Genomic DNA, 1,078,806 nt, shown 5'->3' on the forward strand with positions numbered 1-1,078,806 from the left:
ATTTTATAGTGTAAATTAATAATTATTAATTTATAGGTATATTTTTAATTGTTTAATTTTTTAAAAATTATGAATTGAGACAATTTTTGCAAAATAAGATTAGAATTTTGGATGTTGTAAATTTTATGGTATCGGAATTGAATTTGAAATAATTAAAAAATATTTTTGACAATGAATTACAAATATTATAGACAAATTCACTTATACAAATGACGTAAATATTCAAATTTATGAATAAGAATATCAATTATCGTATTTTAATATTCTATCAAACTATCCAAATGCAAATGATGCATATTTAGAAATTGAAAACTTTTAAAAGTCTTAGCTGTTTTATGAAATGTTATAGAATATTTTATATCATTATAGTTTGAAAATACAACATAAAAATTATTTTATAATATGAGGTTTAAGAGAAACATACTTTACTATTTAAATATATATATTTACATATGTAAATTTACGCAGCAGAAAAAAAAAGTATATATAAATTTACATGATTATTAATTTATGATATTATTGAGACTATATTTTATATAGGGATTTCAAAAAAAATATTATTTTATTATCTTATCGATGTTTGTTATTTTTTACACTATCCTGACTTGGAACTATCAAAATTTATTAATTTATAGTGTTTATTAATTTATAGAGTATTAATTTATAGACGTTTTACTGTATATCTTTATAGGAGTGCATGAACTTGAAATCACGTACCCGTCGTCATTTTGACTAATTTTTGTGCTATTAAATAAGTGATCTCCTTCCAAAAATGATCAAAATTTAATACGCGTCGATTAGGTTGTTGTGTTTTTTCTGTCTTCTACAAATACGTACGAGACAATAATTTTTAAGTAATAACAACTTAGACGACGAATTCAGAAAGGTCATATGCTCAAGTTTATGAGACACCAATATGTTACACAATTGTATAATTGTATATTGCCCTCTAATTAGGTATATTACTATATGTAGTATATGTGAGTGCATATGCGTGTGTTTTTCGAATCTGGTTTTTTGATATCCAAGATTTGATAGATCATGCATGTCGATGCTAGTGTCTGGAACTTGTTCCAAGATTCTTTTTTTTTTAATTCTTTTAATTATGTTTATCGTTTAGGTATTCTTTGGTCTTGGTTTAAAGAGAATCCTTCTAGAATTCACATACATATATTTATGTTTTCTTGATAAAATTAACACATATTCTATAGCATTTTTCTTAAGCAAAAGAATATCCCCTCCATTTGCATATATGTTTAAGTTATTTACCAAGCCATTGTGTGATAATACGTAACTGCGTACGCATATACCATACTAATTATTATATTTTATTTGTTTAGTCAGCAAAGTCTTGAATTTTTATCAGTATCCGGACATTACAAATCGGCCGCAATGACTTCGTTTAGAATTCGAATTCATACCTAAAAAAACTGGAATGATATAGCCACTTCTCTGATTGAAGAAGTTGGTTTTTCTCACACTGTCGTGCTAATTAGCTGACTAATTAAGTTACAAAAGTTCGTGTGTTACTAAAGTTCGATCGATACTATAATACTCTGTAAGTATAGGTTTTAAGAGATCAAGTAATATACTAATTATACTACTGTAAGTATAGATTCTCAATGGTAAACATGTTCCGGTTAAACTCACTAATGCATGCTTGAATGTGCATGTGCCATTTTTGCCTTAGTACCGAAGGAAAAGTCCGGGACCGTACAAAGGTAGACAAGAAATCTCGACCCCTAAGTTGCAACATCAGTTTTGATGTGATATGTATAAAGAAAATGTTTATGTATGTGTGTGTTTCTTTACAATGAATGGCCAATATAATATGCAAACTGTAAAATATATCAACTAATCTCGTAACGTCGTTGTATATATGTGAGGCATATATCGTGCAACGTGTCTATATGTTTGAAAATATCTTCTGGTTTTCTTTTTAGAGAATTAAAAACTATAGCGACTTGTAAATAATGAAGATAAAATAATTAAGTGAGTTACAAAAAGCAAATAGACTACAATAACTATTTTAATGACTAGAACTTGTCACCTAATAATTTTTCTTCGACGTATGCTAATCTAATTTCAAATTTGAATGTATGTGTGTGTTTTGTATATCAAAAACACGAAAAAACTAACAGTTGTTATGTTCTTTGTTGTTGCTAGGACAACCAACAAATTATAGGTATTTTAAGATAAACCAGTCAGTTCCTAGAGAGAACCAACCTTTAAGAATGACTACAAATTTTGTAAAAAGAGTATTTCGCAAATAAGACATTAGGGAAGATACCTGTTAATTGAAAAGGAAAAACAAAACAGACGAACAAGAAGAAGATGAACTTCAAGAACATTTTAACAACAACAAAAAAAACCTTCAAGAAAATGCCCTTAATTTGTATTAGAAAAAGAAGATATAATACGGCTTTTAAAGGCTAGCTTTTTAAAAATAGGAAATTGACCCCAGTTGTTTGCTTTTAATCTCGTCCGACCCTACTTGGCCAACCATCAAAGATTCATTGTCTTCCTATAATTTCTCTTTCTCTTTCGTTAATTAGTGTAACATCCGCGAACCAGAATTTGTATTTTTTGTTTGAGTGTCGATCGACACCTTGGAGAAGATTCGGGTTCTGATACTGAATATGAAGGAGGCTTAGGATCGGCAGAAGAGCTATGCTGATAAGAGAAGGAAATATTTTGATTTTCAGGTTGGTGATAGAGTGTACCTCAAGATGGTCATGTTGCAGGGTCCGAACAGGTCATTGACAGAGACTAAGCTGAGTATGAGGTACATGGGTCTATTCAGAGTAGTTCAGCGGGTGGGACCAGTGGCATAGCGGCTGGAGTTGCCTGAGGTTATGTGTGCGTTCCACAAGGTATTTCATGTGTCGATGCAGAGGACGTGTCTTCACGAGGGTGATCAGTTGTTGGCTAAGATTCCTGAGGATCTTCAGCCCAACATGACCTTGGAGGCGAGACCGTTGAGGGTGCTCGAGAGGAGAGTGAAGGAACTTCGGAAGAAGAAGATTCCTTTGATGAGAGTCCTGTGGGACTTTGATGGAGTAAAGGAGCAGACTTGGAAGACAGAGGCGAGGTTGAAGGCAAGGTTTGAGAAGCAGACCGCGACTTGAGCTTGTCTAGCCAGGTCCAAGTTGTAGTCCGTGGTTGGAGCTGGTACGGAGTATTCCAGCCCATCTCTCTTGATACTTGGTTGCTTAGGGGTGGTTGGTTGTGCGACTAAGTACCAAGATGAGGTGGTGTTCGGGATGCGGGTTGATAGCTCGGATTGTTGTATCTTATTTTTCTTATGTATTTCGTTGAGGTTGTAACGATTATGACATTTTTGAGATTAATAAGATGAGTATTTTTCTTTATGTTTAATTGTTTTTGTCATGGGAAAAAGAGAAATAGCTCGGATTTCTATTTTTGGAAAGTTTCCATAAATAGAAAGTTTCCACAAAAAGGAAGTTCCAGAGTTAGAAAGTTTCTAAAAAGGGAATTTTTTTGTGGAAAGTGTTGAGGTAGATCTAGTCGGGAGATACTCGATGACATCAGACTTGTTTGCTCAAGGTCGTGAGGGCCCAACTCGTGTGATACCGATAGCTTGATGGACTTTGTGGCCAGAGAGTGGGAGTGGTATGTTGCTTCGGATGACGATCCGAGAGCGCGCTTTAGGGTGACGACCCAAGAGCGGAATATTTGAGACTCCCTAGATACCGTAGCTGTGAGTCGAGGCTCGACAGTAAGCCGGTTTGTCTCGAGGGTTGCGATCCGAGAGCGGGGGGAGTTTGTGTGAGTGACTTCCTGGATGTCGTAGCTTAAGGCAATTTGGCCTGATAGCGAGCCGGCATGATTCGTTTGTTGCAACCACGGACGGGGGAAGCAGTGAGTTGTGAGCAAATAGTGTTTTTGATGTGAGTATAGTGGCTAGAGGGACACCTCGTGGGTCAGTCGGAGGTGTGCGGGCTGTTGCGACAGTTGCACGGGAAACCTTGGCTGATGGTGTTCAGTCCGGTCGGAGGACGTGCGGCCGTGTTGACGGTGGCACGGAGATCCTTGAAGGATGGACGGTGCTGCGGGATTAGAGGACGAATCCTTGTTGGTGGGAGAGAATTGTAACATCTGCAAACCAGAATTTGTATTTTTGGTCTGAGTGTTGATCGACACCAACATTTCTGGATTCAACCGGTTTGTTTTGGTTGATGTTTGGTTCGGATTGGTTCAATTAGAAATCCCTAAACCGACATATTTAAGAGGTGGGTCGACGAAAAAGGGTTAAAAAAAAGTTTCTTTTTGTGGCCGCTTAAGTGTTTCAGAGAGAAAAAGGAGACTTGTGAGTATTCTTGAGTTTTGGAGAGATTGTGGTGGTTTCTGGGAAGATATGTTGCTGTCTATTGCATCAGAAGCTTGCTAGGAGTGTGTGATAGCTGTTTTTGAGTCAGATTCTCCTGCAAAAGAGGTGAGTGCATGACCATGGCTTATCTAAGCTTGAGAATTCTATGTTTCCTTGTGATTTTGAGTTGTTTGATTGATTCCTTGCTTGCTTGTGGTTGTTTTGGTGTTATACGTCCTTCTGTGGCTTATGGATGAGTTTGGGATGAATGGGAGGCTTTGGAAAGCGGAGATCTGCAAGAGAGCGTCGAGGAAGACGATGCTTGGCATCAGTGTCGATCGACACCTTCGGTGTGTCGGTCGACACTTGTGCAAGGATGGCTCGGGAATCTTTGGGAGTGTCGATCGACACCATGTGGAGGTGTCGGTCTGACACAACTAGGGTTTTCGGGAGGTGTCGAGCAGGTGTCGGTCGACATCAAGGAGGTGTCGGTCAACACCAGGTTGTCAGTGTCGATCGACACTGGTATGGTGTCGGTCGACACCAACTTTTGTTGGTCGACGATTGCTTATTTCCGGGTTTGATTGATTTTGTTGATGATTGCTTGACATTAGATTCTCAAATGCTTGTGTGTATAGCCCAGTAGATGGGAGGATTGCCTCGCTAAGTATTTGTGATAATACTTACGCATCTCAATTGTTGTTTGTGGTGTGCAAGTAAAGGCAAAGTGTGATCGTGGAATCAAGACGATGAGGAGGATGATGTTCTAGAAGCTTGATTGATTGTGGTCTAGCTATTGTTTGGTTGCTAGTATTGAGTTGATAGAACATTGTAGGATGTTGGAATTTGGTTATTTCATTGTTAATTTTGGATTATTGTATTGTTGGTTATTGGATTGTTATTGTTGGAATTCTTATTGGTTTAATTGAATTGTTTTGTTATCCGCTGTTGTTGATTGTGCTAGGGTGTTAGTGGATGTGGGACCGCTAGTGAATTAATATTAAAAGAAAAAAAAATGGAAAGAGTTGTTCCAATTAGTAACGAGAAATGGTTTTTTCAAACTTTTGATGTTAGTAGAGTAATCTAGTCTTAGCTAAACAAATTTGGAATCCCTAAGATGATAGATCTTAACTTAAGTGACATAGCTAATATCTTTATATATTATAGCCGTATGTAGTCGAGACATTGCATATGGGTCTAACTTACAAAAATATTAAGAATTACGAGTGAGGGAAACAAGAAAAACAAAAACCTTAGGGTCTCACTCATCTTTGAAAGAGATGCTTAACGGATATTAGGCAACTGTGTCTGTGTGTTTCCATTAAGTGAATTAGGGATTACGAACAAACCACCTCTATTTATATATTTTACACATTTTGTTTTTCTAAAACTAAACTATGTAGAATTAATATGGATTTCTTCTTGTTATCATCAAATTTGTTTATGAATTTGACTTTCACCAATTAAGTACCTAATCCAACAAGTGGAAAATGCTCATATTTAACTGAAAATAGAATATTTTCCTATGGTACCTTCATACCAAATTGTTGAATGTTTCCATACTTCTTTTTTTTATATCACTCAATATATATAACATTGATAAAGTGTCCATTCATGCAAATTGACTAGTCACCAGAACCCACCTATAAAATAATTTGGCAAAACTTCTTTCGGCTTTTCGTTTTCCAGTTCGATCGAGGGATTCCACAATTAATAGTAAAGCAAATAATTTATGTTATTAATTTCAACGTACCTGCTTACTACACAATTCACTGAGTTTTTTTTGCCCTTTGTATGACCAAAAAGTTGAGTTCTGTGTGGCCATAATCTATCCAGATCATATATATAAAGAGATATATATACTTTTAGCCGTATACTCAAATTTCAGTTAAAGAAAGATTTGTCAATGTAATTTCTATATCGTAGATAAATATTTCTAAAATTTATTGGTAATCCCAGTAACAATTCAGTGATTGTGTTGTTTCTAAATTTACTCTTCGGCAAGATAGAACAACAAAACTAAAGAATCAGAAGTTGTTTTTCAACGGTTTTGTAATTGTTGTATGTATATATATTGATTCTATTTTCTATCATCATGACCTATACTATAAATCAATTGTTATGCAATGCTAGCTCACCAAAACAAATCATAAACTACTTGCTTAGCTAGCTTCGAGGTAGTACATAGAATAAAAAGTGGTCTGAATATAAAACAACTCCACAATGCTCGCAAAGAAAAAGGGATAAAGCAAAGGGAAAGAGATCAATGCTAAGGAAGAAAGATGAGGGCATGTGCTTTGGGTGTTAGGCAGATTCAGAATCTTTTCAAGACACTTTTTTTTTTTTTGGACAAACACATGATTTCATTCATTCAAATCAAATCAAGGTACAAGGTGGAAATTCAAAGATCCCAAAATTTAAAGAGTTACAAAAGTAGGTATTCCCCAATACTATAAATAAGAAAATAAAAGACTTTGAGGTGAACACCATGAGAGCTATGGAGCAAATGCAGTAAAGCAGATAGAAACATGGGAGATCATGGATACTCGAAAGATCATCATTGAGTGGAACGATGGATGACAGAATTGTCAAGGTCAAAAGACGCGTAGACATTGTAGAAGGATCCAAAGCCAAGACGCTCGCCAAGACGAAGTACACTAGAAGTGCGATGGCAGAGATTCCAGGGACCATGGTTGTAGGGTCCAAGGTAGGATGGTGTAGAGCCCAGGTCAGAAGGTATCTTCCATTGGACCTAGGGTAGTCTTCAATCCATAGGGTCCGAGAGCTGGAGGAGGTACTGAAGTAGAGTGGCTTGAAGTCGTTGAGTGAGTAAATTGGAGAGCAGGGCGGTAGACCATAAGACTTTATGCCAATACTAACAGATCTTCCAAGGAAAACTAAAACCATATGCCAATGATAAAGGTCAAACTGTAACAATACAGGTGGGTTCTCTCTCACTTGGGGCCCTTGGCCAAGGAGATTAAGAAATCCACACAAAGCATGTAGCCAGTAAGACCAAAGAAAATGCAGAGTAGGCTTGGTCGATTTAGTTTTGGACAACACGGATAGGGTTTGTTTGAAAGAGGGTGGGTGAAGCTTAGGTTCCAAGCTCTTGAGGGTATAAAACATATCCCATAAGAGGTTAAAAAGCACATAAGTGGGATCAGGAACCGGGTATGTGAAACAAGGGCTGAAGAAGCTTCGGTAATCACCGCTCTTAAGCGACATGATCATAATGCCGAACTTCTTCAAGCCTTTCACAACATGAGTATGAATCCTAGATGTTTCACTAGGCAAAGTTCTCATAGACATAAGAGTTTGGCACAAACAACCTCTCAATGTGAAGCTTATAAATTCATATTCCATAAAGCTAGGTGAAACTAATGGCAGGGTTCTCAAAAATCGTTTGTATAACCAGAACAACCAAGGTATGTTAGAGCTATTTGCAGTCTTCGGACAAAAGCTTTCAGGGAACACCACCTATATTGGCTAAGGGTATACAAAGGGTGATTAAGAGCAGACCTTTAGAGAATGATAATCAAGACACCTATTTTTGCTTTTTTCTTACCTTCTATCTACAGTATATATATCTCTCTCGAACTTGTTTTATTTTGTAACAGACCTAATAATAATTATTACATTTTGATTCCGCTTTTGATATAGAAACCTGTTTTTGCCAAAACGCAGTATCTTTGCCTTTGCTTTTATAATACTTTTTTCCCCAAATCCGTGTATATGTTTCACTAAGCAACTTGTATCCCTTTTGCGTTGGGTAAAAAAGAGACTTCACACCACTGACCACACACCACTTACCAAACTTTGCAGTACTAAATCTGATCTCAACTTTGATCAGCTTTGTTAACTTTTGGTATTTATATATGAGATTCAAAGCGAAACTACAAAACAAAAAAAATGGGCGTTAATTATAAACAATATGATGTTTATAACGTGCATATATAGAATTTGTACTCCGTTTTAATTGAATTACTAGGTCAAAATATATAATTTGTACTCCGTTCTGACAATCTGATTCCCTTTTGATATCTTAGTGAAGCAAACAATCCTGAAATTCTAGTAAGATCTATATCTAATTAGATATGATTAACTTGTTTTATTGATAGATTTTTCAGAGCTAATAATAACATTCTACACAAATACGGTTAATCTAATTGTATAACGTTATTATTCTTTACACTTTGATTTTTTTTTTAACATTTAGTTTTGTGAATGAGATGTGATATTCCTTGGTAAAAAAGCAATAACAAACCACCTTTTACGTTGAATGGAAATTATTGTTCTTTTGGTAAGTGGTAACCATTTGGTTTATAGACATTTATAGTGGGATCTTTTGCATACCCCAATATATGTCGCAATTTGATTCTCTTCTTCAACTGATTTTGGGGTTAAGATAAACTTGAGATAGTTTAATTGTTTTATTCTACGAAACCTTGTTAATTAGGTATTTATGATCTATCTAACTATCTTCAATATTATATATAAGGAAAATTATGTAAAATAAATTACGATTAATTCTAAATCAACAACGAAATAATATGACGATCGATATATCAGTTACAATGTTAAAAGGGTATGAATAAAAGACAAAACAATATGTCAAGAAAACATTTAGAAGTACTTTGTTACATGTTCCAATGGATGCAGAGACAAATTGATTAAAAATTAAAAGGATACCTAATTATCGTCAGACCTCACTTATTTGCTTGTTTGAACCAACATTGTTTATATTTGAATTTCATTTACTAACTTAGTAAACATTAAAAAATTATACATAGGACACGTGTCGATCATACAGCTCATCTTTGAGGTTATAACATGGGTCCACATGCGCACAGAGCACGCACTCTTGCATCGCACGTGAGATGTCCGTACGATTGACGGTCCATCTAAACATAATTACCCTTTCAATTAATTAAGCTGTAAGGTTACTTAATAAATAAAGTGATATACTCCATCTCCTCCTTCACAATACATTTTTCACACCAATTCAGAAAAATATATCAAAAAGCTATATGCTACTTAATATTTTTTCCACAACAATTCAGATGAATGTATCAATTTTTTTTATCCTTTATAAATTCAAATATATTTTTGATATTTTTCATTATGGATGATGTTAAGTTGAAAATTAAGAACCTAATGACATTGAAACTTCAAAACATATACAAATAATCCTAAAATGATATTTTTTACTTTTTATAAAAAGGAGGAAATACGTAGTTGTAATTTATAGTTACGTATAGTTTTTTGTTATATAAGTTAAGGAAAATATTTTTGTAAAATTGAAGCCTAAATGTGTGCTCTTTCTCATAACTGCATAAAAAAGAGTTATGAATCATATTAGTGCAAATATATATATATATATATATATATATATATATAATTCAATATAAAACTTTAGAAATATACGTTAGACCTAACAATTTATTAACCAAGAAAAATATTTATTTCTCATCTCCAATTTCAGCGGGTTCTTGCTTTCACAAAATGACAAAAGCATTTCACAAACCCTCTAGTTGCCTTGATAACATTGTCCTTTCTTGGTTAAGAAATGACATTTTCTTTAAGATCGAGAACATCTTGATTATCCACAAATTCAATGTAACTCCAATCTGTTGCTTCTTTTGTGTACTCTTCCTGTTCCATCTTGAAATCGTGCTGAAACAGCAAAAAGAAAACTCAAAGCCTATTTGAGAATCAGAGCTGGAATTAATAAACCTTTTTTTATTGCAGTCAAGAACCTACTGTTTAAAATGCTGCTGCAACTTCTCATTAGTGAAATTGATACAAAACTGCAACAGAAGGGTATTAGATTATTAGCAGAGGATGATGGAATGCATATCTGTGAGCCTTTGACAACGTAGAGATTTATTTACTTGTTAGTTTTGAAGCTTTCAAATTCGTAAATGTCCATAACTCCAATTAGAGATCTAGAATTGGCATCTTGTCCAATCAAGTTATTAATCTTGTCTACCAATCTGCACATTATTAGAGATATTCTGAATTTCTCTAAAATTTGGAATGCAAGTATGTTACTTTCCGGGGAGGCGAATGCCAAAATTCAGATACAATTCTGAAAAGAGTTATGAATCATATTAGTGTATATATTTATATATATATATATATAATATATATATATTAGTGTAGAAATATACATTACACCTAACAATTTATTAACCAAGAAAAGCATTTATTTTCTATATGACTACATTTTTCACACCAATTCAGATAAATATATCAAAAAGCTATAGGTTATTTAATATTTTTTTCCTCAACAATTCAGATAAATATATCAATTTTTATATCCTTTATAAATGCAAATATATTTATGAATACAAAAACTGTTAAGCAATAGTTACATTCTCACAAGTCTTCATAGCAATATTTCATAAAAATTATTTACTTAATATAATTCATAACCTCCAATTCCACTGGTGACAATATAATCAATAAGAATAGTTAAATTAAAAGAATACACATAAAATACTACAGCTTATAAAATAAATAAAGTGTGATTTTTGTAAAGTATCATTTGTATCGTTTAGATATTTTTAATCGGTTTTTTATAAAAGATATTTCTATAGTTTGAATGTGTTTTTTAAAAAAATTATATAATATTTTGATAAAATGTTGATGTTTCATACCAAAAATAAATTCGAATTTAATATGGAAATTATGATATTAACATAATACTTGGTTAAACTCATTCTATATGATAGAATTATAATTATTATATTAACATAATAATAATTATTATATTAACATAATACTTGGTTAAACTCATCTCTTTAATGGGTTAAATCTTTTTTATTTTTTTTGTCAAACTAATGGGTTAAATCTCATAAACCTTTAATCGTATGAAAATGTAAAACACAGAAACCTTTAATCGTATGAAAATGTATCATTCTATTGTTCTTTTTGTATATATTCTACATTCTATTCATTCTATACTCAAAACTATATTATATCAAGTACTTAATTTAAATTAAAATTAATATATTTTCCTGAAAAGATTAATTGACGGTCTAAAATTTGACTGAATTATTGACATTGGGAATATTATGGTAGAATATTAAATACCGAAAGTACCCATAGATGAACGAAGAAATAGCACCTCTACCCCTTATTCATCATTTGTCTTATACTCCAGGTGTCTGTTGCTGAACGGTTAATTCTGGTACTTTTGGGCGGTGATTCTGATGTATTAAATTTAAAAGAATGCGAAAATCAATAATCAAAAATTTCAATTATTACTTCTTTTTTTTAATCTTTAGAATTCTCTGGTAAAAAGCAAGGTTAATACACACATATTTAATTTTAAAAACTCGTCATTTGACTAAGAAAAAAAACTAAACAGATTACTTTATATCAGAGAATAAAATTAAAAAAAAATACAAATGTTTTCACATATAGAATCCCCAAGATTCTTTCCTTTTTTCTATACAAGATGTCTAAAAATAGTCATTGGCTGTTATAGAATACAGAATCATAAATATAAAAATCAAACCCATAAACATGAATATAAAAAAATAAAAAATATTGCAAAACAGCTGTAACTTGACTGTTTCGGAAAATCCCACTTCACATGCTTCTTCATCTTCCCATTTTCTTTTCCTTTTTGTTCATTTTTTTTTCTAATTTTTTAAAATTTTATTTTGGTTAAAGTGCTCTAAACCCTTTATCAGATTCTATATAATCCCCTCCCAAATCCTTAATTTACCTCTTCCCCCCTTCGCTCTCGAATCAATCACTCACACACTCTCTCTCTCTCTTCTTTAGCGTTTTTTGTTTTGGTTCTCTTCCTCAATTTCTTCTTCTGCCTTTTTAACTTCCTCTCTTTTTTTTAATTTTTGATCATCAGTTTCTGTGTGTTTTGTTTTGATAATAATATTTTTTGATGTGGCAAAACTCTGGTGGATCTTGATGTTCAAACATTCATGTCTCCGGTGATTAGTGAAATCCTTAGATCTGGTTTAACTATAGACTCGTCTCTTAGACGCAGGACCCATCTTGTTCAATCTTTCTCCGTTGTCTTCCTCTACTGGTTCTATGTTTTCTCATAAATCATCTCTCCTTTAGCCCCTTTTATATATCTATATATCTTCTATAACCATAGTAATAACATAAAACTATATATTATATACTTCTCTCATATCTATTTTACATAATAACGTTCGGGTCCTGCGTCTTTTTCTTTTTTTTTTTTTGTGCGTGTGTTTGCTTTTCTTGTGTCGTGTGATATGAATAATAAAACTGAAATGGCGTCGTCGACTAGTGGAAATAGCTCGTCGACGATTTCAATAACCGGTTTACAAAACTCCGGTTCAGAGTCTGATCTCCGCGGGCAACGAGATCTGATCGACGAGAGGAAGCGGAAGAGGAAGCAGTCGAACAGAGAGTCAGCTAGGAGGTCGAGGATGAGGAAACAAAAGTATTTGGACGATCTCACTGTTCAGGTGACTCATCTACGTAAAGAAAACGCTCAGCTCGTCGCCGGGATCGCCGTCACCACGCAACACTACGTCACCATCGAAGCGGAGAACGACATTCTCAGAGCTCAGCTTCTTGAGCTCAACCACCGTCTCCAGTCCCTTAACGAGATCGTCGATTTCGTCGAAGCATCTTCATCGTCTTCAGGGTTCGGTATGGAGACCGGTCAGGGGTTAAACGACGTCGGTGGAGGTGGATTTTACGATGGAGTGATGAATCATATGAATCTAGGGTTTTATAATCAATCAATCATGGCTTCTGCTTCTACTGCTGGTGATGTTTTCAACTGTTGCTGAGTAGTAGTAATCAAAATTTCATATCATTATCATCGTGAGATAGACGAATCTTATCTGGGGTAAAGATGTAACTTTCTTATGTTGATGCTCTGTTTTTATATTATAAGATGATTAAGTAACGCTCAATTAGAGTTTTAACTGATTGTAATTATAGACAGTGTAAGATATGTGATGTCATGAAGATGGTGATGTGAGTTTGGTATAATTTTTTTTTTTTTTTTAATAATATAGTTTTGTCTTTTCCTTGGGGTTTTCCTATATACCTTATTTGGGAGTATTTGTTGCTCTTATTAGAAATATGAGATTTTTGGCTATTAGCGAAAAAAATGAAAAATAAAAAATAAAAAAAATGTGAAAGATCGTGGACGGTTTTGTTGTAGATGGGTGGTCCATAACATACTATATAGAATTGGTTTGTTGTGATTATTGTGTTCGAGACTATATTGTCCGATGTGATAAATCATGATGCATTTTGGTACTTACATCTAAAATGAGTTATTATCATGGGTCACTCGAGTTTTCTCTTTTTCAAGAATCTTACGTACGAGAGGCACATGATTTCACTATATCAATAATTTCGTTTCTTTATTCCTTTAAATATCTACATGTCAATTCTTTCATCTTAGATTCCGATCAGTTGATGTATATGAATGTACGATTGTATCTTATTTATAATTTCATATGCAAACTGTAACTTTCATAACATACGTTCTTCTTATCAATCGAGGAATCTCAAACCAAAGTCTTGACTAATCTTTAGATCGTTGTTAAGCACACCGAGAACTTTTGTCATTCAAGACATCTGCAACTTCTAATTATATTAACATTTTAGTAAAAAAACTCGAACAATGATCTCCTAACCTTAAAAACGAAATTTAAATCAACCCCTAGATGGAGGCTAGCGACCATGAATGAGTTTCAACGAAGTTTACAGTGGCAATATTTACGGAGTTTAGTCACAATGATGACATTCGATTAGATAATTTGACAAACAAATCACCCTCAATGATCGTCAGGCACCAAAACAATATTTAATATAAACTTTTTACAAATCTACCAACCAAATAGCCGCAAGTGGTCACTGACGAAATGATTAAACCAGAAATACAAAAAAAAAAAAAGTTTCCAATACTTGAAAACTCATGTATGTTCAATGAATCCAATCCATATACGGGTGTTGATTAGTGATGTTGTCCTTATTTTGCTTATTGCAAATAAAATATAACTACTCAGTGAAAGGAATAAACAAATGGGGCAAGTAGATGTTCCTGTCTGTTACTTAGCGTACGAATAAAAGCTATATACTTCAGGGTAATATTATGTGGCGTATATTTCTTTGTCTCCACCACAAACAATTTGTTATCACGATTTTCTCTTTTATTATTGATCCGAATAATAATACACGTACGAAAGCTTGATTTAGGAATCGATTCTTTAGATTGTTGCACCATTCGCTTCTTCATTATCTTTTAGCGTAAATTTTTATCATTTATTAACGATTATATTCGCGTTACATTACCACTATCGATGGTAGTTTTGTTAACACAATTATACAACGAAAGACAAAATGTCAAGTATAAAAAATAAATTGATTACCTAATCTTTTTTCAACCATATGTTGGTCACAAACAGGTCCGATCCTGTCAAAAGCACTTGCGTACATCGGTACATGTTACAAGATTCAATTGCTCACTCGTAGGATTAGCAATTGCAATTAAGGCCAAAAAATGAACTCAATTAGTATTAGAAAGAGTTTTAACTCTTTGATTAGAAAAAGTTGTATAGAACTGATCGACAAATGAGAGCTCAGGAATTAATCGAAACACATTGATTGTAGTGTTTTGTAGAGATCCAAGCCAAACATCACGTAGCATTGTTGAGTTCATAGACCCAAAAAAAAAAAAAAAAAATCTTTCTTGTTTTTTTTCGTTAGGTTTAGTGTATGGATTCCCTAACAGGTTAAGAGAAACTGTTTCTTGTTCGATTTTTTTGCATTTTTTCCAAGATTTTATTTACACGTACGTTTCGTTTTGTTTACTTTAAGACTCTCAGTGTCTCTATATATCGGCTTCCTTGCTTCGTTTGCCTGATCGTTTTTTTGTTTCTGAAGTTCTCTGTTTTTGGTTTGTCTTTGTGTATTGGTTTGCAACTAATCAGGTTTTTTCACTTCTGTGTGTCATTGATGTCATGTTATGCAACACAAAACTAAACGATTTGGTAGCTTATGTGTTTTGGTAACCATATTGGTATCTTCCACAACTTACAGTAAAGAAAGATCGTTCATGTAAACTTGAAACATTTTGCTTCTTTTATTCTACGTATACTTGGAATATTTGCATTTTTTTAAGTTTTGTAATGCTTCCAAGATAATGAATGACAAATTTAAACATCTTCCGTGACCAGCTTACCTCATCTTGAAACAATTGAGTTAGGATTGACTTTTCCTTTGAATCATCATCTAGCAATCTAGGCTACACTCTGTTCTTTGTTTCTCGTTCTTTTGTGAGACATTTGCTTCATGTGAAGACTTTTATGAGTTTTCCGACACCTTGAGACTTCTAATAATTCTCTGATTTTGAATCCATCAATCTCTTAAAAACCATCTGTGTTAGTTGTCTGCTGTGAACTGAAGTTTGTGATCTCTAGCTCTTGTCATTCATCACCAAGTCACTCATTTACATTTTTTCAAAAAAATATAGTTGTTCCTGTTAGCAACTAGTTTCGGTTTTTGTTTTTCTTCTGTTCCTGTTACTCAATTGGTTTGTAAAAAGATTAATGTATGGTTTCTGTTGGTTTACAAACCCTATTTCTCAATCACAACCGACAGAAAGATTAGTGTTTCTGTTGAACCGGAAGAAGAAGAAGAAAGTTTCATGGGAAAGACGGGACCGTGGTCCGTGGACAACGAGTTCATGCAGAAGAAGAGTTCCAAGAAATTGATGTTGTATCTTTCACAAACAGAAACCCTTTGATGAGGATGAAAATTAATGAAGAAGAAGAAGAAGGTACTGACAAGTGACAACCACCACTATCACCATGATCATGATCATAACCATGAATACTCCGAATCTGTCAAGACCTCGTCTTCAAATGATTCTAAACTCTAAAGTTGATGACTAATCGATCGGGTAATCGCCTCACTATATAGTGATATTTGAAGCCTTTTTAGTGGATTAGTGAAGAAAACAAAACACATCCATTTTGAAAATTTGGTTCCATTTTCTACTATTCCCCTTACCCCTAACCCATTGTCAACGTAGATTGCACTGCAATTGATCAACGTTGACCAATGCATCAATGTATGAAAAAAGTTCAGTCATGTTGAATTGAAAGTTTCGTAATGTAAGAAAAATATCGCCATAAAAATCATCAAAATTTATTAATATCCCACATAAAGATTTCAACTAACTTGACTATTCTCAAATGGCATGGATCTTAGATAGTCTTTACTCCTAATCATGACAATATTCGATGAGAAAAAAAAAAGATCATTCTCAAGGGATCGTCACGCACCAAAAAGAATGCTTCATATCAACTTTTTGCAAAGCCTACCAAGAAATAGGTGTAAGTAGTGGTGGTCATGGATGAAATGATTTAACATTATTTCATGAACAAAAGTCATTTTCTTCCAATATCTTAAAACTCATATATATATATATATATATGTTCAATGAATCTATTTTCCGTGTATTGATTAGTGATCTTGTCCTTATTTGCTTGTAATGCAAAAATATACTCTGCTTCAAAAGGAATAAAAAAGTTGTACTCGTGACTCTGACTTAGCGTAAGGATAACACTATTCTTCCAGGGCCATAATAATATGTGGACTATATTACTTCATCTCCAGATTCTCAACCACTGTTTTTATAATCGATCAGAATCTATTCTTTAGCTACTTGCTCCATTCAAGAAATTATCTAAACTAATAGAAATATAAGGCAAATTAATAAATATTTGGATGGGCCAAATTGTGCAAAAGTAAAAAAAACAAAACAAAAAACAAATGAGGGAAGTACTGTAGCTGCAATTGACACTCTGCAGAGGTTGTCGAGCGATTAAGAGGTCAGGTCGAGGCTTTTGTTTGGTAATGGGCCCTCAAAGAAAGCCCATTATTTAATACTAATACAGTAATGAGTAAAATGACGAATCAAATCTCTTGAAACAAAAAAAAAAAAAAAAAGTCACCTCAACTAGATTGGGACTTCTTCTTTCTTCCATGGGGCCAAGGTATGATTAATGATTTCGCACCTTAAAAATGGATTTGTTTACTAAAATTCCTTCTAAACTAAATAAAGTAAAAAAAAATTCATAAATTAACCTAATACAGTAGTAAGTAGCATTAAGGGACTTAAACAAAGTAAAAAAGAAAAGCACGAGGTGTGCAGTCATGCAGTCATGCGCGTGAGTTTGAAAATATAAAGTCGGGGGTCTAACCTAAGCTGCTGACAAGTTTTGGCATTTATACTTGTAAAAGTACACAACATTGATTAATGTTATTTAATTTGTCGTCACTAAATTTATGGCCTCCTAATAACTGATGAGAAGTGGGTGAACGAATATATACTACTTTGATGTGAGAAGAGAGCAAACAAAGCTGTAAAATAATTGCCATCAAAACTTTTATTTGAGTATTGACAAAAAAAAAAAAAAAAAAGTAGTCTTTATAAAATAAGTATTAAGTATTTATTAAAAATAAAATATAAGGAGGGGGATCAAAGTTTTTTTTGGCTTTTGCGGCTAATGGAGAAACAGTAAACACGTAGAGCGCACTCCCTCCTCGTGGTCCAGAAAGCCACCAAACCTATCTTCTTACTTCAATAGTATAAACCCAAACATATTTAACATAATCAATTTACTAGTAATTTGGAAATGGTGATTAATTAACTTAAAAAATGGTAGTTAAATGGTAAGTCTATCTTTTAGGATATGTTTTAGCCAACTTTTATGGAGTATAATTTATTTTCTTAATGATGTTTTTAATTTTAAAATCATTGATATGTTGATTCCCAAATAGACAAATCTTTAAGAAAAAGCAAAAGTTTTTTTTTTATTTTATTTTAAATTACAAATAAAATAAAGAAAAAGCAAAAAAAAAAAAAAAAAAGGTAGAGAGGAACGTGGCACAATTCCCCGTGCGTGTTTCTTCTTCCTTGCCAGACGCAAAACGCAGACGCGCACCCCAAATAACAAAAAACAAAAACTGCTTCCCCTCTCTCTCTCTCTCTTTCTCTCAGATCGATTTTGGGGTTGTGCCGATCAACGACGGTAAAATCTCCGCCGTTTATTTTCATCGTCGGAGGATCTCTATCTCTATCTAATCTAATCTCCTGTGTACGTACGTATACCCCTTTCGTGTGTTTTTGATTCCGCCGGAAACCTTAGTTGTTGTTCCTTGGTGAGATGAGACCCCTTTTGCCTCGTGTGATTCACAACGAATCGACTTAGCATTTCTAGGTTAAATTTTTTTTTCTTTCCGTGTTCGTTTACTCAAATCTCTCTGTTGGAAAAGTTCGTGTTTTCTTGGTCTTTGACTCAGTCATTTCATGTCCTGAGTCCATTAGAATTGATCGCTTTTTTTGTTTGATAACATGAAACAAAATCCATTTTTTTTTTAAAAAATTTCTTCTGTTTTGGTACTTATATAAGAGTTTCAGATCTTATTGTATTGTGTTTTCTTGGTGTGCGTGTGCTTCTGCAGGGAGGAAGATAAGTAGCTGTTGTTATACTGCGGTAGAGGACGTACAAGTTGTTGTGTGTGTTTTAAAGTTAAAAAGGATTATGGGTTCAGTTTGTTGTGTAGCTGTGAAAGACAGAAAGGTTCCTCCTAGTAGTGGTGGTGGACCTGCGACTAGTGCATCTGTTCATCGTAACTCAGCGTGTTCGCCACAGTGGAGTTTCCGGCGTGACAATAGGAGGCGAGTTGCTGATGAGATTGAGGGTTCTCCTTATTACAGTTCCTTTGTTGGGAGTAGAGGTATTAGTATGGATAAGATGTCTTTAGGATCTGAAAGAGGTACTCTTTCCGAGGAGGGAGGAACACCTCCTGATGGACATTTAGGCACTCCTGCCTCTCAGAAATCAGCTACTCCAGATTTGAGCACTAATTCTATGGTTCCACCTTCTTCAGGTAATTTCATTCTCTCAGACAACAACAACAACTAGTATCGGGAGCTTTATCTCCCTAGAATATATCTCCTTATTTTTTTTAGTCTGTTCTCGTTGTTGATTAGATATAGTTGCCAGATGAGTTTTTTTAGTAGGATGTCTATCTTGCCGTCTTGGCACCGGGAACTATTTTTCTGTAATGAGTTAATTGTGTTTACTGTTCTCTTGCTGTGTCTTATGTTAACTCTTTTCTGTGCGGCAGGTTCATCCTTGGCAAGCAGTGATCTCATTGAGGTGAGATGTTCGACAAAACTCTAGTTTTTAAGCTTACGAGTTTTGGGTTGTTCTCTGTCATGTGTGTTTCTCTTGAAGCACTTTTTTACTTCCTTACAATTTGAAGTTAAGAGTGCTGGGACTTCCCTTCTACTTGTGTTCTTCCTTGGGAAGTATTATCTTCTTAACCCCTTTTTGGTTCGTCGCTGTTTCAGGTGAAGAATTTAATTGACTCACCTGGAATTGTCCCATCAGCTCAACCGAAACCTTTGTTCTCTACACCTTCTCTTCCCAATCCAGTCGGTGATCTTTCATCAGCTCACACTCGTTTGCTTCCTCCTAAATCTACACCATCAAGACGGGCTCGGCGTTCACCTGGGCACCAGTTGTTTAGGCAGGTTTCTGATAGTCAAATTTTAGGATTGAAATCCCCAAATAACAATTACTCAGTCTCAGAAGGTAGGTCATCGTTTGTGCTTTCGACCTGTAGCAATGACTTCGCCACCGGATCCCAATACGCATCCTCTGAAGGTGGCTGGTCTATGAACACTTTTTCTGAGCTCGTGGCATATTCTCAAAGGGAGAGATGGTCCTTTGATAGTGACCACTTAGGTTCTGGCAGACGGAAACTTAGTGGTGGCAGCAGCAGATTCTCCTTCTCCCCTTCCGTTGTTGATCAGCAGACTTGTGGAGCTTGCTCAAAGTTACTAACTGAGAGGTCTTCTATTGCCAATTTCGAGCTTCCAATTGCTGCTGTTCTTGCGTGTGGTCATGTTTACCACGCTGAGTGCTTAGAGACCATGACTACCGAAATAGAGAAGTACGATCCTGCCTGCCCCATATGCACGATTGGGGAGAAACGGGTTGCGAAAATAACGAGGAAAGCCCTAAAAGCGGAGGCGGAAGCGAAGGCTAAGCAGTACAAAAGATGTAAAAACCGTGTGGTAGATAGTTACGGTGAGAGTGAATGTGATGAGTTTGTGTTCGAGAAAATGGGGAAACGAGAAGGCAAAGCTCTCAAGCTAGAACCTAGTTGCAGTAGCAAGAGCTCGTCTAATAAGTCATTCTTGAAATGGCACTTCGCTTCTATCAGCTCCAAGTGGAGTAAACCCTCGTCCAAAGACTCTGCATTGAAGAAGGGGTTTTGGTCTAGACATCATAACAACCGATCTTCATCAAGCATAGAGGTAAACTCTGAACTTTTTTCAAACCTGAATTGTGAAAGAAATGATAAGTCTTGTAATAACCGATAAGACATATTTCAGGGACTTAACCAGACATCTCAGCTATGATGAAACCCCTCGACCTGGATCAGAGGCATGTGGGTTATTTAGGAAAGCTTTGTAAAAAAACAGTATTAAGCATCAGTTTCAGCTTTAGCCCTTAGAGCTGTGTTTTTAACGTTTTTTTTGGATATTTTGTGTGTTTCAGTGTAACCTGTGGGGATAATTTTTAGTAATGAAACAAACATGTCATGTTAGAGAGATTTGTGAAATTGCCAGCCATGAGCCATTTACAAAAATTGTAAGAAGGTTTTGTTAAACAGCCATCTCTAGTTTTACATATAGCACGAGGTTTCGTTGTTTTTGTAAGTTTCAGAGGATCTCAAAATCTGCTCCAATTCTTTGCAACAAATAATGGAATTAAATCAAATTTTATGATTTGCTCACACTTGAAAGTATTGTTTATACCACCATGAAGAGTATACACAAAGCATTACAATATTGGCTTACCAAAGTGTTCACAAGGCTCAGTTTCATATACAAATGTGAAGACTAACACCTACAGTTTTCACAAAATCTATCTTTTTTTTTTCTTTTATATGCCACAACAAATATTACAGATATACGTATAAGGTGTACTTATATAACCCCTATCTATAAAAATGCGAAGAGCGCGTTTTCTTGCGCTTCAAGAATCATACTCCCCAATAAAGGTTGTGAAAAAGCCCTGAAGCTTTTCAGACAACAAAGTCGTGTAATTGATGGGGATTAGAGAATCTGGCATCTTGCTGGTTTCCAAGGCCAACGTAGCGATTGTAATCATCAATACCAAACCCATGATAGTTCATCAAGCTGTCGTACTCTGCAGTGGTAGCACGGTCTGGTTTCGGATCTGCAAACACGAGATTCTCTCCTGCATCAGATGTATATGCGATGTTGTTGTTGTTGTTTCCTTGATTCTGTTGTTGTGAAGAAGACTCCTCGTGTTTGAGCTGAGAAGTTTCTTGCATTTTGTTGTTGTCTTGATTAGAGTTAGTCTCTAACTCTGAATCTCCAAACTCTTCTTTATACATCTCTTCGATCATCGGTTTCCATAGTCGAACTCTCGCGTTAATAAACCAGTTTGCAACCTTGAAAAATGTCAAGAATCAGAAGACAATTCAAATTAAAGCAAACAACAAAAAAGGTGAGATCTAGCCTTCTCTGTTACCTGATTTTTCGATAGTCCTGTCTGCTTTGAAAGCATGATTTTCTCTGATTCCTTAGGATATCTACAAAAACCTTGAAATGGTTATTATTACTCAAGCAAAGAGAAGCAAATAAAAGAAAGTGCCTTATTGAACCAATAACGTACGGGTGAAGGAAATGCTCAAAGAGCCAAGCGCGGAGTATAGAGACAGAGTTTTCAGGTAAGCCTCTTTGTGGTCTCCAAGCTGGTCTAACCATTCCAAGCTGTTGATGTAAAGCTCTTTGTTGTCTCAACCGTTGATCTAAATACCTAAGACGTGGTATCCTCTCACCTTGTTCATCAGAAGTCTCTCTCTCACCAAGCTTCCCTCTGATTACCTGAATCTGCTCTTTTATCGCGTCCCGCAAGCAACGGAAATGACGAGAGATTCTATTCAGAGCGACGGATGTGTAAGGCTTAGCTGCTCCAAGACCTGTTACCATCTCGAAAGACGAAGCTAAAGCTTCCATTTGATGGTGGTATTGGTTATACCTTTTATCTACCTGCAACAACAATCATCAAAACTTTATAAAAATTATAGTCTCACTCGCTTATAAAAAAAAGTATTCAAATTTTGAAGTGTTGCTACCTCATCCACCATTGTTAAGAGCTTGCTCTTCTTGTTCTGTAACTCCTGACGTTCTGAAGGAGATAACTCCTGCGGTTGCGGTTGCGGTTTCTCATCTTCTTTAATGTTATTATCACTCGACCCATTTTGAAAGTCTTGACCTTTATCGTTCTTCATCTTCTTATTCCCCAATTTCAATTCTTTCCTGACGCTAACAACTTCATCAAGCAACTGCTGAGTTGGTTTAAGGTAACGAGATCTCAGAACGCTACTCACAAACCCTGATGTCTCGTATCGGTAATTGTTGTAGAATCCAACACCATTGTTGTTGTTGTAACCAGAGGAAGGTATCATTTGGTCAGAGTGATGCTGTTGCTGTTGATGATAATGATGATGACCACTCAAGCTCTTCCCATTCTCATCCGACGACATAGTAGAAGCATTATTGTAATTCAGTTGGTTCGAAAGGTTCTGGTAATGGTATTGAAACGGAGAGACAGAGACAGCTGACTGGATCTGATTACCAAGGCTTAAAGAAAGACCACCACCGTGAAAACTCAGATCGTTACTTGACACAGTAACGTTCCCGTTGACGGCAACGTCGCTTGTTGTTGGTGGGATAAACACCATCTCGTTGTGTCGAACATCGCCGGAGACAATCTCGGAGAAAGATGCAGCAGAGGAAGAAGAAGCTTGTTGTTGTTGTTCGTTGAGGTAAATGGATTCATGATACATAGATTGCATGCCGACACTGTTTGGATAATACACAGCCATGGATTTGTGTGTGTTTTGTAATGTAAAAAAGATATAAAAAAATGTTGTTTACATCCGATTGAATCTTTTGTCTGAAAGAGAGAAGAGAGAGAGAGAGAGAGAGAGAGAGAGACGTGTAAGTTTAAAACTTGAATTGTGGATAGATAAGTAATAAAAGAACAAATCTTTGAAATGGTTAAAACATCATATTCTTTACGCCGCAATTACTGATGAATTCAAGAAAAGAAACCCAGAAATCCCTAAATCTAGGTAAAAGAAGATATCAAAACCCTAAATTAATCTTATTTTTCGTACAGATGAAACTTTCCACTTCAATCAGTGACGCAACCATAAAAAAAAAAAACAGAGCATGATGATGATGAAACCATGAGATATATACATAAAGTGTTCTTTTTATTTTTCTTGGTTATAAGAATTAATTCCACAGAGAAGATGATGATGATGATAAAATTTTCTAAAAAGGAAATCTTTTTATTAAAAAGAAACACAGTACACAAGTCAATCATAGGTTTGAATCAAGAAACTAAAATACTAAGAACAATCGAAATATTATAAAAGTTTAAAGAAAAAGGAAAAAAAATCACAACCTGAGATGATAAACTTTTTTTTAAAACCCCTACAAAAGAGAGATTGTGGATGTGACTGAATCAGGGAACACAGAGATAAAAAGAGAGAAGAAGAAAGAAGAAGAAGAACTTCGAACAGTCGAAGACAAAAAGAGAGAGAGAGAGAGAGAGAGAGAAAGAGAAGACACCACCCAATCCCAAGAGACGATTTTTATTATAAATTGCAATATAGTATTAAATTATAAACAATATTTTTTTTGGTGCTTTCACTCACAAAGAACAGAACCAAACCATCTTATCATTGGAACCTCGACAACAAACCCTGATTTTTAAAAAAATTTATAATTAATATATAATATGTTTAACAAATATTAGTATATCATTAAGGAGAGAAAATTTGACAATATCTACCAGTAATTTCTTTTTGTTTGGTTTTTTAATTCCAACCGAAGCTTCTATATCAAATTATCATTTTATATAATAGTTTTTGACTGTACCAACCATTTATAGAATAGCACGTACAATATTCAAGAAAGCGGTTTAGGCAGAAAGCGGTTTAAGCAACTGTCTAGGTGCTTTCTAGACGCTAGGCGTTCAGCAGATGTCTAGATGACCGCCTAAACCGCTTAAAATTACATAAATTTAATTTTAATATTTATTTTTGATTTTTAAATTACATATATTTAAATTATTATGTTTTATATCTATATACGTAATTATAAATATTTATATATTGTTAATATAACTTAAATAAATGTATTTTTCTTACTTTTGTTTATAATTTATAATTTTTTAATTTTTATAACATATATTTTTATATAATTTTATATATATAATGTTTTATGTTGTAAACGCTTAAACCGTCTAAAAACCGTTTAGGCCCCGACTAAATGTTCTAAACGCTAGGCGCTGGATCACTGCCCAGATACCACATAGCGCTTTTTTGAACACTGAGCATGGATGAGCAGAAAATTTATTTATATTTTTTTGAGAGGATTATTATAGATAATAGAGAATATTTTTTATAAAATATTTTTAATATTCAAGTTAATCTGATTTTTTTTTAAAAAAAAAAAGATTACTGGAACCAGAACGAATACTGTGTTGTCATTGACTTGACTTGGTGCTTATATATATATATATAAAAGAATATAGTATCATTTAATAATATAAACAAGAGTTGAGTTTTTCGTATTCTATGTTTTTTTTTTTTTTGTGAAGTTTAATACTAGCTTGGAAACAAATTCAAGCAACCGTTCGAGTTGTTTTACTATTAAATTTGTCCACCAAAAGCCCTGATAGATTAATTCATCTCAAATTAGTTGTGGTTGTGCGATAAAAATCATGGGTTAGTCATGAACCAAACATATGTTTTTATTTCTTCTTACATGATTGCGGTAGGGATCCCTGGCTATAAGCGAACGAGAAACATGTGTTACGTACGTGAGAGAATATGATACTTCATAACTAATCTATGAAGTATAATTGTTATATTGTCATAAGACATAACGATAAATTTTTCTCTCTAAATACATTAATTAAAATCAATCAACAAATAAACATATTATTTTGTGCTCTCCTACTGTTTTATCATAAGGCATACGGTGTATCGTTCGCGTAATACATCGGGCACACATTTCTTATTAAGTGACGTGCAAAAGAGGAAAACTAAAAATAACTCCCATTTATTCAGAATTTTCTATTTTCTTACATGATTCACATATAATTAAAATATAACTAGAAATGTCAACAAAACCAATATATTAAAAATGAAGTTACTAAAATTACAAAACCACCCCTAGACATAGAGAATTAGATTTGCCAGAAGTGTTGCTTTGAGGAAGAAGTGTTTGTGTATGCTCAATTGCTTAATTGAGGGATTAAAGGACCCTTAACAACCAGTTGGTGACTACTGACTACCCAATTTCCTTCCTTGTAACGAAAAATCCAATAATTTGACTAACCCAATAAACATATATCTTCTTGAATCATCAAGTAATTATATATATATGTGACATGAGGAAAAATGTATTTATTCATGAACCAAAAAATGTAGTATGTTTTTATTTATAAAACAATAATAAAATGGAAGCTTTATGATGGGTCGATTCCTTGTCCCAAGAGGATCTATGGAGGTTGTGTAATAAATAATAGAAAAAGTAGAATTTGAATTAAAATGATGAAGAATTGAAATAAATAAGGTAGCTGTGTCGGACGCGAGGTTGGTGAAAGTGGCCAAAAAAACAAAAAGACTTGGACGCCAATTTGTTTTGTAGACGACGTTCGTTAACGGATTTGTGTCCATTATTCATAAATGTTTATTCTTTACTATTTTGTTTTAATTTTCGTATATTTTTGGTTTTATTCTTTTATTATTTTTTTTGTTTCTGGTTGAGTCTTGGTTTTGTTTATAGATTGGAACAGCCGACACAAACCTTTCAATGAGAATCAATGTGTTACACCAGATTATCTTCACTTATTTTGTTTAATAAGTGGATTTTTTTTTCTTTCTTTATTGTACAATTGGCAAAATAACGAATGGTGTGTGTAATATGGGAGTAAATCCAAATATATGAAAGGTTCAAATATTTTTTAACTTTCTAGAATTGTAGGTTTAATGAATGTGGATTTCTAAATTCTAAAGCGAATTATGATGAGTTTTATACTATTCAATTACTATGATGTAATATAATTTGAAGAAGGTAATGAATCCACGATGAGTGATGATATTGCTGAATGAGGAAAATGACGAGTAAGAAATCAACAGCTTTGGTTTGGACGAAAGCTCTCTCCCTCATTTAGTACACCTACATTATGACAGCTAATAATAATCAATATATCCTTAGTTAAGAATTATAAAAATAATCGCAATTTGGGGAAAAAGATAAATAGTCGAACTGACTATTGACATCAAAGTAAGAGTTCATACTTTATAGTTATAGTAGTATATGGTTGGATATTCACCGATGAATAGTAATGAATCCCATAGTTAACAGATGAAAACACAATTTCAAAACATACATAAAACAACGTAGCACATAATTAATTTTGCAGTGCATGAGATTTCATAGTCAGAAAATAATAATATTAAACCTCATGAATAATGGACACAAACTAAAGTGGAGTTTCTATGTTGGTAGTGGAACTAATTGCGAATTGCCTTTCTAAATAAATCCCATTAGGCCATACCGCCATACAGAGCCGGCCCAAGCCACAAGCTAATGAAGCTTGTGATTGTGGCCCTGAAAATAATAAGTAATATTTCGGCCTTTCTTGATAAGAATCTCTTGTAGCTCTACTGGTTAAGTGTTAGGGGGAGTAGAGAATGGTAATGGGTTCGACTCCCACATTTACAAAAATACATAAATTTCTTTTTTCATTTGTATGAGTTAGGCCTTTTTTTTTTGTTTAAGCTTGTAGCCCTTAAAATGTCAGAGCCGGCTCTGCCGCCATAGTAATATGGTCTAGCGAAACTTCTGGTCCAACTAGCGAGTTTAAAGTCCACATAAGTTAAACCTCTTTATAGCCTAGAGGCTTAACAAAACGGGATGATGTTCAATCAAACGGCACGGAGTGCAAAACCTTAAAAGAGAAAATTGCTTCTCAGTATCATCAACTGAGTTTGAAACAGGTCTACTCAGCAGAGATCCAAATTCGTGCCCATTCTCGTCTCTATTTTGATTTCAAAGCTTTGATTTTTCGAGGAATTTGCGAAGATCTAGACTGTTAAAAACCCTGGGATGTGAGTTAAGCGGAGAAGAAGAAAAAAAACAATGGCGAAAGCGTCGACGAGCGTTTGGGTCACAATGCAAAGGAAGAGATGGGCAATGTTGGTTTTACTGTTTGTATCTGTATCAACGGTTGGTGTGGTCCTCGTGAGATCTAGCTTCGAATCCTGTAGCTTAAGCGGCCAATTCATGAAGGAGAAGAGTGAAGTTAGCAGCGCCACGAAGTTTCAATCGAATCCTCTAGGTTTCATGAAATCGAAGCTTGTTTTGTTAGTTTCTCATGAGTTATCACTCTCAGGTGCTGATTTGATTCTCCTTTTTTGATCTGGGTTCTCGAAAAATTTCAACTTTTTTTCTGAAGGGATGATTGGTTTTGTTTGTGTGACAAAAGGTGGACCTTTGCTGTTGATGGAATTGGCGTTTTTGTTAAGAGGAGTTGGTGCTGATGTTGTTTGGATCACTAATCAGAAACCACTTGAAGCAGATGAAGTTATCTACAGTCTTGAACACAAGATGTTGGATCGAGGAGTTCAGGTTCTCTTAGTTTCTACCATTGGACTGCTTAATTTATTTTAAAGATGTTGTCTTGAGCTTCTTCTCATGAAATTTGCAACTTTAGTGAAGAGGAGTATCATTTACTATTGATTGACCAAGTTCTTTGGGGAGGTTTTTGGTCTTGACGTAAACTCTCTTGACTCCAGGTGATCTCTGCAAAGGGTCAGAAAGCCATAGATACAGCTCTGAAGGCTGATTTGATTGTTTTAAATACTGCTGTAGCTGGGAAATGGCTGGATGCTGTTCTCAAGGAACATGTTGTAAAAGTTCTACCTAAGATCCTTTGGTGGATTCATGAGATGAGAGGACACTATTTCAATCCAGATTTGGTCAAACACCTCCCTTTTGTTGCAGGGGCCATGATTGATTCTCACGCAACTGCTGAATACTGGAAAAACAGAACTCAGGCTCGCCTAGGGTCCGTTTCGTCCTATACAGAAAACTCAGTTGGATTCACTTATATTTTGCTTCTTGTAGCTTAACACTGTTCTATGGCTGTTGGAATACAGGATTAAAATGCCAAAAACTTATGTCGTGCACCTAGGAAATAGCAAGGAATTGATGGAAGTAGCTGAAGATAGTGTTGCCAAAAGAGTTCTCCGTGAGCACGTCCGAGAATCTCTTGGAGTACGGAATGAAGACTTACTCTTTGGCATTATTAATAGTATGCTATTATCTTAAGTCTTTCTTCTTCTCAGTTTCCTGAGGAGCATCATCTATTAACAAGGAGTAAGACTTCACGCGTCACCAAAAAATTTACTTGAGTTTGTTATTATTTTCAGGTGTATCACGAGGAAAAGGCCAGGACCTGTTTCTCCGAGCCTTCCACGAAAGTCTTCAGACAATCAAAGAGAAGAAACTTCAGGTACCAACAATGCATGCAGTAGTAGTAGGAAGCGACATGAGCCGACAGACAAAGTTCGAAACTGAGCTACGCAACTTTGTCCAAGAAAAGAAACTTGAGAGCTTTGTCCACTTTGTCAACAAAACTCTAACCGTAGCTCCGTATATAGCAGCCATAGACGTTCTTGTCCAGAATTCTCAAGCTAGAGGAGAATGCTTTGGGAGAATAACAATCGAAGCCATGGCCTTTAAGCTACCTGTACTTGGTACTGCAGCCGGAGGTACAATGGAGATTGTAGTGAACGAGACGACCGGTCTGTTACATAATGCAGGGAAAGAAGGCGTGATACCTCTTGCCAAGAACATAGTGAAATTGGCGATGCAAGTTGAGTTAAGGTTAACAATGGGTAAAAATGGGTATGAGAGAGTAAAAGAGATGTTCTTGGAACATCATATGTCACATCGAATAGCTTCAGTGCTTAGGGAAGTCTTGCAACACGCAAAGGCTCATGCTTCACGATGAGATGAGATCAGTAAACTACAATGTTTCTTGATCTCTCTCTTATTTTTTCTGTTCATAGAAATATACAATTCTACCGCATTGTTTTTTCTTTTCTTTTGTGTATACGAGTTGAGATTAGTTTTGCTGCTGAAATTAAACTACAATGTTTTTTGATATCACGAATACGAGTTGAGATTAGCTTTGCTGCTGAATTAGTCAAGTGTACATCTCCAGGGTATTAACTGATAAAACCAAAACGTACGGGGTCAAAAGTAGTATATGTATAAAATAGCGGGTTCTAATAGATATAAGTTACGAATGTTTCAGTTGTGAAAAGATCAAACGGGAAGTATATATAACAGATTCTTTATTGTTTGTTTTTTTTTTTTTTGTCAAAATTCTTTATTGTTTGTTGAGCAGAGAACAAGAAAAACACAAAAAAAAATCTCAGAATCGTTTCGTATCCTTTTGGTGGTCCTTTTGATTAGCACTTCAAGGCTTTGTTGTAGGTTCGCTTCCATGGAAGACAGAGAAGAAGAGTCAGAGAGGAGGAGATCCAGGGCCATTACTCTGTATGTGTTGAAGCTCCGCATGCGCAAGTTACACCAAAGTTCACTCGATCTTGGTTCCTTCTAAACCCTAATTTTCCAGCTAGATTTTTAGCCAAACATGTCTGATCTTTAGGGTTTTATGATATGCATGACACTTGTTTTCTGGATTCAGCGATGATGCTACTGAAACAGTCCAAGAACGAGTTTGAAGAAACTGAACACATTCTCAGATATCTTACGACTACTCGTGCGGAAAGAGTTGGAGAAGTTGTGAAACCTCTAGAAAAAGAACGATGTAAATCTCTCTCTCTCTCTCACTTTTTCTTGATTTTTTTCTTTTTTTTCTTTTTTTTTCCAAATCATTCACTTTCACAAATTCAATCTTCAGTTCTTGTGAAAGGAGACGATGGAGGTCGTTACGTTGTGAACTGCTGCAGCGATGAGGATCAGTCAAAGCTAGTTTGTGGAACCAGAGTTACTCATGAGAAAAAGACATTGACGATAATGAGAATTCTCCCTCCTATGGTTAATCCATTGGTCTATAATATGGTGCATCGAGACCGTGGAGATGCTGTTAGCTACTCAGATCTTGGTGGTTTATCCAAACAAATCAGTGATCTTCGAGATTACATTGAACTTCCTCTCAAAAATCCTGGAATTTTTCAACGACTTGGTGTAAAGCTTCCCAAGGTTTGGATATGATTAGTTCTTTTGGTTTTGATTTTAAAAAAGAAGAAGAGAATTATTGGGTTGAGTTATGTTAATAGGCAGTACTTCTTTATGGACCTCCTGAAACTGGAAAGACATTGTTAGCTAGAGCCATCGCTAGCAACAACATGGATTCAACTTTTTTGACGGTTGGAGTTCATTCATATTTACAATGCTAGTTTTTTTTTTCCTTAGCTTATACCAAAGTTTAGGAAAAATTGGTTTTTTGTAGGTTGTTTCTAGCGCGCTTGTAAGCGAAGATTTGGAAGATAGTTCATTGTTAGTGAGAGATATGTTTAGATATGCTCGTGATCATCAAGTAAGTTCTCATTTTTTTTGCTTAATATAATGTTGTGATTTTTTTTTTAATTACTTACGTATGATGATCTGTGTTCATTAATTCTTCTGGTTAAAGCCTTGCATCATCTTTATGGATGGGATTGATGCTATTGGTAGACGTCGTGGATCCAGAGAAGGAGGAGTAAAAACTAGTGAATGTGACAGAGTTCTCATGAAGCTTCTTTCTCAGCTTGATGGATTGAATGAACTTGATAAGGTTGTCTTCTTCTTCTTCTTCTTGGACGACCTTTGTAGTTTTATAATCAATAGATTTATCAGTACTAGCATAAGTTCGTTTATGAATCATGGCTTTTGTTTTATTTAGGTAAAAGTAATAATGGCAACAAACAGAGCTGATGTTCTTGACCCTGCACTTCTTCGACCTGGTAGAATCGATAAGAAGATAGAGGTTCCATTGCCTAATGGAAATTCTAGAATGAGAATACTCAAGATTCATGCTTCTGCTAGAACTAAACATGGAGATATTGATTACGATAAGATCGTGAAATTATCTGAGGTTTGTCACACATACATTTATACATGACTTGTGTTTGTGTAAAGCAAAAGTGCAAAACAAAACAGAACTTATTTTTTTGGAAAAGTGTCTTTTGCAGGGATTCAATGGAGCAGATATGCGTAACCTATGTACTGAAGCAGGGATGTTAGCTCTACGTGCAGAGCGCGATTACGTTGTCCCGAATGATTTCATCAAGGTTAGTGTGTTTCTTCTTACTATGATCTTTGATCACTTGTTGCAATCTTTCCCCCTTTATAGCATAACTAAAACACTTTTTTTTTGTCAGGCTGTAACAAAACTAGGCGAAGCGAAGAAACTTGAATCCAGTGCACAGTACTATTGCTGATTTTGGGGAAGAATAAAGATAGAGAAACAAACAAATTTATCAAAAAAGAAGCACAGATCGAATTAGACTGAGAATCTTTGTTCTGTTTTTCTATGGTTTCAGTCAGTTCGAATCATCATTAGCTTCTCTTTGCATGGATTCATCGGAGGAATCTCCAAATTCCTCTCTATACGTCTCTTCTATCATCGGTTTCCAGAGTCTAACTCGAGCATTTATAAACCAGTTCGATACCTTTGATCATCATCAACAACAACAAAAAAAATGACCTCATTCAGAATCAGGATGATACCAAAAATTTAAAAGCAAGATCTTGATGTTGTAAGTATCATCAACATACATCCTGATTCTGAATGAGATGGCTCATCAACAACAAGGAGTGTACTTGGTTCTTGGAAAGCCCTGTTTGAGACGCCAACACCAGCTTCTCTGCTTCATCCGGATAACTGTTTACATTACAACAATCAAAAAATTATTTCTCCAACATTTATTTCGATCCACTGTTAGTTACGTAAACAACAAGAAAACTGACGGATGCAAGAAATGTTGAAAGAGCCAAGCTCGGAGAATAGCAACGGAACTCTCAGGCAAGCCTCTAATGGGTTTCCAAGCATGTCTTTGTGGTCCTTGAACCAAACCAAGACGCTGAAGTGATGATGAAGTGTTCTCATCGAACAAGCTGAGCTGTGATAAGCCAGAGCTTATGATTTTGGGAACATCTTGATGTTGAGAGATGATGAATCTCCGACGAACAGACTTGAGCTGAGAGATTATTGCTTCTTCAAGACCACCAAAATGTCAAGTTGAGATTAGCTTTGCTGCTGAATTAGTAAAGTGTACATATCTAAGGATTAAACTGATGAAAACCAAAACGTATGGGGGGGCAAAACTAGAATATGCGTAAAATAGCGGGGTTTTACAGGTATAAGTTACGAATGTTTCAGTTGTGAAAAAAATCAAACGGGAAGTATAAAACAGAACAGATTCTTCATTGGTTTAGCAGAGAGAAAGAAAACAAAAGCATATAAATTCTCAGAATCGTTCGCGTATTCAACATTGCTTAGTACTTCAAAGCTTTGTAGGTTCGCTTCCATGGAAGACAGAGAAGAAGAGTTAGAGAGGAGATGCGACGCCATTAAAACGTACAAGTCGAAGGTCGAACTTCGCAAGTTACGCCAAATACTACTCTATCTTGGTCCAGATTCCTTCTAAACCCTAAATTTTCAGCTAATTCTTTTGCCATACACATGTCTAAGCTTTAGGGTTTTACAATATTCATGAGATGACACATTGCTTTCTTCATTTAGAGATGGCGACATTGGAAGATCGCAAGAAAAGGTTTCAAGAAACTGAACACGATCTCAAATACCTTACCACTACTCGTGCGGAAAGAGTTGGAAAAATTGTGAAATCTCTAGACAAAGAACGATGTAAACCACTCTCTCTCTCTCTCTCTCACTTTTTCTTGATTTTGTTTTTTCTTCTTCCCCAAGTCATTCACTTTCACAAATTCAATCTTCAGTTCTTGTGAAAGGAGACGGTGGAGGTCGTTACATTGTGAAGTGCTGTAACAAAGTGGATCAGTCAAAGCTAGTTTCTGGAACCAGAGTTACTCATCAGAAAGAATCATTGACGATTATGAGAATTCTCCCTCCTATGGTTAACCCATTGGTTTATAATATGGTGCATCGAGACCGTGGAGATGTTAGCTACTCAGATCTTGGTGGTTTATCCAAACAAATCAGAGATCTTAGAGATTACGTTGAACTTCCTCTCACAAATCCTGAACTCTTTCAACGAGTTGGTGTAAAGCTTCCCAAGGTTTGGATTGATTTTGTTGTTTTGATTTCGATTCCGCAAAAAAAAAAAAAAAAAAAAAAAGATTTACTGTGTTGAGTTATGTTAATAGGGAGTACTTCTATATGGACCTCCTGGAACTGGAAAGACATTGTTAGCTAAAGCCATAGCTAGCAACATGGATTCAACTTTTCTGACGGTAAGATCGAGTTCATATACAATGCTAGTTTTTTTTCCTTAGCTTATACCAACATTTAGGATAGTTTGGTTTCCTTGTAGGTTGTTTCTAGCGCGCTTGTAAGCAAATATTCGGGAGATAGTTCATTGTTAGTAAGAGAGATGTTTAGATATGCTCGTGATCATCAAGTAAGTTCTCATTTTTTTGCTTTATACTAGTTGTGAAATTTTTTGTTATACTTACGTATGATATAAGCTGTGTTCTTTTCTTCTGGTTAAAAGCCTTGTATCATCTTTATGGATGAGATTGATGCTATTGGTAGACGTCGTGGCTCCAGAGAAGGAGGAGCAAAAACTAGTGTTCTCATTGAGCTTCTTTCTCAACTTGATGGATTTGATGAACTTGATAAAGTGTGTGTCTCTGTCTCTTCTTTTTTCTTGCATCTTTGTAGTTTTAAAATGCATGCGCAGCAAAAAAATCATGTATGAATTAATCATGGCTTTTGTTAGGTGAAAGTAATAATGGCAACAAACAGAGCTGATGTTCTTGACCCTGCACTTCTTCGACCTGGTAGAATCGATAAGAAGATAGAGGTTCCTTTGCCTAATGGAGATTCTAGAATGAGAATACTCAAGATTCATGCTTCTGCTATAACTAAACGTGGAGAAATTGATTACGATAAGATTGTGAAATTATCTGAGGTTTGTCACACTTACATTCATGACTTGTGTTTGTGTAAAGCAAAAGTGCAAAACAGAACATAACCTATTTTTTTGGTAAATTTTCTTTTGTAGGGATTCAATGCCAATGGAGCAGATATGCGTAACATATGTACTGAAGCAGGGATGTTAGCTCTACGTGCAGAGCGCGATTACGTTGTCCCGAATGATTTCATCAAGGTTACTAAGCTTCTGCTTATTGTGATCTTTGATAATGTGTTGCAATCTTTCCCATCTTATGATCATAACTAAAACACTTTTTTTTGTCAGGCTGTAACAAAACTAGGCGAAGCAAAGAAACTTGAATCCAGGCACATTACTGTTGCTGATTTTGGGGAAGAATAAAAAGATAGAAAAACATACAGAAGAAAGAGATAAAAATGACTGAAGAATTCATCAAAGAAAGAAGCACAGATCGAATTAGACTGAGAACCTTTGTTCTGTTTTTCTATGGTTTCAGTCAGTTTGAATCATCATTAGCTTCTCTTTGCATGGATTCATCTGAGGAATCTCCAAATTCCTCTCTATACATCTCTTCTATCATCGGTTTCCAGAGTCGTACTCGAGCATTTATAAACCAGTTCGATACCTTTGATCATCATCAACAACAACAAAAATGACCTCGATCAGAATCAGGATGATACCAAAAAAAATTAAAAGGAAGATCAGATCCAGAGGAGTGTACTTGGTTCTTGGAAAGCCCTGTTTGAGACGCCAACACCAGCTTCTCTGCTTCATTCGGATAACTGTTAACATTACAACAATTAAATATTACTTCTCCAACATTTACTTCGACCCACTATTAGTAACTTAAGCAACAAGAAAACTTACGGATGCAAGAAATGTTGAAAGAGCCAAGCTCGGAGAATAGCAACGGAAGTCTCAGGCAAGCCTCTGATGGGTTTCCAAGCATGTCTTTGTGGTCCTTGAACCAAACCAAGACGCCGAAGTGATGATGAAGTGTTCCCATCGAACAAGCTGAGCTGTGATAAGCCAGAGCTGATGATCTTGGGAACATCTTGATGAGAATTGATGAATCTCCGACGAACAGAGTTGAGCTGAGAGATTATTGCTTCTTCTAGACTACCGAAATGTCGAGTCATGGCTTGAAGAGCTAAACCGGTGTATACTTTGGATGATCCTTCTCCTGCTATTTCCTCAAATGCTGCAATCACTTGCTCCAATTGATTGCAGTACATGTCAAATCTTTCTTCTACCTGTCCATAAACCGGAGTTAACCAAAATAATGTTACAACAAAAACAGAGGAAATAATTATGGGACATTTAGGAAACCAATCTTAAAACATCTTAATTCAAAAAAATAATAATACTAACTATATGCATCTTAAAGAAACATACCATTTTTGGTTTAGATTTTTTGATCAAAATTTAAGGGTTTATGCTTTAGGTTTTAGAATTTTTGGGTTTAAGGTTTAGTCTTCAAACCTTAGATTTACTTATTAGACTGTAAGTTCTGGAGTTCATGGTTTAAGAGTATACACTGCTTTGTTAAATTAAACATATATAAACCAATTTAGACTATTTTCAAAGTTGTTTGGAAGATTAGAGTGACTGACCTGTTGCAATAAACTGAGAAGCTTGGTGATTTTGATATGAATCTCATGATTCTCAGGCAAAGACATGAAACCTGAACTGCAAAGTTCGGATTTGATTTCTGAAGACAACTTAAAACCGGATCTTTTCCTTCCTGGAAACAGCTGTTGGATTAGTATGTCGTTGCAAAGCTCAACATCTCTACCACCTATATCGATTACTTCTTCTACAAGGCACTGCACTGCCTTGGCATATCTTGAATCCAACAAAGTACCACGCAGAGATGAACACTCATGTCTCACCCTCACCCTAAACTCCTCCATCTTCTTTCAACTTGGAGATGTTCTGTTTACTCTTTTTGCTCCACATACATAAAATAAGTAACCAAGAAGCAATCAATATATATATTATTCATAATTTCATAATATATTTTATATTAAAAATTGGAAGTTGACTTGTAGCGAAGCTAGCTTTTGAAACCCATAAATACTAGGCCAATGCTAGTTACCAGTATAAACCAGAATGCCTCTAAAAATTCAACGAATAGCATTATATTTTGTTTTCTTCATTTTTTGATAATTGAGTAACATGATATATTCGGTGGACTTATTGCTTTTATAAATTATCAAATTTGAAATATGAAGAAATTGTTTGTTGAAATCTGTGGAGTTCACTGAGGTAGACCATTATTCGATTAGACCCCTCGTAAACTATATTTTTGTGGCAACCCATAAAAACTCTTTGACGTTAAAAAAACACTATTAGAGGTAATCCATGGTCAAAGCCAAGTTTAGAAACAATTATTGTGTTAAAGAAAAGCACTGAAGATTTTGAAATCACGAAGCACCTAGAGAGAGTAAGAAGTGCCAATGCTGCATCCTGCAGCAAAAGCACTATGCATAGTTACCTACACCTCCACCTACTAATAGCACTTAGTATTTAAAATAATGGCAAATAAATAAAAACAATTAAGGTAACACACCTGTCCAAAAGAATTTGGTTTTGTATATCCTTGTCAAAAAAAAGAAGAAGAAAAGGGATATATATGGTCCCTCTCCTCTGAGCACCAAACAAACAACAGACTTTTGCATAAATGCTTCTTCTTATCTTGTTTCAGCATCCACAATCCCTTTTTGAGCTTCTAACTTTGTTGGGAAGTTCAAAACCCAAAAAAGAGGAAAAGACACACATATGCAAACAACAAGTATTAACTTCTCTTTAACTTTTCTTTTTAATTTTGTAAGAATTATATTTCAAAATGTTGAAGGAAGTATAATATAATTAACATGCAAATTCTATCTACTATTTGCTTTTTTTTATTATTATTATTAATTAAGTTATATTATATTTCTACAATCCAGATTGTATACATAATAATCAAAATGGGTAAACTATATACTGTTGTAGAGAAAACTTGAGAGTTGTTTGTGGAGTCAATGATGATTATCATTAGGGCTTAGGGAACTAACTCTGATTTCACATTTCCACAATTTTTTTCTACCAAAGTAAATACAAACTCCACAATTCTTCAAATTTTAAGAATGGAATTAAAAGTTGACAACAAAATATTGGAGTTAGTTCAAAATCTTCATGAGATTGAGAGTTTTACCGTATTAATGGCGATGCAAAAAAAAAAGGGAGAAGCTGGTTCATGATTGCTATTATTTATTGGAAGTCCAGAGATTTTGTCTGCGTCTGAATCTAAACTCAGAACAATAAAGGCAAAGGAGCATGAAAAACTTTAAAGAGTAGTATGTGTATTTCGTTGATAGTAGCTGCGAATTAGGACAACTCGTAGATGTTGAAAAGACGCTGCAAAGATCTCGAAGACATTGCTTTGGCTTTTCTTAGTTTCACATCTACTTGCTACTTTGCGAGTTGCTACAACACATCCAATGGCCTTCGAGTCTTCGACTTTTGACCTATTCATAGCTTCCATTATATTACAAACTGCTATCATTAATTTATTTTGGTTAACATAAGAGTTTGCATACATTTGAAGGTTAAAAGACGTAAGCTAATAAAATCATATTTTAGCGCGCTTGTATTATTGATGTTAAAAATATCGTTAGTAGACGGTAGCAGGACGACATGCGAGGTGGAAAAATTATATGAAATTTATTTGGAAACTAGTTGTGTTGATATTTTTGGCATTTAAAAGAAAAATGTAAATGTCATGAACGTTTAATAAAAATATACAATTAACAGTATGGTTGATTTGGTGTTGATTTCATTATTATCACTTTGGTTTCGTTTTGTATTTGGTCTCGAATAAATCAAGAAATAAGCTATTTTTGCAGTTGAGCTATTTTTTATTAAATTAAATTGTATAAAAGAAAATGAAAAAAATTGGAAACTTTTTTTTTGACAAAACGGAATTTAAATCGATTTTTACAACTGATTATACACTATTCTCATCGGTATATTAATGCACAATTTGAAAGTAGTATTAAAAAATTGTTTAAATAATAATATTGTGATTAAAATTTGTTATCAGTGAAAAATATAATAAAAATGGGTGATAATGGAAACGCACGCAGAACGTGGAATTAATGTTACGATTGTACCGCTTGGACCGTTTCATAACGCAGCAGCAAAAATCCAGGGGATCCTGGCTTTGTTTGTGCTGCATATCACTGACACAGATACACCAAAGTACGAAACGGTCGTGGATCTAAAAAACCGCAGGATACTACACGTGTCATCATCTCCACCGTCTCAAAAAAAAAAATCTGATCATTAAGATCTCTTCTTCAATCAGACAGAATAAGACCCCACAAATCTGAACCCTCCGATCTACTACGATCCTTCCTTCGTCGCTTCTTCTTCTTCTTCTTCTTCTTCTTCTTCTTCTCCAAGGGGGATCTCTCTTTTGTCTCTGTCTCCATCTCTTAGAAGGCAGTATGACTAGTTCCGGTGCTCCTTCTCGCAAGGTTCTGTCTCTCTCTCTCTCTCAGTTGCTCTGTTTATATGACTTTGGTTTTGGAATTAGGGTTTTTGACTTTCTGTTTTGGGAAACTTTGTGTGTGTAGGCTCTGAGCAAGATCGCGACTAATAGACTTCAGAAAGAGCTTGTTGAATGGCAGATGAATCCACCCACTGGCTTCAAACACAAGGTCACTGATAATCTCCAGAGGTAATTTTGGGTACTTACTTCTAGGTTATATACTTTATTCGTGTTGTGTGAATCATACGATTTTAGCAACTTTGTTGATGTGAAAAATTCATGGGTTCTTGCAGATGGATAATTGAAGTTATTGGTGCTCCAGGTACTCTGTACGCCAACGATACCTATCAGCTTCAAGTTGATTTTCCTGAACACTATCCAATGGAATCACCACAAGTGAGTGTATATCTCTCCTCTGTTTCTATGTTAGTGTAACCAGTGTAATGAAGATCTCTTGACTAAGTTTTGAAATTGTAAGCACAACTGCATTTACTTACTTCATTTGATTTCACATTAGTGCTTGATGATGATCGATTTTGGAATCTCTGATATCTGGTCACTGCTTTCTTATGAAATGTCTTGAGCTCTTTCGAGTTGACTTGAGTATTAACTTCTTTATTTATAATGTTCATTCATTTGTGCAGGTGATTTTTCTTCATCCAGCACCTATGCATCCTCACATTTACAGCAACGGGCATATTTGTTTAGGTATGTCAGTATATATCCTCTGTTTTATGATACTCTCTTTGGCTGTTTTGGTTATTTTCTCGCCTGTGTTGGTAGATTTCTAAATCAGAAATTCTAATGGCTCTACTTGGCTTGATGGGAGATGTCAATGATGATTATTAGTTATTTAGCTTCCATAAATTTGATCCTTGTCATATGCAATTAGGCATCTCTACTCTCTTATGTTGGTAGTAACAAGACATATTTGGATATTAGGCTATCCTAGTGATAAACATAGAAGAGCTATTTATGCATTATATGATCTTCTATGGAACTGATTTGGAGTCTTGTATATCTGATGCACTCGTATTCTTAAGATCAGTGTTGAGAAAAAATGTACATATTGACTGAAAACATTTGGCCTGTTTCCTGCATTTTATTGGTCAGAATACTTCAGACTCAATTCAATAGCACAATCTTAAACATAGGTTACCCTAAAGAAGCATCTAATGTTGTGTATCAATTTGCAGATATATTGTATGATTCTTGGTCTCCAGCCATGACGGTGAGTTCCATCTGCATCAGTATCCTCTCCATGCTGTCAAGCTCAACTGAAAAGGTACGCACAGCTCTTAAGCTGAACCATACTCTCTTTGTTCTTCCACAAAGCTGAACCTTCCTCTCGCTTGCTTTGTTTTTTGTTGCAGCAACGACCAACCGACAATGACCGCTATGTGAAGAACTGTAAGAACGGAAGATCTCCAAAGGAGACCCGATGGTGGTTCCACGACGATAAAGTATAAAACCTCGTTCGACCATTAAAAAATGTAAAATAATCCGAAACAGTCTCGAGGTTTGTTGTCTATTTTTAATTTAACCGGGTTTAAGCTGTCCAAGAAAGAACAACACAATAAAATTTGACTAATTTGAATCTTCTACGCTAATTTTAAAAGCCCTACTAACAAAAGCCCCAACCTAATCTCTCTGATGCTTCTCTACTAGGTCATATATATACATCAGGAAGAATATTTTCTCAACTACTACTTTCTTCTGGTTTTGGTTCTGTCACCATGAAGCCGCTGACGAAGAAGGAGACGATGGAGGAAACAAAGACAAAGATGGGTTTTGAAAGATTCTCTGACCAGTAGCAAGTATATGTCGCGGATCGAACTCAGCTTTGAGGCTTCTGAACCGATCCCACTTGTCCCCAAAATGAGCCACCCACTCTTCCTGTGTTGCGTGGTGAGGAAGGTACTGCTTTACATTGATCTTAGCTAGTTCGCAGAACTCCAAGATCCGCCTGTTCTGGTCTTTCAGATACTCTAGCTTCTGAGTCTCCTCACCGTCCGTTAAAGCTGACCTCAATAGAGCCACCAGATAGAAAACTTCCTCATCCGGCGTCACGGCTGAGCTCCTCTCGTCCCATCTGGCAAATAACAATCAAATAAAGCCACGTCAGTAACGACAATATCTATATACAATTAATAAATGATGTGTGGAGGGTTCGTTGAGATCGGTTTGGTTTAGGAGAATCCGATCGGGACCCACCCACCATGAGTTCTAGGAACTTAAAAAAAACAGACAAAACCTAATGTGGACCGTCGGATTTGGTCGTAAAAACAAAAACGAACAAAAGAGAAAGACGAGCCGACGAGGCGTTATTGTCAATCTTAGCTGGTTCGATGCACATGTGGACAACGTTTTTCGGACAATCCCATGTACCACGTGTCGAGTTTTTTTTCAGTTTTGACAAACTTTTTTATTATTGGACCACTAATCATTCCCCACAAGTGTAACTTTGCATGCATGCAATACTCGTTTCATTCTTTTTTCCTAACGACAGAGTTTAGAAGTAGTAATCAACGGTTATGCTAAGACTTACTTGTCTTTGTTCATGGGGTAGATAAGGATAGGGCCACTTGTTTTATTCCCCAAAATGCCCTTGAAAACGCCTTTGTCGAAGTCAGAGATTCTTGATTTTGGTACGAAGAGGTTGAGCCATGGGTGTGGAACCTCCCACAAATTCTTGGACCGGAGCTTCAACTCCGCCTTGTGTACCCGGTCCAGAAAATCCACATACTGCAAATCTGTCGTAAATACTGATGTCGGTATGAAATTCAATTTCTTCATCAGAATCTCTACTTCCTGTAAGAAAGAGAAAAAGAAAAAAGAAAATCCACGTTTATATAATATACTTAATCCGGAATAGGAAAATAAAGTTTACGGGGAAAATTAAGAAAAGCTGTTTTGCTATTAAAGCCTACCAAAACAAAAGATAAGTGAAGATTCCAGTAGAGTTGGTCTTTAAAAAAAGTTAACTTAGAGAAAGAGGAATCATTATTTGGTGAGTGGTCCATGACCTTGTCCACTACTTAATTAGTAACCATGATTAATTCGCTAGTGATAAACTAAAACATCAGAAGAAGAAGAAGAATATTTTAATGTGTATTATTAAGTTCAGGTGGAAAAGCTAGATCTCTGTAGATCCTCGCTGGCTTCTTCTTCATGTCCTCTTCCAAATTTAAATTATAATAAAGTGTAAACACAACAAAAATACTATGGACACTACTTTTGATCATATAAACTAAATTAACTTTCATAATGATTTCCCAATAATCGCATAGCGTTAAATCCTTCCAGATAGTCATCAAATATAAAAAAGAAAATATCTCTTTATCAAAGTGAATAATGAAAGTGACCTGATCGACGGTTTCGGAGTCGGAGTCGTGGTAGTTCTTGGTGATCTCTAGGCAATACAAAACGGATCCGTTCGAACTAACGGACGAGATCTTGACGGGGTTACGTGGAGAGAAGAAAGAGGATCTCCAATTGTTCACGAGACCTTCGTCCACAATCACAAAACCTTCCACGTAATCAAACTTTAATTGACCATGCATCGATATTAAGTACTCTTGGTCCTCTGTAAACACCTCAAAGCTCGAATACAATACCCTTATCCATCTTACCTGTCATCATAATATATTTTAGGGTTTTAGTATCTTAAAATAATTTTTAGAAAACATATTGGCATCAACAGTAAAAAGGTAAAATATTAAAAGACCCGCCCGGGATTTTTGATTTCTATCATAAAGAAATTTACCCTTTGGGGAGCAGGTTCGAGAGAGATTCGTGCTCGTGTAATGATCCCAAGTTGACCTAACCCACCAAGAACTCCATGGAATAGCTTTGTGTTCTCTTCTTCTGAGCATCTCATCACCTCTCCTTTCCCTATTTTTCATTTCAACTTTTTGTTATTTAAACTTCAAATAAAATCATTTTATTATTTGAATTTGAATGTTTTAACACTAACCAGTTACAACGTCCATCTCAAGGACGTTACTAATCTGTGGACCATGGTGAAAAGCTTGACCACTGATTCCTGCATTGGAGAGTGTACCTCCTACGGTGAGGTATAAGTAATCAGTCCAAGATTTTGGTGCTAACCCATATTCAACCGTTTTCCTCAACACATCGACCCATAACTCTCCACCCCAAACGTCCACATACATTTCATCCGGTCGGATGAGTGGCTCCGGCGTCCCGGTTACGCCGTGATTCATCTCAACCACCACACCGTTCCTCCCCGCTACTGCTTGCCCGTTTATAGAATGGCCGTGACCTCGAGCTGAGACCGGAAACGCGGTGGCTGAACCGTAAGCTGTTCTGACGAGTCGTGCCACGTCTTCGGCCGAGGATGGATGAAGCACGGCTAATGGCTCTTCGGGCGACTTTAGCATACCGAAGTCCGACGAAACAGAGGCTAACTCGGTAGGGTGGACGCTGAAATATCCGTCGACATCGATGGCTCCGATGCGGAGGAGCTCACTCGGACCAACGGCTATGATCAGTTGAGATATAGCGACCGTCATGAGGAGAAAGATTGACGTCATTTCACGACTTATCAAAGAATAGTCAAGAAACAAGAATCAAGATCGAGGAAGAAGAATATATAGAAGAAAAGAAGATATTCTAATAATGTTTTTTTTTGGTTCAGATAATGAAAATTTTTATGGGGAAATGAAAAAACATAAATAGGGAGATCCTTGGGGGTTCGTGAGAGCTAACGTAAGCCCAGATTACGTTTTGAAGATTTTCTGAGCAACATGCACAGATTCTCTCTCTTTTATTTTTTTCGGTTTGAGTGAAACTTTAATATATTATTATTATAAAGAATATATAACGAGTGTTTTTAATATAATTTTCGTACAAAGCTAACGAGTTTATGCTGTTTATATGTGTGTGTCGAGAATACGAAGACAAGAGTTCTCTTATTTATAGGACAAAGAGTTGTACCAGAAAAGATCACGTCATATTCTTATTAACAAGTTCACCTTTACACAAAAATCAACAAAAGCACCGTGTGATATCTACGTGTCACTCACTGTTTATATTATTAACCTTTCTCTTTTTTTTTTCCGTCAGTTTTGATCGTTAGCTATACTGTATATGTACACACGTATGTATAATTTTGTTTGAGCAAGACATCGTAGACCGACTACGTAAAGGATTTGACTAATTTAAAAGTTGGCAGTGTCAAGATGCAAAAAACCCAACCAATTTGATAACATGGTTATGAAAAAACGTGTTATATCAGTGTTCAACCTAAATACAACTGATTTGACAATTGACTTATGAAAATTTAGTTGTCTACCTCTACCTCTAGAGTAATGAAGAACAAGCACTAGACAATTCAACAATACATTTCGATTGGTCCCAAACGTTTTATGATAGTTAGTGTGAAATTGTGAATCTTTGATAGTTCTCATCTCTTAACATTAGCAAAAAAATGTAACTATATAACTGAAATTAACGAGAAAAAAAAAAAAAAAAAAAAAAGAAGAAGAGGATGGGATAGAGGTCATGGCATGGGGGAGACTGGCCGAGAGATATGGGGGAGAGGCGAAACATAAGAACGCCACGTGGGATATTCACGTGGGAGAGGATGAGGTCACACGTGTGTAGTGAAAACAGTGGGGTCCATGGTTTGGATACGGAGAATCATAGTGGGCCCTGTTCTCTCCTGAGATGAAGTAGTTCTCTCGTTCACGTGGTCACTGTGCCACAACCACACGGTAAATAAATGATAAGGGAAATAAATATCACAAAACCAAAATAGAAAAAGAAAAGAGTTAATTAGATTATCAAAACACAAAAATAAATAAACGAAAATATGATGAGAACATCTCTCATCCTATCCCTCTAGGTTTATCGGGTACTATTTCACTCCCACTTGTTTTTTGGGTTTGTTTTATAGATGGTTTCTAGAAAGCAGGAGACCAATTTGCAGGTGCTGGATGGTGTTGTACCTCGCTTCAGGTTATATCACCGCTGATGGGCGCTAGGAATTTTCGTCGAAGTTTATCACCATTATATGTCGAAGCTGAAGCTTTTCTTTGGATGATGCGGTGTATGATTAGTCATAACTTCCGAGACATGGTTTTCTATACGGACTGTTCCGATTTGGTGAAGATGGTGTCTTCTCCTTCTGACTGGCCAGCCTTCACGACGTACCTGGAAGATATCAAGATTGATAGGGAAGAATTTTCATATTTTTCTTTATCTTTAATTTTAAGAAATGCTAATGTTAGTGCGGATTCTTTGGTATGTCAAGCGCGTACCTCTCTGCATTATGTTTGTTTGTAAACAATTTTTTTTGCATTAACTCATCTGAGTTGATATTTTGTTGATAAAAAAAAATATAACGAGAAAATAAAAACTATACGATATTAAAAAAAAGAAAGAGAAGATAGATAGATTCTTCTTGTGCAGTACTTTGCAGTCGGTAGATCCTCTGTTTGGCTTCCATCGAGATGATTATTATTTTTACATTTTTTTTTTTTGGCAATTTCTCAAATCATAAAAATCTATTTGTTTAGTACTTTATAAAGATATGATTCTCTATATATAGTAGGTGAAGTCAAAATTGGTTTAACAAGACTCCGTACGTTGTTATTACTTATAAAAATCTAAATTTTAAGCTGCTTTTCCTCGAGTTTTGTATATACTACTATTAATCAAAAGTTTGTAAGCGATTAAATTTATGTTGTTCTAAAATAAATATTAAGACGTGAACTGGTGAAGTCACTTTGGATGACCGAGATTGAAATAATTTATGTGTTTTATTTTCGTTTATGTGTGTTTTGAATAGTGGGGACTCTAACGCCTAGCTAAGATTTGATGATAATTAGTTTGGTGGGTCGCGATTTGGTACTATATATTTCTATTAAGAACAACGAAGAGCAAGTTGGGATCTATTTGATGCCAATCCAAACATTAATACCTTTGCACAATAATATAGATTGGTACGTTTTACCAATTTCAAATCTCATTATTGTCAACTTGTTCTCATGTTTTTATTTTTCTGTTTTTCTTTTTCGGATTCGTGTTTTCTTTCCTCCAGATATTATAATTGTCAATATATCAAATTTACACTTCTATAATGCGTGATTTAGACGTTATATTTGATTAAATCCGAGAATAATTTACAAGCATGCATGCATTTGTTACATAATTTGCTCTTTGTCAATGTAAAATTTAAAATTTTTTTGTTTGTTAACCAAACATTAAATTAGAAAATAATGTCAACCAAACATTAAATTAGACAATAATTTTTAGGTTGGTAATCTAAACGAGAGGATAAAAATTTATAAAAATATTTGCAGAAAGTAAAGATTTCGAAAAATGTGTCAGACAGTCGGTCCGTATATTTGACATGTTTTTGAAGTATCTTTATATAGTTTTTTGTCCGCAGTAATAAAGTTGATATCTTTATATAGTTTTTTGTCCGCAATAATAAAGTTTTGTGTTCGGGTCTTCGTGGCCTAATGGTAAGGATGGGCTCTGGTTGCAAACACAATCCGAGTTCGAACCCTGCTGAAAGGAATTTTCTTACGAATTCTCGGACACCCACATGGGTATGGGTCCTTGTTTTCGACCCATTTGAATACCTGGAAGGGGGCCTACCCATAGGTTGCCCTTTCTCCAGGGGATTAGTCTGGGCCTATGTGAACTTAGAATTACCCTTGAGTTAATAAAAAAAATAAAATAAAAAAAAAATAATAAAGTTTTGTAACTATAACACATACCAATAAGGACTTATTGACGGGAAACTTTGATTAATCCAATCAATTTTTAAAACCCAATAGTACTTAAACAGTTAGATCATATTGCCACTTGAACATGGCACTTACGTACGTCTTGGTGTTCTTAATGTTCATAAATAAATTTTATATTGGCACATCGTATATATAGTGACGAAAGATTCACATTTGGACACTGATGATGATGAGATGAGACTAAGGCTCTGAATGGTAAAAACAGTTTAAGCGTTGCAGATTATGCAGATCATGCAGTTCATGCTGAACAAGTGCAGATCGTGCAGATCATGCTAGAAAAGTGCAGATCATGCTGATTGAGTAGTCCAAATTATATGCTTGAATGATAAAAGCAAATTAAACAGTGTAATTCATATATTAAACTATAAAGTATTTAAAAACACATCCAATTCAGCAAATTTATTTAAAAAATGATAAATTTATTTAGGAGAAAATATACCCAACAATGATGAATAAATATGATAAAGTAATCTTAACTTATTTATCTTAACTTAGATAAACTATTATATCTAACAATAAATCTTATAGTAAATTTTACTTATGATTAAAATAAATGATTAAATTTTTTTTAGAACAATATTTTACAAAACTAAGTGAGACTTATAAATAATCTACAAATTAAGTGAGATTTATAAAGAATCTACAAAATTATGTGAGACATATGCATATATATTCAGTATAAGAGACTTATAGATATATATATATATATATATATATACATATATATGTGTGTACTTAAAAAATTTCATAAGCTTTAAAAGTTTCTGAGAAAATAGATTTACAATATTCTAAATGATTATCTAATAGTAATTATTGAGTTCATTGCAAAAATTTTAATCTATAATAAAAATAATTATCTATCTTTAAATCTGAGTAAATGAAGATTTATGTATATAAATTTTTTTAAACATGTATATATATTTAAGCACCACCATATATATATGCATATATACAGATATAAAACCAGCATTCTCATTACATAATTGGTTGAAAAATAAGACAGTTTACAGTAACTATTATATAACATAAATAGAACTACTAACATATTATATAGCATAAATATATTTATTTATGAAATACAAAATACATACCTTTCAACAAAAGAATATGGAAACAAGAGGTGATAGGTAGAATCTTTGTTTGTCTTTTGAATTTTGTCCTAAAAAATATATTTGATGTTACAACAAATATTATATAGCATAAATAGAACTACTAACATATTATATAGCATATATTTATGAAATAAAAATACAGACCTTTCAACAAAAAAATGTGGAAACAACAGGTGATAGAGTAGAAGGTTTAATTGTTTTTTGAATTCTGTAAAAAAACAAATAGATGTTACAATAAATAGAAAAATAAAAAAATAAAAAATGTGTTTATTTATTTAAAAAAATATCTTTGGTGGAGAGAAGATGAATAGAAATAGAATTGATAGGAATTTGAAATATTTGTTTCTGTTGGTTGTATTTTTTTTTGTTCAAAATTTTGTGTTGGTTGTAAAAGTGAGCAATAGTGTGTTATATAAAGAGTAAATGAGATGAATTTGTGGACAAAATTTAGATCTGCCGATTGACAGCTTCAAAAATGCTATGGGGGAATTAATTAGTGATTCTCTTGCATTTATAGCTAAAAAATAAAAAAATTTAAATTGTAGACAGATAAATTGTATTAGTTTAAAAAAAAAATTGTTGAATGATACTTTTATGGCAGGAAAACTATAAATATGATACTTTTATGGCAGGAAAACTATACTCTGTCACTCCGGAATCTAATTATATGCTTTCTTCGTAATATATAATATTACAATTACCACATCTTTCAACACCTTTTGTTTTTGTTTTTGTTTTCCTTTTTCTTTTTGTGAACAATATCCATATTGAAATTTGTGAAAATGTAATGATAACGATATAACCAGAAGAGAGAAGACGCGCGTGGGGGCCAGCATGTCTCATAGTATATGTTTATTTATAAATAAGTGAGTCGATGAATAAAACAAGAGATCAGCAAATATTGGTGTTTAAAAGAAAGAAAAAAGTTGCAACATGTAATTTATGTCAACAATATCGTTGAATTACACCATGATTTTAACAGGTTTTACATCAACTTTTTCAAACTCAAAAATATTAAAATTAAATCAAAATATCCAACAATAACAAAGATATAATTGGTTTGAAATGTAAAGGTTTTGAAACTAACTCTAACATTTTAAAACTAAAATTATAATTTTTTTTTTCAATTATAAAAAAAATAAGACTTCTAAATTCACTCTAATATGATATGGTTGTTTCAGACATAAAAGAAATGAAAGGTAAAAAAATTGGAAATCGTGGTAATTGAATAATTAAACATCTGCATTAAAAGATTAATCCATGCATTGCATTGATTGATTGATATATACATTTTTGTTTGAAGAAAAATAGATAAGTATATAATTTGGGATTATGTATACTTGAAAATCACACTAAAAAACAATCGGTCCAATTAAAATTATACCTATATTTATCAATAGAAAAAGTCCAAAACATAGCAGATACACATAATTCAAGAATGATATGACTTTAAATTAATAATACAATATCTATATCTTCGATATGTCTTCCAAGATGAAAAATGTGAAGTGACAACGGCACAGTGTGTATGTCTGCGTGAAGGAGAACAAAACCCCATTCTAGAATTTATAATGTTTATAATATAGGGTCCATAGTTCCATATAGATTGTACTGATTTTACAGTCATATTCATATATGTGGCCGGATATGCAGTAAAAAAATACTTACCCTTGATTTTGTTACTTTTAAAACTGTGGCATACAGAGAAAAAGGACAAATATATATATATATTTTTTTTGTTCACTACTCGGCTTGTAACAGAGTTATTATGTTACTATACAGATCCTGGTTCATGCATGTCCCATCTATGCTTAAATACAGATCGTGGTTCATGAATGTCCATACAGATCCTGTACTATTTTTTTTTTTTTTTTTGAACAAATACATATCCTGTACTATACCAACGTTTTTTTTGACGATCCTATACATCTACCTCTAACTGCAAATTTTATCTTTAAGCGTTCAACTAGTATATATGTAATGTACTATAGCGATAGAGAATCTTTGTGTAATGGAGAATGAAAGAGTTAAAAAAACAACAATATGTAAATCCTTACCTCAAAAGAGGAGACCGCCACATTATTACGCATTTCCATGAAATAATGCTATTGGTCTTTCATCGATTATGTATAAATTAATCTTCGAATCGGACCAAATCCAACACTTTTGTACACAATATTCTCTCTTTAAGCTCATATAGCATTATGTCTATTAATATATTACCACTTGACATTTTTTTTTTGTTTTTTTTGTAAAACACTACAGCCTTGTTCGTAAGGTTGATCAGCTTTATATATATAACTTTAAAATCACCAAAATGCAGTTAATTCTTGTCGTTTTCTTTTTTCTTTTTCAAACTCACAACTAGAACTTTAAAATTTCTCAAGAAGAATCGATGCTGATTTTCTTTTTTTTTTTGGTGATTGGTTTTATTATATATCTTGTTCTTCTTTCAAAGATAATTTTAGTAGGTTTTAATAAAATATATTTGGAAATGACAAACATTTTTTTTTTTTTTTTTGACAAACTTAAGCTTTCATTTAATCAAATCAAAGCAAGTACAAGAGGAGATTCAAAGATCTCAAAGTTTAAAAGGTTAACAAGGTTACAAAGATGGGAAAACCCAAAAAGCATAGAAGAGTAGATAAGATACATCGAGATAGAATCCATGAGAGCTGTGAGCCAGTCACTAGATAGCGGCATGGAACATGAGAGATCACGGTAGCTCGATTAAACACCCTCGAGAAAATCGATGGATGACATGATAGTCATGGTCGGATGACCTTGTGACGTTAGAAATGGAGCCAAAGCCAAAAAGCTCACTAGAGTGAGGGATAGCAACATGAGCAGTGCATTGGCAAAGGATCGGTAGACCAAGGTTTGATGGTCAAGGCTGGTATGCTTTATCATCCAAAGCGGAGGGACATGATCACACTGGAAGCGCCATTGATAACTTTGATAACAATCAGTACGTGTGATGCGAATGGTTCTGAAGAAAGCATGCTTGAAGTCGTCAGATGTAAGAGATATGTTCCAAGGCATAAGACCATACTTATTCAAGCATTTAACGACAGACCATATAAGTGAAACAAGAGCCAAAAGGTGCCAATGATTACAGTAAAACCGTAACAGTACATGTGGTTCTCTCTCACTTGGGGCCCTTGGCCAAGGAGATTAAGGACACCACACAAAGCATGTAGTCGGTTTGACATGGAGGGATAAGGTACATGCTTGGTCTCTTTAGTTTCTAGCATCACAAACAAAGTGAAGATGATGGTATAAGGGTGACACCTGAATGTGCCAGATGTGTTTGGGTTTAGAAAACCACGAGAGGAGTTAAACCCAAAACACTCATCCACAAGAAGAGCAGAAACCAGGGTTCTTACATAGTACTGACAGCACCAAAGCAGTCTAGTTAATTGTAGTCCCAGATGGAGTCTTCGGCCAACGAGATCAAACAAGATAGCTAGAAGTAAATTTTGTTTGTTTTGCGTTTACAGCTATAATTATGTCTAAAATTGAGAGTTGGCGAACCTCCGGTGAATTCACTAACGGAACCGGTGGAAATGACAAACTTAAAAGTAAATTTTGTTTGTTTTGCGTTTACAGCTATAATTATGTCTAAAATTGAAAATTACATTTAACAAGTAAAAGAACGTAAGAGCTAAAAACCCATGAATTCTGCGGTTTACAGAATAGATGTTTGCCTAGCCGCCTTCGCTATCTGGCATGCTCTCCAAGAATTCTCTTCCTGGCGGCGTCGAATCCGATCGGCGCCACTGGGCACTTGTTCCTCCTTCCTTGTGTCATTCTCTGCTCTCTAAACGTGCTTTTGCTCTGTTCCGGTTCCGTTAGTGAATTCACCGGAGGTTCGCCAACTCTCAAAACCTCTATTCCGGCCATGCTCCAGCTTCAGTACTTTTCTCCCCTTCCGTCTCTTCAGGTGGGTTCCCTCGGCGATTTGCTTCTCTCGAGGCCCCAACCATTCGATGTAGAATTCGAGATTTCAGAACGCTCTGCTAGATTTGCTTCTTGCCTCTTTCACCGGCTCCCTTCGATGTCAACACCAACATCTATCTGCTCCTTGGATTCACATCCTCTCACCAAGTGTTCTGCTTGGGCGCAGCTGGACAGGAGCTCTGTTTTGACGGTGGAGTTGTGCGAGTCTTTGACGAGAACCCATGACTCTAGTGTTGTGCTTCATTTGTTCAGGTCTGTTATGAACTCTTCATTGTCCTCTTGTAGCTTGCATTTGTGTCGACCTATAGTTCCAATTGTCTGAAGACTGCATTTGGAGCATAGTCAATCAATGTCGCTATACCGGTACAATAGTTGTTTGCAAACCCTTCCATTCAAATTTCTTAAGAGCATTACCTCTGTTTGCCAAAGATTGAAGAGGCCTGGCATTATGACCTCGTCTCTATGGAACGATGGTTACCAATGCCTCTTCAACCTATCCTCTATTCCCCACATGCTTCACGCATTCCCTTTTGTGTTTAGTTGCACCGTGTGCTTCATTGCCAATTCTTATGCAAGCCAATCGGTCAAGCCAAACACCCAAAAACCCAGGTCCAGTATATCTAACCCTCTCTCAGTCCATAGCTTTTGTCTAGCTATCTTGTTTGATCTCGTTGGCCGAAGACTCCATCTGGGACTACAATTAACTAGACTGCTTTGGTGTTTTGAGTACTATGTAAGAACCCTAGTGTCTGCTCTTCTTGTGGATGAATGTTTTGTGTTTAACTCCTCTCGTGGTTTTCTAAACCCAAACACATCTGGCACATTCAGGTATCACCCTTATACTATCATCTTCACTTTCTTTGTGATGCTAGAAACTAAAGAGATCAAGCATGTACCTTATCCCTCCATGTCAAACCGACTACATGCTTTGTGTGGTGTCCTTAATCTCCTTGGCCAAGGGCCCCAAGTGAGAGAGAACCCACCTGTACTGTTACGATTTTACTGTAATCATTGGCACCTTTTGGCTCTTGTTTCGCTTATATGGTCTGTCGTTAAAGGCTTGAATCAGTATGGTCTTATGCCCTGGAACCTATCTCTTACATCTGACGACTTCAAGCATGCTTTCTTCAGCACCATTCGCATCACACGTACTGATTGTTATCAAAGTTATCAATGGCGCTTCCAGTGTGATCATGTCCCTCCGCTTTGGATGATAAAGCAGACTAGCCTTGACCATCAAACCTTGGTCTACCGATCCTTTGCCAATGCACTGCTCATGTTGCTATCCCTCACTCTAGTGAGCTTTTTGGCTTTGGCTCCATTTCTAACGTCACAAGGTCATCCGACCATGACTATCAGGTCATCCATCGATTTTCTCGAGGATGTTCAATCGAGCTACCGTGATCTCTCATGTCCCATGCCGCTACTTAGTGACTGGCTCACAACTCTCATGGATTATATCTCGATGTATCTTATCTACTCTTCTATGTTTTTTGGGTCTTCTCATCTTTGTAACCTTGTTAACCTTTTAAACTTTAAGATCTTTGAATCTCCTCTTGTAGTTACTTTGATTTGATTAAATGAAAACTTAAGTTTGTCAAAAAAAATAAAACAGAATAAATGTTTGCAAAGGCATGCATACAATTTTTTAGTGAACTAGAGTTGGATGATAAAGATATGTGAGACCGCTTGATAAAATAGAAAATAAAGGAGCTAGAAGTCGTATTCAAGCAAGAAAAATGAGTACAAACAGGTGGAGATAACCTAACAAAAGAGATCATACGTTAATAACTTAAAACAGTGGACATCGACCTAACACTCTTCTCTCTTTCACATTCCCATCGTTAACTTCCTTCAAAAAAAAATCCTTCATCCCTTTCCTATTTATTATTCATCAAACTTAAAACTTTGTATAATATATATATATATATATATATATATTTATAATATAATCCTTGGAAGTACAAAATATATAATATTATTGTTCATCTCTTTCTAACTAAAGACTTCGATTATTGGTCATATGATCTTTTCCACGTCTCTTTTTTTTTTTTTTTTTTCTTATTCCTATCTCTCATTATTCGTTTTAATTGAACAGAAATTTTAACATCTCCAATTGTACACTCCACTTGAATATGTTTGGTCACAATCTAAAGTTAAACCCACACTTGACACACTTCTCTAATATAAAGTTTCGTTTGACCTAAAAAATCATAAAAGTATTTTCTTTTTAATGTAAATTTAATTTCTATACGTACTTTAAACCTGCATTTTTTCTAAAATTAATTCTATAAATTTCTAAGCAAATCATAAGGCGACGGTACGAATGTCAGTCTTATTCTCAAGTCTTACGTGTTAGACGAGACGACTAAAGGAACTATATTATAAGAAGAATACATCTTTTTTGGAAATGAACGAAGAACACCATCAATTACTTTAAACACTTTTGCTCTAAAGTCTAAAGACTCTGCCTCGTCAATCTTTTATGCAATTAGTTAATTATTCCTTTGGTTAAAAGTTAAAACCGAGTATGTGTAACTTTATCGTGGCATCATCGTGGGTTCCTTTTGGAGTTCGGAACCATCTTTATCGAATCAGTCTCTCAGCCATATAAGTGGTTAGGAAAATTTTGTGCATATATTTATTATAATTCGTTATAATATTGAATGGACAGTATGTTGTAAATGCGAGTTTAAATTGATTAGTGGACCTTACACAAAACTGTCACTTCCGAGTTTTTTTGGACATAAACCAAACATATCCACCTTTCTCCATGCAAAAAGTGTCCCATACATGATTTAATTTTAGTTACTTTATATATCTGATCATTTTGGTCAAGATATTATTCGCTGATTATTTTTCTTTTAGATTACATATTCAAGTTAGGTTTCCTATAAAGTAAATGACTTATAATTATTAGTGTCGTAAGGGAAAATTTTTGGGGTAATGGTGTTTTCTTTTATGTACGTGATCGCTCTACAATCCATATTATACTGTCTTGGTCTAATATATAATGATATCTTATAATACTTTTTATCACCGTGTGAACAAAATCAGTATCATCCGTCGTTTTCTGATGATGAATGTTGGATGCATGAAACTGGTTAATTAGGATTTTGTTGATTAAAACATAATTACGCCAAATAATTGAATAAACTGACCAATGAGTAAAACACCTGACTAACTTAATTTTATGCTTTAATTTTACCAACAACAAAAAAAATTTGTGTTATTAGCAAACACAATTTATTAGAAAAATACAGTGGAAGAAAATTGTCCACGACTAAACCATACATCCTTTAAATTTGTGTTAATAGCAGTGCACTAGATGAAATGAATTATTTAAATTTCTAATTTCACGACGCAGTGTGATCAGACTCTGCATTAATTACACACGTATATCGAATATGCACATTGTTAACCAGAGAAAAACGCTATCATAGGTCTTTGATAGCGTTTTCATGAGCGCTGTTTTAGGGCACTGTTATTATATGTACCCCATATACAATAGCACTTATTACGTATGCTATGTTATAAAAATATAACATAGCTTTAAGAAATTGCTATATTATCAAGATCATAATTTTGAAAAAATTTATACAACATTTGTTTTTTCGTGCTATGTTATAGTTTTATAGCATAGCTCTAATAAACTGCTGTATTATCAAGATTATAATTTTGCAAAAATTTATACAATATTTAATTTTTCGTGCTATGTTATACATATCTAATATAGCTGTTGCGAAATGCTGTTTTATCTTGTTTACTGTGCTATGGTATATTCTTTTATCATAACGTTTACCTGTACTTTTATAGCATTTTCTGATATGTGATTATAGCACACATAACCTGTTTTATAAAATCTCATAAAATCTGATTAATAAACGTCTCAGATCCAAAATACATAACAAAAGTCTCAAGAACATCAGTTTACCATCAAAGTCTCAAGAACATCCAAAATAAACAAGCAATCTCAAGTACTTAACATTACACAATAAAACCATCAGTTTAAGACATAATGACCTTGTTCTCTGGCCAAGCAATGCAGGAGCTAAGTGCATCTTCAATAATCTCTATTTCATCGGATGGCCTCCAAACTTTTACATTTTTCACCTTCACAACATCTATCCACACTTTAACTGCATTAGAACCCAAGCGAGTAAAGTGAACCTTATGTTCTGGATCATTTGTTCCCCATCGTCCTTCAGCCACAACCCTATTCTTTTCAGTTAAATCCATCAACTTGCACTTCTTATTCTCCTTGGAAATAACTTTATTAATGCGCTGCCATGTTTACAATATAAACCATCAGTCATCATATAATTAACAAAAACAACTTCATAACATATGAAAACACTTACTGGAGACTTCCTGAGAGGAGACTGTGATGGTAAAGTATTCTTTATTGGTGATATTGGACCCGTTGCATCATCAACAGGAGACTCAGAACCAGATGCAGACTTAGAAGACATAGATGCAGATTTGGCCTGCGATGCAGCCTTTGAAGCTGTTGCTGAAGTTTTGGACTCTGTAGCAGACTTAGAAGCTGTGGCTGCAGACTTGGCCTTTGATGCAGACAAAGAAGCATGTGATGTAGCATTCTGACCAGTTGGAGTTGAGGGATTTTCAAAATCAACCTTACTCAGGGGCCAAGATACGTAAGCCATCAAACAGTCCTCAAGAAATGACATTTCAGCTGTAGGTCTCCATAGTGATGTATCAGGCTGCTTTACTGAATCCACAAATACTTTAACTGCTTTTGGTCCAAGAGGAATTCCGTTAACCAACGCACTTGGTTCTTGTGTCTCCCAACGCCCCTCAGCAACAATGACGTCACCCTTAGACAAATCCAATAGTTTACATTTGTTTCCTTGTATACCCTGTTAAACACAATCAGTAAACAAATCCAATATAATTAATTAGCATTATAGACAGGGGTAATACATTGCTAACACATTGCTAGAAATTATAAATACCATAGGGGCAATGTCTTCCATTTGGATGTTGTTGTCTACCAGTCTACACTTATCAGTTGGCCATGCGATTATATGTCCAACAGCTTCTTTCATATGAAAGATCTTTTGTGCAGGTCTCCATAGAAATGCATCTGGTTTATATGCAGCTTCAACTAACACTTTGAGATCATAAGGGCCAAGACGACAGTCATTCACTATGTCATCCGGATCAGAAGAAAGAATCCGACCCTCACCAACATTTTCATCAATGTCAGACCAATCAACAAACACACACTTAGGATGTGCTCTTTTGTTTACACTCTGCAACAATTTCATGAGCAACTAAGAATCATAAACGACACTAAGAAGAATCACTTAGCTGATATGAAAAGAAGTAAGAATATGTTACTCTTGCAGCTGAGTTTTCATCCATTTCAGCTTCTGGTCTCTGTAACATAAACAAAAATAACATCAATTTATATTACTCTAACTGGCTGATGAATAGTAGAGAACTCTTAAGTATCTAACCTGATTCTTGATTCTGCCAAGTTCACTTTCCAAGGCATTGACCTGTTTTACTAATTTTACTTGCCGCTCTTCCATTTCAGCCATACACTTGCTCTGCATTTGTAAACAAGCTAATTTGGTCTTACTCATGCCTCTACCCATTGCCCTCAGCCTACCAGAATTGTCAGGTCCTAAAAGCTTGGCGAGGTGATCTTCATCTGGATTTGTTAAAAATGCTGGAGCATCACTTCCACCAATTTCAGCTGCTTTTTGCTGAAAAACATAAAGACAGTTTCAGGTTTTACTAGTCGATAACACACTATTTACTGGTGTACAACTCTATTCAGACTTACAATCAAATCAGCTGCATTCGTATCTACTGGTGTACCATCCTTTTTGGTGCGAGACTTGATCCAAACATCTAGTCTTGTCACGCTGGAAGGATCTTCACTTTCAGCTTTCTGTTCCAGAAAACAAAATTTCAGTAACAGTACAAGCACTATGTATAATAATAAACAACATAGTTGTAGTATATATGCTTGCCATTTCTTCTGTTAGTCTGCTGATCCCTTTACGACTAGTGGTGTGAGGTATCTGATTCTTTCTTTTTGCTTTATATTTCTCACTCACGGCCTAATAATGAAACATGTTAATTACTAATCACCAATCAACTACTAAACAATTATAATCACAAGTAATTACCTTAAATGCAGCACTAGTTTTGAGTTTGACAAATTTTTGCCAATCAACAGGACCAATATTTGGTGGTCTCAAATTCATCCTCTCTTGGTTATTTGCAGCCAAATTTATAGCCTTCACCGTGACAGACTTGTGTGATCGCCACAAATGTCCCATCTGGTGAATCACAGATATCCTTTGCCAATCTTCATCAAGCTCAAACCTTGCCTGCATTCACTTACACTCACACCATAACTATAAAAGTAAACATGTTCAATTGAGAGACTTTTTAAAAACAAAAAAAAATTCTTGTTACCTGAACAGATCTCCAGAGAAGTGTTTTAAGATCTGGACTCACTTTCTTCCAGTTAGGTATGTTGATAGGGATGTGTTCTCGCATCAATGTCCCTACATATGATGCCAACTTGACTGACCCTGGACCAACCGCTACTCCAAGTACATTGTAATCAACTTTCACTCTAACAGATGGATCCTTGGCTAGGTTTTTCATCTTTGTTGGTCCTCGTTTTCTTTTACGCGTAGCAGGCTGCTCATGTTCTTCAGACAACACAAACTCTCCTACTGGTTCTTCTGGTTGCTGTTGAGTTTGTGGTTCTTCGGAATGATGCTCCTCTTCCTCCACATGCTGTTCTGTTGCTACAGGTTGGGCCTCCACATGCTGTTCTGTTGCTACAGGTTGGGCCTCCACAGTACAAATAAACTCAGGTTCGTCATCATCCTTAGACTTTCTCTTTCTTTTTCCTCCACCCTTCTTCCCTCCAACCTTCTTTTTAGTTCCACCCATTTTAATTCACCTGCGTAAACAGAAAATTAATCACTTAGAACAGAAACTTAATCACGTAGAACTTATATAATAGAATACATCATAAAATCTACAACATTCAACAAACATCAACCATAAACAAAAACATATATATATATATATATATATATATATATATATATATATATATAAATGAATCAAGAATCTACTCTTGCACATATATGCCTTCACAATCAGATCTAGCATATTCAGCTTCATCCATTTCAGTATCCATGTCAACATCTACTGGCAATGGACCAATTATATCTGCATTTCTTCTACATTGGTTGTCTTTTTCAGAAACTCATTACAAAACAGCATGCTTTCTTCTGCAAGATATGACTCTGCTATACAACCCTCTGGTCTTGCAGGATTTCTTACAAAATCTTTTAGAACTTTCATATACCTCTCAAATGGGTACATCCACCTAAAATGCACAGGTCCTCCTAGTCTAGCTTCTCTTCCTAGATGAACAGTCAAGTGTACCATGATATCAAAGAAGGTTGGAGGGAAAAACCTTTCAAACATACAAAGCGTTTCTACAATTTCAGCTTCCAATACTGTAATAACCTCAATATCAATAACTCTCTGACACAAATGATTGAAGAATGCGCATAGCCGTAGTATTGCTGTTCTAGGACCTTTTGGTAACAATCCTCTAAGTGCAACCGGGAGAAGCTGTTGCATCAAGACATGATAATCATGTGATTTCAGACCTCCTACCTTACACTCTTCTACTGAAACTCCTCTTGAAATATTAGAACAGTATCCATCTGGACCTTTAAAATGAAATAGTCGTTTGCAAAAAATCTTCTTCTCATTCTTGGACAAAGACCAAGGTGCTGCTGGAAGATATGTTCTCTTTCCTTTTGTGGTAGGATGCAACTCTTTTCTTAGACCAAGATGTTGAAGATCCTTACGAGCATTAAGACCATCCTTAGATTTTCCACAATGCAACAATGTGGATACAATGCTGTGAGTCACATTCTTTTCTATGTGCATTACATCCAAATTATGCCGTACTGGTAGATCCTCCCAATAAGGCAGAGTAAATAAAATGGATCTTTTCTTCCACCTTGATAACTCATCTTCATCTACTTCTACTTCCTCATCTTCATCGGATTCACTTTCATCATCATCACTGTCAAACACTGGTTCTTTATAGACAGTTCTCTTTCTCTTCATCCCAGCCTTTTTCACATTTCCGAAATCATTTTGGAAGTTTTTCAGATTCTGATGAACTTCATGACCAGTTAAAATTCTTGACTTTCTCCTATGCTCAACTTTTCCATCAAACCAAGTCTTCTTTTCCCTATATCTGTGTGTTGGAGCCAAACCTTTTCTATGACACATGTAGACATGTTTCCTGCTAAACTTCAACCACATACTATCAGTATTTTTCCCACACATAGGACATCCCATTTTACCTTTTACTTTACAACCAGCAAGATTTCCATACGCAGGAAAATCACTAATGGTCCAGAGAAGCATTGCCTTTAGAGTAAATGTACTTTTACTAAAAGCATCATACGTTAGCTCTCCATTCTTCCACAGATGATTCAAATCCTCAATAAGAGGTTCTAGGTAGACATCAATATTATTACCTGGTTGTTGTGGACCAGGAATCAATAATGTCAACATTATATTCTCCTTCTTCATACAAAGGTGAGGAGGCAAATTGTAGTTTACCAATAGCACAGGCCAGCTACTATAATTACTATTCTTCATGTTGAATGGATTAAATCCATCTGTGGACAGCCCAAGCCGTATGTTCCTTTCTTCAGCTGCAAATGAAGGATACTTCTCATTCATCTGAGCCCATGTAACAGAATCTACTGGATGTCGAAGTTTTCCATCAGTGCTCTTGTTAGTGTAATGCCACCGTAAGTCCTTAGCCATGTCCTCTGATCTGAACATTCTCTTCAGCCTTGGTATAATTGGAAAATATCTTAATACTTTCTGTGGGACACCTTTCTTTACCTCATTAGTCCGCTTATTAGTCTTCCACCGTGAAGCATTACATTTGGGACATTTATCAAGCTTCTTTAACTTCTTTCTGAAGAGGCAGCAATCATTAACACATGCGTCGATCTTTTCATATCCCATATGAAAGCTCTTTAAAAATTTCTTGACATCATACAATGATGTGTGAAAGACATTACCATCTGGCAACATGCTTGGCAATGTCTGAAGCAGTTCATTGAAGCTCTTATCCGACCAGCCATTATGTGTCTTAATCCTAAACAAAGTCACAATAGCCGATAACTTGCTGTGGTTTGAACAGCTAGGGTATAGTGGGGTTTCAGCATCCCGGATCTTTGCAAGGAACTCATCCTCTTGTTGGTCCTCACCCTCTGCAATCTCACTTAAGTCGCCCACAGGTTGGTCAGCTAAGTCACCTCTAAAAGCCAACTCTTGATCAAAAAATTCAGCAGCTTTATATAACTCAAAAACTTCCTCATTCCACTGAGTTGGTTTACTTTGAAATTCATCTACTGACTTCACATCTCCATGATGATACCAATCACTATGCACCTTGTATGCCTCATCCATCCCTCTTATTACAAGATGCTCAACCACAACACTGTTTAACTGTCGTACTACATTACGACAGTCTTTACAAGGACATATTATCATTTCTATGTCACCTAAAGCCGCAGACACATCCCTTACAAATTTCCAAGCTCCACTTTTATAACCAGGATCAGCTCTTCAATGGATAATTAAAGAAAAAAATCATAACTAAAAGAACATCTTAAAGTATCCAAACCCAAAATAAAACCTAATTATGAAATATAATTCCTTACCTGCATAGATGCACCCATGCCTTGTCCAACATTATATGTTATAATATAAATTTTAACCTTTATAGATAAAATAGAGATACATATTATACAAAGCTCACATTAAGCAACAATTCAGACAATACTGCACTACTTCAGACACATACAGATGCTCTTAAACCAATATCTAACTGTGTAAAATCTCACTAATCTAATCACTATTTATACGAATCAGACTCAAAGGACAAAACATAGCAATCACCAATATTCGTGTGTAATAATAATGTTTAACTATTGGTTGAGTGATACTAACCTGTTGTGTGAGTACAGAGAAATGAGAAGCTTCAGTTCCCCAACATTTCAATCACCAACACTTGGGAAAAAAAAAAAATCGTTCAGTTTATGAAGGCGCAAATACTCAAATCCAAAAGCTATTTTTGAGTCAAATCTGTAAATAATCGAACCCTAACAAAACAGATGGATTCGAAACTCCACATTCTCAAAATCTGTAAATAATCGAACCCTAAAAAACAGATAACGAAATAAATCTAGATAAATCGAACCCTAACAAAACAGATAACTAAATCTGACCCTTATCGAAATCAAAAGCTGTTTGAAATCACAAATAATCGAAACAAATAACGAAATTAGGAGGAAGAAGAAAGACATGCCTCAAAAATGGATTCGAGCTATCAATTGCGATGGATATGGAGATTTAGGGCGAAATTGGGGCTTTTCACAAACGGCGAAATTGGGGCTTTTCACAAACGGCGATAAAACTGAAGAATTGATAAGAAATTTAGAAGAATTTGAGCACACACAGAGAATTTAGAAGAAGAAATCTTCTTAGGTTGAGCTTAGGTTGTAACGAGAGAGAGAGAGAGAGTGTGTCGAGTTTTTGGGTTTTTTTTTTATTTGGCGATTAAGTGAATAATTTCACTAAGTATTGGCGGACAAAAGTCACTTTTGTTTCCCGCTACATAATTTTCCTATCATAGCGTTAATAAGATGCTATTAAAAAGTAAGCGAAAAAAAATCTCATCTTTCATAGCAGTGACGGAAAATGAGCTATATCCGTCTGCTATCAATGTACATATTTGTTGTAGTGTATATCAAAAATGAAGACATCAAAAGATACGTATACATAATAGATACGCAGATAAAAATAAAAATTTAAAAATTTATTTAAGTGAAAGTAATATATGGGTGGATAATTAGTGTCACGTGAAAGAGAGAAGTGGAGATGTTTGAGAAGTAAAAGAGATTCGTTAAGACTTCAAAAAAAGTGAGAGCGACAGAGCAACTTAGTGAGATGAGTTCCCAACACTTTTTTCTCTTTATTCATGTTCATTTACAGCTCAACTTCTAGTTTGTTATTGTCTTTTAATTCCAAAAGACATTTTATAATTTTAATTAGATTCTGTATCATATATCATATAATTAATAAATCATCTACGATGCTTTGATGATTAATTAGAAATGCAGGCGTTTTAGGACTCGGTTACCACAGTTCAAATTTCGGATTCATGGCACGTTTATGTGTAAAACATTATACACCTCAAGTTTGATCCAAACTAAACACGAGTAAAACAGTTTTTGGTGATAAAATGTTTGATCATCACTAAGAGCATCTCCAACAAACCCTCAAACCTTCAAATTTGAAGGGTTTTTGAATTCCAACAAACCTTTAAACCTTTAAATTTTAAGGTAGTGAGCCTTCAAATTTGAGAGTGCACTATTGAGACCCTCAAATATTTTTACAAATTTCATTTTAGTCCTTGTAATATATATATATATATATGTATATATATATATATATATATCTTACAAATAATTTTATCAAATTCAATTGTTATAAATATACCTATATAAATTCATAAATTCAAACACACTAAATTAAAATTATTGATATATAAAAGATATACCATTTAAAAAATATGTTTTACAACAATAATGCAATAATTTATCATATATGGGAGCACTATGAAAATAGTTATATTGAGTAATTTTATTCTTTTACATGTAATTTTCTTTTATGTTTTTTGAAAATTACATATTATCTTGTTTTATCATACAAGGTAGTGTATTGTTTAATATAGTTTGATATAATTTTTTATTGTGTTTTATATATATATTTATATGAATGTTTTAATCATTATGTATGTAATTTATATTATCATGTAACTTTTATTATGTAATAATGTGTGTTGTATAATAAAATAAAGAATATTTTATGTTGTATAATATAGAGAATATATGTTATAATTTATTTATGAGTTTCTATTATTATTAGTGAATTTTGGAAACATTAAAAACTATATTGCAAATTAATTAGTTTTTAAAGATTTTTCTGAGGGGTTATTGCTGGAGCAAACCACCCTCAAAATCTTCATTTTAATTATTTGCTCCCTTCAAAATGAGGAGTTTTGTTGGAGATGCCCTAAGCATCCCCGCATGATTCTTTAAGATATTCATATCGAATGAATCGTATTTTAGATATCACTTTATAACAAGATTTTAATAGTTAATGAATTATCAAAATATCACATTTTTGCTGTGCTACTTAAACTTGCTAGTTGTATGAAACCTTCCTAGCTAAAAGTTTAGAATTGACCCTAAATACAAATTTTGGTATTTGAGATGTCTTGTAGTCTACTTTTGTGCTAGTTTCCTCGTTTGCACCTTTTTAATTGAAAATTGCATAATACATGCTCTAATAAAAATAGAAACAACGCTATTAAAAATGTTTTACTTGAGGTGGATTCTAAGATCGTGGTTGGGTTTCTAACTTCCGGGATTAATGATAATCATCCTCTGTCTTTCCTAATACGATTGTGCTATGGCTTGATTTTGAAGAACTGGTTAGTCCGTATTCGTCATGTGTATAGGGAGCAGTGGTGGAGCCAGAAATTTTTTTTAGAGGGGTCCAATAATTTTTTTTTTCTTAAAGTAATAAAAATGTAACATTTTAGAGGGTTAAAATGTTTTTTTTAAGAAAAATAAGAGTAAAAATGCAATTTTTGGAGGCTCAAAATAGAAATTTAGTCTAAAATGTGGTAAAAATATAAAATTTATAGAGGTCAAAATCAAAATATAAAATTTGTAGGAGTCAAATTACAAAATTTAGAGGGGTCACATTAGAATTTATAACTAATAATACACAAACAAAAAAAACTAAGTGGGGTCAGCTGACCCCAATACAACCTTACTAGATCCGTCCCTGATAGAAAGGCTAATTGTCTTGCAGACGGATTAGCGAACTATGCGTTTTCTCTTCCTTTAGGTTTTCATTCTCTTGATGTTAGTTCTGTTGATGTTCAAGGTCTACTGTTTGAGGATGTTGTTGGTTGCACTCGTGCACAGACAGGTAGAGTGTAGTTTGTTTTTTCTTTTCTTTTTCTAATAAATGAGGAGACCTTGATTCCCCCTCTTCTACCAAAAAAAATGTTTTACTTGAGTTAGGTTTTTTTTGTTAATTTTAGATAATTCATTTTTTATTCGAATATTAAAAATTTCATAATAAATTAATTAAACCGTTGACATCTACTAACGCAAACATGAACCTTTTTACAATTCGAGGTCGGACAGTAAGTTAAGACTACTTTCTTATCTTTTCAACATTTTAAGATTAACTATATACAAGTTATAATTGCGTTCTTTTGTACGTAAACATTACCTGTACGTAACTTATAACTCGTAATGATAATACTATTGACTATGGTAGACGTGAAATGATTAATCTAAGGGAAAGATGAAAGAAATAAATTTGATTGGGACATTGAAGATACGGAGCCAAAAGGATTTGATTCGAGATATTCGCAATATATGTCTGCCTAAAAATGATTACCGTGTGCAGCCACAAGTTTGACGATACTCTCCACAAATATGCAAATGTATTTTTGACCCTTTGAAATAAATGAAGAGACGAGACGTACCATTTACACATCTATGGTTGCTGATATCTTTAATTTGATTCTGGCCTTAGTTGAACTAATCTACGATGACTTTGATTGGAGGTAGAATTTTTACATTTTCAAGATTTCTTAGCGAAAAGTTGGTGTAATCTACGATTACACTAGTTCTATATATCTACAACACAAGGTCAATAAGACTGTACGTAACTTTTAGACGAAAATATACAGCATATCTGGTACGTAGTAGTGTCGTTGTTGTGTGTGTTTTTAACAAAAAAAAGTTACAAAGTTTGAAACGTGGTGAATTTTCAATGTATGTGAAAACTTCTACTTCAAATAATATGTTGAGATACTTAGTTTCGTCAATTATATAAAGAGCCACACGCCTTTAAGTCCATAAATAAAAGTAATATAGTTGTAAAAAAATTAATGTGTTTGTTACTTTTGTTTGACGAATGTGAAAACTATATAAGATTCTCTGAAGCTTTGATTTTGCAGAAAACAGTTGAATAACGACTACACTGAGCGACTATATATATAGTCGCTAAATTTGCCGATTGAATTGCGACTACATGATGACTTCACTGCAACTGATAGAGATTAGTCGCTATGTCGTTGTTAAATTACGACAAAGATCATAGTCGTAACTGTAGTCGTAAATTGACGACTATTTTATGGCTAAGTTATTGCTTGAAAATTACTGTCGTGATTTAGTCGCTCATTTGGCAACTACACCAACAACAGAGAGAAATAGTCGCTAAATTAGCGACTAATAGGTGACTCTTTTGGCTTGTTTTTCTTTTCTGTTGTACTTTAAAACCTCAAACAGCAAATTTTTCTACCACTTGATCAACTAAGTGATAATCTATTAGTGAAAACCAAAGGAAAATTAAATGACATGCTACCTTGAGTTAGTACGATCCAACAATTTAGTATTCACGATTTGCTCCGTTGAAGCGTTATTCTCTCGAAAATGTTTCCAAGAAAACCTTGAAAACTGTAGTCCATGTGCCAACTTATACAACATCAATATTACAAATTGTGAAATTTACAAATTTAAATCGAAATGACATTGAAACTGAGACCCAATATAGTATAAGCAAAACAAAGAGAGAGACAAAACTTGCTTAAAATCTTAAAATATTGTGTAAAAATTTAATATTGTCTGAAAATATTAAAATTTAATATTGTGTGAAAATAATTATTTCGGCAGTTGCTAAATAAAGTTTTTAAAATTGTGAGTTTGCCACAAATTCTTTTGGTAAACGTTTTTAATCATTTTTTTCCTTTTAAATTTGTTCTTCTTATGTAAAATAAAATGTGAAGAATGAATTATGTTTTTATGTTTCTATATTTTTATGTTTATATGGATGGATATATGTTTTTATGTAAAAAAAATATATTTTTTTTTTGAATTAACAACAACATTTTATAAAATTAACAACATAAAAAAAATTGGGCTAGGCCCAAATCCGTTACGAAACCCATATTCTTCCTACTACTGAAACTGAGACAACTTATCTTCTTTTTATCTCTTCGACGAAACCCTAAAGCCGCCTTCATCTCCTCTCATTCTCTCTTCTCAGTCTCTCTTTTCAGTCTCTCTTCTCAATCTTCAATATGTTCGTAGTCTCTTCTCAGTCTCTCCTCAGTCACACGATGCTTAATCGAGGAAGAAAGAGAAAACTTGTTCGTAATGTTTCTCAGATTCCCGGAGGGTAACGACTACGGCCTACCAATCTACCCAGTCAGTACGACTTCACGCCGGCAGTCCAAGCTCCTCCTCCGCAGCAGACACCTGAAGAAGAAGTCCCCATTTTGCCACGACATTCAACGCAATCCCAGATCCGGGACTATCCTCCGCCTCAACAACTCTTCAAGATGACCCTCCGCCTTCTCCAGCTCAACGCTCTCAGACTCATAGTCATCAGACTCGTAGTCATCCATCGCATGAATCGTCTCAAGGCAACAACTTCGAAGAAGAAACTGCTGCGGTGTTGCCGAAACTCCAGGAGGACGTGGCTCGTGATCTAAATGCCCTGCTTCTGGTGCCAAACAGGGATACGTTCACCACGGTCCTCTCTCCCACACCCATACCGAACACTGATATGTTACGGTTTTGACTCACTTTGACCCCGTTTATTTGATAGTTTTGTAGTTGTTTGAGTCCTTTTCAGGTTATAATAAGAGGCTAGGAAGCTAAAAGCAAGGATTGGAACAGCAGGAGCAATCGGAGCAGAAAGGAGTTGAATTGGAGCAGAAAAGCTGATTTTAGACCCAGGAGCACATGCTCCCGATTTCCGAGCACATACTCCCAACTCTACGGATTCATGACGACACGTGGCAAACATCTAGGCGCCGATTCCCTGCCTAATTCCCCTTATTTTAGGCGATCCTTTGTGAGAGAAAGAGGGCTGAGATCGCTTTTTAATAGGAAGATTTGAATTTGGATTCTTTCCTTATTTTTCTCTACTTGTATGCTATTTAACCTAGGGTTTTTAGGAGAGAAAATATACTTTTTCTTTTTGGTTTTTGAGCGACGTTTTTGGTGAGAGGAAGAAGAGCGGCTACCTTGAAGCATTCTCTGAACCCTTTTTATTTTTATGTCATTGAATTTCTCATCTTTTGCTATGATTCATTTCTCTATGTCTGAGTAGTTTTCTTTGCTAGATTAGGGGTTTCAAAAGGGGTTTCATGGGTTAGCAACATAACACAAATAGGGCTTTATATAATCGATTGTCTTCACTATTGTTAGACTTAATGCTTAGGTTGATTTGATCACCCAATCTATGATTCTAGGTTTATCTATTCATCAAAAGTGTAATAGGTTGCTAGAAAAGACATTAGTGGGCAAATTATCCTAGACCTGCGAAAGTTGATGTGTAGGTGATTTGTGAACTTATCATTCCTGTTCTTTAATGCTTGTCTGCGATTCTGGGCTCAAACGACAGTTTAGGGTTTATGGACCGCCGAGCATGTGCTCCGGATGTCTGAGCACGTGCTCCGCGTTTCCGCACAGAATCGATCAGATAGAGTTATTGATACCACGACAGTGGATCAGTTTATATTTATGTTTGAGTTCTAGACTGGTACTTAATCTAGGCCTGGGCATTCGGTTAACCATTCGGTTTCGGTTCGGTTGTATTCAGTTTCGGTTATTTTGGATATAGTAATATAGTAACCATTTGGATATTTTTGAAATTTCGGTTCGGTTCGGTTCGGTTTCGGTTTGGTTATTTAAATAAATAACCATAACTAACATAAATTATATTAACATTAACCAAATAAACCAAATATAACCAAAACTAACCGAATATAACCAAAATTAACCAAATATACAATAACAAAAATACATAAAAGGGAAAAATATGGATTCAATTTTACAAAATAGTATTTAACTTTGTAAATTCAAAATAATAACATTTACATATATTGATTATTTAAAATATTTAATTGTTTTGAATCTAGAAATAATTTATATTTTAAGTTTATTTTATAGTTTTGCATAATATTAAGTATATAATATTTGATATCTTCTAGGTTTTCGGATATTTCGGTTAACCATTTAATTGTCGGTTCGGTTCGGTTCGGTTTCGGTTAGTTTGGATATAGATTTTTACTAACCATTCGGGTATTTGAAGAATTTCGGTTCGGTTCGGTTTGGTTTTTTTCGGTTCGGTTTCGGTCGGTTATTTGGTTATCGGTTATTTTGCCCAGCCCTAATCTATGCCCTGAATAGTTGTTTAGTTGCTATCTCTGAAATTCCCGAGAATCACCCCTGATCTAGTGTTTTGTTTATTGTCTTTTTATACCGTTTTAATCGCGTTACTGTTACCAAACAACCCCAACTTTGAATTGTCTTAGCTTGAAATTGAACCAAAAAAACCATAGAGTAAAATTTGGTCTTCGTGGGATTCGACCCCTAAGTACTACTTCTTTGCTGTGCACTTGCAGTAGGAAAATAGGGTTTAAAACTCTGTGTATCAAACACCCAATGGTATGATTTTCCTCTTCTCATGTATTGTAATGGTGTTTTGTGAATGTTAGAAGAGAAATTGGTTGGTCAATGTTTTGCAATGGTGTTTTTTGTCTTGGTGAGTCAATGTTTTGTGAATGTGCGTATGCGTATTGTTTATTTTGACTCATTAACTGATGCCTCTTGTATTGATCTCATTTCTTGTGGTTCATGTGTATGGAGGTTTACTTGTGCGTATGCGTATTGTTTCTTTTGCAATTGTGTTTTCTGCAATGGTGTTTTTTGTCTTGGTGAGTCAATGTTTTATGAACGGTGTCTTTTGCAATGGTGTTTTTTGCAATGGTGTCTTTTGCAATGGTGTTTTTTGTCTTGTGCGTATGCTTATTGTTTATTTGGTTCATGTGTATGGAGCTTTTAAGTAACCTACTTACTTGTTTTATTGGTTCATGTGTATGAGGTTTACTCTTGACAAAGGATCGAAACTTGTTCGGAAGATTACTAAAATTTTTCTAAACAAATTCGAAAGTCCCTTCTACAGCTGGACATGTGTGCCGCGGGACAAACAAGAGAGATACTTCCTTGAGTTCGCGGTAAGGATTTATGTCACATAGCTTTACATGTCTTCTTTTCACTCACAATAAGCCTTCGTACATAGCTTTACATGTCTTCTTTTCACTCACAATAGCTCCTTTTTTTATTCTAGAAAACCCACATCTGGGATCCTTTGATAACCAGGACTGTTCAAGCTTGTTTTGAGGAAATCAGTCAAAAGCGGATCAAAGAAATGGTTAGCACTGTGAGGACTAGTCGAGTTCAACCAAACTGGATTGAAAATACTCTCTGGAGAAAGATGGAGGATTACTGGGACACTGAAGAAGCACAACAAAAGAGTAAAACTTACTCTGATGCCTGTATGTCTGACCGTAACGGCCTAGGTCCTCACGTCCACCTCTCAGGGCCAAAGTCATATCGACAACTTCAAGACGAAATGGTTAAGTAGCTGTTATTTTTGCCACTTTCAATTCTTACATAGCTGTTATTTTTTTTAGTTAATCTCTGCTAACATTGCAGGTTGAGGAATTGGGAAGAGAAGTCCGACTTGGTGAGGTTTTTATCAAGGCACATACAAAGCCTGATGTTACATATGTTGATCGGAAGGCAGAGAAGATTGCAGAAACATATGAGAAGATTGTTCAAGAGAGGTTATCTCAGCTCGAGGCAGAGTCTTTTGCTGTGTCAGATGGAGAATAACGACCACGGGACCTCACAACAGAAGAATATACAGAAATTTTCCTTGAGGTTACTTTTTTTTAAAACCAATACACATTTATAATCTTGGAGTTTAATTTGTCATCCTCTAATCTTAACTTTTCTCTTATTTTTAAGTCCACTGAGAAGGATTCAAGAGGAACACCTTATGGAGTTTGAAGCCTCAAGGACTGCCTTGTCAATGGAACGCATAAGCAAGCATGTGGCTCTTCTACCTTTGTGGCTCTCGAAGAACAGTTGAAGGAAGCTCAACGCATGATAGAAGAACAGGCTGCTCAACTACAGCGGCGTGATGCAGAAATTGCTGCGCGTGAAGCTGAGCAATCCAAAGTTATTGCTGCCCAGAAGGACAAGATTGACCAATTCTCCATCGTGGATGAGTTTCTGAGGGAATGTGATCTGCGGTTTCAGAATTTCGTTGCAAGCCATTCAACTAAAGAGACAACCACAGAACCTCTTCCCCAAAATGATCCAACTCGAACTCCATCAACATCTGCTTAATAGGTTTCTTTATCTTAACTCTTTTCGGATGAACTCAATCCCACTCTTTTCGGATGAACTCTATCTCACTCTTTTGGATGAACTCATTCCCACTTTCAGATTGTGTTTATGACCTTTTTTTATTTCTGTAACTTGAATATGTACCGTGTATTTCTATATTTCAATATTTCGATATTATGTCTTTCCAAATTTGAATCATTCAATTTAAATTAGTATAAAAGAATGAAAAGAAGAGGATAAAGAGAAATTAGTATATGCAACATTCAGATTCTTAAATAAAAAATAAGTGACTATATAGCGACTACGAAACCCATAGTCAGTACTTAGTCGCCACACAATTATACGACTAAAAACCGACAACAGTAAGAAGACCACTTGTCTGTGATACTTAATCACACCATAGTCGTAAAACAGTCACTAATTTAACCACTACGAAACGACGACCTTATGACAATCTAATGACTAGAGGTTTTGGTCGTAAAATAGTCGCAAAAAGACAACTATATATACGACTATATTAATTAGCGATTCTCGATCTCCAACTGCTTGCATTAGTCGCTATTTAGTCGTAACCACAGTTTGTACGACTACAAAACGACGAATAGTGTAATCGTTAATCATCTATTTTCTTGTAGTGTTGTTACGATCATTATTTATCGTGAAGGGGGGACCTTGTGTTTTTCCTATATTATGGCTATGTTTTCTAATAGTGTTTTGTTCTTTTTGGTTTTCCCTTTTCATTGTCGACGTGAATTGAGAGTTTTGGACCAAAGCTAAAACCCAAAGCCTCCATTGACATCACATTTTGGCCAATCATTTTCCAAAATTCTCGAAAGTCTTTAAAAAACTATTAAGTATAATGTATTGAAAGATAATGTGGACTTTTATGATGCTTTTGTGTTGGGATACACATCACATTTTTCTGTCATCTAAATATTTATTTTTATATTTCCGCCAAAAAATAAATATCTCTTCACAATTACATATTAGGTGTTCATTGGTGTGTATATTCGTTGTGTGGTCAAAACTTATTGCCTTAATGGAGTTTAATGAGCTCTTCGGAAATAAAAAAAAAAACTAACTCTATCATCAAATTTTTACACAAATGTCTTGTATTTTTTTTTTTTTTTTGACCTCATAAAGTTCTTCTATTTAGAACTATATCTATGTATGACAAAACTAAAAAAACAGTTGATAAAAATATATAAACTTCAAAGACAGTCTAATAAACCAGGCTAGATACGATAGATAAATTTTCAAATGATAATCTTTATGTTTTATAATCTCATGGTCTCGCTATGTTCAGTAGGAAAAAAACACTCTCTTTCTCTTTTCTTTTTTTAATACTAAAAACTAAAAGGTCTCAAATCGTCGAACTAACATTATAAATCATATTATATAGTAACAAAACAAAACAAAACAAAACAAAAAACACAAACAAATGGTTTTTCCGAAGTTCTATTACAAAAGATATTATTTTATCGTTATTGGGCAATACATTGAGATGAACCACTGATGCGTTTTTTTACGAAAGCGATGATTAGTTTTGTTTCTGTAAATTAATGTCGATTGAATTTGCATAAGAATGGTTTTGTCGCACCATAGACAAAACGATTCCATTGCCCACGTGCCTTGGACTCGTCTTTATCCTACTACACTTCTATTGGTCTCCTCCTAATCTCCAAATGATTAGTGGTTCTTATTTTAACGTCAATTTTCAATTTAATTTCTGAAAAACATTTCTTGTTTTTTTGTTCTTTACAATGTCTATTTCAGATATTGTCTAGCTATACTGTTGACAAACAAACAAAAGTCTAGCTATGAAACCAAAATAGTGCTCAACCAAATTTCTTTTGGCTGCAACTGCAAGTGTCAAATTTTTTATAAGTTTGTTTAAGCTAATGAACATTAAGAATTTTATGATATAAACCTATATTCCTATAGAATGGGCCATTTATACAATCTGATCATTGCTGGGCCATCATTCGTTTTATATCATCTTTATGGGTACTCTAAAATCTTCAAATCAACTCAACTGTTTAGTTTAATCAAATCAGTTGGGTAGATGAGTTGGGCCTTTCTTTATGGGTCCTTATTCTCCCTTCAACAATACTACAGAACATTCAGTGAAGTGAAGTTACCACTTACCCACAACCACAAGCAGAAAAGCTTATTCATCCAGTTTTAACTATTGGCCGACTGATGAGAGTAAAAAAAAGGCACACAAAGGTGTTATAAACCGACTTAAAATAAACTATTACAAGAATGAACCATCTTTTTTTTTTTTTTTTCCTAATAAAATCTTAGAAATTAAATGAACTTTTCTCAGTCAATATGAATACGGCAAAACAATTGTAGATAAACAATTATGTGATTCCCTAATCTAAAAAGAGCGAGCACGTGGCATTACAATCATGTTGTAGATGGATAATATGAAGTCTCTCACTCGTGGGATATTCAGAATCACATCCACTTCTTCCTCCGCTCCTCTCGTTTATTATCCACAACCCCAAAAAAAATCAATCACTTGTTCTACAAAAAACGACATGTCAAGAAGAAGGAAAAAGAAAAAAAAAATCAAATTAGGTTTTAAAGATTTTTTTGTTTTTCTCTGATTTAACTTACTTCGGTCTCTTCCCCTATAATGGCGCTTCCACACATAGTCTCTTCACCATCTTCAACTTCACTATCTCCATCTCCTTCCTTCAAATCCAAGCCACCGTATCATCACTCCTCCTCCTTCAACCCTAGATCTCTATCTCCGTTACGGAGTGATAATTATCGCCGGCGTTGTAAGCTCTTCCGTTGTTCATCTTCTTCTTTCTCCGAGAAGCATCACAACAACGCGAAATCTCCTAAATCCGATGACATCGTCGAGCTACCTCTCTTCCCACTCCCGCTCGTTCTCTTCCCCGGAGCAATCCTCCCTCTCCAGATCTTCGAGTTCCGTTACCGTATCATGATGCACACTCTGCTCCAATCCGATCTCAAGTTCGGCATCGTTTACTCCGACTCCGTCTCCGGATCCGCCGCTGAAATCGGTTGCGTCGGCGAAGTCGTGAAACACGAGCGCCTCGTCGACGATCGGTTCTTTTTGATATGCAAAGGACAAGAACGGTTTCGAGTCACGAATCTTGTCCGCACGAAACCTTACCTAGTCGGAGAAGTGACGTGGCTTGAAGATCGTCCTTCAGGTGAAGAGAATCTTGATTCGTTGGCGAACGAGGTCGAAGTTCTGATGAAAGAAGTGATTAGGTTATCGAATAGATTGAATGGGAAGGCTGAGAAGGAAGTGCAAGATCTGAGGAGGAATCAGTTTCCGACGCCGTTCTCGTTCTTCGTCGGAAGTACGTTTGAAGGAGCTCCTAGAGAGCAGCAAGCGTTGCTTGAGCTTGAAGATACTGCGGCTAGGTTAAAGAGAGAAAGAGAGACGTTGAGGAATACACTTAATTACTTGACTGCTGCTTCTGCTGTCAAAGATGTGTTTCCTTCCTCGTCTTAGTGTGTGTTCTCTACTTAATTCTACTGGTACATAGAACTCTGAATCTCTCTATGCGTTTCCTATATTGGGCTTTGTCAGTAATTGAATATACGAAATTTATGAAATACTGCAAAGTTTAGTAAAGATTAATATGGTGGTTATAAATGATGGTGATTTTGGTGGTTCTTGAGCTAGACTGTGCACTAGCCTAGAATAGATTATTAGTCTGTAAGCGTGTTAGAATTATGGTACTGGTTAGTGGTCAAATTACCTTTGCTGTAGATGAAACTAAGTATATATCTTATACTTCACATTGATACCAAAAAAAAAACTAAGTATATATCGTAGTCCGTAGAAAGTCAGAGTTTCCATTTTTGCTTTTTTTCTAAGACATCCAATTGCGTAAGCTTCGGATGTGACAATTGTCGACAATAAAGATTTATCTACTTGGGATGTGACGTGGCCATGAAAAATGTATACCTTCCTGGAATTCCTAAACAAATGAGGGAGTTGAATACTTCCATCGACGAGAAAGAAATAGGAAAAAAAATACAAACAAAATAACATGAAGCTTTCTCCTTTTTAGTAGAAAGCTGAAATTGAACGACCGATTCATTGAATCTGTACATGGTCTCTTAGTTATGTGACTATCTCAGACATCAGTTTTCATCTCCAAATTCTAACAGGCCTTACTCCGTCAAAGTCTACCTCCAAACTCATTACTTGGTAAGAGACACAAAACCCAGTTTATGGGATTTCCCCAAAACATCATCCAAAAAAACATATCACCTACAGATCATCTTGACTGGGAAACGATACATGTATAAAACAGTCATTAATTCTGGATTTAAGAGAATTAGTATTACGAATTTTCCAAGTTGTAGTAACTCAGAATTAGTATCATGAGACAAAATCAACGAATGCAGCTTAATTCACAAGGTAGGCAGATTAAATTTCTATCTCGTTTCCTGATCACATGATATGCAAGTAATAATCATCATGTGTCACCTGTTTCTTATGGTTGGTTGGTTGGGTAGGTGCAGAAGGATTCGTGCATATCCGGCTCGGTACCGAGCCTAGGTCATCATCAACACTGTACAACAACCGAACCGGATCATCGGACCGGAGATGCAACAAGTGGTTTACCATCATCATCTACATCATCCTCGCCATAACAGGTCAATCCATCGCAAGACTCCTCGAGAACTTCTACTACCTCCACAAAATCAACAAATACCGTAAAAACAACGGCATCTGGACTCAATCACTTCTCCAGTTCATCGGATTCCCCATCCTTATCTTCCCTTTCCTCTTCCTCTGTTTCATAAAACAGAACCAACTCCCATATACCTTCATCCAACGTTCCAACAAATACCTCGCCATATTTTACTTTGCTCTCGGTATCATGATGACGATTCAGGCAGCATCATCCTCACAGAGTAAATTCCAGATACCTTTTAGTGTTTTCACTCCCGTCTACACGACGCAGATCTTATATTCACCGTGTTTTTTTTTTTTGAATTTAATGTTAAATCTATATATAATAGCAAACCCATTTTTAGGGACTGCTGATGTCATCTTTTTAATCCAACGGATAAAATTATTTTATTTTCTCGTCCAACGGTTTAGCTCTAAACTGATGTCATTAATTTATTAAATGAAAAAGGCACTTCTCTTCCTTTCCCAAATCGTCGCTTCTCTTTGTAAAAAACCTGTTCAATTGCTTCTTTTCAGATCTATATATTTGGAATTCGTTCAATCATTTTAGGTTTTGTGGTTTACATTTTATCTATTTACTTTTTTATTGGCGTGAATCACTGCAAGGAGTAGTTTACTCTCTCTTCTCTTCGAATAACTGAATAATTTGTCAACAAGATGTGACACGATGGTAGATGTGACACCCATACCATCGTTACTCTTTAATTAGGTTGGTGTTCTCTTTTATGTAACTCTAACCTCTTCTGTCTCTCTTAATTATTTTCCAAACATGAAGGTCAAGAAGAATTAAACTTACCAGTGATCCTTTCACTCGTACGTTCTGATAGAAATGTAATCCAAAAAATAATAGGGAAAACTGAAGATGGGAGTCACTTTCATTCCGACCGATGGAGAAGTATATTGGTTAGTCTCTGATGAATGGGGTTGAATTCATATATCATACCCTCTGAGTTAGTCGCTTATTCCACTAATTGTCATAATTAAAGGCATGTTAATATATAAAGCCATATGTTGATTTTTTGTGGAACTGGTATTAACCATAATTATAATGTACTGTTTAGATTGACTTTGATGAATTAGTTCATTTGCTGATTACAACCTCATTTTTGTTTGGATTTGATACTGTCTGAGTTTTCTTTAGTTAGATCATCAGAGTTTCTGATTTTCATCATTTTGGTATGCAGGATTATTGACATTTAATCGCTCATGTTGTAGACTGTAAACCTACTGTTGTTATTAATCCGTGGATATGAAATAGCAGCTTTGCTTCGAAAAGTTTTTATTCTAATCAATGATTTTATTTTTTTTCTTAAGTTAGTTTTTATTTTTCTAAGTGAAAATAAATGTGATTAGACTTTAAGTTTAACCAAGGTATATATACAACACGATACGCTTTTATAGAGACATATAAGCCAAAACACTTGTTAGCAGAATGATGCGTCAAAGATAAAGAGGATTATGTTGCAAGTCATGACTCTGTTAGATGAAGGGGGGAGATTTCTATGTTTCCAAACTTAAAGAGTGTTAAGTTTTTTGTTCGAGGAAAGACATGCTATAAAATTTGTAATTTGGCGGTGGTAACGTTTGGGAAATCAACACGCACCCGCATCACTAAAAGTATCCACCTCCACAGACTACAGTTTGTCACTAACGTTGCACCGCTTGAGTCATGAATTCGATATCTTTATTATCATATTGTATTCCTATATTGTATAGGACAGCTCTACATGATCAAATCTAAGATATAACAAAATAATTAAAATATATTGGCCAGTTATTTCAAAAATCAAATACAATATATGAAATAATTAACAGATGTTTAGCCATTTTATCTCTTTGTGTTGTAACTATAGAAGGATATTATGATTCTTTACATCTATCTTAACATTTTTAGACTACATTTTTGTTCTTTTTTTATCTTTGTATCCAAACAAGTCTCAATTAAATTCTCTACAATCCTTACAACCAAACACAATCATTTCCTTATTTGATAATATTAATTTCAAATTTCCTAAAATCTATCTATCTAATTTAAAGCTATATGTTAGATTAAAATTGAATTCTTCTTTCACTTTTATTTAATCTTATTTTTAATTATTTGAATTACTATTTAATACATAAAGTTAAAAAAATATTAGATTTTTTTTAGCATATGATGTGATTTGAATTTTTATAAAAGGATATATATTTTAAAAATCTATCTTAACATTTTTGAAGTATATTTTTGTGCAATAATCTTTTTTTGAAATGATTTTCCAAAAAACCATGGTCTTAAACACTATTAATCACCATAAATTTGATTTTAATCATATTTCATTGTATTTTTGACCATGGTTTAAGACCATGCACAAAACCAAAAATCATAGTTCATTGTATTTTTTAAAATATACATATTTATTGTTCTTTAAAAGTCAATCCATATAATTTTATTAACAAGTACTGTTAATTATTGTAAAAACACCAAAATAATATATATATATATATATATATATATAAGTGCATTGATATTACAAAACAAAGAAATTTACTATGGGGTAAATTTTTCAAATACAACATATTATATATAATATTCTAATATTTATATTAACTAAATAAAACCTGATTATATTAGTATACTAACTTATTTAAATGATTTATGAAAACGAATAGACCCGTGGTGTACCATGGGATAAATACTAGTTTATCTTAACATTTTTGAAGTACATTTTTGTGTCATCCTCTCTTATCTTTGTATCCAAACAAGTCTCAACTAAATTCTCTACAATCCTTACAACCAAACACAATCATTTCCTTATTTGATAATATTAAGGGACAATTGCATTTTTTGTACCTTTATTTGCATTTGAATGAAATCGTAGACCCCTTATTCGATTTTCGAGAAACATAACCACTAAAGGTGCTGAAATTACAGTTGACTCCCTTACGGCCAAACAAAAAAATAGAAGCCGAAATGACAGATGTAACCCGAGGAAGTCTGCAATAGATTTCTTTAAGGTGAATTACAAATTGACGTCAATAAGAAGACATAAAAAGACGTCTACTCCTTAATTATAATTAAAAAAATTATAAAAAATAATTTGATAAACCTATTGATCAAATAATAACCACATAGACTTCATGCATTAAAATAAAATAATTTACATATAAACGAGTCAAATTAAACAAGAAAAGGTTGATTAGGCAAAAATTATTTGATTTAGGGTTTGCTTAAGTAGACTTCTCTGCAGATTATTGGTGGTTGACTTTGTTATGTCATCAACCATTAATATTATATTATCTTAATTTCACCGATAATTTAACCAAACCGATACCTGAACCTAACCGAATACGTATTGATTCTTTGATTTTAACCTAACCGGATAATTTAATTTAACCATATATATACTTCTCTCTCTAAGTCAACCCTAATTTTTTATGTGATCTCTCTCTCTCCAAAATTTTTCTCTCAAAAATTCCAATATTGTTGCTCTAAAAAATTCAGCTACATATACCCACAAAATATTTCGTTGTTACAAAGATAAATATGAAAACCCTAGATTCTCTTTTATTTTACTTGCCTCTCTCTCAAATATATCTTGGCTTTCCAAAAAAAAAAAAGTAGATCTAAAACTCCAATCTATCCTCTTTTTTCTCTCTTGTTTTTTTTATTGAAGAAGTTATGCAAATGTGACTCTACGAATCTCCCTCCAGATCTGACCTTCATTCATATTCAAATCTAATCCCAAATGTTTTGTTTTCATATCTACCTACCAAATCTAGGTTTTTAGTTTTATGTTGGTTGAATTTGGGTTCTACATGGGTTTTCTTATTTGGATCTGAGAATAAAAAGTTTAGTTCTTTCTGTTTCGAGTTTGATCTCAACTTTTATTTAGATTTTTATGATTTAATTGCTTGAAGTCAGATTTTTTACCAAAACTTGTTCTTGTCTTTAATTTTACAGGCAGAGGAGAAAATTAAACAGGAGATGGTGGAGGCCGAGAATTTTACAGCCGGAGGAGAAGATTAAACAGAAGATGGGGCGGTGGAGCAGTGACGGTGGAAGAGAATTACCCCGAATATGTTTGTAAATAATTGAGATTTTGATTTGATTTGATTTTATTATTAATTTAATAATTATGATAAATTATTTTTGTATTTTTTAAATAAAAAATTGAGATTTGTAATTTAAAGTACGGTTTAGTTTCCTAGGAAGAAGTCTTCAGCATAATCATTACAAATATTAAATTGATTTGATTGATTTGCAGACGGTTTAGTTTCCCGTGCAGAAGTCTACCAGAGAAGTCGTCGACATAATAAAAAATATAATTTTTATAAAATTATGGTAGGTTTCTCTTCTAATTTGTCAAATTATCCAAAAATTGAAAAAATATCCTAGAAATTTGTAATTTCAATAAGATTTAGTGTAACAACTAATAGCTAAGAATACCCTTCATTGTAATGTTGGAGACTGAAATCATTCACAATTGGGTAATTCTTAAAAAGTTTATATATCACTTCATTTCATACTTATAATTGTAGAATTCTATATTCTTAGAAGAAGTCTTTCGGATAAGTCTTCAGCATAATCATTACAAATATTAAATTGATTTGATTGATTTGCAGACGGTTCAGTTTCCCGTACAGAAGTCTACCAGAGAAGTCGTCGACATTTTTATAAAATCAGATTTCTCTTCTAATTTGTTAAATTATCCAAAAACTGAAAAAAAAAAAATCCTAGAAATTTGTAATTTCAATAAGATTTAGGGGGGTGTATTGGATAGAACATTTAGGATGATTTTGTGGGATTCAGAAAATTTTAGATTTTGAGAGATTTGAGTGAGTTTCTAGAATATTTGGTAGAATTTTAAAAAGTTATTTGTGATTTGGTGAGATTTAAAAAAAAAAATTGGGTGATTTTAGAAGATTGTTAGACAAAAAATAAAAAATTTGGTTTTACTGCTCAACACACAGGTCTAACTCTCTTTACCCAGAAGTGAAGATCAGCTAGTGAAGATGTCGTCAAGAATGCTGTGAAACTCAAGGCACCACTTGTCATCATCCTTTATTGATCTTTGATTTGATGAAATTTAAAGAAATAAACGAGCAAGAAGAAAAAAGAGAAAACACATATGACGTAACGATAATGATGATGTTGTTGTTGTTTTCTTCTTTTGCTTTTGAAAAAACTATATGGCAACAAGAACAAAAACTAGCAAGTGTTCTCATCCTCTCACTATGAGGCCTGAGCAATGTTATAATTCTATAGAATCTTAAAAGAAACATAAACGCCGAAGTTAGATCATTGATGACTTGATTCAAAACAACACGATTAGAATGCATAATTCATTATAAGAATCCTATGATGATAAGAAATTAAACGAACATGTAAGATCATCAAGAAAATAAGCTCTAGTTCCTAATTCTTCTTGTCTTGGTCTATCTCTCTCCTCCTCATATTCCTTCCCCTCGACAAAAACCCGACTCAGTGGCTTCGGAAGCTTCCTCCAATTCATTCCGGTGCTGCGCATGGCGTGAAATCTCCAACCATCCGACCGAACATCGAAGACAACTTCAACATAGAAACATGGAGACGAGCATAAACAAAATGGTTAAGAACAAAAGACGATAGGATCATGTATCAATTCGATTATTGGAACCATTATCATTCTCACAATCGAACCTCTGTTCTAATCAATTGATCCAAAATCTATTGTATTTTTTGTGTGTTCGAGATTGATGAACAGACGACGACCGATGATGAAAGAGAATGCTCCAATTTTTTTTATCATTTAAAAAAACAAATCCATCAAAATCACATCTCTAGTAGTGAGATTTTCTCATCCGTATTTTCAACTAAAAAAGGTATTGAAAATCACCCAAAATCAGTATCAAGAGGATTTTAAAAAGAATTGTTAACTTTTGAATAACACTGAATTTGATAGGACTTTTTGAAATTATTAATTGAATAACATGCAATTGTGAATGATTTTGAATGATTTAGCAAAATTTCAAATTTAATAACATAGAATTTGAGAAGACATTTAGAAATCCCTAGTTGAATAACATGTGATTTTAATAAAAATCTAAAATCATATAAAATCTCTAATCTCTAAAACCAGGATTATTATAATTATTATAATTTGTACCATATCTCACCGAACTCTGTATTCTTCAACCCCGCCGCTTCATCTTCGCCGCCGTTTCATCTTCGAACTAAAAAATCAAAAAAAATATTTTTATATTTTCAATTAAAGATTTTTTCAATTATACAGACTTCACACAGAACTCCCACACGTTGACTTCCAAAATAAGTCTAAGTTAATGACCTAACTGCCTAAAAAACCAATAACTTGATTTTTCCATATGTATAATATATAATCATTTCAAAAACATACAGAGGCAAGTACATATCATATATCAAAGAATACAACAAGAAAATCTTTAAAATTATTCACCAATTTGCAATAAATTGGTTTTCAAATTATGAAGACTTCATGTTGATGTCAACCTTGTAGACATAAACTAGCCTCTATGAAGATACTTCTCTTGAAGTCTATTATGTGTGGTCTATTTTTGGAATTACAATTTAATAAAGCAGACACCGGATGAAGTTTACTAGGATAGTTGACTTCTTTTGTTGTTTTACTTTGTTAATTTTTTGGTCAGTTTTGCAATTAAAAACATAGAACATAGTAGGCTTCTTAGAAATTTTCAACAAGTTAACTTCGATTACAGTCTACTCTGGTTATTTTTGCAATTGACCAAACCATTGACTTTGTAGTAGACTTCTAGCTAACAAGTAGACTTCATCTATCCGTTAACTAGAAAAAGTAAACTTCGTTGTGGTTAGTTTTGCAATTGACCAAATTTGACTTTCGCCAAGTAGACTACATACGAAGTCTCCAGGAATGTTGACTTCGTTTGCAGTCTGCCATGGTCATTTTTGGTGTTGACCAACATTTTAATTTTTAATTAGTAGACTTCTTTTGCAGTCAACTAATTAATTTTATATCAATAATATTATGGTCAATGCTTAAATATTTTGGTCAACCCCAAAAATAGTCACTATAGAAGTCTACTCTTTTATTATCATAAGAAGACTTAGTCTGGCAGTCATCACTAAAAAGTCAAGAATTTGGTCAATTGCAAAAATACACATTAGTAGACTGCAAACGAAGTATATGACGGAAAGATTATAATGCAGTCTGAATCATATTTTTTTTTGTTTTCAAATGAAATTAAGGAGACTGAAATTTCAGTCTACGGGCTCGAAACTCGATAAATTTTTAATTGCAAAACTAACCACATAGTAGACTTTACATGATATTTTGACGGTTAAACTAACAAATGAAGTCTAATTTCGCAAAAAATCAAGAAAAATCATGAATCTACCGGAAAATAACCTTATGGGTGGTTGTTTCGCAATGTCAAGCAGCCGAGGACGTCGTCTTTAGTCACCAAGGAAGAAACCCAGCACCAATTTAATCACTATCCAAGAATCATGACATATAACAAGATGAACACACTTGCAAATTTTCTTGGATTAAAATAGAGAGGAGATGGAAGAAAATGAAGTTCTCATAGCATTGGATGTTATTTAAGCTCACAAATTCAGGTTGTTGAAGCATTAAGAGCTTCAAATTTGGTTGTTCATGGTTGTTGGAAAATTGATGGTGGTGGCACAACCGTAAATAAAATAAAAAGATGAGGATATTGATGTAATAAACATTTTTGCAAAAAAATCAAATAAATTAGAATAATGGCATTTTTGTGAATACAATGAACACATAAGGATTTAATTGGGAGAAAATGACAAATGTTGGAGAAAAAAAAAGAGGTAGTCAGTTTTGCAATTGACTCAAGTTAGGGGTCTAATTTTGCAAGCACCCCTAATATTAATTTCCTAAAAACTATCTACCTAATTCAAATCAATATATTAGATTAAAATATAATTCTCCTTGCACTTTTATTTAATCTTATATTTAATTATTTTAATTACTATTTAATACATAAAGTTAATAAAATTTTAGGTTTTTTTCAGCATATGATGTGATTTGAATTTTTATAAACGGATATATATTTTAATTTTTTTCTTAGGATACTTATAACCAAACAAGTATATCCACATATAGAGCTCGAAATACATTTTTAAAGTACAATAGGTGCTATCACTTTTTGGCTTTTTGCCAACTTCGGATCAGATTTTTAACTAAAATTATAACCGATTCAATTATCCGGATCCTCCTTAAGATTACCGAATATTTTGGGCCGGTTTTTAATCCATAGCGTACTTATTTACATCCAATTAATGTTAATTAATGCTCTTTGTATCTTAGGAAAGATCTAATTTACATGCCGAATTTTTAGGGCTGAGTGTTCTTATTAGCTTTAAATGTACACTATAAATCCAATAATATCAATTGAGAATCAAAATAAGAATATGCCATATCATTCATTCCTAAATCATAACTAACCAAATCATAAAATGTATATTCTCAACTTGCGAATGAAGAGTTTATACAAAACATATCTACAAGCGTTAACAGTATATATATAGATGCAATTCACCATCGACTACAAACACCACTAAACTATTACAGTATCATATCAACAAAATAATAGACATGTGGTGTACTACGGGGTAAAACCTAGTTATAAATATTATGGGTGTCATCTAACTCCCCTACCCTTCATGATGATAGTTTTACCATGGAGGGAGAGTAGTCAGAGAGGCATGTAAGTAATTGAATCGGTGTGTCAAACGAAAAAATCTTTTGGAAAGTCCGTCGCAGGTCCAGTACGATTAATATTAATCATTTATTTTCAACTGTTCAATTTCAATGTATCAGAAGTAATAACAACAAAGCTGCCAATCTTTTAGAGAAAAAATGATTTACATGCCAGAAGAAAACTTTTGTCTTTCTTTATAAAACTAAATTTTGTAAAAATACTCATATTTTTCTTCTTGGCAAATATAGTGATGCTAGATATAGAAAAATGTTACCATTTCTACTTAACATGCTGCAACAATTAAAATTGATATTTCATCCAAGGGTTACTATACCAATTTAACGAATTTAGTTGGAAACGCCTATGTGTATATAAGTATATTTAATTTTTGGAATATTCTTTGGATGTTTGATTTAATGGGAAAGTGTTTTCCATAATTCAAAATGGTTTATCTGTTGTGGATAATGATGAGCGTAAGCCGATGATATTGTCTTAGGCTTTGGCATTGTTTATGTTCTTTTAGGTTTATAGTTTAAAATTTGTAACAATGTTGTTCTGGAAACGTTGTTGTATACTTTTCTGTGTTTGGCAGATAAAAATCCATGTGACTGGTAACTTAATAAGTAATGTTGCTTTATATGCGTCTTGGTTTGGTTACTACCCTAATTGTGTCTACTAAGTTGCTACATGATTTCTCTTGCATCTTCATATTATAAGAAAATAGTGGAGTATATATAGGGAAATTTATGCTAAAGTGTCAATTTCATCATTTTAAAATTTTGTTACTACGGAATATAAGAAGATCAAGAAATAAGTTAGTAAAAAGTATCATAAAGTATCATTGTTCATTTTGACTCAAAAAAAACAAGAAATTAACTGGTGAGCATCTTAAAATCTAAGTGAACATAGTTCATACATCTTTTTTTATACACATAATTCCCTCTTAATTGATGAAACACTAAAAGAAAATTTAGATTTTCTTTTTGCATTATTGAAAAATATATTTCTAATAAGTACATTCAGATTTTAATTTTAATGTATAAGAGTTTCATGGCATTGTATTGGCAATATTTTTTAATTAAGTATGTATACGGCTACATAGTATATATATACTATAACATCAATTGTAACTTAAATCGAACAGTAGCAGTAGAGCATGTATATACATATCTGTTTGTGTTTCTATTTTTTCTCACATATGATTATGATTTGTGTTTTGTTCACATTGTACACTTTATATCGATCTTGATTTAAAGTTGATAAATGAGCTCATGACTTTAGAATATTTCTATTTTTGCTGATAAATATCCCTATATATGTCGGACTAAAACATAATTAACAATAGAGTTTGTAGTTTTTTTTTTGGTGCAGGATATACTTCTATTGAGATTAAATGTGGTTATAACAACACAAATTTAGATCTATTTGCCAAGCTAACCACTACAAGAAAATGTCGTAAAGTTAGCATATGAATATAGCGTTTTTTTTCCTTTATGCTATAGTTAACATACTGACGTATTTTAGATAGCGTTTGGGTAATTGTAAACGCTATATTATGTTTTTAGAAGTTACAGTTTTGTTGAAGCGTATCTTACATAGCATTACAATGTTTAAAACGCTGTCTTTAATTTAGGCGGAAATTTTATTTTTCATTTCCCCGCTAAGTACTTAGCTAAAAAACCAAGCGCCCAATTTTTTCATTATTCCCTTTTACCTTTGTCGAAATATCTCACATTCTTTTCTTTTGCTTTTCTGTTCAAGAGCTAGGGTTTTTCATTTTCTTTCCTTTGATTCTTAGATTCTTGTCGAAAATCTCACATTCTTAGATTCTCTATCTCTAAGAAGTTCTTTAGCTCTCTCCGAAATTCTCTTATCTCTCTCAGATAGTCTGTCTACAAATTTATCAAAATCGTAGGTACAGATTTGGATTGAATTCTTATAATCGTATGTTGGGTAATCGATTTTGGGTTTCGAGATGTGTATATCCGTTTTCTTTTCGACAAATTAGACAATTTTTTAGGATTTCTGTTTCAATTTTTTAGGGTTTTATTCGTTTCAGTTTGGATTTCAATTTTTTAGTTCTGTTTCAATTTTTTAGGTTTCTGTTTGAATTTTTTGGGATTTCTGTCAAATTTTAAGGTTTCGATTTGTTTTGTCTGACTACAATCGATTCTTCTTTACAAGATTATTATGGTTTCAATTGGTTTCAGTTTTTAAGGTATCAATTTAGTTTTGTCTAACTAGGGGTGGGCGTTCGGGTACCCTATCGGGTTTCGGGTCGGGTATTTTCGGGTTTTCGGGTTTAGAATTATAAGACCCATTCAGGTAATTTTAGATTTCGAGTCGGGTTCAGGTAAACACCCATCGGGTTCGGGTTACACCCAAACTACCAAACTAAACAAACTGATTGTAATCATCAAATATAAAAAAGTCAACTTCATCATACCATATTGAGTTCAACAAAAAGAAATGACAAATCCAAACACAAAAACAATAAGTTCATAAACCAATAGTTCTTGATTTCCTGAAACATGAAATGACACCAAATTTAAAGTTAGAATCATATAATCTATCTAAACTAATATATGAAAATTGGCACATATGAAAATGAAAACTAATTTACCTAGTAACAGAGATTAGAGAACTTGCAAACTGTCTTACTTTTCTTGTGATGTCATGGTCAGGGTTGCAAAATCTGAAAATATAATGAATAAACACAGATTGTAAATATTAAGTAAAATAGAAGGAAAAAAAATTAAAGAACAAAGATACACACCTTTCTCAAGTTGATCTTCATATTCGAATTCATCAAGTATTTGTGCATTGGTAAGCACTTTAGATTCAATTTTAATATCTTGTTTTATCCATTGTTCTGTACACATCAAAACCTCAACCATATAGTGAGTTAGACAACTCTTATATGGGTTTATTATCCTCCCACTAGTGCTAAAAGCGCTCTCAGATGCAACAAAAGACACTTGCATAGCAAATAAATCTCTAGCCATCTGTGACAAAATGGGATACTTGCAACTGTTTATTTTCCACCAAGAGAGTACATCATACTCCATTCCAAACATCACTTCAGGGTTCTCTACTTTGTCTTTGAGATATGAATCCAACTCATTTTTGTCTCTAACACCAATCTCTTTTAGCAAAGTATTGTACCGATGCTCAATCTTATGTCTACGGTAACCAAGATCATTATCAACGCCATCCATTCTATTTGCTTGGAAATCTTGAGTAGACTGAGATGATTGGACATTTTCCTTTTTACCATATCTTTCGCTATACTCTTTGAACATACTCTCTAGAATGGTAAGAACTGACTCATACAACCCCTTAGACTGTGTAGAGTCTTCTCCATACAACTCGTCAAAACACATTTTCGCAAACTGCATCTTCTTTCTTGGATCAAAGACAGTAACTATTACCAACATCTTGTTGATGTTCTTCAAGCCATCCCAATACTTATCAAATTTCTTAAATATTTCTTGAGCTTTCACCCTCAGATCACTATCAGAGTTGTTACAAAGCAATTGAATCTCTGATGCTATGTTCACTATCTCACCATAACACTTGTGTGCATTCAGAGTTGTAGAAGCTGAGACTACAAATGTGGAATCGTAAAAAATGTTTAGGAACTTATTTAGCCTTTGAACTGCACGCCAATCAGCCATTGAAGGAGGTCCAATCCATTTTTTACCACCTATAACCTCCATGAAATGATCATTGTACAGTTTTTCTTCAAGCTCCATCTTATCAAAAGCTTCCTTGTACTTAACTGTTCTTGACAACATCAAATATGTGGAATTCCATCTAGTTGTTACATCTAATGGCAAACAGCCCCTTGTCATCCTACTAGATTCTACCTCAAATGCATCTTGCCTTCTGCCTCCTGATCTAAAATATAATATAACATTATGCATTGCAGCCACACTATCATCTATTTTATCCAATCCGTCCCTCACAATCAAATTAATAATATGACCAGCACATCTCATATGTAGAAAATCCCCTTTCATCACTAAAGAATCATCAGATATCAAAGAGAAGCTGGATTCAAACGTTGACAATGCATTACTATTAGCTGTTGCATTGTCCACAGTGACACAAAATACCTTCTCTATTCCCCAGTCAGCTAAGCATTCAAGAAGGACTTTAGCAATGGTAATACCTTTATGATATGTGACATATTTGAACCCTATGATCAGCTTCTTTAACCGCCAGTGAGCATCAATGTAATGTGCTGTTATAACCATATAACTTGAACCTAAAAAGAGAAAGAAAGATTCAGCCAAATAACACAATAAACAAGTCTAAAAAAAAATGAAACAAGCTATTGATTAAAATAAACATTACCAGTGATCTCACACTTCCAAATATCTGTTGTAAGTGAGACTCTTTGCCTTCCTATCAACATAAATGTGAACAATGTCTCTTGTTGTTGTTCTTCTTGAGTGAGGTTTGTACAAATTTACCTTGATGATATAAATAGAGAAACATACTTCTATTAAGTAAGATACAAAAAAAATAAGTAGATAAAAAAAAAAATTGATTACCTTGTCACAAAAGTGTTTCCAAGCCATGCTTTCAATGAAAGCCAATGGCAACTCTCCTATCACAAGCATCTCATTTGATGCTTCTCTGAAAATCTTCTCAGACACTTTTCCACTCTGAAAATTCTCTTGCATATTAATAACTTGCTGAGCCTTATCTTCTTTTTCTTGCCATGCCTTGTATGACTTACAGATATGAAGATGATTCCACAGGTTTTTAGTCCCTGACTTTGAGGGACATGAGTATTCTTTCTTGCAATAGTGACAAACACACTTGTCACGGTCTTGTTTTCTTGTGAAATGATCCCATACATTTGACCTTGGGGGGATTATCTTCTTTTCTTTAGGTTGTTTAGAAGTAGCTCCATTTTCTTGTGTATGTTTCCTTTTGCCCCTTCGATCCTGAGCTGGAGTCATTTCCTCTTCTTCTTGTTCATGTTCTTCATTATCTCTAGCATCTTGGTTCGGAGATGATGATGAATCCATCTAGAAATAAAAAAACATACTAAATCAGAATTCTTAAACAAAATCATAATGTGTATTCAGTTTTAATCATGCTTCTAATTATTATAACTCAGACTAATTAACTGTTCGTTGACTCCACTACTAAAACAAATTCAGAATTGAGGCCAAAAATAAATAAAGTACAAAAGAAACACATACACACTCATACACACAAGCAATGAAATGGAAGAAACCCACTCCAACACTTTAAATTAATTCTTGTGGAGTTGATGATGAATCTATCAAGCAAAAAAACATAGACACACACACAAGCATGAATTTAAATATAATTGATACTAGACTACAACACAACACTCGTAATAAAGAATTCAAATAGCTTAAATTAAATTCATATTGTTAGTTTATGTGTTAAGTTATTTGATAAAATCAACGAAAAAGAAGGTGATTTACCTGATTTGCTTTGAGATCTCAGATGGAGGAGAGTTGGGGAACGATGAGAATGATTCTTTTAGGGTTTCCAGTTTGTTAAATTGGGGGATTTTCTGGTTGGTTTGAATATCACAGAAATCGAGATATGGCAAGTCGAGAATCAAGAGAAACAAGAAATCGGGAATGTTATGATCTTATGGATGCTTTCGGGTGTTTAATTGGGTGTTCGGGTATACTCGATCGGGTTCGGGTACCCGTTTTGTTTAATATGAACACCCGATCAGATAGTTTGGATGATTTATACCCGACCCGAATTGCTTACTTCGGGTACGGGTTCGGGTTCGGGTATCGGGTGCGGGTATTTTGCCCACCCCTATGTCTAACTATAATCGAATCTCCTTTTGCAGGTTCTCCCTTTGCAGTCTCTTCTTTACAAAATCCTAGCTATCTATAGGTAATTTCAGTTTTATATGTTTCATTGAGTTTAGAAGCGTATTCTATAGTCTGTATCTCTGTTGGTTTATTGAGTTTGAATCTGTCTGATATAAGAATCTATTGTCACAAATGTATGTATTCGTTTGACTATGGAGCTGTGTAACATGGACAAGTCTTGGGTTTGGCTTCCAAGGTATGGTTTTATATTGTTATTACTAATAATTTCTTAACTTACAACTGATTTTCTTATGACTGTTGATTGAACTTGAAAGTATTTTATAGGAATAGTCTCGAGTATGAGAAAGGAGCAACTGATTTTGTTTGTGGGTCAGCTAGGAGATTGGGAGATCCTCCAAATATGTTTTGTCCATGTATTGATTGCCGAAATCTGTGCCATCAACCAATAACCACAATAGTAGATCATTTGGTGATTAGGGGTATGGACATGATGTACAAGAGGAGTAGATGTTGGATTAACCATGGGGAGACAAAGGATTTAACAAGAGTTGATGATCCAACTTCGGAATTTGAAGCTTATGAATTGTTTAGAGCTGCTTTCTTTGATGGTGATGACAATCCACAACCCCAGAATGATAATGCAGATCAGCATGAAGAAGATTCATAATTTATGAAAAAGTTGAAAGATGCTGAGACGCCACTCTACTCCAGCTGTTCTAAGTACACTAAAGTGTCTGATATCATGGGGTTGTACTATATTAAAGTTAAGAGTGGGATGTCAGAAAATTATTTCGATCAGCTTCTAAAGATGCTTCACGACATGCTACCTGGAGATAACGTCCTTCCAACATCAATAGATACGATGAAGAAGTTCTTGAAGGTATTTGCTTTTGGTTATGAGAACATTCACGCATGCAAGAACGATTGCATTCTTTATCGGATGCAGTACAAGGATATGACAAGCTGCCTTAGATGTAGTGCTTCAAGATGGGAGATGGATAAGCATACAAGCGAGGAAAAGACAGGGATTCCAGCTAAGGTTCTTAAATATTTCCCGATAAAGGACACATTCAGAAGGATGTATAGATCAAAAAGGATGGCAGAGGACCTACGTTGGCATTTCAGTAATGCTTCAGAAGATTGAATGATGCGGCACCCGGTGGATTCTATAACTTGGGCTCAGGTTAATGATAAATGGCCACAGTTTGCGTCTGACCCGAGAAATCTTCGACTTGGTTTGTGTACTGATGGGATGAATCCTTTTGCGATTCAAAACACCAGGTATAGTACATGGCCAGTGTTTCTTGTGAACTACAACATGGCACCTACATTGTGTATGAAGGCTGAGAATATAATGCTCACTCTATTGATACCTGGTCCAACTGCACCGAGCAACAACATCGACGTGTATCTTCAACCGTTGATAGAAGATCTACAGGATTTGCGAAATAAAGGTGTGGACGTTTATGATGCCTTCTCAAAGGAAACTTTTAATCTTAGAGCTATTTTACTGTGGACAATCAGTGACTATCCTGGTTTGGGGACATTGGCAGGTTGTAAAGTTAAAGGTAAACAAGCGTGTTATTTTTTTTGGCAAGGATACACCTTTTAGGTGGCTTAAGTTTAGTAGAAAACATGTCTACTTGAGCAATAGGATAAGACTCAGACCTGGGCATCCTTACAGACGCAAACGTGGTTGGTTTGACAACACGATAGAAGAAAGGACTGCATGTAGAATTCAAACAGGGGTTGAGATATATGAGCATTTGAAAGACTTTAGGAATGATTTTGGTAGAGCTTTAGATAAGAAAAGTAAAAGAAAGAGGTCTGATTTGTGTGCAGATGATGAACTTTCAGAAGATGAATATGATGAAGACAGTTATCAATGGAGGTGGAAGAAGCGTTCTATTTTATTCGATCTTGATTACTGGAAGGTTAGCATATTTTCTATATAAAATTTATATAAAACAATAGATAACTTTAGTTCTTTACCATTGTCTAACTTAGATCTTTGTCTCCATGTCTTAGGATATGCTTGTTCGTCACAACATTGAGGTAATGCACGTTGAGAAAAACGTGTCTGATGCCTTGTTGTCCCTTCTCATGCATAGTGCTAAGTCTAAAGATAGCTTAAAGGCACGACAAGATTTAGAAGATATGGGTATTCGAGAATCATTACGCGCACAAGTATGTGGGAAGAGAAACTACTTACCACCTACTGCTTATTGGCTTTCCAAGACAGAAAAAGAGGTTCTGTAAGAGGTTGTCTGAGTTCAGAGGACCATATGGGTATTGTGCGAATATCGCAAACTGTGTTTCAGTTGATCCTCCTACAATTGGTGGCTTGAAGTCTCATGATCACCATGTTTTACTACAAAACTTGTTACCTGTGACTTTAAGAGGACTGTTGCCAACTGGACCTAGGATTGCAGTGACTAGAATATGCAACTTTTTCAATCGATTGTGTCAGCGTGTGATAGACCCAGAGAAGTTTATATCATTGGAGGCTGAGGTTATTGAGTCATTTTGCCAACTAGAGAGGTTCTGTCCTCTTGGTATGTAGTTATGAAAGCGCCACCAAGGGGTTATCATGAGTTGGAGACAGATGGAGAGACTTTTGCACCACCATCATCCAGTCAGCAGTTTGAAGATTTGTTGAATCAGTCTTCTGATGATGATGAGAGTTACTGTGTTAGGGAAGATTGCGAAGGAGTATTAGTGAAGGATTAGTAGATATAGGCTTAGTAGTTAGTATTTATCAGTAATGATGTACATATTGTGGCTAAGTTTTTTCCTTCTTGTTTTGTTTGCAGAAAACATGACTAAAATAACCACTCCTAAGAAAACCAGACGTAGCAAGCGTCAGCAAGGCATTGAGGTTACACCTCTTGAGGTGAAAACAGCCAAGAGATTGAGGAAAAATGCTAAACCAGTAGAAGATGTACATTCCGAACAACAACAAGAAGCTGAATCAGAAGCTGAACAACTAGTAGAAGAAGAAACTGAACCAGTATTAGAAGGAGTAGAGTTCTTATGTTATAGTTTGCATGTTTATGGTAATATATAAATGCTTATTGGTTAGGTGACACATGAATTATGTTTTTGCATGACTTGTTTAGGCCACAACCATAATGGAAAATAGATTACAGCTTGTTGATTGGAATTTGGGTGGTGAGGTAGTTGCTGAGGCACATATGATTTCAACTGACCCTAAACAGTTGGTGAATAAAATTCCTTTGGGTCCGAATGCTGCGATGGTGAATATTGTAAAAGTGATTAACAAATATGCTTTCCTATGGAGACCACCAAGTGAAGACATTTTTGTGATGGGTGATGCACTGTTTGAGAACATAGCATGACTGCTTACTAAGCTGTTTAAGAATAAGAAACATGGAATGGAGGATGCAAAATCTGATAGTGAAACAGATGTTAATAAAGAAGGATCAATTCCTAACAGAGCAATAGCATCAAATTCTAATGGACCAGGATCATCAGTTTATAAAGGAGCAGGAACAACAAGTTCTAACGGAGCAAGAACATCAAGTTCTAAAGGAGTAGAACCAGCTAAAGAATCATCACCTAAGGTAAAACTTTATACATCTGTGTTTTACATGATGTGTTGTATAGTTGTGTGATTGTGATTAAGTACTTTATGTAATTTAATTTGTAGAGTGCAAGTAACAGCTCCACAATTGCAACTTAGCTAAGAAGAAATGCTTCCTCATAGATTGCTTTGGATCGGGAAAAACAGTTGCAGAAGGCCGAGTTTGTTCAACCAATCCAAACGACATTGTCCACTGCATTCCATTGGGTCCAAATGCCAGCAAAGTTTAGGTTGACGTTTGTAAGATTGGGGATGCACGAGTATGGAGACGAACTTCTGAATTTGAGATTGTTGCTGATGCATTAGGTACTACTATTGCTTGGCCTAATGACAACATTGTTTATATGTGAACCTTTCTTTTATGGTGGATCAATTGTGTTGGGTAGTGGAACTTGTTTGGCTAGTAGAACTTCTTGTATTTGTACTTGTGGAACATTTCTCTTGTATTTCACGATTGTGGCTATATGAATTTTTTCTTTAGATATTGCTGGTTTGACAAATGACATGATGTTTATCTAATAAGCAAAATATAACATAGCTAATTAATATAAGAAAAACAAAATATGGGGTACAATAAAAATAATAATACAAAACAAATGCTATGAAACAATAAATAATAAGGAAGATTAATTGCTATTATAAAGTATACAATAGCAATAAAGTAAACACAATCTAAAAGATAACTAATATAGCATAAGGTAAAACCGCTATGTAAAGTGCCATATCTATTATAACGGGCGCAGACATAGCGTTTGTTATAACGCTATGCTTTCCTGTTATAGTGTTTTCCGGACGCTATATATGTGACATTTTCTTATAGTGAACGACTCCAATGTGGAGGAAACTAGAAAAAATGTTAGGCACTCCCAATTTATGTATATATATACACCTTAGCACTTTCCTATTTTCTTACAAAGATTTAACTTATCTAACTTATTATTTTTATTTATTTTTGGCAAAAGAGCAGATGATGAGCACATCTAAATAAAAAGTGATTAAGATTATAATAAATTGTAAAAATATATTTTTACCAAAACCTGATAGATCATAAAATGAATAGTCGTACAACCAATTTAGAAATTCTAAAATCGAAATATTCTCATTATCAAATTTCCTCTCTAAAAACATGACTTAGTAATGTTAATCTCACTAAACTTTCATTTTTCCATGCGTTGCGCTTCTTAGTTATATTCAAAACAAAAAATATTTTATTACAACTAGTGCATCGTTTGCAAGAAAGCCAGAATGAAACAAGAACTTTAAAGAAAAACCAGCTTTGAACATAGTTAAAGTCGGTGAAATGCTTATTCACCGGTGTTGTTCAGCGTCATTTTCAAGAAAATCAAATTCTGTCGATGGACTGTCATGTCTCTCGTCTTCGCCATCCTCGCTGGGGCTCTCACTTTCTCGTCTTCCTTCGCCGGAGGACCCAACAAGCACGAGAGGAAATACGACTCGGGTATATCTTACGCTTTAACAGCTTGCGTATTTTTCTCCGGTCTCCTCGCCGAGGTCCACAACCTATTTGACGATGTCATACCCGATCGTGACGACCCTACATACAGGAAACTGGGAATTTTCGCCGGTCTGAAAATGCTGATTTTCTCGTCCCTCGTCGCCACCGTCGTCACCGTCCCATTCGTTTTCATCTCCGGCGAGCATCACGATTTGAAGAGGGTAATGGATTGGTTTGCAAAGGGGAAAGCTGCTTACGTGAAGACTATGGTTAGTCAAGCCGTTGCGTGGCAGATTTACTGGGTTGGGATCGTGGGTCTCGTGTGCGTAGTCTCGAGTGTGTTCTCAAACGTGATCAGCGTCTGTACGTGGCCCCTCGTATCGCTCCTGGTGCTTCTGTTCCATTACGTAGACAATCAGTACGATGTCTTTAACGGAATTACCATAGGCATTGCTGCTCTAAGCGTAGCGTCTTACATATACATGATTCACAAACAAGCTAGTGACGGTGACGGTGACGGTGACGGTGACGAGGCCACGAGCTAAATCAATCTTGGAAGTTGGAACTTGGAGATTTTTCATTTTTTCTGATAACATTTCTTTTGTAATCTACACGTACATTATTCGTATTTCTTATTACCACCATTTTAAAAATCTATATAATAATAACGATATGAATAAATGCTAATAACAATTACGTTTTTTTGTTGTACTTTTTTGTTAAATAATTTTGTTATAGTTATTTAACAAAAAAATCATATGATTGCATCAGTTCATTGCAGAGTTGTGTCTTTTTACCATAAAAGAAAATTATACCCTTGTTTCTGTTCATTTTAAAGTTGTCTATTCAGCATATCTTATTCACAATTTTTGGTTTTAAATAGTTATGTTTATCTAAATGTTTATGTTTTTTGAACTTTATATGTATATATATTTGTCTTTTCTTAGATAACTAACAAATCATTGTTCGCTGGCACAAATGTTCCGTTTTATGCTGACTTTAAATAATAAAAATTTTAATACTCAATATCCAACATTATTGTATAATCTAACTAAAGATTTTAAAAATGATTATAGTAATATAGAAATTTAATCAACTTCAATTATGTAACTTACACTTGAGTTTATTTATTGTAACTTTTCATAAAATATGTGTTTTTATGATTTAACACTATTTCATCATTTATTTTTAGAAGTTGTGTATTTTTATTATAATTATTGGTTGATAAATTTTCACTCAAGATGAATTTTGTTTTATTTTTAAAACATTTTTATCAAAAATTTGCATTTACTTATTATAATATTTCGTTTGATATTTTCAATTAGGATCATTTCGTCATAATATTTGTTTATTAGTAATAAATAATTAGATGTTTGGGAAATTGATAAAATTTAGCTGAATTGAGTACGAAAGTGTTGTGAATTGAGTTGAAGCCTGGATTAGTCTTAATAAACTGGCTATAAGTAGAATGTTAACTCTGCAATATAACTCATATAGAGACTAAGAGTGTTGGTTGTTTTGTAGATACCATCATTTATGTTTATCATATTTTTGTGACAACCTATCTATGATTCTAAGGTTATGGTGTTGGTATTAGTTTATTGCATATGTGAAACTATGGTACTTTGGCGTAGATCCTAGTGAGCGTTGTATATTTCTAGTGTATAGAATCAAGTGGAAACTTGCCAATGGGTTTGAATAAACTGCTTGGACTATCGAATTCCGAAGTGTTCATGTTGAGTACTTAGGCACTGGAGTAAGTTTGATCATCTAGTTTTGCTACGAATGACCTGAATTATGTCAATGCATTAGAGTGTTGTCTGGTCCATGACCCCATGACCATGATTCACAAAACGTTGGAAGTTGAATAAGTCTATCAAATGTTTTCTTAACTGTTTGACCACAAATAAAAAAGACTAGCAAAAGTATAATATCAAATGTCTTTTTATATGAGTTATAAGATTAAACAAAAATGATATCAGATCCTTAAAACTTAAATACTTATTGAAGACCTTGACCCAAGAATAAAAAGGTTTAAAGTACTCAAAGTCAAGGGATTGAGCTCAGTCCTTTTCACAGGTCAAGAGTGACTTGCGAATTATTAACAGAACAACAATGACTACTATAACATCATCTAAATATATTAAGAGAAATAAAATTTACTCAATTTTTGTTAAGGTACCAAGAAACTCTTTGACACGTCTTTGCTTCACTGTTAGATATCAATGTCAAAATTAATCAAATCTAAGAAACGAAAAAATTCCAACCAAAGAAGAATTAAATATGATTGCTTTGCAAGGTGTAGTTAAAACCAAGTCAGATCATTACGCCGTCAAAGTCCACTTCCAAATTAATCACTTGGTATATAAACGCAAACATCATCCAGTCCAAACACGCACAAAGTTCAGTACAAAACTGATCATCTTTACCAAGACAATATACAACTACAAACGCCTGCCCTGAATCAAGAGAAAAATTTCGACATCCTTAGAACTCAGTAAATCATGGCACGCGATCAGCTGATGCAGAACAATCCACAAGGTAGACAATTTATGTTTACCTTTGTGCATGTATATATGTTTTACCTTTTTAGTCATGCATTTATGTATGTTTCTCTTTGGTAGATGTAGGAAAATTTGTGCAGATACCAATCAACAATGAGGAGCATAGCTCAACCACATTGATGAACCAAACCGCCACATCGAACCGGACAAGCACCATCAAATGGCCTACCATCATCATATGCGTCATCTTCGTCATAACAGGTCAATCCGCTGCAAGACTCATCGAGAACTACTATTACCTCCACTCAAACAACAAACGCCAAGGCACATGGATTCCATCCCTCCTCCAAGTCATCGGATTCCCTTTCCTCCGCATCCCTCTCTACTTCCTCCTTTACACCGAGAATCTGACTAAACCTCGTCTCTCCTCCCATCGAAGCTCCCTCAAATACCTCACCATACTATACCCTTGTATCGGCATCGACATGGTTATGCAAGCAAGACTCGCCGCTATAAGCAAAAACGAGATACCCTTTAACGTTTTCACCCTCATCTACACATCACAGCTCTTATTCACACCTATCTTCTCCTTCTTCATCAATAAAATCAAATTTAATCGATGGATAGTTATATCTCTCATCTTCGCCATCGCCGGAGGCTCTCTCACTCTCTACTCTTCCTTCCCCGGAGAGCCTAACAAGGACGAAGTGAGATACGTTAGGGGCGTGTTATATGCTTTATTCGCCGCCGTAATTTTGTCCATTACCCTCAGCTCCATCAAGAACATATTCGAAACTGTCATCTCCAAACGCGACGTAGCCACTCACAGAAACCCTAGCTTTGCCTCCGTTGTCGAGTTGATCTTCTTCTCCTCCATCGCCGCCACCGTCGTCTCCTTGGCGGCCGTGTTCATTTCCGGCGAGCATCACATTATAAAGAGAGATGTTCGTGTGTTTGGAAAGAAGGCGTACCTCGGTATAATGACGGTTCAAGTCTTCGCGTGGCAAATCTACTGGGTGGGTTTGGCGGGGCTTGTGTTCGCTGTCTCGGACGTGTTCTCGAATGTGATCAGCGTCTCTACGTGGCCCATCGTCTCGGTTTTGACGGTTCTCTTCTTTGATATCGACAAGGATAAGTTTGATGCTTTCAAAGGAGCCGCCTTGGCTTGTGCATTTCTTAGCGTTGCCTCTTATTTTTATAGGCTTCGTCAAGAGAAGAGGAACAGATAGCGACAAGACACCAGTTAATACTTTTCATTTCAGTTTTCTTTTAAATCCATTAACAAAAGTGTTCTAACTTTATTTGTTTGTGCTGGTTTGAATAGTTAATGTCTTTTCCTTCTATAAATATGTGTGCTAAACTCTATTATGAATATTTCTCAACACACAAATTTATGAACTTTTCTTCGACTGTGACAATTTTTCAAAGAACAAATTAATTTAAAGTAAATTAACTTTTCTTTGATAAAAAAAATAAATAACAATCATAAGTTTGAAATTTTTTTATAGTGGTAATTATTGTTCGAAATTACGTTGTTGCAGCCTCTCTCTTTTTTTAAAACTTTTTTCTTATCTTCTTCATTATGCAACTTACAACATATTTATACTTAGATTAATGTTTAACCTATAGTTTGCAATAACACTAAACCCAACACTTAATGGACTTGATTAACACAGTAGTCAAATGGTCTTTGTCCCTTAACAAAGACAAAAGTCTTCTCTTCCTCTTCTCCCTCAGTCTGGTCGCTTCTTCTTCTTTAATCTAAGAACTCTTCTGATTCTTTCTTCTTCTCTTGTGAATCTTGTTACTCTTTTTCTCTTTCAAATTTGAGCATTAATCAAGGTTTGATTCCAACACTCCCTCTCAAACCCTTGATTAATCTCCAAATTCAAAATTGATTTTTGGATTCCCATCTCTCCATTATGCTTCAAGTTGCTTTCTTTTATCTGTCTAGATGTTCCTTTTACAGCATTTGCGTAACTCATCGGCAACATCTCCATCTCCCTTATTGGATTATGCTCAATAAGGTCTCCCTCTTTTTCCATATCCCTTTCTTTCTCTGCCTTGTTCTTGATCTCGATTGCTCTCTGTTTTTCTTCACTCCTTCTGCTCTGTTTCAGTTTTTTCATATGCAACTTTTTATCAACCTGAGAAACTTGTGTCATGTTTATATCTGCAGTGACTTTCCTGGTGGGATTCTGCATAACTCCGAGTTTCGATCTAAGCTCCTCAAACCTCTTAGTCCCAGAGGCTTAGTGAGGATGTCAGCGATTTGTTCCTCGCCACTGCAGTATCTCAGGTTTATCACTCCTTCCTTTTCAGCTTCTCGAACCACATGATATCGTATTTGGATATGTTTCGTCCTCCGGTGTTGGATTTCTACCAATTGCAATTGCAGATGTATTGTCGCAGTATATTGGCACACTCTTGGTAGTGTCGACTCTCATTTCTCCCAACAATCGTTTCAACCATACTGCATGATTAGTGGCTGAGCACAACGCCATATACTCTGCTTCTGCTGTAGATTGTGCAATAGTGTCTTATTTTTGTGTTTGCCATGTGAACATAGCGCTACCCAAGGTAAAACACATACCTGTAGTACTTCGCATGTCTTCTCTGCAGCCTGCCCAGTCAGAGTCAGAGAATCCAACCAACTCTACTTGATTGGTCTCATTGAAATTCAATCCATAGTCTATAGTGCCTTTAACACCCGTTTTTCTTCTTGATAGGACTTATACCTTGTCTTTCATCTCTGAAATTTGTTCTAGCTTCTCGACTAGTTTCATTTTTCTTTTGTATTTCCACATTTGTTTTCTGAGATGGGCTGACCTTACTGGGAGATTTCTCAGTTCTCTCGTTTACTTCTTCTTGAGTTTTCCAATTCCAACTCTTGTTTTCTTCAAACACCACATCTCTTGAAACTTTTATTCTCTTTGTACTTAGGACATACACCCTGTAACCCTTGCTTATGGTGCTATATCCCATAAACACAGCCTTCTCTGACCTGTCATCTAGTTTTCTTCTTCTAGTTGCAGGTATCCACACATGAAAAACGCAGCCAAATACCTTAAGGTGACCAACTGAGGGTTTGTGACCACTCCAGATTTCAACTGGTGTTTTTTGGTTTAACGCCTTGGTGGGGAGTCGGTTCTGAAGGTAAGTTGTTGTAAATATTGCTTCAGCCCAGAAATCATATGGCATTTCTTTGTCTTTTAACATGCTTCTTGCCATGTCCAGCAAGGTCCTGTTTCTACGTTCAGCAACTCCGTTCTGCTGTGGTGAGTAAGCCACAGTGAACTGCCTCTCTATTCCATTCTCTTCTAAGAATCTTGTGAATTTCTCTGACTTGAATTCTCCCCCTCTATCTGACCTGAGTTTCTTTATTCATTTGCCAGTTTGAGTTTCCACGAGGCTCTTAAATTTCCTGAAAGTTGCAAGTGTGTCTGATTTCAACCGCAGAAAATATACCCACAACATATGCGAGAAGTCATCTGTAAAAGTAATTATATACATGCTTCCATTACATGAAGAGGTTTGCATTGGTCCACATATGTCTGTGTGAATCAAGTCTAACACTTCTTCACTTTTTATTTCTGAGATCCTAGGAAATTCTTCTCTGCATTGTTTACCTTTAACACATGCTTCACAAACCTCTTGAATCACCTTGAAGTTTGGTAGACCTTTGACCATTTGATTTGTTTGCAGGTTCTCTAAATTTTGAAAACCAGAGTGTCCGAGCCTTTTATGCCATAACTCAGACAAGTTTTCTTCTTTGGCCATCCTTACACTCTCTTCAGCTAACTGCTTACGCAAAGTTAGCATTTCTTACACTCTCTACTTCTGCAATCTTGTCTCCTCCTTGATTGTGGATTATACATTTGTTTTCTACAAACACAACCTTATACCCATTTCTTGTCATGTGTGGAACACTTAACAGATTTTTATCTATCTCTGGGACAAAAAAAACATCCTTGATAACCCTTACTCCCTTCTTGGTCATCACTTCTATGTTTCCCTTCCCTGCAGTCATTATTCTTGCCCCATTTCCAATCCTAATGGGTACTTGAACAGATTTGTCTATTGTAGTAAACAATCTCTCTTCCTTGGTCATATGGTTGGTGCACCACTGTCTATTAACCAGATTTCATCACTGTTTTTATGGTCCACTACATGGGCTGCACTAAATAGACCAATCTCCTCTTCTAATTGTTGTTGTGTTTGCCTTTTCCGGCATTCTCTCTTCTTGTTGCTGTGTTAGACCTCTCCTCGGTCTAAATTGCTTACTGAAGAACTGAGATTCATAATTTTGTAGAAGGTAACACTCACCATCCTTGTGGTTGCTCTTCTTACAAATTTTGCAGTGTCTTCTCACTTCATTCATCTTCCTTGACATTTGTTCCATTAAACTTTTTGTAGATTTCTGTTCACCGGGATTGACCGAGCTCTGATACCATGTTCGAAGTTACGTTGTTGCAGCCTCTCTCTTTTCTTAAAACTTTTTTCTTATCTTCTTTATTATGCAACTTACAACATATTTATACTTAGGTTAATGTTTAACCTATAGTTTGCAACAACACTAAACCCAACACTTAATGGGCTTGATTAACACAATAGCCCAATGGTCTTTATCCCTTAACAACAACAAAAGTCTTCTCTTCCTCTTCTCCCTCAGTCTCGTTGCTTCTTTTCTTCTAAGAACTCTTCTGATTCTTTCTTCTTCTCTTGTGAATCTTGTTACTCTTTCTCTCTTTCAAGTTTGAGCATTAATCACGGTTTGATTCCAACAATTATAAAGAGAAATTATATATGTGTTATATAGTTTAGACAAATCTTTCAACCTCATTTACTATTTCTGTCTTCGGAATGGTTGGATCTGAAGATGAATTGGTGTTTCAGTTCAACTACCAATATAATCTGAAGATGGACTGGTGTTGTATTTGGATACCTAAAACATGAGAAGAAGGATATGCAAGAGAAGCATATTGGCTAGTAATGTTATACGGTTCCGATTTCTTACTCAAATTCCACATTTTGGATAGAATGGCATAGTCTAACTATAGATAAGTTCTTCAATACATAGTCAACTAACTAGTCTAACAATGATCTAACTAGTCTAACAATGATTCTTTAAAAAAAAAAAAAATCAATTGACTTTTTCAGCTCATAATTGTTCATTATTTTTGTCACTATTGTTGTCATTAGAACAGCTATAAACCTATAATGCACATGCTCAAAAGTCGTACTGATACACATGTTTTAGGAGGCTTTGCGCCGTCAAAGTCAACCCCTCAAACCACCGGGTGAGAATATTAACACAAACAGGCGCTAAGGAAGTCACGAGTGACAATCAGCTACAAGCTAATGCAGAAAAAATCCGCAAGGTATGTATAATCCTGATGTCACATTTTTGCTTTCTTTTTTTAGTGAATGTAAAGTTGTATTCCACTAAATTGATGGAATGCCGTTAGGCTGAATTTTGAGTTCTAGATTCCACGAGTCATGATATATCACATACTAATGTTGTGCAAATGTTTGTGTAAACTTAGTTTTGTTTCTCCTGTTTTCGGTAAGAACTAAGAAGTGTTCGTTACCATATGTAGCGAGCTGTTTAATTGGGCCATCCTTCCTGGGATTAATTCCTAAACATGGGAAGTTGAATGAGAAAGTCATCTCACTATACTTGGTCTCTTACTCATAGGAATATGTCAGAATAATGAGTCTTCCGCTGACAAAATCACAATGAAATATAATAGAATGTGAAAAGGATTTTTAAATACTCAGTTTTCGTCTGCAAATAGTAACTAAAGTCTGAAACCCAATTGCTCAACTAGGAAAATCAGCCTTACCCCGTCAAAGTCCACCCCCAAACCATTGCTTGGCTATAAAGACATAAATCCAGCTTTCTAAATTCCTCAGAAACATAATCAAATAACAACAAATCTTAAACCATTCGCTTCCAAACTCTGAAAACTCGTATATTTTTTATCAATGGTGTATAATCAACCAATGCAGTCTAATTCACAAGGTAAACAGATTCTTCTGATAAAATATGTGTTTTTTTTAATTACTTAACGGCTTTTTTACTGATCAAATATGTTGTGATTAACCATTACATTGTTTCTCCTTTGCAGAACAATTTGTTCAAGTGCCGCTCTATATGGAGCACGGCTCAAGTACACCAATAAACCAAACCAGTGACTCGAACCAAAGACTCAAAAAGTGGGTTACCATCATCATATGCATCATCTTGGCCGTAACAGGTCAATGCATCGTCAGAATCCTCGAGAACTATTACTTCCTCCACAGAAACCGGAGCCGTAGGTACAGCTTCTGGACCCAATCCCTTCTCCAAGTCATCGGATTCCCCATCCTCCTCATCCCTTTCCTTCTCCTCCTCCTCTCTTCCAAGAAACGGAAACAACTTCTCGTTACCTCCGCTGGAATCACCGTCACGCTAATAGTAGTTTACCCTATTATCGTCATCTACATGTTTTTTCAAGCATTTTTCTCGAACATTAAACACCGGATCCCCTTTAAAGTTTTCACTCTCATCTACACGTCACAGCTCTTCTTCACCCCCATTTTCTCCATCTTTATATTTACCAACAGAGTCAAATTCAATATATGGATGATTCTCTCTCTCATCTTAGCCACCCTAGCCGGAACTTTCACACTCTACACTTTCTCCGCCGGGTCACCCATCATCTACAACGGGAAGATACACAACTTTCGTGTTATGTATGTGGCTTTATGTGCCGCCGGATTTTTCTCCTTGCTCCTCTCCCAGATCAGAAGCATATTCGAGGCTTTGATCTCCGTTTGCAAGGAATCCCCAGATAGAAAACAAGCAAGTTTCGTCGTTGTTCTTGAGTTGCTGATCTTCTCGTCTCTCCTTGCCACTGTCATCTTTGTCGCAGCCGTTTTCATCTCCGGCGACCATCACAACTTGAAGAGAGAGATGGATGGGTTCTCGAAGGGGCAAGTTTCCTACGTGTGGACTATGGTGGGTCAAGCCGTTGCATGGCAGATATACTGGGTCGGGATCGTGGGGCTAGTGTTGGCTGTCTCGGCCGTGTTCTCGAACGTGATCAGTGTTTGTACGTGGCCGATCGTGTCGGTTCTCGTGGCTTTGTTTTATAACAAGTACGATCAGTTCGATGTCTTCAGAGGAATCGCCTTAGGCGCCGCTAGTCTTAGCGTTGCATCTTATTTATATATGATCCTCAAAGAGAAGAGCGAAGATGATGACCAACCTACAAGCTAATCATATCTTGGAATTTGGACTCTCTAGAAGGAAAATATTACATTTGATTATTTTTCACTAAAAGTTTGTGGCTAATGAATGTTTGCAATAATCCCCAACACATCACTCACCATCGATGATATATTTCTCTTCTATCATAATTTTATACTATTGTAACAACAACTTTGACTTTGTTATCGACATTCTTTTTGGGTCAAAATCATTGTCTCACGTACAATTTTATTTAATCTAAAGCTATTTGATATATTAAAAAACAAATAGATACTTCACTTTAACGGGAATGGATTGTTTGACAACAACAGAAAAAACAAAAAAACGGGAATGGATATTCAGAAAGATATACCCAATCAAAAAAATTCGTGATAGCTCATAGATCGGAGAAGAGTTTTTGTGCTACTATCACAAGGCATGGGACTATCGAAGTCAAATCCACCATAAAAAAGTCATTGAACAAGATAATTCATCTTAATAACCTTACTGCTTTTATGTTTTTTTTTTGGGGTACTAGATAGATGATCTGAATTAGAATAAAGCATTTTTATCGATATGGGCAGTAATAACAAAAAAAAACAAAAATCTACCTGATTAGTTTTTTCTTAGACAAGGTTCGAAAGTAATTTCTATCGTCTAAAGTATAATTTTGACAAAAAGGTAGTTGTTAATTTATCTTAGTTTTGCAATTGCATTGATTTTGTTAATAATGCTTACTTACCAAATTCCACAATAATCTATCTGGAAGTAAAAAACTTCAAATTAAATTCTAGACTATTTATTTGGAAAAAAAAAAATATGTTGAGATAATTGGAACCAGAGCTTTTGTAGTTATCAAACTACTCATGAGAAGAGGCAGCCGTTTCACGTGTGTCTCGACCATAAATGTTCTCTAAAAAAGAGAAGCAAAACTTCAACTTTGTGTCTTCTTTCGAGAGACCTTCGGGGCCCGCACGTTCAGTTTCGTGGACAAATAGTCGCCACATGACTGACCCTTACACTCATACATACTTGTATTTTGTTATGTTTTTTTTTCACGTGGCAATTAAAAGCCAAGAGAATGGATAACACCAAGGAAAAAAATTTGGTGACTTTACTTACGTACGGAGAGTTAAGGAAACCTACCTACGTTTCTTTTTCAATGTTTACAAGTTACAACTTGTATGATATGATTTGTTTGACAAATATATATATCAGTGATTCATCGAGAAAAGTTTTGGTGATTCTATGGCTTCCTAGTAATATAAAATTAAACTTTTACATTATTTGAGTTAGCACATATATAATGTAACTCCGTATTTTAATTTTTAATTTTAATTTTTAGCTATTTGAAATTAGGCTAATTTGGGTACTAAATGCGTTCACACGACGAACCGTTAATTCATAGTGATATATATTTTATATTTCCCCAATCGTGGATGACCTTATCCATATCTCTCTCTCTTTTGTTTTTTTAGAAAAACTCAAATCGTCTCTCTCTCTCTCTCTGCTGGTTTTACGATCACTGTTGCCAAAAAGAGAAGGGTCTCTCGAGACAAGTGTTAGGATTAGAAACACAACACCAGATTCCTCCTCGCGACACGACCCTCCGTCATGTCTGCGCCAGCTATCTCTTCTCCACGCCACGTTTCATCACTATGTTCCACTATATATACACACCTACCCATTACATCATGTCTTTGCCTTATCACTCACAAAAAATCTTCACATAACATCACTTTCGAGCTGTCAACATCCGTACATGTCATCCATAGAGCCAAAGGTGATGATGGTTGGTGCTAACAAGAAACAACGAACTGTCCAAGCTAGTTCGAGGAAAGGCTGTATGAGAGGAAAAGGTGGACCCGATAACGCGTCTTGCACTTACAAAGGTGTTAGACAACGCACTTGGGGAAAATGGGTCGCTGAGATCCGTGAGCCTAACCGAGGAGCTCGTCTTTGGCTCGGTACCTTTGACACCTCCCGCGAGGCTGCCTTGGCTTATGACTCCGCAGCTCGTAAGCTTTATGGTCCCGAGGCTCACCTTAACCTCCCAGAGTCCTTCAGAAGTTACCCTGAAACGCCGTCGTCTCAGGCATCCCAAACGACACCAAGCAGCAACACCGGTGGAAAAAGTAGCGACTCCGAGTCGCCGTGTTCATCCAACGAGATGTCATCATGTAGGAGAGTGACAGAGGAGATATCATGGGAGCATATAAACGTGGATTTACCGGTAATGGATGATTCTTCTATATGGGAAGAAGCTACAATGTCGTTAGGGTTTCCTTGGGTTAATGAAGGATCAGATAATGATATTTCTCGATTTGATACTTGTATTTCCGGTGGCTATTCTAATTGGGATTCCTTTCATTCCCCACTTTGAGGTGTCACTAAACTCTCCTTAATTATAAAGACTATCATATACAAAAATTACATTATACAAATATATTGTCACCGTGATGTAGGTTATATATGTAAATATACACCAGCTCCATGTAATTATATATGTTCACATCTATAAATGTCGTTTGTCTGTAGTGTAAAAGTAGTGCAATGTATATGTGTAAAGAAAACGGGAATGTTACGTTTGTGTGTAACGGTCAGTGTGTAGACTACATCTCTGTTTTCGATGGGCTTTTCAGTCTTTTTTTAATTGTCTCGTTTGTTGTGTTTTTTACTTCTTATATCCTCTTTTCATACCTTCGTCTTTGTGCTGTGTGTAACTGTACTACATGGCTCGTTTATCGTCAGCCCAAAATCTATATTTGGCCCATATAAATGGTCTCTACTCTCTACCTAATGCCTAGTAAACAGTGATTGGGTCAAACTCAAACACCAAATCCTGAATCCACATACCGACTAATTAACATGTAAAATTTTGGTTTCTTATTCATTCAATGCCAGATAAAAAAAGATAGCAGAAGAGATAACACTTCTGCGACTTAGTTTATGCATGCACTGTATGACTGTGTCTTTGCTTATGTACATGAAGAAACTTTTGTTAATGGACTTGTTCACATAAAGAGAAAAATATAGTATGATATTTGATATGTAAGAAAACTAACGTGTAAGCCGGCCCAGGCCAGGAGAACGGAGAAAGACCCTCAGTGGTATCTCGAACCAAATATTCATATCGAAAAACATAGCTATCTCGAGTCATCTAAAATTTAATACCATGTTAATTTATGGACCGTTCAACTCAGAAGTCAAAAGACAATTGGTTACAGATGGATATATTGAATTTTTTTAGATGGTCCATATTTTATTATATTAGGTTTTAATATTCATAAAGTTTTGGTTTTTCAACTGGTATATTATGTTTAAATGTTTATTTTCTTTTGTCCATTCGGCTAAGTTTTTGGATATTTGAAAAATGAATAAATTTTTAACCAAACTTGTTTTGTTTAAATAGACAACTTTTAATCAATTTTGTTGAAAGATCCATTGCTTCAGTTGAGACTCGAGAACAAATCGTTTGATCTAATCCAAATTGAATATCCCGACATTGATAATTACTAGAGATCATAACTGCAAATTATAACATTCTATTGATCATGATCGAAAAGGAAAGAAAGAAAATAAAAATAAAAAACACAAGAAAAATGGCACTAATATATCAGCCAGATATTTTATATAGAAAAGTCCCAATCCAAAGCTCCTCCCACATAGATCATCATCTTCATCTTCATCCCCATGAACAATGATGTCTCATCCACCATTTTTTTTTGTTTTTTCCTTTCTCAAAAACCTTTCTTAGTTAACTAATAATTAAAGGAAAAAAAAAAAGAGAAAACATTATGAAAAAAAAAAAAAAAAAAAGGAAAAGCAGACACAAAAGTCATAAAAACACAAACGGGCAACACCATTCTTCCCTTTTTAATTGGGGTAAAATGACATTTGTAATTATTAGCAGTGGAGATAAAGAACAAGTCAAACGTTGTCCGTTGACTGATGGAGCAGTGGAGTCGTGATGGACGACTTGATCGAGTTGCGAGAAACAGGTGCACGTTCGATACCATGCTCCGCGGGTGACTGGATCGACGCCTTCTCAAGCGCTGCAAATTTTCTCTCTTCGCTCTTACCGTACAATACGAAGTAGAGGCCCGCTATGATCAACACCGCTCCAATGATCCTGCCATTAAAAACCCGCCACGTGGCACAAATCAACGTTTACGTCCTTGGAGTATAATTAAATTTGAAATAAACCGCTCTTTTTATTTATTTGACATACCCGCCCAAGTAAAACTCTTCGCCTAACGCAATTGAAGCCATGATTGCAACGACAAGAGTCTGAACAGGTTGGTAAACAGCAACGAAGACTGGACCCCCTCTGTCAATACACCAAATCTGAACGGCAAACGCGATTCCAGACGCTACGATTCCCTGAAAATTAAACCAAAACTTGTAAGGACTAAATTGATCGATTTAAAAACAATATGGCTAAACATAAAAGATTTGAAAAAAAAAATACTAACGGCGTAGAGGATGGTGAAAAGCTCCCAACCGGAGTGAAAAACCCAAGCCTGAGATTCTCTTTCACAGAAAGCAGCAATGATCAAGAACTGAATGATTCCGAAGAAACAAGTGTAAGATGTAACCGAGAGCCTCGCCGGGTAAGATTTAAGAACTGGAGCTTGGAACACGAGCCATCCAGACCACGAGAGACAGTGACCGATCAGGTAGAGGCAGCCAAGTGTCCAGTTTTTGGGCGCGGCGTCTCCTAACGGCGCTATTACGGCTGAGTTTGTGGTGAGTAGGTGAGTGTGGAGGTGGCTGGTCGGAGTGTAGATGGTTGGACCCTTGTAGAGAGTGATGACGGAAGCTCCGGCTACGCAAAGAGCTGTTCCCAAGACTTTGGAGATACCATCTCTTCTGTTTATTCTTACTTTCTCAATCCTGTTTTGTTTTTTACATAGAGTACATGATGAACAGTATGGTTACTACTATGATGATCATCACTATTTTGTAATTAATTTACAAGGGCCATTTAATGTTTGTCTACGTATAATATTTTATGGTACGTTGACAAGTCAAATTGAACATTATTAAAGTGATACATAACCTAGCTGTTCATAAGTTTATTTAAATATTAGTATTATTTTGATTCGAATTATTAATAGAGTAAGAAAGAAAAAAGGAGATATGGAATCAATCATCAATACCTGAGAAGAGCAGCCATGAGAAAAGTAATGGCGGGAACAGAGTTTTGCATGGAAGAAGCAAATGTTGGTGAAGTGTTGTCTAGTCCCAACAAGTAAAACCCTTGGTTCGCTGTTATTCTGTCGTGTAATAATTCATTTAACAATTTAATTAGTAATCCAATTTTGTTATTGAAAAGATCAGAGTGAAGGAAATATATAGATATCTTTATGTACCCAATGAGTGCCAAAAAGAAGAACTGGATGAGAAAGTTGAGAGTAATCGCTGGTCTCTCCTTCCTAAATAACACAATTAAGTGTGTGTTAGTTAAATTACTATTAACTAGAAAACATATATAGGGTTTGAAATAAAGAAGAAGTGAAAACGTTACTTTTCGAGGAAGTAAGCGAAGGGAAGGAGAAGAAGCAAGGCGATGATGTTACGATAAACAGGGAAGACGAGTTTGCTGATCCCCATGTTGAGAGCAGCTCGAGACACCACGTGGAACCCGGCGTAACCGAATTGCAACGTCAGCATCGCTATGTGAAGCTGAAGCTTCTCCGGGACTCCCCATATCGATCTCCGGTTATCGTTTCCGGTGTTATCCGCCATTGGATCGAACTGATACAACAACCGATCAAACGATGGAGAGAAGGAGAACGAGTGTGTTAATTTGTGTGTGTTGTTGATTGAGGAAAAAGAGTGAAGTTGTGGGAGATATAAATATAGGTAGATAGCTATCTCATTCCCCTCTTTGCTTGTGGGAACCACCACACTTGAGATTTCTAATATGGTATCTCATCTATTAAAAACCTAATCATAAGTCATAACAATGTGAAAATATTGAAAATAATATGGATTTAGGCACATTTGTGTTTTTTTTTTTGTTGTTTCCACCAAATTTGTTATTTTGGTAGCATTTTCACTCCTTGAATATGATACTGAATTGGGAAATTAAAGTTTTGATTAATTTTATAATTCCACTATTGGTTATTTTGGTTCTTGTGTGTTTTACTATATATTATTGTAATCATTATAATTTTGTTGAGAGAATAAACACACATCCAAATATAAACACAACGTTTTACCTAAGATAATTAAATCTTTTGAGATGTTAAAGTAGTAATCGCGTTTTTGGATTATCATGGATACACTATTCGACATAGCGTTTTGATTTCACTAACCACATAAACAAAATCCGGTTAAAGGTTTTATTGAATTATGATTTATAAAGAATTTTGATGGCTTCAATAAAATTGTAAAAAAGAAATAAGTGAAAGATTTTTCCGGGAGTAAAGCTGAATGTTTTTAAAAAAAATAAAAAAAATATATTTTTTTTAATACAGATTTTCTTTATTTATTTATTTTTTAATATTTGTTCCACTAAATAAGTGACACATGTCTTATTTATTCTGAGAATCGTTTATAAGGAAGAATCTCTTTTTATTATTTTTTTAATAATAGTATTTGTATGAGCAATCCCAATGGCCTTGGTCTAGGGAGCTTTCGATAATCTTGTTGATTAGTTTTTTTTTAAAAATTTTGTAACGTCTTCTAAGCAATATTTTTATTTTAATGATAATTTCTATACTTTTATTTTGTGATGAAAAATATATAAAATCATAAACTAATAACAGAATAATTGAATTTATTAATAATCTTAAATTTTTTATTTTAGTTGAATAATACAAAAAATTTATTGATTTTATAAAATTATGAATCTAATAATCCCAGATTTATAAAGATTTTTATTGACTTTTTACAAATCACAAATTAATAACAACATATTTTATATAATATTAAAGTCATTAAAACTTTATTTGAATTTTAAATCACAAATCAATAAAACTTCCGTTAATTGATTCAGCGTAAAACAACAAAAAAAACAGTAAAACCCATATTCAAAACTCAAACATATTCCCAAGAACTTTACAATTACCGTTTCCGGTTCAGAAAACCAGTTTTTGTATAACTTGAGGCAAATTTGGCAGATCAAAACTTGTTCATAAAAGTGACAACTTTTCACTTTGTAGGTTACAACATCAAGATCAAGATTGAAAAATGAAGAATAGATATGGTATATAATCAAATTTAAAGACATTGCCAAAATTTTAGATATTATTTTAGATTATTAGTTGCAGGTTAGGGATTATGACAAATTTAGCAAAAATAAGTCCTCAAAATGTTATAACAAATAAACTAAAACATTCTGATTGATTTCAAACTCGAGTAAAACGATCATGCAGCTGTTAATAAATAAATCTAAAGTTGATTGAAACAAAGGGCCCGCGAAATATTTAACTGTGTACTATTGTTTTCCTTAGAAAAAAGAAGAGAGCTTAAAAATTGTGTGAAAGGCAAAGGCTGTCTCCCACATTCTTTTATTTTTTCTGCTGTTTAGCTGACATGACAACCCTCACGCCACTACTCATTAACGCAACCATCATTATGGTTTCTTAATTTTTCATTTTAATCTGAAGAATCAAAAAGGTATAACTTAGATTGAAAAAAGCACATATGTTTCTTTATCATTATTTACACTGTATTCCTCAATATATGTACTCACTATCTTAGACATTATAATGGTTTTAGTTTGTCCTTTTCCTTTGATATTTGTTTGAAGCAGCATGGCAGTGCCACTAATTATTACTTGTACAGTAGTAGTCTCCAGGAGAATAACAATCTTATAATAGTACTCCTAAATTCTGTTTTAATGTTTTTTTTATTTACATTTTTCTTTTTATTTGTTTTAACTTTTAACTATATTTATTGAAACTCTTTTTCCCTATTATGAGTTAAAAATGATAATTAATTTTGTGGGGACGATCCCCACGCGCACTAGCGAACCGTGAGACCCACAGTACCTCTTATTTCGTAGGCACAGACCCACAATACACGATCAATATTTATGTACACGCTTACACCAATATTATTATCTGTATTTGTCCTCAATTATTCTAGTTCTATTTTCATATATATATATATATATTCATATATATATATATATGTGTAAGTGTAATTGTATTACTTTAATATTAGTTCCGATAGTCAAATACATTTGTATCCTTATAGAATAGAATCATCGAAAATTTTGATGGTTGCTTGTATTCTTTCAGTTTTCTCTTTCTTTTTTGTTTTGTTATTTTTGGAGAGATCGACAATGTATACAAAACAGTGAGACTGTTTAGTAAAGTGTGCTCAGAAACATGTGCATATCCACGTGAAATCAAACCAAATATGTATTTTCTCCCCCGTTCCACGAATGTAGTAATATCACGACGAAAAAACATTTCGCAGAATTTGTTTTCACAAAAACTGTCTTAGATAACCACATGTAAATATGTAATACGTTGAGAAATGAAAAATATTATTCTTTTTATAGTAATTTTTTTTATGAACAATAACATAGTTGTGACGTTTCTTGAAATCATTTTTGTTTAGTGTAGTTTTAGGGTATTCTTAAAAAAAAAAAAAAATTCAAAACCTTATGAAAATAATAGTATGTGATGAAACCATTGGCCGTGAAAGTGGCACACGTATGCTCAACCGTATTTATAGTGCCACTTGTCGGGAAGACAAGACTAGACCCCTTCATTTACTATACGGAAATTTCCAAATCTAAAAATATAAAGTTTGCTAGAGGTCTTAGCATGAGCCTTTCTTCCATTCATTCATAGTGAAGCTTTTGGTTTAGAAAATGACATGTATGGTAGCGAATCAGAAGACATCAATTGCCTTTTTCACCGACTGTTTAAAATTAGTGAAGAAGATCCCACCTCATCTATATTTTCGTTATGTTTTTACCACTGTCATTAATAAATTAAAGCCGACCGTACGTTTGGCACATAATTTATGATGTGTGCTAGTAATTTTTGTTTTCTAAGTTCTGCTGTTGGCTTGGATTTCTGAATCCTTGAAAAATTAATAACAAGGTATATATGGATACAAACCAAATCCAGCACCTAAACTTAATTTGTCGAGTAGTTTATATATGATGCCCATCATGAGATCTATAACCTAGCTTCATGATTTATACTAGTTTAAATTTTAGGTAGTTTTATATCATTCCCAAATGATGATCTATTGTTACCTATGCGAAACAAGCACTGAACTCATAACTAAGTAAATTTAATTCAAAATTGCATAACACTGAAAATAATAAATTTATTATAGTCGATGGTAGGATGAAGTATCTTGGTTTGTTTCTTAATGAAGACTACTAGTGTGAAAGATCACTAAACATCATTTGCTATTAAAGAAGGCGTATTATTCATGGTAAAGACGGAAGGTTCACTATTAATTAGCCCAATTTCCGGAACTAGTGCTTACAAAAGTGTTTAGTTAAATACAATTTGATGCTATTAATTAGCATTTTTCGTCTTGTGACAGAAGATAAACCCTTATTTAGTTAAAAAGGAAGAAAACAAATCCCTTTTTAGGTTGAAAAAGAAGAATAGAAACCCTTTAACTCTTTATAAAAAGTTTGATCTAAATCTCTCGGGTAAAGGGTAAAGAATCGGGTCGGGTAAGGACCCAACAAGACAGTAACGGATCGGGTAAGGACCCAGCAAGACAGTAACCGGTAACGAGCAGAGACGAAGAAGAGGAGAGGGAGACCAATCTTAGTTGGGATATTTAATTGCCTTGTCTCCTTTTTCCTCACTTTATTTCATTTATTTATCATTCTTCCTCGCCCACGAGCGAATCTTCTTGTCTCCGATCTCTCTCTATTCTCTTTTTCTCACTCCTCTTTTGAATTTTAGTTTTAGGACACAAATAGTTTTAGCTTTAACCTAAATTTTTAATAAAAAGAAAGAAATTACTTTTAGAGATTTTGAGAAGATCAATGCATAAATTTGGAGTCTTATAAACTTGATCTTATTGTCTCACTAATTAGCGAATACGCTGTGTGATCAGTCATAATCAGCGAAGATATAACGTTCCGACTGATTGTCTGAAGAACGTAGACATGGTTCTGCAAAACTGGAACACATTTAATGAATGTATACACCTCCATAACTGTAGTGGTTCACCGTTCACATGCAATTCAATGGTGTCTCTACTTTTATGATAGAAAGACTGTATGTAAAGTATTCATCCGATGCTTTGATTGATGTTTGATATAGAGTGTCCTTAGATTCGTTGTGAATTGTGATGATAAGTGGATGTCACTAAGGAGACACCTTGACGTACAACAACACTATAACGACGAGACAAGTATGCCCTTCAACATATTATTATAAGACTAATGCCACTTATCCCACTAACATAATTCCAATACGTTTATTAGTACTATAAACAGCTCTCTTTTTTTCTTGATTTCAGTTCGACGAACTGTGGGCTGTTGCATTTTACGACCTGTTGTTACGTGTTGTAGATTCACAATATTTCACGAAAATTTAGCCAATTTGTAACACATGAGGCCATACAATTTCTACACAATTTTTGTTTACAGATATTTTCTTAAAAACTTGATTTATTATAAAATCAAGAAAAACTTATACTCAGTTTATCTTGGAAAAATATAATTTTCAACGAAAATTTTTCTTTGAAAAAATATAATTTTTTTTTCCTAACAGGCAATTAGGTGTTTCTGCAACTATTTTGTGGGTTGGCTTTTTGCATGCGAGGTCTTCTCTATGTCCAAACATATACTGACTTTTTATATTTTCTTTGTTTTTATTCATCTCGATTGCTTTTGCTTGGCATGCATGCATAACTTAATTATGGGAAAATTTCAACCCATCCACTATATTTGACATGAAATTTGGTGGGATTTCTTAGTTAGAGATAGTCCGACATGATTAAACTACTGATATAATTGCCATAATTTAATTTCTTATAGTCTTCTATAACACCATTTTTCCACCTTAAACATGATCATTTTGTTATCTCTTCCTTTTATCAAGTCACGCTTCTGTGCTCCATAAGCTAACTCACATGAATTAAGTTCTCATAACTTTTAAGATCGTGTATATATTTTCTATTTAAAATTTTTTGTTTTAATGTAATCGGATGATTAATATAATACATATACAGTTGAGAAATCATTCGCGCAGAATATTTGTCTGTAAAGATTTACAGTTTGTAATTAACAAACAAAAATAATTAACAAAATTACAATTTACCACTTTACATGTCTTTTTCGCAATCTTCCTCTGCTTGTTTTCTTCGTTTACGTCTGTGACTTGGTCAAAAAACAATAAGAGAACTTATATCTTTTCAGCATTTGCTATAAAAAAAAAGGAAAGAAAAAGATTTTGCTAACAGTTAAAGTACTAATGATGATTCCTTAAATTTGCATGCTTTTTTCACTGTTTTCATCATAATTTTTTATGATACGACCTTAGCCTATAAATAGATCCAGTAACAATGAAAATTTATTTAAAGGATCAAAAAGGTAAATGGGTTTGTAAAAGGAGCTAGGGATTCTGTATCTTTTAAAACAAATTTTCTAATCAAATTCTATTTCGGCTTGCTGAGAGAGAATTAGTAAAAAACTAAAAAAAAAAAAAACAAATTTAGAGAGTAGGTGAGTTGATCAAGTTCAATACTAATTTCTCTCATAGTGTTTGTTGTAGATTAGCATGATTATCTAAATTTTGCCAAAACGACTGAAAAATCCTGAGAGTAATTTTTTTTTTTTTTTTTTGTGTGTGTTAAAAGAGAGTAATATCTCAGTATTTTAAATTTAAATAGTTTTGGATGAGTGTCATAAATCAGCTCCTACACTTCACTAATGTGTTTATTTGTGCTTAAACGAACAACATTATCTGGCATATGCATTTTGATGCACAAATGAAACAACACCTAACTAGAATAGCCACTCTACGGGCTGTCTTTAGTTTTAATTTCTAAAACAGTAACCACCTTGCCACGCACGAGTTTCTCTCCTAGTATTATTTTAGTAGGTTTCTAGAAAACTATGTTATATATTTGATGAATGTGTGTCTTAATCTAAAATCATAAAATTAGTTTATTCCATAGAAAGAAATTGAACTGTCGTTCTTCTGATTCATTCAAAACTTACGTGATCGAAATTTTTGAAATGAGTAATACAGTTAGAGGAGAACTCAAAATGTAAACATGATTAGTATGTCTGCCACAAACAAAAGGTGGGACGTACATTACCATTTATATTGTTGTCTCTTCCATTAATATCCACCATCCCAATCTACGGCTCAAATGTAACACAACTTGGAATCTTCAGAGTGAATAATTCGGACGCAGTTTATAGGAGAAAATCAGGTCGTTTTCAAATGCTCGCTCAATCACGCTCATGTTCAAGCAGTGGAAGACACATTGACGTCTCAGTCTCTTTGGACAAGACTTTTGTGTTCGTTACATGTTTATATCCAACCAAACCGCCACATGATTTTGTAATTTTGTTATGTCATAAACAAAGCACTCTTTTTATATTTGTCTGTTTCGGTCAATAATACAAAATAAAAAAGTTTGACAAATTAAAATCCTTCTTTTCTCCTCTCTGCTAAAATCTTTTTACCCCGATCAGTGACTCAGGGTTTAATAACCATGTTATGACTATGGCACATGTATAGAGTACTACTACACAAGGGATTGGTTTTACTGCCCACCTGTGTCATCTTCAGCACTTTTCTTGTATTCAGGTTTAAGCTCATATGTCCCTTGGTTCGATCCTCTCTTATTGTACACGCACAGCTCGTTCAGTATTTCTTTCAGGAACTGTGCTGGTTGGTCCGTCTCTTGTACAAGCTGCTTCAATGTCCAGTTAGGTTGTCCTTCGAACAGCTTGAACATTATACCTTCAAGCTCACCACGATCTCTTCTCGTCCTCTTCACCTCTGTTTGCTTGACTGGGGCAGGTCTCTTCTTTTCCTGCTCATTCAAACACAAACACAAACTTTTACATTGGTAACAACGCTGATATCGTATAGAAAAGATCAAGACAAAAGATTCAAGTTTCAAATCATTAGTTGAAGAATCCATCCTGAATTGTAATTAGCCTGATAAAGAACGAGCATTGAAGCTGAATTGTTGCTTCATTACTCTTTTACCATCTTAATGATGACTCCATATATGCTAAATCATTTGAGAAAAAGAATAACATTTTTACCTTTGAATTGGATGAACCGAAACCAATCATTCCAGGCAAGGGCCTCATATGTACTCCGCGGTCATTATCGATAACCTTTAGTGCAATTCACGGAAACAAAAGTCCTTACATAATTAGCTAACCAAAAGAGCCAGCGTAGGAGAGAGAAATTAAAGGGAAACAAACACCTGTATCTGTCGATTTTTAACCATGGCTTTGCTCGTTCTCTCCCGACAAAGCCTTGCATATTCTTCAATGTTTTCACCATATGGCTTCATATCGAATTTGTGATCGACCTTTCCTTCAAGAGCTGTATGAACTATAGAGTAGCTTGCCTAGTATGAGATGGAGAGCCAAACGAACATACAAAATCTGAATGTTATCAATCAGACAGGTAAAAAAACCAAATAGGGAAATCACCTTGATTGACATCCGAAAAGACCTCCATCGGAACAAAGTCTTTGAACATATTCACAGCGTAGCTCTTTGGCATGTTCTCATACTCAGCACGAACCATCTCCATAGTGAACTGATTGATTGATACAAAAGAACAATCATAAATCGAAATACAAAACACAACCATACGCTAAAGCAGGATCCTTCCATACGCTAGATTTGATAAATCAACCACATGGGTAAGTGAAATCGGCATGAAAGATTCGAACTTTATGGACACAACCATCGGAATAATGAAGGTAACTCAATCAACAAACTAGGGCACCTCAAAAAAAAAAAAAAAAAAAGAACTTATGAGAATCAAAACGAAACATGTACCTCGGGGGTAGGTCGTAGAGGATCAATGTTGAGAACAACCTTCGCCAAGTCAATAGATTCAGAGGAAGAGGAATAAAAAGGAGGCGGAGGAGGAGTTAGCTTCCCCCACGCCTTGGCGACAACTACAGGACACTTCATCAACCAAATTGGTCGCTCGCCTTTCTCCAAATCGAGTTCGTGAGGGTTACTTCGATCGTCTTCCATCGTTACACACTCTCTTTGCTCCAAATTCAAGATTCTTCCTCTCTTCTCCTGAGCTCTGATCTGAACTCTGTTTCGGATTTTGGGTTTAACTTTGTCGTTTTGACTTAACCCTAAACTATAAAGTCTTCTTCTTTTACTTCTGAAGCGGAGGTGAAAACAAGGAGAACACATACCCCGGACCGACTTGGACGCTGAAATATTTGGGCCAAGGCCCATAGATTTTGTCCCAAAAGTCCAAAACCCAGTTTTTAAATGGGTATTATTAACTATTTTCAAAAACCAGTTTTGCCACACTTGATTTCGTCGTTACTAGAAGAGTGTTCTTTCTTGCCGGAAACAAAAGAAAATAATATTCGTATTATGTGACATGATTAATAGGTGGGATATGTATGTAGATACAACATACTGCATACATCCAAAACATGCATGGATCTTATCATGTATGGTGTATAGTTATGCAGATTGGTTTGGGCTTTTGGACCACTGTTGTGCTGATTGCGTGATACTATAAAACCATGCTTGGATGTATGGTGTATGTATTAGATGGATGGATACATATTGTTTGGACCACTATTGTGCTGATAAAGACACACCAAAGTTGTTGACAAAAGAGGAAACAATAATACCGAAGTTAGAAATGGATCATGGCGATCAGGACAATGACAAAAGATGTAATTCTTCAGAAAGAACTTAACTAAATCAGTACTGAGAAACCCTAACCACTAGTTACACTCGGTTGTTTCATGTACAAAGGGGAACCAATCCCTCATCTTTAAGTACGTATGTATTCTTTCGGTTTAAGGCCGCCGAATTTAGATTTTATGTTTGTTGGATATAGTGATAAGAGTTTTTAGCTTTACACTTTTATAGAAAATTAAATATGTACGTGGAGCTAAAAAAAAATCCAATAAGTCGGGGAAAAACTGAAGTTAGTTTGATACCCAAAAAAAAAAAAAAACTGTTCTTTATCAGTTTACGAATTCCTTTCACATGGTCACTATTTAATGACGCGTTGGAAGATTTATACTGTGTGATTTTTGTAAAAGAGAAGTGAGGTAAAGAAAAGAAAGTGTCATATCAATCATAATCGAGTTAGGTATAAGTATATAACAGATGTTGAGGATATGCTTTCAAAAATCTTTGTTCGGGAATTAGTTTCTCACTTTGACCATAGACTTTACAGTTTCTTCATACTTTCTTAGCAAATCAATTTCCTTTTTTCGAACATAATTAATTAACAATTTACTTGCTAACTATCCTTTCAAACTTGCATGAAAGCTATTATTTCAATTTTCAAACTTAACCTACCGTATTTTAATGGCAATTAATGACTTTGCCAAACATTTGACCTGTGAGGATGACTAATTAAGTACTTACTCTTAGCACTGGAATCACATGCACGTCATCAGTACGTAATAATAATACCAACAAAAAAAAAAAGTTAACATTAGTTATAATAAATCATGGGCAGAGGGAAGGTATTTCCAAAGAACAACCATATATAGGCTAATCCTATGAGGCTGTAGGACTTTTGCGAAACAGGAAGGTTGACAGATTAAGTAAAACTTCAGAGGAGATGATCATGATTTTTGGATCAACTACATTTATTTTTTTTAATAATAATTTTGATCTAGAGAGATTGAATCACATGTCGTGAGTCAGACACTCTACAGTTTTTGAGAAACTTCCATCTTTCTCCTCTGTCATATTTATTTGTCCTAAATCAAGCAATCTATAACAGTACTATAGCTAATCATTATTATTGTTAACAGTATCAGTTCACACATACATATAAACAAATTATTATATCATTACATAAGAATAACAGAAATCGATTTTAGATTCATACTCGATCAGTCATTTGTATACACATGTCTAGCATCGACCAGTATTTACTATTTATACTTCAAATAAATTGTAAGAAAAAAATACTAAATGGGAATTAGCTATATATTGACGAATGATAGTAACATCCATGCAAGTAAAAATCCAATAGCTAAAAATATGATAGTTCTGCAGGGAAGTAGTTTGATATAAATGCCCTGTATTTATCATCCGTATACACATCTCTACTCCAATATTTCACAATTCACATGTTACTCACAATTTGACGTTCTCCAAATAATTAACCTTAACCTCCTAATATCGTAGATAGGGGTTACATCTAGATAGAATGGCGCGATATTATCTAAGTAAAAAACCATAAAAGACTCAAGGGTCCTATTCGAAGATATCTATGTAATTTTTTTTGGCTTCAACACTAGGAAACTTTTTTTTTATTATTAAAGAAAAATAAAGGTGGAATACATGAAAAGCCAGCAGATCTTTTAACTTTCGGAAACTAAACCGACGAAATTTTACCTTCGGAAAAACAGACCGACGAGGCTTAAAGCTCTCGGGACCATTATTTTAACTATATGTTCAGCAACACTAGGAAACTCAAACCAGAGAAGATATAACCAACCTATATTAAAGTTTATGCATATACGCGTGATTCAATGCCTCTCAGGACCATTATTTTAACTAAAGTTTTTCCATCAACTCAGAGATGTAATTGAGAATTACTTTTAATTAATACTTTTACTCTGGAGAAATTCAATTGGGTATTATATATAAAGTTACATGAAAAATTGCTGAACATATAGTATATATATTTTTCAAATCTTTGATCGATGGAACACGAAACCTAGTTAAGTCATGTTTTAAGATCCGGCAAGCAAACGGATAAACGGGGAAAAAAGCAGCTTGGAGCTCAACACCAACCAGAAAGCTAAATCAATATCAAACCCAAAAATATTTGTATTAATTGTTTTTTTAAAATAAAGGATTTTTGATTTGACCTTGAAAAGGTACTAAATATATGTCGTAGGCCAAAAAAAGGATTAATTATTAAGAAATATTATAATACTCAAACCAAATTTGTTGAACTAAAGATTGATAACCAAATGAGAAACCTGAGAAAGTGCAATAAGTTACCAAACAATATAGCAAAAGATCAAATTTTGAAACTAGAACATTAATTTAACCCTCATGGATCTTTTTTTTAAAACGTACGTACAATATGCATGTTAATCACCACCAAGTAACAACCTAGCTAGCTAAGGGTGTTTTATCAGATTGCACGAAATTTCAAAAGACAAAGACGAATACAAAAACAACGATTAAAAAGAAAGTCTCATTATTATAACGTTTAAAGATATAACAATAATTAATAACTGATCCGAATCTCAAGACCTTGGAGGTGTGAAGAATGGCGTACCGGCGATGAAGGAGTTGAGTTGAGCCGGGTAAAGCGAAGAAGGATCAAGCATTAATCCGTTATTATTGTTACCTGCGACAGCTTTCGTGGCGGTCTCTTCCACATTGGTGGTGGTTGCAGTGGAAGCAAGGAGGTTAAGGTGATGGTGATGATCTTGATCTGGTCCTTGGTCATAGAGAATGCCTTTGAAGACATGTCCTCCAATGTTTACAGCCGTTTGATAAGCATATTCTTGATCATCTTCATCCTCTTCTATTGAACTCACTCGAACGCACCGGAAAACCGCCGGTGAGTTAACCTCCGGTGGCAAGTGTTGGCTCATCTCCAACCCTAAATTTTATTAATGATTATTAGAAGAATACCAAAAAATAAACACACGATTTGTTCTTTAGCCTCATTTAATAACTTGTTCTTGATTATTAAAATCGAATCTTTTAAGTATTTATTGCATTGTGTTTACATGAAATCGATCTTGAATAAACCTTTTTATGTCGTCAGGTTTACTAAGGAACAGTAACTTGTATAAATAAAGCAGTAGCAATATCCGGCGGACATCCTCATTCACACGCAAATGATGTTGTACTTCTCCACAAATATTCATAATTAAAAAATTTGACACTTTTTCATGAAAATTCAATCAATCTTGAAAGCTAATTCAGTATCATCAATTCCAAAAAACACATACCATGATCGAATTTTTACCTGAATTAGAATTAGCATTCACCACACGGGTAGTAACAAGAGCCGATACACCACCACCACTATGGTCTTTATCATCATTATTATCACCACCACTAGCTTCTCGAAGGCGTTTCGTATTTTGCGTTTCACGGCTGGAGGTTGAGTGGTGCTGCAAAGAAGCGAGTTGGGCTAGACGCTCTCGGCGTTTAGCAGCAGGAACCCAAGTGCTCTTAACGTGTGTTTGACAGTGAAAGCCTCGGCTTTTACAACAAGTTCTACATCTCATATGAGGACAATCTTTCTTAGCTTGATTCCCACAATCTTGACAATTCATACCTCCTTGTCTCGTCACCGTGAACCCTCCCGGCTCATGATCGGAGACTACGTTGAAGTATAAACTCCGGCTCCGGTTATTGTTGTTGTTGCTGCTGCTTCCGCTAGGAACCATTCCAAAGGAGTAGAAGTTTGGAGGAGCTGAGGCATGTTGTTGTTGTTCTTGTTGTTGGAAGTATTGCGGAGGCCAAATCTCGAAACCCTTGTTGTTGTTATAGATCTCGTCTTTGTAAAGATAAAGATAATTGCTCTTGTCTTGATGATGATGATCCTTGTCTACTTGGTGATGATCTTGCTTGTTGTTGTTGTTGTTGTTGTTGTTGTTGTTGTCTCTCCCTCCTAGATAGAAGAACCCTGCCATTTCTCTCCCTTGTGGTAATCCACATCACACACAGACACAACACACCACAAAGAGATATCAAAGAAAAGGGTAAATCTTGATTTGATTTCCTTTTCTTTGCTTTGAGAGAGTGATGGTAAATGATGAGCAGAGATTAAGAAACTGCAAACGCCGCCATGGAGTTAGTCTCTCTTCAACATTTAAGGCAACACAATTTTGATCTCTGAAAGTGGAAAGTTTGCTGGATTTACTCTCTGGTTTAAGAGAGAGAGAGAGAGAGAGAGAGAAAAGGTTTTTAAGACATAGAGAGTCCCATGAAGATCTTTTGCTTTGGGCACTTCACTACAGTTATCTTCCAGTTTGAGCGAATCCCCATCACATAAATATCACTCACTATATTAATTAAAAAGAAAGAGAGAAAAAGAATATGGATAAAATAGATAGGTGACATTATTTTAAGTAATTTTTCTTAGAGTAATCATTCCATTCCATTCATATTTATGCTTATTCTCTACATTTTTCATCGGTATATTCATAATCTCTTATACAATCTAAAGACGTGTAACTAAGATGATGAAAACTAAATGACGCGTTTTTTCCTGACTATATATAGAACTGTCGTAATTATATATAGTCACAACAGATTTAGGATTCAAGACAGTATACATGAAGGCGTATAAATATGTCTTATACTAGTATACTGAATACTCGTATCGAAATTTAAATAATGATTCGTCTTGGTTTAGTAAATATTGATATTTTCTGTTGTGTTAATCAAAACAAAATAAATTGCTACAATATTGTTTTTTTCTTTTTCTTTCTGCAAACTAAATAATTCCCATTTTAATTAACTCATTAGTGTTAGTTTTTATCAATGGTAACTATAGTGCCACGTGTTAGAACAGGGAGTTTTCTCTCCACTCGTCCCTCCCCCGTGAAACCCTCTGCACCGTTTGTTTCCCATTTCAATTCGGTTTTATTGTTTTGTGATGAAATTATATGAAATCATACATTAAAGGGAAGTCTGAGAAAACCAAAAAAAAAAAAAAAAAAAGTTTGAGAAAGGAAAAGAAAAAAACGAAGCCTGAGAAAAATAAATGAAAAAAAGGAAAGACTAACGTCACATTGCTTTGACATTTTATCGTCACGGACGGTCTCATCGTTGAGGCTTACCGCTTAATCACGGCGATTAGACCTTCAATGACATAACTTTTTCAACGACGCCTACGTGCGGTAATTTATCTGTAATTTTTTTTGTTTTATTGGTCTAATCAGGACAACGTGGCATTAATGTTGAATTTATATAAGCTATGTGGCATGATTTATTGCATTTATCTTCTTTTGGTGTGTATATTGCATAATTGCATTTGCATCTATCTTATATTCTTATGATAGGTCTGGTTCTATAGTTTTTTTTTTTGTCAACCTATAATTCTTTTTTACTTCACGTAAAAAAATTGTTTGATATTTTTGCTAGAAAATATGTTAACTAAGTTTTCGTTTTTTTCCATATATTTTTCAGCTTAAAATAGAAACTAAACTCATAAATGTACTAACGAGGGGAATCGTAAAAGCTTACACTTAATGAATATGAACTGTAAGAAAAGTGCGTGCTGTGTTTAAGGGAGTTTTGATGGACAGCGATCCCTAGTCTAGGTCTAGGTCACGAGTCATTATCTTCTATCTTTACCCAAACTAATACATGAATATAATGTATTTTTTCTGTATTTAGAAACTTTTTGCTCACTCAAATCGAAGTAGAAAAACTTAGCTTTCACGTTAATACTTTCAACATTTAGAAAATGTATAAATATAAAGGATATAAAGGTTATTTTGCTCTTTTTACAAAAACAAAATTGTAGCTCAAAAAATAAAAAACAAAGATTTAAACCGTTAGTGGTTTATCTTAAACTAGCTACTATTAATTATACCTCTTAATTAAATATATTATACTAGTACGCAACTGGTTATACACTATCTAGGAGTTTAAAATTAAAATCAGTAAAGATTTACTCATTCGTTCATATACCTTGTACCCTCGTTAGAGCCGAAGCAAGCAGACCCACTCTACTGTCTTTGATCACGTGGAACCGCGTGAATTAGCGGCGCAATTTGCATTTGATAATGATAATGAAGCGCATTTGGTATTAATATATTAAATGCTTTTAAATTTTATTTCTTTGATGGTTGGCCTTTTAAATTACGTATATCAATATTTGTGGTCAATATGTTTGTAATAGACGACCCACATACACATACTCTTTTTTTTGGGCAAAACACATACTTAAACTCTTGAGTCTTGACAGCACTTGCATGTCATCCCTTCAAATCACACCACCCAAATTCCATTCTAAATAGTTGATTGAACCGCGGATTGCATCTTTGGCCTAAAACTGAACAGTACCATTTCTCATATCCTAATTGGACCATTTTCGTTTGCTGAAGATCAAGAGTCTAAACTTTAAACTCTAAAATGTAGATCCACTCGGGGAAGGCTAATTCATGCCCGAACATTAGAGATGAATATGATGTATAATAAAATAACAATAGTAGCTAATTTGTTTGTTAGATGCACTTATAAATTTTCTATATTTGAAACCAGTTATATTCTATCAAAATTAGTAAAATAAAAATTTACTTGTGAGTCGTTCAAAAAAAAAAAATTACTAGTGAATATTCCACTTTGCCTTGCGAGTCGTTGACGAATTCTCATGCATATTCATAAGCAGGTCACGAGAGTAAGATTTGACTTCTGCATTCTAAGAGCTAGATTTGATCAAATCTTCGATACCGGTATCGACTGGCCAATTAATACACAACCAATTTCAAGATAAACTCTTACCTATATATACTAATCCTTGGAGATGAAGTATGCAAGTTGTAAGGATTTGCGTATTTACTTTCGTTTTGGTGAGCAGATGCGAGCATGCTTTTTTTACAAACCGAGCAATTACTTTGAAATCTTTTTTTTATGGTAAACATGTGAAGAATTTTTTACTTTGAAATCTTGGCTGTATATATTGTTCACTTTAGAAAAGAAGAAGGGGCATATTTATTGGATTTAGAGAAACAAAAGTAGAAAAAGAAGACGATGTGAGTTTTTTTTTGGAAGAATTTTTGGAGCTTTTGAGTCATAAAAATCATTCAAATGTAAATTATCCGATTTGTTTTGAAGTCTTTGCGAAGAAACACAAAACACACAATCAAATAAGAAAGAAGGCCATCCCAAACATAAAACGGCTTAAAATTTGTTAACCCATAACTAATTACTTAATACATTTGTTAGCAAACAAATCTTTACTTGAAACAATTATATGTTAATATGTGTGTACTGTACTATATTTATAGAAAGGTTAATCGTACGTATTAGTTATCCAAAGAAAAAAAAAGACTTGAACTTTTTTAGGGGCCCGAGACAGGAGTCTTTTGTATTCTTACAATTTCTTGTTGACTAAATCACTATTTTGTCTTTATTTGTAAATGTAAATTACTTGATGATACAAGTATTATTTAATAGAAAACCAAGGAGCTCCTAACTTTGATGACTCGGGATCTTCATGATTAAACTAGTTGCCTAATGTCCCTTTTGTCTTTCTTACTTTATTTTTCCTTTGGCTAACAATACATTATAAAGATTTTATTTTTCTTTCAATAATTTTGGACGGGATTAATAGCAAGCACTGATTTACTTATTGGCGGATAATATTTCTCTTAGGAGGCGGACATATCGTGGAGACGGACATAGCTCGTTCACGTTTGATATGGATGCATGTGTTTCCAATTATATCTAAACGTATGTTATTCCCTATATAATAAAACCAAAAATACACAACTGATTATATAATTTTCATAAGTTAGTTACAAAATAGGTTATACATTAAATATAGGTTAGTTACAAAAAAACGTTATAAATTAATTGGTCAATTCATAGGCTATATGAAGGCTATATGATTATACTTAAGAATATCCCAAAAAATCTTCTTAAATAGAATATTCCAATGATTTATACCATTTCCTAAATAAATTTTTTATTATTTCATGTATTGTTACAAAATATATACTCTTATTTATAAAAATATATTCTTAGACGTAAAAAGGAATAAAATTTTGGCAATTTATCATACTTAATCATGATTTCCGAGATCTTATTGTGCAACTGAAAATAAAATCTTACCTAAGCACTGGTCATATTAAAAACTTTCACCAAAAATTTTCAAAAATAAAAATAAAAACAAACAATAAACATAACTATTTATCATACATAAAATTACAAAATTAACAATATAAAACTTGCAAAATAAGTATTTTTTTCAAGTTATTATATTTAGCATATGATTTTATTGCATAATGTTTTATCCAAAAAAAAACTTTTTAAAATAATCATATAAATTATATTTTATTCTAAAATTATAATATAAATAAAATGAATTTCAACCCGTACTAGAGCACGAGTCGTAATCTAGTTTTAATTAAATCTACAAACAACAAAAACAATGTTATGTTTAGCCATGCCTAGGCAATGAGGTTATACAACATGTTCAAATGATTAGCATTGTCATCCAACATTTTTCTTTCTTTCTAAAAAAACCACAAAAACTATCATATATTTTTAAAGCATACAACTAATTTGTCTATTTTGATTCCGAGAGTACGCTTCAATCAACCGTAAAACCAATATAGGTTTAACTGGTGCCGAGCTTTACGCAGCTGTAAATCTTAGTGAGGAAAACTACTATAATATAAGATTGTGTGCATTTGAATGGTTATCAGAGGTGATCTAAGATATTTTTCTCTCTATTTTCGGACAGAAGTGTTTTAAGATGTTATATAAGTTCATCAACCTTACAAAAAAGCATGTTTTCATTATTTATTTTTTATATTAAGATTTTGCCACCTCCCCACAAGTCAAACAGAGAGTGAAGGAGCAAAGGTCATTGTAGGGAAAAATCAAGAATAAGGATTAGCTCCAATAGTCTAATTATCATTATATTGTTGTTGTCTTTCAATCTCGAGCCTTGTGCTCACCTTTCTTCTCGCTACATCTATCTCTCTCTCCCCCTCTCTTTATATATATGCTAGTCAATCATTTTTCTCACAATCTCACTAACAGTATTTTCCCGACAATCTTCTCGATGATTATATCTATTATCTATACGCTTGGTTGAAAAGTTTTTAAAATCCAAATGCTCGGATTTGAATATCATATCTTTAGAAAATGATACAATAAAAAATAAAGTAAGAAAATTAAATTCTCACAAAATCTATAACAATTCACTTTTAAGGTGAGATACAAACAAAGATCAAAATATGCACACAAAATCTACAACAATACACTTTTCATGTGAGATACATTCATTTTTACTTGTCAATTCACAATATATATTTAAAGATTTATAATTTTGTCTCTTTTGATACGAAATGAACAAAAGAGAAAAATTTCCAAAAAAAACGAATAGTTTGGGTCTAGTCGGATTGTTAGATCTTCACAACGTTAGCAAAAATTTAGCATCTACAACTGAATATTAAACTGAATCACATTTGATACTGATAGCACCATATATTAATCATAAACTCGACCTATTCTAAATATATATGCGATGTATTAAAAATCGTTTACATTAATATAACTCGCACAAATATATATTTATATAAATGGAAAATTCGTAATGTCTCACAAATCAATGTTTGGAAATACACTGAAAACTTAACATGGTTCATGGTTGATTGGTTGTGCTTCTTCAGCATTTTTTACCAAATTTTTTTTTGAAAGAGATTATCACAAGACGAAATAATAATTTTTCTCCATTATGTCATTGTGACCATCATTTTTGCTTAAAGTTAAGTTATATAACTATGCTCTTTCCGCGAGAAACGGGTTTTGTCTTGTTGAAGAAAAAGGAAGGAAGTGACGCAAAGCGTCTTCCTAAAGCTAAGATATTCGATTTACTGCGTTGCGTTGAGCATAAACTTTATCCTGTATAATATAAACGCATTTTACGAAATACATGCGATCAATACTTTGATTTCCCCAATTTCTGGTTTTTACAATGGCTGCTCTACTATCCTACTACTACGAACACATCACGTATTGAAATTCGCGTGCATTCACCCACTTCATACGATCGTATGTATAAAAAAACAAAGTAAGGTGATGTGATTGTAACTGTGGTGGGATACATGACAAGTTAAGTAATAAGTATAATAAGGGAGTCTAATTCTGAAACCCTAGGCGACGAACACTGCATGCCAATAGTAGAAACAGTACGTACGATCACGAGATCAAACTTATACGTACTTAAACTTTCTTAGGATCCCTCCACTTGTAGGAAGTAGTCCTTTGCCACGTGGTCCCCCTCCATTAGCTTTATGGGCCTCATAAAGCCCGTGGGGTCCGTCTTCACTTCCATGCACATGCTTCACAATAACCTCTAGCTATATGTGTATCAATGTGTATATATATAAATACTAATGTTACGATATATAAAAGCATCTCATTCTTAGTATATAAGAAAGAAAACGTATAATATAATAGGCCTATATATGCCTTTTAAGGAGAAGACCGGCCGAAGAAAAGACAGCGTTGTGGTCTCCACGAAGGTTACACAGACTCATTGTCACGTGACCACCACCATTTTTCTTCACAAAGCCTTATTTGTGTGTATATTATATATAGCTCACGATGTCACATGTATAAATTATGTTTATTTTATAGAATAAACTACTAATATAGCTTTTTATAGACTATTATTGTTTGTAGACTATTCACGAATCTTTAGCACTATACTCAAGTTTCAGTCTTTGAGACGAAGTAAGTGAGTTGTGGTATATTTGTTCGTACATCAATGTTAGTAATTCAATATTGTACGAAATCTATTTTGGGCTTTAGTCACCGACATGGGGTAATATCCTCATGAGCCAGCTTAAAGCCCATTTATTAAGAAACCATAATAATACGAGAAGACTAAGATGTATACTACTTGATTAGCTAAAAAATATTGTAATTTTAGAGAAATAAGATTTTGTGGCTGATTCTTCGCTTCCCTTTTCTATTTCCTCGATTTAATTGAAAAAAGCTTCTGTAGTTTCTTGCTTCTCCGATGGCGTTTCAATGGTTACCTGAAGATGATTATCTTCTCATAAAGTCACTCGAGGTTTTTTTTCTTCACGAAACTCTAATTTTGATTTCTAATTTCATAAACCTCTTTCGATTTCTGGATTTTTCTATCTTTTTTTTTCCTTTTTTTTTTTGTTTCTCGTACGAGTATATGATGTTACTGAATCTCGTACTGAAACCTAGATTTCTTAAGCGTTAAAGACTTTTCTCTGTTTGAAAATTAGGAAACTTGTATCCCAAGTTAATTCTCCTTCTTGATCAAAACTTATTTGTATCGATCCTTACGAGTTCATGTTTATTAGTCGATTAAGTAGATGAATTTTCCAGAATATTAGGTTCATATAGTCGATATTTAAATTCAGGATTTGCAACTTTTTTATAATGATTTATGGAGTTTAAATTTATTGTATAATAGGATGGAACTTCTCTAGAGACGTTGGCTAAAGGAGCGGTGAGATTCTCTCAGAAATTTACACTTTCGGAACTTAAAGATCGATGGCATTGTCTTCTTTACAACCCTAAGGTTACATCTCTTTCTTCATCTGTCGGATTCGAGCTTCAATACGGAGCTCAATTCAATTCACAAGGTCACTATCATCACTCAATACCAGTCAGAACTCAGTACTACACTGCCCGAAAAAAGAGACGTTTAGAGTTGGAGGAGTCTCTTAAGGTCAGTAACAATGCCATTGATGTACATCATTATGTGGATGAAGGGGGTTTGTTTGGAGAATATGATGACTTTACTTTCAAGTTTGAGGACATTGAAAATTTTCAGAAAGCTTTCCCAGACATTATGTTATCCTCTCATGATGATCAACAACAAGTTGATTATGAGACAGGAATGTTTGGTAATGATGATGATGATCGAATGGTGGATCAGATGTTAAACATCAACGATGAACAGATCCAAGATTGTGATGTTACAGTAGCAGCAACAACAATAGAACATGTTATGCTTCAAGAAGTGTTTCAAGATCCTCTGTTTCAACAACCTAATACATCTTTCAATCAAGCAGAGATTTGGAATCCTCCACAGTCTTATCAAGTCTTGCCAGACATAGGAGAGGAAGCTTGTCGTATGGTTGTGCCATTGTGTGAATTGGATCCACATCCAGAAATCATTAAAGGTGTTATCATATGTGTTCTAAACCGCGAGTCCGATGAGATTCCAGATAACGATGATATCAACCTGAAACTGAACAATCCTAAAGCTCGAAGCTCGAGTAATCCTTCATCATTGAGGAAGCATATAAAACCACCTCTGCCTCCAACATCATCACAAGCAAAGGGTTATAACATTGTCGACAGTTATGGTCTAGGAGATTGTGCTGTCACAACACAAGCTAGTTCTTCTTCTGAATCCAGTGGTAGCTTTACCGAGAAAGACACATCTACTGTTGCTATAACTTCATCGTCTCTACAACCTTCTCCAGATATTGAAATCTGTGAACAGACATTGAGTGCAAAGATTGATATAAACGCTTCAGAGGAGAAATATAATGAATTTGAGAGAGATGAAGATTTGCCTTCCTTTTCAGATGTTGAAGCAATGGTATGTAAATAAGCTCTTACAAGCTAAGTCAGAGTGAGCTATTGTATTTTAATGGTTAAATTTGCTAAAATTGTGTTTTTTTTTTAACTAATCAGATTCTTGACATGGACCTTGAACCGATTGGTCAAGACCGGTACGAGTTGGCAGGTAAATAATAAGATGTCTCTCAAACTGTACTTTTATTTAATTCTTGTCATATATTTATATACTGATGATTGTGTGATTTAGCTTCGAGATATCGAAACGAGGAAATGGCGCGAATGATAATGAGACTAGAGCAAAGTGCTGAATCTTACATGAATCGTGACATTGCTGCTCATGGAGCTTTTGCTCTTTTATATGGAAGCTCTAAGCATTACATTAACAAACCAGAGGTAATTCAATGTTCTTGAGATGTATAATTAGAGTAATATGATCGATTTAAAATTGAGCTAAAACGTTTTTAACGTTTCAGGTGTTACTTGGAAGAGTGACAGGCGAATATCCAGTGGATATCGACTTAGGAAGGTCAGGTTCTAAAACAAAATTCTCTCGACGACAGGTGATGATAACGTCATTCATCATATATTAACTTTAAGATGAATAATTTATACATTTTGTTTGAAGAGTTATATAATGTGTGAGTTTTTCATTGGTTGGATTTCAATGCAACCAGGCTCTGATCATGTTGAAGCAAAACGGATGTTTTGAAATCAAGAATCTTGGGAAATTTTCGATATGGATAAATGATGAAGAGATTAATCATGGAGAAATTGTCGCTCTCAAGAACAGTTGCTTAATTCAGGTAAATTAGTTTTTTTTTTCTTTTTGTGGTTCATTTCTGTTTCAATGTTATGATAAAAAAAAAACGAATTTAGGGTGTGAATGGTTGCAGCGGTCAGGGCGGACAAATCTGTCTGCGGACTGGACCACTTTTTATTTACCATTCATCAAATGCAGTCCGCAGTGGTGCAATCTAAATAAAGCAGAAACAAGACCGCTGCGGACCAACTGTGGACCGCTTTTACATACAAATAGACTTGGTCCGCAGTGGTCTGCTGTCCGCCCTATTTTTGGGGCGGACTAAACCGCTGACGGATTTGGCCGCCCTGACCGCAGTCACCATTCATACCCTTAATCTGTTTTTTTTTTTTATCTTTTCTTGTAGATACGAGAGATATCATTCATATTTGAGATGAATGAGAAAGCAGTCAAAAAATATCTAAACGGAATTGTCAAATGAGAGAGGGGATACATATATTAATATATAGGATGTTGATGATACTCCATTATTGTGTAATGCTTGCTTGTATGATAATCGAAACTTTACCACGTGAGTTTGGTTGCTCTAATCAAATCGGGTGATTTTAAATGTTGGTTTCTATTAAATTCGGGTTTACTACCGGCTTTCAACTCAAAACTAATTTTAGAGAGACTCTAATCTTTTCTATATTACTTAAATTTTTTCATATTTTTCCGACGTGGAATATTTTACAATAATACTTCCATGACCATCTGAAGCATGGACATATGCGGGAATAACATCCACGGAGTGACCCAACAATCAACCTGCTCTAATACCATATTAAATTCGAATTTTACCGTGGATTTCCAACTCAAAAACAATTGACAATGCATAGAAAAAATATAACCTTTTATATATTACATAAATTCTTTCACATTTTTCCGATGTGAGATATTTTACAATAACAGTCTTTTTTCGTTGTTTTTTCTTAACATTAGTAGTCAAACAGTCAATAAACAGTGAAATAAAAAGATAGAGAAAAAACAAAATCTGAATCAATTTGTTGAAGTGATCTTTGAGGTGAATTTGATGCAAAAGAATAGGCAGTAAAGTGGATTTTGAGAGAGATGGTGATTGATACTGATAGGCCAGTTTTTTTGTTTTGTTTTTGATGTAATATACAAAATTCCCCCCTCTATTTTGATATTTTGTAATATTAGTACCATGACGAAGTAAAGATATTTTCGAACATAATGTAGACGATATATATATTGTTTTTTTGAATTATTAGTGTCACAACCACTATAAGAATATGATTTAAATTTAAATTAATACAAGTTCACCCCAAAAAAATGTATTAAGACTATTCATTTTAGTTTTGTTCTGTTCGTTTTTTTAATTCTTTTATATTAAAATAAGTAATTAAAGAAAAATGTTGTTAATTTAAGTTTATTTGATTTCATATTTTATATAATTAGGTTAACTGACATAAGATTTTGAGTGCCATTGTTCTATGTTTTCAATAATATTGTTCTTGGAGGTATATACATATACGTTAAATTTATATAAACTCCGACGGTGGTCCAAGAAAATCATTAAATTCGCTTATGAGAGAACCCAAATAAATCGCTGTTAAGAATCGAGAGGTTTTGATATTGTCCATCCCCCCACCTTCTGCCCATTCAGATCCAACTAATAGCCTTATTTTATTCGACCAATATATAAATATTATTAAAAAACCAATTAGGTGATACATATTATGAATTATTTTGACAAAAAAAAATTATTATTAAAACGAAATATAGAGTTCTGAGTTTTTGACCAAAGTAAAAAACAAACAAACAAAGTATGTTGACTGTATATATCAGTATTCATTTTATTTTATTTAGATTGCGAGATTCTAACTTAAAACCAGTTGGCAATAAGTAGCAGAGAGATTTATATTTTATATATATTATTTAAGATTATAATAAACTTTCAACATTGAATATTGTATTTTTAATATGTTTTCGAGATGATATTTCTTTTTAAGCATCAATTTTAGTATATTCGGGTATAAATTGGTGACCAACTATTAGACCAGACTGATTGTAGATTAGGTTGAGTATCTATGGGTGAGGACCAGACTTTGATATAATATTAAATTGTGAATTTCTAATTTAAAATTAATTGACAATATATATATATATATAACACATATTTTATATATACTACTTAAGATCATAGTCAATTTCCAAAAAATTGTTTCTCTAATAATAATTGAGACATGAAATTTCGATTGCTCGTGACATCTCATACGTTCAAACACTTGCTTTGTGTCCAGCCACTAAAGTGGCCTAATCGAAGTCTTAAGTGTGGAGCTCCGAACAACGTACGAGAGAGACACAACGGCGAAACTAGCCACGTGTTGTCCCTCTTCTCTGTTTCCATCTTTTGATTCATTCTGGATATGAAAAGTCTTATCTGTTGAAACTAATCTCAATGTTTGAGAAACAATGAATGAATATTTGACATCAGGAAACACCTAATATCACCTAGTTCTTTTGGTTTATTAACATCATCCAGTCCAAAATTAATATACTTAAATAAAAAGCAGATAATTGGTTTTGACCCAATTCTCTTTTGCCATGAGCTTATGATATTTAAATGCTTTTGGCGATGATTATCCACTTGCTTAATAAACATGAGACTTTGAGGAACGGACCCATTTGTTCCCTAGCTCACATCACTAGGTTATAACTATTCAACTAAAGTAATCTTGCGTTAGACGCTGTTCACATGGTGGCTGTATTATGTGCTTCTAATAAGTAGTGACTTTTATTAATTTAAAATGCTGTCACAAAAATTCACATTGCTGCACACTCTATTCAAAATATCTCTCTTTATCATTTTAATATCATACAAGTTACTCTAATTTCCTAATTTATTTGTTTACATGTATGTATATCTACATATATATTTTCTTTTAACTACTGATTAATATAACATTTTCTTTTAATTATATATTTTATTAATATAATATCAAGATTTTATAAGAGTCATTTAGTCGGGGAGGGACATTACCTTAGGACCGAGCAAAATATTAATGCAAAGATCTGTTTCTAATATTTGTATGTGTGTGTGTGTGTATGGTTAAATTCAGTTTCGAGCATGATTTTGTTTCAAACAGTGAAGGGCATGAAGAAGATATTTTTATGTGGACTCCTATATACATAAAATATTACGAGCTATGGGGCATTGGGGCATATATGGATTCTTAAATCATAAAATTGTTATACCTTTAAATACTTTCCACCAAAAATAAATATTAGTATGATACTAGGCAAGCTTGAAGCTCCCCATATGGGTTTTAAAGTTTCTTTCGCATACGCCTTTAGTTAATTGGCGAATCTTTTATTCTTTAATATGCTGCTTTTTTCAGGACTATAATTTAGTAATTACAAGGTACAGTTCCACTAGATCTCACAATGGTTAAGTGCCGCTAGCTATAGTGGGATTTCGTCGGCAACGTCAGTAACTCAGGATTTCTCTACACCACTTCGTAGGTTTGGTTCTACCCCTTCAGAGTTTGTCTTTACCCATTTATAGACTTGTATTTGTCCTGAGCTGGTATCTTCAGCTGAGTTTACTAAAAATTAATATAAAAGCTTGTCGACTTAAAAAAAAAAAAGCCATTTTTGTTAGGTTTTAGGGGAAAATTAGATAGTTAACTGAACCGAAAATTGGGTTTATCTAAACTCATTACGATTATCAAAATATGCATAGCTAACAATTAGTATCGATCTAAACCAAAAAAAAAAAACTATTAAACCGAATAAAATGACATTTGGTTCTCATTCCATATCTATTTATTTGGATTAACAATATAATTTAGAATCGAAATTAGTTAGTCCCCAGAAATGTTGGACAACTTAGTTTTTATGATTGAAAACGCTTTTGGTATTCATGATAAAAAGGTGAAAACATGGAAAAAAATAGATAAAAAGATTATATAAAGGTGAATGTTTTTTTATTCACCTTTTCTAAGTTGTCAAAAAAGGAAAAATCACTAAGACATATTTTCCTCTGTTTAATTATTTATGTAAAGGAAAGACCCCACAAGTCAACTTGGTTTGATACCCGCGCTTCACACCATGCCAAGTTCTTCAATTGCTTCCACTTTAATCTTCTACAAAAAGATAATTCAATAATCTTGCGAACATATAACAAGATGATATATGCAACTATATAAAATCTAGCTGGAATGTTCATACCTTTGTTTAAAATTAATCCTCTAAGTTTGTGAATTAAAGCTTCAACTTTGACATAGATGGTATTTGAATAGATCAATCGGCTAAAAAACAAGGTTGTCTTACATATGTTGAATTTGCATAACCTATTATGCTCTCGTTTTCACCCCCAATGTATCTGATCCAAAATTGATCATGCATCTTAATAAACGTGTTAAAAAAAAAAATGAAAGAACAAATTGAGATTTTAAATGTATTGTCACTTAAGTGAGTCTTATATACACGTCTTTTTCGATAAATAATATTCAGTATAAGAGACCTAAAAGCGACATTGCGTTAGAATCTTGTTTTTTTTTTTATGTCAAGAAATGTTGCGTAGAAAATTATGAGCGGTTGAAAAGAAGACAGTTAAAAAAAACAGAAAAAAAGATGGTATGATAAAAAAGTGCGATTAAGTATTTTGTTTGATTGGTAACATTATAGCGGTTGAATAGTACATATTATATTTAATTATAAAATTTATTAGATAAAAAAATATAAAGAACATATTATATTTTATAAAATGAAAATTTAATAACCAATAAATAATAAAAATCACATGCAATAATAAATATATTCTAAAATTCATAATTTGAAACTTTTTAATGGTTGTGATGATTATATAAAATATATAATTGTAATTTAGTATCTAATTATAAGTTTTACAAGTGAATCTGTCATTAAATAAAATTTGTGTATTTTTTAAAGGGAGATTCTCAAAAATAGCACCAAAATAAGTATTTTTTCCAAATGTAGCACAACATCTCTAAAATTTAAAAAATAGCACAATATTTCAAAATTCATCTTTCAAGATTAAATTCTAAATTCAAAATATTAAACATTACCCCTCAAACTATATCCTAAATGTGAAATTGAGAACCCAAACCTAAAAAAAAAATCCTAAAAATTAATTTTAAATATTTTAATGTGTTAAATAGTGTTATTCTGATGTAAGTAGATTAGTTATATCTTTTCAACCATCTAAAATCAGTTCTAACTACTTACATCTTTCGCTGACTTCAATCACTCATTCCAAACACCTTCTCCAACCGACATGATAATTGGTAGCTATTTAACCATCTCGTTTCCAAAAAAGGCGTTTAAGTGCTTCCAATTAGAGCTAATATATTGTTAATATAATACACTTTTATTTCAAATTTTCAATACATAATATATCCATTTATACTAAGAATAAATATAACTAATCTACTGTGAGGAACTTAAGGAGAGCTATCATGGGCATTACCTTCTCAGTCAAGATCTCTTTATGAAGAAAAGAAAGATAATTTAAACAAAGTTTATAGTTATTTTATTTGTTTTTGAAGGTTACTTCATAGACATTTCATATAAAACAAGAAATAGTTTTTCTATCCTACAAAAATAAAGAAAAAAGAGAGAAATAGATATGATTGAGAAAACAATAGAAAGAAAGAAAAAAGAACGTGATGATAAATTACATAAGCACCCTCATAAGTCATAAACATTACTCACATATTCTCTCTATCTTTCCTTATTACACAAACTCCATAAACTCTCACATCTTCTCTCCTATCCTTTTCAACTACTTCTCTCTCTCCCTCTTAATCAAATCGACGATAGATGAAGATCAGGTGCGACGTCTGCGACAAAGAAGAAGCGTCGGTGTTTTGCACCGCCGACGAAGCGTCTCTCTGCGGTGGCTGTGACCACAGAGTCCACCACGCTAACAAACTCGCCTCAAAACATCTCCGTTTCTCTCTCCTTTATCCTTCTTCCTCAAACAACACATCTCCTCTCTGCGACATCTGTCAGGTCTCTTTCTTACTTCGGACATGGGTTTTGTCTCTAATTCTCCATTGGTCTGAGATTTATCTTTTTTCTTGTTTTTTTTTCTTTTCTTTTCTTGATATGATAGGATAAAAAAGCTCTGTTATTTTGTCAACAAGATAGAGCTATTCTATGCAAAGATTGTGATTCATCGATCCACGCCGCCAACGAACACACGAAGAAACACGATAGGTTTCTTCTCACAGGGGTTAAGCTCTCCGCTACATCTTCTGTTTACAAACCCACTTCATCAGAATCTTCTACTTCTTCAAACAGCCAAGATTGCTCTGTTCCTGGATCATCAATCTCTAATCCTCCTCCTCTCAAGAAACCTCTCTCACTTCCTCCTCAGACCAACAACAACAACAACTCCAAGATCCAACCTGGCGATGCCACGATCAATCAGTGGGGTTCCACTAGCACTATCTCAGAGTATTTGATCGATACCTTACCTGGTTGGCACGTTGAGGACTTTCTTGATTCCTCTCTTCCTCCTTTTGGATTCTCCAAGGTTTGTTTCTTCCTTTCTGATCAATAAAGAATTAAAGATCCTTAGGAGATTGAAACTTATGTTTACGTGATATAACATCATATCATATCAGATCTAATTGAGACATAAAGGTAAGTAACAAAAACTTTATAGATGTAGAGAGATGTGTGTTTGCCTAATTTGGGTATATGTATAAAGTTGTGAAAATAGAGTCTGTCAATTCTTTTCTGGTGGGTTATATCTTTTTTTTGTGTGATTGCAGAGTGGTGATGATGATGGAGTGTTACCATATGTGGAAGCAGAAGATGACAGCACCAAGAGAAACAACAACAATACAGTGTCACTTCCATCTAAGAGTTTAGGGATTTGGGTCCCTCAGATTCCACAAACTCTTCCTTCTTCGTACCCAAATGATCACTACTTTTCTCAAGACAACAACAATATACAGTTTGGAATGTACAACAAAGGAACATCACCAGAAGTACAGTCTTATGCTCCAATACAAAACATGAAACAACAAGGACAGAACAACAAGAGGTGGTATGATGATGGTGGCTTCACTGTCCCACAGATCACTCCTACTCCTACTACTACTGCTACTACTTTTGCTCATCCTTCTCCTCTTTCTTCTAATAAAAAATCTAGATCGTTCTGGTAATTTGCTATCTCCCTACATGGGCTGTTTTTTTGTTTGTTTTTGTTTGTTGCTCCTTGATTTCTCTCAACTTCGATCTTGATAGAATTAGCCTCTCCTTTTTTTGTTTGTTTGTTATGTCTTTTGTAAATTTGAGTGTGATTAAGATTATGCTGTTTTAAACATTGTAATAATCATATATATATATATTCTCTTTTCGTTTATGCAAATGTTCTTACTTATCCTCCTCTTGAGCAAATTTTCATGTACAAAAAGGAAGCCCATGACTTGTTTTTGTTGATATTCCAAAACTGTACCTTAAGTTATTTTCAGTTATCATATTATCATCTACATTATTCTCAAGGCAAAAAAAAGTAAAGTCAAATGTAAAGTAAGCACTAAGTTCGATGAATGAGATCTAGTGGAGTATTTTTAGTATGTGACGACAGTCTTTTTCATCTTCTGCCTCTTCAGTCCCCATATCCCATATGGGGAAAGGATGGTTCTTGGATTTGGTTGGAATTATTTAATGTGGAAAATAAAGGTAAGAAAATAGCATATATAATGGAGATAAATTCGCAATAACGTGCCCATCACCATCGGCATATTTTTGTTTCCGAGTGAATATGCCTCCTCCAGAGCTCTGATGACTGACCAAGTGACTAAGGAAGGACACATCATCTTGGCAGCCGAAACAATAGTACCGACACGTCGTCAACTCGTTTTAATTAGCAAACTGTAATAATTGGTTTGTAACAAATAAAAATATACTGTAGTTACCAAGAAAGATGAAAAAAAGAGGTGAAAGAAAAAAAATAAAGGGACGTCACCTTGACACCTTCGCTGTGTTAAACGGGCCTAACTAATGTAGGCCGATGTTGGATTTCAAAAATGTCAACCATCCGCTTTACATATATATATGGTTGATAACTTGATATTTGATGTTTTTTTAGTGCTTCTCATTGTTGTACTTGTGCGGCAAAGGCATTATCTAAAACTTTTGATTGTATAAACTGGCAGCCAGAAATTATGCTTAAAAAAGAGGAATGATTAAAGTTGAGTCATGAATGCTCCCGAGAAAGATTTCGTTCCAACTTTTTCGAAGGCTCTTTTCTACGGTCTCATATTTGGATATGTTCTCGAAAGCCTTTCCACTTTCATATTGCAACCCAATGATTAGGATAAATCGAGAAGATTTCAAGAAACAAGGAAAACATATATACTCACTAGTCAAAGATAATCAAGAGATTGTACATTGGTCATTGTCCGACTCAATACGAGAGGTTAATTGATTACAATTTTTTAAACTATGTTGATTACTGTTAGTTACTGTTAACAATTACAAGTTAATGTACTCAAGACTGTGCTCATACTTTTTTCAAAAGATGTTCATCATAGAAAGCACCAAAGACAAAAATCTTTTACTCTCGAAATTAAATGGCAAAAGAAAAATCTCATATGGGAATTCCTTTATGAACTTTTAGTTCATTATAGAACCCAAAAAAAAAAAAAAAAACAACACTAGATGAACCAGGATCCTAATATAATGGCTATCCTTTTGTCATCACTCGAGAAGCCCCAAAATATTTGTAAGAAAGAAAACCTTATGAAACAAACCAAACAAACCAAAATACCCAAACAAGGAAAAAAAAAGAGAATGTATGATGGAATCGACGAAAAGATATATTATCTCTCTAACGACGGCAATGAGGTTTGCAGAGAAAGAGACAATCGTAAAAACAAAAGCCTCCACAATGCTGAGGACATGCCAATATCTTTCCTCTACATTTTCCTCTTCCTTTGCACTCTGCATATTCTCTTTTCACAAACTCTCCTCTTCCTTCTCTTCCTTTTCCTCTTCCTCCGCCGCCACAACCCCATTTGTACCATCCTCCTCCGCCTCCTCCTCCTCCCCATCCCCATCCTCTGCCACCACCCCCACCCCCTCCTCCACCGCCTCCGCCTCCTCCTCCCCCTCCTCCTCCGCCGCCTCCACCCCATCCCCATCTATAGCTTCCGCTTCCTCCATTGTAACTTCTTTTCTTGTCCTTGATAACTACTTCGGTGGTTGTGCTGTTTGTATCATTATTGTTGTTGTTTTTTAGCGTGTCTTGATCAGTGGAACGGACGTGCCCACTTACTAGTAGGTTAGTTTGCAAGATCACTACGATGAGGAAGATAACCACCAAGGAAGAAGTTGTCTTCATTTTTCTTGATTCTCCACAAAGTTTGTTACTAGACTTGTTTTTGTTTGATCTGATGTGATAGCTTCGTTTTGGCTCTCTATTTATAGTGCATTTGTTTGTTTGTTTTTTGTCCCTTTACATAAATTGAAAAGTCTTATTGACAGATAGGTTTGGTCCTTTCTAACCAGAAAAAAAAAACGTTAGGTTTGGTCCTACCAAGAATAAAAGTGTTTCTGTCTTAAAAATCAAGAAGAGATAAAACGATCATAATAATGTTTTTTTGTTTGTCAACTTATCATGTGCCTTTTCTTTATCAAACAAAAAAAGATGTTATTATGTGTCTAAGTGTCTTTTACAAACGCATATTGAGTATTGACCTCTAGTATATTAGCATGGTTCTGTAAAACACCAAAAGGTTTCTAATAAAAACGAGATATATCACATTTCTAATTTATTTATTTTTTCTTAATTTATATAATTAAGATTGTAATTTGTAAGTTGTCATATGAATAGGTTACTCATCTCTGTATAGTTTAACCAATGTTTTTGGTTATTGAAACTAGGTATAGGGAGCTTTATAATATTGTTGGTAAGAATATTAGTGGTTAATAAAAAATATTAGATGAGATATAAGGTAAAGAAACAAAAAAGAAGAAGAGATCCCTTTGGTAACACTACTAGTGGGGTGGTACCGTGGTAGGATGCTAGTCCACCACCAATCAATACTGTAAGTCTTCTCCTTCAATGTACATCTTTATTTTTTCTAAAATTTACAAAAGAAAACTTACGCAATGATGTCACTAACAATGTTGTATTATTCTTACTAGTATATGAGTATATATAAAATACAACGAATCGAAAGAGTGTAAAACAATTCATTCCATTTACAAACTATTATACTCATATAGCCTCTACGTCTTTGAATAGTATGAACTGGATACAACAAACCTCGCATGCCAAATAAAACTAAAAGAAAAACTCGCATGCCATTTTTCTTAAAAAAATTAACATTTTTGCAAGTTGGTATTTATGGAGTATTTGGTACGGTTGTTTCATGTGTTCCTTTTACGTTATCTAATTTCGTTTCATCTACTTGTAGATAGATGATCAGGACCATCTATCTCGTCTTCTCTCCCACTAGCACGTACATCGTTTCATAGTATCATTTTTTAATCTTTTTCGGATTTTGTGTAATCTACAAGTTATTACTAAAAGTCTGTTTCGAGATCGCCTAGGAGTTTGACTGAATTAATCGCTTACAAAAAGACATATACTTGCATGCACAGTAGCTCAAATATAAAGCTACAACACATCTTTACTTATTCAAGATTGGGAGGAGACAAAACATTTAAACTTGATCTCTAGTAAATATTGGATTCTGAAACTTCAGAACTCTGCATCACACTAATCTATTCAATAATTCATACACAACACAAACAATGTCTCAATTTCCCCAAAAAAAAACAAACGAAAAACCAGTCTTGATTCACTCCAATAGACAAAAACCATGAGAAAACAACATTGTAGCGCCACAACCAGAAGGTAAAAAAGGCTAGAGGTGAAGAAGAATGGAACTTCAACTGGTAGATTTTTAGAACCTCAGAACCGGCGGAATCCACGGTCAGCGACTCGAGCAGACGGGCACTCGTACGCCATGTGTCCCCGGCCACCACAATTGCGACATGTTATCATTGAGCCAACACCGTCTCTGTCTCTGCCCATTCCGCTTAAACCATCTCTATGCATACCATTGCCTCGAACCCTGCTTCCTCTGTCAGAGTAACTGCTGTCCCCTTTCGGGCATTGTCTAGCAACATGGCCAGAGATGCTGCAGATGTTGCAAACCGGTTCGTTCCGACAGTCACGAGCTATGTGACCTGAAGTCCTGCAGTTCTTGCACGCCTTGTCGTTTGTGCAGTCAGCAGCGAGATGCCCCGGTTTGAAGCAGTTGTTGCACAGCCTCAAGTCTCCTGGACGAGAATCCGGGTTAGTGCAGTCTCTCACTCGATGTCCAGCTTTGCCACACGAGTGGCAGATTCCTTCGTTTGAACAGTTTGAGGCTACATGGCCCGGTTCTCTACAGTTCCAACACCGTGATTCTGCTGTGCATTCTGCTGCAATGTGCCTGCAGAGAGAGTTCAAGGAACCATAATGGGAATGCGTATAAACAGAGAAAATTCAGTAATTAAATTTGGGAGGACATTATACCCTGGAAGGCCACAGTTGTTACAGACGGAAACATTAGAACAGTCTCTTGCAAAGTGACCAGGACGCTTGCAGTTGTTGCAGAGATTTCCTTGGCTGAGCAAATGATTCCAACAAGATCAAGAAATTGTGACAATCATGTCACTGCATTGAATCGAATATAATTTCATCCAAAAGCATATATGCAAGCAAACAGTTGAACTGAAACCAACCTAACACTGACTACTCAGACTGACTATCAATTCAATCAAAGAAACAATCGGAGACAAACATTGAAAGAAAGACCTTCAATTAACCCTGGTTCCACACTAATCACATCATCTTCATAAAGAGTACAAGAGAGAATAAAGCTTGAGACTAGAGAAGTTGTTCAGCAAGTCAAAGTCATAACTGGATTAGTATCTATTATGGCTTAGTTATTCTATGAGCCATAGGATTGTGGTTGAAATTGCCAGCTCTGCTTAACCTCTATGTCGATTGTTAGTATGAGAAGGTTAATATAGAAGAGAAGTATAAAGGTTAACTATGATTTTGGGGTCGAGAGTGAAAAGAACAGCAACGGTTACTAGTGAAGAAAGGGCCAAGCCATGAAAAAAGAAAAAGGACCTGAAAGCACGACGTGGCTCCCTTCTAGAAGGAGCATCACGGTAAGAAATCCGTTCAGGTCTCATTCTCCTGTCTCTAGGACTCCGACTACGAAACCGATCACGACTCCGACTTCGACTCCTGCTTCTGCTCATTGAACTCATTCCCTTCCACCAAACCACAACAACTTTTACATCAAACACCTGCCAACAACAACATTCAACCACACACCAACATTACCCTCCTTCACACTCTCCCCAACAATACATCAAATTCTTCAACACAACTCTCCCAACGAATTTATCAAGAAACCCACAAAACAGATCTGATCTGAGAGAGCATCCAGAACTCCGCAACACCCCAATTTCTTTGCATCATCGTCCCAAGTCCAACCCTCTTTCCACAGCCTCATAACTCAAAAGGGTATCACAAAAATCAAAGCTTTTTCGAATACTATAAACCGGATTCAACATTATCACACCGTCCTGTACAACCTAAACAGATCTCACAAATCGAATTCTTAACCTAACAATAACACTCAACCACAGATTATGAACCACCACAAAACTATAACTACTTGAAATCAAATCTCACGAAATCTCCATAGCAATAAACAAAAATTAAAGGTAAAACTGAAAAAAAAAAAATCCTAAACATGATTTAAGATTAAGGAGGATGGAGACGACGAACCTGAGCTAGAAGAAAACTTGGCCGAGAAATAATCCTGTCCGACGAGTAATTAAGACATCTATATATATATATTTATTCCCTTTCCTTTATATGGCTGGGCTTTTCTGTGGGCCGAGTTATAACTTTACGTGGGCTTTTATACCTATTAAAATGAAAACAAAAAAAGAACTCCGTTGCCGGGATTCGAACCCGGGTCTCTCGGGTGAGAGCCGAGTATCCTGACCAGCTAGACTACAACGGATCTGTGCTTAAGCTCATCTATCTATTTATAAAGCTCATCGTCTAACAACTGTTTAGTTCACAAAAACCCTATGCTCTCTCCGGATATAGTTCAAAAAAAAAGATATTTCCACATATCAATCTCGTGTGGTTTCTACTTTCCCACAAACAAATGAAGTTCATATAGTTTTTTCAAAAACGTGGATTCAAGTGATGTGTGTACCTACTTTTATAATATTAAGAAAAAGATATTTGTATGTAGTATAGGGTGGTTGATAATATAGTAAAGGATTCGGTTTGTTTTATGTATTTCGTTAGGCAGAAACTTATATTTTCGAGCAGATTGTTTACATAACTACTGAAAAGATCAGACAGCAAAAATAGGACATTGGCTGAATAATTGGTTAAACGGTAGTAGTGTCTTGTAAATTCGCTTGAAAAATAAACATGATGGTCCTTTATGTATTCTGTGTCTATACCAACTACTCCGCCGTTAAGGGACCCATCAACATTAGTGTAGTCTCTACAAAAATTGAAAGCAAAACAATTTCAGTTTCAATTTTCATGTGACCAATCTCGTTGATGGAACATGTGAGTTTGGTTTCATTCTAAAGATGAGGTTTCGCAGTTCGTTAGGACTTAACCTTATTCCGTCATCCCCCCCGTTTCAATGCATTTTTAAAAGACAATATTTACCTACTTAGTTACCAATATATATATACTATAAATAAGTAACATAAATGTTCGAAAATACGTGGAATATACTATATACTAGCTGTACAACTTGTCATCATATAGCATTTAGACATATATATACGTGCGTTTTGCATGGATGTTATACGGATATTTTTATGCAAGATCAAAGAAAATTTAGCAAAAGTAGATATAAACAATATTTGTCTATACGGATGCATACGCAATCATTTTATTTCATCCGTATAATTTCATACCATATAACATTTATAACAAAACAGTACCTTCTAACATGTAAATAGTTGAATTGTGCTAAGGTAGTATATATTTACAAAGAAAAAGACACTAATATAAGTATAAGCTCTTGAGTTTCTTTTAACTGTCGTTTTTTTCGATATTTTTGTCATCTATATTTCATTTACATTTCAAAGAGATAAACTTGCCGTGATTATTAAAAAAAAAAAAAACTATAAGTAGATATGCGGTGAAATGGATTCGAAGAATAAGACGGAATACGCACCACAACAAAAAAAATCCAATAAAACAATATACGGCTTGCATGTGCATGTGTTTGATTAATTTGCAGATATTAAATTCGAGAAGCCGTAACCGGTTCGAGTACTGTCATTGTACGAACGAGACACCTTTAAGTCCTTATCTCCCCAATTTACAAATGATGTCCTTTCCTTTGTTTAAGCCTCATCCACACGATGCCGTTTTGGTTACTATTCATCAATCAGGCTCGATAGTTGTTATTGTACAAACAACAAACTCGTCACGGCTTCCAGTGTATTTTTTGTCTTCGTCTCTCACACTTCGTCTCAACATTTTCTTTCCAAGATATATCCAAAAAATGTTGTTTTCGTTTCTACGTTCTACATTGTTTTAGTAATAAATGAATTGTATACACGCTAACAAATTTATAATGTTTTTATAAATTCTTATACATAATATATTGTGTGCGCATTTCGGATGTTAGCAATATCTTTCTGTTGCTGCATAGTTTTCAAGATTTTCGTTTGGGGGTTATGGATGCAGAGAAAACCACGTGAGTGTACAAATTATCCTCTCTGTGAATCTGTGATAGTTGGGCGCAAGAAGTTAATTTCAAATTTAATTTCGGGGTAGGGAGCTATTGAACTCATGCAACTTGGAGCGATATATTTAATTTAATTATATCAAAAGTTTAAAAGTTATCTTGTTAAATAATTTATCTGACTTTCAGTTGCACACATTGCTGATTTAGAATTTAGATGAGACTAACTTTTAGCTTTAAAACCCAAAAATGATAACTTTTTCAAAATGGACCACGTACGATACCAACTCATGAAGATGGTAACGTGACTACTTAATTAGTTATGATATATTTATATTATAATTTGATGTGATATACATTAATATTTGATTTCGAAAACATACCAACATTCGGTTTAGCAATATCCGTATGTGAGTTTGACTTCAGATAAGTGGGAAATATATATATATATATATACATAGAATAAATATTGGTTCGTTAATAAGTATTAGATGATTAAAAAAGTACTATATGATTTCAAATGAACTTTGTAAATTAAAAGTGACTTAGAGATCTTGAAATCCAAAGAAGGTATAAGAATTGTAGAGGTAAACTATAGAAGTAGAGAAACGCATGCAGAGCATGTGAGTCAGTTGAGACAGTTGGAGAGTCCTCGCTTGGTTACGACAATTTTCTTGGTTTTGGTTTGTGGTCCGAAACATCGACCCCTTCCCTCTGCTTCTTGGTTTTTTATTATTTTTTTTTTTTTGACGCATTTCAATACTACTATAAAGAAAGATTCACTGTATATGGTTTCCCAAGTGGACAGAAGTACGGTTATACGTGTTACGTTAACACTTATCATTGTTTTCTTTTCTTAATTATATACTCTCTCTTGTTCTCTCTCTCTATCTATATAAAATATTAGGAAATATATTACTCACTAGTGGCTCATTGGGTACAACAACGCTCCTTTTATCCTTGTGAAGTTTCAGCTTTGATGTCTTTTTCTTTTATTCTTCTAGATTCACGGGTTCAATAATCAAGATCGTGGTACTTTTCTGTACGTTCTTTTTCTTCATTTATGAAATATTAGGAATTTTTTTTTAGAGTTTTGTGATCAAATTGCAGATATTAAACAGCATAATCCGACAAACCGAAAAAAAAAAAGTGAGGGATTTGTAATTACCTAAAAAAATCCAGCAACTTTGAACAAAATATACTAAAATAAATGTTGTAATGCAAAATATCTTTGATATACTGTACACAATATCCTAACGTCAATCATATTTTACTATATGAAAGCACTAATATCTAGTTTCCATTCGATAATGCTGAAATTAAGAACGTTAGCTACGTTTTATAACAAAATTTATGGATTATTAAGAACGTTAGCTACGTTTTCTATCTTACTGTTTGACAACGTGCATGAAGTAACACGTTGAGTGTTTCGTACGTGTGAGCTTTGCTTGTTAATAATTCGATAACAACTTGGATAAAAAAAAAAAGCCCTACGCTCGATGTAAGATAAATGGGACAAGTAAATGGGAGAATGTGTCAAGATAACCATAAAGTGGAGACAGTAAAAGATAAAATACGAATATAAAGAACAACTACTATACTAGTACAACAGATTCGAATAAAACCCTAATCAACCTCGAAGGATGAGATTGAAACCCTAATTAGTTAACATAATCGACAAGCATGCATGTACCAAAAAGAAGGAAAAGAAAATCAGTAGCTAGATATTCAAATATATTCCAACCACAAAAAGTGAAAGTAAGATGAATATGCATCAAAACCGTCCGTCTAACAAATTCCACACATACTCGTCTCATTTAGGACCCCACGTCTTCACATGCTTTGAAAGCACAATTCATATATATTTTTTTGAAAATATATATATATATATATTATTAATCTAAATTACGCATCAATTTGGTTTTTATTTTTGTTTTGTATAAGAAAAAATTGAATTCAACAGATTCTCTCTTGGAGCCAAACCAGATGACCCAAGCGGTCGCTTTCGAGTTTCTACATTACATCAATCCTGCAACAAATTAAATAGTACTTTTTATCATCTAAATGCACAACAAATATGGTCACCCGTAGCATACACGCAAATTCATATTCAAACAACAAACACATCATAATCTCCTCAACGCCTCGATATCACCATCACCCTCTCTCTCTCTCTCTCTCTCTCTCTCTCTCTCTCTCTCTCTCTCTCTCTCTCTCTCTCTCTCTTTATAATTAATTATTTATGCACACATACTAATAATACATGTTGTGGGTGTGTATAAATTCGTATATACTGTACAATTTTGTAAATTCCGTATATTCATTTTTTCGTTAGAAACTTTTTAAAAAAGAAAAAGAAGATTTTCCACTCGCTCAAGGCCTCAATAAATACCCCTCAACCATAAGTCCATGAGCCCTCCCTCACTCTCTCTCTAATCACACTCATCCTTCATTGTTAGAAAAAGAAAAGATCTTGAAGAGATCACTTGTTGAAGAGAAATGGCGATGAAGAAAGCAAACAAGCTAACGCAAACGGCGATGATCAAGCAAATCTTGAAGAGGTGCTCGAGCTTGGGGAAGAAACAGAGCAATGTATACAGTGAAGACGAAAACGGATCTCCTCTTGACGTGCCTAAAGGCCACTTCGTCGTCTACGTAGGAGAGAATCGGGTCAGGTACGTTGTGCCCATTTCGTTTTTGACCCGACCCGAGTTTCAGCTTCTTCTCCAACAAGCAGAGGAAGAGTTTGGCTTTGATCATGACATGGGTCTCACTATCCCTTGTGAAGAAGTCGTTTTCCGATCTCTCACCACCTCCATGCTCCGATGAACATATAACTTTTTTTTTTAGGGTTTTTTTAGTTAATATATTTTGGAGATTTGAGATGTTTTTAGGGGAAACAGAGGAAGCTGCTGAGTAAATGCTTCTCTGTATTTAGCAAAACTTAATTATGTTTTGGTTAATATGGGTTTAGTAGTTGTATTAGAGTGAGACTAACCCTTAGAAAAAACAAACCTAAATGAGAATGATTACTATTTTTGGTTCTCTTCTCAGATTTACTCTCTCATGGTGGTGTGGTTTGTTCAATGTTGTACCCTGTGAGAGACTTCTTTTTAATATTTGATGAATGAGAGACTTTTATTATTATCAGCTTAAGGCTTTGGTTTTTTTTTTTATTTACTTGATGTTATTTTCTTTTTACATCTTGTTGTAAACAAGTTGTGACTTGCGAATATGAGATAATTGAATTCTAGTCACGCGTGACTAGAATTCGCAAAAAGGTTCTGTTAAATGGCGAAGCTAAAATGGAGTCAACAAGTTGTGACTTGCAAATATATCTCTGCGCGCAGAGTCAACATGTAGTAGTATAATGTAAACAAATTCCCAAAAAGGTTCTGTTAAATGGCGAAGCTAATAAAGCTGCTATTTTTTTAAGACTTGTAAATAACTGAGGGTGTTAATAATTTTTAAATAGGTGAAATTGGTTTACTCCATTTTACTACAGTTCAGTTTGATAAATTTTTTTTAAAAAAAAAAAAAAAAAAAGGAAACCTCATTGCTGAGATAGTCTAGACTCAAAAAAGCAAGTACCATAGTCCTTGAAAACAGAGAGCAATAAGACAAGGTCGTTCGTTACTTTCTAGAGTTTTGTCTCTCTCTCCACAAATTTACTTGTAATACTATGCTTCAATGTTTTTTCATATTTTGAATATGTAGAAACTACATAGTGTATTTTCTTTTTCTTTTAAAGCAAAGATGGTGTCTCTTTACAAATCGGCGGTTTTTAGCCGTTAAATCTGTTGAAATGACTTAAAGAAAAGGAAAAAAAATCTGGATGGAATGTTAGTTGCAGAATCGTTACAGTATAATAACTATATATATAGGGTTCTTCTGGTATATGGTGAAAATTTGTAAAAGCGTTAACTGTTTGTATTAAACACGTATTAAACAAATTTGGAATTATTATTTTGGAAACCGAATACCTGTTTCTGTATTAAGTTAAAAGTTTTTATATGGACCCTAAAGTTGGGTGGTAGAGCAAAAAAGTCGTAACTGGTATAGTATCTTCTGATAAATAGATGGATACATTTGAGGGTATATTAATTTTCATTACACCTATATTTATAGACAAAAACAAAATTAAAAGCTATAATAAACCCATAACTCCTAATGAGCTAAAGCCTATCTAGATGTTGATGTTCAACCGCTTAAAATTAATTTGCCATTACGTCTGGTTTCTTTATATAACCATACACACTTTTTCACAAATGTGTAACAAATCGTGAGAAAAATATATACTTTAAGCATAGAATCTGCAAAAGTTTATTATGTGTGTGTTTTTGCTTTGATAATTCGTCCCCCTCTTCGGTAATAAAATCGGTCTTTGAAAATAGAAAATAAGAAAAGTTTTGGAGATGTCAAAATCAACGTCAGAGAGAGAGATAAGCACATGCGAACGTGACCCACAACAGCTTAAGAAATCTCGTATACATAGATTATTTAGATGATCATGAACCCAACAAAAACAACAAGATGTTTAATAATCCTCTAGAACACAGAGTGGTAGGTGATGGGAGCCAACTTCAATTATTTTTGGACGGCTTAGATAATAAACCATTAAAGCTTGACTTGTATCATGGGCTCCAAGATCACGATAAGATTCACCGTATCGTGTAATTGCACACCCCCTATTATATGATGATTTGACATATGTAACTACTACTACTACTACTACGGTACTACCCCTGCTTCTCTTTACCGTACTACGGTACTTTATGGACAGATGGACTTTTTCTTCGGTTTGCTTAATTTAATTATGAGATTAAACTCAGTTTGCATATTACTTTGCCACATATATTAGTCTTAGAAATGGGTTTAAGATTTTGACACGTATTGAGAGTCAAGTTAGTTTTTCCGTTTTGTGGGTGAAGTTAGTATTTTCCACCAAGGATTGAGGAAGAACTATTGTTAAGTGTTACGGAAGAATTAAGGTATCATTATCAATCATACTCATACATATCAGTGCTTTCTTTGAATTATTTCCCTTTTACTTTTTCTATATTTTCCTAACCAATTGAATGTCATTTCCGCATTATACGCAAAGTGATAGTATGTCACAAATTTCTTGAAATCCATTTATTACCGTACGGATTTCATTGTTTTGATTGATGATAAAAGGCTTTAGTACGGATTTGAAGATGTATAAATAATTTGCTAGAATTTAACTAATCTCCTTTTCCTTATGGTCACCGACTTTTTATAAATAAAGATGTCTTTTTCCAAGGACGTTGTCTTTGTGAACGTAGAAAGGCTATAAAGATGTGGTAATGCCTAATATTTGTATGCGAATGGGTCGGTAAAGATATCACAATCCCACCAAGTCCGAAAGTGCTACATATCCACTAATTAGCATATCAAGGAAAATAACACACGAGGTATTATCACTTCTTTTTTTATATACATTTAATTATAATGTTATGTCATATATACATACAGTACTCTATAATGTTTTGATGCAATAATAATCATGACTACATCAACCGTAAATTTCATTGAATGTGACAATATCATATACTAAATATAGCTGATTCTCTCTATGGTAGGATCAGGTAAACTAAATTATACGGCGATTGTCACCAAATTAACTATGATAAAATAGAATTTATACGGTTCATTTATATGGATTTTTAACTCTAATGACTGTATCTAGTATATTTAGTTATTTACACGATTAGAGGGATCAAAGCATATCCATATTGGACTGGGCCTCTAGCGTCACCGTCAATCTCGATAAATAAAAGGAATTCGGGTCTTCACCAAATCGAACTTGTAAATGTTGTTATATCTTTTTTAGGTGGCTCGTAATTATTGGTTAAGCCTGAGTGGATGGGTCTTTCCACAATCGACTTGGGCCGTAACATCCAGCCTTCGAAAAATTCACCAAAGTCGACATAAAAAACTAGTCAGTAAAAAGTGAAAGAATTTGTGAAAGACAAAGCAATTGGAAACATTTAATCAATTTTTGGAATATGATCAGTGATTATTTCGCTAGTTGTATATATTAAGTTGTTAACCCTATTTTGATTTATTTAGTTTTCACTTCTCGCTTCTTATTCCTCTGTTTGACTATCATATATTCTGTCCCGTGCATGTCATGAATTATTTGAAGTTACTATTGGATTAATGATTAGCCATGCACGAGGGTGTGGGGGTAGCTGAACGTGAAATGACCAAAGGATAAGGGTACAAAGGTAAAGCTAAACAAGCTTCTCTCATTGGGCCTCTCTTCGCTGTCCTTTCGAAAGAATCTCTCAACTTCTCTCTCTCTCGTGTTCACGACTCTCATCATTATAATTCTAAATAATTGTTGTACTAAAAGGACATATATCTTCCTCGTTAATGATCTCCTTCCTGGCTACAACTATCTTTAACCCAACATTGTTCTTTTAACCATTTCGAGACTTCCTTGTCAAATTATATTCTATCTATCACATTAATCTATTTTCGGCCAAGTATCATTCATCAAAGCTAAATCGAGTAAATTCGCTTTCGCTCTTAAAAAGGTTTCTTCAAGTGATGTTTGTTTTTATCACCTCTTCAAACATGATATTCATCGTTTATAGCTAATGTGTGGTCGATCCACATGGCGTAGTTTAGCTTCCCTAACTCGTGTTTTCGTTCATACTAACCCTAGATTCAACCTAGTGCATAATATTCCTAGACTAACGTGAGTGCATAGATTTGTCCTTTATGCCGTCTCTTATTTGTGAAATGTTATGTGTGGTGTCGAATATGAAGTACAGAACATATGTTCAAAATGTCCAATATTTGTGGATGCTAGAGAAGAAAAATGATCATGTCAATATGTAATATTTTTTTTGATCATGTCAATATGTAATATTTTTTTTTGATAACTCAGGAATGATCTTAAAGATTTCCTAGGCCCAAGAACTAATCTCCTGAGGCTGGGGGAAACCATGTTAAATTTCGAACCCCCGCGACCAATAATCATCTAATATGTAATATTTACATTGGATACATCATGCCGAATGCGATAGATCAATATAATAATCTGTTAGAGCTATATAATAAATTAATAATTATATTGAAGACTTGAAGTAGAACATTGGATATTAGCATATATTTTACTTATTAAAACTAAGTAAGTTAATTAGACACTAGCAAATGAAATAATACAAAATACAACGTTCTTCTCCTCTCAAGAACTATATATACTTTCTTTTTAACTCAATCAGGTTCACTGTTTAAATGTTTTCTGATAAATAAAGATAGAAATTTTCTTCCATATACACTAGTGGGGGCTGAGAATGAATCAGACAAGAATCTAAACTATCTAATTAGCAAAAAAATCCAGGCTGTATGAACACATTCTAAAAAACTAGACGAAGGTGATGACATTGTGTACCGTAAATTGTACTGTTGGAAGAACGTGAAGGACAGAAAAAGCTTTTGTTGAGAATGAAAACATAACAAAGTGGCTATTTCCTGATAGTCTTTTCCTTCACATGACCTGGTCGGATTTTTTTTTCCTTTTCTTCTGTTTCCAATCACTACGGTCCAATTTCAAACAACTTTCGCCGAAGCAGTAGAAAAAATTGAATCAAAAGAAGAAGTAAATATTATAGATTTAAAATTCACACTAGTTAATTAGAAAATAACTTTATACTATGTCGTTTATTATTGAATATATCACCTAAAGTATTAATCTATTCACATTTTCAACTACATAAAAAATATATAACAGATTCCAACTCTTTTTTGTGTACTAGAAAACAGTAAAGAGTATATAATATATGATGTTTAAAGTTTAACGGGTTTAAAATACTCATTAAAATACTTCGTAGGAACTGATTATGACAATCATTTTATATATTAATAAAATCATGATAGTTATGAATCTTATGATCATTAGCTCATTTCTTTTTGAAGTACTACGAGTGCAATGGAATATCTATACACGTTGTTGATTGTTAGAATATTGAAATTTTCTCCAACAATAATAATGATTACTACAATTGTAATGGAAATTGCAGAATATACAACCAATTTTAAAATCACATTCGAACCCGGGACGACTCGGTAGAATGACTCACCCACCTTTCACGGCCATCTCCGAGCCACCACAAATACACTCCGCCGCCTCAACAATAAATAAATAGAAGAAGAATAAAAAACCACAACGATCCCGAGTCAATGACGATTTAATTCAAAATTGGCTTCGATTAACATTACTCGTTCCAAGTCGAACCGGGTCCGAACCGGCTCTCGTTTTATTTGTCTCTATTTACTCTTCTGTACGACGCCGTCAAAAGTGATCCGTTGAAAAAAATCACCAGACGGCTTTGTTGTCGGAGACGCCGTGAAGTAACGGTCGAGATTCGATCCATAGATCTATCTTAGTTCTAATCCCCACCACGTGGCAGTTCTTCTGAAAATCATCGGGACAAGTAAACCGTCTTGACCGGGTCGAATCAGACCGGGATATAAACCGAATCGATTCCTCGAAAACCGATTCTTCACAAGGGATAACCAACGGGCCTTGGTTAACGAAACCGAACTCTTCCTCAGCTTGGACCAAAAGGTTCCTTAGGATGGGATGGTTCAGGTACGTCGCGCGCACCACGAATCTCCTGCAACTGCTTCCAACGTAGATCGCCACGTGTCCTGACGGTACATCTGACGGTACACAGCGGTTAAAAGAAGAAGACATCCTCGCTTGGTCGCGCCACCGTCGGAGCATCTGTCTCAGCCTCACAATGTGACGGATCTTACTGCATTTTCCGAGACCTCCAGCCATTTTTTGTTTTTTTTTTCCGGTTAACTGATTTTTTTTATCTGCTCTGTATTGTAGTTGCAGTGAGAGAAAGTGTCAGAGGGGATTTTGAGAGTTTGGGAGGGACGAGGTTTATATAGTAAAGGGTATTAGAAAACGCCACTGGTTTTTGAGATATTTACGAGTTTACCTCCGTGGTCCCTTTAGTTTAATTTGGCTCGATTCTTTTCGGTTTAATGAAATAAAAGATTAGTGTGATTGGGTAGATTACTTATTATTTCAGGGAAACTAATTGTTAAAAGATTTTGTTCAAAGAGAGATTAGATACGAATCAAATGATTCTTTTAAGAGGAGTATGATTTTTAGTATGTTTTTATCTTCTTAATACATTGGATGGTGCACAAAGGTTTTGTGATACAAGAGATGACGGATTAGACATGTGAATATTATTAATTAGTGGTTGTTTATTGTTCATATGTATAATGATTATGCTAATGAATCTATTATCGATCATGGAAACAAAAAAATAAAGAAAAATAGTGTCATTGGTATTTTGTAAAGGATTGATTACTGTTAATTTGAATAAAAGAAGTGTCGCTTTTGAATAAAAAAGAGGTGGTAGGGAAATAAGAGCATGTGCTAGTGTTGGATAAGACGACCAGTCTTTGGAAAAAGACTTCAAACATCACCTTGGAATTTGATTAGGATCATATTTAGAGGCACTTTCTCTCTTTGTATTCATGTTCTTGTTTGGTTTATTGTCAAAGTGTTCATATGTTAAAAGCAATTAACCTGATGAGATTTTTAGCATTGACCTGAAAGTGTAGGCAGACATATAGCTTAGTGGTTCATATCAACCACAGGTGGACACACGAATTCGGCTAATTATTGGTTCTGTCGAACGTTTATATGATTCTTTATATATAGATCTAAGTGAACTATTTTGTTATTAATGATTAAAATCATATATTGACTACAAAACTATTATCCAAGAGAAACGTACTCAATTATCCAAAACAGATGATCAATGATCGTTGTTATCATATGTGCACCACATGAAACCACACTAAAATCATTAATGGACTTGGAAGAAAAGAAAGAAAGTATATTTGGGCATTATATATGTACTTTTAAATTTAATAGTACATTTAAGTATAAGTTGATAGTAGATCTTAGGCGTATCATATTGACATATTCATTCAGCATATTAGAAAATTAAGTATCTAAAATATGTTGAGAGGAACAAAGTTTGAAGAAAATACTAGTTGAAATATACTTATAATGCTAAATGCTACATTATATTTCTATAAAATTTGTTTGGTTTAGTTTAATTTTTTATACGCTTTACTTAACCTTTATAATTTAATATTGTATGGTTGATTTTTTTAAAAGGTAACTTGAGAGATACAACTAATGAAAGTCAGAAATCCTTGCACACTTACTAATATGCACGCAAAAGATGTTATGGCTTATGAAGTTTAAATTCTGGTGTAAACCTCTATATAAGTTTAGACACGCGCGGTTCAACACGCATAATTTTTTTTTTGCTGGCAAGTCTATTTTGGATTCACCTATAATAGAAAATCAAATGTATAGATTGATAAATAAATCTACAGCATATATCTGAAAGCTACCAAATATTTTAACTGCAAACAAAACTGTTATTTGTTACCAAAAATAACCAAATTGTTAAAACGATATCATTACATCAAAGACGACTTTCTTTAGTTAACTCATATTGGAGTTAAAATATTATTGTTAAAAAAAAAATCTTTTACATAATAGTAGAATAAAGACTCAAAACATTTCTCATTAATTCACACCAGTAACACCCTAGATGTTTTTTTTATAAAGTGTACATAGTGAATCATGACAACATGATGTGATATGAGATGGAATTCGATCAAGCTAACAAGGATTCAGAACATATGATGGCTCATCTTAGAGATTAGGGTTACGTACGGGTATTTGAAATTATGAATATGGCAAGAGTTTACAAGTAACGCAGTATAACCGAACAAAACGGAACAGGTTGTCTAGCTTTTGGATTATAGAAAAAAGGATTAAAGTGCTTTTTAACAATAGATTATATTATAAATGCTTCAAGATAGATAGTTCGTGCTCGTACAAACAAGGGCCATTAGCCACAGCTGCCGCTTGAGGGTCAAAACCTTTTAAATGTATATAACAAAACATAAAATACAGTCATTATTATATTAAACTTTGTCGTTTACGTATAAATTAATTTCGGCGCACGGAAGTGGGAGAATTTATGTTTAAACAACAATAAATAAGGCCCACCACATGGGTAGCTGGGAAAAAGGTAATTAAAATAATGTAATTAAAAATTGTATATTCAATTTAATACTATGAACATTTTTAACAATATAGTATAAAGGTTCTCTTACCAGTCGCAGTTAAGATTAACTGAAGATGCTTTTTGTTCACTGAGAAATTCATAAAATAAGTAGTTTTTATACGAAACGAAAAATAATGTAATACGGCGTACCACACCAAAACATTTATTTTTGTAGTTTACAAATGTGTCCATGCCTCCATGTGCGCGAATGTCTCCATCTTCAGTTAATTTTATTTTTAATTATCTTAGCAAACAAGCAGCCAACATATTTTCCACTTTAATTTACGTACTGATGTCTCTAGATTTATCTCTATATCGTACATTTTCATGTGATAATGCATATTAAATCGTTGTCAGTATTCGTTACTGTCGGCCTAATCTGATGTACTCATCTCATCTTATCCTTAAAATTAGTCAGAGATTATGTCCAGTATTTAAAAGATTGTCGCCATTATTTTCCACTCTTGCAATTAGATCAATCAACTAGTGTAAGAAAGTTAATTCACGTAAACAAATTGTTACACTAGAAAAATAATGTAGAAATGTTGATCAATAATAATCCAATGTCCACACCTCGAGTTCCTATCACTCCTACATATCACATTTTCCGCATGTGGCATGATATATAATAATAAATAATCTTATGATATATTTACTTATCATATTAATTTAGTCGAATATTCATACATATATTATCTGTTTCATTTTGATATAATAGTTTGAAAGAGATGATTGAATTACCTTATTTTAAATCTAAATATCGAATAAACAGTATACAAAAATTGAAATATTAAGAAGAGAGGTGGGTCCAAATTCATGTTGTGGATGCATCCCCCCCATACGACGCTACGTTCTCACCCCACTTGTTGGGTTTTAAGGATCTTCTCATTTAATTTTATCTTCCGATCCTAAGCAAATCTTCATTAATGCTTCTGCAAGAATTTATTATTATTGGTTATAATGAATCCAATTACTCAATTATCTATAAATATAGAGTATATAAAATTACAAGAGAGTCGATCGTATTCTATGAATCGGCATTGTATTGTCTCTTTATGCCTCCATTCGCCAAATTGCATTAACATGCACGCACAACTTGAGGAATATATGTATAGTATATGGGATCAAACAATTAAGCTAAATCGCTTAATTTGTTTTTCGTAGGGCACAAATCTCATCAACGTATATCTTCGTGTGGTAATGTCATTTGTTGAAGCAACAATATATCCATATACATATTTTAATTAGACCATATTATGAGAAAATTGGTACATCAGTATATTTAAATTTATAAATTAAGAGTCCTGTAAATTGTCCATTACAAAAATAAACCAATTGATAACGTAAGTAGAAACGACGTCTACTAGGCGCTGAGTATGTCGATGTGGACCAATACTTTAGGATGACATGTCAATATAAGAAGATGACGGGGCATCCATAGTTATATAAATTAAGTTGACCGACTTGAGACCCCTCTTTCTTAGTCCAAAGCTTCGAGTGTCAAATATATTGACGGCGCTCCGTTGTACACAGTAAGCGTTACGGATCCACGGAACATTCCGTCATCTATGTTTTTATTAAATAATAAATTAAATAGGTTAGAATAGTTTTTCTTGCACAAAAAAAAATATATAGTTTTAAGTTTATTTTACGTATTAGGCAGTGATTAGCCACAAGCAGAAGGGATGAACCTGATTAAAGTTTTGGTTTCGACGTTTCGTCAATGTTTCTTATTATTAAGTAAATCTAGCTTTCACGTATTAGCTTTTTACTAGTGAAATTTGTCATTCTCCACTCACATTTCTTTTTTAAGAAACTGTTTATAACCAAAAAAAAAAGAGAAAGAAAAATAAATGAAATCATGACGCGTAAAACACAAAAACATAAGTTTGGTTAATTAGTTTGCTATTGTGCTTTATAAAAGCCTATTTAGAATCTCTTAAGTTTATTTATTTTATATGCATCATAGATTCAACTTTTATCTTTATGTTGAATTAACACAAATTTGTAATAAGTGCTTTATTATTAAGTGTGAAGAAGAGTACTGAAGACATAGAAATGCACATGCAATGTTTAGGTTAATAAAGGCATTCAGACATTGCTAATCACTAATCAGGATTATGCTTTGGAATTATTTAGGCAAACGTCTTTCGACATCTCTATCTCCCCTCATATTTTCTTTATTTAATAAACACAAATCATGTATGTTAATAATATCTATTGAAATCAGTGTTTTCAGAACCGGACCGGCTCGGCCGGTCGAACCGGTTGATCCGCGACCCACTCAATCTGCCGGTTTGGGTTTTACTCTAAAACCGGGATGTTAACAAACCGGGAAAATCCAGATAAATTCGGTAAAAATCGGCGACCCACCTTAATTAACCGATCCACCGGGTTTTGGGTTTCACTAATCAAGCGATTTTAGCATTTTAATTTGAACAGATCTGTTAATTTTTCACCTTTTCTGCAAAATTTGATGAAAAACAATATTCTAGCTGGATTTGAGTTGAAGTGACGAAGAAGAGGGAAGAGAAGAGACACGTGAGAGAGAAGGTTAAATAATTAATAGGAAAGATAACAAATCATTTTTATTAATTTTATATTTATAAGAATTTTTTATTATTATTTGGTTAGATCATCCCACTAGGTCCTAGATATATATGTATAATATATACTGATATATATACAAACAATATGCTCTGTCAAATATAAACAAACAAACTAAAATTAACAATTTTAAATATGATTTAGTTCTATGTAATTAAATTAAACGAGTGAACAATTATTAAAATTTAGAAATAGAAATTTGTTACATATATCAAAAATAAAAGAATAACATTATATTTATAAGATGTATAATATATATAAAAATAATTATATATATTTAAATATTATGACCCGCGGTCGAACCGGGTTGACATAATGAACCGGTGATCCGATAGCTTTCCCGGTTTAGCATCCGGTTCGGGTTTCAAAACAGTGATTGAAATTAATGTTTTGTTTCTGTTCATGGCTCCAACGATACCAATTTGTACAAATCAGTAAAAACTCTATTCTAAAATTCAAACTCACTAGTACGATCCATGAGTCAAGATATGAAAGTTCTTAGATCTACGTTATTATTTTCCTTATTTATATAGAATAATTTATGTATGTACACTAGTTACTATTTTACGGTGTATTTAAAAATTATAACTATAAAGTTTTGGTAGTGGATCAATCCAGGATCAATCATCTAATGATAATACTATTTCGTTAAGCTAAAGCACTATTTTTTTTTTCTACCCATCCACAGCATCATATTCAAATCTCATTTGGTATAAAACTTTAAAACCTCATTCTATAATTCGTAAAACTAACCATGGTCAGACAATGTGTATATTCTAATGGAATCAATTATAACTATTATGCCAATACTGGAAATGGTAGTCGATTATTTTATATATAATCTGTGGGTATATATCAATTATCAAGAAGGTTTTGGGAAAAGATATCATAATTATTTGATTAACTTTTTATGATTATATAAAATTGTGTTACACTAGATTTGGTTAGCTCATGGGTTGCAGAATGAAAACAAAAGAGGCAAAAAGCTGTAAGATAATTTATTATAAGATAAATTAAGTTTAAATGATAAAAGCAAAGGACACAGCCTTGCATTGCAATTATATGATGAGAATGTATCATATAATACTGGTTTTGGTAGAAATAATATTTGTTATGGGCGAAGGAATACTTAAGTAGGCAGTGACGTATGTGATTTTCGAATAACTAGTTAGTCCTAATTTCGGACTTCAAGCATTAAGCCTTTATAGTACGTGTTACAACATTTTCATTTTAATAATACATTTTTAATACGGAAATGTGGACCTTGATTAGTTAAAGACAGTAAAGTAAATGTATAATAGTTAGCAACCAATTTGTATTCGAAATTATTAGTTCTTACATTGAGTATATACAAGTACGTCAATGTTAAGCCAGTCCATAGACCAGCTCATCAAAATGTTTGTCTAGGAATCATTAGGCCGCTTTATTTCAAACAATATTTTTTTTAATTATTATTAATAATTAAGTTTCTCATTATCCCTTAATTAACTTAATGTCCTTTTCCGTTTATATCATTGTACGTGTAACATGTCAGTGTCACAACAGTTCGCAACTTTTATTTAAAACTCTTGGTAAAAATTTGAATGTGCTTAATATTTCAAATCAGGTCCTTAAAACAAGAATGGTAGTGCTTAATAATTTATATATAAACTAATACGAATTTCTATTTTTTTTTAATGAGGAAATCGTATGTGAATTTGCTTGATACCTATTACACTATAAGTTTTATGATGAACAACGAGAAAAATGAATTTACCATTCCTGGAAAGCTAGTTGGAAAGACGTGTTGGATAACGGCGAAGTGTATAATTTTGAAATTTAAAATGACTGTAAGAATAGAATATACTCAGTGTTGTAAGTTGTTATTAATGGACTAATGTGGCCGTCACGGTTAATGGGTGTGCAACGCATAATAATACTAAACGATGGAAAAATTGGTGATAGTGAAAATTTACTAACTATTTCTACCTAAAGTAACTGAAACAAATGGATCTTGATGGAATTGATCGGTCAGTCTTCTCATATTTTATTCAACGGCACAAGTATAAACCATTCACAACAAAATAATCACTTTTTGTTTTTGTTTTTGTTTCTTTTTTGAATAATGATTATGACAAATACATTTATAGTGAATTCGATACGTATAGTTAGGAAGATAGAAGTGAAATGGAAAAAGATAGTGACGAGTTCCAAGAAATCCGTACAATAAGAGAGTGCCCATAAAAAGCCATGCATATAGTCATCTTTCCAGCTTCATATCATCAACTGCAAAATTGCTCGAATTAATTTAGATGTGAACGAAGAATTATTTATATACTCTTATAATTCTATGATTGGGTGAGAAAGTTATCGAATCGTGGTTGTGGACGAAATTTTTATGAATGTATCTCCTATGATTGGGACTGTGGAATTCAATGACACCACCAATATTATCACATGAATCACACAACTAGTTGTTGAACCTTATTCTATATTCCCAATAACCTTCATTGTCAAAGCCTTTATAAAAATAATAATATATATATACTATTTGGTATGGACGTTATATGGCGGTGAGTATTTGAACCACTTGATATAAACATCAGTAACTAATCATTGGATGAAAGCTTTTGTATTTTTAGAGAATAATAATAATATATTATGTAATTATATAATGATGGACTAGTGGTTTTTATTTGGTGAAAGAGTCGTCGAGTTGGTTTAAGTGAGAGATCAATATCAGATACGAATTGTTTCTCGTTTATCATGTGATCCAGGTAGATATGGATCTTTGCTTTCAGCTCATTTGAATAACTAGAGACATAGCCTATCGGTAGGCTGCACCTAATAATGTTTATTAGTATGAAACATCTAATGCTTATGTTAACACCAAAGAGTCTAAGGTAGTGGCTTAGCCAGTCATAACGATTCATCTCTCCTTCAATGGGTACAATATTATATAGAAAATGCAAAACAACGTCTCTGTTATCATTTTTTTTTTCTCTCATGCATTTTAATTAGAGAAGTTCGTTACTTTATGGGTCCAGATTAAAAATTCTTCCCTTAATTTTCAAAGAGAGATTCATTAACTCAAAGTCATAGAGAGGTGATTGCATGGTACACGTTGGGTTTGAAGTCGTAACGAAATAATTGTTTTTAAGAGATTGGTCATGAATCATGATTGCATTATATATTCACTCTTGGCTTTTGGGGCAGTTAGGCACATGACATGACTGCAAGTAGAAACACTACGGGTGGTTGTGTAATATAAATATATAATGGCCGAATCGTTAAACAATATCATTTGGAATCAGATGTATATAACTGGTAGAGTATATACCTTTTGTTTATGTCACTCTCAGAATAACATAACTAATAATTAGTTAAAGGATGGCATGCAGAATGATCCTGCAATATCCGTCATACTCTATCCAAGGCCTAATTATTGTCGTCTATTCGTAATGTTTCGAGATTTTCCTACTACAAGGTTTAGAAGAACAAGTGAAGTAAACTCACCAAAGTAAACCCCTTGGACATATGTCAATGATTGGGTCGTCACCAGTCACCATCAAGAATCGTTCTTGATCAAGACGTAGGAGTTAAGTACAAAATCATTAATTAACTCTAACTGACAAATCCATACTGACTTGATGATATAACAAAAACATGAAGATATTTTACAATATCTAAACGATCTCATGTATCAAGATAACGGGAAGATCTTGAGGGTGGTCAATCCTTAAATTATTTGATATATGATACAATATTAAACATCAAACAAACCTACAAATCGAAGAAGAAGCCATAACTTTGTTAATACACATGTGGAAAAAAATATCTCTGGCGTTTCCATTTCTTGTACTTGGGTTCAATGGGCCTATTTCATATGGATCACAATCAATTTGGGCTGCAGCTCAACAACAAGAAACGAAACAACAAAAACAGTAAGATTAACAACAACAAAGAATGGACCAATAAGAATCGATGACGAGGATCGCCACGTAAGTTTAATAAAATCTGGACCGTCGAAGATTGTCATTAATCGTACGTCTATCATCAAACTAGTCCCAAAATTACCCGACCTAATTTCACCTTTACCCTCACTATATAAATATTTCATCTCCACCCAAAGTTCAAAAACACAACTCAAAGACTTGCGATTCCCCTCTCTCTCTCTCTCTCTCTCTCTCTCTCTCTCTCTCTCTCTGAATTCATCGTTCTCAGATCTTTTTAGTTGAAGAAGGAAGGAAGCTCATCATGGCTCGTACGAAGCAAACCGCGAGAAAATCACATGGAGGAAAAGCTCCGAGGAAGCAGCTCGCCACCAAGGTTCGTTTCTTTTTAGTTTTGGTATTTGTCAAAATATGAGCATCTAGGGTTTCGAAATTGGCTGTAATTGATTGTGTAATCTTCAGGCGGCGAGGAAATCTGCGCCGACCACCGGTGGAGTCAAGAAGCCTCACCGTTATCGTCCTGGAACCGTCGCTCTTCGGTAAGTACATTTCACCATCTCAAATCATTGATATGTTCTGTTTTCCCCAAATTTTGTAAACCGATGGTTTTGTGTGTTGTTTGTGAAAATCAATCAACAGTGAGATTCGTAAGTACCAGAAGAGCACAGAGTTGTTGATTCGTAAGCTTCCCTTTCAGCGTCTTGTTCGTGAAATCGCCCAAGATTTCAAGGTATGTGTATAGATCAAAAACCCTAGGATATGTATTCGTTCGTGATTCCTTATATAGATGATTCTTGATCCTAGTTGAAGTTGTGTTTATTTGGGTTGGTGTTTTGGTGTGTATATGTGTAGACGGATCTGAGATTCCAGAGCCATGCTGTCTTAGCACTTCAAGAAGCTGCGGAGGCGTATTTGGTGGGTTTGTTTGAAGACACTAATCTTTGTGCCATTCACGCCAAGAGGGTTACGATTATGCCTAAAGACATTCAGCTCGCAAGAAGGATTCGTGGGGAGCGTGCTTAGAGTTGTGGAATGGAATCAATTAGGGTTTTATTATGTTTGGATTTTTATTCTATCTTTCGTTTTGATTTTGGTGTTGTGCCTGCGTTTAACTAAGCTACCTACAATGTTCTTCAGAGCTTTTTCTGAGATATTATGAATTTGGTTTTTGATGATATTGATATTTGCTACTTATTGCTTCTCTAGATTGAATTTATGATCATTGTTCTTGAAGATTTGTGTTCCTGAGATTGCAAAGAAGATATTATTAATCCACTTTTGTTTCGTCTCTGTTTTCGACAACAACTCTGTTTTGCTCTGTTGGTTTTAGGGGTTTAAGATTTTATGTGTTCACAAATTATATTATTTATTTTTAACTTGAAAAATAAAGGAAAGTTTGGATTCGAAATGTAATTTGAGTTATGTTTTTGTATTGGGTTTTACATTTGGGCTTTTGTATTTTGCTTGTTGGGCTCCGTAGGCTCCTTTTGTTTTAAAATTATTAGATGTTTTTGAAATTTCTTTTAGTTAGAAAATATAAGACGTTTCTATTAATTAATTCATATCCCCCCCCCCAAAAGAATGAATAACTTTATTTAATTGATTTAATTGATTGTTTTTGGGAAATAATATAATTTATTTTTAAATATCTTTTCGATTAAAAGTTTATATATTCTTTAAAATTTTCATGGTAAACCTCGGAGAAAATATAATTAAAAGAATTTTCGACAAAAAAAAAAGGTGTAATTTGAGTGTTTTTTTTTTGAAAAATCTTTTTTTCTTGTCTAGTGGTGATTCTTTTACACTCTTTAGATAAGTAGAGAAATCCAAACCAAAATCAGTAATAATCCGAGTGGGAAAACAGATTATTCATGCCATTTAAAGCGTATGTAATAACGAACTATAATTAAAAATCAGAATGAAAAGATGTATACTTTGGTCATCCAACTTCATCGTGATGACTCTTTTAACAATTCGACCATGTGAATTTTCTTCTCTTATTTTACATTTAATTTCTACCAATTCATTTATTTTTTCCAGCCTACGACTTTATTAATTTTACATTTATTACTAATAAGAATGGAACAAAATATTTTTGGATCTTAGGTCCATCACTTCTTGTTTTGTCTATTTGGGATGTTGTTTTCCTCTCGTACACAACAATGAAAATTGGTATAAGTGGAAGACGATATGAATTTTACTAAAAATGTAAGTGGTGGGATGTTTTGTGATTGGTGTAAATGGCGTAGATATAGTTTACACAATAGCGAGAGAGTGACATAAGTGGAAGACGTGCAAGACAGTAAGAATTTTAGTTGGATCATATGACGTAACTCACTACGTAGTTTTTTTTGTCTTTTAGAATCTGTTGCCTCTCTAGTTCTGGTCTCGCAAATCTCTGTACACACGACGTTCCTTTTTTGGGTTTTCCAACTTATTTAATCACACATTCTTGTTTATCTTTTTTATTATTCCTACATATATCCGCAAAGAATAAGTCTAGCATCGTTCTCTTTGCCCACGTCCTCGTTATTCCCCTTTATTCTTAGCGTAATTAACAACTTAAATTAGATATTTCGTATTCCTTTGAAAGTTGAAACCATTAAACTTTCTCACGTAGCTATAAAGTATCCTAGATAACATGAAAACTTCACCGACTCAAAATAATATCAAAGTATCTGATTCCTTTTTTGTAATTGCATCATTATAATAACATACAATTCCAAGAAATAAATATATAATAAGGTCTTAAATCTTAATTAAATAGTAGTCATAAAAATAAAAAATAAAATCACCCAATTTTGTGGGTTTAATAAAAATCACACATATATTAGGGAATGACCAATGTTGATGGTCACGTTCACTGTAAACGTACCCAAACACCTTCACTTGGTATATTTTGGTTCACCACGAAAACCATGTAATAACCGGGCGGTGCAAGATTCACAGAGCTCGGAGTCCTGACACTAACTTCATAAATCCTGCTCAAACCAATCCTCAAAAACAAGACATGATCAAGAACCAAAAGCCTCTGACTCATCGAGAAGGAATGTGTATTAAACGATGGATACACCATAGTGACTTTAACCGGAGTCTTCATTCTTCCCTGTACAGTAAACCTCAGCCTCAAGATTTGACCGTAATTGATCGTTGTCTGTGGCATAGGATCCATGATCACCGGACGAAGACTCGAGTACTTAGATTCCAAATACGACGGCGAAAAAGCCTCTAAACTCAGCTCCGTCGGGAAAAGCACACCGGTGAAATTGTAATACGCGTGTGGGTTGCTCCCTCCGACGATAACTCTCCCGTCACGAAGCAACGTCGCAGTTGAATGGTACATCCGAGGGATAGCGTTTGCGTTCTGAGGTTCGAATCTTGAACCGACCGGTCTATCGGGATAATAAATATCAGGATTAAAAACCGGTTCACGACCAAGCTCCCAAGCAGCTGTCCCTGAAGAACCACCGTTAATTAACAGAACATGTCCGTCAGGTAAAAGCGTCATGTCTCCCATAACTCTAGCTCTCGGCATCTTCTCAACTGCCCATTGAGGATTCGGGTCATTGATATTGATTCTCGCACACGTGTCAAGAGCTTTAATAAAAGTCTTGCTTTTAAAAGCGAAGATGTACGAACCTTTCGGTGCACCTCCGCACACTAGAACCTCTAACACAAGGTTCTTGATCGGCAAGAGAACGGCTGAGCCAGTGCTAGGGTAGCTTCTCGGATCGCCTCCAGGGATCTCCGGATAAGTTTTGACGACAGTGTTTGTGGCGTAATTGAGCAATATAGCTCTGTTGTTTGCGAATATAAACAAGTTACCATCGGTGTTAAGGAACACGTAAGGGTAAAGATTGTTTTCTTGTCCAGGATCAGTGGTTTGGGACAAGAACGGTAAGGCGTAGAGATTTGGAGCGTTTGTTTTTGGGAAAAACTCGTAGTTGAACTGATCTCGACCACCGATTATGATCTGACGACCGTCGGGGAGAACATGGTTCGAAGCGTACCATCTGGCTGCAGCTAGTCCGTTATCTACTTCTGTCCAGTCGCAAGAATCGTCGTCGCAAGGGGCGAATAGTCTAGTTTTAAGTTCTCCGTCTCTACTTCCTCCAGTTTGGAGGAGAGTGCCGTCGGGTGTGACTCCGCCTGAGGAGCACCAAGTGTTGGATTGGACGGTTAAGGGACGGATACTGTTTAACGCGACGTTGTACTCTACCGAGTGCGCGGTGCAGTCTGTTTTGGAGATGGCGTCGTTGGGGCTTTGTCGCAGGCTCCGTGAGGGAGAGAGATGTTGGAAGGACCAAAGTTGGTTCGGTCGTACATTATGACACGGTCGTTGTGGAGGAGCTGAGAGTGCATTGCTGAGATTCCGACGTTCGGTAAGAGAAGCTTCCATGTTCCTCCGGCTCCCGATGTCAAGTGGCATGAGAGGAGAAAGAAGAGAGCCAAGTATCGGAGATAATTGACGTCGGTGAAGTTTCGGATTGTAGCTTTTGCAGCCATATTTGTTTCTTCTGTTGGTTGTATTGAGTTATGTCACGGGTTGTTTTTTTTCTTCTAATTTGTGTGGTACATGTATAAATTGTCCATGAGCTCTCTACTTAATATATATATGTTTGGAGGAAAAAAACAAATATTAATGTAAACATAACTTAATAAAGTATGGTAGAAACTAGAAACTGTACAATTATTCTTAGATTATCATGCCATATTCCCCGTTTTTAGCTTATAGTCTTAGTCTATAATGAAAATTGCAATAAGTTTACTTAAATAAAAAATTACCTATTTTGTAATATGAACATAACAATAAGTAAATAAACCTTTTTCGGTTTTAACAAGTCACACACGTATTTAAGTTAATTTGTGTCAAAGCCTCAATGGTGATATTTTGTCATGTTTACTTAAATGAAATTATTATTTTATAATAGCAACACAAAAATAAGTAAGCAAACCTTTTTCGGTTTAACAAGTCACATACATATTTTTAATTGGTTTCAAAACTTCAATGGTGATATTTTGCCATATTTCATTCATTACTTTGTGTTATTAATATTTTCCAATATTTCAATACTGGAAAGTTAGTATTTAATTAAAAGTTGACTAACATTAAAAATCTGCGAAAATTTTTCCACCGCTCAAACTTACACCTAGGTCAAATCTTCCATTTTGTAATTAAATAAAGCCGCGTGTGATAAAATAAAACTGAATTCACTGAAATTAAAAAGCATAATTAATGCTCTGCCTCTTACTAGCAATTTTTTTAAAACCCTTTCAGTTTTGAATCAAAGTTAAAAAAAAAAAAACAGCGTCGAACTGTTTAAACCTATTTCAGTTTTTTTTTTAAGATATGTAAATGTAAAATTGGAATAGTTGGGTCGGCAGGATTGGGTTATCCCCAACGTTATAAAAATGTTTCTTCTCTGATTTTAATTCCATGCAACATTTGTATAACTATATATGAAGCCATATAAAGATTCCACATCAAATATACTAACTGCGGAAGGAATATTTTTATTTAGATGATTGTAGTATATGTATATATTTTTTTTGAATATAATGCTAAATTATATTCAAAGTAAAATACGTACTTACAACTGGTGCATCGTTTATCTGAGTCTTAAACAGAGTTCAAAAAAAATTGAGATCAATATCTAGTATATGTATATCTAGAATTCACATCCATCAGTCTTAGTTTGTCTTCCCGATTATGCAAATAGTTAAGACTTAAAAGCCTTATAGTAAACAGTGATCTCAACTCATGTAAAACAAATACGGTTAATTAATACTTCTATTTCTTTCGGTTGGGTCAATGCCATTTTGGGGTACAATTAATTAGAATTATCAAGACGTGGTACCAACCTGAGATGAACTAAATATTAAATGTTAATTTGTCGTCGAAGGAACAATTTCTATGATTGATTATTAACATTATACGTGAGGGGTTGAATTTATAATTCTATGTCAACACCAAACATTCCAATGATTAACAAAACATATAATAATTAAGCAATTCAGTCAATATTCCCAGGTGTAATTTCTTTGATATATTTGAACGTTTTAACTCCACCGTGGTCACTAAACACAATTCACTGAATCTTTTTAATATACACAGTTTCTATACACAGATAACAAAATATGACAAAGAAATGCGTTGGGCGTGTTAAAAAATAAAAAGTGTCCCTTTATTAATTGCAACTATAAAACCCGTGTTTATAATTAAAATTTGATATGGAAAGAAGATTTTTATTCTGTCACGTTGGTCCAACTGTCTTTCCAGATAAATATTCAAAGCTGCAAAGAAGAGTTTTATAATGATCAAAGATCACCAAAATGTATCTCGGAATAAATCGTCGACAAAAGAAAAAAAATTTAAAATAGTTTTCAACTCATTTGACCATTTATGCCCAAGAGCCGTTTAAATATATGTCATTTTTTTTTTCATATTAACTGTAAAGATATTAAGAATCTCTCCACTGGTATTACAGTTTATGTTTGCGCGTGTGCATATATGTATCGAAGCGTAGTGTTAACGTAACAGGTTTACATGTCACAGGACTCACAGCTTTATTCTTTTATGAGCATTTGAAAATCACTTTTTCATCTATAAACAAATTAAATGGTTCTTTATTTAGTTTTAAATTGGTAAATATTACTTAATTTAATAATGTTTTCATTTTCCTAAGAACAAAATTTTTAATGTTGACAAATGACGATCGTGATTGAGAGTCGGAGGAAGAATTAAAGATCAAATGATGACAAAAAGGTTAGATCAAAGAAATAGAAAATATAGATATCATAGTAATTAATTAGAGAAAGCCAAACATAGATAAACATTTTTTTTTGAATTACTACGAGGTTTTGGACCTAGATCCATATATCTACTCAGAGATCAAAACATTTTATATGGTCTCTTTTCAAGGACCGTCCCTCAAACCGGCGACTTTTAAATTTTGCCAGAGAATGTTTACCAATTGAGCTATCGATCCTTGGCATAGATAAACATTTCATTCAAGAAAGTTGACGAAACACACAATTATGTTTAAGATACATTACTAGTTTGTTGTCAAACTTGGCTAAGAGTGATTTAGGCAGAGAGACGAGGAGAGAATGCGCGAAAGGTATGAAACAAAAAGAATAATAAAGATTTGGCAATTCTGTCACATTCATAACTCAAAAGCCGGCCACATTTTTTTTTCCTCTTTTTTCTCTTTTTTCTTGTACTCTAATTGATATGAGCTGTAATATATATGATGTATTATTTTTATATTTTAATATACAAAATAATATTTGTTATCGTATAATGTATTGATAGCCATACTATGTGTTGTGACTTGCGAATCTGTCCAAATAGTATCTTTTAGGGGATGCATTCGTTTTATGGCATAACATATTACATAGCAAAGAAATCCACGAAAGATTTTTATAAATTAAGAAGACAGACAGGATTATATTACAATGATTGACCCACCGTTGACAATTACATTTCTCATTTCATGAAACTGTGAATTCAAGCGTCGTACATATGTTGACTCTCACTGTTCATTGCTCTATAGTTTTCTTATTATTATTTTATTTTTAGACCTAATTGTAACTGATCAGTTTCATTAAACGAATGTCGATATTACGAAATCTAATGATTTAATGTCACAGTTCCATGTATCAAACTCTTTGCAAGCTGATTTTTTTGTTTCTTTCTTTTTTGTTTTCATCACAACGACAAAAAATACCATCTTAGACCGCCTGATCATTCTTAACGTTACTATTTGTTGGGCCTCTCATCGTAGCCCAATAAAGCAATTTAATATTATTAATAGCATCGCCATAAGGCCCAAAACAAAGAGAACCACTTTGGGTTTTTTTTTAACAGCGGTTAGTTAATATAGTTTTTTACTCCCGTAAAAAAGTCTCTCTCTCTCTCTCTCTCTCTCTTACTCTCTCTTACTCTCTCTTACAATTTACAAAACAATAATTTTGTGAAGAGATCTCATCGGAGCCACAACACAATCATCTATCATCGAAACGAAGAAGAGCCATGACTTCAGGTTTCAGTGGCGATGAAACAGCTCCTTTCTTCGGATTCCTCGGCGCCGCCGCAGCTCTCGTTTTCTCCTGTAAAACCAATCAGATCCCTCTCTTTTGTCAATTTCTCACCAATGGTTTTGATTTCGATCCGATCCGATTGGATGTTGTTTTTTCCAGGTATGGGAGCAGCGTACGGGACGGCAAAGAGCGGGGTCGGAGTTGCGTCGATGGGAGTGATGAGACCTGAACTTGTTATGAAATCGATTGTTCCTGTGGTTATGGCTGGTGTGTTAGGTATCTATGGTCTGATCATCGCCGTCATCATCAGTACTGGGATTAACCCCAAGGCCAAGTCTTATTACCTTTTCGATGGCTATGCTCATCTCTCTTCTGGGCTTGCTTGTGGTCTTGCTGGTCTATCCGCTGGTATGGCCATTGGTATTGTTGGCGATGCTGGTGTTAGGTAACAACAACAGATCTTAAACTGTTCAATTTCAGCAATTGATGGATTGATTTGTTTAGATTAGCCTTAGGAGGCAGTGTTTGCTTTCTTTTGGTGTTTGTTGTTTTTACATCATTGAATAGGAAGGATGATTGAAGTTCGTTTGAACTCTTGTTCCATGATCAGAATTCAACTTTTTTTCTATTGGTGCTTTCGATTAAACTGAACGGAAGAAAATATCTTTGGTTGATTGTTTAGTTAGGAACGCATTTTTGTATATTTGTAAGACAGCTCTTATAGAGTAGAATTAGAGAGACTTAGAGATAAAAGGAAACAAGGAAACATATGTTGACCATTTGGCTAGTGAAAACATTTCTCCAAGATAGTTAGAGTTCCTTCTTGATTGTAATCCTGATTCAAAGATTAGAGATAAAAGGAAACATATTTTGACCATTTGGTTAGTGAAAAAAAAAAGCTTTTTGGCTCTAAGCAGAGTTAGGAGAGTGCTTCAACATTTCTCCAAGATAGAGTTCCTTCTTGATTCAAAGATTAGAAATACCTTTTTGTTACTTGTTTCATATCAAAACTCATCCCAGAGAAAGTTCTTTATTGATCTGCTGATTCTGCTCTCATTAAGTTGTTTGACATGAGATGTGATGTTAGTTCAGAGCTGCCTGGATTGAATCTTTGAAGCATTACCGTTAGTATCAACAGAACACTAATTAATAGTAGTATCAACAGAACACAGGCGCTGTTGCTTCATATTCGTTCAGGAATCTGTTTTGTTAATCTCATTGCATGTTATATGTTTTGCAGAGCGAATGCGCAACAACCAAAGCTCTTTGTGGGAATGATCCTGATTCTCATCTTTGCGGAAGCGCTTGCACTGTATGGTCTCATTGTTGGTATCATCCTCTCATCTCGAGCTGGTCAGTCTAGAGCTGAGTGAAAGCAGCGGAGACTTATTATTATTATCATCATCTCTGATGTGATAAGTTTTATGTAATGTTTCGCTTCTCCTTTTTGTGTGCATCTGAGGTCGTCGGTTATAATATTGGAAACAAACTTGTGTGAAATCAGTTGACGTTGTACCAAAATCATTCATTTTTTCATTTGCATCACGAAGTAACTGACTATCACTACTATATATTTACTGATTTACATATACAATATGTGTTAGTTTCCCTCTGAAAACTATTCAGCAATGATTATGTAGTAGCCAATAACTCTAATAATCGGTATATGTTGTTCTGAGTGTGAGATTTATAAACTCTGTTACATGAAATCTTCACATGACCCAAGTAGAATATTCGATTTTATTTTCAATAAATGAACACAGCACTGAAGGAATGACCGTTTTCACAGTAAATAAGTATCGTACCATTCGCGCTTCAATCTTCATACAAGAAATTAACTATGGTGTGTAAAATAATGGCAGTGGTAGGGTTCATGAGAGCATGACAACCACACAAGCACAGTCAAAATAGTCATGACTCGTTATAAAGACAGCAGCAAAGTGAGAGGGCGATATGACACATTTAACAATCTGATGAGTCGTTGTCCACACAGCAACAACATTCATTAAACTCTCTCACACAAACTTACAACTCCCTCTGCATTTATTCTCCTTCCCTTCTTGATTACACCAATCCCTTCTTCACGACTACCATTCTTGTTTTAATTATCTTCATGAACAACGTATTTTCGAAAATGTCATGGAAAATTAAATATTTAATACATAAAAAGTTTTTTTTTTTTTTCTTTTGACATAAAAGTTTATACTACTTCCTAAAGTTTATTCCTTAGGGTTTTATAAAAGGAATCCAAAGACTATAGTAAGGCGGAGTTATCCATTGATATATACACCTACAAAACATTATAAATTAAATAATTGAAAGAGAAGTAATAGTATATGATGAGTAAAAAAGCCAAAAAAAAAAGTACAAGGACACAGGCTATAAAACAGTATAAAATCCGACGTGGCTTGGGGTTTCAGACAAGGCTCTCTGCTTAAAAAGCTTTTCGTCCTCTGACGGCTTAACTTCACTATTCCCCAAACACAAACACAAGAATCCAAGCAACGGCTACTTTCATCTCCCTAGGGAGACAACCACGTGTCACACACCCACTTGTCCAAATGTATTTGGCGGGAACTAAAACAGAACGAAGACAATGTTGAGAAGGACAGAACCCCACATCTACCCTCTCAACCCACTGACCAAATCACGGAAGACTGTCTGAAGAATACACGCAATGCTTACCAAACGGCGCCATATGGTCATACTATTATCTTTTTTTTGGGGCAAAATTATACTATATCTTGTTACTAACTTTGTATTGTTATAATTTGCAGGAACATGAATTTTTTATTGAACGAGAATTCCGGGAAAAAAACTGTTCGATAGTAACACAATAGATGACACATTGAACTGATTCGTCGTGGAATATTCAATAGCTTTGACGACTTAAAATCAGATTGTGGTACCCGTGACAAGTACAACACAAGAAAAGTCACGGATCAATAAAAGTCAACAATAAAAAGAAAATGAATTATCCACAAAGGAAAAAAGAAAAAGAAATAGAATGATTAGAAAAAGAAAGCGACTTCAAGATGCGGCGGTGGCGGCTGGAGAAGTAGGATCGGCGGACAAGGAAATCGCCGGACCGACTCTACACCCTTCAAGCATGAACACAACATCAGCCATTGACGGACGATCAACGACGTCTCCTCCGGTACACAACAACCCAACTTTGATCCCTAACAAGAACTCTTCCCACTCCGAACTTTCCGGGTCAAGCTCCAACAAACCCGGTTCAAGCAACTCAACGATCTGACCCTTTTGTAACTGTCTCTTCACCCATTTCACTATATCTTCATCCTCCGTGAACATCACTGCTTTTTTCCCCGTTAAGATCTCTAGCAACACGATCCCGAAGCTGTATACGTCGCTCCCTTTACTTGCTTCCCCCGTTAATGATGCTTCGGGTGCAATGTAGCCTAAAGACCCGACTGGAGTGGATGAGGTGGACGGTTCTTCAGCCGGGGTCAATGCAGTCAACTTATCTAACCCAAACTCTGACAAATGAGCTTCGAAATCTGCATCGAAGAGTACGTTTTGCGGTTTTAGATCGCCGTGAATGATTGTTAAAGAATGCAAGAAGGAGAGTCCTCTAGCGATTCCAAGAGCGATGAGATGACGCATCGGCCAGTTTAAGACATGTCCGTCTTGGTGTGATGCTTCTTGCAAAAGCGTGGAGAGGTTTCCGTTGGGCATGTAGTCGTAAACAAGTAGTCTTAGATCAGGCGGTCCGCAGTAATATCCTCTCAAGACCGTGATGTTCTTGTGCTTCACTCTACCTAAAGCCTCGGCTTGGTTACGGAACGTTGCGTCAGTTATCGAAGCACCATCCATGAGTCTCCGAACCGATAGAACCATCCCGTCTCTAAACGTTGCCTTGAAAACTAACCCGTACCTTCCTCGACTCAATACGTTTTCTTCGTCGAATTGTCTCGTGGCTTCTAAAGTTTCAGCTAATGTGATCTTGTTGTTGAACATCACAAGTTTAGGTCCACCATTGTTGTCTTCACCTCTTGTCCCACCAGAACTAGCCCGGGACGTACGTGATGGGGTCCCTTTCTTGTCCCGAGTCAAACCCAATCTTAGTTTGTTCCTCCATCTCCATAAACTGAAAACATAACCACAACAACAGAGTAACAACAACAAAGCCCCAGCCACTGCTAATGTCACCAGTAGGATTAGCTTTCTTCTTCTTCGTCGTCTAACGTTTGGACATTCTATACCGAGCGGTTTACCACAAAGTCTCGGGTTATTAACAAAGCCGGACGGATTAGGAAAACGCACAGCTAGAGCTGTTGGAATCTCCCCTTGTAAGCTGTTTCTTGATACGTTGAAGTAGCTCAGAGACTGAAGTCGAGAAAGACTTGACGGTATAGTGGAGTTCAATCTGTTGGAAGAAAGATCCAACGCGGTTAGGTTCACCAATCTTGATAAAGATTCCGGTATTCGACCCGATAGAGAATTCGAATTAAGCAGGAGAGACTCTAGAGACGAATCTTTAGAAACCTGATCAGGAACACTCCCTGTTAAACTGTTGTGACCCAAATCAAGCTTCTTCAAACGAGACAATGTAGAAACGTAAACCGGAATGTGACCCGTTAACCGGTTCCAACCGAGTTCAAGAACCTCAAGACTGGAACAATTCCCAACCTCAGGCGGGATTGAACCAGAGATCCGATTGTGAGACAGGGAAAGCACTTGTAACGACTTGAGAAACCCATAGGTGGAAGGGATACGTCCGGTGAATGAATTGGAACTGAGATTTAAGTACTTAAGACTAACCAAGCTGCTAAAACCTTCCGGTACGACGCCGTCTAACCCGTTGTTTCCAAGAGCAACCACTTGAAGATCGGGTAAACCAAAGAGCTCGACTGGTAACTGACCGGAGAGTCTCTGTTTACTTAAATCCAAAACCCGAAGCTTCATTAACCCGCTAACGCTAACCGGAATCCGACCCGTTAACCCGCATCCACTTAGGTTTAAAACACTCAAGCTCTTTAAGTCACCCACATTGGCCGGAATGTCACCGGAAAATCTATTGAAGCTGAGATTAAGAACGCTAAGGTTAGCCAGCTTCGTTATCTCCGACGGTATTGCTCCGGTAAGATGATTCTCGTTGAGACTCAACGTCTCGAGTCCGTGTAACGTAAGAAGATCCGACGGAATCCGACCCGAGAACCCGTTTCTTCCGAGAGATACCGTTGTCAGGCTCCGTAACTGACTCAAAAAACCCGGAATCTGACCCGAGAACTTGTTCCCTTCGAAATCAACGACACGCAACGATCTGCAGTTTCCGATACTCGTCGGGATTTCACCAACTAAGGAATTGTTAGCTACTCTAAGCTCCTGAAGCGCCGCGAAGCTTCCGATTTGACCCGGAAACCCGCCGGAGAAACCGTTTCTAGATAAATCCAAAACGATTAAAGAGGTCAAATCAGTCAACCACGCGGGAAAATCGCCATAAATGCGATTCTCGTGAACGTCGAGGATCTCTAAATTAGGGTTCACGCAAGACGGCGGCTTAGCTATCCCCGTGAAGTTATTAACTCCTAATTGAATGATCCGCATGGACGAATTGTAACCGTAATAGCCACATACAAGACTCGCCGGTACTGTTCCGGTTAATGAATTCTCCGATAATGAAATCACCTGGAGGCTTGGGATCTTCCCGAGAGTCGCCGGGATTAAACCGGTGAGGGAGTTTCCGGTTACGCTGAAGTGTATAAGCGACGAACAGTTTGATAATGCAGATGGTATTGTGCCTTGTAACAAGTTTGAGTCTAGCCATAGATACTCTAGGTATTGTAGTTGTCCCAATGTCGCCGGGATCTCACTGGAGAAAAGGTTGTAGGAGAGGTTGATGAGCTGGAGAGATGATTTCGCCGTGAAATTCGCCGGAATCTTGCCGGAGATTTCGTTGGAAGACAAATCGACGTAACGGAGACTCTTCGAGACCGTGACGCCGGAGATGTTTCCGGTGAGTGAGTTGTGAGCAGCGTTGAGGACTTGGAGGTTCCTGAGATTCAATATCTCCGGCGGGAAATCGCCGGAGAATGAGTTGTAGTGAAGGTAAAGCGCTCTAAGGAAGACGCAACGGGAGAGAGAGGAAGGAACGGCGCCGTTTATGTCGTTTGAGTGAAGACTGAGTTTACGGAGCTGAGTCAACTCACCGAGTCGAGGACTGAGGTGGCCTGAAAGGCGGAGACGTGGGAGACGAAGCTCTCGTACACGGCCGGAGAAGCAGGAAACGCCGTGCCAGTCGCATGGAGCTGAGGGAGACGATTGGTTCCATGATTCGAGAGCGCCTAGAGGGTCGTGGAGTGAGAGTTTGAACGATGTGAGTGCTTGTATCTCTGATGAGACGGCGGATGTGTGGTGTAATCTTGAGAAGAAGACGGTGGAGAAGAAGGTTAAGTGAAGGAAGAAAATGACCGTTGCGGCCATTAGAGAGGAGAAAGGAAAGATCCTTTTTTTTTTCTGCAGATATGATTTTTAGTTGTTTCGTTCTAATAATATAAGAGAGGAGCGTAGTAGGGAGGGAGACTGTAACGACATCGTTTATGGATTCCACTATATGGAACTCTTGGGATTATGTGAATTTTTTGGTGTTCCCCAAAAAGCTAGTTATATAAAGAAATGAAATGTTTTTGTTGTACTTAAAACAAAACGATACACATTTGTATCGATTGATAGAAAAATCTTACCTACACTATATCTATGATAAAACAGAACCGAGATAAAGGTGCTAGTAAAAGAGATCTTGTCCTACATTTAGATTAGTCCTGACCTCAGGGTACTGTCTAATTCTCTCGAACTCACGTTTAAGCAAAGACACCGGCTTATACTTAACTGAATTGGGAGTATATGTGATAAACTATAAGAGATAATCTCACCAAGCATTAGACATATTGTCAAAAGTATAAGCATTATGACTTATAGGTGGGTATGGTTTTTGTGTTCGTATACATGTGCGTGTATGACACAATTATCTGCATTATGTTTGTAGCTACCAATGTTGTGACAAATGTTACGACCAACTCTGCATCTCTCACGGCCAGTTAAATCACAAATTACCAAATAGTACATTTTCTCACCAAGGTTGCATTATTTTTAACTTATTGAACATTTATGTACTACATTATAAATGATTAGATTATGAATTTTTTAGTTTCATTTTTCAAAGCTTGTCTTTAAAAAAAAACCGAGAAGCATTGATTCAATTTTTTTTCTTTTTCTTTTCTTTCACTTAATTAGGTTCTTGGTTCACCTACGGTTTCCCCAAACCCAAAGAGGCCTGCCTTTGTAGTTGTAAAACAAAACTAATGTTTTTTTTTTGCCTTTTCCGTTAATAAAAACCACTTTGTTCAGTAGTGACACTGACTATAAGAGACATGTAGATAATGTTGACAAATTGAACAACCAAAAAAAACAAGAATGTAGACAAATAGATTGTTAGAAAAATGTATTTAATTATGCCACTGATTTCACAAAGATAATTTAAGATAAAATGATATTTCAATCCAAGAATCATAATTTCTGACGTAATAGGTGGACCACAAGAACAAGACATAATGCCGAAAGAGACTAGTTTAATCAAGTACACGAGTTTGTGTGGACTAATTGTAGTCAACCTTTGTTAAGTATTTGTAAGTTTTACCAACAGCTTTATCACAAATCTGTTGTAGTCTAGCTGCTCAGAATACTCGGCTCTCACCCGAGAGAACCGGGTCCGAGACCCGGCAACGGAGATCTTTTTTTTTTGTTTTGCCGTGTTCAACATAATTGGGCTTGTTGAGTTGAGTTTTCTTAGGAAATATAAAAGCCCCAAATCATATGCTCTTTTTTTCCGGTTAAGGACGAAACCCGAATATCCGGTTTTGCTCTGTTCCAGAAAAGGAACAAATCCAATAAATAAGCACTAAGTGACCTTACCCGCCGTCGGCAAACACCGTTGGTTTGATTCATTCATACTCTCTGCTTAGGTCTCTCTGAGTTTTGTTATCCTTTTGTGTCGTTCGGAGATTCATATCTTCGAGATCGTTGAAGGATGGGAGTACCTTCGTTTTACCGGTGGTTGGCTGAGAAGTATCCGCTGTTAGTGGCGGATGTTATCGAGGAAGAGCCTGTTGAAATCGAAGGCATCAAGATACCCGTTGATACTAGTAAACCTAACCCTAACAATCTCGAATACGATAATCTCTATCTCGACATGAACGGGATTATCCATCCTTGCTTTCACCCTGAAGATAGGGTAACGTTTCCTTCTCTCCTTCTTCATTGTTTTAATTTATTGAGACGGATTAGGGTTTTCATAAAACCGTAGAATCGATTTAGGAGAGTGCTGATGTGTTGAGATTAATAAAGTCTATGTTTTTTTTTGATTGCAGCCATCTCCAACTACCTTTGAGGAGGTGTTTCAGTGTATGTTTGACTACATTGATAGGCTTTTCGTGATGGTACGGCCAAGGAAGCTGCTCTATATGGCTATTGGTAAGTATTCTTTTATCAGGCAACATAAAGTATTAAGCTTTAAGCATACTCTTCTTAAACTTTTGTGTATGTTTTGATTGGGTCTTAGATGGTGTTGCTCCAAGAGCTAAAATGAATCAACAGAGGTCTAGACGGTTTAGATCCGCTAAAGATGCATCCGATGCTGTATGTTCTTTTTTACCCCCCCATACTGGCATGGGGTTTCTACTGTGTAGTTTCCTCAGCCAGACAAACTTCGTTTTCCTTTTGCTATATTACTTTCATCTAGGCATGCTCCTGATGTTTGTTGTGTTCTTGATTCGTTTCCTTACGTGCCTTTTTTTTTCTTCTTTTAGATTCTGTTAATGAGTCTCCTTCCTTTTCAATGGAAATCTGTTGACATTGTTAATATTACAGGCTGCTGAAGAAGAACGGCTGCGAGAGGAGTTTGAGAGGGAGGGTAGAAGACTCCCTCCAAAAGTGGACTCTCAAGTGTTTGATTCTAATGTTATTACACCTGGAACAGAATTCATGGGTGTTCTATCTATAGCGCTGCAATATTATGTGCACCTTAGACTTAATCATGATGTTGGTTGGAAAAATATTAAGGTATTTGTGATGTTTATAGTTGTTGCTTCCCTATTAGTTCTTGACATTATATGACTAATTTTGCACCTAACCGTTGAACTGAAAAGGTTATCCTTTCAGACGCAAATGTTCCAGGTGAAGGGGAGCATAAAATTATGTCATACATTCGGCTTCAAAGAAATCTTCCTGGTTTTGACCCAAACACTCGGCATTGCTTGTATGGACTGGTATGATTCTTCATTTTCTAATGTGTACTTGGACCAAAAACTATCCTGAGGTCTTGATTACTTATTTATTTACTTGGCCTTCACTTTCTAGTGTGTTATTAACTAATGAGGCTCATTTTGACCTGCTTTCTTTTCCAGGACGCTGACTTGATTATGTTGGGCTTGGCGACCCATGAAGTTCATTTTTCAATTCTTCGAGAGGTTTTTGTTTTACTCTTCCACATGTTTTTGTATTCAAATTATGTGTTTAAGGGCTTTTTATATTTTCCCCATGAAATAATAACAAAAGTGGGTAGGAAAAACGGGGAGGAGACAACTGGAGTAAAATCTTCAAATTATATTGTTTTCCTGGGTAACTAAACTGAATTTCAAAATTTCATCCTATGATTTAGGTTGTCTATACTCCTGGACAGCAGGATAAATGCTTCTTGTGTGGTCAAATGGGCCATATGGCTGCAAATTGTGAAGGAAAAGCAAAGAAGAGGGCAGGAGAATTTGATGAGAAGGGCGATGGAAATGATTTCGTCAAAAAGCCATATCAGGTTGAAATTCATGACTAAGTTCATAACACGATCAGCAGGTTCTTGAGATACAGTCTTTATGTGTGATATCTATTGTCAAGTCTAATGTCTTTGTTTCTTTTTGTCAGTTCCTCCATATTTGGGTTCTTAGAGAATACCTGGAGCTTGAAATGAGGATTCCCAACCCTCCATTTGAGATTGATCTAGAGCGCATTGTTGATGATTTTATCTTCATATGTTTCTTTGTGGGCAATGATTTCTTACCACATATGCCGACATTGGAGATTCGAGAGGTTTGTGTTGCCTGGATTTGAATTTCGTTTTGAATTATCGGTGTAAAGAACCTTCAAGGGATACCTTAGTTTGAAAAGATACTTTAGAATTGGTGGTAATCGGTTCAATGTCTAAGGCATACGTCAATTCCGTTACCGATCTTATGTTAAGAACTTGACATATCTTACATCACATTCTAAATTATTGTTTGATGAAACGTTGCTGTAATTCTTCATTTCTCCAGGGTGCTATCAACTTGCTTATGGCTGTTTACAAGAAGGAATTTCGGTCATTTGACGGCTATTTAACTGATGGGTGCAAGGTGCTTATTCTCCATTGATATTGGACTAGTTTACTCAAATAATTCGTTTTCCAATTTACCCTTAGGTGACATAGTTTTGACTTCATCTTTTGATGTTATCCCCTCCAGCCAAATCTAAAGAGGGTGGAACAGTTTATTCAGGCTGTTGGATCGTACGAAGATAAGATATTTCAGAAGAGAGCCAGGTTACATCAGGTTAGAAAACGTACTTCTTTTTGGCCTTATAGTGAGGCACATTACCTGAGTAGCTAATTATCTGCTATCAATATATCTGATATTATGTTACTGGCACACAGTTCCCTTTTCCCACTTGGTTGTATCATATATTGTTTTTATAAATTTTGAGTACTAGAGTTTGCAGAGATATTAATATCTCCCCAGAGTTTGTTATTATAATATATAATTGCATTTTCATGGAAACTGTATTGGGCTCCATGTATATCCTTAAGCTTCGTAGAGTGAATGTGAATCTTGTTTGCTTTGTAAGTATATTTATTGCTACATTATGGTCATTTGGAAACCCTTGACCAATAAAACCTGCTGGAAACCTCTGCACATAAGTGATGACTTTGTAACTTGATATAACTTATCTTTCTGTGGTGATGTGTATTGATGGTTCTTCTTGCTCTGTTTATATCAGAGGCAAGCGGAAAGAGTAAAGCGAGATAAAGCTCAAACAAGAAGAATGGATGATGCAGCTCCGACAGTTCAACCAGATTCACTTGTTCCAGTTGCACGATTTAGTGGTTCTCGACTTGCTTCGGCTCCTACACCGTCACCATTCCAGTCTAATGATGGCGGGTCTGCTCCGCATCCAAAAGTTCGACGTTTATCTTCAGGATCCAGTGTTGGTGCTGCTATTGTTGACGTCGAGAATAGTCTCGAATCTGATGTATGCATTCCTTTCCTGGAGAGGCATTATGTGATTTTAACTCCTTTTTCACTGTTTAGTTGAGAGTTGATGAAATCTTATATATTTACTTATTTCAGGAACACGAGAACAAAGAAGAGCTAAAGACAAAGCTCAAGGAGTTAATTCGTGAGAAATCAGATGCTTTCAACTCGGATACTACTGAAGAGGACAAGGTTCTTTCTAATGAATTGTAATTAGATTTATAGTTTAAATTAGGAATTTCTTTATTTTTCCAGTTACCTTTTTTGACTGTCAATCTTTGGGTCTCCTTTCATTCCTGAAAATTGTTTTCATTTGCATAGGTGAAGCTAGGGGAACCAGGATGGAGAGAAAGATATTATGAAGAGAAGTTCTCAGTAGTAACCCCTGAAGAAATGGAAAGAGTGCGGAAGGATGTTGTAAGTTTGAGAATGATATATAATTTAAGTTTTGGTTCCACTTCCGGAAAGGTCCTTCTAATTTGTAAAACATTCTTTTGTACAGGTTTTGAAGTATACAGAAGGCCTTTGTTGGGTCATGCATTACTACATGGAAGGTGTTTGCTCATGGCAGTGGTGAGTTCCTACACTTCAATATTTCTTTTGTCCTGAACAACTTCTCCTACAGATCCGCTTTGTATTGCTTTCTTTGATGTATTCTATTTTCATTTATGTTTAAAGATTTCCATTTGAAGTGCCATAAAATTTTGCTTGTTGAGTTGTCTTTTGTTTTCCTTCTAAACAGAACGCAGGAGTTATTTGAAAGAAAAATTAATGTATTTTCTATCTAGGTTTTGCTATTTATCCTTGGTCTGATAGAGTTTACTATGATACATCTATCTCTTTGTTTTAGACACTATATTTGCTTGTTAGATTCGTAGGTCTTTATTGACTGTGAAAGGTTATAGATTTCACTCCTGATATAATTGTACTTTACTGTTACAGGTTTTATCCTTATCACTATGCACCGTTTGCTTCTGATCTGAGGGATTTGGGAGAGCTGGATATTAAGTTTGAATTAGGAACTCCTTTTAAGCCTTTCAATCAACTTCTTGGGGTGTTTCCAGCAGCAAGGTATACCTTGGGCATCAATGCTTTTTCTTTATTTTTTCTACATTATTGTTTCCTCTCTATGGTATATCTATAATCGTTACTTCATTTGGTGGTCAGTGCGCATGCACTTCCAGAGCGCTACAGGACCTTGATGACTGATCCCACCTCTCCTATCATTGATTTTTACCCAACTGGTAGTGCTTCCGTTCCTTGTGAAGATTCCATCTTTTTCTGAGTATCAATTGTTGTTACAAATTATATTGACATCGCTTTCTGTTCTTTTTTTAGATTTTGAGGTCGACATGAATGGAAAGCGTTTTTCGTGGCAGGTAGCCATTGTTTTTCTTAATCGCTTACTTATGTATTGGAAACACAATCACTTCTTTTGACGCATTTTTTTTTTTCATCAAAGGGAATTGCTAAGCTGCCTTTCATTGATGAAAAGCGCCTACTAGAAGCTGTTTCCGAAGTGGAATTTACGTTGACTGTAAGCTGCCCTATACGTCTTTCCTTCACATCAAAATGTGTGCTTCCAAAAAGATGGTTTTTTAAGTGCTCTTTCTTCAATCTGTAGGATGAAGAGAAGCGTAGAAACAGCAGGATGTGTGATATGCTTTTCACAGCAACGTCTCATCGCCTGGCTGAACTCATCTTTTCACTTGACAACCACTGTCGGCAATTAAGTGACAGGGAGAGAGTAGACTTTAAGGTTAAGATCAAACCTGAGCTCAGGTTTGTAGAACATACCTCACTTTTTTATGTTTTATGTCTTTATGATGGATGAGTATGAAGTAAGTTGGTCAGTTTGATATATCTCACTAAGGCCAACAAATGCCAAGTCGGTTTCCTGATGTTCTTAGAACTACTTGCAGTGATGGTATGAATGGCTACTTGACTCCGTGTTCAGGGGAGACTCACCCGCCAATATTCAGGTCCCCAATGGAGGGTATGGAGGACATCTTGACCAACCAAGTCATGTGAGATCACAGACCTAATTTTCAAAATGTTCAAAGCTTAAATTGTTAAACATGCGATACTGATTTATTATTCTCATTGCTTCTCAGATGTTGTATTTACAGACTTCCAGATGCACATGAACACATAACCAGGCCTCCTCCTGGTGTCATCTTCCCTGAGAAGGTAAATGATAACATTTTGTCTTGTCTGTGACTGTCGTCTCTATGGACTTTTAATATTTTAGCTCATTGCCTTAGAAGAAACTTATTTTGAGTGACCGCTGTGGGTAAATCGTCTTGGTAGCTTAAGTTGGTTGTTTTCTCTCGTCTGTTCAGATTGTGGACGTAGGAGACTTAAAACCCCCACCTGCTCTGTGGCACGAGGAAAATGGAAGGAGACCAATGCATAATAATCACGGGATGCATAATAATCATGGGATCCATAATAATCAGGGGAGGTAATAAAATCGTCAAACCTAGTAAAAAAGAAGGCCTGTGTTCGAAATACTTTGAATTGGTAGTGTTGAATATCAAAATTGCTATTTTCTTTCTCAATTCTGTAGGCAAAACCCACCTGGAAGTGTATCTGGGAGGCATCTGGGAGATGCAGCACATCGTCTCGTCTCCAACAGCTTACAGATGGGAACAGACCGACATGGATACCAGACACCAACAGATGTACATGCTCAGCATCCTCCTGGTTACGGCTACAATACTCCGCAGTATGTTCCACCAATTCCTTACCAACATGGTGGTTATATGGCTCCACCTGGCGTGCAAGGTTATGCTCAGCCGTCTCCTTACCAAAGTCGAGGTGGGTACCAACCTCGTGGACCCAGTGGGAGATTCCCATCAGAGCCTTACCAGAGTCAATCACGGGGAGGTCAGCATGACTCTAGAGGAGGAGGGTATTCTGGTAATCATCATAATCAACAACAACAACAATGGCATGGTCAAGGCGGGTCCGAACATAATAACTCACGAGGGTATGGTGATCAGCATCATCATCAACAAGGTGGTGACCGCGACCGCAGAGGAGGAGGAAGAGGAAGAGGGAGAGGAAGTCATCATCATGATCAAGGCGGGAATTCGTTTTCGGCTTTACGTCCTAGGCATCGATATTAAGCAAAATGGTGGTAACTACTCTTGACTCTGTCCTAATTAACCGTATCAACCATCAGGTGTAGTTGAAGTCTCGTTTCATACGTTTATTTGTAAACGGTTTGTTGTATCATTAGAATTGGGCGGCTCTTCTTTGTCTCTGGTCAATGGGAACAAGAGCAGCTGGGAAACTATAGATTACCTTAGTTTTGCATACCCCTTTACAACATTTTTATTTATTTATCATTTGGTGTATCAGTTATACTTATACAGACGCTTTGTATTGTTTGTTTTTAAACGATTGGTTTATTCGGTTCAACATTAACACATCAGCTGTTTCTTTACTGCTTTTCCTCCTAGTACGTGCTTACTAATTTATGGGTTCTGGGATTTCGAACTAAATGGTTTAGGTAGGGGAGATTTAAGTTATAGAAAAAATCCATAACAATACAAGGCACAAGCAACAATACAAGGCACAAGCTACGTTAAACGTTCTTCAGATGATCAGACCTACTTCTCTTTTCTTTTCTTTTTTTTCTTTTTTTTTTTTTCGTTTTTCCTTCTCCAGTGAGAGTAAGTATAGAATAGAGCAAATCACGTCCATGAGATACGATATTCGTTTATTAGGTAGTTGGAGTTATGAGTCAAGTGCCCAATTATTTTGTCACAAGTTGGAAAAATAAAGTTGACCCTACAAGACATACCTCACTTCGGGATGACACGAGCATTTGTAATAGATGCCTACTTGTTTCCGACTGGAGATGAAGCTCAAAACTGACAGGGAATTAGCAGCAACAGCTTCTCTAAACAGATTATAAACCAAAACAAGTTAGAAAGGCTCGAATCCATAACAAGTTTGAAAAGTTGGAATCCATGGTTTGTAACTCTTCGAAATCAAAGCAGAAACTAACCCTTGGAGACAAGTTAAAGACACCGGTTCCGTTTGGATGTTGCCCCTGTAGACAGCTCGACTGCCGCATCTGCATGTGTACCGGATGAGGACATACAAGTCATCATTCCACCAGGCGTCCACGTTGGTTATTAAGTTGGGGTTGTTAGGGTGAAGGAGCATGAAAATACATTGATCATTCAAAAATAATGACGTAGACGCTGACGATGCATGATTAGAACGCTGACGATGCATGATTAGAACGCTGACGAGTCATATTATAATTATGGAAATTACTCTTGACAAAATTAATATTATCTTCTTAACCAAATGATATTATTTGGGTAAAACTTTTTTTTTAAATATCTTTTAAATCATGAAATCAATAATTTTATAAATCTATTGCATAATTAAGTTAAATGAATATTTACAATTATTACATCAATGATTTTTTTAAACAAAATAATATTATTTGGATAAAACAATTACAAAAAAACTTTTCTTTAACACACGAAATCAATGATTTATCAACCTATTGCATAATTAATTTCAAAAACATTTCTTAATCAAAACACATAGACAATGATTTTTTTTTGTCAACAACTTTAATTGATCAGCTAAAAATAAGCCAGGAACATTGTTTACATACTGCTTTTGTTAATAATTCTGATAAATTTGATACCATTTATCAACTAATTAAGAAATATTATTTTGATTTTTATTTAAAAAAGCATTGATGTAATAACTAATAAGAGTCGTAATTAAGAAATGTTTTTTGAAATTAATTATGCAGTATGTTTAAAAAATCATCAATTAATTTTTAAAAATATTTTGTGAAATTTTTACGCAAATAACGTCATTATAGTTGAAAAATATTAATTATGTTAAGAGTATTTTATTGTAATTGTAATTTTTACGTCGTGCCTCGACAGCGTCAAGTCATGCATCATGGGCGTCCACATCATGCCTCGTTAGCATTTTTACATTAGTCAATGCGGATTTTGACACTACTAATAAGAGTTAAGTTAGTTTATTTGAACTTTGTTAATGGTTTAATTTTAAAAAAATATCTTATTTGAACTTTGTTAATTGTTTAAGTTAAAAAAATACATTGTCTTATTGTATAGGTAGAAAAATACAATTTCTAAATTGTTTGGGTTGAAATATTATACCCTTTTCCGGATGGAGACCTATAAAAGTTTGGTTTTGGAGTTGTTTTAAATAAAAGTTAGTACAGTTTTAAATGTTTGCTCGAGCTTTTTTTTAATTAAATCCAATTTTTAAATTTTTTGGAAAGTTGGGTACAGTTTTAAATGTTTGCTGTGGGAACCGATGAAGAAGACTCTGTTTAGATGCGATGAATGTGGAAAAGGGTTCCGGTACGAGAAATGTTATTCGAATCATCGAGCGGTTATGCATTTTTCCACGAAACTGAAGGTTTAGGAAGAAACCATGATGAGTATGTGTCATAGCTTCAGTCTTGTGAGGAAGAAGAAAAGATCCAGACTGGTTAGGTTACAAGAAGACTTAATTTTCTTGTTCGTTTACTACATTTACAGAGTCGCGTTCTGCTTTTGCTGTGAATGACGAAGAGTTAGAAGTTGTGGATTGTTTGATTCTTTTGTCTAAGAGTAGTCCCAAGTTTGTAGACGAACTTATAATTTGGGTTGTTTGCGCAACAAGAAACCTCAAAAAGGTGAAGACTTTGATTCTGGGTTTTTCAGTAATGAGCAAAGACTTATGGAAGAAGAGGTTACTTCTCCGGTGATTGTCAAAGGACCAACGAGTTTCTTAGGAGTAAGCATGAAGTGGATCAGATGAAACTGGGTTTTACAGAACTGAGCTTGGAGTAAGGGCTATGAAAGTCTAATGATTACAAATACTAAAACTAACAAAATACATTAGAGATAAGATGTGAACAACAGAAAAGATTACAGAGGAAGGCATGGTTAACAACCTATTCCAAGCTAACAACAATAGTAGGTAGATAGAAGAACAGAGAACAACCGCTAATAGCAGTCCAACAGGGAAGAGATTAAGAGACAGTACTCCAGTACTTCGTCATGATGCAGGCACAACAATACAGCTACAAGCAAATTCATGCAACAGTGTCAGCAGGGGAAGAATAAGAATAGATAGACACAGCAAAACAAGAAAAGAGCTGATCTAGTGTTGTATCTTCTCACGTTCATAGAAATAACTCTCGACGGCAGATCCAACAGCTGAGATCAGGTGTATCCCAAAGAGCAGGATAAAAGCATGCCGTGTGAAAAACATGGCGACAAGGGACTTGAATGCAATCACCATAGGCCAACGGGTTCAAACTGACCACATATTCTGTCATTTCTTCTTCAAGGGGGTCCTCTTCAGCAATGTTAATCAAACCGGTTGGTTCATCCCTCATGATTGAAACTGTGCCAAAAGCTTCTACATGGATGATTTTGAAGGCTTGTGGTTGTTGAAAAATACCGTGTGCCTCTAGTCTACACGATGGGAGATAACATCAGCAACATTCTCCCATAATAATCTTTAACGGGGTTAATTATGATGATTAATAATAATTTTTTAGCTTATGTATTAATTATGATGATTTTAACTATATATACAGTATAAACTAGTAATTGTTAGAACCGGAACCGGAACCGGAACTAGCAAAGCATGAACATCACAACTGCTCCTTGGAAGTTAAGAGCTTGTTATATAACTTACAAGTCCAAATCATGGTTTCATAAATTACTGTCATAACATTTTGATTAAAACGGACATTCATATTCATAAATAAAAGGTAAATGAAAGGTTGAACAAAAGGACATTAGCTTAATGATAAAAATAAAAAAGTGCGTTAACATCATAGGATTTTGATACAACAAAAATTCAGCATCGCTGCTTCTCTTCATTTCAGGCTTTCTACTCTTGTGTGTATTTTCATATTTCCTTCAGGCGAGTTTCCTCCTTTTATGATCCCTGAAAAAAAAAAAAAAAGAGTTTTCTTTTAAAGATGATGACGAGAGAGTTAACTAAAGGGAGTGTATAGATTATTAACTAACCTATCTGTATGCAAAGCTTCTTCAGAGTGCTTTTCGAGCCACTTAACGCATCCTGTGTTTTCCGGAATTAGAGATCCAGCTATATGCATTACCTCTTCATCAAAACTGCAATCATTTCGAATTCAAAATTACCTAAGGATTCAAAATCACAACTTTGATTTGACAAAATCAGTAGAACAGAGAAACTAAAAGTTTGTTTATTATATACCTTTGGACTTGAAGGCGTAACATGGTTCCAAGCTTTAGTACATGCCGTTTATGCGATCTGCTCACAAAAGAACCTTCACCATCTCTCTGAACAGAGCAAATGGTATAATCAGTTTTAACAAGTTGGATGAAAGGAATAGGTACATTCAAAACCTGCAAATCAGTCATACATACCACTCTATACTTGAATTCTTCACGGATATCAACATCCGTTACAACTGCAGCAGAAAAACCAAGAACAATAACATGGATTGACTCTGCAGAAATCTTCACAATTTCCCCTTCTGCATAACAAAATAATAAAGAAATTAACAAACCATTATTGCTTCAAAGTTCAAACACATTAGATCAGCAAGAGCAACCAAAGTAAGGATGCAAAAAGTTTGAATGAGATTCTTTACCTACAAGACTATTGGGCTTAGGATCAAACAAGAGTAGTCTAGTGTTAACTCTGACACCAAAGTAAGGATGAAGTCCTGAAAGGATTTTAGCTTGTTTGCTTTTCACACTAGCATCATAAGCCAATAGCACACCATCAAAGCTTTCGTTATACCTTCAGAACAAAGATTGAAACACAAATCTTATCAGAAAAGAAAAAAAAAACAAGTACCACCAACAACAAACATTGCATCAAGAAAGCTCAATTAAATCAAACGCTATTAACTATGTAAATGAATCAATTAGCAACAACAGTAAGTAATGAACCTACAAAGTTGAGAATCAGAACCTAAAAACCCAAAAAATTGAACTAAAAAGATGAAAACTTTAAGAAAGTAAAAAAAAAAGTGAGAAGAAAACGAACGAACTGGAAAAGAAGAGAACTGAGCTCGCGACAAATCGCTTGGAAAACGTTTCTGCTCTTGGAAGGATGAATGTAAACCATCAACTCCGCTTCTGATAGCTTTAACCCCTCCATTGAAGATCCAGTTCCTGTTGATTTTTTTTTTATATTTGCTTTCAGTTCTCAGAATTTATAAAAATCAAATTTTTATACAACAACAAAAAAAAGCGGCGGGTTTTATTGAGCTCGGAGTTAAGATAAGATTAGGGTTTCAAACGCAAATAGCAACGCAATTAAAAAAACTAAGACTTGATGAAACGTTAAGCTCAATGAAATCGAATTTAACAACACAGAAATTGTAAGTCTAGAGCAGAAGAGGTAAACAATAAAATCGAATCGAACCTGACAGAGACGAAACTGTAAACCGGAATAATACCGACGATTTGAAATTCTGAGCAGAGACGAAACGATACACTGAAGAAGAAGAAGCCTTCGTCTCGTCGTCTAAAGGGAGGGATGCTCTAGGGTTTTCTTTTTTTCTTTTAGTTCCACGCCGGCCGCGACAACAAAGGGTTTAAGTTCAAAACCCAAAAAGAAAACCAAACCCAGTTCGTTGATTTAACCTGAATTTTCCGGTTAAAATTCTAACCGGACTTTTTCATACCATTTTGCAAGGGGAAAATACGTAAGTTGTTTAATTAATATTAATTTTATTATTATTATTTATATTTTATACTGTATTTATTTATTAAATATTAAATAATTTGCAAATAGAGCAATAACTAAATTTTCCGACCGTTTATGCGGTTAAATATTTATATTAATTTTTTAATCCGCAATATACTTTATGACTATTTGTTTGTTATATTTAGTTTGTTTTGTTTAGTGTTTGAGATTATATTTTGATTTTTAATTATTATAACAAAAAAATAAAGGATCTAAATATATAGTAAGTCATTTATACGCTATGATTAAGTCACATTTTTCTTAATGATTTAATTATTTTACACAATTTTAGTCAAATCAACTTAATTTTTCTATGTCAAATATTCTAATATTAATAGTGTTGACAAATAATAAAATGAGAATTTAATCCGTGTTAGCACAAATTTAATGGTATTTTATTAATTCTAACATGTCCTCTTTAATTAAGGTCGCAAAATATTATATAATATGGTTATATAATATTATATAATATTTTAAAATTTTATTAAGTTTGTATATATTTAAAATTATAATATTTAAATAAATGTGAATCGAAGTTCTTCTTACGTTAAAAATCAAAGCTTACAGGTTTTAGAAAACAAAATAGGAATCAAATTGTTGTTTTTTTTTTGTTTGCAAATGATTCAGAGATAGAATATCTTCAATACACAATAGAAAATGTGGTTAAATATATCATAATTTATGTTTCCATATTGTTTCTACTGTATTTTTTTAGTTGGAATGATATGTAAAATATTTAGAAAATAAAATCTGAAATAATGTTATTTTTAGAATTTTTTTAGGATTAACTTTGTAAATAAGTTTTTTAATAAGTATAAATAAAATGATAGAACCCAGAATATACTTAAAAAATGTATATATAGATTTTACCAAAGAAAAATACACTAACTTTATTCGTTGCAAAAAAAAATATACAAACTAATTAACAGTAGACATAAAAATTACAATTTATTTTTTGTTTCAATTTCCCATTTCACTGAAACGGCCCGTCGACCGCGTAAACAACACCGTTACATTTTCTGAAACAATTCCTGAAAAAAATCCAACTTATTAACATATTAGCCAAAAAAATACATGAATTTTTTATTTATTGCCACAAACATACACATATTTACATTTTCTATCTCGTTTCTTCTATCGATAACGTCAAGTGGGAAATGATATCTCCTTTCTCCTATCTTTTAAGGAAAATGGCAAATTTAAAAAATGGTTAGGCAAAAATGATATCTTAGACAATCATCCCCTGGTTTTCTTCATGCTGCTGTGACGACTGCGGTGGCGGCTGCTGCAAAATTTAGAATATACCAACATTACATAGCTTGTTTTGTATGAACCCTTGTATAGTTTATGCAATTAAGATAACTTTTTTTTTCCTAACGATGGTAAATTTATATGTTTATATTCAATAATGGTAGATACATATGTTACATACAACAACTTTCTAACACAAACGCCGGTTACAAATTATTGTCATAAAAGTCTACCATCATTTAGAAGCAATTCGATATATAAGTCTACCATCATAAAACAAATATACATAGTCAAAACAGATTACTTTTTGGAGAATTAAAACAATCTTATCACTAATTTCATTTTTAATTTTAGTTTAAGGCTTTTATAAATGAATCCAGATCCTTAACCGGGAAAAATATCTGAATCACAAACCAAAAGGGACATGTAATTAATCCCAAGTCAAAAAAACAAATTAAGATCAAATTTTCTGGGTTTATAAATAATTTATCTGAGTTAGGACCATAACATGTATTTGGATCTACTTCTTCTTCGGAAAAATGGCCATTTCCGATTTGTATAATATCGAAAGTGTCAATTTATACTTGTACAAACTATCAATACTAATTATAGCTGCATTCGAATAAAATTCAAATTTTATATCCAATCAAAAAAATAGTATCGATTTTAAAGTCAACATCAACAAATATTAGTCAAACACTGACTAATATCAAAACAACGCCGTTTTAGTGTTGTAATTTTTTTTTTTTAAATGTAAATATTTATTGAATGAACGAAATAAATAAAATATAGGAAATAAGCTACTTGAGGCGAAGACTGTGCAGCCGATAAAGAAAATATGATATTTGCCGTAGGCGATTTTTCAATAGAGGTACCTTGCTAAGCACAACGACGTGAAAACCTTCCTCGGAAACCTTGTTCTCCACCAAGCTAGTTTCATCTTTCAAAACTTCACATTGATAATTGTCTTTACCTTGTGAATCTTCTATATTCTTCTTCACCGCCATTATCTTTTAAAAACAAGCACATAAGGCCCAAAATTAATGATTGGAAGAGTAATAACCAATTTGACCAACGCTTTCTCCTCTGATTGCGAGAGAAAAACATAAAAAAACAAAAAAATATATTTTTATATTAAAAACTACACTCGATCAAACTGGTGACACGTATCCAATAAGAGCTGGTTCTGAAAAATACTAAATATGAGTTGATTCTTATTTTTTTAATCAATTCTGATTTATTTTCAAATACATTTGGCATAAGAACTCAGGCTAAATACCCCCATTGGAGATGTTCGGTAATAATGTTTTCATATACAGTCAATTGAATTGAGTAATGTTTATGTTCATATGGGGGTTTTGTAAATCTATTTAATAATGATGATGATGTAAGTATTTCACATGTGAGAAAGAGGAGGAAAGAAAAATACTTAATCAATTAGTATAATATTTAAAGTTGTGGTCAACGAAAAATTATATTAGTGATTGATCGATCGAGACAGTAAGTAATATCAGATCCACAAAGACGTCTTAGGTGTGATATGAATATGATACAATCTGTCATGGCCTCTTAGCTCACGTGTCTCTCGTTTTGCGTTTTCTTTAATTTTCTTTGTAAGAAAACAGTAGTACTACTAAATACTGTGATTAATTTGTCTTAACCACAGTTTTTATAATATGGCTCATGTACTATTTTCATGGGTGGTTTGTGCAGGATATTATTTTGACTTTGATGTAAAAAAATGGTTAGCTACATCAAGTAGTGGAGAATATATGGTCACACATGCCAAGTATATTATTTTATACTCAATTATACGAAGTATATGTATTACATGACCACATGCATAAACTACATGATGTTATGCGGTCAACATCATAAACATATAATCTAGTACACCGGTCAATTGACTCCGGCGAGGACGACGTTGACTCCAGCGAGGACGACGTTAACTCCGGCGTTGACCAACACTAAAAAAAATATTCTAAATTAAAATAAAAAAAAATTATTATACTAAATCATTTATGAGTTTTCATGATTAAAAGACATATTCTATTCAATATCGAAATATTTTTTATATATCTCTAATATATTCATTCTTATAATTAGTTATTTTTTATTTTTCAAGCTAAAGTAAATAGTTTAATAAAAATCATTTATAATTATTTTCAAGATATAAAAATTCATTTATAATTATCTTCAAGATATAAAATCATTTAGATATTGAATAGTTAAAAGATATTACAATATTGAATAGATATTAGATATGAAAAAACAAATTTAATTCAATATCTAAATATTTTTTATTTATTTCCTAAATATATCCTAAATGTAAAATAGAGAACCCAAACCTTAAAAACAAATTCTAAAAATTAATTTAACATATTGTAATTGTGTAAAAGAGGGTAAAAATGAAAATGTTTATATGTTAAAAGTAAATATTGTGAATTTTTTTTTGTTGTTTATATGTTATTTTGAGTATGTAAATTTTAAAGTAAAGAGTAGAAAATTTTGTATAACATTTACCATGCAAAATTTAGAGTAAAGAGTCATATACTCAATATTTTGCATATGATTTTCTAATGAAAGTAGTTGAATTTGATTTTTTTGATTCTGTAGTATAATTATAAATGGTTTTTATATCTTGAAAATAATTATAAATGATTTTATATCTTGAAAATAATTATAAATGATTTTATATCTTGAAAATAATTATAAATGATTTTTATTAAACTATTTACTTTAGCTTGAGAAATAAAAAGTAACTAATTATAAGAATGAATATATTAGAGATATATAAAAAATATTTTGATATTGAATAGAATATTTCTTTTAATCATGAAAACCTATAAATGATTTAGTATAATAATTTATTATTTTTTTTTATTTTAATTTAGAATATATTTTTTTTTTGTTAGTGTTGGTCAACGCCAGAGTCAACGTCGGTCCTCGCCGGAATCAGTTGACCGGTGTACTGGCATATATGTCTATGATGTTGACCGCATAACATCATATAGTTTATGCATGTGGTCATGTAATAAATATACTTCGTGTAGTTGAGTATACAATAATATACTTGGCATATGTGACCATGTATTCATCAATACTTCGTGTACCTAGCCATTTTTTTTCCATTTTAATTTATTTTTATCAATCATCATAAATAATTAAATTAATTAAACAAGTATTTAAATTAAACCAGTACTCCCTCCGTATTGATTTAATTGTCGTTTTAGGTTTGTTTTCATGTTTTAAATTACTTGTATTTCACACTTATCAGTGTAAGTTTTGTAAAAGAATCTCAATTATAGCCTCACGTCTAAGACAATCTCAAGAGTCACTTTTAAAATTTATGTTGTTTGTAAGGTTAAAATAGACAACTTACTTATTTTCTTAATCTACTCAAAACAACCTATAACGTCAATTAAATAAATACAGAGAGAGTATAATTTAACTATTTTACGTTGACGGATATTACTGTTCCGTCATCTTTTATAGCGGTACAAACAGAAAAGTTAATTTTAAGGTTTAAAATGTAAGCGAAATCATTTTAAAGGTTTATAGTGTTAGTGAAATTATCTCGAAATTTAAAATACTACTCAGTAATACTTTGAAGGTTTAAAATGTGATTTTTCCATATTCAAAATCTATAAACATACAATTTCGAGAGGTAAACTACAAATTACATAAAGACAATAAATCGGTATTACTTAAACCGTGATTTATATTTATTGCAAATGGTATGAATATTACTTGATGTATATTTGACTAGTGAATACGAGAGTTATGAATATTTAGTTGATAGCATACATGTCTCACTAATATTAGTATAAATTTGTGACTTTTCAGCACGTTTTTTTAGATGACAACGACAGATCAAAATGAGATGAATATTCTTTAACTAACGCAAATATATCTTCTTAAATTTTATGATCATGCTCTATAATTAGCAAAATGGCCAAACCACCATATTTATAAATTATAAGTCTGATATCTAATCCCCTTAAAGGTCACGAGAATGGATTCTTTTTGATGTGAAAGTAGGTTTTGATCTACAAATGCTGGTAGCCGATAATCATCATCAGAGTGACCACAAACAAGTTCTTACTTCTTAAGTACGTAAATGAAGAAAATAGGATGGATTGAGAAAATTTGAAGGGCGGAACGTTGAGATGTTTTTTTTCTTTGGACATCATCCTATTATGATGGTTTTCAAGATTATGGTATGTAATCATTAGTCCGTCATCCATCAGTTATGTACCATGAAAAAGATCATCTAGAGTAGTTGTCTTGTTTGTTTGTTTGTTTTTTTTTTTGAACGTAAAGCATTTTCAATTAGAACTTAGGGGATCCCGAACTTAGGGTTGCTTATACAAAAGGAGAGTCTCCTTTGCCAGTAGATCAGCTTGGCAATTCTGAGTACGGAAAATGAAAATAAAAGAGCAACAATTAAACTGAGAGGATAGTGAGAGGACATCGTGGAGAGTCCCATGAAGTTCCTTCTGTTGGAGCTTCTGATTAAGAGCTTGGACTAGCGTGAGCGAGTCGGAAGCGAAAGAGATGTCTCTAATGTTCGATTCAATTGCAACTCCTTCCGCGGTAAGAGTTGCCAGTGCTTCAACCATCAAAAGGGAGCCCACATGATTCATCGAGGCTGAACCTTCCCCTATAACCTGATCAGACTGATATTTGATCACCCAGCCAAAACCAGCTACACCGTCACACCAGGAGGCGTCCATGAAACAGGTTAGGTTAGTCCGGGGAAGGGGAGGTTGACGAGCCGTCTTGGGGGGAGGGGGGGGGTGGTGCGGATCTGGGATGGGAGGATTAAGCATTCTGCCATTCTTTGGCTCTTGCCAAGGCTAGAAACAATGTTTCCTCCGCAGAGATCCGTTTTTTGCTGAAGACTAATTGATTTCGAGTAGTCCAGACTGACCAAAAGAGCCAAGGGGAGAGTGGTCCAGCTCCAATACCAGTTAGAGGTAAACATATGAGTCTATTTGCTTTTTTGATTCCCTCCTTAGTTGAGGTAATGGTGTCCAGTTGTATTGATGATTTTACTAGAATCAGGGACAAGATCCGACGCACAAAGACACAGTGGAAAAATAGATGGAGGGTCGTTTCCTCTTCATCGCAATGTGGGCATTTTTCTGAGTCACTGATTGTCTGGTGAAGGAGGTTTGCACCTACCGGGAGAGCGTTCTGCGCGGCTTTCCAAAGGAGCAATTTGGTTTTTGGAGAGGTCTTGAGAGACAAGATATTGTTTTGCCAGCTGAAAGGATCTGCACTTCTATAACAAACTTGGGTATCATCTGGAGGGTCGTCATCGGAATTGGTAGATTCAAAGTATCCAGATTTGGCAGTGTAGAGTCCGTCTTTAGTAGGTAACCAGGCCCAAACGTCCTCTGCTCCTCTTATACTTGGTTTTATCAACAATATCTCCTTCTCATAGATTGGTAGAATATGTCTAATGAGCTCTATGTTCCATTCCCTGGTATTTGGCAGGAGGAGGTCTGCAACTTTGAGGTTTTGTGAAGCTTCAGTTGGGGGTCCCATAGGAGCTAAATGAGTGGAGATAGACAGCCACGGGGTTCTCCAGATTGGGATAGAGGCACCCAAACCTACTAACATGCTCAAATTGGATTTTAGTAGATCCCTACCCGTACAGATACTTTGCCATCCATGTGAGGCTGAGGACGAGACCCTGCATTCCAAGAGAGGTATCTATTTGTAATACTTTCCTAGGAGGACTTTAGCGAGGAGGGAATGCGGCTTTGTTAGCAATCTCCAGCTTAGCTTTGCTAGTAGTGCCTTGTTAAAATGTTTGATGTCCTTGATCCCCAATGCTCCAAGCTTTGTTGGTTTTGTGATTTTCCTCCAAGCGATCCAAGACATCTTTTTCTTTTCAGTCTTCGTGTTCCACCAAAACCTTATAAGAGCTGACTGTACGCTTGCATAGTGATCCAGGTAGATGGAAGCACGACATGGTGTATGTTGGCATGGCTGATAGCACCAACTTGGGCATGGTAAGCTTCCTAGCCGTGGAGAGGAATCTCGACGACCAGTTGAGGGCTTTCTGTTTGATGCGGTAAACTATCGAGGTTAATAAATCCTTTTTCTTCCTGCCAAAAAGTTCAAGTAGGCCGAGATATTTACCTTGCCCTCCCTCCTTTTGAATTTCGAGTACCTCTTTTGCTTGTTCTTTCATGAGAGCTGGGGTTTTTGCAGAGAAAGTGATAGAGGATCTTGCATGATTGATCTTTTGTCCTGACGTTGCCTCATACTTATGTAGGATGTTTTTTAGTTTGCAAAAGCTATGTTGATCAGCTCAGATGAAGAACATGGTATCGTCCGCGAAGAAGAGGTCGTTGACTCTGGGGCTCTCCTTTGCAACCTTGATACCGGTTAGGTTTCCCTCTCTCTATCTCTCCACCAAATGATGAAAAAGGGGATGATACATATCTCTTGAGAAGGTTGCCAGGGTCCTTCGCTCAGATGTTCTCTTCCAAAGAAACTTGGAAGCAATTACGTTCTCACTTTGCCATTGTACCATGGAGTAGAACAGTTTGGTTCAAGGAAGCAGTGTCGCGATATTCGTTTATAACGTGGCTAGCTTTCCAAGGGAGATTACCTACTAAAATACAGGTTACAGAGTTGGGGGATGAATGTTTCTCCATGCTGTGTGCTTTGCTCAACAGGGATCGAAAGCCACGACCATCTCTTTTTCCACTGTGCTTTGGAAAGCGTTTGCAGGTCGAATCTTCCCGTCTCCTCTTTTGGGTTTAAGCTCTATCTCCACCTGGAGTCTACAAGTGGTGCACCCTCCAGTTCCCCACACTGCATCCATCGTCAAGTTGGTCCTTCAAGTCGCTTGTTATCTTAAATGGCGGGAAAGGAATGCTAGGCTCTTCACCAACGTCTTGACTTCTCCTGATGTGGTTCAAGACGGGGTGGATCGTACGATTCGTGATCGCCTGCTAGCTCTCCCAGGATCGACAACCTCTTCCTCCGCCCTTTTAACTTCTTATTTCGGTTGTATTAGTTTCCCTTTCTAATCTTGTTTTTTAATTTTTTTGTACAGAAAAACAGATAATTGGTATAAAATTTAATATTTTACCAAAAAAAAAAAACTGCCGTTTAGATGAACAAGGAGGAAAAAAATATGAATGGAGAGGAGAGGATGAGTGTCGAGCTGACAGTCCCCATTTTGGTCAAGCGTCGGAAACATCTCGGGATGGAAGATAGCTAAACCGGCGGCCGGTTTTACCGAAGAAGCCGGTATACTCACGAAGGCTGACACGGCCGTTACCGTCAACGTCCATTGCCCGGAAAAACTGACGTGCCAAATTCTTTTGTTCCTCGGTGCCGTTGTTGTAATAAGCAACCGCCGCTTCCCGGAGCTCTTCCATTATTGATGAGATTGTTGAGAGAGATAAGTGAATGGAGAATATATGTGAATGGATTATATATATCTGAATGGAGAATATCTTGTTGAAGGTACATGCATGTCAGCATGTGTGTGGATGTTATGAAGAGGAGACTTGCTTAAGTCGAAATGGTCAATGACTTAAACAAAATGAAAAAATATGTTTTTTAAAAATTTTATTTTAGAGGAAAAGTTTATATTAGTACATCTACATAATTATATACATCAACCCAGACTTTTTAAAATAATAATACATCAATTCTTGTATTCATTTAACAAGACAAACTTAACAAAGAGATAACTTCCATTAAATTTTATTTTTATTCAAAATATTAATATATAGATGATAAATTTTAAATACCAAAAAATAAAATCCTAAAAACTCCACAAATTTCTTTGTCTACAAAGATCTAAAAATACCAAAATATAGAATTAATATTATGTTAACAATATAAAATATAAAATTGTGCTATATTTTTATTGGTGATGCAAAAAATGAATAAGCATAGGATATGAACTATGATTTTTGAGCAGAGAAATGGTGGATGCTATGAAGTGGAGACTTGCTTAAAATCGAAATGTTGATGATTTTAGCAAAATGAAAAAAATCTGTTTTTTTTTTGTTTGAAAAGTCTATATTAGTATATCAACTAAAACTTATTTTTTAATAATACATCAATTTTGTGTATTCATATAACAACAAAAACTTAACAAAGATATAATTTCCATTACCTTTTATTTTTATTCAAAATATTAATATATGCATGATCAATTTTATATACCAAAATGTAAAATACTAAAAACTCCATAAATCTATTTAAAAAAATTAAAAATTTTAAAAATATAGAATTGATATTATGTTAACAATATAAAACATAGATTGTGCTATATTTTTATTGGTGATATAAAATATGAATAATTTATGATAAAATAATATATATATATATATATATAATTTATGACATTTCGATTTTAAGCAAGTCTCCTCTTCATAGCATCCACAATATATTTCCATTCGATTTTGGATTCTCAAAAATAACTGATAAGCATAGGATATGAACTACGATTTTTTAGCAGAGAAATTGTGGATGCTATGAAGAGAAGACTTGCTTCAAATCTAAATGTCAATGACTTAAGCAAAATGAAAAAATCTGTTTTTTTTTTTTTTTTTGTTAAAAATTCTATATACTATATTAGTAAACAAAAACTTATTTTTTAATAATACATCAATTTTTTGTATTCATATAATAACACAAACTTTTATTTTTATTCAAAGTATTAATATATAGATGATAAATTTTAAATACCAAAATGTAAAATCCTATAAACTCCAGAAATTTATAGAAAATTTGGCAAAGATACAAAGGAAACTTTGAGTTCTGGCCACCTCAGGAGATTGTTAATAGAAAACTAACGCTGTTAACGGGCTGTTACGGCGAATGGGGAAATCGGAATAGAAAAAATATATCGTGGTTTTTATATTTACTATAAATTTGTTTGTGTATTTTTTGGTAACGAAAAAGTTTGTGTATTTTTTTAGCAAATAATTTAGCCTGCAGTGTACCTAGATCAAAATCTAGATCTAATAAAATAGATCTTACAAAATAGATGTTTTTTCCATAAGTCATATTCAGAACATGATTTCATGGCATAATGTTTCATCCCAAAAGAAAACAAAATCTTTTAAAACTAATAAAACAATCACATATATAGTGCTTTAAATAAGAATTACAAAATAAACAAAAGAAATTTCAATCGGTGCTAGAGCACATGTCCAATTCTAGTTTGTGTGTATTTTCTGGTAACGAAAAAAAGGTTAGTATTTTTTTGGCGAATATTAAATAAGTAGTTGTATTTTTGAGGAATTTTCCCATTTTGCAAGTTGCAACATTGTTATTTTTTTTTTGTCATTGTGTGCATCAAATCAACTAGTCAACCTATGTTGTGTGTTGTAGCTCTGTACTTTGATTTATTTTTTGTCGAGAAGCTTTGTAACTTGATTAGACAACTAATTGTTTGTTTAACATTTATCAACATATCAACCAATACACAGCGTGTGAATAATACACAAACATTAAAAACAAAAGAAACAAAAAAAAAATACACGTAGCAATGTGATTTCAATAAAAAAATAGCTCACTTCAAAGATTGTAAAGCAGAAGAGGTAGTGACAAGACTAGACAAAAGACCAACGAGAAGTGCATTGTTGTAAGTGGTTGGCTCGTTCTGCATTGGGTTCTCTCGTGAGTCAGTGAACGTCTCGTTGAAGAAAGGTCCACCTACAAGTGCACCATATGCTATGTTTGGGTTTGGTTTCGTTGAGTTAAACCATTTGAAACCATCTAAGCACCCTGTGGTTGCATCTGTGGGAATCGAAGCTCCTCTATGATGCACAAACTCTGGGTATTTGTCTCCATAACCCACCACGAAGCTCGTTCCCAGCGGATTCTTCCCCAACATGTAATCAGCCTACAGGAAGAAACTCCAGTGAGTCTTCTTCTTTGAGTTGTTTTATATTGTTTGTGTATAGTTTTTCATATGTTGTTAGTAGTTACCTGTGATTTGGCGAAATCTCTGAGCTCTGTTGCTTTGAAGATTTTACCATCGCAAGATATTTTATGGATACGGGAAGTGAGCATGTAATCACTGAAAAGCGAGGCTAAGAATGCTGAAGACACAGATTGTTGCATCGAGTTCCATTCACTAACCCATACAAGACCACCTATTCAACAAGAACCAAACTTTATAAGAAATTGAGTCAAAAGAGGCTTTATGTTCTATATGCAATAATAAAGTAGAGATTACCGTTTGTTCTACTAGCTGTAGCTGTTGGAGACTTTGGTAAAAGCCCACACATGACAGCTTTAGCTGTGTCCCTGTAACTTCCAAGCCCTTTGCTTCCTGCTAAATCTTTTTTAAAGAAGAGTAATCTTGATAACAGTACCTGCAAAATGATTAAGAAGCATAAATCTCACCCAAGCGACAAAAAACAAAAAACAGAAAACAGAAATTCTCCAACTGGTGTTCAATCTAACCTGTGTTCCCGCAAGCTTGTTGTCCCAACTGAACCAAGTTGGATTTCCAAAACTAGCAAACTCATTCCCATGTTTAGACACATAGTCAACGTAAGTTTTGTCCTCTGTAGCATGGTACAACCAACTAGCTGCCCATAGTAACTCGTCCCCATACCCTGTCGAATTGTAAAACTTCTGAACCGCAGGTATATTAACACTGTAAGACCCTCGTTTAGTATCTGCAAAATCAAACAACTGCTTCGCATGCTTCAAAAGCGTGGCTGAATACTGAGGGTCACTATCTTTAAACACTAAAGAAGCAGAAGCCATAGCTGCAGCAGTTTCAGCAGCAACCTCAGTCCCTGGAGTATCAACATCAATTTTAGTAAGTGGTCTCTTCTCTTTCATGTCCTCAGGTCTCTCCCAGCATGGATGATCTAGTTTTGGATCTCCCACCTATAATACACAATCAAACATAATGAATCACAATAACTAAACAAGTGAGACTCATTTGCTTCCACATAGTAACACAAACAATTCAAAGTCCAAACCTGAATATAGAGGACATTATCAGAAGGATGAGCTTTGATAAGATAATCAGTAGTCCACCGAAGTGAGTCTTTAGCAGGATCTAATTGGTTGACAGCATCCATCTGATCACCATACTCAAGAATCGACCATGAAAGAACCGTAGCAGTGAAAGCCATAGGGAAACCAAACTTAATATGATCACCAGCATCATATAAGCCTTTGGAAAGATCAAGATCAGCTTCACTTCCATCTTTAAGACCTGAATCTCCTCTCCAAGGTATCTTATTGTTCACCAATTTACCAGCTAACATTGCACAAAAACGAATCAAAACTAAATAATAACTTGTCAGGTAAGTTAATCATCTAATGGAATCTCGAAACTAAGATGAAGTATACATTTCTGGATATCGAAGAACTGTAAAGACAACTTGAGAGCGTCGGCGTATTTTTTATCAATGGCGCCGGGAGGACCAGGAACAGGACCAGAACCATCAGGTTCACCGGATTTCTTCATTCTAGATTTGACGGTGTAAACGACGGCGAGGACAACAACAGCTAACACGATAATCGCGATGAACCAACCGCACCAACCTTTGGACTTTGATTTCTCCCCCATTTTCGAAATTCGTGGATTTTGATTTTTTAGATCCGAGGTTCAATGTAGCTGCATTCACTTAGTAGCTTCACGGATCTGTTGATGAAGATATGGGAAGGGAGCAAAGGTGATAGGTTGAATCAAAAAGGAAGGTGGAGAGAGGAGTCACTGCCCACACTTCTGCTTCTTCTTACTCAACTTTACAAAAAAAAAAAATCAAATCTCTCTAAAAATTAGTTTAAAAGTCGGTGGAGTATCAAGCGGGATTTCAGATCTAATTTTTTCTTTTTTTCCTTGTCTAGAATATGAAATCAAGGTTGTATTTATTCATTAATGTTAGCTATAAGGTGAATAATTACAGCTTTACCCCTTTTAACTTTAAAGGAAGCAAATGAGACGGGTACAACTGTTTATGTAAGTCAGTGTGTCACTGTCACAAATTGTCGGTCGCTATATCAATTTTTATTAGGTGTCCACATTTATAATATAATAGGAAAATAACTACATAATTTGTTTGTAAATAAAATTAGTAGGCCAACATTTTATATTGGGAAAAAAATTGGTACAACAGATTTAAGAAGTTGAATAAGGAGGCACAAGTGGGGTTAGTTAGTGGGTAGGCTTCATTTTTGTTGCCATTGGTTGCCATATCTCACCATGCAAGGCTTCCCCCTCTTGGTCGACTCTAGCCAGAGGTGTATGTATATATATGACCAGTATTGAGTCTATTGACCATTATGCCAATGAAAGACAAGGTAGAGAACTTGAGATTATTGGGTCTGGGCTTTACCAAGCATTAAACTAGCCCATTAGCGCGCCAACTTAATCCCTAAATCCGAACCTTTTTTTTTTTTTTTTTTTTTAAATCTCTAGAGATTCTGGCTCCCGTTTTCGTGCTCGGATCCATGGAGGACTGATCGTGTTATAATTTCATCTCCAGAGAGGTCAGTCTATAACAAGTTTCACACTTGCGTTTTTTTTTCTCTTCAGATTTTGTTCTGAAATCGCCGGATGATGAGTTTATTTCGTGATCACACCATAATTAGCTGAATTTCTTAGAAATTGCTATGATCCTTTTGATTTTGTTATGCACCACCAGAAAGTAACTGGTAAGGTGTTAGCGTCATTTTAAATAAGTGTCACTGTGTCAGGTGTAAAGTCTCTGTCTTTGTGCTTATCTTGTGATAGATACCGGCTGGCTGGCTGATGTCTTATTATTATTAAGTCTATGAATCACAGATGCTGATAGCTAACGAGCAACAACTAAAGCAAGATCGATCGAGAAAAAGATGGACTCCGTTTCTTGACAAGGTTTTAGCTGACTTGGTGGTTAAACAGATTCAATCAGGAAACAGACATAACAACGTTTTCGATAGCAAAACATGGAATAACATACGCCGTGAATTCAACGAGCAGACGGAGCTTAACTTCAACAATGTTCAATTGAGGAAACATCTTGCTGTTCTGAGACAACGCTATAACACTCTTGAATCATCTCATTCTCATGTTCAAAACGAATCTGTTCTCGAAGAAGATACAAGATGTATCTTGGGGTTTGACTTGTTGGAAGAAGATTCTGGTGTAAGCTAACTTACTTTTATCCACTTTAGGTTCATGCATTATGTTTTATTGCGGTTTTCTCACACAGGTGCAGCCTAGGAGTGAACCAGTTAAAGTTAAGGACTGTCCCATTTATGAGCAGCTTTGCACTATATTTGGTGATGATTCCGTTGATGGTAGATATGCTCAGTCAAGTCACTTTGAAGGATTAGAAGAATCCATGGCAAATCAATCCTCGGAGAATGTATCAACACCAACTTTAGCGCAAGCGGACACAAACCTGGTAGATAGAAAAAGGAAGAGAGAACCTGATTCAAAGACCTCTTTAGGACCGAGCCATATTGATCCAGATGCTTTGGAAAAAATGGCAGGTGCTTTGTCGGACATGGTAACTGCTTTTAGATCAAGGATGGCTGATTCCGTAACGCAAGAGGACAGATTTAGTATTACAAACTGTATCAATGTGCTTGACGAGATAGAGAACGTGGATGAAGGCGTCTATTTTGCAGCTTTAGACCTTTTTGAGAACCCTGGTCTTAGGGAGACGTTCCTATCTCTTAATAGTAACAAGTTACGGTTAACATGGTTACAAGGCAAATGCAGGAAACTTTCTCCTTCAGTTTCACTGGAAGGTTGACTTCAACCTATATATATATATATATATATATATATGTAGCTAGCTCATTGTTGTTGCAAGTAAAAACAATAAAAAATAGTATCAGCAAGATGAAGATACATGTTGTTATGTCATGCTACTTCATTACAACGGAAGAAACATTTTGATTGATCTCTTTGATACAACATGTTGTTCTGTCATATGCTTGGTGAACAAAACAGCATTGTACAATGAAGAAATGTGAGAAGGGAGGAAAAAAAGATACTTTGATCTGTTTTCTCTAGTGCAAAGACATTTATTTAGTCATCGTCCTTGAACTCCCTGACCATATACGAAAAAAAAAGAAGAGAATTGAGTAAATATCTCTACAATGTGCAACAAAACAAACAGAGTAGCTTTGAATTATCATATTAGTACCTTCGATCAAGGTATCGAGGTTGAACACCAGAGCCTTGACAAGTAGTGCAAGTTAAAGAACCAGCACCATCACAGTTGATGCAGTTGGAGACTTCTTTCTCTCCACCACCAAGCTCTACTGTCACATTACCACTTCCCACACACAATCTACATTTCTCTGCTCCACAAATTAAACAAACAGCATCAACAAAAACAACAACTTTGATAGAGAGTTATAAGAGAAGCAATAATAGAAACGTACGAGCTCCGGTTCCATTGCAGGGAAAACAAGGTTGAGTATTCTCTCGCTTAGACTTCAAAAACGCAAAACAATGTTAAAACTTTCAAAATCTCAATCGATTAATTCGAGAAGTGAATCTGAAAGGCTTACGGCATTGTCGATTTGAGTTTCGTAGAACACAGGGATTCCAATTCCTAACGCGACGCTAGCGACGCCAACAGATATTGCGACTACCTAAAAAAAAAATTACGAAAAACCGAAATTGAGAATCGAATTGAAGTGGTGAGAAGAGAGAAATAAAGAGGATGAGAATCAAAAGTACCGTGTTGGGATCGAGTTCAGCTTTGATTCGGGGATAAGATGTTGTTGTTGTTGCCGGAGACCGGAGATTCTTCGCGGAGAATGACGACGGAGTGAAATTGATTGGACGGTGGATGAACGGGGAGTGAAGAAGACGAGGCGGAGACGGTGCTGAAACTGGCATTTCGATTTCGATGTTGTGTGGAAAGCTATGGAGAACGATAGCTTAAGCGCGCGCGAAGATGAGAGGAGGAGGGAGCAAGAAGAAGAAGAAGAAGATGAACCAGTGGTTTTGGGTTAATCTCAGCCACTAGATCATTTATTCGTTAGCGGCTAAGATTTGTTCACGTGGCTTTATCCATTATTATACTTCGAAAAGGGAGCAATCCAGTGCGGAAAGGATACGGTACACCCTCTAATCAAAAGTAGAAGATCGTAACCGTCATATCAAAATCCAACGGCTGCTAAACCTTTTTTAAAGATGTTTGTTAACGTATCATATGGAGCCCGCAACGCACTGTTTCAAGTTAAAACTGTCAAGCAGAGAACAAAATATATATATATTTGGAGAAAAAAGGATTCGCAAGTCACTATCCCGATACGATACGATCTTACCGTTTTTGCTAGCTTCTCCTTTCGCACAAGTCACTATCCGTAACCGTCGCCTGCCGCATCATCACGTCGTCTCATAAGATAGGTATAGTATATGTTATAGTTTCAATCGTCTTAAAACGTTGCATTTTATCAATGCTTACTTAAATTGTTTTGTCTTTGTGTCTCGGAATTGGATATGGTTGATAGCAGATTCGTTTTTTTTTTTTTTTTTTTTTGTATACGTGTAGCAGGTGATCACAATGATTGGATCGTTTCTGACAAGAGGGCTTTTGTATGTCCCTCAATGACTTTAATTTGACATCTTCTTTTGTGTTCCTAGAGACAGTTGTATAATCAAACGAACTAATGGTGGTTTTAATTATTGACAGAATGGTGTTTGGATATGCGTATCCTGCTTATGAGTGCTACAAGACGGTTGAACTCAACAAGCCTGAGATTGAAAACCTTCAGTTCTGGTGCCAATATTGGTAGATATATGATGAGCGTCTCATATACAATTCTTTTCTTGATCTTTACCTTTTAAGGTTCCTAAATCTTGCTTGCTTGCGTCCTCTCAAAACATCTTTGTAGGATTATTGTAGCTGTTTTAACGATTTCCGAACGAGTTGGTGATGCTCTTGTTTCCTGGTAAGTTAATTGTTATTGGTTTTTTAGTACTTTTGTTAGTAACAAATATTTTCACTGTTCTTATTATACTTTGTTTTCATTGTGAAGGTTACCGATGTATAGCGAGGCAAAGTTGGCATTCTTTATTTATCTCTGGTTCCCCAAGACCAAAGTAAGTAAAGCCAGTGAGATACAAAACATATCTTTTTGATTCAACTGGCTTTCTCTCTAATTTGATATCCTCTCATGTGTGTTTACCTTTTCAGGGAACTACATATGTGTACGATTCTTTCTTCAGGCCATACATCTCAAAGCATGAAGATGAAATTGACCGCAGCTTGATAGAGGTACGGACTAGAGCTGGGAATATGGCAATGATATATCTCCAAAAAGCAATCAACCATGGACACACAAGATTCTTTGAGATCTTGCAGTATATTTCCGAACAATCTACACCAAAATCTAAGTCTGAGGTAATTAAATAATTCTTTTCACCTCTCTCTACGCATCAGGGCCGGTGTAAGAATCCCAAAAATGGTTAAAGTCCCAGTTCATTTTTGAAAAACGGGCCTTAATTACATATAAAAAATTTCTGAAATTTATTTTTGGTTTTAAAATACATGTAATTTTGATATAGTCTCAGTGCAAATGCACTTGTTGCACAACGCATATATATAGTATTTAACATGTGAGTTAAAGTTCTCTAAAAGATCTTTACTATTTTTTTCTATTTGTGAACAGGAAAAGAAACAGACAACAACACCTGAAGTTGGTGATCCAATCCTTAAGGTGAAAGAAAACGAAGCTACCAAGTGAGGTAGAGACTCATCCAAGAGGAAAACACTTAGAATGACTCGTGAATACACATTGTACTAACTATGTATCATTCATCTTCTTTCTTTTAGTCGCTAATAGGAGGAATAAATCATACTATGTGGATTAGTGTTACTTAATTTCATATGTCAAATGTAAATTGCTTCGGAGGATAAATAAAGTACCTTTTAATCCATTGAATTATTAGATTTTGGTTTTGACATATACCTAAACGTAAATGCTTCACCCAATCCCTTATCAAGCCCACATGTTTCCACTCTCTGTATCTAGCAGGCCGGATGTAAACCGAACCGTCAAAACCCACAATATTATCTCTGACTCTCAGTCCGTTGTGGATCAGGTTAAATGTGACGGGTAGCGAAATGGATAAAACCGCTTTAACATCCCTGCTCAAATACTTTATTTTAAAATTCAAAGAAACTATACTTGGTCAATAGTACATTTGTGTTACACAAATGATAAAAGAAAAAAGAAAAAAACAGAACACTCTGCAAAGTAATTTATAAAACGAAAGGGGTTAAACATAAAAATAATATATAACCATAGGACCACGCACGGCTACAAGTTGTGACATATCATCATTTTGTGGAAAAATACATAAACATTTACAAAATATCTAACTGTGTATATCTAATACGGCATTGTATTTATTGTACATACAAAATAACCAATTTGATCAGATAATACGTGTAAAAAGAAGACCACAACGAATACAGAGATTCATAAATTAATACGTTGTGTAGAGAGACCAATAATTGAAAGAAGGATATGCAACGGAATGATTGATGAGTCCACTATAAAAATTAGGGACCATACTTGAATGATAGTTGTTGTATATCTATCTACTTGCATTTATTGATATGAAGCTTGTACTTGTTGTATGCTCCAGTGTGAAACTAAAGAGTGTCAGCAAGAAGAACCCATCTTCTTCTTCTTATTATTTTTTTCACCACTTTGTTTAATTCTCCACAAGCCATCCCTGACGCGATATATATCCCAATTTGGACTCTCTAACTATAAAAAGCAACTCACCAACAAACAAATACAATTTTTAGGTGGTAAAGACCAAAACCAGGTCTCGTTTTCTCTCATCTAATTTTCTACAAGTTATTTGATTACAGAATGAGTGTGTGAAAAGAATTACATTGCAGTTGTTACAAGTATTCTAGTATTAAAGTAGACCACATGCTTTTCATACATACTGCATCAGTATAACAATGTATTATTCCACGTACACTTTCGTGACAGTTCTTTAGACATATGAGATATGACTATAGTTTTTTTTTACTGTAAAAGTTTACTTTATAAGATGGAACATGATACAGTAAGATACTCTCAAGATGATGCAAAACAGTAATGGATATAAACAGTTTATTTTGCGAACTACTATTTAGCTATTCTCAAATGTATATTTTCTTGTACCACAGGTATTATGTTCGTTTATTTGTACAAAATTTCAAAAATCGTATGTCTGTTTAAAAGGTGTACTAAATAGTAATTTGTTTTCTTTTTTCTTTATGATATTTGTCCCTTTGAGCTAGGGATTAATCATTTGATATTAGGGATATGTCCGTACGTTTGAGTTTTCAACTTATCGGGTGGGAGATGTAATGTAATTTAAATGAAATCAGATAAGGGGCTTGATTCGATTCCTTATAATATAGTACGTAGTCTATTATGATAACATGAAATGGGGACACAATTGTCTCTAGTTTCATATATTTTAAAACCATTTTGCCAAACCTTTAGACCCCAAATCACACGTGCACTTTATAGCATGGTAAACGAATAACACATTATACTAATAGTAACACCATTTTGTATCTAGAGATATACGCTTCTTGTTGTTGGTCACAGAAATAAACCTTACAAAAAATTTCAAAACATACCTGAGAAAATTCATGAAAAGATCCATAATTCATACTGTATATACTGTATATACTTATCACGGTACGAAGCTCTCTCTCTCTGTCGGTGTTTTAAAAAACTACAATCGTTCGTGGCTCTATATTTAATGCCATATTCAAAGCACTTGAATTTATACAAATTGGGAATTGGAAGGTTTCTCTTTACTGCAATACAAGATGGGTAATACCAATATAAAATTTATATCAATTTTTGAAGTTATAAATGGGTAAAATTTATTAATCACAACCCAGTCCTAACCGGCCACGTTGTGAGTGACTCTTTTTAATACGACATGCAGCAGGGATTAATTTTTCTGTCAGTCGAATAAATTCCATTGTCACCGGACTTATAACAAATTATTCAAACGTTACGTTTGTAAACAATTACTTTAACTTTTCGTTTTTTTGAAATTCAAACTCGTTTTTAAGAATCAAACACCTCACGCTCCTTTTTCTCGATGAAACTTATAAAAAAAAAAAAAAAAAAAAACTTATAAAATAGCAAACATCATTGAACACAGTTTGAAACGAAATGACTAATTCTATAATAATAATCTCTGATGATTTTTATAACCAAGTTTATTAGATTGAAAAAAAACAAAAGAGAGGGACAAATGTGGAACACGACGAGTGAGAAGGCCAAAGCGACTTCGTGATAAAATCCAAGTATTGTGGCGAATGTGATGGCCTTCGATTTTTACATCTGGTCAACGGTCAACCTTAACCAAATATTTTGATTGCTTCAGTATTTAGTATTTACCTTGATTATGATTAATTCACTTTATGTTACTTATTGATGAGTGGTTAGTACAGTTACTCAAATTTATGTTTTTAATACCACAGCCTAAAAAATTATGGCGCCTGAGTTACCACCCCATACACTGATACACAATGTGGACACTAGACACTGCGTTGTGGCATTCTCAATTCTCACCATTTTATACAATAAATTATTATTATTTGGCGCATTAAACCTTTTTATGATAGTCAGTATATATATTAATAAATGAATTTAAACCCATACCTATTTACACAAACTTCAAGTTTAACTCCACTACTTTTTACTGTAGTGAGATTAGTTTATGACACCCTAACTTAATTGCTTTGAAAAAGGAACAGTCTATCAGTCTAATCCAGTACCAATTCCTTACAAATACAATCACATTGCATAAACCTAGAATAGTAAAATACTTCATACAATTATTGAATTTAACACGAAAACATACTATTGAATTAAATTTTAAAAGCAGTATAGTTTAGTTTATTTATAGGAAACTAAGAAATAAAAGACATTGAAAAATACAACTCGAGACAAATAGAACATTTGGAATCCGTAATCACAGTTCCAGATACGAAGTTTCCAAAGACCTTGTCTGGTGTTTAACGTGTAATCTTGTTTCTGTTTTAAACAATTGTTTTGACCATACATCCAAAACAATTATTTTATAATCATGAGTACTATTATCGTTTTTTTTCTTGCTTGCATTCACGGAATCTTCAAACCTTTTTCTATTTTGATAAACACGGATTAATTCTCCAATCTATTCTTCATAGCTAAATTTTTCATTTTTATTATGTAATTTAGCGTCTTCATAGTAATGAGATTTCAACCAGAGATTTGAGTATAATTCGAATACCAAACAAATTTATACTATATTAAAAGAGTCGAGATGCTTTCTTACGTGGCGTTTTGTACCAATGGAAGCTTCAGTGACGTGAACAAAGTCAGCCCCTTAAGTAGGTCAAACTGTAATGGCAGATTATACAGATGAAGCTGATAGATAGACGAAGCAGTTAAAGCACATACAAGGCCAACCAAGCTCGTCCAAAAAATATTAATTTCAGTATCCTCTAACTAATTTCTTATCATCAAAAGAGTAATTCACTATTTGAAATGTATATTAAATACTGTTTTTTCTTTTGAGGAAAATATACAAATTAACTGCACTGCAAGTCTACAACTAACCTAACAAAGTAACCAGATGCCAAAATTAATTAGAAAGATTTGTTTTATCTGACAAGAGAAGATATCTGAATATAGTTAATTTAGTAGCCTATTTTATTATCAATTCAAAAGATTATAAATCTTAGTAAATTAAAATTCGAAATGAGAAGAATATTTATGAGAAGGGTAAGAAAGTAAAACTGTTAAATAAATAATTAAAGAAAGATAGAGCCCACTACTTTAATCTTCTTCCCTCCTTATTACACATCTTGGATCCATCTTCGATTTCAACACCTAAGAAAAAAAGCTTATAATTAAAGAACCATAAAGAAGAACACAAAAGAGCAACTCTCACATTCTCAAGAGTTTCTTTCCTTCTTTCTTACAATGGCTTTACTAACTTTCTTGCCGGAAAACGCAGAGCCGCCTCAAAAACACAATCCACCGTCGAGCAAACGCAAGAAACGCGAGAATCCCACCGATCAAACTCAACCGCAGAAACAGAAACCACACAAACCGCAGAAACCGAAGAAAGCAGTACTTCCGAAGCAGCCTTCTTCATGGGACCAAATCAAGAACCTATTGACTTGCAAGCAAATCGAAGGGTCAAGAGTCCATGATCCTTCCAAGAACTCTCAGCCTGGTCCGTCCATAGCTACTAACTTATCTCCTTCCAAGCTCGGCTCGTCGTGCAGCTCCATATGTAGCTTCAGAGACGTGGCTCACGGCAACACTCGCGTGGTTCATAGAGCAGACCACTCTCCCGACGTAGCTAACTCGACTGCTCCTGACTCGGAGACTCGGCTTCTGACTCGGAAACCTGGTCAACACGGTTCTTCTTCGTCTCGGTCTCTTACATCTGGCTCAACAAGATCTAACGCCAGCGGGAGTTACACGTCATCATCAACGACGTCGTTTAGAGCAATGCAGTTCCGTAAACTCTCCGGATGTTACGAATGTCACATGATCGTTGACCCTAGCAGGTAAAATGACTACACAAATCAATGATGAAAAATAATCCTAGTTATAATTTATGTTTCTGCAAGTTCATTCTTTTTTTTAAAAAAATGTAGGTATCCGATTTCGCCTAGGGTTTGTGCTTGTTCCCAATGTGGAGAAGTTTTTCCCAAGCTTGAAAGCTTAGAGCTTCACCAAGCTGTTCGTCACGCAGGTGCGGATTTTACATTTTACTATTTTCGGTTTTTGAAATTTACTAACTTTATCATTTAGCGACAATCCTTTTTTTTTTTTTTTTTGGTGTGAGTACTGAGTAGTCACTTTTTTAAAGTCAAACCTAGTATCTAGTGGGATTTCGTTAATGCAAAATTGCTTAGTAAAGTAAAATATTATGTTTTTGGATCCTTAACTGGAAAAAAATTAAGATCTCAGTCCATGATTTGACTTGTGAATGATGATATAAACTCAACTTGTTTAGTATTTGATTGAATTATTAGCACTAACACATGTTTTCCGGTGAATCTGCACTTGGATTTATCGATAGATTTACCGTAATGTTAAGCAAATAATTAACGAACATGCTTTAATAGCTTACACTTATCTTTTTTAATGGAATCAAGATCTCAATGTTATTGTCGGTGATAATATCGATCAAATAAGTTAGGATGAATTTGGCCTTATGTCGCAGATTCATCCGTATTTTTAGAGAAAATTACAAAAGAGAATAGGGAATAAATATAACTGGAGAGGACAATATATTCTATGGTATCCATATATGTCGTTTTGCTTTGGAAAACACTTAGCATGCTGCCATGGGACCATTTTGTGTACTATAAAAAGAAACAGCTGTCTCTCTGCTCTTAACTAAATTCAATGTCCCCCCTGATATTATTACGTGTCATTTAACTATTCGACAGTATAAGAATTACAACCCCACCTGACAGTAACCGAATTAAAACTCTGTCTTAATGTTTCCAAAACTCAAGATTTTGTTTTGACTTCGTATAGAGTTTCCCTGATTTCATGAGCAAAAAACGTTGTCGTTTTATTGCAGTTTCGGAGTTAGGTCCGGAAGATTCGGGTCGAAACATAGTGGAGATCATATTCAAATCAAGCTGGCTTAAAAAAGACAGTCCCATCTGTCAAATCGAACGGATATTAAAAGTCCACAACACTCAGCGTACGATCCAACGGTTCGAAGACTGCCGAGACGCGGTGAAGGCGCGTGCGCTACAAACCACCAGAAAAGACGCTCGTTGTGCCGCCGACGGTAACGAGCTTCTGCGTTTCCACTGCACCACTCTCACTTGCTCTCTCGGAGCTCGTGGCTCGTCTTCTCTCTGCTCCAACCTCCCTGGCTGTGGCGTCTGCAACGCGATTCGCCACGGATTCCTAGGAAAATCCGCTGGCGGAGGAGGAGCCACCGCAACTGCTAACGTCGGTGGCGTGAGGACGACGGCCAGTAGCGGAAGAGCTGATGATTTGCTGACGTGTAGCGATGATGCGAGGAGGGTGATGCTTGTCTGCCGCGTGATCGCTGGGAGAGTTAAACGCGTTGATTTACCCGCGGCGGAGGGTTCTGCTACGGCGGAGAAGAAGTCTCCGGTGGAGGATAGTTCGGCGGCTGGAGTTTCATCGAGCGGTGGTGTGTACGACTCGGTGGCGGTCAACGCTGGAGTTTATTCGAATCTGGAGGAGCTTGTGGTTTATAACCCGAGAGCTATATTACCTTGCTTCGTGGTTATTTACAAAGTCTTAGAATCTTGAATTTGTATTTTAACTTAAGAAAAATAATGGTTGTTCTAGTACTACTTCTAACTTTTTAATAGTATAAGGAGATCAGGTTAATTAATCATCAACCTGAATCATAAATTCCATCTTTTGTATTGACTTAATTACATATTTTTATCATTGACCTCATGAGTTAGGTTAAGAATTACTAGTAGAGGTGAGTTTAAAAAATCATGATTAATTATGGTGAAGTTAACGTGTTCTTTTCTCAAATTAGGCTTTTTGACCAGTAAGTAAATGTAACATTTTGTTAACTATAGTAACTTTGATAGCTGTTCACACTGGTGGGCATCAAATAGTGTGGGAGTGGCAGGGTGGTATAATTGCTACCACATGCGTTTTCAGTAAATTGTTTTATTCACCCGAGTTCTTTTCATTTTTTTTTTTTGCTTTAATTTTTCTAGGGAAAGCTGATTTGATTTTTGTAAATAAAAGTTGGGTGTTGTATAGTTTTTTAGTAGAGTATAGAAGTGTTGTCAAAACATAAGAAGAAACACAGCAGGTATATATTGGCATAGTTTAGATAAGTTCGAAATTTACCCATAAGTAATAAAAAGGGTTGCACGCTGTGAGAGGGTGCACCATTGGAACTTTCCTCGTTGTCAGAAGCTTGCTACATTGTTTATTTATAAAATAACTCGATTTCTCCTTGAAGTTGCAAATGAAATCAGAGATTTGGAATCAAACCAGTTTTATATTCGAGTTTTGCAACAAATATGTGGAGCATAAGTTTCAGAATTCAGAAGTTCTATTAAAAGATGAAATTAAAGTTGACCCAACTATAGCGAGCAATGTTAAAAAGTAAGACCTTAAAACACATACGCATATATGTCTATCTCCATTTTAAAAAAGAACATGCATCGATTAAGTAATGCTTATATTTGTATACTCTATGAAATAAAATATTTGAGACCTTTGGAGCTTTGAGTATCAACATATTTCAACGGGGAGATGTAGGGCTTAATCCCGCTTGTAGTTTATGTTGTGAGAGGTTTTGTTGAAGGGTGTTTGGAAATGATTTCAGATCATCATAAAAAGTAAAATTGTTGAATCATAATCTGTCAATGCTGGCTTGCCAAGCCAGAAAAAGTGGCTTTAAAAAGCCAGAACATATGATAATAATAATAAAAAAGCTTGACGATATTTAGGAGACATCTACAAAACAAGTGATTAGTTCTTTTAATCGTTTGTTGATTATTACTTACTTAGTTACTTTTTATTGGCAACAAATAGGTTCTGATCGATTAGTAATTGTTATCGTTACGGTAGAAGGTGACAAAGTTTCTTTTTATATAACTTTTTTTTACCGTTACCTCTTTAGCCTAGTATATTATTGTTTACTGTTTCTTTTTCTGCATTTTTATTTTTACCGTTTTAAGTCACTTGTCCGATTATATGTAATATCTTCCCTAGAAACTCGAACTTGTTTACGGAAAAAAAAAAAAAAATGGCTCAAAAGAATTGAACACAAAAAACTTGATTCAAAAAGAAAACTAAAATATATATCACTGCGGGGTCAAAACCTGTATTCTGAATTCTAATTGCTATACTACCGCACATTTTTCTCTATTTGTTACGTGTACTCAAATGGGCCTTCACGACTTGTTAGAAATGGGTCATTACTTACCTTAAAAAAACTTTGGCCCAAAAGGGTCATCGTCTGTAGAATCCACCATACTCAAAGGTCCTTGATCCATTGAAATTCGACCCAAGTCTCTTTTTTCTTTTTTTTTTCATTTTTGAAGTACAGAATAATTCATTTGTTTACAGAAACGAAGAAAAATAATTTAATCATTTATCGTGCTTCGTGCATGACTAAAAAAATTACATTTTTGTTATTTTAGCCGATCTTCGTACATGATGTTACACTTTTACATTATGTTTAATCCACGTGCGAAATTACATTCCAATTATTACGCTTTTACCACAACATCTTTTATTACAAGCAAGTTTCTCTCATTGCAAATTACACTTTTGTTGTTAAAGCCAACTTGAATCAGTCTGGTAAAAGTCTCTGGTATAGTAGTAAAAGTTCACGAAATTAATAAACTATTGAGTTAATTTTATGAGTTATCCAGGTGGTTTTAGGGCACGACCATCGGTCATTTTAGGAGAGGGTCAGTAGATTAAAAAATTATTTAACTGATTAAAAATAATTATTTATCAAGTAATTAGGGGAGACTCGAGTCTCCCGCGACATTTTTAGAACCCCAGAGACACTTATGCGTGTCAAGACGCCATTCGTCCGTATTAATTCATATATATATTTTTTTTCTTCCTTTTACTCCAATCGACCCAAAATCTGTCTCTCTCTCTAAGATTTTCTAAGTCTGATTACTTCATCTTCTTCCTTTCGACTCTAGGTAAGATTCTCCTTTGTCTGGTATATAAAAGTCTTTTGATTTACTCAGTGATTCATTTCTAGATTTCTCTTGATAGAATCCAGAATCATTTGTTTGAAATTGATAGAGATCTTTGATTTTATAAATAAAAATATCAGAAATCGTTTGTGTGATCTGTTTATTCTGAAATCAATTTGTATTAAGATGATCCCTCAATTAGGGGAAATCATTTTGTATTATATATATGATTTTTCAATTTGTGTCCTCTGTTTTTACTTTTAAGTTTCTGATTTCTATTTGAGTCATCTAAAGATCCAAATTTTGCAGTCTTGATGTTTCAATTTAGTTGCATCTGCGATGATGAATCTGATATTCATCTCTGCTTGATCCTATCTAAGTTCATAAGTATATTAGATTAGTTATAGTGGATGTGCATCCTTCGTATTTAACTTGGTCAATCATGTGTTTTAGATAACCTCTTATTTGGTTATGTCCAGTCTAGTTTGGTTCTGTTTTTAAGTCTTGATTGATCCTTGTTTGTTTCTTGTTGTAAGTCATGTTTGGTTCTGATTTGTATGTCTAGTTTGGTTCTGTTTTTAAGTCTTGTTCTGGTTTCTCTTGTTCTGGTTTAAATCTTTCTTAAGTCTTGTTCTGGTTCAAGTCTTTCTCTTGTTCTGGTTTTAATTATTTTCTTTTCATTGACAGGGAGCATAACTCCATTTAAATAAGTACACACACTTGTGATTTTGCAAATATGAGAACATGTATGTACACTGAATCATTTTTCAACGTTTATATTAGATGACCACAAAGCCAAGGGAAGTGGATTGGCTCCATGGCCAGCTTGATTGACCTCTCCTCCTCCTCGGTTAGCCATTGATGATGGGATTTTTCTTTTCTTTTTTTTTTTGAGATGGAGAGAGAGCTTTAGCTAGATGGAAGTTGAATATATATAGGGGAAGAGATGTAGAAAGGTCAAATGAAATAGGATTAAGGGTTGTATAAGAAAGATGGTGAAGAGAGCTTTGCAAACTGCAGGATTTGGCACTGGAGAGAGCTTTTGCTGATTTGTTCTCTGCAACTCAGTCCTCCACTTGGTGATCATCAACTTCCTAAGGTGTTTTACTCTCCTATCTACAACTGGCTTTTGTGTCTTCATGTATTGGAGTTTTTAGGTGTCACTTGGAATCAAAACTCTAGTTTGAGATTTTTTTTCTTCTTGTTGTCAAAGAGTCAAAAATGTAATATATTTGTGTCTTTTATTCTTAAGACATTCATATGTAAAAGATAATCAATGGAGGAGAAAAAAATAAATACTCCGTTTGTCCCACAAAGATTGATGTTTTGAGATATTTTTTTGTCTCACAAAGATTGATGTTTTGTAAACTTCAAGAAGTAATCATTGAAAATATTTAAAATTTTGAATTGTTATTGATTTAAAATTAAATAATATTTCTTTAGTCAAAGAAAAAAATATATTTAAACTCAGTAATTATTGTTTTCTTAAAATATGTAAAAGATTCTACACATCAATCTTTTAGAGACAGAGGAGAGTAGAAGTTAGTGGAAAGTTTTACATAAAATTATTATTAATTAATATATAAGACACCTGCCGGAGGAAGACTGATGAGAATGCTCTTAGTTAGTTTTAATCTTAAGGAAGAATTTAAAGTGCAAGACATAATCATAACCGTCATAAAACCTTAAATTATAAAAAATGAATTCCTAATCCAACAAATCATTTCACCAAAAGCCTCTTAATTCTTTTATGTTCGCTCCATGTCCCCTTTCTCTCTAATGAATTCCCTCGTTATCTGCCTTTTAATATATGTATGTACTTCCCTTTTTTTCCTTTTTGAATCAAACTCTTGTTTTGTTCTACGTACGAATAATGTTTTTGAAGTTAAATGTTTTGCTTACTGGTCCCAAAATTCATTGTACCCCTAAAACTAGGTCAAAGACAAGTGTAACCGCAGGACCACTAATCTTCTTTTCTGACTGTAATCACAGTGATTAAATCACTAGTTACAGCTTTAATCATGCATTAATTATACGGCAGTTCAACGTATGATTTAATCGTACGTTGATTATTTCCTTGTTTCTCGTCTATTTTGTTTGTTTTTCATTGAAAAGCTTTAAATCTAAAGAAAACTTCAGTCTCTATGTGCATGTGGTCAGGTATCTTACGTTGGAATTATAGCAAAAGATACTGATGTCATTGTCTTGAAGTGTTGCTGATGCTGTACACTTATACTTAGATCATAATTCCACGATTTAATTTTTCATATTTTGTATTGCAATCACATTTAGACGAAAACATTTTAATAAGATATAAGATAATTACGTTAGTCTTTGAACTAACAAATGAAAAACAAAAGTTGATATGGAATCTAAAAACAAATTAAGCATATTGTTGGGGGAAGATGTATTTTTTTTTTCTTTCCCTGAGCAATGCTATGAGTCTGTGACACTGGTCGGAACCATATACAAGAGGTTAGTTTTTTTTTTTTTTAGTTCACGTCCTGAATGAATCTCTTGTCATTTAATTAAAACAAAAATTGGAGACAATTAAATGGGATTAAGAGCTTAGATAGAGTTAAGATGGGGCCTACATATGTTCATAGGATAAAACACATCTCAAGAAATTCTTTGGTGGTTTAATCATTGAAACACTCTTGTTCCTGTTTTTCCTCCTTGATGAATCATTACAAATTTTACTTAGGGAATTTTATTTTATTTTATAAGAATTTTGAATGCTAGTTATTAAATTATAAAAAATATGTATACATGAGCTTTCACCATTCATATATAGAGTATAGACAAAACCCTCAAGATCTAATTCATCTCTTCGAACGATCAGTTCGATAGGATTATCTATCTTCACGATGAAGCTCTTCCACGGATTACGAAAGTTTCTCATGAGGCTCATCGATCTCACTCTCCCTTCCTCCTCTCGCCGGCATAAGAACTCACGCAACGGTTCCCACGACGGAGAGAGGTTTGAGCCGCCGAAGGTTTCGTGTAGTAGTTCGTACTATTCGTCTCATGTACACTACAGTGAAGCTATCGCTGATTGCATAGAGTTTTTCAACAAGTCTTCGGCTATGTCTTGTGATGAAGATCATGAAGCTTACGTTTAGTGATCAACATCTCAAAAGGCAAAACTCACTTCTTCTTTTTTCCTTCAACATTTGGTTCGAGGCTTTGCTTTTTTTTTATTTGAGTTATTGTAATTTTGAGAAACTTATATATTTATATTATGGTCATTTATAAATTTAGTCACATTTTTGACGACTCTTTTCTAGGTAAATTTCTTTCAAACTTCGAGTATTTTCATTATTATCAAAATATGTATACTCGAGAATATAAAAGTTTTTTTTTAATAAGTGGAAATAAAATATTTTCAGGAAGCATTTACGAAAGCCATACATACATGTGATATTATTATCAAAACCAAAAAAAAGCACACAGCAAAAGAAATTTAGAAACCAAACTGTTTCATTGCAAAACCTTTTTCTTAGAAAATAACCCTCCAATAAACAAAGGGATCAAACTCTTCTTCTTCTTCGTCATCTTCTTCTCCTTCCTTTTCATCGAAGGATGTCTCTCAAGAAACAACTCCACCACCGAACCATTATTACCAGTCGGGTTTGCAAATTTCACGTATCTTTTCTCGCTCATCGATCTCAACGTCGGACTTCTGATTGGTCCATCATCAACCCGAGGAACTAACACTTCGAATTTGGTTTTGAAGACAGTATCATCGATTCTGTTTTCGGGTTCCTCAGGATCTACTCTCAGCTTCTGGAGCTCTTGTTTTGTCCGTTCAAGCTCTTCCTTGAGACAAGACAATGCGTTTCTCATTTTTATGCTATCTTCCTTTGCCTTTTTGAGATCATGTTTTGTCTCTTCAAGCTCTGTCTCAATCCGTGATGGATCTTCTTCCCATTTCTCATCCTGCATCTGTTTCTTTACTAATGTTATCACAATAACCAATCTCGGAATCAAATAATCATATGGTAATGTGAGTTTACAAAATAAGAAGTACTTGCCACTTTGAGATGGTTGGAATAGACTTGGCTGGCTAAGACTCTCTCGCCAAACAAAGCAACGGCTTCTTTGACAGTTTTAAAAGGTGACGTTGTGTCTATCTCTGCTCTCTTCATCGTCTCCATATTATGGCTAGTTAGTGTTTAGCTCTCTCTCTGTGGCGCAGCAAAGAGATACATAAGCTTGCATGCTTATAGCTTTGTGACTTTAGAATTGAGTGAGAGACGACGCAAAGCATATTATTTTCTTCATCTCCACTTCTTCAGAGTACTCTTTTCTTTCTTATTGTTTTAATATTTCATAGTCTTTTGGAATATATATCCTGTTCGTAAAATGTAAATTTCTCCCTTTCACACTTGTTTTTTGGTGAAAAATACCGTTTGTAGAGGATTTAATTATTAGAAAAATTAACTTGCACTAAACAATTTAAAAACTTTTAAATCCGTGTAAAATTGTTTAAATCCAAAACTACCCTTTTCCCAAAAAATTCATGTTATTTTTGTGAAAGAATTGAAGTATTTTTCTTGGAGCAATTCGCTTGCTGCACAAGAAACTTAATGAAACTTTTACTTTTTGTCTTGGACTGTCTCACTTTAGAAAACATGGTCCTCAAGAAAATTTGCTCCTTTGAAGAAATCCTGGATCATTTACATAAAAAGACATTGAAGTTTTTTTTCTCAAACTAGTGGGATTCACCTCTCACTGACAATTCCTTGTCTATCCGATAATCATCACCATCTCAAATTCCGGCGAAGAAAGAAACAGATCTCTGATTTTTTTACTCAAACCATCTGTAAAATCCTTACAACTATTTAACTATAAAGCAAAACAGGGCAGCTTCACTATTGCTCGTTGCAAAGTAGTTGCAATGGTGTCCTTGTATCTTCGTAGATAAGTGGGAAATGGTGTTCTTGTCTGTTCATCACCATCCGTGAAGGATTGTTATCATTATGGTGATGGCTTATTGACATTGCTGCAGCAGCAGCCATGAGATGATGTTTCTGTTGAGATACATTGTTGTTGATTTGAAACCTTGGGGAGGAAGCAATTTGGGGAGTTTGTTGAATACTAGTCAGGTTCAAGGAGAGGTTTGGTTGACTGTACTGGTTTGATTGCATGGTGTTCCCATTTGTTGGTCTGTATTGAGCAGCCCATAGCCTTTTTTGAAGCTGTTGCTGGTGCTGGTGGTTTGCATTGTAAGCCGTTTGGAATCGACTGGCTAGATATGGAGAAAGCTGCTGCAACTTATAAGATGAAAGAATGTCTTGTGTTATATTATTTTACTGAATCCTTTAATCTTTTGCTAGTAAAGAGTCATTTTGGGTTAGAGCATAAAACAAACCTGATGGCTAGAAGTTGCAGGTGAGAGTTGCCTATTGTAAGCAGCAGAGAGATACTGTGGAATTGAATTTGGAAGTTGGAAATGAGATTGTGTTGCTCCAGCAGATGATAGAGTTAGGAAATCATAGCTCTGTCGTTAAAAGAGAAAAGATATAAGAATCACAGAGAAAACGAATTAACCAAATAAGAATAGTGATGTATTACCTGTTTTTGTGAAGTGTGTGAACCATTGAGATCGAGAGCAAGCTGAGTCCTGTCTTCTGGCACGGGTTTTGAGTTATGTGTCCTGTGTATATCGAGTAGATGCGGGTTTTGATACCTCTTGGCTGGAGAAACCATTGTTTTAAAGTCACTAATGCTTGTCACCGGATCAGGGAGTCTGCGTTCTGACATATCTGAAGTTCTTTGCTCAATTTGGTTAAGTGTCGTGGGATTACTCTTACTGGTCTGTAATACTTTAATGAGACGGGAAATGTAAATGTGAGAGGCACATCTTTTCAACTTTCTCGGCTGGACTCTTAACGGTTCACTCAAGAGTGAAGCAGTCTTGGAAGGAGAAGCAGCTTGATCCATCCAAGGTGGAAGCTTTGTGGATGATGGTCTGATTTAAGAAAGAACGATATATAAGATAAGAAACCCAGCAGCACAAAAGAGAATTAACAGGTTAGGAGTTACTTTGAAAGAACTTGAGCTCCTGAACGAACAGTTGAAGATAAGCCAGGCCACAGTGCAAGAAGACCTTTTTAGAGTAACACAAAAGTCAGTATTAGGAGAACGGTTCTTAACTCAAGAGTATATGTGATACAAAGGTAGGTTTTATTACCGTTGCTCTTATAGTCCGTGTCACTAGTTGCAACCTTTGTTTCAAGGGCTCTTACCTAAGAATTTTCCAATGTAATCAGTGGCTATATGAATCTAAACTACGAAAGTAAAATTCAGAAGGAATCAGAGTGCTTACAGGTGCATCAGTCACATTCACTAAGCTGCTTTGCTTCAATCTATCAATGAAATCAACCATTCTGTAAAAGTTAGACAACAGAAACCACCAATAGAAATAAATAACCGAAGACAAACTTAAACAGGAACTCGCTACAAACCCTGTTGTGCTGAGCTGGTTATCAGATTGCACTAATGGCTTTGCATCAGTCTTGTTAGTTTTGGCTGAAGAGAGAGCTGAAACTCCCGGTTCAAGCGATTCAGCTTCTGTATAGTCAGGTTTCACAACCAAGATAGAGTCAGGTTTGCTAGTTTCTTTCTCATGACAAGTCTCCTTCTTATCAATAGAGTCAGCCTCAGTAAACATTCCAGCTAAACCGTATAAAGTCTCTGCAACTTCTTTCTCATCTTTCGAAATCATCATCGACTCAGGAACTATAGCTTTTGCTTCCTAACCAAAACAAAAAAAAAAACAAAACCATTACTCTATTACATGTTCTATGTCTTACAAAATTTGAAGTCAATCATAAAAAAAAACAATCAACCATTTCTTGATTCTCCTTCTTTACTAACTCCTTGTTAAAAGACTCACTCCCGGTTTTCGACCGGTTAAGTCTCTTTGATACAGAGGATAGCTTAGAAATAGATTCAAGATTCCTCTTCTTCATGGCTGTAAATGAAAAGTGCACAAAATGAGATTAAAAAAAAGAAGTGAGAAAAGGTTAGCAAAGAAAAAAAGTAAGTGTAGGTTTTGAATTCGAGATGAAAAAGAGAGTTCCCCAATTGACAAAGACAAGCTTTAAAGAAAAGAAAGAAATATTATAAGTTGAAGATTGATAGCTTTTGATTTTTATAAAGTATATAAGAAAAAAGAAAGACATGTAGCAGAATCTTGCGTCCACAATAAGAAAGAGAAAGGAAAAAAAAAAAAAAAAGCAAAAGAGTTTGCTTGAAAAATAATCCAAAATCTCAAACACAGATTCAAAAGCAAAAAAAATACCCATAATCTTCCCAACCAACTCTACTCAGAAACGACTGACACATTAGCAGTTCATTATTAATTCACTAAAAAAACAAAAAATGAAAAATTGGTTTTGTAACAAGTATTCTTCTTTCTTTCACTGGAGTCACGAACAACGCACCTGAACGAAGCTTACGTGGTACAGAGGCATGATCCACACCACTAGTGCCTTTCAAACTCTGAATATGAGAGAGAGAGAGAGAGAGAGAAAAGAGAGAAATTAATAAATGTGAAAAGAGTTTAAAGATGAGGAGAAAATTAAGGGATAGATAGGTAATGAGGAAATTAAGTTTTTGGCGTATTGATGAAGAAGTTACCTTTTTTGGAAGCTTAGATATCTTCCGAGAAACCTCGTTTTCTAAATCTGAAGGATGATGATGAAGAAACTCGTAACTCATCATTCGTTTTACATCATCAGCTAAACCAAGTTTCTTCAACATTCGTTTCTTCGATTTTCCAGTATACCCAGATCCTAAAAAAATCACACCATGAGTTGGATACAAAAACTTTTGAGACCAAAAAAAAAAAAAAAAAAAAAAAAAAAAAAAAAAAAAAAAAAAAAAAAAAAAAAAAACTTTTGAGACCAAACAAAACAGAGCAAACAACGACAAAAAAATAAAGATAAAAAGGTTGGATTTTTATTTTTGTTGGTTTCTGAAACAAAAAAAAAAAAAAAAGATTGGATTTTTGTGTTACCAGATTGTTGTTTATTGGTTCCTCCTCCACGTCTCATCGCATCTCGACGACCCATCTCCATTTTTTTTGTTCTCTCACCACTCAAACCAGAGGTTAAGAAGAAGAAGAAGAAGAAGAAAGACTCAGACTCACAGAGAAGAACAAAAAAAAAAACTCACTTCTTCGACATCTCTGCAAAACAAAAGGGGATTGATGATTACTTTACACACACACTTTGATTTTTAGATTACAGAAAGAAGAAGGGAAAGAGAGAAAAGTAAACAAAAAAAAGAAAAAAAAATGTTAAAGAGAGAAAAGTTGTAAAATCGTTTCTCGTGTCTCGAAGAATCAGGTTCTTCGTGAAATAAAGAGAAGAGACAAAAAGCAAAAAAAAAAGAAAGAAAGACTTAAAGATGGAAAAAAAAAAAAAAGATTTTTATTATTAATGTTTGTACATTACAACCCGTGAATAACCCAAAAAAAAAAAAGAAGAGGGTATTTTTGCATTTAGTAAGGAAAATAAAAGAAAGATTCATTAATGGAGGCACTGTTCTTCAATCAAATCAAAACATTGATATGTAACTGACACAAGAAGATGAAGAAGAAAAATATAAAATAAAACGTACACACAGAATTATAAACAGAGATGAGAGATCTATCCAAAAACCTTGTTCTCTAATCTTTTGTGTATAGTTTAGCTCTGGCCTCCGTATGTAGTAAAGACGGATAATCCGAAGTTGTCGTTTCACTCTATCGCTTCGCTTTTATAAATGTCACAACACACAAATGTGACAAAAATAAAAAAACGCCTATTCTCATTTCATTCACTCTGTTTCGTTTTTTATCTATCTACCCTCAGTGGTGAGAGATCCAACGGTGTGTAGTTAAAAAGAGACGAGATCCGTCCGATTCGTTTATTTTCAATGTTGTGCCACGTAATCCATTAGAACAAGGTCAGTGTGTCAGAAACGTCAGCACCCAGAGCTGAATTCCAAAAAAATTGTACTAATTATTTCATGCATGGGTTTCTTATGATGGACACTTGATTTTCAATTCGTACGGTTTTTATGGATATTTTCTCTTTTGTTTCCGTGCCAACGAATTAAATTCCATGGACGATATGCAAAAAAGATACCAACATCGTTTTTAAAATGTCAGTAAGTATAAGTAAACTACTCTAATCAATTTCAATTTTTGTAACGTTTCATATGGTAAAAGTGTTTATAGATAGAGATATTGATAAGATGGCCAAATTAATGGTTGACGAAAATAATGAATTGGCTAAACGGCTTTAACCAGTTAAATGGGGTTTGTTGGACATCACAAAATACTATTATGTGGCAGTTTATAAATTTTTATACGTTCATAAAAGAAGAAGACTAGACATTCAATTTTGTTTTCTGAACGCATCATCTCTACTACTTATTCCGCAACCATTATTATAAAGTGGCCAAAAAGTACCATTAAGAAAAGAAAGAAAAAGAATTATGATCAAACTTGGAGAATTGGGTCGTCCGCCGGGTCCATTTAACTCAGACGTCTGGCTGTCTTCCTTAAATACGAGAAAATGTCACGGCGTTTTTTAAATCTCTTCTTTTCTCTTTTAATGTTTTTGTCTTGTCTCGTCCAATAAGAAAACGGCATGGCCCTTACAAAAGGCTCCTCCCTCTAAACTATTAGAGTATAGACTTTTGAAATAGAGAGAGACTAGAGAGTACTGGTGGTGGTGAATGGTGATGTTCAAATCGACGGCTATGATAAGATTAATCATTTCACCACGTCGTCACACACTGAAATCGACAAGTCAGGTGATTTCTGCCAACTGTCTCCTCATTATCTACTGTGTGTGAGTCTACCAAAGATATTCATTCTTCTCTTTTTCTCTCTCTTTGTCTAATCTTTTTCGATTTATAATTAGCATCAGTCAATGGCCGATCCAGGACACTTTTTAGTATAGGACACACCGCATACTAAATTTATTTAAAATTATATATAAACATAAAAATGTTCTGTAATAAATTTAAAACTATAAATAAAAGAAATATATGTTTCATCGCTATTTCATTTGCCACTTTATTAAATATTTTTATTTTAAAAAATAGACTATTGTTTAAAAACTATTAATTATAGGTTACATTAAAAATTGGTATATAAACGAATTATCTATTAAATGATAAAATAACATGATTTACAAGTTTTATGAATAATAAATCATATTATAAACCTAGAGAAAATTAACTAGAGAATTTTTCACATTATAAATTAATCACAAAATAATTACTTATAATAAACATGTTTGATGTATTTAGAACTAGGAAAAAAACTAAAAAAGTTATGATAATTCAAGTTTTAGTTGACCAAGACAGAAAACTAGATCACTTATGTTCTAATTCTCTTATGGCATTTTAAAAAAATAACTATAGGAAACTTCTATTGCATCAGAAAAAAAAATTATCACAGACTTTTGTTAGCAAAGTTATGTGGGTCGTTCTTGTTAATTATTTTGAATTGAAATAATTTTCTTTACGTTTTTAATACGACTGATTGGGTTAAGCCGTTAAGGCATATATTTGATTTTCAATGGGGTGTGGCACCTTTCAAAAATATTCAATAAAACAGATCTATAAATACAGTAACACATATAATATAAAAGAAAAAAAAAAAGGAGGTGGGGCACGTGCCACACCCCTCGTAGCTCTGCGTCCGCCCCTGGCATCAGTTCACTCTCTAGGACTTTGTGTATTTGTTTAATTTATTAGTTAGCAGAGTACGATTTTGGATCAAGGCCCATAAAAAATACGAGTTGATAAGTAAATAAGAAGATCCACTCATGTGATAACTAAGGCCCATATAACAAACAATGGTTCAAGAAAGATTTATGGGTAGCGATGATACAAACAATGGTTTGGTACTCTTTTCTGATGATAAATTTATGGGTAGGTCGGGATTTTTTTCTAAGGTACCTCCAGACGACTTCCACGTTCAGTCATGTCGACGTAGGTGATATCCGGTACATTCCTGTTGGAATTCACAGCCGCAACATGCTGCCAGAGTTAATTGTCGTCAAGCTTCATAGTTGGTCATTCACATACTAGTATAGTAGTATTTACTCATTTTGCTACAAAGTAAGACGAACAGAAACGTAAACACGTGAGAAGGGGCATTTTCACTAACATCGACGAACCAAACATCTATGTTGTCTACAAATGTCTATGCTCCGAGTTCCCATTCCTTTGTCATTTCTCATGGGTTTATTAATTATAAGCGTTTAAATAACATTAGGTTTCGTCCAATAATCGAAGGCCTCCGTAGCATAGTGGTATTGCGTTCGCTTCGTAAGCGAAAGGCCGCGAGTTCGATCCTCGCCGGGGGCTCTTTCTGTTATTTATTTATTTATTTTTTTTTATTTTTTATTTTTTATTTTTATTTATTAAACCAGAGTCTTATATCACAACGTTATTAACAAAACGACATTTTTCCACAATGGGATTTTCACCATATCAGTTAACTTCTCTTGCTAGATTTTTGGAAAACTTTATTATTCATCTCTATTATATACTACTACACCGTACCCTAGTCATCTTTGTAGTTTTCTTTTCTTTTAGACGAACCTATGTCATGAGTGTGTGGACCAAATTTTGGAATAGGGTGTATGGCTGTCGAATAATTATCGATGTTAACAAAATCTTAAACCAAATTTGCTCTGAAATGATTATAATGACCTATGGTCTCAGTCTCCACAAATGAATTAATCACTGAAATACAATTATTCAGTTTACTCAATACGCAATCAGTCCAATTATATATAGTTGTCATCTTCCATCGATCTCTATATCTTTCGAAAACCGCTTACCATAAAAGAAGAAAAAAGCAGAACAATCACTCAAAAGTTACATAATTTTTTTGAGTTACATAATTTTATTACATAAAATGAAACTATACAATGAGATTATTGCACGAATCGATATACAAATAAATAAAAACAAAACTCAAATCCTGGAAACTTACACAAAATAGACCAATCAACAATACAGTAGTACTCACTCACGACGACGACAACGTACGGTTCTCGTTTATTATTTGATCCACATATATATGCGCCAACAAAATACTAACAAAACGACATCCTCGCGTTATCCTCAAACAATTAAGAGCTTTTGTCCTGTTTCTTATGGGCACTTGCGGCGTCCACCGTGGGTGGTGAGGCTAGCGTAACACTCGCATTTGTCGTAGTTTCCGTACGTGCCAGGTGGTACACACTGGCATCTGGAGCAGCAAGTCCCGCACGCTCTGTGACACAGCCTCGGCCTCCTTGAAAGCCTGCACCGTGCTTGACACGCACTCCCACAATCTATACATAAATGACAAACACAGCTTATTTAAGTTTACTAATTACATCAAGCGTTATGTATTATTTATATGGACTTATGCGTAGTAATATAATTACCGATCTTCTTTGCGTAACCATCTTTTGTCTGTGAGTTTTCCTGCAAGAATATTGTCGTGATAACATGTGAGAAATATGTTTCTAAATAAATAAATATATTATATTGAGAGTATGTTGTGATGGAAATAGACGTACCAAATCGGCCTGGACGAGTTGAAGAACAAGAAGAGATATGAGAAGAGAAGCAATAAGGGCTTTAGAGATAGCCATAATTCTCCAAGGAGAGAATATGATGTGAGAACCTTAGCTCAAGATTGAGACTAAATTTGTGTGTGTTTAAGTTGTTGTGTCGAAATGAGAACTTGAAGGCTTCTATTTATAGCCCTCCTTTGGATGGGCAACCGACCCCATTATTCGGTCTAGACTATTCTTTTTTTTTTTCATGGAAAATAATTGCTTTCTAAGTTTCGGAATATAGTTATGATAGCAAGTAAGTACTTTCCAACAGTTGATGATGATCACAACCAAAAACGCACACATTATCTTTTTTTTTTTTTTTAGTTTATTGAGAAAAGTATAAATAAATCTATTTCGATAATTTTTTTTATATACAGTAGATGATTAATATATGAAAAATGGTTAGTAGCAATATAGCATATGGTTTAGGTGTATATTGTATAAGATTTATTTTCTCTTTTTCGAATGGGTCGGTTGGTGCGTATAAAAGTTTTGGGGTACGCGGAGAAGAGAATATTGTGGTGGGAGAAAAAATAAGGATGTATTATTTAGTGGTCTCTTGTTTTAATTTGATCAATGGATTCGGTATCATTTTCTATTTTCCAGCGAATTTTGATTATAAAATTTTGTTTAAAAATCCAATGTTTTATGTGAATCCTGCTTTAGATATAACTAGAAGCCAATGTATATCACTGCGTAAGTGTGTAGACTTCTTCGATGTACATATACCTAAACTCTATTATTGGTTTTTCGCTTGGGTTTGGTAAGTTTTTGGTTCTACCAACAAATCTTGATTCAGTGATATACATATAGATATGATAATTTATTCGAACGATTGACTTTTGACTTCCCTAATGAGCTTTTTTTCTTTTTGAGTAACATAAACTAATACGTTGACGTATACACTGACTCGTTCCGGTTTCGAAGTATGTACGCTCTTTTTACGATGAATATTTACTGATTTGTGAAAAAAGTGGAAAACTATATTTTTTCTGTTTGCTACGCTTAGATCCTTTAAAATCGAATTTATTTCTGATGAGTTATAGAACAATTTTTATTTGTAGTTACTAAACATTTGAGAGAACACCACAAATTTTTTAGAAGTCCAAAAGTATTCCAAAAGTATTTTGGGTAGCTAGGCCACAAATAAGCTCCTCTAGGCTTTTTGATGCGATTTTCTCTCTCAAAAGAGAAAAATTGACTTCCTTCGCAGCCCACCTTCGGCGTCTCTCACAGCGTCGGAACCCGCTCCCACTCTTGCCTTTAGGCCTTTCCCTCCTCATGAGGAAGACATCGAAAAAGAAGAAACCTCGAGCTTCACAATCTCCACCCTTGAAGGGGCAAACCTTGCCTTTTTCTGAATTTCCAGTCTCTGGTGATGTTTCGCAGTCCCTCCTTTTAGGGTCGTCTGCGCTCAAGAATCCCTCCCCTAATGCCTCAGCTGCTTCCTGCGAGAAGGGCTCAGCCATTATCTAAGACCCTGAAGCTGGCTCGCCAGACCTAGGTCAGATTCAAAGTGAAACTCCGGTCCAAGATGCAAACGCGGTATCCCCAGCTCTGGTAGTCTCTGAAGGAACAACAGCTCTTGCTGCTGCTGCCTCCAACACCTCTGCGAAATTCGTTCTTATGGCGGACCCAATTCAGACCATATCTGTAGATCCTCTCAGATCTACGACCCCAGCTCCCCCCTGCTACCTCGGTAGCGGATGATTTGTGGGTCAAGCTCTTTAACGGTTCCCCTACTAAAAGTCTGTCCAAGAAAGGAGAAGCTTTTACTCTGGAATCGGGTGAGTCTTGTGTCAAAATCCCTAACTCGGTTATTATTAAACATCAAAAAGTTTGGGAACCCTTTATTTTGGGTCAGTTCTATGCTGATCCACCCCCATAGGCTCTCGTCCATACGATTGTGAATGGAATCTAGAGCAAGCACTTCAAAGATATTTCGGTATCCCGTATGGAGGAAAATGCTTTCCTCTTTCACATTCCTAATGTCCAAACAAGACGACGTGTCCTAAACCAGCGCCTATGGCAGATAGATAGTCAAACGATGTTTGTGGCAAACTGGGAACCTGGCGTCGTTCTGGAAAAACCAGAATTATCCTCTGCTCCTATATGGCTGGAGTTACATAATGTACCACTCCAATTCTTTAACGAAGAGGGGCTTGAGCACATCGCAGGTCTAGTAGGCGACCCTAAATGTCTGCATCCTGATACAACAAATAAAACAAATCTAGAGGTGGAAAAAGTCTTCACTTTCATAGACCCGAGAAAGCCATTGCCTGAAGGCGTAAATGTGCAGTTCGAATCGGGAGAGATACAAAGAGTACTTGTTGCCAGTCCTTGGATGCCTCCAATCTGCTCTCATTGCAAGGAGGTAGGTCATAGTGTGAAACACTGCAAAACAACTCCAATCACGTGTAATGACTGCAAATCCACTAACCATTCATCAGCTTCCTGTCCGAGACACAAGGGGAACGGATCAAGAAAGCCAATCCGTCCTCATTCTGCATTAGCTCAAGTCTCTAGAACAGACACCGCGACACATCCCAAAAGACAACCTATAGACAGCCAAACTGGCAATTCAAAGCTAGTCTATGTGGTTAAGACCAAGTCCCCTGTTGAAGCAGGATCCCGTCTACTGAAAGGGGAGTCAAGCCAGGCACTTCAGAATGTTAGGGGACAAGAAACAAAGGGTTCAAGGAAGGAGAGCATCACTGCTTCTGAGGCAGAACCTGACTCCTCTGACATTGTTTCTAGCGAAGAATCAGAGGAAAATTTTGTGGAGGATGAAGAGTATGAGTTTCAGGAGGTAGTTTCAAAGAAAAATCGGAGAAATTATCGGGGCATGGGCCCCAATTCTCAGTAATTGTCCATGTATAGGGACATCTTTTGTTGGAACGTCCGCGGATTCAATAAGCAATCCCATATAAGCGGATTTAAAAATGGTTCCAAAGGGCAAAACCCTTTTTTGGTAGTCTTCTTGAGACTCATGTACAACAACGAAAAATGGGGAAGTTTATTATTGCCATACTTCCCGGTTTGTCATTTGATAACAATTATGCTTTTTCGGAACTATGTAAAATTTGGATATTATGGCACCCTAGTGTCAAAGTTGTTACTCTTTACAAATCTCTCCAGATGGTCACATGTGAGGTAACCTTCCATGATTCCTCAAGTCCAGTTATTGTATCCTTTGTCTATGATGCAAACGATGTTGCCACTCGGTTACATCTTTGGAGTGAAATTATTGACCAAGCTACCAGCCCCAACATCATTGACAAATCTAGGACCATCCTTGGTGACTTCAACCAGATCCTGAGGCCTAACGATCACTCGAATCAGTCAAATTTGAATGTGGATAGAGCAATGAGAGACTTCGATGATGCCATAACGAATGCCTCCCTCATGGACCTAAACTTTCGAGGATGCACTTTCACCTGGTGGAACAAGAGAAAGGCGCAACCTATTGCAAAGAAACTTGATAGAATTTTGGACAACGATGAGTGGTTGGAGCTGTTTCCGACGGCAATGGGCTACTTCAATGCTCCTCTCTTCTTGGACCATTCTCCTAGTTACATCGTCCTGAACTCGACTTTTCCCAGGCAAAAGAAACCGTTTAAGTTCTACAACTACCTGCTCAAGAATCCTGAATTTCTCCCCTTAGTTTGTCTTCAGTGGGCCTCATTGAATGTAGCGGGATCAGAAATGTTCAGAGTCTCAGCAAAGCTCAAGAATTTGAAGAATACCATCCGACAATTCAGCAAGGACAACTACTCTGACCTAGAGAAGAGAGTGCAAGAATCCCTAGCAGAACTGTCTGCAGCACAATCCAGAATGCTATCAAATCCTACCCTAGAAAATGCGGAAATTGAAGTGGAAGCAGCCAGGAAATGGAACATCCTATCTACAGCAGAAGAAAACTTCTTCTTGCAACGCTCTAGAGTTACCTGGATAAAGGAAGGGGACAAGAATTCTGCCTATTTTCATAAGATGGCCTCTCTAAGACAGACTATTAACCATATCCACTATCTCTTCGATGATGAGGGTAACCGCATTGACTCACAGGAAGGGATTCATGATCACTGTTCTAGCTATTTCCAAGATCTTCTCAGTAGCGATCATACCCGACCTTTATTCCAGCAGGAGGATATCAATCTGTTACTTGGCTTCCAATGCTCCTCTAATCAAAGGGCTATTCTAGAGGTTCCTTTCACTCATGAGGATGTGAAGGACGCTTTCTTTTCTCTGCCTAGGAACAAGACGAGTGGACCAGATGGTTATTCTGCAGAATTCTTCATCAATTGTTGGGGCATCGTGGGTCCTGAGGTCACTTCTGCGGTGCTGGAATTCTTCTCTTCAGGGTCTCTCTTGAAGCAATGGAATGCCACTACCCTGGTCCTCATCCCCAAAATACCGAATGCCTCTGCAGTCTCAGATTTCAGGCCTATCTCTTGCCTCAACACAATGTACAAGGTAATTTCTAAGCTGCTAGCAAACCGCCTAAAGTGCATCCTTCAGAACATCATCTCCCACGCCCAGTCAGCCTTCTTTCCTGGAAGATTACTAGCGGAGAACATGTTATTAACTTCTGAGATAGTGCAAGGATACAACAGAAAGAACATTCAGCCACGGGCCATGCTAAAAGTGGATTTGAGGAAAGCATTCGATTCGATCAGATGGGATTTTGTGTTGGCAGCCCCCAAAGCTCTAAGCATCCCCGACATCTATATAGGGTGGATTAAGGAGTGCATTTGCACACCAACTTTCTCCATAGCGATTAACGGGGTAACTGATGGGTTCTTCAAGAGCAAGAGAGGTTTGAGGCAAGGTGATCCTCTCTCGCCGTACCTGTTTGTGCTTGCCATGGAGGTGTTTTCAAAGCTAATCAGCTCATGGTTTGAGTCAGGCTACATCTCGTATCACCCTAATACTGCAGACCTGGAAATCTCGCATCTGATGTTCGCGGACGATGTTATGATCTTTTTCGATGGGGGAAGTTCCTCCCTTCATGGTATCTACGAAACCTTGGACGACTTCGCGGGTTGGTCTGGACTGCATCTGAACAGGAACAAAACTTTACTTTTTCATGCTGGTTTGACCCCCTCCAAAGTCTCAGTAATCTCTGCTTACGGCTTCCCCCAAGGAACTCTCCCTGTTCCATACTTGGGTTTACCCTTGATGAGTAGAAAACTGAAGATCAGTGAGTATGCGCCGTTATTGGATAAGATCAAAATCAGATTCAGGGCATGGGCTGTCAAGTCCTGAATCTTTTGCAGGCAGAGCTCAGCTTATTGCGTCAGTGATCTATGGAACAGTTAACTTCTGGATCACTATCTTCTCTCTTCCTAAGGGTTGCATTCGGCAAATTGAGGCTTTATGTTCAAGGTTCCTCTGGTCAGGAAATATTGACACTCACTCGAAAGCGAAGATTGCATGGTCGTCTGTGTGCTTGCCAAAAACCAAAGGAGGCTTGGGGTTGCGCAGTCTATCAGCTTGGAATAATACTTTGAACCTGAGACTTATTTGGCTACTCTATTCTGGGAGCGGTTCTTTATGGGTGGCATGGCAGCGCCACCACCATAAATTCACTGAGGAATGCTTCTGGAACATCAAACCAAAGGCAAATGATTCATGGTTGTGGAAGTCCCTCTTGAAGCTAAGACATTTAGCCCGACGGTTTATTAAGTCTATAGTGGGGAATGGCAAAACCATTTGGTTTTGGTTTGATAATTGGACCCCCATGGTCCTCTTATCCAATTCCTGGGTGAAAATAGTCCCAGGAACCTAGGAGTTCCAATCACAGCAAAAGTCTCCGACGTTTGCAACCGTAACAGATGGTTAATGATCAAAGACTGATCAAGCTGTTTCCCTCCATGCTTATCTCTCTACTATACAGACTCCATCTCTATCAGCGGATGAGGATCTTGTCGAATGGACTACCGAAGGTACAACATGCTCTGTTTTCTCCTCCTCAAAAACCTGGGAAATCTTAAGGCCTAGGAGTGATGAGCTTCATTGGGCTCCTCTGATCTGGTTTAAAGGACATATTCCGAGGCATGCTTTTAAAATGTGGATTGCACAGTTGGACAGGCTACCAACAATGTCTCGCTTAGCTTCTTGGGGTCTTCAAGTGGTGATCACCTGTAGCCTCTGTTCAACTTCCGTCAAAACAAGAGACCACCTGTTTATTCAATGCGCTTACACCCGTGTCCTTTGGGACAGAATCTTTAGCAGACTGGGATCACGACAAACGTTCAACGACTGGAATTCATTAATACAGTGGACAAAGGTTCAAACCAGCTCATCGCCATCTACACTCAAGCTCATGATCCTCCAAACATTGGTATATAGTGTCTGGAGGCAGCGCAACAACGTCATTCACAATCAAGTAGTTATCCCTCCACTCACCTTGTTCAGGGACATCAACAGACAAATCATCAATACAATCACAACAAGGAACGAGCGGAAGAAGTTTAAGAAACTTATGGCATTGTGGATTTGAGAAAGTCTCACTCTTTTCCACAACTCTGGAAAATATAATTTGTTATTGTGTTTTGTTTTTTTCTTTTTTTCCTTAGTACAAATTATAGGTCTTAATATTGTAACACCCTTTTCATTTATATGTTATTTGCAAATTTAGCACAAAAAAAAATATTTTGGTTTTTGGGAGGATGATGTCAATGCTCAACTTTTAGTTTTCTTTTGTGTTGATCTCCGTTGTTTGGGGACTCCTATCACAATTGGTAATTAAGAAACAAAACAAATGTAGGAAAAAAATAAAGAAAGTGGAAGGACACTAATTACAAGGAATTAGCTAATGATGGAAAATGAGTTAGTAGAAGAGTTGATAAAATTGAGACAAGAAGGATGAGGGGATGTAGACGTGAGTGGTCCTTTATATGAAATACTTCCTTCATATTACAGCTTGCACTTCTTCTTATGATCATAATGACCCACAATTTAGTCTTTATATTATTTCCTCATTTTTAATTTTAATAAATTGATTTCTAGATCAACCGTTATGTTTTGTCTTAACCATTTCCTTTAAGAAAGCAAGAAAAAAAAAGACAAAAAAAAGGCTTTCGAGACTCACAAAATGGTGTTGCAGTCTTTCAGATGCAATTGGCCACTACGATTGAATTATTCTCAATGAACTTTTAGGCAAACAAATCTCTGAAAACTACAAAAGGGTTTGAATACATGGTTTCAGATTGTTGCACTTAAACCAGTGGACTACTTTTTTTTGGCTTTCTTAAAGGAATCTTTAGGAGCCATCAATTTATATACATGATGCGGTCCAAAACTAATGCTATATTGAAAATAAAGCGAGCACAACTCTATGTGTTGTTGTAAGGAGCTGGAAAAAATATACCACATTTTTAAAGACATCGTTTAAATATGCAGTACAAATCAGCGTCGACATAAAATAATATGTATATATATATATATATATATATTTATAAATATAACGTAGAGAATAAAGTAATGAGAAATAGGTAGAGACGTAGAGAAGATGTAAAATGTGACAAATTATTAGTTGAAGTTTCGAAATAATAGAGAAACTGGAAAGGTAAAGAAAGAGAGAGGTCGTCAGGTCATGGATCGTCTGTCGAGTATTTGGCTTTTTCACCAACCTTATCGGACTCCAATACCATCCACACGCACATTTATACCAAAATATAATTATAAAATTACTTGACGAACATATTTTCTTATGCATGAAAATGTCACTTCAGTTATCATGGCTATGAACATAATACCACACATCTGGTAGTCGTTTCATTGAACTCTACGTTATGTCAAATCAATATTTGCTCCTAACTAACTATTGATCAATTGTTTTCTTAAACGAAAACCGAAAGCGATTCCATAAAATTCATTTTATTTGGGTAAAGATTCCATAAAATTCATTAAAATATCATTAATTAGCCAGCAATCATTTTCATGGTACTTGTTGATATACTAACCTAATTATGGACATACAGAAAACAATAATATTTCACAACAGAAGAAAACTAAAATCTATATAAATTAAACGTAAGGAAAATTACGCTTCATAACGATTACATATCTTTATATTCATTCTTTTTTTTATATAATTGGCAACGATACATATCTTAAAAACATTTATTTGTTAAACTGTTGTTATTTGGATATCTCGATCGCCATTAATTTATTAAAGTCAAGAAATTGCTCTTCTTCGGTTCTTTCTTCCTCGTGAAATAGGATTATAGGAGACTTTTTATTTAATAAGTACGAAAATGGAAGTAGCCTTTACATGGCTAATGTATTAAAAAGGGAAAGAAAATTTAAGAAAAAAGTGATTGATAAGTGAGTTCTTACGACAGCTGTGAAGTGTTGTTTATTATTCACATTAATAGCTGTTATATAGCTAAATTGCCAACTTTTTGTGATCTCTTTTTTTACTTTATTTTGTTTTCATCCCAATCCAATTAAAAAATAGAGATATTTTATAATACTGTTTGATTGATATTGTACGAATTACTACTGTTTGATTGATATTGTACGAAATTAATGTATTTTTTTTTTGTTTTATAATGTGATTTTGAAGGATCAGAGATTGTAATTTAGTGAATTTGAAATCATATTGTTGCTATGTCATAACCCGAATTCAACTTTAATCATATATATGCAGCATGTGTCGTAGTAGTATACAGTATTTACCGAAATTAATGTGATTTTGGTAATAATTCTTAAAATAAATCGTTACATCAACTTTTGCCACTTATCCCCTGATCCCCCCTATTCGACAGACGACGAAACCGTAGCTAGAATGCGTGGAGCTCTATTGAGAAAGTTGGATCCTTCGGTGACCTTTTTCGTTGGTCATTCTGACAAAACGATGTCCACATGTGTATTATGTTTGGATTTGGATCGAACTATCTATCATCCAACAAAATCTATTAAATTATTCATTGAAATTAATATATATGAATTGTGATATCTAGTAAATTATACCTAGAAACCCCCAAAAAAGAAAAGGTGGAATATTAATTAGGTGAGATGATTACAGAATCCAGCTGTAGCCGCCGCCAAAAGAGTCGAATCGATATAAAAATACAAATTTGGATAAGCTCAGACTTGAGAATTTTTTTAAGTTAAAACAACTCACAAATAGCAGAAAGGAGAAATAGCAAAGAATAGCAAGAGCATCAATCATCGTCGCTCTTGAATATTATTATCATTAGTATGTAACTAATGTATAATTCGTTTGTAGGGAAAAGAAGAAGAAGAAGAAAAAATCGAGAATAATTTACATGGAAGAGATATGTGATTCAACCAATATAATCATATCTGTCTCTGTTCAAACTGTTCCTTTTTTATTTTATGTGCAGTGTGATTTATAATTTCATTTTTTATATATATTTACTTGCTTAAATAAGTTACCGGCGTATAATTTTCTTGCTTTCTTGCAAAGTCTTCCTTTGCAATTGTTGTTGTGACTATACGGCCCATCAACCACAAACACAGTTTGAATCACTTGGTCTATTATGGTTATGGAGCAAGGTGGCTTTCTATCTCAGATCCATCTCAATTTAAGAAGCATCTCATCATTCATAATGTAAGTTCAAAATTGTGCTTAGATAGTCTCTTATTAGACAATTTCAAATGGTAATGCATTAAAAGTGATCTCTTACGTCATGGTTTAATTACTTTATTTTGCATCAGAGTGAGTTATTGAAGTGAGATTAACCTCGAACATATACCAAAACGCATAAATTTGACCACTTTGGCCCAATCGTAAGTTGGCCCTTTAAACTCAGAGCAGTGTTCGCTAGATCCAAGATGGATTTGATATTTTCATCTATGAATTCATCTATGAATATGGTTATTAATAACTTACATTTTATACGGCTGCTCCGACTAGTAGTACATCTCCAGCCTTGTTGCAGATTAAGAAATATAATTAGCCAAGTTTTAATTTCTTCAAGATTTTTCATCGACGCATTTCGGATCGAACCTACTCTAATATCAATGAAATAGATCTTATTCGGACCATCCTATTTTGGTAAACAGTTTGGATTTCATATTATGAAGATTACTAGTTTCTCACTCAAAACTGAAGAAACGAACCATGCTTTTTTAATATTAATGTTAGGACTCTTTATTTATGGTGAGCTAATGAGAGAATCTAACAATTATATACTTTTAATTATTTGAATACATATGAAAGAATTAATAATGTGATAACGAGTATCTACTAGTTCTAAATAAAATAGTATGAATTTCTTTATTTTTCTGTTGGTCTACAAATTCATCATTTATGTGCAACTCGTGTGCAACTCGTGGTGAAATAATTGGATCATTCACTCAATTAGGATTTGACCTATGATTAATTTCATTCACTACTTCTTGTTGATTTCTTTCATCTCCACACTCTATCAAACCCTAATTCGATCGATAGAAAGAGATTGATTTTTTAGAAACAACTATCAAACCCTAAACAACTATCAAAAACTCAAATATTTTGTATATACCGCACGCCTGCCTCTCACTCCTCCTATGTGGCTTTGAGATGATGAAGAAGAAATAGACTATGAAGAGTGACAATGATGATAGATTGAGAGAGTGATGAGCTATTTATAGACTCTCGATTTCGTATATGTAAAAAATTAATAGAGAATTAGGATTTGTTGTAAAAAAAAGTAATTTTTGTATATAAAAAAGAAATTAGTATATATATATATATAATTCTAACGAGTTGGATTTGGAAGCAATTAAATTGTTCAGCCGTTAATAATAATTAAAGAAACACAAATAAAAAGAAACGGAAATTAGATTGGTTGTTAGAAAAAAAATTAGGATTTGTTGTGAAAAAAAGAGGAAATTCTAACCGTTGGATGCATATTATTTAGCCGTTAATAATAATTAAAAAAAAACAAATAAATGAGAGATTTGGAAATCTATAGCCATTAGGATTTGTTCCTATTCTTTTTTTTTTTTAGTTTTTTTTTAAGTGAGATGTTAATAAATACAAACACAAAGCTTTTTCCTTTTTTTTTTTGTTTGTTTTAAAACCACATTTTACCAAATAAGCAAACTGTGATTAATGGACATGTATAAGAAAATGACACATTTTTGTTCTTCTTTCCTAACATTTTTACACACTTCTACTCACTTTGTGGCTATGTCAAACTTGAGAAAACCAAATGTACATTTATATCATAATCCTAATATAATATATATTTTATTTCCCCAAATTAACTTCTTTTTTTGGTTTAACATATTAAGTTTTGTGTTAACCTTAGTAAAAATCTCTTAAGTTAATATAGATAAGTATAATAGATTATTACTTATCCTTTTTTCTTCAAGTTTTGGAAAAAATAACATGTACATTGTAGTTGCTTTTGCCAACACCTTAAGCTGAGAGGCTAACTAATATGTCAAAATCTCTAATCAATTATCTTTTTTCTTTACAGGTCCTCAAAGAAAGAACAAAAAAAAACATAAAGGAGAAAGAAAGAAAGAAGAGATTAGAGAAGAAGACTCAAAACGATTAGCCTGCAAGACATGGAGCATTACTCCACAGTACCATAACCTTAAACAACACCGTATCTTCTTCTTCTTCTTCTCTCTATTTCACTAATATTTCACACAACACCAGATGGGAGACGAAGAACGAGCTGACCACCCATTAAACTGCCATAACAGCAAAAACATCAAATCTCAGAACACCCATCAATGACATTAGATCATCCATCATATACACACTATAACAAGCATAAACATTTGTGATTTACCTCTTGACATAGTAGTAGCAGAAGTCGGCGAGAATGAAGGTTTGGACGATTTCAGAGAGGAGGACCATTATAGGCCAGAAACCATATCCTAAAGCTGTCAATAACCTCCCTCGAGTGTCCAAAACCTACACCATAATAATACAATCAAGTTTGCAAAGCTGTGTATATATTGAGCTTTTATAGTTAGGATGCGAAAAAAAAAAGACATAGAAAATACCTGAAGGACCCAGTGTGCACAACTCAAGAACCTGGCTATCCCCAAAGCAAATACGTAATGTGCTGTGAATGGCTCCACGATCTGAGACAAGACATGTGTTACTAGTTTAAACCGATTAAAGGATAAAGACTGGTTTCCAAGGCTTTTCAATGTACCTTAGTGTTTTGCATGACTCTTAGTTGAGGAAGGACTGAAACAGCTTCAAGGTAAACACAGAAGGCCCAAGAAATCTTGTTGATTATATGGTGATGTGTTGATGGGTGAATAAGAACAGATAGAACAACACATGGAATAACCTGCATCCATATATATGATATAGCTCAAAGGACAAATACAATCTTCACAACGAGACAGCAGGTCACAAGTGAAAGCAGTCTTTAGGTGATCTAGTAATATGGAAACTATATGAAATAAAAGGTTGTTGCTACTTAACCTTCTTCAAAGACACAAGTTGAGATACGAGAAAGAACCAATATAAACGAGATACCAAGAAAGGAACAAAAACTTACGACGTAGTAGATAGCAAAATTGTCTTTGTCTTCCATGTAACTAGCTTTGAGCTTAAAACGGATCATATAGATAACCCAAAGTGTAGTCACCAGTGTAGCCGAATCAAGCAACGTGTGAATATCAAATTCCATCACAAAACTACAATATAGTCTCACCGCCAGAAACAGAGCAGTTAGCTCTTGTGACTTCAAAGATAATCCTGTCAAAGAAAAAGAAAGAATCCAAATTAATCTAATTAAGTGTTCATCAAACAATTGAAATCTCATATACACGCAATCTCTCATTCAAACCCTAATCTGAAATTGAAACGGATCGGATCGAGACAAAAAACCAAATTCAGAATCACTCATCCCCTAATCAAAGCCTAAACCAAGAAACCCAAAAAATCTTCAAAATCAAGAAATTTCGAAACTTTGTGGGAAGAAATCGATGAGTACCAGCACAAGTCTTCTCCTTGGTGAGTTTGTAGATAAGGACGGAGATACCAAGGGCATGAACAGCCTCAGCAGCGACAAAGAGATTGTCGTGGTCATGAACGATCATTCTCAGCAAAACCAGAGCAGTCATGGCTGATACAACACCGAGAAAAGCTTTAACCTTTGGTGGTTGCCGGCGAACCCATGTCGTCACGGCGTGGATCGGCCTCTGCGCCGCCTTCATCTTTTGTCGTGGATTCGTTTCTTTTTTCACTTTCTTGCCAGAAATAGAACCAGTAAAGTCGAAACCTTTAGGACCAGATCTGTCTCTTTTTCGGACCGGATTGATTATGTTGCACGATCAGGTAATACTGATTATTATTACACTGTTTTTTTCTTTTTTTTTGTTGGATGTGGAGTGGGGAAACTGGAAAATTTGGTAACGCACCCACCCCACCTAGACACCCCCAGCTAAAAAAGTTACTCTTTTTTATTTCTTCATACAACACAAAAAGTCGAAAAGTCCGACACTTATTAGCTGGGGTGACACGTGGAGGGTTAAGTTTGTTTTAGGTGCAAATTAGATTCGTGGTAAGCCAACGACTCTGCCTCGTCTCTTTTGTAATCCATTGAAAAACTAAAGGTGGTATTGAATCGTGTTTTCTTTAATATATAGATTAATGTACTTTTCATTATACAATATTTGTTAAATCATGCAACCAGATTGTGTAATATTGATTCATAATTTATTTTGTGTTTTTTCTTGGTGGATTTTGGTGTGTTGTGTAAAAAGGTTTGTTTCTTGCATAAGTATGTATGAATATCTTGCTTTGTGTTTTAGGCTTTTTCATGAATCCCTAAAATGATTATACCTCTTGTCAACTATAAGAAAAAGATAGAACAAAAGTTCAAAATCATAAGGAAACATGAATGATTTTTGTCATATATTTTAAAAAGATAAATTACACATTTAATCTCATAAGTACAAATTAGAGAGACAAAAGGCCATCAGTATAATGACAAAGCTGTAACTCTCCGCATGATAAACCCCCAACGTCCTCCACTTCATTCTTGCTCGTGTAATATATATGTATCTTACTTGGAAACAAAACCTGGAATATTAATGATATATCATGGTTTTTAGGTATTTTTAGCCATGATATAAGTCTTATTTATAGAGTCTTTTTGATATTTTTAAAATCTTTTGAGTCTTTATAGGACTTAGCATGGATAAAAGCTTAATGAAACTAAATAATAGGATTTGGAGTATAATCAAGCATTGAGGCTGAAGCTGCGAAGTTGGAAGACAAGTTCAAGAGTAAGCATCGACCGATGCAAGTGATGGTGTTGATCGATGCAGAGCCACAAGACAAATCGGAAGTTTTCTCACAAGTTTTGAAGATTTACAATTCTGCCTCAAAGTTTCCATATTTGCATCATTAGTCCCCATTCGTGTTTTAGGAATATAAATAGGATTTTTATGGTCATTGTCTAGACCTAAGCTTTATTTTTCCTGCAACTTTTGAGAGCAAAACTCTTAGAGATTTTTAGAGAGCTTATGGAGAGAAGAATCAAGACTCCTCCAGAGAAGATTCAGAACTCTTTTTCTACTTCTTTTAATCTCTTAATGCTATTTATTCAGAATATGATTTGTGTTTCATTGATTATGTCTGAGTAGATCTGCTTGTTAGGTTTAGGGTTTCTCACTAGGGATTTCATGGATTGTTAGATTAATTAATTGTTTGGATTCATTATCTTTCTTGTTCTTCACCATAAGTTGTTCTTAATGCTAGATCTTTGATTAGTCATCTGGATTTAGATCTTAGGATTTTTGATTGATATGAGAATATAATTGATTTTCCTGACAAAAACCTTTGGTGAGCAAAATACCTATTTGCAAAGAAATTTGATTTAGGGATTTTGTGAACTTATCTAAACTTGAATTTATTGTTGGTTTTTAACTTGAATTTTGCAAAGAGATTTGGATTTTCGGGTTTTAAAACTTAGATAATATTTGCAGTGAGAACTGAATTATTTTATAATTGTGTTTAGAGTTCAAGAACGGTACTTAATTATTGAATCTTGCTTGCTTAATTAATTAATTTGATTTTCCATGATTTCCTGAGAAATTCCCTAGGCCTAGCGTTTAATCCTTCTGAATTTTACAACTCTTTTATTTTCTGTTTAATCTTGCAATTTAAATTAATATTTATGTTTAGCACAATTAAAAGATTATTAAATCTATTGTGTGATCTAGAGTCCTTGTGGATACGATCCCTAAGTACTACAATTGATCTCTTAATTTGAGAGAGTAGCTCTAGGGTAAATTTGAGCATATCAAATTTTGGCGCCGTTGCCGGGGACTCTTTTGATTCACCGTTAGATTAAAGTCTTTGATTTTGTCTAAATTTTTATTTTCTATTTTACTCACACGCTTTTGTTTCTTTTCTCTTGTGTGTTTCAGGTACATGCCTAAGCCTAGCACCAGGAAAAATCCTACTGGTCCAGTTGTTACGCTTACAAACCAAGAGTTAAGACAATTAGAGCGTGATAACACAAAAACAGCCAAGTCAGCGAAGATGGCCAATACAATCATATTGAGACCTGATGAGGCTGGAGTTTTGAGAGATCGAGAGGGTAATGCGTACAACGAGCAAGGCCAAAAACTTGATGCTGAAGGACGGGTCATTCCAGAGGAACTCGTCGTTGTGGATGCGAATGCACATGGCGTCGATCGACGCAACGATGGCATCGATCGACGCAACCAGGAAGGCATCAACCAACGCAACCTTGGCATCGATCGATGCAATGCTAGAGCGGATGCAGAGAATGTTTAGAGACGACGAGACGACAATGGAGAGCTTGTCAAAACTCTTGCGGATTTCAACAGACCAGACTTGTTCTATGAGAACCGCTCCGCAATTGTCCCTCCTCTATTCCCAAGGAATGATTTTGAGCTGAAGCCTGCTTACTTCGCTCTTGTCGGCCAAAGACCATTACAGAACCTACCACATGAGAAGCCTCTAGACCACATTGAGTATTTTGAGGATATAGTCACCAGCATTAAAGCTAATGGAGTCATAGAAGACTATCTCTATTGCAAGCTCTTCCCCTACTCTCTTGCTGGGGAAGCTTCTCATTGGCTAAGGCAACTAAAACCAGGATCTTTGACAACCTAGCATGACATCAAGGTGGCATTCTTGAATTACTTCTATGATGATGCGATGTCTGATGAGCTAAGGATTAAGCTCTCCACCTTTAGACAAGAACCAGCTGAATCTTACAAAGCTGCTTGGGTAAGGTTCAAGGCATACCAGAGAGACTGTCCGCATCATGGGTTCTCAGAGGTGCAGCTGATCAGTATCTTCTTCAGCGGGATTGATTGGAGGTATCAGATGGCTTTGGATGCTGCTAGTGATGGGAACTTCAAGACAAGATACCCAGATGAGGCTGAAAAGTTGATAAAGAGGCTAGCATCAAGAAACAGTACCAAGAATGCAGACTTAGAGCGGAGAAGAGCACATGAAGGCAATGGTTCAAATCAGTTTAGTGCGGTGAATGCTAAGTTGGATACAATGCACAATCTTCTTGTGGGAAAGAAGTCTGTCCATTTTGCTGAAGATGTTGAGACTTTTGAGCCAAAGCCAGAGATTACAGAAGATGTCAACTATGTATATGGAGCTGGGTATCAAAATCAGAGATTTGGTCAGAAGAATTCTTTCACAGGAAATCCAAACAGCAACTTTACAAGGACCTATGGATCTTCTTCTTACCAACCCCTCCCTCCACCCAGTTTAGAGAGCAAGATGGAATCAATGATTGAGCAGATTCTTCAAGGTCAACAGAAGTTAACAGTGGACTTCAATGGAAAGATTGATTCTGTATACACTGAGTTGACTGGGAAGTTTGATGCCTTAAACACTCATGTCAAAAAGCTAGAGAATCAAGTGATTCAGACTGTTGGGTCTGTTAAAAGACAAGAGGAACTTCTTTCTAGAAGAACAAAGACTGATCCAAGGCATGCTTGCAATGCAATTTTGGTGAAGGAAGGAGACAATGATACGGTTGCAGAGCTTGCATCGACCGATATGCAGCAGCATCGATCGATGCCTCCTCAATCAAGCATCAATCGACACAACATCAACATCGATCGACGCACCCCACAGACAACTCCGATTTCTCCTCACATTCCACCATCTGATACTGAAAAAGCTTACAAGCCTAAGGTTCCTTTTCCTAAGCCTAGGAGGTCCAAGCAAGAGATTGAGGAAACTAGATGCAAAGCTATGATGGATAAGGTGATGATAGAGATGCCTTTGGTTGATGTTGTGAAGTTTTCTCCTGGGATTAAGCGGTATGTCAAGAGAATGGTCACCAATGGTTTGAGCCCTGAGGAAGGAGCACTACTTACCAAGGATGTCAGCTCCATTCTGTTGAAGCAGCCTCCACAGAGGAAGAAGGATAAGAAGCAGCAAGTGGTTGTTTCTAAGAAAGTGAGTGCAGTAATTCAGTGCAGGACTGCTGAGAAGTTACCAGATCCTGGCAGTTTCGTACTTGATTATTCTATCTCTGCAGCACGGTTTGCTCACTCTCTTTGTGATCTGGGCTCTAGTATTAATTTGATGCCACATTCTGTTGCTGTGAGACTTGGGATGACAGATTTCAAGCCAACTATGATATCTCTTATCTTAGATGATCGGTCCAGAAGAATTCTTGAAGGTGTATTAAAAGATATTCCGATTAAGATTGGAGATTGCATGATTCCCACTGACTTTGCGGTATTGAAGTATGACAAAGAGCATAGTGATCCTCTCATTTTAGGACGCTCTTTCTTGGCTATAGCTGGTGCCATCATTGATGTTAAGAAATGACACATAGCCTTGAATGTAGAAGATTTGGTTATGAACTTTGAGATGGACAAGCTGAGAAGGGTTCCCACTATTGATGGTCAGACATTTTCTGTGGAAATTGCATCTGATGATGATCCGATCATAGAGCTTCATGGAGACATTACTGCTGGGTATGTCAAAGAATTGGAGCCTGTTAAGGAAGTAAGTAAGCAAGCTGTTAAGCTTGAGGATTGGAGTGGAGATCATCTAATCATTACTAGAGACCATGATGTGGTTCTGATCCATGACAAGTTGCTGGTAGATGATGTTTTTGTAATGGAAACACGGATTGCTGAGGAAAGTTGCAGAATCGTTGACGAAACACGAGTTGCGGGCCAAGCATCGATCGATGCAGCTGTTGCATCGATCGACACACCTTCCAGAGACAGTTCGGACTTGTCCAAAACCGAAGTTACTCGAGTTGGATCCTTAGCTGCAAGTCCTAGACCAGTTGTAAAGCTGAAATCTCTCCATTCCACAGTCGAGAACCCACAGGTAAGGCCAAGGTATGCATCTTCGTCTCCTAAATCTTCTCCTATCATCAATAAGAATTTCAAAGGTGCAAAAACTGTTTTGCAGTTAACCAAGCCACAAGATTATCGTAGAGCGCTTGTTTCTTCTGATGATGATTTTGCAAGACTTAAAAGAAAGCCACCCATTCCTAAGTCCCGCCCTGCTCATGATCCTCACATCCTTAGCAGATCCCATGCACCTAAAGCTTATACACCACCTTGGATGAAGAGGACATTCTCTCGGAAGCATTCATTGCCTTGTTCCGAACCACCGGATGCCTGAGATCCGACACAGTCAAGCTAATGACTGAAAACAAGCGCTTAGTGGGAGGCAACCCACTCTTAGGTTTTTCTTTTCCACTTTGAGCCATTTTTATTTTTGCTTTGAGTCAGTTTGAATTTGTATTGAATTATGAACTTCTATCTATCATGTTGCGTTTTATCTTGTGTTTGAGTGATTCTTAACAGTGCTAACATCCAAGGAGTGAGAAAAACACAAATTAATCGCAGCTAACTCAGGAGTAATGTTCGAATTCTCTGCATCTGCAGAGTGCATCGACCGACACAACATCAACATCGGTCGACACAGAACATCCGGATTGGTAACACGTTTTTTTCACAATTTCAATACTTATTCATTTTTGTTTATTTTTCTTAGCCAATCTCTTACTTGATAGCACTGGGGACATTGTTGTTTAAGTCTGGGGGAGGCAGTTACTAACTACGTTTTTGTTTTTGAGTGTCCGAAAAAAAAAATTGTTTTATTGAGTCAAAATTTTTGTTGGAAACTATGATTTTTCTTATTAGTGCAATGCCTTGGTTGATTAATGCTGCAGATTGAATCCAGAATCCGACTAATGAAAAATCCAATGGCTGACCAGTAAACCAGAGACATCCGAATTTCCTACAGTATCCATAAAAGCCTGAGGTAATTTCTGTACTTTTCTTTTTAACTCATCAAGGAGATTGATGTTCATAGAGCTTGAATCCTTGTTCATACCTGACAAGTAAGATTTCAGAAAAGAAAATGGTACTCCTCTCCCTTATTTAAAGTTTGAAATATTTTTCCTGAGAGCTTTGTTTAAAAAAAAAGAATAAAAGATGAGATGATTTTGATCATTTTAGAGAGGTAGGTAAATTACATATGACTTCATTATTCTACTCTTGAGTCAAATGATCACACAAAGCTTGGAAGCGAGGGATAGGTAAATTACCGATGACCCCATTATTCGCCTACAACTTTGAGAGAAAAAAAGAAAAAGATAAAAAAAAGCAAAGCTCTAAGGAAGATTAAATAGAATAAGTCTAGGGGAGAGAAAGAGTACCACATGTTGTACAATATATTATCTTGCTTGTTATGGTATTGTACGGGAATGAGTCTAGAAGGTTCTTGACATTGATCAAATTGATGAGACCCACCGATGAAAGTTTGATGGTGGAAGTAGTGGAATTTGGTTTGAATTTGGGATGCTATGAAAGTCAACGGAGAAGTACATGGTGGTTCGACTTGGATTTATCTGCTAAGCATATGGATTATGGTTAGGATGATCATGACATTACTTTAAAAAAGAAAATGAGTTCCTGCGTTTTCAAACCTCTTTCACAGGTCTAAGTTTATGTTTTGCTTGAGGGCAAGTAAATGCTAAGTCTGGAGGAGTTGATATATCATGGTTTTTAGGTGTTTTTAGCCATGATATAAGTCTTATTTATAGAGTCTTTTTGGTATTTTTAGAGTCTTTTGAGTCTTTATAGGACTTAGCATGGATGAGAGCTTAATGGAGCTAAATAAGAGGATTTGGAGTATAATCAAGCATTGAGGCTAAAGCTGCGAAGTTGGGAGACAAGTTCAAGAGTAAGCATCGACCGATGCAAGTGATGGTGTCGATCGATGCAGAGCCACAAGACAAATCGGAAGTTTTCTCACAAGTTTTGAAGATTTACAATTCTGCCTCAAAGTTTCCATATTTGCATCATTAATCCCCATTCGTGTTTTAGGAATATATATAGGATTTTTATGGTCATTGTCTAGACCTAAGCTTTATTTTTCCTGCAACTTTTGAGAGCAAAACCCTGAGAGATTTTTAGAGAGCTTTTGGAGAGAAGAATCAAGACTCCTCCAGAGAAGATTCAGAACTCCTTTTCTACTTCTTTTAATCTCTTAATGCTATTTATTCAGAATATGATTTGTGTTTCATTGATTATGTCTGAGTAGATCTGCTTGTTAGGTTTAGGGTTTCTCACTAGGGATTTCAGAGATTGTTAGATTAATTAATTGTTTGGATTCATTATCTTTCTTGTTCTTCACCATAGGTTGTTCTTAATGCTAGATCTTTGATTAGTCATCTGGATTTAGATCTTAGGATTATTGATTGATATGAGAATATAATTGATTTTCCTGACAAAAACCTTTGGTGAGCAAAATACCTATTTGCAAAGAGATTTGATTTAGGGATTTTGTGAACTTATCTAAACTTGAATTTATTGTTGGTTTTTAACTTGAATTTTGCAAAGAGATTTGGATTTTCGGGTTTTAAAACTTAGATAATATTTGCAGTGAGAACTGAATTATTTTATAATTGTATTTAGAGTTCAAGAATGGTGCTTAATTATTGAATCCTGCTTGCTTAATTAATTAATTTGATTTTTCATGATTTCCTGAGAAATTCCCTAGGCTTAGCGTTTAATTTTTCTGAATTTTACAACTTTTTTATTTTCTGTTTAATCTTGCAATTTAAATTAATATTTCTGTTTAGCATAATTAAAAGATTATTAAATCTATTGTGTGATCTAGAGTCCTTGTGGATACAATCCCTAAATACTACAATTGATCTATTAATTTGAGAGAGTAGCTCTAGAATAAATTTGAGCATATCAATTACACAATCAGATAATGGGTCAATGTTTTCTTGAGGTCGATATGGTGCGTTTTGATCCAAGCAGATCCATTTGAGCCACTCATCATCCAAAGCTCCATGTTTGGTGCAATGGAATTGTAGTCTACTACCCAGAGATTCCCTCTGATTCCACATAAGCTAAAACAGTGCTTACGGTTGTCTTCAAAACACGGCGGTGGAGGCAGAACAGAGAACTTCTCTTGCTCTAAAGAGAAAGAAACGATCTCTGGAACATGTTTTGTTATCCAATAAAGGTACCCATCAGCGTGAGCTGGAGGGTATGGTTCTAGAAGGTAAGGACACTCTTGTTCTTGTGATTTCCATGGTGAGATCTCGAGATGATGATTGCAATTTCTTCCTGTGATTGTGAGAGTGAGTATCTCGAATTTGCAGATTGGGTGATAAGGAAGGAAAAATCTGATGATTTTGTACTCTAACGTTGAGGAAACGAAGCCGAAGGAGACAACGGAAGGAGAAGAAGAAGAAGAAGAAGTGGAGGATTGTGGTATTTTTAGGAGTTTTTGGTTAATAGGGTCGAATAGAAAATGTTCCTTGTCGATCAAGATACAGATAAACTGATGGTTAGAAGAGAAGACTCTGATTCTTTCTCCAAGGAAGCGTTTTGTGATGGGTTTCTGGGAGACGGTCTGTGTAAAAAGCTTTGAAAGCAGTGAGAACGGCGAGAGCAACGTCGTTGGGTTTGGTGAAGAGGAAGAGTTTGAGATATACGGTTTGGGATCCGTGGGAACCGGTGAAGGCGGTTAGGATAGAGGAGGAGTTTAGGGCATGGCGGTGGTGGAGACGGATGAGGTAGGGTTCGGAGATGAGGGAGTTGAACTCCTTTGAAACTAATCGGAGCTTTTGTAATGTTTTGCCCGGAAGAAAAGACAAGATTTTGAGAATAACTTCAGGAGGCAGAGAGGAAGAAAACATCTCTACAAGGTAAAATGGAGAAAATATGAATGTGAGTATATTAATGATTAGTATATGCTTGTTCGCCAAGGATTGATCATGTTAGGATGTTAAGAGTGAGAAAATCAAGTAATTCCAATTTACTTTCATTTTTTCTAAATTTTAGATTTGATAGAATCTTTAAAAAAACGGAGAGAAAAAAAAAGTAGTAACCTATTTTTTTTTTTTAACGTTTATTTATCATCATCAAATTGTATCAATCTTTACGAAGTTACAAAAGAGTTTGTGACACATATGAGCACCTCTCGTATTGTGAAATCATATTTTAGAAAAAAAGTAAAGAAAAAAAATTGTTAATCCTAATTATTAACTTGCTCGTTTATTTGTTTTTAATGTGTGTGAATTAATGTTTTGAAAATTCAAACTCTTGCTATAAATGCTACTTCTTCATCATCAAGCTAATTAATATTTAAAATAGTCTACTTCTATCGATTATTTTTACAATTTCCTCTACTACTATCGATTATTTTTACAATTTCCTCTACATTCTTCTCCACACTACACTTCCCCATGTATTTTTAAAACTCTAAATCAAGCTACTCAAAAGAAAAAAAAAATTATCTCGTGCGTTTAGGCTTACACTACTATACTAATCATATGATATTAGCATAACACGTTCCTTGATTATAGTGCATTAATTGGAGGGGAATTAAAACAGTTACGAGTAGAGTTTACTAGTTTAGATTTAGAAACACAAGGCTCTCTCTAACCTCAACTTCGGGAAAGTGTTTTTTTTTTCTTTCTTCTAAATGGGTTCCAAAGATTCTTCAGATAAGGAGATGAAATGGAATATAATCTTCAACAGTTTGGTCGAGATCCTTCGGCAAAACGAAGAAAAGCTTCGAGCTCAGGTTAAGCGTCAGGTCTCTGATGCTCAGAGTTACAATGATAATCTCTCTCTGGTAAGTGGTAACCAAAAAAAAGCAACAGGTCTCCCCGAAATTTATGGTTTTTTAGTAAAAAATTTTAGAAACTTTTTCCAGGCATTTTTAGTAATTTTTCTCTTTGATTATTCAGATGAAAAAGGATATTCAAAGACACGAAGATGAAGCGGCGGTTTGAGAGCGCTAAATACGATTTCTTCATGGAAAGAGATCGTTTTTCTTGCAAATCGCAATTAGGTGAGAGCAATTTGTTTTGATTCTCTCATGACTATGATGTTTTTAGAAAGTTTTATTAGTAAAGTTTGCTCCTTTACCGTTTTGTATATTATGGTAAATTTCAGAAGATGTTCAGAATGAGTTGGATTACTTGAGAGCTTGGTTTGATTTCTTCATTCTGAGTACACATGTATGTTAAAGTTTTCAACTTTTGTTTTCTTAAAAGTTCTGTCTTATGCTTATCGATTTGTAGGAGATTGAAAATATGTTTCTTTTTTTTTGTTTTTGTTTTTGTTTTTTTGTATTGTGGCAGAAGGAAACTAGTGATTCTGGTGGAGATGCGGATTGTAAATTATTGGAAGACAAGCTCAAGAAACTGAAGCTTGAATTTGAGAAGCTTGCTTTCAAAAAGGGATGTGAGGTATCTACACTATTACAAGAATACGGGTTTGCTTGGAGTGAATTCAAGTGCATCGAAAGCAGATTCACTGATAAATTAATGAGGAGAGACGAGGAGATCAAACAAGCTAACAAGAACATATTAAGTCTTGTAACTATTCAGGAGCAGCTTGAATCATCTAATCATGAGAAAGATAAGATCATTTCAGGATTGATGGCTAAAGTGGCTGAATTGGAAGACAAGGTTAGTAAGAACTACAAGGAGGAAAGGCCCGTAGTAAAGACGCCATTAAGGAGGTCTCCTAGGCTCAATCCTCGTAAACAATAACAACTATGTAGAGACTAAGAAAGAGCTCTCTACATAGTTGCTATTGTTTACAAGTTAAGATCGGGTTGCAGTTGCAACTATGGGGAAACTGCAACTCCTCCAAACCAACTTATCAAACGGTTAGATAAAGATGTTCGTAATAGAATATCTTCCATAAGAGAGCAAGGAGATGGAGGTTATGACAAATGTATGGAGGTCTGGTTTGCCACACACTAAGGAAGTACTCTCTTTCATTTTTTTTATCAAATGTTTTGTCAAAAAAAAAAAATGCACTTGATGTAAAAAAAAATTTCGAATAAATTTTACATTTTATTCAAAAAAAAAATGAAAAAAAGAAAGAAAGAGCTATGTTCTGTGTAGACTGTAGTAATAGTCCAGTTAAGTGGACATGGTTTGCTTACTAATTGAATGCATATATGTTAACAAATATTGTATGGTTAACATTTAGTTCTTGCAAAAAAAAAAAAAAAATCATTTGGTTATTGACTGGTAATGTTGACTGTTATCTCTATAGTCATCCATTGTTTATAGGAAAACACTTGAACCAAAATCTCAAGTCAGAAACCAGATTGTTTTGGTACAAGACTCGGATCAGGTCTTTAGTTTGACGAAATATCCCATTTTTTATGCAGTAGTTTCAGAAAATAGTAACCAGTAACCACACTTCGTTGACATGTCCTCGGTAAATAAATGGACACATAGAATAATTAGATATTCTAATTTTGGTTCTCTTATAGAAGCAAAATTTCTTTGAGCAAGCACATGAAACTTGGTGACCTTATCTCTAAACAGAAAAAAAAAACTATATATAAAAAATTACTAACTTGTTAAACGCATCACTTCAAACATTATTTTAATCAGAAGGAAATCTAGTGAGGTTTGTGAAAATTATCAGAAATAATATTGTGTTTAGAAAATAAAAGCAAACTTAGCATTTTGGGGGATTAATTCGATTTTTTTTTCTTCCAAAACTGACAAAAAAATGTTAAATGGCTAAAAATGTTACATCGAGAACAAGAAACCCAAAAATCAAAAATAAGAAACAAAAAAATGTACTGACACGTGTCATAAAGCTAGACCATCAACACTACGAGATATATGTGAAAAAAAAAACAAATAAAACGAAACCAAATCTTCAGAAAAAGATTTAACTCTCATAAGTCATATTATTAACCCAATCGTTTCAAGCAGCCGAAGAGAAGAGAAGAGAAGAGAAGAAAAGAGAAGAGAAGAGAGGCTCCTCCCCAAAAAAAACAAAATCATTTGCGTCTCTTCCCTCATTCACTACCAAAAAAAACCACAACAATGTCGAAGAAGAAGAAACAGAGTATATCAATGGAAGGTAACTGTGGTAAAGGCAAAGGCAAGAACGAAGATTCCTATTTCGATAGAATTGACTACGAAGTTTCTTCAGTCTTGTTGCAACTTTCGCATCCTGTTGTATTCTCCTCCTCCTCCTCTTCTGATTCTTCTCCTCCTTTGTTCCATAAATGGGGTCGCACTAAAAAGAGGTCTTCTTCTTCTTCTTCTCCGGTGTTTTCGCCTGAACCGCCGCTGATTAAATCGGTCGGCGATTTGGGGAGTAATTCGAGTTCTTCGTGCTTAACCGGTGAGGCCAAGAAAACCAATTCTCAAACCGTAAGTTCTTATTATTATTTCTGGTTTAAATGGTTTGATAAAATTATTATTATGTAATTTGCGTAAATCAATCTGAGTGTCGACAGATTAAAAAAGGTTTAGAAGAAGAATTTTGTACGAAAAACCAGACATCTTCTTCTCAGTTTAACACATCCTGTTCTGTTCTCGAGGTGTTTTTTTTTTTTGGGAAATGTAAAGGTTTATTAATATTTGTTTCCATATTTGATAAAAATATTTGGTGAATGAATATTACAGGCGGAGATGGGTTTACTTAGGGCGCAAGTTGGGTTAATAGCCCAGCCCATTAGAGTTGATCAAAATCTGCGACCGTTGATATCTGTTCATCGTACGGTTAACGTGAGTGATAAGGAACGACGTAGCGGGATTGATCTGAACCTTCTTCCAGCTGCAGAGGAAGGTGGTAACGGAATCTTCCCATTGGTTGGTTTTGAGAGAGTGGCATCATCATCAGCAAGTAAAATCCAAGCAGCTGCTCAAGCAAGACAAAGAAGATTAGGTTTGATTCGATCCAAGAAGCTTTACACTAGATTCATCTCCTCATACCAACTCTCAAGTAGGGATGGGTAACTTTTTCTAAATTGTTACCTTTTTGTCTTTTCTTTTTGGGAGCTTTTTCGACCTACCTAGTGCCTAGATATATAGCAGAAAAATGTACTAGGATTTTGATACGAATATTCTCAACCAAAATTGCAAGTTTCCATTGGAAAAATGCAAAAGTATTGGTTGTGTATTATTTTATAAATGCAGTTTTAAAAGGATTCTAAGAATCCTTTTTTATTTATTTATGAGAGCTTAAAAGAGAGATACATTGACGAGTTATTATTACAAACAATGCAAATGGCAAATACAATAAGAGAACCACAAAATAGTAGTAGTAGTAGTAGGCATAGAGAGAAAGAGAGCTTTCAAGATTGGGCTTGTGTGTTTTCTCAATTTGAAATCAAGATTCGTAAACTTCTTCTTCCTCTTCATCCTCGTACTCACCTTCTTCATCAGCAGTAGCATCTTGGTATTGCTGGTATTCAGCGACGAGATCATTCATGTTACTTTCAGCTTCAGTGAACTCCATCTCGTCCATTCCTTCTCCTGTATACCAATGAAGGAAAGCTTTTCTCCTGAACATGGCTGTGAACTGCTCGCTTACTCTCCTGAACATTTCCTGGATCGAAGTCGAGTTTCCCACAAACGTTGAAGCCATTTTGATTCCGGTTGGTGGGATGTCGCAGACGCTGGACTTGACGTTGTTTGGGATCCATTCAACAAAGTAAGATGAGTTCTTGTTCTGGACGTTCAAGATCTGTTCGTCAACTTCTTTTGTGCTCATCTTTCCTCTGAACATGGCCGAGGCTGTGAGGTAACGTCCATGGCGTGGATCAGCTGCGCACATCATGTTCTTGGCGTCCCACATTTGCTGCGTCAGCTCGGGGACTGTGAGAGAGATGTACTGTTGGGAGCCACGGGAAGTCAGAGGCGCGAAACCAACCATGAAAAAATGAAGACGTGGGAATGGGATTAGGTTCACGGCGAGTTTCCTTAGGTCAGAGTTTAGTTGTCCAGGGAACCGTAAAGAGCAAGTCACACCACTCATTGTTGCGGAGATCAAGTGGTTCAAGTCTCCAACTGCAAATGCACATACATATATGATCGTCTCAGGATTTAAGAACCAAGAGAACATTAATTAGCTTTATTCGATACAAAACTTGGTACTTACAGCTAGGAGTGCTGAGTTTGAGAGTGCGGAAACAGATATCATAGAGAGCTTCGTTGTCGAGTACCATGCATTCATCAGCGTTCTCTACAAGCTGGTGGACTGAAAGAGTGGCATTGTAAGGCTCAACGACTGTATCTGAGACCTTTGGAGATGGGAAAACAGAGAATGTGAGCATCATCCTGTCCGGGTACTCCTCACGGATCTTTGATATCAACAGAGTTCCCATTCCTGAACCTGTGCCTCCTCCGAGAGAGTGACATACTTGAAACCCTGTAATAATGAAACGAGACACAGAAAATATGAAAATGAAACAATGTATCCGTAATGTCACTTGAATAGCAACTAAACATAGTCCAAATGGCAGGTAAGGTTTGATAAAGGACTGAAGAACTTGTCTTTTATGTCCAGACCAGATCCAAAAAGTAATGAGATGTTATTCTATATGAAACCAATCATGACCCATTTGCCTATTCAATCATCTCTCAAATATGATCTGTTTCACCTCGATAGAGTCAACACAACAGTATCCTCTAAAGTACTGATTAAAAAATTCGATATGGTTAAGGTTCACGTGATATTATAACTTTTGATCCACTGTCACAAAACATTAGGGGCCACAATAACACTACTGCCAAATTAGGATATCGTCTTTTCGATTCAATGTAGTTTTTTTTAAAAAGTAGACAAAATCTAATTGCTGGGTCAATCATTAAGTGGTAACAGCTCAGTCTCAAAAGTAATTAACAATCTGATTCTTGAATACAATATGAATTATTGAAACATAAGCACCGACTCACTCCACGAGCAAAACAACATCGAAGGATCTTGCTCTTGATGAGATCAATGTTGAGAAACATATCAAAACAAGACCAACAAAAGCAAATGCAATGCGAGGATGATCAAAATTCATGAACATAGAAAAAACAAGTGAAATCGAAATCATCGATTACTAAACATGCAACACTAAACACTCAAAAGTCATGAAATATAAACGATGGAAACCAAAACAGTGACTGAGAGAGATTTTATACCTTGAAGGCAATCACAGTTCTCAGCCTCCTTACGAACAACATCAAGAACAGCATCAATGAGCTCAGCACCTTCGGTATAATGACCTTTCGCCCAGTTGTTACCAGCACCAGACTGACCAAAAACGAAGTTATCAGGACGAAATATCTGACCATAGGCGCCGGATCTGATACTATCCATAGTACCAGGCTCAAGATCCATGAGAACAGCACGAGGAACGTATCTACCACCAGATGCTTCATTGTAATAAACGTTGATACGTTCGAGCTGGAGGTCAGCGGAGTCACCGTTGTAACGTCCCGTGGGATCAACGCCGTGTTCGTCGCAGATAACTTCCCAGAATTTGGAACCGATTTGGTTACCGCATTGGCCACCTTGAACGTGAAGGATCTCTCTCATGATGATCGATAAAAATTTGAGATCTGAGACGAGAGAAGAGGAAGAGAATAAGAAGGCGAGAGAGAGAGAGAGAGAGAGAGAGAAGCGGGAGAGTGACAAAGTTGACAGAGTGGGGGAAGAAGATGGATCTTGCCAGCTATAACCGTTTCTTCTTCTTCCCCTGTTTCTTTATTCTCTGTTTTTTTTTCACTGCAACCTATTATTATTATTTTATTTTATATACCAATAATCCAATATATATCATTTATTCAACCAAAAAAAAAAGAAATCATAAAAACCATGATATTGAAAATTCTTTGAAAGGAAAATGAATAATACATCATACCAATATATAATTAATTTTATTTAAGATGATTTGGAATTATATATTAAAAATAAATGTGATATCTCTATTTTCTTCTTATTTAGATAATATCATTAAATTTTACTATTGACAATTACAGATTTTAATTAACATCCATATTATTGTTTTAGCTATTTTTCTTTGACTTTGTTAGATTTTCTTAAAGTTCCAAATAAATCATGGTCTGAATTGAGCTAAAAAAAAAATCAATATTTTCACTAATTTAAAAATGTCTACATTGATAGAGAAGAAATCACATTATGGCTGTTATTTCGTTTTCAGACCTTTGAATCCACTAATGACGAGTCTTCTTCTACTTTTTGAACTATAACCATAGAAACAGTAACATATACTTATGCATTACAAGATGGGTGCGAAATGTATTCAATAACTTCTCTTGAGTCTCTTAGTTGTTTATAAGTGACATAGCACATGTAGCTAGATGTAATAAACGATCTGGTGATCTTGAATACATATGTCTATTTCTACGTAAACAATAAAACACAATAATTGAAATTTGAAAATCGGTTAAATTATCATAGTATAAAAATATCCTCACACCAATTGAGTTTGGATCTATCATGCAAATACTGATAACAAAACAAAATAAAAAGAATTATATGTACTCATATAGAAAAATAATAATAATGTCATAGCATGTAGCTAGATAGATTTAGACTGTAGTAAGATCTGAGATTTGATCCAATTATCTTGCTTTTATTTTTATGTCAAGTTCGCTGTTTATAAGTAACGTCATGATCAATAATTGAACTTGTAAAAAGATGATCTTATTTTTTATTTTTTATTTTTAAACATACGGTATACTTCCTGTTTTAGAAATCAATAGACATTAGTCGGGCGGTCGGGGTGAACCTAGCGCCTAGCAAGAAAATCGGAGATTAAACGGAGATTAATTGGGGACTAATTTTAAGATTATTTTATTAAATTAATAATAAAATAAAAATATGTAGTATTAAATATATGTATAATTATGTTTATGTTAAAATAAAAATATCAAATAAAATATAAACTATAATATTGTCTTTAAAATTATGGTAAACACATAAAAACATAATTTTAAAAGAAAATTTATGATTTTCATTAAAGATTTGTACATTAATTATTGTAAAATATCATAAAATCTTAACATAAATGTCTAAATAACAAAAAAATACATATTTGATTTATATTTGGCTCTAAAATAACCATTATACACAAAATTAAGCAAGAAGTAATCGGATTAGACGGATTATAATCAAATTAAACAGATATAATTAAATAATTGATGTTAGGGAGATTAGTCATTAATCGAGGCGGAGAGGGTGAACCTAACAATTTTGCGGGGCGCAATCGGTTTGAGGCAGAGATTTTTAAAAGAGGGGGTATACTTGTTCCCAACCATTTGTTCTTGGTAAGTTTACTTGCTCCCAACTTCTTGTAAAAATGTCACCGAAGGGAACATAGAGGATATGGGAAGCACGTTTCTATCATTTTCCTACTGATAATACAGAACTGATGTGACAAATATAGATTCAGTCATAATAAACCTGGGCTGGGCCGGTTTTGTAGATAACAATTATGCAAGCCTTTTTAACCAAAACGGCATCGTGCAGTAGTGGGGAAAGTTAATTGTTAATTCCTTTAAAGTTTAAACCGTTTTTACTGTTTTTTTATATAACAATTTTACTAATACCCTTTGATTTTAATTATTGAAAACAATTAAATTATTGAAGAAGTCTGCCACAACGGATGACATTATCCGGTATCGGATTTTCATCTCTAACCGGAATATTCGAAGGATCTTCTTGTCCTTCACCCGTAACTCTCAAATAAAGCTCTTGACCAAAATACCACTGCTCTGCTTTCTGTGATCTCACATTCCACATTCCTTGATTATCCATAGCTATTAGTATTGCTGCCACGAATATGGATATACCTAAACCCCAAAAAAGGAAAAAAAAACAAACTAACTAAGCTCTCTAGTCTAAATTCTAATACGTTAATAACGAGGTTTATGATTTGATTTAACCTGAACTGTTGACCGTGAAACAGCATCCACTAAGTTATATCCAGCTCTTTTGCTCTCAGGCCATGCTCCAAATCCATATCTAACATCAACTCAAATAAAGGTTAGTACACCTAATTAATCATATGACTAGACATGATTTCGATTATGACATGTAATTTTTACCCGACAACGAAGAAATTGTAACCATCGATGTGGTAACTCTGCAATTCAAACAGGGGATTCTGGAACACGATGTGGACGAAATCTCTGTAACGTATATCGACCACTGAGGTGCATAAACTCGGTGTTTTGTTGGTAGGGTAATTCGGGAACATGTTGGGGATGATCGTGTCGTTTAGCTGGAAATGGTCAACGAGCTTTAACGGTGTTTCGGGGTAGACAAACGATACACCGTTTATTGTGTAACGGAGTCTTCCGGACGATAGCATGACGTCGTTGTGTAATAATATCGTTCTGGCTACCTTTATACGCCCGTAGTGGTACGAACCTTGTGGGTTCGTTCTTGCCGCTCCAACGTTTACGTCCATTCTGTGTCACTCTCACACTTATTAGTCAAGAATATAAAAGTAAAAATTTCATAAAATGAGGTATTTATTTTTATTCACCTGATGGATAGGGCTTGTTCAACCGAGGAAGCGTAATCCCACGAAGCAGGTGCGAGTGGGACTGATCCGACCGGGTCGAGTGGGGAGTTGGGATATCGAATTAAAGCTATACCGCCAAGGTAGTAATCAGTGAACCGGGCTGTGGCCAGTATGTAGTAGGCGCGGTTTATACCAACCGGGTCGGTTTTAGCGGTGACGAGAACAGAGTATGATTGACCCGCGTGGATGTCCAGGCTCGAGTAAACACGTTTCTGAACATACGTACCCTCTGTCTCAACTAGAAGCATATCATGGTCTTGAATCCTGAAGTTTACACATGTTTTGAGACCCACATTTGATATTCTTAGCCTATACATTTTACGTGCCATTAAGCATAAAACAAAAGGTACATTGGTATGCTATTAGACTATTAGATATGACATATGACATATAGACATATAGACATAGTGTAACATGAAGGTGTATGTGTTGAATGAGTTTTATAAGCTGTTTGAACATGTCATGGGATTGCTACTAAGCCAGGATGTCATACAACTATTGTGATATGAGATAACGGGATAGAATCATCACAGATGTCTTATAGATGGTGTGAAAACAATGAGCAGAACTAACAAAGTTGTTGAGGCACTACTTGACACAGTTGCAGTAAGAACATATGCCAAGTTCCAAAATAGTACAAGAGGTAGTACATGAAGTTATAGAGGAAGCCGAACTTTGAAGAGTTGAAATACAGAAGTTTGGGGACAACTTGGACAAGCCAAGAGGGTCATATACAACGGAGATGGTATCAAACGTCTGAAGCAGTTCTTGTACTAGTTCCGAGAATAATACAGGAAGTAGTACAAGAAGCTGAGTTGAAGAGTTTGAGTACAGAAGCTTAAGGCCGACTTGGACAAGCCAAGTGGTGACTGCTTAGCTGAATGAACATCTTGAATGGAAGATTCAAGATGAGATCATGAAGTGAAACTTTCCTTATCCAAAAAAGAAAAAGGAAAGTTCTCAATTTCTTATTTGGTGTATAATAGGAAAGTTGCCAACCCTAGGGGTTGGACAATTGATATAAATAGCAAGAGGGCGCTTCATGAAGACCTGCGCGCTTCAAGGTAGTTTCAAGAGATGCACATAAGATGAGTGGTGTCGTCCCATCAACAAGATAGAGAGATCTTTTGATGGTTTTGTTGAAGATCTACACTAGTCAGAAAAGACAACTAGTGGTAGTCTTCTTTCATTGTAATTCTAGGAAAGAGTGGTGGGTGCCATATAGCAATTGTAGGTTGCAACCTTTTCTAGTGAATAAATTATGGACTAGGTTCCGGGGATGTAGGTTATCTGAACTCCGTTAACAAAGCTTGTGTCTTATTTACTTTATGCTCATACATACTCAGAGTCGATCATACATGCAATTAGACTTAGCCACAAATATGCGTTTTCATAACATATTAAGAAAATAACTCACCTGGTTCAAATACAAAGAAGGTCTCTTCAGGACCACGCCCGTTAATAAGAATACCATCAGGAGTTGGCAAACTGTGACCGGTGTCAAGTGAAGCTCTCGTATCCTTTCATCAAAACATTTGCAAAACAATATACTTGTGTTATGCAAATCAACCCAAACATATTTTACAAAAAAAAAAAAAAACTACGTCACATTTTTAAAAATTAAATTAAAATGCTAGATAATAATCCACAAATTTTTTTTCACCAAGCACATAAATTATCAATAGTATAACTATATATATATATATATATATATATATATTTGTTAAAAATTAATATAGATTACTTTGGATGGTAATTGTATACGATAAAATAATAAATGAACTTACCGTATGGTCGGCATAGAACCAATCTCCTACCAAGATGTCGTATTCATAGTCGGGCTTTGGGAATGGAACCGGCACAAGTTCCGGGGTATTGATTCTAATAGCACCGTATCCTCCGGCAGCTTTCTGAAGTAGAAGCGTCGGAAAGTAAAAGTAGCTTCCGATCTGATCCTTCACCTGAAAACGGTACGTCCAATTTGTCCCCGGTAGTATGGGACAGTTTGTCCCTCGAACTCCATCTTGCCACGAGTTCTTCCGCAACCGTAATCCATTCCTTTACATCGCATATAGATTTGATAACAAATGTGACTAAACCAAAACCAATACAATACAAAAACACACCTAATTAAGTGCGAAACATGCATTTACCACGTCATAAGAAAGGGTTCGTTCAAATTGTTGAAAATATTGACGATTATGATATCGTTTGCTGTTGCATTAAGGAGCGGTCCAGGAAACATGTCGTTGATCACTATGATCTGTTGATTGATCATGTATGCTTTCATATATATATAATGACCTAAAATCATACTTAAAAAAAAACAAATACAAAAATATAAAATGAATCATCGTCCATCGATGGAACCTGCTTGTTGCCTCCAAGAATGGAACGTTGAGAATAAGAGACGACCCATTGGTACGATACGATAGGTGGAAACGCATAGCTCAACTCCAAGACGACCAAAAAAGTCAGAACCAACACCTCAACAACTACATGTCTCATTGCGAAAGATTGACTTACGAAAAATATATATCTGTGGAAAATTGGAAATCAAGGAAACTTTGAGATGTTTGTGCTGTGTTCGAGGCAAGAAATTAGCTACATTTTTTCTTTGAAACGATATATTAATTCGATGAAAATCATCATTTGGTTGTTTGAGTTAACCCTTATCTCGTGCTCTGAATATTGACTATGCTTAAAAGAGTTCATGCAGTCTGCATTTTCAACCTAATTTATGGGAAACACATTTGTGCTTTCGATAAAATTCTGCTGGGCTTATTCATTATACTAAACTTTAGAGGTCCATTGAATATTTTATACGCATAAGGTTTTATTGTAATGACGGACGAAAAGGAAAAAAAAAAAACGTGAGGGAAGACGATGGCTTACGAAATATTGTAAAGTGGATGTGACTTGTCTGAATACAAAATTACAAAAACAGTCGCTATTCAGTCCTACAAATTAAAATAACGCAAGCAATTATTGAAAAACTATTTTATCACATTTTTTACATCCTCTTTAATCTTTCACAGTTCACACACCACGTCTTTTGAAAATAGTAAAGAGTAACAACAATTTCACTTTTGACAAAAAGAAATATCTAGCACATATATGTACAGTACACAGATTTTTGGGTCTGTTGTGTATGTCGTTCGTTGCAATTGATCAATCAAACGCAAAGATATTATATTGCACAAAATATTTTTATTACAAAGAAGATATTATATGGATCCTCCAATATAATTTTACAGGGCCCGCGACTATCATGAAAGACGTTGAAACGTCCACTAGTCGTACCTAGCTAGGTTCTGCAATATCTGAATAGAGTATCAAGACGCAGTATCTGAACGCAATATCTGAACATCAAAATTATGTTCCTTTGCGTTATTAGTTTATATATCCAGAAATTGTATCTGGATAAAATTATGTTTGTTTTGTAATTTGATTTATGTGCATCTGAATACAATATATATAATGACCAAAAACCCTTTTATTTTATATCGAAGATTTAGTAGTTATAATGTATTCATGTTTTTAGCTTATTTTCAAATTAAATTTAAATAAATATTTAAAAATGAAGTTCCCTTGTCTTGACGGAAAACAGAGATTTTACGTTTTTAGCGGAAAATTGAGATTTTTTGTTTTTGGCAGAAAACCGAAATTTTGCGTTTTTGGCGGAAAACCGTGATTTTACGTTTTTGATAGAAAATGTGATTTTGCAGTTTTGACGGAAAAACGTATTTTTGTGTTGTTGCGTTTTTTTTGGCGAAAAACGTAATTTTGGGGTTTTGATGAGAAAACAAGATTTTGAGGTTTTGACGGGAAAATAAAATTTGCGGTTTGGACGGAAAAATGAAATTTTGCAGTTTTGGTGGGAAAGCAAGATTTTGCGGTTTTGATAGGAAAACGTAATTTTGTGGGTTTGACGAAAAACGTAATTTTTGCGATTTTGGCGGGAAAACGTAATTTTTCAATTTGGCGAGAAAATGTAATTTTGCGGTTTTGGCGAGAAAACGTAATTTTGCGGTTTTGATGGGAAAACGTAATTTTGCGGTTTTAGCGGGAAAATGAGATTTTGCGGTTTTGGCGAGAAAACATTATTTTGTGTTTTTGTTGGGAAACCTAGTTTTTGCGATTTTGGTTGGAAAACCTAATTTTGCGGTTTAGGCGGAAAAACGTAATTTTGCGGTAATGAGCGGGTTGATGGATGAAGAATTGAGATTTTAGGGTTTTGTTCATATTAGAATTGAGAAAAAATACTTTGTAATTATTTAATTAAAATATGGGTATTTTTGATTTTTACCAATTTTGGATGAGTTTACTTCATCCAAACTCTCCAAAAGAGCTCATTCAGAAATTTAGTGTTTTTTGGATGAGTTTTTACCTAATTCAGATATTATTTTAGTTATCAATAAACGAACAACAATCTGTATTTGCGTCCAGATACTGCGTCTGGTTCACCAAACGAACAATACTCTAGTTGTTAATTAAAATGAAGTGATAGTTTGATAAAATCATATGGTTTTGGACTCTTGGATAACTCGTCATCATTTTTGTACTAGACCCTTCTTAATTAAGTTCTTATTGTTACGATGAAATCACATAATTAATCTCTACTGAAAATTCCTATAAAATCATGGATGATAAAAGAAAGAATGTAATACTGTTTTTGCACGTCTACGTGGTTTACAAATCTTAATCGCGTAATTATACAGTAAAGTTGAAAAAGAATCTTCAAAAAATATATGAATTACTTTACGTTTTTGTAGATACTTTTAAAATCAAAAGTGAACGTCAAAAGGTAGTTGGATATTTTCGTTGAAAAATCATCAATCAAACTCGGACAAACACAATTAGTGGTAACTATTCTCGAATCAGACTAACCCATTATCGTATAGTGCTTATAAATTATGTGTAGTAGCTATTAACTACTCCTTCAATTTTAAAATATATGATGTTTTAACTAAAGCAGGTAGATTAAAAAATCTTTACTTTTAACATGTTAAACCAATCAAAAACAATAGTGCATAATAGAAAATATTAAAATAATCTAAAAGTTACATAAAAACTTGAAAACATCCTATATTATGACACATAAACATCTTATATTTTGAAACGGAGTGAGTATATAATATACACATTTCTTTTATTGTTTCTTTAATCTCAACGGTTAAAAAGTTTATAAACCAATTACGTGTAACCACGTAAGCTGGCGTACCATAAGCCACCAAGCAACACATACGCCTGATTGTTACCAAATAGATAAAGCCAACGGAATATGCTATCTCTATAAATCACACATCATCTTCTTCATCTCTCTTTCGCTCTGTCAGACTCCTCTCTGTTCTACATTTAATAAAACTACAACAAAGAAGAAGAAGACGAAACAGAGCATTAAGATCCTTAAACAAATCTTCTTCTTCTTCTTCTTTGTTCCAATGGCTCTTCCGTTGCCATTGATCTTACTTATCCTCTCCCATTTGTTCGTTTCTGGTACGAATCTTCTATTTAAGTTATGATATTAATAAACTACTGTGACTATAATATGATGATTTAGATTTTTATGTAAATTCACAGGAGTTAGATCAACGAGCTTCGTAATGGTGAACAAATGCGAATACACAGTCTGGCCTGGACTTCTATCAAACGCCGGAGTAGCACCGCTTCCGACGACCGGATTCGTACTCCAAAAAGGCGAAGAGCGAACCATCAACGCTCCGACTTCATGGGGCGGACGTTTCTGGGGAAGAACTCAATGCACCACCGACACCGACGGTGGTAAATTCACTTGTCTCACCGGAGATTGCGGATCCGGTACCGTCGAGTGCTCCGGATCAGGCGCGACGCCTCCCGCTACGCTAGCGGAGTTCACGCTAGACGGATCCGGCGGTCTCGATTTCTACGACGTGAGTCTCGTCGACGGTTACAACGTCCCGATGCTGGTGGTTCCTCAGGGAGGCTCGGGTTTGAACTGCAGCAGCACCGGATGCGTCGTGGATCTGAACGGTTCGTGTCCGTCGGAGCTTAAAGTGACGAGTTTGGACGGCGGTGGGAAACAGGCCATGGGTTGCAAAAGTGCGTGCGAAGCTTTCCGTACGCCGGAGTACTGTTGCAGCGGCGCGTACGGTACGCCTGACACGTGTAAACCGTCGTCGTACTCGGCGGTGTTTAAAACCGCGTGCCCACGTGCTTACAGCTACGCTTACGATGATCAGAGTAGTACCTTCACATGCGCCGACTCCCCTAATTACGTCATCACGTTTTGCCCTTCCCCTAACACCAGGTTATTATAATTCCCTTTTTACCCCTTTTGGTTTTTAGTTTTGCTTATGATTAAAGGTTAGGTGTGAGGGTAGTTTCGTTAATTACATAAGACAACATATTTACTAACCATTAATTACCTTTTTTGTTTACCGTGCAATTGAAGTAACTGTGATTTTTGTTTTTTTTGTCAATTATATACTAGCTGGAAATAAAATACTAAGAATCTACTACTATAGGATAGGACTTTGCTTTATACTGCAAAAAAAAAGAAGAAAATGTGTGTTTTTTACGATTTGTTTTTATTTTATTTACAAATTTGTTTTATAACCATCCTCGAATTGTGGATAGATTTATGGGGATGTGGATCTTTAACGGTCCAGTGAGATTTTTTTTGTTAATATCGTGTCCAATTTTGAGGGGACGCGTGGCAGAATCACTTGCACATGTATTGAACGGCTATGATTTTTTTTGTTTGGCAGTCAAAAATCATCACAAGATCAGAGCCCAGATCCTAAAACGACGACGCCATCAGGAACGACTACACCAGCCGGAGATAGTAGTAGTAGTAGTAGTACGACGTGGTCGCCGGTGGATACATCGATGATATACGAAGGAGCTTTGGATCAGAGCAAAGGATCACCGTCCAGTTGTCATGTTTCTTCGTTATGTGGAATCACAGTCACTCTTGCGCTGGCCTTTTGTCGGATGTGGTCGCTCTTTTGACCTAACCTTTTTTTTTTGTCTCCCGCGTAAAACACTGAATCAGGACGTTGTGGGCCATCACTCACTAAAAAGCCCTATCTCGTTTCGGCCCATGTGAACCTTTTCTTACCTCAGGGCTACGTCGGATCGAGTCATAGCTAAGAAAAAAAAGGTGATGATCAGTCACTTACAAAAAAGCTCCTTACCTGAATTAACAGAAGTAAGTAAACCCTTCAAGGGAGGATTCTTATTTTTTGGGTGAGGAACACGTGGGCTGCTGGTTGAGGAGTTCATAAAAAGATGGGAATGTTAAAATTTGTAAGGTCAGAATATTTGTTTGTTTTTTAATATAAATTAGGCTTAGAGAAGAATATTATTATTATGTACACTAACAATATATATATATATGTATATATAGATGGGGGAATATTTCATTTGTTTGTTATCTGATGCTCCGTTGGCCATTCCGAACCATGAAATGAATAAAAATACTACTAAGTACTACATACATTTCTTGGTCTTGTCTCAACCGCTATATTTAATAATAATTTGACTTTACAAACGCATAAGAGAGCCATAAGAAATTCTCAATTATTATACATTTTTGAAAAGTGATTTGTGGTGGTAGCCACTAGCTGAAAAAGATTAGAGAACATATAATATTAATTAACGGTGAGTTGATGATGATGATGCCTTTGATTTATTACTGGGAGTGAACCTATAAATATAAACCAAGTGTCTAATTTCACTGCATATGATTTGACAAAAATATCATAAGAATAAAGCCATCATGGAATATGAAAGAGGCATTGCCTTAATCTCCATCTCATAAGTTAGGAAAACACTTTTCTCATTAGAAGAAAGCTTAAAGATCAAAGATGGGTCTACAATTGGAGCCTATTAATAGGCCCATTAGAAACCATTTTAAAGCCCACGATTAAGTTTTGACCACAGGAACATAGAATAGAATAGAAAGAGTCTGATGACAGTGACATGCGTGAATGGTGAATGAATGTCATACACACCCATAATTGTAGTGCGTGCGTGGCATGGCATTTCATGGCAAGTCTAACCAAACCAGAATATACGGTGTCGTTTTATGCACGAGGGGTAAGGGTATCAGCAAACTCTTCTCACACTAGCCATAGAAAAAGAGAACAAAATATCTCAACAAGGGTATATTAGTAAAAATATATACATTCCCTACATTGAACAAAGGATTACGCCAATTCGAGTTTTCAACATCAACCACAATTTCGCTTTTTGTTTTCCTTCGTCTCTCTCACTTTCTGTTAAAAGCTTCCCCTCTCCCACCGCACCGCACCGTTACGAAGAAGAGGTGCCAAAAATTTACGGGCGACGGAGGAGAAAATTCCGTATCCTAATGTGTCTCATGGCGTTATCCGACGCGGTTCTCGGGAATCTCGCGACGATCTACGTGGCGGTGATTATCGCGATTAAGGCTTACGGATTGATCACAGGGAAGAGTTTCAGCGCTGGATTCGTCGTAGTCGTTTCGATTACGGCGGTTGGTGTTTTGTTGGCGGTTACGCTTGCTTGGGATGTGTCTCGTAGAGCAGCGGAGGCGGTTTCGAGGTATAATCGTGTTGGTGTTGAGGAGGATCTTAGTCTCAACCACCGTCATCATGACGACGGTGGTGGTGGGAGTAGTTGTAAAGGAGGGATTTGCTGGCACGGTGTTGCTGTTCGGTCACCTGCTTCACAAGTTCGATTTAGGCTTCCGCAACACATTCCCTACGGCGCTTTCTGAGTATATACTTTAATCTTTTCCCTTTTTTGACTGTTTTTTTTTCCTTTGTTTAAAAAAAGTTGCAGGTGAAGTAGGTGATAACATGTATTATTAGATATAAGTTTCGTGTATAATAGATAATGAGGAATAAGGTGTTGTTCTTGTTACTCTGAAGTTGGGGGAGGTTCTTTTGTTTGTTTTTTTTGTATTGATTTATATATATATATATTTGTAAAATTTGATAGTGATATGATGATACATGTTTCTTGTTTCTTATAAAATTTGATATTGAATCAAGAGTTTGTACTGGTATTGCCATATGAACCGAAGGATACCTTTTTGATCTAGTGAGTGTATATGCTTCTTAATGGATTTTGTTAGAACCTGAAATGCAATGAAGAATGTTTTGTGAGCTGACAGTAGTAGAGTGGATCTCTCTTGGATTCTATGTTGTCACACTCTGTGTGTGTCTCTCGTCTTCTTCTCACCTCTGCTAGTGAGAAATGCAATCCATCACTTCCATTTCTTTTATGTATACAGTAGGCTTCAGCATCATCCTCGATCTGTAGCATGTTTGTTTGCTCTTGTAGAGATAATACAGATGATATACAGGTTGAGTTCTGTTGTTAATGAACATAACGCTGACACCCTTCTTTGTTTTTTGGTATCTGTGGATTTTTCGATTGTTAGTTTATGTGTGTTTTTGATTTCCAAATTTCTCGTTTTGCTTGATGAATAGAAACTACAATGTTATGACCCTGAGGTGATTCTCCTTGCTTGTAAAAATGTGGTTGCATTGGTACAATTTACATCTTAAAGAGGTGAGCACCAAGAACTCAATACAAATAAAAACTAGTCATTTATCTAGATGCAGAGTAATTCTCTTTATGAATCTGATAGCTTAATCTAATCATTACTCTGTTGATTCCGTGTTTCACTAGATAAGTTTCTTCTTTTGGTTCTGTGCCATGTACTTACTAGGCAATGTCAAGTGCGCAACATGACATCATGTTGGAAGCTAACAGAAACATGCGTTTAGCGTAAGTTTAAAGCCATTTGCAATAAGCATATTGTTTACATTACATACTTGAGTAGATGAAAACACATAAAGAGGTAATATACAAATTGAAACACAACAAATATACAAACCGAAAGTATTTAAAACCATAAATAAGAACAACACCCAAAAAAATTATCGCCACATTACACATCTTATTTTCATTTATCTTGCTTGGGTTAGAACGCAATCAAGTTAGCCACGGATTTCGGAGGGTTAGTGAGCATGTGCACAACCTCCCTCATCGTAGGCCTTGTTGCGGCCTCATCCTCCACACACATCATTGCAATCTTGAACACATGAACCACGCTGGTCAACGGATAACCAGTCAACCTCGAGTCAACGATCGCAACAACAATAGCAGCATCCGACGGCTGAGACATCTCTTCTTCCGTGTTCCTCACCCACCTAACTATATCGACTCCTTCTCCAAATTCACCAACCGGTTTCTTCCCGGCTATTAGCTCCAATAAAACCACTCCGAAACTATATACATCACTTTTCTCGTCCACTTTCAAGGTATATGCATACTCTGTCAAACAAAACAAGATGTGATTAGAGCATATCTTGTGATAATAATACCTTATTGTATATAACATCTTGGTTCGTACTAATGTTATCGATAAGTGAACTAACCTGGGGCGATGTATCCATAAGAGCCAGCAATCGAAGACATACACTCAGAAGCAGCACCGTCCACTAAGAACTTAGCAAGCCCAAAATCAGCAACATGGGCTTCAAAATCAGAGTCCAAAAGAATGTTATTGGACTTAACATCTCTATGCAAGATCAACGGTGAACAGTCATGGTGAAGATAACACAAGCCCTTGGCTGCTTCCACGGCTACTCTATGTCTCGTCTCCCATTGAAGATGACCACCTTTAGATCCATGCAAAAGCTCTCCAAGGCTTCCATTAGGCATGTACTCATAGAGAAGCAAGTTCGTGTCCTTGTTCGCTACGTAACCTAGAAGCCTCACGATGTGACGGTGTCGAATCCTTCCCAAAGTTTGAATCTCCGCCGTGAATCCATGATCGCTCCTCCCAGTGCCACGACCAACGAGTCGTTTGATCGCGACGTCGACGTTGTTTGGCATAGATCCACGGTAAACGATTCCAGCTCCTCCTTTGCCGATTATGTTCTCTTCTTTCAAACACTCGAGGACGTCTTCTGATTTGAAATCCAGTTTCTGGAAGGCGGTTAGCTTCCAGGCGAGAGATTTCTGGTTCTTCTTCTTGTTCATCTGACGAATCGCTACGCTGATTAGGATCAACGCCGTGATCGCTGCGATAACCGTGATTACGATCCTTGACGGTGAGAACAACGCCGTGGGGTTGCGATCGGAGGTTTGTCCTGGCCGTGTTGGACATGAGACGTGGTGAGGTAAACAGAGGTAAGTGTTTCCGGCGAAGGAAGTGTCGTTGAACACCATGAATTGACCACCTAGTGGTACTCTCCCGGAGAGATCGTTGAAAGAGAGATCTAGCGTTGTTAAACTCGTCATGTTTCCGATTCCGGTTGGGATCGAACCGGTTAGTTGGTTACCGGAGAGATTAAGTGTACCGAGGTTAATCACGTTGTTGATCTCTTTAGGTATCTCTCCGTTGATTCGGTTACGGCTGAGATCGACGGAGATTAAAGTAGTGCAGCGTGAGATTGAATCTGGGATAACGCCGGTGATGTTGTTCGCACTTGTGTTGATCTTCGATAGATGCTTCAATTCGAAGATCTCTCTCGGGATACTCCCGCGGAATCGGTTCCGATCTAAGAACAGAGTCTGCAAAATAGGGAAATTACCGATCGCCGGAGGAATCTCGCCGGAGAACCAATTGTTAGAGAGGTAAATCTGGTCGGCAACAGCTCCGGACATCGCCGTCGGGAGTTCACCGGAGAAGAAATTATCGGTGAGTTCGATAATCGTAACGAGCGGTAGATTGAAAAGCCCCGCCGGTACAGTTCCGTTGAGAAGATTCTTGATGATTCTGATTTTGTTTAAGGACTTGCATTTACCAAGCTCTTCTGGGATTGGACCGAAGAAGAAGTTGTTTGAGAGTATCAACATCTCTAGCTTCTCGCCTCTGCATAAATCCATGGGGATAAGCCCGGTGAGGTGGTTGTAAGAGACGTCGAGCTTTTTCAGATTCCCGTTCCGTCCAAGATTCGAAGGTAGCTGTAAGGTGAAGTTGTTCTCCCAGACTTCGAAGACTTGGAGTTTTGGTAACTCTCCGATGAACTCTGGTATTGGACCGTAGAGTTTGTTTCTGAAGAGGTTGATGAGAGTGATGTTTCCGAGGTCGATGAAGCTTTGAGGTATTTCTCCGGTTAACTGGTTGATTGATAAATCGAGTGATTTGAGGCTGATTAAACCGGAGAGTTCTGGTGGTATGTGTCCGGTTAAGTTGTTGATGTGAAGGAACAGTGTGTGTAAATGTTTCAGGTTACTTAAACTCGTTGGGATCTCTCCGGTGAGTGTACAACTCGCCATGTCGAGGATCTGAAGGTTGGTTAAACCACCGAACTCCGGGGGAACACCACCGGTGTAGCTGTTGAAGTATCCGACATACATTTCTCTCAAGTTCTTGAGGCGAGATAGAAACGCCGGTGATTTACCGGAGAGTCCAGCTCCGTTGAGTCCGAGATACTCTAGGCTTTGGATATCTCCGTAACTCTCAGGAATCTCGCCGGTGAAGAAGTTTCCACCGAGAGAGAGATGTTTGAGGTTCTTGAGCTCTGAAATCTCAAGTGGTAACGTACCCGTGAAATTGTTGTTGTAAGCGTCAAGAACTTCAAGATCAAGCATGGCTTTAAGAATCTCTCCAGGGAAGCTTCCGTTGAGGTTAACATTGTTGGAAATGTTCAAAACCTTTAGTGAAGTTAGACTCTTCATCTCCAATGGTAATTCACCGGAGAAATTGTTGGCAGCTAATGTTAGATTCACCAGACGGTTTAACATCCCAATCTCCGGTGAGATTTTTCCGAACAAAGGAGTAAAGGAGACGTTGAGAGAGATGACACGAGATTCGCCGTCACATGAAACGCCGGTGAAAGAGCAGTGAGCCGCCGGAGAAGGTGTGTGAATCCAGTCGTGGAGACCGTCGCCGTTAGGACCAATCATAGAGGATTTGAGAGTAAGGAGAACATCCATGTCAGTAGTGTAAGCTAAGCATGGTGAGAAGAATAGAATGAAGAAGGAGATAACGTAAAGCTGAGTAGTATACAGATGCAGAAACAGAAGATGAGTCTTCAAAAGTCTCATCGCCATGTTTTTTTTTTTTTTTTTTTAAGATGTCCTCTCAAGGGGAGAGAGAGAGAATAATATGTTAGCGTGAGTGTTATGCGATAGGACACAGAGAAATGAACAATGGCATATTATTATGAAGAAGAAGATGAAGAAGAGAATCGAAGTGGTACTGTTCTAAATACCCCCAAGAATTTCAAAGAGAGAATAAATACTTTTATGTGACTTTATACATATAAATTATTATTATAAAAAAATAATGCGCCAAATTATAAACCCTTTTAGTGTATTTTGTTCTTCTTCAAATGATCTTGTAAGTTTTTGTTATGGTTACTAACTACTGTCTACTAATCGGATCATTTGAATAGAAATTATACCAACATTCAAGTTCAAGTGAAGGCAAGTACAATCCAAGCTTTCTCTAGAACATCTGCAGGTAAGATTACGAACTACAAGTCAAACATACATTTTCAGTTTCTCATTTTTCTTTAATAACAAGTGATCAGTACTATTGCTGAGAATTTGTACTAGTGACTATTCAAATCCAAAAATCCACTGGAAAATGTGTAAAATTAGGATTATTTACACTTCAAAAGGTACTTTTTACTGAAGAACAAATGTAGCCGCCACTACTACTACTACTAACAACACTTTAGTCTTTAGACATGGAAAAACGGAAACGTCGTCGTTTCTTCTTCTATGTAAAAGTCTTTCTGATTCTGACACAACTTTGTTGGCTTTCTATAAATCAGAATTTTAAATTCACGGCGATTATTTTAAACATTTAACGGGAGAAGAAACGGTAGGGATATACACTGACGGCGTTGAACCGACCGTTAATAAATGCGACAGACAAGAAGAGGACTCTTAACGTTACGTTCTCTAGAGAGAGAGAGAGAGAGCCTGTGGTTGTTTTTGGTTTCTTCTTTTCTTCTGTGTCGCCGTCTTGTCAACGGCATCCGACGGCGTTTTTTTTTTTGGCTGATCGTCGTCACGTGATGGGAAAAAAGAGGGAATAAGAAGAAGACAAAAAAGAGGAGTAAATGGGCTTTAATTAGAAGTAGGGCCTATATTTCTAATTGGCCCGTATAGAAAGCTTGTCTGTGTCCTTTTCCTAAAGAGACAAAATTTTACCAAGAGTCAACGCTCTTCATTTGTATTTGTCTTCTCTTCCCCATTCATACAACTAACGCACACTCAACTCACCGGTTCAGTATACAACAGACCCCTTCTGTGATCCACGGTCCCCACGCTACTATATGTTGTTCATATGACCTTTGTTTTTTTTTAACTTTTCTATCTAAACTCATGCTCGTGTTTCGTATTATTCAGTGGTTCGATTAAAAAAACCTTATGTGACAAAAAAAAAGTATATATATTCGTTTTGTTGGTGCATGTCACCACCACAAGATTGATCCTACCATATTCAAATATCTAACGATTAAATAATAAATTGTGAATTATTGGTCTGTGTTTATAGGAGCAAGCCGTATTGTTCTTGTCGAATATATATCTTCATCCCGCTAACCAATTTTTTTATATATTGATTAAAAATATCAGGTGCCTTAAGCAACAACAAAAGGGACTTTAATCTTTTTAAAGAAGTGGGTTGACATATGTCTCTAGACACATACGCTTGAGGGGAACCAATGTTCTATATTATTTGCAGTATATATTGGTATAAAGGTCCTTCCTAAATGGCAGCGAATCTCACATTTTATACTAATCTTTTCTGCATTCTCATTTAGAGATATTATCTTATGATAAACACTAGATTTAACAAAGTAAACGCTGAAAAATATTATACTACTTAAAACAACAAATATGTATGTGCTTTTTCACGTGTCTATCAGTCTATGTTAGACGACTATTAACCGGTTTAAGTAGAGATTGAAATATCAGATCAACCGGTATACACAACCTTGAATCAAATGAGATGTCAATTTTATTATTATTTTTTTTTTTTTGTGATGAAGAAGAGAAGCATCTCTTCAATGATTCGCTGAAAATGCCCAAACTCAAATGAACTTTGGGAATAAAGGTTTAGGTTCTCCTCAAGTAGAAAAGGAGCTCTTTTTAGTAAGTGGGAAATTTTATTTTCGTAGAAGGGAATCTCAAAACTTTTTGATGGATGATTATTTTCTGATAATACATATATAGGAGAATAATTCTTTTACGACATAGCTAATATGGGGGACATTTATCACCCAAATATCATTCCATCCTTATCATAAAATTGACTCACGGTTATTGATCTAATTGGAATTGTTAAAAATAAAGGGAACACGATTAGGTAGTAGAACTGTAGAAGCTTAGTTTCACATGTTTGATTTTCACAAGAATTTTGGATTTTCACTTGCGATGGTACAATTTGCATCTTATGCTTCTTCAAAATTATTTATTTAATAATAGCATCGTCTCACAATTTGATTGAAGCATATATTTGAAACTGTTTAGAAAGATAGTGACCCAATTCATATATATCTTTTATATCATAAAGTTTATATACAGATGCACCAATTGCACACACAAAAAATGGGTCATACTCCATATACTACTGTCTCATCCTTCTAGAAAACATGTATACACAAAGTCTACTAAACCAATAATAAATTAGCATAAGTATAATAGTTTTACTTGTGTTATGTACTTCTGTTTCACATATAATATTTACTAATTATATTCTTTCCGTTTCAAAACATAAGATATTTTAAATAAAAGCACAGATTAAGAAATAACTACTTTAAAAAAGTTCAACCAGTCATAAACAATACTTCATAATATAAAGCATTAAACTAATCTAAACATTTTATACTTGAAATACTAGATTAAGACCCGTGCTAGAGCACATGTTGAAATTCATTTTATTTATATTGTAATTTTCATATAAAATATAATTTATGTGATTGTTTTTAACAGTTTTTTGGTAAAATATTATGCAATAAAATCATATGCTAAATATGATGGCTTGAAAAAAACACCTATTTTGTAAGTTTTATATTGTTAATGATTCTAGATAAGTACCCGTGCTATAACACTGGTTAAATTTTATTTTATACAAAATTTTGTATATTTTATATTTTAAAATAAAATTTTAATATGTTGTTTTAGGTTATATATGTGAAGTTATTTCAACAATGTATATTCTACATCATGACTTCAATGTCATTATAAGATATAATTTTGTAAATTTGGTTTTTAAAAACGAGTTATTATATTATGAGTAATTTAATATATTGTTATACTTTTTGTTTTAATATACTTGGTTTCTTGAAATTTTTTCATATTATAGTGACATATTATTGACATTGCTATAATAAATCAAGTGTCAATATATTAAAAATATTTCAAAATAAATTATTTAAAGTTTATTATATTATATTAAATTATAAAATTCAACAAAAATATATGAAATTAAATTTAAATATTCAAATTTTAACCCGTTACTCAATAAAATTTTTCATTCAATAGATATTATTTTTACAGAATAATATTACAAAAAATTAAATATTTTATAGATTGAATTTGTTTTTAAAACTTTAACTTATAGTATATCCGAAAATAAAACTATTTTTAATTATAATAAATAATATGATAATTTATTTGTTTCACAAAATAGACTCATATATATAAATATGAGAGGTGAAGTATAATGATAATTAACAAATTAATATGTTAAGTTAGATATCAAAAGATTTTATTTGATAAAGAATTTAATAAAAAAATTAATATGGTAAGTTAAATGATATGATTCTTTAGAATATTCTTTTTAAGATTTTCGGTATAATCTATTTGTAACCAATTAATCTATCAATTAATGTATAACATATTTGTAACCAACTTATTAAAATTATATAGTTTACAAAACAATGCTGTTTACTTTCTGTTTTATTATAAAAGAGATTATAATACTTAAAATATTATAAAATTTGGAGTATTATAAAACATCTTATACTTGAGATTTTATAATACTTAGAATATTATAAAATGGAGGGAGTATTCACATTATCACATATAAGTATATAACGCACTAATTATTTTTATTACTTGGGATAATAAACCTTTGATTTTTTTTCAAGTAATAATTAAAAGAACAAATATAGAGAGAAACGATAAAATAAGATATATAGGTCATATATAGTCTTGTCAATCAAGTTATGATAAAAACGACAAGCCTATAAAAGTAGTAGCAGAAGAAGTAGAAGAAGAAGATGATGATAGTGAAGACAAAGTTGTGTCATAAGTGGTCTTACACTATCTTCTGTCTTGGAAACTGGTGATTGCCTAATGGCCTGCTGGGCTTTTGCTTCAATCACTACCGAATCCTCTGTCTATATTGGCAGCTTTAATCCCAGATCTATTCAACTCATGCAATGATTTTGGACGAAGAAACTTCTCAAATCCCAAATGACCCCTTAAATCACCTTTCACTTTTTGTTTCCATCGTACGTCTTGGATTTTAACATTTTAGATCTTATGAAAAGGAATAGCATTTTAGATCTTATTGTTGGTGTTGTTTGTTGCACTCTACTTGTTATCTAACTTGTTATTTTTTTTTGTTGTATCTTGATCCGGGTGTCCTGTTTTTGTTTAAACAACACACCGTAATCTTGTATAAATTAGTCGGTTGTACTTTACTCTTCCCCAAATGAAATATTCTTAACCTTATAACTTAATTCAACGGAGTGTTTGTTGAAAAAAAAAAAAAAAGAATAAGCAACTCACATAACTTAAATCAGAAATTAGTTTTTGTTTTGTTTTGTTTTTCCCGTCCAGTCCCCTCTGTTTGTAATAGCAATACCTATTTGTTCATCAACTCGTCAAGTATTGTTTTCTAACTTTTTATAAAAGTGTCCAGGTAGAAGGAAAAAGAAAAGTACAGTTCTAACTTCTAATTCTTTTTTTGTCAGAAAAAACCACAATTTCAGATAAATAAAAAATGTGTATAATTAACTTAGAACTAATCTTTATAGATTTTGGCTTTATTTGTTGGGTCGATGTACGGTTTGGATACATATATAGTCCACCAGACTCTACGTTACGAGTAGTTAATTGGCCCTTGGGCCTTCAATTACGTTGGTGATTAACATTCACTTACCCATTAGAAACATTGGATAAGCGGACCCATTAACCCAAAGACCCAACCCGGTTATTTTCTTGCCATTCAAGCAAATAATAAGGTCTTCAAATATAATGGACAGTGGCCAACGGGACAGATGGCATGCAACCTGCACCATGGTTGATTCCTCCACATGTTCTTTTCAAACGCTGTTTCGAAACATTAAACCATTTAATCATCTTGAGATTCTTATTAGATTTATCAAAAATTATGATTTTCTCATTAGATTAACAAAAAACTATACAAGAGTTTATATAAGCTAGATAATTAACGGTAACGTTACAAACTAACGTCTAACAGAATCCTATGTAACACTCTGCATTTAGTCCCTGCAACAGCTCTGTAACGGCGTCAAGCAGCTTATGTTTCTTCGTGTAATCTGATAGTCCCCCTTAAGCTGACATGAAAATGTTTGAAATGCCAAGTTTACTCACAAGATTCCGAAACGGTCCTGGTTGCATTGCTTTGGTTAGGATATCTGCAATCTGACAATCAGAGCGAACATGAAGAAGCTTAAGAGTACCATCGGTAACTCTATCACGCACTGTGTGGCAATCCCTTTCAATGTGTTTCGTCCTTTCATGAAACACTGGATTGTTACCTATATGAATAGCAGCTTCATTATCACAGTACAATGCAGTGGGAGATGGAGTAGGAAGCTGAAGATCTTCCATAAGACTGCGAATCCAGAGGATCTCACAAACCGCTAAAGCCATAGCTCTGTATTCTGACTCTGCTGAAGACCGAGATACAATGTCTTGTTTCTTCGATTTCCATGAGATAAGAGAGTCCCCAAGAAAGACACAATAACCAGAGACAGACCTGCATGTGTCAGGACAACCACTGAAGTCTGCATCAGCAAAAGCTTTGAGTTCCATACTCGGGTTTGAAGAATAAAGCAAGCCCTGTCCAACTGTTCCTTTGATGTAGTGGAGCAATTTAGTAACAGCTTGGTAATGAGTTGTACGAGGTTCAGTAGTGTATTGTGCCAACTTATTCACTGAAAAGCAAATGTCTGGTCTTGTAATAGTCAAATAGATGAGCTTCCCAATAATACTTCGATAAGTCTCCGGATTATCTATCGATTCACCATCTTCTTTCGACATCTTTTGATTTGGCTCCATTGGTATTGTAGACGGTTTACAAGCCAATAAACCTGCACCATCCAGCAAATCAAGTGCATATTTCCTTTGGCAAATAGAAATACCTGCACTAGACCGAGATATCTCCAAGCCAAGGAAATATTTTGCTGCTCCCAAGTCCCGCAACTTGAAATGAGATTTCAACTATGTCTTGAGTTCATCAGCAGCAGTATCATTGTTGCTAGAGATAATAATATCATCCACATAAACAAGAACTATCAGTAGAATAGAACCTGTAACTTTTGTGAATAAAGTATGATCAGAGTGATTTTTCAGAAATCCTAAACTCTGCAGCGTCTCTGCAAATTTCAAATACCACTGCCTTGAAGTTTGTTTAAGTCCGTAAAGTGACTTGTTGAGTTTACAAACTGCATTGGGTGGTAAAGAGTCCCCCTTACTAGAGGCATATCCAGGTGGTAATCTCATGTAAATTTCTTCATCTAAATCTCCATTCAAGAAGGCATTAGAAATATCCAGCTGAGATAAAGACCAACCAAACTTTGCAGCAGCACCAAGAAGCATTTTTACTGAAGTCAACTTAGCCACAGGTGAATATGTATCAACATAATCAAGACCTTCTTTTTAAGTGTATCTTTTAGCCACCAATCGAGCTTTATGTCGTCTAGAGTGCCATCAGAATGATATTTGACCTTATAAACCCATTTGCAGCCAATAACATGTTTACCAGCAGGAAGAGAGCATATCGACCAAGTGTTAGTAGCTTCCAATGCTGTAATCTCTTCTCCCATTGCATTTGTCCAAACAATATGCTTCATAGCTTTTGAATAGGTTGTGGGTTCAAATTCCCTTGAGATAGCGGTTAAGAAGAAATGATAAGGTCCAGATAATTTGTCATATGACAAATAGTGACACAGAGGGTAGAGTATATCTGTGCTAACATGATAACAATGATAATCCTGCAGATACGCAGGTTGTTTCGTTTTCCTTGGAAAATCAATAACCATTTCGGTTAATTCATCGTTATCTGAAGACATATCAGCATTAACAGTAACTGAATCTTCTACAGCAACTGCATTCTCCGGATTTGGCTTAGACATGTGAGTGATGGACGCAGAATCTTCTACTGCAGAAACATCCTCAACACTGTCTTGTAGCTCAGTAACCTTATGTGCCTTGGGAATGATAGCAGAACCTTTATCCACTGCTAAACCATTACCAAAATCAGACACGGAAGGAAACAAATCCTGAATTTGCTGTTTCATGTCTCCAATTGCCAGAGGAAATAACTCTTCATGAAAAATGACATGTCTTGATACGAAGACATCATGAGTTTCAATATCCAGAAGTTTGTAACCCTTAATGTCAGTAGGATATCCCAGAAAAATAGAAGCTCTTGCTCTTGGAGCAAACTTGTGTCTCTGTTGTGGCGAAGTAGAAGCATAAGCCAAACATCCAAATGTTCTCAAAGCATCATACTCTGGTGGTTTCTGCATTAAAATCTCAAAAGGAGACTTATTAGACAATTGTTCTGTAGGTAATCTGTTTATCAGAAAAACTGCAGTCATGATGCATTCACTCCAGTATTCAAGAGGTATATGAGATTGAAACATTAGAGACCTTGCAACGTTGAGAAGATGTTGGTGCTTCCTCTCTACTACAGAGTTTTGTTGGGGAGTCTCTGGACAAGAGTGGTAAGATACTATCCCTTTTTCTCTGTAGAACTTTGTGAAATTGAACTCCGGAGCATTATCTGAGCGCACTGCCTTGATCTTTGTATCAAATTGTGTTTCAACCATTGAAACAAAACCAGGTAATACTGTGATAGCTTCTGATTTATTTCTGAGCAGATACACCCATGTTGCCCGAGAATGATCATCCACAATAGTCAAAAAATATCTATATCCATCATAAGAAGGCACACCAAAAGGTCCCCAAGTGTCAATATGAATCAAATCATAAGCTTTATCAGCTTATTATTCCGAGCTACAAAAGGCAAGTGTTTCTGTTTGGCCAGATGACACACTTTGCAATGAAAAAGTTCTGTATTATTCTCTTTTGGGAATGAAACAGATAAGGATTCTGAAATAGACTTGAGCTTTTGAGTAGAAGGATGACCCAATCTTTGATGCCAAGTATGGAAGTCCGACTTTACTGAGACGCAGAATGTAGGAATAGCTTGATCTGATGGTTGAAACTGCAAATCCAAGAAGTATAGCTTGTTGTGTAATCTACCTCTGCCAATCATCAACCCCTTTGTAAGATCCTGAATTTCACAGCCATAAGAGTCAAACCACAACCCACATTTTATTTCTGCAGTCAATGAACTCGCACTTAGTAGATGAAACTTGAATTGAGGGATATATAAAACATCAGTAAGCAAAAGCTTATCGTTGAGTCTTATATTTCCTAAACCCTGTATTCTTACACCAACACCATTAGCAAGTTTTACTGTTGTATCTTGAATAGGTGTCATATGCTGAAACAGGTTCTTATCATGGGTGACATGATGTGTAGCACCAGTGTCAATAACCCAAGAATTCATTTTTTCTATATTGTCAGACAAAGAATAAAAATATGATTGATTCTCTGTAGACAATGTGCAGAATATGGAAGGAAAGAATGTACCAGTCATTTGGCAAGCCATAGGATTCAGACCCGAAGAACCAGGAGAAGTTATCTCAGTAATAGTTGCAGTCGAGGAGTTAGTATGAGCATGTCCTGCAGATTGTTGAGGCTGCAGCTTTGAGTTGAGATAAGATACCAAGTACTGTAACTGTTCAGGACTGAGTGCTTTTCCCTGTCATATTTTGATCCAGATTCAGTAAGAGCAAGATTGGCTGCCGCTGGTGCATTAAACCTTTGGTTAGAGTTCTGTCTCTGATTCTTTGGTTTCCAACCCGGAGGAAATCCATGAATTTTGTAGCAGACATCAATAGTGTGTCCGTTTAAACCACAATGTGCACAAGTGGTTTGAGGTTTCTGAAATCCCTTTGGTTGATATGCATTCACTTGTGCTTTGACTTGGAAAGCAGACGGGTTAGGCTTTGTACTGATACGTTGCCGTTGAGACTCATCAGACTCCAACATGTTGTACATATCAGAAAGACTAGGCCGTGGCTTCATATTCAATATTTGTCCTCTGATATTAGTGAAATCATCATTGAGTCCCATAAGAAACTGAGTGATGCGTGTGGTCTCATAATCATCTAATAGCTTCATAACTTGTGAGCACCGACATCCACCATTTTCCATCAGATTCTTAGTACAAGCCAAACGCTCCCAGAGAGTAACCTTCTTGGTGTAATATTCAGATAATGACATATTTCCCTGACGCAAAGAGCTTATCTCTTGCTCAAGGTTATAGATCTGAGGGAGATTACTCTTATGAAACCGTCTATGAAGATCTTCCCAAATTCCAGCAGCATCTTGAAAATAGAGAATGCTATCATAGATTTGTTTAGAGACTACATTCAGCATCCAAGCCTTCACCATACTATTGCAACGAATCCAGATTTTGTGCAAAGGATCAGATTCATGAGGTCGAGGAAGAGATCCATCAACGAAACTAATCTTATTCTTTGCTTCTAGACTAGTTCTCATAGTGATTATCCATGTATTATAGTTATCTCCAGTAAGAATCTCGGTTACGATCGACATACCGGGATGATCTCCAGATTGTAAGTAATATGGATTGTGATGGCTGTCGATCGAATTGGAATCTAGAGAAAGACGAGTCACGGAAGTGTTGACTGGAGCTGATTGCTCGATGCGAGAAGCAGAGCGATGAACAATCGGTGAATCTTCACCAGAATCCTGAGAAATTGCTCGATTCCTGAGTTGCTTGGTTCATTTCTTCGCCATGACGATGATGATCGACAACGATAAGGTTAACACTACAAGCTTAAGTGAAATGAGCAAAGAGAGATCAGGTTTTGAAATTTTTTTTTCTTCCGGAAAATGAGATTTTCTCGAGAAACTTTGTAACAAACTTTGAATGAGAAAAAAAATTTAATGCTCTGATACCATATTAGATTTATCAAAAGATTATGATTTTCTCATTAGATTAACAAAAGACTATACAAGAGTTTATATAAGCTAGATAATTAACGGTAACGTTACAAACTAACGTCTAACAGAATCCTATGTAACACTCTGCATTTAGTCCCTGCAACAGCTCTGTAACGGCGTCAAGCAGCTTGTGTTTCTTCGTGTAATCTGATAATTCTTGACCAAGTCATATTTAACCAGCAGCTTAGCTAGGTTAACATTAGCTAGAGAGGGCAGCCTTTAAGATCTTGACCATCATCAACTTTGAATTGTCACCATCTTATCATCTATAATTAGCTACTTGCGTGTTAACATTGTCTACTAGAAGACGGTATATGTTTACTCTGTGGGGTTATAACACATTATTATACGTTGACAAGTTAATTACTAACCACCATTTCATTATAAACAGAGTTTGATATCAGGCTTGTTTCCTCACACACTATGCACTGAAAACAACGTAGTAGTAGTGATCATGGCTAAATTTTTTTTCCCATCACCACCCTTCTTTTCGCTGCTCTTGGGTGTCTTTGCTACTCTTGGTTATAATGATCTAATCATCATATGAATGATAAAATGGCAAATTAAGATTTATATGACAGTAATTTAATAATAATTAAGATTATATGACAGTAATTTAATAATAATTAAGATTTATATGGCAACCACATGGAACTTCAATAGCTATATGGAGAGATGGTTAGCCTCACGCTGAAGAGAGACTCCCCTATCTTTTTTTTTTTTGTAAATTAAAGTAATAGTTTCCCTCAAATTCTATTTCAACTCTACGTTGCATCTGATGTAAAAACGTATTTTTTCGAATAAATTCTACATTTTATTCAAAAAAAATAAAATAATAATTTAATAATAATTATAATAATCAACCTTTGAATTATATATGCAAAAACATCAACTATATAATGGCGAGTCTCTCTCAAAAACCCTAGCTTTACGAGCCCGTGCCGCCTGAGTTTCGTTTGCCTCTCCGCTGCTCGGAGCTTCGCCGGCGGTGTGAGAGGGCTCTGTTTCTCTGTTTTTCTTCTTTTTCTTTCCAGTTGTAGTAGTGGAAACTCAATCTCTATCTCTCTGGTCATGCTGAGGAAGGTTCATCTGCTGGCGGCTGCGTCGTGCTGATGCGGCGGCTGACAAGACGGAGTGAGATCTCGGCTCGCTTTCCTCTCCGGGAGAATGGTGGTGGATCGAAGCAGCTCTGGGTGGCCTTCTCTGCAATTTCAAGGAATCAGATCTAGGTTTGTTGGGTCGCGACCTCCTGCTTCTCTAACCCTCTGCCGGAGGACCTAGCTGACCGGAGTTTAATGGTGGAGTTGGGGTTTAGTTTTTTACCGGTTGTTGGCGAGTTCTCCTTGTGCGTCAGTGGCTGAGATTTGAGGACTTCCTCAAAGCCGGTGTTTCTCGAGAGCTTCATCCACCTTCTGGTTCCAGTCCGGCCAAGAATCGGGGCAACAAGGCAAGAGCAATGGGTCAATCCGGAAATGCACTGTGAGGTGAAGCTATGCTAATCAGTGCTCCAATTTCTTATCCTTAGGTGATTAGCATTCTGGTTGTTAAGTGGTTAGTTCGGAGAAACCTCTGTTCATGCTAGTTTTGCTTTACGTCTTTTGGTCGGGTCAGTCGGACGTTCTGTCAGTTTTTTGCTTAGGACGTCTTCTGATATTGTGCTTCTGGGTGTTGATGCTATTGAGACAAGTTCTACTTGCAAATCAGAAGGTTCTAATAGCTTGGATTTGATCTGTTCTTCAGTATAGGATTTGGATTTTTTCTGTGTTTGGTAGTTGTTTTCGTGTCATAGGGTTTATTTAGGTGGTTTAAGAGATGATTTCACATTGAGTTGTGGTGTGTTATTTATCTCGTTGTGGTTAAAAAATGCAATGATTCTCGGTTAGGTAGCGTTGGATCCGCCTAATGATTCAGGATGATACTAGATCGACTCATTGCATTTGGTCCAATTCTATAGAGGAAAATTTATGTTTCTTTGATTTGGTTGTAATATTTTGGATAATGAATAGTTGATGTTGAGCCAAAAAAAAAAAAAAAAAAAAAACATCAACTATATGGTGGAAGCGCAGCCGCACAAGTTGTGCAAGAGGCCAAGTGCCAATTAGGACATGGTCAGGAAATATCAACGCTGCAGGCCTTCCCCAATCAACTAGTGTCTCTCTTCCTTCCTATGTTACTAAGTTAATAAATGTGACAAAATAGTAGCCAAACGTTATAGTTTAAGGCAGTTTTGCCCGACTGAAATAATGTTTAGCTAAATTCACTACAAACTTGCATTGCAGCAAAGGCTTGGTAACTATTTATTTATATAATAAAAATAAAAATTGGTAACATGCAATAAGATAATATAATTTAATTATGCGTTATTTCTCTTATAAAACTTTAGACTGAATAAAAAGTGATCAAATATCAAAAATTTTAATGTTATGATGACCAAATAACAATGTAACTAGATTAGCACGGGTTGAAATTCATTTTATTTACATTGTAATTTTTTTATAAAATATAATTTATGTGATTATTTTGAAAAGTTTTTTTTGATAAAATATTATGTAATAAAATCATATGCTAAATATGATGACTTGAAAAGATACTTATTTTGTAAGTTTTATATTGTTAATGATTCTAGATAAGTACCCGTGCTATAATACTGGTTAAATTTTATTTTATACAAAATTTTGTATATTTTCTATTTTAAAATAAAATTTTAATATGTTGTATTAGTTTATGTACGTGAAGTTATTTCAACAATGTATATTCTACCTCATGACTTGAATGTCATTATAAGACATAATTTTGTGAATTTGGTTTTTAAAAAGTGAGTTATTATATTATGATTAATTTAATATATTGTTATACTTTTTGTTTTAATATACTTGGTTTTTTTAAATTCTTTCATATTATAGTGACATATTATTGACATTGCTATAACAAACCAATTTAGAGTGTTTATAGTTTCTAACTTTAATATCAAATTTCAATATTTTAAAAATATTTCAAAATAAATTATGTCAAGTTTATTCTATTATATAAAATTATAAAATTCAACAAAAAATATGAAATTGAATTTAAATATTCAAATTTTGACCCGTTACTCAGTAAATTTTTTAATTCAATAGATATTATTTTTAAAAATAATATTAATAAAAATTGAATATTTTATAGATTGAATCATTTATATTTGTTTTTAAAAATTTAACTTATGGTATATCCGGAAATAAAACTATTTTTTAATTAAAATAAATAATATGAGAATTTATTTGTTTCACAATATAGACTCATATATAAAAATGAGAAGTGAAGTATAATAATAATTAACAAATTAATATGTTAAGTTAGATATCAAAGGATTTTATTTGATGAATAGTTTAATAAAGAAAATTAATATGGTAAGTTAGATGATATCAAATGATTCTTTAGAATATTGTTTTTAAGATTTTTGGAAACAATAAATCCAGACTATACAAATAATATAAAACTTAATCTATAACCTATTTGTAACCAACTTATTAAAATTATATAGTTTACAAAACAATGTTGTGTACTTCCGTTTTATTATACAGGGAATCGATCAAAATTTGGATTAAGACCCAAAAAAGGACATGTTAAAGAATCTTAGCAACAACTTGTACAGACGATAGACCGGGGACATCTCTTAGTATCGAGGGTACTGTTTTGTTCTTGTGAATCAAGCATAAGAGAGTTAAGTAAGTCGAAAATGGAAACGTCAAGAATGTGACGAGCATTTAACATGGCATGCATAGGTTCTTTTCCAACTCTCGTTCGAAATATTGAGTTTAATCTTCATGACCAAGACCAACCAAGTCAAATATATTAACCAGCCACCCATGTGAACAGTGTAGCACTGACTCGAACCCGAAGGATCTGTTTAGGTTACATTAGATAGAGAGGCACAATCATATATATGTGGTTGAGAAAACAGCCATCAACTCTAAACTAGTCAAACATCTTATCTTTTATTGTTTACTAGAAGACAATATGTGATTCATTTGTGAGGTGTTACACAATTTAGAAAGACGAAAAGTAAAAGACTGAACTCACTATAAATAGAAGTTGATACTTATTTTCTCACAATACACATACATCGAAATTTGAAAACAAAGTAGTAATCAATAATCATCATGGCTAAGTTTTCTCCCATCATCGCCCTTCTCTTCGTTGCTCTTGTCCTCTTTGCTTCTCTTGGTGAGTAATGATCTAATCATATACATGGTAAAATAAGTTATCAATTTGTTTTTCCCGTTTAAAATTTTGTTTGATAATGATTATATACGAATATATATATATATATATATATATATAGAAGGACCAACAAAGGTGGAAGCTCAAAAGTTGTGCAAAAAGAATAGTGGGACATGGTCAGGAGTTTGTGGAAACAATAATGCATGCAAGAATCAGTGCATTAATCTTGAAGGAGCACGTCATGGTTCTTGCAACTATGTCTTCCCATATCACAGATGTATCTGTTACTTCCCATGTTAAGCTACTAAAACTCCATGGTTCATAAGTGTGTGTGTATTTTACATAAATAAGTCTCTGCCACTCTATGAGTGACTTAATGACATGTGTCCTGGTATTGTTACTATGTAGACTTCTATCGTTTCTTATAATAATATAAACTTTTACGTATCAGAACTGTTCTTCTTGTTCTTGTCCATTTGTATTTGCTTCGAACACATCCTTATTGGGACAATAGAAAGCATCCAGCCTAGAAGTATACATAACATCATAACATATTAAAAAGAAAGTGACTTACTTGGCTAATCAATTCTAGAAACAAAAAAGGAAAAGTGATGGTGCATGCATTCAGGAGCGAATTGTTGTCTTACTATTCAGAATGGACAGAAATATATATATCATGATCTCCGACAAGACTATGAATTGGCCGGTGAAAAGACGGATGCTATGAACAAAAAAAAACTCATCATTTATAAATTTGGTTCTGTAGTAAATTGGTTGATGAAACCCATGATTAGATATTGGAATTTGAGACCTAGAAAAATATTTTCCTTAAGAGTGGTACACCGATTGAGTTACAGCAGAATTCATTAAAGTATACTGAAGTCCTAATTTCCTCTTCTATCTCTATACTCATACAAAAAAGGTTGCAAATCTTTCACAAATCACCACGACTTTGTAACTATGACTTAATGAAGATTTTATTCTTCTTGAGTCTACCCAACTGGACAATTAATGTAGCACTAGCTAAGCCAAACCAGTCGTTTAGGTTACACTAGATAGATCAAGCAGCGTTCCAAGCATAAATAGGTGGAGAAGAACCAATCATCTACAAACCATGATTTATTATATGCATGGAAGTAAATATGTGTTTAAAGTTTCCTTTTCATTAGTTTATTCTGATACCTTGAATAATAACCATTTATACATATAGAAGCACCACAAATGGTGGAAACACAAAATTTGTGTATCGGAGGAACAATAGTGGGACGTGGTCATGAGTTTGTGGAAGCTATAATACATGCCAGAGACAGTACATTAATTTTGAGGGAGCACTACAAGGATCTTGAACTTGTTTCCATGTTACTACTAGAATACAAGTATATATATATCTTCTCATATCACATGTGTATTTCTACTTCCATGCATGTTAATCAATGTTACATAAAATAACGATTTTTTTTTTCTCTTTCAAGAAAAGAGGAAAAACATATTTTAATCAAAATAAGTATGTGTCATTTCTATATATGACCGATCATGTTGCTTATTTTACGATATTGTTTGGTTCATATTTTCTTTTTCTTAAGTACAACTGGAAAATTCGAAAAGGACAACGATTTTTTCTTTCTAAACTTTATTTTATTTTATTTTGTATATGCATATAAATGTGACTTGTGAGTACATAATTCTTTAAAAGAATCTTTGACATCGAATATACTTTTAAAATAAAATTACCTCATAGCGTACAACTATTAATTTCCAATATTTTTTCATGACATGCAAGTGTCATAATGGTAACAAACATGCAGAGGAGGAATCGGACAGACTAACTAATATTAGGACTCATAATTTATGAGGAAAGTAATGGAATTAGCGTCGATCAGTGTTCAAGAAAGCGGACTAGGCGGCCGTCTAAGCGCCGTCTAAACGCTAGACGCTCAACAGACGTCTAAATGACCGCCTAACCCGCTTAAAATTACATACATTTTATTTTAATATTTATTTTTTATTTTTAAATTACATATAATTAAATTATTATGTTTTATATCTATATACGTAATTATAAACATTTATATGTTGTTAGTATAACTTAAATAAATGTATTTTTCTTACCATTGTTTATAATTTATAAATTTATTTTTATAACATATATTTTAATATAATTATATATATATAATATTTTATGTTGTAAACGCTTAAACCGCTTAAAAACCGTCTAGGCCCCGACTAAGCGTTCTAGGCGCTAGGCGTTGGGTCACCGCCCAGATTCCGCCTAGCACTTTCTTGAACACTGGCATCGATATAATTATTTATTATTAAATTTATAGAAACTTAGCGATTGCTTTTGTATGCCGGATGAAAATACAAATTTCAATATTAGACTTTCTTTTATTGTATTACATATTTGATTCAAGCCATATTGAACTAAAATCATTAAAATTAGATTTTATATTCGGAGAGATTATCTACATAACTAGGAGAGGTGTATTGAATTGACGATTTTAATAGATTTTGGGGTATTCTTAAATCCTCAGTTATTTAATAGGTGATTTTTAAAAATCATTTGAAATTTTGTGTTATTGAATGTGAAATTTATAAAAATAATTTACAATATCTTGTTATTCAATCAGTAATTTATATATCTCACTTTAAATATACTGTTATTCAAAAAATCATCACTTTTAATAAAAAAATCTACTGAATGGGATTCTAGGGAAATTTTCTAACATTTTTAGTTCAAAAATATGTCTTACAAAATCACACCTTTAAAGGTGAAATTTTAAAATATTTGTTAAACAGATTTTTTCGACAGTCGTTGCAATTTTTATTTTCAACTCTCTCTCTTTCTGGAAAAATCTCAAACTTCTCCATCTATTTCTCTCGGGCAATAATTTCCCCTTTTCTTTTATCATCCCCTAAATCCTATATTAGCTTCAAGATAATTGAAAGTTGGATTCAATTTTTTTTTACTTTCAGGAGCTCAGTGAAGGATTCTTGATATTTTTTACTTTCAAAAGCTCAACTGTTTTATGTCCTCCTTTCATGGCGGAGCAGATCTGCTGATCCGTTCACACTAGGGCTCAATTTCACTTGCAAACTCTATTTCTTTAGGTACTTTTGATTTTGCAAACTCTGTTTTTTTTTATATCAAAAAACCCAAAAAAAAAACTTGATCGAAAGTCTCTATTTGCTTTTGTTTCTAATGTTATTTTCCAGTTTTTTTAGTTAAAAAGGAATCTTCGAGAAAACAGATTGCATCATTCGTATAGAATTGTGTTGATGAAATCAGAATAGAAATGCAAATAGTTATGTGAGATAAGAGTTTGTTACCCTCGCCATACTTTACACAACACACCCACTTATCCTTCATTTATTGCCCAGCTGCATATGTAGCTCCTAGCCTAACTGCATATGTAGCTTCTGGTGTGCTCACTATCAAATACCTTACAAGTGAACAACCCTAAAGTCTAATTGGTGACTGCCTTTTTTGTCAAACCTCAAATCTTTTGGACGATGAAATTGTTTATGAACCATGTACCTTTTAGTGGTGTCTAATTTGTTGATGTGAAGTAATTGTTTTTGTTGGGCTTTGAAGAAGCTTGGAAAACGTTATAGTTGGTTCCAAAGAGACAAAAGCTATGATCTTTATGAAAGTATTTTACTTTTTTTAAGCCAATATGTATTAAAGTTAGTCACAGTGCATGAACTGAAGTGTGAGTGAAGTTTCAGTAAATGTGATTGTTTAATGGTATTGACTTTGCCAACAACTTGATCTTGTTCTTGCTGGATCTTGTTTAACACGTTAAACAACACAACCAAGAATCAAATACATGGACAGATGAGCTTTATCATCATCTTCTTGTGGAAGAATCAGTTGAAGGAGCCGACAATTGAAACAAGAGATCAAGCTTCTTCACATTACGTTGAATCAAGTTGTTCTTTTAATTTTATATTCTAAAATAAAATTCAATAATTAAATCTCACCAAATTCCAAAATCCAAATCTCAAAATTCTATAAATTCTAATCAAATTTCTTAAAAGTACACCCAAATCTCCTAAAATTCTGAAATATTAAAATTTCAGCTAATCTCCTAAAATCCTCAGTTCAATACACCCCCCTATATTTATAGTTACAAATTCAATTAAATACTTTGTAATAACAATGAACCTGGAGTTAATTTTGAATTGTTATAACTTATACGTAAAGTTCTGCTTGAATTATATAAAAAAAGATGGCGAGTGCATCCTTGCATCTATTCAAATACTGGCAGTCTTGGCTCCATACTAAGCATCATCATTGGCCTTGAGCCTTCCGGCGCTTGACGGCTATCCACATCCACTTTAGTTGGAGAGAAGAAGATCATAGACTGGTTTTACTTGTGACTCAAGCGAATCAGAGATTTTTAAATTTTTTTTTTTTTTTTTTTTGAATTTAATGTTTTTTTTGAATTTAATGTTAAATTATATTCAAAAGAAAAATAAACGTTTTTTAAAGTTTATGCGGATAAAACTTTAAAACAGATTTAGTAGTATCTAGCTTCAAACCAAACTTGAATGGATGTACTTGTCGATCTGCTTAATCAGTTGCTCTGCCATCCGTGGGTGTTCACCGTGTTTTCTACCGTTCCTTTCTCTCCAAAGTGAGTAAATGGTAGTTTGAAAAGCATAGCCCAGGATGAATCATAACGTTTTGTCAAGAGCATTACCAGCAAGAAGAGAGAGAACTTCTGGCTAGTGACTTGTGTATTTATCTGCGAGGAGCTTTTTGACTAACCCTTCCCACACCAATTGTGAATAAGGACACTGAAAGAAAAGGTGGTCTCTCGTCTCTAACGGGTGATTGCAGAAAATACAGCTGACGTTGGCCTGAGGAGACCATTGCTGCATTTTTTCCCTGTGACGACTCTGTTCTTGAAAACCAACCAGGTAAGAAAAGCATACTTTGGAGTGGCTTGTGAGAACCATATCACTCTGTATTCAGCCAGTTGTGGTCGAGAAACGTGGATGTGTGACCAAGTTTCCTTTGTAGAGAAGCTATTCCGGTAGCAATCATTTTTTCCTTTCCAAAGTGGTATATCTTGTACCTCACGAGAGTGATGAAGCTGCAGTTTCTGTATCTCCTCCTCTACAGTATTAAGGGATCCTATGTCGCCGCCTCCGCTGCCTAATCAGTACGTCGGCCATAGAGCTTGTCTTCGGGATTCCGAGATCGATAAAACCCCTGTCCCCAAATGTATCTTGTAAACATCCCAGTGAACTCCAGTTATCAAACCAAAAAGAGGTTGATTCACCATTGTGCACCTGCATCTTAATGAACTGCTTTGCTAGGCTCCTATATTTCAAAAGTTTCCGCCAAATCCATGAGCCACAAGTTGTGTCATCCTTTTCTGCCCAGAAGGAACCACTTCGAATAAGAGACCTCTTCACCCAATCAACCCATAAAGAGCCTCTGGCTGAAGAAATTCTCCAAATAAGTTTAAGCATGCTCACTTTATTTGCTTCCACGATTGATCTTAGCCCCAAACCTCTTTCGCGCTTTGGCAAACAAACATCAGACCAAGCCACTTTAGTTTTCTTTGCGTTCAAAGAAGGTCCAGACCATAGTAAAACAGAGCATAGTCGATCAATCTCCTGAATGCAGGATTTAGGGAGCCTGAATGTTGATATCCAGAAATTTGTTAGACTGAAAAGAACCGAGCCGATAAGCTGAAGTCTGCCTGCAAATGAGAGCATCCTAACTATCCACGAGACAATCCGCGATCGAATTTTTTCTATGAGAGGGAGGTAGTCCCCTGATGTCATCCGCCTTGGTAAAAGCGGTAATCCAAGATATCGAACTGGAAGAGAATATAATGGACAATGGGATGGCCTGCACCCAGATGCATGCAATCATGGTTCGTATCCTTTACATGTCCACATGTTTCTTTCAAGCTCATATTCGAGGCATTGAACCATTCAATCATCATGAGATTAGTTCTTGACCGAGCCAAATTAGGTTGCAGCCTAAGTGCCTAACAAGTGGTTGAATAAAACCAGCTATCGACTGTTCAGCAACTCGTCTTTCTATTATTATCTACTTGCGTGTTTAATAAATTGTCTCTTAGAAGACGGTGTTTAATTTGTAGGGCTAGTACATTTATTATTTGTTGACAAGTCGTAAAATACTAACCCACCATCATTATTATAAGGAAAACTTTTTTTTTTTTTTTTTTTTTTTTTTTTTTTTTTTTTTGTAGTAAAGGTTATAAACCCGAGTTTGATCATACACTTGTTTCCTCATGTTAACTCAAGTCCAAGTATAGTATAATAGTCATGGTAAGTTTGCTGCCAGTTCCATCATCACCTTCTCTTCACTGCCCTTCTCCTCGTTGCTATTCTTTTTCGCTATTCTTGGTGAGTATTGATCTTATCATATATTATGCATAGTATAAATTAGCATATTAAGATTAATTTGACAGCAATTTTCAAAAAAAAAAAAATCAAATAAAGATTATAATCAACCTTGAGTTGTATATGCAGAAATATCAGCAATATGATATCAAAGAAGTTGTGCCAGAGGCCAATCAGTCCCGTCTCAATATTTTTTTGGATCTTAGGTAAACTAAATGTTTTGGACCCTTTTCAAATTAAATTTTTTTTTATCCCCTTTATTGAAGGATTTTTTTTGAACTTTCAGTTGGTCTCTTGGTTTTTGCCTCTCTTGTCCCATGAGCTGGGCCTGAGATCAATTGGGACGTGATAGAAGAATTATTTAAACGATAATTAACTTGCAAGTAAAAGTGCATTGGACTTTGTTGGATATAGGCTTTACCGCTAACATTTGATGAGGCCCAAACAGAAAATCCATATAATTTTAGGGTTTTGTGTTATAAATTCGACCATTAGCAACATGGATAAAATCGTAATTTGCAGAAAGAATAAAAGGAATGAAGGTTAGAGGTCCACTATAAATACCAATGTGCACATGATCCGAAAATAGGCAAGAGAAAAAATGACAAATAACTAAATTATATCATCTGCGTTTAGTACTTTGTCATTTTCTGTAAACACTTATTTCATTTTAAGGTTAATAAAAGGACCAGATTTGCTCTTCTCCCCAAATTCCCGTTATTAATATTATTGTCGAGATCTTCCATCAACAGCCTTGAGGGAGCACGATATGGATTTTGCATCGCTGTCTTCCAGGTTAACAAGTGTCTTTGCTCATTCCCACGTGAATATACCAAAGATCTAACATAAAATAGGCCTGATGTTGGATTTGTAATAACTAATAATTATATGAGTTTTGATTGTTAAAAGCTTATGAATTTCTCTCTACATGAAGTCTTTAACTATAATCGCCTTTTAATTATTTTAGTTTGAGGCTAATAGACAAAAGTAATCAAACCTTTCATAAATTGTACTATATATGTGTCCAATGTCTCGACAAGGTTTTAAATATCTCGGTTCTTTAACTTTACACATGGCGTGCATCGGAGTTATTTAACGTTTTTTCAACTATTGCATCAGATTTTTTCGAACAAAATGAATTTAGTTTTTTTGACCAAGTCAAATATATCAGCCAGAATGTCGCATTAACTCCAAGCATCTCCTTAGGTTACATTTTAGATAGAGAGGCAAAACCCGATACGTGATATGTGATTGAGAAATAAGCCATGAACTAGTCAACATCTTTTATGTATTATTAGCTAGTTGCGTGTTAATATTTCCTACCGGAAGATGGTGTGTACGTGGTTAATTTGTAAGGTTACCATACTATTGCACGATGACCAGAAAACGACCGACACACCACCATTTCGTTCTATTTAAAGTTTGAACTTATGCTTCTTTCCTTACTTCACAATCATATATCGGAAACAAAGAAATCATAGTCATGGCTATGTTTGCTTCCATCTTCTCTCTTCTCTTTGCTATTCTTGTTTTCTTTGCTGCACTCGGTGAGTAATTATCTTATCATATGCATGGCAAAATGAGGTTATAAGTATTTATTTTTCTATTAAGATTTATTCGATAATAGTTAGTAATAATTATTAACCTTGAGGTATATAATACCTGTAGAAGCACCAACAATGGTGGAATCACAGAAGCTGTGTGAGAGGCCAAGTATTGGGACGGCACGAGGAATTTGTAGTGTCAGTAATTTTCCGTGCAAAGATCATTGCATCCGAGTTGAGAAAGCACCACACGGATCTTGCCAATTTGCATTCCCAGTTCACAAGTGTCTCTGTTACTTTCCATGTTAATAGACTACAATACTTTAATGCTTAATATTATGCGTTTAATTCACATAAACTAAGTCTGTATCACTCCATGAGTGCGCTTTATGACATATACCAGTTATGATTATGTTGAATTCTTATAATAGTGCAAATTTTATACTCTTGCCCATAATCATGCCACACGAACATCATTTGCAATAAGGACTGATAACTTCTCTATAATATATAAGTCAGAGCATTCATCAAACAAGAGGAACACAACATCATCTCCAAACTAAAAAAAAAGTTAGAAACAAAAAAGTGGTGGTGCTTCGAAATTCTTTTTTTTTTTTTTTTTTTTTTAATTTAATGTTAAATTATATTTAAAATAAAAATAAGCGCTTTACAAAATTTGTGTTCAGAAAAACTTTTGAAACAGGTTATAAAAACTCATTCAATAAAATCTGGTTGCAAACCAGACTTGAATGGTAGTGTTATTGCCTCCGTTAATCGTACTGAGACAATTGCGTATAATCTTGTCTATTAACTTGATCAGCTGTTCCGTCGTCGAAAGGGGTTCACCGTGCCGTCTCCCCTTTATTTCTCTCCAAAGAGTGTAAATAGTGGTTTGGAAAGCATATCTCAGAATTAATTTGTGCGTTTTTTCTAGAGCATTACCAGCAAGAAGAGCAAAAACTTCGTTGAAATGGTTTGTGTGCTTGTCCCTGAGAAGCTTTTTTGATTAATCTTTTCCACACCAACTGTGAGTACGAACACTGAAAGAAGAGATGCTCTCTCGTCTCCAGTGGGTGACTGCAGAGGATACAGCTCGTATTTGCCTGCAGATTCCATAGTTGCATTCTTTCACCCGTCGCGACTCTGTTTTTAACGACCAACCAGGTAAGGAAGGCATACTTTGGAGTTACATGTGAGAACCAGATCGCTTTGTGATCAGCCATTTGTGGCCGAGCAACGTGGATATGTTGCCATGTCTCCTTAGTTGAGAAGTTGTTCCGGTAGCAGTCATTTTTCCCTTTCCACAGAGGTATGTCTTCTCCATGGGACCGAGAGAATTTTTGGTTATGTATCTCCGCCTCCACTGCGGTAAGGGAAGGGAGGCGATGTCTTCTTCTTCTCTGCATAGCCATTACTTCAGCCAGAGTACTCGCTTTCGAGATTCCCAGATCGACGAATCCCCTGTCACCTAGTGTGTCATGCAAACAGCCTATAGAGCACCAGTTATCATACCAGAAAGATGTTGATTCACCATTATGAACTTCCATCTTAAAAAACTGCTTTGCCAAGTCCCTGTATTTCAGTAACTTTCTCCAAATCCAAGAGCCACAGGTTGTGTTTTCTTTTACCGCCCAGAAAGAACCTTGCCTAATAAGAGAACGCTTCACCCAATCAACCCATAAGGATTGACGAGCTGAGAGAATACACCAAATCAGCTTGAGTATACTTACTTTACTAGCCTCTGCAATGGATCTTAACCCCAAACCTCCTTCACTCTTTGGTAGACAAACCTCTGACCAAGCGACTTTGTCTTTCTTAGTGTTCAAGGAAGGACCAGACCACAAGAAAGCAGAACACAACTGATCAATCTCTTGGATGCAGGATTTGGGGAGTCTAAACGCAAATATCCAGAAATTGGTTAAACTTAGTATCACTAAGCTAATGAGCTGTAAGCGGCCAGCAAAGGAAAGCATCCTAGCTGTCCACGAGGCTATTCTTGAGCGTATTTTTTCAATGAGAGGGAGGTAGTCACCTGCAGTCATTCTTCTCGGGAGAAGGGGCAAGCAAAGATAGCGAAGAGGCAGAGAGCCATATTCAAAAGGGAATTTGTGGAGAATCTCTTCTTTATGTGTCAAGGAAATACCAGCCGTGTATATTGTGGATTTTTCGATACTAATGTGCAGACCCAAGTGAACCGCAAAATCCTCAAAAACCTGCAGGGCACCGGAGACTCATTGCTTGTTCCCATCGACAAACACCATCAGATCATCAGCAAAACAAAGATGTGTGAGTTTTAACTGTTTACACTTTGGATGATAGCCAAATCCCCTGTTCGCAGCCGCCATGTCCAATTTGCGAGAGAGTACATTCATGCAAATGACAAAAAAATACGGGTTGAGAGAGCAACCTTGACGTAAGTCTCTCTTACTGCCAAAATAACCAGCCAACTCGCCATTCACTTGGACTGAAAAAGATGCGGTTGTGATGCAAGTTTGTATCCAGCGGACATACTGCTCAGGGAAAGCCATTGCTCGCAAAGTGGAGAGTAAGAAGCTCCATTGCACTGAATCAAAAGCTTTAGATATATCTATCTTTAAAGCACATCAGGGAGAGATTGTTTCCTTGTGGTAGTCCTTGATGATCTCTGTTGCAAGAAGCAGATTTTCCATCAACAGCCTGTCTTTGACAAAAGCGGATTAGTTTGGTGAAATGAACTTCGGTAGAATGATCTTTACTCGATTGGCAAGAATCTTTGATATGACCTTGTAAAGAACATTGCAGCAGGATATCGGCCTGTAATCTTTCATGATCCTTGCTTTCTTCTTCTTGGGAATGAGAGCCAAGATAGTAGAGTTAACCCCTTTTGGAAGAAATACAGTGCGGAAGAACGATTGAATAGCAACCACAAAATTGTCACCCAAAATCGCCCAGGAGGCTTTGAAAAACTCCACGGTGAGTCCATCTGGACCCGGAGATTTTGAGCCAGGCATTGCAAATAACACACGTCTGATTTCCTCCTTAGAAACTTCATGAGTTAGCAAACTCGTATCACTCTTGGCACATCGAAAATCCAAAACCGACTCCAGCTCATGTTAGGACCATGGGATGTAATCAGTAGGTTGCAGATTGAGAAAGCTTTGAAAATATTTTGCAGCCTCATTCTTAATTTGATCTTATTTAGTTACCACTTGCCCATCATCAGAATGGATCTCCTTGATACTATTACTAGCCTCTTGAAGAGTAGCTGCAGTGTGGAAAGCGTTGTTATTCTGATCACCAGTTTTCAGCCAATGAAGCTTCGCCTTCTGTTTCAGATAGCTCTCCCCAATATCTGAAAGCCTACGCCAATTTTCATAAGTAGCTGCCTCATCACCAACAACCTGTGATGTTGGATTAGCCATTGTTTTGCCTGCAAATCGCATAAAGTTCGATATGCGTCCTTAGTGCGAATAGTAATAGCACCCACCATTCGTTTTCCTATAAGCCGCAGATGTGGCTTTAAACCTTTTAGTTGCATGGAGAACCGATGCATTGCGGAGGTAGAATGAAACAGAGGTGGAGAATTCCGCCAATGTCCTTCTAACTCTGTGTGGTAGTCCGAGTGAGATGTAGTGGCAATAACAAACTTGAAAGGCTTCTTTATCTTCAGAACCTCCGCCGAGAGATAGAAACAACATCGAAGGTGATCAGAGCAGCCTCCCGACTCAAAGACAGAGTAGGACTGCACAAACTTCTGAAACCAATGTTTTTTGATAAGCACTCTATCAAGTTTCTTGCAAATAATTCCATCGTGAATCTTATTACACCATGTAAAACGTTGACCATGGCAATTCATGACCGAGAGTTCACAATATCTTGCAATATCCTGAAAATCCCGCATTCCCGAGGGGCAGTACGGAGTAGAAGCATTCAAAGAGTGATCATCCCCTTCTAGGATTTCATTGAAATCACCACAGAGCAACCAAGCTTTGTCTTTGAACAAAGGGGAATCCTGATGGTATCGTAAATAATTCCAAAGAGACTGTCGTTCAGAAGGGAAATTGGAAGCATAAATGAAAGAAACGAGGAACTCATCCATCCCTTCAATGTATATAGAGCACGTGATTAGCTGGGAGGTTCTATAAACCGGAGTCACCCTAACATTGTTCATCCAGACCACCCACAGTCTTCCTAACTTATGTTCATCATAGTTCGAGAGGAAAGACTAATCTGCAAAAACTGATCGCACCACTCGGTCAGCCCGTCGTTCCTTAACCTTTGTTTCAATCAGACACCCAAAATCAAAATGCCCTTGTTTGATCCACTCTTTCACAACCCTCTGCTTTTCCTTCTTACTGAAACCCCGTATATTCCGAAAGAAACCTGACATCAGAGTTTTTTGGGGGAAAGATGTGTTTTCACAAATTTTGGAGGCTGAATCCGACTACTCTGGGAACTTGTTGTTGACAAAAACTTATGGACCTCCTTGGATGCTCGAGGCAAGGATGGTCGAATAGACGGACCTCCTTTGAAACTTTGATTCGAAGCTTTGAACCGTTTAATCATTTTGAGATTCTTGACCCAGTCAAGCTAACCAGTTTCTTATGGTGCATTTGATAGAGAGAGATTCTAAAATATGGTTGAAAAAACAGCCATCGACTTATTATCAACATGCATGTTAAAGTTTTCTACTGGAAGATGGTGTGTATGTGGTTAATTTGTGAGGTTAACACACTATTGTACGCTGACAAGAAAACGACCAACACACCACCATTTCGTTATAGTTAAAGTTTGAACTTATGCTTCTTTCCATATTACACACTTCACACTCATACATCGGAAACAAAGTAATCATATAGTCATGGCTAAGTTTGCTTCCATCTTCTCTGTTTGATATGGGCTTCGCCCTAATATGCCACTCGGTCCAACAAGAGTTTAAACTGTGATTTCGGCCTGACAAATTTAGGAAAAAGTCTATTAAGCTCCGTAGAGGGCAATTTCGGGAATTCACGCAGAAACCCTAGAGTGCCCTAACTCTACACTCACCTATAAATAGCTCAATACATTTATTGGAAACCTCATTCTGACTCCCGGACATTACTCAGAGAGCAAGACTTCACATCGAAAACAGATTTTATTGTCTTTTCTGTAAGTCATTTCCACCTTTGAGATAGTCATTTCTCTGGTCGGCAGCTTGTCTGTAAACTAACGAACTCTCACTCTTTGTAATTGACGACCTCATTTTATTAATAAAGGACTTGCTCCATTCTTTCCCTGCAAAATCTTATTTATTAGTATTGTGCTCATCCCGGTACAAACAATTGGCGCCCACCGTTGGGCTAGTTCAGAGCGCTCCTTTTTTGACGTTCAAAACTGACGGTCATCACTCACAGAAAAGATTCGAGACGACATGAAGAACTTGGAGACCTCAAGTGAAGAAGAAACTGCTGCCACCATGCTACCAGCGCTCGGCGCGCCGACCATGCCTTTGGAACCAGACCCATTGGGACGCACCAGAACTCGAACGCTCCCACCTACCGTAACAACATCGACCGCAGGCACCACGCCGAACAATGCTACCATTGAAGCAGCGCCCGACGTGCCCATCCCACCTCCTACTGCCACACATGCCAAGCATCGCCAAGCCGTGGATCCAGTTGTAATCGACGGTGCCATCCTTCCAGCTCCCATGCTTGCTGGACAGCAGAAAAACCTCGACGATCTGATGCAGACTATCATCACCAGACTCGATAGCCAGGACAGGCGAACAGCCGAGTGAATTGATGCACTCCCTACAACATAAGAAGCAACGCAAGATCAGATCAACACGTTCCAACGACTTAACGCACAAGCGTCGACATGCAAGTGATCCTGCCGACCAGGACACATTGCCACACCAACCTTCGCCAATCAAAGAACTCTAGGCGAGACACAAACACCGGTCGACGTTTATCATTGTAGGATCTGTCGACGACTACACTAGGGTGACACGTTCAACGATCATCGTAGCAAAAGAAGCTTACCATAATCAAATCGACGACCAGCGAGCTCGTCTCTTTCAATGACGACCTCGCAAGCTTCCCACAAACCCGTCCCTCGATCTACCTGAAATCGGGAACCGCGCACATCAAGTTCGAGGGTGACCTCACCACGACTAACCTCGAAACTAGTACGCCGCCCTCCGAGATCACTCATACCGACCTCACAATGGAGAAAACCAGGTAGTAGCGCCGCCCTCACCTCGGGAGATCCCGTCCTCTCCAACGAACCCAGATCGGAGGAATCAGTGACCTCGGTATCGCAAGGGTGATCATCGAAACCACCATGTCACCCTCTGATCCGATGACCAACGATGGTGATGCCTTCAAACGTATCATCCTCGGTTGTGCCGCCCAGGGTCACGCTGCCCTCACGAAGATCAGCAGTATCCGGACCTACAAATTCTCGATCGCGTCGCCCTCCGCTCCTAGAAACGCCAACCTCGTTCTCATCCCTTCCTTGCTGATCCCTTCTCTCGCTCACAATAGTGCTAGAACCCGATTCTTTACGCCGACCTTTGGCCCGCTAGGTTTCACGAAAATATCGCCAACCTCCAACTAGCGGGGAATCTTGCCGATCAACCATCTCAAAGGAAGCGAGATCGACCGCTGTTTTCGCCGATGCCACCCATCAAAGATTCGGATTCACGCAACAACTTCACAATGTAGAGCTTACAGCTCAACATTGGTGATCAATTCTCAGCCCAACACCGCTACTCATTTTCTCGCATGTCTCGGAGCTAAACGGTAAGTTCAACCTCATCACTCAAAAAAAAAAAAAAAGAACGCTCGACATATCGAGCTCATCAGCACTTCAAAAGAAGACATCTATAAAAACAAATTATTACACTCGCAAGAGTACACTTAGTCAAACAAGCTCTCTCGAACGAGTCCGTCTTAACGAGTGTCCAGCTTCTACATTGTCGCCCTGGCCAGGTGTACGATTTAAAACGTGTTCCACATGGATGCAGCGGTGAAATAATCCGCACAAAAAAAAGCTGACCCTGTTTCGCAATCAGCTAGCAAACGGTCAAGTTTGGATAAGCCAAGTCCTTACTTGCATTCTTTTGCTGACCTCGTGGCACACACAAGGTAAGGAGGACACCATGACCGCACCTAAAAGGTACAACGAGCTCATCTCAACTACCACTCTAAAACTTGGTATTCAAAACACGTATTAGGATAAGCCGAGAAACGTCTCGCCCCGTAAAATACATCTCGAAACCAAGGAAAAAAGCCGAGCATGTCTCGCACTAGCTTGAGGGTGCCTGAACTAATAAGTCAAGTTCCAACTTGCATGTTCTTGCCAAACCCAAACACCCACAGGATAAGCTAGACATAAAAGCCGCACCTAAAAGTACGGCGAGTCCGTCTCGCCTATCGCTTTACTCTATGTGGACCTGCACTCTACAGTTTGGTGCCCACCTCCAGCTTGGCGCCTACCTCAAGCTTGGTGCCAACCTCCAGCTTGGCGCCTACCTCAAGTTTGGTGCCGAGCTCCAGCTTGGTGCCTACCTCAAAATTGGTGCCGACCTCCAGCTTGGTCCCTACCTCCAGCTTGGTGCCTACCTCTAGCTTGGTGCTTACCATAAGTTTGGTATCTACCTCAAGCTTGGTGTCGACCTCCAACTTGGCGCCTACCTCAAGCTTGTTGCCCACCTACAGTTTGGCGTCTACCTCCAGCTTGGCGCCTACCTCAAGCTGGGTGCCGCCTCCAGCTTGGCGCCTACCTTAAGTTTGGTGCCGACCTCCAGCTTGGTGCCTACCTCAAACTTGGTATCGACCTCAAACTTGGTGCCTACCTCCAGCTTGGCGCCTACCTCAGGCTTGCAATTCTCAAGCTTGCCGCCCTCGCGCTCGCTTACCTTACTTTTGCCGCACTCAAGCTTGCTTCCCTCACGCTCGCCACCCTCGCGCTTGATGCCTTTACGTTCGACGCCCTCACGCTTGACGCTCTCGATGGAGACCTCCACTCTCAAGCGTGGTGCCGACGTCCACTCTCGTTCTCTGTACCGATCTCTACTCTCATTCTCGGTGCAAACCTCACAACCTTCTCCCACACTATCACAAGTGCCGACCTCAAGTTGACGATTAAACCTCTCCTTGTCGCTCCCATGAGAGGACATGGGACGCAAGTACACAACATGAGCACCAATCTCATCTCGCTGATCTGAAAACTTTCGTCTATCGCACAAGTGCTGATCTCCGTTTGCTGATCTCTCCTCTCACTCGCAAGATCAACCTCTTCTTGCCGATCTCCTTCCTTGCTTGCGAGACCGACCTCGAGATCACTCTCGAACGTGTGAGAACCAAAACTCAACTCGTCGACCTCCTCTCGCTCATATCGTCGACCTCCACTTGCCGATCTTCTCTCGCTCATTTCACCGACTTCCGCTTGTCGATCTTCGTCCTCACACGTAGAACCGACCTTAGAATCATTCTCGATCGCGTGAGATCTGAACTCAACTCGCCGACCTCAACCTCACTCTCGCCAGGGTAGGAGCTGACCACGGAGCTCGCCCCCACGGTAGGACAAGCGCCGACCTGGAATGAGGATTTGCCGACCTCCAGAGCATCACATAGCATCCCGTCAACCTCAATCTGCCGATCAATGGGCTCGCGCCGACCTCTCTCACCTCAACCTCGAATCAACGACTCTCGCCCGACAACCGCCGCCCTCGGTGGCATCGCGCAATCTCCGCTTAAAAGTTTATTCCCTAAATCAATCTGAAGCAATCAGCCCGAGCAGGCATATTCACAGACAATTCGAGCACGCCCGCTGATCGTAGTAGAACTGTCGCTCTCCGGACTAAGGGGGGACTATTGTTGGATATGGATTTCGCCCTAATATGCCGCTCGGTCCAACAAGAGCTTAAATTGTGACTTCGGCGCGACAAATTTGGGAAAAAGTCTATTAAGCTCCGCAGAGGGCAATTTCGGAAATTCGTGCAAAAACCCTAGAGTGCTCTAACTCTACACATAGCTCAATACATTTATTGGAAACCTCATTCTGACTCCTGGACATTACCCAGAGAGCAAGACTTCACATCGAAAACAGATTTAATTGCCTTTTCTGTAATTCGTTTCTACCTTTGAGATAGTCATTTTTCTGGTCGGCAACTTGTCTGTAAGCTGACGAACTCTCACTATTTGAATTAACGACCTTATTTTGTTAATAAAAGACTTGCTCCATTCTTTCCCCGCAAAATCTTATTTATTAGTATTGTACTCATCCCGGTACAAACATTCTCTCTTCTCTTTGCTATTCTTCTTTTCTTTGCTGCACCTGGTGAGTAAATATTATCGTATACTATAATATGCAAGCCAAAATGAGGTTACAAATTTTTCTTTTATAAATTACAATTTATTCGACATTAACCTTGAGGTATATACATGTAGAAGCACCAACAATGGTGAAGGCACAGAAGCTGTGTGGGAGGCCAAGTACTGGGACTATGCGAGGAATTTGTAATTTTAGTAATTTTGCGTGCAGGGATCATTGCATATTATATGTAAGTAGTAATAATATAAGAAAAATGAAAACAAAGGAAATGGGTGACATGACGATGAAGCAAAAACATAAAATTAAGTTTCATATAAAATGGAAAAACGGGAGATTTAAATTAATCTCAAATCAAAACCAGTTATGGACAATGGAGCGAGCTTTACAAATTAATGGTTCGCATGATCGCATCAGTGTCGCCAGATGCGTCGGTTCATCTTTCACGATCTTCTTTCCAAACATTAAACCGTTTAAACTACTTCTTGACTAAGTCAAATTAACTAGCCGCCCATGTGAACGATGTGACACTCGACTCAAAGCCAAAGCAGCCACTTAAGCAACAAAGATAGCGATGCAACCCATCCATAGGGAAAGATATGTGGTGGAGAAACCAGCCGTCAACAATGAATAGACCAGAATGTTATCTTTGATATTTCTACTAGAAGACGCTTAGTGTTAATTTCTGGGGTTATAGTCTGTGATTATACGATGCACTAATAGAAGACTAGGTCACTATCATTTCATTATAAATAGAGGTTAATCTAAACCTGATTTCATCACATAACACATACATACATATTACATACATTGAAAACAAAATTGTGATAATCATCATGGCTAAGTTTGCTTCCATCATCACCCTTATCTTTGCTGCTCTTGTTCTCTTTGCTGCTTTCGGTGAGTAAATGATCTTATCATATGAATGAAAACTGTGTGTTTAAATGTTATTTTCATTTATTTTATAACTAACCCTGAGATATTATTAGGTACTTGCGTGTTAATGTTTCCTACCGGAAGATATCGATGGTGTCTACGTGGTTAATTTGTAAGGTTACCACACTATTGCACGATGACCAGAAAACGACCGACACACCACCATTTCGTTCTATTTAAAGTTTGAACTTATGCTTCTTTCCTTACTTCACAATCATACATCGGAAACAAAGAAATCATAGTCATGGCTAAGTTTGCTTCCATCTTCTCTCTTCTCTTTGCTATTCTTGTTTTCTTTGCGGCACTCGGTGAGTAATTATCTTATCATATGCATGGCAAAATGAGGTAATAAGTTTTTATTTATATATTAAGATTTATTCGATAATTGTTTGTAATAATTATTAACCTTGAGGTATTTAATACCTGTAGAAGCACCAACAATGGTGGAAGCACAAAAGCTGTGTGAGAGGCCAAGTATTGGGACTGCGCGAGGAATTTGTAGTGTCAGTAATTTTCCGTGCAGGGATCATTGCATCCGAGTTGAGAAAGCAGCACAAGGATCTTGCAAATTTCAATTCCCAATTAACAAGTGTCTCTGTGTCTTTCCATGTTAATAGACTACAATATTTTAATGCTTAATATTATGCGTTTAATTCATATAAAATTAGTCTGTATCACTCCATGAGTGAGCTTATGACATATACCAGTTATGATTATGTTGGTTTCTTATAATATTATAAACTTTTATTCTCTTGCCCATATTATACTATTCATGTCACACGAACATCATTTGCAATAAGACTTGATAACTTCTCTATAATGTATATAGACAAGAGGAACACAACATCATCTCCAACAAAACAAAAATGTCAGAAACAAAAACTGGTGGTGCTTTGAAACTTTGATTCGAAGCTTTGAACCGTTTAATCATTTTGAGATTCTTGACCAAGTCAAATTAACCAGTTTCTTAGGGTACATTTGATAGAGAGATAGTCTAATATAGTAATATATGGTTGAAAAAACAGCCATCGACTTATTATGAACATGCGTGTCAACATCTTATATGTATTATTAGCTACTTGCCTACGTGTTAATGTTTTCTACTGGAAGATGGTATGTACGTGGTTAATTTGTGAGGTTAACACACTATTGTACGCTGACAAGAAAACGACAGACACACCACCATTTTTCGTTATATTTAAAGTTAGAACTTATGCTTCTTTCCTTACACTTCACACTCATATAATACATCGGGAACAAAGTAATCATACAGTCATGGCTAAGTTTGCTTCCATCCTCTCTCTTCTCTTTGCTATTCTTCTTTTCTTTGCTGCACTTGGTGAGTAAATATTATCTTATAATATGCATGCCAAAATGAGGTTATAAATTTTTCATTTTATAAAATTACGATTTATTCGACAGTAACCTTGAGGTATATATATATACATGTAGAAGCACCAACAATGGTGGAGGCACAGAAGCTGTGTGGGAGGCCAAGTACTGGGACTATGCGAGGAATTTGTAATTTTAGTAATTTTGCGTGCAGGGATCATTGCATCCGAGTTGAGGGAGCAAAACATGGATCTTGCAACGTTGCCTTCCCAGTTAACAAGTGTTCCTGTTTCTTCCCATGTTAATCGACTAGAAATTTGTGACGGTTAATTGTGAAATTCACATAAAATAAGTCTGTCTCATTCCATGAGTGGACATGTACCAGATATGATTATGTTGGTTTCTTATAATATTATAAACTTGTACGCATACCGTTGCGCCCATATTAAATTGTTCATGTCACACGAACAACATTTGCAGTAAGGACTGAGAAATTCTCTAATAAGGGCACATAATAAAGAATTTGAACGTAACCAAGAGGAACACAACATCATCTCCAGTTTAATGAAAAATTGGTTTTACTTTGGCGATTATTCAACTACATAATTAAAAAAAAAGTAAGAAACAAAAAAATGGTGGTGCTTTCAAACTCTGAGTTGAAGCTTTGAACCATTTAATCATCTTGAGATTCTTGACCTAGTCAGATTAACCAGTTTATTAGGTTACATTTGATAGAGATATAGTCTAATATGTGGTCGAAAAACCAGCCATCGACAACTGTTCAACAACTTATCTTTATGTTATTATCTACTTGCGTGTTAATTATATTGTCTACTATGTATGTGTTTAATTTGTGGGGACAAGTAAAACACTAAGTCCCCACCATTTCATTACAAATATAGTTTGATATACATTGAACTACAGTAGTAATAGTCATCAACTCATCATGGCTTTTTGCTTTCATCATCACCGTTCTATTTGCTGCTTCTTTCATCTTTGGTGCTCATGGTGAGTAATGATCTTATGATAATGCATGGCAAAATGGCAACTTAATTAGAATTTATTTGACAACACATATATTTTACTAATAAGTTAATAGCGATCTTGAGTTCTTTATAAAAGAATTAACTAATCTTGAGTTATGAATGCAGAAGTTGTGCCAAAAGAGAAGTGGGTGATGGTCATGAAATAGTTTAAACAACATTGTGTCCAAGAATAAATGCATAGTTGGGGGAGCAAGACATGGATCTTGCAACGTTGTCTTTGTTTCTTCGCATCTTAATGTACCAAAATTCTTGGTGCTTTATTGTGTGTTGGGTATTATACGCAGATTAGCCCAGTCCTAATTAAGTGTAACATATATGTTCATGTTCATGAGATTTAAATTAACCTCAAATCAAAACCAGATTTACAAATTAATGATCCGCATCAGTGTCGACAGATGCATCGGTTCATTTTTCACGAACTTCTTTCCAAACATTGAACCGTTTAAACTACTTGTTGACCGAGTCAAATTAACTAGCCGCCCATGTGAACGATGTGATACTTGACTCCAAGCCAAAGCAGCCACTTAAGTTACAAAGATAACGATGCAACCCATCCATAGGGAAAGACATGTGGTGGAGAAACCAGCCGTCAACAATGAATATACCAGAATGTTATCTTTGATATTTCTACTAGAAGACGCTTAGTGTTTAATTTGTGGGGTTACGGTCCGTGATTAAACGATGCACAAATCGAAGACTAGTTCACCATCATTTCATTATAAATAGAGGTTAATCTAAACCTTATTTCATCACACAACACATACATACATATTACATACATTGAAAACAAAATTGTGATAATCATCATGGCTAAGTTTGCTTCCATCATCACCCTTATCTTTGCTGCTCTTGTTCTCTTTGCTGCTTTCGGTGAGTAAATGATCTTATCATATGAAATGAAAATTGTGTGTTTAAATGTTATTTTCAATTATTTTGATAACTAACCTTGAGAGATATATTCAGAGGCACCGTCAATGGTGGAAGCACAGAAGTTGTGCGAGAGGCCAAGTGGAACATGGTCAGGAGTTTGTGGAAACAATAATGCTTGCAAGAATCAGTGCATTAATCTTGAAGGAGCACGTCATGGTTCTTGCAACTATGTCTTCCCATATCACAGATGTATCTGTTACTTCCCATGTTAATCTCCCAAAACCCAAATATCATTGGTGCTTAAACGTGTGTATTTTACATAAAATAAGTCTGTGTTACTCTATGAGTGACTTTATGGCATGCATGCAAGTTTATGTTTCAATGTTTAGTTGGACTTTGTTGTTATAATACTCCATATAAATGTAATATGTACAACGTAAGACTGTTTCTTTCTATTTCGTATTTGTCTACAGCAGGCGACACCCCAACAGAACCACTAATTTTTATTTATCGAAAACATAAAAACAGAGAAACACACGACCATTAAATGACTTACGAATATGCATGTCAAAAACAAATTTCTCATTTATATAAGAAAAATCTAGGACGTCACGTTTTATCACTATAGCCAGGTGAAACCCCCAATTTAATAGTTTGATCAGGCTACCAAATTATGCATGGTGGAGAAATGAAATATTGATTGAGAGAGTTGAATGACGGGGGAAAAGATCCAAATTTTTTACGAAAAATTCAGAAAATTCAGGATTATGGATTTAATAGTTTGATCAGATTAATTCCTTTAGGAATTACCGAAAAATTCATGCATAGTGGTGAATTAGTCTTTATTTTTAGGCTTTTATGGTAATCCTTTTACGATTTTTTTTACAGTTATTTTGCCAATTCCTTTGCTAATGAATTTACAATTTATACCTAGCTAATTTAACTAATTAATCCACCAAATTTTGATGAATTTCACCGTTTATTTCTTTAATCACCCTGAACTAGAGGCTCCAATTAGTCCATTAGGTTCAGACCATTACGGGCAACTAAAGGTTAATATAGGTATTGTATTCCCGTTTCGGTTTTCAGTGTAGCCTATTACGGCCTATTACGTACAAGGGTCAGGCTATGACCAACACTTGTTTGGTTATCCATAGCCGACTAATGTATGGTTAAAGGTGTTTCTAGGTGGATTCTTAATGGCGGAAATCTCGTGAGAACGGTTTCTTGTTCTGCAAACTTGGCGGAACAATGCTAGCTGTTCCTGAGATCAACCAAACCATGTCGATATACACTTACCCTAACTGTGAAAATATCTGACATATCAAAATACTAGTGTAACTATGGCTTAGTTAAGATCTTATTCTCTTGAGTCTTGACCACACATCAGCAGATTAAGCAGCCGCTATGTAAACGATGTATCATAAGGTCAAAGCCAAAGCAGCCATTTAGATATTATTAGGGGGGAAATATATGGTGGAGAAACCAGTAGCTATCAACGTACTATATATGCATAAGTGAAGATCTTATCTGTTAATATTAGCTACTAGAAGACACTGTGTTTAATTGGTGAGGTTATTACTACGTGGTTATACAATGCACAAGTTGAAGACTAACACACTATCATCATTTCATTATAAATAGAGGTTGATCTTAAGCTTATTTCTTCACACAAAATAAAATAGTGATAATCATCATGGCTAAGTTTGCTTCCATCATCACCCTTATCTTTGCAGCACTTTTTCTCTTTGCTGCTTTTGGTGAGTAATATCATATGAATGAAAATTTTGTGTTTCAATGATATTTTCCTTTATTTTGATAACTAACCTAGAGATATATACATACATATGCAGAGACACCGTCAATGGTGGAAGCACAGAGGTTGTGCGATAGGCCTAGTAAGACATGGTCAGGGGTTTGTGGAAACAATAGTGCTTGCAAGAATCAGTGCATTAACCTTGAGGGAGCACAACATGGATCTTGCAACTATGCCAACCCAACTCACAAGTGTATTTGTTTCTTCTCATGTTAGGCTTTGAATAGGAAGACAGAAAAATAACATATCACTCTTTAATGTAGTTCTCCTATCACTAAGTTACCATTCAAGAATTTTTTTTACTTTTAAAAGTTAATGCAGATGAACTGTATGCAGTTCATATTTTTTTTGTCCTTTTGTGGTAAATGCAGGAGAAATACATGCAGATTTGGTCTACAGCTTTTTTGATGATGTTCACCTTTGATCTGCATTTAAAACAACCAAATATTTGATCTATTTTTATTTTGCTTGATCTGCTTGAACCACTTGTTCTATTCTGCCTGACATGTTTTCTCCATTTAAGGCCTTAATCTCCCCCAAATCTTTGCTGCTTAAATGTGTGTATTTTATATAAATAAGTCTATGTCGCTCTGTGTGAGTGACTTTATGACATGCATATTTATGTTTTAATGTTTGGTTGGACTTTTGTTTCTATAGTAATATAAATACTTTGTGTTTTTTTAAGCCATGACTGTTTCTTCTTGTCTAATTTCTCCACTGTGTAATTGGACAGAATAAAGAGTATTAGAGGTACCCGAACAACATCTCCAGTTTCACAAGAAAGTGGAATGTATTGTATAGCTGATTCAATTTAAGAAAGAAAAAAAGGTAATCAGTAAGAATAAAATTATAATCTATGAATCCAACCCCCTTAAACTAATTAAAAAAAAAAACTTGTGTCTAAGATCCACGACTATCCTATGCAAAGTTGGTTTAGTTTAGTTTTAATTTTAATCGCCTATTTGACTAAATTAAACAGATGCATGTCTATACGTTGTGGCAATATATATGCAGAAGCACCAATAAATTAATGGTGGAAGCACAAAAGTTACGCGAAAAACCAAGTGGGACATGGTCAGAAATTTGGGAAAACAATAAATGCATACAAGAATAAGTGCATTAAGCTTGAGGTATCTAAAATTATTGAGTTTCACTTAGCCGATTACGCAGGCCACTACGAGCAAAGGTTTAGATCTTGTTCTGCGTTTCAATTTTGCTCATTACTTTTCAAGGTTTAGGCTCTCTATTTCCGGTTAGGATTTCTACTGAATTCCAAATTTATGGTCTGTTTATCCATAGGCGACTTACCTAATTTCGCAGTTTCTGCCCTTTCAGTTCCACCGGCCCCCTCCTCTCCTTCTGATAGTTATAGTCGTCGAGCCAAGGGGCGATATGAAGAACGCACACTCATTAATTTTTGACGTGCTATAACCGGAAATATTTGACCATTTAGTTTAATTTTTGACGTGCTATCTAATTTAGCTTCCGAAGTCTTTATTCGACAAAGGACAAGTACACTTGCCCAGTTGCCCTAACTGTGGACATAGATTCACCGAGGGTTGAGACAACCATTTTCAGCATTATCAGGACGATTAAGAAAAAGAAAAATGTTTAGGTCGCTCATGTTCTTCGTATCATAGTCTTTGGGCAAACGACAAGATTTTGTGTAAATGCCAATCTTTAATTTCATTTTATTCTGATAGCTAAGAAAACCTCAAAGCTAAATTAGATATAGAGACCAACCATAATTTTAATTGAGTAGGGATTTTAAGTTGTGCGGTTAAAGGAACGAATATATGTTATACACTTCTTAATTAATAACTTAAGTTGCACAGAGGAATTCATCTTATATATTGGATAAATAATTTCAAGAAAATTATATTGGATAAGAGAATATTAGAGACAGGTGACATCTTATTAGAGTATTGAGGTTATTTCTTGCGATTCAAGCAAATAACCAATTATAGTATCCTTGATCCCATTTTCTCTTCTAGCTCTATACGCTCTTGTAACAAACGGTGAAAAACTCTGTACAAAACGTAAAGACTTGTGTAACTCGATCGGCTTGGTTAAAATTTTAAAAAACTTTTCTTGAGTCTTGACAACACCGGATTAAGCAGCCGCCTGCGTAAAAGATGTATTATTAGCTCAAAGCCAAAGCAACCACTTAGATATCATTAGAGAAAAATATGTGGTGGAGAAACCAGCCATCAATTATGAATAAATCAAGATCTTATCTGTTAATATCAGCTATACTAGAAGACACTGCGTGATTAATTTGTGGGGTTGCGATCCGTGATAATACAATGCACAAATACAAGACTAACTTACCATCATTTCATTATAAATAGAGGCTGATCTTAAGCTTATTTCAACACACAACACCTACATACATATAGACTTTGAAAACAAAATAGCGGCAATCATCATGGCTAAGTTTGCTTCCATCATCACCTTTATCTTCGCTGCTCTTGTTCTCTTTGCTGCTTTTGGTGAGTAATGATCTTATCAAAGGAATGAAAAATGTGTTTTATTTTCATTTATTTTGATAACTAACCATGAGAAATATATACATACATCTGCAGAAGCACCGTCAATGGTGGAAGCACAGAAGTTGTGCGAGAGGCCCAGTGGGACATGGTCGGGAGTTTGCGGAAACAATAATGCTTGCAAGAATCAGTGCATTAATCTTGAAGGAGCACGTCATGGTTCTTGCAACTATAAATTCCCAGCTCACAGATGTATCTGTTACTTCCCATGTTAATCAACCAAAAACTTTTGGTGCTTAAACACGTGTGTATTTTACATAAAATAAGTCTGTGTTGCTCGCTATGAGTGATGTTATGACATGCAAATTTATGTTTTAATGTTTGGTTTGACTTTGTCGCTATATAATATAAAATCTTTTTTGTATTTCATGCCATAAATATTTCTTCTTATCTATTTTGTGTTTGTCTTCAATACGGTCATATTCAAAAGGACTGAGAATTTCTCCAGTTATAATTGGGAAAATGAAAGAGTATTCATCCTAGAGGTACCCTAACAACATCTTCAATTTCCCAACTTGATATAGCTAATTCAAGTTGAAAAGAAGAAAAGGTGGTGGTGTGTTCAGTAAGATACTATATATATTATATATATATATATATATATATACTGATCCACGACAAAGCTTTTAGGTTTCCACTTACATGACCGAATCATAATATGCCAAAGGAAATTTTTATTTACAAGTTTTTGTAGGAAGTTCACGTTAAATCACTAGAGTAAAATTACAATTCAATAGATTGACCAGACTATATCAAATTCACGTTAAAGAAATGAAATATTATTTATTAGTTAAATTATGGTAATGAAAGAACTCAAGATCTGGCTATTCATTTTTCTAATATTGTGTATTAAAAAGCTTTGCGTAAAAAAGGTGCCTATGTTGGTGATAAATCAAGAAAATATACAAAGTTTAGGTTACGGTTTTGATTTCGAACTTAAAAGATTGTGTTTCCAACAAAGGTTTCGATTTCAGGCCGTGGTCTAGATTTCCGGTCAAATTTTCAATTTAGATTTATCTTACGGATAGGATTGTAGTCCCAATTAGTTTGATTTTAATTTAAATCGAGCATTTGACTAAACTAAATATATATATATATATATATATATATATATATATTCACTAATAATGGTGGAAGCACAAAAGTTGGGAAGTTGTGCAACAGTGCAAGATGCCAAGTGCAGGAGTTTGTAGAAATAATGAGTGAATTAGCCTTGAAAAGACACATTACGATGCTATTTTCCGGGATGACGATCTCTTTGTCCGCAAGAATTACTATATTGTAGTAAGCCTATATTTTGACTACAGTTATGTCTTTTTAAAATAATTTTATTGACGCTTTAAACTTTAAAATTAATTTTTCTGTTTGAGATTTTGATGGATCAAAAAAATAAAAAAAAGTTGGCTGATTCTTATTTTGTTAAAAAGAAAAAGGTAAAAAAATATATTTTATGTGGTGTGAACATGTGACCAATTCTCTTAGTTAGAACTTAGAAGTAGGTTTCCACCATACTAACGAATTTTTGTTGTAAAACAGGCCGATTAAATACATATTACTATGGCAGCTGCAAGCACCAGTTTGGCTGGCTTGTACCCTTCGGTTCTGTCTGTTTTGCGACGCTACGAAACAATAATATCGGTCAATGTGACCAATGTAGCATTAACTCAAATCCAAAGCAGCCACTTAGATATTTAGAGAAAAATATGTGGTGGAGAAACCAGCCATCAATTATGAATATATCAAGATATCTAATATCAGCTACTAGAAGACACTGCGTGATTAATTTGTGGGGTCGCGATCCGTGATAATACGATGCACAAATAGAAGACTAAACTAACCATCATTTCATTATAAATAGAGGCTGATCTAGCTTATTTAATCACACAACACATACATACATACATGCATAAAAACAAAATAGTGATAATCATCATGGCTAAGTTTGCTTCCATTATCACCCTTATCTTCGCTGCTCTTGTTCTCTTTGCTGCTTTTGGTAAGTAATGATCTAGTTATAATATGAATGAAAAATGTGTGTTTAAATGTTATTTTCATTTTTGATAACTAAACATGAGAAATATATTCATACATCTGCAGAAGCACCGTCAATGGTGGAAGCACAGAAGTTGTGCGAGAGGCCAAGTGGGACATGGTCAGGAGTTTGCGGAAACAATAATGCTTGCAAGAATCAGTGCATTAATCTTGAAGGAGCACGTCATGGTTCTTGCAACTATAAATTCCCAGCTCACCGATGTATCTGTTACTTCCCATGTTAATCAACCAAAAACCATTGGTGCTTAAACACGTGTGTATTTTACATAAAATAAGTCTGTGTTACTCTATGAGTGACTTTATGACATGCAAGTTTACGTTTTAATGTTTGGTTGGACTTTGTTGTTATAATAATATAATTTGTTTTCGACGTAAGACTGTTTCTTGTTGTTGTTCATATTTGTCTACAACAGCCAACATAAGCACTAATTTTTATTTATCAAAAACGTAAAGAACATAAAACACTCGAGACTCGACCATTAAATGGCCGCCGAGTATGTCAAATTAATAATCATCACTTATACAAGAAATTTAGGACGTTCACGTTAAATCACCAGCTAGGTGGCCGGAAAGCCCAATTTATTAGTTTGATCATACTACGTACCAAATTCATGCATGGTAAAAAGAAGGTATATCCAATTTTTTCCCGGTAATTTCTTTGTGTTTTTTTTCTTTAAAAGTTAAAACAATAGTTATTAATAGCAATAATGAATCTTAAAATACATGTTTGGAGTGAAGCAGGAACATATATATAAACACACAATATATAGCGCATTTTTTTTATTGTCAGAAAAAAAGATATACGTATTTCCTGAATTTTAAAGAATTCTCTATACTTTTAGATTTTTTAAAAACTTTATCTCTTATGAACTTTTAGTAATTCTTTTTTTTTCTGGTTAGTTTATTACGAGCAATTAATAAAGGTCTGGGGTATTTTATTCCCGTCTCGGTTTTCAGTTTAGCCCATTACGTTCAAGGCCATGAGTCCATGACCAACAATGGTTTGTTTATCCATAGCCGACGGAGCTAAAAGTTCCCACTGCTTGCCTTGCCGGGCGTCAATCGTCTTCTTCTGATGGTTGGAAAATCTACCGCCGGCGAGCGCAACGCATTGCTGAATCATCTAATTTACGGTTAAAGTTGTTTGCCGCTGAATTCTAATGGCGGAACGATACTGCTCCTGAGATCAACCAAACCATGACGTCGACGATATATACACTTTCCCTAACTGTGAAAATATCTGACGAACATGATCTCTCTGGTTTTTAAATTATAACGATTTAGACAAACATGTTAAAAACAGTTAAACAAAAACACTGATGTAAAAAGTTTTTTTTCGAATAAATTTTACATTTTATTCAAAAAAAAAAAATATATATATATATATATATATGACATATCAATATACTCGTGTAACTATGGCTTGGTTGTGATCTTTTTTTTTTGACAAACTTGTTATGATCTTATTTTCTTGAATCTTGACTACATCAGATTAAGCAGCCGCCTGTGTAAACGATGTATCATTAGCTCAAAGCCAAAGCAGTCACTTGGATATTATCAGAGAAAAATATGTGGTGGAGAAACCAGCCATCAATTATGAATAAGTCAAGATCTTATCTGTTGTTAATATCAGCTGCTAGAAGACGCTGTGTGTTTAATTTGTGGGGTTATACTACGTGATTTTACGATGCACAAGTTGCAGGCCTGACAAGTTGAAGACTAACTCACCATCATTTCATTATAAATAGAGGTTGATCTTAAGCTTATTTCTTCACACAACACATACATACATATATTGAAAACAAAATAGTGATAATCATCATGGCTAAATTTGCTTCCATCATCACTCTTATCTTCGCTGCTCTTGTTCTCTTTGCTGCTTTTGGTAAGTATTGATCTTACCATTAAACAAAAAATGTGTGTTTAAAATATTATTTTTTATTCATTTTGATAGTTAACCTTGAGAAAATTATACAAATATGCAGAAGCCCCGTCAATGGTGGAAGCACAGAAGTTGTGCGAGAGGCCCAGTGGGACATGGTCGGGAGTTTGCGGAAACAATAATGCTTGCAAGAATCAGTGCATTAATCTTGAAGGAGCACGTCATGGTTCTTGCAACTATGTATTCCCAGCTCACAAGTGTATTTGTTACTTCCCATGTTAATCTCCCAAAAATATACTTCCCATGCATGTTAATCTCCCAAAAATCTTTGGTGCTTAAACGTGTGTATTTTAATAAAATAAGTCAGTGTCACTCTATGAGTGAATTTATGACATACATGTTTATGTTTTCAAGTTTAGTTTGACTTTGTTGACTTAATAATATAAATATTGTGTACTTTTGTGCCATGACTGTTTCATCTTGTCTTCAAACACGGTCATTGTTTTCAAAAGGACCGAGAATTTCTCCACTATCATTATATTGGGCACAATAAAATTATAGTATTCCTCCTAGAGGTACCCCCTAACAGCGTCTCCAGTTTCACAAGAGTCGAATGTATTGTATAGTATAAGCTAATTCAGGTTAAGAAAAAAAAAGAGGTGGTGGTGTATTCATGAGTAAGAATATATATCTGTAATCCAACTCGATCCGTTGTACTGATAAAAAAATCTTCTGTGCAATGATCTACGTGAAAACTATGAATTGTCCAATTACATGACTGAATTATAATTTTTCAGAAGAAAGTTTTATTTACAAGTTTTTGTAGGAAGTTCACGCTAAATCACTAGAGAAAAATCCAAATTTAATAGATTATTGACCGGACTACCAAATTCACGTTTAGAAACGAAATAGTATTATTTAAGAGTTGAATCACGGTAGAAAAAATAACCTCAAGATTCGGATACTCATTTTTCTAATATTGTCTTAAAAAAAAGACTATGCGTAAAATGGTGCCTATGCTGGCGATAAATCAAGAACATATACAAAGTTTCGGTCAGGGTTTTGATATTATCAATTTGCCATGATTATAATGATATAAAATGTAGATGGGCCAATTTGGCGGAAATTTTGTTGGAATCATCATGTTAATTGGTGAAAATATTGTACAATCGTTTTTTGACAAAAATTTGTACGATCGTACTATTTTTGGCAAAAAAAATTAAAAATTTATGTTTTTGACGGTAAAATATAAAATCATATGCAAAAATATTATAGAAATCACGTTTTTAGTAGAAAAATTGAAAAACTCTTTTTTTTTTTTGCTGAAAAATGCGGATTCATGTTTTTCGGAAAAACTGTGGATTTCCGTTTTTGAGGAAATATTTTGGTAGGATGGTATTGATGATTTGGTGATGATTATGGTATGAAGATAATATTGATTAAGTATGTTAATTGATGGGTTAATAGTTAACTATTACAACCTAATCCATATAATTCATCATCAACCCATTAACTCATTACTCATTTAGATGCAGATAGTAAACTATTAGCTGGGTCCATGAGTAGGATCTGGTCGAGTGAACCCATAAGGTTTGAACCATTTTGTTATCTAGATTATAGTTACAAAGTTGGTTTATGCAGAAGCACCAATAATGGAGGAAGCACGCGCGAAGCCAATTTGGACATGGTCAAAAATTTGTGGAAACAATAATGCATGCAAAAATAATTGCATTAATAACCTTGCAAAGACACGACATGGATCCTACAAGTTGCAACTATGTATTCCCAACTCACAAGTATCTGATACTTCCCATATTACGTTATCTAGCAAAAATCTATGGCCTTGTGTCTGTGTAGTTTCGTAAAATAAGTATGTGAATGACCTTATAACATTTATTCATTATGTTTATGTTGGCTTGTTCTAATTTTATATTACTACGTACTATTGTTTCTTCTTATCCATATTTGTTTGCATATATACTCGTCCATAAGAACAGAGGAATCATCATATTGGATCATAATTAATTTCAAGAAAATTATACTATCTTGTTGGAGAAGATAATATACATGTGACATCTTATTATAGTATTGAAGGTATTTCTTGCGATTCAAGCAAATGACCAATTATCCTCGATCCCATTTTCTCTACTAGCTCCATGCTCATGCGACTAACGGTGCAAATCTCTGAAAAATCAAAATTATTTGTGTAAGTAGATATGGCTTGGTTAAGATTTTATTGTTTTGAGTCTTAACTACATCAGATTAAGCAGCCGCCTATGTAAACGATTTAGGCATATAGCATTAGCTCAAAGCCAAAGCAGCAACTTAGATATTAACAGAGAACAAATATGTGGTGGAGAAACCAGCCATCAACTATGAATAAGTCAAAATCTTATCTGTATAAATTAGCTACTAGAAAACGCTGTGTGCACAAGTTGAAGACTAGTTCACCATCATCATTTCATTATAAATAGAGGTTGATCTTAAGTTAAATTTCTTCACACAACACACATAGTTACATACGTACATTGAAAACAAAATAGTGATTTTCATCATGGCTAATAAGTTTGCTTCCATCATCACTCTTATCTTCGCTGCTCTTGTTCTCTTTGCTGCTTTTGGTGAGTAATGATCTTATCATATGAATGAAAAAATGTGAGTCTAAATTTTTATTTCGTTAATTTTGATAATTAACCTTGAGACATATATACAAATATGCAGAAGCACCATCAATGGTAGAAGCACAAAGATTGTGTGAGAGATCAAGTGGGACATGGTCAGGAGTTTGCGGAAACAATAATGCTTGCAAGAATCAGTGCATTAACCTTGAGGGAGCGCGACATGGATCTTGCAACTATGTTTTCCCAGCTCACAAGTGTATCTGTTACTTCCCATGTTAATCTTCCAAAAGTATTTGATACTTAAACGTGTGTGTATTTTACAGTGTTCAAGAAAACGGTATAGGCGGCCGCTTAGGCGCTAGGCGCTCATAGTTGATGGCTGGTTTCTCCACCACATATTTGTTCTCTGTTAATATCTAAGTTGCTGCTTTGGCTTTGAGCTAATGCTATATGCCTAAATCGTTTACATAGGTGGCGCTTAATCTGATTTAATCTGATTTAATTACTTATATTTAAATTATTAAGTTTTATATTTTTATACATAATTATAAACATTTATATATTGTTAATATAACTTAAATAATGTATTTTCTTACTTTTTCATAATTTATAATTTTTTATTTTTCTAACATATATTTTTATATAATTTTATATATATAATGTTTTATGTTATAAACGCCTAAACCGCCTAAAAACCGTTTAGGCTCCGACTAAACGTTTTAGACGTTAGGCGCTGGATTACTACCCTAATAACGTTTAGCATTTTCTTGAACACTGATATTTTACATAAAATAAGTCTTGGTCACTCTACGAGTGACTTTATGACATGCATGTTAATGTTTTACTGTTTGGTTTGACTTTGTTTGGTTTGACTTTGTTGTTATAAACTTACAATAATATATAAGTTTTATATACGGCGTAGGAGTCTTTCTTATTGTCCATATTTGTCACATATATTGATAAATAAAATATAAGTTTTATATACGACCTTTATTTTCAATAAGGATTGAGTATCTCTCCTCAAGAATTGGGCACAATTACTTAGAGGTGCCTAATCCAGTTTAATGAGAAAGTACTGGCTTGCATAGCTACTTCAACTTTAAGAAAGAAAAGAAATGGTGTGGTGGTGTATTCAGTAAGAATATTGGTTTTGCTATTCACAAATGAACATGTATATACATCATCAAATATATATCAATATATGTGAAAAAAAAACTTTTTGGGCTCTCTTGTTAGCTGTTGATTGTTTAGGATCCTTAATTTTTTGGAAGTGACCCTAGGTATGGGGTTTGCAAATTGTAAAAAACTCAAAGCAGTTGAATATATTGAATCATTCAGTCGAAAAAAAAAAGTGAAAAAAATCTTTTATGTAATCGATATCATACATAAACTATGAATTGTTCAGTTAAATGACCAAATAATTTGTCAAAATAAAAACTTATTTATAAGTTTTAATAGGAAGGTCGTGTCAATAGAGAAAAACCCTCAATTTAATAGTGTTTGATTGGACACCAAATTTACGTTGTCGAAATGAAATATTATTTAAGAATTGGATGGCGGTAACTCAAGATCATAGATACTATTTTGTAGGACCAACTCATTTTTAACTATGTCTTATAATAACATATATATTCTGCATAAAACATGCGCATGTTCATTTGGGGTGAAGCAAAAAAATGTAGAAAGTTTTGAATAAAAATGAAGATGATACGATCAACTTCTCAAGCGGAAGCTTTACGTGTGTGATGGCAACATGACGAGTTTTACGCATAGCCTGCATGAGTGTCGCTGGTGCATCATGGTCATTTTTCATTTCCGCATGCTCCTTTCCAATTCTCTACTACAGTAAAATCTTCATAAATTAATAAGATCGGGATTATGAAATTTTATTAATTTATAAAGGTTTTAATTTATCGATAAATTAATAATTATTAATTTATCGATAAATTAATATTTTATTAGTTTATGAAAGAAATTTTCTCATATTCATAATTTTGAAATTTTTTTTTATTACAAAATAAGATACTTTTGTTATTATTCACATTTTAAAAGAATTTTTTTAATTTATAATCCTGACTATCGTAATAGAATGAATGTTAATTGTTTAGTAGTTTATCTAGGTAAAAATGATAATTATTAGAAGTTTAGAGTTTAGAAAAAATTGCTAATACTATCTTTCATGGTAATGATGAAGTCGCAGAAGATATTGCAATACTTTTACAACCGGTTACTAAAGAAGCAATTATTGAATCTAAGACTTTCTATAATTTTTGGATGCGATTTGAGAAGACAACAATGAAAAAAAATAGAGATGAGCTCTAACAAGAATGCAAATTAAAAAATAGCCAAACAACCATAGAGTCATATTTTACTATATTTTTTAGATATATATATATATATATATATATTAGTTTACTTGATTATTAATTTATGATATTGATGAGATCATATTATTACTGAGAATTTTCAAAAAAAAATATTATTTTATTATTTTATTGAAATATGTCATTTTTTATATCAATTCTAAAAAATTTATTAATTTATAGCGATTATTAATTTATAGAGATTCCACGGTACAAGACAAGGTCAACTTTTTGTAGCAAAAATAGTAAATGTGTGACTAAAATGCTTGAATAACAAAGGTCAAGGCATATCCGTTACCAATGGTGGTGGTCTAACCCATAACTTTCAAGTTATAAAAAATATAAAAACATATTCGATCGGTTACACACACAAAAAAAAAAAAAGAGAAGTAGTAATATAATAGCATTAAAATTTTATATTCTAGCTATCTAATTTAGTAAAGAACTATTTTTGGTAAGAATATGTATAAATGTTATTTAGAATGAAAGTTTAAGTTTTACATGAAATTAACTTAAAACATAGTTCCATCCAAAAAATAAAAGTAAAAAACATAAAACTTTCAAAATTCAATTCATCAAACGAAAACCTTAAGCGATGAAGTTCTTGGTAAAAAGTTGTAGTTTAGTAAAATTATAATCTATCACTAGAAACTTATCTTTCGATTGCTAAATAAGTTTTAAAAATGTCAATAAATGAAGACCCTTTGACAAAAACAAATATCTAACAAATTAACGGTGAGTTTGCTACTTGTCCGTGGCAAGTGCTGGACTGCTGGGGCAGTAGGGTAAGAAAGGAAGAAGCTGTTGTTGTCACGTGGCTGTACATAAAATGTTTTAAAGAGGAGACAGGATCTTTGTCCAAGTTTGCGGGATGACGACTATCATGAAGTCGAAAACGATTTTCTCTTTCGATTACTGTTTTTTTAAACTAGTTGAAAAACAAAATTTAAAATCGGATACTTCTTCTCGGTGATCCGAATTTGGCAGAGTTTTATCCAAGAAGTTTTGTATGTGGGTATGAACTATGGAATTACATATGATCTATATGTATATGGGTTTGATTTTACAACTTATTAGTCCACACCCTCTAGCAAAGCTAGTTTGCAGATTATGAGATTAATAACAAAATAAGTGAAGAAACAACATATATTATCAACTTGCCCATCTAGTGACGGTCCTTGGGGGTTTCAATGAATGGAGAAGAAAAGTTTAGAGAGAATATCCAACATAGTTGTTTAAAAATTAAATGCGATGTGGCAATGACTTACACTACCACTTGTGTTGTGTAACGTACGTACTAGAATTTGCTAAGATATTTAGCCGTTTGACCAAGTCAAATAAGCCAACCAACGTGGTTCAAATAATGTAATATCCACCGAACCAAACTCCAAATGAGCAAACGTGGCACTTGAAACTAGCCATTACTGATCAGCACTCTGTTTACGAATTGGTCAAAGATATTATCTCATATGAGCATCAGGAACTTGCGTGTTAATATTTTTTTACTACGGTATGTGTTTTCAAATCTGTGGGGTGAAACACTAATTGTCCGATGTACACGTACGTAGTGAAAATCGATCTCCCCATCATCCTTTCACTATAAATAGAGGTTTGATCTCAAGCTTATTTCTTCAAACTAAAACACAGATATATATACATTAAAAACAACTAAGCAAACAACAGTCATGGCTAAGTCTGCTACCATCGTCACCCTTCTTTTCGCTGCTCTTGTTTTCTTTGCTGCTCTCGGTGAGTAATGATCTTAATTATATGAGTTTTAAAATTTTAATTCTTTCATTTATTGTGATAACTAACTTTGAGAGACATCCATCTATATGCAGAAACACCGACAATGGTAGAAGCACAAAAGCTGTGTGAGAGGCCAAGTGGGACATGGTCCGGGGTCTGTGGAAACAATAACGCGTGCAAGAATCAATGCATTAATCTTGAGAAAGCACGACATGGATCTTGCAACTATGTTTTCCCAGCTCACAAATGTATCTGCTACTTCCCATGTTAAACTACCAAAAATTTTTAGTACTCAAGTGTGTGTGTGTATTTTTAAAAAATAAGTAAGTATCACTCGTAGAGTGATCTTATACATGTATACCAGACATCTTTATGTTGTTGGTTTGTTATAATAAGATAATTACACTTTTACGTACGACGTACTACTGTTTTTCTTGTCCAATTTTGTTTGCAAAACTGCACCACAAGGTACACAGCCATTACGTGGGAATAAAGATAGAGAACTCGGAGAATATAATATACTGTTGATGATCTCTTTTAGTTTCCGATATAAAATATTAAGAAGAACTTTCCCATAAAAATTAACTGAGTAGTGAGTACAGTAAAGATTATATATTGAGCTTATACATAAAGAGAACTCAATATATAACATCATCTCCAATTTAATAACAAAGCTATTTTAGCTAACTAATAATACATCAGAAAATATATGCGGTGTATTGAGTAATGAGACGGAATGACTGATTGTTCATACTAGCAACTTGTTATGTTGTTATAAGAAAAAACTTCTATATATATCCAAGATATGTATTTTGGTTTATATAAATAAAACTTTTAATTTGATGTTTTGATTGTTACTCATTACTGAATATTGTAACAAAATATTTGTGTTTTGATTGTTAAATAAAATACTCCCTCTTTATCAGGTCTTTATTTTATTTTATTAGTATAGTATGAAGTTTAACAAATTTCTAACTTCTATGCAAATTATTAATAAAAATGATATTTTGTGACTCTTACTATTTGCAGTTAAAGAAGAAATATTGGTTGATGAATCATTTTAACAACTTTAAAATGCGTGCATTTAACTAAAACATTTTATATTTTCAAACATTGGGACTAACAAATATCTGTTTCATTTTTTGACAATGTAATTTTTTAAAGATTTTGTGTTTGATTGTTAATTTCTATCTTCTTACAGTCTAAAGAATTACCTTTGACAATTCTAGCTTGAGGTTAGTTGCAATAAGTAATTAAACCTCTCAATAAATGTATTACATATGGCCCAATGTCTCGACCATGTTTTTAAGTTTGAGTACGAAGCAATGCCAGTTTTGTTAGACGCAATTTACCTAAGCGCCATCTGTATTGGTCTTGTTCGCACTTGTCAAACTTTAGCACTACGCTTTTAACAAATGTTGAAAATGAATGAGAAGCCGACAAAACTTGAACTTAAGCCTTATCTACTCAACTAATTACGTAGAACAATTTTACAAGTTATAATACCGATGGATATATATTACAATCGTTACTTATAAAACTTAGGCCATATTGCCCTGCTACGTACGGGGCTTAGATATTTTGTTACTTGTAATAACCTAGGCCATATTGCCCAGCTACGTAGTACGTACGGGGATTAGATATTTGTATTTGTTCATTTTATTATTATATATTTATTTTGTTATTTGATTTATAATGTACACGATTTCATTTTTTGTCAAAATATATATGATATTATTGTTAAAATATCTTAGCCTAGTGGTAAGGACATTTCTCCAGGGTCGACCTCTTCGGATTCAACTTATAGTGCACCTTTGATAAGTTTCAAAAATAAATTGGTAAACTCTTGTTCTGTGGATATTGGTCACCTTAACAAATTCACTCACTGAACACTGTAAAACACCTTAATCCAACTTATTCGTCCATGTGACAAGTGACAACAATAAATGGTCTAATCCGCCGGCGCTGATGATGATGATAAGCATAATGGGCTTAAATTCGCTACTGGGCCTGAAGTGAGCCTTCGTGTTATTGTCTTTTCTATCTTCCAGTTGTGTTTATGTTTTTGTCTTTTGTGGTATGGGCCTTATGACACTCCATATTCTTTGCTTTTTTTTTCTTTTTTTTTTTCTTTTTTTTTTCTGGTCTTTAGTTTTTCTACCAGCAGGAAAGCAAACTGTGTTAAACTAGTATAAAAGAATAATGAAAGTCTGAAATTTTATTTGTTGTAAGAATTAGAAATAATGAATGGGTAAAAAGTAGTTTTGGTGAAGCGTAGAGCTAACTCTAACCCCCTTATTACTTTAGTATCATATATGATTGCTTATTAGATCATATAAATATAATTGCTGAAAACTTTTGATTCGTCCATCTATTGTTGGAAGAAAATGTGATAATGCGACTGTATAATTTGGATAAATAAAATGTAGGACAGTTCATGATGTGTCACATGCTCATTGGTAGGTTGAATGAGAGAGTTGAGCACGTTCTTGTAAGATTTTTTGCGATTCTTATATATGTCGTAAAGATGAAGAAAACTCATAAGATTACAAGTACATAATAAAATATGAAAGAGATTTGACAATAAAAGGAATGTAATGGTGCCGTAACACTAAGTAGCACGTTCTTGACGAGAGTCGTCTCAATCCAATGATTAGTTTTAATTTCATGCCTCCCCATAGTGATTTTTTTATTTCCTTTTTAGAAGAGTTTGTGAATTTGCGTGGTGAGATGAGTGCTTCGAGGTTTATAAAGTGTGTCACCGTCGGTGATGGTGCCGTCGGAAAAACATGTATGCTGATCTCTTACACAAGCAACACTTTCCCTACGGTAAAAGTTTCGTCCCTTTTTGGCTGCTATCAATAGTGATCTTGAAGCTTCCTTTGATGAATGGTTTTGTTTGGAGATTTTTCACATTTTGTTCTTGAATGCGATTAGCTGGTAAAACTTGACATTTTATTTAGAACTTTTTATGATGCTTCCATGGATTTACATTTAGGGATCATCAATCTTGTTCTTTTGTTTGTGTGTTAATGATTTTATTTTGTATAGAGTTTTGAGAAACTTGTATTAGTTTAACCAACTCCATGACTTGTTATTGACTTATCAGGACTATGTTCCAACTGTTTTCGACAACTTCAGTGCTAATGTGGTTGTAGATGGGAACACAGTGAATCTTGGATTATGGGATACAGCCGGTAAATAATCCTTTTAGGAACCCATCAAATCTGGTTTTCTTGTTTTTTTGTGGTCTCATTTTTTTTTTTGACTAATTCTTGGGTTTGTACAGGTCAAGAAGACTATAACAGGTTAAGACCATTGAGTTACCGTGGTGCAGATGTCTTCATTCTTGCATTCTCGCTTATTAGCAAGGCTAGCTATGAGAACGTAGCCAAGAAGGTTTGGCTTTTTTTTCATTCATCTGACTTCATTTATTTGATAATAATAACCTTTGCTGAGCTAATTTTGAATTTTTTTGCTTTATCTCAGTGGATTCCTGAGCTCAGGCATTATGCCCCTGGTGTTCCTATTATCCTTGTTGGAACAAAACTCGGTATCAACTCCTGTTCTTGTTTAAAACACTTTCCTGATAAAATAAGAAAGAGATGATAAATAGTTCAAATTTGGGAATTTGCAGATCTTCGAGATGACAAGCAGTTCTTCATAGACCATCCTGGTGCAGTGCCAATTACTACAAACCAGGTAGATAACTCCACAATCCAAAATTCTTGAAAACAGTAGTTTTTTTTTTGTGTAGCGAGTTCTTGATCTTTAGTTGTCTGTTTGTAGGGAGAAGAACTAAAGAAACTGATAGGATCGCTAATCTACATTGAATGTAGTTCAAAGACGCAGCAGGTATATATATACTAACACACATAAATCATATCTTACATGTCTTTTTGTTTTGTCAGAGAGTGTGAATATGTTGGGTCTTTGGTTTTTCAGAATGTGAAAGCAGTCTTTGACGCAGCGATAAAAGTGGTGCTTCAGCCACCGAAACACAAGAAGAAGAAAAAGAACAAGAACCGTTGCGTGTTCTTGTGACCATCTTTTTAAATATAAAAAGATTTAGGTAACAAATGAAGTTGAAGAAAGAAAAAAAAAAAGCACCAGCATCAAAATGCAGCAACATTGTATAGTTGTTGAATACGACTTGTTTCGATCTTTACACACTTTTTCTTTTTGCTGGTGAATCTAATGTGTGAAGTGAGGGCCAAGGAGATGAGTTCTTGGTGTGTTGTTGTTGTTGTTGTACTATTGCTGTTATTTAGACTAATCTCTTAAATACTTTATTTTCTTGTCTTTGTTTTTTGCTGTTGGGATCCATTTTGTATCCTTCTTTAACAGAAGAATTTTATTAATTTTATAGTGACTTCTTTTATGCTCAGCATCTCTTTCTTATGTTGATCTTATTATGGTCTTGTCTGGTCTTCGTATGCAAATCATATTCAAACAACTAAAAACGTATTGTGATGTATACAATAGAAACAACGTTGAATTGAGGCATTGATTCAAAGAATGGTTTACAGAAACGAGGATTCTATACACACAGGTGAGTACTAGGAACAAAGAAAATAAAAATTACAAAGGCCATCTCCATTTTTTTCATGGCCTGAAAAGAAAACAAGCATGTGTACATACATTCCTTTCAGTGTTTTCACAATTTCTTCGAAAATTACATAAAATTCCTCTCGGGATTTGACGAGGACTGTGTTGCAGATATAAGTCACAACTTGATGGAGTCATATTTCTCACCCATCACACCACCTTTCTGTTTTTGGAACCTTATGTAACGCAATGTGCTTGAAAAGAAGGGATCTGAGTGGATTGTTGTGTTACCGTTGTCGCTTAGCATCTCGGTGTTGATTAACTCTATGAGGCTTTGTATATCCGATGGAGTGATATGTGGATTCCCTTTCTCAAAGAAGTAAATGTACCTGTTGTATATGAAAACACATTATTAGTATTGAGATGTTGCTTTGTGTATGAATCAATGTCAGATGTTTTGTTTTTAATTGGTTCAGTATACTGACTTGTTCAAGATTTCTACAAACAGCGTGACTGGTCCGCTGCTACCTCTGGTTGCATTAACCATTTGTTGAGCCGCGTTAGCTATCCTCAGTGCACGTCTTAAACACAGAAGAACTCTGCAGAATAATATCGAGGATCAATTAGTAGTGGAGATAAGAAGATCACTGACTTTAAAAGTATTGAGAGTTATGAAAGAAGAAAAGCACTTACCTTTCTCCATCTTTAATTCCCTCTGGATCATCGACCCAAAAGAGGTGAGAGCATGCATATACCGCTCGACATTGATCAGGCTTCTTTAAAAGCCTTGCTGAGTACTGATCACAAAGAAAATTCAACTTACAGTTTGGACAATAGTTGAAAAGAAAGCTTATGGGAAGGCATTCGACATAAATATCTACCCCGGTTGCTTTATGTGTCAAGGTGTCTCTGTTTTCAACACCAAAAACATTGATCCTTTGCAAGGTTCCTACGATCAGATGAATCGCAGTTACCTGTGCCTTTGAGTCCTATACAACACAGCACAAGAAAAATGAGAGTATAAAAGTTTTGGAGAGACTTTGAGTTATCTTTGTGTACAGTTCACAAATAAAAGAATAAAGAAATTACCGCGATTTCTTCCTCGTATAATATAAATGCTTGGGTAAAAAACTCATAAGCAACAGGCTCAAGATCACAATCACTTGCAGCCTGATCATTAATCCAAAATGAGACAAAATATTGAGAATGCTATGTCAGATTACACCTTGCCTACAGGTGAACTATGATCATATGAACAACAAATTACTGGATCCCCTACATATTATAAAAATGGCTATGAAATCGTAACTACATTTGTTCAAAGGTTTTCCAGATTTTCTTGGTTACCCTATATCTTACCTCAGCGCATTGGAGGTAGAGCCTTAGAGCCAGTTCAGGACATGGAATTGAGGAAAGAGCTTCGATTGTCTGAAATAAAGCACATGTTAAATGGATTACACAAGATATTGAAGATTAAATGTGTCATAAACAGCTCATAGAGAAAGTAAAACTATCACAAATAACCTGATATTGAAAAAATGCATCAGTTTTGATTGATACTTGAACTATTTAATATGTCAATACACAGTAGAGTGCTTCAAGTTCAACACTTTAGAAATGGTTTATGAAAGAGATAATATGAATTTATCAAAGTGTCAATTCAGATAAACGATTCACAAAAATACCATCTAACTCATGAAGTAATAACACATGTTTCTCTATTATGAAAAGAAAAAACGAAAGCTCACAAACCTGGTTGAGAATTTGAAAAATCTTTCTTAGGGTTGCTGGAACATCTTCTCCTGCTATATTTCCACCCTGGGCTTCTAGCTGCCTGACCAGCTGTGACAGAAACATTTAAGCAACTCTTCAAGTCAACCACTTGTCTTAAAGCAGAATATATATCCACAACTATAAGCATATTATAGGGAACATAAGAGCTATACCCTAACTGCAGAAAAAACAAGCGGGGGAACGGTAAAAGGCAAGCGTTGAGGTCCTCCTGTCATAAGATGCTTTCTCACAACATATATGATCTGCATAGCAGTTAAATACCTGGCTAAGATATTCGTTTGCTCATAAGTTAGGGTTAACAATCTAAAAAGAAACCATGGCCTCATAGCCCTTGTTTTATCTATTGACTTCTGCAAAACGAACGCCAATGGGCCTGAAACCAGTTTACAGGTCAATATAGAAATGCAGGGCCGCTTCAGAGTAGTGGAGCATGGGGACAGTAGGATGTTCTGGGTGAGTGCAGCAACAGAAAAAGATGTACACTTCCAAGGAACAATTAAGTAAAAACCATGTTGAGGTTAACCGAACAAGTAGCTTTAACAATTCCATACATATCAAACAAAATCATGGGCAGACAACAGGTCCAGGAGCAAAATGCATATAACTATTGAACCCGAAAGATTAGTAAATTTATGATGTCTAACCTTAAGCATCTCCTCTGGTTCTTCATTATCAAGCATATGTATGAGACGGGCTACTGAATTTTGTTCCTCTTGGAAATCCTCCTCGTCAAGCTAAAAAAAACACAGAAAATCCATCAGAACCGAGGTGTTAAATTAGAGCTGATAGGAGTTGCTTATTGCAAACCACATGGAAAAAAAAAAAGAAGAAGGGATTAGTGACAGCACCTCCTCCACGTTGGTTCCATCCAAATCTTTTATAAGTCCTTTAATCAATTCAAACAGCACCTCAACCTAGAGAACACAGAATTAGCATATTATCACAGTAGAAATATTTACATCTTTAAATGAAGAGAGCAAGAAGTATATACCTTATCAGCAGTTGATATACATGTATCATTTTTCATTATACTTTGAATAATAAGCATTGCCATTACTTTGTTCGTTCCATCATCAAGATGATCCATGACACGCGGATAATTTGACAATGTAAGAGCTGTAACTATGTCACTGTATTTTTCTAAAGGAGCACTCAGAAGTGCAACAACTTGTTTCATTGCACGGGAGTCCTCCAGCTTGGGCACACTGGAAAGCTTAACTACACATGCACCCTACAAAGATTCCGGATCAAGAGTTAGTTTAACACTGGTGCTACACCGGGTTCAAGTAATCATAAAACTTTAAATAATGCATTTACACCATTCACAATGAAACCAATCTGGTTCTTAAAAAAAAAAACTAAAAATTAGGAACATATGGCCACGAAAGGATACCATACCAATACTTGATCCACATAGTCAAGCCGATCAGGATGAACCCGGAGAGTAAAAGTCAGAAGAGAGACAAACAGAGTCATAGCTCCAACAATAGGCATCTCAAGCTGTGTATCTATCACCTGCAGCCCACACCAAGTCCATACGTCATATGGATATATTTCAAGAAAAACAAAGCATCATATGCAGTGAGGCTGGAAAAAGCAAAGACCCAAAGCATTAAGTATACTGACCTACAGAATTTACAATATGAATTGAGGCAATTGGATGCATCATCCAGCAATTTTCTAGCTTGATTTTAAAAGGTTTTTTTATATTTTAAGTTCTGCATAAGTTTACATGCGCTCCTCTTCGAAATACTGAACTCTCAAATCTAACAACTAGAGGACAGCAATTTTCAGACTAAAGTGGCCTATTTTCCATCCTATGTCAAGGAAGTAACAGATTTGACAATGCTTAACAAAAGATTTGATAAAGAGAAGATGAGCGAAAATCGGAAAATAGCATGACAAACTAAAATCAAGCTGACTACATTTCATTGTACTGAGGACCTACATGGTACTATTCTAAGAGCCGTTATGATTCAAGTATCCGATAGCCAAAAGAAATTTACATTCATAAGAGATTTATCTTTAATGGAGCCCACCTTTCCAATTGCATTGCTCAATTTAGCAAAAGCTTCCACTTGCAAAAATTCGTGTAACACCTGCCCAGAATTTTGGAATAAGAAGACATATATCTAACATTAAACAAAAATAAAAAGGAACGAATGATAGCTCGACAGGCACTTACATCAGGACTTGAGGCAGCATAGTTTGACAACCGGTCCATTAGTTGGGTTAACACTATCTTGGTGTCAACAGTTGGCTGAGAAATGATTTCTTAAGGTCAGAGAGGAAGGAAATGTCAAAGAATTCAAGTGAGAAAAGTGCAGAGAGTGAATTCAAAACAAAAATGCTCTTTGTTGAGGATTCCCTGCTTAGAGTCTCTGTCAAAGTGTAAGAGATCAGGGGCCTCCTTCAAAAACTTCTAACTGGTAAAGTGGTAAGCCAAAGCCCTAGTCACCAAGAAATAAACAAAAGAATAACCGACATACTAGCAAACAACTAACATAGTGATTGGCAAAACAGACAATTCAGATAGACCCTTTCATGAGATAATGGCAGCATAAGAAGAATTAATCAGAAAGCACCAAACAAAGCATTTAGATAACTAGAATTGCATTGGGTAGAAGGAAATAGAAAAATCTCGATTGCTAGCCTACCCACCATCAGTTGGGTACAAGCAGCCAATAAGGCCTCAAGAGTCTGCAAATGGTACTCATCAGGAAAGACTTGAATTATGCACTCCATCAGATAATACTGAGCCAGCTTATCTTTACAGTTGACGACCTGTTCAAGGTTCAGATTTAGCAGATTATACAGTAACTGAAACTCATCTACAAAAAAGGAACTGGTAGTAGATGCAAAAAAGAGATGCTGAACCTGCTCTAAGACCCTAGGAAGAACAGTCTCTTTGTACATCTCAAGGTCAACACCTTCGATCTGTCCTAGAACATGCAGATTTTTTCCAACCTGAGAGGAAACCATTAAATACAATTTAGTGGGCAGTGACATAAGTAAAATAGGAAATTCAGTCAAGTAGTGGTAATGATAGTACAAGGTCACGAAGTTCATTTCTCTCTTTCTCCTGCTTTTCTCGAACAGTACCTGGTCCCTGCAGTCCAAGGAACACCTCAGCTCAGGTTCACCAACATCAATGATTCACAAGCACCACACAACCTGCATGACCAAAAGCCTGCTCTTCATCGTTCATTTATGCTTCAGTCAGAGGCATGCAAGTGCAGAGGTGCTATGCGTATCCATAAACCATCAACTCTTGAAAGATCGGAAAATCACCTGATGCTGTATCCGAACCCAGAGCTTATTCATCTCAGTAAAATTTTGTAGCACAAATTCCACTGCATCCATCACAGTATTAGCATCTCTACAGGAAGGTTGAAAGGAGAAGAGTAAACAAAAATGCTAAGCAACCAAAACTTTTGGGAAAAGAAGAGAGAGAAAAAAAAACATAATTACGACACACCCTTCGTAGTCTGAGCCAATCTCAGGTAATTTATCCCTGCTCACTTGAGCAAGATAACTCCTCAAAAAGAGCCCACGAATGGGATGTTGAACACCACGACACATTTCCACAAGATCCTTAAGAACATCCTTAGAAGGAGCCTGCTTGCTTTTGATATAAACAGACCCTACCGTACATAACAGATACCTGATAGACCAACATCATAGTGTTTCAATTACAAGCAATGCAGCATAAGAGAACCATTAAGTGGCTGTCTCTAAGAGAATAGTGGAAAAAACAAATAATCTCATTCTGCGCCTAACTGCCTTGATAGATGAATAGGAAATCGCCATTTTCAAGTCAAATCTCACAAATCCAATCCAATCTATATAGCTTATATAACTGAGACTATCAGATCAAGAGAAAAACTAGCTCACAATGATAGACAAAAAAAAAAAAAAAAAACAAAAGCCATCATCTGCTTACATCCTGGGCAATATGTTGCCGGCATGTTGAACGAGCTCATACAAATCAACTACGGGTAATCCATGCCTACTCTCATCTTTAAAGAAAATCTCCAGCTGCCTCAATTGATCGAAAGCTCGCATATCTAAAAATATTCCGAAATCATAAGAAAAAAAAAGGGTCAATCACAACAAAAAAAAAAAAAAAAAAAAAAGCACGAAATCGAGAGATTCAAAGTTGTGGCGATGGAATCTACAGAGATCGTAATATTTCTGAGGAGAGAGCTTGGATGTGCGGAGCTCCGAAAGCATCAGAGCGGAGTACTTAAGAACTTCTCTGAGATTATTTGCGTCCTGAGAGACGACGAATTGTGAAAAAAAAAAAATCAGATCAAAGGAAAAAAATTAATAAACTCAGCTGAGAAAAAGGAAACGGACCAAAGCGCGATGCATGAAGAAAGCGTTGTGCTGGATCCCGGCGATTCCTTCCGCCAGCCACTTCTCCTCGTCTTCTACTCCGGCGAGCGTCCTCATCCTCTCTTCCTTTTTCTTTCGTCTGTCAGCAGTTTTTTTTTCTCCAGTTGGTCGCACGAATTATAATTGACTTCACAGTTTCACTTTTTTAGTTTTTTTTTTTTTTGGTTTTTTTAAAAAATCATAACTCATTCACGAGACTTGTTTAGTGCTTAATCAAAACACAATTATGCCTATTTGACGAGACTAAAATGTTTATTTTCTTTCTGTGAATTCATGGCAGCTGTGAATTTATACAAAGCCAAAGGAGGCATATATCAAAATTGGGTTAGATTATAATTGTGGTTACAAACAGTCTGTACAAAACAAGGCTAAAAAATCTAGAGCAAAAAATTGGAGAATTAGAATGGGACTGTGTACGGTAAAGAATAAATCCCAACTTCAGAGAGAAGCTGAGCTCTAGGCCAAGATGAATCACCGGTTCCCATCATCATCTCCTCGTCAATCTTGTCTGCTGCTTTGGGCTTAGGCATCATTTGCGTCTTCTTCCCAAATAGCCAATCATCGTCATCGTTCTTCGAACAAGTAATGTCTGCTAAAGAAATGGAAGAGGGAGTCCAATCATCAAATAATGCATTGTATCGATCTTCTTTGCTTGGTTTGTGTTTCTTTCTCTTCTTTGTTTCATCTACCACAGATGTTGACGGCAGATTCTGTTCAGGCTCAGATATTTTTGGACAAGAGACAGAACTTGCTATGACATCTTGGTGACTGAGAGGCTTTGCAACCGAAACAAGATCCTCTCGAGGCAGAACAGGAACGTCCGCGTTTGGTTTTTTGAGTACCAATCGAATGCGTAGAGGATTACCAGCTACAGGTGCAGCTGCAAACAAATGTACACATACACATGTTAATCACGTAACAACAAAAATCGATTGACATGAAGTTCTTGACTGTCTATAAGAATGAGTACAAACCTTTGATGAGACTTTCAACAGGTGGAGGAGAGTCTTCTCTATTCCTCTTCTTACTATTCTGGCTTCCATCAGACAGATATCCGAGGTGGTTTTGAGATGCCTCAAGCTCTTCTGTCAAACCACTCTTCTCAAGTTGGTCAGACTCATCTGAGACTTTCTTGGATGAAAGAATCTGAAGTTTATGAGCTTCCCTCGACGAAGCTTTATGAGACTTCTCCTCTTTTGTTACTTTCTTATGTGTTCTCTTCTTTTCCTTCTTCTCAATCCGGTGGAGCGGGTTTATAGAATCAAGTGTGATTCTTTCAAGCTTTAATCCATTAGAATAAAAGGGTTTTAGACTCGGAGTCTTACAGGACACAAGTTCGGCACAACCATCCCAAGAATCACCAATGTTGAGACACCAATACAACAAACAAGATCACATGACACAGGAGGTGCAAGATAACCTATAGTCATCACTAGAACAATGCAGCTTACCTGATACCTAATATGAGACTATGGTAAACCTAACCTAATATATAGTTTTATATAATACAAGCGATGATTATAGTTTATATATGAACATGGCAGTTAAACGTATATAGATTTATTTATATACTAGAGACTCTCTAGCCATAGAGACAAAGAAGGACAACCAAATTCAAATATTCTACATAGAAATCAAAAATTAGGTTTTAGAAAGGGAAAAAAAACATAGAAAACAAAGAACACAAGCAAGAAACCAGATTTGTGGTTCTCAACGAACCTTAGTCGATTCGACCAAGTTCCGAACGCTCGCCTGGTTCCTTGCAAGTACAAGCGGTGGGCAAGTGAGAACTCGCGACATATTTTCTCAGATCGAATCGGGGGGGGGGGGGGGGGGGGGATTTAGGGATGAAATCGATTCCTAAACTAAGATAACCCAAAAAGGCTGGCTTTCAGAATCGACCAACCCAAACAAGAATATCAATCGAGATTAAACCCAGAAAGCTCAATCTCTTTGAGAAACCCTAAACGAGTCTCGACCGCTAGAGCTTGTAGGATGAGAAGAGAGCTAACAAGCGCGTTGGGAATGTTATAGGCAAAGAAAAAAAACTGAAGGGAAGGTCCGGATTTATAGACGATTGAGATCCTGAGATCCACCGACTCGGGCAAAGTCGGTCACTTTGAGGACTTTTTAGTAAGTTTACATTATAGAGAACGGGAAAAAACCCTAATCCTAACAATGGAAATATCATAGAGGGGGTAGATACGTAAATTACTGTTATGGGTTATAAGGCTCGGCCCGAGTCTTTTGTTTTTTCATAAAGACCCTATCCTCTTTCAACCAATGGGCCTAAATTTAGTTGTTGGACAAAAGAGCTCTATTCTCAAAGCCCATTGTAAACTAAATAGTAACAGAGCTCTATTGTCGAAACGATGCTTTAGTTTTTTGGCGGGGGGAAGTCGCAACTCATCAGTTTCTTACAGTTACAGATGCGTTTTGTATCTCTGAACATTCGCGTCTCTCTACGCTTGTGGTTTTTCCTATAAATTCAATACACTTGTGTCGAAACTGATTAGGGCTCAACTATTTACTTGCAACACTTTTCTCGCAATAAAAACGTTCTGTATCACATATTTATCAAAGATGCAAGGAGCTCAAGAGGACTTGACTCTGTCTTTGAGTATCACGCCAGTTAATCGAACAGTTTCTCAGAAACCCCAACCCTCAGTGATGCCTCTAGGCTTGGTTGCTCCTTATCATCAACAAGCATTTGACATCAACCATATGTTACAGGTTTTGATCGATCTCTATCATTTTATATGATTATGATCTGTTCCATTTTTTTTGTTGTGAATATCAACATATGTATTATTTACGATTAAGAAATGTGCAGAACCAGATGACAAGAGAACTGTGTACTCAACTAAGGAGTATGGAGGAAAGAGCCGTCTTTTTTATGAAACTTAAAGACAAAGCCATCGAAGACATGAGGAAACATTCTGTAGAAATGGATATTCGTCTTAGAAAAGCATTAGCAGAAGTCGAATTCTGGAGGAAAACGTCGGATGAGAAATCGGACTTGTGCAGAGATCTCGCGGGAAGGCTTTTGAAAGTGAGAAAGAGAGAGAGGGCGATGAAAGGTATTGACGAGAATAATGCGGCAGAGGAGGCTGAGTCGTCCACTGGTGAAAATGGAGATGATCCTTTCGACACAGCAAGGACCCGTTTGTGCAAACGTCGCCGTCTTTGAAATTGGCGGGATTTGAAAATTGTGACTCTTATAGTTACGTGTGTTTTTTTTTTTGTATGGACGTCTGGTTAAAATGTTCCCACTTCCTAGAGTTGTTATGTAACCAACGCTGTATAGGAAGAGAGAAGCTTTTGAAAAGAAGTCTAATTATTCTATAATGTATCATGAACATGGTTATATTTTCTTTTTTAAAACCACTTAACATGCACATGATTTTTACATAAAGAAGATATAAAACCAATGAAACATATCACAATAATATAAGACTTATATCTTTCAATTACAACAATTCACTTTCTACAATAGACAATGTTAATATTAATAAACTCTCGTCACGTAAGAGGGAAAGATATTATATAATAACGATGGAGTAGGGAGAAATATACCTGACGTAATATTTTTATTGATACGACCATATATTACATACGTTAAAACTCTATTGTTACACTCATCAGTGTCACAAGACAGATAAAATTAAGCCTCTTAAAAAGTATTATAAAAAACTAAGAATGAAAACTACAATTATAATCATAACAATATGCTATCTTATTTATAACAACCATATGATTATTCATAATATTTGTATATTATCGATCACGGAAAAGAGAAAATAGATGACATGGAAAAATTCCTCTCTTTTATTTTCTTTTTAATTAACATTGTACGTTAACACCAGACTTCTTTTTACTAGTGCTAACTTTACTATTTTACTTGTAAGAGAGATTGGAAAAGTGTCTATGTCGCCAGAAGTTGTTATAAATTCGTTTATATACTCATAAACTGAAATGATCCATTGTGACGACCAGATTTTACTCGTTTAAAGTTTTGCTGATTTAAAAATCACCATGATTAATAGTTATCAATATTAATTATCTATGCTTTTCCAAGATGTTGATATGGACGATATGGTTAAGGAAATAAGACGCGTGGAACCTGAATCTGTCGATGACTCAGTACAATGTTGGATCTTACTACTTGTTTTTCTCTATGCCCCACGATACCAGATTGTTTGGGGTCGTTATTATACTTAAGCGTGGATAGGAGACGAATCACATGTGGATAATTCTTAGCCGCGTTTTGAATCTTAACCTCGAGGTCCTCGACCAAAATGTGGTGGCGCAACTTTTAAAGTTGACTAATACATCAGATTACAACCAGCTCTTTATTTTTATCGTAACTGTATAACCTATTGGTTGAAACACTGTCATTTTATTTGTGACTATTAAATATGGACAAAGAAACTAATGGATCAGGCATTAAACTTTGTGTGCGATTTGTAATATTCGAATTAAACTCACCGTAATGGTTCGTTGTAAAGTAAAGCCGCCCCTATGCACTACATAAAAATTAGGTGACCGAGATGAGTACGCGTAGCGGACCTCTCTTAAATTAAGAACAGAACAAAATTCGGTATATGTCTGATCTAAACAGAAAGAGACATGAATAAATGCACAACTGTTAATTGTCGTATCGTCTTCGATGTGATATACTGCAGAGTTTTCATATAAATATGATTGAATCATTTAAAACTTCCCTCTCCCAGTATCTAATTTTTCCTTTTTTATTGACATGAGAAAAACATCACATAGATTCAAATTTCTATTTTGTTGTCACAATGATTTAAACCGATTTTGTCCAATCGGCAAAAATAGGATTAGAGCTAACTTGCCCGATCTTTTGATAAGACTTTTCTTTTTATAAAATAATGTGGAAGAAAAAAAAAAATGTGTGACACATGAGTCATGACTATGATAAGACAATAGAAGATCAAGCAACCTCCTAGCTTTTGACTATATGATTAGCAATTTGTTCATGGAAATAAAAGTACTTAAACCGGTAACGGTTGCTGTCATGTGTACTTTAATTAAATGCTTAGGCTGTAGTGTCTCTAGCTGTTTTGATAAGAGAGAGATATATACTTCGTATATAGTATGGAAATTTGTTACGTGTTTATTTGATCGAATTTTGAAGTTATTTATTTCATAATTAGAAAGAAAACTCAATTTGCATTTACTGCTCCACCGGTGAACGAATCGTGGCATTATGGGTCCTATCTCATTTAACACCGATGTTAACACATACTTCGATAAGACATTGATAGAGTTTGGAAGAGTATAAGCACGTGGTGACGTAGACAAAGATTGTAGAATATTTGATGGTATTATCTACCGTGTTCTAAATATTATACACTGTATAAACTAATAAAACATAAATTTATTAATTTTGTTCAGTTATCTCCATAACTAGATGAAACTATATTCGAGAAATGCTAATAAAAGGTGAGAAACATGTAAACACATCGTTCGGTACAAATGTTAAGTCACGTATATATATATATATATATATACACTTTTAGACATATGAGATTGTACATCTACAATACTTAATTGGCTCTTTGACTACCATATGTAGGAATTGTTTTTTTTTTTTGGGTACGCAAACTGGAAAGTGCCGGTATTTAATATTCATATTCAACTTTTTTCCCTAAAAGAAAGCGAAATGGTGACATGTTTGACTTCCAAAAAAAAAAATATATCTATTCACTTCCATGTGAGTAAAAAACTCTAAACAGGCAGTACGTGACGTTTGTTATGCTTTACTACATTGCCAATTCGTAACAACTTTTCCTTTCTAGGTAAAACTTAATTAACGTCCATGTGTTTGAATAAATAGCAAGTGAACAATTATTTGTGTGTTGATTACTATAATCTTAACTAGCATTGAATGAAGGACAATCGTATATAATATAGTCCTAATACTCCATGTGATTGATAAGCTTTCGGAAGGACAATCTTAATAAGTCTAAGAAATGGTTACTAGCTAGCAAGATCCCTTATATTACTATAATTTTACCATACAATTAAGATTGGTTAATTATATACATATATAATTAATGTTGGTGGGTGGACAGTAATATACGTCCAACTAAACATATGTGTTTTAATGTTATAAAAAAAAAGGCTAAAGTATAGAAGAATACATGGTCACACATACTAAGTATATTATTGTATCCTCAACTATATGAAGTATATGTATTACATGGCCATATGCATGAACTATATGACGTTATCTGGTCATTACCATAAACATACAATCCGGTACACTGGTTGACTGACTCCGGCGAAGACTGACGTTGACTCCGGCGAAGTCCGACGTTGACTCCGGTGTTGACCAAAAAATGTATTAATTTTTTTCTATTAAAACTCAAAAATAAGAAATATTATGTAAACATTTTTGTTTTTCATGATTAAAAAATATATTCAGTTCAATATCTAAATATTTTTATATATCTCTAACTTATTCATTCTTATAATTAGTTAATTTTTATTTTTAAAGCTAAAATAATGATTAATTATAAATCTTTGATAATAAGATTATTTAAATACTACAAAATCATAAAATCAAACTCAACTACTTTCATTATAAAAAAAATAATATGCAAAAGATTGAGTATATGACTCTTTACTTTATAGTTTGCATAGTAAATGTTGTATAAAATTTTAGATATTTTTACTATAAAATTTGCATACTCTTAATAACATGTATACAACAACAAAATAAATTCACAATATTTACTTCTAATATATAAAAAATAAACATACAAAAAATTGATTTTAGCTAAACAATATAGAGGGTATGTTTGCAAAAGGGTATAAAATAAAAATATTTTTGCAAATACCTTTATATTACATCTTGAAAATAATTATCAATGATTTTTATTTAACTATTAGTTTATGTTTTACAAATAAAAATTAACTAATTATAAGAATGAATACATTTGAGATATATAAAAATATTAATATATTGAATTGAATATGTTTTTTAATCATGAAAAACTATTAATGATTTAATATATTTTTTTTAAAAAAATTTAGAATACAATTTTTTTAGTCAACGCCGGAGTCAACGTCGGTCTTCGCCGGAGTTAACGTCGATCTGCGCCGGAGTCAATCGACCGGTGTACCGGATTGTATGTCTATGGTGTTGACCACATAACGTCATATAGTTCATGCATGTGGCCATGTAATACATATATTTCGTGTAGTTGAGGATACAATAGTATACTTGGTATGTGTGACTATGTATTCTCTTATACTTCGTGTAGTTAGCCATCTTTTTTTCTTTAATGTTTTTTGAAGAAAAGGCTATGGATATTGAAAAACCTAGGATACTGATTTATTTATTCATATATGATTCAAATATTGTAACTTTGAAACAAAATTGATTTATTCTTTGCATTTGTTTGGAAAGTACGTTGTTAATTATTAGAAACTGTTGTTTTAACTATGGGTTTACATGGTAACGAGAAATCTGGTTGAGTTACTGAATCTAACTTAAATTTTTAATATTTATTTGTGACTGAATTTTCACATTTTTAAATGGTAACTGCTGAATTCAGCTAATTTTTTTTTGTGATTTTTGACAAAATATGGCAAAATAATCTAGCAAAAATGCTGAATTTGGCAGAACTTTTTTTGATTTCTATGTTACCATTTAGATCCCATATCACATACTTAGATACTAGAATAACATGTGGACAAAAAATTATGTCAATTTGCCATTAATGTTTAATGACAACAATTAAACCAAGCACATCATGACCTAGACATGGATATATATAAATATCTACACTGGAAACGAGAAGAGGACTATATATATCTGTCGTTCACGTTCCAAACTTTTTAAAGAAGCAAGATTTTTTTAGTATATGTTTTGTTTTTACGCACGAACACACTACATCAATACGTCATAGCAACTATGGAACGACCTCGTTCAGTTCATCATCACATCATTCCTTATTTTTGTCTCGCTTCTTCGTCGATGCTATTTTGGTGTACTTTCTTTCTCGTGCTTTTATTTACGACAACTACACATGCTTTAGTGAAACTCCCGGAAAACACGACCGTTCCGGCGGTAATAGTGTTTGGAGATTCAATTGTTGATGCTGGAAATAACGACGACATGATAACAGAAGCTAGATGCGATTATGCTCCCTACGGCATTGATTTTGACGGTGGGGTTGCTACGGGAAGATTCTCCAATGGCAAAGTCCCTGGTGATATTGTTGGTTAGTTTGCTTGTAAACTTGTTTTCTTCGTTATATAATACATATAACTTGACTAATGATTTGCAATCCGTGAATAGTTCGATTTTTCTTACTCTATACAATGATGTGTACGATAAAGTCAAAACACCAAGTTTGCCACCTTGCATCATAGCTAGATTTCCCTTAATTAAATATAACCAAGCAGTAGCAATCTAACAATTATATAATTTTTTCATAATATTTAATTTTTGTCCTACCAGCGGAAGAGTTAGGGATTAAACCCAATATACCAGCATATCGAGATCCGAATTTGAAACCAGAAGATCTTTTGACCGGTGTAACATTTGCTTCTGGTGGTGCTGGTTATGTTCCTTTGACAACCAAATTAGCGGTAATTAATTTTGAAATTCCTATGCATTTAATTTAGGGCATCTAAAGAAGTTACTATTAAAAAACAATAGTAATTTTTTTTAATTATTGTTTAAGGGAGGTATACCGTTACCGCTACAATTGAAATATTTTGAAGAATATATAGCGAGACTGAAGGCAATGGTTGGAGAAGAGAGGACACAGTTCATAATTAAAAATAGCTTGTTCGTTGTTGTATGTGGTAGTAACGATATCGCCAACAACTTCTTTGCTCTCCCTCCGGTTCAGCTCCACTACACCGTCGCTTCTTTCACCGCTCTTATGGCCAACAACGCTCGCTCATTTGCTCAGGTAAAAGAATTAATAGTAGTAATAATACAACGAATAAGGGTTAGTAGTTAATAGTTATGATGTCTTAATTAAACATTGCTTTTCATTTATTAAAAGACTTTTTCTATTTATATATGTTGGTGGTAGACACTCTATGGATATGGAGCTAGAAGAATACTTGTATTTGGTGCACCACCAATAGGATGTGTTCCTTCGCAGAGAACCGTAGCAGGAGGACCTACAAGAGATTGTGTTGCAAGGTTTAATGATGCATCAAAACTTTTCAACTCTAAGCTCTCAGCTAATATTGATGCATTGTCAAGAACTCTACAAGACCCGACAATAATCTGTATCGACATCTATAGTCCTCTTCTTGATCTCATTTTAAACCCTCGACAATATGGTAATCATTCATTATTTGTTTTTCTAGTTATTTCATTTAACCAATATATTATTCAACATAATTTGTAAAAATTTATTTTAACAAAATTGTATATATATATTTTGTGAATCTCATAGGATTTAAGGTGGGCGATAAAGGATGTTGCGGAACCGGCCTAATAGAAGTTACTGCGCTATGCAACAACTATACAGCTGCTGTGTGTCCCATAAGATCTGATTATGTGTTTTGGGATAGTTTTCATCCCACTGAAAAAGCTTACAGAATTATAGTTGCAAAACTTTTTGATAAATATTTCGACAGATTCTTCTAATCGATATAGCTTCTATTCGCATTAATTATGGTCGATACAGTATTGAATAATCATTCCAATTAGAAGAGAAATTACACTGTTGTCAGCTTTCTCTTCCTCAAGGCTTTATAATTGTCTCATATATGATATTTGATGGTTATATATATACAAGATTCATGTATATTTCCTGTATGATTATAATTTTGCTAGCAAACTCGGCTATTTTGTTCTTTTCCATTTTCTGCAATAATAGTACCAACCAATAAAGATTTGATTTTAGTCCTCGAATCACTTGTCACAGAGTCACTCCTGATAGAACTCAAAGTCTCAAACTTATTGCAAAAAATCAAAATACCATAAATAAATTTAAAAAAAAACAAAAAAAAACAGAAAAACCAAAGGTCAAGCCAAATAAAAGGCCCAAGGTTGATACAAAAAATTAAACATAAGGCCCAATAAAATCTAATTACCACAGGCCCAAAAGCAGCTAATGCTTTTTCTTCGTTGGAAAATAAAACATGACCCAAAAAAAGCAGATTAGGAAAGTGAAAATGAAAACAAAAAAATTCTAATTAAGCTGGAACTCCTTTCAGTCGATATGAGCTCAATTGTAATACATCACATGATAGCATTATTACGACTACGAAGAGGTCACTATCCGTTCAATTATATGGTTACAATCAATTTGTATTTCAATCGAGAGACGAATTTGATTTGTGTTTTAATCAAGTGAAGAGTCAAACTCAGATCACATATATTCAATTAATTCAGATACTAGGGAAATAAGAAACCATGCTGGAAACATTGTTGTTCTAATTTGGTTTGTACATTTAAAATTTTAAATCACCAACAGAAAAAAAAACAAAAAAAAAACGAAAAGAAACAAAAAAAAAAATCACGAATAAAAAAAGCCCAATAAGAAAACTCCGATTTGGTTTAGGCTCTGTTCGTTTGGTGCATTAGATGCAATATCTGGATACAGTATCAAGACGCAGTATCTGGACGCAATATCTGAACATCTAAATGATGTTCGTTTGCGTTATTGGTTTATGCGTCCAGAAATTGTATCTGGATAAAATTATGTTTGTTTTGTAATTTGATTTATGTGCATCTGAATATAATATATGTAAAATGACAAAAAAATCCCTTTATTTTATGTTGAAGATTTAGTGGTTATAATGTATTCATGTTTTTAGCTTATTTTCATATTAAATTTAAATAAATATTTAAAAATAAAGTTCCCTTGTCTTGACGGAAAACAGAGATTTTACGTTTTTAGCGGAAAATTGAGATTTTTTGTTTTTGGCAGAAAACCGAGATTTTGCATTTTTAGCCGAAAACCAAAATTTTGTGTTTTTGGCGGAAAACTGTAATTTTGCATTTTTGGCAGGAAACGTAATTTTGGGGTTTTGATGGGAAAACAAGATTTTGTGGTTTTGACGGGAAAATGAAATTTTGCGGTTTTGAGGGGAAAATAAATTTTGTGGTTTTGGTGAAAAAAAAGATTTTGCGGTTTTGACGGAAAACCGTAATTTTGCGGTTTTGACGGAAAAATGTTATTTTTTATTTTAGGACGAAGAATTGAGATTTTAGGGTTTTGTTGATATTATAATTAAGAAAAAATACTTTGTAATTATTTAATTAAAATAGGGGTATTTTTGATTTTTACCAATTTTGGATGAGTTTACCTCATCCAAACTCTCCAAAAAAACTCATTCAGAAATTTAGTGTTTTTTGGATGAGTTTTCAAAACTCATCCAAATACCTAATCCAGTTATTATTTTAATTATCACTAAACAGACAACAATCTGCATCTGCGTCCAGATACTGCGTATGGTTCACCAAACGAACAACACCTTAGACCCAATGAGAATTCATATGAAAAAAAAAATCCCCCTTTATTTAAATAATGGTTCCTATCTTGCCTGACTAATTAATGGTAACTTTTTAACTGATTTTACCTTCCTTTACCTTTGCGGTAAAAATGAAAAATCTAGTAGTTTCAGTATATATCCAAAATTTATTATCGTTTTTTAAGGGTTACGTTACGTATCAAGAAGTAGTATGCTACTCTAGTTCAACTTTAAATGTTCTAGACTAGGCTATTAGCCATTTTGAACCCAAAAGTCCTCATCTGTTTAAGACATATACATGCCGATCCAAGCTTTACGCATCAGTCATCACTCCAAAAGCTTCCAAACTAAAACAAGATCTGTTGCAAATTGCAATACAAAGAGCAACAATGAAACGACACAGTATGATTGATCATCACGTTACTTTTTCTCCTTCGAGTCTATTTTGGTGTGTTCTCTTCTTTCTCGTGTTGTTATGTAAGACGACCACGAACGCTTTGGTGAAGCTGCCCTCAAACGAAACGATTCCGGCTATCATAGTGTTTGGGGATTCTATTGTTGATGCCGGAAATAATGATGATATTAAGACAACGTTGGCTAGATGCAATTATCCTCCTTACGGCATCGATTTTGACGGTGGCGTTCCTACCGGAAGATTTTCCAACGGCAAGGTTGCGACTGATTTTATAGGTAAGTTTCACTTTTCTTTCTGTTGATGCAACAATGCAACTGATTTTAAAATATCTTTTCCACATTTTCTCATGAAATAAACATTTTTTCTTTTTTCTTTCTTTCATTTCCTATTTATTGTATCGTACATCGTACTGAATATATCTCACGGAGTGACTAGTTTTTGTAGTACAAAGAAACTTGAAAAATGGTACCATCACTATTTAATGACGATGTGAATGGCTGATTATATTAGACGCATTAACTAAGATCAGTCTAGGACATCTAATCTAGTGGTTGAGTATTTCTCTGTAAAACATGTGATCTATCTTTTCTCTCTTCTTTTTTTTTTTTTTTTTTTTTTTTTTTTTTGTGTGTTTTCAAGTATGTGTCATTTTCTTGAGTTGTATAAAAGCTGAAAAAAAAAACGAAACATGAAAGTGATTTAGGCCGAATATGTTTTTATGATATAAAGCTATAATATAACTGGTAATAATAATATTATCTCGCTTGTGATCATAGCGGAAAATTTCGGAATTAAACCAACTATACCGGCCTACCGAAATCCAAATTTGAAACCAGAAGATCTCTTAACCGGCGTAACATTTGCGTCTGGTGGTGCTGGTTACGTTCCTTTCACCACCCAATTATCGGTAACTAATCAAACATTTAAAATCTTACATTATCTCTATAAAAACAAACGTGATTGTTTTTTAATGCTAGTTAATCTTGTTTTTTAAAGGGAGGAATAGCTTTACCGCAACAACAGGAATTATTTGAAGAGTACATAGAGAAGTTAAAGAAATTGGTTGGGGAAGAAAGGACAAATTTCATAATTCAAAACAGTTTGATCATGGTTATATGCGGCAGTAATGATATAACCAACACCTACTTTGGTCTTCCTTCTGTTCAACATAAATATGACGTCTCTTCCTTCACAACTCTTATGGCCGACAACGCTCGATCTTTTGCTCTAGTACGTATGAACAATATTTAGTTAACTATACATTATTTACTTAGCTAATTTGGGAAGCTATCATTTGAGATGGTACAATAATTCATGGAGCGAAGAAAATTACTTTTTAACTCTTTGTTTTTTCCTTAATTTTTTTTTGTCTTTCAATGATGTGGTACTTACAGAAATTACATGAATATGGAGCGAGAAGAATACAAGTATTTGGTGTACCACCACTAGGATGTGTCCCATCACAGAGAACTTTAGCAGGGGGACCAACGAGAGATTGTGTTGTTAGGTTCAATGATGCAACAAAGCTCTACAATGCTAAGCTCGCTGCAAATTTGGATTCTTTGTCAAGAACTTTAGGGGAGAAAACAATAATCTACGTTGATATATATGGCTCTCTTCTTGATATCATACTAGACCCTCAACAATATGGTAATCGTTGGTATTACGTACTGTGAACAATTTCCAACATTTCTATTTTCATCAAAATGTTAATGAAATTGTATGTTTGTAACAGGATTTAAGGTGGTCGATAGAGGGTGTTGTGGAACTGGGCTCATTGAAGTTGCTGTTTTATGCAACTTTGCAGCGGACGTATGTCCAAATAGAGATGAGTATGTGTTTTGGGATAGTTTCCATCCGACTGAGAAGACTTACAGAATTATGGCAACAAAATATGTTGAGAGATATATATGATCTCGATCGCCACTACATGTTTTACTGATTTAACATGTCTTTTTATGATTATCTTATTAGAAGTGATCTCCAAATATTTTTCCAACGCCATCTCTTATGTGCTGCCAATTTCATGCAATGATAAAAGTAAAGGAAAATTTGGAGCTATTTCGATTTATGAGTCTATGACCATCCTTAGGTCTAGACTATTAAGATGATTTTACTATGGTTACTGATACTATACATACCAAAACTTAAAAAGTTATAAAAAAAAAATTACCCACCATATTTGTTACAAAAAGCCCACAACAATTATCAAAAGCAATAACCTACTCAACAAAAAAAAAAAAAAAAATTAAACTCGGAGGTTGAAAGTTGAAAGAGAGGCCTACAACCGAGAGCCCACTCATCGAGAAACAAGAAGAAGAAGTCCAATAACGGATGAGCCTATTCAAGGTGTTGGAGAAAAATCGATTGTCTCGACAGAGCTGATTTGTGATATTGATTAAAATTTGTATATAAGCCGATTCAATTGTTATTTTACATAAGAAAAATTGTAAGCTTTTTGACCAATAAAAAATATTAAATAAACAAAGATAAAAAAAGAACATTAAAAAAAAAATATTATAGCAATAGCTACATTATTCTTGACACGTAGCTCCCATTTTTAAAGCGGACTCTCTATCTTTAGACCACAAATTAAAGACACACCTTATCTAGTCTAGGCTATGCATCATTTGTTGCCAGTTGCCACGACTGGCTTGCTCGGCCTATAATTCTTTGATTTTATTATATGAAACAATTGGCTGAAACAGTAAGTAAGTAGTTCTCATTCTAATTATCTACCACGTTGGATAAGATAAATAAAAAAATTGACCTATTATTTCTGTGAGTAGTTTGATATCTTTAGCATATTGGACCCACTATTTAATGATCAAATTTAATTTCACAATAATGTATGGTTATCAAATCGCATTCAAAATCAAAACGCCTTCAATATACTTTTTTTTTTCCTTTTTTTTTTTCATTCATGGATCAGCTTAGTTGGTCATTACTTAAATTTGTCGCTGTCGAGTTATTACTATAGATGAATACAACCACGACAGAACAGGGTCTATCTTCTACGATATATATGAATACTATTAGAGTATATATAAACTATATAATAGTATACTGTATACGATGACTCAAGTGCAATCAATACGGCAAAACCAAGCTAAAATCTACGCTTACGTTCTAGCCAAGCTAAATATCGTAGTTATATCATAATTATTTCTCGTTTTGTAATATTTCCGTACTGATTATACAAAAGGGAATAGTATTTGATCATCACAACATTTTCTCTTCTGATTTAACTATAATGACTTAACTTTTTACCTAGATTTCACTGTAAAAGAAGAGTTTTAAGTTTGCAGTTGTCTTGTCTACAAATAACGCTAGTATGTATTCATTTAAAATTTGCAAAGCAATATAAAACGGGATAACCTAGATTATTTCAAGATTTTTATAATTTTTTTTTGTTTGCACATGTTTATAGAAACATAATTAGGTTAGATAGTGGTTGGGCGATAATATGGTTGTGTGAATCACTATATTAAATTCCACATTTTAGTAGCCTTGTTGATATATCTTAGTCTTAATTAATTAGCATGATTTTTCGGATATTTGCGGGCTCTGGCTTACTATATATATTCTATAATTATTAGACTTGGACCATTGTTATGTAGGTAGCATTAACAGCAAGCTTCTCGAGGAATATACAAACATTTTTTTCTACCTTTGCTATATTTTCTGACTGCCCCAATTATTTTCTTCGTAAAGTCTCTTTTGTACCTTTTTCACGTGTATATATATGGAAAGTTACCTTCTTCACACTCAGTTAAGTGGAAATAGTAGTATCACCTATTGCTTGTGATCTACATCTACCCTGCGGTCCCTAGCTACGTATGTCTTTGTTCATACTTTTTTCTTTCTAATTCGTACTTATCACATGATTCTTATGTCTATTATTAAAGGATTCTAAAATAAGACAAGATATGTTTTTTTACCCAAACAAAAATGATACGTTATGAAATAAACTAAAAACAATACCAACATATATATTCTGAGCCTGTTGGGCTCTAGAGATCTTCGGTGTCCTATTAATTATGATGACATATAAGGTTGTAGTTTGGTAACAGTTTACATCACATGCTCAAATATCAACATGAGATTCTTACTTAAATTAATTAGAATTACTATTATCATATTTCAAGCGTAGCATAACTGTCATATGAAAAGAGTGTAAAATAAAATAAAAATGAAAAGAAATAAGAGAACATATATATATATATATATATATATATCATATTACAAGTATCTATCATTATATTTTATAATTTATATATACATATATTATATTTTTGAGAAATGGTATTAGAAAAGAGACATTTTTAAAAAAAATTCTGTAATACTATATAGTTTTTTAATATTTGATAAAAATCCGAAGTTAAACTTACTCGTGCAGAGATTGCTGATGGTCGAACGATGATAGGTAGATAAACATGTTCACCGAAGAAATAATCAAATTTACTTGTAACACCAATCTGATGCATGCCTTCATTAAATTTCCAAACACTTGTCAAAATTGTTCGATATGAAGAAAAAAGTTGAATAACCGCATGATAATATGGATATATATACCACGTAGGTGTTTTTAGAATCTAGAGTGAGAGATTAAGATATCTTGAAATTTTAACATTTATGTTTAATTAGCGTTAACGTATTCGCACTTAATCTATTTTGTCTGTCATACTCTGCCTGTCACATTCTGCTGACTATACGTGTTTCGATAGACGCACTAATAGTTGTATGTTGTTAAAGGCAGCTAAAATATATATGCCAAAAAAGACAATTATGGTTGAGGTTAGTACATTTCTCATTTAAAAAAATAAAGAAGTGCATTTTCAAGAATTATTATCAAAAAGTGCATTTTTTTTAACTCCTCCCTTCCAATTATAAGAAGTAAAAATCTAATCTATTTCTCAAAATGTTTCAAGCAATTAATTCGCTCTTGTCTTAGTCTACGGTCCACAATATATCCACGACGACGTAATATGCATTGCGCATATATATACATTACAAATATATAAATACAGTTTATATATCGAAATGTGTCTGTCTATATATATAAATAAGTGTGATAGGATAGAAGAAAAGTTGATTAAGAGTATCGTGTGTTTCTCCTTGTTATGTTGTAAAACTTGGAACTTGGAAGCAAACGCATTGTTATAAAAAGAAAATATTATTCATATTTCCACATTACATTATAGCAACATGAAAAACAATACAAGCTGGTCTTGCTGTTCTTGGTCTTCATGGAAACTATGTTTGTTGTCTGTTCTCATTCTCACTGACACGATTGCCGCCGTGAAGCTGCCACCAAACCTGATTATTCCGGCCGTAATAGCTTTCGGAGACTCCATCGTCGACACCGGAATGAACAACTATGTCAAAACCGTAGTTAAGTGCGATTTTCAACCTTACGGTATCAATTTCCAAGGTGGAGTTGCAACAGGGAGGTTCTGCGACGGACGAGTCCCCGTCGATTTGCTAGGTCCATTCTCTTTACTCTTATTTCTTAGCTTCAGTACGTAAAGCGAATAGTCAATGTAAAATTAGATTTTCACGCATTTATATATAAAGGAGTAACGACCATTAATTACTAGGACACAAGTAATGACTACGGCAAAATAAATTTGAGCAATCATTTGTTTTCTTTTCCCTTATAGAACTAGTAGTAGTTAAAAATCAGTCTCGTAACATCAATTGTCTCAAATAATTATGCGTATACAATTTAGTAGGCTTTTTTTTTTCTACAGTTATATGATTATTACAAAAAATATCATTAAAACCCAATTTTTTTTTAAAACAACGTAATTTATATTTCATGCTCTGTACGCAGCCGAAGAATTTGGAATAAAATTAAATGTACCAGCATATTTCGATTCGAAGCTAAACTCCAAAGATCTTTTAACCGGTGTATCATTTGCGTCAGGAGGTTCTGGTTATGATCCTATAACACCTAAACTCGTGGTAAGACTATGTAACCTATCGATCATGGTATTTTTGTATCATTTGATTTAATAATTATCTTAACTTGTTGGTTTCATTTGTTGATGGTATTAGACAGTAATATCATTAGAAGAGCAATTAACTTATTTCGAGGAGTACATAGAGAAAGTGAAGAATATAGTTGGGGAAGAAAGAAAAGACTTCATAATAGCCAACAGCTTATTCTTGGTGGTCGCAGGCAGCGATGACATAGCCAATACATACTATACTCTTCGTGCAAGACCGCAATACGACGTCGATTCCTATACCACTCTTATGTCTGACTCTGCCTCAGCTTTTGTGGCTGTAAGCTATTCTCAAATCTTTGAATAAAGCCTAATACTACTGTTAAGTTTTAATATAGTCTTTCTACATTAGTATATTGTAACAACATTATATATATATATATATATAAATAAGAAAAAACATTTGAAATATAGATGGCTATCTACCAAAATTATATTTATATAAAAATATGAGTCAGAGAAATAAATGAAATTCTAGAAATATAATGATTATATTATGGAAATGAAATTGACAGAAACTATATGGATATGGAGTGAGAAGGCTGGCTGTATTTAGTGCACCACCAATTGGGTGTGTACCATCCCAGAGAACCTTAGGAGGAGGTATTTTGAGAGATTGTGCTGACACTTACAACGAAGCAGCAAAGCTTTTCAATTCAAAGCTTTCGCCAAAACTGGATATGTTGCGTAAAACTCTACCGGGTATCAAACCGATCTACATTAATATCTATGATCCTCTTTTGGATATCATCCAGAATCCTGCAAATTACGGTAATACTTAAAACATTATATTCATTTAATTTTCATGCATTTACTAGTCGTTGTACTTGAATATAAATAGGTAACATCTTTGAAAGTTACGATTTGGGTTATTGTAGGGTTTAAAGTGGCTAATAAAGGATGCTGCGGGACGGGAGCCATAGAAGTTGCTGTGTTGTGCAATAAAATCACATCTTCTGTATGTCCCGACGTGTCTAGTCATGTGTTTTGGGACAGTTATCATCCTACCGAGCATACTTACAAAGTGTTAGTCTCATTGTTGATTAACAAATTTATTGATCAGTTCGTCTGAATTTAAAACTATTTTCACGGCGTAATGATTGGTTGTATTTTATCATATCTTGTTTGTATCATTTGAAAATTGTATTCGACCTAAATATAATAAATATCTATTGTTGTTTTACTTCAAAATTTATCATTCTAATAGTTAGATCCTCTTCCAATACATAGGGAGGAATAAGAGTCTACATGACAAAAACATCTGACTGTATACATCATTAATTTTAATTTAATTAAAGTAAATATATTTACAAATAGTTCTTTTTTTTGTGTGGTATTTATGTCATCAGATATATGAAATTATTATCTTCATGATACATGCAGACATTCATCCAGTGTGTTCTCACCACTTTCATGCATTTTTGGCTTCCTTAGACAACAAGGACTAGACGTCTAAAAAGACTTAGAAAACAATTTGTATATGTACTACTGACATGAGCTTAGAATGTGAATTCTCTATATGTAAAAACATATATAAGAGAATCTAAAACACTGTCGTAGAAAGAAAAAAAATATGGACTTAAGATTAGCTATGTGTAGAAAAAAAGCATTAGCGTTAGCATTATTTTCCATTTATTTCCTATCAACGGATGCTAGAGGATCATTTCCTGCGCTTTTGGCTTTTGGAGATTCAATACTCGATACCGGTAACAACAATTTCCTACTGACTTTTATGAAAGGAAATATCTGGCCATATGGGAAGAGTTGGACCATGAGAATCCCCACAGGAAGATTTGGAAATGGAAGAGTTTTCTCCGATATTATTGGTAAAATATCACAGTCTAATAAAATGCTACGGTAATCATATGGTATGAATAATATCATTTTGATATAGTAAATTTATCATTAATTGTTATTACAGCCGAAGGTTTGGGGATCAAAAAAGTACTACCAGCTTATCGTAAGTTGTTTGTTCCTCCAAGCGAGCTTAAAACCGGTGTTTGTTTCGCATCAGGTGGTGCAGGAGTCGACCCTGTTACATCCAGACTGATGGTGAAAAAAAAGAAATTATGAACTTTTATATCTGTTTAAAATGTTATATATCTTAATCAACTAAATATATATATTTTTGGATGGTGGCTTGGTCAGAGAGTTTTGAAGCCAAAGGATCAAGTAAACGATTTCAAAGGGTACATAAGGAAGCTAAAGGCCACGGCAGGTTCTTCAAGAGCAAAAGACATAGTTGCAAACGCAGTGATTCTTGTTTCTCAAGGAAATAATGATATTGGAATCTCATATTTTACGACTCGATCTGCTATTATGCGAGGAATGACTGCCGGTAGATACACCACTAAACTAGCTGGCTGGAATAAACAGTTTATGAAAGTACGAAAAATATATAATTAAATTTTCTTACCAATCGTCAATCTACATATACTAACACGAAGTATTTGGTTTTATGTGTATGTATTGAAGGATTTATATGATCAAGGAGCGAGGAAATTCGCGGTGATGGGAGTGATACCGTTGGGATGCTTGCCTATGACGAGAATCGGGGTTTGCAACTTCTTCGCGAATAAACTTGCTGAAGACTACAACGGAAAATTGAGGAGAGGGGTTAAAACTTGGGGAGGAGAATCAGGTTTTCGCGGTGCAAAATTTGTCTATGTTGACATGTACAACACTCTTATGGATGTTATCAAAAATTATAGAAGATACGGTAAGTATACACTCCCTTGTTTTTTTCATTTCTTTGGATTACAGGCATATTATATAACAACGAAATTAGTATAGCCTCTTTAATTTTACATATATATATATATATATATATATATATGTCACGATAAGTACTGTTCCTCGTTCTTAAAAAGTCCATTCTTGTCGTCAACCTCATTTATTTTGTCGCTACAAAAATTCATATAGTGATGAAGTTCTTTTATGGTTTGCAGGATTTTCTAATGAGAAGAAAGGGTGTTGTTGTATGCTTTCGTCAATAGTACCATGCCCCAACCCAGATAAATACGTCTTCTATGACTTTGTTCATCCCTCCGAGAAATCCTACAAAATTATTTCTAAAAAGCTTGTCGCGGATATCAAGAATGGCCTTGCCTGATTCCTTTTGCAATGCTTTATTTTAATCTTATTAACAGCCATCGTTAATAATATATATGAGAAGGCAAAAATCATACATGGGCGATCTTTCAGTTTTTACATAAATCAATGTATAATCCAGTTTAAAGAAAAAATGTATTATGTATCCCTTATTTATTTCATAAAATCCCAGAACAACAAAGGCGTTTGCTTACAAATGTATACTGAAGAACTTTTTTCTTTTTTTACGACACATATTCAAGAACGTATCTAATGACAATTCCTAACAAATATAGTTGACATCAGCCAAGTAAGAAAACGACAAAATAAACACTTTGGGACAATACTACTGAATGAAAATCCAGAATTTTTTGAAATACTGTATAAGTCATGATTTTGATGATTATGTTATAGCTAAAACTGTACGGATTAAAAGCTAAGTATCAACTTCACCATTAACCCTTTTTTCTTGTACAACGTATTATTTCTAGGTTGGACAATTTTTTTTTTTTTTTGATAATTAAGTTGGACAACTATTTATTTCGAAACAATATATTTTCAGAAAATATGTCCGATTTGAAAAATATATACTTTAATATGTATACAACTAAAAAAAAAATAAGAAAAAAAAAAGAATCTTCTTAAAAGGTGAAGCATGCTAACATTTATTATGTGTGCTGCACTCACACTTTTTGGCTTCCTTGGACAAACAAAAACTAGACGTCTAAATATATTTACGAAAGACATCAACAGATTTCTTTATATTTTGCCCCAAAAAAAAAAAATCTTTATAAAACATAAGAGAAACTAAACACTGTTGGAAAAGAAAAAGAAAAAAGTTATGAACTTAAGGTTCTGCATGTTTAGAAAAAAAAGTTGGTGTTAGCATTATTAATATCTACTTATATCTTATCAATAGAAGCTGTCCCGAACGGATCATTTCCGGCGCTTTTGGCTTTTGGAGATTCGATGGTCGATACCGGTAATAATAACAATTACCTCTTGACTCTGATGAAAGGACATTACTGGCCATATGGATGGAACTTCGACTCCAAAAAACCAACGGGAAGACTTGGAAATGGAAGGGTGTTCTCTGATATAGTTGGTATGCTATTAAAATCCTTCATGGTGCTTCTTTGTATTATCTCATTTGTATCAAAGTGTTTGGCTAAACATAAAACTATATAATATATATGTTCTCATATAGTGAAGTTTGTTTTAAAATAAAAATTGCAGCTGAAAGTTTGGGGATCAAAAGACTATTACCAGCGTACCGTAAGTTGTACATTAAACCAAGCGACCTTAAAACTGGTGTTTCATTCGGATCAGGTGGGGCAGGAGTTGATCTTGTTACATCAAATTTACTGGTAAAACCATTAGTGTTGAACTTGTTATATCGGTTAAGAGTTGTGTTATATATCTTAACTAATTTCTCGGTGTTTGTCTGGTCAGAGAGTTTTATCGCCGGCTAACCAAGTAAAAGATTTCAAAGGCTACATAAGGAAGCTGAAGGGAATAATCGCAAACGCAGTGATTCTTGTTTCTGAAGGAAATAATGATATTGGAATCACATATGCGATTCATGATGCTGGTATGCGATTAATGACTCCGAATATATACACCAGTAAATTAGTTGGTTGGAACAAAAAAATTTATAAAAGTAAGACTGAAAAAAATGAAATTCTATTCATCGAGTATCTAGACTATTATTATACATATTCATTCAGAATCTTTTGGTTTTTGTAAAATGTATGAAGGATTTATATGATCAAGGAGCGAGAAAATTTGCGGTAATGGGAGTGATACCATTGGGATGTTTGCCTATGTCAAGAGTAATTTTCGGTACCATCTTCGTGTGGTGTAACTTCTTGGCGAATCAAATCTCGGAAGATTACAACAAAAAATTGAAAAGCGGAATTAAAAGTTGGGGAACAGAATCGGGTTTTAGTGGTGCCAAGTTTGTCTATGTCGACATGTACAACTCTCTTATGGATGTTATCAACAATCATAGGAAATACGGTACGTAAATACACATTATTATTTATACATACTAGTCTTTTTTCTGTACGATATGAATTTGAATTAAAATACTAAGAATAGTAACACTATGACAACATTAATACAAACGATTAGGTAAGTTTATAAATAACAGTTATCAGCTAAATCTCAGAGAAAAGGAACCAGTTTTTAATAGTGTTGCTTTAGACATTTGAAAGCTCATGACTGGTCCTAGTAGTACTTCTTTCGTTGCAGGGTTTACCAATGAGAAGAATGGGTGTTGTTGTATGATTCCGGCAATAGTACCATGCTCCAACCCAGATAAATATGTCTTCTATGACTTTGCTCATCCCTCCGAGAAAGCCTACAAAACAATTGCTAGCTGATTTCTTGTAATATATCTTAACACTCACCATCATTAATTTTATATATGAGACGGAAAATCACATATGACGTGACGATATATATGTACCTCTGTTTTTTTTTTTTTGTTACAAAGAATGTATATATAATCCGTTTTAAATAACCAGGAACTTGCTTACAATGTATGTTCGAGATACACTATATTCTCCTCTTCGGCCAAAAACATCAGCTCGTCACGCTTCTTTTTTTTCTTTTTCTTTTTTTGAATGAATGAATGTAAAATTTATTCAGATCAAAAATATGTTGTTTTTTTACATTAATTATATGCACCTTTATAGAAGAAATTTCAGAAATATGTTAAAGGGTACAAACTATCCAAACCATATACAAGCCCATTTTGTGGCTTCCTTGAGCAAAGTCAACTATCCAAACCATATACAAGCCCATTTTGTGGTGTTCTCATCCAAGGTCTAGTCTATTAATTCATAAGAAAAGTTAGCAACTCCACTATACTCCGGTTCTTAAGCCTCCGGTTTCAATAGTTGGCGACCATCGGTCTATGAGAACAAAGCTTTTTAAACTCTACGTACAGCTCTGAGCAAACTACTTCAAACTCTCTTCTCACTATCTGGTTTCAATATTATGACACGACGATTAAATGTGCAAATATTATGATGCTCAACCACTATCTTCTACATCTTTTCTCATTTAAAAGTTGTAATGCTGTAAAATTAAAGTCTAAACAATTCCTCTGTACGAATTTAATTTTCATTTATATGATTAACCTTAAACCTTGGAATTAAATCTTTTAGAACCAAAAGAACAAGAAAGACTAAATAAGAAAACAACAAACTTGACAATTTCGGACTAAGGTAATTGATGTTGCTCTTTACTAATGTTACTTCCAAATATGCTTCTCTGATATCTATGATCGTATATAAAAAACATGGTCTACAAAAGGTATAATAACGATGTCTCATGGTGACAACTAACTAAATTTGCCCACATATAAAAACCAGAAACAGACTAAAACATAATTAAATAAGTTGTATTTTTTTCATTAGATATATATATATATATATGGAATTATTATAGTATTAAAATATCCTAACATTCATTTGGTGTGTACTGTGTACTGTACTCTCATGCATTTGGGCTTTCTACGACAAAAAGGATGTAGACGTCTAAAAATAAGTAGAAAAATCATTTGGTTTCTGTATAAAACACATGATACAGTAAAAACTGTCCGGAAGAAGTTTGAACTTATTTTCGATATGTTTAGGGGAAAAATATTTGTGTTAGCATTATTTTCTATTTTATTTCTCTCATCGGCGGCTGATCAAAATACATCATTTACTGCGCTTTTTGCTTTTGGTGATTCAGTATTAGATACCGGCAACAATAATTTTCTTTTTACTTTGCTCAAGGGAAACTACTGGCCATATGGTTGGAATTTTGACCACAAAATTCCAACGGGTAGATTCGGAAATGGAAGAGTTTTCACCGATATAGTTGGTATAACATCATACGTTTAACAACGTTTTTTTAAAAAAAAATTGTTTTAAGTTATTTAGTAGGAATACTAATGATCTCACGTGGTGTAAGTCTTCTATTGTAGCTGAAGGTTTGGGGATCAAAAGACTTGTACCAGCTTATAGCAAGATTCGTCGCATTGCTTCTGAAGACCTCAAAACCGGCGTTTGTTTTGCATCTGGTGGTTCTGGAATCGACGATCTTACATCAAGAACACTGGTGAACAAGATGAATTTATTTGTGTTATTTCGATAAAAAAAACACTATTATATAACTCCACCAATGTTACCTAATAATTATTTTCGTTTCTTTTTGGATGGCCGTGGGTGGTTCGGTCAGCGAGTTTTATCGACAGGCGACCAAGTACAAGATTTTAAAAACTATTTGAAGAAACTAAAAAAAATAGTGAAACGTAAGAAAAAAGTAAAAGAAATAGTTTCAAACGCAGTGTTTCTTATTTCTGAAGGAAACAACGATCTTGGGTACTTTGTCGCTCCCGCTCTTTTGCGATTACAGTCCCCAAACACATACACCAGTAGAATGGTTGGCTGGACCAGAAAGTTTCTAAAAGTAAGACAGTAAATAAAATAAAAACTAATCTATAGTAGTATATGAATTCTATGTAACTGTTCACACTCTTTTGGTTTATGCATGTAATCTATATATGTGAAGGAATTATATGATCTTGGGGCGAGAAAATTCGCGGTGTTGGGAGTGATGCCGGTGGGATGTTTGCCTCTGCATCGGGCTATATTCGGTGGGGTATTCGGATGGTGTAACTTCTTCTTGAATAAAGTTACAGAAGACTTCAACAGGAAATTACAGAAAGGTCTTACAAGTTACGCAGTAGAATATGATTTTAAAGATGCAAAATTTGTTTACGTCGACATGTACGGTAAACTTATGGATCTTGTCAACCATCCTAAGGCCTATGGTACGTATATACACACACCCCATAAATATATGCATGACGTAACCAAGTGATAACAATATCATATATACCATGCACATGCACAACACCCATTCATAGTTATATATTGTATTGTTTTTACTCAAATTTTTCTAGCCGCATCATTTTTTCTTTTATTCATTTGCAAATCATAACTAATATAGTAATATGTATTCCCTTTTATTTTCTGTTTACATATATTATTGATGTAGAATAGAATGAAAGGTGAAATTCTTTTTCTAAAATATTCTGAATTTCATTATAGTAACTCTCACATCTAGGATAAGTTACTATATATATAAAGAATGATTATATTGTGTGCAGTTTTTGTTTATTTCTTTCTTTTTTCTCGTTTTGTATTTATATCCAAATCATAACTCTAAGATCATGTTGTATCTATAACAATCTATGTGTGTATATATATGTATACTTGCAGGGTTTTTAGAAGAGAGAAAAGCTTGTTGTTGTATGCCGAATGCAATAATACCATGCTTCAACCCAGATAAACACGTCTTCTATGACTTCGCTCACCCTTCCCAGAAAGCCTACGAAGTCATATCTAAACCACTTGTCTATCAGATAGCGAAAGGCCTTACCTAATTCCTCATTTCTTAAAATGTTTTATTTTAATCTTAGTTGTCACCATATCGTTAAATATATGTAATGGTCAGTATCATGCATGATGATCTATTTGATTTGATAGTGTTTGGATAAAAAAAAAAAGTGAACAAAAATAATTAACACTTTCAGGCTAAGGTGAATAAAACAAAGTCGGCCTCATGGGAACACGAAAATTATTGTACAAGTACACCCATATATATTTCCAATTCTTCACTCGTGAGCATTTTCTGAAAATTATGCAGACTTTGAATGCAAAAGAGGTCGTTGAGACTTGAGCACTATAGGGACCATATATGTATAGGAAGAAGAAAAGAAGATAATAATAACGATTTTTACATTTAAAATAACATTTCATAAACAAAAATAATATCTTATGAAAAAAAAACATTAATATTTTGTTTACTTATAAGAACATGCATGTACATTTGAGCAAAAAAACCGAAATTCTCTTAGTTCATTAAATTTAATTGATTTCTTAAGTTAATTGCGGATGGATATTATTTTTACTTGGAATTATATATCCCTCAACAAACTAGGGAATGGTATACATACATAAGGTGGTGGGATTAATATTGCATGTTTTGTTAATCTTGTATAGTCATGGATAATAAACCTCCCTATAAATCTGCAGCTTTGTTTTTCTTCCTTTCACACGGATTGCATTGTTTATATATACCAATTTATTTCGTTGTCTGAATATACTTAAACTACATCCTGTATGTTTTATTGTTAAAAAAAAAAAAAAAAAAATCTTGTTTTATCATCAATCAAATAAGTTCACTTAGAATATTATTCACGTAACAATATGTTCCAAAAAAAAACAGAATTGAATTAAAGAATTAAACAATCCATTATTTATCTATTGATATATTCATAAATCATATAACACACACTTTTTATCTCCTAATTTCCCATTCATTGCCGGTCACGTATGTGAATCACGTGGTTTACATCTTCCCATATTTTACTTCAAATTTAAGAACTAATAAATATGTACCAATCCACAATATCTTAAAGTCTCTTTAGTCTGTCTCTATATATAACAGCAAATATCCCTTCCAACGTATTTGTCAACGTACTTAAGAGATCTACACTAATAATGGGGAGGTTTCATAAACTTCCTCTCATAGGTTTAGTTCTGTTTCTCGGTCTGACCGGCTCACTTACCGCCGCCAGTGAGTATACCTGCTCTAGTACCGATATACACTTTACTCGTGCCAATTTCCCTAAAGGTTTCATTTTTGGTACCGCAACTGCTGCTTTTCAGGTCACATACATTTTTGAATTTAGACTCTAGATACGATCTTTTATATAATAAATAAATTGATTGTTTGGAAACGTTGACTTTGTCATGAAACTTCTAAAAAAGTTAGTGATTTATGTGGTAAGGTTGAAGGAGCTGTAAATGAAGGTTGTAGAGGTCCAAGCATGTGGGACGTATACACCAAGAAATTCCCACGTCTCTTCACTCTCTCTTCCTCTTTTTAAAATTTCACTTTGACTAATGGAAATAATTATTTGTCAATATTAGTCATCTTTTTTTTTTCTTTTTAAATTTAATTTTTCAGATAGATGTAATTACCACAATGCCGACGTTGCTGTCGATTTCTACCATCGTTACAAGGTATTAGTTATGTCGTCTAGTTACCCCTAGTTTGAAAATTTGTTTGTAAAGCTCTCTTTGAACTTATGTTAACTTAAAATTATATTTAATAGGAAGATATCAAGTTGATGAAAAGTCTGAACACTGATGGCTTTAGATTTTCCATTGCATGGCCTAGAATTTTTCCCCGTAAGTTAAAACTCAACAAATTATGGTTTACTTGATATAATACAAGGAAGCAAATAATAACATCATTTAAATAAAAAATCAACAGATGGTAGGATGGAGAAAGGAATAAGCAAAGCAGGTGTGCAGTATTATCACGACCTGATCGATGAGCTTCTCCAAAATGGTAAAAGTTTCTCTCTCCGATAAACTAATATTCTAAACTTCACAAACTCTATATTACATCAAAGATATTACTAATGTTAACTCTAAATTAATTTCCAAAATTCAGATATAACACCATTAGTTACCGTTTTTCACTGGGACACTCCTCAAGATTTAGAAGATGAATACGGTGGTTTCTTAAGCGACAGCATCATGTAAGATTTTACTAATTTTTACAACTTATGATGATCTTTTTTTTTGTCTACAACTCAAACATGATTAACCTTTTTTATATATAAACGTAGAAAGGATTTTACGGAGTATGCAAACTTTATATTCCAAGAGTACGGACACAAAGTGAAGCATTGGATCACATTTAACGAGCCATGGGTGTTCAGTCGATCTGGCTACGACATTGGGGAAAAAGCACCGGGACGTTGTTCCAAGTACATCAAAGAACATGGAGAGTTGTGTCATGATGGACAGTCCGGATACGAAGCTTATATCGTCAGTCATAACATGCTCTTGGCACATGCCGATGCCGTTGAGGCCTTTAGGAAATGCGATAAGGTTTTTTTTTTTTTTTTTAAATGCGATAAGGTTTTCATATATAAATATTAACTAACTAGCATCACTAAAGTTAGTGTGAATATTTTACGTAATTTAATGAACTGAGTATTTACAAACATTTATTTCTATTTGTTTATAGTGTAACGGTGGAAAAATTGGGATTGCTCATAGTCCAGCTTGGTTTGAGGCACATGAGCTCTCGGACGAAGAGCATGAACCTCCTGTAACCGGACTGATCGACTTCATATTGGGATGGTAACAAAATCCATTAATTTTTTTTTTTAACATGTATATAGTATGAAAATGTTAAATATGAGACAAATACTATTCTGATTCCGTAGGCATTTGCATCCGACCACATATGGAGATTATCCACAATCAATGAAGGATCATGTCGGACATCGACTGCCAGAATTCACAGAGGCACAGAAGGAAAAGTTGAAAAATTCTGCTGATTTTGTAGGAATCAATTACTACAGTTCGGTATTTGCATTGCACGACGAAGAGCCGGATCCTTCGCAACCAAGTTGGCAGAGTGATTCCCTCGTGGACTGGGAACGTCAGTCTCATTTTACTGTGAAATAAATTTAGACTATTTTCATTAACTCTCACTTGATTAATTTTATCAAAAAATTTCCACTTTTTTCAGCAAGGTATGTGGATAAAGTCAATGCTTATGCTGCCACGGTATATATCTGATCGTTATTTTAGTTTTAGTAACTTACGATGTAACTAAAATGAAAATATTAAAATTGATTATGTATTTTGGTTTTTTTTATAAGCCTGATGTTGCGAAAGTGGAAGTCTACGCAAAAGGTTTGAGGAGCCTACTGAAATATATTAAGGATAAATATGGAAATCCTGAAATCATGATCACCGAGAATGGTAAGAGAAACGTCTTTCACCTAAATTAAATCTCAAAACGTTCCCCTAATATTGAGTTGTAATGTTGAGTTGTATATGTTTTATTTAAGGATATGGAGAGGATCTAGGGGAACAAGACACAAGTCTTGTAATGGCGCTCTCAGATGAGCACAGAAGATACTATATACAGAGGCATCTCTTGAGCTTGCACGAAGCAATTTGGTCAGTAAAACAAATCATGCATGTTTTTGAGTTTTAATTCTTACAAAAAAAAACTATTTTATTTTCACAATGATTATTGTGTTTTTCTCCACTTTGTTTTTGCAGCGATGATAAAGTAAATGTTACGGGGTATTTTCATTGGTCATTGATGGACAATTTCGAATGGCAAGAAGGATACAACTCGAGATTTGGGCTCTACTATACCGATTACAAAAATAATTTGACGCGCCACGAAAAATTATCAGCCCAGTGGTACTCAAGTTTCCTCCACGATGGACTGAAAGGGTTCGAAGATGAACACAATGAACTGAAAGGGTTCGAAGATGAGCACAATGGGTTGAAAGGGTTCGAAGATGAGCACAATGGATTGAAAGGGTTCGAAGATGAGCACAATGGACTGAAAGGTTTCGAAGATGAGCATGATGAGTTGTAGAGTTTTACTCCGCAAATAGACTACGAATACAATATTCACAAGCTCTTTGTTTACAGTGTCTAATGCATTTACATATTCAAGCAAAAGATAAGTCGATATATAAACAAGTAAACTTTGGATTTGGATACTAAGTTGTAAGTTTTGATATGCTCAAAGTGTTTTTTTAATTTCTCTATTTCTTGGGGTTTGAGTCCGAGTGTTTCATCTGAGATAACCTTGCAAGAAATTCTTATCGAAGAGCATGCTCACGTCCGAATTAGTCGGACTTCAGATATGGGCCTTGGAACTTCATGATAAGACTCAGTCAGTATCTTTATGTCAGCTACCAAACTTTAATTTTGGTAGTTGAGAGCTCCATTAATTCACGGATTACGACTTAAGAAATTAGTATTCTATATGTTGAGCGTGCATCTTCTAGAATAAATCAGGACACTTGTAAGATGTAACTAAGAAAGTCATGATTATATCCCTTATATATTAAAAAAGAAACATTTTATTGAAAAAGCTGACGTATCCGCATTACAAAGTTCAGTGCACCATTTAGCAAAATTCCCTCAAATTTTCTAATTAATTATAACTTTGTGCCATTGTATTTATTAGATAAAACAAAATTAGTAATACAAAATAATTAGAATCTCGCATACTGTTTGCTATGAAGCTTATTGTGTTGTTGAATTATCGAAGCTAACACACTTCGATCCGGGATCATATTCAACAAGACAATTGAAAATATGCTTTGACTGAAGCTTACTCTTCTGAATCTACAGATAAAAGATAAAATACTAGGAAACCATATTCTCCGTGATGGATGATGGATTACCTGATCTAGATTTCGGAAAAGAAACCCAAATTCTTCAAAGGCTTTGTTCGATCATCAACAGAAAGGAAAGATCCAGATATTTCTCAGATAGAAAAAAAAAACAAACCGACACCATTGTTTTCTTTTCGGCTTTCCAACTTTGGTCTCCAGGAAGAAAGAAAAAACATATGTATAGTGAGATAACAGTTAGAATGCCGAATAAGTTTATCTGTTGGGCCTTCGGCGATATTATAAGCCCAGTAGAAAACATATTACTAACGTACACATAATTGGCTTTGTTAAATTTAAGGCCGGCAAATCCAATAACACATACCCAATTAGAAATATTTTTTTTTTAAATGAAATATATGCACTTCTAAGTTCAAAATGATTTAAAGATTTACATTGTCTTTTACATTCAGATTTTTGGGATTATATGTGGGGTAAAATACGTAGCCTATTAACAAAAAATGAAAATGTATAGCTTAAAAAAATTAAAGTATAACATCAAATTATATAAAATTAAATTTAATAGGGATATTCCCGTGCAACGCACAGTCCTGTACCTAGTATTACTATATACCGTAAACCCAACTTCTCTTCATATTCTCAACCCTAGATAATTCATTTTTTAATTTAACTCGTGGATCTCTATTTAGTATGTTCAATTCCAAGAAATCATTTAGGTATCCACCAAGGTACCCATAAAATCGTAAAAATTTGATCGAATCATGTTTAGGTCGAATCGTCAAAAGGGAATAGCATCTACAAACTTTCTAAATATATAATCACAAGTTTTTAGTTCAAGAACCTCAATTTGGTATCTTCCAAGAAATATATTTGTTTGCATGTACAATAAACACTGATAAAACATTATAATATAATTCAAAAACGTCTTTTAAATTAGTCTTATTATATACACATATCATACAAAAATTAAACAAATACGTTACACTGCTATGACACATGTCCAAATGAACAAAAAACAAAAACCGTCAAAAGAATAGATTACTCTTTAGAAAAATAAAATAAAACTGAATGCATTTCAGAAAAGTTACCATCGAATCTTGATGAAGTATATAAAATTAGTTATTCATTATTAAAGAAAAAAATAAAACAAAGATGATAATGATTAATGATAATGATGATATAAAAAAAGAAGAAAAGATACGAGCAAGTAAGAAATAAAAAATACAAAAAAATGAAAAGAGAAAAAAATACATAACACATAATAATATTGTATGATTCTCGACCAAAAATAAATTAAATATATTATTATTATTGTATGACACGTTGTCAACTTATTAAAAAAAATATTTAGTTCAGAAATACATGATTTTATTAAAAGCTAAACAAAGCTGATTTTGATTGATTTATTTTTATTATACAGTGATTTTAGTATATCTTTTTTACCTTTTTCTGACAATTATGGAATTATATCCAAATATATATATATATATATATATAAAATCAGTCATATATTGATTTTTTTTTTTTTTAATACAACGAATTCGACAGATCAAAATTAATTTTCCAAAAGGAAAGAAATAGAACACACAATCCTAATTTCATTAAAGTTAACCAAACGGAAAAAAAAAATTTAACTTTATATAAAAAAAAAATCCTTATTTCCTTTTATTTCCTAAACAGTAGACCGACTTAACAAAAATTAGGGGTTTACTTTACGTATATAAATAGAGAGAGAGACCCCCAAAATTCTTTTCTTAATATATTTTCCTTTCATCTCAAAGAAATTTCACAAAACTCTCCAAATCTAAAAAAAAAAAAGCTCATCTCTCGTCTCTCTCGAAATCAAATCAAAGATGTCGACGACGAAGAAGATCGTGTTGAAGAGTTCCGATGGTGAATCTTTCGAGGTTGATGAATTGGTTGCTCTCGAGTCACAGACCATAGCTCATATGGTTGAAGACGACTGCGTCGACAACGGTGTCCCTCTCCCTAACGTTACGAGCAAGATCCTCGCCAAGGTGATCGAGTATTGCAAGAAACACGTCGAGGTTACTGCTTCCAAGACCGACGCCGTTGATGGTGCTGCTTCTTCTGCCGACGAAGAACTCAAGACCTGGGATGCTGAGTTTATGAAGATCGATCAGGCTACCCTCTTTGAACTCATCCTGGTTTGTTTCCTCCTTTTATTTTTTTTCATCCCCTCGCCTCGATTTTTAGGGTTTTCGATTTGGGGGAAATTGAAATTAGGGTTTCGTAAATTTAGGGATTTGTTTCAGAAATCGGTTAAGGTTGTTAGGAATTGAATCAATCGAAGTTGTCTGGAAATTGAAATTGTTAGGGTGATTTTGATCTGATTGGTTTTGCGATTTGTAAAATTTGTGCAGGCTGCGAATTACCTGAACATCAAGAACTTGCTTGACCTAACATGTCAAACCGTGGCTGATATGATCAAGGGGAAGACTCCAGAAGAGATCCGCACAACCTTCAACATCAAGAATGACTTCACACCAGAGGAAGAAGAGGAGGTTCGCAGAGAGAACCAATGGGCTTTTGAATGATTCAGCCTCTGATGGTTCGAAGATCCTAAACCCAAGTCTCTCGTCTTTGCCTTATGTTTATCCCCGTCCGTTTTCTTCCAAGTGTTTGATGATGACTTCTTTGCTTTTTTTTTAAATATTCATGACTATGTTCTCTTCTCTTCCTCTCTTTGTCCTTCTCTGTTATGATATCAAGAACCACCAATGTCTTTTTACTCTTTTGGATAATTTGTGCTTTTTAGTTATCTTTTAAGAGTGAATTTGCTGGTTTGCCTTATTCCTTCTTCGTTGCAAAGCTTCTTATCTCTGTAACTCTTAGCTCGCTCTCTGATGCCATTAGAACAGGTGGTCTGAGTTAAAATCAATTGCTCACCACTCTGTATTCCTTACTAGGGGTTCGACTTATATGTTCTCTGATGCCATTAGAACAGATGGTCTGAGTCAAATCAATTGCTCACAACTCTGTACCCCTTACTAGGGCTTCAAGTTTTGAAGCTATTCATTAGGTGTTAATCGATTGAGATAACTTACATCTGTCTTGAATGTTAACTAGAAGCAGAATAGTAAGCTTTTTTGACAACAAAGATAAGTAGTGACAACAATTCAATTTTCAAAGATTGAGTTGGCTTTGAGATGTTTTTTAGTAGTAACATATTCCAAAACCAATCTTAAAGATTAGCGTTTTTGTTTGCCAAGACAAATCTGAAAGCTGATGAAGCTACATCCAGCTGCAGAGCATCAGTGCATATACAAATTGAAGCGATCGGATGAGTGAGAATTCTGTAACATAAATAGGTAACTTCATGAAGCATTAAAGAAGATACAAAAAATGATGCACAAGTATTATTTAACCAAAATTTAGACTTGATATTTCAAGACACAGCACCTCAGACTTCTTTCTGGGAGAGAGTACATTTAATCACTCTTATTTTCTCATGTTTTTGGTATCGAATGAATATATACTGCAGGATGTGATTTTGTTTCCCTTAAGACTTCCACAGGGAAAGATTTCTAAGTTCGTGCTTAAGGTGATTGCTCACAAAACTGTAAAACAAAGCGCCGTATGTGCCTCTACTTAATCACAAAAAAAGTATCAGCGGAAAAAAAAAAAAAATTGCTCAAAAAGCTCCGATGCCGGGAATCGAACCCGGGTCTCCTGGGTGAAAGCCAGATATCCTAACCGCTGGACGACATCGGATAATTGTTAAGCTTCTCTCAGTCAGAAAATATTATCCGTAATGATTAATATTTGCATTACAAGGTTTAACAAAGTTAGATCCTCATGAACTATGTGATGCAAAAACATGTGTTGCATGATCTGTTCGACGTAAATCAGGGAAAGAGCGTAAGCTTTTTGATTAATTTCAGCGGTAATTAATTATTGGGACTAAAAATAATAAAAGTGAATCTATTTCATTAATCAATATCCAATCGACATAAATATATTTAGAAAACCCAAAAGTATGTAGGACAAAGGAAGGTAAATAGTGTATCAAAATCTACTGATCTCTTGTTCATTATTGCTATCTCGGTACGTGGAGGGAGCCTTCATGAGCGTATGTATCTCTCCCATCCAATGCGTTTCCGCAACTTACCATTCTACAAAATTTGATTTCAACATTCAGTGAATATTAGTATATCATTATCCATTAATTATTGGTGTTTAATAAATAAAATGTTTTTTTTAAAATTGTGTTACATATTTAAGTTTAAGATAATAAGAAGAGATGTGTTACGTGTAATAAATTAGTAATTACCTGAATTTCAACCGTAGCTGATGATCTCAGTGAACACAATAGCAACTCAATATCATTGGTCATGCGTTTGATCTGGTGTAAAAGAAAAAGAAAAGAATCAGTTGTTATATATATATATATATATATATATATATATATTATATATTTACACACACCATCATATTCTTGAAAGAACAAATATATATTCCATCAACTTTTGAAGTTGCTTACTCTTGGAAATTCTGCAATAAAGAGAATATGAACCCATCCTTGATTGTCCATTTGAGATCTCAAGTGTACATCTTTCACCAAATTTTCATCGCTGCATTATATATCAATCAACATAAAACATATGACAAGACGAAATCTATAAATTCAGAAAATTAACTCGAAAGTGAATAAACCAAAAATAAAAGTTTATTTACCTAAAATAATAATCAATCTGAAAACGGATGAACGAAGGCAAATTGGACTCTAATGCCGCCCTCCTTAAATCTGGAAGTTCCGATAAATCTGTATAAATCACATAAGTTATTAGAATACTCAAATTAGTTATTTATATAAAAGTAAACCCCAATATTGATAACAACTTACCAAACGTAGGTCTATCAGAAAACTGTGGAAAAGGAAACCACGGTTTGATAAAATATGATGGTAGAACATTAGACATTCGTCGCCTTGATCCTCCGTTCGAGACTGAAGCTTGATTCAGATTTGTGTTTGTATCCTGACTAGTCATATTGATGATAAAAAAAGGGTGAACAAAAACTTGTTTGAACTATTTGATGGTCTGGAAATAATCTTTCTCGATCTCTTGAATACAAGGTTGAGTTAACACAACCGGAAGCAGATACATAGAGGATAGTTTATATAATGGATGATTCCCTATTCCTACTTGAATTTACAATTAGACTTTAAAAATATATATATATATATATATATATATATATATATTCACAACACAATTCTATTTCTAGTTGAATTAGTTTCTGATAAGAGACACAATTCCCCGAGTTATGTTTAAGATTTTAAATTAGGCTTCAAAATTCATCTAATAATTTAGTCTGTTGCATAAAAAATTAGCCCATGTATATCTTGATTATCCGATTATTATCTTAATATCTTAATAAATAAAATATAATATTTAAATATTAGTCTCAAATATATTAAAAACTGAATTTTCTATTTACATCATAGATTTTATACCGTAAAACTGTTTTTCGGGGTTTTCACCAAAAACTGTTTTCTCACAAATTGTAATTAACAAAAATAACTAAAAGTATATAATTTTTTAAAAAATTAGTTAGTTTTTTAAATGAGTATAAATAGATTTAAATGAATTATAATATATAAAATTATTTAAATAGATTAGTTAGTTTTTTCATATGATTTTTTGAAATGAGTATAAATAGATTTAAATGAATTATAATATATAAAATTATTTAAATAGATTAGTTAGTTTTTTCATATGATTTTTATAATAGTTATTTATAATCATAAATATATATATTTTAAATAAGTATAAATAGATTTAAATGAATTATAATATTTTTTAAAAATTGGTGAGATTGAATGGATATTTTGTATGTAAAATGGGTTTGTAGTTAAATGGCATGTTTTAACATCACTAGTTATGTGCATAAAGAACACTACACGCTTGAATTATAGTTTTCTTGAAGGAAAAAAAAATACGAAATTACGAAGTATCGTATTTTTTTGGTAAGGTAAAAAGTTTTTATGAAGAACATTCCCAAAATGATGTTTGCCAGCAAACAAAACACAAGATAACAACTTTATAAATATTGTAGGAACAACAAGACTGCAAAAAATCCTTCAAAGTTCTTCACCTAATCTGACTTGAGAGCCTAAGCATAAGCATTCAGAGCAAACACGGTTCCAAAGTTTCGGCAGACTGTATCATAAAGACTTTTTCTTTCTTTTCTTTATATTCCTCCAGCGTTATCAGTGATTCCTTGTTTTTGGTCCAATCTGCAGGTCTTGGCATGATTATCGCAATATACCCTTCTCGGTCAGCCTGAAAAAATGTTAGATCTTATAAGAATGGGATCCGGGAGGTAGCCAATTCAGAACATCATCTGCTTTATATCCTACTCATGTACAAAAGCAAAGAAACGATGATCAAGTTACTTGAGTTACTCACTGATTCCATTAACAAAATTCTTTGACATTAGAAGTATAACATAAGAACTCAAATTGTTATAGAAGATACAGCAACAGTAGACACTCATAGCAAAAACACGAGATTATCATTGGTTAGAATATGTTAGACAAGACAAAGTATAAATTATCAAACTTTTCTTCTCTTATTTCTTACCGATGAATTAAGAAGCTCAGGTTGCGTGATTAATCTCTCGTTCACCTCCAAGAGAGAGCCTTTAACGCAGCACCTAGTGAAAAAAAAAAACCAATTCAGAACAAAAAACAACTTCATCTTTTTTGCATAAGGGAACATAGAACAAAGGAAAGTGATGAAACCAGAAAAAAAGCTTTGCACCTCACAATGTAGGAATCTTTTGCAGTGGAAACTTTGCATAATGCCGTATTCGATTCAGAGCGCAACGCATTCTGCACAATAAGAGGATGTGGAATGAACAGTAGCTAAAGCCAGAAGCTCGACGTGAAACAAACAAGTTTCTAACTGCAACTTCAAGCAAGAAACAAAGAGAAAGCAACCTAGCAACCTTTTTACGCTTGCCGGAGACTTTCAAGACGCTACGATCAGACTTACCAACATTGAAATCGACGTTAGTGATCCCACCTTCGTCTTTAAAAGCTATATGCGTAGGAGCCAATCCAATTACACACAAACTACCAAACAAACAAACACACACACACACACACAAGACACAAGTAAGAGAACCAATTTCATTATTTTCAAAGTATGATTCAAAAAAAAGGAACAATCTTTGACATACCCATTTGCGTGACGGTAAATGTATTGATCATGACCTGATTTCGTGAAATCTGCAAATTATTGAAAAAAGGGTTTAATTCACTTCAAAACTATCAAAAGGGGGCAGGCAGTAGCTGAATCTCGCTGTGAACGAACCTGTGATGAAGTAAGAAACAAAATTGATTTGTGTAGCTGAAGGAGGAATAAGGGGAAGTTCTCCAATATCTGAAAGAAGCAGTTTTCTCAATTCGTCTTCGTCTTCACCATCTTCTTGAGCTTGCTGCTTCTGTTGCTCATCGCATGCTTCTACACTTTGCTTAGTTAATTCGATAATATCCTCAATCTCTGGATTCTTCGTTACCTCAGTCCTCTGAATCTCCTCCATTCTCCGTAAGTTTCAGACAAAAACACGGAACAAAAATCTTTTCGAGTGTTTTTGACCTTTCGACGGCGAGACCACAATCGGAGATACTTCGCCGATTTGGAATTAGATAACTAATGGGCCTTAAACAAGGCCCATTTACTAATCTTGGATTTGAATCATGTTTTTATATTTATTAGTACATTACCACATCTTCGCCTCTACGGTGAATTTTATCAGAAAATTTTGATTAGCTCTGCCAATAATAAATCCGAATGAACTTATTTTAACAAAAGTTTTGAGTTTTTTATTTCATAAAGCAAGGGAAACGATGTGCAAAACAACAACAAAAGGCAGAGATGTCTCGAAATAACAAAAGTAGTTAACAGCCATATAGAATTTGAATCAGATCTAGAAGTCATCATCGTCTTCCTCAGCCATGTATTTGGCGAGTTCCTCTTCCTGCTGTTTCTTCTCCCTCCTTTTCTCGTCACTTTCTTTTTCCTTATGTGTGTTTGGAGGGAACCTCAAGGCTCTGACCGCTTCATTGTGCATGTTCAAACAGAACGCAATCCTGGAGTTAAACGCTGTTTGTGGTTCGTTGGTTGAGTAGATGTCTCCTGTTTCCTTGGAGACCATCCAACCATTCTTGTGGTCAATGGTTGCGTCGATTGCTCCATCTCTAATGGCTTTAGCCACAATGCTTTCTGCATCAGCCACTGGGTTCGCTGAGTTCAGTCTTAGCTTCTGTGCAACGTCCTGTAGGGAGATTCTCGAGTAAGAGATGCTGATATTGCGCAGTCCTGTTCTGATCACGTTGTGACGCAGTCTAACTATGAGGTTGTGAGTCCTGTCATTCGCAAATGTTTTTGCAAACTTCTCTTGGACGTTCCCAAATAGCTCCAAGTCACCAATCCTCACAGCCTGTCAATAATATAATCAAGAATATTAGTAAGAGAACCCTTAAAACTATAGAGGATGTCACATATGCAATGATGGACTTACATTGGTTAGCTCAAAGTATGGCCTCAGTGGCTTCTCCATTCCTTTCTGAGTGAAGATTGAACGTTCTGGAATTTCACCCAACAACAGTCGAACAATAATAGCCCACTTATTGCACTGAATTCTGAAGCCCAAAGATGCAATAGGTGCTTTCCTAGCAGCCTGGAGAAGGCTCTCTTTTGCATCCGTGTACTCTAGTTGAATCGTCCGGATCTTTCCCAAGTAAAACAGGTACCTACAAAACTGTATATCATATATCATGAGATGAGTATCCTCCAGCTAGAGAATATACATATAGTATACTTTTGTGAATATGGAGGTCTCAGAAATCAGGAGAAGGTTCAATGAAGCGAAGAAAAGGAGCATGTAAGGTAGATTAAAGGAAAAAATGATCAATGAGTAGATTCAGAAATATAACAAAAGAAACAAGAAAACTGAATTACAGAAGGTACACCAACCATAGTGCAACATACCCCATGTAAGCCTTGCATAGCAGCAGATACACAAGTGAAATAGGAATATGTGAATGCAATATGAAGAAACTGACAGTGAAAAGTTGGCATAACTACTAACTAAGCATCAGATAAAATAGATATACACAATAACCTAAAACTAGAAAGCCACGATGCCAAGTGTTTGTAGGCAAGACTGAAAGGTTACCTGTTGGTTAGAGTGTGCCTCAAATCGAGGTGCCTTTGACCTAAGCTTCTCTGCTTGGTCGTAGAGATTGTAGTGGAGATAGTTGCGGAGCAACAGATTCAAAAGTGTTTCCTGCAACATGAATGGCAGTTTTAAGTATCAAAGCAAAAAGATTCATAAGATTGATTGTTTCGGAAAATATTGAAAAATTACGCACCTGGCCAAGTTCATCATGGCGCAGCGTAGCCGAATGGTGTAGAGCAAGAAGAGTACTGCAACAGAAAAAGAGAAACAAGTTAATCAGATAACTGATGATTGTTCGCTTAATACAAAAAAAAAAGAGTTGAAAGAGGAAAACAAAACTGACAGAGAACTACTCACCTACGTATCTCAGCAAGATCATCTGTTAGCTCATAGCTTAAAGAGTAGTAAAAATACAATTTTGAAGCAATGACATCAACGGTTCTCCTGTTAACGTTTTTGAGGCGAGCAATGCTAGCTGAAGAACAAACTTTGGCCTGAAAAAGATAAGAAAACAAAGCACATTCTGTAAATTAAAAGACCTCAACAAGACTAAAAAACAAAGAGCCTTAAAGAGATAGTAAGAAAAAAAGTAACCTCGTTGTACTTCTTCTGATCAATGAGAAAAAGAAGAACAATGAAGTAGCAGTAAATCTCGAGCTCAGCAGGTAAATGCTTAGGAGGAGCTTGAGATGTTGATGATGCTGTATCAACTTCCATGTCATGTTCATCACTCTGAAACCCATCATTAAATAAAAATATCCAAACATGAGCTAAGGCAACTTCAAGCATTTCAAATAGAACCTAATAAGCTTAGATTTCACAATTACATGGAAATCAAAGTAGAGAAGTTGGAAGCTAGAGAGAGAGAGATATACCTTAGGAACAAAAGGAGAAAGACGAGTGTGAGCCTCGGATCCAGGAACCAAAGCGAAATCAAGGAAAGAAGAGAGCACAGAAGCGGTGAGCTTCTGTCGTAGTCCGACGGTGAGACGTACAGCACGAGCAATACGACGGACTTCTTTGGTGTAAGAACCGGTATCGATCAGAGCTGCAATCTCCTTCAAATCTGGGGAAAAAAGAAGAAGCATTCCGATGAAATCAAATTGTGAAAAAAGGATAAAAGCAACCCTAGTAGCGAAAACTGAAGTACAAAGATTTAGGAGATTTACGCTGCAGAGTAGAGGTAGTAGCAGAGACTACGGATTGAGTCGGGGTGTGATTGTCTTTCATCTCCACATCTTGAGTCATCTTTTTTCTTCGCGAATCTCAGTTTCTTCAACAAATTGATGAGAGAGGTGTGGCCTTGTGAGGGATTAAGAACATATAAGTTAATCATATATTTTCCTTTTTCCTACCTAAACTATTTCCCTTTCTTTTCCTTCAAGACAGAATTATATTTAATAATAAATTGAAATTATCGTTGGAATGAACAACAAAGTCGTTGTAGTATAGTGGTAAGTATTCCCGCCTGTCACGCGGGTGACCCGGGTTCGATCCCCGGCAACGGCGTTTAACTTTTTTAAATTAACTTACGTCAAAATGCTAACTAGGATTTTTAACTTTTAACCCAAGGAAAACGATGTAAAGAACAAAAAAGTCCTGAAGCAAATTCGAGAATCGATGGCTTCTGCCGTCGTTTTCTTTCGTATCAACAATGCATGCGTTCGAGTCAATTCCTTTGACATGTATAATATTAAAAGGGTGCGTAGAAATAAAAGAATCAACTGTTCCATCACATTAAAAAAAACTGATAACCAAACAAGAAAAAGAGTTAATTTGTCCAAACTGTGTGTCTCACTCCCACCTAAACAAAACTACAAAACAGAAGAGATGACAAACAAAAACAAAAATGAAAAGAGGATGGATGCCTCAGTAGTTCTTCTCTAACCAACCATAAAATAAATTGAACATATACTATACCCTAAGCGACTCTAGAAAAGAAACAAAACAGACCACAAACTCAAAACAAAAAAACTGTGAATCAATGGATTAAAGAAGAAAAAGAAAGGGGAAAGAGATACACTTTATGGCAGCAAACATGTCTTCTTGATGGACAGAAGAAGCAAACATAGAAAGAGAGACAGAGAGCAAGGATATAGAAAAAAACATCCAACGACTTGGGCTTTTTTTTTCTTTTTATGTTTGTCTAAGCGACACCTCACTCTCAAGCAGCTGCCTGAATTGGTGGTCCATCTGATCGGTTGTTGTTGAATCCACCACGACCTCCTCCTCCACCTCTTCCACGACCTCCCCTTCCGCGTCCACGCCCACGCCCTGCATCAAACCAATTCAAAACTCATGTCTTAGTCACCAACCATTACAGTACTAAGAACCGGGTACTAAAACTCATGTCTTACCGCGGCCCTGAGGTCCATCGTAGCCACCACGGCCTTGAGGAGGTCCATCGTAGCCACCACGGCCTTGAGGAGGACCATCATAGCCACCACGACCTTGAGAAGGACCATCATAACCGCCACGACCCTGACGACCATCATAACCGCCACGGCCTTGCTGAGGACCATCGTAACCACCACGTTCATCATATCCACGGTGTTCATGAGGAGGAGCATCATAACCGTAACCTCCATCTTGTGGTGCATCATACTCATTTGGAGGACCATTGTATCCTCCTCTCCCACGACCACGACTGCTGCGTCCTCTGCCACGTCCTCTGCCGCGTCCATAGGACTGGTCACGTTCCCAACCTCCATCTTCATACTCAACGTTCACATAAGCATTTCCTGAAAGCAAACCAGATGAAACAAAAAAACTCAACATGATATCCATGACTCGGATGTTCAGAATCTCAACTGAAAGGCTGAGATATGGGATGCGTGGTGATCTATATAGAGTATTACTGAAGTAATCTAACCAACCTCTGCCGCCTCGCCCCCTTCCTCTTCCCCTTCCTCTTCCTCTTCCCCTCCCTCTGCCACCAGGTGAACCCTCTGCAAGAAACATTGAAAAAGAAAACTTATGAAGACAGCAAGTAAAAGTGGAATTTAGAAAGTTACTGAGAGTGACGTCAACATACCTCGTCCTTCGTAATCGATATCGCCCATTGGCTTCACCATCTCAATAGGAATCGGGCACTGGTACCTAAAACATCATTCGATCAAAATTATTAGAATAAACAAGTTATGACACTGCCTATAAAAATTTAAAGATACAATAAAGAATTAAAGATGCTGCAATTTTTTTGTCAGACAGAGACAGACTAACTCAACAGACAATTGCTTGAGACATAAAGCACGTATCTGATTATGCTGGACCACAAACAAACAAAAAATGTTCAGAAAAATCAAAGGGAACACTAGAATCTCACCCAACAGAAGATGTATTAAGCTCATTCTTGGATAGTGTAATGGTTATCATTGACACATGCCTTGTAGTCTCCAAACTTCAAGACAAAGAGAAAAGGAAAGAAATAAGTAACAGTAACAGGTGAACATATTGAAAATGCGTTTTTATAAAAGTTTTAATGGCCCCTTACGGTAGAAGGCCTTCCTCAAGTGGTTCCCATGTGTCTGTTATGTCTGTGGATCCAATCGATGTGTTCTGATGAAGATCAGGGATCCTTCTCTGCGTAACACATTAAAAAGAACATTTCAGATAACCCATCAACTGAACTACGTTTAGTGAATTGGACAATGACAAATCTCAGAATTACCTTAATCAGCTCTACAATGGTCACAGTCTTGTTGATAGCTCTTCCCATTGCCTTGAATACAACTTCACTTGAACCTTTTTCCTATAAAAAGAAAACAAAGTCCATATAAAATTGTTCAACTGAATCACAATCCCACAATGGGAAAACTTAATCATCCTTAATCACACAACAAATGACATTACTAATTACTTACTCAAAAAAAGTCTAAAGCATCTATCTAATAAGAATCCCTGAATCATCATAAATTTGTTCAATCACAAGGCAAAACTCATGTCAACATAAATGAAGCAAAAGAATCTAATCATTTTATAATCCCAAATTAATTGTAAAGTATATAACGCCTAGATTACAAAGGAGCTTATACTAAATCAACACATTCTCCATACCAGTTGACAAAAACCGTACATAAACCCTAAACCAAATCTCCCAACACGTCACACACACACACACATAAAAGAATTAGATAAACATGAATTGGATTAACACATTTCAGATTCATCGAATATGCAAATATACCTGAAGAAGAGTCATCGCATAGGTGATGTAGTTTCGTGCCCTGCCTTGACTAGTGATTCGAATCTCGTTCGCATCAATCGGCGTATCCGCCTTCGGCTTCTCCACTCTGTGATACCTATCCATCTGAATCCCACCCCAAAAAACAAGAGAGAAAACAAGAAAATCAGCGAGAACCTAGGGTTTATGGATTTTGTCGAATCCTTGTAGCGAAACATACAGAGCGAAACCAGAAGAAAACAAAAGAGAATAAAATCGGGATTTATCTTCGAATAAACCATCGATAAAGCTTTTGATGCTTTACCTTAAGCAGTTGTTGCGGTTAGATCTTACGAGAGAGACGAAGATTTCAGATAAAACGAAAATGGTGGTTTATGCCCAAGGAAGAGCCCTCTTTGTACGGCTTTGTTTCTTCTCCTTATACGCCCTAAGAAGAACCATTCGATGCAAAGCCTCTCTCTGATATATACCACAGCCGCACTACTTCTCTTCCACACACACACACGTTGCACACTACCCTAATCGGTTTCGGTTCACGATTTTATTTTAAACCCAACCAGACCGAACCACGCTAAATCAAGATTAACCGGTCGCTTAACCAGTCGAGTACAATGAATAATTTGCTCGGAACCGGTAACTAATAATCAGGACTGGTTCAGAAATTCGGTTTAATTAGATTTTTTCGGTTAAGTTTGAGCCTTGTGTTGTTGTTTTTTTTGTGAGAGTAAGTAAATTCCAAATTCTTGTAATAAAGTCTTCAAAAAGATTATCTAGTTGCACAAAATGCGAAGGAAAAAGTCTAAATGGCTTTTTCAGAAAATTAATTGTTTTGATGAGAACCAAATCTTCAAGTTATTAATAGACAATAATTCTGGATTTTCGGTACTTACTAGTATTATTAAATATAATAAAAAGACAAAATTGTAGTTTAATTATAACATTTGGAGAACGTGTCTGTGTTTATTTTTGCAGACGAGTACACTTACACTCTTTGCTTTAGAGTTTAGACAAACTTATAAGAAAATACTTGCTATACCAGTATTTAATAAAGTTATATATACAATTCTTAGGAAATTTTATGAGCAAAATAATAACTGTCAAACATCAAGAAAAAACTGAGATCTATGTTTTCTTAAGAGAAAAGAAAAGTAATGAATGTTTGACTGTTATGAATGTGACAATCCATTATTACAAAATAAAATATTGTTGGAAAGTCTTGACCCATCCAAACGTGAGAAGCATTTAACCTTTTTTCTTTTTATTTTTGTGGCACAATCCAAAATTGAACCATCTAACTTAAGACTAATCCTTACCAAAAAATAAATAAATACTTAAGACTAATAGCATATGATCCTTAAATCTTTTAACAAAGCTTTATCACATGATCACACCTCCTCACGACGTTAAGACAGATGGAGGATACGTTTGGTTCACTACTATTAAAACAAAAGTAGGCCACAGTTGTAAGATATGGATAATTTGGAATAAAAGTACTACAAGATATTTGGAAATTAGCAATATCCGAAAAAGGCTTTACAATAAACTAGGTAACAACCCGCAATATATGTGGGATAAATTAATTTGAATAAATTAATTTAAAAAAAATTATTATAAGGAAAATTATTATTCGAGAACCAATATTTGTTTGTGTTAAATATAATATGTAAATAAAGTTTTTTATTTATTTATTTAAAACTGCGTTTTTTCGTGTAAAAAATACGTTTCACCGGTGAAATCTTCAAATGTATAAGAGAAAATATGATAAAATGTTACTATTTATTGCAACATGTCTTTTGTGTGGTTTAAAAATCAAATTCATATCTCTTATGTTTTATTTTGTAATCATAACAATTTTGCATGTTTCTTATGTAACCATAACAACATATACTAAATTACTCGGTAGTTTAATTAATTAATTCTATTATATGTTAGTAACAATCGGATTCTAAACTAATTTTTTTGTAGATAATCTAATTTATTGATTTAATATTTGTAATTAGACTATTTAAATCTTTTGAGTTAGTCGGTTTGTTAATATTTTCTATAAATAACGGATTATTACCACAAAATCATTATGAAAAAATTAATGAAATTTCAAAATCAACGTATTCGTGTAAGAATACATTACACCGTGAATTATGTGAACGTGGTAAAGAAAATATTTATAAAATGTTACAATTTATGGAAATATATTTTTTTTTTGTGCATTAAAAATCAAATTTTTATATTTATGGTTGATTGAATAACTATAACAATTTTTCATAATTTAATAATCACTCATATTAAATATATTATGATTTTTTTGGTACTGAGTTTATTTATAATGATAAGGTTATTGTCACATTCCTTTTTAATAGCACATAGATTAATGTACAATAAAAAGTATATTCCTATTCCGTTATCAATATTTCTATTTTTTAATGAATAATCACACTAAATGTTGAGATTAATTAGTTTACATACTTAGATATATATAAATAATTACACATCATGATATCCCCTCATTTATTGTCATTTTTATATTTATTTATGAATATCTATAAATCTATATTTATTGGGAATTAAGTTTCCTTTAATAAGTCGGAGATAATTCAGAGGTAATGTATTTCTTTTTATAATCAATCATAATAACTATTGAAAGCTTGTTATTTAAATTATTATGGTAATAATACTAACATAAAAATAACATTTTTATATGATTTTGTTAATAAGTTATATGTTTAATAAGTTATATGTTCTTTATTTTTATTAACTTTATATATTTTTATAGCCTTTTTAGAATATTTTACTTATATTGATTTTAAGAAATCAATATTTTCTTAAAAATAATATAACTTTGACTTGTATATTTGTAAGTAAATTTTAGTGAAATTTTGACTTAAAATAGTATGTAATTATTTAATTAGTTTTAATATGTGATATTTAAATTTGTGTGAGAATTAATGACATATCTAATTATTATTCAGTTAATTGTTTTTTTTTTAAAAATATAATGGCATGTTAATGTAATTAAGTAGAAAATTTAAGGGTTTTTTTTTGCTAAATGTGTCTTGAGCTCTTTGGCATCAACACATCAACTTTTTGGAGAGAGTGCTTTTCTTTTAATATGTAGGGATTCTACATGTGATTAAAATGCTTTTATATTAACATGTAAATTAATATAGTGTTAATGATGTTATGAAGATTGATGCTTCTCACGATTTAAAAAATCACTTGAAGTTAAAAACGTCCAAAATTTGTAAACAGCTCTTTTTGCTTAGTATATAGATAAAATTCACCTTTGTCATTACAATTTATGTTTAAAACAACCGGGCTGTCCAGCTTTTATATGGATCACTTTCCTTAATTACAAATTTACAATGAACAACAACATACACATTTAGAACAAGTCATATACATTACAGTACAGATAAGCAAAAGGCACTTAAGATCTTCAAAGGTAGGAAACGAGGTTTATCTTATATATCTGCCTCATGTGGTTGAACCAGAGGATCAATGATCTTTTTCCATCCTCCGAAATTTGAGGGGTAAGCAGTATCAGACAGTACGAACCCGTTAACGTAGAAGGTTGGTGTCCCATAAACCCCTCTCGAAGCACTATACTGCAATACATAACGCCACAAAACCTAAATATGAACTAAATTCTTGTTCAGGTAACACAGTGAGAGTAGCCATGGAGTATTTTCGATTTCAGGTCAAGATTTAAGTCATTAGAACTCAGTATTCTTCTACTGCCCTGACTAGATTCATTTTTGTTTTGTTTTGTGTGGGATATTGAAGGGACGGCAACATATAAGATGAGGACTAAGCAGCCAGTCACCTTGTCTCTGTCTATAAATAATTTTAGTTCCCAAAACCAGTGAAAGGTGTCAAAGAAGGAAGCTGAAAGAATTACCTTGAAGGAAACCCTGGTTGCACGATCAGATTTTTTGTCGCTGAAGCCGGATTTGAGGACCGATTGATATGAGTTTCCCAACGTCCCTGTTCCGAGCTGGACTATTTTCTCCACAACTTCAGGTCTTGACAGGAGCTGTGTTTGCGCATTGTAGAACATTGTCTGTCAAAAAAAAAAAACAGTTTCAGTGATCCATACAAACATCACATATCAATTCTTAGATTCAAACAATATAACCATCAGCAGAGAGATTCATAGAGAGCTAAGTTTCAGCTTTCTAAAAGACTACAAGAAGATTAAGATCACTCTTTTGTTTCCCAGACCTGCAAAACAAGTTTTTACTATCAAACATTGAACAAACCTGATGCTTGAAGAACCCTTCCAGCAAACAGAACGTAGCATTGGCGTTTTTAGTATTCACAATGTGTAAAGCCCGAGAGGTTACATATGCATTGTCATGGTAGCTGCAAATTCCAAAAACAAAAAAAAGCCAAGATTCATTACAAGAACAATTCATAAAACAGAGAGCGAAACATATTTTAAAGTCCAAACCTTTCATAAGCTATTTGTCGTTATGATAGTTAGAAACTTAGAATCAATCGATACAGTAATGAAGGTACTTAAATTGCATGGAGAACAAAATTGAAATTATAACTAAGCTCAGAAAAATCTCAATTTGAAGCTCAGAAACACAAATTGAAGGCAAAAAAAAAAGAGAAACTAGAGAACTGACGGTAAAGGAAGGAGATGGAGGAGAAGAGCAACGCGAGATCCATAGTGATGAAGAGCTTGCTTCAGAGGCGGCCAAGAGTCTCTACTATCCGGACAAACCGGGTCAAAAAACGCCTCAATCAGTATAGTATTCGGGTCAAACCGATGACCCGGTGGGTAAACGAAACCATCTTGCCTCACCGGCGGCACTAGTTGCGCTTCTACACGCGTTCCGATGATGAAGACGACGACAAGGAACACCAAACCCGTTCGAATCGTCGTCATATTCCCTCGATCACACTCTTTCTCTCTTCCCGTGATCGCCGGAGATTTTATTATTAAAAATAAAAGGAACCAGAGAGAGTGACGGTGAGTGTAAGCAACGGCTACGATTGCTCGGAAGCTAAGCGAGACGCCGAGACACAACTCTCTTTCATCTCCAACCGTTGATTTTATTTTAGCTGGCGTGGCATAAACGTAAGTTAATAATAACGGGCTGTTTTTGTAATTTACAGAGTTTGGTCTATAAATGTAAATAAGAGTAAATAAAAGACTTTTTCTACAAAAACATATAAAACATAAATTACGATCCGGGACCCATAAAATAATTAAGATATTGAGAGATATGGTCTAACCACGTTCACAGAGAAGAAGGAACTTGATTAGTAGTCACAGAGAAACTCATAAACCATAACTCTCTCTCTCTCTCTCTCGGCTTGAATCGGATCGTTCCAGGTACGTGTTTCTGATGATTCAGATCATCCTTGCGCAATTCGATTGCGTCTCTTAAGTTGTTCTCTTTCACCGCTCCATCTGAGTTTGTATGATAATTGGATCGAAATTTTCCATTTGATTTTTGTAACCAGGGAGCGGCTTGATCTGTGAAAATGGGGACGAATGATATCGACGTGGAAGAAGGGACTTTGGAGATCGGCATGGGTAAGTCACCCCATCGATATATGGATTTGTTTGCAGTTTGATCTTGTTTTATTCAGAACTTACTTATCCAAAATCTCGTTTGTTTTCGATGTTCTCAAGTCGTTTTCGTGTCGTTGATGTTGTTAACTATTTTTATCTAGTGTATATATATATATATATATATATATATATATAGATAAGACTGATCATGGATCTTTGAATTGCAGAGTACAGAACTGTTTCTGGTGTTGCAGGACCATTGGTTATTCTTGACAAAGTGAAAGTAAGAAGAACATAACTTTTGAATTTTGATTCATTTTACTTTGTGAGGGAGAGAAACTTAACTGACTGAAACTTTGCTTGTACCAGGGTCCAAAGTACCAGGAAATTGTTAATATCCGCTTAGGAGATGGATCTACAAGACGTGGTCAGGTTTTGGAAGTCGATGGCGAGAAAGCTGTTGTCCAGGTTTAAGATATTTTTTTGTCCATTGCGGTTTCAAACTAAGATATGTGAATCTGAATGTGTAATGAATAAGTCATTTTCCACATTGACTTACTCAGCTAAGGGTTTCAGGTTTTTGAAGGGACATCTGGAATTGACAACAAGTTTACCACTGTGCAATTCACTGGAGAGGTAACTTTCCACTAAAGCATTCTTTCTTCCAGTGTTTTGCCTCTTCTTTTGTAACGATTGGTTGGTTGATGTGTTTGCTCCCTGTTTATTAACTTTGTGTGTTTCAGGTTTTGAAAACACCTGTATCATTGGACATGCTTGGCCGCATATTTAACGGTTCTGGTAAACCAATTGATAATGGCCCTCCTATTTTGCCAGAGGCATACCTTGATATCTCAGGTAAATATTCAGGAGGAAATTTTTTGGTCCATTGAGATCTCTGAAGCAATATCCTGTCTATGTGTTTTTGTTTTTTTTTCTTAAATGTGTCTGTCTGTTATATTGATAGGAAGTTCAATCAACCCCAGTGAAAGAACCTATCCAGAAGAGATGATACAGACAGGGATTTCGACCATTGATGTCATGAATTCCATTGCTCGTGGACAGAAGATTCCTCTTTTCTCTGCTGCTGGTCTTCCACATAATGAAATTGCTGCTCAGATTTGTCGTCAGGCTGGTCTTGTCAAGCGTTTGGAAAAAACTGTTGATCTACTTGAGGTAATCCTTGTAACCAGTATCACCACAAATATATTACAATCAGAAGAATTCGCTAACGCACTTGTTTAAATTGAATTTTTTTTTCTAGAAGTGTGTTGATTACTTTGTGGTATATCTAAAAGGCCTTCAATATGCTCTTTGCTTTAAAAGGAAACTCTGTTTCTGTTATAAAAAAAAAGAGTTGAATATCCTTGTTTGTAGACATTCTTCTTCGACGTTGTTTGTCTCTCATAAGATCCATGATTCGTCCCCCTCTTTTGGTTTTCTAGGATCATGGAGAGGACAATTTTGCAATTGTGTTTGCAGCTATGGGTGTGAACATGGAGACAGCTCAGTTCTTCAAGCGAGATTTTGAAGAAAATGGATCAATGGAGAGAGTTACTCTTTTCCTGAACCTGGTATATTTACTAGTTGTGACTTCTAAGAATTATTATCATATCTTGCTGTTTTTTGGTGTAATATTTCTTACCTTTAAACTGAATTGACCTTCCATTATTCCTACAGGCCAATGACCCAACCATTGAGAGAATCATCACTCCTCGAATTGCCCTCACAACAGCTGAATATCTGGCTTATGAATGTGGGAAACACGTCCTTGTTATATTGACCGATATGAGTTCCTATGCTGATGCCCTTCGTGAGGTAAACTGAAAATTTCATACTGAAGTAGTTCTTTTATTCCATAACTTTTTTTTATTTCAAATTTGATAACAGGCTTGAGAAACTGTAGGTTTCTGCTGCCCGAGAAGAAGTTCCTGGAAGACGTGGATATCCTGGTTATATGTACACTGATCTTGCAACTATTTATGAACGTGCTGGGCGTATCGAAGGAAGAAAAGGTTCCATCACCCAAATCCCAATCCTCACTATGCCCAATGACGGTAAATAATCATATCTCAGTCCCCTGATTTCTTTTTTGTTTCTTAGGAGACCTCAACACTTACACTCTTTGTTGTTTTTAAAAAAAAAATTATCAGATATCACGCATCCAACTCCCGATCTTACTGGCTACATTACTGAGGGTCAAATATATATCGATAGGCAACTTCACAACAGACAGGTAATAATCCTTGCGAGACCCTGATCTTACCGATTTCACTTATATTATGAATGAGCTCTGAATCAAATTCCATCTTTGTTTCTTCCCTAACAAACAGATATATCCACCCATCAATGTGCTTCCATCTCTTTCTCGTTTAATGAAGGTTAGAATCCAACTCCATTATGATTAATACCGATCGCAGTTTCTCTATAGATCTTTATTAACGTATCATTCCTCATTCTGTTAGAGTGCTATTGGCGAAGGCATGACTCGCAAAGACCATTCAGATGTGTCGAACCAACTGTATGCTAATTATGCAATTGGTAAAGATGTTCAAGCGATGAAAGCTGTTGTTGGAGAAGAAGCACTTTCTTCAGAGGACCTGCTTTATCTAGAGTTTTTGGATAAGTTTGAGAGGAAGTTTGTGATGCAAGGAGCTTATGACACACGAAACATCTTCCAGTCGCTGGACTTAGCTTGGACATTGCTCCGTATCTTCCCACGCGAGCTTCTTCATCGTATCCCTGCTAAGACACTTGACCAATTCTACAGTCGAGACGCAACCAGTTAAATCAGGTAATGGAAGCTCTATCTCCTATCGAAAACTCTTTTCCAGGTGAAAACTGTGAATTTTGTGATGTATTTGTTTGATGTTTATATAGAGAAACAAAAAAAATGAGAGCTATATGTATTTTGTTATCTCCAATATTTGTGATTTTTTGGTTCTGTAATATGTTCCAAAGTGAATAAATATCGATCAAACGATGTCGTATTGACAATACCTTCTTAATTTTTGTACTTTGGTTAGCCAAAAAACCCTGATTATAATGTTTACATGCTGTGGAAAGAAACCATGATGACAAGGAAAACCACCGAATGACCGAAGTAAAGGAATCAATGAGATTGTTGAACCAAACTTAATTTGTCCTTTTTTCTAACGCAATCTACATAATTCATATAATCATCTTAAAAAAAACTTAATTATTCGTGAGGTTTGGTAATTATGTACTACTACTACTGTATGTCTGTGTTGTATTTACCAAAAGGTGAAGGGAACCTAAAAGAGACCCTCTCCAAGGGGCCACAATGAAGAAAAATGATACCCTAACCTTCTCTAAACGCAAAAGCAAGGCACCCCCACAAACCCAAATCAGTGCAACATTATTTTCGTCTCTTTTAAATTTTCGTTTTTGTGTATTCTCCTTTTATTTCTAAAAACAAAAACAAAAAAAGTCTAATAAAAATCACGGAACAAGACCGATCTACTTTGCTCACATGCTTAAAAACCCAAATAAAGCGACCAAAAACCAGAGAAACAAAAACATTCGAACAAAACATTTCTTTAGAAAAAACATTATGGGGTTTTGCTTCTCCAAATCTCAAACCCATGAGATCCCAATCTCTTCTTCTTCCGATTCTAGCCCTCGTCATCACTACCAACCTCTCCCTAACCCAACCGTTTCTCAAGGCCAAACCAGTAACTTCACCTCCACTCCTCAGCCCAAACCCAAACCGGCTCCTCCTCCTCCTCATCATCCTTCCTCCTCCTCCGGTTCTCAAATCGGTCCAATCCTAAACCGACCAATGATCGATCTCTCAGCTCTCTACGACCTCCACAAAGAACTCGGCCGTGGCCAATTCGGAATCACCTACCGATGCACTGACAAATCCAATGGCAGAGAATACGCTTGCAAATCCATCTCAAAACGTAAACTCATACGTCGCAAAGACATCGAAGACGTGAGACGTGAGGTCATGATCTTGCAACACCTCACGGGTCAGCCAAACATCGTCGAGTTTCGAGGCGCGTATGAAGACAAAGAGAATCTTCATGTCGTCATGGAGCTCTGTTCTGGAGGAGAGCTCTTTGATCGTATCATCAAGAAAGGGAGTTACTCTGAGAAAGAAGCTGCTAATATCTTCAGACAGATCGTTAACGTTGTTCACGTTTGTCATTTCATGGGCGTTGCTCACAGAGACCTAAAGCCTGAGAATTTCTTGCTTGTTAGTAACGAACATGATTCTCAGATCAAGGCAACTGATTTTGGACTCTCTGTTTTCATCGAAGAAGGTAAAACGTAACGTTAAATTCATCTCTTCTTGACTTCTTGATTACTTAAATTACGACTACTGTTTCTTTTCTAACGTTAGAACCAAAATTAAGTTTCTTGTTTTTGAAAGATTTGTCTTTGCTTTTACATTGAGTAATTGAGTGTGTTTAGGAGATAAACCATTATGTTTAAACTTGTGGTAGAATCAAGAAAAAAGATAACGACATTGTATCTCCGTGTGGGGTTAATCTAGTGTGACACCAAGTCAACTTCGAAAACGACTTGAGTCAACCCAAGTCAACAGATGTTTTCCACAAGACTTTAAAAAATGACAACAAAAAATATATTAATTCACACCAAAGACTTTTGAGACCGAAGGGCTAGGAGGATTGAATCTGTTTGAATGAATATTAGGCTAAACTTATTTGGTTTTACATATAGAAATCCTTACATATGACAAATTTTGTGTAGGCAAAGTGTATAGAGATATAGTTGGGAGTGCATACTACGTTGCACCTGAAGTTCTACATCGAAACTACGGGAAAGAGATCGATGTATGGAGCGCCGGTGTCATGCTTTACATCCTTCTTAGTGGTGTTCCTCCATTTTGGGGAGGTATGCTAAAATAATTTCAATCCAAAATTTATTGTCACATACTGGTCAGTTTAAAGAATTTTATATGAGACATGAAATTGTTGAAAATATCGGTACTATTTTAATGTTGCTTGTTTAGAGACCGAAAAGACCATATTTGCGGCGGTTTTGGAAGGGAAACTGGATCTTGAGACTTCTCCTTGGCCTACTATATCGGAAAGCGCTAAAGATTTGATTAGAAAAATGTTGACAATAGATCCTAATAAAAGGATAACAGCAGCTGAAGCACTTGGTATGTTTTTGCAATGCATCTACATCTGTAACATACCCTACCTCCTAAGTCCCTAACTAACCGATCTTTTGTTGCGGTTTTTTGTTTTATTGGAAAAAAAAACAGAGCATCCATGGATGACAGACAGCAAAATATCAGATAAACCTATCGATAGCGCTGTTCTCATTAGGATGAAGCAGTTCCGCGCAATGAACAAGCTCAAGAAACTTGCCTTGAAGGTAAAGTATACGAGTATTTCTCTCCAAGATTATTTCAAGAACGGTCTAAAAATAACATAAATTTTGAAATTCTTATGTTTTTTTTAATTAGGTGATAGCGGAAAACTTATCAGAAGAAGAGATAAAGGGATTAAAGCAAATGTTTAAGAACATGGATACAGATAGTAGTGGAACCATCACTTTTGATGAACTAAGGAGCGGGTTACATCGTCTTGGATCTAAGCTTACGGAATCTGAAATCAAACAACTCATGGAAGCTGTAAGAAAAAAAACAAACAAATCCAATTGTTTAATTATCAAACCATGCAAAACTTTTGAAATGGTTTATGTTGATATATAGGCTGATGTGGACAGAAGTGGGACGATTGATTACATTGAGTTTATAACAGCAACAATGCATCGCCATAGATTGGAGAAAGAAGAGAATTTGATAGAAGCATTCAAATTCTTCGACAAGGACAGAAGCGGGTTTGTATTCTTAATTCTTATACACGTCTCCTTCTAATTCACCTAAATAAACACAACTAACACGTTATTCCGTTTGTAAAATCAGATTCATCACAAGGGATGAGCTTAAACATTCCATGACACAATATGGTATGGGTGATGATGCGACCATAGATGAAGTTATCGATGATGTTGATACCGACAACGTAAGGAAAACATTTACTTCTGATTCTTTTTTGTTTCGGTCTAATGATGATGGATGATGATGATTGTGATTGATATATAGGATGGGAGGATAAACTACGAGGAATTTGTGGCGATGATGAGGAAAGGAACTACAGATTCAGATCCCAAGCTGCTCAGATGAATATATTCAACTACACGTCTACAATGACGGATGCTTTGCTTCTACTATATAAATAAAGTGAAGACGATAATAAACCCGATTGTCGATTGAGATGCGAATTAATGCATTCCTATGCTTTTCTTTCTTGGTATGTTATACAAAATGAATCATATGAACCTGCGTGAATATTTAAAAAAAAAAAAATCAAGTTTCGTTTAAGATGACTCGTTTTGTTTTGTATTTTGATCGTACGTAAAACCTTATTTTTGCCTCAAATATATGTCACGTTACAAAGTACATTATAATTGAAACTCTACAGTACCATTCTTAATTTATGGACACAATTTCTACTTTTTATAATAATAAAAATAAAATTGTCCACCTTTCTCAGCCCCATGACCTCGGCAGATGCTACCAAAAAAAAAAATAATAATAATAATTGTTTAAAGATGTTAAAAAATATAGCAGAATTCTATTTTTTTTTTTTTTTTGCCAAGGAATTTTGGTTATTTAGATAATAGTTTTGTTTAGTAATAATGTTTTTTAAAAATGAGTCAAGCATGTTTATGAAAATTTTGGAAGCTCACTTGTAAGTTGTTTACAAAGAGATTATATTCAGGGTATAATATGTAGGGGGGAAAGTTTACTTGGATAGATTTCATATGCGGCAATTTTATTAAGCTAGATCACATATTTATCCAAAAATTAACACAAAAGTTAAAATATTTCTTTTGTTGTTTCAAATTGTTCTGATTTCAAAAAATATATTTATATATTTCACTCAAGTAAACTATATACATTACATGTATGCACTTACACATATACATTCCAATATTATTAGTTTAAAAGATCATGAAAAATTGATTGTTGTTTTTATTTTCTCTTTTGTAAAGATTGGCTAATTCAATGACAATAACGTTGGCCAAAATTGAATTATGTTGTATCATAATCTACATATGTCATGCAATTTTTTTAGCATCTCTAGTTTATTTAATGAATACACTGGTATAATAACAAAATTATGTAATGGAAAGAGGTTTTCGGTAATTCATCTTATTAAAAGAATGATCTACCATATTCCACTTTGTGCATAACGTTTTCATAATTTAATCATTTACAAGTTTGTGATGGGTCATGTGTTATATTAGTTGACGTGAAAACAAATCTAATATATAATGCATCCTCAAATATATTCATGTTATGGAGTGTTAAATGAAAATGCCCTTTTGGAACCATTTGAAATGAAATGATTTTTGGGAAATTAATGAATGAGATAAAGTTAATGCATTTTAGCTCAACTTTAGTTAAATTTACAAAAGTCAAAAACATGTTTTTAACTCACTATGTTTTATATGCACATAGACTCTACATTTTTTTGTCGCTAGACGTATGCACCTTTTTAGGGGCGATGGGCCGATGAGGAACTTTGGCCTGGTTCTCCTATGAGTATTTTTGGGTAAACTCAAATCATTTTGCCACTTATTCTATTTTGTCTAATGTAAAATTTTTAGTTAATTCTATACTTCCACCACAGTAAAAAATGATATGAGTGAGCCTGTTATTATTATTACTTTACCTGAAAAACTGCCATAGATCTAGCTAATCCCTACTATTAATCGAAAAACATTTTAACAAAATAATTTTAGTTTTGTAAGAAATTGCAATCAAATGTCATTGGAATTATGACCATTAAATTATTTCCGCGGAAGGATACAACACGCATTAACCCCTAAATGGATAAACACGCGGGTCGTAATAACCGGTAATGTGACCCAGTTATATGTTTTAATCTCAGTCGTTCATTCTTTATGTTTTTTTTTAAATCCTGACCGTATATTTTGAGATTCTTTTAATCCTCACCACTCATTACTCTGTCAATATTAAAACAAAAAAAAAAACAAAACCCTTACTCGAATCTTCTTTTTCTCTCTCGCCTCTCTCTCTCTCTCTCTTTACCAAAGACAAAAGAGATATGTAAGATCTGTTTTTATATTCTGGATTGCTGCAGTACATTGAGATTTGTCTCTCTCGACAATATGTAAGATCTGTTTTTTGTATTCTAATTGCTTATTTTTTCTTTCGTTCACTAATAGATATGTAAGATCTGTTTTGCGAGATCTGTTTGTATTATGGATGAGTAATTCTGATTGAATTTTTTGGTTTTGGATTTTGTCAATGTTTGCTTAATTGTGTTAGGAATTGAGCTAAAATGGAATAATCATAGTTGCAGTGAATGTGTTTCTGATTCTGAAAATATACGTTTCTCATGTTCACTGCTGCTACGTATCTCTCTGCCGGAAGTGAGCTTCTTCTCGAGATCCTTGGCCTTGGAACTGTCGGTGGTTTGTTCCTTCCCCTGCTCGGCGCGCTTCCCCACGCTATGCTTATCATGGGTATGTCTCAAATTTTGAAATTTTCCGAATTTTTAGATCTTTGAGATTTCATATGCTTCGATCTAAACAATTTCATGCTTGTGTTCCGAGTTTTGCGAGAATATTAGATTTATTTGGGTGAGAAAAAGTGATTTTTTTTTTTTAGTTTTGGCTCTGATTGAGATTTGCCAGGTTCTGGGAATCAAATAGTGAAACGGTGATTGCAACGGGTGAACGAACTTTATAACTTTTCACCTTGTGCTTTTTAGTCAAAAGTCTTAATCTTTTTTTGTAGAACTTATTGTCTTTGCTGTTTCTTCTTGATGGGTCTTATATGTTTGTGTTTCTTTCGTTATAATTGGATTTCATAGTGTCTGGACTTTCTGGAGACATTATATTGATCTTTAAGATCCTTTAGCTTTCTTAAATTTTCAGGTGGCAGATTTGGTGGTCTCCTTATGTGAGACACTGGGTGATTCTTCATCTATGAAGTGTTTGGCTGAGACACCAAAGAAAAAAGAACAAATATGACTGAGATGTTGGGTATTGTGCTCAAGTCCTATTTTTGATTTGGTTTGGTTTTTTAGGTGCTACCCATTACTCCATCAAAGTGGCCCAGGTAAACGATTGTTAAACCTTATCTCTCTCCCAAGCTTCGATTACAAACGATTGTTAAATCTTATCCTCCCCGTCTGATTGATACTGTTTGATTATTATGAATTTCCCCGTAAAAGTCTTTATGTTTTGGTTATTTCTATTTTTCTTTGTTTGTATGAAATCTGGATTTTAGCATTATCATTTAGTAGCCATAGAATCTGCAATAAGACTTTATCAAGTGTCTTTTAATTTGAATGTTGCAAGGTTTTTCAGCTGAGGAAAGAGAGAGATGTAAAAGAAGATATTACTTCATATGAGAGTTTCAAATTAAGGAGATTAAGATTGGAATCAACGGTGAGTTTCTGTTCATGATGAAATTCAATTAGTGATGTGAATCTCTTTAGTGAGTTTAGCAACCATTGCCTCGCTTGACGATTAGATGGGTCAAAGCAAGAAGCTAAACATAGGAACAAACAACTGTGGTGAATGAGAAGTTGAGATAGCGACGAGCGTTATCAAGTGAGGGAGATAACCAAATCTGCTTTAGCAGCTGCTGAAGAGACTGCAATTAGCGCAAGAACAGCTTTAATGGCAAACCCTTATGTGTCAAGTGGAGCTTCATGGTTTTCAAACGCGTTTGGTGCAGTGACAAAAACGTTTAAAGAGAGAGCTGAGAATGGAGGAGAAGGAAGAAAGGAGATCATCCAACTTGATCCTTCTTCACCTAAAGTTTCTGTTGTTGTTCCTGTTAAGCTCAGTTGATGCAGATCTCACCGAATCAAGTTTTTTAAGTCCATTTCATCTCAATTCTTTTATAGGTTTGCTGTTCATAGAGATATATATGTGATTTCATTTACTAAACAAAAGATAAAAAGACAAAAACCTTACAAGTTGTTGTTACATTCAGACAGAACTTTTCTTCTCTCAAAAGAGATTATTAGCACATTCAAGGAAAAAGTAGCAAATGACTTGAAGGACAATGAGAAATTGGTCTCAAGAACTGAGTTGAAGAAACTTTCGAGTCATTGGATGCTTAACGTGTGAAAGCTCACTCGGTTTAAGAACTTCAACAATCTCACCGTCGAGAACAAGGCAAACGACATCAGCAACTTTCTAAATCTGCTTGATACTATGAGAAACAATCACAGTTGTAATCCTTCTCTCCTTCAAAAACTAAGCTAATAAGACCATCTTGAAATGTGTTTGTCTTTCTCCATTTTTTCTTTCGTATTTATTTTATTATAATTTTAAACGTTAAGGATACAAAATAAGCCAAACAAAACAACAAGCCAGACAATACTGAACTATTATTTAATAGCCTACATGTAACCCAATCGTTTAGACCCCATGACAAGGAGAAGGATAAATTATTTTGTTAAGTAATCGTTACACTATCAATAAATTATACGCATGTTTTAAACTAAAAAAATAATCATATTGGAAATTTGTTTTTCGCACATCTGTATATATTATTTCAAAAATATACATAAATAACATAATCCTATCTACTTAAACCACATAATAGTATTTCTGACGAGAGATACGTATTATGCAATCTGTATAAGTAAACAACAAACTTAAACAAAAACCAGTACTACTTGAGTATAACAAATTTACATTGGCACAAAATGTAAACATAAATTTGTCCCGTGGTGTATAAGGACAAATACAGGTATTAATGAATATCCTTATACAATTAAAAATTATAAACCCAAAATCAATTTAAGAACTTAATGAATAGACTAAAATTTTGAAATAAACTATTTTGTTGTTTATTGTTTTGTACCTTCTTGGATTATATTGCTTATTTATTGGATTGTTGCTTTAAAACATTCATAAACTTAATGAATACAAACAAATATATTTTCTATTATAAATGTTATACCAAAGAAATATATCTATAAATAGTAATATAATCCTGCACATATGTGCGGATACAAGATCAATAAGTTTCACAACTTAAAATTAATAAATCTGTTAATAGAAACTCTTCTACTACATATATTTTTTTAAATCAGTCGTGCAAATATATTATCGAATTATATTATCGGATACAAGAAGGGACAAGACGGGATAGATCGGGACGGGACATGATGGGATGGGACTGGACTAGACTAGATTTAACACCCAGTAAAAAAATTACTTTAATATTTTCAACAAACACAGATAATGCTTGATTATTATTGATCAATTGCAAAAAAATTATATTTTCGAGGTGATGAAGATGATGATCATGTTTATTTTCGGTACGGGTTGCGGGATTCTACATATACATCAAAATATTGACAAAACACCGTAAAAGTGTGGCCAACTAATGTTTATGAAAAAATCTAATATTAGACAATTAAAAATTTACAACCTAAAAGGGTTTATTATTTGACTGAATATAGTAGATATTTTTTCTCAATGTGTTTTGAGGTAATTTTATTTTTCTAATCAAGTACATATACTTTAAAAAACAATGATTAAATTTTGAGAAAAAGTCCAGTCTATTTATGGTATTAAGACGAGAAATAGTATGTAAACTGAAACAGATAATTCGAATAATGAGAACTAATAAATTGAACGATTTAAAAAAAAACGGACAGAAATTAATGATAAAAGTAAGAAATTAAAAAATATAAATAGATAAATTCAAGAGTCAAATTTTCACGAATTTGGATAGAGATTGACTATGCGACATGTAATTAACCATTTTAGAACAGACACTTTTAAAATTTTTGGTATTTTTGAAAAAATTATATAGTTTTTAAAAATTACAATTATTTGGATAATTTCAACTAACTAAATAAAAACAAATATTTAAGGAAGAGCTGTTTAATTTTTTTACCCAATCCCTTTTAGCCCATTTATAATAAAGTCAGGATTTAAAAGCTTTAATTATTTGACGGCGGCATATCAAGAGTAGGAAAACCTCTAGGGCATCTAGAGGCTTTCAAGTTGTTTTAGATACAAACCGGATTTTTATTTTTTTGAAGTTTGACGAGAGTGACGACGATGCTCTCAATCTCTCAGCTGCCGAGTTTCTCGTTAACCTCCGTCAAATCCCTTCGTTATCCTTCTTCTTCTTCGTCTCTCTCTCTCTTCTTCTCCTTCTTACCTAGGGTTTCCAATTTCGTCAGAGCAAGTTCTGGAACCCCCAATTTGGTCGCCTGCAGTCCTACGGAGAGCATCATCCCCAGAGTTAACAACGCCGGTCTCAGAATCGAGGAGACAGTTGACTCCGTGCAAGGGAAGATTCGGATTGATTCGTGGATCTCTTCTCGTGTCATTGGCGTTAGCCGAGCTCGTGTACAGTCTAGTATTCGATTGGGACTCGTTACCGTCAATGGCCGAGTCATCGATAAGGTTTTGACTTCGGATTCGATTCTTCTATATTTTTTTTTTTTTTCAAATATCTTAATCCTTCTCAATCTCTCTTCCAGGTTTCGCACAATGTTAAAGCTGGCGATGAGGTCAATTGTACAATATCAGAGCTTCAACCTTTGAAAGCTGAAGCTGAAGATATACCATTAGATATAGTTTATGAAGATAAACACCTTCTTGTTGTTAACAAACCAGCTCACATGGTAATCAAATTCTCTCTATATACTAAGATTATATTAGACTTAGAGAAATCGTCATTAGGATTTTAAGTATCTTTCATATGTTTAGGTTGTTCATCCTGCGCCAGGGAATCCTACTGGCACGCTTGTTAATGGCATACTTCACCATTGTAGTCTTCCTTATGTTGCTTATTCAAACCCCGAAGAAGATGATTCCGAAGATGAAGCTTATTCAGATGATGAAGAGATGACTTCTTCTAGTTCATATGCTGCTTCTGTTCGTCCTGGTATTGTTCATAGGTTGGATAAAGGCACCACTGGTTTGCTCGTTGTAGCCAAGGTTAGTGTTTTTATTTCTTCTTCTTCTTTTGGTGGCTTGTTTTAGAGAATAACTACTTTGATTGCTTCTTCTGAATTTATTGATAAGTGTAATGGCAGGATGAACATTCTCATGCCCATCTAGCGGAACAGTTTAAGCTACACACAATTGAGAGAGTATATGTAAGTCTTACTACTGGGGTTCCTTCTCCACCTCAGGGGCGTATTGAGATACCGATTGGTCGTGATTCGAGTAATAGGATCCGTATGGCTGCTATACCTGGAGGAGTAAGCGGTGGAAGGGCCCGCCATGCTGCTAGTAGGTGATGAGAGCAGTTTTTTACTAGTGCACCAATCACTATAAACACTGCATCTATCTATTCTTCAGAATGATTAGAAAAAATCTCTAGAGAGTAGTGAACTGATACTGATATGTTCAAACAATGGTCTCTTAGGTATAAGGTAATTGAAACATTTGCTGGAGGTGGCTCTGCATTGGTTGAGTGGAGACTGGAAACAGGCCGTACCCATCAGGTATTCTCAAGTTGTTCAGTGTGAAACTCTGTCCACAAGTATCTTTGAAAGTCTACTACTTTTTTGTTTATGTTACTGCCCTGAGTCATCTATTTCCAGCTGCTTTGAACAATTGAACTTGTGATGTCTGAAAAGTCTTATTTCTTCCATCTTGATTTGAAGTAGATACGTGCTCATGCTAAGTATATGGGAGTTCCTCTATTGGGTGACGAAGTGTATGGTGGAACAAAAAGCATGGCCCTTTCTCTTCTGCAGAAAAGAGTCTCCCGCAGTGATCAAGAAGAGATCATAGAGCTAATTTCCAGACTGGATAGGCCGTGTCTTCATGCTATAGTTCTCGGGTAAGATAACTCAAACCTCAATCTTATATTCTCGATTCAAATTAGCAGCAGAACCAGTTCCTAACTGCTTTTTCAACTGTGTTTTTTTATAGCTTTACGCATCCATGCACCGGGGAAATTGTAAAGTTCTCATGTCCACCACCTCCAGATCTTGCAGAGATAGTAGGCTTGCTTCGTAGAAGCGGAAAAGAAAACGTAACCCAATTCTCTCTAGTTTCTAACTAACCTATTCCTTGGGACTCTATTTTGGTGACAAAGATTTTGGTTATACACTTATACTGAGACATCTAAGTCTTGCTCTTTGCTTTGCGCAGGTAAACTAATCTCTCGACTTTGGTTATCCATCACAGCCAATGATTATGGAGATCTAAAGAAGGGAACTCATCTTCTTTATGATGATCTTACTCGTCTCTAGTGATATCTGACGAAACAAAAGAGATTATAGATTTCAATTTATTGATCGTTGAGATGTTGAAACAAGTTATTGTAGAATCAAAAGCCTTGTTTATAGCTTGTAGAGGTGTGTATTTATACAGACTCTTCAATGATATTTCAATGAAAATCTAAGTTCGTGCAACACTCAAAATGACAAAGAACCAAAAAAAACTCCCAGCTTCTTCTTCTTCTCGCAGCCATTTACAGCAAATAATTCCGAAGGCATCAAGTAGAAGAGCCTTATAAACATGTCAATTTAGCTCAACGGATTTAGTATTCGATTGTAACATTCCTGCACGGTTGATCAAGTCAAGTCACGGTTGATCACCACGGCGCTTTTTCTCGATCATCTCTCTCTGCTTCTCCGCAAGCTTATCCAAAGCAGACGAAACCGCATCGCTTCCATTGATCAGCAGCCTTGTGATAACCTCCGGATCCGTCTCAAAACGCGCCGCCTCAAACTCCTTCCTCGCGTTCTCTCTCAGCACGTCCCTCCACAGATTTCCCCTGGAATCAATCCACATGAAGAACCGAGTCGCTCGTAATATGTCTCTGTACAAACTCAGCGCTTCCCGGCGCGTGCTCGTCAGACGCTGCCTGTTAAGCAACGCGGCTTCATCGTCGTCGATAACTTTTTTCTCTTTTTTCGCTAGATGTCTATCGAGAAGCTCCTCCACGGTGTCTGGACCTTCGTGCAGGAGACGTCTCGTCGACACGGCGCTCCGAGCCATCAGATCTAGACGACCTGACAGATTTCGCCATTTCTGAAGTTTCGCAGCCATCATCTCTCTCTCTCTACACCAAAATTGAAAAATTTCGTCTCTTACAATGATATAGCAAATGGGCTTATTCATAATGCAGAATAGGCCCATTTACGGCCCGATATAAACGCTCAGTCGCATAGAATTATCTATTTATCCTCAAACGACGTCGAATTAGGTCAATTTGATTTGAACCTCCTTTGGAGTGTTTTGGCTTGTATTCCATTTCCACAGAGGAAGAAGAGAGAGAGAGCAGTAGAACTAAGCTTCCATTAATACTACGGAAGCAGCCTTTTTCTATCTCTTCGCATGAACTCAAACGTTGTGACTCATCACGAATATGAGAATTAGAAAGATGGCGGTCTTAAACACAATAACTTAAAAATGGCATAAACAATCTGTCACGTCACGTGCATTCAGAAAGGATGTGAGAAGATGAAGAAGAAGAAGCTGACAAACAACTTTTAAGCTTAAATACAGTAGATGGATATATATACTTACTAGGTCAAAATCAACATACATTGTTCTAAAGATGAAGATAGAAGCGGTTGAAAACACACAAAACGAGTGAAGAAGATTTAAAACAAATGAACAATTATGAGAAACCCCATACGTTCTCTTACTTTCTGCTTAACTGAAACGTGATGCAATGCTACACTCTTCAAATAAAAATTCTGATCAGCTTTGTGGTTTTAAACTCTCTCTTGCGTATACTTTCCATCTCTATAGATTTGTTATTTTCAACGAGCAACATCAAATCCTCTTCCACCTGAATCTCTGTTGACACTTATATCCCTATTATTTTGACGTTTTTCCCCAACGAGATCGCTTCTGTTATAGTGATGTTCCATTGCAACCCATCGATAAAGGTTTTCAAGAGAAGCTTTATAGATGGGTTGCAGCAGAAGATGACTAAAACAAAAGTGTATATGTTCGAGAAAACTTCAAAAAGAATTAGAGATCTAACAATGTATTTCACAGATTAAAAGAGAATAACAATGTTTGTTCGCTAAAAGTATCAATCTATAGAAATGATGAACGCATGCAAGAGAGAGTTTCAACACAAAGATGACCAGAATTTCTACTTAAAGAACGCATGCATTGCATCAACCCTTCAATTAAAAGCAGAAAAGCTTACAAAAAAGAATGTAAAAAGAACATATCAATGCTTAATGGCCTTGCATATCTAACATCTCGTCAAGTCCTTTAACTCTCTCTAAACCTTCACTAATCAGATACCGAATCTTCTGTTTGTCGTTGCAGTCTCTGTTCTTTTCCATCTCTTCCCTAACCGTCTGTTTCAATTCCCCTGTATAAATCCAAAATCACAAACACACTTATTACACGAACACAAGAAACAATCAACAAAGCTTATTAAAATCCATGAACTTTTTTGTTCAAAAAAAACTACTAAACCCCTAAATTTCAAGATTTTGTAATCAAACCGGATCTACACGGTGAACGCAAATTTCTTGTCTGAAAGTTTCAGAGATGAATCTCGAGATACGTAATCGTGTTCAGATATATAAAAAAGTGAAAACACAAACCTCTAACATGAACAGGAGCTCTGTGAGCTATCTTCAATGCTTGTCGGTAAAGCTTAAGAACTCGAGCCCGAAGAATAAAACTCTGCAAATCCAAGGCTTGAACCATCATATATTTAATCCCCACCCGTTGAAACAAGAATTCACGCTTGAGAAAAGGATTTCTCGATTCAGAAAGAAAAAAAAAAACTGAAATCGAAATCGAATTCAAAATCTCTAGGGCAAGAGAAGAGAAGAGCGTTCCTGAGTTAAAAGAAAAAATGGGGGAGAAGAGAAGTCACGTGAGAAGCACATGATGATGAATCAATGAAACGGTGTGCAATACAGGTTAAAGTGTAAACCGGTAATCAGTATCAATCGTGAAATTACCGTAGCTTGGTTTGGTACGATTTATTTACTAACGACAACGCAAAACTGCAAAGAGACAAATTAGGTAGCTTCAAAAGAAAAAAAGAATACTAAGGTTGGATTATTAGCATCGTGTTTGAATAATAATGATTCCTTTTCTTAATCCTCACTAGTGGACAGTATAGCATTATTTTCTCCATTGTTTTTGGTTTATTTCGGTTTTTGTCACATTTTTCAGCCTAATTAAAATATCGTTTACTAGTTGTTCGTGCCTTTGGTGGACTAATAATAATCTAATATTCTCCCATATTAAAAAAAAAAAAAAAAAATCTTTCAAGCACGAAATAGTAAATCCAAAGATATCACTAAATTAAACAGCAAGTTCGGTGATTCAATAAAGACACAACATGTGATTTTGTATGTAGTTCTCTTTATTTGCAGAAGAAACAAAAACACACACATTGGTAAATATTTAAGCCTAACGATTATCTGTTTATTGTCGTCATTACACCATTATTCTGAATTGAACTACTCATATTATTACATGTAATGTCATGGAAAATAAATCTTTACTGAATACGTTTGGTCATTTTTAATCTTTCAAGTTTCAGCAACCGGTTTATTTTACAAATTTGTGGGGCGTTTGTAATTAGTAAAAATACTAGCTCCAACTAGTTCAATGCATCGTTGATAAGTTCTAACTTCTACTTTCCAATATAGTTGAATTTTTCTTGTTTTTACATGTTGTAGGTCCAAACTATCAAACCCCTATTTCAAAAGAATAATATACTATTTTTTGATTTTTAGACTTTTAAGACCCAAACTAAAGTCAAATTAGTAATTAACTAATCGTCATCGAACCATAAAGATAAAATTTATTTACCTTTAAAGCCTTTTAGGTAGTAGCAATGTAGTAGTAACAAAAAGAGGAAACTTGCAACAATCGGACATGCCTTACGCATTTAAAATTTTATAAGTCGGCCGTATAAAAACACAAAGGTCTTTCTTCCTTTTTAGCTCACAATTGACCAAAAACTCTCCTCCAATCCAGGCCACATCGTTGACCTTTTCAAACTCATTTCCTCTCTGTTTCCTTCTTCTAACATCATAATAGATCCCCAAAAGAACAAAAACCCACAATCCTCTGTTCTCATCTACGATTTTTTTTTTTTTTTTTCGCTTTTCGTGTAATCATCAATGGACAGTAAACACCATACTTCGACTTCAAAACCTAAAAGCAAGAACAAGCTCTTGCAGATGCTTCCCAAAGCCATGTCGTTTGGACATCGAGTTCCACCGTTTAGTCCCGGGAGAGATCTCCACCACAACCACCACAGTAACACGGCGTCTAATAAAATGTTTTTCTCCGGTCCTATGGTTCCTTTGGTTCCTAACGCGGCTAGGGTTAGAAGAAATAAAAACGACGGCGTTTGGGACGAACCCACTTCACCTAAAGTCTCTTGCATCGGCCAGATCAAGCTTGGTAAGTCGTCTAATAAATGCCCAACCGGTAAAAAGAAGAAAGCCGCTGCGTCGCTTATACCTAAAGTCTTTAAAACGTCGTCGTCTTTGACCAAAGAAGATGATAAAGGTCGTGTTTCGAAGATCAAACGTTTCTTCTCTTTCTCGTCGGCAAACACCGCATCAAGAAAATCTCATCCCACCGCCGTCTCCGCCTCGGATGAACATCCTGTCACGGTGGTTTCCGCGGCGGCGGCCGTGCCTTCGTTAGGTCAGATGAAGAAATTCGCAAGCAGCCGTGAAGGTTTAGGTGGATTTGATTGGGCGGCTGAGATGAAACTTGGAGAAGAATCGCCGGCTGATCATCACCGTGGTTACTATTCCGACGACGACACGAGAGGAGCTAACTTGAGAGACGATGATGACGACGACGAAGACGACATAATAATCCCATTCTCAGCTCCGTTAGGGTTAAACTTAAAACCAAAGAAAGAAGTTAACTTGTGGAAGAGAAGAACCATGGATCCACCTAAACCACTTCATCTTCAAACCACTTAGATTAAAATTTTCATCTCCATTTTTTTCACTTTTTTTACTTTCAATATATATATTTAAATTAGTGGTATCCAAAATTGTAAACTGATCATCATACACAATAAATCTGGATTTTGCTCTTATGTGTATATGTTGAAGACTATATTGTGTTGTTAATGATGAAGATGATCGTTCACTTCGTTTTTTTTTTTGTGAGTGAATCATTCTATTTCACTCCACCCATTTACATTTTTTACAATTACAATTTACTGTTACATTTTGTTTTTCTTGAATGATGATGACATGTGTCTGACAAGAGACAACAACAACCAATATCTCTTCACACCACCAAATTGTCCCAATATTAAATGTAATTCACAATCAACCATTTATATCACATACCAAATGAATATTAGTTGTGTAAAATGTACAGAATAAATAGTACAGTATCGTCATTGGGTAGGTGGTACAAAACTACAAATCATAATCTTTATGTAACAATTACATTTCATTCCCTTGCTGAAATCCCAAAATGATTTTTTTTTGGAGTTTTTTTTTTCACATTAACCGGTCTCAAATGGTACAGACAAAAACAAAAAATATCAATTTATCCTTTTTAATAAATTGAGTTTTGATACAAATTAATACGTAACACGAACGCCTGAGTACCGGAGGATCTCACCGATGAGTTCACCTTTACCTGAACCAACGTAACGACCACGAATCTCGCCGTCTTTAATGAACAAGAAAGTGGGAACTTCGATAACGTCCATGTCCTTGAGAAACTCCATACAACTATCGTTCTCATCGCCGTTCATTCTAGCGAACACTACTGTCTCCGACATCGACCGGGATAGCTTCAGCACGGTCGGGTACACCTTGACACAAGGACCACAGTGTTTCAGTCCGACATCAAGCACGATCAGCTTCCCTCCCACGCGATTCTCTTCAATCAGCTTCTCTACGTCAGGTCGACCGTGTAGCTGCACCACCGCCGAGTGGTTATCGCCATAGTATAGCACATCTCCCATTAACTGGTCCGGTTCAACACCTGCCAATGGTCAAACTTTACCATTTATTTACCTCTTTGCCACTCTATTACTTTACTAATAATAACTAGGCTAATTATGCTTCGAAATCTTATACAAATACACGAAATTTGCTTAGATTTCTCTTATTTTTAAAATTCGTTATGGGTATTAGTGTTACAACATCAACTAGTGTGATACCACCAATCTGCTAAATCTAGATTGTTATATTATTTCTCTTAATTTGAGAGATTTGTTCAACGATCATGTGCAACATCGTTTGACTAAAAAGTCTAATTTCAATTTTAATTTGTTTAAAGTTATATAATTAGAGAAGCAAACAGGAAAATTTGGGATACTCATCACCTTCTTCTTCGTGTATCTTCTCCATGCTCTTATAAAAGCTGAAGTGAGGAACTTTCTCAATCTTCTCTCTCCGACAAAGCTCTCTGGTCTTGTCAGATTCATCACCCATAACGAGCAAGAAAACGACGTCGTTACAGGTCCTGCTCAGCTCCACCATAAAGGGATATATCTTATTACTCTGATCACTCTTACTCGTAGCAAACTCCGCAACCACAAGCTTGCTCTTCGCATTTTTCAACGCCTCGTCGAACTCCTCTCCGCTGTGAATCTTCTGCAACTTCTCGTCTTTCGCCGGCGGTGTACCGACCTTTCCCGGAGGCGCCGCTCCGGCCTTTACTTTCACGGCGGAGAATAGTTTCCTCGGAAGGGTTTGCCTCCGGAACAGAGAGTTGGTTTTATTGTGGTTGAAGAATACGAAGGAGGAGGTGGAAGCAACGGCGGAGGACGGCCTTGGAACTACGGTGGCGATTGGTTTGGCTAAGAAGTTAGCTACGGTGGCCATTGTGTAGATTTGGTTAGAGATCAGTGAATGGTCATCTAATGTGGATAGATGTTTTAAAATGGGTCCAAGAATTTTATGTCCACTTGTTTTAAAAATTGTGTGGATTTTGTTCACTGTTGATTAGATTTTTTTTTCTGACAATATAAAAAGGAATATGTGAACTTGGTGAGATGACTGTTTCTAAAAGCAATTGAAGTTTTGATTTTGTTGAAACTGTTGCATAAAGACAACATATTCTGGAAGATTCCATCAGCATCAAAATCGAACCAAATGTTGTTATTTTACTTAAGGTCCATCCATTTGTAAATTTGTAATTGTAGCTTCGGTCTGGTAAAAAAGGAAAATGTATTCGGCTAAAGAAAACAAAAATTGCATCAGCTGTCAAAGTTTAGACATTTTCTCAGCTTCGACCAAAAAAAAGCTCCCATTGACTTTTTAACATGTATACGCGGAGTAAGTATATGCCAATACAAAATTATCCATAGACAAACTAAATGGGCATTTGGCCCACTATAATTTTGACCCAAATTATGTTTAATTATCACTGTGGCCACAAATCCCACGACCATTCACTATTATCGGACACTATGTCACACCTAACCACATTCTTGTTTACCAAGCTACCCCGTAACTCCACCGTTTCGGATACATTGCTCTATACAAATACAAACAAGGCGGCAGATCACATCGATAGACTTTTCAGGCGAATATTTTGTAAGAAATAAAATAACAAATTTTCCATTTATTCATCAACACTATTACGGAAGCAAGATCTTGCTTCCCTAATAAACACCAAAACATATTAATACAATGACAAACAAAAGATTCTTAAAGGCAAAAGGGGAAAACAGAAAATTGAACAAAGAACAAAGAAGAAGAAGAAATCAAATCATTCACAAGTTTTCTCTGATTTTCTACAGAGAATCATATGCATCGGCGAGAAGATTCCAGTTTCATCAGCTTTAATCAAGTAATCAGTATTCTTAAACAACAAGTCATAAGCATCAATAGTTTCTTTAGGAACAAGACCAACAGCTGAAAGAATCACAACCACAACACGGCTTCTCCAATACACAGACCTTCCCATCTTTAACCGATTTCACCACGATTTAGACAGTGGTTTAGCCAAATCTTTCTCCTTCACTACCTCGAACCCAACTTTCATCGCCGTCGCTGCTATGTCTTTGTAGCTTCTTAGTCCGGGAATCGCGTGTCCTCTCTCGAGTCCTTGTATCAAATCCTTGTGCTCTTCATCATCGTCTTTGTATTTCTCAGTTTTGACCCAGTCATAGGACACGAACAAAGCTCCTGGTTTCATCACTCTGAAGATCTCTGAGTATACTTCTTCGAGTTTAGGAGCGTGACACGTCGCTTCGATTGAGTAAGCACCGTCGAACGTGTTTTCATCGAAGGGCATCTCTAAAAAGTTACCGTAGAGGACGTTGCAGAGAGAATCAAGTCCAGCTTTCTTGTTGTGTAGCTTGGCTCGTTGCACTTGGTACTCGTTGTTGGTGATTCCAGTGATTTGGGCCCTAGAATGGGCAGTGATGGCTCTCATCGGCCCACCGAGGCCACAGCCTGCATCGAGGATCATTTGTCCAGGTTTCGCGTTTATGAGATCGCCGACCATCTCTTCGTGGATTCTTGTGGCGTCTTTGTTAGATTTCCCGGGGATATGTGGTGAGGAATGTAAAGATTGTCCCCATGTCCACTCGAAGATGTTTGTGACGATGTTGTAGAATGTGTCCACGAACTCAGGAACTTTCTCGGCGGAGACTGAGCCTTCGGTGAGCTCTAAAGCTCGTTTGCCCTTTAGATCTGATGGACCTAAGACGCAGACGAACAAGTAGAGGGCGCCGGCTAAGAGACCGGCGGTGCAAAAGAGTGTCACCGAGTCCACCATTTTCTAGAGGGAGCGAGGTAGAGAGAAAGAAGGGAGCTGATAGAGAGAGATAGAGAGGAGGATACGTTAGGTTAATGGTTTTTATGTACGAAACATGTGTATATATAGTAGTAGGAGTATGATCTAGTTTAGATTTTTGCAACAAAATAACGGGTAATCCTTTTTAGGATAACATAAACTTATATCTATACTAGATGAGGATTGGTTCGATGTGCAGGTTTAAAATTTTATAAATTAATTAAATTTAACAAAAATATATTAAAATTTGTTGTACGTTATTTATAAATTTTACTTTTGTTATAATACACTGATTTATATCTATTTACAAATTTTTATGTATGTTACCATAAAAAGTATATTTTTACACCTAAATATACTTTATGTTACAAATTTATTTTTTATCACCAACTATTTTACTTTCACTTCTGCATATTTTATTAATTACTAAAATTGTTGGCTCAAAAAACATTTTGAATTAAAAATATATTATATAATACACTAATCAATGATGTATCATCACAATAATGTATGACCACCATGGAAAAAACCTCGGCTCCGTCTTCATCCCTTATGAAAAGAACCTTGCGTACAACTTTCTCCAAAATGGAGAGAACCTTGGCTTCTCCTTCCTCCATGGGGAGATAACCTTTCGTCCAACCTCTTCCACCTTCCTCCCTTAGGGAGATAACCTTGTGTCCAACCTTCTCCACCATAGAGGAAACCTCGGCTCTGCCCTCCTCCTGTGTGGAGAGAACATGTTCACGTCTTTTTACTATCTCAAAATAGCTTGCTCCGACAAATAATGAAAGTAAAAACCTTTTTCTTACGTCACAAAATCTTTTGATAGTAACTAATGTTAATTTTTCCAGTGTATTCATAGAGGTGTCTTTGACACACCATGATGTAGCATGTGTCTCTATAATGCCTCAACCGCCACCTTGCTTAGTGAACCCATGTTCACTCTCAATCTGTGGGCCCACCCTCCTAAGTGGGCCCTACATCAATTCCTGGCCCGTGTACCCACCCATATTCGATGGCTGGTTTGTTATGTATAAGTGGTTTTAAAAACTTGTTTACCGACCCTACAAATCAACAAATGATATTTCCTGTGTTTTGTCTCCACTCACACAGTTCCAACAATCACTTGCAGGAAAATCACCCATCATGAAGTTCTCTGAGGACCCTTGACCGGAAAAATAAATGCATTTTGGTGACAAATGTGACCAAATCAATTTTTTTAAACCTTTCCGCAAACCAGGATGTCAACAACGATTTATGTTTTTCTAATCTATATATCTATGTTTGTTGTAAGCTTGTGTTTGATTAGCCTAGTTTATCTATTCATTAGGTTGATGAGCTTCTACTTGATATCTTCCTTTAGGATTGAATGAATAATGATAACAATTATGTTTGTAAAAAAAAAAAAAGATTTATGATCAACCAATCAAGGTTGAGAAATTAGAAAAAAAAAAATTTGACATAATTAAAGAAACAATAGAAAATTATAATCATTGTAATATATGAATCCCAAATATTCAAAGTGAAAAATATAAATTAAATAAAATAATCTAAAAATACTACAATAAAATTTAAAATATAGTATTAGTAAAAGGAGACGCATAGATTAATTTTTTTTTTGTCAACATATTAATCTCACCTATTCCCAACTGAAAAGATAGAAAGTATGAAAAATTTTGGTTAAAAAAATATATATCTTCCCATTAAAAAAAATTTCCCAATTAAACAAAAAAGAAAGCAATGTTTTTGAATAAATTATTTAAATAAAAAACGATCTATGTTTATATATAAATGAGTATTTACAAAATTTATAATTAATAATTAACTGTATATTTGACTTAATCATATTTCCTATTTTTTATAGAATTAATAACTTAAAATTAAGAATAAGTAAATAATATTATAATTTTGAATTTTATGAAATATATATATATATATATATATATATATATATATATTCTCCTTATAATTATTTAAAGAAACTTTTTATTTTTTAATAAATTCAGTTAGTTTTGATAATTATTTTTTTTATATTATTAATATATTTTATTTTTGTTACAATCAAATTTTTTTATTAAATATTAATTTTTACATATGTCAAAATTTGAAATTGATAACTTGACACATGTCAAAATCCTGTTAATAACTAACTTTCCAAACTGAACTTTATATAATAAAATGGTTCCTACTACTTTTCTCCCGTGTTGAAAAATATCACGAGTTTCGTAAGGGGAAAATTAAATGTCAACTAGCTGTCTAGTCGTCTAGTCGTACACAAAATAATTGCATCGTGACCGGGTTGAAGTTAATTAACTAGTGTCTAGTGTCAAGTTAATTACCAGGTTATAAAATAAAATGCCGTATACTAGTGTCTAGTGTCAAGTTAATTACCAAGAATCATAATCACGTATGATTTATTTGTTAGTCCTTGAAAAAATCTACAAAAGTTCGACCAAACATGAAGAAAAATATGTAACGTAAAATTTAGTTTAGTATTGTAGGGGTTTGAATAATGTTGTACCTAAATGTTCCCAAGCATATGATCGAAAATAAAGAGTATTGTTGTTGTACTTAAAAACTTTTTTTTAGTCAAAAAGAATCTGTAGACATTATTTTGGTTACGAATGGATTGTAATCAAATCATAGCATATGGAAGATCCTAAGCGATTATTCATTTGATAAATGGATAGCAACCTATAACCCGGGTGTTATTGAGATTAATTAGAAAGATGGCCAGGGCTTCGCCAGAAGAAATAACAGAAACATGCTTCTAATTATTTGTAGATACATACATATCTATGGAACATGCGAGTATCAGATAATAATTTACGATCACGAACTTAAATATCTGAGATGTATTAATCCTTAAAAAATTGTATTATCCTTAAAAAGGTTATCTACTTATTTTTTTATTTTTATTTTTAAATCCTAAAAAAAGGTTATACAAGCATTGTCAGTATTTCGTTTCCACGTTGTAGTGTAGGATTGGTCAAAGCCAGCTCCTAAATATTTTTCTATGTGAGGTTTTGTAATTTTTTCTCTCATTTTGTATATTTCTCATTCAACGTGGCCCACGTGCTGTTTTTCTTCAATTTCGAGTTCAATATGGCAATTTTATACTCAAACCGAACGAACTGGTCACCAAACCGATATGAACTAATATAATTCACTTATCTAAATAATTATATTGTTTATTTCAATTTTTTTGAAAAAAACCTAAAAATACTTCATCTATTTTTATTTGAACGTTTAATACCTCGTTTTTTTCCGTTCAAAGAAAAATACCTTATTTAATTAACATTAGCTTAAAAATATTTAATCTTTATATTGTTGCCGGATTCTAACCCGCAGTTTAACAGTCTTTAACGGACGTTACAGATCATCAAACGAGTGTTAAAATCAAATCACACGTGTTTACATAGATATATACAATACATTTACACCATTTATGTGTTATGTTGTCGTAGTGTAATGGTTCGAAGTGGGTTGGTTTTGTCTCCTAACCACGCTTCGAATCCCCTCCTCCCCCAAAATTTTTTTTGTTTTTTTTTATCATTGGTTTCTTCTTCACATGATCAGTCAAAACTCAAAAGAATTGTTGAAGAAGAGTGTTTGACTGTTTGGATTCTTAAAAGTCTTTCTATCAATACTCGCTCAACTATCTGTTCTGTTTTGAGATTTTCCGAATCAGATCCAACGAATCAAATGTGATTTTTATTTTTTTCATCTCCAGAATCTGAAGACTTTCCCCAATGATTATCCTCGCCGTTGTTCCTCGCCGTTGTTTCTAGTGGATACATCGACGGTTGGCTAAGTAATGATGAAATCGATGTCATTTATTAGATCGGAAAAATAAGTTGTAATGGATGGATTTGAAAGCTTTGGTTTTAGGCGGCCACACCAATGGAGGTTAGGGTTGCGATTAGTGAAGAAGGTGAAAAAAAAAAAGGTTTTGGGGGAGGAGGGGAGTTCGAAGCGTGGTTAGGAGCCACGCACTTCTAACCACTACACTACAACAACATATCACGTAAATAAGGTAAATGTATTGTATATATCTATATGTGATTTGATTTTAACACCCGTTTGATCATCTGTAACGTCCGTTAAAGACTGTTAAACCGCGGGTTAGAATCCGGCAACAATATAAAGATTAAATATTTTTAAGCCAATGATAATTAAATGAGATATTTTTCTTCCAACGAAAAAAGACGAGGTATTAAACGTCCAAATAAAAAATAGATGAGGTATTTTTCGGGTTTTTTTCTTTTTTTTTCATTTTTTTTTCATTCTGATTCCAAATAAGAAATGCCACTAGCCAGACTTATTCAAAGCTCTCGGAACTTGTGTTCGACGTGTACCCCTCCATCCATTCAATAAAGAAAGTCTTGGTTTCTTGGCTTCAAGATTTGATCAAACATTCAAATGAGGCCACCAAAAAGAGACACTCTTTTACCCTGCCTGACTCTTGGATCCATGAACTGTCTGAAACTTTTTTTGTTACTTATTTCAATCAGAAATTCATCTCGTGATATTTATTAGAATATCATATTGAGATTTAACTTGCGGTAATTTTAAAAATATATATCATTGTAACTTTATAAATATATTTAATACTGTATGATTAATAACATAAATGTTATATGGATAATAGAAAATTAACTATAAAGATTGTTTAGATACATATATAAATATTTATCTATTCTATATAAAGATTACATTACTCTCTGAAGTATATTTTAAAAAATGTTAAATATAGATTCAATGATTTAGCGGATTTATAGGCCCAGCGTCGCCTGTATCTGTTATTGTTGGGAGGGATCATGTTTTCTCCACGAAATATGTATAGGGAAAAAGTTTTGTTAGGTGCTTCGATAATGTTGGTGCATGATTTAGCACAATCCGGTCCGATTAAATATGGCCCATGTAAAATGTTTCTACGTTCAGCCCTTGTGTTGACTAACAACAGATATCAATATAACTAGGTTTTCTTCAGTTTTCAAATTTCTAATTAATTTATAATTTTATTTAGAATATTTTTTCTTCTTTTTACGTTTCTATACAGTTTATAATCTAATTACATTAAATTTGTTATTAGATAGAATATAAAAATTTAAAATACTTAGTTTTGTTTTCAATAATTAAACAAAAGTATATATGCATAAATGGTATGTTAGTGTATATTTTTATGTGTATATATATTATTTTTTTGGAATATTAAGAATATGTTGTAGTATGTGTAATATTTTGTAGTTCATACATTAAATAATTTATAAGTTAATTTTTCAAACTATGAGTACAAATTTATAGTATATGAAATAAACTAGAGAATTTGTTAAAAATACCCTTTTTGGGATACCCTTTTTCAAAAATATCCTCTTTTTTAACATTTTTATTTTTACCCTCTTTTACATAATTTCAATATGTAAAATTAATTTTTAGATTTTTTTTTTTAGGTTTGGGTTCTCAATTTACATTTAGCATATAGTTTTGAGGGGTTAGAGTTTAGTATTTGGAGTTTAGGATTTAGAATTTAGTGATTTTATTCATAGAAAAGGGGTATTTTTGAAAATGACCAACATGAAAGAGTATTTTTAAAAAGTGACATTGGAAAAAGGGTATTTTTTAAAATCCCCAATAAACTAATAGTTTTAGTGTTAGTTATATAGTCCAAACCCGTCATGCTAGGCGGATCACGCAACACGTTCAAATATTTTTAATTCGCAAAAACTCATCATACGAAACCCGTGAAAGTAAAACATAGATTGTGAGGTTAAAAATCACTTTTTATCAAATAAATTTTTCAAATCACATGTTCAAACATAGATTGGAAAGAATAATACTTAGGTTTACCTCTTCATTCACCTCCTTATAAAATAATGAAATAAAATCTGTATATATTTGCAATTATGTTTATTACCTTTTAAAACATTTAGTTTCTATAAAAAATTAAATATAAGTAGAGTTAATTTGTTTATTAAATTAATTATTTAATATCAATAACAAACATTTAAATAAGTGTCAACTTCAGGATTTATTTTATAAATATCTTAAAAAAATGTATATATAATAAGCAAGTCGAAATTATATTAATGAAGGGCTCTGTAACGTGAACATCGGAAATGAGTATGCCTGGCAGTGCCACCCTTATAAATAATGCTGAGTCAACGAGCTTCTGACTTGTTGCGCATATATACTACGTTGCGACTTGCGAGAGGTTCCAAAGGGGATCGATCCAAGGCAAGCACAGCTCATCGAGAGCTAAAGAACACAAACACCATTTTATTACAATTCCCTTACTCAAATACATATTTGTATGATGAATAACTCTTGTCCTTCATCCGTACAACACAGTAAATATGGATTTTGTTGTTATGTGTATATGTCGAAGAATATTTTGTGATGCTGATGATGAATTGATGATCGGGCGATTGACGAATAAGTCATACGCTGATAGTCTGATACGCATACGGCATATCGCAAGGCCACAACGATGTCAAATATGTTTTGTTTTTATGTGACTGTGCTTACTACTATCGGACACACCTAACCCCATTTTCATTTACCAAACTAGCCCTTCATCTAAAAAGTAACAAACACTACACGTGCAGTGCTAATCCCCTGTTTAGTCGCTGGCGCTACCCTTAGCAGATCTTCCACAGTTTAGAAGTTAGAACTAAACAGGTATATATAGCCTATCATATATAAGAAATAAAATACTACCAAATTTCCAGTGATTCATCATCAATCAAAACAAATCAAATTGAAAAGAAGAAGAAGAAAAAAAGAACACCAAAGCATATTAATACAATGACAAAAAAAGATTCTTAGATGGCAAAACAAGAAATTGAAAAATAGAACCAAGAAGAAGAATCTCTCAAACCAAATCATTCAGAAGCTTTCTCTGGTTTTTTACAGAGAATCATATGCATCGGGGAGAAGATTCCAGTCTCACCACCTCTAGTCAAGTAATCAGCAGTCTTAAACAACATATCATGAACATCAACAGTTCCTTTAGGAGCAACACCAAGAGCTGAAAGAATCACAACCACAACATGGTTTCTCCAGTACGCAAGCCTTCCCATCTTTAACCGGTTCCACCACGGTTTTGACGGTGGTTTAGCCAAATCTTTCTCCTTCACAACCTCGAACCCAACTTTCATCGCCGTCGCTGCTATATCTTTGTAGCTTCTTAGCCCGGGAAGCGCGTCTCCTCTCTCGATCCCTTGGATCACATCCTTGTGCTCTTCGTCATCGTCTCTGTATTTCTCTGTTGTGACCCATTCGTAGGACACGAACAGAGTTCCTGGTTTCATAACTCTGAAGATCTCTGAGTAGACTTCTTCGAGTTTAGGAGCGTGACACGTGGCTTCGATCGAGTAAGCACCTTCGAACGTGTTTTCCTCGAAGGGCATCTTTAGAAAGTTGCCGCAGACGACGTTGCATAGAGAGTCAAGCCCAGCTTTCTTGTTGTGTAGATTGGCTCGTTGCACTTGGTACTCGTTGATGGTGATCCCAGTGACTTGGGCCTTTGAATGGGCCGCGATGGCTCTCATCGGCCCACCGACGCCACAGCCAGCGTCGAGGATCTTTTGTCCAGGTTTCACGTTGATGAGATCGACGGCCATCTCTTCGTGGATTCTCGTGGCGTCTTTGTCAGATTTCCCGGGGATATGTGGTGAGAAGTGGAAAGATTGTCCCCATCCCCACTCGTAGATGTCTGTGACGAGGTTGTAGAATGTGTCCACGAAGTCTGGAACTTTCTCGGCGGTTTCGATCTCTTTTGGTCGCCGGAAGAATGACCAGTATTGGTCGTAGTTGTCTCTGACTTTCTCCGCGGAGATTGAGCCTCCGGAGAGGTCTGATGCTCGTTTTCCCTTTCGTTCTGCTGGGCCTAAGACGCAGATGAACCAGTAGAGGGCGCCGGCTAAGAGACCGGCGGTGCAAAAGAGTGCCACCGAGTCCACCATTTTCTAGATGGAGATATAAAGAAAGAAGGAAAGAGAGAGAGAAAGAGAAAGAGAGAGAGGAGACGTTAAAAGTTCACGACTCTTTACTTTGTTGTTACGGGTTAATGGTTTTTATCCACAAAACATGTAATGTATAGTATAGGTAGGAGTATCCAATTTAGAATCTTGCAATTAAATAATCCTTTTTAGAAAGTGTGATAACAGAAATTTATTTGGTCCACATTACTTACCTCTCTATAGAAAAATGTCATGGAAAAATTAAAAAGAAAAAGAAATGCCATATAAGTCATAAACAATAATAATTGTTATATTGTATATTAATGTGAGTTTTTGTTATGAAATGAATATTTTAGTGTATAAACCATTTATGTTATGATATATATATATATATATACTTAACTTAAGCATGATATAACAAATACATAAATACAAATTATTAGATCATTAGTAATATTTGGTATGCTAAATCTGATAATTTTATGTATATGATTCTCTATTTTAAGCTAAAGTTTTTTTTTTTTTTTGTCTTTTTTTCTCCTTTTCTCTTTTTGTCATATTGTATATTACAAAATGAACATTCAGCCTCCGATATTGAACGTAGCCAACACAATGCTACGAAATCACATATTAATTATGTGCTCCTTTTAGTCTATGTTCACATCTTTTATATGTGATAGCAGTGCAAACTCTAGTTATCTCTATATAGTATATAGATCCAGATCTATAGAACTGCATGTGAATATTACTGTCATTGAGAAATCATTATTTACGATCTCGAACTTAAATATCTGAGTCCTGAGATGTATATTTCTGTGATATATAGATATATAGATATATAGATATACTTAATAAGTTATACAAGCATTTCACTGTTTCCACGTTGTAGGGTCTCAAGGCCAGCTCCTAAATAATTTTCTATGTGAGGTCTTGTATTTATTTATTTTTTCTCTCGTTGTCCGTACAGCAGCAACTTAGGAATTGTTTTTATATGATTAACTAAGTTAAGAGACAGTGTGTATCAATATAAAATGGTTTCAACTGAATCAATCAATGGAAAAACGAAAAAGATACATAATGAAAGAGTTGAAGGCTTTGAACATAATGATAAAAACTCCGATGACAAAAAAAGGAAAAAGGAACTCCATCGTTAAACCTTGTCCCGGATCCGTGAGATCTCATCAATTTAACAACTATTAGCTGGTCACAATTATTGCTTAAATTATGAATTTTTGTGGGTAGATTGATAGTATCACATGACTCATATGATCGATCATATCACATGACAATGTGTCAACAACGAATCTTTGCTCACTCCTCATACTTTAACATCGCTCACGTGCTGTTTTTGCGCACACGACATAATTTAATGTGTTAATGAGGACAAGTTCGTTATAGATTGGTCCAATTTTATCATACTTTATGAAACCCGATATTAGTTTACTCTATTCATACCAACTGTAGACCATAATGCACATACGACAATCGATGTCCAGCTATTATATTCGACCGGAAAAGTATTATTGAAGCTCGTCAAAATCATGATCTATACAATTTGTTAAACTATATATTTAGTAGACAGATATGAAAGATGAAATCTTCAAATGTCTTTTTCACTCTGTGAACACAAAATGCGATGTAAAAAACCATATTTAGATTCCAAATGTCTTTCTTCGCATTACTGATGTAAAAAATCATATTTAGATTCCAAATGGGAAAATGTCACTAGCCAGAATTGTTCAAGATCTGGGAACTGTGTAGCAACCCTCCATTCGATAAAGAGAGTCTTGGTTTCATAATTTTATCAAACCAGGCGACCAAAAAGAGACAGTTTTTTTTTTCCTGCCCGACTCTTGGATCCATGAACTCTCTGCAAAACTTTGTTACTTATTTATTAAACCAATAATGATTTCATCTCGTGATTTTCTCTATTGTCAGATTCAATTATTTAGCGGATTGATAGGCCCAGCGCGGCCTGTATCTGTTATTGGGCCTAAAGAATCATAACTTCTATCCATGAAATTTATAAGGGAAGAAGTTTAGTTAGATGCTGTAATAAGAATTGGTTTGTTTAACAAATCACGCTCGTTAGTAATCAGGAATTGCTGTGTGATTGGTTGTTTTAGATGTTTGTATGGTTACGTGTCATTATTTGATAGTTTTGTCTAATTTTGCATTAGTAGATAAGCTTACTTTCAAAAATTAAAGCTACCACAATCTCTTGATCATAATTACATGATCGCTAAGAAAAGAAATCCATCTAAGATTCAGAAACAGCTGACCAAAAAAACATCAGAAAATATCTAAGGACTGACTTTCTCAAGGAACTGTCCAATAAAATAAATCCAAACACAGCTAGTCTTGTCAAGTAAGTCAAGCCTTACTTACTGGGCCTAAAAGTTTAGCAATGGACAATTACGATAAAACGATAACGACAAGTTAGAAAGAAAAAAGAAAAACGGAGAGGCGTCCGATCTTATAAGAGAGAAACGGCGCACAACAAATCTGATAATCTAGCAAACCTTGCCGTTTGTCTTGTCACCATCCCTGAGTCTCAACATCTCTCTGTACTCATTCAGCTCCCTTTGGTACCTCTCCTTATCCTTTAACCCAATGTTCTGATAAACCTACAATCAAAATAACAAAAAAACTCGGTTAACAACAAATCTAATTTTCAACCCTAAACCGGTCACGGTTATTACAATAATTTGTTACCGTTCGTTCCTCGGTAGAGAGATTGCTCCACGATTCGCCAATAATCTTTGTGAACTCTCTCTCCTTGTTTGGATAAAGAGACTTGAGCTTGCAATGTTTCTCAGCAAAGAAGAAATTGTAACCGCTCCGGTTTGGTTTTGGGTAATTCGGGTCTTCTCTGCGTCTGCTTCTTCGTCTTTTGCCTAAACGACGTCGTCCTCTACTCCCGGAACCAGCATAAGGCGCAACGGCACCGTTTAGAACAGCGGTTGGTGGTGACGATGATGGGCCAGGCTGGGCCGGGTGGTAAAGCACCCCGTTAAGAATCTCTGAGCCCAATTTTACTTTGACAAGATAACCACAGTCGAATTTGCCTTCTATTGTACCAATGGCTGTGAAACTCGATGAACCTGTGCCATGTACTCGATAAGCAAACTTAAAAAAAAAAATACTTAAATACATAACATTATCTTATGTGAACAAAAAAATCTTATAGCTTCTTCCAACAAAATCCAAATGAATATGCATCAATCATAATGACAGTGGGACCGTTATGATTCTAGACTATATTTTGAAAAGTATATTTGAGATAAACATAAAGAAGCTAACTTGGACAATCATCATGCGATATTAAAATCTGCCCCTAAATATAAGTTACACACATATCTAATCATTATTTAATATCCTTATTTCATTCTAGTCCTTATGAAAACAATGAAATAAAACGTAGATAAATACGGTACGATACGAACCTTGAGAAGGAGGAGGAAGAGAATTATGATATCTTATACTCGGAGGAGTATACTCGACTAGAGCCAGTTCTTTGTTCGTTGAAGGATCCTTGGCATGAAATGTAGCTGCAAAATTTGATATTCATTTTTCTGTGTGTTAGACATAAATAAATAACGTCGAGTTCCAAGATCATAATTACAAGAACCATATATATAGATAAAAACTGATGAGTAAAATTCGGGTAAAAACAATCGTGGATTACCAAGTTTGTAACTAATAGTACTCGTAAGAATGTGTCCCACGATCGAACCCATAAACTTAACATTTTGGAATTTTCATTTGTAATATAACTAACTTATATGAATTTCAAGTCAAAATGGTAATCAAAGACGATATGAGCAAGTATTTTATGATTCATTGGTTAGCATTAATCAAAAGGATTGAATTAAAAGAAGTCTCAAGTAAGAAATAAACAAACCTGTGGGATGAAGAAGAGGACCACGAGCATTGAAGAGATGAACTTGTTCGTAATGGAAGAGAAGATTAAGGTAATGTTTCCTTAAGACAAACGAAGCACTTGTTGTGGTCGCAGAGAATCTAAACACTCCTCCAACTTCCCTCCATTTTTTCTCTGCTACTACCTTTAAATTTACATGCATTTTGTTCCGCAAAAAACATAAAACATATAAAATATATAAAGCCATAAAAGTTTTTTTTTTTTGGGTTAAAGAAAACCAAAAAAAAAAGTGTTTGACCTTTTCGTAACCTCCCCTCCTCGTGACTTCCACATACAAAACATGCAAATCCAGTTCTTTTCCACCAATCACAGGAATCCTTTGTAATTTATATTCAATAAATAAAGAGAAATTAAATGACGAAATACGTATGAGAAGAATGAAGTAAGAAGAACAAAAGAGGGAGAATAATATAGTTACATGAATTTAGTGGACATAACGGAGTGAAACCGCCTGAGAGTATCCCAGAAGCGAGAAGAATCTTTAACAACGACTTCATGTGAATCCAATGGTTCTGGATACTCTTTTATCTTCGTCGGTGAAGTCGCCGTCGTTTCTACCGTCGCCTGAGACGGTGTCGATTCGTTCTCTTCCGATGACATCGCTTAAGAGAGGGTGCGTGAGACTGTTTATTTACTTCTCTTTTTATTTTTAATGGTGGAGGAGTGGTTTGTGTTTTTGTTTTTGTTTTTGTCTGGTCTCTCTTTTTTGGGTTTTGGTTTAAGGAAAGAAGAGAAAAGATAACGATTCAAGATAAGATTTGTGATTTTAATCAGAAAGAAATAGGAAATCTAAATTTTTATTTTGCTAAGGATTTGAAAGTAACGGACGTGAGTGAGGATTTGTCATTTTCTTTCTTTTTTTTTGTGTGTGTGTTTTTAATATATACCACAAGCAAAATTAAACATTTGTATACTTTTGTAGTTGTGTGTATATATTTTTGTTTTCAGAAAATTATTTTGTTTTTATTTTCGAGGCGTTTTTGAATGATGTTGCTTAGTAATTTGTCTGATGCTACTAATTACTTTTTTTGACAGGTTATTAATACTGATATTATTGCACCCCCACCTACTTTATAGATTTTTTTGAATTAAGCTTACGAGCAGTCGAAATTTATAGTCACATCTGTATCTTTCCAACGTTATCAATAATAAAGTTCAAAAACTTTGAAATTTCTTTAGTCTAATTTTATATGAAAACATCGATTATATCTAAAGACGACTCTCTTGCTTCTTCAACCCTAAAATATATGGAAAAAAAATCAAGAATGTGAGTAAAAGTTAAGAATTTGGAACACGAGGTATACACTAATGATACTTGAAAACAAAAGCAGCGTTTTAGGTGAGGAATTTAAAAGAGACTCAGAGTAACGATCTTGAATATCAAATGTTTGGCATTTAAAAACCTTTGAAAAAATGTGTCACTGTTGAGTATTTGACATGCATTGGTAAGCTAAAGTTAAAGTAGTACTTATTATTAGTGCAGACGAAGATAGGAGTCACACCCTAAAACTCATCGGGTCAATCGATGGTCTGACATTTTATTTACCCTAAATAACAATTTAAAAAAAAATCAATTTAAAGATTATAAAAAATAAAATAAAAAGTAGTAAAAGTTATGCTTCGGAGAGGTTGACGTGGGATTAGGGGATTTTATGGTTCTGCTCATATGTAACGTCACGTCTCTCTGCCTGTAGATTCGGTTCCACGTTTCTTCCTTATAATCATTTTTACTTCATTATTATTATTCGATTAACATTGTTCTAATTAGATTCTTCTTCTTTTCTTCCATAAAGTAAAATCCTCTTAGATGACGACGACATTTTGGAGAGTGACTTTTAACTCTTTGGTGTTTAAAACATAACAAGGTTTTTTACAAATCAATTATTTGGTTTCACCATATAACACACAAAAAAAAAATCATTAATTTAAAAGTTACAAGAATCGTTAATCAACAACATTGTTGAAGAGCATAAACGATGTCAAATCTTCAAACTAAGCTTTCATCATAAGAGACTTCCTCGTGGTGGGTTTCATCAACCTTTTTATGGACAAGAACTTGGTCCGTGTTATGTCCATGGCTGCCAAAATTTAGGTCAGGATAGTTTCTATGGTTCAAAGAATGCAACCAAAGAGCCATATTTCCATATTTTCGCTCTGTAGCGCCGATATGAGAATATATATGCTTTAATTTGAATGCTTCAGCTTCTTCTTTGAATGCTTCCATTGACACTTCCTCGTGACTGTCTTCAAAATTTTTGTTATAAGACGTGAAGAAGCATTCATCAAGGTAGAGTCCAGCTTCAGGGGCCATTGGTACAGTTATATCCACATCCCTGTTACGAACAATTTCAAACTGAGCATCAAAACAACCATAACTATAGACACGGGCAAGCTTTAAAAAGAAAAGAAGAAGGAAGCTTACTTGCTGAAAGCAGTCTGGACAAGTGATTCAGAAGCACAATTCCTCATGATTGCAACAGCAAGACCCATCATCTTTCGAATCTGATGAAGCATGAAGCTTTTGCCCAAGACTTTACACTTGATAAATTCAATCCCATCAAGATTAATGACAGTATTAGCAGTAAAGGAGATGATGTGACGATACGCAGCCGGATCATCTGCTTTCATTCTTGTAGTAAAGTTATGAAAATTATATGATCCAACATAACAACTCAGTATTCTATTGAACCTTTCCTTCTCCTTTTCCCCGTAACAAAACTTGCTCTTTGCCTCAGTGATTTTGATATTCTCTGATGAACTTGTATTCAGTTTACAACTGTCTTCTTGTATCCTAGCTACTTGAACATCAACTGAGCTTAAGCTAGCTAAATCAGAACTCAAAGCTTCGATCTTGACGTCAGTTCTTAATGCACTAGACTTGTTCGACAAAATGTCTGACTGAACAGTCAATGATTTTGTAACAAAGTTTGTTCCTTTCCCATTGCCCACAATATCTGGAACCTTACGACCTCTCTCTGAGCACGCAATACACTTAACATAAACCTCTCCGGAACCTAAACTAGCCATTACCGCTTCTCTATCACGATGCGAGATTGGATCAAGAGCAAACACAGGAAGCAGATACACATACCTTCTTCGATCGCAAAACTTCTTGGAACTAAACGACGGCGTAACATGCTTATAACCAAAGATCCTAATCTGATTAGGGAGATTCGAATTGAGACGATCCACGAATCCAGGCGGATCAACGCTGAAGCGACCTGAAACTACTTGTCCCACAGCACTCACTCCTTTATCGGTTCGTGCAGATCGTGCGAAATCGTATAGTTTAGGCTTGCCTCTAATGGACTCAGGTACAGCTCCGGCGTGGAACAGAGCTTCTTCGAGCTCGCCTTCAATGGTCTTCGCGCCGGGATTCTTTTGCATCCCTTGGTACCCTACACCGCAAAACGCAAAGACTATAGCAACTTTTTGAGGCTCCTTGCCGCCGCCTCCGCCGCGGTACAAGTCTGTTTCGTCTTCTGTCAACATTTTGGAGCTTTTTCTGATCTAAATCTCGATCAGAAACCTCGTACCGGGGAAAAAAAATTCTCGGTTCTCAGACTCCTGCGTCTCCATTATTGTTGACGAGAGTTCGATGAACTCTATTTTTCCAGCTTTCCTCTGCAACTACGTTAATGGCTAAAGTCAAAACCCTAGAAGACGACTGAGGTAAAAAAACTACGCCGTTTGGATATCAGATTGCTCTTTTAACTGGGCCTTTAGTTATCTTTTACATATGGGCTTTATCTTAAGCCCAAATACTTTCTGCATATTTTATATCTCAAGTCAAATTTGAAAAAGTTTTTTAAGTTATTTCTTTATAACAGTCAACGCGTCTAGAATAGTACTCCAGAGAAAAATAAAAACGCAAACTTTGGCTATGATGAAGCTTCTTCGTTTATCGACCGAGTCCAGATTCGAAGAAAGGGAAAAAAAAAAAGAAGCTTTCTTTCTCTGTTGAGATTCTCCGCTCAAGTTGTTTACAGCTTAGTACTTTTTTCGAAGAAGGTATTGTATTCTATAATTGGCTCATCTATGAAACCGTAGAATCGAATCGTCACTTTTGGTTTTGCGGCCATACTCCAATTCGCTCTGTGTTTTGTTTTTATACCTCTGACACCTTTTTAATAAAGTTAAACTGTGTGCGGCCGATAATTGTTTCGAAATTTTTTTGATTCTGATTCGTTTTTGGGACATGGGTCACATAAAACTAAAGTCAAATCAGTTCACGTTCCCTCTTTCGGCTCTATATATACAGGTTTGTTTTTGCAAAGAGACTTTATAGAACGTCTGACGAAGAAGCAGCAGTAGCTTCGTTTCTTCCTTGAGTTTTGGTCGATCTAATTAAATTATCTCGACATGGGCTACTATAACAATGTATGTGCCTTTTGTTTTCTTTGTTTTTTTCTTTTTTTGCTCTACCATTTATGTTCAAATTGTTGTCCAATCTTTCTTTTGTTTCTAAAGCATGATACTTTTGCAGGTCTTTGATGAATGCAACGACCATACTGATATAGGTAAATTACAAAGGATTTTAATTTCAGGATTCAGCCTTATGCTCATGAGTTTTCACTTTTCAGGTTCTTAGTTTTAAAGCTGTAGTTAGTTATTAAAATTCTATTGCTTTTTTTCTCTATATCAGGTCGAGTTCTACGCGATGGAAGGGAAGTCATTCTCCAGGTTAGCTCATCTTTAATATTATAGTCTCACACTTATATAACTGTACAATCTTGGTTTGGCCTTAGTTTTATAGACCATACGAGAAAATTTTAAATTCTAATTTAGGCTTATAACTGGGAATCTCACAAACATGATTGGTGGAGAAACTTGGACGGGAAAGTTCCTGACATCGCAAAATCTGGCTTTACTTCTGCATGGTTGCCACCACCATCTCAGTCTCTTGCACCAGAAGGTTAAGAGTCAATTGATTTCCATGAGCTTTTGTATATTTGAAATGAAATCAAATAACTATTACTAACTGCAGAAATGGTTATTGTAATTCCAGGTTATCTTCCACAGGACCTTTACTCATTAAACTCAGCATATGGCTCTGAGCATCTCTTGAAATCCTTACTTCGTAAGATGAAACAGTACAAAGTTAGAGCTATGGCTGATATAGTTATCAATCATCGTATTGGGACAACTAGAGGACATGGTGGAATGTATAACCGTTATGATGGATCTTCATTACCCTGGGATGAACACGCCGTGACTTCTTGTACCGGAGGACTGGTGAGTGATGATTATAATAAGTACATGTTTGAACAGGATATCATTATGTTCTGAAAGCTAAATTAAAGTTTTCCACTAAAACAGGGTAACCGAAGCACCGGGGCAAATTTCAATGGTGTTCCAAATGTTGATCACACTCAGCATTTTGTCAGGAAAGATATAATTGGGTGGCTTCGTTGGCTACGCAACACTGTCGGGTTTCAAGATTTCCGTTTTGACTTTGCTAGGGGGTAAGTTTTCTCTTCGCTTATAATTCATTTGTTTGTTTGTTTGTTTGTTTGTTTGTGGAGTCCTTTATTTTGAATGTAATTGATGCAGTTACTCAGCAAACTATGTGAAGGAATACATTGGAGCAGCGAAACCGTTATTCTCGGTTGGAGAATGTTGGGATTCTTGCAAATACAATGGTCACGGTCTAGACTATAATCAAGGTTTCACAATGTCTCTTTATCTTATACCTTGTGAGGTGACTCTAGTTCTATAATTCTAGTGTTATGAAACTATAACACTTGTTTTTCACAGATAGCCATAGACAGCGTATAATCAATTGGATCGATTCCACGGGACAGATTTCTGCTGCATTTGACTTCACAACTAAAGGAATTCTTCAGGTACGTAGACTCTCTTCTAGACCAATATCTGTGTTTTAGTTATTTTAGTTAATTGATAGTTATGTCACCTTCTTTGTAATTCATTGATATTTTTGGCTTACATAATGTCGCCATTGTATTGAAACTCAAATGGATCATGTTACTATAGGAAGCCGTAAAGGGTCAGTATTGGCGTTTATGTGATGCTCAAGGGAAGCCACCGGGTGTAGTGGGATGGTGGCCTTCAAGAGCTGTTACATTCCTTGATAACCATGACACTGGCTCTACTCAGGTTACCTTAACTATCTCTTCTGTTGATCATTTGCTTTTTTAGCCTTCACATGTTTGCTAACCTTTTTTTTTGTGGCTGCACTTTTTGTTGGTTTCATAGGCTCATTGGCCGTTCCCTTCACACCACATTATGGAGGTAAATAAGCTCTCGAAACAAAATAATATCCATTTCCTTACAGTTTAAGTCTCTCCCTAATCAATGAAGTTCGGTTTTGTGTTTTTGCAGGGTTATGCATATATACTTACTCATCCCGGCATCCCCTCTGTGTTCTACGATCACTTTTACAACTGGGGAAGCTCTATCCATGATCAGATTGTCAAACTGGTATTATTTTGTTCATTTATATATATATATATATATATATATATATATATATATATATCCAGCATTTTATTGGATCTATGGTCCTACGTTTTGGATCTTTTCTAAAACAGGTCCTCTGTTTTTCTTTTCTCCTTTTTATTCATTGGCAGATTGACATTAGGAGGCGACATGATATCCACAGTAGGTCAACGGTCCGCATTTTAAAAGCTGAATCTAACTTATACGCAGCCATTGTTGGTGAGAAACTGTGTATGAAGCTCGGAGACGGCTCTTGGTGCCCTTCTGAAAGAGACTGGACTCTAGCAACAAGTGGCCATCGCTATGCCGTCTGGCTCAAGTAATCTTGCTGTTCTTTCTAGACCAAACCTTCGTATCGATGTCAAAGGTTCTGGTCTTCAGAGTCCAGTAATATATGTAATTCATTTTCTGTGCCGGGTTTTACAATAATGTCAAGCACTTACGTCTTCATGACGTAAGATTCTATAAGCTATATTCCTATGCAAGTGTTAAATTTGCATTTTGTGTGAATTTTTTAGTTAACGTGTTATATACAAAACTGTATTGCGTGGTGAGAAAGAGTAATGGAGACTATAGTAGAAACTAGAAAGGGTACTTTTTGACTTGTGCTGTGTTTCAAAAAGTTAATGTATTAGATTGCAAGATAAAACCATATTAGATTTTTAAAAATAATTTGTAGGGTACAAAGCAGATGATAATGGACATTAGCTAGGGTTTGTTGATAAGATAAATTGATACTTGCTATTAAAAAAAAAAAAACTCATTTATTTTAAGCATGTTCTAGAAAACTCAAGTTTAGCTATTCCTTGGTCAAAAGAGTAAAAAACATGGGTGTGTATATTACATTACTATTGGTGGCCACTAGACTAGGACTTGACGAGCAGAGAGATCTTATAAAGTAGATGATGTGTGTTTGTGTATATTATATATATGGTCATAAGACTTCATCATTTTTGTTTTGAATTTTTAACAACAAAACCCCAATACCTTTTTTTTACTAACACTGTCTTTTCCATCTAATTTTCTTATATATTTTGACTAAGGGCTGATGTTTAAATCCAAGTAGTATATATTTTTTTTGGGAACTGCATAAAAAGAACAAAATCGAATCAATCATGAACACCTTCTGGCTTCACGTGAACATGCTGTGCTAAAAAGATCTTTCTGTTCATAGAAGGTCTCCTAGATCTTTCAAGTTATTAAATTGTTTTCTTCTGAATTTTTTAATGGTCATGGATTATAAAGCTACTAGATGCGTTGCTACTGGTACATATCATGTTGTGCTTTCAAGTTTCAAAACACACCCACGGAGAATATAAGTACAGAACTAAAGACCGTAATAGACTACAGACCGTATAACATAATAGTCCAAGTATAAAGAAAACTATGAAAATATATAAAACCTATTAACCGGAAGTTAGAGAAAATTAATAATGATTTTATAAGAAATTATTCAATTTAATCCGGAGGAAATGATGGTGATGATGAGCATGAGAGATAGAAATGTCCCGCATGCATATTGCATAAGAAAAAAGTGAAAAAAAGGGATTTATCAAAAAAAAAAAAAACTTGGCTAAACTGTGAGTAAATTCCTGTCTATTCTAAACCTTTTATTACAATTTACCAGTGTTAAAGTGCGACTTAGCTACTAATTACACATTTTCCAATTTCATGTCTCACTCTTGTTTAAAAAATTATCCAAATCTAAAAAATAAAAGCGTATAATTATAGTAACTTTTTGTTGATTCTTGACCAAAAAAAGAAAAACAGGTTGAATATATCACATTGCTTTTTATTTCAACAGTAGTACATTGCATTTTCTGGTCTTATCATATATTCCAAAAATCAAATCTTGCAAAAATTTCAACAGTTATAGTCAAAAGAATTTTGGCTTCTAACGGTTTTCTAAAAATATGTATATATCTTTTCTTTTTGTATCTCAAAATATTACAAGTTTTTTTTAAAAAAAAAAGAATATATATAATACTTTCGAATGAGTCACAAATAAGTTGTAAATGATGGGGTTTTAAATGTACCCAACCCGCTTTCTAAATGATAGTTTGAAAAAAAACAAATATGCATGCTATAAAAAAATTATCTACAATATAAATAAACATCTATTATTAAGAACAACGAATCCTAATATATTTACTTCAAATTACACATTGTCAAGTTGCTTTTATTTCAAAATAAAATCTCTCGTATCTTAAAAACAATTATGGCCATCACTGATATCATGTATATATAATGGTGGAATGGTGTTTTTACACAAACAAAATCATAGTATTAAAAAGCTTTGACTTTACAATCACAAGCAAAGAATTCTAATGCTAAAGTCACAATCTAGATATGTTGTATACTTGTATAACACTATATTGCAAGTCAAGCCCAGGATTTGTAGGGCGTTAGAGTCGTCTTCATTAATGCATTCGGTTCGTCTTTTATGGACCTATGGGTGTGAAACTGTGAATCTAATGGTAAATTTTCCATAACAAATATAAACACATTGACAAAAATAGAGTTCTAATCAAAATTGTAGCTATAAATGTAAAACCACGACGAATATGAACAATAGCCAAAAACAAAAGTTACTCCGGGGAGACCTATAGAGTTCTAATCAAAATTGTAGCTATAAATGTAACTTTTCCACTACTGATACGACGCTAACAAAGCTAATAGTGTATGTATATCGACGGTTGCTCCTCTTTCTGTATAAAAGTCACTACTCGCAATTATAGTTTACCAACTATCCCTGCATTTTTTTTTTTTAAAACTTTTGTTGCCTTTTTTGAAACCTCTTCATAGTTTAATTAGAGAAAATACATTTGAAAGTACATAAATTAGTTTTTGTTAGATAATAGTAATATAAAATTGGTATTTATATTAACGGAATACGATATCAGTTTAGGCAATCATGCGGTGGGGTAAAAAGCATTTGTCCATGCATCGAGCTTTGCGTTAAACGAATTATATATGTATATAAACATGCTGCAACACTATTTATCTAAGATCCATATATATATATGTTAAACAAAATGAATCCATGTCACAACAAACAAATTAAAACCCATAAGTGTTTTTCCTTTTAAAATAAAATAATTAACTTTGACAGAAGAAAAACATAAGAATCTTTCAACCTAAAAGAAAATAAAATGTCCGGAAGATAGAATGCATAATAAAAAAAAGCCTTTCTAAAAGGGAACCAAAAGTGTTGACCTTTTTTACAGTCAAGTTCTCATTTTTTCATGTCTTAAATCTTAAAACATATAAAAAGGGAAGGTAACATTTAAAAAAACATTAAAATAAACTTATGTGTATTATCATATATATATATTGACGGCATTACAATATACCGACCGCCAAATTATATAATCCGAAATTTATTCATATACATATATTTGTCTGTGTGACGGTATGTATACAGTATACGTCTTCTCTTATTATAAACTTTTAGAAAACATATCAAGACATGTGTATAAATCGATAGCATGGACATGGTGATATTCGAGAAAGTATAATTTGAAGCCATTTCTTACCTAAATGATTCAATCATACCACTGACAATTTCACTATGCGACAAAACCATCGTTTTTTAGTTCATCTCATAGTCAATAACAATAAATTGGAATTAGACTAAAAATATCAAGTTAGATGAAAAAATCGTTTATGTCTTTTCTCTGTTGTCAATAAATACGAAACTAAACCAAACAGAAACAGTAAATACGAAACCTATTTTGTCAGTCAAACCGGTAGTTCCGGCAAATCTTCTTGACTTCTTAAACAAAACTGTGTAACAATACTCCATTTGTTTTTCAATTTCTGGCATAATATTTGTTTCGAAAATATAATATTTTTAATTTGGAAGCAATATTGTAACTCGTTTACTCTTATAATGGAAACAACATTAAGTCAAAATTATTATCATTTTTACCTTTACAAAGCCAACAAAATTAAGATTTTTTTTTGGTGAAATGTGGAGAATTCAATGGAGAGAAAGTTAGATGGGGGTGGTAGATTTTGAGGCAATAAATAGTGGGAAGAATTATGAGTTGTTGCAATTAATGCACGCAAGGCATGCATATTTGTTTTCTCGTCAACACTACCGAATGAATAATACTAACTCCTTTTTTTTGTTGGAGTTTGTTCCCGTTTATGAGAAAATAATACTACTACAAAAAGAAAATAACAAAACAACAATTCCCCGAAAAACAAAGAACAAATTGTCACAAAGGAATAAATGAGACTTTGCAGGTTGTGGGAGTGATGAGTGCGACATCTCAGTCGACAGAAGGGAAAATATGATTTTGTTATATAGTATTAATAAAATGATGTCATTCCAATTGTTTTTTTCTTTTTTTTGGTGTTTAAACTTTAAAGTAAGATAACCAAAAAAAAAAAAGAGAGATTGACCTTCTTCTTGAATATTCGTCAATTTATTTTAGTGATGGTTAATTTAGCTAGGTCAAAAGTTTGAAATAATCTTTAATGGTGTTATACTACATCCATGAGCCTAGGATTCTGCAATCCACTCCATGGTGGAGTTTTAAATGGACCCATCAATTGGAAGTTGCTTCACACGAACGGAAGTCAGATATTGTTAATTTTACATGACTCTCAATAATAATATACTACATTTTAAAACAAATATATATTTTTTACATATTTTTTAATTTCCATATTACGTACATGTGTTAAAGATATATTATATATATACTAAAAAAATTAATTCACAAGCAAATAGAAATCGCTTTCTCTCCAATAGAACAACTTTTATTATAGAACATGTGATCAAATAAATGATTGTTATGGGTGAGTTAAGAGTTAGCAAATGTGGATTCTGATTAACAAAATCCGTGTCGTGGCATAATAAAAAGTACAGAAATATTTTGTTAATCACTACTAGTTAAAAGTCTTTGTTTGATTCGAGTTCATTCGACTATCTACATATAAATTCTAAAGTAAAGTCTATTTCAAATTTTAATTCTTTTTGGTTTTCTATAATTTTGAGCAAATTTTCATAGTGTTACTAAACCATAGTCAATTAAAAATGGTGCCGTTTCAATGTTGTGGTCCGGAAAAAAAGTTGAATAAAGGAAAAATGAACGGTAGGTCGTAGGCGTAAAAGAGAACCCCGTTGAATTTGACATTTTGCTTTCCTAATAAAATCCCTAGAAATTTATTGGGTTTTTTTGGCTTATACTATCATTTGGTCCTCTTTGGAAAAGAAGAAAACTTATTGAGAGAGAGAGAGGAAAGAGCTTGTTGTTATTTACTTTCTTTTCCCGAGAAAAACTTTTGAGTTTCTTCTACTTTCATTTTGTTTCTTCCAAATTAATCTCTTTCTTCACTGTTCTTTTTTGTTGTTGTTTCTGTTCATAGTTGTTAGATCTTATGTCTTTTCAAGTCCGAATCTTAAAAACTTGATAGTATATCTCTTTTCATTTGATTAAACCCATCCACACAAATTCCAGCTCTCGAGACTATACATTATTGTTCGATCTTCTCCGTAGCTTTGTGACAACAGAATCTAGCTAGGGTTTCGTTTTTTTTTTTTTAATTTTCTTTTATTCTTTGTTTTTAAGTCTTTGGTTCATAATTTTTCTGCTACAAAACAACAACTGTACATCACCATCATTAAGAGAAACCCATCTGCCTCTTTCTCAATCTCATAAATATTCTCACCGTTCGCTTCTCTCTCATCTAAATGTTCTCTCTCTCTCTCTCTCTCTTTTTTTCCTCCTCAAGAAAAAAACCCTTTTCCATTTTACATTTGACAGAAAGGAAATGAGTGATTTTTTTTGGATCTTTAACCTTTTTGGTCATGCAGGTTTTGACAAAAGAGTCTCTTACAGAGATCTTTGGCATTCTGTCCACCTCCTCTCTCTATCCTGTATATGTGTGTATTAAGGGTATACGTAATTTCGTTGTGTTTTGTGAAGGGGAGGTGGGCATACTGCCAATAGAGATCTGTTAGGGTTTCTTTGTAAAACCCCTCATGATGTATTCAAGATCACCCGATGAATATTAAGGTTTGAAGAATAGTAGGTATTATCTCGAATCTACTAACTTTTTTTATTTATTCATATGTGATCATTTACTTGTTCTCACTTGGCAGTTCTATCTCTTTTGACTTGATCTATCTCCCAAAGTTTAATGCTTTCTTTTGTTGAGACTCTGATATGATTGACCCCAGCACATTCGCATTTGATTGTAAAACACTTAAAACGTTTGATCTTAAGAACTCTTCATCTTTTCTAATTTGCAACGGCGTTGACAAATGTGAGGTTTAGGAATAGTGGTGGCGTTTGAGACGTTTACATCATCTAGGAAAGGTAAACTATTCATAAAGTAAGAGGACCCATGACTCCCAATAAAGGTACAGGTAGATTGAAATCACAGGAGAATATGGTAATGAAAAGGAGAATTTACTCTTCCTTTTTATGTTCTTGAAGTGAAGCCCACACAATGTTATGATGATGTCTTCTTTTCCTTAAGTTGGAATCTATATCTATAGTATGTGGTTATTTTGTTTATAAGTACAAATTGCATGTTTCTATCTTCTGATGTTATATATACATGTGTTCAGTCTGACAATATGGTATACGAAAAATCAAGTTCAACCTTCAAGTTGGAATGTAAATGCATTTATATATGATCAGGTTTCTATATATATGATCTAATTAAGCTGGGGACTTCTTTATGTCAGTTTTTGATTAGATGGTACAAAGAAAAAAAGCTTTTGTATATATATATATATATATATATATCTTACACTAGATTAACCAAGAAACTAACTGTTGTTTTCTATGGCGGATAAATGAAACCAGTATCAAGTTCAATCTGATAAAATGTTCCTGGTTACATCAATTTTTGTGTGAGTTTACGATTATTGGATTTTTTGACGTAGAGAAAATAACCTAATTAGATGACCTATACTTGACTATAATTATTCTATATATAAGCAGAAGTGTAGTAGAACTATAGTGCTCGAAGTCTTTGATGCGCCTATGAGGATAATAAATCAAGGTATATATATAGATCAAAACTTTACCATTAGTTTGAAAATTTACAACTCACTCACGTCAAAGAAAAAATAAAAATAAAAATTCAACAAAAAAAACCTTTCCCTAGTAGCCTCATCATTGGAAGTGTGTCAGTAGCATTTTAAATTATCCTTTCAAGGCAAAATCTCCAAAACTTTTTTCTGCGTATTTATTTATTTATATGCGCGTGACTCTCAAATTTCCGTTCTCGTTAAGTGGTCAAAGTTGCTTTGTTTTGTCAATTCACAAAAACTCCAATAATTTATTTTTCTGTACGTAAGTTCTGTAGTGTGTGTTGCGTATGATTATTATTCTGCAAACTCTGCGTAAGTATATATACTTTCAAGAAAACAAATGGAGTAGTTCAAAAACCTACTTTCAAGAAAGCAAAAGTAAAAATGTTCTTTTTTTTCAACTCAGTTTCCTCTTAAACGGTGAAAAGCCTCTGTTTCTACTACTATACATTTAAGGTAACTTCGACTCTTAAAAAGAAAAGGAGAGTTCAAAGGTTTTTTTTTCACAAATGTATACATGGCCTCAAGCTTGTTGAATATGGACTTTACATTATATGATAAGATTTAGGCCCAAAGGCTTTAATATATAGCACATTTAAACATCCACAACAAATGATGATATTCATAGTTTTGGTAAAAAGTTTCATATCTTGTATTGATAACCTTATCTCTATAATCAAAGATGATATACCAAAGTTTTACATTAGCTCTAGTATTGATACAGTTTGTGACTGGGTAAGTTTTTTGCAATGTCTCCTAACACAAAAAAAAAAAAAAAAACAACCACTACAACAAAAACTCATACAGATATTTTAAAAAAAATACATATATATGATTAAATTTTGGTATCTCTATCTATAAAATACTATTTGATAGAACGACGACTTAACGGCAAACTCGGTGAAGAAGGAAAGAAAGAACTGAAGACTTGAAAGACCGATGCTCACAGCGTTTGCAAGTCACGCGCGCTCTCACGTTTTCGCGTTTGTAACTGTCCCAACAATCACGCGCCGCCTCCGTATAAATACCTTATCATCACGTTCACGTCGCATATCGTCTCTCTCCTCTTCTTCTCTTCTCATTAGCGAAAAAAACTTCTCCAATCATCGAACCCACAAGTCTGTTGTTACTATTCTTCCTCGTTCTCGTTGTTGTTCGAGCTCCGCGGTTATGGGATCTTCTTCTGCGTTGGGCGACCGGTTACATTATCCTGATTCCCGTCGTGATGATTCCGTCGTCGATGACTACCACGGCGTCAAGATCGTAGATCCGTACCGTTGGTAAAGTGTTCGTTTCCCATCTGTAAAATTCTCTCTCGTTCGTTTAGGTTTCGTAATAGCTCTCCATAGCTCCAGCTGAGAACAATATAATCTGGATTTGACTTTGAGATTGACCTTCCTAAAATTGTTGTGGATTTGATTCAATTTAGTTATGCTTTTGTATCCTTTTTTTTTTTTTTTTTTTTTGCGTTGAATTTGTCATTCTGGATTTGTGTGTGTTCGATAGGTTAGAGGATCCTGATGCTGAAGAAGTGAAGCAATTCGTGGAGAACCAAGTGAAATTGACAGATTCTGTGCTTGAAAAATGCGAAACTAAGGATAAGCTCCGTCAGAATATAACCAAACTTATCGATCATCCGCGTTACGATTCACCCTTCAGGCAAGGGAATAAGTACTTTTACTTCCATAACACCGGGTTACAGGCCCAAAGTGTGCTTTATATGCAGGTATTTCTTGGAGAGACATGGCATTTGTGTATCAGTATATATACATCTAGATTTTTCATTGAATTTGATTGCGTTTTGAGTTCAGGATGATCTCGATGCTGAGCCAGAGGTCTTGCTTGATCCGAATACTCTTAGTGATGATGGAACAGTGGCTTTGAACACCTTTTCTGTTAGCGAGGATGCTAAGTATCTGGCCTATGGTCTTAGTGCTAGTGGTAGCGACTGGGTGATAATTAAGCTGATGAAGATCGAGGACAAGAAAGTGGAGCCTGATACTTTATCATGGGTTTGGTCTTTTACATTGAACTGATTTATCAGTAAAGTTCTACCATCAAGATTTATTCTGATATATTCATGTTTCCTCTCGGGTGAACAGGTTAAGTTTACCGGCATTACGTGGACGCACGACAGCAAAGGATTTTTCTATGGTCGCTACCCAGCTCCCAAGTAAGTCATGTATACTATACTTGATTTCTGGCTTAAGAGACGTACCCGATGTGTTGGAAGAAGCCTTTACATTACAGTTCAAAAAACTTAGTTATTCTGACAATTTGATTTGCAGAGAAGGAGAGGATATCGATGCTGGCACGGAGACGAAATCTAACCTTTATCATGAGCTGTATTACCATTTTCTTGGCACCGATCAATCTCAAGATATCTTGTGCTGGAGAGATCACGAGAATCCTAAGTATCTGTTCGGCGCTGAAGTCACTGATGATGGGAAGGTAACACAACCTGTTCTTATCTTGGGTTAACTTCGTTTAAGCACGTACATCTCACCCTTTTTGTTTTCTGCAAATGCTACCAGAAAACCCTTTTTAATCATTTTCCGGTTTTTATATGATTGTCATGTTACTTAATTTCATAGATCCGTGATTCGTTATCTGGAACTTGAATTCTTAGTTCCTGATTTGAATCACATCATGTTGTTTCTTCATGCAGTACCTAGTCATGAGCATTAGCGAGGGTTGTGACCCTGTCAACAAGTTATACTACTGCGACATGACTTCATTTGCAGGAGGTCTTCAGAGTTTCAGAGGAAGCAGCAGTTTTCTTCCATTCATTAAGCTTGTTGACAATTTTGACGCGCAATATAGTGTTATCTCTAATGATGAGACTCTGTTTACTTTCTTGACAAATAAAGATGCCCCTAAGTACAAATTAGTCCGGGTTGATCTAAAGGAACCAAACAATTGGACTAATGTTGTTGAAGAACACGAGAAGGATGTCCTAGCATCAGCTTGTGCAGTCAATGGGAATCAACTGGTCGCATGCTACATGAGTGATGTAAAGCACATTCTGCAAATTAGAGACTTGAAATCTGGTTCCTTGCTTCACAAATTACCTCTTGATATTGGTTCAGTATCTGATGTTTCTGCTCGTCGGAAGGACAATAGCTTTTTCTTTAGCTTTACTAGCTTCCTCACTCCTGGTGTGATTTACAAGTGTGACTTAGCCAATGAATCTCCAGAAGTTAAAGTATTCCGGGAGGTTACTGTACCCGGATTTGATAGGGAAGCATTTCAAGCCACTCAGGTAACACGCTCTCTAACAGCATCTTCCTACTCTTTCAAAATTGCTTTTGCTTTGCATATGTTGAAGTGGCTTCTGGTCCTCTTTAAAGGTCTTCTATCCCAGCAAGGATGGAACAAAGATACCAATGTTTATTGTGGCGAAAAAGAATATTAAGCTTGATGGATCACACCCATGTTTGCTCTATGCATATGGTGGGTTTAACATAAGCATAACACCGTCATTCAGTGCCAGCCGCATTGTGCTTAGCAAGCATCTCGGTGTTGTTTTCTGCTTTGCAAATATCCGGGGTGGTGGGGAGTATGGTGAGGAATGGCACAAAGCAGGTTCACTTGCCAAAAAGCAGAACTGCTTCGATGACTTTATTTCTGGGGGAGAGTACCTCGTGTCTGCTGGTTATACACAACCGAGCAAGCTGTGTATTGAAGGTGGCAGCAATGGTGGACTCTTAGTTGGTGCTTGCATAAACCAGGTAAGTCTATCTATAAAGCTTAGAATTTGCAATCTTTATTTTTTATATAGCTGGCACACTTATGCATAATTTTAATTCTGCAGAGACCAGACCTTTTTGGGTGTGCTTTGGCTCATGTGGGCGTCATGGACATGTTACGATTTCACAAGTTCACCATAGGTGAGTTCAATTATTTCTCTTTCTTCATATCTGCTGTCTTTCATGGTTCTTTAACTCATGAGATGTTTTGCATGCATAGGTCATGCCTGGACTTCTGATTATGGCTGCTCCGAGAATGAAGAGGAGTTTCATTGGCTTATAAAGTAAGTCTAGCAGTATATGATATGTATGGGATGTTGTGTTGAATTGTTTCCCAATGCTGATTTTTGTTACAATTTGGATGTGAATGTGAAAAAGGTACTCGCCTCTGCACAATGTGAAGAGGCCATGGGAGCAACAAAGTGATCATCTAGTTCAGTACCCATCCACTATGTTACTGACTGCTGATCACGATGACAGAGTTGTGCCACTTCACTCTTTGAAGTTGCTTGCGGTCCGTCCCCTGTCTTGTTTCTGTTTTCTTGTGTTTTTTTCCTCTCAAGGAGGCAGCTTAAAGTTAAACGCTTCTTCCCGTATACATTTGCAGACGGTTCAGCACGTGCTGTGCACAAGCTTAGAGAATAGTCCACAGACAAACCCCATAATTGGTCGTATAGAAGTCAAGGCCGGGCACGGAGCTGGTCGTCCAACTCAAAAAATGGTAATAACAAAATTCACGTTAGTAATGCTTTACAAATTTACATACATTCAATCGTGGCTGAAAAAATTTGAGGTTTTTTTTAACAGATTGATGAGGCAGCTGATCGGTATGCATTCATGGCAAAGATGGTGAATGCTTCATGGACCGAGTAAAACAAAGTCCCTTACCTACAGGCAATTTCTCAACTAGTTCTGTCCCGAAAAAGGTTGTACGAGTCACACATAAACAAGATCACATTTTTTCAGTTTTTCTTTTGACATTCATGCTTTACGGTCCAGTTTATGATGTCCCTTCTATGCTTGACACCCAAAATTAGGGTAGAAGAGACTTAAGAGTGGGTAACGTAATGAGGATTGTATTGAACAGATTCTTTTCGAAATCCCGAACAGAAATGTAGCAGTCAGTTGAATATTTGAGATTGGCTCGGTTTATGTGGCTTTCATAAGAGAGAGCTAGAGTCTGTTATGGCAACCGCAAAATATCCCTGGCTGCTTCATCTTAAACAATTTGGCATTTTGCGTTTTACCACATTTATAGTAGAATACATACGATACAGTCAACAATTTTCATTAATCGTGACCGACATCGAAGAGTACATAATTTAGGAACGAAAACCAGTTCATATAATGGCTGATTGCATTATGAAACGTTTGTCGCCTTTGCAACATTATGGCACTCCGTAAATGGACAGTATAACTATGTAAGGATCTTAAAATTTTAAAGCGATGAAGATAAGCCGCGTATATCAACATAACCAGATAACACAGTTTTGTTCCTCTCCTTCACTTTCGTCTGATATATAACCCTGTTAATACATGAAAGCTAAGCTCAGATTTGCATATAAAAGTGCCTATTGATATTCTGTGTGATATACTGCCAATGAAAAATACACGGAAGAGAGAAAACAAATTCTACCTCAAGTCTTCAAGCCACATTTCGGTTATCAGAGTTTCGCCAGGAAAAACAATGGTGAGGAATCGTCCAGATATGGTTTTGACAGCGGCTGGGTCACCCTTGCAAACACACTTGATGATTGCCTTGATTGCAAAACCTAGTGTGCACAACCCATGCAATATCGGACGAGGGAATCTTCAATGAAACAAGTGTCAGCCGTGTGGGAAGTAAGTAATGTGCGAGTTTTAGAAAGAAAGAAAGGAGAAACATTTCAGTGGTGACTACTACCCAATTATCCCATGTAATGTCCAAGTCATACAATGAAAAATGAATTTTAATCATTTCAACCTGTTGAATATCAAATAACAAGACTTGTTTAGAACAAAAGAGCTTATAAGGGGTACACTAACCCGGCAAGTTTTGCAAATTCAGGATCTGAATGCAGAGGATTATAGTCACCAGACAGCCTATAAAGCAATGCCTGCAAGGAGATATAAACCAAGATTGTTAGATAGTGTGAACAAGTAGGCAATCAAAAGGGAACATAAACAACTTAAATGAAAATCACCAGTACACCTCAATGAAATTAGAACTGCTTTTTCCAAATCCAAACAAGTTTTACATCATCAACTTGCCTGTGATGGGTGGGTGCACTCTTCGCAAACCGTCAAAGGTTGTCTTTGTGGGATTTTCACAGCTACACCCTGGTTACTTGGATAATTTTTGTAAGAAAATGGTTGAGAAGAATTTGAGAAACCGCCAGCACCTCTTAGAAATACTGTCGTCCTGCAGAGAGTAAGTTCAGGATTAGTTCATAAGTTTCCAAGGCAAAATTTCCCAGAATAAGTACCTGCAGAGACGTTCTTACCTATTCGTGCATAACAGTTCCCCTGACCCTTGCTCGTAACTTTTGGTTTCTATCTCAAGGATAGCTGCTTTACCTACAAGATTGTCATGAGAGACAACAAAAAAAAAAGATCAAATTCAAATGCCTACAATATGGATGCATAACAGTAAAAGACCAAATATTCCACCTGTTAAATTAGGGATAGTTAGATGCTTGGAGTTACAATATTAGAAACCTAATTTTTCAATACACCAAACAAACAGTAGTGACAACTGACAAGTACCTTTATCTTGCAATCCAGCAAGGCTTACTTTGTTAATTAACTGCATCAACATGAACAACAACAATTCAGAAAAATAAAGCAAAGGCCACTTCGTATATAGAAGAAGAAGCCAATCAAAAAGTCAGAAACAGCTAAAACAATAATCCAGTATGAAGATACGATTCTTAGTGAAAATCCCACAGCAAAAACATCTATGAATATACGTATTATACACGTAAAAGGTACTTACAGATGCCTTGGAAGGTAATGGCCTGCATATTTCTATGTACTGCTGTCCATGCAACAAGAGACTAGGATCATATCTGCAGACAAGAAACAACAACAACATCATGACAGTTGCCATCCTTAATTCACATATTCTATGTATTCAATTATGACAGGGATTGATATACAGTTTTAATATAGTGGAACACTTAGTATGAAAATTCAATAAGCCAATTGCAATTGAGGAACTTCAGAACTTGAAACAAATCCAATTTACAACAAAGTGGCAAGACATCAAATATATACAAGACAGAAGATTGTGCTTACTTAAAACCCGGAAAATTCAGTCTTGTCATAGATCCAAGGGTGAATAGTGAAGCAAAAGTTGGTAATACCTATAATTTAAAAGCAAAATAACATGGATTACTCAAAAAAAAAAAAAAAAAAAAAAATTAGAAACAGTCACAAGAAGATCCAGATCAATCATTGAAGATACCTGAATAAAATCTTGACCATCTCTGTGATACACAAACTTGAGCTCATCGGAATCAACAGCATCTTGGCCACAAGCACCAATTCCCAAAGCATAGATTGCAACATCTCTAATTTATACACACAAAGTAAAACATCCCAAATAAATTTTAATTTCCTAATCTCCCCCACGACGTTCTCTACCATGTTTATCCATTTTACAAGAGTAGTAGATGCGAACCTTTCATTATAGGTGTATTGCGTCTGTGAGGGGAAAAGAAATTAAGAGTGAGTTCGTCTCGATCAAAGTAAATATCAGATAGGGAGAAGAAGAAATCAAACCTCGGGAAGCTTGTGAGCGAGAAGGAGATCAGGATTGAATTCAGAATCACTTGTCGCCATCTCCGATCAGGTTCAGAGCTTTGCTGACTTTTTCTCCTTTCAGTGTTTTTAGTCACTTTTATTAGACAAGTCGTTTCCTTTAAAACGACGTCGGCTTTTTTCAAATAATTGAAAAATGCAAATCCCAATGCTTTTATTACATAGGATAAGATTTTTTCTTGTCTTATCCAATGTCACATATCAAGACTATTAATTTTGATCATAAGTATTAGTACATCATTAACTATATTGGGCATTTGGTCTAGTGGTATGATTTTCGTTTTGGGTGCAAGAGGTCTCGAGTTCGATTCTCGGAATGCCCCTGTTTTTGCAGCTGGCCAGCTTGGGAAATATTTTGGAATTGTCAATTGAAGATTCCTATCATATCAGACTGTAACACTATTTGTTGTGAATAAGGAATGGTTTACGATGACACTATAGAATTCTATATATATTTGAATAAAGTTTTGCTCCACAGAAAAAGAAAGAATATAAGAATTGAGACCTCGAGCTGAGATCGTTACAAACTGATATACCCATACACTCTTTTATAATTTCATTCATTAGCAAAATGAAGAATGAATAAAACAAGAAACCGCTTCATAGAACGCGTCAGTCAGCTGGTTTGGCTGACCATGATCTCTCTCCTTCATCTCTCTATCTAACCGCATGCTTAAAGCGGTCTGGTGCGGCGACCACTTGCCCTACCGCAGAGAAGAGCGTTCCTTGGGACTGGGTATTCATCTCTGAGAGAAGTCGAGGGTGTGTAGACACGTAAATAGAACTGTTGTCCTAAGTATTGCCTAGCCCAGAACTCGGATCTTAGATTCCACATTCCTACGTTGTCGAGTGCTATCAATATAGCTGTCCATGAGCTTGGATATACCTGTAGACGAATGGTTAATCCAATGTTTCACATTTGACAAAAACATGATTACATTATGGCTTTTGTATGCAAAAAGATGTGATCTACCTGAACTGTGCAGCGAGCAACTGCATCGCGTAGATTGTACTCGTTCCTACTGTCTGGACTCCACTGCCCACCATCCATGCTGTGTATCAGAAGAACCATCTTTAGTCCAAAGCGATCAAAGATCAAGAAATGATTCAAAATCTTAAATCAGAGGATGAAACTTACCCAACGACCCAGAAAGAGTAACCATCAAGATGCCAGCTCTGGACAATATCTTCAGAGTTTTCGAAAACAATCTCCACAAAGGTTCTGTAATCAACTTGCATAACTGATGTGTCGAGGTATATTCCTCCACCAGTGGGTTGGTACTGTATGCTTCCAGTCCTGTAAACACCGTCAATCTTGAAATAGTCCGCGAGTTTCAAGGGAGTGTCTGCTGGTTTGAATGACACACTGTTCACAGCGTATCGTTGCTTCCCGTCAACCTGACCAGCAGAGCTAGCAAGTCTGATCGTTCTTGTTGTGTTTATCATACCATAATGGTACGATCCTTGTGGATTCGGCCTTGGTCCACTCGCTGTAAGGTTAGTCCTATAAGACACAACAACATAACAACATCAAAACTTTACTGGCCACAACCAGCGAAAAAAAAGCTTCTTAAAGAATGTTTTTAAGGACAGTTAGTATTCAATACCTGATGGCTCGAGCCTGGTTCAAGGACCAGTCGATCTGAATGGTAGGTCCACCAGGAATAGGTCCAGAAACAGCACCAGCAGAGTTACTGTAACGGAGAACACCCGTGGTGGTAAGGACATTGGAGGTAAAACGAGAAGAGACGACCACGTAATAATCCCGTGGAGGCTGGTCAGCGGTTACAAGGACAGAGTAAGATTGGCCAACATGAACATCGAGCGAAGAGAAAGTAGTCTGAAGAGTGTGTGTCCCTTCGACTTCGACCACTTTCATCTTGTGGTTTTGAATGCGGAAGTTGAGAGAGTCTTGTAATCCCACATTGGATATTCTCAGTCTGTATGTCTTACCTGAGGAACAATAAAAAAAGAAGAAACTCACATCATCAGTAAAACTGTATGTAAATGACTTAATTCAGAAATCAAGATGAGACGAAGAGGCAAAAACCTTGTTCAACATTGAGAGTAGCACCACTTGAACGACCATTGATGAGGATACCATCTGGTAAAGGAAGCTTCTTACCATTATCTAGCTGTGCCTTCAAATCCTACACAAACGAAATCGTTGAAGTCGGTTAAGGAGTTAGTTACTCTGCTTTAAGCTACTCTGTTTCACTCTGTTTTAAGGTTTTGCATCTTATTTGTAAACACTTTTTAAGTTCATTAAGAAATTCAGATAACAGAGTTATGATAATTACCGTGTGGTTTGATTTGTACCAGTCACCGATGAGGACGGTGGTATCTCCGGCGGGATCAGGGAAAGGGACGGGGATCCTAGGACGACTGAGGATACGAATGCCGCCAAATCCACCGGCGGCTTTGTGGAAAGCGAGAGAAGGGAAGTAGTAGAAACTACCGATCTGATCCTTCATCTGAAGCACGTAAGTATAGTTCTGACCCGGTGGGATTGGGCATGTTGTTCCGTACACTCCATCCACGAACGAGTTCCTCCTCTGCTGAACTCCGTTCCTGCGTTTTTTTCAGAAAAATAATATATTTATAATTAACCCCGAAACTATCGTGCATTCATAATCTCGCCGCTGCAAATGCTATAGAAATCAATTTTATCCCCAAAACTAATATAAATGTAAATCTTTCCCCTAAAAAGGGTCATGTGCATTGATATAGGTTTTCACTGAATTTCTCAGAATAAAAATAAATAAATAAGAAAAAAATAATAATATTTTAATAAAAAGTAAGGAGAATGATTCTCAAGGTTTTTCATTTTGGAAACTTGAGAAACTCATAAAATCCATTACTCTCATGTGACACATATCACTTTCTAAGTTGTTATAATTTGTTATAATAAATTAATTCCACAAAAAATTTAAAATCTTAATTAAACAGTCTATTTGTTATTATTTGTTATTTTTTTATTTTTTATAAATCATAAAATAAAACTAGCTATTTAACAAGTTTCATTTTGCATAATATTATGTAGTTCATATTATTTTTAAGTAATATTAGTTGATATTATATAAAATATAACTAATTAATAAAATTAAATATATTTAATAAATAATTTAGTTTGTTTATAAAATATTAATAATGTTAAGATAAAATACAAAATAACAAAATAAATATTCAAATAAAATTATCTTAAAATATTATGTTATATTAAAAATAATAATATTGTAAAAATGAGAAACTCATTGGATTTCTCACACCAATGGACATACAAAATTAATCAAAAGTTCTCAAATTTCTAAACACTAAAAAACTAATATTATATTAGTGAGAGATTCATTTGAATCTCTACCAATACAGATGCTAATAATTTGGTAAGGTGGACCCATTTTCGCACATGTAAAAAAGTTTAAATTTTGTGAAGTCAGTAGTCACTGTTCATATTAAATAGCCATGCATGACCGAAAACAAAATTATAAAAACTATATAATTGAATTAAACCAGTAATCACCCAACTAATCACGTCTGTCGTGTTGTGTGTAAATAGTTGTTACGTGGACCAAATCCGACATAAGGTGTGGCCAAAACCAAATCTTAAGTACTTAGGTGTTTTTTTAAAATTTAAAGCACGTTTTATTATTACATCACTATTCAAGAAAGAAAGAAAGAAAAAAATACTATTCACGAGAAGAGAAAAATAACTACTACGCCTAGCCAGTAGCCACTATCTATCGACAACGACATAATTCAATACTAGTAATGCAAATATCTAAATATTGAAATTAAACTAAGACAAAAATTGTATTGTTATATAGTATGAGATTTGAAAAACTGTGATTTCAGATATTAGGATAGTTATAATTACCATGAGAGGAGGAAAGGTTCGTCGAGGCTATTGTAGACGTTAATGATGATATTGTCATTAGTGACGGAGTGAATGTCCGGTCCCGGAAACTGCCCGTTGATCAAAATACCCTAAACCGCAAAAATGAAAACGAGAGATCCAAAGATTTGAAAAAAAACTGGATCTATAAACTAAACCAAACAGAACAGTGAAACTAATGCAACTGATAGAAGTTATTATTATTACCTGTTGACGAACACCGAGTGGGTAGATATCGCCGTAAGTAATGTTCCACTCATAGAATCTGTACGGGTCCTCCGCCGTGACGGCGAAGAGAAGCGAGAGTCCAATGAATAATGCGGCGGCGAATGAGGCATTGGCCGCCATTTTCTTTGTATAGAAGAAAGGTATTTTTGGCGTGATGTTTCTCTCTCTCTTTACATTCAGATTTGAATGTTGTAGAGTTGTGTAGAGAAGAGTCGGCACGTATTATAAGAAAAGAGTTTTTACAGCAGGCAGAGAGAGAGAGAGAGAGAGAGGAAACGAATATAAAGAGAGAAGGAAACAAAGGTCAGTGTCGGTGGCTGGACCCACGAGCGACTCTGTGTTCACTTTGGAAATCTGTATTTGTCTCCCCCGGCCACAATCCACATGGCTAAGCAAGCCAACTTGGTTCCCAATTCTTTCATTTTTAATATGTAATATAGATATTAGACTAATTAAATCTTTTAAATAATTATTAGTTTCTAAAAAAATATATATATTTAATCTCTCACTAATTTTTTTTGGAAATTAAGAATTATTTCAAAGATTTTATTAGTCTAATACTTATATAATATTCTTTTGGAAACTAATAATAAAATCTTTGAAATAATTATTAAGATGCAAATTACTAACTATTTTTTTTTAATTGTAAACCAATCAGAATTTAAAAATTAAGATTTTTTATCTATGTATACAATATAATTATTTTAATAACTATATTTGAAAGCTTTTGTTGAAATTTTAAATTATGATTATTCTCTTATTTTTCTTTTATTTTATTTACAAATTGTTTTAAATTATCATATAATAGATATGATTAAGAAATATGTAGATTTACCAAACAATTGCAATATTTTCAACTCTTAGGGGTTATTATTGGAGATGTGATTTCTAAATCCATATAGAATTATAATTAATGGAAATCAAAACATATGGATTTTAAAATAATATGTTTTATCCTTAGATTTGAATCCTTCTATTTTACACTTTCAAATCCATTCAAATCTAAAAGATTATGTGGATTTTAAAATCCAAAAATAAATCATTAAATGAATAATATGAGATTTTAACAAGTATTTGTAAATCATATAATCAATAACACATAACTTTGATAAATATTTTAAAATCAATGATTGAATAACACATTATTTTTGTTTAGATTTCCGAATCTATTAAAATCATAGAACCAATAACTCCATCTTAACCAAAATAACTTTTTAAAAAAATATAATAATAATTTTTATTATAATTTTATAATAATAAGATATATTATAATTTCAGAAAAAATTGTTTACAATACCACCGAGATATTTCCTAGTTACTTTATTAAATTAGAAACAAAATATTATTTGTGGTAAAGTAAATAAGGAAATTATATATTTGATTATTGTAATTTGGATTTTTGTACTTTTTAAAATCGTTGGTGTTGTTAATTGACCGCCGACTGTTTTGGAAGGGAAAATATCTGTAGTAAGATTTATTTTGTTTGCCTTGTAATAAGATTTCACTCTAATAAACTGTGGGCATCTTCAATTCAGTAGAGATTATTTCTATGGACTACTGGTGAAAAACAATTAACGGTTTGTAATTTTTATATACAGTAGTTGAGGCTGAGTCTTTCACGACATGTATTGTTTGAGTCAAAACGTCACGTACATGTGCATTAAAGAACCAAAGATAAGAAGAAAGGTCTTTCCAATTATTGAACTGGAGACAGGAATACATATATCCTAGTGTGATTATTATCTATTGAATTACTAGTAAAACTATAGTCGGACCACCTACTCCAATAGATTCAATAGTTGACGTATACAATAGTGTAAAAAAAACTTCGAAACGAAGATAACACACAAAAAAGGTAATTTATATGCCTTTTTTTTTTAACGAGTAATTTATATGCCTTTATAACTAATTCGAATAAGGAATAATATTATTGTATCCTTTTTTAGGTTATTATTGTATGTCCTTTGAATAAAGTTTGCTAGAAGATGAAGAAGGGACCCCTTTCTGATTGTAAGATCAAAATTCGTTTGGAAGCTCAATTCAATTTTCTTTGGCTTTTTCGAATGGTTCTCCTTCTGTAACTTCAATTTCTAGGCAGAGGCTTTAACTTCAGTAATAATTCTCAATTCTTGGATTTTCATGAAATTTCTCACACATATGGCAATAACATAGGAAAATATGGTGCATGGATCCAAAAAGTAGTTACTAGAGAGGAAAACCTTACTTGTACTTATCAAAAAGGAAAACATTAGCCTGACATGCGTTTACAATTCCGGATTTATCGCCTCTCACTACTCTCATACTTTGTTGTGAGTCATTAGCAGCACCTTTAATAAAAGGGACTAACTACTTTATCCAAAAATTAAGGTAAAGTGATTAAACATTTAATTACTAATGCTACAAAAAGATTGTAATTGGGTGAGGAAGCGACGCGTCAGAGCAATTTGAAATTGGCGTAGGGGTCCCATGGCATGTTAAATTATGGAATAAAGTTTGATCTAGATAGGTCTGTATAAATGAACAACACTTCCAAAAAAGTTCACCAATAATAGTATAATACCAAAAACTAAAAAAAAAAAAAAAAAGATCAAGAATAAATAAAAATACTAAAAAGATACAAAACGCGTACGGTGACTGTAAATGTAATAACGACACATGGATTAAGTGTTCTATGTGTGGACAACAACATTCGAATCCATTGTACATTCATCGGATAATAGGCTCCGTAGAATTTAGAACATTGTTTCGATTTGTACTTATTTTAAGTTGTTGCGTAGTGTCGTTGAAACTTGAACAAGAGTTGTATTTTGTAAAACGCATTTTACACAGTACAATTTGCTTCACACCACAGTTATTAAGTTGCAGAATAAGTTGGTTATGAAAAACTTAGAAGAAAGACTAGTCTTAGACTTCGATTGTCCTCGTTGGTTTTGTTTCTTAAATCTTTTTTTAATAATATAAAGGAAGGTATCAAGTAAGAAACGTTTCCAACATTCTTTATATTAGAAACGTCCCTTTCATTTGTTGAAGAATGTTGCTTATTTTATTATTATTTTGGTCTAAAAAAATTCTAAGAAACCCCTTACAAACACCAATTAGGATAGTCTTAGTTTCAGGGCATAGAAGTTTCAATTTCAAATATTGAATTATTACTCATGATAACCAGGTTGACTTGAAAATGAGTTAGGTTGCTCAGCTAGTGGTTGAGGTCATTGATGGCGTAATAGTGCTGGTTCAAGAATCACTATCCAGGAGTCAAGGACCACTATTAATCAGAGAACCAGCTGCAAAAACTTATGTGTCATTGAGGCAAAACCAAAATTTGTCAGATGTTGTACAACAATGGGTTTAAGTATAACAGTGTTTCTTTACACAACCGGTCTGGGTATTGTTACAACCTCATTAGCTTCGTCTTTTTTTCTCTTAATTTAGAAATCTAGAGATCCACATTGTTTGCTCTCTATAGATTTTGCAGTAGATCCAGCCTCTGTGTGTTTATTATCACCGTTTCCGTTTCCTCTTGGTCTTCCAATGCCCATCTTAGGCAAACCACGGTTCAATCCTTCCAACAACACACAAGCTTTGCACCATTTCTGCATCATTGTATAAGATAATTCATTCAAAAAGTAAAAACAAGCACATTTTATCATCTCCAGTGCACATCATATTAGTTCTAATGTAAAATATGACTTGCTGTATAAGAGAGAGAGCAGTCATTGTTTTGCAAAGTCTCACCTGGCTAGAAATATACCCGCATCGCTCACATGTCCCTTGCTCAGGCATTTTCGTGGTTGTCGCAATTCTGAAATCTTCACCGGATTTAATGATATCCAGAATGGCTCTTGGCCTGAAATTTATATAACATAAGTTGGATATTTACTACATTGTTTGGTTATGACAAATATAACCAGTAAAAGTTGAACAAGAACCTTAGTCTTTCCAAGTCTTTGATGAACTCACGTGCAAACCCACGATAAGCATTAGGAGAGTATATGCCTGCAATCACAATAAAAATGAATCAACTCCAATATATTTGACCGATAATGCATTCAGCTTATAGTGAAACCGTTGACTTAAGCAACCACTTCGAAAGCAAGCTCAAGTGATAGCTAACAACAGGAAAAAAAAAATTTACATAGCTTTGAAAATGCACAACTCACATTCGGTGGAGAAGTAGTCCAGCTTCTTGAAATAAGCATACGTGTAGCTATGTTAAGGTCTCACGATATCTTCTGTTGACAGTTAAAAAGTTTTTTTCGACATCGTAAAACAAAGAATTTAATAGCAAAGGATATATGACAATCTCCTTTTCGTATGTATATTTGAAAGGTTTGCATCTTGGAATTGGACCATCTTCACCTGTAGTGATTGATGTGCACCGACTCAATCTACAATAACAAAGTTACAAATCAAATCAATCGAGAGACACCAGACAGGAAACATATTTTAACCAAGAAAAAGCATCACCATAAACATATATATAATATACCTAGCAATATCCCCACGGAGTATGTTTAAGAGAACTGTTTCCGCTATATCATCTGCATTATGTCCAGTGACTAACTTATCTACTTTCAATAATGTAGCTCCTCGATCAAGTGCCTTCAAGAAATCAATAAGAGATGAAGGCATAAAACAGAAGATGATTGGTATGATGAACTTTTGAGTGAAGAGGGAATGCTATCACCTGTCGACGAAATACACCACAAAAGGTGCAGTTGTTCTTCAGACCAATCATCTTTACAATGTCGTCCATTGTCCATCCATACAGATCTTTGTACGAAACAATCTGAAGAGGCAAACCATACTGGACCAAAAAAACAAAATCCTTGAATTGACTAATCAACATTAACGATCTTCTTAAAGACTCTTATGTTCCGTAATGCAATCTTAGCATGGTTTTCATCAAAACCAAAACAAACAATGGAATTCCAGAGAGAACACATGACACATAAAACTCAAAAGCTTACTTGAACTTCGTTCCTTTTAACGGTCTCGAGCGAATCATCACGATAACCCGTTATCCCTTCATCAATAGACAAGAGAAACAGATCCAGCCCGTAATTGTGACGTCTGTTTAGTTCTGATAATACATATGCCAGTACTGTCGAATCTGCACACCAGAACCAACTTTTTTGAGTTCTTGATATAACAAGGATGATCTCCACAGTCCAACAGTATTCTATATAACTTTGGTAACATAAGCAGTTGGAGAAACATTATAGCCAATAACATGAAACTAAAACAGAGTGATTCGTAAACATTCTCAAAGGTTTGAACTTTTGAAGCAGAATCCATTGGTGTGTATGTGAAAGACAATACCTTTTCCTCCGGAGGCACCTATAGCAACTCGCTCACCGGATTTGAATAAACGATTCTGAACAATGACTTGGTGAATCTCTTCCTCAAAAACTTCATAGAAGCACTCTCTGCATATCTTTAAAACAAATATACTCAACATCATTGCTCATACAAGAACAAGCAAGAGATTGAGAAGCTAAGATTCTTTTCAAGGAGTAATGAGCCAACGAACCAGCTCGATCATGTATTGAATCGATACCAAATTCAGAGCCTGATTCAAAAAAACTTACCTGTTAGAACCGGAAAGAGAGGACCTAACTCGGAGTCATATGCATAAAACGACGACGTTTGGTTTCGGTATCTGAATTGTTTTAGTTTAATGGGCCTATTGGGCTTTTTTACCCATCTTCAAAAAAACCAATGACAAGATTATGATATACTGTATACTAGTATATAGAACCCACGATGATGGCACTGAAAATCATTTGTTCCCATCAAAAACTTAGGATACGTCAATCGATCTAACATAAATATCTGTGTTAATCCATTTTTACACGTTATGACTTATGAGTAATTGTGTCGACGACAATGACATTCAATCACTAAGTCACGAATGTGTGACGAGTCATGTTTCATGTTTCTTCTATACCAACGCATTAAAATTTCCTAAATACGAAATTGGATGAAGTCAAGCTGGGGTCATCCTAAAATTTATATCCTTTTTTACCTAAAGAATAACTTACTTCTGCCGTTACACAACTCTCAATTTCTTTATCACGAATCGAGAAAGCAGAGGGTTAATTAACACTCATCACCAAATACCAAATGAAGAAGTTTTCATACGATTAAAATACCATGAAATAATTTTGTTTTTTTTTTTAAACCATATACAAGAGAAAGAGAAAACATATGAATACTGTAATCAACAAAAAAGCCAACAAACTTAAACATCATAAAAGCAAAAGATGATCAATCATCACAATAGAAAAAGAAAAAAGAAAAAAACAAAGCAAATCAACCATCATTATTCATAATATTTAATCATAATCTTTTTTTTTTGCTTATTCCTTATCCTTCTTCTCTTCCTCTACGGTGGTCTTGGGGTGGTACCCTGGAAGCTTCTCCTTGATCTTCTCAAGAATCCCTTTCTTCTCCACTGGATGTGCTTCCTCAACCGGATGAGGAGTAACCACCGGAGCAGCAGCGACGGTTGAAGCATCCTCTGTCTTCTTACCGTGTCCAGGAAGCTTCTCCTTCAGTTTATCCATAAACCCTTTCTTCTCCTCCTCTGTTTTGACCTCTACTTCAGTAGTTGTCTTCTTCTTATCCTTCTTCTTCTTCTTCCTCTTCTCACCATCTTCACCTTCTTCCTCGCTTGACTTTTTTAAAAAAAAACACAAACCCATATTAGTTAGAATAAATCTTTCGAATCAACAGATCAGATCTCACGCGATCTTGAATATATAATGATCAGATCTAAAACTTACAGAGCTAGAAGAACTGTCGCTTCTGTGAAGCTTCTCAAGGAGACTAGGCTTCTTCTCTTCCTCTTCGTGCTCGACTTTAATAACCTCTGGCGCTGGCTCAGAGATATGAACCTTCTGCTCGAACTCAGAGTCGATGGTCGTCTCTTCGGGTTTAGTTTCGTCCTTCTTCTTTCCCAAGAAATCGAACAGTCCACGATCAGTAACCTCTGTCGATGATGATTCCTCTGTTGCTACCTTTGGCACCTCCTGCTCAGTAACGTTCTTGGTTTCGTCCGCCATAGTTAAAAAAGTTTTTGAGATGGATTCAAAAGTATTATGTGATGGTTTTGAAATTCAAAAGCAAATGAGAGAAAAGAGGATGATGATTGAGTTTGAGATGAGGAGAAGAAGAAACTGTCGTCTTTTATAGTATCAAGGACTATAGGAAAGGGGTCCAATCCACCGCGGATTTCATGCTGTATTTACACTTTTTTATAGTTTTTTTTTAAAGTGAACAACTATAGAAAAATTATAAATTAGCCCGAATTTGTTTCCTTTTTATACATCTACCACCTAAATTATAATTTCTCTATTCTTTTTTTTTCTATTTATTTATTAGATAAGGTTATAGATGTATCAAAAAGAATTAATTAATTAAAAAAAATAGTTTGCTTACGTGATTGGAGGTCATTCTCTAATACATTATCTGATAAATCTGTTGTTAAATAAATTTAGTGGAACTAGAATAATGGATAGGAATGACAACTAAGATAGATTTGTTCTTTAGGTTTTTACCATCTAGGCTTATCACAATTCACAAGTTTTTTTTTTAATAATACTTGTTTATCTCTAATTTGTAGTACAATGATGGATTTATAAAGTAAAAAGAAATAAGAAAACTATATTCAAACTTTAAAAAGAGCAAGGAATCATTGGAATGAATATATAATATATATATATATATATTTTTTTTTGACAACGCAAAAGAGATTTCTATAATATCTATATTAACATTATTATAGAAGTGTCTTAAAGTTTTGGGGTTTCTTTATGCAAAATAACAGAAATATAGGGACAATGTTGCACATCCCAAAAATGGATTAAAGAAAGGAGAAGCGTACTTAAGGTAAATTAATAGAGCGCGTAAAATAATCTTAACTCTTAAGCTTGCAAATTTTGTTTTAACGCTTCATTGATTAAGAGACACGTGTCATTCATTAAGAAAAAATCGGACGGCGGAGGTGAGAGTTAAGCTGCAAATTAATAAAAAGTCAGAAAATGGAGACAGAGAAAAACGAGATCAATCAATCAAGTTATGACACGTGTCAATATAACGTGGGAAGTTGTCCTTTCCCGTGGGACCCGATACTGTGTACTGATTGGCGTAAAAGACGTGATGTCGGTTACGTGGGTCCACTGGACTTATTGACTAAATGCCACGTCGGAATCATAATAAAGCTTGTTGGAGAAGAAATGTTGAATTTTTGTGAAATTTATAACGTTCCTTTGGTTTTTTTTTTCCCTTGGATGCGTTACAAACAAATTTACCAATAAGAACGTGGTTTTCTATAGCGCTAGGAATCAACGATTCTTATAACTAGGCATATTGAAGAGGCCAATCCAGTGACGCATGATTTTTGAAATTGTAAATGATCTTTGGAAACGTTTTAACGCAAATAATATATATATATATGGATTAAAGAGTATATATCCAAATGCGATTGACCCAACAGATTAGAGGTTTTCTAATAGTGCTATCTGATTTGAGTTGATGCTACAATTGGGATGATTTACGTTTCTTGTGGATTCGTCAAAATTAATGTTAAAGGATGGTCGGCCACCAAAACAAAGATTCAGAACAGTTTACAATAAAGATAATTCGTAATCTTATTTATGGTCTTATGGAGTAAGGTTGTGTATATATATTTTTTTTCTCAACGTTAAATGGATATGTTTTGTTTTAATGCACTTTTTAACAAAAGATAAACTTAGACACGTAAGATAAATGAAATCAGGAAGAGACAAATGAGCATACGATTTCTTGGATTGTTAATGCAATATGTTAATGTCTGTGTGGGATATCACTTTCGACGTATAATTAAAAGATAATCTAGAAAGAATTAATAAAGAGACAGATGGTAATCGGGAATGCCTTCGCCTATAATGACAATGAACCGTGTACCATTCCATTAAAAGATATGAACACGACGTGCCACATCATTCCTAGTCTCTGGTCTCAAGACGTGTCACGAACCGTGACGCAGTAGTACCAACACACATATCAAAACAAAACCAATCTCTTTCAACGACTAAACTTGTTCGTCTTTTTGGTTATTATACACCGAAGCTCCAACTTAATCTTTGGATAACGTTTTTCGGTGATAACGATGACGAAACGACAAAATTGCATGTAGCCGACACTTAATAATGATAATAACTATAGTAAAGATTTTTTTTTTTTTTTTTGATAAAGAATAAATAGAATTAACTATATAGTAAAGGTTTGAAAATACTATCATTCAAAAGCATCATATTTCTGAACTGAACGCACCAAAAAAGTGATTAGTGCGCTAATGAACATTATTCGTTTGTTCTTTCTGTCTATTTCTTCTTTTCTTTTTTTCACCGCCCGTCTGAGTTGTATGGGCGAGATATTTGCCATATTATGGTCAAATCAGGAATATTCAACCAATACTCGCTTTATTTCAGTGGGTCACGAGAATCAATTAAATGCATTTCTCTTTTTTTCTTTCTTGACGTTGTTGTATTCTTCTGTTTATTCAATGAATTGTTTGCTTATTATATAGTAAAATGTTTTTTTTCTAAAGAAATTTCATTTTATATCCTAAACAATCGTAAATTCGACCGTCAAAAATAATGGACCCAATAATAAAGTATGATGTAAAAGAAAACGAAATAGCCCAATAGCCATGACATGGGCTTTAACAATGCAGATCGGATCTATTACCCGACCCGGTTGTTGAAACCGAGAGAGAGAGAGAGAGAGAGAGAGAGAGAGAGTCCACGCAACGTTTGGCCGAATTGGCTGCTAACGCGAATCGAAAGAAACGAACAATCGATGTTTCGTCGTCGCTGCAAGTTTTGTTGATGCGAAAATAGATTCCATCTCGCAGATTTTGTCATGTTTGTGAGAGATTGATCCTGGTGCATCTCGTGGGTGAGATTCTCCGACGCGATGATAACGAGATCGAATCTAGCAGAACAGCTGAGGGAGTATCAGATTAGATCAAAGCATGATTGGGCCTCCGTTTCTTTCTTCTCTTCTACCTCCAATTTCTCTTCATCCAGGTTTGTACAAAACTATCTTCTTATTCAGGTCTTGAGATCTTCGGTTTATGCAAATTGCTTTTTCTCTGCTGTGATTCGGAGCTGCTGTGCCGTGCATAGAGTTTATATTAGTCTCAGGGAATTGGATTTGATTTTTGATCTCATTGAGAAATTTAGACTTCGTGATACTCTCTATTCAATTTGGAATCGTAAAATCTCTCATCTTTTTAGGGTTTTGACTTAGAACATTGGATGTGAGTGCATCTAGGTAACATTTCACACAAAGGAACTATATAAATCTGATGAATTTACCAAATTGAGTAACATAAGTTGTTTGCACCTTCTTAGAAGGATAATTCACAGTGGTGGTGGTACTTATGAAAGTCGTTTTGTTTTGCTTTTGATTCAGGGTCGATGTTGTAGTCTTTGTCATATGGGAGCTAGTGATCTTAGCGTTCCTGGTGTTTTCAGCTGTATCCTTGTACTTCAGGCGGTTGCAACTCGCATTCATCCTGGGTTGTGTCACCTTACTATTGCTTGTTTGTATGAAATTCACAAAGCAAGTGAGACAAGCCAGGAAAAAGAAGCGAAGGATGCTTCTTCCTCTCTCTATGTAAAGACCAATACCACTCAGCAGTTGCAAACCTTTTTTTTTATCTTCTCACGCAACTAAACCCAACTCTTTCTTGGCATGAGCATTGATGAAGATGATGGCAAAGCTCAGACTGACTCTGGGACACATTGCTTTTGTTGTCCTTTGAAGAAGAATCGACCTGACTTGAGATATGAAACCAGGGAATGCAATTTCAGGGCTTAGGTTAGACAAATCAGAACAAAAGTGGTTGTAAAGGTTGTTTTCCTGTATAAAGTAGTATGGGAGGTTGCATTGTTTTTGCTAGGCACAATCACGGAAGATGCACTCGAGCGTTTTGTGATTAAAGAAATATACACTTTTCCATATATCTATGTTACACTTAATATCATGGTGAAGTTCTTTAGATTTTGTTGGCTGTAAAAGTTTTTCTTTTATATAAATGGTTTGCAGGATTATCATGTGACATGATCAAAGAAAACAACAACGAACACTCATGAAAGTAGAAGAGAGCTCTATATTGAGTAAAAAGTAGCGAGCAACTTGGTCTAAAAGCTCACATGTTTAACGTTTCTATCACCACCTTTGCGTTCTGCAACCACTTTATTACTTTGTTCTAAATATTAAACATAAATGTGGTAAGGTGGTAATAGCTAGTATTATATGTTTTGTTATGGTCTGTCAATACACTAGCTTAGCTTGATTTGATTCACTCGGTTTATCAAGTAATGAAATGTCTGCATGGTGAACCCTTCTCAAATATGGAGAAATTGCTTTGCTAAAGTTCATTAATGACAACAAAAAAATAAAGCAGGTGAGTAAAAAAGCTCAAACAAATGTGGAAGTGATCAAGAAAATTGCAGTTTTTAAGGGAAATAAAGATTTTAAAAAATGATGCAACTCTCTAGATATTTGTAGAAGATCAGTACGATCCACGAGTGATCGTGATCAAAAATTTATGGACAGATTTGAAAGGCAACTAAAAACAATCCAATAACACACGGACATACTTTTCCCTCCACACATATATATAAGCAGTGAGGCACTTATGGTTGCAAACAGACAAATTCACAACGCAAATTCAGAGCCGAATTAACACACACACACAGACAAGAAAAAACAACATGAGGAAACTATATTCCAAGGGAATTAGACTCTCCGAATTGATGGAGAAATGGAGAAAAAGGAAGAAAGGGTACTTCGCTTTATACACGAAAGAAGGAAAGAGGTTCGTTTTGCCATTGAATTATCTAAACCATCCGATGTTACAAGTGCTACTGGAGATGGCTGAGGATGAGTTGGGACTACCATTGACGGTCCTTTAAAGGTTCCTTGCGATGGAAGTCTAATGGATCACATCATCATGCTTGTAAGGAGAAGTATGTCCGATGATAATGATGATGTGGAGAAGTCAGAGGTTAGCAGCACTTGCAAGGGAGCTCCAGTCTCTTCTCTATTACCTCTCTTTCGTGGACAGAGCCAGCTTCAATCATTAGTTTCCTAACAATGTCTAACAATGTGGAGTTGTAAATTTTGATGAAATGGTGTTTTAGTAAATAAATTTCCGACAAGAGTTGTTGCTCTTGTTTGTGTATAAAAAACCATGATCATATGTCAGAATTGTAATTGTTAAGTACAAAATATGGGACAAAATTATAGTTTGAGATTATAACTTTTTCGCTTTTGAGATTTTTCCTGATGGTTAAGTACAAAATATGGGACAAAATTATAGTATGTACGTAGTTTAAGTGTTTTAATTAAGCAAAGGATATGTAATGTAACAGATCATAATCCACATTTCTTAATTAGTAGCAAAATAAGTTGAGTTCAGTACTATAAAGCGCAGAAATTGGATAAATCCATTGATTAATTAATCCAATACTAGTCAAATTTAAAATTAAAGCAACAAATTAAAAAAGATGGTTTAACGTAGACAAAAATAATTTTGACCCCCAAAAAAAAAACCATTTAGAGAGTATTTGTAAAAATGGGCTTTTAATTGGGCTTAAGGCTTTTAGTCGAGGCCTTACCAAAAGTCACACGAGTGACATGGCTGAATCAAATCTCAGGTAGAGAGAGGTTACTGTCGAAGCAGAGGGAGGAGAAAGAAAGCTTTTTTTTTCTGGTCTGAAATCGAAGTGCGAATCGGAGGGGAATCTAGGGTTTCGAGAAAATGGGAGGAGGACATGGCGGAGGTATTACTTACAAGGGAGTCACTGTACACACTCCCAAGACGTGGCACACCGTCACCGGGAAAGGCTTGTGCGCCGTTATGTGGTACATTTCTCTCTCTCCACCTAATTCGCTTTTTGATTTAGGACTTAGCTAATCTCGATCGGAAGCTAGATCTAACCATGGGAGTTTCGATTGATTGACCATTCGAAGAATCTGGTATCTAGTATCCACCTGGTTTGTAAATTAAAAGTTGACAATGGATTTGTCAAATTAGTATCGGATTGATTTGAATTTTGATTATGTTTCCGGAAGGAATCAATTTCAATTTCAGTTCGGATGAGAATGATTGAAGAAGCAATCACCCAGGTTTTTTTTTTTTTTTTTTTTTTAATAATCAAGTTTTGATGTTTTTTTCAGGTTCTGGATTCTGTACAGGGCAAAGCAAGATGGTCCTGTAGTTATGGTAAGACTCTCTTTTCATTCTTATCTTTCCTTCACCCTTGTAAAGTTTATAGGTCCTCCTCCTAATTCTTCCATGATGGCTAACATGTGATTTTGCTTATTTGCAACTGATAGGGATGGAGGCACCCATGGGATGGCCATGGTGATCACGGTCATGGGGATCACCACTAGGTAATGTCTCTACTTGTACAACTGTTTGATTGACTTATTTAAGATGAGAAATAAAATATCTTCTTTTTTGTATTAAACGCTCGTTATTGTTCGTACACAGGGCTACTAATAAGTAAGACATCAGTTAGTGAAAGTTAACTTCTTCGCATTGTGTTTATTAGCAATTTCTAAGGTGTTGTAACTTACTAACGAGATCTCTTGTTAGGCGCCCTGTAGTTGGTTTTGAAATAAGATGGTAGCTTTTATCTGGTTTTGGTTCATACAAACGGTGAATGTTTAGAGGATCTTTTAACTTCTCTAAAGGATGTTCTTGTTTTATATATACACTAGAATGAATCATTGACACTCTTCTTGGCAGTTAGGTGAATGAAAATTGAGTGCCTTTATCTTGAATGGTTGTTATTAGTTTAGTGGTACATGGTTTGAGTATTCTCTTTACTGAGACATCGCTGATTTGTGGCTATAAGCATTGCCAAAATATACTGATCTGGTTTCGGGTTTTGCTTTTAGGTCTCACTGAACCTTTGAAGATCATGACGAAAAAAAAAGAAGGAATCGTCTCTTGTTTTTTTTTTTTAATTTTCAGCTTCATATGTCGAAATAAAGAGAACTGTGAAGAAGACGTGAATTGTTTGTCTACACAACTTTGGAGGCCTTGCTACTTGTGTTGCACTTCCTGATGATGTTGTCATTTTGCTGTCTACAAATTAATGTGAAATATAATAATTTGCGAGATTCGTGTTCGTAGATCCAAGCCTCCAATGATATGAGTTACAAAGAAACGCTAGGGATTACATTTGTGGTGTTGGTGTTAGATGTACGAAACGTATGAAACTGAACTTGTAATTGGTATTTGAAGTCATATTTGAGAACAAAATTGCTATTAATCAAATTGAAAATGTCTACTTTAGCAATGTGAATAGATAAAATCTATAATTCAACATCTTATCAACATTTTATCTTAAGTACCAGTTTTATTTAGAGACTTTTCTTTTCTGGTGAAGACAAAAAGTGTCTGGCTTTTAAGTCTTCAACCCTAAATCTATAACCAAGTAGCCAGTTTAGTACGTAAACGGGTAAAAACTTCGTGTTACTTCAAAAAAATATATAGAATAAAGAATATAATGTTGCAAACTTCTAATGTTAACTAAGCATGCTCGCTTGAAACAAAACCTAACCGGATATATCATATATATTATCTAGTTGGTGAGAATATTTAAGAGTGAAACTCTCGTCTGAATCAATCGCCGGAAAATAGACTCCAACTCTATCTCAAGCTCCTCTATTGCAATCTCCGCCGCCTCCAACCTTGTGGTCGCACTTTGCACCGCGGTCTCATCCCATACATTATCTAACAAATACGAAGACCGACTGGTAAAGATCGAAGACAAAGACCCTTTGCTCGATCTCTTCTCTAGCCAAGGAATACAACCAAGCGAGAACAAAGACTCAACCATTGTCACAACGACTCTTCTCACTTCTTTCAATACCTCAGCGACAAACAGAAGGTTATGTTCTGTTGGCATGTCCACTCTTCCTTCGCTTCCTTTCATATTCTTCAGACAATTCAAGCATTTCAGCGTCTCCTTCTTAAGCTTGTTCTTATACCGATTATAAGCAGCGATCTTCTCGTTGACATCAGATGATTCGTTGCCACGTAGAATCAGTTGTAGATCATGCAAGTTGTGTTTGACGAGTGTCATCACATCTTTGGATATGTTACAGATGTCTAACATCCTCAATGAAGCTTCTGAAACTTGCTCCGTCCACTTCTCTTGTCCTTGTTGAGACATAGATTCTCTTGTTTTCGGACAGTGATCAAGGAGATAGTTTACGCAGTCGTGTAGCTCTCTCAAATTCTCAAAGTCAATCTGAGCCATAGATCTTAATCTGTTGGAGATCCTTAGGTAAGAATGTAAAGAAGCGAATTGATCGATCGAAAAGGTAAGTTTTTGATCTAATAGTGATTGATTTTTTAGGGCTTTTTGAGAGTTTTTAAGCGAAGATTAGAGATATACTGAATGTGTGTAAGAGTGATATTATATATAGAGGAGAAGAGGGATCTGAGAGGAAAGTACGATGAAGGATCCTAAGTTTGGGTTTTTGTACGGACGTGGGACATCTGGGGAACAGCTCATTTTGGAGGTATATATTATCAAAATAATGGTTTAAATGAATTAAAACAGGTCACAAGGAACCTTCTTTGTACGTAAAAGAAGCACTCGTGGATTAGGGTACATTGTGGATTTGTTTAGATATATATTCTGTTTATAATATATACTTTTTAAACATTTTAATTTTATTATTGGGTACTTGAAGGTATCAGGTTTAGGCACCATGCATGCACGAGCGACGGTGCCAGGCTGTGTCGGTAAATTGCAACAATTTGGAATAGACGAGGCGAGTATTAATTAAATGGTATGAAAAATGTTTAGATTGTGGAATTTGGATCAGACTTTAAATATTGAGTTACGTGTTTGTCAGAGATGTTTATGTATCAAGTTACGTGGATCTATTTATTATCTACAAAAAGTAATACTGTATAAGTCTTACATTAGAAAAAATAAGAATAATAAATCCCGAATACATATACATCTCTGGCAATGCATGCGGTTGTGGTAACCTGAGATCCTCTGTAGATTTTTTCGACCAAGCAAACTATTCACAGTTTCACTTTCACACTAATTTAATACCAATGAAACTTTTTATAACGTGGATAATAAGAATACACATATGTATTACGTTACGTGTATGTACATATTACGTGTATACATGCTGGATTAGATTTTGTGTTTAAGATCTTTATATCTCAGGTTATTTTCAACTGATTAATATCTCCTCACAAATTATATAATTAGATCCAGATCCCTCCAAACGCATTCATTTTTATTCTGTTGTTAGTGGAGCAATCTTATTATTCGATTTCCCATTTGGAATGTATAGCTGCGACTGCGAATTATAATGAATAATCAATCATGCATAATGCATTATTTTTTTTTTCAGTTGTCTCATCATCATGTAGAGACTTTATTGCATAATTGAAAAAACAAAAAAAAACAAAATCATTATTGCGTAATTGTTTTAGCAATTTCCGTATGATTTAGCTAATTTTTTCAAGACAGCCGATCAAAAAATAAGTAAAGCCCATTGGATCCAATTAATAAGCCCATTATCTCAAATTCACCCCTGCTCTGTTTTGCAAACAACTTCTGAGTAATGTGCTCAGTCTTGTGATTGTACAGACATGCATGTTCTTGACAAGTAACGTTTGAATATACTGTATATGATTTAAGAACGATGCATACAGATATTTACGAGTTTTTTAAGATCATCACCATCTTAAAATCTTTGCCTAAACTAAAAAAAGCTGAAGCCAAACACTTCACATGAACAAAGTTACATCTAATCATCAAATCTCAAAGAGTAAGCATGTTAAGAAAAGAAACTCTTGTCTTCAACAGTTTATTATACACACTATCCAACTCTCTCTCTGTTTCCTCAATCCCATGTTCTGTTTCTCTCAACTTCTTCAGCTCCTCCACATCAACTTCTTGATTCTTCCTATTAAATATCCTCGACACAAGCCCTTTCCTCGATCTCTGCTTATGATCGCTTTGATTCTTCGTCACCACTTCGATCAACAAAGACACCAAAACATCGAAGCTCGTCTTTTCAACTCTTTTCATCACGTTGATGACGTCTCCACAATCTCTTTTCTTCTTCTTCTTCATCTTATCCTCTGTTTTCTTCAGCTGTTTCACAACCGTTCTGCTCAAGGCTCTTCTCTTAAACACGTATGCGTCTATCTCACGCGACACGAATGCTTCTTGATCATCTCCTGATTTGCTTCTGATCACTCTCCTCCTCAAGCTCGATTCCAGTTCCCTGACTTGTTCCTTTATCTGCATCAGAACGTCTCTGATCGTGCTGCAGATATCAAGAACCTCGAGGAACCCGTCGGAAACGTCTTCATATCCGGTGAAAGCTTTTTGTGTTTTCGTCGTTTGGAAACGGAGGAAGACTTCGACAACCTCGTACAGGTTCTTTAAGACACCGAGTTTCCGACGAGCAGACTCTGGTCTTTTCTTTAGTATCAGAAGATGATCTTCGATGGCTCGAGACAGAGGACGAACGTCTTCAGACCAGCTTGTTGAACGCACGTGGGCACTAGATGATGAAGTAGCAGCCATGGCTGATTCACTCTGTAGAGATATTAATGTATATAGTCAACGAAAAAAAGGTTCAGTTTCTCAATTAATACTCTCACCCTTATATATGTATGTGTCTTATATGTACAATGCATGTTAATTTGAGTTTGTGTGTATATGTATGCGTACACGTAGAAGCCAGTTTATTGATAATAGATGAATATAGATACAGTCTGGAATTGGCTGTTGCAATTGAGTTTCTTCCGACAGTCAAACGACAAATCTACACTCCTCTTCCTTGATGCCTATTTTTTCTTTTTGTCAACTATTATTATTCTTTTGGTTCTTGTTTATCATTGAATTTATATTCGAATATCGTTGAAACAACTGATTAATCAGACTGGTGAAGATGCTTCTTAGCAAATAATTAATTTCATGCAAGATCATCATAGATACAACATTCAAACTAAAGTTCAAATGAATCAAATGACTGACGTGTAAATGTTTCCACATATACAGTGTCGTATAGCTATAATGAGATTACTCCAATTACTTGGAAACTGAAACATCCAACCCACAACGCACGGATGATTATGCTCTGTACATTTGTTTTTTTTTTTTTTTTTTTTAGGTAAGTATGTGAAGTCTCTCCTACATATATTTTTGTATAAGATTTATCAACATGATAAGCATTTTTTTTCCTTGGGGCTCAATGTTATATAGTTAAACAAACAAAACAATAACAAATCTTGAGACGGAAAAGAAAAAAAAAAACTAGAAATGGTTTAATATCCAAATTTCAGTTGTTGGACTACTTTTGCATTTGCGGTAACCTTGGATATGTGGGCTGCGGAAATATGAAACCAACAAGAAACAAGAACTGTTGGCTGCGACGTCGCTCTCGAAATCTCAGCAACCTTTATTATATTGCATCCTTGGAGATTTCATATGTCAAGAAATGTCCAAGTACCATTTTTATATAATATATACACGCATACATGTAATATTATATTTGTCCAATAGGGGAAAAGTTGGGAATGTGCACGAACGGAGAAGACTTATTAAACAAAACCATCAACGAAGTTGGTTTTGTGACAGCCTAGATGTGTTTACAACGTTATCGCATACCAAAGCATTATTACTTATAAAATCCTATTACTATTGTATTCATGTCTCCCTTACTAATGTATTAGTCTTGTAGTCAATAATTTTTTTTTTTTTTTTTTTTTTTGAGAATGGTTGGCAAAATTAATTCGGAAGAAGAGTGTAAAAACGATCAGAGTATACAAATTGTTCTCCTATTTCTCTTGACCTATATAGGAAAAATTATTTAAACAAAAGGAAAAGGTTATACAAGGAAAAGGAAATTTTACGAAAAGGGTTATACAAGGAAAAGGAAATTTTACAAAAAGAAAACTCTTGTCCATACCAAGTCGACAACATAGAGACAACTTATGAGTTAATATCTGAATAAACAGGCTCAGGTTCAATCTGAAAAAGAAGAAATCGTTTTGCAGACTTAAAACGGAACTGTATAAGGTAATGCAAAAATATTGATTTGAGGCAAAAACTGAGCCCTAGGAAACAAGGAATATCCCGATGGTGGTATCTGCAGCAACATCTTCATCGTCATGTCTTGATCGTTCTTGATAGCTGCTTTATTATTGGTAACATTCTTTGGGAGATAAGTGTTGCCAAAAAGCCAGTCATCATCATGAAACAACGTCTGGTACCCAGAGTCTTTGCTTGGCATACGCTTCTTTCTCTTCATCGATTCACAAGTCGTCGTAGCTTCCCTTATCCTCTTCTTAATGTTATGACTAGCATCATCAGACAAACAGGCATCTTGATCTTCTTCTTCTGTCAAACAGCTCTTTTCAAGTTCCTCAGACGATTCATCCGAAACTTGCTTGCTTGGCAAGTAGTCATCTTTCCGTTGCACGATTCTCGAAGCCATTACTTGTCTTTCCATCTTCGATAAAAGTTGTGAATGAATCGAATCTAGGTTTCAGATATCACGCCTAAGACACCTCGATCTATGTGGGTTCCAACTCTAATTGTAATCAAAGCGAGAGATAGAAGAGAACCCTAAAAGAAAATTTCTCGTATCGGACAGAGAAAGAGAGACGGGAAACAAAAACAAATTGTTGTTGAGCAAAATAAATGGAGAGACTGGTGTAAGTCTGAGGGTTAAAAATATCACATCTGCCGACTTACACAAACCTGTTGGGCCAAAACAGGCCTCTTTCTACAATTAATTATTGGGCTAAAACGGGCCTATTTAAAAATACGGCCACATTGCAAGGCCTTTCGTTAGGGAAAGTCTTCAATGGCATGCGTGACATTGTATAATAATCAGGAAAGTCTTCAAAACATGAGGGACATGTATGCTATATGCAAGACGTGAAATTAACCATTTGCATTCAATCATACATATTCTTAAGGCGTGAAATGAACCATTGCTTGTAATCATACACAAGCTGATCAATATATACTTATGAATTAGTAAAGGATTTCTAATTTTCTATATACGCCCCATAAAGTTAAATATTTTAAATTCTAACCACACCATTAAACGTTACTGTAAATTTTGACTTTCTAAAACATCACATATATATATATTTGAGTTATCGATATACAACTTCCTAAATGATCACATCAAATTCCAAACCACGCAATAAAATTTTAACTTCTTTATAGATTCTCAACAAATTAAATTTCAGTATTTCACATCGTCTAACCACACAAAGTTTAAAAAAACTGTGTCTTAATTTGTTCTGCCATCAACTGTTAACACTTTCAGTTAGACTTAAATCAACGATAAATGCTCTTTCACCAACCAAAACTTTTCAATCTATCTGACTTACCCTGAAATAATTGGTAACCATAACCTATAACATCTCTAGCTTAGTTTCTAGTTAACTGGTTTATTCTACGGTTAATTAGGTTCTGATTGTGTAGTTTTGTGGAATTGTAAATCAAAACCCCAATTAAAAAAGAAAGTTTTGTAATACATGGTTTAAATGCGGTGTATATTGTTTTTATAAACCGTTTTCTATTTGGCATGTCGACACGTACTAAAATTAAATTCCCCAAGAGAATTATATATACAAGTAAAACATTCACTTGATATAACGGATGAAACCTAACATTTAAACTAAAACCAACTATATACATATTGACAAAAATAACCAACTATACGTACATAATTGATGTATAACAAATAGTGACCAATAATTGGGTAAGATATTTGAAGACCTTCAATATTAGGAACATGTAAACTTCATGTTCTAATAATGATCTCTTCTCTAAATTGTGCTATTTAACTTTTAATTAGGTCCTAAACTAATCAAACGCTAATCATTCAATGAAGACCAATATCCCTTTTCCATCTGTGTTATCTTCTTTGTTGGGAGTTGGGTTGAAGTCATGACCAAATCCGAGTTGGCAATTTTTTTTGCCTCGTTGTAATATTATTATTCCAAACTTAGTAAAGCTTTCTATCAAATAACAATAATTCACGCAAGTTGCATTTCAAAGCAACCAACCCAATTATATATAGCCCAACCGGATTTAGTATCTTATGGCTTATGAGTTATTGATTAGTCCGGTTATATTGATTTCACAGGTCGAACCGGTCTTGAGCGCCACCAATACGTACCGCCGCTAAAAGGGGAAAGATCCTAATTGTTAAATTAATTAATAGCACTATACACTACGGTTTGTTTTCCAGCAAACCCCACGTTTTAATACGGTGTTAGTCAAATAATTAAGTCTTAATCCGAATCAGATCAAGATGATAATTGAAAAGCATCCCTAACAAACCATGTGGTGGCATTCTGGGTTATCACTAATTAAAACTTAGGGGAGAGTAACGAGAGTTAGACCACAAAATATTAGAACGAATCCATCAACGTGAAAACCTTACAAGTGATATGTCTTCTTATGACCTATAATTAAAATTTCTCTCAATTATTTCCGGCAAATATATGTGTCAACTGAATTTGTTCACGCACGCTGTTTCTGTTCTTATGTTTAATGTTTTGTTGTCTGCCAAATAAATGATAATGCATGGCCAATGGCATGGGATGGCTTGTGAAAAAAGTGGACCTTAGTTTCTTAACGCGCAACCCATTATTTATTTTCTGAGAAAAAAAAAAAAAAAAGAAATAAATTATGATAATCATCAAGATGGTATGAGGTTTTGAAGCAACTAAATCTAAGATTAAAATTTGGTATGGTTCTATAACATAAAAACAACATAAAGGCAGTAAAATTTGGTAATACGGTAATGAATCACGATTCGTTTATACTTTGGGTTGGTTATTTTTTAAGGTTTAAGAATATTATTGTTTATGTTTTTTGGAAAAAATTATTGTTTCAAACAAAAAACGTCACCAAAATATAGGCATATACAAATATTTCTACCACAATTTATGGTTCATTCAGTTTTTATTTTATTTTGCTCTAGCTATTTAGTCTCGCTGATTTATGAAGAAGTCGCTATTAGAAAGTTCACTTTTAAAAGGGAGATTATCACCCTCATCTCATTCTCGATTTATAAACACAAGGAAATGTAAAGTATCTTTTATTTATTTGTTTTTTTTTCTATTTTCTTTCATGTATTTAACTCGTAAAAATAATAAAAATAATGTGACAAAAACGTAAATAGACAGGGAAAAAATAAAGAATGAGATGAGTGATAATTTAGTTAATGTGTTAGGGCATTAAGCAATGAGACACGAGTGCTAATCAAACCCCTAAACACTTTCTCACTTTCGCATTCGATTTCACGGATCGAATTCTCCAACTCCATCATCTTCTTCATCAAACTCTTTACTTCCTCGTTCTTCTTCTTGTTTAGACCAACCAAACTCTTCTCCTCGACTTGCTTCAGCTCCTCGATGCCTTCGTCTAGTTTCTCTTTTTTCTCGGACCGTTTCAAGAACCCCATAAACGGCGTCGTTTTAGTGGAACGTAGAGAGAAGTAAACGCCGTTAAAAAGAGCAACGGAAACCAAAACGGTGACTTCGATGACGTCACTTATAACTGACGCTAGCTCTGCGTCACCGTACGTCCCGTTCACGCTGTCCACGTGGCAGAAGTGCTGGTGTTTCGTCTTCGGCTCGCGGATCGACGACGTCAGCTTCGCGATATCTCGCGCGAGAGACCGGCGAGATTTTAGGTACGATGCGATTTTCTCGTCGTCTTTTTTACGGAGAGCGACTTGAGCGGCAGACTGGTGCTCACGGAGGCAGAGGATCGACGTGCGGAAGATACCGTAAGCGTCGACGAACCGGAGAAGGTCTTCTAAAAGATTCTCGAAGAAGACGGGACGGTTACGTATAGATTCTTGGGATTGGGGGAGCTGGAGTATATCGGCGAGCGTTTCTTGAACGTCTTTGAGGAGGGTGAGACCGTCGGTGATCCAGGGGGTGGTGCGGCGGTTAGATTCTCCGGAGAAGGAGAACCAAGATTTGAGCTGGGAGATCTCGTGGTTGACGTGGGAGATTAAGGGATGAGATCGACAGGGTAGACTGATGGATCTTGTGTGGTGAGAGACACGTGGCTTTGAAGGTGGAGATGAACGGCCGCAAGGTTTGTTAGGGAATGAGAGTGATCGCCGGAAAACTCCAACCATTCTCTGAGGAGAGATAGATAGAGAAGAGAAGAGAGAGAGAAGGGTGCTTTGAGTTTTGAAATGATGAAAGAGGAATAAGAAGGGAGAGTTTATATATATACACCGGTGAGGTGCGGTGAGAGTGGGGTTTCGGGCAATTGAAGTATTGAGATGATGTGCACGTGGGATGAGTTCGCTAGCTACTTTTTTTGAGAATAATTGCTTTGTTATTTCCCAACTATATTTTTATTTAGTTCGTTTCAGATATACACTTGTAACCTATTTTAATAATTCTTCAAATTATACACGATAGCTAGTACACCTATGTGTTCTACACTTACATTTACTAGACTATTTGATTATTACCTGGACGTTTGAACAACTTAACATGTTATATATAAAGTAGAGAGCCAAACTCAATACTATATGTCGTTGCCGAACAAGAAAAGAAACTCAAAGTTAATATGTACATACCTACATATAGATTCTAATAAGGTTAAAGGAGCTAGATATCGTTTGTACGTAATAGTTATCTACTTACTATTCTAGGAGTATTTGAGATACTATAACGTGAATGATGAATATATTAATCAGATTTAACGAGTTAAGAGACATAACAAATGTTCCATTTCAAGCGGAGAGGGGACACACGTGGGTTGGCCACCCTAGCTAGAACTAGAACAAATAGAGTAATTCACACTCGGTAGTATCGTATTATGACATAAGTTATAAGTTATATAACTATTTAAATAATCATACTTGAGTCTTCAATAAACTTATTTGGTAGGGGTTTAGACGCGTTAAGACAGATTTGTTTTCACATGGATATGAACGATCATCAACATGAATTGATTAATTAATATGAAGAATATAGATCGGTCTTAAGTCTAATCAAAAATATTTTCTACATTCGGCGAATTGGTTCGTCCAAATAATTTTTTTATATATCAATGAACGTATAATTACGCGGATAAAGTTATAAAACGATAAACAGTAATGAGTCCATTGAAATTTTTAAAAAGATAATCCAACGGCGTTCTCCTCAAAATCATTCAACAAATCTTAAATTACTGGTACCCGGCCTATGTATTCTGCAGTTAACTTATCAGCGGCTGAAAATGATCACATATATTGGGGTATATATCTACGACAGTCAGGCGGTCAAAAAGGTAAATATATAGCTACGACAGTCAGTATTTAAGGTAATGATTAATGAATAATACAGCAAACAAAACTCAAATTTTTTTTACGTCCAATCCAGTAACATGAAAACGTTTTTCAATCGTATTCTTACAGTGTACTATCAAATAATATACTATTTCGCTTTTTTTTTTTTGGTTTTGTTTTGGTGTTTGTTGTTATAGTACTATATTGTATTCTTAGAATGTACATATATATATGATAGTCTATATATTAATTTCCGGTCTTTTATACTAATAAACTGTTACACTTAAGATTATGTGTCTAGTAATTAACAAAGCACGAGGGGTGAGCTGGTACGTGTCAGAGAACGGCAACTCCAACTATGCATCAAAGGATCAAAAATCACGGTTTTCTTGTTTACGACACTTCACTTTGTCCTACCACGATCACGAAAAAAGAGAGATGTAATTATATAATCTGAACTATCCCTTAAATCGATATTTTACTTAAAATAAGCATTAGATAATTAGGTAGTGCAAGCGTGTGGACTTTTAAAATGAGTAATTCGGCGTAGATCCACAAACATCATCAAGGGTACCTTACTTAACGCTAATAGATTTTTTTAAAAGCATGTGACTTGATATCTGGATTTAATTGCAACTAACTTTGAAATGAAATGTGAGGAGCCACAGACTCTGTGATCGGATTTCCGAGATAACTCTCGATTCAAGTGTTTTAGATCCACATGATCATGTTTTCAGTTATATTGATTACTTATATATTTCTTTTTGTGTGGTGAAATTGAGATTGATGGTTATGAATAATAATGATATATGTCTTTATTTGGAGAATATACCATTAATATACTTGACTAACTGGATGTTGAGAGCTTGCCCGACAATTCAGTTTTGCTAGTATACATTTACGAAGATCCATCGTTTTCAACTGAAGTTCTATTCGTTCGGTATTTTCATGGTTTAGCTAGCATGTTTACTTTGCATAATTGCATGTACTGAACGCATTAATTTTTATCTTCAGAAAAACTTTGTTTTCATTGAAGGGGTTATGTTCATTGTCGTTTTAACGTTATTTTTCAGTTTTCACACATATAGATAGTAGTATAGATAAAACTGAAAATTTAATCAAAAAATTCATATTGAAAAAAATTAAACGGAGGTGGTATGAAATAAGCTAACTGAAACCAAAACATAATACATGCTTGATGAAAATAGTAGACGTACGGCTAAGGTATATAGTATATTCGCAATCGTATCTTTTCCTCGCGTGATGTGCCGAGATTCCAACCCATCTGCCAAATGCAAGGTCACGTGATGAGCTGTTAGATAACTTAGTTATATATAGATATATCGATGTATATAACTTGGTTGGCCCGTCTTCCAAACCCATAGGAAAAAACTTCAGTAGTAAAAATCATTTAATTCGTTAGAGAGTTTGTACATGTAATGAAGCGTAAAAAGCTGTATGCAAATCTGCACTAGTGGAAGATATCGAATCCTGTAACAGGTTCAAGTTACGAATAGATTTGGTGCTTCCTCCATGTGGTATAGATTACATCTATAGAAAGAGCCTCTCTCCATATTTATCTATTTTGATATATTCTGTTTCCCACTGAATACAGAAAAGGAAGATTTTGGTTCAGCTCAAATATCAATGTACGCTAATTGAATTCCACTTCCATAGTTTGCTTTGTTTTTCATTTTATTGTTGAAATACTATTTCTCAAACCAAACAAAAAATGAAAAACATTAGAAAAGAAAGGAAAATTTTTGTTAGTGAATTAAGTTGGGCCTAAAGCCCGATATGTTCTAGTTGGGCCGTAAGCCTAACGTGCAAATCTGTTCGGAGGCGGGCGCTTCCCATTTAACGGCCACTCCTCTCATATTTTCAAACTCTTCCACACATCTCCTCGAATCCAAACCTCCGACTCGTTTCCTCGCACGTGCGAGTTTTTCTCCGGCTGTCTCGTCGAAAATCTTTTCCCAACCTTTCTCCCATTCCCCGTGTGCGTCGCACAGCTCCACCGTCTCGTTTTCCCACTCCGTCCAGCTCCACTCTCTGTTCAGTTTTCCCATCACTTCCGCCACGCATGAGCTGTTGCACGCCACCGTGCAAGGACGACACTTGGCACCACTCAGCGGTCCTCGGCTAGAAAGTGCCACCACGGGAACTCCGTAGTTAGAAGGAGGGAAATCGTAGGTCCGATCAGTCATGATGCAGAAAGGGAGAGGTCTAGTGACGTAAGGGACACGGTGAGTTGTGAGCTGAGCCTTGAAGGCGGACTCGGAGTTGAGATGAATTAACCCGGCTGAGTCGAGGTCTGGAATTAGGGAAAGGCGAGAGAGAGCTACCGTTGAGGTGTTGAGATCGCCGACACCGAAGCGGTCATTGAGGCCACCGTAGGAGGATCCAGGTGGGACTAGGTACTTACCTGGTATGAAGTAATCTGGTTCGAGCGGGTCAGACCAGTAACCATCAACACGGGTACGGACTATCCAGTCGTATGTGAAGTTATTCTCGTTTTGGTATGCCTTAATCATGGTGATACAGCCTTCTACGAGGTTAAAGTACTGTAACAAGCCCTGTCATTGACACCAAGAAGAACCAAATAGATGAGAAAAAATCCATTAAAAAAGAGCAAACTACCAGATGCTAAACAAATATTTTGTAATTCGTGTATGTATTATATATACCGGAATCAGATTTTCTAAAAAAATAATATACGAGTCACGTTTATAACCATTATTATTTTCAAGTGAGAAATTTTTTAAATATAAATATCTAATTATATATACTAGGTACACGTTTATAACCACAATACACTAAAAAGCCTCCGGATTCACATCATCACGCCACACATTAACATCATCATGTCACGCATTAACCATTCACAAAAAAAGTATTACCATAACTTAAAAAATGCCAAATAGAACAGGATGCGAGTTATATTTACAGCCCCATATATGTAAATCACAAGCTGTCAACTTAATCAATATCTTCTTTATGTGGAAACATGGGTCCCGAAAAGGTAAGGGGTCAATTTTCAATCTCGGACTAGGAGGACTACAACATTGCGAGTTGCTAGATAATGGAAATTTCCAAGAAATCATCATTTGAATTTTCAACCTCATACTAACTATAGAATCCGAATCAAGAAAGATGCATTAACCCATACATCACAAGTGTAGTCAACAATTAAATAATATCACAACCATAACATAATTAATGTCATCCGTTTTGTCTTTTGAAACGCCATTTTTGACCGCAATTAAGTTAGTATAAACTAACGAGATAGAAAAAGAATATAGGAGTATTATATAGGATGAGAATTGATGATGCCACCAATACCAAACCCATCATCAAACAAAAAATCCTTCACATGAGTAACGTACAGATCAAGAAACGGTTGCACCAACCCTAAACCTCTCCAACTAAACGGACCCCCTCTCGACCACTTTTCTTATCCATAATTCTATATTTCCGAATTTAAATTCCATTAATTAATTCAAAGTTAGTGAAATTTTTTTTTAAAAAGGTAAGCTAGTTATAAGAGTTGATAACTTTCATGACTAAATTCAATGGTAAATAAATTAAAAGAGTTTGATGATCTAAATTACCTTAATGCCATTAGGCGAATTCATGGGTGTGAGGACTCGAACCATCGGCTCAGTCTCATTAATCGGCTTAGGCTCAAAGATACGAACCCAAGCGAGCCTCGGTGCGTCCTTAAGGAACCGAAGTTTAAACGAGTTTTTATCGAGAGGACTATTAAGAAACAATTCCGCATTAGGATAAACCCTCAAGATCTTCTCCATAATCGATGGTCCGGTTAGCTCGAACCGCCTTGCTCCTCCTACCAAACACACGGCGATCTTAGAATTCACCAACTCCTCCCTCTTCCTCCTCCGCCGTTGGTTTACGTCTTCAAGGTTCGAATCGGATAATTCGACGGTGAAATCAGAGGTTTCGGTTGTGACGGTTAGGGTACGAGTGTAGATTAGGTTACGAAGAGGGGCAAGAGTTGGGAAAGGATCAAGGGTGAGAGAAGAGAAAGAGATTAAGAGGAGGAGGGAGAGAGAAGGTATTATGAGGAGGAGGAGAAGACGACGATCGACGTCGGAGATTCTTTTGGCAACGTACATGACGGCGGCGTGAAGTGATCGTAATTCGCCCTAATCTGAGAAATAACCACCGTGGAGAATGTTCAAACACGTTTCATTTGCCGAAAGAGAGAGAGAGATAGATGTGAATGTGTATACACCAGTCTTTGTGTATATAATTTTTATTTTTTTTCTTTTGTTTCAAAACTTGTGGAGTGATACGGAGTGGCGCTGGTTTGTTGGGGTGGAAGGTGAAATCAACATTAAGCGTGGGTTTGGTTTTGCTTTTTCTCTGTTTCTTTTTTGTTTTTGTTTTTGTTTTTCTTTGGGAGGAAGATACAATATGTAGTTATATGTATAAAGAGTATAAACCGATGAATTAATTAGGTTTATACGCACTGGTTACGTTTGAAAAGAAATGGTATTATTATTGGTTTCTCACGTTTCGTTGTTTACAGTAAAGAATTTTATGAATGTTTTAAATACTTGTTATCAATTCTTACCCATGACTTTACAGAAGTTTTTTGACAAAACAAAACATAAAAATGACTTTACAGAAGTTATACTTGTTTAGTGGTCCTCCTCATCAATTCGAATATAGAAACGTATTACTAGGCGTTTGTAAAATGTGTAGTGTAATTAATTTCTGTTTGATCACCATTAATTGCAGTATTTTTACAAAAATATATTGGGGATGTTGACAAGTATATTCAAAGGATTGATTCTTGAACGACGTGGAGTAAATACATGATGGGTAGTTTGTGTTGCAAGAAAAGTTTTACTTTTTGTTGGTATTTGACAAGAGGAAAAGAAAAGTATTTGTTGTCGTCCAAGAATAGCCTAAATGTATATTCATCGACAAAAAAAGAAAAAGAAAAATAATAATATGACATGTGGGAGCATTGTATATTCATGTGGGAGCATTGTATATTAATTGTATATGTTAACAACATTACCAAAAAAAAATTGTAAATGTTAACAATATGCAGGTCCTTTAATTGTATAAAAATGAGGTTCCAAATTTTGTTTTGGTGAAAGAAATGAGTATATAATAATATTTTCTTTATTTCCCATGAATTTTGTTTTATTATTTTTGGTATTGTGAATATCTGGGTGACAAGATAATATATATGAGTCTATTTACTTATTTTATTTTTTAACATTTGGTTATATATTTAAGGGATTATTTTATGTAAATATATCCTTAAGTATTTTATTATATTTAATTAATGGATCTATATAATCTTTCACATATGCTTATATATTAAATTAATTTATTTAGATATATAGTTAAGTTATTTTATTTAGATCTAAAATTTACAATTTCCTTCTTTTGGGATACAAAAATTATTGCTGTCAACCATAAAATTAGCAGGCTATCATTAATCACTTTCTTACCTTAATGACTCAATTTTGGACAAGCCCTTTTAATGTTAACTAGTGGGTTATATTAATGGGCTTAAATGACTCGATATAGGCCCAATAGTATCATCTGCTCGATTGAAACCAGCAAAATCATCAGAGAGCGAGAGCGGCAAATCGTTGATGATGAAGAGATCTTCTTCCTGAATCCGTAACGTTGAGAAGACAATGCAAGGTGGATCATCTGGTATTGGTTACGGTTTGAAGTATCAGGTAGCTTAGCTCACCCATCGTCTTCGTTTCGGACCACTTTCTTTGTACTACTGCCACTGTGAATTTTGTTGATTTACAGGCTAGATGTATATCGGATGTGAAAGCTGATAAAGATCACACCAGCTTCCTCACTGGAACCCTAAGTTTGAAAGAAGAAAACGAGGTCATCGATCAATTTAGATCTGTGTTTTTTCGTCTCTTGTTGTTTCTGGATCGGAAGATTCTGATTTGTTGATATTTTTATTTTAAAAGGTTCATCTGCTTCGTTTGTCATCTGGTGGATCTGAGCTGTTATGTGAGGGTTTGTTCTCTCATCCTAATGAGATTTGGGACCTTGCTTCTTGCCCTTTCGATCAACGCATCTTCTCTACTGTCTTCTCCACTGGTAATTGAATTCTCATTACTATCTCGAAATTGCTAATTTTGTGAGTTGATTTGATGGTAATCTCAGGAATTGAAACTATGATTCGTCTCAGCATTTGTATTTAGTTGAAAATAAAAAATCATGTTTTGGTCAAACCACACAGCTCAGAGACTTACAATGTTCTTTTCATTTTAAAGGCGATTCATTTGGAGCAGCGGTGTGGCAGATTCCTGAGCCATATGGTCAATCGAATTCTTCAACATTGGAGTGTGTTGCTTCCCTTGATGCACATGTTGGTAAGATTAATTGGTGAGTTCATGCTTTACTGTTTCCAACAGTGTGTATCTACTGAGTCTGGTAGTCCCGAAGTCTTAGAATGTGTTGCTTTTATAGTTTTATTATCCTCATTTTCATGAAGTCTCTATTTCCTTGTTGTGGAAACAGCGTTCTTTGGTGTCCCTCTGGAAAATCAGACAAGTTAATCAGCATGGATGAACAAAACCTTGTCTTGTGGAGTTTAGACTCTTCAAAAAAAAGTGCTGAGGTGATTTTAGCTACAAAGAAGGGAGAGAAAAATAAAACTCTCTGAATCATATATGGATCCTGTGTTTATAGACCACTTTGAGGTACTTTCTGCTTAATAGCTTTTTGACTAATTATAGGTTTTATCTAAGGAGTCGGCTGGGATGCGTCATTCTTTATCTGGTGGAGCATGGAATCCACATGATCTGAATTCTGTTGCAGCGACTTCTGAATCATCTATCCAGTTTTGGGACTTACGAACTATGAAGTATGTTATCATTTGTTCCTCTCCCATGTTCCCATGAAAGTTATATTATTGTATTCCTGCATGCGCATCTAGCGGGTTTCACTTAATCAATCAATAGTCTTTTACTTTTTGGGTTCCAAAATATTAACCATTATGTTGAGTTTAATATGTTTGCAAATTTACAGGAAGGTTAATTCTATCGAACGTGCCCATGTACGGAATGTTGATTACAATCTCAAGAGGGAACATATACTCGTAAGACTTTACTCTGTTTGTAAATATTGTAATTGCTTCTCAACCAATGCAAACAAAGAGCTTTATAAAAAAAAGAATAAAACTGTACTCCACAGGGAGAAAACAAACTGTTTATATATACATTGCAAATGGGAAGGAACAAGGAAGTACTTATCTCATTTCATGTGATAAATTATAATCATGGCTAGAATGTTTGTTCTGAAAGAAAGTGGATCCACTATATTACAGATACGGTATCAGATGTTTGTCTTTATGCATTGGACTGTCGATTATGTAGGTCTCTGCAGATGATGAATCTGGCATACATATCTGGGATCTTCGGAAGGCCAAGGTTCCTGTGCAAGAGCTCCCTGGTCATACACACTGGTAACTGAAGCTCTATTTTCATCAATGGATTTTTTTTTTCCATCAATAGTTCTGCTACACATGCACACAAATCCGATGCTTTGGACCTGGGATTTGTTTCTAGCGTGATCGTTCTTTCGGGAAAATATTGCAGGACATGGGCTGTCAGGTGTAACCCTGAGTATGAAGAGCTAATTCTGGTACTCATTTTCTCCTACCTATTCCTTCTTAGCACAATCAGACGGTTCTGTAATAGACTATAAGATGAAGTGTTCTGGATCAGTAGCGATGATACTTTTACCTGTCCAAAAGTTATTTCGTTTCTGTACTAGAGGCTAAAAGTTGATGATTCGAAAACATGTTCTGTCAAAGCGTTAGTTTCTGATTAAGTTAACCAACACAGAGCGTTGGAACAGACTCAGCTGTCAACTTGTGGTTTGCTTCAGCATCTAGTGAGAAGAAAACCTCAGAAAGGTTAATTTCTCTGTAATCGCACCCTATGATATGCATTCTTCCTACTTTGTTTTGACCTTTTATTATGATGCCGATGTTGTACAGCCCAGTGGAAGCCTCGCGTCTGCGTGTGAATCCGTTGCTTAATTCTTATACTGACTACGAAGACAGTGTCTATGGTAAATGCTCTTGGACCAAACTGAGTTTAGTAACAATTTTCTTCCACTTAAAATTCCTAAAATTACTAAAATAATTGCTCTCACAGGACTCGCTTGGAGCTCGCGTGAGCCTTGGATTTTTGCGTCATTGTCATATGACGGGAGGGTAAGCAACTTTGCTTAAAACCTAAAGAACTTTGGAGAACTAAGAAATAAACCATTTGTTGCGCCAATTATAAAGAACTCAAAGCAGTTTGGAGAGTCCATCTTATAATTTTGGTGTTGGCTTATGTTAGGTTGTGATCGAATCCGTCAAGCCGTTCCTGCCAAGAAGATAGGTACGTGCACTCAATCGAAGAAAGGCTTCAGAGGAAAAGCTCACTGCCATATGTTATCATTTTATACAAATTTTGAATTGATAACAATGATCACATCACTACAACTGTTGAACTTTTACTAGCGTCTCTGTTCATCTCTCTCTAATCACTATATCTACTTTATGTTAAATGATACGAAGAGTCTCACTTGAAAGCGGTGAGAAGTAAGACCCTTACGAATATGTAAAAAAGCACACCTCGTAGGCTCGTAGATATATACTTTGGTCTACAAGAAGAAAATATTCAAATAAGTAATCACCAGTAAGTGTAATTTCTTGTCATAATGCTACATATTCCGTTCTTTTTATATAGCTACATCTCTGGTAAAGCCATGATTCCGAATATTGCTAAAACATGACCCCAAAAAATTGATATTTTCTCAGATCCTGGTAAACAAAACGATGCTCTATAGCGCGGTTCTATGTACATGAGTCATCAGATGCAAAATGGTGACAACAAGGCCCAGCCCCAAGGTTGGAAAACCTGCTGTCAAGTGTCCAAGCAGAGGAGAGATTCAGTTGTAATGATGTGAATCTACCTAGTCTGATAGCATTTCTTCAAGCTCAGGCTCATCAGAGGTAGATGGATCATCGTAATCTAAACTTGTCCCGTTGTATAATCCTCTGTCCTGAAGATCACTCTGTTCTTCCTCATAGTCTGGCTCCGACCAATCTGGCTCATCCTCTTCGGTTTGATCATCATTGGTTACTGTTACTGCTGCTTCTTTACTTGTATATTTGTTTTTCTTTCCAAGTTTTCTAGATTCTACTTGCGCCTTTGCCTTAGCCTCTGTATCTTCGCATATGCACGTGGATGGGTTCTCGTGAAATTCACCTCTACCTGCTCTTACTTCCTTTGGCTCTCCCATGAACCCTCTCTGAAACGAACGGACTCTAGTCGAAAATTCCTCCCACGTTGTGTTCTCTTTGTTCATGAATAATCTGTAAAGCTTTTTTGCATTTGGCCTAACAGTGGGTTTATGTCCAAAGTATCTCCTGCAAATTTCATATAACCAAAAAAGCTTAAACCTTTGCACTTGTATCAAAGAAACATTTTGAATTGGTTTCAACCTAGCATTTGCATCAAAGAGACGAACCGGAAATGAATAAGAAGGAAATGTTTCAGTACCTCCTCCCAGCCAATATCTTTGCCATATTGCCATTGTTGTTGGTTACAAATACGTCGCTTTCGTCACAAACAAGGAAGTCGAGAGCAGCCATTCTAGAAGAGTATGAAGCAAACGGTTCTAACTCTTCCTTTGTAGCTATAGTGTCTTTTGAATAGAAGTGTGGAAAGAGTGCTTTCAGAGGAGCTAAAGATTCTTCTCCTCCATATACTTCACCAGACGCAACATATATGTGAACATCACTGCCATATCCCAAAGCTCTAAGCATCAGTCCCACTTCTTCTGGAGTTAGCGGACATCTTCCTTGTCGCCTTTGTTTATCTGGGTTGTTAATCTGCCACAAAATTTCAAATACAGTCACTAATAGCTAGTTAATATACAACTGTGTAATTTCCAAAATAACTACAGAATAGGCATACATGTAATGTTTTCCATCTCCTTCTGATTGCTGCAAGTTCTCTCTTTTCCTTATCACCACCACCATAATAGCATCCCGAGAATGCAAGCATATCAGGTTCAAACCTGAGACGAAGTCATTATTGTTTGCGTCAAGACATTCTCTAGTATGTGTACTTTCAACATGGATAAGTAGAATATTTTAAAGATTTCTTGTAGATTAGAATGCCAAATGGGAAGGAGTTTCTAAAGGAACTCCAAGATACAACTAGCTCTATCAGATAAGAGCATCGACTCTACCAAAAAAGAAGTAAGATAAGAGCATTGACCACAGGATGCTTGAACTAAAAGTACCAAAGCCATGCTAAGAGTTTTCAGCTGTGCTATATGTTAGTAGTTCTCCCCAGTACATTTCCCTTGTTCAGTAACAGTGTAAAATAAAGAAATATCAGGATATAAGGTGAATGGTGGTCTACCTTAGGTGTAACGCAATGAAGTGTTTGCTCCTCAATCGCATGCGCCGGACCAATTCATTGCCCATTGTAAGTATAGGATCAGTGAACTTTAGAGCATGGTAATTTACTCTACATCTTAGCTTTTGCAAGTCATCGCTCAACTTGTTTGAAAGTCTATAGTCAAATTTGTTCAGTTGAACTGCCTGAATCATACAGACAAAAGCGATAATATAAGCTTATAGCGAGATGCTTATTCAAAGACAACCACTTCTCCACGGGTAAAAAATGCTTCAAGGACTATGATTAGAAAAAAGCATAAACAAAACATCGACATGCTAGCAATCAACGAAAGAAATACAAAGAAGACCATAAACCAACAGCGCCTACAAAGAATCGAAAAAGAATCAAAGACAACAAACAATTTTCTTAGACATATTGGTTCCATGAGGAAAAAATTAAAAAGGCAACAAGAATAAGTTTAAAAGAAGAAGGAAACTTACATGCCTTTTGTTAAGAACAGGTGAAACACGGTTAATATAGCATCTCTCGCTACATTTCCGTGGTACACGCATTCTACTTGGAGTCCATACTCGCCCTCCTTTCAGTGGAAGTTGCTTTACAATTTTGACGTATTCCGAAAGAAACGATATAAACCAATCAACATCGAAAATATGCGAGAAGTCACTGCACAGAACGCACAACGTTACTACTAAACAATTTTTCGTTTCGAAGAACAACAATACGTATATGCTAATTCTGTCCCGAACCTGGCATCCTTCCAGTAAGACTTCTGGTCTAACTTTGGAACAACAAGAGTAGCATTTAGTATTCTTGCCGCAACAACAGCATCTACAATCTGCAGAACAAGCCATATGATTACACAAGATATAGAATATCATTTCCAGATGAAAGAAGTAGATCCATTAGCTGATTAAGAGTAAACAAATGCTCGTATTGTGATAGTCTATGGGAGATAGGTAATGAACAAGAGAAGTCAAGAAACTCACTCCAGTTCGCTGTTGATTCAAACCACCACTAGTGGCGATTACCAAGTATCTATCATTTCTCGTCACTGTTTTCGCATCTACAAACAAGTAATCGGATATTAACACCAATGCCTGATTCCAAGTTCCAACTAATCGAAAGATTCATACTTTGGTAAGATCAATAGTGAATAATGATTAAAGAGAGCTGTTACGCACTTGCGAACTTGTTGCTGGCATTGCTGCATCCATAGAAGAACTCAGCATTTCGTGAACGCCAGATATCACGATCTGGTCTGCCTCCACCTCTCTGTAATCCGATGGACCCAAAAATCATCAAATAGGTTCTAAAAGTTTCAATCTTTAGCGAAAGAATAAATGAAGAAAAAAAGAAACACACTAACCGGAACTCGAAAACCGGTAGCTTTGATCGGATCATTGGATGAGTAGCGAACGCCAGGGTGAAGGCGATCGGAATCTCCAGGAGGCGGAGCAAAGAAAGAGAGAAAAGCGAAGAGAATGAGGAGAGATAAGGAGACGGCGAAAACGAGAGGAAGGAGACGGCGGAGACGGTTGTAGTAAGGGTACCGCCGCCGATGGAAACTCATGGCGGCCGCCGCGTAACTACCTCGCCGCACTGAGAGAGATTTGAAAAGAAAAAGAAAAAAAAAAAGATTGGATTTTTAGAAATCAAAACATGTTTTTAGAATGTTACTGTATTTGACAAAAAGGATCACAGAAGAGCATTGTTGTCGATCACGAGCGACAACAACTCTTTTTCTTCAAACAAACATATGAATCAGAGAAAGAGAAATCGAGTTCCTTTTGTTTCTTCACCACTTTTATAGACAGAGAGCTATACTAGTTTTAGTGTTTATTAAAAGCTGTAAATTTTGATGACTGAATTAACTTTATTACCTAACTTTATACATTATTAAATTAATATTAAGGTGTAAAATAAAAAGTATCGAAATCTTAAGTGATCTTAAGACGGCAGTCGGCAGCAGCATTAGTTCTAAAATTGAGTTATAAGCTTAAGCTTTTGTCAAAATCACATTTTTGTGTAACTTTAGTTGTTATATCCTTTGAGAAAAAAACATTATTATCAGGGATATATCATATATATGCAGGAATCAATGGAGTTTACATATGACAGATGTCCCCAAGTCGGCAAAAACAAACAAACAAATGTCTCCAATAGTTGACAAAAGAAGAATGAGAATTGTCCTCAGTAATTAAGTTAAATACTATATAGGAGTGGCATTTTATATCTACGATTTGTTTGCCATTGAGTGAATCTTCATATTCTCATTCTACACTATTCTAGTCCATTTTGGCTAAAGGGAAAAAAATATCTTCTCCTTTCTACTTCTGCTTTTTTACTTTGAAAAATATCTTCTTTTTCTTTGCATTGTTGGTACAATATTGGATGGTATTCTATTCTATGGTGTGAAATCATCTAAACTATAAGGATAGGTCCTCTATCTATGGTAAACATTTTGTATTTGGATGAGTAAAATACAAATAAAAGAAAAGATGAGAGAAACAGGAGCAAGTTGTAAACATTATTACGTTTGTTTCTGTCGTTTGCATCTGTCCTTTATGTTTTCACAGTAATTATTCTTTTTCTTGTTTTAAGTGAATCAAGTTTCAAGATCATGTCTTATTCATATGCATTGTACCCTTTTTAAATTTATAACTTGGGTTAGAAAAATACAAGTACAACTTCGGATAACCAAGTTTCATGTGCAATTAGAATTTCTTTGGCTATTTATTAAATAAATAAAAAATACTACAATAACAAAATCTAAAATAAATACTAAAACTCAATCTCATTTGATAATGGTTCGCAATTGGCCTAGTTTTTATAGGTGGGTTGTAGCCGCTTAACAATGCTTCTAACCGTCTTGTTGATCCGTCTCATCAAACCGTCTTAATAAACCACCAAAACCAACCGTTCGTTTGGTTGATTTGGTGACCTCCAAAACGGTTGCACGCCATCAATTAGAATCACCAGTTTGTACATGATACAAAACCAAAACGAAGCAGCTTCCGTGAACTGGCAGAGAATCAACAGCCAAGAGGAAGAAACCAAAACCGCTCTTCTTTAAGAAAGAACAATGAACAGTTCACATTCTACCTATTAACCATACTTTTTGGAGAGTTCTTTGGCCCAAGGGCTTTGGTTTTCTGACCATATAATTCGGGACTCGAGCAGCGCGCACCATCTTAGATTCAGAAGTGCTGCAGCAAGATGCTCCTCAGAGTCTCTGAACAGCTCGATTATCTTTGTTTCGGCTTCAGGATCTTCACTCATGATGAAATTTTCCTCAAGCTCTTTTTTCTTCTCCTGAAGACTCTCTTTGTCTTCTTCGTTGAGCATCCTTAAGCTCAGAACATTCAAAGCTTCTAAAGCTGTTGCATGATACCCTTGTTCCACATAGCAAGTGAAAACATAATGGCATGTCGTTGGATCTGGATTCACTTTCTCTCGGTGCATTTGCTCCACTATGTACTCAATCACATCAATCATTCCCTGCAGACAAAGTTATGTGCACACTAAAGCAGTTTGTTTTTTTTCATTACTTTTAGCGTTTTGACAACAAATTTATTTACCTTCTCAAATGCTTTACGCAAAATGGTGTTGTATGATAAGACATCAAGATGTATCTCTTCCAATGCAGCTTGATCCAAGAGATTAAGTGCCTCCTCGAAATTCCTATCATTCAACAAAATCTAAGAGAATTTCACAGCTTTCGTTAGTTGGAAAAGAAAGGAACAGGAATAAGCTGCTAGATTTGGCAGCAAACATTTAAAATGGTAACCAGATACTCTGTTATTACCTTCATCAAAGCAGTAAACGTAACAGCTTTTGGAGCAAACCCGTCACGGATCATCATGGAAACTAGAGCACAAGCTGATTTATAAGATTGAATAATGCTGCAACAATCAATCATTATATTGTAGGTAGCAGCGTCTGCAGGACAGCCACATGATATCATCCGTTTGAATATATTGATCACCAAATCAGTCTGCATGTAATTTAAGAATTAGCGATCAATCAATATTGCTATATGTATACTGGTCAATGAAAACTTCTATAAAACTATCACATGATGAATACTTACTTCGTTTGCCTCGAGAAGTGAATGAAGCACTATGTTGTATGTAGGCGTGCCTAGATACGTGTTGCTGTAAACACTCAGGTTCTCAGCTTTTTGCAGGTGTCTGATCATCTCATTCACCATTCCTTCAGCTCCGAGGGCTCTCAGCTGGAGAAAGAAAAAGGAAAGGGTAAACAATAAGTTCATCGTGCTGATTGATACTAGTGCCTTAAAAGGACTTTCCCAGCTGCTTTTAAACTAAATTATGTCACATCTGATTCATCTTCTTCAAACAGATTAAGAATTAGCTATATGAGCAGAAACTAACCACATTCCGCCTTGAGATAGGACTGTGCTGAAAACCGTTTCTCAGCATGTCCATTTCTATAGCATTAATCCTTTTACAGCAGTCTACTTGGGACAACATGTTGCCCTCCTCATATGGTGCATTCACATTACCAAATAATGAAAAGAGCAGTTCATAGGTTCTCATATCTGGACGCAGTTTTAGCTGTTTCATTCTAGCCAAAACCTGGACAGCACGCTCTGGTTGATCCTACAAAGCAATAGGTAGAAATTGAATCTCACAGTGACACGAAAATTAGCAGAACAAAGTTGTTTAGGTTCAGGGGTTATGTACTAAATATTGCCACATAATAACAAGACCTATGAAACATGACAAATATTTAGAGTAAGAGTTAATAGAACAGAACATGAACCCTGTTCTAAGCGTCCCCTATGATTAGAGCGGCAACATAGTCACAAGTATGGTCTTTTGAAATTTTTATTGCATCTAGGATCAAACTTGGGTACTTGAGGATTCGGGTTAAACAGAGAACACAACAGCGAAAGGTAAAAGAGGTATTAAGTGTAACTGGCTTTCAATATGTAGAATCAGAATAACTAACCAAGGAGTCATATGCAGCAAGAAGGTTATTAAAAGGATATGCGTGCGAGCATTCAGATATTTGATCCAGTAAATGTTCAGCTAAATCAACTTGAAAGGCTTTACTGCAATAGGCTGAAACCGTAGCAAGAGTTGAATCATATGGTTTCAGATTCTGCTGCTGCATAACTTTCAACTGCGTCGAGATACAGAATATAAACAGAAATCGTTATAAAAAAAAAGAAGCTAAAATACAGAAAGAAAGAATTTATGAAACAGATGGCATAAACTCTTACCAGTGACATGCCATATTCGTATCCTCCTGGAAATGCAACAGCTCTAATAAAACCATCATATGTGTGGCTTGATGGTAGCAACCCAAGATTTTGCATCTGTTAGTGTAGATAAGAAGAAAGTCAGAAATGAATTTTCATCAAATATCACAAAGCACGACAGGAACCAGTTAGGAAAGAAAAGGGAAGCGTCCAGCTATTTACTAGAATTCTACAGCTCAACAAGGACGATAGAAAGCTGGTATCAATTATCATGAAAGCTTGGAAATTTCAACCAAGGCCATAGACAAAATATCAAATTTCCCATTCAGAGTCGTTAATTCAACTGTCTCTTTCAAAGAGGGGTTTCTCATAACTCTACAGTATAGGACGCAGTGCAGAGTGAGTGAATAAGGACGTGGAATAAATGAATGGGAAAGGGGTAGCAGATACCTGCAACATTAGCTGCTTTGCTAGCTCAGAGTTTTTAGATTGTCCACACGCATGAATCACATCATTGAACGACCACCTGAGGATCCTAGTTGCAGGTGTTTTGTTTTGGCCTCTTGGCAAAGCCATTCTAGAAGACTCAATTTCATTACTCTGTGCACCAGACGAATTGCTCTCCACAATGTTATTGCCATGAGCATCCAACCTTGGCGAAACCATGTGATCATTTACTCCAAAAGCAACTTTCTCTGATCCGGTTTCACCATTTGATGGTACAGGAATATCCAGTCTCGTGGAATGCAATTTTCCTCCTCTGGATTGAACAAAGAGCTCTCCTCTTAAAGCTAGATCCACCATGTACTGCAATAATTCATATGCTGATTTCAAATCCCCCAACCTCGTATAGGACCATATAAATTTTCTGAGAGAGAGTATATTGAGACTATAGTGGTCGATATAGTGTCTCCAGATATCATTGACAGCTGATAGGTTGCGCTGAAAAACTGCAAGCTGAAAATAATAGTAATCAGATAACAAAGAAAACTAAGATCAACTATGAAGATCAATGTAATTGAAACCTCTATGTCAAGGAACAATATAAAGTCCTTAAGAGACAGGAAAGCTAAAAATGGGGACAATCACGGAAATATAAGTTTTGTCCATATCTCTTATACTCCAAAATTAAAAGTTGACATATGAACAACTCTTGAAAAGGAAAAGATAAAGGCCTTGAAATGAGATATGTTCTTTAACTAACCTTGAGAAGTGCTGCATATGTTATTTCATTCTTCCCCACACTCCGTTGATCCATCAATTCCAAACATTTTCTAGCGTGATATCCACTTCTCGTTTTTGCACAGGCTCCAAGAAAATAGTTATAGATGGGCAGAATAGGAGAGATACTATCATCTTCTCCGACAGAGTGAATAAACTCTGATGCCTGAACAAATATGGGCAGAGAAATCAGTAGATAAACGTGAGTAACTATATTATGTAGGGAAATACTAAATATATGATTGGACTATTTGCATACCTTATCCAAGTGTCCCCCATTACAAAGGGTTTGTACTATGAACAAAAAAGATCTGCTGTCCAGACTGATTTCCTTCTTACACATTACACTGTAAGTCTCCATGACAAACTACAGAAACAAATTACAGCCTTGGGGTTAGAGACAGCCAGAGTAGTGTACTACGAGAAACTAATTAGAGATATACATCTCAGCCACAACAAAACTTCAGTGATAGATAACTCTAAAACTATGCAACATATATAAAAACAGGTGCAAACAAAGTTTAATCATCCACCAAAAGACAAGCCTAAAGATATATCAACTTACCACAGGATCCGGTGATCGAGCACAATAATTAAGAATAACATGAAAATCATCAGCACCAAGTGAATAATTCCCCTGTATTAACTCTAGAAGCAGAGCTGACGCTCCAGGCCTCTCTCCGGATCGAAGGGCACTAACAATCTGCAATTGTAAGATCTTCCTAGTTGACTCATCTTGGCATCGAATGAATTCATTACCTGCCATATGGAATCAAAGCACTTATTGTCAAGTCACAAAATCTCGTCTTTTAACAATAATCCAAGTAAGACGCAATAGATTGTGAGAACAAACAGGCTGAATCAGACATACCTATCAATGTCGTGACACTACGAGAACAAGAACAACCAGACCCATTATCAATTCCACTTCGTCCCGGTATCTACAATGAAATTCCCATTTAATCAAATTGCAAAAGATTTCAAATTTAATTGAAGAAACAATGATCGTTAACAAATCTCAAAGCTACACAAGGAAAGGAACATAAACACTAACCCGAGATACGTAAGGCGTTAACTTTGACGACGAGGAGCTCAGAATAAATCGCAATGGAGAAAGCCAGCTTCATAGCACAAAACACGAAGCAAGTCAGTGAGCATTTCTTGAACTAGTAGGCAACACACACACACACACCAAAAAAACAAAAAGAAACCCAATTCACTTACAGAGCTCTGTACATGTCTTTCAGACTCGATTCTGAGGTCCCTCGAGATTTTTTAGAAAATTTACGAAAAAAGGAGAAAACTTACTTCACAAAAACTAAAATCTCTAAGCGAACATTTTAAAATTTTCCGACTTTGATTAATCGGAACTCCGTTTTGATTATGTATCTGGGTTCTAGCAATCTGCACAAAGAGATGCGAACATGTAAGAGAAGAGAAGCAAACGAATAAAAAAAAAAACATTTCAGGTTTATCAAACTGATGGAAAATACAATTAGTGGGCCAGGCCTTCTTCACAATTGGCCCATTTATGCATTTCTGATTTCTCTCCGGTCTAAATTGATTTAGACTGGTTTAGCTTTAATAGCTTCATCAAGGAGCCAGGGCAACAAACATCCATAAATGAAAGAACAATCTCATAGTTATACATGTCCAAAATTACATATATATAGAAATAGAACATACACACTAGATTTTATTAAATGATAAAACTTTTACAAATTTTTTAAATTAGTTGCATCGATAAATTATTATTTCATATTCTTGGTCATGTTTCTCATAACATTCTTCCTAATCTTCCCAGTGGGAGTCCTAGGAACATCCGTGAAAACTACAGTCTTTGGAACCAACTTCATGTTTGTTTTCCCAATCTTTCTTTTACAGAACTCAATGATTTCTTCCTCTTTTGCTTCAACTCCTTCTTTGAGTTTCACGAAAGCACACATCGACTCTCCTAAAGTTTCGTCCGGTTGACCAACTATCGCTGCTTCATAAACCGCTGGGTGGCTATAGAGAAGCCCTTCGATCTCCTTTGACCCCATACTTTCTCCTTCGCATGTTATAACATCTTGTGACCTTTCTTTCCAATGTATGTATCTTGAAAGCGGAAACATCAAATCATTATTAGTAAAATAATTAATCAAACTAATATATGTATGTTTTATTTACTAATTACCCATCAGGATCTATAACAGCCATGTCGCGACTCCAGAACCATCCACCTCGAAAAGCCGCTTCAGTGGCTTCTTTGTTCTTGTAGTAACCACTCATGACGGTATTTCCCCGGAGAACAATCTCCCCAATGGTCTTTCCATCGTGTGGAACCGGTTCCATGGTGGTTGGGTCCATCACATCGACAGCTTCCTTGGCGAAATGGTTGAGACCATCTCTTGCCTTAAGCCTTATACTCTCTTCTTCAGGTATAGTCTCCCACTCAGGCATCCAGAAACAAGCTGTTCCTAATCCATACAACTCCGTGCATCCGAAAGCCATCATCACTTTGAATCCTAGCTTCTTGAGTCTCAAAATAACCTATCCATATAAATTAATATCTTATAATATGATTCTATGTAGTATATTATATACATAATTAAGGATTCTATATGCTCTTTACATTATTGGATTTTACTTATTAAACCAAATGTTGTAATCAATACGTACATTCATAATGTACTGTAACAAAGCTAACATATAAAGCAACTACGCAAGGCACTAGCTATAACCTAAAAGTTCAAACCGAATAAGTCGGATTGAACAACCATGTATTGAAATTTAATCGAACATGTAATTTAAAAATTTGTGGTAAGTTTTACCTCAGGAGGTGAAGATCCTCCGCTCATAACTTGTACGGTCCATGGGAACGACTTCTTGACCGAGTCTTGTGCATTGGCAATCATGTTGAGAACCGCAGGCGAGCCACCAAAGTCAGTTACCTTGTGCTTCACTATACTATCAAATATAACTCTGTCGTTGACTTCTCTGAGACAGACGTTGACTCCTCCATAAGCTGCAACTGTCCAAACAGAGCTCCACCCACTACAATGGTACATCGGAACTGTCCAGAGATAAACCGGCATTGGTTTCATCTCATTGGTAACACCAACAGCCATTGCGTTCAGATACGCGCCGCGGTGGCTATAAACGACACATTTGGGCGTGGATGTGGTACCAGATGTGAAATTGAGCGCTATTGGATCACATTCGTCAACTGGTCGTATGGGTTTGAAATTAGGGTTTCCAGAAGAGAGAAAGTCCTCGTAGTGTACGTGTTTTGATTTCTCTGTTGGATGTTCTGTGATTGTGATGATGATAGGTTGTTCTTGAATGTTTGAAAGGAGAGTGAGAGACTCCTCAGCAACGGAGAGGAACTCAGAGTCAACGAAGAAGACTTTTGGCTTTGTTTTCTCCAGCGCCATCGCAAGCATCCTAGAATCGTAGTGCGGGTTCAACACACAAAGTACTGATCCACTCATCGGAGCTCCAAAATAAAGTTCAATTAACGCAGGAATATTTGGCGCCAAAGCAGCCACCTGATAGAAATATTAAAACATCATTTAAAAAACGTTTGACTTAAGATAGAAAAGTTGTTAAACAATCACTTACGACGTCGTGGCGGGAGAGACCAAGGTCGGAGAGAGCAGAGGCAAGGCGGACGCAACGGTCACGTGTTTGGTTCCACGTGTACTGAATATCACCATATATCACGGAGGTTCTGGTACCGAAGACGACGGCTGCTCTCTCGAGATAACTGATCGGAGAAAGCGGGACATAATTCGCCGAGCACTTCATTGTTCCTTCCATCTTAAATTTTCACTATGGTTATTGAGCTACTAAGACCATATAAAACGGTGGATTAGATTATTGTATATATAGGCTAATACTTTGTGCAACACTCCAATAAATTTTTAGTATCCAGTAATATAAAATCTTTCATTATTTATTACATAATCTGTGAAGGAGCTTGGTACCTTGCCATTATTTATTACATAATCTGTGAAAGAGCTTAGTAGCTTGGTAACTTGCCACCTAGAGAATTTGAGGTGGCTAGAGATTAAGGGGACGTTATTGGATTCCAATTTATAAAGATTTTTGAAAAGTTCAAATTTGAGATTTGAATAGAGTTTTAAAGATTTTAAATGTTATGTAGAATCGGTTTTTATTAGTTCAAGATTTTGTTAAACTCTAAAGTTTAGTGTTATTAGTTTGTGATTTGTAAAAAGTCATTTAAAATTTTAACAAAATTGGATTATTGGATTCAAATTAAAAGTTTTGTGTTATTCAATTAAAACATAAGAATCTATCATTGTTAATGAATTCAATTATTATGTTATTGATTCATGATTTTATACACTTTCTTTACAAAATAAATGAAAGATTCTTCAAGATTGCTAGAGAGTTTTGTTGATTAGTATTTTAAAATCTTGTAAATTGCTCTAAACAATCCCTGTATTTTTGTGATACTCTTCATGATTTTATTTTGTAAAGAAAGTGTCTAAAATCATGAATCAATAACATAATAATTGAATTTATTACCAATCCTAGATTTTTATGTTTTATTGAATAACACAAAAATTTTAATGACTTTTAATGACTTTATAAAAGTCTGAATCCAATAGCCCAATTTTGTTAAAATTTTAAATCACTTTTTACAAATCACAAACTAATAACACTAAACTTTAACAGAGTTAAACAAAATCTTGATCTAATAACAACAGATTCTACATAACATTTAAAATCTTTAAAACTCTATTCAAATCTCAAATCAATAACCCCCACTAAATTTTAAAAATTTTAGTATTTTACAAATCTTGTACTAATCTTATTGTATAAGCTTTATCATGATTCATGACATGTGTTAAGTCAATCTATTAGATGTCTACAGCCACATATAGAAAAATAAAATTATACAAAAAATTACGGGGGTTTTCAATAATACCCCGTTTCCTATGTAACTTTTTAAAAATACTTTTTTATGTTGTCCATTTTCAAAAATACATTTTTAATGTATAAAACAACTAAATTCTAATCTCTAAACTCCAAATACTAAATCATAACCCCTCAAAACTATATCCTAAATGTAAAATAGAAAACCCAAACCTAAAAAAAAATTGTAAAAATTAATTTAACATTGTGTAATTGTGTAAAAAAGGGTAAAATGAAAATGTTCAAAAAATGTAATTTTAAAAAATATATTTCGAAAAGGGTATTTTTAACAAATTTTCAAAAATTATAAACAGTAACGTTAAATGATTACATTTATAAAAAAAACTGTTATAAAATATATCATTAAAAAAATTATACAATAAATTATAAATCCTATAAATAAAAAGATTACATTTTTTAAAGATAAATTAAAAAGAAAATAGTTTAGTATACCACTAATTATATAAAAAAACGAATCACAGTTATTATTTATTAAGAAGGTATATACTAATCTTAGATGTTTCCAAGGTTAGTAATTAACATAATTGTATCAGTGTCAAACCAATATATATGATGAGATTTTGACACGTTTAGTCTTTTCTTAAATTAGATTATTTAAAAGTTAATATATATAGTCACTATGATCGTGACATGTATCAACTAATTGACAAGATTTCGATACATGTAAAAAAAAAATCGAAATCTGTACATTTGACATATGTAACCAAAAAAATACGAAAATTATAAATCGTTAATATAAAAGAATAAAATAAAACATGTATATTAAACGAAAGTATATGATAAGAAGGTAATTAATGGGCCGGCCTAATTTAAAAATAAGCCCAGGAGAAGGTTTTAAACGAAGCCGAATTGTTGTTTTTTAAGTAACAGATACACTTTTTGTTCCTTTCGAGGCTGCCAAAAAAAGAGGAAAAGGGAAGGGTTCAATTAGGGTTTGTGAAATCGAAACTTGATTGAAACCGCGAAGATGAGCCGGAGTTTAGGGATTCCAGTGAAGCTTCTTCACGATTCGTCCAGTCATATCGTGACGGTTGAGTTGAAGAGCGGTGAGCTGTACAGAGGAAGCATGATCGAGTGCGAGGATAACTGGAACTGTCAGCTCGAGAACATCACCTATACGGCCAAGGTAATGTTTTTTTTTTTTTTTGGCTTTGTATATTTCATTCTCATTCAACCCTAGGTTTACGTTTTTCTTGTCCATTTACTCTAGAATTGAAGAAAACATTTACCCTAAAATTTAGCGGCTTAGGTTTCGTGTTGAAATTGAGTCTCCTGGTGAAATAATTGCCGGTTAAATCCCTAAATTAGTGATTGTGTTGAGACCCAGTATATGCTAGTATTGGAGAAAGGTGCATATGTAGAATTATGATGGCTAAAGATTGTGACCTCTTGTCTTATTTATAGTTCCACCATTGATATTGGATCTAGTAGAGCTTGTAAAATTTCTTAGAAGGAAGCTGTAGGAGATTCCGATTCTTTATAAATTACAAGACTATATAATCAATCTTGAAGTGTTACTGCAAATGTAGAAATTTATTTCTTTTGATCATAATTGTTAACAAAACTAACGTTTGAGCTCTGTATGATTATATGGAACAGGATGGTAAGGTATCACAGCTTGAGCATGTTTTCCTTCGAGGCAGCTTAGTGAGGTGCTATATACTAAACTCTTTTTGATATTTACTTGTTTACTTTGTTGAAGCATTCTTTTTCAACTTAGCTGACTGATTAAACTGGCCTTTTTTTTGTTGTAAAATATTGACAGGTTTATAATCATACCAGACATGCTAAAGAATGCTCCAATGTTCAAGGATACTAAGGGCAAGGTATACTTCTTGAACGTGATGGAGAATATCAAACCCATCTATGCTTTATAAACATTAGATGCTTATAACATCTTGCTTACTTGATCTATGCAGGGAAAGGGCTCTTCACTAGGTGTTGGCAGAGGTAGAGGTGGTGCTATGCGAGGCAGAGTAAGTTTTTTTCCTCACTTAAGTCCTTTCTGATTCTGATTTACAGCTCAAGAAGACAATGTTTGAAAAATTCAAAGCAACTAATTGAATTTTTGGTTATGTCATCAGGGTACTGGGCGTGGAACAAGAGGAGGAAGGGGAGCGGTGAGATAGTTAACCCTCGAAATGTAGCTTCGACTCTTTAAGACAATATCTGCAGTATCCAGGAGAATCCACCATCTTAAACTTGTCACTTATGCATTTTAAAGTTACACAGTAAGTAAAATCTCTAACAATGACAGGGAAGAGGGACTACTTCTGTGTTTTGAGTTACTAAGATGTTTGAAACATTGACATGTTTTCTTCAAATGGTGTTTTTAGAGAATTGCCACATCTTATGTAGAAGAAGATATCACGATGCAAATTTCCGTAATGGTTCTTTTTGTCTTTAGTCTTGGAAATCAGAAAATGATGCTTTTCTAGTAGCGGTCGTTTTTTTACTAATTTATTCATTCTTTTATTTATCGGATAAAGATATAGTTGGGATCAAACGGAGAAGAGAGGAGTTGTAGGAAATAAAACATTCGACATAGTTTGTGTTAAATTGCTGCTGCAAGCGATTTCATGTTCTTTTTTGGGCCACGACTCAGTTATAACACGGCACGAGCGTCTTCTGTCTACTACATAACCAACATGTTTTTCATCCGTCACTCAAAGACCAAAGTCTTCTTGCTGCCTCTGTTTTCTTCTCCCCTGCACCATTTTTATTTATATGCATATTAGTTCTTATTTCAACAAAAAAAAAAGTTAGAAAAAACTTGACTCACCAACTGGGAGAGCTGAGACAAACGAGTGCTCAGGGGATGAAGATAAAAGCAACATTATTGATAAGCAAAGACACAATTTAGCAATACCACCACCATTGTCACATTCTCATTTATTCATTTCTTCTCTCTCTTTTTGATAATAAAATGAAAGAAGTACACGTCTTATTAACAGTCCTCCGTCAGAAACTTACCGTTTTGAGATGAAGAGAATGAAAAATACATTACGTTATGCCAAGTCAACGTCAACTAGTAGTAGACTACTACTAGTAGAAAGGTCAAAATCATTCCAACAGATATTTCCATGCAGAAGAAAAAAACATTGCTCTTAATCGATGTCGATAGATCAAATCAACTCGTTCAGCCACTTAAACAGACTTTTCATTGTTCTTCAATTCAACATGTTCTTTTGTGAGACTATTAGTAATTGGCTAATTGGTCGACCTTGTTCACTCTCTTCATTATGGATTATGATACAAAGTAGAAATCAAGTTGCCGACTTGGAATTTGGAAAGAAGAGTGGAAAAAAAAAAAGTTGAAATCAAGAACCCTAAAGTTTCCTATTATTCTCTCAGCAACGAGAATTGAAAAGATTAAACCATCTACAAAAGAAACTTCGAAACAAACAAGTCAAAGAAATTTCCCACTAATGCAACTTATGTTGCCTCTCTCTTTCTCTTCAAGCCATTATCGATTCCGTGTGATCCCCCAAACCGTTGGTTTATTACAGCAGCAGAAAGCCAGCTGGTTCAGTTCTTGCAGCATAACCAAATTTGGATGTGTTGTATTTCCTGTGAACACCGGTTAACTTCCCTGTCCCTGCCTTGTGTTGGAAACCAACCATCTTTCTCGAGCATTCCCTGTGAGATTGAACATCAAGATTTTAGAAACTCCAAAGGCATATATGAATGAGTCAAAGCATATTAGTGAAAAGATTTTAAATTTGGTGTGCTTACAGAAGCGTTTCTTCAGTGTAGCCCGTGTGGAACTCACAGGTTTTGCTCCAGTCCTCGAACCCTTTAAGTGTGGACTGAGCTGTGTAGATAGCCGAGGCTGCTAACTGAGAGGGAGTGTACTGAAGCATCTCGTACTCCACTAGGCAAAGCTCGATGATGAAGAATGATAAAAGCTCAACCTGAAAAACAATTCACACCTTATGATATAATTGTTTTGATTCTCTATATAACATAAAGAGGAGAGAAGATTTCAAGTTACACAAACCTTTTTGTCAGATTGAGCAGCTTTGAGAAACCTCCTCATGAACACATATGGAGTTGGCAGACAGAAATTGAATTGCAAGGTATTCGCCATTAACTTCTCCTGCATAACACAATAATGATCATCAAACATATAAAGCAGAGGCACCCATTGTTATGATCAGGACAAGATCTAGTAAAAGGTTTTTACCATATCAAGAATCTCTGTCCTAGTGTAAGCCTTGTCAGAGATGAGGATAAGATCATCTACAACCGGAACTGACACTTCTTCGTATTTGCAAGCAAGCAACATAGCTGTAACACCCACAAGCTGAAGCTTTTTCCTGGCGATGTGATGAACCGCAAGAAATCTGTCGATGAGATTGATTGTGAGGTAAAGCGTCTCCTCCATCAGCTCAAACTTGTAATGTACCTGCAACAAATGTTCACAGTAAGCTTTTACACTGAGACATCAAATAAAATTAAAGAAACTTTTATGTTTTGTGTGTGTGTGTGTTTCTACCTCAATCAACCAATCAATAAGGATTCCTCTCATCCTCTCGTTAAGGTCATGTTGATTCTCCATGTAATTAGGCGGGACACAGCTACGACACTGCAAAGCAATTGAATGGTTACAATCTTGAAACCAGATTTTGATCATATTGATACAGAAACAGAACCACCAAAAATTACCTCATTTTTCTTGTAGAAACAATATATGTCATCGATGTATTCGACCACAGCTAAAGGATTGTTCTTGTCACAGCTGTCTATATCCATCACAGACTCTTCTTCATCAATATCAATATCATTTGAATCTTCCATTTCAATCCCTTCCTGCAGAACAAAAAAAGCAATATGTTAATCATCCGAGTAAACCAAACAAAACAGGACTTAAAACAATAAACATGTTATAATTGTTTATACCATTCTGTCAATCTCTTCAAGCATGGCTTCAGTGTGTTGAACAAACATAGGCTCATTAAAGTCTCCTTCATCCACATCTGTTATGATTTTATCTAATGCTTCGCTGGATATCAAGTCTGATTTCTTGGTTTCCTAAAAAAACCACTTGAGATTAGATCTAAAATTATGTCATAATTTCAAGAACCAAATTAAAATTAGTGTAAATGTTACCTCCTTGTGGATTTGGGAATTGTTCTCAGCTAACTGAGCTGCAGCAAACTTCCTGAAAATTTAAATCATGAATTAAAGCTCCTAAACAAACTCGTACTGAAGCAAAACAATCAATAGAAATTACTGACCTAGTAACTGGTCGATGATGCACTGGAACAGGTGGAACCTTCTTGTTACATATCACATTTTTCCTGAGATGAAAAAATTGGTTCTTTTTAGATAAGTGAAAAAAAAAAACTTTTTCATAAACGGATCATATGAAGAAGAAGTTAAAAAAAAAGAAGAAGATGGAGTACTCAGTGAATGGTCTCTTGTTGACAGCACAAGGATAAACAGGAGCACCGATGATGTTCTTGTTTATATTACTCAATGCTCTTCTTGTCTGCCCATTCCCTGTAATTGTCTTTCCTCCACGTAAACCCCCTAAAATTGGCAAAATCAATCCTTTTTTTTGTTTTAGTACTACAATGAAACAAAAGATTTGATTTTTAATTAAAAGGGTGAATTCTTGATTTATACCTTGTTGTTGATTCATCGGTCCAATAACTCCGTGTCTATTGTTCTCATCTGATCCACCCATTATTAAAATCTTCTTCCGTTTCTGAAAATCGCAGAAACATGTGTGTTAATATCAAAAACTGGGTCTTGAATGCAAAATTGAAAAATCTAAGAAGACTTGATCAAGAACAAGACTTAAAATCTCATAAAAAACCCAGATGAAATCTCATACCTTTAAACTCTCTCTGTCTCTATCTCTCTGTCAGAAGCAAAATCCCATAACAGCAAATCAGAAATCGACCCTCTCTGGTTCTCTCTATTGTTCAAGACTCGTCGACGTCGTCCCTCTCTTATCTTTTTCCTCTCTCTCTCGCAACGGAAACCAAATTGAAAAAAAAGGAAAGAAGAAGAACAAAAAAAAAAAAAAAAAAAAAAAAGTAATCAAATGATTTTGAAGACGTGAAGAGCGGATATATGTCTTGCAACACACCAAAAAAGAAAAGAAAAAAAATATTGTTGTTTTTAAGATTTCTTTGTGTATTTTTTTTTTTTTTTTTTTGGTTATAAAATCAACGGCTAGTTAATCTGAGCCGTTGGATGCAAACCTCAGAAGGGAAGGGAACCTAATGGAAAAAGGAAATAGTAACCCCAACGGCTATATTTGTTTACCATGTGCGTCGTTCCTTTTTTTCAAAATTTTTTGCTTATTTTCTTCTTTATTACTTATTAGTAATTACTACCACCACCACTAGCACCACCAAGCTCACTGGTCCATGTTTTGTTTCAATGTCGCCGTCCACCAACCTCCTCCTACTTATTTTCAAAACAAAATCGATTTTTCTTTCCCAATATAAATTAAAAAAAAAAATTTATACTACATAATTATTTTTTTTTTTTTACCCAATTATGATTTTTCTTAGTCAAGCTAATAGCTGATTTTAAAATCTTTAAAACTTTAATTTGACGACTCTTCTCCTTTATTCCTTTTTCTTTTTTCCTTTTTTTTTTTCTCTAAAAAGAAACTTTTTTTTCAATTGCTTTGTTGTAGACAACAAAGTCAAGACATGAAGTCAAACCGAATTGCCCAATACGGCCCAATATTCTGAATATGAGGCCCAATTCGGCCCAATTTCAAGTCTCTCTTCTCTTCCAACTTCTCTCGAATGTGTGTGTGTTTTTTTTTTGTTTGCTTCGGATCTTGCTAAAAAACATGTTTGGTGAAGATGAATCAGTTCTGTGATTCGTAATCTATGCTACTCAATCCGCTCTGCGTGTTATAGTCACCGATTTGTATCGAATTTTTCTGGTGTGGATTTTTTTTGAGCTTCTTCTTCTCAAAATGGAGTTCGAGACGCACGAAGATGCGTATCTGTATTACAAAGACTACGCCAAATCCGTTGGTTTCGGAACTGCGAAATTGAGCAGTCGTAGATCAAGAGCTTCAAAGGAGTTCATCGATGCCAAATTCTCCTGCATACGCTACGGAAGCAAACAACAATCCGACGACGCGATTAACCCTAGACCTTCCCCTAAAATCGGATGCAAAGCGAGTATGCACGTCAAGCGAAGACCAGATGGGAAATGGTACGTTTACAGTTTCGTCAAAGAGCACAACCACGATCTTTTACCGGAGCAAGCTCATTTTTTCAGGAGCCATAGAAACAACAACAACAACAACACTGAGCCTGTGAAATCCAACGACGCTCAACGTTTTAGGAGGAAGAAGAACAGTCCCTTGGCTGATTGTAAACACCTCAGTGCTTATAACGATCTTGATTTCATTAATGGTTATATGAGGAACCAGCACGATAAAGGAAGGAGACTTGTTCTCGACGATGGTGGTGGTGGTGATGCTCAGATCTTGCTTGAGTTTCTTATGCGTATGCAGGAAGAGAATCCCAAATTCTTTTTCGCTGTTGATTTCAGTGAAGATCATTTGCTTAGAAATGTGTTTTGGGTTGATGCTAAAGGGATTGAAGATTATAAAAGTTTCAGTGATGTGGTTTCTTTTGATACTACTTATTTTGTGAGTAAATATAAAGTGCCACTTGTTCTTTTTATTGGAGTCAATCATCATGTTCAGCCTGTGTTGCTTGGCTGTGGGTTGGTTGCTGATGATACAGTTTACACTTACGTCTGGTTGATGCAATCTTGGTTAGTTGCAATGGGTGGTCAAAAGCCTAAAGTAATGCTTACTGACCAGAACAATGCTATAAAAGCAGCTGTCGCTGCGGTCTTGACGGAAACTCGTCATTGCTATTGCTTGTGGCATGTACTTGAACAGCTTCCCAGGAATCTGGATTATTGGAGCATGTGGCAAGACACTTTCATGAAAAAGTTGTTCAAATGTATATACAAGTCATGGTCTGAGGAGGAATTCGATAGGAGGTGGTTGAAATTGATTGACAAGTTTCATCTTAGGGATGTTCAGTGGATGCGGTGTTTGTATGATGAGCGTAAGTTCTGGGCGCCTACCTTTATGAGGGGTGTAACATTTGCGGGGTTATCAACTCGTTATCGTTCAGAAAGCGTAAACTCTTTGTTTGATAGGTATGTTCATATTGAAACTTCCCTTAAGGAGTTCTTAGAAGGATATGGAGTAATGCTAGAAGATAGGTATGAAGAGGAAGCTAAAGCAGATTTTGATGCTTGGCATGAAGCACCTGAGTTGAAATCTCCATCACCTTTTGAGAAGCAAATGTTACTTGTATACACCCACGAAATATTCAGGAAATTCCAACTTGAGGTTTTGGGTGCTGCTGCTTGCCACCTTACGAAGGAGAGTGAGGAAGGAACAACTTACAGTGTTAAGGACTTTGATGACGATCAGAAATATTTGGTGGATTGGGATGAATTTAAGTCAGATATTTACTGCTCTTGCCGTTCCTTTGAGTACAAGGGATATCTCTGTAGACATGCAATTGTTGTCCTCCAAATGTCAGGTGTTTTCACCATTCCGATCAACTATGTGCTGCAAAGATGGACTAATGCAGCTAGAAACAGACATCAGATCAGCGGAAACCTTGAACTTGTGCAGACTAATATCCGTCGTTTCAATGATCTTTGCCGCCGAGCCATTATTTTGGGAGAAGAAGGATCTCTTTCCCAAGAAAGTTATGACATCGCCATGCTTGCAATGAAAGAAGCTTTTAAACAATGTGCTATTAAGTTTAATACCATCGAACATCCCGCCAGATGTGAAGAAGCTGCAATTCAAGCAGGAGATTCTGTACAAGGAGGAAATCAATATGGATCCACAATGACGCAGATTGGACTCGAACCTAATAACATACATGCAAGCAATGCTCCAGTGCAAGCTGAAACCAGACGGGAGAAGAGAAGTAGCGTAAACAATACCTCTAAAAAGTCAAAGGTCTGGTAGCGTTACTTTTTTCATTATGCTATCAGAATCATCGATTTATCTTTTACGGGTACTCGATAGGGTATGTTTCATTGATCTTTTTCTATCTGTGCAGCATATGACTCAATCTGAAACTACTGTTGGTGAGGCAAGCCAAGAAGCATTTCAACATGTGGTATAATTTCCTATCTGCATCCCGAATACAAACCTTTCATTGACAGTTAGTGAACTCATATGATTGAGTGTTCTGATCGTTTTCTATTACAGGCTGCTCCAAGATCATTGCAGGCAGTGGCAGGGCAATTTCACAACACAATGCCAGGAATATTCCAAAATGTAATCCCCACGGAGTTCCACAACCTTCCGGCTACAAATATGCATCAGAACAATCCCCCTGGGTAAAAATATAGTTAAACAATCACCGCCAACAAGCTTGATAGCTTCTTTGTGTGTAACATATTTCCTACGCTCCTTGTTTATTGGCTTTTTCTCTGGTTGCATTGTTCTTAGGTTAAATTAATAGAGTAAATGGTGTATGTTTTGATGAACAATCCCGTGAGTAGGCATCTGTATGTATGTAAGCTAAGTAATTGTTAAGCAGTTAGATTTTCTAGTTGCTAATTTTCTTTGAATCAGATTCGTCTACTGTGTATAAATTGACTGGCTTCAGGCCTTCAACTAATCTTCAACGAAATATTACAATCTCTTTAAGCCACAAAGGGAAGGGTTCTACTCCTAGTTAGGTTATATAATATACATGTTTCAGTGATATAACAAATTGTCAATATGTCCGAGTGGTTAAGGAGATAGACTTGAAATCTATTGGGCTTCGCCCGCGCAGGTTCGAACCCTGCTGTTGACGTAATTTTTTTAATTTTTTCAGTTTGAGGCTCAATCATAGCAAGTCCTACCTTTGTGCTCTCATAAATTAACTTGGCCTATTTTACCAAGATGTTAGTTCGACTCCCAAACATTTTTCAAAACCTTTGTGTTAATACATATCTCAACACAAAGAGGAAGCATAAGAATCCTTTACTTGCGTATAAATCTGAACCAGATCCAACAAATAGATCCAAACACAAAATGTAGTGTAACGAAACACATCAAAATGTAATCAAATAAAACGATATTATTCAACAACTGGATCAGGAAAGCTGTAGTCTTACGTCTAGTTACAAAAGAATTGCATAACCACTAACTACAATATAGTTATTTTTTATCGAAAACTAAATCGTATCAGTACCGTAGAAACTACAACCACTGCAAAATCCACACACTAAAAATCATAGAGTTTCTCTTCTGATTCAGATTTACCAACTTCAGTGGAAAGATATGATTATAGTTTCTCTTCTGATACTGGAGTTTCCTTTATATCGATGCTGTTACTCTCCTGCATCTCCAGCAGTTTCTCCTGTTCCTCATCTTGCTCTTGCGGTTTAGCTTCTTGTGCAGCCATTGGTTTCTTGATGGTAGACTGCTGATACATGACTCCACCAAACATACAAATCAAGAGCCCCAAGGTTCCAACAAACGTAGAATGTTTATCCCACACCACCAAATTGATCACAACTGTCAAGAGCTTGTTCACAATTCCAAGAACAGTGAAACCCGTTGCAGAAATAGCCCGGCGACAAGAGAACCCGAAGAAAGAGATTGCCAAACCAAACAGACACGATAAACCCACAGGTAAAAGCACTTGAAACGAGTACCAATCAGACTCATCAGTGATCTCGTGCTTAATCTTCTTTAACTCTCCCATTATAAGCAGCTCAAGGGGAAACAAAAGCAGAGCCTCAAGGTTATTGTAAAGAACAAGACCCCAAGTGTTCAAGCCAATCGTCATAACCACATGCTTAATGTAAACAAAGTCTATAGTCATGCTCACCAGATACGCAAGCGCCCAGCTATACGCTGCGATCGTAAACTGGTAATCAGTGAAAACGTAAATCAAACTCCCACCAAAGATAGTAGCCAAAGACCCCCACGTCTTTACAGACGGCCAAGGCTCGTGCAAGAAAAGCGTTTCACCAATGGCAACAAAAATGGGAACAGCAGAGCGAAAGACGATGAAAGTATCGACATTAGCGTGGAGGAGAAGCTCACTGTTGGTGAAAAGAGACAAGTAGAAGATCATAGCAGCGGGGAGAAACCTCCACATTGTCAAGAGATTGAGAGAGTCATGCTCGATGAGCTTCATCTGAGCACAGAGCAAAACACCAGCGGCACTTGTGAAGTACTGCATAGCGGTCAAGGCACCTGGGTAAGGAAATTTCATGATGGCCCATTTGTTGATGATGGAGAGAAGAGAAGCTGAGAGGCAATAACCAGCAGCTACACCATAGACTGAGGCTTGACGAAGGAAAACACTAGACCAAGTCTCTTCTTGGATTGGTGGCTCTGGAACAATCTTAACTTCGGTGATTGAAGTTCCGATTTCCTCATCGTTCGTCATCTCAAAGATCTGATGTTGGTGGGGATTTTTAACACTCATTCATTTAGCTTCCGACTTGAAAACTCGATATTGATTCCAAATTAGAGCCACCAATTAGTTCTGGGAAATTAGGGTTTCTCTACAACGATAGCAGCAGAACAATTAGATCATGAGTGGTTAAGATTAGATCTCGCTTAATCAAGCTTAACAAAGACTACAATAGAAGGGGAACGAACAATTTAGGGTTTATCAAATTCGCTGAAAGATAGTGTTAGAGGAATAAGCTTTTACCTCTGTTCTTGATGTTTGAGAGTCTGGTAATGGCGTCGCGGAGGAAGGAAGACGAAGAAGAAGAGAGGAGAAGCTTTCTTTGACCCTTTACAAATCTATCTACAGAGGAAGGAATTAGGAAGCTGTTATCATTTAGGAATTAGGATTAGGGGATTAAATGCGTAATTAACTGTGTGTTGATGAACGTAGGAAAATTTTATTAAAGGATACATCTGTGATCTATCTTTTAAATATGTACTAAATTAAATAATGGTAATATCATTACTAAATTAGTTAAAGATATTTTTATGCAAAAATACAATTGTGTTTCAAATTAGTTGAGAATCTTATTTTATTTTATTTTTAGAAAATTTTCAAAAATAGCACTAAAATAAAGTTTTTTTTCTAAATTTAGCATAACATGTCTAAAATTCCAAAAATAGCACCACTTAATTATTTAAAATTAAATTTTAAATTCAAAATACTAAACCACACCCCTCAAAACTATATCCTAAATGTGAAATTAAGAATCCAAACCTAAAAAAAAATTTTAAAAATTGATTTTAAATATTTTAAATGTGTTAAAATAATGTTATTTTTGGAAATTTATGGAATGTGTACTATAATTGTCCATAAAACTTGTTTTAGTGCTATTTTAGGGTATTTTTCTTTATTTTTCTATCCAATTTATCACTGTTGTTTGGGAACTAGATCTTCCCCAAATATTTTGCCAAAAACAAAAATTATCATACAATTCATTAATAAGTTTACAAGTTTGATTTTTAAGTGACAGATTTGTTTATATCTTTTATACTTTCAATTTCATTATTATTTAAACTTAATCGATATTTTTTAATTTATCTTCAAATACCAATGCACAATTGGACGTTTTTAATACCAAATGCTCGATGAAATAACGGGGGTAACTAAACCAGATCCATGTGTCACGCACGAGATCCGAAGCATCTTCATCTCAGTCAGGTCAAAGACTTTTTTATTTATTTATTAATGTTCTTCGTTGTTGTTTCTTGATCATATAGTCCGTTTAATCGATCTAGTTTAGAGTATTGTACGTGATTAAATCTCATTCTTTCTACTAGTATAACGGGCTAGCTTGAAATTGAATCTGTTTATTATCAGTCAGTCACTTGACTAATCATGATTGATTGCTTCTATGTTATGCTTCTGTCTGATGTCTGCCATACCGCTCTTACGTCTTGTATTTATTTGTAAGCTCCGCCCAATAAGCCCTTTTTTTTTTATAACTAATCGTGTAGTGGTGAATATAAAATCTGCTTATAGGTCTAATGATGATGAGCTTTGGGTGCAGTTTACAAAATCTTGGATCCGTGTTTGGGAAAATTCAATTTCATATTGATAGCTAAATCAAGTTGGCCTCGTCCTTTGATTACAATATGAAACGAAAACTTTTTAGGATGTAGTACATGTATAGCATATATTAATATTCGATTTAGTCCGGTTAGTTCACTGTTTAGCACACATCTTATAATCCAGCTAAAACCAGGGATGCTAGTTTGAATTTTGTTATGAATCTCACATCCACAATGTAATTTTTTTTTTAATTATAATTTTGTATGAGTTATTAAGTGGCAAATATAAAATGATTTTCAATATGAAACTGAATCACCATAGGCTTTCTTTACCTACCAATACGTTGTCAACTATATATTATATATATACTGTATATATATATATATATATATATCAGTTTGCGTGAAACTCTTTACCAAAATATGACGTGTGAAATTATCACAACTTGACAAAAGTTTCAACCAATCTTCTAGGCTTTTGTTTTTTAACTTTATTGTTGATTTCATGATTTGTTGTCACATATATAAGTACTAGATGTATTAAGTTTTATATATTTTTATTAATTTGTGATTTTCGTAAAAACAAAAATATAATATATCACTGACATTTTATTTTACTTAAAAGTTTTTTATTTACTTAAAATTTAATATTAAGTATTTAATAAAACAAAAAAAGTATTACCCATCCTACTATATTAATTAGGAAGTACAAATATGAAACTAACCTTAAAATATGTAAAAAATTACATTCACTTACCATTAGAAAAGTTTAATTAATTAATTAATCTTTATTAATTATTAATAAAAAAATCGTTGATAAAATCTACAAAACTAAATTTAATCGTAGACAGATCAAATTAAATTAAATTTGCAAAATTAAATAAAATCTATTCGAATCTAAACTAATTCGTACTTGAAAATAATATTATTAAAAATTTAACAGCTAAGATTTTAAAAATCTTATTTAATAAAATCTACAACTACAAATTTTATCAACATTTTTTACCGGAACGGGTTAAATTTTTTTATCAAAAAAGATAATCGAATAAAATCTATATCAATTCTGTTTAACAATTTAAATTTTAAAAATTAATAAATAACATAATAACAAAATAAATTATTACAATTTTTTATCAAAAAAATTCAGCCTGGGGTTTTCGCAGGTTAGTACCTAGTAAATAAATATTTTCAACTAATTTCACCGATAAAATTTTGTATTTACATAACATCTTACATATATTGTTTAATATAAAATTTTAAATTAATAAAAAATAAGTAAAACATAAGCAAAACATAAACAAAACATAAGTAAAATATTTTGATGTATGAGTTTTATAAAAAATAAAATAAAATAGACAATGATATATCATATCATTTTTTTATCACGTTTGCCTTTTGTTAGTTTGTTGAAAAAAGATTTTTTCCATACAAAATTTTAATAAAAGTTCTCAAGTTTCATGTGAGTTTTCTTCTTCCTTTCAAACATGTAATACATTATATAATACTATATTATTATAAATAAAATATTAAGAAATATGAAAATGAATTCATATTTAATATTGTATATTTTTTTGTCTCTAAAATAGATCGTTAATGAATTTTTAATTAATAACTTAATGAAATTAATAGATTTTTATATTAAATTGAATAGAATGACGTTAATTTAGTGTGTTCAAATTTCTTTGTAAAACATGCTAATTGCTGTTCTTAATTGTTTGAGCAGATGTCTTTGATTTTATTCTTAATGAATATCCATTTCTTTAGGATGAGCATCCATAAGGTTATACGAAGGAGTATGCAACATGTTAGACCGATCAACAAAGGATGTTTATGTCTGCAACAAAGATGATTCATTTCCTTTACATACAGCTGCAGAGAACGGTCATATTAGAATTGTCCAAGAGATTCTAAAACATTATGTAGATTTAAAATATATGCTTAACAAACTTGGCTAGAATCTTCTCCACGTTAGCAACAAAGATTGGGGAATAGAAGCTTTGTAAAATCGTTGATGCAAAATGATGATACCAAATATATGCATGTTAAGAAATATGTGGATGGTAATACACATTTGCACATTTTCATCATAAATTGGTGCTACTGCTCAATTAATAATTTAATAAAATTAATAGATTTTATATATTAAAATTATGAGATGTGACAATTTTTAAAGTTTGGATTATATGAAAACTTTAGTTTATTATAGAATACATATTTTAGGAATATTAAATCATCGCCAGGAAAAAAATAACTTTAGTTATATAAATCAGAATCTTCTATTCATACATATGTAAAATTTTGTTGTTCCTTTTTCAGACTTTCAGTTTTTCAATCTCACCTTGTCTTTTAGTTATTTCAATTGCGGCTGCTATTTATTGCAAAAGTGTTATATATGTTCAGTTCACCTAAAAAAGCAAATAAACAATACAGTTAGAAGACTGACTATGAAAGATTTGTCGAGGGGAAGAAAGAACAAAAACTGAGACGCATTGCATTTTGCTTCTTCACAATGCAAGTTGCAACATTAAAAAAAAAAAAAAAAGCATTTTAACCATACAAACACATACACGAAAACATATATAATTTCAACCTCACAAACCGCAATTTTCATTGTCTAAAGAGGGGACAGCTATTATGATCCATAAGTAGAACTAGTATAAGAATTTACTATATGTATTCCATTTGGTGAATACTACTAAGCCACTATGTTAAACTCAAAACGTTGCAACAACTTAACGGATTAACCCGTTTGTTACCAAGGAACACACAATTGTTTCTTGAAGAGTCGCAATCACGTATCTCCAACGAAGCTTAACTGGGACACACATTGCCCTCCATTTCTTTTACAAAATTATCTTTTTAGTTCCAAGAGGACAAAACGCTGACCTAAAGACCAAAACAAATTAGTAATTATAAAATATCCCGAATACTATATTGATTTTCATTTTTTTTTTTTTACTATTTTTATAAAGTTTTACCCATGAGGGAAAAGCAAAACCTGCTCCCCACTTGTTTTCTCAACTTGCTCCATCAATTATTAATTAAACTTTCATTTTGTTCAAAACTTTTAAGTACTAGTTAATAATTATATAGTACTTGACATCTTCTCTCTAACTGTGCTTTTAGAATCTTTTATTTGCTACTATTTAAATACTTCTTCTTTTGGAGAGTGTTACACATGGAAGTATAATAAGATCATCTTCTAAATTAATGCGGAAACAAGATCAAAGACGTGTAATCGTTTTTATTTTCTTATTTACATAAACATACACCCTTTCTTTTCCAAATTTCTTGGGTTATCGAATTATAAAAACAAGTAAAAAACAAAGCCAGCGGCGAAAATTCAACTTATATGTATCAATAAACTCATAAATTTTGCTTTTGTCAACTCTACTTGGTCCCTTATTAGTGGTTCGTAATAATAATTATTAATGCTAATTGCTGATAGTTTCTCTTGACATTCAAACGTTGACTTCGTACCCTTTCCCGAGACATGAAAAAAAAAAGAACAAGGAAAGAATATATCAATCTCTCTGTGTAGAATATGGGAATCTCCGTCCTTGGGATGTTTTCTTTATCAAACAGTAACCCCACGCAGCCTGGAAGTGAGAGAAACAGAGACAGTCTTGTTCTGTTCTGCAATACTTTTATAAAAAAGTAGTAGTAGTATTATTAATTAAAGAGTCTTTTTTTTTTCCCGATGCGTATATGAGATAACGATGCCCCCAAAAATTGTTTTTTTTTTTCTAATTTTGATTGGGGGTGATTTTTGCGTGGAAGAGGTACCTTACCTTACTTCTTCACCAGGGACATACCCATCAAAGAGACATATCTTTACAGCTTTCTTTTCCCTGAGATTTGGGGAGGGTGTTTCAACTGTTTCTTCTGTCTCTCAGACAACACCAACTAATCCTTTTTTAGGACAGTTTCTTTCTTTCTTTCTTCCAAGAAGAATCTTCAATTAAAAAGGATAAACATTTAAAACCCTATTTCAAGAATCTTCCGAGAATCTGGCGTCTTTCTTTTTTTTTTTTTATGTGAGTTTTCGTTTCAAAGGTCTCATCTTTACTTCGTTTTTTCGTTATGTAAGAATCAGATTAGTTTTAGTGTTAAAAGAAGATTCCTTCTTTGATTGGGGTTAAATCAGTGTGTATCTTAACCCACAAGGGATTAGGGTATTTTTAACCAACTTGTAAGAAGAATCAACAACAGCCTAATAATTTTTTTAAAAAAGTTTGGGGCTTTTCACTACTCTTGATTCTCTCAGTTTCTTTACAAAGATTTTTTTGCTTGATTTGATTCTCCTCCTGAAATGTGTTTTTGTATTCTTAATTTGTTGTGGGAAATGGATGCTTTGTGTTTTTCAGATGTGGCTTCATTGATTTGAGTGAGAGCCATGGAAAACAATTCTCTTCCTTTGGATCCGGCTATGGATTCTTCATTCATGGACGGTTTACTACTAGAAGGTTGTTGGTTAGAGACAACAGATGCTGCTTCCGAGTTGTTTAATTTTAGTCCTTCAACCTCTGTTACCCCTTTTGATCCTTCTTCCTTCATGTGGTCTCCAACGCAACAAGACACACCACCTGCAGCTATCTGTTCATCTAGTAGCTTATCTCAGACGATGTACGGTCAAGATTGTGCTGAAAGATCGAGTCTTGAGGATCAAGGGAGAGATCTCTCTAGCTTTAACAGACGCTGGTGGATTGGACCAAGTGGTCACGGCTCTTCGGTCATGGAGAGATTGGTTCAAGCTGTGGCTCACATTAAAGATTACACAAGCGAGAGAGGCTCTCTTATTCAGTTGTGGGTGCCTGTTGATAGAGGTGGTAAGAGGGTTTTAACTACAAAGGAACAACCTTTTAGCCATGATCCAATGTGCCAAAGGCTTGCTCATTACAGAGAGATCTCTGTGAATTATCAATTCTCTACTGAACAGGAGGATTCAGGTTCCAATTCCAACGACTTGGTTGGTTTGCCTGGAAGGGTTTTCTTGGGGAAGGTTCCTGAGTGGACTCCTGATGTGAGGTTTTTCAAGAACGAGGAGTATCCGAGAGTCCAACATGCTCAAGACTGCGATGTTCGAGGCACTTTAGCTATTCCTGTGTTTGAACAAGGTAGTCAGAATTGCTTAGGTGTTATTGAGGTTGTAATGACCACACAAATGGTTAAGTTGAGCCCTGACCTTGAAAGCATCTGCAGAGCACTTCAGGTTTTACTTCTTTTGCTTTCTCTCTTTTTATCTAGCTTTCTTGGAACCTTTTAAGTATTGTTTATTTTCTTCACAGGCAGTTGATCTAAGGAGCACAGGAGTTCCGATACCGCCTTCTTTAAAGGTAAAAGTTTCTAAAAATGTGCGGGTCTCTTTTTGTTTTAACTTCCTTGCATTTTGATAACAAGAAGCCAAATCATTCTTGAATCAGGGACCTGACTTCTCTTACCAAGCTGCATTACCTGAAATCAGAAACCTCTTGAGATGTGCTTGCGAGACGCATAAACTACCACTAGCTCAAACATGGGTCTCTTGTCTCAAACAAAGCAAAACCGGTTGCCGTCACAACGATGAGAACTATATTCATTGTGTATCCACAATCGATGATGCTTGCTATGTTGGTGATCCTACAGTCCGTGAATTCCATGAAGCTTGCTCTGAGCATCATCTCTTGAAAGGTCAAGGAGTTGTAGGAGAAGCTTTTTTGACCAATGGTCCTTGCTTTTCATCTGATGTCTCTAGCTATAAGAAATCTGAGTACCCTCTCTCTCACCACGCCACTATGTTTGGCTTACATGGTACAGTCGCTATACGCTTACGCTGCATCCACACAGGCTCAGCTGATTTTGTCTTGGAGTTCTTTTTGCCTAAAAGTTGCCGTGATATCGAGGAACAGAGGAAAATGTTGAATGCTCTTTCGACTATAATGGCGCACGTACCTAGAAGTTTAAGGACAGTCACGGAGAAGGAACTAGAAGAAGAAGGAAATCCAATGGCGAGAGAGGTCATAGAGAGAAGAGTAACACTGCCAAAGATAGAGAACCCGTCTGAAGTACAAGAGAGTAATAGTAACCCTCAAAATGCTGGATTAGTATTCGATGGAGGAACAACAGAGATGGGTGAGCTAGGCTCTGACTATGGCAAAGGTATAAGTGTGAATGAGAAAAGCACTTTCTCTAGTGCTACTGGTGGTTTCAGTAGAATAACTGAGAAGAAACGAACAAAAGCCGAGAAAAACATAACTCTGGATGTTCTTCGCCAATATTTCGCAGGGAGTCTCAAAGATGCTGCCAAGAGTATTGGTGGTAAGTTAAACGTATACATTCCAATTCTTGAAATTTCAGTTCATGGGAGATTCTGTTATTGATGTTAGAGTTTGTTTCAGTTTGTCCAACGACACTGAAGAGAATATGCCGGCAGCATGGGATACAAAGATGGCCATCAAGAAAGATCAAGAAAGTTGGTCATTCATTACAAAAGATCCAACGAGTTATTGACTCGGTTGAAGGTGTTTCGGGTCATCATCTACCTATAGGCTCCTTCTACGCGAATTTCCCTAATCTAGCTTCTTCACCAGAAGCATCATCATTACAACAACAACAATCCAAGAGGACGACATTCTTGTTTTCTTCAACTTCACAGCCTACAAAATCCCCTGGTTCCTCGTGTAGTTACAGCTCGAGCTGCTCCAGTGAAACACAAGTTAACAAGGAAGATCCTACAGATAAGACTAGACAAGAGACAACGACTCTCTCAAGATCTTTTAAGGAAAGGCAGACCACCACACACTTATCACCATCAACATCATCACAAGAGGATGATTTACTAAGGATAAAGGTAACCTATGAGGAAGAGAAGATCCGGTTTAGAATGCGAAACTCGCATAGGTTAAACGATCTATTGTGGGAAATAGCAAAACGGTTCAGTATAGAAGATGTGAGCAGATATGATTTGAAATACTTAGATGAAGACAATGAATGGGTTTTGTTGAGATGTGACGACGATGTAGATGAGTGTGTAGATGTTTGCAGATCTTTCCCGGGACAAACAATTAAGCTTTTGCTTCAGCTCTCTTCTCAATATCTTTCAGAACGTTCTTCTGCCAGTGGATGCCCTTCATGACATGATGATGAAGAGACAAAGATTACATATAATATAGTCTGTGTTGTGTAAGCATTGTTCATAGGTTTTCTTTTTACTATTGTCAAGATTATTAGGTGGTGCAAGAAAGAGAAAACGTGTAAAGAGCCTTTTCTTCTAGAAAAAAATTATTGAAGTTTTCTACTTTACTACTTTTGTAATGTGTAGTTGGTTTGCATATGTAGATGATACACAATTTTTATTTATTTCACTTCCATAAACTCTGATTATATATTAACAATCTTAACTTGTGTTTAAGATTCATTGCAATCGTAAGGAACTAAGGAAGAAAATAATACAGGACTAAAAAAATTGTCAATTAGCTTTTGATAACCAAAAATGACAATTGCGTTGGCTATACATTACGAGTATTCTCAGGAGAAACATAAAAAAAAAAAAAGATTAAATTTTCCTTTTTGACAAAATATAAATTATGGCTATATTTTGACTCATAGTGTACAACAAATATTTCACTAAATCTATATACAAGCCGTTATAAACCACTTTACGGATGGACTTCGTAACCAAGCCCATACACGGTCCGTACATGGCATGTGTCCGTCTAAGGCTATAAAGTTCATCGACCACATCCTTTAATCTAGGTCGGTTTAGTATTCCTAATGTAATTGGGCTTTGCCCTTGACTATATATATGTAACCTCGAGTTTGATCAATGAATAAGAACAAGAGATTCTACACTTTGAACTCTCTAGTTTACAACACGTTATCAGCACGATCGTTTCTAAAGATCCAGCTGAGTAAAACCCTAAAACCCTAACCGCCGCCGTTCATCCTTCTTCTTCCACCAAAACCCTAAACCGCCGTCTTTCTCCTCTTTGTTTGAAACTAATTCCTGTTCACGAGCAAGCCTGTGCTCGTGATCAAGTTCCATCCGAAACCAGTTCGAGGTTGGTTCGTGATTCGCGGTTCCGGGATGAGTGCAGTACGTGAGCGGTGCAAGGAGCGGTTCGAGATCTGTTCGTGGGAAAGCAATTTGCGATTCTGTTCGAGGTTCGTGGTTCGTGGTCAAGTGATATCTGAGGTCTTTAGCTCCCAGATCAAAACCGGTCAGACCCCTTTGGTGTTAAGGTAAAATCGAAATCTTATGGGACCATATAATCGAACCTGACCTTAAAGATTATTGAACCCTAAACATGCAAGTACACAACTAACAATGTTTAAGATCTCTTAATTCTATAAAACTCTAAAACCGATTGTTTAGGATTGTTAGATTGTTTGTGAAATTGCACCAAACTTTGTCAAGCTTAAAATCCGGTTGTTTGATTGTTTATTGTTGCTTGATTGTTTGCTGCATAAGAACCCTAGAACTAAACTGTTAAAATCGAGTTCCATAAGTGAAATATTAATCTGATTGTTCTAGGATATTTAAAATATTAAACTGCATGCATCCTTGAAATTAAATCGAATTTGGCATAGATTTTTCCTTGTTTCTTTTCGGCTGTTTAAGAACCCTAAACCCTAAATCAAAATCGGAACCTAGAGAAAGTCTAGTTCCCTAAATTATTTGTTTAAATTCCTAATTAGAAAAGGAAGAGTTAAAAAAAAGGAAATTTCTAAAAACATATAAGAAAAGGAAATTGTTGCATGCTAGTTTCTATCTAGTTTTGTTTGTTTCCATGCATACTAAAAACCGAAAATATATATATATAAGGCAAGGCATGGTTTGGTCTTAAATACCGCATGACCTGAATTTAATTTGATGGCATGGTTCGGTCTCAAATACCGCATGACCTATTGATTGATTGCATGGTTCGGTCTCAAATACCGCATGCTAATGATCGGTTGTCTATTTCTGTTTTATGCAGATGGCAAGGCTTAACAACCTAGACTATGCTGCCTTGAATGCTTCTGGAGACAACTACCTGCAATGGGCATTGGACACTAAGATCATGCTAAAGTCAAAGGACTTGTTTGAGTGCATTGAGGAAGGTTTTGAACCATCCGATAAGCAAAATTACAAGGCCATTATGCATATGTGCCATCACCTTGCTGAGAGTCTCAAGAATCAGTACCTCACCATAGAGAATCATCTTGACCTTTGGACAAAGCTTAAACGCAGATACGCACACCAACAAACGGTGCTCCTACCAAAGGCTCAATTCGATTAGAAAAACCTAAGGATCAAAATCCGTGGTTGAGTATAACTCAGAGCTTTTTAGGATTGTCTCACTCCTTAGGTTGTGTGGTACTGAGGTGACAGAGAATGAGTTGCTAGAGAAGACATTGTCTACTTTTAGCACTCACAACATACTACTTGAGCAACAGTACCGTGAAAAAGGTTTTAAAACCTATGGGGCCCTAATCTCATGTTTGCTACTAGCTGAGAAGAACAATGAGCTATTGTTGATGAATAGTGCTATGAGACCTCCTGGTACAACCCCATTACCAGAAGCACACAAGGTAGATGTGGCAAAGCAAAATTCTAATGAGCCTAAAGAGCCCAAGGAAACCAACTATGTCCACAGAGAAAGACACTATGGCCGTGGCCGTGGTGGTAGAGGACGTGGTGGTCGTGGACAGTACCAAGCTAGCCGCTTTGATGGTTATGGCCGTGGAGGCCGTGGCCGTGGTGGTAGGGGCCGTGGGTCCTTTAAACCACAAAACAAGGCTAAATCGGTTTGTCACCGATGTGGTATGTCTAACCATTGGGCCAAGAATTGCAGAACACCTAAGCATCTTATTGATGCATATCAAGAAGTCTTGAAGAAGAACCCAGAAGCCAACTATGTGCATCTCGATGGTGAAGATGACTTCGACCATGGGAATGATGACTCACTAGCCTTTGAGACTTCCGATTGTTTTAAAGAAGATAACTAATTTTATGTTATGGCCTTGGTTTAAATTCTAAGCTTTTATGCTTTATTTCGGTTTATGTATTGGATAATTATTTTGGTTTAAATTCAATGATTTTATTTCAATATTTATTTGCTTGTTTTATTAAAGTTTAAAACAAAATTATTGTCATTATAGAAATGGCCGAGGATATGAGTGTACTAGTGGTGGACAGTGGATCCAGCCACACAATATTGAAAGACAAAAGATATTTCATAAACCTCATAATGTAAAGTGCCAATGTTAGTACAATTGCAGGTATAACAAGCTTAATAGAAGGCTACGGCCAAGCTCATATATTATTACCTAATGGCACACATATTGAAAGAAGTGATGCCTTGTACTCACCCAGCTCTAAGAGAAGCTTATTGAGCTTTAAAGACATTCAATTGAATGGTTATCATATTGAAACAAAGGGTGAAGGTAGCAAAGAATTTCTATACATTACTGAAATTGTAAATGGACATAAAAAGGTCCTAGAGACTATACATGCACTATCCACTGGTTTATACCATGCTAAGATTAACATGATAGAAGCTAACTTGGCAAAACACAAAATGTTCAATGAACAGTTCACTCTATGGCATGACCGGCTTGGCCATCCGGGTACGAACATGATGCGTAAACTGATTAATAGTTCAAATGGGCACACCCTTAAAGAGAGAAAAGTTATCCCTAAAAATCTCACGTGTGTAGCATGTGCACAAGGGAAACTTATTATACGACCATCACCAGCCAAAGTCAATAAAGAGACTTTAAACTTTCTGGAAAGGATACAAGGTGATATATGTGGACCAATACACCCACCTTGTGGGACGTTTAGATATTTTATGGTTATGATCGATGCATCAACCAGATGGTCACACGTTTGCTTGTTATCCACAAGGAACCTAGCATTTGCTAGGATGTTAGCTCAAATTATAAGACTAAGAGCACATTTTCCAGATTTTCCACCTAAGACTATACGTTTAGACAATGATGGTGAATTTACATCCCAAGCGTTTAATGATTATTGTATGTCCATGGGGGTGAGTGTGGAACATCCTGTGGCACATGTCCATACACAAAACGGATTAGCTGAATCCTTCATTAAACGAATACAATTAATTGCTCGACCATTGCTTATGAGATCGAAGCTTCCTGTGTCGGCTTGGGGACACGCAGTTTTACATGCAGCAGAACTTATACGCATCAGGCCATCTAGTGAACACAAATATTCACATCCCAATTATTAACGGGTCATGAGCCAGACATATCCCATCTCAAAACATTTGGTTGTGCTGTTTATGTACCTATTGCTCCACCACAGAGAACTAAGATGGGACCTCAAAGGAGGATGGAAATATATGTTGGATATGAGTCTCCCACCATTATTAAGTATCTTGAGCCAACTACAGGAGATTTATTTAAGGTTAGATACGCGGACTGTCAATTTACAGAATCCGAATTCTCTATGTTGGGTGGAGAGACTAGCAAGCTGGTTAAAGAATTAACATGGAATCAAACATCCTTGAATTGGCAAGATCCTCGGACTCTAACCTGTGATGCAGAGGTCCAGAAAATTATTCATTTGCAAAAGCTAGCTATACAATTGCCAGATTCCTTTGCTGACCCAAAGAGAGTAACAAAATCGTACATACCAGCTTGTAATGCACCAGTATGTATTGATGTTCAGAAGGAACACAATAATCAAGTTGCTACAGAGTCTAAGCCACGTTTGAAACGAGGTTGACCATTAGGTTCCAAAGATAAGAACCCTCGGAAGTCTAAAGGTGCAAAACATACCGAGGTTAAGGGAATTACAGAAAATACAGACATAGCTGCGGCAAAGCCTAAGGTACCAAATGAAGTTTGGGACGCTGAACCTCAAGGTCCTGAAGGTATTGATAATAATGAGATCTCAATAAATTATATCATGTCTGGAATTCAATGGAACCGTAAGGATGTCGACATTGATGAAATATTTGCATACAAGGTAGCACTTGAGATAAATGAGGATTATGAACCCACGTCTATATTAGAGTGCACTCAAAGTAAAGATTGGCTAAAGTGGAAAGAAGCCATTGACGTGGAGTTAAACTCTTTAAAGAAGAGAAGTGTGTTTGGTCCGATCTTAAGGACAACGCCTGAAATAAAGCCAGTTGGACACAAATGGGTCATTGTAAGAAAGAGAAATGAGAAGAATGAAATCGTGAGATACAAAGCACGGCTTGTAGCACAAGGATTCTCTCAAAGACCATGAATAGACTATGAGGAGACATACTCCCCTGTGATGGATGCAACAACATTTAGGTACTTAATAAGTCTCGCTATAAGAGAAAAACTGGATTTGCGGTTAATAGATGTTGTAACCGCATACTTATATGGTCCACTGGATAATGAAATATATATGAGATTACCAGAGGGTTTTGAGCTCAAAGATAAGAGTGGTTCTCGAGAACAGTACTGCATTAGGCTGAACAAATCCCTTTATGGACTGAAACAGAGTGGTCGAATGTGGTATAACCGGTTAAGTGAATATTTAGCTAAAGAAGGCTATAAGAATGACCCAATCAGTCCATGTATATTTATAAAGAAGTTTGCAAACAAAGGGTTTGTAATTATAGCAGTTTATATGGATGATTTAAACATCCTTGGGACCTCTGGGGAAATCGCCCAAACAGTAGAGTATTTAAAGAAAGAATTTGAAATGAAAGACCTAGGCAAGACAAAATTCTGTTTGGGATTACAGCTTGAGTACATTGGTAATGGAATCCTTATGCATCAAAAGGCATACACAGAAAAGGTACTCAAGAGGTTTAATATGGACCAAGCTCACCCATTGACCAGCCCAATGGTTGTTAGAAGCTTAGACTTGGATAAAGATCCATTTGGTCCAAAGAAGGCCGATGAAGAAGTTCTCGGACATGAAATGCCATACCTCAATGTTATAGGAGCGTTAATGTTCTTGGCTAGCCACACTAGATCAGACATAAGTTTTGCCGTGAACCTCCTAGCAAGATTTAGTTCTTGTCCGACCCAAAGGCACTGTAATGGAATTAAGCATTTACTTCGTTACCTACAAGGGACAACATATTTGGGTTTATTTTATACTAACCATAACAAAGAAGGTTTAGTTGGTTTTGCTGATGCAGGTTACTTATTGGATCCGCACAACTCTAGGTCTCAAACCGGCTATGTGTTTACACATGATGGTACGGCGATCTCGTGGCGTTCTATGAAGCAAAGTATTGTGGCCACTTCGTCTAACCATGCGGAAATCCTAGCAATTCATGAAGCCGGACGAGAAAGTGTATGGTTGAGGTCGATGACTCAACACATCAGAGCGAATTGCGGTATGGTCGAGGACAAGGAACCAACCGTAATCTATGAAGACAATACGGGCTGCATCGCACAGCTCAAGGAAAGTTACATCAAGGGAGATCGGACGAAGCACATCTTACCGAAGTTCTTCTTCACACACGAACTACAAAGGCCGGAGAAGTTCGAGTGGTGCAAGTGCAATCATGCGACAACTCAGCCGATCTCTTCACTAAGGTATTACCGACAACAACGTTTAAGAAGCTCATGCACCAGATTGGAATGCGGAGGCTTAAGGACTTAGAGTGATGCTTGGAACAGGGGGAGTAATGCGTGCTGTACTCTTTTTCCTTCACCGTGGTTTTGTCCCATTGGGTTTTCCTGGTAAGGTTTTAATGAGGCAGCACCCCCTAGCGTATTGCATTGATCCCTTAGCATCAGCATGGTTATGTCATCCAAGGGGGAGTTTACGGATGGACGCCATAACCAAGCCCATACGGGCCCCGTGTCCGTCCAAGGCCATAAGGCCCATCAGCCACATCCTTTAATCTAGGTTTAGTATTCCTAATGTAATTGGGCTTTGCCCTTGACTATATATATGTAATCTCGAGTTTGATCAATGAATAAGAACAAGAGATTCTACATTTTGAACTCTCTAGTTTACAACACAATTAGAGAAAAAGGATTAAATTTTGTTTTTGTTCTTAAAGGTGGTTCGTCTGTATATAGTGTATAGTATCTGACTGATCCAAAAGAACTCTTTGACTATCCGTTTCGACCGGTTCTACGGCCGTGTGATGAATCATTTCCACGAACCCGGTTATTATCAGAACCATTGCTCCGTTTACGTCTCTCTTCTTTGGGTTGGTCTCTGATAGTCCTTACGATTTCTAGTTCTCTGAGCACATCATCCATTGGTGGTCGGTTTTTGGGATCAGCCTCAAGACACCGTAGAATGAGCTCGGCGGTTTTGACCACCGCCAAAAGTGGATACTTGTGCTCGAGCCTTGGGTCCATCATTTTCTGAAGCTTCTTCTTCTGGGTCAGCACCGGTTTAGCCCATTCCACAAGATTCTGTTGTGCAGATGGTCGGTTTGGGTCTAGTGCTCTTAAACCGGTTAAGAGCTCTAGTAGTACCACCCCAAACCCGTAAACATCACTCCGCACATATAGATGACCTATAACATCAATTAATATATGCCTTCTTATCAACCGACAAAAGAAAGAAAAAACATGTTTTAAATATATTTTGCACGTTTATTTTTACCTGTAGCCATGTACTCGGGAGCTGCATAACCACGTGTGCCCACGACACGCGTGGTTACGTGGGAGAATCCATTAATTGGACCCAGTTTAGCTAGTCCGAAGTCAGAAAGCTTGGCGTGGAAGTTCTGAAAAAGACGGGGCAAGAACTGTTACTAGAAAGAAAAAAAAGGACAATCTTCTAGAAACAGCAGTTTTGTTAAGGAGCTAGAGATATGAAAACGGCACCGTACGGAATCAAGAAGAATATTGGAAGCCTTGAAGTCTCTGTAGATAACACTTTTTTCCGAGTTATGCAAAAAGGTAAGTCCTTGAGCTGCTTCAATGGCTATCTTCAATCGTGTATCCCAAGGCAATGCCTCTGCTCCTTCTGCATTAACATTGCATGCATACATCTTTATATAGATGTATAAGATAAGATAATATTATAATGGATTGATGATTGAGTAGAATAATACTTGCGAAGAGGTGATTTTCAAGGCTTCCTTTAGGCAAATACTCATAGACCAAAAGGAACTGATTCTCTTCCCAGCAGTAACCTAAGAGCTTCACCAAATTTGGATGATGAAACTTTCCTAAGAATCTCACTTCACACTGCAATATTACAATACAAACAATCACATATTATCAGTTAATATTCAATACGACCGTTTCAAAAATAATGGATGTTTTTCACTGTTTTATATTTTTAATATAGTTAGATATTTCGAAAACCAAGTCAAGAATCAAGATTTTTTTTTCCCTTTTTTCTTTTCATTCATAATGATATTAGTTTTGTATTTTATATTCTATCTACACGAATATATATGGTTGTGAATGTTCACGCACGGAGACACGTACATAAGAGAAGAAGATATACTTCACGCGCAATACAAAGAAAACATCCAACCGTTTCGATGAAGATATTTCATTGACTAATTATACTATGTATATGTATTGTTTCTTTCCGATTGACTAATAAATAGAGAAACGTAATAACTCCATCGACTTCGTCTTCTTCTTTTTTGCTAAATGTCAAGTTGACCTCTTCGTCTTTTATTAGGTTACTTAAGTAAATGATAAATAACAAATATACTTTCCAAGTTCCTAACTAAATAAATACGTTCGAATTCTAGCGCGACCGTCGGTGATACAACGTTATCTATTCTAAGTAAAAAATGTTCTAACATATCAGAAAAATAATTTTTACTTATATCATATAGTTTGAAAAGAAAAAAATCATAAACACTAGTTAAGAAGGATTTCAATTTCAAAAGATTAGTTAGGGCCTAGGGGTAGGTAAATCAAATAAGAAAACGACAAGTAGCAAGCTTAAATGTAACAAGAAAGTGTTTAAGGAGTACTATCATGTAATTTTTTGTTTTCTTAACTTAAGTTTTGTGCTTACATTTTTTTTGGCGTCTTGTGTTTACATATTTTAAAGTAAAACCTGTTAGTAAATTCACTAAATTGACCCTTACGTCTACTACTTTCTTCATTAAATCCATCGTTATCCTTAAATATCTTCCTAATTTGCACATAAACATACTACTCCGATCCTATTTCAATGCACATAAATATGACATATATTCCTAATTTTGGAGAAACTGACTAACTGAGACATTAATTAGAATCTTTTAATGATTTGATTTTTACCCTAATTAGAATCTTGTAACGCAATTAAAATTCAAATAAAAAAGGAAAGCTAAGAATTCACTTGCCTGCCATTCATGTAAGCCTTGCTCACTATCAGGGTTTGATTTCTTAACGGCGACTGGTTTACCGACGCCGGCTCTAGACGGGGCTAAGGTCTTCTCATCCACCCATCCTTTGAAAACCTGTCCGAATCCACCTTCTCCGATCACAGATTCTGGTCGGAAATTCTTGGTCGCCGTCTTAAGCTCAACTAACGTAAACATCTTTAGATTCGGCGTCACTATCTTCCCGCTCGGTGGCACTGCCTTTTTTCCTATACCTAATACCTGTTTCTCTGCCGCCGGCTTTGATGGTTGATCATCGTCGGGTCTACTCCTCTCCTGCGGTTTCTCACGAGGTGGATGTGGGTTCTCGACGGATCTTGTCCTCTGCTGTGGTTTTTCACGAGGTGGTGTAGCGGCGGATCTCGTTCTATTTCCTGTTTCCGGCATCGGAACCTTGGGATTTAACGCCGGCATCGCCACTAGTGCCGGAGGAAGCTTTTTGTTCTCTGGATGTTGCTGCCCATGTCTCACTATATATAGATCAACCACACACGATCTTGTTAGATTGCAACTTTATTTCAAGAAAAGAAAAACTATGTGATATTTTAAGTTAGGTTATTTCAAGAACTGCAAGAAACTTATGAATCATCAGAAATAAGTCAATAACCAATCAAAACAAACGAGAAAATAATAGATCTAAGATGTTTGGATTTGCCAATATAACGAATGAAGAAAAAAAGAGAGAGGTGTGCATGAATGAACCTGGGAGGGGTTTAGTGGAGACAGGGCTCTGTTCCTGTTGAACAGTGGAAGATCCAGAGCCAAGGCAAATGTTCCCCATTAAGACCAAACAGAGCTCTTGACTTAATTTAATTACTCTGTTGTTTTCTCTGTTTTGAGTTATTAATCTTTGCTTCACCCTTTATGATACATAAACTTTAGAGAGAACTTAACTGTCCACCCTTTCTTAGTTTCTTTTCTGGGGATTTTGATTGAAAGATGGGAGGAAGAAGCTGAGAAATAGAGAGGAAAGACCAAGCCAAAAAAAACTCTTTCTTCGGGGGGAAATGTACATTGTTAATTTATTATATATTATTATTAGTTTTATAAAAGGTTGTGTGTATGAAAGAAAAGGTCGTCAATCGTGATTGGTTGATGCTGAAATATATAAATTTATTATTCAACGTTAAATTAGTCCTTTGATTCAGACACATTTTCTCATTTCATACACAACCATGTTCATCTCGAGTTTTAATAGTTTGTAAAGCTTCTTTTTCAATTTATATTTTATTTCCGGTTCGTAAAAGATAACAATTTTTTCTTGACTTTGCATTTATAATTTCCTACTAATTTACTTGCTTGCATATGTCAAGTCTTTCTTAATAACTTTTGTCCAGGGTCAAAGGGAATTTTGTCGTTATAAGAGAGAGATACATATATACATTATGTGAAAGTGTGATACCACATTTCAACGCGCTGCTCACTCACTCATCGATCGGATGGCAGATCGAAATCAATATGCATCTATATCATAAACAATAGAATGAATCTGAAATTTTTAATTCATTAGATTGTTTACAAGAAAAAAAAAATTGTATATATATATATATCGTACTTTTTATGTAATCAACTTACAGTAGAGTTATATTTCTTTTTTTTATGTACAATTTTTAGTATAGTGATTCTTCTCGTACTTCTTTTTCTTAGCAATATCCAGTTCACATTTGTGTCACCTGGACTAAGGACTATAGTGATCATATGCGTCACCTCAATGACGTAACAACTTGAGTAAAACTCACCAAAATTCAGAAAAGGAGTGGGTTACTATGGCCTATATATGGAGTACGTCATAAAAAAACAGATTTAAGATAATTAGTAAACAAAAAAAAAGGAAACAAATTTCTTTGTTTCTATATGTGGAAAAATAATAAAATATTAGTAAAATACTAGAAAGACAGATTAGATGAAACATTTTCAGCTATCTGAAAAAAAAATATATATATCAAATCTAGAGAAGAAACACCAAGTAGTAAATGACAAATCTAAAAGCAAATCGTTATCGTCATTATGTCATAGAACTGTATCATTATTTGAAAAGGCTTGAAGAAAATATCAGTGGGAAGAGGTCAAACACGAGGATGGCGGGTCCGAGTAAAATCGTGACAGCATAGGGAAAAACTTTTATTCAAAAATATATACGATAACCTTCCGAGGGTCGTCAAAAGTATGTGGTCAGGTATCTTAAGATTTTTTGTTTCCCTAAACATTTATATGTGTGGATACAATTATGAGCAAGACAAGATAAGTTGATAGATTGACAGTTATAGTCTAGAAACTTAGAATAGAATGAACAAGATTACATTTTTAACAAAAAAAAAAAAAAAAAAAAAAACTTAGAATAGAATGAACAAAAGTGATCAACGATGATTGATTGTGTGGCTTTCTTCATTCACACAGACGCTATTGGTAACGGTTCGAGTTAAGTTTCTGATTTAATGCATATAATGATGGTTCGCTATAAGTCTATAAAACCGATGAATAAGAGAGGGTCTCAAATTGCTTTTAATTATATTTTCCTTTCTTTAAACTTATCTTCTGAAGAGATCACGTAGAAAACGTGGGGAGATGTTATTTTAATTTTATTCTTCTTCAATTATGTGAATATAATGTTAATTAGTATCCGACTATGTGTAAATCGGATTAATTAGAGTGTAATGCAAGTTGACATAAACTAATATATTCGACGTCCGCGTAGAGTCACCACCTAATTGCATTTTGGATTTCAATTTCTCTTCTTTGTAAGAAAAAATCAAACGACTTCGCGCTTGACTATATTATATGTATCTTGTATGTCACATTCTTAATCTACTCTGAAATCGATGTTTAAATTTGAACATATTTAGAAAATATTGTATTTAAATATAATATACGGTTCTCTCTTGATAAACAAATCTACCTCACTTGAAAAAGTATTTTTTTTTTGTACTCATATCGGCATATATATGTACATAAGGATTCGAACTTCTTACATATTAGGAAAAAAATTATAAAAGAAAATTAAAATCCGTGAGAAGAAAAGTCAAAAGCTTAAAATAGTTTCAAATAATTCAAATAAAGTGTTTGTATACTAAATCTATGCATTGATGCGAAAACACATTGAATTGAATATATGAATTTCCTAGCGATCAATTAACAAGATCATACTAAAATTCAGTTAGTTTTAACTTTTAACATTATTTTATAAATTTAATAACTTCAAAAAAAATTTAGATCTGCAAGATTATTAAAAAAAAAAGAAAACTTATTAGGCTAAATCTACTCAACAATGCGAATACAAATCGAATTTTGAAATCTCTAGTGATCAAATAACTTAGTTAAATGAAAGGATCCAAAATCCAGTTAGTTTTAACTTTGTATTTTTTTTTTTTTTTGACGACAACAACTAGATTGGCTCAAACAAGCCATTAAAGTCAATGTGAATGTTCATTGTTTACATAGATAATCAAACGCGGTTCAAACCAAACACGTCAGAACATTTTGTCTGTATTACCATTCTGAGTACGTGGAATTAGCACCAAAGCAAAAGAGGTAAATTCCTTCGTTTTTCAAGCTGAATCTTGTCCAAATAAGGCTGGAAAGCTAGCTACTCGAAGGGTGAAGACACTATCTTCACCAAATCAGAGGAATCGGTAAGAAAAACGATATCATGATTATCCGCCCTAATCATACATCTCATCGTCCAAACTAGTGTTTCAACCTTGGCATGTAAAGGTCCTAAAGGAGTAAGGCTTCGTTGAAGATTGGCCGCCCCCATAGTTGGAATCTCCCCGCCAATGGAGAACAATACCAACCTCTACCTGCAAATGGATTTGTCGCTTTCCAAAAACTATCTACAAAACACAAATAATTTGGGTTATGTCGACCTGACACATGGTCACCCTCTCGTCCTTGTTTTAACCTTGTATTGTAAATTTATTATTCAAGTTTACACAATTTGGTCTACAAAAGCGTCTCCTTGCTCCACCTCTGCTCTGAAAAGTTACTGCATAGGTGGTGATCTACAACATTTGGCGGCAGCGAAACAATCTCCTAGATAATGCGCAAAGTTTAGCACCTCAACTCATCTTCAAAATCATTGATCGGGAGATACGGAATATCATCATTGCTAGAAGACTTCGGAAGCATTGGCGTGAGCTGATGTCTTTGTGGATTCGTTAACTTCCCAAATCTTTCCTAATATCTTAATATTTAATTTTTATTGTAGCCTTGTTTTATTTTTTTGCGAAGGTTACTCTGGTGTAGGTGTTACTCTGTTTGTAAACCCTCTTTTTCATATAATGATATTTACATCTTTAGCCAAAAAAAAAAGTTTACACAATTTAAATTTTTTAAAACTTAAAAAGAAAAAGAAAAAAAACCTTGAATGAAAAGGGCTAAAATTGACCTCTTTTGATGGGCTGGATTTTGTTTTTATTGGGCTTTGTAAGATAGACACACGATCTCTAATCTCGACTAAACAGTACTCCCACACGACCTACCGTGACTGGGAATAGATCCCCTAATCTCGGATCCATCCACCTCCTCAACCTTCAATTGCCTCTGTATCGCCATCTCCGTCTTCGATTGTCTTCGTAGGTAGCACAGCTTAACGTGCCTTTTCCTCATCTTCCATCACGAGATTCTCTAGTCTCTGGTTGGTGAAGATTTGGCGAAGTGCAACGACAAAACATCAAATCAAGCGTCGAACAAGTTGGAGCCAAAAATTAGGTCAAATTCAACAACTCACTCATGAAATACGAAGAAATTAAAGCGGAGAATCGTAAATTCAGAGCAATTACGCATAAACGAGAAGAGAAGAGGCACGAGGACTGTATTTATAAAGTGATCTTTTGTGGTTTGGGATCCAAGTTTCCTTTTTGTTTGTTTTTTTACTCTTTTGTGTTGTTTCCTTTTTATTGTTTACTTTTGTAAGCATATGTATTAATGACCCACCAATAATATTGTACGTACCTATATATATTTTTAAACGTAAGAGTTCAAATATTCAGTTTTTTACAAAGCACCATTTAGTTCAATCCCAAAAAAAAACTCTCTTCATCCAAACCAAATCCCATTGAAAAAGCTGACTAAAACAAAAAAAAACCCTGGAAAAAAGCACAAACGTATCGCGGCCTTATCAGGAAGGAACCTTCTGTTTCTAGCAGAGGTTTTCACTTAAATGGCTCATAAAATTTAGTAACTCTGTTTTGTTTCCCCTCTTGAACGGTTAGAGTCCGTAGACTTGCGGGCCGCTCTTCGAGTTTCGTGAGATTTGCTCTGAGCGGCTATGTTCTCAAATGCCACCACAACATCCCCTATTTTCGGTCGGTAATTCGCTTCTTCCTTAAGGCACATCTCGGTTATAGCAATCGCGTAGCTAAGACACCTCTTCGAGTACTTTCCCCGTAGCAAGGGATCAACTAGTTGTCCAAATTTCTTAGGGTCCTTGAGGTATGGTCGCGCCTGCATTAAGAAGAAAACACGGTAAGAAAAAGATTTTTGAGTTGCGGTAAAATCCGTTTTTTTCAATTGTTAGGATTACTACTTACCCACGTAACAAGGTACTGCTCTCCGTTTGGTTTACTCAAATCAATAGCTTTCCTGCCGGAGATCAGCTCAAGCAACACTACACCGAAGCTATAGATATCCGATTTAATGGTTAATCTTCCGCTCATTGCGTATTCTGGAGCACAGTATCCATAAGTACCCATGATCCGAGTCGACACATGTGTCCTATTTCCCACAGGACCAACCTTGGCGAGTCCAAAATCAGAAAGCTTGACGCTAAAGTCTTTATCTAACAAAATGTTTGCTGATTTCAAATCTCGGTAAATCACGGATGGGCTTATTTTACAGTGGAGATACTCAATCCCTCTAGCTGCACCGACAGCGATCTTCATCCGAGTGTTCCAGCTTAGCGGAGTCTGATCAGGCTCAAGATCTAATTCAAACAACAACAAGAGAGGTTTCTTTATTAGTAACAAGAAGATGAGAACTCTTTCTATTTGGTGGGGATTTGGAAAAGATGCTTTACCAAAAAGATGATCTTCTAAGCTACCCATTGGCATGTATTCATAAACGAGAAGTCTCTGAGCACCAGAAGTGCAGTAACCGATTAAAGTTACTAGATTTGGATGATAGAAGACGCTAAGCATACAGACCTCTACTATGAATTCTTGATTCCCTTGATGTCCACCCGGGTTTAACTGCTTGATCGCCACCACCTACTCAATCAATATTCCCATCAGATTTCTTATAACATTTTCAGATTTCTTAAGAAAAAAAAAATTATGATTGAAGACAGAGTTCGGGAGTTTACTCACTTGTCCTGAATCTAAACGTCCCCTGTAAACACTCCCAAAGCCTCCTTTTCCGATCATATTCACCTCCCGGAAATTCTTAGTGGCGGCAGCTAACTCCTTGAACGTGAAACTCCGAGCACCACCACCCGGTTTATCGCTATTCACTTTCCCATTAACTGGCCAAAACCCAAAATTTCAAAAACATTAATTAATTTGTTTTCATCAACGTTTCAAAGAATGTCTTTAAATAGTCATCAGAATTGTTCAAACCTAAAATGCCAGATTTAGACCCTGTTCCTCTTGAACCGCTTCTTGTCTTAACTGCATGCAAGAGAATCACAAATGACTAGGGAAACAAAACAAAAGAAAAGAAAAAAAAACTGGAGAGGTTCAAAAAAAAAAACAGAGAAAAAAACAATTTCAAAACCTGAGGAATAATCGGTTAGGTCGGAAAGGGTATCAATGTTGATTTTCATGTCCTTGGTTTGGGTGGTGAGACAAGAGAAACACCTCATCTTTTTTTTTTTTGTTAAATAAATAAACTCGTGATATGATGGTATTGATGAACGTAAATACAACAACAATGGTGGACGAAATGGATTCAGAGAAGGAGCTGGTTTGAGATGATGTCCAACATTATCATCAAACCTAGCTCCCGGAGAACCCTCACACACGAAACAGAACCAAAAGTTCAAAAAAAAGAACCCTAGGATTCTTGTAATAACAAGGAAGAAAAAGAAAGAACGTAACCTAAGATTTGTTTCTTGGATTATAAAATGGGAGCGAGAGAAAGAGAGGGATCAGAGTCTTTCTCTTTCTTTCTCTATAATTCCAAAAAAAACAAAATGATCAGTAAATGATTCGTTAGGAAGAATCTGAATTGGAGAGAACTAAATTTATAGAAATGGCCTTTTGAATGGTGAAAAATGGTTTCTTTATAAATACTAAAAGAGGAAGAAACAGGCCTTTTTACTCTCTCTTCGAGAAAAATTATTAAAAAGAGTGGTGAGAGCTATAGCAACTGTGAAAAATATTTTGAGGGCAACGGAAGCGAAATTAAAGGAGCCAATGAGATCCTAATTTTGGAACTGCGGCTCGTTTCGTCTTTCCTTCCTTCTGTTGTTTTTCTTGTTTATTATTCAAACGTTTGTTTTATTTTTCTGTTGGAATTTGAACTAATATATGTAACGTATAAGATGTAAGACTATTTAAGAGACACGGTTTCTTTTACCAAAAAAAAGAAAAAAGAGCCACGGTTTAAATTTTTAAACAAAGAAAATTCGAGTGTTCAAATTTTTTTCATATTAACACTAACAATAAACATTGTTCACTTAATTACTTTTGACTTTGAATACGTATACACCCTCTTTTAGAACTCGCTATGCGCTAGTCGGACGGTCGAAGTGGGCCTAGCGCCTAGTGAGAAAATCGGAGATTAAACAGGAATTAACCGAGGACTAGCTTTAGGGTTATTTTCTTAAATTAATAATAAAATAAAAATATATAGTATTAAATATATGTATAATTATGTTTATGTTAAAATAAAAATGTTAAATAAAATACAAAACTATAGTATTGTTTTTAAAATTACGGTAAACACATAAAAACATAATTTTCATTAAAAGTTTGTAAATTAGTTATTGTAAAACATCATAAACTCTTAATTTAAATGTCTAAATTACAAAAAATCATATTTGATTTATATTTGGCTCTAAAAATAATCATTATGTACAAAATTAAGTGGTAAGTAATCGGATTAGACGGGTTATTATAAAATTAGACAGATATAATTGGATAATCGATGATAGGCGGGGATTAGTCATTAATCGAGACGGAGGATGGGCCTAGCGATTTTGCAGGGCGTAATCGGTGCTAGGCGGAGATTTTTAAAACAGGGCGTATACAACAACAAACACTATAAATGCCTCTCTTTTTTGTTGGTTAAATTTTATAATATAAATGCATTATGTTGGTGGAGTTTGATAAACATATCTCCCATTAATATAAATATATAATCCACATATAATTCACAAACTAAAACTATACCTAGAGTAGAAACATTTGATAAGTAGTACTATTTGAATAATTCTGATAACCAAAATGGCAAATGGGCTTCCACTCCTTTCACTAAAATACTCAAAAATAAAACTTGTTTAAGAAGAAAACCAAACAGATTTGGACCTCATCAATCAAAAACATCCAACGACGATGTCCACTTCCGTCGTAGACGAGCCATCGGCCAACGAGGAAACTTCTCCATTGTTGTTTGCATTTACGTCGTTGCCAGATCCATTGACTTTGAGCTGCCTTGCTCGAGTTTCGAGATTTGACCACTTAGCCTTATCTCTAGTCTCCAAAAGATACCGCTCTCTCGTAATCTCCCCTGAGCTCTACAAGACACGATCGTTATTAGGTCGTACCGACGAGTGCCACTACGTATGCTTAAGCACCAAGACCTACCCGACCTCTCGTTGGTTCATCCTCCGACGAGAAAATACCAAGACCTACTTAGAAAACGCCGCAGCAGAGGACCTGGTCCCTGTCCTTTCTTTCCCCACTCAGCTTCCTGAGCTGTCTTCTTTTGTGGCTCTTGATTGGGGGATTTATGTCATCGGTGGATTAACAAACGACAATAGAACGTCCGATGTCTTGCTTCTGGATTGTCGGACTAACACGTGGCGCCACGCCCCATCTATGGGAGTGGCTCGAGCTTCAGCAGCCGCTGGCGTCGTAGGTGGGAAGATATATGTGTTTGGAGGATGTGAGAGTTTAGATTGTTCGAACTGGGCAGAGGTATTTGATCCAAAGACTCAAACTTGGGATGTTTTGGTGCCAATGCCTGATCGGAATGAAGGTGATAATCTGATCCGTGAGACCCTAGTGATGGATGAGAAGGTTTACGCTGTGAGTCTCTGGGACGGAAGCTTCTACTACTCGCCGCGTGAAGGTAAATGGGGAAGAAAGAAGAAGCCAGAAACTCAAAGTTATTATTGTGTGATTGAGAATGTGTTGTACAGTTGTGATAAGTTTGGGAGTTTAGTTTGGCGTGACTCTGAGGAATTGGAGTGGAAGGAAGTTAAAGGCTTGAAGGCTCTACGGTTGAAGTTTCCTAGCTCTGCCTCCTTCCGCTCCATTGCAAACGAAAAGTGTGTCAGTAAGCTGAGCAGTTTTGGTGTCAACATTGTGGTCTCCTCTGTTAGGGCTACGTTTGATGTTTGGTGGGATGTTTGGTGTACCGAGATTTCGTTGGAAAGACGTGAGGAAGAAGGTGAGATTTGGGGAACTATTGAGTCAGAAGCTGTAACCGTAGTTGATCATGTTCCTTCTGGTCGCGTTCCGGTTGAGGTTCTGTGTTCTGCTACTGTCTATGTCTAAATTGATCAACGACAGAATTTGTTTGGCCTAGTTTCGATATTTGTGGATATTATATCAATGCATATTATTATTTCAGTTATATCTGTTTGTTTGTATGCACCAATGAATACAAGAAGTTATTCAAGGGGATATAAATCTTCGTCTTATATTCACAAGACTAAACCAAATGAACATGATGTATAGTCCTTCCTTAAGATGAAACCAAAGTCAAATGCACATTCATAACTCTAATTTGATGGACTAAAAAAATTGTACAAATTTTATATATTCATACATCTTGTGAGTACTCTTATCGGTTTTCTTGTTTACCCTAAAAAAATTTAAGTTGCAACAATCTGTACATAGACTTTCCCTATGTTTTCAACCTAGTACCAAGAATCACAAGCCTCTCTGCCTCTTCTTCTTTCTCCTATCAGTAAAGCTTTCAAGATTAGTAGATATTACTTATTAGAGTTGTAATGCCAAATCCGGATGCTGCGATGAACCTGCTTGATTGTTAGAGCCTGGTGAGTTTGGTGAGACGAGCCTAGCGTTAAGATCCGGTGGCAACTGCTGAAACTCCTGTTTTACGTTCGGAGACAAGCCTTGTTGCGAGACATCTGTTTCAACCATCTGGTTTGGTTTGTGGTTAAATCCGCTGAAACCATGGACTAGAAGACTATTGCTCTTGGTTTCTTGATTCAATACGTGAGCAGCTGGTTCAGAATCTTTGCTCTCATGTGAAGAATGTTTGTTTCCTATGATGGAGCTTGAGACAGAGGTTGTGGGTGACATGATTCTGCTTGGATGACGATGATCATCAGACGCAAAGTCGCTTGAACACTTTTGCTTTCCGGACATTAAGATTTGCTGTTGAGGAGTACTCTCAGGAGGAGCTTCTGGGTTCTCACCAACCCACCCAGGACCAAATTCGGTTCCAGTTGGTAACATTGTTTGAATTCTTTTGTCGGCATATCTCCAAGCAACAGGACCAAGGTTCGCTGCATATCGTGCTAGACTCCTAGCGTACCCATATTCAGTTCTCAACCCAACCTGACCAAATAAGAAAACAATGGTCAGATTCTTTGTTTCTTAAAACAATGGAGACATTTTTTTTTATAAAAGTAGGTACGTACTGGAGTTAACTGTTTTAAATCATCTTCAAGCATTGTAAAAATCGAAGCATCTTGCAAGGAAGTAGAGATCTGGTTGTAGGTATCTCGCCTGTTCTCATCGACATTTTTCATCCCATACTTATTGACAGCCTTCACAACAGAAGCTACAGAAAATAGTTTATGTCAACAAAAAGTATAGGCAAAGTGGGAGTTCTGAAGAAGCTAGTATTAGAAAAAGAAGATCTTTACGTGGAAACTCCTTATCCCAATCTATCAAGAAGCCATTTTGATTCTCATTACTATGGTTGATTCTGACGCAACTTTCTGCTTGACGGAATCCATAAGAAGGAGGATTTTTCCTTAGATTGTAAGAACCGGATAATCTAGAGCTATCTCCAGCTGCATCAGCTGAAATTTCAGAAGTCGTGCTGCGGTCAATCAAAGATTGGTCAAGCTGTTTCTTAAGGCCTGAGCCTGGAGGACGGCCTCTTTTGACCACTTTAGGCTGTTGTGAATGTGACACTTGTTCTTCTCCATCACTTTCTTGTCTCAGATTTCCAAAGTCCTTTTTAGCCAACTCAAGCATAGCTCGTGCCTGTTATACCCATCGATATACTACTATCAAGAGAACAGATAATAACAAACGGAAGCAAATTAGCAAGTTTATATAAGCCAAGGCAAACCTGTCTGAAGTATACTGTATCTGCTGAATTGTACTCCATTGCATTTGTACATATTAAAATCACGTCTTGCTGCAATAAATTGAGAGGGGATCAGAGAGATTTACTCCTGACAATCAACAATAGTTTCAGACACAACCAGTTCACTTTTAACAGTATATTTGCACCATCTCATGGTTACAAAGTCACACAGTGGCTATCAAAATATTAGATAGTTTAGTAGTAAGACTAAGAAACCCTTGAACGCTTGTCGGCAAACACAGATGTTGCACCTACCAGAGAAATTTTTGCACGAGACTTAACAATATGAAGAAAATCAAAACTATGCAAGATGAACACTCCACTTTAGAAAAAAAAGAGCAGGGATGTAATTATACACAGCCAACTGATAGTGCAGTGAGAAGCAATGTGCTAGGTTCAATTGCGAGACTTGCCTCAAATTGTTCTAAGGTGGAGTATGCACCGGATTCTAATTTTTTCCGCAATGTGCTGAAATCCATCGGATTCTTGATAATCTCATGATAATCAGGAAGCTGTAAACAAAACATTCACCACTAAGGTAAAGGCAAAACAAAATGTTTCAACATCAACAAGCTTTTAAAAATAAAGAAACACTTCACCTCCTCAGTATCAACTGGGTCAGAGTACACTCCATATGTATCCTTCCTTCAAGTATTTGTAAAACAACATCAATCAGAAAAACCAAACCCAGAATTAAATCACAACAGTAGAGAAGGAAGGCAAAAAAAAAATGGAGAACAATACTTTTGAACTCTATCTAGGATGAACAAGAGCAACTTTTTGTCAGGCAAAGGTGTAGAAGAGGGGCCATACGACTCCACAAGTGACCCTCCTCCTGTCCACAAGTAAAAATACCACAAATTTATTTAAATTAATTAATTAGTACAACAAATTACAGGTTTCAGCCTTTCCATAAAAACATGAGAAAATAGGAAATATAAATACTTAAGAGAATGTGTGTCGCTTTCGAAGCCTTTTCTCCCTGCAGGAATACAAAAAAACAGAGTATATCTATCATCAACCACATGTTTAAAATAGATAATTAAAGATCCTAAACACAGATGTCTGTATTTATGACAACTTTCATGTCCGTCGTGAAAGTACAATTTTTTTTAACTGATAGAGTTAGGAAAAGACAAAGTAAGAGAACTTGTCTTCTTCAGACATGATTGTCTCTTCAGTGCAGAACCGTCTTTAATTTTTTGTTTTGTTTTCTGATAACTATGAATTAATACTAGAATGAAAAAGAATAAAATATAATATAAACTCAAATCAAATCAGCCAAACAACACCAAGATTTAATCTCGTCCAAAGACAAACAACAAAAATAAAAAAGGGAGAAAAATAAGAAAAAATAAAAATACAGAAAAAGCTGAAATTATGAATTCCCCCATTTCCCACCAACAAAGAAAAAAAAGAGGAAATAGTCCAAAACTCATCACTCAATAAACCTTATTTAAGCATCAACACGAACCTCAATTAACGCGCCAAATTCTCAACCAAAAAAAAACAAAACCCTAAATTAACAGTTTTTTTTTTCTTTTCCCAACTTAAAAGATTGTTTTTTTTTTTATAATAATAACTAACCGTATTATCGTCAGATCCGTAACGGCGGGTGATTGAAGCATCAGTGTTAAAAACTCCGCCGCCGTCAGATTTGAAATCAGAAGAAGAATCGTGTGAGTTCAATCCGTGCAAAAGCCGATGCTTTTTGTCTCTCCGCTCATCGTCGTCCTCTTCGTCTCCAGAATTAGAATTCCGGCGAATTAATCGGGCGGCGCCGCCGGAATTAGGGTTTCTAAAACTGGATCTAAACTCTTCTTCTTCTTTTTTAACATCGGGGTTTGTTCTCTGAAGAAGCAATTGTTGCTGCTGTTGTTTGATAGCTCGTTTCTGGAGATCGAGTAGAGATGGCCTACCTTTCTTCTTCTTCTTCGTCAATGTATTATTCTTAGTATCAGCTGCTGCTGTTGATACCTCACCCATTCTCTCTCTTTCTCTCGCCTTCTCTCTCTCTCTCTAAACAGTCGTTTCGTTTTTATTCATTCCTTCTTTTTTTGGGTTTTACACACTTCTACTTACTACACATGTGCGAGTGAGTGAGTTCGCACGTGCTGACCGAAACGTGGACACGGTTTACTCGTGCGTGCTTTTTGATACACGTGGTTTATACTGTATGGATTGTTTTGGGATAACGTTTCTGACTTTTCGATTTAATTGGGCCCAAATGGACCTCTCTATATCTATATCCAGTTTGCTACATTATTATTGTGAAATGCAATTCCCTTTCTTTTCTTTTTTTGTTTGTGTGGGGGAGATTGGATTTGGATTCATGGTTTTCGAAGATTGTAAATGTATATATTAGGATATACTTAGGTTTGATCTAATTTTGTTACTGAAATCATACATAAACCTACGTAAAAAATTGCATGTTGCTGAATAAAACAATATTCACAGAATCAAAGTTGTGAATGACAAAGAAGAACTTTGACTAAAACATAATTTAAAATGACACCAAAACGTATTAGTTTGGTAAGTCTACATGTTCACATGTGTTCTGTCATTACTTCCACAATTACGTACATAATCAACGTTTTTTTTCTTGGTAAATGTCTATTTTATATGTTTTTTATTGTCGGTGTGTGTTTTTTTTTGTCTCTTCCGTCCTTCTGCTTAAATCTCTTTTTTTGGTTCCCATCTTTCTTCCCCCCTGACTCGATTTCAGGCAAAAATCATCTCTGTCGGGTTCAAGCTTAAGAGATGATGAGTAGTTGACCTGAGATGTGGTGTACATGGAAGTGACTCGATTTCACACGTTTTCCACTTAAAGATTTGGTATATTACCCACATGGTCGTTTCTCAATTTCTCAAGCTAGAAGAAGCCAAGGTTCTTCTTTGTTCTTGGTTTAGATCGGTTTCTTGATTCTTCAGGGGCTTCTTGCGTTTGAAACTGGTACGTGTGCTTAATACACTCGTGAGAAAGAAGAAACAAAATTCTTTACCGCGATTCTAAATTTAGTAATATGTGATCATTGTGTTCGAAAAAAAAATTCTTTGTTCAATTTCGGCTTTTAGTTTTGATCTAAGTAACAACTAAATAGTTGTTCTCCTCGGACCTTAGCTTAATTTGTTGCTGATTACGTAATTGGGGTATCTTCTTCTGTTAGAAGGAATTATCAATATGGTCGAAAGTGGAAGTTGGGATGGAAGCCAATCAGATAACAGCTCTCAGTTCGAGCCAGGGATTGATAATATCTACGAAGCTTTTATTTGTCCATTGACAAAGCAAGTTATGCATGATCCCGTCACTTTAGAGAATGGTCAAACGTTTGAGCGTGAAGCAATCGAGATATGGTTCAAGGAATGCCGCGAAAACGGCCAGCCTCTGTCTTGTCCTACAACTTCCAAGGAGCTGAGTGTCACTGATCTAAGCCCGAGTATAGCTCTGCGTAACACAATCGAAGAGTGGAGAGCTAGGAACGATGCTTTGAAGCTTGATATTGCTCGTCAGTCACTCTACTTGGCGAATGCTGAGACCAATATTTTGCTGGCTTTGAAGAACGTACGAGATATTTGTAGGAACATTCGTAAGATCAAGCACCGTGTACGCAATCCTCAGCTCGTTCGGTTGATTACTGATATGTTAAAAAGTAGTAGCCATGAAGTGCGGTATAAGGCTTTACAAACTCTTCAAGTCGTTGTTGAGGGAGATGATGAGAGCAAGGTTTGTCTCTGTTTTATCTCTCTGTTTGTTCTCTTAATCCCTTTGTTAATAAACTTATTAGTGTGTTGTGTTGCAGGCAATAGTAGCTGAAGGAGACAATGTGCGTACAATAGTCAAGTTCCTAACCCAAGAGCAATCAAAGGGGAGGGAAGCAGCTGTTTCTGTGTTGTTTGAGCTATCCAAGTCTGAGTCCTTGTGCGAGAAGATTGGATCAGTTCGTGGAGCAATCATATTATTGGTTGGTCTGACGAGCAGCAAGTCAGAGATTGTTTCAACTGTTGAGAAAGCTGATAAAACTTTGACAAACTTGGAGGTATCAGAGGATAATGTTCGAGAGATGGCTACCAATGGTAGACTGCAGCCTCTTCTTGCTAAGCTTCTTGAAGGTGATTTTACCAAACCATTTTTCTCTGATTGGTTTTGATGAAACTGTAACAATGGAAACATAGAACTCTTAGTTGGTTAGGTATCTAAATCATAGCTATATATGATATGCAGGTTCACCTGAAACAAAAATCTCCATGGCTTCTTATCTTGGGGAGCTTGCCTTAAATAACGATGTGAAAGTTATTGTGGCTCAAACTGTGGGCTCTTCACTTATCGATCTTATGAGAACTCGCAACATGCGCCAACGGGAAGCTGCTTTGCGAGCTCTCAACAACATCTCAACGTTTGAGGGGAGTGCCAAAGTCTTAATCGATACAGGAATACTACCACCGCTTATCAAAGACCTGTTTTATGTTGGGCCAAACCAGCTTCCAATTCGACTTAAAGAAGTCTCTGCCACTATTCTTGCAAATATAGTGAACATTGGCTATGACTTTTACAAAGTTCCTGTTGGACCTGATCACCAAACTCTTGTCTCAGAGGACATAGTGGAAAGCCTACTCCAACTAACTAGCAACACTGGTCCAGAAATCCAGGGAAAGCTGTTGGCGGTTCTTGTTGGACTCACTAGCTGTCCAAACTCGGTTATTAATGTTGTTTCTGCTATCAGAAACTCAGCTGCCATCATTAGCTTGGTTCAGTTCGTTGAGATTCACGAGAATGATGATTTACGTTTAGCTTCTATCAAGCTTCTTCATAACATTTCCCCACACATGAGTGAGGAACTAGCCAATGCGTTGCGTGGCACTGTTGGACAGCTCGGTAGCCTTGTCGCTATCATATTAGAGAATACACCAACCATCACAGAGGAACAAGCTGCAGCTGCTGGAGTTTTAGCTGAGCTTCCTGAGAGAGATTTGGTTCTGACTATGAGATTGTTAAGAGATGGTGCTTTTGAGAAAATCATCTCCAAGATAAGTGGTATACGCCAAAAAGAAATCAGGGGAATCCGGTTCGAGAGAACATTTCTTGAAAGACTTGTTAGTATTCTTGCTCGGATCACCTTCGCACTCACCAAGGAGACTCAAGCCGTTTCGTTCTGCTGTGAGAACAATCTTACTGCAGTTTTCATTGATCTCCTTCAATCCAACAGTCAGGACAACATCCAGATGGCTTCTGCAATAGCTTTGGAGAATCTTTCACTTGAATCCAAGAATCTAACAAGGATACCTGAACTGCCTCCTCCCAACTACTGTGTATCGATCTTTTCATGTCTGAGCAAGCCGCCTGTTGTTCTAGGTATCTGCAAGATCCATCAAGGGATATGCTCAGTGAGAGAAAGCTTTTGTCTCGTTGAGGGACAAGCAGTAGATAAGTTGGTTGATCTACTGGACCATGAAAATGAGAAGGTGGTTGGAGCAGCACTTGCAGCTCTTTCTACTTTGTTAGAAGACGGTTTAGAAGTTGAAAAAGCAGTGAGATTGATTGATGAAGCAGACGGTATTACGCCTATTTTAAACGTTCTGTTGGAGAATCAAACAGAGAATTTGAGGATTAGAGCTGTGTGGATGGTTGAGAGGATCTTACGAATTGAAGAAATAGCTAGAGAAGTCGGAGAAGAACAAAACGTAACTGCAGCACTTATTGACGCCTTTCAAAACGCTGATTTTAAGACAAAACAGATTGCTGAGAACGCCTTGAGGCACATTGATAAGATCCCAAACTTCTCTGGTATATTCTCCAACATTGGTTAGACCTATATGCATTCTTGTAAATGATTTTAAGATAATTTGATTCATTGTTAAACTCAGAGGAACTTGAGCTGTCATCCAAAGTTGATAAACACTGCGCATTAAGGTACCAAAATTTTCTAATGGGAGTGAATTCGAAAGTCTGGTTTTAAGCTTAAGAAGATTTGCTACATTTAACTTTTCTAGATCTCATCAATGAATTCTAGAAGATCTTCGATTTCTTGCCTCAAAGCTATGATCTTTTGCTGCTGAGAAGCGATCCGGTTTTCGATATCACGTCCGGATGATTTCTTCTCATACCCTTCCACAACAGTGGTATGTTTGGCCATCAACTTCTCTTGAAGTTCTTTTTCTTTTACAACTAGCTCTTCGACCTGCATCAACGAAAAATGTTCGAAAAAAGAGACTGTTAAGCAGCGCAGAGACTAAGAGAGGTGAGACAGGTGTAAAGAACTTTGGGACCTTTGGAGATATGTGAGAAGCTGATGGGGAAGATTGTAAGAAACCCAGTAACGGCTTCAGTTCTTTCGAAAGATCTTTTAGTAAACTGTCAGTGGATTTGCGGGCTGCTTTGCATGTTTGAAAGTCACCGGTTCTTGAGAGATCACGCAGCGATGCTTCGAGCTTATCATGTGCAGCTAAGCATTTTTGAATGATGCTTTGGACTTCCTGGAGTGTTGCTAAGACCTGGAAAAACAAAAGGAGCCATGTTTTGATATCTACCATTGAGAGAATCAAGATGCCAGCATAGCATGTGAATATATGCTTGAAAAAGGGCTCCAATGTACCTCATCCCATTGGAGTTTGGCCAAATATGTAGGAGAGGACTTGGAGATTGAGAAGTCAGCCCGTGTGTATATGATGCAAGTGATGAACAAAACAAAAAATCCAGAGATCAGCATCAATGGCTCACTCAGTAGATTGATGTTGCTGAACTTATAGTAAACCTGTACAGAAAACAAATCTCATCATCAACTAAACATTGGAATATTGTGGATTTAGAATGACAGCATTGCTAACGTATTACATTACCTGGATATGCTGATTGTGATCTGGAACAACATTGTCTTTTTCGAGAACAACAACTGGTCTACCAGCTATATCTAAGTGTGAATACTTGATCTGCAAAGAACAGTAAGTTTATAGAAACATGAATAATTTAAATATCCTAATTGAAATACACGAAGACTTATAATCACTAGACAGAGGATATATCATGATCAAATAAAGCCAAGACTCTGTTACCTCTCGAGATTGCTTGACAGCAAACGGAGTGGTAACTGATATATCCTTTGACCCCTCGGGTAAAACAACCTACGATGGAAGAAGAAAACACAACTAAAACATCACGCAAGTAGAATTTTTACTCAATGTCACTCAATATGGGTGTATCACAGGCCAATCCAGTTATTATAAAAGATTGACTGCTGCATTGATTAATTTGCTTCCACATCATTCTTAAGCTAACGAAAATCAAACTACGAAAGGAAAACACTTCAAGTGGAAAGTGTATAATACCAACCTGTACAATAAGTTTTTCAGTGACAAGGTCAATCATAGGGGAGCCAAAGGAGATGTTGACGAAACGTTTCCCTTCCGATGCAAACAAGAAGTCACTAAGTGGTAAACCATAACCTATCGTGAAAAAAGTTTTCCACCCACCAAACAAGGGAAACCTAGGCTCAATTAGTAGCTCTGTCTGCAACCAAACCAGCAAAAAGATCAAAACACATATAGCAATAATATTTGTAAGACTAATACTCGTTAATCCAAAAGATCAACCTTTTTCGAATCACTTTGCATCTCAGACGTGGAGATATTTCCAATATCATCCCTGTAATAAATAGAATGGGCTCTAGGAGGTAATCTAGCAAGTAAATGCCTAAAGGCAGATGCTCCTCGGGGATTAGGCCTGGCTTGAAAGTCTAACCTGCGGTTGGAATATGACGAGAATGATGAAGCAACCAATTTGTGAGTTAGAATAGCGAAATAAATGAAGATTAAAACTTCATTCAGAGTATTAACCTTGAAAACTCGCCCTTGAGTTGAGCCCCTCGGTGAACAACATTATAATGCTCTGTGACCTGCACATTCCCCCAATGAGACACTTCTATCTCCCGCACAAGCTTCTCGGCTACGGCAAATGCAGCCTTGCTTTCAAAGTGGACAACAATTGGAGAGTATGAAAACGGTGGGAGGTTCTTGTATGGGCCATATTTGAGCTCTGATCCCTGGAGCTTTGTATTCTCCAGTTTGCTGTAAGATTCGATTCTAGCATTTGGTAGTTTGATAGACAACGACTGAGATTCAACAGTGTAAGGAGAGAGATACTGTGCGCTTTCTTGGAGCATAACAAGATGGATTTCACCCTGAGTTATCTTCTCCGGAAATGGCTGAAGTACATTGGTGAATGTAGCAACTACCTCTAGCGTCAAAGAATCGCCTTTACTGAGTGTTTTGGGTAATGCAACTGAGTAAACACTAATTGAATCCGGTATTCCTTTCGGATCAGCTTTTTTAACAGAGAGATTGGCCAAAGGGCGTTTAGTTTTCACCGATAAATATGCCAAATTGTTACCAAGAAACTTAGGGAAGGTCAACATAAACTCAGAAATTGATTCAGAGCCAGGATTAACGACCTAAACACCAAATTGGAAAAAGAGGACTTAGATACGGCAACACAATTCGTAAGTTAGACCCTGACTAACACAGTCTCATGGAAGTTACCTTAAGGCTCTTAGTAACACGAGCAAACTGTGATGTCACATCGATCTGCACAACAATTTCGAAATAGAAATCACTATACAAATTACAAAAGATCAGAATTCTATATCCCATCCTAACGAGATCACAAAAAAAAAGTTTAAATCTTTAGAACTGATTCCCAAGTGTTAAGCACAGATCATCAAATGCAAAGTTCGTGCTATTGGATCAGGAACCTCGTGAATCATAAAAAACCAGATCGAAGATTATTGTGTGTGGGGGAGAGTGATTGAGACTTACACGACGCTCGACTTTTGATAAGACCAGATCGGAGAACGCCGGCGTCGCGATTACAGCGATCGTCAGCAGAAGAAGCAACAGATCGACGACGACGACACTCGATTGCTTCATCCTTGTCAAGATTATTCGAACTCGCTCACTCACTCAGAGAAATCAAACCTATGATGGGTTAATTCCCGGGTCGGGTTAAACCCGTAAGAAAAGGCTTATTTTATTTATCTAAGCCCACATATATTGGGCCTAAATATGGGCTTAAAGGACACATGGCAGTGATTTATTGGTTGGAATATGGTAAACCTTGGTGTAGAGGATGATGATGATACAGTACTGTGTGAAAACTAGGTGAGGTTTTGGTTTTGGTTTTTGGCTCTGCGTTTGTGTTTCCAGGCGATTTTCTCGAGAAAAGAAAGATTTGTTGGGGAGGGGAAGGGAAAATGGAGACATCACTGAGGTATACCTGCAATTCAAGGTCTATGAAAATTCATGCCAAAGAGAAGGTCCCTGTGAACTCGAGAACCCATTTACAGGTGAGAGAACTTTGTCTTCTTTGTTTCCTTCGTTTTTGTTTTGCTGTGGAGGAGGATTTTAGTAGCTTTATTCAATTATTGACTAGTTTCTGAGCTTAATGAATGCCCAAACTCTCTTGAATGTTCGCAGGGGTTTAGTTTATTTTACCTGTAGGGTTTGTTTTGGGTGTTCCGGAGTGGATTTTGACATAAGTGAACTGTAAAGTCTCAACCTTTTGGTTAAGAAGATAAGATTAGGAACCGGTTTTGGATTTTGAAGCAGCTCTTAATGTTGTTATGAAACCCTAATCTGAGTGAAGTTGCTGCTAATCAGGGGTGATTTGTTCCAATTTTTAGAATGGAGTTGTTTGTGTCACTCTCTTCTTGGTGTTCTTGTGGGTCTCTGTATCATCATTGTGCTGTTAGGCTTTTTGAGTTTTGGGTTTTTGAGAGTGTGATTTAGTGTAGGAATTAAGAGTTCAGATTTTGTTTGAATAGTTAACTTCCTTTATAATGGTTATTGTCAAAAAAAACAAGCTTTCTTGAATCATGATTCATTACTTGTCAGTATGTGTATCCCGCTTGCTTGTTCTGCTATAGTTGTTTAGCTTTTGGCTGCAGTATCTTGACATTTATAGCCAAGTTGTGTTGCTATCTTGCAATCACATTTCTGTTTCTTATTTTCTTTGATGGTTCTTTTGTTTGTTGATAGTTTCATGGAGAGCTAGATACTGTAACTGGGGCCCCGAGTTACTTCTGTGGGATGATGAGATACTTTTTCCCTGAGGTTTGATCTCAATTTCTGATGGTTCCTCTATCTCTTCTCCCCTAAATAGTTTCCAGCTGTTGATTAATATACTAATACAGTGTTACAAATTTCCCCTTAGGTTTCAACAGGCCTTGCGGTAGGACTGCATTATGATAAGCGCCAAAAGCTTCGGTGTCTTCTACGCGGGAAAAAAGAGTTTCCTGTGAGAACTGATAAGCATGTAACCTTTAATATTAAAGGGCGGTGTGATCTTGATCAAGACTTGAATCAGGTTCGGTGTTTTTTTTGGTCTCAAGAACTTTCTTTGAAGTTATGTTTTTTTGCTTGTGGATTTTTTACCTCACCGAACTGTCCTCGTTTTTGGCCAACAGAAGAACCCTAAAGGAGCTGCAGAATTTGCCTGGAACATTATGAATTTTAAGGAAGATCAAGATGTACGGATCAAAGTTGGCTACGAAATGTTTGAGAAGGTATCATCTCTCTCGTATCTGATCAGCTGAAAGTATGTTGACTCTTCCAAAATTCACTCTTCTGGTTATGTTTGAACCGGCAGTTAAAATCTTTCAATGCTCACTACTTGCGTAGTGGCCTCTATTATGAAACCGATGTATCATCATGTTTAGGCTTTACATCTCCTTTGTTAAACTGGGAAAATGGCTTTCTTTGGATTCATCAAAACAGTGTGTTACCTCTTTCTTGCAGGTTCCTTATATGCAGATTAGAGAAAACAACTGGACTTTCAACGCAAACATGAAGGGAAAATGGAACTTGCGGTATGACCTGTAACTGCGTTTAGTTTTTCATCATCATCATTTGAGAAATGTATTTGATACCACTACCAATGAACACATTTTAGTTCTATCAATTAATTCAAAGTCAGAAATCTTCCAGATCATCTCTCCATTGTATTTATTCCTTGCGTCCTCTGACTGAAGTCAAATGTGGATGTTCCTATGTTGGATAATAGGGTTCGTATCTTACTTAACTTTATTATGAGTACAGACTTAAACACTCCTAGTCCAAGGTCCCTCAGATCCTGAACCGTGCGATGGATCTGAAGTCAAATGTGGATGTTCCTATGTCGGATAAAAGGGTTCGTATCTACTTAACTTTTATTATTAGTAGAGGAGACTTTAATTAAACACTCTTAGTCCTAGGTCCCTCAGAGATCCATTGATCCTGAACCGTGTGATAACTTAACCGGGCAAAACATGCCAAACCAGAAATTTTTCATGAATTCACTAACCAACTCCAAACCTAAAAACCAACTGAAAATCTTGGACCGGTTTGGTTTGGATGAAATTGAGAATGATGCTGCTGGGAGCATCAACATCAGTACCAAAGAGTTTAAAAAAGGCCGCACACAAAAGTGTTGATCTTCAGAATCCGAAAATGGGGTATGCTCAAGATTTGCTTACTGATCATCATCACTCAGAAACGAGAAAAGAAAAAAGAAAACTGAAAAAGGATCAAAGATCGTTTTCAAACGGTAAAAGAAAAAGAGACTCAGACTAGTCACCAATTTTATCGTTTAGATTTTGTTAATGGCTTTAACTTCAAATCCACGTGATCTCTTATGCATTACATTTAACTATTTAACTATAATATCTCAATGTTTTATTAGAGGCGGCTGAATGGCTGATACATAAAAAAAGCTCTCTAACTCTTTAAGTGATGAGGTCCTTTTTCGTTTTATTTTGTTAATAAAAAAGAAAAAAAAATGCACGCAGATGTGACAAGTTTTATCCCAAATCTTTTGTTAAATACTTTTTTAATTTCCCCAACCTGTAAAGATATTTTGGAAAGTAATTGGAATTATCTTCTAGTCATGCATCTCTATCAACTTTTTTAGTCTTTTAGAACATCATCTTTGTATGTATATATATCATGTCGGGTAATAAGTCGTTTTAGCAATGTATTATCAGTTTCAACTTTCAATTAAGGTACACGTAGGAAAAAAATTTATATATCCATTGCGATAGTAATATTTGATTCTATCTCTATGGTAAAGTAATATCCGAAAGCTAAAATGCCTAAAATTGACTAGAAAGACGAATCAAACTAAAGACCTCCTAAATCATAATAAACGATTAAACGGTGTTCGAGTGAAATGGTATAATCATTAAACAACGTATATAGTCTAACAAAAAACAAAAGTGTACCTATAAATTATTATATTTCTAATTTTCTAGTAATTTTTCAGAATACCTAAAGAAATTCTTGTTTTGCAAAACAGAAAAAAAAAAGAAGAAATTATGATGTAGATTTGTGGGATATTTAGTAACAGTAACGTGAAAAGTTGCATTGTCATTCCATTGTGCCGCGTATATATCTTGTTCCCCATCATCTAATATACTATATAGTATATATTATTAAACCTTATATATCAAAATCAAAGCTCTGTTCAATGAATCTATACTCTCAACAATAAACCGATTTGTTATGAATCAGTCCGCACATTCTTAATATTCCAAAAAAAAAATTATATACACCTAAAAATATATACTAATATACCTTATATATATATACACCTCTACTTAATTATAAAAAACAAAACTAAGTATTTTAAAATTTTATATTCTATCTAATAATAAATTTAATGTAATTAGATTATAAACTGTATAAAACGTAAGAAGAAAAAAAAATATTCTAAACAAAATTAGATTAAAGTTAATTAATTAGAAATTTGAAAACTAAATAAATTAAAAATTATTATTTAAAATATAATAATTTATAATTTAGATCTGCAGTGTACTGCGGGTGAAAACCTAGTTAGACGACAAAAACAAAAAAATTATTGGAATTCTGTTTGGTGAAGCTTTGAGATAGTAAACAGTAAACACAAGGCAAACACTTTCTTTGATTGAAATGACAGCTTTTATATGATAACTTGGAAAACAATTCCTTAGGCAATCTCTAAGCCACTAATGAGGAATGGAGAAAATCTCATGGCTGGCATTAAATTAGTTTGGTCACGTTCGATGTGTTTCTTTAAAATCCTATAATTTGGTTCCAGGTTATCATACTCCGTATGGTATATAAACTAATAAAAGCAAAACACTTGCGCATAATCAAATATTTATTTCAATATACACTATATGATCATGCATATTATATAATAATCATAAGGTCCAGAAAAGGGTTTATATCAAAAGAATAGAAAGTAAAATGTGCTTTACATGTTCACATGTGACCTGCAGAGAGCAGATTATTGCATATGTATAACTCCACCGGTACATTTCAAAAATAAAAAAATTATAGAATAGGAAATTCCAAATCTACACGAACTCATAACTAAAGTCTTAAAAGTTAAACTAATTAGAATGATACTGTTATCCTAAATTTACATCAACTGGTGAAAGCAGTTTATTACTACAACTTACGAATTCGCTATGAATTTTTTAGACGTTCAAAGGTTGAAGTAGTCAATTACGTACGTATGATTCTTTTCGATTTTTAGATTTTTTTTTTGCATCATTTGTTAGTCATAAACTTATTACACCCGCTCATATAGTTTAAGTTGGCAATATAAATATTTATAGTTTTAATGTTGACCTAAAAAATGTTTATAAGTTTATGTAATTTTTGGGTCTATAGTTTTCGAGTATTAATCCAATTAAAACAAAATAAAGTTTGCCAAGCATGTGACGGAAAGCAAGAGTGGGCGGTGAGAAAATGGAAACTGGAAAGTGATAATTGCACTAGTCAACAAAATTAATTAATAGTCTCTTTTCTATATATATATATATATATATATATATATATATATATATTTTGTCATCTAACTCTATTTAGAAACTCATAATTTCACACGTTTCCTCCTTTTTTTTTTCTTACCACACATGTTCATGTACCACACCACTCCATTATTATAAATTCTTCTCATAGTTTTTTTTTTCTTTTTCATTTTTTTAGTTGTCTCATATTATTCATTTAGTACGTTTAGTTTCCATGCAACAATACAACAATTTAGTATTAATGTTCAAGACAATAAGAGAGCCCACAGCTAGTCAGCTACTATCAAAATGTATATAGGGACCAATGTATATATGCACGCTTAAGATTGTTAAATAAGCTAACAACCATGCTTATCTTCAACAAATATACATATCTAATTTAACAATCACTAAAGCAAGAATTGCTAGTCACAACAAATGGTTATCACTAAAATTAAATCTGGTAATATATACAAATAATTGTCTCTTAACAATTGTGTTTAGACGTAGCCCAAATTGTAGCTAACTCCGTATGGATGTGGCTTAAGGTGCCTTAATTCATCGCACTATTTAAAGCTAGAGCTAACTTGCTTACTTCTATAAGATGTTGTACCTCTCTTCACATCTGACAAATCGTTTTGATGTCGTCCATTAACAAAATGAATACTCAAGATTCAGACTTACAGTTAAGTAACAAAATCGTTAAATATATTTCTGACCATTGTTTTCAAAAATAACAAAATTTAGTCAAAAAAACATTGTTTTAAGATTCAATTTTCCGGTTGTTTAATATTCCATATCCACTGTCTTGCATCAAGCAAATCATGTCATAATCAACTACAACATAACAATGCAACAATAAGCAATTAGTGGGAGGTTTATGCCCAAAACTCTCAACGTTTAAATCAAACCAGTAGTTGTTTAATAATTAAAATTACAGCTTTCTTAATAAATTAATTAACGGCTTATATATGTATATAAAAGATAAATACCAAATGCATTAAATTGAGTGATAAGTAAATTAAAGAGAAAAAAGTTTATGAATAAGGAAAGAACAGGCGTCCCTCTTGGCCAAATAATAATTGTCTTGAGGCATGTTTTTAGTTAGTTGTTATTATCATCCTTCACACAAAGTTTGATGACTATAGAGGACAAAAGTTTCACACACATGAACCTTCGTTTCATTCTCTACATGTTAGGCCGATGAAGTGACTGTTCTCCACATATGTTTTTCACCTATATTTACTTTATAGTCAGGAGAAGTTAATTATAATTATTATATGTACACATATAATTATGAGTAATTTTTTAATAAAAAATCCAAAATAACTTTCATATCGTTTGTTGTCTACATATTATATAATTGTATATTTATTTATACAGGAGAAAATGCATAATTATTTTTCATATGAATATATCGCTGAGAATATGTTATAGCTAGCAACCTTTATCCAAAAATAATAATGTGTCTGATTAGTAATATACACAAAATTGTACAAAAAAACTGTAAGCTAAATATGTAAATTTCTTACAGAATAGTACAAAGATGTAAGAAAGAACAATACATAAAGCTGTATAAAAAAAGCTGAGTTGATAATGTTTTTGTTATCGGTAAAAATTAAAAACTGTATCATTTGCACCATTTTATTTATGTAACCAATCAAACCCTAAGAGCATGTTTATCGGTCATCTCCTCAAAATGGATTCTAATATCGTAATATCATTTAATTTAAATTTTATTTGTTTTTTAAAAATCAACCAGTCAAGTTATGACATTTGGTAAGAAGAAGATCTGATGGTGTCTCTACAAGTCTCGGCAAAGACTACCACAAAATGACCAATGGTTTTGCTCTAAGAGTGGTTGGATAAAACTATTAAGCAAAAAATAGTATACTTGGATTATTGTTGAGACTTTCAAAACCACAAACGTTTTGGTACAAGACTTTTTGGTATTAAAACTGTTCTTCCAAATAGATGTTGAATATGTTCTTCATCTTCTTCTTTTTTTGCCACAAGATCAGAAGAAATTATACTTTCTTGGTCTATATAACATGACAAATAGGACCTCGAGTTTGGAAAAGTTTGCAATTTACTTTATTATTTCCTTGGATTACTTTATAGGTGGTATGTGTGATGCAATCCCACGGTCATTATTAAATAGATGGGATTGTACATACAAAAAAAGACCACTTAGATTTATCCCATGTATAGGAAAAAGTTCATAAGTTTTATTTAGGAGGATTAATATTTAAGATTGATCTTATCTAAACATCAAAAAGTTTCCCTTAGTGAATTTAGCCGTTATCCCAACACCAATTGCATGCCATGTCAGCTTGATTGAATGCAAGACCTGGACCAGCAATGAATAATACTACTAGTAATCAAAACGTAGTACGTTGTAATTCGACTTTCGTAATTTAATGTTTTCAAAAATCGTTACAGCATCATATAAGTATGTCCTAAGTCCTAACATAACATTGTTAAAAAGATCGTCAAATAGAGCTTGTTTATTCCAATTATATAGTCCAGCAGCCATAGATTTAAAATGTTCTTTTCGTGATTTCAAAGGTCATTATAGTACGAAGAGTAGAGAATCACATTTCTCCACTAGGTCAAACGTCATTAAGGGTCTTTTAACGTATGCATCATCAAGTGAAGCAAAAACTTAAAATATTCGAATAAATAAACAAGTAAAACAACCCAATATTTAGGATAGAGCTAGTTGCTATAATCCTAGTATTTCTTAAATATTGAGTAATAAAAATTATGTGTAAAATGTAGGATCTACCATGGAATGAATATCCCAACCTTTTGCTTTTTGTAATAACTCAAAAGATCATAAACTGAAACTCACATAAAATCTTAGAAGATATATACTCAAATTCCAAACTCAATTAAAATTGAAGTATCTTCTATATATATATATATATATATATATATATATATATATCTTAAATAAAATTGAAATCGATTTAAGCTAGCAACTCATAGTGGACTTATTAGCGAATAGCGCTACATGAGGTGCTTAACTTGATCCAACTTTGTGAAATCAAATATATCAACAATTCATTACAGTTACAACTTTATTATAAAGAAAGGGTCCATAAATTCCATAATATGTATCAGTAATAATCTATGTTATTAGATAACCCACTACAAACATCATATTCGGCCTGATATTACTTGATGTGGATGACAAACTGACAAATAATCATTTTTAGGGCAATAAAAACGAAGAAGAAAAGAATGTTAGGATAAGCGATACACAACATACGTTATCAACTTATGTCGTGGTTCGGTGTTTGATGGTCGCATCGCACACACAAACCTTCTTCCACTCCTATCATGTGTCTGCCCCACACGCACCATTTTATCACATACATCAATTTAAATGTTTCTACTGCACCAAGACTATCAATATCCCATTTAAATACCATATATCATTTTCCAGTAGCTAGATTAATTGGAACATTTGATTGTCAATCAGTCTCCATACGAAAAAAAAAACAGACCGTTGTATTATTATTATGCCTATATTTTCTTAATTGTAACCAATGCTTAATTTTTAGGTATAAAGGTGTTAGGTTACCATAAACATCCCGTAACTTGGAACAATGAGATGGTCCTAACTCCTATATATAACTATATATAACCAATATATAGATAGAAACATCGTTAATATTTATTTAAAACAAACATTAATATATATACTTTTATATATATATAGCTTTGATGGTACTTAAAACAAAAGTCATTTTCTAGTTTGTCGTCTAACCCAAATTTATCTATACGCAAAACATTTTTCTTTCTTGCCGACCTATCCGTAAAAACTTGAGAACGTTAATATACAAAACATCGAAGAAAAGGACTCATAGAGTTTACATGATCAGTCATAGGACTTTTTTTTTTTTTTGGGTCAAAATCAGTCATAGGACTTAAGGCAAACAATCACAATAATAAAATCACGAAAGTAACCTTATAACGGAAAGTGATATAATATAAACTTTATAATATAAAAAAGCAAAATACCCAACAAAGATCTTTCTCACTATAAATCCCATGTCCTCTTTGCCTCCCTAAAAAACGCTCACACTCCTAATCCCTCTCAATTTTTTCAAACCAACCTCTCTCTCTCTCTCTCCCTTTCTCTCTAAGTCTTTAGCAACAATGGCGCGTCTTCTCTTCCGTCTTCTCCAAGAAGCAAATCCTCCATCTCCGGCGGAAGCTGCTCCGGCTTTCAACCCTGACCTCGTCCTCATCCTCGCGGTTCTTCTTTGTGCACTGACATGCGTCCTCGGCTTAATAGCCGTCTCTCGTTGCGCCTGGCTCCGACGTATCGCCACCAGAAACAGATCGGATCAGACTCATCAACCGCCCGTAGCTGCAGCCAACAAAGGTTTGAAAAAGAAAGTGCTCCGATCGTTACCTAAGTTAACTTACTCGCCGGACTCGCCGCCGGCTGAGAAACTCGTCGAGTGCGCGATTTGTCTTACGGAGTTCGCAGCCGGAGACGAGCTCAGGGTGTTGCCGCAGTGTGGTCACGGTTTCCACGTATTGTGTATCGACACGTGGCTTGGATCCCACTCTTCTTGTCCTTCTTGCCGTCAAATCTTAGTGGTTGCCAGGTGTCATAAATGTGGCGGGTTACCCGGTAGCTCAAGTTCAGGATCCGAACCTGATACCCGAATCAAGCAAAGTGAAGATGATCCTGATAACTTCTTACCTTGATTTTTTTTTTTTTTTTTTCTAAAAACATTTCCCATTTATTTTTTTCATGAATGGATTTCGATTAAACAAGATATGATATTTAAAAATCCTTATCATTTTAAAGGATAATGTTACTCGGCAGGCATGTACATATATTTTATCTATTGTAAATTTATTATATGAAATGGAAAGTGAATTAGTCCTTTAATTTATTTCTTTTATATTCTTTATACATAACATGGACTGATTTTGTTTTACTAACATCTTGTTTGTGAACTAGCTAGAGACCCTGAAATACAGAAATAGTTACAATAACTCTTGAAACTAAGACGTTGGACCACACAATTTAATTTCTACGTTGCTACAATCCAAATTACCCGAAATTAACCTTCTTTTTTTTGGGTATATACGATATACCAAGTGCTTAATTCCATTATTTTTTTGTCTCTACGCTTTTTAGCCTATGGTTACGTGAATGTTGGTAACATATATTAGTTTTAGAGCATCATGCATGGTTTTATGTCGTGCCAAAATCAATAAGAATCTATACTTAATATCATAAATAAGAATCAACTCCACGCACTTCTTTGATAATATCTTGTCGATAGTTAAATTAACATTTCTTCATAGATAATTTGTAAAACTGAAATTTGTTTGTTTGATAGAAAGTGCTAGTTAGTTCTGTATTTAAGTTTCGAGTATGAAAAAATAAATATATGTCATGTTACTCCTGTACAGTTTACGTTTGATAGAAGCATCAAAGGGAGTCTACCTAAAATGTTGGTTGTTCGTTGCTACAAATTCGATTAACTAATGGAATATTCCATATAAAATGGGAAAAAGCAGACAGATGGACCAGTGTAGGTCGAGCAGATGGTGTAATGTGTATTGTGTGAGTTCTCTCTTTTTCCCTTTTCTATTAATAAAGCAGCAAACTAATTGTGGGGTTCTAATATATTCCCTTCATTTCAAAATATAATGTTTTTTAGAAAAGTTTTTTGTTTTATAATATAAGATGTTTTTTAGAAAAGTTTTTTGTTTTATAATATAAGATGTTTTCAAGTTTCTATGCAACTTTTAGATTAATTTAGTATTTTATATTATACAGTATTGTTTCTGATTGGTTGAACTTATTAAAAGTAAGACTTCTTAATATGCGTGTTTTAATTAAAACATCTTATATTTTGAAACGGATGGAGTATTTAATTTGCTCATGTTTTCTGTTAAAAGTATTTTATAAATATTGGGAGCACGAGCCTGTATCCCACTAAATCATCATACGAGACTTTAAATTATTAGAACTTCGAAAATGACCATGAAGATGATCTTATTTTTGTCTTCGAACATTGACCTAACAAAAGATCGCCAAAATCTTAGGGTACAACTAAAGTGCGAAATATTACAAGTAGAACGTAATTTAATAATAAATTAGTCAAGATGTAGATAATTACACAGAGGAAAAACAACTGATTAATTATATTGATTATTTATCCTTTTTTTCGTGTAGCCATCGAGTAAAACACGTACAAATAAAGATATGGTCCACCATCGCGAGCTATCATCATTCATCACGAGTTTGTCCACTATGGAAAGTGCGTCCATGTGCTAAGTGCTATAATTTAAAATGACATAAACTAAATTGCATAATTGACATTGAATATAGCATTTTATCACAAAAATATCCATCAATTATTTCCTCTAACTACTATAGTTTTCATGATATAGCTCGTAATGGTAGTAACGCACTAATGCTCCATCATTAAAATTTTCAAGCTGAAACCAAGCTATTACCATCAAACCAAATACGTTGAATGTCCAAGCATTAATAATGCATAATATAATACGCTATTGATGAAGACATTAGAGTTCAACCTTATGAAATTTCATATGTGATTGCAGGACCAATGAATTCAGTTTTCATAATCCAAAACATGTACACAAAATTGACTAATGTTGAATCTACAAAAATGGTATTTCATATTCAAATTTAAAGAGATTGATACTGTTTTTTGTTGTTGTTGTAATAATTGAACTATTATACGTCTTTTTAAAAATCATTATTATTCTTTCGTTGTATATTATACGTGCATGTGCATGATCTATATATTACATATCCCTGTCCGTTTGTCCCTTATCTCCATCAATAGATGGTGGCATTATATTGCTTCGGGGTCTCTAACTCTAATCATATTAATATTACATTCTAATACTTTCTCATATTAAATAGTAAGGGGTATTTATTTCGATTGATTGAATCACAACGAAGGAGTCGGAAGTAGAAAGTGAAGACATGCTTTTTGTTTGTTAAAAGAAGGAACGAAAAAATCTCATTGAGAAATGATGGACCAAAATTCCCAATCAGGCCGAAGATTCCCACATTAGTAGTTAGCTACATTATCATTTTGTTATTATTATGAATACTTTATTCCCTACGCTAGTGGTGTTACAGTTAAATATAACCACCATCGGATGACAATATATGAAGATTCTAGAAAAGTACATATTTTTTTTATCAGAGGCAATGTAATGCTCAAATTCAAATTCGATAGACAGGCTTGAATGAGAGACTACATATCTAATGTACTCAGTAATTCATGTTTTATTTACTGATAAAAAAGTATGTCATGTTAGAAATAAATCTGTGCATGCATCATATATATATATTAATATATATATAATCTTAAAATTATGATTTATTGATTATACATTTCTCAAGATTGATATAACATAACACTTGTTAACATTTTAACATTCTCACACTCAATTAATTTTAATATTTTTTACTGTCGAAGATATTTGATTTTTTTTTTAACGGGAATTGAAATACACAGAGAATTTAAGATTTTTTAAAAAATATTTACAGAGCTAAGTGAAATATCGTATTTGCATCCAAGAGAACAAACCAAGTGTTCAACATCGTAATATTTTTTAGTTATTATCCATTTCTGGGCCTCTCTGGTGTTTAATGGGCTTCGTAGTTCGAAACTATGAGCAAACTAAACCGATTTAACCATTCGAAGACTATAATATTAATAATCAAACACGGTGGTGCGTCGTTGAACCAAATATATAGTCTTCGAATGGTTAAACCGGCCCAATTTAGCGCTCTTAACGGAAATGTCATTTTTGCAGTTCTAAAATCTTGAACTGAAGTAATGAAAACAAATTAACATGAGTGATATATAGTCCATCAAAATTATATATTTACATGAGAAATACAATAGTCCATCCAAGAAAGAAAAAAACATGAAACAATGACGACAGAATAGTGACAAAATATTATTCGTATTTATGACATCACATCGAACAGTGAAACGCCCACAAATACAGTTTTTATCAAAAGTAGCACAATAATAGCTTTTACCTCCAATGCTAGCCACATAACTTTAAAAAGTTTTGTTTTACAAAAGATTTTGGATCTTAGGAATAATAATAACATTTATATAAATAATGTATTTTACAAAAGGTGAGGATAAAAATAAACACCAAATATATAAATCCAAGGGGTAGGATTCTACTACAGCTGGAAACCTAAAGGACATGGAGAATCTAATAGCATGTGAAGTGGTCCAGGAGAAGACGAAAGACCCAACAGACCGTAACTCGCTTCCTGAAACAGAGGATTCTCCAAGTAATCTCGTACGTCAAGTTCGTTATTGTTTATAGCACCGTTCGAAGATGGCTCTGTCTTCACGCCGAGGTTAAAACCGAAGTCGTCTTCGTCGTTATTGTTGTTGTTGTTGTTTCCCGGCGAAAAGATGATTCCGTTGAGCTGAGAGACGACTGGATTGATTAGGGCTTTGAGCTCGTCGAGGTTGTGGCCTGATGATCCATGAATGAAGTTTTTATTGTAATTCTGATGTGGATCATCGTAGAGCAGCGATGGGAAGTTGGTTAGGGTTTTGTCGGAAGGTTCCAAAAGCAAAGGCAAGGCATCATGATGATGTGTTGTTGAGAGTGAATTGTTATGAAGGTAGCTGATTTGGTTATGGATCCCAACATTTTTTCTATCTCCTGATTTGTTGAACACTCTACAAATCACCCATTCCTCCTGTGTTTCATACCAAAAAAAGAAAAAGAAAAACATGTTACTATCACACACTTTTATTTATAAATACATATTTATAGATAATGACTACACCTAACCAAAGAACGATATAGATCTTGTCTGAGCCTGACAAATTGATTTCTGCTGAATAATTATGAAGTGTAATTAAAAAGAAAGCAATAGTGATTGAAAACGACACAACAGTAGCATTCGGTGAACAGAAAACGGCAAGGTGTGTTTGGTGTTGACATCCACACCACACGTACAGATTTATATCAAATCTATCACATCTAAACTGCTCTCTCCCCTGTCTTCTCCCATACTAACCCAAACAAAATAATGACATACGAATTTAGTAAAAATGGGAAAAAGTGAAATATATCGGTTAAACATTTCATTTCACCTTATATCGTTTGTAAAAGTCAACTTATTAATTGATAAGAAAAAAGCATAAATTCGCATTATTGTGATTAAATCTCGTAATTTTCAGTAAAGTTTAAGAGACGCACGTGTGGGAGTAAAGTAACAGGATTTTAAATAATAACACTATATAGGGTGGTTTGTCAATAAAACTTTTTTTTGCTACGAAAAGTCAACTCATAAATTGACAAGAAAAAATATACACACAAATTTCTTTAAATACTCAAAAGTTAAAAACTTAAAAGCAAAGAGGCGCACGAGTGTGGGTAATAAGATGTTTTAGTTTACCTTACACGTGTGGCGGTGTGAAAGGTCGGTTTCGAGGCGATACTCATGCATGACCCACTTAGTCTTGAGGCCACGTGGAGCCCTACCTTTGTAGAACACCAACGTCTTCTTCATCCCAACAAGCGGTCCTCCGCCGCCGGCGTAGACCTCCTTATCTTTTCCGGTAGCTTTCCAATACCCAGCAGTGGTTGCTCTGTTAGTCCTCAAACCCGTCGGATATTTCCTATCCCTTAGACTGTAAAAGTACCACTCCTTCTCTCCCATCTTCGCCATTTCTTCATATATATAACAAGTTTCAGTAACGTTAAAACTTTTAACAAGATTCCAAAACTAAAATAGAAAGACTCTTAGAGGAAATTAAGAAAGACGAAGTGTATTGATGTATAGTACCAGGTAGTTCCCAAGGTTCGCAGCGGTTGAGATCAACTTCAGAAATGTGAATGCCGGAGAGACCTCCATGGAAGATTTTGGAAGCTAAGTAGAAGGTGATGAGCTCTTCATCCGTCGGGTGAAACCGGAAACCAGGTGGTAGTCCTCTCTCGTTCTTTTCTTCTCCGGCTAGTTCGCTCAACACATCTTCCACCGCAAGCATCATCTTTTGATTAATATAACCGAAAGAAAAAAGAGACTTTTTGTTTTACACTGAAGAGACACCAAAAGGAAGAACAAAGAGAGCAAATGATAGAAAAGGAGGTGATGGGAAGTATAGCCTTATTGTGTGCAAGATTATATATTTATATACAAAAATGGCACACAAGTAGAGGTGTATGTATGAGAGAGAGAGTGTGGGGTGTGTAAGTAGAGGTGTATGTATAGATGAGTGGATTTTGAGTGTTTGAGGTTAGAGGAGCATTGATGATAAAGGCTGTGAAATTCAGGGAGCAGGGGGGCTGCTATTTGCCCTCACCTGGGGAGCTTCCAGGAGTCTCTTTCTATTTTCCCTATTTTTTCCTATGCAAGTAAAGTAATTTAATTATTATGTAGTAACAATCTAAACTGTAGAACAACTTTTGCCGTTTTGTGTTTTATCACTATACTACTTTAGCAAAATTCTTATGGTCTTGTGGTTTTGATTGAGACTGGGTGATGTTAAGTTATGATCTTTCGTTAATGACTACTCGATTGGTCAATGGATCATTACAGTATCGTTTTTGTACTTTCCTAAATTTAAATGTTATATATGATTAATTATATAATATAGTATTAAATTGTGTTGACGTTTTCGGCTCTTGTTTTGAAGTCGAATTCTGATTTTGGTTTTTTTTTCGTAAAGATATTCAGTTTTGTATAAACACACTCTTTTTTTTAAAAAAATATGCCTTCTATAATCTTTAATCTTATCTAACCTTTATTAAACTGATATCATTAGAACATTTGACATATGCAGTTTAAAATGAGTAAACCGTTATATTGAAGATACGGATAATGAGGTTATCACATACATAGGACCAAGTGGATTTCTCTACCCAAACAAATTACATTATATGCAGTAAATATAAAGTTTTTTTTCAGATTTCAAGAAATGTGAAATAAATAATGTACTTGAACAGATTTTACATTATATGCAGTTACACTTTGTGGTTATCAGCAAATAAATTTTACTTTGAAGAAAAGAAAAGGAAAAAGAGTGTGCAGTAGTAGTAAAAGATGGCAGAGGTTTATGCGTGCGGGTGTAAGCATATCATTATACATTCATGAGTCAGAACTCTTTTTTAATTTATTTATTATTTTATACACATTCGCCCTGAGATCCTAATTCCTTTATTTTCCTTATTTTTTACCTTAACCACTTCCTTTTATACTTATTTCTCAACGGTTATATAAATTCTGTATTACATTACATACAAGTCCGTAATTTTAGAGTATTTTTTCAAAAGTTTTTTTAGTCTTAAACACTTTTTGTTCTGTGTTTGGCTAAGTATGTTTATATAAACTTGAGAATGTTTAAGCTTCAAAAACTAAAATTTTTAATTTTTAAAAATACATGTTAACAGAAACATATATAAACACCAAAATCAGCGTTGGAACTGTTGTACACATAAAGGAAATTAGTTTAGAGATATTTAATTTTGTTTTTGAGAAGCAAAACTATTTGTGTGAAAACAAAATGGCCAAATTCGAATGAGAATACTGCAACAAAACCAGACTTTTGCTTTTCATGCTTTTTCCTGAACTAAAAGTTTTTTCTTCAAAAAAAAACAAATAATTGGAAAAGTAATTTTTAATACTACATATTAATATTATTGATATTAAAATGTTACTATAAGATTTTTAAAAATTGAAATAGTAGAAGATATCAGATAGTCGGCGGTGGAACGTGCGTAGAATGATAGAAAAAAAAAAGAAAAAAAGAGATCAGGTAAAAAAAGATAATAAATGAAAACGTACAACAGTATCTATCTCTCACTATATTAAATGCACACACGATCTTATGTTAAATCTCCCAAGTCATTCTTTTACCCTAACCCCTACACAACCCCCCCTATTCACATTTATTTATTTAATTACTCCTTTACCTTATTAGATTTATAATAAAAAGTAAAAACTCTACATTGAGCAAAATGTTTCATCCAATAATTCAAAAAACCTGCTGTCCTTGCCGCATAGGCTTACCTAAGCCTATCCCATTATTAAATGTTTATTATATAACATAGTTTCTGTACTCTTTTTTACTAGTATAATCTAAAAATTATATGTCGACAAAAAAAAAAATCTAAAATTATATATTTTCCCCTCCCAGGGGGTCTATCTCTATAGCACTGATGATATTTCTGTGACCTCTAGCTCTTTTTTATCCTTCTCAAAATTGTTATTTATTTACAATGTCTATTTCAGTTCATTATTGCTCAAGTGATACCGTCGGTCTACTATATATTATAGTGTTGTTCCTCTGCGTCACAAAAACAATATTATTGGCCCTGTCAAAGTAAACTTTATCATGTATGAAATTAATCTCTCTGTGGTAAATTAATAAAGTATCATTAATTTTGGCAGAATATTCAAGCAGAAAGGGCTGGTATATATAATTTTGGAAAACTTTTATAGTCGCACGTCATTTCACTAACACTATTTCACTTATTTATTCATATAGTGTGAAAATAATCAAAGTTAAAAACCAGTTGTCAAGCAGAAACGGTGTACTGGTTCTGTGTAACAGGGACTAGTGTATAAAATATACAGAATTACTGGGGCTAGTAATAATATACAGTATATGTGACACTAAACTTTGAGATATTAGGTGAAACAAAAGTCACTAAAATGAATATAGATGACTGTTTGTCACATTTCTTTTATAGTATATGTCAATCAAATGACAAGAGGGTCCCTTGCTCGTCTTTGTCTGTTTGTATTTAATATGTCTGTATCAAATATGATTCTTGAACAAATTATAACAAGAGTAAACTACTGATTGAATAACACCAAATTTACTGTTTTTTTTTTGTATTGGACTAGATACAAAAATTATCTAAATGAGTCACCCTCCATCGCTAACTTTAAGAAAAAAAATACACAAAAAAAGAATAATAGGAAAGAAGAAGATGAAGGTAGAAGGAGAAGGTGGAGAAACAATAAATGAATGGAGGAAGAGGGAAAGGACAATGGCAGCACCGACCTGCTACACCCGAGAAGAGAACGACCTCTCTCTCTCACTCATTTCTCTTCACAAGCAATCTTTTATTCCTCCCATTTTGCTTTTTTTATTCTACCAGATTTTCATTCTAAATTTATCTGTTAGAAGAACCCAATAAATTTTTAGTTTCTAACTGAAAACACTTCGAGATAGTAAACTCAATAAATTTTTGTCCCGTACCATTACATGATTGATAAAACTTACAAATATAATACTCATTTCATCATTTATATTGTATACATCATTTATATACAATATCATCACGCCAGTAGTCTGATTCGTAGAGTATATAGTGATGGATATATACGATATATTTTTGGTTAGTGTATGAATTTTGGTCCAGTTTAGTGATTATTTGATGGAGTTATGTTACATGTAAAGATATGCGTACAGTGGATGGCAATAAATGTGAAAGGTTTTGAAGATATGGGGACAGACGAAGCCTTCATAAATATGGGCGAAAAGTTGCAAATACAGGGTGGGGGACCAATTAAACCGTGCACATATAGCAGTATATAATTGATATTCTGAATAAAGTTTTTTTTTACTGTATGCTTGTATTGTACTATAATTTATCCCGTGGTACACCATGTGTCTATTCGTTTTTATAAATCATTTAAATAAGTTATTATATTAATATAATCAGATTTTATTTAGTTAATATAAATATTAGAATATTATATATAATATGTTGTATTTGCAAAATTTACCCCATAGTAATTTTTTTTGTTTTGTAACATCGATGCACTTATATATATATATATTTTATTTTGGTGTTTTTACAATAATTAACAGTACTTGTTAATAAAATTATATGGATTGACTCTGAAAGAACAATAAATATATGTACTTTAAAAAATACAATGAACTATGATTAAAATCAAAAAAAAATTAAGACTATGGTTTTGTGCATGGTCTTAAACCATGGTCAAAAATACGATGAAATATGATTAAAATCAAATTTATGGTGATTAATAGCGTTTAAGACCATGGTTTTTTGGAAAATCATTTCAAAAAAGATTATTGCACAAAAATATACTTCAAAAATGTTAAGATAGATTTTTAAAATATATATCCGTTTATAAAAATTCAAATCACTTTATATGCTGAAAATAAATCTAATATTTTTTTTACTTTATGTATTAAATAGTAATTCAAATAATTAAAGATAAGATTAAATAAAAGTGAAAGGAGAATTATATTTTAATCTAACATATAGCTTTAAATTAGGTAGATAGATTTTAGGAAATTTGAAATTAATATTATCAAATAAGGAAATGATTGTGTTTGATAAAAAAAGATGGCACAAAAATATACTCCAAAAATGTTAAGATTGATATCTAATTAGTAACTGATCCGATTCGTGTATGTATACAAAGTCACAAAGATGCAAAGCTGAAATATTTCTAATTGATCACAATTGTGTTTTCAGTTTTTTTTTTGTTAACGATACAGTACTTTGTTTTCCTAATTATCTTATTTGATCATGTGGAATTTAAGATTAGTTATGTGAGATTTTTCTTGTGGATTAACAATTTTTTGTCGCTTCAACTTGTAGACTAACAAAAATCTGGATATAAAGAAGTGACTCATGTTAGGCTAATCCCAAATATCACCAGCCCAAAACGTATAGTTGATTATCGTCCAATAGCACTCTATTCGGTTTTCTACAAAATCATTGCAAAAATCATTTTAAAGAGGCACCAACCAATATTACAAACCTGCATCTCTCAGAACCAATCAGCTTTTGTCCCAGGTCGAGCAATTACGGATAACGTCCTCATCACTCACGAGGCTCTCCACTACCTGAAAACATCGGCTACACAAGAAAGAGTCTATATGACAGTTAAAACTGATATGAGTAAAGCGTACGATAGACTGGAATGGAACTTTATAGAGGAAGTACTAACAAGAATGGGCTTTCATACCCAATGGATAACCTGGATCATGCAATGCATCCAAACAGTCTCCTATACTTGTCTCCTCAATGCCAGGCAAAAGGATTGGTGAAACCAAGTCGCGGTATCAGACAAGGTGACCTACATACATCTTCATTCAGTGCAGTGAAGTCCTTTCAGGCCTTTGTAATAAAGCTCAACTTCATGGCCAACTACCGGGCATACGTGTAGCAAAAGGTAGCCCACGGGTTGATCATCTCCTCTTTGCTGATGACACTATGTTTTTCTGCAAGTCAAATAAAACTAGTGTCAACCATTTAAAGAGAATCCTTTAAAGATACGAGGAAGCCTCGGGACAGAAGATAAATCAAGACAAATCTTCCATAACTTTTTCAAACAAGACAAAGAGTGACATCAAAGACAGGGTAAAACAAGACCTCGGTATCACCAAAATAGGGGGTCAAGGCAAATATCTAGGCTTACCAGAGCTCTTTGGGAGGAAAAAGAAGGATTTGTTCACCATGATTGTGGATAGAATAAAGCAAAGAGCCCTTAACTGGTCTTCCAGGTTCCTATCCTCAGCGGGGAAGCTGACACTTCTTAAATCTGTCCTAGGAGCAATGCCCTCCTACACGATGTCTTGTTTTAAGCTGCCAAATTCTCTCTGCAGCCGCATCCAATATGCTTTAACTCGGTTCTGGTGGGATGAGAAACCTGAAAGGAAAATAATGTGTTGGATTGCATGGGATAATATGACAAAATCCTTCTCAGATGGTGGTTTGGGCTTCAGAGATATACAAACCTTTAATGATGCCCTGTTAGCAAAGATTGGATGGCGCCTTATCACACAACCTTCATGCCTCCTTGCGAAGGTACTGCTGGGGAAATATTGTAAATCGTCCTCCTTCTTGGAGAGCCCTGTACCAAACCACGCATCACATGGATGGAGAAGCATATGTTTAGGTCGTGACCTATTAAGATCAAATTTGGGGAAAGTAATTGGCACAGGTGAGACGATACCTGTGTGGAGAACCCCATGGATCTCGCTAGACCAACCACTGATACCAATTGGCCCTCTATCAAAAGAAACTCAGCATATGCGGGTTGCAGACCTCCTCCTACCACATTCGAAGGAATGAAATATTCCATTGATCCAACAACTCCTCCCAGCTTATGAGAAAGATATCCTTCAGCTAAACCCAAACAAGAAAGGAGGTTCTGATTCTTGGGCTTGACTTCAACATCGGATGGAATATACACTGCAAAATCTGGATACCATGTAATCCTGAAAGAAAAGACGAAGATACAAAGCTCATCCCCAACAACTTTGAACCACAATCCTGAAACTCATTTCTTATGGAAAAAGGAAATCTGAAATCTTAAGTGCTCACCAAAGCTCAAACTACTTCTCTGGAAAGCTTCCCGAAACGCCCTTCTCGTGGGTTCGAACCTTCAAACCAGACAGATTGCCACCGAAACAGGTTGTCCACATTGTGGTAGCCCATAATCTGAAACCCACCTGTTTTTTCAATGCTTGTTTGCCATTGGCGTTTGGAAGATGGCACCTTTGGCAGGAACCTTCAATCTGGAAGAGGTATCGACTTTCATGACTGGACTCTCCCAAACCACAAGACTCGGATGTCTACCACCCACCAGAGTTGTTCTAGGTCCACTCGCCCCCTGGATCCTCTGGACCCTTTGGACAACCAGAAATCGACTAATCTTTAATAAGATCTAACCCCAAACAAAAGCTACCTTATCTCTTGCTATCTCCCGAGCAAAGGAATGGCAGGAAGCCCAACAGACCCAAACTCAACAGACAATCAAAATGGCCAGATCTGCAATTGCCAAGCAGCGGTCGTCACCTCTACCCTCGAATCAAATAACATGTTTTACCGATACAGCTTGGAGAGAGAATGGAAACACAGGATGCGGCTGGATCTTCAAAGACCAAGCTGGCGATACTCTTCTCCAAGGAACCTCAACTACAACACACATCCAATCACCCCTGATGGCCGAAGCACTAGCAACTTGATAACTCTCTAATTTGCATGTTTTTAACATCCTTTTTTGTCCATATTTTGCATTATTTATACCCTTACTTTAGCATTTTTAGGTCATTAACTGTAGGAATTCACTTTTAGGCCATTTAGGGTGTTGCATTCTTGCATTTGCATACTTTGGATGAAAACAAGTGCTTTAGAGCCTAAAATGGGGAGAAACAAGGACAAATCCGAGCATGTTCCCAAAGGAGCCATCGAGCTGGAAGAACAGTCTGAACCCCAACACGATCGAGGAGGATCCGAGAGCAGGAAGACAATCCGAAGATCTACCCGAGGATTAACCCGAACTCATCTTCGTGCACCCCATCGAGTAGACCCTCGGGCAGGACTGGGAAGCTAGGCAAAGGGGTTTCCATATATAAACCCCTCCTCTTCTTCCTTGCAAACGAGCATGCCGCAGACCCTCAAACCAGAGAGCGAGAGCTTCTGTGAGAGAACTGAGTGACTCAAAACACTTTTCACCTTTTTTTGTTAGGATTTATTTTATATCTTTTTGTCATTTCTTTAGACCTCTACTTTGTACTCTTTATTCTCTACTCTATCATTTATTACAATGCAATTTTCATTCGTATATGCTTTTGTTTCTCTTGCAATAAATTCCGAGTAGTGTAGTAAAGTTTCTAGGGATGGGATAGATGATTTCGTGTTCTTGATTGGTTAGGATGTCTTAGTTTGATTGTATATGTTTAATAGATTCCCTTCTAGATTGGTAATGTTGTCAACAAACCGAGAGGGTGAGATTAGATCTAGAGCGTTTTACCACCGAGAGGTGGAGATGAAATGCTTGAATCAACCAATGCTAGAGGTTTACTCACTTAGCCTAAGAGATTAGATTAGTAAGGGGTTTACTAACAATAATGAATCGGTTCTTATTGCATGCTTGGTCATGTTTCTCCAACGAGAGTTGGATAGGGGAATGATCAAGGTTGATTGTTTCTATCACGAAAGTGCTTTAACAAGATATTAGAGATTCATTGTCTAGGGAATATTTGCTTGAGGTATGTAAGACATCCGTATTAGTCAAGAACACTTAGGATTCGATTACCCCATCCTTAGAAGCTTTCGTATTTTAATTGCTTGCATTTTTATTCATCACTCGATCCCTTACCCGAACAGGTACACGATCACCTGCTTTGAGTAACCCCTCGAGTTGTTCATACCTTCTTTGCTTACTCGATCACCCCACCCGATCCTGTACTCGAATGCTTGCATCGAGTGCTTAGGTCGTGTGATTCCTTGTTTATATTCCTTTCTTTTATTATTTTAGGATTGTTAGACAAAACCTCATTATTGCTTGGCTTGACTTGCATTGTTCTGATTGCATCCTTCCTCCTAGCATAAACAATCATTTGGATTGATAACCCTTTGTACTACAACTGCATAGGGAATTAAAACTCTGGGTGGAAAACCCTATTATCACAACTCTCATAACAGTAGGAGTTGCTACTGAATCGGGTTTCAACCAAGTTAATTTCACTTCAAACTCGCAAGTGCTAGTCCAAACTATCAATGGGAAGACCTTCCCGAAGGAACTCCATGGGATTCTATATAATACCCAATCTCTATTATCTCAATTCGATCTCTGTACTTTCTCGCATATCTCTAAAAACTGTAACAGCCAAGCATATGCTCTTGCAAAAAATGCCCTAAGGGACATATGTATCGTTACATAAATTCTATTAAAGTATTTGTTTGCCAAAAATAAAAAGTGACTAATGAATGCTTGTGAAAGCTGATAATTTAACGAAGAAGTAGGTCAATGGAACTCCTAAGAAACCGTAAGAAACCTGCTTAATTAGTAAAAAAATGGATAATCTAAAATCAAAGTGACGTGACAAAAGATAACAATAAAAAAATACTTGATATGAATATAAGAATATTACTGTTGTTTTTTAGAAAAAAATCTACACATTGTACCAATCATTATTTGTATATCTATCAATTATTGATAATCACACTTGGTTTATGATTATAATATATATATTACATGTTAAAATTTTGGAAAATATTATCAATAAAAGTGGTATTTAGGGATGAGATGGTAGGTTTACTCCATAAATGTAACTCGAATGTGAATACTATGATGTAGAGAGAGACAGAGGGCACACGTGACGTAACCGGCGTAGGTAGGGGAGAGAGAGTCTTTCCACATTTGTCGTATTTTTTTGTTTTGTTTTGATGCTATATTTTCTATTTAAATTACATGCTTTTTTGGTCACTAAATATATTCTTGTTATGGAAACTAATAAATTAAAGATATAAAGACTGCTTTAGGTTTACACTGTACTCGTGTTTCTATTTTTTGTTTCTGTTTCTGTTTTGCCTTTTCTATAACGGGCTTCAACTAATTGGTCTTGTTTCACAATCAATGAAAGTATATATACACTCTGAAACAGAGGTTTACTGAACAACTTCTTTTTTTTGACAAACAGGTTTACTGAACAACTATGAGGGTAATAAATTACTTGTTGAATGTTGATGAGAGAAGAACACTTTAATATTTAGGAAATAATATATTAATTCTCATAATCATAAGTTTTAGGTTACATAAAATTATATAGTATAAGAGTTTCCTAGCCTATAATTATTGTAAATATATAAATATCTAAATAATAAATATAGAATATACTGTTATTAATTTGATGATCTCTATACGTTCCCTCAAACTCAAGGTGTCATGAGCGAAGCGGAAATGATGGCTTGAGATTGATCATATATGATGTTGTATTCGATTGGAGTTACAAAACGTTGTGCTTAAACCATGTGGTTGACGGATCTACCGTATTGTGCTAGAATTAAATGACACATGAAAGTACTTAGGACAATACTTGTCTCTGAAGGTAAGGAAGCATATAGCTTTGAAGAAGTCTTTTTGGACATCTTGAAGAAGAGATCAACTTGGATCTGAAACAACACTTGTCGTGTAGAAGCAAATAGCTTAGGGATGATGCGATGGACTTGACCACAAATCGACCTGGGAGGTGGCCGTGAGAGTGTCGCCTTTGACTAGTGACAACGGTAGCAGAGATGGAGATTGCTACATTGTGGTGGCGAAGAGGAAGAAGACGAAATTATTATTATTATTTTTTAACTAAAGAAAAATGATAAGTGAAGAGAAGAAAGAACTGTTTGAAGCATATATCTTAAGAATTAGATGGAAAATTAAAAAAAAAAAAAGAGTTTGATCATTAGATTGCAACTCGAGTATAAACTGCTTTGATACCATGTTGAATGTTGATGAGAGAAAAATACTTTAATATTTAGGAAATAATATATTGACTTTCATAATCATAAACTTTAGGTTACATAGAATTATATAGTACAAGAGTATCCTAAACTATAATTATTGTAAATATATAAATATCTAAATAATAAATATAGAATATATTGTTATTAATTTTGTGATCTCTATATTACTTAGATTCATCAAAGTGACATAAGAGGAACAGAACTAAGCTTATTTAATTGGTCCGAAATTTAAAGAATTGATCGAGTCTTCATTCAAGATTCAGATTCAAACATTCACCAAAAAAAAAAGAAAAGATTCAGATTCAAACAAGCTTTTTTAAAGTAACAAGACCAACATAATTTTAATAATCCTCAGGAACTTGTATTAACAAACCCAGAGACTATAGGGATTGAAACTCAGTATATGGCTCTCACTTCCTCCTCCATTTTGTTGTCTTTACGTTTCTATAGAATTTTATTTCATGATAATTATCCAACCTTTTTTTATTAGAGATTGATATTAAGTGTATAATTTGAGGAAATTAACTATTTTTTATAAATCATTATTTGGTTTCCACTATTTGTATACAATATTTTTTTTTATTATAAAAACATCTAATTCAAAATCAAATAAAAAATAAAATCAGAATTTTTATTTTTAAATTGCGGACCAATTAAATCAATTCTTTTGATTTTTTTTTCAGAACTAGACTACAGGTCAACCATTATCATTCACCAAGTGATATATTCTCTTCATTAAAACAATAATAATCATTATCTCACCAAGTAACCATATACTTAAAATTATTATTGTATTTTTTGGGCAAACAAACATATATATATATATATATATTTTTTTTTATAAAATAGGAATAACGGCTACCGAAAAAAGAAAAAAAAAAAAAGAAAAGAAAATAGGAATAGAAGCGTACGTAGAGATTTTTGTTTTGCATATTGCCCAAACATTGTTGATATTTTTTTCTAGTTGGACCGGCCACTGTAACAAGCAAAAAGAAATAACAGAAAAAATAATAAAAAATCAAAATAATAACAGGAAAAAGAAAAATAGAAAGAGGAAATAGTTTAGTCGTTTCAGTAAAACAAGGAAATATAGGAAAAGGAAAATTAGGAAAAGGAAATATAATAATGACCGTTAAAACCTCAGATGAACAAATCCTGACCGTCATAATATACTTTTTTTTATCTATAAATACAACGCTCCACTCTTATCTATAAATACAACGCTCCACTCTTCTCTTTGATGCAGATCGTCGTCGAGTAAGAGGCACACTGGGATTGCTCTGTTGGATCTCCTCTTCTCCTCTATCATCGGTTGCTTAGGTAGCTTTCTTCTATTATTTTCCCTTAATGAGTTTCTGAGATTTACTATTTTTTAGTGAGGTATGTTTTTGTCTTCAGGGGTTTTATTCTTCCTCTTAACACGCGAGTCTCTAAGTAAGTTTATTCGTCTTGCAGGACAATCCCTGCTTCTGAACTTTTCACTCCTCTTTATACGGTTTGATTTATATAACTTGTCCTTGTGTTGTTGTAGATTCCTGGTGGATGATGCTTTGATCGATATCGCTGATTTGCTTCTTTTTTTTTCTTTTTTTTTAATTGGTATGTCTCTTAGGTCTGCTAAGTCTGGGCTCTTCTGATGCACAAGGCTGGACATGTGGTTTCTGCAGGTTCTTGTTTTATTCCCCTTTGGGATACTAATTATGCATTTTGTTTGATGTTGTTGCAGGACAACAATTGGCTTTTGCCTTCATTCCTTGTGCTCGCGGCTGGTGCAGAGGTAACAAAAACACTCTTTGATGCAATCATCTCTTTTATTTAAAATAACATAGAGAGAAAGAAACTTTTGTGGATCATATGCATTTTGTTTTGATCTTGCAGGACACCAGTTGGCTCTTGTGTTCAATCCGTCTGTTCGCTGCTGGTGCAGAGGTGAAAGCTCTTTGACGCAATCATCTCTTTCTTTTCTTTTTTAAATCACAGACAGAGAATGAAACTTTAGTTGATCTTATGCATTTTGTTTTGATGTTGCAGGACAATAGTTGGCTCTTGCGTTCAATCCGTGTACTCGCTGCTGGTGCAGGGTAACAAAAAAACTCTTTGATGCAATCATCTCTTTAGTTTGAATGACGCAACTCTCTTTCAGGTTTATTCAGGTTCTTGTTCTATTTCCCTTTGGGATATCTGTTCTTTGCTATCTCTTTCTTTGTTTTTATAAACTAGATTTTGAATTTTGGCTTCCTGAGTTTTGAACTGTGCCACCATGGACTTTTCAAACATGATTTGGTCTTTTTATTGGATGTTTCCAGGTTTCAAGTGAAAAACATGTTTGTCTCTCTTTGATGCAGATCGTCGAGATTACAGTGTGGTAGGTTTAAAGAGAAAGAATTGTGGGAGTGCTTATGGTTTCTGAGTTTTACTTTCAGTTTCAGGTTACCTCATCCATAAACCTTTTTTCTCTAAACGCATCTCTATTATTTGTTTCTGAATATTCACTTTCGTTCTGTTGTTTTTCTTTTCTTTTTTCTTTCTAATAATATGTTATAACTTGCCGTTTTTGTTATTTCAGGTTTTGGATGATGCTTTTATCAATCAGTGATGGCTTTGACTGATCTTCCTCAGGCGTTCTCATGGGTTCGTTGCTCCAAACGTATCTCTATTAATCATCAGGGCTGTGCCATCACAAATCCAAAACATCTCTGTTTGGTATATGTCAGCTATCTTTTTATCTTATTTTTTAGTAACTGGGTTTTGAGTTTAAAACTTTTCAAACATGATTTGGTCTTTTCTATATGATGTTTCAGGTGAAATGATATTTGTCTCTCGTTGATGCAGATCGTCGAGGCACCGGGATTACAATGTGGAAGGTTTGAAGAAAAAACATTGTGGGAGTGCGTATGATTTCTGATTTTAACTTTCAGGTTACCTCGCATCCCTAAACCGTTTGCTCTAAACGCATCTCTATTAGTTGTTTCTGAAAATTCACTTTGGTTCTGTCTTTTTTTTTTCCTTTATAATAACATGTTATTTACTTGTCAAAAATATCTTCTATGTTTGATGCAGACATCGAGTTAAGGCACTGGGATTGCTTTGTTGAATCTTATCATCTCGTCTATCATTTGTTTAGGTAACGTTTCTTCATTATATCCCGTGATACATCTTCTTCTTTTTTCCCTTCATGAGGGACTGTTCATACATGATTTGGTCTTTTCTTATTGGATGTTTCAGGTTTCAAGTAATGTTGCTCATCTTCCTTGTGACACTGACATATGTCTTCCTCTTTCCCCTTTGGTATATTTCAGCCATCTAATTGTTTTCATTAACTGGATTTTGAGTTTGGTACTGCACCATAAGCGAGTTTTTAACATGTTTTGGTCTTTTTTTTTTATTGGATGTTTCAGGTAATGTCGCTCATCTACCTAGTGACGCTGGCATTTACGTTTTCAGTCTAAGACCCTACCGTCGGTGATGGATTTGATTGATCGTTGTCAAGCGTTTTCTCCTTTTGGTTGTTCCTTTTTCCCCAATTCTTAATTCCTATATAAGTGGTTTTTGCTGTTGTTGTTGTATATAAGCGCTGAAAGTATTTCCTCTCTTTGATGCAGATCGTCGTCGAGTCAGAGGCAATGGGATTGCTCTGTTGAATCTTATCTTCTCCTCTATCATCATCTGTTCTGGTATGTTTTTTCTTCTTTGATTTTTTTTCCCCTATTGACTTTCTGAGATTCGCTATTGTTGGTGAGGTATGATTTGTTCTCATGTGTCCAGCTTCATGTATTGGGTTTGCAGCGAATCAGGAAGACGGTAAGGATCTCATCATTGGATGATGCTTTTATTTACTTGTCGTTCTGTTGTTTTAGGTTTTGGATGATGCTTTTATCGATCAGTGATGGCTTTGATGGACACGCTTCTTCTCTGTGCAAGGGTTTTCAGGGGTTTTGTTCTTCCTCTTAACACGTCTTTTTCTTCTTCTTCTTCTCTTTTTCTTACTTAGATTTCTTTCTTCGTCTTGCAGGTTTTTTGGAAGCAAACTATGATCTGATCATCGTGTATTCATTTCTCCAAAGAAAACCGTTGCAAAAAAATTATAAGCCTTCTCTCATACAAGAGTCAAAACCCTTGCAACTGTAAGACTCAAGAGTACTTTATCCTTTAACTAGTTTTTGTATTTACTGTCTTTTTAACGGAAATATCTCTCTTTGATGCAGATGGTGGAAGCACCGGGACTGATATGATAAATCTTTCTTCAGATATGTCATCTTTTTAGGTTTCTTCTGTGCTATATCTTATTATTATCATCTTCTTTATTACAACCACATGATCCTTTGTTCTACTAATGTCTCAGTTTATCTTAAAGGATGCCGTCTCTCCAAGATCTTATCTAAATCGTAAGATATCTTCTCTCTTTTTTTTTTTCCCTTGTCATAACTTGATCTTTTGGTGATATATCTTTTGAATTTTCACTTTGGTTTCTAAACAAAAAGCTTGCCCAGAGAAAACATTTTCCCTCTGTTAATTGTTTGATTTCCTACTCAAAAGTATTCAACGGTATGCTTACATATTCTTCAGTTTTTACCTGTCTTTTGGATTCATATCTCAAATTCTTGTATATAAAAAGTTGCTTTCTTTCATCAGGCATTGGAATCTTTCTGTGAGAAGTTCGATCCAGATTTCATCGAGATCAGGACAAAGGCCAGAGAGTTGTTGCAGAGGGAAGACGATCTTAATGAAGTTTATTCGTCTTGCAGGTGTTGTTTATAAGAGAAAAGCATCATGTTACTAACTGGTGTCTTTCCTCTTTTTTCTCTGTTTTTGTATTTCTCATGCTACATAACAAAAAAGCGTCACTACTTACGGGTCTCTTTCCACTTTTTTCTCTGTTAATTTATGTATCTCTGATGCTGCATCTATTCCAATCGAGTTTGTTCTTATACTTTAACAATTTCAAGTGGTTTTGTAATCAATGTCTTTTTTTTGTAATCAATTAAGCTCCTCTAATGCCTAAGGCAGGACATGTGGTTTATTCATGTTATTGTTCTCTGTGCCATTGGTATTTTTCTCTTTTTCTGTATCTCTCATGCTGCATATATTCCTACTGTTTGCTCTTATTCTTATATGTTAGATAGTCGAGGTTAATTACTTGTCTCTTTCTCTTTTTTTTAATTTCTCTGTATTTCTCGTGCTGCATATGTTCCTAGTGTTTGATCCTACTCTTATATGCTTGTCACCGTGGCTACTTTTTATGTGAAGTGATCCCTGTGATCAGTGTCCCCCCCCCCCCCCCCCCCCCTTATCTCTTTTTTCTCTTTCTAATTTTATAATCTATGGTTGAAATGATCACTTTTGCTTAGGATTGTCGTTTCTCTTTCTACATGAAGTCATTATCTTCGTGTAGGACTTTTTCTAATCAAGTCTACATGGTTCTCTTGATAGGGATGAACTTGGAGCTTCCATCTCTGGATTTTGATACTTGGGTTTCTTTGGCTTGTGGTTGTTAGCCCTCTGTGAATTACTTCCTTCTTTTTGTTTTCTCCATTAAGTCTCTGGTTCTTTTCTTTTTGAACCTATCATATTTCATACCCTTGGGTTATCATTTTTCATGGACAGTTTCTCTTTATAGCTTATGGTTTTCTAAATTGCATCGTGGCCATTTCTGTTCATACAGTTTACTTGTCGCTCTATTATTTTAGATTGTGCAGTATGTTTTTGTTGACCATTGATGGCTTTGATGGATATGTCACTCGTTTTCTCTATCCTAGGGTTTTCAGGGGGTATTCTTCTTCTGAACGTGTCTCTGCTTTTGTTTTCTTCCATACGTTTCTTAATTGCATTGGTGCTCTTTCTGTAATTTGCTTCTCGATCGTTTTGATGTTTTAGATTGTGGATGATGCGATGATCGATCGTGATGGCTTTTTGATTGATCGTATCATCGTAGTCACCCGTTCAGATTTCTTATTGGTCTTTTCCCCTTTATCTATGTTGGTGTATCTCTCATTTTGCATGTATTTCTAGTGTTTGATCCTACTGTTCCGCCATATGCTTGTCACAGTGGTTTTATTTTATTTTATTTGAAGGGCTCCCCTTCCTTGTAGGTATTTTGAGTAGCGATGCCAAGGAGGTAAGTTCTATTTTGATTTATATTCCTAGAAGGATAGCTTTTCATCTATAGTCTTCTCTGTCAACTCCCTCGTGATTTCCTATCTTTTCCTTGGAGATGTGATCTGTTTTCTTACTATTATTCTCTTTCAATTAAGTTTTAAATGTTAATCACTTTTGCTTGGGATGGTGTTTTCTCTTCCTACATGATTTCGTTATCTACCTTTGAATTTGGATGATGATGTTAGAAATTCTGTTTCGACCTGTTTGCCTAGATTCCCCCTATATCTGTGCGGCGGTGTGCTGCTAGTTAAACCTGAAGCTTCCATCTTTGGTTGATTCAGGTTTTCTGAGCTACTCTTTTCCTCAGGGTTCGATTCTTCGTTTTGAGGGTAACATATCACTTGGACTCAAAGTGTGGCCTAAGAGGAACAGAACTAAGCGCTTAAAGACTGCGTCTTCATTCAAGGTTTAGATTCAGACAAGCTTTGTACTCTTAAAGCAGGATCAACATAAAAAAACAACCCCATCAATTATAGAGCCATATTTTGACCATTATCCACCCCTTTTGATATGCACGAAAATTATTTAAAAAGGAATAAAAGATTCATGTTACCATGAGAAAAACAAAAACAAAACAAAACAAAACCAAATTTGAGTATCAAAACATCAAAGATTAAGTAAAAAATTAAGAGTTAATAAGAGAGGAAAAGATTCACAAGACGATTTGATTGTGTTATACATAATAATTTCAAATTCAGTAATACTATCTTGGAAATAGAACATTGGCAGAAGATGATTCAGCTGACGTGGTACAACCGATCTCGTCTTCGTTCTCTTCTAACGATCTCCCCATAGTTTCACGAGTGAAGAAGTACGTCACGATCATTCCCGCGATACAAACGCCGCCAAGGATCAAAAACGCGATTCTAACACGTTTCACGTCTAAGAAAACGTCATCCTCATGGTGTTTCGTGGCCCACAAGAAACCAACAGTGCCAACGATAGCCCCAAACTTCCCAGCAGCTCCAGATATCCCGTGGCACGTGGACCTAAACCTCGCCGGAAAAAGCTCCGCCGGGATAATAAACGTCGTCGTGTTAGGACCAAAGTTGCTAAAGAAGAAGATCAATCCGTAGAGAACCATAAAGCCTTTATTAGTCTTCTCGTGTTTGGACCAATACCAACTGTACGGGATCCCAGCGACTAAGTAAACAACGGCCATGAGAAAAAAACCCATCATCTGAATCTTGACTCGACCGATTCTATCGATGAAATAGACGGTGAACCAGTAACCGGGGATTGTGGAGCAAGCGGCCACGATGGCTGCGACCTTAGCTACTTCAAAGGCGGAATCGTAGACGCTTGTGGAGTTGATAGATTTGTTGGAGAAGTTGAAGATCTGAGAGAGGAGGAGATTGCTTGTGTAGAAGACGACGTCAACTAGGAACCAATTGGCTGAGGCTGCGAAGAGGTCACATCCATGGCGGCTGAGGAAACGGCGTGAGAAGAGTTTGTAGGAAGACCGTGGCGATTGTTGTAGTTCCAGCGATGAATCTTCGTCAATTTGAGTCATCGATACGGACATGACTCGTTGCATGTCTTTTGCTGCCTGGACTACATTGTTCTCCACCAATGCTGTGTATCTGCATGCATTTTTTTTTTTTTTTTGAAAAATAGTGATTACCATACTGATTTGATTATTTAGTACATAAATACTGCAAAAAAAGGAAATTCAAAAGTAAAGATTTGATAATAGTTTAATTAGACCACCCTGGACCAATGATTAAGTTGATATATTCCTTGTGATACTGAATTATATGTCACCGATTATATGTAATATTTCTAATAAATCTAGTTTGATATTGTTGTTAATGTATTTTAGCCGCTTTTGCTAAAAAACTACAAAAGTTAATTGTCATCAGTCAATATAACTATATATGTAGTCATAACTCATACTATGACTAGTTTACTACTACTCACACACGGAAGGGAAAAGACTTTTTCTTATGAAGTTAAGGGAATCAAAGTGGGAGAACTTGATAGGAAGAGAGTACGTGGTTAGTTGGAGAGATTAAATTTATTTATGATAAAAAAAATTCTAATAATTAGCTGGAGTTTCTACCTGAGAGTGATAATTAATGTAGAAAATATATACTTAAAACTATACATTATGCGTATTAAAATGGAATACTATATATGTGCATACGTTATCATAAGAGGTATATACCTCTCTGTCCGGTATATTTCCCTCAGAAGTCAACTTACTTCCTAGGAACAAACAAAACACGAACTCGCCACTCTTTACATTATTATTACCTATATATTTTTATGTTTATATCATCCACAACGTATCAAATTTAGGTTGAAATTTCAGGTTCTCCAACATTATTTTGTACGGAAACATGGGTAGAACTTTTGTTTTGCACACGACTAAACTTTTTAGTTCATAATCCTAGATTGAGATTTCATTGAAAAATTGTAAAGGGGCAGTAGCTTACAAAGTCACGCAAGATATTTCATCTACATAATATAATACTTTTCTTCTTAAAATACGGGTGTAATATAATACTTTTCTGCTTTACGGCGTAACTAGTAAACACATATTTTTTCCACGGCAAACAAATTGATGAAAATGGATAATATTTAATCGTGGAATGTTATCCGACAACCAAAAAAAATAGTATCATAAAACGATCTAGTTTGCATCGAAGCAAAGCAATCCATAGTGAAAATGGTTACCGATTTTAAACTCAATGTATTTAATTTTGGAAAACAATACTGAAAACAAAATTTGAGGAGAAAGAGTTAATTTAATACTCTTGTAGAAAAAAATCCCAAGTTTGTATGTGGGGATGATAGGAAGCAAAGTCACACAAGATAGTGCATTTAACTATAGTCAAAAAAATGGTGGACAAAAATGAAAACAAAATGGAAAATAATTTTTATTTTCTTGTCATACGAAAAATAATTATTTTCATTTTATCATACGGTGAAAAATTATTTTTTTACAAAATTAAATTTAGGGAAAAAAAAAGAGAAGAAATAGTTGAAAGGAACCTGGCGGTTTCAGGCATGAGCATTCGCCAGTAAAACGTCAACGCGGCAGGAATAGCTCCGATCATAAGAATCAACCTCCACGCTATATCCGATTCTGGCGGAGCCAAAGTCTCTGATCCCGCCGCGTTCGTCTTTTCCAAACTCCCTCCTCCGACGTTCTTGAACGCCACACACACAACCATGGTCACGGCAGAGCTCATCAAGATCCCTAACCCCTGCATCGAGAACACGGCCGCGATGAAAGCTCCACGCGTCCTTTTGTTAGCGAACTCCGACATAATCGTTGCAGAGAGAGGATAATCCCCACCGATCCCGAGTCCAAGAACGAATCTAAAGAATCCAAGACTGACCATAACGCAAGAACGTCGAGTGGTGCAAACAGAGAAGCCACAACCAAAGGAGCTAAAAACCATGATTAAGAGACAAAGTCCGTAGACTTTACGACGTCCGACTCGGTCACCTAAGTAACCGAAGATGATCTGACCTAAGGCTGTGCCAAGAAGAGCGATGGCGTAAGAAGTTGAGAGAAGAGCAGTTCCGATCGAGTCTTTGTGGTAATAGATTTGACTTATCATTTTCATGATCGGAGCAATACAGAAAAGATCGTAAGCGTCGGTGAAAAGTCCCATCCCGGCGACTATTATCGCCTTGAAATGGTACCATTGTATCCTAGCCGCATCTAACGACGATAACACTCTTAGCGCCGGCATCGTATCGTCGATCTTTATGATTTTTCGAGACACAGAGAATGAGAAGAACTTTAAGTCCTTGTCTCTTCATTTTATTGGATTTTTTTTTGGAGATTTTTTCTTCTTTAAGACAATAATATGGAATATGCTTTGGTTTGACTGCGAGGAACACAACACCTCCCCTGATCGAGTCCACTTCTTTAGTTGACTTTCACAACGTTATTGTATAAAATTTTGGATATATAGAAGTTTTTTTCAAGTCCCTTTCTATTGATACAAAAGTGTTTTTTCTTCTTTTTTTTTTTTTTTTCTTTTTTTTCTTTTTTTTTTTTTTTGCCAAACCAACCATACAAAAGTGTTATGGTTTAAGGATGTGGTAGCCAAAAAGAACCCATGTAACAAACTGACCATCTTATTGATAACTTGTTTCTAGTCATTTTGCGAATAAGAGGCTTGAATTTTAATAATATAGTATTCTTTTTATAAGATTTCATATCTCTTTTCTTATTTTATTTTTCACTTTCATTTCTCTTCCAAACAGTACCGTTTCACATCCAGCAACCTTTTTCAGAGTCTAAGGACAACATCTCAAGGAATCTGATCATTGAACAAGATTTTACAAGAAAAAAAGAAAAAGAAAAAAAAACTAGAACAGTCTTGACTCTCTAACATATGAATCTGAACCAAAGACCTATATAGGTCGGCCGAATGCTACTAAATGCTGATAAAGTGAGATGGATATCCTCCTAGTTATATGAAAACTGGAACTATGAAGTTGGGACGCGCACTCCGAGCTTGACGACAACAACTTCAAGGATCCCATCAGATCTAAACGTTGGAGAAAACAAACGAGGATCCACTTGTCCAGGAAGGTTAAACGTGATTGAGAATGGACCAGGAGGGCAGAGCTGTTGAACCTGCATTCTGTACAAGTATCCGGTTTCACTTGGAATCGCAATCTCAGGCACTACTCCTTGGATGCATACTCTTCCCTCCCTCTGGATCTCACATTTGATCTTATCTATTAGCAGATCAGAAGATAGCATTATGGGTCAAAGTTCTTTCATAGACAGACAATGAAAAAAAGAATGCAACTTTCTTTTCATGTCACTGGTCATTGTCGTCAAACCCAACAAAAACATGAAGAATCCATTCCAGTTTGAACAGGTGGCAGAGAAACTAGTAGGAAATTTCGTAATGAGACCAAGAGTATTACTAATGAAAGGACAGCACAAGAGAAAAGACATGTGAAGAGGCTTGCTTACTTTGATTTTTCTCAATGCCAGGGAGAGAGACTCTGAAGATGTAGGCAGCTTCGCTAACGCCAATATCGACAAGACCAATGGGTGGCCCAAGAGAGCCTTGCTTAGCAGTACCAGTGACAAAAACATGAGAGATCACTTTCGAGAGAGTTGTGGTGGTAGTAGTAGTAGTAGTAGCAGTTTGATTATTCTCAGTGTTCATGGTGTCTCTCTGTATTTCCACAAGCTACAGAATCCTCCAAACCTACCTGTTGATAATATCACACAATTAAGAAAAGAAAAAAAGAAGAAGAAGATAAACAATCAAATCAGAGAACAAGTCAAGTTTGAAGATGTAAAGCAAAGAGAGAGAGAGAGAGAGAGAGAGACCAAATCAGTCATTTCTATACAGAAGCAAGTAAGCAAAAAGATTAAGATCGGTCTAATCATCTGAAGCAAGTTTACTCCTTTCAACCAAAATTGCATACCCACTCGTTGCTCAAAATAAAGATTCCAAGAACATCAAATTCGAAAACAAAGTTGTGAAAACACAAATCAGTCGGATTCATAAGACAATCTAGAGCTCAATCGGGGAGGTCTATGAGATTAAATTTTCAGAAATATCTCGATTCCGTACGTCTTGACCACTAGAATGAGTAGATTTGAATGAAGAACACAGAATCCAAGTAGGGAAGCTGGAGACAAAAAAAAAAAAAAAGAACACCCAAAGTAGAAAAAAAAAAACCCTAATCTCGATTGCCCAAAAAAAAAAAAAAAAAAAAACACAGGTAAAGTTCTCAAAAAACGAAGTCATTCAATTAGACACCTAAACAAAGCGGAAACGGAGGAGGGTGTAGATTTAAGGTACCGTAGAGAAACTCTCCGGTAAGTCTTCGACGGTGGTGTTGACTAATCAATGACTGCGAAGCAGCTTCGTCACTGAATATTGCTGCTGAGTCGGGTCGGGTCGGGTCGGGGGGTGAGGGAGGGAGCGTATGAGAGAGCCAAATACTATTATTACTTAGCTGGTCAAAAGTAACCACTGCAAATACGACACGTGTCAGAACTTTGCTGACTAAGCAACATTGTAACCAAAAAAACATCCCACATTTTATCTATTTCTCTACATATTTCAAGTAAACACATAAATTTATACAACAACAGCTTTATTTATAATTTAATAAATTCTAAAAGATCTATCATCTATGGCTTATTTTAGGATTTTTATAATAAATAAACCATAGATTCTTTATTTTTATTAGATTTTAGCTAAAATTGTATCTCTTATTGCAGTTCATCAAATTAATATACACATAATTTTGATTTTCAAGCTTAAATTATACATAAAACTAAAAATTGTAGAGTACTCTCAACCCGGAAGACCAAAAGAAACGCTAATGAACTTTTGTTTTTGTGTCACGTTTCTTGCTTTTTTTTAGTTAATTAGAAATACAATAGTACAAGACATAGTAGAATATAAGAGGTCTCATGTTTTATTTCATCGATGTGTCACTGAATGATTCATAGTGCTTGTTGACAAGAAAGGAGATTAGCTAAGAATTATATAGTAGTAGTAATTAACAAGGAGCTTAATTTGCGGATTAGGACTACAATTGAACATGTTAAATTTCTCGTCGTGATCATCAACCAACGCTACGTCTACGTGACCCAGCTGACAACGAGTTTCTCCTCTCGTGCAAATATTAGTATTTAATTTACATCATACGACACCATTACCTGAAGCAACCAATTAATATATATTGAACTCCTCGTTGACCATATTTAGAACGATCGAAATTGAACTAGCCATTACCAAAAAGGCAAAAAAAAAATGGAGATGAAAGAAGAAGAGAATAGAGGAATACAAGGCAAAGTTGTAGCTGTGACCGGTGGATTGGGTTTAGTTGGCTCCACCGTGTGCCTTGAGCTGCTTCGCCGTGGCGCTCTCCAAGTCCGCTCTTTTGACTGCCGAACTACTTCTCCTTGGTCCGACGGTCTCAAAGAATCCGGCGTCCACTGCATAAATGGTATGTATTCAAGATTTAGTTTGTAACCAATTTATAAGTACATTGAGTAGATATTTTTTTGAATCATGTGCTAATTACAACTAAAAACCAGGTGACACGAGAGGATTTGTCTATGTGCTTTATATACTATGTTAGATCTATAGTTATCTCCATTTCCAATTTGAAATATTCTAAATATATACTTTGGTTACATTATATATGTCACTATGTCAGGAGATGTTGTGAATATAGAGGACGTAGAAGAGGGTCTTGAAGGAGTGGACTTTGTGATTCATCTTGCGTCGTACGGTGGTTCGGGTAAGGAGATGATTATGACTCATCGGATCGAGGAAGTCAACGTGGAAGGGACGCGAAATGTGTTGGAAACCTGTGTGAAGAAAGGGATCACGAGGTTAGTGTATTTGAGCACGAACGGTGTCGTTTTTGGTGGGAAAGAGATTGAGAATGGAGATGAAACTCTACCTTATCCACCTTCCAACCACTACGTCAGTTCATATGATCGGACTAAATCTATTGCCGAACAGTTGGTTCTAGAGAACAACGGTCGTATTGTTGAGTAAGTGCAAAAATCAATATTTATGTTGTTTACTAAGTTTTTTATAAATGGAATGGTAATGTTAATGTTTTATATATGTTAATGGGAATATAGGCATGAACATGGAAGTCTTTTATCTACGTGTGCGATTCGTTGCCCGATTGTTTATGGACCGGCTGAAGAAAAGTATCTTGATAGGATAATATCTTATGCAAGATTGGGTTTATTCCTCTTCAAAATCGGCGATACAAGCTCAAAAACCGATTGGATTTATGTGGATAACATTGTATACGCGCTCATGTTGGCAACCACCGATTTACCCAATGAACACCCGAGAGCCACAGGGCAGGCCTATTTTGTTTCTGATGGTAAAAGTTACACTCTTAAAACTTTGTTTCCTATATACTTTGCTTTAATTGATTTATCTTGAACCCGATTTTGTGGTTTTGTTTATGCAGATAATCCAATAAACTTTTTTGAATTTCTTCGGCCACTTTTGAAGAATCTTGATTATGATCTTCCAAATTCATGGCTATCTATTTCGTTTGCGGTTGTACTTGGAAAAATATGTGAAGCAATATACAGAATGCTATCACCACTACTAAACCAAGGGTGGATTCCACAACCATTGATTCTTACACCTGAAGTTTACAAGGTTTGTTAGAGATTAGTTTTGACTACAATAGGGAGTAAAAATAAATACAAAACAAGAGTTGGAATGAGCTTATAACATTTTTGTTAACGGAACAGGTTGGGGTGACTCATTACTACTCGATCGGTAAAGCCAAGGAGGAACTCGGGTACGAGCCCACAACACAACCTGAAGAAGCCATGACCAAAACCATTTCATATTTTAAAGACAAGAAAAGGAGAGAGGTCGATGGTCCAAGCATTTACGCATGGATTTTCTGTGTGATTGGTTTGCCTAGCATTATATCAGTGGCGTGGCTACCGGACATTGGACCCATACCATTCTTTCGAGTCATTGCGATGTTTATCTTTAGGTCGATGTTGGTATTACGGATAGCATCGGGGATTGTGGTGACAACGCACGTGAGTGAAGCAGTGTATGCGTTATGGCTGGCTCGGAAAGTGGATCCCAAGAATGCAAAGGCTTGGTTTTGGCGGACGTTACTCCTGGCTACTTTCTCGCTTCGGTTACTTTTGAAAAGAGCCAAGGAAGTAAAACAATCAGCATTACGAGAAGGTCTTTTAACCAATTCGGGGTCGTCTATTGCTTGAAGATTCATCAACATGGTTCAAATATTCAAACTAGGATATCACATTTTAATCATCTTCGAAACTATTTTTTATCAAAATAATAATAATAATAATAATAATAATTGTGTAAATGTATAATCTAAATGTTGGTGAAAAGAAAACATATAAACATAGCGATGGTAATAATATATGTTTTTAACAAATTTTATCTATATTTATTTCAGTGATAATTACTTCATATTTATCAAAAATATTTGACTACAAAACATAGTTATTTTTTTCTTTTTCTTTTAAACGTTGTTTTGCTTTACTTTTTTCTTTTAAAAAAATTATATTGGTAAATTAAAATATGGGGTGCTTGCAAAACTAGACCCCTAACTTGAGTCAATTGCAAAACTGACTACCTCTTTTTCTCTCTCCAACATTTGTCACTTTCTCCCAATTAAATCCTTATGTATTTATTGTATTCACAAAAATGCCATTATTTCTAATTTATTTGAATTTCTTGCGAAAATGTTTATTACATTCATATCCTCATCTTCTTCTTTTATTTACGGTTGTGCCACCGCCATCAATTTTCCAACAACCATGAACAACCAAATTTGAAGCTCTTAAAGGTTCAACAACCTGAATTTGTAAGCTTAAATAACACCCAATGCTATGAGAACTTCATTTTCTTCCATCTCCTCTCCATTTTAATTTAATAAAATTTGTAAGTGCATTCATCTTGTTATATCTCATGATTCTTGGATAGTGATTAAATTGGTGTTGGGTGTCTTCTGTGGTGACTAAGACGACGTCCTCGGTGCTTGACATTGCGAAACAACCACCGATAAGGTTATTTTCCGGTAGATTTCGTGATTTTCTTTGATTTTTTGCGAAATTAGACTTCATTTGTTAGTCTAACTGTCATAATATCATGTAAAGTCTACTATGTGGTCAATTTGCAATTAAAAATTTATCGAGTTCGAGCCCATAGACTGAAATTTCAGTCTCTTTAATTTCATTTGAAAACCAAAAAAATATGGTTCAGACTGCATTATAATCTTTCTGTCGGATACTTCATTTGCAGTCTACTAAGGTGTATTTTTGCAATTGACCAAATTCTTGACTTTTTAGTTATGACTGCCGGACGAAGTCTTCTTTCGATAATAAAAGAGTAGACTTCTATAGTGGCTATTTTTGGATTTGACCAAAATATAAAAACATTGACCGTAATATTATTGATATAAAATTAATTAGTTGACTGCAAAAGAAGTCTACTAGTTAAAAAATTAAAATGTTGGTCAACCCCAAAAATGACCACGGCAGATTACAAACGAAGTCAACATTCCTGGAGACTTCGTACGTAGTCTACTTGGCGAAAGTCAAACTTGGTCAATTGCAAAACTAACCACAACGAAATTTACTTTTTCTAGTTGACAGATAGATGAAGTCTACTTGTCAGCTAGAAGTCTACTACCAAGTCAATTGTTTGGTCAATTGCAAAAATAACCAGAGTTGACTGTAATCGAAGTTAACTTGTTGAAACTTCCTAAGAAGTCTATTCTGTTCTATGTTTTTAATTGCAAAACTGACAAAAAAATTAACAAAGGAAGACAACAAAAGAAGTCAACTATCCTAGTAGACTTTGTCCGGTGTCTGCTTTATTAAATTGTAATTGCAAAAATAGACCACACAAAATAGACTTCGAGTTAAAATCTTTGCGTAGAGGCTTGTTTATGTCTAAAATGTTGACATCAACATGAAGTCGTCATAATTTGAAAACCAATTTATTGCAAATTGGTGAATAATTTTTAAGATTTTCTTGTTGTATTCTTTGATATATGTTATGTACTTGCTTCTGTATGTTTTTGAAATGATTATATATTATACATATGGAGAAATCAAGTTTTTGGTTTTCTTTGGCAGTTAGGTCATTAACTTAGACTTAATTTGGAAGTCAACGTGTTGGAGTTCTGTGTGAAGTTTGTATTGATGACAAGAAAAATAATCTCGGTTTTAGAAAACCAATTCCGGTTTATTTGAAGCAGTACCAGAAAAATATAAAGAAACCGACTTCTCTGGCAAACTTCTTTACCAACTAACGTCAAATCAATTTAAACCTTGTAATGATTATGTCGACGACTTCTCTGGTAGACTTCTGCACGGAAAAGTGAACCGTCTGCAAATCAATCAAATCAATTTAATATTTGTAATGATTATGCTGAAGACTTATCTGAAAGACTTCTTCAAAGAATGTAGAATTCTATAAGTATGAAATTAAGTGATATAGAAACTTTCTAAGAATTACGCAATCGTGAATGATTTCAGTCTACAATACACTAAATTTTTTCTTTTAATTAATTGTTACACTAAATTTTTATTGAAATTACAAATTTCTAGGATTTTTTTTTTTTTTCAGTTTTTGGATAATTTGACAAATTAAAAGAGAAACCTGCCATAATTTTATATAAAAAATTATTATATTTATATGAAACATGAATAAAAAATATATATATTACAAAGTAAAAATACATAATTAAAAATAAGTTCAAATAACTTTTGTATTTAAACTTGTAAATTTTCCACAATGTTGGACCTTGAAACTTCTTAGATATTATTACGTAATCCGCTTAGACCTGCAACAAAATAACACAAACACATGAAAGAAGCATTAATAATCTAAATTTACATAAAATGATATGATATGCATTAAGTTGTATGTATAACTTAATCTAAATTACAAACTCATTATTAAGAAAAAAAAGTAAGTCCAATAATTGAAGTAGGAACTTCTCCCCCAAACAGTAATTACAATTTCTCTTTATGTAGAAATTAGAAGACAAAGAAATTATCCGACACCACAATCAGTTAACAAAAATATATTACAATAAAACAAGATAATGGATCTATTTATTACCCTTTTTGAGTATCCTTCTAAGGACGAACATCTAACAAGGATCGTCATATCCGCTTGAGATGAAATACATCGTACCTGCTTTCTCCAGATCCATTACTTTAGCCGCCAGTAACCTAAACGATATTGGTTTCTCAAATCCCTTTCAAAGAACACCAACAAAAACAAATAAATGACAGTTAAAAGAAATGCACAGATCGGGAGGAATCGGAGTAAGAAGACGAAGAAGAAACAGAGGAACATGAGGGTGCTTGCATCGACGATGTCGTTTCGAGCTGACAGATCTTCTTCAGTACCTTGAGGATTTCTTCGAAGGAGAAGTATGGTTTCGAATTTGGGGAATTCCTTTCTCGGCGGCAAAGTTTTGTCCCATTACTGTGAGATTCACGAGACAGCATATGCGAGAGTTTAAGGTTCTAACAAAGATTGGTGTTGATGAGAGAAGGGAGCGAGAGTGGCTGATATATTTGAAGAGAGAAAAGAGAGGAAGAACACAAATCCAAAGAGAAAGGGGAATAAGAATGTTGAAGATTAGAGAGAAAATGAAAAAAAAATTAGGTCGAATGAGATCCCAGATTTTAGTCTTTTTTGTGATATTAATATCTGTTCAGGCTGCGGTGGCTGAGAGATCACATAAAAAACTAGGTTTGACTTGCGGAGAAATATATATATGGTTAAATTATCCGGTTAGGTTAAAATCAAGGAATCGGTATGCATTCGGTTAGGTTCAACTATCGGTTTGGTTAAATTGTCAGTGAAATTAAAATAATATAATATTAATAGTTGATGGTATTACAAAGTCAACCACCAATAATCTACAGAAAAGTCTACTTAAACAAATCCTAAATCAAATAATTTTAACTTAATCCGCATTTTCTCCCTTAATTTGACTAGTTTATATGTAAATTTATTTTATTTCAGTGGAGGAATCTATGTGGTTATTATTTGGTCAATAGGTTTACCAAATTATTTTTATAATTTTTTAATTAAAATTTAAACTATAATTAAGGAGTAGACATATTTTTATGTCTTCCATTTGACGTCAATTTGAAATCCACCGTAAAGAAATCTATTGCAGACTTCCTCAGGTTACATCTATCATTTTGGCTTCTATTTTTTGTTTGGTCGTAAGGGAGTCAACTGTAATTTTAGCATTTTTAGTGGTTATGTTTATCAAATATCGAAGTTTTTATTCAAATTACAAAAATGCAATTATCCCTTAAAATATTGAATTTAATTCTCACTCACACAACTAAATACTTTTAGTTTTAGAATAATAAAAATAATAATTGAAACGGACGATAGATTTTGTGAGAAAACAGAGAAGCGGACATATCTTGAAACACATGGCAGCGATTACTCCATGGTTTTCTTCTCCGCTGAGCTGTTCGAATCCCCGCGTTCCTAAGACCATTACAGGTTCTCAATCTCTTTCTCACTTCACTGATTCAGCTTCGTTCTTGTACGAAATTCACATTCTTGGAGCTAATTCTTTCCAGATTCCAGAAGATGTTCATCAATTTCTGCGGCAATCTCTGTTCTAGATTGCTCCAACGAGGAACAACATCGGATTTCGTAAACTCCACTAAACGTCCCAGTGAATAATTCACTTCTTTTCTAACATCTGTGTTTTGTTCTGATTCTGTTAAAAGTCTCAAATCTTTTTTTTGTTTAACAGGTCTAGAGATCATGTTGGGATGAAAAGAAGAGAAGTCATGTTACATATAGCTTCCTCTTCTTTCTTCCTTCCTTTGGCCATTTCACCTGCATTCGCAGAGACAAGTAGTATTGTTGATTCAAAAGCTCGTTTTTGTTGTTTGTTCCTTGAGAAATATGGCAGCTTAATAAAAGCCTTTCTTTGATATCATCAGATGCATCAGAAACTTTCCGTGTGTACACAGATGAGGTGAACAAATACGAGATATCAATCCCACAAGGTAATCTACCAAAACTCTGTTATGATATTGATCATGATGACTCTATGAATAACATCTGATTTGATTTGCATTCACACCAAGATTGGCAAGTCGGGCAAGCAGAACCTAATGGATTCAAGTCAATCACAGCTTTTTACCCTCAAGAAATTTCAACTTCCAATGGTAATTTTATTAATGATTAGTTTCTTTCCACTTTCCCTTGTTCACAAGTCATGAGCTAACACTGATAGGTGAATATGGATCGTTTCAGTGAGCGTAGCGATCACTGGACTAGGTCCGGACTTCACCAGGATGGAATCTTTTGGAAAGGTCGAAGCTTTCGCCGAAACACTGGTTAGTCTCTCTACCTGCAATTGAAACCAACAAGCTCTCTGCAAAGAGTTGCTTAAAAAAATGTAAATGTGACATTTATTTGTAGGTCAGTGGATTGGACAGAAGCTGGCAAAAGCCGGCAGGAGTGACTGCAAAACTAATCGATAGCAGAGCTTCTAAGGGTAAATACAAAAAATCTTAACTCAGTGAGAATCTCTGAAGTATCTAGCTGTGTTTCGTTGACACAGTTTTATAATCAGGATTCTATTACATCGAGTACACATTACAAAACCCTGGAGAAGCTCGTAAGCATCTGTACGCTGCAATTGGAATGGCAACAAACGGTTGGTACAACCGTTTATACACTGTAACAGGACAAGTGAGTTCTATTCCTAACGCCACAATAACAACCTCTCTGATTAATTTCGTATGTCTAACTCAATGACCATCTTTGGTTGCTACAGTTTACAGATGAAGAATCTGCTGAACAAAGCTCCAAGATTCAGAAGGTAAGACAGAAGATGACACTTACAACAATGAAAGATTTCACCAAAACCTGTTGCTTATGAACTTTTCTTTGGTTTTGCAGACAGTCAAGTCTTTCAAATTCATATGAGAATGCCATTCATATCTATCAGCGGAACCAAATTATAGAATTGATCAAACAATTTGTTTACTGAACAATCACTTTTTTTCTTTTGCAATGAAATCTTGAGAAAGGGCTGACTCCATACTTTGAAGTAAGCTTGGGATAACAATTCATCAGTGCGTTCAGACAAAGGAGAAGAGAGAACCCTAAATATGCACAGTAACAGACAAGAACATGAACATGTTTTACTTACAATGCAGGACCTGGGGACAAAGGCTATATACCTATCAATGTTACTCACTACACTCCTCTACCTGAAGGAAGTGTAGTGGTATTACGACTTTTAGACTATAAAAGAATCAGATTTTGATTCTACCATGTATATGCTCGTGTATGTGTGTGTATATATATATATATATATGCATATTGTACACCAACTTATTACTAACGGTTTTCCCCTCCCGAGGGCAAAACCATTATAGTGCCTTCAAACTCAACCCGAGCTCGAGCCAGCAGCTTGTGTGGCTGTGTTTTATACACATTGATGGATGGGTAAGAAAACAGAAGCACAAACCCTGTAACTCCAATTTCCTTTTCGTGTTTCCTTCTGCGCCTTTCCAGTGAGCAAGACTATTTTATATAACCTGTAACGCAATACGATACCGACGTTAATAAGATCGCATTGTGATGATGAACATCCTCTGTTAATGCATTTACAAAATTGCCGAATAAGAGACGCATACCTTTTAGGATGCATGATAAATAACGTGCAAGACTTAATAAAACAGGAAGCTTCTGCTGCCACCTTAAGTAGCAGTTTTGCTACCGCTTAACTTCCTTTTCTCCTCAGTCTTCAAGAATAACTGAAATCATTCCTAACATATAAGCTGTGAAGAAAAAACAAATGTGCATAATTCCTCACTACTACACCCAAAATAAAGAACTGACCTTGTTGTTTGGTCAGAACCACTACTCTGCATAAATTGAGGGGAATGGACAATGATATGCGACTGTACAGGAGCAGGGCCTGGCATACCTGACAAACATATTCAAACGAGGACATTACAAAATGCACATAAACTTAGGTTTTCCACAATACCTTTAACTCAGAAGCCATCCAGACGCTACTTTTGAGATTTGATCAGTAAGACAATCAGATTATGGTGCGTAAGACAGTAAAATGTACCTGAAGGGTATGGAGCTTGAAGAGCAGACATAGATGAAGTGGTCATCGCACTGACAGCAGGTCCACCAAGCTGCAGAACATGGCTTCCTGGAACTGAATAGCCTTGAACTGCTGTATAACCCTGGCCACTGGGAATAGTCTGACTTAATTGCCCATATTGATAAACGGGTGAATTCACTGCCCCAGGTACTCCATAGACCTGAAGGTACTGCTGACCCATGTATGGACCATATAAACCCTAAACCATGGGACGAGTCAAGATTTAGCCAAAATTACAAGACGTCTTATAAAGAAGAGAAATAACAGCAAGTGTTCATCATAGCCATTGTTAACCTGTGATTGTGAGTACATGTACTCGGGTCCATAAGCGGTTACCCTGATATAGAAAATAAAACAACCTTAGAAATACATTAACGAACCATAGTCACTAGTGCAAAGACATCAGTGTACATAAGAATTGCAAGACTCACCCATAAGGATACACAAGTCCTTGCTGGTAGTTAAATGGAAGTGGTTGCTGATACGGATAATTTCCAATAAGTGAACCACGAGGACCCTGCACATTTCCAATGTACGGGGAAGCTGGTCTTAAACGCCCTAACCACACACAAGAAAAATCAACCAATGCACTAAATTAGGAGTATTCTACAACAACATAGAATATTAGACCAAAGCAAGCCAGTCTAAATAAGAGAAAATGGCAATGGAAGATGAGAGTACTGCAGGTGGAAGACACTGACCAGGCATACTAGGTATCAATGCATAGGGCAATGGAGGGCGAGGTCTCCCAAGGGAAGCAAGATTACAGTTTGCACGTCTACCGTCAATAATGGGAGTTGGGTCAACACAAGCTCTCCTAGCAGCTTCTGGATCTCGGAAAGTCACCTATATATCCTCCATATGAAACAGAAACAGAGCACTGAATCATTCACAAAACAACTGCAACAGAATTACACCAAAATTAATGATTATATTTGTTCTTTGATTAATGCACACGATCCATAACAGTTTATATTATACCTTTGGAGATGCCATCACCTATAAATCTAATGATCTACAAAAAGCCGTAAATATAATTGTAACTCAAAGCAGACACATTCCAGAGCAACAAACAAAACAAAAGAGAGAAGGGAGAAGAGAGGAGGAGGACTCACAAAGCCATATCCTTTGGATCGGCCAGTGTTCTTATCAGCAATGACGACAGCTTCAAGGATTTCACCGTACTGTTCGAAATGGCGACGAAGGGTTTCACTTTGAGTCTCCCAAGCAAGTCCACCGACGAATACCTTTGTGAAAGTTGTATCACCGAAAGGAGAATTCAAGTAGTGAAACCCAGAACCCGGAACTGACTGGTACGCCATGATTACAGAGGACTGAGAAAGAGAGGGAGAGAGAAGAAAAAAATGGAAACTTTATGCCAAAGCAAAAAAGAGGATGATCAATTAGTTACTTTAAAGTGATAATAAAGGAAATACCAAGTAAACCCTAGACATGATTAAGCACAGTGACTGATGAAACCCATTGGAATTAGAAGGGGGGGGGGGGGGGAGAATTCTAGGGTTTACTCGGTTATGTGAAGATGAAGTGAGAAAAAAAGTGAGAATTTGGGGGAAAACAAAACAAAAACTAAAAGATCATCCCTACAAATAATGACGAGAGGAAAAAAGATATCAAATTTCCCGGAAAAAAAAAAGAAAAGCAAAAGCAGAGTGGGTTTAAGGATGGGCCAGAGACAGAGAGAGAAGAAGTCGGTGGGTTTGTGAAATTAGGGTTTTTTTAATGGTTTGTACTGAAAGGATCACTAGAAATTATAAACAGAAACGAAGCTACAGGGTCGAGAACTCAAGCAAACTATAATTAAGAGTTAAACTTAAAAATCTGGAAGATAAAAAAAAAAAAAAGAAGAAGAAGAAGAAGAAAAAACCTACAAAACTAAAGAGAGGAAGATAAAAGGAATCGATTTTTTTAGGGTAAAAAGTGGTTTGGTTTGGGGAATTCCATTGATGGTGATGATGAAGAAGTTGGTGATGACGATGAAGATGATGATGATGATGATGGACCTGCGTGATTTGTTGAAGATGAAGTGAGAGAAGAGAGAGAAGATGCTTTTGTTTCTGGCCATTGTAAATGACGTAGGACCCATTTATTTTTATACTCTTAATTTTTGTTAATTAACGTCGTAATCATCATCGATCTATGTTTTGTTTTTTCTCTGATCTAATCTATCCGTTGTTGTAGTAACGTTACACAAACGTGAAAACTGAAGTCGAATTTGTGTTTTGTCTGATCCTTTAAATTTAAATTACGGTGTAAGTAAGATTTAAACCTCCCTCCTCTGAACAGTCCCAAATTAAATGGCTAGGGGTTCATGGCCTCGTGACTCGTTTAACCCCACCACTAGTCCACAATGTGGTCCAGTGTCAACGATACTAGAAAACTGGAACTATATCACGAGCTCATGAAATGTATATTTTACTAGACTACAAAACTTAATAATAAAAACGTAATTTAAATTGTATTTCTACTAGAATACAAAAGCTATACCGACATAACTAAACTGGTTTCTATTTTGCCGCGAACACTTCAGTTTAGTAGTGGTTGGTTGGAATTAAAATCCGAAATACAAACCAAACCGTTTTAGTATCTCAAATGTTCCATCAAATTATTCATTTCAGTGAAAGTAATAAAGATTTGACTTTTACAAAACAAAGAACACCACTACCATGAAAATGTTTTTTTACCAAAACCATTTCATGGAGTCACTTTATTTCAGGAGTACTTACTACTAATTAAAGAGTGAAGAAACAGACATGTGTCTCTCTCTGTGAGTAAGCTTTTTAGTATGGCTTTGGAAGATCACCAGCTGCTTCAAAGCTCACCACTGAATCATCAATGGTTTCTTCTAATGGCCTAAACTTCCATCCCAAATTCTAAAACTTCTCTGAGCTTAGAACCCTTACTTCCTTCACCTCCTTCTCTGTTCTCTCCGTGAAACTGCCATTTTACATTCCATCAGATAAGACCGGAATCGAAAAGTTTGAAAGTTCTACTCTCTTACCTTTCAGGGAAGTTGCGTTTAGGATACATATACTTGAGCTTCTCCATGAGAGAATCGGTGTATAGTGAATGAGAATTGCATATGTATCTTCCTTTTGCTTTTGGATTTTCATACACCAACAAAAGCGCATCCGCCACATCACGCACATCCACAAGATACAGTTGATCGCTCAACAAGGATTTTATACCGCCTTAGACAACACCAATCAACAAACTTTTCAATAATGAATCAAAACACTTAACCCAAGAAAAAAAGTAATTCTCAGGCCTTCAGGAGCATATGAGAAACACACATTACATTACCTTTTATAAATCTAAGAAGCCGCAAACTACTAGAGTTAAGCCTTGATTGAAGCCTTGGGCCTATGGTGACAGACGGACAGAGCGTAACAACATCAGCTAAGTTTCTCTTGCTCCACTCTAGAGCTTCTCGTTCCGTTAACGTTTTGGCAAGATAGTAATATGGCCAGTAACCCTGAGATCATCAGAGTTTGCATCACAGAAAAAAAAAAACACAATTCTCTTACTGTCTTTTTGTAGATGGATACACTAGTTTACCTCAAGTGAGTAAAGGTATTGAGTGTCGGACCAACAACCCTCGTCCTTGGCAGCATCTTGAGGCCATTATGGGTTGTAAACGACTGCAGCAATTGATGATACAACCACAACCTTCTTCACTTTAGCTTCAGTACATGCTTCTAGAACATTCTTGGTGCCAGTGAGAGCTGGCCTAATCACTTCTTCCTGAATGTTATTAAGAATCAAAGATGTTTTTTATAGTGATTCAACAAAGACACAAAAGAAGAAAGCAATGTTTGATAAGTACTCGCCTCTGTGATAGGAACTCCTTCAAAAGGCACAAGAGAAGCAATATGGAAAACGCCAGAGCAACCAGCAATGGCTGAAGAATGACCTTCATAATCAAACAAATCTGCCTTGAAAAGTTTCAGATTCTTAGCAGCATTATCCAACTTCTTCAAATGGTCATTCTTTTCATCACCTGAGAACAAATGATTCAATGCATGCAAACTTTCTCAAACTCAACACACAGAGAATTAGGATTTGTCCTTTCTTTCTCCCTTACAAGGATCTCGAACGGTTCCATGGACAGTTAGCCACGAGTGAGAAGAAACTTGACGAGCCATGAAGCAATAAACCCTCCTGCGCCAGTAACACAGACGACTTTTTGCTTTTCAGCCATTGGCGGCGCTTTCTATAGCAACTTAAGATGCTCTCTGAAGTGAACGAAAGAAAAAAACAGATCTCAAAGTATTATTTATACACAAAGTCGCATCTGATTTTAACAACTCATCTTTAACTCAAGTAGCTAGCGTATAAATATGAGGGAATTGAGATGGATAAAGATTGCAACTTCAGATTTTACAGACACTGAAATAGTAAATGATTTTGTTTGTATCCAAGAAAAAAAAAAATCAAAAATAAAATCATAAGATTTGTTTCTTAAGTTTTTCTTTGTTATTAATTCATATATATATAAAAATTTAAATATTGGAAGAGTGGAAAACATTTTTAGAGGTGGCCCTTACTTCAGCTGAATTTGATATCTCAGAATTCAGAGAAATCTATAAGTCAAGAAAAAGTATAAAAGGAAAACAAAACAAACTTGAATTTTATCATATGCACATAGTGCAAGTTGTCATTTTGATTTCTTTTTCTCACACGCAATTGGGCAGAAAAGTCTCAAATGATAGAGAAACAAAAGAAGAAAAGACATTATTGGATTGTGGAAGAACAGATTCAGAGTAAATGAACAACAAGAAACTGATTTAAGTGAATCCAAAATTGGAGATTTCCCCCTGAACCTAAAGAGTAATTAAGAAGAACACTAGAGATAATGGAAATTATATATGGACAAGTTAATATATCAAGAAGAAACATGTGTGACCTCAAGGATCCTTCCCCTGGCGACGATGTGTTATACGAAGAGAAGATGGTAGAAACCAAGGAACTATGAACGCTACCACAAGACACGAAGCTACTAATATAACCACTGACAAGCTTGGAAAAGGTATGCCCATGAGTTGTTCTTCACAAACTGTATTTGTTACCAAAGAGTTTTGAGACTTAGAAGCAGGCACAAGAGATGCAAAAGAAGGGCTGATTATGTAAGAGCTTGCCTATATTGTAAAAATGATGGAAGATCTTTCTTTGGAGTTTGGTATTGCCACAATCCCCTCAGGTTATATGATTTCTTCACTTCATACATACAGAAGCAGGGTATGATATCTTCACTTCATACCAAAGACTTCGACTTAAGTCCTTTACTCCTTTTAGCTTGTAAACGCGAGACCCCGACTGTAATGGCATAGTCTCTCTCCACAAGACCACAACTCGTTCCCAGCATATAAAGCTTTCACATCAAACCTTATCAACAAATTAAATCAAGTAATAATAACATAGTCCCAGCTTTTTTGGGTGAGACAAAGATCACAATTGAAGATTGAGAAGTTTCCAAGAACACTAACATGTTCTCGTGGCCGAGACAAGGCAAACAGTTTAAACGAAAACTAGTACAAGACATAACAGAACGCAGCAGCAGAGTGTCTTGTGTAAAAGTTTTTTTTTTTTTTTGATATATAATAAAAAGGACGGATTGTGCGTTTGTGCGAAGGAATCTGAATATATAAAAAACAAAAGTAATAAAGTATAATGGAGGAGGAGATCAATTCAAGGGGATATTTACCAGTATTAAATTGTTTAAGGACCGGTGAGGTAGGTATTATTTGTCTGCTTACTTCGAGTAAAGGTCGAACGTGACAATGTGACTTCCACTGCTTCTGGACAAATCAAATACTGTATGACTCTCATAATTTGTATTATTGATACTAATTTTTATAATTCTAACGAGTATCTCGTTGTCAGCTACTTGCTAGTAAGTAGTAACGATCATTTACATATGTTTTTAAAAACATTTCGTGTGATAACATTTTCTACTGGGATAAAATTTAAAACTTCACGTTTAGATATAAAATTGAATAATGTTGTACGCTAACTGAAATTTGGATCTTATTGATTTTAGTTGACAAAACAAAGTTGTTAACATAGACGGTTTGTCTTGATCTTAGCGTATATTATTTTTATTTTATAACGTGAAACTCGTTATAAGGAGTATTATGTATATTATATGAACCAAATCAATCATCTATATTAAAAAAAAGGTTGCCTCTAAGGGATTCAATGTTTCTTTCGTGAAAAAGGTCTCTTTCTTTTTAGATTTGATTCTCTCTTTCTTCGGGATTTTCACGCTAAATTTTTCTTTTCTCTAAAGATTTTTAGTTTTGTTTTAGTAATGTTGTATATTATATCAACGCTACCAAATGAATGAATGATAGTAAACTAGTAATTGTGTTTGATAAATGCGTAAACTGTTCCTGTTAACATTTTTTTTGTTTGTTTCATTTGTAATGAATCGTGTTGATCGTTAGATAGTTAAAGCAAGGCATCGTCCTCAAAGCTCACGGGGATAATTGACAAGAGTGTTAGAGTTCGGCGCTAAGCACAATTATCATCGAATTATGGAGGCTTAATTACCCTACTAATTTTAAACCCATAGCAACTAAATTTCACTCAAGTCGTATTATTTCTCTGAAGTTACAAAACTTTGGTTTTCATGAAGCACTCATTGTACGTATACACAGTCTTTTTTATGAATATAAAATTTTACATATATGCAGAAAAAATTATCATATCGTTAAAGGATTTGAACTGTAAACTGTATTTTCTCCTAAACGTTATACAATAATACTCTATTTGGTTAACTAATATTATACTTCTCTCTGCAGTTATCATAATGTATATGGACATGAATCAAGTATCAGTTACGACCATTAGTCTTTGCTGCCTAATCATGCATGCATAAAATATAGATTATATATATGATAACTATGCTATTTGGAAATACTATTCAATACGAAATTTCTAAAAATTAATTGCAATAAATTAAAAAATGAAGCAAATAAAATAAAGATTTGTAGGAAAAAGCGAGCTGGTCCCCAACAGACAAGTCCTATAAAACTTTGTTAATCTCTCCTTCACACTTATCACGCCACCTCACCACAATCTCTCTCTCTCTCTCTCTCTCTCTCTCTCCTTTGGAGATTCCCTCCAATGGATATCCGACGGAGGCCTCCTAAACCACCACCATCGGTCAACAACACCAACAAGACTCCCAACGGATCTTATCCTTCATATCAACCAACCCGCTCTTCCGACGACGATCGCCTTCGATCAATCGCTCCCCCACCGAAAGCCTCCGATGCGCTCCCTCTCCCTCTCTACCTCACCAACGCCGTCTTCTTCACGCTCTTCTTCTCCGTCGCTTATTACCTCCTCCACCGGTGGCGTGACAAGATCCGTTACAACACCCCTCTCCACGTCGTCACTATCACGGAGCTCGGTGCCATTATCGCTCTCATCGCTTCTTTCATCTATCTCTTAGGGTTTTTTGGTATTGACTTTGTCCAGTCCTTTATCTCACGCGCTTCCGGTGACGCTTGGGATCTCGCCGATTCCATCGACGAAGACGACCACCGCCTCGTCACATGCTCCCCACCGGCTCCGATCGTCACCGTTACCAAATTGCCTCCCCCCGAACCAATCGTTACCGAGTCGCTCCCTGAGGAAGACGAGGAGATTGTGAAATCTGTTCTCGACGGTGTGATCCCATCGTACTCGCTCGAATCTCGTCTCGGGGATTGTAAAAGAGCTGCGTCGATTCGGCGTGAGGCGTTGCAGAGAGTCACCGGGAGATCTCTTGAAGGATTACCGTTGGATGGATTCGATTACGAATCGATATTGGGGCAATGCTGTGAGATGCCTGTTGGTTACATTCAGATTCCTGTTGGGATCGCTGGTCCGTTGTTGCTTGATGGTTATGAGTACTCTGTTCCTATGGCTACAACTGAAGGTTGTTTGGTTGCCAGCACTAACAGAGGCTGCAAGGCTATGTATATCTCTGGTGGTGCCACTAGCACCGTTCTTAAGGATGGTATGACTCGAGCGCCTGTTGTTCGGTTCGCCTCGGCTAGACGAGCTTCGGAGCTTAAGTTTTTCTTGGAGAGTCCTGAGAATTTCGACACTTTGGCCGTTGTTTTCAACAGGTCCGATAAAAATTTCCCGTTTGATTTGATTTTTGTTGACTTTTTTTTTAAATGCGTTTGATGTGTCCTCTGGTGGGAGACTTGTTCAAATCTTCTATAGAGACTAGGTTTTGATAGGAAAGCTTTTTACAAACAAATTTTATGTTGTGAACACTTTTTGTGGAGTGATTTGATTTTGTGATTGAAAATTTTGTAAGGAAGATTTACTGACTCCCACAGTGATTTTTTTTCTATGGATGCAGGTCGAGTAGATTTGCAAGATTGCAAAATATTAAATGTACAATCGCCGGGAAGAATGCTTATGTAAGGTTCAGTTGTAGCACTGGTGATGCTATGGGGATGAATATGGTATCCAAAGGTGTGCAGAATGTTCTTGAATACCTTACCGATGATTTTCCTGACATGGATGTTATTGGTATCTCTGGTGAGTTTCCTTCTCTGTATTCTAAACTGTAGTGTTTTGTTTGATGCTATCATGTGAAATTCCAGGAACCGTATTCTTATCTTCTGGATTTTATCTTTGATTGTTCAGGTAACTTCTGTTCGGACAAGAAACCCGCGGCTGTGAACTGGATCGAGGGACGTGGCAAATCAGTTGTTTGCGAGGCAGTAATCAGGGGAGAGATCGTGAACAAGGTGTTGAAAACAAGCGTGGCTGCTTTGGTGGAGCTAAATATGCTCAAGAACCTAGCTGGGTCTGCTGTTGCAGGCTCTCTAGGGGGATTTAACGCTCACGCCAGCAACATAGTATCTGCTGTATTTATAGCTACGGGACAAGATCCAGCTCAAAACGTGGAGAGCTCTCAATGCATCACCATGATGGAAGCTATTAACGACGGCAAAGATATCCATATTTCAGTCACTATGCCATCTATTGAGGTAAACTGACCAGATCTCTCTGTTTCTCTGAGCTCACGTAGAAAGTTTCCAGAGATTTGATATTGGTTTTGGGGGTTTGGATAATCAGGTGGGGACAGTGGGAGGAGGAACACAGCTTGCATCTCAATCAGCGTGTTTAAACTTGCTCGGAGTGAAAGGAGCGAGCAAAGAGGCGCCGGGGATGAACTCAAGGAGGCTAGCAACAATAGTGGCAGGAGCAGTATTAGCGGGAGAGTTATCTCTAATGTCAGCAATTGCAGCTGGACAGCTAGTGAGGAGTCACATGAAATACAACAGATCCAGCCGAGACATCTCTGGAGCAACGACAACGACAACGACAACAACAACTTGATCGTTGATTCATCTCTATGTCTCTTGGGTCAAAACTCTAAAAGAAAGACAAGAATCCAAAAACTAGGCAGGCTTTTCACAACTCATTTCACTCAAAACTCGCTGGTAGACAGAGATTTAAGCCATGTGCATGTGCGTGCCCTCCCCTCCTTTTGTTAAATAAAAAAAAAAAAATCTATTTGTTTTGTTTGTTTGACTTGGAATCTCGTTTTTTTTTTTCGTTTATGGATTGAGGGGAGGAGTGAGAGAGACAGAGATTTTCACACTTTTCTCTCTCTCACAGTCCCTCCTCTTTCTCTCTCTCATGGATAATTCGTGTCTCTTTGATTTGTCTAAGCTTTGTCTTTGTTTGTTAGGAAGTGGTCTATATGAAAAAAAATTTGTGTATGCAGTTGCGTTTGGAGACATTTTTGAGATTTTTTCTCTGTTTTGTTTCCTATCATTTTTAAATTTATACATCTATATATAAAATTTCGCTGTGTGTTGGGACATCTCTCTCGTTCTGTCTAGTTGTTGGTACTTGGTAAAGAAGATACGGATCTTCGTCACCAGAAGACTTAGACTAAGACTCCACCTATATAATGCTCTACCATCTTCGGGTCTACACCTGAGATTTTCTGATAATAAAATTATTCCAACTTGTACTATTTTTAATGGAAAAAGAGAGAAAGAAATAGTATAATCTTATTCACTATACTAGGTCAAGAGTGTCAATAGGTTTTGGAACTTATGTTTGCATGATTGGGGGATTCAAATTACAGAACTATAGGTCGTCATTTTGAAAGAAAAAAAAAAGGATATGCTAGCCACATATTATTCAAACCAGCACTTACATGTAGATGTCCGACAATGTCTAAAATATTGACAAATAGTAGTTTGTGACTTTGTGTTAAGAACTTGTACCCTAATATATTTTGTGTCAAGACTCCTCGTTGGCTCGTTGTATCACCATCAAAATTCAAATATGCATATTACTTTGTGTTTGGAAAAATCAAAAAAGAATTGACTACTTTATGTTTCTTGGGGTATTTTAAACACTTGAAAACTTAATAAACATTCCAATCGATTATAAATTAAACAGTTGAAAACCTTACAACATTAAAAATAAGATAAAAAACCAAAAAGGTTTGATCAGAGTTTGACACTAAAAGTCTAAAACCAATTGGTGTTATTGGGCCACTCCGGATAAAAATTGTTACAGTAATTTCAAGTTAATGGGCGTCAAAAATCGTTTGTTTCGTTCTCGTCATCCTGTCCGCGTAAAACTGTCATATCCGTGTGGGTCTCTCTGCTTTGGCCCAGATACATATAACCCACAAAGTCCATAATGAATTTAGGTAGACATGTCGGCGTTTTCTTCTCTTTCTCGAGCCATTTTCGGTAATCTGCGCCTATTGACTATTGTTCATTTCTATGTTATAAGTTTCATAAATGTCATCCCTTTTTGTAGGCCTGGACATAAAGAGGAGTACTGAGTTTGACATTCTAAAGGATTGATTTTAGAGTATTCTTAAAATTCTTTGTTATTCAATTGAGTATTTTTTTAAATCTTCTTAAATCCTATGTTATTCAATTAAGATTTATGTAAAATTCTTTAAAATAATATAGAATTTCTTGTTATTCATTCAGTAATTTTAAAAACTTACTTGAAATCTTTTGTTATTCAATTTATCACAACTTTTTAAAAACTTGCTACTTTAGATGATTTTAAGAAACTTTTTTTTTGTTTTTTAGTTGAAAAGTATGACAATCAAAATCATACCTATAGAGGTGGAATTTTGAAAGATTTCAGAGAAAAAAAAAGACTGAAGATCTTGAAGCCAAAAACCCCCGCCAATCATCAGCCACTTTCTCAACCAGTCTCAGCCTAAGTCGTCAAGGTTTTTGGGTTTGCCGCAGCATCACCAGAGGCAGAATAAAGGGATAATGAATTCTATTGGTTTGGATCAGTTTCTGGGTTAAGCTCATAGAAAGTTCGATCAGATTATTATTTGGACACAAAAAAAAAAAAACATCACCATTGATCCAACTATTGATCAGTTTCTGGGTTTAAGTTTTACATGAACTGAGGACATAGATCCAACTATTGATCTGATTTTCTTTTGGTATTGTGTTGTAAAATATTATAAAATCACCCAAAGTTTAATAGTCAAATCTCATGGAATCATATTTCATTTTCTTTTCTTAAAATAGAAAAACTCTAAAACACAATCAAATCTCCTAAAAACTTACTAAATCTTTCAAAATTCTAAAATGTTAAAATCCAACCAAATCCTTAAAACATCAAGTTGAATACCCCCCTCAAAATCCAAATCCGAAAATTCGAACCGAAATAAGCGGATTAAAACCGAACCGATATTAAGAAAATAATCGATCGGTTCTTGGTTTTTATTATTTTGGATATCGGATATTATCTGATCCGAACCGATATCTAATAGATATCCGAACATAACCGAACATATAAGAAATAGTATGATATTCCGATAGATATGTCTAATTTTTTTTTATGTATTTGTATGGTTCTACGAGAACATTGTTATTTTACTTAATTTTTATTTTTTTGTTTTTGTTTTCAAACTCCATTAGTATGGTTATTTGGGTACAATAATATTAAAAAGTATTGAATAAAACATTGTCCAATAACTTTCGGTTTAATTTTAATTATCGACAATCATATCCGAACCGATCCGAAATCCAAATTATCCGAACCGAAACCAAATCGAATTTTATAAATATTCGAATGGATGTTATAGTCAATATCCAAAAAATTCAAAATCCAAAAAATCCGAACCGAATCCGATCCGATATCCGAACGCCCATGCCTACCTTTTTGATTGAAAATATTCTAACTTTACTCTCTTCAACACTTCAACTTACATTCCAAATTGGTTCACTATTTAAATTCTGTAAACAGAATCAAATTTTTGTTATCATTGGCATTTGAACTTAACATTTTCTTTCAAAAAAGGTTTGTAAACCAAATATTTCAATATAGATTTTTAGTTAAGAATTATTTTTGGTTGTCTTTAGGCTTTTTTTGTTTACTTCATCGTTCATGATGATTGTTCAAATAGAAAGAAAAAAAAAATGAAAAAGATAGGTTCATAACACATTTGGAAAAGGCACTAAAATTGGAACGAACTTTAGTTTTGGTTTTGTCATCTTTTTCGGCATTAAAGCTGATAAAATAATAATGAAAAAGACATGATAATTGGTGGATGGGGTTACTGGGTTTAGTGGCAGATAATAAGTCGCCAAAGCTAGATATCTCAAATTGAGAAAAATAATTTGTTAAATATGTTGTCCCGTAATCATCGTTTTTTTTACTAACTTTTTTTTTTCTTTTCAAAGTTATATATAATAGTCAATGATTATGATGAGCAGCCTCGTTTGTCAACAGTTTAAAATGATTTGTCACTTAGTCTCTCCACAGGATTGTTGGAAACTAATTACATTCTGCTTTTGATTATTTTAAAGTATACAGTCTATAAATATTTAGTATGTATTTGCAGCTAGTTATTATTCATGGACTCCCAAGTTTTAGATTCATCCCTATTGGTCAAACATTTTTTCTTTGTTTATTTGGTATATATCACTATTACTTGGTAGAACTTGTAATAAGAAATAACAATACATGGACCGACGTCGAAACTCGAAAGTATATATGTATGGGCCCTGAGATGTTCTCAGTTCAATATATAATTAATCGTTATATGCCGCATGTAGAATAAGGATGGAAACGAATTCAATATTGTATGGGTGTGAATTCCTAGTACTTTACTAGTTACTACTATACTAACACAATGCAGTGCATTATGCAACTTGAGGTCCAATCCAACGATTATACTATATTCGGTCCATTCAAAGGTCACATGTTTGGTTTCACCGTGTATTATTATTGATTACAATATATTATATATGATTTTTTTTGTCACAGTGCTGTAGTCCATGATGTACATTACATATCATGATAGTAGATCATGCATACGACTAACTTATATTTAAAAATTCCGAGTGTCAACAATTTTAGCAGGTATAATAGTATCGAATTTAAGAGTTTCGACCACTCTAGTTAATTATGGTCTCGATTCTCAACTCTCATATATTTCAAACTAACATCGCATTTTTTTAGTATTATAATGAAATTTGCTGATGTCGTGCATCATGTTATAAGCATGTAGTCAATCATTTTCAAGTGTAACTTTCAAATATATTTGATAGAGACCCAATCAATAGTACCTATACGGCCATATTCGAACTTACCATATAAATTATAACTATTCTAAAAATAGTTTATTTTAAAACTGATCCTGATTACAAAGAACTCAACTCCCTAGCTAGTACGATCTTTACATGTGTATATGATTTTTCATGTAATCGTAAGTTTTTTAGTTGTAGATTTCATTTTTTTTTGGTTTGTGTGTGTTTTCTATAATTAATATTGTCGCAAATCATAAATTATATTGTAGAAATATTTAATACTTACGGTATTTCACCAGAAGCTATGATTTTTAAAAATTGGAGTAAAAAAAACATGAAAAAAAGTAATTGATCGTCAAGGGTTGAATATGAGAAATTTGATAATTATTTTTCAATATTAGAGAAACGTAACTCGAGGTATTTAATACCTGTGTGTATGTGTGTGTGGTGTAGTATATTGTAGTAAGATAAATTGGGGGAAACCTACACGTGGACCAAGTACCGATGCTTCCGACCGCTTCCACGTGGTACACAACAGCTCACCTTCTGCTCTGACATTTTGACCGCACGTGACTTTTGCTCCGTGCACGGGTGGATCAAGGCATCAAGCAGACTGGCGATTGCATCGCCACGTCATGAGTCGTCCGATTGCGCCGGTCATGTAAATGTGAACGGCTCTGATCGAGACTACTTGGTTGCGTGAGGCACATGCATCCACGTTAAAGAGACTGCTTTCAAAGGTGCAGTGCTAACATCAAAATACTAATCACACATCTTTACAACAACTCTTTTTCGACCCAAGATCCTCATTTTCATATCTACAAGTACCGATATATATATACACAACAACAAACAAATAATACCTTAAAGAGTTTTCTCAAATACTTTACTCTCCTTGTTTCATATTTTTCAATTTACAAATTACTGAATTAGACTTTCTTTGTTAAATCTTAACAATTCTCAATAGTTCAATTTCTCACCTGTCCTCGTCATTTTTTTTTGTTCTTATGTTTGGTCAAATCTTCAGTTAGTTAGCCACTTAGCCTTCGATTTTTTTTTTTTTTCGAATTTAGGTTGCGGAAAGAGGTTCCAGGTATATTAAAAAGCTCTATGATTGCTATCTACTTAGATCATTTCAGTACCTATTGATTGTTCGTTAATTTGTAGTATATTCTATAGCTTCCACATATGAATCCTTCTGTGTAAACTGTAAAGTAATAGCAATTAACATGCTTCGATCATCGAATATAAATTTAGTGTACGCTACGCAGAGAAATGCTTATAGATATGCAAACATTAAACAACTATTTATGAGTTGGCTGTAAAATACAATTTCTATACACTTAAGATTCATTTAGTATACGAAGAAAAAGTTATACTAGTAGTTAATTATTCGTTCTTATCAACTAATCATAAATTATTCTTAGTTATGTCCGCCCCCTTATATTACAGTAAAAGTGGATTAATAACATTACCCATTAAACAAGTGGGGAACTTTGGTAAGAATTTCAATTTCTTTAATAGCTTGGAACCACCAAGATCGAGTAGTACGCTAGTGCCTAGCAATAGCATAGAAGAGGGAATATGCGAGCAAATTAAGAAAAGAAAAGAAAGAAAAAATGCTATTAATTAATCAACTAAGGTACGGTTAAACAATTATAAGTATTCTGAAACGTTGAAAGCAATTATGGTTAGCAATAGTTTTCTAATAGCTCAAATCTGTTAATGCAAGTGGTGCTATCATCTTTGCAATATATTTGAGAACGAGAGAGTTAGATTACACTTTCTATCAAAAATATTGAGCAGAGGTCAAAATGAACTTTCATTCCTTGACAAAAGAACACGTATTATTTTCTTCTACGTTAGTTCCTTCAAATTTCCGATGTACAATTTAAATATTAATTGATAATAAATGTAACTCTTCGATATACTAGCTAGTGTTAGTTCATTCAAATTTCCGATGTACAATTTTCACATTAAAATTATTTTTTTTTGAAGAAAAATAGATAAGGTTTCAAAAGATGTTGAAATTAATAATACAAGGCGTTACATGCACACGCTTCAACGCAATTGGATTCATAGCTAACATTTTAGTTACGCTTCCATTTTACATTGTTTTGTCATTTATTACATCATTATGCAAAAAAAAAAAAAAAAAAGATTGATACATACAGTATATTTTTAAAACAAATATTATTACATATAATTTATATTTAGTCCTCATGTTTGGTTATTATATTATTTTTTCCAAACAATTAAATATATCAGCATGTTTCTTCAATCCTCTCTATTCACATTATCTTTGGCGTTTATAATAGAAAACTTTTTCTTAATTTCCTTTTTTAAAAAGTTTTAAGGCATATAAGCTTTCATTTATTTTCTCCAGTTTGAAACTATAAGCCAAAAAAAAAAAGGAAACGATTATATCCAGAAAAGAAAACTCGAAACCTTGTGTACGTATTATAAATATCTTATTTAATTTCAAGTAAATTATTAATATCCAATTATGCGTACATAATAGTATATTAATATACCACTGTGCGTTTTAGATATATTTATTTATATGAAAAATGTGAAAGGAATGGTTTTTATCTAAAAATTTAATTTTTTTTTTCGCTTTCATCGTTCAAGAAAAGTATTGCAGAGTACTCTCACACACAACTCACTCTCAGTCTCAGCACATGAATTAATTTGAAGCTTCTCGAAATTTCTGTTCACATCATTTAACACGACACCGTCTTCGGGTGAAGGAATCTCTTCTCTCTTTTGCCCTAAAGCGAGTTAGGGTTTAACACACAAGTATAACCTTTTTGATTTGTGTCTCTTTGCTCTGTTTTTGTCGGCTTGTGTAACCGATCAACTCAAGCTATTGGCTCCTCACACCCTGAAATTTGACTTCTCCAATGGATCTCAAAGCTTCTCTTATATGAATCATCTCCCCACCCTCACAATATCTTTATATATGAGCCACAAGAACAAGACCCAGTAGCTGCGGCGGCCATGGACGGTGGTTACGATCAAACCGGAGGATCTTCTAGATACTTTCACAACCTCTTCAGACCTGACCTTCATCACCAACTTCAACCTCAGCCTCATCTCCACCCTCTGCCTCAACCTCAACCTCAACCTGAGCCTCAGCAACAACAATCAGATGATGAATCTGACTCCAACAAGGATCCGGGTTCCGACCCGGTTACCTCGAGTTCAACTCCTGGGAAGCGTCCACGTGGGCGTCCTCCGGGATCTAAGAACAAGCCGAAGCCACCGGTGATAGTGACAAGAGATAGCCCCAACGTGCTTAGATCTCATGTTCTTGAAATCTCATCTGGAGCCGACATAATTGAGTGCGTTAACACTTACGCTCGCCGGGGAGGAAAAGGTGTCTCCATTCTCAGTGGTAACGGCACGGTAGCTAACGTCAGCATCCGTCAGCCGGCAACGGCTCATGCGACTAATGGTGGAGCCGGAGGTGTTGTTTCTTTACATGGAAGGTTTGAGGTGCTTTCCATCACTGGTACGGTGTTGCCACCGCCTGCGCCCCCAGGATCCGGTGGTCTTTCTGTCTTTCTTGCCGGCACACAAGGTCAGGTGGTCGGAGGATACGCGGTGTCTCCGCTTGTGGCTTCGGGTCCAGTGGTACTAACGGCTGCATCGTTCTCTAATGCAACTTTCGAACGGCTTCCGCTTGAGGATGAAGGAGGAGAAGGCGGAGGAGGAGAAGTTGGAGAGGGAGGTAGTGGAGCAGGAGGTGGTGGTCCACCGCAGGCCACGTCGGCATCTTCACCACCGTCTGGAGCTGGTCAAGGACAGTTAAGAGGTAACATGAGTGGTTATGATCAGTTTGCCGGTGATCCTCATGTGCTTGGTTGGGGAGCCGCAGCCGCTCCAAGACCACCTTTTTAGAATTGAAAATTATGTCCGTAACATAGCTGTAACCAAATTTCATTTTTCATAATCAAAAAAAAAAAAAAAAATCATTCTATGGTAACAACTTCTTCTTGATAATTTGAGGTTCGTTTGGTTTTAATATAGTTGATCATATTTGAAATATTTGAATTCGTCTTCAGGTTTATACATCTCCATCTGCATTTTCTCTTCTTATTTTAATCACCAGGGTTTCGTGCTGTACCATATATATTAATTTGTTATATGCTTGACTTCACAATAAATAATGTTTTTAGAAGCCAATTTCATTATGTCACTTGGTTACCTTCATTCGTAGTTTGATAACAATAGAGTGATTCAGTATGTGTTATGGTATGTGTATAATCCCTTTTTGGGGTAGGTATGAAAAGTTAAACACTTAATCTATGTTACTATGTATATCAACCAACAAATCAAAAATCTGGTTCCTTTTTCATTCAATTATATATTATACCATACATGAAATCCTCAAGATTTTTATGATATGGAAACCCTCAAGATTGAATATCATGTTTATTCATGGAATCTGATTTTACTGATATATGTTTTAACCAAGTGCTTTCTTTGTCCTTCGATGAGATTGATAAGAATCTTTCTTCGATTCTATCAACGAATCACGAAAAGAACGTTTTAGAATTTTACAAAAAAAGTAAACAACATTTTAGAATTATATGTATGTTTTTAAAATAGCGGTTACGACGATAAACGAAATACTATATTTTTGTCGATTTTTAGAAGAAGAATATATTCGTCCGTTACAATAGTGTAAACATGATTTTCGACGGTTACAATGACCGATTAAAGGCGTAAACACGAGAACAGTACATGTCCAGCCAAAACCAAGACATGAAAAGCATTTGGCTCAAAGTTTCATCAGTTTCCCTTTAGAAGATTAGGAAGCTCTACATGATCAACATATATATATAGCCAAGTGGGTGTTGAGTACCAAGACAAAAATGTGTGAAAATGAGGAATGCATCAAGTCCCTAGGGAAGATATGTATGGATAATTTGAAAACATATAACTTATATTAAAAAATCAAGTTAAAGGAAAAGTTTGTACATGACCAATGCATGTCCAAAATAATTTTGAGGTGAAATAGATCTCCAATGAGCTGCTAAGGGAAAACGGGTGACAACTTTTTATACATAAGAATTTGAGAAATTTCAGGTTTACTTGTTATAAGATGAGAATGAGAGGTGGTTTTATTTTTATGAAAGATTCATTATACATTAAGACTTTTTAGGGCCTGAACTATGTAAAGAGAATAAAGGGTAATGTACTTTGGGACTTTTCGATACATGCATTAAGACTTTATCTTTTGAGGATTTCCATGTGCTCATGTCATGTGCCTTACATGCAAGTGAGCAAACAATTGGGTGAAGATGTATCTTCTTCATTCTGTGTTTACTAGTACGCTGATAAGTAAACGTTGATGCAAAGGTATGCCTAATATGAATTAAATCAATTAATTATGACTGGATTCATATAATCATATATAGATTTTTTTTTCGAGGGAAATCTAACAGAAAATATTGTTCTTAGATATCGACACTAATACTATGCTAGGCCATAAAGCTTGAAACAAAAATGTGACTTGAAGGATCATGGTTTGAATTCTTCTATAACAATTTCACTATGGTAAACGTATATGTAGATAGTAAATATCATATTTTAACATATAAATGCTAAAGATTAGTCTGGATCTTGATTTATGGGTTGAAACAATGGTTGCATGATGAAATATTTTATTATTGAATATTATAAGATAATTTATTGTTAATTATTATTACCACAATTTATATATCTGAAATCAATGTTTCTATATAATTGTGGTAATAACAATTTATAAGTATTTATTAAACTCACATTTTTACATGACTAAACATACTTATGAGATGAGGGACGGTAACTCCGTAACATTTTGTGATTTTCAGCCATTAAAAACTCAAGCCCAAAACTTCTAGCCCACTAAACTTCAGTACTCTACGATAGACCTAATTCTAAACACCTAAATTGATCGGATGGTGATGATCGAAGCAAAATCTTAAAATCTTAAAACTTGAAAACTAAAAAATTTGCAAGTTTTTCTTTACGTAAAAAACAAAACTGAAATAAGAAGAGGAAAAAAATCAAAATTTCAATTTTTTTTCTGGAAATATAATGTATGATCATCAGCATATCCTATAAAAACAACAAATAATCTGAAAACCATAACCTTCCTAAGTATCAGGGAGCAGCTCTCCTACTCACATCAATGGAACACGTTCGTTTCCCTACTTTACGTAATATTCAGAATTCAAGTTAAAGTCAAACTATCACGTTTGCTAATGTCTTTAATACTGATACAAACGAATTCCTATAAGCACCAAAGTTGTCGTCGAATTCACCGAATAAACAACTAAAGAACGGGGCTCTCTTGTGATGAGACTGGTCATTGCTCAAATGGGACTCGCACAAACAGTCGACCGTGCAGGCTCACAACCGCTGACGTGTGCAGCGGATCTATTCTTGCTGGAAAGTTCACAACCTTACCAAAACCAAAACCAAAAATCAAATGGAGACGATCCTTCATTTAGCAAACATGGCTCTATTTGGACTGTGTAAGATGCTAACCTTTTTGAAGGGTGTTATTCCCCAAGGATTGTCCAGCTGCTCAGGTTGGCCTGCTATAACTAGCCGCCCTGCAGGATCTGATTGAACGCGGACCTGAAAGAAGAAAGTAACTTTTGTTGAGTACCTAAATTCCGTGTACAAAGATCATCAGCTAACAAAAATGGTGTTCTTCCAGATTAGAATCCAGTATCTGTCTACTTAAAACCTCCCAAACAAATCTATGTCTACTTAAATCCTCCCAAACTAATCTACTACTCACATCTATCTCGTAGTAAACAGCATATATAAACTGCTTTGGTACCTAACAAACCTCGGCGAGACTCTTTGCATTAAAGAAAAAGAGCCAGTGATGAAACGCTGATCAAAGAAGATTAAGAGATTGAATTCCAAGGACAAAATCTCACCTCTTCACGAAGAAGTCCAGGTACCAGGGCAAATATCTCAAAGCAGTCTTTCTGTAAATAAAGATAACAAAACAATTTTTTGGTAAGATTTCGGATTCAGAACAAAGAGCCAGAGTGCATTTTCAGGCAGTCTTGGTTTTGACTTTGGTTATACTGAGAGGGGAAGCGGCAGAGGTACTCACAGTTTCTCTGACATTTATCTTCACCCAGTCTGCTGGGGGTCCAACATCTATAACCTCGGCAGTTGACCTATCAAGCCAAAACCATACTGTTAATATTTTGCTTTGATTAGATATATGAAAGGAAACGACAGGTCACAAAATTCTCTGTATTCATTTAATCTCCTACGATATATATGGAATGGTAGTTCTTACAACTACCACACACAAAACAGTGCTTGTGATCCACCAAAGACCACACATTTGACGATGAAACAGGCTTTTCACAATTAATAAGACTATCTGTAATTGCACATGGTAAAGAAATCTTGCATAAGAGAGACAAAAAACACAGGAGATGGTTAGCTTTCGTAACTGGCTGTCTGATTCATGTGTAAAAACAACATCCGCGCCAGTAGGTGTTTTATGTTTCTGCAAACCTGACAAGAACAATTAAACACGGTGGCGTTAGGTAATCATTTTGTAGATCATGGAGAACAATAGCCACTCCTTAGGGAATAATACCAATGTTTTTGAGGTTCTTTTGCTTTGGGGTTGAATTCAAGCCTTTATCCTGAAAAGAAAACGTACAAACAGCATCATGTTTAAGCGTAAGTTGTGCATGGTGATTGGTGAACCATGAAGCGTGGTAAGGTCGAACTAGAAACCTTAACAATAGGCTCAGTAACCTCCCCAGATCCAAGAAGGCGCTGAGAATGCCAACCTTGCATAGCACGAGCTGCAGCATCTCTTCGTGCTCTACCTGACCCTGAACCTTGATGGCTAGTTGCCTACATAAGGTGCCCTTATATCAATGAGAGAAAGGGGAGGTTTGTAAATTTTAAATTTCTGTTTCAGCCTTTCTGGGAGCTTTATATTGGTAATTATCTGGGTTGTGTACATAATAGTTCTTATGCTTCCCATTTGACACAAAGACGGTACAGCTTAATTCAATCCGATTACAGAGAGTTGTACTCAACATGCTTAGCTGATATTACGCATGCCCGAAACTCCCCTTTGCATCTAATCATTCTAAAAAAGAACTGCAGAGCTTTCACATCATCTAATTAAAAAAGCATTTTTACCTATCTTTAAATCGACCTCCTCTCAAAGTGTTCACCTACCCACCTACCCACAAGCATAAAAATCACACAAATTCATAGATATTCTAACCTCCTTTTCAAGGCTCGCAGACGGAAGAAATGCTGAACCAGGAAGGTTAAGCTCACCATTTTGCCTTAAATGCTTCTCATACTCCAAAAGTGCCTGCAATTGGAAAGTAAGAATACAAATTATGAAGTTTCTTCATCTTGATAAGATAAAAATCAACCAGAGTCAATGTTCCAAAGGAGTTAGTCCAAGTAAACTGTTAAAAGGCTAGCTAGTCTCAGACACATTCCCGAAAAAGGAGCACAAGGAGATTGTTTGGATTGAACATGTATGAAATGAACTAAACAAGTACAAACTCATTAATATCGATGTATATTCGGTACTTATAAGAAATGAAATTCACCTTTTCATAGAAAAACTTATAAGAAATGAAATTCACCTTTTCATAGAAAATGCGGAATGTCCAAGAGACTGTAGTGCATGTTCTGAATGATAATGAAACAAAAAAAAAGTGGAAAGTCAATTTCACACAAAAGACGGAATTGGTTGAGGAGTTTGAGAACAAAACCAGTCATACTTCGGAGGATGGAAGGATTCTCCAACTTGCCGCCATAGCTTAGATGTGGTAACCTGTGTAAGAAAATGAAAATCAGAGGAATTTAGAATAGTTTCACCCAACTAGAGCTAAATTTGGGTATAAAATTCTCAAGCATAGCAGATGACACTAAGCAAATTCAGTTCCCAAAACACAGACCTAACATAATTAACAGATAACTGCGTTGACTTTAATTCTTCCCGGAAGCTATTCATTGGTCTTAAAATCATCTTCTCATTCATTAGCTAAAAACCAAAATTTCTACCTTACTATAGTTATAGATCATGACTCGTATGTAATAATGTAGAAGATTTTTAACCTACTAAATGGGGAGAGGAGGGAGAAGATCTTAGTAAACATAAATCTTAAAGTTCGAAAGTAGATAATTACCACATCGTAGCCACCTAACTTGATGACGGCCCTCCATAGCCTACATTGCAAAGTAAACATGCAGATGTAAAACAAGAAAATAACCAGAAATAAGATATTTCCCAAGAAATTAAAGCAACTTACTTGAGACAATTTAAGGGCTGTCCATAAAACTTAGGGGCTTTAAATTCCAGGAGATTCTCCTTGTGGAAGGCCTCCACTTCTTTAATAAACGCCTCTTGATCCACTGGTGTCCCTGCTTCATCAACATCCCTGGCCTGCAGAAAAACGTGAACTTGTAATGAAACAGCCACAGCTGACCACAAATCTCTTTTCCCTTAGATATCAAAACAATGATATTCAACGGTTAATGCAGATGCAGGCAGGTCAATTGTCTCAAATGTGAAAGAAAACTGCTCTCATTACCTCAGAATCACTTAGCAACCATGTCTTCCACTTCTTAACACTTTCATCAGCAACATGAGGGCTCGACGGTTCCCCCTTGAGAGAAGTAGATTCCCCGAGTTTTGTCTCCTCTTGTCCGCCTTCATCTGTAATCTTCTTTCCAGACTGATCAACATCACCATTCTTTCCATCAACAATGTCCTGGCCACCTACCTCCTCATTAGCCTCAGTCTGATTAGTAACGGGAGCATCAGATAGATGAACATCACTTTCCAAAGTAAGAGTCGTATCCTCAGGAACAGGGGACTTAGGTTTTTCAATAGAGTTTTGGTCTTTCTCTTGTTCTAAACGCTCCTCCAACACCACCTCTACGGCTTTGGGATCAACAGGAGTAGCATCAGCATCAGCACCAGCACCAGACGGCACATCTTGCTCTTGCATGTCCGTTTCCGCCATCAAAAAGCTTCTTTCTCTAGGATATAGAATCACAAACAAGAACGATGAATTCAAAATCCTTAAGATTACGATCAATCCAGAAATTCATAACTAATTCAAAAAAACAATATCGATAGATAACTCCCGGAGAATGCAAGAAGCATGTAATCGAGAATTCGAACGCATAATCCGCTCTGATTCAAACTGACGGAAACAAAAAGGAATCGAAAGCAGCGCTAAGAGTGCAATAAAATCCAATTGAAAAGTTTACCGGCTCCGCAAACGAAGACGACGCCGGTGACGGTGGAGTGTAGGGTTAGGGTTAGTTAGTAGCCGGAGAAATTGAAGAACGCCGGCGGAGTAAAAGGAGCCAGAATTATCAAAAATCTAACGGAGAGAAAGGCGCAGATCAAATTCTACGGATTGGTTTAAAACAAAGAAAAAAAAAAAAGATTAAACAGAATCAATTCATCATAAACAACAATAAATGATTTTTTTAGCATAAATGGTTAATTAATTAAAGGAAATATATATTTTAAAAGGTAGTTTTATTAGGAAATGATATCTCAGGAAGTTGAACCTTCACGGCCCATGTAAATGATTAAAGCCCATTACTTTCAAATATGGGCTTAACATAAGGTCTGTTATGAAAAAAAAAAAAAAAAATCTAGGTACAAAACAAAAACAAAAAGAAGACAACTTATGTATCTTGATTAGAAGATTAGCATAAATAAAATTTACGTGGTTAGCTTTACCACTACGTAGATGATGATGTTTTCACTACTAGTACTTAGTACTTACTTATCAAAGTTTCAAATGATTGAAAACTTAATTGAATTGATGTGGATCCAAAAGAAAAGAAAAGACCACTTCATGAATTATGATGCCCTACATCTCCAATACTAGTACAAATCAGAATTTCTGAATATATGGCACGTGTATTAAAATGAGTAGACCGTTTCGTATCGAGAGGTATCTTTTGTGTTGTTATTAAAGACATAAAGATATCTTCAAGAACTACATCTTCACGAGGCTCTTGTGGTTAAAAAAGGTATTGATTTTCCTGAAAATAGTTTATATTATAGGATTAATCAAGTCACATGGTTTTTATTCTATTGTTGCAACTCACTATTACAACAAATTACTAGCTACAACTGCTTGGTAAGGTCAGAGTTCATAACAAATGTTGGTATTGCAATTTTTTACGAACCTAAGAGATGTAGACAAAGAGACTAATATACATAAGAAAAAATCCATATTTATTTATCATATTTATTATAAATAAATAAATGTAAACTGATCCAAAATTTTCTAAACACTAGTATTATTTTAAAATTAGTCAAAATCTCGTCTATAAAGTGGTCCATGTTTCAATCAAAATTTCAAAAAAAATCTCAAAAGAAATGTAAGTAAAAAAAAGGTTATTTAAAAAAAAAAAATTGCCCGAGCTAGGGTCCAGATTTATGTTGGGGCGAGGGTGACAAGATCCTTCATTATTACCCTTGGATGTATGAATCACATGGTCTTGGGGTTTACTACTTTAGTAGAATTGTCTACTACAATCATTATATTAAAATTATGGTTTGCTTTGATATAAATGCAGACTATGTGTTGAATTCATTCATACAGAATCATCCGAACTACTATTAATTAGAACTTTTGAAGTTAATATTTCTTTTGTTTGGTATATTACAAGTAAGTAACCAGGAAAGCAACTTACATTTTTGTGTAGTAGGATATGATTATTTTAATTTCAATAGGACATTTATATTCGACTGTTTCAAAAGTGGCTAACATTTATTTCTTGCATTGAATTTTGTGGTTGTGCTTGTACACAGCATATTTTTTCTCGTTATCATTAACATTCAATTATCTGGTACGCAACGCAACTACTTATTTAGGTCCCGGCCAGCATATATTTTATGGTGGTTATACACAGCTACATGCAAATTCTGTCAAAAACTTTTAAAATGTTATGAAGTAAATGCTTATGATTGATCTTAAAAACAAAAAACTACTTAGGTCTCCAACAGTATTGTTATCTTCTTCTTTTTAAACATGTTTTTTTTTCTTTCAAATTTCTTACATTGGACGCGAAACGATCCAGTTTCACTTAAATGTATTTCTTCCATAATGTGAGATTCACATTTATAAAAGTTCTTTGGGTAATGAGTGATTCGTTTATATTTTTCATTTAAAAAAAATATCGTTTTAATATTTTATTTTCTTTCATAAAAAGTATAATCGTTTTGTGTTTTTATGCATTTTTTTATAAATCTCATTCTATCATTATTATTTGAACTTATTAATGAGAGAAATAATATTAAGAAAAGGTAGAAATAAAGGTTGTATATTATTCTTAATTTATGTAAAAAATACTAAGATATATATATATGATAATGAGAACATGATATGCTCCTATGAATATGCTCTTTGAGAGAGAGTAGAGTATGATATGTATGAATATTCTTTTTGTTTTGTAATGTACTAAACTTACTCTTCACATCGTGTTCAATTGTTGTCAACTTGCTTCTAGATCATCTCATATTGATTTCACTTAAATTTTTTTATAAAGGTCCATCTCACATTTAGATCGGCAACAATTTTTTTTTTTTTTTTTTGAATGGTAACATAGACCTGTACCAGCAGAACCCCAGCCGCACCATCCCGCATCCTCCGATCCATTCAAACTCTTTAGTATCGACAAGCACCTTACCTAGCTAAACCTAAACGACCGTTCAACATTGGGTTAAAAATGCATGTTGAATCTTACAAAAAAAAAAAATATATTGTATGATTGAAACATTTATGAAAACAATTCGGCATATGTATAGATGACAAAGCAAAAAACAAAAGCATTATATATTGTTCTTTTGGTCTAAAAACCATTCGTTGATTCGATGAACACTTTTGCGATAAGTCCACATCTTGGGCAAGGAAAGAACCAGAAACATGGGTACGTAACGTAAGTATCGTAGTCGCTCTGGCGAAAGCTATGACGACGAAGATAAAAGCCACATGTGCCATGAAAAATGTATAAACGACAATATACGAAACAAAACAAAGACCTGCTTTTATTTAACTAATAATAAATTAATTAAAAATAAACACAGTGACTGACCCGCTTGAGTTGAGTATTTCAAAAATTGTGGATAATATTTTATTTGGTATATATTTTCTATAAATCCAGAAAATACATATACGAACGTCTGCATGTTACATACTTACTTACATATAATATATATCAAGCTAGTTGTCAAAATTGCTAAGCCAAGAAATCTGCGATAACGTATATATCGTTGATTTGTTCCTTACGGAACTCTCTTAAAACTAATCAAAGAAAAAAAAAAAAGATGTAAAAAAGTCTGACCCGGATCATGCGGACGGACACCAAGTTGGTTGTGCTTCTACATATATATACAATGCAATATAATTTTGTAAATAAAATTTCGTAGAAAGAAAATATGAAATTCTCTTCCCATTAAAGATCCATAGAATAATAAAAATAATTTACTTTGCTTTTAAATAATATTCTCTCTCTTTCTTAATATATGATGTTTAGAGAAATATTTTTGTTTCATAAGATAGGATACTTCCGGCAATTTTTAGATTAAATTTATATTTTATATTATGCATATTTGTTTATAATTGATTAAAATTTTTAAAAGTAACTATTTTTTAATATGCATGTTTTCACTGAACATCCTATATTTTGAAACAGAGAGAATAATAAAAAAATAATAATTTTGTTGTGTTTTTGGTATTAAATCGTTTATTTTGGGATAGAACAAGAATTTTAAATAGTATTATTATTATATAGAGAGACGCCGCAACGCTCTTCTCTTTCATATAGAGAAAGAGAGTTCCGATTGTTCTGGATTCTTATTATACGGCGGCGTTATTCTCACTGTCACCGGCGAATAACCTCTGTCTCTCTCTCCCTTTTCCTCTACAACAACAGTAGCTGTTTAGTTTCTCTTCGGTTTCTCCGAGTTGCTCTGTTTTCGTCGTCGGTTCTTGAAATCTTTTATTTTTTATTTTTTTGATGTTTTCAGATTGTGTATAGCTTAGCTTTGGAAGAATTAAAAAAAAAAAAAAAAAGATTATGAAGATATTGGATCTGTTCATCACTTCATTTAAACCAGTTGTGGAGATTCTTTTGATAACTTCTGTCGGATTCTATTTGGCTCTTGACGGTGTCAATCTTCTCGGTCAAGATGCTCGTAAACACTTGAACAACGTCAGTTATTTCTCGATTCTTACTTATATATATATGTAAAAAAGTATATAAAATTCTGATTTTCTAATTTCCCTTTTTTTTGTTTATGTATATGTATAGATTGTCTTCTATGTGTTTAGTCCTACGCTTATCGGAAGCCGTTTAGCTGATAGTGTTACTTACGAGAGCTTGGTGAAAATGTAAGTCTGTCATGAGTTTTTTCATTAGGATTAATTGCTCTTTTTTTTGGTTACTTATAATGGAAAAATGATGGTTTCGTTGCTGCAGGTGGTTTATGCCGATTAATATTCTGTTCACGTTCATGATTGGTTCCTTCTTGGGTTGGCTTGTTGTTGTCATCACTAAGCCACCTCGGCATCTTCGTGGTCTCGTTGTTGGTTGTTGTGCTGCTGGTATAACAAAAATAAAAACACTTAGCATGTGATGAATTTGTCTGATTTCAAGATGCGTTGCTGATGAGTATGTGAAACCCAAAAAAAACAGGGAATTTGGGGAATCTGCCACTTATCATTGTCCCAGCGGTTTGTAAAGAAAAAGGAGGTCCCTTTGGAGATCCTGAGAGTTGTCAGAAATATGGACTGGGTTATGTTTCTCTCTCTATGGCTGTAAGTTTCTCTGTCTCTCTTTCTTCAAGATTGTTTTATCAGTGTGTATTATCATGACACTGTACTTGGTAAATGTTTTTAGATAGGAGCTGTTTACATATGGACTTACGTGTACAATCTTATGCGTGTGCTATCCAACTCTCCTGTTGAAATCCCACATGACTCTGTTGAATCGAACTACGACAGCTGCAAAGTCCCACTCATTTCTTCACCGGAAGAAGAAGAAGAAGACTACCATAAGGTTTCCATCTTCACTCAATAACTTTGATTAATCATCAATGTGGGAATCATCTTTTTGGCAGTGAGTGTCTGTGTGTGTGTGTCTGTGACAGGTTGGTAGGTGGGAAAAAGTCAAGCGAAGAGTTGTTTCACTGTCAGAGAAAGTCAACCTTGGGACAATATTTGCTCCATCAACTATTGCTGCGGTTTGTGTGTTTAAAGACTCCTTTTCTATGCATTATAGATCTCACTCACTCTAGTGTAATCTTCCCAACTTTTCTTCTTCTGTTGTCAGATGATCGCGCTTGTGATCGGGATCATCACTCCTATAAGAAAGCTAGTAATCGGCACAGAAGCTCCTCTCCGGGTTCTTCAAGACTCAGTAACTCTAGTGGGGTAATTGTAGTTTAAGACTCGGTACTCAAAAATGATTTATCTCTTAGGAAAAACTGTTTCTTAATGTATTGTTTCTTTTGGATGAAGAGATGGGGCCATTCCTGCTATTACCTTGATTATTGGAGGAAACCTACTCAAAGGTATGAGGAGTTCAGGAATGAAAATGTCCAGCATTATCGGCGTCCTCGTTGCGCGTTACGTTTTGCTGCCTATTTGCGGTGTTTTAATCGTAAGAGGAGCATATAAGTTGGATTTAATCACGAAAGAGCCCTTGTACCAGTTCGTTCTTCTTCTTCAGTATGCTGTCCCACCAGCTATGAATCTAGGTTTCATTGCTTCAAACCAACTCTCTCTTTATAAGTACAGTTACTTCTTTCCGATAAGATACATCATTCATTATAAGTTTTACTTACTTTTTGCAGGTACAATTACTCAGTTATTTGGAACTGGGGAGAGTGAATGCTCAGTGATGATGCTCTGGACTTACTCTTTAGCTTCGGTTTCACTCACTGTTTGGCCCACATTCTTTATGTGGCTTGTGGCCTAAGCCTCCATACTCATCTTGTTATACGTATCCCATATTCATTCAATAATTGTTCTTAGACTTCTAGGTGATTGGATCATGTATAATAGAGAATATATATACTCTTAAAATGATATAAGCTTTTTATACATTCTTTGGGCTTACAGTTAGAAAGATCAAGTCCAGCCTCACCAAGGTTTGGAACAGATTAGGAGAAACTCTTGCTACTATTTTGACCCTCACTGACCCATCAAGAGATTGTGAGGCTTAAAATCTGTGTTATGAAACCAGGATAAGTAGTAACACTCTAGTGGTGAGTGTTCTGATGAATTTCTTGAATCAGTTTTCCCATGTATCTCAAACCTAAAATCCAACTCTAACTCTAAGATGAATTGTCTAATTAACATCAGATTTGAGATTATCATGTAACATCTCTAGCCGTTTAGTATCGTTAAACATCTACCTAGGATCACGTTCATGACTTCCACATCAGGAGGGTTTGAGATACTCAATTGATACTAATAAAAATGTATGGTAAAATAACATTTTTGGACGAATTATTAGAGAATAGGCTCCAAAATATACTATGTAAAATTTGTAGTACAGAAACATTTTAGTTTATGAAAGATTCGCCAGAAGATAGATGACAATGACAAAAAAAAGAAGAAAAAAATTGTTTAAAAATCAATCAACATCATTGTTCTTTACCATACGATGAACACTATGTGACAATCTCCCCATCTTCACAAAGAACCTTTGAACCACAAAGTAACATGACGACGTTTCCGATTTGTATTCTCTTCTCATATAAAAGCATCACTATGTAACAACCCGCACATAGTAGGAATAAATCGATTTTAAGAAAATTATTATAAGTAAAATTATTATCTTAAAACCAATATCTATTTGTGTCAAACATAATATCTAACTAAAGTTTTTTATTTATTTAACCAAAGCTGTATTTTTTCGTGTACAAATACGTTTCACCCATGAAATATTTGAATGTGTAATGTGTTTTATGGTAGACAAAATATTGATAAAATATTACTATTTATTGCAACATGTTGGTTTAAAAATCAAATTCATATCTTAGTTTATTTTGTAATCATAACAATTTTGCATGTTTCTTACATAACAACATATACTAAATTACCCGGTAGTTTAATTATTTACTTTTATTATATGTTAGTAACAGTTGGATTCTAAACTAAATTTTCTGAAGGTAATCTAATTTACTGATTTATTTTTTTTGATTAGGCTATTTAAATCTTTTGAGTTAGTTGGTTTGTTAATATTTTCCATAAATGACTGATTATTACCAAAAAACCATTATGAAAAAATTAATGAAATTCCAAAATCAATGTATTCTTGTAAGAATACATTTCACCCGTAAAATATGTGAATGTGGTAAAGAAAATATTTATAAAATATTACAATTCATGGCAATATATATTTTTGTGTGTTTTAAAAATCAAATTTATATTTATGGTTTATCGAGTAACTATAACAATTTTGTATAATCTAGTCACTCATTTTAAATATATTATGATTTTTTTTTTGGTACTAAGTTTATTTATAATGATAAAGGTTATTGTCTTATTTCTTTTTAATAGCACATAGATGAATATACAATTGTAACGTATATTCATATTCGGTTATCAATATTTCTATTTTTAATGAATAATGACACTAAATATTGAGATTAATTAGTTTACATAGTTAGATATATATATATATATATAAATAGTCACACAGCATGATATCCCCTAATTTGTTGTCATTTTTATATTTATTTATGAATATATATAAGTCTATATTTATTGGGAATTAAGTTTCTTTTAATGAGTTGGAGATAATTCAGAGGTAATATACTTCTTGCTATAATCAATTATAATAACTATTGAAAACTTGTTATTTAAATTACTATGGTAATAATACTAACATAAAAAATAACATTTTGTTTTTTATATGATTATGTTAATAAGTTATATGTTTTTTTATCTTTATTAACTTTATATTAATTGATATGTTTTTATAGCCTTTTTAGAATATTTTACTTATACTGATTTTAAGAAATCAATATATCTTTGACTTGTATATTTGTAAGCCAATTTTAGTGAAATTTTGCCGTAAAATAGTATGTAATTATTTAATTAGTTTTAATATTTGATATTAACATTTTTGTGAGAAATGATGACATATCTAATTATTATTCAGTTAATTTTTTTTTTATAAATATAATGACATGCTAATGTAATTAAGTAGAAAAATTAAGGGTTTTTGTTAAAATGTGTATAGAGTTCTCTGGCCGCCACTATAGGGAATTCACATTTCACATCACAATATACGTAACAAACAAGAACCTTTTAAGAAGTTTCCAAAAATTGTGGATTTTTTTTTTCTTCTTGGTATCTCTATCAAGGAAATTAATTGAATAATAACTTTAATATATATATATATATATATTTCATGAATTAGGAAAGAAACAATTATAGTACAGGAACGTCTGTATAGAAAATACTATAATAAAAAAAGTATTACAACAAAAGGACAGGAACTTAAGAGTTATCATAAGTTTGTAAGTTCAGAATCATGTTGGACTTCAAAAAGGAGCTAGCTAGGAATCTATGATCGTTGGTTTATTTTTTTCATATGGAACAAAACAGTTCTTACTCTATCTCTAGATCTCTCTATCACACACTTCCTATAGAAAGGTACTTTACCATTTCAATCGAATTCTAGAAAACTTATCGGAGAAATCTAGCTCTGTTATCAGCTCCACTAGTTCATTGTTTCTTGTGCTCAAATCATGAATATAATTACATTTGCAGATTCTAGATTTGGAAGAATAAAAAAAAATTGGATGTAGAGATGAAGCTTTTGGAGTTGTTTATAGCTTCATCGAAACCAGTTGTGGAGACTCTGTTTTGGATTTTATTTGGCTCTCGACAGAGTCAATCTTCTTGGTCATGATGCTCGCAAACATTTGAACAATGTCCGTTTATAACTTTGTTTCACTCTCTTTTCTAACATATCCAGAATGATTCAACTTGATTTCTCTGTTATTTTGTGTGTGTGTGTGTGTGTATATAGATTGTCTTCTATGTGTTTAGTCCTTCGCTTATTGGAAGCCGCTTAGCAGATAGTGTTACATATGAAAGCTTGGTTAAAATGTAAGTCAATATTGAGATTTCCATAATGAGTTAATCAGTCCGATATTATATCTTTGCTCAATGATGGATTTTGCTGCAGGTGGTTTATGCCGGTTAATGTTATGCTCACATTCATCATTGGTTCGTTACTCGGCTGGATTGTTATTGTCATCACTAAGCCTCCTTCGCATCTTCGTGGTCTCATCATTAGTTGCTGTGCTTCTGGTAAAAGCCTTAAAATATACTATATAATAACAGAATCTGTTGCCCTTGTTCTCCTATGTCTTGCTTATGAAATGTGATGATGAATGAAACTGAAAACCAGGGAATTTGGGAACAATGCCTCTCAGAATCATCCCAGCCATTTGTAAAGAGAAAGGAGGTCCATTTGGAGATCCTAAGAGTTGCGAGAAATATGGAATGGGTTATGTAACACTCTCCATGACTGTAAGTTCTCTCTCCATGACTGTAAGATTGTATATGTAAGTCCATGAGTACACTTTATTTGTATACGTTATTAGATGGGAACGGTGTACTCATGGACTTACATATACAATCTTATGCGTGTGCTTTCGAACTCTCCCGTCGAAACCCAACATTCTGTTGAATCCAACTACAACAGCTGCAAAGTCCCACTTATTTCTTCCAAGGAAGAAGAAGAAGACAACCATAATAAGGTCTCATCATCACTCAATAATTAATAACTCTTCATAATCAGTGTTTAATCCTTTTGGTATGTGACTGTGTGTGTGACAGGTTGGGAGGTGGGAAAAACTTAAGCAAAGAGTTGTTTCTCTGTCGGAGAAAGTCGACCTTGCGTCAATATTTGCTCCAGCAACTATTGCTGCGGTTTGTGTTTCAGACTTACAGTGGCTCCTTTTCATATACATTCAAGATATCACACTAATCTTTCTTACCTTTCTGTTTTCAGATTATCGCCCTCGTGATTGGGCTTATCACTCCGTTAAGGAACCTACTAATCGGCACAGTAGCGCCTCTCCGTGTCATTCAAGACTCATTAACTCTATTGGGGTAAATTTTAGAACAGACGACTCATTATCTTAGTAGCAGCTCAACAATGATTCATCTCTTGGAAAAACTCACTTTTTTATGTGTCCTGTTTCTTTTGGCTGAAGAGATGGGGCCATTCCTGCTATGACCCTGATTATGGGAGGAAACCTACTTAAAGGTCTGACGATGAGTTCAGGAATAACGAGTTCAGGAATTACAAAGTCCAGCATTATCGGCGTCTTGGTTGCACGTTACATTTTGCTGCCTATTAGCGGTGTTTTAATCGTGAGAGGAGCATATAAGTTGGATTTAGTTACCTCAGAACCCTTGTACCAATTCGTTCTTCTTCTCCAGTATGCTGTCCCACCAGCCATGAATCTAGGCTCGTTGCTGCAGCAAACCAACTCTTTAACTTGAGAAATATTAGTTGCTTGTGACTTGTGTGGATCATCAGATCATTGGATTTACTTCATCGATCACTCACTTTGCAGGTACAATGACCCAATTATTCGGGTCTGGGGAGAGTGAATGCTCAGTGATTATGCTCTGGACTTACTCTTTGGCTTCGATTTCACTCACTCTTTGGCCTACATTCTTCATGTGGCTTGTGGCTTAAACACCACCCCACACTGGAACATGTTATACTTATCCATTTATTCAAGAATTGTTCTTAGACTTCCAGATGACTGGATCATATGCATAATTGCAAATTTTTATATATTCTCAAGACGTTAAAGCCGTTTGATACAAATATTCGAACAGAAAGAAACAACAATCAGAAGTGATATTCTGCTTGAAAGAAGGATGATTCCTAGAGGGGGAAGCAGCACACTAGAGATATGCTAGAAAGAAGCAAAACAATAAAACTGGGAAAGATACTAACTGAAGATTTAAATCCTTAGAGAGAAGACTTGTCTGGCAGATCATTAAAGTAAGGATGCTCCATAGCCATCTTCGCTGAGATTCGTTTCGCTGGCTCGTACTGCAGCATTTTCTGTTCAAGACAGACAAATAACGCAATTAGTTCATCTGTTGAGTGTGTGTGTTTTGATAACTAATTAAAGAACTCTAGACTTACAGAGAGAAGATCAAGTCCAGCCTCGTCGAGGTTTGGAACAGCTGAGGAGAGACTCGAGGGTTTCCACTGTGGGTATTCATGCCAGTTCTTGAGTGTGTTCACGCCAGGCCACATTTCTTCATTGGGTGTCCCAAACAACCTGGAAGAGCGACACAATGAACAAAGGTTTTGTTGTGTTTGTCATGTAAAAGGTTGAAGAATCAGGACAGAGACTTACTTGAAAATATGGAGGAGCTGTTGGAGCTCAGAGTCTCCCTGAAAGATTGCCTGGTTGGTCACAAGTTCAGCTGTAAATGGTAAAGTAACAATATGTTAGCTGCTAGTACTTTATAAATCAAGATTGATAGTTAAATCAACGAGGCTGAAAGGGGAATACGTACCAAAAATGCAGCCAACAGACCACATATCCACAGCTGTAGAGTAGTGGGTAGCGCCAAGAAGAACTTCTGGAGCTCTGTACCACAGTGTCAATATCTGTTGCAATGGAAAGCCAATTCAAAACCATAAGTTGTAGGTTCATAAAAATACATATGTTGAGATCAGACAAACAGGGATAGGAGGGGTAAGCACAATACAAAGAAACAGTGTCAACATAGATTACCTCATGGGTATACTTCTTCATTGGCAGAGTGAAGGCTCTTGCTAAACCAAGATCTGCAATTTTGAGCCTCATCGTCTTGGGATCCATCAAGAGATTGTGAGGCTTAAGATCTCTGTTATGATCTCACACCAGGATAAGTAGTAAGAACAGAGATCTCTATTTCAAATCATTGTCACTTGAAATTTGAAACAATGGAAAATAGTTCACCTGTGCAATATCCCGTGGCCATGGCAGAAAGCCATTCCTTTACAAAGTTGGTACATCAAGCTCTGCGAATAGTTTCAGTTCAGAATGTTGTTTTAATGGACATTATTATATCAAGTGATTCACATAACGAAGTTAAAGAGAGATGTCAAAAAAAAAAAAAAAATAAAGACCTTGATAGTGTGGGGTGGAATGTTCTTGCCAGTGCTACGGAAACTTCTGATGAATTTCTTGACATCAGTATCCAAGTATTCAAAGACCAGGTACAGTACAGTTTTGCCTTCTTTGCTTAGTCCTTGCTTAACGTCCATCAACCTATAGAAGATATAAGATGACAATCAGGTTCTCTGAGATTTGATTATTGCAATCACTAGAACACTAACTCAAGATTCAACAAATTCCACAGATCTATGAACAGTTACTAAACTCAAGATTTTCTTAATTGAGAATCTATCTAATCTGGAAAACAAGCGAGATAGTGATAGAATCGACTGATGCAAACCCTAGCGCAGATTAAAAAAAAAAAAGAGACACGATCGATAGATTAAAAAAAATTGGGGGAGATTATAAAAGCAATAAGCGGTAAAAACCCTAACCTAACGATGTGGGGATCGCGAGCGAGCATGCGCAAGATGGAGATCTCGCGGAGAGTGGTGGAAGGAACGCCTTCTTCGTCCTCATGGAGACGCGTCTTCTTCAGAGCGACGATTTTGCCGGTAGCTTTCTCTCTGGCTCTGTAAACTTTCCCGTAAGTCCCTTCCCCAACTTTCTCAAGCTTCTCGAAAGCGTCCATGGCGGAAACAGCTATTACTCCCTCGTCCATCTCTCTAATTCTCTCTCTCTCTCTAGAAATCTTCTTCGGCTCTCACTCTCTCAATTGGGTTTCTTAGAATTGGGAAAAGTGAGTTGACGGAGAAACAAAGTGTATAGAACGGTTTATATAAATTAAATGAGATTGAAAATGCAAGATTCCTTTTTTCCTGAGCTTTCCACAACGGATCAATTTTCGAAATTCAAACTGGAGCGGTCTTTTGAAAAACGCATCTTTTTTCTTCTTCTTCTTAATTTGGTTAAGATTTATCAATTCGTATCCACTTGTCATTATTACACGTAGTTAGTGACCAACATTTGTGTAACGCTTCACATACAAAGCGGTATGATCGAAAAGGTCATCAGAAGATTATTGCGCACACACGCACTTCTCTATCAAAAAAGCATTACTCAAATCCTTAACTTTGATTATTCTGTTCCTAAACTCAACCTTGAACAATAGAGTTACGTCAGTCAAAAGACGACTTTAATATAGAAGAAAAAGAGAGAGGTAATGAGGTTTATGATTAAGTGGATGACCAATTAAACAAAAAAAACTTGGGGGATATAATAAAAATTCTTTAAGCATACTGCTGACCGCTGGTAGAAGAAGATGAGATTGTAGTGAGAACGTCAGTCACCGAAGACATAACACTCAATGCCGCTTTCAAAACATCTTGAGAGCAACCCGGTCTCACTATCGTCCTCACCTGATCAAGATACTCCTGCAGCTTCTTGATTCTTCCCATGTAATCTTGGTCTTCTACACACAGACTTACCGCTTTTGCATCTGCACCTGGACCATCGTACTGGACAGGTCCTGGGTTTCTGTACATATCTTCCATCAAGAATTTATGCGCGTTTTGTCTCAATAGACTGCAAAATCATTTGACAGATAATTACTTAGATGTCGTTCATTCTAATGTTGTTGTATATGACAGAATGATGAAGAACAAATCTTACTCGTATGCTTTGCCTTTCAAGTCCACTGCAGCTGGATGAATTACAGGTCTACCGATTGAAGTAGAACCAGAATTTTGGGACCAACGCTTAACCGTCATCATTGCCTAACGTTAAACAGAGAAAGGATAGGGTCAGTAAATCTGAAACTTGCAGTCAGGAAGAACAAACATTTACAAAACAAAAGTTCCATCTTATAAACAAGTGAGACAAAACTCAACTGAGATAGGTGCAGCCCCGCATTTCCATTTGTTTACAGGACACTTCAGGTTAGTCACTGTTGCCATGTAACCATTCAAACCAGCTGCAAGGATGTGGTAACATACATGCCCAAGAACCTGCATGAAATTTATGATCAATGGTGTGAGTAACCAAGATATAAAACTTGCAACAGCATTGTAGTGATGATGGAAATTACATACATAGGCATAGTCACAATCGAATTTTGATGGAAGTGATCCACGGGCTTGGTAGCCAAAAAAGTGGCAGATGGCGTTGAATTTCTTCCCCTTGTATGTCCCTTCTTTCTGTCATTTTCAAAAATTAGTGTTAGGGGCAAGATTGATTTCGTATCCCATGAACAACCTGCATGTTCAGGCAAGGTGAAAAAAAAGTGCAACTTACCAAGCGCTTGTTCATTTCAGTCTCCACAAGATAAGCTAGAAGTTTCTCTGTCTCAATCTAGGGAAGATAGCAAATAAACAATTAGACTTCCAAGTTTTTATAGCAAAGTAGCTCCATCATTTTCTTTCTTCTTACCTGGGATAGCTGAGCAGAATCATCAGACTCGGGATGGAGAAGTAGCTGCAGCAATAGACAACAAATTCATAAGTATGCTTTTACATGTGAGGAAGACAAAAAAAAAAGTACCATGCCAAAGATTATAACCTGTTTCTTAATGAATGGGGGTAAAAACTCAAACAAAGCAGATGACCAAGGTGACAGCTGAGAAGAAATATTATCAGTATGCACACCCTCTTTGAGCAATCCATGAATTTCCTGCATACGTACAATGTTTCTGTAAGTATCCGGAAAAATAGTTTTTCAAATGAGATATAATTGCTTGCCAGTACTGAATCATTACCTTCAACAGAGCATAGAGTTCAGGGATACTCTCAACGAGCCCTTCAGGAATTAGGATAACTCCATGATTTTTGTCTGGTACAAATAATCGGTTTATCAATAGAGTTAATAGATAAGCAAAAGACATCACTACCAAAATAGCACAAACTCGTTATAATTATGAGACCTTGTTCTGCTCTTGCTTGAACAGCATCACAGATTTGTTTTGTGATGTCAAATATTGTGAGCTTAGATGCTGTAACCTCCTCACCCAGTATCACCTGAGACAATCGCATCACAAGCAAATGAGAAACTAGAGACAGCATTGCCAACAACATTGATTATAGATATTCAGAAATTGCAAGAATACCATGTTTGGATGGGACTGAAGTGTACACTCAAGAGCAACATGTGAATGCTTCCGACCCATGAGACGGACGAAGTAATAATACTGGCAATACAGAGGAAAATATATTATTATTATTTAAAGATAATTGGATCACAGAATCATAAAAGAACCCAACTTAATGAAACCAGAAGAACTATATCAATATGAATACGAAATTCATTAAGTTGCGGCTAGACTGAAAATTTCAATGGTGTTGAGTGTCCTAGCAAGCTTTCTAAAACATAATAACGACCAGAAAGAATTAACATTTACCTTCTCTGCAGAAAGGGCATCAGTGCAGATATTGCTAATGAGCTGAGAATTCACCTGTACACGGTAAAATAACATTAGCATAAATAACGAGTAGAAGGTTACTCATCTGAAACGATTGGCGAGTGTAAGGAAGTAATGTTAGATACAATACCTACAAATAAAAGAACCCGAATGAAGGACAGTTACCTTGCATGTGGTGTCGAAACCAACGTTTGCTTCCACAAACTGATTCTTGAGGTCTCCATTGATAGTGACCGGAACACCAACTACCTGAAACATATTGGTAAATTATGCTGTTAAGGAACTCTACAGTAATAAGGTGCAACTGTCACTAAAATCTCCATCATTACAAGATCAGACAAAGAAAAAGATGAACTAGGGGAAAACTAGGACCTTTGTTGGGCATTTTGCTTCAGCGAAAAACTCAGCAAGGTGAGCAGCATCAGTGTTTGATGTTACACCTAACACATATAAATTATTGATTTAGAAAATACTGTGATGAACTTCAACAATACGATTTACGCAATTTGAAGTACATTAGATACTATCATAACAGACATCCAAAAAAGAAGAAAACTATGTACCTCCAATGATAACAAGGCCATCCAATTTCAAATCAGTGCAAGCTTTTAGTGCAGCATTAACTTGCTCGGTTGTTCGAATCTGATCCTTGGTTCTTCCAAGCAAATCAAAGCCACCTATACAACATTCATATAAATACAATCAGTCAGAAAGCAATAATAATAAAATCCTGAATTATAATAACACCGTCATTATCAAACAACCAACCTTGGTTTTTGTAGGTTTGGAGGACATCATCAGTGATCTCCAGGGTCTTTTGGGCAAAAAGACCTTCAGAACCACCTGTTGAAGGGTTACCAAAGTTTCTGATTAATGAGCAGGCACATATCAATATGGAAGCAAGACGCGAGTTTATAGCAAACAATAATGTTACAGAACAAGAAAGCCAAATAACTGATAAACAAAAACAGGACTTACCCAAAAATCCAAGCAAAGTGTTCTTGGCATTGTGGACTTTTAGAGCCTCGTAAAGACCCCAAACTACATTGTGGCCACCAGGAGCCTGCCTTCCAGAAAACACAATTCCGACCCTACAATAAAAAAAAAAAAAAAAAAACTAGCTCAAAACAACAACATAGCCACAGAGCAAGAATTACAGAGAACAAAATATATGCAGATGCATGCACACCTCTTGGCTGGATGCTCAGTAATGATCTGAGCATCAGGAACTTTAGCAGTTGCCCTGAGGAAGTGAGCCAAAGGCTGGCCTAGAGAATGAGGGAAAGCACGGGCAATGATATGAGCATCAGCGGCCTTTGCTACAGTGGTTCCATCACCAAGTTCCACACGGACAGTAGTTCCCTGTAATGTAAATCAAATCAACTACGGTTCAAAGACATTATAAAAACACTAATCCAGAAAATCACAATCAGTTCAATCACTACAAGTCACAGTGTTATTAATCAATCGAGGTAGTTTCACGTTAATTGGCAATTCTACCTACCACACTACACTGAAATATCAAATCAGACCGAAAACTCAAACGGACGAGTATAAGGGGATCTAAAACCCTAGATCACGATCATAACAACGGTGAAAACAGATCTGCATGAACGGAACCAACATTGCAAGTTCCTCAAGTGGAAAAAAATCACAATAAACAAGTCGAAGGGTTCAAGACGATATAGTGAGAAAACGAAACAAAGTAACAGATGATTTATCAAGATATACATAGAGATCCAAACATTGGAGACAGTGACAACAGAGAGAAGCAAGAGATCTAAGAGCATACGAATAAGAGGGAGAAGAAGAAGACGAACCTGGAGACAAGGAGGAAGCTCGGGGTGGTACTGAGATCGGAGTTGTTGAAGAGGAGAGAGTTCTCTGGGGATTCCGAAATCTGAATCCATGGGAGATAACTTTTTTTAGGTTTTTGTGAGAGAAATTAGGTTGGTGAGAGTGTCAGAGAGAATCGGAGAATTGCAGAGAGAGAGTTTTTTTTTTTCTTTTTCTTTGGTCCGTCAAAAGTATTTATATAGTATGCGCCGTGAGGAAGGGGACTTGGCGATACGATCAACCAAACAGCCAAAATTTGGTCTTCATTTTTTTCAGCTTCAGTCCACGCTTTTTACCCCTAGCTTTCGTGGATATTACGAGATTGCCACCGGACAGGAATACCCTTGGCGTACCTTTTCGGTTTGTTAAATGCCACTTTAATAATAAAAAATAGATCAATGCCCGGATTTGTCTAACATTATGGTTTAGTATTCAATTTTCTATGGGTTTATACTTTATATTATTTTAGACCGGCAAAATTGCAATCGTAAGTGTATGTAATTTAAAAGTTTGGTTTTGAGTTAAGGTTTATAAATGCGGTTAGCTTTTGGTTTAGTTCGAGTTGACAATTCCCACCTAAATGAGACCAAACTCCTAATTAAATTAATAAATAATAAACGCATATATTGATGCTAAAAGGGAGAGTGAAAGAGTACTACCAACTGACCAAAGGATAGGTGAAGGGTAAATACGGAAATAGCGTGAAGCAAATAAAAAGGAAACATTGGAGAATATAGCATTCGATAAGAGGGAATATACCTTTAGGTAATATTGTAATTACGAGGAAGGAATAAAGGCAAACATACAAGGAAACGAACACTCCTCTCGTTCCCTCTTCCCCAAGTATTGCCTGGAAAAGAAAAAAAACTACCCATAGAAATTTATTCTATCTTTTGTACCAATGTTTATATTTTAGTAATTTATGCACATGGTTTCTATTAAAAAAAAAAGTTGATGAATTTTGCTTATATATTTTTTTTTACCTGATTTGGGCTTTTAAGGTTTTTTTATTTACATGGCCCACAAAATTTTTTTTTATTAAGACATCTAGTAACACTATATGTAACACTCACTTAACATAGCAAAAAAGAAACGGTTAACACAAGAGAAAAAAACTCGAAAAATACGTTATCTAATATATTTTTTGCCGTTTAATTCCTATAGTTATTAAATTTTTCAAAAAATACCTAGTTTAATTTCTGTTGTCTTTAAAACCTTCATTTTATTAATAACGGTAAATCCATACTTACGACATAACGACTGTTAACTCTAATGACGGAAATGTTAACCAGAGTTAAAATATAACCCCACGTGGTTAATTAGAGGGAACTAAAGACATTGTTGCCCTTTTCTTCTTCCCCCAAATCGATTTTGAGTTTTGGAACCCTAGAACCCTAAACATTACAATTGAAATTAACAATGGATCATACATCATCTATCAGTCGATTCTTGCAACGAACACACCAAACAATCAACCAGAACCGCAATTACTCAGACGGCAACTATCATCGCAATCAAGGGAATTCAGGATTTGAAGTTTGAGAAGAAAAATCGCTTTTAGGGTTCTAGGGTTCTAAAACTCGAAATCGATTTGGAGGAAGAAGAAGAGGGCAACAGTGTCTTTCGTTCCCTCTAATTAACCATGTGGGGTTATATTTTAACCTTAGTTAACATTTCCGTCATTAGAGTTAACAGTCGTTATGTCGTAAGTATGGATCTATCGTTATTAATAAAATGAAGGTTTTTAAAGACAACGAAAATTAAACTATATATTTTTTGGAAAATTTAATAACTAGAAGAATTAAATAGATGGCGTATTTTTCAGGTTTTTTCCTTTAACACAAGCTTATTGTTATTGGTATGCTCATATAAGCGCAGTTTGATACGACCTCAACAAACGTAAGCTATGTGATATACTGATATACAGTGGGAGTATATACGGAAAACATAACATCATGATATAAAAACGGTACCCCTCAAGTTGGTGAACACCTAAAAGAACAAAAGGAGTAGGTAAAAGGGGTCAAATGTTTGATGAGTGTAGCTTGCTTGGATATTTGGATAATGCCACAACTATAATAAAAGAGAAATTCACGAAATGACGTGGCAAAATGATTGGATGGGTCTATTTGTAATTTCATAATGCATAGTCAACATGCCCAAATAAATACAATAATTTGGGAGATATGAGAAAGAAGACGAGAAACGAAATCAAAATTCACAGAGATGATGATGATGATGTCGGCGGCGGCGAGCCACGTAAGAGTGGTGCTTCCGTTACACCAGCAGCGACGGACGATCTCAATCGGATCGGAGATTTTCCGACTGAGTCAAACAGAACCTAGGCGATTCAAGCTGACGATTGCAACGAATGCGACTGCGAAGTACAAGGGGACGAAAATGAGAGAAGAGAAGCTATCGGAGATGATAGAGGAGAAAGTGAAGGAAGCGACGGAGGTTTGTGACACGGACGAGAGATCAGAGGAGTGTAGAGTGGCGTGGGACGAAGTTGAAGAGGTGAGTCAAGCCAGATCAGATCTAAGGATCAAACTGAAGCTACTCAACCAGGATCCTCTCGAGAGTTTCTGGCAAGAGAATCCTGAGACCGACGAGTGTCGAGTCTACCAAGATTAAAAGATATAAGTTTATATCTTTACTTTGTAAAATTTGTTACGACTAAGAAATAAGAAATAAAAAGATTGAATTTTATATTATCTTTAATTTTGAGTGTATGAAGTAAGGTTATATAATATACAAGAGGAAGCAAAGTGATGGAAACAATCTTAAGTTAAGCTAAAAAATGTGGAAATGGCATTGTCCAGACACTGGTGTTGGTACGAGTACAAAATTAAATCCAACAATAACTATTGTAAATGGCATTGGTGGCCACTGGCCTGGCCAGACACTTGATTGGTGCAAGTCTAAAATTAATACCAACAACAAATATGAAGAAACAATTATCAAAGGACAATTCCATTTATAAATTAAGAAGTCCTAATTTTTAGATTTAACTTTAGTGTATGAACGTGTGGACTGTACATTAATTAGTAGACAGACTTATATAAGTTACAAGGACATTCCCATGGCTCTCTTCTTGTTCCCCAAGATGATCACACTCATATGAGGAAAGAGATTGTAACTCAAGTAAGTAAAAAGATAAAAACCCAATTTCCAAAATCCAAACCTTTATTATTATTTGTTGTTAATTCTTGAATATTTTGAGATTAATCCTTATTATTATTGACTTGTTCTCAAAAAAAAATTTATTATGGTGGTAGATATTGGAATTAGGTATTCTAGTTCATTTAGGGCATGTCCAACAAGCGTTTCTATATGAAATGTTTTTATTAAAAAAATAATAAAATGAAGAGAGAAAAAAGGAAAAGAGAAGATATGTTTCTCAACAGACAAAAAGTGACTGGTGTCACTAATTTATTGGTGAATTTATAGAAAAAAATAAAAACAAAAAAAGTTAATAAATTTTTTTTTTTGAGCAATCATCAACTCGCCGCTAGACTTGTTCTTAGTGCTAATAGGAGTATCTCTGGGAGTATCTCCAAGTGTAAGCACAATAAAGCCTCTCATAGCATCAATTATCTTCCATCAACTGTTTGAAGGTTTTGGTGTGGTTGCATATCTGAGGTAATCTTAAAATCATCTTTTTTTTACTTTCATATAATTACTAGATTAAGCCCGCTTATTAACGTGGATATAAAAAAAATATGTGAAATTTTAAGTTGTATTTAAAATGTTACTTTTATTTCATTTGATTTATAAAAAAAACCGGATTTAGAGTTCACACACTCCATCTTGCAATACAATTTCTTTGTATATTATTACATGATAATATAATTAGATTTTAATTCTATGCACTCAATCAATCCCATTGAGTAACATTTATAATTTTCATATCAAAAAAATGAGCATTGTATCAAATTTATACCTTACTTAATATTTTATAAAAACTAAAAATTAATAAACATAATTATCAAAAAAAAAAACTGAAAACTAATTTTATCTCATATTTGAAAAAGTAACAATATCTTAAATATATATTTGTTTCATATTTTATCTCATAAGTAATAGTTTTATTACTTGTCCAACATTATCATAAATTAATCAAAAATTCAAAGACGTTATTTTGAGAAAATTATTTATAGAAAAGTGGGTATCTACAATCCTTTTTCTTTTAGGATTAATAATTAACAGTATAATTTATTTAATTATGGTGTTATAGTAATTAATTGTATAATTTTCTTAATCTTTTTTTTTATAGAATTAGTAATTTAAAATTAGAATTAGTATTATTTTTCATATACATATATGAACTATCTTTTTATATTTATTAAATTGTTTATTTTTTTAATTTCTTATAATTTACAAATATGTTAAAACAAAGTTTTATATAACACATAACAAAATATTTAATTGTTGAATTGACATGTGTCGCGATCACATGACTAAATTTGAAAACCAAGGTTTATATAATAACATAATATTGAGTACGCTATCAAATCATTCACCGATTGAAAAACTTAAGAAATTACATTAATTTCTTATTTTGATTATCTTATTTTTCTTACATTATGTTAATCACTAATTTTCACACATTAAATCTTTTCATACTTTAATCATGTTTCTGTATAACTATATGATTATAATAAATAATATTTGCAATTAAATTGCAAATATTTTACTTATTAATTGCACATATTTTCCTATTGAAATTAGTAATTTAATGGATAACCTTCTTATTAGAACTAGTGATATAATAGATTACTTTTGGTTTTATAGACTTTCTAAAATATTAATTGTAATCCTTTTATTTTTAGAATTTTTAATTTTTATATAATTATTAAATAAATTTTCTTTTCACACATGTCAAAATATTATGATCTACTTGACACATGTCGCGATTATATGAATTACTAACTTTGAAAAATAAGGTTTATATAATAAGATATACAGTCAGATTTAGAAAATATAGTTTCAAGATGACCCTGTTTAATTTGGTTTGTGTTAGTTTTCTAGATAACATATAATTTGTTTCTGGCTTTGTTTGACCAACGAATACATTTAAGTCGAAAGTAAGAAAAAAACAAAGGAAAAAAATAAATTATCTATATATACATTTTTGGAGACATTTATGAAATAAATCCTGAAGTTCAAACTTATTTACAAGAATGTCATTGGCATCAATTATTAATTTGTTTTTCATTTCATTAATTAACATTGGATTTTGATTTTTGGAAACAAGATTTTCTATCCTAATAAAATTTCCAAAACAAGAACCACTCCCTTTAACATTAAGATTAAGTTTATAATTAATTTAATTAATATTAAGTTTCCAATTTTACAAAACAATATTTTCTCCATACAAACATTTCCTAAACAATCGGCCTAATCAATAAACGAATTGATTTTCAATCTTGGAAGAGGATCTGTGGCCAAGATTTTCGATCTCAACGCATTGATATTCATAGACGAATTATGACAAATAAGGATGATGAAATCGATTGACTAAAAATCAAGATGGACGGAAATGTCGCAATGGACGGGATAAAATAAAAACGAAGAAGATGATAGATTTGTTTTGTCAAATAAAAACAAGAACAATTGTGTCGGTCTAGACAAAACAAAAAAAACCAATATTAGTTTACCTTAAAACAAAAGTCAATTACGTAATATATATTTGTAAGTAATTAGTATACTGAATTAGTTTTTTTTTTGTTCAAATAGCTATTTTCCCATTTCTAACAAATTATATACACACATCTTGAATCTATTTTAATAACCAAAGTTTATTAAAAGAAAAACAATGTGGAATTCATATCAAACAAATAATTGTTAAAAACTTTTATTTGCATTTCACAACAAAACTATATATACTAAAGTTAACTGATTCTTTATATATAAAACATACAAAACTGCAATACAAAATTATCATGTACATATATTTAAAATTTTTAAAATAATAAAAATACTACTATCTTTAAATAAATAAAAAACATATAGTATATTCCTTCTATAAATCACTACTTATTTAATTGTATGTTATACTATAATATAAAATAATAAATCTCAAACAAAATATTTTCAAATTTCTATACTAACTAATATATCTATACTAACTAATATATCTATATATGCTGGTGTGGGTCTTCTCAAGTACTCATCTCCAAATAAATTTATGACTGAATCTATAAAATTGTCCAAGCATGAAAGCGCCATGGTTTCAGAAAGTCAGAAGTATTCGTCAAAAGCATCAGCTGCAGAACCATATGTCATCATACGAATTGTTGTTGTACACTTTTGCAATGTAGACAGACCCAACATTCCGGTAGCATCTCTTCTTTGTTGAAAGAATGGAACTTCATTTGCGAGTTTATCCACAATACGAATGAATAAAGGCTTGTTCATTCTAAAACGGCGACGGAAAATGTTGGGAGGATAAGTAGCATCCTCACTGAAATAATCATTCCACAAGTGGTCATGACCGATTTCTCGATTTCTTTCAATGTAAACTCGCTTTTTTCTTGGTTTAGGTGGTCGTTGATGTTGGATTGGTGGACTAAGAAGATTTTGCCATACTTGATTGGTGATTTGATCACATGCTTGATTAAAACATTCATCAAGTATGTCATCAACATCATTTTGGGAAGAAGAAGCCATTTTAGAGAGTTTAGAAATAAAGAAAAAGTGTTTTTGTGTTTAAAATTTAGAGAAGGAGATGATCGGTTTGGTGTGAATATTAGTTGTGGTGGCTTTGGACATTATATAGAAAATTTTGGATATTACATGTGGTTGTAAAATGATAAGAAAATATGTGGTGCAAACATTGGATACAATATGTGGTTGTAAAATGATAATAAAACATGTGTGGTAGAAGCACAAAAATACAAAAGTGCTTGTAAAAATATGTGGTGAAAGTACAACAATATTCAAAAGTGAAAATGTACTTCTACAATTATGTGAACATCTTCGAATCTACCTTCTTCTTTATGTGTCACAGGTCATCTTTGGTGGAAATCGGTTTGTACCTGCAAGACAAGTATAAAAATGAAACAAAGTTAACACCATTCGATTAAACAAAGTGAAACTGAAACTGAAACAAACGGAACACCAGACCATTACACAAACAAACTGAAACAAGAATAAAGTGCAACTGATTCAAATTTATAACCAGTCATCTGACTACATATTACACGAAGAAAACAAGGAAGCAAACTTAAACAAAGTTCATTCGATTACAAAAAACACAAGGAAGCAAAATTAACAAAGTTCATTCGATTACAAAAAACACAAGGAAGCAAACTTAAACATAGTTCATTCGATTACAAAATTAAAACACTAAACTCGACACAGACAGTCAAATACATAAAACACTACATTCGAATATATTTGAAAACACTACAAACACGAACATAGTTCATACAACATATGCATACTTCTAAAGTTCAACCTGATGGCATCATGTCATCAGTTAGCTTCTCCTTAAGAGCTTTTTCTGATTCAGTTAGTGAATCCTTTTTAGCAATCAGATTTTCAAGCATCACATGCTTGATATGCTCCTTCTTCATAGCGAACTCTTTCTCTTTCAATTCAAAGTCCTTCTGCTTCATCTCATACATCTTGGAAACTCAATCCAACTGAAACTCCAAGTAAGCTTTCCCATCTTCCTCCACATCAATCGGTTGGGTGTTAGAGCTTTTTTTGGACTTCCCCTTGGCAGCCTTAACACTAGGAGGACGGGGCAATGGTACATCCACATCAATCGGATGGTGTGCATCCTGTTCAGACCCATCAATACTCGCTCTTCCCCTTTTCACTCCATTACCTTTAATAAATGTGGAGGCACACCATTTTTGATCGTATCTTAAGTCTCGCCATGCATGCTCCAAGGTAAACTTCTGTCCATGATCATTAAGGTATATCTGATGTGCTAACTTCATCACATCATCTTCATTCTGTCCACTAGACTTCTCCCTAGTTACAGCCTCATAACATCCAACGAACTTGCACACCAAGTCATTTATCCTCCCCCACCTCTGCTTATAGTGACTCGCCTCTCTCTTTGGCCGACCAAAAACATTCAGACAAAATGCAAAGTATTTTGCAATCCTCCCCCAAAAGGATGCAAGTCTTTGCTGGTTGGAAGTAATCGGATCCTTGCTAGTGTTGAGCCAAGCGCTGACCAACATGATATCATCTGTTGGTAACCATGCTTGCCTTGACTTGCGGTTTTCTTGTGGGGATGCATGTGAAGATGGAGCTTCAGAACATGGACTTAGAGAAGGAGAGTAATCGAGGTTTTGGGTATCAAGTTGACTTTGTAACAGATTCAAATAGCCAGAGGTGGGACAATATAGATTCATGTAATCGTTTGGATCCATATTGCTAAAGGGAGAAGGAGATGTGTTTGTTTGTGTTAATCGAAAAACAAGAGATTGCTAAAGCAAGAAGGACTTGTGTTTTGTTTGTGTTAATCGAAAAACAAGAGATTGCTAAAGCAAGAAGGACTTGTGTTTTGTTAAATGAGAAACAAGAGATTCCTAAAGCAAGAAGGACTTGTGTTTTGTTTGTGGTAAAGGATAAACAATAGATTGCTAAAGGGCGAGGGATTAGGGTTTTGTTTGTGTTTGAATTTATAAGGTTTAGTTTATATTTACGTTTACAACTAGTTGATTTAAATTTTGAAATTAAGTGTTTACCTAAACTACAACAACCACACATTAAAAATCTTCACAACCAACAAACACATCAATGACTGATTAGACTAATACCTACACTAGCAAGTACTAAACCTATTTATCACAACCAACAAACAAAAGCTTTAACTAACACCAAATAAATGCAAAAAAGTTGAGGATGATGATTACCTTCCTTCATGGCCGAAGAGATATGCACATTCTATACTCATCAATGCATCAATCCATGTTTGTCCATTTAACCTCAAAACAAAAGACAGATCCGCGGTTAATGAAGCCCAAATTCGAAATAAAATTAATCATTCATGGACAAGCTAAATCGAACAAGAACAATGTACTCTAAAATTATACAATCATGTGTCAAGAGCAGAAACAGTTACTAAATCATCATTAGCTAACACAAATAACAACATCAAAAACAACTAATACCAACACAAAAAAACAATCATGTGTCAAGAACAGAAACAATTACATATCCATCTCCAGACGTTATCTAAACTTAACCAAAACGGATCATCATTAGCTTACACAAATAACAACACCAAAAACAACAAATAGCTTATGTTGAATCAAGTTAGTAACTTTAATCAGCATATTGCGATACATTCATGGCCAAATCTTTTCAAATTCATCATAACCGGAGTTAAAAAGTACTCATCTGCTAAAGTAAGGATCAAAACGGAACACATGAACACCAAGAATCCTAATTTTCTAAAAACCATAAAAAAACCCTAATTTCCGATCCAAAATTCAAAAACCCTAATCATCAAACACTAATCGTGATTGATTCAATCAGTAATTGAATTGAGAAACTTACCCTCTGCTTCCAATTGATTCAATCTCTTCCGATTGAGTGGACTCCCAATTCACGATTCACGATTCCAAATCGCCTCTCCTACATGCAATCGGAGCCGATTCACGATTCAATCAAAATATCACGAAGGGACACGGCTGACTCATCAATTCACGATGATGAGCATCTCCTCTGAAAGCAATCTCCTCTTCCTCCACACCGAGACCATTCCAAATACAAATCTTCGTTTTCTCGCAATCACGAGAGAGAGAGAGAGAAAGAAAACGAAAGAAATGCGATGCAAAAAAAAAAAATCCCCCTTTTCTATTTTTTCGTTCAACCAATACCAAGCTGACACGTAGCGTCTCTTAGATCACAAATGAGTATACTATATAACAACCTCCCTTAGCTGTTTTCTTTTGTTCTAAATTATTTTTTGGAACCAAAATACTAAGAACTTGCTTATGAACCTGTCGATGGAGAAGGTCTTACCTCATCTATAAAACAAGGCTCTCACTCTTTTTTTTTTTTGGTAAAAGGTTAAATTTTATACCATTTTCAGTTTTTTCTGTACAAAAAGCAAATAACATAACAAATTAACAGGGAAAGCTTATACAAGAAAATAACCGGCTAAGAGCGAGGACGAGGAAGTCGTCGATCCTGAAAAAGTGAAAAGGAGAGGAGACGGTCTCTGACAGTGCGATCAACCACCGCTTGAACCGCTGATGGAGTTGAGTGTATGTTGGAGAAGACCCTGGCGTTGCACTCTCGCCAAATGAGATAGCAAATGACTTGGAGTACGAGCTTTATGAGTGGTGCAGTCCTGAAGGTAGGCGGTTGACTCGCTTGAGAGATCCAGACCGAGATAGAGCTTAAGTCCGAAGGGGGGGATGACCAAATTCGACCTGCAAAAGCTTCCCAAATTTGAAGCGAGTAGGGACAATTGAAGAATAGACGCTCATGACTTTCCATTCCTGCAGAGCATAGGACACAGTTGGGATAGACATTCATTCCCCAGCTCCGAAGCCTATCCTTCGTGGGTAGTCGATCTTGGAAAGCGAGCCACATGATGAAAGAATAATGTGGCACTGCTTCCTTAAACCACACAGTCTTGCACCAAGGTACATGAGAGGAGTGAGATCGTAACTGCTCCCAAGTTTCTTTGGAAGAGAAAAGCTGAGTAAAGGAACCTGATAACCTTTTCCAGAGATAGACATCCTCTCCTTTGGTATCATTTGGTGGAGAGATTGAGGTGAGAGTAGCCAGAGAGAGACATCCTCTCCACCATTCTCCATTCCGAACTGTATCGAGAACTTTACCATTTTTCCTCACCCGTAACTGCCTTGGACCAATATGGCCAACAAAGTCGACCAAGGGACCTAGGTCGCACCAGTGATCATGTCAGAATGAAGCATTTCTTCCATTGCCGACTTCACATCTCAGAAAATCCTTCAAGATAGGTCTTAACTGCAGCATGCATCTCACAGTACGCGAAAGTCTTTGGGAGTCATTTATAGTCCAGAAACCATTCCTGTGAAACACATTGCCCTTCAACCAAGCAAGCCACAGAGAACTCGCATTTGCAAAGAAGTTCCAAATCAGTTTAAGCTGAAACACAACGTGGAAGTCCTGCAACCTGCGGATACCCAGACCACCCTCCTCCTTAGGTCTGCAAACCATATTGTTATTTTTCTTCTTTAGTTCCCCTCTCTCTCTCTCTGTACAACGGTTACTCCGTCTCCGACCGTACGGTGGTGATCGGTCACATTCTTCTTAACTCGTCTCTGTTTCTTTTTCTTTCTAATCGATCATTGGATTTTCACCTTTGTCTTTTTCTAGGGTTTGGTGGCTTCTAGCATATATAGCTTGTACTGTCTCTCCGATCGGACCGCGATCATTGGATTTCACTTGCTTGTTTCTTTTCTAGGGTTTCGTTTTTAAATATTGCGTGTCGGTTGCTTTGCTTTCTATATGTTCATGTGATTTAATTACTTGTCATTATGTACTTATTTCAGGTTTTGGATGATGCGTGATTGAAGAGAAACGCTTCTTCTCCGTGCTAACGACGTCTTCAGGGGGTTTTGTTCTTCTTCTTCTTCTTCTAAAACTCAGTCTCTGTTTTTTTTTTCTGAACCGATCGATCATTGGATTTTCTAGGGTTTGGTTTCTAAAATGCATAGGTTGCTTTATATATGTTCTACGCTATTTACATGTTGTTATGTTGTTTCAGGTTTTGGATGATGAGAGTGATCATGGCTTTGATGGACAAAGGTGATCGAACATATCTCTCTCTTTGATGCAGACCATGGAGGCACAGGGGGACTAATATGATAAATTTCGTACCTTTAAGTGTGTGTTTTGATTTCATATCCACAGGCTGACAATCAGCGTTCGTGGTTATGCTGGTTGGAACTTTACGTTTGCCTTGAAGGTCTTCCCAAAGGTACACTCTGATTTGATAATTCTTCACTATAACAACCATAACTTTGTTCTGTTATGTCTCAGTTTATTTTGAACTTGAATGATGATGCCTTTGATCAGTCGTCGTGGTCGGTTCCTGTTGCCTCTTTGATGGTACCCTCTTTCCCTTTTATTTTATTTTAGTGTTCTTAGATCAGCTAATGTCTCTCTTTGATCCAGATCATGAGGAACCAGGATTACTGTGTGGGTGGTTCGAAGAGAAAGAAAAAACATTGTGGGAGTGTGTTTGATTTCTGAGTTTAATTTTTCAGGTTACCTCACATCTATACTATTGTCTCTCTAGGGTCTGGTTTTAAAATATTGCATAGGTTGCTTGCTTTATATATATATGTGTTCATGTGATTTTTCATTGTCGTTATGTACTTATTTCAGGTTTTGGATCGGATGATGCTTTTATGGGATCATCAGTGATTGGCTTTGGTGGAAACGCTTCTTCTCTATCGCTTATTTTAATCCGTTTAAGAATTCTAGGAATTGGGCTCTGGTGTTAATTGGCCCACCATAATTCTCTTCTTTCAGGGTCCATTAGTTGATGAGACGTTGTCGTTTTGGAGCATCGTCTCCTTCCATTCCATCCCCTTGTCTGAAAACAAAACGGAGCGGAGGACTTGAGGAGTGAAGAGGGAGGAGTGAGGACTGATCTGAGCTTTCGGTATTGATAAGAGGTCTGTTCTCATACTTCTATTTTATGGCCAAATCCTCTTCTCCATTGACTATCATCTGATGATTTTGTCCTTTCTCTCTCTCTCAGGTTCCGAGGCCAACACTGCAGTCAAGTAATGTCCAAGGAGATGGCCTTGTACGCCTTCTTCAATCGGGCTCTTACTTAAGCTCCTCTCTAAACCAGAGGTTTGCTTTTTTTATACATCTTCGCATATAATTTGGTCTCTTTCCTCCTCTCTTCACCATCGTTGTTGCTTGTTGGTTTGGTCTAACTTCCTTTTTTTTTATCTGGTATTTCAGGATAGCCGGTTCTTGGTATGGGGTTTTACGGCATCTTTGGCCAAAGCGTCGGGATCACATGTTATGCTTTTTAATGGTTGTTACTTTGACGTTTGATTGAGCTTAATCCAGGTTATGGTGCAACTGAGTATGGTAGGACCTTGTTGTTTCCATGGCGTATTTCTCTTTAACTACTCTCATCTTATTACTTATTTGACTGATTCTAGATGGTTTTTTCTTAAAAAATTTCAATGTGTTTATTGATGATTGTCTCACTAATTGCAGGGAAAGGAGTGTCACAAACATAGCTGCTAGCTAGCTCACCGATCAATGAATGAGACCATGAGTAACGTCCAAGAAGAAGAAGAAGAAGAACCCCTCAAGCTTTTGTTTCAAATCATCCATCACTATTGACTAAGTTCAACTACTTTTTTAACCATTTTTATTTTCATCTGTTGATTGTCTCACTGACTGCAGGAAGATCATCATTCAAGACTAGAGACCATGTTCAACTTCCATGAATGAGACCATGTGCAAACGTCCAAGAAGAAGAAGAAGAACCCCTCAAGGTTTTGTTTCAAATCATCCATCACTAGTGTTTAAGTTCAACTACTTCTTTTAACCATTCTTGTTATTGCCGGATAAAAGTGTCGTGTTAGAACCAGTAGCTAAAACACAAAGCAAGCCTCAGGAAATAACAAGTTACTCCTACTGAAGCAAGCACAGAGGTAAACAAAGTTCTGCTTTTCTTAGCCTTAGGGTTGATGATGACCCAAACAATAACGACATCAATAGTATAATCATCCTCACTCTTCTTCACCATCATGCAAGTACAGTTTCCTGTTAGACAATTTGATAAACGAACGATCACCTTCTCTTTTCTTTTCTTGTCTTCTAACTCTTGAGTATCGTTGATGAATTAGCTGGATATGGTGCCAAGTGAGTATCGGAGGAGGACGGACGTTATTTGTTTCCATGACGTTTCTTCGTCTTCTTCAACTCTAATCTGATTTGATCGAGCAAGTAAAGGTATAACAATTCTAGGGTTTTTATTAAGGGATTTTCTCTTTGGCTATTTCTATTAGAATTACAAATTAGCATCTCATGCTCTTCTTCTTGTTCTCTTTTTGCAGATCGCGGAGAAACTGATTAAAACTGAATCTATTGGATTGATGGTGTTTGACCAAGTACAGGTTTACAGACCATAGCGAGTTTCGTCAAGAACCACCCGTGGCCTAACGTTGATGCTCTTGGCGAAGTGCTGCTGAACTACTATCGTCTAACCGAAAGAAAGGTACAAAACTGCATCGTTATCACTTAAGCATGACTAACCACAGGCCTTGTTTTGCTGAATCTTGGTTATAATTAATAGAGTGACCTTTTCTTTCAGATTTAGATACTACTACACTGTGCTTGTTGGCTGTCTCAAGGAATCTCGTCATCTTCTCACAGGTACATCTACACAGACATACTTTCGCGCTATTGACAATTCTCTTTGAATAAACCCACACTCATCATTGTGATGCTGTTTTCTCTTTCTCTTTACAGCTGATATGGGACCGGGCTCTTGGACTGCCACTAGAGCGGCCAAAGAGTGTAAACATGTCCTCCCAAAGGTGAAACTTTGCAACTTCTTGGGGCTCTTAAGCTCCTCTACATCTCTCAGAGTGAGTCTGTCCCATCTCTTGAAAAATATTGTCCTTGGGAGTTCCAGCCCAACAAATTTGATAGATAAGAGACAGAGAGAGATCGTTCTAATGGCGACAAGAGAGCAACATGATGATGGTTCGAATCTACTACTCAACAGAATCCATGAATTGTGAGTCGAATTTGCTTTTTAAATTTGTTCTAGTTTCTTTATTTTTGATCGAGACTGAGATTTTGGGTTTAATATGTTTCTGTAGGTATGGAGAATTTAGGGTTCCTGGAGCTTCGAACCTCAAAGCCATGGGTTCCTTATCCCAGATAGAGTATCTATCTATGGTCCAATATTTACTCGGTCAGGGCTTGTTCTCAGACCTCTATTTTATGGCCAGATCCTCTTCTCTTCTCCATTGGCCATCACCTGATGATTTTGTTTGCTCTCTCTCTCATAGGTTCCGAGCCAACACTGCAGTCAAGCAATGGCCAAGGAGATGGCCTTGTTAGCCTTCAATCGGGCTCTTAACCAGAGATTTGCTTTTTACATCTTCACAAATAATTTGGTCTCATTCCTCACTTCACAACCATCGTTGTTGTTTCTTGTTCGATTGGTCTAACTTATTTTTCATCGATTGGTTCTACTGATTTGATTGATGATTTTGCTTTTTTTTTTTTTTTTTTTTTAAGTTGTTGTTGTTGGTTTTCTTTTCTTTTATTTTTGGTTACAATTACAATTTAAAGGTTTAATTATTTTGTGAATCAGGTCAAGGAGATCATCATTGAAGGAGGTAGAGAGCATGTACAACGTATTCCATAAATGACACCATTCTATGAGCCAACGTCCAAGAAGCAGAAGAAGAAGAAGACCTCCAGGTTTTGTTTCATATCATCCTTCACTTATATATGATTTTGTGTTATTATTTGTTCCTTGTGTTGCTTTGAAATTTGTTAACGATTAGTGTTTCTCTTCATATTAAATTTTGAAAACAATTTGCTTAACTGGGAATTTTATTGATGTAGGGACCTGAGACGAAGTGAAATTGATAATGATGTTCTTATTCTCGTAGTCTCACCACATTGCTATAGGTATGTCTGAGTTAGCCTTATTTTATGATGTCAAACTATTTTTCTATGTGAATTCATTATCTTCATAAAGTTGGTACCTTTTATGTGTGTTTTGATTGCATATCCACAGGCTGACATCCTTGTTCGTGGTTATGCTGGTTTGCCTTGAAGGTCTTAGACCAAGTCTTCCCAAAGGTACACTCTCTTCTTATTGACATTGTTGTAGTCATTCCATCACTGATCGATTGGTGATGGTTTTATTTGATGGATCTTTTTTGTCTTTTCTTGGCTACATCTTCAGGTAGTATTATTCTTCCTCTTAACCGATTTTTGTTTTGTTCTTTCTATATAAGTGAAAAACAGCTCTCTCTCTTTGTTGCAGATCATGAGGAACCAGGATTACTGTGTGGGAGGTTCAAAGAGAAAGAAAAATCATTGTGGGAGTGCGTTTGATTTCTTAGTTTAATTTTCAGGTTACCTCACATCTATGCACTTTTTGGCTTTTAGCATATCAGTTGTTTTTATTTAATATTGGCTAGTGTTGGTCCTTTGTTTCTTGTGTTTCCCAGATGATGTTCTTGCTGTGTACACACATTCAGATGAGAGAGATCGATGATCCACAGTTTCTTTCCTACACGAGTTCGTTCTTAGACTTTGTCTTTTGTAACTAGTTTTTGTATTCAATGTCTTTTTAACGAAAATATCTCTTCTCTGTTGCAGATCATGGAGCCACCGGTGGGATATGACAAATATTTCTTCTGGTCTATCATATTTTTATGTTTCTTGGTGCTACATCTTTTTATTACAATTGTCTTCGTTACAACCACAAGTTGACCTTTGTTCTGTTATGTCTCACTTTATCTGTCGTTGCTCCATGTTACCTCTTTCACGGTCTCATCATTCCCTTTGTTATATTTTACTGTTCACATATAAGCTAATGTTTTTCTTTGCTTGTGTTAGATCGTGGAGGTTCAAGGCCTTATTGGAGGGAAGGATGGTTTGCGTATAACTTCGATTTTCTGGTTACTTCACATATATCTTGCTTGTTTTTTTTTAATTAACTAATGGCTATTGTTTCTTGACCTTTGTGTTTGTTTTTCAGATGTCACTTCACTTCGCAGATGTAAGATATGTCTTGCAAACGAGTTTGTTCTTCTATCTTATCCTCCCATGCAAAAGGCTCGACAAATTCAGGTATTCGTTCCGTTTTCCCTCCCAAATCTGTTGCAATCAGTTTGTTTTAATATTACTCCATGATTTATTTCGGGTTCCTGAGATTTGGACTGTACCATTGGGGAGTCTTCAACATTATTTTGCTATGTTATTGAAATTTTCAGTTAACAGTAATGTCGCTGATCTTCCTAGTGATGTTGGCATGTATGTTTTACTTTTAGGCCCAAGACCCTATATTTTAGTGGAGGAGGATGCTTTGATCGGCTGGTGATGGTTTTGATGGATCGTTTTTGTCTTCTCTGCGCTACATCTTCAGGTAGTCTTCTTCCTCTTAACTGATTTTTTCTAGGGTTTGGTTTCTAAATTGCATAGGTAGCTTTATATTTGTCCATGTTATTTACTTGTTGTTATGTTGTTTCAGGTTTTGGATGATGCTTTTATCGATGAGAGTGATGGCTTTGATGGACACGCTTCTTCTCTGTGCTACTTCTTCAAAGGGTTTTGTTCTTCCTCTGAACACGTCTTTTACTTCTTTTTTTGTTTTGTTTGATCCTTACGTTTCTTTCTTCGTTTTGCAGGTCTTTTTGAAGCAAACCATGATCCAATCATCACGTTTCTGATCCATGTTATTGTCTTCAAGCGTCATGGGTTCCTTGCTCTAAACTCATCTCTATTTGCTTCTTTATTGTCACTTTGGTTCGGTGGTTTTGTCTTATCTTCTAGTTACATAATGTCGTTTTTGTTTTGTTGGTTTAGATTTGTGGAGGATGATCCTGCTATTGATCGGTGATGGCTTTGACTGATCGTTGTCACTCTCTTACTCATGTTGCTCTTCTAGAGTTTGGTTTCTAAATTGATCATTCAAGGCTTTTTTATTATGTTCATGCGATTTTTAACTCTACTTGGCTCTGTTAATTTTAGATTGTGGAGGAGGATGCTTTGATGGTTTGTATTTGTCCTCTCTATGCTACATCTTCAGGTAGTCTTCTTCCACTTAACCGATTTTTTTTGTTTCTTTTTATATAAAGTGAAAAAAACATCTCTGTCGCTCTTTGATGCAGATCATGAGGAACTTGGATTACTGTGTGGGAGGTTCAAAGTGAAAAAACAAACATTGTGGGAGCGTTTGATTTCTGAGTTTAACTTTCAGGTTGCCTCGCATCTTTACACCTTTTTGCCTATCAGTTGTTTTATTCAATATTGACTATATTTTTACTGTTCACAGTGTGATAAGCTAATGTTTTTCTTTGCTTGTGTTAGGTCGTGGAATGTCGAGAATGTGAAGGAGGTACGTAGTTCCATTTTGTTAACTTTCCATCTACAGTATTCTCTGTTACCTCGTTGGTGGTTTTTCTCTTTTCTTTGGAGGTATGGTCATTTTTTCTTCCCCTTTTCTCTTCTTCTCTTTCTGATTTCATGATTTGCATTTTTCTACCGTTTAAATGCTAATCACTTCTGTTTGGGATGGTGTTTTTCTTTCTATGTGAATTTGAATGATGCAAGTAGATGTTCTGTTTAGACTTGTTTGCCCAGATTCCTTTCAAGTCTACAAGTTGTCTCAACAGGGCTGACTGAACTTGGGGATTCCATCTTTTTGGGTTTATTTGTCTTGACACCTTTGTCTGTCTGTTATTTTCTTCTGATTGTTATATGCTTACTGTGTATTTTTAAGCTTTGATTTCCTCATTAGTTGCTGATCTCAATTGGTATGTTTCATTTTTTTTGGTTATTATTTGTCCTGTGTGTGTCTTCCAGCTGTATTTCTTTCATCCATCACTTGACTCTAATCTTTTGCAGTCTACTAGCAGTCACATGAACGATGACCATAAGTTCTTTTGTTATATGGGTTTGTACTTGTTTTTTTGACCTTTTTAAGATAAATATGTCTACTAACGTAGTTTTTGTATTGAATATCTTGGAGTCTTTTACGACTGTTCTAGTCTGAGCTCATCTTGTGCAGAAAGCTAGACATGTTGATTCATGAGTCATGACTCATGACCGTTTTTAACAACCAGTGAGGTGGCTTTTATGTTGTGGTGTAGATTACTTGTTGCACCTTGTAGTCATAAAGCGGCCAGTCTGCCACAGTGAACTTTCACTTTTCTAAATTGCTTGGGTGGTCTTTTCTTATTTACTTGTCTGTTTTCTTGTTGATTAAGATTGTGGAGGATGCTATAAATGTTGATCGGTGATGGCTTTGATTGATTGAGATTGTGCACACGTTTTCTCTTTTGCCGGTGTCCTTTCTCCCAAATTCAGTTCCTAAGTAGATTGTTTTTTTCTGTATGTTGATACATATCGTGGAGGCAATGGGATTTCTATGTTGAGTTGAATGTATCTTCTCGCCTATCATCTTTTGGTTTCTTCTGATTTCTCTGTGCTGCATCTTTTTTTTGTTTTTTCCCCCGAATAACACAACTGCCTGTTATATCAACAATTACCTCTGTTATATTCGGTCTCAGTTGATCTCTGATCTCTCGGCATTCCATGTTACCTCTTTGCCGGTTTCTTATTTCTCTCTGTTTCCTTATTAGGGTCTATCTTTAATTTTCTTCTGATTGTTATATGTTTATAGGGTATTTTTAAGCTTTGATTTCCTCATAGGTTGCCGCAAGGAATGATCTCAATTGGTATGTTTCATTTTTGTTATTATTTCTCTTCTGTGTGTCTTCCAGCTGGATTCTTTTATGTCTACTAACGTGGTTTTTGTATTGAATATATTGGAGTCTGTTAGGATTGTTCTAGTATGAGCTCATCTTATGCACAAAGCTAGACATATTCTTGTTACACAGGTTAACAATAAGATTTGGACAGTGGTGCCACTGGGGAGTCTTCAACATTATTTTGCCATGTTATATGCTTGTGATTGTGGTTTTTTTTCTCTAATGTGAAGTGTTTAATCCTACTCTCATATGCTTTTGATGGTGGTTTAGATGCTAATCACTTCTGTTTGGGATGGTGTTTTCTCTTTCTATGTGAATTCATTATCTTCGTACATGAATTTATATGATGCAAGTAGAACTTCTGTTTGGACTTGTTTGCCTAGATTCCTTTCAAGTCTACAAGTTGTCTCAACAGGGATGAACTTGGGGCTTCCATCTTTGGTTGATTCAGGTGTAATGAGCTTCTTTTTCCTGGGTTAGATTCTTGGTATTTAAGAGAAGTAAGCTGTGAGTTCCTCACTGGTTGCCTCTAGGATTGATCTCAACTGGTGTGTTTCAATTTTGTTATTGTTTTCTCCTCTGTATGTCTTATTGTATTTTCCCATGATTTCTTCATCGATCAGTTTACTCTGATTCCTTTTGCAGTCTACTCACAGTGAGATGAAAGATGATCATTACATCCTTTTAAAATGGGTTTGTACTTAATTTCTGTCCTTTTCATGATGGATGTGTTTACTTAAGTAGAGTTTTTGCATTGAACATCTTCAAATCTGAGCTTTTCAGGTTTTCATTAATTCCGCTTTCCTTCTTGGATCTTTCTGCAATCTGTTGATTTATATATTATATTGCCTGCATTTTGATTCCTCATCTACCTCGTTCGATTCGCATTTCTGCTTATGCCTGATTCTTTTGTTAAAGTCTTTGTTCATAGATATTTCAGGTTACTACTTGGTTTCTTCCTTGTTTATCCATTTTGGTGTGCTACATCTATTCCTAGTTCCCTTTTTTTTTTTTATCTCAATTTTATATGCTTGTGAATTTGTGATGGTAGCTAATCTATTTATGAATTGCTTCCCTTCGTAATAGGTACGTTGAGGATGTGAAGGAGCCAGACTCACTTCTTCTGTTTTGGTCACCACTATATTTGAGGGAGATGTGATCAGCTTTCCTTCCTTGTAGTCGCAGTTTTGGATTCCTGCATGTAGATCTTTTGGTATATACTATTTGGCGTTTCTAATGATTGTCTCTTCTAATCTTCCTTCCACTGAAACGTTTGTTCAAACTAAAGCGACATCGTTTTAGAATTGGTCATGGACCTATCGACTTGGCCTGTTATTTAATTGAATTAATTGGGCCTATATATTCGCACAAGACCGGGTTTGTAAAAGAACTGGCTAATAGCAAGACACGTGGACTGACCCCATAAATTTACAAGTGAGACCGCTTATCACAAGTGTTGGTTGGTTTGGTTGATTCAAGAACCCATGGCTCTGTTTCAAGAAAAGCTGTCACTGTCCTCAAGTTATTCGTCGTTTCATTCTCTTCCGAGGTTAGTCGTTCCCAAGCCTCATACTAGTAGAGTCGCCGTGACAAGGTCCCGTTCGATTTGCAGAGCGTCGTGGCAAGAGGTTTGTGGTTCAATTTTTTTATCTTCTCACTTGTTATCATCATCCTCGGTTTTTTTTTATTTTAACGTTTCCTGTTTTTTTTTTAGCTTGCCGGAGTGTTGGTTTTCTCGGCGATACCTTTCACGGCGGTTAAAGCAATCGCGAACAGCTCATTGGGAGAATCTTTGCGGCGGAGATTGGAAGAGAAAAAGAAAGAAGCCGTTGAGAATTCTTCAAGATTCAAAGCTAAAGCTCAAAAGGCTAGAACCGACAGGTATATTATTAAATATTTTGTGGATAGATTATTTTGACTGATAAATATTAAATTTTCATCGTCTTAAAAATTTCGTGGTTTGTTCATGTAAGTGTGCAACAAGTGGTATGGAGAAGAACGTCCCCGTTGGTTTGGTCCAATCCCATATGATTACCCTCCATACCTTACAGGAGAACTTCCAGGGGATTATGGATTCGACATTGCTGGACTTGGCAAGGATCGTTTGACTTTTGATAAGTTCTTCAAGTGAGTCTTGTCTTTTTAAATTTTTAACCTTGTTCTCTTATAGTTATAGAACTTAGAAGCTAACTGTTTTATTGTTTGTGCCTCATGTTTACTTGTTTGTTCTTTCTACCAAATAATGTGAGAAACACATTCTGAAAAAATATCACTGAAGTTGAGCTTTGTTTTTTGGTAAATAGTAGTTAAGTGATCCTACCACTTGTTTTGCAGCTTAGAAATACTTCATGCTCGTTGGGCCATGCTTGCAGCGTTGGGTGCTCTGATCCCTGAAATATTTGATCTCACGGGAGCTTTCCATTTTGCTGAACCTGTATGGTGGCGAGTTGGTTACTCGAAGCTTCAGGTTTCTTTCAGTAATTTAGCTCTTTCTTTCTCAAACATCTTCTCTAGTCATCTACTATCAAATTCCTGTTCAGTAGCATGACCAAGAAGAGGACGCCTTTGTTTTCCACCAGGGAGAAACGTTGGACTACCTGGGCATTCCAGGGCTGCACTTAGCTGGAAGCCAAGGTGTCATTGTAATCGTCATTTGTCAAGTACTCTTGATGGTAATACATTTGAGAGACATCAAACACGCATTTGCTTCACCTCATACATTCCCTTAACAAAAAGCCTTTATGCATACAGGTAGGACCGGAATACGCAAGATACTGTGGCATTGAGGCGTTAGAGCCACTGGGAATATACTTGCCAGGGGACATAAACTATCCCGGAGGGACGCTTTTTGATCCCTTGAACCTCTCTGAGGACCCGGTAGGTTTTGAAGATCTTAAGGTTAAAGAGATTAAAAACGGGAGACTAGCTATGGTCGCGTGGCTTAGATTCTATTCACAGGCTGCTTTCACTGGAAAAGGTCCTGTACAAAATCTTGTTGACCATGTCTCTGATCCTTTACATAACAATCTGGTAGCCATGCTTCTTCAGACATGAAGAGACTATTAGATGTATGTACATATGTCAAAAAAAGTCAATGCGTGAATATGTTTAATACCATATGTTACTTAGTACATGATAACTATAACCAACACTTATCTATTTCTAAATACTAAATCCTGTAATTTGCAACTTGAGGAATTTGAAAAAAGAACAATCATTATAATGTGTATAGTGCGTTGTTTTAAGTCTTAAAACATATTATTAAAGGTTCATAATACGACGATCGATATACGTGTTCCGGTCTTGTGGATTGTAAAACGAGTGATCACTAGTATAATGGGATATTTTTATTCCCTCTTTTGTAAGTTGAAGAGCATCGTTATCACTTGTTACAACTATATACTGTAAACACGTTTTATATATGGTATGTTGTCTTATTAAATTGGGGCATTGGAGACCAAAGAAAAGGTAAGATTGTGATGACTCACGAGTCATGATCAAGACCAAGACATTCTATTAGTTTTTTTATTTATGTTCTTTACAACCCCACTCGATATCAAACCTATGTAGAATTTAACTAATGTTTTTCCTTTAAAAAGTTTCAAGATTCTATTATTCTATAGTTAATTTTGCACATTACACACTTGACAAAAAAAACTGTACATGATGTTATATTGTTATTGGTTAATATAGTGGAAAACTGTTGTACCCTCGTAGGTAATGCGTAATGACTGCGTGCAGTGAACCATTCTCTAAAAGTCCAATAAAGAAATATCAACTATTTTGTGTACGATTATACTCAATTTTTTATAATGAAGGATTCCTATATCTTGTTTCTGTAATGAAGGTTTCTAGAAATTTAATTAGCAGACTAACTTAAATCGTATTTGTCTTGAAGGCATTTTTATTGCTTCTTGTGTGTTGACGTTGTCTTTGGAAAGCTTTCACCATCCCAAGGTATTATTATTATTCATAAGTATTCATGATGAACGCATTGATTTGTAAGAAACAAAAACCGATGAGATGTGTTCCTAATTCGTTCCGTCGGTGAATTTTGAAATATATTTTTAGGATGGGGTTTTGTTGAGAATTCTCAGATATTGGGAGATATTTTAACCCGACACCTGACTTCTCACGTGACTCGAGGGGATCCTCAGCAACAGCAAGTGACTTTATTTGTTTTTATTGTATATGCTTTTGCACTCCAACTTCGCTTAACATGAAAATATTCCATAGCATATGCAAATATACCATGAGGACCTCGAAATAGTTATCATTTAAATCTTTTCTTTTTTTTTCTTTTTCTTTTTTTATAATCGTTTTACCTATGATTATTTGGAAATCAGCGTCTATATCTATAGACTGTTTAGCGGTTAGCAAACCGATTACAACATTATTTATCAAATGTTTCATCGTTTATAATTTAGAAAAAGAAAGAAAATGTTTATTGATTCAAATTCAATTCTTAACTGAAATGATATCGTAGCTCCAATCTGATACACATGTTCGATATATGGTTATGTACCAGCATGTGAAATTACTATCGTTTGATTATCTTTATCTTCTTTATTACTATGAAGTTTAGATAACCAAAACATGATTAAAGTAGTTTTCTTCTCTCTATCGTTGATGTTTGAACTCGAAACGTTCAAAACTTTTGTAGTTATCGATCGCTGAAACTATCAACTGTAGTTGAATTGCTAGTGTAGTTTGTTTAGCTATTGTTTTTTAAGTTTAATTTGTTCCGATTTCATGCATTTTACTTAGGCTATTTTTTTAGACTTATTGACTGCTTGGCTATTTGTAGCAATCATGCGTAATCCAGATAGATTTATGCATGTTGATGTAAACAAAAACACTTTGTCCTCAAGTCTAGGTCCCAAAGATATTGTGTCGGCCGACAAACTAAATACGCTCGTTAGCTAACCCATAAGTTAATATTATAACGAAATTATTAGGGGTTTCAGATGAATAATGAGAGTAATCAACTGATGTGAAATTTGTATTATAATATTTTTTTTACTAATTAGGAAACAAACAGAACTTCTCCACGTTACGTAATCAGACACTAAAAAAGCTCCCAAGAATAACTTAAATCTTTAAAAATATAAAAAATCGGAATCGATTGCAACAAACCATATTTGTTCAAAAAGATTCGTTATCGTTCGGTCGTTCTAAAGTCTAAACCAATTAATTAATCATGAAGAGCTTCTTTTGGCATTACCAAACGTGACATATTCCATCGAGAATTAATAAAACCGATTATGCTTTCCTATTTTTTCGTTGGTATCGTGATCGTCCTTATTATTATTATCAAAAGCCCATAATTAACGTGCACGTTCTTCGATCAAGAACACTTCCAATCAAATTTCGGAAATTACGGTGACAATATCTCCTCCATATAGGAAAAACAGTAGCAGAATACAGGAAACGATTTGTGTACGCGTCAATAGGTAACAGTTGACCAACAAAATAAAATATAACGTTTGGATTTTGCACCCAAACCTCATGTCTAGTTTTGGAAAGTGCATGATTCATATGGGTAGATTACGGAGGCTTCAACTTGATACAAATGGTGTCGTCACTCGTGATCTCAAATGTTTTATCTTGTAATCAGGGCCGGACCGAATATATTTGCTGTCTAAAGCAAAATTGCCCATTAACAAACCGAAATAAAATTAAAATTGGCAATCAGCCTGTTTCTGGACTTGAACCCGACACCCACTGCCCTTAACATAGACTTAGCGACTGTATTAAAGGAATTTTTTGTAAACTGATGCCCTTAATTTGTTCATATATTTGTGATGCCTAAAGCATCTGCTTGTTGGGCTTTAGCCCCGGACCGGCTCTGCTTGTAATACCCACTTATTATAACGAGTACATTTTCACACACAAATGAATAAATATTTATGTGACTTGGTTTTCTTTGTTGGATACTAGTAAAAAGATATTTGGTAAGAAACTTTTACAAAAGCTTAATAAATAGTACCTGTTTAATTGTTCTTTTGATAGTACAAACTTGTGACAATGCTTTTCGTACAAATAATATTTTTCAAATTCATCGTGAATGAATATGTAAACAAAAAGGTTGCGAAAAAGGAGAAAAGAGAGAGGTAGTACACAAAGCTCATCTATCTACGAATGGGTTTGTCAGTATTCTCCAATCAAAATTGACATCTACCTTTCCGTACCAAATACAGCTGTTTGTTTCTCCACTTTTTAATCTATTACATGTAATGTAGTACGTATCTTAATTACATTCACACAATCTTATGCATATACTTCCATCACACAAGAGAGAGAAATATAAGCAAAAAAGGTTAAACTTGATACGAAGAAAAATGATTTACGAATTATCTTAACTTGATAAAAAGGCTAAAAGGGACTATTCTCGTGTTCGGATGTGTCACGCGCCGTAAGCTACTTGTTGCGTTGCATGCCGCGTAAAGAAAGAGATAGACTCACGCGACATAAATCCGTACATGAGACTGAGAGAGATCGATCTCTTGTCTAAAGAAGGGGCTGTTTCGTAGTTTTGTGAAAATAAAAAAGGGTAGTTATGTCTTTGTAACATCGACAGGTTTTTGGTGGAATGGGAACGGTTTGGTGTGTGTGTTTTTAAGCCTTTTAGGCCTTTTTTACCTTCCGTTGTTGTGACGCCGACTTCCCCAAACGCGGACGCGTTTTTTTTTATGGGTTACTTATTAGTGTGTTTAATTACTACTTTTAGACTTATTATAGTACATTAAGCTTAAACCTAAAAACTGATAACTCCCAAATCCCAATTTATACGTCTCATTTATATGAATATATAGCGTGATTCGCGTTACCGAGCTAGCTAGACTGTGTAATAGAATACAACTGTGACCTTTTGTTTTGATTCTTTTGACATCTCTCTCTCTCTTTTTGTGTGTACGAAATCTGTTTCTTCAGTATCGTTCAAGTATATTTGTTTATACTTTTAGTTGATAAGTGCACATTGTTGAACTATATATAATGCAATTATTAGTTATAAGAAAGAAAAAAAGCATTTTGTTTATTTAAAATATTGATCAACTCTATTTTTTTTTTCTTTCCTACACGTAAAAACGATAATGAATACTACTTGGGTGGACATAGGATAGTCAAAATACTCAATAGGTTGTATTCCTTATATTGAAATGAAGCTGAGGTCTATTGAATTTTTTTTTATTTTTTTTTGTTTCTCGATGACGTATCAAGTATCAACACGAAATATATTATTGTTATCCTTTACATATATAAAGAAAGAGAGACTAATAATAAAACAGACTCATACTCAAAATGTTTGATAGGAAAATTGGAAAATATCAAAATTTCAAATGGTGAATACTCATTAGTAGTAGTGAATAATACAATAGAGAGATTATGAATAATACGAATTTGTATTATTGGAAATGTATATTCATATATTATTGTTTTTTTTTCCTTTGTTTTTTCTCTGTAAATAATGAAGTATCTTGGATCCTTCATCTTTTTCTTTTTTTTTTCGCGAGACTATTACAGAAATGACCCCTTGTTCGTTCAGAATTTACAGTTTGTGCCACCGCCGAACAAAGTAAGAAAAAAGTTCCTAAAAAAGGTTAGGAGTTGAAGAACAGAGAGAGAGAGAGAGAAAACAAGGAAAGAGGCTAAAAAAAAAAAAAAAAGAGAAAGAACACAAATTTGAGAGGGAAACACAACAAGGAAGAGAGACGGAGAATTAGAAAGCCCTCGATTCTGAATCGATTTTTCAGGTAGAAAATTTCGGAAGATTCGATTTTGGGAAGTTGGCCTCAATCTGAACAAAGTCTCTGTTTTTTATTTTTTTTGAGATTCAATTTCGGAAAAAGGTGTTGTTTTTTTCTTTGTACCATTTACTTAGAAGCTTGGATTCCAAAACCAAGTACGATTGAGCAGAGGAGTTATGCTCAGGTAACAGAGTCGGTCCTTTTTCAAATTTACGAAATTTATGTTCATCTGATCTCTCTCTCTCTCTTCTATTTTCGGATAAAAGAGATCCCTTTTTATTTTCAAAATCTCTTATTAATTCTCTTTTGTTGAATTTTGTAGTTTGTGATAGGTGAAGAGTAAAAAAGAGTCGAGTTTTAGAGAGAGAGAGACGATAGAAATGGATGAGGTAGGTCCTCAAGTAGCTGCTCCGATTTCAATTCACCATCCCATGGGAAAAAAACGAGATCTTTATCATCATCATCAGCCACACTGGCTTGTGCCATCTCAGCAGCCTAAAAATGATTGGAATCCCAATTTGTGGGAGTGGGATAGCCAAAGATTTGAAGCTAAACAAGTTGAGGCGGGGGCAAAGTCTCTCCGCCTTGGTAGTAGTAGTAACAATCATAACAACAACAACAACGGTGGTTTGAGTTACGAGGGAGGAGGAGAAAGAGGCCTTGATTTGAATCTGGCCAGTGGTTTTAACGATTTCGAAGACACGCCGGTGGCTGTAACCAGTCCTCCTCCTAACAAGAAGGTTAAGTCCGGATCTCCGGGAAGGGGCGGCGGCGGCGGAGGAGGGAACTACCCTAAGTGTCAGGTTGATAATTGTAAGGAAGATCTATCAATTGCTAAGGATTATCATAGAAGACATAAAGTCTGTGAGGTTCATAGCAAAGCTACCAAAGCTCTTGTTGGCAAACAGATGCAGAGGTTTTGCCAACAGTGTAGCAGGTGAATAGAATCTGACTTTTTTTTATTTATTGTAATCAATCCTTTTTTAGCTAGTGATAATTGGGTTCTTAAAGATTGGAACTTTTTGGTTGCTAGGTTTCATCTGCTATCTGAGTTTGATGAGGGAAAGAGAAGTTGTAGGCGTAGATTGGCTGGCCATAACAGGCGGAGGAGGAAAACGCAGCCCGAAGAGATTACATCTCGGGTTGTAGCTCCCGGGAATCGTGATAATACTTCTAATAACGCTAATATGGATGTCCTGGCTTTGTTAACAGCTTTAGCTTGTGCACAAGGTACTTTAGGCTTTGCATCATTCTCTCTCTCTCTCTCTGGTTATTCTGTTTTTAGATGATCCATGTTTTAAAACATAGTCGGTTTTGTGTTCCTTCAGGTAGGAATGAAGCTAAACCTAACGGGTCTCCGGGAGTGCCTCAAAGAGGGCAACTTGTTCAGATACTTAACAAGATCAATGCTTTACCTCTACCTATGGATCTTGTCTCAAAGTTGAACAATATTGGAATTTTAGCCAGAAAAAATCCGGATCAACCTTCCGCGTTGAACCCTCAAAATGGTATGGATGGGGCTTCATCTCCGTCTACCATGGACTTACTTGCTGTTCTCTCGGCAACTTTAGGCTCATCTGCACCTGAGGCTATAGCATTGTTATCTCAAGGAGGGTTTGGTAACAAAGAAAGCAATGAAAAAACCAAGTTAACTTCTTCTGATCACGGTTTTACCACCAATTTAGAAAAGAGAACTTTGGAGTTTCCTTCTTTTGGGGGAGGAGAGAGGACAAGTAGCAGTAACCATTCTCCTTCTCAGGATTCAGATTCACGCGGTCAGGACACTATATCGAGCTTATCTCTACAACTATTCACCTCTTCACCAGAGGATGAAAGTCGACCAACAGTTGCATCTTCAACAAAGTATTATTCTTCAGCCAGCAGTAACCCTGTTGATGATAGATCACCATCATCGTCTCCGGTCATGCAGGAGTTATTCCCGCTGCAGACTTCTCCTGAAAGCAGGAGGTCTAACAATTACAGAAACACTAGTCCCAGTCCCAAGACCAGTTGTATGCCCCTAGAGCTCTTTGGCGCATCAATCAGAGGTCCTGCTGCAAATCCTAATTTTAATGTTTCCAGGCATCAATCTGGTTATGCCTCATCTGGTTCGGATTATTCTCCTCCCAGCTTAAACTCTGATGCTCAGGTATGCAGCAAGTCATATTCCCTTAGTAAACTAAATTAAGTTCTTAGTAAAGCAGGTCTAAAGCCATTTTTATGGTTTTACAAACAGGACCGCACAGGAAAGATAGTTTTCAAACTACTTGGAAAAGATCCTAGTCAGCTCCCTGGGACATTGCGAACAGAGGTGATTGCTTCTGGGGCATTTCTAGCCTTCTTAAAATGTTAAACATATATATATTAAGTCCTAACAGTTGGCAATTCTTAATTTCAGATCTATAACTGGCTTTCTAGCATTCCATCAGAAATGGAGAGTTATATCAGGCCTGGTTGTGTTATTTTATCAGTCTATGTGGCAATGTCAGCGTCTGCTTGGGAACAAGTGGGTGAATTTACTGAATATTGGTTAACACTATTCAAAATTTGCTCGAAGCATCCTCAGGAGCTGATGGGTTTTATGTTTTATTTGCAGCTTGAGGAAAACTTGCTGGAACGGGTTAGTTCTTTGGTTCAAGATTCAGATTTTTGGAGTAACACAAGATTTTTGATCAGTACAGGCAGACAGCTTGCATCATACAAACATGGTGAATGCTCAGCCTGATACCTCTGTGTCTGTTGGTGCGAATGGTCTGCAAGATAATGACTTTTTCATTTCTATGCAATATTACAGGTAGAATTCGTCTGAGCAAATCTTGGAGAACTTTGAATTCACCAGAGCTGATCACAGTGTCGCCGTTGGCTGTTGTAGCCGGTGAAGAAACAGCTTTGACAGTAAGGGGTAGAAACTTGACTAGTGACGGAATGAGGTAAACAATTTTTGTATGGATTCAGCTATTTTTTTCATCTTTCTGTCTTTTTCCCTCAAGCTTTATGGTCAATGCTGCAGTTTTCGTTGCGCGCATATGGGTAACTACGCGTCAATGGAGGTAACTGGAACAGAACATAAAAGAACGAAATTTGATGAGTTAAACGTAGGTAGTTTCAAAGTTCAGAGTGCAAGCCCTGTTTCTCTAGGACGCTGTTTCATTGAGGTAAGGACATTTGGAAATACGAAAATTTAAAGTTTCTTAGTAAGTCTTGGTTTTTGGAAGATGTTATTTTAACAGTTCTATTATGTCAAAACAGGTGGAGAATGGATTCAGAGGTGACAGTTTCCCTTTGATAATAGCCAATGCCAGGATTTGCAAAGAGTTGAATCGCCTTGAAGACGAGTTTCATACAAAAGACGTGATAGAAGAACAAACACACAACTTAGATCGTCCGAGATCAAGAGAAGAAGTTCTTTGCTTCTTAAATGAGCTTGGTTGGCTATTTCAGAGGAAATGGACATCCAATATTCATGGAGAATCCGACTTTTCTCTTCCCCGCTTTAAATTTATGCTCGTATGCTCGGTTGAAAGAGATTACTGTGCTCTCATAAGAACTCTCCTGGATATGATGGTAGAGAGAAATTTGGGAGAAGACGGTCTGATGAACAAGGAGTCCTTAGATATGCTGGCTGAGAGTCAGCTATTGAATCGCGCTGTCAAAAGGAGAAACACAAAAATGGCTGAAACGCTGATTCATTATTCTGTCAATCCCTCTACTAAAAACTTCATCTTCTTACCTAATATCGCTGGACCTGGCGGTATAACACCTTTGCATTTGGCTGCTTCCACATCTGGTTCTGATGATATGATTGATGTCCTGACTAATGATCCACAAGAGGTACAGTTTCTATTTTTAGAACCCATCTCTTTAGCCTCTTGTGTTTTTTTAATCACTAACCCGAGTTTTCACGTTGTTTCAGATTGGATTATCTTGCTGGAATTCCCTAGTCGATGCAACCGGGCAGACTCCATTTAGCTATGCTTCAATGAGAAACAACCACAGTTACAACACCCTGGTGGCTCGTAAACTTGCAGATAAAAGAAACGGTCAAATATCTCTGAACATCGAAAATGGGATCGATCAGATTGGTCTGAGTAAGAGACTAAGCTCAGGGCTCAAGAGATCTTGCAACACATGTGCAAGTGTCGCTCTAAAGTATCAGAAAAGGGTTTCAGGTTCACATCGTTTGTTCCCAACGCCGATCATCCACTCGATGCTTGCTGTTGCGACAGTCTGCGTTTGCGTCTGCGTGTTTATGCACGCTTTCCCTATCGTCAGACAAGGCTCTCACTTCAGTTGGGGAGGTCTTGATTATGGCTCAATCTGAGGTTTGTATAATTAACTGCTGTTAGAAAGAAAAAAATGAGTAAAAAATGGGGTGAAGGATCCTGAGAACAAGAGGCAAAGTGAGAAAACTAAACCCAAAGACATGTGGGAATTTCGTCATTACAGAGAATGAGATCAAATACGCACTGGTCTTTTATGAGCCAGAGAATACAGAGAAGAAACGGGTTTTGGGTGTCAGAGCAGAGACAGCTTCAACACCCGAGTTTTTTTTTATACTTTGGCTAATTATGTTTTTATTCTTGAATCTGTTAATTTCCTTGTACTTTAATTACAGTTTTTAGTTTCTTCTCTCTTAACAACACAGAAGCTGTGGCTATTTACTGAATCTTGTTTTCTTCCTTGTATCTACTTTGAAGATTGTTGTAAACTTGTACTGTAATATCTTTTCTTAATGCTATGTAAAGTAGTATATAGCCGCCACTTGCTAAATAAAAGTGAACCACAACGTGTCACGTGAGTTACCTGCGATATTGACTATTATTGTTCAGGTAGTATTTTATCCTATCTTTGCTTTCTTCTCACAAAATGTCTTAAAAAGTTTCTTTCTTTTTCACTTTTCCAAATACAGACAAAACTAAACAAACAAACCAATAATCGCTTCTTGTAGAATTGAAAAGAGATAAAAATACAAAAAAAAAAGAAAAAAAAAAGGCGATTCGTCAACTTTTCTCCCAACATATTCAACAATAAGTGGTTATGTGTAATTTTCTATAGATTGCTACAACTGATTACGTCGATCATACTTCTCTTTTTATTATTATCTCTTTACGATGTTCCATTTATATTTTATTTATTTCAGTCTCTTTCTCGAGTAATAATAGTATAATACATTACATATTGATGGTTTACACATTATCACTTCTGTAATATTTTGACCTTTCTTTTCTAATTGCCCGCAAAGCAAATAAAAAACTTAAAAACATATGAAGTAAAACAGATGAAAAAGACAAATTATTTTGGATAAGTTACTTGAAACTGCTTTATATTTTTGACGTTTCTCTAAGACTTGTTACTTTCAATTTCACTAGTGTGTATATTAGATATTTGATGTAGAAGATAACGAAATAATAGAAGACAGATAATTAAATTGCATAATTCTTAGGGTAGGGACTCGAAAACTCGCAGTGTTCACATTTCACGCAATCTCGATGTGAATTTTGTTCTCATCTATTGAAACTAGATTTTTTTATCTTTATCCATTCATTACTATCCTCCACTAGATGATAAGAACTCTAAATTCAAATAGAATTAACAATGATAATAGCCCCTTCTCTCTAAAACAAACCTAGTTTTTCTTCACCGTCGATTGCCTCCCCGGTTGTTTTTACGGCGTCGGAGAGGGCTCCTCTCCCTGTTCTTATAGCTCTTTGGTGATTTCTCCTCAGTGTTCCCCTCTTTGGATGTTGCAACAGTCCTCCGATCCGTTTCTGGACTCTGGGTAAGTGGTTCCGTTTCAGATCTGGTGCGTGTCAGCGGCGAGGTGTTCGTGGTTGGTCGTTGGAGCTTCTACCAGAGCGCATGTTTGAGGATTTCACCGCTCTAGAAAGTTTCTCCGGCGGATCTGGGTTGAGGGTCTCGTTGTGCATCGTTTCTCTACGGTGGTTGTTGGCTATGATGAGTGTTAGAGATCTGGGTTCTCTCTGTTTCTGTGAGTCTCAGAGATCGGTCTACAGCGGTTCTTGTCGTCGAAGTTGCAGATCCTCTCTTTCTCCAGTCGGTTCGCTTGTTCTTCACCGGGATCGGGGTTCGTCAGGTGAGTGGTTGTTGGGCTGCGCTTCATTGAAGGACTGGGAGTCAAGAAGCAACAGGAGCGAGGCAAGCTTTCTTCTCTGTCACCGGAGTGGTGTGGTTTTTCCGGCATGTGTTGCGGCTGTGGCTTTTTCCTAGCGGTCGAAGGGCTTCAGATCTGGTTCCTCCTGGTATGAAGACGCCATAGGAGATGCAGATAAGTCCTTCACGGCTCAACCGTTAGGATTAGTGGCTGCGGCAGCGGCGGAAGACACATGCTGGTAGGTGGGTTGTCCGGTGAGTGTTTTGGTGGTTAACAGTAGATCCTTTTAGGATCTTAGATGGCTTTCATGGGTTATGGTTGTTGAGAGGATGGTTTGAGCCACCTACTCTCTCTAGCCTCCGTGCTTAGTATCCACCAGACCGGATTGAAGTCAGCTTTGCCTCGGGAAGGTTTTCCGGTTGAATGGATTCGGAAATCAAGGGCTTGGGTCCGAGTATGTCGTCTTGCTAGGTCGGGGATTCGATGTTCATTGGGTGGCGGAGAGTCGGAGGATTGATCTATTCCGAAAGTTTTGTGGTGGGTTTGACTCGCCGTTGGTGAAGGCTATGCGACGGGATTCGAAAACTCCGGTTAAAGAACCGGATCTGGCGATGAAGTCACAAAACGGTGGGACTTGTTTTCGTCGGTGCTAGTAGATCTGATCCTCTGCTTTCGTTTAACCGCCCGGAACCAACCTTGTTTTTTTCTCTGTTTCTGTTCGCCGGAAAAACAACCGGTTTTGTAACTATTGTTTTCCTGTATTTTCATGCCTAAGTCCAATTTGGGTCGGCCCATTAATAAAACTAAAATTTAAAAAAAAAAAAAAAAAACAAACAATGATAATAGCAGATATTCTCTTTTGTCAACGGATAACGGTAAGATATGTTTAAAGAATGGTGATAAGATTGAGCTATTCGCAACTGGTGAAATATCTATTAAAAAGATACCATAAGAAATGCAATTATATATTTTATCAGTCGACATAAGCTTCAAACAGGGTGAGCCTATAAGAAATCATGTGTGAACAATTTGACACACACGCATAAGCCGTACAGCTAATATAAGATCCGGGACAAATCCTCTTAGTTTTGGCTTTGACCGTAAAAAGCTAACAGTTTAGATCACACACAAGACACAACCCTGAAACTGGAAAGCACTTTCACCAAAAGCACTCACTAGATGATAAGAACTCTTTAATATATATTTTTTTGTTAAATATAGAAAATACTAGTACTATTAGCATTTGGATCACGTGACAAGACGCTTACTGACCTTACGATTATAAAAGAGGTGGCATACGTACGCCGCGACTCAACTTCTCCATCCGACGGTCTAGGATTTGTCATGTGGGTTAACTAGAAAAGGACAAAAGCGTTTGCCACGTTACGCAGAAAAGATTGTCCTCTTAATCCAACGGCTCAGACCAGAATCTACACCAATCCCTCAATTCTGTTCTGTCTCCCCTCGTGTCCGTCGATCCCTCTGGCTCTTCACTTGATGCCACGTGTTTCTAATGTGACCAAAGGTAATATAAATTAGCTCCTTTTTCTTCTTTTAATAGTATCCACCACACTCGGTTTCTCTCGTATGGCCGTATCCTACCACTAGTTATGTTATATGTGGATATTTATCACAAATATTGAACGTAACGAATATTATTATACTGATACAATCGAAAAATTTGGTAGAAAATAATATCTTCCTACGTTGGGAGTGATGTAGGACCGAATAAAATAGTCGGCTAAATTTTGATATTTGTCGCGGACCACGAAATAGTAAAAATGATTTATCATCATTTGTGAGGCCAGCAATAATGATTCAGAATTTTCAAGAATACTACTACTCTTTTTTGTTTTAGTTCCTTTACTTCTGGGGTCTCGAGAGACCCACACATGTGCACACAAATATACGTGTGTCTCTCCTGGACTTAAAAAGCAAAAATTAGCAGACACTTATTTGGCCAAAGGAAAAGTAATTAAAGAAAACTAAAAATAAACAATTTTTACAAAAAGAGGATATCTATATGGATTTTCATGTGAATTATATAAAACTCTGAAAAAAATTATATCGGTGGCCGACTTAAAAAAAACAAGAAAAACCTCAATTTCTCTTCTTTTTTTTTTCTTTCAGCTATTTGCCGCCGCGGCCTCCTCTAAATCAAAACTTCTCTTCTTAGTCTTTTCAATCTTTCTTAGGTCAGTTATTCTTATTCACTCTTCAAGCTGGCTATTGAAAACCTCAATAACAACATATCACAAGAACACTCATGGTAATTTGAATGATTCTTCTTCTTCTGACTCTCGTTTCTTTCCATAAGAGTTAATAATGTGCAGATTCTTATATTTTAACCCTTTGAATTTGGTGTCAAAAATCTATCTTCCAGGGACCGATGATGAGAGCAGAAGAAGATAACTACAATCTGAGTCCTCCACCATGGCTAATCCCTATGCTAAGAGCAAACTACTTCGTCCCTTGTTCCATCCACGCTGCTTCCAACAAGAGCGAATGCAACATGTTCTGTCTCGACTGCACTTCCGAAGCCTTTTGCTCTTACTGTTTGCTCAATCACAGAAACCATCGTGTCCTTCAGGTTTGTTTCCATCACATTCATAATCATTGTTCTTGTATTTCCCTTTCAATTCACAGAAATTGGAACTGGTATGTTATCCGCAGATACGGAGGTCATCGTACCACAACGTTGTGAGGGTGAACGAGATTCAGAAGTACATAGACATCTCTTGTGTTCAGACTTACATAATCAACAGCGCAAGGATCGTCTTCTTGAACGAACGACCTCAGCCAAGAATCGGCAAAGGCGTCACCAACACTTGTGAAATCTGTTGCAGAAGCCTTCTTGATTCTTTCCGTTTCTGCTCCCTCGGTTGCAAAGTAAACTCTCTTCTCCTCTGTTTTCCTCTGTTTGTTTGGTTGAAATGACCATATTGACCTTTGTTGTTTTGGTGATTTGTTTAGCTTGGAGGGATGAAGCGAGGAAGGAATGATCCAAGTCTAACCTTCTCTCTGAGAGGGAAGCATGGAAGGGAGTACGAAGGTGAGTGGGAATCTGATGAGGCGACCACACCAACTAAGATACGGAAGACGACGTGTGCTTTCAACCGTCTCATGAGTGGTCTCTCCATCTCCACCGTTAAGTTTGATTACTTGTCCGGAGATCAACGTTCTTTGAGCTCCGGTGATGATAGCGGTTTTAATCTTTCTCCGGGGACACCACCGATTTATAATCACCGGAACTCAAGCAGACGTAAGGGAGTCCCACACCGTGCTCCGTTCTGAAGTTATAACTTTAAGCGTAACCTAATTATATGTATAAAAATCTAGAAAATGTGGTCATTATATTGTATACGGTTAGTACTTAGTATTGCTTTTTAACCTCTTGAAGATATAGGAATATATATATATATATATATATATGAATGTAGTATAGTATCATGTTTTGTTTGTTTTATAAATATAGATACTAGGTTATATACTCAAAAAGGATTGAAATATGCTTGTCATATAGTTTTTTGGCTGTAAATATACGTTTGAAAAGATATATGGTTCGTGGTATGTTACTTGTATCGTTTCGGTGTGTTATCGTCAGTTTCAACTAGGATTACAGAATTTTGACTTAATTGATTATGAATTGTGTGACTAGTTTCATAAATTTTTTGGAGTGTATTATCTATTAAGGAAAGAGTATCAAGAAAATAAGCTTGATTGTTAGGTAATTTGAAACTTATTTATAAGTTATATCATGATTTGTACTTATATATAAGTTGTATCATTCCATTCAATAATATAACAACAATAATAATACAATCCTATTCAATCTATTTATATGGTAATAGATCTGATACCATGTAAATAGATTGAATAGGACATTATTATTATTGTTGTTATATTATTGAATGGAATGATAGAACTTATTTATAAGTACAAATCATAATTAAATGGATTACATAGAATGATATAATTAATATTTATTAGAGTAATATATGAAAAAGAGTAAATCATAGGTGATATGATAATCTTTCCTTAATACTATCATTTTAAGTAATTTGTTGATTTTTGGATATGAAATTTGATCTCGATATGAATAGAATAAGAAACAACAAACTATAATTAGGCAACAGATAATAATATACTATAAATATTCTTCTTTGTCAAGTATAGCAGCATACTATTAATATTTGTATTGATCTTTAATTCTATAAATAAAATAAACAGTGACTATAAATATTGTTATCTAGCTTCTGCCAATTCTCATACCAAAGAGGATTAGAATCATGGCTATCTTCTGTAGTCATCAGTTTTATAAACTGATGATCTACAGTTTTGTTTGTTACGTGTTGGTGTCGTCATTGTTAGCTTTTTCAGATGCTGCATCGGAAGAACCAATCGGGAGAGGTAGACAGTTGTTACCTCTACAAAAGAAAACTGTGATGATCGGTAATATAGTCAGAAACAGAGAGGTTATAAATGTACATTGCAAGTCTTCAGAAGATGACTTGGGATTGCAACACATACGTTACGCTAGTGCATGGTCTTTCAAATTCAGAGTAAATTGGAAAGGCACTACAAAATTTCGCTGCCATATAACGTGGAGGGGAGGTGGTGATCATTGGTTTACAATCTTTAAAGATGGGAGAGACAAATGTGATCTCTGTAAGTGGCAAGTGATTGGAGATGGTGGAAAGGAAGGACCTATGATTCGTACAAGATGGTGGAAAGGAGAAGAAAGTAGGGATGACTATTTCGATTGGGACAAATGATTTTAATTTCAAAACGAAGAAAACATATTTACTATTATTATAAGTGACTTAGTGGTTTATATTTAAACTATTGGGTCATTTATCTAAATTTAAATATGGTGTAAAATATTTTTGAAAGCTGTTGAAAAATGTATAACTAACAATGGCCAATGCTATGCCAACAAATACAGCAAATTATTTTCAAAAGTTAACTTATTTAAAACAAATTGTTAATCGGAGAGATGTTAGTCTTTCAAGTCTGTAATTTCCAAGCTTGTAATTATAGACTTTCGTCTATTTGATAAATAAATTTCACATTTCATCAGAGAAACTTTGAGAAAAAAAACACACACACACAATGCCATGGCCATAATCATCTTTGTTTTATGAAACACAACGTTGCAAGCCCACTAACTAACGATAACAAAATTAATCATCTACTTCATAGCCCAATATTAAGCCTTTTTGAGATCGATCTCTATAATTGTTTCAATTAAGTCCTTTAAACAGAGTACATAACCACTGAGGCTTATTATTTTGTTTGTTCTATGTTTTACCAAAAAAAAATAACAAAAAATATTACACAACCAAGAGTAAGTCCGTGTGCGCACACGAGTCACGACCACGTTATACATAGGATAAACCAGAAATTAGGAAATTTTCTGGCAGGGAACGAAGGCAAACGTGCAAGGAGGTTTATCTAAACAAAACGGTTTAGGTACTTTTCTGGTAGCTATCTAATAATTTTTGGGATCATTGTACCAATATCTATGTCTTTTAAAACATCCCATCTTTCCTGATTAGCACGTGATCATCGTCACCAATAGGACAAACATTTCGTTAACACATAATTAACTAATGTAATTGCCAGTAGGATATACTCTATATTTCATTATTTGAAGCCGTGCAAGAGATTTAAAACTTAGCAACGTGATTGCGTGGCCGTTCTAACAATACGCACACGTCTAAAAAACTATACACTTTTAAATTTCTTGGTTAACATTTTTATACGTCAGTTTTCACGTCTGTATAAATCATTTGTCGAACAATCTTGAAACGGAAGCAACGAAGAAGTAAATTTATAAAACTTCTAAGTTGATTGACTATCTCAGAGACTCAGACCAGTACTATGGCCAATTGCAAAGTTGGAAAACTCTGCAACAAAGCGTGTTTTAACGGAATTCTCTGAAGTTACCTCATTTCCGTTGTAATTAAATGACACATTACGCGTTTAGCAAGCTGCCATTATCAAGATTTGAAGACATCTTCAAGTAAAGGACAAAAGAATTTAATGTATTTACTTTCAATATTCAACTTGACATATCAATTAAGACTTTCATGAACATTGTATGACACCACCGGAAGTCTTATCTCCAATCAATTAATCTAGTTTCTAACAATCTCCTTAGTTCAACAAAATATTGCATAACAGTCCTTTTCAAAGACACATCATATTTAAATTTTGACGATTTATCATTAAAAATAAAGTTAATGAGCACTTTATAATGTATGTGCAACTCTAATGAATATAGTAGTTTTTGAGATCATCTTTGAATAATCTCAACATCATGAAATTTTTGAAGAAAAAAACATTATGAAGTTCTACTAACTCATGACACATTGACATCAATAAATTAAACAGCTCATAGCCTTACACGAATGAAACAGTAGGTGGTATTTGAGCACGGTAAAATATGATAGAACGAATATCTTGTAACGTTTGTGCATACATATATACTATAGCGTCGTTGTGTGATCGTTTATTAGTTTGACCGTATCATGTAATCAGACTTTTGGATTCGGGTCTTTGTTATTCGGAAGTTGAGTATTAAATATAAATATAGTTGGTACGTACGTACTAGGTACTACTGGCTACCAAGTCAACGGCTGAACACGTGAATCCTCCTTGCATTTTGCATGGCCTGCGACCTGTTCGACTTTACACAGTTCAATGTAATAATTAAATGCGTACGGTGTTCCCTAGCTTCTTCGGACTTGTTTTTTTGGTAATAACTGAATGAAACTAAACTATGATTAAAATGCAATAATAAAGTTCATAAATCAATTCAAATTTGTGATTTTCGCGAATTTCGAGAAACATTTTTTTTAATTAGCGATGTCAACGTAATTAATCCAATCCAAGCACACTTAGTTGCACATTATATACTGTTGTGACAGCGAAGTGACATCAAAGCTATGATTACCAGTGATGATAAATTAAGGTTATAAACCTCATTAGACTTATTAAAAATTAATTATCATAAACTTTAACTAAACATAATTCATTAATTCATGAAATTGACTCCGTATCGGAAAAGTTTTGAACTTTTATTGAAGTACATTTTCCTCTATAAAGTTATTTTTATTTCCAAGTACAAGGCAGCATGAGTAAAAGTGATAGTTCTTTGGGGAAAAAGAATGGATAACGTAAACTGCACTTGAGTTGTATCTCGTGAGTGGATAAGAGTATTTCCATTTTCCATTTTTTTAAATGAGTAAGTTTATTGTCTAGTTGGGTTCATCTCCAACTCTACTCGGTTTATATTTTTTCAAATTTGAGTGTAAAATTAAAATTGTAAACTCTAAATATATAGAAAAAAATGAAAGTTTTATGTTAAAGATAAAAATAGAGATGGGTTTAGAAAAGCTCACTCTATACTCTTTTTTTAGAGATGAGAATATATAGAGATGATTGGAAATGTTCATAAAATTATAAATATATCGTTACAAAAGCCACTGTACATTTTTTTTGAATAAAGAATCATTACGAGGGTTACTAGGAAATCTGTTAAAAATTCCCAAAACGGTTGCTACCTAAACCGCGATTGTCGTCATAATTCACCAAAATATTTGAAGTCACACATCGTCATTAGTTTCCATGTACACAATGAATGGGAAGATTTTATATTGACGATTTAATAGTTGCGTATCTTCTAGTTGGGAGAAGTTGACAATTTTATTAGACTTTCTAGATCAATATGGATAAGAAAGGCTATCTATCTAAACGCACATCTGCGTATATATTACTAGAACATTTCACACTATTGACTTATACAATACATTCATAAAAATGAAAGTACTACATTGTGAATTCACACGTTTTATCATTTTGAGTTTGGACTAGTTGTTTGGAAAATTACTTCAAACAAAATTATGTTTTGTTTCATCAAAATGTGCAAATACGTATTAAAATTCAAATAGTAAGCATAAAAAAACCACTGAAAAAAAAACTTTTGACTAAATTATTTGGTCAATTTGAATTAGTATCCAGTAGTTACTACTAGTAGATTTTGTTACCAATTTACAATATATACAGACTTAAGGACATAATTACAAAAAAGGAAAGTTACCTAAACGAAATTGTTTGAAATTTGGATATGTTTACATAATTACACCAGTCAAAATACTTTTGACATTTAAAAAAAAATAGAAGGTTCATGAATTTTGGGTAAGGACAGTGACCGTACCACTATTCATCAGTTCAAATCCTATATCCATGAATATTAAAAATATAAAGCCTTGTAAAACAAGACTGTGACTAGACTACTACTACACAAGAGTCAAATAACAATGCTCTAAGCGTACGCGTCAGCTCCCGGTTTGACAAAAACAAAAAATTACCCTAACCGTTTTTCTGTTCTTTTCCGGTTTAAGTAAAACGATGACGTCACCACTTTACCTCTATTTATATCCCCACCACCACCACATCTCTCTCTCTGTATAAACCATACTCTGTTTTATTATCATAACGCGTCTTCTCTTCTTCTTCTCTCTCTCTCTCTCTCTCTCTCTGCAACAAATCAAGAATTCAAATTTTATTTTTGGAGTTTTTTAATTTACCAGAAACCCAACAAAGAAAAGCTAGAAAAAATGGGTCTTTGTGTATCTGTTGATCGAAACGAGTACGATTCTTCGTCGACGACGACGGCTAAAATCGTGACGATTAACGGAGATCTCCGTGAATACGATGTACCGGTGTTAGCATCTCAGGTTCTTGAATCTGAATCGACGTCTTCATCATCTTCTTCGTCTTCGTCTCGATCATCTTCTTTTTATTTTCTTTGTAATTCCGATTCTCTCTACTACGAAGATTTCATCCCTGCCATCGAATCCGACGAGGTTCTTCAAGCGGATCAGATCTATTTCGTTCTTCCCATCTCTAAACGTCAGTACCGTCTCTCGGCGTCTGATATGGCGGCTCTCGCCGTGAAAGCCAGCGTCGCTATTGAGAAAGCTGCGGGGAAGGGGAAGAAGGGGAGGAAATACCGCCGTCGTAATAGCGGGAGGATCTCTCCCGTAGTGACGCTGAATCACCCTAACAACAGAGTCGGAGCCGCCGGCGAAACGATGGAAAAAGGGAAATTACAGAGTAGAACGACGCCGTTTAAAGCTGTTAACGGTTATTCTCGGTCTGGTTCGGTTCAGAAATTCAAAAGATATACTTCTGGGAGAGCTAAATTGGCGGTTCGATCGTTTAGACTGAGACTCTCTACTATATACGAAGCCTCCGACGACGTTCAGATCTCATCATCATAAATATATAGAAGAAACACTTAATTCGTAGAAGAAAGAACACTAAAAGTTTCATTCTTTTTTTTTTTTTTTTTTTTTGTTGTCGTTGTTGTTAATTATCGTTAGTGGACATGATCGATTGTGTAATGTTACAAATGAAAACACTCTATGTAAACTACAGTTTTTGTGATAAATTAATTTCCCATTTTGTTATTATACATGTGTACGGTACCCATAGAAAGCTTAAAAACAACAACACTCTTGTTGCAACTTGCGAGGTTTATAAGATTTGTGTTTATACACATGCACGTATACTTTAGGATGAACTTGTTACTTATTAAATTGGATTAAGCAAAATGCCCATTTAATTATAAAGATGTGGGGGTCAGGTCAAAAGCTCCGCTTTTGGAAACATGATTATTATAGGAGCAAATCAAAGTAACAAAGATAAACAAATCCTTGTAAATTTCCACATATGGAACTTTCGTATGAAAAAGTTTTTAAAAAAAAGTAAAATATGACTTGGAGAGAAAGTTTGGTATTCCGACGTAAAAGAGTATTTAATGGTGTGGTGGGATCGGAAAGAGACTAATATAATGGAAGATTTGGCTTCGCTGCCAATGGGATTTTAACCTTCGACGTCTATTTTAAAATCAATTTAAGCTTCAGACGTTCATTTTCTTTTTTGTTGCTTTTTAGTCTTTACACTTTTGAAGTAAGATGGTGATGTAGTAAACTATTATTAACAAAAGACTTTTCATTACTGATTTACTTAAGAAAAACTCGATACTTTAATCCGGTTAGTTCAACCAATAGGCTAGTTACCAATATACGTTCACTGACTATATCATTTGGTGAAAAGTCTCGTGACTCGTGGTGTATAGTATTAATCTTATTAAATAATTGTATTCGAATTTGGTGTGAACCCTAAGATTCGAATTTTATCTATTGGGTAAACAAAATCGGAATCTATCGGCTAGTCCTCCGCTATGACCGGTAAGTCTTCGACAATGACAGGTTGTATCTGGCGGCGACAACATTAACTAAAATTATCTTCTTATGTTTTGTAATTAAATTATATCACCAACTTATGTACAAGACTCCAAACGAAATTATACTACCTATTCCCCCGATTTGGTGCGGTTGCCTCCTACTATACATACCATCTGCATACGTGTGCTTTGCCGGATGATTAAAAAGTATCATGCGTTATGACTTTGTGGATATCTCTCTCTACATATATGGAATGCTTATTTTTTTTTATATATTTTCAGAAATATTAATTATGAAATGAAATAATAAGCTATTAAAAATATGTTGATTAAGACGAAATTAAATAAAATTACCAGCATTACAAAAAAGAAAAGATATATTCTTCTATCTATAGAACTAAGGTTCCCTGGAAAAAGATTGGACGCTAGGCAATTCGTAGATGCTGTTTATCTTTGACGTGAGTCCATTAGTATGAATGCGAAACTATGTAAATTGACTTACTTTTATCATTTATGAAATTTGGTTCTTCCGTTTAGAAAAAGAAAAAAGTGAATAAAATTTATTACTCTATTTTTTTCTTTTTGATCATATAATTAACTCTGATCCATTTTTTGGGTTGTGTACGCATATGAAAATAGGTATGAATGCAGAACTATGTAAATTGACTTCCTTTAATCATTTATGAAATTTGTTTTTTCGATTTAGTAAACGAAAAAAGTGAAACAATGATATATAACTCCTTTTCTTTCTCTTTGATCATATATATAACTCCATTTTGTGGGGTGTATATATGTGTATGAAAATAACAGGTCTATATCCCCGCGTAAGATCGGACCGTTGATATGCTGTTGGTAGTGTACCAAACAAAATTTGGCCTTAATTATGGGAGCCGGAAGCCACAATTTTTTTTTTTTTTTTTTTTGCAATTATTTATAATTTATGTTTTTAAAAAAAAAAAATATTGCATCTGTTTTTGATATTTTAAGTATAACCTTATCGCCTTATTTGACCTTTGCCTTTTTCTATTATAAAACTTTAATAAATTATTTTAAAAACGTGTCAACTGTCAACACAATAATAAATTTAAATTTCAGTGCTTAGAAAGTTCCAATTCGATTCTTGGTATATGAATGAGAATGATTACGTTGTTATGTAAAATAACATAATTATATTATCCAAACTTTGTTTCATTTTAATCTTTATCGGAACCCTAATTAAAACCATGAACTATCACATTCACATTATTAATCATAATGGTTACACTTGTTCTGAATGTGTTAAATATATTAGTATCAAATTAATAGTTTTGTTTGGTGAAAAACAAGATTATGACGCAGACTCAAGACAAATTGGGTAAGAAACTACGGTCTTTCGATTACTTCTTTATTTTAACTCAATGCATGTACGGTATATTCTTGATTCTCTTTATGTAACGGACTAAAACATGTAAATCCGGATGTATGTTATAGTTTTTTAACGTAAAACTAATTGATAATGAATGATTTGTTTACATCTCTAATATTTATGGTAGTTTATTAATCTTATATTTGCTTATCTGGGATCCTCATGATAGCTTCTCCCAAAATAGTTTTTATCGGTTTATTTTCAACCAAAATTTACTATGACACCGATATAGAAAACCTATGTATCAACAAAATGGACTATAATACTATGTTGAGTCTTATGGACAGTGGATAATGACTAAATTAACTAATGTTCCTCATATACGACTAGAATATATCAAACTTTTGATTAGATATGATATTTATATATGACATCGATCAACATTGTTAATGAAAACTATCGATCGAGATTACATGTCCCAATCAAATATGAAACAAAGAAAGATAAAGAGGACAAATAGAAGGTTTTGAGGCTTTTTCAATCAATGACTAGGTAACCAAACATTAGCTCTATGTTTTTTTGTTTTCTATATTTTCTTCATCGTGTTAATAATACATTTTCAACTATCTCAAAGATATATGTCTACATTTTCAATCAACATTCATTGAATGATTATTTTCATTAAAGTCAGCCAAATAGTAAATTAGTTATTTTTGAAATTTGGGACGACACAATAAACGTGGATTTGAGTTTTAGAAATTTTCTTGTTCATACTCCACAAGTGACATGGGAATCGTAGCTTAGTTTGATACATTTTTTTGCATTGGATTTGGATGAGAATACTAGAGTGAGTTTTTTATCAGCCCATCAAAGTAGTTTCTGGATCCATGTAATACAGGCCCATTCTTGAGAAACTCTGGTTGTTCTGTTTAATGTACTACTCTCTCTAGTATCTAAGCTGCAGCCATGCGTCATTGTTTTTTTTTGTTTGAAATTTGCCATGCGTTATTGTTTTGTTTTTCTTTGATACTTGATTGGTATAAGATTTCGTATACTGTATCATGCTTTCCCCGCAAATTAGGCTTTATTGCCTTATCTTTCTGGTTAGTCATTTTTGCAAATTTTAATTATGGACAAAGGAAATGTATAGTCCCCACAACAGCACATAATACTGACTATTCGTGGCATTATAACGGTATAAAGTATTTGAAGACAATCATCTCAACAGCATGCATGCTTCTACGGCTTTCTCACGCTTAATACCCATCATCATTGCCATGTTACCTTTTATGTGTACTCTCTATTGCTAAATCATCTTTTTTTTTTATGCCTAAACATGACCTAAGAAAGCATAACATATTTTTTGTGGGTAATTCATACACATAGGATTTAGCTCTAAGAAAGCATAACATATTTTTGTGTGGGTAATTCATATACATGGGATATAGCTTTCGAGAAGGTTTCCTAAAAGAAGTATATAGGACATTACATATTTATATATACATCGATATGACTTACAACCATAATAAGTCCTATAAACTTCTTTTGGGAAACCTTCTCGAACGAATGCAATCATAATTGAGTAACGCTAAGATCGTGTACATATATGCAATCTACTCCAAAAAATTATCGTAATTAAATAGGTCTATTGGATCACTATATCAGCGTAAAACACGGTTTTCCATATACGTAAGACTTTCAGTATATCAACAAAAGAAAATTCAAAGAAGTACAAAAAAAAAGGCATTATTGGGTTCAAAATTACAACTTACAAGTGGACCTATTTCTTGTTCAAGTGAGTTACTTCCAATTATATAAATTCCTTCTATCCCCTTCTCCTTATCAACACCATTTATTACATTCTCATAATTTTGGATCCCTGTTTCGCAATTACATGAAACGTAATACTAAATTCAGGTTTACCACCATTTTGTGAACACACTAATTAAGGTAGAAACAATCACTTGAAAACAGAAGAAAACGAAAGCACACGCATGTGTAAATGTGGTTATCCATTACATAAAGAATAACAACAAAAACAAAATAATATCTAAATATTATACTATACATTAAATTGGGGGGAAAAAAAAATATCCCCTCCACTTACACCTCACACACCTATACATATACCATCAAACTTACTCTAGTTCTCTTCTCATTTACACGAGTACAAAGAAAAAGGAAAAAATGAGAACGATGGTAGATTTGGGAAAACAAAGAAGTACTCATCTACGAATCATTGATTCTCCGACGAGCGTTGACTGTGCCCGTGAAGTCAGACTCCGACGAACCCTCCGTTCACTCATCGAGTGCGTAATCCCATATTGTTGCACGTACCAATCTCCTCCTTCCGACGAAAACGACACAGTTTCCGTGTCTTCTTCCACTTCTTCCTTAGACCAACCCGGCGTCGTAGTCACAGGCACTTTCTTCGGTCACCCCCGTGGTCACGTCAGCTTCTGCATCCAAGACGACACTCGTCCCTCCTCTCCACCTCTCCTCCTCCTCGAGCTAGCCGTTCCCACGGCAGCTCTTGCTCGGGAGATGGAGGAGGGCTTTCTCCGAATCGCTCTCCGGAGCAAAAGCAACCGCCGTTCTAATATCTTCAACGTTCCGGTTTGGTCTATGTATTGCAACGGCAGGAAATTTGGATTCGCGGTGAGGAGAGAAACGAATGAAAACGACGTCAGCTTTCTCCGGCTGATGCAGTCTGTTTCCGTAGGCGCCGGGGTGATTCCGAACGGCGAGACGTTGTATCTGAGAGCAAAGTTTGAGCGAGTCACCGGGTCGTGTGACTCGGAATCGTTTCATGTGGTGAACCAAGGGGGTTGTTATGGCCAGGAGCTTAGCATTTTCCTTTCGAAATCTTGAAACTTGTCATTATTAGGAAAATTCTGGTTATGATCCATGTTAATCTTAATGTTCGTTTTTGTGTATGTAATATTGTATAAGTTTTTGTTGTTAAACTTACATGCTGTGAACTCAACTAACAATGTTTTTACGAACATTAAAAATTATAAATTTCTGTCGTATGTGGGTAGGGATGTTAATTTTGGGTTAATAATACCATCGTCACAAACTCACAATGATATATACCTTCTCAAATAACAATCTTATACACAATAAAAACAAAAACTAAGCTCTGCACATATGGATACTGATAATGTTTTAAATTTTACTAGCTAAAATCTTATAATGTACTTTTATGTAAGTAACATATAACATGTCATTAAAAAAAAAGTAATTTCAATCTAAGATATGTAGAAAGTATATACACAAATGAAATAGCAGAGTAAATTGTATAGAAAAGTTAATGTATGAATGAAATAGCAGAATAAAGAGCCTTTTAATAGGTTAATTTTAGTGAAAATAGCAGAATTACTAAACAAAACTAAGATGCTGACCATGCAACGATATTTTACAAATAGTTAAAATATGCGGTATGGCCTAATGACTATACCAAATATTACCGTTTGGTTAACTAGACTGATTACCATTCAACACTCCTGCCAGTTTGACACTCGATAGACATCATGATCAATAATAATGCAATGGTGTGTCCCTGCTTTGACTCCTCTCCTGCCAGTTTGCATTTGTAATTTCTTCCAAAACTGAGTTAACCTCATGGGGCAGCGGCGCGTGGACAGTACTCACGTGCATTGGAGGAGTCTGATCAAGGGGACAACTGAAAGCAATGTGCGCCCAAACAGCAACCACCGAACAATCTAGCTTAGCTCCGGTGTCTGGTTCGGTACCAAACCAGCAATACTGCTTCCCATTATATTAGGAATTTTTGCCCTTTACACATATTCTCTAAATCATTGGTTTAATCTAATCTATTACTCCTTTATAAAAAAAAAAACTATATATGATATTCAGTACATGTCATAAATGATAATATAAGCTAGTTAACAATATTAATTTGATTTATGAAGATAGAAACGTATGTACACACTCATTTTTTTAGCCACAACGGAATTAATATATATTCACAGACAATCGTTATATATATAACTGTTTGTTGAACAAAGGGTTTAGGGAATTGTTCTCTTGTATTATTCTATTCTATAGGATATAACATATATATATAATGATACAATTTTAAGGTTTTAGGTTGATCTACTAATGGGCATCCATACAATATAAAATATTCATAACACTCCCCCTTGGATGACTATTATAAAAATGTAGTCCCAAATGCGCATATGATATATTATCTCGTTAAAAATCTTACCAGGAAAACCCAGTGGGAAAAACCATGGTTACGGGAAAAAGAGTGCAGCGCGCTTTTACTCCCCTTCTTGAGTACATCACTTGAAATCTTCGAAATAACTGAACCAATATGATGAAGTAGCTTCTTGAAAATAGTGGTTAGAAACGCTTTGGTAAATGGTTCACCAAATTTCACTTGAACGAATATGTAGTAAACGTGTATCACCATTCTTCTATTGGTCATGGGTCTCACAAGTGACTCATCTTTATCATTATCTTTGTTTCTCACAATCTCATCAATGTATTTCAAAGACTTTGAAGATGATAGTCTTTCACCATTGGAATCATAATATTCTTCTTCTGGTGTTTATCTTTCGCGTGTTCTTTTGTTGTCTCGTTAAAAACCTTTCAAAGAAAAACCCAATGGGATAAAAACCATGATAAGGGAAAAAGAGTACAACCACGCTTATGATCATATTTCTCCCCCTGAAAGCATCATCTTCAGGTTATGCATTATGATCATATATATCATCTTTTCTGAACTGTTATAAACAGAGCCTTAGTGTTATAAAACACATATGATCATCATATATTCTCTCGGGTCATTGGACTTCAAGTCATTTGCACCTTTTTCATATAGAAGATTCCTTAGAAGATTCTTTTTTCATTTATTTGAACTTGAAGCTCGAATCTTTTTTTTCATACAATCTTCCAAACAATAATCTTATACATAGGATTTTATTCATAATCTCCTTGTAAAACTTTCTCTTTCAACTCTTCTTTCTTAATATGGTACTACAAGACCATTTTTCTATGTAAGATGATGTAAACATCTTGAGATAACATCTCTTTCATCAGATGTCAAATCTGTAACCTTAAAAAATTTCATGAAAGATCTGATCTTATACAATCCGGTTTCTCCATCTTTCAGAAGTAATATTTCATCATTGATCATTTCTCTATATATTCCTTGGTATGTGAAATAATATTAGGCCTGGGACTTCGGTTATTTCGGTGAATTCGGTTCGGTTATTTCGGTTTTTTGGTTTTTTTGAGTTTTGAAAATCTTACCGAAATATATTTCGGTTCGGTTATTTTGGTTTCTCGGTTAATTTGGTTTTAAAATTTCAAAACCGAAATTAACCGAAATTTGATTAAAAACATGAAAAATCGGATTTTTCGGTTATTTAGAGATAATTTCGGGTTTTTCGGTTTTATTTCAAATATTTCGGTTTTTTCGGTTTCGGTTATTTCGGTTATTTTAGGGTAAAATCGGTTATTTTAGGGTAAATTTCGGTTTTATTAGTTTTTTTCCTAAAAAAATTTTAAAAAAAAAATCTGTTAACCGAAAACCGAACCAAAATAACCGAAATATTTCGGTTTTTTTGAAAAAAACAAATTGTACCGATTGGTTCAGCCGCCATAACCGAAACCGAACCGAACACCAAAAATATCGGTTCGGTTCGGTTCGGTTATTTTGCTTCGGTTTAAAATCCCAGGGCTATGAAATATGTACCGGGGATCTGATAATATTTTCATTATCAACATATTCACACTTGTTCCTGTACATTTCTTTTAACAAGAACCACTTGTAAGTGCTGAAGAGACAAGAGGCATATATAATTTTTTTCTTTTAACGAGGTTCAGCAAAGGCCTACGTCCTCAAACATATTACGACGTCGATTTGCTTATTGGTTCGTTTTTCATTATAGACATGACTCAACTTGTTGAGATTTCTTTTCATTATTATTCTCAGGTACCTGAATCTCTTTCTTACTCATGTCTACATCTCTCCTAGAGATTTTCCATAACTCTTTGTTTCCTCGGTGCCATATTAATTTATGCACCTTTTTCTTTTCCGAGGATGCTTATATTTGGAACCATAAGTCTATCACACTTCATGCGATCATTAGACTTACTAGGAGTTGATCTTATCATTCTAGGATATTAATTTCAATTGGAGCACAACTGGTATATGTGACTTTATCACTCAAGGCCAGAAAATGGCTCTTGCATACTTTTAGTATCTTTGCAAATTTTGCCAATAAATTATCTTTTTAATTTCTAGAGCACATTTCTTAGTACGAGGATCAAGATAATTTCTTACAATATATTTCTTTACCAGCTGTTTATTTTCTCCCCTCATGTTGGAAAGACTGACTCACTGAACCAACAGTCTCTGCATCTCGAGATATTCAATCATCAAGAGAGATTTATATCCAACTATTTCCAACATACTTTCAAATCCCATTTTAATCAATGTGGTGGAGCAACTCAATATGTATAACAGATTTAGATGGGATATATATGGTTTCTGACCCAAACCAATTATAATGGGGAGTACTCATGTTAATTTGTTCATGATGCGAATTTATTGACATATAGAGTCATTTGTCAATTACATAGTCTGGTTTCACCACCATTGTCAATTAACCAAATACTCTCGCAAACTCAAGGTTGCATGTTAATAACAAAAATATATGGTGGATGATCAGTCCACAATATCTCTTTGTATACGTACCAGAAAATTGACACTATCCAAATTCATGGGGCTGGTGAAAGCCATATAATCGGCTTGCTTTGTAAAGCAGCACACATAAGAAATCATTACGAAAACTCTTTAGGTTCTCTAATGAATCTTTTCAGAAATTTCTGATTATTCTTTTGCATCAATACTAAACCAGAATGGCTAAACCGGTCATGCCAAACAGTGAGATTTTCACAAAACATTTTTATCTTCTAGATAAAGCATGTAATCTCAAAAATACTTTAATTCTCTTGGGTGATACTTATGATTTCAAAGTATTATTCCTTCTTTATTGTCTCAACATGATTACTTTTCAAATCCTTAAGATTTGCTTTATCATATGAGTGATTAAACTCATTCTGGGTGTGAAAATAATTTTATATTTGTTCCATCACCTATGTGGGATTCATTAATTCTCCCCCTCGAGATGATGACACTTCATGTTTATCAATCTCGATTTGAATCCCTCTGTAATCAATAACATTCTCACATGGGGTCATGTATTATATCTTGGACCCTTTTAACTTTTGAGACTTGGGAGAGTATAACACATTAATATAAAATTGTGTTCCCATAGACAATAATATATATATACTTTTCCTGAGCTTTCAATATTTTTTCTACTACTTCTTAATATTGTAGTAGAATAGTGGAAATTGTCTCACACTAGCTTCTTTCATCGTCATATATATATGAGACAAGTACCTCTTGTACTTATTATTCAAGTCTAGGTGACTTTATATATCATATCTACATCATGACCATTTTTGTGGTCTTTTCCTTTTCTTTGCATAAAGTCATATTCACTTTAAAGAATATACCAAGTCAATAGGATGTGATTCATGATTATAAATCAACATCTCATAATTTTACTCATTCAAAAAAAAAGTATATATATATAATATATTCACTATTTTGTGTCTACATGACAACAATATTTTATGACAAGTAGAATATATATTTTCTATTATATAATTTTGATAATAATAGAAACAAGTTGATTTGTATATATTCTTTTAAAGAATTTTAGTCATTTTTTTTCTTTAGATTACTCTAAATAACTAAATAACTTTTTTTTTTATAGTCACATACTTGGACTTAAATCTCCTCATAGAAGTGATGCTAAGAAAATATGATCAATAATCATTATTTAGTAATTTATTACTAAATTTTCAATGTATTCACCAAAGAAGGTTGGAGACATGATTTAAAATATTTCATCATGATATTATATCTAATTTTAATTAGATTTATATTTGTGATTAAATTAATAGAATAAATCACAAATATTATAAACAATCATATCAATATTTTTTTTAAAGAAAATTAAGGAGTGTAAACTGTACACTAACAATTATAATTTTTTTCTTATTTATTATTTTATTATATATGCATAATACATATACACGTTCCTCGTGAATAACATGCATATATGTATCATCAAGTCAAACGATAATAAAATTTAATTAAACAAATGGTTTATGTATTGATCACATAATAAAGCATATTTCAGTGTTCGAATGAATTTTTTTAGTTTTATCTATCAAACTTAGATAATATGATAGACAGATAAGTGATCTCATATATAGAATATCACAGGAACTGTTATCGTTGAACCCATATATAATACGTTATGCGTGTCTTTGGCATATAAAGATCTCATGATTTTACCAGATTAACAATTATATAAAAAACAATTATATAAACATGAATTAATAATTGAACACTGTCAATTTAGTTGTAGTTATGCCTTATATGTAAGATCTATTTAATATGCAAAGCAAATTTAGTTGGACTTATCTCGATAGATGAACTGAGTCCTTAGGTCGAATAAATCTCCTTTCCAGAATAATTAAACCAATATATCACTTAGCTTTCGATGACAGTGGCTTTTAGAGTTTGGCTACGGGATTCACCAATCATTAAACCGACAAACACCTCTAGATCTCTCTTAGCATTCATTGTATTTTCCAACGAACATCTCTCCCCTTCATGAGAATTAATCCAACAAAATCGATTAATTAAATATTATTCCATAAACACAATAAAGCATGAATCAATTAAGTGTAAACACAGAATCAAAGTCCATACATCGGTTGTATTACCAAAGCGGTATAAACAAGGTGGTCTTAGACATATGGTGGTATAAGCATGGGGGTTTTAGACATATGGTGTAATTGACCAAACAATAAAATAAAAATTTAAGTTCGTGAGAATGAACCAAAACAAACAGGATAAAATAAGATTTAGCTGTTTATACTTAATACTTATGACACAAACAAATAATCGATACTAAACCAATAACCATGTAATAATATTCTGGCGAGAACATCGATCTCAACAAAATATACAAATCAGACTATATGAGCATAATTTAATGAATAACAAGAGATCGAACACAAAGTGATAAACTATAAAGAATGGACCGATTGAACATAAAGCATATGGTTACTTATCTTTAGATTGAAAGTTATTGGCTGAGAGAGATCAAAGACAAAAACCGGAGACAGAGGCAAATACGTTTGTGAAATTCAGAACGTAAGGTAAGATGACGGCGATGGTTTTTTTTTTTTTTTTTTTTTTTTTTTTCATAAGACTGGTAGGGTTAGAGACTCGTGCTGATAATATGTTAAGAACAAAGGGTTTAGGGAATTGTTCTCTTGTATTATTCTATCCTATAGAATATAACATATATATAATGATACAATTTTAGGATTTTAGGTTGATCTACTAGTGGGCCGATAACGAACATCCATACGATATAGAATATTTGTAACATGATTGTATTTATAAGCCTATGGATTTTTTTTTATCATTTTTATTTACAAACATATGGATTGCGGTGTGGATATTTCGATTTTAAAATATTACACACACATACATTCATTGAATTATTTATCAGTTATCACATATATATAATTAAGCCCAGGTCTCATAAAATGACAAAAGCTTGCAGAAATCGTGACATCTAGCAAGGGATCTGAGACTCAGGCTGTCTGATTGATATGTTTTAATGCTCCCTTTGGTTCTCTCATGACTTTTTCTTCTTCCTTCTTCTTAAATCTCAATTTACTGTCGTAAAAGAAGCGCTTATATAAAGTTACAACTTAATATACTATATATAAACCAAGTCATTTTGGCCTAGTAGTAAAGGTAGAAAAGTCCCGCCATCTGGATTCGAGTAGCATTGGCCACAGAGGTTCGAAATTTAACATGGTTTCCTCCGGCTCCAAGAGATTAGTCTTTCGATCTAGGAAGCCTTTAGGATCAGTCATGAGTTATTAAAAAAAAAAATATATATACTATATATAATCTAACGAAAGCAAGAAAGATAGACTAAAAAGATCAAGAAAATGACGCGAAAATATGAGACGCACACGAGGTTAATTACGTTTAAACACAAAGTCATCGACATAGTGGCTCCACTACCATGTCCTCTTACTCTTAGTATAGTTTCATCACATGCACCCTCAACCTCACGATTCTCTCTTTACTTTTATGGATACATTTAATTGCTCGTGATTCGTTCGTATATAACTATATATATCGCGATCAATCCAACAATATAGCAGAACTAAATATATTTGGTTTGATCTTCTTCTGATGATCTAAATTTTGACGATGATATATATACGTGTGGTTTTATTTATTTTTGTTCTTTCTCATACTACTATATGGTTCAACGGAGTTTGACGCCAGAGAAAGACTGACTAGTTGATACAAAGCCCACCAATAGGATAATGGGCTGATCTATTGTTGAACAAGGGTCCGTTTGTGATGCCAGTATACATGTATGTAACATATCGATTATTTTGGTCTGCGGTTGTATACAGCCTGTGATCGGTTAGGATAACAAATACAAAAATAAACAATTATTATCAGTGATTCTTTCCATTTGTTAGAGAATCATCATGCTTCCACACGTGCATCTTATATCTGAATTTTACATAATGGTGATTAAAAACAACCTGACAAAGAAAATGATTATTTAATTATTGACTTGTTATGTTATGTTTATTATCAAAATGTGATTTAGAACAGCACTGAATTTGAGATAGCACGTGTCAGATCGAACTATAGCGATCATGCATGAATACATGCGCCGGTATTAACGTTATTACAGATTTGTACTATATATATGCAGATACAAAACTGAAACTGTTTCATATAATGTAATTCGTTTGAATCATAGTTTATGAAATAGTTTTGAATTCCTTTGCTAAAATTTCATATAAGTAGTAACTCTAATATGACATGATCACGAAGTTTGCAAGTTGATCCGCAAACTCTTCAAATTCAATGGTTTTGGTCAATTCTTTATGAAAATACTTGTGATTAATGAGACGACATAGTATATTAGCTAGTATCAACAAAGTAGTCCTAAGTGATTAAGGAGGTCGAGTGGTGGGGGATATATTTTAATAAACTTGTACTAAGTGATTAAGGAGATCGAGTATACAAATTAGTTAGGTGCTAGGGCTGCTTCCTACTTTATACTTCTTTTTTTTTGTTTTTTTTTCCTGCGGAACACCGGTTATAAATGAAGTAAGTTACTCTAAGCTGGCATTTCATGTGTTTACTAGTACCATTGCCGGTAAGCTTAGCCAGTTGTTATAGACCTGTTCATTTATATTATGGTTTATTCGACTATGAGAAGATCATATGAGTACAGAAAGAAAAATATGTAATACTATATAAATCTAGAAATGGGTACATAAAACTATTAAAATGGGGCACCCAACGTGCCTGAGTTTCCTTTTCGATTTTAATTGTGTGTGGCATAAAAGTCGGTGGTAAGGAAAGCCCCAAATTATTTTAACTTGAAAATGAAAGTTGGTCCACACCTCTATCTTCATTTTCTTCTGAAATAAATTTAATTCTCAAATTAGTTTTCTCATAAAAATTAATTTGCTCAATCATTTCAGTATTCTTCAGTCTTGTTTCTATCACTGTCTTTGGTCACACAGCTAGGCTAGTAACGCAATCATCTATGTAAATACTGTACACGCACATCTACGTGTATAAAAGAAAACATTTTGTACATTCTCACATTCGTGATCTCATCTCAGCTTATCTTTAGATGGCTAGAAAATCTCAGATAGGATATCACACTTACCCAAAATATATACTAGTACTATTTGTATTGTATGAAATATCATCGCTGGCATATGACGTCTGCGAGAAAAAAGTACAGTTGACATTCACAAGTGGTGGTCAAATGAATGGGTTTTCTAACTACTATGAGCCACTCGATTTGCTTACCAAATCAAAATAAAATTAGATGTTAAACATCGCTAAATATTGGAAAGATAAAGAGGACATTTGTAAAATAGGAATGCAAATGTAAATACGTAAGAAACATAACAAAAAGACCAAAGCGAATATAAAATCTAATTCTTTATAAAAAATACTATAGTACATCCCTACAATCTAATTCATAAGTTTTCTTCTACGCCAACCGTTTATAGTACGAAGCGAAATTAAAAGAGAATGAGACTGGGGGTATGACTTTACCCGTTTTTCTAATTAAATGAATTGTTGTACTCTTTTTTTAAGTCCTACTAGAATTAGAATTGGATCCATGCTAGAATACGTGTTAACATTTATCTTATTTATTTTGTAATTTTTATTTAAAATGTTATATATATGATTGTTTATCCATTTAGCACCGAATTAATGACATTTTAAGTTTCTATTAATATCTACTCAAACATGTCTAGCCATATAACCCATCGTGTCATATTTTAATTCGTTGTACACCGCATAAAAAACTTCATAAAAATCTAAAAATATTTTTAAAATTTAAAATGTTTTAATAAAGTTTCTTTTTTTTTAGAAATTGAACTACGAAGTTTAAATATTATTAATATCTTAAACAGTTATAAAAATTAAATATTTTAATAATTGAAATATTAATAATCTTTAAAGTTTTTAAAAAGTTCACAAAATAATGAAATTATATTTTATCCGTGTAGCACCGAATTAATGACATTTTAATTTTCTATTAATATCAACTTAAACATGTCCTGCCATATAACCCGTCATGTGATATTTTAATTCGTATATATTATTAAAATTTAAAATGTTTGAATAAATTTTATTATTTTAGAAATTGAAATACTTATAATATTTGAACTTCTTATAAAGTTTAAATATTATTCATATCTTAAACATTTTATAAAAAGACAAATGTTTTAATAATTGAAATATTAATAATCTTTAAAAATTTTAAAAAGTTATACATTTGAATTTTTAAAGTTATTAAAAGTTGAAATTCTTTAAAATAAAGAACTATAATAAAATGCATAAATTTTTTAATTTCAATGCCTGATAAATCAAGGTTTCTGCTCATTCGTATTCAGAATTATTTTGGTTTCTTTTTTATTAATATGACTGGGGGTATGACTTTACCCGTTTTTCTAATTAAATGAATTGTTGTACTCTTTTTTTAAGTCCTATAAACTCTAAACCCGTATTAATAGCAGTAATTAATTGATACAGAAAAAAGTACTTAAAATAAAATTGGGACAGGGTGGCATCATAATTTATGGGGACAGCTGTCGTGGTTATGCATTTATGGCCACTAACATGCAGTGGCACGGATGCACATTTCTAGTCGTATACTTGTTTGTTTAGATTCTTCTTCTTACAAAACTTCATTTAATTAGTTTCATACTGTATCAATGATCGGTTGTCATTAATTCCAATATAAGTATTTTTTTCCTTCATCTGAATTTCGAGTTTGCACATTATAATTGGTGTTTGCTAATAACCAAGTTCAGGTTGATCTAAAGTTCGGGTTATACAAAAAAAATGTCGTATGGTATATGGGTGTGATCGGAACATATTTATTTGGTATTTTTTCATGACCCCATTGTCAACTCTCATGTTGTAATTTGTCCCCATTACTTTAGTGAATTGTTTATTAGTTAGCTCAAAGGCATTAACTGCATAGTAGTAGTAGTAGCTCACTTCTCTTCTATACTAGTTATAGAAGTATGCTTAAATTTTCAGATTTTTTTTTTTTTTTTTTTTTTTTTTGGTGTATAAGCTAATCATTTGTATTTTGCATGTAATTAAAACATTCATTCAATAATCTCACCAGTTCTATTAGCTACTAATAAGTCCACTACTAGACAGTATAGACTATAGAGTATAAACCTTTTACAGATTCATATTTTTGCAACACATTGATTACGCCAAAACCGCATAAACTTCATCATTTATATATATATATTTCTTTTAATCTTAATGATCTTCTTAGTTTGTAATTTGTTTATTGCATTTATATTAGATTATATATTGTTGGAGGTCTGATTTATGAGTAAAATATAGACATGCAAAGGGACTGTGGAAGTAGTGGAATTACACTGCGAGAAAAACATTGCCATAAATATGAAAACAGAGGACATTGACAGATATATAAATACAAAATATATAGTATAGAATTCAGATCTTAACCAAAAAAAAAAGGTAAGTGGAGTAAAAAACAGAGTTAACTTGACCCGCTAAATTCTGACTCCCCGGGGAAAATAAAAATGTCGGTTTCTTCACTTCTCGCTCATTTTCCCGGAAAGTTACAAAGTCATTATCCCCTTTTCAGGTTTTGAAGTCACATAACCAAACTTAAGATTTGATGCAAAAAAGGCTGGACCTTTTCAGCTTTGAGAGCTTTCAAAGTGTGAGAAAATGATGGCTCTGATGAACTGTGCATACTCATATTCATCATCATCTTCTTCTTCTTCCTCCTCCTCCTCTCCTACTTCTTCTTCTTCATACTCTCCGAGGTAAACGATTTCAATTTGCATAAGTATACTGCATCATCTTTGGATCAAAGTTACAATGTTCTTGTTTCTGTAGGAACAGTCACAGAGAGAACATGGCTTTGCAGAGTGTAGTTGATGTGTCACCTTCAAGTTTCTCTTCCGACAGCATATCTGTACGGTCTCCAAAATCATTTCATTTTCCTCCCTTTTTTATTTCTCCCAAAAAAAATTTTATATGTTTTTTTTCTAAAAAATAACAAGAAAAGTCTCTGCTTTTTTCTTCTTCTGTGTGTTTTGTTTATATGGTTTGATGAAAACTTTTCATTAACATGAAAGTGAAGAGATGTATTTTTAATTTCCTCCAAATTGCAGATTTTACCTATTGAGAAGACTTTAATAACCCACCAAAACTCCAATCTCTGTCTGATCCCAAAGGTTCGTTTTTATAACACTCAAAATCTTTGATTTTCTTGTTTTGCTATGTCTTCTTGAATCTTGATTTTTTTTTTCTTCACTCAACAGTCTTCAGAAGAATTGAAGAAGGAGATTGCATCTGTTGAGTTAGAGATTCTACACATGGAACGATATCTCTTATCTCTTTACAGAAAATCTTTCGAGCAGCAACTTCCTAATTCCTACTCTAACCTCTCTGCTACAACCTTATCTCGTTCTGTCACTACTTCACCATCACTAACTCATTATCAGCCTTACCAGAAACCAATTTCCTATCCTCGGAGTTTCAACACTAGCTTAAAAGCCTTATCTTCAAGGGTAAACTTAAACTCAAATCAAGCAACTTAAACATATGATTATAAATAAATACTTAATTAACCTGTTTTTGTGTTTTTATTCTTTTCAGGAAGGGACTAGAGTAGTTACTGGTAATCAGAGTCTTGGAGAGCTTCTAGGATCATCTTGTATAGTTGATCATAATAATAACCTCATAAACCCGAATAAACTCTCTGAAGATATCATGAGATGCATTTCTTCTGTGTATTGTACACTTTCAAGAAGCTCAACGAGTACCAATCACACCACTTGTTTTCCTGCTTCCCCGGCTTCATCGATGTCGAACGCCTCAACCATTTTCTCTTCCAAATCTAATAATGATGATAAATGGAGCTTGAATTGCGCGAGTGAGGATCATTTGCTGAATCACTGTCAAGATCAAGGCAATGTTTTGCCTTGTGGTGTTGTTGTGATAGAGGCTCTTAGAGTACACTTAGATGATGGTAGTTTCAGTTACGCTGCTCTTATGTTGCAAAACTTCAGGTAAAAAGTTTATATGGTTTTGTGGTAACAATGTACATTTATATAATTGGGATTGATATGAATTTTTTTTGGTATGCAGATCATTGGTTCAAAATCTTGAGAAAGTTGATCCGAGTCGAATGAAACGTGAAGAGAAGCTCGCGTTTTGGATCAACATTCACAATGCTCTTGTGATGCATGTAAGTGAACTAGCTCTTAAACCTCTTTTTAATATGTTTCTTTTATCTTTTCTTGTTTGATAATATTCTTCTTTGCAGGCTTACTTAGCTTATGGAACTCACAACCGCGCAAGAAACAATTCGGTTTTGAAGGTTTAAAATCTCTATCATTTTAGCAGAGCAACACTTATTTGATGTTTTTACTAAGAAATTATCTTTCATATTACCTACCACAGGCAGCTTATGATATTGGAGGCTATCGCATTAACCCTTTTATCATCCAAAGCTCAATCTTAGGAATCAGACCTCACTACACATCACCATCACCTGTAAACCATTTCATCTTTGTCTCCTTTTTGCTAATTCACTTTCATTTTCACTTTTGACCACATATAGTAAACTTTCCACTTTCAATTTACATTTTGCAGTTACTCCAAACGCTGTTTTCGCCTTCAAGAAAGTCGAAAACTTGTAGTGTTAGACACATTTACGCATTGGAATACCCCGAGGCTCTAGCTCATTTCGCTATTTCTTCAGGAGCATTCACAGATCCTACGGTAACAATAATCAAGAAACCGTTTCAACTCTAAATGAATCTTAGTGTTTACAGTTTACTTCTAAATGTGGCATTAACAGTAATAGTCTAATAGATCATTAATTGTTACTAGGTTCGAGTTTACACCGCGGATAGAATCTTCCGGGATCTAAGACAAGCGAAACAAGAGTATATCAGAAGTAACGTTCGTGTTTACAAAGGCACAAAGATTTTGTTGCCAAAGATCTTTCAGCATTATGTCAAAGACATGTCAATGGATGTGTCTAAGCTCATGGAAGCAACAGCTCAGTGTTTACCAGAAGATGCTAGGAAAATTGCTAAGAAATGTTTGAAGGAGAAGAAGATTAAAAATTTTGAATGGCTACCCGAAAATTTGAGCTTCCGGTATGTCATCGCCGGAGAATTAGTCGGAGCAAAAAAATAAAACGTGATGTTTTTATTCAAAAGACTTTTTTATTTTGGTCCTCCCCATGTAATTAAATAATTTGATTACAATTAGTGTTCATTTTCACTGAGAAATTGTAAAACCAGTGTTTTTGTTTGTAATCATCATAAACCGAGAAGGCGAGAACTAATTAAGATTTAATAACGAAAATAACCGAAAGAAAACCGATAAATCAAACCGGGTCTTAAAAGCGTAGATACTTGGGCTTATGGGCCTAATAATTATTCCAGGGTTTAATGAGATTTAAAGAAAAATGCAGGACGTGATTTTGATTTTGATAATATTACAAGGGTCAACTAAAAAATTGCTAGCTTGGTTTTTTGTATCTCTGCGACGCCGATGATTTGTTTTCCGGTGAGAGGTAAATAAAGTTAGGGTTTTGAATTGTTGAGAGATAGAGTAAACAAGAAGGAAGAGATTCACATGTTTAATCATTCCCTTCTTACTTTTTTTTCACTTCAGATTGAAAATTATTCTCTCGTCGTTTCGAAATCTTCGATCTTTTCGTTCTGAATTGTTATGGAATTGGAGCAACTTAAGAAGTCTGTAGAGGCGAACCCAGATGATTCTTCTCTACAGTTCGAACTCGTAATTTAGTTTTGTTTTGATGATGAAATTTAGTTCCTTTTACTTATGGGTTCTCTTGTTATCTGGAAAAAATTGAAAATTTTGATGATTTGATTTCAGGGTTTGTATCTGTGGGATAATGTTGGAGAATCGGAGCAAGCGGCGGAGCGTTTTGTGTTGTCGGCGAAGTTGAACCCGAATAATGCCGCGGCGTTTAAGTATCTAGGGCATTACTACTCGCGTGTGACGCTTGATCTCAACCGAGCTGCTAAGTGTTATCAGAGAGCAGTGTTGATAAACCCTAATGATTCTGATTCCGGAGAAGCTTTGTGCGATTTGTTTGACAGACAAGGGAAAGAAATCTTGGAGATTGCTGTTTGCCGTGACGCTTCTGAGAGGTCTCCTAAGGCTTTTTGGGCGTTTTGTAGATTGGGTTACATTCAGGTTTTGTTCAATTGGCCTTCTCTGTTTCTGCTATCTCTTTTATTACTTTGATTGCTAATTTATCTATGGCCATGAATTCTATTGTGTAGCTTCATCAGAAGAAGTGGTCTGAAGCTGTTCAGAGCCTTCAACATGCAATTAGAGGTTATCCTACCTTGTCAGACTTGTGGGAAGTAATTGTCCTTTTCTCTTCGCCCTCCAGTTATTTACCTTTTTCGTTTCATTGTTTTTTAGTCTGTTGCGGAATTTGACGGGAATCTTTGTTTTTCTTTGTGTTTGTTATTGCAGGCTCTAGGCCTGGCTTACCAGCGACTTGGAATGTTTACTGCTGCTATCAAGGTAAAATACACTGTTTCCTTGTCTTTTTTTTTTTGTGAATTCCCAGTTTCTTGAAGTGGTTTGAGTTTTTGTTGATTTTTATTGTGACTTTATTTCTCAATGATACAACAGGCGTATGGCCGCGCCATTGAATTAGATGAGACCAAGATTTTTACATTAGTGGAAAGTGCAAATATCTTTTTGATGCTTGGTTCATATAGAAAGGTAAAACCTTTGTAACCACGTCTATTCAGAATTACCTCTTTGGAAAGTTTGTCTGTGTGGCTCCAGAAGTCTCATATAGTATTTGTATAGGGTGTGGAGCTATTTGAGCAAGCGTTGAAGATTTCACCTCAGAATATTTCGGTGCTTTATGGTCTTGCTTCTGGATTGCTTAGTTGGTCAAAGGAATGTATAAATTTGGGCGCATTTGGATGGGCAGCTTCGTTGTTGGAGGTTAATAACACTACACTCCTGTGTTTTTTCCTGCTTTCATCCATATTTCAATATATACCTATATGAGAGAACGATTATTGCAAATTCACTACAGGATGCTCGTAAAGCTGCAAAAGAAACTAGTGAACTGTCCAGCAACATGTCTTGTATTTGGAAATTGTATGGAGATATTCAGGTACTTTAGGCTGTCCTTGTATTTTAAGTGTAAAGCTCGCCCGTTAGCTGGGGATCTAATATTTAATTCTTGAGCAGCTTACATATGCTAGATGCTTTCCATGGTCTGCTGGAACTGAAAACTCAGATTTCACGTTAAAAACATTTAGTGATTCAATCCTTTCTTGGAAAAGCATTTGTTACTCAGCTGCATTGTCAGCCAAAGCTTGTTACCAGCGAGCTCTACACTTAGCCCCTTGGCAAGCTAATGTTTATACTGACATAGCCATAACTTGTGATCTTGTTTCAAGTTTAAGCAATGACTCTGAAACTTCAAGTTCTTGGTAAGATTATACTAAACGTTATTTGGCATTTTCTTAGTTTTTGATGCGCTCCCTTGTAATAGTTGACTACTCTATCAGGAAGCTACCAGAAAAGATGGCTCTGGGAGCATTATTGCTTGAATGCGAAACCTCAGAGTTCTGGGTTGCTTTGGGTTGTATGTCTGATAATAATGCTTTGAAACTACATGCTTTGATCCGGGCATTGCATTTGGATGTATCTTTAGCCGTTGCTTGGGCTTTTATGGGTCAGGTATTGTATTTAACATTTTTGTCTTTCTGGATTTGTATTGGATATCCTAGCTTTACCAGGAATTGCATTTTTGCTTCACCTATGTTAATGACGTCAGATACGGTTTTCCTCTTTTTGATTGCATTAAACAGATCTTCAGGGAATCGGACGAAATGAAATTGGCAAAGCAGGCTTTTGATTGTGCTAGAAGCATAGATCCTACACTTGCGCTACCTTGGGCTGGCTCAGCTGATACTTATGCGAGGTAGTTGCTTTTTATGTGAAAATATTTCTCATGTCTTCGAAATACAATTTGCCCCCATAGACTAATTAACACCTCAGGGAGTCAACATCAGACGAGGCTTTCGAGAGTTGTTTACGAGCTGCACAGATATCACCTGTAAGTGCTGCTTTAATTGTGGTTTACTTACATGTAAGTGTGATGGTTTTAATTGAGGCGTGGTATCATTCTGTCCAGCTTGCGGAGTTCCAGGTTGGTCTGGCATGGCTTGCTTTGCTACAGGGAAATATATCATCTCCGCAGGTATAAACACATATGTGTTATATATCTATTATCTACACAGGTTTTTATCTAGTCATCAAGTGAGTTAAATAACTCCCGCTCCTGAAACTATGTTGCAGATTTTTGCTTGCATTGAGCAGGCAGTGCAGCGCACCCCTTATTACCCTGAATCCCATAATCTCCACGGGCTAGTTTGTGAGGCAAGAAATAATTATCACACTGCCATTGCTTCTTATAGGCTGGCACTATCTGCAATGAGTATTTACCCCGACAATTCAGTGAAATCTCATGCTGGAAAAGTATCTATGAACTTGGTCAGGTCACTCAGCAAGGTGAGATGCCCACCCTTCTTTCCGTTAACATGTCTTTTTGAAAGCTATTTTTAGATTGGGTATAATTCAATAGTCAAATACAAATGCAAATATTGTACTCACTTAAACTATTTGTGCAGGCAGGACGATTCAAAGAATCTGTTATGGAATGCACAAATTTGAAGTCAAAAGGTTTGCACTTAAGACTGTTCATCCCCCTGTTTGAAGACTGGGGTTTCATGCAAATTTGAGGCTAATGTTAATAAATTTACTAATATCTAATCAAATTTTCCAAAAGGTTTGCTTGATGCCGGAGGTTTGCAAATATATGCTTTCTCTCTGTGGAAGATTGGTGAGAATGATTCGGCTCTCTCAGTGATTCGAGATCTGGGGGCTAGGATATCTACCATGGAAAAACCCTCAATAGCCTCCCCAATCAGTTTTATCTGTAGTCTGCTCTATTGCATATCTGGGGTTGATTCTGCTATAACCAGCATCCAGAAAATGCCAAAGGATTTCTTCCAGAGTTCGAAAATCAGCTTTATAGTATCTGCCATCCATTCTCTTGATCAGAGTGATAGACTTCAGTCGATTGTTGCAAGCACTCGTAACTATATTACATCACAAGAAGAAATAGTTGCAATGCACTATTTGATCGCACTCAACAAATTGGTGAGCCTGTTGATCTCGAATATCATGTTGGCCCTTTCATTTCGAATGCTGTATTTGTTTAAACTCTGGATTATAATGACACCACTCTGGATATTGCAGCTGAAAACTGGAGCAGGAGATTTCCTTGGATTTGAGAAGGGGATTGCCCACCTCCGAAAAGTTATTCATATGTACCCTCATAGTAATTTGATAAGGTGAGTTTTGATCAGTACCAGAGGTTACATAAGCTGATCAAGCGTGCTATGTTTTAACTGTGTAATGATATGTTGGTAGTGTAATCATAACTTGGAAATATGATTTTTTGGAATTAGGAATCTGCTTGGATATATTTTGTTAGCTGGTGAAGGAATGAAGGATGCCTGTACTGCTAGTAGATGTTGTATCATAAATGTCTCTGACTGTGTAAATAAGGAAGGTCTGAAGTCCGCATTGGAGGTCCTTGGTGGAGGATCGGTTGCTTGCAATGTAATTGGCAATATAGCTCCAAGGTTCTCATTTCCGACATGCCATTGTCAGTGTCTGAATGCTCCTGTTGTTGTTGTGGAACTGCAAAGGTATTTGAGAATCTTTCGTCACCATGTTAGCATTTTCATAATCTGAATTGATCAATTCTCACTGATCCTTTCATCATCTATTACTCAATTTTTGATACCTGTGCTCAGAATCTCTCGTATATGGTAGAGAGCTAAGGGCGTAATATGTAGAAAAATATATTTTCACTATAACTATTAAATGTTTTCCAATTCGCAGATTCTTGCATCAAGAACCTTGGAACAGCGGTATAAGATACTTGCTTATTCTGAATCTCGTGCAGAAGGCACGTGAGCAGAGATTTCCTCGCCAACTTTGTAGTGCTATTGAGCGTCTAATCTCTGTGGCACTCTCTGATGAGACATGTTCGAAGGAAGGCGAATATCAAAAGTTCCAGCTTCTGCTTTGTGCTTCTGAGATCAGTTTGCAGAAGGGAAATATAGCAGAGTCCATTGCCAATGCTCGAAAAGCTTCTTCCCTTTCGCTTCCAAGTAGCTACTTATTTCTAGGACATTTGCAACTTTGCCGTGCCTATGCAATAAAAGGGAGTACCAGAAGCATGCAAGAGGAATACAGAGCGTGTTTGGAGCTCAAGACTGACTTAAATATTGGTTGGATATGCCTGAAGCTCATAGAATCTCAATATGATCTGGAACCTGATGCTAACTTCTTAGAGATGAGCCTACAAGAATGCTCGAGCCAGAAGAAGAATTCATGGAAAGAATGGATGGGTGTATATAGTTTAGCTCGTGGCTTAGATTCCGTCGGGAAAAAAGACTTTTTCTTAGCAGAGGAATTCCTTGCACAAGCTTGTTCGTTGTTTAATTCAGAGAGCTGTCTACTTCTCTGCCATGGTGCTGTCTGCATGGAGCTGGCTAGACAGTCTAATGACTCGCAGTTCCTCTCACTGGCTGTAAAAAGTCTTAGCAAAGTTCAAGCGAGTTCGTTGTTTCCTTTGCCTATCGTGTATATATTATTAGCTCAAGCACACGGTAGTCTTGGCTCTAAAGAGAAATGGGAGAAGAATCTTCGTCTTGAATGGTTATGCTGGCCACCAGGTTAGACTGCAGATGTCCTAATCTTTATCTTTTCGTATTCCACCAAAACTTTGAGCACAACTGAAGTTTTATTTTTTAATACTTTTGGACAGAAATGAGACCTGCTGAGGTTTACTTCCAGATGCATATACTCGCAAGACAATCAGAAGACAGACCTGAAACGGCTTCAGGGATTGAAAACTACCAAAGCCCTGAGAAATGGGTGACTAGGGCGATTCACACAGACCCTTCTTGTCTGAGATATTGGAAGGTCTTGGATAAGCTTGTTCAACATCCCATGAGCTGAGAACTATAAATTGAAATCCAATCTGTTCTGTTATATATATTTTTCTCTTGTATGATGCTTTGATATGTAGTTTTTGTGTAACACCAAATAGAAACACAATGAAATAGGATTCATGTACATTGAAACTGAAACAAGATGAATTTTTTTTTTAATGAACTATGATGTTTTGATAATATATAAAACAAGTTTTTGGATATTGCTTGCAAAGCCTTATTTACATAGCCATATATCAAACAAAAACTATAGAAGACGAAGCAACAAAGCTTAAAGCATCATGAGGGCAAACTCATCAAAGCTTAAAACTCCATCAGCATTGAGATCAAAAGCTTGAATCATATCTCTGCAATCATCAGTGGTTCTCGACTCACCTAGCTTCATCAGCATCATCTTCAAGCTTCCTGGGGTAATGCAATCTTCCCCTTCAGCAATATACATTCTAAAAGCTTCCAGTATCTTCTTCTTCTTCTCTTCCTCTGTGAATTCGTCGTTCCCTTTGATAAGCTGAGCAAACTCATGAAGATCCAACATCCCATCTCCGTCTATATCAGACAGTTTAACAGCAGCCTCGGCTTCTTCATCAGACATTTGCTCTCCCATTGTCATGAAACTCTTCTTAAGCTCCTCAGCAGAGATTCTACCATCTCTGTTTGCATCCATGTAAGCAAACACAGCCTCTAGGTCTCTGTTCTTGTCTTCTAAGAATTTCATGAAAGATGAAGATAGCTGACGTTGAATATTCTTCATTTTGAATAGGAAAAAGAAATGTTGCAGGTATTGTATGTGTGTTTACAAGTATGGCTCTTTCTTCTTGATTTAAGAGTTGAATGAGAAAATGGTATAAAGTGTTTCTCTATATATATGGGTGTGTTTTCAAGTCAAGAATAAGAAAGTAGAAATTGAAACGAATCAAACGTGGGAGATTTAGACTAGTTCTTTAGATCTAGAAAAAATAAAACTTATATTATTAGTCTTTAGATCTAGAAGAAGTAGTAGTATTATTAGTAGGTCTTCCAGATCTAGCTGAAAGGAAATATTAGTATATCCGTTACAACATGACTGTCATCCCCATGTTTTAAACACGCTTTTTCTTTCTTAAATTTAGGTAGATCTAGAAGAAGTAGTAGTACCAAAAAAAGGTTTAATGGTAAAATATAAAATAGAATTTACTGGCATTTTGTCTTTGTTTTTAACACTAACTAGGTTTTCATCCGCGGTACACCACCGGAATAAATTAAAAATTAATGTATTTTAAATAATATTTTTAATTTATTTAGTTTTCAAATTTCCAATTAATTAAATTTTATATAATTAATTTATAATTTTGTTTAGAATATTTTTTTCTTACGTTTTATACAGTTTATAACCTAATTATATTAAATTTGTTATTAGATAGAATATAAAATTTTAAAACACTTAGTTTTATTTTCTATAATTAAATAGAGGTATATGCCTATATGGTATGTTAGTGTATATTTTTATGTGTATACAATTTTTTTTTTAGAATATTAAGAATGTGTTGTAGTATGTGTAATATTTTGTAGTTCATATACTAAATAATTTATAAGTTAAAATTTCAAACTATGACTACAAATCTATAGTATATGAAATAAACTAATAATTTTAGTGTTGGTTCTATAGTCCAAACCCGTCATGCTAGGCAGATCACGCAACATGTTCAAAGATTTTTAATCCGCAAAAACTCATCATACGAAACCCGTGAAAATAAAATATAGTTTGTGAGTCTAAAAGTCACTTTTTATCAAACAATTTTTCAAATTTTTAAAGAACAGTATTTCTTCACTCACCTTCTTATAAAATAAAGAAATAAAATATGTATACATTTACAATTATGTTTGTTACCTTTTAAAACAATTAGTTTCTATAAAAAAAATCAAATATAAATAGAGTTAATTTATTTATTAAATTAGTTATTTAATGTCAATGGCATGACTGTAAATAAGTGTCAACTTGAAGATTTATTTTATAAATGTCTCCAAAAATGTATACATAGAGATGTATCAAGGAGAAGTATGAGCCTTAATGTTTTTAACTTGGCTGGCTTCAGCCTTGATGTTTTTTTTTGTTTTTTTGTTTTACAGTAAGTAGGTGTTACAAATCCCTACAGATGAATTAGATGGGACTTTACTTAAAACTAATATAAATACAACATAATCGATCTATTCATAACGAATTGACTTGGAATTAATATCCCAATTCATAACATAGTATCAAAAAATCTAAAATGACATAGCTCGATATGGATATTGACGGTCCAGGAATGAGATTCGGTTCGAGATGGACATAAAAAATCATCATCAGGACGTGTTAGAAATTTTAACTGTTAATATAACTCTATAGGCAAGTGGAAGAAACTCATTGGCAGGGAGGGGATCTTATTAAATTCCTTAATTGTTACCGTTATGTAAATATCTGACAAAGGCGCATTTTGAATCTTGTTACTGTCATATTACTGATTGCACATGCCCACCTTTTGTCTTGAATTGTGAATTTCAGGGTATTATATATGACTATGAGCAGAGTCATGGTCAAACCACAATGGACTCTATGGTAAATTGACCCTTTCCTGTGAAGAACATCCTCTCTAATAATATAACAAAGTTTCACAAATGGTCAAATAAGAATCGTGTTTATTGCGTCACAAGCCATTAACATTATATACAGTAGAAGATCAAATAAAAAGAACAACAGAAAGACAATATTGGAGCTAGGTGATAATAACTATCATATTAGCGCATCATAAGAGCAAACTCATCAAAGCTTAAAACTCCATCAGCATTGAGATCAAAAGCATTAATCATAACTTTGCAATCATCAGTTGTTCTTGACTCTCCCAGCTTCTTTAGCATCATCTTCAAGCTTCTTGGTGTAATACACTCTTCACCTTCTGAAATATACAATCTAAACGCTTCCTTGAGCTCCATTTTCTTCTCTTCCTCTGTAAACTCATCATCATCTCTTTTGATAAGCTGAGCAAACTCCTCGAAATCTAACATCCCATCTCCGTCTGTATCAGACAGTTTAACCGCAGCTTCGGCTTCTTCATCGGACAACTGCTCTCCTAGTGTCGTGAAACTCTTTTGAAGCTCTTCCGCAGAGATTCGACCGTCTCTGTTTGCATCCAAGTAAGCAAAAACAGCCTCTAAGTCTCTGTTCTTGTTCTCAACATTGCTACTGCTATGTTGCTGTATCTCTCCGGCTGAATCTTTCCTCTCCGGTGACAGTTTCCGGCAGAACTTCTTGAAAGATGATTGACGTTGGGTATTATTATTCTTCATGAGACAAGTTTTGTATAGGTTTATTATTTTTGTTTTGTGTTGTTTTCGAATTGGAAAGTGAATGAGAAATATATAGAAAAAGGTTTGAATGGTTTATATATATATATAGGTGTGTGTGTGTGTGTCTCGTCAAGTTGTGATAATGAATTTGTTGTGTATTAGACGTGGGAGATTAGTGTTTTAGATATTTATGATATATTTAACGAGTTCTTTAATAGGTCCACCATGTTTTTGTTTAAAACACGCTTTTTCTTCCTTTTTAATTGGATTAAGACGAGGAAATAGTAAACAATAAAATATAAAGACCACACCGGCCACTTGTTTTTGACACTTGCATTGTACACGAGATTTTTTATCGGTGGGCGCTTGGAAGCTTCACCTCTTTTATAGTCTTATATCTCTTTTTTTCTTTCTTTTCTTAAGAAAGAAGAAGAAGAGAAGAAGAAGATAATACATTTGTATTGACTACGTGGAAGAGAATGATTGATTGATAATGAAACTTAATCTTCCGCAAACCGGGGCACTCTTATTTGCACATAGTATTGAAACAGTGCAAATAAATTTGTACTCTCCCTATTTCAAAATATAAAATACTCCATAATATAAAATACTAAACTAATTTAAAAGTTGTATAGAAACTTGAAAACATCTTATATTATGAAACAAAAAATGGAGGGAATATTTAAAAAGTTTTTTTCTTTTTCTATTGCTTGTAGTGTTTTTCTTTTTGTTTCTTTTTTACAAAAGATTACGTCATTTATTCGTGAAAGTATAATGAAAATAAGAAGTTTTCAAAATTTATTATATTAATAGGAATTTGTTTTTCCCATTGTTGAAAATTTGAAACAAATATAAAATGTAGTGCCTGAAATTGCAAAAAAAGTCTTTATTTTCACCAAATTCTAAAGTCGCGCTTTCTTTCTATAATTAACTTTATTTTATTAATTAATTAGGGGTTAACGGTCACAAAACGGCTGCAGACCAGAGCATTTAAGGCAATGTTTCCTTAATTAAAAGACTAATTCGATAGATTAAATTCTTAAGCAAGATGAAACTCAAACGTAAGCAACGTCGACAACCCAATATCTAATCTGGCCCAATAATATTGACCCGGTCCAGCAACATTCTAGAACACAGGAAGAAACTCATCAGACTATAGAGAGATACAGAGACTACTTTCACAAATGTTTTGAAAGTTAACGTGTTACTACTGTTTTGTCTCTGTGTTTTCTAGTAAAAATCTTTTTGATTAAAAAACCTCCATTCCAATTATAAAGGTGAACTAGACTTTACAACTTGCAAATTTTTGATTAAAAATACAAAATTTTAGTATAAACACAATTATCAGAGCATGTCAATGTTCTCACAACAATGTCAATGTTCATATAGAAAATCAAGAATTATCTAAGCCTTAGGATAATATTAACATTCAAGAGTTCCAGTCTAACATCTTTTAAGTCCTTAACAATGCATAAAAGAAGAGAAGAGATCGGCTAAAGAACCTCAAAACAGATAGCTGCAATTAGATAAAAGATGGGTCTTACAAAAAAGCCATGTCAAACTAAAAAACAAGCATTCACTTTCTCACCCTTGCTCTCTTATATATATAACATCATTCTTCTACTAAAAAACCATCTGTAATATATATATATTTTTATATATCTATATATACTTAAAGAAAAAACTAGATTTCTTATCTCAAGAGTTAGCATCACATGATCACATTTTAGAACTTAGAAGACCTTAAGAACAGAGCTGGCTTTGTTGTTGTTGTCTTGATCAGCCTATCCTGTGTCTGTTCTCTCTGCTTTCTCTTAAGCTTCTTCCTCTTCGGTATTCTACCTCTGCATCAGAGCTCGAGATGGGATAGCTTCTGCTTCCTTTTACAGAACCCACTCTCGATAATAGAGCCTCTTCATCCGCGTGGATGCGCTGGTTTCTTTGTTTGTGATCTGAGCCATACAATTATGATACAATTTAGCACACAATGAATGATATTTTCTCTGCAAGGTGTTTAAGATTTCATGCGATAATACTCACCTTTGTAGCCATTTGATGCCTTTGGTGAATGAAAGTCCACAGCTTGTGAATCAAGATCAGCTTCTGATTTGGGGCTTGTTTGACTCAGCAAATTTACTTCTCTTCTAAGCAGCTTTTGTCCATCGCTTGGAGAGTAAGTCGCTTTGCTAAAAGAATCATCCATCACATCAGTGATCTCTACATACTGACTAGTTGTGATGATTTCATCTGCACTAAACCCAAAAGAAGCCCTGTAAGCTTCCAACTCCTCCATGTCTTGCTTGGGACTTCTGTTCTGCCTATTCTGGTTCCCGTTTCCATATCCATTTGAAGGATACACATCTGAATCCTTCGACACGCTTAACCTCCCACCATTTTGAGGAACCGAAGGGTCGTGATCCAGGTAAAACTTGGCAAAAGTTTCAGGACAGAAGAAGTTTGACTCCTGCAAAGGTGTTGAGACACCATTTGTGTCATACCCAAAGGTGTTGCCAGAATCACTCCTTGAGCATTTACCATTTTGAGGAGACAATAGCCCATCTCCTGAAGCCCGTGAGATTGGTGATCTAAGAGCACTGGCTGGACTTCCGGGATAAAGAGAATATGTAGCCTGAAGATCACTTGAAACATTGTAATGACCTTTACCAGAGGAGGAAGTCAAGAAACGAGCATAAGGTACATCAGGTGAAGAAGGAGCAGTCAGACGTGCAAGCTCTGGAGGAGGAGTGAAAGGAGCAGTCGATGGCTCAGTAGTGAATGTAGAGAAAACAGGCGGTGAGACCAATTGAGTTTCATGAGCATATGGTCCAGTGGCATACATACTCGATGAAGGACCTCCAGGAGAGTTTGCAGCCAGTGATAAGTAACAGTTTGGTGACTGAGCAGTTGAAGGAAGAGCTGAATTGGTGAAAGAAGCAGGAGAGGATGGTGGAGCTAGAAGTGATAGATTGATTCCTCCAGTAGCTTGGTTATTCAAGACACCAGCTTGATGAGCTCCATTAGGTTGTGAGGCTGAGACATTACCACCTTCCGGAATGCGAGATGCAGGTACAATTCGTTTTCCGCCTTTTTGTGACTTGAAGCATGAGAACACTCCTAAACAGCCTCCCCACCTCTTCCTCTGGTAAAAGGACACATATACACACACACACTTCAGTAAAAGAGCTTAACTAAAGCTAAAACATGTAAAAGAGATCTGGAAAGTAAGAAGATAAGTGCCCCATATAAGTGAATCAAGCGTGTATACAAAACCATGAATATGGATCTAAAGTTATGTTCTTTTGGAAAAAACGTAATCTTAGAAGCTTACACGCATCGAATCTAGATCACAACCCCAAAAAAAAGCTTGAATTTTTAAACTAATTGAATGAGAAAATGTCAACTTTTTAATCAATTTCTCAATTATCACTTGCTGCAACACTGTGTTAGAATGATCAGAGGAGAGACTCAACATAAAACCCTAAAGAACATTGCTCTATCAAGTGAACAAAAAAAAAAAGCAGATTAGTGCGAACAGAGTTGGAGAGTCAGATCTAAGTAGCAAGAGAGAGAGAAAAAAAAAAGGAAGCAACTTTTCCAAAAACGAAAACTTTAAAATCTGAAACAACTTAGACAACCATAGGAGACAGAGTGAAACTATGAAACTAAAACCCACAAACAGGAATTCAAAAGGAACAGAAGAGAGAAACCTGCTCCTGCTGAAGAAATCTATGCTGCTCTGAACCCATTAGTAAGTGTGTCTCTGTTCGTCAGAAAAAAAAAAGCACTGAGGTTTATTATTCTTCTGAGTAGGGTTTTCTCAGGTCACAGAGGACGTAATCATCTGTGGGTTTGCTTCAATTTTTCTCACAATCTTCTTCTACCCTCTCACTGATACGATCCAGACAAAAAATTAAAGATTTGGGAAAGAAACAAAGTTGATATTTTTAAGTGGAGTAAGGGAGAGAGAGATTAAGAAAAAAAGAGGAAATTTTTGAGAAGAGAAGAGATGTAAATAAGGAAATCTGCACTGATGCAATCGGCATGAAAAGATGATCCCTTACGATGGAAAAAGCATTTCTATTTTAATCAGAATGTGACTTTACCACTATGAATATGATAGAGAGCCAAAAAAAAAGAAGATAAAAACAAAACACACACAAAAAAGCTCTCTCGCTCAAGCAAAACACAAAACAAAAATGAAAAGTAAAAGAAAGAAAAAAAAAAAAAAAAAAAAAAAAAGGAGAAAAGAACTCTGTTAATAATGTTAAATCTCTTCGGTTTTCACACTTTCTGATATTGCAAAAAAGAAAGAAAAGTTTTAAGATTTTTGGAAATTTAATTGGTACCTCATTTTGGGAAAAAATTGAGGTTTAAGTCGGTCATTATATGGGTAAATTACTACATCATCTAATCTAAACCCTTTACAAAGTTGATTCGATGAGCACGTGAAGGACGTTTACTACTACTAATAAGGGTTAAGGGAGAACATGTAAAAGTCAAATTTTTCTAGTATTTGCTTTTTTGGTTTGGTCTAAAAAACACGTCCAAGATCAGTGTATGTATAACTGCTAAGTCAAGCGACCACCATTGAGGTTTAAATAATAAATGCAATGACTTATCAAGAACAACAAGATTGCTGTGATTATTTTGGCTTTGGAAGTTGAAAAAAACAAAGCTTTGATTAATAAAGATTTTGGCCCAAAAAAAAAGAAAAGAGGAAGAAGAGATATGTGAAGATTAGTGACCCTAATTTTATGAACTAAGATTAAAATTTTTGTTTTAGAAAATATATTTATTGATCATATTTTCGGCAATTGAGAAGATTAAAAGAAAAAAGGTAAAAAGAAAAAAGGTAAAAAAAAAAAAGAAAAAAAATAGGTGATTCTTTTCTCTAAAATTTTGTTTTGATCTTTTATGAATTGTCTATAGGTTTTGAGGGTTCCAATAAAGACATTAAAGCAGAGGAAAAAGAGGGCCTAGTAATAGCATGGTACCTAGTTGTAGGATTTGGATCTTTTTTGGGGTCTGGTTTCATATTACTGGGACCTCCCCAATTCTTTCCCATCTTATTACTTAACTCAGTAACTTTTTATTATTATTATTTTTACTACCACCATCCAGTAAAACTTTTCATGCCCAATCCAATCACAAATCTATTATTAACAAAAATTATTTACAGCTCCCAGTGAAATAAATAACCCTCCTAGCTTTTGTTTTAATCATTCCCTTATAGCTTTAAACCACATCACATGTACTTTCTTGTATTTTTTAAAACACACATCACATGTCCTGACTCATGACCTGAGTTATTATGCTCGTTTCCACCAAATTTATAACATTTGGACACTGGTCACACTGTTAGAAAATTTTATGCCATTGAATCATTCATAAAATACAAAAATATCTGTTTTGGTAATTCTTAGTGTAATAATATTAAATGAATAAAACTCACATGGTTCAGTTGACATTTCTGTATTACTTTATATAGAACGAACATATCACTATTTAAGATGGGTCTTGTACTTTTAAGCAAAGAAGGATATTTGGGCTTTCTAAAGGCCCAAAATGATCTAAAGTGGAAAGAACAAAGTGAAAATAGCACACAAAGGAAATATTTGTATAAAGAATCAGTTTCGACGTGTAATTTGAAATTGGATGATAAGCACCACACACACTTTTATGGTTTAGTGTCACCGAGCTCAACGTCTTTCAAGTCGATATGCTCAACTCCTTCTTTGAGTAGCTTAATCTCATCTTCGGTCATACTGTTTTTGCCGTGTGGCGTCGACTTTGCGTTTCTCTGTTTCTCTACATCAACCGCCCAACTATAGATCACCATCCCAACAATAGCTATGGCCATCCCGGCGATGTTCTTGAATGTCATCTCGGAATCAAAGAGAAGCCATCCCAATGTGAGGACGCAGACTGTTTTCATGTGGCCTAGAACTTGGAAGGATGTCGCTGAGAATCTTCCGATGCAGAGATATTGGCTTATGTTACAGAAAACAGCTAATGCACAGGAGAGAAGAATGCAGAACTGCAAAATTGAGAGATAAGAGTAAGGATTTTGTGTTTACGTTTGAGTCATCTCAATCTTAGAGAAGTTGAAAAAATGTACTTACGATGGCGCCGTAAGTCATCTTGTAAGTAGATATGAATTTGCCGCTCAAGAAATAGTCAACAAAAGGGCCAAAGATGAGAAGTGAAATGGCTTGGATTGGGGCTGTTTTGCTCAGCAATTCAAAAGATCCTACTGAGTATTTCTTTTGCAGAGAACCTATTGACTGTTATCCAAAGAAAAAAATGAAAATTTTTATCAGCCAAACACTTGCTGGAGAATAAATGCCCTTTTCAGGATTCCAGCAAGTACTAGAGAAAACTGTGTCTCCCAGATTAGCTTTTGAATTCAGATCTAAGAGGCCAAACAAAGACATAAATCGAGATCAAAGGGGCAATAAGGTTCCCCTCCAGATCCAAGAAAAGTTTGAGGCTTTGCGGTTTCAAGAACGAAAGAGAGATCAAAACACGCAAAGCCACAGATCTAACATAAAGAAAGGGGAAAACTTACAATCTGCTGGAGAGATGTGGAGAAAACAGCAGTGCATGCACAAATGAAACCTTTGGCATTAACTTTCACATCAGTGACAGTACAGATCCCAACACCAATAACCACAACCATAACAGAAGCTTTCACTTCTTTACAGTAATGCTTGCTATGTATAATCCATTCCAACACGCATACCACCGGAATCATGCTCAATTTCGAAATCTATGTGAGCAACAACAAAAATAATCAAAATCAAAAACGAAAAGATCTTTCAACAGAGTAACAGAAAAGAGTCAAAAAAGAAAGAATTTTACTTGGTAGAAGCCAACAGAGTTGAGCATAAGACTAAAGTTCATAGCAGCAATGGAGACGTTAGCAACAATGGAGAACCAGAGAAGCTCCCAAAGAGGAACATGCTTAGAAGCTGATAGTCCTGTAGCGTTTGAGACCATACCAACAAGTGCAGTGAAGGCGAAGTGAAACCCCGTAAGAGTTGTAGCTGTGGAATAATATTATAATAAAGAAATCATCATAGTCGTGAAAGTGTGAAGCTAAAGATGGGAGAGGTGTAGATCAGAATCAGAGAGCGAGAGAGAGAGAGAGATAGAGAGAGAGAGACATACCAAAGCCAAATCCGAAACCAGAGGAGGACATGAGCTGTTTATTAGCCATGATGATTCCAACGGAGCTGATTACATTCATAGCCCATGCTCCGACGTCAGACACCGGCGATTTCTTCTCGCTCTCAGTTTTCTCCATTTTCGAAAATTGAACACCGACACTATCAGATCCGGAGATCTCGATTTGATTTGATTTGATTTTTTTTTTTTTTTTGAAAAAACCTAAGTGCAAGCGAAAACGAGATCTGATAAATCTCGATTCTCGCCTGCAGATTTCTAGTGAATCAAACACGGAAGAGACGAGATCTGGGTCACGCCGTAGAAGCGGCGAAGAAAACACACAAACACAAACACAAACACGTCTCTCTCTCTCTCTCTCGATCACACACACTCTGTGCTGTGCTACTACTACTTATGGTTCACTACTGCTTGACTCGTCGTCGCTGGATAGGATATAATAATCTCACAAGCAAGCTTCTTCTTCCACCATTGATGCTATCCTTGGATTAATTCATTTCTTTGAAGAGATTTCGAATTTTTTTTATTTTTATTTTAGGTATTAAATTTATGATTATTATTCCATTGACGCGTGTCGTTTACCATATTTGACCTTCTTTATTTCTCTTTCGGTCCACTTGTTATTAGTTTTCAGGATGAGTTCTGTACTAAGGATTATTTTGTGCGTTTAAATCTATATCAACGACGTCTCTAATAACAGTACTTACGTCTTATATTAAGCCACACGGAACTGATAACAGCGAAATTTTAACGGTAATTAAGACGTACTTTGGATTATTATCTATTTATTTCAAACCACATAGTAATATTAAATTTAATGTACATTTGGGACATATCGATTAACATTTTCTAACATTGTTTGAAGATCTATACTGAAAAAAATATATAGCATCAAGCCATCAACGGCTAGGAGTTAAGCTTTCACACATTTTATAATAACCATAATTTTCGAAAATAATAGAAAGAATCACAATTTCCCATTGGTCACAGACTCACAGTCACACCGTCACACTCAAGCCAAGCATTTTCGAAACTAAATTATTGAGTTTGTCCTTTGTTCCAGCTAATGCCATTTGATTCATTACCGTATCATTTAAGTTCCAATAAGGGAAAAAAAAAAAATCATTACCACAACAAAATATACTATAGCTTTTGTATTTGTGTGTTTAATAAATAGTCTAAGAAATAATGATGGGTCCTTTGTAAATTTCTCCCGTATGCAAATAAAAAGGGACAGCTAATAATGCATTATAAGTCATTCTAAGAGGACAAAATCTGCACAACTTAGCCTGTGCCTCAACACATATAGTAATGAGAACACATGATCTCCAACACATTTGTCACAAAAGAGCTTTTTCATGTGAGATTCCAACATCAATCATTGTCTTATAACAAGCCCAAATTCACATTAATTTCCCCCAAACCACAAGATAAAGGAATAATACACAACACACACTTTAAGGGTATAGCATCAACTAGGAACACTTGGCTTTGAGTTATTAATAAATCCAAAACTTACCCTCACTCTTTCTTGTAGTTTTTTTTGGCAATATCAAGTAATGCTGTCCTATGCACCCTTCAATTTGGCTACCAAAAAATGTTGCGATGATTATTACATTATTGAAAGGATGAACAAAAACAAGGAGTAAGGACCGACACTTTTGCATCATAGGCTTGGCGGCGTTGTGTTAAATCACTTAGCAGCAACTTAATAGGCCTCTCTCCCAACACCTTAATAAGAACCCAAAACAAAACGGTTTAGGCCAACAAGTGTTAGGAGTTTTTTAATACTGGGCTGATAAACTTAAGGCCCAAATCTGATTCCAATGATAAAGAGCTCTGTCACTTTCAAACTGTTGTTGCAGCTGTTATTTGGGATTGATCACCTTTGTTTTCCTAAACTAGTCAAGCAAGGTGGGCGGGACGCATATACACCCAAAAATGGTTGGTTTCTTAATTATGCTTGATGTGATAATGCCGCAATTTAGTGTGTCTTATGTCTCTTTTAATCTTCCATTTGAGTCTCAATTCACATTCTTCCGACTCTTTTACTATGTTGCGCAGAAAACAAAAAGCAGAGCATATTATTGTCGGTGGTCAAAGTTTGCGTAAAGTCAGCAAACCAAAACAAAAGAAGTGATTGAAACCATACGAGGCCACATTTGTTATGTTCCGTATAAAGCTCCAACGGATCAAAAAAGTCGAATCCGAACTGTATGTAGATGATAGGGAGGAACAAAGGAAAGAATAATATAGGTTAAGTTCAAAGTGCTCTCATGTCGTCAATGCATTCGTCATCATGAAGAAGTAAATATATTCCAAGTGGATGGGTTTTGGAGGTCCACACATGCGTCCTCAATGACGTCCACGTTCCTTTATAGACGAAATAAAGACTCACGTTCCTACTTCTTTTGATCAATCAATGTGTATAAATATGTGCCTAGATATATCCATTATCCTCCACAATCCAAGGAAAAAACAAAACTTGAAAGTGGTTTCGAAAGAAAAATCAAACAAAATCCGAATTCATGGAAATGGAAAACGCAGTAGCAAAACAGAGTATACCTCTTCTCACTCCCTATAAGATGGGAAGATTCAATCTTTCTCATAGGTAATATTTTATAAGTTGTATATATCCCTAACTTTGTCGTTTTGATGACTTCTGAGTCCTTCAAAATAACAAAAGCTTGATTCGTTTTGTTTCTATATATATAATATAGGGTTGTTCTGGCGCCACTGACGAGACAGAGATCGTACGGAAACGTTCCTCAGCCTCACGCTGCGATTTATTACTCTCAGAGAACGACTCCTGGAGGTTTTCTCATCACTGAAGCCACCGGTGTTTCAGATACAGCTCAAGGGTAACTTAAATTCTTCCTTTTTTGATTAAAGTTTACGTTTTTATTTATTTCTGTGGGTTTTTGATTCTGATCCTATCACATTTGTGTGATCTGTTGATCTTCAAAGGTATCAAGATACCCCTGGGATATGGACTAAAGAGCATGTGGAGGCATGGAAGCCAATCGTTGATGCTGTTCATGCCAAGGGTGGTGTCTTCTTCTGTCAGATCTGGCATGTTGGCCGTGTTTCTAACCGAGGGTTCCAGCCAAATGGACAAGCTCCTATCTCTTGTTCGGCTAAGCCATTGATGCCTCAAATCCGCTCTAATGGTATTGACGAAGCCATGTTTACTCCTCCAAGACGCCTAGACATCGAAGAAATCCCCGGCATTGTCAACGATTTTAGGCTTGCAGCAAGAAATGCTATGGAAGCTGGTAAGTGAATCTGGCTTGGGAATTAATTCAAGAATCTGAATAATCATTTCAAGATTCTTATCTTTTGAATGTTTGTTTGTTGCAGGCTTTGATGGAGTTGAGATTCATGGAGCTAATGGCTATCTGATTGACCAGTTCATGAAGGATACGGTGAATGATAGAACTGATGAGTACGGTGGATCATTGGAAAAACGTTGCAGATTTGCTTTGGAAATAGTTGATGCAGTGGCTAAGGAGATCGGACCAGACCGTGTTGGTATCAGGCTTTCTCCGTTTGCTGACTACATGGAATCCGGAGACACTAATCCAGGAGCATTGGGGCTTTACATGGCGGAATCTCTGAACAAATACGGAATCCTCTACTGTCATGTGATTGAAGCCAGAATGAAAACAATGGGAGAAGTACATGCATGTCCTCACACGTTAATGCCTATGAGGAAAGCCTTTAAGGGGACTTTCATCTCTGCTGGAGGTTTCGCGAGGGAAGATGGGAATGAGGCCGTGTCAAAGGGAAGAACCGATCTCGTGGCTTATGGTAGATGGTTTCTGGCCAACCCTGATCTGCCAAAGAGGTTCCAAGTTGATGCACCGCTCAATAAATATGATAGACCAACGTTTTACACTTCTGATCCTGTCGTGGGTTACACCGATTACCCTTTTCTTGAATCAACAGTAGCTTAAAATTGTTATCAACAATCTTGTGTGTTTCCCTTTTTCTTGTAATAAGTTTCTGGCATTTCTTCTTTATGCTTGAGGTCATTATAGTTTTACAATAATAGTTTTCTTGAATTTCTAAATTAGGAACTTATCCCGCAGTGGGGAAACTGTTATCTACCTCATACAATAACCAGAAAATAAGATTTAAAAAAACTTAAAGTCCAAAGCAAACTAGGAAGCATCCTCTATGTATAATTTAGACAACAACATTATTTTGTCTCTCTCCTTAACCTCTCTCACTTCTTTTGTAAATATTTCGACTATAAGCAGGAAGATAAGTCGCTTTTTTCTGCAGCAGACAATACATAACAAGCCTGCGAGTGTTTTAAGCTCCAGAGTAGACATGTGAATGTTCAGAGAATCTTGAAGAGTCTCTTCAGTTTCAAAATGAGCTCCCATTTCTCTGGAGACATTTCTTTCTGCAATTGTTATGTTTTTTTTTTGTTTTTGGTCAGAACGATGATGATGATGATTTATAGAAAACGCAGAATGGGAAATAACTTATCTTATCCTCCGCTTACCTTGTAGCTTTTTTTTGAGAATGTCGATAGATCTCCTCGAAATGTGACTCACAAGCTCATCTTTCTTGTCAAAGTGCCTTCCAAACGTCTTCTGTTCTTCACGATTTGAAGCAACAATCTGTGTTATACCACCAGAGAAAAGCATCTTGATTACAAGGTGAATGCATCAAATTGAAACTTCAGCAACCATAAGTACTCTTTTGTCTCTCTCTGTAAACAAAAGTTGTTATTACCTTAATCGCCACCTCGTCGCCTTTCTCTGCATAGCCTACAGGCTTGTGGTTCTTCTCAATAGAGGCAATGCGGCCAATATCTATAAACTCTCTGATGGGGACACAAATGGGGGTTACGATCTAAAAACCAAGACGAATGTTAAAAAGAATGAGAATCCTTCAATGAATCGTATTGTGCAAGTTACCGAGAGAATATAGAAGACGACCTTAACTCCAATAGGATACCTTAAGTATACCGTCGACGACCTTAACTCCAAGGATTATTGGGTCTTTCTTATTGAACTCACGTAGAATGTTAAGGATACATGGGAAGACCACTTCATCGGCTGATTCCTTCTTTTTCTCCTCTTTGATTTTCTCAATGTAATCCTTATATAGATCGAATAGATGATAGATGATATCAGCGCAGAAGATTTTAACTCCCATATCGTCAGCAAGTTCACGAGCCTCTGTAGTCACTTTGACGTCAAAAGCCAAAATTATAGCATCTTCTTTTTTCTTCTCGAGCATCACTCCAGCCTTTATTATATCCTTCTTATGCACAGGCCCTATGCCAATACCACTGACTGGTATCCTTACAGCTGGGGACTTCAAGAATTCAAGCAATGCTTCTAATGACCCTAGTGTAGACGCTTGTACATAAACTCCTTCACCACTTTTTTCAATTCTGCTCATAACTGACTCCATATCTTCCATAACCGAATTCTTAATTGCATCCATGTCATCATCAGGTCCAACCACATGCAGGCAAGTACCAGCAACTGCGTGTTCAAGTCCCTGAGCAGTAATCTTGATGCTCTGTGCAGCCTTTATTTTTTTGTGATGCAGATAAGTACCCTTCACCCTTGACTCCTTCATTGGATGAGGAGTCAGTAGTGCTCTAATCGTTGTGACAATAGGTTCCTGAAATATGAGGAAGATATAAGATCAGTATACTAATTTCTATGTATACCCACTACATTACTTGTTTGGATTTAGAAAATAAAGTTTTTACTTGCCTGTAGCCCACAAACGACGATTTGATCACCTTCATGGAGTTCACCGTTTACCAACACAACATCAATTGTTGTACCATGGCCTTCAATAACTTTGACCTCAAGGACAGTGCACTATTCAAAAATTTCAAGAAAGGATCAGAATCCTCATGCTGAAGTAATGCAGAAACAAGTGTTACCTTAAAAGAGATAAGAGAGAGACCTGCACTTTGTCAACATATGTAAGTTTCTCAACCATTGTTTTCTGAGCCCATTGAACCAAAAACAGCAAGAGATCTGGGATCCCTTCCCCACTGAAATATCAAGAACCAACTATCTTAGCAAGAGATCTGTTACGCTGTACATTAGAAACAAATAAGCAGAGATACATACCTAATAGCACTAGTGGGAACAATACTGAGATATTCTCCCTTTTCTTTATTCTTGTAATAAAGCTCAGTGTTGAGTCCTTGCTCCTGGAACTGGGTTTTAATCTGGGAACACCAGTGAAACAACATAACTTGAACGATATGTAAACCAAAGTGATAGCTCAAATCATACATAAGAAACTCTAGATGTATGACTTACCTCAGCGAGCTTCTTGTTAAATAAATCTTTAACATCTTTAGTTTGCTGTCTAATTGCCTTCACGAAAGGAGCATTCTTGCATTTTTTCCATCCAGAAATCCTATCCACCTGGAAGTTTAAGAATTTTATTTCCCATCTATATAAGTTTCTCCCACTTTGTACTAAAAACAGAGAACAAAGACGCCATCCAAACAGAATGACAAGCAGTCTCACCTTATTTAATGCAACAATAAACTCTGTATTCCTCATTCTCAAGAGATTTAGAGATTCTATTGTTTGCGGCTGTAACCAATGCGTTATGTCAACCACCAAAATGGCAATGTCACACAAACTTGAACCTCTAGACCGCAGATTCGTGAAGGACTCATGGCCAGGTGTATCGATAACCAATACACCGGGCACATTAAGTTGTGCATCAGCTCTCAGTTCCATAGTCCTCTCTTGGATGTTTTCCGCAGGTAAATAAGTTGCACCAATCTGCTGAGTAATACCTCCAGCCTCACCTTCCTGTACATTTGTTCCTCTGATGCAATCCAACAGCTTTGTTTTACCAGCATCGACATGACCCATGATACAACAAATAATAGAACGGATATTTTCTCCACCTTCTTCTATAACTTCACTCGAAGCTAAACCTTTACCCTTCTTAGAACGTTTTGTCTGCTTAGCATCTTCCACTTCATGCACAGCTTTTACAGCAGCTGTTGTTGGCTTGCCCATACCTGCTGGTTTTTCAGCTTCAGGGTCTGTGTAGAAATTCAAAAGATAAAATTAAAAACAGACATTGGATGAAACACTAGGAAGAAGAACAAAGAACTACATTTCATACTAACCTGAATCGTGTGTCTTTGATACAACATCCGTTAATTATTTCTTAACCACAGGCTGAGAGTCTTCCTCTTCATCATCAAAATCACCTTTGATGTTAAGATCAACATTATCCCAGATTTTTGCATCCCATTCATCTTCTTCATAATCTTCCCTAGCCCCATTCTCCTGAGCAGGTCCTGATTTCTCATCTGAGTTTGATGATTCTACTAAATCAATCTTTTCAGTGTCTGCTAAAGTATCTGGTGCACTTGCATGGTGTTATGTTGGCTCTACCTCATCTTCCACCTGGACAGAAGTGTCTTTGCCTTTCTGGCGAGATGATTTTTTCTTGTTGGCATAAATGGGACGCTTTGAAGAAGTAGCCTCACCATCATTATCTGCAACAGGAAGACCTCCACCAGCAGCCAAGAGCTGATTCTTAAAAGCCTCCCTCTTCTGAGCTTCAGTCTTTTGCTTTGCAGTTAGAAGCTTGCCCTCTTGCTTCTTCCACAAGAGTTTCTCCTTTTCCTTTTCCTTTCTCTTACGCTTAGCCTCCTCAGCTTGAGCCTCAAACTCTTCCTGCGTGCGGCGCTCCTCTTCCTCCTTTCTTAATTTTTCTTCTTCTTCCTTCTTTTTTCGCTCTTCGGCTTCTTGTCGCCGTGCAAGAGCCTCTTGCATCGCTCTAACATGTTTGGGAATTTTCTTCTCTGCTGCTTGACCCTTTGAATCCTTCTTCTTCGGCTGTTGTGCCTCAGTTACTGATTCTTCTTGTTTTTCCTCCTTAGCCTCTACAGAAGAGGTTGCTGCTGCTGCTTTTTTTTCCTTCTCTTTCTCCTTCTTCTTTTTCTTTTTCTTCGCTGCAGCACTCTCAACAGTCTCTTCTTTTCCTTCCTTCTCACCAGCATTCTCTACCCGTGCAACTGGCCCAGGCTGAGCTTGAACTTTCTCTTCTCCGCGGGTGGATGAAGCAGCAGGGGTTTCTCCAAGTTCTGCAAGAAGTTTGTCCAAATCATCCTCTTCCTCTACTGTCCTTCCACTCTTATTCTTCTTCTTTTTCTTACTCTTTCCAGTTTCTACAACAGGAGTTTTAGCTAGACAACTTTCGTCTGCAACTGAGTCATCGCCTAATGAGGCCAAGACACTGCTGCCCTTCTGTTTTGAAGATTTCTTCTTACCTGAAAACGTGATTTCACCGGGAGAGCCTTCTTCCTCATCTCCATCAACTTCTTCGCTATCATCACCACGAAGGATATCAAAAGCTAAAACCGCAAAGCCTTTTTTACCCTTGTTCTTCTTCGCAGCGATAACAACTTTCTCTTCCTCAGTATTTATTGAGTACTCATGATCTTCATCAATTTGAGCAAACTTCTTCTTAGATTTAGTAGCAGCAACAACTAGAGATGACGCAGCAGGTTGCTGCTCATCATCATCATCTCCACCACGAGCACTCGGCTTCTTCCGACCCATTGATTTATTTCACGCACGATATTGAATCGGTTGTGATGACATCTTTTTATATATGGTGGCATTACTGAATCGAGCTCATGCATTTTTTTTTTTTTTTTAAATCTATCCTTTAATAAATTTCTAAAATTATTTATAACCCTAATATCTTATCAGATTTAGTATTTGGTAAAACCATTCAAAAGCTAGAATGAAATCTAGCTTATTAGAAGACTAGGATAAGACCTGCACATACGGGAAACCCTTATTTTTTTCCTTATTGAATAAAATTGTATATTAAAATATTTTGTTCAATAAAATAGTATTGTATTGGACAAAAAATATCATGTATTTGAATATGATGTACAGATGTATAAATTCAACAAAAACCATAAGAGTAATAGTTTTTGGCAACTGTATCGATGGGTTTTTATTTAGATCCGAATTTGGCCCACTAACACTCTTATCTTCTTCTCAATGTTCTTTTCGCGAAAACAAAAAGACAGCAAAAATCAAAACGTCGAAACGATAGAGACATTTGTCTGATCGAGTCAAAAAACGAATTGAACAATATAGATCAGATTTCTCTGATAATCTCTGAGATAATGATATTTTGAGTTCGGAATTCCAGTAAAAGCAACCAGATCGGATTCCCCCAAAATGATTTGGATTTATCTGATCATCTGTCTTTTTGTAAAAAAAAAAATTTCGACTTCCATGGATAAGTAAGGTAATTGTCTAACTTTTATTTTTATATTCGCCGTTTCAATTATCAAGATTCTGTGTAGATTTCTAATTTACTTGTTCTTTTATGTATGTATATAGTATCGGTCTGGATTCTTAAAGGATTGAATCGAATATGGATCTTCTTGTACAGGTTTGTATATATTTCCAAAAATTTAAATCATGTTTTTTGTTTAAATCGAATCATTCTATGATCTATAATTACCGTCTTTGTTGATTTGTAAACAAAAAACAGGAATACAAATAAAGAAGCCTAAATGAAAACTAAGGAAAAAAACCTTTCGAATTGCTCATGAATTCTCTACTCTAATATTTATGTTTTGTTTGTGCTGGGTAAAATTTCTTTGAATTAGACGGTAATTGGACTCGGCAATTAGATTGAAGGAGGAATATAAACATATTGGTCTATTCAATAACTTTTTCTTTGCATAAAGTTTTCAAATGAAAGGTAAGAAAGCAAATCAATTTTGGTTTAACACTTTTATAGTGTTCATTTTCGTTTAACAAAACTAATGTGACATTTGTTTATTTGTGAGGGTAATTCTGGTTTTGGACTAATTTTAAACTACCTTACAAAATGGAAAGTGTTGTAAAGAACAAATCTATACACAATCCTCGTAAATCATTATCGAGGTAAGTTAATCAAGTTTGAATTCGACATAAATTTTATATTTTAGTCCAACAAATAAAATAAAGGGAAAATTATAAATAAATGATCTTTTTCTAAAAATTTGGCCATATACATTTTTTTTAGAAAAGTTTGGTTAAATAGGTTTTATTAATCGAAAATAGCCAATTATACCCTTAATTATTTTTTCAGATAAATTTTGTTGTTTTGGGGCTCCATCGAGTGGGCCTAATTTATTGTTTTGGGTTTTGACAAATTAAGAAAAATTTCACTTTGTCGAGACAAAGTAAGAAACCAATTACGGTAATTTTTTTTTCCAAAAGGGCTAATTGAGACAAAACCCTTCCGCCGTATCTCACCATCGTCACCATCTCGTCGTCACCATCTCACCGTCATCTCTCACCGTCGTCACCATCTCACCGTCGTCTCTCACCATCGTCACCATCTCACCGTCGTCTCTCTCCATCTTGACCATCTCACCGTCGTCTTTCTCCATCGTCACCATCTCTCTCCATCTTCACCATCATCCGCCGATTCGATTTCTTCACCGTCTTCCGCCGTCTATCCATCTTCACTGTCTTCCGCCTTCTATCCATCTGCTTCTTACTCGTTTTGGTGGTCTCCTCTTCACTATCTCAAGCTCAATCCGGTTGAATTTCTCTTCTCCATTGCTCCTTGTCGATCGAATTGGGTATGTTAATTGTGTTTTTTTTTTCATGTTTAAATTTTGTCCTTGTTTAATCTCGATTTCAATCTAGAATTGTCTAATGATAAGTAAATTATTAAATTTTCAGTTTGGATTTCTCTTAACCATGACTCCATGTTTATCGAATTTGGTATGTTTAATTGTGGAATTTTTTTGGGAAATTTTAATTTTTATCCTTTTGTAATCTCTTTTTCAATCCAGAATTCAAATGAACATCAAAGTTGTTTATAGAACATCATAGTTTTAGATCCGTTTAGCATATTGACCATATAATTCTTGATTTTTTTTGCATGTTGATTATTATTTTTTGTATTCTATTGACTTTAAAGGAAAAATTGTGTACCAGGGTTGATGAAACAAGATCGATAAAGCTAGTTAACAAGAACAAGAGTGATCCGTTTAGTATTCTATTTTTTTTTTCAAGTTTCTGTTAGCAGCTAAATGATTAGTAGTCATAGTTTTCTTGTTCTTAAATCATACTTTTAGTAATCTGTTTTTTTTGTTTTGTAAAATTGAAGTCTCATATCTTTGTTGATTTATTTCAGTTTTGGCTAATTTTTACTAATTCATTTTTTACTTTTTTCGGCAGGAATGGAAAAGAAGTACCCTAAACGGCTTATGGAAGATGGAAGCGAGCCACAAGTTGGGCAGATAAATAACACTTGTCGAATGTCAATCTTACACAAAATCAAGAAGGCATTACCAGAAGAGTATGAGATTGTGAAGGGTGATCCAGTTTTTGCATCTGTATTGCATTGTATGAGAATGGTCTTGGGTACTCAGCTCGGTTGATACACAGCATCATGTGTAGGCAGTTGGTGACTAAGAGAAGACATGAGCTGTGGTTTGTGTTTGGTAAGAAGCCGCTTAGATTCTCAATGCAAGAATTCCATGCAGTTACTGGTCTTAAGTACAATGCCGATTTCAGTCATGATTCAGAGAGTTGGACAGATGATAATGGGTTTTGGAGCAAATTGTTGAAGAGAGGTGGTATCATTACCATTCAAAACTTGATGAAGACCCACCTTGAAGCAGCTCCATCGTGGAGAAAAAAAGAAGATAGAATTCGGTTTGTGTATGTTTGTGTGATTGCTGGGTTGGTAGTGGCTAAGGATGAGAAGAAAGCTATACCACATTCATACATCAAGCTGGTCATGGATCTAGAGAAGGTTAGGAATTCTCCTTGGGGTCTTGTAGCTTTTGACCATTTAGTTAGCTCTATAGTGGAAGCAAGAAAGAAACTGAAGAACCCCATTAGTTACATCCTCAATGGTTTCTCATATGCTCTTCAAGTTTGGGTTATGGAAGTCATTCCTCTCATTGGACAACTTATGGGAGAGAAGATTGACACAGAGATTACAGTTAGCCGAATCTCTAATTGGAAAGGTGCTGCTAAAGTATCATATGATGAGCTCCTCCTTGTAGAGAAATCAATTGGAAACAAGGTCAGTTGACTTCTTCTTTTTTCTTTTAAGTTTAAATTCGAGTACATTGAGTTTTTTTTTTTAATTGGTTTCTTTGTTATTGTTTTATCAGGATGTTGTTTATCCATGCATTTCCTCCACTGGAAACTTTGATGTATTGGAGTCCATTGAATATTTGAGGGGTGATGAAATTAAAGATTGTGAAGTGGACAAATTGGAAGCTTTGATCAGATCTGGCTATGATTTTGGAGATCATATTTGGGAGAGTGGCGAAGGATATGGTGTGGAAGATGATAACATTGAGGATGTTGGTGTGGAACAATCTCAGACTGTTGGAGGGGACAATGAAGTTTCGGTTGGAGAGGAGAGTGGTGAGAAGCAAGCTAATATCCCAGAAGTGTCTAGCTTGAAGAAGAGGAAGAAGAAGCAAGTTGACCATGGAGCAGAGACATGGAAAAGAATGGTGTTATCTCAGAGAGCATCAACTTCACATTGTTCATGTGGAGATGATATGAAGCGGTTCTTTAAGGAGTTAATTGACTCTTCTTTCAAGAGCTTCACAGAGACCTTTGGGGAACGATTGCTAACAATGGAGAAAGATGTATCAGATATCAAGGCCTTGATATCCAGACCAGCAGAAGTGGATCCTAAGCCAGCAGTAGTGGATCCTAGTCCATCACGAGTGAAGCCCAAAACTTCGGTACATAAGAAGTAGCTCAATGCCTTGTTCGATTGTAATATGTTGTGTGGTCTTTCCTTTTTGTTGTATCCTTGTTTGTATGTGTATGTTGTAAACATAAATTATGTGTTGTAACTTATGTGTCATAATTTATGTGTTGTAACTTTAACTAAAGCCTTTCATAATTTTTTTTTTGACAGGTTGAACTGTTTGATTTAGATAATCTGTTGATAGACCTCAATGTAGATACACAAGACTATCTAAAGAACACAGTAAGACACTTATCTTAAAAGTCTGTTGTGACCGGATTTGATCCTACACTTAGTCCCAAAGACGCGGGTAAAGATGAACCGGATGCGGTGTTGACTTTAGTTTCTGATGATCTATGGAATGGTTTCGAAGAGTGGAATAGGCATCTCGAGTACGTGATTCAAATATTTTTATATACATGTTATGATTTATCAATTTTTTTTTTGTAATCTTACAATTGTTTTACGTTTACAGAAGCATTCAACTGGGTCCAACTTTACTTGATCAAGAATTGTTTAACCGAGTCATGATGGGCTTCAAATGGCTTGGAAACGAGGTACATGTCAATCTTTTTAAATATTATATTTTATATTCTTAAAGTAAGACAAACCTGAGTCTTTAAATATTTACAGGAAATGGATGCAATGATGTATATTTTTCGGGAGCATACATCTTTAGGCCGCCTAGAGTTGGATCGTGTAGGTTTCATGAATTGTCAGTTTAGCGAGCACGTCAAGGCCGACTACAATAAGTTTAGATCGGCAGGACGAACCCACACTTGGAATCACTTTTTGTTAGAGTATGCCAAAGGTGAACTGCCATCTCATGGAAAGACAGGAAAAAGTTGGGCTGTAGATTTGGATAGAATTTATGCACCGGTCTTCATTAACGGTAATCACTGGATCTCAGTTTGCATTAACTTCAGACTAAGAACAATTGAAGTCTTCGACTGTAATCAATACCAAAACAGAAGACACGTTGAGCCATTCGCTAATGTCATCCCTCGTCTTCTGAAGGAGATTCACAAAAAGGTTGATGGAAAAGCTCCCTTGTTGACTCCATACGAGATCATCCAGGTTCGTATGCCACCTAAATTAAATCGGTCAAGTTGTGATTGTGGAGTTTATGCCCTGAAGTATATCGAGTGTCACATGCGTGATCTATCTTATGAGTTGATTGACGATGAAAACATCAAGCAAGCTCGTTTGAAGTTGGCAGTCGATCTTTGGTCAGCAGCAAAGGATCCTGTGCTAGTGGAACGAATGAAAACTTATGTGCGTCCAGTGTATGCGGCTGAGTTTGTAGATCTTGCCTAATTTTTAAGTGTCTTTATGATTGTTTTGTAAATGATGGTTTTTGATGCTTTTGCTTGTTAGACCAATATCAGACTCATTAGTATTAATCCTCGATGGTGTTGATTTAGGACTGACTAATATGAGACTCAATAACATAAGGTCCTAAGCATAAGAACACAAAGAACACAAAAACATAACATATCCGATTTAAATGTTAACATAACAACACAAAAACATATCCGATTTGCCATAATTTAAACATATCAGATTTAAACCAGCTATTGACCCAAATTTAAATGTTGACCCGATGTAAGCATACCGATGACCCGGTTTTTAATTCAATATTAAGGAAAAAAATAAAATTAGGGATCTTCTTTTCCAATAATTGATCTTCCTCTCCAATACTCTCTTCTTCTTCTTTCCCGATACTTTCTTCTTCTTAAAATTAGGGATCTTCTTTTCCAATAATTGATCTTCCTCTCCAATACTCTCTTCTTCTTCTTTCCCGATACTTTCTTCTTCTTCATCGTAAAAACTGATAGGAGCCATGAGCCAACGTTCTTCGGCTGGATCGTCAGGGTTACCGTCGAGAAGTTCTCAGGTTGGAGTTCCGTGTAGATGCTGGTGTGGTGGAGAGATTAGAACCTACACCTCAAAGACGGAAGAGAATCCCTGTAGGAGATTTTACAGATGTGTTGTTGGTGTAAAGGTAATTTACTTTTATCAGTCCTTATTCATCACAATAGCTGAAATTTATTAAATATTGTTATCGAAACAATGATTTTAGGAGAAGAAGGAGAAACACATGTTCCGTTGGGTTGATGATGCTGTTCTAGAGGAGATTAGAATGGTTGAAAGCAAACAAAACCAACTCTTAGAGGACCTAAAAAAGATGGTAACAAACAATGTGGAGCTCCAAAAGGAGATGGTGAAGGAGATGGAAGAAAAGATGGAGAAGAATATGATTGAGATCATCAGGCAAGAGCTAATGGTTGCGAAAGAGAGTATGGAGAAGTCGAACAAGCAGAGGATTTGTGTACTAGTCGTATTGGCAGTTTCAATGGCCTGGCTTGATAAGAAGATGATATGATGTCTTTGGTTTCTGTATTTTGTTGTTATGCTTAACACTTTTTGTTAGTCTTGTTTTTTGTACTCTGGTTTTAATGAAAGTTTGATTGAAAGAAAACACCATCAAGGAATTTCAAAACACATGAGTACTTCAAATGTCTTAAATCAACACCATCAACGAATTTCAAAACAAATGAGTCTATTAATCGAAAATAAAAACCATCAAACACCATCATTCATCACAAAGCAGCTGCCGCGAAATCAAAAATTCAAAAACAGGAATCTTAAGTTGATGCACAAACCATTGTTATATCACGATATCACATGTCGTTCTGTTATGCCCTTCTTTGCCACACCGCGCACACTTATGTCTCTTTGACCCTTGTGAGTTTTGTGATGATTTTATCTTGTCTTCAGCGGATTCATATCTTCTTTTTCTTCGCCGTCCTGGATGTCTTCTTGTTTCAGGTGGTCGAACTTTTGCATCTTCAACATACTGTGGGACTCGCCATTCTTCTTCAGGAACACCTATTGGATTAACAGTTTCCTCATATTGCGATCTCCATGCAGTAGTGGTATACACATCATCAGCATAAGGATATAGATCCTTGCCTATATCAAAAGCTCCTTTTATAGCATGTCTACAAGGGAGTTTTTGGATGCTGAACTTTCCACATGAACAAGTCCTTCTTTCTAAGTCAACAATGTAGTCTACTCCATTACCTTTAACCTGGATCTGCGATCTGCTCATCAAATAACCGTTCATGAATTTACCTTTCTCTATTCTTCTTGAAATCTTTTTCTCCACCTCAACAGTTAAAGGATCTTTATGCTTTGCACTTAACTCTCTACTCTCATAAAACCAGCGTGTCATAATTTCTCTGATGCTGTCTAACAAAGGAATTATTGGATACTCTCTGGGTGTCCTCAAAGCAGCATTAATTGATCCAGCTGCATTGTTGGTGTTAATATCATACCTATAACCCGAAAAATGACAGCAAGCCCATTTTGTCACATCGGCTTTCTCTAGATAACTTCCAATAGCAGGACTAATATTGTTAATTTGCCCAAACTCTTTCTCAAACTCAGCAACTCTATAAGCTTTTGATGCTTTTGCAACCTTACCAGCGACACCTCTTCCCTTATGATATGTTATCACATTGCTAAGCAAGTGGTGGATGCAAATACCATGTTTAGCCAATGGATAGATGTTTCCAATTGATTTAGCAATCGATGTATGTCTATCTGACACAAATGATAAACCTTATTCATCAGCTATAACCATCTTAAGTTGCATAAAAAACCACTCCCATGAACAATCATTCTCAGAATCAGCAATTCCAAATGCGATTGGATACAAATTGGAGTTACCATCTACAACTGTAGCAACTAGGAGAACCCCTTTGTATTTATTCTTCAAAAATGTACCATCAACTACTATCACTTTCCGCATTGACTTGTAGAACCCTCTTGTTGATTGACCAAAAGAAATAAATAGATATTTAAATCTTCCATCAAAGTCAATTTCATAATTCGTGAACCTACCAGGATTCGCTTCTTGTAGCATGTGCAAGTATTTTGGAATCTTAGCATAACTTTTCTCAGGAATTCCTCTAACTTCGTTAACTGCATACTCCCGAGACTCCCAAGCTTGGTGATATGTTAGCTTGCAGCCGTACCTTGAACGAATAATATTAACTATATCATTCGGTTTAGGACCTTCCTTCACGCCCTCATAGCTTTGCTTAATGAGATGTCCAATTGTTCTTGCAGATGGAGTCCTACAAAATGAGTTTTTTTTTTTGAAGGGGCACATGTATGGTTACCCACAAACTTGTTGATTTTGAAATATGTAGACGTTTGTAAACACTCAGTCCGGAGACGCCAATTACAAACACTATCAATGCAGCGTATACACCACCATCTCTTATCAGATTTTGTAATCCTATAGTCGCAGTTATATTTCATTGCATACATTTCTATAGTAACCTGTAAAGGTATAAGATTTGGACCTCATATATCTAAGTTGATCTTTACCCGTTTTGAAATTAGTTTTACTCAAATTAGTGAAAATAGAGTTTACCAAACCGAAATTTCTGATCTCATCTCATTACTCATAATTTTCCCGTATCTTATGGAGGGTAGTTTGGATAGTCTCTTTTAATTACCCACATTAATTTTTTTTTTGTCTTGTGTCTCCCAAATTATTAAATTTGTTTTGGTGCATATCATTAATTATAATAGAATTTTGGACACTTTTATCCGAATTACCCGTTCCTGTCCCTATCCGATATATCAAGATAATTCCATATATTGATTTGATGTATATTATTAATTATATTAGTAAAAATCAATTTTTCGTAAATCTCTTGGATTAGTCCGGTTTATCTGTTCATTCATCAATGTTCGTAAGATTATTCTAGTCTTGTTTAGGAACCATTAAACGTAAAAAAAATGTTTTTTTTTTTTTTTTTTTTTTGGGACAAACCAAACGTAAAAAATTTATGTGTTGAATTTTGTGAAGAAAGTAATGGGCTCGGCCCATATATTTTAAAGAGTACTTTTCTCTAGTTTTTCAATATATGTTTTTATTTTTAAAAGAAAAAAAATAAAAATAAAAAAAACAAAGTCAAATTCTCACGCTTGATTCTTGAAAGCTGAAAAGTAAAAACCTTAGATCGTGTTTCAGCGATTTCTTCTTTGATCTATGTCGCCGTTGTCTTCAGCTTGTTCTTCGTCATCTTATCAGTTCACATATACAGCTCACTCTACTATTCCGCATACCAAGCTCCATAACCATACGCCACTCCTTCACCTTATCTTCCGGCGCCGGTAGAGACCATTACTGGAGTTGCAGTCTATCCTCAACCTGTTAAACTGATTTATGTTGTATACGCTTACCCTCAATACAAACAGGTTAGTTGAGTTTGAATCAGGAGTATTGATTCATAGGATATTTGGGACTCAAATTAGGGATTTACAAATTCATATGCTTTGATTTTAGGATATATTGTTGTTGACCAAAATTTTCTGTGATGTTTGTCACGGAGAGCTTGGCTCTTCAAGAAATCTACCGATCACATAAGATTTTTTATTAGTTCTTTAATAACATATTTTGAGAAAATAAGTCATCTGATTCTAGTTTTTTTTTTTTATCCCCTCTGGTTACTTAAAATGCCAAATGTGATGTATTTGCAAACCCAAACATATACGTAGTATGAATTAGTGCCAAGTTTAAAGAGTAACAACTTGTTTCTGTCATAGGTTCAACTTTAAAGTTTTTGAAATGAATATTTTTTTTCAAAAGATGAAAAAATCGGAACATAATTGTTTCATAATGATAACATAATGTTAGTTGGATGGTCCAACACCAGATAAGTTGAATGCATATATCCACATTTCTGAAAATTATAAATGAATGGATTTCAAGAGTAAGAATTATGGCTGGTCTTGATATAGTGTGTTCATATGTGAGTGCCTGGCAATGCAAAACATTGATTTATATAATTTGACAGGTCAAAATTAAAATCCATAATAATATCATTAAGCAGGTTAGAATGAGATTACTTTTGCCTAATCTTGTAAATCCTTTGGATTTCTTTGGTTTTTGTAGTTTCCTCACTCTCATGGAGTTCTTCAATGAGATACTGTGAAATTCTTGTGAACTCAGGTATATTTGTAAAAATATCTTGCAAACTTCTTTAAGAACAGATTCACCAATAATGATATTGTATGGAGCCGAGAATCAACTTGATCTACAGAACTATCAATTGCTGTAGAGAGTTTTGTATTTGGTTTATCATCTGCAAAATTGTTAGAATTACAAATTAGAGAAGCTGTTATGTTTAGACTTACAAATTCATCTCTGGTATGCTTTGTAGTTTGTATATTCTATATTGCTTCCATGGGTGGAGTTTCTTGACCTGATGTGCCAACTTGTTAAGGTATGTGAATCCAGCAGCCATTTTTTTTCTTCTATTGGGATCGATGTTTTGGAGGATGTGTAGCTTATTTAGAATGGTAGAAGGCGACTTTATGAAATATATTTGTGGGTTCGGTTGGGTATGGAGTCTACTTTGTTATTTATAGTAGTAATGAAGGTGATTTAGTGCAATGGTAGAAATCACCTAATCTTACTCTGTGTTATCTACAATTAGTCGAATATTCTACATAATCTATATTAAAGATTTTCAGTTTATGTTTTTCCAAAATGGTAGTATTTTGTTAGTTTTTAAAATGATTTTGATTTGAGATATTATTATATATAGAGGATGTTTAGGGATTTCATTGTTCCATTTTTAAAAAGTTTTGAATGATGATTTGGAGATAATGGAGATGATAGAATCTGATTCTGTCAGTTTTGGAAAGGATTAAGTTTCGGGAGATTATGGAATTTTAATTTTATGATTGATTATTGATATTTCGATTTTAAGAATGGTTAGTTTCTAAAACCGTATGGTTTGTAAAAATAGCTTTTTTGGGGTTTAAATGTCGTTAAGAGTTGATATGGTAGGTACTTAATATGATGAATTAGAATATTTTTTCTCCCTAAATATACATTTGGATACTCACTTTGCTTACAGGTTTGGGAAAAGGACAGTGTTTGGATACACATATAAGATAGGTAAGATCCGAATGAGATTATCTCCTAACTGATAGGGTCCGCGTCATTTTGACACTTTAGATTACTCATTTGCCCTTAATCTTTTTTTGTCTCTTCTTCCTTTCTTTGAGCATAGGGGCAATATATAGAATTTTTGTACATTTTTTTTTCTGCTTTTGTAATCCCCAATTAATAGTATAGATTTCATTCTACTAAAAATTTTCATTTTAATTAATGTTTATTAGAATGAAATCTCCCCTTATTAGAAGATTTCATTCTACTAAAAGAATCCAAAATAATTTGAATTAATTTTTAATTTATTTTAATTAATGTTTTACACAAACAATAATGTTTTAATTAATTAATCATTCTACACAAACAATTTCATTTTAATTAATGTTTTATAGAATGAAATCTCCCCTTATTAGAAAATTCCATTCTAGTAAAAGAATCCAAAATAATTTGGAATAATCTAAGAAAACAATTCATAGGTAAAAATATCTTCCAACTTGTTTTTTTTTTTTAACATATAAATTTGGTTTTTAGTTTTTAAATATATTAACTTACTTTTTTGAATTTTCATAAATTATAATATAACGAAAAAGGTAATTGAAGAAAATTTACATTAATTATTGGATTAGTCATTTATAAAACATTAATTAAAATCTCCCCTTATTAAGATTTCATTCCAAAAAAATCAAGAATAATTTAAGAAAACAATTCATAGTTAAAACTTAAAACTGTCTTCCAATTTTTATTTTTAAATTGTTATTTTTTAAAAATATTTTACCTTAATTTTTTAAAATTAATTAATATATTGAAAACAGTAATTAAACAAAATTTACATTATAAAATATAAAATTATCGGTGTAGTTTTAGTGTAACATCTATTAAAGATATTTTCATGTGCTTTCAACATTAACTAGATTAAGACCCGTGCTAGAGCACGTGTTGAAATTCATTCTATTTATATTATAATTTTTATATAAAATATAATTTATGTGATTGTTTTTAAAAGTTTTTTTGGATAAAGCATTATACAATAAAATTATATGCAAATATGATGGCTTGAAAAAAAACACATATTTTGTAAGTTTTATATTGTTAATGATTCTAGATAATTACACGTGCTATAACACTGGTTAAATTTTATTTTATACAAATTTTTGTATATTTTATATTTTAAAATAAAATTTTAATATTTTGTATTAGGTTATATATGTGAAGTTATTTCAACAATGTATATTCTACATCATGACTTGAATGTCATTATAAGACATAATTTTGTAAATTTGAATTTAAATATTCAAATTTTGACCCGTTACTCAGTAAATTTTTTAATTTAATAGATATTATATTTAAAGAATAATATTACTAAAGCTTGAATATTTTATAGATTGAACAATTTATATTTGTTTTTAAAAATTCAACTTATGGTATATCCAGAAATAAAACTATTTTTTAATTATAATAAATAATATGATAATTTATTTGTTTCACATAATAGACTAATATATAAAAATGAAAGGTGAAGTATATAGTTAATATGTTAAGTTAGATATCAAAAGATTTTATTTGATGAATAATTTAATAAAAGAAATTAATATGGTAAGTTAGATGATATGATTCTTTATAATATTCTCTTTAAGATTTTCTGTATAACCTATTTGTAACTAATTAATCTATCATTAATGTATAACCTATTTGTAACCAACTTATTAAAATTATATAGTCTACAAAACAATGTTTTGTACTTCCGTTTTATTATAAATAGGATAATTTTCTTCTAACAAATCCCAAATTCACATTGGATCCCCCAAAATGAAAGAAAAAAACAACGAAAATTTTACATACATGGCACACAACTGCAATATCAAATATGCTAAGACTGCATGGTACATATAATATACAAAAGGGTTTTGAATAAGCAAGAAACCGCTACAGAGAGATACCTCTGATCTAACCTGAATCAATCATAGCCAGTCGAGGAGTGCTTCCCTGCGCCAGGAGGTGGTGCTGGTCTTGGGAAGTAATAGTTGAATTGTTCATCTCCTAGTTTGATTTCTTCCACGTAGGGGCTTTGTGGTTCCTATTAGATTACCAAATAAGAAAACAGTTAACTAGTTTCGATTTGAACTGTTTATGAGACTGTGACTGATTCAGAGTGTTTCTACTAAACAACACAAGCATGAATGTTATGTCTATCTAACACAATTCAGACAAAGAAGATTTATCCATCCTTGAAGATGGAGAGTGATGAGTTTGGTGAAATGGAAAGATCAAAGATAAGCAAAAGGTTCATGTGAAATGATACCTGAGGACCAGAGGTGGAGTGAGATGCTTCACTGGATTTTGGTGATGTAGAGGTATCATGGTCGTGACCCCTTCCATTTCCGTTTAGTTTTTGGGGTTCACTATTTTCTAAAGGATCACTTTCACTAGCTGTTTTGGCTCTCTGTATGAATGCTTTAGGTTAGGCTTGTATCTTAATTCCCAAATCACACTCTAACAACCCGTCAGACTATAAGAAGGAAATTAAACAAGATTTTACCTGGAAGATCCTCCCTAGAGTTTTTAACCCTCTTGCTCTTGTACGAAGCTCCTCTCTTTTGGCTTCTGGATCTTGAAGAACCTGAACAAAAAGAATCATAGATAAGTTTACAAACCAGAGAAACTAAACAAAGAGAGGTCAGATGTGAACATGAGTATTGTTTAAGCTAAACAAACCAGCTGACAAACTCGACAAAGAGTGGCTTCGATATCAGCAACATTGAGCTTCCACAGTGAATCAACCATCACTCTTTTATGGGTTTGAAGGTATTCCTCAAGTTCCTCCTCAGTATAATTTCCTTCAGTATTTAGCTGTCTTTTCATTTCCTCCTGCAACTGGAACAAAGCATACGCGCCTAGGATGACAATAAACAGCCAGGAAAAGAAAACTAAATCACTACATGTCTTGCTTCCAAAGAGAGAAGAACAGATTCTAGGAATCTAACAAAGAACGTTCTTGATTAGTCACTTCTTTTATCTAACCTGTTGCAGCTGTTAATTGAGATTTGATGAAATGACCTTTGTTCCTAAACCATTCAGCAACGAATGGTACTCCGAGATATATAGCTTTCTTCCCCAACTCTTTTGCTGCTTGTCTTACATATATATACCCAATTGTATTCAACATATCTACACCATAAGCTGAAGAATATCAAAGTAGAAGGGGGGAGGGGGTGAGACTCATTTCAGCATAGAGATGGCGTTGATTGAAAGAGAAAGCAAACGTGCATAATTACAAAACAGGGAACACTCTACAGAATATATTACCTGCATTTGAGAGTTTAGCTACTTCAGCTTCAGCTTTACATACAAATTCGTCTTTGTTTATAACATATTCGTAGAGTCGGTCTTTCAGAACCTCAGAGAGCTTGTCTTCTCTTTCTTTCTGGACAATCTGAAACAAAACACAATCTACAGTTTTAGCAACTTTTGTACAAGGAGGATTTGGTTTTGAGCAGGAGGGGACACTAATAAATCCAAAACTTACCCTCATTTTTTCTTGAATCTTTTTGGTATCAAACTCATCCCCTTCAGTGAAGATATCAAGTGAAGCCATTGATGCCATAGCAAGCTGTCCAATGTACCCTTCAAAAAGTTCACTACCAAAAAGCATTGCAAATATTGCAGCAGGATCGATGATTGCATCACTGAAAAATAAAGAAGAAAAAACAAGTAAGCACCAATGAAAAAAGTCCCAACACTTTTGGCACTCGTGTCAGTAAACTCGGCGAGAAAAAAGAGACTAACGTTGAGATCCCTGACTTGCCACAAGCATCATAAGCTTGGCGTTGTCCAGAATCACTTAGCACTTGATAGGCCTCTCCCAACACCTGAATAACAAGTTACTGTTTGAAAAAACTCTATCCAAAACATCCAAGATAAAGCAGATGGTAACAGAGAAAATACAAGTCTCAAGACACATCTCCACTAGCCATGTAAACCATACATAGAAGGAATTAACACCAATTCTCAATTCTTGATATATTTAGACTGTAATCAGAGAATGAGATAACCTAAAAATCCAAGAATTTTGGAGAGAAAAATTGGTACTAATGATTACAATAGACAACAAAGCTAATCACCAAAGTAAAAGTTTTCCCGAATCTGATTGGAATTTGTTAAAAAGCTCAATATAAAGTAACCTGAAAGTTTTGAGCAGCTTGAGGATCATCTGGGTTTTTATCTGGATGAACTTGGCGTGCCTGTGTACAAAATAATAAACAAAACGACCCAACACAAGAATCACTATACCGTAAAAGAAAAAAAAAAACTAGAGATTTCCAAAAGCTATAATAAATCTCTCTATCACTCCATAAAGTATAAGTCAAATTCGTGGATACTCGAATCATCATCACTCCTCCCCAAATTCATCAAACTCACCGGATCCAAACAAAACAGAAGAAACCCATAATAAAAATTGAACCTTTATGTAGTAAGCTTTCTTGATCTCAGCTTCAGTAGCAGTTGGGCTAACGCCAAGCACATCGTAGTACTCCGTTTCCTTCACCATCTATATAAAATCCTCTTTCTCTGATGAGCAAATCTCTGTTATCTTTTTCTCAAGCCTCTTGTTTTTAGTCCGACGCCGGCGACGAGATTTCAAAATCAACCGCAAGAAGCTTTTTTTTTTTGGCTCTCTTCTTTTTACTACGATACAAATATTTCAACTCAGTTTCGCTGAGTCAGATGGGTCAAACTAGAAAAAGTCTCAAACTTTTACTTTGAATGGTGCTGACTGCTGAGTGGGGTGACTTGTGAAATTGACAATGAAGAGTGAAGAAGACCAAACCATTTATATATATATATTTTTTTTTTTCTCCGCGCGGTTTGTTTTTTGTAAGCTTCTCATTGGCCCTTTTTTCCTTTTTTCCGTAGATTCTATTTTTCATAAATCATTATTATTATTATTATTTGGCAACACATCAATTAATAAACAAAAAACTTACAGATGAAGGGAAAAAAAAAAAGATTAAATTCGGAAATTCAATGGATTTTACGGATACATTTTGTTGCCAATTTTTTTTTTTTTTGCTTTCTCTTTTTCTTTTTCGTATTTCTTCTTTCTTCTTTCTCTCCCTTTTCAGTCACAATTATAAAATCACAATGGGTAATGTTTGTTGTACGAGTTAATTATGATTTTGTATTAGTTAATAAGTTAATCGTTACAAAGAACTGAATTAATAAACATTTATTATTCATTATAAATAAAGAGGATGAACGTACGACAATAGAAATGTAATTACGACCAATCCCAGAACATTATTATATATAGCATAAATAAAGATTAATTATGGACAATAGAAATGAAAACTTAACAAATCCCAATAAAAGTAAGCTTAATAATTACTAGATATATGGCTAGTACTTAGAGAATATTTAATCCCAATGAATGGACCAACGCTTGTTCTTCAGACAGGCAGAGGATTATGGACATAATCCAAGAATGTATCAACGAAACGGTTCTCATTACCTCGACCCAAAAGTTGAACCACAGATCTTCTCAATGTTTGCGTACTCATATTGTAAAAGATCACAGTGACTGACCCCTCTGTCGTAACCTTAGTTGGTGAGAAAACAAGCTCGCCTGTTCTTGTGGTACCTCGGAAGCGATCGTAGTAACGAAGTTCATTAGCAGGACCTCTAGCGTAGTCTCTCCAGTTACGAATCAGTATGCGTCGCCGTTCTTCGAAAACCGGCCAAATTTCAACGTACACATCGCCGTTTGGCTTATAAACGAAACCATTTTCGTCGTCAACCAACACAATTTTCTTTTTGTAATTGACAAGTCTCCAATTACCTATATTGATCAGATCGACTCCGTCAGGTGATGGAATGGGTTTAAATTCTTCAGAGCTGACGTTGAAGCTCATAATGTCATTCTTGGTGTGAGTATCATCATACTTGCAATGAGCTAGATAGTACAAAGTTCCTCTGTCGTCAAATACTCCATGGTGACCAACCGAAGTATGAGGAACTTTGCATTCGATTCTTCTCCAAGATTCTTCACTCGGACGTCCCACCGTCAAAACCTCATATGTAATTACGTTCCATAAATTTTCGAGATTGGACTTTATACATAACACCTTGAATTCATCCTTTATTTCATCGTATCCGAAATGAGTTTCCATCAACGTTGTTTCATCCGCTTGGGTACTTGCTAAAGCCCGACAAGTTTTCGTAGCCTGATTGTAAATCGAAAACCTATAGTATTTATCTTCTTTTACTTCATAAAAACAGATCAAACCTCGGACGGGTGGAGAAGCAATAAAAAATCCGTTTAGTGCTACAGTGAAGCTGATCTGTTTTTGAACAGACGACAACAAAGGTTCCTCCTCTTGATTTATAATGTGAAGTAACCCACGGCATCTGTTAGGTGTTCTTACGTCGTAGTCGTTGGTAGCGAGTAACACTTGGTGCCTTGTTTCTATCTTTCTGGCCAAACTACTTTCGAAACTTGTTCCTTCCATTTTTTTCTTTTCTTCTTCTTGTTTTTCTCTAGCTAAGCTAATGATATTTTGTTTGTGTTATAGACTGATGAAGGATGATAACACACCAAATTTATAGAATATGATCAGAGGTGATGACTTGTTTAGTCTCAAAACACGTTAAACAATTGCGTATAACGTTAGCCGATCAATTAGTAGTATAGAGATTATTGGACGTCAACCATCAAATTGACAGATTTTATTTCCTCTTATGTTTTAGTTCTTCAGTTATAAATGAATACCGCGTCAAAAAATATGGATTTTTGTAAAAGGTGAAAACTTGTTTACCTCTCTTTGTATAGAGATCAGTTGTTTACAAGAAAATGCATTCACACGTCAAAACTCACTCATTTTTATGAGTAATTTAGCAGAGAGATTTGGTGCCAAGATTTTCTTTCGTAGTACACATGATAAATCTACTCATCTACCACAAAATCAATTTATACATAGAAACACGTTTTTATATATCTTTTTAAAAGTTCTTAGTTTTCACTTTAATTATAATTCTTTGTAAAACTTGTTGAAAAGTTAGGTTTAAAACTTAGTCCCATAGAAGATTAATTGTATGCTTTATGTGAGGATTTAGAATTTTAATAAGAATATATAAATTTCAATATTAAGTACTATTCACCATGTTTTCTTAATATTGGTTAAATTAATTAGCGCAGGGTTCATTAATTATAAGCTACTCATTGCATGGGATCTTTACGTGGTCCGAGTACGTACCCCAACAAAAGCTATGCTAACTCTCCAAGATAACCATAAAATTTAACAGCTTAGTATAGTCATAAATTATTGGTTTTAAAACTTAGAAATCAATTTCCTATTTAGTAGTATAATTTTGGAGTTTGGAATACAACACCGAGACCTTTCAGTATCTTTTCAAGCAATGACATGAGACAATTTGCTTAAAGACCACGTATCATATAATTTACAAGACACCAAGTAACTTAGCCACAATACACGTTTTTTTTTTCCTAAGGTATTTTTTCGAAACTAGTTTCCATCATTTTTCTTTTCTACTATATATATATATATATATATATATATATATATATATATATATATATATATATATATATTCTTGTGTTCTGAGACTGTAACAAAGACGTGGAATTTATGAAAACAAATCTCAGAGTTTGTTACCAACGTTGTAATTAGTAGGTGACATTTCCTTTCAAAATATGGTTTTAACTTTTTCGTCGAAGGTCTTCACTTTACCACTTCGTAACAGAATTATGCAAGAAGAAAAATTGGGTTTTACACGTCAAAACTTACTCATGGTATGATACTATGATAACTAATTTAGCAGAAAGATTTAACTTAAACGAAAGGTTTTCTTTTCATCGTCCACATTTAATCATCTATTACAAAATCAATTTATATATCAACGCGATTTAACTTTTTAAAATTTTTCTTTCAGTTTTAACTTTAATTCTTTGTAAAAATTGTTGAAAGGGAGGTTTAAAGGTTGTATGCTTTGTACTATGTGAGAATTTAGAAATTTTTAATAAGATTAATTATATAACTTTTGAATCTGTAATTGATTAAGCAAATTTAAAAGTTATTTACAAATGTAGTAGCAAGGGAAGAAAAGAAACAGAGCTGTATAGGTATAATTCAGTGTTAAGATTATATAATTTCAGTGTTTAAGTATTATACTCAGAGTTTTCTTAATATTGGTTAGTTAATTAGCAGGGTTACAAATTCATCCTGCAATATTTTTTGGTCAGAATGATGATTGATGATTCAAACAAAACGCAGAAGGGGGAAACAACTCATCTATCCTCCACTTGCTCTGTAGATAGTTACGAGTATGTCGATAGATCTAGTTGATGTGTAGAGTTATTCAGTTTACCTTCAGTTTAGGTCAGTATGTCGTGGGTGCTAAATCTCACACCAACAAACACCAATGAACCAACAAACACCAATGAACAGGTTGAGAAAAAGAGATAAAAAAGAGAATTGTGGTATAATCGTTAATTTGTACGACGTCTATTATATAAGTAGATGAATAAATCAGTAATTATTATTATAGTTAATCTATAGTATATGATTTACAATTGATTATAAAATACAAAATTTGAAAATTGTATATATATGAATATACTATGTAAATTGAATAAGAATTATATAGTAAACAATTTCAAAATTTTAGATTACATTAATAAAAAACAGATCTCATATTTAATAATATCATTTTTTTATATACACTTAAATGTATGCCATCAAAAGATTATTTTCTATATAGTTGTCTTTCAATTCAATAAAATATCATTTTTAACAATTAGATTCTTAACATATTTCTTTCTCAATCTTTTTTTTTTGTTAAAATATGTATTCTTTAGCATTTTAAATAAAACTAAATTATCTTCACATTTTTTAAGAAGTTAGATTATTATGTTAATACTACATTAACTTACTTTTGAGCATATTTAATATTATCAATTTAAATTATTTTTAGAATAAAATATATCCAGATCTCAACCTTAACAAAATATTTTTGAACCACAGTTAATTACTACCCTTTTTCCTCGAATCAATGGCTTAAAACTGTAATCAATAATCATAATGACTTGTAATTCCAAGACTGATCAGAACCATCCGAGTTAGTTTAGCGGGTTTTGAAGCTCATTCTTATCAGGGTTCCAAGAGCTTAACCTGGTCATCGTTCCCTGCTTCCACAGGTTTGGTCTTTGCCTGTGGCTTGATGGGAGTGCAAGCAATGTTCTTTATTACACTAGAGTATAGATCAAACTCTGCCTTGAGTTTATTACAGCTTGCTTGTATCCATTTCTCCGCCACACTTGTTGCTACACTGTCTTGGCTATCTCTCTCATGCTCTTCAATGGCTGGCCTTATCTCATCGTACAATGACGAGAGCCGTACTGCTGCGTCCTTCTTCACCTCCTGGGGGAGTGCAAGCAACAATTTGCCAAACACATCATCAATACCTTGACAGGAATTTTTAGTTTGTAGCTATATTAGCTTGAAAAAGTCTTTTATACCTCGTATTTGAGAATTTCATCTTGAGCTTCTTTGGTTGCTAGTAGCTGAACCACATTGGCTATGTCAACGTGCTTCTGAGCGACATTCTTTGTCTTTCCACCTGACAACGACGGCCTGCCTCGTTTCTTTGGAAGAGACTCCGACTTAATCTTGAAAATGTTGCCACGGACCCGTGATACAATTGCAGTATTATTCTGCGATGAATCTTGTTGTGAATCTTGTGAGAGCAGCTTCACATCTTCAGCTGTTTCGGTTTTAACAGTCTCCGTGAAAACAACATCTTCCTCCATAGGAGTTGAATCCGATTGATGAACAATCAGAGCAGTAGACTCCAATTGGTTCTCTGTCGAGATATCTTTCTCTTTCTCTTCATTTGTGTTGGACTCTTCATTCTTAGAGGGCTCAGATGTAAGCTCGTCCTCTGCAGAATCATAGACTGGAATTTTATCAACTGAATACCTGGAGACAAAAGAATAGAGATGTGCTTAAGGATCAAAATCCTTTCTCACACGATCTGTGACCATCTCTATGCATCAAAAAATAAGTGAAAAGGAAATTACCGATCGTCACCATCCTCCCATACATATGTATCCTCCTGCAATGGTAGAAAGGTATAAAATTAGGTATGATAAATATCATTTTCTCCATATTTTTGACAAATGATACAATTAGGTCTTGCCTGAAAGCCACGGGACTTGGCTCCAAGAAATCCAGAACATGCGACTGCACCACAGAGACAACGGACTTTGGCACCACCGTACCATTCAAAATTATAGTCGTAAGCCAATTCAGTCCGGGGAGAGATGCTCTCTTTTGCAAAGATTCCAACCCTAACTTCTCCCAGTACATTCCACTTCCTCGTCTCACAATTTGGTCTACTGCGGGAATATAGAGAAAGAAAGAATAAGGAACGTTTTTACAGATATGAATTACTTTGAAGCATGTAAAAAAGTCCAGTTGTTTGTTTACCATGAATGATTTATAAACCTAGCAAGGCTTCCTTTCTTAGTGGCATCAATAGCCTCAGATGCATTAAGAGATATAATGTATGCATCCTTGACACCTGCCCATGTAACACAATTTTTACATCACCTAAAGCATTACAACACTCTCATCATATCTCTGTAAAGTAGTTTCTACTCACCATGAGTTTCATAAGTTTGAGCCCTACGCTTTGCTTCTTTCCATGATATTACTTCGCCACAGTACTCAATTATAAACTGTCCCGCCTGAATCATAGCATCAAATACAACCAGTCGTTTGATCAAACCCAACTAAATATTTACTTCAGAAAAGAATACATCAGCCATCTAATACGCCCGTTTGATGAATGAAGTGTGAGTGAAAATTTCATAAACCTTAGTAAAAGAGTATCAGAAATATTAAAGACACACACAATAAGAAGCTTGAATCCTCACCTTTATGTCTTCAAGAGCCACTAGTCCCCACCCACGACCTTCGGACTTAATCAACTTTGTTTTGGCGTATTCACATTTTTGGAACTTCTGTGACCAGCAAAGCATGTAAAAGTACTAAGTAACATACATCTAACTGAATAAGTTGTATGTAAGCCCACACTAGTTCAAACAGGAACTTCTAAGAACACCACCAAGCCAGAATGACACTAGAAATTTACAGTAAGATCAACAACCCTTGTGCTCTAAACATAAAAACATAGAAGAAGAAGCAAAACGCTTTAAACAAATTAACCTGATTCTTGCAATAGACACCACAAGGGCAGTATCCAGGAGTACATTCAGTGTTAGTAATCACATTCAGACATCTCTCACCACAAGCACTGTCAGGGTCTCCAAAATCAAACTTGCATTCACAGATTGAAATATCTTCTTCCTTCTGTTTCTTGTGCCTACATACAGAGAGAGGCATTGAAACAAATATGTACTTAACAACAACAACTCATATTGACAAGATAGATAACCAAAAACAAAAAAGCCACACGCATCAAAAAGAAAGGTTCTTACTTTCGATATGAGAAGTCATTCTGATAAATGTGTTCATATTGTGGCAGCTCATCTCCTTCTTGATCCTTTATTACACAAACAACGCATACGAAACAGATAAATATGTAATAAAAATTTAAAAAAAAAAAAAAAAGAAGCTACAAACCAAATCGAAATCTCTCACTCATAGAACTTACAGGATCACAAGAAAATTGCATTTTTTAGTTTTGTCAAAGATTCTCCCAATTTATCTACACAAAGAGAGAGACGATTTAGGCTTAAATCAATCTCTGGGGATTAAAGATCGACACGAACATTGGAAAAAAAAGGAAGAAACTTTGCGTCTAGAAACGAAACGAAACGAAACAAAAGTAAACGAAGTTGATTGGAAGAGCACACTATTTATATTGGTGTATGAGCAAAACTGAAGAAAGCTTACCTGAGAGAGAGAGAGAGAGAGAGAGAGAGAGAGAGTCGTTTGATTGAGAGAGAACGATGAGCGACGAAGAAGATCAATAGACGGCGTTAAAGTTTTTGTTTCACGGCGTAAAAAAGAGAAAAAAAGAAAAGTTTACCAAAAAAAAAACTTTATATTTTTTCAGTTGTAATTTTTAATACTTTACACAATCAAAATTTAGAAAAAAAAACACTAAAAGATATCCCAGATCAACATTTTTACCTTATAATATAATAATAAAAATTATTGTTATATTTATTTTTAAAAAATATTTTGTTAGAGAGAATATTTATTTTTAATATTGTAATTGTTTGGAAAATCTATATATATTTTTGAATACTAATTATTTTACACTGTTATAGCATTTAAAATTTGTTTAATGTATCTTACAGTTTTATATTGTTTGTTGGTTGTATTTCAATTATCATTTTGTAAAATATTTTGAAATAGTAATTATAATATTATAATAGAAGATTCTTAAAAATAGCACAAAAATAAGTTTATTTTAGGATATTTCTCTATTATAATTGTGAGTAAAGAAAATTTCTTTATTTATCAACTACATAAATTAGTTTTACCAACCCGTCATTGTAGAACATTAAACACATACATTTTTCTTCATAGATTGAATAGTATATCTTCGTTTTAAAAAAATCAAAGTACAACACATGAAGAAAAAATTCTACATTAATCATATGTATTATATGATAATTCAAATTTTTTTGTAAATGAAATAAAAGAATGATGATAGGGGAATCATAATTTAAAATCTTAACAAAATCTTCCAAATATAGTTATTAAAAATAATCATATTGTATACTTAGATATAAAGTCTTAGTTTTTACATTCTGACTGGTTTACAATTTTTTTAAATTAGTTAGTAATTTTCGTACATAATTAATTAGTGAGAGAAAGTAATTTTTTAAGAAACTAATAATTTTTTAAAGATTTTAATAGTCTAATATTTAAATTACGTATTTACCATTACTGAAAAATTAATCATTTGTCTTAAGACAAATGTCATTACAATGTAATTTTTACACTATATAAGGTTAACTTTATACTTCTCAACTAATATAGTAGGATATACTCAAAACAAAGATAAAAAGCTTTTTTTATTATTAAACATAATACAGATTTATAAAAAAGATTAAATTTTTCTTTTTGTTTTATAACTCTCTTGGATACACTTTTAAATTAGTCTTAAAAAGAAAATAGTTATATTTTTTATTTATTATATTCTTTGACAAATAGAGCAATCTACTTTACTACTAAACACACATTTAAACATATACATGAACTTATGACTTGATTAATAGATATACATACCTTACATATAAACAAATGTCACAATATGTTTAGGGGGGTGTATTCAAAACAGAATTTGGGAAGATTTATGATATTTTGGCTTTTAGGAGATTTACAGTGAGTTTTTAAGGTAGTTTGCTGGATTTACTATTATTTTCTATTTTTGAAAAAAAAATAGTTTGTGATTTGATGAGATTTGGTGAGATTTAATTGGGTTTTTAAGAGATTCTCAAGTCCAAACGAGAGGTTTTTATATAGCATAACACAAATAATACATTGAACATATTCATATGTAAAGAGGTTGGTTTTGGTTTTTTGGCAATTTGATCCGAACAGACACCACCATAATTTGCATCATGAAGCCTTTACCCTAATTACCCTAATCTCGAGACTATATATACCTAACAACTAACCCTAATAAAATAAAATAAAACAAGACGTGAAACCTATAATTAACACACAAGAAAAACAGAGAAAGGAGAAGAGAGAGCCCAGAAACTAGAGAGGAGAACATAACAGAGAAAGGTAGAGAGAGAACCCAAAATTTTGCAATTCGTAATTTGTTTTTTTTTTAAACCAATCCTTCAAAAACACTCTCTGGAATGTGAGATTTTTTAAATAGGATTTCCCTTACAAAAATGCACCAAAGTCTCTCACAATCACTATTATGTTTTCTAAAAAAAAAGAGAACTTGGTTTTGAATAGCAGTGGATTTGTTATGATTTTTGCAAATTGTTGATTGAATAATAGTAGATTGTGGATTTGTTATGGTTTTTGCAAATTGTTGATTGAATAATAGTGGATTGTGAGTGATTTTGAATGATTTTTAACAAATTTCATATTCAATAACAATGAATTTGAGATGTGATTTTAAAATCATTAGGTGAATAACATGGGATTTTAAGAAAAATCACAAATCCTCCCAAATTTTGTTTTGAATACACCCCCCTTAGTGTTAAGAAATATTTGAACAACAAGATCTATTTTGATATATTAATGTGCCACTTGATAAATGTTTATATTGCAATGGGGGACATCAAACTCTTTTTTTGTTGAGAATTTGTTAGAAATATCATTTTTGAGATATTCTTTTTCAAAAATATCATTTTTTTTAACATTTTTATTTTTATCCTTTTTTACACAATTACGATATGTTAAATTAATTTTTTAGAATTTTTTTATAGATTTGAGTTATCTTTTTTATAATAAAAGTACAGTTAGTTTGTAGGGGTAGAGTTTAGTATTTGAGTTTTAGGGTTTAAAATTTTATTATTTTATATATTAAAAGAGGTATTTTTGAATATGAACACTATAAAATGATATTAATATTGGGTACATCAAATCTTTTTTTAATAAATTAATCAGAAAACATACAAGACACCCAAAAATAATTGTTGACGAGAAGAGTAAGCTCGTAAGAGAAATGGCGTGGACGGTGTCGATAGAGACAGATAAAAAAAGAGTTATTGCCATAGTCGTCGGGGTATTTATAGCCTTGATAGGTCTTGGGCTATGGTTACTCCTCAAACACCTTCATGTTACTGAAGAATCATAACAAATTCAAATTTTATTTCAACAATATCTTCCCCTATTCAGATTTCCTAAACTATCGCCAATGACACAATTATCATTTAAAAAATTATTTGTAATTTATACCTTTTCATAAAACTCCACAAAACATTAAAATAGGGGAATATAGCTTAAGGATCAAAATCCTTTCTCACACGATCTGTGACCATCTCTATGCATCAAAAAATAAGTGAAAAGGAAATTACCGATCGTCACCATCCTCCCATACATATGTATCCTCCTGCAATGGTAGAAAGGTACAAAAGTAAACGAAGTTGATTGGAAGAGTACACTATTTATATTGGTGTATGAGCAAAACTGAAGAAAGCTTACCTGAGAGAGAGAGAGAGTCGTTTGATTGAGAGAGAGCGATGAGCGATGAAGAAGATCAATAGACGGCGTTAAATAATTGTTTACAAAAAAGGGAAAATTGGAAAAAAGGACGTTTTAAAACAAAAAATGAAGAAAAATGATTACTATAGATATAAACAGTATAAATGTTTATGTGTACAATACTATAAACATTAAATTTTGGCCGGAATCCGGTGTTGACCAGTGTTGACCGGCATTGATCAATATTGACCAGCGTTGACCCGAAAAAATATTTAAACAATTTTTTTTTTCTTAATAGCATTTTTTTCTTTTTACGTATTTTTGATAAATAAATAAAAAGATTCAATAATTTGTATAATTTATAAAAACAAAATATAATAAAAAAAATTATACGACAAAAAAATACAAAAAATTCTATACCAAAAAAAATAAAAATTATATGACAAACAAAATTTGTAATATATCTAGTAACTAATTTTGTTAATACATAAAATATACCAAAAATTATATAATAAAACTATACAACCAAAATTTTATGTGTAGTAGATTTTTTCATAAAACTATTACAAATCTATACATTTTCCTTTTAAAAATCATTTTTTATTTTGTATTTTCAAAGGTGGGGGTTTTAAATATATTTTTTTCTTTTTACTTATTTATAAGATTATGTCATTTGAAATATATCCAAGACATTAGCAACTATTTCTTTGTTTCTAATAAGAAGAACAAAGGAAGAAAATAATGAAAATTTTATTTATTTACATAAAAGACATATATCAAGAAGATAGTTAAAAACAAAAGTTGATTTTGTAAATTCAAAGGTTGATCTATTAAAATCAAAGAAATATTTGGCAATGCCTTTGATATATTTTAAATGACATAATCTTATAAATAAGTAAAAAAGAAAAAAATATTTAAAACCCCCATCTTTGAAAATACAAAACAAAAAATGATTTTTAAAACGGAAAGGTATATATTTGTTATAGTTTTATAAAAAAATCTACTACACATAAAATTTTGGTGGTATAGTTTTATTATATTATTTTTGGTATATTTTCTGTATTAACAAAATTAGTTACTAGATATACCACAAATTTTGTTTGTCATAAATTTTTTAATTTTTTTGGTACATAATTTTTTTATATTTTTTTGTCATATAACTTTTTGTTGTTATATTTTGTTTTTGTAAATTATACAAATCATTTAATTTTTTTATTTATTTATAATAAATATATAAAAACAAAAAAATATTATTTTTAGGAAAAAAAACGCTGGTTAACACTGGTCAATGCCTGATTCCGGCCAAAATTTAATGTTTATGGTGTTGTACACATAACCTATGTTTGGTTATGGATGTCCTTATGTGATGACAATAGTTCATGTAGTTAACAGAATATTTATATTGTTTGAATGTGTGGCTATGTGTTGGCGTATACTTCAAGTAGCTGGCAATCATTTTTCCGATAAAAAAAAAATTATTGTCATAGCTGTCGGGGTGATTATAGCCTTGGTAGGTCTTGGGCTATGGTTCCTCTTCAGACTATCTCCAGTGTATATCTCTATTTTTTACTCTATTATAAAGTAACTCTAAAATAGAGCATGATTTTTCTCTAATGTGTTACTCTATATTTGACTATAAAATTGAGGTAGTGTAAAAAAATAGAGTTGAGAATAGAGTTACTCTAAATATAGAGTAATCTCATCATTTTCTCTATTTCAGAGTAAAATATAGAATAGGGTTGGAGCAAATGTTGCTCTATAATAGAACTTTGACTCTAAAATAGAGTGGGGTTGGAGATGCCCTCAAACAGCTACTTCATATTATTTAAGTTGGAATCTATGATGGATTAAAAGTAATCAATATATTTTCTTATTTAATCATTTAGTTCTCACAATAATAAATTATTTTCTTTAAGAATTTGGCTCAAAGCTTTTAAGAATCTATTGCCAATTAATCCTAGCTTTGTATTCTTGTTGTTTTGGCATTGGGAAATTCCCTTTTATCTTGTAGCTTAATCAATGCTTGTTTGAACCTTAACTCCTTTGAGTAATAAAATACAGCTGTTTTTGACAAAAATAAAATAAAAATAAATAAATTATTTTCTTGATTAGTATTATATTTTCTATACAATATGATAAAAATATATAGAGCAAAAAAAGATATACGTATAAACTAATGCTACAATGATTTTGATATCATTTTACAATATCATATATAAGTTAGTTTTTTTATTAATCATTATAAGTTTTGAAGAAATTCTTTAACAAATGTTACAATCTATTTAATATTAGATATATTTAAACATATGTTGTGACTAAATTAGTTTATGGCATACATATATCACATTCTATTTAATATTTGGTATCACACATGTCATGATCTGATTAATATCAAAGCTGGGCATTTGAGCGCATGTTAATGTCAAATTTGATTATAAAATACCACTTTTATATATTGCTATGAGTAATTCCAACATTTGGATTATAATAAAATCATCATAACCCACACAAAATACATAAAAGAATTGTTAGTGAGAACAAGAACAAGTAACGGAAAATGCAGTTGTTCGTAGGGCTGGTGCTGTGCCTCTTTTTTATGTGCTTGGTGGCTGTTTGTCTTGTCATATGGTGCCTCTATAAACAGTGTACGTAAATCTTATAACAAAGTCGTAATACCTAATTGATGATGTGTTAAGTGTAAATAAAACTTATATTCTTCTTTAATAATTAGGTTTAGCGAAGAATAAGCCGGCCATCCCCACTGCTGCGGCTAACCCCAACCCTATGGCTGCGGCTAACCCCAACCCCATAGCTGCGGCTAACCCCGACCCCATGGCTCTGGCTGTGGCTAACCGCAACCTCATGGCTATGGCTAATCCTAACTCCATGGCTTTGGTTAACCGCAACCCCATGACTCTGGCTAACCCTAACCAAACATGAGACTTTTTGACGACATTTGTAAGGTTCAAATTTGTTTTTGATTTAAAATTTAACTCTTTAATTTAATTAGAATATATTGGAACTATTGATATTATATATTTGTGAGATACCATTAGAGTATCTAGACTAATGTGGATGCTCTGATGGGAATTTGTATTTCTTTGAATAAGCATATTTATAAAGTATAAGCGATAAGCATATGTATTGGCGAAAAGTCTATGTGTGATTTATTGCTACACTGGTTTAAGATGTGTTTGGATAATGAATAAATCTCATCAATTCTTTATTGATATAGTTTTTTTTCTTCTTTTTACGGCGATTTTATTACTCAAATTCATCAAATATTACAACTTTGGTTTTCTCGTATAAAAGAGTAACCGATCGAAAACAACCAGTAAAAAGTAAAAACCAAACGGTTTAGTTATAGTTGAACAAAAAATCAATTGGTAAAAACTAAAAGCCTTTCGTTACCGAGCTACAACAGACCATAATCATGAAGTAATAGCTGACGAGTCATAAGTATTTCTTCAATAAGAGCTTTTACAAATTACTAGGTATTAGTATTACCCCGCTATGCGGGGATGAATTGTATAATGTTTTGTTTGTTAATTATGTTTCCTAATTATTTAAGATTTTTTTTTGAAGAACAAAAAATAGACTAAAAAAGGTGAAGTAATATATATTGGGAACTACATATTTCTAACAAAATATATGATTTGAATAAAATGTTACATGTGAATACCATAATTTATATAAATGAATGTTCTGAACTCTTATAGAATATTCTTTTGTTCTCATCTTTTTAACTTTAGAAATTAAATACATACATAAAAAAATTAAATATATATGTTTATGCATTGCAGAAAGAGAAGAATAACTTAGCCAATGAAATTGTATCATAATTACAAAACATTCATTTGAAATTTGAAAGTAAAAATGTTAGAATATCATTTGTTATTAAATAAAAAAGCTTATTTTTCTCATGTTCTCTCTTTTTTTCCTTCTTTTCTTTACAAAAGTACATCTTCTATGCATTACTTAGTACTTAATACATATCACTCTTTATTGTATTTATGTTTTTGTATTCTGATAATCAATATTTAGATTTACATAAAAGGTTTTGTGTAGACCCTGTCATCACAATTTTGTTGGGTTTACAATTTAGTTTTTTTTTTTTTTTTGGAAAATAAATATACTAAGTTGAGAAGATATACTTGAATACGGGGGAAAATGAATTCGAGTATGTCTTTCAATTCAATCTTGGCTCTTAGCCTCCAAGGTACGAACATGTTGCGTTCTTATTCTTTCACGCAGATCCACATGTGACATGTGTAATAAAACTCATATCCTCATCTGCCTGAAATTACTGTGAATCAATAATAGTAACAAATGACCAAACGTGCTCTACCTTTAGTAGTGTATACCTTGATTTAAAAATTGATTACTTAGGAGAAAAAGTTATCAATTTAACGAATAAAGAACGAAGAATCTGCATTCGTGAACAACTGCAGATATGTTGTTAGTCAAAAACCAACATTTCTGTCTTTTTTTGTGTTACGAAATATAATGAACGTGTGGATCTCCATCAATGGTATCAAAAATCTAAAAGGTGAATGGCTGGGGAGGGTGTTGTACTTATTTTTTTTTTACAGGTTTAGATTTTAGTGGCTCTGTGGAGTTTTTTGAAATGTATGTATGGTCGGTCGGGCAAGGAGAGTGATTATTTAGGTTTGATTTTTGAGATTGTTAATGACTTGGAGGTAGTGGCCATTAAATTAGAGTTTGAAGAAGACGAAGTGGAAAAGCTCTGAGGTTTCATAATTGTGGCTTTGAAAAGCTAAATCGATTAACGTTGTTGTTTTCTTGGAAAACTGAATCGTTGAGGTTGCATGGTGAGTGGAGGACGAAGGTGTTTGATGGCAAAGAAGTAGGGTTTTATTTTTGTGGGCTTAATGGCTTTAAAGTTATTATAGATGGTTTAGACAAAAGATGCACATATGGGCCTTTTATTTGGAAATTGTTTAAGCATCCATTAACATTATTATATGAGAAATTAAGTTTGGTTACGGTTGTGTGAAAAACTAATCAACTGAAATTGCTGATGTGGCAAGATTTTAGAGTAGTAGATTTTTTACTGATGTGCATAGCTTGAGGAGTCTCAATGACCATCTTTTATTAGTAAGTAAAGTAATGTATGATAACAAATTATGTATGATCATATAATATTGCTACGATGGTTTGAGGTGTTTGGATAATGGATAGAAGTGAACTCACCAATTATATATTGCGTATTTTTTGTTTACTTTCACTACTCAAATTACATTAATATACATATTTTGTTTTATCGTATAAAACAGTAACCGAAAACAAACCGGTAAAAAACCGAACTAAAACCAATTGGCCAAAACTAGAAGAAGCCGTTAATTACCGGCGTTTTCGCTCAGCCGTAGGAGGTAATTTCTCAGATGGTCCTGTCGGAAGTTTACCGCCAGTCTTCTTTTCCAATCGCTTTTTTAGCTCTCTTAATATTCGAATCTGCTGTAGCTTCTCCGGTGACAGTTTGTCCCAATAGATTCCTGCAAAAAAATAATAAACCATCAGCTCTCATGAACAAATGGAGAAAGGAGAATTACTGAATCATGCAAACAGTCCAGCTTGACGACAACTTGCATGAAATCTTGAGTTCATACGGAAAAATAATCAAGACCTTGTGGTTTTGGTATTGGTGTATTTGTGAAAATGACTCGAGTAGGTGTGCATATGATATCCACGGGAACATCGTGAATCGCCAGTTTCTCGAGGGGTATATCATCCACGAGCTGACAATCATGTACTGCAAAACAAGTAAACACTTCATGAATCATGTAATGATAAATAACAAAAAAGAAAAGAAAAAAGGAAAACAATAGAAGGTTCTCCAAAGTTGGTACTTAATAATTATATCTATACCGGTTGTAACAACGGGTGTGGAATCATCAATGGCTCCCATGTAACGCAACATCCCATATTCAAGTTCAGCAAAACCCTAAACACATAATGAGGAACTCATATCAGTATATATAGTTGCTTCAATTGAATTGTCTTTTAATTGAAATTGAATGTGTAGCAATCTCACCTCTCCCTTCCCTAATCGAGCACCTGTTAGTGGGTTAACCGCAACAGAGCCAATGACGATGAGATCAACCTTGATTTTCTCATCAAGACCAATCGCTCTTCCATATTTAGCTACTCCTACAGAGGTGCAAGCCTCATTGATCGTTTCGGGTTTCAAGAAATCGGATTCTAGTACAGAGAAGAATCCTCTTCTTAGCCTAGGTTGAGGAGTCAACAACTTCTTTTCACCTACAATTACAAAACAAAAACACTAAACTTGGAATTCAACTCAAGACTGTTCTTCTTATACATCACCAGAAAGTCATAAAACTGTAACAATTCAACACCTTTGCGACAAAGGGATTGCGATATGATTGAACATGAGTTCAAAACTCTATAACTAACCAGAAAGTGTAAGAAACCTGATTTGCTTTTGCGGGGAATCAGGATTAACCTTCACGACCATAGCCTTACGAAACGCGTCAAGCTCGGCTAACTGCACCAAGAACTCAAATTTAGGCAACACTCACTAACAAAAAAAGGCAATAACTAACTTATCAGTGAATGAAGGGAGGTAAAAAAATTCTCAAACTTTTCCTGCAGCAGCTGATGCACCGACGAAATTAGGGATACGATGATGAACAGGTCTAGGTCTCATAGCGTAGTTCCTAGCTTCCATGAGATCCCACATCTTCTTTCGGATTACCCATTTCCACGCTTTCGGGTCGTCACCACTATCTGGATCCGATTCCAGTTCCTTTTTCGCCGTCTCCGCCATATTTTCCATCGCCGCCGCGTCGAGACTCAACCGCTCAGACTCATAAGCCACTGCATCAAAAGCGACGCCGTCGCCGCTCTCCGATCCGATTTTAGAGAAAATCCTCCGCCGTGATCCGATTTGCACCGGGAGGGAAATCGATTTCTGGGAATTGACGAAGGGATTGGATCGAAAACAAGGATGAATTGCAAATCCAGGTGATGGTGATCTTATCATTGTTAGATCCACGAGCACGAAACACACTCAGATTCAGTTTTTTTTTTTAAAACTCAGTTTTGTTAGTGTTAGAAGAAGATAAGAAATCAACGGCTTAGATCATTCGTTTCAGTTCCCGCTGAAAACACTCTTCTTCTCCTGGAGGGTTTAGTTTCAATTTCAAAATTATTATTGATTTAACTAGGTACCGACCTCGGCAGTATGGCGGGGAACTCATTTTTATAAAATAGTTATTACAAAATTTCTTTAATTATTTATATTTATTAAGTTATTTAATAAAAATTTCAAAAAGTACAAATTTTTGAAATTTTCTTCATACATTAATAGATAAATATACTTTAAAATAACTTTACCTTCACATGTAATTAAATAAATAATAATTAATGCTATAAACATATGATTAAAAAAATCTTTAAGATTAAATAAATAATACTATAAACATATGATAGGTAATTGCATTTTTAAATGAAATTTGATGTACTCAAATCCACATATCTAAATAAAAAAGAACATAAAGAAAAGTTATAATGAAAATATGACATTTTATAAAAGAAAATGTTAGACGGTTATAAATATAAACAATCAAAACAGAAAATATACGATAAAAAAACAAACCAAAAGTTGCAGTTGTTCGACAAATAACTTTAATTTAATTAAATGACAAAAAAATATTTAATTTTATTTTAGTATCATAGACACAACCATAAATATCAAATTTTCCAAAAATTGCAACGGTTCATAATAGAAATTGAAAGTTTTAATGGTTCATCAAATAAACTAAATTTGTCGTGGTTTAATAAAAGGTTGTAATAATTCATTTAATTATATATTTGGTTATGGAGAAGCCACAAGGAATGATCGAGAACTCAACTTTTCCATCTGACACCAAAGCTGCAGAATCTTTTATAATTAGTGAGAATGTCTTAGATTCTACACAGGGAAAACCAGTTGAAATTTCTCAAAGAACAATTATTCAAGAGTTGAATTCTGAACTTATGGAAGATCATTGTGAAGAGAGGCTTGCGGGAGACGCAGTTTTGGTTGATGCTATTAAGGAGAACGAAAAGGAAGTATCATCATGCTCTGTACTCCTTAGCGAGCGTTTATCACCTGCTTCAGTGCAATATTCAGTAAGCAATTCTAAAGCTGAGCTAGTCGTCCCTACTGGCCATATCTTTGTTACGGAAAATACCAAAACTAAGGACGAAATCCTTATTTGCACTCCTATGTCTGAGCTTAAGGAGCAGACCTCTCTAGAAGGTATGTTTGCTTCATTTGATCTGAATTATTTTCAGTTTTATGTCTAACTATTTATTTTCTAATTTGTGTTTCTTTCTGATGATTAATCACAGCAGTCCTAGAAAACTCAGCTGAATGTTGGAAAGAGATTCACCCAAGCATAGCTGATAAGAAAAGTTCCTTAGAGAAGGACGTACAAGCAGCAAATTTACATGGAAACGTTTTTGAATACAACACTGTCGGTTTTCTTAGTGCTGGTCATTGTGTGAAAGCTATTGGCTTTTCCAACACAATGAAGACAGTGAATCAAGAATTGGTAAAAGATACACAACAAGGAATGACTGAGGAGCGCTCACCTTCTACATCTGAAACCAAAGCTGCAGAACCTGTTATGATTTCTAAGAATGATTTGGATTCTGCACTGAAAGTTCCAGGTTATTCACTGGCAAGATGCACGCAAGACTTGGATTCTGAACTTCTGGAAGGAGAACATGAGCAGAAAACATTTCTGATGGCTGTGACTAAGAAGGGTAAAGGGGAAGCATCATCACTGTCTAAGTCTCTTGTTGAGCGGTCAGAAGTAAAAACACACCCTGATAACAGCATCATTGGTTGTTATCTAGCTGTGGAAAAGACTACATCTCCTGCTTCAGCACATTTACAAATGATCCATCCATACGCCGAGCTAGGCGTGCCTACCAGCCGTATCTTTGACAAGGATATTGTTTCGACAGTTATCACTGAGGAAAATATTAAAACCAAGGAAGACACCCTTATTTGCACTCCTAGATCTGAGCTTAAGAAGCATAGCTCTATCTCTAGGTTAGCCAAAATTGAAGGTATGTTCTGTTATTCATTTGCTTTGAATTATTATGGTATTTTTTTTTCTCGAACTAATTCTTTTCTCATCTGCGTCTCTTTCTGACATTAAATCACAGAAATCCTGGAAAACTCAGCTGAATGTTGTAAAGAGACTTACTTAAACAAAGATTATGAGAAAGGAATGAAGGACTCACCTTCATCATCTGAAACCAAAGCTGTAGAACCTGTTATGATTTCTGAGAATATTTTAGAATCTACTCTGAAAAGTTCATCTGTTATTTCACCGAGAGGAAACACTCAAGAGTTGCATTCTGAACTTGTGGAAGGAGAGTGTGAAGAGAAACATGAGCAAGACACAGTTCTGATGGCTTCAACTAAGGAAAAAGAGGAATCATCATCACTGTCTGCAGTCGAGCTATTTGTAGAAACCACACCACCTCCTACTTCAGTACTGTTAGCAGTGAGCAACCCGGAAGCTGAGTTAGGCGATCCTACTGCCCATATTGTTGTGAAGGATATTGCTTCAACAGTTATTGCTAAGGAAGATATCAACACCAAGAACGAAATCCTTATTTCCACTCCTACATGTGGGCTGAAGGAGCACAGCTTTGTAGCTACATTAGCAGAAGAAAAAGGTATATATTGTTAATCATTTTGAGTAAATTTTTAATTTTCTGCTTAACTAATTATTTACTAATCCATGTTGCTCTCTGACATTTAATAACAGCAATCCTGGAAAATTCATCTGAATGTCAGAACGAGATTCAATCAGGCAAAGATGGTGAGACAGGTTCCTTAAAGAAGACAATACAAGCAGAAAATCTTCATGGAAACTTCTCTGGATACAACACTAAGAATAGTTCTCTTGGTGAATGTGTAAATCTGGAGATGCTGGATGAGGTCAAAGATGAGATTTTGGAGAAATCCGAGCAGAGAAGTTCTTTTGAAAGAGGTTGCAAACTTAATGCGTTAGAGCTAAAAAGATGCTCGTCAACTGATTCCACTTCTCATTCTCTCGAGGAAAATAACGTTTCAAAGTGTTTTGAGGAAGACAACACAAAAGCTTTGTCCCTAGCTCTACCTAGAAACAACGAGTCTAGCGCCTTTGATGAGTTAGTTATATTCACTACCCCAGAGAGGAAGTTGATGTTGATGGAACAAAGCAGGGAAAAGGGAAAGGCGCTTGCAGCTGAATCAATGACCGAACACAATGATTAAGTAGGAGAGTCTAATGCTGTTGTTTTCACAACTCCTAAACAAGTTTCAACGCTGGGGGATGCTAAGATAGATGATACCGGAAAGGAAGACGAATCTGAAGTATCTACTGGGCTACATAATGATCAACCTTCAGCCGATTCTGAACTAAGCGAAACAGGATGGCAAGGAATCAATAGTGCTGACAAGTCATGTCTTTTTACAAGCGCGGAGAGACAACTATTGTACGGAGGATCTGAGCAAAAGGAAGCAGTACTGATTGGAGAAATAGTGGGTGCAGAGTTTCATGATGGGTATGTTGTTCCAAATGTTCCAGTTAAACATCCCTTTCCAGAAAACTCAGAATTGGACGACGCTACAGAAGGTGAAGTTAATAAGTCTGTGAAATTGCGAGTTGACTCTGGCATTTTCACTAGTGCCGAGAAACATCTTGAAACAGATCAAGAGATAAAAGGAGACAATATAACTGCTAAATCTCATGTTGTCTCTGATCTTCTCACTGCTGCCGAGGGCCACTTTCTTCTGATGGGAGAGTCTGAACCAGATGAAGCTGAAAAAAGCAGGGAAAAGGGAAAGGCGCTTGCAGCTGAATCAATGACCGAACAAAACGATGAAGTAGGAGAGTCTCATGCTGTTATTTTCACAACTCCTAAACAAGTTTCAACTCTGAGGGATGATGGGATAGATGAGGAACATACATCTACCATCTTTCCTGATGAATTTGATGTCAAGGAATCAATAGTGCTGACAAATCAGGTTAAACAAGGAGATCGATCTGGAATGAATGAAGAAAATAGGACTGTTGAGCTTCAATGTGATTCTGGCACTTGTAGCCTGGATACACATACTCACTTGGGAAATTGTGTATCAGGTGGAGGGAACAACCCTATGGAGTTTTATGAAGATTATGTTGTTTTCACTGACCAGGAGAGATATGAGCTTGCTGGATCTGTTGGACATGATAAAGCTAGAGAAAGTGAAGGAAAAGAGGTTGTGCAGTTGTATGAGAAATCTGAAGTGTCCACTGGGTTACACAGTGCTCAACCTTTAGCAAATTCTGAACTAAGTGAAACAGGATGGCAAGGAATCAATAGTTCTGACAAGTCAGGTCTTTTTACAAGCGTGGAGAGACAACTCCTGTACGGAGGATCTGAACAAAAGGAAGCAGTAAAGACTGGAGAAAAAGCGGGTGCAGAGTATCATGATGGGTATGACGTTCCAGAAAACTCAGAATTGAACGAAGCTGCAAAAGGTGAAGAAAATAAGTATGTGGAATTGCGAGTTAGCTCTGTGCCGAGAAACATCTTGAAACAGATGAAGGGGTAAAAGGAGACAATATAAGTGCTATTTCTCATGCTGTGTCTGATGTTCTCACTGCTGCGGAAGGCCAGTTTCTAATGGGAGAGTCTGAACCAGATGAAACTGAAAAAAAATACAGAGAAAACAACGATGTGGATATGTTGGGTGAATCTAACACGTCCTTTGGCCCAGAGATGCACATGCTGTTTGGAGACTCCGAACTAGGTGGAACAAAAAACATAAGAGATTATACATCTACCACTTGCGAAGAGTCTTTTGTTTCCATTTCTCCAGAGAGACGACAACTTCTAGTGAACTTTGAACCATACAGTGCTGGTAAGAAAGAACAAAAGGTGGTGGACGACAGTGTGGTTCAGGAAAGTCTTCTTGCAGCTTCAGATTTCAGAGAAAATACCATTGCTGACTCAAGCAGTAGTATCGCATCCAAATTTGTTTACAGCAATGACTCTAATGCTGGGATAGAAACTGCAGGCGCAGAGTTAATGCCAAAAGGTTCTCAGGCAGAGGATGTTGCAGGTCTAGATACTACACAAGGGTCAAAGAAAAGCAGAGAGCATTTTTCACATGTTGACTCGTTAAATCTTTTTGATTTTGAGATTGAGGAGGCAGAGACAATCATGGAAGCAGAAAGAAATGTTCCCCTTAGCTCCTATATTGCGTCACCAGCCAAAGGTAACTCCGAGGCAATTGACGAAATTTCCCACGACCTTGAAGGTGCTGGAAGCTGTTCCATGGTGTCTGGTGAGCAATTTCTTATACAAAAATTCCATACAGCCAATATAATTTAAATCATATTAGTATGCTTATATAATTCTATCAGTTGAGTTTAAATTTTCATATCTCTTTCTTCATCCCTGAAACGCAGAAGAATCTGGCCTTTCCACAGAAAATCAGAATCAGATAAGTGATGCGCTGGAAGAATTGGCAATAACAGGTAGTTATCACGTTAACACTCTTACTTTTCAGTATCACATGCTCTGTTCCTGGAGGCATACATAAGTGCAAAATAGTTATATTCTTTCCAATCATCTGTAGACATTAATGAAGCAGATAAGAACATTCAAAAAGGATTCGAGGGAAATTTCCTGTTGAATTCTTCAGGTGGTTCCTATGTCAATGTCACTGGTAAGACATGCATCTTAGCTGGAATGGAGGATGAAGATGAAGCAGCTGGTCCTGTTGCTATTGCCTTTGGTAAATTTATTTTCTACATCTAAGCAATTTCTAGGTGTTACTTACTATATTGGGATACTCTTGACTAATTACTGCTTCTACTCAATCCATTCTCAGAGAAACCCATCTCTCTGACCCCTGATGAATTTACTGTTCAGAATATCATGAATGAAAAAGGTTAGATTTCTTACAAATGTTATGTCTCTTGTATCCAGCAAAAATGGCAAAACAGCTAAAACAATGACTAAAACCCTAACTTTTTGTTTCTTTTTTTAATTGCTGCAGATAAGGAAATGATCAGGAGGGAAACTACTACTGAAACCAGAAAGGAGTATTTGAACATTGATGAATCAGGTGCGTTATCCGAGATGCAAGTGAGAAGAGAACCAAGCTTGATTTACAGAACAGAAGCCAAGCCTAAAATGCATGACATGAAAGAGAATGCACCAAACTTGAAGATTGTGCATAATCTTAACGTAACAGCTCCAAGAACATCAAAGAGACAGCCGCTCCAAGACTTGGGGAAGAACTAGAAGACGAATCTGCATATCTCATGCACTTATCTAAAATCTCTCTTATACGCTATAATAAGTTCTGCTTCTATTATGTACTTTGAAACACCTATCTTGAATCAGTACTACTAAGCTAATAACGTTTCAAATTTGCAGTATTGAACGTGTCTTTTTTTATAAAATAGTTTGCCTTGTGCTTTCTTATGTTACAAGATGATCAAATAGTCATATATGTTAACACATGCACCAAACCTATTTCTTCCAAGACAATAATTTGTTTCGGTTGAATTGAATCAAACGAGTTCCAGGTCAAGTGATCCTAATCTGGCCCATTAGCATACTCGCTTGTAAACGATAGTAAATGTTCTATACTCCCACTAATAACGCAGGTTTAATACAATAATAATACCCACTATGCCACTCAGCACTAATTATTTCACAATCTAATCAGCTTCCCCTCGTAATTACTTTGGCCCTTTCACTCTACCATTTACTTGTAACAGTCAAGTCCTAAGTGACTATATAAACTCTCTAAGGTTATATCTCTCAATTCTCATCACAAACATAAGCAAATTCACCATATCCACTCTTTATCTTTTTTTCTTTCGACCTTACCAATCTGTGAGATATGGCTATCAAATCCAGTTTCATGGTAACCACGCTCATGCTCATGGTGGCTTCCTCCATAGTGACAGCTCGACCTCTCATGAAACCATCTGTGGGCTCGTCGTCTCCCCCCACAAGCCTTGTGTACAGGCTCAGGCTTGATGAAGATACAGGTTACTGCTGGGACTCACTGATGCAGCTCCAACACTGCTCTGGAGAGCTGATCCTGTTCTTCCTCAACGGTGAGACTTACATTGGCCCTGGGTGTTGCAGTGCTATAAAAACAGTTGGACGCAAGTGTTGGCCTACTATGATTGGTGTTCTTGGGTTTACTGCACAAGAAGGTGACATGCTCCAAGGTTACTGTGATGGCCATGACTCTGACAACAATGGTGAAGACCATGCTCTTGCCTCCTCACCTCTGCCTCTGTCCGTGAACTACAAGCCTACGGTTGTTAGATCCTTTTCTAACCCTTGAATCATAGTATTCATTCAGGTTACACGCCTGCTATGTTTTCTTTTGCTAAGAGAAATTTAGTATTTATGTAATTGGAGAGGAATGTTGAAAAAATAGCTTCTCTGTTAACACTTTGAGAATAAAAGATCATTACAAACAACAAGGTTTTACAAATCTGGCATACATAATCTTCTTTCTCCTCAAATTCTCTTTGTTAATCAACCGAAAAACATCATTATTCCTAAAACCTGTTAGGTCAGGGACAGTGAAAAAACATACCAATAATTAAAAAAGTTCATTTGATCCATAACTAAGGCTTCACTTGCAGAGAATCCTCAATTCGTTGGATGAGTTGTTTAGCCGTCAAAGCACCCTCCTATAAGTCACAAGGAAAGTAAACGTTTGTGAGTAAAAGCAAGAACATTAAGAGTAAACACCAAAGTAAACCACAGATATAAAAATACGATCGAACTCATCATACAAAGCGATCACAAGGCTCTCCATCTTTGAATAAGATAAATGTAGGAAGTGCTTCAATCTTGTACTTATTTGCAATACTCGGGTACTTTTCGGTATCGATCTTCACCACCTGGATCTTGTCTTTCAGGGTTGAGCTCACTTCATCGAGTATTGGAACCATGAACTGGCAGGGACCACACCTGCAAAACGAGCATTACATTCTGAATTACTAGCTTTCCAAAATCTATATGTCAAAACGAATAAGCTCAAAAAGCAAACAGACTACAATGTAGCTAGCTTAATACCGGACTCACCAGGTCGCATAATAGTCAACCAGAACTGGCTTATCAGAGTTGACAAGCAGATCCTCAAATGAGTCATACGTCTGCTTCTTGGCTTCAATCTGAAGTAATAGCAACAACGTCTTGTAAACTTAAATCAAAAAGTAGATAAAGACACTCACTTTAAACCAATTCCTAAACCCTAGAGTAATAATAATCAGCTAGGAACTAAAATCAGAAACTATCACCATAGAAAGACTCATCAGCAGCTTTGGAAAGTCTCAAGCTTGAGAATTAAGTATTACTTTTTTTTCACATAGATTAGCACACAGAAAGCTAGATTTTAATGAATATACAAGGTTAAGCAAGCAGAGAAGGAGAATTTACAGGTCGAGGAGTGCAACGAGTCGTTGAAGATAAAGAAGGAAACTTTATAAACTCTCCGGTTCGAACCCGACGAACGGGAAACTGAAATTTAACGGCGGAGATAGAAGGAGAAGTGAAAGCAGAAACAATAGACGACTCTTTCGAATTCAGCGAGGGAATCTTAGACGACGACAGAGAAATCGCCGCCATTGAAAAAATTTCAGAAAAAGACGATCTTTTGATTCAGCCGCGGCGTTGGTAGGTTGACGATGACACATTGACACTTGTGAAAAACTCAATTAGACCAGAGAGAGAGACAGAAGTGAACCCAGAATGAAAAAGACAGAGAAGGTACTAGAAAGAGTGTGATGATCCACTACGGTCCAGTGCACCGTATCGTTTTGTGATTGCCCACCTAAACCACAAATACGTATACCACTGTACCCAAACACACCCTCTCTTGTAACTTGATTGCTTTTATGTTCCACGCAACTTAGAACTTAGAATAAAAAGACAAAACTTTTTTCAGTTTACTGAAGAAGCGAGTAACGAATATATATTCTGGTAGGCCTCTCAACATGTGAAAGCTAACAAACAATAAAAGAAAAAGCTACTTCTGATTAAAACTAAACAGATATAGGAGTAGCTCAAGAAGAAGAAACACAAATTATATAAAAAAAAAAAGATGGAGGTAGAATTAGGTCTGAAGATAACTCGAACAAAAGACGATGTCTCTTCCTCTAGAGATTTTCAGGTTGTTAAAGATTCTTTTGGTCGTCATCTCTCGCTTTCTCGAGAAACCAACTCTGTGTTCATCCTCACTCTTCATCTCAAAGGTTATACATACATATATAAACATGTTAAGTTCACTCCTTTGTTTTGGTTCCTTATCTAAATAAGATATTGAGATTGAAAATGCAGGATTCAAGAAAGATGGTGTCTATATCGAGATAAACAAAGAAGGGAATCGGATTAAGATAAGCGGAAGAAAACAAGTACAAGAGATGGTTTTGGTAAAGTGGGTTGAATGGAAAAAAGAAACTGAAATAAAAGAGTTCAAGAAAGTTTCGGATTCCAGATATCGTTAATCTTGACAAGATCAAAGCGAAACTCAATGAAGAATATGGGACTTTAACTGTTACAATGCCTAAGAAAATTAAGGGGATTACGGGTTTGAAGATCGAGGAAGAGGAGGAGGAGGAAGAAGAAAAAACAGAACCAGTAGTAGAAGAGAAAACAGAGGAAAAAACAGAACCAGAAGAAGAAATCAAAGAAGAGCCAAAACCTGAGGTAGAAGAAGAAGAAGAAGAAGAGCCACAGAGAGAAGTGGAAGAAGACAAGATTGAAGAAGAGGTTGTTGAGGAAGAAACAAGGGATCATGATGAGGAAACAAAAGAAGAAGTCGAAGATAAACCAAGAAAGAAGAGAAGAAAAAAGTTTCGTTTACCATGTTTTGCAGGATCCACTCTGCTTATGTCTATTATTGTTTTCATTATTCAATTGATTCAGTCCAGAAAAAAATGAGATCACTCCTTAGGTTTTTAGGGTATGATTCTTGTTGATTTTTTAAGGATAGAACCCAACTTTTTTTCTTCTTATTAGTGTTTGTTTTTTGTAAGAAGATAAAAAAATTTGACTTGATATGTAATGTGAGTTTTGTGTTATACCACACTGGTCCTCCAAATATAAAAACAAAATTGAATCTTAAAATATTGAATCACCTGTTCAAATTAAGTAGTATATGCTTTGCTTGTAGACCAAAAACGATATTGCAAGACTTTTAATTAAGGTGAAGTAATATGATGAATTGGTTACTTCTATTTCAAGGCAACAAAAGAGGAAAGGCGTTGACTATTTGACCATCTTCAAGTCCTAAAGAGGAAGTAACGAATATCTTAGCCCTTTACTCTTTTAGTGGGGAACATCGGAGCCATCAGACAAATCAAAACCTTAGAACTCACGTAAAAAAAACACTCGAGAACAGAGAGAAAGAAGTTAAACAATGGAGCTCGAATTGGGATTTAAGGTCACGAGAACGAGAGAGGATGTATCGTCTTCGGTTGATTTCCGCTTCTCCAAAGACCCGTTTGGTCCTCTGGTTCTTTCTCGAGAAACCGATTCAAGGTTCATCATCATCATTCACATCAAAGGTCAAATACTAAATATCACTTCTTTTGAATTCTGTTGTCTCTTTGTTTTTGCTTACGTGCTCGAAAGACTTTTAATTTTTCGATGGAATTGATTTAGGGTTTAGTGTTCTAATGATTGTTGAGATTCAAAATAATTTTGGGGGCAGGATTCAAAAAGGAAGGAATTGAAATAGATATAAACAAAGAAGGGGATCGGATTACTATAGAAGGGAGGAAGCCTGTGGAAGAAATGGTTATGATTAGATGGATGGCGTGGAGGAAAGAAGTTGAATTTAGGGTTTTTAAGAAAGTTTTTAGGATTCCTGATACTGTGGTTTTAGACGAGATTAAAGCTAGGTTTGATGATGATGATGCCACTCTTACGATCACTATGCCGAAAAGAGTAAAGGGGATTTCTGGATTTAATATTGAGGAGGAAGAAGAAGAAAGAGTGGACAAGGGAGAAGTTGAAGAGCAGAGTACAGTATGGGAAGAGTCTGATGCACACTCTGAGAAATTTGAGACAGAGATTCAGAGAGAGGAAGGGTTTGGAGAAAACGAGAGCCAAGTTTTGGGAGAGGAACAAAAGGAAGAAGATGAAACTGGGGATGATTACTTAGAGAAGAATCACCAGATTGATGAACAAGACAAGATTCTGGAACGTATAGAAGACGAAAAACAATTGGCTGAGAGTAATGAGGACAGTAGCTTAAGAAAGCCTCCAGACATTGAAGGACATGAGCAGAGAAGACATAACGAGCAAGATAAAAAACAGAAACGGGTCGACGAAGCAGAGAGTAATAGTGATGATTTTGGATCCACAGCATTTGAAGAGATTGAAGAACAAGAACCTGATCATGAGCAGCTGGATAGAACAAGTAAAAGTGGAGCAAAAGAAAAGAAAACGACTGACGGCGACGGTGATGGCTTGAGCAAGGATCAAGGGATTAAAGAAGAGCCGGAGAGACGCAATGACAAACGCAAGATTAAAGATATCGTACAAGTAAAAGGAGAGGAGGATAAGAAGAAAACTGTAAAGAAGGAGATAAAAAGGGGAGACTCCAAAGTAAAAAGTGATGCAAAAATGGGCGAACTATTCGCATCAAACTTTGCAGATACTGCGATGAATACTGAAGATCTTGAATCAGATGAGGAGCTAGACAAGACAGAAAAGTTGGTTGAGAAGAAGTACAAGCAAGAGGAAAACGCTGAGGTTGGAGCACAAAGTGAAGACATTAGCTTAACAAATCCTACAGATTTTGAAGGAAGAGATTCTCATGCGCAGACAAGACATGAGGAACAAGAAAATAGCCAACACTCTGAGACTGAGATTCTGAGAGAAGAAGAATTTGGAGAAAGAGAGAGTCAAGTTTTGGGAGAGGAACAAAAGGATATAGAAGAAACTGAAGATGATAATTTGGACAAGATTAACCAGATTGAGGAACAAGAAGAAGAAAAAATCGTTGCTGATTCAAATAAAGAGAATGAGGACAGTAGCTTGAGAAAGCTCCCAGATATTCAAGAACGAGAATCTCATGAACAGACAAGACATGAGGAACAAGAACGAGTAGTGGAGCAGCAAGATTCACAAGCAGAGACTAATAGTAATGATTTTGGATGCAGAGCTTTTGAAGATCAGGTTGGAGAACAAAAACCTCATGTAACTAAAAGTAGAGAAATGGAAAAGGAAAAGATTGACGATGATGATGTTGGCTTGAGAAAGGTTCAAGAGATTGAAGAACCAGAGATACACAATGAAGAAAGCAAGAAATCGGAAGGGGAAACAAGTGGTGACGAGAGGAATAAAACTGCAAAGATGGACATAAAAAATAGGGATGCAAAAGAAGAGGTTGATGGGAAAATGGGAGAAGGATTCAGACCAAACATTGATAGAACACAAGTAGTTGCAGAAAATGACATTGGAGAAACTGAGACAAAAGCTGATGAGTTTGAATCTGATAAACTAAAAGCAGATGAGGTACACAAGATACATGAACTGGTTGAGAAGAAAGAAGATGACGAGGAAAATGCTAATCTGAGAGGAAAGAGTAAAGACATCAGCTTAAAGCTTCAAGAGAATGAAGAACAACAGTCTAAGGGACAGAAGCGACAAGACAAACAAGAAATGATAAAAGAATTGGTGGAAGAGAAAACACCAAAAGCAGAGCCAAATACAGGGAATGATATTCCAAAACCAGTCCAGGCGAAGACAAGTGATAAAGGAAAGGAGGAGAAAAAAAGTATAAAGATGGAGATAAAAACTGGGGAAGCCAAAGAAGAAGTTGATGCAAAAATGGGCGGAGGATTTGCACCAAACATTGCAGAAACTGCGACAAAATTTGAGGAGTTTGAATCTGAAAAACTAGATTCAGATGAGGTAGACAAGATACAGAAACTGGTTGAGAAGACAGAGGATGAAGAGGGAAATCATAAGGTTGGAACACAAAGTGAAGACATCAGCTCAAGAAAGCTTCAAGAGATTGGAGAACAACAATTTCAGGGACCAAAGCGACAGAAAAAGCAAGAAAAGATCAGAGAATTGGTGGAAGAGCAAACTCTAGAGGCAAAGACTAATATTGGGAATGATATTCCAAAACCAGTTCAAGAGATTAAAGAATTACAAAAGGTGGAAACGTTAGAGAAAACAGGTGATGAAAGAAAAGCAAGAAAGGTGAAGAAGAAAAGTGTAAAGATGGAGATAAATAATGAGGATGTCAAAGAAGAAGTTGATGAAAAAATGGGCCAAGGATTCGAACCAAACGTTTCAGAAACTGACGATGATTTTGAATCTAATAAACTAGAAGCAGATGAGGTAGACAAGATACATGCACTGTTTGAGAAGCAACAAGATGAAGAGGAAATTGCTGAGTGCGGAAGACAAACTGAAGACATCAGCTTAAAAGAGCTTCAAGAGATTGAAGAACAACAATTTCATGGACAAAAGCGACAGGAAAAACAAGAAAAGATCAAAGAGTTGGTTGAAGAGAAAACTCTAGAGGAAGAGACAAATATTGGGAATATTAATCCAAAACCAGTAGCAGAGAGAAGTGAGGGAAAACACAAGATTCAAAACAAGTTCCAGGATGACACAAAGAATCAGCCAGAGGAATACAAAGAGAAATTTACGGAGACTAATGATCCTGGCACAAGAAAGGTTCAAGAGATTATTAGAAAACAAGAGTTGAATGAACCAGCAAGATCCGAGAAAGAAAGCAAAATACGAGAGCTAGTGAAAAGCAAAACAAATGATGAAGGGAAAGAGAAGAAAATTGCAGAAAAAGAAACAAAGGCAGAGACATATGTAGGGAATGATATTTTGAAACCAGTTCAGGAGATAAGTGAGGGAAAACACAAGATCCCAGAGCTTTCTCAAGAGGAAACAAAGAATCAGCCAGAAGAGTACTTAAAGAAAATTAAGGAGACAGGAAAAAAGACTAATGATGCTGGCGCAAGAAAACTTCAAGAGATAAAACAAGAGTTGAATGAACCAGCAAGATCTGAGAAAGAAAGCAAGACGCAAGAACTGGTGAAAAACAAAAGAAATGAAATTGCAGAAACAGAAACAAGAGAGCAAGATTCAAATAGACCAAAAATAATCAGGGAACAAGAAAAGATCCAAGAACTGGCTGAAGAGAAGACTAATTTTTCAAAAAATGGGAAAGCCAAGGATAAAGACGAAATTGCAGAGAAGAAAACAGAATTTTGTGTTGATGATGATGATATTTCAAGCAAATTTCGAGATGTTGAACAACAAGATTCAGATGCAATGAAGGGGCAAGAAGAAAAAGACATGATTCAAGAATTAGCACTGGAAGAAAAAGTGAGTGATGGAGGCAAAGGAATCGTTGCAGTGTTGGATACAAAAGTTGAGAATAATAAGTCTAAAAAAGTTCAAGAGATTGACGGACAACAATTGCATGAAGAAGATAGGTATGGAAAACAATTCCAGAAACTCATAGTAGGTGAAGTAAGTGGACGCGGAGATGTTGATGATATGAAAATAACAGAAGAAGAGAAAGGAATCAGGGATAGCTCGAGAAAAGGCCAAGAGACTGCAAAAACAGATTCAGAACTCCACAACAACAGAGAAGTTTGTCGAAGTGAAGAGAAGAAGTATGACAGACCTGAAAAGATAGAACAAGAATTGGTTAACTTGAACAGCCAATTGGAGCAAGACAATGTTGAAGATGGAGAAAAGACTCAAGAACCGGTGGAAGAGGAAATCAAGGATTGTAGAGAAGAAGAGGGCAGTGGAGAATCAAAGACCAAAACCGATGATGATGTTGTAAGAAAGGTTCAAGGTGTTAAAGAACATGAGTCGTATGGGCCGGAAAGGGAACATGCAAGCAAGATTCAAGAATTGGTAGAAGAGAAAATTGGTGATCATGAAGAAGAAGAAGACGAGAAAAAAATCGCAGAGTCAGAGATAGAAGCTGAATGTGATAGCTTGAGAAAGGTTGACGGTGGCAAAGCACAGGAGTTGCATGAACCAAAGATACACAAAGAACGTGATAAGACCCGGATAAATGGGGCAGAGGAACCAAGTTGTCAAGAGGATAAGAATATGGTAGAGCCTTTGACAATAAGAGAGGATGACAATTTTGTAGATGTTCCAGAGATTAATAAAGAACAACCTGACAAGCTAGAGAGGCAGGAGAAACCATACAAAATTCAAGAAGTGGTGGAAGCGAGACTCAATGACCATAAAGAAGAAGAACAAGAAGAAAAGGCAACGGCCAAGGCGGAACTGGAAACTGAAAGAGAGAGCTCAAAAAAGGTTGAAGAGACTGAGCAGCAGAAGAAATATCATGGACCAAAGATGCGAAATTCAGAGGAAAAAAAGAAAAATATAGCAGTGGAGGAGAAGAGGACAAAAACTAAAGATGGTAGCTTGAAAAAGGTTCGAGATGATGAAGATCAAGAATCGAGTAAACCTTATAAGAGAGAAATAGATGACAAGACCCATGAACTAGTGGAAATGGGAACAAGTGATTACAGAGAAAAAGCCAAGAAACAAGATGAGAATGATATCTTAAGAAGCCAAGAAGATTTAGATGAATTTGAGAGACACGGTGAGCAAAGCAATATTCCTCATTTGGTAGAAGAAGAAAAAGTGGAGAACATTGCTGAGCTAGGGAGAGAATCATATGAAGATTGGACACAAGAGGAGCGAGAAAAGAGAAAAAATTTGGTTAAAGAGGAATCAGCTGATCTTAAAGATAAACACACTGGTGTAGATGACCATATTGATGATAAACAAGAAAAGATTATTGTCAATTCAGAACGTAAAACTGAGGAAGATAGCTCAAAGAGGGTTCAAGAGACTGAAAAACAGGATGAAGATGAATTGCAGAGATCTATGGCACAAGACAAAATGCAAGAAACAGAGGAAAAAGACAAAACTAGAGCAATGGAGAAGAATGAGATTGTGGAGAGAAGGGAAAAAACTATAAATGGAAGCTTGAGAAAGGTTCGAGAAGATGAAGAAGATCCGCAATTGGGTAAACAGAAGAGACATGGGGAAGAAGACAGGATCCATGAGTTAGTAGTGGAAGCGGAATTAAATGATCACAGAGGAAAAGTCAAGAAAAAAGATGGAGATGATGTCTTGAGAAGAAGCCAAGAGACTGTGAAATTGGATTTAGGTAAACGTGAGAGACATTTTAAGCAAAGAAGGATTCCTAAATCAGTGGAAGAAGGAGAACATGAAGAAGAAGAAAGATATCAGAAAGTTTCACAGGCTAAGACAAAAGTTGAACATGAGATCAACAAAAAGATAGGGAAGAATAAAGATCCAGAACCGGAAAAACAGGAGCTATACAAGTCGGAAGCAGTACTAAAAGAAGAAGTAGGTGATCGCGAAAAAGAAGAAGAAAATCTCGTGGATGGTTCTGCGACAAAGATTCAAGAAACTGAAAAGGAAGAGCTAGAGATGTACAAGAAACAAGACATGGTCCTAGATTTTGTGGAAGACGTAACAGGGGATCAGAAAGATGAAAAGGCAGAGGAAGCTGCAGCTGTAGTGGCAAGCAATGCGAACGGAAGTTCAAGAACGGTTAAAACGATTGAAGAAGAATCAGAAGAACACATGGAAAAAGACAAGATCCCTGAAATAAGTGATCCTAAAGTGAAAGAGACAAAAGAGGAGGTTCCCAAGTCAAGATATGTCCGAGATACAAAAGAGCTAGAAGCACATGTTCCGGAACTTGAAGGAAAAATAGAGAATTGCAAAGATGATGGACAAGGAAAGAGAGCAGAAAAGGGAAAACAAGGAAAGATTGTTGAGTCACAGGAAAGGTTCAAGTCAAGAAGTGACGATGGTATTGTGAGAAAGATTCAAGAGACCAAAGTGCAAGAATCAAATGAGAAGAAAAATCAAGAACAAAAAGGAAAGGTTGAAGAAACAGTGAGGAGAGAAACGAGTAGTCATGAGGTAGAGTTGGTGACTGAAGATGATAGTCTTAGAAAAGGTCAAGAGTTTTTGGAAAAGGAGTCACATGTGTCAAAGAGTGGACCAGTGAAACAAGAAAAAATCCAACAACTGAAGAAGGTGAAATCCCAAGATCACGTAAATGAAGATGAAGAACAAGAGTTAGAGACAAAAATCAACAATGTTAACTCAAGTGAGGAAGAGGAACAGACGAAGATTAGGAAAACAATGGGAGAGAAATCAAATGCTCCTGAGAAAGAAAAAGAAGCAAATGAGAAAATTGCAGAAGAGCGGATGCAAGATAAGACTGACAGCAGAACTAAGAACCAAGAGATTAAAGGAGAAGAACCATATAAGTTTATACGAAATCTAGAGCATGATAAGATCCCAGAATATCATAGAGAAGAGAAAAAGGGAATGGAACAGAGAGAAATTGAGGAGATGAAGAGAACAACTGAGGAATGTAGCTCAAGAAAGGTTCAAAAAATTAAAGCACAAGAGTCATTTGAGTTAGAGAAACACCGGAAACTAAGTGAGATCCAAGAAAGTAGCAATACCCAAGAATCAGTGGAAAAAGAAACACAGGAACATAGAGAAGAAGAAATGAATGAAAGGAGAGGATATAATGCAGTGCTCAAGGAAAAATCTATGGCTTCAAGTGAGTCTCAAGATGTTGAAGAAAAAGGATCAGATCAGCCAAAGAGATATGCAGAACAAGAACTAATGACTAAGAAGGAGAGAAAAGAAGAAATTTTTGTAAGAGAGGGAGAGCAGAAGGAGAAGGCAAAGAGAATATCGCAGGTGGATTCGAAAGCTAATGATGATAGCTCAATAAAAAATCATCAAGATCTTGTTGAAATAGAGGAGGGGAATGTTGTTGGGAAAGCAGAGACAGTAGATGAATATGCTAGTTCAAGGACGATTCACGAACAGGAAGAAAGAAATTCAGATAAACTAGAAGGACATGGGGAAGAAGATATGAGCAAAAAACTTGCAGAACAAGGAACAAGCGATGATAAGGAATCAAAAGAAGGAAACAGAGCAGGGGAAGTATGGGAAGATGTGGAGACTAAAATCAGGTCTGATAGCTTTGGAAAGGTAAGACAGATTGAAGAAGAAGAAACAGACAAGAAGCTATCAGATGTGGAAAAGTACATACGTGGTAAATCAAAAGAGACCAAGAATCAAGAGACAAAGAGGAAAGATGTTAGGTCCGGAAATAAGACTCAAGCAAATGAAAAACAAGAGTCTCATGAACAAAAGAGAAATGAGGAAGAGGTTATTGAGAAACAAGAGACGATAGAAGAACATGATAGCTCAAGGAAGATTCATGAACATAACGAACAAAAGTCAGATACAATGAGCGAAAATATTGCAGAAGAGGAAACAAACGATGATAAAGAAGGAAACAGAGCAGGGGAAGTATTGGGAGAAGTTTTGAAGATAAGAGAGACTGAAAAACAAGAGCAAGACAAGAAGAAATCCTTTGTGGACACAAGTGGTAAAGCAAAAGAGAACAAGAACCAAGAGACAAAGAGGACAGATGATGATAGCTCAGGAAATAAGACTCAAAAACAAGAGTCTCATAAGAAAAAAAGCCATCACGATCAAGACAAGAAGAATCCGGGACTGATTGGGAAAGAAACAAACTGTTTCAGAAATGAAGATGATGTTAAGGAAGATAAAGAAATTGCAGAAGCAGAGGTGTTAAGAAAGTTAAAGGAGATTGAAAAACGAGAATCAAGTAAAATGGTGGAAGGACATGAAAACGGAGATGACATCAAAGAATTGGTTGAAGAGAAAATGAACAACAAAGAAGAAGAAGAAGACAAGAAGAGCATAGTTACGGATGTCCTGGCAAAAGCTGAAGACGATGAACTGAGGAAACAAGACAAGAGCAGGGAACAAAGACTAGGAGATAACCTTAAATATGAAGAAACGTCAAAGACAGAAACAAAAAGAAAGGATAATGAACACGAGAGAATTAAAGAGCAAGGAAGGATCAAAGAATTGGTAGAAGACAGGACACATTCTTGCAGAGAAAAAGAGAGCAAAGAAACTGAATTTGAAGACTCGAAAAAGATTCAAGAGAGAGACAGAGAAGAATCAACTGAACCAGGAAGAAATGAGAAACAAGACAAGATCCAAGAACCAGTGGATAGGGAAACAAGTGAAGATGACGAAGAAGAGTTAGAAATTGAATTTGAAGACGAAGAAGAAGACTGGGAAGCTGAAGTAATTCAAGTAACGGATTCAGATGAAGATAATGATAACATTAGACAAATAAAAAGAATCAGATTAGGATTCCGGTTAGTAGGAGGTTCAACATTGTTTATGTCACTTATAGTCATAGTTATTAGTTTCATTCGTTCCAAGAGAAAAATAAGATGTTACAAGTTCTAACCAAAGCACACAATACAGTATCATATTTTTTATTTATTAAATGGAATCAAGATCCATACAACTTTCATTACCATAGTACGGTTCAGCCTCTTTATGGAACACAAGAAGGATCAGCTTACAACTTCAAAGCCTTATTTAGAAAACTCAATGACCCATAAATGATATGCACGGCATACAAAGTTGCAATACTGAAACCCTGAATTCGTAGCTATAGCTTCAAACTCGGCTCGGGACCTCTCTTTCCCTCCAGATAGTTGAGTAAGCATCAACAAATCCATGTCAAAGGCAATGTTGGACTGCACATCATCACTCTCTGCTTCATCCGGAGTAACTATTTCCATAACTATCACTTTCCCATTCTCAGGTAATACTTTCCAACAGTTCTTAAGAATCTTCTCACAGTCTTCATCAGTCCAATCATGAAGTATACGCTGTAAAAAAAACAGATTAAGTAAGTAAAAAAACATTTGAGAAATGTATTAACATATAAGAGCAGAGTATGGTTTGTGGTTTTGTCTTACTTTCAAGAGGATAGCATCACCTCTTGGGACATTTACAAACATGTCTCCAGCCACATTTTCAACATTAGGATAAGAAGGAGCTTGTGACAAAGCACAAGTTAGATCAAAATTGATTCCTTTAATGTTTGGATACTTTGCAGTAACAAAACCAAGTGTGTCTCCAACTCCTCCTCCTACATCAACCAACACATTAACTCCTTCAAAACCTCTATAAACTTGTAAAAACTTCTTCAAAATCCCCACAGAGAATCCGGTCCGGTTAAAGAGTTTGCTTAATCTCTCATCTTTGCTTATATAGTCAAAGAGTTTCAAACCACCGTTGGCACGGCCAAATGCAACTCCTCCTTCTAGCACCACATCTTTCAATTGCGCCCTAAAAAAAAACAATCTCCAGATTATTTGTATATGGATCTTATATTAGAAATCTGAAAGAGTTTAATTACCATGTATTGAGGAAGACGCTATCGAGTGATACAATGAACTGAGAAGCAAGTGTTCCCAATTCTTGATCAACATTGTCTTTCAAGAAATAGCAACAAATCGGCTCGGCTTTGTAGACCCTCACACCTTCTACGGCTTGGCACTTGACAATGGAGTAGCTAGCAAGTAACCGAAGCATACGGTCCAACAGAGCCGGTGCTTCAGGGTTAGTAGGCTTTGTGGGAAGCCGAGACGCTATCTCACAAGGTGTGAGGAACAAACCGGATCCAGTTACGTCAGCTACGTAGAGAGTGTCAATGACACCGAGCTCGATGGCGGCTTTGAAAACCATCGGTAAGGCTGTGCAATTGGCTAGCCTAACCGCCGCTAAACCAAGCTCAGTATCATCATCACCGATTTGGGGCATTTGAGGAATTAGGTGTCCCATTTTGTTTCTGACCTTGCTTTCTTCTCGGTCAAGGCACTGTTATAAACTGAAACGACAGAGGAAGAGAGGAGTTTTAGTACATTGTATTCTCTCATGCATTTGTGCTACTGTCACCTTTGTCTTTACTTATACCAATCAAGCATAAGACGCAAGCTTTGTTTTAGTCACCAATTCACAATTTCATTAAATTGATGTTTTAACTATCAATATTATATTTGTCCACTTGTTCTCTTTACCAACTGAGTTATATGAAGAAATGTAGCTGTAAATAGTAACACATTCATTTGATGGAATCGGTTGAATTTCTTATAGAATTTTGGTTGAGAAAATTGACAATTCGTCATTTAAGTATAATAACTTTTTCGTTTTCGAAAAAGTAGAACTGGTTAGAAATAGTTAAAGATGACCTAATTGTGGAAAACTGTGAAGAAACGGGAAAAAAATGGAGCATGGTTGGGATAGATCCAAACACTGATACATTGTTAAGAGCTTAATCTTTTTTTGAGTGGTGGTCCTTTGTTAACTTGCCTGAATTTTTTGTTTTTAATGACAATTAAGTCGGATAAATATCTCTGTGATTAATAACAAACGAGTGATCAAGATGAAGGTCAAACCAGAAACAGACCATAGTTTATTCCCAATATTGGACCAAATGGGCCCAATGGAAAGAGCTATGATTTTTGAGGCCTGCTTTTTTCAGCCTATACAAAGTAGTGAGGGACCCCAAGCGTCAATTTTTTTTCTGTAAACAAAAGTATATGTTTTTCATGAAATTAATTTGTGTTTTATATGGTTATTCGAAGAGAATATACGTAAGAGAATATAATCTTTTTTGTTTCGTATAATGGTAGACAAAACGAGACAACACATAGTCATTAACGAAGCCTTCAACTGGAAAGCATGAACCGTCAAATCTTAAAACTCCACTAGAGCCATACAGAAGTCATGTTCCTATTATTTGGTTTTTAAAGATAAAATAAAGTTGAAACCTTTCCTCGCAATCAAGTGATATTAGTATAATACTAACATATAAAGGATTCACGGCTTTTAAATCAATGGATAATATCGAATTAAAATTGAATACTATCACAGTCTAATCAATTTTTAAATTACGATAGAAATGTTACAACATTACTAATTTACTATATGACATATGTTACAAGAAACTGTGTAATCTTATCTTTTCAATATATATATATATATATATATATATGTGTGTGTGTGTGTGTGTGTGTCTACTATGTTTGAAACACTTGCTAGTTGTCTAATATATTCCAAAACTTTTATAATGTTAATCGTTGTGGCAAGGTGAGTATACATGTACGTAGGCGAGTACGTATGCATGCTTATTGGATGATATATATACAGTATATTATATTATTATATAAATTGTTATAGTTAATTCAACTATTGAGAGACTGCATTAAGTGTAGGATGAATCGAGTGGTGGTGTATGTACAAGTGTGGTGATGCGTGGGTGATGATGGCGAAGGATGGTGCTCTTCGTGTGGCAACCACACTCTTCCTCTTTCTTTACTTATCAGTCTCTTTCCATTATTATATCTCATTATAATTGTGCAGTGCTTTCCAATTCATCAATCCATTTCTTTATTATATGTTTTATTGTTAATTGTTAATTTATATATCACGAAACCCTACTTTCACATGTTCACTATCTATTTGTTGTTTAGGTTTTTCACTTTCAAACGGATCTAATTGATCATCGTGGATTGTGGTCTTCAGGGGATTTAAGAATATGTTGTGTGAATAAACATCTGATTCCCTTTTTAATATAAAGTAATTTGATTGATGAAACGCTCATAAGTTGTAACAAATCAAATCAGACATATAATTTTAACTGCATTTCTACTATATATATATGGTTGAAAAAACTAGTTTCTACACCGACATATGAAAAACAAAACTCCCAAAATAAGCAGCCCCTATTCAAAAGGTATACGCGTGTTTCGTGTGATATATTCATAATTAAGTTTTACCCGTAGTGTACCACGGATCTATTATTTTGTTGATATATATACTGTTAACGGTTGTAAGTAGAGTTTTGTTGAAACTCTTGATTCGCAAGTTGAGAATATACATTTTACGATTTGTTAGTTATGATTTAGGAATGAATGATCTGACATATTCTTATTATGATTCTCAATTGATATTATTGGATTAATAGTGTACATTTAAAGCTAATAAGATCTTACCAAATATGTAATCGTTTATTAAACGCAAATTAGATATTTCTTAAGATGTATTCATCTTGAATTAGTTGATATATTATAGGGATGTGATTAAGAGGATGTGATTACATAAATTGGGTTATCATTTTTTTTGTCAAACTCGGTCCTAAAAATTTGGCATGCAAATTAGATATTTCCTAAGATACAATGGGCATTGATTGGCATTAATTGGATGTAAATAAGTATGTTATGGATTAAAAATCGGCCCAAAATATTCGGCAATCTTAAGGAGGATCCGAATAATTGAATCGGTTATAATTTTAGTTAAAACTCCGACCCGAAGTTGGCAAAAAGTGATGGCACCCTATTGTACTCCAAAATGTATTCCGAGCTCTATATGTGGATATACTTGTTTGGTTATAGATATCATAAGACAATTTTTAATATATATCCGTTTATAAAAATTCAAATCACATTATATGTTAAAAAAATCTAAAATTTTATTAATTTTATGTATTGAATAATAATTAAAATAACTAAATAAAAATGAAAAGAGAATTATATTTTAATCTAACATATTGATTTAAATTAGATAGATATATTTTAGGAAATTAATATTATCAAATAAGGAAATAATTGTGTTTGGTTGTAAGGATTGTAGAGAATTTAGTTGAAACTTGTTTGGCTATAAAGATAAAAGAGGATGACACAAAAATGTACTTCAAAAATAAAATGTTTAGATAGATCCATTTAAATGTGATATAACTTTTGGTCAAATCACTACTAAAATCTAAAATCATTGATAACCTTTTTGGGGTCAAACATTACTAAAAATTAAAATCAAATGAATATTGTGATTGATTAGCTAGCTACTCTCATCTTCCCTTCCTTTTCTCCTTTTTTGGTTCATTTCTTTGTCGAGGAAAAAAGTATAAACATAAATTAAAAGAAAACTAAAGTAAAATAGAAAAGAAAATTGTACAATGTTAACCAGGATTAGAAAAAAAACTGATTTGATAAAACGATACCACAATTTCGTGTGGTTAGAATATTATAAAAAAATATAATTTAGTAAAAAGGAAGAAAAAAAAACATCTCTATGTTGACATTTTTCAACTTATATGTTGAGATAGATACCATATATATATATATATATATATATATATATATATATCTCAACATGTAAAATATCAGCAAAATTTTACTTACGTCATGGTTTCATCTAAGTAAAATTACTTTAAATTACTTTTAAAAACATGAAAATAGTATCATGCATAGGTAGAATCAGTAAGCAATGGATCAAGTTGAAATAGATATGCTCAACAAAATTGGGTTAAAGGTTGCGTATAGTAAAGGATCAAGTTGAGATTTCCTTTTCCTTTTTATAAGTTCTGCTCTTCTTTTTCCCTAGAAGACATGCATGCCTTTGATTATGAAGAGGACAGAACAGCTTCTTATATGTAACTGCCTTTTTTGGCCTCACTAAGAAATTTTTATTCGAGTTATATAAAAATATCGAGAAACACACCAAAATGTGGTTTATACAACACCTCTTTTTGAGGCTACTCGTTATATTTTATCTGTAATTAAAAATGTTTTGTTCTTTTTCAATTTAATCCTCGAACCGATTTCTTATAGAAACAAAGTATAAAAATGCTATTTTCCCCTATTCTGAGCGTACCAATTTCGATTTCATATTGAAAATGACTATAGCTTTTATCTAATCATATTGCTTATTAAACATGCATGTATGGTATGGTACAATTTCCCGAGCTCTTATAGTCTTACTATAGGATAGTTTACGTAAATGGAACCCGAATAAATATGATCGTATGTTATATTCAGATTCTCACCTTTTACATATAACTGCATATTAAATCAGAAAAATCAAATTGTTTATGATATTTACGTATTATTTATCAACTGTTTTTATCCATTTTGGGTCTTTTATATAGGTAAAGACAATCATTTATGTTAACTTAAAAACAAAGCTATCGTCTATATATGCCGACAAGGCGACAAGTGTAAACAAAAGAAGTATAAGATGGTATCCATACATACCACTTAAGTTTGGGGGATTCATAATTAGTTCATAATCATTTTGTAATTATAAACTCGTTGAAATTGGCCAAACTTAAAATTAGAAAAATAAATCCAACTCTCGATTTATAACATCGAATATCGATTGTAAAATAGTATCTGAATGTAATTAACCTGGCCATAACTTAGTGCGATTTGCTATTTTTTCTTTTGTATTTAACAAATTAATAAACCAAAAATCAAACAAACAATAAGTGGTGATGATGCTCCACATATTGTCTCCACCAAACCAAAAAGTAAACCCCAAAATCTCCATAAATAGAACTCAGCCTAGGCGTGTGTACTCCACACTTACTCGATTCTCTACTCAACAAAACAAAACAAAACAAAAAAAACCACAAAGAGATATCATCAAAACATGGATCAATTAGGTCATAACACGAACATGGACATAGAGAAAGAATCAACAACCTTCGACTACTCAAAACGTTCTCAATGGCTACGCGCCGCCGTGCTCGGAGCTAACGACGGTCTTGTCTCCACCGCGTCTTTAATGATGGGAGTCGGCGCCGTGAAGCATGACGTCAAGGCCATGATTCTATCCGGATTTGCCGGAATGGTCGCCGGAGCTTGTAGTATGGCTATCGGAGAGTTTGTCTCCGTTTACTCTCAGTACGACATAGAGTTGGCTCAGATGGAGAGAGATAATGGAGGGATAGAGAAAGAGAAGCTTCCTAGTCCGATGCAAGCGGCGGCCGCGTCAGCACTTGCGTTTTCCGCTGGTGCGATCGTGCCGCTTTTGGCGGCTGCGTTTGTGAAGGAGTATAAAATGAGGATCATTGCGGTTGTGGTGGCGGTTACGGTGGCGCTTATGGTTTTCGGGTGGTTAGGAGCAGCACTTGGGAAGGCACCAGCGGTTAGGTCATCTGCTAGGGTTTTGTTTGGAGGTTGGTTAGCTATGGCGGTTACTTTCGGGTTGACTAAGCTTATTGGGTTGCATGGACTCTAAACTGTTGTTTGTGATAAAATCTTTGATATAAGATTTTAAAGGTAAGTGTTGTTAATCCTGTAACGGATTTTAGTTCGAAACTCGTGAATCTTACTTGTATGTTTTAAACAAATCTAAACTCTTCTACTTTAAAATGATCTTCATAGGTAATCAGATTATGAAAATTAAGTGGTCATATGTTTCAATTTTATTAAAGATGTAATTTTGAAGATTTGGTGACGATATTGAGAAGCCTGTTTGTTTTACGGTGGATATCGTAAATATGTGTACGAATTACGATGACGGTTTGTTTATTTCACGGATCTATGATATATAGGATGTTTCTGTAAATTTTTGTTTTAAGACGTTTTACAACAAATGCAATTATGATTAGCAAGATTTAAAGGAATTTAAATTTGAATAACTATAATCAAAATTTGTGTTATCGTGAAGCAACCATTGCTCCATGCTCGATCATATCTTATGTCTCCCCTATTTTTATCGAAGACAAACGTTTCCGAGTTTGCTTGTCAATAATTTGAATTTGTCTCTGCTCTGATCTAACATCAAATCATTATCATTAATGTAGATTTATAAGCAAAATGCCTTACAAAAGAAACCAACTTTAATTGAACGTTTGTGCCTTTGTGGATACAAAAATGAGCTATAAAAGAAACCAATTTAGGCCCCTAATCATCATGGTGCATCTCCCACATGTGTATCCCAAAATCGTTATATGCGAGAGAGGGTGTTTCAACTCATTTGTGTTGGTTAGTTTGTATCTACTACCTATGTGTAAAGTGTGTAACAGCCCCTATGGAGAATGTTGTTAATCTCTCGATGGACTAAACGTCTAAACCTATAGATTATAGATAACTATCTATATATTTGCCGACCAAAAAATTGTCATTTGAAAAACGGGAAAATGATGTTTTGAAAGAGTAAAGGATCATATTACGTAAAGAGTAAAGCAATGGACCAGAGTTTCAATACATCACTGATAACATTGAACATAACATATCAGTGATCTCTACAACATCCATAAAGTGAAAAAGAGAGCTACTTTAAAACTGTTGTCGTATACTATAATAATCGTATGTACTACTAGTATTATTTCTCCGTTCATGCTTTCACATCTCCATAAAAGGAGGAGCAGCTTGCTTTTAGTTACACGAATCCCATATCATTATTACGAATATAAAGAATCTTCTCAACAAAAAAAAAACTTCTGATATGATTTAAAAAAATAATGTTATATAACTAAATGTGTATTTTGATAACCAAAGCTGAGTTTTAACGCCTTTGACTAGAAACCTTCATTTGGTATGTTCATAAAAACTTGGTTTTCACCTTCATTTGAGGTGATCACTTACTAAGTCTTCCTTATACTATAAAAAGTGTTTCTTGTGAAAATATATATTAGAAAATGATAGATGTGATTTTTCATTTTTGTAACCATTTTTCTAAAACCAAAATTCAAGTTTCAATACCACATAGAGAACATAATTAGATACATTTTTTTTTTATTGGATTACTTTTCCATAGTCAACAAAAATGGAAATAAGTCAAAAAGGCATATAAGGATGATGATGATATGTGTATATTTTTATCCCTGCAATTTTGCTAGCAGGAAGGTTCATGAACCAATTATTCAACATTTTTCAGGGAGAAGGAAAAAAAAAAAAAAAAAAAAGCAAACACAAAACTGTTGTAAACTAGAGAAATCGAATGAGGTTTTCTCTTGTCTTATTTTTATTGATTCAATCGTTCATTACATATATATATATATAGGGATAGACAAACCCTTAGTACAAAACCGACTAGGAATAGGAAATAGGTAATGGGCCGTAAACACTAGGACGTACATGGACCGTGTATGGACCGGTTATGGAAATCCACCATCCATGTTTTACAACAAAAACACGTTTTTGTCTCTTTATATTCTCTCAAATCTTCTGTGAATGCTTCGGTTAGAAGCAGGAAGATGAATTTGTTTGTTTTGCATCGACGCAGACATGGCATAACATGACTCAAAATTAAGTCCTTGCTCCTTGAATTGGGTAATAATCTGGAATACCAATGAAAGAATATAATTTGAACAATATGTCCACCAACTTATAGCTCAACTCAAAACATACATAGGAACTCTAAACGTATAACATCATGTTAAATCTATTTATAACATCTTCACTTTGCTGTCTAATTTCCCTCACGATAGGAGCAACTTTGCATGTTTTCCATCCATATAGAATATCCACCTGGAAGTTTAAGATTTTATTTTTCATACGCAGATAACGAAAATCACATCATCCTAGCAGAATGGCCAATCAGTCTCACCCTATTTAATGCAATAATGAACTCTGTATTCCTCATCCTCAAAAGATCTAGAGACTCTATTGTCTGTGGCTCTAACCCATGTGTTGTGTCAACCACCAAAATGGCAAGGTCACACAAACTTGAACCTATTGACCGCAGATTCGTAAGGGACTCCTGGCCAGGTGAAGCAATAACCAATAGACCTGGAACTTTGAGTTTTGCATCAGCTTTCAGTTCCCTGGTCCTCTCTCAGATGTTTTCTGCAGGGAGATATGTTGAGTCCGGTGTTAGCTAGCTACATGAATGAATATACATACTTGGTCTAGTTTAGGATCCATTGTAGTCTGTTTGCTTATTGAGTTTATTCGTTTTGACATATTGATTTGGAAAAGCTAGTAATTCAGAATGTAATGTTCGTTTTGCAGGTGTGGTCCCTGCCAGTTCATGGTTCCAATACTCGATGAAGTGAGCTCAACCCTGAAAGACAAGATCCAGGTGGTGAAGATCGATACCGAAAAGTACCCGAGTATTGCCAATAAGTACAAGATTGAAGCACTTCCTACATTTATCTTATTCAAAGATGGAGAGCCTTGTGATCGCTTTGATCAGTTCTCTCGCTTTGTATGATAAGACAAACGTTTACTTTCCTTGTGACTTATAGGAGGGTGCTTTGACGGCCAAACAACTCATCCAACGAATCGAGGATTCTCTGCAAGTGAAGCCTTAGTTATGAATCAAGTGAACTCTTCTGATTGTTGGTATGTTTTCCACTGTTCCTGACCTAATTAGGGCTTAAGGATAGGGATGTTTTTCGGTTGATAACAAAGATAATTTGAGAAAAAAGATTGAAAGAAGATAATGTATGCCAGATTTGTAAAACCTTGGTTGTGAGTAATGATCTTTTATTCTCAAACTGATAATAGAGAAGCTATTTTTCAACATTCCTCTCCAATTACATAAATACTAAATTTCTCTTAGCAAAAGAAAGGATTAGCAGGAGTGTAAACCCGAATACTATGATTCAAGGGTTACAAAAGGATCTAAAATGATGTAAGAATGGGAGCTGAATTACCGGCTGTAGCAGTGGCTGAAGTACTACCTGACAAACTTCTTGATGTACAACCTGACGAACTTCCCGATAGACTGCCTGAAGTACTTTTTTGAGAGAACCATCTTGTACCAGTTCAGGAGAACTATCATATCCTTCAGATAAGTGGAAGAATCAAAAACAAACATAATTTGGAGCTGACCGCTGGAACTAGAAGTGATGCGGACATTCAACGAGCCGGAAGATCACATTGTTGGAGTAGGACCGTTGCACTCTTTTTCCCTTATCTAGGGTTTTTCCCAATGGGTTTACCTAGAAAGATTTTTAATGAGGCAACATCCTTCCACATATCTTCCTACACATATTCTATAAAGGATGATCATGGAAAGTCACCCTTGTTTCGAGCTAGTTCAAGACATGGTTCAGGGAACATTTCCACAAGTTAATTATCACTCAAAATAGATCTTTCCATAAATGGCTCAAACCAAAGCATCCCTTGGCGTCCTGGAGAGCTTCTATATCACTTGGAGACTTCACCCCACATCTTAGGATGCATCCCAGCTCACTTGATTAGGCGGATCAAGTTAAAGTGCAACTTTCCTTATTTGGATCTGTTTGTCTTTATGACACAACAACTTTTTCCTTATTCAATGTTGCGCCTTTGTGAGACTCTCAAGACCATCCAGAAGCTTCCTAGAATGTATCTAGACGTCCCAAGAAACCACAACTTCGGCCCAAAGTTATCAAGACTCAAGGTGCATCACAACTTTTCCAATTTGGCCGATATTCTCATTCAGTTTCCAAAGGTCATGATTTTCATTAATTGTTGTGATTTCTTTCTTTATTTTAGCATATAGAAGTTGTACTTGAGCCCCTTTATAAGCTCTATTACGTTTTACTTTTCAAGACACGTGTTTGAATAATAAGAAATTTCAGTTTGCTTCAATACTTTGTGTTTTGAATCAAATCATTGTTCTTGCGAGTTCTAGGTAGTTTGTGGAATCAAACAACTAGGTTTCGTGTAGAGTCTCTGATCCTTGTGAGGAATAACCCTTGGATCATATTCTCTAGCCCTCGGTTTTGTGGAATCAGCATCAAACCGGTTACTCTCCATTATATCGCTTCCGCCAAGCTTCTAAGTCTTTGAGTCTGAGAGCCTTGTCTTGGTGGATTTTGAGTCTTGTATCATAAAGTCTGTAGGCTTGTAGTTCATGGACAGAGGTAGTGGTGAGGAGGCAAGAGCATGGTCTTCACCATTGTTGTCAGAGTCATGGCCATCACAGTAACCTTGGAGCATGTCACCTTCTTACTAACCAAAGATTAAGAAAACTCTGAATAATAATAATACTTAACATTACAGAATCACTATATAATCTTAACCATATATAAAGCTCTGTTTCTTTTCTTTCATTCACTACTACATTTGTAAATTGTAACTTTTAAGTTTGCTTAATCAATATAAAACTATATAATTGATGTTATTAAAATTCTAAATTCTCACATGACAAAGCATACAACCTTTAAATTTTAAACCTCCCTTTCAACAATTTTTACAAAATCAATTTATAACGTGTTGATATTAAAGTGAAAACTGAAAAACTTAAAACGTTTTGATATATAAATTGATTTTGTAATAAACGATTAGATGTGGACGATGAAAATAAAACCTTTCGACTCACGCTTAGGCGCTTAGCATTAAATCTCTCTGCTAAATTAGTTATCAAACCATGAGTAAGTTTTATCGTGTAAAAAAACCCAATTTTTCTTCTTGCAATTCTGTTACAAAGTGGTAAAGTGAAGACATTCGACGAAAGAAGTTAAATCCATATTTTGACGATATGTCACCTACTAATTACAACGTTGGTAATAAACTCTGAGATATGTTTATGTTAATTACACGTCTTTGTTATAGTCTCAGAACGCACATTGCTCTAATAATGTATCATTTATCAAATATATGGGTAATTACAGTCCAAAATGAATATTTTTTTCTTGAAAACAAATTGTTGTGAATTGTAAATATATATAAGTTAGGTTTTACTCTTACTTTCCATATGATTTTAATATGACTTCATTTTTATTTTTTTTGAACAAAAAATATGACTTCATCAAGATTTTTACTTTTTAGTCAACTTGACATTGACCTTTTTCAAAAGTTAACAAACAGAAAAAAAAAAAAAATCTAATGTCTTGATGAGTCAAAATTTTATTTAACTACAGTACATTACAATATACCACTTCTAATTACCCTTATTATTTTACATATTTAGATTTCATTTTCAATAATGTATTAGTAGAAAATTCCATAATAAGTATTTTTTTTTTTACGTCACGTTGACGTGACAAAAACTTATTAGAGCGAGTAAATCAGCATTTGCTCAATCGTCACGCCAGCTGCAGCAACACATTAAAAAGCTTAACGCCATTTCTCTATCTAGTACATTAATTCCTCTCCGAGGTGAGCTAAAAAAGCTTCTTCGATTTCTCCTGTGGTTTCGTTTACTAAAAAGTCTAAAGGATTGCGCCGAACTATCTAGGGATAAAAAAAACCTAAAAAAACCTAAAAATTGTGTTTGTTCGATTGTTGTAGCTAGGAAAATGTTGACCTGGATTTGATTATTCTGAAGCCAACCCTAAAATTTATCAATGGGTCGGAAGAAGCCGAATGCTCGTGGTGGAGATGCTGAGCAAGAGCAGTACTCCTTCAGTACAGAGGAGCCTAAAGTTGATCATCAGGAAGCGAAAGTTGATGTTATCATTGGGAAGAAGAAGGGTAAGAAAGGTTATAACAAGGGTACGCAGCAGCAGCAGCAGCTGGACGACGATGATAAGTTTGAGCAGCAGAAGGGTGTTGGTGCTTGCTCTGTTAGTTTTGCCCTGCTTGATGATAACGAATCTAATGGTGGTAACAAAGATGATGCGGCAGTTATAAGTTGTTGTTTCACTGGAAAGAAGCAGGATGCGTCTAACAAAGGCGGTAATTCGTTCGCGGCTTCAGCTTTTGATGCTGAGGAAGAAGAAGTGTCTCCTCCTATCACCTTCTCTGGTAAGAAAAAGAAGTCCTCCAGATCTTCTTCTAAGAAGACCAGTAATTCATTTAGCGCTGCTTTGCTTGATGAGGAAGAAGAGACCGATGCTTCAATCTCGTTTTCAGCTGGTAAGAAGAAATCTTCTACAAAGAAGAAGAAGGGCAGCAGAAGTGTCTTCTTGGCCTCACTAGGTGATGACGAAACTAGTCAAGCTAAAACTCCTGATACGACTAAGAGTGTGGAGGTTGTAGAAACTCATGCAGAGAGTATGAAAAATAAGAATATTAGTAAGAGTATTGGAAGGACAGTACGGGAAGAGGAGGATGATTTGGACAAACTTCATCTTGCAGAAACCCCTGCTGCTGGAACTGGAAGACCTGAAGAAGAGATGATTTGGACCCCTTCTTCTTGCAGCCTACACCGGTAGAGATTGCTGTTGATGAGAAGAAAGGAGAAGAAGGGACTGTTGCCGCAAAGAAAAAGAAAAAAAAGAAGGAGAAAAAAAAGAAGGAGAAAAAAAAAAGCAGTTGCAGCAACCGAGGCTAAGGAGGAAAAACAAGAAGAATTAGCAACTGAGGCACTACATCCGAAGAAGAAGAAGAAGGAAGCAGAGAAGAAAGTTCCAAAACATGTCAGAGAGATGCAAGAGGCTCTTGCACGGCAGCAAGAAGCCGAAGAACGAAAAACAAGGAAGAAGAGCGTCTCAGGCAGGAAGAGCTTGAGGCCCAAGCTGAGGAGGCTAAGCGTAAGAGAAAGGAAAAGGAAAAAGAGAAACTGTTGAGGAAGAAGCAAGAGGGCAGGCTTCTAACGGCAAAGCAAAAGACCGAAGCTCTTAAGAGGGAGGCTTTTAGGAACCAGCTTCTGGCTGCTGCTCGAGGGGGCCTTCCTGTTGCAGACAATGATGATGAGGCTACTTCGTCAAAGCGTCCCATTTATGCCAACAAGAAAAAATCAGCTTGCCAGAATGGCAATGACACTTCTGTCCAGGTGCAAGATGAGGTATATACAACAGAACACCATGTAGCAGACACTGAAAAGGTTGGTTTAATAGAGTCAATAAGCTCAGATACAAAATCAGGACCTGCTCAGGAGAATGCGGTTGAGGAAGATGATGAATGGGATGCCAAAACCTGGGATAATGTTTATCTTAACATCCAAGGTGATTTTGATAATGAAGCGGAAGAAGCTCAGCCTGTGTTTAAGAAAAGATTCAAGGATGATTCAGGTTTGTATGAATGGGATGCCAAAAGCTGGGATATAATGTTGATCTTAACATCATATATAGTGTTCGTTCTTCTTCCTAGTATTTCCTCCAATGTTTGTTTTTAATCTAATTTTTTGAATTTGTACAAACCATGAAACTGAAAAACAAACAGCTAAACCAGCAGCTGCTGTAAAATCTGTGCATGAAGTGGAAGATGCTAAGCAGACAAAACGTGCTAAGAAGGGTAAAGGTTTAGCTTCGAGTGAAGTTATAGAAGAAGGTGGAGAAAATTTCCGTTTTATTATTTGTTGTATCATGGGTCATGTCGATGATGGTAAAACAAAGCTGTTGGATTGCATCAGAGGAACAAATGTACAGGAAGGCGAGGCTGGAGGTATTACTCAGCAGATTGGTGCAACTTATTTCCCTGCGGAAAACATCCGAGAGAGGACTATGGAACTAAGAGCTGATGCACAACTTAATGTGCCCGGTGTATTGGTTATCGATACACCTGTCCATGAGTCCTTCACGAATCTGCGGTCAAGAGGTTCAAGTTTTTGTGACATTGCCATTTTGGTGGTTGACATAACGGATGATGGGTTACAGCCGCAAACAATAGAATCTCTAAATCTCTTGAATACAGAGTTCATTGTTGCATTAAATAAGGTGAGACTGCTTGTCATTCTGTTTGGATGGGGTCCTTGTTCTCTGTTTTTAGAACAAAATGGGAGAAACTTATATAGATGGGAAATAAATTCTTAAACTTCCAGGTGGATATGATTTATGGATGGGAAAAATGCAAGAATGATCCTTTTGTGAAGGCAATTAGACAACAAACTAAAGATGTTGAAGATTTATTTAACATGAAGCTCGCTAAGGTAAGTCATACATCTATAGTTTCTTATGTATGATTTGAGCTATCGTTTTGGTTTACAAATCGTTTAAGTTATGTTGTTTCATTGGTGTTCCTAGATTAAAAACCAGTTCCAGGAGCAAGGACTCAACGCTGAGCTTTATTACAAGAACAAAGAAAAGGGAGAATATCCCAGTATTGTTCCCACTAGTGCTATTAGGTATGTATCTCTGCTTATTTGTTTCTAATGTACAGCGTAACAGATCTCTTGCTAAGATAGTTGGTTCTTGATATTTCAGCGGGGAAGGGATCCCAGATCTCTTGCTGTTGTTGGTTCAATGGGCTCAGAAAATAATGGTTGGGAGACTTACATATGTTGAAAAAGTGTAAGTCTCTCTCTTTTCTCTTTTAGGTAACACTTATTTTTGCTTTACTGAAGCATGGGGATTCTGATTCTTTCTTGCTGAACAGTGTACTGTCCTTGAGGTGAAAGTTATTGAGGGCCATGGTACAACGATCGATGTTGTGTTGGTAAACGGTGAACTCCAGGAAGGTGATCAAATCGTTGTTTGTGGGTTACAGGCAAGTAAAAATTTATGATCCAAACCCAAGCAAGAGTATTGCACTAGGTATACATAGAACTTAGAAAGGTGATATTATATCTTCTTCATAATTCAGGGACCTATTGTCACAACGATTAGAGCATTGCTGACTCCTCATCCAATGAAGGAGTTAAGGGTGAAGGGTACTTCTCTGCATAACAAAGAAATAAAGGCTGTACAGGGGATCAAGATTGTTAGTAATCAGAGAGCAAATACTGAACTGAGTTGTAGTATTAAAAGTGATCAGAAACAAATACAGACTTGACTAGTTTAAATAGAAAAACAGAGCAACAGACTCCTCAAACTTATCACGACTAACTAGCTTCCTACATACAAGGAAGACTTATTCAAAGACTAATCAACTACTAATCAAATGTATAAGACTCGGACTTTAACAAACATGACCAATTTATTCTTCAATTCCTCCCCTAAACTGGAATCACTTTGTTTCCAGTTTACTCTTCTTTCCTACTCCCAGATTCTTCCTTAGATTCTCGAACACCTCCAACGTCATTAGTTTTTCATCACGTCCGATAGCTGATCATGTGTAGAATAATACTCCAAACCAATCACTCCTTCATTCACAAGTTCGTGTAGAAAATGATACCTTACACAAATGTGTTTACTCCTTCCATGGAGAAACGGATTCTTGGACAATTTGATCGATGAACTGTTATCACACCTAAGAACTGTTCCATTTCCTTGTACAAACCCAACTTCTTCAAGAACATTTCTTAACCACACTGCTTGGCAAGTCCCATTTGCCGCAGCTACAAACTCTGCTTCGGTAGTTGATAACGAGAGGATGGGCTGCTTCTTTGATGCCCATGACACAGCACGTTCACCAAACATGAATGTATAACCCGAAGTGTTTCTTCTATCATCCTCATCACCCGCAAAATCACTGCTCACATATCCCACTAACTTATCTTCTCCACCACACCTGTATTGTACTCCAAAACCAATCGTACCTTGAACATATCTCAGAATTCTTTTTGCAGCTAACATATGTTGCTCTTTTGGACTCTCCATGTACCTACTCACCAGATTCACTGAATAAATAAGATCAGGCCAAGTGACGGTCAAGAACCTGAGTCTCCCCACCAATTGCTTGAATAGTGTTGAGTCCACCTCTGTACCCGCTCCTTCTTTAGTCAACTTATTCCCTGGGATTGTTGGATTTTTAACGGGATTGCAACCTTCCATTCCAAATTTCTTCAAAGTATCCATTGCATACTTCTTTTGACATATGAAGATTCCTTCTTCATCTTGAATCACCTCCACACCTAGAAAGTATTTCATTTTTCCGAGATCTGTTATTGAAAACTCCTTCTCCATAGAACCTTTGAACCCCTCAAACATAGCATCGGAGTTGCTCGTGTAAATGAGATCATCCACGTAGAGACTTGCGATCATGACGTTTTGTCCCTCTGTTTTCACAAACATCTTGTTTGTGGACATAGTAGAATGCATAATAAATCTATTTTTCTGCTTCTGCCAAATCTCACACATATTATTCTCAACCCCTTTTGTTGCAGTTGTCCAACACTAAGCAGATTATTCTTCAATCCCGGTACAAAATAAACTGAAGAAATCATCTGTGTTATGCCATTGATATCCAATCGCAAACTGCCTTTCCCTTCTACTAGCATCCTTCTATCATCTCCGAGCTTCACATGTTGACGAAACGTGTCGTCAAATTCGATGAACCATTCTTTAGTACCGCACATGTTATTGCTGCAACCAGAATCCAAATACCAAACGTGTTCATCTTCAGCTTTAGGGAGAGCAGTTTGAGCCATCAATAACACATCTTCTTCTAGTTCTGCATAATTCACCGTCCTTTCCCATCTTGGACACTCGTTTATAAAATGACCCATCTTGTGACACTTAAAACACTCAACATCAGCTTTGTTAAAACTGGTGCAACTTCTGCCTCGTCCTCCTCTTCCACCATATGATCCTCCTCTTCTTGGGACATAACCTCCTCGACCTCTTCCTCCTTCCATTTTCAGAACATGTTCCTCTCCAGCTTGCTTACTCATGTTTTGCTCATGCACAAGCAAAGAACTTTGAAGTTCATCCACCGAGAGACACTTGATATCCTTCGATTCCTCTATAGCACACACCACATATGTGAACTTCTCCACCAAAGTTCGAAGTATCTTCTCAACTACTTTGGCATCCGGCATATCCTCACCCAGATTCCTCATGTCATTGGCCACCACCATGACTCTTGAAAAATACATCGTGATTGTTTCTCCATCATTCATCTCCAGCACTTCAAAGTTTCTACGCAAACGCTGCAACTGCGAACTTTGAACTCTCATGTTACCTTGGTACTTTGTCCGCATTGATTCCCAAATGTCCTTCGAACTATCCTTCTTTGCTATCGTCTTCAATATCGTTTTGTTGATCGACGCAAAGAGGTAGTTTTTCACCTTTAGATCCTTGAGCTTCAGTTCCGCGAGCTCTGTCCTTTGTGCACCAGTCAAAATCACGCTCCTCTCCGGCTGTGAGACACCCGTCTCAATAAGATCCCACCATTCCTTCGACCGCAACAAATTCTCCATGAGCATAGCCTGATGCTCATAATCACCATCAAATTTTGGAATACTCAACAATGCATCTCTATCACCCATTTTCACTTTTCTCTCTTTCTCACTCAAACTCACAAAGAACTTTAGTAACCGCTCTGATACCACTTGTTAGTAATCAGAGAGCAAATACTGAACTGAGTTGTACTATTAAAAGTGATCAGAAACAAATACAGACTTGACTAGTTCAAATAGAAAAACAGAGCAACAGACTCGTCAAACTTATCACGACTAACTAGCTTCCTACATACAAGGAAGACTTATTCAAAGACTAATCAACTACTAATCAAATGCATAAGACTCGGACTTTAACAAACATGACCAATTTATTCTTCAAAGATTACTGCCCATGGCTTTGATCACGCAATTGCTGGTACTTACCTACATGTGGTTGGACCTGATGATGACATCGATGCAATTAAGGAGTTGGCTATGGAAGATATGGAGTCAGTTCTGAGCAGGGTTGACAAAAGTGGTGAAGGAGTTTATGTACAAGCGTCTACATTAGGGTCATTAGAAGCATTGCTTGAATTCTTGAAGTCACCAGCTGAAAAGATACCAGTCAGTGGAATTGGAGTAGGGCATGTGCATAAGAAGGACATTATGAAGGCTGGAGGGATGCTCGAGAAGAAAAAGGAATATGCTTCAATTTTGGCTTTTGATGTGAAAGTGACTACAGAGGCTCGTGAACATGCTGGCAAAAGGGGAGTTAAAATCTTCTGTGCTGATACCATCTATCGTTTATCCAATCAATTTAAGGAGTACATTGAGAATATAAAAGAGGAGAAAAGGAAGGAATCGGCCGATGAAGTAGTCTTCCCATGTGTTCTTACGATTTTACATAACTGTGTGTTCAATAAGAAAGACCCAATAGTGCTTGGAGTTAAGGTCTATGACGGTATACTTAAGGTATCCTATTCTTACTCTTGCTAAATTATCTCGGTAACTCTTGCTCACATGTTGACACAACTCCTAGGATTCTCACTCGTTTTAACATTCGTTTTGGTTTCTTGCGTCCCCAGCAGAGAGTTCATAGATATTGGACGCATTGCCTCTATTGAGAACAACCACAAGCCTGTTGACTATGCAGAGAAAGGCGATGAGGTGGCGATTAAGGTAATGAAGGGATCATTATTCCCTTCAACAAGTTTTGTTGTTTACACACACACACACACAGAGAGAGAGAGAGAGAGAGAGAGAAAAGAGTAAAATGGTTACTGAGGTTTCTTCAACTTGATGCATTCACCTTGTAATCGAGATACTTTTCTCTGGTGGTATAACACAGATTGTTGCTTCAAATCGTGAAGAACAGAAGTCGTTTGGAAGGCACTTTGACGAGGAAGATGAGCTTGTGAGTCACATTTTGAGGAGATCTATCGACATACTCAAAACTAGCTACAAGGTAAGTGGAGGATATATATATGAGTTGTTTCCCCTTCTGTGTTTATTTCTTTGAATCATTGTCGTTTATTCTGACCAAAAACAAATGTTGGAAATAATTAAAACCCAAAACAAACAATTGCAGAAGGAAATGTCGAAAGAGAAATGGGAGCTCCTTAAGAAACCGAAGAGATTCTTTAAGCTTCCCTGAACATTCCAAATGTCTACACTGGAGGCTGGAGCTTCACATGCCTCTTGTTATGTCGTGTCTGCTGCAGAACAAAGCTATTCGTCTTCCTTATTTATATTTTGTTAATTGTGTTAGGCTGAAATTTGTATCCCTCATAATTAATTTAACCAATATTAAGAAAGCTCTGAATAATAGTTAATACTGAAATTATATAATCTTATTGAAAATTCTAAATTCTCACATAAAGCATAAAATCTTCAATGAAATTACCAAGAAATAATATAAACGAGTACTAGTGATGAAAATTTTGAATAATGATGTCAAAGAAGATCTAACGTGTCATGACTCATGTGGCTACGAAGAACTAAAACACATAGGAGGAAATAAAAACACGTCATTTCCATGCTTTACATCCATATGCTAATTGGCCAACATTTTTAGTAAGCTTAACTCACTTTCCCAGAAGGTCACAACTTAATTAGCTGCACCGTTAAGCCAGCTAGTGTAGGTGCATATTTAGTAAGTTTTTAACGTCTGGAACCATGAAACTTCTCCTTTTGGTTTCAGATGTAATTAAGCTGAAATTACATTAATACAATAATGCGTTATAAGACAACAAGTTAATCGAATGTCAACTTATTAATTGATATCACAACGTTGGTAACGAACTCTGAGATTTTCTAAATACATTTTATGGCTACTCCATCGGACCACGTAAAGATTCCAATGCAATGAGTCGCTAGATGATAATAAAAAACCTTATTATTAATTATAACCATGCCCTAACTAATCTGACCAAGAAATATTAAGAAAAATCACATTTGGCACCAAATTAATCTCTCTGTTAATTAATAATTACATAAGTCATTAAAGTTTTGACGCGTGAATCCATTTTGTTTCTTCTTGCAATCCTCTCTACGAGAGAGCCTTCTACAAATACAGTAAAACCTCTATAAATTAATAATGTTGGGACCAAAACATTTTATTAATTTATAGTGATATTAATTTATAGAGATATTTTTAATAGTTTAACTTTTAATGAATTGAGACAATTTTAACAATAATTTCAAAATTTTATGGTATTGGAATTGAATTTGTAATATTTAGAAAACATTATTAACAATAAATTACAAATACAATAGACAAATTCATTTATACACATGACATACATAAAATTAAATTTATGAATAATAATATAGATTGTTGTATTTTAATAGTCAATCAAACTATCAAAATGTAAATGATGGATATCTAAAATTTGAAAACTTAAAAAAAATATAGCTATATTTATGACATGTTACAAAATATTTTATATCATTATAGTTTGAAAATACAACATAACAGTTGTTTTGTCGATATGAGCTTTAGGAAAAACATACATTATATATATATATATATGTAAATTTACATTATTATTAATTTATGATATTATTGGGACCATATTTTACATGAGGATTTCAGAAATATTATTATCTTATCGAATTTTTATATTTTTTACACTAGCCCGACTTGGGACTGACAAAATTTATTAATTTTTAGTGTTTATTAATTTATAGAGTATTAATTTATAGAGTATTAATTTATAGAGGTTTTACTGTATTCATCATACTTTGACGTGTGATCCTCTGTATAATAAAACAAAATTACACAACCTTTTTTGTAAACTATATAATTTTTATAAGTTGGTTACAAAATAGGTTATATATTGAATATAAGTTGGCTACAAAAAAACGTTACAGATTAACTGGCCAATATGTAGGCTATATGAATACAGTTAAGAATATCTCAAAGAATTTTTTTTAAGAAAATATTCTAATGATTTATATAATTTTCTAAATAAATTTTTTAGTATTCTATGTATTGTTATAAAATATATATTGTTATGCATAAAAATATATTTTTAGGCGTAAAAAGTAATAAAATATTAGCAATTTATCACACTTAATCGTGATTTCTGAGATCTTATTGCGCAACTGAAAATAAAATCTTACCTAAGCACGGATCATATTAAAAAAAAAACTTTATAGATTAATTGGCCAATATATGGGCTATATGAATACACTTAAGAAAATCCAAAGAATCTTTTTAAAGAGAATATTCCAGTGATTTATATAATTTCCTAAATAAAATCTTTAGTATTCCATGTATTGTTACAAAATATATACTGTTAGGCATAGAAATATATTTTTAGGCGTAAAAAGTAATAAAATATTGGTAATTTATTACATTTAATCGTGAATTCAGAAATCTTATTGTGCAACTGAAAATAAAACCTTACCTAAGCACGAGTCATATTAAAAAACTTTCACCAAACATGTTCAAAAATTAAAATAAAAACAAACAACAAACATAATTATTTATCATACATAAAATTACAAAACTAACAATATAAAACTTACAAAATAGGTATTTTTTCAAATCATCATATTTAGCATATGATTTTATTGCATAATGTTTTATCCAAAAAAACTTTTATAAATAATCATATAAATTATATTTTATTCTAAAATCTTATTATATAAACTTTAGTTCTCAAAGTTAGTAACTCATCAGATCGTGACACGTATCAGTTTTAACGATCAGAGATCAAAGTTAAAAATTCACCAGATCGTGACACATGTCAATTTTAACGATTAAATATCAAACTAGATCGTGACACGTGTTAGTTTTAACGATCAGAGATCAGAGTTAAAAACTCACCGGATCGTGACACATATCAATTTTAACGATTAAATATCAAAGTTAGTAACTCATCATATCGTGATATGTGTTAATTTTAACGATCATAAATCACATTTTTCAAGCTTAGTAAAACGAAGAATAAGATAATTGTAATCTTATTATATTAAAAAAAATTGTTAATCCTAAAAATAAAATAATTGTAGATACACCCCTCTATATCTTATTATATAAAGTATGGTTTCAAAAGTTACTAATTCATAAGATCGCGACATGTGTCAAAATCTTATTATGTTGTAGATTATTAAAATAACAATTAAAAGTTATATTAAATTATACAATTTTGTAATTTTAAATAAAAAGGAATCGTCTACGTTATATTGAATTCCTTGGACTAATCTTTTAAAAAAAAAGAATTTATCCTAAAATTTTTACAATAATTAAACTTATACAAAACAATCATATGTTGTAGGCCTGGGCATTCGGTTAACCATTCGGTTTCGGTTCGGTTGTATTCGGTTTCGGTTATTTTGGATATAGTAATATAGTAACCATTTGGATATTTTTGAAATTTCGGTTCGGTTCGGTTCGGTTTCTTTCGGTTCGGTTTCGGTTTGGTTATTTAAATAAATAACCATAACTAACATAAATTATATTAACATTAACCAAATAAACCAAATATAACCAAAACTAACCGAATATAACCAAAATTAACCAAATATACAATAACAAAAATACAAAAAAGGGAAAAATATGGATTCAATTTTACAAAATAGTATTTAACTTTGTAAATTCAAAATAATAACATTTACATATATTGATTATTTAAAATATTTAATTGTTTTGAATCTAGAAATAATTTATATTTTAAGTTTATTTTATAGTTTTGCATAATATTAAGTATATAATATTTGATATCTTCTAGGTTTTCGGATATTTCGGTTAACCATTTAATTGTCGGTTCGGTTCGGTTCGGTTTCAGTTAGTTTGGATATAGATTTTTACTAACCATTCGGGTATTTGAAGAATTTCGGTTCGGTTCGGTTTGGTTTTTTTCGGTTCGGTTTCGGTCGGTTATTTGGTTATCGGTTATTTTGCCCAGCCCTAATATGTTGCTTGAATTCCTTGGCCTAATCTTCAAAGAAAAATAATTTAAATATAAAGATATGTATTCTCTCAGATCTTTGTCATATATATAGAGAGGAATACGGATTGTGACAGTATTAATTTTAAAAATTAAATATCAAAGTTAGTAACTCATCATATCGTGACATGTGTTAATTTTAACGATCATAAATCACAGTTTTCAAGCTTGGTAAAACGAAGAATAAGATAATTGTAATCTTACTATACTTAAATTTTTTTGTTAATCCTAAAAATAAAATAATTTTAAATACACCCCTCTATATCTTATTATATAAAGTATGGTTTCAAATTTACTAATTCATAAGATCGCGACTTGTGTCAAAATCTTATTATGTTGTATATTATTAAAATAATAATTAAAAATTATATTAAATTATACAATTTTAAAATTTTAAAGAAAAATGAATTGTCTACGTTATATTGAATTCCTTGACCTAATCAAAAAAAAAAGAATTTATTCTTAAAATTTTACAATAATTAAACTTATATAAAACAATCATACGTTACTTGAATTCCTTGGCCTAATCTTAAAAGAAAAAGAATTTAAATATAAAGATATGTATTCTAGATCTGTCATATATATAGAGAGGAATACGTCATTCCGATGTATCACACTCAATTAGAATTTTCAAACATGAGCACTACAGATGGAAACCAAAGCTGTGAAAATAATGAAAAGTCAGCCAAGAAAAAGAATAGAACCATTATGAATAATGATCAGATTGTTATGATGGAGAAGTCGCTTACCGATGAACCTCATATGCGACTGAAACTAGCTAAACTTCAGATATGAGTCGACAAACTAAATCAATGCGTAAATATAAAACTCATATTCAGCTTCACATACATATTTTTCATAATTGACTAATATTATTTAACAAAATATAAGGACTCCAGCTTACAACTATGCAGCTAAGAAAATGGTAAACAACTTTTAATTTTTAACTTTTTCTCTTTTTTTCAAGACATTTTCATCTAACAAAAACATATATTTCAGGATTTATTACAAACAATCAAAAGAAGTTGAAACTAGCAAACATTTGAACCATCAAATTTAACCACATATATCTTGCAAGCGAATCTAACAGATATTTTACGCTTATTATATTATATGTGTTTTTTCAATTAGATTTTGATATGTATAAACAAAAAAAACAATTTATTAAGCATGTATATTATAATTCAAGAAATAGTGAATAACAAATCTAAAAAAATAACATAAGTTATGTCAAAAGAATCATTATTTTTGAAACATAATAGGAATAGCTAATTAAGAAAATAACATTATATCTACAGAAAATTTACATGTTTATATCAAAAGCTCTAATCTTTGATTTTTTTTTCTGATATAATTTTGCCGATCTATTTTGGGTCTTTTATTTGTGCGGGTTCTTCAATGGAAGCTATCAGATGCAATGAAATGGAATCAATGTATATAAAGCCCGCTAAATTAATCGAGGATGGAGACACTGATGAAGGTTCCAAAAATAATTCTACAGTTAGTAGCGTTATAAGTTTTAAAGATTAGTCGGTGGTTGATGTATTTGGTAGCGATTTTGTAATTTGGAAAGTTGGAACGATAAACCGTTTTAAAATTGGTTTCAAACCTGATTTATGTGGTTTTCTATCGAATTTGGTTCGTAAACAGTTTAAATCCAGGTATATAGAGAAATATATGAGAACTTTTGATTCAGATAGAAACAGGTTGAGAACTTACGATTCGAGAATATTTGAGATGAGGTCATAGTTCTAAGTAGTTTTGGTACAATGCGATACTTCTGAGGAGTAAATAAGACATTGGTCCTTAACGTGATTATGACATATATCATGTTTTGGATTATTTATAAAGTTTTTATTTTGTATATTTGAATTATCTAAGGTTTTATATATATCATCATGATTATAATATTCAAATTTTTATTTTTATTATGTGATATTAACTTTCTTTCAATTTCTCAACTTTAATTGGGTTGGTCATAAAATCATTGTAATAGAGTAGATAACTTTCACCAATTCTTCATCCAAAATATCTTTAGAGTAAAAAACTTAATGGTTAAAGAAATTATGCCATAATACAATTTTAATAATTATAAGAACTATAATAATACCAAGCAACATAAAATTTGTTTAAAAGACATTTTATAGATGGTGATAAAGAGCTTACTTTAACAATAAAATAATTTTGGGTTTAAGAGCATATTTTTAATGGTAAAACATACAGTAAAATTGTATGTGGTTACTACACTATATGTTGTTTTGATGAATTCTTTGCATGTAAAATATTTTCTAATAAGTTGTGAAACGTTTTTGAAATTTGACAGTAATAATATTTTTAATGATGAGTATTTGGCAAAAGTTTTGGTAAGGGTATAATTTAGCTTTAGATTATTGTAATAATTGTTATAATATATTAAAAATATATAAATATAAATAAGTGTATGAAGGTAAATACAAATATGATTTTGGTGAAGTATAATTTAGCTTTATATTATTGTAATAATTGTTATAATATATAAAAATTATAAATAAATGTATGAAGCTACAAATATGATTTTTTCTCTAACTAAAATTATTTATATTTTTACTTCAAGAAAAAAAATTTCTTTTTATATTTTTTGAAAATTGTTTAGTATTTAGGATTTATTCTCTTCAACAATCTCAATATCCGCATGATGTGCAGGCCCTTATCTAATTATAATATAAATAAAAGGAATTTTAACTCGTGTTTCCCTAGTGTAGTTCAATTGTAATTGAAGAACTAAAACATAAGAGGAAATAAAGTCTGTCAGTTTTGATGCATATCTCAATAATATTAATTGGCTTTAATTATTCTACAAAAATCCATCATACTTTGCGTGTGATTTCAATCCTCTTCTCTGTACAAAGAGAGGTAAAACTAAAACCTTCTACAAATATCAAAATTTTCACGTGGGATCGACTGCATTCGAAGAACTGAAAATATACAGAGGAACTAAATTAAAATCTGTCAATTTTAAACGTGGGAAACCATTTCTTCTTCTTGCAACTGTGTGTACAAAGAAACTTAATCTGTCAGTTTAACAAATATATTAAATGCTTGACGTCTAATCTCTGCACCAACGAATTTCTTCTTTTGGTTTAATTTTAGGTGTAAATATGTAATTAGCATGAAATTTAAATTAAAAGATGGAGTCGTTTAAAGGCTCTCTAATTAAGATTTTCTATAAATTCCTCAACTCTCTCACTCAACTTTCACAACATACATACAGTATACGAAAATATCATAATTAAAGAAAAAAGAAAATGGAGGGAAAAACTTTCGAAAGTCTTCCTGAAGATATCAAAAGGAAGATTCTGATACGGATGTCTCCCAACTCCCTGGTGAAATGCATCAGCGTCTCGAAGCAATTGGCAGCTACGATCCGTACGAAAAGCTTCAAAGAACACTACTTGAGGCGATCCATGGCAAGGCCCCGAGTGTTGTTCGTCACCATGGACGACAAGGACGCGACAACACCTAGCGAATATCAAGTGTTGTTTCGTTCTTTTCATCAAGACCAGAAATCTGGTGAACAACGTCACATGATCAGCATCTCACTACAAGGAGAATTTATGTTTTCTCCACCGGTCCGAGGTTTGATATGTCTTCAAGAACGAGATAAAAATAGGGTTGTGATTTGCAATCCGGGCACGATGAAGTTCCGGAATTTACCAATGGTCGAAGCGGATAAAACAACAAAGATAATAACCCAGTTCGGATACGATGAAGGAGAGGATGAATCTAAGGTGTTATGTAGAAAGACAAAACCCAAAACTCCTTGGGAGAATGAATTTCAGGTTTTGACGGTGGGAGTGGGACCGGGTGATCAAGAACCTTGGAGAAGAATCGTATGCAATGTTCCTCATACTCCCGTTCGTGATGGAGTATGTGACAGAGGAGTTTTGTATTATCTTGCTAGTAAATCTGATAAGTCGAAGATCATAATGAGCTTCGACGTCAGGAATGAAAACTTTCGTCTCAGTCCATCACCTCAAGAAGTCGATCTGAATAAAGGTTTCTGGAAATTTGTCAATAACGACGGGAAACCTGAACTAGTGGATGAAACAAATGCTTTCGTTTACGAACCCAGCGGCGGCGATGCTTATCTTGAAACGTGGGTTTTGCATGGCTATTCAGAATGGTCCAAAAACAGCATACTGATTCGTAACTGGAGAGGCTACGCTGAGGATGAAAAAAAGCATGTATATCGTTTCCGGGGTACCACAAGAACAAAGCAACTTGTTTTCGCACCAATAATGGTTAACGAAGAGGGATCACTCGTTGTGATCTATTACGATACACCTACAGAGACATTCACAAGATCTATGGTTCAACTTTTGGGCGGAGGTGATGATGAGTTCCGTTTTGTGCAAACCTTCTTGCATCATGTCGATAGTCCTATGCTTATATGAAGATCAAGAGTTGGTCAGTACTCATCATTATCAGAAACTGGTTGGTTGCTTAAATATATTTAAGAATTCTCTAAGTATTACTATTATAGTACTAAGTTTATTTTTATTGGGAGCACTGGATCAGTGTTCGTTTCCATTTCTATTATCGTTGATATGCTATATGATAATTTTTCTTTTTCCCAGCTGGTATTATTGGGATTAATGTTCGTTTTCAACTCTATTGTCGTTCATCTTCTTTCTTTATAATTAGATAATAAATGTTTATGATTGCATTTATGTTTTATTCAGTTCTTTTCACCTAACACGAAATCACATTTAACTCGTACAACAAAACAAACATTACCCATGTGATTTAATATATCGGAATATATGTACATGGTGACTGTAAGGGAGAAAAGAAAAAATAATAACCGGAAAAGAAACGAAAGAAAAAAGAGAAATAAAGGAAAGCCTTTGCCTCCCATTTATGTTGTTTAACTATAAGGGTGATGCAGTGTATTTTGGAAGTGAAGAGACTCCATAAAAGGAGGAGCAGCTTGCTTTTAGTTACTACACGAGTCCCATATAAATTATTATTACGAATACTGTATAAAGACATTTCTCAACAAAAACAATATCTTCTGTTATGATGAGTTTTAAAGCCTTTGGCTAAAAACCCTCATTCTGTATTGATATCGGATGTGATTTTTCAATTTTGCAACCATTTTTCTAAAACCAAAACTCAAGTTTTAACACCACATAGACAACACAATTAGACACAAATGTTTTTATTGGATTACTTTTCCTTAGTCAACAAAAATGGAAAGAAGTCAAAAAGGCATATAAGGATGATGATATTTGTATATCTCAAAGACTCAAAAGGCTTTTCTTTCCCTGCAATTTTGCCAGCATGAAGGTTGATGAACCAATTATTCAGCACTTTCTCAGGGAGAAGGACCTAAAAAGAAAAAGAAAAAAAAAAAGCAAAAACAAAACACGCTTTTGTCTCTCTTTAATCTCTATCTTCTGTGAATGCTTCGGTTAGAAGCAGGCAGATGAATTTGTTTCTTCTGCATCGACGCAGACACGGCATAACAAGGCGTGTGAGTGTTTGAAGCTCAGGGAATCTACTGTATCTTGAAGATGTTCTTCAGTTTCACAACTAACTTCCACTCATCAAACTCTAATTCATCCTGCAATTAATTTGGGTTTGATTTTTAGATCAAATTTGTTGTTAAAATGATGATGATATGCGGGAAAACACAGGAGGGGAAACAACTTCTTCTCCACTTACCCGGTAATCCTTTTTGAGTATGTCAATAGATCTCCTCGAAATGTGACTCACAAGTTCATCTTCCATGTCAAAGTGCCTTCCAAACATCTTCTGCTCTTCCGCATTCGAACCAACAATCTGTATACCAAAGAAAGCATCGATAGAAGGTGAATAATGCATGAAGCTGAAACAGCAGCAAACGATACCTCTTTTCTCTCCGTATACAAAAGATTTGCAAGCTTGTTAAACAGAATGATCCCATTACCTTTATCGCCACCTTGTTGCCCTTCCTTGCATAGTCAACAGGCTTGTGGTTGTTCTCAATAGATGCAATGCGGCCAATATCTATGAACTCTCTGCCTGGGACACAAATGGGGGTCCCAATCTAAAAACAAACAAGACAGATAAGAAAGTGTGAACCCTAGGACTTGCGTCAACATGTGCGAGAGTTACAGAGAATGTTGGAAATAAAAAATATGATACCTTAAGTATACCCTCGACGACATCAACTCCAAGGACTATTGGGTCTTTCTTATTGAACACACAGTTAGGTAAAATCTGAAGGACACAAGGGAAGACTGCTTCCTCGGCTGATTCCTTCTTTTTCTCCTCTTTGATTTTCTCAATGTAAGCCTTATATAGATCGAATAGATGATAGATGATATCAGCGCAGAAAATTTTAACTCCCATATCCTCAGCAAGCTCACTAGCCTCTGTAGTCACTTTAACGTCAAAAGCCAAAATCGTAGCATATTCCTTTTTCCTCTCCAGCATAACTCCCGCCTTCATTATATCCTTCTTATGCACAGGCCCAATGCCAATACCACTGACTGGTATCTTTACAGCTGGGGACTTCAGGTACTCAAGCAATGCTTCTAATGACCCTAATGTAGACGCTTGGACATAGACTCCTTCACCACCTATGTCAATCCTACTCAAAACTGACTCCATATCTTCCATAGCAGACTCCTTAATTGCCTCGATGTCATCATCAGGTCCAACCACATGCAGGGCAGTACCAGCAATTGCGTGTTCAAGGCCCTTTAAAACACAACCCAACATTAGGAAACAATATCCTGGATGTCATCTAACATTCGTATATTTAAAACCAGAGGCTAGCAACTAAGATTGTTCTAGTGTCAGTCCAATCACCTGGGCAGTAATCTTGATACCCTGTGCAGCCTTTATTTCTTTGTAATGCAGATAAGTACCCTGAAACATCAGACCATGAATTCTCATAGTGTATAAAAACGGAACATAGGTAGCTACTAGCATGAACCATATTTCTGGACGAATATTCAGTAACAAACTGAGCCACATGAAGTGCAAACCGAAAGTACCTTCACCCGTAACTCCTTCATTGGATGAGGAGTCAGTAATGCTCTAATCGTTGTGACAATAGGTCCCTACAATATGAGGAAGAAAATGATATTACTTTCTAAGTTCTATATATGTATACCCAATAGGTGCCATCGCTTGTTTGAGTTTGGATCATAAGTTTTTACTTGCCTGTAGCCCACAAACGACGATTTTATCACCTTCATGGAGTTCACCATTTACCAACACAACATCAATCGTTGTTCCATGGCCTTCAATAACTTTGACCTCCAGGACAGTACACTGTTCGACAATTTCAAGAAAAAATCAGAATTCTCAATGCTGAAGCATTGCAGAAACAAGTATTACCTAAAAGAGAGAGGAGAGAGACCTGCACTTCGTCGATATATGTAAGTCTCTCAACCATTGTTTTCTGAGCCCATTGAACCAACAACAGCAAGAGATCTGGGATCCCTTCCCCACTGAAATATCAAAAACCAAAGTTACCCAACTATTTAGGATGAATAACTTGTCTGTTATGCTGTAATTTACAAACAGTAAACAAAGATTCATACCTAAGAGCACTAGTAGGAACAATACTGTAAGTTTCTCCCATTTCTTTATTCTTGTAATAAAGCTCAGTGTTGAGTCCTTGCTCCTGGAACTGGTTTTTAACCTGGAATACCAATGGAACAACATAATTTGAACAACTTGAACACAAAGTGATATACATAAGATACTCATGTTAAATTCATTTGTAACATGTACGTATAACTTACCTTTTTCAGTTCCTCGTTAAATTCATATATAACATCTTTAGGTTGTTGCTTCATTGATTTCACGATGGGAGCATTCTTGCATTTTTGCCATCCATATAGCCTATCCACCTGTGTAAGTTGAAAATTTTATTTTCCATAGAAGTATTTACAGCAGAGAACAAAAATCCCATCCTAGCAGAATGAAAAGCAGTCTCACCTTATTCAATGCAATAATGAACTCTGTATTCCTCATTCTCAAAAGATTTAGCGATTCTATGGTCTGTGGCTCTAACCCAGACTTTATATCAACCACCAAAATTGCAAGGTCACACAAACTTGAACCTCTTGACCGCAGATTCGTGAAGGACTCGTGGCCAGGTGTATCAATAACCAATAGACCTGGCACTTTGAGTCTTGCATCAGCTTTCAGTTCCCTGGTCCTCTCTCGGATGTTTTCCGAAGGGAAATATGTTGCACCAATCTGCTGAGTAATACCTCCAGCCTCGCCTTCCTGTACATTTGTTCCTCTGATGCAATCCAACAGCTTTGTTTTACCAGAATCGACATGACCCATGATGCAGCAAATGGGAGACCGCAGATTTTCCTCACCCTCTATAGATTCACTCGGAGCTACACCTTTACCCTTCTTAGAGGCCTCTTTTGCTCGTGTAGCTCGTTTTGTCTGTGTAGCATCTTCCACTTCATGCACAGCTTTTACAGCAGCTGTTGTTAGCTTGCCCATACCTCTTGGTTTTTCAGTTTCAGGGTCTGTGTAGAAATTCAAAAGGTTAGATTAAAAAAAAGACATTGGATGCAACATTAGGAACACGAACAAATGACTACATTTCCTACTAACCTGAATCATGTGCCTTAGATACAGCATCCTTTAATTCTTTCTTAACCACAGGCTGGGCTTCTTCATCTTCATCATCAAAATCACCTTTGAGGTTAAGATCAACAGTATCCCAGCTTTTTGCATCCCACTCATCTTCTTCATCATCTTCCTCAACCCCATTATCATTCTCCTGAGCTACATCAGCAGGTTCTGATTTCTCGTCTGTGTTTGCTGACTCTATTAAATCAACCTTTTCAGTGTCTGCTGAACCCACTTCACATAAAGGATCTGGTTCACCTGCATGATTCCCTTTTGGTTCTACCTCATCTTCCACGTGAATAGAAGTGTCATTGCCTTTCTGCCGAGATGATTTTTTTTTGTTGGCATAAATGGGACGCTTTGAAGAAGTAGCCTCACCATCATTATCTGCAACAGGAAGACCTCCACCAGCAGCCAGGAGCTGATTCTTAAAAGCCTCCCTCTTCTGAGCTTCAGTCTTTTGCTTTGCAGTTAGAAGCTTGCCCTCTTGCTTCTTCCTCAACAGTTTCTCCTTTTCCTTTTCCTTTCTCTTACGCTTAGCCTCCTCAGCTTTCGCCTCAAGCTCTTCCTGCTTGCGGCGCTCCTCTTCCTCCTTTCTCAATTTTTCTTCTTCTTCCTTCTTTTTTCGCTCTTCGGCTTCTTGCCGCCGTGCAAGAGCCTCTTGCATCTCTCTAACATGTTTGGGAATTTTCTTCTCTGCTGCTTTACCCTTTGCATCCTTCTTCTTCGGCTGTTGTTCCTCAGTTATTGATTCTTCTGGTCTTTCCTCCTTAGCCTCTACAGAAGAGGTTGCTGCGGCAGCAGCTGCGGCTTTTTTTTCCTTCTCTTTCTCCTTCTTCTTTTTCTTTTTCTTTGCTGCAGCACTCTCAACAGTCTCTTCTTCTCCTTCCTTCTCAGCAGCATTATCTACCGGTGCAACTGGCTCAGGCTGAGCTTGAACTTTCTCTTCTTTGGATGAAGCAGCAGGGGCTTCTCCAAGTTCTGCAAGAAGTTTGTCCAAATCATCCTCTTCCTGTACTGTCCTTCCACTCTTACTATTCTTCTTCTTTTTCTTACTCTTTCCAGTTTCAACAACCTCCACACTCTTAGTATTAGAAGTTTTAGCTTGGCTAGTTTCGTCTGCAACTGAGTCATCACCTAGTGAGGGTAAAACACTGCTGCCCTTCTTTTTAGAAGATTTCTTCTTACCTGAAAACGTGATTTCAGGGCTCTCTTCGTCTTCCACTGTCTCTTCTTCGTCTTCGTTTTCATCAAGCAAAGCGGCGCTAAATGAATTAGTGGTCGTCTTAGAAGATTTGGAGGATTTCTTTTTCTTACCAGTAAAACTTATAACTGGCTCATCATCTTTGTCACCATCAGAATCATTATCCTCCTTATCATCTTCATCATCAAGCAAAGCAAAGCTAACAGCGCCGCCACCACCCTTCTTACCTTTGGACTTCTTCTTCCCTACAAAAGCAGCAATCTCAGGAACATCGTCTTCCTCGGCAACAGGAAACTCATCGTCGTCGTCCTGCTGCTTCTTATTACCTTTCTTACCCTTCTTCTTCCCAGTGATAACAACAACCTTATCTTCTTCCTCAACTCTTAGCTCCTCAGAGAGCTCAGTACCTATGGAGTACTCATCGTCATCGATTTTAACAGCCTTCTTCTTAGATTTAGTAGCACCAACGAGAGATGACGCAGCAGCGGGTGGCTGCTCATCTTCTCCACCACGAGTACTCGGCTTCTTCCGACCCATTGACAAATTACAGAGTCGGTTTCAAAAATTCTTCCGAATAAATCAAAATCCAGGTCAAGATATTTTCTACAAATCGAACGGAAAACAAAATTAGGTTTTCAGATCGGCACAACGCAACAATCCTTTTTAGTAGAAGAAAGATGAGGGAATCGAAGAAGCTTTACCTTATCTCGGAGAGGAATCAATCGAGAATTCTAGAGAGAGCGCGCGGCGTCGTAGAGAAAGAGAGTGAGAACAACCAAGGGAGGTGGTGAAGCTTTCCTTAGGGTTTGATTAGAATCAGAGCTTCCTTTTAGGGCTTGATTACCGATTCTAAATAAGTCTGTATATATTTTTTTGTAACGATTGTTAAATGTTTTTTCCGTTTTTTTTTCTCGACAATAAGTCTCTAATTTGTTTTTTCTTTCCTTTTTTCCTTTGTATAGAAATCTCTCATCTTTTTTTTTTTTTTTTTCATCAGAGATCTCTCATCTTTTTGAGTAAAAAAAAAAAAAAAAAAGAGATCTCTCATCTTTTAATTTTGTTTCTTTTGTCCCTTTTTTTTTAAAAGTCAAAGATTTTCATTGAATCATTGATTGAATTTGGAAGAACAAAAGATATCTCTCATCTTTTTGTTAGTCAATTGAAAAAAAAAATATATATAATTAAAATTTAATTAGGTACATAATTATAAACTGGAATGATATTAGGTGAATTATCCATGTAAAATGACAAAAAATATTCTCAATACATGAAAATTTGTAATAATTTTTGTAGCGAGAAACAAATAATAACCTCTATAAAATGATAATTTGTCAAAAAAAAAACTATAAAAAGAGAAATAAATCATCTTTAGTCAAATCATCATAGATTGTTTCAATATACTTACAAATAAAAGGTTTTGTTTTTTTGGGTAATATACAAATAAAAGTTGGTGTAGGTGTAAATATTCTCTTTTAGTGCAAAATCGCAAATGATATAAACGTTCAAGAGATTGTGCTATAAGTTTTTTTTAGAAGTACATGCAAAAGGTAAGACGGACCAAAGCCCCTAGTGGTAAGACCTTTCAGTAATAGGATGCACACTATATATATCATATGCATACTCTCGAGTTACGACTAAACAAATTATACCACGATGCGCCAAACTTTTAGGCTGATCCAAACATCATAACAATTTACTTGTACTTATAAACATATTATCTACCAAACCACTTAAGAGTCAAGCAAGACTGTTGGTGTTGGGTTCGACGATCGATAGGCCCGTAGGAGAAGCCCATTAGGAAGCGAATGTTGCATGCGGTAATGGGCCTGTTGCGGGCTCAGTAAGGAGATCCGACGAGGAAGAACGCCGAGTCAAACCCGGGAGAAGATCACGGGATCGCGAGACGAGATCTTCGGAGGATACGGAGGAGATAGTTTTCGAAGCCATTCCCATTTAAATACTAGAGTTTTGGCTAAGAGAAAACGTATGTAATTTCGATCAAGCAACAAAAAATATATTAATACAAATCCAGTTCGTCATTCCTTTTTAGTTCTTACCAATTTCTACCGAAAGCCTGCTCAAATCTTACTTATTACTCGAATTCTTTAGATTGTTGTTTCTCGTACCAACAAAGACCAATGACCCAAAAACCAAAACATGTAAAAATCCCTTTAATTAATTCCATTTCACATTAAAGATCCTTAATTTCACTTCCCATAAATGAAATGATCATCTTGTAAAAGTTTTGATTCTGTAATAAGTTATTTTACATATTCAGATATTCTCTAAAACATCTTGTTTGTCTGACTAACCCATATAACAAAATGTAATATCTTTTGGAAACTCTTATTTTTTTATGGCTTCGAGTATCACGTTCCTATGAATATTTATAACCAGCTCATAAAAGAACATTACAGACTATTTATCGTTCCTCATATACTCTGACCTTACACGAATTTTTTAATCTATAGTATAATTTTGATTTTCCGGCCAACTGTATAATCTTATTCAGTTTTGAACGTTACAACTTTTTTTGTATATAACATACGGTTTACAATCACTATAGAATTCCAATCAGTTCCAAGCTCTTGATTGTTGTCAACTACCAAACATCTATAAGTGGTCTCTATGAGTTTCGACGGTCGTCGTAGCATCCGTTCCATATGTAAGCTAGAACTACGGTGACTCCCGAATGGTTGCGTACCACATACAAAAGAAGCTCAAAATGTATACCTCAGAGAAATGACATACTGTATCATGTTGTAACAAAGGTTATTTGTATTTTTTTTGTAAATTATTTGTTGAAACTAAATTAATTAATTAACGCTGTCGTACGAATTAATGAATCTGAGAGTCTGTTATTAATAAAAAAAAAATAATCGAGTTACCGACATGTGTCTGTCCCTCGTACTACCTAATTATTCCGTCAAAGCCAAAGCCCACCACCCCACCGGAAAAGTTTTTTCCGCGTAACCTTTTTTTATCTTAAAATCAAATATTTATGGAAACAAAAATATATAAAAATTAAGAAGAGTTATTGGATTTAATAGATTTAGAAATCCAAACAAAAATAATATGTTATTCAATCATTGATTTTAAAATATTTATTAAAATTATGTATTATTAGTTCTATAATTTACAAATACTTTTTAAAATCCCATGTTATTCATTTAATGAATTGTTTTTGGATTTCAAAATCTATATTATGTTTTAAATGAATTTGAATGGATTTGAAAGTGTAAAATAGAGGATTCAAATCCAGAGATAAAACATGTTATTTCAAAATTCATGTGTTTTGATTTCTAAAAATTACAATTAAACAGAGATTTAGAAATCACCTCTGTATAAAAAAAAAAAAAAAAAAAAAAAAATTGTCACACAAATCACAAACTGAAATTTCCAAATCGAGAGCTTCTCCTCAGATCTCTCTATAAAGATAGCTCAAGGCGGAGGAGACTTAAAAACGATCACCTGAAATCCACCGAAACATGTCGAGCGATAGCAACGATATAGACGAAGATGAGCTTCTTCAAATGGCGTTGAAAGAGCAGGCTCAAAGAGATCTCACCTATCAGAAACCTCCTTCTTCATCTGCTCGCAAGCCTGTTGCCAATTTAGTGCAGCAGCCTCGACAGCAGAAGCCTGCGGCTCCGCCGAAGAAGTCTGCGGCGGCTGTTAGGAAACCTTCTATGGATGAGGATGATGAGTCGGAGGTGGAATTGCTTAGTATTTCTAGCGGGGATGATGATTTGGAGAGGGAAAGGGAAAGAGGTGGTTCTGGTGGTGGTGCCGGGAGAGGAAGAGGTAGCGATGTTCGCGAGAAGGGAAGAGCTAGGAAAGAGGATGATGGTGCTTGGGATGGAGAGGAGCCTGATTGTTGGAAACGGGTTAATGAAGCTGAGGTACGTATTTGTTGGCAAGATTTATGTGTGAATCCTCGAACTTGGCTGGAATTTTGTGCTTGTTCTGTCACTGTAATCTGACATAGGCTAAGTGATTGAATTTGCTTGTTCGATAAAGTTCTCTGAGTTTGAATACGATTATCTTGATCAATTTGTTGAATTGTACTACACTGAAGAACACATTTAGTGAACTACCGTGAATGCTATCTCAGTTTCTAGTGTGGCCGAACTCAAGGTCAAGGCTATCCTTAGTTTGAGCCATAGTATCATGTGGATTAATTGGCAAGATGTCCAATTCACTTTAATTCCGATGATATTTTGGCAGCTTGCCCGTAGGGTTCGTGATATGCGGGAATCAAGAACAGCACCCGTGGTTCAGAAAGTAGAGGGTAAAGTAGCTGCACCTGGCAAAAAAGTGGTTCTGACAAGTTTGCAGTCATTGCCTCGCGGTATGGAATGTATTGATCCACTAAAATTAGGGTAATTTCTCCTCTCATTCGTTTTGCTTACATTGAAAGTCAGTCAGATACTTTATGCTTGGATATGGTAGAATTTATCTAAACCTGAATTTGTATACTTCGTAGGATAATAGACAATAAGACACTGAGATTAATCACTGAGTCGTCAGGCAGCCCATCAAAAGCTGAGAAAGTGGATAATACTCTTCGGGGTATGTCTTTCTTCACCGTATCTAAAACTCGAGTTGAATAGCAGCTCTTACAAGAAAATATAGTTTTTTAGAGGCCTAGCTTATTCCATGTTCAATCTCCAGTTGTCTAATTGTTATGTATCCTCTTCTGATTATCTGCAGAAAAATTGATTTACTTCTCTGATCATTTCGATCCGAAGCTGTTTCTTTCTCGCATTCACCAAGACACGAGTGCAGCAGATTTGGAGGCTGGTGCCCTTGGCCTGAAAAGTGACTTAAAGGGTCGGAATCTGCAGAGGAAACAATTGGTAAAGGACAATTTTGACTGCTTCGTCTCATGTAAAACGACAATTGATGGTATGTATTATTGCTCACAACTGAATAATTTATCTTTTTCTTCTCCCATTTTCACGTAAATTACTGATTTTCTAGATATTGAGTCAAAACTGAAGCGGATTGAAGAAGACCCTGAAGGGTCAGGAACTACTCATTTGTTCAATTGTATGAAAAGTGTGACATCAAGGGCCAATCTTGCATTTGAGCCTCTTTTTGAGAGACAGGTTGGTGTGGTTCTAATTTGGTTTTTTGCTTGTCTCTCTCTTTTTACTGAAGCCTTTCTCAAAACACTTGTAGGCTCAAGCTGAGAAAATCAGGTCTGTACAAGGAATGCTTCAGAGATTCCGGACATTGTTCAATTTGCCCAGTATCATTCGTAGCAGTATTAGCAAGGGTGAATATGATTTGGCTGTTCGAGAATACAAGAAGGCGAAATCTATAGCTCTCCCTTCTCATGTATGCCTGAATTTCATTTACACTCTCTTGAGACAGATGTTATGCACTTCCCTATAAGCATTGAATCTTCTTTTTATTACGATTTTGTTTACATAACAAGGCTCTTGACAACATAAAAAAAACAAGCTGCTTTCAGGTAAATATACTCAAGCGTGTACTCGAGGAGGTTGAGAAAGTTATGCTGGAATTTAAAGGCACACTATACAAGTCTATGGAAGATCCAAAAATAGACTTTACAAGTGTATGTCAGTTATAGTTTCTTTTATTTTAATGCCAACTAGTGATTGAACTGAACAATCTGTCGTTCATATATTCACCAAATGCATTTATATCATAGTACTGCTATCATGTTAATATTGCAGTCATCAATTTTAACTTCCATTAAGGATATCCCCTCTTTACATTTTCCCTGTTGTAACTAAATTCATGTCCTTGGTTATAGATTCAATTACTTGATTTGCTGCATTGTGATTTCTTCATTTTTCTCATGTGTACAACTAGTTGAAAATATTTCATACTTTCTCTTGGAAACTTTGAGAAACCAGACTTGACGCTTTCCAGTCTATTTACTGTCTTAATATCTGAAGTCTATTCTTATTGTAATTTATAGCTGGAAAACACTGTGAGGCTTTTGCTAGAGCTGGAACCCGAATCTGATCCTGTGTGGCATTACCTAAATGTTCAGGTCAGTATATTTGAAGATTTCACTCTTTTACTACCCTCTTGCTATGCTATGCGTGGAATCTGGATTCATCATATATTGGCTTTAGTATCAGAGTGACTTTTAGCTTATGAAATCATTCATTTGTTTCCTTTGATTACTGTCTTCACTTTCAACTTAGCACCTTCATATAATGGGAAAAACGCACCCTTATGTGTGTGTGTGTGTGGCTCCCACACTTTTTGTTGCAATCATCGTGTATTTTCGTGACTTTATCTTGCTTGGCTCTATAATTTACCAGAATCATAGAATCCACGGCTTGCTTGAGAAATGTACATATGATCATGAAGCAAGGGTGGAAAGTTTGCGTCATGAGACTCATGAGAAAGCCATCTCGGATGCGAAGTGGCAACAGATTCAACAAAATGGTGTTCCATATGTGAGTCCAGCATTGAGAATGATATATCATTAGAAGACAATTCAAGATTCAGTTCTATAGATGATAACATGCGTTTTTTTCAAACTTTTAGTCAGATACTGCCTCTTCTCTTGAATATAATGAAGTCCAAGTTGACCTACAATCAGTGGAATTCCCCGGCGAAGAGATTGATACTTTGAAGGGAAGATACATCAAAAGATTGACTGCTGTGCTTGTGCATCATATCCCTGTGTTTTGGAAAACAGCTATATCTATTTTCAGTGGAAAATTTGCCAAGGTATCAGCTATTCTTTCTGCTTAAGGTCCTTATGTCGCCCCAAGAGTAGATACATTCTGTAGTTATTATTACTTTGCTGAGGGTGGTACCTACTTATTTCTTTCTTGGTATTGAGAGAGTTCTTCATTTGAATTTGAATTTGAATTTTTATCGGCCCAGTCCTCCCAAGTTACTGATACTTCAGCCAATAAAGCCGAGGAAAAGGTCACAGAGGCAAGGTATTCAACTCATTCTTTGGAAGAAGTTGCTGGGATGATACGCAAGACTATTTCTGTGTATGAAGCAAAGGTGGTGTTTTGTTTCTTTTTTCTAATTAAGTGACCTCTTCAGTAGAGCTTCTCTCCTCATTGGAAGGAAAACCCTGTGGTATCTGTGCCATATAGTGGCTCTAAAGATTTTCATTTCCTGATGACTGTCATTGTAGGTGAACAGCACATTTTGTGATTTTGATGAATCATGCATTCTCCGCCCATTTATGAGTGATGCCATCGACGAAGTATCAAAAGCATGCCAAGCTTTTGAAGCCAAAGAGTCAGCGCCTCACAGTGCTGGTATTTGAACTTCTTCTGAAGGTTGAGCTTGTTGTATAATTTTATGTATACTATGATGATGTATAACCTTTTTTGGTTATGGCAGTCGTTGCACTAAGAAAAGTCCAGGCGGAAATCACTAAGATTTATATCCGAAGGCTTTGCTCTTGGATGAGGGCATCCACAGAAGGAATATCAAAAGAGGAGACGTGGATCCCGGTTTCTATTCTTGAAAGGAATAGATCTCCATATGCCATTTCTTACTTGCCTCTTACATTCCGTTCAGTTATTGTCTCTGGCATGGAACAAATCAATCTGTAAGTTCAAGCCACTTTGGTAACATATTAGAAACATTTGCATATTGTTGTTTACTGCACATAGAGAGGGCAGTATTGCTCTTTATTTATTTTTGAGGAAGTGAAACCCATTTTTTTGTGTTCGTAGTTCCAGACGTCAGTGTTTCTAGTACATACATCAGTGTCTAGTCAGTCTTCTCTGTATACATCAGAAAAAAAAAAAATGCGAAGTCTCTAATTGTGGTTCTAGTTTGTCATACCATGATTGTGACATGTGAAATGAAATGACTTGTGCACCATGTTGTATGAGAGGAAACAAGTCTTCTATGCTTTTCGTTGCTGTTCAGGACACTGCATATACAAATGTGTACTTTCAGTTTTCTTGTTGTTACTGCAGTGTTTACTCCGTTTAGCTGTTGATTTCTGTGTATACCTTTTTCAGGATGATCCTCTCTGTCAAAGGTGAAGCTGCTAAGTCAGAAGATATGTTTGCCCAAATTGAGGAAATCCTGATATCTGTTAGACTGGCTTTTTTGAACTGCTTTCTGGATTTTGCTGGTACGACTTTTTACCGAAAACTTATCATAAAATCCACATGCAGATGCCCACATATGCACGTGGACCGGCTCATGGATGCAAGCAAATGTACAAACTATACAGTGATTATATTGACATGTTAATTTGTTTTCACCATGTATCAGCGCACTTGAAGCAAATTGGTGCTGATCTTTCTCAAAGCACCTCAAGACAAGAAAATTGGAAAAATGGATATTCTGACGATCATCAGGAAGAGCCATCAGCCAACGCCTACGGAAGTGTTGTTGATCCTCACAGGCGATTATTGATGGTCTTAAGTAATATAGGTTATTGCAAAGATGAACTTGCTTCCGAGCTTTACAACAAGTTCAAATATATCTGGTTGCAGTCTAGGTTGTTCTCTGCTTAATTAACGTCATTAGTGCTCTTCTGAACATCAATAGTTCACAACTGAATACTGTTCTCATGGGTGAATTTGTATTGTGTTTTCACTTATTCAGGGGCAAAGATGAAGACAGTAGCGATCTTCAAGATCTAGTTATGTCTTTTTCTGGTCTTAGCGAGAAGGTCCTCGAGCATTACACTTTCGCTAAGGTATTGATTTCTTATTCAGCCGTGTTAGTCTAAAAATGCTTTTCTACATGTTAGAAATAGAAATTTACACAACCAAGAATTTCACCTGTAATCAGGCAAATTTGATCAGAACAGCTGCCACAAATTATTTGCTGGACTCTGGTATTCAGTGGGGATCAGCACCTCAAGTGAAAGTAAGAAATCTATGCGTAATGATTACTATTAACCTGTTGATTTTAATGAAGAAGATAATTACTTAAATATTTGCTCCAATCTTCCAGGGCATACGAGATGCGGCTGTTGAGCTCTTGCACACTCTTGTAGCTGTCCATGCAGAGGTAATACTATTGCTCCTTATATTCTGAAATTTTCGTGATGATTTTTGCTTCCTTAGTAGTATTGAATTCTGATAACTGAATATGAAAATTGCAGGTCTTTGCGGGTGCCAAACCCCTCCTGGACAAGATTCTTGGCGTTCTGATCGAAGGTCTGATTGACACTTTTCTCAGTCTTGTGGAAGAAAACAGATCAATTGATGCAAATGGTTTCTGCCAACTGATGTTTGAGGTAACATCTTGTTCTAAAACCAAAAGAGATACTGAGTAATTAAAACTGGAACTCACTCAAATTTATAATGATGATAAGCAATAAAAAATTAAAAAGTGACTACTATTATACAGAAGCAGAAAACCTTGTAGATTTGTGAGTTGCTAATTCTGGTTTTCACAATAACGGTTGCAGCTTGAATATTTTGAGACAGTACTGAATCCATATTTTACAAGTGATGCAACCGCATCTCTCAAGTCTCTACAAGGAACCGTGTTGGAGATAGCTATAGAGAGCATCAGTGAAGCAGTTGAAACCCCGGGGCATAATCGGAGACCAACTCGTGGCAGCGAAGACACAGTTTCAGATGACAAGCAATCTGTTTCAGCAGACGACCTCCTCGTAAGTTATTCCCTTCTCTTTCAACAAATTCAATCAAATTTCAGAACCTCAATCTTGATCAGTTTTTTTTGTTATGGTGAACAGGCTCTAACGAAACAGTGTTCAAACGAATTGCTACAACCAGAGTTGGAGAGAACTCGTCTGAACACAGCATGCTTTGCAGAGTCAACCCCATTAGAGCCAACGCCTACGTTACCCAAAGCTTCCTACTCTTCATTCAGAGGATCAATGGATTCTCCAAGCAGAAACTACAGAGGCTCGCAATCATCTGGTTCCCCGATTCATTCCCGACCCAGACGAAGATAATAAATAAGATACCAACTTGTTTATTTTATTTTTGTTTAATTACATTATCTGTCTCCGTTGTTTGTACGTAAACTGATCATACTTCTCTTTTTCATATTGTTTCTGGTGTATTTATTGTTTGCAGCATTTCTTCAGAACCTATTCTTTAAATTTGTGAGCTTAGATAATTGAAGTTGTAATTAAGACATATCACACGAAGTGTCAAAGATGAAGAGACATAACCGAATAGCAATGAAAATTAAGCAACTTAGCTTCTTCAAGCTTTTTGAGTTTTAAGACAAGAAGTGACCAAACACACCAATAGTCACAAAGGACCTCCATAGAGAAGAAGGCACAAAAAGATATGTTTTTTTTTTCTTAACCTAAGGCTGTCCTCAGTGGTGGAGCCACCAATATTACTCCATCTCCTCTCACAAACAGATAATCAATCGTCCGCTTTGTTGTCTGCAATCACATACAATAATAGATCCAAATTGGATCAGAATCTAGCTCACAACTAGAGGAGTGCCATTAACTAATGTTGTACTAATAGCTTAACATTCAGATTTCAGAGTACTAAGATTCTTGTAGGTTATAATCAGATGTCATTTTTGTTACACGTTTCAATTTTGGCAACTATGTAAATGAATTACACAGGTACAAAACAGAGTCATCGAGCTGTGTCTAGGCCATGAAGATCCCTCAATTGTCCATAAATCCTTATCAGAGAGTCAGAAGGAAAAAAAAAGGACGTACCCGGACAATCTCTTCGTATGTTTCGTCATCGATTTCAACTGTTGTGATAGTTTCTTCAACATCACCCAGAATCATATTCAAATGCTGATCAAACGCCTGCTTCGAGAACAAAAACAAAAAAAAAAAAAAAAAAAAAAGCAAAACTTTTCAACTTAAAAGAATGTAGAAGTCTTCTAATTATATACTAACTTCGTCAAAATTTGAATCAACACCAACCCATAAATTCCCAATTTTTCCAACATTGAAACTTTAAAAGCAAAACCCTAGACTTTCCCCTAAAAAACAAGACCAAATTTGATACGAAACAGAGAAATCAGCAAACACTAAATTCAAATAAATTATAAGCGGAGCGAGTTCTAACTAGTTAGAAACTCAAAGTAATGACTAGAGACCCACAGAGGAAGAAGACGTACGTGGAGCTTGCCGCGAAGTTCGCGGTCTGACCGGAGCTTGACATAGATTCTCTCGTCAAGACTCAACCGAATCAGATCTAGTGGCTCCCTCACGGTGGCATCTTCCTCGCCGGACATTGCGTAGACAGAGATACCTTCCCACTAGAAACTCTTCTCGAAGGGTTTTGGTGCCGACGAATCGGATTACCGGACACAAACTCTGACCTCTCGCGGACACGAACTTTTTTGACAAATATATTTCGTTCTTCGAATAAGATTTTACTTTACATATCCTATATGGGTAACGGCCCCAACCAGTAGAAAAATTAGGCCCATATACTAACCAGGCGACTTTATATTTATATAGAATTATAGATTAGTAGTGCTTCAGATTTTTGTTTTAGCTAAGTGAATAGTGATATGAATGATGATGATGATGCGAAACAAAAAATAATAATAATAAAATACATTTATGCCCATAAAAAAAAAAAAAAAAAGATAATTATGGTTGAAGGTTCTTGTATTGTATAAGTTCTATACTTGTATGTATAGAGATTTTTTTTTTAACAAATAACATGAAAATTTTACTTTTCAACTACGACAACAAATTTTAGTTTTTTTTACTTATCAATACCTCGTAACTCTTCATTTTAATAATTTTGTAATGGTCACAACACGTGTAAGAACATATAATAGATTTTGAAAAAGGGCTTTCTTTTAATTGCAAAATTATGCAATGTTGTATTAATGATTTAGTAAAAAGGTTAAAAAAAGCAAAAGTGAGATAATTAATACTTAAAATTCTCTGGACAACATTATTATAATCTAAAGGTTTACGATAAAATCTACAGAGATACGATACGAGTAATATTTTCAAATGTAATATTCTTGATTATATAAAGCGGTTCTCTTCTCTATGTTTGATTATGTCATTTAAGTATCAATGACAATGACAACAACATATAGTGTAACTATTCAAAACTCCAACCTCTCATTTCGCTCTCTTCCATTAGCTTTTAGGTGCAAAAACTGAAGAATCTTTTGAATGTGCCTTTATTTAAAAAAAAAAAAAACAAAAATGGCGAATGTAAAAATTTTCAACACTATATTTAAACTCTACAAATAGATAATGGAAAAAGTTTAAAATACAAGGTTGGGCCAAAGATATTGTTTGGAGTAGTAAGAAAACAATTAGGCCATGACATTGTTATACCCAAACATAACAATAAAATTAAAGGAAGTTTCGTGACTTTTTTTGTTTTTTAATTTATCAAGCTTTTTCGTATTGCTATTGTTTGTACAACATCGGGAAGAAAAGAAAAGTGAAATAATGTATGAAGTGCGTGATCGAAATTTCGGGGGGGGGGGGGGGGGGGGGGGGGGGGAATTAAAAAGAAAAGCAAAAGAAGAATGTGAAATTGGCTTTGTTTTTCCATATTTCACCTCTTTTTGCCCTTTCCTTGTTCACAAGAGACTCTCTTTTTTTATCCTTCAATTTTTTTTTTTTTTTTTTTTGGCTTTTCTTCTTTTTTTCCCATATTATCATCACACACACAAAGAAAAAAAAAGTCTTCTTAATGTTAAAAACACGCAATAACAATGTCATTTCATACTAAAATCTGACTCATTTTTAACAGTGTCAGTTTGCTTAACTTGTACATTTAAAAACAAACAAGCTTTTACTTGACGCTAACCCCTTACAACAAAAATTACATGTTGTTACACATCACCTGATTAAAAATCTTTTATAATAATAATAAGCTTAGGATTTCAATTTTTTTTTTTTTTGGTATCTCAATATTTAAATTTTACTCAAAATAAAAATTTGTAAAATTAGTTAAGAGTGGGAGATAAGAGAAGAGTGGGAGATAAGAGAAGAGGGTGAGCTGGAGACAGATATGAACACTGAGAGGTAAAACCACATGGGAAAGATGAAAGTGGCGTAGATAACTCATAATCCCCCACATGCCCCCAATCTCTCTCTCCCCCTTCCCATGTGAATTTTTCTATTTCCTTTTTCTACCCCTTACTTTCTTCTTCTTTCCAATTCTCACCCCACTTCTTTTTTTTTACACCCAAATCTTTTCTATTTACCAAATCACATTATGTTGTGTTGTGTGATTTAACCCAAACTCTCGATAATATTCACAACATTCATCGTGAATTTGACCTTTGCTTAATTTCGTCCGTCCTTGTATTAAACGAATGGTTGAAATTTGTAACATTGTTTATTTATGGATCTACCAACTTTAAAAAATAAAAAAAAATAAATAACCTATTCAAGTTCTTAATTAATCCTATATATGGACCCACTTGTATCATCATTTGATTGTTTTAATAATTAGGCAAACCCTATAAGTAGTTTTTTTTACTCGTATAATTTTAATCTTGTGGCAGCAGAATCATCTGTTTGTTTATTTTATTCCTTTAAATTATACATATATATTTTTATTCTCCGGGTGATTTGTGAATCGTCAAGTAGACAAGTACTAATGCCTTCCATTTTAAAATTTACTTCAGTCTGTGTTATGTACATATTATTATTTTATATGTTTTGCTCCATGATATTTAGGTAGATCATATATAATATTTTTATATCTATACTGATGTAGACATGTTAATGATCCTCATCAGTTTTCAAACAATCCCTTCACTTTCACATTGTGTCTAAAGTTTTTTAGTGGCAATTATTTATTATTAAGCAAGTTAAACCACATAAATGTCGGTTCTGTTTCAACTTTGTAATTTTGTCGGTTGTATAAATCGAAAAGAACCGCACCTCCTTAAACCGTACATCATTCATAATCATAATTATAATTGATGGAAGCACCTTTAAAAAAGGGATTAGTAATTAGTTCGGAGCACAGCAATTACAGTCCTAGACAGTCCTTTCACAGTCACACTGACACACACACACATATATATATATATATATATTATATATATGTGATTTTCCGTGCACACACATACTATTTGTGTGTGTGTGTGTGTCTATGTGTATGATTTTCCGTGCAGAAGCAGTCGTGCGAGTAATGAATGATGGTAACTAAAGCTGATCTTAGAATTGTCTGCTAAGTTATAAAAAAAACAATAGTAGTTGAGAGTACTACTACTACTAGTTTTATTTTTCTCAATAGTCTTAGGGAGTAAAAAGTTAAAAATTATCCAAGTAGAAGAATAGAATTACAAACAGGGATCAAACTACAAACAAATTTTTTACCTCTATTTGTGTTTTGTTGGAGTAAAAATTAGTGCAGTCATTTCATCTTTTGAGATGGGTCCATCGCTCTTCGTTGCCTCCCTCAAACCACTTGCATTTTTTTTCCACCTTAAAATTACACTGGCCCATCAATAATTGAATTACTTAAATTTTTATTGTACACTAATAATGTCTCTGTTCCTTTTTCTAATTGTGTTTTCTACCTAATTCATAAACTGGAATTTGTTAATTTCCTAGCAGGGTTGTAAAATAGTAAACATAGTAATCATAATAAATCAATATTTTTAGGCTTTATGTGAATGAACGATGTGTATTAATACATAAATCTAGAGGTAGTGTTAATACTTAATCCAAGCACCTTCACGTTGTGTATTGGTATGTTATTACATGTTGCTTGGATTTTATGACATTTTTACTTTATCTAAAGAAAACAAAAGACACTACTTTCCTTTGAAGAATATCTTTCACAAAAACATAGAGTAGAACACATATTTAAGTAAAAGATGCATATGATTATAATGAGTACGCAATACAATTTTTTGAGACCCGTTATTATAATGGTCGTTTTCAACTCCGAAGTGCACCTACGAAAAAGACCCACGACAGATAAAATATACTTTATTAGTATAATAATGTAATAAGATAACAAATTGTAACGTTAAGGGTCGAGCCATGCGAAAATCGAGTGGCTATTATATAATTTCGTAGAAAAAAAATCATAATCAATGCTTTTAGGAGCTACCAAAAGGATGGTCCCTGATATCACCTTTCAATACATTTTCGTGTATTTCATTGAGTAACTTAATCTAATATTTTTTAAAAATATAACATTTACTGCCTAATCATGCCGTGAATTTCGATGAACATTCGAATCGTTTACCCGAACGCTATATACCTGAGTAGGTTGACAATTTACAAATTTGCTGCGTTTGACAATTTACATATTATTACTGCAGTATTACAAACCCAAACTTCAAAGTATTATCGTGTTAGTAAATTCATACATCCTAAAAAACGTAAAACAAGTTTCAAGTGGTTTGAGAGAAATTATGTAGCTCGTTTGAAAAATTTACACACAAAAAAAAAAAAAAAACAAAGATAGTACTTATTATTAACTTATCGTTGCATCAAACAAAGATCGAGATTCCACCCCAAAAAAACAAAGATCGAGATAATGTGATTATGGTAACTGCAAAATCTGCAAGCTATGAAGGCCGTGAAAAACTTAGTCATGATCGATCACTAGCTACTATCATAATTATGCTCGTATGTCCCGTTTTATTGATTTTTTTAGATCTCATATGTCTCGTTAAATAATAATTTGTATCTACCCCTTATATCTACCAAAAATGATTTGTTAAATTCCGATTCTTTTCAAATCTATTTTTGCAATTTGTGTTTTTCTGTGCAATCTATATTAACCCTAGTATTTTGGGTTTTCAAATTCATATAACGCGCGGTTGACCCAAAATATTTTTTGTTTTATAGCTAAGAATAGAGAATGGCACGGTGTCACATCCCTCTTTGGAGGGTAACAACAAATTAACCACCAAACTAAATACTAGTACGTAGAGGTAAAGGTAAAACTATCCCTAACTAATACTAGTATAAACAGAAATCAAGAACAAAATATTATTCATAACTTTATGCATGTAAGAATTTTGTAGGTTAAAACGGGACGTTGGAGAAATTAACATTCTTAACCATTGACATTGATTGTTTAGGTTGTCATCGTTTTCAAGTGTTTAAATAATTGATTAATTTAGTTAAATAACGGCCGTCAAATTGGGTTTGAGATGTTGCAAAGGAAAAAAATAAAAAAATAAAAGTCAATAACAAAATAAAAATTAACGGATGCTATATAATGTATATGTATGGCCTCAACGGGAAAGAGTCACCATTTACTTCAATCCCGAAAGTGACTTGCATCTAACCACGTCCCTTCCAACACACCTTCATCCTTTTATATTTATTATTTTTCAGGTAATACAAAAATAATTCACTAAAAAAAAAAATATCAAAATGATCTCTTTATTGATATGAAATCATCAATCCCGTGTAGTTTATTATAGAGATAGAGTGTGGTAGATGATCAGTGGTACTGTGAAAACTAAAATAAATTTGCATTTCTGTGAATTCGATGGGAAGATGGGGGAGACAAACCAGATCAATGATCAGGATGGTTTAGTTCATTATATTAAGGGCAATTGTCATAAATACCACAAAAATAGGTTTTTGTTCCAAAAATACTACAATTTAGTTTTTTCCCAAAAATACCACTAAAATATATTTTTTCCCAAAAATACCACATAATTGAACTAAAGTTTTAATAATAAAAACTAATTCCTAAATTCTAAATACTAAATCCTACCCCTAAAAACTATACCCTAAAACTAAATGTGTCAATCTAAACCTAAAAAAAAAAATTAGATTTTTAAAAAACAATTTTTTGTGTTTGTGGTAATTTTGGAAAAAAAAAATTTGTGATATTTTTGGAAAAAAAAAACTAAAATATGGTATTTTTGGAAAAAAAACTTTTTTAGTGGTATTTAAAGGATATAATGACAAATTTTATAAAATGTTAAGCTAAGAAAATTATAGTACTAGATTAATAGCTTAAACGAAAAAACACTCAATGATTAAAGGTCAATGGGATCCACGTTAGGGTCAAAATAGTAATTTTTGAATAATACGTAAGTCTCCCGCCTGCCACCTACTTCTTTTTACGTACGTTTTACCCTTATATTGCTCTACTAATCTTTTACAGTTTTGTAATTTAATCTTAAGTTTCACTATGATTAGCACGTAAATGGTGATAATATGATTATAAAACTCGTAAGTAAGCAAAATTACTTTGAGATTAAAAGCCGGCATTTTAAGACAATTTAGCTGGACGGACAGAAACCAAACTAATAGACTAGTAGTAATCACCACCGTCTTTATGCGCAGCTGTCGATAACTCTCTCTGCAATAATTTATTTTGTTGTAGTAACAAAATAGTAAATAACTATTGGTTAGAAATTGAATCCTTCAGTTTCCGTCATATATATCTTATTGTGCCCACTTTTTTTTCATCATTTCACATACAACCCATGATGACAAAACTCTTGTTTTAGCAACATCACACCATTTTACTCTCTCTTTGCTTTTCTCTTATTATAAAAACAATTTCAACTATGATGATCGTTCATTATGAACTAAAAATTAAGCAGTGATTAGTTTCCTATGCTTTGCAAAGAGTGGTACATACAAAAAGTATAGTATATACATATATAACTCACACACAAATCTATACTACTGGTTTTAAATTTCTATTATGATACAATAACACTTGTACAAATCACTATTTTCTAAATTTGGTCGTGTTATTTTATATCTAAGTGTAACAGTTCCAAATTGATATCCAATAAATATAACATAATAACTTAAAATAAAACATTTGAGTATACAATATATAATAAAGATATTGGTTATTTTATAATATTTTATAAAATGTTTAAAAAGTGTTAAAAACATATACCAAAAAATTGGGAAGGTTAATTGGTCAAATGATTTTATAAGATATGTGGAAACACTAAAAGTGTATTACAAGTATTTAGAACTTATGAAACCAAAAAATTACACCCTCACTTTCATAAAATGTCTTAAATTGTCTAAAACTTAAATAAATAATATGTGTTTCACGTAATATAACGCTCATAGTTTAAAGTTTTATTGATGACACGTATAGAACATGAGCGCCTAGTTTTGATTGTTACTTTTTTCACAACAATCCACGGTAACAATCAAAACTAGGCGCTAATGTTCGATATGTGTCATCAATAAAACTTTTTTCACAACAATCCACAGTAACAATCAAAACTAGACATTCATGTTCGATACGTGTCATCGATAAAACTTTTTAGAAATCAACCAAAAATTACTAAATATCTATGTTTAATTATTATTTTTTTCCATTACGTTGGTCTAATTTATATATTATTAAATTTTTAACTTTGAATCCAAAGTATCAAAACATCTTAATTTATCAACTTAATGATATTTGTTTTTTCTTTTACTTTGAGACAAATATTTATTTTTAAACAAACATAACTATTATAAACATTTACAACTAAAATCTCACATTTTCTACGCAGTCCAATGTAACAGCAATTAAAACTAGACACTCATGCTCGATATGTGTACATCGATATCAAATTTTAAAAATCCACCAAAATTTATTAATATAATTATTAAATATTTATATTATGTCGTTATTTGTCCCTTACATTAGTTCAATATGTATGTATGTATAGTATAAGATTAAAAATTTAACTTTAATGTGTAGTCAAAATTACTTTAATTTATAAACTTAATAATATGTGTTATTTATATTCACTTTGAAACTAATAGGGTCATTTTGATTCTATAAATCTAAGTCCCCCATTAAAAGTGTTAAAAAATAATTTACCCAAAACTCAGAATACCGAAGAGAGAGAAATGGTGAAGATTCCATTTTGGCTCAAACAAAGGAAAAAGTATCAATAAAGGTGATAAATTAAAATTAAAATAGGTAAGAAAAAGAAAAAAAAAAAGAAATACATCAAATATATATACAATAAGAATGGCTCCTTGAGATTGACAAGCAGATCTCATCACCAGAAAATTATAATAATTGAAAAAAATTAAAAAAAAAAGTATATATGAAGAAATAAAAAGATTTTAACTTAGGTATATATATATTTACAAAAACTCTCTTACACCATAAAACCCTGCGCCTGCAGATTTCACTCTTCTTCCTCTCTCATGTAAACTCTCTCTCTCTTTCTTTATCTCTCCCATTTTTTTTTTCCTTTTCCCAATTTGTTTTTTTTAATTTTTCATTTCTGTAACTTTCTTCTCCGTCAAAGACAGAGAGAGGGAGAAAGGGGGGAAAAACACAATAGCAGAGATTAAAAATCAAAACTTTTTATAAAAAAAAACGATGATGCAACTGGGTGGTGGTACTCCGTCGACGACGACCACTACTACAGCAGCAGCCGCTTCAACCGCTACTCCACCACCACCGCCGCCACAGCCACAGCCACAGCCACAATCGAACGATTCAGCCGCTACAGAAGCAGCTGCGGCAGCAGCGGTTGGTGCGTTTGAGGTATCGGAAGAGATGAACGACAGAGGATTCGGAGGAAATCGTTGGCCGCGGCAGGAAACGCTAGCGTTGCTGAAATTACGATCTGATATGGGAATAGCGTTTCGAGACGCTAGCGTTAAAGGTCCCTTATGGGAAGAGGTTTCTAGGTTCGCGTTTTCCTCTTACCCCTTTTTTTTTTTTGGTTAATTCACAACTCTTTCTTCTTACCACTGCAAGATTTAATCTAATTGGATATGATTATGAAAGCTTTGTCTTTTTTTTTTTTCTTTTTCTAATTGACCAGTGAGTGTGTTTTAAAGATCTGGATGTGTTTAAAGATTAGATTTTTCGTATTTGGGTTGCTTGAATTTCGCCGAATTTATCAAAAAAATGTCTTTTTTTCTTTTCTTTCTGGTCATTGAGATTCAGATTCAGACAGTTCTTGAAGTGGGTTTGATTAAAAAGTTGTCTTTAATAATATAATTAAACAGTTAATTTAGATAAAATAAGTTGAGTCATGTTTTATTCATGAGTCATTCTGATTTTACCTAAATCAAAATCCGTTTTTTTTCACAATAAAAAGTTTTGATTTTTATCTTTTTTACTGAGGAATTTGTGTATTGGTCAGGAAAATGGGGGAGCTTGGTTACATAAGAAACGCAAAGAAATGCAAAGAGAAGTTCGAAAACGTTTACAAATACCACAAACGAACCAAAGAAGGCCGTACCGGTAAATCCGATGGCAAGACTTATCGCTTCTTTGATCAATTGGAAGCTCTCGAGACTCATGATCATCATCAACATCAGCCTCTACGACCACACCACCACCAAAACAACAACTCCATATTTTCAACTCCTCCTCCTATAACCACAGTTATGCCACCTTCCGTACCATCTTCCTCGTTTCCTCCGTATACTCAGCAATTGAATGTACCTTCTTCGTTTCCAACCGACTTCCTCTCTGACAATTCGACATCTTCTTCTTCGTCTTCCTATTCGACTTCTTCTGATATGGACATCGGCGGCGGTAGCGGAGGTGGTGGCACGACGACGAATAGGAAGAAGAGGAAAAGGAAATGGAAGGAGTTTTTCGAGAGGTTGATGAAACAAGTTGTTGATAAACAAGAGGAGCTTCAACGCAAGTTCTTGGAAGCTGTTGAGAAGCGAGAGCACGAGAGGTTGGTCAGAGAAGAATCTTGGAGGGTTCAAGAGATTGCTAGAATCAACCGTGACCAAGAGATCTTAGCTCAAGAACGCTCCATGTCCGCTGCTAAAGACGCTGCTGTTATGGCCTTTCTTCAAAAACTATCAGAGAAGCAACCCAACCAGCCTCCTACTACGGTACAGCCACAACAAGTTCGACCACAAATGCAGCTGCTTAATAACAATAACAATCAGCAGCAAACGCCTCAACCGTCTCCACCTGCTCCTCCTCCGCTTCTGCAGCCAATTCAAGCTGTTTTACCGTCTTCATCAGAGACTAGGAAAACAGACAATGGAGACCAGAGTATGATGACTCCGGCTTCGGCGTCGGCGTCAGCGTCAGGGTCAGGGTCAGCGAGCTCATCGAGGTGGCCGAAGGTGGAGATAGAAGCATTGATAAAGCTGAGGACGAATCTTGATTCGAAGTATCAAGAGAACGGGCCAAAAGGACCACTGTGGGAAGAGATATCAGCGGGGATGAGAAGGTTAGGATTCAACAGGAACTCAAAGAGATGCAAAGAGAAGTGGGAAAACATAAACAAATACTTCAAGAAAGTCAAAGAGAGCAACAAGAAACGTCCCGAAGATTCCAAGACTTGTCCTTACTTCCACCAGCTCGATGCTTTATACAGAGAACGTAACAAGTTCCATAACAACAGCATCGCATCTTCTTCTTCAGCTTCCGGTCTTGTTAAACCGGATAACTCTGTTCCTTTGATGGTCCAACCGGAGCAGCAATGGCCTCCTGCGCCTGTAACGACGACCGCAACTACTACGGCAGTGGCTGTGGTTCAGCAGCAGCATCCTCAGCCGTCGGATCAGAATTATGACGATGAAGAAGGTACAGATGAAGAATACGACGATGAGGAGGATGAGGAGGACGAGGAGAATGAAGAAGAAGAGGAAGGAGGTGAGTTTGAGCTGGTGCCTAGCAATAACAACAAGACGACGAATGATCTTTAATGGCGATGATGATGATGCGAGTTCGATTCCGAGTGATGGTGGTGAAAGATTAGTAATCTTTTTTTCTTTTTATTAAGTTTTGATACAGAGAAGATGAGAGTTTAAATATTGGAGGGGGGGGGGGGGGGGGGGGTTTGTTTTTTTTTCTTTTTTCATCTTTGATTTTTATTAAGTTATACCGAAGAGAGATTTAATATGTTAAAAACAAAAAATAAAATAAATGTGATTTAATTAATTTTTGCCAGGGGGGATTTATAAATATAAAAATTGTTAATTAAGAGAGGGGACAATGTGGGGTTTATATGATAAGTGAATAATAAAAACTGTAACTTGTAATAATGTTTTTTTTTTGTAATATGTAGTATAAAAGAAAATTGAATGGTTCTTGTTGTTTGGTGACGATTGTGTTATTTTTGTATTTTTACATATTATTGCTATTGTTTTTGTCTAATTTACGAGGTGGGACTGGGAGACGAGAGTTACTTATCCTTTTCGGTATACAGTTCCTTGGTAAGATAAAAACTTTATGTTAATTTTTTTTTAAGATAAATGGAAAAACCAAAAAAAAAAAGAGAAGATGCCAAGTTCACATGCACACAATGAGAGAGAGAGAGAGAGCGCGTGGGGTTTGGGGGTCCACGTGGCTAAAAGGAATCTTAACTCTTTTCTTTTCATCTCTGTGTCTTCTTCGTTGCCCTAAAACGCAAGACTCTCTTCTTCTTCTTTTTTTACTACTAGAAGGGTGGTTCCGTAATATCAAGTTGTCGAACGCACGTGACAGATCCAACCATACATGAAAAACAACTCTTATTTGAGACGACGATGATGATGATTCGCTGTGTCACAATTAAATTCATAAGTACTATCAGACACATGTTTGGTCGCGTTTCCAGATCTGTTTTTTTACCGAACAAAAAAAATTGATGTATATCTAATCTACCGATGATCGTGACTCCTCCTCTTTTACGCTTTTACTTTTGTTTATTATTGCTCTCGTGGAATCCTCGAGGATTAACACATGCATCATATACGAATTTTTGTGATTTACATTTTGATGTTTTAAAGATTATTATTCATATCATACTCAAATCATAATTATATGTGGTTTGGTTTGTACATTAATATTTAGAGTATATATATATATATTGCACATGTTACGAAGAAGAGCATGATCATATATGTATATCCAAGTTTGGGTTGTACGTTGAGTAATATTTTGTTTATTTATTTGTACCCTATAAAATTTAGATGCGGTTAATCATGATGTGTACGTACTACGTCGTCCAGTTCTGATCATCATATATACTGTATGATATCTAGCTGTAAAATACATGCACAATTTATTCTATATGTTTTGCAAACTATATACTTCACCAAATTAAATACATTTACGATTTTTTGCCTAATCGACATTTAACATTTACATGTTGCGTTCGTTTTTTGTCCGATTGGTTAATTAGACCTGATTTTCTTCTCTTTTTTTGTTTTTTTCCCTTGTAAATCTGATTTTATATTATAGGCAAAACGCAAACACATGTTTTATAAAAACAAGAAACCAACCTGATGGAGAAATACTCCGAAATCAAATTGCCTAAACTAAACCACCTCAATAGAATTAAGGGGAATATACAAAAGAATGAGTTCATGTGATCCGGAACTAAACAAGGAAGACATACATCTTTAAATCGAGGACTTAACTCTCTCACAGACAAAAACTTCTATTAAGCCACAAAAGATGACCGACGTTTAATTTGAAACATATATTAAAATTGCATCTTGTATTCATTCGTAACGTTTTGAGCAACGAAATTAGCTTCTTTGTTAGAGCATCAGCATCCATAATATATTTAGTATCGTTTCTCACCATTAAAATCAATGAAAAAAAAAAATCAAACGAGAGAGCTAGTAAGAAACAATTCTCGTTTGAAAAACGCTTATGCTCTTAGATTTTACAATTTTCACTTTCAATTTCCACTCCATGTATATATATATATATATCAAAAAAAGATTTAAGTATATATATAATTATTTCTTATTAGTTGTCTATGAATCCTTAAAACCTAGACACGAATCTACTATATCTTACCCAACCTTGGAAGAAAGGAACTACTCCTACCATTTTATTGTAATTATTTATTTTCTTTCTTCCCTATAATATGTGACTCATGTGAGCCCACTTTAGTTTGTTTGGTGTATCTTATCGTTCATTTGGATCAGATAACGATCACTTAATATTCTGTTTACGTTTTATATATTTTTTTTTTCTTAGCATAAGCAAATCTTAGTTTGTACCGTTGAATTGCAGAATATCACAATATATCGTTAAACTAATTTCAAAGTGCGAGTTTTTAAATGATTAAACAAGGCAAATAAGTAGACTTTAAAAGTAAACGAAAAGGACTTGTAGAAAATATATATCCTTATTTATTATTGTTAGTTTTGAAAATTGAACTTGCTGGTCCACCGTCCGATCCACGGATGTAGAGCAGCAGTTGATATACGAATTTATTTGTACGTCCATAAAATTTTCGATGTGTTTATTGGATGTTATTTTGAAATAACTCAAAAGATATTTTTGGATCGTAATAATTTCTCACCAAGCGACCTACTTACTGTCAATTATATATGATGTCACATATAGAGTTGTAATAGATCGGGTTTGATGTTATTTTGACTTAGTCCATTTTTATTTTTTGATGAATGTCTTTACATATCAATATTTACGACGAACAACTCTTTCCATAAGATACAAACGGTTTAACATATACCATATGTATGATTAAACTTTATCCGTACGACACAAAGATTACAATAGACCATTTTATTTGCAGCATGTTGGAAGTTGTGGTTAATTTGTATTCATGATCGGCAAACAATTACATTTGCTGAAAATCAAAATTTTAAAATATGACATAGAATGATATAAAACATTAGAAATTTGATCCAGGAAAAACTTAGACCAACCGACTCATTGTACTGTATATGACATCATTCAAAATACGCACTTGTTATCCTCATTGAGTTACACGTTTTCTGGAATTGAAATTTTGTAGGATATGGATTTTCTCATATAGAAGGTTGTATCATCGATCATTTAAATAAATAAGATGATTTGTTCTTATAGGTTATTAAAATTGCACAATTATTGCAAGAATATACCAGGAAAAATTTGTGATGCGTATATCATGATTTCAGACCATATAGATCTGTAATGAACTCGAACAATTAGTGGCACTGAGTAAATTACTTCCATGTAAAGCAATCAGCAAGTGGACATTTTATTGCTGTATCTCAAAATAATGTTCTCCAATAAATTTTTCCACCCAAATTTTAATTCCTGTCACCATTAATTGTAAAACCCATAAACTGTACTTATTGTTTAGTTTTTGTATAACCAAAAAGAAATGTTGTATTAAAAAAAAAATCCATGATACGATAATAGATAATTTAGATAGCTTGAATGATGTAGCAGTCAAACGTTTACGATAACCACAGATTTAAAAGTTTGGTTTATGTTGCTTGTATGATTACGAGAGTTTAGGTCTAGTGAATTTTGAATCTTAATTGTCAAAAAGACAAAAACTATATACCGACAATATGGTATTTTTTTTTTTTTTAATGAAACTTGAAAAATCCAAAGCGCAGAGAAGTGGGCATGGAAAAGAGAAAATGAGATGTGAGAAAGAATGGTGGCTACTTATTAGGAACGGAATCTTCTTCTTTTTCTTTTCCGTTAATGTTTTATAATTTCTATTTGCATCTTCTTTTTCTAGGGGATAAAACAATGATGACGACTCAAATACTGTATATCTATAATCATGCATAAGAGCCCAATTTTTAACTATATACATATATACTTTAACAATAATCATTTGTAGACCAACAGTAATGTTAATTACTTTGAATCCTTTTGGAATTGATGAATTCTTGAGCATTACGGGAATACAACTTATCTTGTAACCCCATTTATATAATAGTTCAAGACATTATTGAAAAGTTTTCCCCTAATTGACCAAAAAGAAGTGATATATCCAAAAAGAAAGTGATTCTTTTTGCTATAAATGGTTTTATGAAAAAAAAGGTTTGGGCAAAGCATAATATCAAAGTTAGCTTTTACTTTTGTTTTGACACGACAAAGGTCAACATTTCGTGGGGGGACATAAAGAAGTTTTAGGCAAATGATTTCTCATGGCATTGAGGAGCAAAAGTCTATTTTCTATGACTCTAAATTATGCCACGGAACATCTTTGATTTTGTTTTAGACCATTCTAGTGTTACGGAATATCTTGATCGTTTAGCTTCCAATTAATATGGTTACTTGTTTGTCTATACGGGATTAAAAAAAAAAAACATGAACTCCATTCATCAAAAATACTACACAATTCAGAATTGAATGTTCTGCCGTAAGAGCAAGAGAATGTTCAGCCGTTCTCATTGATAAGTTTTGTCGTTTTGAGATGTCATATACAATCTTTGATACCACCCTAGAATAATAGTAGTAGATTATCATAATATTTATTATGATATGAAAAGAAGTTAAATGGTATTAACATAGGAGTCCCTGATATTTAACGACATCAAAGACGCTTGAAAAATATAAATAGATTAAAAAAAAACTCCACAAAAATACAGTGAGGAAAGAAATTTATATATCACCAAGTTGACACCAAAAAAAAAAGTTAAGAGACAAAGCCATAAAGGAATAAGGTTACAGAGTAAACACTATTGACCTAATAAAACGGTATACATATGATATGCTCTGATTAAAATTTTAATTAATTTACTTTATTGTTTGTAATTTCATTTCTTCATAAATATATATTAACACTTCAATTAATCATTAATAAAAATGTTAAAATTGTTATCGTTTTTTTCCTGCATTACACGTATCTTTCACTTCTATAGTTTTATTTACGTACAATTTTTTTTCATTTATGATTTGTCTATTTATTACACAGTCTTAATTAATGAATACACATGTCTTGAAAAAAAATAATGTAGTCGTTTCACTAAAGAAAATCAATACTACATTAATTCGAATATAATGTGTGTTAGTTGGGTCCACCTCGTGGCATGTAGGCACAAATTACAGAAAGAAACGCACCAACGCCATCTACCACACGGACGATACTTTTGATTACATGATTTAAGGTAAATTTTATATATTAAGAATTTAGAGTGCGATAAGAAATCAGAAGTTAAAGTTGAGATCATATTAAAAAGAAAGGAAAAAAAAAATGATGAAAACGACGACCCAATTTGAATTTGTAGGTCCAAAAGTTTATTACTTGTGTCGGGTACCCATGGATGGATATAGATGGATGCTTGATTACCCTTGGCTTCTCCCAACCAATTGGACCAGTTTTGATTCAAATTTTATCAGTTGATATTAGTGAACTTTTTTGGTTATATAATTGCTATTAGATACACATCTCACTTTACTTTTATAAATAATATATTTTTATTATATATCACGAAAGGGGATACTAATAGCTAAAAAATCAAGCCATTTTACTTACATTTGTTGTATGTTTTTTTCCTTCAACCCCATGTGTAGTTTAGCACAGAAGTGTATACAAAAAGAATATATATAAAACCACTTAATTAGGTGAAAAGATTATTGTTGATATCCATAGGTGAAGATGTTTTTTTCAAGACAGTCTCGAACTCACTTGTCTCATTGTCTCCTTCGCCCTCTTCTTCTTCATCGTATTCATCTTCTTCACTCTCTCCTTCTTCGTCATCTTCTTTATCACCAACTTTGTCCCTCTGATCAGTCTCAAACTCAGTCTGGTTTTCTTGTGAGAGAAGCAACTGTCTCTGTGGAGTTACCATTTGAGGCAACGGCAATGGCAGTGGCATTGCCCCACTTTTGTTCCTCTCGTTGTATAAAGCTTCGAGCTGGTGAAAATATGGGCAAGTCTTGGAATCAAGTGGTCGTTTCTTGTTGCTCTCTTTGACTTTCTTGAAGTATTTGTTTATGTTTTCCCACTTCTCTTTGCATCGCTTTGCGCTTCTATTGTACCCCAATCTTCTCATCCCTGCAGATATCTCTTCCCATAATGGCCCCTTGGTACCATTTTCTTGGTAGTTAGCTTCAAGATTCTTCCTAATCCTTATCAAGGCCTCGACCTCGGTTTTAGGCCATCTTGAAGAACTAGGAGATATCGAATGGTTGGTATCATAATTCCCCATCTTCATTGTTGTATCCAATAGAACCGGCCTTGGTTCTTTACTCTCGAACGTTATTGAATGATCGCTTTGATATTGTTTCCTTTGTGCTGGCTTATGATGATTCTGTTGTTGCGGTTGTTGCTGTTGTCCTCCGGAGATTTTGTGTAAGAAGGATATGATAGCAGCGTCTTTAGCTGCAGCGTTGGACCTCTCATGGATTAATGTTTCGTGTTCTCTGTTGATTCTCGCTATCTCTTGGACTCTCCAAGCTTCTTCTCTTGAGATTCTCTCTTTCTCGCGATTCTCCAATGTTTCCAAGAGCCTTTTTTGCATCTTCTCTTGTTTATCCATCAACTCTTTTGTCAGCTTTGTGAACAAACCTTTCCAGTACTTCCTCCTCTTTCTCGATCGCTTGCCCTGATGATGATCTTCTTCCTCGTCAGAAGCAGTAGATGAAGAAGTTGAGCTCGAGAAAAGATGCAGCGATGAAACATTGTTCATCAAGTCATTCGAAATTGGCGGCTGACTAACAGTAGTAGTATTGTTGTTGCTATAGAAAGGGAAAGGCATCGTAGCAGATGGTTGCTTGGCGAGGAAGGTAGGGTTTGTGGTGATGGGTTGTACACTAGCCTGATGTTGATGCTTCAACGGTAAAGAACTTTTTTCAGTTGATGGATTGTTAGAGATAATCCACGGTATCAAAGAAGTGGTTATGGCTGCAGTTGCAACAGCTGCAGAAGATTTCGCGGGTTGCGACTCAGGTTCATGTTGATAGGAATTGAGAGTCTCGAAAGCTTCTAACTCTTCGAAAAACCGGTACGTTTTGCCTTCGGATTTCCCGGTACGACCTTCTTTGGTACGTTTATGGTACTTGTAAACGTTCTCAAACTTCTCCTTGCATTTCTTTGCACTTCTCTTGTAACCAAGCTCCATCATTTTCCTAATTATGTATCAATCAATTTAAAACTCAGAATTTAGAAACAAAACATACCTAAACTTTTTCTTTAGGCGCTAGTTCACTAGTTGTATGTATTAGACTGATCTTATATATACATATCCCTAGAAACATAATAATAGCTCTTATAAGAATATTCAAAATGAATTACCGAATATTATGACTACACATATACATCCCATAAACGTGTTAAGACGAAAATATATGATCGATCATAACATTTCTGTTTTATGTATTTTTAAAATTATATATATAAATATGCATGTAACAAAAAAATAACAAACCTGGAGATTTCTTCCCATAGGGGAGCTTTAAGAGTAGAGTCACGAAAAGCTTTATCCATCTCAGAACGTATTCTCAACAGAGCTAAAGTCTCCGGTCTTGGCCACCGGTTTCCTCCACCGCCGGCTCCTTCGCCGGTTTCTTCCATCTTCATATCCTTTTCCTCTTCACCGGAACCGCCCACGCCGCCACCCGAACTCTCTAACGGGCCTGAAGAGTTTCCAGACATACTATAAAACTCGAATTTGGATCTTTTTTCAAAGAGAGAGATATGATAGAGGGAGAGAGTTTGAAGAGAAGACGAAGGTTGTGGTTGAATTTCTTTTTTTCTTTTTCTTTTCCTTTTTTTTTCTTTTTTGTCTATTGTGATTTTATCTTAGGGGTATTTAATTGGGTGGGATGGACCATTTATCTAGATCTTATAAATATAATTTGGTTCATGCAATTTATTTTTGTATATAAATATTTTTTATATTACAGAAAAAGAAGAGTAGGACTTAAAAGGTGAACTTTTTTCGCTTTCCTTCTGTCTTTTAATTTTGGGAATCTTCTCATTGCTTATAAGAAAATTTTGGTATACCAAAAAAGTAATTTCATTTAGAATAAACTTAACTTAGGTACCGTATTTAACATCTGATTAATGATTGGTTTTGATCAGTATTTTCGGCAAATGAAAATTTCAGAAACTCACACCATAGACCTAATTTAGTTTAAAACGAAACTGCTAAAACTGAATTATGCAAAGGGACTATAAATTTATGATCGGGGATACTAAAGAAATAAAATTGTTGACTAGAAAATAATTATTTAATTAACGTGGGTATATAATTGGACGGTGTTTAACTGTCCCACTTTACCACTTGTGAAATGTGACCTGCGAGTTACTTTGAATAATTTCTCTCTTACACGTCTTTTAATTATTGGAGTCATGACTTTTTAAATATTTTGGTTACTATATAAGAATAGAGTATATTCATAGTAAACAGAACCAATAATAAAATTTAAAAGAACCACAATGATTTATACGAATAGAAAAATTATATTAGTATAAGATTATGTGAGCTGTGTGGAGAAGCCTAAAGAATATTATTTACACTAATCTTTTAAATGATTGAGATCATAATGGATGCTTTATTTTTTCGTATACCTTATTATTATAGTATAAGGCAATAAAATAAACCAAAGGTAATCAGAAAGAACAGCTGCAGATAGAGACGATAGGGATAATATTCGGCTACTGTGGGTCCTTTAATAGCTTCTCACCGCCGCTGGATCAAATCGCAAATTGCTCACGACACCGACTGTTTATTTACTTTTTTACCCCCATCAATTCTTTGACCCTCTTTTAATCATGCAACTAGTTTTTATTATAGACCAATAATAATAATAACAACAACGAACACGTCATTGTTCACTTCACCGTATATTTTGTGTTTGGGATATGATTTTTTTTTTAATGTAATCTATAAATGGTGAAACATTACGTTTGATAAACTATACTTTTGACAATTTGATGTATGTATAGAGCGGTGTGGGCGTAATAAATACTGTATATACGTGATGTAACATCAAATTACGGTATTAAATTAGACGAGGAGTTAGATAAATGTCGAGGTTACATATGGTTATTAAGCGGATGTCAAAGCATTTATGAGAAAAAGCAAGTAGAGACATGCTTTAGTTAGCTTATGACCTACCTTATTTATTGTTTTTTTGAAATATTCCGGTGCTTAATAACTAAATATGTAACGATTTCTTTATTTTTAACGTAAATATTTCATGCATTATTTTGTTGTTTCTTCGACAACCACTGGTTTATAATTTCGTTTTTCTATTCTTGTTCTTCTTAAAGACCGTACCGGTTTTTTTTTTTTTTTTCTGAACATATCGTGTCAGTAAAGATCAAACGTGTTTTCCGTTTGTATACACATTTGTATCAGAGAAATCTTAATAAGTTATGTAAAACTATCATCTCAATTGGTAACATAAGTGTAAAAACTATCGATCGACCATTGTATCATCACATTATAACTGAACTGCTTCTATTTTATCAAACAACGATGAACATATTAAAATTCTAAACTACCGAGGGTTCAATGATATTTTTATTATTTCATTTATAGTTCAACATATATTTTTCATAAAGATCAGACTTGATTTAGAATAAAGTTAATTCAATGCTATATCATCAACTTGCAAGTTGATGTCGATGATATAGTACAATTCTGCTACAAGTATAATTTGTATTTTGTTAAAACTCTGCATAATTTTGGCATTTGTATTCCGAATCTGTGTGGTTATGATTTACGAAAAGAAAATAAGGAAAAAGAAGCTAAAGCTGTGTAAAACATATAAAAGGCAATCACATTTTAGTTATGGAGATGTTTTGTTTAAGTATAACAAAACATTAATAGGAGAATGGACAATCTTACTGGCAGTTTGTTTTTGTCTGAAACACCAAACTCATCTCCCACTTTTTTCGCATCTCTCTCTCACTTCTTTGTTCTGTTCATTTTCATTATTTCTTTCAAAAATTATTTACTCGAATTATTAATTTATTTTCTACTCTATAAGATGATAAATAAAATAAAAAGAGAAGAAATAAAAGCAGTGGTTACAATGAGCTGGATTCAGATGTATTTCCACTACGTATGGCTCTGTAAAGTGACCCCAACTTGATCCCTTTCTACGTATTGTATACATACATACGCCGTTCATATTAATATATATATATAACTCGTAGTACTGTATATATATTAATTATTGAATAGTATATACATCCCATTCTTGTTTTTAACATGTAAATTACATTTTGTACACAATTACCCAACGTGAATACTAGTGTTAATAATGTGGTCATTTATTACACACACATGTAAAAGTAAAAACTCATTGTAGTGTTAATTTACCAAAGACATTTAATAAATCAATATATTCACCGAAATGACTGATGAACAAAGACAACAAATTGTTTTTATTAAATGCGTTTTGTCACATATATAGACTCTTAATTATTTTTCGAGGATGGTACCAATGATTCCCAACTCCATAAATATTACTTGCACTCACCTTTTACAATCGACCCCAAAAAATTAAATGCTATTTTGTACTGTACTATTAAATTTTAAATTTCTTTACCGCAACCAAATTAATGTGTTCCGTATATATATTTTTTGTCGGCGTATGAGGTATTCCATTTTTTTCATGTAATTTGTAAAATATACTATTCAATTTGATTATCTTTTTTTTTTTGGATGTCTCATTGAGTCGTCGTTGTATTTTGCTTTCAAAGAAATTTTAGGCACCATCCGATCCAATGTTTTGAGAACGGGCCTTGGACCATGGTTGCTCGTGGCAACTTTGTTGACAATTTAGCGATTTTTTAAGTCGGCCTATACGTTGTCATGTCCTATACAACTAAGACATTCTCGTTGCATTGGTTTCATACGATTTGTGGCTTCTTTTTATATTTGCTTGTTCTAATAGTTTTTTGGTCTTCTGTATCCCTTCGTGGCTTCGTCTGTTAAAAAAATAATAATCGAGATCTATATATGTACTGATAAAATTTAACAGTTTACCCAAAAAAAAAAGAAAAACCAACCAAAACCGGGAGAGACTGTAACCGGTTAAAAAGGAGGGGACATATGAGAGCGTAGGCGTAAACATCACGAGCCGTTAAGTAATATGACGTGTCAAATTGAGAGCTGTTCGATTTGTCTTAGGTCACGTGTCACCCTTTTGTATCTGATATTTGCCACGCAGGATTATTTTCTCCGCTTACGTGGACTTTTCAAGCCTTTTTCTTCTGTCCCAAAATAATTTTGCTTTATATTCTAAATTAGGTCTGGATATTTGGATGTTCGGATCGGATTCAGGTTCGGATAGTTTGGATTCGGATTTTTCAGGTTTATTAAATATAGGATCCGAACAGGTGTTCATATAATTTCATGTCGGGTTTAGGTTCGGTTCCTATCGGGTTCGGGTTATTTGGGTATTGACTTTAAAAAACTTGTAATGTATCCAAAATATATTCGGTTATGGATAGTACCTACTCGAACATATCCAAAGTACCCACAAAAATCTGAAATATACCTACAAAACCCGAAAAACCTGAAATATAACAGTACAAACAGTTGTATAATCTAACAAATTCAACAAGAAACAATGAACTAAATCTTAAACAAATGAAACTGAGCATACAATGTCTCACAAAACAATTCACAAAGATTTGAAGAGGAAGATTAAGGCAAACGGTTTTATGAAATCAAATCATATGTGATAGTGTGATATGGTATATAATTGTTCTCGGGTATAAATAAGTATCTTCGATTCCTCAGATTCGGTTCGGATAGTACCTGATATCTGTGGTTATTTGAAAACGAAAACCTATTGGTTATTTAGACAGAATTGATTCAAGTTGGATTCGAGTATTTTTGGGTCGGGTTCGGATCAGTTTCTCGGGTTCGATATATTTGCCCATGCCTATTCCAAACAAACCATGTGAGAGCAATCGAAAAAAAAAAATAACAAAATTCCTTAAAATAGCGAAACAACTTTATTCACGTCGAGGAAAATGAATTCGTGGCCCGTGTATATACATTAAATTTGATGATGCATACAGTATTTTGTATATTTTTCTTATCAGTGGTACAGAAATATAACTACATTGGTGATTAGTTGATTTCCTTTTTTAGAGATTTGTTTTATTTTTAGTTACGAGTATTGCAAGTTATCTCTGTTTGGTAAAAAAAAAAACTAATATATAAAATTTTTATATATTGATGGTCAACCTCATTTGTCATGCCAAAGTTCGTTACCGTCCATCGTTATCAGCCAGGTCATTGTCAACTATAATAATTGGAATAATTGACATATTTTGATCTTACCGTAACCTTGCTTGCCTTGACCCAAAAGTTTAAAACGTAAGCTACAATAGAAAAAAATTGATTACTAAATAAACAGATGGACCCATTATTCATTTTAATTTATTTTCTTATGGACATCACTTTTAATTTTAAATATACTATTTACTACATAGTGTCGATTATTAATATTTACATCGAGCACATATACAACTAACACAATGGCCCAACAAACATGATTTTAGGTTTTGGGCCTTCACTTATTAAAAGGCCGAGTACTGTAGAAATCCAATTATCATCGTTTCGAACAACCTGTGTAACCTTTAAAATATTGTCAGGTGAGAGGGCCTTACACGTGCATGAGGGCCTTTATCTAGTGCACGGTTCCTTACTTTTTGTTTATAGTCAAGATCTGTATCAATGAACTGTGTGAAGGGCAGCAAATCTTTTACCACTCTAGCTAACTCAATCACTAGACCTATACCACCTGGTTTGATTATGAGAATCTTCATACGCAATACTAGTATTTTATACGGAATTAAAAAAAAAAAAAAAACATCATGATTAAAAACGACAAAATGGTTAAGGTATGTTCTTCTTCCTTAACATTTACGAGAATATTATGTTTCGTATAGGCAACACGCTCGCTCGTATAGGATCACTTTTATGCTCTAATCATTTAGTCACGCACATATCCGCGTGTGGGTGTATCAGGCTGATTAAAAATTAGTTAATTGATCAATTTGTATCGTAGTAATGATTTTATTATAGTATTCTTATGCTGTACATTGAATCCCTCATGGTCTTAGGTGACAAGGTCTCACTCGCACCACGTTTATTTGTTTTGTTTTTTGGGCTTTTTAATATAGTAAATAATACTACTACTAATTAGCTCACTAATCATTATTCAACCTGTCTTCTGTATACTAGTGGCTGCTGGGTGGGATACTTTTTCTTTTTGGGATGTTTTTTTTTTCGTTTTCGTGCCAACTTTCATTTAAACTATCGAAAAACAGTATGATATCTTCAGATATGCTTTATTTTCCAAATTGATATGTATCGTTTTCTTTGTAATATCTTATTCCTTACACTACCCCATTATACGTTATTCGTTGTTGTAGCCCAGCTGCAATCAGTTACAGTAATTTGAATTAATGTCACTAGTTTTGTAAATACACAAATGGGAAAAATAGCAAATGGGTATTGTTTCGATAAGCCCGTAGGAGGAGCCCATTAAAGACGAATATTCTATGCGGTAATGGACCTGCTGCGAGCTCAAGAAGGGGACCCGATTGAAAGAACGCCGAGTCAGATCTGGGAGAAGATCGCGGGATCATGAAGCGAGATCTTTGGAGGCGATCGAAGAGACAGTTTCGTAGTTATTCAGTTTAAATACTCGAGTACAGATATAGACTAGGGACAGAGACTTGTAACTTGGCAAGAACATATTGCAAATAATATCAATATTAATCCAGTTCGTCGTTTCTTTTTAGTTCATATCAATTTCCACTGAAAACCTGCCCAGATCTTAATTAATATTTTTATACTTTAATTTGTTGTTTCTCATATCAACAAGTATTAATCAATAATTTTGTGGATTAAGAAACCTTGATTCTTGAATGTTCATATGAAAATAAAGCCTCTATCTCAGTCCGAAGCTTTATTGTAAGGTCAAAATCAACCTCTTTGGTGTGCCTTACCTGCCACGATGTTATCGCTTTCCAAAATAAAACATATATCTACGAAATTTATTCTTTTTGTCGTTTTCTTATAATAACTCGAATCGGAATGAGTTGTTTCTAGCTTGCAAATCTTTCACAGCATTGATTCTGAAAAACAAATACTAGTATACAGTATACTAGTATTTAATAATACACTACACACCATAGTAAAATGAACACATCTCTTTCTCGACCTATATATTCGTATCGCCATGATCTTTTCTCTCGTATGTGTTTCTTCTTCTTGATTTATTATAATAAGAAAAAAAACAACAGATAATATACTTACTAGTTGAGAATAAAAATTCGGATCATATATGTTGCAAAACCTATCTCAAATTGACAATGCCATCGTTACACGAGTACAACTGTACCAAGTATATAAGTAGTAATAGTAATTAAACCATCAGGGGTATTTTTGGTATTATTCACGGGTCATGTTGGTCTTTATGACGAGAGTGTGTTGCTCAACTAATCTCATCACGGAATGATCCATCTCAGCCGTTCATAATTATAGAATAAATAGTCTTTATCCATTTATCCCAATATCTATCTTCTTTTCTATCGTCTATTTATCCCAATATCTATCTCAATTTCTCAATTGTGTTCCCACGTAATCAATCTTCCTTTTTTTTTTCTCATACAAAATGAAATTAGATTCATTATTTTAGCACCATTTTTTTTTTAATGAAAGTTGACAAGTAATTAAGAAGGTTGAAGAAAATCTGACCATAACCAATGATAGTGGAATTTAAGATATAAAGTGAAGTCCAATCAAAGCGATATGATTTTTTTTGCTACAAAAGGATAACATGCTTTTATGAGTCTGAGACTTGTCGTTTCAGCATCATAGATTTTGCACTAATGAATTTGTTTTTGGCTAGCACCCGAACACATCGCCACTCCCCCCGTATTGAATAGTCCGGTAGACGTTTACAAATTATTTCAGTTTTGGGTACCTAACAATCAACAACATATACTTATTTTTATCAGCCCATATCAAAAACTGTTTGGTTCGCGATAGGCCATTAATATTTTGTTAAATTTTACATATAAAGAATGTTTTATGAGAAACCAAAGTTGAATAATCTTTTAAAAGAACGGTAGGTAAACCGTAAACCCTACCAAATTTCGCAAAGCTTAACACTATTTTTGTTTGTTTTGTTTCAGATAAACTCATCATGAAAACATATACAATTTTAGATGTTATCAGCAACATAAATGACTTACAAGTTAAGAAACATAAATCTTTTGCAAGTGATAATCTCTACAAAATTGTATTCCATGATATTTCCAAAGAAAATAAAAAATAAGAAGAGGTCAACGACTAAAAAACAACTTGCTATATTTTGTGCTTAGTGGAGTCATTTTTTTTTTTGCGTACTATATTTGTTTTTTCTTTTTACATTAATACAATTTGTTGCATTTTAAACACATAATAGTAGGGTAATAAATAAATTAAATATCCTGAACAGAAGCAGAGACCAGAGAGTATAATTTGTAGTCAGAGGAGTAATAAAACAGTTTCCATAAGTATTAGTATTATATTTGAATATAAAAAATGGTGAAAATAAAGAGATGTGTTCGTGTTCGTGTTCGTGGAGCGGAGGACAACGTAGTTGGTTTCCGCGTGCTGTACGAGACACAGAGATAACTTCTAGATAGAGAGAGAGAGAGAGAGAGAGAGAGAGAGAGAGAGAAACAGAGATCGAGACAAAAACCCTTTAAAGGATTTGAACGGAGAAGACGAGGCATATAAACAACACAACAACTCTGTAAGTAAGTTCTGATCAGACCCAAATTTTTTTAGTTTCTTGATGTTTTGTCTTGAAAACTTTCAAGATTTGATTTTGAGATGTGGGAGTGTCTCTCTTTTTTTTCTTGTTCGAATTCGTCTGAACAGATCTCTCTCTGTTTCCCTTGGAATTATCGATCTTTCGGTTTGTGTGTTTCTTGTTAGTTTGTTTGATTTGCTTTTAAAGCTGTGATGCTAGATCTATCTTCTTTATAGACCAATTTAATCAACTAAAGTTTTAGATAAGACTAATTTGTGATCTACAAATATGATCCTGAATCCTAGAGTCTTTAATTTCACTTGATGATATATTATGTAAATCTTCAAAGTTTTGTTTTTTTTTTTTTGGTTTTCTCCTCTTGAAGTAGTGTAAAGACTTATCTTTTCTCAATTGAATCCAAAGCATAATAATAGGTTTATACTTGGAATCAGATCTCAATTATTTTGGGGGAGAATTGGGACCATATTAATCAATCAAACTTTGTTCTTGGGAGCAGAGACTGTTGTGTTTCCCTGTTGCTTTTTTTTTTTTACTTCTTTCGAAGATTCTTCATTTTGAATTATCAGTTTCTGTCTTTCAATTTTGAAGTTTGGTATGTTCTCTTTTTTACTCAATGTGAATCAAAAGAATGTTTCTTCTATATAAATATTTTGTAAAAAGCCTCTGGTGGTTCCTGCTTTTGGTCCATTGATGAGAATCTTCTTTTCTGTCATTGCTTTGTTATTAAGTATCATTCAGAATTTGAATCAAACTCTGCTTTTGTTGTCTTTCAGAACCTTGAGAGAGAGAGAGAGAGAGAGAGAGAGAGAGAGAGAGAGAGAGGTAGAGATAAATGTCGTTCCGCAGCATAGTTCGTGATGTGAGAGACAGTATTGGAAGTCTATCGAGGCGTAGTTTCGACTTTAAGTTAAGCAGCTTGAACAAAGAAGGTGGGAAATCTCGTGGTTCAGTTCAAGATTCTCACGAGGAACAACTTGTGGTAACGGTTCAAGAAACCCCTTGGGCGAATCTGCCTCCAGAGCTATTGCGGGACGTGATCAAAAGGCTTGAAGAGAGCGAAAGCGTGTGGCCTGCTCGAAGACATGTTGTTGCTTGTGCTTCTGTGTGCAGGTCTTGGAGAGATATGTGTAAAGACATCGTTCAAAGCCCTGAGCTCTCAGGCAAAATCACATTCCCTGTTTCCCTAAAACAGGTTTGTTATCTATTCTTTCTAATGTTTTGTCATCACATATGTTTTGGTTAGTATTAAGATGATTTCGAGTAATCGTTGTTTTCTTTTCGGTGTTTATAGCCGGGACCTAGAAATGCGACAATGCAATGCTTTATCAAACGGGATAAATCTAACCTGACATACCATTTATACCTTTGTCTCAGTCCTGGTATAGCTTCATCTTCTTTGATTCTGTTCCAAGTTGTTCTCTTTCATTACCTCTTCTTATCCATTGGTCTGTTTATTATTTTTTCAGCTCTCTTAGTTGAGAATGGAAAGTTCCTTCTATCAGCAAAACGCATAAGAAGAACTACTTACACCGAGTACGTGATCTCTATGCACGCAGACACCATTTCGAGATCAAGCAATACCTACATTGGCAAAATCAGGTAAAACACACTTTTGCCAGAGTTATAAAACATGAAATGTTTCCACAGCTTATGCATAAAGTAACACTTTCTCTGTTTCAGGTCTAATTTTCTCGGGACGAAGTTCATAATTTACGATACACAACCTGCATACAATAGTAACAACACCTCTCGAGTGGTCCAACCGGTAGGCCTTAGCCGCAGATTTTACTCAAAGAGAGTCTCTCCCAAAGTCCCGACCGGTAGCTACAAGATCGCGCAGGTATCTTACGAGCTAAATGTTCTTGGAACGCGCGGTCCAAGGAGAATGCATTGTGCGATGCACTCAATTCCCGCTTCTTCCCTCGCTGAAGGAGGAACCGTGCCTGGACAACCCGAGATCATTGTCCCTCGCTCTATTCTTGACGAATCATTCCGCAGCTTTACCTCATCATCTTCTAGTAAAATCACTTGCGATTACTCTAATGATTTTAGCAGCGCGCGGTTTTCAGAGATTCTTGGTCCGTTAGGTGAGGACGAAGAAGCGGGATTAGAAGAAGGGAAAGAGCGGGTTATGCCACCGCTTGTGCTTAAGAACAAGCCGCCGAGGTGGCACGAACAGCTTCAATGCTGGTGTTTGAACTTCAGGGGACGTGTAACTGTCGCATCAGTTAAAAACTTTCAGCTGATTGCAGCAAACCAACCTCAGCCTCAGCCTCAACCTCAACCTCAGACTCAGACTCAACCTCAACCTCAAGCTCAACCTCAAGCTCAGACTCAGACGCAACAGTCTAGCCAGACGGATGGTCCTGACAAGATCATATTGCAGTTTGGGAAAGTGGGGAAAGACATGTTTACGATGGATTTCCGGTATCCGCTGTCTGCGTTTCAAGCTTTTGCTATCTGTTTAAGCAGTTTCGATACGAAACTCGCCTGTGAATGAATGATACAAAAAACTCAGCTTTGTTGTATGTAATGTTTGTTCACAACTGCGCGCTTTCAGAGATTCTTTGTCTTGTGGGTGTTTTATTTTTTTCACCTAGAATCTCAGAAATTAGATTTGTTACAAAGCTTTCATTTTATTCTGATCCTCCTGCTTATTATGTTGTTTATTGCTGCTAGTTGCAACAAAAAAATGTTCATTAGAGTTTGGTTTTTTCCAATATTATAATTATAATTCGATTGTTTTCGTAAGAGTACTCAAATATCCAAAGCGATAATAACTTCGAATCATATGAATTGGTTTATTGATTTATGTATCTCTGATATTACAATAGATGATGATTTGATATAATAATAAAAGGAAAGGAGAGACGACAGAGCAAAAATGACAGACACCGAGAAGTGAGCACACTGCTTTTGTCGACTTGATGATCGTCAGAGCAGATTCAAGAAAACGGCAACCATTAATCCTTGTCGGAAAAAGCTACATGGCAGAACATGTGCTCTTGCGTTCCCACTCTGGTGTGTACGGACCAGTACCGAGACGACTTCTCTCGTTAGACGAAACATCGGAATATATAAAATGCAACTCTCTCTCTCTCTCTCTCTCTCTCTCTCTCTCTCTCTCTCCTGTGTTAAAGACAGATTTCAATGGTTGTCTTCTCAAGTACAAAGATTTATAGTTTCTTTCTCGATTGATTTATTTTAGTTTTTAATTTAATATTGATTAACTTCTTTTCCGTCAAACTAATATACTAGTACTATAATTTTTCTACAATTTTTAAGTCTAAAAGGACCAATCGTGTGTGAATATGGTGTGAAGAGTCCATCAAGTAGAGAGACCCCACGTTATGCATCGTTTTTAATTTACGTTTCAATGAAACATTAATTTTGTTCAAGTACATATGTAGTTATAGTTTTCATAGGTTGTTTATATTCACAAACAGAATTTAAAACCAAAAAAGTTAATCCAAGGTTGTTATTTGGTGATCTTATTATTGAGGTTGTGGACCAATCAAACAACAAATCAACCACTATGTGCGGATTTTTGCGAGGAAAATAAAAATGATTGGAAGATTAATATAAGAATTGACCTAACTATGATAGTTGTAGGTTAATTAACCAATTACTGTGACATAAAATAATTTTGTTTATAAATCTCATCTCATGTTGGTGATCCAAAAGGCAAAAAAGTCCTTGAAGGGCCATCCCGGATAGTTGTCTTTGAAAGGGTCAACGTGGCTCATTTGCAAGTTGCCGCTTTTGATAAGTAAAAACATCGTTAAGATCTTAATTTCATTTTTCTGAAAAGATAAGCTAAATCATAAGACGACTAATTGTCCACAAAATATTGTACTATTTTCCTTGGTCAAAGCAATGATTATTTTTCTCATTGAAGTTTTTGAGCACAACGTTAAAGAGAGTATTCTCTTCTTACACAATCTTATTCAAGAAAGTATGTTACAAATCTTAGTTTGAAAATAAAATATTCTTTACAAAACACTTGTATAGAACTTCAAATTAATTACGGTATAGGGTTTCGTCGTGCTTAAATATTGTCAGCTTTTAAGAGTATTGGTGGAGCACTAAAATCACACCACCAAAGCTAGTGTTTGTGATTACTCTCATTAAACTAGTATTAATCAATGGTATTGGCCTTACGGCAATAACCATTTCAAATTTTGTCGTCAGCGTTTTGCACACTAAATTCTATTACAATTAGGACCAAACACATGCAATGAATGTACTAGTAGTACATAGTGTTTTGAAAATAGAAGGGAAAAGCTAATGGGCTTTATGGTTTTTTTTTTTCCAAAAAGTTCCTTTTATATATCAGAACAAAGTACAACATCTTCCAACAATGGAGAGACCATTTTGGAGAGTCAAAGTTATTACAACAGACTTGATAACCAACTAACTTAAAATTACAACATGATTAGTTAGGAGATAGCGTAGAAAGGACAGCATCATCACTTCTCATTAAGACCTCCCATACAATGAAGATCATTGTACCTTATCTTAATGCATACATCATAAGCAAGAGTAATGAGCGATTCCTGACAAAAACACCATCTCCATATCCTCAAAAAGCTTTCATCTAGAGGTCTTCATGAATTTCTTCAACAACCTTGATCTTTTACCAAAAAACCAAACCCAAGACACACCAAAAGGTGTGGCAAGCATCCACAATCTAAGCCTAAAGAGTGGAGATTATTAATTAAGTAAACTAAAAGTCATAAACCAAAAAGAAAATCTCAGAGTTAAGAGAGATCAAAACATTCCTCATGATAGATCGGAGGAGCAAGATAAGGACAATGATTAGAGTCATGGTTGATACGGCAACAGTTGGTGCAAATCCTTATAAGATTCTCATACTCAAACCCAACCATGGCCCCTTCTCCTGATTCAAATCTGACCCTTCTAAAAAACCTAAGCCGGTCTGTTAATCCAATTATGATCTTAATTCTGATAAACTCTAACTGTGTAGCTGTTTCCTCATTGAAATCCAGATCAACAACCTCTCCAAGTGAATTATTAGCAATGAAACGAACAATTGTTTCAGAGACATAAGGTAAAGGGATAACTCTTACTTGGACCCATAGGTCAATAAAAGTGAGGAAGTCGTCTTCTGGGAAGTCTTCCCACCGTTGCAGAGCAACAAACCAGTTATTAAACAACCAAGGACCCCTTCTGAGTACTGCTTTTAATCCAAACTCCGACCTGAACAGAAACTGGACAAATCTATCATCCAGCGCACGTCCATGAATCCTAGCAGATAAACCCTAGGAGTTAGGCAAAGCATGGATAACACGCCTAAGCTCTTGCTCATCAGTATTCAGCGGACGTCCAATCAAACTCAACCTGTTTCTAGCTAAAACGCCAGCATAAGCTACATGAGGGACAAACAGCTCTGGGTCGTCTCGGCCCAGGACCATATATTGCTAATCATTCCACAGTTCATCAGCCATACGAAAAGGTAGAAAAGTGAAGGAGACTTGCACAAAAGGAAAAACGAGGGATGGTAATATATAGAAGTAATTAGGTAAAAGAAATAAGGTAAAGAAATAGGATGTTATTTGATAAGATTAGAAAAGTCAAAGAAGACAAAAGGGAGAGCAAACCAAAAGAAAAAAATGATTATAAGGATATAATCACCGTTTACAAAACCAAAAAGTCTTCTCTTTTTGTTTTTTTTCAGGGAAGTTTCAGGAACACCCATTGTAACAATGAGCATCACAAACCAAAATATAGCTCTAACGTAAAGAAAAACCCAAAACCCAAAAAACCAGTCCATGAGACAGAAATAGATTGCTATGTTAAAAAATAAGAAAGCAGCCTCTGTTCTCTCTCAAAAAGACCTTTCAACCAAATTGGGAACCCTCGAGCAACATAGGAAGACATTCTCAGATCCAAAGTAACACTGTTAGCAATCAAAGTTGCACCAATGTTGCAGTTGGTTGGTTCATAAAGAAGAAACCAGTTCGGTTTATCTTTACCTTGGAGAATAAAGGGCTCAATGTAGCTTACCATTGCTGGCCAATGACCAGGGTTGTGCATACCCTGAATAATTTCCAAAGTAGATGCCCCAAAAGTCACATTTTCCAAATGCAAACTTGTCATACTTTCCAAAGCCCAATCCCAGATTTTAAGTTTAGCTTCAAGGACAGAGTTAACAAATACAAATGATCTTCTGTTGTGGTACTTAACATTACCTATATGATCTCTCACCACCCAAGACGCCCCAGACAAAAGAAATCTTTTTGACCATGAAAAGCCTATATTACATTTAAGTTCACCACCGAAAGGAGGACTCCACTTCTCATCCTGAATAGAGGCAGGTTTCTTAATAATAGAAGCATGATTATGAGCTGCAGACCATTCTGATGTGTCATTCCAAGCTTTCTGCACCACGTCAAGAGGTGACACACTGATACCATCAAAGAGCAAATGATTTCGGTTCTTCCATAAATGCCACAAGATCCACGCAAAGGCAGACTTAAGCTCATCAAAAGAAGACTCCATTTTTTGCAGGCTAAAGAAATGATCCATATTCTCAAATTCTGAGTTACCAAAACCCAAAAACGGAGAAGGAATGTTAGAAAGGGCCCATACTTGTCTTGCAAAAGGACAAAGAAACAATATATGATTGATCGATTCAATCTCTGCTCCACAAAACATGCAGCCATCAAAAACTCGTATTGCTCTTGTTCTCAACCTTTCAGTAACTGCAAAAGCACCATGAAGAGCTTTCCACATAAAGATCCGAATTTTTGGAGAAGTTGGCACATCCCAACAGGCAAGTAATACCGGGTTAAGAGATGGCTGGGCTTCTACAGATGCAATAAGCTCTTGTTTCCTCATTCTAAACATCATAGAGTAACCCGAACTCACAGAGTAAACTCCATTTGTAGTTTCACCCCAACAATACGAATCATTGTAAGCAACCCTCGGTTTGATAGCCTTTATGCTTTTAATCTCTGAATGGTGAAACAACCTGCTTAAGAGAATATCATTCCACTCAGCCGAATTATGGTTGAAAAGATCAGCAACTTGAAGTTTAATGTTCACTAGAGAGTGGATTCCAACAGGTCTTTTAGCTCTGCCATCAAATAACCAGTTGTCAATCCAAACAAGAGTGTTTCTCCCATTTCCTATAACACGTTTCAAGCTTTTAGTGAGGAGTTCTTTGCCAAACAAGATACTTCTCCACCCAAACGAAGGATTTCTCCCAGTTGCAGCATCGAGAAAATTACCAGAAGCAAAGTATCTGCTTTTCAAAAATCTTGAGAAAAGACATTCTGAATCATATAGCACCCTCCAAGCTTATTTTGCTAGCAAAGCCTGATTAAAAATTTCCAAATCTTTAAAACCAAATCCCCCATCCTCTTTGGGCAGATTCATCTTCTCATAGCTCAGCCAATGGATTTTCTTCTGATCTTGATTATTATTCCACCAATGGTCCATCATTACAGAAACCAATTTCTTGATCGTATCCTTCGGAAGCTTGTAGCAAGACATGGCATAGACTGGTAAAGCCAAAGCAACAGATTTTAGAAGAATTTTTTTACCTCCTTGAGACAGATTCTTGGCATACCATACGATCAAGAAATTTCTTTACCTTCTTAGCCTAGATTGTAATCTATCCTTTGTGAACCCCAATAGTAGTTGTTTTGAGCCACTTAAGCATTCAGGAAGAACTAAATATTTCCCAGCACCACCCTCTAATACAATCCCTGATTTTTCTTTTATCCAACTCCACTCATTCTGATCTGTTTTAGTTCCAAAAGTAATCGCTGATTTGTTTTTATTAATCATTTGCCCAGAAATCTTTTCATATTTCTGTAAACAACTCATCATTTCAGCACATTGATCTCTATTAGCTTTACATATAAAGAGACTATCATCTGCAAATAATAGATGATTGATTGCTGGTCCAGAATGATGAAATTGAATACCAGAAATTTTACCGTGACTAGCAGCTTGATTGAAAAGATGGACCAGAGCTTCAATGCATAATACAAACAAAAAAGGGGAGAGAGGATCCCCTGTCTGATTCTTCGTCCAAGTTTGATTAAACCAAATGATTCACCATTAACTAGCACTGAGTAGTGCACCGATGTGACACATCCCATAACCCATGCGATCCAACGATCATGAAAACCAAGAGCTTTAAGTATATCATTCATGAAAGGCAACAACAAGGTCTCTTTTAATCGCATTTATTCTTCGGAAGTTAGGATTCAAAGCTTCATCTTGCGTGGTCAACTCTTTTCTTAATCTTTTAATCCTAATCTTAGAATTAGACCATACTCTTTTCTTCCAAATACCAATAGACTTTCTGTAGTTTTCAATTCTAGCCAAAACATAACTTTTGTTATCTAGAGTATTCGTCTCATGCCACACTTTCTGAATTATTTCCAATAAAGAGGGATCCTCAGCCCACCTTTTATCAAACCAGAAGGGATTCCTGAACAATTTCTTATCACTTGTAAATTTGACCAAAACAGGTTTGTGATCTGATCCTAATTTCTCAAGGAACCATTGATGACTGTTAGGAAATAAAGAGAACCAGGCAGGATTTCCAAAGCATCGATCAAGTCTACATTGAATCCATTGTTTATTTCTAACACCTCCCCATGTAAAGCCATTTCCAGAACTACCAAGTTCAGACATATCACAATTATCTAGAAAGGCTTTAAAAGGATGAAAAGAGATTAAATCTCTAAAAGGTCCTCCCAACTTGTCATCATTAGAAAGGATAGCATTAAAATCCCCGATCATACACCAAGCCTCTTTTCTTGACAAGCCAAACTCTGTAATTTTATCCCAAACAAGGGACCGAAGATCAGTAATCGGATTCCCATATACATAAGAAACAAACCAGAACTTTGAACCACTAGAAACTTTCAAATCTATAAGGTTCTTGTCAACCAACAGAAACTCAATATCTATATTATCTTTCCAAAAAAGAGCTAACCCACCACTACAATCTAACGGCTCAGCAGTTTTAAGGTTACTATAGCCTATCCAACTTTGAACCTTTTCCAAAAAGGCAATAGAGTTTTTGGTTTCCATGAGGAATAAGATATCATGGAAATGAATTTTTCTCATTTCCTTGAGATGTCGAATTGTCCAAGGGTTCCTCAGCCCTTGAACATTCCATCACAAGATATTTATTGATCTTGCGGCAGTTCACCAGGAACCACCGAAGCTTTGTCTCTCTGGAGACTTTTGGCCAACCCTTTTCCTTTATCCACAACCGCACTCTTTCGAGATTTATCCAAGATGTTATCCAAATGTGAATCCATAATTTTCAGATTTTTATCCTTTCTATCTTTGGTATTTTTTAACCAAGGCCTAGGCCTTTTTAACTTGGTTATCCCTTGCTGAACACCTTTTGAAGTACTTGCTTCTAAACTACCCGCACAAAAGGTTGAGGGGGGACAATAGAAAGACATATCCTGATCTAAGTATTGAACAGGTACCTCCAACACCGAGCTCTTCTTTATCATCCTATCCGCTTTGATTGCATCAGATAAAAGCTTTGATGAAGAATAGCCTGTAGACAACGAGGCTTTTCCAGAAGACATAACCTCCTTACCTTTAGCTGTATCGTTTGAACCATTCATTATGTCATTCGCAAATTGGTGATCCTGTCCTGATTGAGCAAAAGGGCAACAAGCTTTATCATGAGTCAACCTTTGACACTGAAAACATCTTTTGCGAATTCTCTCATAATCAATTCCAATCTTCACAAGGTCTCCATTAGGAAGTTGAAGCTCTTTAAAATTTCTCAAACCCTTTGATAGATCAAGCAAAACCCTAACACGCACATAAGCTCTGCTTTGTGCTTCTTTCTCATCAAAAGGTACTTCTAATATCTGCCCCACACACCCAGCAATTTCCGAGATAGTATCCTTGGTGTTGTGATTCACAGGAATATTACGAAGTCTAATCCAAACCGGTAAAAACATTAGAAAATCAGGAGGAGGATCTTCAACCCATCTTTCCATAACTACTCCCCAATCATCTTGAGTCCATATCCCAGTCTTTAAAATTTCATTTATGTCTTCTTCATACTTGAAAATGAACGGAAAACGATCTTTTGATAAAGCTATTCCTCTAACCCTATCATACAATCTCCAAATCCTTGGCATCTATAAGATCCAATTTGCCATTCGCTGATTATCAGGATTCAAAAACCGATCCAATATGCTTTTCTGATTTCTTTAAGAGAAACTGAACTTAGGCAGGTTAGATAAAACCAGAGGTTTATCTAATTCCTCCTCAATTGACATCGTTTGGAGATAATGTTCCAGTTGCTTCTCCATAGAGAAAAAGAAGCAAAGAGAAAACGCAAACCCAGCAAGAGAACAAGAAACTTACCGAAAAGAGACTTAAAGCTTAAAGAGAAAACTCAAAATTTGTATTTGTCTGAAGTGGGACAGAAAATGATAATATCTTTGGTTAGTGCTCCGCTCAGTAATCAAAACCGAGAGAGAAGTCCTGAAGCCCACAAAAAATTGGGACGGCGGCAGTATTGACGGCAGCGTTATTGATAACGATGATGGAACGACCAAATCACCAGGTAGGAGAGAGAACAGAACATATCTCTTGTTTTTTTTTTGTTTTAATGGGCTTTATGGTTATAGATCATAAAACCACAAAAACCCATAAAACTAATGATCTACCCTTTAAGGTCTAAAGGGTACAATCGTCATTTTGAATATAGGAAGCCCTAATACTATCGTTTCTTTAGATAATATAAATAACCTTCAAACTCGAAATCGAGATTTGTTTGCTCGTATTATTCTCGCCGTCTAACGACTGAGATCTCTGTTTATAGTTTTCCAAATTTTCGTTTTTTTTTTTTTATTGCTTGGTTTTTAAGCTTCATTAGTCGGATCTTAATCTTTTATTTTTTTGGTTTTCGTTGTGATTTTGCGATTTGCCCAATGATGCATAAAATTATGTTATAGAGCGGTTGTATTTGAGTAATCTCCAGCATGTTGTTGTTTTTAAAACCTTAGAAAGCCTTGAACGCTGTCGCTTCGTAGTCGACGAACATTCACACACGCGCACAATCTCACTTCCACAGTTTCATCATTCCCACACACTGTGCGTCGGATGCGAAGCGGTGGCGTTCAGGATTTCTTTAAGGTTGCTGGATTTTACTCATTTACTTTAAGCCGTGAATGATCAGATTTATAGCTATGAGATCTGAGGGCTCCTTTTTTTTATTATCAAAGTTTCGATTTTTATTACTGTTTTTTGTTTTTTGTGATTTCTTTGCCCGTTGATGTAAATATTCAATCTTGAGTGGTGCCCTGGTTTTATTTAATTATGTTCCAGTAGTTATCATTGTAGCTCTTCATCATCATCACCATCACTGTTAATGACTCTTCTTCTTTTTCTTCTTCTTCTTCTTCTTCTTCTTCTTCTTCTTCTAAGTCGTCTCTCTCTCTCTCTGCTGCTGCTGATTCGTTTATTGCAATGGTAACTACGGTTCGTTTTTTTTAAATCCGGATATTGATGCGCCACATATGACAGATTTGCTAACTGAGGGCTTTTTTTGTTATTTCTTAGTTCTGATGGTTTGTTTGTTGAAACGGTATTGTGAATCATAAGTAGTTGTATGTTGTTTTTTCGGTTGGATTTAAAGCCCTGTGATGATACTTTAGTTAGTAAGTGGTGCCATCTATGATCATAAAAGACGTTTTCTTTCAGTAATTGAGGGCTTTTTTCTATGTTATTATTATGCTCATTGTTTTAAACTGTTGCTTCAGATGTTTTTGGTTATTCTTTTAATTTTGCAGCTTATTTAACTGAAGATTTGGTGCGCTAGAGCTTTTTGAGGAGTCTTAACATTTGATGGCTGCGATTGTTGTTACCATATTTATCTCTTCTGCTGCAATAGATATCAGACTACTGTTATGAGATTGTTGGTCGTTTAGTTTAGTGGTAAATCTAAACAAAACAGTTGTACAAAATATGTCTTTGTCCAACTCAATTTCTAATGTAAGTGTAAGTGTTAGCAATTAAATCGGTTGTTAAATTTTTGAAAGCTGTTTTAAATCTCAAAATCAAAGTATGAAGCGGCCCAAAATGACAAGTCCAGTAGCACATGGTTCATAGATTTGGATCGAGCTGAGCTTCCTCGTTATCATTTAATCAGATCCTAACGCTGTACGCTCGACGAAAGGAGTCACGTGGCCAGTCCAATGAATCTGGCCCAAAGTTTCTTAACCCTACTTTGTTTGATTCGGATTACAAGACGGAGGTCGAGGTAGCGGTTCTGTCCTTTTGTAAACCATATAGTCGACTTTTGCTTTAAGCGAAGTTTAGCAGTTATGCAAATTCTGTATATAGTATTTCATTCGATCAAAAATCTGTATAGAGTATTTGATCATTACACAACGTTTTTCTGATTATGATATTTTCATGTAAATCATCCTTCCTCTAAGCAGTGATTACTATTTTTGTTATTTTGCTGTGAAATGTTTCCTAGGGCTGGGCACAAGACAGGTATCCTTGAATTTTCTCATATCCTTTATCCGATCTGACCCTAACGGGTAATAGAAAAAATTACTTGTACTCGACCCTTCAATAACGGATACCCGGAAAAACGGGTATTCCGGGTAACCGAAAAAAATAGTTGACCTTTTAAATACCCGACCCTTTACCCTTACCCAGAAAAATAAATATCCGATAAAAAAAATTGTCAATAATCGCAATAATAATTTCATATTCCAAAATCGGAAAAAGAAAAAATTCATAAATGTATGCAACATATAGGTCCAAAAATTAGAAAATTACAAACTTAAAAAATAAACATAAAATGTTAATTCAATTGGGCGTCTAGTTGGACTAAATTGAACTTAGGTTTTAACTTTAACTCTTTAATATATTTATAAATTAATAATAATAAATAATTATACAAAATATTAAAGAGTATTTACGGGTAGGGTAATAAAACGGGTAAAGGGACGAGTAACAGGACGGGTATTGAAAACTAAACTAATATCCTATACTCGTCCCTTATTCACGAGTAATTTAATTATAATACTCTTTACTCGACCCTAAAACTGCGGAGACCCTTTTTTTTGGGATGGGTACGAACCGAGTAAGGGGTCGAATATGAGTAATGGATATTAGTGCCCAGGCCTAATGTTTCCTATTTCCAATAGCTGTACAATTTGACATTTTTTTTTATATACAATTTATTCACATTTGGAATAACATATGAGAAAAGTAGCCGAAATTTGTTTTTGGACAGACCTGATAACCAACAAGGCCGACATAACAAACTTGATTGTTTTAGACCATTTTTTCTTTTTAATTGGTAAAAACAAATAATGAAACCGTGATATACTAGAATTTCATATACTATAATAATACTCTATTTTATTTTGTTTGTAGGTAAGTAGATGAGAGGTGCTGGTGGAAGTTGTGCCTTTCCATGCTCTTCAAATTATTGATAGGATAATAATATTAATTAGGTTTACACTATTACTATTTCAAAAATGCCGTATGTTGTCGAGTCTTTTTAATACTTTTTTTTGTCAATTGATGTTATCGATAAAGCTTTGAAAAATACAAAATGAAATACAACATGAGCCAGCGGAAAACAAGATATCCCTAGAATCTAAAGCCTGAAAAAGAAAACTAAGCCGGCGAACAAAAGAGAAGTTCCCAGAAGCTAAAAGAGAAACCAATAATTAAACTTACTAAGAAGAGAATTTAGATTCTAGAAGAAGGCGAACCTTTAAACTAAAGACAGAAGCAACAAGGCTAAACCCTTAAACAAATACTAATCTTAGGAAGCAAGACAAACTCTTCTCTTGAACCACATGCAAGAGAGAAATACTAAGGAAGCCTACGGCCAATCCGAAGCTAACTTCAACCTCCTCCTATCCTCAAGAGAGCTGATCTCTCAGAACCAGAACCAAAGACTTCATAATCCGGCAAGCAAGACTCGAACACGCTTCTGAATACGATGATGACGACACCGCGTCCAAAATCATCTGTGTAGAAGCCTTTCAAAACGCCATCAGATCTACACAAATCTGCAAAGCCAAGACAAGGAGCGAAGCCTAACTTCTCACTGAAACTGAGCTTCAACAAGCACAATGATAGAGCGAGAAAGCTATCAACCACAGCGAACAAACCATGAGAAGAGCCAACTGCAAACCAAGAAGACTAGCACGTCTTCTAACAGAACGAAGACAAAGCTTAGAAAGGGAACAAGCCTTATGGGAATCAACGGCTGGAAGAGAGGACCAAGGGTGAGAGGCAAGACAAAGGCTGGGCGGACATAACGCAATCACAACCAAACAAACACAAACGGCAATCAAACGATGAGAAGCACAAGAACGGAACCAAAGGAAGGGAAGGATCAAGAAGACATTTTATTCTTCGAGTCGCACCGTGGAACTACAAGCTCCGAAATTACTAATATCAACTTTCAACCACTAAACCCAACATAATTGGCCGCTCCAACCGCAACCACAAAACCCAAGGTCGCAACTCTAATCAAACCACAAAACTCCCCAATCTAGAGCCAAAATTTATCCACACCTACCAGACTACCACCAACAAAAGAGAGGAAACTTACCATGGAGAGTAAAAGCCACACAAGTTAGGGAAACCAACCGAGCAAAGAGACAGGAGAAACCACACCGCAGATCCGCTCAACTCAAAGAGAACCAAGCCGATGAGAAAGGGACCCATAACCCATGCCAAGACAATAGCCTACGGAACCTTCTCGTAGACACTTAAGCACATCGACAAATCACCAGCTCCTTGGCCGATAAGAACAAACCACCGTTCTTAGATCTAAGAGACCCCAACCAAAACCCAACACTCCAAAGTTCGATCGAAAACTCCACTCACTAAACCGCAAAGAAAAGGAAAGCAATAAATAGGGCAACGGGGCTCTTTCACGGTTACGGCGAAGAACACCGGTCACCGGAGAAGGCAAACGGAGATTTGATATTTGAGGCGACGGCTAGGGCGAAATTGGCGGGGGAAGAGAGAAAGTAAAATGTGTCGAGTCTTTTTAATAAATACTGTATTTTTTTTAGACACTTTCAGTAATTATAATTTTATTTATAAAGACAACATAATATTAGTGTATTAGTGAATAAAATGATAAGGAGACAAGTAGGTGAGTCAGCCCATAAAAGCAAACCAAGGACAAAAACGGCAACTATAAATTATACCCTTTTTTGTCTTTCACCCTTTCTCAATTTCATATACGTTAAATCGCAACCAATGACAACTCACACAACGCCTTAATTCTCTGTCTTTTTCCCATTTTACCCTTTTTATTACCCACAATTCTCGGCTAAGCCCATTTTTTCTCCCCGACCCGCCGCCGCAAACCAACGGAGGAGGCGGAAGAGAAAGAAAAAAAAAACCCAAAATGGAATCGTCTCCGGTTAACCGTCTTCCACCGGATTCTCTCCACCAGATCTTCTCTTCTCTTCCTCTCCGCGATATCATGATCTGCAGATCCGTTTGTAAGTTCTTTAACCAGATTCTAACATCTCAGTGCTTCATTGAGATCATCTCGACTCGTCCGCCGTTGAATCTACTCGCTCTCCGTCCTCCTCACCACCACCACAGCCACCGTCACAGCGGCGTAAACGGACACGCGGCGACGAGTACGCGACCGTACATCCACGTATACGATCCGGAACAGAATCAATGGTTCAGATTCAATCTCGATTTCCTCCCTTTCCGATCTCCTCAGCCTGTAGCTTCTTCAAGCGGATTGATCTACCTTTGGGGTGACTCCATTGATTTAGCTGAGTCTAGCAAATCTCTCGTTGCTTGTAATCCGTTAACTCGTCAGTTCAAAGTTTTGCCTCAGCTTGGCTCAGCTTGGTCACGCCATGGTACTGTTCTTGTTGATTCTGTTAATCGAGTCATGGTGCTCACCGAGCTCGCTGCGTTGTATTACTCAGGTGCTGTGATTGCTAACCAATGGCTCAAGTTCTCATCTAACTTACCGTCCAAACCTAGATCCCCTGTTTTGATGTCTAGCTCTGTTTTCGCATTGTGCGACGTTGGATCACCATGGAGAAGCCAATGGAAGCTTTTCTCGTGTAAACTGACGAACCTAACAGTCACTCATACGAATTGGGTTTGCTTGGAGAAACATGAGTGGGGTGATATATTCGATATCATTAAACGACCGCGTTTGTTGCGCGGGGACGGTGACTCAAAGCTTCTGATGATTGGTGGTTTGAAATCGACGTTTTCGTTGAACCCGGCTTGTTCGACGATTCTGATACTTAGGCTGGATTTAGAGAGTTTGGAATGGGAAGAAGCTGGTAGGATGCCTTTAGAGATGTACCGTGGTTTTCAAGAATCGAGTAAGTTTAAAGTTTTTGGAGGTGGAGATAGGGTTTACTTCTCTGCTAAAAGGATGGGGAAGCTTGCTATGTGGGATTGTTGGGAAGGTTGGAGATGGATTGAGGGTGTACCTGGTTATGCTGATGGGTTGTGTCGAGGGTTTGTGTTTGATGCTAAGCTTACATTGATGCCATGACACAAGACACAAACAAAAACTAAAAGGTCCGTTTTGTGTTCGTTGCGCGTTACATAGAAACCTCTTATCTCTATCTCTCTCTGTTTATGATTGTTTGCTGATTTCTATAATGATTGTTTCTGCTTCTTTGTTGTTGATGATGTTCTTAAGCTGTATTTCTGTTGTTTCTCGATGTGCTTTGTTGTTCTTTTCTTGTAATCCAGAATTTGGTCAAAACTGTTAAAATGGAATGTGCTATGATTCTAGTATTGCTTTGTGATTTGCCTTGAGCTTCAACCTTTGATCTGTGATCATCTTGGTTTTGTTACTTTGAAATTCCAGTAATGGGTTCATAGAGATTTGCATAAAGTTTAAACATTTATATGTCTTTGAATCCCTAAAACATCTCAGTGTCACTCTGTTTCACCTGAACTCTTGACAACAAAACATGCTCTAATTTCTTTATTGTGTCCGTTTAATTATAGTGGTTCATTCAGACCATATATCCGTATAGAGAGAATCATTCTCTTATGATGTCACCAAGCAATTTCTTGTCCATTGAAACTGATCTCCTTCTTTGTCAACTTTAACACCAATCATATGTATGTTTGATTTAATTTCTTCGTAAATTATATATGCAAACTAATTATGATTTCATTAGCTTGAAACTGAAGGAAGGTGCTTGATGATGCAGATTTGCTCATAACCAATGATTTATTAGGTCACGTAAGTCAAAATGGGGCCATATCATATGCATGTGTCATGAACCATTATGTTCGGTCTATAAATGATCGAACAAATCCTCACAATGCGTCGATCAAATTGAGAATAATTTAATTTAGTAAGATTATAATTTGGTTCTCGAGGTGTATTAGGATCCACAATATAGTTTACTAGACTAACGTATTGAAATAGTGAAAAGATGGAACAGAAAGACCTAAACATATAACTTACGAAAAAAAGCGACACTGTTTTGTTACACGAGTTTGAATGTTTACATTATACAGTACCTATATTATAAATGTGTTCTTACATAAGTTTTTACTTTCACATTATTATTTACGTTGTTCTTACATATATTTTAATTTGGCAATAGCCAATCATATTATTATGCTTTTCTCTCTAACAACTTAAATAATTGCAATACAACAAGTATGAAGACCTGCCTACTTTTTTCCAAAATAGCCAAGGTAATCAATAATAATGCAGAAATATACCACCACTTGTTTCCAATGAATTATTGAAAGCAATTGATATATCTCTCGTAAGCAGGAAAATTTGAGAATATAAAAAAGCATGATGAATCCAAAAACAAAACTACAGAAGAAACAAAGTTACAAAGATGTAATAATACAAAAAAAAATGAGAATATATATAGTATAGTCTTTTGCCGAAGCCGAATTATTAGTTAAGCATATGAGATAAACTAATACGTACGTACAAAATAAATAGATCACTACTACATATTTCATAGCCTACTTCGCCGAACAAGAAGTTTCCTTTTCCATTTTTTTTTTTTTTTTACCAACAAAAAAAAAGGGAAGGCACGTCACACGTGAGGTGCATGACACGGTACGACATATATATAAGTCAATTGCGATTCTATTAAGAGCCGTTGACCAGCATTATGATCTTTTACCGTCAACGAACTCGGTTTTTGTTTTGTTTGTTTCTGGTCCAAACTAAGACGTAAGATGTTGTCCTTAATTGTACTTACATTATACAGCACACATTCTGACCAGTTCCACTATATCCTCTTGAGTTTCAACTGAAACACGTTTTCAACCTCACCGATGAAAAAAATAAAATGCAATGTTATAAACTTATAATGTTACGTACTGACTTAGTAAATAAACCTGAGATGAGCAATGTATAAATAGATATAATTAATGTACATTTCACTATTTATGTTTTTATATATATATATATATATATATATATATGCCTATATAGGGGAATTAATTAATATACTAATCATTTAGATGGTCACTTAATTAAATATGGCTAATTTGAGGATTTAAGAATTTGAGAGTTTCGATCGTAGAAGCCAACTAAAATTTGGGACAGTGGAGCAGAAGAAATGAAAAGAAACTTATACTTTTTATTTAGTTGAACAACCAAACTCTGAAATTGAATAATCTGAAAGCAAAACAGGACTTGAACTTAACAAACATATGACTGATTTGCATGCATGAAGGGACCACATTCATCAACATGTTTGAAATTTATTACAATATAACGTATTCAGAAATAAAGAAAAGATATTAGAATTGGAAACTTTCTCTTTAGACATATGTATCCGTTTCAATTCTCTCGTCTTTGATCTTGTGTCTTTTATTATATTACCAAACGATTCTTTGTTTTCTTGTGTACGGTCGTCGACTCCTGAAAGAATATATGATTTATGTTAACATATGAAATAGGTAACTGAAATTTGATTGAGATGTAGCATTGCAAAGTATGATAAGTAATAATTACCGTTAGAGTAGACGATTAAGTAATCTAGTAGTGAGGAGGAGGTGGCGATTTGTAAAGGTAGGGTTGGTGAGGTGGTGAGTAGTGATGTACTGGAGGAGGAGGAGAGTGGTAAACCGGAGGGGGAGAGTAATGGACCGGAGGAGGAGGAGAGTGGTAAACCGGAGGGGGAGAGTAATGGACCGGAGGAGGAGGAGATTTGTATTCGTAGTGCTTCTTGGGTGGCGGTGGAGAGTGGTATACTACTGGAGGAGGAGAGTAGTGAACCGGTGGTGGGGGAGATTTGTACTCGTAATCCTTCTTGGGTGGGGGAGGAGACTTGTAGACCGGAGGGGGAGAGTAGTGCTTCACTGGTGGTGGAGGAGATTTGTACTCGTAATCCTTCTTGGGAGGGGGTGGAGACTTGTAGACCGGAGGGGGAGAGTAGTGCTTAACTGGTGGTGGGGGAGATTTGTACTCGTAATCCTTCTTTGGAGGGGGTGGAGACTTGTAGACCGGAGGGGGAGAGTAGTGCTTCACTGGTGGTGGAGGAGATTTGTACTCGTAATCCTTCTTGGGAGGGGGAGGAGACTTGTAGACCGGTGGGGGAGAGTAGTGCTTAACTGGTGGCGGGGGAAATTTGTACTCGTAGTCCTTCTTGGGTGGAGGAGGAGACTTGTAGACCGGAGGGGGAGAGTAGTGCTTAACTGGTGGCGGGGGAGATTTGTACTCGTAGTCCTTCTTGGATGGGGGAGGAGACTTGTAGACCGGAGGGGGAGAGTAGTGCTTAACTGGTGGCGGGGGAGATTTGTATTCGTAGTCCTTCTTGGGTGGGGGAGGAGACTTGTAGACCGGAGGGGGAGAGTAGTGCTTAACTGGTGGCGGGGGAGATTTGTACTCGTAGTCCTTCTTGGGAGGGGGAGGAGACTTGTAGACCGGAGGGGGAGAGTAGTGCTTAACTGGTGGCGGGGGAGATTTGTACTCATAGTCCTTCTTGGGTGGGGGAGGAGACTTGTAGACCGGAGGGGGAGAGTAGTGCTTAACTGGTGGTGGAGGGGATTTGTAAACCGGAGGAGTGTAGTGTTTGACTGGTGGAGGAGGGGAAGAGTAGAAGTAATTTGCGGTGGTTTGAGATACAAAAGCAAGGGAGAATGCTAAGATAAGAAAAGAGGCCATTGGTGACCCCATTTTGTTATGTGTTTATGTTTGTGTTTGATGCTCTTACTCTCTTCCCTTTGCATCCTTTATATAGCTTCTCAATTTTACATTTAATCCCTTTTTTACTACTATCTCTCATGGTAGTAATTTTGTGTCGTGTCTAAGTAGTACAAAAAAACGAAGAAGATATTTAATAATACAAAGAACGAAAATGAGTTTAGTCTCCCTCGGGCTTCATTATTGATTTATCTTTATATATCCCTTATATTATTTTTGGTCGTCTTTGATCGACATGTTCTGCATGTTCCGAACATACAAAATCAAATATAATATAGACTATAAAGCACATTGAATGTGAAGCTAACAGAATTTTACCATGTTATATGTAATATGTTAATGGAACCCCAAACAAAATTAAAAGAATTGATCGAGAGCTTAGATCATGGCCCCAAAGATCTTAATTGTTATATGAGATGATTACACATTTCTTTCTGAATATGGGAAATCCGTAAAATGTAACAATTTTATTGCATTTAAGATCACATAAAATCTACCTTACTTTAGTTTTCTTTTAACAAAACGTTTACCTACCTATAGAAATGAAGCCATATGAATTAATGCCATGGTGTGCTTTCATCAAGTACCCAAATATGTATTTACTAGAATTGGACCTGTACTAGAGCACATGTTAACATTTATTTATTTATTTTATAATTTTTATTTAAAGTATTATATATATGATTGTTTAATTTGTTTTATTTTTTTTTTGCTCAAACATTAGGCCATGAAATCATATGTTGAATATAACTTATGAAAATAACATCTATTTTGTAAGATCTATTTTAGTAGATCTAGATTTTGATCCGCGATACACTGCAGTTTAAGTTATTTGATAAAAATATTAATTTTTGTTTGTTAATTTTATTTGATTTGTTTAGTTTTTAAAATTATATATTGTATTTTGATTGTTAATTATATGACTTAACCTACATTATACCGCATATTAATTATTTTGTTACAATATGAATTAATCGATTTAATTAGATATGTCTATTAATCTAATATTCATATCGTTAACAAAATAATGAGATGATATTTTATCCATGTAGCACCGAATTAATGACATTTTAAGTTTCTATTAATATCTACTCAAACATGTCTAGCCATATAACTCGTCGTGTGATATTTTAATTCGTTGTACACCGCAGAAAAATCATCATAAAAATCTAAATATATTTTTAAAATTTAATATGTTTTAAGAAAGTTTTTTTTTTATAGAAATTGAACTACTTGTAACATTTGAACCTCTTATAAAGTTTAAATATTATTAATATCTTAAACAGTTATAAAAATTAAATGTTTTAATAATTGAAATATTAATAATCTTTAAAGCTTTTAAAAAGTTCACAAAATAATGAGATGACATTTTACCCGTGCAGCACCGAATTAATGACATTAATTTTCTATTAATATCAACTCAAACATGTCCTGCCATATAACCCGTCATGTGATATTTTAATTCGTATATATTATTAAAATTTAAAATGTTTGAATAAATTTTATTATTTTAGAAATTGAAATACTTATAATATTTGAACTTCTTATAAAGTTTAAATATTTTTCATATCTTAAACATTTTATAAAAAGATAATGTTTTAATAGTTGAAATATGAATAATCTTTAAATTTTTTAAAAAGTTATACATTTAAATTTCTAAAGTTATGAAAAGTTGAAATTCTTTAAAATAAAGAACCATAATAAAATGTATAAATTTTTTAATTTCAATGTCTGATAAATCAAGGTTTTTGCTCATTCGTATTCAGAATCATTTTGGTCTCTTTTTTATTAATATGACTTTGAATCTTTACCTAGTTTTCTTAGGTGACGTAAGGCATTTTTTATATTTTTTTATTCATCAGTTGAGTAATATATGTCTGTTTAAAAAAAAAATTTAATTACATCATATGCAGAAAAAATCATAAATTTTATTAACTAAATATATTAGATAAAAAATCAAAATAATTAAAATATAAAATAAAATAAATGTGAAAGAAGAATCACATATTTTTGTTTTAATTAGGTTGAGAGATTTTATTATATTTTAAATGTTACTATAATTGATTTATATGTTACTATAATTAACTAAATCCATACTATCCTTACTTACCAAAAAACAGACTAACCCGTATATTATGATACACCTATGTCACAAGTTTATAACAAAAAAATTATAAATATATCTATTATATAGTCTATAAAAAAATGTCGTGTACTTCCGTTTTATTATATAGGGGATTTTCTTAGGTGATGTAGGATATTTTGTATTTTTTTTATTCATCAGTTGAGTAATATATGTCTCTTTAAAAAAAAAGTTACATCATATGCAGAAAAAATCATAAATTTTATTAACTAAATATATTAGATAAAAATTAAAATAATTAAAATATAAAATAAAATAAATGTGAAAGAAGAATCACATATTTTTGTTTTAATTAGGTTGAAAGATTTCCTTATTTTTTAAACGTTACCTATAATTGATTTATATGTTATTATAATTAACTAAATCTATACTATCCTTACTTACCAAAAAACAGACTAACCCGTATATTATGATACACCTTTGTCACAAGTTTATAACCAAAAAATCATAAATATATATATTATATAGTCTACAAAAAAATGTCGTGTACTTCTGTTTTATTATATAGGAGATATATTTGATGAATTAAATCTATCGTGACAAATTATCTTATCATTACACGTTCATCATATCTTTTAGAAAATTTTCATTTTATTCATCGCAACCTACAAATTTTATGTCAGATATTATTAATTTATTAAGTAGCTAAATAAAAGAAAACTGTATATACAGAAAATAAAATAAAAATAAAAAAAGAAGCAACGCGTTAAAGTCATAAAGATATAGGCGGCCAAGTTGACTATAGAAGGAAAGGAACATTGAAAGAGAAGGTTGTCATTGTTCATGTACTGGATTCTCTCTTGTACCGGTGACAGTCAGTCAATCTTTTTGTTTTTGGGTTTTTGTTTCATTACATTTGTATAACATGTTTCTTTTGTCATTACTCTTGTTAATCCGCCATCTCTTTATGCATGTAACTGTTAATTAGTCTACATTACATCAATTATAAATACGTAATAAGATCAAAGACAAGATAAATAATTTACGGTGAATTTTGTTTTAGCTGCTTACTAGTGAACGATGTATACAACTCAACGAGAAAATGTCATAACGTATATACATTGTATATTTCTTTTTTCATATAATGTTAACAAATTGGGAGTTATATATAATATCACGAACCGGTGTTGTATTAGTAATATATAAGGAGAGGTGGATAATCCAATTTAAGGCCAAAATTTCTTCTCCAAAAATAGGGTAATAAACTAATAACACCGAAGCTTGGTCAATATAAGATAAGACTATATATATTAACATTTTAGATACAAGAATTTTTAAATGGGATTTTTTGGTTTTGATTTTTATCAAATGGGTAAGTAGCCAGCTGGATAATGAAATAGACAAATCAACAACTTAACATTCTATATAGTATTTTTTTCTCTAAATTTGACTATTTTGATTAGGCGTCAAAAGTTATATAACTAATCTTGACAATTTTCATAAAGAAGAAATCGACCTCAAACGAAATTAATATAATCACCGTCAATTAATAATTTAGACCAAGTTAATTTAATTTAGGGTTTGTTATTTTAACATAATACTAATGTTTGAATAAACAAATATTTGTTCGAGGAAGAACATACGAAAGATACAATACGATTTATTTGTTTATTACTTTATTAAGTAATGATTCGAATAAACATAAATCAAGAATTTGATTGTTCGGTTTTTCTTTCTATCGAATTAAACTTAGGAATGAAAATACACCCAACAACTTAACGTGTTGTGGATTAGATAACTCTACCTCTGTTGATTGACACTCAACTCTTTTTGTAACCTTTTTTTTTTATTTCTTTTTTTGGCAAGGTTACAAACTTTCTAGGTGGCTCTTTTGTAAACCTCAAACTTTTCATTAATATGAATATTCACATTCCTATCAAAAAAAAAAAAAACTTAACGTGTTGTGACGATATGTATGTATTAAGTTCAAATTTGTTTTATCCAAAAAAGTGGCAGCTTAGGAGATGAAACATCGTTTGGTGATTCAAAGTCCAAGCCAATAAAGGTAACAAAACGCAAAATGGTATTTGATTGATAATCTTACGCGACCTACGTATGTCTGTGATGTGGTAGCTTATAAGGTTCATAATAGCTGTATGATTTTTTGTTTTATTTTGTCAACAGAACTGGTTGATTTTTTTTATTTTATTTTTTTTCTCTTTGGAGATAAGATATATAATGTATTAATATCAATAAATTACCAACTACGTGTCGCTGAATTGATAAAAGATATGAAATGTATGAAAAAGAAAGAACATACATTGATCAATTGAACCATATCAAGTGTTACTATTCCCTGGTAAACACCTATGGAGTTTATGTTTGTCGTAATGCACACTTTGCTCAACGTTACTGTGTTTCACTCAATGAAGAATAAAATGTGTTCCAATAAATCGGACACAATTGGATTCACTTATTTTATATATTCTTACATATTTCTTCACATGGACATGGAATGTGTTAAGTATTGTCAACAACAAAAAATGTAATGTTTTAATCATTATGTTTTTCTCTCTTCCAGTGAATGTTAAACACCTCAACTCTTCAGTTTTCTCGACAAACAAGTACGAAACTGTCTCTCCTCCATTAGTGATCTTCTCGGCCGCAAGTATGATGGAGCGCTTCGACTATGGGTTGCATCAAAACTACATAAGACATGTTTATAGTACTTGATCTAAAATCATTCTTTTTAAAAATAATTTTTTCATTCAATTCAGGCTCTCATTCGTTCACAAATCGTAAATTAGAATGTTACCAAAAAAACAAGAAAATCGTAAATTAGAAACTCATTATATTTACATATAAATAAACTCTATACCTAAAAAAGATGGTCAATACTCAATAGACAGTAGTTTTGTGTTGCTTTCTCCTTCACTCATTATTATATTAAAAACTACGTGCTTGAATTTTCATAATAATGATCTACCAAACAAATCAATGACTTTAAAGCAAAAATTCCATGCAAAAGTTAAAGAAGTGAAAAAGTCTTAATTTTTTCCTTTAACATGGCTGATTGATTTCTCATTAAATAACTTGGGTTAGAACTGTTAAAGCTGGTGAAAAGGCTCCCTCCATTACCGGAATGTTCACCTCAACAGTTTATTTTTATTCATTAATGGTTTATTTTGTAATGAATCTTGATAATATGTTGCAGTAATTTATAACGTTTTAATTAAGTATTGAAAAACCTAAAGTAACATGTTAATGATCTTCGATCCTAAAAATTATATAGCTCATAAATTTTTAAGAAACAAATATTTATCTAATATTAATTATCATTGCAATGTGTGAATGCATGAAACTGAAAACTTCTGAATTACCAAATTCATATATCCGTGTGAAAGCACTGGAAGGGGTTGGTAGACTTCATTTCTTCCTGGGGGCCGCAAGAGGGCTGCTAAATACGTCTTTCTGTACAATTTTTCGTAAATTATCCTTTTATTGATTTTGTCTCCTCTCGAGAAAAACTCGTCCCTCTTTTAAAATTTTAATCCCTCAAAATGCATATATAATCGATTAATTGCTATTACTCTAAATATGTATAGAATCAGAGTTTCCTAGTTGCTGGTACTTACCATAGAACAATACTTTTACCTTTTTTTGTTGTAGTTGTTAAGGGAACAGTTTTTCTTTCAGTGTGAAAATTTCTCCAAATTAGGTAATAAACCACAAAGGATAGACAGATATTCGAGAATAATATTACTATTAAGTTAATAATTTACAGTCATAAAAGTCTAAAATTTATAAGTAAGTTGTGAAAAGACTTGCGATAGTGAAATGCACTACATGTACAAATCTAAGTAGGTACTGACTAGTGACTATTAAACCAAAACCCAACGAAGTGTTTTTGTGTTTATGGATATTAACTCTCATTTTTTAATTTTTTTTGGTTATACTCCCATTGGGTCCAAACTTACACAGTCTGAACTAAACTTAATCGAAAATCCCAAATGAATACTTCCCAAACTAACCTACAAACTAAACAACATTTTCTTCCATTGCAATATCTCAATTAAAATAAAGGTATAAAACGGAAACTAATTTGAGAGTGTGAAAATTACACGTAAAAAGAGCGGAAAATACATAAATACTATTCGCTAACATGATATTATACATCTTTTAACTTTGCTAAAGGAAAATGGTGTTTGTTACTAACTATAAAAACTTTAATATGTTATGACTACAATAATGTTGATTTGGTAAAAAATAGGTAGATGGAGATCCATCTAAATCAATATATATTCTATAAAATTCACGAACAATTATTTTCTCATAAAAATTCATGCATCTCTTTTTCTTCATGGAAATAAACAATTCAGCAATCTCCTTGATAGTCTTTCGTCGTGCCAAACAACAAAAACAAGAAGAATTATTGGATAGTGTAAACGAATATGTTAATCACCGACTATGAAAAGTATCCAAAAAGACACTACCTCAAACTCAATCTCATTAACTTTTTTTTTTCCTGTAAAAACTTGCCAATATTGAAAAAATTAGAATGATGAAGGTGGATATAAAAACGTGTAGCGTATACATTTTAGTTTATATATATTCAAAAGTAGTATCGTTTCTGGAAAAAAAGTTGAAAAGAAAACTAAAACACATTCGTCTACGGTAGATTTTGACAACCGACATGGAGACTTGGCCATACGTTGTAATGAACATGTTTAAAAGCGTATCGTAGTATCAAACTAAGTACATATGAATAAGTGATTAATTAGAATCCGAAGATACTTAAGTTGTTTTTGTCTAATATTAAACTTTCCAGCTTTGGTATCAAGAGTCAATTAGAACTCTATGATTGAGGAGACGACTAAACGAATAAAAATATATGCTTATCTTTGAATGCTAGCGAGTTAAAATATTTGTTCCAAACTAGTGGCTAAACAATACTTCAAAATACTGTCAACGGTATTTTAGATATATCGTGACTAGGCGTATTTGTTTATAAATCTCAGCAGTAAATGTGGATTAACATCGTGAAGGCTATGAACCTATGGTTCTCGTGAGCACGTTGAAGCATTTCGTATGAAACATTTAATTGTTAGAGGACAAAACTTACTTCGCATTTTTCTTGTTTCTTGCCATTTTTTTGTTTCTTTTAATCTATTGTTAAGTGATCAGCTTATTACAGACGGACGTGTGCTGTACTGGTCAGCTTACTACAGAAAAGCAAAAAGATCATACAAGTTTTGTCTCTGAAATCACTAAATATTGCTCGTAAAAGGAGAAAAAGAAAAAACATCCGACTGATGTGGTAACTAGGGTTCAGAAGTAGAAAACCGTGAGACGGTGAGAGAGGGACACAACAAACATGAAAAATGTTTGATATGTACTACGAAAAGTGACGCGGAGGAAAGCATCTGCCTTCGAATATACGTTTTTTGTGGTGTGCATATATGATTTTTTGGCAAGAGATTAATCATTTTTTTCCAATAAAAAATAAAAACAGTAAATGATTTTTCTGTGTGTGTTTAAATGATTTCTTTGAAAAGTAAGTAACAACATAAGTAATATATACTGTATTATTTTTGTTAACACTACTAATCTATTGTTGTTATGTAATCAAAATCCTTGGTCGATTTTATGAATTACAAGTGGAGCTATATGTGTGGGATGGTAGACTTTTGACGTTAAAACTAAAAGACCAGTTTTATTTTCTGATTAAAAGTAGAGCAATTTGTCGAGTGGTAGATCTTATATTCTCATGATAGAGACATTCTAATTGTACAATACGTTTATTATAAGTTGATCAAACGAGTACAACGACGAACTAATAAAACGATATGATAAGGAAAATTTTTAAGGTGAATATGATGAAATAACTATCAAACGCGAAACGTTCAAATTTAGTTTTGTAGATTAGTATTTTAAACAGACACACACACACACTATAATACCCCTGTAATACTAGTTGAAAAGATGAGCATATGATATGTAATACCATTTACCAAACTTTATTGGTCTGTCTAATTCAACTGTTATAAAGTTAGTTATTTACAATTACATAAATAAAAACTAGGTAACAATTCGAAATGTAAATTTGCTCGATCTCATACTCACTATGTCAGATATCATCCTTTATTATTCGGTTTTTACGTATTTAAAGCTTCGGTAGCGGTAAATTGATCGTTTTATTCTCAAACTAAATTTCATACACATTTAGATGTATTTAGACATCAAATTCCTACCAAGTCTAGAACGAAGAGAAATAAACTAATTGTAATAGTAGTAAATCATACTGCTATCAACATCAAACCGGTAATCGATATGATGTTTTAAGTCGAAATTAGAAAAGTAATCCACAACCCCGAAAGTAAATAATAATACTAATCACGTCTCTCTCTTTCTTTTTTTTTACGTGGTCAGAAACATTACAGTTTCCACAATCAGACAATATATGTGACATAATTCAGACCACAAAAAAATGATTTAAATAAAAGTAATCAATCTAGTATAAACATTCATCTCAAAATAATAAAAGTCTTCCCCGTTTACATCACCCACAAACGCGTCTCATAAACAAAACTTATTGTCAAAAAGGGAACTGAAACAAAACCATTGTTCTTTTCCCAAGCAGAAGAGAAGACAAAAGGAGAGAGGAAGACAAGTCAAATATATGAATTGAGAAAGAAAGAAAAATAAAACAAAAAGACTTGTGGATAAAGCAGAGTAGAGCAAATGTAATGTTTTATTGATATTAGCCAGAGATAATCATCTTCATATAAATATTCCATAGAAGAAAATAAACAAGAATCAATTCATATGTAAAGCCAATCTTTTTAGTAATGAACATGTGAAATTAACAACACAATAACAGGACTCATGTGCTAGGAAGGGAACAAAAAGTATATATATATATATGTTATAAGAGCCTTTTTAAGGTTCTATTATTACCTCATATTCTACAATCTCCGCGCATCTTTGTTTCTCTCGAGTCTTGACTCAGGTTTGCTTCAACGATACAAGTGATGTAATGTGCGGTTTAATTCAGTTTTCTACGGATGGATGATCTTTCCGCTAGACAAGATACAATAAACTACCATTTGGTTGATGAACCACAATGTCCCTGAGTCAGCCATCACCTTCTCCCTCGTTGTCCTGGTCTTGAACCTGGTTTTCTTGAAAACTGGAGCCGTAGGAACTTGGAATCAGGCTCGTTTTCGTCCATTCGATAACCTGTGAAATAGGTTGTCAAGAACATTAAGGTTCAAGCGCATAGCTTCTTATAAGACGAGTTTATGGTTTAAGGATTATGGCCTAGTTTGAAGGCATATATAGCCCATAGTGTGTTATGGCATATGATGTAGGGTTGTGCTTTTCGAAACCAAACTCACTGTATCGTAATATGTAGTAATCGGAAGACAACCAAATAGAAAAAGATTCAAACTACTAACACAAACTTAAAATACAAGTGATCCAAAAGCCAGGAAAACAGTTAAAAAAAAAAAAAAAGTGGCAAGAAAGAGAAGCTTATCGTTTACCTTGTAAGGTGCTCAGAGCAGTCGCTGCACAGGCAGGGCTTGTAAAATCAACAAAACAAAGAACAATAGGATCTCCATTGCGCTGCATTGCCCATAAATGAGAAATACTTCAGTACGTAGGTTTATCAAAGTAACAAGATGATTCTTGGGTAAGCGATTTCAACAAGACCCTAACTTTGAAGCATGGAATCTTACATGTTTGGAGTCTTTGGTCACAAGTCTCACTTCTCTATATCCTAAAAAAGGTCGAAATATATCTAGACCATGGTTAAGGACAGTAAAAATAAATGGTTTCCGTCAAGTTAGTTATAAGGAAATATCGGTTTCAATTAGCATCAAATAGGATACGAGCTACTTCCCTCCTTGAGCAATTAGGAGGAAGTCCTTCAACATATAAAGTGTTGGATGCATCTGGAGGTAGAGGTCGTTCTCGGTTACGCCTACCAACAGATTCTGGTGGATCAAAACCCATAGCATGGCCATTTGGACCATGTTCAAGAGGAAGAACTCCACCACGTCTCATCATAAAATCATCAATGGTATGACCGTTACCTCCTCCTCTTCCCATGGAAACAGAACCGGCTTCTCCTGATTGCATTGAAGGAGTTTGCTTCAAGAGAAAAAAAAACTTTTTTCAGGACAATAAAGTAAAGAAAAAAAAAAAAAAACAATGAACCAAAAATGAATCAACAAGAATGGTACCACGCTTTGGAGGTATCGATCATAAGCTGAACCAATAGTTCTTGTATCGGGAACATCAAGATCCTCATCCCGCGGATAATAACCACCACCACCGTGCATCTCATGGCCTGAAGTCATTGTAGATGGTGGAGCTTCTACAAGACGGTAACAAAACCTTAGAATTCACCTCTTTTCATTACTCAAATCTCAGGATTCGTAAGCTATTTACAAAATTCATTACTCAATCTCAGGATTCGTAAGCTATTTACAAAATCCTCAAAATATCTATGTGCTTCTTATACTCCCTATGATTGATGATACGATCAAATTGCTTAATCATATCCTCAGATTTACAAATTGGGTATTAAGAGAAAACGTGAAAGGAAAGCTTACCGAAATCGGAACGGGGACGTTTCGGAGGACCACTTGGAGGATGCTGATGCTGTTGTTGTTGTTGTTGTCTCTGCTGGTTCCAGTACCCATCCGCCATGGAAATCGAAGCTACTAAATGGAAAATTAATAAGGGAACAAAAAAAAACAAACCCTAATTTCAATGAATAGATTCGATTCGATTCTATCTGGATTTGATAGAAGAAAACCCTAGCTTGCTCCTTCTTCTTCTTCTGCTCCAAAGCTCTCTCACGAAATCAAAAATTTCTCGAATCCTTCTTGATTACAATTTTCTTCTTTGTGTGTGTAATCACGATTGATTTCGAATTTTCTGATTCTTTTTGCTCTCTTTAAAGATCCGAGTCTTGTAGACCCGGCCCGTTTTATTGACCCGATATGATCTCAATTTTCACGGTTTAACGGCCCGCTAAACCAACTTTTTCAGGCCCATATGACCTGAGCTCGGTTATGGTGTATCCAGGATCCCGTTTCAATCCAACTTCTGATTTCAAGATGTCCAATAATATATTGCTACATGCATGCATTATGTCGTATATGTGGTCATGCATGTTAATTTAATAATTTTGCATAGTAAGTGATCAAACAACTAAATCATGTCTGTTTTGTAGTTAACAGTAAAAATGATAAGTTTTGGAGATAACAGTAAAAATTTGATTTTTGCGTATTATGTACTAGACTAGCAAATACATACAATTTAACCGACTGTATAAAACAACTATAAAATGAAGAGGAGATACAATAACCAATAGATGTAGATCAGGTCTAAGATAAGTGAATGTGTGAATCACGGATTGTCGTATGTACATGTATAATAGATGCTTTCTTAATTAAGGAGTAACGAGAAAATACTCTGATGTTGTCTTGAAGAGTATATATGCTGACATGCAAAATCACAATGATTAATGAATGAACTTTGAATAAGTGAATTAATAATAAATACTCCCTCCGTTTCAAAATATAAGATATTTTAGAGAAGTTTTTTGTTTTATAATATATGATGTTTTCAATTTTTAATACAACATTTAGATTAGTTTAGTATTTTATATTATGCAGTATTGTTTCTGATTGGTTGAACTTGTTAAAAGTAAAGACTTCTTAATCTGCGTGGTTTAGTTAAAATATCCTATATTTTGAAACGGAGGGAATAGTTGACATATATATATATATATAAACGACAAAATAAAAACGGAGTCATGTTTATTATATACTCATATACTATATAAATGTAGGAAATGAGGAGATGGGGCCAAACACAACAACAATACAACAAAAGTAAGTAGGTTTCCATGTTTCCTTGAGAGTTTTTTCTTTTTGTTAACCAAAACTTTCATTTCTTCTCAACCCTCTTTGCCTTAATCATCATTCATTTTATTTCTCTAAACTCCAATCATACAATCTATCATCGCACCCTCTTCTTTACTTTAACTTTTATCAAAAATTTCCACTCCAAAATTTTCCTATTGATTTATATTCCTTTGTATACTGTATCACAAAAAAAAAAAAAAAACTACATCTATATACTCTTTGTTGATGTTTTATATATGCATATATATATTGGCATTGGTTGTAACTTGTAACACATACACACACAGTCACACATATATGCTATTTACATGATCTTATTAGTTTTTTTTTTTTTTTTACGATACTAATGTTACGATACTACTTATTAGTTTCAGTAGCCTTCAACAATTGCAGAGTTTACAGAAATAAAATGAAACGTAGACGCAACGGTTTTAATAATCTTACGTTCCAACAGTTAGCAACATTTGAATAAATTAATGTATATATGTCATATGCCATAACGATTCTAAAAGAGAAAGAATATGATACAGTGTTCGGAACACTTGAAAATATCGTTCAAAAACGTAAAATCGAAGTTAACTTTGCAATTGTTGAAGTTTGTAAAGATTACAGTATTATTTAATTGATTGATCATTTATTCATTTCACCAGGAGAAGTAGAGATATTCAAATGTTAGTTTTTTAAGTCTACTTATATACAGATAATATTCGTTAACAATGCATATATATATATATATATAATGTAATTATTTAATACCAAATGTACAATAGTAATAGATGATAAAACTCGAATATTTTTAGTAGTAGTATAATAGTACCATTTACATATATATATATGCATGGAAAATTGAACAATAACTTTTGTGTCTTGATACTAGGGCATGGATCATCCAATCCAAGGTTTTCGATTTGCTTTACAATGTCGAGAGGAGCTAGATCCTATGTAATGCTATACTTACTAGTATCAAACAAAATCACATTCATATTCGTTTGTAAACCACTTACTAATTTGTTTTGTCGGTGAATTTCGAAGGATTACACAAATAAAGAATTGAGTTATATAGTATAACAAAATGATAGAGATAAAAAAAAAATGTAGAGAAAAGAATGGGAGATGCTTGCGGGTTTATGAAGTTTTGAGAGATCAGCTCTCACCATGATAGAAGGTAGTAGATGTTACTTCGGTTTGGCTATGGGCATTCTTAGTAAATCTCATTGGCTGGTGCTTGAGAAGAAGGGTGCTTTGTTTTCTTTGTTCTACTATCTTTCTTTAGGTTTTATTGTCGGTTACCTCTGTTTTAGTTTAAGTTATCATTCTCTTTTGTTTTTGGTTGTAAAATTTCTGTTTAGTAGTTCGATTTTTAGACTCTGGGGACATAAACGTTGTCCGCCGGCTTACTGACTCTGGAGACATCAATGTCGTCCGCCGGCTTTAGCTTTGTATTTCACCTTTGGTTCCACAACAAGTAGATTAATAAAATTCCAGTTGACAAAAAAAAAATGGGAGATGATGCATTGCATTATTATTGTTTTCACCAAAAAGTGATACATTCTCCTCGACTAACTCCCACAAAATCTGGAGGGAAGCACCAAAGACTAGCCCTGGACATATTAACCGAACCCGAAACCTGAACTCGAACCCGACCCAAAGTAGGGGGTTCGGTTCGGGTTCGGGAAGTATGTAAAACCCGATCGGGTGTAATGTTTCTAAAGTTTGGATACCCGATCGGGTTTGGGTATTACCCGAAACCCGAAGTAAAACCCGAATAACCCGAAAATATAACACTTGATCCCTAAATCCCTAAATCCCTAGTTTTACTTTACTCTTTCTCTTCGCACTCACAGACAGAAAGTACGGTTTCTCTCTTAAAAATTATACACCAAATCGTCAAACTAGATACACCAAATCAAAGGGTTGTCGCATCTTCTCCTCCTTCTGAAACTTCACGGAGGAAATCAAAGGTTTGTCTTCTTCAAAATTGGGATTTTGTTAAACTGAAACTGAAACTGGGCTCTTCATCTTCGTGTCTTGTTGCCATGATTTCTTGTTCTTGGTTTAGAGATGGGAATTTGCTTCTACAATCGTTCTGAGTGAATTTTTTTGAGTCCTTAGTAGAACGATTGATTGAAATTAGGGCTGATTGGCTTCCCATTTCCTTGTTTTAGATTTTAACGATTCCTGCTAGAGATTGAAATTAGGGCTGATTGGCTTCCCATTTCCTTGTTTTAGAGTTCCATCGTTGAGTTCCTGTTTTGATTTTCCATGTTTGTGCTTTGAGATGTTAGTGTTGCCCATTTCACTTCCTCTTTGTCTGACTGTTTCGCTTGTTTCAGTTTTTTTCTTCTGTAATCTACAATTAGGATCTAGTTACAATGATGCTAAATCATGAATATTCCAACTTTCCATGGCCGATGATAATGCTTTATAAATACTTACCCACTGTTGTCTTTGTCAAAGTGTTGGAAGGCTGAGTAGACATGCTCTTCTCTGTCCAGTCTGTTGATATGCATTGTAGCTGCTATAAATTCCCCATAGTCTATTGTTCCATTATCGTCCGCATCAGCCTTTTAAAAAAAAAACATCATCAGTTTTTGTTTTGGCATCTTAATAGATAAATAGCACACAAAAGTTGAGACTTACAGCTTCCATTCGTTACATATGTATATATATATCTCTCTTTGTCTATTGTTTTGTGTTTTGTTGATGATGCATTACCCTCTTCTCTCTTTGTCTATTGTTTTGTTAACGTGTGACTTATGATTTGCAGATGGATTCATCCTCTCCAAATTTTGATGATGATGAGAGAGATATACACGAAGAAGAAGAGGTTCTAACACCCGAGTCTAATCGAAGGAGCAAAAAGAAACAAACTCGTAATGACGGATCAGAGTCTGAGCAGCCTGAGTCTAAGACCCAAAAGACTCTCAACCCAAGATCAAATGTATGGCAACATTTCACAAGAATGAAGGACAATCGTGACAAATGTAACTGCAACTATTGTGGAAAAGAATTCAGCTGTCCAACAAAGTCAGGGACAAAAACCTTATGGAATCATCTAAAAATATGTAAGGCATATTTGGCATGGGAAGACTGTCAAAATCCATCCGAAGGTCAACAGGTTATTAGTAAAGATGGGAGTTTACAATCTGGAAAAGTGCCTGGGCATATTTTTAGAGAAGCACTGAATGAAATGGTGGTGATAGGAGAGTTACCATTGTCGTTTGTAGAATGTGCGGCAATGAAACATTTTTGCAACAAGGTGCCACTTCTATCTTCTATCACTGTTTTTTTTATGTTTCTAATACATGATTCTAATACATGATTCTAATCAATGTTTTTTGTTATGTAATCCACTTAGGTGAATCTGTACAAGCTGCATTCAAGAAGGACATCAGGAAGAGACATAGTAAAGATTTTTGTTGAGAGAAAAGCTACTCTAAAAAAATGGTTGCTCACAACCAAGCATAGAGTCTCACTCACAACTGATATATGGGTTTCCTCTGTAACTGGTACGGTTTTTTAAAATCAAATTGCAATATATTATGATTAATGTTTCTACTCAATTAGTGAAGATTCTTATCAATGTTTTTTTTTTACAGGTTCAAGTTATATGGTTATAACTGCCCACTACATTGATAAGAATTGGCGTCTAAAGAAGCTTATTATAGGATTCAAGCATGTCGAAGATCACAGAGGTAAAACAATCGCCAATACACTGCTGAAATGTCTAGCTGAATGGGGGATAGAAAGGTTGTTTACTATTACTGTTGATAATGCAACAACTAATACTAGTACTTTGAGTCAGTTTCATTCTGCTTTCTCTTTAGTTAGTGAGGATTCTCTGGTTTTGGGTGGAGATTTTATGCATATGAGATGCGCTGGACATATCATTAACTTGATAGTGAAGGATGGACTGACTGAGATTGATTCAAGTGTGACTGCAATCCGCAATGCAATCTCATATGTTAGAGGAGGACCAAATAGGAGGAAGTCATTTCAGCTGAGAGTAGATTCTGGTAAGTTTTCAAAAGGTAGTTTGCCACTAGATGTCTACACTAGATGGAATTCGACATTTTTGATGTTGAATAGGGCGTTAAAGTTCAATGGAGCATTTGATAGGATGGAGTTTGAAGATAAGCTGTATTATGATCATTTCTTAGAGACTGAGAATGGAGTGAAAAGGATTGGACCTCCTCAGAGAGATGATTGGCGTAAGGTTGAAAGGTTAGTGAAGTTTCTCCAAGTTTTCTACCATGCGACATTGGTTGTATCTGCATCTACGACTATGAATGCATACAAGTGTTATGCTGAGATAGTTAACATATCAGTCAAGCTTCAGTTGCTTTGTCATAGTTCTGATAATGACATGAATGTAAATGCACAAAAGATGTTTGACAAATTCGACAAGTACTGGGATGGCATGAAGAACATCAACAAGATGTTGGTACTTGTTAGTGTTTTCGATCCGAGAAAGAAGATGCAGTATGCAAATTTGTGTTTTGAGGAGCTATATGGGGAAAAGAGTATAACAGCTACGATGTTGTATGATTCAGTTTTGAGCATCCTTCGTGATATGTATAACGAATATACTACAAGATACGATGCATGAGCAAATGAGGAACTTTCTCATTCTCAGTCTTCAACTCAGAGTACTCAAGATAGACAAACAGACCGAGTATTTGACTCCATGAAGGATGAGTTTGATGGATACAACCCAGTGGACCATAAGTATGATACATTGCTTAGAAAGATTAGAGTTAGAAACACAAATGAATTGGATACTTATCTCAGGGAAGAAGTTGAGAATCCTGAATTGATGATGGGAATTGAGTATGATGTACTCTCTTGGTGGAAAGTCAATAGTGGCAAGTATCCTATTTTATCTCAGATGGCTAGGGATTTATTTGCTATGCAGGTGTCTTCAGTTGCTTCTGAAAGTGTTTTTAGCACTAGTGGAAGGATAATAAACCCATATAGAAGTTGTCTCACACACTATATGGTGGAGATTCTGATGTGTACAGAACAGTGGCTCAAGCAAGACCTTAAGTTTGAAGATATTGTGCTTACAAATGCACAAATTCTTGCTGAGTTTGAGTATGAGGATGGACTTGAAAGAGGTTTGTTTCTAATCTTGCTTAATGCTTACTATCTTAAGTTTTTGGTGTTAATATAAACTTATCTCTCAATGCTTGTAATTGTTTTTTTTTCAAAGTATGGAAGTGATTCAGAAGGACCTTAAGTTATTCACATGCCAAAGGGAAGATGCACAAGAGAAGTGAACCAAAGAATGAAAGAAGCTATTTTGGAAGATTTCAAGTTGATTTTCTCAATGGTTTGTACTTTGTAGAATGTTTGACTTAGACTTGAATTTCTTTTTTCTTTTGCTTTGAACATTTGACATTGCATTTAAGTCACCTTTGTAAGCATTTGACATTGCATTGCTTTGAACATTTGGCATTGCATTGCTTTGAACATACTCGGGTTTTGATCGGGTTTTGGACAACCCGATCGGGTTCTTCGGGTTTCCCCGAACAAAACCCAAACCCGAAGGAACCCGATCCGAACCTGACCCCATAGTATATAAAATCCGATCGGATACTATAGGGGTGAACCCAAAAATCTGCACCCGATCGGGTTCGGAAACCCGAATGCCCAAGCCTACCAAAGACCAACCAAGGCCCCACTTACTTACCTCCTCCTTAGGGGTACTTTGTCTTTTCGTAGCCAACGGGCAACCAACATTCAACGTCGCTCCGCAAAAAGAATAAACCTTCCCTCTTTTTGTAAATTACCGTTATAGCCCCCAGTCCCCTCCTTGCGTGAAGTCTTCTTAGACCGGACAACCTGAACCGGCCAGGTGTGGTCCTAATTGGATTAGAACTCAGTAATAGTCATATTTAAGATAACAGTAAAAGTCTAAGAAATACGCATGGCAATATCATCAGATTGAGGGAGATAAAACTATAAGTTCCAAACAGAGAATATGATGTATCATCATCACATTTGACAATGCCTGCCCATACCAATGTAAAGATAATAAAAAAAAAAAAAAACACCAAAACAATTTTAAGTTCGAATGTAGTACTCTGCTGCATGGGGAACGCCTCTCTTCCCCCTCACCTTTTTTTTTAATGCTTTTTCTTTTTTCCGTAGCCTTCACAATCACAGAGTCATAGACTCTCATAGGGATGCCTTAACATAAATATATAGTATTATATTTTTCAAAAAGTATATGAAATTGTTTTTAAGAACATTTAAAGATAAAAAAAAAAAAGGAGGAATAAAGTATATATTGTTGGGTAATAGGTGATCACTAGAAGTAAATAAACTGGTCTACTTTTTATTAGTGGTACAAAACTACAATAGTAGTATAGAGTAACAGTAGTAGTTTTTTTTTAACCGTCACGTCTTCTCTCTGTCATCGCTGTCTCTGACTTGCTTGTCTTCCTCCTTGTTCCTTTTTGCTTTTCCGTCGTTTTTCTCCGCCGGATTTTTCTCTCTCTCCACCACACTATTTATCTCCCGGAAAAAAAAACAAAAAAAAACACGATTTGTTTCGTCACTGCTAAACTTAAATAAAAAGCTTACACTTGCCAAAAAAATCAGATTTTGCTTTGGGAGGAAGAGTCTCTGAAGATCGTTTAGCTTTTCTTTTCTTTTGAATTTGGGTTTCTCTGTTCCTTTTTTTTTTTCGCAATTTGGAGAAGCCTTGTTAGATCTGGGCAACTGCCAAAGTTTTAACTTCTTCTTTCAGTTTTTACGTTTCTCTTTCTCTCTCTCTCTCTCTCTCTCTCTCTCTCTCTCTGTTTCTGACTTGACCAAGTTCTGGGTGGGCTGGTTACGTGTTTAAATTGATGGTTTCCACGGCGGCTAGGACCTCGTGGGCTCTTGTTTGTAGATGATGAACGGTCCTTCGTGTAAGGATCGAAGAGGTTGGGGTGGTCTTCTGCTGATTTTTTTCACATGGAATGGCAGATCTTGTGACCTACAGTAATGCCGCCGACCACAACGTTGAACAGGTTCCTTCTCTCTCTCTCTTCCTCTATTTGGTAATCACTTGAAATTATTTTTTGGTTCTGAAGCTGTATATAAAGCTCAAATCTTGAGTCAAAATTGTTGTAATTAAGGGGCTAAACGATTCAAGGGCGTTATCAGTAGTTATGTTTATGAATCCCCAAGCTGAAATTTTTCGAGTTTCGGTTTGTTCAAATTGTAAAAAAGTCCAGCAAATCCGAATTCTTAGTTTAGTTGGGTGATTATTTGTTTGAGTTTCCATCAGATTTTGTTCGTGTAATTAGATAACTTGTGTCTTGAATCTGTTTTGTCTTTTTAGTGAACTTGAGGTTTATTGAAAAAGGAAGGACTTTTATACATTGTAAGCAATTGGGGAAGAGTGGAACTAACAGATGTTCCTGTTAAACTGATACTCGCAGGCATTGATTACATTGAAGAAGGGGACTCAACTTTTGAAATATGGTCGCAAAGGAAAGCCAAAGTTTTATCCGTTTAGACTGTCTAGTGTAAGTTGCTTTCTGCTCCAACCACTTCTTTTTTCCTTTACTTGCTTCTTGGACAATCGCTTATTATATACTTGCTGTTGTTGGTTGTGCAGGATGAAAAATCTTTGATCTGGATATCGAGTAGTGGTGAAAAGCGACTGAAATTAGCTTCTGTATCTAAAATTGTACCTGGGCAAAGAACTGTAAGATATCTTTCATTTATTAGCTTCTTCTGTATCTAAAACTCTGCATCCCTTGTTTCAAGATTATATATAATAACCATTTCATCTCTTTTGGAACAGGCTGTTTTCCAGCGCTATCTTCGCCCAGAGAAAGATTACTTATCGTTTTCTCTCTTATACAACGGAAAAAAGAAGTCTCTTGACTTGGTTAGTCTTCCTGAAAACTAATATTTGGAGAATACTTTCAACAACACTTGATAATAACTCCAGGGATAACAGTTTACTTCTTAATAGATTTGTAAGGACAAGGTTGAGGCTGAGATTTGGATTGGAGGCTTGAAAACATTAATATCGGGTGGCCAAGGCGGGCGCTCAAAAATTGATGGCTGGAGTGGCGGAAGCCTTTCAGTTGATGTAAGTACTCTGTGTACGCTGTTTTGTGATCATTTTCTCAGGACAACTGTTGAACTTATTGGTTGATATGAACATTTCCAGTTAAGTATTCAATGCATTTGTTTGATTTTTATATATTCCAGGCCAGCAGAGACTTGACATCAAGCAGTCCAAGTAGCAGTTCTGCCAGCGCTTCACGGGGTCACAGCTCTCCGGGGACTCCCTTTAATTTTGATCCTATTGTTTCTCCTAAGAGTGCTGAGCCTGAGCCTGAGGTTCCTTCAACTGAGTCAGAGAAATCACATGTTGCACTGGACAACAAAATTATGCAAACAAAGGTATCTGGTTCAGATGGTTTTCGGGTTAGTGTCTCAAGTGCCCAAAGTAGTTCTAGTCATGGTTCTGCAGCAGATGACGCAGATGCTCTAGGTGACGTTTATATTTGGGGTGAGGTTATATGTGACAATGTTGTTAAGGTCGGGATTGATAAGAATGCAAGTTATCTGACCACAAGAACGGATGTCCATGTGCCGAAGCCACTGGAGTCGAATATTGTCTTGGATGTTCATCAAATTGCATGTGGTGTTAGGCATGCGGCATTTGTGACAAGGCAAGGTGAAATTTTTACTTGGGGTGAAGAATCTGGTGGAAGATTGGGTCATGGAATTGGGAAAGATGTTTTTCATCCTCGTCTTGTTGAATCTCTCATAGCTACTTCCTCTGTTGATTTCGTTGCTTGTGGAGAATTCCACACTTGTGCTGTTACTCTGGCCGGAGAGCTATATACCTGGGGTGACGGTACACATAACGTCGGGCTTCTTGGGCATGGCTCTGATATCAGTCACTGGATTCCAAAAAGAATTGCAGGTTCTCTCGAGGGGCTTCATGTGGCTTCTGTAAGTTGTGGACCCTGGCATACCGCTTTGATAACATCATACGGGAGGGTTTTTACATTTGGAGATGGAACATTTGGTGTCTTAGGACACGGTGACAAGGAAACAGTTCAGTATCCACGAGAAGTTGAATCTTTATCAGGATTGAGAACGATTGCGGTTTCATGCGGGGTTTGGCACACTGCTGCTGTTGTTGAGATCATTGTCACGCAGTCAAACTCAAGTTCTGTATCATCTGGAAAATTGTTCACATGGGGTGATGGAGACAAAAACCGTCTTGGACATGGTGACAAGGATCCTCGGCTTAAACCAACGTGTGTGCCTGCATTAATTGATTACAACTTCCACAAAATTGCATGTGGACACAGTTTAACAGTTGGTTTGACCACGTCTGGACAAGTGTTCACAATGGGGAGTACAGTCTATGGTCAACTTGGGAATTTACAGACTGACGGGAAATTACCGTGTTTGGTGGAAGACAAGCTTGCAAGTGAATTTGTCGAGGAGATCTCATGCGGCGCATATCATGTGGCGGCCTTAACATCTAGAAATGAAGTTTACACATGGGGTAAAGGAGCCAATGGGAGGTTAGGGCATGGTGATCTGGAGGATCGAAAAGTACCAACTCTTGTGGAAGCTTTAAAGGATAGACATGTAAAGTACATTGCTTGCGGATCAAATTACACTGCAGCCATATGTCTGCACAAATGGGTCTCTGGTGCTGAGCAGTCTCAGTGTTCAACCTGTAGACTGGCTTTTGGGTTTACAAGGAAAAGACATAACTGTTACAATTGTGGACTTGTGCACTGCCATTCATGCAGCTCAAAAAAAGCATTCCGAGCTGCATTGGCCCCAAGCGCGGGAAGACTATATCGTGTCTGCGACTCTTGTTATGTTAAGCTCAGCAAAGTGTCTGAGATAAGCGATACTAACAGAAGGAACAGTGTTGTGCCTCGTCTTTCAGGGGAGAACAAAGACAGATTAGATAAATCTGAAATAAGATTAGCTAAATTTGGGACATCCAATATGGACTTAATTAAGCAGTTGGATAGCAAAGCGGCAAAACAAGGAAAGAAGACTGACACGTTTTCACTCGGACGCAACTCTCAGCTGCCTTCTTTATTGCAGTTGAAAGATGCTGTGCAGTCTAATATAGGTGATATGCGAAGAGCGACTCCAAAGTTAGTTCCTGTTCCATCAGGTATTAACTCTCGCTCGGTGTCACCTTTCTCTAGGAGATCTAGTCCTCCCCGCTCTGCCACTCCTATGCCTTCGACTTCTGGCCTCTATTTTCCGGTGGGTATAGCAGATAATATGAAAAAAACCAATGAAATCCTGAATCAGGAGATCGTTAAGTTACGAACACAGGTATATATACATTCTCAGAGAAGGTTCATTCTTCCATGTTCTCATTTTGTTTTCTTGTGAATGGATAAAAGCTGACCACAAGTCACTTTCTTTTCCATGATCTACCGATTTGGTATTGTCATTCATGTGAGTCTAATTTAAAAATCATGGATTTGCTTTTAGGTTGACAGTCTTACTCAAAAATGTGAACGCCAAGAAGTAGAGCTTCAGAACTCGGTTAAGAAGACTCAGGAAGCCTTAACACTGGCAGAGGAGGAATCTGCCAAATCAAGAGCCGCAAAAGAAGCAATAAAGTCGCTCATAGCACAGGTAAGTCCAACAGATTTTATGAACTACATAGAAAACTTTGAATTTACTTCCCACAAGCTAACTCTAACTGATTTTGCTTGTGTATTAATAACAACAGCTCAAGGATGTAGCTGAGAAGTTGCCTCCTGGTGAGAGTGTAAAACTCGCTTGCCTTCAAAACGGAATAGACCAAAACGGTTTCCATTTCCCTGAAGAAAATGGGTTCCATCCTTCAAGGTCGGAGTCAATGACTTCATCTATATCTTCAGTTGCTCCTTTTGACTTTGCCTTTGCAAACGCATCTTGGTCCAATCTCCAGTCACCAAAGCAAACGCCTAGAGCGAGCGATAGAAACAACAACGCTTATCCAGCGGATCCGAGGCTTAGCAACAGCGAGTCAGTAATCAGTGAGAGAAACGAACCTTTCCAGTTCCAAAACAACAGCGACAATGGTTCGAGCCAAACAGGAGGACTTGTTAACAATACTAATCAGGTAGAAGCAGAGTGGATCGAGCAGTACGAGCCAGGCGTGTATATAACCCTTGTCGCCCTCCACGATGGAACTAGAGATCTACGAAGAGTCCGCTTCAGGTTAACATTGTTCCTCATACTCTTTGAATTTTACATTCCAAATTTTTACCAGTAAGTGTGATGATACTAAAGATTGTGATTGTTTCTTTTTTTTGTTTTTTGTTTCTTGCAGCCGAAGAAGGTTCGGGGAACATCAAGCTGAGACATGGTGGTCGGAGAATCGAGAAAAAGTGTATGAAAAATATAATGTAAGAGTATCGGAAAAATCAACGGCTTCTCAAACGCATAGAGACGACGAAGAAGAAGAAGAAGACGACGTTCCTCAGTAGTAGTCAGAGTAACATTTTGTATCATTTTGGCCCGTAATTTCCAGTTTCTTTCTGTTTTGCCCCGAAACTCTTCGTTATTCAACTTTACTCTTCCTTTTTTTCTTTTTCTTTAATCTCTATCTCGATTAAAACTGTGGGAGATTAATTTTCGTGTACACTATGTTGTATATATATAAAGACCATCGGTTCTTGGATCACGTTATATAGCAAGCAAAGAAAATTGAAGTATGGTAGATCTACGTTTCTAAATTTAAATTGAAACTAGATTTTAATCCGCGGGATAATTTTTATAACTAAATTTTTTTATGTTTAAGTTATATTGATTAATTTTATTTGTTTTGTTTAGTGTTTAAGATTATATAATTGTATTTTGATTGTTAATTCAAAATTAAGATATTTTGTGTGCTTTAGTATAATAGGCAACCCATAAAAACTATATGCGAGCATTTATTTTTTTTTAGCAAATTAAAATGTTTAGAATATATATATATATATATATATTTAAAAATATGGTAATTATGGGATACTAATTAATGTTAATTAGATTCATTTCAAATATATTTTTTGAAACTAATATAAAGTATGATGTAAACTAATTTTGATATACAAAAAAAAATTCTTTCAAAATACTAATTTTGGGTTTTCAAGAGAGGTATTATATATCATTATTTAAATCACAAATTTATTTTCTAATAGCTAAACAAATACTAAAAAGTGTAGAATGATCAAGTCTAAGTGATATGATCGATAAAACATTTACTCTAATGTTACATAGTACATACACCTTGATACAATGGATAGTCATCAATACTTCATGTCTTAAACCAAAATATTGAAAATAATAATGTCAGTCTATATAATAAACTTTGTAATTACAATTTTGTGCATTGAATAGCTTCCATAATACACGTGGATAAGTATATTGAACTCACAAGCTATCTCTCTTGTCGTATATCGTATCTTTGTTATGTTTTATCTACACCACTGGTTAGAAGTAAAATTAACCGAGAGATTTGTGATAAATACAATACGAAGGCCAATAAACAAAAATTAAGTAAACTTAATTTCAAAAAGCTGATAGTAAACCATTCTCTTACTTCTACATATCGGCATATCCCATAGAATCACTTACCTATAAGGGTTTGATACTTATTTTTATTGAATGTTGCTTGATGGAAGAACAAAACAAATTTTGGTATATGGGATTGAGATATGTGAAACTATGTTGTAAATCAAAACTTTAATAATGAATTAGGAAAGCCATAGAATAACGTAGATCTTAATAATAACAGATATAAAGATGATACCTAGGTAGGTATACTAAACTCAAAATTGGCTCTGTTCTCAACATTGCCTTTACAAGGACTCACCTACAGGGGAAAAATGAAACATGTTTTAATTGGCCATGTTCTTGTGAAAAACATAATTTCAAAAGTCAAGTAAGCAATTAAAAAAAAAAGTAACAATGCTAAAGTACACGTACCTGTGCTAAATCATTTTCTTAGTTCTCCAAATTCTGGAGCTCCTCTTTTGAACATCACATGAGTTGTTTGCCTTTCAATCTTGCTTTGTTTGTTAACAATAAGAAATGTTTATATTTTCTTGAAGTAAACTTAGATAAAACCCATCCCACCATATAACTATCCACGAAAATCACAATCAAGCCTTCTCAAATTACAAAAATAAAAATAAAATATATATAATACAATAGTTTCTTAATCAGTAAATCAATAATGCTTGATGAGCAAGGAATCAAACGATCCTTAGCAATAAACACGAGATTTGTCTGTATGCCTATTTGAGTTGGTAACATTATTGCAGAATAATATTCAGTTTCTTAACGAGATATATACTGAATTAAATGTATTTCTTGGTGACAAAGTTAAATATTTGCTAAATTGATTTTCTTAATTTGGATTCTCGTGTTTATGAACGTTATCTACATCATAATAATCATTGAGATTGTAATCCTTTGTTTCTCAAAGTCGGTTGATTTACATTCAACTATCACATATAGTCCTTTAAGATCTACTAAAATAGGTTTTCTGATTTTAATCTTGTTTTAAAATTTAATGCGTAGAGTTGTGTTTGGAAACATCAAAAAGTATAGATGGTGTCAAGCTTATTATGACAATAAGTGTAAATAAATTTGTTCGATTAATATAGTTCCGTTAAATGCGTTTCCAGGAATTGTTATTTTAGAAAATAGTTAGGGGTTAATGTTGTAAATAAAACAAATTAAATAACAGAAACTTCAAGGGTATAACACAAAATGTACTTCAAAAATAATCATATAGATAGATAATTTTGATTTTTTTTGTGTGTGATTAATTGACTTAAATACAATGATTAAGTTGTACCTAATTCTGTGAGACATTGCGTTACCAAAATATAAGTCAACCCCACAACTAATTAAGCAACTAAAAATCCATCAACTTCCCACCAATGCATATTTATATGTTTAACATTGTCAATATTTATATTCTTTTTGTTCTACTACCATTTTAGACATTACAATTTATTCGTATGTAAAAATCTAATACATATTATCCACCAACTTCTTGTTGACTCTTTTGCAAGGTAGTAACTAAAAGTGTAGATCTACAAAATTGTCAATTTTTTTAACCCCATTATTTACAAAAAAAAAAGTGATGAAAAGAGAGAATAAATAAGTACAAGTTTTTTAAAATTAATAACATGATTTCTCACGTACTTCAGTTAAATAAGATCTTATTTTATTAAATTATTCATTATATTAAATTTTGAGAACACATGCAACAACATTTTTTTTTTTTTTTTTTTTTTGGGCAAACACATGCAACAACATATATTCACTTATTTATGATTTTGCCACCATATCAGTTTTGCAAATGAGTGAGTAGAATTTGGCTATCAAGCAAAATAACCTGAATAAAATTCCACTATTCATACGTACCAATATTTTATAACAACTCTTGACCTTTTTATTCATATCTATAAAAATTGAACATTTCGTCACCTATATTTTCCTTGACTTCTATTCTATGCTTTGTCGACAACCAAAACGCCTTTCAAGTTTCAACCTAACCGCCTTATAAAGTAAGTGTAAATCTCATTTTACTTGGCTCATTACACTACAAGAAAATAATTTTATTGAGACATATTTTTGAGACAAAAATTTCATCACAAATTTGTGACACTTTAAATACGATATTATGACTAAATTTATTTGTCACAAATTCATAGTATTTTCGTCACTATGACGGAAAAAATCAGTAACAAAAGTTTGTCACACTTAGTGACGAATATGCTACGATAATATTAATCGTCACTCTTATGATTACATTGTGACCAATATGTCATTGCAAATTAGTTATGAACTTATAACATATATGCCGGTCACAGTTTGTGACATCAAAATGAGTAAACATTAGTCATAAAATAGTATAAATTGTTATGTCATTTATACAAAGCTCATTAAGCCAAGTCTCTAACCCTAATTTAACAAGACTTATTTAAGAGATGATTAGGATTTTATTCTTTATAATTTCCGGCTTCCTAAACCTAGAGAGAGAGTACACTATTTGAGAGAAAGAGAACAAGGAGCCACAATTGAGATTAATGACAGATCTTACATGTCCTAGGAGATGGTAGAAAAAGGGGTAAACGGACTCTTTCATGGACGAATTTTGGTGAGCTATTTCCCAATCCATAGATGTAAGTTTTCTGCAAAGGATTTTGGAATCTTTTTTGTAGATTAAAAGTTATTTATGTTTTCTCAAACCTATTCTGTGCAAATCCGCGAATTAACACCAGTCATCTTGTAAAATCGTTTTTCACTGCTACAAATTGAACCAGAAGCTGATCTATCCGCCGTTGGAAAGATCTGAGTCTTACCTTTCCAGAGAGCTTGAGATCGTTTCCATAGGAGTTATAATATGAAAGTTATGGTCGAATATGTGCATCTGGTCGAATTTGTGATTTTTTTTTGTAAGAATAAAGATAGCATATAGTGTATATCTAATGTTTCTGATTATAAAAAATTTGTATGATTATAAATTTAAAAAAATAATATTTTTTTGAGATTAATTTTTTAGTTATAATTTTTATCATATGCAATGAATTTTTTAGTAATAACTTGTGATCATTTAAAACTAACTTCTAATGATAAGATTGGACATTATGATAGTCACAAAATATCATAATTTTTGAGTATTTGTTAAAATTTTGCAAAAATTTTTAATTATCATTTGTGACCATTTGAGACTATAGTTTCGTAATAATAAGATACATAATTAAAACGTTATTTTAAACACGAATTGTGACGATTTAAAGACGTTTTGTTAGCCTGTAATTGAGACAATTTTGTTACTTTTTGTGTCGTAATTATTGATGACAAAATGGTTACTAATATATTCGTTGCAACTCTTGTGACGTTTTTGTTATAAATAAAAATTTGTGACAATTGTATTGCAACCATTCAAAAATCGTCATAAATTCATAATAATGTTTATATTGTGACTAAATACTTTTTATTGTGACTAAATATTTCGTCTTAATAAAATTATTTTCTTGTAGTATTAATAATGTGTGTGTTTAGTTTTTTTTTTTGAATAAAATGTAAAATTTATTCGAAAAAATGTAAAAACGTTTTTACATAAAGTGCAGCATGTTTCTGAGCTATTCAAAACAAAGATAGAGATTAGTGAGCTAAGGAAATAAACCCCCTAGTGTGTGGCGAACCAAAGAACCATACAGTTCTCATAACGACCATCACCTTGCTGTTGTATAGAGAGCAATCTGTTGCGGACATCCCTATCAAGCCGTTTGAGGAGCTGCTCTGGTGGAGTGGGAGCTTCCCCGTGTCTTCTACTGTTGCGTTCTTTCCATAGTGAATATACTGATAACTGAAAGGCATAGCGGAGTAAAAAGGTAGGACCCCGATCAGCTGACCAATTCGTGAGGAGGTTGAGAACATTAGCCCAGTCTGCAGAAGTATGTGTTTCGTTTTTATCTTTTTTATTTGGAAATCAAGACTTAATTATTAGATTTAATCTTTATGAGGTTGAAAAGCTCTTTTGCATTTGCATTATACTATATTTTGTTTACAATAGCTAACTTTTGGGTTCATTTCAAAGACACAAAGCTAAACATAAACCGCATGCAGTCAGCAGTATGTTAAATTGTTAATTATATGGTTGAAATAAGATCACTAGTTTTATGGTTGGGCTGCTTGCTGCTAATAAATGCGATATTTTCTCTCATAAAAGAAAATTTCAAAGTCCTTGTTGAATTATCAAACCGAAACTTACCTTTTATGAAATAAAGTAGTAATAGGTTATACTATTACTAGTATACACTATGTCAAGAATATTACTTGATGACCTCACGATTAGAATTTAATGCATCATTTATGGTGACTTCATTTAATTTTTATTTTCCTTCATAGAATTTGTGACTTCATTTATGAAAGTTTTAGGGTCTGCAAGTCCCATGTAAGTCTGTACGTATTCCAAAGAAAAAAAAAAGTATAATTGACTGATATAATATTTTCCCCGTTTCTTTTTAATTTTTCCTTAACAATATTTAAAAATTTAATTAGTAATGAAGATGTTGTGTTGATTGGAGTTTTATATAGTTTAGAATATGTCATGGATTCTCTACTAAAGCTAGACAAAACTGATACAAAGGCTGATGCATTACATGATACATATGCTGGAAGAGTTGACAGAAGATGAAGTATTACTTGATAAAGAGGATGAAGTATTACTTGGTACAAATGCTGGTAGAGCAGAACTTAAGTAGCACTTGGTGATCTTGGACACAGTGATTAACACAAAGCAGAGAAGATAAGATGTTAAATCAAGAACCCTACAGTTAGATATATCATAGGATGAGTCAAACGTCTGAAGCAGTTGTTGTACTACTCCGAAGTTAATACATGAAGTAGTACAAGAAGCTGAGTTGAAGAGTTTGAGTACAAAAATGGGGTCGACTTGGACAAGCCAAGTGGCGGCTGCTGAGCTGGATGAACATCTTGAATAGAAGATTCAAGATGGGATCATAGAGATAAACTTTTCTATTTGTTGTATAATAAGAAATTCCTATTTGTTGTAGAAATAGGAAAATTGTCAACCCTAGGGGTTGTACAATTATTGTTAATCTCTCAATTCCTATTTGTTGTGTAATAGGAAAGTTGCTAGCCTTAGGGGTTGGGCAATTGATATAAATACCAAGAGGGCGCTTCATGAAGACTTGCGCGCTTCAAGGTAGTTTTGAGATATGCACACAAAATGTGTGGTGTCGCTCCATCAATAAAATAGAGAGATCTTTTGATGGTTTATTCAGCTAGAAAAGAATGATCATATGCAGTTGTAATTGCTATCTTGTTCTAGTGAATTTGTTCTGGACTAGGTCCCGGAGATGTAGGAAAAACCGAACCCCGTTAACAAAGCTCTTGCGTTATTTACTTTATGCTCATATAATCTCGAAGTCCATCATACACGTAATTAGACTTAGCCATAAATATGCGTTTTCATCTAAAATTGCTTACTCGATTCGATCGTAGTGCTTGGAAGCATTCTTGTGATTTGTTTTTGGAAGTTTGCAAATTCAATTGGATTTTTGAACTTTTTATATAATTTGAATAATTTTGTTGACAAAACAAATTTTGAAACTGATGGGGTATGTGATTTCTTCTTTTGGATCTATATAAAAACATATATGGCCCTTGAACATTTTTATTAATTTTCTTTTGTTAAACACTGACAAATCTTTTGCTTTCTTAAATAGTCTGGTACGTTATCTGTTTTTGTTCTTTTCTGATAAATGGAACATATTTGTTGGTGATTAACTTAATAATAACGCGAGTGAGAATATTCTGCCGCTTATCAAGGCATTAAAGGCTTCTCAATTTAAGAAAAACAAAAAAAAACATACTAGTGTTTTGTGATAGAGAGAACAAAGAAGTACATCAACATGATGCATTAATACAAATTATTCAATCATGAGTTCATCATATATATAGGGTACATATTCTCCAAACTATGATACAAGTAGGGTTAAAATAAGTAGGCGTGCGTCCAAAAATAGCTCGACCTTGAGTTTGGTTTCTCGATGGAATTTGGCAATCAGCGATTGCAATAATTAATTCCTACCCAAAAAAAAAAAAAAAAAACTTTCTTTAAGAGAAAGAAAAAAACACAAAGGGATCAGAAAGAAGATAGACTACATGTATACGTTATACTATATTTATATATATGCATCATGCATATTAATGTAGATATATATGTATATATGTGTAAGTATATATATCTTGTTGATAAAGATCATGGATATCTATGGGAATTAGTACTCTGTAAACCGTAGACGTTGTGTTTCTTGGAAGGAGCAGAAGGTGGAATTGGTAATGTCTTGGGCAAAAACCCTGAGAAACTTTCTGGAGGGTAATCATCATAAATGAAACCTTGATTACGATGATGATGATGTGGATTTGGTCTCCTCACCTTGAAAAATCTCTGTGGTCTTGATGATGAGTATCTTCGTAAGCCTTCCGCTTCACACATCCTCCATGAGAACACCATCATAATAACCACTAGAATCATCACTGCTCTGCGTTTATTGCCCATTATTGCCAAGTATAAGCTTGCTTTCAGAAAACAGGTAAATAGGGAAAAGATGGAAGAAATAGAGAAACTGAGAGTGATCTTCTTAAGGTGAGTGAGTTATTGGGGGGACTGGTTGATGTTATAAGAAAATTAATTGTACTAACCATCATATAATACTATATATATTTATATAAAGTTGGTATACAGTGGTCTTGATTACGATCTTTCTTACCGAAATAACCTCTAACCTTATAATCCTGTGCTCTTGTACATATAAAAGTTATTATTTTGACATTTTTAACATATAAGTTAAGTATACTTTATTAGAAGTTAATCTTTTTTAAAATTTATAACGACATTTTTTGTAAAACGGAAAGAAAACTAATAAGGTTGATTCTTATGATCTATTTACTGTTTTGTTGTTTATTGAAAACTAGAAAAGTGTATCACATAAACTCTACAGCAAATTAGTTTTTCTTTTTATAGGAAAACAAAGAAGTAAAACCAACTAACTTAACTTTTCAAATAGTTTGTATGAATTGAGACTTATTGAAATTTTTATCAACTATATATGCTTAATATAAAGGTTTATATATTATGCATAAGCATAAATGGGCGACTTTTATGTTTTCTATTATAAACTATTACTAGTTAATCAATATAAATGTCATAAATTCGGTGTACGTTAGAAAGACGAATTGCTTGATTAAAGGCATGAAAGATTGTGTTGTCTAGAGGTGGGAGTGGGTAGGATGTTTTATGCTTTTGAACGGGTCTTTAGGGGATCAGGGGATTCATATAGTAAATGTGTTCATATGTGTAAAATATTATGAGCTTGTTGCTTTTGTAGTTGATGGTGGCACTGGTAAGGATTAACGCAACCACGTTTAACGATACATTTTCATACTATATTTTTAACAAATGTATTATGTATGGAATTTGCATAGATGTTTTCTTGCCACTATCTAATAAACAACCGAGTTTTAAAGTGTAAATGTTATCATTAGATTTTTCTAAAAATTGAATTTCTGAATTCAGTTGGCATTAAATGTTGTGAGGAACATGGAAATAAAGTAAAAAAGAAAAAGGAAAAGGAGGAAACATATAAAGAAGAGGGAAAGTGGATTAGAATAATCAATACTATAATAGGAAAGATCGGTGGCGTTGGTACCACTAAAGTTTGAAAATTTTACCTTACATAATGACAAAAATACTACTACGTCCGTCTACGTGAGCCCTCCTGCCGCCTCGGTGGCTCGGTCTTCTCTTCTGTTTTTCATCTCCAATAGTAGAACACATTTTTTTCTTTCTTTCTTTTGTTTGCATAGCCATGTATAACAGAGTAATTTTTTGCAAAAGAAACAAACTAACTAATCAAGCACTAAACCTTGCTGAAATAATATCTACATATCGGCAAATGCATAATGTTGATGGAAACTATTAGTCAAAAAGTCAAAGCAAGACCATTTTTCTACGATCTGACATCTCTACATCTCACGTTCGTATAGTACATAGGCATAATAAATAACAATTTTAACCAACATGATTTGGATTAAATATATTAATTAATTACGAAAATTTTGTATGTACAGTATTCTACGGAGTTGATAGTTCCTTGACTCTTGATTCAATGCTTCCGGCTAACGCAAAACTCGGCTATTAAATAAGCGACCAAGAGATACACTCAATTTCGCCGACAAAAACTCTTACACTACATATCTACTTGCTTTTACATTAGCGAAATAGAGTATTTATTCCATATCGATCTTTATATCATACATATCTTTATTTACAACTGATAGAAGTAAGTGGGAATATACATGATTTGGCGTTCATATTGAATACAAACAAATTGAAATAAAGTTGCATAGCATTATAATCAAGCTCACTAAACAAAAAAAACAAAAAAAAAGAGGAGAAAATGGCACACAAAAAAAAAGATCAAAGTGGACCTCAGTTTGCCGACAGAGCTGATGACATAATACAATATGAAAAGACATGTAGTATTAAATATTGTTGGATAGATTCAGGTAGTCCTACTTTTATTTATTGGGTCACGCATTCAATGTCAAAAATTTTCTTTTCTTATAAACGCATTTATATCATATGGTTGGTAGTAGGCCCTTTAGAAATTTCCAAATCAACAAGAAAAAACATTTAATTACGAAAAGCCCGACATTATTTATTTCAACTCATAGTATAAATTTTCGACATAGATAGACTTATAAAAGATACGATTGCTGTCGAGATTCAAAGCTTTGCCTTCTGCTCTTATCTCAAGCATAAGTAGTTCGAGTCCTTCTCTTCCGGTAGTTACAAAAATACAATAGAAATTATATGTATTTAAAGCACATATATGTGGTTAGATCTATATGTATTGAAGTACTAGCGTGTATAGAAGAGCATAATAGTAAACAAGACACAAGCTTTGTTAACGGGGTTCGGATAACCTACATTCCGGAACCAAGTCCAGAATTCATTAATTAGAAATAGAACTTCAACGATACCATCAAAAGATCTCTATCTTATTGATGAAGCGACGCCACACACCTTGTGTGCATCTCTCAAGAATATCGTAAGACGCGCACCTCTTCATGAAATGCTCTCTTGGTATTTATAACAATTGTTCAATCCTAGATAACTAACATATTCTAAATCGGTAAACTAACATATTTAGATAACTCCTAAATAGAATTAATCCTAATTCCATAATTCGGTAGGATTGGTATAGCTTGCACCTCAAGCTATCTTCAAGCTTACGCCAACAGTGTTTGTAATTCATCTTTGGTTATATGTTTTGTTCGTTTCTTGTGGTGATCATGCATGGTATATTATTGATCATATGTTATACGGATTTATAAATTTGACACACAAATTACAAAGTAACAAAAATAAACCGTTACCACAAAAAGGAAAAATGGCAAGCATTATTACAATATAGCTCACTAAAACTTTGTTTTACACTCTCAACATAACATATATTAGAACAAGATCTACTACTCTACTCACAACAAAAACAAAAACTAAAACTAAAAGTCTAAAACACACTTACTAACACTTCATTTCTACGTTTTTATTACCACTGAAATAAACGTTTTATTCAATTGAGCCTAAAACTTTGTTCATGTATATTTTTATTAAAAATCCAAAAGATATGTACGTTTGCAGAAATAACTAAATATTTGGTAATTTATATGAAATTTTCATTATAAATAATTGTAAAGTGATATAAATATGTCCACATATATATATACTTGATAATTTAATATCATTAAACTAATAATTTGTTTATATGGTGTACGCTTAATTAAATGAATACGAACACGTATTAAAATAATCAAACTAATTATATTTGTCAACTTAAATCAAGTACTTTAATTTGTAATGAATTTTGTGAACCAGATTAACCACATTAACTTTTGTTCTTTTTCTTTTCTTGCTTCTTGTTAAAATGGGTTGAGAAATTCTAGACCAAAGCATGTTCATCTCTCTCTACGTCAAAATCATCCTTCCCAACGAACACATTTAGTTCCATATGATAAAGTTTTTACTTTTTACATTTCTCAAAAAAATTCCGACGAACAATAAGAGTAGACTTGTTTCCGAGAGGAGGCAACACATAACCGGCCTTAACAATATTAATGGGCTTTCGTTGCTAAGTTTTCTTCTAACCTCTTAAACTAATACGTATATCGTCTTATTAGTATATGACGGAGTAACTATGCCTTCTTAAAATATTATTTTTGCTAACCACTACTTTTGTGCTTTTAACTCATTCGGTAGTTTCAAATATTATTGTTAGATGATTGGTAAGTTTGGTTTATCAAATAGAGATTAAGAGATATATCATCATAATGGTGACAACTCCAAAAACATTAAAAAAAACACACACATAAATGAAAACAGAGATATCATAACATACTGCAACATACTATACCATGGATCTCATAAACGTTTCAGTTCCCAGTAATTGATGAAAAACATATGAAGATATCCATATATAATTATATATATATATATCACCTTAATCAATTAAGTTTGATCAAACTGAGACTCTCCTGGAGGACGGCAATGATGAGGAGTCTTGAAACATTCATCAGGAACAGGAGAGTAAATAGGTGGAGCGTACGAATTAGACGGCGTATCTGCAATTCACAAGTCCCTTATTAATTCTATCTATTGATACAAAATAATGATACACAGAGTCTTATGCACGGAAACATACCAGAGAAAACAACTTGATTAGCATGGGAGATTATGAAAAGCGCCAAGAATGAGAAAAGCATCATCACAAGGAGCTTCGATGAACTTGGCATCTTAGCCACAAAAGACATATCTCTCTTTTTTTTTTCTTTTTTTTCTTGTAAGACTTTAGTAGAAACTAGAAAGGGCTGAGTGACTGAGTCGTCATGTGAACTTGGGTGATTGGTACTAATAATAGAGAGTCTACAATATGGGTTAGTAACACATTTTGTAAATTTACAATAACATCCTTCCGTTCTTGCCGATCGTTTTTAAGGGTCATCCTCAGAGGGCCGGACCATTGTCTACTCTAAACAAAATACTGAGGTTTCTGAACAAAATACACCAATTACTAAGAAAATGTATTTGATTAATTACCCAAAGTAATCAAATTTCGTTGGTTGTACTTAAATTCTTTCATGACATGCGGTTATCCCTTTTTTAAAACCCAATAAAACCCTTAATCTTTTCTAGTGATTACTTTGTGAATTAAAAAATAACAATTAATACAAAAAGGAAATAAAAAGAAAAATAAATGAGGATTGAACGACATCGGATGATGCATGCAGCCACCTCTACGAGGTATTGAGACGGCGACAATGGTAAGTCCAATAATAATACTATATACTTAAATAAAAAACCAAGCATAATTTGTAGATACTATATATACATTGATATTATTTTCATTTCATTATGCTATACCTATACATAATCAGTCCCTAGATCTTAATTTGACAATTGGCGTTATTAAAATGACAACCTTGAATGACACCTTTAGATTTTCTGCTTAGGTGAGGATCATTAGACTTGACGAATGTACAAACACATTTTTTTGAGTACTTAAATTTCTGACAACATGCCCCGCCATGTTGAGGTGCCCCTAGGCCTCCGTATATATGTGAATGGATGCAATGTTTGGCTTCTTGTGTGCATACTTGAGGCATTGGCACCTTTGAACATTTGGTTTTATTAAAATTACAACCACGAAGTACATCATTTGCACCTTTTCTTAGCTTATGATCATGGGACTTAAGAAACTTACACACACATGCTACTGATGTGTTAAGTTTCACACAACATGGTCCGCGGTATTTAGGGGCCTTTGCTTCTCCGTGTATATGCGCCCTGATGCAATCTTGAACCTCTGTTTTGCATTCTGGTGGCATTGGATACGCTTTCTTCTCCTCAGGCTGCTTGGGAATGACCACAATTGACGCACCGGGGTCGCCACCACCAGCTGGCTTGGGGTTTTTTGCAGTTCCACCCCTATAACCGATGCCAACAGTACTTTCATCACCAATGACGCCGCCCCTACCAGTATTCCCACTCCTGCCAAAACCAATGGAGCCGCTGCCACCACCAGCAACGCGACCACCCCCACCCCCACCCTTGCCAGCTACTTTAATCGGAGCCGGAAATGAAGACACGAGTATGATGAAGGCAATGGGCATCAATGGAATGATCTCTATGTCTAATGAATTTAGTTTAGCTGGTCAAGATGAATTTGCTTTAATTTGTAGAAATGATCTCTGCTTTCCTTTTAGGTCTTTTAATAGGAAATTGTAATCAATGGTTCCTACAAAACGTGGATATATGGAAAGTGGGAATCGATTCCTATAAAGAAGGGACCATGGTAATCTCTCTCTCTCTCTCTCTCTCTCTCTCTCTCTCTCTCTCTCTCTCTCTCTATTTTTGGGTTTGAAAGCTCTGTTTTCTAGCCAAAGGTACATTAATAAAATCCAAAAATTATAACCAGAAGAATGATATGTATGTGGAGCTTAACTAAATTGGATCATTCACCTTCTCGGTGATAGATTATATCATATGAACTTGTTTCCAAATGATATCGGACAACTCAAGAATTTGTCCAAGAGTGTTTTCTTGTGACCTGAATTCATATTCCCACGATCTCAACAGCCCTATATTTTTGAGACTATTTCTTCCAGTACTTGGTAGACACGTCAATGATGAGAGATTTAGAAACTTGACGATATCTTATTGCGACTTAATCAGCCGACATGACAATATCTTACCAATATGAACCAACGTGTTGCGACAGGTTTCATGCTCCGCACAATGACGATTGCTCAATTTGCACTCATCCATATATTGGCAACCATATGGGATGTGTGGATTCCCTTGGAACCCCTCTTGACATTTGCAGGTATGCCCATATATATACATACGGTTGATGCATTCGCTGTTCTGATGGCATGATTTGTTCTCAGCTTGCTCACATGTCGAATCAGTGATACTCCACTCTGTTAAACACTAAAAACCGTGTGAGGTTCCGCTGGTTTTGAAGTTCTTCTCGTCCAGAAAAATTGTAATATCCAGCTTGCACTACAAATGTATAGAAGCAAGGATTTACGTCAAACACGTCTGTCCCATTAGGTTTATGATTGGTTAATAACACATTTTGTAAATTTACAATAACATCCTTCCGTTCTTGCCGATCGTTTTAAGGGTCATCCTCAGAGGCCCGGACCATTGTCTACGATTAAGAGAAACTGACAAAATATGATTAAACCCTTTTTTTTTGGGTCAACTTCCTTTTTCCAAATAGCTCAAAAGAATACCAAAAAATTGTAATTTATAAGTTATCTATTAAATTTTCTCAACCTGGTTATCCCTATCCATTTTCGTTCACAAAAAAAAATAAAATATATCCCTATCCACATGGCGATTTAGACTTTGTGTGGTGTTTTTGTCTAGTATTTACAATCACGTAATAGTGTGAGAAATTTCATATCTAATCTATACCTTTCTTTTCATGATGTATAGATAATTAACTAGTGTTTTATTTATTTAGTATAACTATTTTAAAGGATTAATTTTCTTGTGAAATAAATTTTGTATTTAAAGGCCTAAAGGGTTCTTTTTCTTGTGTTGGACTATCGATCATTTTAGACGATTTATTTGGAACCACATTTCAAAACTGTAGTGACTAATCAACATGGACATAGCACTGCTGCTATCGAACCTCTCTATACTGCACAAATATGTGGAGCATCAAACGTGAATATATTCTAACTATTATTCTTTCTACAATAATTTAATCTTAAGTTAATTGTTATAAATATCACACAAAAATGTTTTGTCACTCCCTACTAGGTAGCCATCAAACCCTCTGCTTATTGTTTTCCAATCCATCATCTCTTCTTAGTTAGACTTTTCTTTATGTTCATGCTTTCCTCCGCTTGACTTTCTTTGCCACACGGCGTTGTCCCTAAAAGAATTGATTAATTAGGACTAAGTACGTTTTAAAAAAAAAAAAAAAAGATGTTACTAATGTGAATTAGTTTAAGTTTTTGTAGTATGGCTGTCTGGGCATCAGGTTTTTGAAATTTTTGATGTTAACCTTTTCCTATTAAAAAAAAAATATTTATTAATTGAGTTGTAGATGGTTATGTTGTGGCGGGTCATCTAAGATATTGACAAATACAGTAAAACCTCTATAGATTAATAATATTGGGATCAAGACATTTTATTAATTTATAGTGATATTAATTTATCTATAAATTAATAATTATTATTTTATAGTGTAAATTAATAATTATTAATTTATAGGTATATTTTTAATTGTTTAATTTTAAAAAAAATATATTAGAGATAATTTTTACAAAATAAGATTAAAATTTTGGATGTTGTAAATTTTATGCTATTGGAATTGAATTTGAAAGAATTAAAAAATATTATTGACAATGAATTACAAATATTATAGACAAATTCACTTATACACATGACATAAATATTCAAATTTATTAATAAGAATATCAATTATAGTATTTTAATAGTCTATCAAACTATCAAAATGTAAATGATGCATATTTAGAAATTAAAAACTTTAAAAAATTTAGCTGTTTTATGAAATGTTTTAGAATATTTTATATCATTATAGTTTGAAGATACAGCATAACAATTGTTTTATAAATATGAGGTTTAATCGAAACATACTTTACTTTTTTTTTTCCACAAATGAAATATATTGATTAAGGCAAATCTTTACAAAGAGAGTTGTATAGCCAATCAGGCTTTGATACAGAAGCAGAGTAATAGCTATTATCAATACAACCAAATTTAGCTAAGGTATGTGCTACACTATTACATATTTTACTATATCAGTATATATATATATATATGTAAATTTACATGATTATTAATTTATGATATTATTGGGACCATATTTTACATGGGGATTTCAAAAAAATTATTATCTTATTATCTTATCAAATTTTGTTATTTTTTACACTGTTCCGACTTGAGACTAGCAAAATTTATTAATTTATAATGTTTATTAATTTATAGAGCATTAATTTATAGAAGTTTTACTGTATACAATATTTCAGTTGCCAAATTTAGATCTCAATTTCGTAGTTTCACTTGATGAGGATATGGTTTTGGTCAATTTCGATTCGGTTTCTGTCGATATCCCAATAATTATAATGACAGCCATATAACAAAAAAACAGAAAATTCGAATTTTCTTTATTTTCATCTAAATTTTCAAAAACTGTTTTATAGTTATGTTCGAACGTGGATTCATAATCCTTATTAATGAGCCAGCAATATCCGTATACATTATTACAAACTGCATATATCATAACATGGATCGCACAAGCTTTTTATTCTCCTTATATGAAGCTTCACCCATACATCACCTTATTATATTTATTTGATTGTAATTCATGTGACCAAATTGAAACTCTCATGGATGGCAATAAGGTGGATTAAAACAATTCGCAGGTACAGGAGAGTAAACCGGATTAGTGTCGTAGGAGAAACCTGAAACAACACAAGTCCTAAACTCCTAATCATATTAATACTAATACTACTGATGCGTACGGAGCTGTAAAATTATATAGTATAAAACACCTAAGATTGCATATTATTTATTATATGGTATATGTTATATATATGGAAACTTACCTGGTTGAGCATGGGAGATTATGAAAAGCGCCGCCAAGAATGAAAAAATCATAATCACAACGAGCAGCTTCGATGAACTTGTTCGCATCTTGTATAACCCTTCTAATAAATCTCTCTTTTTATTTTTCTTACACTTGGAAACCAAGTGAGATTAGGGTAATATGTATTGATTGATCAAATACATTTCATTAGGTTTCTGAACAAAATACACCAAATTACTAAGGAAATGTATTTGATCAATCAATACTCAAGAGTTTCAAATTTTCGTTGGTTATACACAAATTTATTCATGACATGTGGGTATCACTTTTATAAAAACCCAATATTTACCCTTACTATCTAATATGATTACTTTGTGCATTAAAATAACAATTAATAAATAAATAAAAACTAAATAAATGAGGATTGAACGACATCGGATGCATGCAGCCACAACTAGGAGGTAGGTATTGAGACAGCGACAATGGTAAATCCAATAATAATATATACTCACTAGATAATGTGCAGTGCGAGAAAATATTTATGTAAATTTTGATTTATTAGTTACAAAATAATAGTAATCTCTTTATTTGATTTATTTTACGTATTTTATAATTTATAAATTTAATTTACTTAGTTTCAAACTTCTGTTTCGACTATAGTCAGTACAATAAATTTAACGATCTATCATTATTAGGTTTTGGATATAATTGCTTAAACATTAGGTGATTATAGTATTTATAGACTCTGTAATATGTGGTTAGAAGAAGCACAGATTTAATTACACGAATACCCTTTAGAGTCCTTTCCTATCGTCAAGGATTCCTCACCAGAAGCGCAGACTTGTCTACGCCAGAGAAAATGACAAAACATGATTCAATCCTAAACCTATAATCCGATGAAATTAAAACCCATAAAATATCTCAACTAAATATTCTATTACAAAGAAATAAACAAAATTATTTAGGTTTCTGAACAAAATACACCAAATTACTAAGGAAATGTATTTGATCAATCAATACTCAAGAGTTTCAAATTTTCGTTGGTTATACACAAATTTATTCATGACATGTGGGTATCACTTTTATAAAAACCCAATATTTACCCTTACTATCTAATATGATTACTTTGTGCATTAAAATAACAATTAATAAATAAATAAAAACTAAATAAATGAGGATTGAACGACATCGGATGCATGCAGCCACAACTAGGAGGTAGGTATTGAGACAGCGACAATGGTAAATCCAATAATAATATATACTCACTAGATAATGTGCAGTGCGAGAAAATATTTATGTAAATTTTGATTTATTAGTTACAAAATAATAGTAATCTCTTTATTTGATTTATTTTACGTATTTTATAATTTATAAATTTAATTTACTTAGTTTCAAACTTCTGTTCGACTATAGTCAGTACAATAAATTTAACGATCTATCATTATTAGGTTTTGGATATAATTGCTTAAACATTAGGTGATTATAGTATTTATAGACTCTGTAATATGTGGTTAGAAGAAGCACAGATTTAATTACACGAATACCCTTTAGAGTCCTTTCCTATCGTCAAGGATTCCTCACCAGAAGCGCAGACTTGTCTACGCCAGAGAAAATGACAAAACATGATTCAATCCTAAACCTATAATCCGATGAAATTAAAACCCATAAAATATCTCAACTAAATATTCTATTACAAAGAAATAAACAAAATTATTTAGGTTTCTGAACAAAATACACCAAATTACTAAGGAAATGTATTTGATCAATCAATACTCAAGAGTTTCAAATTTTCGTTGGTTATACACAAATTTATTCATGACATGTGGGTATCACTTTTATAAAAACCCAATATTTACCCTTACTATCTAATATGATTACTTTGTGCATTAAAATAACAATTAATAAATAAATAAAAACTAAATAAATGAGGATTGAACGACATCGGATGCATGCAGCCACAACTAGGAGGTAGGTATTGAGACAGCGACAATGGTAAATCCAATAATAATATATACTCACTAGATAATGTGCAGTGCGAGAAAATATTTATGTAAATTTTGATTTATTAGTTACAAAATAATAGTAATCTCTTTATTTGATTTATTTTACGTATTTTATAATTTATAAATTTAATTTACTTAGTTTCAAACTTCTGTTTCGACTATAGTCAGTACAATAAATTTAACGATCTATCATTATTAGGTTTTGGATATAATTGCTTAAACATTTTAGAATTGGTAGAATCAAGAAAACCCTTATTTAATCGTAATCCGATTTACAATTTATAGCGGTATTGAATCAACGTAAAAAATGAATTAAAGTGCAAACAAATTATATGAGTGGGAGGTAGAATGTAATATAAAAAAATATTTTTGCTACTAAAACTCATCGATCTCATTGCAAAATCATAAAATTTGAATATTTATAAGTATCAAATAATTTAACCCGTATATATATATATATATATATGTTTTGAATAGTGTGGCAGGACAATATATTATCTCTCATATGATAGAAAATTTAGTCGATTTGTTAATCATCTCATTATATGAAATTATATATATCAAATCCTCTCAAATTTTGAATTAATTTGTGAATGAGCGAAATCTTTTAGAAATAAGATCATCAATTGCTAAATAAATTGTAATTCACATTGTTTAGATAGTGGAGGTTTAATAGTTTTCTGTGGATAATTATTTTTATTATTTCGAATGATCAAAATAATTATTTAAGAAAAAATAATATTATGATTGATCATAATTATTATTTACGATTTTCTAGCAAAAACATTTGTGTAGATGTTTTTGAAAAATTAATGTTAAAATTATGTGTAAGAAAGATTGGATTTCTAGTTATTCAAATATCATATGTTATAATCTAATATTAATGTTATGAATAATTGTTTTATTGAAACTATTGACGAAAGTATGCTTTTTTTTTAATTAATGAAAATATCTTTATTATAAAATTGAGATTTTCTGAGTTGATTTTTGAATAAATGTATTCTGAATTATTTTTTTGTATAAATTCTATTAATACGGATTAAGTTCAAAATAAAAAGCATTAACTTATATAAATTGGAAACACTATACTTTTGATACCTTGTTATGATTTTGATAATTTGTAATCAAAGAAAGGAAAAAATCAGTTGATATCATGATTTAATCTTTTTCATTATTTAAATGTTAAACAATTCTTAATATATTATATAAGTAATGCGTTAAAAAATAAAAGAAAAACAATTAAAAAAGCAACTATAATGAGTATATATTGACTGTAGAATAATTCATTCTAGATAGTTAGCACATGGAAATGTATAGATAGTTCCCGTGCTATATATTTTATAATCTTTTACATTTCATTTACTTAGTTTCATAATCTGATTTTAACTCGTTTTGGCTACATGATACAATGTTCAAATCCGTGAACCATATAAATTTGGTAAAATCCTAAAAAGAAAACAAAACTTGTATTGAAGCAGTCATGTTTAGAAATCTCGATTTAACTTTTTGATTTATTTTTTAGTTATATATATTATATTAAATAAAGTATAATATTGGTGATTTCTTAGATTTTAATCAAAATACAATGGCATTTTGTGTAATATACCACATGGAAGTAAGGTTATTTGTTTAGAATGTTGCTTAAATAATATAATAGAGATATACCTTTATTTAACTATAAAAAATCAAGCATTATTTCTACAATTATTTTATTTGCTATATATATATAAATCTGTATACTTATTTAAGCAATGTTGTTAGCAAAATAACCTTATTTTCATGTGGTATATTACAGAAAATGAAATTGTACTTTTATACAAAAAGAGTTATAAAAAAAATTGTATAGTTGTAATAAATAAATACTAACCCACTTAAATAGCAGTTAAAGTAGGAACAGTTAAAGTAGGACATTTAAACTCATCTTTTTGTTATAATCTACAAAATCTTTTTGTTCTAATTTAAACAATTTTTTTGTTACGCATATATGTAAGAGTTATTGGGGTCATGTTTTGCATTCATCCACACAAAGTTTTCGAGTAAAACATTAATAAAATCATTTGATGTTTTTAGTGTAGATTGGCAGCAGGTTAATGACGTTGAAGTTATTATTCGGTAAGCTTGCTTGATGAGAATTTTACAGATTTGGTATATTTTGTTGTAGCATAATCCATTTATGGATTTCTCCATGGAGTGGGTTTGTTTTTAGGATTCTAAAACTAGGTTTTGTTTGGAGGCTACAATGAGGCAACGTGTTACTAAATATCTGGGATAAGGACTTTGTTGATAGTCATGTATAATGCAGTACTACAGTTTGTAGGTTCGTTAATAGTTTAATGACATTGCTGACCATAAGTCCATACTTCTCACTATGAATTATTATTTTTTTTTAAATTATGTGTTTTATTTATTTATTTATTGATATTAAACAACCAAACAAAATATATATTACAAAATCCAAATTTTTGTAGTTTTTATCGTTTACCAGTAATTACGAGTTATTCACTTGGAGCCAAATGAAAACCTAAAAACAAGTAATTCCAAATTAAACCGAGTCATATAGAAAGGAGCCTACTTTGTTAAATAAATCTCCTTTATTGAATAACCTGAAATTCGAATAACCTGAAATTCGAATTTGAAATGAATCCTCAGTCCAAAACTTAGATGAAAAATTAATTTCACTTATTAATATCATTTATAGTGTTACAAAATAATTACTTTTAAAATATAGAAAATGCCATATAAATTTAACAAAACATTTCTCCCCACTTCAGAATGCATGCGGGTTACTATTTAATACATTGGTTTTATTTTATTCTAATCATTATATAGATAATCAGCCCCTAGATCTTAATTTGTACAATTGGGCGTCGTAAATTGACAACCTCGAATGACACCTCCAGCATGTCTACTTACATGAGGATCCTTAGAGTTAATTAATGTACAAAGACAACTTGTTGAGTGCTTAAATATCTTACAACATTCCCCGCGGTGTGGAGGTGCCCCTAGGCCTCCGTATATATGTGAATTGACGCAATGTCTAATTTCAGGTTTGCATACTTGAGGCATTGGCATCGTAGAACATTTGGTTGTATCAATACGACAAGCACGAAGTACAGCATTTGCACCTCTGCTTTGCTTAGAATCATTGGACGTAAGGAATTTACACACACATGGTAATGATTTACTAAATTTAACACAACATGTTCCGGCGAATGTAGGCGGCCACCCCACGCCTCCGTGGATATGCCCCTCGACGCAATCTCTAACCCAGTCTTTGCATTCTTCTGGCATTGGCTTCTTGGGAATGACCACAGGTGCGGCACCACGCCCACCCCCACCCCCACGCCCACGCCCACGCCCACCACCCCCAGCCGCACCCCTGGCGGCTACTTTAATCGGAGCCGGAAATGAAGACAAGAGTATGATGAAGGCAATGAGAACCAATGGAATGATCTTCATGTCTAATGAATTTAGTTTAGCTAGTCAAGATGAATTTGCTTTAATTTGGTTTAGCTACTCAAGCTGAATTTGCTTTAATTTATGAATGATATCTACTTTATTTTTAGGTCTTCCAATTCTGGGAAATTGTAATCAATGGTTCCTACAAAACGTGGAAGTATGGAAAGTGGGAATTGATTCCTATAAAGAAGGGACCATAGTAATTTCCTATGGTTGCCTTTCTTTCTCTCTCTGTTTTTGGCCATGGCTTGTTTTTCTAATCTAGGCAAAGGTAAATCATTATCATTATTATTATTATTTAAAACTAATAAAATCCAAAAATTACACCCAGAAGAATGTATTTGGATCATAACTAAATGGACCTTTCTTTAACCTTTTGGGTGATAGATTAATAGATTATATATACTATGAACTTGTTTCAAAATGATATCGGAAAACTCAAGAACTTGTCCAAGAGTGTTTTCCTGTTACCTGAATTCATATTCCCACCATCTCAATAACAACCCTATATCTTTGAGACTATTTCTTCTATTACTTACTAGACACGTCATTGATGAGAGACTTAGAAACTTGACGATATCTTATTGCAACTTTATCAGCCGACATGAAAACACAGTACTGGTTCAAGCATCACACACACAACCAAAGGCTGCAGAAGAAAAGAAAGAAATTTAAAAAAAAACACACACACACACACACAAGTTATAGATAGTTTGCTTAGTACTCCAAGGAAATATCAATCACTTTATTCAATTTCAAACTCCTGATGTTGATAGACTCGACCCATGTTGCCCCTGAAGCTCTCAAACCTTCAAGCTCTGCAGCTACTTGTCTCATATCTGGCCTCTCCTCTCCTTTCACTTTTGCGCACCTGAGAGACAACAGTGCTGCTTCATAAATCTGCCAGCGATTCTCTTCGTTCACCACCCTCCTGTCCATAACGTCACTTAACCGATTCTCTTTCAGAGCAGATTCAAAATGAGTCACCAGGTACTTTTCAGTCTGTGGCCGGATAAAGAACACGGCCTTTTCCCCTGAAACCAGCTCCATCAGAAGGACACCGAAGCTGTAAACGTCGCTCTTTTCGCTCAACATGCTTGTGTTTAAATACTCTGGATCCACATATCCTATTGTTCCTTGTACCAGTGTTTTCAGCTGTTCTCTGTCTGCAGGGAAAAGCCTCGAAGACCCAAAGTCAGATATTTTGGCGGATAACGTGTCATCCAAGATAACATTGGCGGGCTTGACGTCACGGTGAACTAATGGGACCGGAGCAGAGGAGTGGAGGTATGAAAGAGTTCCGGCGATCTCTGCTGCAATCCTCAACCGGTCTTCCCAAGGCAGAGAAGAACCGAACAAGTTGTCGTAAAGCGTTCCACCGGACACAAACTCATAGACCAAGAGGGGAACTTGGGTTTCTAGGCAGCAACCCAGAAGCCTCACCACGTGTGGATGGTTGATTTGTGAGAGGACAACTACTTCATTGATGAACTGGCCTACCGGGTTACGGTCACCAACTCGAGCTTTTTTGATGGCGATTTCAGTGTTGTCTGACATAATCCCTTTGTAGACAATTCCCTGCCCTCCCTCACCCAGTATTCTGGTCTCGTGATAATTGTTAGTAGCCGCCTTGATTTCTTCCTCCTTGAAGATCTTGATGGATGCATGTGTGCCCGAGTCTAAGAGTCGTTGTGCCAGCAGTATGCCTCCGTTTTCTTCAAAACGTTTCTCTCTGCATTTGGCTTTTTGCTGGCTCTTAAATTTTAGCACTAGGCCGCAGATGACGAGCAAGACGACCAAGATCCCAATGTTGCTTGCTGGTTACAGTTAAAATTGTGGATCCAAATTAATAATGATTTTGAGTCTTGATAAAATTGATACAACCCCCAAAAAAAAAAAAAAAAAAACGAAACTTACCAAGAAGAATGATTTTCCATTCTTTACGTTTTTTGCAGTGGAAAGAACCAACGGTGTTGCGACAGGTTTCATGCTCCGCACAATGACGATCGCTCAATTTGCACTCATCGATATCTTGGCAACCATTTGGGATATATGGATTCCCTTGGAACCCCTCTTGACATTTGCAGGTATGCCCATGTCTACGGTTGATGCAATCGCTGTTCTCATAGCATGATTTGTTCTCAGCTTGCTCACATGTCGAATCACTGATACTCCAGTCTATTAACACTGGAAACTGTGTGAGGTTCCGCAGGTTTTTAAGATCTTCTCGTCCAGAAAAATTGTAATATCCGGCTTGCACGAGAAATGTGTGGATGCAAGGATTAACATCAAACACATCTGTCCGATTAGGATAGGTCATTGTTTCTAACTCTAACTTGCTGGATCCAGGATCGAGTAATGATCTACAACAACCGCCCCGAACAGAACATGATCCATCATTAAGTTGAGGTGAACTGCAATATGTAATGCATTCGGTTATGGCAAGTGTCATTGGCACATCAAATTCCGCAGAGGAGATAATACTGCAACCAATACGAAAGAACTGGTTCTTGCTGGAGAAAGTAAAGTCAGTAGATATAACACCATGTTCTTGACCTTTAGTAACACCTCCGTTGATGTTGTAGCAAGTACGGCTCGTATTCATGAGGATTTGCATTTCTCCATCGAGGGAAATGTTGAGCACCTGGAGGTTTTGCCTAGCTAAAAACGCCTTTTGCTCTTTTTGATTACACCTGATGGGAAATCTCTCGTCGTGGTAACAATCACGAGAAGTGCCAAAAGGATAGTCGATCGTGAGGTTTCCACATTTGGTTTTGCAATAATCACAAACAGAGTTAGAAATCAATGATAAAAGCAGCAAAAGAAACCCCACGTAATTGTCTCTCAACATCTTTGATATCTTTTTTTTTACTTTCTTCTTATTTTTTTTTCCTGTGTTTGTGACATTAGACGTCTTCTCCTTATAAAGTCCATTTTTTTTTTTTTTAAGATTCAACTTTGTCAAAATAAAGAAGACTTTTTGTGTATCGTATATTTAAACCACAACATGGAAAGCTTGTGATCTGTCTTTTTATGTTTCATTTTTTTTTCAAAACTCTATCAAACAGGATTAGGTTTCGTAAGAAATTCTGTTTTTACATTAATTATTTCTAAAGCTACATATATTACAAAGTTAACCAAAATAATATAGGAACTTGTCATTATTTATTACCTGTAAGCAAGCCGATCAAAATCATCATCATGAAGTGGAGGAAGAGCCCTAGTATTCATTCCCTCTGAAGGAACAGAACAAACCACCTTTCCCATATCATCATCGTGACGCTGAAGAACGCGCTGCAAATTAATTTATCGTTTAGTTTAATGCCAATCCCTGACAAAGAAGTTCCTCGTCTCTGGAGAATTAAGCAAAACCCCATCAACTGCGAGGAAACAGAGATGAAGCCAAAATAAATATCATACATACATATAAATAAAGGAACAGAAACTTACCTTGTACTAGTGATTCACAAGACTCATTACACGTCTTTGATAAGCACGACATTGCCTTGAACTTGAAGTATTTTGTGGGTATCGACCACCAAAACCAAAAAAGCTTCTTGCCATGTGTCTAACATACTTAGTATCTTTTCCCTCACATTCATGTTCGGCTGCGAAATTTATTATGTTCGGAAATTTAGACAAGCCAATGAACAGAGAGACAACTGAAAAAAGCAAAACAGCTAATAGCAAGAAAGAAAATTCGAAGAGTAAAGACAACTGAATAAGAGACTTGAGAGAGAACTTCGAACCAAAAAGCAACACTACAAAGATTGGATTATATAGCTTCGCCATATGTCATACAAATAGTTTGTAGCAGACTATTGCCACAATTTGTTACTAATTAGACAAAAAATAAAATAAAAAAATAGTAGCAAAATTGTAGTTATTTGTAACAATTAGTGACAACTTTAGTTACTAATAAAATTTGTGGTAAATTGCTACTGATAAGTAACCATACAAATATACTCACTATTTACCATCATAATTAAGTTTGTAGTTTATATCTTACTATATTAATTAAGAAGTACAAAATTAAAAATAACCTTAAAAAGTGTAAAAAATTACATGTAATTGCCATTAGAAATTGTTAAATAAAACTAAAACTGTTGAGGCTATAAAAGATAATTAGTAATTGGGAGGTTACATGGATAATCAATCCATCTAAATTAAATACATAAACCAAAAAATCGAAACCAAAAAAATATTTCTTTAACAAAATCTTTATTCTCTTAACAAAAAAATCTCATAAGATACATCCATTAAGTTGTTTCACGTCTCAAAAACTTTATCTGTCAAGAAAGAAGGAACTAACTAGGCTGGATGTTGTATTCACATTTTCAACGTTACTCACATTTGATTCTTAGTTGTGGCTTTTACTTCTTCTTTTTGTTTCATAATTTCATTACAGTTATTAGGATTTCCTTTAAATTTCTCAAACCAATAAGGATATTGTTTCCAACTTTTTTTTAATAATAAATAAAGAGTAATGTTGAAAGTTATATTTTTGTTATTTACATATTATTGTTTCTTAAAAATGGGAGATCAAGTAAGATTTATCTCGAAATGTTATCAAATTAATATTAATGATATTTACACATATTGTTTGACAAAAAAAAAGTTAGTTACACAAATTAAAACGAATATGCAAACTGAAAATCATTATATTTTTAATCTATTAATTTGAACTCATATTTAAGTCATCAGTAATATAATTTCCTACCAGAGATTAAGTCATTTACACAATATGTTAGTATATATATCAAATAACATTTTTCTAAACAAAGTTTTAAACTATTTTATTCATTGTTACAGCCTCAGCTTTTTATTGATGTCATTTTTTCAATAAACATTTTAAAAATTGAAAAAATTGCATATATTTCTAAACCAACAATTTCAATTACAAACCATTATAAATGATTTAATTAATAAATTATTTTTTCAAATTTTTCTAAAATAAAATGTTCAGCCCGCTGTCTACCACAGATTAGTACCTAGTTTACTAATTATTATTATAGTAATTAGCTACCCATAAGTAACAACATTGTTGTAACAAATACACCCACTATTGTGAATGTAACTTATTTTGTGGTAATTAGCAAAGACCTTTTTTACCTTTGTCAAGACTCAAGAGGTACCAAGATAAGAGCAAGCGAGGGATTTATCATTTATGTATAGTCTCAATAAGATTTTTAAAAGAAGACTAAACAATTTAGGGGTTTCGAAAAACTATCAAACACGGTAATATTTGTATTAAATCGTGTCGGGTCAAGTCAGCCTTTCGCCGTCCTACTAGATAGAATCAACTGCGACTTTTCTGTAATAAAAAAGTTGCAAACTTGTGTTTTGGGTTTTGTTTCACTTTTTGTTTATGTCACACGACCGGTTATATTGAAAGACTAAGCCATCGTCGACTACTAAAATATTATTTGTGTCGTAATTAATCCATCACTAGGGAAGGATACAAAAAAATAAAACTTTATACGCACCGGACAAGGTCTATCACGGCAAAATCATTTGTGGTGACGAGACGAAAAACGGTGTCGCTTTCCCCTACAGTTTTCGTGGTTGACTTGTCGGCTTATAACTTTGTAAACGCAAAAGAAAACGCAGAAGATGACTTCAAAAAGAAGAGAATTTTACAGAGTCTACATCATAGAAGAGAGACTCACTCTTCTTGAACTTGACGTGAAGGAAAATATTACTAAAGTAGTGAATCAATAATAATAAGATTCAAAAACATCAAATTTTGATATATTTAGTGACGAGAGCATTGGTACACTTTTAATGGTTTATGTTAGCAATAGCTCAAGTATCTATCTATATAACATTTTATCAAAAACTATATAGATACATTCATAGACTTACAAACAAACAAAAAAAAAAAAAAAGAGGATAACTACAAGTAGAAGAAAAGGATAGAATCTTTGTGTGGTACATTGAAGAAGATGTTCATGTCCTCCTCTGGCTTCATCTTCATCATTCCCGGATTCATTCGTCCACGGATTTGTAGACTCCACTTAATGTGGCTTGAGTTAATATGAACTGGTTAGCCAAAACAAGTGTATAGCCAGTACAGAACTTTTCATTACAAATCTCGTAGATGTACATTCCAGAGGCAAGATAAACATCCTCTGTTTTCATCTCTGTATTACGAAACCCCACAATTCAAACATTACGGAATTAGGAAACAAAGAGAGAGAGAGAGAGTTATGCATGAGTCTAGCTATAGAGAATAAGCATTCTCAGACATAATGTTAGAAAGAAAAAAACAAGTCCAACATTTTGGGGTCAAAACCACGTACAACCAAGGCAACTAAATTGACCCTTTCCATGACCATTAATTTCAAACCTACCAATTTTCACATGATTGATTGAGAGAGAAGAGTATCCACAAAACAGTTCATCAAGAAGACCAAAGCTCACAAAAAGCAAATCGAAAAACCTTTTAATTTCACAGAGGCCAGAGAGTTAATGCGTACCTTAGACTGTTTCGACTACGATCGCTATTGCTTCTACTGCTACTACCAGTACCACTGCTCTTTGAGCTCCCACTGTTGATCCTTGAGACAAGACCAGTTTGAGTACTCCTACGCGATTCAGACAATCCATTCTTCCACCAATCTTTATCCTCTGGTCTTGGAGAAAACCTAGAGCCTTTGCTTGTGACAGAAGAATCATCATCATCATCATCATCATCATCATCATCATCATCTTTCTTCTTCGTCTTTTTCTTAGCACTCAAGCTAACAGGGAACACCAATTTCAGAAGAAACCTACTGTTATTTACATCCCCGTTTCGAATCGGATCGACCCATCTATCACTCTTGGTCTTCCTCACGACTTTACTCGGCCTTTTTTGTATTCTCTGAGGCAATTCATCGAAAACAACCTTCCCGTCCTTGTCTTCTTCCTCCTCCGTCTCCGTGTTAACAACGTCAACGAGATCCTTCAACGAAAGCTCGTAACACGACTCGGGCATCTTACTAACCATATCCATAAGCTCACGTTGACCACGAGCGATGACTTGAGCCTTGGAAACAGCTGGTGGCGAGAGGCTCTCGTAATCGTCGTCGTGCCGGTGGTTGGGTGGTGGACTTGTCGTTGTTCTCCACAGAGGAGGCGAACAGACGCCGGAATCTGGATGATCTTCGAAAGCTCTGGGAAAATTCAAATGGGTGCTAGTATTGAACGATTTCGACGAAAGATCAAACCTTGCCATGGCTGTTTTGATAATTTCTATACTTCGTTCGGAAAAGATCACAACAACAAATTTTTTCTTAAGAGTTGAGAGAAGTTTGAGTCTTCTTCTTCTTTGTTCACACACAACACAACAAGTCCCGTTAAACATTTTATATTTCTACAATTTGTTTATTCAAAGACTAAAAAATACTGTGAATAATTTTTGGTTTGAGGGTATTATTGTCATTTTGATATATATGATGATTAGTTTATAATAATACTTTATTAGTAATTAATTTACAAAGGAAAGCGTGGGACGACGCAGATAATCTAAGCCTTAGATTTATTTTATTTTTTTCTAAACTTTAATACTATAAGATCCTTCCTCTACCTCTATTACATGAAAGCATTTAGATTCAGTACCATTCTCATGGTGGTTTAGTATCATTTAATTACTCGTCCCTACTTGTTTACCACTAATATAACACGATGGAGCTTTTTAAATGCACTCAGCCGTCTCGAGAAACGTATAGTGGTGGTAAACAAAATTAAACAAGATCATTTTTTATATAACCGGAAATTTAAATCCTTAATTTTGCTAGTTGCTAGATTCGATTACAATTAAAGAAAATATAGATATTAGGGAACTTTATTTTTCTATATATTATTATTTTTTATTTTTATTTTTTTATTTTTATTTTGTCAAACAAGTGAACCTTTCATTCAAATCACATCCTCATAAAGAGGTAAGTTTTTACAACATATAACAAGATAGTTAAAGGAGAAAAGGGATAATGGCTTCATGAGTTCTTCAAGAGAATCGGTTGGAACCAAGTTGGATTCGACTATGAAGACAAGCTTCGCGTGATCCTTGACCACCAAGTGGTCACAAGTAGCTGTAGCGGCTAGCGCAATCGAGTTTTGAAAAGAGGGTTTCTCAGTGGCATCCATATATGGGTGTATCGCCAACATGAGAGGTAAAGCAGTTGGAATAATGGCATTCAACATTTTAAGATCGAAACTTATATCTCTAGAAGGAGCTTCAGCTGGGGATCGAAAGAATTGGGTGTCAAACCGTAGCAAAACAGGTGAGTCCTCCCTCACATGAAGCTCATGGTCATGGAGGTTAAGGAGTTTCACACAAAGCTTGCAGCCGGTTTGGCCTTGACTTATAATATCAGACCCGAGTTTCCTATCTTTCAGTGATATGTGACAATTGGGGACCATGGTTGTACGCTTCAGATTCACGCAGCTTGTTGGATCAAGTTCCATATTAGAGTTCAGCAATAAAGGGACCCAAATACTGCTAATCGACTGGATTTGGCAAGGATATATCTTAGACCATTCTGAAGACCACCATATACTGCTACCGAGGAGTCCTCGACTTGACCAAGCAGATAAGATCGAAGCTAAAGAAGTTGAGTTTGTTATCACATTGTCAATCACGGGTCTGGATAGGGCAATCCAGAACCCGACCAGTACACACACATCACAACACAAGAAGCTTCGACATCCAACTTGACTAGAGACAGAGCAGACAGTCTCAACCTTCCTTGGAGCCGAGGTTATAATGCCATTCTTCTTCAAAACAAATTCATCCCTATGATCACGGAACAACAACCCAAGCATCCTAGATAGGCGATATGTTGATGTAGAACTAGAGGACTTGCTTTGGCCTAAGAAACCAGATTGATACTCGTACTTCCGACTCAATGGCATCGACACAAGATTATATCGAGAAACGACCATCGGCAATGGACTGAGTACAAAGTTAAAAACAAAGTACCTCATGGGTTTGGACTTAGGTGATGTTAATGAGCCGAAATAGGATCCAAGGTGAACAGGTAGTGCGACGGCGGACTAGAGATGGTTTCGTGATTTGCAGTGAGTTCCACATCTCCGATAGTCGGGACAGCAACACAGGAGGGTTCTGAGGGCGAGTGGCGGTTGGGGGAATGATCCCATGGGGGAAACCAGTTATTAAAAGATGTGGATCTTTGCTCTTTACATCCACCATCGGGGGTAAGACCCACAAAGAGGGGAAGAGGGGATTCACCGGATTCCAGATCCTTCCTTTGTCGCAAATTATTGAGGTTGTAAATCTTGGAAGGTTAAGCAAGATTGAAACTAAAAATAAAAAGGGGGAAAAAGCCTTAACGAGGAAACGAAAGAAAAGAACAACGAAGATAGCAAGCATAGCGACAAAGTTGGTCTGATGCCGGCGAGCTAAAACTTCGCTGGCGTCGGAATTCTTTAGCGAGAAGAGAACTTCGATATTTGTGCCTGAGAGAAAAAGAGCTTTTGGTCGTCCTTTGTTCTGCCACAAGAGATGCATATTGTATCCTTGCTAAATTTGTGTTTCTTGAGATAATGAATGGAATGGTTAAAATCTGCCGTAACTTTTACTATATGAGGAATGGTAATACGCTAAAGAGATATGAGTGTGGATGTGGTAAACTAAAAGCATAATTAAGCGTGTAGAATGGACAATATTTGGGTTCACCCCTAGATGTGAATCTCTACATCCACCCTCTTATAAAATAAGGAAATAAAATATGTATATATTATTATAAAATTAAAAACTTAAACCACTCTTTTATAAAACCAAACTGATATATAATTTCATTCTAATTATAAAATCTAAACTCTAACCATCTCATTTGTAAACCCAAACTAACATATAATTTTATTCTAATTGTAAAATCTAAACCCTAACCATCTCATTTGTAAACCCAAACCGGCATATAATTTCGTTCTAATTGTAAAATGTAAACCCTAACCTTCGCATTTGTAAACCCAAACCGATATATAATTTTGTTCTAATTGTAAAATCTAAACTCTAACCACCTCATTTGTAAATCCAAACTAATATATAACCTCGTTTAATTGTAAAATCTAAACCCTAATTCTCATTTATAAACCCAAACCGATATATAATCTCGTTTAATTGGAAAATCTAAACCAAGACAATATTTAACTTTCCTTAAATAAAAGTATACAGAATTTGTTTTCATAATTTGTTTTGCTTTTTGATTTAATTTTAATTTATTTTTAAATAAAATAATAGATAGAATATTATGATTGGTCGAGAGAGGAGGGGGTGAATACATAGGTTCACCTAAGTATTTTTCGTGTAGAATGGGTTCTTTTGTCTTTCCTAATTCTGTTTCTCTCCAACGTATCTATAGACTACGTACGAAGACGGACGCACATTTATTTATTTTATTATTTGCTTTTAATTTTTATATATTTAGGTCATAATTTGCTAAAAATGACGGTTATGCGTTATGATCGTAGTATAAAGTGCAAGTCGCTATTGAATATTTCGATTGACAATCACGTATAAGTATAACATTAAATACAAATTTGCATAACGTCCCTTAATATTATTATTTTTTACAATGTCAGACGTGTTTTTGTCTTGGTGGTGCTAGCTAGGTAGCCTACATTATCTCGATGGTTCATTTTTTTCTTCTTAATTAAGACAAGATTAAGACATTACGCATCCTCTTACGTATTCATTCCACATATATTTATTAATTTATATATCTTTTTTTAAAACATCCTCACCGTTGAATTTGATCATATAAGAAGATTAAGAAAGAAAGAAAAAAACTAATCTTATAAGTCATAAAATGAAGAAATTATGCAACCCTATACTTTTCTTGTTTGCTAATTTTGTGGACGTCACTTAAAAGAATGTGAATCCAAATTGCGAAGACTCGAAAGACCTATGTACCATTGGGCCATTGGGTAATGAGTACATAGAATGTCGTCACCAAACATTTTGCAGCTTTCAGGGGTATTGGTGCTTTTTTCCATCAATTTGTTTTCCTTCTAGAGGTTTACTTGACGGAGACTCCTTCATCAGTTTGTCATAATCATTTCTAACTTCTCTACTCTCCCTAAACTTAAATAATGATTCCCTATCTTTTATTATTTCTTTTGTCAATTATTAAGTTCTTTCATTTTTTTTAATTAAGCAAAAAAGAAAAATGTTGAGAGAGAATATCATGTAAAAGAGGTTTTAGTTGGGATGATTAATGTTGAATAACAAAATATGATTGTGAATAACACTAATATATAGAAGCAAAACAACAACAAGCCAAGTTCGAGTCAGATGAAATGCTGCAACAAAACAAATTTGTCTAAGAAGTTTGATGAACACAGGCTTCTCACTGTCTTATACTTTTGTTGATCTTGGATGATGTAATCATTTAATTTAATTTATCTGTTTTTCGCCGGGATTTGTATCTGCTGCTGACTTATCGCATTGTGCTGCAATACATGATTTATACATTGAAGGAAGGCAGATGATATATAATCTTGAAGTTTCTTTCATCTAAAAAAGAGCATCTCAAACCAACAACAACATGAGTTTGAGGTTACTTCTCACGTTTTGAAATAGCAGAAAATGGGAAAGACGCAAGTGTTAAGACTTTCATCAAGTTATACATGAACCAGCGAAAGGCAAGGCAACTAAGAACCCCAAAAGTGATGAAGAAGGTAACAAGGAACGGCTAGCAGATCAAAGCCATCCCCAGATATTAACTGAAACGGAATAGATAGTTCAATTAACGTAGATCGCTTGTAAGAATCTCGGAGTTGTGTCTTCCTACACAAAATGTTTGTGCAATTGAACCAATCAGGGCACAAAGACTCACTTGTCTCTTTCTGCAAGGATGCAAATCCCGACTCATACAGGAAAACATCTCTCACAAGTACTTTACCAAACAGTTGGTATGGCAACAGACGTCACAATTCAGAAAAAAGGCTTGCATCGATACGTTGCGTTTTCTTGACATTCAGGGAAACATTCCTTTCAAGAAGAAATTCAACTTCAGTGAACTCCAAAGACCTTCCTATGAAAACTTCACAAATGGAAACCCCAACATAGGCTTTAATATTAAGGTTCAAGAGACGAGATGATGAGTTGAGGAAACATCACTTCCCCAATCGTAGAATCTGACAAAAAGTAACCAGAATGGAGGTACTTTATCGTGTTAGACAGAACACTTTCACCTGCAAGCCAATAAGTCCAAGGAAGAAAGGAACTAGGATTTGGAGGTAACAACAATCCAAAAACACATTTAACCAACAAGAAGTAAGGAGGTGATGTTCTCAATTTTCACTGACTACTTGAGAAGTGAGAACATTCGTAAGAAGAATCCATAAAATTAAAGCCTCACCTGAATTCCAACAGCATGAAGTAACACCCAAAATAAATCAGTAGAGGACTTCATTATCAAATATCAATAGAACCATTAGAACTCCTTCGCATCTTCAACATACCAAAAAACAAAAGAAACTCCCCACTGTCACAGCCCACAGCTCAGGAAGAGGAGAAACACACTTCAAAATGCAGAGCATGTAAGCTTGTAAAAGGGCTAAGCAGAGAATGTAATTTTGTTTACCTTTCCATTGTTTAACGTTGTCCAGACATAATCTTATGGCTGTTCCTTTGCTATATTTTCTCCACATTCCTTGATAACTGATTTGATCCACAGAAAAACTTCCTACAACAAGACCATGCAGAAAAGGAAAAAAAAGCAGACTAAGATTTCAAAATTCTTGGTTGAATATCATAAGTTTAGTTTATAAGGGTCATTCTTGGAACTCTCACAGTCTCACTTATAGTTTCGAACAACAGAAAGTTCATTCAGGTGATACATAAGAGGGCTTACCTGATTAGCCAAACCATGGAGTGGACCAGCTAAACCATTTAATGCAGCTGCAGATTAAAGATATGGATCCAAAAGTGCACTCCTAAGTCGTAACATTAATGAAGATACATAAGCCAAAAACAGAATGCACTCCCAACCTTAATGAAGAAACATCATAAGCCAAACAGAACCATCAAACATGTTGAGAGAGAAAGATAGAACTAAACCAAAACGAAGGGAGCCAACAAATCTTACGGTGTAAACGCGTTTTGAGCAAGTAGTCTTCCCTCAGTAGCTTAGCTGTTTCCAAGATGATTTTGTCACCTTCTGCTAGCGCATCTTTTCCTACAAGCTGCACGCAAAACACAATGTGCGGGTCAAATAAATTTATTACAGAAAGAGTTACCTGCTAAGACTGAGTTTCTTCTATAACTCAAGTCAAGTTTATATGCCAAGACTATCGTTCAAAACCTTAAAATGTATATCGCTGAGACAAGAGGTCATTAGTCACGAGACTGATACTTATAAAAGGATAAGTGACACGTACCTGTACAATTTCATTAAGATCGTCTTCCCTCTGCAACACCTCTCTGGCCTTTGTCCTGATGTTGATGAAATCTGGATCGAACTTCTCATAGAAAGATTCCAATGCCTGAAGGAAAAAGAAACAGCAACTTTTTATATACAAGAATTCGATATAGGAAACCAAGACAGGTAAAAACTGAGAATATGTAAGCATACGGTTGAATACTTTGATCAGGAAATCAAACAATTAACAGAGGTAAAACGTTTTCTCTGGGAAAGCATTTTGTACAAACCCCAGAAGACCTGCAGAAGAAAAGAAATCAACATAAGCAATGCTAACACGAGTCTGCGGCAGTTCTAAAACCAAACACCATCTGGTTTTACCTCAATCGAGACATCGTGGACATTTCCAGATCCGTTCACAGGGTTTGGGCTGAAGCTGAGATGGAGATGCTAGGGTGCTCTGCATAATCAAGGATCAAAAAGAGGATATTAGTATACAAATAATGCCTTGACATATTCAGTAAAGCAATCAATCCTAATGCTACGGTTCTCTACTCTACATAATCAAGGATTAAAAAGAGGATTTTTACATACAATTAATGCTTTGACAAATTCAGTGAAGCAATCCATCCTAATACATAAACATATCAATTAAAAATCTACCAACATCACAGTCACCTCCACATTTAAGGATCAAAAAAGAAAGGAGAAAAAAAGAAGGCCAAATACCTTATTCTCCGGACATTCCAACACCTAACAAATCCGGACGCTTTGATTACCAGTCGTCCTTAAATTTATCTCTGCCCAACGGGAAGTTGAGTTTGCCATCATACTAACAGTGTATCCCATATCTCTAAAATATTCAGCGATTGTGAATCCTGGAGTTCACATTACCAAAAACAAAAAAATATTAGCATCGTATATTAAAAAGCTATTAAATCTGTATTCTTGAACATTACCTGTGTAAATTAAGGCTTCACGAGCAGCCACAGCCATGTTAGAGGTGTTGGCAACAAGTGTGGTACGTTTCATGACAGAGTCCTCACAACCATCAAGCAACGTCATTTTTCAATTGTGGGAAGTCCATAATTAAGAACCTAACTAATGAGAAACCGTAGCTTAGGAAATTCAAAATATCCAGTAATTAAGTGGAACAAAACCAGAGTGTCACATGCTACCTTGGAAAGTGCATGACTAATAACAGTTTTCCCACAGCCAGAAAGCACCAAGGATGGGACCAAGAACATAAGGGAAAAGGGCATCAAGGACACACTGACAACAGGAAAAGAAAGCAATCAACAACACACATTATCAACTGACTATCATCATTGTAAAGAAATAAAATTAATTGAGTAATTACCTGCCCAGTAAGTAGAGGGGTATCGACAGCAGGAATTGATGTAACTGGCCTAGGCGTACGTACATGCCAGCTCTGACATATTATGATAAGCTCAGGAAGGCTTACGTGAGGCGTTCTAAGAGGGAAACAGAGGAAGCGCGTGGGGAACCGACATTTGAGGAAACGTGTGAGTTGCTTTGAAGTTTATGCCGTTAGAATAAGAAGATATTACTAAAAATATCTAGATTTGAATTTCAAAAATTGTATATATGCTTTCTCTCATTGTTTAGAGAGTTTTATGTTGAATATTGTGTGAGAATCTCGTATGTGAGATTAGAGAGTTGAGCTAGTGATGTGCTAGTGTTCGCTCTCGGTTTGTATTCCTTTCTTTATCATCAATAAAACAATCGGAGTTTCTTCTTAACATTTGGTGCGTTGTGACAACCGATCGATTTGATGGAGAAATTGAAGTCGTTGGACCCGAAGCTTTCTTCGATTCTGTCAGAAGTGTCACCGGGAGATGATTCCGATCCGATCCCCGAGATTTTTGATCGGATTAATACGCTGAACTCGCAGTTTCATGAAGAATGTGCTCGTACTCGCTTGATTCAACACTCGTTGGAACAGATCTTGCTTCGCCTTCCCCCGAATTGTGTAGATCGTGAATCCCCAGGGCCAAGTCGCACTGCGCAGTCGTTTTTTCCCGAGGATCTTTCTCAGGTATCACCTCATGCTTCGGAACCTCGCCGTACTAATTTTGGTCCTGAGTATCGTGAGAAACTGCTTAAGAATGTGGATATGCATGTGTTTGATGGTGCGAATATTCACGGTTGGTTGTCTTTGGTGGAGCGTTACTTTCGCATCGGTGGATTCTCCGATCTGGAGAAGTTGGATTTGGTGTCGGTGCATTTGGCTGGTGATGCGTTAGGATGGTTCAACTGGGAGATTAATCGCGTTCCGTTTGACTCGTGGTGCCACTTTAAGAAACGTTTACTCTTACGCTTTGGGAATCTAAGGGTTAAAGGTCCAAGTCAGAGTCTATTTTGCATCAGACAGGACGGTTTTGTGGCTGATTATGTGAGGAAGTTTGAGGATCTTTCTGCGCAGGTATCTGGTTTGGATTACACGAAGTTGGAAGGCATATTTTTGAATGGTTTGCGACCAGAAATACAGGAATTGGTATACATGATGAAACCACAAGACTTACCGGAGCTGATTGCAGTAGCTTTGTCCATGGAGTCGAGTACCTTGAGGACAGTTATGCAGAGGGAGGTCCCAAACGTAGTGGAGTCGCAGAAACAATTGGTTCTTGCAGCTAAGGTTTCTGTCCCTACTCCTTTATTGGGGTGGAAGACGAAATCATCATTCTCTGACACCAGTAAGGGTGTGGAGAAACCAACGATGGAGAGAGGGACACCTCCGGTTTTACCTCGCCCTCAACGACACAGGACAAGTGCTGAACTGGATGATATGCGTCGAAGAAGCATTTGTTTAAGTGTCAAGGCAAATGGTACAAGGGTCACGAATGTCCTAATAAAGAACTTCAAATCCTGACGGTGTTGAATGACTTTGTGGTGGAGGTGTTACAGGAGCATCGTACTGAAGACGATTGTGAAGGAGAGTTGGTCGAGACTCCAGTTGGTCAGTGTATGGAGTTGTCTTTTAGCTCCTTTCTAGGTATTTCATCACCCCGCACTACTAAGATGCGAGGGTTGGTTAGTAGAGGTGCGACATTGATTATGCTCGACAGTGGAGCTACACACAATTTCATTACACCTTTGCTAGCAAAGAAGCTGAAGTTGACTGCTACACCAAATAATCATCTTGATATCCTCTTGGGCACTGGAGTTACTATGAAAGGTACTGGAGTTTGTCGGGGTGTTAACTTTACGGTGCAGGGCATTACTTTCACAACGGATTTTATCATTTTGGATCTCGGCCAGGTGGATGTTATCCTTGGTGTGCATTGGTTACGCACTTTGGGAGATTGTAGGGTGAATTGGGAGACTCATGAGATGTCATTCTTATATGAGGGTCGTGTAGTGAAGTTAATAGGAGATTCTGATCCTCAACTTACTTGTGTGTCTGGGAAACCTACTCAGTTGAGTGCACATGATGAGGATTGTGGGTTTTCTCTGTTGGATAATGATGGGGAGTTTCTTGCCTTACCGGAATGGCCTCCGGAGGTGGAGGCAGTCTTGCAGCGGTTTGAGCATGTCTTTGCAACACCATCAGGTCTTCCACCTATACGGGGACATGAACATGCTATTGTCTTGCTGCCTGGTGTAGGAGCAGTCAGTGTGCGTCCTTATAGGTATCCCCATGCTCAGAAGGAGGTGATGGAATGAATGGTGAAAGAGATGCTATCCACGGGCATTATTCAACCAAGTCACAACCCTTATTCGAGCAATGTTTTGCTAGTCAAGAAGAAAGATCAAAGCTGGCATTTCTGTGTTGATTACAGGGCGTTGAACAGAGCTACGGTGATTGATAAGTTTCCTATTCCGGTGATTGATCAGTTACTCGATGAGTTGAATGGAGCTCAGGTGTTCTCGAAGTTGGACTTGCGGGCAGGGTATCATCAGATCCGGATGAAGCCAGAGGATGTTGCGAAGACTGCTTTCCGGACTCATGATGGACATTACGAGTTCTTGGTGATGCCTTTTGGCCTCACCAATGCTCCTACTACGTTCCAGGCCTTGATGAATACTATCTTTCGTCCTTACCTCAGAAAATTCATATTGTTCTTCTTTGATAACATTTTGGTGTACAGTGCCAATTTGCAGGACCATTTGGAGCATGTGATGGTGGTGATGGAGCTGTTTGCAGAACACCATTTGTTTGCTAACAAAAAGAAGTGTCTGTTTGCTCAGAGACAGATTGATTATTTGGGGCATATTATCAATTCTGAAGGCGTGTCCACAGATCCAACAAAGACTAATGTGATGACAATGTGGCCCGTTCCTAAGACGGTTAAGGAGCTGCTTGGATTTCTTGGTCTTACGAGCTACTATCGGAGGTTTGTGCGCGGATATGGTGCTTTGGCTCGCCCTCTTACGAAGCTAAGAAGGATCAGTTTTTACTGATTTTAAACTATAAGATAAAACCTTCCATTGATTTTTACTATGCCGCGGGGTTATTTTTTATTTTTTTTTCTTTATAACTATTGTAGTGTTTAGTTTTGTATGTTTGTTTTTTTTGTCAACAAAAAGATCAGCTCATATGAGCCAATGAGAAGGAAAAGAGTTTACAAACAGAATATGGTGCGGTGAAGTACGTGCTTGACGTGCCAAAGAATCCGCACTTGCATTAGCATTTCTAGGTATATAAGATAAAGTAAAGGAAGAAAATTCCTCCCTATCGATCTTGATATTGTCGAGGTAGGTCTTGAAAGCGGGCCAGTCATGGGGAGAAGACACCATCTTCACCAAGTCTGAGCAATCTGTATAAAAAGTCACCTCTCGATAATCATGGCCAATCATGCACCGCATAGCCCAAACTAAGGCTTCTACTTCAGCATGCAGTGGGGAGAGACTTCGTCTGAAGTTGGCTGCTCCCTTCGTCGTCGATGCTGCCTGAGGGGATAAACACACCCAACCTGCACCCGCAAAGACGTCCCCAGCTTTCCACGAGCCATCTACAAAACACCTGTAACCAGAAAAATCAATAGGCAATTGTCCAACACGCCCCAAATCCTGAGTACTAGTGCGGGTAGGATTCGATATAAAATTGTCACCCTCATCCTCGGCCTGAGCCTGCAACCATACGGCCGCCTCCCCTAACGCTAACCTTACGACCTCATCGGGTTTATCCCTAATATTCTGAAAAACATATGCATTCCGCGCCTTCCAAATATACCACATAATCCAAGGAAAAGCCTCTAAGCGAGAACCCGGATTGTCAGAACCCAAGAAATGATCCACATTTGCATACAGGGAATCTGTAGGAAATGAGACTGAGCCAACCGGAACCTGAGCTAGAGCCCAAGCTTGTCGAGCTGACGGACACCGAAAGAGAGCATGATTTACCGTTTCCTCATCAGCCCCACATCTAGCACAACCTGCATCACATGCAATACCCCGCCTCCTTAGAATTGCCGTAACCGATATACAGCCAGATAAGACTTGCCACATAAAATGTTTTATCTTTGGTGGGCAGGCCACCCGCCAAACACCCGCAAGAAGGGGATTAATGTCCGGCCCTAACCGAGGCACCTGAGACTCTTGTTTTGCCAAACGCGCCGTATCTTACCCTGATTTAACCGAATATTTTCCGGATTTCGTAAAATGTCAGCCTAGAGAATCCTCCCTCGGGGTACTACCCAAAGGTAGAGCCCCGATCAAGGCAGCATCCTCCGGACTAAAATGCTCTAGTTTTGTATGTTGTTTGTGATGTAAAATCACTTTTATTTTTTTAATGATGTTTATGTGTGTTTTTTTTCTTTATGTGTTGTTATTTATTTTTATTCTAATTTTTTGTAATGGAATTGTAGAGTATAATGTTTTCTTTTTCTTATTTTAGGATGTATTGGAGGTCCATTTTATTAGTTTTGTTGTTTCGTTATTATTTTTACTTAATTTTAGCTGTTGATTTTTTTATTTAATGACATATACCGTGTGTGTTTTTATTGATTTTGTTTTTTTTTCTTATTATTATTGGTAGAATTGCTTAATTGGATTGTCTATGTAACATAAAATAGGTACTTGGATTTGGAAGGACTGTTTTCTTTCTTGTTTTTACATACTTTCACTGTTGTTTATGAAATGTGATTTAAAAATGAAAATAATTGTTTTAAGAAAATTAAACAGTCCCTCTTCATAAAGCTAAGGAGCACAAATCATTGTTAGAAAGTAAGAATACTTGAAATATACAACAAAAACAAACAAAGATTCATAAGAAAATGAGTAAATAATTGAGAAGAAAGATCTTAGGAAAAAGAAAGCTGAAGACATACCAAAAGTAAATGAAAAAGATCAACAATGAATTAAGCTTCTCTTCTCGTTTCTCTACTTCTTCCTCTTTTCAATTATATTCTTCTTCTCACAAGTCCTTTTCTCCCACACCAGCAAATACGGTGAAACCACATATTCACCGGTAGGAGAACCAATTAGTAAGTTAAAAAGTTTGGAATGCCACTGTGCACACTATATAAATATACACCAAGAGTACATACCATGAGCTTTGGCGTCATTGTTGAATAGTTCCTTAATGAGCACTGTTTTCACAACACCAGCACCGTCAGAACGTCCAATCTCTCCTCCTCTTTGATAAGGAGAAAGGATAAACAACCTTATAAAAAAAGAGAAAGCAATAAATGTCGGCTTAGAACACGAAAGACAACACATGTGACTTATAGAAATAACGTGGAGGTGGTAACGTGATCTATCTTAATACCAGTAGCCAGAATCACTTGACCAATGGTGAAATCAAACAAAGATGGAGCATCTCTATGAAGGGTAAGTAATGGTCGGTTTCTGTTAGAGAATTCAAAGCGACAAGCTGTTAGAATCAATTGTCATGACAGGTCCATAGAAAGTAAGACATTGTTCAAGCATGGCTGTCACAGAACTCAACATTAACCTTTCATAGCAACAATAATTTTGTCTACAGTGATTAGCACACATCCTCATATTAACAAAAAAAAAAAAAAAAGATATCCACACCTATTCATTCACTAAAAAGCAAGAATATGTTAACTTTGAAAAGAACCCAACTCCAATCATCCATCTCAAAACCATAACAAGACTGATTTCACCAGACTTATCTAGAATTCTGAAATTGAAGTTGATAGATTATATACTATATGCTTGAAATTAAAACTGATACAAAAGGCTTCAGCTGAGAGAAGGAGGAAGCAAACCTCCTTATCGCCATAAAATATCAAAGTACTGCTTTTGAATAACATGACTAAAGTAGAGGAAGACATTGTAGATCATATACGAAGAGTGCTTTGTCAAATTCAACATCACGAAGTCGAAGTTCAATCCAACCATCCGATGATGAGAAAGCCAGTCTAAAAGAATCATTAATTTCAATTTCGACTTGAACTCCACCATCCGATGATGAGAAAGCCACTCTAAAAGAATTCGGTCCCTGTTCACATCCATTTCTCGAAGCTCAAACCCTCCTCAATCGACACCTTTAGATCATCCTCCACCCGACTCATTGAGTTTTTGTGCAAAAACCTCTGAGAAATCTTCAAATCCCCAGGCTCCGGATATGAACCTAGGGTTTGAGGTGACAATGAACCATGCCCTGAACTATTACTTTTTTAGCATCTTCTTCTGAGTATTTGCCTCCCCTGATGAATGCAAACAAAAAAATAAGAGATCGGTCGACGGATAAAGAGAAGAGGAAATCGATTAATAGCAAGAAGAATAAGAAATCGACTGATAGCAAGAGAACAATCAAAATAAATTGATACATCATCGAGCAGCGAAGAGAAAAATTATTGTGAGTCACCAAATATTGTGCTTAGTATTAATTGTTTTAATTTGATTGGGTATTCATTTTAATTAATGTGTCAATCTCTGCTTTCATACAAATTTTATTGTATTGATATACTATAATGATAAGGTTGTAAACTTGCCCATGAATAGCTTTGTTACTTACCCATCAAAGAATTGTGACCGAAAAAGGAAAGGTTTAACAGTTTGCTGGTCGTGCTGCAAACTTCAATAATCGATTTGCCAAAAGTATATATTATCCAACATATAGTTCTGCCGAGGAATTAGAACATGGTTTAAGATTTGAAGGGAATTTAGTCCAAGACATAGCCCCAAGACCTCTATCCTTCTGGACGTACAGTTCTGGTTTTCTTGTCTAAGAAAAAATAGTAGCTGTTGACTTTCAAACCCAATGCATCATGTGAAAATAAGCTCTCAACTCAACAGAAACCACCTATCTTTATTAGTGGATCAAAGTGGTAAGCATTATGAAACAAGTTTATTTTTGTTTGTCTTGGTGAGAATTGAGCATAAGGGTTGTTTCAAAAACAGTGTTTGAAGATATTTTTTCGTTGTTCAACATTTAAGGTGGGAGAGGTTGAGGCCATCACATGTTCCACTAAGCAATGTCCTTTGTAGGAAAAGCACTTTGGCATCACTTTATTTTTTGTTTGTTTTGGCGTTGTAAATGAAAATAGAGGATAATAATGGAATTAACGACGAACACAAAATGTGGGATATATTATTATTAAGCTTTTTGCATATCTCCATTTATCACATCAATTTATAAAGCTAACTCTTTTTAAGAAATCTCTAGGCTTCTTTCGTCATCACTTTCAATAATCTTTATAAGAAAATTTAAATATAGGTATCTAAAGCAAGCCTTATGGAGTTTTATCAGCCACTCAAATTCGAGGAGAAGCCTTATGGAGTTTTCACATCTCTAGTGGAAATTATGAATTTATCTTAGTGTGACGACGACAATAAGACTATTTTTTTTATTAATATAATAGGTTTGAACCGGAGTATCTTTTAAAAAAAATTACTTTATCTTATCAGTGTAATAACAAGAGAAAAGGGATATTTTAATTCTATATGTATCTCAGAAGATTAACTACATCTAGTTCTAGATGCTTTTAAACCCATAACAAGAAAGCCTTGGACTTTAGACTTATAATTACAAAAAGTTATCATTCGAAGATCCAGTTCTTAATCAATTTCATAAGAATCTTTGTAGGGGCAGTGTATTATTGAAATTTTGGCAGGTTATATGTGGTACTGTTTGTGGTTGACAACAACATATGTGAACTGTTTGTGATGTATGTATATATGGTGTATAAGACAAAATGATGGTGTAGCTCAGCAAACTAAAGAAATTAATAATGTACCATTGGCTGGGATAATTTTGGAGAAATGAAATAAAGAGAGTGTGACGTCGTAAGAATGTGGTGGGGAAGGGAAAGAGATTAAAGGGAAAAGATACCGAATCTTCTCTTGTGTTTTGCGACTTGGCCGGTTTCAATTATTTTTCACACCCACTAAAATTCATACTACATTTTAGGGAAATAATTTCAAGCAATATTGTACATTATTCCGATGGTTAAAGTTATAACTGAAATGAAAATATATTTATTTAAATTACCTTTAACTTAATGCAATTTTTTTTTTGTATTGTCAAAATCCACTTTTCTCGTGTTGAAGTACTTTAATCACATGACTCGTAAGTTTAGAACAGTTAGTTATTCTAAAGTCTAAATACGTTACTAAAACAAACGTGCTTGGTAAGTCAAAAGTATACACGAGAAACATGCACGTTACAATACATTTAGAAAACAATTTTGTTATTTTGTATTACTTTCGTGTAGTTGCAAGATATCTAATGGAAGAAACTTGTTAACATTTACTTTAAATAGTATGTAATCTAGTATAATTTGAGATGACAAATGATAGACTCATCATTAGCATGTAGAACTATGTGAATTTCTGTGGCGGATTCAGCCAAAGTTTGGAACAGGTGCAAAGAGAGCAAAAATTAGTTATAGAGGGGATTTGAACCCGTCACCTCTTGAATTAGACGGTGCATTCAATACCACTAGACCACAAATATCAATAATATTAATATAAAATCAAACAACTTTTATATTTCATCTGATGCAGTGCACCCCCTCCAATCTATGTGGGTCCGCCCTAATTTGCTATGTTCTTAGAAAATGTAATAGTATATAACTATATATTATTGATAAACTGATCACTAAATGGGACTTGCTATTTTTGACCGTTACTAGTCAAAACTGTTTTTACCCCCCGTTGTAGGAACTGTTGACGACAACCAATCGAGCTTATACGTGTTTCGAACTTTAAAATAGTAAGAAATAGCCTCGTGGCTTGGTGTAAATTATGAAGCAACTAAGCGACAAAAAGGACCGCCCGTACTAGCCCGTGAGATCCAAACACTACTTCTCTCACGCGCCTTTGTTGCATTATTTCAATATTCACTTAACATTGTGAAATTGTGACGTAAACTAGTATTTAAATGGCTGCTTATACATTCACTGTGTATGTGTATGTGTATAGTACAAAACCAACTAATTAGTTAAACAAATCGGTCTGGTTTGCTCGTTCCAAAGTCCAAAACTCCAAAACATGGACGCAAACCGATGTCTGTAAATTGTAATTGTAGACCAACCACAATGCAAATTGGAGAGTATAGAACACGCGGTGTAGCGAGCGTGTGTGTTGGGGGGAGTTAGCGAATAGTTCGTCGTATTAAAACACCACCACTAATTTATAATGTTCGCTTCGTCATATCTGACTAATACTCATTTAATTAAAACATTATTTTACTTTTTATTTGTATTTCAGTTAAATTTAAATAAAATTAAAAAAGGGTTTGTCGTACTATTCCCCTCTCCACTAGATTCCTATTAAAACCTCTGAGACAGAAAGAGGGGTTCCAATCTCATTTAAACAGAGAGAGAGAAGAGGCAGGAAGAGAAAGACATCTTTCTTTTGTTTCTGTCTGGATACACTACTTCCTCTGTCTCTGTCTCTGTCTCTGTCTCTGTTAAATCTCTCTCTGTCTTTTTTTTTTTTTTGAAGATGTAAAGATTTTTTTTTATAAGAGAATCGTCTCTTTGTTTTTCTCAATAGCTCTTTGTCTCTCCTCTCTCTCTCTCTCTCTCTCTCTCCACAAAATTTAAGCTTTTTTTTTTTACTTCTTTTGAAGTTCTTGAGGTAACGATTCTCACTACTCTCCCTCTTATAGTTTCTTACAATTCGATTCTGATTTTAATTTTCCTTCTTTCGAATTCCCTGGGCTTTTTGTCTGGAGAAAAAAAAAACCCAGAAAAGTTGTAAGATTTAGCTCAGTTGGGTAATATTTTAATTAATATTTGGCGATTCGCCAGAGTTTGAGAACGATTTGTATGGTTAAAATTTGATGTCGACGCACTTATTTATTATAAACTAATTGAAAAATTTTGATAGTAACAGAATCTTTTGTGTGTGTGTGTGTGAATCGATTAAAAAAGTTTTGTCTTAACTTCTTCAAGTGGTTGTTGTTGTCGATGATGTGGTGGCTGCTGCTTAGAGTAGTGTAATCAATCTTGTTGCAAGTTGCCTTATTGTCTGATGACCCTGTTCCGTTAAATATTTCTTTTTATTTTTATTTTATTCATTTATTGTTGTATGTATACAATAGTGTTTCGATTTGTAACGTTTTAGATTCCGTCTTTGACCAATAAATACGATATTTTCCTTCATAAAATTTTTGTTTATTACTACTACACTACTACTACTGTTCTTTTAACTATTTTTTTTTTTTTTTTATAACTCGGACAGCTACTTGTAAGTTCGTTTTAAGCATCAATTCGTTTATGCAAATAGAGAGAGAATCTCATGTCATGTCTTAGAAACGATCTTTTGAGTTTTGATTTTTTCAATACTAGGAGATCTTTTTGGAATCTATTCCTCTGTTTTTTTTTTCTCTTTGGTTGAGAAGGAGGACCAGAGACAAGTCTCTTGTTTTGTTTTGTCAGAGAATCTCTGTTTGTGGTCTCTCTTTATGAAAATCTTTTATCTCTATCTTCTTTAGATTCTGCTTCTTCTCTCGAGTTGTTTACTTAGTGGCCAAGATTCACTTATTTGACTCGACAAGCAAAATCTTCGAATATCTATCTTATCTTCTTCTTGCAACTTGTTGACAGACTTAAACGCTCTACTTTGAGTTTATTTGTTTGTTTTGTTACTTCTTCTTATCCCTTTTCCTGTTCTTTGTTGGTTAAACCACAGCACGTGTGAAGAGCTTTTAGTATCCAGAAGATCTTGCTTTACTAAATGGCTAAAGTTTATTGGCCCTATTTTGATCCTGAATACGAGAACTTGAGCACCAGAATCAATCCTCCAAGGTAACAATGATTACATTTCACACTTAAAAGAGCCATTGATGCTGTTTCCAAGAAGCTCATACTACTTTTCTATGTTATTGCAGTGTTTCTATAGATAACACTAGCTGCAAAGAATGCACTCTTGTCAAGGTAAGCATCTATCTTCTTTCTCTGATTTTTAATCGATTTGATGATTTTAACTGAGATTTTGATGCATGTGAGACTATTATTTGATAGGTTGACAGTATGAACAAACCTGGAATACTACTGGAAGTTGTGCAAGTCCTAACTGATCTTGATCTTACAATCACTAAAGCTTATATCTCTTCTGATGGTGGATGGTTCATGGACGGTAATAATGTTTTGCACATTTCTATATTCACAACTCTTTTTTTTTATTAATAAAACTTACTAATTTATTCCATTTTCACATCTTATAGTTTTCCATGTCACTAATCAACAAGGAAACAAGGTTACTGATAGCAAAACCATCGATTACATTGAGAAGGTAATATACATGAAACCACTAAATGTATGTTTAGTTTGTATTGTGTATGCAGATGATTTGCTATTACCTTATATCTGATTCTTGTTTTTTTTTTTTTTCTTTTCTTTGAAAAGGTGTTAGGACCAAAGGGTCATGCTTCGGCTTCACAAAACACTTGGCCTGGTAAAAGAGTCGGTGTCCACTCATTAGGCGACCACACATCGATAGAGATTATTGCTCGTGATCGTCCTGGTCTCTTGTCTGAGGTCTCAGCCGTACTAGCAGACCTCAACTTCAACGTGGTGGCGGCTGAAGCATGGACTCACAACCGTAGGATCGCGTGTGTCCTCTATGTGAATGATAATGCAACATCTACAGCGGTCGATGATCCAGAAAGACTGTCTGCCATGGAAGAACAGCTCAACAACGTGCTGCGTGGGTGTGAACAAGAAGATGAGAAATTTGCTCGGACGAGTCTCTCCATTGGGTCGACTCACGTTGACCGTAGGCTCCATCAGATGTTTTTTGCTGATAAAGACTATGAAGCAGTGACCAAGCTTGATGATTCCGCTTCTCCTGGACTTGACCGCAAAATAACGGTTGAGCATTGCGAAGAGAAAGGTTACTCTGTGATAAATGTGAGCTGCGAGGATCGACCTAAGCTCATGTTCGATATTGTATGCACGCTTACGGATATGCAATACATTGTGTTTCACGCCACGATTTCATCGAGGGGATCTCATGCTTCTCAGGAGTATTTCATCAGACACAAAGATGGTTGCACTCTTGAATCAGAAGGAGAAAAAGAAAGAGTTGTCAAATGTCTAGAAGCCGCAATCCATAGAAGAGTCAGCGAGGTAAATAAACACATATTCATGATGCATGTTTCTTGCATTAGAAGCAAAAGCAACGATTTCTTAAGTTATCGTCTAAAATACAATTCTAGGGTTGGAGTTTGGAGCTCTGTGCAAAGGACAGAGTTGGATTACTGTCGGAAGTGACAAGGATTCTGAGAGAGCACGGGCTATCAGTGTCGAGAGCTGGTGTGACAACAGTAGGAGAACAAGCGGTCAACGTTTTCTATGTGAGAGATGCTTCAGGGAATCCAGTGGACGTGAAGACGATCGAGGCGTTGCGGGGAGAGATCGGACACAGTATGATGATTGACGTCAAGAATAAAGTTCCGAGCAGAAAATGGAAAGAAGAAGGTCAAGCTGGAACAGGAGGAGGATGGGCCAAAACCAGTTTCTTCTTTGGGAATTTGCTGGAGAAGATACTGCCGTGAGATGAAAGGTAACTTACAAAATCAATTACATTGTGTGGATAAATGTACTGTAAAATGTGTATTATGTGATCTAGATGGCCTTGGTGGTTTACCCAAAATCAAACCGAACCAAAACCGGTTTTCGGTTACTTTAGTCATACTGTGACCGGGAAATGAACATGTCTATAAAAAGAATAATATGCAACTTTTCCTATTGGAAGGCTTGCTTTTGTCTATGTAATATCAATCCTTCTTGTTATCTTATTATCTTTGGCCAATGTTAAATATCCTTCTTGTTAAGAATTTTGTTTGACTTCTTTGATTATAGTGGAATGATATATATATAATAGTTATTTTTAGAGGCCTTGTATAGGTGTATGTTGTAATCTTTTATCAATTTGACTTAGTTCAAAATTGAAATAAAGTTTAATAAATCAATAAAATAGACTTGAATTTGGCCAAAATAGGTCCTTGAATTAGGGAGAGGGCCAATGCAAAGTAGATGTGAAAAAGTCGAAAAGCAATAAAAGAAAACGGCATGGAGTGCGGCCTCGGGTAAGGAGGGCAAGGCTAACAACAGCTAGCTCTCTCTACATATGCACGACACTAAGAAAAAAAGTAAACGGCTTGATGTTTCCATGTCATTCAAATGATATTATTTCATGTGTTTAAGCAATACTTAAATATTAAACTAAATTAACCAATATTTTGAAACCCGATCCGGATTATGAACCGGACTAGATCTCGAGTCACCGGATTATCGGATCAATCGGGTTCGACCACGGGTCAATTGAGTATAATATGTTTAATATATTTATATAAAATAAATATTTTTAAAAATATTATAAAAAAGAATATCATGTTTAACAAAGTATAAAGTTTAATAATAATAATAAAATAATTAAATTTTTTAAATCCAAATAAAAAAATAAAAAACACTAATAAAACATATTCAAAAATAACCAACTGTTCTTATCCAAAGTTCGAGAGATGACAAAGAAGTTGAAGACGAGAACTGTATCGTGAGTAATGTGTTACCATCTAAGCTCTAAACAAATAAAATGTTCTAAAAGTAATTGAAACTGTGAATCTCTATACATTTTTTCAAAAATCAAGTAGATTTTTTTGAACCGCTAACCGGCTGGGTCAACCGGTTCACCGGATCATGGGTTAATAGTAGTTTTTTCTAGGTTTTGCCGGTTTTATTACTATCGGTTATTAGCACTATACCCGAACCGGTAAAGTTTCTGGGTTGCAGGTTAACCGGTCGGACAGGCCGGTCCGGGCGTGAAAACATTGAAATTAACTCGTTGCGTGATCTTACAATAAAAAATAGAAGAATAAACTCGTTGTCGCAGAAACAATCAATACAACTTATGTTTTAAAAATATACAATTTGCGTATTGCTTATTTTAGATCAAATTGTGTATAAATTAATTTAGTAAATATAATAATGTTAGTACTTTACTTAGTGGCTTTGTGCTCTAATTTATAATCTTTCAAGAAAACGCACCGTCGAATTGATGTTAAAAATTTCTTTTATGGGTGATTTAACAAATTTGGATATAATTATTTTCTGTTGTTGACATGTCGAAACAATCAAATGTAGGATAGATTCATCAAAATATCCATTCGTAGACTTATGGTAAACATATTATAGACTAATCAAAACCATCACTTGACTTCACCTTACAAAGACAGTTATCATAGTACGTATAAGTTCTTTATTAAACTTTAAAAGCTTATAATTCAAAATCAATTAGCAATAGTGAGTTCTTTTGTTTATAGGGGTTATAGTATATGAGATTTCTAACAATCCTAAGTCCTAACTAATCAAAAGAACTAACAATACGTACTAGATTATCATGATATGGCTAAAACTTGATTAAAAACAATAACTTATCATCATCATCACTCTCGTAGTCATTATCATAGAACTAATTAGATGTTAGTCAATTCATGGGGTTACCGGAGGTGGAGGAGTGAAGATTTGGTAGGAAGTTATCCCATTAGAGCAATTAAACGTGGCCACCAACCCAAAGGCCTCATTATCTCCAAAGGTGTTTATACAAGTAGCGTTCTGTTCTTTGAGATAGATATATCTCCATAACTTTATATGTCAAGGTGCATTATATTTCCTGGTTTATGCAACGTTCTAGAATTTGCACTCCGACAAAAATCCCTACAGTCCTACAAGATCACATATTGGACACGTCGGAACAATCATATGATAATAAAAAAATCTATTTTATAATATGCTTAGGGCTTGGCATCTTCCTATTATATACGAAACGAGCAACGTAGGATGTGAGAAAAAAAGGTTTATTTATCTATCATCTTCATACTTTTTTCCTTAATATTCTTAATCTAAACTAAATAGTGATATTTCTTTGGACGGTATCCCTCGACTCGTTAACGGTCCCCCTTAAAAAACAGAAGTGGAGTTTATTACTGCATTATTATTATATGCGACTTCGGCTTCAGTTTTTTAAATCAAATACTTACACGTTCTCAAATTTTCAAGAATCAGTTTGCGTACATAATTATATTAACCATTTCCTATTCGATTACTTAAATTTTCTGATATTAAAACTATGATTAATTATGAAAACAAAAATAAACATAGAAGAAGAAGAGTCGAATTTTGGAAATCGAATTAGAGCATCAAACTGTTGTAATGTGTATCTATATCTCCCTGTCAATTATAGACACGTGGCAAATCACGTGGCAAATCACGTGGCATATAGTCATTATTACCCGTACGTTAACTCTTTGCCTCTTTCTCTTTTATATACAGAAAAAAAAAAAAGTCTTTTTATGTTATTGTCTTCTTCTTATCTCTTTTGACTACCTAAAAAAAGAGCTTTTCAAAAAGATAACGGATTAGTAGTAAACTAGTAATAATAATTCGACGGAGGAGAAGAAACCCAGAAAAGAGGCACGAAGAACACTAAACTAATTTTGAGGTATGACATAAGTTGTAAAGTTTCGATCTTTTTTATTGGTTTAATTCATTCAAATTAAGCTTTAATTATGGCTTTTGTTTATTAATGATGTCAAAAAAAAAAAAGAGTTACATAAGAAGACATTAATATTGTTTGCTGCGTTTTAGTTTAGTTTTAGAGTTAAAAGACCCTTTAAAAAAAAATCTTTTTGTCCTAATTTTCAATTCTTATTTTCCGACATTTGTCTTAAGTCTTTTGAGATATTTATTTATCCTCTTTCTCTGTCTCTCTTAATTCTCTGATCTTTGTGGTGAATTAGTTAGAAAATCAAAGAAACCGCTTAAAATAAAAGATGGTGAGCGAAGGAGAAACAAGAAAAGAACTTAGCAGATGCTTCGAGAAGATGAAGATGGAAGGGTATGTGATCTCTGAGTGGAAAGATATCCCCGTGGAGCTTCTTATGAGGATCCTTAGCCTTGTTGATGATGATCGCACTGTGATCATTGCTTCTGGTATCTGTAGTGGCTGGAGAGATGCTGTTTCCCTTGCCCTTACTCGTCTCTCTCTCTCTTGGTATGTCTCTAGCCTTCTTCTTCTTCTCTGCTTTTGTCTTTGTTTCATTGTGTTTATGTATGATTGATTCTGTTATGATGATGTTTGAATTAGAAGATACTTATATGTGGAAAAGTGTTTTGGGGTTAATATAAAGGTTGAACCTTTTTGCCTATCTTCGTCAATTCAGGATGAATATTCATATAGATAAGGGTCATGGGGTTGGTGATTGAAAGAGTCAAACTTTTTTTGATTTGATCAGATTTTTGTTATGAGGATAGTTTCTGGATGATGGTTTCAGTTTGATGATTGGTTCCAATTTTGTATCAGATACTACTAGGAGGAGAGTTTTTGATTTTTGTGTGTATTTGTTGTTTGTTATACAGGTGCAAGAAGAATATGAACAGTTTGGTTCTTTCTCTTGCTCCTAAATTCGTGAAGCTTCAGACTTTAGTACTGAGACAGGACAAACCTCAGCTTGAGGACAACGCGGTAGAAGCCATAGCAAATCACTGCCACGAGCTACAAGATTTGGACTTGAGCAAAAGCTTGAAACTTACTGACCGTTCCCTCTACTCTCTTGCTCGTGGTTGCACTAGCCTCACTAAACTCAACCTTAGCGGATGCACTTCGTTCAGCGACACTGCTCTTGCGCATTTGACAAGATTTTGTCGGAAGCTTAAAATTCTGAATCTTTGTGGTTGTGTGGAAGCTGTATCTGACAATGCATTGCAGGTGCCTTTTTTTAACATTCCACTCTTTAGTGTCATCACCATTCTATTTCAATTTGTATCGATCATCGAACAATTCGTCATCTGTTGTGCAGGCTATTGGAGAAAACTGCAATCAGTTGCAGTCACTAAACTTGGGATGGTGTGAGAATATAAGTGATGATGGAGTTATGAGTTTAGCTTATGGCTGTCCTGATCTCAGAACTCTTGATCTTTGTGGCTGTGTATTAATTACAGGTAAACCTTTTAAACTTTACAAAACCCGAATCACAAAGTTTTTGTTTTCTGCTCTTAAACATTTATTCTTGTTGTTGCAGATGAGAGTGTTGTGGCTTTGGCAAACCGGTGTGTACACTTGAGGTCATTGGGGTTATACTACTGCAGAAACATTACAGACAGAGCGATGTACTCCTTGGCACAAAGCGGAGTCAAGAACAAGCACGAGATGTGGCGAGCAGTGAAGAAAGGAAAATTCGATGAAGAAGGACTAAGAAGCCTTAACATTAGCCAATGCACTTACCTCACACCTTCAGCGGTTCAAGCGGTATGCGATACATTCCCGGCACTCCACACTTGTTCAGGCAGGCATTCACTTGTCATGAGCGGTTGTCTCCACTTACAATCAGTTCACTGTGCCTGTATCCCCCAGTCTCACCAAACCCACACCGCTTTCCCTCACCCGGCTCACTGAACCGTTGTGTAAGCCAGAAGGTCTTCTCTTTGGTTTGCGTGTACATATAAAAAAAAAAAAAGCCTATGACGTTAATAAAAAAAGCTTCTTTGAGTTTACTTCTTTTGATGCAAAATCTCAGGATTTTAACATTACACACATTATAGCAATCTTGTAATGATTGCCAAAAACTTATATCTAACAATTTGTTAAGTTTGGTCCAACACCTAATCATCAGCGTTAACGAATAACTTCAAATAAGACAGAGGTTGCATCACACATTCACATGTAATGACAGTAACAACTTTACATAATCAAGAATCTAAACCTTGGTTTAACTATTACATATTGTTCCTTCACTTGTAGCTTTTCAGTGCTTTTTGTAAAAAAAAAAAAAAAAAAAAAACAAATAATCATAAATAGCGAAATAATTAAAAAAAAATTATTGATCGAGGAATTTAAACTTTAAATCGTTTTATGAAACAGAGGCTTAATATTTTTACGGACCATGGAAGTAGAGTGTCGGCGTTATTACGTCCGTCTTCTTCAATCATGCAGCAACAGAAATCGCGAAACTTTATGGAGACAAACCCATGGATTGTTCTTGAAGAAGGGTTTTATCAGCTCAATTGTCATCGTTGCTAACCATCTCCTCCAGATATACTCGCGGAGTGGCAATATGGGAACTGCGCGGAACTTGTTCGACGAAATGCCTGAGAGAAACTATTTCTCCTGGAACACTATGATTGAAGGGTATATCAATTCTGGGGAAAAGGGAACGTCTTTGAGGTTTTTTGATACGATGCCAGAAAGGGAGGGGTACTCTTGGAACTTGGTTGTTTCCGGTTTTGCAAAGGCTGGGGAGCTAGGTGTTGCTCGGAGGTTATTCAATGCCATGCCGGTGAAAGATGCTGTGACTTTGAACTCTCTGCTTCATGGATATATTCTTAACGGTTATGCAGAGGAAGCTCTGAGGCTGTTTAAAGAATTGAAATTTAGCGGTGATGCGATCATAATGACTACAGTTCTCAAGGCATGTGCTATGTTGGAAGCTTTGAAAAGTGGGAAGCAGATACATGCTCGGATTATGATCAGCGGTGCTGAATTTGACTCGAAGATGAATAGTTCTTTAGTTAATTTGTATGCAAAGTGTGGTGAGTGGAGAATGGCGAGTGTTATGATGGATCAGATTGGGGAACCTGATGACCATTCTCTATCTGCTTTAGTTTCAGGTTATGCAAATTGTGGGAGAGTGAATGAGTCTAGAAGAGTTTTTGATAGGAAAAGTGATAGATGTGTAATTCTATGGAACTCTATGATTTCAGGTTATGTTGCCAACAATATGAAATTGGAGGCATTAGTTCTTTACAACGAGATGAGGAAAGAAACCAGAGAAGATTCTCGTACGCTGGCAGCTGTTATAAACGCTTGCATCGGTTTGGGGTTCCTAGAGACTGGTAAACAAATGCATTGTCATGCTTGTAAATTTGGGTTAATTAACGACGTTGTTGTAGCTAGCACTTTGCTTGACATGTACTCCAAGTGTGGAAGTCCAATGGAAGCTTGCAAAATTTTCAGTGAGGTTGAAACCTATGACACAATCTTACTGAATAATATGATCAATGTATATTTCAGCTGCGGAAGATTTGATGATGCAAAACGGGTGTTTGAGAGAATTGAAAATAAGAGTTTGATTTCTTGGAACTCAATGATCAACGGATTCAGTCAAAATGGTTGTCCAGTTGAAACTTTGGAGTATTTCCGCCGAATGCACAAGCTGGATTTGCCCACAGATGAGGTTAGCCTCTCCAGTGTCATTAGTGCTTGTGCAAGCATTTCTTCTCTCGAACTCGGTGAGCAGGTTTTTGCGAGGGCAACCGTTGTTGGTCTTGACTCTGATCAAGTAGTATCATCCTCTCTAGTTGATCTCTACTGCAAGTGTGGATTCGTTGAGCATGGCAGGAGCGTTTTTGACACTATGGTGAAAACAGATGAAGTATCATGGAACTCAATGATATCAGGTTATGCTACAAATGGTCTTGGATTTGAAGCGATTGATTTGTTCAAGAAAATGAATGTTGCTGGTATAAAACCCACCCGGATCACCTTTATGGTAGTTCTAACAGCGTACAATTACTGTGGTTTAGTGGAAGAAGGAAGGAAATTTTTTGAGGCTATGAAGTTGGATCATGGTTTTTTTCCAGATAAAGAGCATTTTTCATGTATGGTTGACCTTTTGGCTCGTGCTGGTTACGTGAAAGAAGCCTTAAATCTTGTAGAAGAGATGCCTTTCGAAGCGGATGCAAGCATGTGGTCATCTGTCCTAAGAGGATGTGTAGCAAATGGACATAAATCCATGGGAAAGAAAGTTGCTGAGAAGATTATAGAGCTTGAACCTGAGAACTCAGTTGCTTATGTGCAGTTGTCCGCCATATTTGCAACCTCTGGAGATTGGGAAAGCTCGGGGCTTGTAAGAAAATTGATGAGAGAGAAGAATGTGACAAAGAATCCAGGTTCTAGTTGGGCTGATTGTTGAATACTCAGTTTGAGTGGTGTTAATACCACCGAGAGAAGCAAAACGACAAGTCAAGTTTGAGTAAAAAGAAATGGAGTGAGGAGTTTGAAACGAAATAAACAAAACTTACTATCACTTGAAGTTTGATGAACGTAAGTATTTCATATTTTTATCCATCCTGGAAAATTTCGTTTATCTGCTTCGCTGTGAATTGATAGGTATGCTTTGTTTTCTGATCTGTTTCTGCAGTAGTCTGATCGCATTGTGCACTACATGGTCTATACATTGAGATATGAGACAGAGGAACTGTGCTACTTGAGCTAGAGAACATTAGCGTGATGGTGACTTTTTACAGGTTGATAGAGAAATCAAAGATCTGCAACTAGACGTTTCCACTAGCAAACTACATAGCACCATTGATTCTTTTGTTGAGCTAGAGACGCATGGTTTCACCGTGAAACTTTCACTTTACACCACCTCAATCAGAAATCACGGTTTGGTGTTTGAAGATGAAGTGGTTGAGTTGGAATGCCAGATCTCCAAGAGTACAGGGTAAAGAAGGAAACTTACAACAAAACAGTATAGCAAATAGCAAGCTTGTAATGATTACAAAACACGATTTTTTTCTTCTTTTTAAGGAAAAACTTATTTTAACAATTTGTTAAGTTTGATCCATCAACTATCATCATTACAGATATTTATAAAGAATTAATAACTTAAGAGGATGCATCACATTCAACATGTGAGACCCATCAATTGCAATGTGAGTGTGGTATTGATCATTTGCCTTTGTATACAATTTCATCATCGTCTACATCGAATGCTGGATTGCAGAGACATCTGAAGAGTCTACCAATCCCCTGTAAAATAATGTCCAATCAAGAATCTAAATCTCAGCTTATCTTATTCCATTATCACTGATCATAGAAATGACTTAAAAGTGAAAATCATATTTGACCTGAGTGAGCAGAGGAGTTCTATATGAAAGTGGTTGTGAAGAATCGTCATCGCTGCTACTGTCATCATCGTCGTCGCTGTCTTCATCTTCTCTTTTTGATGTTGAACCGTTCCTTGATTGTTTTTCTTGCTACCCAAGCCACACCAATCTTGAATCAGCACAAAAAAAAAAAAAAACAGAACAGATTATGTGATATGATTTAACTGATTTATGTTATTAAAAACCTGGAAGATCTTCCCAAGAATCTTGAGAGCCATTGCTCTAGACTTAAGCTCCTCCTTTCTTAAGTTGTTATCGCGCAAAACCTAACAAATTTTTATTTCAAGAATCATATCTTATGTCTCAGATCCAAATATAAGCAGAAAAAGAACCAAAGAACTCACCATCTGACACACATGTAACAGAGTCACTTCAATGTCGACCACATTGAGTTTCCACAGAGAACCCATCAGTGTTTCTTTGTTGGACTGAATATGAGACTCCAAATCATTAGCTGTACTAGTCCCATCTTTCTTGAGTCTCCGGTTACTCTCTTCTTGAAGCTGAAGTAACTGAAAAGCTCCTTTGGCTGCACTGATCTGTGATTTCCAAGAATGACCTTTGTTCCTAACCCATTCAGCTACAAATGGAACTCCTAAGTAAAGAGCTCTCTTCCCAAGTTCTTGAGCTGCTTGTCTTGTGTATACATATCCAATTGTATGCAACATATCCGCTCCAAAAGCTTCATTCACAAGAAGAATTCAATTCAAAAATGCAAAGATTGTAAAACTGAAAGAAAGAGAAGGTAAGGAGACAAGACAATGCCTGCATCTGATAATCTCTTGGCTTCAGATTCTGCGCGGTGTATGAATCCTTCTTTGTCTCCATTGACGTATTGACTCAGAAAATCTTTGAGAAATCTTGCGAGGTTTTCTTCTCTTTCTTTTTGAACAGCCTACAAAGAAAGAGAAGAGTCTTTGTTTATGTAAGATGATCAGATCAAGAAGATTGATATATTAGTTATAACATATGGTTTTTGATTTGCCTTTAATTTGTCATGAAACTGATCAGGGGATTCAATTTCAGAGGCCATCTGTGTGGAAGCCATTGATGCAACAGCTAAGTGGCCGATATAATCCTCGAATAGTTCACTTCCAAAGAGAAGAGCGAAAACAGCCGTTGGATCAACCATTGTTTCTCTGATTGTTCAAAGAAAACCATTAAACATTGTCAGAGAAAGAAGAGAGAAACACATACAATCTTTACTCAAACAAAACATTACTTGGGAGCTGAGAACTTTCCAGTCCGATCATACGCTTCACGATGAACAGGATCACTTAGAACTTGGTAAGCTTCACCAAGAACCTGTCTTCGAGAAGAAAAGAAAATTCCTTGATTTGATCAAATAAATAAAAACATGAAAAGCAAATGACATTAAACGAATCTTTAACTTGCCTGAAACTTTTCAGCAGCCAGAGGATCACCTTGATTCTTATCAGGATGAACTTGTCTTGCCTAAAAGATCTAAGAATCAGTCCTCCAAAACAGAGAAAAAACTCACAGATCTAATGAAAACTTCAAAAGAATAAAGAGATAAGAAGCAAACCTTGATATAATAAGCCTTGCGAATCTCTTCCTCAGAAGCAGAGGGAGTGACACCAAGAACATCATAGTACACTGTTTCCTTCACCATGATCAGATCAAAAGATGTCAAAAGAGTTTGAGAAAGAACAAAGATGTGATAGATTGGGTAGATAAGAAAAGAAAAGGTTGGTTTGGTGTTTGGTGTGTGTGAAGAAGCCTTTAGGAGAGATGTGGGGAAGAAGAAGTACACAAAAGGGTTCTTGATCTGGTTGAAGAAGCAGAAAAGAAAAAAAAGTGATAGGCTTTACAGTTATGATGCACTTTTTTCCTAATATACTACTAATTGCGCCGCTTTTGAGCGGGACTACAAAAAACATCACTCTCTCTTTTTAACTGTCTACTCAGTGCTTTCTATCATTCAGTTTCATGTCTCTTTTTGCTTATTCTCCATTTCTAAGATACTACTTTTTAGACAATAATTAGACATGTCACTTAGATCTAGAGACTGATGCAAGATAGTTAAATATAGCTAATGAGTTGTATTGCTATGAATAAATTTGAATACAGTTAGATATTTTTCCCAAACCCGTTTGATGGATATTAACTTCTTTCTATCTACTTACAGATACAACTTTGAATACACTCTTTTAAGTTTTGAGGCGGATTCAATTACAAAGAGTCACGGATCAAAAAATCAACTTTTGTTTTCATTTAGCAAAACTGAATAATGATGGCGAATTCTTAAAAAAAAAAGTGAAAGGTCCTACCGGGAGTCGAACCCAGGTCGCTGGATTCAAAGTCCAGAGTGCTAACCACTACACCATAGAACCTTGTTGTACAACACCTGATGTCATCATTATTTAGATATACCTAAAACCACGAATCGTGAGTACAAGTGTAACTAACTTAATGGCTTTCGTTTTGTTGTCGCCAACCGTCGACATTTTTCCACGTTTCGATAACTTAATTTTACGAAAGCAATTCCGGAAAAGAATACAAACAAGGTTAAAAAAAAGTGTAGCACAAAATTTGAGTAGAGAAAGCTCAGTGAGTCGTATAACATTTTTAATAAGTAATCATAGTTGTCTAAGCTCAAAAGTTTTGACGAGTCTTCTTCTCTTGTAGATAGAGTCTTCATCACTATCTTCCTCTCCCACGTTTACCTCCAGCACCTCGTCCTCTTCCTCCTCCACCTCCTCGTCCTCCACCTCTCTTGCCCCCTCTACTACTAGTGCTACTACTACCACGACGACCTCCAAAATCCCTCCCGCTTCCTCTTCCACCTCCACCACCAAATTCCCTGCTGCTACCACTGCCAAAATCTCTACCGCCGCCCCCTCTACCGCCCCGGCCTCCCCTGGCCCCACCTCTTCCACCTCTCTTGCTCTGCAGATAAGACACTTTGTTCGCCTTTTGCTGTCTCTCTTTACGGACCTGCTCCAGGTCTTTGATCTCTGAACGCACATGCGCGTTAGGCACTGATCCTTTCCGTCTCTTCCCGTCTCGGCCACCTCTACCTGCCAAGTTTTTCTCTTTTAGACTTGTTGACGACTCAAACAAGGCAAAACGCTGAAACCTGTGTGGAAATATGTTGTACACTATTATTTACCTGACATGCTTGAGGTTTCGCCTGCATCACCGCTGTCTCTGCTGAATGCTGACTTGTGAGTATTCTCTTTCCATTTCTTGTATATACCTGTCTTGTTTGCTTTCACTTTAGCTCCACTCTCTGTCTTTATCTATTTTAGTTTCAAAAACCTTAGTTAGCTTAAAGTCTTCCAGAAAAACATCGAATGTTTTTAAGCAAAGGACACTTTTTACTAACCTTTCCACTGGCTGTTACTCGATCTCCATTGTTCAACTTGATGTACTTCTTACTTTTCTGTTACCAAAGACAAATCCAATTTTTTAATACAATTAAGATTACAGTTGGGTTGGGGCAATTGTAATGAAGGAAGCTCAACAACTATTACCTTATCCCAATGAAAATTTTGTTTTTGCTGCGTCATCCCTTGCCCATCATCTGCAACTAGATCTAGAACAGCAGCGTCCAACCTACAAATCCGAAATGAGTACACAAGACGCGTCAATATCTGACAAAGATTTTTATGTTTGCAAGATCTGAATGCAACCCCTTGGATCCTTCTACGGAATATCACAAAAAGCTCCATCAATAACTATTTACCTATTTGATGCAAACCCTTCGTTACCCCTCAAAGATAGCCCCGCCTCTGAATGCTGCGTTCATAAGAGTAATAAAGTGTTAAACTTTGCATCATCTCAATACGATCATAAGCATTGTAGCTTTGACTGCTGAAGCGTAGTGACACAGAAAATGCTTTTATTTAATAAAAATAACATACATGATTTACTGGTATGGAGCTGATAAAGTTATCATCGTCCTTGAAGCTTTCTTGCGCCTTTCTTTTCTTACCGCTTACTGAAATTCATGGAGAGTTTATTTGAAAGCAGGTAACCAAAGAAGTGGGTAACTGACTTTAACACATAATTAAAGAACCAAGAGCGCAAGCAGCACGCATACCTTTGCTTCCCTCTATTGCGCCCTCACCAAAAGAGGTTGTAGGTTCAGATTCCTAAATATCAAAACATTTATGTGAGTGAAACTAATGGCAACGGAACAAGCATGTCTCACAATTTAATATTAGAAACTGCACAAGATTTACCATCTCCAAATGATTATTGGAACTTTTCTGTTTCTGCTGATGTCTCGTATTGATGATCTCCTCATGAATGGCTCTTTTCTTCTTCATCACATCAACCCATTGGCCAGGGGGACCCTGCACAAGAACCAAAACGTTTTGGCTTAGACTACTTATAAACAAATCACAGAAATACACAAGTAAACTACCAGCCAAGAAGAGAATTTTGAAAGAGATGAACTGATCATATAAATAGTGTAACAGGGTAGGAAAAGCGAGGATAACCTTCACATTTTTGGATTTGGCAGCTTCACCTTCTGCTTCAAGTACGGTCTGCTTGGGTCTAGCATAGATCAACCATAAATATAATTATCAAGTTGGTGTTAAATTACATATGGACACACCATCTTCAAGTCTGGCCGTATCAAGAAATAGAGAGATAGAAAGGATGATTATACTACTCACCTGAAATTTTTAATTTTCTGGAAAAAGGCCATTGCCTCTAGTTCCCCACTTTCAATTATGCTTCTGAAGATGGGATGCAAGCCTTCTCGGGGTAAATCCTTTGCTCTCCTAATGGACTCTTTTGACGGTGAGGGTTTTGTTTTTGAATACAAACGAAAAGCTTTTGCGGATGTTCTTTCAAGAGAATCTAATTCTCCAGATGAATCAACCATTTCTCGGATTCTGTTGAAGATAAGGTCAATGGTTTTCTGAGGAAAACGACCATATACGGTTACTCCACTATCAATTGCTTGACTAGTTTTGCTCATTACTTCTTCCATGTTCTTCAAGACCTCATCCTCAGTGGGTGCAGGCCTGACTGGTTTTGAGAGGAATAGATGAAGATCTAACAGATATGGCATATCTTCAGGTGTAACAAAGGAATATGCAGAACCTGTACGACCAGCCCTGGCAGCTCTTCCCACACGATGAACAAAAATCTTTGGTCTCGGAGGGAAATCCCAGTTGATAACATTATCAAGCAATGGTATGTCAATACCCCTAGCAGCAATATCTGTCACAATCAACAACATAGTCTTCCTCGCTCTGAACCTTGATACATGAATCTTACGCGCGTCTTGATCCATATCACCATAACACACAGATGGTTCAATATTCTCCAACTTAAACAATGAGTTGACAAATTCCACATGATGCTTTGTCGAAACAAATATCAAGGTCTGTTCATTTGAACTTATATGCTCCCTTACCAAGTACAGCAATGCAGCATACTTCTCTTCCGGTCGTAAGGTCAAAAACGAAAGTTTCAAATCCGGGCTTATCTTGTTCTCAACATCTAACCGAACAAGCTGAGGCTCACGCAAACCAGCCTTTGCAAATTCTGCAAGGGCACTTGGTAAAGTGGCACTAAAAAGCAAAGTCTGCCTGTTCTCACTTAACTGAGTTAGAATCTGATGCAACTGTTCAGCAAAACCCATACCAAACAGACTATCAGCCTCATCGAAAACCACATACTCAACCGTCCTAAGTGTCATGTCATCAACCTCAGACAAAAGATGCATAAGTCTCCCAGGAGTTGCAATGATCACATCAGGGCCTTTTGTTAACTCTTCAAACTGGTCTTCCATGCTATCTCCACCAACTAGTAAGGATACACGAAGATCTGCAAAAAGAAAAATCAAAGCTTTAAAAATTCAATCTTTGCAAAATCAAATAGTGAAAGAGAAAGTTATTAGATTGAATTCTTTAGACCAACCTGTAAATTTGCCGAGCTCCTTGGCGAACTTCAGAGTCTGCTCAGCTAAATCACGAGTAGGCGACAATATGAGTGCTCTAACACCTCCCTGAGGAACATGTTGTTTGAGCTTCTCAAGCATAGGAATCAGAAAAGCTGCGGTTTTACCGGAACCGGTTCGAGCCATGGCAACAACATCGACGCCAGAGAGGATGAGCGGCATCGTCTTCCTCTGGATTGGTGTAGGAACTTTGTAACCCTTCTTCTTGATTGCATTGAAGACATTAGGACCAAGATTTAGTGACTCGAATCCTCCAGATTTGCCTTTCTTCTTCTGTTTCTCTTTCCGGTGAAGCTCAGTGACTGAACTCACCAAAAAACCATTTCCTTCAACCATGGTAATGCAGACTTTGTGACTGCAGAGGATCCCCAAAATTAGGGTTTAGAAACGAAGAAAATGTCTTCGCCGTGATGATGATGATTCACAGTTTTGTTAGCTTTGGGTTTTAGGGTTTAACGAAGGGAGACAATTACGAGAAAACCTTTTCACGGGCTTGACATACTTTTGGGCCTGAAGGCCCAACATTTAATTTGCAACATTTTTTTTGATGACTGCAAAAGTTACATATTACATTACATTATTGAAGAGACCAATGAGGCAATGACCATGGCACAAAATAATCGTCTGCAAAATAGCAAACATAATAAAAGTAGAGCATGTATATATGTATATAGTAGCCTCGTCATGATTTAGTTGTCCCAAGAGCGTTCCTAAGATTTGAGTAGCGAGCTTCGAGCTCAAACCATGAGTCTAAATCCACCAAACTATTGAACTCCTCAAAAGTAGCCATCTTTTGCAAGTGATCTCGAGTGCTTCCGTTTTCTTTAAGAGTTTTGAGAACATCAACCAGAGCTCGAGCCGATGCATAAAGTGCGGTGAGAGGGTGAACGATCAAGTGAAATCCCATTTCTTTAAGCTCCTCAGGTGTGTGCAATGGTGTGACTCCGCCTTCAATCATGTTGCAAACTCTATAACCTTTTGTTCGTTTTCCAATTTCCTTGAGCTCATCGTCGTCTCTTGGTGCTTCTACAAAGGAAGCATCAGCTCCCGCCTGCAAGAATTACAACAATTCCGGTTAGAGTCTTAACACCATTCTGTTTTTTTTTTTCAACTTCTTTATTGGTAATAAACTTGCTTGTTACCTCCATGTAGAGATTAACACGTGCAATGGCGTCTTCAAGCCCTGATTTTGCAGAAGTAGCACGTACGTCTGTTCTGGCGACAAGGAAGAAGTCAGAATCTCCAATAGCGTCACGAGCTGATGCTATTTTGGCGGCATGTTCTTCGGCTGGTATCACCTGTTTACCACGCATATGACCTACACACACACAAAAGAAAACATTTGAGATTATGAAGTATCAAGTGTGTCCATAGAGTGACATTTGAAGATGTCACACATACCGCACTTTTTTGGCCATGCTTGGTCCTGCGAAGAATGACCAACAAAATGGTAAATGAGTCTTGATGATCAATTCCGAGACAGAGAAACTCATCAAAGAAGCAGAGTCAATTTACCTCAAGAAAGCAACCAGCAGCACCTGCTGCGATCAAATCCTTGACAGTTCTTTGAACGTTTAACGCATTTCCTCCACCGGTATCTTAAAACAAGATCAAACGAACAAAGAATAAATCCCGTTACATATATAAGAGCCTAGTAATAATACACTATAAGTCTATAAACAAGCAAATCCCATTTTTTTCAAAAAGCTATGAATATAACTAAAAAAGCAAGCATAAGAATGATAATTGCAATCTTTGGCAATCCTCACTATATAGTAGTTTCAGTTTTTGGCAATGCTCACTTATCGAAGAATCAACAAATAAAATTTCAATCTTTTTTTTTGTTAAGTTCCTTTGCACACTTAATGATTTCCTTAATTTACTAACAACATTTGAAAACGTTACCGGCATCTGCAATGATGGGTATATTTGGAGCTGACGCACACACCGACCTTGCCGTCGCAGCCATCTCCGGCGGTCTAAAACGACAAAAAAAAAAAAAAAATAGAAATAAAACGACAGCATACAAACAAAGAAACAAAGAAACTTAAATAAAAGATTAAAAAACAAAAAAAAAAAAAGTTGCGGCGCACGTTAGCAAACCGAAGTCGGGTTTTCCCAAAAGAGAAGCGGATAAGGCGTAACCGGATATAAAACCGGCGGAGAACCCGGTCTGCTGCACTATAGCCGCGGATAAGGCGTCGTAGCATCCAGGCATAAGCACAATGCCTTGTTCTTCAATCAAACGGTGAATACGTGTTTGGATTCTCGCCGTCGGGTTCACCGATCTCGCCGCGCGTGGGTTTCGTCGGAATCTTGGTGAGTTCGTAAGGTTTAAGCTGCTGAAACAGAGCGAAGTGGTTTTGACAACCATTAACATCGACATTGTTCCGGAGCACTCGATAAGTCTTGTTTCTCTCTCTAATCGAGCCCGTTGATTGAACAAAAATGTGAGGTTTGGTTACGTTTAGACTGACGGGACCAAGTCCTTGGGACAAAAAAAAAAAAAAAAGTCCTTGGGACTAAATTTAATAGACAGCACGTGCACGTGGTCTTAATTATAATCTTATCTATAACTATTAGTGACATGTTTTTTGCTTTTTCCTCGAAGCTTATCATCGTCAAAACTCAAAAGTAATACGAGTATTTAATAATTCAATCAAAAAAGTGAAAATATCAAGTTACTGTAACTCCTAGTCAGCATCTATATCTCATCGTCAAAATACGATCGTTTCAGATGAAAGTTTTACGAAATTGGTTTTATTTGTATATAGGTAAGTGAGTCTAGTTATAAAGTGGTTGATGTGTATTCAGATTAATTGATCATTTTACTACTTTATGCTCTTCTTTTCCTTTTTGATAACCAAAGAAATAGTTAGTCCACTTTTTTTTTTATTTTTTTTTTTATTTTTTTTTTAACAATACATTTATATTTCATTCAATCCACAAGTTGGAATCATACAAACAATGCCTCCTTTGTTGAGTAACACCTACATAAAAGATAGACATTACACATCTTAAAAAACACTACTAGTGGAAAACTCTAAACCAAGTAACTAAAAGAGTAGGAGCCGGAGGAACAATCCGTTGCTTGAGCGTAAGAGGACCCAAGTGAAGTCTAAGGATGGTTTTAATTTCAGATATCAGAACTGAGGATGGTCTCGAGATGGCTGAGTGAAGTCGAGAGTTGCGTTCTCTCCAAATAAGATAAACCGAGGCTTGATAGGCTAACCGAAGGATAAAAGCTATGTTTTTATCCCTCGAAGGACTCTTCAACCACCGAGATCTAATCTCAAAATCAGTGGGAGAAGAGACTTGAGCCTTATCAACAAAATACTTCCATACTTCTCCAGAATACAAACAATCGAAGAACAGATGCTGACGAGTCTCATCCTGGTTGTTGCAAAGCAGACAAACTGAGGGAACCGAGAAACCCCACCTTACTAGTTTATCCCTTGTTAGGAGTCTATGACGTGCATTAAGCCAAGTGATGAATGAGTGCTTTGGAATCCTGCCTTTGATCCAAACTGATTCGAACCAGTCCACTTTGATACCCGGTGGGAATAAGAAATCCCAAGTTGCCGCTGTTGAGAAGACATCAGAGGCGGGAGCTTCCCCAATTTTCCAGAGAAACCTATCATCTGCATTATCGTCAAGAGGCATCAGTGGCGGAGTGGAAGGGAGGCAAGCTTTGAGCAGTTGTATGATAGGGCTGCGACTACGGGTGTTTGAGATCCACCATTGACCGTGAACCACCGCATTCGCAACGACATAAGAGAGTGGCAATCCTGAAACTCTAGGTCCCGAGAGACCCGTAATCTCCAGTAGAGGTCCCAAAGAAGTCCAATTGTCAGTCCAAAAATTACAGGTTATCCCAGAACCAATCTCACACACGATAAACGGTCTAGCCAAAGGTCTGAGTTTACAAAGTCTCCTCCAAATCCAGCTTCCTGAGGCAAAGCCATTAAGGTCCCAAAAGCAATGATTTTAGTTAGTCCACTTGGATGACTGTTTTTGATTTTTGGCCATAAACAATTTTTGAGCTATGTATGAATTTATAAGTTATGTATGGATTTAGTATGAACTTATGAGTATTAATGATGAATTTATAACTTTGATCTTGAGAAGAAATATTCTATGAGTTCATGTATTATCTGGACATCATGACAACCCAATTGATCATTGTCTTATTTGGTTTGGACTTATTTGGACATAGTTTTATTTGGTTTTTGACCATAAATGTCCATAAAATATAAACCCATTTGGACATGGACAATCCAATTGACATTCTATTCTATGTGTAGAAAACGATAACTAATTAGATATAAGTTTCTTTAAAATCAGATTATAAGTTTATAATAAGGCTCCCTTGTTCGTCAAAAAAACACGAGACTATCACTAAATGTGTAGTTGTGTACTATATAATATTTGTTCAGTTACAGTATCTACCGAGAAATAAATTCATATATGTATATGAAACGAGTCTGCATTGTGTGAGCTATAGACGTAATTAATGAAATCAGTTTATGATCGACATTCGACAACGTGACTTAACGATTTTACATATTTTGATTAGTATATAAAGTATTGTAAGTGGTTAGTCGAATCAGCCTCAACGGAACCATATTCATAGTCATATTTTTTAACCAAGTGTATCCTTTCTTAACGTTACCCTAAATGGACCTTCCAATTCCATGTTTCAATGGTAATTATCATTCTTACCCACCTTCTTTTTTTTTTCTGTAATTATCATTCTTACCCACCTTCCTTTTTTCTGTAATTATCATTCTTACATTTACGCAATTCGTGATGACAAAAATAAAATAAAAAGGTAAGAGTACAATTTTTGTGATTGTCGAAATGATCAATTATTAATTAGATGAAACTTGTAAATATGTAAGAGAAATTCGAATTTGTGAGTTCTATGTAAGGTCTAAAAGATGTTTATATAGGAAGTTTAATTTAAGTTTTCAGAAAACCTAAGCAATTAATCAAAAAAATTAAAAAAAACTGTTTAGGACATTGTTACCATAACAAGAACAGTTGTTCACATATCACTCTCACGCTAACAGTTTAGGACACTGTTACCATAACAAGAACAATTGTTCACATACCATAACAAGACGTGGGTGTTAGGATCCGTTGGACTGGGACGGCGAGTTTCGCTTTGACGCACATATTTTCAGGAACGTCAAATCCGGCCGAACGGTTATTTAATTCATCCAACGTTATTCCTTACTAAAATGAGGCAACTAACCTCAAGAGTCAAGACTGATGATCTCTAAAATACCAAGATCGTGGGAAAGAAATGACTTCTATCACGAACTGTATTTGTTTTAGGTGGTTATTGTGGACCTGATAGCTAGAGCTGAACCAGGTCCACGTTTACGCATATTTATTGAGGGTTTAACAATGCATGAACGTCTGTTTATTAATGAAAAATAATTTAATTACCTTTAACTAAAGTCATGTAAAATTTATTGATTAATAGTTTTCTTTCATGCGTTTTCTTTTGATATGATACCAATAACGTTGTACGGAGCTCATGCTAAGTTTTTTTGCCTTATGTTTTGCTAATTTTTACTTAACATGTTTTTTTCCAATTTTTCTTTTGTTTTTGTTCAGTTTTTAACTTATAATTGTTGTAGCCAAACATAATATTTTTCAATGATTTTTAAATTAAATTATTGTTTTGAAAGTATTTGACATAATGTTATAGAATTAGAATAACAATAAATTTAATCTTTCTTATCTTCAAACCAAACATGGTCAAAATTCAACATTACCAATTTGACTTAGGAGCTGTTATTGGAGAGGTGATCTCTAAATCCATATGGAATTGTAAATTCTAAAAATCAAAACATATGGATTTTGAAATAACATGTTTTATCATTGGATTTGAATCCTTCTATTTTACATTTTCAAATCTATTCAAATCCATTTAAAATGTGGATTTTGAAATCTAAAAACAAATAATTAAATGAATAACATAGGATTTTAACAATTATTTGTAAATCATAGAACCAATAACACATAATTAGTTTTTGGATGGATTATATAACTCTTCTAACATTTGATTTAGTTACGTTGATAATGCCATACATTAAGTAAACCAGAAGCTGTGAAATGAATCAAACCGAACCCGAGTTATACGTACAACCACAACCACTTATCTCGGTTTATATGGTTTATTGGGCCTTTTATGGATAGTTTCGAGAGTATTAGTAAATAATCTCCAATTTTATTACCTCGTATTTTATATTTTTAACATTGGGCCCAAAACGAGATTAGGAAGAAGAACATATACCGGTTTAATCCGGTTTGGATCGTGGGCAGATCCTGGTTCAGCTGATCTCGTAAACGAATAAACATTGAAAATTCGGAAGCCAAATTAGTTAATATCCTTAACTGAGTTTTTTTTATTGGCAGAGTGTGTGAACGAACTTACGATTCAACTCGGTAAAATAAAAAGCCGTAACGTTTTGTTGAAGTCTGCGTTAATATTGACTTATAGCATTAATTATTAGCCTAATCAAACTTTTTCTTTATCAAAACTATATTATGGATGCGTGAGATCATCTTAGTTGGTGAAAATCGACCGTATATGACTATATGAGTAGATGAACATGAAAGTAACACATATAAAATGGGAGAAATTGCTCGGAGTACCAACATAAGAGTGAGAGGTGCTTTAATTTCTGAGGATTCTGTATATGCTAATATGCATCAGGAACAGAAAAGAGTCGTTTAATATATTACTTGATCCAAACATAATCTATAATTTAAAATTATAGATATTTGAACCCAAATCTAATCGTTATCCATTTTACTATTTTGGTGAAGGTTTGAAAATAGGAAGTTATATTATCTAATCCTTTGTTAAATAAAAAATACGTCAATAATATTTAGAAATCCATAAGTTAACCGTACCCGATCCATCAGCACTACATTCCGGTCATTTATCCGAAATGGTCACTGCCTCACTGGTTAGCATTTCATAATATAAAAAAATTAAAAACCAAATGAAATTAAATAAATTAAAACCACCGACGAAACCAAAAAAAAAGAAGTATATACTCGGTGGTGGGGTGGGGATGATCATCAGACCACTCGGAGCGGTCCAACCGACCGCAAGGAATAATTTCTACAGGCATTAAAAAATTGGTGTCGCCGTCGTCTCTTCAAAACGCAGCCGTTTCAACTTACTAGTATTATTTTCTCACTCTCGTTTAACAAAACAAAAACAATCTGACTTGGATTTTGTCAATAAATAGTCCCATAGGAAAGGGAAAAAGAAAAAAGGTTAGAAAAACGAAGAAAAAAGAACAAAAAGAAGCAAAAGCATTGAGCGTCTCCGGACATTAGGCTCAAATTAGGGCATAACCCTTACCGGAGGCAGAGAACCTATGGGAAGAAGAAAAATCGAGATTAGGCGAATCGAGAACAAAAGCAGTCGACAAGTCACTTTCTCCAAACGACGCAATGGTCTCATCGACGTACAAAGCTCGACAGCTTTCGATTCTCTGTGAATCTTCCGTCGCCGTTGTCGTCGTATCTGCCTCCGGAAAACTCTACAACTCTTCCTCCGGTGACGAGTAAGCTACTTTCCACTTCTGGATCTCTCTTACTCGAGTCTTGTGCTCATTCTGGTTAACATATGATCTTAGTGTTTTTTTTTTTTTCATTTTCAAATAGGAATTTTTATTTTCTATATTTTACCTTTCACCTTTTACGAAATTTAATATTGCATGTGATTCAAGAAACTTTCCTACACGTGGTGATTCGTTCTCGATGATGTTGTTTAAGACTTTAAGTAGTCTTTGTATCCATAGTTTCACTTTCAAGATTCTTTTTATATATAAAAACAATATTTACATTGTTAAATTTTGAGATTTGTTTTTTTACATATTGCAATGCACTTCCGATTGATTCATTGAGAGATTAATTGGGGTTAATAGTAACATTAATCGAGTGTCTTTGGTTTCAATTGGAATCCCGAAATGTTTATTTTGTAGTTTCCCTTTGATGGATTTGTTGATTAAGTACCAAGTCCAAGAGTTTTATAGTTGATTTTGATGGTAATTTTAGTGGTTAATTGGATACTTTTTACATTGGTACTTACCACACATACTTCATTACCTATCTAATCGGATATCGGTTTTCACCCATTTACTTCCTTTTTAATCGTAATGAACAACTCTTTGTTGCTCTTCATGATGTTGCAATGAATTTAGTTTGGGTTTCTTTGCTAAAGGAACTCAAACTATAACTAAGTCCACTGCTAGCTACCATATGTCAGTGGCCTAGTTGGTTCATTAAGTGGAAATCGATTGACGAATATAGAGATTGTTCAATGAATTTAATAGTCTTCTCACTTGTGTTATTTGTTGTGGATATGTCTAATTCCATGAACTTTTGACATTTTCTATCTATAAGAAATCTCATCCACTTCTCCTGTAGAGTTATATTTTGAAACGATTATATTGACATTATTACTGAACTTTTGACAGTAATATTTTGAATGTTTTTATATAGAGCTTGTAGAAATGGAAATGTAACCCTTGTCACTATGTGTATACACAACTTATTCTCATTTCCTTGATTTTAAATCCATAAATGTTTGATCATGAAATTAAGAAAACATGTACGTTGAACTTGTAACTAACAATGCACAGACTATAAATAAAAGTATTAGGACCTTATCTATTTGCCTTCATTGTACAATAGTAAAGCTCTAGTTGTAACTAATTTCTTTGGTAGTTCCTTTTACACCTTGACAAACTGGCACTATACAAAGTGTTTTGAGTTGAGATTAGTAGTCGTATGCACCTTAGTAATTGTTCCTTTCTTCTTTTCTTTGTGGTTAATGTGAAATTACTAATCCACAACCTAAGATGCTACGAATTAATAAGACCGTATAAATATGTAACTGAAGTGAATTTAAAGCCAGCCTATGTTCATATAATTGCATTAAGTAGATCATGGACAACACATATTAGGATTAAAGTCGTGACCTTCTCTGAAATGCTAAACAACATTCGTGGCTTATCCTTTTTTGGAGTATAAAGTTGGATACTAACACAAATTGTTGCAATATGTAACATTTGAATATAAGCCTTCTTTCCCTCTAGTTCGTTCTCTATATAATAGCCTTTGTTGATGTTATATCTTATTCGTAGTTTTGAAAATGGTTTTGCATATTGATGCATTTTTGTTTTGTTCTTGATATCTCTAGCATGTCCAAGATCATCGAGCGTTATGAGATACAACATGCTGATGAACTTAAAGGCTTGGTAAGTTAGCTGAAAAATACAGTCAACTATTCTTGTGGATGGGTTTTCTGATGTTGTGAAGGGCTTAGAAACGCTGATCGAGTCGGACATATATAATTAATGTTTGAATTTCTCACACCGAACTTATTTCTCTAGAGTTACAGTTATTGTTTCTGTTGAAAGATACACGAACTTCACAACCTTTCCCATCATTTTCTCCATGTGCAGGATCTTGCGGAAAAAACTTGGAATTATCTTCCACACAAGGAGTTACTAGAATTAGTCCAAAGGTTAGAATCTGCCTTTTCTCTCCCTCTTTTTCTGATAAAAATAACTTTTTTTTTTCTTTTCTCAATTTATGAATACAACAAGCTTGAAGAACCAAATGTCGATAATTTAAGTGTTGATTTTCTAATTACTCTGGAGGAACAGCTCGGGACTGCTCTGTCCGTTAGTAGATCTAGGAAGGTATATCTTCTGCTACTTAGTACATTGAACCAATTTATTCCATAAAATCTTCTGTTTAGTTAGTTTTCCAAGAACAGTCTTTTGACATAAACCTTAATGCCTTGTTGTTGTTGTAGACAGAACTGATGATGGCGTGTGTGAAGTCCCTTCAAGAAAAGGTTAGTGGTTTGGTTTTTATTTGCTATCAAGACCATGCATGCAGATCACTAAATCTAGTTAATTAGCTCCAGGTGTATACTTTGGTCTTTGTCTTAGTTTCTTATTTATTCTTCGCTTCATTTAGAAATAGCCATTTTAAACTCTTGATCAAATTCGAACTTTCCCTCATGAATCATCGAAATTGGATAAGGTTGGTTTGTTTCGAGAAGGAAACCTGACTGGAGATCGCTTCAATATATACTTGTTAGAAACTAATGACCATATGATCTTGTCCAAACAAGAGAAGTCTCCGGACATTAGGTTCAAATTAGGGCATAACCCTCACCGGAGACAGATAAGCCATGGGAAGAAGAAAAATCGAGATCAAGCGGATCGAGAACAAAAGCAGTCGACACGTCACTTTCTCCAAGCGACACAATGGTCTCATCGACAAAGCTCGACAACTTTTTTTTTTTTTTGTTAAAAGGCATTCAATTGAACTGGAAAATGAAAAGAAAAAGTTTACAAGGCCCAGTAGGAAGCCCAATACAAATGAAACCCAAGTTTAAAACCCATACAATTGGAAACAGAACTGAACCAAATGTTAACAAATAATTAGAATCGAACCATTAGTTAGATTCAAACCAGTGATATGGTTGAGAATTTAACCGCCTAACCAGTACTCAATAATGGCATACGAATCGCACGGAGAGAGAGTGGAACTTTGTAGAGAATCGCAACTGAGATTAGGGTTTCTTATGCTCTTGCTATCGTAGTTGTATCCGTAGAGAACCAAAGATGGAGTAGAGATAGGGAGAGATCAGGGTTGCTGGCTTGAAAGCTCGAAGCTCTGTTGCGGATGGTGGAATCGATTTGTCGAAGGAGAAGATCAGCTGATTTGAAAGAGTTTCGATGAAGTCGGTGGTTTCGTTCTGTCCAGATCGTGTAGATTACTGCCTGCCAGGCGATTAGTAGAAGCTTCTTAGCCACACGAGTGCCTCTATAGCGTGTAAGGGAATCAATCGTCTGAGCCCATGAGGTTAAGGGTACAAAACCACAGCGTCGAGAAACCTCCGACCAGATCGACCAAGTGAACGGACACTGAAAGAAGATGTGGTCTTGCGACTCAGGCATAGAAGCACAGAGTAAACAGTGGGGGTCAACTTGAAGTCCCCAGTTCAAGAGTCGATCTCTTGTCAGACAACGATCCAACACAAACAGCCAAGAGAGAAATTTATGCTTTGGAATCCCACCGAAAAACCAGATGATGCTATGCCAGGGAACAGTAGCGAAGGTACCTCTAAGAGCAGAGTAGATGCTACCTGTGTTGTGGCGGGACTTGCAGCAATCGTCAATCCACCATTGGTAAGAGTCATTTTCCTCAGTTAAAGTAAGAGTAGAGAGTTCAATATGGACATTGACTTGAGAGTCCGACCTTGCAGGGGGAAGTTGCCAAGATCCTCGCCTCCAAAGGTCAGCGAGACAAGTGCCTCGACGAATACGAATCTGATAAAGCATGTCTCCTTGGAGGTAAGTCAACATTTTTTCCAACTTGCACCAATTGTCTGTCCAGAATTTACAGGCTTTGCTATTACCTAGCTTGAATTTAATCCACGGATAAGCTGCTACTCTAATCTTCAGCAACTTATTTGTTAACCAGGAGAAACGACTGCAAGGCTTAGGAGTCCAGTAAAAACTCAAATCATTAGACAACACTACTCCTCGAAACCAAGCCACCCAAACTGAGCCAGATCTGAAGAAGAGCAGCCAAATGAGCTTGACCATGCAAGCTTTGTTCCAAGTAAACAAGTCCCTAAGTCCCAACTCTCCCTCCTTCTTAAACCGAGTGACTGTATCCCAAGACACACGAGCTGAGTGATGCCCCTCTGTCGTTCCTTTCCATAAAAATGCACTTGAGAGTGAGTTTAACTGTTTTATACATTTCTTTGGCCTGACGAACCCTGAAGACCAGAAGTTTGAGATACCAGAAATGACAGAGTTCAGCATTTGAAGCCTTCCTGCAAACGAGAGAGATTTCGTTGACCAAGCAGTAAGGCGATCCTTTACCTTCTGAGTTAAAGGCGCACAATAAAGTAAGGTAAGTTTCTCTGTGCAGAGCGGAAGTCCTAAATATCTAATTGGTAGTTGGCCATGACTAATTCCCGTGGTCAGAGTCTGATTCATTAGGTCGATGTCGAAGGCAAAGATGTTGAAAAGGAGGACAGGGCTATGTGTGAAACCCTAAAGAGAATTTTATTCTGAACTTCCAGGAAGATGAAGGTCTGTAGTTTCCATCGGAAATCAGTGCTGTGAGAGCTTAGAATCTTTGAATTGGACAAACGCTCACATCAAAGCTATCAAGCCTAAGTGAGCTCTTTCCGTTGGGAGCTTGTCTCGGAGGAACCGTTAATCGTGGGAGAGGTCTCGACTTTGGAGTTTTCGTATTATTAGTCTTGGATTTATCTTTTTAACCGTCGGCATTCTTTCAGGAGCTGTCTGGGCTAATGAGACATGGGGTTCATATTGGAACTGGGACCCAAAAGAAACTTGCTTGCTAGAAACTTTGGCAAAGTAGTAAAGAAGAATGGACAAAGTAGGAAAAACCCTTTCTTTTCCTTCAGTTTATCCTATATTTTAAAAAAAGCGTGGGAGGACGTTGCAGATGTCCGGGACGGACACGACTTCTTCTAACGCTAGAAGACCACTGGAAAACACCCGGAACCAGAGCATGTCGTGAAAGAAGCACATTGTTTCTGGTACAGAAGTTCCTATAAAAATGGGAAATGCCCTACCTTTGAGTGCGGTTTGAACTATTTGATTTACGTAATTGGAAGTAACCAATTAGGTTTACGACGAAACCTAGAAATCGATCACTGATCCAATTTGAGTACCTCTACAGGATAGACCTCAACAGAAAACTGAAGAGTAACGGCAGCAAGTGATTGAGTTCAGTAGTTCCTCATATAAAATTATTGACTCTAGAGATATAGTAATATGGAGAAGACAAAATTGTTTCAAGCACCGACAGAACCATAAGCGCCCCTTGTTTCAAAGAGAGGAGGACGGGTTATTCACATTTCATTTGATGGTCAGAGGCGAATTGAAAGCTAAGCAGTGGTAATTCTAAAGATTCCCCCGGGGAAAAATAGAGATGTCTCCTACGTTACCCATAATATGTGGAAGTATCGACGTAATTTCATAGAGTCATTCGGTCTGAATGCTACATGAAGAACATAAGCCAGATGACGGAACGGGAAGACCTAGGATGTAGAAGATCATAACATAAGTTATTCGGCAGATTTTGATTCCTATATATCCACTCGTGTGGTATTTCTACCATATATAGAAGAATTCTACGATATATATAAGATCCATCCGTATAGATATAATCATCTACATCCAGAAAGCCGTATGCTTTGGAAGAAGTTTGTACAGTTTGGGAAGGGGTTTTGATTGATCAAAAAGAAGAATCTACTTCAACCGATATGCCCTTAGGCACGGCCATACATAATATAGAAATCACACTTGGAAAGGGTGGACAATTAGCTAGAGCAGCGGGTGCTGTAGCGAAACTGATTGCAAAAGAGGGGAAGCTGCTATGCTGTCAATTTCAGGCTGAGATAAACTTGAAGTAAAGAAACTGGTTTTTGGTAGGCAGATCGCTAAACCCGAGACTGCTTCAAACTCTTTTAGTACTTGAAGAACATTTTGCAACGAAGACGCTGAGCCATCAATGAAGATCAGTAAGTCATCAGCAAAACATAAGTGATTTAGCTTTATTTCTGAGCAACGATGGTGATAGTTTATTTTTCCTTCTTCAGCCGATTTATCAAGACAGACAGAGAGACAGTTCATAGCTAAGACAAAGAGGTATGGCGAAAGAGGATCCCCTTGGCGTAAACCCCTTGACCCCTTGAAGTAACCATGGACGTGTCCATTGAAACCAACCGAGAAAGAAGGTGTGCAGACACATGCGTTGAGCCAGCGAAGGTAAAGTTCTGGTACCTCTATGCCTCTTAAACAGTTAAAAATGAATTCCCACCTTACTGTGTCAAACGCCTTTGCAATGTCCACTTTGATAGTTATTCTCTTAGGTCCACTTTGTTTCTGATAACCATTTACTATTTCAGCCGCTAACAGAGTATTCTCCACTAGTAACCTGCCTTTTATGAATGCAGTTTGATTCTTTTGCACCAGATCAGGGAGAATAAGCTTCAACCTAGCAACAAGCAACTTAGAGACTACCTTGTAAAGGGTGTTGAGGCAAGATATGGGACGATAGTCAAAGACGAAAGAAGCGCCTGGCGACTTAGGAACTAATGCAAGGATGGTGGCATTGACCGCAGATGGAAGGAACCCCATGTTGAAGAATTTGAGGATACTCGAGATGACATCCTTTCCAAGGAGTTCCCACGAAGCCTTGTAGAAACCCGAGGTAAAACCATTCGGTCCAGGTGTTTTATTTGCATTTAACTTGAACATTACCCGCTTAATCTCTTCCTCATTTGGAATCTTAATCATTGCCTGAATTACTGCAGGGGGGCAACGGTATGGAAGTATATTCCTGAACCAAGAGGGAGGAGTGTTAACTGGTCGAAGGACAACTGGGGCAAGCAGAGACTTGGAGTGATTCACTGCCAGAAGACTCATCTCAAGAGGGTCGTCAATAATAGAGCCAGATAGGGACGTAAACGATCTAATTGCATTAAACGCATTCCTTATCTGCATCACCCGATGGAAGTAAGAGGTGTTTAAATCTCTTTCTTTCAGCCAGTTGATTCTTGACCGTTGCCTGAAATAAGCCTCCTCAATTTTTCTAAGAAATTCCCATTACGACTGAATTAGTTTTTCTTGCTGGAACAGTGTAGGGGAAGGGCAAGTTAGAGCTTGGACCTGCACATATTGAAGCAAACAGTTAGTCTCTCGCACTCTATTTTGGATATCCGAGAAATTTTCTCTAGAAAGTGTTTTCAATTCTCTCTTTAAAAATTTTTGCTTAGCACTCAAAGTTGACAAACAGGGTTCCTGAGAAAATGTGCTTCCAGCCAGATTCCATGCAGATTCAACCGTTGAGAGGAATTGTGGATGGGTGGTTAACAAGTTGAAGAATTTGAAAGGCTTAGTTCCAGCTGAGGGGAGAGGAGCGAAGAGGTTTAAGAGGCTAGGCGAGTGATCAGATATGTCAGGCGCAAGAAAGGAGACAATACTATCCGGGTAATGAGAAAGCCACAGGTTGTTTACAAGGACTCGGTCAAGCTTTTTGGCTATCGGGTTGAGAGGGTTTTTGTTTGACCAGGTAAAGAAGGAGCCTTGGAACCGCAGGTCAAAAAGCTCAAGTTGCAGCAGACAATCCCTGAGCTCCAGCATGCGAGAGGTAAGATGGTTAACTTTGGGGTTAGAATGCTCTACAGGATGAATGATTTCATTAAAATCTCCACAAAGGACCCAGGGTGTTGCATCAAGCTGGAGGTTTTGATGCAGACTTAGAAGTTCACACCAGAGGTCAGTTCTTTCATCACTAAGGTTTGGGGCATATATGACTGTGAAATAAAACCGATGACCTCCTTGAATTGAAATTTCACAAGTAAGCAGATGCTTGCACTGGTGCAGGACCAGATGACAACAATCCTCCCATCTTCTACAGAGTTATGGTTAGAGGTAAAATTCCATCCTGGACAGGCACTATTCATAACATGGTTCAGATTTGTTTCTTTTATATGGGTTTCAATGAGGGCACCAAAAGTAGGCTTATTAATAGCAAGCCAGTTAGCAAAAGACCGATGTTTATCCGTGTCATTTAAACCTCGAATATTCCAACAAAAAGGTTTTATATACATAGAAAAAGCAAAAGGGGTTAATGAGATAGAGGAAGCCCTTCACAAGAAGGAGGCTTATCCTCAGGAATGGGAACAATAGGGTTAGCGACTGGCGTGTCAATGACTATATCAGATGGGGAGGGACAAATAGGGGTTAAAGAGGAAGGGTGTGATAGGTTAGGGAGATTTGGATCAAGCAGGGAGAGGTTGAGAGGGTTTTTGGGCTTTGAGGTGGTAGGAGAGGGGGCTAAAATATCATAAGGGTTGGAGGTGGTGATTGCGGGTTGGTGTAAGGAAGGTGGAGGAACGGATGATTTTTTAGGACTAGGTTTAGAAGGAGGTTTAGAGGTAGTAGACACATCAATAGGTTCAGAAGCCAGTTGCAAGGTGGAAGGAGAGTCTTGCTGATCAGAGAGAGGTGGTGGAACAGATGAGCTACCCGCAATATCAGTAGGCTTGGTGGAATCAATGGTAAGCTTTCCTTTGCTTTTATTTACTGACGCAGTTTCTTTCGACTTTTCAGTTGTTGTTGTCTGCTTCTTTTGAGTCCAAGAGGGAGTCACCAAAGAACAATATATAATGATGTGTCCTATTTCGTGACAGTGGGAGCACGTAGGAGGAATCCAGGGGTATTCAACATTAATTGTGATGACTTCTCCACTGTCCCGCACAACCTTAACCGAGGAAGGTAAAGACTCATTAAGGTTTCTTTCAACTTTTACATGCGCAACTGACAAGCTTACTAGGTTTTTTGTGAACTCATCCATTTCCTTTGGCTCTCCTACTAAACCTGCCACTAAGCTAATACCCTTACGATGCATCAGGTCAAATGGCATTCCTTTTAGGTGGGTCCATATAGGAATAGCATCAAGATCAGTCTTCTCCCCACCAGAAGAATCCCATTGAGCTATAAGGAACATACACTCGCCAATATACCACATTTTCTTCTCGAGTATCCTTCCCCTCAGGTACTCATTTGGCACACGTACTAGCATGGAATTAGTAGAATGATTGAGATGAATCTCAAGTCGCTTACCACGATCCCATATATGACTAAGAACACTTTGGATATGCTTGTAGGTTGGGAGTCGGCCTTTGAATCTTCCTACTATGAAGTCTTTGTGGATATCAGCACCCTCTTGGAAGACAGAATCAGGAATGCTAACTCGAGGCTTCCCATTGGCAGAAAAATCAACCGGGGCTAGTCTGGTAAGTGATCTATCAGCAACAGCTTTTAGTTTCTGTGCTAGAGATTGAGTGGTGAGGTCCTTTGCCTTTGGCTGTGTAGATTCGTGAGGAGCAGAAGCAGGAACAAGGGTAGGAACAATAACTGGTTCACGAGTAGATGGAATAGATGGAGCCGGGTTGGGGATAGCAGGGGATGAAGGTTGGGGAATGACAGCAATAGAGGTTGGTGAGGAGACATCCGAGATGATTACAGCCTCTTTAGCAGCAGAAGGATGGTTTGTGACAGCCGACAAGGGGACATTGACTTGCGGTGCAGCGCTTCTAGTAGGAGGGCAGTCAAATGCTAGCGAGTGACTAAAGAACCGCCGAACAACCTTTGGCGGTGGAGTGCTAAAGAGACCATCAGTCTGAGCAACAGTTTTTCCTTCTGCTACAGTATCCGATTGAGTAGATCTAGGGTTTTGACCCATACTCTTGTAGTAAGAGTTAAGTATTGCTTGTGTCTGGAGATTTACTACCACAGGAGTAGATTTGTGGTGAGTTGGGAGAGCCAGAATGGTTCTCTCCATATCGAAGTAATCAGATTGAGTAGAAGTTGGGGAACTTGTGGGTGGAGAAATTGGGGAGAGGAGAGGAAATTCAGAGAGGGAAGGAAGGGGAAAAAGGTCAGGAGGGTCAGGGGGAAGGGGGGAGGACGGTTGGATCTACCCTCAACCAATGTTGAGGGAGGAATCGGGCTGGAAAGACGATCCACGGGGAACCAGCAGTTCACCATCCGTACAGCGTATAGCTTGACTCTTCTATCACTTTTTAACAAAGCTCGACAGCTTTCGATTTTCTATGAATCTTCCGTCGCTGTTGTCGTCGTTTCCGCCTCCAGAAAACTCTACAACTCTTCCTCCGATGACGAGTAAACTACTTTCCTCTTTTGGGTCTTTTTTACTCGAGTCTTGTGCTTATTCTCTTTCTTTAATTGTTTTCCCTATATAGAAACTTCAAATCTAGGGTTTTTTGTTTCTTTCAAATCAACTGAGATTTTCTATTTGTTTTCTGTATGAATATAGCAGTTTCTTTTCCCGTCCCCTCGCCTCGGCATAGCGCTTCGCTTCCGGTTTAAACCTAATTTGAGATTAAACATTGTGATGGCTAACATATGTTCTTGGTGTTTATTATTATTATTATTTTTCATTTCCAAATAGGAATTTTTTTTTTTATTTTACCTTTCACCTTTTACGAAATTTAATATTGCATGAGATTCAATAAACTTTCCTACACGTGGTGATTCGTTCTCGATGTTGTTTAAGTAGTCTTTGTATCGATAGTTTATATGTTGTTTCACTTTCAAGATTCGTTTTTTTTTCAAATGTAAGAACAATATGTATATTGTTAGATTTTGAGATTTGGTTTATATCCAATATTGCAATGCACGTCCGATAGATTTGTTGAGAGATTAATTGGGGTTAATGGTAACATTAATCGAGTGTCTTTGGTTTCAGTTGGAATCCTAGCTACATTGTGCAATATATTGATCTGAAATGTTTTTTTTTCTTTGATGGATTTGTTGATTAATTACCAAGTCCAAAGGTTTTATAGTTGATTTCTGTGGTTATCTGTAGTGCTTGGATACATTTTACATTGATACTTGCCACACATGATGCGTTACTTATCTAATTGAATATCCGTTTTCACCCTTTTACTTCCCTTTTAATCATAATCGTTGCATGCATATGAAACCATACAAGATATATATATGTCTTGATGAGCAACTCTTTGTTGCTCTTCAAGATGTTGCAATGAATTTAGTTTTGGTTTCTTTGCTAAAGAAACTCAAACTGTAACTAAGTCCACTACTACCACGGTGGCCTTACTGGGTTTATTAAGTTATCTATTGACGAATATACCGATTGTTCAATGAATTTAATAGTCTTCTCACTTGTGATATTTCTATCTCCATGAACTGTTGACCATTTTATTTATATATAAGAAATCTTATCCTATATTTTGTGGATATTTCTATTAATAGTCTTCTTCTACATTTTGAATGCGTTTACATTGACATCGATATTAGAAGTGTGTTTTTATATGGAGCCTGTAGAAATATGGAAATGTAACCCTTGTCACTATGCGTTTATATAGCTCCTTCTCATTTCCTTGTGTTATATCCATAAATGCTTTATCTGTGTTATATCCATAAATGCTTTATCTGAAAGAAAAACATGTTGAATTTGTAACTAACATTACACAAATATAAAAGTATTAGGACATTTTCTTTTTGCCTTCATTTTACAATGGTCAAGCTCTTGTTGTAACTAATTTATTTGGTTGTTCCTTTTATAGCCTGACAAAGTGTTTTGAGTTGAGATTAGTACGTAGTCTTATGCATCTTACTAGTTGTTCATTTTTTCTCCTTTTTTGTGATTAGTGTGAAATAGTATTTTCACAACTTAAGATGTTACGAAGTAGTAAAAACGTGTAAATAACTAAAGTGAATTTTAAGCCAGCCTATATTCATAATTTTGCATTAATAGATCATGGATAACACAATTAGGATTGAAGTCGTGTCCTTTTCTCTGCAATGATAAACAACTTTTGTGGCTTATCTTTTTTTTTTTGGAGTATCCTGACAATAAACTGTTAGTTAACACAAATTGTTGCATTATGTAACATCTGAATATAAGCATTTTTTTTCCTCTGGTTCATTCTCTCTATAATAGCCTTTGTTGATGCTATAAATCTTATTCGTAGTTTTGAAAATGGTTTTGCATAAATTATTGTTCTAATGCATTTTTGTTTTGTCCTTGATTTACTAGCATGTCCAAGATCATCGAGCGCTATGACATGCAACATGCTGATGAACTTAAAGCCTTAGTAAGTTAGCTAAGGAACACATTCCAATAGTCTTTCTGGTTGGGTTTTCTGATGGTATGAAGGGATAGAAGCGCTGATCGACTCGGACATATATATAATTAATGTTTTGAACTTGTCACACCGAACTTAATTCTCTAGAGTTACAGTTATTGTGTCTGTTGGAAGATACACGAACTTCACAATCTTTACAACCTTTCCCATCATTTTCTCCGTGTGCAGGACCTTGCGGAAAAAACTCGGAATTCTCTTCCACACAAGGAGTTGCTAGAAATAGTCCAAAGGTTAGAATTAGACTGCCTTTTCTCTCCTCTTTTTTTCTGATAAAAATTACTTTTTTTTCTTTTCTCGACTTATGAATACAGCAAGCTTGAAGAACCAAATGTGGATAATATAAGTGTAGATTTTCTAATTTCTCTGGAGGAACAGCTCGAGACTTTTCTGTCCATAAGAGCTCGGAAGGTATATCTGCTGCTACCAAGTGATTGAACCAATTAATCCATAAAATCTTCTGTTTAGTTAGTTTTCTAAGAACAGTCTTTTGACATAATCCTTAATGTCTTGTACTGTAGACAGAACTGATGATAGCCTCTGTGAAGTCCCTTCAAGAAAAGGTTAGTGCTTTGGTTTTTATTTGCTATCAAGACCATGTTGTAGGTTATGCTGGGCTTCATTTAGAAATAGCAGTAACTCTTGATCAAATTCGACCTTTCCCTCATGAATCATCGAAATTGGTTGAGGACAATTTATGTTTCGAGAAAGAAACATGTCTGGAGATAGCTTCCATATATACTTGTTAGTAACTAAATGACCTTATGATCTTGTCCAAACAGGAGATGTTACTGAGAGAAGAGAACCACGTTCTGGCTAGCCAGGTAAACAGAATCTCTTATGCTTTCTATATGCTAATTAATAACTTTATACACCTTCACTATAGAGAGATACACATACCTTACATAAAAAAAAACATATTAACGTTGAAGGACTTTGATGGATGCGACAAATTTAGTGGAACCCTAATATCTTATGTATGTGAAAAAAAAAAGATTTTAAAATTCATGTTAATATTTAGTAGGAGCTGTAGAGGAAGAATTATTGGAGAATTTCTGACGAGATTTTTCTTTTCTTTTTTTTATTTTCTGTTTTTAACAATATAGATTAGTTTTTTTTTCGCCCAAAAGAAAAAGGATTATATATGTGAAAATTTCACTAGAAATGTTTATAGAAAAAAGAAATGTAAGAAAGTTTCTTACAGATGGGGAAGAACACGTTTATGGAAACAGAGGATGATCCAGGAATGTCATCGGAAAATAGCTCCGGCAACCAAACACCGGAGACTCTCCCGCTGCTCAAGTAATAACCACCATCGTCAACGGCAGAGTGTTCACTTCAAATTTAAAGCCTGATTCAGATTTTTAAAAACAAATTTGTAAATTATTAAAAAGCTGCATAATCTCAAACCTTTTTATCTTCCTCTAATGTGTAAATTAAGGTAGAACAAAAAAACCACGAAGCTCTTTCTCAATAAACAAGAATTGTAAAACTAAAATAAAGTGTATCGATCATTATCGTACCTTCGGAGACAAACATCAGAGTTCGTGTGTTTGTGTCTAAAAGTACGGATGGATTTATGGTTCTGCTTTCTTCGGCGTGAAGAACCCTATATAGGGAGCTTTTGTTTTCCCTTTATCATTAACTGTTACTCGTTTAATTATTTGTCTTTAACTGTTACGCTGGAAAAGTTATTTAGTTGAATCTCTTTTAATTTGATTTAAAATCCATATCCGATATTTTGTTATTGTGGAACTTCCTAGTAAATTAATAAGAAATCAGATAAAGCCACCTGGAAATAAAACCGACATAAAATTCGGTTCGGTATGGTTCGCTTTAACATATGGAATATTGAATTTGTTTCATGGTATGGTTTGGTACACTGCTCGTATTTGGTTTACTGTAATAATATTACACGTTTCTCAACTTTTTGCATACACATTTATGTACCGCGCTCTTTGTGTTCTTTAGTCACTCTTTGATTAGCTCTTGTGTAACCCTGTTGAAGATCCAATGAATCAAAAACTCTTTCGACTAAATCCCTCTAAACAACACGGAACGAAGTAGCTATCCTCTTCAGATCCTTGTAGTATCTCTTCCATTGAAGCCCTTTAGCATCAAAACATAAAGCAGTCAAATCTTATGTGTAAAAATAACCAACAATTTTTCACTGTGTCATAGAAGCTCTGACTGGAAGAGATATTTTGTTTTTACCGTTTCCGGTGACACTGAACAAGTAAAGGCGGTTTCCGGCAGCTGTTGCAGTGATCAGTACATGAGGCGGCTCTAGCTCGAATTGGTAATAGAGTCTACCTTGGTGTTCTGCTACATTTGAACTCAACACTTTCCCTTCTACGTTTTCTCCGATCACTTCTGGTCCAAACGCGTTAATCACCTTCGCTGGTGGTCCAATATTCTCAATCTTAACATCGTCCCCGAGGTCTGTCACACATTATATGCAAGTACCACACTAAGTCAATCAATCTATGAATACAACTAGATACCTATAACTCAAAAGACTAAATCTGTTGAAGAATCTTTCTCAATGGCAGAGACAACTTACTATCTGCAAATCTTAGAACAGGAGCTACGATAACAGACACGCGGCCTTCTTTAGGGCTAGCAAATCTCAAGTCAATCTCTGTGCCACCAAGATCAGCGATCGATACAGGTACCTAAATTGATATAACAATGAGAAAAGAATCACAAAATATGACTAAATAACACACTACAAAGAGCCAAGGGACCAAACCTCATTCCAATCTTGAGGAACCGTAAAGGCGTAAGGGATGATAGGACTCCAACCAACACCATGTCCTCCTGACTTCTCGTCTGGTCTACGGTATGTTCTCCAACCTGTCTGAGCATTACAAATTACATTACACCAACATATCTTCAACTACTAGTGTATCAAAGCCTATAGGTTTATGAACCTATATATGATCCAATTGTAACATCCTCAAGAAGAAGAGAGAACAGAGTGAAACGAACCTTGATCATCAGGTTCGGAAAGACCAGGAACCCTGCCGGCAAGAAGACCCTGTTTCACGACAGCCAATCCTTCCCCTGGAAACGCTAAAGCCGTCGACGAGGCTAAAGAGAATCCAGACGCCATTAACGATCTTCTACTCAAAGCAGTAGTAGCGCACCTCTCGTCTCTCTGACTCTGAGTCTCACCGCCATCGACTCTGCGGTGAGCGGAGATTTTCTTGTGGTAGGGATGACTGGAAAAACTGACGCAGCAGTACCGGAGAAGAGCTGTTTCCATATTTTTTCTCCGGCGAATTCGAGACTGGGTTGATCAACAGACTTGTGGCTGATACGCATGGCCCTCTCACTTCTTTTGTCATTGTGATGAATGATGATACCAAAATCTCTTTCTAGCCTCACACGTGTCAATGTGAAATCACACGTACTAGGATCAGGATCGAATTAAAAAAATTCAGATTACCCTCTTGTGAGCCGGCCCTGAGCTAAAAAAGCTCATGAAGCAAGGGCTTTAGGCATTAACTAACTATCTATACGCATGCCTCTCACAGTCCCTTTTTTTGAAATGCTGAGTTCGAACCCTTGTATTGGATATTTTATAGAAACATTTTTTGTTGTATTTTATTTTTATGATTGGCCAAAAAAAAATCAGATGTCAAGACTCTCGTGGTACGGTACGGTAAGTTTTGACGAATATACAAATTTCATCATAATCAAGATTCTGCGATTTTCAGACTCATATAATTCATAAACTTTGGTAATAACAAAACAAAAAGGTAAAATTCAGTTTTCCAATTACTCTGAGCAAAGTCTTTAACAAAAAGGTACAGTAAAATTTAGTTTTCCAATCAGAAATTACACTTTATAGACACACACAACACACAACGTCTCTTTTGTCGTTTAATGGTTTTGCGTCACTTGGGCTTTAATGAGCTTTTTTCTCTTTCTTGTTATATTAATTGGGTGGGTTTGAGTCCACTATTAATTTCAAGATGTTACGAAGTGAACAATGAGTCAATGACGTCATTCTATTATTAAAGAGAAAACTTTCATATATCACCGTATTTAAACACAACAGATTAGAATTTTTCTTAAACATTTGTATGTATCTAGAAACAATACATATGTTTTTTTTTTTTTAGCTAATTGGTACATTAGTTTGTGGCATTATAGATACGCCTGATCTCTCCATTGATACTCGTTTCACCCTAATGGCGCCCATTTTTATCATTGATCTTGTGAAATCACCCTTCAAAGTACTGTTATTGACGAGGTATGCGTCAATGATTTCTTTGGTTGTATTGTCGTGGTACAAATTTGAGTCGGAAGCGATGACTCCTCGCCCGTTTTTCTGTGTTACGGAATATATGGTCGTCCGTCACTGCCTCGGGGACATTTCGACCTAAGGACTTGGAAAAAGTTACGGCTAATTGTTGGATCTCCAACCTCCAAACGCCGTGTGACAAAAAAGCATATCGTCAACCGGATGGTATGCGCTCCAATTGGGATAGTTATGTTCTTAAGATCTAAAATCAATTGAAAACTCATGTAGATGTTTATATTGATATCATATTTAATTAGTGGAAAAAGACCCACTGAATCTTACTAAAAAAACAATGCATTTGAACATTAAGCAATTAAAAATACGCTGAAAGAAACAATTTGTGGAAATTCTCATATCGAGAACATAAATTTGCATAACTTTTGCATATGTTATGCATAAAAAATGCATAATTTTTGACATGTCTAGCATAAAGCAACATATCATCATTGTATTGATCAAACTTCAAAATTGTATCCAACCATTCATTTTTATGTCTAAACAACAACAAAATTATATTCAAAGACATTAAAATCACGTATATGAGAAATAATTTTGTACAAAGGAAATGTAATTGGCTTATTGCTTTTTCCATCATATATTCAAATTATAGATTAATAGATACAAATAATTGGTATAACTATTTTTTTTTAATAATTCAAATTTGTTTATTTTATTATTCCAACATACTCGGATTTTATACTTTAACTATACATGAGTTCTTCGAAACTAGTTTGTAGCATTGCATAAACGTCTAATCTCTCCTTGAACACCGATTTTCACTCCAATAGCACCCATCTTTACCATGGCTTTAGTGAAATCCGCAGCAAAATTAGCTTTAATTGAACTTTGATTAGTTTCTAGGTACGAATCAATGATTGTCTTCATATTATTGTCTTGGTACAAGACAGAGTCCGATAAAATGACACCTCGACCATTTTTTATGTTCCGCAAGATTTGGTCATCAAACACAAACTGGCTATCCCAATCCAAAGGAATCCTGACATTAACATCACCACCACGGGGACATTTTGATCTCAAGATTTGAAAGAATTCTGGATCTATCGTAGGGTCTTGAGCATCTAGACGTGGTATGACAAAGAAGCATGCTGTTGTACCGATAGTATGTGCACCTTAAACAAATATATAAGATTCGAGTAAGCAAGAGATAGTTTTTATTTTATCGAATTATTGAGACTATGATAACATACCAGCACTAAGAAGTACAAGATCTTGATCTGAAAGCCCTTTTTCTCTAAATTTTGATTTCAAGGAGTTTATGGAATCTTGAACATCTGGTAAGTTCGTAGCATGACCAACATTTGCAATCCGACCGTCTCTCCTACCGGTTGGAACCTCATAAAATGGTCCTTTTGCCTAATAAGATAACATTATTTTATATCAAAGCATATTTAACCCAATATATATTATTGTATTCATTTTTTTCATAAAGAAATATAATAAAAGTGTAACCTCAACGATAGCATCTCTAGCAGCAAGAGCAACGATGTCCGCGCAAGATACAACGCCCGGACAAAGCCGTTCAAGCTCTGATTTGGCTTCGTCAATAACATCGAAACCAGCCACACCCGCATTACCTGTGGCAAACCTTTCGTCATCTTTCCCATCATGCTTGATTAGTATGGACCCATCACAACCCTACAACAACATATAAACCACAGCAATTTATATATGTCATGATCACTAGCTAGTATATAAAATATGATTATTAATGAACTAGTTTTCTTTTTCTTTTCTTTTTTTAGCATTGGACCTCAACGAAGCAATCGTGGAACTGGAGACGGAGTAAGACAGCAGCCTTTCCGGGGTCGTTGGTCACCGCCTGCTGAACAACATCGCGTACGATTGATTCTGCTCTTGGACATGTTTCTGAATAGAATCCAAACTCTAGTTGTGCCTCCGAATAACCTAGTTGACCATAAAAAGAAAACGAAACTAGTAATAATGCAACAGTGATCATTTTCTGACCAAACAAAAGAATTGACATATCTTCTCGTATTCTACGGCACATTTTTTTGATGATCGTTTAAGATAACTTGCAAAAAAAATATATATTTGCTCCGTCTATATATGCATAGAGGAGAATCAGAGATTCAGTGTATAGGCATACACATTGTTTTGACCTTATGTCATTTATTGCATATAGCTGTTACAGCGTAAAACCTTCAGAAAGGTGACAATAATTTTTATAAAATTTTGTGAAAAGGATTCTTTGTATCATAAAAAAACAATGCAAAAAACATAGTAAATTATTCAATTAAGTAATTTTTTTTCCATTTTATATTTTCAAGCAACAGAGTTCTTGTTCCACCAGACACCATAAACAAAGAATAATAAATCAATTTATTTTACTTTATTCCAACTTTGGCTCTCTTTTTCCCTTAAACAAAACACGATAAGCTAATTAATCAAAAAAAATTATAAAGAGAAAAAATTCAAAAACAGGGCTTCCTCAAAAGGTTCACGTCGTGGATAATTTATAGTAACGTGGCTAGTGTTAAAGTAAAGAATATTGCATGTGGCAACAGATAAAAGAGATATATATTGAAATCCATCGTAACGTCTTTTGTTTTCTCTGCAAAATGTCAAAGTGAAGTGAGTATCAGACTAACTCAACCAAATGACAGCAAATGGCAATAAATTTAAGGAGTTACGTTCGATGAATGTGGAAGAACCTCTCTGAGGTGGAAGGTTTCAGCTAAACAAAAGGTTTAATTAGCTGATTGATGATATCTTAAAGAACAAGGTTAGCTCTTTGTCACGTGAGGACCACGTGTAAATATGTTTGTTCGTATGCAAGGGGGGTAATATATACCTACTCTAATCTCTTTATTTCTATATCGTATGATCTTTCTCTAAGTTTATAAAAAAAAAAAGAGAGGAGTGAGACAGAGAGGGGCACGAATAAGAGATTGTAAAAGAGAGAAAATGAGATTTGGCTAATGACTAATGTTAACGGGTTATCTTCTAAATTCGTTAATATAGTTATAAATTTTCAAAACTGTGAGTATACACATATTTGAGAAACGAAAATTAAAGACATATACATTCTATAGAAGTTTCTTAAAAATCTTTAAATTAATTGCATGGTTCTTTCAGTTTTTATTATATAGCACAAGTGTGCAGTGTCTCAAGTCTCTGAACTGGTGGAGAATTTGGACTATATATTTACATTTTTTTTACGATATATGGATATAATAATTACTCACCTTTGATATTTCACTGCAATTGCCTCATTATTTTTTTCAGTTACCATTGAATTTGTCACCTCGTTTAATTAGACTTTTTAACACAATATTTGTAATAACGGAAATGTTATATTAATTATTACTTGTAAGAAAACAAATGATGGAAATATTTTTGAAAATTGGGCTTAAGACCAAACTTGGGTGTAGGAACTCAAGAATCAAGATTGGTCTATAGATCAATACAAGAAATGATTTTTCATGCAATTTTAAATTTAATTTGAAGTATAATGCTTAACTCAAGTGGATCAATACAACTTTGATGAGTTTTAGTTTAGAGATTCTTATACAAATCGCATTGCAACAACAAAAAGACCTGATACCCTGTACGTATCTAAATATCTATCATATACCTATTTATATACATTGACAAGACGAAATAATGTAACCATGCATGTCTGTAACGAAAAATACAGAACACAGTTGAGGGAAAAGTGAGGCAATTAAAGAAAAAATAAGAAACGAACAAAATGATGAATTGATGGCACGCCAAAGAGAAGAGAGTTAGAAAGATGCAAAAACTTATGTTATGTCACTTTCCTTTGATATTCACACTTCTCCAACCTCTCTCTCTCTCCAATGACTAGACCGGACACATTTTTAGTTCTTGCCCCCTTTTCTCAGACCATTTTCTCATTCACTTTCCTTCTTTCTTTTTTCCCTTTTTTATAGTACATACTTATTTTAATTTCTAAACACTTGTAGAGTGTTGTTCAAAGAAAAAGAAAGAAAAAATCACTTGTATAGTGTGTAATTTAGAATTTTGAAATGAAACCATCATTTGTCGCACTTGAATTTGATTCGATTTTCTAACCTACCCCATAATCCCACTTCTATTCATATATGTTCCTCTTTACTCGATCCCATGCGCTTCCTCTTAGTCTTCTTTCTCATCATCATATATATACCCTTCTTTTTACTATCTTTTTCCTCAGATATTTTTTTCGGTTTGTTTAATATATTTAAATATAATTTTATACATATTTATGAAGACCTCGTTAATATTTATTCGACGGTGTTTTCATAACGTTTATATGTGTGTATACTTTAGTAGTAACGTAAAAAGAGCCGAGGTGATATAATATCACAATTTTATAGTGATAAAGACAACTTCACTCGAGAGAGTCGAGAAACAAAGTACTTGCTTATTCTGAATTTCTTTTGTCAGATTCATGTGTGTACTTATATATGCAGACAATATAAGGTTACAAGAGGCTTTAAATAATGTCATTAATTACCCATTGGGAAAAATAATCATAACTATACCTTATTTTATATAATATCCTAGAGAGCTCTTGTCTAGACATTTTGGTTAGACAGTAGGATTAGTTAATATTTATCTTAGGTTAGATATATAGGACAGAATCAAAAATCCCAACTTTTTTGTAGCCTTTCGTTGACAAAATAATTTGTTTCTTTTATAAGAAAAAAGGTTACGTATGACTTAGTTCTTGCAATTGCCAAAAGGCTAAAGGCTAAAGGCTTTTAAGCTTGAAAGCAAAAGGCTAACACTGTACGTCTCCACCCATTGCGCTAATATATCATTGATCTTAGATTCTATGAGATCTCCTTCGCTTTCTATATGTGTATATATACAATTTATGCATATCTATATGTGAATAAACTTAGAACAAGATAATCATTGTCCATATGTGGACCCTTTACCTATAATCTAAATTGACATGTATATAGCTAGTGTTACTAGTACGATAATTTCATTACGTACGTTCCCTATAGTTGTTAATTAGAAGTTCCAAATAATTTATAATTTCAGATATGTTACCGTTATTTAAGTTAGATGAGTAAAAGTGAGTATACTTCATTATTAATAGTTTGATTTTGTATTTAAACAATTGATATATATTTTAAACTATATATAATTATATATCTGTCTTTTTCTTAAAGATGAATCTCATGATATTGTTCTTGAGTAGCGAGATTTTATGGTCCGAAGATTTTTTTGTTTTTTTGGAAAAAATGGTCCAAAGATATACACCAAACAAGTTGTATGAGATTCATCACAAACCAAAAAAAAAAAAAAAATCCTACCAGAAACAAGACTTTTAAGCGTAAGCAAGAGAAGAAAACAAAAGAGTTAGGGAAATAATTTGGGTGAAAGCCTATTTCGACAAAGCACTTAGTGTACGAGTTTTGGATAAACAAATGTTGTTTTTATAATTACTATGTTGCCCGAGTTTGCTGCAAATTAATTTTTAGTTGGGTGATGCAACAAGTAAAAAAAATACTGTAAAACTATGCACTCCCACCAATCATATATATATCCGTTCTATTTCCTATTTAATGTCAACAATTTTAAGTTTCGTGGCGACGAACAATAGATTGTAAGGCACTGGTTTTTGTAATAATAACGAAGATATGTGGATTTGGTATATTCTACTCAGGTTACGATAAATAGCTATAAATATATATAGCCCTTTAGTTACTCATTGTAAAATACACCAAATGCAACAAACTTAACCATATAAGTAAGAGAAAAAAAAGAGTTAGATAGATAAAAAGGGTGAAAAGCTCACTTTAGGCAGCAAAACATAGTATTTTTGGGTAAACAAAGTGGATATATTATCGGGTTCCCAATTTTTTATTTTGTTATAGAGTTTTTGAAGCAAGATTTATGCGTGTGTCTAAAAAATTGAAATGGGGAAAAAAAATATATTGACTTATCTATGCAAAATACTACGACTAAAATGTCATAACAGTGTTTGTCCAAAAAAAAAAGGAGATGTCATAACAGCATTCTCGATGTTGCTGTTACAAAAAATATATTAACAATAACAATAGACATATTGCTTTATTAACCACTGTAATTTTTTTTCATCTTTATTTTATTTTATTTCCTCGTGTTACTTATATTTTTGATACCAATAAATCATTGCTACATTCCAAAAAGAAGTACGTTACTATATTTAAATTCAACGGCATGTGTCAAGAGCTACTTAAGCTTAGAACTGATTACATGCACACAATCCTAACGTGTGTGTGTGTGGACGACATACTTGTTAGTTGAAAATTTTCGTTTGACAGCTACTTAATTATTAATTCGATGTTTCCCCTGATGTTATTTAATTTGCTATTCGTTGTTGTTTACGTATTAGTTAAATACTAGCGTTCCTAATTAATCTACTTTTAAGGTTTTAACGTATATGAAAAGTAAAGGAAAATGAATATATATGAATATGTTATTAAAATACATGTTATTTTTGTTATTAATTTTTTTAATCATGTAAATATTATTTTAAACTCTTTATCAATCAATTTTTTTTCTTTAATTTTAATTGTAAAGTTGACAAAAAGATAACAAATCAACTAATTAATTTAAAAATTGTCAGAATTTTAGAGGTTAGATTTCAAACTATATAGTATGTCTTTAAAACGTTTAATTAATTAAACTTAATTCTAATCTCCACTAAGAATCACAATGACTTTGTATAACCGCAAATCACCAATGTCTATGATAACCACTAGTCCCTCCCCAATGCAAATATCGAACTAACTAAGGGGTAATCTCGTCAACAAGTCCCTATATAACAAAACATACACATCTGGCCCATAACTTAACCTATACACCTTAATTAACCAAGAAGAATTAGAAGGCAAAGCAAAAGATGATCACGGGAAACGAATTTTACACGGTGATGTGTGCCACGGCACCACTCTACTTCGCCATGTTCGTGGCTTATGGATCGGTGAAGTGGTGGAAGATCTTCACGGCGACGCAATGTTCCGGAATCAACCGTTTTGTCTCGGTTTTCGCCGTACCGATCCTCTCTTTCCACTTCATCTCACAAAACAACCCTTACAAAATGGACACTATGTTCATCCTCGCTGACACTTTGTCCAAAATCTTCGTCTTCGTTTTGCTCTCTCTATGGGCCTTTTTCTTCAAATCCGGTGGTCTTGACTGGCTTATCACTCTCTTCTCAATCGCCACTCTCCCTAACACTCTTGTCATGGGCATCCCTTTGCTTCAAGCCATGTATGGAGATTACACTCAAAACCTCATGGTCCAACTCGTTGTTCTTCAGTGCATCATTTGGTACGTTTCCAAACTTATATCATTAATTAACCTTCTGACTGGTTAGCAAAACCCGCATAATGGTAATTTTGTGATTTCACATCATTTAACTACTCATTTTGTAAACAAATCAAATGAGTTACACTAGATTGTTTCTATTAATCAAATACTTTTACTAATCCGAGCTTATAGAATAGTTTTATTTTATTTTACTAGTTGAATTATTTAACTATAACCTATGATATGTTTATATATAGGTATACCCTACTACTCTTCCTCTTCGAACTCCGGGCAGCTAGGTTGCTCATCCGAGCCGAGTTTCCGGGTGAAGCAGCCGGGTCAATCGCCAAGATCCAAGTCGACGATGACGTCATCTCCTTGGACGGCATGGATCCGCTCCGTACAGAAACAGAAACCGATGTCAACGGTCGGATCAGGCTAAGGATCCGACGGTCCATATCATTCGTACCGGATTCTGTTATGTCCTCCTCCTTATGTCTAACCCCTCGAGCCTCTAACCTTTCCAACGCCGAGATTTTCTCCGTCAACACTCCTAATAACCGTTTCTTTAGCGGCGGAGGAGGAAGCGGTACGCTTCAGTTTAATAATGGTAATAACGAGATCATGTTTTGTAACGGAGATCTAGGCGCGTTCGGGTTTACTCGACCCGGATACGGTGCAAGTCCTAGGAGGCTCTCTGGTTACGCTTCCTCGGATGCTTACTCGTTGCAGCCAACGCCACGTGCCTCCAACTTTAACGAGCTTGACGTTAACGGAAACGGTACGCCGGTTTGGATGAAATCTCCCGTCGCCGGGAGAATATACCGGCAATCTTCGCCGAAGATGATGTGGGAGTCTGGTCAGAGACATGTAGCTAAGGATCATATCAATGGTACGTTATTCTTTACAAAGATGTGTCGTTTTCGTTTTTCGTAAGCACTGACACGACGCCGTTTGGTCATTTTCGTTCAACTTTTTTGTATCATTAATTTATTTATTGGTTCTTTCCAACTATTTTGATGAATAGAAAAACATTGAGAGACTACATAAAATGCAGCTTTGTCAGATATAAACTTTGCTTTTGTCTTTTATTAAACCAAATCCCTAGGAGTAGACTAATTAGAAATTCAACCTAATTTTACATTAGAAAATGTTATTTAACAAAATCACTAAATCCCAATTAGTCATTTTTATTGATTTTATATTTTGTGTGCATTCTTTTGAATTTTGTTAGGTTTGATTTATTCATTTCGTGTTTTTTTTTAAGCTTAAGATTCTAATAAAACAACATGATGAAGCATGTAAACAAATCGGACCCATCATACCACCCCCAACCTTACTATAATCAATAAAATCACCAAAATGGTCAACATAATGTTGACTTTTTGTTTCCCATGATTTTTCCAATTTTCTCAATGCTATCATTTTCTCCCAGCACGTGTGTAATCATCAGCGAAACCGACGCATGGTTTTATAATTCTTTTCTTATAGCTTTTGTTTGTTTCATACTTTCATTACTAAATTCCGTAACCATCATTAACAAGACGACTTATAGTTAGTTGCTTTGAAAAATACTATATATTAAGTTTTGTCCTAATTAAGTAGTCTGTATTTGCTGACGTGTATACATTATATGATTAATAAATCAGTGCCAGAGAAGGAGATCAGCTTCAGAGACGCACTTAAGGCTGCACCACATACTACGGCAGCCGGTGGTACTGCTTCCATGGAAGAAGGAACCGCTGAAAAAGACACAACTCCGGCGGCTGTTATAGGCAAGCAAGAAATGCCAAGTGCCGCTGTTATGGTGCGACTCATATTAACAGTCGTGGGACGCAAGCTTTCAAGAAACCCTAACACATATTCCAGCCTCTTAGGACTAATCTGGTCACTTATATCCTTCAAGTGAGTAAACAATTACTTAAATCTTTATGTAAAAATCTTATCTATATTCATTGAATTGATTGTTTATAACCTTTATCGTATTCTCTTTAAAAATTGTGAGCAGATGGAATATAGCGATGCCAAGTCTAGTGGCATTCTCGATAAAGATCATTTCAGATGCAGGTCTAGGGATGGCTATGTTTAGTTTAGGTATAACCATGTCCTTATTAAACATTTAAATTTTATTTAAAGTATAGAAAATAATCTGCACCAAATTTTATTATTTCTTATCAAAAAAAAAAAGTATACAATACAGATATTCAACAAATTTTCAAAATTACAGGTCTGTTCATGGCGCTGCAGCCAAAGATGATCGCTTGTGGGACAAAGAAAGCGATAATAGGGATGGTGATCAGGTTCATCTCAGGTCCTCTTTTCATGGCTGCTGCTTCCCTTCTTGTCGGATTGAGAGGTTCTAGGTTACACGCTGCCATCGTACAGGTAAAGGTTTGGTTATACCCAAATATGTTTTATCATTAGAGAGTTTGCCAACTTTAAGTTAGAGATATATATAGTACCATAATATTGTTGGAAGAAAAATACATGTTGATGGAGAGAGAGTGTTTAATAACTTGGAAAAGAATTAGAATTTTCGTAAGGGTAAGGAGATGGTCACAAAAAGACAGAAGGTTATATAGCTTCCAACACTACAAATATCTAACATACTTTAATTATAAATTTAAACCTTTCTACCAATATCTAGTTTTTTATATGTTACAAAAGTATCTAGATATTTGTTAAGATTCAGATATTATTTCGAAGTAATGATATTTTAGGATGTCTCTAGAGAAACTCTAGATGAATTTGGATTAAGTTAGGGGCTTCGTCCAAAATAACTAAATGTTAACAAATACATTAGCCGTGGCTATAAATGTCTCGCTGTTTATTTTAGACTTAAATTAATGATGAGGCCGGTATATATGATTTTTTTTTTGTAGGCGGCTCTACCGCAAGGGATAGTACCGTTTGTGTTTGCGAGGGAGTACGGTTTGCATCCAGACTTGCTCAGTACATTGTGAGTTTTCTTGCTTTTTTTTATTTTTATTTTGGTTCCAGTTTTTTTACATTAACGGTCTGAATGGTATTAAACTGTGGGAATTCGATTAATGTGAAATTTAATTGTGAGTTATTGGTGATTTTGTTTTCAGGGTTATCTTTGGTATGATAGTATCTTTACCGGTAACTATTCTCTACTACGTGCTCTTGGGCCTATGATTCACACAACACATTGACACCGAAGATATGATCCATGAATAAAAAGAGAGGTGCGGAAATAGAGACAGAGTCGTGAGCTCTTGTTCTTGATCAAGAGCTTGTGAAAAGATTAACTGTTAAATTGTTGAATCAAAGTACTCGTAGATGGTTAGGAGAATATTTTCTCGTTATGTACTAGATAATTGATATTAAACATTGATCACATGGAGAGTAACGTATGTAGCGATGTAGCAGAGGCTTAAGTTAGGGAATCGATCGTGAATATTATTTCCACGTTGATTCCTGCGAACTGTATGATTTTGTGATGTATAGTGAACGCATATGATTCATATAGGATAGGAATCATCATAAAGATTCTTGTCATGGACAACACTATCACACCAAATTTTGCATATACATATATATACAACTAAAAAAGTAGGACAATGGTCTATGATTTGTGTAGTACTTATGAGTCAATATCATACATGCATGTGTATTAGAAGTCGGCCTTTACCTATTACACCGTTTAAAATCAGACAATTTTTGTTATAATACTGTCATTCTATATATAGTTCGTATGATATATTCTTTAACTCCTAGAAAAAAATTACGTATAAATCTATGATACTAAAACTAACTAAAACGCCTAAATCCCCTATATTAGTCGGGTTTGGATATAATTCAAAAGGAGAAGAAAAAAAAAGATGAGGCAAAAGTATAATTGATGACTTGAGAATGATGGCCAAGATTATAATTAAGAGCCAACGATCTTTCAGATTTGTAAAATATTATTACAAAGAAAAAAATATCCCAATACTTGATGACCAAGAATACTAGAATAGTATTAAAAGATCCCAATTAAGGTGAAACCGCCCGAAACAAATACATACGATGGGTGCAAAAGATTACTGCTTTTAGACACCACGGCGTGACCATCAAGGACTAAAAGACCAGCTTTGATTTAACTGCTACATTAAGAAAGCCACGTGGACGAATATTGGTGGCGACAAGTGGGAGAGCGTTAGAGAGAACAAAGCAAAACCAAAGACGCCCCTAGTTTCTTACACTTGTCGACAAAGAAATTTACAATTTAAATTTTAATTATAAACACTAATTAATATTCCAGTGGCGTTTCTGTAATATGTACTTTTAATCCCATTTACCATCTATATATAAATCCTTCTCTGCTTCTCTCTTCTTACATCATCACACAATTCACAAATCACACAGAACTACTTAAACAAAAAAAAAAGATCCAAGTTCTTCACTGTTGATAATGTCTACCACCGGACAGATCATTCGATGCAAAGGTTTTTTTTTTGTTCTTTTATTGTTGTTGTTAATGATATTGTTATGAACTTATGATCATGAATCCACAGATTTTTTTTTTTATGTTGAAATAACAAAAAACGGTATCGTTTTTGTTGCGAATGCGCAGCTGCTGTGGCATGGGAAGCTGGAAAGCCACTGGTGATGGAGGAAGTAGAGGTTGCTCCACCGCAGAAACACGAAGTTCGTATCAAGATTCTCTTCACTTCTCTCTGTCACACCGATGTTTACTTCTGGGAAGCTAAGGTTTTATTTTAATTAATTAATTACTTCCTAAAAAACATAATCAAGTTCTAATTTTATTTTTTTTCATCAAAAACTCGATTTTTTATTTTTAAATTCCGCAGGGACAAACACCGTTGTTTCCTCGTATCTTCGGCCATGAAGCTGGAGGGTATTAACTTAAAACCAGAGTCTTCTTTCTTCATTTTGAGGGTTTAGAGTTTTAATTTGATGTTTGGTTCTTGCTTGGTTGTGTAGGATTGTTGAGAGTGTTGGAGAAGGAGTGACTGATCTTCAACCAGGAGATCATGTTTTACCCATCTTCACCGGAGAGTGTGGAGATTGTCCTCACTGTCACTCTGAGGAGTCCAACATGTGTGATCTTCTCAGGATCAACACCGAGCGAGGAGGGATGATTCACGACGGTGAATCAAGATTCTCCATCAAGGGCAAACCGATTCATCATTTCCTCGGGACATCAACGTTTAGCGAGTATACTGTGGTTCACTCTGGTCAGGTCGCTAAGATCAATCCAGATGCTCCTCTTGACAAAGTCTGTATCGTCAGCTGTGGTTTATCCACTGGGTTAGGAGCTACTTTGAATGTGGCTAAACCCAAAAAAGGTCAAAGTGTCGCTATCTTCGGACTCGGTGCTGTTGGTTTAGCCGCTGCAGAAGGTGCTAGAATTGCTGGTGCTTCTAGGATCATTGGTGTTGATCTCAACCCCAGCAGATTCGATCAAGGTAGTATAAAAGATAAAATAGTCTTGGGACTGTGTTGTTCTTCATTCTCCAGTTTTCGCTTACATCGAGCTTGATATGTTTGTTGTTGCAGCTAAGAAATTCGGTGTGACCGAATTTGTGAACCCAAAGGACCATGACAAACCAGTTCAACAGGTGATCGCTGAAATGACCAATGGTGGGGTGGACAGGAGTGTGGAGTGTACAGGAAGCGTTCAGGCCATGATTCAAGCATTTGAATGTGTTCATGATGTAAGCTTCCCCTTCACATTGATTCGGACCAAAACCAATCATATCTTACATTTTGCATATATGAACATATACGTTTGATGTTGTTTCAGGGCTGGGGTGTTGCGGTGCTAGTTGGTGTGCCAAGCAAAGACGATGCCTTCAAGTCTCATCCGATGAATTTCTTGAATGAGAGGACTCTTAAGGGTACTTTCTTTGGGAACTACAAACCCAAAACTGACATTCCCGGGGTTGTCGAAAAGTACATGAACAAGGTAATGAGAAGACCGGATCTTCTGATGCCAACCTTTGATTATATACCAATGTTCTGATGATTGTTTTATTTATGAAATTAGGAGCTGGAGCTTGAGAAATTCATCACTCACACAGTGCCATTCTCAGAGATCAACAAGGCCTTTGATTACATGTTGAAGGGAGAGAGTATCCGTTGCATCATCACGATGGGTGCTTGAAGCCATTCTCTAGCCAATGCTGATGTCTACTTGTGTTTTAGTTTGCCTTTATGCACTTAGAGCAATAAAAGAAACACATCTCCTACTACTTTTGGTTTTCACTGTTCTCTGTCTCAATAATCATTGTCGTGTCTAATCTATTACGTATCGATGTAATAGACTTTCTATTGAGATTTTAATATAAACTAAAAGACAATTCCTTATTACTGTGTTCTCTCAACATTCAGAATGCAAACGGACTAACCGTAGAGACTCGAAAGCCGTATGGAGTCGCCATTCTCTTTGTTTCTTGCTCAAAGGCCTGCCTTTGCCTGCCTTTTCTCGGTTTACTCGAATGTTAGCTATCCCCCAAACACATCTTTTGGTTTCCACATCGAAAGAAACCAGCCTGAAAATACCATCACCTTCAGTCTCACTGTCCTCGTTAGTGTACCTCACATACATGGGCCTATCCTTATACCGATCAAGATCCTGCGGAACTCTTACCACCCTTTCGACACCAGGAGATAAACCTGTGCAAAAAAGGTTCAAAACCTTTGTTGAGTCAATGAACCAAACTCCATGAGATAAGCTGATGTGAAAAGGAAATCAAAAGGCTAACTAATCAAGTAACCTCTAGAGAGATATTGTCCGGTATAGACTTGGCGAGTTCGGCTTCAGCCAATTTTGCTCGGTAGATTGTTGAATATGCTTCGATATCTTCCATTGTTGGGGAACCAAACTTGCTAGTGAGCCGCTCGATTCTCACTTGTATGGTTGAATTAGGCAGAGTCTTGAAGGCATAAATGCCTAACTCCCCTTCAAAAGACTCGCATACGCTCTCAGCTAATGCCAATGCTTCTTTGTCCCATAACGTTCCAGCAAGTTTAATGCCTCCTCCACCACCTCCATCTCCATCCTTCAAGAGATCAAATCCTTAGATAGAGAGATGCATAAAGGATTTATCTTTTCTTAAATTCAGGCGTAAGTAGACTTACATAGAGTTCTTCTTCCTCCTCGCTCTCATCGAATTCAAAGTCATCGTCGTCTTCGTCGTATTCACCATCCGTTAGTAACTCTGTAGAACCAAGAATGTCACCAGGAAAGTGTTTGATTATAAAATGGTTGAATTCGAACACCAAAATGGGAACCAAAACGCACCGTCTTGCATCTCTTCGGGAAGAACTAGCTCATCTTCTTCTTCTTCTTCTTCTTCATCTTGAAAGAGAGATTCTTCGACTTTGTTCGGATTAGGTTCAACGATACTCGTTTTCCTCTTACTCTTCTTCGCGTGAGTCACGAAGGAAGAGTTTGGAATCCGACGAAACGGCGCCGCCGGAAATCCAAAACGAAGACTCGTCGTTGAACGGAAACGATTGACGGCGGAAAGACTACTTATGCAAAAAGCAGGCAAAACTGAAGTTCTAAGACAAGATTGATTTGGTCGGAAACAACAAATCGAATCCATCTTCTCCGGCAAGTGAAGAACTGAAGAAGAGACTGGTTTCTCGATTCGTGAGGCCATTTTTTTTCGGTTAAAAAACACCGGTTCATCACTACAATCAATTTCAGATGTTCGGTTCGGTTCGGTTCGGTAGAATAAATAGAGTTGAATTTTATGTCCAACTTGAAGGTTGGGCTTCAAAGCAAGGGGATAGACTTCGCCAACTTGGAAGAGCTGTGCCGGAAAGAACAAGCTGTGGAACAAGCTTTCAAGGTATGGAAGACTCGCAGACCTGTGATCCCAGCAACCTGCGGCAAGTAGTAGGTCGTACCTTTCAACCAGCTTCATGGAGATATTGTGTAGTCTTTCCCGAACCAGTGTCTCCCACAATGACAAGAACCAACTTTGGCCCTATAAGCACAAAACAATCACATATATAGATAACTAAACCTTAATTGTAACTGTAACCAAAAAAAAAAAAAAAAGAAGTCAAAAGTTGCAGAACCACCTGTGATCCCCACGCTTTGGACGAGAAGTTGGCAAAGATCCCATAAAACCAACACCAAGAACCAGATATTCTAAAACACCAAATAAAGGAAGTTAGACAGCTTAAGTAAGAGCCCGATTGAAGGCTAACAAGGCCATCTCCTTGACCATTGCTTGGGTGTAGTATTGGCTCGTAACCTGAGAGAGAGAGAGAGAGAGAGAGAGAGAGCAAACATTAATGAAATTTATTTCTCCAAAAACAACCCAATTGGGATGATTATTAGACTTGCGGTGGAGACGGACACAGCTTACCGAGTTCCATCCACCAAGGCACGGAATCCAGTACTGAGATGGTCGTATAATTTCTTGAATTTTTGCCACCAGTGTATCCTCCCCTTCTGCTGGGTCTTCTAACTTCTGAGACCTGCAATTTCCATATTCCGTTTGATTAGAGCGCTATGTAACAAATCCAAAGACTTGAGCAGTGGACGGCATGCCAGCATTCCAATGCTTCCTGTGATCATTGAAGCTTAACCGGATAATATATCAACAAAAATGGTCTCAAACTGCATATATATGAAACAATCACCCCATAGTAATTATTTACACAATTTTCAAAAGAATTATCAAGGCTGACTAGTTTGGCCAAAGATACCTGTTGGCGGGTCATCGCAGCATTGTCAACATACATATGTGACAGGCTGACAGCTCAACATCAGGATATTCAGAGGCTCTCTTACTCGTTTCGTCCATAAAATTGAGGCCTGCAGAGAACAAATTGCATAAGCATCAGTGTTATATGTGTTGCACATGAAACAAGAGAGAGGAAAACAAGTAAAAGAAAACGTAATTATCAACCATAGACATTAGCTTTGTCAGCAGAACACAGCTTGCCACGCCGTTTCCGAGCAGTCTCGAAGGCAACACGAGCAATTCTATCAATCTGAGTAACATAAGATATGCTTTAAAGGATTAGTCCATATGAGAGAGAGAGGAGGGTTTGCCAATAAAATAGAGGTCTGAGAACAAACCCTGAGCGAGCAAATTGGACCATAGATAGATAAGGACCCATGGCTTTGAGTTCGAAGCTCCAGGAACCCTAATTCTCCATACCTACAAGAGAAACATCATAAAACAAAAATCTCAGTCTCCATCTAAATTGTAAACAAGAAGCAAAAAACAACAACTTTAAAAAGACAAAATTCGACTCACAATGCATGTGCTTGCTTCGGTAAGAGTAACTTGATATTTCCTGCGGCTTGCTTTGTGTTGTAGCTACTGGTCTGGTTCTAATAGCTCTCTATCCTGCAATAATAAGAACAGTTAAAAAAGTAGTTGAACTTAAATAATAGTGAAGACCCCATTAGATCAAATGTATGAACTGTATGAACAAATATCAGATTCAGAATGAGAGAGATATACCTCAGCCATTTCATCTCTCTCTCTCTCTCTCTCTCTCTCTCTCTCTCTCTCTCTCTCTCTCTCTCCACAACCAACATACTAAACGGCATGGTGAAATAAAGCCTCATGAGCTCTTTCATCTGGGACTACCATATCCCATCATGTGTGAAAAATTTGCAGCAAAAGCCAAAGAATCATCTAATGGAATGATGCTACCATCCTTGTACATCCTGCAATGTTAATATATGAAACTAGAGGTCACAAAAACACAAAGCAGAGCCATGAACTACAAACCTGGCACAGCCGCACGATGAGACAACTCTTTTTGACAGCGCCTCAACTTGCTCTTTGCTCTTTCCTACATGGAAGTACACCTTTAATAAAAATCGCTTTTCAAGAAACAAAGGACAACTTTCACAGGAATAACACAACACACCAGTTTGTAAGAAATATATGTGTTTTAGTACTACATGCTGCAAGTAAGGGAAAGTAGTAGGTCGTACCTTTCAAACCAGCTCCATGGAGATATTGTGGTAATTGTGTAGTCTTACCGGAACCAGTGTCTCCCTCAATGAGAAGAACCAACTTTACCCTATAAGCACAAAGCAATCACATATAGATAATTAAATTTTAAATTGTAATAGTAACCAAAAAAAAAAAAGCAAATTCATCGATCCAATTTTTATTTGAACCAGTTTATGATTTGATACCTTTTTAAGCACGTAGGCGACGCAGAGAGGACAAATACAAGCCATCAAAACTGTCACCAACCGATAAAAGCATCCTCCTCCACAATCTAAAATTAACAGAGCCAAGTTGAGTTAAAAGTCGCATGAACATAAAAAACCTTGAATAATCAATTTAGAAACCAAACTCTAGAAGAGCAACATGAGTAAGAGAGTGATGATTGGAGCAAGGAACCCATGAGGACGCTTGAAGACAATAACATAGATTAGAATACTGATGACTGGATCATGGTTTGCTTCCAAAAGACTTGCAAAACGAAGAAAGAACCGTAAGGAACAAAACAAAACAAAACAAAAAAGAAGAAGTAAAAGACGTGTGAAGAGGAAGAAAAAAACACTTAAAGGCGTAGCACAGAGAAGAAGCGTGTCCATCAACGCCATCACTCTCATTGAAAAAAGTATCATCCAAAACCTGAAACAACATAACAACAAGTAAATAACATGAACATATATAACGCAACCGATGCAATGTAGATGTTAGGTAACCTGATCATACGCACTCCCCACAATGTTTTTTTTCTCTTCGAACCTCCCACCTGGTGCCTTATGATCTGCATCAAAGACAAACATAAATGTTTTTTTTTTCACTTTATATAGAACAGTTAAAAAAAAGAATAAGAATACCTGAAAGATGTAGCGCAAAGAAGACAAAAACGATCCATCAAAACCATCACCAACCGATCAAAGCATCTTTCCTCCACAATCTAAAATTAACAGAGCCAAGAAGAGTTAAAACTCGCATGAACATATATCATAAAAAAAGCCTAGAACGATTCAGTTTAGAAACCAAACCCTAGAAGAATAACATGAATAAGAGTGACAACGATCAGTCAAAGCCATCACCGATCAAAGCCTCCACGAATCTAAAGCAACAAAACAAAAAACGAAAGGTTAATAACATGTAACTAGAAAAAATCACCGAACCAAAGAGACAATACAGAATCAAATAGATCAAGGAACCTGTGAGAACGTGGCTGAAGACGTGGCAACATGGAGAAGAATACGCCATGATCATATCATAACTGGCTTCCAAAACACCTGCAAAAACGAAGAAAAAAACGTAAGGAACAAACAAAACAAAAAAGAAGTAAAAGACGTGTGTGAAGAGGAGGAAGAACAAAACCCTTTGAAGAAGTAGCACAGAGAAGAAGCGTGTCCATCAAAGCCATCACTCTCATCAATAAAAGCATCATCAAAAGCCTGAAACAACATAACAACAAGTAAATAGCATGAACATATATAAAGCAACCGATGCAATGTAGAAACCAAACCCTAGAAAAAAAATCAGTTAAGAGGAAGAAGACTACCTGAAGATGTAGCGCAGAGACAAAACGATCCATCAAAACCATCACCAGCCGATCAAAACATCCTCCTCCACTAAAATATAGGGTCTTAGGCTTAAAAGTTAAAACATACATGCCAACATCACTAGGAAGATCAGCGACATTACTGTTAACTGAAAAGTTCAATAACAAAAGAAACAAAGAACCAACACTAGCCAATATTAAATAAAACAACTGATATGCTAAAAGGTGTATAGATGTGAGGTAACCTGAAAGTTGAACTCAGAAATCAAACGCACTCCCACAATGTTTATTCTTTCTCTTCGAACCTCCCTCACAGTAATCCTGGTTCCTCATGATCTGCAACAAAGAGAGACAGGGATGTTTTTTCACTTATATAGAAAGAACAAAACAAAAATCGGTTAAGAGGAAGAATACTACTACCTGAAGATGTAGCCAAGAGAAGACCAAAAAGATCCATCAAATAAAACCATCAACATCAATAAGAAGAGTGTAGCTTTGAGGACTTGGTCTAAGACCTTCAAGGCAAACCAGCATAACCACGAGCAAGGATGTCAGCCTGTGGATATGCAATCAAAAAACACACACATAAAGGTACCAGCTTTATGAAGATAATGAATTCACATAGAAAAATAGTGTGACATCATAAAATAAGGCTAAATCAGACATACCTATATGTGGTGACACTACGCGAACAGGAACAACCAGCATCATTATCAATTCCACTTCGTCTCAGGTCCCTACAACAATAAAATTCCCAGTTAAGCAGATTGTTTTCAAAATTTAATATGAAGAGAAACACTGATCATTAACAAATTTCAAAGCAACACAAGGAACAAACAATAACACAAAATCATACACAAGTGAAGGATGATATGAAATAAAACCTGGAGGTGTTCTTCTTCTTCTGCTTCTTGGACGTTGGCTCATAGAATGGTGTCATTTATGGAATACGTTGTACATGCTCTCTACCTCCTTCAATGATGATCTCCTTGACCTGATTCACAAAATAATTAAACCTTTAAATTGTAACTGTAACCAAAAATAAAATAGAAAAGCAAATTCATCGATCAATCCGCAGAACCAGTTTATGTTGTTACCTTAAGCAAGCACGTTGGCGACGATAGTGTTCTGAATCACCAACGAGAGAGAGAGAGAGAGTCAAATAAATCAATCAACGCCCACCTGTTTCACAGAACAAAACTATATTCACACACTAACACTGTCAAAACCATATAGATTTATAAGACGAACACACAAAAAAAGAAAAAGATAGATACCTCTCTCTCTCTGACTTGTTTAGAAAGCAAATTCGACTCACAATTCATGGACTGGTTGAGTAGTAGATTCGAACCATCATCATGTTGCTCTCTTGTCGCCATTAGAACGATCTCTCTCTGTCATCTCTCAAATTTGTTGGGCTGGAACTCCCAAGGCCAATATTTTTCAAGAGCTGGGACAGACTCACTCTGAGCTTAAGCGCCGCACGAAGTTGCAAAGTTTCACCTTTGGGAGGACATGTTTACACTCTTTGGCCGCTCTAGCGGCAGTCCCATATCAGCTGAAAAGAGGAAGAGAAAATAGCATCAGAAAGATGAGTGTGGGTTATTCAAAGAGAATTGTCAATAGCACGAAAGTATGTCAGTGTATGTACCTGTGACCAGATGACGAGATTCCTTGAGACAGCCAAAAAGCACGGTGTAGTAGTATCTAAATCTGAAAGAAAAGGTGACTCTATTAATTATAACCAAGCTTCAGCAAAACAAGGCATGTGGTTAGTCAGGCTTAAGTGATAACGATGCAGTTTTGTACCTTTTTTTCGGTCAGACGATAATAGTTCAGCAGCACTACGCTATGAGCATCAACGTTAGGCCATGGGTGGTTCTTGACGAAACTTGCCATGGTCTGTATACCTGTAATTGGTCAAACACCATCAATCCAATAGAATCAGTTTTAGTTCTTGAAAGTATCTCCGCGATCTGCAAATAGAGAATAAGAAGAAGAACCATCAGATGCTAATTTTTAATTCTAATAGAAAGAGCCAAAGAGAAAACCCCTTAAGAAAAACCCTAGAATTGTTATACCTTTACTTGCTCGATCAAATCAGATAAGAGCTGGAGAAGAAGAAGAAGTTTGGGTCATCATCAACCCTAAGGCTAAGCAAAGCAGAAGTTTGTTTACCTCTGTGCTTGCTTCGGTAGGATTAACTTGTTATCTCCTGAGGCTTAATTTGTGTTGTAGCTACTGTTTCTAACACGGCACTTTATCCTGCAATAACAAGAATGGTTAAAAGAAGTAGTTGAACTTAAACAATAGTGATGGATGATTTGAAACAAAACCTTGAGGGTTCTTCTTCTTCTTCTTGGACGTTTGCTCATGGTCCCATTCATGGAAGTTGAACATGGTCTCTAGTCTTGAATGATGATCTTCCTGCAGTCAGTGAGACAATCAACACATGAAAATAAAAATGGTTAAAAAAATTTTAGTCAATAGTGACGGATGATTTGAAACAAAACCTTGAGGGGTTCTTCTTCTTCTTCTTCTTCTTCTTAGACGTTGCTCATGGTCCCATTCATGGATTGGTAGAGCTAGCTAGCAGCTATGTTTGTGACACTCGTTTCCCTACAATTAGTGAGACAATCAATCAACACATCAAATTAAAAAAAGAAACCATCTAGAATCAGTCAAATAAGTAATAAGATGAGAGTAGTTAAAGAGAAATACGCCATGGAAACAACAAGGTCCTCCCATCCTCATTTGCACCATATCTGAATTCATCAAGAAGAAAAAAGATAGAATTCAGTTGCATAACCTGAATTAAGCTCAATCAAACGTCAAAGGAAAAGTTGCGCAACCTGTGATTCCCACGCTTTGGACGAGAAGTTGCCAAAGATGCCGTAAAACCCCACACTAAGAACCGGATATCCTGAAACACCAGATAAAAAAGAAGTTAGACCAATCGAACACGAAACAACAACGATGGTGGTGAAGTGAGGAATGAAACCAAATTATCTGCGAAGATGTAAAAAGGCAAACCTCTGGTTAAGAGCCCGATTGAAGGATAACAAGGCCATCTCCTTGGCCATTGCTTGACTGCAGCGTTGCTCGGAACCTATGAGAGAGAGTGCAAACAAAATCATCAGGTGATAGATAGTCAATGGAGAAGAGAAGAGGATTTGCCAATAAAATAGAGGTCTGAGAACAAACCCTGATCAGTGATGGAATGACTACAAGAGTGTCAATAAGAAGAGAGTGTACCTTTGGGAAGACTTGGTCTAAGACCTTCAAGGCAAACCAGCAAAACCACGAACAAGGATGTCAGCCTGTGGATATGCAATCAAAGCGCACACATAAAGGTACCACGAATTCACATAAAAAAATAGTGTGACATCATAAAATAAGGCTAACTCAGACATACCTATAGGAATGTGGTGACACTAGGAGAACAGGAACAGCCAGCACCATTATCAATTCCACTTCGTCTCAGGTCCCTACAACAATAAAATTCCAAGTTAAGCAGATTGCAAATTGTTTTCAAATTCAATATGGAGAGAAACACTGAACATAAAGATATCTAAAATCAACGCAAGGAACAAATAATAAGACAAAAAAATCAGACATAAGTGAAGGATGATATGAAAACAAAACCTGGAGGTGTTCTTCTTCTTCATCATCGTGTTGGACGTTGGCTCATGGAATGGTGTCATTCAATGGAATTAGTTGTACATGGTCTCTACCTTCCTTGAATGATGATGATCTCCTTGATCTGATTCACAAAATAATTAAACCTTAAAATTGTAATAGTAACTAAAAAAAGAAAACCAACAACAACTAAAGTACTTAAAAAAGCAAATTCATCAATAAAATCAGTAGAACCAGTTTATGTTGTTACCTTAAGCAAGCACGTAGGCGACGATTGTGTCCTGATTTCTGAATCATCAAAGAGAGAGAGAGAGAGAGAGTCAAATAAATCAATCAACGCCCAATGAGTTTTGTTTCACAGAACCAAAACTATAATTAAAGCGAAAGATAGAGATTTAGAAGAAGAAGGACCAAGGAGAGGTACCTCTTATCAATACTGAAAGCTCAGATCAGTCCTCACTCGTCACTCCTCACTCCTGAGTCCTCCGTAGTCCGTTTTGGGAACAATGTCCAAGGAAATTGAAGGAGACGACGCTGCAAAACGACAACGTCTCATCAACTAATGGACCCTAAAAGAAGAAATAAAGAATTATGGTGGGCCAATTAACACTCACCAGAGCCCAATTCCCAGAATTCTTAAACGGTTTAAAATAAGCGATGGAGAAGAAGCGTTTCCATCAAAGCCAATCTCTGAGATGATCCATAAAAACATAATCGGATCCAAAACCCTGAAATAAGTACAAAACGACAATGAAAAAATCACATCCCCTAATATATATAGCGCAAGCAACCGATGGCAATGTTTAAAAACCAAACCCTAGAAAAACATTAGTATAGATGTGAAGTAACCAGACAACTCGAAGTTATATACTCTCAAACCATCCTTACCTCCAACAAGGTCCGTAACCTCCACGATCAAACACAAGCAAAGAAAAACATTAGCTGAGCTGTGTGAACAGCAAGAATATAACAAAGGGAAAGAGGAGACTGTCAAAGAGCCAACAGGGAGCAACGACAGATCAAAGGCATCCTTCAAGTTCAAGATAAACTGAGACATAAAACAGAACAAAGGTTAACTTGTGGTTGTAATGAAGACGGATGATAATTAAAATATGTTGCACAGAAGAAACCTTAAAGAGATGACAGACCAAAGGCTTAGATTTACCATATCAGTCCTCCCAGTGCCTTCACGATCTGCATCAAAGAGAAATACATTCTCGTTAAAAAGACATATTGAATACCAAAAGATAGTAAAAAAAGGACAAAGTTTAAGAATAATTAAACCGTGTAGCCGTGTAAGAAAGAATCTGTGGATCATCGATCTCTTATCTGAATGTTGGTTCTCTGCTTAGGAATCCTGGTTCCTCGTGCTCTGCATCAAAGAGAGACATTAGCTGATCTAAAAACACTTAAATAAAATAAAAGGGAAAAGGAGACCGTCAAAGAGGTAACAGGATCCGACACGACGACGACAGATCAAAGGCATCCTTCAAGTTCACGATAAACTGAGACATAAAACAGAACAATGGTGGAGTTATGGTTGTAATAAACAAGTTAATGAAAAGATGAAAAAGACTACCTGAAGATGTAGCGCAGAGAAAGCAAAAACGATCCATCAAAACGATCACCAACCGATCAAAGCATCCTCCTTCCTCCACAATCTAAAATATTAACAGACCCAAGAAGAAGAGCATTGAACGATTCAATTTAGAAAATTAACAAACCCTAGAAGAATATCATGAATTAGAGTGACAACGATCAGTCAAAGCCATCACCGATATCAAAGCCTCCACAAACCTAAACCAACAAAACAAAAAACGAAAAGTTAATAACATGTAATTAGAAAAAAACCACCGAACCAAAGAGACAATACAGAATCAAATAGAGATGGGTTTAGATCAAGGAACCTGCGAGAACGCCATGATCATATCATACCTGACTAAACACCTGCAAAAACCATAAGGAACATGAACAAAAAGAATAAGTAAAAGGCGTGTGTGAAGAGGAAAAAGAAAACCCTTTGAAGAAGTACCACAGAGAGGAAGCGTGTCCATCAAAGCCATGATCACTCTCATCATCCAAAACCTGAAACAACATAACAGCATGTAAATAGCATGAACATATATAAAGCAAACCTATGCAATTTAGAAACCAAACCCTAGAAAATCCAATGATCGATCGGTTCAAAAAAAAAAAACAGAGACTGAGTTTTAGAAGAAGAAGAAGAACAAAACCCCCTGAAGACGTCGTTAGCACGGAGAAGAAGCGTTTCCCTTCAATCACGCATCATCCAAAACCTGAAATAAGTACGTAACGACAAGTAATTCAATCACATGAACATATATAAAGCAAAGCAACCGATGCGCAATATTTAAAAAACCAAACCCTAGAAAAAGCGAGTGAAATCTGCTATTAAAAAAAAGAAATCTGCTAGAAACCACCAAACCCTAGAAAAAGACAAAGGTGAAAATCCAATAGAAAGAAAAAGAAACAGAGACGAGTTAAGAAGAATGTGACCGACCACCACCGTACGCTCGGAGTCGGAGTGACCGTTGTACAGAGAGAGAGAGGAACTAAGAAGAAAAATAAGGAAAGATGTGATGATGTGAAAAAGAGTGAGAGAGCCTTCTTTTATAGATTACATTGTCGGTTTAGCTAATTTCCTTTTTTTTTTCTTTTCCAATTTCCTTCTATTGATATGTTTATTAATATTTTTTCCTTATTATTTTCGAATAGGCTCCCAAGTGTTGTAATACATAATTTATTCGAAACAACTCGAAAACATTCTTGACACAAATCAATTTTGACGGTTCGGTTAGTCAGTTACGGTTCAACAGACCCGGTTCTATATAACCTGGTGAATGGCAACAATACCACTCTTTGCTTTAAAACCTGAATGCGAATCTAACTCTTCCTGTAAATTCTTCATTTGTCTTTCCTTCCTCATGATTACATCGTTTCAGGGATTCATCTTTGATATACAAGGTTTCAAGCTGATTAAAAAAAAATTGAAAGAAAAAAAACATAACCAACTCACATTTGGTTAGTGAAAGGAGAGTAACTTTTGTACCAAACCAAACCCAATAAAGCCAAAAGAATTCACAGGGCAGAGAGAGCAGGTTTATGCGACGGTGATGAAGTGGTGGTGGTGGTCGAAGAATTATCAGTAGAGTTTGTCTCACCCCAATGCCAAAGCATACTCTCCCAAAAACAGAAATCTTCGTAACAAGTCTTAAGTCTCTCATCTTTGATCTTTATCTTCCAGTGTCCATCCTTGTAATTCCCTTTCTCTGCTTGTCTCCTATCCCACTCAAGTTGCGCCTTCTGTTTCGATCTTAGTAGACAGAACTTGTGCAAATTCTCAGGCATTGCGTCGTGAACTCTCCACCAGGTTTTATGTGCTTCGTCACTTGCGAATTCCTGGAATATATCCACATTCCAGTTGCAATCATAGTCTCTGAAGCATAACCAAGGTTTGTTATAGCCGAGGTAATGAAGAACGTAGAGGATCGGAGGATCAGCTCCAAATAGACTCGTCTTCATTTTCTTGATCTCAGGTTCGTCTCCTTCCCAGAAATGCTTCAAGAAATTCATGTGTTTCGGAATCCTGTGCCACCATGTGAATATCTCGTTAAGGTAACCTTGGTCTCCTCCGTTGTAAGACACAACTTCATTGATGTTATCCATTAGTAATTGGAATGTTGAATTAGATGGCTCAACCACCATTAGACCGGAGTTGAAGAGCGTAGCATTGTTTCCAATTGCGGATATCTCAGGGAACTCGAAGAGGAAATCAATGTTTCTAAGGATAAGCATGTCTGCATCGATGAAGATGATCTTGCTGTATTCAGTCAATTGCCAAAGACGGAACTTACTGTAGTTCCATTCGTTATATGCATTTGGTACAGCATTCGGGTTCCTGATTCTTTGAAACATTTGAATCTTCCATCCAGCAGCTTGCAAGCCACTTTTATGGTACTCACTTATCGAATCATCGACAAGTATGACCAGATCACGAGTAGAGCCTGACATTCGAATGCTCTGCGCAGCTGCAATGGCTCCACAGACATAAAATTGAGCAGAGTGCAAGATAGTCGCATAAGCTTCTTTCTTTGCACTTGCGGAGTAGAAATTATCTGCAATTGAAGTTATCATAATCAGCATACGAGTATAGATGCTAAACTAGCTGAAAACAGAAGACGAAGAAGCTTACTACTGACCTTTAGCTTGAAGAGGAACAGAAAGTTCACAGGAGCCAACAGGAAGCTGTAACTTTTGTCTTAACTGGTGAAGGCTAGGCTTATACAGCCATATGTTTCCTTGACGGGCAACAAGTTCTTGACCGGTAAAAAGATTCGGGATTGGAAAGCAATCAGATACCAAAATCACATGAACATCATGAAGCCCTTTAGAAGAAGCCGCTACTCGAGCTGCTGCGAGTTGTAAATGCAATCGAGCAACATCTCTTGACCACTTTCCTAATTTGTCACACGGAAGCTTGGCAATGACAAGATCGATCCGAGGCTTACCAGGAACTTGAATCAAAGGAAGAGAAGGACAAGTAGGGACTTCGAATTCTTCTACTTCGTCAATCCATTCAGGGTATAGAGATTCCCATGTAATGTTCTTTGCAGCATAGTCTAGACGCAAAGCTACATGATCACAGTCAGATTTCATAGCCTCCTTGAATCGAACAATCTCGTTATCATTAAGATTTACAAGCCCAATTCCTTGATACTCGCTTCTACCAAATAAGTACTTGTCAACAAGATTTGACATATGGTTCCAGTTGATCTCAGCTGTAGCAACATAGCGAGGATCAGTAGTAACACCAAAACTTGTTGGAGTTTCAGCAATTTGTAGCGGTGGATAACGAAATCGGTAGATCGTGAACAGAGCTCCAAGCATTATACAAATCAACACAAGTTTCAGAGTAGAGAACTTGACTCCCTTTTCAATCCTTTGGAATCTCCTCCTACTTGTCTTCTCACTACACAAAACATGAAAATTAAAACACGAAGCAGTGATTATATATATAAATACACAGAGACGCTTGTGAAACACATTCCAGAATCAAAATCAAAGATCGAAGATCTGATTTCAAAAAAGTCAACCATGTGTGTGAAGCTTACTAAGTTAACTAACTATAGTCTATACTCTATAGTGTTGATCAAACTCGAGAAACTAATGAAGAAGAAGAGGAAGACGAAGACTAACGTGGAGAAGGAGAGACGATGTCTTGACTCCATGGGACTTGAGGAAGGTATCATTGTCTCCGTGAGATCAGGGCCGGTTTCGAGAATTTCATAATCGCCTGATGATGAAGCAGCGAAGAGACATTTTAGGGATTTTGAAATTTAGATTTTGGACGGAAGGTTAGAGACAAAACGATGCGTATTAACAAAATGAGTGATTGAAACCATTCGTTTTTGCGAAATAGCCCCTTTACGTTTTAGGTTTTTCTTATTTTTAACCCTGATCTATTTTTACTATTCTTTGACCCTTTTCTTTCTAAACCTGGGATAGTCAAAACTCAAAAGTAAGGAATGCAATGCAAAAATATCTCGTCAAGCTAAAAAATGTGTCACTGCTAACTAATAAGTATCCTTCTTCTGTTGTAGGGTATTTAACATTTGTTGTAATTAAGTTTGTAATAATAGCAATTAAAAATTTTAAAAATTAAAAACATCTACATAATATTTCACACTTAATATAGATATTTACAATAATTTTTAAGATTTAAAATAATGATTCTCTTATTATCTTTGTTTTAAAAAATTTTTTGACTCATGATATAATACAAAAAGTTAATAATATATATATATATATGTATATATATTAAATTGATGCATATGTTGTGATTCAACTTTTTGTAAATGGACATATATTACACATTTAATAAAGGAAAAAATGTGTTCAACATCATACATCGGCTATAATTCAATGATTAAAAGTTGAATCTAAATCTAAAACTTAACTTAACAAGCATCAAAAATTAAAAGTTTGTAATGGTTTAGTTCAACATCTAGATTAACTAAACCTTTAAAAGGTTTTCATATATTATTTTTGATATACTTATACTTTATAAATATATATATATATATATATATATATAAACATTTAAACTTATAAAAAGGTATTTTGGAAATGGTTAAATGGCGGGACGAGTTTGGATCAACATTAATATAAATTTAAAATACCATTAATCCAAAACAAAAACAAAAAATATCATTAATTCATGTACCATTGTTTTATTATTTTTTTAGCACCACCAATATTAGAATATTATATATGTTAAACTAAATTAATTTAATTATGATTATATCAAAGAAAGTTATTCCCATGTTGAATCTTAAAAAATCATGTAAAAATTATTGGTTAATGATAATCTTTTGGTATAAAAGAGCCTAGTCAACATAAATCTACATAACTAGGAAACAAATCATATATTTCTGTATATTTTGCATTTAAGATATATATATATATATATATATATATATGTATGTTAGCATAAATATATATCCTAGTATATATGTATGTTTGTCTCTAAATTTGATATATATATATATATATATATATATATGTTAGGATAAATCATCTTTAGACATTCATATAATTTTATTTGTCCCAAAATATTCGAATATACCAACATCCAGTGATCCACCGAAAGAATATGGCTTCAATCAAGCACTTCTTTCTCATGTTTATTTGTTTTAGTGTTCTCTTAACCTCAGGTTATTTTCTAACTGTCACCTTTCACCTTTCACCTTCCAGTTCTAGCCTTATTATACTTTGTAGATTCAAAACTGTAAACATGCAAAAGTGTTAATCATTCATTATCATTTGATCCATGAATCAATAATTACTAACACTTACATGCACATTGAAATATATTTTTTTGTTAACATCAATATATTGTTAATTATTTGGATGATTCAAAGAAACCAAGCCAAAATAATATTATTTACATAAGACATAAGTTACAGTTTTTCATGCTAAATTATTAGTTTTAATACTAGTTCATCGTGAAATGAAAAACTATCGAAAGAAGAAAAATACTCCTAATCTATTTCGTTTAGTTTGAATTAGAAAATATATTCATCAACAATTGATTACATAGTTCAATCTTTTCCTTTAATTAAGATTGTTTCATTTATCTCTTAACGAAAAGAAAAAAACTACTTTTGCTTGGACAGGATCGGCCGACTCTCAATTGCACGATTGCGATCCCACGTTGAAAAGCGAAGATTGCAACAAAGAATGTAAGAGGTTTGGTCATCCGGGAGGCTATTGTGGACCTGATAGAGCTGAACCACTTTTAAGCATGTGCTATTGTAAAGATAAAAAAGCTTAATAATGCATAAGATAAAAAGTAACTAAGGTGCCGGATATGTATCATTTATCAGCTTCTTATAGCTTGACTGATTCTCCCGCTAGCTCCCGCAAACGCTTGTTAGCGTTTGAGGCCAATCACACAAATCGCTTCCAATCGCTCCCAGTCACTTCCAATCGCTCCCAACCGTTGAATTTCAAAAGCTGGTTCCCGCAAGCGTTTGCGGTTGGAATTAAAAAAAAAAAAAACCAACGATATTTTTTTTTCTATCTTCTATATATGTTTAACACCTTCTCAACCCTAATCAAGCCGTAACCCTAGTCTCTCAAACCTCCAAATTATGGCGTCAACCCAAGGTGATGAAAATCAAGATGGAAACGTAAGTATTGATCAATCTCTTTTATCATTCATTATATTGTTATATATGTGTTACTCTTTCTATTTTTTTCATAGCATCATCTTTTTCATTCTATATATTGTTTTGAGTTTGGTGATTGAATATATGTCTCAACTTGTTTTCTCAAATAGAAATTAGCTGGTCAGACGAGATGACTCGTTTGTTGTTAGATTTGATAACGCTAGAGAAACAAGCTGGAAATTCTAGAGGCAAAAGTTTGAGTGAGAAAGGAAAAGAAAATGTTCTTACAGAATTTAAAAAGGAATTTCCACTAACCTTAAACTGGAACAAAATTAAGAATAGACTTGATACTTTAAAGAGGCAATATGAACTGTATCGTAAAATCACGTTTGGAGCAACTGGACTAGGAGTTCATCCCAGGACAGGAAGTCTTGATGCCCCTGATCATTGGTGGAAAGATAAAATTAAGGTATGTAACCACATATTTGTGTAATAATTAATTTCTTGTTTTGTATTTTCATTGATTGGAATTTTGTTTTTGGTTTATAAGGCTTATCCTGAAGCTTCGAAACTCCGGTCGCACCCACTGCGGTTTATACCGCTTCTTCATGTGGTCTTCCGAGATGAAACGGTTGTGGTGGAGGAGTCATGGCAACCAAGACGTGGTGTAAATCGTCATGCTCCATTAGTTGACGTAAGTGAGAATGAACGTACAAACGAAGAAGACGAGAGAGAAGATATGATGCGTGAGAACGAACCTCATCATATGGAAACAGAAGACCTAGATTGGATGTCACAAATTCCAAGGGAAAACTCTGCAAATCCAAATTCCGAGGCAGAACCATCATTTGCATCCAAAGAGACATCTTCTATGCACACTCAGGAGAAAAGAAGTCGAAACCGAAAGCGTAAACAAAATCCAGTAGACTCGACGCTCAGCCGTATTGCTACTACTATGGAAGACCGAAATGATATTCTAGAGCAAATGACAAATGCAAAGTCAAAATCTCAGTCAACAAATTCAACTGAAGAACGAATGGCTCTTGTTGTGAAACATGTGAGGGCAGTACCGGATCTGGTTCCGATGACGGAGCTTTATTGGGCATCTCTTGATCTTATTGCAACAAATGATGTTGTGCGCGGTTTATTTCTTGCTCTCCCAGATGACGAGAAGCTACCTTTTCTAAAGAGACAAACCAAGGAGTCCCGTAATGATTTTGTTTGATGATTAGCTTTGGTTTTGCTGACGTAATCTTTTATGGAATTTTTATTTCTTGTTTGCATTTTGTTTACGACATTGAAGATTGTCTTTGGTTTTGATTTGACTTAAGTTTTTGTTGGCCTTTACAATATAATATTTTCTATTCATTTATTATGCATGAGGATGCTTTTTAAGAGTCAAAATGTAACAAGAATTTAATTTGTTACAGGAAGGAAGTGACATGGAGTTGAACACAGTCAGAGAAATAATAGAAGCAGATGACCAAGCTATTGAAGCAGTAATCTGCATTGATCATCTTCGCTTTTTTCAAAGAGAACAATTGAGAACGGATCCTGAACGTGGACAACGTATAATGGAGCAACTAATGTATGAAAGTGATACACAATGCCTCCATGTTTTACGTATGAGACAAAGAGTGTTTTTTAAGCTCTTAGATACGCTAAAAAAAGTATGGTCTTAAAGATTCTCATCGGGTAAGATCTGAGGTTGCATTAGAAATGTCGCTGAAGATTTTGGGACATAACTCATCACAAAGGAGCATAGCAGCAGATTTTCAAGTTGCACAATGGACCGTGACAACAAAATTTGATGATGTTTTTAATGCCCTTTGTTGCTTGCATTCAGACATTGTATCATGGAAAAGAGAGGAACTTGTCGATATACCACCACAAATCATGCATGATAGGAGGTATTTTCCATATTTTCAAGATTGTATTGGAGCTATAGACGGTACTCATGTACGTGTTCGTGTTGGTGGCGATAAAAAGATCACGTACTGGAATCATCATAACTACACATCAATGAACATTTTGGCAGTGTGTGATTTCAATATGAGATTTATATACACACATATTGGAGTCCCGGGACGTGCACACGACTCCAAGATATTGACATATTGTGCACGTCATGATAATTTTTTCTCATTCCCAAGCTCGGAGAAGTATTTTCTAGTGGATTCTGGCTATCCTAATCGAAGGGGGTTTTTAGCTCCTTATCGAGGTGAAGCGTACCATCCAAATCATTTTGCTGGGCGTAGACTAGGCACTGTACGCGAGACATTTAACAAGAGACATTCTTCGCTTCGATCAGTGATTGAAAGAACATTTGGAGTGTGGAAGGGAAAATGGTCTATTTTAGAAGGTCGTGTTCGTTATGATGTGCAAATGCAGGAGAAGATTGTTGCTGCAACTATGACATTGCATAATTTTATTCGAGATTCTAATATAGAGGACGACGACTTCAATGCTGCAGAAGAAACGGAGAACTATGATGCTGACCGGGAAGGAAACATGTCTCCATCTCATGATGATAATGTAGTCGATCGAAATTATGATCCAACGGCTGATCAATATATGTCAACAGTAAGAGACGACATAGCACGAGAGATATGGGATGCTCGTTAAAGATGCTCTTCATTGGCAATGAACGCATCATCTAAAGATGTTTATGAAGTTTTTTGTACTAGCTAGTTATATTTAAAATTTAATAATCGTGAGAGTGTAAGGATTCTCATTTTTGTATGATTTTACTCTCCAGGTTTTTCAAATTTCATTCATTGATCCTGGTTTTTTTTTGTTAAGTAAAGTCTCTCTAAAGTCGAGATTACATTGGGTTAATTATCAAATGATTGTGATCTCAACGACATGAAACTTTCTCACATATTATAGCACCAACCATCACTATGGATACAGCGGGAAATATGATTACGGACACGGCGGGAATAATATGATTACCCGCCAAAAAGATATCAAAGAAATAACATTGAGAATAAAATATTCATTTGCTAAATAAATTAGATACAAAATCTTTTCTTTTCACCTTATAAACTAGTATAAAAGTGCAGTTCATCTCAACCCTAATATATAATATCTTCTTCTTCGTACAAGTCTTCATCGTTAGAGAACACAAGAAAAAGGTCCCTTTTTTTTTATTGTTGATTTCTTTTTTTATTATACGGTACGGTAGATGTGGTTATATTTTTTCTATTGATCATATCGATTTAGCTTTGACTATGTTTATATATATATCTAGGTCATAATCATGGCTTCGCAAGATAATCGTTTGGCTTCGACTCAGAGATTTATCTGGTCGAAAGAGGCAACGTGTGTTCTACTTCAAAGGGTAATCCTGGAGAAACAAGAAGAAAAAAATCCCACAACAAAATTTCTAAGTGGTATTTAAAAGGAAAATATTCTTAAGAATCTTAACGAGCAACTTGGAGTTGATTTGACTTGGAGCCAAGTCAAACATCGATTGGATTCATCGAAGAAATATTATCATAGTTATAAAAATAATCCAGAAGATCCACGGTATCAAGCACTTGTTTTGTCATTTGTCACATTACTTGATGCAATTTTTGGTGATAGACCAAATGCATAAAGTAATAAACATTTTACTATGAAATTTATTTGTTTTTCTAAATAATTATTGTAGTTTTTTCATGATTTTTAATTATTAATCAAGTTTAATTTTTTTTTTGATATTTTAAAACATTTATATATTATATATCACATTTATTATGTTCCAACCGCTATTGCACCCTCTGGTCAACTAGTCGTAAACCTCCCGCAAACGCACCAATTTGAAACCGCTAAACCAGTCGTTCAAACGCTTAATAACACTTAAAACCGCAAATGCCCGCTACCACAATCTCCCGCAACCGCAACCGCAACCGCAGCGTTTGAACCAGTCATACCCTTAATATGAATAATAAAATTTCATTTCATAATCTGTTTTAATAAGTCTTAACTACATCCCACAACTTAGATTTAATTCAAAATTTCATTTAAAAGATCTTTAATACTATATAACTTTATTTTTTAAAAAATATATATATATATATATATATATATAAATACTATGATATTAATCAAAACGTTAAAAGCTAAGGAATAAGTAAAAAGTAAAATCTATAAAGCGATAGTTAAGTTTTTTTTTTTTTACAACCACCATGTAGTTAAGCTTAATTGGTTGATAATTCATAGTTTTTCATTCATTCCTTTTGTTTTTTTGGTGGTAGTAATATGAAAAGATACAAATAAACTAGACGCCGTTATGTTTTTGGACATCTTGCCGTTTGTCTCTACAGCTTTTCTGGAAAGATTGGGTTTAAATAAAACAAAAATAAGTTAGTGTTAATAAAAAGGAAGTACCAGATAAAATAGGATTTGTTTTGCAAAGCCTCATATCGTCTTCGTTTGAGTCTCTGGGGTCTGGGCCGTTCTTCTTCTTGATTAAGGAAGATCTGAGATACTGAACGAATTCGCCAAGCCTTCGTTGTCGAAACAGTAATCGACGAGATCAATCGCCGTAGATCTGAATTCAAACAAGCTAATCGTAGCGTAATTTTGGCGGTGGAACGATGGTGCTGGTTACGTCTGTGCGTGATTACATCAATCGGATGCTTCAGGACATCTCCGGCATGAAGGTTCTCATACTCGACTCGGAAACGGTATAATAATCTGATCTCGTCTTCTTCTATTACTGATCTTCTCTGATTTGTATATCTGGAATCGTGATTTAGGCACATCGTCTCGTCGTCCTTACATGTTTTTTTTTATTTATTGTTGAAATTTGCAGGTTAGCAATGTAAGCATTGTGTATTCACAGTCAGAGTTGCTTCAGAAAGAAGTTTTTCTTGTGGAGATGATAGATTCAATCTCTGTATCGAAAGAATCGATGTCGCATCTGAAAGCTGTTTATTTCATCCGTCCAACTTCAGAGAATATTCAGAAACTACGATACCAGCTTGCCAACCCTAGATTTGGAGAATACCATTTGTGTACGGCGCTACACCTTTTTCGAGTTTATCATTGTTCACGGACGTTGATAAATGTTTTGATTTTGTTTTTGTAATGAATCTTTCAGTTTTCTCCAACCTGTTAAAGGATACTCAGATTCATATTTTGGCTGATTCGGATGAGCAAGAAGTTGTACAGCAAGTTCAGGTGATTTTTACAATTCCCTCCTCCATGATGTTTTTGAATAGGATACTGATACTAAACGAATGATTCATAGTATATTGATTGGTCAGTATAAGTATAGATTTTAGCTGTCTCTTTGAACAAGCCTTATTTGTGGAGCTTATTATATATGATCCCCTACCTGTTTCAAGTTATCTGATTCAAACCTATATTGCTTGGTACACTCGGGGTACTAGTGGCTTGTTTAACATAGTCCTTTTTGGGTTGTATGTTGCAGGAGTATTATGCAGACTTTGTTGCTGGTGATCCATATCATTTCACATTGAATATGGCATCAAACCACCTATATATGATCCCAGCCGTTGTTGATCCCTCTGGTTTGCAACGCTTCTCCGATCGTGTTGTTGATGGAATTGCGGCAGTGTTTCTAGCGTTGAAACGAAGACCTGTCATCAGATATCAGAGGACCTCTGACACTGCTAAAAGGATCGCACAGGAAACAGCTGTAAGTGAAGTTGTTGGACGAGCTCTTGAAAATTGTATTTCTTCCCGCTATTTTGCACGCATGTGATAGAACTAATTTCCAGCTTGCTTAGCTATAAAAGAGTCTATCTATTTCCGGTATCCTGTAGTCATTTGAAAGACACTTTCATGTTTCAGAAATTGATGTATCAGCATGAAAGCGCTCTTTTTGACTTTAGACGGACTGAAAGCTCTCCGCTGCTGCTTGTAATTGACAGAAGAGATGACCCGGTTACCCCATTGCTGAATCAGTGGACATACCAGGTTATCTTGACTAAATAAAATTATTGTGCTACTCTATGTTATATTATGTACTCTGTGGTACAGATGTCTTGCTTTTCTAGCAAGAATAAGACTTGCTCATTAAAGAGATTTTCTGTAGGCAATGGTGCACGAACTCATAGGACTTCAAGATAATAAAGTGGACTTGAAAGCCATTGGAAGTCTTTCAAAAGATCAGCAAGTGGTTGGTTTTCTCCAATGCCATATATTGTTAGTTGGGAACCTTATAGCTAATACATCTCTTTTCATGGCAGGAGGTGGTTTTATCATCAGAACAAGATGCATTTTTCAAATCTAACATGTATGAAAATTTTGGGGATATTGGAATGAACATCAAGCGAATGGTAGATGACTTTCAGCAGGTGGCAAAGAGTAACCAAAATATCCAGACAGTAGGTACAAATATGACTAGTCTAAACTATTTACTACAAAGACGTTTATAAAAAAAGTTTCTGGTGTTGGTGACAGTTATAATCTATGAATGTGTTGGTTTTACAGAGGACATGGCCAGATTTGTTGACAACTACCCTGAGTACAAAAAGATGCAAGGCAACGTCTCAAAGCATGTAACTCTGGTTACTGAAATGAGCAAGCTAGTTGAAGCAAGGAAACTGATGATGGTTTCACAAACAGAGCAGGATTTGGCTTGCAATGGTGGCCAAGGAGCTGCATATGAGGTAGGGAATATCTGTGATGAATATTCTTGCATTGATCAATAATAGCTATACAGAGAAGTGCTTTATTAGTAGCAATATGCATTCAGTACCCGTCATGTCTTGCACTGGTTCCATACAAATGTATCCAGTGAGATGCAAATTTATAACAATAAAAGATCATCGTAACTCATAGGTAGTTATGCAAACTTTGTGTTGACTCTGTTTTTAGCACGGAGTTCTGAATCTCTTTTCATGTTTTATTTGCAGGCAGTGACGGATCTCTTAAGTAATGAAAGTGTGTCTGACATCGACCGACTACGTTTGGTAATGCTGTATGCTTTACGCTATGAGAAAGAAAATCCCGTTCAGTTGATGCAACTGTTCAATAAATTGGCTTCACGGTCTCCAAAGTACAAACCAGGGGTACCATCTGTTTCCTTTTAATTTTACATTTCGTTCTTGTAGCGTTGAATATATTCTTCTGCATCTCCTTTTAGGGTGAATAGTGATTTGTAATTCTGCTAGTATTATACTTGTTTGCCGACTCTTGAATTCCTCCCATGGTGGTTTTTACTTATTATTCGGAATAACTTGATAAAAGCACCCTCAAATCCTACTCTAGATGCATGCTTTTCATATCTTAACTTACTGGATGCCACACAACTGCAGCTAGTTCAATTTCTCTTGAAACAAGCTGGTATGGAAAAGCGTACTGGTGATCTATTTGGAAACAGAGATCTTTTGAATATAGCGCGCAACATGGCTCGTGGACTTAAGGTCTGTATCTGAGATTATATCTCTCCAAGAACATTTTATCTCTCCCGTTATATATGTCATGTTACTGACTTCTTGAAAAATACAGGGGGTTGAAAATGTCTACACTCAACATCAGCCCCTTCTGTTTCAAACAATCGAGAGCATAACCAGAGGGAGATTACGAGATGTGGACTACCCATTTGTTGGAGATCATTTTCAACAGGGACGGTATGTGCCACTAGTTCTTTCAAATTATTAAAAGTCAAAGCTACTCTCGTTTGACAGTTACGGATCTCTGCTAATAAACCGGGTAATGCTAATAAACTTACATCAACTAATCAAATTTTGCATATTTTATGGTTTATAAAGGCCACAAGAGGTGGTTATTTTCATGGTTGGGGGAACAACATATGAGGAATCGCGCTCTGTTGCACTACAAAATGCCACTAACTCCGGGATTCGATTTATTCTCGGTGGTAGCGCAGTACTTAATTCCAAAAGGTACGTTCAAGTAATTACACTAAACCGGGTAATGCCTGGGGTTTAAGACAGGTTCATCTGTGTGCAAATGAGCCTTGATCGGCTAAGGTTCCGAGTCAGAAACAGAATTAATCATATTATTAGGAATCAGCATTGGTTAGTTAAGTTATTGAACACATAAAAATTGGTGTTGAATGAATGATTGATTAGAAGGAATTGCAACTTGGTTTCATAAAACCGAATATCATAAGAATGTGAGCTGAAGAGTGATTTTGGTTGTCAGATTTCTCAAGGACTTGGAAGAAGCACAAAGGATATCAAGATCAGGTAGCCATATGGTGTAAAGATCCAAAAGAGTTTGTGTAAATTATTTTAATATTCTACCGTATGATATGGAGAGCATAGAAGAAAGAACCACCGAACAAGATATATATATATATCATCATCATGATGGAGAGACAATGGAAAGAAGAAGAAGATTGTGTGGTCAGGTTCGTCGAATCTTACGTATACATACATGAATGACTACCCCATCAGGGAGATCGAGTTTTGGGGTTTGTGTGTATTCATCGTGGTACAGTTTAATTGGACCGTTCTTCGTACACAATTATGGCGGCTAATCAATCAAGTAATGTAACTTGAGGAAATTTTACTCCTCTATTGAAATTGGTTAAAATCATTTTTGCAAAGTTATTTTCTGAGAACAAAAAACTACAAATCTTTTGGGCGTCAGAAAAAAATAGGAGTATCTTCTATTAATAAATGAACAAAAAAATGTGACAGACGAGTGACGTCAACTAAAGTAAAGTCCGATTTGGGAAAGAGAATAAGAAAAGAGAAAACATAAGAACAGAGCTATTTGAGTATCTTATGTGTAGCTCGGCTACTGCTGCTGCCGTTGGATTTCTCAACTGTCAAATATAGTAGTAGTAAGTATGATGTGAGGTTGAGTGCAGAAGCTGACACATCTCACTGTTTCTTCTCTGGAAGCATTTTTACTTCTTGTCCTTTCACACGTACACACTTCCCCATTTTCCCCTTTAAAACCATATATTTTCAAATACATTCCAAAAATTTCTTTAACCTTTTTATTCTTGCATCCAAATTTCAGATTGTTACCAAAACCATTTAGATCCAATTTGGTACCAAGTTGGATTTTGAATGATTTAAATTTATTTTTTGAAGTCAACTTAACACGGTTCTCTCTTCTCCAAGTAATTGTTGTTATATTTTTTTTATTAAAATGTCAAATCAGTCATTAATAAAAAGTTAAAGAAATGAGGAGCTCGAGACTATATCTTCTCATATACTTCTCTGGCTAAGCAGTCTCTGACTGTCCACTTCATATCAGATTTTATTTAATCAAATCAAAGTGCACTACTAGATCCCTTCTGTCTCTTCTTTCCCTTCATCTAAATTGTCTCCTCTCTTATATTACTATTCAATTCAATTGAGTAACGTATTTAGTTTTATTAGTTAACTAGATAGATAATGCATATCTTAGTTAATTATTTTTCTGACTTTTGAATTTTGATTACTGTGTGCTTAGCCGTAGTTTCTAGCAAGCTCCCTCGGATTAACTCGGAAAGAATAAAGCGTGACGAAATGGATAAGACAAAAAAACAAAAACAAAAAGAGGGATTACTTATCAAAGTGTGGTTGAAAGTGATGGTTTTGTTTGGTTAATTGGTTATTGTTAATTAAATTACAGTTTCGACTTTAGATATTTTATCTGATATCTTCTTATGTACACCTCGCCGTTCTTATCATATATGATTCTATCGGAGAAGCTACCGATTATGAATTTATGATTATATACATTTTTTATACAATGAATGCAAAGAACAAGGAAAATTTATCTTCCGAACTTTATGAAAAAGTCTGTGCTTAGAGCTCTTTCAACTTATATCATATGGTGATATTGAATTACTGATATACCATTTTCTTACTATCACCTAAAATTATTTCGATTAATTCGGCATCTCTATCGTTTTTTTTTTCATCTCACATGTTAATTAAACTCTCACTGATTTCTTTTCTTAAAATTTTTGATCTACAATTCTCGTAATTTTTCAACTAAAAAACCATAATAAACGTTCAAGATATTTTATTTAACTAATTCTTCCGTTTCGAGGGAAGATAGTCCTCTTATCAAGAATATTATCCAACATAATCAATATAATCTTGAACCAAAAGAACTTTAGATATTAAAAGGCAATATTCTTTTTCTTCTCAGAAATATTAGAGATTTTATCCATTTATCCTTCTCAAACGGATCAAATTTGAAACATAAACCACAAAAGCATTGTAACTTTGTAAGTATATCTTTTAAGTTTTAACCCAAATTTTTTTTTAAAAGCACATTATAAGTGAAAGCACATAGATGATTTTGAAATATGGACGAAGCATTGTAACTTTGTAAGTATATCTTTTAAGTTTTAACCCAAATTTTTTTTTAAAAGCACATTATAAGTGAAAGCACATAGATGATTTTGAAATATGGACGAAGCATCATCATTCGAAACTTAAAAACATACTATAACATATATTATATGGAGATTTGCATCACGACAAAAACATATTATATATAATATATATATATATATATATATCCCATCAGCTCTCGATACAAGTAGAAGATGCAATGATATAGCATCAGAAAAAACCTGACACAACAAGCCCCACTTTTAATTTTTTTCTTTTGTGTGCAACACAAAAATCTCCACAACATCCCCCAAAAAAAAGAAATAATCGTACGAAGCAAAGCAACGAACAAAAAACAACTCCGATCAATTGTTTTTACTTTTTGAAATACTCATAAAAACGAAAACAAAAAAAACGCTGCGAATTCCTCTCAGAAAATAGGAAAACAACACTTAGTTTTGGAACCACTACTACCCTTCATTGTCCAGCTCCTAGCTTCTTCACCACCATCATCAAACACAGACCAAGACCAAGACCCTTTCTTACAGCTAGAGACTCTTCGACGATTCTCAGGTAGCCACTTGGACTGCATGTACCTCGAAGTCCTCCATGGTGGTCTAGACATTCCTTCTTTCTTCATCGACTTTTTCATCTCACCACAAACCAGCGAAACTACTCTCCTGAGTCTTTCCTCTGTCGCCACGAACACTGTCGGAAGCAACTCAGTCATGTCTTTGTAAGCTTTTGTCTGTTTCGCCAGCTCAAACTGAGATTTGAAATCAAGATCAACTATCACACGTCTCAGCTGGATTATGTCATCCCCGTCGCCATCACCCTTCACCATGACGTCAATGTACTCATACTTCCTCGTGCACCTAAACACTCTACACCCTGTAAAACATTTTCACAAACAATAAATTATCTATTTTCCACAAAATCCACGTATTTAAATTCTTGACTTTATCAATATTTTCAAACAGTGAAGGAATAAGTCTTCAACTTATAAAAAGATTGGTAACATAGATATTTTCTAAAGTCTCAAACATATATATAGTTTATTAATGAGTGTTAATTTATTGTTTACCTTCAAGATGATCAAAAGAAGAGTCCCATGAGGTTTTGGAGAATGAAGCATCGTACCCGTAAGATCTGAGTTTAGAGACAATCTTTTTCATCACATCTCTCTTCTCATCGTCTCCTATGTATGATAATCTTTTTCTCCTCATAAACGACTCTATCTTCTCTTCAAGATTCTTCTCCTCTTCTCTTTTTTCTCCAAGAATCTCCTGTTAATATTTTTAAAAAAGTTGAATAATTAAATTTTCATCTAGATGAAAAAGAAGTGAAAATGCATTTGGGTGAAAAGAGATAAAACCTGAAGACTGATAAGAGCTGTTGAAGACTTGTCGTCCGTATGATCGGAGACTGTGATCGGAGATGACTCGATATAATCGAGCACAAGCTTCTCTAAATCTTCTTCTCCTAAACTTCCCATCTCAAAATATTCTCTCTTCTGTCTCTTCCTATTCTTCTTGTTTTTTTTTTTTTTTGAGAGCAAGAAATGACTTACCTATGAGTCTCTCATGCGTATATATAAGTGTAATGAGGTGTGTCACTATCTTATCCATTCTTAATTGCATTATTAAATGAACTGTTTAATATTCGTTCTCTTGTAAAATGTTTGTTGATTAATGTTTTATATTTATTTAACGTTGTTGAGTCGTGACTTTTTTTTTCCTCCCCCTTTTCGTCGAAATACAACTCGAAATTTTGCATACGCGACAGTAAAAAAGTCGTTTCATGTCATTTTCCACTTTGTCGTATATACCACATATTTGATGATTGATATACGTGGAAACTTTATAGATAAAACTTCAATCTGAAGATAATTTTGGTAAGTCTTGATTTATTACGTCGAAACTGATATTTCATCTAGATGAAGTTAACATAAACGTAAACAGATTAGTATCATTATTTATTTCTGTTTAAAAAGATAAAAGGCTGAATTTTGAAAGGTCAATGATGACAAAAAGTTACAAATTTGATTGGTTTTGTGACATTCTTCTTAGGCGCTTAGCTATAGTTTTAGTCTTTTAGCTAGAAAATGGTACCGTAACACTTAACATTGTCAAAGTATTATCTTTTGGTTATCATGATGCCAATAGAAAAGCCAAATACCAAAGCCTCAAGAGATTAATATTGTATCTTCATTACTCTATCTGTGTCTATTCAAAGCAGATATATAATACACACGTCAATGACGTAATAGCATATAACATAATGGTGATTCAAATGGGTTTACTATCAATCAAACTCGCTGTTACATATTTGGAAGCAAGATTATCTCGTAATCAATTTTGTCCATTGATGGCTAATCCATATTAGTATAAACTTTTAATAGATTTGTCTCACGCATGTGTATATGCATACATACCGATCAAGATGATAATTTAATGTTATCATGACAATGGAATCTCTGAGAATATTATAATATCCGACTGACGGTAGCTGATAAATAATTCAATGATTTAGATGCTATTTAGTCACTTGGAATTTAAAATTCTCATATGGGATAAAACAAAAGTTTTTTTATTTTGGGGTAATGTATAGTATAATAAAAGTTTACTAATACACACGCACCTCCAGGTCTCGGCGACTCGGCCACAACAACAGAGAATCAAAGAAGAAGAAACAAGGAGAGAGAGCCAACAGATGGCAGTATATATCTGTATTTGGCTTAATGACACAGGTTACTAGCAACGACTTGGTTTGATAAACGGACGACGCCCATTAAGTTGTATATAGACTTTAGTCCCAAAGCCTTAAAAGATTGTTGAGACACTATTGGGAACGCAAAGAAACAAGAGAGAAAATAGAAATACAAAGTAGAGGAAGAAGAGACCCAAAAGGCATAAAATTTGGTGAGAACTTCGGTATGAGAAGACTTTACTTTGCACAAGGAGACAGTATCCTTTCTTTGGTTGTATTATCCTATGACTCTTGTAATAGAGACACCTCTTACCCTAATCATCAACCTTTGAACGTTCAAGCAAGTGTATAATAAAGCGATTAGTGGAAGAAGCAAAATATTCTTTTAACACGTACGTTGGCGAAACCAATAATATCAGGTGAAGAGATTACCTTTCTTTTTTACAAAAACTCAAAAAGGATCAAGGAAGTGAAGCACCAACGGTCAACGGACTTTCTTCGTTCCTCGATGGGTCGGTCGTCTAATGTTCAAAATCACTTTCAGTTTCGGCCTAATTAAGTTAATGGCCCAATGAGAGAACCCACACAAACATTCGTTGACTCCTTTTTCCAACGTTAGTTTAAGACCATCTCCAATTTATATCTTTATTTTTTTCTTAAAAATAGAGTAACTCAAAAATAAAACATTATTTTGTTCCAATATATCATTCTATTTTCAACTTTAAAATAGAGTTAGAACATCTCCAATAGTCCTCTATTTTTATCTCTATAATAGAATAACTGTATAAGGACATCTCCAACTCACCTCTATATTTATTTTTTAATTCTATTTTAGAGTAAAATCTACTCCAACCCATCTCTATTTCTACTTCTATAATAGAGATCTCTATTTTTTCCTCTCTATATAGAGGAACTCTATTTTTTCCTCTATAATAGAGTTGAACTTTTTTATTTATAAAATGGTCCTTGAACTTTTAACACTTTTATATTTATGATCAAAATAATTAAAATATATATTTAAATAGTCTAATTCCTATGTTTTATTATTTTAAAAGATGCAATGTATTTCTTTTAATAAATGTGATATTTAAATAATATTTATGAATATTAAAAATTTAAATAATATCATAATTTTATGAAAGTTTCATAAAATAAATGGGTTAGTTTGCAAATTTTATAAGTAAAAGGTATTAATAGTAAAATAAAAAAAGAATCTCTACGGAACATTCTTTTTTAGAGGAAAAAATAGAGGTATCCATTAGAGCAAAAGTCATCTCTATTATAGAGTTCCTCTATTTTAGAGGTAAAAATAGGGAAAACCATTGGAGATGGTCTAAGGGCATCACCAATCCACCTTTATATTTGCTTTTTAACTCTATTTTAGAGTAAAATCTACTCCAACCCATTTTTATTTTTACCTCTATAATAGAGTTGAACTTTTTTATTTATAAAATAGTCTTTAAACTTTTAATACTTTTATATTTATGATCAAAATAAATAAAATATATATTTAAATAGTTTAATAATAATTTAATGAAGTGGAGATTTCGTATTGAACAACACAATACTGAAAGTTTGTCGTAAGATTCAATTCTCATATCAGATAAACAAAAATAACAGTCAAGATTTGGTTTGGTAATGTATTATTATTTTAAATCTACTATGTTTTATTGTTTTATATGATGCAATGTATTTCTTTTAATAAATATGATATTTAAATAATATTTCTGAATGTTAAAAATTTAAATAATATCATAATTTTATGAAAGTTTCATAAAATAAATGGGTTAGTTTGCAACTTTTATAAGTAAAAGATATTAATAGTAAAATAAAAAAGAAATCTCTACGAAATATTCTTTTTTAAAAGAAAAAATAGAGGTATCCATTAGAGCATCTCCAATGGTCCTCTATTTTCACTTGTAAACTCTATTATAGAGTAGTTTTGCTCTAATGGATCTCTATTTTCACCTTTATAATAGAGATTGCTATTTTTTTCTCTATTTTTAGAGGAACTCTATTTTTTCCTCTATAAATAGAGGTGAACTATTTTATTTGCAAAGTAGTCCTCTTAATCTTTAACTTCTTTTATTTATGACCAAAATAAATATTTTTAAGAACTAATAATACAAATTAAATAAAATAAGTATTTTTAAAAACTAATAATATAAATTTAATTATAAATATTTAGTCTAAAATATTGAGACTACCATTTGGAAAAGATAATTTATATAAATTATAAAATTTATTTTTCATTCAACCCATAATAATTATTTTAATACAACAAAAACTAATAACTTAATAATCCGGTAAATTACTTTGGGATCTACCAATATCGTTAAAATATTTAATTTAAATAAAAATAATAATTTTTGAAAGTGTTACAAATTTAAAGTAAAATGGGTTAGTTTGCAATTTTTATAAATAAAAGGTGTTAATTGTAAAATAAAAAAAGAATCTATTTGGAATATTCTTTTTAGAGGAAAAAATAGAGAAAACCATTAGAGCAAACCTCTACTCTATTATAGAGATCCTCTATTATAGAAGAAAAAAATAGGGAAAACCATTGGAGATGGTCTAATAGAGATGAGTTTTAGTCCAATGGTCCTCTATTCTCACATTTAAAATAGAGATTGCTATTTTTTCCTCTATTTATAGAAGAACCCTAATTTTTTTTACAAAGGTTCCTCTAAAAAATAGCAATCTCTATTTTAGAGGTGAGAATAGAGGACCATTGGAGTAAAACTCACCTCTATTATAGAAAAAAAAAATAAGGAAAACCATTGGAGATGGTCTTAGTGTAAAAAAATAGAGGTGAGAATAGAGTTGCTCTATATATAGAGCAATCCTATCATTTTCTCTATTTTAGAGTAAATCTTTTATCCTATAAAACACAAATCACCTGACCAGTAAAATTCTGCCACATCAAATTTAATATTTCAAAATTAAAAGAAAAAACAAAACCATTTATCCATTACTTTCGGACAAAAAAACATTTACGAGAAAGGAAAATATAAAAACGTTTACACGTCTAAGAAAACCTGAACGAAAATTTAAAAAGAATATATTTGCAAATGTTTGGGCTATTAATAAAGTCTAAGTACATAAAAATGATTTGTAAACCCTGTAACTATTTTCTTTGTTCTTTTTCTATGTCTTCTCATGCTTTATCGATTTGTATCCCTAATTTTCCGCCCACTAACACCTCCACGTTCAAGGTGATTATACAACCGATTCCTCTTTTATTTAAATCCCAATTCAGTTTCTATTATCTGTTATCCTCTCCTCTAATCCTCTCTGTTCCATCGTTTTTTTTTCTGCTCATCTATTACAATTCTCACTCAGGTGAATGTTCAAACTTTTGTTCATATTCATAGATTTTATCTTCAACTCATATTAATTATGATATTTATATATTCAGGTGGAAGATTCTCTGGATTATACCCATCTTTCACATCTAAAATTCTTTGACAAAAGAATGGAAGATCAGAGCTTTAATATCGTGGACATGGAATTATTATCCAAAGATAAAGCTGGAGTAATTCTCAAGGTTATTCTCATATATAGAATTATGGATTTGCAAGTTTAGATCCGAATTACAGTCTCCCACTCTTTCACCTATTGTTTTATTTAGCAATTAGTTATGGATCGTGAGGTTTTTACATCTTTTGTTTAATGTTTACCATCTAACTGTAGGGGTTAGTCTCCAACATGAAAGAATGAGCTTTCCGCCAATGGAGTTTCAAACTGTCTCCTAATCTCAAATTGTCTTCTATGCCATTTACAAGACATGATATCCTTATGGTACCTCTACCTCACATATGGACTTCTTCTTATTAATTTCCCACTGTCAGGTTCTAGGAACAATTGATCTACGTTGTTGGGTAAAATTTTATTTAATTCCTTCATGAAACCCTTCCTCAAGTCTTCGCAGAAAAATAAAAAGAATTTAATTCTCTTTGTCTGTTTTAAATAACAATAATAAAAAGAAAAGAGAGAACAACAATGATTAGTCCTTTACTTAATGCAATCCAATTTTTTTTATTTGGAACCATTTTTTATTAACTTTTCCACAATATATATGTTGATTGATGTTCCCAAAATTACCTTTTGTTTGGCATATTGATTTTCATTTTCAGCCCATGCACGGTCCAAGTTGTAAGCATGATCAAAGTGGCATACAATTTTTTCATCTCTCCAAGGTTTGTCAATATGTCTTTCTATAGCTTGCTCAATCGATACTGAAACAAGACATATATATCCACTCTGTATACATTATTCCTATTTGTTTTTTTTTTGAATCTATGTATGTATTGTTTTAACTATACTAATTAAATGATTATGATTTATTCTCATCAGATACTATGCTTTGGTAAATTTTAAAATGGCCATGATTAGCCTTATGGTTTATACAAGGATAAAGACATGTGGAAATGAAGTTAAGAAGAAGGAATTGGCAAGTGAGGAGGAAACTGAAGAGTGAACAAGCATGTGCAATAGAATACAATTGTGTATATAAAGCATGTAGTCATTTCTGTGTAGAACATGCACTGTTTTGTTATTGAAAGGGCGATGTATGTGTTGCTTAGTGACATAGAGCTTGTGTTGGTGATTTATGGACGGGTTTTTCTTAATTTTATGAACATATATATCGAACTATTTATTCAAGCGTTTAAAAGATATCTTTAATTTTGTCAAGCTATAAACCTTAAATTTATAGCTTATAATGGAGAGTTGCAATATAATCAACATTACATTTACTTTTAACAACATAGAAATTTGGTAATATTCAACCAATTTTTTTTTATTGTATATTACTCTTAACAATTAGTTATATATTATTTGATTACAAAAAGCAATGTCGTGCGTATGCACGGGAGAAATTCTAGTATAGAATAGGGCTGAAGCAAATGTTGCTCTATAATAGAGATTTGACTCTAAAATAGAGTGGGGCTGGAGATGTCCTAATAAACAATCTGAAGAGTTAAATAATCCATCCAAAAACTAAATCAAATTGGTGATGTTGAATTTTGATGATGCAAGAGTACTGACACATGATGATACTATGTTTGGTTTGAATATAATAAAGGTCTAAAGAAAAACTCAAATTTATTGTTATTCTAATTCTATAAGATTATATCAAATATTTTGAAAACATTAATTTAATTTAAATATTATTGAAAGAAAATTATGTTTAACTACAACAATTTAAGTTAATAAATGAACAAAAACAAAGAAAAATTGGCTAAAAACATGTTAAGTAAAAATTAGCAAATTGTAAGCAAATTATAAGCAAAACATAAGAAAATATAAGAAAAAAATAAGTCAAAAATATCTATTAATTTTAAAATTGATTGATCTACAAAATTTGTTTTCTTAATTAAGATTTATTTCATAGAGGTTAGCATAGAAGTCGGTGGTCAAACCTCAATGAAGCAGTTGTGGAATTGAAGATGAAGCAAAACGGCGCCGTTTCTGGCGTCATCATTCATCGCCTTCTGGACTACGGTCCGAACCACAGTCTCCACTATTGGGCATGTAGTCCCGTAGAACCCAACTCTCAGTTGGACCTTGGAGGAAGAGTTTAAGAAAATCAGGAAAAAGCAAACGAAAAATGAATTTTTTTATCTTCATAGCTCTCTCAATAATGGTGAGATTAGAAAGATGAATGAGAATAATGATGGTGAGATGCTGATGATGAGCGATGGTTTAAATAATATGTGAAATTTACAAATCTAATCGATTTTTTTTTGTTTCAATAATTCAATGCACATAAACTTTCTTTTTAATCAAACACAATAATTTGTAGTAAATATTAATTTGGGTGAGAGTGATATTTGAACAACTTTTGTTCTCGTTATGGGTACATTGTTATGTAAATTATCAATCAGACTAACTTTTTCTTTGGTTATTAAAAACTTAAGAGGAAAACAAGAGCTTAATAAGTAGTAGAACCAATTACTACATCTCAACATCTACACTTACCTATATACAAATAAAACCAAAAAAATTTCGACCGTGAGATGTAGATGCTGACTCAGATGTTAGGAGTTGCATTAACTTTACATTTTTTCCATTTTGTTTATTGAACTATTAGATATTACTTTTGAGTTTTGATGATTATGAGATTTGAAGAAAAAGCAAAAAAAACATGTCACTTATATTGATAATGATGGGCCTAATATGTTGAGAAAGTAAAGCCCAATTTTTTCTTGTTTTTTATCAAGTTTTGGACTTAAAAAAATCACTAGGCCCATAAGTGTTCACAAATCTAATCTCCATTAAATGTTGAATGAAAACCGAAACCCCATATATAGTTATTTGCAGGTTTTTTTTTTTTTTTTTAAAGAAAAAAATAGTGTTTCATCCTAACAAAGTATATGATTAATTTATCCAAACAGAAAGACATGCTTAATGTAAATGTTTGATTGGTTAACGACTTTAATTGTAGGTTTAAACACTTTCAGAACTTAATTTGTGGGTAGAAACTGTATGGAAAATATGAAACTGATTTGAAAGTAGTAAAATGTGGCTATACGTTCAAATTTGGTAATTTATTTTTTGTTAAAAACTAAATCGCACTAGCGTAATATGTAATTGCTGAAATGAATGAAAGAATTACATTGTTTTAGAATGTGTTGTTTAAGTAATAATATGAAAAGATGTTAAGTAATTTCTCTAGCTACTTGCTTCTAACGATTACACTTGAAATAATTGGTTTCTTTTTTTTTAATAATATTTAGTACATTCTCTTCTTTATATTATGTTGTTCGAACATGAAGGGGAAAATTTATCAAAAACATGGATTTTTCAAAATGTCGTTGAAGCATAGCTATAGGCAGGAACCTTAGCAAGCTTCTGGTCTTTCATCATATTCCTAACTCTCTCAACATCTTTCCACATCCCTCTGAGTGCATACACATTAGCCAAGACAACATACACACCATCATTCCAAGGCTCGAGCTCGACCATGTGTTGAGCCACCCACTCAGCCATCTCAACGTCTCCAAACTTTTCACACCCACCCATCAAACAACCCCAAACCATCACGTTAGGCTTCATTGGCATCCCTTCCACCACTTTCTTGGCCTCCTCAAGCTGCCCATCCCTGCTCAACAGATCAACTATGCATCCGTAGTGAGATAACCCCGGTTCTAGTTCGAATTCTGACTTCATCATTGCGAAATACGTTTTTCCTTCCTCCACAAGACCTCCATGGACGCAAGCACTGAGAACTCCCACGAACGTGACCTTGTTTGGTTTAACACCAATATCTCTCATCTGACGGAAGCATTCCAAGGCCTCTAATGTATTCCCGTTAGCTGCGTAACTCATGATCATGGAACTCCAGGAGACAACGTTTCTCTGTGGCATTTTCTCGAACACTTGACTAGCTAAATCCATACGCCCGCATTTTCCATACATATCAATGAGCGAATTCATCATCATGATATCAGATTTGTCTTGGGTTTTAGCTTGTAGAACGCATTTATGCAACTGGGAAGCTAAGCTCAAGTTACCTAATCCTCCACAAGCTGAAGTCACACTCACCATAGTGAAATCATCCGGCTCAAACCCACTCCTTTTCATCTCCATAAACATTTCCACAGCCTCATCAGCTCTCCCAGCATGATTCAACCCTCCGATAACAGCGTTCCAAGACCCCAGCTTCCTCTCAGGATTTTCATCGAACACCTTACGTGCATTCTCAAACTCCCCTGCTTTGAGATACAACGTGATAAACCCACTCTCGCAGAACTCATCTCCGACGAACCCTAACCTCACGGCGACGGAATGAAGCTGCTTTCCCATCGGAAAGTCATGAATCTGAACGGCTGCTTTGATTACAATCGGAAGAGTGTACCGATCGGGCAAAACATTCGATCTCACCATGCCGAGGTACACTTGAACTGCATCGAGAGGAGAATCATGTCGTATGTAGGACCGCATGATGTTATTCCATAAGAAAGGGAACGGGTATTGATCGAGGATGCGTGAACGGTAGATATCACCATGGATCCGACGGACACGAGCGAGACTAGTGCAGTTTGATAACAGAGTAGCCAAGATTTTGTTTCGATCCTGAGGCGATAGAGACGTAATCGAGGAAGCTGAGACAGAGGCGATGAGATTCAGACGGTGGAAGATTGTCAAGTGATTTGTTCTCGTCTTAGTTGTAACATGAATCTTGGAGATGAGACCAGAGAAGAAGAACATGTGTGTCTTCTTGTTTTTGTCCTGATCCAAATTAATAACAAAACTCTTCTTAAAAACTTTCAAACTAGGATATGTTATGTACAAAAGATCTGTTACAACTCAAAAAGTAGTAGGAATAAAGCTCAAAGATCTGATATATGAAGTTGAAAGATTGTATTCGAGTAGAGTTCAGAGACTCACACAAGTCGCTACAACATAGATACTGAATCAAAAGCAAACACTGTTTCAACAGATCCAAGATAACAAGTTATATATTGAAATCAAACAAAGCTTTCGTTGTCATGATTTTCAACGGCCACTGCGTTCGAAATTGATCTTGGTTCGACCAGATCCGCCATGGTCATCCCTTGACGAGCTACCACCGCCGCCACTTGCTCTCATAGTTCCTCCAGACCCGATTTTGTCCAAAGGCTTCTTACCTTTCTTCAAATCAGAAACCCACCTGTCTAGACCGAAAGGATCTTGTTCCTCTTCCTTCTCAAACTCAACAGGTCGGTCTCTCTTGGTACCAGCCCTCTCGGAAGCCCCGGTGAAAGCTTTGTCAGGTTTAAACCTCTCAGTGTTCTTGATCTTGTCGAGCTGTACATCTGCGTTTCCATACATTTCTTCATCGTTATCCTTCTTTGGCTTGTACAGCGTTGAAAGAGTGGGTTGTGCAGTGAACAAGCCTTTGTCATATAAATTGTACTGGTCATCAGCAGCGAATCCAGAGTCCATTCCTTTGTCCTGGTTAAACAGCCGTTGATCATACATAACTTCCCCGCCTTTCACTCCAGTAGATGCCATTCCAAGAGCAACTTTCTCACTGATATCACGGTCTCTATCCCTTGTGATCTTGCTCTTCTTCCCCATGGCAGCATCTTTAGCTTCCAACCTTCTCTCCCTCTCTCTTTCCCTACGACGCTCTTCTCGGATCTTCTCTCTCTGAATCCGTTCCTCCCTTTCCTCTCTAGTCTCTTTTGGTCCTTCCCTCTCTCTTTCCCTTTCTCTCTCCCGGTCATAGTTGTCATAATCACCCCTTGGGTCAACACTTTCACTCCTACCCCTGTCAGATGAAACAGGCATACTCACAGCAGCACCTGTTCTTTCAGAGCGAGCTTTTTGGGCAAGAGCCCTCAATTCCTGCTCTTTCCTTTCCTTCTCCTTCATTGACATCTCTTTTTGCACCTTTGAACGCATTGAAACAGCCTCTCTAGCTTTCTGCTCAGCTACATAGAGCGCCTCTGATAACTTGGCAAAGTTATCATTGATCTGAACGTCCTGTAGGCCTCTTCCATCAGCAGCTAGACGTTTATCAAGAGGGATTGTGTAACCTTTTGGATTCTTCCAATTTGAGATGCAAGGAGGGATTTTCCAGTCTTGTTGGTCCTTGACAGTAACAGGCCTGGGCGGTGAATGCATGACCGGAACAGGCGGAGAGCCAGAAGCCTTTGGGACTCTCTTATGCTTAAACTTTGGTGGATCAAGTGGATCTACAGGCATCTCCACCATCCTAATAATCCTCTCTTTAGCACCGGAATTGAAGGCTGCAGATTGCTGGGAAGGCTTATACTTGATGTACTTCGACTCACCCGATTGCCTTGCCACATTACTAGGCTGCGCTGCACTGAGTCTCACATTCACAATCTTCTCAATGGCAGCTTTTGTTTCCTCAGCAGTCTCCTGTATCTCCTTCTGCAATTCCTCCTCTTCATCCAAAACAGTATCCAAGTATCCCTCGTCTTTAAGAATCTTCGGAATAATATCCTTATGCTGAGAATAAACAATCTTTTTGGAGTTCTCATTCTGCCTCACAATAGCGTCAAAGACAACGTTACCCTGAGCATCGACAGTAACAGGGAGAGTCTTGCCTCCAGGCTTATTGGATTTATTCCTACCCATACCAAGAGGATACTGAGCAAGATGAATCTCAGGGAAAGCACCACCATCACCAAAATCCTCAGGGTTCTTGGGACGGAAACCTTGACGTTTCAGGTAAACAGGCACCACTTTAAAGGTGATGGTTGCGGACTTCTCGGCCTCGTTTTCAACGAAACGGTTTTTGAACCATGGATCATTAGAATGATCATAATGCGTGGTAGTGGTTGATTTGGGGTCAGGTAAAAGGTCTTTAAGAGGCGTCATGGCTAGAAAATATCAACTCTAGCGAATCAGAACTCCTGCAAACAAAGAACAACAACAGTAAACAAAAAAAAACATCAGAAGATAATTAATACCTTAATCCGTAATTAGAACTACAAGCTTCTCAATGGTAAAAGCCACAGATCTCCCCGAAATTAGGGTTTCTAGCGATAAAACTCGAGGCAACAAATTAAATCCCGACTAAATTCCGATCAAATCCTGACAAATCTGGGATGAATACACTACAATACAACGGAGAAACAAAAAAAAAAAAAAAAAAAAAATCGGGGATTAACAATCGTTTAAGCTTTTGAGATCGATTAAAACCTAAAAAGAAACAGTCGAAAACGAAACCATAGGAGGAAAGCTGGAAAACAAAAAAGTGTCGAAGGAGATAAGTCGAAGAAGCTTACCCAATCGACGCTGTGCGATGCGGCGGTGAGCTATGAAGAAGAACGAACGGAGGAGGTGAAGCTTGGTTTCTCCAAAATCAGGCGTGCAGCCTTTTTAGGGTTTGATTAGATTTTTTAATTTTTTTTTTTATCTTTTAAAAGAATATCTAAGTCGGTCATTCAAAATAAAAATTTAACGTCGCCTGAGAGATTCGAACTCTCGCGGGGAAACCCCATGTACTTAGCAGGCACACGCCTTAACCACTCGGCCAAAGCGACTTTTTGTTATTCGTTTGACCAATTGTTTATAGATAATAACGCTGTTTTGAAAACATAAATATATTACTTTAGAAATATTGAAATCTTTTTTTAAGAATAAGATTCTACTTTGTATAACTGTCCTCAAATTTTCAACTGTATAATTCTTCAAAACATATTTTCGTTAGCGTAGAGTTAATTAACGTCACCACATTGACCAAAGAAAAAATATAAAGCTCTTCAAAATCCATATTATGATTCAACGTAAGGAGAATAGCTAGCTATGAAGGTGAAAAAAAAAATCAAGTTATAAGAATCTGTTGGTAGTAGCTCAATCGATATGCTATCCGGCCATCCAAAGAATGTCCCGAGTTTGAGCAACAAACTTTCTTCTCTTTGTTTTTCTTTTTAAATAATAGATTGATGGATTTTGTTTGACATTTAATGAACCAAGTTATATGTTTCTATCAACAACCAATTTGTTTGATGTAGGGTAAACAAACAAAAATATATGAACTACCTAGTCGATGTAAATAACGTCTCTGAGAGAATTAAATGTATGATGGGAAAGATTATTGAACATTTCTACTTTAGTGTGAATGTGTGATGATCGGAAGATTCATAGGTTTTGCTTCTTTTGACCTAGTGGCAATGTGGCATATGGTTGTTTGCAGTTTTGGTGGACATCTTAGCGTGCTTTTGTTAGTTGTCTTCAGCTTGGCTTAACGACAACGGTCTTTCACCTCCTTCCATTACACTTTACACAACTCGAAAGTCAGAGTATACTTGAATTGTTTGAGGGTTTTGAAGCTTCCGATTAGAGTAAACGGCTGTAGCGATTTGGTTTTTAAAAGACGGATTATTAAATAAATAAGTGATTTTAGACTTAGGGGTATCTAGGCCTGGGCAAAAAAACCGGACCCGAAAACCCGAACCGAATCCGACCCAAAAATATGGACCCGAATCCGAACCCGAAACCGGTAGAATACTCTATTGGGTCCTAATCTCCTAAACCCGAAGAGCCGGAACCGAATGGGCACCCGACAAACCCGAAATAAAATAATATACATAAAATACTAGTTATATATATATTTTTATAACATAGTTATTCAAAGTTACAACTTAAAATTCAAAAATATTAGTTTTTCCTCGATTAAAATATTCAAAATAAACAAAATTATATTGAAATGTTTAGCTATATTTTTAAAAAATTTAACCAATTTTTAAAAATTTAATTTTTAAAATTTAATTTTAATATTTAACATTAGAATTTCCGGGTAATCGGGTAAAATTCAGTTTATCGGTTAAATTTCGGGTAATCGGGTACAAAAAACCTGAACCCGAATGATACCCGATTTTTTCGGGTATTTATAGGTTCTGAAATTTTAGACTCCAACCGACCCGAACCGAACCCAAACCGATATTTTCTGTTTATCTTATTAAGTCCTAAACTCCTCTACCCGAAAAACCCGAACCCAATCAGTTCCTATCCAAACCTGACTAGAGTACCTGAATGCCGAGAGCTAGGGATACCTATAAGTTCATGGAGTCCTTTTTTTTTTTAATAATAAACATTTGTTTAACGGGTGATATTGCGTTACTTTTTTTTTGATAACCTTATGTTGCGAACTTGCGATGCTTACGTAATTAGAGATTTAGAAAGTCCGATATCTGATTTAATGCAATGTTAAGTGACAATATAAATCATATATTAGAGTATCTATTAATATAAAATGGGATCCAAATATATAATAAACTAACTAAGAGAGTCAGATATATTTGAGAAAGAAAGAAAAAGAACAAATAAAGACCGTGCTCGTGGGTGGAACCTCCGTTGACCGCGGATCCCAATATAATGGCCTTTTCCTACGGAATAGTTTAATGCATTACTAATTAACGTAGCAATCAATTTTAGTTCAAAATCAATGTACGATGATTATAATAAATAGGTTGATTTAATCACCTTATGAGCCGGTGTTGATTGATGTTTTCGTCGAGAAGTTGATTTTAACATTAAACAAAAAATATGATTTTGTTCAAACACAAACAAAAGTCTGTTAGAATGAATAAAGAAGGCTTTGAAATCGATCTACATCGTTGGATTTGCATATGAGTTAGTGCATGTACATGTTAAACTAAGAGTCAAGTCATTAATTATGTCTGACTAATGCAAAAAAAAGAAAGTCAAACAAGAGTAAATGATAATTAAGAATGCTTAACCTGCCAATTGTTTTGCTAAAACGATGATATTTTTACTTCTCTTGGACAATATTGTTTTTTTTATTTAATCATCCAAATATATATACTTGTAATTACAATTTATTGCAATAAAATTCAAACTGAAAAGTATGTTATGTCAAGCTAAGCAAGGAAATTTTGTGAATTAACTACAGAGGGTGATAATAAATAACCAAGTTGAAAAGATTCCACATATGCCAACTAACAAACCATCTGAGATTATATTTTTATTGCACGCTACGTATACCTTGATATAAATAGTTTAGTTTCTCAAATGCTCACCTAAATATAGTCACTATTGTGTATCTACAGACAGTACCTAGAAGATCCGATCACGATCGAAACAATAGACATTATATGTTTTAATTGAGTATATTAAACACTGTTGTGAATCCAATAATTAAAATTAGACAAGAGGGATTGAAATGTGTTTTTTATTAAAAGAAAGGAAAAAGGGGGCCAAAATTGGAAGACTCAAAAGGTTCACCCATCGAAATGCCATTTTCGTCGCTGTGGTAATAAAAGCTATAACAGTTATTAAAATACCAAGGCGAACTAGGTGGATACGCCGAGTCAACGTACACAAACTCGCTCCACGACTCGTCGTAACTCGTCTCTAGACTCGGTAACTCCACTATCTCGCTCAGTTCTTCCACCGTAGACGCAGCTTCTTCGCTCGACGGTGACAATGACGACGACGTAGAAGTCGAGTAGCTTGAGGAAGACAAATGCGTCTCCGAGATCACGATCGTGGTTGGATCGGAGACCACGGGAGCAGAGGAAGAGGAGAAGTCCATGGCTGCGGCTACGGCTGCTGCTGCTTGAACGTCGCGGGGAGAGGAGGAAGCTGGACGGGGAAGGTAAGTGGCGAGCTCGGGGAAGTTGAGTACGGCGGAAGTTCCTTTAATGGTGAGAGCAGCGGCGTCGTGTGCACGCGCCGCCATCTCCGGAGTAGAGAAAGTGCCGAGCCAGATACGGCTCTTCTTGCGAGGCTCTCGGATCTCGGAGACCCATTTGCCCCACGTACGCATCCGGACGCCTCGGTAACCAGGGTCGGGTCTAACACGTTTCTTGTTGTTGGTTCGATGGGAGTCTTCTTGGTGGTGATGATGATGATCGTCCTCCTCCTGCATCGGAGACGATAGTTTAACGGAGGTGATGGATGACTCGGTCATTGACACGTGGGTTTGACTCGGTGAGTGTGAGGAAGTAAGTACGTATAGGGTTTATATAAAGACGAGAGAGAGAGAGTTGAATAAGGTATTGAAGTGAAATGTTGAAGTTAGTTAGAAAAGGACAGTCGATCGCTTACTTATGATGACAGGTGTGTTCACATTTATAAATTCACACGTCAGTATTATTAGAAAAATGACCCATTATATATATTTATATTGATGATATTTGCATTCGGCAGTAAATGTGTTATTTATCTTTTCGTGATAACCTATGCATGGTCCATGGATGAACTTGATCAATTCAATGGGGTCATATTATTCCATTGGAATTGACTATATAAGAACTTTTTTTCCTTTTGTTTAAGATTAAACTAACTATAAGAACTTACTGTATCTAATAAAAAAGAGAGAATGCGAAGGGAAACAAAAAAAAAACCCCACAAATAGGCTTAAATATTAAGATGTCCATGACCTTTGATTGTAATTATTTTCAATTGGCTGGTAATATTCCACTAGGAATTGACTGCGAACTTTCTTAAGGGAGAATTGTAATTTGTAAGAGAACTAGATGATGATCCGCGCTGATAGCGCGGGGAAATAACCAATTTTATTATTTTTGTTGGTTATTATGGTTATAACTATTACTATCATTATTTGATATCTTATATAATATAGTATTATTGTATGGTGTTTTGAATCCTATAATAGTAATTGTTTTTTAATATAAAGATTAGTAAATATGATTGATGCCGTATAAATTAGATTTAGCATGTAATGTAGTTACTTATAAGGGTTATTTTGTATTAATTTCACCAATCATCACCTAATTTTTCACAAAGTCCAATATAGATTTAATAAAGGTTGCCAATAAGTATAATTTTTGAGTATGTTTAGCCCATTGTCAAGGGCCTAATCTAAGATACATCCCTTCATGTTTTTGTCGATGAAGATTTTTTTTTTGTTTGTTTCTTTTCCAGCAAAACAAACATAATAATTTTTTCTTCTTCTTCTCTCTGTAATTCGAGAAATCTCAGCTTCATATTTATAATCATCGATTTCTTTTTCGAAAAGTCCAACCTTAAATGTGCCAGAGAATCAACCCATCGTTGTTGGGTCACGAGAGATTGCAAGATGGATTCTAAATCGAGGTGTGTTTAGGATCATTAATTAGATCAAGTTAGTTTATTATTTGGACATAATTAGTCGACAATATTCTTACTGATGTAATGTTTGAAAGAATTAGTTTAAAGATGTTCAATACAAATTGAGCTTTCAATCTGTAATTTTTGTTTTTTATTTTCAATTAGAAATCTTTCAAATCGTTAAATTTGATAGGAACTGTATTAACTTGTATCAACTGATGTATGATTCTAATAAATTGCTAGAGATTGAGTATATTGTAGTTTATTATTGTATAATTGCAATGTATACATTAAATTAGCTCCACAAATGCATATTTGTTTTTGGGGTTTTCTAGTTTCTTGTAATGATGACATATGCGGTTTGGATTTTGGTGTGTCGGTACTTCACAGCTCTACAAAAGGAGCTTTAAACATATGATTCTATTTTCTATGATATGGTGGCTAGTAAGGAGACCTTGAAAAACATAAGAAATCATATTGCAGCCAATAAGATCAAAGACTTCAAGAGTTCTTGTTCAAGAGACTTCAATATTGTCGGGTCAATATTTTTAAGAAGGTAACTTCTTATCTATATTTTTTGACCCGACAATATTGAAGATAGAATTATAAGATCATAACCTTTCTTGTAATGATGACATATGCGGTTTGGGTTTTGGTGTGTTGGTACTTCACAGCTCTACAAAACGAGCTTTAAACATATGATTCCATCTTCTATGATATGGTGGCTAGTAAGGAGACCTTGAAAAACATAAGAAATCATATTGCAGCCAATAAGATCAAAGACTTCAAGAGTTCTTGTTCAAGGGGCTTCAATATTGTCGGGTCAATATTTTTAAGAAGGTAACTTCTTATCTATATTTTTTGTTTCTGGTTTTCTTGCTTGTGTATTTTTTAGCATTATAATTAGGTTCTTGTTCTTAAACAAAGTTAAAATTAAACAGAAGAAAATATTAAATTCCCGAAAATCAACTTAAAAAGAAGTAAACATAAACCCAGAAATCTCTTAAAATACAAACCTTGAATTATTTTTGAAAGCTTGAAAGTTTGAAAGTCCTAGGTTGTAGAGTTTGATTACATAGAAAATGGTTTATTGAAAAGAAAAAAAGGAACTACTGAAAGCCAAACATAACTAAAGCCTTATTCTACCACTTGATTTAGGTCATTTAGATTCAATATCTTACATATTCTGAATCTTTGCTATCTCCATTGTCCTCCTCATAAGGGAGATCCTCATTTTGTTTTCCACTTTCTGTTTTCACAATCTTCACTCCCTTCTTCTCCTCAACTTTTTCCAATTTGATTGTCGTCACACTCATCAGCGTGTCGTCTTTTTTTTCCAACGTGATTGACTTCCTGAAAATCTTCTTGTTGGTTTAGTATCCTTCATTGCTTTCTCTAAAGCTCTTTGATGATGGGGTAGCAAAAGGAGCAGATGCTTCACTGCTATTGGTAAGCACGTAATCCTGAATTTGAACATTAAACAAATTAAATTTACTTTGCACTTTATCCAATAAAATATAAAATTTCTCATATATATGTCTATAAATAATATTAAAGAAATAACTACCTGATTTGAGATAGGTTGCCTTGTCCTTCTGAATCATCAAGTTTAGATAACTTCACAACATATGTGCTTGGAGCTGCATTATTGGCAACACATACGACATATTAGTATCTCTATGATTAATCTTCTAACACCACAGCTAGCAAAATGGTACTTACATCAGCATCATAAACCCCATCAAGTAGGTCATTTGTAAATTAATCTTATAATACTACGGCCACCATGATGTTTTGAAAGTCGGGCAATGTGAGGTACCCATCTTAAACGAATGGTTAGTAACCCTGAACTGGCCTCTCACCTGAGTAGTCCGAAATTTTCAATGACCCTCCACTCACCTTTTGTTATCTGCCTCTCAATCTTGTTCACAAGTCCTTTCTTGATGGAAACATGAATCTTGGCGCCCTGGTTATGATAGTAAAACAAACATAGACGTTAAAAAATTGTGTGTTTGATGGTGATTAAATGAGAGAATAAAGTATTATAATTTGTGTATTTATAAAAAACTTACTTTGTGGTCAGCTAACACCATCTGCATTGTTTCTCCAGATTGGGTAGTGTACTTGGAAGCATATGTGGAGGACCTTAACTTGAACTCGCCACATGCTTTTGTAAGGTTTGACATCAGCAAGGTAATTTCATAACCATAAGACCATTCACTTTGAGAAACTCTTTTGCTTAAAATAATAGGATAGCTGGTTGCATGTTTGTGGTGATGGTTTGTAGAATATTGCTAATAGTCTGTTTATATAGAGAATGAAGTAGTGTTTAGGTTACCTTTAACTTAAAGGGATAAGTGTTTAAGCTTATCATCAAGAAAAGATCATTCGAAATAAAAGATCTTACATGGAATATTTTCTAATTTTATGCTCAATGTATGCTCCCATATTTGACAGCAGGTTCTTAAACGGTTTTACGATTTGGTAGATATGGTAGTTGTGTATTCAAGATATTCTCGGTTCAGGTTCATAGATTAGTGGAGAGCCGGATTGTAGTTTTGATATTGAAATCTTATTTTGTGATTTTTATGAGATACTACAGGATATTGTTAGGGTTGCGAATCAGTTTTTAGCGGAATAATGGTGACGCTAAGAATTTTTTTGCAAAAGACGTACCGTAATGGTAATGCAAACAGATCTCATAATGCAATCTCATGTTTAATCATACACTCATGTAATTCCTATGTTATATATCACTTGTGGTGTTCATTAGCATTACGAATTGGTTTGAATTTAATTATCACTTAAAAGATGCAAATTAGTCAACAACATATAAAATACTTTTGTCGTGTTAAATCATGTTAGTTCTTATCCGAAATTCTTATGCTATATATCACTTGCGGTGTTCAGTAGCATTATGATCATGTCAACAAAATATAAAATGCTTTTGTTGTATGGGCTGATGTTATCTTAATATTAACTGTTTGTAATTTGTAACTAAATACGATTTAATATAATAGGTCATTTTTAATTGCTATTAATTAGAGTAACGATTTTTTGATTAGCACTATTTAATAATAAGATTTTGTTATTATAGTTGTTATTAATATACAGTGGCATTTTGTCTCCAAAATAGGGTTATTTGTTTAAATGATTGCTTAAATAAGTATATAGAGATTAAAAATCACAAATACGCTTAACTAAAAAATGAATTAATATAAGTTCAATATTATACCATTAATACACGCGTGTGTATAATAAAATGATTGAAACAATATAATACAACGATGATAATACTTCCAATACGTATTACTCCACTACAATTCTTTTGTTGTAATATTTTGTTAGATCCAGTTGGTATATACACTAATAGAAATTTGTCTTTCCCTAAAAAAAATGTCTATAAATTGAAATAGTAGTTACTATATACAGCGAAATGGATAATGAAATCATATATATATATTAACATTTTTAGTTTTGTCTTCTTAAAATGAATGATTTTCGGTGGAAGTCGAGTTTCCCAACTAGACCCAACTTTGGGTCAAGAAACTATTACTACCACACAAACATGCATGTATATGGTCTTTTTCATTCACCACATTGTTGCTTGGTTGCTTGCACCTTTCGTATCATATAAGTTTTAGTTTTATGATGTAATTAGTAACGAGTAAGACTTTTGGTTTAAAAATAATAATACTAACATTTCTATCAACGACATAGTAAAATATGAATTCTCTAGTCTAGAAACTCGGGTTTCTTTTCTCTGAACATATAGAGTATGCTTTACTGTTGGAGTTAGAAATGATAAATCAGAAGGAAGGGAAGAGGAAGAGAGATAATTAAGACCATCCACAATGGCGTGGATTTGGCCCGTCCCCAATATTTATTGGATTTAAATTTAAATGAAAAAAGCCCAATATCTGAAAAACGGTTCTTATTTGGGGACGTTTTTTTACCGTCCTCTTCGCCACGTGTAGCCGTGTGATTTGTTCTCGAATAAGCTAGGTCTAAAAAAAATGTATTCGGGAGACAAAATCATCCCGAGTTCTTTCTTCTCCCTCTTGACGGCGACCACGAAGGCGATTCGATCCTCCACGACGTTCTGTTCTTTTCACCGGAAAATCTTGCCAGATTAACGAAGCCGATCTTCTGTCGCATCCGAAGCCGGTCCGATCTTCAATACCTAAGACGTCCAGCGGTTCGATCTTCTCTCCCGAAGCGATCTGTCCCTGTCACCCGAAGCTTGTCCGGCGGTTCGAGCTTCTCTCCCGATGATATCCGTCTAAATAAGGTTAGTCTTCTTCCCACTACATGAGATTTAACCTTGATTGGCGCCGATTATCGAATTAGGGTTAGGGATTTGGGATTATCGAATTAGGGTTAGATAATTAGGGTTTGCGAATTAGGGTAATTGAATTAGGGTTATTCAATTAGGGTTAATTAATTGGGGTTATTGAATTAGGGTTATTGATTTAGGGATATTGAATTAGGGTAAATGATTTAGGTTATGTTTCTTTGGTGTTTTTTTTGTTTTTTTCATTTGTTCGATGGATCGTTATGTCTCTGTGTGAAGATCGAGTTGTGTCTGTGTCGTTTGTCCTTTGCTGTAGTTGTTGATCTTATAAACATGTTTGTGTCTTGGTCAAAATTTTTTTAAAACATTGAGTATCGTTAAACTTTGGTTTTTTTTTCTTAAATGTTAAAGGATCATCATCTTTGTGTCTCGGTCTATTTTTTTAACATTGAGATAGGTTAAATTTTTTTTTATCAAGGTTTTCAATTTGGTGATTGTTGTGTCATTGGTATGGTTGGTAAAATGTTTTTGACATTGATTTTGATACAACTTTTGGTTGATTAAGATAGTCATTGTCATTCGTATGATTTTTGGATAAATTTTTTTAACAATGTCATTCGTATGATGTCTCGCATTGATTCGTATGGTTGTGTTTTTTTTTAGGTTTCTCATTTGGTAGTTGTAATGTTTACTTGTAATAAATTGGTAGCATTGTTGTGTAGTTGGTTGTATTTAATTTTAGTGTTGTTTGTTCATAGTTTCTTGTTTAATTTGGTAGTTGTAATGTGTACTTGTCATAAATTGTGATTAGACATTTGTTGTTTGGTCTTTAAGTTTTGATAGTTATTGCAAGTAAGGTTTTAAACCATAAATCTCTTTCATTTATCTTCCCTTTCTCACTTGTAAATGATATTCACTTCTCTTCTATACTCGCATCTCTTATCTTCGCATTCCTTCTCTTCTATACCCGCTTCTAATCTCTGCTTTTCTCTTCTCTTCTCTTCGCATTGATCATCTTCTATACCCGCTTCTCTTCTCTGCTCTTATCTTCTCTTCTCCTCGCATTCCTTCTCTTCCTTATCCGTTTCTTCCTATGGATTCTAATAATCCCTTCTTTCAGTCTTCTTCTTACTTCAACTTGCTTAACAGTCAAGAAGAAGGTGGTTTAAATGATAACTTTCATTGGGAAAGTTATCCACCTTCTGGACAGAGCTCACAACCTTCTCCTCACAGCTCCCAACCTTCTCCTCACAGCTCCCAACCTTCTCCTCACAGCTCGCAAGAAACACCAAAAGAGCGCAAGGAGAGAAAGACATGGACACCTGCTGATGATGAAGTCTTGATCTCCGCATGGCTCAACACTTCAAAAGATCCCATCGTTGCAAATCAACAAAAGGGAGGAAGCTTCTGGAGCAGGATTCAAAAATACTATTGTGACACTCCTCACGCTAGAAACGGTGGGGAACAGATGCTGGTGACACATTGCAAGCAGCGTTGGCACAAGATAAATGACCATACTAACAAGTTCTGTGCCGCATTCGCAGCTGCGGAGAGACAGAACAGCTCTGGTCATTCTGAAAATGATATCATGAAGAATGCACATGATATCTACTTCGCTGCCCATAACAAGAGATTCAACCTTGAACATTGTTGGTTTCGTTTAAGGTTTGAGCAGAAATTTCTATCCCTTAACACTATTAACACGACCCCAGCTCAGCCTGCAACAAAGAGGAAACAAGCTGGTGAAGGTTCGCAGTCATCAAGCTGCAGTGTTGAGGAGTCTGAGAAGAGGCCAGAAGGGATCAAGGCTGCCAAGGCGAAGAGGAACAATGCTCAGTCCACAAACGTGAAGACTCTTGCTGAGTATAAGAGCATGTGGGATGTCAAGAAAGAGGAATTAGCTGAAAAGGAGAAACTACAGAAGCTGGCCATCCTAGACACTCTCCTAGCCAAAAAAGAACCCTTGAGTGCGAGTGAAGAAATCATCATGAACAAGATAGTGTCCCAGTATTTCTGATATTATAGAATGTGTTTGTTGTTTGTTTTTCTTGCTTAGTACTCGGCTTATGTATTTGATTTGTATTCCCTGGTTGTTTGATTTGTATTTCCTGTTTAAGTATTTCTTGCTCAGTTGTGTATTTCTTGTTTCAATCTAAATTAATATAAGTCTATTTTAGTACTCGGCTATTGTAATTTCTAGTAACTCGGCTATTGTATAAACTAACTTAATCAGATTGTGTATTGTTGTACTAAGTCTAATCTGCTTCTTCTTGTTTATCTTCAGGTTACGTAAGACATGGGCCACGACTATAGCTATTCCCAGCCTTCTTCATCTGATCTGGCTGATAAGTACTCAGAGGACACTGCGGATAGAGAGCTAGATGCATTGATTCGTATGGATGAAGCAGAGTCTGGTAAGGTTGGAGAATGTAGTTAATGAGATATGTAAGGAAAATAAGTTAAGAAAATTTACTGATTTGCTGGTTGTAGGTGTAATCATCATTTTCACATGTATTTTGTTCATGTTGGTGTAATGATTTACACGGGTACTTGTTGTTTTCTTATCATGTATGTTGTTTTGTTTTGGTCTCTCACGGGTATTACATGTATTTTGACTACGGACGTGTTGGTCTCTGTCACGGGTACTTGTTGTTGGTGTAATCATGTATGTTCTTTTGTTTTGGTCTCTCACGGGTTACAAACTGGAACTCCACTATATATATGATAACTCACACCAAACACGACCAAACCAACAACACAAGTCATTTCTTTATCTTCCTTTCTTCATAACCAAAGTAGCAACTCATTTCATCAAATAAGATCAAAGCAACAAAATACTCTCGCTCTCTTCCTTTAACTTCCATTCTCTTCTTCTCTCTTTAATACAAAGTCATTTCTTCATTTCTTTTCCTTTCTCTTGAAATGGGATCATCTTCAAACCATTATCATTACCATGGAGATGATGATCACTATCACTACCAAGCAGATGATAGTGATCATTTTGATGCTTATTTAGAAAATATTTATGATGTCTCCCAAAATATCCCCGAACCAAACCAGCCACAAGAAAGGATTTTTATCGAGCGAAACCGGGAAGAAGGCCACAATAATCTTTGGAATGATTATTTTAGTGACACTCCCACATATCCAGAATATTTATTCCGGCAACGGTTTCGCATGCACAAGCCACTGTTCATGCGAATTGTGCAACGTCTCTCTACCGAAATCCAATATTTCCGCCAAAGCCAGGATGCAACCGGACGTGCTGGTCTTTCACCTATACAAAAATGTACTGCAGCAATTCGTCAATTGGCATATGGTACTTCGTCTGACAGTGTTGACGAGTATGTCCGAATTGGTGCTTCAACAGCTCGAGAATGTTTGCACGAATTTACCGCCGGCATCATCCAAGTGTTTGGAGATGAATACTTAAGACGTCCTACACAGGAGGATCTACAAAGACTACTCTTTCAGAATGAACAGCGTGGATTTCCCGGGATGATTGGTAGCATTGACTGTATGCATTGGGGGTGGAAGAATTGTCCCACGGCTTGGAAAGGCATGTATTCACGGTCAACCGGAAAACCTACAATTGTGTTGGAAGCAGTAGCTTCGTATGACCTCTGGATATGGCATGCCTTTTTTGGAGCTCCAGGTACTATGAACGATCTTAATATTCTTGATCGATCTAATGTTTTTGATGACATAATAACCGGTCAAGCTCCGGAAGTCAACTTTGTTGTCAACGGAAGGGAGTACAACTTGGCGTACTATCTCACTGATGGTATTTATCCAAATTGGGCAACTTTTATTCAATCAATCCGACTTCCACAAGGTAGGAAAAAATCTCTCTTTTCTAAAAAACAAGAAGCTGTTAGGAAAGATGTTGAGCGTGCCTTTGGAGTCTTGCAAGCTAGATTCGCCGTTATTAAAAATCCGTCTCGTTTATGGGATAAAAACAAAATGGCAAATGTAATAAGATCATGCATAATACTCCATAATATGATTGTCGAAGACGAACGACATACATACAGTTACCGAAACATTATTTCTGAATTTCAACACGGAGAACATGTGGATCAAACATTTACCGTTGGTGCCGCCGGTGTGGGTTCAAATATCAGCAGTACGATTACTCGTCAAACAAGACTTCGGGATAAACAAGCTCATGATCAACTAAAACATGATTTGATTGAGCATATTTGGACAAACTTTGGACATCTTCCGGATAATGAAGTTTGATTTTAAAATTTCTATGAGTTGAATAAAATGTTTGTTTTGGTTTTGATGTTTTTATGTTATATTTTTAATGTTATTAATTTCTAAATTGTATGTTTTTGTATTTTCTTTCTTTAAATAATTAATCTTTAAACTTTCAAAATAATATTATTTTATTTGGGGGACCAAACCCAAATACACACCAATGCTCCTACTAAAAATAAGAAACCCTCAAAATATTAGTATTAAATGTGGGGGACCAAAAAAAGTCCCACACCATTGTGGATGGTCTAAGGAGACCCACAAGGAGTGAAGGCTGTTTGCCCCATCTGAGCATGGCATTTTCTGACAGTTGTCAACACCCTTCCCACATGGCATTTTCTAAAAATTTTTCAATTTTTTTTCTTCTTAATATCATCATTCCTTCTTCCATTTCGCTATTTGTTAATGTTTATTAACCACATTTATCTCATTATTCAACACATTTGTTCGGCTTTTTTTGGTTCTACCTACTAGTACTTCTTTCGTATAGTCAATTTATAGCACCGTTGTTAAGCATTATTAATCTACCTACGTAGTAGTTTTTTAATTATGATGTTGACGTTTTAGTACCTGAGAGTATCATTTGAATGTTTTTTTTTAAAATAATTTACCGCCGGAACCTAGTCATTCTATTTGCGGTCTATTGTTTTACTACCATAACCAAACTTTTGAGAAATAATTCATCATAATTATGTTTTTAACTCTCACAATTATATTATTTTGAAATATTTAATGAAAATTAAAGTATGCAGTGTATACTAAATATAGATCAAACAAAAAACTTCAATAGTTTTCTTATATATTAATAGGTGGTGGAAAAAAACCTAAAAGTAATTAATTAAAACGAAAAGGGGAGTGTAATTAAGCATGTCGTTTTCTTATCACCAGCACAAATATGTCATCTTCAGTGTTTGTAAAACAAATATACTACATCTCTCCCTTAATGTTTATTAGTTAGAATTTTAGTTATTTTCCTTTAATATGATGATACGTGAGAGCATTCTCAAATTTGGAATATATTTATGAATCTTTAATGTAACTATGAAGGCCGGTGTATACTGTATTTCGAATTTTTGTAGTCTTTCTAGATAGTGTTCGCTTCTACAGTATGAACACTTATATTCAAAAACTAAGTTTCATAGATTGTGTTGATGTAGTTATTTAATCCTTACGCGACTAGCTACTTTATAAAACTAGTTAATATACTTATATGTATCCATCGAAAGGACAACAAAACAAATGGAGAAAGGAACGCTGACTTTTACGTAAAACCTCTGATATAAACTAAACAATATAGTTCTTTTTCAAAAAAAAAAAAAAAAACTAAACAATATAGTATACAAATATATTATTATACCAAGGAATTGAAATTGAAAACAAGACTAATAACTCACATGTGGCCGGTGCTCAAATAAACATTGCTAGTTTGTAAAACCTAATATTATAATATCTAAATTTTCTCATGGATATAATAAATATATATGAATAATTATTCAGATATATATGCCTTGAACTTAGAAATTATTAACATGGCGTGCCTCGTGCATAAGATTAGGGCTTCCATGCTACCATCAACTACGTAATGAATTCCTCTGTTTTTATTTTCATTATAATATGAACTGCCATTATGAAATATCCAACAGCATCCATTCCTCGCACTAAATAGTTCTGATATATTTTGAACGAAGATTATATAAACGTGCATCAGTGCATGTGTGTATGAATCGTATATGTTGTTATGCTATGAAATATTGAAATCGATCTGTCCGTCTTAGTTATTATTTTTATTCTAAATTCATTTTTCATTGTTTTGTATACATAACTACATGGAATTAAAACATATATTTTACGTCTAGTTCCGAATATAAACACATAGCTGCATGTCATAATATGTAGCTGCATAGATTAGCACTGTCACCAATTCATAACATATTTTCTTACTTCCGTATTTTAATTGTATCGTCTTCTCCAAGATGTAAGAAAAAAAAACATTTTTAATCACAATTTGACTTTGATCTCAAAAATTTATAGAGTAATTCAATGTAAGAGTTTCTACTTATAGAACCTATAGAATTTTGTATTTCATCGAATATTTTTCATGAAGTGTGAAAACACAATTCAAGTTGTTCACTGGTTAACAGACTTTATTTTGGAGTTGAGAGAGCCTAGAGTTCAAGTATTCTTACCACAATGGTTGTAACTATTGTGGATCTCGTAAATGGTAAGGATACTATCCAGCGTTCCACAAGCTCTATATACTTTCTTCCGGAATTGTCCATTATGAACAGCAAAAAAAAAAGTATAGAGCTTAAAAAAGAATCAAATGTGTTTCCTTTCACTTGTTCAAAAGATTGTTGGTAGATGAGAACAATCAATAGGCTAGGACCATTTTGGGCCTACAAGAAATGGCTCCACTTGGACCCCTAAATTCTAAACTTTCGCAAATTTGACCACACAGTATCAACGTTCTCCTTGTTTGTTTCCTTGACCCAGCTCGATGTTTCTCTACATCATTTCGCTGTCGTATTACGCTTGCCACAACGGTTGCTATAATTATTAATTGGCACCCACCTAACCATTAACCACTACACAAACAATGTACGTACATTATATTCATGAATCATGATCATGCATTACACATGTACACTGCATTCATGTTTGCACACTCATTGTAAATTTCTCGATTAATTAGTGAGTAACGAAGGAAAATCCCATTCATTTGCGAGCTTTTATTTATTGTTTGACCTAACAATTATATTATCTAATCGATCAATGTTTTTTATTTCTGAAATAGTAACAAACAAATTTTGTTTCTACTAAACACAAAAAAAAAAGGAAAAGACAAATTCGATCACAATTATGCAAGATGTATCACTAAACAAAGCTTATCGTCCAATTTTCAAGGCTGAAAGATCCAAAACCATATCACTCACTATCTTGGACATATTTCTTCCAAAGCCAATGCTGTCTCCACAGAAGATAAACCTCTTCAATAGGAACCTGCTTCGTCTCCGGTAACAGAAAGTAAACGAAACTCCCCATCCCGAATATAAGTCCGGCGAATAAAAGGAATATTCCGTACTTTAGATGGCACAATGACACGAGGAAACACTGAGCGATAAGAGCCGTGAAGAAAAGGTTTACGCACACCACAACGCTCTGACCGGCGGATCGGGTCTCTAATGGGAAAATCTCGCTTGGAACTAACCATCCCATAGGACCCCATGACCGACCGTACGCCAATACAAACAGACAGATAAGGACCACGAGAATCACACCGAGCGATTTCGGTAGCTCTTTGCCTTCCCCAAACTTAAATGCTAGTGTTACTCCTACTACAACCTGCCAAAAAAAAATAAAACATATTTTGGGTTTGAGCTGAAGTTACGTGTTTAGCAAGATATAAACCCTAGCTTAGTTTGTACGTAGAGTTAAAAAAAAAAAAAACAGAGCACTCACCATGTAACAGAACATCTCGACGCTAGCTTCAAGAAGAAGAAACCTTCTTCCGAATTTATCAGCTGAATACATAGACAGGATGGCCGCGACAACGAGCGCAGCGTTTGTAATGGTGGACGAGATAAGCGACGCGGACCCACCAAACCCTAAGCTCTGAAACATAACAGGAGCATAAAACAAAATCGAATTCATTCCGGTTAGCTGCTGAAACGCTGGAAGCCCAATTGCTCCAATCACTAGCTGCGGTCTGTTCCTTCGAGCAAGAAGATTCCGAAACGGGTTCTTCACGGCTCTAGCAGCTTCACTGGCTTCGACGAGATCCTGAAACTCAGCATCTATATTGTTTGTGCCACGAACTTTGATCAGTACAGCTTTAGCCTTGTCGAGCTTCCCTTGCTCAACAAGACTGTTTGGTGTCTCAGGCAAAACGAGTCCGCCTAGGAACATAAGTATAGCTGGGACGGTGGCGAGACCGAGAGAGAGTCTCCATCCCCATGGATGGAGTTGCTCTGTTTTGTAGTTTATCAAATTAGCCACTAAAATGCCGATGCAAGTTGTTAGCTGGAAAAGCTGATTCACGGTTCCTCGAATCTTCGCAGGAGCCATCTCTGAGAGGTATAGCGGAACCGCCTGTAAACGCAAACGCATAAATTAAACGTTAAAACAGACACCAGAAAGCTGGTTAGACATAAGAGTTAGTGTATTGTGTGTTTTGCCTGGTTTCCGAATCCAATGCCTATGCCGAGGAAGATTCGACCAATGATCAACATGAGAATGTTTTTAGCGGCGGCATTGATAACTCCTCCGAGGAAGAAGCTGACGGAGCCAACGAGGATGCTTCCTCTCCTGCCGTAGATTCGGGTGACATAAGAAGCTCCGAAAGTTGAAATCAAACCGGCGAAATAGAGAGAAGAGGTGAAGAGTGTGAGGATTTGATTGTCGTATTTGCAGTAATCTGTTTCGTTTAGATGCATTTGCTTTCTTTTGTAAATTTCTGGGAAGAACTCTTTCAAGAAATCGTCCATTGATGTAACACCACCTGTGTTTAACAAGGTTGAAAGAAACACAAAATGAGCAATCTCTCTCTTGCATAAGTTCCTCGAGTTACAAGAAACCTAAAACTTGGAGCTAAAGCAGTCCACTTAAAACAAAGCTAACGGCTAACGCTAAACCCTTCTCAGAAACTTATAACGGACAAAACAGGGGAAATTGAACAAAACTGAAGCTGGCCCTTAAGAGTTTCAGAATTTGACTATTTGTATAAGATAAAAGAGAGAGAGCTAACCAGAGACTCCAAGATCATAGCCGAAGAGAGAGCCTCCCATGGATCCAACAATGCAGGCGAATATGAAATAAGAAGTGATTCGATGCTCATAAAGATGAGCTCTCTTTAGGGCTCCTTCGTCGGTAAGAGCTCCACCGGCCATGGCTTTAAAAGCTTGGAGACGACAAGAGGAGGAATCTTCTTATCTGTGTGTAATAAAATTTGGTCGAGTGTTGTGAACTAGTAGTGATTGTTATAATCGAGCTTTGAAGATAAATAAAGGTTTTAGATATTAGCAGTTACACTTTGACAATCTCTGTCCTTATCCCTTTTTTCAAGGAGCTATATTTGACCTCATCTTTCTTAATTAGTGCAATGGTTAATTGGCAAAGAATTTCTTTCATAAGAAAATATTTTTTTTAGAATATATGGTGTCTTAATAAATAAAGAAATATATCATATTTTCTCCATATTTTTTTTTAAATGGAATGTTAAATTTATTCAACAAAAAACCGTGTTTACAATATATGCATCAGTGTTTTGTAATTCTTTAAAGAGCTATTGAATAACAAAAATTGAAAATTAGGCTATTTTTTCATTAAATCATTTATGTTTTCAAGAAAAAAAAATACCAACAAATCTGATGTAGGAAAACATTTATCCTCTCTGTTTATTTGTATTTTATTTTGTCATTCATTGAGATAATAAGATCTCGCAATAAGCAGAATGAAATTCAATCTTTATATACCTTAAAGACCCAAGCGTGGGATTTGCAGATTGGTAAGCTTTTCCTTTTGTTGGCTCTAATTGCTTTCACTTAAAAAGCTTTTTTTAATGTATTAGTCTCCAGTACTGAAACGTTTTCATCATCTGAGGGGTGATCACTTCTGTGTTTGTAGCTTACCTTGTGCTTGTTATTGGTTTCACCATCCCCTACATTGCCGTCAACGTGAAGGGTTAAACTCAACCAATTGATACGATTTAGGGATGAAGAAGTTTGGCATGTTACCTGATTTTTTGTATTGAAGGAGAGAGCTCTAGATATATAGGGAAATAAGAAGAGAAAAAAAGACTTCTGAAACGGTTTTTTGCAACATGAAAAAGATCATGTGGAGATATTTTAGGGATTTATAAACAGCTTAACCTTTTCGTTTTCTTAAGGCAAGGTTAGATCATCTCTCTACGGAAGGCACACTCACATTCATATATATTCACGGTGGACAATTAAGTTTAGTTTTTAACAGACGTGACCGCAAGATGTGTATTAAAGACTAGCTAGTTGTGCATTGAAAGGAAATCTGATCATAATAAATGACCTTTTAGATTGATATACATTACCAAAACAATGCATTTGTAAAGGTGAAATCATATAATCTTAAGGCAATCAATTTCGATAATCTTAAATCGTCAAACTATCTGATCGTTGAATTTTGTTTCCTAAAAGATTAGTATTTTGCTAGTTATCAAAGTGATCAGATGTGAAATTAAATACGTCAAATAAGAATACGACACGTCAGATAATTAAGAATAACACGTCAGCAGATTAAGGAGGGGTTGTCACAATTCACAAACCGCCCAAAGGAAAAAAAAAAAAAAAAAAGTAAAGTCTGAAGTTTTTTTCCTTTTTAGGCTTTTCTTCTCTCTTCCACGCGGAAAAGCAGAAATTTTTTTAAGCGATAAAAAAAAAAAATGGAAACTTGAAAAAGATAATCTCTTTGGCTCTTCGATTTTTGTTTGGATTATTATTTACCTTAGATCGGAGCAAGTTTTAAAGAATCAAGAGGGTTTTGTTCAGGATAACGTAATTGGGATTACTCGCGTGAGTGCAATTTCTCTCCTCTGTTGAATAATCGTCTCTTACGGGGTTGGTGATTCTAGGGTTTTGCGGATATCGTTTTCTTTGCTGTGTGATTTAGCTTTTGATTTTTTTTTTTTTGTTTTGTTTTACAATTCATCTGGGCTGTGGTTGTTTCGGAGTTTTTTTTTTTTTTTTTTTTTTTTTTTTTTTTTTTTTTTTTGGTAATCGTCTCGTGGTTGTATAATTTTAAATGCTAGAAACTTGGCCAATTTGGGTTTTAAAGTTTCAATTTTTATCAGAACATAATCTAATTGCTGTTTTGTTACTCGTAAATAATGCAGGAGTTTTTTTTTTATCTATCCTGAATCAGAAGAGTCACCAGTCCACTGCTAATTTGTCAAAAGCTTGAGAGAGGCATCAGTGATTTTGATATCTATGAGCTGTGTGGAACAGTTGTTTGAGGGAAAGTATCCTCTTGCTTGATGTGAAGATTGCTTGTTGTTTTTTTCTTTTTTTTTTGGCTGTTTCTAAAATGGAGTGGAGGGGAATCCTCTGCTCGCTGCTTTTTATTATTTCTTTTGGAGAGTCGTCAAGTAGATTCGGGATTATGTGGCAATCTAACATCGTTGTTGATTCTGGACAATACTTCACTTGGCCTATCTTGAGTGCCAGTGTTTTCGTTGTTATTGCCATCATCCTCCCCATGTATCTTATCTTCGAGCACTTAGCTTCTTATAATCAACCTGAGGTTTGTGTTCTCTTGCTCTTTATAATCATCTTTATGGCTCTTTGCTGTTATAAGTTGGGACACTGTTGTAGTCGTTTCATCCATTAAGTTTATCAACATCATCAGTTTACTAAGCGTAACCCTCCCTCTTGTAATTCACAGGAACAGAAGTTTCTTATTGGACTTATTCTGATGGTTCCTGTTTATGCCGTGGAATCGGTAGGTTTGATATGTTACTATATATGTTTATCCTGTTTGTCTAGTGAAATTTTCATATAAGATTTTTGTATTCAGATATGTTTCTAATTCTGGGTTCTTTATATTGTCCGAGCAGTTTTTGTCTTTGGTGAATTCAGAAGCAGCTTTCAACTGCGAGGTGATTCGGGATTGTTATGAAGCCTTTGCACTCTATTGTTTCGAGAGATATTTGATAGCTTGCCTAGGTAAATTCTAAAGGCTTACCGCACAGATGCTAATTAACTTGAAAATATCTTTGGCATCTGTTGGCATTCGGTTATTTCTCAATTAATTTATCATTTTCTCTATATCTGCAGATGGAGAGGAACGTACAATTGAATTCATGGAACAGCAGACAGTTATTACTCAGAGCACTCCTCTTCTGGAAGGCACATGTTCTTATGGAGTTGTGGAGCATCCCTTTCCAATGAACTGCTTCGTAAAAGATTGGAGTCTTGGTCCTCAGTTTTATCATGCTGTGAAAATTGGCATTGTTCAATATGTATGTGTTGTCATTAATTTACCTGGACTATATGCCCTGTGATGTTTTTTTTGTGTGTGCTTCAAATGACAAGAAATGTTTCTGCTGCAGATGATACTGAAAATGATTTGTGCTCTTTTAGCAATGATCCTTGAAGCCTTTGGGGTTTATGGAGAAGGGAAGTTTGCATGGAATTATGGGTAATCTCTTGTTTCCTCCCTTCTCTTTTGTTGATATGTATTTGTTTTTTTGCTGTATCTTGATTTTTATATGGTCAACGAGAAAATATCTGATTTTGTAATTAATGTTTGTCTTAATTGCAGATATCCATATCTGGCTGTAGTGCTCAATTTCAGTCAAACATGGGCATTATATTGCCTTGTACAGTTCTATAATGTCATCAAAGATAAGCTAGCACCCATTAAACCACTGGCCAAGTTTTTAACATTTAAGTCTATTGTATTCCTCACCTGGTGGCAAGGTATTATTGTTGCATTCCTCTTCTCTATGGGACTCTTCAAAGGGTCTTTGGCTAAGGAGCTGAAAACGCGAATACAAGACTACATCATCTGTATCGAAGTAAATTTCATAAAACTAGTTGTTCCTTTAAGTATCTACATTTAGATTGGTGTAAGTTATAAACTTAAAATGTAATGTTTTTACAGATGGGAATTGCTGCTGTGGTCCATCTCTATGTCTTCCCAGCAGCGCCTTACAAGCGTGGAGAAAGATGTGTTCGTAATGTAGCAGTCATGTCAGATTATGCCTCTTTAGATGTACCACCTGATCCAGAAGAGGTTAAAGATAGTGAAAGAACTACTAGAACTCGGTATGGTAGACATGAGATAGAGAAACGCTTGAATTTCCCACAAAGTGTTCGTGATGTTGTGCTTGGGAGCGGTGAAATCGTAAGTCGATTTCTTCTATAACGAATCTAATTCTTAATTTACTTTAGTGGTTTGCTCATGACCAAAATTTCCATTTCTTTGGCTAAGATTGTGGATGACATGAGGTTCACGGTTTCTCACGTGGTGGAACCGGTTGAAAGAGGGATAGCGAAAATAAATAGAACATTCCATCAGATATCTGAAAATGTGAAAAGATTTGAGCAGCAGAAGAAAACGACAAAGGATGATTCATATGTGATTCCACTGAATCCATGGACTAAAGAATTCTCAGAGATTCACGAAAACCTTCACGATGGAGGGAGTGTAAGCGACAGCGGTCTAGGAAGCACAAAGCGGCATCACCAGTCTAGAGTTTCAGGATTGTGGACTCGAATGCGAAGGTAAAAAAAAAACAAATGGTGGTGCAAAGCAACCAAAGCTGCAAGAATGCTGAAGATGCCTCTTTATTTTTTGGGGAAGTCTCATCTTCGTCAACACCATCTAACAAAAAGAAGTTGTAGATTTTATGAGATGATGATGCTCATCTGCTTGGATTACACACAGGTAAAACAACAGATGCTACTACTGACTAGTTTTCTCTACTCTTTTATACAACTTCATCGAGAAGTTAGATTTGTATCTCGCAATGACAGATTGTGTTACACATAAAAATAAAATAAAAAGTTTGTCACGGCTAAACAAAATCTTTGTGAAGCATCTTATCATATACTGTGTTATGTATCGTGTTTGTTCTCAATTTTGAAATCTTAAGCTCAAGTCTGTGTCCTTGTTCTGGTTCGATTACCTTGAACAAAAAAGAGTTAAGAAGATTGTAAATGGTATTTTTCCTTATCGGGCCCTGGTACGTAGAGGCCCAAATTTGGACTGGGCCTAATGAGATCCTTAAAACTGTGTTCATCGAGCGAAGAACAGAGCAAAGGTTGTGTAAGATAGCGAAGAACAGAGCAAAGGCTGTAAGAGCAAGATGAAGCTAACGTGGAACAAGAACCCTAAGAAACGATCTCGTGTAGCCCTGTCGAACTTGGGGGATCTTCCTTTCGAGAAGGAGGAGGTTCCAGAGACCCAATCTCATCGTCAATTTCGCGAAGACGATTCTGAGCGTGGACAAACTGACGATAAATTGGATTCAGGAAGTCATGGGAGCGTCGATCTCGAAGCGAAGAATCTTGCAGAATCGTTTAGAGCTCAAGGAGACAAACTCGCTGAGGTAACTTACACCTAGCTGTATATGAAAGCTCTCGTTTAAAAAAAAAAGCTACGAAATTTGAATACTTGTTTAGATTTGGCAAGTCCTATGCTTTGTTTTGTCTGCTTGATTTTGAGGCACTTCTGAAAAAGGGATGTATTAGCCAATGATTGTAATAAGTATTAAACCAAAGAAATATATATATATATATATATATATATATATATATATATATTGATATTCTCGTCGTAGATAAGTTTGAGTGGCATAGTAGCAGCAGACTTCCTTTGTTTATTCACCCATCGTTCTCTTTCATGGTCTATGGAACCTCTGTTTTTACTGCTTCTGAAAAAGTAGTCATTTTTGAAATTTCCCTGTTTATGGTATACCTTTGTTTATGGAACTACTTCGTTGAATTTTTTCTAGCTGATTCTGGTTTCTCATCGTGATCTTGCTATTGAAGGAAGGAAAATACCACGAGGCTCTAGGGAAATGGGCAGCTGCTCTTAATCTTGTTCCCGAAGATGCAGTCCTGCATGAACAGAAAGCACAAGCGTTACTTGAGCTTGGTGATGCATGGAAAGCAATCAAGGCTGCAACACGTAATGCCTGAAGCCTTTCTACTATATTGTTGCTTTTCTTTATGTACAATTTAGAGTACGATTATTATTCCTCAAGAACCCTCTTAACAGTTCCTATGATTTTTCATTCATCACAGGAGCTACTGAGATAGATCCATCCTGGGCTGAGGTACTCAAACAATGTTTCTTTATAAGTTGCTCTATAAGTTATTGCTTCCGCATAGAATATATGGATGTTGAAAGGTTTCTTATAGGAATCTGATTCCTTATTTCTGTTGCTAAACTTTATTTCAATTTTTTTGTTTCTTTAGGCGTGGACTACTCTTGGAAGGGCACAACTAAATTTTGGTGAGCCGGACAGTGCTATCAGGAGTTTTGAAAGTGCATTATTGATCAATGTGAGTTCCACGAAAAATTGAAATTTAAGTTATAATATTATCAAATTTTCAATTTCTTTAGTCCCACAGAGATCTTAATTCTTGTTATTGCCATTACACAGGCGGATTCCAGAGAGGCGAAAGACGATCTAAAAACTGCAAAACAACTAATAAAGAAGAGAGAACAGCTTCAGACATCGGGACAGGACACCGACACTAAACGTTTTGTGGTCGGGGACGAGAATATAAAGCCACACTAGTGAATTCCAGAGACTTGTACTGAGGTATAGAGAAGAACTTCGTAGAGTACAATATAATAATAAGAACAAAGCAAGATCCTTCTTCATCGAGGCAAGGACTTTGTCATTTGTCTAAGAAGGAACTTTTGAATCTTTCCAGTCGAAGTCTTTGGAAGCTCTTCCAGGAAAACAACATTCCTTGGCACCATATACTTTGGCAGCTTGGTTTTACAAAACTCCCTTATCTCTCTCTCAGTCACAGACCCGTCATGATACTTCAAGCTTACAAACGCACATGGAGTCTCTCCCCACATCTTGTCTGGCTTAGCCACCACGGCTGCTTCTTTAATCGCAGGGTTTGTGTACAGAACTGCCTCGACTTCCGTACTGCTGATGTTCTCTCCTCCGCATATGACGACATCTTTTGATCTGTCTTTGACTTCCAAGTAACCGTCTGGGTGCATTACACCAATGTCTCCAGTGTAGAACCATCCGTCTTCTCTCATGTTCGCCGCTGTGCCTTCTGGGTCTTTGCAGTAACCCAGCATGACCGAACCGCCTCTGAATACAATCTCTCCCACGGTTACTCCATCATGCTTCACGGTTTTCCCTGTTAACGGGTCTCTAACGTCGGCTTCCGCGAATACAACAGTCCTAATTCCTTGCCTTGATTTCAGTTTTGCTCTCTCGTATGTTTCTAGACGATCCCACTTAGGCTTCCAAGCGCACGAGACAACCAGACCGCCAGTTTCTGTCATCCCGTAACCGTGACCCACGTCAAAACCGAGCGCCTCAGCCTTGGATATGACTGTAGCTGGTGGTGGTGCTCCAGCAGTCATAACCTTAACCGGGCTCTTAAGCGGTTTCTGGGATGAGTAATTTGTCAACATGTTGAGAACCATCGGCGCAGCGCACATGTGTGTCACTTGATGCTTGTCGATCAAGTTGAATATAGTTGGCGCGTCGACTCTTGTGGGACAGATGTTTTTGGCCCCTACAGCTGCTGTAGCCCACGTGTAGCTCCACCCATTGGCGTGAAACATTGGTAATGTCCACAGGTATACTGGACGGTTAGGCAAAGACCAGTCTAGCATAGAGTTAATAGTGCTCATGAAAACTGACCTGTGGCTATGCACCACTCCCTTAGGAGACGACGTAGTTCCTGAGGTGTAGTTAAGCACCATTGGAACCCACTCGCTTTGAGGACGTATCCACTTGAACCTTGGGTCTCCTCTCTCCATAACCCCTTCGTATGTGTCGAGATAATCCACGTCAAGAGATGAAGATGATGGCATGTCATTTCCGTCATTGAGGATGACGAGGCGAGGTCTCTCATTCTTGGGCAAGAGTGAGACAGCTTCGAGGACTAAAGAGCTCGAGTGATGGTCAACAAACACGAGCTTGGATTCGCTGTGATGGAGGATGACGGACAGTGCGTGAGCGTCTAAACGCGGGTTGATGTTGTTGAGGACTGCGCCTGACATTGGAACAGCAAACTGAAGCTCGTAGACAGAAGGGACGTTGGGACCAATAACAGAGACGACTTGGCCACGGTTGATTCCTAGGGAGGAGGAAGAGAGAGTGGAAGCTACGCGGAGACATCGTGAGTGAGTTTCAGACCAAGTATGGACGGTGGTTGTGTGGAGGAGGGAAGGCGAGTCGCCGTAGACTGTGGCGGCTCGTTCTAAGAAGCCGAGAACAGTGAGAGGAGTTGAGTTTGAAGGATGTGGGAGTAATAGTTCCATGGTTGAAACGTACAAATCTTAACTCTTAACTATACGAGTGAATGTGTGTTTGTCTCTACGGCATTGGTGAAATATATATATACAGTACATGTTTTCTCGGATTTGGTTAGGTAAAACAGAAATCATTATCTTGTAGTATTTTATTGTGAGCTTAGCTAATAGCATAATACAAATATTATACTTGCTTTCTAGAAGTGGCTTTATGACTATTTTCTAGTGGTAGACTGTGTTATAGATTGAGTATAATCATCCTAGGAAGCTTCATTGACGAAATAAACCATGATTAAAATAATATAGTTACATTTTCTTGTCAAATCTCTCTGCCTAACATGATTATTGGCTTCTAATTACGTATTTTAGATAAAAAAATCAATCAAACTAGAATAAGATGGAAATTTATATAAAAAATATAATTAATTTTAATTTACAGTTTCTGAATAGTTTGATACAAACTTGATTACGTCCATAAACCATAATACATCATGTGAGACTGTGAGTATATATATATATATATAGTACCTCTATACTTGGTAATGAAGTTCTTTGGTCTAGTAGCATTAGTTCAACCAATAGTAACGTTATATTTTTTTTGAAAGAAAACTTAGACTCGAATTTAACCTCTTTCAAAAAAAGAAAAAAAAACTTTGATTCAAATTTTATACCATAGCCCAAAAAAAGAAGATTATGTTACATACTCAAAGTGAAAACCTTTAAATGAGCAAAATTCATATAGGACGTTTGATTTAAGCTATTCAAGTACTTACTTATACGTCATTGCTACGGCATGCCAAGAAAACTAAGACTGATGTTGATGCTATGGCATGCCAAGAAAACTACATTTATAGCTATTTAGACATAAGTTTCAACACAATAATGTTATTAAAAAAAAAGAGAGAGAAAAAGAAAGATTTTTTTTTTTTTTTTTTTTTTTTTGTATATATTTTCTCCAATGACGACCATTGTATTCAAATGATACTCTACTGATTGATTGTCTTTATTCCAAAATGTACATTTGCCAGTAGAGTATGGTGAGGCCATATTAATTTCGAAGTAGTATTTTATTCAATGCTACACCTAATGTATTATACACATAACACATTCACACACACATATATATATCTACCGTATATACGAAACGCAAAAAATGAAAATAAATCAGACGTTATAATTCATAGTATTCTTGAGTAGAAGACTAGTGCATGTTAAAGTTAGTCTCACTCATCCCTCCGTGATCCGAATTAAGGACATGATATGCGCTCCGTCTCTCTCCAAAAGGTTGTATTTTATGTATTCAAATGATTGAACTACTGACTGGAGATTTTTTATATTGGATGTTCAATCAAACCAAATCATGCTTTCAGTTACGTTTTAGTTCAGCTCTCTAGTTCTTCATTTTTATATGTATAAACAACCAATGTAAACTCGATTTGAATTGATATTTTAACTAAATATACTTTAATATTCGAAACCATTTTAAAACTTAGTTCTATTCTTTCTTCCAGAATTAGTTTATCTGAAATGCAACGGAATATGCATATGAGGAAGAGAATCCCAACCTTAGTTCAGCAACATGCACCTTTAGTCGAATCAATTTTATCTTTTGTTATTGGCATGCTCTACTTGGAGTCCATATTAAACATGGAAATATTCAACGTCCCTCAGTGTCTAAGGAATAAGTTGTGCTTCTTCAAATTAATGTTTATTTTTAGCTATTTCTTACGTACTATATTTCAAATCAGATTAAAAAGGCTATGTAGCACGTACACCTTTAAATAGCATCATGCACTAAAAACAAGAACTGATTTAGATTATACGATGAACTATCATCTCTCTGGCCAAGAATCACAGTTCATTGTAAAGTTGATTAGAGCGCAAAATCAGTAGATGACAATGCACTGGTTGACAAAGAGATTTCAATCAAAGAAGGGTTATCAACAGAATTATGTCTTGATTTGAAAAGTTAGCAAAATCTGTAAATTTCCAAAAGAGCACAACTTGTAGACAAAAATCAATATTAAGGTTTTGATAGTTAGGAAGATGAACAAATTAAAAAATCTTGTGGGACAAGAAACTGTATTGCTTGTCTGTTCTCTAATCCAATCCTTCATTTGATGGATTGAAATGTCATCTGTTCTTCATCTTTCAGTGTGTCAGCTGCGTTTAGAAGCATGTCCATTCCTCCTACGCTTTTATCCAATTCGCCATTGCTTTTACTTCGCGGTTTGCTCTCGACATTCCTGGTTTTTCTTCCTTTCTGTTTCTGCCGTGTCTCCATCTTCTTCTCAAAAGTCTTTCGTGCTTTGCGGACTTTAAGAATCGCAGCTTTACATGTTGTGCAAAACCATTCTCCATTTGGAACCGATTCACATGGAGGTTTCATGCAATAAATGTGATATGCATCATCACACCCATCACACAAGACGATTTTATCATCATCTTTGTCAGTTAGGCAATTTCTGCATAAGCACGACGAGCAATACCAACGAACACCGTGTAGTTTTATTTGCCTTGAGGTCAAGCACCTGATGTGGTAATACTTGTGTGGGCAAAAAGGGTGATCACACGTTATGTACTTTCCGCCACTCTTCACTTTTGTTCCACAGGTCCTACAGAGTTCAGAATCTATGTTCATCTCCACGTGGTGAACCCCATGATTCACGTTACAGCTTGAAGTCTCTTCAGATTCATCCAAATCTTCTTTGCAGTCTGTACTCATATCAACACATCTGTTATCCGTCTTCATCATCCCTTGGGTTTTCATCTTTTCACACACTACACAATTCTCGTGAGGTGATCCGATTCCCTTAGCTGTGCAGTTTAGACAATACCAACTGTGTGTCGGCATCCCTTTTCCACCAGGATGTGCACATGAGACGTGGTACATATCTTCACAATGATCACATGCTAAACAATCTCTTGGCGCTGCCTTCTCTCCACATAGCTTGCAAATGTCGTAAAGGCTGTCATTTCTGATGTTCTCTGCATTGGGATGAGGCTTCGATTCCGCAGTGTAGAACTGCTTCAACTTCCAGTTTTAAAAGAAAAAAAGGATATTAGGGGATATATGAAAAAAGTTATAATAAGAGATAGCACACTGAACAAGATCATTTATGCCTGACCCTCACCTGTTCGTTATAGGAGGTTCTTGAAATCTCCAAAAGACTATTAGCAAGAACAGCCATATCATTACCAACATCCTGTATTTTTTGCCAGACCTGAAACCAGTAGTTAGATTAAGTTCTATGTCTACTTTCAGTCTAAAGCATGGTAGGTTCGGGATAACACAACCACGTTTCATCAAGTAGTTTGAGTTCAGCTTTTGAATCATGACATCAGACAATACTTTTCACAATGAGAAAGGGGATGAAAGACATGATAATCTGTTGTTATACATAGTTATCTTAGACTAAGCATAATTCCCATTAATTACCTCTTGGAGATCCGTCGAAAAGAGCACAGGTGAACTTTCATAAACACCTTCTTTCATCCTGGTGTCTATCAGAGTTCTGCTTATAAGGTCTTCAATCTTGACCCCTTGAAGATTTTCGGAAAGCAACTTACTTAGGGATGCAAACTCCTTTGAAGCTAAAACATGAGACAGAACGTTCTGGCAACCGGCTGTCGCAGTCTCATACTTGGATTCACTTGATGGTTTATTTGGATTGGAAAGCTTTGGGAGTTCACCAGCAAGATGAGTTCCAGTGCTGAACCTTTGATTATATAATTCACAAGAGATAGACTCCTGTGTCCAAAACAAGAAAGAGCTAACATGGTTTAGGATCATATCCTTCAAAGTGAATCAGGGTCTCCGAAGTTGATCACACACATAATATAGGGCAATTTCAAGAAAGAATGCACAATGCAGCAAACACTTGTCAGTTTTTTTTAATAAGTGGGTGTAAGCAGACAGCAAAAATGAAGTTTTCTACTATTTGCAAAGCATTTCTCGAGACCTAGCTATCACAAAATAGATACCAATGTAGCGAGAACAACAAAGTCAAATAATCGCAAATTTACTTGAATGGCCATACAAATAGAAATAGGAATGACCCTTGTCTTTAGCTCTTTCAACAGTATTCAGTATTGAAGCACCTACTTAATTATCACTAGATTGATACAGATCCTAAAATACATTGCTTTGCCAAGGATCCTATTTTATAATACAACTGAAAGATTAAGCCAAATTCACAGAACATATAACAAATGAGATGTGAGAAAGTCGCAAGATGTTAGCAACTACATATTACTATACTCCAGCAATTTAAAATCAATCACAACGAAGAGGTATCAAAACAGAAAAAGGTCATGAAAAGTACCCGGCTTCCTGAGTGACTAACAACACCTTCCATATCGTTTTCAGAACATTTATTCCCAGAATCAGACCTCCCAAGTTTTCTCCGCTTATAAGTTTGTATCTTCTTGCTATCCCTGGAACTTGCATTGGCAGAATTAGCCATATCACCACCTCCTCCTGCACTCCAATTATTTAACGCTTCACTTTCCACCAAACAATTTCGCTGATTCTTCTTCTCTATAAATTCACCATTACTTGTTGTCGCCTCCTCCATGAACATCTTATTTTTGATCCTCAAGACTCTAGATCTCTAGGGTTTCACCCTTCCATCCTACAATAGAGAAACCATTAAGAAAAGACACTTGAATCCATCCAGACATAGCCCACAAAGGAAAAATCCCATATGCAAAATGTTGTTCATTGGTAAACAAAATATCAAAATGCCTTGGATTTGTCACCAAATAAACCATCTAGGAACATTCTCAATTCTTTGCCAACAAAAAGCGATGAAATTGAAGACTTCCCTAACATAAGATTCCCAGAAAAACAATGAATTTCAAGAACACAGAAACTTACAATGGAGCTTTATCTAATCGCTAAAAGACGGAACAAAGCTAAATCCAAAATCAAAGCTCTAACGAAAACGACAAGAGGAAGTAAAAAAAAGAACCGTACCAGAGTGAAGAAATTTGCGTCGCGAAACGAAGAAGAAGAGCAAACCCTAGAAATTAGGGTAGATTTATCGGTATCGGAGATTCAGACTCGCCGCCGGTGGTTCTGCAAATCCCGGGGCGCTTCTCTTATCTTTGAATCATTATTATTTTTTTTTTTTTAAACTTCCGCGTCCCAGACCCAGATTGATTCTCCTTAACCGGTATTTACATTTTTCAACTTGGATCTGACACCGGTCAATACCGGTAACCAGTGGCGTGAAACCGACGCGTGGAAGTAACAAACCCGCGCCGAAGGACTCACGGTAACGGAGTCCACAGTAACACTGTAACAGTAACAGATCCGTGGTGTGTGTGTGTGTGCACGCGCTTTTACTTACTAGTACTATTCCCTGCGGCTTTAATAAAGATAGATCAAGTAGTATATCAACCGTCGGATCTCATCTTAGCAATCCAACGGTTATAACTGAAAGACACCAACACAAAGGCTACATATGCTTCTGGCTTAGGTTGTGTGCTCAAGACACTTCTCTTCTCTCTGTTTCTTTGTCTGAGGAAATGAATCTTTTTTTCTTTCTTAAGTGTTAAAATGGCTCAAGTGTATTAATCACTCTTCAATCTACAACTATCAAATCAACAAACAAATAAACAACATACAATTATCAATTTATCACTTTAGGAATGTCGCTTTGAGCAGACTTATCATCACATTCGTTTTCTTATTTTTTTTTTTCTTTTTCTTTTTCTTATCTTTTCTCACATCCGTTTATCGCAGATGAGAATCCTAACGCTTGCATGGGGTCCTTCCCCGGTATCATGAACCCCAGCTGTCCAACCGATGGCTTTAGCCACTTGTTGAAGTTGATCCATCAAAGACAGTGAATCCCTTATGTATACCCGTCCTTCCGGTCTCAGCATCCGGTCCATTTCCAACATAATGTTTGTAATGTTGCACCTATGTATGATCCACAAGAAACCCAATTACATTAAGCCTGACCTTTATACCTAAATTCAGCACAAGAGAATATACAAAGCGTGGTTCTTTTTACCTCTTCTTCTCAACAGAGAAGAGAAATGCAGCATGTATCAGGTCATAGGTTCTTGGGTACGTGTCAAATGGCTCACACCTAGAGCAAACAAGTGCACAAAGCTTTAGATGTTATCTTGTGTTAAGTTATGTGGGATTAGAAGCAAAAGAGCAGATGGTTATATATATCGATTAATTTTTACCAGTCATGCATAGTTCCAACAAGCCCACGGTCATAAATAACTGGCAAGGTGTTGAATCCACTAACAGGAACAACGTTCATTACCCAACAGTCAAGTCCAAGATCGTTTAATGCTGCCGCAAACCTACCAAAAATCAAGAAGTACTAGATCAGAAAAACTTCGAGATGACAGAAACAAAAAAGGGGTGATTGATGGTTATTACCCTCCAAAACCAGCTTTCATGTCCAGAACATTCCTCAGCTTGAACTCCTTCCATCGGAAAACCCGCACATAACTCTCTACTACCTCTAACCAAAATCTAGACTCTGCCTTCATAATTTCCTTTCGGGATATATAGGCATCCATTTGAATGCTCTGTAGCCTCTCTGGCGGATCATGAAGACGTGCAGGCCATGTGGAGACATTAGCCCCATAACCATTATCAGGTAACCGGGTGATGCATGGTTTCATATTCACATACCTGGAACAGGAAACCATAACCACAAAAGTTAGAGATTTTATGAAAGTATTCAATAGATAAGCTGAGAATTTGATGGCTCTATCACAGTTGTCTATGCAAGAAAGCCAGAAAAAAGAAAATAAAAAATAACTTTAAGATGCATATATGTACCAAACATCGTCAGGATCATCATCAGGTCCGCACAAAGGAGGCTTTGTTCCAGCTTCACGATTGACATAGCAGCTGTTGTTCAGAGGCTTCCTCCACACAGCAATATATCCCTCTTTCTTGATAAGCTCCCAACAGATTCGGTTCGTAAGGTCTAACATTTCTGAAAAAGATAGTCGAAGAGCAGAAGCAACACCCATTTTTAGTTACAAAATACATAGCAGAGAAATTACAATGTGGAATAATATATAAACCTTTCCACTGCTCTTGCAAGTTATCCTCATGTTTGTAAACGGGTTGCGCAGCCCAAACAAAGTACCCTCCTGCTCTAAGCATTCTATTAACTTCAAGAAGAAGTATCCCATCTTTGTAATTTATGCAAATAATAAAGCTTTCGTCAGTTTCTATAGTAAATCTCAAACAACAACATTAAAGGAGAAGCGAAAACCGAGTAATAATCTAACCATCGCGGGTCCAATTAATTCTGCATCTGGAACAATGAATCATCTCAAAAGATTGGCTTGGATACAACAATCTCCGTGTAGCAAAGACAGCAACCATTGCAGGCACGCCGCGCTCCAATGCGAACTGTATCTGATTCTCATGGACATCTTTTGGTGCTACAGACAAGGTTGTAGTGTTACGCTGCATCAAAAACGCACCAAAGCTCGCTACACCGCAGCCAATATCTAAGGCAACACGAGTGCGTATTCCAAACGTAATACCAGGAATCATCTGCAAAATTCAATCTAAGAGAATATAAGATCAACACAAAAAAAAAAACAGATCGAGTCAAATAACCAAAAAAGAAAAACAGAAAAAAACAAAACACAAACCTGGGAGATCTGGTCTAAATACTGATCAGCTCCATGGATGAACTGAGTTCCACCACCAGGGAAAACAAACTTGTCTTTCTCTCTTCTAATCCAATTTTGACCACCTTTATCTTCCACTAAGCGTGTATGAGGCACATTATTGAACCATATCTGCAAAGCACAACAAAGTGCATCAGTCAGTCAGTGAGTGAATTTGCACAAGTAACTAGAAATCACACAAGTTTTCACCTTGTCTCTGCTTTGTGGCCATGGGATTGGTTTCTTATAACCATTTGGAGGAGGAATCAAGCAATCGAGGCTCTGTTTAGGACAATGTCTCTCGTAATTCTCTCCTCGATCGCTACTGTTCAATCTCTTGATCTCTTCTTCGTTGTCTAAGCAAGGAATGTGATCCGTCTTCGTCTTCTCACAAAAACTGAATTTCCCAATCCGGAATCCGACTTCTGAATCATTATCTACCGACGTTTCTTTATCCCCGGTGGCTGATTTAAGCTCGTCGACGGAATCGGGATCGAATCCGCCGATCTCGAAGGAATCAGACATGGCGCCATTCTCGTCGACGATTCCAGTTCGCACCACTGTCGGTGGGAGCGGAGGAGGCGAAATCTTGAGACGCGGACGCGGTGGTGGAGGAGACGGTAGTGGTGGTGGTGGTGCTGTTTCCGTATCGGAGGTTTGAATAGCTTCGGTGGTGACGTTTGAGGAAGAGACGGGGAAACGAAGAGATGGATAAGAGAAGGAATCTGAGAAGTGGTTGAATAAGAAAATTGTTGAGATCGAGAGAAACGCGAACGCGATCAATTTGACTAGTCTCGGTGTCTTCACTACGTCGAATCCAACGTCGGTGAGTTTCATGGCGGTTCTTCAAACGCCGGCGATCTGATTGATCGCTTTTACCAACCAAATGAAATTTAAACAACAGATCAAGCAAAACAGAGAACAAATTAGGTACAGGATTATTAATTTTTATGTTCCTAGAGAGCCGGCGAGGAATTAACGATCAGACGCCGGCGACGGTGGATAGACGGAAGAGGACACGTGGATGTGGTGGTGAGGAAATTGAGATGAGTTGATGATGATTCGCGCGTGAAGACAATGTAAACAGAAGGAGAAGAAGAAAGAAGAAGAAAAGTGTACAGATTAAGCAATAAATAATCAACGTATTATTAACCTAATTACTACCTGCTTATATATATATATATCTATAGGGTTTTTATCTATACAAATTTTGATAAGGCCTATCGTATGATTTTTTTATTTTTATTTATGTTTGGAATTGGAATATTCAACAGGCTTTGGTCAACACAACAGCTCAGTTACCTACAGTGTCTCTAACAACAACTCAACTCTGTGTCTTTTATTTTTTTTGTTAAGAAGTAGTACTTGTTGCATATAAAAACACTAGATCAGTTTAATAATGGTTGAGGACGGATCTAAATAGATTTACTTATCTCAGTTATGGTATTCTTGTTGACTTGCTGACTTTAGAGAGAGAGAAGTATTCAGTACTGTTGTATATCAACCACATGCTCTCACTTGCTTTGAAAAGTGCGGAAATACCAATAAAATAATATTTTTTCTATTTCAAAATATAAAATATTTTAAAAAAGTTTTTTTTATTTCATAGTATAAACTATTTTTAAATTTATATATAACTTTAAATTAGTTTAATATTTTATATTATACAGTTTATTAATAATTGATTGAATATTTTAAAAGTAATTATTTATTAAATTATGTATTTTTACTCAAAATATATGTTATAACTAAACATCTCGATTATAAATATCTAATTCTATTTATTTTTATTTTCTTTATTAATGTAAAACATTAATACTGGTGGATAACATTAATGGACATTTTCCAGAGGTTGTATTTTATATTACCTTTTTTTTATAAACGGGTGGTTGACGTAATTTATTTATACTTTTTTGAATTAAATGATTTGGAAGTGCGAAATTATCTCCACTGGGCTTTTTTACTTAAAAGCCTTCATTTATAGGCCCATTTATGATACTTAAGAAGTGAGATTAGATTCATAATAATTTGGGTTATATTAACATAAAAGAGCGCGTATGTGGTATGTATGTATAGTACGGAACGGCTCTCTTTGTTTTTTTTTTTTTTTTTTCCGAGTCACGCATTTGTGGTTACTTCACTATTTCCGGTGACTGGCCAATTCGGCGAGCTGTATTGGTTTACCAACGATTACGGTGGAAAAAATTCTAGGGTTTTCTGATCGGAGAACTGGGTTTTTCTCTTCTCTCTTTAGAAGCTCTGGATTCTTTTTTTTTTTCTTTTAAAGAAGAAGCTGGATTCTGGGTCGAACAAAATCGATTCTTTTGTTTTGGCTGTCCAACAAATTTCAGGTAAGTAAGCGAGACAAAATGTTGCAAAAAAATTTCAGTCTTTTGCTTCTATTTCTTTTTTCCTCTCGTTACAATAGGGTTCCAACTTTCTAACTTAGATTTGCTTTCTTTTGTTCTTTGAATGCCCTTGAGTTGAGTCGACTGTGTTATGTGAATCTGTGTAGTAACTTGTGAGACTAGGTTTGGTTGATGTGGTAATTGCTTTGTGTGTGTGAATCAACCATTCCTGCTTGATTTAAAGTTTCTACCTTTTGGATACTTTAGGCAAATTCAACATCAGGCTTTTAGGTTATGAAACTGTGCGTTGAGATTTAACATTTGCCACGATTTCTACTTCATTAATAATGTTAGAATTCGACCGAGTGTGATCATTTTCATGTTTTCTTTCTTCTTCCTTTCTCAAATGCTTGTTTCAGGATTGAATACATTTATTATAGCCTGCTAAGTTGAATATGACGAGGAACAACACGAGGAAGTCTGCCCTCGCTAACACAATTGTGAACAAGGAAATCATTGTGATTGAGTCAGATACAGACACAGACACAGATGAAGTTGGTGCTGGAATGTTGGCTCTTTGTGGTGTAGGGAATGCACCAGGGGATGATACTTTAGCTAAGAACCCAGAGAAGTCTGATGTGGCTAAGACCATTGTGAAGAAGGAAATAGAGATGGAATCAGACATAGATGAAGTTGGTCCTACAATGCTGGCTCTTTGTGTCCAAATGGATGAATTAGGGAATGGTTCATTAGTTAAGACCCCCGAGAACTCTGCTGTGGCTAAGACCATTTCGAAGGAGAATATGATTGAGATTGAGTCGGACACAGACACAGATGAAGTTGGTGGTAGGATGCTTGCTCCTTGTGGTGCCGAGAATGCATCAGCGGATGATGTTTTAGCTAACAACCCCAAGACTTCTGCGGTGTTTAAGACAATTGTGACGAAAGAAATAGAGACTGAGCCAAGCATAGATGAAGCTGGTGGTCGATCGCTGGCTCTTGGTGAAGTGAATGCATCAGGGGATGATACTTTAGCTAAGAATTCTGCGGTGGCTAAGGCCATTGTGAATCAGGAAGTTATTGAGATTGAGTCAGACACAGACGCAGGTGAAGTTGGTGGTAGAATGCTGGCTCTTTGTAGTGCCGAGGATGCATCAGGGGATGATGTTTTAGCTAAAAATCCGAAGAAGTCTGAGGTGGCTAAGACAGTTGTGAAGAAGGAAATAATTGAGATTGAGTCAGCTACAGACACAGATACAGATGAAGTTGGTGGTAGAATGCTGGCTCTTTGTGGTGAAGTGAATCCATCAGGGGATGATGCTTTAGCTAAAGATGGCGAAACCAACAGAACCAATATGCAGATTGTTTGTGCGGATGATTACGATTCCGGTTTGGTTCATGATTTGGAATATCAAAAGTACTTGGCACATTATAGTGAAATCGGGAATCTATATATGCTTGATGACAATGTTAGGGATAGTTCTCCAGTGCGTAATATGTACAATGTCGATCATGAAGTATCTGATAGAAGTAAAAGCAAAGCACTAATAATCAAGAAGAGTAGAGCAGGGAGAAAGGCGAAGTCGCCTATGGTTTCTAGTGTATCTAAGAGGTTGAAGATTGGGAATGGTAGTGCAGATCAGAACTTGATTTCGAGGACTGTCTTAAGGACCCAAGAAACACAACAAATGAAAGGAAATGCTCGACGTGGAAGAAAGAGTTCTGTAGCCAAGGACTGTATCGAATTAAAGCGTACAAGTTATGTCAGAGATACCAAACAAAAGAACGGAGATGCTCGACGTGGAAGGAAGACTTCTTTGGCGAAGAAAGACGTCATATCAAAGCATACGAGAAATGATGAGTCTCAGACGATTTTTAGAGCTTCAAAGAGACTGAAAACTGAAAATGGGAAATCAGATCATAACTGGACTTCAAAGAGTATCCCAGTGGTTAACACCAACGGTACCAAACAAACGAAACGAGAGGCTTTGCGGCGAAGGAAGACCTCTGTGACCAAGCACAATGATGAACCAAAGTTATTTCACATTTTCAAACTTGGCAAGAAGGAAAGTAAAGAGAGCCTATCGTCAATAGAGAAGAGCTATTTATATTACGTAGCTTATCTGAGAAATTCTATTACCATTGTTAAATCTGGTCGACAAGTAAAACCTGTGAAAGATGTAGCGAGTTTGTCAGATCCTGATATTATTGCAGTCAGTGATTACCCCTTTCCGGATGGAGGCAAAACCCCATTCGAGGCAACGAAAGACGGCAAAGTGATAGTATGAATACCTTCATTCTCTTACTGCTATTTTGAAATCTGTCTTTTCTGATTCTTTCTAATTTTCTATGCTGACATTTTTCATTTTGTTATAATGTTTTCTAAGGATCTTGAAGATGGTGTTGAACTTGAACTTGATGATTTATTCAACTCTTCGTTTAGCAAGAGGCTAATTGAACTTCTCAGAAATCCCTATGATGAAAAAGAGTACTTGCAACTCTATACTGAGGCATCACTCAAGAGACCATTGACTCGGTCTAGACAGTTACGAGATGGAAGAGAGATTGAATATAATGTTGAAGACCAGTTGGCACCGTCATATCTCGAAAAGTATACAGGTACAAACAACTTGTACAATGTGTCTTGTGGATGTGTAGTGTGTTGAACTATCTTCTCAAAGATAAAAATGTTAAGCGAATAGATAAGTAAAACCCTATATAGAAGGCTAGCTTGAGGCTCAGTCAGCTAACTCTAAGTCTCTAGAGGAAAGCTTGCTGAAGGCGTTTTTACATTTATGCAAATCATACATCTTTAATTGGATATTCACACTTGTTGGGATATATGCTTATTATTATAATCTGAGTATTGCTAGAAATGATGCATTCCATTTCATGATACTTTCTTAGCGGAATTTAATTTACCATATCTGTAGTTTTTACCTTTGCTTTCCACTGAACATATACTCGATTGCAACCATATTAAATTTACTTGGGTTTGATTCTGCAGATTTCAACAAGATTTATCATCGTTATCAGAAGGATCTTCCTCGAGCTTTAAACCTGTTGCGCGGATTTTTCTTTTATTTAGAGGTAGAGTTTTCTGTTTCATTGCTTTTTCTTGGCTTCAACATGTGCAAAGTCATGAGTGTGCATTGGTCTCGTGAAACCCTCTTTGTTACCATAAAATCTTGAATGCAATATTTTATCAATATAACAAAATGAATGTAAGAGTTGTATGCGCCATGGATTAAATGTCTTTTGTGGTTTGCTTCTTTTGCAGAACATAGTTCTTGAAGGTGCATTCAAACCCTGGCTGCATGAAAAACGTTTGACAAGTTTGTGTGTTGATGCTAGAGAATGCATAAATATTGTTGGCAACAAGTAACTCGGCACCACACTGCTCTTAAAGTACATCTTAAGTGAAACTCAAGACTCTATAAGAAAGTCTTGGATATGAAGCGAAACGAGAGATCCTACAAGATTTGTATTTGTAATCTCTAGGCTTCTTTTAGGTCCATCACTGTATGGTAGTAGTAGACTACTAGTAATAGTAGTGGTAGTAGTTTATGACTTCATATTAATAGCTGCAGATCTGTGTAGTAATCTGCAGTTCTTGATTTGTAAACTGTAGTATTATATATATACTCTATAAATCTTGGAAGCGAACTAACAAATTGAAGAAAGGCCTAAAAGCCAAGATTTCATTTATGGGTTAACACACATATATATCTTCTACATCACTGTGTTTCACCCCAGAAAATGAGAAAGCAACTTGTATTATACTCTATAAACATTTGTCACTAGAAACGTACAACCCTACCTACATCACTGTGTGTTTCCCCCATTAGGCATTGGAGAAAGAGAACCTACCAGACTCAGTATAAGAACATTTGCTAAAAATGAGACTTCTTACAGCAACAGTTATTACCTTGCAGACAATAATAACAATCAGGCATACACTCTGGAACCACCTGTGGAAGAACAAATTCACCAGTCATCAGGGATCTCTTGTGCAGACGAAATATACTACCTCATGGGCAATGATTTTGTTGTTGAGCCTTATTGGTACACGATCCACTCAGGAATTTTGTGCAAACTGCAATTATGAAGGATCAAATACAAATACGAGAAAATAAGTGTAAACTGTTTATAGGAAAAAAAAAACGATTTCTTTCTTTTATTCTTAATGAAGACAATTACAAGCACCTTTTTTCTTTCCTACCAAATTCCCAACAACAAGCATTTCCCTCTCGTTTTTATTACTACAGCTATAAGCAGTATCCCCAAAAAAGACTTACCGGAAGTAGCAAGATACATCCCAAACAATTAAAATCTACAATTACAGTATCCTAAACAGGTGAGGAAGGAGGGCTAAAAAGAACCCCACAAATCCACCACCCACCCGTTTCCAAAGAACGCCCTTTCATATGTACACACACACACAATAGTTTCAGTAAAAATGGGCTCTTAGTCGAAGCTCGATGAACGGCTTGTCCTGCCTTTTAGATAATCCTCAACAGAGACGCCTTGCTCGATGCTTCCCGTGGAGATAGAGTCATCTTCAACATCAAGAAGCGCTACGTTAAGGTGTGATTGCAACTTAGATCTTTGGCATTGCTCATCCTTGAGCATCTCTGACTCCTCTGATGAATTACTCACTTGTTGCAGTGCCCACTCATACGTGTCTTCATCGCCTTTAAGTAGCTTTAGGACCTGCATCATTCCGCATTCGTTAAGATAATTACTACATAGAGCTACGTATGATGTGAAATAGCTAGTAGATTAAAAACTTGACTTACAATGCTCATTTTTGGTCTAGCTTGAGGGCTACGTCGAATACAAAGAGTAGCAGCCAACGCCATTCTCTGCATTTGGTTGTTATTGTTGTTATCCCGCAAACTCGGGTCTAATAACTGACAATACTTTCCATCATCCAGAATTGGTTTGGCCTGTACACATGAACATCATACATACTTGTTTTCAATAAGAGTATAGAAAAAGCTTGGTTTTGACTTAATCGGTATACAGCAATACATACCCACATGACTAGACTCTCCTGTCCCTTTGGACATCCGCTGCTAATCGGTTTTCTTCCAGATAGTAGCTCGAGGAGAACAACGCCAAATGCATAGACATCTATCTTATCATTTACCTTACCATACATAAAGTACTCTGGAGCCAAGTATCTGCAACAAGAAACAGAAGCTTACCATAAGAACATTTTCAAGAACTCTCATTAAAACATCAGCCAAAAACCAGATTCTTCCATACCCAAAGGTTCCCGCAACATCAGAGCAGATTATATGAGTTGTAGATATAGACGCCCACCTCGCAAGCCCAAAATCAGAAAGCTGGGAACAAAGTATAAATATCTTTTTAGTATTCTTGCCTCTTTGACATATGAAAAATCGATTAAAAGAAAACAATTTACCTGTGGCTCAAAATCATCAGATAATAGTATATTGGATGACTTAACATCTCTGTGGATGACAGGTTGTGAAGCACTGTTATGCAGATAGTTCAATGCCTCGGCCACTCCCACAGCTACTTTATACCTCTCACTCCAACAAAATGCAAGCGGATCTTTCTTGTTTCCTGATTATGAAACAGCATTTGTTAGATCCATAATCATAATAGAATCTCTGAGTTGCTTAAAAAGGCAAGAGCTTGTCTATCTAGTACCATGAAGGTTCTCTTCTAGGCTTCCCCTTGAAAGATAATTGTATACTAGTAATAGGTTATGGTCTTCAAAGCAAAATCCTAAGAGGGAGATAATATTCTTATGGTGTAATGTTGTGATGATTTCAATCTCAGCCACAAAATCATTCAAGACATCTTCAGTTTGCTTGAGAATTTTGACAGCAACCACTCTCCCATTGGACAAACAACCTCTAAAAACCCGGCTGCTGCCTCCTCTTCCAATGAAATTATCTGAAATCAGATTGAAATTTTTAGTTATAAGTCTGTAAAATTTTCAACATGTCATTCATAAGTAAATGAATGAGAGAAGGACCAACCAGTGGAAAAATTAGATGTGACTGAAACAAGTTCCTTGTACTTGAAAACCCGGCAAGCTGAAGAGAACCTCTCATAAAGTCCCTCTAATTCCTCCGGCAATTTTCTTGGACTATTGTCAGGAGATGACTTCTTGGAGACAGAGTTGATACCAAGCGGAACAACTGCGTTTAAGCTTGACAAATTATCTTCAGAAGAATCATAACCAGGTTGATTAGAGTCCCTCGGAGGAAGCTTCAGAGCCCATTGAACTACCGGTATCTGTTTCGACAAAGAACTATGAAGAGTAGTAACAGACTGTCCTAATGTAGAAACAGCACCACGAAGCAAAGGCCAACCTGGCCTAGTAGATTCAGGCAATTCCTTAACCAACATAGTTACAGAACCGCCTGAATCTTCTGGACCATTCACAGGCATAACCTCCATTGCTTTGTGACATTCATCATCATCATCATCATCATCATCACCATCATCATCATCTTCACTCCTTTCATTTCCAAGAGTATTTGTATCTTTCAGAGACAAAGAATCCGAACCACAAACTGCACAATTCTCAAAACGGGCAGCAGCTAAGGCCTGCTGTAGACTCTGGCCACCGGATTGAACCTCATCATCCTCTTTGGAATCTTCCTCGGAATGGCTAACGACTTTAGTAGTCTTATTCAAAGTAACAGACCTTTGAAGCACATTCAACAAAGTACTCCTCCTAACATCTTCCTTTCCTATAACAACACCCAATAACAGATTATTCAACAACTCATCCCAAACCAAATAATTCATATACAAAAAATGTAGAAACCTGGAAGAAAAAAAGGTCAAACCTTGAGATTGATTAATGGCAGATAATGGAGAACCTTCCCTTTGGAACACGATTTTACCATTGTTTACAGCAATCACCCAACAATCCTTTGATAGTTTCTTGGCTATGTACTTAGCTACGGAAGCTGGTGAACGAATCGTGTGGTGACTTTTTGAAATCCCGACTAAAACTTTCGATGCAGAGAACGATTTGGCTTCTCGAACTATAATCTTTCGAGCAGAGGAACCACGACATAGCTTCAGCTTCAGATCCACCTAAAAAAAAAGAGGGGAAAATTCTAAAGAAGTAAAAGCAAAGGATCGAAATTGAAAAAAAAATATACACTTTAGATATGGTTTATACCTGTTTCAAATTGCAGAAACCTTCATAGACGTCAAGAACAGAGTCGAAAGTTTTAACAAGAGAGAGAAGCGAAGAGTTCCCTGCTCTATCGACAGTCTCTACACAAAACCCCAAAAGATCGAAACTTTTGTATTAAAAATCATAAAAAGACCAAAGCTTTTGTGTAGAGAATCTAAAAAAATGTACCATTTCCAAGGATATGAAGAGCGATCACAGTATCACCAGGCTCGGCGACTTTAACCAAAGCCCAAGTGAGCAACTCTCTGCTCGGCGCGTCGAGCTTCACGCCGACAACAATCGTACGCCCACCTTCTTCTCCTTCTTCCTCGACGGAGCTCCGTTTCTCTCCGCCGTTTTCAATCATCTTCCTTTTATTTTCACAGAGAGAGAGAGAGAGGTTGTCTGGATTATTCAAGTGTGATCTTATATCCTCCTCCTCCTGACGTGTGTTTCCCAAAGACAAAAGAACATCGTTTTAAGGATTTATATACTCTCCAAACAAAAACACACAAAGACAAGATCTTTCTCTCTCTCTCTCTCTCTACCTGCAGAGGCTTAAGTTTTAACCGCAGGTTTGGTTTTGCTTTTGATGCTCGTCACAAGAGGCGCAGCCTTCTTTTTAGAATTTCATTTTTCCTTCTTTTTTTTTTTTTGTCTTTCAATGTCAAAAAACAAAAAAAAAAATGATTTTTATAAACCCTACTCCACAGTATAAAATCATTATATATTTTCTACTCATTTTCCAATTTTGACATTTTCTCACTGTGCATTTTTTTTTTTTTGTGAATCACCCACCATGACACACAAATATATGTTTCTTATCATTAATTTTGCTAAATTGTAAATTATAAAATCATCATAAAATGTCACTATTTTTATCCTGAAAAGCCAACAAGTAACTTCTATGGAAACAAGTTTTTCTTAGTTAATACAGTATGTCCCATATGTATTATGTATATCAACAAAAAAAAAAAAGGAAGTATATACAAATTTTATCCTATATTTAATCCCTTTGATATATTGTAGTTTTGGAGCATACACTTTACTTAAATATATACATCAGACAGATTTAATTAAAAATCATATAAAAACTATATATAACAGAGGACCACAAAATCGTATTGAAATGAAAATTATACTAATAAATAGGGAAATAAATCTGACTACAACCCAGAATGGGTCGGTGTAAATAGCCCGTTTTCGTGGTTCAAACATGTCAAGCCCCCAAGTTAAAAAAAAAAAAAACATAAAAACGATCATCATGTCATGTGATCCTTGCAACAACTTAAACGTGTCAATGTCACTAGACAACCACGTCATCATAACGGAAGAAGACCTTTTCCATCATTACCGGTGCATCAGGTATGGTAACGTACACAGCATTAAATTAGACGACGTCAAAAAGTATTGGTAACGTCACTTAACGCCGTTTCTCATGCCCCTGTCTGCCCCGAAGAAGAGAGAGTTAGTTATTATGGAGGGAAGAATAGTAACGGAATACCTGCCGTTTTAGTAGCGAGAAACGACACGCCAACTAAATCCGAAAGGCATGTGTCAGCGTCTACCTCATTTAGTCATGGAGCATGGACCATATCTCACTTTTTTAACTAATTTATTTATTTTAATTTTTCAAGAAAAAAAACAATAAAAAAACTAATGGAGTATATATGATTATTTGTTCGATCAATGTTCGGTTTTGGATTTGATTTCTAACAAGAACTATTCCTAATTTAATGTTTCTTTTTAAATAAAAAATCATGTTTATAGGATTATATTGTGTGTCACCTAATTAATTTTTAGGTTTTATATATAGAAAGCTGAAAGCATGTATTGTTTGGTATTTAATCCATAATGTTGAATAGTTTAAATTGCAGACTGAGAGATCAAAAACGTTTAACCAGAAGATAAAGGAAACGTAGACTCTTCAGTTGGTGGCTTTTTTTGTTTGTTTGGTTTCTGCCACGACAAGGCCACTCGATCTTACGTATCTCATCTTTAACTTAATCTTAATTAGTTTAAAACCCAATCATTTTCCGTAGTATTAAATAATCGCAACTTGTGTCGTAAATTCGTAATCATACATATACGAATCCAAAGACCGTGTTCCAATAATTCGCATGATTTTTGGGAGCCGAATACTTTACAAAGCAAATTAGCCTTTTAGTATTATAAAAATATGGGAATTGATTACGATCGAGTTTGTACTACTACAAAGTATGAACATAAATGATGATCATACTCCGCAACTTTTTATAATACTACTAGATAAAAAGATTTTTCCGAAGGATATAGTATCTTTTTTAATTTTGTCAAACACATGAGGCAACTTTCCAATTGATTATACACTACGATATTTGATTATTTGGCATCATATATTCTTCTTAACTAACATTTGACTCCGTTTAAATTGAGATTAGTGGAATTTTTTAAAAAATTTGCAAAGAAGCGTGAATCATGACCATAATAATTTATAAGCAAAAGAAAAAAAAAATCATGACCATAAATAATACTTCTAGCATGTCATTTATTAAAACGAAGGAGAGCTACACCACGGACATGCATGTCACAAGTTAGCTAGGGCAATTTAATAGAATTAAATGTGAAGCAAAGAAAAACGAATTTAATTGGTATTTTGGCCACTCTTTATCTTTCAGATATTGATTACTTCCTTTAATCAATACTAGTACCTTCAATGATAAAACACATGACGTACGTAGTGAATTATTATTATTTTTTTAATTATTATTACTTGATCGTTCATTGAAACTTAAGACGAAATGACAATTTGTACATTAGTCTAAATCTACATCAAATACAAATGTCAAATACAATAACATACTACACGACATAAACCATAAAATTAAAACTCTATTTGGTTGATAAAAAATGACTTAAGATTAAATAATGTAGATTTTTTAGGATCGGAACTCTAAACTTTTAACATTGTCAATTGTAAAATACACTCTACCTAATCTAATTATTCACGAAATATCGTAGAAGTAATTAACTTTCAATACAAGTATACAACTATCAGAATTGTACGTAAGAGACGAATTGTCGTATGTGTCAGTATTACTGTCTCGTTGATTATTATTTTTTTATTTATTCATCTACACGACACGAGTATATCTCTATTTTACAAAACTAGATAGCTGTAGATAAAATTCGACTATTTCACTGAAGATAAACAATTAGTAACACAAATGACTACGATATATGAACAGATCTGCAACATGCATTGACGTTGATGTTTCTCTAACTTGTTGATGAAAGCCTTGAAAAACTCGTTTTTCTTTTGGGGGTCCATGATTACTTTTGGACCTACTATGAACTAAGATGCTTCTATATAATTTTTTGGCGAAATATAAAAGAAGAAGAAAATAGAAGACAAGATCTTGGTTACAACATTAAAGTTTCTTAAATTCAATAGATTTGTGATCAATAGGACCATATTTATAACATATTTGGCTAATTACGTGTCACAGTTTCGATGGCTTATAGTTGTTATCCCTTCTATTTTAGAGGTTGGTATTATTCTTGGTCCATGCACGTGAATTATTATTATTTACTTATACATTCTTAGGACAACCCCAATGGGGATATATTTTAAGGGTTCTTAAACTGTTTATTCATATATTTTGTAGTTTGAGATGATTAAGAACTTTGAATTTGTTAATTAAAAGTTTTCCCTCCAATGGTGGGTTCTTATTTTGAATCTCTTACTTATTTTTTTTTTAAAAATAAAAAATTTAAATTAGAATATGAAATTATTGCATTTGAGATATCTGTTTGTAAAATTATTGCATTTCATAAAATTTTAAACATAGGAAACATTAAAACATAGTAAAAGAGAAGTAAAATTCATAAAAAGAGGAAATGCTTAATGGTATTCTCCAAATTTTGCCCAAATATTCTCAACAAAACCATCTTGTAACTGTTTATGTTTATCTTGATCACGTACACTCAAACGAATGTTCATCATATTGGAGAAACATGAAGGCCTGGTTGTTGGTACGGTCAAGTCCACTTCTGAAGTACGGTTGGACTCCATGTGTGTGAATTCGGATGGATCAATCAGAGTGTATCCATCTCGTTCGTTTTCTATGATCATATTGTGCAGTATGATACACGCTATCATTATATTTCCAATTTTATTTTTATCCCAAAGAAGAGCCGGATTTTTGACTATGGCAAACCGAGCCTGCAAAACTCCAAAAGCACGCTCGACACCTTTACGTGCAGCTTCTTGATGTGTAGCAAAGAAACAGTCTTTTGGAGTTTGCGGTAGTGGAATAGATTGGATAAAAGTAGACCATTTTGGATAAATACTATATGTGAGATAGTATGCAATCTTGTACTGGTGTCCGTTGACACTGTATTTAACTTTCGGAGCTCAACCGTTTAAAATATCATCAAAAACGGGAGAACGATCAAGAATATTTATATCGTTTAATGTACCTAGAGGTCCGAAAAAAGCATGTCAGATCCAGAGATCTTGTGATGCTACAACCTCTAAAACGATTGTCGGCTTACCAGAACCACGTGTATATTGACTTTTCCATGCAGTTGGACAATTGTTCCACTCCCAATGCATACAATCAATCCTTTCTATCATCCCCGGAAATCCGCGTAACAATAGACGTTGAAGATCTTTTTTTTATGTTTCAGTCGTTTTGCTATTTATTATAAATGGTTGTGCCAAAGTGGGCTTATTAATTGGGCTGTATTCAATATTACTAAATGTAAATATCCTCCTTCTCGATAATCTATATAAGGCCCAAATGAGATGGATACAAAGTAGGCCTAATACAAAGAAGGAAGAACACAAGTGACACTAATGATCTTCTGTTTTTTTTTTTTGTTTTAGATCACCAGAATCCAAAAATGGCAAAAGTAAAAAATGAGAATTTTTGTTTTCAATCCCTTCTAAATCATGAAAAAAATAAATAAATGATAATATGGAAATATATATAGCAATAATAGAACCAATAATTCATGTGTATGTAGGCATGTCAATTAGGGCTAAAGCCCGCGGGTTGGTCTGGTCCAACCTTGAAAAACACTGGGCTCGGGCTTAAATATATAGATGTCCAGAAAAAATCGGGCCTTTCGGGCTCAGCCCGTTTGGGCAATAGGGTTTTTCG

At 35.1% G+C, this 1,078,806-nt stretch overlaps 201 protein-coding genes, 23 long non-coding RNA genes, 10 other non-coding genes and 22 pseudogenes across 399 annotated transcripts; 130 read left to right on the top strand and 126 right to left on the bottom strand.

Moving 5' to 3' along the window:
- The first annotated feature begins 11,802 nt into the window (after window positions 1-11,802).
- On the top strand, window positions 11,803-13,374 carry LOC104702281 (bZIP transcription factor 44). Its single transcript, XM_010418116.2, has one exon. It carries the CDS (start codon window positions 12,589-12,591, stop codon window positions 13,132-13,134), a length of 546 nt encoding a protein of 181 aa, XP_010416418.1. The 5' UTR covers window positions 11,803-12,588; the 3' UTR covers window positions 13,135-13,374.
- Window positions 13,375-18,188: 4,814 nt separating this feature from the next.
- On the top strand, window positions 18,189-20,998 carry LOC104702283 (uncharacterized). Of its 4 annotated transcripts, none has more exons than XM_087457052.1 (5): window positions 18,189-18,465; window positions 18,833-19,261; window positions 19,502-19,533; window positions 19,728-20,699; window positions 20,778-20,998. In XM_087457052.1, the coding sequence occupies exons 2-5, from the start codon at window positions 18,913-18,915 to the stop codon at window positions 20,802-20,804; spliced, it is 1,380 nt and encodes a 459-aa protein (XP_087313178.1). In that variant the 5' UTR covers window positions 18,189-18,465; window positions 18,833-18,912; the 3' UTR covers window positions 20,805-20,998. The 4 variants fall into 4 exon arrangements, with proteins under 4 accessions (XP_087313178.1, XP_087313177.1, XP_087313179.1 ...); XM_087457051.1 differs by having other exon boundaries at window positions 18,236-18,588; XM_087457053.1 differs by having other exon boundaries at window positions 18,242-18,529.
- Window positions 20,999-21,173: 175 nt separating this feature from the next.
- LOC104702284 (BEL1-like homeodomain protein 3) lies at window positions 21,174-24,319 on the bottom strand. The gene is made up of 5 exons (XM_087457050.1): window positions 23,893-24,319; window positions 22,553-23,376; window positions 22,090-22,466; window positions 21,946-22,006; window positions 21,174-21,865 (listed from the first exon to the last, which is right to left on the bottom strand). The coding sequence occupies exons 2-5, from the start codon at window positions 23,303-23,305 to the stop codon at window positions 21,473-21,475; spliced, it is 1,584 nt and encodes a 527-aa protein (XP_087313176.1). The 5' UTR covers window positions 23,306-23,376; window positions 23,893-24,319; the 3' UTR covers window positions 21,174-21,472.
- Window positions 24,320-27,406: 3,087 nt separating this feature from the next.
- LOC104702289 (uncharacterized) lies at window positions 27,407-29,711 on the top strand. 3 transcript variants are annotated; one of them, XM_087457057.1, is made up of 6 exons: window positions 27,486-27,897; window positions 27,991-28,133; window positions 28,301-28,414; window positions 28,509-28,572; window positions 28,664-28,818; window positions 28,937-29,711. In XM_087457057.1, the coding sequence occupies exons 3-6, from the start codon at window positions 28,384-28,386 to the stop codon at window positions 29,518-29,520; spliced, it is 834 nt and encodes a 277-aa protein (XP_087313183.1). In that variant the 5' UTR covers window positions 27,486-27,897; window positions 27,991-28,133; window positions 28,301-28,383; the 3' UTR covers window positions 29,521-29,711. The 3 variants fall into 3 exon arrangements, with proteins under 3 accessions (XP_010416429.1, XP_087313182.1, XP_087313183.1); XM_010418127.3 differs by having other exon boundaries at window positions 27,407-27,897; window positions 28,301-28,572; XM_087457056.1 differs by having other exon boundaries at window positions 27,425-27,897; window positions 28,301-28,572; window positions 28,664-28,781.
- Window positions 29,168-32,182, top strand: LOC104702288 (26S proteasome regulatory subunit S10B homolog B-like). Its single transcript, XM_010418126.3, has 9 exons — window positions 29,168-30,124; window positions 30,223-30,345; window positions 30,439-30,740; window positions 30,818-30,907; window positions 30,991-31,077; window positions 31,174-31,314; window positions 31,423-31,614; window positions 31,712-31,810; window positions 31,901-32,182. The coding sequence occupies exons 1-9, from the start codon at window positions 30,019-30,021 to the stop codon at window positions 31,958-31,960; spliced, it is 1,200 nt and encodes a 399-aa protein (XP_010416428.1). The 5' UTR covers window positions 29,168-30,018; the 3' UTR covers window positions 31,961-32,182.
- LOC104704899 (BEL1-like homeodomain protein 11 pseudogene) lies at window positions 32,063-32,752 on the bottom strand (annotated as a pseudogene).
- Window positions 32,753-33,266: 514 nt separating this feature from the next.
- LOC104702286 (26S proteasome regulatory subunit S10B homolog B-like) lies at window positions 33,267-34,996 on the top strand. The gene is made up of 8 exons (XM_019227136.2): window positions 33,267-33,387; window positions 33,480-33,778; window positions 33,867-33,953; window positions 34,034-34,120; window positions 34,214-34,342; window positions 34,442-34,633; window positions 34,727-34,831; window positions 34,922-34,996. The coding sequence occupies exons 1-8, from the start codon at window positions 33,267-33,269 to the stop codon at window positions 34,994-34,996; spliced, it is 1,095 nt and encodes a 364-aa protein (XP_019082681.2).
- On the bottom strand, window positions 34,891-36,744 carry LOC104702285 (BEL1-like homeodomain protein 11). The gene is made up of 4 exons (XM_010418123.2): window positions 36,229-36,744; window positions 35,483-35,868; window positions 35,337-35,397; window positions 34,891-35,240 (listed from the first exon to the last, which is right to left on the bottom strand). Exons 1-4 carry the CDS (start codon window positions 36,526-36,528, stop codon window positions 35,112-35,114), a joined length of 876 nt encoding a protein of 291 aa, XP_010416425.1. The 5' UTR covers window positions 36,529-36,744; the 3' UTR covers window positions 34,891-35,111.
- Window positions 36,745-38,828: 2,084 nt separating this feature from the next.
- Window positions 38,829-41,655, top strand: LOC104702291 (putative ubiquitin-conjugating enzyme E2 16). 6 transcript variants are annotated; one of them, XR_015562369.1, is made up of 7 exons: window positions 38,829-39,138; window positions 39,238-39,341; window positions 39,446-39,548; window positions 39,797-39,860; window positions 40,349-40,452; window positions 40,485-40,671; window positions 40,821-41,655. XR_015562369.1 is itself a non-coding variant. In XM_010418132.3 (7 exons), the coding sequence occupies exons 1-6, from the start codon at window positions 39,109-39,111 to the stop codon at window positions 40,619-40,621; spliced, it is 486 nt and encodes a 161-aa protein (XP_010416434.1). In that variant the 5' UTR covers window positions 38,829-39,108; the 3' UTR covers window positions 40,622-40,645; window positions 40,821-41,655. The 6 variants fall into 6 exon arrangements, 3 of the variants coding, with proteins under 3 accessions (XP_010416434.1, XP_087315431.1, XP_010416433.1); XR_753968.3 differs by having other exon boundaries at window positions 40,349-40,437; window positions 40,526-40,671; XR_015562370.1 differs by having other exon boundaries at window positions 40,485-40,645; window positions 40,821-40,978.
- Window positions 40,652-44,069, bottom strand: LOC104702290 (cytokinin dehydrogenase 5). The gene is made up of 5 exons (XM_010418130.3): window positions 43,129-44,069; window positions 42,919-43,046; window positions 42,518-42,784; window positions 41,701-41,963; window positions 40,652-41,244 (listed from the first exon to the last, which is right to left on the bottom strand). Exons 1-5 carry the CDS (start codon window positions 43,706-43,708, stop codon window positions 40,884-40,886), a joined length of 1,599 nt encoding a protein of 532 aa, XP_010416432.2. The 5' UTR covers window positions 43,709-44,069; the 3' UTR covers window positions 40,652-40,883.
- Window positions 44,070-55,857: 11,788 nt separating this feature from the next.
- LOC147941712 (uncharacterized) lies at window positions 55,858-62,861 on the bottom strand. 2 transcript variants are annotated; one of them, XM_087456353.1, is made up of 11 exons: window positions 62,423-62,684; window positions 62,065-62,124; window positions 58,462-58,960; window positions 58,170-58,373; window positions 58,011-58,100; window positions 57,821-57,928; window positions 57,489-57,740; window positions 57,370-57,408; window positions 56,982-57,281; window positions 56,367-56,885; window positions 55,858-56,289 (listed from the first exon to the last, which is right to left on the bottom strand). In XM_087456353.1, exons 3-11 carry the CDS (start codon window positions 58,948-58,950, stop codon window positions 56,014-56,016), a joined length of 2,277 nt encoding a protein of 758 aa, XP_087312479.1. In that variant the 5' UTR covers window positions 58,951-58,960; window positions 62,065-62,124; window positions 62,423-62,684; the 3' UTR covers window positions 55,858-56,013. The 2 variants fall into 2 exon arrangements, with proteins under 2 accessions (XP_087312479.1, XP_087312480.1); XM_087456354.1 differs by lacking the exon at window positions 62,065-62,124 and having other exon boundaries at window positions 62,423-62,861.
- On the bottom strand, window positions 59,230-62,124 carry LOC147941713 (uncharacterized). Its single transcript, XM_087458614.1, has 2 exons — window positions 61,776-62,124; window positions 59,230-61,678 (listed from the first exon to the last, which is right to left on the bottom strand). The coding sequence occupies exons 1-2, from the start codon at window positions 61,805-61,807 to the stop codon at window positions 59,230-59,232; spliced, it is 2,481 nt and encodes an 826-aa protein (XP_087314740.1). The 5' UTR covers window positions 61,808-62,124.
- A 10,788-nt stretch (window positions 62,862-73,649) lies between the features above and the next one.
- On the top strand, window positions 73,650-75,036 carry LOC104702292 (uncharacterized). The gene has a single exon (XM_087457058.1). The coding sequence runs from the start codon at window positions 74,056-74,058 to the stop codon at window positions 74,911-74,913; it is 858 nt and encodes a 285-aa protein (XP_087313184.1). The 5' UTR covers window positions 73,650-74,055; the 3' UTR covers window positions 74,914-75,036.
- Window positions 75,037-76,683: 1,647 nt separating this feature from the next.
- LOC147941714 (uncharacterized) lies at window positions 76,684-77,939 on the top strand. 2 transcript variants are annotated; one of them, XR_015561142.1, is made up of 3 exons: window positions 76,684-76,819; window positions 76,961-77,013; window positions 77,295-77,939. It is a non-coding gene; the product is annotated as an uncharacterized LOC147941714 (long non-coding RNA). The 2 variants fall into 2 exon arrangements; XR_015561141.1 differs by having other exon boundaries at window positions 76,695-77,013.
- Window positions 77,940-91,740: 13,801 nt separating this feature from the next.
- Window positions 91,741-94,021, top strand: LOC147941715 (uncharacterized; annotated as a pseudogene).
- A 1,610-nt stretch (window positions 94,022-95,631) lies between these two features.
- On the top strand, window positions 95,632-96,267 carry LOC104704900 (putative purine permease 15 pseudogene; annotated as a pseudogene).
- A 1,959-nt stretch (window positions 96,268-98,226) lies between these two features.
- Window positions 98,227-99,455, top strand: LOC104704901 (purine permease 14 pseudogene; annotated as a pseudogene).
- Window positions 99,456-102,163: 2,708 nt separating this feature from the next.
- Window positions 102,164-102,838, top strand: LOC147941716 (uncharacterized). The gene is made up of 2 exons (XR_015560776.1): window positions 102,164-102,541; window positions 102,643-102,838. It is a non-coding gene; the product is annotated as an uncharacterized LOC147941716 (long non-coding RNA).
- A 1,302-nt stretch (window positions 102,839-104,140) lies between these two features.
- LOC104702297 (putative purine permease 15) lies at window positions 104,141-105,689 on the top strand. The gene is made up of 2 exons (XM_087456386.1): window positions 104,141-104,251; window positions 104,358-105,689. Exons 1-2 carry the CDS (start codon window positions 104,215-104,217, stop codon window positions 105,488-105,490), a joined length of 1,170 nt encoding a protein of 389 aa, XP_087312512.1. The 5' UTR covers window positions 104,141-104,214; the 3' UTR covers window positions 105,491-105,689.
- Window positions 105,690-106,912: 1,223 nt separating this feature from the next.
- On the top strand, window positions 106,913-108,005 carry LOC104702298 (dehydration-responsive element-binding protein 2D). Its single transcript, XM_010418137.3, has one exon. The coding sequence runs from the start codon at window positions 107,223-107,225 to the stop codon at window positions 107,841-107,843; it is 621 nt and encodes a 206-aa protein (XP_010416439.1). The 5' UTR covers window positions 106,913-107,222; the 3' UTR covers window positions 107,844-108,005.
- Window positions 108,006-108,985: 980 nt separating this feature from the next.
- On the bottom strand, window positions 108,986-111,393 carry LOC104702299 (protein WALLS ARE THIN 1-like). The gene is made up of 6 exons (XM_010418139.3): window positions 110,991-111,393; window positions 110,836-110,898; window positions 110,623-110,739; window positions 109,936-110,356; window positions 109,692-109,843; window positions 108,986-109,592 (listed from the first exon to the last, which is right to left on the bottom strand). Exons 1-6 carry the CDS (start codon window positions 111,209-111,211, stop codon window positions 109,391-109,393), a joined length of 1,176 nt encoding a protein of 391 aa, XP_010416441.1. The 5' UTR covers window positions 111,212-111,393; the 3' UTR covers window positions 108,986-109,390.
- A 6,589-nt stretch (window positions 111,394-117,982) lies between these two features.
- Window positions 117,983-119,814, bottom strand: LOC109124670 (transcription initiation factor IIF subunit beta). The gene is made up of 5 exons (XM_010418140.2): window positions 119,448-119,814; window positions 119,094-119,202; window positions 118,862-118,992; window positions 118,695-118,769; window positions 117,983-118,456 (listed from the first exon to the last, which is right to left on the bottom strand). The coding sequence occupies exons 1-5, from the start codon at window positions 119,649-119,651 to the stop codon at window positions 118,184-118,186; spliced, it is 792 nt and encodes a 263-aa protein (XP_010416442.2). The 5' UTR covers window positions 119,652-119,814; the 3' UTR covers window positions 117,983-118,183.
- Window positions 119,815-122,651: 2,837 nt separating this feature from the next.
- LOC104702301 (protein SHI RELATED SEQUENCE 5-like) lies at window positions 122,652-124,735 on the bottom strand. Its single transcript, XM_010418142.2, has 2 exons — window positions 123,613-124,735; window positions 122,652-123,240 (listed from the first exon to the last, which is right to left on the bottom strand). Exons 1-2 carry the CDS (start codon window positions 124,283-124,285, stop codon window positions 122,879-122,881), a joined length of 1,035 nt encoding a protein of 344 aa, XP_010416444.2. The 5' UTR covers window positions 124,286-124,735; the 3' UTR covers window positions 122,652-122,878.
- Window positions 124,736-131,361: 6,626 nt separating this feature from the next.
- On the top strand, window positions 131,362-134,229 carry LOC104704902 (uncharacterized). Its single transcript, XM_010420912.2, has 7 exons — window positions 131,362-131,415; window positions 131,794-132,933; window positions 133,029-133,080; window positions 133,162-133,307; window positions 133,388-133,474; window positions 133,589-133,717; window positions 134,081-134,229. The coding sequence occupies exons 1-7, from the start codon at window positions 131,362-131,364 to the stop codon at window positions 134,153-134,155; spliced, it is 1,683 nt and encodes a 560-aa protein (XP_010419214.2). The 3' UTR covers window positions 134,156-134,229.
- A 5,009-nt stretch (window positions 134,230-139,238) lies between these two features.
- Window positions 139,239-141,079, top strand: LOC104702302 (B-box zinc finger protein 21-like). The gene is made up of 3 exons (XM_010418143.3): window positions 139,239-139,716; window positions 139,820-140,242; window positions 140,484-141,079. Exons 1-3 carry the CDS (start codon window positions 139,525-139,527, stop codon window positions 140,877-140,879), a joined length of 1,011 nt encoding a protein of 336 aa, XP_010416445.1. The 5' UTR covers window positions 139,239-139,524; the 3' UTR covers window positions 140,880-141,079.
- Window positions 141,080-142,207: 1,128 nt separating this feature from the next.
- LOC147941717 (uncharacterized) lies at window positions 142,208-143,100 on the bottom strand. The gene has a single exon (XM_087457060.1). It carries the CDS (start codon window positions 143,060-143,062, stop codon window positions 142,550-142,552), a length of 513 nt encoding a protein of 170 aa, XP_087313186.1. The 5' UTR covers window positions 143,063-143,100; the 3' UTR covers window positions 142,208-142,549.
- Window positions 143,101-144,426: 1,326 nt separating this feature from the next.
- Window positions 144,427-146,759, bottom strand: LOC104702303 (uncharacterized). The gene is made up of 4 exons (XM_010418144.3): window positions 146,522-146,759; window positions 145,853-146,034; window positions 145,250-145,342; window positions 144,427-145,166 (listed from the first exon to the last, which is right to left on the bottom strand). The coding sequence occupies exons 2-4, from the start codon at window positions 145,993-145,995 to the stop codon at window positions 144,641-144,643; spliced, it is 762 nt and encodes a 253-aa protein (XP_010416446.2). The 5' UTR covers window positions 145,996-146,034; window positions 146,522-146,759; the 3' UTR covers window positions 144,427-144,640.
- On the bottom strand, window positions 146,690-146,762 carry TRNAE-CUC (transfer RNA glutamic acid (anticodon CUC)). Its single transcript has one exon. It is a non-coding gene; the product is annotated as a tRNA-Glu (tRNA).
- A 4,065-nt stretch (window positions 146,763-150,827) lies between these two features.
- LOC104702304 (protein SMALL AUXIN UP-REGULATED RNA 51) lies at window positions 150,828-151,619 on the top strand. The gene has a single exon (XM_010418145.2). It carries the CDS (start codon window positions 150,969-150,971, stop codon window positions 151,296-151,298), a length of 330 nt encoding a protein of 109 aa, XP_010416447.1. The 5' UTR covers window positions 150,828-150,968; the 3' UTR covers window positions 151,299-151,619.
- A 4,834-nt stretch (window positions 151,620-156,453) lies between these two features.
- Window positions 156,454-157,355, bottom strand: LOC104702305 (protein SMALL AUXIN UP-REGULATED RNA 12 pseudogene; annotated as a pseudogene). Its single transcript, XR_015561069.1, has one exon. The product of XR_015561069.1 is annotated as a protein SMALL AUXIN UP-REGULATED RNA 12 pseudogene (transcript).
- Window positions 157,356-166,332: 8,977 nt separating this feature from the next.
- Window positions 166,333-167,353, top strand: LOC147941718 (histone H3.3-like). Its single transcript, XM_087457064.1, has 4 exons — window positions 166,333-166,537; window positions 166,624-166,700; window positions 166,801-166,891; window positions 167,014-167,353. Exons 1-4 carry the CDS (start codon window positions 166,466-166,468, stop codon window positions 167,182-167,184), a joined length of 411 nt encoding a protein of 136 aa, XP_087313190.1. The 5' UTR covers window positions 166,333-166,465; the 3' UTR covers window positions 167,185-167,353.
- Window positions 167,354-168,825: 1,472 nt separating this feature from the next.
- LOC104702306 (aldehyde oxidase GLOX) lies at window positions 168,826-170,771 on the bottom strand. The gene is given in 2 exon segments (XM_010418148.3): window positions 168,826-170,430; window positions 170,433-170,771. Coding segments are annotated over 2 exon segments (1,644 nt in total). The 5' UTR covers window positions 170,668-170,771; the 3' UTR covers window positions 168,826-169,021.
- A 3,233-nt stretch (window positions 170,772-174,004) lies between these two features.
- On the top strand, window positions 174,005-175,793 carry LOC104702307 (V-type proton ATPase subunit c4). The gene is made up of 3 exons (XM_010418150.3): window positions 174,005-174,275; window positions 174,364-174,649; window positions 175,445-175,793. Exons 1-3 carry the CDS (start codon window positions 174,197-174,199, stop codon window positions 175,575-175,577), a joined length of 498 nt encoding a protein of 165 aa, XP_010416452.1. The 5' UTR covers window positions 174,005-174,196; the 3' UTR covers window positions 175,578-175,793.
- Window positions 175,794-177,045: 1,252 nt separating this feature from the next.
- On the bottom strand, window positions 177,046-180,859 carry LOC104702308 (uncharacterized). The gene has a single exon (XM_010418151.3). It carries the CDS (start codon window positions 180,649-180,651, stop codon window positions 177,235-177,237), a length of 3,417 nt encoding a protein of 1,138 aa, XP_010416453.2. The 5' UTR covers window positions 180,652-180,859; the 3' UTR covers window positions 177,046-177,234.
- A 970-nt stretch (window positions 180,860-181,829) lies between these two features.
- On the top strand, window positions 181,830-188,935 carry LOC104702309 (5'-3' exoribonuclease 3). Of its 4 annotated transcripts, none has more exons than XM_010418152.3 (23): window positions 181,830-182,458; window positions 182,595-182,697; window positions 182,786-182,862; window positions 183,094-183,285; window positions 183,372-183,491; window positions 183,630-183,692; window positions 183,884-184,033; window positions 184,141-184,305; window positions 184,530-184,607; window positions 184,716-184,802; window positions 185,248-185,499; window positions 185,598-185,693; window positions 185,823-185,918; window positions 186,004-186,074; window positions 186,444-186,572; window positions 186,669-186,745; window positions 186,840-186,880; window positions 186,964-187,038; window positions 187,126-187,283; window positions 187,424-187,528; window positions 187,616-187,691; window positions 187,844-187,965; window positions 188,071-188,935. In XM_010418152.3, exons 1-23 carry the CDS (start codon window positions 182,255-182,257, stop codon window positions 188,630-188,632), a joined length of 3,099 nt encoding a protein of 1,032 aa, XP_010416454.2. In that variant the 5' UTR covers window positions 181,830-182,254; the 3' UTR covers window positions 188,633-188,935. The 4 variants fall into 4 exon arrangements, with proteins under 4 accessions (XP_010416454.2, XP_087313192.1, XP_087313191.1 ...); XM_087457066.1 differs by having other exon boundaries at window positions 181,875-182,458; window positions 183,385-183,491; XM_087457065.1 differs by lacking the exon at window positions 182,786-182,862 and having other exon boundaries at window positions 181,946-182,458.
- Window positions 188,936-192,244: 3,309 nt separating this feature from the next.
- On the bottom strand, window positions 192,245-194,139 carry LOC104702310 (uncharacterized). Its single transcript, XM_010418153.3, has 7 exons — window positions 193,935-194,139; window positions 193,558-193,681; window positions 193,153-193,304; window positions 192,926-193,035; window positions 192,753-192,838; window positions 192,545-192,649; window positions 192,245-192,461 (listed from the first exon to the last, which is right to left on the bottom strand). Exons 2-7 carry the CDS (start codon window positions 193,665-193,667, stop codon window positions 192,434-192,436), a joined length of 591 nt encoding a protein of 196 aa, XP_010416455.1. The 5' UTR covers window positions 193,668-193,681; window positions 193,935-194,139; the 3' UTR covers window positions 192,245-192,433.
- A 5,725-nt stretch (window positions 194,140-199,864) lies between these two features.
- Window positions 199,865-200,245, bottom strand: LOC147941719 (uncharacterized). Its single transcript, XM_087458615.1, has one exon. The coding sequence runs from the start codon at window positions 200,243-200,245 to the stop codon at window positions 199,865-199,867; it is 381 nt and encodes a 126-aa protein (XP_087314741.1).
- Window positions 200,246-200,333: 88 nt separating this feature from the next.
- LOC147941720 (uncharacterized) lies at window positions 200,334-201,062 on the bottom strand. Its single transcript, XM_087458616.1, has one exon. It carries the CDS (start codon window positions 201,060-201,062, stop codon window positions 200,334-200,336), a length of 729 nt encoding a protein of 242 aa, XP_087314742.1.
- Window positions 201,063-201,490: 428 nt separating this feature from the next.
- Window positions 201,491-202,561, top strand: LOC147941721 (uncharacterized). The gene is made up of 4 exons (XM_087458618.1): window positions 201,491-201,594; window positions 201,834-201,910; window positions 201,955-202,151; window positions 202,205-202,561. The coding sequence occupies exons 1-4, from the start codon at window positions 201,491-201,493 to the stop codon at window positions 202,559-202,561; spliced, it is 735 nt and encodes a 244-aa protein (XP_087314744.1).
- A 2,339-nt stretch (window positions 202,562-204,900) lies between these two features.
- On the bottom strand, window positions 204,901-207,452 carry LOC104702311 (endoglucanase 10). The gene is made up of 6 exons (XM_010418155.2): window positions 206,874-207,452; window positions 206,498-206,781; window positions 205,968-206,402; window positions 205,738-205,876; window positions 205,488-205,654; window positions 204,901-205,401 (listed from the first exon to the last, which is right to left on the bottom strand). Exons 1-6 carry the CDS (start codon window positions 207,091-207,093, stop codon window positions 205,069-205,071), a joined length of 1,578 nt encoding a protein of 525 aa, XP_010416457.2. The 5' UTR covers window positions 207,094-207,452; the 3' UTR covers window positions 204,901-205,068.
- Window positions 207,453-207,893: 441 nt separating this feature from the next.
- LOC104702313 (L10-interacting MYB domain-containing protein-like) lies at window positions 207,894-209,523 on the top strand. Of its 3 annotated transcripts, none has more exons than XM_010418157.3 (3): window positions 207,894-208,016; window positions 208,312-208,653; window positions 208,721-209,523. In XM_010418157.3, the coding sequence occupies exons 2-3, from the start codon at window positions 208,312-208,314 to the stop codon at window positions 209,267-209,269; spliced, it is 891 nt and encodes a 296-aa protein (XP_010416459.1). In that variant the 5' UTR covers window positions 207,894-208,016; the 3' UTR covers window positions 209,270-209,523. The 3 variants fall into 3 exon arrangements, with proteins under 3 accessions (XP_010416459.1, XP_010416458.1, XP_010416460.1); XM_010418156.3 differs by having other exon boundaries at window positions 207,929-208,016; window positions 208,298-208,653; XM_010418158.3 differs by having other exon boundaries at window positions 207,929-208,016; window positions 208,298-208,653; window positions 208,727-209,419.
- Window positions 209,393-210,520, bottom strand: LOC104702314 (protein disulfide-isomerase LQY1, chloroplastic). Its single transcript, XM_010418159.3, has 5 exons — window positions 210,208-210,520; window positions 210,036-210,119; window positions 209,907-209,958; window positions 209,666-209,822; window positions 209,393-209,569 (listed from the first exon to the last, which is right to left on the bottom strand). The coding sequence occupies exons 1-5, from the start codon at window positions 210,367-210,369 to the stop codon at window positions 209,548-209,550; spliced, it is 477 nt and encodes a 158-aa protein (XP_010416461.1). The 5' UTR covers window positions 210,370-210,520; the 3' UTR covers window positions 209,393-209,547.
- A 194-nt stretch (window positions 210,521-210,714) lies between these two features.
- On the top strand, window positions 210,715-212,415 carry LOC104702315 (putative HVA22-like protein g). 2 transcript variants are annotated; one of them, XM_087456982.1, is made up of 7 exons: window positions 210,715-210,882; window positions 211,028-211,071; window positions 211,169-211,267; window positions 211,371-211,427; window positions 211,515-211,578; window positions 211,673-211,879; window positions 212,148-212,415. In XM_087456982.1, the coding sequence occupies exons 2-7, from the start codon at window positions 211,040-211,042 to the stop codon at window positions 212,220-212,222; spliced, it is 534 nt and encodes a 177-aa protein (XP_087313108.1). In that variant the 5' UTR covers window positions 210,715-210,882; window positions 211,028-211,039; the 3' UTR covers window positions 212,223-212,415. The 2 variants fall into 2 exon arrangements, with proteins under 2 accessions (XP_087313108.1, XP_010416462.1); XM_010418160.3 differs by having other exon boundaries at window positions 210,742-210,882; window positions 211,031-211,071.
- A 3,846-nt stretch (window positions 212,416-216,261) lies between these two features.
- Window positions 216,262-218,928, top strand: LOC104702316 (uncharacterized). The gene is made up of 3 exons (XM_010418163.3): window positions 216,262-217,075; window positions 217,166-217,263; window positions 218,104-218,928. Exons 1-3 carry the CDS (start codon window positions 216,480-216,482, stop codon window positions 218,814-218,816), a joined length of 1,407 nt encoding a protein of 468 aa, XP_010416465.1. The 5' UTR covers window positions 216,262-216,479; the 3' UTR covers window positions 218,817-218,928.
- Window positions 218,929-224,546: 5,618 nt separating this feature from the next.
- On the bottom strand, window positions 224,547-225,501 carry LOC104702317 (WEB family protein At1g75720-like). Its single transcript, XM_010418164.3, has 2 exons — window positions 225,235-225,501; window positions 224,547-225,145 (listed from the first exon to the last, which is right to left on the bottom strand). Exons 1-2 carry the CDS (start codon window positions 225,355-225,357, stop codon window positions 224,681-224,683), a joined length of 588 nt encoding a protein of 195 aa, XP_010416466.1. The 5' UTR covers window positions 225,358-225,501; the 3' UTR covers window positions 224,547-224,680.
- A 342-nt stretch (window positions 225,502-225,843) lies between these two features.
- Window positions 225,844-230,062, bottom strand: LOC104702318 (uncharacterized). 6 transcript variants are annotated; one of them, XM_010418165.3, is made up of 12 exons: window positions 229,873-230,062; window positions 229,227-229,397; window positions 228,848-229,002; window positions 228,652-228,709; window positions 228,055-228,179; window positions 227,671-227,960; window positions 227,532-227,571; window positions 227,397-227,451; window positions 227,249-227,312; window positions 226,778-227,174; window positions 226,575-226,703; window positions 225,844-226,476 (listed from the first exon to the last, which is right to left on the bottom strand). In XM_010418165.3, exons 2-12 carry the CDS (start codon window positions 229,285-229,287, stop codon window positions 226,075-226,077), a joined length of 1,776 nt encoding a protein of 591 aa, XP_010416467.1. In that variant the 5' UTR covers window positions 229,288-229,397; window positions 229,873-230,062; the 3' UTR covers window positions 225,844-226,074. The 6 variants fall into 6 exon arrangements, with proteins under 6 accessions (XP_010416467.1, XP_087313197.1, XP_087313196.1 ...); XM_087457071.1 differs by having other exon boundaries at window positions 225,844-226,467; window positions 229,873-230,052; XM_087457070.1 differs by having other exon boundaries at window positions 225,844-226,470; window positions 229,873-230,052.
- A 2,445-nt stretch (window positions 230,063-232,507) lies between these two features.
- On the top strand, window positions 232,508-232,579 carry TRNAT-CGU (transfer RNA threonine (anticodon CGU)). Its single transcript has one exon. It is a non-coding gene; the product is annotated as a tRNA-Thr (tRNA).
- A 524-nt stretch (window positions 232,580-233,103) lies between these two features.
- Window positions 233,104-233,940, bottom strand: LOC104702320 (gibberellin-regulated protein 1). Its single transcript, XM_010418168.3, has 3 exons — window positions 233,788-233,940; window positions 233,653-233,692; window positions 233,104-233,556 (listed from the first exon to the last, which is right to left on the bottom strand). The coding sequence occupies exons 1-3, from the start codon at window positions 233,860-233,862 to the stop codon at window positions 233,375-233,377; spliced, it is 297 nt and encodes a 98-aa protein (XP_010416470.1). The 5' UTR covers window positions 233,863-233,940; the 3' UTR covers window positions 233,104-233,374.
- Window positions 233,941-236,835: 2,895 nt separating this feature from the next.
- Window positions 236,836-240,331, top strand: LOC147941722 (uncharacterized). The gene is made up of 3 exons (XM_087458619.1): window positions 236,836-239,029; window positions 239,106-239,593; window positions 239,726-240,331. Exons 1-3 carry the CDS (start codon window positions 236,836-236,838, stop codon window positions 240,329-240,331), a joined length of 3,288 nt encoding a protein of 1,095 aa, XP_087314745.1.
- Window positions 240,332-245,109: 4,778 nt separating this feature from the next.
- On the bottom strand, window positions 245,110-247,405 carry LOC104702321 (uncharacterized). The gene is made up of 6 exons (XM_087459306.1): window positions 246,756-247,405; window positions 246,318-246,517; window positions 245,964-246,104; window positions 245,809-245,889; window positions 245,592-245,716; window positions 245,110-245,490 (listed from the first exon to the last, which is right to left on the bottom strand). Exons 1-6 carry the CDS (start codon window positions 246,976-246,978, stop codon window positions 245,442-245,444), a joined length of 819 nt encoding a protein of 272 aa, XP_087315432.1. The 5' UTR covers window positions 246,979-247,405; the 3' UTR covers window positions 245,110-245,441.
- A 2,562-nt stretch (window positions 247,406-249,967) lies between these two features.
- LOC147941723 (small nucleolar RNA R71) lies at window positions 249,968-250,074 on the bottom strand. The gene has a single exon (XR_015563004.1). It is a non-coding gene; the product is annotated as a small nucleolar RNA R71 (small nucleolar RNA).
- A 4,946-nt stretch (window positions 250,075-255,020) lies between these two features.
- Window positions 255,021-258,170, top strand: LOC104702322 (uncharacterized). 4 transcript variants are annotated; one of them, XM_010418173.2, is made up of 6 exons: window positions 255,021-255,322; window positions 255,423-255,971; window positions 256,773-256,903; window positions 257,019-257,122; window positions 257,227-257,291; window positions 257,415-258,170. In XM_010418173.2, exons 4-6 carry the CDS (start codon window positions 257,047-257,049, stop codon window positions 257,826-257,828), a joined length of 555 nt encoding a protein of 184 aa, XP_010416475.1. In that variant the 5' UTR covers window positions 255,021-255,322; window positions 255,423-255,971; window positions 256,773-256,903; window positions 257,019-257,046; the 3' UTR covers window positions 257,829-258,170. The 4 variants fall into 4 exon arrangements, with proteins under 4 accessions (XP_010416475.1, XP_087313201.1, XP_087313200.1 ...); XM_087457075.1 differs by having other exon boundaries at window positions 256,807-256,903; XM_087457074.1 differs by having other exon boundaries at window positions 255,423-256,903.
- A 781-nt stretch (window positions 258,171-258,951) lies between these two features.
- LOC104702323 (uncharacterized) lies at window positions 258,952-260,268 on the top strand. 2 transcript variants are annotated; one of them, XM_010418178.3, is made up of 3 exons: window positions 258,978-259,466; window positions 259,553-259,636; window positions 259,722-260,268. In XM_010418178.3, exons 1-3 carry the CDS (start codon window positions 259,134-259,136, stop codon window positions 260,052-260,054), a joined length of 750 nt encoding a protein of 249 aa, XP_010416480.1. In that variant the 5' UTR covers window positions 258,978-259,133; the 3' UTR covers window positions 260,055-260,268. The 2 variants fall into 2 exon arrangements, with proteins under 2 accessions (XP_010416481.1, XP_010416480.1); XM_010418179.3 differs by lacking the exon at window positions 259,553-259,636 and having other exon boundaries at window positions 258,952-259,466.
- Window positions 260,235-262,927, bottom strand: LOC104702324 (tubulin beta-1 chain). Its single transcript, XM_010418180.3, has 3 exons — window positions 262,230-262,927; window positions 261,199-261,468; window positions 260,235-261,107 (listed from the first exon to the last, which is right to left on the bottom strand). The coding sequence occupies exons 1-3, from the start codon at window positions 262,624-262,626 to the stop codon at window positions 260,428-260,430; spliced, it is 1,347 nt and encodes a 448-aa protein (XP_010416482.1). The 5' UTR covers window positions 262,627-262,927; the 3' UTR covers window positions 260,235-260,427.
- A 1,698-nt stretch (window positions 262,928-264,625) lies between these two features.
- Window positions 264,626-268,291, bottom strand: LOC104702325 (monocopper oxidase-like protein SKS1; annotated as a pseudogene). The gene is made up of 8 exons (XR_015561147.1): window positions 268,013-268,291; window positions 267,796-267,905; window positions 267,430-267,700; window positions 267,060-267,162; window positions 265,604-265,964; window positions 265,161-265,526; window positions 264,999-265,077; window positions 264,626-264,905 (listed from the first exon to the last, which is right to left on the bottom strand). The product of XR_015561147.1 is annotated as a monocopper oxidase-like protein SKS1 (transcript).
- A 2,646-nt stretch (window positions 268,292-270,937) lies between these two features.
- Window positions 270,938-273,124, top strand: LOC109124740 (thaumatin-like protein 1b). Its single transcript, XM_010418183.3, has 3 exons — window positions 270,938-271,141; window positions 271,226-271,931; window positions 272,392-273,124. The coding sequence occupies exons 1-3, from the start codon at window positions 271,087-271,089 to the stop codon at window positions 272,633-272,635; spliced, it is 1,005 nt and encodes a 334-aa protein (XP_010416485.2). The 5' UTR covers window positions 270,938-271,086; the 3' UTR covers window positions 272,636-273,124.
- Window positions 273,125-273,829: 705 nt separating this feature from the next.
- On the top strand, window positions 273,830-274,661 carry LOC104702327 (uncharacterized). Its single transcript, XM_010418184.3, has one exon. The coding sequence runs from the start codon at window positions 273,999-274,001 to the stop codon at window positions 274,383-274,385; it is 387 nt and encodes a 128-aa protein (XP_010416486.1). The 5' UTR covers window positions 273,830-273,998; the 3' UTR covers window positions 274,386-274,661.
- A 737-nt stretch (window positions 274,662-275,398) lies between these two features.
- LOC104702328 (receptor protein kinase CLAVATA1) lies at window positions 275,399-279,033 on the bottom strand. Its single transcript, XM_010418185.3, has 2 exons — window positions 276,058-279,033; window positions 275,399-275,953 (listed from the first exon to the last, which is right to left on the bottom strand). The coding sequence occupies exons 1-2, from the start codon at window positions 278,681-278,683 to the stop codon at window positions 275,601-275,603; spliced, it is 2,979 nt and encodes a 992-aa protein (XP_010416487.2). The 5' UTR covers window positions 278,684-279,033; the 3' UTR covers window positions 275,399-275,600.
- Window positions 279,034-293,000: 13,967 nt separating this feature from the next.
- Window positions 293,001-293,599, top strand: LOC104702330 (defensin-like protein 4). The gene is made up of 2 exons (XM_019227247.2): window positions 293,001-293,152; window positions 293,271-293,599. Exons 1-2 carry the CDS (start codon window positions 293,089-293,091, stop codon window positions 293,447-293,449), a joined length of 243 nt encoding a protein of 80 aa, XP_019082792.1. The 5' UTR covers window positions 293,001-293,088; the 3' UTR covers window positions 293,450-293,599.
- A 7,325-nt stretch (window positions 293,600-300,924) lies between these two features.
- Window positions 300,925-301,526, top strand: LOC104702331 (defensin-like protein 1). The gene is made up of 2 exons (XM_087457077.1): window positions 300,925-301,083; window positions 301,205-301,526. The coding sequence occupies exons 1-2, from the start codon at window positions 301,020-301,022 to the stop codon at window positions 301,387-301,389; spliced, it is 249 nt and encodes an 82-aa protein (XP_087313203.1). The 5' UTR covers window positions 300,925-301,019; the 3' UTR covers window positions 301,390-301,526.
- A 484-nt stretch (window positions 301,527-302,010) lies between these two features.
- On the bottom strand, window positions 302,011-305,158 carry LOC147941724 (uncharacterized). Its single transcript, XM_087458621.1, has 5 exons — window positions 304,585-305,158; window positions 304,266-304,489; window positions 303,816-304,133; window positions 302,271-303,293; window positions 302,011-302,157 (listed from the first exon to the last, which is right to left on the bottom strand). Exons 1-5 carry the CDS (start codon window positions 305,156-305,158, stop codon window positions 302,011-302,013), a joined length of 2,286 nt encoding a protein of 761 aa, XP_087314747.1.
- A 5,908-nt stretch (window positions 305,159-311,066) lies between these two features.
- LOC104702332 (uncharacterized) lies at window positions 311,067-312,072 on the top strand. Of its 2 annotated transcripts, none has more exons than XR_002032782.2 (3): window positions 311,067-311,277; window positions 311,367-311,658; window positions 311,743-312,072. It is a non-coding gene; the product is annotated as an uncharacterized LOC104702332 (long non-coding RNA). The 2 variants fall into 2 exon arrangements; XR_015561149.1 differs by having other exon boundaries at window positions 311,142-311,277; window positions 311,367-311,621.
- A 387-nt stretch (window positions 312,073-312,459) lies between these two features.
- On the top strand, window positions 312,460-313,074 carry LOC104702333 (defensin-like protein 1). Its single transcript, XM_087457078.1, has 2 exons — window positions 312,460-312,652; window positions 312,766-313,074. The coding sequence occupies exons 1-2, from the start codon at window positions 312,589-312,591 to the stop codon at window positions 312,948-312,950; spliced, it is 249 nt and encodes an 82-aa protein (XP_087313204.1). The 5' UTR covers window positions 312,460-312,588; the 3' UTR covers window positions 312,951-313,074.
- A 1,368-nt stretch (window positions 313,075-314,442) lies between these two features.
- On the top strand, window positions 314,443-315,016 carry LOC104702334 (defensin-like protein 4). Its single transcript, XM_010418188.2, has 2 exons — window positions 314,443-314,561; window positions 314,655-315,016. The coding sequence occupies exons 1-2, from the start codon at window positions 314,498-314,500 to the stop codon at window positions 314,831-314,833; spliced, it is 243 nt and encodes an 80-aa protein (XP_010416490.1). The 5' UTR covers window positions 314,443-314,497; the 3' UTR covers window positions 314,834-315,016.
- Window positions 315,017-316,166: 1,150 nt separating this feature from the next.
- LOC104702337 (defensin-like protein 1) lies at window positions 316,167-316,773 on the top strand. The gene is made up of 2 exons (XM_010418191.3): window positions 316,167-316,321; window positions 316,415-316,773. Exons 1-2 carry the CDS (start codon window positions 316,258-316,260, stop codon window positions 316,591-316,593), a joined length of 243 nt encoding a protein of 80 aa, XP_010416493.1. The 5' UTR covers window positions 316,167-316,257; the 3' UTR covers window positions 316,594-316,773.
- Window positions 316,774-317,104: 331 nt separating this feature from the next.
- On the top strand, window positions 317,105-317,563 carry LOC109125670 (uncharacterized). The gene is made up of 2 exons (XR_002032784.2): window positions 317,105-317,205; window positions 317,392-317,563. It is a non-coding gene; the product is annotated as an uncharacterized LOC109125670 (long non-coding RNA).
- A 1,192-nt stretch (window positions 317,564-318,755) lies between these two features.
- On the top strand, window positions 318,756-319,304 carry LOC104702336 (defensin-like protein 1). The gene is made up of 2 exons (XM_010418190.3): window positions 318,756-318,869; window positions 318,963-319,304. Exons 1-2 carry the CDS (start codon window positions 318,806-318,808, stop codon window positions 319,139-319,141), a joined length of 243 nt encoding a protein of 80 aa, XP_010416492.1. The 5' UTR covers window positions 318,756-318,805; the 3' UTR covers window positions 319,142-319,304.
- A 1,505-nt stretch (window positions 319,305-320,809) lies between these two features.
- On the top strand, window positions 320,810-321,353 carry LOC104702339 (defensin-like protein 1). Its single transcript, XM_019227843.2, has 2 exons — window positions 320,810-320,922; window positions 321,024-321,353. Exons 1-2 carry the CDS (start codon window positions 320,829-320,831, stop codon window positions 321,200-321,202), a joined length of 273 nt encoding a protein of 90 aa, XP_019083388.1. The 5' UTR covers window positions 320,810-320,828; the 3' UTR covers window positions 321,203-321,353.
- A 1,398-nt stretch (window positions 321,354-322,751) lies between these two features.
- LOC109125668 (defensin-like protein 1) lies at window positions 322,752-323,327 on the top strand. Its single transcript, XM_019227845.2, has 2 exons — window positions 322,752-322,863; window positions 322,964-323,327. The coding sequence occupies exons 1-2, from the start codon at window positions 322,800-322,802 to the stop codon at window positions 323,140-323,142; spliced, it is 243 nt and encodes an 80-aa protein (XP_019083390.2). The 5' UTR covers window positions 322,752-322,799; the 3' UTR covers window positions 323,143-323,327.
- Window positions 323,328-325,296: 1,969 nt separating this feature from the next.
- LOC109125667 (defensin-like protein 1) lies at window positions 325,297-325,925 on the top strand. Its single transcript, XM_019227844.2, has 2 exons — window positions 325,297-325,481; window positions 325,582-325,925. Exons 1-2 carry the CDS (start codon window positions 325,415-325,417, stop codon window positions 325,758-325,760), a joined length of 246 nt encoding a protein of 81 aa, XP_019083389.1. The 5' UTR covers window positions 325,297-325,414; the 3' UTR covers window positions 325,761-325,925.
- A 3,509-nt stretch (window positions 325,926-329,434) lies between these two features.
- LOC109125669 (defensin-like protein 1) lies at window positions 329,435-330,011 on the top strand. Its single transcript, XM_019227846.2, has 2 exons — window positions 329,435-329,593; window positions 329,686-330,011. Exons 1-2 carry the CDS (start codon window positions 329,530-329,532, stop codon window positions 329,862-329,864), a joined length of 243 nt encoding a protein of 80 aa, XP_019083391.1. The 5' UTR covers window positions 329,435-329,529; the 3' UTR covers window positions 329,865-330,011.
- Window positions 330,012-332,133: 2,122 nt separating this feature from the next.
- LOC104702340 (rac-like GTP-binding protein ARAC5) lies at window positions 332,134-333,980 on the top strand. Its single transcript, XM_010418193.3, has 7 exons — window positions 332,134-332,422; window positions 332,703-332,790; window positions 332,883-332,992; window positions 333,083-333,146; window positions 333,231-333,295; window positions 333,383-333,448; window positions 333,539-333,980. Exons 1-7 carry the CDS (start codon window positions 332,243-332,245, stop codon window positions 333,635-333,637), a joined length of 672 nt encoding a protein of 223 aa, XP_010416495.1. The 5' UTR covers window positions 332,134-332,242; the 3' UTR covers window positions 333,638-333,980.
- Window positions 333,981-334,075: 95 nt separating this feature from the next.
- Window positions 334,076-340,617, bottom strand: LOC104704908 (vacuolar protein sorting-associated protein 35B-like). 8 transcript variants are annotated; one of them, XM_087457080.1, is made up of 22 exons: window positions 340,295-340,617; window positions 340,114-340,210; window positions 339,879-340,002; window positions 339,414-339,599; window positions 339,227-339,314; window positions 338,988-339,044; window positions 338,813-338,902; window positions 338,597-338,719; window positions 338,121-338,195; window positions 337,975-338,034; window positions 337,334-337,450; window positions 336,927-337,166; window positions 336,784-336,849; window positions 336,580-336,669; window positions 336,088-336,177; window positions 335,894-335,983; window positions 335,501-335,569; window positions 335,231-335,311; window positions 335,023-335,130; window positions 334,835-334,938; window positions 334,627-334,740; window positions 334,076-334,530 (listed from the first exon to the last, which is right to left on the bottom strand). In XM_087457080.1, exons 1-22 carry the CDS (start codon window positions 340,388-340,390, stop codon window positions 334,320-334,322), a joined length of 2,376 nt encoding a protein of 791 aa, XP_087313206.1. In that variant the 5' UTR covers window positions 340,391-340,617; the 3' UTR covers window positions 334,076-334,319. The 8 variants fall into 8 exon arrangements, with proteins under 8 accessions (XP_087313206.1, XP_087313205.1, XP_087313210.1 ...); XM_087457079.1 differs by having other exon boundaries at window positions 337,942-338,034; XM_087457084.1 differs by having other exon boundaries at window positions 337,329-337,450; window positions 340,295-340,447.
- A 28-nt stretch (window positions 340,618-340,645) lies between these two features.
- Window positions 340,646-342,507, bottom strand: LOC104704909 (uncharacterized). The gene is made up of 3 exons (XM_010420917.3): window positions 342,053-342,507; window positions 341,308-341,614; window positions 340,646-341,213 (listed from the first exon to the last, which is right to left on the bottom strand). The coding sequence occupies exons 1-3, from the start codon at window positions 342,131-342,133 to the stop codon at window positions 340,732-340,734; spliced, it is 870 nt and encodes a 289-aa protein (XP_010419219.2). The 5' UTR covers window positions 342,134-342,507; the 3' UTR covers window positions 340,646-340,731.
- A 342-nt stretch (window positions 342,508-342,849) lies between these two features.
- Window positions 342,850-343,731, top strand: LOC104702341 (uncharacterized). The gene is made up of 2 exons (XM_010418194.2): window positions 342,850-343,066; window positions 343,167-343,731. The coding sequence occupies exons 1-2, from the start codon at window positions 342,917-342,919 to the stop codon at window positions 343,521-343,523; spliced, it is 507 nt and encodes a 168-aa protein (XP_010416496.2). The 5' UTR covers window positions 342,850-342,916; the 3' UTR covers window positions 343,524-343,731.
- Window positions 343,732-348,164: 4,433 nt separating this feature from the next.
- Window positions 348,165-350,175, top strand: LOC104702342 (GDSL esterase/lipase EXL1-like). Its single transcript, XM_010418195.3, has 5 exons — window positions 348,165-348,591; window positions 348,831-348,961; window positions 349,057-349,290; window positions 349,417-349,672; window positions 349,789-350,175. Exons 1-5 carry the CDS (start codon window positions 348,282-348,284, stop codon window positions 349,980-349,982), a joined length of 1,125 nt encoding a protein of 374 aa, XP_010416497.2. The 5' UTR covers window positions 348,165-348,281; the 3' UTR covers window positions 349,983-350,175.
- Window positions 350,176-351,997: 1,822 nt separating this feature from the next.
- Window positions 351,998-354,290, top strand: LOC104702343 (GDSL esterase/lipase EXL2). The gene is made up of 5 exons (XM_010418196.3): window positions 351,998-352,504; window positions 353,006-353,136; window positions 353,226-353,459; window positions 353,624-353,879; window positions 353,965-354,290. Exons 1-5 carry the CDS (start codon window positions 352,204-352,206, stop codon window positions 354,141-354,143), a joined length of 1,101 nt encoding a protein of 366 aa, XP_010416498.1. The 5' UTR covers window positions 351,998-352,203; the 3' UTR covers window positions 354,144-354,290.
- A 1,547-nt stretch (window positions 354,291-355,837) lies between these two features.
- Window positions 355,838-359,431, top strand: LOC104702344 (GDSL esterase/lipase EXL3). The gene is made up of 5 exons (XM_010418197.3): window positions 355,838-357,717; window positions 358,066-358,196; window positions 358,290-358,520; window positions 358,756-359,011; window positions 359,119-359,431. Exons 1-5 carry the CDS (start codon window positions 357,438-357,440, stop codon window positions 359,310-359,312), a joined length of 1,092 nt encoding a protein of 363 aa, XP_010416499.1. The 5' UTR covers window positions 355,838-357,437; the 3' UTR covers window positions 359,313-359,431.
- A 298-nt stretch (window positions 359,432-359,729) lies between these two features.
- LOC104774725 (GDSL esterase/lipase EXL4-like) lies at window positions 359,730-361,548 on the top strand. The gene is made up of 5 exons (XM_087457087.1): window positions 359,730-360,066; window positions 360,162-360,292; window positions 360,389-360,625; window positions 360,716-360,959; window positions 361,189-361,548. The coding sequence occupies exons 1-5, from the start codon at window positions 359,814-359,816 to the stop codon at window positions 361,350-361,352; spliced, it is 1,029 nt and encodes a 342-aa protein (XP_087313213.1). The 5' UTR covers window positions 359,730-359,813; the 3' UTR covers window positions 361,353-361,548.
- A 572-nt stretch (window positions 361,549-362,120) lies between these two features.
- Window positions 362,121-363,890, top strand: LOC104702345 (GDSL esterase/lipase EXL5-like). Of its 3 annotated transcripts, none has more exons than XM_087457088.1 (5): window positions 362,121-362,435; window positions 362,567-362,697; window positions 362,783-362,990; window positions 363,088-363,349; window positions 363,584-363,890. In XM_087457088.1, exons 1-4 carry the CDS (start codon window positions 362,300-362,302, stop codon window positions 363,096-363,098), a joined length of 486 nt encoding a protein of 161 aa, XP_087313214.1. In that variant the 5' UTR covers window positions 362,121-362,299; the 3' UTR covers window positions 363,099-363,349; window positions 363,584-363,890. The 3 variants fall into 3 exon arrangements, with proteins under 3 accessions (XP_087313214.1, XP_087313217.1, XP_087313215.1); XM_087457091.1 differs by having other exon boundaries at window positions 362,783-362,921; window positions 363,567-363,890; XM_087457089.1 differs by having other exon boundaries at window positions 362,783-362,921.
- A 911-nt stretch (window positions 363,891-364,801) lies between these two features.
- On the top strand, window positions 364,802-366,967 carry LOC104702347 (GDSL esterase/lipase EXL6-like). The gene is made up of 5 exons (XM_010418198.2): window positions 364,802-365,206; window positions 365,310-365,443; window positions 365,564-365,794; window positions 365,897-366,158; window positions 366,610-366,967. The coding sequence occupies exons 1-5, from the start codon at window positions 364,837-364,839 to the stop codon at window positions 366,771-366,773; spliced, it is 1,161 nt and encodes a 386-aa protein (XP_010416500.2). The 5' UTR covers window positions 364,802-364,836; the 3' UTR covers window positions 366,774-366,967.
- A 479-nt stretch (window positions 366,968-367,446) lies between these two features.
- LOC104702348 (beta-glucosidase 20) lies at window positions 367,447-370,991 on the top strand. Its single transcript, XM_087457092.1, has 13 exons — window positions 367,447-368,061; window positions 368,184-368,253; window positions 368,363-368,418; window positions 368,511-368,586; window positions 368,672-368,749; window positions 368,855-368,942; window positions 369,033-369,297; window positions 369,437-369,552; window positions 369,639-369,856; window positions 369,947-369,984; window positions 370,080-370,182; window positions 370,272-370,383; window positions 370,489-370,991. Exons 1-13 carry the CDS (start codon window positions 367,894-367,896, stop codon window positions 370,814-370,816), a joined length of 1,716 nt encoding a protein of 571 aa, XP_087313218.1. The 5' UTR covers window positions 367,447-367,893; the 3' UTR covers window positions 370,817-370,991.
- A 2,126-nt stretch (window positions 370,992-373,117) lies between these two features.
- Window positions 373,118-374,399, top strand: LOC104702349 (SKP1-like protein 1A). Its single transcript, XM_010418200.2, has 2 exons — window positions 373,118-373,753; window positions 373,970-374,399. Exons 1-2 carry the CDS (start codon window positions 373,439-373,441, stop codon window positions 374,141-374,143), a joined length of 489 nt encoding a protein of 162 aa, XP_010416502.1. The 5' UTR covers window positions 373,118-373,438; the 3' UTR covers window positions 374,144-374,399.
- Window positions 374,400-375,248: 849 nt separating this feature from the next.
- Window positions 375,249-375,320, bottom strand: TRNAE-UUC (transfer RNA glutamic acid (anticodon UUC)). The gene has a single exon. It is a non-coding gene; the product is annotated as a tRNA-Glu (tRNA).
- Window positions 375,321-375,516: 196 nt separating this feature from the next.
- LOC147941725 (la-related protein 1B-like) lies at window positions 375,517-376,597 on the bottom strand. The gene is made up of 5 exons (XM_087458622.1): window positions 376,453-376,597; window positions 376,284-376,371; window positions 376,090-376,180; window positions 375,880-375,951; window positions 375,517-375,721 (listed from the first exon to the last, which is right to left on the bottom strand). The coding sequence occupies exons 1-5, from the start codon at window positions 376,595-376,597 to the stop codon at window positions 375,671-375,673; spliced, it is 447 nt and encodes a 148-aa protein (XP_087314748.1). The 3' UTR covers window positions 375,517-375,670.
- Window positions 376,598-377,619: 1,022 nt separating this feature from the next.
- Window positions 377,620-379,294, bottom strand: LOC104702350 (uncharacterized). 2 transcript variants are annotated; one of them, XR_015561155.1, is made up of 6 exons: window positions 378,929-379,294; window positions 378,795-378,843; window positions 378,608-378,687; window positions 378,374-378,444; window positions 378,194-378,266; window positions 377,620-377,893 (listed from the first exon to the last, which is right to left on the bottom strand). XR_015561155.1 is itself a non-coding variant. In XM_010418203.3 (6 exons), the coding sequence occupies exons 1-6, from the start codon at window positions 379,155-379,157 to the stop codon at window positions 377,738-377,740; spliced, it is 705 nt and encodes a 234-aa protein (XP_010416505.1). In that variant the 5' UTR covers window positions 379,158-379,277; the 3' UTR covers window positions 377,620-377,737. The 2 variants fall into 2 exon arrangements, 1 of the variants encoding a protein (XP_010416505.1); XM_010418203.3 differs by having other exon boundaries at window positions 378,561-378,687; window positions 378,929-379,277.
- A 123-nt stretch (window positions 379,295-379,417) lies between these two features.
- LOC104751491 (26S proteasome non-ATPase regulatory subunit 3 homolog B) lies at window positions 379,418-382,171 on the bottom strand. 2 transcript variants are annotated; one of them, XM_010418204.3, is made up of 8 exons: window positions 381,968-382,171; window positions 381,674-381,864; window positions 381,393-381,530; window positions 381,156-381,292; window positions 380,992-381,046; window positions 380,796-380,906; window positions 380,139-380,378; window positions 379,418-380,057 (listed from the first exon to the last, which is right to left on the bottom strand). In XM_010418204.3, exons 1-8 carry the CDS (start codon window positions 382,044-382,046, stop codon window positions 379,545-379,547), a joined length of 1,464 nt encoding a protein of 487 aa, XP_010416506.1. In that variant the 5' UTR covers window positions 382,047-382,171; the 3' UTR covers window positions 379,418-379,544. The 2 variants fall into 2 exon arrangements, with proteins under 2 accessions (XP_010416506.1, XP_087313219.1); XM_087457093.1 differs by lacking the exon at window positions 381,156-381,292 and having other exon boundaries at window positions 381,393-381,568; window positions 381,722-381,864; window positions 381,968-382,128.
- Window positions 382,172-382,235: 64 nt separating this feature from the next.
- TRNAD-GUC (transfer RNA aspartic acid (anticodon GUC)) lies at window positions 382,236-382,307 on the top strand. Its single transcript has one exon. It is a non-coding gene; the product is annotated as a tRNA-Asp (tRNA).
- A 203-nt stretch (window positions 382,308-382,510) lies between these two features.
- On the bottom strand, window positions 382,511-385,501 carry LOC104702352 (uncharacterized). Its single transcript, XM_087457094.1, has 9 exons — window positions 385,286-385,501; window positions 384,985-385,107; window positions 384,469-384,549; window positions 384,292-384,380; window positions 384,124-384,198; window positions 383,833-383,897; window positions 383,675-383,746; window positions 383,156-383,539; window positions 382,511-383,072 (listed from the first exon to the last, which is right to left on the bottom strand). The coding sequence occupies exons 2-9, from the start codon at window positions 385,105-385,107 to the stop codon at window positions 382,963-382,965; spliced, it is 999 nt and encodes a 332-aa protein (XP_087313220.1). The 5' UTR covers window positions 385,286-385,501; the 3' UTR covers window positions 382,511-382,962.
- A 2,715-nt stretch (window positions 385,502-388,216) lies between these two features.
- LOC104702353 (uncharacterized) lies at window positions 388,217-390,054 on the bottom strand. Of its 2 annotated transcripts, none has more exons than XM_010418207.3 (4): window positions 389,610-390,054; window positions 389,238-389,340; window positions 388,877-389,038; window positions 388,217-388,583 (listed from the first exon to the last, which is right to left on the bottom strand). In XM_010418207.3, the coding sequence occupies exons 1-4, from the start codon at window positions 389,870-389,872 to the stop codon at window positions 388,440-388,442; spliced, it is 672 nt and encodes a 223-aa protein (XP_010416509.1). In that variant the 5' UTR covers window positions 389,873-390,054; the 3' UTR covers window positions 388,217-388,439. The 2 variants fall into 2 exon arrangements, with proteins under 2 accessions (XP_010416509.1, XP_087313222.1); XM_087457096.1 differs by having other exon boundaries at window positions 388,217-388,607; window positions 389,610-390,030.
- A 120-nt stretch (window positions 390,055-390,174) lies between these two features.
- On the top strand, window positions 390,175-393,325 carry LOC104702354 (V-type proton ATPase subunit B1). The gene is made up of 13 exons (XM_010418208.3): window positions 390,175-390,322; window positions 390,454-390,526; window positions 390,733-390,788; window positions 390,875-390,973; window positions 391,082-391,141; window positions 391,249-391,360; window positions 391,470-391,678; window positions 391,948-392,076; window positions 392,183-392,320; window positions 392,409-392,559; window positions 392,656-392,738; window positions 392,836-392,883; window positions 392,968-393,325. Exons 2-13 carry the CDS (start codon window positions 390,475-390,477, stop codon window positions 393,289-393,291), a joined length of 1,461 nt encoding a protein of 486 aa, XP_010416510.1. The 5' UTR covers window positions 390,175-390,322; window positions 390,454-390,474; the 3' UTR covers window positions 393,292-393,325.
- A 536-nt stretch (window positions 393,326-393,861) lies between these two features.
- Window positions 393,862-396,887, top strand: LOC104702355 (calcium-dependent protein kinase 29-like). The gene is made up of 8 exons (XM_010418209.3): window positions 393,862-394,791; window positions 395,243-395,386; window positions 395,505-395,657; window positions 395,763-395,875; window positions 395,967-396,134; window positions 396,216-396,343; window positions 396,429-396,528; window positions 396,609-396,887. The coding sequence occupies exons 1-8, from the start codon at window positions 393,996-393,998 to the stop codon at window positions 396,687-396,689; spliced, it is 1,683 nt and encodes a 560-aa protein (XP_010416511.1). The 5' UTR covers window positions 393,862-393,995; the 3' UTR covers window positions 396,690-396,887.
- A 1,660-nt stretch (window positions 396,888-398,547) lies between these two features.
- LOC147941726 (uncharacterized) lies at window positions 398,548-399,616 on the top strand. Its single transcript, XR_015562371.1, has 3 exons — window positions 398,548-398,706; window positions 398,865-399,061; window positions 399,476-399,616. It is a non-coding gene; the product is annotated as an uncharacterized LOC147941726 (long non-coding RNA).
- LOC104702357 (uncharacterized) lies at window positions 399,609-400,594 on the top strand. The gene is made up of 3 exons (XR_753983.2): window positions 399,609-399,659; window positions 399,902-399,991; window positions 400,077-400,594. It is a non-coding gene; the product is annotated as an uncharacterized LOC104702357 (long non-coding RNA).
- A 1,925-nt stretch (window positions 400,595-402,519) lies between these two features.
- LOC104702360 (RNA pseudouridine synthase 2, chloroplastic) lies at window positions 402,520-404,952 on the top strand. Of its 5 annotated transcripts, none has more exons than XR_015561157.1 (8): window positions 402,520-402,985; window positions 403,063-403,206; window positions 403,292-403,522; window positions 403,621-403,819; window positions 403,956-404,034; window positions 404,200-404,375; window positions 404,468-404,570; window positions 404,690-404,952. XR_015561157.1 is itself a non-coding variant. In XM_010418214.3 (8 exons), the coding sequence occupies exons 1-8, from the start codon at window positions 402,635-402,637 to the stop codon at window positions 404,696-404,698; spliced, it is 1,296 nt and encodes a 431-aa protein (XP_010416516.1). In that variant the 5' UTR covers window positions 402,524-402,634; the 3' UTR covers window positions 404,699-404,952. The 5 variants fall into 5 exon arrangements, 2 of the variants coding, with proteins under 2 accessions (XP_010416516.1, XP_087313221.1); XM_010418214.3 differs by having other exon boundaries at window positions 402,524-402,985; window positions 403,621-403,823; XR_015561158.1 differs by having other exon boundaries at window positions 402,581-402,985; window positions 404,197-404,375.
- Window positions 404,860-405,654, bottom strand: LOC104702358 (uncharacterized). Its single transcript, XM_010418210.2, has one exon. It carries the CDS (start codon window positions 405,593-405,595, stop codon window positions 405,125-405,127), a length of 471 nt encoding a protein of 156 aa, XP_010416512.1. The 5' UTR covers window positions 405,596-405,654; the 3' UTR covers window positions 404,860-405,124.
- A 379-nt stretch (window positions 405,655-406,033) lies between these two features.
- On the bottom strand, window positions 406,034-407,363 carry LOC104702361 (uncharacterized). The gene is made up of 2 exons (XM_010418215.3): window positions 407,119-407,363; window positions 406,034-406,880 (listed from the first exon to the last, which is right to left on the bottom strand). The coding sequence occupies exons 1-2, from the start codon at window positions 407,225-407,227 to the stop codon at window positions 406,741-406,743; spliced, it is 249 nt and encodes an 82-aa protein (XP_010416517.1). The 5' UTR covers window positions 407,228-407,363; the 3' UTR covers window positions 406,034-406,740.
- A 1,040-nt stretch (window positions 407,364-408,403) lies between these two features.
- Window positions 408,404-409,601, top strand: LOC104702362 (uncharacterized protein At1g76070). The gene has a single exon (XR_015561159.1). It is a non-coding gene; the product is annotated as an uncharacterized protein At1g76070 (transcript).
- A 346-nt stretch (window positions 409,602-409,947) lies between these two features.
- LOC104702363 (thioredoxin-like protein CDSP32, chloroplastic) lies at window positions 409,948-411,546 on the bottom strand. Its single transcript, XM_010418217.3, has 2 exons — window positions 410,853-411,546; window positions 409,948-410,509 (listed from the first exon to the last, which is right to left on the bottom strand). Exons 1-2 carry the CDS (start codon window positions 411,352-411,354, stop codon window positions 410,100-410,102), a joined length of 912 nt encoding a protein of 303 aa, XP_010416519.1. The 5' UTR covers window positions 411,355-411,546; the 3' UTR covers window positions 409,948-410,099.
- Window positions 411,547-412,243: 697 nt separating this feature from the next.
- Window positions 412,244-413,303, bottom strand: LOC104704910 (24-methylenesterol C-methyltransferase 3 pseudogene; annotated as a pseudogene).
- Window positions 413,304-419,989: 6,686 nt separating this feature from the next.
- Window positions 419,990-421,511, bottom strand: LOC104702364 (24-methylenesterol C-methyltransferase 3 pseudogene; annotated as a pseudogene). Its single transcript, XR_015561160.1, has one exon. The product of XR_015561160.1 is annotated as a 24-methylenesterol C-methyltransferase 3 pseudogene (transcript).
- A 2,043-nt stretch (window positions 421,512-423,554) lies between these two features.
- LOC104702365 (high mobility group B protein 9) lies at window positions 423,555-426,116 on the bottom strand. The gene is made up of 6 exons (XM_010418219.3): window positions 425,601-426,116; window positions 425,421-425,499; window positions 425,144-425,306; window positions 424,686-424,790; window positions 423,955-424,343; window positions 423,555-423,866 (listed from the first exon to the last, which is right to left on the bottom strand). Exons 1-6 carry the CDS (start codon window positions 425,780-425,782, stop codon window positions 423,753-423,755), a joined length of 1,032 nt encoding a protein of 343 aa, XP_010416521.1. The 5' UTR covers window positions 425,783-426,116; the 3' UTR covers window positions 423,555-423,752.
- An 885-nt stretch (window positions 426,117-427,001) lies between these two features.
- Window positions 427,002-428,806, bottom strand: LOC104702367 (uncharacterized). Its single transcript, XM_010418220.3, has 2 exons — window positions 427,605-428,806; window positions 427,002-427,515 (listed from the first exon to the last, which is right to left on the bottom strand). Exons 1-2 carry the CDS (start codon window positions 428,672-428,674, stop codon window positions 427,170-427,172), a joined length of 1,416 nt encoding a protein of 471 aa, XP_010416522.1. The 5' UTR covers window positions 428,675-428,806; the 3' UTR covers window positions 427,002-427,169.
- A 186-nt stretch (window positions 428,807-428,992) lies between these two features.
- LOC104702368 (putative alpha-amylase 2) lies at window positions 428,993-432,199 on the top strand. The gene is made up of 13 exons (XM_010418222.3): window positions 428,993-429,193; window positions 429,444-429,562; window positions 429,669-429,702; window positions 429,828-429,865; window positions 429,971-430,097; window positions 430,191-430,417; window positions 430,502-430,647; window positions 430,736-430,848; window positions 430,940-431,028; window positions 431,177-431,299; window positions 431,399-431,434; window positions 431,525-431,623; window positions 431,773-432,199. Exons 2-13 carry the CDS (start codon window positions 429,545-429,547, stop codon window positions 431,962-431,964), a joined length of 1,242 nt encoding a protein of 413 aa, XP_010416524.1. The 5' UTR covers window positions 428,993-429,193; window positions 429,444-429,544; the 3' UTR covers window positions 431,965-432,199.
- Window positions 432,200-436,837: 4,638 nt separating this feature from the next.
- LOC104702369 (uncharacterized) lies at window positions 436,838-438,333 on the top strand. 2 transcript variants are annotated; one of them, XR_753985.2, is made up of 2 exons: window positions 436,838-437,686; window positions 437,932-438,333. It is a non-coding gene; the product is annotated as an uncharacterized LOC104702369 (long non-coding RNA). The 2 variants fall into 2 exon arrangements; XR_753984.2 differs by having other exon boundaries at window positions 436,877-437,686; window positions 437,926-438,333.
- Window positions 438,334-439,364: 1,031 nt separating this feature from the next.
- LOC104751509 (uncharacterized) lies at window positions 439,365-443,579 on the top strand. Its single transcript, XM_087457097.1, has 12 exons — window positions 439,365-439,978; window positions 440,205-440,424; window positions 440,510-440,710; window positions 440,801-440,871; window positions 440,987-441,149; window positions 441,367-441,960; window positions 442,049-442,429; window positions 442,513-442,588; window positions 442,668-442,731; window positions 442,826-442,961; window positions 443,055-443,168; window positions 443,255-443,579. Exons 1-12 carry the CDS (start codon window positions 439,638-439,640, stop codon window positions 443,318-443,320), a joined length of 2,427 nt encoding a protein of 808 aa, XP_087313223.1. The 5' UTR covers window positions 439,365-439,637; the 3' UTR covers window positions 443,321-443,579.
- Window positions 443,580-443,719: 140 nt separating this feature from the next.
- On the bottom strand, window positions 443,720-446,528 carry LOC104702371 (enoyl-CoA hydratase 2, peroxisomal-like). 2 transcript variants are annotated; one of them, XR_015561164.1, is made up of 11 exons: window positions 446,210-446,446; window positions 446,109-446,131; window positions 445,893-445,998; window positions 445,724-445,791; window positions 445,422-445,494; window positions 445,193-445,232; window positions 444,931-445,003; window positions 444,639-444,848; window positions 444,473-444,543; window positions 444,084-444,257; window positions 443,720-443,973 (listed from the first exon to the last, which is right to left on the bottom strand). XR_015561164.1 is itself a non-coding variant. In XM_087457101.1 (11 exons), the coding sequence occupies exons 1-11, from the start codon at window positions 446,267-446,269 to the stop codon at window positions 443,886-443,888; spliced, it is 927 nt and encodes a 308-aa protein (XP_087313227.1). In that variant the 5' UTR covers window positions 446,270-446,528; the 3' UTR covers window positions 443,720-443,885. The 2 variants fall into 2 exon arrangements, 1 of the variants encoding a protein (XP_087313227.1); XM_087457101.1 differs by having other exon boundaries at window positions 444,698-444,848; window positions 446,210-446,528.
- A 143-nt stretch (window positions 446,529-446,671) lies between these two features.
- LOC104702372 (L-ascorbate oxidase homolog) lies at window positions 446,672-450,885 on the bottom strand. Its single transcript, XM_010418225.3, has 8 exons — window positions 450,348-450,885; window positions 450,123-450,232; window positions 448,549-448,819; window positions 448,299-448,398; window positions 447,856-448,201; window positions 447,387-447,752; window positions 447,222-447,300; window positions 446,672-447,134 (listed from the first exon to the last, which is right to left on the bottom strand). The coding sequence occupies exons 1-8, from the start codon at window positions 450,486-450,488 to the stop codon at window positions 446,922-446,924; spliced, it is 1,626 nt and encodes a 541-aa protein (XP_010416527.1). The 5' UTR covers window positions 450,489-450,885; the 3' UTR covers window positions 446,672-446,921.
- A 2,768-nt stretch (window positions 450,886-453,653) lies between these two features.
- LOC104702373 (cytoplasmic tRNA 2-thiolation protein 1-like) lies at window positions 453,654-456,171 on the bottom strand. Of its 3 annotated transcripts, none has more exons than XM_087457100.1 (10): window positions 455,960-456,171; window positions 455,691-455,805; window positions 455,339-455,481; window positions 455,056-455,175; window positions 454,858-454,970; window positions 454,664-454,756; window positions 454,529-454,569; window positions 454,298-454,364; window positions 454,104-454,215; window positions 453,654-453,961 (listed from the first exon to the last, which is right to left on the bottom strand). In XM_087457100.1, the coding sequence occupies exons 4-10, from the start codon at window positions 455,122-455,124 to the stop codon at window positions 453,797-453,799; spliced, it is 660 nt and encodes a 219-aa protein (XP_087313226.1). In that variant the 5' UTR covers window positions 455,125-455,175; window positions 455,339-455,481; window positions 455,691-455,805; window positions 455,960-456,171; the 3' UTR covers window positions 453,654-453,796. The 3 variants fall into 3 exon arrangements, with proteins under 3 accessions (XP_087313226.1, XP_087313225.1, XP_087313224.1); XM_087457099.1 differs by lacking the exon at window positions 455,960-456,171 and adding an exon at window positions 455,902-455,954; XM_087457098.1 differs by lacking the exon at window positions 455,960-456,171 and having other exon boundaries at window positions 455,691-455,949.
- Window positions 456,172-456,520: 349 nt separating this feature from the next.
- On the bottom strand, window positions 456,521-457,862 carry LOC104702374 (dehydrin ERD14). The gene is made up of 2 exons (XM_010418227.3): window positions 457,157-457,862; window positions 456,521-457,048 (listed from the first exon to the last, which is right to left on the bottom strand). The coding sequence occupies exons 1-2, from the start codon at window positions 457,433-457,435 to the stop codon at window positions 456,731-456,733; spliced, it is 597 nt and encodes a 198-aa protein (XP_010416529.2). The 5' UTR covers window positions 457,436-457,862; the 3' UTR covers window positions 456,521-456,730.
- A 2,267-nt stretch (window positions 457,863-460,129) lies between these two features.
- LOC104702375 (uncharacterized) lies at window positions 460,130-461,421 on the top strand. Its single transcript, XM_010418228.3, has 2 exons — window positions 460,130-460,444; window positions 460,833-461,421. The coding sequence occupies exons 1-2, from the start codon at window positions 460,332-460,334 to the stop codon at window positions 461,038-461,040; spliced, it is 321 nt and encodes a 106-aa protein (XP_010416530.1). The 5' UTR covers window positions 460,130-460,331; the 3' UTR covers window positions 461,041-461,421.
- A 598-nt stretch (window positions 461,422-462,019) lies between these two features.
- Window positions 462,020-462,684, top strand: LOC104702376 (auxin-responsive protein SAUR61-like; annotated as a pseudogene). Its single transcript, XR_015562707.1, has one exon. The product of XR_015562707.1 is annotated as an auxin-responsive protein SAUR61-like (transcript).
- Window positions 462,685-463,037: 353 nt separating this feature from the next.
- LOC104702378 (NADH dehydrogenase [ubiquinone] 1 beta subcomplex subunit 2) lies at window positions 463,038-464,558 on the top strand. Its single transcript, XM_019227853.2, has 4 exons — window positions 463,038-463,292; window positions 463,608-463,653; window positions 463,767-463,823; window positions 464,334-464,558. The coding sequence occupies exons 1-3, from the start codon at window positions 463,189-463,191 to the stop codon at window positions 463,821-463,823; spliced, it is 207 nt and encodes a 68-aa protein (XP_019083398.1). The 5' UTR covers window positions 463,038-463,188; the 3' UTR covers window positions 464,334-464,558.
- A 388-nt stretch (window positions 464,559-464,946) lies between these two features.
- Window positions 464,947-465,816, bottom strand: LOC104702379 (uncharacterized). The gene has a single exon (XM_010418229.2). The coding sequence runs from the start codon at window positions 465,701-465,703 to the stop codon at window positions 465,023-465,025; it is 681 nt and encodes a 226-aa protein (XP_010416531.1). The 5' UTR covers window positions 465,704-465,816; the 3' UTR covers window positions 464,947-465,022.
- A 1,261-nt stretch (window positions 465,817-467,077) lies between these two features.
- On the bottom strand, window positions 467,078-468,067 carry LOC104702380 (uncharacterized). The gene has a single exon (XM_010418230.2). The coding sequence runs from the start codon at window positions 468,011-468,013 to the stop codon at window positions 467,240-467,242; it is 774 nt and encodes a 257-aa protein (XP_010416532.2). The 5' UTR covers window positions 468,014-468,067; the 3' UTR covers window positions 467,078-467,239.
- A 1,252-nt stretch (window positions 468,068-469,319) lies between these two features.
- On the bottom strand, window positions 469,320-470,114 carry LOC104702381 (uncharacterized). Its single transcript, XM_010418232.2, has one exon. The coding sequence runs from the start codon at window positions 469,941-469,943 to the stop codon at window positions 469,491-469,493; it is 453 nt and encodes a 150-aa protein (XP_010416534.1). The 5' UTR covers window positions 469,944-470,114; the 3' UTR covers window positions 469,320-469,490.
- Window positions 470,115-472,546: 2,432 nt separating this feature from the next.
- Window positions 472,547-473,718, bottom strand: LOC104702382 (uncharacterized). Its single transcript, XM_010418233.2, has one exon. The coding sequence runs from the start codon at window positions 473,610-473,612 to the stop codon at window positions 472,683-472,685; it is 930 nt and encodes a 309-aa protein (XP_010416535.1). The 5' UTR covers window positions 473,613-473,718; the 3' UTR covers window positions 472,547-472,682.
- Window positions 473,719-476,368: 2,650 nt separating this feature from the next.
- LOC104702383 (uncharacterized) lies at window positions 476,369-479,367 on the bottom strand. Its single transcript, XM_010418234.3, has 2 exons — window positions 478,370-479,367; window positions 476,369-477,334 (listed from the first exon to the last, which is right to left on the bottom strand). Exons 1-2 carry the CDS (start codon window positions 478,892-478,894, stop codon window positions 476,561-476,563), a joined length of 1,299 nt encoding a protein of 432 aa, XP_010416536.1. The 5' UTR covers window positions 478,895-479,367; the 3' UTR covers window positions 476,369-476,560.
- Window positions 479,368-480,318: 951 nt separating this feature from the next.
- LOC104702384 (WD repeat-containing protein DWA2) lies at window positions 480,319-483,338 on the top strand. 2 transcript variants are annotated; one of them, XM_010418235.3, is made up of 13 exons: window positions 480,319-480,487; window positions 480,567-480,650; window positions 480,740-480,872; window positions 481,049-481,160; window positions 481,296-481,395; window positions 481,514-481,641; window positions 481,806-481,875; window positions 482,153-482,241; window positions 482,375-482,420; window positions 482,624-482,694; window positions 482,779-482,852; window positions 482,939-482,997; window positions 483,128-483,338. In XM_010418235.3, the coding sequence occupies exons 1-13, from the start codon at window positions 480,443-480,445 to the stop codon at window positions 483,167-483,169; spliced, it is 1,053 nt and encodes a 350-aa protein (XP_010416537.1). In that variant the 5' UTR covers window positions 480,319-480,442; the 3' UTR covers window positions 483,170-483,338. The 2 variants fall into 2 exon arrangements, with proteins under 2 accessions (XP_010416537.1, XP_087313231.1); XM_087457105.1 differs by having other exon boundaries at window positions 480,380-480,487; window positions 481,049-481,147.
- A 110-nt stretch (window positions 483,339-483,448) lies between these two features.
- Window positions 483,449-487,255, bottom strand: LOC104702385 (O-fucosyltransferase 16). 2 transcript variants are annotated; one of them, XM_087457102.1, is made up of 9 exons: window positions 486,573-487,255; window positions 486,388-486,478; window positions 486,193-486,269; window positions 485,953-486,041; window positions 485,686-485,869; window positions 485,207-485,388; window positions 484,754-484,856; window positions 484,337-484,668; window positions 483,449-484,203 (listed from the first exon to the last, which is right to left on the bottom strand). In XM_087457102.1, exons 1-9 carry the CDS (start codon window positions 486,774-486,776, stop codon window positions 483,747-483,749), a joined length of 1,719 nt encoding a protein of 572 aa, XP_087313228.1. In that variant the 5' UTR covers window positions 486,777-487,255; the 3' UTR covers window positions 483,449-483,746. The 2 variants fall into 2 exon arrangements, with proteins under 2 accessions (XP_087313228.1, XP_087313229.1); XM_087457103.1 differs by lacking the exons at window positions 485,953-486,041; window positions 486,193-486,269; window positions 486,388-486,478; window positions 486,573-487,255 and having other exon boundaries at window positions 485,207-485,384; window positions 485,686-485,826.
- A 585-nt stretch (window positions 487,256-487,840) lies between these two features.
- On the bottom strand, window positions 487,841-493,159 carry LOC104702386 (pentatricopeptide repeat-containing protein At1g76280). Its single transcript, XM_010418237.3, has 14 exons — window positions 492,879-493,159; window positions 492,709-492,775; window positions 492,526-492,595; window positions 492,220-492,413; window positions 491,914-492,021; window positions 491,638-491,820; window positions 490,884-491,390; window positions 490,455-490,550; window positions 490,181-490,354; window positions 489,601-489,828; window positions 489,297-489,440; window positions 489,012-489,200; window positions 488,785-488,904; window positions 487,841-488,704 (listed from the first exon to the last, which is right to left on the bottom strand). Exons 1-14 carry the CDS (start codon window positions 492,890-492,892, stop codon window positions 488,312-488,314), a joined length of 2,487 nt encoding a protein of 828 aa, XP_010416539.2. The 5' UTR covers window positions 492,893-493,159; the 3' UTR covers window positions 487,841-488,311.
- A 167-nt stretch (window positions 493,160-493,326) lies between these two features.
- LOC104702388 (putative acyl-activating enzyme 21) lies at window positions 493,327-495,971 on the bottom strand. 2 transcript variants are annotated; one of them, XM_019228169.2, is made up of 5 exons: window positions 495,623-495,971; window positions 495,258-495,481; window positions 494,468-495,184; window positions 493,831-494,186; window positions 493,327-493,751 (listed from the first exon to the last, which is right to left on the bottom strand). In XM_019228169.2, the coding sequence occupies exons 2-5, from the start codon at window positions 495,453-495,455 to the stop codon at window positions 493,406-493,408; spliced, it is 1,617 nt and encodes a 538-aa protein (XP_019083714.1). In that variant the 5' UTR covers window positions 495,456-495,481; window positions 495,623-495,971; the 3' UTR covers window positions 493,327-493,405. The 2 variants fall into 2 exon arrangements, with proteins under 2 accessions (XP_019083714.1, XP_087313230.1); XM_087457104.1 differs by having other exon boundaries at window positions 495,258-495,484; window positions 495,623-495,851.
- Window positions 495,972-497,438: 1,467 nt separating this feature from the next.
- Window positions 497,439-499,038, top strand: LOC104702389 (small nuclear ribonucleoprotein SmD3b-like). The gene is made up of 5 exons (XM_010418240.3): window positions 497,439-497,724; window positions 498,198-498,250; window positions 498,364-498,424; window positions 498,518-498,574; window positions 498,683-499,038. The coding sequence occupies exons 1-5, from the start codon at window positions 497,566-497,568 to the stop codon at window positions 498,725-498,727; spliced, it is 375 nt and encodes a 124-aa protein (XP_010416542.1). The 5' UTR covers window positions 497,439-497,565; the 3' UTR covers window positions 498,728-499,038.
- Window positions 499,039-499,804: 766 nt separating this feature from the next.
- LOC104702390 (cyclin-B2-4) lies at window positions 499,805-502,993 on the bottom strand. 2 transcript variants are annotated; one of them, XM_010418241.3, is made up of 12 exons: window positions 502,441-502,993; window positions 502,230-502,311; window positions 502,007-502,154; window positions 501,839-501,901; window positions 501,711-501,762; window positions 501,501-501,632; window positions 501,267-501,410; window positions 501,097-501,186; window positions 500,785-501,006; window positions 500,599-500,697; window positions 500,334-500,512; window positions 499,805-500,237 (listed from the first exon to the last, which is right to left on the bottom strand). In XM_010418241.3, exons 2-12 carry the CDS (start codon window positions 502,288-502,290, stop codon window positions 500,102-500,104), a joined length of 1,326 nt encoding a protein of 441 aa, XP_010416543.2. In that variant the 5' UTR covers window positions 502,291-502,311; window positions 502,441-502,993; the 3' UTR covers window positions 499,805-500,101. The 2 variants fall into 2 exon arrangements, with proteins under 2 accessions (XP_010416543.2, XP_010416544.2); XM_010418242.3 differs by having other exon boundaries at window positions 502,007-502,133; window positions 502,441-502,929.
- On the top strand, window positions 502,962-506,225 carry LOC104702391 (protein FAR1-RELATED SEQUENCE 4). The gene is made up of 3 exons (XM_010418244.3): window positions 502,962-505,581; window positions 505,685-505,744; window positions 505,837-506,225. The coding sequence occupies exons 1-3, from the start codon at window positions 503,548-503,550 to the stop codon at window positions 505,969-505,971; spliced, it is 2,229 nt and encodes a 742-aa protein (XP_010416546.1). The 5' UTR covers window positions 502,962-503,547; the 3' UTR covers window positions 505,972-506,225.
- Window positions 506,226-506,349: 124 nt separating this feature from the next.
- On the top strand, window positions 506,350-506,431 carry TRNAS-UGA (transfer RNA serine (anticodon UGA)). Its single transcript has one exon. It is a non-coding gene; the product is annotated as a tRNA-Ser (tRNA).
- A 247-nt stretch (window positions 506,432-506,678) lies between these two features.
- On the bottom strand, window positions 506,679-508,538 carry LOC104702392 (GDP-mannose transporter GONST3 pseudogene; annotated as a pseudogene). Its single transcript, XR_015562855.1, has 2 exons — window positions 508,292-508,538; window positions 506,679-508,139 (listed from the first exon to the last, which is right to left on the bottom strand). The product of XR_015562855.1 is annotated as a GDP-mannose transporter GONST3 pseudogene (transcript).
- Window positions 508,539-513,157: 4,619 nt separating this feature from the next.
- On the top strand, window positions 513,158-516,954 carry LOC104702393 (protein NLP5). 2 transcript variants are annotated; one of them, XM_010418247.3, is made up of 5 exons: window positions 513,158-513,638; window positions 513,969-514,813; window positions 514,890-514,937; window positions 515,025-515,898; window positions 515,979-516,954. In XM_010418247.3, the coding sequence occupies exons 2-5, from the start codon at window positions 513,998-514,000 to the stop codon at window positions 516,713-516,715; spliced, it is 2,475 nt and encodes an 824-aa protein (XP_010416549.1). In that variant the 5' UTR covers window positions 513,158-513,638; window positions 513,969-513,997; the 3' UTR covers window positions 516,716-516,954. The 2 variants fall into 2 exon arrangements, with proteins under 2 accessions (XP_010416549.1, XP_087313233.1); XM_087457107.1 differs by having other exon boundaries at window positions 513,419-513,657.
- Window positions 516,955-517,666: 712 nt separating this feature from the next.
- LOC147941727 (uncharacterized) lies at window positions 517,667-519,570 on the top strand. Its single transcript, XM_087458623.1, has 4 exons — window positions 517,667-517,774; window positions 518,559-518,831; window positions 518,947-519,153; window positions 519,409-519,570. Exons 1-4 carry the CDS (start codon window positions 517,667-517,669, stop codon window positions 519,568-519,570), a joined length of 750 nt encoding a protein of 249 aa, XP_087314749.1.
- A 3,876-nt stretch (window positions 519,571-523,446) lies between these two features.
- On the bottom strand, window positions 523,447-526,967 carry LOC104702394 (putative serine/threonine-protein kinase PIX13). 2 transcript variants are annotated; one of them, XR_015561165.1, is made up of 6 exons: window positions 526,590-526,903; window positions 525,849-526,357; window positions 524,607-524,742; window positions 524,377-524,518; window positions 524,153-524,276; window positions 523,447-524,063 (listed from the first exon to the last, which is right to left on the bottom strand). XR_015561165.1 is itself a non-coding variant. In XM_010418248.2 (6 exons), exons 1-6 carry the CDS (start codon window positions 526,666-526,668, stop codon window positions 523,651-523,653), a joined length of 1,398 nt encoding a protein of 465 aa, XP_010416550.1. In that variant the 5' UTR covers window positions 526,669-526,967; the 3' UTR covers window positions 523,447-523,650. The 2 variants fall into 2 exon arrangements, 1 of the variants encoding a protein (XP_010416550.1); XM_010418248.2 differs by having other exon boundaries at window positions 524,382-524,518; window positions 526,590-526,967.
- A 3,860-nt stretch (window positions 526,968-530,827) lies between these two features.
- Window positions 530,828-533,317, bottom strand: LOC104702395 (putative serine/threonine-protein kinase PBL22). The gene is made up of 6 exons (XM_010418251.3): window positions 532,596-533,317; window positions 532,439-532,489; window positions 532,190-532,344; window positions 531,901-532,090; window positions 531,416-531,807; window positions 530,828-531,329 (listed from the first exon to the last, which is right to left on the bottom strand). The coding sequence occupies exons 1-6, from the start codon at window positions 532,681-532,683 to the stop codon at window positions 531,060-531,062; spliced, it is 1,146 nt and encodes a 381-aa protein (XP_010416553.1). The 5' UTR covers window positions 532,684-533,317; the 3' UTR covers window positions 530,828-531,059.
- Window positions 533,318-534,374: 1,057 nt separating this feature from the next.
- Window positions 534,375-535,672, top strand: LOC104704912 (F-box/kelch-repeat protein At4g39560-like). The gene has a single exon (XM_010420919.2). The coding sequence runs from the start codon at window positions 534,377-534,379 to the stop codon at window positions 535,541-535,543; it is 1,167 nt and encodes a 388-aa protein (XP_010419221.1). The 5' UTR covers window positions 534,375-534,376; the 3' UTR covers window positions 535,544-535,672.
- Window positions 535,673-535,755: 83 nt separating this feature from the next.
- LOC104702397 (uncharacterized) lies at window positions 535,756-539,372 on the bottom strand. 2 transcript variants are annotated; one of them, XM_010418252.3, is made up of 9 exons: window positions 538,926-539,372; window positions 538,284-538,320; window positions 538,083-538,173; window positions 537,938-537,983; window positions 537,752-537,850; window positions 537,321-537,389; window positions 536,887-537,232; window positions 536,659-536,801; window positions 535,756-536,575 (listed from the first exon to the last, which is right to left on the bottom strand). In XM_010418252.3, the coding sequence occupies exons 1-9, from the start codon at window positions 539,322-539,324 to the stop codon at window positions 535,991-535,993; spliced, it is 1,815 nt and encodes a 604-aa protein (XP_010416554.2). In that variant the 5' UTR covers window positions 539,325-539,372; the 3' UTR covers window positions 535,756-535,990. The 2 variants fall into 2 exon arrangements, with proteins under 2 accessions (XP_010416554.2, XP_087313239.1); XM_087457113.1 differs by lacking the exon at window positions 538,284-538,320 and having other exon boundaries at window positions 538,926-539,346.
- A 4-nt stretch (window positions 539,373-539,376) lies between these two features.
- On the top strand, window positions 539,377-544,177 carry LOC104702399 (U-box domain-containing protein 43). 4 transcript variants are annotated; one of them, XM_087457108.1, is made up of 5 exons: window positions 539,898-540,291; window positions 540,506-541,062; window positions 541,139-541,448; window positions 541,561-543,120; window positions 543,201-544,177. In XM_087457108.1, the coding sequence occupies exons 2-5, from the start codon at window positions 540,520-540,522 to the stop codon at window positions 543,290-543,292; spliced, it is 2,505 nt and encodes an 834-aa protein (XP_087313234.1). In that variant the 5' UTR covers window positions 539,898-540,291; window positions 540,506-540,519; the 3' UTR covers window positions 543,293-544,177. The 4 variants fall into 4 exon arrangements, with proteins under 4 accessions (XP_087313236.1, XP_087313234.1, XP_087313237.1 ...); XM_087457109.1 differs by having other exon boundaries at window positions 539,993-540,291; window positions 540,509-541,062; XM_087457110.1 differs by having other exon boundaries at window positions 539,377-540,291; window positions 541,561-543,280.
- On the bottom strand, window positions 543,165-546,588 carry LOC104713303 (dolichyl-diphosphooligosaccharide--protein glycosyltransferase subunit 1A). The gene is made up of 10 exons (XM_010418253.3): window positions 546,144-546,588; window positions 545,868-545,912; window positions 545,166-545,779; window positions 544,923-545,070; window positions 544,663-544,839; window positions 544,386-544,454; window positions 544,173-544,262; window positions 543,929-544,087; window positions 543,603-543,827; window positions 543,165-543,514 (listed from the first exon to the last, which is right to left on the bottom strand). Exons 1-10 carry the CDS (start codon window positions 546,252-546,254, stop codon window positions 543,323-543,325), a joined length of 1,830 nt encoding a protein of 609 aa, XP_010416555.1. The 5' UTR covers window positions 546,255-546,588; the 3' UTR covers window positions 543,165-543,322.
- Window positions 546,442-548,313, top strand: LOC104702400 (outer envelope pore protein 21B, chloroplastic). Of its 2 annotated transcripts, none has more exons than XM_010418258.3 (5): window positions 546,442-546,670; window positions 547,362-547,436; window positions 547,537-547,689; window positions 547,790-547,888; window positions 548,121-548,313. In XM_010418258.3, exons 1-5 carry the CDS (start codon window positions 546,578-546,580, stop codon window positions 548,202-548,204), a joined length of 504 nt encoding a protein of 167 aa, XP_010416560.1. In that variant the 5' UTR covers window positions 546,442-546,577; the 3' UTR covers window positions 548,205-548,313. The 2 variants fall into 2 exon arrangements, with proteins under 2 accessions (XP_010416560.1, XP_087313240.1); XM_087457114.1 differs by having other exon boundaries at window positions 546,465-546,670; window positions 547,790-547,920.
- Window positions 548,314-555,187: 6,874 nt separating this feature from the next.
- LOC104702401 (RING-H2 finger protein ATL8) lies at window positions 555,188-556,049 on the top strand. The gene has a single exon (XM_010418259.3). It carries the CDS (start codon window positions 555,302-555,304, stop codon window positions 555,860-555,862), a length of 561 nt encoding a protein of 186 aa, XP_010416561.1. The 5' UTR covers window positions 555,188-555,301; the 3' UTR covers window positions 555,863-556,049.
- A 3,150-nt stretch (window positions 556,050-559,199) lies between these two features.
- On the bottom strand, window positions 559,200-561,530 carry LOC104702402 (protein CUP-SHAPED COTYLEDON 3-like). The gene is made up of 3 exons (XM_010418260.2): window positions 560,988-561,530; window positions 560,598-560,872; window positions 559,200-559,892 (listed from the first exon to the last, which is right to left on the bottom strand). Exons 1-3 carry the CDS (start codon window positions 561,190-561,192, stop codon window positions 559,359-559,361), a joined length of 1,014 nt encoding a protein of 337 aa, XP_010416562.1. The 5' UTR covers window positions 561,193-561,530; the 3' UTR covers window positions 559,200-559,358.
- An 11,520-nt stretch (window positions 561,531-573,050) lies between these two features.
- Window positions 573,051-575,370, top strand: LOC104702403 (uncharacterized). The gene is made up of 11 exons (XR_753987.3): window positions 573,051-573,215; window positions 573,317-573,367; window positions 573,470-573,591; window positions 573,784-573,867; window positions 574,005-574,141; window positions 574,271-574,356; window positions 574,499-574,562; window positions 574,664-574,726; window positions 574,837-574,943; window positions 575,041-575,112; window positions 575,204-575,370. It is a non-coding gene; the product is annotated as an uncharacterized LOC104702403 (long non-coding RNA).
- A 2,814-nt stretch (window positions 575,371-578,184) lies between these two features.
- LOC104702405 (putative inorganic phosphate transporter 1-9) lies at window positions 578,185-581,539 on the bottom strand. Its single transcript, XM_010418262.3, has 2 exons — window positions 580,592-581,539; window positions 578,185-579,177 (listed from the first exon to the last, which is right to left on the bottom strand). The coding sequence occupies exons 1-2, from the start codon at window positions 581,299-581,301 to the stop codon at window positions 578,298-578,300; spliced, it is 1,590 nt and encodes a 529-aa protein (XP_010416564.1). The 5' UTR covers window positions 581,302-581,539; the 3' UTR covers window positions 578,185-578,297.
- Window positions 581,540-581,779: 240 nt separating this feature from the next.
- Window positions 581,780-583,655, bottom strand: LOC104702406 (increased DNA methylation 3-like). 2 transcript variants are annotated; one of them, XM_010418263.3, is made up of 3 exons: window positions 583,390-583,655; window positions 582,546-582,790; window positions 581,780-582,301 (listed from the first exon to the last, which is right to left on the bottom strand). In XM_010418263.3, the coding sequence occupies exons 2-3, from the start codon at window positions 582,742-582,744 to the stop codon at window positions 582,048-582,050; spliced, it is 453 nt and encodes a 150-aa protein (XP_010416565.1). In that variant the 5' UTR covers window positions 582,745-582,790; window positions 583,390-583,655; the 3' UTR covers window positions 581,780-582,047. The 2 variants fall into 2 exon arrangements, with proteins under 2 accessions (XP_010416565.1, XP_087316114.1); XM_087459988.1 differs by having other exon boundaries at window positions 583,348-583,485.
- Window positions 583,656-584,302: 647 nt separating this feature from the next.
- LOC104702407 (uncharacterized) lies at window positions 584,303-586,516 on the top strand. The gene is made up of 5 exons (XM_010418264.3): window positions 584,303-584,548; window positions 584,762-585,104; window positions 585,198-585,451; window positions 585,542-585,738; window positions 585,834-586,516. The coding sequence occupies exons 1-5, from the start codon at window positions 584,353-584,355 to the stop codon at window positions 586,323-586,325; spliced, it is 1,482 nt and encodes a 493-aa protein (XP_010416566.1). The 5' UTR covers window positions 584,303-584,352; the 3' UTR covers window positions 586,326-586,516.
- A 2,234-nt stretch (window positions 586,517-588,750) lies between these two features.
- On the bottom strand, window positions 588,751-589,838 carry LOC104702408 (uncharacterized). The gene is made up of 3 exons (XR_753990.2): window positions 589,500-589,838; window positions 589,207-589,345; window positions 588,751-588,925 (listed from the first exon to the last, which is right to left on the bottom strand). It is a non-coding gene; the product is annotated as an uncharacterized LOC104702408 (long non-coding RNA).
- A 591-nt stretch (window positions 589,839-590,429) lies between these two features.
- On the top strand, window positions 590,430-592,171 carry LOC104702410 (psbP domain-containing protein 3, chloroplastic). 2 transcript variants are annotated; one of them, XM_010418266.3, is made up of 10 exons: window positions 590,430-590,622; window positions 590,703-590,778; window positions 590,882-590,985; window positions 591,075-591,140; window positions 591,222-591,302; window positions 591,391-591,473; window positions 591,559-591,634; window positions 591,713-591,831; window positions 591,917-591,961; window positions 592,042-592,171. In XM_010418266.3, exons 1-10 carry the CDS (start codon window positions 590,550-590,552, stop codon window positions 592,066-592,068), a joined length of 750 nt encoding a protein of 249 aa, XP_010416568.1. In that variant the 5' UTR covers window positions 590,430-590,549; the 3' UTR covers window positions 592,069-592,171. The 2 variants fall into 2 exon arrangements, with proteins under 2 accessions (XP_010416568.1, XP_087315438.1); XM_087459312.1 differs by having other exon boundaries at window positions 590,454-590,622; window positions 590,703-590,800.
- On the bottom strand, window positions 592,121-595,349 carry LOC104702409 (uncharacterized). Of its 4 annotated transcripts, none has more exons than XM_019227856.2 (9): window positions 594,703-595,349; window positions 594,382-594,600; window positions 593,968-594,112; window positions 593,698-593,824; window positions 593,561-593,603; window positions 593,228-593,465; window positions 592,990-593,077; window positions 592,785-592,904; window positions 592,121-592,685 (listed from the first exon to the last, which is right to left on the bottom strand). In XM_019227856.2, the coding sequence occupies exons 1-8, from the start codon at window positions 594,718-594,720 to the stop codon at window positions 592,895-592,897; spliced, it is 888 nt and encodes a 295-aa protein (XP_019083401.1). In that variant the 5' UTR covers window positions 594,721-595,349; the 3' UTR covers window positions 592,121-592,685; window positions 592,785-592,894. The 4 variants fall into 4 exon arrangements, with proteins under 4 accessions (XP_019083401.1, XP_087315436.1, XP_087315435.1 ...); XM_087459310.1 differs by having other exon boundaries at window positions 593,968-594,166; XM_087459309.1 differs by lacking the exon at window positions 594,703-595,349 and having other exon boundaries at window positions 593,968-594,166; window positions 594,382-594,677.
- A 499-nt stretch (window positions 595,350-595,848) lies between these two features.
- Window positions 595,849-597,620, bottom strand: LOC104702411 (cinnamoyl-CoA reductase 1-like; annotated as a pseudogene). Its single transcript, XR_015561007.1, has 6 exons — window positions 597,369-597,620; window positions 597,115-597,284; window positions 596,843-597,028; window positions 596,588-596,759; window positions 596,286-596,475; window positions 595,849-596,221 (listed from the first exon to the last, which is right to left on the bottom strand). The product of XR_015561007.1 is annotated as a cinnamoyl-CoA reductase 1-like (transcript).
- A 269-nt stretch (window positions 597,621-597,889) lies between these two features.
- LOC147941728 (uncharacterized) lies at window positions 597,890-598,974 on the bottom strand. Its single transcript, XR_015561008.1, has 3 exons — window positions 598,771-598,974; window positions 598,423-598,669; window positions 597,890-598,340 (listed from the first exon to the last, which is right to left on the bottom strand). It is a non-coding gene; the product is annotated as an uncharacterized LOC147941728 (long non-coding RNA).
- Window positions 598,975-600,210: 1,236 nt separating this feature from the next.
- Window positions 600,211-603,125, top strand: LOC104702412 (3-hydroxy-3-methylglutaryl-coenzyme A reductase 1). Of its 2 annotated transcripts, XM_010418267.3 has the most exons (4): window positions 600,211-601,404; window positions 601,647-601,828; window positions 601,937-602,283; window positions 602,372-603,125. In XM_010418267.3, the coding sequence occupies exons 1-4, from the start codon at window positions 600,413-600,415 to the stop codon at window positions 602,633-602,635; spliced, it is 1,785 nt and encodes a 594-aa protein (XP_010416569.2). In that variant the 5' UTR covers window positions 600,211-600,412; the 3' UTR covers window positions 602,636-603,125. The 2 variants fall into 2 exon arrangements, with proteins under 2 accessions (XP_010416569.2, XP_087315434.1); XM_087459308.1 differs by lacking the exon at window positions 602,372-603,125 and having other exon boundaries at window positions 600,342-601,404; window positions 601,937-602,292.
- Window positions 603,126-609,368: 6,243 nt separating this feature from the next.
- LOC104702414 (AT-hook motif nuclear-localized protein 29 pseudogene) lies at window positions 609,369-610,884 on the top strand (annotated as a pseudogene). The gene has a single exon (XR_015562373.1). The product of XR_015562373.1 is annotated as an AT-hook motif nuclear-localized protein 29 pseudogene (transcript).
- Window positions 610,885-612,886: 2,002 nt separating this feature from the next.
- Window positions 612,887-617,365, bottom strand: LOC104702415 (AT-rich interactive domain-containing protein 5). Its single transcript, XM_010418269.3, has 14 exons — window positions 617,122-617,365; window positions 616,437-616,887; window positions 616,155-616,288; window positions 616,032-616,071; window positions 615,624-615,676; window positions 615,486-615,531; window positions 615,110-615,202; window positions 614,605-614,727; window positions 614,462-614,510; window positions 614,313-614,376; window positions 613,961-614,027; window positions 613,779-613,829; window positions 613,375-613,467; window positions 612,887-613,288 (listed from the first exon to the last, which is right to left on the bottom strand). The coding sequence occupies exons 2-14, from the start codon at window positions 616,869-616,871 to the stop codon at window positions 613,193-613,195; spliced, it is 1,344 nt and encodes a 447-aa protein (XP_010416571.2). The 5' UTR covers window positions 616,872-616,887; window positions 617,122-617,365; the 3' UTR covers window positions 612,887-613,192.
- A 2,928-nt stretch (window positions 617,366-620,293) lies between these two features.
- Window positions 620,294-622,984, top strand: LOC104702416 (protein PIN-LIKES 3). 3 transcript variants are annotated; one of them, XM_087459314.1, is made up of 10 exons: window positions 620,294-620,816; window positions 620,906-621,090; window positions 621,190-621,269; window positions 621,358-621,482; window positions 621,574-621,695; window positions 621,778-621,936; window positions 622,028-622,120; window positions 622,210-622,310; window positions 622,398-622,636; window positions 622,733-622,984. In XM_087459314.1, exons 2-10 carry the CDS (start codon window positions 620,956-620,958, stop codon window positions 622,855-622,857), a joined length of 1,179 nt encoding a protein of 392 aa, XP_087315440.1. In that variant the 5' UTR covers window positions 620,294-620,816; window positions 620,906-620,955; the 3' UTR covers window positions 622,858-622,984. The 3 variants fall into 3 exon arrangements, with proteins under 3 accessions (XP_087315440.1, XP_087315439.1, XP_087315441.1); XM_087459313.1 differs by having other exon boundaries at window positions 620,305-620,779; XM_087459315.1 differs by having other exon boundaries at window positions 620,363-620,810.
- Window positions 622,985-625,668: 2,684 nt separating this feature from the next.
- On the top strand, window positions 625,669-627,747 carry LOC104702419 (protein PIN-LIKES 3-like; annotated as a pseudogene). Its single transcript, XR_015562374.1, has 9 exons — window positions 625,669-625,828; window positions 625,927-626,006; window positions 626,086-626,210; window positions 626,311-626,432; window positions 626,507-626,662; window positions 626,742-626,834; window positions 626,917-627,017; window positions 627,122-627,378; window positions 627,488-627,747. The product of XR_015562374.1 is annotated as a protein PIN-LIKES 3-like (transcript).
- LOC104702421 (cyclin-dependent kinase B2-1) lies at window positions 627,693-629,979 on the bottom strand. The gene is made up of 8 exons (XM_010418272.3): window positions 629,476-629,979; window positions 629,053-629,194; window positions 628,883-628,944; window positions 628,676-628,787; window positions 628,455-628,548; window positions 628,292-628,361; window positions 628,075-628,213; window positions 627,693-627,990 (listed from the first exon to the last, which is right to left on the bottom strand). Exons 1-8 carry the CDS (start codon window positions 629,700-629,702, stop codon window positions 627,895-627,897), a joined length of 942 nt encoding a protein of 313 aa, XP_010416574.1. The 5' UTR covers window positions 629,703-629,979; the 3' UTR covers window positions 627,693-627,894.
- Window positions 629,980-630,096: 117 nt separating this feature from the next.
- On the bottom strand, window positions 630,097-634,494 carry LOC104702422 (pyrophosphate--fructose 6-phosphate 1-phosphotransferase subunit alpha 2). The gene is made up of 18 exons (XM_010418273.3): window positions 634,214-634,494; window positions 633,583-633,755; window positions 633,372-633,484; window positions 633,162-633,236; window positions 632,957-633,070; window positions 632,766-632,833; window positions 632,559-632,642; window positions 632,373-632,426; window positions 632,082-632,162; window positions 631,899-631,992; window positions 631,734-631,807; window positions 631,538-631,648; window positions 631,409-631,453; window positions 631,274-631,330; window positions 631,072-631,176; window positions 630,871-630,987; window positions 630,653-630,756; window positions 630,097-630,565 (listed from the first exon to the last, which is right to left on the bottom strand). The coding sequence occupies exons 1-18, from the start codon at window positions 634,301-634,303 to the stop codon at window positions 630,271-630,273; spliced, it is 1,854 nt and encodes a 617-aa protein (XP_010416575.1). The 5' UTR covers window positions 634,304-634,494; the 3' UTR covers window positions 630,097-630,270.
- A 1,940-nt stretch (window positions 634,495-636,434) lies between these two features.
- LOC104702423 (calvin cycle protein CP12-3, chloroplastic pseudogene) lies at window positions 636,435-636,943 on the top strand (annotated as a pseudogene).
- Window positions 636,944-641,869: 4,926 nt separating this feature from the next.
- LOC104704913 (glutathione S-transferase T3-like) lies at window positions 641,870-642,622 on the bottom strand. Its single transcript, XM_010420920.2, has one exon. The coding sequence runs from the start codon at window positions 642,620-642,622 to the stop codon at window positions 641,870-641,872; it is 753 nt and encodes a 250-aa protein (XP_010419222.2).
- A 3,961-nt stretch (window positions 642,623-646,583) lies between these two features.
- LOC104702426 (chlorophyll a-b binding protein 7, chloroplastic-like) lies at window positions 646,584-656,884 on the top strand. Of its 4 annotated transcripts, XM_087459317.1 has the most exons (31): window positions 646,584-646,631; window positions 646,731-646,876; window positions 646,963-647,060; window positions 647,175-647,306; window positions 647,439-647,722; window positions 647,802-647,881; window positions 648,077-648,182; window positions 648,287-648,447; window positions 648,544-648,605; window positions 648,702-648,972; window positions 649,058-649,152; window positions 649,250-649,357; window positions 649,558-649,667; window positions 649,815-649,880; window positions 649,990-650,054; window positions 650,242-650,332; window positions 650,429-650,498; window positions 650,580-651,053; window positions 651,254-651,348; window positions 651,454-651,530; window positions 651,611-651,680; window positions 651,789-651,871; window positions 651,954-652,011; window positions 652,094-652,182; window positions 652,293-652,400; window positions 654,782-655,323; window positions 655,410-655,576; window positions 655,676-655,822; window positions 656,030-656,162; window positions 656,275-656,367; window positions 656,447-656,884. In XM_087459317.1, the coding sequence occupies exons 26-31, from the start codon at window positions 655,180-655,182 to the stop codon at window positions 656,747-656,749; spliced, it is 987 nt and encodes a 328-aa protein (XP_087315443.1). In that variant the 5' UTR covers window positions 646,584-646,631; window positions 646,731-646,876; window positions 646,963-647,060; window positions 647,175-647,306; window positions 647,439-647,722; window positions 647,802-647,881; window positions 648,077-648,182; window positions 648,287-648,447; window positions 648,544-648,605; window positions 648,702-648,972; window positions 649,058-649,152; window positions 649,250-649,357; window positions 649,558-649,667; window positions 649,815-649,880; window positions 649,990-650,054; window positions 650,242-650,332; window positions 650,429-650,498; window positions 650,580-651,053; window positions 651,254-651,348; window positions 651,454-651,530; window positions 651,611-651,680; window positions 651,789-651,871; window positions 651,954-652,011; window positions 652,094-652,182; window positions 652,293-652,400; window positions 654,782-655,179; the 3' UTR covers window positions 656,750-656,884. The 4 variants fall into 4 exon arrangements, 2 of the variants coding, with proteins under 2 accessions (XP_087315443.1, XP_087315442.1); XR_015562377.1 differs by lacking the exons at window positions 646,584-646,631; window positions 655,410-655,576; window positions 655,676-655,822; ... (1 more) ...; window positions 656,275-656,367; window positions 656,447-656,884 and having other exon boundaries at window positions 646,759-646,876; window positions 648,702-648,769; window positions 648,868-648,972; ... (2 more) ...; window positions 650,962-651,053; window positions 654,782-655,053; XR_015562378.1 differs by lacking the exons at window positions 646,584-646,631; window positions 651,789-651,871; window positions 651,954-652,011; ... (6 more) ...; window positions 656,275-656,367; window positions 656,447-656,884 and having other exon boundaries at window positions 646,759-646,876; window positions 648,702-648,769; window positions 648,868-648,972; ... (2 more) ...; window positions 650,962-651,053; window positions 651,611-651,748.
- Window positions 656,885-660,965: 4,081 nt separating this feature from the next.
- LOC104702428 (squamosa promoter-binding-like protein 16) lies at window positions 660,966-666,218 on the top strand. 2 transcript variants are annotated; one of them, XM_087459324.1, is made up of 11 exons: window positions 660,966-661,627; window positions 661,766-662,380; window positions 662,477-662,673; window positions 662,772-663,592; window positions 663,680-663,754; window positions 663,842-663,949; window positions 664,040-664,151; window positions 664,238-664,373; window positions 664,454-664,598; window positions 664,693-665,274; window positions 665,357-666,218. In XM_087459324.1, the coding sequence occupies exons 2-11, from the start codon at window positions 661,824-661,826 to the stop codon at window positions 665,762-665,764; spliced, it is 3,141 nt and encodes a 1,046-aa protein (XP_087315450.1). In that variant the 5' UTR covers window positions 660,966-661,627; window positions 661,766-661,823; the 3' UTR covers window positions 665,765-666,218. The 2 variants fall into 2 exon arrangements, with proteins under 2 accessions (XP_087315450.1, XP_087315451.1); XM_087459325.1 differs by having other exon boundaries at window positions 661,256-661,635.
- A 2,984-nt stretch (window positions 666,219-669,202) lies between these two features.
- On the top strand, window positions 669,203-671,136 carry LOC104702429 (protein RGF1 INDUCIBLE TRANSCRIPTION FACTOR 1-like). Its single transcript, XM_010418277.3, has 4 exons — window positions 669,203-669,824; window positions 669,939-670,145; window positions 670,229-670,444; window positions 670,529-671,136. The coding sequence occupies exons 1-4, from the start codon at window positions 669,822-669,824 to the stop codon at window positions 670,847-670,849; spliced, it is 747 nt and encodes a 248-aa protein (XP_010416579.1). The 5' UTR covers window positions 669,203-669,821; the 3' UTR covers window positions 670,850-671,136.
- Window positions 671,137-671,814: 678 nt separating this feature from the next.
- On the top strand, window positions 671,815-672,634 carry LOC147941729 (S-protein homolog 3-like). The gene has a single exon (XM_087459326.1). It carries the CDS (start codon window positions 671,845-671,847, stop codon window positions 672,328-672,330), a length of 486 nt encoding a protein of 161 aa, XP_087315452.1. The 5' UTR covers window positions 671,815-671,844; the 3' UTR covers window positions 672,331-672,634.
- A 3,393-nt stretch (window positions 672,635-676,027) lies between these two features.
- Window positions 676,028-677,034, top strand: LOC104702430 (uncharacterized). The gene has a single exon (XM_010418278.3). It carries the CDS (start codon window positions 676,180-676,182, stop codon window positions 676,843-676,845), a length of 666 nt encoding a protein of 221 aa, XP_010416580.1. The 5' UTR covers window positions 676,028-676,179; the 3' UTR covers window positions 676,846-677,034.
- Window positions 677,035-681,310: 4,276 nt separating this feature from the next.
- On the top strand, window positions 681,311-682,163 carry LOC104702431 (protein MIZU-KUSSEI 1-like). The gene has a single exon (XM_010418279.2). The coding sequence runs from the start codon at window positions 681,346-681,348 to the stop codon at window positions 682,027-682,029; it is 684 nt and encodes a 227-aa protein (XP_010416581.1). The 5' UTR covers window positions 681,311-681,345; the 3' UTR covers window positions 682,030-682,163.
- Window positions 682,164-693,292: 11,129 nt separating this feature from the next.
- Window positions 693,293-696,195, top strand: LOC104702432 (uncharacterized). 2 transcript variants are annotated; one of them, XM_010418280.3, is made up of 10 exons: window positions 693,293-693,684; window positions 693,758-693,836; window positions 694,036-694,098; window positions 694,186-694,434; window positions 694,523-694,935; window positions 695,015-695,114; window positions 695,193-695,246; window positions 695,330-695,422; window positions 695,522-695,650; window positions 695,762-696,195. In XM_010418280.3, exons 1-10 carry the CDS (start codon window positions 693,587-693,589, stop codon window positions 696,071-696,073), a joined length of 1,590 nt encoding a protein of 529 aa, XP_010416582.2. In that variant the 5' UTR covers window positions 693,293-693,586; the 3' UTR covers window positions 696,074-696,195. The 2 variants fall into 2 exon arrangements, with proteins under 2 accessions (XP_010416582.2, XP_010416583.2); XM_010418281.3 differs by having other exon boundaries at window positions 693,349-693,684; window positions 693,764-693,836.
- Window positions 696,196-696,356: 161 nt separating this feature from the next.
- On the top strand, window positions 696,357-702,180 carry LOC104702434 (tetratricopeptide repeat protein SKI3). Of its 3 annotated transcripts, XM_087459328.1 has the most exons (20): window positions 696,357-696,455; window positions 696,557-696,682; window positions 696,782-697,105; window positions 697,195-697,278; window positions 697,394-697,444; window positions 697,556-697,648; window positions 697,739-697,879; window positions 697,974-698,054; window positions 698,132-698,376; window positions 698,455-698,626; window positions 698,758-698,870; window positions 698,948-699,005; window positions 699,084-699,149; window positions 699,248-699,460; window positions 699,580-699,631; window positions 699,738-700,111; window positions 700,211-700,305; window positions 700,423-700,665; window positions 700,862-701,700; window positions 701,793-702,180. In XM_087459328.1, exons 2-20 carry the CDS (start codon window positions 696,614-696,616, stop codon window positions 701,984-701,986), a joined length of 3,507 nt encoding a protein of 1,168 aa, XP_087315454.1. In that variant the 5' UTR covers window positions 696,357-696,455; window positions 696,557-696,613; the 3' UTR covers window positions 701,987-702,180. The 3 variants fall into 3 exon arrangements, with proteins under 3 accessions (XP_087315454.1, XP_087315453.1, XP_087315455.1); XM_087459327.1 differs by having other exon boundaries at window positions 696,371-696,682; XM_087459329.1 differs by having other exon boundaries at window positions 696,448-696,682; window positions 698,962-699,005.
- LOC104702433 (calcium-binding protein CML39) lies at window positions 702,151-702,983 on the bottom strand. Its single transcript, XM_010418282.3, has one exon. It carries the CDS (start codon window positions 702,728-702,730, stop codon window positions 702,251-702,253), a length of 480 nt encoding a protein of 159 aa, XP_010416584.2. The 5' UTR covers window positions 702,731-702,983; the 3' UTR covers window positions 702,151-702,250.
- Window positions 702,984-704,614: 1,631 nt separating this feature from the next.
- On the bottom strand, window positions 704,615-705,437 carry LOC104702435 (calcium-binding protein CML38). Its single transcript, XM_010418287.2, has one exon. The coding sequence runs from the start codon at window positions 705,280-705,282 to the stop codon at window positions 704,734-704,736; it is 549 nt and encodes a 182-aa protein (XP_010416589.1). The 5' UTR covers window positions 705,283-705,437; the 3' UTR covers window positions 704,615-704,733.
- A 1,343-nt stretch (window positions 705,438-706,780) lies between these two features.
- LOC104702436 (uncharacterized protein At1g76660) lies at window positions 706,781-709,718 on the bottom strand. Its single transcript, XM_010418288.3, has 3 exons — window positions 708,990-709,718; window positions 707,323-708,421; window positions 706,781-707,234 (listed from the first exon to the last, which is right to left on the bottom strand). The coding sequence occupies exons 1-3, from the start codon at window positions 709,026-709,028 to the stop codon at window positions 707,062-707,064; spliced, it is 1,311 nt and encodes a 436-aa protein (XP_010416590.1). The 5' UTR covers window positions 709,029-709,718; the 3' UTR covers window positions 706,781-707,061.
- A 971-nt stretch (window positions 709,719-710,689) lies between these two features.
- LOC104702437 (UDP-rhamnose/UDP-galactose transporter 1) lies at window positions 710,690-713,150 on the bottom strand. The gene is made up of 5 exons (XM_010418289.2): window positions 712,453-713,150; window positions 712,144-712,328; window positions 711,851-712,051; window positions 711,405-711,566; window positions 710,690-711,319 (listed from the first exon to the last, which is right to left on the bottom strand). Exons 1-5 carry the CDS (start codon window positions 712,586-712,588, stop codon window positions 710,960-710,962), a joined length of 1,044 nt encoding a protein of 347 aa, XP_010416591.2. The 5' UTR covers window positions 712,589-713,150; the 3' UTR covers window positions 710,690-710,959.
- A 1,673-nt stretch (window positions 713,151-714,823) lies between these two features.
- On the top strand, window positions 714,824-716,539 carry LOC147941730 (12-oxophytodienoate reductase 1-like). Its single transcript, XM_087459330.1, has 4 exons — window positions 714,824-715,078; window positions 715,188-715,328; window positions 715,435-715,742; window positions 715,828-716,539. Exons 1-4 carry the CDS (start codon window positions 714,996-714,998, stop codon window positions 716,421-716,423), a joined length of 1,128 nt encoding a protein of 375 aa, XP_087315456.1. The 5' UTR covers window positions 714,824-714,995; the 3' UTR covers window positions 716,424-716,539.
- On the bottom strand, window positions 715,964-721,052 carry LOC104704916 (eukaryotic translation initiation factor 5B-like; annotated as a pseudogene). Its single transcript, XR_015562379.1, has 10 exons — window positions 719,609-721,052; window positions 718,989-719,521; window positions 718,776-718,883; window positions 718,581-718,681; window positions 718,411-718,501; window positions 718,212-718,322; window positions 717,439-718,116; window positions 717,214-717,333; window positions 716,981-717,098; window positions 715,964-716,874 (listed from the first exon to the last, which is right to left on the bottom strand). The product of XR_015562379.1 is annotated as a eukaryotic translation initiation factor 5B-like (transcript).
- Window positions 721,053-721,541: 489 nt separating this feature from the next.
- On the top strand, window positions 721,542-726,555 carry LOC104704917 (uncharacterized; annotated as a pseudogene). The gene is made up of 7 exons (XR_015562004.1): window positions 721,542-721,758; window positions 721,854-723,091; window positions 723,696-724,551; window positions 724,643-725,239; window positions 725,410-725,630; window positions 725,714-725,795; window positions 725,872-726,555. The product of XR_015562004.1 is annotated as an uncharacterized LOC104704917 (transcript).
- A 526-nt stretch (window positions 726,556-727,081) lies between these two features.
- Window positions 727,082-727,624, top strand: LOC104704918 (uncharacterized protein At4g04775 pseudogene; annotated as a pseudogene).
- A 285-nt stretch (window positions 727,625-727,909) lies between these two features.
- Window positions 727,910-729,418, bottom strand: LOC147941731 (uncharacterized). Its single transcript, XM_087458624.1, has 2 exons — window positions 728,920-729,418; window positions 727,910-728,847 (listed from the first exon to the last, which is right to left on the bottom strand). The coding sequence occupies exons 1-2, from the start codon at window positions 729,416-729,418 to the stop codon at window positions 727,910-727,912; spliced, it is 1,437 nt and encodes a 478-aa protein (XP_087314750.1).
- A 774-nt stretch (window positions 729,419-730,192) lies between these two features.
- On the top strand, window positions 730,193-736,495 carry LOC104702440 (uncharacterized). 3 transcript variants are annotated; one of them, XR_015562381.1, is made up of 5 exons: window positions 730,213-730,518; window positions 731,216-731,272; window positions 731,484-731,546; window positions 732,186-732,226; window positions 734,425-734,762. It is a non-coding gene; the product is annotated as an uncharacterized LOC104702440 (long non-coding RNA). The 3 variants fall into 3 exon arrangements; XR_015562380.1 differs by lacking the exon at window positions 734,425-734,762 and adding an exon at window positions 735,791-736,495 and having other exon boundaries at window positions 730,215-730,518; XR_754002.3 differs by lacking the exon at window positions 734,425-734,762 and having other exon boundaries at window positions 730,193-730,518; window positions 732,186-732,424.
- LOC147941732 (uncharacterized) lies at window positions 731,001-731,405 on the bottom strand. The gene is made up of 2 exons (XR_015562382.1): window positions 731,170-731,405; window positions 731,001-731,080 (listed from the first exon to the last, which is right to left on the bottom strand). It is a non-coding gene; the product is annotated as an uncharacterized LOC147941732 (long non-coding RNA).
- LOC104702439 (chaperone protein dnaJ 10) lies at window positions 733,950-737,024 on the bottom strand. Its single transcript, XM_010418292.3, has 10 exons — window positions 736,680-737,024; window positions 736,399-736,458; window positions 736,004-736,086; window positions 735,744-735,903; window positions 735,524-735,650; window positions 735,239-735,397; window positions 734,933-735,111; window positions 734,757-734,837; window positions 734,520-734,660; window positions 733,950-734,294 (listed from the first exon to the last, which is right to left on the bottom strand). Exons 1-10 carry the CDS (start codon window positions 736,764-736,766, stop codon window positions 734,175-734,177), a joined length of 1,197 nt encoding a protein of 398 aa, XP_010416594.2. The 5' UTR covers window positions 736,767-737,024; the 3' UTR covers window positions 733,950-734,174.
- A 640-nt stretch (window positions 737,025-737,664) lies between these two features.
- LOC104702441 (putative F-box protein At1g76830 pseudogene) lies at window positions 737,665-738,723 on the bottom strand (annotated as a pseudogene).
- Window positions 738,724-741,160: 2,437 nt separating this feature from the next.
- LOC104702442 (histone-lysine N-methyltransferase ASHH1) lies at window positions 741,161-744,249 on the bottom strand. 3 transcript variants are annotated; one of them, XR_015562752.1, is made up of 11 exons: window positions 744,151-744,249; window positions 743,909-743,962; window positions 743,733-743,797; window positions 743,461-743,617; window positions 743,169-743,255; window positions 742,895-742,979; window positions 742,720-742,813; window positions 742,430-742,628; window positions 742,311-742,345; window positions 741,750-742,171; window positions 741,161-741,651 (listed from the first exon to the last, which is right to left on the bottom strand). XR_015562752.1 is itself a non-coding variant. In XM_010418296.3 (11 exons), exons 2-11 carry the CDS (start codon window positions 743,927-743,929, stop codon window positions 741,382-741,384), a joined length of 1,473 nt encoding a protein of 490 aa, XP_010416598.2. In that variant the 5' UTR covers window positions 743,930-743,962; window positions 744,151-744,249; the 3' UTR covers window positions 741,161-741,381. The 3 variants fall into 3 exon arrangements, 2 of the variants coding, with proteins under 2 accessions (XP_010416598.2, XP_087316311.1); XM_010418296.3 differs by having other exon boundaries at window positions 741,750-742,209; XM_087460185.1 differs by having other exon boundaries at window positions 741,750-742,209; window positions 743,909-743,964; window positions 744,155-744,234.
- Window positions 744,250-745,728: 1,479 nt separating this feature from the next.
- On the top strand, window positions 745,729-747,201 carry LOC147941733 (uncharacterized). The gene is made up of 2 exons (XR_015562845.1): window positions 745,729-746,001; window positions 746,842-747,201. It is a non-coding gene; the product is annotated as an uncharacterized LOC147941733 (long non-coding RNA).
- LOC147941734 (uncharacterized) lies at window positions 746,770-747,538 on the bottom strand. Its single transcript, XR_015562846.1, has 3 exons — window positions 747,379-747,538; window positions 747,133-747,286; window positions 746,770-747,017 (listed from the first exon to the last, which is right to left on the bottom strand). It is a non-coding gene; the product is annotated as an uncharacterized LOC147941734 (long non-coding RNA).
- Window positions 747,539-749,857: 2,319 nt separating this feature from the next.
- On the top strand, window positions 749,858-750,610 carry LOC147941735 (uncharacterized). Its single transcript, XR_015560795.1, has 2 exons — window positions 749,858-750,023; window positions 750,110-750,610. It is a non-coding gene; the product is annotated as an uncharacterized LOC147941735 (long non-coding RNA).
- Window positions 750,611-752,577: 1,967 nt separating this feature from the next.
- On the bottom strand, window positions 752,578-754,603 carry LOC104702443 (5-formyltetrahydrofolate cyclo-ligase-like protein COG0212). Of its 2 annotated transcripts, none has more exons than XM_010418297.3 (6): window positions 754,004-754,603; window positions 753,817-753,907; window positions 753,434-753,660; window positions 753,268-753,343; window positions 753,026-753,151; window positions 752,578-752,894 (listed from the first exon to the last, which is right to left on the bottom strand). In XM_010418297.3, exons 1-6 carry the CDS (start codon window positions 754,403-754,405, stop codon window positions 752,743-752,745), a joined length of 1,074 nt encoding a protein of 357 aa, XP_010416599.1. In that variant the 5' UTR covers window positions 754,406-754,603; the 3' UTR covers window positions 752,578-752,742. The 2 variants fall into 2 exon arrangements, with proteins under 2 accessions (XP_010416599.1, XP_087315446.1); XM_087459320.1 differs by having other exon boundaries at window positions 754,009-754,144.
- Window positions 754,604-755,385: 782 nt separating this feature from the next.
- LOC104704920 (uncharacterized) lies at window positions 755,386-760,844 on the top strand. Its single transcript, XM_087459336.1, is given in 7 exon segments — window positions 755,386-755,665; window positions 757,194-758,966; window positions 758,969-759,742; window positions 759,867-759,935; window positions 760,037-760,195; window positions 760,292-760,351; window positions 760,460-760,844. Coding segments are annotated over 7 exon segments (3,348 nt in total). The 5' UTR covers window positions 755,386-755,400; the 3' UTR covers window positions 760,708-760,844.
- Window positions 755,754-757,115, top strand: LOC147941736 (uncharacterized; the record flags this gene model as incomplete). Its single annotated transcript, XM_087457013.1, has 2 exons — window positions 755,754-756,483; window positions 756,583-757,115. Coding segments are annotated over 2 exons (1,263 nt in total), but the record flags the coding sequence as incomplete, so codon positions are not given.
- On the bottom strand, window positions 757,909-763,558 carry LOC104702444 (thioredoxin Y1, chloroplastic). 7 transcript variants are annotated; one of them, XR_015562384.1, is made up of 6 exons: window positions 762,877-763,225; window positions 762,523-762,611; window positions 762,231-762,408; window positions 762,029-762,125; window positions 761,302-761,482; window positions 757,909-760,324 (listed from the first exon to the last, which is right to left on the bottom strand). XR_015562384.1 is itself a non-coding variant. In XM_087459333.1 (5 exons), exons 1-4 carry the CDS (start codon window positions 763,063-763,065, stop codon window positions 762,060-762,062), a joined length of 522 nt encoding a protein of 173 aa, XP_087315459.1. In that variant the 5' UTR covers window positions 763,066-763,225; the 3' UTR covers window positions 757,909-761,472; window positions 762,029-762,059. The 7 variants fall into 7 exon arrangements, 4 of the variants coding, with proteins under 4 accessions (XP_087315459.1, XP_087315460.1, XP_087315461.1 ...); XR_015562383.1 differs by having other exon boundaries at window positions 758,759-760,324; window positions 761,302-761,472; XR_015562385.1 differs by lacking the exon at window positions 757,909-760,324 and adding an exon at window positions 761,852-761,871 and having other exon boundaries at window positions 761,351-761,453.
- EC1.1 (egg cell-secreted-like protein (DUF1278)) lies at window positions 761,315-761,841 on the top strand. The gene has a single exon (XM_010420927.3). It carries the CDS (start codon window positions 761,315-761,317, stop codon window positions 761,768-761,770), a length of 456 nt encoding a protein of 151 aa, XP_010419229.1. The 3' UTR covers window positions 761,771-761,841.
- On the top strand, window positions 763,472-764,524 carry LOC104704922 (HSP20-like chaperones superfamily protein). Its single transcript, XM_010420928.2, is given in 3 exon segments — window positions 763,472-763,691; window positions 763,777-763,918; window positions 763,920-764,524. Coding segments are annotated over 3 exon segments (753 nt in total). The 5' UTR covers window positions 763,472-763,540; the 3' UTR covers window positions 764,380-764,524.
- A 254-nt stretch (window positions 764,525-764,778) lies between these two features.
- LOC104702447 (uncharacterized) lies at window positions 764,779-774,201 on the top strand. The gene is made up of 2 exons (XM_087459332.1): window positions 764,779-765,005; window positions 765,152-774,201. The coding sequence occupies exons 1-2, from the start codon at window positions 764,858-764,860 to the stop codon at window positions 773,815-773,817; spliced, it is 8,814 nt and encodes a 2,937-aa protein (XP_087315458.1). The 5' UTR covers window positions 764,779-764,857; the 3' UTR covers window positions 773,818-774,201.
- Window positions 773,822-775,419, bottom strand: IGMT5 (O-methyltransferase family protein). The gene is made up of 3 exons (XM_010418299.3): window positions 774,782-775,419; window positions 774,339-774,711; window positions 773,822-774,248 (listed from the first exon to the last, which is right to left on the bottom strand). Exons 1-3 carry the CDS (start codon window positions 775,204-775,206, stop codon window positions 773,949-773,951), a joined length of 1,098 nt encoding a protein of 365 aa, XP_010416601.2. The 5' UTR covers window positions 775,207-775,419; the 3' UTR covers window positions 773,822-773,948.
- A 4,304-nt stretch (window positions 775,420-779,723) lies between these two features.
- LOC104702448 (vacuolar iron transporter homolog 2) lies at window positions 779,724-780,774 on the top strand. Its single transcript, XM_010418301.3, has one exon. It carries the CDS (start codon window positions 779,854-779,856, stop codon window positions 780,442-780,444), a length of 591 nt encoding a protein of 196 aa, XP_010416603.1. The 5' UTR covers window positions 779,724-779,853; the 3' UTR covers window positions 780,445-780,774.
- Window positions 780,775-782,776: 2,002 nt separating this feature from the next.
- On the top strand, window positions 782,777-783,466 carry LOC147941737 (uncharacterized). The gene is made up of 3 exons (XM_087458625.1): window positions 782,777-783,023; window positions 783,152-783,360; window positions 783,401-783,466. Exons 1-3 carry the CDS (start codon window positions 782,777-782,779, stop codon window positions 783,464-783,466), a joined length of 522 nt encoding a protein of 173 aa, XP_087314751.1.
- A 2,794-nt stretch (window positions 783,467-786,260) lies between these two features.
- Window positions 786,261-787,724, top strand: LOC147941738 (uncharacterized; annotated as a pseudogene).
- Window positions 787,715-789,740, top strand: LOC147941739 (eukaryotic translation initiation factor 5B-like). Its single transcript, XM_087458626.1, has 8 exons — window positions 787,715-787,741; window positions 787,804-788,041; window positions 788,193-788,686; window positions 788,791-788,898; window positions 788,993-789,093; window positions 789,173-789,230; window positions 789,345-789,455; window positions 789,552-789,740. The coding sequence occupies exons 1-8, from the start codon at window positions 787,715-787,717 to the stop codon at window positions 789,738-789,740; spliced, it is 1,326 nt and encodes a 441-aa protein (XP_087314752.1).
- Window positions 789,691-792,182, bottom strand: LOC147941740 (uncharacterized). The gene has a single exon (XM_087459338.1). It carries the CDS (start codon window positions 792,115-792,117, stop codon window positions 790,912-790,914), a length of 1,206 nt encoding a protein of 401 aa, XP_087315464.1. The 5' UTR covers window positions 792,118-792,182; the 3' UTR covers window positions 789,691-790,911.
- A 349-nt stretch (window positions 792,183-792,531) lies between these two features.
- On the top strand, window positions 792,532-793,663 carry LOC104702449 (uncharacterized). Its single transcript, XM_087459337.1, has 4 exons — window positions 792,532-792,995; window positions 793,083-793,188; window positions 793,358-793,474; window positions 793,598-793,663. The coding sequence occupies exons 1-4, from the start codon at window positions 792,676-792,678 to the stop codon at window positions 793,661-793,663; spliced, it is 609 nt and encodes a 202-aa protein (XP_087315463.1). The 5' UTR covers window positions 792,532-792,675.
- A 7,043-nt stretch (window positions 793,664-800,706) lies between these two features.
- LOC104702450 (putative F-box protein At1g76830) lies at window positions 800,707-802,172 on the top strand. The gene has a single exon (XM_010418305.2). The coding sequence runs from the start codon at window positions 800,750-800,752 to the stop codon at window positions 801,896-801,898; it is 1,149 nt and encodes a 382-aa protein (XP_010416607.1). The 5' UTR covers window positions 800,707-800,749; the 3' UTR covers window positions 801,899-802,172.
- A 477-nt stretch (window positions 802,173-802,649) lies between these two features.
- On the bottom strand, window positions 802,650-808,321 carry LOC104702451 (uncharacterized). Its single transcript, XM_087459339.1, is given in 15 exon segments — window positions 802,650-803,070; window positions 803,172-803,288; window positions 803,416-803,535; window positions 803,634-803,909; window positions 803,911-803,949; window positions 803,952-804,191; window positions 804,303-804,362; window positions 804,491-804,556; window positions 804,660-804,770; window positions 804,859-804,949; window positions 805,043-805,143; window positions 805,247-805,354; window positions 805,443-805,993; window positions 806,082-807,906; window positions 808,005-808,321. Coding segments are annotated over 14 exon segments (3,705 nt in total). The 5' UTR covers window positions 807,841-807,906; window positions 808,005-808,321; the 3' UTR covers window positions 802,650-803,004.
- A 2,030-nt stretch (window positions 808,322-810,351) lies between these two features.
- LOC104704923 (exocyst complex component SEC5A) lies at window positions 810,352-817,400 on the top strand. The gene is made up of 21 exons (XM_087459340.1): window positions 810,352-811,205; window positions 811,531-811,685; window positions 811,790-811,875; window positions 812,017-812,211; window positions 812,287-812,414; window positions 812,488-812,646; window positions 812,783-812,887; window positions 813,257-813,331; window positions 813,609-813,746; window positions 813,838-814,023; window positions 814,183-814,311; window positions 814,448-814,574; window positions 814,660-814,870; window positions 815,292-815,407; window positions 815,551-815,779; window positions 815,887-815,980; window positions 816,076-816,153; window positions 816,241-816,297; window positions 816,392-816,526; window positions 816,701-816,907; window positions 816,992-817,400. Exons 1-21 carry the CDS (start codon window positions 810,792-810,794, stop codon window positions 817,211-817,213), a joined length of 3,246 nt encoding a protein of 1,081 aa, XP_087315466.1. The 5' UTR covers window positions 810,352-810,791; the 3' UTR covers window positions 817,214-817,400.
- Window positions 817,401-817,431: 31 nt separating this feature from the next.
- On the bottom strand, window positions 817,432-818,776 carry LOC104702452 (sm-like protein LSM3B). The gene is made up of 3 exons (XM_010418308.3): window positions 818,362-818,776; window positions 817,949-818,044; window positions 817,432-817,657 (listed from the first exon to the last, which is right to left on the bottom strand). The coding sequence occupies exons 1-3, from the start codon at window positions 818,476-818,478 to the stop codon at window positions 817,571-817,573; spliced, it is 300 nt and encodes a 99-aa protein (XP_010416610.1). The 5' UTR covers window positions 818,479-818,776; the 3' UTR covers window positions 817,432-817,570.
- Window positions 818,777-825,961: 7,185 nt separating this feature from the next.
- On the top strand, window positions 825,962-829,237 carry LOC104702453 (trihelix transcription factor DF1). The gene is made up of 3 exons (XM_087459341.1): window positions 825,962-826,347; window positions 826,450-826,837; window positions 827,299-829,237. Exons 2-3 carry the CDS (start codon window positions 826,524-826,526, stop codon window positions 828,833-828,835), a joined length of 1,851 nt encoding a protein of 616 aa, XP_087315467.1. The 5' UTR covers window positions 825,962-826,347; window positions 826,450-826,523; the 3' UTR covers window positions 828,836-829,237.
- A 5,040-nt stretch (window positions 829,238-834,277) lies between these two features.
- On the bottom strand, window positions 834,278-836,777 carry LOC104702456 (trihelix transcription factor GT-2). Its single transcript, XM_010418311.3, has 2 exons — window positions 836,249-836,777; window positions 834,278-835,949 (listed from the first exon to the last, which is right to left on the bottom strand). Exons 1-2 carry the CDS (start codon window positions 836,473-836,475, stop codon window positions 834,440-834,442), a joined length of 1,737 nt encoding a protein of 578 aa, XP_010416613.1. The 5' UTR covers window positions 836,476-836,777; the 3' UTR covers window positions 834,278-834,439.
- A 7,235-nt stretch (window positions 836,778-844,012) lies between these two features.
- Window positions 844,013-847,252, top strand: LOC104702457 (tubby-like F-box protein 1). Of its 5 annotated transcripts, none has more exons than XM_010418313.3 (5): window positions 844,013-844,604; window positions 845,399-845,817; window positions 845,917-846,004; window positions 846,092-846,224; window positions 846,306-847,252. In XM_010418313.3, exons 2-5 carry the CDS (start codon window positions 845,458-845,460, stop codon window positions 847,123-847,125), a joined length of 1,401 nt encoding a protein of 466 aa, XP_010416615.2. In that variant the 5' UTR covers window positions 844,013-844,604; window positions 845,399-845,457; the 3' UTR covers window positions 847,126-847,252. The 5 variants fall into 5 exon arrangements, with proteins under 5 accessions (XP_010416615.2, XP_010416614.2, XP_087315471.1 ...); XM_010418312.3 differs by having other exon boundaries at window positions 844,146-844,608; XM_087459347.1 differs by lacking the exon at window positions 844,013-844,604 and adding an exon at window positions 844,613-844,769.
- A 2,133-nt stretch (window positions 847,253-849,385) lies between these two features.
- LOC147941741 (uncharacterized) lies at window positions 849,386-852,440 on the bottom strand. Its single transcript, XM_087458627.1, has 3 exons — window positions 852,244-852,440; window positions 850,653-851,892; window positions 849,386-849,907 (listed from the first exon to the last, which is right to left on the bottom strand). The coding sequence occupies exons 1-3, from the start codon at window positions 852,438-852,440 to the stop codon at window positions 849,386-849,388; spliced, it is 1,959 nt and encodes a 652-aa protein (XP_087314753.1).
- A 744-nt stretch (window positions 852,441-853,184) lies between these two features.
- On the bottom strand, window positions 853,185-855,269 carry LOC109131057 (uncharacterized). Its single transcript, XM_019241581.2, has one exon. It carries the CDS (start codon window positions 854,780-854,782, stop codon window positions 853,799-853,801), a length of 984 nt encoding a protein of 327 aa, XP_019097126.2. The 5' UTR covers window positions 854,783-855,269; the 3' UTR covers window positions 853,185-853,798.
- Window positions 855,270-856,139: 870 nt separating this feature from the next.
- On the top strand, window positions 856,140-856,203 carry LOC147941742 (small Cajal body-specific RNA ncR26). The gene has a single exon (XR_015563034.1).
- Window positions 856,204-858,325: 2,122 nt separating this feature from the next.
- On the bottom strand, window positions 858,326-859,660 carry LOC147941743 (uncharacterized). Its single transcript, XR_015562733.1, has 2 exons — window positions 859,240-859,660; window positions 858,326-858,691 (listed from the first exon to the last, which is right to left on the bottom strand). It is a non-coding gene; the product is annotated as an uncharacterized LOC147941743 (long non-coding RNA).
- A 73-nt stretch (window positions 859,661-859,733) lies between these two features.
- On the top strand, window positions 859,734-861,428 carry LOC104702458 (SKP1-interacting partner 15). The gene has a single exon (XM_010418314.3). It carries the CDS (start codon window positions 860,050-860,052, stop codon window positions 861,178-861,180), a length of 1,131 nt encoding a protein of 376 aa, XP_010416616.1. The 5' UTR covers window positions 859,734-860,049; the 3' UTR covers window positions 861,181-861,428.
- Window positions 861,429-863,240: 1,812 nt separating this feature from the next.
- Window positions 863,241-865,068, bottom strand: LOC104702459 (uncharacterized). The gene is made up of 2 exons (XM_087459349.1): window positions 863,638-865,068; window positions 863,241-863,544 (listed from the first exon to the last, which is right to left on the bottom strand). The coding sequence occupies exon 1, from the start codon at window positions 864,799-864,801 to the stop codon at window positions 863,662-863,664; it is 1,140 nt and encodes a 379-aa protein (XP_087315475.1). The 5' UTR covers window positions 864,802-865,068; the 3' UTR covers window positions 863,241-863,544; window positions 863,638-863,661.
- Window positions 865,069-873,644: 8,576 nt separating this feature from the next.
- LOC104702460 (nuclear speckle RNA-binding protein A) lies at window positions 873,645-875,960 on the bottom strand. Its single transcript, XM_010418318.3, has 6 exons — window positions 875,530-875,960; window positions 875,158-875,291; window positions 874,804-875,065; window positions 874,651-874,712; window positions 874,456-874,537; window positions 873,645-874,150 (listed from the first exon to the last, which is right to left on the bottom strand). The coding sequence occupies exons 1-6, from the start codon at window positions 875,624-875,626 to the stop codon at window positions 874,053-874,055; spliced, it is 735 nt and encodes a 244-aa protein (XP_010416620.2). The 5' UTR covers window positions 875,627-875,960; the 3' UTR covers window positions 873,645-874,052.
- A 6,897-nt stretch (window positions 875,961-882,857) lies between these two features.
- Window positions 882,858-888,532, top strand: LOC104702461 (PH, RCC1 and FYVE domains-containing protein 1). The gene is made up of 9 exons (XM_010418319.3): window positions 882,858-883,871; window positions 884,286-884,372; window positions 884,465-884,554; window positions 884,654-884,740; window positions 884,828-884,947; window positions 885,070-887,187; window positions 887,350-887,496; window positions 887,594-888,066; window positions 888,179-888,532. Exons 1-9 carry the CDS (start codon window positions 883,821-883,823, stop codon window positions 888,333-888,335), a joined length of 3,330 nt encoding a protein of 1,109 aa, XP_010416621.2. The 5' UTR covers window positions 882,858-883,820; the 3' UTR covers window positions 888,336-888,532.
- A 6,695-nt stretch (window positions 888,533-895,227) lies between these two features.
- On the bottom strand, window positions 895,228-896,058 carry LOC104702462 (protein IDA-LIKE 5). Of its 2 annotated transcripts, XM_019227352.2 has the most exons (2): window positions 895,669-896,058; window positions 895,228-895,467 (listed from the first exon to the last, which is right to left on the bottom strand). In XM_019227352.2, exons 1-2 carry the CDS (start codon window positions 895,940-895,942, stop codon window positions 895,445-895,447), a joined length of 297 nt encoding a protein of 98 aa, XP_019082897.1. In that variant the 5' UTR covers window positions 895,943-896,058; the 3' UTR covers window positions 895,228-895,444. The 2 variants fall into 2 exon arrangements, with proteins under 2 accessions (XP_019082897.1, XP_087315470.1); XM_087459344.1 differs by lacking the exon at window positions 895,228-895,467 and having other exon boundaries at window positions 895,513-896,058.
- A 4,708-nt stretch (window positions 896,059-900,766) lies between these two features.
- On the bottom strand, window positions 900,767-901,648 carry LOC104702464 (uncharacterized). The gene has a single exon (XM_010418320.3). The coding sequence runs from the start codon at window positions 901,612-901,614 to the stop codon at window positions 900,883-900,885; it is 732 nt and encodes a 243-aa protein (XP_010416622.2). The 5' UTR covers window positions 901,615-901,648; the 3' UTR covers window positions 900,767-900,882.
- A 3,038-nt stretch (window positions 901,649-904,686) lies between these two features.
- LOC104702465 (uncharacterized) lies at window positions 904,687-905,256 on the bottom strand. Its single transcript, XR_754005.2, has 2 exons — window positions 905,092-905,256; window positions 904,687-904,947 (listed from the first exon to the last, which is right to left on the bottom strand). It is a non-coding gene; the product is annotated as an uncharacterized LOC104702465 (long non-coding RNA).
- A 4,307-nt stretch (window positions 905,257-909,563) lies between these two features.
- On the bottom strand, window positions 909,564-910,534 carry LOC147941744 (uncharacterized). The gene is made up of 2 exons (XM_087458628.1): window positions 910,133-910,534; window positions 909,564-909,596 (listed from the first exon to the last, which is right to left on the bottom strand). The coding sequence occupies exons 1-2, from the start codon at window positions 910,532-910,534 to the stop codon at window positions 909,564-909,566; spliced, it is 435 nt and encodes a 144-aa protein (XP_087314754.1).
- Window positions 910,535-911,246: 712 nt separating this feature from the next.
- On the bottom strand, window positions 911,247-913,748 carry LOC104704925 (wall-associated receptor kinase 2-like). Its single transcript, XM_087459350.1, has 2 exons — window positions 912,448-913,748; window positions 911,247-912,347 (listed from the first exon to the last, which is right to left on the bottom strand). Exons 1-2 carry the CDS (start codon window positions 913,383-913,385, stop codon window positions 911,252-911,254), a joined length of 2,034 nt encoding a protein of 677 aa, XP_087315476.1. The 5' UTR covers window positions 913,386-913,748; the 3' UTR covers window positions 911,247-911,251.
- A 2,510-nt stretch (window positions 913,749-916,258) lies between these two features.
- On the bottom strand, window positions 916,259-917,886 carry LOC104702467 (uncharacterized). Its single transcript, XM_010418321.2, has 2 exons — window positions 917,014-917,886; window positions 916,259-916,677 (listed from the first exon to the last, which is right to left on the bottom strand). Exons 1-2 carry the CDS (start codon window positions 917,880-917,882, stop codon window positions 916,620-916,622), a joined length of 927 nt encoding a protein of 308 aa, XP_010416623.2. The 5' UTR covers window positions 917,883-917,886; the 3' UTR covers window positions 916,259-916,619.
- Window positions 917,887-922,004: 4,118 nt separating this feature from the next.
- On the bottom strand, window positions 922,005-925,075 carry LOC104702468 (uncharacterized). The gene is made up of 10 exons (XR_015560863.1): window positions 924,864-925,075; window positions 924,634-924,782; window positions 924,286-924,364; window positions 924,118-924,204; window positions 923,924-924,028; window positions 923,632-923,728; window positions 923,398-923,534; window positions 923,128-923,229; window positions 922,903-923,028; window positions 922,005-922,678 (listed from the first exon to the last, which is right to left on the bottom strand). It is a non-coding gene; the product is annotated as an uncharacterized LOC104702468 (long non-coding RNA).
- A 3,386-nt stretch (window positions 925,076-928,461) lies between these two features.
- On the bottom strand, window positions 928,462-929,376 carry LOC147941745 (uncharacterized). Its single transcript, XM_087458629.1, has one exon. The coding sequence runs from the start codon at window positions 929,374-929,376 to the stop codon at window positions 928,462-928,464; it is 915 nt and encodes a 304-aa protein (XP_087314755.1).
- A 636-nt stretch (window positions 929,377-930,012) lies between these two features.
- LOC104702469 (uncharacterized) lies at window positions 930,013-932,239 on the bottom strand. Of its 2 annotated transcripts, none has more exons than XR_015560864.1 (5): window positions 931,856-932,239; window positions 931,104-931,544; window positions 930,638-930,717; window positions 930,417-930,532; window positions 930,013-930,292 (listed from the first exon to the last, which is right to left on the bottom strand). It is a non-coding gene; the product is annotated as an uncharacterized LOC104702469 (long non-coding RNA). The 2 variants fall into 2 exon arrangements; XR_015560865.1 differs by lacking the exon at window positions 931,856-932,239 and adding an exon at window positions 931,668-931,768.
- A 2,251-nt stretch (window positions 932,240-934,490) lies between these two features.
- Window positions 934,491-938,089, top strand: LOC104751596 (ACT domain-containing protein ACR3). 2 transcript variants are annotated; one of them, XM_087459351.1, is made up of 7 exons: window positions 934,491-934,923; window positions 935,980-936,095; window positions 936,179-936,224; window positions 936,312-936,426; window positions 936,515-936,582; window positions 936,696-937,418; window positions 937,508-938,089. In XM_087459351.1, exons 2-7 carry the CDS (start codon window positions 936,025-936,027, stop codon window positions 937,844-937,846), a joined length of 1,362 nt encoding a protein of 453 aa, XP_087315477.1. In that variant the 5' UTR covers window positions 934,491-934,923; window positions 935,980-936,024; the 3' UTR covers window positions 937,847-938,089. The 2 variants fall into 2 exon arrangements, with proteins under 2 accessions (XP_087315477.1, XP_087315478.1); XM_087459352.1 differs by lacking the exon at window positions 934,491-934,923 and adding an exon at window positions 935,411-935,535.
- A 1,935-nt stretch (window positions 938,090-940,024) lies between these two features.
- On the top strand, window positions 940,025-942,842 carry LOC104702471 (F-box protein SKP2B). Its single transcript, XM_010418324.3, has 5 exons — window positions 940,025-940,791; window positions 941,090-941,343; window positions 941,709-942,057; window positions 942,149-942,290; window positions 942,371-942,842. The coding sequence occupies exons 2-5, from the start codon at window positions 941,123-941,125 to the stop codon at window positions 942,742-942,744; spliced, it is 1,086 nt and encodes a 361-aa protein (XP_010416626.2). The 5' UTR covers window positions 940,025-940,791; window positions 941,090-941,122; the 3' UTR covers window positions 942,745-942,842.
- Window positions 942,843-943,019: 177 nt separating this feature from the next.
- Window positions 943,020-945,955, top strand: LOC104702473 (putative pentatricopeptide repeat-containing protein At1g77010, mitochondrial). 3 transcript variants are annotated; one of them, XM_087459355.1, is made up of 4 exons: window positions 943,099-943,955; window positions 944,049-944,180; window positions 944,359-945,390; window positions 945,488-945,955. In XM_087459355.1, the coding sequence occupies exons 1-3, from the start codon at window positions 943,232-943,234 to the stop codon at window positions 944,415-944,417; spliced, it is 915 nt and encodes a 304-aa protein (XP_087315481.1). In that variant the 5' UTR covers window positions 943,099-943,231; the 3' UTR covers window positions 944,418-945,390; window positions 945,488-945,955. The 3 variants fall into 3 exon arrangements, with proteins under 3 accessions (XP_087315480.1, XP_087315479.1, XP_087315481.1); XM_087459354.1 differs by having other exon boundaries at window positions 943,020-943,955; window positions 944,049-945,390; XM_087459353.1 differs by having other exon boundaries at window positions 943,096-945,390.
- Window positions 945,842-948,054, bottom strand: LOC104702472 (chaperone protein dnaJ 10-like). 2 transcript variants are annotated; one of them, XM_087459356.1, is made up of 9 exons: window positions 947,782-948,054; window positions 947,631-947,690; window positions 947,458-947,540; window positions 947,221-947,374; window positions 947,001-947,130; window positions 946,580-946,917; window positions 946,421-946,501; window positions 946,197-946,321; window positions 945,842-946,098 (listed from the first exon to the last, which is right to left on the bottom strand). In XM_087459356.1, the coding sequence occupies exons 1-9, from the start codon at window positions 947,866-947,868 to the stop codon at window positions 946,050-946,052; spliced, it is 1,107 nt and encodes a 368-aa protein (XP_087315482.1). In that variant the 5' UTR covers window positions 947,869-948,054; the 3' UTR covers window positions 945,842-946,049. The 2 variants fall into 2 exon arrangements, with proteins under 2 accessions (XP_087315482.1, XP_010416627.1); XM_010418325.2 differs by having other exon boundaries at window positions 946,197-946,325; window positions 947,782-948,042.
- A 463-nt stretch (window positions 948,055-948,517) lies between these two features.
- TRNAQ-UUG (transfer RNA glutamine (anticodon UUG)) lies at window positions 948,518-948,589 on the bottom strand. The gene has a single exon. It is a non-coding gene; the product is annotated as a tRNA-Gln (tRNA).
- Window positions 948,590-948,712: 123 nt separating this feature from the next.
- LOC104704927 (putative DEAD-box ATP-dependent RNA helicase 29) lies at window positions 948,713-952,633 on the bottom strand. The gene is made up of 11 exons (XM_087459357.1): window positions 952,140-952,633; window positions 950,885-952,046; window positions 950,705-950,762; window positions 950,444-950,557; window positions 950,302-950,353; window positions 950,123-950,199; window positions 949,945-949,997; window positions 949,733-949,814; window positions 949,585-949,641; window positions 949,369-949,498; window positions 948,713-949,276 (listed from the first exon to the last, which is right to left on the bottom strand). The coding sequence occupies exons 1-11, from the start codon at window positions 952,513-952,515 to the stop codon at window positions 948,900-948,902; spliced, it is 2,538 nt and encodes an 845-aa protein (XP_087315483.1). The 5' UTR covers window positions 952,516-952,633; the 3' UTR covers window positions 948,713-948,899.
- Window positions 952,634-952,703: 70 nt separating this feature from the next.
- On the bottom strand, window positions 952,704-954,763 carry LOC104702475 (carboxyvinyl-carboxyphosphonate phosphorylmutase, chloroplastic). The gene is made up of 6 exons (XM_010418329.2): window positions 954,273-954,763; window positions 954,085-954,158; window positions 953,695-953,777; window positions 953,581-953,605; window positions 953,322-953,497; window positions 952,704-953,230 (listed from the first exon to the last, which is right to left on the bottom strand). Exons 1-6 carry the CDS (start codon window positions 954,563-954,565, stop codon window positions 952,862-952,864), a joined length of 1,020 nt encoding a protein of 339 aa, XP_010416631.2. The 5' UTR covers window positions 954,566-954,763; the 3' UTR covers window positions 952,704-952,861.
- Window positions 954,764-959,453: 4,690 nt separating this feature from the next.
- On the top strand, window positions 959,454-970,143 carry LOC104702479 (agamous-like MADS-box protein AGL27; annotated as a pseudogene). Its single transcript, XR_015562389.1, has 11 exons — window positions 959,454-959,774; window positions 961,415-961,472; window positions 961,680-961,741; window positions 961,884-961,919; window positions 962,040-962,077; window positions 966,255-966,492; window positions 966,596-968,344; window positions 968,477-968,561; window positions 968,698-968,841; window positions 968,954-969,082; window positions 969,162-970,143. The product of XR_015562389.1 is annotated as an agamous-like MADS-box protein AGL27 (transcript).
- Window positions 966,272-967,424, bottom strand: LOC147941746 (uncharacterized). Its single transcript, XM_087458630.1, has 4 exons — window positions 967,076-967,424; window positions 966,892-966,950; window positions 966,359-966,779; window positions 966,272-966,276 (listed from the first exon to the last, which is right to left on the bottom strand). The coding sequence occupies exons 1-4, from the start codon at window positions 967,422-967,424 to the stop codon at window positions 966,272-966,274; spliced, it is 834 nt and encodes a 277-aa protein (XP_087314756.1).
- An 867-nt stretch (window positions 970,144-971,010) lies between the features above and the next one.
- On the bottom strand, window positions 971,011-973,643 carry LOC147941747 (uncharacterized). The gene is made up of 3 exons (XR_015562390.1): window positions 973,501-973,643; window positions 973,180-973,328; window positions 971,011-971,264 (listed from the first exon to the last, which is right to left on the bottom strand). It is a non-coding gene; the product is annotated as an uncharacterized LOC147941747 (long non-coding RNA).
- Window positions 971,853-973,513, top strand: LOC104702478 (agamous-like MADS-box protein AGL70). Its single transcript, XM_087459376.1, has 6 exons — window positions 971,853-971,929; window positions 972,149-972,210; window positions 972,292-972,388; window positions 972,499-972,540; window positions 972,760-972,801; window positions 973,182-973,513. The coding sequence occupies exons 1-6, from the start codon at window positions 971,873-971,875 to the stop codon at window positions 973,281-973,283; spliced, it is 402 nt and encodes a 133-aa protein (XP_087315502.1). The 5' UTR covers window positions 971,853-971,872; the 3' UTR covers window positions 973,284-973,513.
- Window positions 973,644-973,807: 164 nt separating the features above from the next.
- Window positions 973,808-975,469, bottom strand: LOC104702480 (psbP domain-containing protein 4, chloroplastic). Of its 2 annotated transcripts, none has more exons than XM_010418333.3 (5): window positions 974,969-975,469; window positions 974,730-974,833; window positions 974,541-974,652; window positions 974,192-974,419; window positions 973,808-974,086 (listed from the first exon to the last, which is right to left on the bottom strand). In XM_010418333.3, exons 1-5 carry the CDS (start codon window positions 975,243-975,245, stop codon window positions 974,022-974,024), a joined length of 786 nt encoding a protein of 261 aa, XP_010416635.1. In that variant the 5' UTR covers window positions 975,246-975,469; the 3' UTR covers window positions 973,808-974,021. The 2 variants fall into 2 exon arrangements, with proteins under 2 accessions (XP_010416635.1, XP_087315503.1); XM_087459377.1 differs by having other exon boundaries at window positions 974,730-974,837.
- A 1,460-nt stretch (window positions 975,470-976,929) lies between these two features.
- On the bottom strand, window positions 976,930-978,415 carry LOC104702481 (peroxidase 13). Its single transcript, XM_010418334.3, has 4 exons — window positions 978,061-978,415; window positions 977,760-977,945; window positions 977,498-977,663; window positions 976,930-977,419 (listed from the first exon to the last, which is right to left on the bottom strand). The coding sequence occupies exons 1-4, from the start codon at window positions 978,316-978,318 to the stop codon at window positions 977,016-977,018; spliced, it is 1,014 nt and encodes a 337-aa protein (XP_010416636.1). The 5' UTR covers window positions 978,319-978,415; the 3' UTR covers window positions 976,930-977,015.
- Window positions 978,416-983,116: 4,701 nt separating this feature from the next.
- Window positions 983,117-987,033, top strand: LOC104704928 (auxin efflux carrier component 6). Its single transcript, XM_010420933.3, has 7 exons — window positions 983,117-983,606; window positions 983,843-984,477; window positions 985,235-985,490; window positions 985,594-985,679; window positions 985,813-985,970; window positions 986,468-986,544; window positions 986,678-987,033. The coding sequence occupies exons 1-7, from the start codon at window positions 983,176-983,178 to the stop codon at window positions 986,742-986,744; spliced, it is 1,710 nt and encodes a 569-aa protein (XP_010419235.3). The 5' UTR covers window positions 983,117-983,175; the 3' UTR covers window positions 986,745-987,033.
- Window positions 987,034-987,701: 668 nt separating this feature from the next.
- LOC104702484 (alcohol dehydrogenase class-P) lies at window positions 987,702-989,924 on the top strand. The gene is made up of 7 exons (XM_010418337.3): window positions 987,702-988,036; window positions 988,165-988,301; window positions 988,403-988,449; window positions 988,536-989,020; window positions 989,112-989,269; window positions 989,359-989,520; window positions 989,602-989,924. Exons 1-7 carry the CDS (start codon window positions 988,003-988,005, stop codon window positions 989,716-989,718), a joined length of 1,140 nt encoding a protein of 379 aa, XP_010416639.1. The 5' UTR covers window positions 987,702-988,002; the 3' UTR covers window positions 989,719-989,924.
- LOC104702486 (uncharacterized) lies at window positions 989,784-999,799 on the bottom strand. 50 transcript variants are annotated; one of them, XM_087459409.1, is made up of 42 exons: window positions 999,609-999,799; window positions 999,335-999,448; window positions 999,145-999,254; window positions 998,971-999,008; window positions 998,727-998,844; window positions 998,497-998,569; window positions 998,337-998,401; window positions 998,115-998,190; window positions 997,934-998,004; window positions 997,803-997,846; window positions 997,595-997,700; window positions 997,418-997,508; window positions 997,260-997,346; window positions 997,163-997,192; window positions 996,891-997,057; window positions 996,740-996,794; window positions 996,359-996,639; window positions 996,179-996,263; window positions 995,966-996,075; window positions 995,750-995,818; window positions 995,502-995,637; window positions 995,082-995,417; window positions 994,898-994,974; window positions 994,735-994,812; window positions 994,567-994,637; window positions 994,399-994,478; window positions 994,261-994,325; window positions 994,113-994,186; window positions 993,739-994,021; window positions 993,532-993,620; window positions 993,323-993,386; window positions 993,050-993,258; window positions 992,840-992,932; window positions 992,659-992,732; window positions 992,486-992,570; window positions 992,283-992,391; window positions 991,940-992,051; window positions 991,650-991,825; window positions 990,859-991,552; window positions 990,696-990,775; window positions 990,332-990,616; window positions 989,784-990,230 (listed from the first exon to the last, which is right to left on the bottom strand). In XM_087459409.1, the coding sequence occupies exons 36-42, from the start codon at window positions 992,316-992,318 to the stop codon at window positions 990,201-990,203; spliced, it is 1,413 nt and encodes a 470-aa protein (XP_087315535.1). In that variant the 5' UTR covers window positions 992,319-992,391; window positions 992,486-992,570; window positions 992,659-992,732; window positions 992,840-992,932; window positions 993,050-993,258; window positions 993,323-993,386; window positions 993,532-993,620; window positions 993,739-994,021; window positions 994,113-994,186; window positions 994,261-994,325; window positions 994,399-994,478; window positions 994,567-994,637; window positions 994,735-994,812; window positions 994,898-994,974; window positions 995,082-995,417; window positions 995,502-995,637; window positions 995,750-995,818; window positions 995,966-996,075; window positions 996,179-996,263; window positions 996,359-996,639; window positions 996,740-996,794; window positions 996,891-997,057; window positions 997,163-997,192; window positions 997,260-997,346; window positions 997,418-997,508; window positions 997,595-997,700; window positions 997,803-997,846; window positions 997,934-998,004; window positions 998,115-998,190; window positions 998,337-998,401; window positions 998,497-998,569; window positions 998,727-998,844; window positions 998,971-999,008; window positions 999,145-999,254; window positions 999,335-999,448; window positions 999,609-999,799; the 3' UTR covers window positions 989,784-990,200. The 50 variants fall into 50 exon arrangements, with proteins under 50 accessions (XP_087315535.1, XP_087315555.1, XP_087315554.1 ...); XM_087459429.1 differs by lacking the exons at window positions 999,335-999,448; window positions 999,609-999,799 and having other exon boundaries at window positions 991,940-992,141; window positions 992,659-992,740; window positions 993,739-993,824; ... (4 more) ...; window positions 998,337-998,360; window positions 999,145-999,274; XM_087459428.1 differs by lacking the exons at window positions 999,335-999,448; window positions 999,609-999,799 and having other exon boundaries at window positions 991,940-992,141; window positions 992,659-992,740; window positions 993,739-993,824; ... (4 more) ...; window positions 996,891-996,991; window positions 999,145-999,274.
- Window positions 999,800-1,001,631: 1,832 nt separating this feature from the next.
- LOC104702488 (putative UDP-glucuronate:xylan alpha-glucuronosyltransferase 3) lies at window positions 1,001,632-1,004,119 on the bottom strand. The gene is made up of 3 exons (XM_010418339.2): window positions 1,003,938-1,004,119; window positions 1,002,941-1,003,710; window positions 1,001,632-1,002,856 (listed from the first exon to the last, which is right to left on the bottom strand). The coding sequence occupies exons 1-3, from the start codon at window positions 1,003,988-1,003,990 to the stop codon at window positions 1,001,820-1,001,822; spliced, it is 1,860 nt and encodes a 619-aa protein (XP_010416641.2). The 5' UTR covers window positions 1,003,991-1,004,119; the 3' UTR covers window positions 1,001,632-1,001,819.
- A 1,228-nt stretch (window positions 1,004,120-1,005,347) lies between these two features.
- On the top strand, window positions 1,005,348-1,006,172 carry LOC109125491 (putative defensin-like protein 280). Its single transcript, XM_019227144.2, has 2 exons — window positions 1,005,348-1,005,454; window positions 1,005,917-1,006,172. Exons 1-2 carry the CDS (start codon window positions 1,005,394-1,005,396, stop codon window positions 1,006,072-1,006,074), a joined length of 219 nt encoding a protein of 72 aa, XP_019082689.1. The 5' UTR covers window positions 1,005,348-1,005,393; the 3' UTR covers window positions 1,006,075-1,006,172.
- Window positions 1,006,173-1,006,601: 429 nt separating this feature from the next.
- Window positions 1,006,602-1,007,636, top strand: LOC104704929 (uncharacterized). The gene is made up of 2 exons (XM_087458631.1): window positions 1,006,602-1,006,788; window positions 1,006,975-1,007,636. The coding sequence occupies exons 1-2, from the start codon at window positions 1,006,602-1,006,604 to the stop codon at window positions 1,007,634-1,007,636; spliced, it is 849 nt and encodes a 282-aa protein (XP_087314757.1).
- A 2,969-nt stretch (window positions 1,007,637-1,010,605) lies between these two features.
- Window positions 1,010,606-1,014,817, top strand: LOC104702490 (vacuolar protein sorting-associated protein 45 homolog). The gene is made up of 13 exons (XM_010418342.3): window positions 1,010,606-1,011,084; window positions 1,011,213-1,011,414; window positions 1,011,501-1,011,580; window positions 1,011,834-1,012,061; window positions 1,012,217-1,012,342; window positions 1,012,461-1,012,544; window positions 1,012,615-1,012,756; window positions 1,012,859-1,013,037; window positions 1,013,284-1,013,439; window positions 1,013,686-1,013,793; window positions 1,013,879-1,014,000; window positions 1,014,142-1,014,273; window positions 1,014,536-1,014,817. The coding sequence occupies exons 1-13, from the start codon at window positions 1,010,995-1,010,997 to the stop codon at window positions 1,014,594-1,014,596; spliced, it is 1,710 nt and encodes a 569-aa protein (XP_010416644.1). The 5' UTR covers window positions 1,010,606-1,010,994; the 3' UTR covers window positions 1,014,597-1,014,817.
- A 2,002-nt stretch (window positions 1,014,818-1,016,819) lies between these two features.
- On the bottom strand, window positions 1,016,820-1,018,226 carry LOC104702491 (uncharacterized). Its single transcript, XM_010418343.3, has 3 exons — window positions 1,018,052-1,018,226; window positions 1,017,761-1,017,962; window positions 1,016,820-1,017,567 (listed from the first exon to the last, which is right to left on the bottom strand). The coding sequence occupies exons 1-3, from the start codon at window positions 1,018,169-1,018,171 to the stop codon at window positions 1,017,107-1,017,109; spliced, it is 783 nt and encodes a 260-aa protein (XP_010416645.1). The 5' UTR covers window positions 1,018,172-1,018,226; the 3' UTR covers window positions 1,016,820-1,017,106.
- Window positions 1,018,227-1,019,251: 1,025 nt separating this feature from the next.
- Window positions 1,019,252-1,019,938, bottom strand: LOC147941748 (uncharacterized). The gene is made up of 2 exons (XR_015561500.1): window positions 1,019,818-1,019,938; window positions 1,019,252-1,019,711 (listed from the first exon to the last, which is right to left on the bottom strand). It is a non-coding gene; the product is annotated as an uncharacterized LOC147941748 (long non-coding RNA).
- Window positions 1,019,939-1,022,799: 2,861 nt separating this feature from the next.
- LOC104702492 (uncharacterized) lies at window positions 1,022,800-1,023,421 on the top strand. The gene is made up of 2 exons (XR_754042.3): window positions 1,022,800-1,022,932; window positions 1,023,079-1,023,421. It is a non-coding gene; the product is annotated as an uncharacterized LOC104702492 (long non-coding RNA).
- Window positions 1,023,422-1,023,489: 68 nt separating this feature from the next.
- On the top strand, window positions 1,023,490-1,024,033 carry LOC147941749 (uncharacterized). Its single transcript, XR_015561501.1, has 2 exons — window positions 1,023,490-1,023,584; window positions 1,023,742-1,024,033. It is a non-coding gene; the product is annotated as an uncharacterized LOC147941749 (long non-coding RNA).
- Window positions 1,024,034-1,026,081: 2,048 nt separating this feature from the next.
- LOC147941750 (pentatricopeptide repeat-containing protein At1g77170, mitochondrial) lies at window positions 1,026,082-1,027,599 on the bottom strand. Its single transcript, XM_087459431.1, has one exon. The coding sequence runs from the start codon at window positions 1,027,597-1,027,599 to the stop codon at window positions 1,026,193-1,026,195; it is 1,407 nt and encodes a 468-aa protein (XP_087315557.1). The 3' UTR covers window positions 1,026,082-1,026,192.
- A 110-nt stretch (window positions 1,027,600-1,027,709) lies between these two features.
- Window positions 1,027,710-1,030,366, bottom strand: LOC104702493 (SNW/SKI-interacting protein). Its single transcript, XM_010418344.3, has 2 exons — window positions 1,030,134-1,030,366; window positions 1,027,710-1,029,758 (listed from the first exon to the last, which is right to left on the bottom strand). Exon 2 carries the CDS (start codon window positions 1,029,721-1,029,723, stop codon window positions 1,027,888-1,027,890), a length of 1,836 nt encoding a protein of 611 aa, XP_010416646.1. The 5' UTR covers window positions 1,029,724-1,029,758; window positions 1,030,134-1,030,366; the 3' UTR covers window positions 1,027,710-1,027,887.
- On the bottom strand, window positions 1,030,310-1,030,391 carry TRNAS-GCU (transfer RNA serine (anticodon GCU)). The gene has a single exon. It is a non-coding gene; the product is annotated as a tRNA-Ser (tRNA).
- A 2,635-nt stretch (window positions 1,030,392-1,033,026) lies between these two features.
- On the bottom strand, window positions 1,033,027-1,033,935 carry LOC104702496 (ethylene-responsive transcription factor ERF037 pseudogene; annotated as a pseudogene). Its single transcript, XR_015562392.1, has one exon. The product of XR_015562392.1 is annotated as an ethylene-responsive transcription factor ERF037 pseudogene (transcript).
- A 4,844-nt stretch (window positions 1,033,936-1,038,779) lies between these two features.
- Window positions 1,038,780-1,041,398, top strand: LOC104704930 (uncharacterized). The gene is made up of 3 exons (XM_087458632.1): window positions 1,038,780-1,038,784; window positions 1,039,057-1,039,216; window positions 1,040,937-1,041,398. Exons 1-3 carry the CDS (start codon window positions 1,038,780-1,038,782, stop codon window positions 1,041,234-1,041,236), a joined length of 465 nt encoding a protein of 154 aa, XP_087314758.1. The 3' UTR covers window positions 1,041,237-1,041,398.
- A 4,838-nt stretch (window positions 1,041,399-1,046,236) lies between these two features.
- LOC104702497 (sugar transport protein 14-like) lies at window positions 1,046,237-1,049,411 on the bottom strand. The gene is made up of 6 exons (XM_010418348.2): window positions 1,049,212-1,049,411; window positions 1,048,951-1,049,135; window positions 1,048,224-1,048,408; window positions 1,047,655-1,047,977; window positions 1,046,939-1,047,568; window positions 1,046,237-1,046,821 (listed from the first exon to the last, which is right to left on the bottom strand). The coding sequence occupies exons 3-6, from the start codon at window positions 1,048,363-1,048,365 to the stop codon at window positions 1,046,405-1,046,407; spliced, it is 1,512 nt and encodes a 503-aa protein (XP_010416650.1). The 5' UTR covers window positions 1,048,366-1,048,408; window positions 1,048,951-1,049,135; window positions 1,049,212-1,049,411; the 3' UTR covers window positions 1,046,237-1,046,404.
- A 364-nt stretch (window positions 1,049,412-1,049,775) lies between these two features.
- Window positions 1,049,776-1,053,036, top strand: LOC104702498 (protein LAZ1 homolog 1). Of its 3 annotated transcripts, none has more exons than XM_087459366.1 (9): window positions 1,049,776-1,050,021; window positions 1,050,342-1,050,748; window positions 1,050,890-1,050,946; window positions 1,051,062-1,051,170; window positions 1,051,282-1,051,466; window positions 1,051,557-1,051,645; window positions 1,051,769-1,052,024; window positions 1,052,111-1,052,353; window positions 1,052,441-1,053,036. In XM_087459366.1, exons 2-9 carry the CDS (start codon window positions 1,050,533-1,050,535, stop codon window positions 1,052,735-1,052,737), a joined length of 1,452 nt encoding a protein of 483 aa, XP_087315492.1. In that variant the 5' UTR covers window positions 1,049,776-1,050,021; window positions 1,050,342-1,050,532; the 3' UTR covers window positions 1,052,738-1,053,036. The 3 variants fall into 3 exon arrangements, with proteins under 3 accessions (XP_087315492.1, XP_087315494.1, XP_087315493.1); XM_087459368.1 differs by having other exon boundaries at window positions 1,049,800-1,050,021; window positions 1,050,371-1,050,748; XM_087459367.1 differs by having other exon boundaries at window positions 1,049,849-1,050,066.
- A 218-nt stretch (window positions 1,053,037-1,053,254) lies between these two features.
- On the top strand, window positions 1,053,255-1,056,672 carry LOC104702500 (uncharacterized). Its single transcript, XM_010418354.3, has 6 exons — window positions 1,053,255-1,053,560; window positions 1,054,003-1,054,141; window positions 1,054,258-1,054,289; window positions 1,054,432-1,054,518; window positions 1,054,620-1,054,781; window positions 1,054,897-1,056,672. Exons 1-5 carry the CDS (start codon window positions 1,053,318-1,053,320, stop codon window positions 1,054,755-1,054,757), a joined length of 639 nt encoding a protein of 212 aa, XP_010416656.1. The 5' UTR covers window positions 1,053,255-1,053,317; the 3' UTR covers window positions 1,054,758-1,054,781; window positions 1,054,897-1,056,672.
- LOC104702499 (putative acyl-activating enzyme 4 pseudogene) lies at window positions 1,054,648-1,056,481 on the bottom strand (annotated as a pseudogene). The gene has a single exon (XR_015562387.1). The product of XR_015562387.1 is annotated as a putative acyl-activating enzyme 4 pseudogene (transcript).
- Window positions 1,056,673-1,058,380: 1,708 nt separating the features above from the next.
- Window positions 1,058,381-1,061,824, bottom strand: LOC104702501 (PHD finger protein EHD3). 4 transcript variants are annotated; one of them, XM_010418356.3, is made up of 5 exons: window positions 1,061,451-1,061,824; window positions 1,060,798-1,061,106; window positions 1,059,912-1,060,220; window positions 1,059,607-1,059,696; window positions 1,058,381-1,059,506 (listed from the first exon to the last, which is right to left on the bottom strand). In XM_010418356.3, exons 2-5 carry the CDS (start codon window positions 1,061,053-1,061,055, stop codon window positions 1,058,586-1,058,588), a joined length of 1,578 nt encoding a protein of 525 aa, XP_010416658.2. In that variant the 5' UTR covers window positions 1,061,056-1,061,106; window positions 1,061,451-1,061,824; the 3' UTR covers window positions 1,058,381-1,058,585. The 4 variants fall into 4 exon arrangements, with proteins under 4 accessions (XP_010416658.2, XP_010416657.2, XP_010416659.2 ...); XM_010418355.3 differs by having other exon boundaries at window positions 1,059,912-1,060,223; XM_010418357.3 differs by having other exon boundaries at window positions 1,058,381-1,059,497; window positions 1,059,912-1,060,223; window positions 1,061,451-1,061,798.
- Window positions 1,061,825-1,062,160: 336 nt separating this feature from the next.
- Window positions 1,062,161-1,065,527, bottom strand: LOC104704931 (putative methyltransferase PMT10). 2 transcript variants are annotated; one of them, XM_010420936.3, is made up of 9 exons: window positions 1,064,348-1,065,527; window positions 1,064,120-1,064,269; window positions 1,063,748-1,064,018; window positions 1,063,538-1,063,648; window positions 1,063,287-1,063,446; window positions 1,062,879-1,063,136; window positions 1,062,677-1,062,799; window positions 1,062,496-1,062,573; window positions 1,062,161-1,062,401 (listed from the first exon to the last, which is right to left on the bottom strand). In XM_010420936.3, the coding sequence occupies exons 1-9, from the start codon at window positions 1,064,972-1,064,974 to the stop codon at window positions 1,062,203-1,062,205; spliced, it is 1,977 nt and encodes a 658-aa protein (XP_010419238.2). In that variant the 5' UTR covers window positions 1,064,975-1,065,527; the 3' UTR covers window positions 1,062,161-1,062,202. The 2 variants fall into 2 exon arrangements, with proteins under 2 accessions (XP_010419238.2, XP_087315495.1); XM_087459369.1 differs by having other exon boundaries at window positions 1,063,748-1,064,032; window positions 1,064,348-1,065,458.
- Window positions 1,065,528-1,066,165: 638 nt separating this feature from the next.
- LOC104702502 (uncharacterized) lies at window positions 1,066,166-1,070,193 on the top strand. Its single transcript, XM_010418358.3, has 5 exons — window positions 1,066,166-1,066,488; window positions 1,066,905-1,068,767; window positions 1,068,873-1,069,104; window positions 1,069,493-1,069,575; window positions 1,069,766-1,070,193. The coding sequence occupies exons 2-5, from the start codon at window positions 1,066,941-1,066,943 to the stop codon at window positions 1,069,868-1,069,870; spliced, it is 2,247 nt and encodes a 748-aa protein (XP_010416660.1). The 5' UTR covers window positions 1,066,166-1,066,488; window positions 1,066,905-1,066,940; the 3' UTR covers window positions 1,069,871-1,070,193.
- A 438-nt stretch (window positions 1,070,194-1,070,631) lies between these two features.
- Window positions 1,070,632-1,074,370, bottom strand: LOC104702504 (protein kinase STUNTED-like). 2 transcript variants are annotated; one of them, XM_087459433.1, is made up of 10 exons: window positions 1,073,849-1,074,370; window positions 1,073,663-1,073,760; window positions 1,073,322-1,073,574; window positions 1,072,503-1,073,222; window positions 1,072,168-1,072,416; window positions 1,071,917-1,072,080; window positions 1,071,757-1,071,836; window positions 1,071,524-1,071,671; window positions 1,071,285-1,071,434; window positions 1,070,632-1,071,198 (listed from the first exon to the last, which is right to left on the bottom strand). In XM_087459433.1, exons 1-10 carry the CDS (start codon window positions 1,074,024-1,074,026, stop codon window positions 1,070,953-1,070,955), a joined length of 2,286 nt encoding a protein of 761 aa, XP_087315559.1. In that variant the 5' UTR covers window positions 1,074,027-1,074,370; the 3' UTR covers window positions 1,070,632-1,070,952. The 2 variants fall into 2 exon arrangements, with proteins under 2 accessions (XP_087315559.1, XP_087315558.1); XM_087459432.1 differs by having other exon boundaries at window positions 1,072,503-1,073,574; window positions 1,073,849-1,074,325.
- Window positions 1,074,371-1,078,806: the final 4,436 nt, after the last annotated feature.

This window comes from Camelina sativa, chromosome 7 (assembly GCF_030686135.1).
Source record: "Camelina sativa cultivar CO46 ecotype springtype chromosome 7, ASM3068613v1".
In the NCBI taxonomy this organism is placed as follows: domain Eukaryota; kingdom Viridiplantae; phylum Streptophyta; class Magnoliopsida; order Brassicales; family Brassicaceae; genus Camelina; species Camelina sativa.

Bases quoted from the DNA above. Each gene is read 5' to 3' on its own strand.
- LOC104702281 (XM_010418116.2), top strand. From the start codon at position 12,589: ATGAATAATAAAACTGAAATGGCGTCGTCGACTAGTGGAAATAGCTCG.
- LOC104702283 (XM_087457052.1), top strand. From the start codon at position 18,913: ATGGGTTCAGTTTGTTGTGTAGCTGTGAAAGACAGAAAGGTTCCTCCT. The intron at 19,534-19,727 runs GTGAGATGTTCG...TCGCTGTTTCAG, and splicing joins CAAGCAGTGATCTCATTGAG to GTGAAGAATTTAATTGACTC. The intron at 20,700-20,777 runs GTAAACTCTGAA...GACATATTTCAG, and splicing joins GATCTTCATCAAGCATAGAG to GGACTTAACCAGACATCTCA.
- LOC104702284 (XM_087457050.1), bottom strand. From the start codon at position 23,305: ATGGCTGTGTATTATCCAAACAGTGTCGGCATGCAATCTATGTATCAT. The intron at 22,007-22,089 runs GTACGTTATTGG...AGGTTTTTGTAG, and splicing joins TTTGAGCATTTCCTTCACCC to ATATCCTAAGGAATCAGAGA. The intron at 21,866-21,945 runs GTAACAGAGAAG...ACATTTTTCAAG, and splicing joins CAGGACTATCGAAAAATCAG to GTTGCAAACTGGTTTATTAA.
- LOC104702289 (XM_010418127.3), top strand. From the start codon at position 27,645: ATGGCGAAAGCGTCGACGAGCGTTTGGGTCACAATGCAAAGGAAGAGA. The intron at 28,134-28,300 runs GTTCTCTTAGTT...TCTTGACTCCAG, and splicing joins TGTTGGATCGAGGAGTTCAG to GTGATCTCTGCAAAGGGTCA. The intron at 28,573-28,663 runs GTCCGTTTCGTC...GTTGGAATACAG, and splicing joins AGAACTCAGGCTCGCCTAGG to GATTAAAATGCCAAAAACTT.
- LOC104702288 (XM_010418126.3), top strand. From the start codon at position 30,019: ATGGAAGACAGAGAAGAAGAGTCAGAGAGGAGGAGATCCAGGGCCATT. The intron at 31,078-31,173 runs GTAAGTTCTCAT...TTCTGGTTAAAG, and splicing joins GATATGCTCGTGATCATCAA to CCTTGCATCATCTTTATGGA. The intron at 31,615-31,711 runs GTTTGTCACACA...TGTCTTTTGCAG, and splicing joins AGATCGTGAAATTATCTGAG to GGATTCAATGGAGCAGATAT.
- LOC104702286 (XM_019227136.2), top strand. From the start codon at position 33,267: ATGGCGACATTGGAAGATCGCAAGAAAAGGTTTCAAGAAACTGAACAC. The intron at 33,388-33,479 runs GTAAACCACTCT...TTCAATCTTCAG, and splicing joins ATCTCTAGACAAAGAACGAT to TTCTTGTGAAAGGAGACGGT. The intron at 34,121-34,213 runs GTAAGTTCTCAT...TCTGGTTAAAAG, and splicing joins GATATGCTCGTGATCATCAA to CCTTGTATCATCTTTATGGA.
- LOC104702285 (XM_010418123.2), bottom strand. From the start codon at position 36,528: ATGGAGGAGTTTAGGGTGAGGGTGAGACATGAGTGTTCATCTCTGCGT. The intron at 35,869-36,228 runs GTCAGTCACTCT...GTTTATGGACAG, and splicing joins TTCTCAGTTTATTGCAACAG to GTAGAAGAAAGATTTGACAT. The intron at 35,398-35,482 runs GTAAGTTTTCTT...TAATGTTAACAG, and splicing joins TTTCAACATTTCTTGCATCC to TTATCCGAATGAAGCAGAGA.
- LOC104702291 (XM_010418132.3), top strand. From the start codon at position 39,109: ATGACTAGTTCCGGTGCTCCTTCTCGCAAG. The intron at 39,549-39,796 runs GTGAGTGTATAT...TCATTTGTGCAG, and splicing joins ATCCAATGGAATCACCACAA to GTGATTTTTCTTCATCCAGC. The intron at 39,861-40,348 runs GTATGTCAGTAT...ATCAATTTGCAG, and splicing joins CAACGGGCATATTTGTTTAG to ATATATTGTATGATTCTTGG.
- LOC104702290 (XM_010418130.3), bottom strand. From the start codon at position 43,708: ATGACGTCAATCTTTCTCCTCATGACGGTCGCTATATCTCAACTGATC. The intron at 41,964-42,517 runs GTCACTTTCATT...TCTTTCTTACAG, and splicing joins ACTCCGAAACCGTCGATCAG to GAAGTAGAGATTCTGATGAA. The intron at 41,245-41,700 runs GTAAGTCTTAGC...GTTATTTGCCAG, and splicing joins TACCCCATGAACAAAGACAA to ATGGGACGAGAGGAGCTCAG.
- LOC147941712 (XM_087456354.1), bottom strand. From the start codon at position 58,950: ATGGGTGGAACTAAAAAGAAGGTTGGAGGGAAGAAGGGTGGAGGAAAA. The intron at 57,409-57,488 runs GTTAGATACTTA...TTTATGTTACAG, and splicing joins TTGGCAGAATCAAGAATCAG to AGACCAGAAGCTGAAATGGA. The intron at 56,290-56,366 runs GTAAGTGTTTTC...TAAACATGGCAG, and splicing joins CTCCTCTCAGGAAGTCTCCA to CGCATTAATAAAGTTATTTC.
- LOC147941713 (XM_087458614.1), bottom strand. From the start codon at position 61,807: ATGTTGGACAAGGCATGGGTGCATCTATGCAG. The intron at 61,679-61,775 runs GTAAGGAATTAT...TATCCATTGAAG, and splicing joins GCATGGGTGCATCTATGCAG to AGCTGATCCTGGTTATAAAA.
- LOC104702292 (XM_087457058.1), top strand. From the start codon at position 74,056: ATGGCGCTTCCACACATAGTCTCTTCACCATCTTCAACTTCACTATCT.
- LOC104702297 (XM_087456386.1), top strand. From the start codon at position 104,215: ATGGTGTATAATCAACCAATGCAGTCTAATTCACAAG. The intron at 104,252-104,357 runs GTAAACAGATTC...TCTCCTTTGCAG, and splicing joins AATGCAGTCTAATTCACAAG to AACAATTTGTTCAAGTGCCG.
- LOC104702298 (XM_010418137.3), top strand. From the start codon at position 107,223: ATGTCATCCATAGAGCCAAAGGTGATGATGGTTGGTGCTAACAAGAAA.
- LOC104702299 (XM_010418139.3), bottom strand. From the start codon at position 111,211: ATGGCGGATAACACCGGAAACGATAACCGGAGATCGATATGGGGAGTC. The intron at 110,740-110,835 runs GTACATAAAGAT...ATTACACGACAG, and splicing joins TTCTTTTTGGCACTCATTGG to AATAACAGCGAACCAAGGGT. The intron at 109,593-109,691 runs GTATGTCAAATA...TTTTAATGGCAG, and splicing joins GAAGAGTTTTACTTGGGCGG to GATCATTGGAGCGGTGTTGA.
- LOC109124670 (XM_010418140.2), bottom strand. From the start codon at position 119,651: ATGGAAGACGATCGAAGTAACCCTCACGAACTCGATTTGGAGAAAGGC. The intron at 118,993-119,093 runs GTGATTTCCCTA...GCTACTCTATAG, and splicing joins CTTTTCGGATGTCAATCAAG to TTCATACAGCTCTTGAAGGA. The intron at 118,770-118,861 runs GTGTTTGTTTCC...ATTGCACTAAAG, and splicing joins TTAAAAATCGACAGATACAG to GTTATCGATAATGACCGCGG.
- LOC104702301 (XM_010418142.2), bottom strand. From the start codon at position 124,285: ATGGCAGGGTTCTTCTATCTAGGAGGGAGAGACAACAACAACAACAAC. The intron at 123,241-123,612 runs GTAAAAATTCGA...AATAAAATTTAG, and splicing joins GAATGCTAATTCTAATTCAG to GGTTGGAGATGAGCCAACAC.
- LOC104704902 (XM_010420912.2), top strand. From the start codon at position 131,362: ATGGCGTTTCAATGGTTACCTGAAGATGATTATCTTCTCATAAAGTCA. The intron at 131,416-131,793 runs GTTTTTTTTCTT...ATTGTATAATAG, and splicing joins TTCTCATAAAGTCACTCGAG to GATGGAACTTCTCTAGAGAC. The intron at 133,718-134,080 runs GTAAATTAGTTT...CTTTTCTTGTAG, and splicing joins AGAACAGTTGCTTAATTCAG to ATACGAGAGATATCATTCAT.
- LOC104702302 (XM_010418143.3), top strand. From the start codon at position 139,525: ATGAAGATCAGGTGCGACGTCTGCGACAAAGAAGAAGCGTCGGTGTTT. The intron at 139,717-139,819 runs GTCTCTTTCTTA...TTGATATGATAG, and splicing joins CTCTCTGCGACATCTGTCAG to GATAAAAAAGCTCTGTTATT. The intron at 140,243-140,483 runs GTTTGTTTCTTC...GTGTGATTGCAG, and splicing joins CTCCTTTTGGATTCTCCAAG to AGTGGTGATGATGATGGAGT.
- LOC147941717 (XM_087457060.1), bottom strand. From the start codon at position 143,062: ATGAAGACAACTTCTTCCTTGGTGGTTATCTTCCTCATCGTAGTGATC.
- LOC104702303 (XM_010418144.3), bottom strand. From the start codon at position 145,995: ATGAGTTCAATGAGCAGAAGCAGGAGTCGAAGTCGGAGTCGTGATCGG. The intron at 145,343-145,852 runs GTCCTTTTTCTT...TCATTTGCTCAG, and splicing joins GAGCCACGTCGTGCTTTCAG to CCAAGGAAATCTCTGCAACA. The intron at 145,167-145,249 runs GTATAATGTCCT...CTCTCTCTGCAG, and splicing joins AACAACTGTGGCCTTCCAGG to GCACATTGCAGCAGAATGCA.
- LOC104702304 (XM_010418145.2), top strand. From the start codon at position 150,969: ATGGCGATGAAGAAAGCAAACAAGCTAACGCAAACGGCGATGATCAAG.
- LOC147941718 (XM_087457064.1), top strand. From the start codon at position 166,466: ATGGCTCGTACGAAGCAAACCGCGAGAAAATCACATGGAGGAAAAGCT. The intron at 166,538-166,623 runs GTTCGTTTCTTT...TGTAATCTTCAG, and splicing joins GGAAGCAGCTCGCCACCAAG to GCGGCGAGGAAATCTGCGCC. The intron at 166,892-167,013 runs GTATGTGTATAG...GTATATGTGTAG, and splicing joins AAATCGCCCAAGATTTCAAG to ACGGATCTGAGATTCCAGAG.
- LOC104702307 (XM_010418150.3), top strand. From the start codon at position 174,197: ATGACTTCAGGTTTCAGTGGCGATGAAACAGCTCCTTTCTTCGGATTC. The intron at 174,276-174,363 runs GTAAAACCAATC...TGTTTTTTCCAG, and splicing joins CGCAGCTCTCGTTTTCTCCT to GTATGGGAGCAGCGTACGGG. The intron at 174,650-175,444 runs GTAACAACAACA...TATGTTTTGCAG, and splicing joins GTTGGCGATGCTGGTGTTAG to AGCGAATGCGCAACAACCAA.
- LOC104702308 (XM_010418151.3), bottom strand. From the start codon at position 180,651: ATGGCCGCAACGGTCATTTTCTTCCTTCACTTAACCTTCTTCTCCACC.
- LOC104702309 (XM_010418152.3), top strand. From the start codon at position 182,255: ATGGGAGTACCTTCGTTTTACCGGTGGTTGGCTGAGAAGTATCCGCTG. The intron at 185,500-185,597 runs GTATGCATTCCT...TACTTATTTCAG, and splicing joins AGAATAGTCTCGAATCTGAT to GAACACGAGAACAAAGAAGA. The intron at 186,075-186,443 runs GTGAGTTCCTAC...TTACTGTTACAG, and splicing joins GGTGTTTGCTCATGGCAGTG to GTTTTATCCTTATCACTATG.
- LOC104702310 (XM_010418153.3), bottom strand. From the start codon at position 193,667: ATGGAGGGGTTAAAGCTATCAGAAGCGGAGTTGATGGTTTACATTCAT. The intron at 192,650-192,752 runs GTATATAATAAA...AAATGATTGCAG, and splicing joins TTACGCCTTCAAGTCCAAAG to TTTTGATGAAGAGGTAATGC. The intron at 192,462-192,544 runs GTTAGTTAATAA...TTTTTTTTTCAG, and splicing joins GAAGCTTTGCATACAGATAG to GGATCATAAAAGGAGGAAAC.
- LOC147941719 (XM_087458615.1), bottom strand. From the start codon at position 200,245: ATGGACGCCTCCTGGTGTGACGGTGTAGCTGGTTTTGGCTGGGTGATC.
- LOC147941720 (XM_087458616.1), bottom strand. From the start codon at position 201,062: ATGGGACCCCCAACTGAAGCTTCACAAAACCTCAAAGTTGCAGACCTC.
- LOC147941721 (XM_087458618.1), top strand. From the start codon at position 201,491: ATGGTGTATGTTGGCATGGCTGATAGCACCAACTTGGGCATGGTAAGC. The intron at 201,911-201,954 runs GTTAGGTTTCCC...ATGATGAAAAAG, and splicing joins CCTTTGCAACCTTGATACCG to GGGATGATACATATCTCTTG. The intron at 202,152-202,204 runs GTTACAGAGTTG...TTTGCTCAACAG, and splicing joins GATTACCTACTAAAATACAG to GGATCGAAAGCCACGACCAT.
- LOC104702311 (XM_010418155.2), bottom strand. From the start codon at position 207,093: ATGGGGGAGAAATCAAAGTCCAAAGGTTGGTGCGGTTGGTTCATCGCG. The intron at 206,782-206,873 runs GTATACTTCATC...GTGCAATGTTAG, and splicing joins GTTCTTCGATATCCAGAAAT to CTGGTAAATTGGTGAACAAT. The intron at 205,655-205,737 runs GTAATCTCTACT...CTTGTTGAATAG, and splicing joins TACAGCTAGTAGAACAAACG to GTGGTCTTGTATGGGTTAGT.
- LOC104702313 (XM_010418157.3), top strand. From the start codon at position 208,312: ATGCTGATAGCTAACGAGCAACAACTAAAGCAAGATCGATCGAGAAAA. The intron at 208,654-208,720 runs GTAAGCTAACTT...TTTCTCACACAG, and splicing joins TGTTGGAAGAAGATTCTGGT to GTGCAGCCTAGGAGTGAACC.
- LOC104702314 (XM_010418159.3), bottom strand. From the start codon at position 210,369: ATGCCAGTTTCAGCACCGTCTCCGCCTCGTCTTCTTCACTCCCCGTTC. The intron at 210,120-210,207 runs GTACTTTTGATT...TTTTTTTTTTAG, and splicing joins CTGAACTCGATCCCAACACG to GTAGTCGCAATATCTGTTGG. The intron at 209,823-209,906 runs GTACGTTTCTAT...TTTGTGGAGCAG, and splicing joins CTGCAATGGAACCGGAGCTC to AGAAATGTAGATTGTGTGTG.
- LOC104702315 (XM_087456982.1), top strand. From the start codon at position 211,040: ATGATTGGATCGTTTCTGACAAGAGGGCTTTT. The intron at 211,428-211,514 runs GTAAGTTAATTG...TTCATTGTGAAG, and splicing joins GGTGATGCTCTTGTTTCCTG to GTTACCGATGTATAGCGAGG. The intron at 211,579-211,672 runs GTAAGTAAAGCC...TTACCTTTTCAG, and splicing joins TCTGGTTCCCCAAGACCAAA to GGAACTACATATGTGTACGA.
- LOC104702316 (XM_010418163.3), top strand. From the start codon at position 216,480: ATGGCTTTACTAACTTTCTTGCCGGAAAACGCAGAGCCGCCTCAAAAA. The intron at 217,076-217,165 runs GTAAAATGACTA...AAAAAAATGTAG, and splicing joins ATGATCGTTGACCCTAGCAG to GTATCCGATTTCGCCTAGGG. The intron at 217,264-218,103 runs GTGCGGATTTTA...GTTTTATTGCAG, and splicing joins CCAAGCTGTTCGTCACGCAG to TTTCGGAGTTAGGTCCGGAA.
- LOC104702317 (XM_010418164.3), bottom strand. From the start codon at position 225,357: ATGGAGACGATGAAGAGAGCAGAGATAGACACAACGTCACCTTTTAAA. The intron at 225,146-225,234 runs GCAAGTACTTCT...GTAAAGAAACAG, and splicing joins ATTCCAACCATCTCAAAGTG to ATGCAGGATGAGAAATGGGA.
- LOC104702318 (XM_010418165.3), bottom strand. From the start codon at position 229,287: ATGGAGATGGGTCGTCGAGATGCGATGAGACGTGGAGGAGGAACCAAT. The intron at 229,003-229,226 runs GTAACACAAAAA...TGATTTTTTTAG, and splicing joins AACCAATAAACAACAATCTG to GATCTGGGTATACTGGAAAA. The intron at 227,175-227,248 runs GTAACTCCTAAC...TTCTTAAATCAG, and splicing joins GGAGCTCAAGTTCTTTCAAA to ACCATCATCCACAAAGCTTC.
- LOC104702320 (XM_010418168.3), bottom strand. From the start codon at position 233,862: ATGGCTATCTCTAAAGCCCTTATTGCTTCTCTTCTCATATCTCTTCTT. The intron at 233,693-233,787 runs GTACGTCTATTT...ATATTCTTGCAG, and splicing joins AACTCGTCCAGGCCGATTTG to GAAAACTCACAGACAAAAGA. The intron at 233,557-233,652 runs GTAATTATATTA...ATTTATGTATAG, and splicing joins TGGTTACGCAAAGAAGATCG to ATTGTGGGAGTGCGTGTCAA.
- LOC147941722 (XM_087458619.1), top strand. From the start codon at position 236,836: ATGGGGAAGTTTATTATTGCCATACTTCCCGGTTTGTCATTTGATAAC. The intron at 239,030-239,105 runs GTGAGTATGCGC...AATCTTTTGCAG, and splicing joins GAGTAGAAAACTGAAGATCA to GCAGAGCTCAGCTTATTGCG. The intron at 239,594-239,725 runs GTGAAAATAGTC...TCTACTATACAG, and splicing joins TCCTCTTATCCAATTCCTGG to ACTCCATCTCTATCAGCGGA.
- LOC104702321 (XM_087459306.1), bottom strand. From the start codon at position 246,978: ATGAAGGCGGCGCAGAGGCCGATCCACGCCGTGACGACATGGGTTCGC. The intron at 246,105-246,317 runs GTAAGTTTTTGT...ATATGGATGCAG, and splicing joins ATTTTGCTATCTACTACGTC to GTTATTCCATGTGTTGTTCT. The intron at 245,491-245,591 runs GTAAATCACAAA...CTGTTATGGCAG, and splicing joins TGCTACTACTATGTCAAGAG to TTTAATGGGTGGTCAGCTCG.
- LOC104702322 (XM_087457074.1), top strand. From the start codon at position 257,047: ATGAAGCGGCGGTTTGAGAGCGCTAAATACGATTTCTTCATGGAAAGA. The intron at 257,123-257,226 runs GTGAGAGCAATT...GGTAAATTTCAG, and splicing joins TTCTTGCAAATCGCAATTAG to AAGATGTTCAGAATGAGTTG. The intron at 257,292-257,414 runs GTATGTTAAAGT...GTATTGTGGCAG, and splicing joins TCTTCATTCTGAGTACACAT to AAGGAAACTAGTGATTCTGG.
- LOC104702323 (XM_010418178.3), top strand. From the start codon at position 259,134: ATGTCGAAGAAGAAGAAACAGAGTATATCAATGGAAGGTAACTGTGGT. The intron at 259,467-259,552 runs GTAAGTTCTTAT...GAGTGTCGACAG, and splicing joins AGAAAACCAATTCTCAAACC to ATTAAAAAAGGTTTAGAAGA. The intron at 259,637-259,721 runs GTGTTTTTTTTT...TGAATATTACAG, and splicing joins CATCCTGTTCTGTTCTCGAG to GCGGAGATGGGTTTACTTAG.
- LOC104702324 (XM_010418180.3), bottom strand. From the start codon at position 262,626: ATGAGAGAGATCCTTCACGTTCAAGGTGGCCAATGCGGTAACCAAATC. The intron at 261,469-262,229 runs GTATAAAATCTC...TCATTATTACAG, and splicing joins GAACTGTGATTGCCTTCAAG to GGTTTCAAGTATGTCACTCT. The intron at 261,108-261,198 runs GTAAGTACCAAG...GTGCATTTGCAG, and splicing joins CAAACTCAGCACTCCTAGCT to TTGGAGACTTGAACCACTTG.
- LOC109124740 (XM_010418183.3), top strand. From the start codon at position 271,087: ATGGCTCTTCCGTTGCCATTGATCTTACTTATCCTCTCCCATTTGTTC. The intron at 271,142-271,225 runs GTACGAATCTTC...GTAAATTCACAG, and splicing joins CTCCCATTTGTTCGTTTCTG to GAGTTAGATCAACGAGCTTC. The intron at 271,932-272,391 runs GTTATTATAATT...TTTGTTTGGCAG, and splicing joins TGCCCTTCCCCTAACACCAG to TCAAAAATCATCACAAGATC.
- LOC104702327 (XM_010418184.3), top strand. From the start codon at position 273,999: ATGTGTCTCATGGCGTTATCCGACGCGGTTCTCGGGAATCTCGCGACG.
- LOC104702328 (XM_010418185.3), bottom strand. From the start codon at position 278,683: ATGGCGATGAGACTTTTGAAGACTCATCTTCTGTTTCTGCATCTGTAT. The intron at 275,954-276,057 runs GTTAGTTCACTT...TTTGTTTGACAG, and splicing joins TTATGGATACATCGCCCCAG to AGTATGCATATACCTTGAAA.
- LOC104702330 (XM_019227247.2), top strand. From the start codon at position 293,089: ATGGCTAAGTTTTCTCCCATCATCGCCCTTCTCTTCGTTGCTCTTGTC. The intron at 293,153-293,270 runs GTGAGTAATGAT...ATATATATATAG, and splicing joins TGTCCTCTTTGCTTCTCTTG to AAGGACCAACAAAGGTGGAA.
- LOC104702331 (XM_087457077.1), top strand. From the start codon at position 301,020: ATGGCTATGTTTGCTTCCATCTTCTCTCTTCTCTTTGCTATTCTTGTT. The intron at 301,084-301,204 runs GTGAGTAATTAT...TAATACCTGTAG, and splicing joins TGTTTTCTTTGCTGCACTCG to AAGCACCAACAATGGTGGAA.
- LOC147941724 (XM_087458621.1), bottom strand. From the start codon at position 305,158: ATGGATGAGTTCCTCGTTTCTTTCATTTATGCTTCCAATTTCCCTTCT. The intron at 304,490-304,584 runs GTTTAAAGCCAC...TGCGATTTGCAG, and splicing joins GTTCTCCATGCAACTAAAAG to GCAAAACAATGGCTAATCCA. The intron at 302,158-302,270 runs GTAACTCCAAAG...TATCCTCTGCAG, and splicing joins AAGCGATCTGGTTCTCACAT to TCACCCACTGGAGACGAGAG.
- LOC104702333 (XM_087457078.1), top strand. From the start codon at position 312,589: ATGGCTAAGTTTGCTTCCATCCTCTCTCTTCTCTTTGCTATTCTTCTT. The intron at 312,653-312,765 runs GTGAGTAAATAT...ATATACATGTAG, and splicing joins TCTTTTCTTTGCTGCACTTG to AAGCACCAACAATGGTGGAG.
- LOC104702334 (XM_010418188.2), top strand. From the start codon at position 314,498: ATGGCTAAGTTTGCTTCCATCATCACCCTTATCTTTGCTGCTCTTGTT. The intron at 314,562-314,654 runs GTGAGTAAATGA...AGATATATTCAG, and splicing joins TGTTCTCTTTGCTGCTTTCG to AGGCACCGTCAATGGTGGAA.
- LOC104702337 (XM_010418191.3), top strand. From the start codon at position 316,258: ATGGCTAAGTTTGCTTCCATCATCACCCTTATCTTTGCAGCACTTTTT. The intron at 316,322-316,414 runs GTGAGTAATATC...ATACATATGCAG, and splicing joins TTTTCTCTTTGCTGCTTTTG to AGACACCGTCAATGGTGGAA.
- LOC104702336 (XM_010418190.3), top strand. From the start codon at position 318,806: ATGGCTAAGTTTGCTTCCATCATCACCTTTATCTTCGCTGCTCTTGTT. The intron at 318,870-318,962 runs GTGAGTAATGAT...ATACATCTGCAG, and splicing joins TGTTCTCTTTGCTGCTTTTG to AAGCACCGTCAATGGTGGAA.
- LOC104702339 (XM_019227843.2), top strand. From the start codon at position 320,829: ATGCATAAAAACAAAATAGTGATAATCATCATGGCTAAGTTTGCTTCC. The intron at 320,923-321,023 runs GTAAGTAATGAT...ATACATCTGCAG, and splicing joins TGTTCTCTTTGCTGCTTTTG to AAGCACCGTCAATGGTGGAA.
- LOC109125668 (XM_019227845.2), top strand. From the start codon at position 322,800: ATGGCTAAATTTGCTTCCATCATCACTCTTATCTTCGCTGCTCTTGTT. The intron at 322,864-322,963 runs GTAAGTATTGAT...ACAAATATGCAG, and splicing joins TGTTCTCTTTGCTGCTTTTG to AAGCCCCGTCAATGGTGGAA.
- LOC109125667 (XM_019227844.2), top strand. From the start codon at position 325,415: ATGGCTAATAAGTTTGCTTCCATCATCACTCTTATCTTCGCTGCTCTT. The intron at 325,482-325,581 runs GTGAGTAATGAT...ACAAATATGCAG, and splicing joins TGTTCTCTTTGCTGCTTTTG to AAGCACCATCAATGGTAGAA.
- LOC109125669 (XM_019227846.2), top strand. From the start codon at position 329,530: ATGGCTAAGTCTGCTACCATCGTCACCCTTCTTTTCGCTGCTCTTGTT. The intron at 329,594-329,685 runs GTGAGTAATGAT...ATCTATATGCAG, and splicing joins TGTTTTCTTTGCTGCTCTCG to AAACACCGACAATGGTAGAA.
- LOC104702340 (XM_010418193.3), top strand. From the start codon at position 332,243: ATGATTAGTTTTAATTTCATGCCTCCCCATAGTGATTTTTTTATTTCC. The intron at 333,147-333,230 runs GTATCAACTCCT...GGGAATTTGCAG, and splicing joins CCTTGTTGGAACAAAACTCG to ATCTTCGAGATGACAAGCAG. The intron at 333,449-333,538 runs GTATATATATAC...TTGGTTTTTCAG, and splicing joins GTAGTTCAAAGACGCAGCAG to AATGTGAAAGCAGTCTTTGA.
- LOC104704908 (XM_087457079.1), bottom strand. From the start codon at position 340,390: ATGAGGACGCTCGCCGGAGTAGAAGACGAGGAGAAGTGGCTGGCGGAA. The intron at 338,035-338,120 runs GTAAGTGCCTGT...AATTCTGGGCAG, and splicing joins ATGCTGCCTCAAGTCCTGAT to GTGTTACACGAATTTTTGCA. The intron at 336,670-336,783 runs GTGCTGTCACTA...TGTTTTTTTTAG, and splicing joins ATGGAACCAACGTGGAGGAG to CTTGACGAGGAGGATTTCCA.
- LOC104704909 (XM_010420917.3), bottom strand. From the start codon at position 342,133: ATGTCGCGAGTTCTCACTTGCCCACCGCTTGTACTTGCAAGGAACCAG. The intron at 341,615-342,052 runs GTTCGTTGAGAA...AATGGATTAAAG, and splicing joins ACTTGGTCGAATCGACTAAG to CTTGAAAGAATCACACTTGA. The intron at 341,214-341,307 runs GTTTGTACTCAT...ATTTGTTTGCAG, and splicing joins TGTTGAAAGTCTCATCAAAG to CTGCACCTGTAGCTGGTAAT.
- LOC104702341 (XM_010418194.2), top strand. From the start codon at position 342,917: ATGCAAGGAGCTCAAGAGGACTTGACTCTGTCTTTGAGTATCACGCCA. The intron at 343,067-343,166 runs GTTTTGATCGAT...AGAAATGTGCAG, and splicing joins ACATCAACCATATGTTACAG to AACCAGATGACAAGAGAACT.
- LOC104702342 (XM_010418195.3), top strand. From the start codon at position 348,282: ATGGAACGACCTCGTTCAGTTCATCATCACATCATTCCTTATTTTTGT. The intron at 348,962-349,056 runs GTAATTAATTTT...TTATTGTTTAAG, and splicing joins CTTTGACAACCAAATTAGCG to GGAGGTATACCGTTACCGCT. The intron at 349,673-349,788 runs GTAATCATTCAT...TGAATCTCATAG, and splicing joins TTTAAACCCTCGACAATATG to GATTTAAGGTGGGCGATAAA.
- LOC104702343 (XM_010418196.3), top strand. From the start codon at position 352,204: ATGAAACGACACAGTATGATTGATCATCACGTTACTTTTTCTCCTTCG. The intron at 352,505-353,005 runs GTAAGTTTCACT...TTGTGATCATAG, and splicing joins GGTTGCGACTGATTTTATAG to CGGAAAATTTCGGAATTAAA. The intron at 353,137-353,225 runs GTAACTAATCAA...TGTTTTTTAAAG, and splicing joins CTTTCACCACCCAATTATCG to GGAGGAATAGCTTTACCGCA.
- LOC104702344 (XM_010418197.3), top strand. From the start codon at position 357,438: ATGAAAAACAATACAAGCTGGTCTTGCTGTTCTTGGTCTTCATGGAAA. The intron at 357,718-358,065 runs GTCCATTCTCTT...CTCTGTACGCAG, and splicing joins AGTCCCCGTCGATTTGCTAG to CCGAAGAATTTGGAATAAAA. The intron at 358,197-358,289 runs GTAAGACTATGT...TGATGGTATTAG, and splicing joins CTATAACACCTAAACTCGTG to ACAGTAATATCATTAGAAGA.
- LOC104774725 (XM_087457087.1), top strand. From the start codon at position 359,814: ATGGACTTAAGATTAGCTATGTGTAGAAAAAAAGCATTAGCGTTAGCA. The intron at 360,067-360,161 runs GTAAAATATCAC...TTGTTATTACAG, and splicing joins AGTTTTCTCCGATATTATTG to CCGAAGGTTTGGGGATCAAA. The intron at 360,960-361,188 runs GTAAGTATACAC...TATGGTTTGCAG, and splicing joins CAAAAATTATAGAAGATACG to GATTTTCTAATGAGAAGAAA.
- LOC104702345 (XM_087457088.1), top strand. From the start codon at position 362,300: ATGGTCGATACCGGTAATAATAACAATTACCTCTTGACTCTGATGAAA. The intron at 362,436-362,566 runs GTATGCTATTAA...TAAAAATTGCAG, and splicing joins GGTGTTCTCTGATATAGTTG to CTGAAAGTTTGGGGATCAAA. The intron at 362,698-362,782 runs GTAAAACCATTA...TTGTCTGGTCAG, and splicing joins TTGTTACATCAAATTTACTG to AGAGTTTTATCGCCGGCTAA.
- LOC104702347 (XM_010418198.2), top strand. From the start codon at position 364,837: ATGCATTTGGGCTTTCTACGACAAAAAGGATGTAGACGTCTAAAAATA. The intron at 365,444-365,563 runs GTGAACAAGATG...TGGTTCGGTCAG, and splicing joins ATCTTACATCAAGAACACTG to CGAGTTTTATCGACAGGCGA. The intron at 365,795-365,896 runs GTAAGACAGTAA...ATATATGTGAAG, and splicing joins GGACCAGAAAGTTTCTAAAA to GAATTATATGATCTTGGGGC.
- LOC104702348 (XM_087457092.1), top strand. From the start codon at position 367,894: ATGGGGAGGTTTCATAAACTTCCTCTCATAGGTTTAGTTCTGTTTCTC. The intron at 369,298-369,436 runs GTTTTTTTTTTT...ATTTGTTTATAG, and splicing joins CCTTTAGGAAATGCGATAAG to TGTAACGGTGGAAAAATTGG. The intron at 370,384-370,488 runs GTCAGTAAAACA...TTGTTTTTGCAG, and splicing joins AGCTTGCACGAAGCAATTTG to CGATGATAAAGTAAATGTTA.
- LOC104702349 (XM_010418200.2), top strand. From the start codon at position 373,439: ATGTCGACGACGAAGAAGATCGTGTTGAAGAGTTCCGATGGTGAATCT. The intron at 373,754-373,969 runs GTTTGTTTCCTC...AAATTTGTGCAG, and splicing joins CCCTCTTTGAACTCATCCTG to GCTGCGAATTACCTGAACAT.
- LOC147941725 (XM_087458622.1), bottom strand. From the start codon at position 376,597: ATGACTAGTCAGGATACAAACACAAATCTGAATCAAGCTTCAGTCTCG. The intron at 375,952-376,089 runs GTAAGCAACTTC...CTTTTACACCAG, and splicing joins TTATTGCAGAATTTCCAAGA to ATCAAACGCATGACCAATGA. The intron at 375,722-375,879 runs GTAATTACTAAT...CAAATTTTGTAG, and splicing joins CAGCTACGGTTGAAATTCAG to AATGGTAAGTTGCGGAAACG.
- LOC104702350 (XM_010418203.3), bottom strand. From the start codon at position 379,157: ATGGAGGAGATTCAGAGGACTGAGGTAACGAAGAATCCAGAGATTGAG. The intron at 378,445-378,560 runs GTTGCTAGGTTG...CTTATTGTGCAG, and splicing joins TCTCCGGCAAGCGTAAAAAG to AATGCGTTGCGCTCTGAATC. The intron at 377,894-378,193 runs GTAAGAAATAAG...ACATTTTTTCAG, and splicing joins CTGAGCTTCTTAATTCATCG to GCTGACCGAGAAGGGTATAT.
- LOC104751491 (XM_010418204.3), bottom strand. From the start codon at position 382,046: ATGACTCAAGATGTGGAGATGAAAGACAATCACACCCCGACTCAATCC. The intron at 381,531-381,673 runs GTATATCTCTCT...GATGGGTTTCAG, and splicing joins TTTCTCCTTTTGTTCCTAAG to AGTGATGAACATGACATGGA. The intron at 381,047-381,155 runs GTGAGTAGTTCT...TTTCTGTTGCAG, and splicing joins GATCTTGCTGAGATACGTAG to TACTCTTCTTGCTCTACACC.
- LOC104702352 (XM_087457094.1), bottom strand. From the start codon at position 385,107: ATGGATAGGTATCACAGAGTGGAGAAGCCGAAGGCGGATACGCCGATT. The intron at 384,199-384,291 runs GTAAGGGGCCAT...TTTGTCTTGAAG, and splicing joins CTTGAGGAAGGCCTTCTACC to TTTGGAGACTACAAGGCATG. The intron at 383,540-383,674 runs GTTGGTTAGATT...GTTTGCTTTCAG, and splicing joins AAGGGGGCGAGGCGGCAGAG to GAAATGCTTATGTGAACGTT.
- LOC104702353 (XM_087457096.1), bottom strand. From the start codon at position 389,872: ATGACGACGATTCGAACGGGTTTGGTGTTCCTTGTCGTCGTCTTCATC. The intron at 389,341-389,609 runs GTCAGTTCTCTA...TGGAATTTGCAG, and splicing joins CTCCATCTCCTTCCTTTACC to CTACCATGACAATGCATATG. The intron at 388,608-388,876 runs GTAATTCTTTCA...GTTCATATTTAG, and splicing joins CAACCAGGGTTTCCTTCAAG to GTTTTGTGGCGTTATGTATT.
- LOC104702354 (XM_010418208.3), top strand. From the start codon at position 390,475: ATGGGGACGAATGATATCGACGTGGAAGAAGGGACTTTGGAGATCGGC. The intron at 392,077-392,182 runs GTATATTTACTA...TTATTCCTACAG, and splicing joins TTACTCTTTTCCTGAACCTG to GCCAATGACCCAACCATTGA. The intron at 392,739-392,835 runs GTAATAATCCTT...CCTAACAAACAG, and splicing joins GGCAACTTCACAACAGACAG to ATATATCCACCCATCAATGT.
- LOC104702355 (XM_010418209.3), top strand. From the start codon at position 393,996: ATGCTTAAAAACCCAAATAAAGCGACCAAAAACCAGAGAAACAAAAAC. The intron at 394,792-395,242 runs GTAAAACGTAAC...AATTTTGTGTAG, and splicing joins CTCTGTTTTCATCGAAGAAG to GCAAAGTGTATAGAGATATA. The intron at 396,135-396,215 runs GTAAGAAAAAAA...GTTGATATATAG, and splicing joins TCAAACAACTCATGGAAGCT to GCTGATGTGGACAGAAGTGG.
- LOC104702360 (XM_087457095.1), top strand. From the start codon at position 402,635: ATGCTCTCAATCTCTCAGCTGCCGAGTTTCTCGTTAACCTCCGTCAAA. The intron at 403,824-403,955 runs GTGATGAGAGCA...ATGGTCTCTTAG, and splicing joins GCCCGCCATGCTGCTAGTAG to GTATAAGGTAATTGAAACAT. The intron at 404,035-404,199 runs GTATTCTCAAGT...GATTTGAAGTAG, and splicing joins AAACAGGCCGTACCCATCAG to ATACGTGCTCATGCTAAGTA.
- LOC104702358 (XM_010418210.2), bottom strand. From the start codon at position 405,595: ATGATGGCTGCGAAACTTCAGAAATGGCGAAATCTGTCAGGTCGTCTA.
- LOC104702361 (XM_010418215.3), bottom strand. From the start codon at position 407,227: ATGATGGTTCAAGCCTTGGATTTGCAGAGTTTTATTCTTCGGGCTCGA. The intron at 406,881-407,118 runs GTTTGTGTTTTC...GGATTTATACAG, and splicing joins AGCTCCTGTTCATGTTAGAG to GGGAATTGAAACAGACGGTT.
- LOC104702363 (XM_010418217.3), bottom strand. From the start codon at position 411,354: ATGGCCACCGTAGCTAACTTCTTAGCCAAACCAATCGCCACCGTAGTT. The intron at 410,510-410,852 runs GTGATGAGTATC...GACCATTGGCAG, and splicing joins GAAGATACACGAAGAAGAAG to GTGTTGAACCGGACCAGTTA.
- LOC104702365 (XM_010418219.3), bottom strand. From the start codon at position 425,782: ATGTCATCGGAAGAGAACGAATCGACACCGTCTCAGGCGACGGTAGAA. The intron at 425,500-425,600 runs GTAACTATATTA...TAAATTACAAAG, and splicing joins GTTATGTCCACTAAATTCAT to GATTCCTGTGATTGGTGGAA. The intron at 424,791-425,143 runs GTTTGTTTATTT...CAAATTTTGCAG, and splicing joins TCCTCTTCTTCATCCCACAG to CTACATTTCATGCCAAGGAT.
- LOC104702367 (XM_010418220.3), bottom strand. From the start codon at position 428,674: ATGTTGACAGAAGACGAAACAGACTTGTACCGCGGCGGAGGCGGCGGC. The intron at 427,516-427,604 runs GTAAGCTTCCTT...TGTTCGTAACAG, and splicing joins GTCCAGACTGCTTTCAGCAA to GGATGTGGATATAACTGTAC.
- LOC104702368 (XM_010418222.3), top strand. The intron at 430,648-430,735 runs GTAAGTTTTCTC...TAATTGATGCAG, and splicing joins CGTTTTGACTTTGCTAGGGG to TTACTCAGCAAACTATGTGA. The intron at 431,435-431,524 runs GTAAATAAGCTC...GTGTTTTTGCAG, and splicing joins CTTCACACCACATTATGGAG to GGTTATGCATATATACTTAC.
- LOC104751509 (XM_087457097.1), top strand. From the start codon at position 439,638: ATGCTCACAGCGTTTGCAAGTCACGCGCGCTCTCACGTTTTCGCGTTT. The intron at 441,150-441,366 runs GTAACACAACCT...TTCTTCATGCAG, and splicing joins AAGTCACTGATGATGGGAAG to TACCTAGTCATGAGCATTAG. The intron at 442,962-443,054 runs GTCCGTCCCCTG...ATACATTTGCAG, and splicing joins ACTCTTTGAAGTTGCTTGCG to ACGGTTCAGCACGTGCTGTG.
- LOC104702371 (XM_087457101.1), bottom strand. From the start codon at position 446,269: ATGGCGACAAGTGATTCTGAATTCAATCCTGATCTCCTTCTCGCTCAC. The intron at 446,132-446,209 runs GTTTGATTTCTT...TTCCCCTCACAG, and splicing joins TCGCTCACAAGCTTCCCGAG to ACGCAATACACCTATAATGA. The intron at 445,004-445,192 runs GTACTTGTCAGT...ACAATCTTGTAG, and splicing joins TGCTGGATTGCAAGATAAAG to GTAAAGCAGCTATCCTTGAG.
- LOC104702372 (XM_010418225.3), bottom strand. From the start codon at position 450,488: ATGGCGGCCAATGCCTCATTCGCCGCCGCATTATTCATTGGACTCTCG. The intron at 447,301-447,386 runs GTAAGTTTCATC...TCTGATACACAG, and splicing joins TACTCTTTCTGGGTCGTTGG to CATGGATGGTGGGCAGTGGA. The intron at 447,135-447,221 runs GTAGATCACATC...ATTCGTCTACAG, and splicing joins TTGCTCGCTGCACAGTTCAG to GTATATCCAAGCTCATGGAC.
- LOC104702373 (XM_087457098.1), bottom strand. From the start codon at position 455,832: ATGATGTTGAGTATATTTGTTTTAAAGATATGCAGAGAGTGCTTCTAT. The intron at 455,176-455,338 runs GTAAGCTTTTGA...TTTTTGGTCCAG, and splicing joins TTAAAAGGAACGAAGTTCAA to TATGGTTTGCCTCTTCAGAT. The intron at 454,757-454,857 runs GTATATTATATA...TTGTTATTGTAG, and splicing joins CTCCGTGGGGATATTGCTAG to ATTGAGTCGGTGCACATCAA.
- LOC104702374 (XM_010418227.3), bottom strand. From the start codon at position 457,435: ATGGCGGACGAAACCAAGAACGTTACTGAGCAGGAGGTGCCAAAGGTA. The intron at 457,049-457,156 runs GTAAGTTTTAGA...TTTTTAAAAAAG, and splicing joins GCGACAGTTCTTCTAGCTCT to TCAAGCGAGGAAGAAGGTGA.
- LOC104702375 (XM_010418228.3), top strand. From the start codon at position 460,332: ATGATAACGAGATCGAATCTAGCAGAACAGCTGAGGGAGTATCAGATT. The intron at 460,445-460,832 runs GTTTGTACAAAA...CTTTTGATTCAG, and splicing joins TCCAATTTCTCTTCATCCAG to GGTCGATGTTGTAGTCTTTG.
- LOC104702378 (XM_019227853.2), top strand. From the start codon at position 463,189: ATGGGAGGAGGACATGGCGGAGGTATTACTTACAAGGGAGTCACTGTA. The intron at 463,293-463,607 runs GTACATTTCTCT...TGTTTTTTTCAG, and splicing joins GGCTTGTGCGCCGTTATGTG to GTTCTGGATTCTGTACAGGG. The intron at 463,654-463,766 runs GTAAGACTCTCT...TGCAACTGATAG, and splicing joins AAGATGGTCCTGTAGTTATG to GGATGGAGGCACCCATGGGA.
- LOC104702379 (XM_010418229.2), bottom strand. From the start codon at position 465,703: ATGGCTCAGATTGACTTTGAGAATTTGAGAGAGCTACACGACTGCGTA.
- LOC104702380 (XM_010418230.2), bottom strand. From the start codon at position 468,013: ATGGCTGCTACTTCATCATCTAGTGCCCACGTGCGTTCAACAAGCTGG.
- LOC104702381 (XM_010418232.2), bottom strand. From the start codon at position 469,943: ATGGAAAGACAAGTAATGGCTTCGAGAATCGTGCAACGGAAAGATGAC.
- LOC104702382 (XM_010418233.2), bottom strand. From the start codon at position 473,612: ATGGTTGGAGTTTTCCGGCGATCACTCTCATTCCCTAACAAACCTTGC.
- LOC104702383 (XM_010418234.3), bottom strand. From the start codon at position 478,894: ATGTACGTTGCCAAAAGAATCTCCGACGTCGATCGTCGTCTTCTCCTC. The intron at 477,335-478,369 runs GTAATTTAGATC...TGTCAATGACAG, and splicing joins ATTCGCCTAATGGCATTAAG to GGCTTGTTACAGTACTTTAA.
- LOC104702384 (XM_010418235.3), top strand. From the start codon at position 480,443: ATGCAAGGTGGATCATCTGGTATTGGTTACGGTTTGAAGTATCAG. The intron at 480,873-481,048 runs GTAATTGAATTC...TTCATTTTAAAG, and splicing joins CTCTACTGTCTTCTCCACTG to GCGATTCATTTGGAGCAGCG. The intron at 482,853-482,938 runs GTAAATGCTCTT...TTGCTCTCACAG, and splicing joins CTACGAAGACAGTGTCTATG to GACTCGCTTGGAGCTCGCGT.
- LOC104702385 (XM_087457102.1), bottom strand. From the start codon at position 486,776: ATGAGTTTCCATCGGCGGCGGTACCCTTACTACAACCGTCTCCGCCGT. The intron at 486,042-486,192 runs GTGAGTTTCTTG...CTTGTTCTGCAG, and splicing joins TGAATCAACAGCGAACTGGA to ATTGTAGATGCTGTTGTTGC. The intron at 485,870-485,952 runs GTTCGGGACAGA...CGTTCTGTGCAG, and splicing joins TCTTACTGGAAGGATGCCAG to TGACTTCTCGCATATTTTCG.
- LOC104702386 (XM_010418237.3), bottom strand. The intron at 489,829-490,180 runs GTTAGTTATTCT...ATTGCTTTGTAG, and splicing joins TTGCTGCATATGACTCCTTG to GATCAACCAGAGCGTGCTGT. The intron at 488,705-488,784 runs GTAAATAAATTT...CTTTGTCTGCAG, and splicing joins TGCGTAAAGCATTTGAGAAG to GGAATGATTGATGTGATTGA.
- LOC104702388 (XM_019228169.2), bottom strand. From the start codon at position 495,455: ATGGAAGGAACAATGAAGTGCTCGGCGAATTATGTCCCGCTTTCTCCG. The intron at 495,185-495,257 runs GTAAGTGATTGT...TATTTCTATCAG, and splicing joins GTCTCTCCCGCCACGACGTC to GTGGCTGCTTTGGCGCCAAA. The intron at 493,752-493,830 runs GTAATTAGTAAA...TCCGCTTTCAAG, and splicing joins GCTGTTATAGATCCTGATGG to ATACATACATTGGAAAGAAA.
- LOC104702389 (XM_010418240.3), top strand. From the start codon at position 497,566: ATGAGCCGGAGTTTAGGGATTCCAGTGAAGCTTCTTCACGATTCGTCC. The intron at 497,725-498,197 runs GTAATGTTTTTT...TATATGGAACAG, and splicing joins ACATCACCTATACGGCCAAG to GATGGTAAGGTATCACAGCT. The intron at 498,425-498,517 runs GTATACTTCTTG...TGATCTATGCAG, and splicing joins TCAAGGATACTAAGGGCAAG to GGAAAGGGCTCTTCACTAGG.
- LOC104702390 (XM_010418241.3), bottom strand. From the start codon at position 502,290: ATGGGTGGATCAGATGAGAACAATAGACACGGAGTTATTGGACCGATG. The intron at 501,633-501,710 runs GTAACATTTACA...TGGTTTTTTTAG, and splicing joins ATTCCCAAATCCACAAGGAG to GAAACCAAGAAATCAGACTT. The intron at 500,698-500,784 runs GTAAAAACCTTT...TGTGTTATGCAG, and splicing joins GGACAGAGATTCTTGATATG to GAGAAGTTAATGGCGAATAC.
- LOC104702391 (XM_010418244.3), top strand. From the start codon at position 503,548: ATGGAGTTCGAGACGCACGAAGATGCGTATCTGTATTACAAAGACTAC. The intron at 505,582-505,684 runs GTCTGGTAGCGT...CTATCTGTGCAG, and splicing joins ATACCTCTAAAAAGTCAAAG to CATATGACTCAATCTGAAAC. The intron at 505,745-505,836 runs GTATAATTTCCT...TTTCTATTACAG, and splicing joins AAGAAGCATTTCAACATGTG to GCTGCTCCAAGATCATTGCA.
- LOC104702393 (XM_010418247.3), top strand. From the start codon at position 513,998: ATGGAAAACAATTCTCTTCCTTTGGATCCGGCTATGGATTCTTCATTC. The intron at 514,814-514,889 runs GTTTTACTTCTT...TTTTCTTCACAG, and splicing joins GCATCTGCAGAGCACTTCAG to GCAGTTGATCTAAGGAGCAC. The intron at 514,938-515,024 runs GTAAAAGTTTCT...TTCTTGAATCAG, and splicing joins CGATACCGCCTTCTTTAAAG to GGACCTGACTTCTCTTACCA.
- LOC147941727 (XM_087458623.1), top strand. From the start codon at position 517,667: ATGAGTGCAGTACGTGAGCGGTGCAAGGAGCGGTTCGAGATCTGTTCG. The intron at 517,775-518,558 runs GTCTTTAGCTCC...TGTTTTATGCAG, and splicing joins GTGGTCAAGTGATATCTGAG to ATGGCAAGGCTTAACAACCT. The intron at 519,154-519,408 runs GTAGATGTGGCA...CATTGGGCCAAG, and splicing joins CATTACCAGAAGCACACAAG to AATTGCAGAACACCTAAGCA.
- LOC104702394 (XM_010418248.2), bottom strand. From the start codon at position 526,668: ATGGGGAACATTTGCCTTGGCTCTGGATCTTCCACTGTTCAACAGGAA. The intron at 526,358-526,589 runs GTTCATTCATGC...ATCTATATATAG, and splicing joins CTCCACTAAACCCCTCCCAG to TGAGACATGGGCAGCAACAT. The intron at 524,277-524,381 runs GTACGGTGCCGT...CGTCTTTTTCAG, and splicing joins CCAATATTCTTCTTGATTCC to AACTTCCACGCCAAGCTTTC.
- LOC104702395 (XM_010418251.3), bottom strand. From the start codon at position 532,683: ATGAGGTGTTTCTCTTGTCTCACCACCCAAACCAAGGACATGAAAATC. The intron at 532,490-532,595 runs GTTTTGAAATTG...TCTTGCATGCAG, and splicing joins CCTAACCGATTATTCCTCAG to TTAAGACAAGAAGCGGTTCA. The intron at 532,091-532,189 runs GTGAGTAAACTC...TTGATTGAGTAG, and splicing joins GACGTTTAGATTCAGGACAA to GTGGTGGCGATCAAGCAGTT.
- LOC104704912 (XM_010420919.2), top strand. From the start codon at position 534,377: ATGTCCACTTCCGTCGTAGACGAGCCATCGGCCAACGAGGAAACTTCT.
- LOC104702397 (XM_010418252.3), bottom strand. From the start codon at position 539,324: ATGGGTGAGGTATCAACAGCAGCAGCTGATACTAAGAATAATACATTG. The intron at 537,851-537,937 runs GTGAAGTGTTTC...TTTTGTTTACAG, and splicing joins ACCCAGTTGATACTGAGGAG to CTTCCTGATTATCATGAGAT. The intron at 536,802-536,886 runs GTAAAGATCTTC...TATTTTCTGTAG, and splicing joins TTGGGATAAGGAGTTTCCAC to CTTCTGTTGTGAAGGCTGTC.
- LOC104702399 (XM_087457108.1), top strand. From the start codon at position 540,520: ATGGTCGAAAGTGGAAGTTGGGATGGAAGCCAATCAGATAACAGCTCT. The intron at 541,063-541,138 runs GTTTGTCTCTGT...GTTGTGTTGCAG, and splicing joins AGGGAGATGATGAGAGCAAG to GCAATAGTAGCTGAAGGAGA. The intron at 541,449-541,560 runs GTGATTTTACCA...TATGATATGCAG, and splicing joins TCTTGCTAAGCTTCTTGAAG to GTTCACCTGAAACAAAAATC.
- LOC104713303 (XM_010418253.3), bottom strand. From the start codon at position 546,254: ATGAAGCAATCGAGTGTCGTCGTCGTCGATCTGTTGCTTCTTCTGCTG. The intron at 545,913-546,143 runs GTAAGTCTCAAT...ATTGTTGTGCAG, and splicing joins TATCAAAAGTCGAGCGTCGT to ATCGATGTGACATCACAGTT. The intron at 544,455-544,662 runs GTTGGTATTATA...CTTCCATCGTAG, and splicing joins CTGAAAAACTTATTGTACAG to GTTGTTTTACCCGAGGGGTC.
- LOC104702400 (XM_010418258.3), top strand. From the start codon at position 546,578: ATGGAGACATCACTGAGGTATACCTGCAATTCAAGGTCTATGAAAATT. The intron at 546,671-547,361 runs GTGAGAGAACTT...GTTTGTTGATAG, and splicing joins ACTCGAGAACCCATTTACAG to TTTCATGGAGAGCTAGATAC. The intron at 547,889-548,120 runs GTATCATCTCTC...TCTTTCTTGCAG, and splicing joins GCTACGAAATGTTTGAGAAG to GTTCCTTATATGCAGATTAG.
- LOC104702401 (XM_010418259.3), top strand. From the start codon at position 555,302: ATGGCGCGTCTTCTCTTCCGTCTTCTCCAAGAAGCAAATCCTCCATCT.
- LOC104702402 (XM_010418260.2), bottom strand. From the start codon at position 561,192: ATGATGCTTGCGGTGGAAGATGTGTTGAGCGAACTAGCCGGAGAAGAA. The intron at 560,873-560,987 runs GTACTATACATC...ATATATATGAAG, and splicing joins CGAACCTTGGGAACTACCTG to AAATGGCGAAGATGGGAGAG. The intron at 559,893-560,597 runs GTAAACTAAAAC...TATGAAACACAG, and splicing joins CACACCGCCACACGTGTAAG to GAGGAATGGGTGATTTGTAG.
- LOC104702405 (XM_010418262.3), bottom strand. From the start codon at position 581,301: ATGCCGGCGCTAAGAGTGTTATCGTCGTTAGATGCGGCTAGGATACAA. The intron at 579,178-580,591 runs GTTCCTTTCAAC...AAATGCATGCAG, and splicing joins CTCATGCCTGAAACCGCCAG to ATACACAGCATTGGTGGAGA.
- LOC104702406 (XM_010418263.3), bottom strand. From the start codon at position 582,744: ATGAACACTGAGAATAATCAAACTGCTACTACTACTACTACTACCACC. The intron at 582,302-582,545 runs GTAAGCAAGCCT...ATCTGCTAATAG, and splicing joins TGGCATTGAGAAAAATCAAA to ATAAGATCAAATGTGAGATC.
- LOC104702407 (XM_010418264.3), top strand. From the start codon at position 584,353: ATGGAGATGAAAGAAGAAGAGAATAGAGGAATACAAGGCAAAGTTGTA. The intron at 585,105-585,197 runs GTAAGTGCAAAA...ATGGGAATATAG, and splicing joins AACAACGGTCGTATTGTTGA to GCATGAACATGGAAGTCTTT. The intron at 585,739-585,833 runs GTTTGTTAGAGA...TTAACGGAACAG, and splicing joins TTACACCTGAAGTTTACAAG to GTTGGGGTGACTCATTACTA.
- LOC104702410 (XM_010418266.3), top strand. From the start codon at position 590,550: ATGGCAGCGATTACTCCATGGTTTTCTTCTCCGCTGAGCTGTTCGAAT. The intron at 591,474-591,558 runs GTTAGTCTCTCT...ATTTATTTGTAG, and splicing joins AAGCTTTCGCCGAAACACTG to GTCAGTGGATTGGACAGAAG. The intron at 591,635-591,712 runs GTAAATACAAAA...TTTTATAATCAG, and splicing joins CGATAGCAGAGCTTCTAAGG to GATTCTATTACATCGAGTAC.
- LOC104702409 (XM_019227856.2), bottom strand. The intron at 593,825-593,967 runs GTCAGTGTCTTC...GTGTGTGGTTAG, and splicing joins ATTGATACCTAGTATGCCTG to GGCGTTTAAGACCAGCTTCC. The intron at 593,466-593,560 runs GTTAACAATGGC...CCCATGGTTTAG, and splicing joins ACATGTACTCACAATCACAG to GGTTTATATGGTCCATACAT.
- LOC104702412 (XM_010418267.3), top strand. From the start codon at position 600,413: ATGGATATCCGACGGAGGCCTCCTAAACCACCACCATCGGTCAACAAC. The intron at 601,829-601,936 runs GTGAGTTTCCTT...TTGATTGTTCAG, and splicing joins GGATGTTATTGGTATCTCTG to GTAACTTCTGTTCGGACAAG. The intron at 602,284-602,371 runs GTAAACTGACCA...TTGGATAATCAG, and splicing joins TCACTATGCCATCTATTGAG to GTGGGGACAGTGGGAGGAGG.
- LOC104702415 (XM_010418269.3), bottom strand. From the start codon at position 616,871: ATGGCGGAAACGGACATGCAAGAGCAAGATGTGCCGTCTGGTGCTGGT. The intron at 614,728-615,109 runs GTTAGAATATCT...CACCTTATGTAG, and splicing joins CTGCGAGCCTTGAAAAGGAG to GCAACTAGCCATCAAGGTTC. The intron at 614,511-614,604 runs GTTTCTAGTTCG...TTTTCTTTTCAG, and splicing joins TTACTGAGCCTATTGTTAAG to GATAAAGGCTTGAATTCAAC.
- LOC104702416 (XM_087459314.1), top strand. From the start codon at position 620,956: ATGAAGATATTGGATCTGTTCATCACTTCATTTAAACCAGTTGTGGAG. The intron at 621,091-621,189 runs GTCAGTTATTTC...GTATATGTATAG, and splicing joins CTCGTAAACACTTGAACAAC to ATTGTCTTCTATGTGTTTAG. The intron at 622,637-622,732 runs GTTTCATTGCTT...TACTTTTTGCAG, and splicing joins CCCACCAGCTATGAATCTAG to GTACAATTACTCAGTTATTT.
- LOC104702421 (XM_010418272.3), bottom strand. From the start codon at position 629,702: ATGGACGAGGGAGTAATAGCTGTTTCCGCCATGGACGCTTTCGAGAAG. The intron at 628,945-629,052 runs GTCTTTATTTTT...AACTATTCGCAG, and splicing joins TTCCACCCCACACTATCAAG to AGCTTGATGTACCAACTTTG. The intron at 628,549-628,675 runs GTAATCTATGTT...CCATTGCAACAG, and splicing joins TGAAGAAGTATACCCATGAG to ATATTGACACTGTGGTACAG.
- LOC104702422 (XM_010418273.3), bottom strand. From the start codon at position 634,303: ATGGATTCAGATTTCGGAATCCCCAGAGAACTCTCTCCTCTTCAACAA. The intron at 633,485-633,582 runs GTGTGCATGCAT...TTTTTATTGTAG, and splicing joins ACTGAGCATCCAGCCAAGAG to GGTCGGAATTGTGTTTTCTG. The intron at 631,808-631,898 runs GTCTCATAATTA...TATTTGTACCAG, and splicing joins TCAAGCAAGAGCAGAACAAG to ACAAAAATCATGGAGTTATC.
- LOC104704913 (XM_010420920.2), bottom strand. From the start codon at position 642,622: ATGGATCCAAACGATTACATGAATCTATATTGTCCCACCTCTGGCTAT.
- LOC104702426 (XM_087459317.1), top strand. From the start codon at position 655,180: ATGGCTCTGTTTCAAGAAAAGCTGTCACTGTCCTCAAGTTATTCGTCG. The intron at 655,823-656,029 runs GTGAGTCTTGTC...CTTGTTTTGCAG, and splicing joins ACTTTTGATAAGTTCTTCAA to CTTAGAAATACTTCATGCTC. The intron at 656,163-656,274 runs GTTTCTTTCAGT...GTTTTCCACCAG, and splicing joins TTGGTTACTCGAAGCTTCAG to GGAGAAACGTTGGACTACCT.
- LOC104702428 (XM_087459324.1), top strand. From the start codon at position 661,824: ATGGATGAGGTAGGTCCTCAAGTAGCTGCTCCGATTTCAATTCACCAT. The intron at 664,374-664,453 runs GTAAACAATTTT...TCAATGCTGCAG, and splicing joins TTGACTAGTGACGGAATGAG to TTTTCGTTGCGCGCATATGG. The intron at 664,599-664,692 runs GTAAGGACATTT...ATGTCAAAACAG, and splicing joins TAGGACGCTGTTTCATTGAG to GTGGAGAATGGATTCAGAGG.
- LOC104702429 (XM_010418277.3), top strand. The intron at 670,146-670,228 runs GTTTGTTTCCAT...TGTTATCCGCAG, and splicing joins GAAACCATCGTGTCCTTCAG to ATACGGAGGTCATCGTACCA. The intron at 670,445-670,528 runs GTAAACTCTCTT...TGATTTGTTTAG, and splicing joins TCTGCTCCCTCGGTTGCAAA to CTTGGAGGGATGAAGCGAGG.
- LOC147941729 (XM_087459326.1), top strand. From the start codon at position 671,845: ATGGCTATCTTCTGTAGTCATCAGTTTTATAAACTGATGATCTACAGT.
- LOC104702430 (XM_010418278.3), top strand. From the start codon at position 676,180: ATGGGTCTTTGTGTATCTGTTGATCGAAACGAGTACGATTCTTCGTCG.
- LOC104702431 (XM_010418279.2), top strand. From the start codon at position 681,346: ATGAGAACGATGGTAGATTTGGGAAAACAAAGAAGTACTCATCTACGA.
- LOC104702432 (XM_010418280.3), top strand. From the start codon at position 693,587: ATGATGGCTCTGATGAACTGTGCATACTCATATTCATCATCATCTTCT. The intron at 694,099-694,185 runs GTTCGTTTTTAT...TTCACTCAACAG, and splicing joins ATCTCTGTCTGATCCCAAAG to TCTTCAGAAGAATTGAAGAA. The intron at 695,247-695,329 runs GTTTAAAATCTC...TACCTACCACAG, and splicing joins GAAACAATTCGGTTTTGAAG to GCAGCTTATGATATTGGAGG.
- LOC104702434 (XM_087459328.1), top strand. From the start codon at position 696,614: ATGGAATTGGAGCAACTTAAGAAGTCTGTAGAGGCGAACCCAGATGAT. The intron at 698,055-698,131 runs GTACTTTAGGCT...ATTCTTGAGCAG, and splicing joins AATTGTATGGAGATATTCAG to CTTACATATGCTAGATGCTT. The intron at 698,377-698,454 runs GTAAGATTATAC...CTACTCTATCAG, and splicing joins TCTGAAACTTCAAGTTCTTG to GAAGCTACCAGAAAAGATGG.
- LOC104702433 (XM_010418282.3), bottom strand. From the start codon at position 702,730: ATGAAGAATATTCAACGTCAGCTATCTTCATCTTTCATGAAATTCTTA.
- LOC104702435 (XM_010418287.2), bottom strand. From the start codon at position 705,282: ATGAAGAATAATAATACCCAACGTCAATCATCTTTCAAGAAGTTCTGC.
- LOC104702436 (XM_010418288.3), bottom strand. From the start codon at position 709,028: ATGGGTTCAGAGCAGCATAGATTTCTTCAGCAGGAGCAG. The intron at 708,422-708,989 runs GTTTCTCTCTTC...TCCTTTTACCAG, and splicing joins GATTTCTTCAGCAGGAGCAG to AGGAAGAGGTGGGGAGGCTG. The intron at 707,235-707,322 runs GTGAGTATTATC...TGTATGGCTCAG, and splicing joins GGCATCAAATGGCTACAAAG to ATCACAAACAAAGAAACCAG.
- LOC104702437 (XM_010418289.2), bottom strand. From the start codon at position 712,588: ATGGAGAAAACTGAGAGCGAGAAGAAATCGCCGGTGTCTGACGTCGGA. The intron at 712,052-712,143 runs GTAAAATTCTTT...TTGCTCACATAG, and splicing joins ACTCTGTTGGCTTCTACCAA to ATTTCGAAATTGAGCATGAT. The intron at 711,320-711,404 runs GTAAGTACATTT...TCAATTTTGCAG, and splicing joins AGATGACTTACGGCGCCATC to TTCTGCATTCTTCTCTCCTG.
- LOC147941730 (XM_087459330.1), top strand. From the start codon at position 714,996: ATGGAAATGGAAAACGCAGTAGCAAAACAGAGTATACCTCTTCTCACT. The intron at 715,079-715,187 runs GTAATATTTTAT...TATATAATATAG, and splicing joins AGATTCAATCTTTCTCATAG to GGTTGTTCTGGCGCCACTGA. The intron at 715,743-715,827 runs GTAAGTGAATCT...TGTTTGTTGCAG, and splicing joins AAGAAATGCTATGGAAGCTG to GCTTTGATGGAGTTGAGATT.
- LOC147941731 (XM_087458624.1), bottom strand. From the start codon at position 729,418: ATGTGCCCCTTCAAAAAAAAAAACTCATTTTGTAGGACTCCATCTGCA. The intron at 728,848-728,919 runs GTTCATGGGAGT...CATTTGTGTCAG, and splicing joins TGCTGATTCTGAGAATGATT to ATAGACATACATCGATTGCT.
- LOC104702439 (XM_010418292.3), bottom strand. From the start codon at position 736,766: ATGGTGAAGGAAACGGAGTACTACGATGTGCTTGGCGTTAGCCCAACT. The intron at 736,459-736,679 runs GTTCAATTTTTA...TTTTGTACACAG, and splicing joins AGAAAGCTTACTACATAAAG to GCACGCCAAGTTCATCCAGA. The intron at 735,398-735,523 runs GTAATATATTCT...GATATTCTTCAG, and splicing joins AGCTAAACTCTCAAATGCAG to CTTATGGTGTAGATATGTTG.
- LOC104702442 (XM_010418296.3), bottom strand. From the start codon at position 743,929: ATGCAATTTTCTTGTGATCCT. The intron at 743,618-743,732 runs GTAAGAACCTTT...CTCTGTATGTAG, and splicing joins AATGACTTCTCATATCGAAA to GCACAAGAAACAGAAGGAAG. The intron at 741,652-741,749 runs GTATAAAAGACT...GCACTCCCCCAG, and splicing joins ATGAAATTCTCAAATACGAG to GAGGTGAAGAAGGACGCAGC.
- LOC104702443 (XM_010418297.3), bottom strand. From the start codon at position 754,405: ATGATAAGATCACCATCACCTGGATTTGCAATTCATCCTTGTTTTCGA. The intron at 753,152-753,267 runs GTATAGATATAA...CTTGTTTTGCAG, and splicing joins CACACCCGTTGTTACAACCG to TACATGATTGTCAGCTCGTG. The intron at 752,895-753,025 runs GTCTTGATTATT...ATTTTTTTGCAG, and splicing joins ACCAATACCAAAACCACAAG to GAATCTATTGGGACAAACTG.
- EC1.1 (XM_010420927.3), top strand. From the start codon at position 761,315: ATGGCTATCAAATCCAGTTTCATGGTAACCACGCTCATGCTCATGGTG.
- LOC104702444 (XM_087459333.1), bottom strand. From the start codon at position 763,065: ATGGCGGCGATTTCTCTGTCGTCGTCTAAGATTCCCTCGCTGAATTCG. The intron at 762,612-762,876 runs GTAAATTCTCCT...CTATTACTTCAG, and splicing joins CTCGTTGCACTCCTCGACCT to ATTGAAGCCAAGAAGCAGAC. The intron at 762,126-762,230 runs GTATGATGAGTT...TGTGACTTATAG, and splicing joins GAGAGCCTTGTGATCGCTTT to GAGGGTGCTTTGACGGCTAA.
- LOC104702447 (XM_087459332.1), top strand. From the start codon at position 764,858: ATGGAGCTCGAATTGGGATTTAAGGTCACGAGAACGAGAGAGGATGTA. The intron at 765,006-765,151 runs GTCAAATACTAA...TTTTGGGGGCAG, and splicing joins CATCATCATTCACATCAAAG to GATTCAAAAAGGAAGGAATT.
- IGMT5 (XM_010418299.3), bottom strand. From the start codon at position 775,206: ATGGGACACCTAATTCCTCAAATGCCCCAAATCGGTGATGATGATACT. The intron at 774,712-774,781 runs GTAATTAAACTC...GTTTTTTTTTAG, and splicing joins AGCGTCTTCCTCAATACATG to GGCGCAATTGAAAGATGTGG. The intron at 774,249-774,338 runs GTAAGACAAAAC...TTTTTTTTACAG, and splicing joins GTGATGCTATCCTCTTGAAA to CGTATACTTCATGATTGGAC.
- LOC104702448 (XM_010418301.3), top strand. From the start codon at position 779,854: ATGGATCAATTAGGTCATAACACGAACATGGACATAGAGAAAGAATCA.
- LOC147941737 (XM_087458625.1), top strand. From the start codon at position 782,777: ATGAACTCTGTATTCCTCATCCTCAAAAGATCTAGAGACTCTATTGTC. The intron at 783,024-783,151 runs GTGTTAGCTAGC...TCAGAATGTAAT, and splicing joins AGGGAGATATGTTGAGTCCG to GTTCGTTTTGCAGGTGTGGT. The intron at 783,361-783,400 runs GTATGATAAGAC...TGTGACTTATAG, and splicing joins TTGATCAGTTCTCTCGCTTT to GAGGGTGCTTTGACGGCCAA.
- LOC147941739 (XM_087458626.1), top strand. From the start codon at position 787,715: ATGATGATGAGGCTACTTCGTCAAAGC. The intron at 788,899-788,992 runs GTAAGTCATACA...TGGTGTTCCTAG, and splicing joins TTAACATGAAGCTCGCTAAG to ATTAAAAACCAGTTCCAGGA. The intron at 789,456-789,551 runs GCAAGTAAAAAT...TTCATAATTCAG, and splicing joins TCGTTGTTTGTGGGTTACAG to GGACCTATTGTCACAACGAT.
- LOC147941740 (XM_087459338.1), bottom strand. From the start codon at position 792,117: ATGGGTGATAGAGATGCATTGTTGAGTATTCCAAAATTTGATGGTGAT.
- LOC104702449 (XM_087459337.1), top strand. From the start codon at position 792,676: ATGAAGGCTGGAGGGATGCTCGAGAAGAAAAAGGAATATGCTTCAATT. The intron at 792,996-793,082 runs CTCTTGCTAAAT...CGTTTTGGTTTC, and splicing joins CTTAAGGTATCCTATTCTTA to TTGCGTCCCCAGCAGAGAGT. The intron at 793,189-793,357 runs GTAATGAAGGGA...GGTATAACACAG, and splicing joins GCGATGAGGTGGCGATTAAG to ATTGTTGCTTCAAATCGTGA.
- LOC104702450 (XM_010418305.2), top strand. From the start codon at position 800,750: ATGGAGGGAAAAACTTTCGAAAGTCTTCCTGAAGATATCAAAAGGAAG.
- LOC104704923 (XM_087459340.1), top strand. From the start codon at position 810,792: ATGTCGAGCGATAGCAACGATATAGACGAAGATGAGCTTCTTCAAATG. The intron at 814,312-814,447 runs GTGGTGTTTTGT...CTGTCATTGTAG, and splicing joins TTTCTGTGTATGAAGCAAAG to GTGAACAGCACATTTTGTGA. The intron at 816,527-816,700 runs GTAACATCTTGT...TAACGGTTGCAG, and splicing joins TCTGCCAACTGATGTTTGAG to CTTGAATATTTTGAGACAGT.
- LOC104702452 (XM_010418308.3), bottom strand. From the start codon at position 818,478: ATGTCCGGCGAGGAAGATGCCACCGTGAGGGAGCCACTAGATCTGATT. The intron at 818,045-818,361 runs GTACGTCTTCTT...TTCTCGAAGCAG, and splicing joins AACTTCGCGGCAAGCTCCAC to GCGTTTGATCAGCATTTGAA. The intron at 817,658-817,948 runs GTACGTCCTTTT...ATGTGATTGCAG, and splicing joins CATACGAAGAGATTGTCCGG to ACAACAAAGCGGACGATTGA.
- LOC104702453 (XM_087459341.1), top strand. From the start codon at position 826,524: ATGATGCAACTGGGTGGTGGTACTCCGTCGACGACGACCACTACTACA. The intron at 826,838-827,298 runs GTTCGCGTTTTC...TGTATTGGTCAG, and splicing joins TTATGGGAAGAGGTTTCTAG to GAAAATGGGGGAGCTTGGTT.
- LOC104702456 (XM_010418311.3), bottom strand. From the start codon at position 836,475: ATGTCTGGAAACTCTTCAGGCCCGTTAGAGAGTTCGGGTGGCGGCGTG. The intron at 835,950-836,248 runs GTTTGTTATTTT...ATACATAATTAG, and splicing joins CTATGGGAAGAAATCTCCAG to GAAAATGATGGAGCTTGGTT.
- LOC104702457 (XM_087459345.1), top strand. From the start codon at position 845,458: ATGTCGTTCCGCAGCATAGTTCGTGATGTGAGAGACAGTATTGGAAGT. The intron at 845,818-845,916 runs GTTTGTTATCTA...CGGTGTTTATAG, and splicing joins TCCCTGTTTCCCTAAAACAG to CCGGGACCTAGAAATGCGAC. The intron at 846,225-846,305 runs GTAAAACACACT...TCTCTGTTTCAG, and splicing joins ACCTACATTGGCAAAATCAG to GTCTAATTTTCTCGGGACGA.
- LOC147941741 (XM_087458627.1), bottom strand. From the start codon at position 852,440: ATGATTAATAAAAACAAATCAGCGATTACTTTTGGAACTAAAACAGAT. The intron at 851,893-852,243 runs GTAAAGAAATTT...TTTGAAAAGCAG, and splicing joins TTACAATCTAGGCTAAGAAG to ATACTTTGCTTCTGGTAATT. The intron at 849,908-850,652 runs GTAAGCTACATT...CCTAACTCCTAG, and splicing joins CTGGTCATTGGCCAGCAATG to GGTTTATCTGCTAGGATTCA.
- LOC109131057 (XM_019241581.2), bottom strand. From the start codon at position 854,782: ATGCCAAGGATTTGGAGATTGTATGATAGGGTTAGAGGAATAGCTTTA.
- LOC104702458 (XM_010418314.3), top strand. From the start codon at position 860,050: ATGGAATCGTCTCCGGTTAACCGTCTTCCACCGGATTCTCTCCACCAG.
- LOC104702459 (XM_087459349.1), bottom strand. From the start codon at position 864,801: ATGGGGTCACCAATGGCCTCTTTTCTTATCTTAGCATTCTCCCTTGCT.
- LOC104702460 (XM_010418318.3), bottom strand. From the start codon at position 875,626: ATGGCGGATGGGTACTGGAACCAGCAGAGACAACAACAACAACAACAG. The intron at 874,713-874,803 runs GTATCCTATTTG...ACCATGGTCTAG, and splicing joins CTCAAGGAGGGAAGTAGCTC to ATATATTTCGACCTTTTTTA. The intron at 874,151-874,455 runs GTAAACGATAAG...CCTATTTCACAG, and splicing joins TGCTCTGAGCACCTTACAAG to GTTATCGAATGGACGAAAAC.
- LOC104702461 (XM_010418319.3), top strand. From the start codon at position 883,821: ATGGCAGATCTTGTGACCTACAGTAATGCCGCCGACCACAACGTTGAA. The intron at 884,948-885,069 runs GTAAGTACTCTG...TATATATTCCAG, and splicing joins GCGGAAGCCTTTCAGTTGAT to GCCAGCAGAGACTTGACATC. The intron at 887,497-887,593 runs GTAAGTCCAACA...TAATAACAACAG, and splicing joins TAAAGTCGCTCATAGCACAG to CTCAAGGATGTAGCTGAGAA.
- LOC104702462 (XM_087459344.1), bottom strand. From the start codon at position 895,942: ATGGGCAATAAACGCAGAGCAGTGATGATTCTAGTGGTTATTATGATG.
- LOC104702464 (XM_010418320.3), bottom strand. From the start codon at position 901,614: ATGCCCATTGCCTTCATCATACTCGTGTCTTCATTTCCGGCTCCGATT.
- LOC147941744 (XM_087458628.1), bottom strand. From the start codon at position 910,534: ATGAAGATCATTCCATTGGTTCTCATTGCCTTCATCATACTCTTGTCT. The intron at 909,597-910,132 runs GTATGCAAACCT...ACTTGTTTTTAG, and splicing joins CTACGATGCCAATGCCTCAA to GTTTTCATTTGGCTCCAAGT.
- LOC104704925 (XM_087459350.1), bottom strand. From the start codon at position 913,385: ATGTTGAGAGACAATTACGTGGGGTTTCTTTTGCTGCTTTTATCATTG. The intron at 912,348-912,447 runs GTTTCGTTTTTT...GTAACCAGCAAG, and splicing joins AAAATCATTCTTCTTGGTAA to CAACATTGGGATCTTGGTCG.
- LOC104702467 (XM_010418321.2), bottom strand. From the start codon at position 917,882: ATGTTTAACGGGACTTGTTGTGTTGTGTGTGAACAAAGAAGAAGAAGA. The intron at 916,678-917,013 runs GTACGCATTAAC...TTCGTAATACAG, and splicing joins CGTAGTCGAAACAGTCTAAG to AGATGAAAACAGAGGATGTT.
- LOC147941745 (XM_087458629.1), bottom strand. From the start codon at position 929,376: ATGTGGCAAGTCTTATCTGGCTGTATATCGGTTACGGCAATTCTAAGG.
- LOC104751596 (XM_087459351.1), top strand. From the start codon at position 936,025: ATGGCTAAAGTTTATTGGCCCTATTTTGATCCTGAATACGAGAACTTG. The intron at 936,096-936,178 runs GTAACAATGATT...ATGTTATTGCAG, and splicing joins ACCAGAATCAATCCTCCAAG to TGTTTCTATAGATAACACTA. The intron at 937,419-937,507 runs GTAAATAAACAC...ATACAATTCTAG, and splicing joins TCCATAGAAGAGTCAGCGAG to GGTTGGAGTTTGGAGCTCTG.
- LOC104702471 (XM_010418324.3), top strand. From the start codon at position 941,123: ATGGTGAGCGAAGGAGAAACAAGAAAAGAACTTAGCAGATGCTTCGAG. The intron at 941,344-941,708 runs GTATGTCTCTAG...TTTGTTATACAG, and splicing joins ACTCGTCTCTCTCTCTCTTG to GTGCAAGAAGAATATGAACA. The intron at 942,058-942,148 runs GTGCCTTTTTTT...TCTGTTGTGCAG, and splicing joins TATCTGACAATGCATTGCAG to GCTATTGGAGAAAACTGCAA.
- LOC104702473 (XM_087459353.1), top strand. From the start codon at position 943,232: ATGGAAGTAGAGTGTCGGCGTTATTACGTCCGTCTTCTTCAATCATGC.
- LOC104702472 (XM_010418325.2), bottom strand. From the start codon at position 947,868: ATGGTGAAGGAAACAGTGTACTATGATGTTCTTGGTGTCACTCCCTCT. The intron at 947,375-947,457 runs GTAATGTTTTGT...TTGAACAATCAG, and splicing joins GGAAAGTTCTCAGCTCCCAA to AGAAACAATGGTTGATCCAA. The intron at 946,099-946,196 runs GTCAAATATGAT...ATTATTTTACAG, and splicing joins GAACTCCTCTGCTCACTCAG to GGGATTGGTAGACTCTTCAG.
- LOC104704927 (XM_087459357.1), bottom strand. From the start codon at position 952,515: ATGGTTGAAGGAAATGGTTTTTTGGTGAGTTCAGTCACTGAGCTTCAC. The intron at 950,558-950,704 runs GTTATCCTCGCT...GTTCTTGTGCAG, and splicing joins CCAAATCCAAAAATGTGAAG to GGTCCCCCTGGCCAATGGGT. The intron at 949,499-949,584 runs GTTAGTAAAAAG...AAACTAAAATAG, and splicing joins GAGTAACAGCCAGTGGAAAG to ATAAAGACAGAGAGTGGAGC.
- LOC104702475 (XM_010418329.2), bottom strand. From the start codon at position 954,565: ATGTCGATGTTAATGGTTGTCAAAACCACTTCGCTCTGTTTCAGCAGC. The intron at 953,606-953,694 runs GTAAATTGACTC...CATTCTTCGCAG, and splicing joins CTGCTGGTTGCTTTCTTGAG to GACCAAGCATGGCCAAAAAA. The intron at 953,498-953,580 runs GTATGTGTGACA...GTGTGTGTGTAG, and splicing joins AGCATGGCCAAAAAAGTGCG to GTCATATGCGTGGTAAACAG.
- LOC147941746 (XM_087458630.1), bottom strand. From the start codon at position 967,424: ATGCTGGAGCTCAGGGATTGTCTGCTGCAACTTGAGCTTTTTGACCTG. The intron at 966,951-967,075 runs GTTTGTCAACTT...CAATATGTGCAG, and splicing joins CACATTTTCTCAGGAACCCT to GTCCAAGCTCTAACTTGCCC. The intron at 966,780-966,891 runs GTAATGGGAATT...CGGGTGATGCAG, and splicing joins CAAGAAAAACTAATTCAGTC to ATAAGGAATGCGTTTAATGC.
- LOC104702478 (XM_087459376.1), top strand. From the start codon at position 971,873: ATGTCCAAGATCATCGAGCGCTATGACATGCAACATGCTGATGAACTT. The intron at 972,211-972,291 runs GTTAGAATTAGA...TTATGAATACAG, and splicing joins TTGCTAGAAATAGTCCAAAG to CAAGCTTGAAGAACCAAATG. The intron at 972,541-972,759 runs GTTAGTGCTTTG...TTGTCCAAACAG, and splicing joins TGAAGTCCCTTCAAGAAAAG to GAGATGTTACTGAGAGAAGA.
- LOC104702480 (XM_010418333.3), bottom strand. From the start codon at position 975,245: ATGGAAACAGCTCTTCTCCGGTACTGCTGCGTCAGTTTTTCCAGTCAT. The intron at 974,834-974,968 runs GTTCGTTTCACT...ATGCTCAGACAG, and splicing joins TTCCGAACCTGATGATCAAG to GTTGGAGAACATACCGTAGA. The intron at 974,420-974,540 runs GTAAGTTGTCTC...AATGTGTGACAG, and splicing joins TGTTCTAAGATTTGCAGATA to ACCTCGGGGACGATGTTAAG.
- LOC104702481 (XM_010418334.3), bottom strand. From the start codon at position 978,318: ATGTGCCGTAGAATACGAGAAGATATGTCAATTCTTTTGTTTGGTCAG. The intron at 977,664-977,759 runs GTTACACTTTTA...TTATCTTATTAG, and splicing joins CTAGAGATGCTATCGTTGAG to GCAAAAGGACCATTTTATGA. The intron at 977,420-977,497 runs GTATGTTATCAT...TATTTGTTTAAG, and splicing joins TCTTGTACTTCTTAGTGCTG to GTGCACATACTATCGGTACA.
- LOC104704928 (XM_010420933.3), top strand. From the start codon at position 983,176: ATGATCACGGGAAACGAATTTTACACGGTGATGTGTGCCACGGCACCA. The intron at 985,680-985,812 runs GTATAACCATGT...TCAAAATTACAG, and splicing joins GATGGCTATGTTTAGTTTAG to GTCTGTTCATGGCGCTGCAG. The intron at 985,971-986,467 runs GTAAAGGTTTGG...TTTTTTTTGTAG, and splicing joins TACACGCTGCCATCGTACAG to GCGGCTCTACCGCAAGGGAT.
- LOC104702484 (XM_010418337.3), top strand. From the start codon at position 988,003: ATGTCTACCACCGGACAGATCATTCGATGCAAAG. The intron at 988,450-988,535 runs GTATTAACTTAA...TTGGTTGTGTAG, and splicing joins TTCGGCCATGAAGCTGGAGG to GATTGTTGAGAGTGTTGGAG. The intron at 989,521-989,601 runs GTAATGAGAAGA...TTATGAAATTAG, and splicing joins TCGAAAAGTACATGAACAAG to GAGCTGGAGCTTGAGAAATT.
- LOC104702486 (XM_087459430.1), bottom strand. From the start codon at position 992,318: ATGTATGTTGACAATGCTGCGATGACCCGCCAACAG. The intron at 992,052-992,282 runs GTATCTTTGGCC...TGGAAATTGCAG, and splicing joins CTGCGATGACCCGCCAACAG to GTCTCAGAAGTTAGAAGACC. The intron at 991,826-991,939 runs GTAAGCTGTGTC...TCTCTCTCTCAG, and splicing joins GCCTTGGTGGATGGAACTCG to GTTACGAGCCAATACTACAC.
- LOC104702488 (XM_010418339.2), bottom strand. From the start codon at position 1,003,990: ATGATACCTTCCTCAAGTCCCATGGAGTCAAGACATCGTCTCTCCTTC. The intron at 1,003,711-1,003,937 runs GTTAGTCTTCGT...TGTTTTGTGTAG, and splicing joins CATCGTCTCTCCTTCTCCAC to TGAGAAGACAAGTAGGAGGA. The intron at 1,002,857-1,002,940 runs GTCAGTAGTAAG...CTTCAATTGCAG, and splicing joins TGTTCCTCTTCAAGCTAAAG to ATAATTTCTACTCCGCAAGT.
- LOC109125491 (XM_019227144.2), top strand. From the start codon at position 1,005,394: ATGGCTTCAATCAAGCACTTCTTTCTCATGTTTATTTGTTTTAGTGTT. The intron at 1,005,455-1,005,916 runs GTTATTTTCTAA...TTGCTTGGACAG, and splicing joins TAGTGTTCTCTTAACCTCAG to GATCGGCCGACTCTCAATTG.
- LOC104704929 (XM_087458631.1), top strand. From the start codon at position 1,006,602: ATGACTCGTTTGTTGTTAGATTTGATAACGCTAGAGAAACAAGCTGGA. The intron at 1,006,789-1,006,974 runs GTAAAATCACGT...CTTATCCTGAAG, and splicing joins GAGGCAATATGAACTGTATC to CTTCGAAACTCCGGTCGCAC.
- LOC104702490 (XM_010418342.3), top strand. From the start codon at position 1,010,995: ATGGTGCTGGTTACGTCTGTGCGTGATTACATCAATCGGATGCTTCAG. The intron at 1,013,038-1,013,283 runs GTAGGGAATATC...TTTTATTTGCAG, and splicing joins GCCAAGGAGCTGCATATGAG to GCAGTGACGGATCTCTTAAG. The intron at 1,013,440-1,013,685 runs GTACCATCTGTT...ACACAACTGCAG, and splicing joins CTCCAAAGTACAAACCAGGG to CTAGTTCAATTTCTCTTGAA.
- LOC104702491 (XM_010418343.3), bottom strand. From the start codon at position 1,018,171: ATGGGAAGTTTAGGAGAAGAAGATTTAGAGAAGCTTGTGCTCGATTAT. The intron at 1,017,963-1,018,051 runs GTTTTATCTCTT...AAATATTAACAG, and splicing joins CAGCTCTTATCAGTCTTCAG to GAGATTCTTGGAGAAAAAAG. The intron at 1,017,568-1,017,760 runs GTAAACAATAAA...AATGTTTTACAG, and splicing joins TTCTTTTGATCATCTTGAAG to GGTGTAGAGTGTTTAGGTGC.
- LOC147941750 (XM_087459431.1), bottom strand. From the start codon at position 1,027,599: ATGTTCTTCTTCTCTGGTCTCATCTCCAAGATTCATGTTACAACTAAG.
- LOC104702493 (XM_010418344.3), bottom strand. From the start codon at position 1,029,723: ATGACGCCTCTTAAAGACCTTTTACCTGACCCCAAATCAACCACTACC.
- LOC104704930 (XM_087458632.1), top strand. The intron at 1,039,217-1,040,936 runs GTTAGTCTTCTT...ACCCCAGCTCAG, and splicing joins ATGATATCCGTCTAAATAAG to CCTGCAACAAAGAGGAAACA.
- LOC104702497 (XM_010418348.2), bottom strand. From the start codon at position 1,048,365: ATGGCCGGTGGAGCTCTTACCGACGAAGGAGCCCTAAAGAGAGCTCAT. The intron at 1,047,978-1,048,223 runs GTTAGCTCTCTC...TGTTAAACACAG, and splicing joins CTATGATCTTGGAGTCTCTG to GTGGTGTTACATCAATGGAC. The intron at 1,047,569-1,047,654 runs GCAAAACACACA...TTGCGTTTACAG, and splicing joins GCATTGGATTCGGAAACCAG to GCGGTTCCGCTATACCTCTC.
- LOC104702498 (XM_087459366.1), top strand. From the start codon at position 1,050,533: ATGGAGTGGAGGGGAATCCTCTGCTCGCTGCTTTTTATTATTTCTTTT. The intron at 1,051,646-1,051,768 runs GTAATCTCTTGT...TCTTAATTGCAG, and splicing joins AAGTTTGCATGGAATTATGG to ATATCCATATCTGGCTGTAG. The intron at 1,052,354-1,052,440 runs GTAAGTCGATTT...TCTTTGGCTAAG, and splicing joins TGCTTGGGAGCGGTGAAATC to ATTGTGGATGACATGAGGTT.
- LOC104702500 (XM_010418354.3), top strand. From the start codon at position 1,053,318: ATGAAGCTAACGTGGAACAAGAACCCTAAGAAACGATCTCGTGTAGCC. The intron at 1,054,290-1,054,431 runs GTACTCAAACAA...TTGTTTCTTTAG, and splicing joins TAGATCCATCCTGGGCTGAG to GCGTGGACTACTCTTGGAAG. The intron at 1,054,519-1,054,619 runs GTGAGTTCCACG...GCCATTACACAG, and splicing joins AAAGTGCATTATTGATCAAT to GCGGATTCCAGAGAGGCGAA.
- LOC104702501 (XM_010418355.3), bottom strand. From the start codon at position 1,061,055: ATGTTCATGGAGGAGGCGACAACAAGTAATGGTGAATTTATAGAGAAG. The intron at 1,059,697-1,059,911 runs GTAATTAATGGG...TACTGGTTTCAG, and splicing joins TTTCGACGGATCTCCAAGAG to GTCTGGCAAAAAATACAGGA. The intron at 1,059,507-1,059,606 runs GTGAGGGTCAGG...TAAAACTGGAAG, and splicing joins GAACCTCCTATAACGAACAG to TTGAAGCAGTTCTACACTGC.
- LOC104704931 (XM_010420936.3), bottom strand. From the start codon at position 1,064,974: ATGAAACTCACCGACGTTGGATTCGACGTAGTGAAGACACCGAGACTA. The intron at 1,064,270-1,064,347 runs GTGAAAACTTGT...TGTGCTTTGCAG, and splicing joins GGCCACAAAGCAGAGACAAG to ATATGGTTCAATAATGTGCC. The intron at 1,064,019-1,064,119 runs GTTTGTGTTTTG...TGAATTTTGCAG, and splicing joins ATTTAGACCAGATCTCCCAG to ATGATTCCTGGTATTACGTT.
- LOC104702502 (XM_010418358.3), top strand. From the start codon at position 1,066,941: ATGACGAGGAACAACACGAGGAAGTCTGCCCTCGCTAACACAATTGTG. The intron at 1,069,105-1,069,492 runs GTACAAACAACT...TTGATTCTGCAG, and splicing joins ATATCTCGAAAAGTATACAG to ATTTCAACAAGATTTATCAT. The intron at 1,069,576-1,069,765 runs GTAGAGTTTTCT...CTTCTTTTGCAG, and splicing joins GATTTTTCTTTTATTTAGAG to AACATAGTTCTTGAAGGTGC.
- LOC104702504 (XM_087459432.1), bottom strand. From the start codon at position 1,074,026: ATGATTGAAAACGGCGGAGAGAAACGGAGCTCCGTCGAGGAAGAAGGA. The intron at 1,073,761-1,073,848 runs GTACATTTTTTT...GGTTTTGTGTAG, and splicing joins TCTTCATATCCTTGGAAATG to AGACTGTCGATAGAGCAGGG. The intron at 1,072,081-1,072,167 runs GTACTAGATAGA...TTTCATAATCAG, and splicing joins CCTAGAAGAGAACCTTCATG to GAAACAAGAAAGATCCGCTT.